Here is a 1069916-nt window from a genome sequence, read left to right as displayed (position 1 = left end):
AGTCAACTATGCTTTATTTACTCAATATCATGTTATATAATAATAACATAACTACATAAGTCAAGACAGGATTGTAGCGAAGAGCTTATAATAATTTTAAAAACAGATTAGTTTTAAATAATCCTAAGTAAAAAAGCAGGATTTGGTGTGATTATATGTACTTAAAAAATAAAATAAAATCCTAAACAAGTTGAAAATGGAGGAAAATTGTCTTAGCCATGATTATCTTGGGGTGATTTTTATTCCCTTAGCTTTGTTGTTTATATTTTGCTTCAGAATTAGCAATGAAGGAAATGATTTTTTTTATAATGGACTTTTGAAAAATCTGCATCCTGTACTAAAGAATTTTTCTGCCAATCCCCTTATGTTCTGCTGAGGGACACTGTTCAGAAGAATTCTCTGTGATGGGGAGAGAACGGGCCACCGTATCACTGAAGCATCAAGAACATGGAGGCTCAAGAAAGGTCCTTGTTTTTCTCCTCCTCAGTATAAGTGGCAACTCCTGAGGGCCTTCCCAGATCAGCCTGGGCAATGTTGATACATCCATGGTGCCTAGGCTCGTAGGGAACTAATGCAGCTCCACCCTGACCCAACCTGGCTCCTTCTCGAATCCCCTCTGAAAACCTCCCAGTAGGCTTCTGGACTTAAAAGACACCTAGCAGGAAAGAGTTCACATGTCTGAGCCAGCCATCCTGCCACCTCGCCTGCAACCAATTAAAGAGTTCTACCAAAATGTATTCTTCTTCTGGCCCTGGTCCTGGTTCACCCAAAATAAGGCTAATTCTTCTCATGACATCCTCTATTACTCCACGTGAATCCTCTCTAGATCTGGTTCATAAGCCCAGAAATTCTGTGTGTTTGGCTGCTGGCTATATTGGTAATGTGTCACAAGGAGTAAGTACTCAGTAAATGTAAAACGAATGAACACTTGAATGAGTAAATGAATGAATGAATGAATGAATATGGTCCATGAATCTTATCTTCTCCAGGCCAGGTATCCTCAGTTCCTTCTACAAGTCTCCTCTGATGTGGTTCCTGGACCCCCTGGGACGCTCACCACTTTCTTTTGGATATCATCTGACATGGCAATGCTCTTATTCCAGCGTGGAACTCTGCGATCTGTATCACAGCCCCAGGACTGTGTGAATGGTGCATAAGTCACAGGAACCATAACTTCCCTCATTTAGAATAATCTGTCTACGATGTAGCTCAAGATCTTAATAAATGTTGACAAAGCCACTTCTGCTAAAAAACAAAAAACAAAAACAAAAACTTAAAAAAATTGGAGTTTTTAGGGTTTAGGGCCATGATTATAAATCCCAGCAGCCCTGGGGTCCCTATTTTGATGATTCAAAACACCATGCAAGGTAGTGGAAAAGGCAGAGGCCAGGAGTTGAAAGACCTGGACTCTGATCATTGAAGTAGTTCTAGCTAATGCTGGGTACCAGGCTCACTCTGGGCCAGGCGTGGTGTAACAGGTCTCACACGTGGATTCCCAATTCTATCCCTGTTGAAAACATAGATGCTATTTTTTAAAAAGATTTTATTTATTTATTTGACAGAGAGAGATCACAAGTAGGCAGAGCAGCAGGCAGAAGCAGGCTCCCCACTGAGCAGAGAGCCCGATGTGGGGCTCTATCCCAGGACCCTGAGATCATGACCTGAGCCGAAGGCAGAGGCTTAACCTATGAGCCACCCAGGTGTCCCCATAGATGCTATTTTCATCCATGTTTTACAAAGGGGGATTGAGGCTTAGGGAAGCCAAGCTACTTGCCTAAGCCTGTCTCCATCCTTTAATTTCCAAGGAATCTTGAGCTGGCCACTCAGGCTCTGTGCTTCATTTTCTTTATCGGTCAAATGAAATTAAAACCTACCTTGGAGTGTTATTGGGAGGATTTATTGAAAGGATGCAGTGAAAGTAACTATTAAAACCCACAGATTTGCAATACATTATTATAAAGGCTCTGACTTTCCAGCACACAGTCTGGAGACCTAGACTCCAATTTCCTCTCCTTGTCTGTGCATTCTACATTGCTGTCAGTTGAGGTAACAAATGTTTTCTTCCTTTCTTGAATCCTGGCCTTTCTGTAGATTAAGAGTAATTACTCCCAAATGGATACATGAAAGTCCAATTTATGCCTAACATACATCAAGCCATCCATAAATATGCGTTTATATTTTATTTATTATTCTTCATGAAATCTATTTCAAGTGAAAACAAACAAATCCACTTTTCCCCTTTTAAATAATCTCAGCCCCAAAGGCGTCTTTTTGCATTACTCTTCCAGCAGAGGGCACTGTTTCTCTATAAAGCAGGTGATCTTTCAAACAGGATCAGCAGATTTTGGAGGGGGTACAGTTTCCCAGAAACCCCAGAAATTGATGCATAGCAAAGTACTAGGAAGGAAAAATAGGAAAGATGCCATTTGGGTTTACTTCCCAAAGAGAATTTTCAGCTAGTGCAGGAATGCCGGTGCTTGTGTTTCTTAATGGGTCGATTTTCATTTAGAAATCACAGAATGTGATTAGAGCCTTACAGACCATTTAGCTCACAGATCACAAAGAAATAGCCTGTGAGCTACATTCAGCCCACATTCATGTTTTCTTCCCTTGCATCATCATCAGCATCATCATATCATTAGATTAATATTAGCTTAAGCAGGGGATTGAACATAAAGATTTCTTAGTATTTCTTTGAAAGCGAATCAGAAGCTCTCATAACCCTGAGCCCACAGGCCACCATGATGGCAACTGGCTGGAATTCAATAAATTCCACTGTTTTGGACAGGGCAGGTTTTGCTCTCTCCCTATAGTCCCCATCCAGCCTGCCTCATGGGTTTACATCAAATATCTAGACCCAAAAATACTTGAGTTTACAACCTGCAGATTCTGGTCCAAGTTCTTCATGTTACAGATGAGGACTATGAAGCCCAGAAACAGGAAGACCCATGCTCAAGGTCACACCACAAGGAGGCACGAAGACCAGGCTAGATACCAGGCTTCCCAATGGGGTTTCTTCAAAATGAAGATTGGTCTTGGCATTTGCTTATGCCTTGGTAGGCAGGAAGCTTCAGCCCTTGACTCGTCTCGCAGGAGGCTGGTGCTCCCTAGCAGGTCGGAGGGACCACGACAAGGGTCCAGACGGTGTAAGATGCAAACTGGAGGAGGGCAGAAAGAGAGAGGGGAGGCTCGGTTTTGTTTCTCAGACTCCTGATTTCTTCTCTGGATGGGACAGGATTTGCAGAACGGAGTCAAAAAGCCTTAGTTCCTCAAAATGTCTGGGCTTTTGTTGCCTCGTCTATAAAATGGAAAGCACTATTACTTTGTGGAGGTTGCATGAAAATTATTCATTCTATGAGTAAAGTGTCTGTGATCCCTCCAACCCTTCAATTATTACCTGCCTACTAGATGGCAAATACTGAGGGCACAGCCATGCCTGGAACGCGGTGGGGTTGGGGGGGTGGTTAGCCCTCAGGAAATGGGAACAATTATTGAGGAGAAACAGGAGAGACAGGATCTCTGTTACTCAGTGCAGACTCTATGCCTTTAGCCTCAAGCCCTCCATGGCCCATCAGCTCTTTTCCTAAACCTGTGGTTCTCACCTTGGTTGCGTATTAAAATGTCCTGGGGTGCTTTTACAAACCTTGATAGCCAAGCTTCCTCCCAGACCAAGTGAGTCAGAATCCCTCCGGGTGGGATCCAGTCATCACAGCTGTTTAAAGTGACTCGTGTCACTGCAGTGTGCAGCACAGTTGAGGACCACTGTCTTAAATCCTCTCCCTACCCTGCCACAGCTCCGACCCTCTTCCTGACCTAAGAACCACCATAGGTATGCACATCCCTTCCCCCAGCCCTACCCTTGCCCCTGGACTCTGGGCAGATTCGTTAAACCCCTCTGAGCCTTCTTTTTCTTATCAGAATAACAGGGCTATTGAGGAGACAGTTGGTAGCCTACCAACATCCAGGATCTCCTTGTCCTCTCCAAGAAGAAGGCTGATTTTGGAAGCGGACAAGCTCTGGGGGTAGGTCTGGCTGGCCTCAGGGTTATTCAGTCATCCTTGTTTTGCAATGATGGGTTTAGAGATGAGACTGTGTACCTAAATCTGTTAGATGAGACATGAGAGGAGGTTTCTAGGGAAAGCTTTCATACTCTTGAAAAAGAACAACTAGGGTGCTGGGTGGTATCTTGATTTGACACTGGAAGCTGCTGCCACCATCTCGTGACCTGGTGGGAGGATTAAGGCAGCACTGGGGCACAACATTTAATGATGAATTTTAACAGGAGTTTTTAGAAGATTAAGTCAGAAAGATGATGAATGGAGAGCTAATATCTGCTGAGTCCCTCTCATGTTCCAGATTGCCTATTAGGTCCAGTATGAGCTCATGTTTAAGTCTGACAGCCATGGTCAGGTCTGCTGATGGAGTTAGATCTGTCGATTTTAATTTCAGCTCTATTTTTTAGGTAAATAATTTTTTTAAAAGATTTTATTTATTTATTTGATAGACAGAGATCACAAGTAGGCAGAGAGGCAGGCAGAGAGAGAGAGGGAAGCAGGCTTCCTGCTGAGCAGAGAGCCTGATGCTGGGCTCAATCCCAGGACCCTGAGATCATGACCTGAGCCACCCAGGTGCCCCAGGTAAATAATTTAAACTCACCAAACCTCAGTTTTCTTATCTGTGAAATGGAAATAATGGAATCTACACATCATGTGATTTTTGGCAGGATTACATCAATGAATTAAATACAGAAAAAAATGCATGTAAATAATCTAGCACACCATTAAGACTCCGCAAAACCATGCATTACATTTTTTTAAAAATAAACTCTTGAAACCATGTTATTACTGTTATTACGGTTCTCATCATCTGTTCTCACTCTTTACATAGGAATAAAATGAGAACCACAAAGCCCATTGACTTGCTTAAGATACCACAGTATGTAAGTGGCAAAGCTGAGGTTTAAACCCCAGAACTCTTACTCTGAATCTGTTGCTTGCACCTTTCCTCTGATCTCTGCTTGTCATGCTTGCTTGAGGAAATCCCAAAATTCTCCTGCAGCAGCTGAGAAGTGCCTGGGGGATCCTTCCATTAAGGTTTGGGAGCAAACCAGGTGAAAAGGAGAAGCTGAGCCCAAGGCATGCCCGTGACTAACTGTGAAAGGCAAGGAGCCCTTCAGTAGGACACTTACTAGGTTTGCAAATATCAAAGGATGGGAGGACCACAAACTATCAGGGTTCAAAGAATCCTTTAGAGATCAAATAACCCAACCTCATCCCATGTTGAAATTCTTAGTGGCTCACCCCTTGAAATGGGGGCTTCCTACTTTCCAGAGCAGGGCCGTTTTAATTCTTAAAGTATTCTACCATTTGTTGAGACAACTCTTTCTTCTCTTGAACTTCCATCGATTATTTTAAAACTCATTCTTTTGCTGCATGGCAGACCACCCTTTAGAAAGGTGGTGATGACAGCTCATTCACCTGAGTCTTCTCCTCACCTCCAAGCTCCCCTCCCTCAGCTTTCCCAACTGATCCTCTAACTGTTCCAGTTCTTTCCAGTCCCACTACCATCCTGACACCTCATTTTTTAAAAAAATTTTATTTAAGAGAGAGAGAGAACAGCACAAAGGGGATGGGAGAAGGAGAAGCAGACTCCCCACTGAACCAGGGAGCCCAATGCCGGGCCCAATCCAAGGACACTGGGATCATGACCTGAGCTGAAGGCAGACGCTTAACCGACTGAGCCACCCAGGGATCTGCTGGCCCCTCTTTTGACACAGGGAGACAGAAATGGAATCAACACCCACTGGATGATTATCTAACAGTTAGAGCTGTTCAGCAATGGATCAGTGGCTGATATGCAACATTATTGCTTTATGTAAATTAGACCTTAAGAATCACTGGGTAAGGGGGAAACAATTGCCTTATGGGGTGGGCATCTATTGTTTGTTTGTCCAACATCCCTACCACCTCTTATGGAGCTGGGATTAAAATTCACCTGGGTGAATGATCAAAGTCCTCCAGTACAGTCTGGCTACAACAGTTAGCAAGGTGCCCCGCTTCTCTCTAGCTGAAGCAGAAATACGGCCCTTGCTGGGTTGACCAGAACTCCCCTTCCTAATTGCGTGTGTGAGTGGCTAGAGCCACTGGTTGTCACAGGGGCTCTTGGACAAGCTGGTGCGTAGTTCCTGCAAAACCCCTGGAGTAGCTAGCTTCCTCTTCCTGTCTTACTAAGCCCATTTCCCCACTTTTCTTTTGAAAATTTGAATTCCTTTGTATTTTCCAGAAAACTTCTTCCTGGAATATATTAGCTAGATACAGTTTCTGTTGCTTACATGTAAAGACCCCCGGTTCACGTGGTAATAGAATAGCAGGACAAATAATACTATGGAATACTAATTTAAAAGTCTCCAAACATAGATAAAGAGAAAAATAAAGATAACATTTACTTTATATTATTATACTTTCTGTACATGCTGTATTTATTCTATATCGTATATGTGTATGACAAATATTTTTTATTTTAATTTTTTTTAAATTAAGTTTTTATGGTAGGATAACATGTGCCCACTGTGGAAAATTGGGGGGGGAAAAAAACCAGAAAATCGCACGTTACATATTACCTATATAAAATCATTGCTTGGCTGCCAAAAGTGTGAGTCTATGCCTGAGGGCAGAACTTAGGCCATTCCACACCAGCCTGATTTCTTGGTTACCTTTGGGTGTGTTTTTATTTCACTGGGAATGTGGGCCAGTGCTTATTTTCACAGCCAAATTAATTAATGAGAAAATCCTCAGACTTTCCATCGATCATTTCCAAACACCCACTTTTGATGAGTCAGTTGCCATTTGAACAATATAGGATAATTTTCAAATTAATTAAAGCGAGACAACAATACGGCCCATTTCTTACTCAAGTATCTCCAAGGGATTCTGACTTCATTAATCTTGGGACTAGCACTCTCAAACAGAGGAAGGACATTAATCATGTCTCTCTGGTGGGGGAGGGGCCGGACCCACAGAGTGAGCGGCTTGTCGGGTATAGGGAAATGCTAGGGTAATTGGGACTCTCTCCAGCTTGGAGTCTTTCTCATTTTTTTTTTTTTTCTCCACCAGACAATCAATCAGTGATATCTGTATATTTAGTGGATAGCTATTATGTGCTAATTGTTTTGCCAGTACATAGGAGAATGTGAAACACAGATGACGCTGGGATCTAGTTCCCACCCCTCTCAGCCCAAGGAGCAAGAAGAGACAGATGTGTAAGGTGCAGCGAGATAAGACCATGGTGTCCATTAAGTGTAAAGCAGCTGCTATTTTCTTTTCTGAATATGGTGTAAAATCAAGTTTCTTAGCATTTGTACCTTTCCTCTGCTTCTGTAAGTATTTTTAGGATATGCTAGGCACATTGCTGGGGTAGAACCACTAGCCAAGCTCTCTTCCACATGCTATCCCTTCTCTCAAGGGCTTGCCACCACCCCATGAAGGAGGCACTTCCATTTGCATCTTGCAGGTAAGGCCGTGGAAGGAAGGGGAGCCCTCTCCCTCTGTGCAAGCTCTCCCTATGTGATTCCATGTCCTAACCTCCAGCATGCTCGGGTGTTCCGGACCTCTTTCTCAGGCCAGCTCTGTCTCCCTCTCCTGAACTCGAGGGTCATACCCAAGTCCCAGCAGGCCTCTCCACCTAGAGGTCCTGCAGGCGGGGGGATCTCACTATGCCTCAGAGCAAAGCTGTCTCATTTCGTCCCCCAAACCTGTTCTGCCTCTTTCCTTTCTAAGTCCCAGCAAACCGGGTGTCCACTAATATCCTGGCAGGAGTTCTAAGAGTCAGCCTAGATGCCCCCTCTCCTGCATGCCCTTCTCTGGTTCAATCATCCATAATTGCTACTTCTTTCAACTATTTCAAAATCTTCGCTGTCTCCCTCTCTATGACTGTGGTTCAGGCATTCCCCCTTCATCTGCTACTTACTAGCCAGCCAGCCTGTCTCTTCTTCCCATCTCTCTTGGTGCCATCTCCTATGCTTCAGCCAACAGGATTTTCATAAATGCTTATGGTCATGCTATTCGCCTCCTTAAAAATCATTCAATGGCTCTCCAGTGCCTGGGCTACAGAAGCCAAACTTCTCTGCATATCATAAAGGTCTCTCAGAATCTGTTTTCGGTCCACTTCCCACCTTCTTGACTTGTCCCCTCCCTTCATCACCCAAAAAACTCCCATTCATCTGTCAAGATGTAGCTCAGATACTATCTTTACTACAGGAAGACTTCCCTGACCCATGAGATGGAAAAAAAAAATCTTGGGAAGGAGGAAAATGAGATTAGGTATTTATGTTTCTGACACCTTCCCTATAGGGTCATCCCAGCTGTGACTTCCAGATGTCCATCAGAATACCCTTCAAAGTGATCGTCCCCAGACAACTCTTCCCTTATGGTTCCTATAGCCAATATCCTCCCCTATTGTTTTGGACCTGGGTTGGTAACAGCCCTGCTACAGCTAGTCTTGGGTTCCTGCATAGTCCCTGTGAGTCCCCAACATCCTGCCACATCCCTGCACATGAAGGACCCATTAGTAGATAAAACTCTCCTTGAATTACCCGACTTTGGGCATCCCACCTGTTTCCCATGGCAGCCCTGGATCCACCAATATTCTGCAAATTTCAGAATCACGTTTCCCTCTGTTCTCATTTCCAACCATATTATCTTCACTTCTGACTGATCTCTTATTGGACTTGGTTTGTAACTCTTTGGCTTAATTCTGGGGGCAAAACAGCTTTTCTATCCTATTTGTCAAGAGAATGAAAAGACTATATAAGTTCCCAACTTTCATTTCCAATATATAGAACTTATCACAGGAATAACAACAAACCATGTTTCTCTCTCTCTCTCTCTCTGTTAGACTGTGAGCTCCTTTCCCAAGGCATAACTCTGTGTCAGAATATAGTAGACACTCAGTAAATAGTCAGTTAATGAATAAGCTGCTAGCAGGCACTTAATAAATATTTGTGAAATAGATGAATGGGATAAGAATTGGTGCCCTAAATTTGAGAGCCTTAGGGGCTGTTCTTGTTAATAAGTGAGACCCCTTTCCTCTTTTGTCCCCACGCCAGGATACTGGATTGTTATCTTGCCAGACCTGGGAATTTCCTGAAAGGAGTTAAAAACATCTCTTGTACCCAGAGCACCTCAGGACCACGTACTCAGAGAAGGCACGCCTGAACCGCTAGCCAAACCCTTGTCCCCATCTTCTCTCCCATCCCCCTCATGGCCCCCCTTCAGATCTGACAACTCTGCAGGAAACCAATTTGCTGTTAATCACCAGGGAGTTTTATTTACTTTGTTGAAAGAATTGAAAAGCAGTCGTTTTTATTAGTGCCACAGCTGGTTCTCCCATCATGGAAGAAATACAATTACCCGTCTTCGTATGGCTGAATGCAGACAGCTACAACCTCATTATTCATTCTGGTAGGAAGCAGGCCTTTATAATGAGCAGGGGGGAAAAATGCCCTGACCCCTCATTTATAAAGGGAACAAATCTTAGTTTCTGGAGTGACATCGCCACTGCCACCATAGAAAGAAAAGTTTATTTATTTATTTATTTATTGGTTACATAATAGGAATAGCTTTAGAGGCCTCGTTGAGGGGGAGGGGAAAGAGTGTAGGCTCTGGCTTCCGGCCAGCTGGGGTTCGAACCCTGGACCTGTGTCTTGTCAGCTCTGGAGAGAGGACCTGGTAATTCTCCTGAGCCTCTTTTTTCTTACCTGTGAATTAGAAATACAGGTCTCCCCTGCTTTTCCAAAGTGTGTGTTATGCCACATTTTCTTCATGAAGAACCTACACTGGTGCTTGTTTTTGCTCACCGGAAGAAACCTGAAGAGGCACTGAACATAGTCAGTCAATCAATCGATCAACCAATCTTAAAAAAAGAAAAAAAGGGGCACCTGGGTGGCTCAGTGGGTTAAAGCCTCTGCCTTTGGTTCAGGTCATGATCCCAGGGTCCTGGGATTGAGCCCCGCATTGGGCTCTCTGCTCTGCGGGAAGCCTGCTTCCTCCTCTCTCTCTCTGCCTACTTGTGATCTCGGTCTGTCAAATAAATAAATAAAATTAAAAAGAAAAAGAAAAAGAAAAAGAGGCAAAAAGCAAACAGAGCCTTCATCATGGGTCTTGCAGGAGCACCTCCTCTGGCTGGCCGTGGCCCACCAAGCGCCCTCCCTGAGAACTCCACTCAGGACCGCAGCAGCCAGCTGCCAGAGCGCGTTGACCGGTGCCCGGGAACACCATCAGCTGCAGAAACCTGCAGTACTAGAACAGCTGCCCAGGGTGGGTGGATCCGGCCCCGGCCTCCCTCTCCTGCTGCATCTCCCACCCCACAAAGCCCGCATCTCCGCTGCGGTCGCACTGACCTGTGACCAGTTCCCCAGACCGTGCCATCCTTCCCTGTGCTTCTCTGACTTGGCACGTATGTCCTCTCCGCCTCAGTCACATGCCTTCACTTCCCTTGTTCCTCTGGCAAACTTCTTTCCTTAAAAGTGATGGTTTCTCTGTGAATCCTGTGCCTCGGTTCCTCCCCTAGACAGACGCGGTGTCCTCCTCTGGAGGGTGTTGCCACACGCTGCGATGGACCCGTCTGCTCTCGGTGTTTGTTCCAAGTCCCCATCTGTAAGCTCCTTGAAGAGCAGGAACCATGGGCTTCCACTCCTGGGTGCCTGGAGCTGGCGCAGGGCCCGCCAGAAGTCAGGGTCCATGAATGACCGACTGAACACAGGAAGGCTTAAGTACAGCACTTTTCGCTTTGCCTGGATACGTCAGACACTGCTGATGGGTTAAATTTATACCATGTTGGACCTCCCCCACTTTCCCGCTTCCACCATAGAGACACCCCAGTCGTTAGGGAATGGGGGAGAGCCCTGTCACCCAGTTTTACCCAAAGAGAAATCGGAGGAGGTCTTCGGGGGGTACTTGTTCCTTGCTCTTCGACATCCTAACGAGATCTTGGGACGGAGTATTCAACTCTCAAAGCTCATTTGCCTTCAGGTAGCCTCATCATGTGACGTGTGAGCAAAAGACCGCCTTTGGAATCAGACAAACAAGTTCCATCTGCGGGGCTTTGTATCCCACAACCAGTTAGATACGAGGGCTCCAGACGCTGACCTGGGTGGCAGAGAGCCGGGGTTCAAGGGCTCTCACAGTGTTTGTCCTTGGGCAAGTTATCCAATCATCCTGTTTCTCAGTTTCTTCATCTGTGAAGTCAGGGTAGTAACAGCACCCGCCTCACAGGGGTCAGTAGGTTAATGAATATAAAGTGCTCAGAATAAAGACTGACACAGACTTCGGGCTGTATTCGTGTCAGCACTATTTCGACTACTAATACTGGTTGTGCAACCTTCGGCAATTTCATGTGCTTTCTTAGATTCGGTGGGGGGGATCTATAAAATGGGGGTGTTAGAAATGCCCACCTTGCAGGTTGTGGTGAGGATGGCAATTCACGTGTGTGGAGCGCCGGAGGCAGTCCTTGGCCTGAGGCCACCGCTGTGCTCCGAGGAGAGACAGTGCTGAACTCTGGGGGCTGGCAGATTGAAGCTCTTCCCTCTGCTCCTTGGTACCCTCCTCGCTTCCTACCACAACAGAAGAGCGGTCCCTCCTCATGAGTGAGGCCCATCTCTGCCCTCCCCCCCCTTCTCAGAGAGCCCCTGCTAGTGCTTTGCCACCCCCCAACCCAGACCCTTCAGCCATTTCCTTGTTTCCTTTCCTTTCTTCTGGCTTCTGCCCAAAAGCATGTAAATGGGCTTCAGTCTCTTCCTTAGAATAAACTTGACTCCACATACACACGCACGCACACACAATCAGCTTAAGCCCCAGCTGTCCCCTTAGTGCCTTTCCTTCTCTTTCCATCCCCCCCCACCCCCCGCCTCCCCGGCAAACTCCTTGCAGCATTTCTCTGTACGACCTGGCTCTGCTGCCTCGCCCCCCGAATCACTACTGCTGGTGGTGCAGCCTGGTAAGGAGGAGGGTGACTATTGGAGTCTGGAGGAAGCAAGGTCAGACATGAGGTCAGGAGTTGTTTTCATCCTGAAAAGGGGGCCTAGAGAGAGGGTAGAGAGGGACGGGGAGGTGATGGGAACTCTGGTGAACTGAGAATGCAATCGTCCTGGCCCCTGTCGGCCTTGCGGGCCTCGTGTGCATGCATGTGGGACGTGCACATGCCTGGGGGGCTCATGCATGTGGGGCGAACCCACAGTCCTCGAGGTTCCTGACGCTCGCGGTGCAGCTGCCTCCCACACTCTGAGCCCTCTACCTGGTGGAACCTGACTTCTAATCTAGCCTGGCCCACCCTCTGCCAGTTCCTCTGGGACCCTCTGCCTGATAGCCTTCCTCGCCCATGGCTTCCGTGAGGTTGAAGCTGTGCCAAGGAGAGAAGAAGGTCAAGAAAGTATGTGGATGCAAGTTTTAATATTTTCTCCTGTGCTTTTTTTTTCTCTTTCTCTTGTTTCCTGATTATTCATAATCATTAGAGACCGGGGCAGGTGCTTCTGATCGTATTCTAATGCTGCCCATCTCAGAAATCATGCAGGACTGTGAAATGCCCTACCCAACCCCCAAAGATTAGAGCTCGTGTTGGGGAAGCAAGCACTACAATGCTCTGCCACATCCCGGAGCTCAGTGGAATTTCTTCCCAAAGGTATGAGTTAAGGACCCTTGCCAACCCCATTTACCGATAAAGAGACCGAGGTTCCAAGAGGATCCAGGTCAACAGCAGCTACATGTGCTGGGTGTGGCCAGGCAAAGCACTTTTAGGATAGTATATTTAGGCCTCAGAGCCATTGGCTCATACATGCTAGGATGCCTCCCACAGATTAAAAGCACAGAATTTGCTAGCGATAAGGCAGGCTCTGGTACATACTGATAAGATGGGTGAATGTGGGCGACTATCTTAAACAATCTGGGCTTCAGTTCATCATCTATAAACTATCAGGGCTAGATCAAATGAGCCAGAAGTCCCATTCCAACCTGAACTCTCTTTGGCCTAATAATTGCTGGACATCTCCCTCAGTAGGCTCAACTTTTACTCAGCTCTCTATATTGGAACAACAGAAAACAAGTTATTTCAGTTTTAGGAGTGGAAATAAAGTGGGTGGAGAAAGGACTAGATGGACTGGCACTGCCATTCTGTTCTCTCCTTGCTAGATGGTTCTTGTGGGCTAACCCTTTCCAGATTATTCTCAGTTGTAAAGCCCGAGATTTGAGAATCAGAGAGCAGACCCAGACCCAGTCTCGGCAGCAGACTTTACCAGTTGTGTGACCCTGAGCAGTGCATCCACATTTCTGAGCCTCTGTTCCCTCATCTGTAAATGTGGGTGCTCCCCAGACTTTTGGGAAGACCAAGAAGGGAAGGGTGTGGGAAGTTGCTTGATGCATAGTAGATGCTCCATAAATGGTGGTCATTATCATCTCTTTTAATTTTTTTTTCTTTTGGTTTAATCCATTGCACAATAAAGTGACAAATGGAAGACCCTAGAAACATGTGTATGGGTTTCAGGCCTGGCATTAGAAAGTATTGCTAAGTATTTACCTTACCTCCCTGTGTTCTTGCGCTCCTGTTAAACTACATTGTTCTGTCAAGTTTTCTGGTGTCGCGAACAATTGCACAAATGAGCCCAGCGGAGGTGGGTGGAATCAGGGTGTGTTTTCAGCAACAAGTGAGGCGAGGTGCTGAGCGGGTGGTTTTGAGCAGGAGGCCCGGGGAGTGACAGCGGAGGGGGAGCAACGCCGAAATGGTAATATTAGAGTACACAGAATAATTCACAGCTGCCAGGTCACGCAACTTGAGAAGTGCTTCAGAACAGTCAACCCTTCCATGTTGTTGCTAAGAGACGGGGAGGTGGGGAGGTAATCATGCTTCTAACGAGAGAGAAGGGAAAAAATGAACAGAGACGAACTTCAGATTTTGGAAATGATTTTATGGACTCCTCTTCAGTGAATGCTGGTGACTTTGAAGATATTTCTCTTCTAAAAGAAGCATGGGTACCTGTGTTAGGGGCCGTAATCAAAGCAGCGAGACGGATACGAAGTGAAGGTCAAGCAAAGCTTTATTTCACACCAAGCCTCGAGAATCAAACCGACTGGTCGGGGTCACCTCTTAAGAGATGCTTGGCAACAAATAAAGCTTTGCTTGACCTTCATTTCATATCCGCCTCTCTCCTTTGATTACGGACCCTAACACCTGGGTTGTTCAGTGGGTTAAGCCTCTGCCTTCGGCTCAGGTCATGATCCCAGAGTCCTGGGATCGAGCCCCGCATCGGGCTCTCTGATCAGCGGGGAGACTGCTTCCTCCTCCCTCTCTCTCTCTGCCTGCTTCTCTGACTACTTGTGATCTCTGTCTCTGTCAAATAAATAAATAAATAAATCTTAAAAAAAAAATAAAAGAAGTATGGATTGAGCCCCTACAGTGTATCATACGTGGCTGCAGGCCCTGGAGATACCCCTGTCAACAATGTCCTAGATCTCATGGAGCTTCTTCCACTGGGTTCAGCCATCTTTGCACCTGAGGGGACACTGGAGGTCCTGAGAGGGGAGTGATCTGCCTGAGGTCCCAAGGCAACCAACTGGCAAAGCTGATCTTAGAATCTGGGCTTCCAAGATCCGACATCAGGATGTTTTCCATCGACTTCATATGACAAAAGAAAATCATCTGCAGTCGATTTTTTTTTTAATTTTTAATTTTTTATAAACATATATTTTTATCCCCAGGGGTACAGGTCTGTGAATCGCCAGATTTACACACTTCACAACACTCACCAAAGCACATACCCTCCCCAATGTCCATAGCCCCACCTCCCTTCTCCCAACCCCCCTCCCCCCAGCAACCCTCAGTTTGTTTTGTGAGATTAAGAGTCACTTATGGTTTGTCTCCCTCCCAATCCCATCTTGTTTCATTGATTCTTCTTTTACCCACTTAAGCCCCCATGTTGCATCACCACTTCCTCATATCAGGGAGATCATATGATAGTTGTCTTTCTCCGCTTGACTTATTTTGCTAAGCATGATACGCTCTAGTTCCATCCATGTTGTTGCAAATGGCAAGATTTCATTTCTTTTGATGGCTGCATAGTATTCCATTGTGTATATATACCACATCTTCTTGATCCATTCATCTGTTGATGGACATCTAGGTTCTTTCCATAGTTTGGCTATTGTGGACATTGCTGCTATAAATATTCGGGTGCACGTGCCCCTTCGGATCACTACGTTTGTATCTTTAGGGTAAATACCCAGTACTGCAATTGCTGGGTCATAGGGAAGTTCTATTTTCAACATTTTGAGGAACCTCCATGCTGTTTTCCAGAGTGGTTGCACCAGCTTACTGCAGCTGATTTTAATGTTAGTTGAGACTCAGTACTTTGACTAGGAAAACAGAGTCTTCATTGGAGAAATGAATGGAAATGAATTTAAAAAATGATCTCCTTCATTTCAAATGTCCCACTGAGAAATTTTATATTTATTCAGAGCCCCTGTCCTGTATTATTACCTGCAGCTGAATGAGACTATAGGACACAACTGCAGTGGGAGGATAAAAGGGGGAAGATTTGGGTATCTCATCACTGCTGAAAATTAGCAAGACACAGAAGCCCAGAGGACTGGGTCCAGAACCAGATTCCATCCCTTCCTACACATGCCTTTTGCTTCTCTGGGCCTTCTTTTTCCCACTTGTAGAATGATCTCAAAATCCCACTCCAGCTCTAAATTTTATAATAAACCACCCAACAGGGCCATGAAAGCCTGAAGAACCCCAAATGTAACTTCAGATAGCGGTGGTGGTTTGAGGATGGAGTCTTGAGCATGAACCACCCTTCGTCTGTGCTGCTGTAGTCCTAGTCCTGCAGGAGGCCACCGCCATGGTGCACGGACCACTGTGCCTAGTGAGACTGTCCCTGTCCCTGCCTTCCGAAATGCTTGCACTTTTAGGGGAAAGGACAGTGTCCTACACGCCTCTGCATCTCCCCCTCCCAGTGCCTACCAACTACCTGGCAAGGATGGGCATTTCAATGTGTTTGTAGAAGGACCTTTAATTGAGAAGAGGCAGCTGCAGAAAAGGAGAAGTGCTTCAAAAGGTTGCAGTGATAGAGACTCAGGCTGAGGGCAGAGCTAGTAAGTGACAGGGCTCCAGTTCAAACACAGGGCTGCCTGACTCCTAAGCCTGCGTTGTTACCCCCTACACCGTCCTTCCACACATTCGCTTAGTTACTCAAGATGGCAGTGTCAGCGTCACCTGAGAATGAGATGGGCCTAGACAAGACAGGGCGTGAAGCACACACATCCTAGCTAATCCTTACTCGTTCCTCGAAGCCTGGGTCAACTGTCACCTTCTCTATAATTTTCCCCAGTCCTTTGGATGGCATTAGCTGTGCTTGTCTCTATGGCTGCTGTGACTTTTTCTCCCTGGGAAACCCATTAATCTTACTGCAGGGTGACTCCCTTTGGAGGCCTTTCTTCTCCACCAGACCACAACTGCTTTGATGGCAGGGACTGTGTCTTATTTACCCCTCTGCCCCAAAGATCGTTACTGAGTAATCGATACATGTTTATAGAGTGATGGAATAAATAAATAAAGAATGAATGAAAGAGAAAACTCTATTTCTTAGAGTCAACATGGGGAACGCACCCAAGAACCTCCCCTGAACAACTTCTTAAGGCAATCACAGAATCAAACATTAAGGGGGTGGAGGTTATTGGGGACTTACTCAAGGTCACAGAGTTAGAAAGCAACACATCTAGGACTTCTGCCCTCTTTCTCTTTTTTTTCTTCCATTCAACACCTCATAAGGGTGTCTGGCTCCAAGCTATGACATTGCACACAGGTGGTTTTCAATAAACATCTATCAGAAGGAAATGAAATCTGTAGTAGCTGAGAGTGTGGATGTCTGACAGATGTGGGTTCGAATGCCACTGGACCACTGACTCCTGGTGTGGTTTGTGGCGACTCAACCTCTCTGAAGTTCAAGTTTGTGTGAAGTAGAACAGGCAAGAAGACCTCCAGCGTCCCCCCTGCCCCTGCCAGCAGGCTCTTTCTGTGGGGATCACTGGGAGGCATTATGATTAACCCAAATTAGAGGTAAGGATGGGAGTTTCTGAGACCCCAAGTCTCACTGTCCTGCTTGATTTGCTTTCAGAGCAGTGGGCTCCTTGCCTTCCTTTTCTCTTTCGAAGGGCCGTGTTTGGCTAGGTAACACATAGCCTTCTGCCCGAATGGCATGTGTCTGCCTTCCCGACCATGTCTACGGTCTGTGGTTTCCAGCCTGCAGAATAGATAAAAGCCCATTCATCCCACCAGTCAGTGTGTGCACGTTTGTATTTTTGCTCTTCGTGCTGCTGCCCTCTGAGGAAAGGCTGGGTCCTTGCTGTTTCCCAGTGCACGACTGCAGCCGGCCAGCACCACAGACCTTTCTCGGGGCTGGCAAGCATTTCAGCCAACGGAGACTGCACGGGGAAGCGGCTTCCGGTGTGAGCTTGCTGTGAGTCACAGACCTCAGGGACACGCCGGGTGGGGAGCTGGCAGAGGCTGTCAGCAGATGCCCCTCAGAAACTCCGGTTGTTTGGCGGCCTGGAGGGAAGCCGGCCGTTATGGGGCCCGAGAGGCAGCCCCTCTGTTTTCTGAAGAGGAAGCTGTAGAGCCGTGGGCTCCACCACGTGCACGGTGGCTGCGTCCAGACCTGAATGCCCCTCTTGTGACTCAGCGGAAGTGAGTTCGAACACTTCACACAGGAAGATGACTCGCTCCTCCAGCAAGATGCGGAAAGCCTTTCTGAGGAAATGATTTGAAGTGTTTAAATATTCTGTTTCTTAGTCTGCTTTTCCTCTCTTGAGTCTCTCAGTTCGAATGGGAGCCTTTATGGGCAAATTGATCCGTTTGTGGCATCCTTTGCACACCTTGGAGGAATTTTAATTTGCACTCACTCCCGTTACAATACTTTTTATGCAACCCTGGCTCCCTTTACACTCCTGCAGCATTGCTGTGGAGAAGGCCGGTTTGCCGGAGAGGTGGGAAATAACACAACGAGCCTGTTGCTTTTGCAATTGGAAATGAACAAGCACAGTAAAAAAAATAACAGCGCCCAGTGGTCATGGGTCAGGCTGGAGTACAAGGCATTGTGGGTCCCTAACATGCCTGCCTAAGCGGGTGGACAAAAGTGGGAGAAGGCAGGATGGGGCACTGATGTCTTTGCCCCTTCCAAGTCCACTTAGGAGCAGGGCAACTTCAAAGACCCAGTGAAGGAACCAAGAAGATAAGTTAGTCTGCTTCTCATTCTCCAAAGTAGGTGTGCCTGGAGTGGGGACTCCTGTTTGCCTTCTCCAGAACCAAGCTGCGATTTGGCATCTTTGGGGAAGATCTGTCCATGTCCTCCTGGCAAGAACAGACTCAAGAATCTGCCCCCAGGGAAAAGAGCTGAGAAAGGTCAGACATGGTTCCAAGCAATCAACCAAGGAGTTGGGACAACAGCAGGCTCTAGGCTCGGGGAAGGGACACTTAAAGGCTGGGCTTATGTGACTGGGGAACCCAGCCGGGTATCATGGGGAATGTATGACTTTGGACTTGGAGAGCTACAGATTTGAATCCCAGTTTTGCTATCTATTAGCTGTGTGATCTTGGGTGGGTCCTTCCCTTCTTGGGGGGAACTGCAAAATAATTCCTAGGGAAGCAGCGTAATAACCAAGATCAGTCAGACAGACCTGGGTTCGAGGCCCTAGCCGGTAACCATCAGTTACTTCATTTCTGTACTTAAACCTTCTGTAAACCTCAGTTTCCCCATCTGTAAATAAGATGTGAGAGGCTTATCTGTGAAGATTCACTGAAGCAATGCAGGTAAAATACTTAGCATTAGGCTTGGAACCCAGACAGCCCTCCATAAAAGTTGGCTATTAGCTGGTCCTGGGATGTCAGGTCGTGGTCTGGTTGGCAGTGAAGGTGCAGGAAATAGAGCTATGTGGCATGTGTTTGGGCAATGATGACCATTTAGGGGATACTCTAGGGTTTTCCATAATCTTCCTATCAGCTGGACCTTGGTGCTCTGCAGGAAGCCGTGACTGCTTGGTCCTGGCTAAGTTAGCAGATTCCTGGTCTGGCAACTTCTTCCAAACTCTGCTGTATGGGCTGAGGAGGCATCTGAGGTGACTTAGAGGGAAACTTTGCTGTACAGGCTTGCTTCAAGGAGCGAGATCTCTGAACCGGAGAAGGCAGGGCTGAGGCCAACATAGAGTATTTCCCCAAACACCTTCTCCTCGAGTTTGCTCTCTACAGCTTCCACCACCAATGTTCTCTCTGCATGAGGACTCAGAGGTCCTGGGAGGCTCCCTGCGTGGGAGTCCGTGCTGGTGCAGAGCTTCGGAGGGGAGATGAAGCCATACAGTATCCACATGGCCCCAGTGTCCTCCTCAACCCAGGAATCACAGGGGTCTACTCTGTAGGCTTGGTACTGGGGCGAGGAGAGGGGAAGCACAATGCCTGCCCCTGTTCCTGCCATTCCATGCCTGGTAATAATAGTTCCGAGGCTGTCATCAGACTTACTATTTATGGAGCAACTCACTAAGAGATGCTGAGTGCTTTACACAGGCAATCTTGTTTTTCCCACAGAAAAAAAACACTGTGAAGAAGACCTCTTGAAGCCATTTTACAGATGAGGAAAGGAAGGTTTAGTGAGGTACCTGAAGATACACTCAGTCAGAGAAGAGCTGGGATTTAGGCCCATTTAGCTATAGCTCTTCATTCTTAATGCCATGTCACTTACCTTCCTTGTTTTACCCTGCAGTTAGCTTAGACCCAGTTACGTGCCAAAAACCCAAACCAAAACAAACAAATGAAAAACCCCAAACTATGAATTGTGCACAGGGGATACGAGTATTAATTTTTGATCTCTTTCTCACTAAGCTACTGATGAGTCAGTGGTCAGATGTGACTCATGAAATTGTTCCTGTTCTAGTTTGATTTGAATTTCTACCTTGAGAGTTACATAAAACCTCTGATGACCTAGGAGGACCACGGCAAAAAGCAATGCCCCCTTTCTCGGTGTCACTGTAGCTGGGATTCATTCTCTCGCTCATCAACACCCCCCCCCCCCCACCTGCCGTTTCTGAATAGATGGTTATGTTTTCTACCAAATTACCTATTGAGTTATAAGAAAGCGTCATCTGTTAAGAAAACTAGTCCTGTTTATTGATCATATATATTAGAAATATTTCCCCCCACTTTGTCGATGGTCTACGGGCTATACCCGTAGCATTTGGAGGGGACCATACAATACTTTTGTATTATTTTTAGATGAGCCTCTCATGTAAAGAGAAAAAGTAAATTATTTATGTATCCAGATCCTATGTTTCACTTTATTTTCTCCCACTGATTTATCAGTCTAGTATTTCCCAACCCTAAATTGTTATATTTGCAGCTTTATAATATACTTTAATATCTGGTAATGCATGTCCACTTCCATCGCCCCTTTTGGAAAAGCTTTTTGGCTCCTCTTGCATATTTACTTTTTCTTTAAAAAATTGCACAAATGGTTCACTCTTTTTACAGAAAAATGAGAAGTATGGGTAAGTATAAAAGGAAAAGAAAAGAAAAAAATGAATAATAATAGTCCCCAAAGTTTACTGATATTAATTTCTTGGAACATCTCATTCCAGTCTTTTTCTCTGTGTTTTCACGCCCTCCCCACCACCCCTCCACACTCACATCTCTTCTAAAACAAATCAGATCATGCTATTCTAGTAAATACATTACTGAAATCGGTATACCCATTTGTTTAATTAATACGCCCATTGCTTAATATACTATGTTTTATTTAACCATTCCTCTATTGTGGACCATGCAAGTTATTTCTAATTTTTCACTCAAGCTATTTATGCTTGTTTTTGTCTTGGTGTGAATGGATCCTTTGCACATCCCCCTAGCAAGCTGATCAACATCTGGTCTAAGATATTCACTGTATTCTGGTGTTAAGTTTGGAATGTCCCTAACAGCTAATCAATATCTGCTCCAAGACTCCTTTCTCCTTGAAAGCACCATTCAGAATTGCTGAGTGTAAAGGAGACGCTCATGGTGGAGGAAGTTGGCATTGCGGTTAAGAACATGAGTTTTGGAATCAGACAGAACCATGTGAATTTGGAGAAGTTGCCTGAACTCTGAGTCTGTTTCCTCATCTGTAGACTGTGGACACCAATAGCTACTAGGAGGATTATAGAGGGGATTAAAGGTGATTGTACAATAAAGTCCTCAGTATTATGCCAGCACATAGTAAGATGTTCAGCAAACGATATCTACACCCATTGTGCCTCCGCCAGCTACTCAACCTTGGCTGCCCTCCCTCATTCTTATGAATTTTGCTGCTTGACAGTCTGGGGATGGAGCTGCTGAAGACTGAGTGACCTTCAGCAACCTTGCTACACAAAGTGTGGTCCAGAACCAGGAACATTTGTATTAGCTGAGAATCTCAGAATTCGCAGAATTTCAGGCCCTACTCAAGATCTATTCAACCACAATCTGCACTTTTAATAGACGACCAAGTGATTTGTATGCCCAATAAAGTTTGAGAAGGTATTGGTCTGACTTTTCAGGATGCTAGCGGTGGTTGTGTGTGAGGCGTGGGGGCACAGGAGCCTATGACATCTCTGCTTTGGGATTCTCTAGTCTGGAATTTGTATTCTCTTGGTCTCAAACCCATCACTCAATGGCAACGGGCTCTTCACAAAGTTCCAGTGACCTTTACCCCTGGGGGAATCTCTATCTTCAGACTGACACAGATATGGGTTTCAACCCCAACTTTTTTATCTGGAAGATTTGATAAATGGGAGACATTGAGACAAATTATTTCAACTCCCTGCTCAGTTTCCTCACCTGTGAAATGTAGACGAGGCACCTTTCCTGAGATGTAGAGATAAGCTGTGATAAAGTATTTAAAAAGCCTGTCACACCCCAGAAGATTCAAAAAGTATCTTGACTCCAAAGACCTCCGAAGCTGAGTGTATCTTAACTCCATAGTCCACTTGACCAGTGCCTTCCTCTCCTGGGTCTTAAGTTTCACCATCTGTAAAATGAATATTTAGGTCAAACAATTTCTGAGGTCTCCCTTTGCTCTAAAATGTGGCAACTCTTAGGCATGTTTCAGTATGCATATGTGAATCCTAATGGTAGCTCACGGTCAGAGAAGAGTTGAGACTCTTACCATCCTGACACATTATGTGAAATGTCTTCAATCAGAGACCTAATGAGAGGGTTAGATTTTTCTATGTTTTTAAAAAGATTTTATTATTTATTGGACAGAGGGAGAGAGAGGGAGAGAGCAAGCACAAGCAGGTGCTTGTGCAAGGGGTGGGGGCAGCAGGCAGAGGAGAAGCAGGCACCCTGCTGAGCAAGAAGCCTGATGTAGGGCTCTATCCCAGGACCCAGGGATCATGGCCTGAGCCGAGGGCAGACACTTACCTGACTGAGCCACACAGGTGCCACTAGATTTTCTGTTTTAATGCATGTATTTGACTGGTACAAATAAGAGACTCATTGAAAGTGCTGGCAGTAATTAAATAGCATGAGGCCATATACTTAAATGATCCTAAGATTGGTACTTCGATCTCCAAAGCTGGATTTTGAAACTCTGGCGTGCTTGGGGCACATTTGTGGTACTGGAAGTTCTCTGATTCGAATTAGAAAGCTGTTGAGATCATCCAGACTGAAAATGCTTGATGGGAGGAAGGAGAAAACAACCTGGCTTCCCACAATGGAGACATACTAAATGATAGATGATTGATTAATTTAAAGTGGCTGAAAGTATCCCAAGTAATCCTTTCCCCCAGGTTTTTTGAAGAGAATGTAGGATCAGGAAGGTCAGAAATATGCTCAAACTAATAGTTTGTACCTCTGAGAGAGAGCAAGCTAAACAAGCATGATTTATCACCCATTTGTGCCTTCATTCTCTTGCTGAACCTTATTTGAACACTATTACAGATAGCCATTGTGCTGGATGTTGGGGGATGGAAGATCAGAACAGGAATCAATTGGGTAATTCCAAGGTTCTCTATGAGATGAGACATACACCCAAATAATTCTAACGTAAGATAAAAACTATCAACAGAGAGGGAATGATGAAATGCTTTGCACGCGTATGGGACAGAGAGATTACTTCTGCATCTTTCTAGCATATGTGGCATCTAATCTGGGCCTTGAATGATTAGATTTTATTCACTGATTCACCAAATGTTTGCCCGGAATCAGTTAACCACAATGCCTCATAGAAGATGCATTCGGAGTTGGTTAGTTATGACAGAATGGTTTGCCAGTTGTTATCTTCTAAGATTTGCTCTTCTTCCTCTTCCTTTGACACTCCCCAGTTTGGGGACACTAAACTAGTAGATCACTGTGGGGGATGAGCCAAAGTGGTCATTGCTAAATATTGGTGTCTCCACGCCAGACAAACCTGCCTTCATTCAACATACATTTATCAGGGAGGTACTGTGTGCCTGACATTATATAGTGACAAGCCCAGGCACCGTGTGACATAGCTTAGAGGTCAGTTGGAGAGAGAGTGTCAGATGATTTCACAGATACGCGTGGAAATGTAACTGATGAGTGCTGCAAAGGGAAGAAGGCTCTTGTCTCTGAGGGACTTATCTTAAGGAGAGCTGGCCAGTCAGGGGGACCAGGGAAGACCTTCCGAGGTGTAATGCTTGACGCTTGACACACTCAAAGTGTGATTAGGAATTAATAGGCAAAGAAGGAGGACCAGTGTTCAAGGTAGAGAGAAGACTGTGCTCTTGGGGGACATTTCTGAGGCACGGGGGAGAGGACAGCTGAAAAGAAGACAATGTGAAGTGGTTCTGGAAGTGTAGGGAGGGGCCTGAGTCAAGAGTTTCATCCTTAATCTAAAAGTCATCAGAAGTCACTGAAAGTTCAAGCAAGACAGAGGTATGGCCATATTTATTTATATTTTGAAAAGATCCTCCAATTTGTTAGCTCTCAGTGCTAAACTCACTGAGTTCCTATACCTTCTGGCTGGGACAACAGGAATAAACACAAGGCAGGACAGAATAGATGGAAGGAAGCCGGTTAGAATGTTAGTGCTAGGGTTCAGAAGAAAGATGTTCTTTTGATCAGGGTGGTGGTAGCCATGGAGAGCACTGGGAACTCTGAGAGGTAAATAGGAACTAAATCAATAGTGTAGTGGGTAGAACATGAGAGATGAAGGTGAGAAAAGGGTCAAGATATAGTCCTGGTTTCTCTCTGCCATGTGTAATTGGATGAAAGGAGTACAATTTACTGAAATGAATCAACAGTTGGCCTCATCCCAGGGCTGCCACATACAGTTGTTTGAGTTGTGCACTGCATCGGGCATCTGGAGGAATGGGGAAGGCAGGAGCTGAAAGTCAGTCCATGCTCTGTTTGCCAAGCCATACATCCTGAGTCAGGGCTATCCCTACCCAAGTCTGAGAAGCACCTTCTTATAATTTGCAAAAAAGAACCATCCAGTTGGCCAGATAAAAAAACAATTAGGCCTTTTAACTCAGCACTGCAGGAATCCAGGCAAGCCTAGATGGGGTGCTACACGTTGAGGCCAACTGGAGGTGGTAAGGCCGGGAGCACAGTGCCCGGATGGTGGAGGCAGGGGCTGGAAAGGTTGATGAAAAAATGGGAGAGTGCAAAGAACACCAAGTTCGTTTATTTATCCTGCAGTGGCTGTCTCTGGCCTTTCCTGCACTCCTGACCCACAGGGAGGGATCCTGCCTGTGGCTCACCCTTCCTGTTATTTCTATGCTTTTGTTGGATGCCTTTGATGGGAGTAGATATGGAAACGCAGACTGTCAGAGAGCAGAAACTGTTGAAGAACACTTCTACTTTCTTGTTCCGTAGGTAAGAGCATGGAGACCCAGGCGAAGTGGAAGGATTTGTGTCATGTCCCTGTGCTGGGACTAGATCCTCAGTTTCCTGACTTCCCACATCTTGCTCATCTTCCCTCTGATAGGAAATAGATTGAGCTCTGGCAGGCAGCAAAGCACACTTGCAAGAGCATTGGTATCTGGTCGGGTCAACCTGGATTTGGGTCCCCACTTGTTATTTCTTTGCTGTGTGATCTTGGGCGAATTACTTAATCTCTCTGACTTGTTTTTTTCTACCTGTGAGACAGAGATAAAAGCATTCTCTTTGAAGGAGGATGGCGTGAGAATTAATGTGAAGGCTCTTCACAAGCCATGACCTAGACCCATTCTCCACTTCTATTAGCTTCTCCAGCCCCTGTTTCTTCACCTACTTTTTCTCTGTTCCTGACAGTTTGGCAGAGATCTACAGAATACGTATTTCTTTGGAAGGTTTTTGTCTAGCCCTGCGTAAATTCAGCGTGTCAAATAAACCCACACTTGAGAAATGACTCTACATGTCCCTCTAAACTTGATTGAGGGGTTCTGATCCCTAAGATGTCAATGGCAACTGAACTCTGGCCCCAAACCAGCCCTCCCCCCACCCCACTATGATGACTGTCTATGGGTTTCAGGAAGCGTCATGTGAAAATAACACCCTGAAACAAGAAGCAAAAGGAACTGGAAAGGCTTCTGCAGGAAGCAGAATATAAAGAAGACGGAGGGAGGGAGCGCAAAGAAAAATAAGCGATCACAAGGACGTTTTGTTTTTTCTTTCAAAATGATTTTCGATGGCACATAGTTACTATTATTTGTTCCCTGACTTTGAGAGGCTGACAAGTAGCCGTCTTAGTTTGAATATCTATTGTTACTCCTGAGGTTTCTATGCAGAATAGAAAGGATTGTTTTGAACAGTTTCTCATGGACAAGTGGAAGCTGTACTCTTGCTACGAATGATTCATCCAGGAGAAGCGATGTATAAACAAGGCTGCCTGCTTGGAAAGCGGATAGGAGGGTGAGGTATTTCAGAAGGGCTTTTCACTCCCGTGCCAGCTAATGAGAAAAGCGAGCTCGGAAAATAGCAGGGGTGCTATGGAATGCAGACGCCAGAAAGTTTTAAAATGCTGCATCTCACAGTTAATATAAAAGCAGGCGTTTCTCAGATCTCAGATGAAGACTAGTTGCTTTCTTGCAGTCACAGTGTGTCGGCAGCGCAGGGGCTCTGGGAGCTGATGCAGCGGAGCAGGCTATAAGGCAAGGCTAGCAGCCAGGGCTCAAAATTTTAGGAGGCACCTACACTGACAGTCCTACAGTCAGCACCTGCGTGACCCTGAGCGTGAGTGCCTCCTTAAATTTTGTACCCTGGGTGCTTCCCTTGCCTCACTTAGCCCAGGTTCTGGAACTGAGTTAGAATCAGGGCTCTGTCCCTTGTTGGTGGCATAACCTCAGAGAGGCAATTGGAATTAGGCTTGACTAATTTTCACAGGTAGGAGCTTATTTCTCTATTACAGAAAAATATAGAGCAATACAGAGCAGGGCTAAAATCATGTCTCTGTTCCATAAAGTCACCAGAATCTAGGTTTCTTCTAGCATGCTGTCCTGCCCTGTCGGTGTTTTAGTCCTCATGATCCAAAAGGACAGCCTCCAAGTTTCAAGATGGAGACAACCGTGTTCCAGGTGGCAAGAGGGAAGAAGGTGCACAAACGATGTGAACACATGACCTAATTTTAATAGAATCTCAATTACAAAAATATAGACCAGACTTAAAAAAAAAAAAAAAGTAATACAAAAATAAAATCTTTCATTTTTTTGGATTGTTAAACCACTTGTAATCGGCATTTCTTTTTTTTTTTTTTTAAGATTTTATTCATTTATTTGACAGACAGAGATCACAAGTAGACAGAGAGGCAGACAGAGAGAGAGCGGAAGCAGGCTCCCTGCTGAGCAGAGAGCCCGATGCGGGGCTCGATCCCAGGACCCTGAAATCATGACCTGAGCCAAAGACAGAGGCTCAACCCACTGAGCCACCCAGGCACCCTATAATTGGTATTTCTATCAACGTCACTCCAAATTCCCAACCTGAGCATCACCTTTATTGTAATTAGAGCATGGTCTTGCTCCCTGCAACTGAAAACGTTTCCAGGAGGACACATTCTTATGCATCTTCATGAAATATTCCTAACGCCATAGCCTTGGGAATAGGAACATTACCCAGACTGGGGAGGTAGACACCTGTGTATTTTCCTACCCAGCATTCATTCCCCATTCTGGTAGTCACACCCTAATTTTTCTTTGCAGAACTACCAGTTCCTATTACTGAGTACTTGCCATGGCCAGACATAGCTTTTAGTACTAGAAATAGAGTAGATTTGGTAGAAGCTATTAATTGGGCTTTGGGTGGGAAGGGGTAGAAATGTAACTCAAGCCAGAACAACAGCCTCCCCCTCTCTCAGGAATTTGCCTCTTGAGTAGAGAGAAAGTGCAGAAATACGATTAGAGGCCATTCTTTCCAACAGAGGCATGGATTTCCAACAAAGTCCATGAGCTGCCCCAGACTCTGTCCCATCTGATGTTTGACCCTTCAGCTATTCCTTTAAGTCTTGTTCACGGTGCCCCATACCCTTCCAGTAAATCTCTTTTATTCACGTTACTTGGAGTCTGTTTCTGCTGCTTGCAACACAAGAACCTTAATTGACACAAGAAGTTATTCATTGTTCTACCTGAAGATGTGGAATTGCATAGGCTGATGGGACTATTACTAATGCTAGCTCTTTCTTCTCCAGCATCTTCTGATGAAGCCACTAATGCCTCCAACCACAGACTTAGGCCTGCCCTACCTCTGAGCCAACATCAAAGTGAGATATGAAGGTGGGATGAAGATTTAAGTCATCCCTCTTATATCTGGGCTTTAGTGACTAGTAGGACTGTTAAGACCGAGACCAACAAGGGGGTAAATGATATGTAGCATACCAGAGAGGGAATCCCAGGGACCAGGCTGAAGAATTACCTAGAAGGCACCAATCCGAGGAAGGAAAAGACCAACATATTATTTAGATTTCACAGAACAAGGAGTGTTGCCTGTCTTCTTCCCCACTCTATCCCTAGTACTAAAAGCTATGTCTGGCCATGGCAAGTACTCAGTAAACATATACTGAAGAAAAGGATGCAAAAGCAGTAGTGTTAAGATTTGTGGTGGCAGAAACCAAGTGAAGGAGTGAGGCGACCTCACAGAGGTGGAAAGAGGTCAGTGAGGAAGGGAGTACATACGCGGAGCTGAGGGTCCGGAAAGATTGAATTCTAAAGGTACCAAGGCAGTCACTGTGATGCTTTCTGGTTTTCCACCGTGTTTTCTTGGGTTCTTTTCTCAGCTAATTACATCTCTTAACCAGAGTCAGCCTCAGAAAAACCAAGGGCTACCACATTGAGCTTCTTCCTTCCTGTACCCCCAGCTGCCTTATGATTGGGCCCAGCCCATCAGAATGACATTCTGTCTTGGTCCCTCCCCTTGAGTGTTAATGCTTTCCCTTTTCCTAATTCCTAACCCAGGGCCTGGGGCTCTCATACCCTGCCTTGCTCTCCCAACTCTTCCTCACTAAGACCAAAGATTTGCTCTACTTTCTTGACATGTCCCTAAGGTGTTGTCCCTAAGATCAGGCTTCCCAAATGATGATATGGTAAAACACATACACAAACAAGCAAACAAAAATGTAATGACAATATCTAACATTTATTGGACACAGATAATGGTAGGCTCCTAGGCAAAGCCTTTTTATTTTTGTAATGTGCTCACCATAACTCCATGAATTGAGCATTGTTACTTTGGCATGGACGGTTAGTAGCCTTCCCAACATTCACTGTCCCATTCACAAAGGTTAAAGACTACACATCACATGCTGCCTTGTAGCTAGGAATGGCCAACAAAATACACATGGAAGTTGCTAGGTGAGCGTCTGTGAGAGCTCCTTAAAGCAGGTAGGGTGCCTTTTAACACCCTGATCTTTTTCTCTTTCATCTTGGCTGAAAGGTGGCCATGGCACCTAGAGGGCCCCTTGTAACCTTTGAAGGGACTTTCAGACGAGGTAGAAGGGGCTTATGCTCCTGATGACTGTGGAGCTGCCCCACCTCTTTTATAATAGAGGAAATAAACTTCTAGCTTTTTAAAGCCACTGTTAATTGGCTGTTCTATTTCATGCAGCAGAGGCTAATCCTGATCGATTAAATTATTTTAATTAAATATTAAAATACAGTGGGACAGACAAATCTATAGTGCTCCCCAAATATCTCTATGCCCCTCCCCATTTCTCGGTGTCCCTTGCAGTTAGGCTGGGATTGTGTCTTGTTTTGCACAATGGGCTCTGAGCAGAAATCACCTACATCACTTCTGTACTGAGGCACCTCAGAGCTGGTGTGCCTTCCCCAGCTCTCTCTTCCCTGCTGCATTAACAACAAACGAGGCTGTACAATGAGAGAGCAGTGTCACAAGCTAGAAGGAAATGGATTCCCTGAGTCCCGGGGTAAAGAAGGGCTCCCACTAACCTGCCTTTGGGCGAGACAGTTGGGTGAGTGAGACATTGACTTCTGTTTTGCTAAGTCACAGAGAGTTCAGGGTTGATATATGGCTATAGCATGGGTTAACCTATTCTGACTAACAATACCTTCTTTTATAAACAAAGAGATTGAGTCTTTCAGCAATTAAGTAACTTGCTCCAGTCAAAGGGGCTACTTAGTAACTGAGTCTATCTGACCCCTGTAGCCAAGCTCTGTGGTCTCCAATTCCCTCCTTAGTATTGGTCTCACTGGCATCCCTGGTTCTGTTGGCCTCCCTTTATTTGTTTCCATCCGGGTCATTCTTCTTTCCTTCAGCATCTCTCTCTCTCTGGCCTGCATAGATGGGAATGCCACATGCCCAAATTTTCACCTATGACACCAAGATCATAGAATTAGATCTTATATTGCAATTCTGTCTTGGAATGTATTCAGAATCTTGGCTGGGTGAGTTGGCCAATACTGAAAATGGCTGCCTAGCATCTGGCTCCTATTTGGTCTTTGGCTAAAACAAAAAATTCAAAGTTGATTTTCATCACTGGGTATGTAGTATTTTCTGTTTCTTTCCTGAGCACAGAAAAAGAAAATAAGATGTGGCCATAATTCTGTATCTGAATCACTTAGCTTGGTAGGTTGGAACAACTTGTTCACAAGAAAAGCTCATATATTCAAACAGATGTTATACTTCAGGGGCCCTGATAGATTCTGGGAATTCAGGGAGAATTTTACCGCACATCCCTGATTTAAAGGAGCCCCCAGTCTCAGGAACTGAATAGGTAAATGAAATGCAAAATAGCATGGTAAGCCCAGAGAGAATCAAGCAAGGTGTATCAGAGGCGGTGGTGACACAGATGAAAAAGTTGTCTTTTCGAATTGTCCCCGTTCCCATAGGAAGGGGTTTTAGTGTCCCAGCTGGAAGAGTTTTTCAGAGGTTGGTGAATGTTCAGTGTTGTACTAAAGCATTTTCTAGAAATCAAATTTTGTCTCTCATTTACAACTATTACATCTACCCCAGGGATGAGTCAACCGTTGCTCAGAAAGAAAGGGAATCATTCAAGGTCACCCATATAGGATCGTAACCCAGTTCTGGCCAACTCTAGCTCTGCCTATATTCCCCAGCATACCCAGCCGGCCCCTCGGTGGAGGCAGCTGGGTTTATTTTGACAATGTAAGGCTCCCTCATCTTATCCAGTGAGCTTCCTGAGCCCAGCCCTCCACAGTTCCATCTCAGCGTGGGCTTCTGGAAAATAGGTTCTTCTTCTCAAGGCCTTCCTACCTGCTGAGCCTTATTCTTCACTCTGAAATTGGAGTGGCCCCGTAAACAGTATCCGGCTCTCACTTCCTGGCCTCCGGCTGGTAGAGCAAGAACATTTCCAGCGCATATGTTTCCCTATTCCGTGGGGAAAAAAAAAAAAATGTTTTTATACTTGGTCCCCTCTGACGGAGGGCGACGCCCATGCTCTCGTCCCAGCCCAAGTTATTGGCTGGGCTTTTCCGAATCCATCCTCCGAGAAGCCCGGAGCGCGGCGTCTGCCCTCTGGCGCCATCTACCGGCACTGCTCCAGCCTCTGACGGAGCCCCCAATTAACTGGGTGAATCTTGCCATATCATTAGCTGATTGTTTTTCGTTTTTCTGGTTTTTTGTCTTCCCGGAGGAGAGGGTGACCAAGGAATAAAGAAAGTAGATAGCAAATCTACCCTACTTTAAAGAGACCAGAGCCTCCTTCCTCTCACTTTTCCTACCGCACCAGTTGTGACATTCCTTCATCTCCAATTCTTTCTTCCTTTTAAAAATATTTATTTTGTTCTTATATAGAGATCCGGGCATGGGGCACAGAGCCACGCACCTGGGCAAACAGAGGGGCTGGCTGGTGTGCTGGCATAATGAAAACCATTAGTTTTGAGCTCATTACTGTGATTCCACAATGGGCACCAAATCCCACTTAAGACCCACTGAGGAAGTCTTCAAAGGGACACTGTTCCAGGTCTGTGCCTGGCGAGCGAGCTGCCTCTCTGAGTCTTTGCAAAGGAATAACCCACGGTTGGAGACCCAGGCCTGTCAGATCAAAACCAGGCCTGGCCTCCAGACCTTGAAACAAGTCGAAACAGTGAACCTTACTCATCCATTTTCAAAATGTGGCCTGTTCTCTACAAAATGGAGCGAAGCCTCTCCGACTGGCTCTGCCTGCCCTGTTTGATATACCAAGGAGAGTCGTGACTCTTTCCAGGTTTCTGCCAGTCTGTTTTAAATCCAAATGTCTTGGCCGAGAGTAGTTTTTGGTTATTTTTTTCATTTGGAAATGGAATTCAAAATAGCAGGGGCATAAAACCCAGATATGGACGGGAAAGAAAATTAAAAGATCGCTGGAGTTCCCTCATTCACCTTTCACGGTAAGGAAAAGGAATTAGCATTTCTTGTAATCCTACTGTCTGCTGAAGTAACCTTCAGGGAGAGTCCTACTGCTGAGCCATTGAAATTTTCAAGATTTCTAAAGATGTGGATTTCTTTGGAGGAAGCTTGATGGGATGGTCAAAAGCTTGACTTTGGAACCAAACCCAGCTCCTGACTCTTACGGTCATGCCGACACAGCCATTTTCTAGGAGCCGTCTGATTCCAGCTTCCTGCCCGGGGAGCAAGCCTGTGATAGCTCGCAGATAGGGCTGTTGTGAGGTTGAAACAAGGTAGCCCAGAAGGCAATCTCTCCCCCACTCCCCACCCAGCCCCCTTGATGGGCACATCTCAAGACCTTCACAAACAGCTAATGGCATGATCAGTCCTTTGCAGCCAGGAATCAGAGCTTCTGCCCCTAAGATGAGGTATGTGACTTTTAGAAAATGCCTCCGTTCTTTTTGCTGTCATCTAAGCTCTCAGGTTGTTTGAGACTTGAGGGTCAAGGAACCATATTCAGATTTGCTACATTAAACTGCACACCATCTGGATCCACCTGCCCCTTGGCCTCCGCCCCTTCCCATCCTCTCCCTTGATTCCTCTGGAGGGAACCTTACATTCTAACCATGCTGGTGTTCTGGCTCCTTCTTACATGTGCTTTTGCCCAAGACAGGAATGCTCTCCCTACCCACTCCCATATGCCTGACTAATTGATCAGGTCTCAGTTTAAAGGTCGTTTCCTTGGAGAGGCCTTCCCTAATGACCAGACTGAGTCAAGCTCCTCCCCACCCTTCCACTGAAGGCTATGGGAGTGCACCCTTCACCGTATCTGCAAGAATACTGCTTGTACGTCTTTGCAGCACTTTGCAAAGCACTGGGGTTGATATGTCATTGTGACCATCTTTTTGATAATCTGTTAAATGTCTCTTTTCCTTGCCTAACAGTAAATGGGCAGAGACTTCATCCATTTTTGTCCATGAATAGTTGATGCTTGACTGATGGGTCCCGAGTCCTGCTTACCTTAGTCCTTGATGTCCCCTTGCCCTGGAATGCCAGTACCCCATTTTTCTGTCAAGCTCCCACTCATCTCTTTGAAGATACAATTCCAAGTCAGCTTCTCGGTGAAGCCATTGCTCAATTCCCTTAGGTGGGGTATTGTTTCCAAGGTGCATTGTATTTACCTGTGTTACAGCAATTAATATATTTTTTTTTTTTAAGATTTATTTATTTTTTCGAAAGAGAGAGAGAGAGAGAATCCTGAAGCAGACACCTCACTGATTGCAAAGCCCAATGTGGGGCTTAATCCCAGGACCCTGAGATCATGACCTGAACTGAAATCAAGAGTCAGCTGCTTAACCAACTGAGCCACCCAGGCATCCCACCATCAGCTTTTGATAGTAGGGTTGATGTCTTATGTAGCTTCTCAGTTCTGGTGCTTAGTGGGTGCCTAGCACAGAGGAGGTATTTGATAACCATTGGGTGAGTAAACACGGTAACACTACCTTCTGAGACAGTGGTGATCATTCAGTCTCATGTTAGTCTCTTAAGGTGGGAAGATTTTGATTATTAACGCTAAGAACTGGTCAGCATATTACCTCCTAGAAACTGCACAGTAAACTCATCAACCTTTCTTGGTATGTTGTACTTGCAACACTGGATTTATCTTTCATTTCTTATGATAATAACCAGCTCTAGAAATTTTCAGAGATTTTTCTCCTTCCTAGAATTCAATCACGATCACCGTCTACTTCACTTTTTTCTGACTTTTGCTATGTCAGCAGTTGAACTGTGGAAATACTAGTGTAGCTACTGATACTGATACAGTTTAGGGAGCAAGACAGTAGAGAAAAATACAGACCAGAATAGATTAGTGGGATTCCTGACATTTCATAGCTTTGCCTGGAGTATATTTGACTCTATTTCAACTGGCTTGGATGAATAAATTTTTTACAATAAACTTCACAAAAGCAACTAATATTAGTAATTATTTTTTACAGAGTATTTTTACATGTTACACTGTTTAAGACAATCCTCTTGAACCTTTTCCATCCAGAGAAATATGTTTTGATGATGTATACTTGGAGCCCCCAACTTGTTATGAGAGATTGAAGAATGATTCATGAATCTTGACCCAGCTTTTGAAGGAAGCTAGCTGCCCCTCTACCCTGCCCTGTAAGATTTGGTGATAGTAACAACAATAATCACAAAATAGATGGAGCGGCATCTACTCCTTTGTAGGTTCTGACATTGCTTTGACCATCTCCTCTTTCCTCTCTCTCTTCTCCTGCCATGTGGTTTGATGGGGCTCACAAGCCCCAGTGTTGAAGGTTGACAATACCTAAGCCAGTCAGTATGCTACATGCCACCCCTCAATCAGGGTGATTGGCTCAGAGATGGATATGAGACCCAATCAAATCAAGAGATACCGTCCTGGGAGGGGGTGAGTAGCTACGGTTGCCCTCTTACTTATTCCTGTGGACATAGAGTGGGGTCTGCTGGATACCATCATATGGAGCCTGGGCATGAAGCTAACACTTCCATAGCAAGCTGAGTGATGGAGGGAAATCAAAGCCTGATGATTCTTTTTAAGCCCAACATATAGCCAGGTCTAGGCTACTTCTACTGATGCTTTTCAATGATTTATTCCAATAAAATTGCTTTTGACTTAAATTGATTTAAAATATAAGTTGATTTAAAATTTTCTGTCACTTGCAACCATAGAATTCTAATGGGTGCATTTCTGATTTGCCAGCCCTAAGCTTAGCCCTTGTACATATATCAGCTTATTTAATCCTTAATGTTCTAGTTAGCACTAGGGTTCATGAAGGACTCAGTCACCATACTGTTCCCGGGACATGGCTGGAGAATGGTTGTGTGTTCCTTCTCAAGGGCCTGCATACTGTCAGACACCATTCATTTTTCTCTCTTCCCTCTCCAGCACTCCTAACCTATTTGTTTTGCTCTCCTCCCCTTCTCCTTCATTCCCTTTCCAAAACTTGAGTTCAGGTCTCCAGGGAGATAAACATGAACCCCTCAACCCAGCAAGCTCTGGGAGTCCGGCCGTAGTCATCCCGCTGCCCAGGACACGGGACTGGCTGAGATGAGCCTGGCGTAGTCCTGCTGGGCTGCTTTGCTCTGGGAGTCACAGCCCATCTCTGGGTGCCAGAGATTGCTTCTTCCTTTCGTGGCCCCGAGCCATCCTCAGAGGTTTCTTGGACAGCACCCAGGGTGACCCGGGCTGATAGGCTTCCTGCCTAGGTAAGGCATGTCGCTGCCTGGGCATTCGTGTACAGCTGGCTCTGTTGGAAATCGGGCCTCTCTCTGACTTCACTTCCTGAATGTGCTGACAGGCCTCTGAGCCAAGTCAAACAGGTTCCCGATGCTGTGCCTGCAGAGCATTCCCCTGTGAGTGCAGCTGGGGAAACAAAACTTGTCTCCAGCCCGTGGAGAGGACCTGCCGGCCCTTATATGACCAAGAAGCAGGCCCGGTGAGACCTTGTTGAATATTACTGGGAAACGTTTGCATTTCAGGGAGGGTGGTTTGTGCATGTGTGTGTGCACACACACCAGCTTGGAGCATGGCGTGGGGGAGTCTTGATTGCTTCTTCTTAAATGAACAAGTCTACAGTGAAAAGTGGCTAATTCTTGCTTGTCTGCTCCATACAAGGGCTGTACATACACGATCCTCCTGACCGGCTTCTGAGGGAGCCCTGGCTGGCCTCATTTTTACAAAGGAAGGGATTGAGGCTTAGCGATATTAGGGTACTCGCCCCTTGCTCCCCCAAATACAACTGCAGAGCCCGGATTAACTTGTAGGCACTCAGTTCCAAAATCCATGTGCCTCCTCTAACTTGTAATACCTTGATTCTTCATGGAGTCGGAAGGACAGGGAGGAAGAGTGGAAAGGGGAGAGGCTCTGGGTAGAATGACAACGGGGTCTGTGGCAGGGAAATTGTAAAGCTCCGCTGAGATATGTGGCACCAGTACTCAGGAATAAGGATATATGTGTACAGTGCAAGCTCTCTGGCGTCAGAAAGACCTAGACTCAACTTGCGTTTCCACCAGTCACTTACCCCATGAACCTGAACAAGACCTGAACCTCCATTTTCTCATATGTGTATAAAACACAGCCCTGTCATTTACTTGTGAGACCCAGTACAGTGCCTGCTACATAGTAGAAGTTTGGGAAATGAGATCTATCATGAATATTATACACGTGTTTTTATTACACTTGTAGAAGATGCAGTTGGTTTCTCCTGGAGTTGGGAAAGGCTAGGTAATGTCACGGAAACAAGTAGCTCTCAAATCTCTGTGTCCTAAAACAACAAAGGTTTTGTTCTTGCTCGTGTTCAATGTCTATTGTAAATTTGCTGGGCCTGGAGAGAGACTCTGATCTACATCATTATTATTTAAAGACCCAGGTTAATGGACACCCCATTTCTATGCTTCCATATTTGCCAAAGCTGAAGCGTGTTGAATCTCTCTCGCTTGCTCTTGGGCTTCCACCTGATTGTGAGAGATGTCACCCCGGCTCACATTGCATTGGCTGACACAAGTCACGTGGTTTCTTACCCACCTTCAAGGAGGTAGGAGATGGGAAAGTACTACCCTACCTTGTACCCAAGAGGAGAGCTGGAAATGTTTGGCATAGAGCCTTAGTGACCCTCCACCAACCCAAAAGCCATCTTCTTTCTCACTTTTTTCTTGCTATCATTGCCCTGAGTTTTTACTTATTTTATTTTATTTTTTTAAAGATTTTATTTATTTATTTGACAGAGAGAGATCACAAGTAGGCAGAGAGGCAGGCAGAGAGAGAGGAGGAAGCAGGCTCCCTGCCGAGCAGAGAGCCCGATGTGGGACTCGATCCCAGGACCCCCAGATCACGACCTGAGCTGAAGGCAGCGGCTTAACCCACTGAGCCACCCAGGTGCCCCAGTTTTTACTTATTTTAAAAATAACTTTGTGTGTTCACTTTCCCATGTGGTTAGAAAAAGGGGATCCCAAAAGGCAAAGCACGACTGTCAGCCAATTATGAAGGCCTCATCCCCTGTTTGGGTATATGTATGTGACCAACTCCTAACCAAAGGGATTTGAGAGGAAGTCGACAGGGATGGAGGTGGGGAGCATCTAGGAAAGATTTCTTTTGCTAATAAAAAGAGAAAAATTAGAGTAAATGTCCTTGCATTGTGTTTACCTATGATGTCAGAAGTTGCCAAAGCTATCTTGAGACCACGCAAGGATGTTCCTTGACATACCAAGAAAGATAGAAAGCCATTACACCCATGATGATGTCCATGAACGAGCCCTGGACTTGGGTCATGCCTGGACCTCTTTAAATTGGGTCTTCTGTTACTGGTCCCTATAAGCATCCTAACTGTTAGTATGGTCAATTACATAACAGCCCAGGTTCTTGCCCACCTTTTTCCAGGATTTGTGATAAGGCCAGGGAAAATTCCTCCCATTGAACATGAACCTAGATGAATCACCACTCTGGAAGAGATTAGCCAGCAGCAGAAGCTGATGCACTGACAGTCCCGAGGAGATCTGGGAAATACGCAAATTCTGCGCAAATAGCCAGTGAGGAGCAGTAACCTGAGAAGGCAGTAACGTGGTGATCTGGGAATCCAGTGTTCTAAAGCAACAAGGAGGCAACCATCAGACACTATTTTTCAGTGGATGTACATGGGAGAAGTCTGTATGGCAAGAAAGTGCTGGGGATCTTGGCACTAAATGTTCTGGCCCCTCCAGAGAGGATGAGTTTGCAGCAGGACAAGGGGAGTTCATCACTCGCTGCTGGGCCACGGATGGCATATCCCAGGATACTATCTGATTACCTTTGCTCAGATGGTGTGCACATCAAAGAACTTTCTGATGACTAATTCAGTTCCTTGGGGTCCTTGATGTGGAAGCGGGGACGTGCCCTGGATAAGGAACCCAGGATCACCCGGGCATCTGGTTCCTAGAACAACATAGGAGGAGAATATGGTTCTTGAAGCCTAACAGTGGCCCCATCAGCCAGTGGATGAGGAGAGCCTGAACAAAACTCTTAAGACTCACTGGGAGCAACAGTTGCTGAGTCAGTGAGATCCAGCTAGTACCAATGACATAGCCAGGGTAGAGGTACCAGTGGAAGGAGACAGAAGAGAGAAAAGCCCTGTGGAAATGACAGAGGAGCGCACATCACATTGCTCATCACACTTCCTTTGCTCACTCCGCCAGCAAAGCAGGCTGTTTCTCAACCCCTGGGATGCCCAGAACTCTTCCCCACGCTTTCCCTCCTGGGGCACCTGCAGCTGCTGCCCTTCTCATCTGCTCTTCCCCTGAGGAACTCTAGTCATGGAGGAAGTCTCGGTTTAGGTGTTTTTTTGCAGAAAGGCCTTTCCCCCTGGCCCTGCTCAGAAGATTTTTCTCTTTACTTTCCTTCTTTACTGTCTTTGTCGAGGTATAGAATCATACATTAATCGCTGTGTTTTCTATTTACCGGCATCTCTTACCAGAATAAAAACTCCATGAGGGGAGGCATCCTGTGGATTTCACTCCCTGTTGCCTTCCAAGTGCCTGGAACAAAATAGAAATTCAGTGTTGCTTGATAAATCAAATGAGTGTCATACGGATGCTAGGTGTTATGATTCAATTCTCCCAACCTAAGTAAAAACATCGGTCTCTTGGCTTACATCAGAAGGTTTGCATAGTTTGGGTCAATCAGTCCCACTGAGCTTAGTCAGTTCTGGCAGATGGCGTAAAATTAGGTTTGGGTCCTGCAGTGGTGAGATCACAAGCCTTTTTTTCTTTTACATCTGTTTATTTGAGCATCCTGACACTGAGCAGGGAGAAGCGACCATTTTATAAGATGACTTCCCTCCGGATGTCAAGTTGACACAGGAAAACTGAAGTTCGGGACAAGCTGTCGAGGCAAAGTGCGAACTTGCAGATTTCCCTCCTTAGGCCCAGCTTGCCAGAAAGTTGTGTAGGAAGAAATGTGGGATAATGGGGGCCCAGCCTAAGCCATCTTCTTCCCACTTCTCCCCCAACTCCAGGACAGCTTTGGAGACCACAGGCATTCCAAATTAAACTGAATCCTGTCTTTGGTATCACCCTTCCTTCCTGGCATCTTCCCCACCAGTCCATTACCCGAACTGTTACCAGCATGAATCTCTCTCAAGTTGAGAGTCCGTTTCTCTGTGTCCTTCTACATTTCCCTATCACCTGCAAGATAACTACCAAACTCTTAGCATGGAACAGATCCTACTTCACAACCTCACCCCTAAACTCTCCTGCTTCCATTTCTCTTCTCATACTTTCATTCCCAGCTTCTCCAAGCAGCTCACAGCCCTCTGAATGCACCGTGCTCTCCTATTCCACTGTGCCCTCGCATGCAAGTTCCTCTTCCAACCTTTCCTTCCTGGTGAGTCCCACTGGCTCAGCTTACATGTCACCTCTCCCATGAAGTCTCTCCTGATAATGGTTCCTCCTCCCCAGATCTGGCATCTCTTTGTGCTTTATCTGTATGCTCTTCCCCACCAGACTGTGAGCTCCTTGAGAATAGGGATTGTGTCTCGCTCATCACTGAATCCCCATGCTTAGCATAGGTCCTCAATGAGACCCAGGCCCAGGGGCATGCCCTTCTCTGGGATGTCAGACGTCCAAAACCAAATAAATGGGGCCAGGTTCCAGAGTTAGGAAGAAACAATTTCACTTTCTGGGGCCATCCCATATTCTAACATTTTCCCATTTTCCATGACCTTCCACTTGACCCATATAGAAGACCCATGGAGGCAAGAGTAGGGCAGAGTCTTTTTTGGAATTGTCTTTTTTGGTTAGTTCCACCAATGCACATCTTCTCTAACAATCAAAGGACATGGGGAATAGATACTTCAGCATGATCCTTATCTCTATCCAGAAGATGCTAAGCACTAACTTCTAGACCCCTGAGATATATTAACTTTATAAAAAGAAAGTCCTCTCTGCGATTACCAATGAAGTAGGTTTTTTTTTTTTTAAGATTTTATATATTTATTTGACAGAGATCACATATAGGCAGAGAGGCAGGCAGAGGCGGGGGGGTGGGGGGAGCAGGCTCCCTGCCAAGCAGAGAGACCGATGCGGGGCTCGATCCCAGGATGCTGGGATCATGACCTGAGCCAAAGGCTTAAACCACAGAGCCACCCAGGTGCCCCGAAGTAGTTGTTTTTAATAAAGCCACATCTGGAACTATTTTTTATGCTTGCCTAATGGTCATACATTATCCTTGCCCATCCCCACCTCCAAGCCCAATCTTTCAGGCAGACCCATTTTATATAAGGAGGTGCCCACTTGCATTAGTGGAGGGGAGAAGGGACACTGTATGGCTGGAAGAACGTGCTGACAGCTTATTTTAAGAACACTCATTGAAAACTGGGCTTTAGAACACTCACTGAAAATTGACTAGGCTTGAATTTTCTTGGGGTCTTCAATCCATCTGGACTTGTATACCCGAAAATGAATGAAGTATACTTCACTAGAAGAAATTAAGACCCGAAGTTATTTTGGAGGAGGGTTTAAGTTCAATTGCTTCTTCAATCATCACACATTTTAATATCTCCTAGTGCCAGGCACTGTACTAGGAGTCTGGGGCCCACAGATGAGTAGGATAGGGTTCTAGCCAAGAGTCACAGAGGTTCACAATGATAATACTTTGATAAGTGCTACCATATTAGTTTTGATAAAATGTTATGCTCAATGGGAATGTTCATTCCTGAAGACAGAGTTAGTAAGGAAGGCTTCATTGTGAAGGCACTATGTATGCCAAGCCTTGAGGAATGGATGGGATTCATCCACGGGACCAGAAGGAAAGGCATTCCAGGTAAATGGATGAGCACAAATAGAAGCCTAGAAGGGGGGAAAGGCATGAGACTCAGATTCACACAAAAGCAAATTTCTCATAATGAGTGTGTGTAGCCATTAAGCTTGGGAATTATTAACCATTTTTGAGTCATGGAACTCTGTGAAAACCAAATAAAAGCTAATGATTTCTTTCCCCAGGGGACCGTGTATGTGCCCGTGTATGCATGCACGTACACATACATAGAATTTTGTAGACTTTTTCATTGAGTTCATGAACCCTCTGCCCCAATGGGCACAAAGGGTTACAAATCTGTTTGAAATACCCATACATAACACAAATTAGAAGAGAATTAATGGTTTTATGTGGCACTAGCTTCATCTTCTCCAAATACTAGTGCTACCCAAGTAACTTATTGAATGGCAAAATAAAAGTAACTTGTGTGTCTACAAAATTAGCTGATTTTCTGTGTCCCAAGGTCATTGGTTAATGTCCTCTACCACAATGACTTTTCTATCCCTCTTGTTAGAATGATTAGAATTTCAGGGATATACATTTAGAATGTTAGTTGAAATAAACAAAAAGCAAACAAGAGTGGCAATAGGCCTGAGACTCAGGCTCTTTTTTTTTTTTTTTTTTTTAAACACTTGGAGTCTAAAGCGGGGGAGTGGTGTGGCTTTTTCTGTGCTGCTCTGTTGTCTGGCTTAGTCTACCTTTGCAGGTAATTAATTCCCCAGCCTGCTTATTTTTTCTAGTTGGCTCTTGTTTAGCTTCCATAGAGCCCCACCCCAAAGTGCTTTATTGTCCCTCTGCTGACTATTCCTACATATGGTCAAAATCAACTCACCTTCCGGGTTGCTGACATCGGCAAATTCACTGTTTGGCAAACTCTGCTCTGCTCCCAGTAACCCTTTGTTAAAGAAGTGTTATTACAACGGAGTGGATCTGATAGCTAACAAGTCTGTCCAATCTCTTGCACTCTGAGATACACTCCGAAGGAGCAACTCTGTCTGTCTTTGGATTTACAGCCACAGGCAGGATATTAGCACTCTCAGACCTGTTGGGTACTAGAGCACTGCTAATGAGCAAACAGCCCTGCCTCAATTAGTGGTTTGTGAAATATTCCTGGATATCAAATTGCTTTTGCTGCTTGATAATCACACCGGCTCTTGGGATGAAAAGCAACCAAGCAAAAATTGTTCCCTTGTTGCATACTGCCTTGTTGATCTCCCAAGTTGTATCTGTAGACAGAATTTAAGTTTGCCATTTCCCCAGAGCTAAGGTTTGACTTACATAGGTAATCACTGTGTTGGTGTTCATGGTTTCTCTTACGAATCTTTTCGGGTATATAGATTACCATCTTTTAAGGCTATTTCTGTAATAAGGACTTAAATAAGGCTGAATATTTTAGAAACAAATTAAGAAATAAACTGTAGAAAAACCCCAAATGGTAAACTGCTATTGTAGTAAATTGTCTAAGTATAGGTGTTTGTTTCAGAGAGAGAGAAAAAGAGAGAGAGAGAGAGAGAGAGAGAGGCAGTGGAGGAGAACGAATATTTATGAAGCTGGGAGAATGTTTCATCCAGATTGCAAATCGTGTCAACTCTTCCTAAATTCTTAGCTTCTTAATTACCCAGTAACTTCAGATGGCAGTAACGTTAACCCCAGCAACTGAAAAGAAAAGCTTCAGTGTAGAGCTTGGGAAGAGAAAAGTAGTAAAGGGAAAGGAATTCAAGATCTGTTATTGGTATTTGAATACGTTTATTGTGACAAGAATGCTGTTATAAATATTCATAAGCAAAGACCATCTTTTTTATCGAGGGATTGTTAAAGATTCCAAATTGGAAGGATACATCTTCTGTGAAAATCTGCCACTGTTCCTGATTTGAGAGTAAGCAACTACTCTTAAGTTTCTGCTAACATCACAAATGGCCACAGCACATGCCACTTGGTATAATCCAGATTTTAAAATGGACTTCGCAGGGGACTGCCTGTCCCTCTTCACCACAACCTTCCTTCCCTCAGTCTCCAGAAGGACCACACTATCCTCTGTAAGCAACCCTATAGATTGCTGGGGGAGGGAAGAGGGTAAGTTGACAAGGGCATCAGCTACAGTTATCTCAAGTCCAGTAGAGAACAGTTTTCACTGCTTGATAGTAAGAAGCACTGAGAGTGAGGTTAGTTGACTCTCCACTCTTTCAACTTCACCTAGATAGGTAATCCATAGATGATGCAGAAAAGAGGTTGTGGGAGGGGTACTTTTCCAATATTTTATTGCATTTTCTTAAATATCCTTTCTGGAATTTTCAGGAACAAAACATAAAAAAATTATATACTTTATTACAAATGGTAAACTCAGAGTGCTCCAAATCTCTTATTTACAAACAACACTGGGCAGGATACCCAAACAAACAAACATGAAATAACTTACAAAGGCATGAAGCTGTTTATTGACAGTAATCAGCTTTCATCAAATTAAAAAATATATATATGTACATACACAGTTAAGGAAGGCAGGCCAGAAAGAGTTCATCTGCAGGCTCAGCCTCGCTCTCACAAACCTCCCTCCCGCCTCCCCTCCCCCAACCCCCTCCCCTTTGTGTTCTTAAGGAGTACTACAGAAGCAATCTACAGTCTCTATTGCAGTTTGGAACCCCTCCCCCTCCCCCCCTTTAATACTGAATGAGATCGAATGTTAGGTCCATGCAGTTCTTGGTCAATGTTAAAGAAAAGTCTAACGTTCTGTTCGTGCGGGGACAGCCCGTCCGCAAAGCGGGGCAGCCCGCAGGCAGCCGCTCCCTGGCCCCATGCCAAGGGAGGGCGCGCCAAGTCCTTCCCACTCGTGCACACTGGGGGCGCCGTCAGGACGCCGCCCAGTCCAACTTGGATACCCTTGGCTTTAGTCCTTGGACACTTCTTTTCTCTGTCTCTCTCGCTCTCTCAACTTGTCAAGTTCTCAAGTCTGTCTCTCTGTGTAATTTTTTTTTCTCTGTTGTCCCTCAGCCCCCGACAGTCTCTCTTCAAAACGTTTGCAACTGCTGCGTTAGCATGAGTTGGCACCCACTGTTAACGTGGTTCATGACTTTCTGTTTAAGCTGTGCCACCTGTTCCCTGAGCATGTTGGCCGTGGACGCCAGCTCCGAGTTCTGCGCTTTCAAGGTTTTCACTTTTTCCTCCAGCCGGGCGATCCTCTCCAGCTTCCTTTTCCGGCACTTGGAGGCAGCTATGCGGTTCCTCATGCGCTTCCTCTCTGCCTTGATCCTCTCCTGCGACTCCATGTCGATGGGGGACAGGGGCGGCGTTTCCCCGGGCATCTCGGGCACCGTCTGCGGCTCCTCCTTCAAGGCCTGCAGCCGCGGGTGCTGCACGGGGAGCTGCTGGGGCAGGTGGTGCGGCGGCTGCGGGGGCTGCTGCTGCTGCTGGGGCTGCGCGGGAAAGGCCAGGCCGGCAGCGCCGTAGGAGGGCGCCCCACCGCCGCCGCTCAGCGCGCCCGGGTTGAAGTTGCTGAGGTTGGCGTAGACCGGCGGCTCGCTGTGCAGGCTGGCACTGAAGCCGCCGCTGCCGCTGCCACCCGCCGCCGAAGCCACCGCCGGAGCCACCATGCCCGCCCCGCTGACCGGCTGCGCCGCCGACGTGACGCTGGGCAGCGTGTTCTGGCTGTGCAGTTCGGCCAGGGCGCGCACGAAACCCTCGGCGAAGCCCTCCTGCTCGTCTGTCACGTTCTTGGGGCACAAGAACTGCGTGGGGGTCGGCGTGGTGGTGATGTGCCCGTTGCTGGACTGGATTATCAGGCGCTCCAGCTCGGGCGAGGCCAGCTTGAGCAGCCCCACGTCGGGCGAGGTGAGGAGGTCCGAGTTCTTGGCCCGGAGGTGCGGCTTCAGGCTACCCACCGGGTCGGCCAGGTTCAGGGTCATACTCTGTTTCAGGATCTTGGGGTTACTGTAGCCGTAGGCGCCGCTCTCAGACTGGAGGAACGAGGCATTCAGGGCATCGTCGTAGAAAGTCGTTTCCATCTTTGCAGTCATAGAACAGTCCGTCACTTCACGTGGGGTTAGTTTGGGCTGCGCGCAGAAGTTTCGGGGCCGCAACAGCGCGCTGGCGAGCGGGGGACACCCGCGCCTCCCGGGGCCCTGGGCAAGGAAAGTTTCTCGAGAGGCGCGCGCACCCGCCGGCTGTCCTCCCCCCTGCGCCCTGCTCACCAGCTCGCTCCCCAGGCGCTCAGGGTTCAGGTGCCGCCCGCACTCTTCTTGTCAGCTCGCGCGCGCAGCCCGGCTTTGAAAAGTCGCGGTCACTCACGGAGCGCTCTCGGGCGCAGCGGTTCCTGGCAGCCGGCGGACGAATGCGCTTCCCGGCGACAGCGGCCTTCCCGGCGGCAGCAGTCAGCGCCGATCCCGCTGTGGCCGGCCGGCGGCGGGTCTCCGCCGCCCCGACGCCGACGACTGTCCCCTCCTCCGCTGCGAGGGGGAGGCGGCGCCTGGCAGCCGCGGCTCGCGCTCGCCCAAGTTCAGCAACCGGTGCGAGAGAAGCTGAGCGCACGTCCCTCCTCGGTCTCCTCTCTCCGCCGCCTTCTCGTCTTCACCGCCGCCGCCACAGCTTCACGCGCAGCAAAGCTTTGCAAAAGTTCGCTCCGGGACCCGGGCCACTTGTCCCCTGTCCTCCTGGCCAGGAAAGTTCTTGGCCGCTGCAGCCGCTCTCCGGACTTCCCCGGACGGACTGCCGCCTCGCTCCGCGCTGTCAGCAGCTCCCGGGCAGCGGGGCTCTCCTCCTGGGGGCGGCTGGAGAAGGGGCTCTCCGGACGCTCCCCAAAACACCAGCCCCGGAGCCACAGGCGCTAGCTCTGGGCAGTTGGTGAGAAAACAGAAAAGAAAATAGGATTTGCAGCTCGGACACCACTGCCGTCTTGCCTGCCCGTGTCTGCCTGCCTCCCTGAGTCCGCGCACCTCCACTCCCGCCTCGGTGGTTCTGCCACACTCCGTGCAACTCTGAGCCCTTATCCAGCCCGAGCTCAACACTTATCTGCTACCAGTCAACCCCTAAAAATAGCCCATGATGTCACCCCAAGGCCTTCCCATTGGCTCGCGTCGCTCTCAAGGGGGCGGGCCCGCCCGTCGCCATGGAGACCCCACCCTAGAAGATTCTTCTCTAGACCCGCGGAGGCTCACGGGATGAGGTAATGCCCCGCTGCCCTCCTACAGTTGGGCCCTTCTTTCTCCTCCTCTCCCCCTCCCCCTCCCGCGCGATTCGCGCGGGGCTCTTTCCCCTCCCCTCCCCGGCGCGTCTTTCCCGGCCCGCCCGGTGCATTGTGGGCTGACGTCTTGGGGTTTGACTGTCTAGTGACGGTGGCTACAGCGAGTCGGTTGGACGCGGGCTCTCGCAGCCTCTGACCGAGGCGGGCTCACGTTCAGGGCTTGGGCGGGAATGCAGGGGCTCAGGCACCCGGAAGGCTCGGAAACCGGGCCAGGTGTCTGGGGCTGAGAGCGCTGGGTGTGGGGTATTTCCCCACTTGGGGTGCTCGCTATTATCCACCGGCACTTCGCCGCCTTGCGGGGCAGGAGGCTGTTCGCTCGGGTGTGTGCCCCCCCGCACTTCCGGGGGGCGGGAGCACCGCCCTTAAGGTGGCTCTGTTAAGTCCCCTGTGGGGGCGAGTGAAAGTGGGCTTAAGTTTAGGGGCGGTCTCGGGAGAGCGGGCCCCCCACGTTGAGGACGCTGCAAAGTTTGTCTCCTGGTCAAGTTCACGAGCGATCGTCGGCGCTGCTGTTTGGCTGAGCCCAGAAGCCAAGTGATTTGCATTGCTCGAAACTCGGTGCTCAGCGAAGTCTGCGTTGCACCCCCATTGCACCCTCCAGACCATGGGAGAAAGGGTGCGCGCGCTCAGTTTTGCCTTGATGGGGAAGTTTTTCTATAAGGGGTAGAATGAGGGGGCAACTCAGCTTCCAGTTGTGAATGCGCGTTTAGGGAATCCGAAACTTGGGGAACCCCGGTGATCGTCTGCTACCCGCCCCCGCACAACATGCAACCATAGTTCACAAACACACGCGCGGGCGCGCGCGCGCGCGGGCGCGCACACACACCACAAACACACACACACACCACCTCCCGTCCTGATTTGTTTACAGGAAAACAAGTCCGAGAGCGTCAGATAACTCAAAAAAAAGTCACGCAGCGAGTCAGGGGTAGTGACCAGGATTTAAGATCTCTCCGCTCCGGGCCAGGTGGTGGGCCCATATCCTGGGTAGCCTCTAGGAAGCGCTAGACACATATAAGTGGTTCCTTTTCTGCGGTTATTTTTTTCCTCCTCCTACCCCGCAGCCCTTAGGGACAAAAGTGTATGGCGGAAGGAATATCCAAATCGGGGATCGTGGGTTCTCGCGTGCCCAGCGCTGCCACGGTGTGAAGTGACCGAATTGCCGAACTTCTCTTGAATTCGTTCAGGTCTGCAAGTGTGGCCGGTGAGACCCAACTCACTGGGCTGAGCTAGTGGAACATCGTCGCCTCCAGGGCCAGGAGGTGGTCGCCGAACAAACCCCTTTTCTACCCTCCTTCGGAGTTTCCCAGAACCTCGATGAAATGCGGAATATAAGTGTGACTTGGCAGAACCAGGTGTCCTTACCCCTGTGAGGAGCGGTGAGGAGAGGAAGGTGAGGGAGCAAAGGGTCAGAAGTCAGCACTTTCCCGGACCTCCTGTGGAGGACTGGGGTTTGAAGTCAGACTTGCTGCAATTTGTGTTCTCAGATTCTAATTTTGGCTTTTCAGCTTCTGAACTTAGGGGGAATTCAGCCTTGGGTTTATAGCCCAGAGCTTTACGGTATTTGTGGCTTTGAGAGTTCAGATTCAAGGGCCCAACAGCAGCTGGTGTCAGAAATCTTGACAGCTTTTCTTCACCCCACGCACTCACCTCTTCCCTCCTGCAGCAGAGGGAAACTGAGCCGCTCCTGTGAGCCAGGCACTGAGCTGCGGTCGGGGGATAGAGTGATGACAAGACCCAGTTATTTCCCTTGAGGAAGGAACATTCTCTATTCTGTTGCCCTGAATCATTTTCTTTTGTAATCACGGAGCTGACGTTCTTAATAATTTTTTATGTTAACGGTAATAAAAATAAATTTCATGTATTAAACACCTACCACCAGCCAGGCATTTACCTGAACTATTTAAATATGCTGTTTCTCCTCACAGCCATCTCTAGGTACGGGTATTTTTATTTGGATCTAACATATGAGGAACTAGGTTCAGAGAGGTTAAGGCTCTTGCTTAGGTCACACAGCTGGAAATTAACCTCAGGTCTTTGTTCCATTCCCTTGGATCTGTTCTGCTCTGGAAGACTTTCTTAAGTATTGGGTGTCTGTAGGGGAATGGCACTTGGACAGTGGGATAGAACTAATTACCATGTCTGATCCTCTGGAACTCCTTTCAGAGCTCCTGTATTTGGAAACTTTAAGACTTAGGACTTTGTGTGTGTAAGTATATATATACACACATCTTTTGCCCAAGGGTTCTGTGTGTTTCTCTCTGCCTTATGTGGTTTAGTAGGCTTATTTTCTTCTTATGTTGAGAAATAGAATATTTTATCCAAAAAATAGCAGATCTGTTCATGTTAACACCGCTGCTTGGAAACCTTCATGGCTTTCCCTTATGACCAGGAAAGAGTTCAGAGACCTTGGCTTGAGAGAGGGGGCTCCTTTGCTATGCTCACTCCTGCTCTCCTTCCTCCTCTCTCACTTCCAGGATCAGTCAGGACAGGCTGGGTTATGCTGCTCTAACGAACAAGCCAGACATCTCAGTGGCTTACCCCAGGGGAAGTTTATTTCTTGTTCATGCTACATGTCCCCGCTCAAGGTCTACAGGGGAGTTCTGCTCACCATGGACACTTGAGGACTTGGACTGAAGAAGGCTTCGTCTTGACACGTACTTCTCATTACTCTCTTGGCTGGAGGAGACAAGGCAGCAGACCATTCACTAGCTCTCGAAGCATCCACCTGAAAGTGACACACTGAGTTTTTGCTTGGGTATCACTGGTCAAAGCAAGTCATGTGGCTACCGCCTAATTTTAAATCTCTGCAATTCTGCCGAGTATCTTAAAGGGAGAGAGCCAGGACTATTTGGAGAACAACACTAATGACTCTAGCAGTCTCTTTTCTGCTCACCAAATGTTTGGCTTACTGTCTTCCCACAGACAGAATTTTCTCATTCTTTCCTCAGGGGGGACAATCCTAAAGATTTATCAAGTCACAGTGTGTCAAGCTCACTTTCCAGGTTCTGGGTGATTCGTAGTAGACTCTGTATCAGCTCCAGATGTGACCTTTTTTCTAAATGCAAGACGTCTCTCCTGTGTACCCTCAAGATGGACCAGTGGAACAGAGACAGGCTAACTGCCATGGGCACGCTGTTTGGAAAATGAAGGAATGGGAAACCACAGTAGACACCAGTCCACTAAGCAGACATGTTGAGGATACCACCCCCCCCCAATCCAACACCCTTATTAGACACTGATTCTATCCCCTTGGGGTAGCTGCCTTATCCACTGCTTTCTGTGACCTCTGGCTTTGCTCTCTGAGAAAGTCTTCCTTTTCTATATCTGAAGAGGGCATAGGGAAATATGTTTTAAAATATGCCTTTAAAAAAAATTGGGGGAGGTACAGAATGATATTAAGTCTTGAATAAGGTCTCCTTTAATCCAGGCTGATGTGCTTTTGGCAGTATAGCTCTCACAAAAATGTGGGCTTCTTATCTGTTCGATTCCAGGCGTTCCATGAGCTAATAACCACAGCTGATTCTTTTCCAGACCTACTTCCATGTTTTGCTGTATATCTTTGCTTTCTTGCTTTCTTGCCTGCTGGTATCTCTCTCTCATTCGTTGTCCCTCACTTGTCCTCTCTCTCCTGACTTGGTTTTGTGCACTTTGGGTTCTCTGGACTTTGGTGGGAGAATGATACTTTTCCTCCCTTTCCCAAAGCCATTTTGTTCAATTGTGAACATATGCTGGGTAATATCTTCATTCATCCAGAAGTTATAACAATAGGTTTGAGGCCATACCCTTGACTTGAGACATACTTCAAGGCTGATTTTAATTGGCTTTTTTTCTTTTTTTTGCTGAAAACATGCCATAATTTTATATTTTACTGGTTGAAACTGAGAAACAGTAACCTCTTTGAACCCTACAAATCTTTGAATTTATAGATTGTCCCTACTTGAACGTCTCTTTACAACCTGGGCAAATCTTCTCTGAGCTCATCTCTTTTTTGTAATAAGTTTCCAAATGTATCCAACAGCTACCAACACAAGCTATTAACATTCTGTTTTACAGTCTCTTGGTTTATTCATTAGGTTCATCATATGTCTTCTGCATTATCACAGGTAATATGCTCACCAAATAGATCACCATCCTTTTAGCTTCGAATAGGTGTTCTTAGTTATTGCCTTCTAAATGAATGTTTACTTTTATTTGTTGTTGTTATTACATGACTGTGTATTTCGGTTCTAATTTTTAGATCAGTCAGGATGGGCTAGGTTTGCCACCATGTTGAACAATTTTAAAATCTCAGTGGTTTGGAGCACCTGGGGGGCTCAGTCAATTAAGCCTCCAACTCTTGATTTCAGTTCAAGTCATGATCTCAGGGTTGGGAGATCAGGCCCCTGTGAGGTTGAGCCCTGTGTCAAGCCTGGTGTGAAGCCCCATGTGGAACCTCATGTTGAGCCTCATGTTGGGCTCCATGCTCAATGGGGAGTCTGGTTCTCTCCCTCTTTCTCTTTCTTCTTCTGCCCTTCCATCTGATGGTGTTCTCTCTCTCTCTCTCTCAAAAAATAAATAAATAAACAAAATCTTTAAAATCTCAGTGGCTTAACAAAAAAACTTTGTTTCTGGCTCATACTCCATGTTTAAGGTCAGAAGCCTTCTGCTCAATGTACTCATTTAGAGGCTGAATCTGAAGAAGGTTTCTTCTTGATAAATGCCTCCACAATCCTCCCAATCACCTCAACAGAGGAAAGAAAGCATGATGATTTCACATTGGCAATGAAGGTCCCTCCCAGAAATGATACACATTATTTGCATGTCCATATTATTGGCCAAAAACAAGTCACATGACCCTGTTTTACTTGAAGGGTGCAAGAAAATGCAATCCTACCATGTGTCTGGAAGTCAAGAGCTGGAAATGCACAACCACGTGTAGCCTAGGTTACGCTATAGTAGCAATCCAAAAATCTTACAGGATGACAACCAAATAATTATTTTTCATTCATACTGTGTGTGCGTTATGAGTTGGCTGTGTCTCTGTTTCACATAATATCACCATTTCTCTAGGAAACTTTCTGAAACATTGCTGATTGTCATGGCAAAGAGAAAAGAGCCCAGTACTTAAAGCTTCTGCTGAGAGCAGTTTGCATTGTCAAGCCTGACGTCAGTGGGGCTGGGCAGCAAGTATTTGCAAAGAGTAATTCAGTCTACCATACCCTGAACTACACGGGGTCTCAGCTACCCTAAACTTTTTCAATTCCTCTAATGTTTTTATGTCTTTCCATTTATTTTATCCTTAATCAAAATGCCACCTAACAAACTCCTACTTCCCCCTCAAGACCCTGCTCCAGTAATTGTTCCCTCTGAAGCTTTCTGTTACCCCCTCTCCCACCCTGCACTCAAATAGTTATTATTTTCTTTGGCTCTCACCCTACTGGGTACACCCCTGAAGCAGAGAATGTCTATCATGTAGATGTCTTCTTACATTCCTGACTCCAAATCCAGGAACTGTGTCTAATTCATTTAATAAAGTATTAAAATATTATTAATAAAGTATTAAATTAAATTATTGTTATTTTTTTCTAAATCATTTTTGTATCTCTGATGCTTAATGCAGTGCCTGGCATGTGGGAGGTTAGGAGGTGCTCAATAAATGCGTATTAGTGAATTTTTTAAAAAGTAGCCTTTTCTATAATGGAATTAAGGGTGTATTTTAATAGATAGTAATAATACTTTGTTTTAATACATAAAAATTGAGACATATCAAACTCCCCTGCTGAAACCTCCTTAAATGCATCCTACTGGATTTGGGATGACATCCAAATTCTTAACCTTGCCTTTTAAGATCTCACCTTATCTGGGCTATACCACCTTTCCAACTATTTTGTAGCCATACTGGGTGTGACTTTATCAATGAAGGTAGCCTGGGTTCTACTACAGTAAAAAAACAAACAAAAATCTTGGTGACTTAAGACAAATATATATATATATATATATATATATATATATATATATATTTCTTGCTCCTGCTCCATATCCATCAAGGGTTGGCAGGGCTTCTGATCACATTGCCTTTTCTGGGACCCAGCCTAATGTAGCACCTACTTTCAGGAACATTACAGATCTCGTGGTAGACAGAAAGAAGCTTTGAAGGGTCTTGGCCAGGCAGTTAAATTCCTTTGCCAGAGAATGTACCAGGTCGCTTCTCAAAATTCACTGGTTAAAACTAGTCTCATGCCCACTCCCTCATCCCCCTTAACCCTCCACCCCTAGCCACTGGGAGACCAGGAAGTACAGTCCAATTGGCCTGGAAGACAGAGAGCTATCCATACTTGGTAGCCAGCCCTAATGACAGCCGCACTGGACTTCTTCAGTTCCTCAAACAAGATAAACTATTTCTTGCCTAAGAACCTTTATATTAGCCCTCTCACTTCTTTCCTGTTGTTTGGTCAATTTCTCTTTCCTTTGGATGTTGGCTTTAATGACACTTGAAGAGGCTTGCTTTCATACTGCGCCCTTCCCCCGTCTAAATTACATTCCCCTCTTATACTTTCTCGTAAGTCTGTTTTTTCTTTATAGCGGTTGGTAACTCAGGAATGTAATAAATAACACTCTTTCCCTCTTGAGCTCAGAACCAGCTGGAAGTTAGATATAGGAGTCAGATGAATGGGGATCACAGTGTTATTCTGATAGAGGAGAGATCGCAGGGCTTGGCAGGCACAACGAGTTTCCCAGCGCTTTACTCGGAATTGAACTTATTTGCGGGTCCCTGGCGGAGGTGGGCACTTGCAAGCCACTTCCAGATAGACAGTGTGTGTACATTCTGTGGACAAATTCATTCTGAAAGACAGAGCAGTGGCTGGGGTGGGCATTCTGGGTCTTTCTTCTGACTTTAGCAATCAGATAACCCACACCTTTCTCATGGGAAGGAAATATGGGATGGAGAAAGTGGGTAAGAAATTACTCTAGCGAATATCCCCTCATGGAAAGCTGAAGCCAGGGAACCGGAGATTTCTTTGTAACAACAGAATTTACCTACATGGGTTATTCCATATTTCTTTATGTGTTATTTTAAGATCTGTTTTGCCTAAAAGAGGCAGGATAGGCATTCCTTGTCTTCACTGAACCCACAGCATTTAGTACAGTGCTTGGCACAGAGGGTGCTCATTAAGTCTTTGTCATATGTCAGAGCCCCTGTGGAAGTCCTTCTCTTGGATCAACTCTCCGCAAAATTCGTTCTTATGTGCTTGAGACTGATTTCCAATTTTGGAATGTTTCACTCTCTTCCTCACCCTCCACCTGCTTTTTTTTTTTTTTCTCCCCAGATTGTCAGCTTGGAAATATACATTCATGTCACAATTGGAGTAAGGAGGCAGAAATGAAGAAAATTGAAATACAAGTAAGTGAACTGAGTCATTGGAGAGCATGCACAGACTAGGTTTTGATCAAGGAGGAATGCGTAATGGCTGTGCACACCGTCGTCCTTCTGGTGACTTAATTTCAGCATTCAGAACTTCCACAAAACTTTTGGGATCATAAAGTGGAAGTCATCCCTTTCCCAGTGCAGGAATCCCTTTGGCAGCATCTTCACTTGCTTACGTACTTCTGGTGATACTCAGGGCTGGGCAGTGGTAATTTTGCTGAATGCTGGTCGTTGGACCTCATTGGGAGCACTGTGGGCATGAAACTGTGGAAGGCACTTTTGGCCAAACAGAGCTGAGAGACGGTCAGTCAAATGGTGAGAAGCCCCAAGCTATGTCCCATGGAAAAGAGTTGAAGGAATGGAGCTTTTTTTTTTTTTTTTTTACCCGGCGGGGAGAATAAGTGACTGTGAGAGCGTAATAGAGGTCTTCAAGTAGTTGTGCAAATGTCTCATGGGAAGGTTGACTTAGTCTGTAATGAAGGCAATGGTTAGAGATTAGAGAGGAAAACTCTCAATATTTAAAGGAGAAATTTCTGAAGTCATAGTTAATTATCAGTGGGATAGTTGCCTTAAAAGTGGAATTAAAGGGGTGTCTGGGTGGCTCAGTGGGTTAAAGCCTCTGCCTTTGGCTCAGGTCATGATCCCAGGGTCCTGGAATTGAGCCCCGCATCAGAGTCTCTGCTTAGCTGGGAGCCTGCTTCTTCCTCTCTCTCTGCCTCTCTCTCTGCCTACTTGTGATCTCTGTCAAATAAATAAAATCTTAAAAAAAAAAAAAAGTGGAATCGAGCGCTATCCATTCAATACAAATTTGTTGTCTACTCTGTGCCAGATGCTATGCTGGCTTAATTTATGATAATTCCTACAGAGCACATAGTAGCTTGTAGTAATCATCACTTTATTTTCAAGTTCATAAAAACTACCTCTAAGTATTCTCTTTAAGAATTTGGCCGGAAGTTGGTCACCAACGTTAGTGGCTTATCAGTTCTGGAATTGACCCCTTATTCGCAAAATCTGAAAGTCTAAGATGATGTTTTCTTAGGTCCGGTGGTAGTTAGATGGATAGTCTTCTGTCAAGACAACAAGAGTTTTCGGTATTCATAAACTAGAGTTATCTGCACTTGGGATCACTTAAAATACTCTCTGTAATCTGATGGGTGACAAACACTTGTGGCAGAAAAACTGCAAAGTATCCACCAAACTCCTTTTCCTCCTCTGTGCACAGCTGAACTACAGTTCCCGGCCTCCTGTAATTAGGAGCGGCCACATGGTTGAGTTTTAGCCAATGCAGAGGGGGTGAAGGGAATGTGTGCTAGGTACAGGCCTGGCTCCGAAAACCATCTCTCCCCATCTCCTGGTTAAGTGTAAGGGACTTACACTTAGAGAAGGACAGAGCCACAGATGGAAGGAGCCTGGGTCTCTGAATGACCACATGGGAGACTGGACACTGACCAGGAGTATTTGCATTCAGTTTGGCCTGAATGGGAAATCAACTGTATTGTGTCGAACCACCGAGATTCAAGAGTATATATGTTAAAGTTGTTAGCATCTTCTTCCAACTGGTGCTGCAGGATCTGCTCGGTGGGAGAATAAATGGGAAACTGAAGTTAGGGACTTTGTTCTGCCCTTTCCTGTTTGAAGAGAATTAGTGAGGGAGGCAGAAGTAAAGGACTTAGCACTTAAATTACATACTGATGCTTCCTGTTGGTAATATTTTCTTCCCATATAATTTATAAACTTCACGAGACATGTGACCGTGTCCTACATCTTCTTCTATATTTAATCTTTTGCAGGATATTTATTGAGAAGTGCCAGGTAGCTTGGGGATTTCAGAAGAAATATAGGTAGCACATTTTGTTAACTGTGTTGTTTATTTATTCAACAATTGTTGAGCATTTACCATGGGCCAGGCACTGGTAAACATTAGCGATCAAAAGTGGCAGTATGTGCTCCCAAGCTGGGGGATAACAAGGGAAATAGATAATATGGGGGCAAGACGAGTCAAGTATGATGATGCTATGAGAAAGGGCACAGGATGTTCTGGACTCACACAGAAGAGACATCTGACAAAGGTAGTGGCCAGAGACTTGTCTTCTAAGGAGGTGATGAATAAATTGAAATGTGAAGGCTGAGGAGGAGTAGCTAGGGGGAGAGGAGTCAGTGGGGAGAGAAAGAGCATTGTAGGATGAGGGAATGCATGAACAAAGGTCTGACTATGGGGCATGACTATGGGACACGTTTGGAGGGACCGAAGGGTAACCTGAAAAGGGAGAATGGAGAGGATAAGCATGAGAGGAGGGACTTGTAATAAATGCATGCACACATGTATTAAATGCATACAGAAGGCCTTGTACTCTAGGTGTATACATTTACCTAGGAGGACATATGGCTGATAACCCATCAAGATATCAACAGTTGTGAAGTTTGGGTAATTTCCATTTTCCTCCTTATGTTTCTCTTTTTGTTTTAAAACTTCCTACTATACACATGTATTATATGTGTAATTAAAAAAAAAGTAAATGTTCTTTCTCATCAGTTGTAACTGCTCCTGCTGTCCCTCACTGGATCCTCATGGTGGTTCTCTGAGCAGACAGAGGTCCAGAGCTGTTACCCAGGGAAGCTGGAATTAGCTTTCCTAAATTCCTGTTGACTCTACTTTCTCTCCTTTACACCTGCCTTCCCTGCAGTTTTCTAGGTAGTTATGATGGCTTTTCTTGGAAACAGTGACACGAGTGCCGTGTTGTGTGTCTGTGTGTTGGTAGCTGGCAACTTGGTGAAAATGGGTCAACATTCTCATGATCCTGACCTACCTAAGAACCTTCCCACGTACAGAGGATGTCCTCAACCTACTGGACAACATCATTAGACTTGTTTTTTTCTGTGATACCATCGGGTTCCTGGTCCAGTGATTTGGCAGTAAGGGAGAAAGCTACTGATAATTTTAAAAAATGAAGTTAGGGAGGAGATTGTTTTCCCATTATTCTGTCAACCCATGTCTTGATTGATGAGCATGTTGTTGCTTGGTCAGACCAGTGGATGATGAATATTTACAATGAACATCCAAACACTTGAAAGTCTTAAAACACTGTATTAACATTCTCTAAATTAGGTTGTGGTAACAAACCACCACCCAAATCTCAGTCTTCGAACAAATAAGTTTATTTCTTGTGCATGCTACATTTCAGTCATGATTCTTTTCTTTTCTTTTCTTTTTTTTATAATGTTATGTTAGTCACCATATAGTACATCATTAGTTTTTGGTGTAGCATTTCATGATTCATTGCTTGCATATAATACCCAGTGCTCCATGTAATACGTGCCCTCCTTAAAGTCCATCACTGGGCTCATCCATCCCCCCAACCCCCTCCCCTCTAAAACCCTCTGTTTGTTTCTCGGAGTCTGCAGTCTCTCATGGTTTGGGCTCTGATTCTGATTCCCCCCACACCTTCATTTTTCCCTTCCTTCTCCCTATGTCCTCCATGTTTTCTTTATGCTCCACAAGTGAGTGAAACCATATGATAATTGACTCTCACTTCTTGACTTCTTTCACTCAGCATAATGTCCTCCAGTCCCGTCCATGTTGATGCAAAAGCTGGGTACTCATGTTTCCCGATGGCTGCGTAATATTCCATTTTCATCATGATTGAGGCCTTAGCTCTTTCTCTGAAACTCAGGCTGAAGTGGTAGCCCCCTGTCTGAAATATTGTCGTGTGTCCTAGAGGGGAGAGAGAGGTAACATCACTAGATAGCTCTAAAGTTTTGCACACTTCCACTCATATCTGATTGGCTAGAGTGAGTCCCATGACTTGACAAGGAAGAGTGGCAAATATTTCCATGAACATCTCAACTCTCTGTCAGTTTCTTTATCTACAACAATGGAAATAGGTAAAATAGATTATGGTATATTTAAACCATGGAATATCATGCAGCTAATGAAAAAGTGAGAGAAATGCTTTTAAAAAGTTGAGTTGACCTGGGTCCCTGGGTGCCTTAGTTGCTCAGGTGTCTGCTTCAGGCTCCGGTCATGATCTCAGGGTTCTCCCTGCCGAGTAGAGAGTCTACTTCTCCTGTTCCCTCTGTGCTCTCTCTCTGTCTCACTCTTGCTCTCTCTTTTTTTCTCTAACAAATAAATAAGTAAAATCTTAAAAAAAAAGAAAAGAAAAGAAAAGAAAAAGGATGAGTTGACCTAAAGAAAAACCTATGATACTACATTACATGAAGAAAGCAAGCCAAGAGTAATGTGTAAAGCATTGTCACATTTGGCCATACATTAAAAAACAAAAACAAAAACAAAAACAAAAAACCCTACACCTGAGATATTTGTTTGCATGAGAATATAAGGAGAAGAGCTAACATTTAATGAGTGTCTACATCATAGGCTCATCACTTTGCTAAGTTTTTTACATGCATTTGCTCATTTAATCCTTGGAAAATCCAAAGAAAGGAATAGAAAGTTCCCTATGAAATGATGGCCATCAGCTACTTTCATTGGGGGTGGGATAAAGAGATTGCACTTATATTTAAAAGCGTATGATACATTTTTCCTGGTCACAATAGGTGGATTAATTGGCTTTTGTCATGAAACAAATGACCACAAAATCCGAGTGCTATCTAAGGTTAAGTATATTTTTTTCCTGCCTATGGGTCTGCAGGTTAGTTGAGGGGGCTTACACTTCCTAAGGTCCGGGTGGGTGGTCTCTTCTCCCTACTGCACAGGGCTCCCTGGCGGTTTTTGGAGTAGTGATGCCGGCTTCTCCTGGAACTGCTGATCCGAGTACCATACCACGTGTGTTTGTGTGCACCCCGAACAGTTATGGTGGGGGACCCAATGCAGGGCCGCTTGATGTGTCTCATTCTGGAATGCATCCTAGAGAGGCAGGTCCTACCAGGGATCTGTTCTTCTCATGGCAGAGGTTGGGGCAAATGGAAACATGGGAAGCTTTTTCAGACCGAGGCTTGAAACCAGTATACTCTCCTTTTGCCCACTTTCTGTTAGCTGAAGCAAGCCACATGGCTAAGTCCAATATTAGTGAACCTGGGAGGTCATGGAGGATATGGAAGGAGATAGGGAATGTGTGCTGTATAGTCATCTATGACAATCCACATTCATTGCTTTGTTAGTTACAAAAACAATAAAATGAGGAAAAGAGAATACTTAGCCAGGATGGTTTAAATTGTGTTCAATATATTACAAAGTTGCATTAAGCATTTCTTAAGAATACAAACTCCATATTTACAATTATAATGAGCTTAGTGATGGTCACATGGATGTTTAATTAACCAGGGTACTCATTGCCTAGAAGGGCAGGTAGGCGTTTATACCAGCTTGGCTTATACGGCCTGTGGTGTGATGTTCTAAGCATAATTCAGGGACTTTAATGGCCCTCTGTATGCATCTCTGCTAATTGTGTGGCCATCTGCAGTGCAAGGAGCTTAAATCATGAAATCATAGATTCTTAGAGCAGGAAGGGCTCTGGTGCCCATGGTAGGCAGGTGCCTTCTAACTTACATGGACAGCTGCTTTTGCCAATTATAGTTATTCTTGATTGGGTGTGTCTCACATTGCTGGAAAGTGGTTATGGAAATCAAAATTCCTTCATTTAGCCAGTGGGGACGGTGAACCTCCCAGCTGTCACTTACCTGAGTGACACATAAAATTAGTGGCTAAGATGGGATTGAAACCCAGGTGTCTAGAGGGGGCCAGGGCCTTTTACTTTTCTCTCTGTGTAACACAAACATCAAATGTGTGGATCATTTGGGAATATTCACTAGGCCCTGAAACTTCCATTACTCTCTTTAAAATATATATTGTCTTCTTTCTCTGTTGCTTCCTCTGTCTTGTGAGAACCCAAGCATTTCTTAGACCAACGACCTGAATCCTGCAAAGAAAACACCAGTTGGCACAGACACTGAAATAAAGAGTGCCACATTAAATTCCTGAAGACACTGGCCAGGGAATCATGCCTATTTTAATTTCCTTTCTAGTCAAGCTAATTTAGACAATATCTGCTGATCTAGCTCATGGGAATCAACCGCATAAAGAAAATATTTTATTAAGGGCTTTGTAAGGGCTAAGAGGTGTATTCCTCAATTTTCAGAGATTTACCCACCGCTTTTTCCATTTTGTTATGTCCACTTACAGATCTAAAATTAATTTTCTTGATATTTTTCTTTAAAGAGATTTACTTTCTTAAAACTTAAGGATATTTTTTGTAGGAGAAGATGTCTTACAATTTTAAGCGGATAACAAATATTATTTGCCAGAAACATTTAGACCGCTGTAAAAATAAATGCATGGTCAATAAAATAGATAGATTTGTCCTTGTGCCACTGAAAGTATTCTCCTACTCTACAGAAGGTCGGTGTTCTCCACTGATATAGTAGAAAAGCATGGGCCTTGGAATCAGGAAAACGTGGGTTCAAATCTCAATGCATTTCCTTTCCAGTATAATGATTTTGGGTAATTTCCTTAAATTAGTTTCTTGTCTATAAAATGAAATGACAACAGCTATCTCATAGTATGCGTGTGCATGCATGTGTGTGTGTGTGTGTGTTCACGTTAAAAAAGCATCAAATGTCATTCCTAACTCATAATAGGAGTTCAAAAAAGTTTAGCTACCTTCTTTCCCTCATCCCCCCTCCCCCAATGGCATTTATGGACCCTGTTGTTGGATAAAGGAATGATCTGTGGGCAGAATTAAGTGTTCCTTGAATAATTTGCTGATCAGTGCCTTACCATATATCTAGAAAATGTGCTAAATATTGTGGGTACGGTGAAAACTGGGTAAATGGACTTGAAGACTTGGATTCCAGTAGTATTTCATCACCTTTGGATAAGTCACTAAACGTCTCTGAGCCTCAGTTCCCTCGTCTGAAGGTGATAATTGCCATTTCCCCAAATTTCTTGGAACTTGGGTAAGGAATGGCATAGTAGCAGGTGGAAAAGCCATTGATGCACTGCTACAGGCATTTCTGCTATAATGTGACATGGAAGTCCCTGCAAAGCTTGGTGTTCTGCAGAGTTGCACATTAAAAAGTAACAGAAATGAGATTGAGGCAGACCACTGAAAACCTGTGCAATATCGTAACCGTAATGCTAAGATAAAACTCTAAGCATCCTAATAGAAATAATAGAACTAGAAAGACCCGTTAAATATATACACACACACATATACACACACACGCAAATATAGGACTTGACCTTAAAACTGGTGAAGCTTACTTGATGGAAGGCATAAGGGAGAAATGAGACTGCTGAGTTATGGGGTGGAGGGCAGGTGCTTGAAGACTGGTTGGGGGGGGGCACACCAAGCAATAAGCTCTTTTAAGAAAGGCAGTGTAGGCAGACAGCCCAGTGGGAGGATGGAGGGTAAACGGGCACTATGCCCAGTCCTCCAGTTATTTTTTTTTTTTTTTAAGATTTTATTTATTCACTTGACCGAGAGAGATCACAAGTAGGCAGAGAGGCAGGCAGAGAGAGAGAGAGAGGAGGAAGCAGGCTCCCTGCTGAGCAGAGAGCCCAATGCGGGACTCGATCCCAGGACCCCGAGATCATGACCTAAGCCGAAGGCAGCAGCTTAACCCACTGAGCCACCCAGGTGCCCCCAGTCCCCCAGTTCTGTACGCCTCTGAGGTGATTGCATTTCCCTGAGTAGGACAGTTTCTGTTCCGCTGCTGTTCCTCAGTGGAACAAAATGCTAACATCCTGAGAAAAATCAGTGTGAAAGAGCGAGGCTCTCATTCCTCTTGTGATCCATCTTAGCGTGTCTTCAAGTCACACGTGTCACAATATTGTGTAGTAGAGCAGGGCAGCCACATAGGCTGATGTGGAGAGTGAGGGGTTCAGTTCTCAACCACGAGCTTGCCCCTGTCCCGGGCTTCGTGAGCTGAGCAAGCAGAGACTCCCAGGGGCAGAAGACACTCAGTGCCTTCCCTCTGTTCCCCGTTTGGCTGGGCCACAACCCCTCCTCTCCTTGGTTCCAGGGTTCCTCTTCCTCACTAGTCTGTGTCTTCTAGGGAGAGAGGGCTCTGTCATAGTTACTGGTGTGCTCTGAGGGCCTCCACAGGGGCCCTGGAGGAGAACGCTTGCAGTACAGCTGAACCCCCTTTGCTAGCAGGGAAGGGCCCTGGGCTCTCCTGAGAGCATCGGAAGCAATGGACCACCTTGAGATGAGGATGCAGCACTCTGCCAGGACAGGGACACTGTCTCATTCAGCTCTATCTCCAGCATCTCTGTCGCTGCCAAGTGAGGCAGGGACTCCTCAGTGGGCCCCAGCCCTACTTTACCGACAGGAGAGCATGAAGGGGCAGGCGGCATGTCTTCCTCCTCAGTCCTCCTTCTTCCCTCCCCTCCTCACCCCGCCCTCCCTTAATTTCATTCTTCTGACAAATACTGATCGAGGACCTATCCCATATCACACATTATACACGGTCCTGGGAATGAAGTGACGGGCAAGAAAAGACATGGAATCTGCCCTCATGGTGCTTCTATGTCACCTAGAGGTCAAGCCCTTAACCCCTGGAGCCGGATTGTCTGACTCTGATATCCGGTTCTGTCCTTGACACACAATATGCATTTGGTCAAACTCCTGTCTCTGAATCTATCTCCTCATCTATAAAATAAGGATCACAAGGGAATCTGTTTCAGAGGGATGTTATGGATAGTAAATGATTCGATGACTACTGAACCCAGTAAGTGTCCTGTAAATGTCAACTGTAATCACTAGTATTATAGTGGCTATATAGAGTTAATAAATAAATTAATATGAAACCATAATAAGCGGCATGTGTTAGGAGTGAAAAAAAGCCAGGTGGGAATTGCCTGTGATCTGGAACTATGTTTTCCTTGTGGTGTACCTAGCAGGATATTGGACGTTACCTGATGGGGAGTCGGGAGACAGTTGAGCTACTGACCTAGAAGATTTCCAAACACTTCTGGCTTTAAGGAAGTAAAATGGAAGATCTTCTTCTTCTTTTTTTTTTTTTTTTAAACATTTTATTTATTCTTCAGAGAGAGAGGGAGAGCGAGCGAGCACAGGCCGACAGAACGGCAGGCAGAGGCAGAGGGAGAAGCAGGCTCCCAGCTGAGCAAGGAGCCCGATGTGGGACTCGATCCCAGGACGCTGGGATCATGACCTGAGCCGAAGGCAGCTGCTTAACCAACTGAGCCACCCAGGCGTCCCCAAAAATGGAAGATCTTCTTAAAGGGGATGATCCAAAAGGGCCTTTCTACAGAGGGGCTAAAATATAAAGTATATAAATGTCGACCCTGGGAGAGGAGAGTGGTTTGGGAAGGGCGTTCTGGGAAAAGGAAAAGGCAGGGAAGAGCCATCACCAGTGATCAGCAAACTGAGGACTTTTTCTATGGGTTCTGCACTAGGTCAATTCTGTTAAAAGATCTTCTTTCTCCATGGGTCAGTTAAAGAGTCTATTGTGGTGGGGGGGAATCTCTGTTGTGGCTTTTAAGCACTGGACATGGGACATTGGAGAGTGGGGAGATGGGGCAGAGAGAGAGGGAGGGAAAGAGAACCCCAGTCAGATTCCCTGCTGAGTGGGGACCCCCCGCCACTGAGTGGGGAACCCCCCCCCCCACCCAGCATGGGCGGGGCTCGATTCCAGGTCCCTGAGATCACGATCTGAGCCAAAAACCAAAGAGTCCGTTGCATAAATGACTAAGCCACCCAGGTGCCCCTGGTTTTATCCATATCTTGAAGATTCTGGAACTCCGTGTCTTTTCAGGCTCTTCCTATGGCTCCGTCTACACTGCCATGTCTGTTGGATAGTTGCTGTATTTCCCAGACTACCCTTGAGCAAAATAAAGAAAGGAAATACAATGATCATGCACTTCCACATTCCAAATTCACGCCCAGGGCTCACCTCAGCAGCACATATACTTAAATTGGAACACTACAGAGGAGATCACCTTGGCCCTTGAACAAGGATGATGTGCAAATTTGTGAAGCATTCCATATAATAAGCAAACAAACAAACAACTTCACTCCCAATCCCTAAGTTTCAAACAATATGTGTTACTAGCCACATACAGCTTGGGTAACCTGGGTCATGTCATCTCATTTGCCTGTTCATTCACGAATCCTCGTTCAGCAAATACCGATTGGGCAAGAAGTATGTGCTAGCATGACAGGTTAGATGGGTCACTTGGGGCCTTGGCTTCTCCACCAATTGCATGAAGGCCTGGGCCAGATCACTGACTCTCCACTGCAGTGTTGACTCCCAACCTCCATTTTATTAAACAAATTAGAGTTGATTCAAGGTTATCCCTTTAATAGCTTCAGCTTACACCCTGGGATACTGAAAAGCTGTCTCTAGTGGGAGAGAAAACAGTGGAGTGGCAGCTAGCAGCTGGAAATGTTTATTATTATTAGCCCATAAATTGTTTTCTCTGCCTAGGCTGTTAAGGCTATGTGAGTCTTACCTGTCCAAGACACCATGGGAAGGGTTGAGAACTGCTGGACTTGGTGTTCTCTGAGGCCCTTCCTGGTTTTGACATTCTCTGAGTCCTGTGATTATTTCTGTTTTTCCTTTGCTCTTTCATTTTTTAAAAAAAGATTTTATTTATTTATTCGACAGAAAGAGATAACAAGTAGGCAGAGAGACAGGCAGAAAGAGTTGGGGGTGGGGGAAGCGGGCTCCCTGTTGAGCAGAGAGCCCGATGCGGGGCTCGATCCCAGGACCCTGGGGTCATGACCTGAGCTGAAGGCAGAGGCTTTAACCCACTGAGCCACCCAGGCGCCCCAACTTTGCTCTTTCATTTAACACCAATTCACATGCATGTTTCCAAGAATCCATGTGGCTCTCAGGGATTATGCTTCAGTTTTGCTTGTAGTTTCCCTATAGATTCCTCCCTCTTGATTTACTCTGTTTACAGACCTTTTCAGAACCTTCATTTCAATGAATCCTGAGTGTGTGTGTGTCCCCACACTCAAAGTCTTTTTTTTTTTTTTTTAAAGATTTTATTTATTCATTTGACAGAGATAGATCACAAGTAGGCAGAGAGGCAGGCAGAGAGAGAGAGAGGGAAGCAGGCTCCCTGCCGAGCAGAGAGCCCGACGCGGGACTCGATCCCAGGACCCTGAGATCACGACCCGAGCTGAAGGCAGTGGCTCAACCCACCGAGCCACCCAGGCGCCCCTCAAAGTCTTTATCTCTGGTAGCAGTAGGCACTTAGTAACTGTTGGAAAAATTAGAGAATTCTTTTTCTTTTTTAAAAGATTTTATTTATTTATTTGACAGAGAGAGATCACAAGAAGGCAGAGAGGCAGACAAAGAGAAGGGGGGAAGCAGGCTCCCTGCTGAGCAGGAGCCTGGTTGCGGGACTCAATCCCAGGACCCTGAGATCATGACCTGAGCCAAAGGCAGAGCCACCCAGGCATCCCAAATTAGCGAAGTCTTAATGATTATCAAGAACCTTACCATATGCTTACTTATACATAACCACCTTTGGATTTTTTAACTTCTTTTTTAAGGGTATTAATTCTGAAGATGGAATGGCTAGATACAAAGATAGAAGCAGGTTTTGTGCTTTTATTACCAACTGCCAGATTGCCATGGTGCTTTTGTTTTACGTAAGTGGTGGTATTGCTGATAATGCTAGTGGTAATTATTTATAACATTATCTTAAATGTTCAAATCAAGGGGTACTTTCTCTCCCTTTTTATTCTAGGTATCAATATGCTTTGCATTCCAAACTCCAATAGTTTCCCTAAAGCCAGTCAGATCAGTGCTGCCTGCTCTGACTTTGGCCAGAGAAATATGGGGCTGCTCCAGCACTAGGTATGAGCAATGTTTATGGCCACCCTTTGCCACTTCAGTACCAGCCCAGTTTGGAGATTTCCATGGTGATGATGGTGATGGTAGAAGTAACTCTAAGAATCGTGTGAAAATATTATTAGCCGCATATTATAGATGAGGAGACGAAGACTCAGAGAGGGGACACAGCTTGCCTTCAGACACATGGTTAGGAACTAGCAAAGACAGGATTTACTTCTGGTTCCATCTGACTCCACGCCTGTCTCTTTCCTCTAAACCGTACTACACCACTCCCCAAGTGGACGCTCAAGGTCAGGAGCCCCATGGGACCAGCAGGTCTGTCAAGTTCTGCAGGACCGAGCTGTTTATCGTTGCAGAGGACACTCATCACTGTGCTAATTACATTAATTGCTGCCCACTCTGGGGCTAGGTGGGTGGCTTAACACTACCTAGCAACATGGTAATGATGCCTGGGCCTGCCTTTCTGTGTGAAAACATATGCCTGCCTCCCCCCATCCGCCTCATTTAAACTTCTTCCCATGGTGGCCAGAGATAGTAATTGTAGGTTCTATGGGTTGGAAGTTAGTGACTCTCCACCCTGTAGGGGAAAGGTCAAGACTCCGAACTTTGCCCTCTATCAACGTCAGCTGTGTGCTTGACACTTGATCTAAGGGATCTTTATAATTCTCGTGATGGCTCAGAAGTAGGTATTATATTATTGCTGCTTTGTTTATAGGGGAACCCACTCACCTCTTTGGGATCACATAGGCAGGAAGGGCTGGAAACCAGCTTAGACCTCAGGATCGTTGGAGGACAAAGTGAGTTTCCACTCATTTTCCCTAAACCACAGCACCCCTTGACAGGAGTCTTTTGCCTCCTGATGCTCCAAATTGAATTACCAGAGTAGTTGAGTCTGCATTTCCGGAGAAGAAGCAGGACACTGGGAATCGGTGTTTTCAGGAGTCCTCTACTGCCGAGGGATGAATATTTGACATTTCAACCTTTCTGCTACCACCCCTTCCCTGAGCTTCTCAAGGAAATGGTAACAGAGCGTTCCAGTTGACTTTTTAAGAAGTAATCTGAAGACTACATCCATGTACTTCCTGGGAATGGACAAGATGGCTTTGGCAGCTCATCATAATTGGGCAAATGACTTAACTTCCCCAGAGACCCAGATAACAGAGGTTAATTTAGGAAGTAATTGACTTTGGAATGTTGTGTATGCATGCACTGTATGGGTGTGTCCATATCCGTATATGTACGTATACATGTCAATAAATGTGTGTGCGCATGCGCCCATGTGCACACCTATGTGCGTTCTTCAAGAAGTCTTGCAGTACTGGTCTGCTTAGATAACTTGGTGCTTTTCTTGCCTACCGCCTATCTGTAAATGAAGTTTAAAAATATATTTTACTGAAGTTCAAAACAATGGTGTTGGGGCACCTGGGTGGCTCAGTGGATTAAGCTGCTGCCTTCGGTTCAGGTCATGATCTCAGTGTCCTGGGATCGAGCCCCGCATCGGGCTCTTTGCTCAGCGGGAGCCTGCTTCTCTCTCTCTCTGCCTGACTCTCCGCCGACTTGTGATCTCTCTCTCTGTCAAATAAATAAATAAAATCTTTGGGGAAAAAAAAAAAAAAACAATGGTGTTATGTAATAACACAGAGCTGTGGGTAAGATATGAGGAGGTAGACCAGTACTGAATCTTGGTTCTGCCACCTACCAGCTGTTGTGACTTGGGCAAGTCACTGAACCTCTCTGGGCATCCATTTTCTCATTCTTAAAAATAGAGACAGTAACAGTTCTGACCTCATGGGGCTGTTGTAAGTCAGGGACATTTTTAAGGTCACAGACTATGTTGATAATCTTCTCTGCACCCAGCCAGATTCAGGTTTGGAAAGAATAGGCTTTGGACTTAGACAATCTCTCGACTCTGATTCCAACACTCCCATATTGACTGTGTGACATTGGAGAAATTACTTAACTTCTCTGGGCTTCAGATTCCTCCCATGAATAGAGGCTCCAGCCTCAGACCATTACTGGAACTTTTCAAGCACATTCTACCTTTGGGTCTTTCATACTTGCAGTTCCCTCCGCCTCCAAGGATCCGCAGACTTCACTCTCCCCTCCTCAGGCCTCTGCCCACCTGTCACTTTATCAGGAAGGCACTCCTTAATGACCTTCATGACATGGCACCCCCAGTCTCTCCCAATCCCCCATTCGACTGTCCTTCTCACTTCTCAGTGAAATAGTATGTATTTATGTATTTACTTTTATTTTCTCTCTCCTCCTGCCCCCAGTAGAATGTTAAGCTTTATAGGAATAGATTTCGTTTTGATCCTCCCCTTTTTTCTTTCTTTCTTTTTTTTTTAATTGAATGATAGCTGACATACAATGTTATATTAGTGTCAGGCGCAGAACCTAGCAAATCCACAGGTACACATATCATGACATGTTCACCAGGATACGTGTCATTGCTGTCACCGTACAATGTTGCCGTACGATCTCTTTCTGCTGTGTCCCCAGAGCCCGACATATAGTCGGCACTCCATAAATAGTTCCTGTGTGCCTGGAAGTGTGTGGCCTCTCTCCAAAATGCCCGGGAAGAGCCCGCTTCAATGCTCCAAGTGACTCCAGGCCTGGATGGCTCACTGACCAGCATGTATGTTACCCAGACCAAGGCAACGAGCAGCGAGGAGGAGGGTCAGGGACCCACTCCCTTCACGCTTGCGCCCCGGGACCAGTGTTGTTGCGTGTGTGGCGGTGATGTGCCCCCGCTCATACTCGTCCTTCCTGCCGTGGTCTCAGGGCTGTCTGGAATTCCCATGGCAGCTTTACAGTATGATTAATTCCGCTCATACAGATGCATACCGATCATAGATAAGGATCACTCAAGGTTTACATCTGACACCACCACAACACATGGAAAGTTAGAAGCAGGATACCTAATTATTCCCAACCTGGGAAAGCAAAAACACAAAGTTGGCTAGCTGAACCCCTTTCCTCCACTGGCCTCTCCCTCCCCTTCCTTCTCCCTGTCCTGATTCTGTTCCTGTCACAAAGTGTGGTAGCTTAGTGAGGTGAGGGACAGCCCTGGGAGCCCAGGGCTCGAGACCCAACACCCGCAGTGGGAGCTCTGTGAGACCTCAAGTGGGTTGCCCCACCCCCCGAACCTCAGTTCCCTCTTCTTGAAGATGGGCCTGGAGAACATACTCAAGAATACGTCTTGGGGGGCGCCTGGGTGGCTTAGTTGGTTGGGCAAGTGCCTTCGGCTCAGGTCATGGTCCTGGAGTCCTGGGATTGAGTCCTGCATTGAGCTCCCTGCTCGGCAGAGGGTCTGCTTCTCCCTCTGACCTCTCCCCTCTTATGCTCTCTTTCATTCTCTCTCTCTCTCTCTCAAATAAATAAGTAATTAAAAAAAAAAAAAAAAAGAATACATCTTGAGCGGAAGACGACCGAATGTGACACGTAGAGCATAGAGTGGCTACCTCACAGGCAGCATGCTAGTGCCTTCCATGCTGACTGACTTACCTGACTGTGGGGTTGGGATAACCTTGCATTGGCTTCAGTCAACTTTTAGAATAGGCAACCCAGCTGCAAATCCAGACAAGGCCTTCGGGGCTCAGTACCTCATAAGGCTTTCACGGAGGCCCGACTGTTTGCATGGCGAGGTTTCTGAAGAGCCTGGAGAAGGGGGAACTGGGACATCACAGCCATGAGAGACACAGTCGCTGCTAATACGGGTTTCCTAGGGCCGCTGGAACAAATGCCACAAGCTTGGTGGCTTCAAACAATAGAAATTTATGTTCACACAGGTCTAGAGGCCCAGAACCCTATGCTCCCATGGAAGGCTCCAAGGGAGAAGCCATTCTTTGCCACGCCCAGCTTATGGTAGCATTGCTCTGACCCCTGCCTCTCCCTTCACATGGCTGACTTAGGGTCCACTCTAAACCCAAAATGATCTCATCCTGAGATCCGTAGTGATGTCTGCAAAGACCCTATTTCCAAATAGGGTCACATTTCCAAGTACAGAGGGTTAGATATATCTTTTTGGAGGACATAATTCAACCTAACCCACTACAGCATCCTCACTCCCCACCTACCCCTGCCCCAGAATGTCAGATTCGGCAAAGGGACGGAGTGTACAGCTGAAAAAGCAGGGTTTCCAGTCAAGAGGGAGCCAAGCACTACTGGAAGGTGGGCAGGGAGTTGATTCATTCGTCCTTTGATCCGGAAACACTTGCTGGGCCTCTCTGCTGAGCTTGCTGCCGGGAATTAGGGAGTACAGGCCCTGCCTTCAAGGAGTTCACAGACGGGTAGCGGCAGACAGAGAAACGGGCGGTTCCAGCTCAGAACGGCAGGGAGGTGCGGGGGGTGGGCCCTGGTGCTGGGAGGCTGAGCAGGTCTGGGTCCCAACTCTGGAGGAGGGGCGGTCAGAGAAGACTCCTGGAGGCAGGACCGCCTCACCCGAGGCTGGAGGGATGAGGCCATAGCAGCCCACCTGCTGAAGGAGGGAAGAGCGCTGGGAAGAGAGGAAGGAGAGCCTGGCCTCTGTGGGTTCTGCACAGAGTGGGGGTGGTGGGCTGGAGAGGCAGGCAAGGGGTCCAATTGTATAGGGGGCTTTTACAAATAAAAAGTAGAAAAAGCCTTTGGTGAAAAGTGATGTCCCAATGGATTTTAAGATCGTATTTGTCATGTCGTGTCTTTTTAAAAGAACCAGATCACATACACAGGGAAGTGCATGAATCCCGAGTGTAAGTTGGTGAAGCAGTGAGTAGCTTCACGTGCACCCCACCGAGGTTGCTTGGGTGTATGGATGGTCAGTGGTGGGGGCTGGATAGAGGAGAGTCTGAGATGGACCCAGGACTCAGAATTCCTTTTTGGTCCTATGGAAAAATGACCCCGATTACAGCAAGAGCCTGGGATCTAGAGAAGGCAGACTCAGGTGTGAGCCCCATAGCTGGTATTCCCTTGCTGTGTGATCTCAGGCAAATGACTTTGCTTCTTTTATTCTCAGTCTTACCATCCACAGAATGGGCCAAGAGGATCTGCCTCCCCGAGACGTTGTGAAGGTTGAAATGAGACAAAGCTGGGGAAAGCATTATGCAAAACAGTTGCCAATAGGATTCTCAAGTTCTACCGGGTCTCAGGTCTGGACTGCTTCACTTCATCTTCTTCCTTTTCTACCTGACAGTTTTTCCAGTAAAAAAAAAGGAGAGGAGGGAGAGATTTTCTGTTTTTGCAGTGCTTTTTTTTGTTTGTGTGTTTGGTTCCCATTCCCAGATAATCTGCCCGGGATCCGGATCCAGGTCCATACCCAGAGGGTCACTCTCATGCCCTTCCTTGTCCCTGCCCTCCCACTCACTGCCGGTCGTCCCACCCAACCAGGCCCCGGTGAGGCAGAGGAAGGAGGGAGAGAGCTGGGGAAGAGGTTTGAGGCTGAAGATGAATTTGATTCTTTCCCAGCTTTCTCGGAGGACCCGCCATCCCCAGGCTGCACTGGGCAATGGGGAGTGTCGGTGGTGCGGGGAGAGAGCCGTAGGCGGGAAACACGGCATTCCCACTCAGATGATGGGCTGGCTCATTTACTGAGGCAAAACAAAAAGAGCAGAGCAGAGCAGAGCAAAGCCAGCTAGGGTCTAAGTCTTCCCACTCAGAGGCAAAAGCCCCAAAGGAGTTGAGTAACAGAGGAGGCCACTTTATTGGGTAAAACACTATAAAGAAGGTGAGCTCAGCAGGGGACTCCCGTCCCCTGTCAGATTCTTGGCGGTTCTGCAATAACTCTCTTGAAGTGTTCTAGAGCATTCTTTGACAGACATTGTCTCCTAGGATCCTCACAACAAGACCCATCACTAAGTATCGTTAATACTTTTCAGACTGACCCTTCCAGTGACTTGCCCCGGATCACCCTGTCAAAAGGAAGGAAACAGCTCTGGGCCCACCCGGATCCAGCTGCGAAGTTCCGGCTCTCTCCACGCAGCCCTGCTGTCTGGCTGAAGGTCCGTGGACAGGAGCCACACGTATTATCGGGCTGCCTCACATTGCGTGCATTTTTCGTATGTGTACGCACATGTCAGCCAGCGCGTTGCTGTGCCTGCTGGGTGAGTCGTAATGATTGCATTTTGAGTAGCTAAGTGCGTTTTTGCTGGCAAGGCCCCATGCAAGGAGAACAGGAAGGGAAGCATACAAGCCCTCTGTGTGGGAAGCCAGTCACATGGGTGAGGGCTGGTCCTTGAACAAATGACTGGGAAATGGCTCTGTTTAGTCCTGGTGGAACTTTACTTCACTGGGGGCCCTTGGGTTTTTCCATGACTATTCTATTTCCAAAGCACAATTCATTCCCTATTCTTAAAAAAAAAAAGGAACTAATATTTGTTTAGCACCCACTCTGTGCCGGTCATGGTGCTGGGTGCCTTACAACAATGACCTTGCTTAATGCCCACAAACCCTGCGGAGGAGGCACCATGAGCATCTCTGCTCAGCCCCCGAGACAGATGTAGGAAGGTGGCACCATTTGTTCGAGATCTTTCTGCTGCTGTGGAGCAGAGCCGGGGCTCCTGCCCAGTGCTGGCCAAACGGCAGGCCATTCAAGTCATTGGTAAGATATTTTATTTTTCAATTCACGTTGTGAATTCCCTCTAATTCAGGACCCAGGATGCCGTGAAGGGACTCTGCCCCTGCTCTTTTAGAAAAAGAAATGCTTTATCTCTTCATTCCTGAGTAACTGCAGTGTTTTGTCCCAGAGATAAAAATCTTCGCTTCAGGTCTCTTGAGTGTGGTGTTAGGAGGGTAGTGCATGGCTGTTCTCACTTATTTGGCTTTTTTTTTCTCTTGGTGTTTTTCCCAAGGCATCAGGCCTCCTTTGGAGACTTTTCTCTGCTGTAACGATAGTTCTTTGCTGCTGGGGTGCCACCAGCCATGACAGTGAAGGCTGGACCAGGGGTGTGGATGAGCCTATCACCAGGAAGGCCTGCTGTGCCCAGAGTCCAGAAGGACCTCTGAGATTGGACATGGACTCTAATAGTCTCCCAAAGACTCCGAGTCCCCACTTACAGTGTCACCGTAGCAAGGAGAAGTCCTCAGCGCCATTTGAGACCATCTGGCCTCTGAGACAAGCATTTGGGCCACTAGCCCTTTGAAGAGGTGGCAGTTTTGCATACCTGAATGGTCTTAGTTTTTGCACTGGGCAGGCAGATTGACCAAACCTTCCGGAAGTGGAGGGAATAATAAAGATGAAGGTCTTTGCATCTTTAGGGCCTGTTCTTTCCAAATCTCTTTTAAGGCTCATGAAAGCAGAGAGCAATGGGCAGAGAGACTGGGGGAGAATGAGCTCTTGGCATGGCTGTGGTGGAGGAAGCCCCAGACTATGGCTGTGTGACCTTGGGTATTCTCCACTTCGCCTCTGAGCCCCAGTGTTTTCTTGTAGTGTTTGGCAGTGGTACTGCTCTTTCTTCCTTTCTCCTGTCCCCAGATGGTGGCTGTGACGATTAAATGGGACTATGTTTATGACATTTGAGCAGGGTCCCAACACAGAGAAGGGACTGGGCAAAAGTCAGGAAGCTCGGGTTGTACTTTAGATTCTTCCCAGAACTCTGAATCTCCTTTCTCTGGGTCTCCCCTTCTGTAAAATGAGGGGATTCAAGTAGGTAATTTTTTCCTTTAGGGTCTCTTTTGACTCAACATGCTGTAATCCTATCTCTAAGTGGAGCACTAGAAGAAAATTTTAAGAGATGAATGGATTTTTTGGTATTTAGCTACTTAGCTGTTCAACAAATACTTACTAAGGGCTTACTATGTGTCAGGTGATGGAGGTAGCACTTGCCTCATGGACCTTCTAGTCTAGAACAGATTTTCAGGGCAGCCCCTCCTCTCAGAGAGTTGAAAAAGTGCCAGGGCTCCACGGGGAGCGCTGTTCACTAAAAGAGACACATTAATGCAGACACTTTAAGGAAGCTCTTGGAGTGACCCTAGAGTTGGGGAACAGTTCCTAGGAGTCAGGAAAGTTTGTGGGAGCTCTGGCCAAGGGTGTGTATAATTGCAAAAGAGTTTGTTAATTGAGACATCTGAGAATGTGAGGATCTGCCCCTACCTGCCTGGTTCTCAAGGGGGTCATTTACTGGAACAAGGAACAATGACCGCTTCCCATGCCTTGTCTTTTCCCTAGAGGTAGAGCCAGGGAAGATGCTGGAACCCAAAGGGAGAAGAGAAGGGTGACCAGAGAAAAATGCCAGCCTTAATATGACACTTGGGCCAAGCCCAGAGGACCATGAAAAGTTACAGAGTCTCATCTGTATCCCATCAAGAGAGAAAAGGGCCCAGTTGGAGCACAAGGGCCACTTGAGAGTTGGTCTCAGGGTCATGGTCAGGAAGCTGCCTGGGGAGGTGAAAAGAACTTGGACTTTAGAGTTGGAGACTGACTTGGATTTGAAGGCATGGAACCTTGGGCAAAGGACTGAACCTCTCTGAAACAGCTTTTTAATCTGTTAAATACTTCACAGTGTTGACTTCTGGAAGATGTTATGAGGTATAATATGTCTTAGGCACCTGGGACTACCTATCGATTTGATGATTAGTGTTTATAATTATCACATCACATATTAACAGGACCTGGGTCCTGTTTCTGTGCAATATTGAAAACCAGTGGTAGAAGCAACTTTGATGAGAAATCTTAGAAGCAGTTTGTATTATCTTCTTCTTCTTTTTTTTTTTTTTTTAAGACTTATCTATTTATTTGGGGAGAGCTCACCAGAGGACACACAGGAGCGGTGGAGGGAGGAGGTGGAGGTGGGGGAGATGGAAAGGGAAAGAGAATCTCCATCAAACTCTATGCTGAGCCTAGAGCCCAACACGGGACTCGATCTCAAGACCCTGTGGTCATGACCTGAGCTGAAACTAAGAGATGCTTAATTGACTGAGCCACACTGGTGCCCCTGTATTATCATTAATATAAGTGAAATGGTGACTGAACACTGAGTGAATTGGCAGGGATTTATCTCTAGCTTAACTCACCCCTTAACCAGCTATCTGACCTTAGATAGGCATTTTTGCTCTCTTTGAGACTTGGCTTTCTCCTCTGTTAAATGGGAATAATTTTCATGCTCAACCTTTTCTCATCCATCCATTCAACATTTACTGAGTGTATTTAATGAGCCACACCATGTTCGGTGCTGAGGACGCCAGAACAAATCATCGTCTCTGTCCCTAAGTAGCTCCCCATCTAGTGGGATAGGCCATTAAGCAAGCACTTAAAATACAGTAGAGACAGGCCTAGCCCTGTCTGGATGGACAAGAAGGCTTCTTGGAGGAGGTGCCATCTAAAGCTGAGAGCTGAAGGATGAATCTTTTTTAATCAAGGAAAAAATAGGAAAGGAAAGCGAGGAGTTAGGAAGAACATTCCAGGAAGCGGGAATTGCATGTGCGGAGGTTAGAAGATAAATGGGCACAGCAGATGCGATAACGTGGCTGGCTGAGCACGCCTTTCTGCAGCGTGGACTTTGTGTAAAGGCAGTGGGTGACCCCTGAGATAATCTGAAGCAGGGGAGTTGGAGTAACATCACCGCATTTGCATTTTTAGAAGGAACACTCAGGGTTATAGGTACATATGTCAAGTTATATTATAGAGAGCAGTGGGGGCAAGTTGATTCTTACCTCCTCCTCTTCCTGATCCCCTTCCTCCCCCTCTCCCTCCCCACAGGAAGTGAAATAACCCGCAGGAGCATGCCCGGTATGGTGTCTGGCACATAGTAGGTGTCCAGTTAGCATTTATCATTCCCCTTTTTAAAGTAGTCCTTGAAAGAGAAATCCCCTGGCATGGAGTGCCTTTTGGGGTAAAAGTGCTGTGGGCGGGGCTCTTTGTATTTCTGGCTGCTGTTCCCAGATAGCTGACAGGATTTAGGTCAAAGGAAGTTCCCCAGACAGTTCCGTTTCAGCCAGTCATCTGGGGTTTCAGGGCAGGCAGGTGGAGGTCAAAATATCTCCCCGAATTCCATGAGGAGCCCATTCGTCCCCCAGGGTCCTGGTCTTGAAAACTTACCAGGCATGGGCAATCCTGCTGATTTGTTCAAGCTAGCTTCCTCATCTGGAAAATGGGTATGAACTTACCTGTGCTGTAGGGCGTCGTCAGGCGATCAGAAGAAACATGTGAACCACAACGAAGTAATACAATAGATTCCACTCACTGATGCCTACCTTAGGCCAGGCCTTGTTCTTATGAAGCTGGTATTATCACTAACCCTGTTTTACGGATGAAGAAATTGAAATTCAGAGAAATTATGCAAATCACCCAGGACAAAGTAAGTGGCTACAGCCAGAGCTCTAGAGTTTTAACCCCTACACCACGACAACCATGATGTGCTGTTCCTTGAAAACTACCAGCTGCTCCCTGAGCTCTTAGCATGATTCAGGTAATCCAGAAATGCATGCAGAAAGGTGGAAGAAGGAAGGAAAAGGGTAGTGTCTGCAATCTGAGAAAGTCTCTTCTAATGCCTCCCACCTCTCCCTCCCAGCCAGTTTAGGGTTTTCTCCCAGAAGCACTCTGAGAAATGGTTCCCTGCCCCAGATGAAAGTGACCTGTTCCTTGCCTGATGCCTCACTAGTCTGGGACAGGGTGAAGGCAGAAACCGGGTCTGGGTCATGGTGGTATCCCCAGGGCCTAGTACAGTGCCTAGTACTAGAAAAATATCTGTGAGTCAATTCCTTCTGTCACTTGACTGGCTTTTCTGCTCAAGCCTTCCTCTTGGCCAAGAGGTCTAAAGCACAGGAACTGAGGCTTCAGGGGAAGTTCTTGGAGATATTGGGCATTTGCTGATGGAGGGCCACGAAGAGGAGAGTGAGCCAGCCTTAGGCCAAGCCCCAAAACCAGCCTCCCACACTCCCCCTTGGCTGGATGGACTTAGAGGGCTAGGGCTGCCTTGGACATCCTGCCCACTTTCTCCATCGGATTTGACTCTGGAGGGCCATGCACAAGGCCAAGATGTCACACCAGGAACCCCAAGGGCTTGCTCAGTGGACCTGGGTGTGCAAGCCTCAGTACCTGCTGGGTGGCTTGAGCTGCACCCCGCCCCTCCGCCACCACCACCCCCCCCCCCCCCGGCCCCCCGTGGTTGGTCGACATATCGCATGAGAACCAGAACAATCCTCAGGCACATTGAGCAACCAGCTTCCATTCCTCGCCCCCGGCAGGAGAGCTGGGCCAGGGAAAGTGAAGAAAGCTGTTCTGAGCCTCCGCAGGGTGGGCGTGGGCGGGGCCCTGTCGGGAAAGGGGCGGCTGGACCAGTTTCAATTGCTCGCGGACCGGATGCAGCCTAGTAACTCGGGCGGTAACTCGGGCGGGGACCGGAGAAATGCGCGCCCTGGGCGCACCTGTGTGTCTTCCAGCCAGGACATTAGCTCTGGCAATGAAACGACTAGGGGCTCTGGGTCAGCGGTCACCGGGAGTGCAACTTCCGGCTGCTAAATCAGGCGATCGGGTGGGGCAGCGGCGAATCAGCTGACAGGTACAACTGGAGGAGGTTTGGACACCCAGTTTGCCTGGGAAAGAAAACCAGGGATGGGGCGGCTCCCCGAAGCAGCCGGGTGATCGCGCGGCTCTGCTGACGTCGCAGCCCCGCATTGTGTGCTTTACCCTGGGGCCTCCCCCGCAGCACGTTTGGGTGGGAAGAGCCTGGGACAGAGTTGTGCTTGAATCCCAGCTGTTCCCCCTACAGGCTTTTGTGTTCTTAGGCAAGTGACCGCTTTTCTGAGCCAGTTTCCCCAGATGAAAAATAGGAGGACCTTCCTCAAAGCGTGGTGTGAGAGGTCGACAAAATAACACAGGAACAGTGCCTAGCACGTCGTTGGTGCTCATAAAGCGGAGTGTGGGGGGGATGGTGGGGGCCTTCCTCCCCTCCTTGGCTTAGGGTCTAGATCCTACTGCCTGTTCAACCCGAAGTCGTGCCACACAGGAGACCCGAGAACAGTGCGGTCTGGGAGGCAGGAGGCCTGGCTGGCAGTAACTCGCGAATCATTCGAGCCTCAGTAGGCCAAACTATCAAATGGGACGGGGCCTGTGGGCTGATTCCGAAGGCCGCCTGTGGGTCGTGTTTCTGTGATCGCTTTCAACGCATTCTTTCATTCGCGTGTTGATTTATTCAGATTCCTATCAGGAGAAGGCCTCCCCCGCGCTGGTGCCAGCCCGCCAGCGTTTCGTCCATACATGGCCAGCCTCCACCGGCTGCTTTCCGTGTAAATAAAGCCACGGCCTTCCGCCTGCAGGTCGCCGCGGGTCCCGCGGGCAGAGTGGGCGGGCGGAGGAGGCGGCACCGGTGCCACCCGCAGCCCTGGAAGCCTGGGAGCCTGGGAGCCGGCGCGCCCAGCACTGGGGCTGGGCGGGTCGCTCGCGGGGCAGCCGGGAGGAGCCCACGAGGGCAGAAGTCCAGGCTTAGACCCTCAGAACCCGGACCCCTTAGCATCCCCATCCCTTGACCACCAGGCAAGCCCTTGACAAATAACCAAACCTGCCAGGAGTATTCTCCCCATTTTAAAGACGCGAGAATGAGGCTCAGGAGGTTTAGTTGGCTTGATGAGGGTCCACAAGCAAAAAAAAAAAAAAAAAAAATGGCAGAACAAGAAATTCTAACTGAACATATCTGGTTGCAAAACGCAGTCTTTCCCCACCCCACCTGTCATCAGTGAGCTCATAAAAGGTCTTAACGGTAAAGAAAAACAATAAAAAATAACCACAACGAATCAGATTAACAGCGGGAGTTGAAAGGGCCTTCCAGAGCTTCCTTGAAGATTTCAAACAGGGGGCCGGGAACCACAGGATAAACCAAAGATTATTTTTCCTGGGTGGCAATTTTACTCCTTTTCAAATTAAAAAGTATAGATTCGTAGTAAAACAAGTAATGGTGGAAAAGAATCTAAAACCCTAATATATCATTTTCGGTGAAAAGAGGGGACTTCAAAGAAATTCAGGCTGTTTCCAAACCCTTCACCTTTCGATCTTTGGGGCAGAAGCACTGTTGACACCATTTACACAGATGGGCAAACTGAGGCTGGAACCTAGCCGCAAGGGGAGCAGAAGCGGGGGCGGGGGGGGGGGCGGGGGGGGTAGGGGTGGGGGCGGGAGAACAGCGATTTCCGGACTCCCTGCCCTGGGGTGCTTTCTGCTGGAGGGGAGCCCTGTTTGCAAATAGGATTCATCAGGACAATTACTGCTGCGTTTTGTCACTCAGCCAGCCAAGTGAGGGCTATTCTGCGTAATCCGCAGGCTACCCGAGAGCTGCTGGGGCTAAAAGCGAAAGGGACACACCGGCGACCGGCTGGGAGGGCGGGTGGACAGCCCAGCCCCGCCGACGGAGGCGGGGCCACCGCCGGGTCCAGCAGTGGGAACGCACGGGATGCTTCGTCCCTTGGAGGGGAGAGGGGACATGCGCAGGACCCCAGCGCCAGGACAGTGCCCTGCGAAAGGCCGATTAGAACTATCCCCTGCTCAGGAGCCGCCGCCCCGACCCCTAGTCCCAGTAGGGACTAGGAAGACATGCCAGCGCTTGCCCCAGGCACCTGGGACCAGAGGCCCTCTCCTTGTGTTGGGACGGACAAGTGTGTCAGGCCTGGGCTGATATTTGCAAACGACCCGGCCTTGAGAAAATGACTTGAGCTCTCACTCTCAGTTTCTGTGTCCGTAAAATGGGGGTAAGCAACCCTTATGTCATGTAATTGCTATGAGAAGTAAATGCCTTCCTATCTGTGAAGGCCTAGAATATTAAAAAAAAAAAAAAATTAAATGGTATGTTTTCCCCCTTAATGTTAGGCGGGCCTGGGTAGGAATTTAAGTTGGGCCAATTAGGAACTAGCTGACCTGGCAGGTGTACTTTCTTCAGTTACCCCACCTGGAAAAGGGAGCTTTATTACACTTTACATCACAGGGTGGGGGTGAGGACAGATGAGCTCCCCAGTATCTGGCAAGTCCACAAGTGTTTATGCGTGCAACTTTTATTGTTTGCCAGCAATGTCTTAAGCACTTTGCACTTATTAGCTTATTTAATGCTACAATTACAGTATGAGGAAGGTATCACTGTTCTCCTATTTCACAAGTAGGAAACCAAGGCACAGAGAGGTTGAGTTACTTACTGAAGGTCACACAGCTACTGAGTAGGGTTTGCATCCACAAAATCTGGCTCCACCCTCCATGTTCCTGACTCCTACTGGATGTACCACACATTATGCTAGACCATGGAGGTACATCCAGGAAGAACAACAAGCAGTCACTTCCTTAACAAAGGTCAGGGAGTCCTTTCTGAGATTACTAGCCTTTGTTAGGTATGCTTAAGCCCCAAACGCATTTCATTATATTTTATGTATGTACACATGTATACATACATATGTATGTATGTATGTATCATGTGCTCCTGGTACACAGGAAGTACTCAACATTGTTTGTTTCCTTCTTCCTGTCTGTTTGGGGTTCTAGCTACAACTACTTCCATGAAATGTGGACATTAGGTATTTTAGGTGATAGTCCTTGGTGTCCGTAGGTGCTTCCCACACCTGAGTTCCTCTTTATCTGCATTTAGTGATCTTCCAATTAAATAGACTGAAACAGCCACCCTTAAGGTTCAGACCTTTTAACAATAATTGCTTCTGCCTCTGAGAATTACTGTCTGCACTGTGGGGTTCCCAGAACTGAGGGTGAATTTACTGTATTTATCACTTAATCATTTCCCAGCTAGCTTATGACTACAACACCTTTGGTCAGAGCTGCAGAATTCTCCCTCTCCTCCCCTCCCTCTGTGGGGTCCCTGTGCTAGCTCTTGCTGTAAATGGCTCAAGCCATTAAATAGAGAATGTAGATCTTCCTACGAGGAGGCGAGTATAAGCTGTCGTTACATTAATCGCTTAAATGTTATGATCACTTCAAGCTTGGCTTTTGCATTTGAAGCCTTGAGTTAAATATGGAAAGTGGGGAGAGGGGGACATGATGGTTAGAAATAAGAGCGTGCAGTGGGTAGGTTTCCAGAGTAATAAAAAACAGCTTTAAATTTTAGAAAGGTTTTAAGCCTGCTTTGATTCCAGGCAGCGTACTCTAAGTTCCCATCATTCATCGTGGAAGCATTCTAAAGGGTCAAAACCACCTTTAGACAATTCAGGGAACTCGATTGATGACATAGTATTCAATCTTGAGTTTCTCCTTGTAAATGAGATGGCCTTTGGGGAGCATTCAGAGCTTAGTAGGCACTCAAGGGGCCTCTGTTTAAATTGAAGACTGGGCTACTGTTAAAGACTTTACCCTCAGCTAATGTGGGCACCTACTATGTGCCAGTTGCTTGGAATTCAGTGGTTTCAGACAAACCTCCCAGTAAGCCTGTGGGGAAAAATATGCTGTGGAAGAAGTTGACACTTTACCAAATTGGTTCACTTGCCTATCTCACCAGAGAATAAGGGGGAAGAGTCTGGGTTGAAATTTGGGTCTGACTCCAAGTTCAGTGTCTGAGTCATGGCACCACTCTGCTTTTTCCCGTGTGCCTACTTGTCAGTCATCTTCAGACTGGAGGCTAGAGGCAGAGGGGTCTTTAAGATCAGCCCCGCCAGGGTTTCTCTGCCTCTTTTATAACCCAGATCACCCTCAATAAACAACATGCTCACATTCTTTTAATGAGAATTTCAGATTCAAAATAATTTAAGTATAATGATTCAAAACAAATCAAAGCAAAAGGACAAAGTTTTCAGCTTTTTGTTTTTAGGCAAAATTAGCTTCCTTAGAGCTTCTGGTTCTAGCTCCTCACCTCTGTCTCCAGTACAGAGCTGCTGATCTGACCCCCACCCCCAGCTCATTTACTTCTGGGAACTTGAGCCCAGAGAGGAGTGACTCGCTCATAACACAGCCAGCACTTGAACTCTGGTCTGTCTGACTCCAAGTGCTGTGTCTTTTGTCTAAACACCCTGCTTACCACCTCTCAGTTGGGTCTGTCATGGTCCACACTTCCAGTCAACTTTGTCCTCTATAGTTCCCAAATGTGTCATCCCTCCTGGATTTTGCTCAGACTGTTCCTCTGCCTGAAAGCCCTCACTCCCCATCCTCTCCCGTTTGGTGGGTGAGCTCCCATCATTAGGATTCAGCTGAAATACAGCTCCCTCAGGGAAGTCTTTTGGACCTCTCCTATAACCAGACAAATGTAATTGACTCCTTTTCCCTGCCTGCCTATGTAGAAGTATCTCCTGGTATTAGTTAACACTTAAGTGTTGTTCGCAAGCCTCTCTCGCTGGCTCTGTCACTCTCTCTTACCATTTTTGGCCTCCTTGGGCATCCACCACCACTACTATCAAAATTATGGTGGTTGGGGTTGAACCACATCTTTATATTCTTTCAGCAGAGTGCCTGGCATACAGCAAGCATTTAGTAAATGTATATGAACTAAATATATACACATATACACACAGGTCACTGTCAGGTTATTTTACTGTAATAGTCTTAAGACTTCACCCATGGTATAAGCTCTTATGGACAACTGTCCCCTGTTGAAGCAATAGGGAGCCACTGCAGGTTCTTGAGGTAGAGAATAGAGACTTCCTCATGGGATTGAAGGTGTAGATGTCCCAGATTCCAGACCTTTCCTTTTGTAATCTAACCCTGACAAGGTTTTATTTTATAAACAAGAGGCTGGGGAGAAAAAAGTTTGTTTGTTTTTCATTAATTCTTTGTTTATTCCAAAAATGTTGGTTCCTGTCCCCCAAGTGCTAGTTGGACATCATGGATATAGCAGTGAGCAAGGTAGACAAAAGATCTCCTCTCAGGACATTTACATTGTCCTGGGGGAGAAAGACAATAAATAAGTAATTAATAAATATATCAGTTCAACTGGTAATAAATATTATGAAGAAAGATCAAGACCATAACAGTTGGGTGGAGTGGGGGATGGGCAGATGATTTTTAGTATATGTGCTGCCGAAGCGAGCACAAGGGCAGATGATTTTTAGGTGGTGAGGTCAAGAAAGGCTCTTTGAAGAAGCAGCATTTCGTAGAAGCCAGAATGTCATGAGGGAGGGAGCCAGGTAGAGATTTGTGGGAAGTTCATTCCAGGCAGAGCTGGCAGCAAGTGAAAATGCCCTGAGGCAGAAACAACTGGGTACATCCCTGAGGCAGAAACAACTGGGTACATTGAGGAACCATGGCTGAAGTGACAGCAGGGACAGTGTCTGGGGGTAGGTCTTGGGTTGTTTTCAGTGACAGCTGCTGGGGTCAGGTGATAATTTGGTAGGTGAGATACGATGAGCCATGGCAGCTTGTTTTGAGTTCAGCTCTGCTGTGGGTGAGTGAACGAGTGAATGAATGGAACGTGGTTGATCCGCCAGGAAACTAGACTGCACACCTTGGTCATATTTTGATTGATAGCTTTTAGTTGGCAACAAATGGAGGTCTATGGAGCGAAATATAAGAACAATTTGATTTTTAAAATGAGTTTCAGTGATCAAAAAACAACGAAGAATGATTTTCAGTGTCAAATAGGTGACATTTTAGTGTTTATTCTTTATAAAGGAATCTGTCTAATCCATCCCACAGTTGTTTTAACTGAAATCTAAGTTACTTTCACTGGAAGTTTGAGGATGACGCTGAGACGCCACCAGCAGGGGGAGGGAGGTTCAGCTTACTCTCCTGGGGGCTGGGGGGTCTCTGGAGTGTGGGTTACATCCCAGAGTCATCCCCACCCAAGGCCAGGGAGCTGTGGCACCTGGTGGTTTCCCTAGGAGTAGCTGCTGGCACTGGTCAGTGGAGGCGCACAGAGGTGGGGGCACCCCTCCCCACCCTGGGAAACAATTCAAAAGAATCCCAAGGGAATGTGGTTGGAACAGTGACATTATCTGATACAATAAGGCAGAATAAAAGAGGGTGATCTGGAAGCTCCTTTGTCTCAGGGCTGCCTCACACGTGTAACATTCCGACTATAGGGATTATGGGATCCAGGATAGTTAAGGGAGAACCAGGGGCCCAAGCTGCCCAGGCAGTCTGCGGTCTTGGGCGTTGCTTTTACTCAGTCTGGAGGGGCAGATAAATACACACTTTACTCCAAAAGAGCAGGGAAACAACATCAAGGCAGATTCCATCTTCATTTTCAACCCTGTGGAGCACCAGGTGACCTTCAGCATGTTAATTAATTAACCTCTCTGAGCCTTGATTTTTCTCTTTTAGTACACTTACTCAGCTTAGACACTTACCACTACATTGCCTTGTCTTTGGGGGTCCCTGACTGCCTACGATGTCTCTGAAAGCACAAACATGCTAACTTTTGTTTTTCAGGAACCAAATGAATTCTGGCCCAAGATAGTGCATAACTGATATTCTTGCTTTGTAAATTATTCAGCCTTTACTTTCCTTGTTTTATTTCTTATAATTATAGGATCTTGGTCAAGAAACCTTGAAATGTGTTTGTAGAGGAGTAATTTTATACCTTTCTTTAGAACCCAAGGAGAACTTTTTAAAAGGGCAGTTCTGAGAGAATTGCTTTTTAAAAAATTTTTAAATTTTTTTTTTTTTTTTTAAGAGACAGAGCACAAGTTAGTGCATGGGGGAGTGGGGGGTGAATAGGAGGAGGAGGAAGCAGAGGGAGTGGGGAGGGGAGGGAGGAGCAGAGGGAAAAAAAGAGAGAGAATCTTTTAAGTATGCTCCAGGCCCAGCGTGGAGCCCTGTGTCGGGCTTTATCTCACAACCCTGAGATCATGACCTGAGCCGAAACCAAGAGTCAGATGCTCAACCAACGGAGCCACTCAGGCTCCCGAAGAATTGCCTTTTACTGTCAAAACTAGGAGGTAGCACCAGTGGGGGATCTAAGAGCTTCTAGAGGGAGGTGTAACCTGGATATCCAATATGCTAGTGGGGCTTCTTAGAGACAGGCTCACTCCCAAGCGACGGGAACCCTGCTTAAGTTTGGTGCACAAGGAGTAAATAAACGGTCTGTTCCACGTGGGCTGATAGGAAAGGTAGGCTTCTCTAAGGACCTGTGCTCTGGCTCCAGTTGCAGCTCTTAGGTATGTCCCTCAGCCTCTCTGAATTTTACTTCTTCTTCTGTTAACTGCAGAGCCTCAGACTTGCCTGACCTACCTCCTTGGGGTGTTTCAAGTATCACATGTAATGCAAAAGCACCTGTTTGTGAATAAATGCACGGAACAAGTGTGATGAAGTCCCTCTGCACTCTTTCGGCAACGAACTAATATGAGCCCCAGAAAATTCGGGGTGGCTCAGTCGGTTAGGCATTTGCCTTCCGCTCAGGTCATGATCCGAGGGTCCTGGGATATAGTCCCACATCGGTCTCCCCGCCTGGTGGGGAGTTTACTTCTCCCTCTGCCTCCCCCACTCATGCTCACTCTCATTCTGTCTCTTGCTCTCAAAAACAAATAAATAAAATCTTAAAAAAAAGAAAGAAAATCATATAGTTTTATTAAAGTCTCCATTTTTTTCAATTGTGAAATGGAGGTAATACCCAATTGCCAAATCCATGGGGATTCAATGAGACACTGTGTGGGAAAGCATCTTATAAACGGTAGAGTCCCCAGAGAAAGCTAACGAACTGTTATTTCCTCTTCCTTAATCCTTTCTGTCTTTACTACATTGCCTCCTCCCTGAGAAGACCTTGATTGTGGCTCCTCCTCACTCCTTTCCCATCAGGGTGCTGCTGTGCCCAGAGCACAGGCTTCTCAGTCAGAGAGCCTTCTGCTTCAGTCTGGGCCCTGCTGGCTACTAGCTGGTGTGTGACCCTGAGTTAGTCACTTAACCCCTCTGAGAATCCTCAAAGAACTCAGGACAATGAGACCCACCTCACAGGTATTTGCGCTAAGACTTCAGCGGGAGAACTAGGGTGTGCTTCCAGGAGAGCGTCTGGTAGAAGTCCAATCGGTGGCTAATTACTTCTCTGGCCAACCCTCTTCCTCCTCTTGGATCTTGAGATTTAAATCAACAAAGAGGTGGCTGCAGTGAGGGGTTGGTCTGGCTTATTCCTAAAGCTATTTGTCACATGCTAAGCTGAATCATGAGTTGCACAAGTTCCTTTCTCCGTTAAGCTATGAAGTCCCCAAGAAGAGGTTGTGTGGCCGGGAGTTCTAGCCCCCAGTGTGGGGTGCGTATGCTCTTCTAGGCACTGGCGAGAGAGCAGGGATGTCGGGCTGCACAGATCTGGTCCGGATTTCTCTCTCCTACTTCCCTGTGGTAGAACCCTGGACAAATCACTTAACCGCTTTGAGCCTCAGTTTCTTCCTCTACAAACAACCAAAGATGGGTGCATATATTTTGGGATTAGTGGGAAGATTGGGTAAAATAGGTGTAAAGTGATACCTGGCCCACAGCATAACGTATTGGGTAACTGGTGACTGACGAGAGGCTCTGCTCCACATCGCTTTCCATCACTGACAGCAGGCTCTCTCCCTGGACAGCAGGAACTGGAAAGTTTTCCCGTGAGTGATAGACCAAGGGGGGTGTGCACTTTGCTGCATACTTTTTGCCCCAGAGAGGAAGAACATTTTGTCTTTGACATTGTTCAGAATTGCCTGCACATGGTGACAATTAAAACAGTGGGCTTGTTGGGGCAGCTGGGTGGCTCAGTGCATTAAGCCTCTGCCTTCGGTTCAGGTTATGATCTCAGGGTTCTGGGATCGAGCCCCACATTGGGCTCTCTGCTCAGCAGGGAGCCTGCTTCTCTCTCTCTCTCTCTCTCTGCCTGCCTCTCTGCCTACTAGTGATCTCTCTGTTAAATAAAGAATTTTAAAAATCTTAAAAAAAAAAACAGTGGACTTCTTAAAAATAATTTTAAAATTATTTACTTGTTAAAGTTTGCTACAAATATTGTACCCCTTATCATCTGCACCCAGGGCGGACTGCTCCTACCTTTTGTGTCTGGTCCATCACTGGCTCACAAAATTAACAAAAGATGGGGTAGGAGTGGTTAGCGGGGAAGATGTGCTATACTTTCAGGGCAGTGGCATGACTGCCGGCAGAGGTGGCTCCATGGGTCTGTATCAGCACTGAAGTCAAGGCCATCCACTCACCCACCCACTGACCCTGGTGTAGGGACAAGAATCTGGGGGATGTTGCCAGGGAAGCCTGATGGAGGAGGAATCTTTAGGCTGGCCTCATCTAAAGGGAAGAGGAGGAAGGACTGTCAGTGTAAGTGACGGTGACTGCCAAAGCATAGACTTTTCACACTGCATGCAGTATTCTGGGAACTTCAAGTAGGAGGGTTTGGTTGGGGCAGAACCAACAGGACATATTACTTATATTTAAAAATCTCCCGGGGAATGACTTCGAAGTCCCATTTTCTTGTAGGCGCTGAAGAAGATTCCAGCCTCTTGCTCTATTGTTCTCTGAGTGCAACGCTTGGTGGAACCCTTTCTTGGCCTGCAGCCATTAGGATATTTCTCAGGGAAAGCCCTTGGACCAAGAAGTCTGTTTTTTCTTTTCTTTGGAAACTATGGTGCTCTTTGTGAAAACAAAGGAATTTGGATTCTGTTCAGGAAAAATGTAACCTACAAACAAATAGCCTTGGAAAATCTGGGCCTCACCCTCAGTGCCTGGGTCAGGCACAGGGAGAGCCCCACCCTCTGCTGCTTTCTAGCTGGAAACCACCTCCTTTTCCTCTTCTGTATGTTGTCTCTGGCTGCCCAAAGGGCAATGCCTCCTCTCCTTGCCTCTCCCTTCCCTCTGCTCCGGGCCCAGGTCTTTGCAAGTGCTCCTGCCCTGTCTGGAATGTTCCTCCTTCCCTGTCTGCAAGTCCTCAATTGTTCTTGAAGACTCCACTCCAACATCTCCCCCTCAGTTCCCAGTTCCCCAGATGGCTAGTTGCTCCTCTATTCTACTGTGTTGCTCTGGATAATATAAAATTTAAATATTCTGCCCCCCTGATTTTTCTTTTTTTTTCAGATAACAACCCCGTATCTTATTTTTAAAAATCATAGTAAAAATAATGGTTGCCGACTTAAACTCTTGTTACACACTGGGCAATATGGTACATAATGTTACTCACCCCAGATGCAATGTGCTTAGAACAGAAACAGAAACAGAGACATGAGTTCTCAATAAATGTGACTTATTATCAACTTTATTATTTATCTTCATTTTCTTGGCACTTGTGGCAAATATAATTTGTCATGCACATTATAATAATCAGGTTACTTTTCTGTGAGCTCTTTAGGGGTAGGGACTCCGTCTTCATGTGTATCTCCAAGCATGTGGGCACACAAAGGATGTGTGGTGAGTGAATATCTAGCCTTTGAAACTGACGAATGAGTGCAGAGATTTCTATCATGAGTACCCAAATCAGTTTAGAGTAACTGTAGCCTAAAAAAAAATTAGGATGGGGAGTCAGAAACTTTGGGATTAATTCTGTTCCAACTATCTACTAGATTTTTTTTGACCTTGGGTAAATTAGCAATGTCTTTTGAACCCTAAGCGCCTATTTTGCAAAATGGGGATAATAGTCCCTAAATTGCTTTCTTCACAGATCTGCCCTGAGCATCAAGAGAGCTCACACACAGGAGAGTTTTGTGAATTGTAAAGTATTTTACACATGTGACACATTATTGTTAGAATAATTTTGGACTCCATTGCCTTCACCGCCATACTTAGAAGAAAAACAAGACAATTAAAAAAAGACAAGGATAATAAGTAAACTCAAAAATCAACAAAATAGTAGAATTCATAAATATATTCATGAGATTTTTTGTTTGTTTGTTTTTTGTTTTGTTTTGTTTTTTGGTGGGGGAAAGTAAAATAGGCAGATCTATAGAGAAACCTACTTAAGAAAAAATAAAGGGGGAGGGGCGCCTGGGTGGCTCAGTGGGTTAAGCCGCTGCCTTCTGCTCAGGTCATGATCTCAGGGTCCTGGGATCGAGTCCCACATCAGGCTCTCTGCTCAGCAGGGAGCCTGCTTCCCTTCCTCTCTCTCTGCCTGCCTCTCTGCCTGCATCTCTGTCTACTGTGATCTCTCTCTGTCAAATAAATAAATAAAATCTTTAAAAAAAAAAAAAAGGGGTGGGGGGAATAACTGATACCTGAAAAGTTTCTATAGTTTGTAAGGCACTTTCCTATTCTTTATCAGTCTTGGTCCCTAAACCAATTTTGCATGCTGTATATTTGTGTCCCTGTTTTGCTAGTGATCAAACTGAGGATCAAAGAAGTGAGATTACTTTTTAGGGTCACACGATAAAACCATGATTTGAACCCTCTCCTAACTTTGTTAAATATTCTTCAATACTCTCATAGAATCCTCCCAGGTTGAATACAAGAAAGGAAGAGTGAAACATCTATTCTATCTGTATTCAGTGCCTGCAGCTGCTATAACAAATCGCCACAAACTGGGTGGTTTAGAACAGCAAAAATGTATTCTGTCGGTTCTGGAGGCTAGAGATATGAAATCAGGGTGTCAGCAGGATCATGCTCTTTCTGAAGGTTCCCAGGGGTTATCATCCGCGGTCTCTTCCTAGCTTCTGGTGGTGGCTGGCGGTCCTTGGCATTCCTGACTCGCCACTGCAGTCCTCCAGTCTCTTCACAGGGTGTTCTCCCTGAGCACCTTCACATCATCTCCCCTCGGCGTATATGCCTCTTCTGTTTCCTCTTCTTATAAGATGCAGTGTTTGTTTTCCAAATAGAGAATTTTCCTTTCAGTATGATCGCATCTTAACTGGTTTAATTTTATCTTCAATGGCCCTGTTTCCAAATAAAGTCACATTCTGAGGTTCTAGGTGGACATGAATTTTGGAACCCAAAACTGGGAATTATAACTGGGGATTATACAACCCAGTACAATGTCCTTGTTTCTTATGATTGTACTTTCAAGAATATCATGCTCTGGGCTCCTGGGTGGCTCAGTGGGTTAAAGCCTCTGCCTTCAGCTCAGGTCACGGTCCTGGGGTCCTGGGATCGAGCCCCGCATCGGGCTCTCTGCTCAGCAGGGAGCCTGCTTTCCCCTCTCTCTCTGCCTGCCTCTCTGCCTACTTATGAACTCTGTCTGTCAAATAAATAAATAAAATATTAAAAAAAAAAAGAATATCATGCTCCACCACGCATAACAGATCTGTATATGCATGCATCTGGTCAGCCAGTGAGAGTTTACTGAAAGCCTAAAATGTGCCAGGTACCTAAGAAGATGACCCATAATACACAAGCACAAAAGACCGCTTGAGATCTTGTACCATATTATTAAGAGTTTACTAAGGTAGGAACAGGTGGGAGTGATTATCCTACTCTGGTCAGACCCGTTAGAGCACTGTTTAGAATTAGGCACGTCATGAAGAAGGAAAAGTAGAACAAATTCAGATGACTCCGACCTGGATCCTAAAGTCTTAGCAGTCTGGCTATAGTTGGAGGAACTATAAGAATGTCTAAGGAGATCTCGGGTGTATTTGCCAGTGGAGGATGGGGAGTGGGGGTGGAAGGAAAAAGCATGAAATGCATTCATTGCTCCTACATGAAGGGCTACCAGCTATCGGAGTCTGGGATTATTTTATGTCTTGGACTAGAAGGACCACAACCAGTGGGTGGAAGGTACAGAGATTTCTATTGCAAGTCAGTTTACAGAAAACTAGGATCCTTTAAAGATGTATCTGGGACTGGATGATATTGATACCTATATAGGAGGGGCTGGATGGAGATGAGGAGTAGAGGGGCTGCTTAATGGATCCTATCACTTGCTGAACATTCCAAGCAAGCTAGTACATAGAGATCTATGTTTAAAATTCGTCCAGCGTTTGAAAAATGCCGTTGGTATTTGGATCCGGATGGCATTGAAAGTGTAGATTGCTCTGGGCAGCATAGACATTTTAACAATGTTTATTCTTCTGATCCAGGAGCATGGAAAATTTTTTTGTCTTTTTGTGTCTTCTTCAATTTCTTTCATAAGTGTTTTGTAGTTCCTAGAGTATAGATCCTTTACTCCTTTGGTTAGGTTTATTCCAAGGTATCTTATGGGTTTTGGTGCTATAGTAAATGGAATCGATCCTCTGATTTCTCTTTCTATAGTTACATTGTTAGTGCATAAGAAAGTAACTGATTACTGTGCATTATTTTGTATCCTGCCATATTACTGAATTGCTGTATGACTTCTGGTAATTTGGGGATGGAGTCTTTTGGGAACATCATGTTGCCTGATTTCAAGCTATATTACAAAGCTGTGATCACCAAGACAGTGTGGTATTGGCACAAAAACAGACACATAGATCAATGGAACAGAATAGAGAGCCCAGATATGGACTCTCAACCCTATGGTCAACTAATTTTCGACAAAGCAGGAAAAAATATGCGACGGAAACAAAGACAGTTTCTTCAATAAATGGTGCTGAGAAAATTGGACAGCTATACACAGAAGAATGAAACTCACCATTCTCTTACACCGTACACAAAGGTAAACTCTAAATGGATGAAAGACCTCAATGTGAGACAGGAATCCATCAAAATTTTAGAGGCGAATATAGGTAATAACCTATTTTCTTCCCCGATCCCACAGACCCTCCTCTGCCTTTCTTTGCTGCTTCCTTCCTTTTTCTCTGTTGGATGAGGGACTACCCTGCAGAAGGGAGACTACTAGAAGCTTTTCCAGGGCAAGACTCATTGACAAATAAATCAGCCAGGAGAACATTCTGTTTGGAATACAGTGAGGTACAGGCAGAGTAGAGAGGATAAGATTTGGCCCATGGACAATCTGTCTGGAGGGTTGGAATGGCATATGAGAGAAGAAAGAGCAGAAGGGGCATCATGGCCATGGAAGGTGGTGGGGGCCACATGGGGAAAGGTCCGGTTGCAGAATCAGAGTGCAACATGTACTGTCCTGCCTTGGGTCACGCATGTGTATCCTCCTGGCTTGTTGCTTACTGAGGATAAAGTATGAACATTACTCCTATAAGGGAACGAGAAACAGTTTGAGCATCCACTATGTGCCAGATACTGGTGGGTGTGTTTTATATGCATGGTCCATACATGTGCACTTTGAAAGAAGGAATTATTACCTCCATTTTACAAATGAAGAGCCAGAGACTGAAAGAGATTCATTGACTTGCATAAGGTATTAACTGGGAATTGGTAGAAGACAGACTGGGACTCGGGTCGCCGGCTTCACAGCAGTGTGTCCAACTTCCCATGTTCTTCTTACATCTCAGTGAATGAAAGCAGAGCTTTCCCAGCCTCCTCCCCCTCACCTCCTGCCTCTTCTAACACCATTTGGACGCTTCCTCACTAAATGTATCCACTATCTCCTTCCAGTGGGGTCTGTTCTCCTAAGAAGCAAGTCAGGATCTTGGTATCTCTTTTCAACCTGGACAGGCCCCCTAGGACCCTGTGATTGTCTTCAACTTTCATGACTTCGCAGGAATAATTTGAGCAAGTGTTTTTGTACCATGAAAATATGCTTCTTAAAGGGGGATATTTACCCATAGTAAGAATTTTCCCACTATTACCCATAGTGGGAATTTTTTGGATCCAAGCAGCCAAATTTTCTCTCTCTCTTAGCACTCATAGCCACAACTTATTAACAAAAAGGAGAGAAAAATAACAAAACCTAAAATGAATGAATTATACTTGCTTTGCTTATCCTACAAAGTTATACTGAGTGATTACCTTGAGTAAAGTAATCATAGATCAGAAAATGTGAGATGAAGGAATGATGTTATCTTTAAATTCTTTGTGGGACAATGCGGGCATAAATAAAATATGAAGTATTATTTTAATTTCTTGGTGGTTAGTCAGTTAAGGAAAAAGAAATCTTAAATCAATCTAGCTTAAGCCAAAAAGGGGACTTCATTTTCTCAGATAAGTCAAGTGCAAGTGTGGATCCAGCCTCAGGAATGGCTAGATCTGGATGTCCCATGCTGCCAGAACATCCCTCTGTCTTCTACCTCTCTGACCTATTGCCTACTTGTCTTATTCTCTCCTGCTGTTCATGAGGTTCCAGTATGATCACCAAAGCTTCAGGCTTGTCTTCCAACTTTTGTAAAGTCTTTTTAAACTTGTGAAATATGATATCTACAGAAAAATATGTAAGGATCTATGTATATGTTAGCCTTCCAGTTTTTTCAGCTTGTTATCAGAGATGGAAGACAGTTTTTTCCTAGAGTGTGAAATGTAAAAATCCCACAGAAGCCCCGTGATTGGCCTCATATAGGTCATGTATATGCCATGGACCTATCACTGGCCAAGTGTGAGCAGGTCTCGGGCTTACCCTGTGTGGCCTAGGAGTGGAGAAAGCACAGACATGGCCATGCCCTTTTTTGCTCAAATAATTAGAATTTAAATAATAAAAAGATATGGAAACGGGATACTTCTGCAGGCTTCTGGCTCCTCCAGGATGTTTCAGATCTGGGAGTGTAAGCCTGCCTGGAGGTGTAAGGTAGATATTTTGCACTGATGACACTCGGATATCTTACCACTCCTTGCTTAATATAAGTCGGTCAGCTGTCACTACAGAAAAGGCACCTACTTACGTTGTCAAACTTAGTGTAGAAAATGGAGTGAAATGATCTGGCTCACGGGTGAGCTCTGACCTGTGCTTGTATGCATGCAAATGTAGCAGGGAAGGCAGACATTAAGTATCTGTGCCACAAAAGAGAAATACGGAGCACCCAGCTGCACAGAAGAGAGACTGAAGGACACACTGATATCAGCTCAGTGAAGTGTTGTGGAGAGGAAGGCCTTCTGGGTAGAGGGATGAGCATGTGTCATAGTCCTGGGGTTGGACAGAGCACATGAAAGGAAGAAAGAGGGCCAGAGTACTATGGTGTAGAGAATGGCTCAAGGTGAGGGAGATAGGGGCCCGATTAGGGATCTCAAGAGATACTAAATACTAGGCCCATACTGAGTGCTTATGAGTACTCTCTCCATCTTTGGTCAGGGTTGGCTTCTGATTCTTACAGGATGCCCGTGGCCCAACAACCAAGCTCACCCATCCTGTCATGGCATCTTCTTTAAGAGCAAAACAAGCAAGGGAGGGAGCATCAGCAACTGGGAATTAGTTGCAGGGCCATTTCTTCCTTTCAAGAGAGCTAAGCTCTGCTGGTAATAATACTTACTGTTAATGCTAATCATCATATTTGACACCTCTGCTGCCACACAGCATGCTGACCGTCAAAGCTCACAGGAGCGATAATTACACTTCCCAGGTCCCCTGTGAAAGAGGTAAATCAGGGTCTGAGGACAGGATGAGGAGCCATAAGGTCCCCCAAATCAGATCCCTTCTCTACAGCCTGGAGCAGGGAAGGGAATAGACCCCAGAAAGCCCCTGTTGGCTCCCAACTGTAAAAAGGGAAGACAGAAGGGAGCAGGGAAGTAATCGTGGCCTCCCAGGTATGCTGAGATATTTAATTAGAAGGATGTGAGGTGTGCTTTCATGAGGGAAAGGGCTGCTGAGCACAGTTTTTCCAGGCTTCAAATTCCCCTTTAGACAGATAGAACATTGGGCTTCTGGCACCGAGCTGGTCTGAAGGAAGGGAATGGGGAGAGCCAACACTTGCCCTGAGATGGCAGTCATCTGGCCTGAAGAAGGCCAAATGAGGCCAAACCACTTGGCTGTTTCAAAGCAGGGAGGACCGAACCCTGATTTCATTCACATCCTTTCTCCTCCTGAGCTGAAATGCTCCAGGGGGCCAGGATCTTTCAGGTTCCTTGTGGTTCAGAAGTATCTCCCCAGGGTTTGGCTTGGGCTTAAACATGACTTTGAGTTTGGTCCTATGCCCATCCCCGCCCAACCCCTTCCAGCCCTCCCTCAAATGCATCTCTCCAGCTTTCACTGTGTCATGGGTCCTGCACGAGGCCGTAGGGGCTTGATGGTAGGGAAGCATACTCCTGGTCTCTCGGTTTGGGTGGGGAAATGGAAGCACAAATGGGCAATTTGAATTTAGGGTAAGGAGCTATGAGAGGGAAGTGCAGGGAATTTGGGATCCTGGAGGAAGGGCACGGAAAAGGAGTCTTTCCCAGCAGCCCTAGCCCATGGGTTGCCATGGTGCCTGCTCCTGGAAACCCACAGCTCTACCTGCTCCAATCCTGTGACACTTCTGACCAACTTCTGTTTTTGAACATTGCTTTTGGTGAAGTTTTATGTTCTGAATGATGGAATGAAGACCTAGAGCTATAATGGCTTGGGTTTGGATAGAACTTGGCAGTTCCCTGAGCACTTACACAGCCATCTCCTTGCTGCCTTCCTCCAGACAGTCCTGTTTCATGAGAGGGAAGCCGGGCTCAGAGATCAGTTGCCTCTGTCTTATACCCTCTCAGATGCCTGCTGGAAGCGAACAAGGGGAGTGAATTAACATCCAGGGTGTGCCTGCTAATTAGCTTCTAAATGCTTAGTGTGTGTGGTTCCATTTCACCTTTGCACCAGTTCAGCGAAGGTGTTGTCATAGGAACCACTTATAGAGGAGTAAACTACAGCCTCAGGAGCTCAGGTCACTGGCCAGTGTCCCACAGCTCATAGGGCATGGAGTTGGGATTTCTCCTGACATGGACTTCCCACCCAGCCTCTTCACTTGGCTACACCGTGCCCCTTGCTATTTATTTTGGTATTCATCTCTCACTGCCGGGCACATAGTAGGAGCTTTGTGAAGGTTTGGAGGTCTGATTCATTCATCTGTGTCCCTTTTCTGCCACGCCTTCTTGTTCTGAGCAAGGAGAGGCAAGGGGAGGGAATTTTGTCCTTGGCGCACCAGCCCCGTGGGCTCAAAAGCAAACCCTGACCGTGGGGCACCTGTTCCTTTTCACTGTCTGGAATGTGTCCTGTGAGGACAGGATGTGAAGATGTTTGAACACTGAATGCCCAAGGAGGATGGTTCCTTCCTGTTCCCCCCCATCCAGGCCTGAGTGTTGCTGGGGGCCGTTGCCCAACATGAGGGAGTCATTCCGTGAACCAGAATATCCTCTCCCTCTGCCAGCGCTAGTTATTCATGTCCAGGCCTTTCTCTTGGGACTCTTTCCCCAGACTCTGCAGATCGGCACTTTTGGATCCATTTCATGGCCTCCACGTCTCTTAGGAATTATGCCTTTCATTTTTTATTTTCCAGGGCATCTTTGGGTTATCTGCAGTCAGCACCTGTCTTTTGGGACAGGCGTCTGGGAGCGTAGAGTTGAACACAGCCACTAGGCATTCCTAGGCTGAGGTTTCTTGAACACTCCACCCAGGGTTAAAAGGTGGTTGGAAGCAAGACTGGGGCCTTGCAGGTTCATGGAGCAGGCCACAGAGTCCTTGGGGTGACTGGTGCTCAGGCTTGGTCTAAAAAGACGCACACCAATTTTCCATGCAGAGCACTAGAAGAAAGGGATTGGACAAGGGGGATTTTATCTATTCATGAGTCTCGGTGACCCTGAGGAACCACAGATACGTACATGGATTCTGTGGGATTGCCCCTAGATATGGGAACAGCTCACAGGCCCTGCTTTGTGTATGGCTTGGCTCCCCATTCATGGGCATCTATCCTCCTTGACTAGTGTCATAGTTCCTAGTTCCCTTGACATCTCTGAGCACTTGTCATGGATCTGTTCCATTTTGACACTGTCCTTCTGAAAGTGGCAGCTGGTGTGGGGCTGAAGAGTACAGTCTTCATGGTGACATGAGGCCTAAGCATGAACCATGGCATTGCCACTTATTAGCTGGGAGAGCCTGGGCAATTTTCACTGAGCCTTAGTGTCCCTCTATGTGAAACAAGAGGGTTGTAATGCCCTGTCAGTCTGCTGGGGGCTTTATGTGGGATCATGAAAGCAAAGAGCTGCCACAGAGCTGGACACAAGACAAGGGCTTGATAAACATCCAGCTCTGGCCATATTCAAAGTGTGCAGCCCAGAACTGAAGACGAGTGGACCTGGGGAAGCTGAGCCAGAGCTGGATTGTTGCCTCCTGCCTGACACTGGCCTATTCATTGCCATAAGGATCACGGTGGCCCTTTTGGCAGGCACAGCCCCTGCTGACTCACTCCAGGTCGTCTGGTCCCTGGAAGGCTTAGGCCTCATTTTCAAGGGCTGTGCTGCTAAGTCACGTCGCCCCAGCCATTTGCTGGAACCCTTGGTGTTCCAGGAGTCTTGTCCAGGGTCTGACATTTTGGCCTGTGAAACTCTAGTGTGGGTACATTTAGCCCATCTGTCAAGCCTGTCTGGAGCCTGGATCCTGTCTCCTAACATTTGCCTGCCTGTCTCCTTGTAGGATTTCCTCCCTGCCCAATTCCTCCAACAGACCATGACTAGAGGGGCTTCGGGAAAATGGTTTCCCTCCATTCCTCTCCTGGTCAAAATCCTTTAAGCTCCTTAGCCCGGCACACAAGACTCTTCGTGATCTCACACCAACTTACCTTGGGGACTATTTTATTCTACTTTTCTTTTCTGAATAGGGATGGCAATCATTTCTGTATCATGGGATTTTTGTGAGGATTAAACGAGTTCATGCTGGGAAAGCACTTAGAACAGAATTGGGAGGTGTGTGGGATCTCATTCTACCTGCAAACTAATAGATCAGCCTGGCACGATTCATTGCTGCTAAATCAGAGACAAGGGTTGTAGAACTCATAGCAATAGCAGTAGCCAGAGTATCAGTGTTTTCTTATGCCCATTCCCTAGCCCCTGTTCCTGTGGGGTGACATGAGGAAGGCCAGGGGATACCTGACATCTGTGGGTTGCCCTAAGGAGGGGAGTCCCGAGCTCAAGGAATCTGAATCTTTTATAATGGACAGCAAGGGAACCTGCTCTCTGTGTAGAGAGGAATAATGTAACTTCCAAGTCTGTTTCTATAAAAGTGTCCTGGAAAGATGGTCTGGAACAAAGGCAGTCAGTACCTCTGCTTGCAAAATGTGCAGAATACAGGAGACCCACGGAGCATCACCTGCTAACAAGGGCCCCATGTGTTGTAAGTTCTCGGTAAGTGTTAGCTGTGGTGGCGGTGAGGGTGGTGCTGGTGTGCCTGCTTTGCTTCGGTGTCGTGGCTCTTCTCATTGACCCTTCAATGCGACTTCTGTCCTTGGTGCTTTTACATACACAGTTCTTCACACCTCCCCAGCATCCACCCTGCCTCAACACTCTGCCTCCTGCTCTAGCTTCTCCTGGCCCTCTTTCCTCTCCCAATTCAAATGGAGCTCCCCCTCTCGACCCTGGTGGTGTCTTTGGTCTCCTTCTCTCAGCACTTAGCAAGACTGTTTCCTTCCAGGATTTTGGAAAGCTCTTCGCTTCACACAGAAATTCCTGCTTATCTCTCTTCAACTCTACTTCGTCCTTTGTTTAACAGCTTAGAGGACACTTCCTCCGGAAAGCTTTCCTGGTTGCACCTGGATCCAGCCTGGTTCAGGAGCTTCCATTTGCTCCTGTGGCATCAGTGGTGACCTCTGTATGGTATTTCTTGTACAGTTGCCCCTGGAGACTTAGAAATTCTGGAAGACCCTTGGGTGCCTAACATCTACCATAGTGCCTGGCACAGAGAAGCACTTAACATTTACAAGTAAATGAATGGTTGCATGAATGTATGAATACCTGTATCACCTACTTATGCAAGTTTAACAAATAAATCTAAACATGTCAGAAGCACCTGGAAAGTGTCCAGTGGTCACAGACACTCCAGTCTGCGTTTAATACCTGTGGGTTGACTGATGAGATAGGCAATAGTCACTATGCTCCCTTTCAGATGGGTGAACATCACCTTGCTGTAAAGGATATCCGTGAGGCCAAGGGGACCCTTATTTGAGAACATATACATTGTAAAAGATAGTATTCATCCTGACTTTATTTAAGGGAAAATTCTAGTAAGCCTCCTCCAAGCAATTTAAAAACCATAAACTTCATGTTCCTTTAACTTAGTAAATATCAAACTTGTTTCATCCTTAATAGTCCACAAAATCAACACTAGTTTAAACTAATGGTCTGTTTATAGCATTCGTGACAAGTTTCAATTTGCAAATGCGCTTTTACCTCGGCTTTTGAAGGTTGACATCGGAAAGAATGACAGAATAGTCACCGTGAAACCTGGGGCTGAACTTGAGGCCAGCTCCCCGTTTTTCCATAATGTGATAACATTATAGCAAAGAATGGAAAACTTAGAAACTCAGCCCAGGGGATGGGAGCCCTCAGGCTACTTTCAGAGGCAGGAATCACAGTGATTCAGACAGATCCCTCTGGGAGCACAAGCACTTGCATTCGAATCCTGATTCTCTTAATCACCAAACCTCGGTTTCTTCACTTGTCAAGGCAAGAAAATATAACACACAGGAGAAGATCAGCATGAGATCTAACAAGGTGATACCTGTTTGGGGAGAAAAAAAACATAGCACAGTATGTGGCACATAGTAAGCTTATTACAAGTGGTAGCTGTTGGCATTCTTACTAATTTTATAGTGAGAAAAACCTGGGTTTGTATCCAAGCTCAGGCACGAGCCACTGTGTGCTGGACATCTCAAGCCGAGGGACATGAGGAGTCACCCCACTTCCCTGAGTCTCGGTTCCTTCATCTGTAAAGTGGAGACAATAATAACACCAGGATCATCGAGTTGATGTGATAAAATTGGCAGATGACATGGAATGTGCTTAAGGAAGGTAGAGTGGGCACTCGTAACAGTGAGGTAGAAAGAGTATGATAATGATTATTCAAGGACTTTTTCTTTCTGTCATTTGAAAATCTGGGAATGCTGCTGTTGCTGCATGGTTTCGAGAACCGGAAATACTATTCACAAAGCACCTACGCAATGGCAGGCACAGAGTAAGTGGGAACTCCAGATTCGAGGCCATTGTTTCTAGACCTTCTACCTGCCTCTGCTTGGTTTCCAGCTCCGGATCGATGAATACAGCAATTCGGTTTTCGGGGGGGCCTCTCTGACAGCACAGGGTGGGGGCCACGGGCAAATGAGGGCTTCATCAACTGGAAACCGCAACCTGGAAGTGAACTTTCCTAATCAGTGCTGCAGGATTCCAACAGCTGGTTCTACTTTGGAATCAATTGGAACTCCCTGGGCCCCTTGCTCTTTCTCTGCAAGGAGCAAAATGCCATCCCAGAGCTAGGATTTAGAAATTTGCCACACCATATCAGAAACAGATCCCGCCTCTGGCAAGGTCAGGGTTGCTCAGGCCCAGGCCCCAGCCCTGGAGCCCCTGCAACCTGCCAGGTGGCCTCGGAGGCTGAGGCTCTGGCCCGGGGTTAAGGCCACCCGCCGCCGGGTGGGTACTGCCAGCAAGCACCATCCTGTCCCTTGCCCTTAGGAACAGCCACCCAAACCGCCCAGATTTCCATTTCAAAGAGTGAGTCAGGCTCGGATGTGGAGAGCACGTTCAATAACAATTTTTAGGATATGAGTGTTAGAGAGCAGCAGCAAGAATGCATCTGATTTGGAAAGGAACTGCTTCCTAAATGCCAGCCTTGTAATTCCTTCCAGCTGGCCCCATTCTGATCAGCGGCCTCTGAGGGTCTTTAGGAGCCCCAGCATGGCCAGTGCCCCGCCCCCTCCAGGGTCCTGCCCCGGGGTGCTGCAGATACCAGAGGATGTTGGCTGGGTGGCCGTTATCACCACTGCCTGAGGCTGGATGTGTCATTGGGTGAAGGAGCCACAGGCTGCGTGGGGTCCTCACTCTGAGTTTACTAGCTGCGTGACCTCAGGAAAATCCCTTGCCTTCTCTGAGCTTCCCTCTCCAAATCTGAAGAGTGAAGGCTAGGGGATCCGCTCTTGCTGCTCCCTTGCAGTGCTTTCATTTTCTGATCACAAGTGATCGCAGATGCTGTAATTGCTCAGTGAGTGAAAAATAGCAGCTGCCCTTAATTAAGCAGTCATGTTAAGTACTTGAATACATCAGCGAGTGAATCGAATGAATGAACGTAAAGGTCTACTATCTCTTGAGAAGAGAGTAAGAAGGGAGGTAAAGTGACGATTGGAGCACCACTAGCGTATTCCACACTATCCTGGATGCCTTTACTCTCTCTTGTCCTCTTTTCAAATTGGTTGATATTATTACCATAATGTATAGATTCTTAAAGGGGTAAAGTACCTTGCCACGTAAGCAGTATATGCAAGGATTTCAACCCAGATTTTCTACTTGGGTGGAGTATATGGATGAGTTTTCCTCGCAGATTTTGAGACCCCTTCCTAAGTGTTGCTGACAGGCAGAAAGGGCTCAGTCCCGAGGGGGTCCCAGGTCAAGTCTGGTTATGGCGATCAGGAGGGTCCTAGAGACCTGTTTGGAGAAAGGCAAGGCCCGGGCATGCAGTGGGTGGGGGAGGGGTGGGACAGGGGAGAGCCAGAGCTTGTGCATGCCCAGCCTCAGGACAACTGTGTTGACCTGGCACCTCTCACAGGCCACCGCAGGAACATGTCTGGTTGGGTGCGCTCTGATGCCTTTCTTTAGCAGAGGTTTTGGTGAGCTGGATGGTAGAAAGACCCCATGGTGCAACTTCTAGAGAAGTGGGAAGGAGTGGCAGGAAGGCTGGTAGAGCAGAGGAGGAGAATTTCCTTCCTCCTGGATGCAGAAGCCTGGGACCGGGAATCCTGGAGAGAGTAGTTTCTCCTCAGGCAGGGCTCCCCACCTGCTCTTATTTTATATACCCATGTTGGTGGATAAACTGGGTGCTGGCCTCCAAAGGCTGTGGAGGAGGAGGCCTGTGCCCATTTTATGAACTGGGAAATGGACACACCCCTGCCCTCACTTCCCGTGCCCCTCCCCCAGCCTTTCCTTCCCATGTGGCAAGACCTCCAGAAGTACCATGAGCTCTACAGAACATTCTGATGCTAGTCCCAGGGAATGAGTATATCCTGGTGAAAGCAGAACAGAGAACCAGGATTCCTTGCTTCCACTTAAGAGATTTGTCTAGTTCCAAGCCTCTGAAATTTGGTTAGTCATGCTTTCCTTTATTCAACAAATATTAGCCATGCTCCTGCATTGATCCTAGGCACTAGAAGATATAAATGGTGAACAAAATAGAGTCTTAGAGTCTCATTGGAGGGTAGAGTGGAGGTAGAGAGGACATTTGTTTCCCATGGATACCATAACAAAATGCCAGAAACTGAGTGTCTTCAAATAATAGAAATTTGTCCTTTCATAATTCTGGAGGCAGAAGCCTGAAATCAAGGTGTTGATGGAGCCAGTTCCTTCTGGAGGAAAGAGGGAGAGTCTGGCCCAGGCCTCTCTCCCAGCTTTTGTGGCTCTTGCAGTCTCTGGTGTTGCTTGGATTACATTTGCATCATCCAATCTCTTCCTATCTTCATATGATCTGCTCTGTGTGTCTTCTCTCCTCTTATTAGGACTCTTGCCACTGGATTTTAGGCCCAAAGGATAACCTCATTTCAAGATCCTTGTCTCTTTCTACAAAGATCTTTTTCCAAATAAGGTCACATTTATCAGGTGCCAGGTGGGGATATCTTTTGGGGACTCCCCTCTGCCATTTCAGGAGGCAAGAATAAAATTAAATAAACTAGCAATGACATAATCGCACATTGCGTTAAGTGGTGAGACAGGAAGAGAGACCTAGAAAGTTGTGGGATGGAGATAGTACACTGGTTGAATACTTTATGGCTCTGAACCTCTGAACCAAATGACAGAATTTGGTAAGATAATTATAATGGCTAACTCATGGAGTTGATGTAAGGATTCAATAGCTTGCGAGTTAAACATACAATTGTTGATTGGAAAAATGATGGAAATGTACTTGGCAAATTGTTATGTATAGAATTTCTTCTCCCACTGACCTCGAATTTTCTTCCTTCACCTCCTCATTCATTCAATCAATAGGTTGTAAGCCTTTATGTGTGCTTTATTCTTTCCAGGCTCTCCTCTGAAGGTATTGCAGGGACCAAAATCAACAAAGATTTGGGTCCCTCGTTGAGCTTACGTTTTCATCATTGTAATGGTTAATTTTGTCAACTTGACAGGGTCACAGGATGCCCAGATATACAGTCAGATATTAGTTGGGGTTTATCTGTGAGAGTGTTCCTGGATGAAATACTCCAAAATACTTTGCCTGCAAATGGGAGTGGGGGGGAAGGCCACAAGCGGTAGGTAACCTGTGTATCAAGGGACTGCATGTGAGCAAAGAATATGGAGAAAGCAAGCGTGAACACCCCTTCCAGTGCCTTTCCATTCTCATGCCACAAGGTTGCATGGTGAAGCAGATTGCTCTCCCTAATGTGGGTGGGCCTCATCCAATCAGGTGAAGGCCTGATTAGAACAAAAAGACTGCCTGTCCGCTGAGTAAAAGAAAATTCTACTTGGTAGACTTTGAACTGAGACATGGGAAGATTTCCTGTCTTATGACTCATACTGAAACATCAGCTTTTCCTGAGTCTCCAGCCTGCTAGCTTCCAGGCTCAAAGTCTCACCATTGGCCCTCCTGGGTCTCCAGCTTGCTGGCTATAGATCTTGGGGCTTGTCAGGCTTTATAGTCATGTGAACCAATTCCTTGTAATCTCTTTCTCTCTCTCTCTCTTTCTCTGATTCTGTTTCTCTAGAGAACCCTGACAAATACAGTCCTAATCATCACAACCTTTTTTGTATTTGTCTGGCACCCACTTTGTAATCTCTTTTTATCCACCAAGCAACACTGTGATGTAGGCAGAGCAAGCATCATGAAAATCTCCATTTTATGTGGGAGGAAACTGAGCCCTGGGGAGGATTCCCTTTAACAGCTAAGCCACAGAGCTTATCCCCACCCCCAGCCCCAACCAAAGACAGGGACACCTGATATCCCTGATGCCAGAGGACATGCAGGAAGCTGGACAGAAAGGTTGGACTCAAGTCAGGTTTTCTAAACCTCTTTCACAAGGGAGCAGTATTTTAATTATTATCATTTTTCTTCTTGCAACCAAGGTGGAAAAACAATTACTCTCCTCTTTGATTTTCAATATAACATTGGTCATCAATGAGAAACCTCTTAAGACTCCCTCAGGGAGAAATATGAGACTGCTAAAATGTGGGCTAGGAAGGTCTGGTGAAACCATATACATAAAAGATCTTTCAGAAAAGCTCCAACTGGACTTTAAAAAGAAGTCTGGATGAGTCATGGGAACTCAGGCTTAAAATGAGTTCGGAATTTGTCAATTTCAGTCCCTTCCTTACACAGCAAGAACCCTGAAACTGGGAAAGGTCAGCCGGCTTCCCAAATCCACAGATTGAAAGAAACATATTGCCATCGTTGCTTGGATCCTTTGACTTCCGGTCTGGGGTGCTGTTTATTACCCAGTGCTTATGCAGTGAATGCAAAGACTGTTCTCCCGTCCACCTAGCTCACAGGGTCATCTCATGCCAACCTTGTGGCATGAGAATGGAAAGGTACTGGAAGGGGTGTTCACGCTTGCTTTCTCCATATTCTTTGCTCACATGCAGTCCCTTGATACACAGGTTACCTACCGCTTGTGGCCTTCTCCCCCCACTCCCATTTGCAGGCAAAGTATTTTGGAGTCACACAGATCTGGGTTTCAATCACAGGTCTGTTGCTTGCCAGCAGTGGAAAGCTGATCAAATTACATAGCATCTCAGACCTCAGTTCTTTTTATCCGCTAAGTAGACCTAGTCACAGTATTTGCCACTGTAGTTTTTGTGTGAAGACTAGGTGAGATCATGCATGCAAAGCGCTTGGCACCATGCCTGACATAGTAAGTGCTCAGTAAATGTTACCAATTGCTGTTAAGGTGAGATCCAGTGTCATGGGAGGTCAGGAGAGCATGCTAGGTCTTGAAGGCTCTGTTCAAGGTTTCCTCCCCTGGCCACCCAAGCTAGCAGCAAGTGCATTCTCCTCTGAATACCAAAGTAATTCCGTTGGGCCTTCCCTGGCATATGCCACCTGTGTTGTCTTGCATTGTCCCTGTATCATCACAAGAATCTTTTTCTTCTTGAGCGCAGGGTGTTTTGTTTTGTTTTGACCTATCTGTAAAACAGGAGGTAGGGGAGGGGCATATACCTACCTCACAAGAGTTTTGAGAGATTTAAGTATGAACGTGTCTGACAAACTGAGCTAAATGAGAAACACTCTCATTCATGCATTCATTTGCAAGTTTATTGAGAAAATGCTCTTCGTGCCTGGCACTGTGCTGGGGGCTGAGAAAGCATTGGCAGGTAAGACCTTGTTTCTGTCTTCTGGGTCTTCACAGATAAGTAAAGAAGAAATTGCCATATATGAAATCCTGATTATTATTTTAATAATTCTTGTCATCAAATTTCCTGGGATGGATGAAAGCTTTTGCTGGCCTGGGACCTTCAGGAATATTACTGACAAAACCTATCTGGGGTCATGGCTCACATGAAGCTTCAGAAAATCATCATGTCATTTTTCTGTTTAAGATTCTATAGTGGCTTCTCCCATAAAATCCTAGCTTCTGAGCAGGGCATTTTTCCAAGTCTTTCTGCAGCTAACTGATGCCTTCTTGCTCGGCCCTCCATAAATCTCACTTCCTGCTCCAGCCATACAACACCCCACTCAGATCTCTCAGACCATCGTTCCTTTCCTCATGCTGTTCCCTCTGCTGAGGATGCAATTCCTCTTGTCTACTTCACAAACCCTTACCTGTCCTGTAAGACACCACCTCTTCTCAGGGGCTCCTTGGAGAGGGTCAGGACCCTGAGTGATCAGAGGCCTCCTACCACTAAAATGGTAAATGTTACCATCTGTATTTCTATCTGTACCCCCCCCCCCAGTGGAGCTGGGTTCCCCACACACAGCTGAAAACCTGAGGGCAGAGATAGAGCGTGTTGGTGAAGGGAGCAAACGAGTAAGTGTCAGTCATTCTGAGCCACCTTCTCAAGACCTGGGCTCAATATATTAGTCAAGTAGCCAGTCAAAGTGGTTGGGCAACTAAAAATTGCTTTTCTGCCACTTCCAAGATGGAAAGTTTGGCCTTCACCCAGGGTCTCTCAAGGTTATCTAATGCTGTTGCCACATAAATAGAGGTGTGGATTCCGAGGATGCCCAGGGAAGCCAGAGCCTGCCAGCAGGAGGAGATTTTAAGGCCCATTTTCTTCCAAAAGGGCCCAGAAGTGATTCTCACTGTAGCTGAAATCAGGAGAGGAGAGGAATGCCCCCATTTCACCAAATGTTCACAACCCTAAAGGAAGGGCTTTCATCCAGTGGTCCAAGAAGTTCCTCCTTTCACTTAATTTTCTCCAAGGATCCCCATGGTATAATCCAAAGGATTCATGCTGTGGGGGTCAGAAGGACGGGACTGGAATTCTGGTTCTACTTGCTAGTTGTGTGACTTGGGGAGCCCTCCTAGCTTTGGTTCCTCCTTGGCAGGTTACCCACCTCACACTGTGGTGGACCAGACCCAAAAGGATGGCATCTGTACCACGTAGTTCACTTTTCAATGTCTCATACATGTCCAAGAGGTGTGAGTTCTCTTCCTTTCCTATTACAGAAACTCACTCTGAACACACTCCCAGTTGTCACCGTTGACGAGCCACGCTCGAACGTGGGAAGATGTTGCCTGAAGTCTGGTAGTGAGAACAGGGACACTAGAGCTCACAGCATGGGGTCATTACTGTGGACCAAGCTGTTTCTACATGTTTGCCTTCTTTTCAATAGCCCTGTGGGGGATACAATCATCATCCAGTATTGTCATTCTCAATTCTCAGATGAAGAGACTGAGGGTCAGAGAGAAGCCACACAAGTGAAAAGCAGGGAGCCAGAATTCTGGCTCCAGAGCCCCATGGTACTGACTGAGCTAGTCTATCACTCACACCTTGGCCTATTGGAAGTCTTGGTGAACAGCAGTTAACTAGTGGGCCCAACCAAGCCACTACACTCTCAGCCGACAGCAAATGAACTTGGTCTTCTTGGAAGTTTGTGGAGGCCGCTTCTGACAAGTATGTTTTGGGATATTGAAAACACTTCTGGATACCACACTCTCATTGCCATTGAGGCCAGGGATCTGAGGTCAGAAACCCCAATATAACCTAAACTTATAAAAAGAACACAGAGAGATTTTTAAGAAGTGGCAGTTTAATCAATAAATAATTGCTACATTCAACTCCGTCCTTGAGTTTTAATAAGTAATATATTTTATCAAAAACAACATCTTAAAATTTACCAATAACTTTCCATGTAATGAATCATTTGATGCTAATAATAGTAATAATAGTAGTAGTAGTAGGAACCATGACTCACCAAGAGGTCCTTTATTAGTCCATTTAAAGATATTATTTACGCTTCACAACAATGAAAGATGCACAGTGTTTTCTCTGGCTTACAGATGAGGAAGCAGGTTCATGCATTACCTCATTTGATCTTTGTCTTAATCCTTCAAGATCGGTTCTTTTATGATCACAGATGAAGAGACTGAAGCCCAGGGGGCTATGAAACTTGCCTGAGCTCACACAGCAAATTAGAAGTGGAAGTAGGTCTCCAACCCATATTTTTCTGACTCAGAAGTCTGGATTTTGAATCTTTGGGCTGCAGTTCTCAAAATAACCCTTCACGTAGGCAGAGATCATCTTTGTTTTGTAGTGGGGAAATAGGTAATGGGACAGGAAATGGTTTACCTAATATTCTCCCAGCATCACTGTGCTCTCGGAGATACCAATTCTTCGCAGTTGTCCTTAAGGGCTGTGGAGCGTGGCTAGCAATCAGCCCGGTGCCAGAACCTAGGGAGCCATCAGTAAATGAGAGCTGTGGTCATTTCTAGAGTGGGAGCTCAGCAGCCCTCAGCCTTGGGCACCAACCTGCTACCTGTGTCCTGCACTGTCTGCATTCTATTTTGTGCCTGCTTGTGCTTAGATCACAGGACTTTTCTATCATTTCCATTCAATGCCCACCGATGACACATCACCCCGATAAAGGCCATCTGAATCTCCACAAGGAAAAGCTCCCTTTGTGGGAGGTCCTTCTGAATGGATGTGGCCTGTAGGAGACCCTTGGAGCGCAGACCGGGTCTGTGACTCATGCTGAGCTGTCCCTCATCCGGCTGAGGCTGGCGCAGGATCCGCCCACCTCTCTCGAACCCAGTGTTGTCTTCTTGGCACAGACCCCTGGTTGCAGGCTTTGGACTCTCGGCTGCAGAGTTACTCACTCGCTGATTCCTCCTTTGGCATCTGCCAGAATCCAGGAAGAGGCTTTGTAGCCTCTCTTTCTCACTCAGCTTTTTCCCTGCCTCCTTTATTGGTGGAATTGCTAGAGCCAAGGCTGAATTTCTCTCCCATTTCCCCCAAGGACCAGGATCTGGCAAGAATCATCTTTGCACTTGAGAGGCTGGGGAGAAGTCAAACACCAATTTTGGCTCTTTGCCTCTGGAGGCAGAGTTAGTCACTTGGTTACTCTGGCTGGAATTGATCAGAGATGTCACGGGGAGGAAATGTGCTTCTTATGAGTTAGCACAGCACAGTCTTCCAAAAAAGTGGGGGGGACTTTTTATTGTACAGAGAAAGTGGCAAACTGATTTCCTGTTCTGAGAGGTCTGCCATGGTGGTGGGGGGGGGCGGTCGTGCTGAGACAAGGATGTGGCACTGGGGAGAAGGAAAAAGAGGTGTTCTACACACAATGCTTCATTTTATCTCCACCACAACCTATTGTCACCATCCCCATTTTCAAGAGTAAAAATGTCAAATTTAGAGTGCTGTCGCAATCTGCCCTTGCCTGTCCAAGTTCACAGTTAATATCTGGCAGAGCAGACCCATGGACTTAAGTCTGTCCAATGCCAAAGCTATAGTAGGGAAGTGGTTCTTCTCTCTCCCCCACTTTTCCTCTTTTTCCCACTTGTCACCTCCCCCACCCTTCAAGGAGTCAGATATTTTCCAAAGAATTAAAGAACACAATACGCTACCTTACGTACAGTAGGTGCTCAATAAATACACATTAAGTCTCAATTGTGATGCCATGCCTTTTAAGAGTATTTGCATTTTTCAAAAAGGGCCCCTGGGAACGTTAATACCTAACAGCAACGACTAAATGGTGAGTTTCTGACACAGGGTATGTTCAGTGAGACATTTCTTTCCTTTCTCCCTCCCCACCTTGTTCCTCCCTTCTCCCTCTCCTTTCCTTCCTCTCATGTCATCTCTGCCTTTCAAAACAAACTCTGGCACTCACTTACGTGTCTTAGAGGTGTTTCCTGATTTAATCCTCATTACCACTGTATGTACGTGAAGTACTACTATTCCTAGCGGCATCCCATTGGGCTAGTACGTAAATGGGGCACAAAGAGAGCAAGTGCTTTAGTTGTCTGCTTAGGAACATGCAGCTTCCGGTCATCAGAGCAGGAGTTTGAAGGTGGGCGGTCAGGCTGTCGAACCTCTGCCGGTACACCAGTCTGCCTGTTGAGGCAGGACTAGCTTCTTGGAGGCACGGCTAGCCTTTATACCCACCTGGCATTGTACAGTTCCCCAGGTGTGTCCACACGTCCCACACCGTGTATCCTCCCCACCGTGTAAAGTAGGAGCCATCGTTCCTATTTATAACTTGAGCTCTGAGAGTGGAAAGGACTTGCTCAGGGTCACACAGCTGGTAAAGTGAAGAGCTTGAAAGCTGGACTGAACTGTGGTCCTTTTTTTTTTTTTTTTTTTTCCCTATGAGGGAGGCTGGTGCTGAGAAATTAGAGCTGAGTAGAGCAAAGACAAACCTTGAGCAGGAAAAAAAGATGCTCAGCGTGTTCATTTTTTTCTGGAGTGGGGAAGTGTGTGTGTGTGTGTGTGTGTGTGTGTATAATAGTCATAAAAGTATTCCTCAGACCTTGAGGTTTTAATAAAATGTGAAAAACATTTTACCAGCACCCTCCCTTTCCTCCTGGATTTTAGGCTCTGCATAATTTAAGGAAATGTAATCCATATGTTTGATTATTCATACTTCCATCATCAAAAAATATTGTTGATTCTTTGAGGAGCTTTTGATGTTCTGGAAGTCAATTTTTTTTTTTTTTTTTTTTTGGAAGGCAGTGGAGAAGAGAGAATTTTTTTTAAAAAACTCTCTTCCTTTTCCTACTATTTCATTTCCCTTGAAAAAACATTTGATGGCATTTGACTGGGAGATGAACAAGTGGTCACTAGAATATTTCACTTCTTCTTATAGATTTTTAATAGAGTGATGAGTCCAGGAATGTGGTTCTTGGTCTCAGGGCTCTGCTGTGTGGGGAAAGGAGTTGATCTTTATGGGATTCCTATCAGTGAGGCCACTTTACCTTCAAGGTATTAGCAGTGTTCACAAACCCCTGAAAGGAGATGCCATTGGCACTGTTTCCTGGAAGAGGGGAGTGAGGCTCTGAGGCCAGAGTGGTCGGGTTGGGATGCAAATTCAGCTCCAGCCGTCCCTAAAGCTGGGGTGCTCACACTTTTCAACTCCTTCAAGAGAATACAGGGGTTTTTGCCATCCAATCAACACGTTATCTGGTTTCATTAATGTCATCGTTTGCACATCCCTAACTAACCACCAAACAACTTCCCAAGAACCTGGGAGTGAGAGAGTTTAAATTCAGGGTCCCCGTTCACTATCCATTGTGTGCCAACCGCAGAACCAGGTGTAGGTAACAACAGAAATGAACCCGACAAGTCCTCTCTCCTCAGAGCCCTGAATCGACATGTGCCCTCCCACTATAGCCTAAATGCCCCCTCCTCGAAGAGGCCTTCCCTGGCTTCCCCTCTAAAGAGACCCTCAGTGACGTTCCATCACTTTGATCTATTGTCATTTGCCACGTGGTGCTTTTCATAGGATGATATTTTTCTTGTTTCTCTATTTTTCTCCTATTTTGTTATCTCTATCCACTCCTTTCCCCTTCCCACCAGGAGCAGAGCAATCCCAGGCATACAGAAAGCATATAAGAAATATTTGTTGAAGGAAAGCATGTCTTATTCATTCCCGTGTCCCCAGGCCCTGAAACAGACTAGATATTAAATAATAATATTTATTGAGCACTTATGTTCCAAATGTTATTTGAAGGATTTTACATGCACTACCTCCTTTAGCCTTATGAGGAACCTCTGAAATAGGTCCAGGTATTAGTTCCATTTTATAGGTGAGGAAATCAAGGCACAGAAAGGTCAAGATGCCACAGCCAGCAAGAAGTGAGGCTGACTTTCAAACCCAGACAGTCGTGGCCCCAGAGCCAGAATGCTTAACCGGTTTCTAATTTGTTTAAGGGATATGTGAGTGTTTGGGAGAGCCACTGCTAAGAGAATATGCATTCTGATGGCATGGCGATAATCAATGAGCTAAATGTAGCGAGAGGAATCAAAGCCTTAGAGCTGACCCAATCAAACTTTCTGGAGAAGTTGACAATTGAGTTTAGTCTTTGAATGGGGCAGGTGTGAACAGGTGCTTTTCAGAATCGAGAGTCCAGAGTTGGAAGCATGGCTAGCATAAAGGAAAGAATGGATGATGCAGACAAGGCGGGGTGGGCTGGGGGGTGAGGAGGAGAGGGAAACAAGGCTGGAAAGGGAGGGGGCTGGGAAGTGGGGGGCTTGAAATGTGGCGCCAGCAGATGTGGTCTCGATGGTGTGGGAACTGTTTGCCCTGATGGCCATGCTGCCATCAGAACGCCTTGTTTCAGAGCTTCATTTAGCCTGTGTTTGAGCTGCACTGACTTCACTGGACATTGCCCATCACATTGCATTCGTCTTCCTGGTATACCTGGCAGGTCCAGATTACTATTCCCATTTTGCAGATGGCACTGTGGATGTGCAGAGAGTTGAATTTTGCCAAGTTCATCAGCTATGAAACAGCAGGGTGAGGGCTCCAATTCCTGCCTGCCCAGGCGGTATCCAGTGCCAGGAAAACATTCCAATAACTGGACGGAGAAAGGAACGGTGCCAACGTACCCACCTCAACTTCCCAAGGGTAGGGAAGAGAACTCCCCAGTACCTTCCCCCTTCTCAACGCTGGCAGCATTAGTGAGCAAGAGCCTTGTGGGGGAGGGGAGGATGGCAAGAGAGACAGCAAATTGTTTCTGGATGGAATTTTCCAGACAGGGCCCCAGTCAGAGAACAAATGGGCCTTCTGAATTTTCACTGTAATTGTTATTGACCTTTAATGAGATGAGCAAAATTACTTTCCCGAACCCCTCCACCCCCACCCCTTTTTACAAAATTGTTTTCCCCGACTTTTCAGAAATGAAGTTGGGCCAGCCCGGGCCCTGACTGCCGACTGTGGGAAAACAATACATCTCCTTATGGCCCCAAACGGAGCGTTTGCAATTAATCCATTGATCTCAGTAGAAAACCCTATTGTATCAGGGCCCGCCAGGAGAAAGCTGCGTCCTGCCCTTCTCCCTCCCCACACAGAATGTTCATTGAAGTCAGCCCCCAAATTGATGGCAGGATGTGGCCCTAAAAGCCTCCAAATTAAAGGGGTCCAGAAAATAATGTTGGCTGGGCAGCGGAAGCTGGGGCGGAGGAGGTGAGGAGAAGGGGGGAAGGGGAGGGGTTTCCTCTGGAATTTGCATGTCCACAGCTTTGCAAGCTACAAAGCCTTTCTAGCTGTCCTTGACTCTCAGGTCTCCTCCTTCATCTGTTCTGCAGATTCGGACCCGTAGCTCTCTAGTTTGCTCGGGTTTGGCTCTTTGGCCGTGCTGCTGCTCCTGATGAGCAGACAGTAATGACCCTGACTAGGATCTATGGGGCATTGGACAAGAAGTCGCTCCACCCGCTCTGTTTCACCTCATTCACTTCTCAGACAGTCCTGGGAGAGGCTGATGGAGATTATGAAGACTATCTCTTGTTGAGTGGGTCCCACCTGCCAGGGGTTTCTGCATTCTTTTTGATTTAACCCTCAAGCCCTGGAGGCAAGCCCAGCGAGCCAGTGGACCAGTAACTGGGTATTGGTATACGCCCATAACGAATACCATGGGACACGGTAACCCAGTCCATCAGTCTTCAAGGGGCATTAAGCATTAAGCATCCCTGGAATTGCAAGATGAATGCTTTCCAGAGCTTCTCTGAGGTAGAATATGTGGATGAAAGAGTTGGAAAGCTGCCTGGCCTGAGTAGTGAGCCTCAAAGTACCTAACCATCTTCCATAGAGGGTGGGTGACATGATGGCAGAGCCTTATTTTGCTCAGTGGAGTATGGGGTGGGATGCTGTCCTGGGGACACGACGTCACGCATTCACGTGAGGCTGTGCTCTGCTTCCATACGCCGCGTGCGTGCGTACATGAGGAGCCTGTGCGGTACACGGCCGCGTAGACAACCATCCGCGGTAGACCTGCCATAGTCTCCCCGTTCAGCTCTTCCCTCTTCCGATTCGTTCTTTCTCTTCTAAGTAAATGTTAAACAAGTATTCAAAGAATGTAAGCCTTCCAAGTGTCAATCTGGTCCTGCTGGTGAGTGTTACTCTCATTTAACGGATGAAGAAATGGAGACACCACGAAATGGAATGACATGTTTGGAGACGCACAACTATTAAGTGGTTGATTCTGAACTATCAAGAATGTAAGCTCTAGGAAAACTGGAGCGTTTTTGTTTGTTTGTTTGCTTGCTTGTTTTTGTTATGGTCTCATTCAGAGGTATACCTCCAACAACTGTAGATCTATCTACCACCCGTGTCTGGTGTGGTGCCCTGCCTGCAGATGGTGCTCAATAAAACTTGCTACATAAATGCATAAGCTGCTTTTTGTCCTTTTGTAGGATATGTGGGGGCCCCGATTCCTTTCTGTCAGCCTGGTTGCCATAGTGCGTTTGTCTGGTCCTTCTGTCTTTTAATAATCCTTCTGCAAGGATCTTCCGATAAATCCCCTGTAAAGTCCAGTTATAGGATGAAAGTGGGTTTCTTCTGACAAGTAAAAAAGGTATGCTTCCTTTTGTCAGAAAACAAGAACTATAAAATTCCTCAAGTTTCCCATTGGCTTCCAAGGCTTTGAATTAAATTCGGTGCTCAATTTCATATTATTCTTGGGTTAAATTCGGAGTACCATGGTTTTTGTTTTTAATGCCTTCTGTGATTTCAGTACTTTTCTCTCTGTACGTGGTTCAATTTTACAGGTGTCTTCTTGGATGTAGAGGAAACATAGTCTTAATAATAATAGTGCTCATGATGTTACCAGGGCCGTCTCTTATCCAGAGTCCTATATGTCCAAGACTGCAGCTATGAAACCACACCGAAGCCCAGAATTTTGCTGTAAGCTTCATAGTCTAGCTGCACCAGTAGTTCTTCATTGGGGTGGAAGTGAAGAGCAGTGATTCTTCCCCTCAAAGAATATTTGACAATGTCTGGAGACATTTTTGGAAGCCACTGGCTTTTAGCAGGCAGAAGCTAGGGATGTTTTTTCACATCCTACAGTGCACAGAACAGTCCCCACAACAAAGAATTATCCAGACCCATAGGTCAATGGGGTCAAAAATTGAGAAATCTTGATCTGTCCTTGTCAACGGTCACAAAGCATCTCCCAGAAAGAACTTGCATTCACACCTTGTTCCCTCCCTTGACTGGATGCATTCAAGGAAAGCGTTCAGCCAGACTCCACATATACTCTCTCCTGAGCAGGCTGTCGGGCCCTCTCCACTTAGCATCCTTCTTCCTCACATAGGAGAGGAGTTGAGACGAAAGAGGACCCCATCTTATTCATCTTTTGATTTGGATTGTCACACGGGTCTTACCTTGGAGATGTTTCCATTTAAGCCACCAGGTGATTTCACATCTTTGGCATTGGGAGAGAGAGAATTTCAGAATGAAGTGATTTGCTTTTTATGGTTGCCTTTAATTATATAGTCCCATAGAGGAAAACATAGCTCCCCAGAGATCTGGGCTGATAACTTTTGGACAGAGCTGGGGTATTTTTGCTATGTTAGTGTCATTTTGATGAAGACATTCCCCACATCTGCTTCTGCTATCCTGTGTTCTCTTAGTTGGCTCTTAGTAATATCAGCTCTTGGGGCCAAGAGACATCATGATTGCCTGCTCTAAATTTCTGGACATCTGCCTCTATTTCCCTGCTTGACACCTCAGGTTCTTCCTAGGGCTAAGCTCAGACTTGAATTCAAACCTGATGGGTTGGAACCCCTGCTGAATCTACTTTTCCTTTGCAGGGTCAGGGGAAAGGGAGGGGCCAGGTTGTGTTTTTCCTCATCCTGTGCGGGTAGAAGCATGCGTGTGGTGATTTCCGTGGCCCCATGTAGTCACCACCCACCCAGTTTTGCACATTTCTGGTGGCTGTGTCCCAGTGAGGGCTAGAACAGCCTTGGTGCTGCCTTTGGGACAGGTGAGCTCAGCTGCACTCAGGCAGTTAGGCACCCGTTTTTCCAATAACATTTACCACTTTGGGCAAAATACTGTGTGTCAAGCACTGTGCCAGTTGGGTTCGTAAGATTAATAAGATCTCATCACTAGCTCACAAAGAAACCAAATGGAAACTTAGAGTGCTCTGTATGCAGATGTGATAATGGAAGCATGGAAGGTTTGTGGAACCCCCTGAAGGATACCTTTCTTTTTTTCTCATCCTGAAGGAAACCTAACTCAGCCTGAGAGAAGGTGGTCAGGGAAGACTTCCTGGAAGAGGGGATGCCTGAGCCAGGCTTTAAGGGGCTTCTGCTGGTTCAACCAGCTTCTCTAGCTAGTCTGGTCTCCCTGGCAACTGTCTCCCACCAGTTCTCCCCCTCCTCACTCCTCTCAGCTTCCACTCCCTAGAACATCTGTGTTGCTGTACTTGTGCCAGTGCTCTTTTCCTAAACTTAAAAAAAAAAAAAAAATGAAAACGAGAGTGGTGGACCCAGTGAACTGGGACAATTTCTGTAGTCTGAGATATATCTCAGCCTCTCAGTAACTGAAACTCAAAAGTTTCGCCGTGGGGTTACTTCTGGTCAACAGCCAGCTGTGTGTCAAGGAGCTCATGGTTTCCCGTTAAACATGGCCGTGGGGGTGTCAATGAGGTTGCTATCACCTGTCAACCAGCTCCAGACCTACCCCAAAAGAGACCAGCCTGGAGTCTCCAAAGCACAGAACAGAGATTTTTCCAATCCTCACAGGGGCTCTGAGGGGTGGATGTCATTGTCCCCATTGCATTGCTAAAGAAACTGAGAATCAGATGGGTTGAGTCACTTGCTCATAATGCAGCAGCCAGGATGCAAAAGCAGGGCTTTTTAGTCCAAATCCACTTTCTTCACAATGCCTCATTTTCTCAGCACAGCTGAGCCTCCTGGACCAGTGCAGAGCAAATCAGAGCCCCGTCCTATTTTCCCTCAGGCTCACTCTCACCGAGTTGCTTTGGAGATGAAACAGAACCAGAACAGGGCTTGTGTGTTTTGTTATGTCACACCTCTTTTTCCCAAGATTTCAAAGGCTTGGGTCCATTTATCTAGATACTCAAATTCTCACCAGGGGCGTTAGAGAGGGGCCGGAGAGTGAAATGCTGTTTTGGAAAGGATGAAACAATCCTTGCAGTGTTTAGATTCAATTCCGGAGACCTGGTTAGAAAAATATTTTTAAAAAACGGAAGGAAGAGTAACTATGCACTCACAAAATGTGGGCTGCTCGTCGTGGGGAACCTTTGCTCTTGGAGTCTGTTCCCAGGGGTGGATGTGTGCAGACCCAAACTGCCGTTAGGAGATGAAAGGGAATCTTTCAACATTTCCTCCCATTGTCTGAGCTTTCTCCCTGCTTTGTCACCATAACATTCTTTTTTGGAATTCCATTAATGTGGAGTTTTCCCCTCCCCCAGAAACAATTAAAAGAGAAGAGTTGGCAGAGCCAGCCAGGAAAGACCTGTGGCTCACTCCTAAGTGAGTAACTGTCACGTGTCTTGGAATGATTTGCAGCTTCCAGCCAAAGAAGTTTGAGCTTAAAGAGAAAAACACATAAACATTCTGTCTGGCTGGAGAGGTGGCTTGAACTCCGTAGTGAGGCTCTAGGAGGCTCTAGGAAGGCTGAGTGTGATTTGGGGACCAGGGGAACTGGGCTCAAATCCTGATTTCACTCTTTCCTAGTTGCATGGCTTTGAGCAAAGTCTCTAACTTCTCTGAACTTCACCAAGTTCACCAGTGAAAATAGGAATTCTGCCTATGTTATGTGTGCTCCTGTAAAAATTTAATGAGATAGGAGACATGAAAATACAGAGCACGTGGCAGTTTTCAAACATGTCCTTTTTCTTCTTTCTCCCTCTGGTCATATCCCTTCCACCTGCACAGTCTCCCACATGGAAGTTTTGAGTCGACCCAGGAAAGGAAACAGGAAGAGTCTAAACGAGAAGCTTCAAGCACTGACAACTTCATTTAACTCATGAGGAATTGTATGTACAGCTGTCTGTCTGTATGTCTGGGGCAGTAATTCGTAAGAGAAGAAAAGAGTACTCAGTTGAGGCTGTCTGTCCATGTGGGTTTTCAACAGTGAGTACTAATCACAATATATACAGACATTTTTTTTTTTTTTTCTGTATAACAGAAGCTAATCATGTATAGAGCACCTGTTCTATCCTGGGTGCTTTGTGAATATTATCTTGTTTAATCCTTACAATCACATTATGTAGTAGGAATTGTTATCCCAAGGTCCACACGAGGAATTGAGCCCAGAGAACTAGTCCGTTATGGACCCAGAAGAGAGCAACAGTCTAGAAATGGCCATTTTTCAGGATCCGTGGCCTTTGGTAGAGGAATATAGCTAACCCACAGCAACCGGACCCAGAGGGAGGCAGGGAGCCCAAGTGCCATCCTTACTCTCTCCTTACTTTGTGATTTCCTTCTGGTGACTTCTATTGGCCCGAACTGACTGAGAGCCAGAGGGCAAGGGAAGCTTTATAAGGTCTTTATAAAGTCAGCATTCTGGGTCAGAGAGTCAGATGGGGAAACAGAGACCGTGGGTCTGTATGGGCATATGGAGATTATCCAGGCGAGTATTCCATCCATATCGAGTTCCAGTTCCCATTCTGAAATTGCTTATGGTCAAAAAGGAACATGAGACTTTTACCCAATACCCACAGCCCAGGTTAGAGTGCAGTGAGCCTATTACAACCGGCTGTCCTGGATGTGATGCCACTCTGTATTTTTCTCAGTGTGCAGTATTCCCCAGGGTCTAACAAAGCCCAGACTCTAAGTAAGCATTAAGGATCCTCTGTAATAAGACTCAGATCACGTGGAATCCTGCTCTCACCTGATGTTGTGACCAAACCGGATGGCTCACCACTGACGGTCACTTCAGTCGTGACTCCATGCTTTGGTTGAAGGGCTTCCCACAGCCCAGCAGACCCTGCCCTCCTGCCCTTCTCCATCCAGCACTCAGTGCACATACCACTGCTCCCCAAGTCCTGCCTGGCTCCCTCTCACTCGGAATTTTAGCATGGCACCCCCCACCCCGCGTTTCGGCAGCATGGCACTCATTTGCCTTGTTCAATGTTTCATTGAACAAACGTTTCACCCGACAGACACTGAATGCCTGCGGAGATCCCAGCACTGTGAAAGAGGGGCTGCACAGAGATTAGGACTGGTTCTTGCCTTCAAGGAGCTCACAGTCTTCCTGAGATTGGAGCTCTTTTTTGCATGTGGCCCTCTCCCAGATGGCAGGTATGCTGAGGACAGGGAGTCTCATTAATTACCTTTATATGTTCCCTGCTTAGCAACTGTGCAGCATGAAAGTCTCAGAGAATGTGAAGCTACAGAAGAAACAAACATGGAGAGAAAGATGAAGGAAGGAAAGGAGGAATGAATTTATTTATCTCCGGGATTTGCTAAGTGCCTAAAATGTTCCAGGCCCTTATATGCAATGAATAACATAGGCTACACACATGCAGGAGTGTGTGTGTGTGCGTGCGCGCATGCGCATGTATGCATGAAGACTGAGGAAGTGGTAATGAATGTTTGCAGAGGCCAAAGGACCAATCAGAGGATAACTTCTTGCTCTACCTTTTGGATGGAAGCATTCAGAATCCAGGGGAGAGATGGAAGGATCTGTTTAGATGCCTACCTTAGCTGCTGGGTGATGGTTTAAGAGGACTCATCAAGTTCTGGAAGCAGGTGATTTTTGCAAATGAGGGCTTGTTGGCATATGGTATTTGGATGATACAACTTCTTTAATTGAAAGTGTTATCTTAACCAGAGAGTTTTGCAAAACCCCAAAACAAAGACATCTGTTGCTGTTTTTGTTCTTTTCCCCAGCAAACAATCTGGTGGTGAAAAATAGGACTGACTAAATGGAATGCCAGGGAAAATTGTGGATTTAAAAAACAAACCCCTACATCTTCAAGAGGAGGGTTATCAATCAAGGTGGAAGGCAAGCAGTCTCTGAACAGAGTTTTTTGTGAGATCTTAGGTCATTATAACTCTCCTTCTTTATATATCAATAATTAAATTTTTAAAAGATTTTATTTATTTATTTGAGAGTGTGACAGAGAGAGAGAGATCACTAGTAGGGGGCAGAGATAGAGAGAGAAGCAGACCCCCACTGAGCAGGGAGCCCAATGCAGGACTCGATTCCAGCACTCCAGGATTATGATCTAAGCTAAAGGCAGATGTTTAACCAACTGAGCCACCCAGATGCCCTATATCAATAATTATTAAGACAACCAATGAGATGAGCCTGTGGCAAATTTAGTGCATTTTTCAGTTGTCCATGGACCTTAACTGTTAGCTCTGTGCTGCTGGTGTCTTGGCTGAATCTCTAGGCCAGACCTTCTGGTGCACCGGTCTCCTGGACATCTCTTCCTGGTGTCCCACAGGCATTTCATACTCAACTGAGCTCATCAACCCACTGATACCTGGTTCTCCTCCTGTATTTTCCATTATGGGGAGTGCCCCACTACCCACTCAGCCTTGCAAGAATTCTCCTTCTGGGAGACCCTTCACAAGCTTCCCCCTTGGAAAGAATCCCACTTGGCTCCCTTTCTTCACCTCTGCACACCTTTCAGATTTCTGCAATGACTCTGCCTCTCTGCAGACCCCTGTCTAACCTCAGTTCCAGGTATCCTCCAGGGTCTTGGCTGGAAACATAACTCATCTCACATGGTTCAAATGAAGGACCATTAATAAAGGGACTATCAGAGAGGTGAGGGCTGGGTTACTGGAGGCATCTAGAGACTAGCAACTGCTGGAAGCTGTTACCACTTGTAGGACTGAAGGTGTGGGGGGAAGGAATGAAGATATTGAAACCCAGTGAGAACCAGAACCATGGATGAAGGGCTACCCAGTGGGAAATACCAGAGAGCCTATCCAGAGCAGAGAGGAAACAAGGAAGAAATCACACAATGCTCCTTCTACCCATCTCCCTTCTTCTTGCTGGTGCTTCTCATTGTTTGAACCCAGAAGTCTAGTTCAAGGGAGTGCAGAGGTGTGGTTAGCAGTGGTTGGCCTCCTGGGACACAGAACTAGTCAGAGAGGGGCTGAAAATGGATTTGGGAACATGGAAGAAGGGACAGAGAATGGTCAGCTTCCTCCCCCTTATCCATTCCATATTCTGATACTCATGTGCTAGTGCAAGTTCTAAAACCCTGACATGTCTCTTCTTTAACTGAACCACAATAGGAACTCCCCATTGCACTTAGGATAAAACCAAAGCTCCTTATGCTGGCATTGAATCTTCCTGTTGACCTTTCCAACCTCTCTTGTCCCATCTCTCACTACTCCTGGTTCTTATTCAACACTCTAGCTCTTTACATTATTTCCAGGCCTCTGAATATATCACGCTGTTTCAAATCTTTATGCCGTAGTAAGTGTTCCTTTATTCCTCTGGAATATCTTCTTCTCCCTGTCCAAACCCCTTTCCAACACCATCTTCCTGGTGAAATGCAAGTCCTTCTTCCAAACCTAGTTTAGATGTTACCTCCTCCAGGAAGACTTCTCTAATGGTCCCACTCCCCCATCTGAATTAATCACTCCTACCTCTGAGCAATCTCCCATTTTGTGAATTTTAATTTTTGCACTAGTGATATGCTTTGTGATTTTTTTTTTCTTGAGCAATGTCTGTATCCCCCATCCAGCCTGGTAGCTCCTTAAAGGCAAAGACTGTATATTATGCATCTTGGCATCCCAACTGATTGTCATAGTGCCTGGAACATTAAATCTGTTCAGTAAACATTTAAGGAAGGAAGTAAAGAAGAAACCAGGAGAGGGAGGGAGGAAGGAAGGAAGGAAATCATTCCAACTCTTCAGAGTATTTTCAAATGCCTTTTCACAAACAATCTGAGTGCTGGGGTAGGAATGGTCATCTAGTGTAAGGACACTGAGTCTTGGGAAGGATGGGAGGAGGCTGGACATTAAGAAGAGTTAGGGATTGTGAACCAGTACATTGGGATTGAGCCCCAGATCTCTAACTTAAGGGATCTGTGTTCTTTCCTGAACTGGGAACTTGTCTGAGCTATTGTTTCATCTCTAGTTTGGGGATAGCAACTATACATCCCTCTCAGAGTTGTAGGCAAGACAACATGTGAAGATGTTTCATATGCTATACAGAGCTAGGCAAATAGAAGAGCAATGTACATGCTATACAGGGCTAGACTAATCATAGACTATTAGGACCACTTTTTAGCACACACTGCTATTTTAGTAGTTCTGACAAATTGATTGACATCTTTCCAGCTGTCCTACCTTAAATGCCCAAACTCACAGAAGTTTGAGGAGGCTCTTTGCACCATGATAAAGTTGATTCCTGAATTTTCGGAGTTGTCAAGTCAAGTCCAGAGAATACTGGAGACGACCTAGACCCATCTTTGACCTGACACTAGGCTTTCCCTACAATGGACAGAAGCTTTATGTATCAGTGATGGTTCACTCTTGTCAAGTCACCCTTCCATCTTTGGAGGACTGCCTGCCAGAAATTTCTTACTTCAAACTTCTTCCTTTTTCCTTTGAACTCCTTCCTTTGAAATCTATTTCTTTCCAAATTCTTATACTGGTTGTGTTTCCAGGCTTTGGGGCCACCCAAAAGAGGCCTATGCTCCCTTCCATGTAATGGCTCTTCTGAAATGAAGTCAGCTCTGTTGTCCTCTGAATCATCTTTTCTTCAAGCCAAGATATCTCACATCCTTCAGATACTTTCTACCATGGAACCTCAAGGCCTTTCACTACACTGAGGGTGTAGTAATCAGGTGTCATTAGAACTTTTTCTCTGTCCGATACTCCCCATCTGAGCCTCTGACAAATAACTCAGTTGCCACTTTCTACGACACCATGACAAGCCATCATACATATGAAACAATAATCATATGTTATGGAAGGCCTCTTATATCTGGATAGGGAAACTGAGGCTCTGAAATGTGGGGGTCACTTGCTCTCGGTCAGGTAGATGGTAAACAAATAATTCAGGGATTATACTCAGAGTTATAACTTCCAGAGCCCCTGTGTTTCTACTCCCAGTGATACCTTCTCTTGCTCTATTCAAGCTATGGTCAAAAAGAACTGAGGTGTGCACTTGTCAGTCTCCTTCACTAAACAGTATTCTCCTCCATGAAAAGATAGAATTAGGCTTGTTCCTAATCATTGACAGTACCTTCAACATAGGAAACACTTGGAAAATGATACTCTCATCAACATTATTAAATGTTTCACAAAACTTGATGATTTTCTCAGTCATTCTGGGATTTCCAGATAATGAGGGTTTGGGGATCATATAAGCTAGTGACTCTCAAAGTATGGTCTGTGTACTAGTATCAGCCTGGTATCATTCTGCCAACTGTTATGGGCCCTGGCTGAGATAAGTTCAGAAATTAAGAGTGAATGCAGAGAGATTTTACAGCCATTTGGCATTGCCATGGCATTCAGTCATTAGATGCTGTGTTTTACAAAAAGTGGCCACAGATTGAGAATAAAAACCTGGTTTTCACCATAAACGCTCTGAGAAGCAGTGGTGCAGACCATTTGCCCAATGATTGGTTCTATTTCATTTGTATGAGAATTTGAACTTCACTTGGACAATACAATCAGTCCGGCTCAGTTTGGCAAAAGACCAGCCACACTTACCATGTGGCGTGTGTTACACCAGGAACCGTGGGGGAGACCCAGGGTAGACAAGGTGTTCTGCCCCATGGCACATGGAGAGATTGAAGTTGAATTCCTTTATTTGAATGTACATTTGGAAAGCCACACAGGTTCTAATATCTATTAGTGGGTAATCCAGAACAGGTTCTAGATATGTTCTGTGTGATTGCTGTCTATGAACACACGGAGAGGATCCTGCCCCACTGACCTGGCTGGGTGTGACTATGAGGTTCAGTAGGGATGCATTACATTTGCCCAATGCTTGGAAAGCACTTCTCTGGTGTGGACTATCACTAAGCTCCTAGCTGTTTCAACCCAGGAATCCTTTCTAACCCAGGACCACTTGCAAGGGAAATTGGTCCTACAAACAGCTCCCTGCAGTACAAGTTCCCATTGGTGGGACTAAAACAACCAGGTGAGAAGCTTTTCAGCCAGCGAAATTGTTTTGAGAACACAGTGGAGTCTGTGCCTCTCTTTGTGTCTGTTCAATTCAACCATGCGATGGGATACACTCAGTTTCATCCTTCAAAACCTGCTTGATGGCTGCTGTCTCTGTGAAGCTTCCCTTGTTCCCTTTAGGCAGAGTTCAGCATTCTGTTATATGTACTCACTCCCATTATTTTGCTCATCTCATGCTATGGTGGAACTTGTTTTCTTGGCTATCTTCCTCACTAAACCATGAGCTCCCAAGGTCAAGAGCTGTGAGGTCACCAGGGCCTAGTAGGGGGCCTTGTACAGAGCAGGTGTTGAGACCGATGGAAGGACAGATGAATAAATAACTGAATGACTTAACATCAAAAGGACCTGGATAGCAGTTTGTCAGCTGTGTGATGCGGGCACATTAGAACAGACTTGCGTTTGAATTCCCTTTCAAGCGAATGGACAAAACAATATTTTTCTATTATGATCATAAGAAGTAATGTGAGTGGAAATGCTGTGAAAACAATAAAGTCATGAAATGCAAAGTAATGTTTTAGATTTCAGCAATATTGAACGAGCATTATAAAACTGACATGCTTCCAGACAATTCAATGGGGAAGGAGGTAAGTCTCGAAATATCAGCCTGCGGGTGTGTCTATGTCCTACTTTTTAACTTTAATGAAAATGTAAGAATAAGGGGAATGGTTATCATTGCTGAACTTAAATGAAACATTTAATTTGTCTATCAGTCATACTTGAAGCCACTTGACAGTGCCCACACCAAGGTTTCTTCCAGGCCTGTTTCCCTGTGATAGGAAACTTGCACCCAGGGCAGATGTATCCCCTAAGGTCCCCAATCATGTTTTGTTTCATGCTCTGCTGCCTCCATCTTGAAAGTCCTAAAATTTGGAACAAGGAAGGCCACATTATCATTTTGCACTAGCTCCCACAAACTGAGTACCAAATCCTGCATGTACTTTCTAGGGATAGCTGCATCTCTCTTTGGAAGAGGCTTACGGCTATGATGCTTTTTTTATTGAGAAATCTCCCTTCCTTGGTGTCCATTTGATCAAATTCAGCTTTTGAGGCCTAAACTGGGAAAAGGAGTCCTCTTCAGCTAACAATCCTGGGATAATGACAGATAGTAACAAAGCTGGGAGCATCACATTGCCTGATTTTAAGCTCTATTACAAAGCTGTGATCACCAAGACAGCATGGTACTGGCACAAAAACAGACACATAGGCCAATGGAACAGAATAGAGCGCCCAGATATGGACTCTCAACTCTATGGTCAACTAATCTTGGACAAAGCAGGAAAAAATATGCGATGGAAAAAAAGACAGTCTCTTCAACAAATGGTGCTAGGAAAACTGGACAGCTATATACAGAAGAATGAAACTCAACCATTCTCTTACACCGTACACAAAGATAGATTCAAAATGGATGAAAGACAATGTGAGACAGGAATCCACCAAAATCCTAGAGAAAAACACAGACAGTAACCTTTTCAACATTGGCCACAGCAACTTCTCTCAAAACACATCTCCAAAGACGTGTTTTTGGAAACAAAACACAAGGGCAACAAAAGCAAAAATGAACTTCTGAGATTTCACTAAGATAAAAAGATTCTGCATAGCAGAGGAAAACAGTCAATGAAACAAAAAGACAACCCACGGAATGGGAGAAGATATTTGCAAATTACACTACAGATAAAGGGCTGGTATCCAAGATCTACAAAGAACTTCTCAAACTTGACACCCCAAAGAACAAATAATCAAGTCAAAAAGTGGCCTGAAGACTTGAACAGACACTTATCCAAAGAAGACATACAAATGGCTAACAGACAAATGAAAAAATGTTCATCACCATTAGCCATCAGGGAAATTCAAATCAAAACCACAGTGAGATACCACCTTACACCAGTTAGAATGGCAAAAATTGACAGGACAAGAAACAAGTGTTGGAGAAGTTGTGGAAAAGGGGAACCCTCTTTCACTGTTGGTAGGAATGCAAGTTTATATAGCCATTTTCGAAAAACAGTATGGAGGTTCCTCCAAGAGTTAAAAATAGAGTACCCTATGACCTAGCAGTTGCACGACTGGGTATTTTCCTCAAAGATACAGATGTAGTGAAAAGAAGGGCCATATATACCCTGATGTTCATAGCAGAAATGGCCACACTAGCTAAACTGTGGAAGGAGCCAAGATGCCCTTCAATGGATGAATGGATAAAGAAGATGTGGTCCATATATACAGTGAAATATTACTCAGCCATCAGAAAGGATGAATACCCAATATTTGCATCAACTGGAGGAGATTATGCTAAGTGAAATAAGTCGAACCGAGAAAGGCAGTTATCATATGGTTTCACTTATCTGTGGAACATAAGGAATAGCATAGGACATTAGGAGAAGGAAGGGGAAAATGAAGGAGGGGAAATCAGAGGGGGAGAGGAACCATGAGAGCCTAGGGACTCCTGGAATCAAAGAGAGGATTTGGGGGGGGTGGGTAATGTGTGAGCCCGCTGATGGGTATTAGGGAGGGCACATATTACATGGAGCACTGGGTATTATATGCAAACAATGAATTATGGAACAATATATCAAAAACTAATGATATACTGTATGGTGACTAACATAATAAAAAAAATAATAAAGACAGTTATCATTCTCCTCTCCTTCTGATCCTGGGCTCTCTTCTGTTTTCCCTTTCCATTGATTGTGATGTCATTATTATTATACATTTGATTCAAATATCAAATGGAGCCTAATTCTCATATTCATTGTGTTCCATTTGTCTGCCCATGTCTTTTTATACTGGTATTACACTATTTTATTAATTATAGTCTTGTGATATGCTTTCATATTTGTCAAGGGTACTTCTTCACTATAGTTATTGTCCAAATCATCTTTTTATTTCTCCACTCTTTACTAATCAAGGGGAATTTTAGAATCATTGCATTCCTGAGATAAACCCAACTTAGTCCTGGTGAGTTATTATTTTTAGTATACTACTGAATTCAACTTACTAACATTGTGTTTAGGATTTTTACAAAAATATATATGGGAGGTTGAGCTAAAGTTACCTATTTTGGGTATTATCTGCCAGATTTAAAATATTATTTATCTATCTAGCTTTACTAAGGTATAATTGACAAATAAAAATTATACATAATTAAGGTGTACAGTGTGAAGTTTTGATAAAATTATACAATGTGAATTGATTACCATAATCAAGCTAATTAACATATCCATCAGCTCCCTTTTGTGTGTATGTGGTAAATGCACTTAAGATCTATTATTTCTTTTTTTAATTGAGGTATAATTGACATATAACACTATATTAATTTCAAGGCTACAGTATAATAATTCTATATTTGTATATATTGCAAAATGATCACCAGAAAATGTCTAATTAACATCTGTCATTATACATAGTTATAAAATTTTTTCTTGTAATGAGGATTTTTTTTTTTTAAGATTTTATTTATTTATTCGACAGACAGAGATCACAAGTAGGCAGAGAGGCAGGCAGAGAGAGAGAGAGAGAGAGAGAGAGAGAGGGAAGCAGGCTTCCTGCGGAGCAGGGAGCACGATGCGGGGCTCGATCCCAGGACCCTGAGATCATGACCCGAGCCGAAGGCAGCAGCCCAAACCACTGAGCCACCCAGGCGCCCCGAGGATTTTTTTTTTTTTGATGAGAATTTTTAAGATCTGCTCTCCACAACTCTCAATATGCAGTACAGTATTATTGACTGTATCCACTGTGCTGTTCATACATCCCCAGGAGTTAATTTACTTTTGTAACTGGAAGTTTGTACCTTTTGAGCCTCCTTACTCACATGAAAGGATTTATGATAGTTTTATAAAATAAACTAGATAATTTTTCATATTTTTCTATGCTATAGACATTTCAGATAGCATAAAAATATCTTTCCTTAAATTATAAACGAATTCACCATATAAAGCCTAGGGCAGTCTGCAAGGTTGAGAGAGAGTGATCCTGAAGATAATTTTCTTGATTTGCTCCTGGATTATTGCCATATATATATATGTATTTTTTTTCCTGCTTCTTATTGAACCACTTATTATATTAATTTCTCTATTTAAAAATAGTAAATTAAGTAGAGCTTTGGTGAACATCTGAAACCTTCAACTTATATTTTTTGCTATTTTTCAAAAGAGCCATTTTTAAATTTTAATGCACTTGTCACCACTATGTCCTCATTGGGGAGTATGAATTTTAGCAACATAACATGGTTATTGTTACCTGTCCCCCTTTTGAAATTGCTTTGTCTACTATTTAACTGATTATGCTTTCTCTCTGTGTTTCTCTGCCTTGCAAAGTTGCATCCATATTCTTTTTAAACTTTCTGTAACAGTTTGTGTGCCAGTCTTTTATATAAAAAATATCATTGGTTTTATTTTAAAATTTAACTCAGGAGTGTGTGCTAGTCTTTTATACAGGTAAATCACTGGGTTTTGTTTTAAAATTTAACCCAAATGTGTCTATCCTATAAGCTCATTTCTGCTTCTCCACATATGTTTCACAGGTCCCTCAACAGTGTGGTTAATGGTGGGCTTACAAGAGCTTCGTGTCTTTTTAAACTTTAACTTTTGTGGGCTCTCACTTTATTGCCTTCAACTCCCCATCCTCTCTTCTCTCCATTTCCAAATTTCTGCCTGTTTCCCCAAGGAAACCAGCAAGTTGGAACAGTAGCAATTCAATGATCAGATTTATGTAACTAAGACACTTAAAAACAGTATATTGATGGGATATGAAAAGACTTACAACAAGAAGATATGTTTTGATTAAATTAGGAATAACACATTTTTATTGTTTTCATGAAAATAGTTGTTGTAAGAAGTCATTACATTTTGATTCATATGTTGAATGTATAACATCTAATAATATCAGAAATATATGGTGCTCTTATAAAAGGTAGAGGTACCAACAATCATCAAAAAAGTCATCGACATGAGTTGGTTAGAGCTGTGTATGCATCACACTATTGTGGAATGTTCCAGGTTTGTGAATCAGGAATTTCTTACAAGACCACCAGGCATCCTAATGCAGGGTGTGCCATTTCTCCATTTCTTCTGACCAGAGCGTCACACATCATATGCTGTAATAACAAGGAGGACACACACACACACACACACACACACACACACTTCTTATGTATATGTGTTAAATGGTATTTCAGAAAAAAAAAAATTCCCAAGAATGATTTTTATTTTTACTTTTAAAAAATTAATTAATTTCAGGACAACGGTTATCTCATGAATTGCTAGCATTTCACACACAGAATAGAATTTAGGAAAATTTGCCTGGGAGCAACTGGATTAAAATAGCTCTAAGAAAGATAAAAACTGAAGAAGATGCTAGTCATCCATTCATTCATTCCTTCTTACAACAAATATTCATGAAACACTTACTCTGTGTCAAGACATTGTACTCTAGGGCCGTGATGTTGAATAAGAAGTAATTCCAGGGGCACCTGGGTGGCTCAGATGGTTGGGTGTCTGCCTTCGGCTCAGGTCATGATCTCTGGGTCCTGGGATCGAGCCCCACATCGCTACACAGCTTCTGTCTGTCTCAGGGGGGCACCTGCTTCTCTTTCTCAAATGAATAAATAAATGAAGGAAAAAAAAAGAAGAAGTACTTCTAGCCCATGAGAAACTCTGCCTCTAGTGGGTGGTCCTAAGAAGGTGTTAAAGGTACCATGACTGAGAGACTCACAGGGGCTTAAGGGAGCATAGAGATGATGCCTCACCCAGCCAGGGTACAAGAGGATGGTCTGAGAAAGCCTGAATAAGTTAAGGAAACATTTGTCCTAGAAGAGGATACCAGACCCACCGCTTGCAGAGAAGTCCTCTAGCTGTGCATGGTCTGTGAAGGGATATGGGTTCATTGTTAGAGAGAGCTCCCTGCACTCTCTGGTGACCATCAGTGTCCCGGACTCATGAAGGAGTTTCAAGAACGTAGGGTGGGGTAGGTCTCGGAGGCCTTAATAAGGTATCCGTGATTTCTGTTCATTAAATTTCAAATACAGTTGAAGAAGGCTGTCCAGTGGGTGGTACAGTTCTATTCAATGGGGATATAGTTCCTTGGATGCTGGATGGTGCTGGAATCTCTGCTGCCCAAGACCCTCTGTGCCAAGGCTGGGTGTCTTTTCTAAGCCACACAAATGATGAGCTCATATTGGTATGAGTGTCTCTAGGTCAAACAAATGGCTTAATAATTATAGCTCCGTAATTCTGAGCCCTTTGAAAAAAATTCACTCTGTGGCCTTAGACAAGTCAGTTTATCTCTCTGGACCTCAGTTTCATCATCTGTATAGATTGAGACTTTCAAACAGAATCAGGGATGGCAAATATATGCAAATATATGCTGGTGTGTTGTTCGCATACCCAGGACGTGCATCCTCCATTCACCAGTGAATTAAAATACGGCCTCAGAATGCTTCTCAGCCCTGCTCCACACAGTCACTGCTGGGTCAAACCCTAGTGTTTTCCCTGCTTTCTGATGTTACTTCTGGGTCTAACATTTCGATTTTAAAAAAGGCAGAAAGATATTCAGTGCATGTAGTTTGTACTTGAACCAAGAAAGGTCACATTGTTATGGCACGTTGAAGCCTTAAAGGAAAGAATGATTAAAATTTCTGTACACTTGACAAGGAATGGTTGATATTTGTTTATTTGTTTGCTTGAAATCGTATCACACAATTTACATTATTCTATAAATAAAAGTGGGACATTTTAGACACCCCTAACCCCCAGTGTGTGCCTGGTGTTTCTTGAGTGGATAACGTCTTTGAAATTGAAATGTTTCAAAGCTGTAGGGTTGCTTGCTATCTAAAGGAGGTTTGTCATGATGCCAGCTGCAAATAGGGAGCTCTTCTGAATTTCACATGCATACTCTGTGATGTTTCAGTGGTGTTTCTGAGGTCTGTCTTTCTTATGTGGAACATATTGAATATTAGCTGCATTGAGTGAACTCCCCACTGTGAAAAGGAAATCTTTTCCTGTTTCTCTTTTGCTTTTATAGAATAATGTAAAAAAAAAAAAAAAAGTCTTGTAATCTAGAAATATCAACCTTTGGTCATGCTGTTGGGGGCATGGCAAACTGGCATTTGTATCCGAGTGTTCAAAGCTGCTCTTCTCCAAGGAGGCTGAGTTGCTTCCCATCCTCCACAGTTAAGTCAAGCCCAGAACATCCTCCCAGCCATGGCACCTCCACCAAGCCAGGAAGAGTGGATTGGGCCAGCCCCTCACAGGAAACACCTGGCCTGCCTGAGCCCTCCTGAAACCACACACTGAGCTTTGCTTCAAGAATTACTTCCAGGTTTTAGGAAGAATCCCAAAGGTGAGGGAAATCTGCAAAAAAAAAAAAAAAAATAGAATCTCTTTCCTTCACCCTTTGGCACGATTCTGTTCTTCTGATGTCAACATTCTTTACCTAGAGGCCTGGATTACTCCAGCTCTGCACAGCCAACATGGTCGTATCCACAGGGAACTTAGCATCCATTTGGGGGAAGTTCAGCCCTAGTAGAGGAGACTGTACTCATTCATTCATACACTCAGCATGTGTCCATGGAAGACCTGCTATATTCTAGTAGATGACTGAATTTTCTCTGCTACAAGAAAATAGACAAGTGGGTGCTGTGGTAGTGGAAGCTTAGGGTACAATGGGAACAGCCAGCCCTGGGCATCAGGGAAGATTTCCTGGGGAGATGCAGATCATCCTACTTTGATGGACAAATAGGGGTCAGCTGCTATGGGGGTAGAGAAAAGAAAATGTAGATACACAGATTAAAATGAGTAAGACGTGCCCCTAATCTTCACAACCTTATAGTCTTATGGTTGTAGGACTGGACTTCATCATTCAGATGGGTCGACAACGTTTATGGAGCTCCTGTTATGCCCAATCTTCAAGTGAAGCTATTAAATGGCAACACTAGATCACGTCTTGTAAGGTGCCCATCTAGAGATGACAGTAAGTACTTTATGGAGGGAAACAGACCATATGTATGTTCTGTTTGGCTGAACCTTTTTCACCCTGGAGATGCAGGCCACACAGCTGCTCAGAGGATCTAGCCAGGTGCTTATGGTCTACTGAGGGACCATCCCCTCTATCATGAATTCCATGATAGAATTCAAACCCAGCTCAGACCACCACCCTCAGGATGATGGTGGTAGAGGCAGCAGGGTGGCAGGCACTGACTGCCCACTCCTGCACTGAGTTTTCTCTCCCGCCTGTACCTATTTCCATTATTTGAGAAGTCCCAATGTATGGAAGGTATTTATTCCAATGTCTGCTCCTCCGTGCACAGTGAGCAATTTGTTCTACCTGGAACCTGGTGAGAGACCAGAGCAAGTTTATGGAATAAGAAAAAATGGAGGAAGTGCAAGGGGTTTTATGAACACATGCCAGTCCTGATTTTTGATACATTACAGACCTGAGATTTCTTCCTCGGTTAATGCAACAATAATAAGCAAATAAGCCTATAGTGCCCATTAAAAAAAAAAAAAATCAACAGCAACAAAGAAAAACAAAAGTAGTTCCTTCCTAATACCGAATTAGGTGAAGTTGAGCTCTTTGAATCCATTGAGTGCCTTCTTGGGGAACTGAGTCGCCTTGGTCCCCACACCCCTGAATCAAGCTCCTGGTGTCTGGAGAGCCACAAAGTTGGTGCTGAATGTCAACTGAGATAAGGGGACTCAATGAAAGAAGCTTCCCAAGTGCTTAACATACTGGATAGACAGACATTTACTGAGCACTCACTCTGAGGATGTGATGTTATATATATATATATATATATATATATATATATATAATGCAGCATGTGTTTCGGTCTGCAAAGTGCTCATGTTCTTTCAGGGGAGCTAACATTTATCGAGGGCCCACCCTATGTCCAGAAGCTCTGCAGGATGCATTTTTCTGTCTGTTTGCTCTCTTAGGGAGCCTAACGACTTATGTAAGAGAGGATGGTGATGAAAGGGGAGCCCCTGGAGTACATGTTAAGGGCAAGACCTCTGCTTTTGGCTGTCCTTTCCCTTCGTGTTGCTAAGGAAGCCCCGGGCGGCACCAACAGCAGGGGTTGGGAGTGACGGCAGTTCGAGCCTGAGAGAGGTGAAGAGCAACATCTCTTTGGGCTTTTGTTTTATTTTCTCTTTAAAGATTTATTTATTTATTTGTGTGTGTGTGAGTGAGAGAGAGAGAGTGTATGAGCGGGAGGGGCAGAGGGAGACGGAGAATCTCAAGCAGACTCCATGCTAAGCATGGGGCCTGGTGAAGGGACTGGATCTTGGGGCTCGATCCCAGGACCCTGACTTCATGAGCTTAGCTGAAATCAAGAGTCACTTACACGACTGCGTCACCTAGGCGCCTGGTTCTTTGGACTTTTAGAGACACCATTTCACTTAATGATCACAGACACCCATTTCAGAGATGAAACTGAGCCTCCGTGAGTTTGAGGACTCACTCAGAATCGAGCTGCTTCAAAAACAATATAATGCTGGGGCACCTGGGTGGCTCAGTGGGTTAAGCCTCTGCCCTTGGCTCAGGTCATGCTCTCAGGGTTCTGGGATCAAGACCTGCATCGGGCTCTCTGCTCAGCAGGATGCCTGCTTCCTCCTCTCTCGCTGCCTGCCTGTCTGCCTACTTGTGATCTCTCTCTCTCAAATAAATAAATAAAATCTTTAAAAAAAAAAAAATATATATATATATATATATATAATGCTTATCAGAGATGAGTCTTTTAGTGCTCTGGTTCCATCAAGGTAGAGATATGGCCTTGCACCCCTACCCCGGCGAAAGCCAGGCCCTTTGTCTTTACTGTCCCATCTGTTCAAGGGTACAGCAGTGACGACCCACTGACAGCTCAGCCCCTCCGGGTTTCTGCTTCACAGCTGGATGACTTTGAGAAAGGCGTTTGACCTTCTGGTTCTGAGTCCCTTCATTGCAAAATGGGAATGTTGGTACCTGACCCCAAACCTTGATTCTGTCACCTGCTAGCTTTATTTCCTTGGACTTCAGTTTCCACGTCTGTAAAATGGGATGAAATCACATTGGCTGAATGAAATTAGCCAAGGTATATGAACGTGTCCTGCCCAAATCCTAGCACATGGTTGACACACATTAACAGTGCATTTCTCCCCTGTTTGAGGCAACCAGGCTTTCAGAGAAGTCACCAGAACTTTCAGGAAATGTTTGGGCTGAGGGTATCCCTCTCAGTCTGTCATTCCTCTCATCACTACTCTCTGGATGGCTTTGTTTCTTATCTTCACTGTGGGCCTCAGCATTGATCCGGTAGGGCAGAAAGTGAAGCCATAAAGAGAAGTCTTCGAGCTCGCTGGGCCCCCGGGGAGGAAGGGGGTGGGCAGGTCCTCATTCTATTTGTACAGGTGCATTGTAATGCTGCCTGTGGTGTGAACATTTTCCACTTCATTACTCCTGGCCCTGGCCCAGGCCCCGGCTGCTCCCCTGGTCCCTGCCTTGGTTGAATTTCAGCGGTTCCTGGCCTTTGGAAGGCAGCAGTAACAGAAAGGAAAACAAACGAGGTCGCCATAAACATTTCTGCACATTGCCCAACCAGGGCAGATGGACACATCAGTAGAGCAGGAGGGGGGCAGGCTTGGCGGGGGCCACCGGTGCCCCCATGAAAACACCTCAGTCCCTGAGGGTTTTTGTCTGCTGAGCCCAATCTTTCTAACTAGAGTTGGTTTAATGTATGAGCATGGGTCATAATGGATACCCACAGGTTCCAGGACCCCATCGGCACAGCCTATAAAAGATGGCTGAACTGAATAAATAAATAAAAGTGAACATATATTGAGTACTTGCTATGTGCTACATGCTATTCTAAGCACTCGAGATGGATTTTAGAATGGGGTATATGCTTTGACTATTCTTATTTTGAAAGTGAGGAAACTGAGGCACACAGTGTGGTTTGTAAGCAGGGGAGACAGATTTTGTCCCCGACAGTCTGACTTTAGAAACTGCGTGTTCAAGTATCATGCTCTCAAGCCTCCTGACACAACATGTTCTACGTGCTTCTATTTTGATGATGAGAAACCTTGAGTTACATGTTACACAATTATAAAATAATATGACTTAGACTCATGGACCCCCAGGATTGGGTGGACCATAGGTGAAGAAGCCCAATGACCATTATATGCTGGGATTCCTCACAGACATCATCCAGACTGTGCTTCTGTGTTTACATACCTACACTGATGGGTAGCCCACCTCCTGGTAAAGGTACTCTATGTAATTGAAAGGAATGCTTGCATTCGGAAGATGTTTAAAATGATCCTCAAATGTATAATTTTATCAACTGGGGGGCCATGTCATCACAGTAGAAGATAGAACAGGATTGAAATTCATCCCATCCCTCTCATCTACTCAAGGGCACTGCCCCCAGAACCAGCCCTTCCTTTTATCTCCTGCCTCATCAACGTATCCCTGTCATGGGTCCCTCCCATCAGCCCACAAACATGCCATGAAGTCAAGCATCATTAAAAGGAAACACTCCATTTGACCCATCTCCCCCTCCCTTCTCTGTTCCTGTTTCCAGAAAAACTCTTCCCGAGAATTGAACCTACTTGTCATCCTCACTTTCTCTGCTCCTATTCTCTCTTGAACCCACTCAGCTGGGCTTTTGCCCAATTGCCCAATATCTGAAACAGATATTGTCAAGGTCATGGTTCACCATTTCTAGAGATGGAAAATTCTGCCAAATCCCAAGGTCAGTTCCTGATCTCTACCTTAAACTACCACTGATCTTTTCTTGAAACACTTCATTCTGTTGCCAGGACTAGAGTCTCTGGGGTTTTTCCTTCCTTAAGAGGTCCCTCCTGCATAGCTTTCTCTCGGGGTCCTTTTCCTCTTTACTAGCTTGATCTATTGGAATGCTCCAAGGATTGGTCCTCTCCTGTACCCCACTCACTCTCTTTGGGATTTCAGTCCAAGACAATGTCTCCCCCAAATAGCATGTGTTCTGCTGAATGGCAGTTGAATATCTCCAGAATGCCACGCTCCACCTTCTCTGCTTCTCCGACTGCATCTCAGAGGTGCCCTATCTAGAACAAAACTCATCCATCCCAATCTGCTCCTACCCCAGGATTTCCCCTTTCTGGAAATTGCAACGTCACACTGTCAATTACTCGTCCAAGAGCTGTGGAGTCATCATCGACTCTTCTTGGTCACACCCCACCTCCAACCATTAGCAAATCCTGTCACCTCTTCTTGAGAAACAGTTCTAGAATCTGTCACCTCTCCACCTCATGGTCACCACTCTCTGAGCCCCCGTCCTTTTTTGCCTGGTTTGTTTCAGTAGCCTCCTAACCAGTCCTCCTAACATCCTTGCTGCTCTTCAGAATGATGCTCATGTGGGCCAGAGGGATGCCAGGTCACATCATATCACTCCTTAGCCCAAAGCCCTTCAATGCCTCTAGTCTCTCTCAGGGTAAAATCCAAAGCTCATTCCATCCCCCACCAGGCTGGATGAACTGGACCCCTCACTCCTGATCTGGCTTCATCTCCTGCTGGTCTCCTCATCTTTCTCTTTGCTCTAGTTGCTCTGGTCTACTGGCTGTTCACAAGCATCCTGATGTGTTTCTGCCTCAGGGTCTCCAGGCTCCTCCTCCTCCTCCCTGGGGGCTCTACCACCATGGTACCCACATGGCTAGCAACTCCCTCCTCTCAGGTCTCCTTGGAAAGGACTGTCCAGATGGCTATAAGAAACAGTATTCCACATCACTATCTACTTCCCTCAGCTTACTTTTTCTCGTAGTGCTTATCATTACCTGAGATAGGATTTATTTATGTGATGGCTAGAAGCTTGCTTCCTTCCTCTAGAACTTAAGTTCCTTAACAGAAATTTGTTTTGTTCACTGCTTTAGCCTCCATGTCTAGAACAATGCTGGCACCTTGTAGCTGCTCAAAAATATTTTCTGAAAGAAGCAGCTGGAAAATGTGCGTTTGAATCCTGGCTTTGCCTCTAATTTCCCCATGTGACCTGAGCAGATCACTCTACCTTTGTTCCTCAGCACCTTCAGTCTGGCACAGAAACAATGCCTGGCCCTTCCAAATTCAGCAGATCAGAAAATCCAGTGATACAAGAGTCATGAAGGCATGTTGTAATGAAGCCAACATATGTAAAATCAATGAAAAGGTCAGTTCCTCCCCAGTTGTATCCCGATTGGTTAATCTGTTTTGGAGGTGAGACAAGCATTATCAAAGCACATGGGCCCCTGTTTATCTTTCGGGGTTTCCTTTTGGAGCAGCTCAGAATGCAGAAGGGAGAGAAATACACAGTTAGAGTGTGACTGCTCCACACTGGGGGCCAGGATGTGGTCCTGATCCAACCTATATCTTGTACAGCTCTGCCTGCTAGACTCTGTGAGTATCCTGAGGGCACCGCCTGTGTGTTTTTAGCTTTACAATTCCAGTGCCTAGTTCAGGATAGGCAGCAATAAGAATTTACCGAATTGAGAATTGACCTCAACTGTTTTATTTATTTATTTATTTATTTATTTATTTATTTGCTGGGGAAAGGGCTGAGTGACTCTAAGTGACTTACCCAAGGTCGTACAGGTAGTCAGAACCAGAGACAGTACTCCAGGCTGCAAAGGCTCTGCAGACAACGCCAGGTTGCTCAACTTGGTCTAAGTCTCTCCGAACCTGCTTTGGGCAATTGGTACAGCCTTTGCACACACATTGTCGTTAGGGCAAGCAATGGGCTGTGTGCAGCCAGCATAATGGCTTCTCTTTAATGCCCTTTGAAAGGAGACTGGAAAACTTCAGTAGAGAAGGGGGGAGAGGTCCAGGAGAAAGCCTTCTCCCAATCACGCGTGCCTTTGCAGCCCCTCCCAAGTTTCGATGTGCAGTTTCAAGGTTTCTCTATGGCCACTGAGGTTGCTATGGAGATACAGCAACAAATATTTGGAGGAGGCCGGTAACACCTCCCTGCCTCTGCCTCCACCCCCCACCCAAGCCTAGTAAAGAATGTTTGGGACAAGGCTCCTGCCCATCAGGCTGCTGTTAGCAGCTGAATGCAGCCTTTGTGACCAGCCTCCTGGCCTGCCACCAGGCTCCAAAGAGATGACTCGGCCCAGATCTTTCTAAATAGTGTTTGTGTTTTAGTTGTCCACAGGAGGGGGGAAAGAGCTCTACATAACTCTAAGAAAATCATCCAGCTTAGGGCTGATTGTCAAGACAAAAATGATGTCATTCAGGAGAGCCGGGCAAGGCTGCAGCAGGAACAATGCAAGTGACCCTCTTCCTGAACACCGGTAGTGGCTTAGTGCAGGGAGCTCTGCCCTCCTAGCGGCCGCAGCTGCATGGCTGGAGAAGCCTGTGCCATTCCTCCCGGCTCCCAGATGAGGAACTGAATGGCCCAGGGAAGGAACACCAGTTGCTTCATGTCATCGCGCTCACACGTGCTGCCGACAACGGTCGGCATAAAGTCCCAGCATTATGATTGTTAACTGGTCTTACTGTAAAGTTCCCTAGATTTTTGTCGCAGGATGACCGGTGACTTCGTGGAGCCTCTCACCTCGCTTGCACTATGCAGAATGAAGCCTGAGAGGAAAGGAAAGTGCAACAGAGAACTTCAGCCTTAGCTGGGAGTTAACCGTTTATTCCTGGGAACTCGATAGCCTCGCTTATCACTGTAGGCCCGGCGTTGTGTGATCTTACCAGAATGTGCAGGCCCATGGCTTCCCATCTGGCTTCAGTTTCTGTTTGCGGAGGCAGGAGGTAGTGGAGGAAACTTGACTTAGCAGGTGTTACTTTGAGGACTAGAAAGGTACCATTGTCTTCTCAGCAATAAACTGCCCGGTTTTCACCTGCTGACAAATCACAAATTCACTTACCATTAAAATTCTGGGTCATTACTTCATTAGTTTAATAGGTTTTCATTAAATGCCTACTGAGGGTCAAGCATTGGGCTGGGTATTGGGGAGAGAGAAACGAATAATATTTGTTTAACAAGTATTTATGGAGTGTCTGCTCTGTGCTAGGTACTATGCAAGGCCCTGGGGATACCACGCATTCCCTCTCCTCGAGGGAATTGCTTGCGGATGAGTCAAGCAAACACTTGTAGGGGAGGGTGACTGCTGCCCTTGTAGTAAAGGCATGAGGGGCACTTAAAATTAGTTTCAACCAGTCTTAGCCACCTCAGTAGCCACCAGCCCCCTGTGGCTATTGAACGTTTAAAATGTGCCTGCCGAACTGAGAGGTCTTGTAACTATAAAGCACACACTGGATTTCAAAGCCTTAGTATGACAAATAGAATGTAAAGTATCTCATTAGCAACGTAAACTGATTACATGTTGAGATGACAACAATTTGGATATATTGCGTTAAATACAATGCACTATAAAAATTAATTTCTCATGTTTCTTGCCATGTCATTTAAGTGGTCCACAACCCTATGAGGTAAGAGATTTTATTCTCAACTCCATTTAACTGATAGAGAATGGGCTTACAGTGGTAAAGTGACTCGGCCAAGATCATAGGGTTTAGAGTCATTGATTTGCCCAAGATCATACAACTGGACTTTGTCTCAGAGAAAGCCCACTGATCACTTGGTTTAGAAATTGGGTGTTTAAGTTGTATTCTCTCGGTGTATATTGCTCTCTACACAGGATCTGAAAGTATGTCAGAAGCAAGAGGAATTTCCGATCATTAATCAGTTTTAGAGAGCAGAACAGATACATTCTGAAAGCAAAACACTCCTACCTGTGTCAGAGAATGGCTGGTGGTACACACATCCCTGTTCTCTCTTTCCTCCTTCAGACTCCCAGGGTTTCAGTTAAGCATGTGGTTGCTGGAAATGAAGTCAGTATTGTCTGGCTTCCACTACAGCTAGGTGTTGCCATGTGACTGAGTTCTGGTCCATCGGATGTGAGCCGAAGAGGTGTGCAAGACTTCTGGGAAGTGTGCTTAATTGCAAGACACATGACCTGGGTCCAGCTGTGCCTCCATTTTGCTGGAGGGAGCAGTCATCTGGGTAAGAAAGTAGAAAACGTGCAAGGAGAATGGCTGAGCAACAAGATAGAAGGGGCCTGGGCCTCTGCCATCATGGAGTACAGTCACTTTCCTCTGGGTTTCTGTTATATGGGAGAGACTAAACCTCATGGTTATCATGAGTTTTCTGTCATACACAGCTGATTGTAATTCTAAGAACATGTATCCACACTTCCTCCAGGTATGCCAGAAATGACATTGTTAAAGTAGAATTGTCCCTGTAGTCCGAAAAGCCCAAGCCTGGATTCTTCTCGCAGTGTGATTTAAAAAAATTTTTTTGAATGAGTGAGTGAGTGAGTCCATACTTCAAATAAACTGATTTTTATTTTTGAAAAAGAAACCCATGCAAATGATTAAAGCTAATTCAAACACATAGCTTTTAATGATGAAAGACAGTTAACCTCTTGTACCTCTGTTTCTTCCTCTACATGGGACTAGTGATATGTCAAAGCTGTGCATGCATGTGTAAGGTAGCAATGAGCACAGGGCTGGCCCACAGCGAGTGCTCCATAAATCTGGCTTTCTATCCCATGGCCCAGTATGTGTCAGGTACCACACAGAGAGTGAAAGGCACACAAGCAATAGTCCCTTGTCTTCCGGAAGATCATAGTAGAACTCATAGGCCCTGTAGGAAAACATAACACCCAGCAAGATGAATGTCTCCAAAAAGTACAGAGGACATGCTGAGTGGGAGCCAAAGTTGTGGAGTGACTTCCAAGTCAGGCAGACTGATACTTGAAGCTCATGAGGTGTATAAGTATGGACAAGTTAGGTCTCCTTCCTGAATCTCAGTTTCCATGTTGATAAAAAGAGAATAATAACAGTCATTATCACATAAGGTTGTTGGAAGTATCAAATTAAAGGAAGCATGCTGAAGTACTAATCATGATGACTTAGACAAGAGAAATGATCAATGCTAGTATTACATCATTTTGGGCTGAGGAGATCAGGGAATGCTTCCAGATTTTAAGCTCAGATTTGAACAATCAGTAAAACAAGGGAAAGGCCTACAAGGTGAAAGACAGTATATCAGCAAGAGCAAAGAGAAGGAAGAGTGAATGGCAACTCCAAGCAATAGTGACAGTTTGACCATGCTAAAGGGAAGGATTTGAGCGAGTACAGAGAAGAGGACTGAACACAGGTGGAAGAGAGATCGAGAGGGCCTCAGATGCCGAGCTGGAGGTTTTGACTTTATTCTCTACAAACTAGGGAGCCATTAAGGATCATAAGCACAACAGAGTCATAATGTATGACTGTGGCAGGTTAATTAATTTCTTAGAAGGAGAGATAGTGGAGTGGATGCTGGGAACCCAGTCAAGACCAAAAGTGATGAGGGCACAAATTAGGGTGTTGGCACTAGGAATGGAGAAGAAGAAATGCCTGTGAGTTACAGCCCACTGAGCAGCATGACTGGCTAGGTGTTGTCTTCAGACACTCTTGTGAAAGAGGGAAATACAGGTGTGACATCCCTATACCCACCCCAAATTCACCCCCTCATTCCTGTAAGGGATTTCCCAGGTTTTGTGCTTAGCTGGCCTGAGGGATCCCTGGGTGTACCTGTCCAACAGGGCAGCTCTGCTTTCTCCTCAGGTCCCAGGTTCACCTCAGCCTGTGACTCAGTGTGAGAGGCTAATGGATTTTCTCTGACCCATGGAGAAGCGTGAGTCATGACTAGGACAGTAGTGTTACCCCATCCAAGACAGGGTGGTCCCTGTTGTGGAATCTAGGAGAAAGGTCATCAGAACAGGTCAGAAGACTTCTGTTCAGTCACTGATTGCTGGGAAACTCCTTGAACCCTGTGTATTGGTTTTCCTCCATCTATAAAATGAGTGTATTCTCTGGGGTCAACAGGGTTAAAATTAGATAATAATTTCTTCCATCAGTTTCACTCAACCAATGTTGACTAGGACCTGCTCTGTGCTAAGGTGCTGGAGAACAAGCAATAAATAAGACACAGGCCCTCCCTCAGATTTTAACAGGGAAACAGGGAAGTAGGGAGAAGCATTAGCATGCAATTCAACTTTCAAAATATACTTTCATGTTTACTAATTCATTTGAATCATCTCTTATAAAGTAGAAACCTATTACACCCATTCGACAGATACAGAAAATGAAGGCAAACCAGGCCAAGTGATTTGCCCTTCCTGGTGTTCCCACATGACTTTGAACATGATTCCATCACAGTTTTTAAGCATGCTGTGCTAAGGTTGAGGTCCCCCCTCACAAACTTTAAGCTCCCTAAAGGCAGGGCTAACTTCTCATTAGTCTGTTGACCACCAGCATCTAGCTCCAGATTGGCATATAGGCACAGAGGACTGATGAGCAGAGGGTGCCATGGGGAGAATACAGCTAAAAGTTCTAAAGTGTTGGCCAAGTGCAGACTTGGCTATTCACTTTACATTTGTTATTGGTTAATCTACTATAAAAACTCAGCACCTTGGGTATTAATATCTCTGTTTTATAGGAAGTGTGCCAGAGGCTGACTTACAGGATTTGCCCAAGGTCACATTGAGAGTAATTTGAAGAGCTTCACACTCAGATTTGGGCAGGGAGATGGTGCTTGGTGGTGGTGGTGGGTGAATTGGTTGGGCACCTAGAATTACAAACCCAGAACCAGAGGAGTTCCTGCAGAGCATTTAGCTGTTTCCCAGAAGCATATTTATGTACCAGGGCCCGATCCCGCTCTCCAGCTTCCAGAAGCATCTGTGTTCTTTCCAGAAAAGCAGCCACCTGCCCTGCCAACTCTTGGTGATTGCTCGAATAAATGCTCGAATGGGAGAACATAGGCACGAAGAACTCATCATCAATGCTGAGCTCCCACTGCATGCCCAGGCACTGAGCAAAGCCATTTACTTATGCTTCCTCTTCATTCTCATATCATGAGGAAGGAAATACTATGGCGGCCCCAGGTTTACAGAGAGAAATCGAGGCTTAAAGTTGGTGGGACTTGGGCTGAAGTCACAAAGTTAGTAAGTGAATCCAGGCCTGTTGGGTTCCAAAGCCCAAACTACCAGTCACTACTTTGAAGTGAATATATGTGCAAATGGACTGTGGTCCATCAAGCCCTTGGGCAAATCCCAGACTTCTGAAAGTGACAAGCCCACAGCAGTGTTTGTTCCTCAGGAAAGGGTGTTTTCCAGTCACTTACTGATCTGACATTTTATGAAATAGCCCTCTGTCTGCTGGCTCCCCTAGCATGGTCAGAGAGCAGGCTCCAGTCTTCCACTGGGATCCAGTTATCTTTGGGAGCTTGAGGGCCAAATTTGAGGCTATGGATTAGCCTCAGTCCTAAGGTCTCCTCTGCAGTAACTGCTGAAACATATTCCTCAAGCAGAATGTGACCCAGAGAGGTCTTAAGAAATCGGGCCAAGCAGAGGAAAGAAGAATGGATAGGAAATCAGGACATGACAGTGTCGTGACTCAGCAGTATGGAAGTGGCTGCCAAAAGAGAATGTAAAGTTCGGTTGTATCACAAGGAGCATAGTGTCAAATAAGTAAGGTTATCGATATTACACTTCCTCTGTGGTTAGACTGAAGCTGGAATGTGGGGTTAAGGTCTGGTTCCACATTTTCAGATGGTCATAGTCAAACTGGAACTTGTCCAAAGGCTCAGAACCAGAACACAGAAGGGAATGCGTTGTCATCCGTGTTTAGGCTTAAAGACCTGCATTTCCTCTTCCCAAAAAGAAGGGAAGTGGTGAGGAAGTGGGGAGAGTGGACTTTGGGGTTTCCTTAAGTAAGGCCCTAGATTTCTTCTGCCTGACCCACGCAGGGAAATGGGACTCAAGCGAGGCACTAACAGGAAGCTAGAGTTTGATTCAAACGGAATGATGCCTTTCTACCAATTAAAAAGACAGCCCAATAAGGAAATAATTTTGAAAGGAAAAAAATAAAAGCAAAAAACTCAAGGAACCTCTTCTCTCTCCTCTATGTGACCCTGCCCAAATCACTTCTTCTTCCTGAGCCTCAGTCTCCCTGTCTGGAAAGTGCAAGTGGCAGTCGCATGAGAACCCAAGGACGTGCAGACGACGTGAGCAAGGCAGATGAAGCTTGTGCACAGGGCCCTGACTCCGACCGCCGGGACTTAAACTGTAGCTCAGGGCAAACTTCTGCCCTATTTTAACTGCTCTGTGCCTTAGCTGTGTTGGGTGCAAAATGGGGGTAATACATGCAAAACAATCAAAGCGGAACCTGTGGATACAGTTAGTCATCATCATCGTTATCATCATCATTATTCTTCCTATATGAAAGAGAGCGTCATGGTATCTAGAACACAACAGATGTTCAAAGAATGGCTTCCCTTTCCTCCTCCTGCCCTTCCTCCAGGGAACTCCTCTAGAGTGTGTCTGTGATGCTAGGTTCTTCTACTTCCCTGACTTCTGGAGAATGTTTCCGAGTAATACAACATCCATTTACATCAGATTCAAAGACCTCCGTCCCTGTAGCTTTTTTAGTGAAAAAAGAAGCAGAGCAAGGAGAAAGCTAACCCCTTACTTTTAGAAGTTCCCCGTTGTTAAGAGAGTACAAAGTGTTTCTACCTCTGCTGCCTCATTCTCTCACCGGTATGTGACTTGGCAGGCAGGGAGCCCTTGTGGGGAAACCGAGGCTCAGAAAGTTTCAGCGGCTCCGGCAGGGCAACTAGCACCCGAGCAAGAGGGCCAGGACTTAAATCCAAGGCTTTCTGACTCTAAACACAGGCATTTACATCAGGCATTGCCCATCCCCTGCCCGCCGACTCCCACGTCCTCCCACTCTGGGATTGAGCTCCAGGAAGCACAAGAGGGACACTCAGACAGGCTCCCATCTTGAAGCCAAATCCTTGTATTGTTAGTGAGGACCAAGGAGGAAGAGAAATGAACCTGATGTCTGCCAGGAGCCTGAGCTTCTATAGCTGGTCACCTCGCTTGGGTAAGACCCAGAAGCAAGCAAAGAACACCAACTGACTGGTAATTCTGTGCTAACACAGTGGCCACTAGGGACATGTGGTTCTTAAAAACTTGGGTGAAATTATCTGTTTTATAGCCCCACCTGGGAGCTTGCCTTCATGGCACGGATGACAAGTCAGATCACCGGGAAATAGAACCCATCTCGTCTGTGCCGAAGCCAGCCGTTCACCGCCACACTAGCCTCTTGTCCTGCTCTCCAAGGAGCGTCTGTGCACCTTCTGAACCCAGACAGGTGATTGGGTCATGTCTGCCTGTGCACAAGGGCCTCCCTTCCTGCCTGCTCCACCTGGGCCCAGCTTTGGAAGCCACCTGTGTTGTTCTACTGATAACAGTGTTTGCCCTTCCAAAGCCAGCGCCATAAAAGGCAGCTTTCAAAGTCACTGCCGCAGAAATGTCAACATGAAGGGGAGGCCAATCATGCTTTCTGAGGTGGAATGTCACCTCTGGGCTGCCTCAAAGGCTTTGCCAGAAAGACCTTCAGAGTCCAGGAGCCTGGGGTCTAGACTTGTCTCTACCGCAAACAGGCTGTGCTACCTTGGGCATGTTTCCTGATTTCTTAGAGCCTTGTTTTTCATCGTTAGAGTAAGGAGAGGGCTGGACTTGAAGACCTTAAAGGCCTACTCTATCCCTAAAATGTTTAGCATCCTTTACTCTCCATCTTGGGGGGCAACGCCCAGACACTGCATGTGATGTCTGTGAAATAATCTATGTGGCAATCTTCAAAACAAAAACATCCCAAAAACCTGGATCTGGATTTAAAAAAAAAACAAAAACAAAACAAAAAAAAAAAAACTCCAACAATGTCGCCATTGAAACGGTACAGCTACTCATTAATATATTGTAAAAAAGTGATCTTGTGATTTTTTTCTGTGCATGAAAAAAACACTCCCCACCCCTGATACTGGGCCCAGAGCCCCAGAATATAAAACCACAGTCGGACCACTAGGAATCTACAAAGTTCAGGTGTTTGGACAAATTGCCCACACTTGAGAACACAGGGCAATTTTCTCAACTTTAAAAATTTTTTCTCCCTCCCCCCGTTCCTCTTTTCTGGGGTTTTCGCCCTTGCTTGTAACTTAAACCACAAATAAAGCTTTAAGCCTCTGGCTGTGAGGAGTGGTGTAGTGGTTGCCAAGAACAGCATGGCTCACGTGGGCCCTTTTTCTGCTGCTCTGGAGAACAGCTCTAAGAGAATACCAGAACACTCATTTTTCTTTCTTCTCTAATCACAGAAAATGCTGCCTTTTGTATGGGCTGGGGAAGGGGCAGATTGGTGCTGATTTTTGGTGGGTAGAGAGAGAGAGAATCTGTTTTAGGCAAATCAGAACCCAGCCATGGTAACCCCAAAGATTCACGTGTCTCTCTCAGAGGAGCCCCCTAATACTGACTTCCATTTAAGTCCTATGGTTTAGAACCTGGTCCATCTAGGCGTTCGCTACATGTCTGTGGTCAATTGAATGCACACCTACATTCTTTCTCACTGTCAACATTGGAATGAGTGTTCCCATCCTCATTTCAGAGCTGAGGACACCAAGACTCCAAGAGGCAAGCCAACTCATTCAGGGTCATTCACTCGGTTACCCGATAGGGCTGGTGTGTTAACCCAGGCTGGCACCAGATGGAACTCCTAAGCCCATGCTCCTTCTGTGGCTGCCTCCACGACATGGGCCAAAGAAACACTGTGTTCTCAGCTCACAAATGAAGCCAAGGCATGATGGACAAGGCGTGTGGAGCTAGACTTCTCTTCTCTAAGCACTGTCTCCCACGTCTTCCAAAATTATCCCCGTGGGGATGACGCTTACCACAGAAATGCCAACTCAACCCTCTTTCCAGCTGCCTGCTGGACATCACTGCCTAGATTTATGCTCAGTTCTATGAAATGTGCCTAGTCCACAGGTGGTGCTTACTGTTAGTTGAAGAAATAAATCAATGATGGCCCACAGGTACTATCCAAATCAAAGTCACTGTATGAACTGTTGAATCCCCAGTGCCTTGAGAGGGCTTGGAAAATAGTTGTCCAATAAAAGAATGAATGAATGAATGAATGAATTTACCCTTCCTCACCCCAATAGTTTACCTTCTGGATTGCCTACTTCTGGTAAAGGCACCACCATCCTTCTCCAACCATTCAAGCCAAAGCCCAGGGACCTCTCCCTGGACACCGCTTCTCCTTCATGGCTCCTCAAATGGGTTACCACATTCTTTGGATTCAGCCTCTGACCTATCTTTCATGCCTATTCCTTTTCTCTCCAAATTTGAACTCGTGAATTTCTTGCTTTTATTGTTCAAAACTGTATTGAACTGAATTGGACAAAAGAAACAAAATCCCAACTTAAACTTAGTTGAGCAAAAAGAGGAGATTTAAATGAAGACTATAGGGAGAATCACAGAACTGAAGGCAAAACCAAACTACCAAAACCCAGGGAGGGTGGGGTTGGCTGGAACAGGGGGCTCTGATTCTGACAGCTCTCTCTCTTTCTCTCCTCCACTTCCTTTCTCTGAGTGCCTTGATGTACTGGCTTCATTGTGTCTCATCGGCTCCCTCTATATCAGAGGGACATAGGTATCTGTGGGCTCCTATCTATACAGCTCTAGGATCAGAGAGGAAAAAGTCTCTTTTCCATATACTCCAATAGGATAATTCATAGAGGAGTCCAATTTGCCTAGCATGGCATATTTCCCATCCCCTTGGCCTACCCCGCCACAGAGCAGTAAATGGGACTGGAAGCACCAAGAGTGCCTCTATGGGAATTAGAAGAAGGCATCTCATCCTCTGGGTGCTTTATCTCCATAAGTACAGCACAGCATAGGCTGGATTCTAGCCTCCACTTACCCTGCCTTCCAGACAACCTTATGCAGGGCATAACCTGCACAGGTATACATACATAGTAGACATGGCTGGCAGTGGAGGTGGGGCCGACCACTCTCTTTAGCCAAGTTTGCATCAGAAGTCCACACCTGGCCAGTCACTACTGCTAGAAAATCAGTGTCATGCAAGGAATCTCACTTTCCATTTGGATCACATGGTCAAAGTGGAGGGAATGTTAGTGAAGGGACATCTTTTCCAACAAAGGAAGGTAGCACATTCATAAATTCCAGGGGAATGATATGATCTGGAATGTGTTCACAACTTCTAAGCCCAATCTTCCTATTGGTTGCCTTCACTGATACAGGGGACCATCTGCCCAGATGCACTGGCCAAAAAACTGAGGCGGGGGTGGGGGGGTTCTTTATTCTTCCCTCTCCCCTGCAAATAATCTGAATATGTTTCAAATATGCTCTAGTCATCTCTCCATTTCTTCTGCCATTTCCCAGGTTAAACAACTATTACTATTACATTAATTTACCCATTACAATACCTCCTAACAAAAATGTCCCCAAATTCACCCCATACCTGTATTCACAGCACTTTGTTAGGTGATCTTGCTGTTCTTGCCACAGGAAAGTGGTGCCATTGTTCCACCCTTTGAAATCTATGTTGGTCAATGAGACATTAAGAAACCTGACATAAGCAGAGGCTTGAAAAATACTTGTGCATTGGGGCTTGCTTTTTCTTCATGTTCTTGGTCACCTTGTAACCACTGCCTTATAAAGAAGACCAGGATAATGACAAACATGTGGTCCAGTCACCCCCATTGCTCCACCCAATCTCCAGTGACCACCAGATATGTGAGCAGCCCATGAGCTGACTGCAGAACTGCCCACTTGGCTCACGGACTTGAAAGCAATAATGAAATGGTGGTTAGTTTAGGCCACTACATTATGGGACAGTTGATTATATGCAAGAGCTAAATGATCCACCTTCAGGCCTTCTTCTTCTGGAGTGTATCTTTGTACTCATCCTGTTAGCTCCTTGAAATGCAGGTCAGATTATATTACTTCCTTCCTCATAAAACTTTCATAGCTCATCTACTAAACAGTGAACAATTTCATTTAATGTAGTGGCTCAAATGCCCCAGGATCCACAATTCTCCTTTGAATTCCTCTGCCTTCAACCTATATCCTCTGTCCTCTAGACTACTAAGGGATTCGATGTTTATCTAACACTAAGTCTACATCTGTGCCTGAGGAGATGACACGTAGGGTGCATGCGGTAGCCTTTTTATAGAGTTTCAGTCACCTTTTCACCTTTCCTACCTTCACAAAACCCAGCTGAAATGCCCTGGCTTCTGGAAACTTTCACTGTATCTCCTTTATTAATTGCATTGACTTCTTATCCATCCACTGTTCTAGATTGGTCACCTCTTGAAGGCAGAAACTTTTTAATTCTTCTTAATTTTAACTTAACTTTCCCCACAACACCTAGCATAGTGTCTAGAACATAAAAATGCTGATAAAAATGCAAGAAGCTTCTCCAAGTCTCCTATACCTGGAGGAAGTGGGCATGGCCTGTTGAGGTAAAAGAAGAAATGGTTGAGTGTAGACTCTGAGGCCAATCTGCATGAGTTTGAATCTTGAACTTGTCCCTTGCTATCAGTGTAACCTAACAAACTTATTTCACAGTGCCTCAGTTTTCTCATCTATAAACTGAGAACAACAATGGGACCTACATCATAAGGTGGTTATGAAGAATGAGTTAATAAATGTAGAGTCCTAGAAAGGTGCCTGGCATAGAGTGAACACTCATTAAAATTTAGCTGCTATAAAAATGATGATGATGTAGTAGGTGGTGATGTGGTGATGGATGTTGATGTTGGGATGATGATCTGTCTTCTGGAATTAGTTCCCTCTTGCATGGTCTTCTAGGCCAGTGAAGAGAAGCCATATGTGGGTTCCTGACTTGGGAGATCCAAGCTCAAGTCTTTGCTCTGCAAGCTGAGTGAGCTTTACCCAGCTGATTTCCCTTTACTGAGATTTGTTTCTTCACAAATGAGTGTGACCCCACTGAGTTGGGAGGAAGTCATGAAATGGGGAATGTTGGAAGAAGCATGGTTGGAACACAATGCTTCCTTCTGGAGGTCTTCTGTGGCCACCATCCCTGAATTGGGTTAGGCACCCTCTGTGCTTTCTCAAGCCATGCATTCATTCCCAGAGACTTCCTAGGTGAGCACCTACTATGTGCTGGGAGGAAAGTCATGAACATGACAAAATCCTTGCTTTCTTGGAACTTATGTTCTTGTGGGAAGACAGAGTAGAAGTAATTAAATAATAGCCTAACTTCAAGTTGGTAAGTATGGGAGGATTCAGGGGATACCTTCCTAGGCATAGCCCCTCCATTCTTGACATACTGTATTATCACTGCGCATTCATGTATGGGTCTTCACCTCTGCTGTGAGCTCTTACAATGTAGCTCCCATACCCAGTATAGTACATTATACTGTAGGGGCTCAAAGCTCATGATTGAACTCTTTCTGTAATTAAACTTAATGATCACTATAGCATTTGCACTTTTCTAATTATGATTTTTTCCTCTAATGAATAGTCACTAAAAACCTATTATGTATCAGGCTCTGGCCTCTCAAAGCCAAAGAGAGAAGCCTTTGACATAGTTCTGGAACATTCTAGCCTAGCTGGGTAAGCCCTGTGGCAGAGGTTTGCATAAGAGCAATGGGGAATCCATGAGGATCCACTTGTTGTAGCTCCTGACTCCTTCAGGGGTCCTTTGAGAAGTCAGACCTCACAGGGTGAACAGAGTAGCAGGATTTTTATAAATCCAAACTGTGGATCCAACAGCAATGGCTTAAAGGTAAGACATGTCCCTGATGAGGCTTGTCTTCTCCTCAGGCCTGTTTAGGGGTCATACCAGTTCTGCTGGGGCTCTGTCATTTCTTCACCGAAAACATGCATGGGGCCTTAGGACTCAGTTTCCTAACCTGGGGTTCCAAGTGCAATCCAAACAAACCATGCTTTGTCCCACAACTTTTGTATCCATTCAGCTCTGTGATCCATTCTGTACATGGTCACGGGCCTCAAAGTCTCCTACCTCCAGCTCCCTCATCCACAGAATGGAGACTGATTTAATTGACTGGCCTTCACCATGTGCTTGCTTCCATCACCCATTCAACAAATATTGACTTAATGTTCATTATCTGTTAGATGCTCTTTCAGATGCCAGAGATACAGAAATAAGTCTGAAATGAAGGTCCTTGCTTTCACACACCTCATATTCAGATAGGCAATAAATTTTAAAAAATCAACAAAAGATAGTATATCCGATGGTGGTTAAATGTGAAGAAGACAAAGCAGGGAAGAAGAACAGAGCATGCCTGGGGCAGTGGTTCTAGAATCGGAATTTTAAATATGGCACCATGGAGAGCCTCACTGAGACGATGGCGTGAGAGCGGAGATATAAAGGAGGTGGGCAGCAGGTCTTGGAGAGCTCCGGGACAATCTCCCAGAAGGAGGGAAGAACAGATGCTCAAATTTACCCTCTTCCTTTCCTTCTTTTCTTTTTGTCTTCATTTATTTCTTCATCCCAAATATTTTTAGGATTATGCTAGGTACCATGTGCTGGATCATACCTTGCAGATAGGACGAAGGTTGCATACTTCAGGGTCTCAAGACCTGTTCATAGAGACAGACAAGATAAACCGAGTTTTAGTGAAGGGTGTTAACAGGTTTCTGTCAGAGGAAGAATAACGGATTCATGACGAGAAGACTTTGGGCAGTCAGGTGAAGCCCATGGACCTCTTTTCAGAGTCACATTTTAAAATACATAAAGTAAAACATATAAAACAGCAAATGAAGCTAATTATTTTTAGAAAGAATTAACAACATATACAGAAACATCAAATTGGTAATATTTATGAGTTTTTATTTACATATGAAATGATCAGTTCTATAGGTATATTAATGATGGAAGTTTCAAAATATTGATGAGGATAGACAGTTTGTGACATCTGCAGTAACTCCAAAGGGCTATGAAAACTTGTGTGATTCTATTGCTGATAAATCACACGTGTAGTAGCTATCAGTGTGATTTGAGCCTACATCCATAACCAAAGGAATGGTCACCTTTTAGGCAGAGGTTAGTGAACATAAAAATGCATTTTCTCACCCTTGCAAGTTCTCAAAGCTCCCGAATTCCACCTGAGGTTAAGAACCTGGGTGCTAGAGGTATATGTATGGTGGGCTCCAGGGGTCAGAACCTTTCTAGAGGTGGTAACTTCATAGCTGCGGTCCAAGGGAGGAGGAGTCAGAGTTAGTGAGGGAAGTAGGGTGCAGGGGAATCCAGGTAAAGGGAAGAACACCAGGCAGTTTGAAACAGTCTGTCTCCTTGGGGGAGGTGAAGTTTCGTGTGGCAGGAACTCAGGAGTTGTGTAGGACTGGGTGAGAAATGAGCCAGGAGAGGCAGACGATGGGATCAGATCATGGAAGGTCCTAGGTTCTAAGCTACAGAATTGATCTGGAAGGTGGAGGGTGGGGGAGCCCTTGATGGATTTAAGCAAAAGAGGGACATGTCACAATCAGAGCTACGTATGTAGCAGCTGTGAGGCTGATGGATTGGAGGGGAGGGGCAGGGAACTGGAGGAAAGCAGAGGTAGGAAGCTGTTTTAATTAGTCTGGCCCAGTGGGACTCTTGTGTTCCAGGTAGTGTCCATAGGGCTAGAGAAGAGAGATTGGTACTTGGGACGTGTATAAGCCATGAGAACCTGCAGAACTTGTGATAGGACGGGGTGGAGCGGCAAGGGAGCGATCAAAGCAAGGTGTTAACACGTGAGCCTCGACAGGCAGAGGAAGAGATGCCACGGACTGCAAACCACCTGCTCACTGGTACCTCTGGGCCTTTGCAGAAGCTTCTTCCTCTTCTGGGGATCCCCTCTCCTCCCATGCCACCCCCTTTCCTGGCTCAGATCACCTCCCCAGGTGCACCTCTTCGTTTTACTAGAAGCCCTTTGTAGAGGTGGCAGGTTATCTGTGAGCTGCTGCCTGAAGGTCAGGAGCCTTGCCTCAACCTGTCTGGACACCCGACAAGGCCCCATCCGGGGCAGAGCCCCTTGGGCCCCTCTGGTCCTTGATGTCAGTCACAGAGCTTGCGCCCGTGGGACATCAGCCTGGTGACGAGACACGTCCCAGGGAGCCGCCCGTCCGTCCACAAGCCAACAGCAGTTGCGCTGGAAGTCAACCCGAAAGTGGAAAGGGAGAGATCTGGTGTCTGTTGGAACCCCCCCGCCCCCCCAGCCCCCATGCCAGTGTGCATAGCACTTTCCGGAGGAGGATTTCCCCTTGGGGAATGGGAATAGCGGCCCAGGCCAAGGGGAGATAGAGAACGGCCTGTGCTTTCCAAAGGACTTCCTTCCATGGTCTTATTTATTTAAGCTTCATAACAACCCTTGGTGGGTGTATGTGCGCGTGCGTACGTGCGTCTGTGTGTGTGTGCTGAGACAGGCGCACACACTCACACACACACTTTCTCTGATTTAAAGATGAGAAGAATCCAGCCACGGAAGCTAAGGGACTTGTCAAAGGCCACCCAGTGAGTAAGAAACAGGGTGGGTGGGGCAGAGAGTTGGGCATGAGCACCTCCCCACAGGTCTCTGAGGTCAGGGATTAGGGATTGAGGGGGGTTCAGTGGGGCAAGAAGCGTGGCCACAGTTTCCCAGGAAGTCTCCCTGCTGCTGTTCTTTCTGTCCCTTTTCCAGCCCGGCCTCCAAACCACGGCTGCAGTCAGGTCCGGATGCACAATGGTGGGGAACAATGGCTCCCAGCGGTGGCCACCGGCATGATTTGTCCCGTATCCATCTGCAACCTCCTCTCCTGCCATCCACTCTTGCCTAAACCAAGTCCTACACTCAGGCTTTTGTTCAGTGAAACATGCTCTTTCTTTTGTCTAGGGAGCGGGGCATGGGGAGAGAAGGAGGGACGCCTCTTTCCGTAATGACGTTCTCTTTCCATAATGACGTTCTCCAAGAGTGTCAGCTTCTCCTTAAGGTTAAGGTAATGCATTGTAGGACAGTAAAACCACACTGGAAAAAGTGTGAATGCAGGATCTTGAGACAGTAGAGAAGGTACATTTTAATATGCAACTTGCCCCAAACCAGGGGTGCTACCTGGCCCCCGGGGTTAGCACCGGCGCCTTGTTGGCACACCAGATGGCTCAGGGCATCTTTGTGGAAGGACTCGGAGAAGGAGAGGTATAAGGCTTCAGAGACAAGTCTGTCCCTCACCTCGTCACTGGTCCTTCCCCTTGGGAATACAGTAGGCTGTCACCTGGGTCAAAAGCACAACTGTGAGGGAGAGCAAGGAGGAGGAGGCTGGGTATGAGGAAGAGGAGGAGAGGAAGGGAAAGGTCTGGCGAGGGGAAGTGGGACACAGGAGGGGGAGCGGAGGAGGCAGGAGGAGGATTCATGGTAGGAACTTAATTGCCTCCAATCCCTGGATCTCTTGCACCTGCTGGAGAAGCCCAGCATGCCCTCAGGAGGAGAGCCTGGAGGCCTGGTAATCTCCACACCCACCTCTGGGGAAGCCTGGGCAGGGACTGGGCTTCCGGGTGGAGCTCCCCTCCCAGCTCTGCTACCTTAGGGGCAGACCCTGAGAAGAAACGCTTCCTGGGTCAGGCCCAGGGTCTGAAGAGCCACTGGGGTGAGGGGGACAGGTGGGCAGCCTGCCCTGAAAGCCCTAGGACGGTGACTCAGAGAATGAACTTCTGCTGGAAGACTCTTGAGCCGCAGCAGGTACAGGGGTGCCGGGTTGGGCGAGAGGACTGAAAACTTAAAAAAGGGCATGGTTGGACGAGCTGTTCTGTACAGACTTAGACGTGAGAGAACGCAGAGCTGCGGGAATAAAAGGAAGCCTCCCTCGGTGGAGAACCGCCTTGTTGCCAGACACTGAGTGAAGTGCTGGAGAGATGGATATTATTACGGAGGCTGCCGTGGCTTGCATGCCCACTGTGAGTGCGGGCTTTCCCACCATTCCCCTGTTTAACACCTGCCGCCACCTCCACAGGGCAGGCGCAAGGATGGGCGCCTAACAGCGGAGGAGGCTCAGCAGGCAGAGCCCCTCCTCGAGCCCTCCTTGCTCTCCAGCTGCACCGAGGGAGGCCAAGGAGGGTCAGCGACCTGTCACAGCAAAGAGCACCTGGCACACCGTAGTGCTGGCAGCAGGGCTGAACCCATTTATAGGATTTCCAGTCAGGCGCCAGCTGCCCAGGCCTTTTCTCAACCGGTGGCAGCTTCTTGTCTTTCTGCAGTGCCAGGTCACAGCTGGCCCTTCCAGAAGGCTGTCGGTGCCCAGGGCCGTGGCTTTGCTCAGTCATCTCCCGGGGCGGTCGTGACAGGGCACCCGTGTGCTGATGGAGCCCACACGCTGACAGAGATGTTGGGGAAGGAGCCTCCAGGAGGGAGGAAGGAAGGGCCCGGAGGAGCCCGTGGCGGGTGGGGCCTGGAGGGAGAGGGCAGGCTCAGGGGACTGGCTTCCTTGTAAACAGTGCAGCCTGAGCTAAAAATACCCCTGCCCTAGACAGGGCATGCTGAGCTCCTCAGGTCTCCTCCAGAGCCTTTCCAGGGGCCGCGGGCCCTTTCCTGAAAGGTCAAGGGGATGGGAAGAAAGTTGACTTGTGAAGAGTAGGATTTCCTTAGCAAGGGAAGTATAACAGTATTTCCTTCCCCGGCCAAACAGGAGGAGGACACTCGTGGGTTTTCGCAGCAGCAACAACAATAAAAGCAAAAAACTTTTGTTGTTGCTGTTGTTGTTGTTACCCTGGGCCCTTGTTCCCTCTGTCGCAGTCTGAGACCTGGGCCTCACTCAGGTCCATGGTCTGGGCCTGCATTCCCAGCCTGGGTTCGGGAACCGGGAGAAGGCCCCTGGGCTGGAATTTCCAGCTGTTCCCTTTATTGGGTGTGGGACCTATGACTCAGCCGCTTGATGCCTCAGTTTCTGCAATTATAAAAGGGGATCATGCTAGTGTTGAGTTCAGTCAGGTGTGAAGAGGATTAAATGAGATGCTATTTATAAGGCTCTTAGCACAGTGCCTGAGACATGAGAAATGTTCAAAAAATGCTTATTATGATGGTATCTGGGAGGATATGACTGTTTCCTGAACTCTACATTAAGACCTAGTTTCAAGGGAAATTTAGTACGTAGGCAAAGAGGGGTGTGGATAAGAAGAGGCAGAATGGGTCAGAATCATAGAAATCTGAACTTTGACAGACAGGGAAACTGAGGCCCAGGGAACAGAAAGGAGTAGCTCTGGGCCAGACACAGTATCAGCAGCTGCCTGTGGGTTCAATTTAACATAACCATGTAATGAGACCACTAAAACTCCTGGGTGACTCTAAGGCTGCCCTCCTAGGAGTTAGGAGAACAAGGCCTTTTATTTGTAGAGCAGTTTGAAGTTTGGAAAGCCTTCTGAAAGGGGGAGACAGAGCTGAGCAGACCACTGCCAGGGGATTGAGCTCCATGATGGGGATCTTGAAATGCATGTACAAATAAGTAGCCAAAACAGACCTCATCTTGGTGGGGAGGGGGGTGGTGAAGTTCTGTATCCTTAGGCCAAGCCCTTGAATCTGAGGCCCAAGCAGGAAGAGTTTTGCTTGGCCTAAAAGAAGAATCTTTTAACCCTGTGCCATCCAACACGCTAGACACTAGCTAGACATGGCCTTCGAACCCCTGAAATGGGGCTAGTCTGGATTTCAAAGACTTCTTTTAACAAAGAAAAACATATCCCATTAACCACTTTCTTACTGACACCATGTTGAAATACTATTTTTAGATCCACTGGGTTAATCAATTAGATGTTATTAAAGTGAATTTTGCCTGTTCTTTTTTCACTTTTTTTTTTTCCCTGTAGGTTCTGGGAAATCTTGAATTATGTACATAGCTTGCAATCTCCTTCTGTCCGGCAGTGCTGTTCGAACCACCGCATGGGTGCAAGAACAGAGCAAGCTGTCTTTGCAGATAGTAAGTCTCTCAAAGCTGCAGATGTTAATAAAAGGTGTTGTTCATGCACTCATTCGAGTAAGGTGGATAATCCCTGTAATCCCTTCCGGTTCTGACTCAGCTGTGATTCTCACACAAGGCTCTGAGGAGCACTTGTTCTGAGGAACCTGAAGAGATGTTTTATAGGAAAAAAGATTGGTGATCAATTTAATATGGGAAATTTTTGGTGGGGAAAAAAAAAAAACTAAGTTCCTTTGCCCTAAGATTTCTCAGAACCTTCTAGACACCAACCTCCACTGTAGGTCTTTATAACAGGGACACTTTCACAGAGCATGATCAGGAAATAATTTATTTAAGTTCATTCCTTGGGAATCGTCGTCCTCAAATTCTCAAAAGAACAGGGATTCCGTCGTCAGACATCACTGAGTTCAAATCCTGGCTCATGTCCTAGGTGGACTTGGACCCATGATTTCACCTTCATCAGCTGTAAAATGAGAGGAAGCACCAACCCCCCCCCACCCCCCCGCCGTATGGCTTTGAAGGTTACCCTGTAAAGCATCGAGAAAATTTAGTGCCTGACACAGAGAAGATATTCAGCAGAAGGTAGCTCTACTTGATGACAGCCCTGTGGCTTCCCTAAGCCAGGCTAGCTGAGTGGAGTCTCCATCCTGGCAGCCCTAGCAGCTGCCCGCGCCTCTCTTCCCTTAGCAGCAGCGAATAAGAAATTCAGTTCATGATGGCGGTGTTGCAGGGGGAGGGGTGACATAGGAAGTGCCTTCAAATCTGGTGTGATTTTATAGGTCAAGTCAGTTTCCAACCTGAGACAACCATTTCCTTCTCTCCCTCCCCACCTCACCCCTCTCTGTCAGTCCTGGCCAAAGGAAGCTGCGGCCAGGCCTGGCAGGCCGCCCCCTGCTCCCCTCCTCTGCTCAGTTCCCGTTCCTCCAGGCCTCGGAACCCCCAGCAGATGGGCTGTCCTTATCTTCAGGCTCCAGGCCAGAGGAGGGACCCTCCGGTCACGGTCTCGTGCAGCTCTCTGGGGGGAGGGCGACCTTGTCAATAAACACAGCCTTTGCAGAGGAAGCCAGGAGTTGGAGGAAAAAGAATCCTTGAGATTTTGGTGACTGGGCCAGGCTCAAAGTCCACCAGCCATAACCTTTACTGGCCATTTCTGTGAGGAATTGCCAGTCTGTGCAGCTTCTCCAGAAAGAAATCCACGCAGGCCTTTAAATAGCCCTGGGAGCTGGGGCGTTCCCAGTGTGCGGCTGGCTTGATTCAGGCCTAATCCTGGCCCAGGACTGACCTTTCACAGTTTACAGAGCACTTTATCTCTGGGCTCAGTGGAGTCTCACAGAGCTCTCCCCGGAGTGGAGAGGTTTAGCATCAGCCTGATTTACAAATAAGGAAACTGAGGCTCGGATTATAAGTGACTCGCTCCCGGCTACCCAGCTGGTCGAGTATGGGCACGACTCTAGGCATGAGATCTGTGCGTACTCTGATACCAAGTCCAGAGAGATCTGTCCATCACACCACAGTGTCTCCCACCATGGGTCTTCCTTTGTGCCCAGCATCGAGCTCTAGGCTCCGGCCTGTTTCTCCTCAGAGAAGCCCACATTTCAGAGAGGAGTGGAGATCACATAAATGCACATAAATGCATCTCAACATAATGATGCTCACGGAGTGAAACCACTCCCAAAAGTGTACATACTCTGTCCTTCCATATGTATAAAACTATGGGACATGCAAACCAATCTACAGAGACAGAAAGCAGCTGGGTGTTGGTTTGGAGAAGGAAGCTGTGAGGAAACCTTTGGGGTGACGGACATGTTCACTATCTTGGTGATGCTAATGGTTCTCAGGTCCCTACCTATGGAATGGTGCACCTCAAATATGTGCAGGTTATTGCAAGCCAATGGCACCACTTAAAGCTATTTAAAAAGAGGAAGATAAGAGGAAAAAAGAATGAAGGAGGGTGGCGGACATGTCATAAAGAACTGGAAGAAGTGTTAAAATGGAGACCCAAATTTCCTGAGGTGTATGGGGAAGAAGAGAGAGATTCTTTCTCTAATTGGAGAGATCAGGAGAGAGTTTTTGGAGCAGGTGCCTGACCTGGCTCAAGGTCTGGAGACGTAGGCTTAGGTTAAGAGAGATCAGGATAGAATATTCAGGTGGAGTGTGCTCAGGGAATAGGGAGTGGAGTCATCTCCTCTGTGACCCCGTCCCCACTTTCTTCCCAATCCTTAGAGGCTGGAGGTTAAAACAGCTGTAATTCTCTCTTTTCTGCAGAATCGGACCCACACCCTACTTGGCAGGCAGCTGGCTTTGCTAGTAAGATTCCTGCCCTCCCCCACCCCACCGTGTAGCTCATCCCACAAGTCTGCTGAGACCCCACATTTCACGTGGGACCCCTGTCCTCTCCTCTTTCCTCTCTAAACTCAATGGCCAAGTCCTGGCTGACTGGGCCACCGACAACCCCAGTTTCCGAGGGCCTGGCCGCCCTCACTCATGTCAGCCTCTTCTAAGTCCCACCAACCGAAGCAGCTTTGGGGCCATTGGTGTGGCCATGCGATGGGATTCTCTTCCACACCCTTTGGCTTAGTAGCAGGCATGTGACCACTGGAGAATTTTGAATAATGAGTTTATTCGAAAATGCTATGATAAAGCAGTAGGAAATTTGAGACTTGTTACAGTGTGGTACACTGCTTGCTCCCCAAACAGAATGCCAGCCATTGGTTTTACAGTTTGTCAAACACTAGCTTGGGTTTGGATGATCCCATTATTCCTGTCTTTACATAAGAGACCGTTCCCATGACATTTGAAACCCACATATGAAATTGTGGGCTAGCTCTTGCCTTTTAATTTCCTTGGCATGCTTGTTGATTTTAAATTGCTCCTTTCCCCCCAAGTTTCCTTATTAATTAAATAAATGGGACAGCCGCATTCCCTGCATCTCATTCAGTGCTTGAATGTGAGCTTAGTTCTGGAGTCGGCTTTCCAACCTCGGCTTAAGGGACATTAGTCACTCAGAGCAAAATGTGGCATTTGAACAGCTGTCTCAGGCTTTCAGAGTCCAGGGCCTACAGGGTTGGAGAAAGTGCGGGGGATGGAACCAGTATGTATGTACTGAAAACCTACTCCATGCCAGGCACCAGTGACTTTGTAAAGAGTGTCTCCTTTAATTCTCTGAATGGCCCGTAATGACGATGCGTTCTTTTTGGTTTGAGATCTGTCTTCTCCGGGTACAGCACAGTTAAAAACGTGTCAGACATCATGCAGCTTATGAGTCGTGGAGCTGGGACTTAAACAATCTGATTCTAGAGCTCATACTCAAATGTTGCCCTGTATGCACCTCGTTTAATCCCCCCAAACCCAAGACACAGGCACTGTTATTATCAGATCTGCTTTCCAGATGAGCAGCCAGAAGCTCAAGAAAGCACTTTTCCCAACAGAACCCAAGTGCAGATTAGAATTCTCTGATCCTGGGCATGTCCGTCCAGCCCTTGTCCATCCTTCGTTAGTTCAACAGATAGTGGCAAGTGTTTATTCTATCCCAGGGACCATCTTGTCCCTAGAGATGAAAAGATGTGGCCTCAGTCAGTTAAGTGTCTGCCTTCTGGTCAGGTCATGATCCCAGGGTCCTGGGATTGGCTCCCTGCTCAGTGGGGAGCCTGCTTCTCCCTCTCCTCTGCCCCTCCCTGCTTGTGTTCTCTCTCTCTCTCTCTCTCTCTCATTCTCGCTCTCTCTCAAATAAATAAATACAATCCTTAAGATACAAAATGGAGCCCCTGTTTTTCAAAACCCAGAATGCAGAGAGGAAGGGAAAAGACCTCAATGACAATGAGAAACACAGTTGCAGTGTGAGAGGGGCCCTGAGAGGTTGCTATAAAGAACTATAGGAACCCAAATGAAAAAGCATCACACTGCCTGCTGAAGGAAGAAAGGAAGGCTCTAGAGAGGAGGGCCGTGGCACCAACAACTATGTGCTCCCCAGACAGAAAAAGGGAGGGGGGTACTTGAGGCAGAGAGACAGACCATCAAAGGCAAAAGGGAGCATAGGATAATAGCCGCTCATTAATCGATGCCCACCTACCACGGCTTTCAGTACCTTCTCTGTAATCCCCAGGACAGCTCTGTGAGCAGGTGTTATTCACAGGCACACAGAGGTCTCCTCTCTGTGCCTGTGCTCTCACAGTACCTTGCCCACAATCGCACAGCACTAAGGAATCAAGCTGGGATTCAACCCTAGGCAGCCTGGCTTCAGAGCCCACGCTCTGCTCAGAGTTTGGGGCCACTGGCCAGTTCCTCATGTGTGTGCCAGGCCATGAGACTGGCCACATAAGCAGGAATTAAGTCCAAAGGGTCTTCCTTTCCTCAGAAGACCTTAGCCGTTCTGGAGTCAAGGACCCTGGACCTTTTGGGATTCATAAAAATAATCATGCCATCTCTTGTGCAGGCGCATATGTGTGCGCACAGCCGAGGACCGCCATCCACCTTTCTCTATAATGACATGTCAACATTATTTGCTATTGATGGAACCACATCTTTTTACTGTCGGAATATTGGTGTCTTCTACCCAGCGGGATTCTCCTGGCTTCAATGTCAGTATTTGAATCCATTTTCTGCATTCCCTTGCCAGATTGGGAAGCGCTGGGGCTGGGGGGCTGGGGGGGGCATTGGAGGGTGCAGGGGGATGGACAGAGGTCTTGTCCACCTTCTCCTTCGCCATCCCCCCAGGACACAGCACTGGGCCTGGGACATGGTAGTTACACACTAAATATTTGTTGAGTGAATGACTATTTGTGGAATGAACTCTGGGCCTTTGGTCCATAACTTATGTAGTGAGCAAATGAATTAATTATGACTTAACAAATCTGATTTACCCTCTTTAATTGATAGGATGGGAGGGAATAACATTAGGGTTTTTTTGTTTTGTTTTGTTTTTTAACATTAGGGTCTTTTGAAGGTGAGGAATGTAGACATGATTGGTCCAGATGAGTGGTTTATAAAATGAAACTGTACTTTTGGAAAATCTTGCCTTTGGGGGTTTTGATTCAGTGGGTCGGAGGTGGTGCTTGAGTTTCCCAGGTGATTCTGAAATGACCAGGTCAGTATGTGGGTATGCACACGTGAATCCCTTCCTGTGCTGTTTTTGTCTTTTTCCTCATCTCCCTCCACTTGCGCTGGACTTCCTTGCGCGATGGGAGCTTACTACCTCACAAAGCAGGCTGCCCGACCCACTGGCACAACAACGGCAGTAATAGTAACAGGGACAGCAACCGGGGGACATAAACCAAGCGTTTCTTGTGTGTTAGGTTACTGCACATGCGTTACTGAATCCAAAGGCCAGGCATTATTTACCCCCATTTCACAGCTAAAGAAACTGAAACTGAAGTTCTGTGGTTGACTCAGTGTCTCAGAGGTGGTGAGGGGCAGGCCCGGAATTCCAGCCACCCTGGCTTGTCTGCCCGTGTGCTTCTCTGGGGCCTTGGAGCGGGTCCCGACGGGTGGTGGAGGCGTGGGCGGGGGTTTTAGGGCCTCCTCAGGCCGAAGGCAGCCAGGCCTGCCACATCCGCAGGCGGCCCAGGCTCCAGACTCTGCTCCGCCCAGCCCTCTGATCCTTCCCCATAGAAGGTAAACCCAGGCAGGATCCCATGAGGGCTGGCTGGGCCTGGTGTCCCGCTGGTTTCAGTTTCTGAAGAGCCCAGCCTTGAGCAAACACAGGCGGGGAGGTTTCTGGAAGCCTTCCCAACAGATAGCAGATTAACTCCCTGCTGCCTGGGAGCCACCCACGGCGGGGGGGAAGGGCTGGCTTACCAGCCCGCAGCCTCCTTGGCAGTCCTGGCGTCTCCACTGGCGGGCAGGACACCCCTGGCTTCCCAGAACCACCTGAAGCCTGAGAAGGCACACAGTGACCTGCCAAGATGCCAGGACTTCTGGGCGGTTCAAGGTTCCAGCTCAAGCTAGGCTCTCTTCAGGACCTCTGGGTTTGGGGAGAAGGGGTTGAGGCACCCCCCCAACCCCACCCTCCAAATATGATGCATCTCCCTGCCTCAGCGGGCCCCTTCTCTCTCTCACTAGGGCATTCTTGTTCCAACACGTTAGCAAACCTCTTTGAATGTTTGTTTTCTTTCTGAGAAAGAGGCTGAGGGACATTGCCAAGACCAACATGAACTCAAAACACAGGGCATTCTCTGTTTGCCGGGTATTTTTCTGGACAGACAGACCTGGGTCTGAAAACCAGTCCTGCTACTTCCTAGCCGGTGACCTTTGTGTAAATTTCTTAACCTCGCTGAAAAAATGGGGATAATGATACTTATCTTTAAGATAGGTTCGGAGGAGTAGATTAGATAAATATAGATTATACATATTAAGTACTTAATGCCCTCCATCAATGGCAATTAACATTATCATTAATTATATTATTATTATGAATGACTAATAACCCACTCAGGATTATTACTAATGCCACTGTGAGCATAAGTGCAAAAAAATAAGCTCAATTAAAAATTTTACGGAGGCAAATAGTTTTATAATAGGTAAATAAAGAAAGAGGAACAACACTGGGTTGAGAAGTATATACACATGATCTCATTTAATATTCAAACAGCTTCACAAGGCAGGCATTATTATCCCCATTCTACAGAAGAGGAAGTTGAGGTTTCTGTAGGTTAAGTAACTTGTCCTTCTCACACACTGAGTTAATGTCTGGTGTCCTGGCCTCCTGCCTCCCTGGTGCCCCTGAAAACCTGCCGCTTCCCATCTGCCTATCTCAGCAAAGATGCTTCTATCTGTAGGGAATACTTCTATCTGTAGGGAATACCCCTACGCTCAGCAGCTTAGAGGAAAACAAGCCAGTTTTGGAAACTGGCTAAAGGCTGCCTCCTCCAGGAAGCTTTCCTAGTTTTCTCACTCCTCACCTTGCAGAGTTAACCGCCCCCCTCTCTCACTCTCCTGGGGCCTGAAGCATGTGACTACACACTCTTAGGGGTTTTGTCTCTCCTCTAGAAAGTAGGTTCCTCTGAAGGAGACACCATACACTTTTTTTTTTCACTTTAGGAAGGTTGGTATGTGTGTGTGGTTAAGGACCCAGGCTTTCAAGCCCAAGCTCACATCTAGGCTTTACTGCTGGCTGGAAGTGAGGCTTGAGTAAGTAACTTAACTTCTCTCTCACTTCCTTTATCCATAAAATGGAGATTAACAATAAGATCAGCCTTCTGAGGTTGCTGTAAGGATTGAATGAGTTAGTATATGTAAGGAAGATAGGATCATTGAAGGTCCTGAATGTTGCTTCTTAACAGAAAACAGAGACATTAAAAGAACACTACTGAACATGGGAGGAAGCACCAGGAGACCTAAGGTTTCATCAGGAATCTCTCTATAGCTTACTGGACTTAGTGGATTTGGGCCTGTGATTCCTCTCTCTGAATTTACTTTTTCTTGTGCAAAATGGGAAGTTTGGCTCCTGCAGCTAGATGGTCTTTATTGGGTAATATTCATTGGTATTGATGACCAATTCTTTGCCTATAGGACTTTTCCCATGTCATGTTCCCGGGGGAAGGTCTTATGCAGAAATAGATGACTGGTTCACCATTGGCAGCACAAAGCTCACCCACTGGCGGATGCCCGCGCTAACCATGATGATTGCCAGCTTTTCCTGATCACATACTAGTACCTGGCATTGGGCCACATGACTTCATGATCTCGTTTTTTTGTTTTGGTTTGGTTTTTTGTTTTTTTTTTCCTAAAAAACCCTCTAAAGAAGGAATTATTATAATCGTTATTTTACAGCTGAGATAACAGAGGCTCAGAGGTTGGAAATAGTTAGACGAGGAGGAGAATCCACATCTGTCAGACTCCAATTCCCTACAGCCTGAAAGAAACCGTTCTAGAGCATGGCTGTCCAAATACCTCTGGGGACAAGGAGACTTTTATCTTTCAAGTCGGTCCATTTATTAAGCATCCCAAGTAGCTGAAAAGTATACAGCTGCCATTTTCACGTGAGCTTCATGACTTTGGATTTGGTCTTCAGGCAGACATGATGGGGTGGAGAATGGAGGGAATTAAGAGTATAAATTCCCCCAAAGAAAATCACTGGGAGCAGTTTCCACGAGGGTGGTCAGAAGACAGAAGCCCCCCACTCTCGCCTCTCTGGGTCTGGCCCAGAGCCTCATCCATAGAGTCCCATTTGGGAGTAGATCTGGGAGATGCTAAAATACTCTAGTCCAGCCTACGTTGTGATTGGGCTGAACTCAAAGCATCAGAAATTTGTGCCCATAATCACTAGTCGATTGAGATACCTTCCTTTGGGGGTGGTGTTTGAGGTACAGGGAGTCAGGGAATACATTAACAAAAAGTTTAAAGCAAATCAGGACTGCAAACCTGAAGAGAGAAATTTGATCCAGGATGGGTGACTTTTCCTGGATTTGTTTGGTTTGCTCTCTTTCCAGAAACAAATAGCCTGCTAGAATAGCTCCAGAGACTTATCAGTTATAACAGGATGAAGTCTAAGCTCCTTGGGGCGGCATTCAAGGCCCTTCAGCTATCTAGTCTCAACCCACACTTAGTCTCTTCTCCCACCATATTCCCAGGCTCATTCCTAGCCAGAGAATTCTGCCCAGTTCTCTGGATACTCCATGCTTTGTTCCTGCCCCTGTGCCTTTGCATATGCTGTTCCTTTTGCCTCAGGGTACACCAGCAGCTATCACATCTAGTAGACACCGGTCATGTTTTAAAAAGATTTTGACTTTCCTCTTCCACTCCCAAGACTTTTCCCAATAGTCTCTGCACAGAGAAAATCTTCATTGACTCTTTGGAATTATAACTAAATGCACAGATAAACAAAACAAGGAACATCAAGTGGAAACATTGAGAGTTAGGGCTCTGAGTGGCTCCCCTAAGTGCTGTGGAAAACCCAAACTCCCAAGGCTGAGTATCAATGTGGTTTGGAAAGTCTTACATTGCTTGGGCACTAATTTAAGGATGATACAAGAATGCGCTTTTTCAGTTTGAACAATTTGTTTGCTGTGTTGATGTTATGCTAGATTCTCACAGCAGGACTGAAAGGCATTGTTAGGGGAAGCTCTGCAAGTTGTTCAGGAAGTTGGCCAGGGTGGGGAAGCCTTCCCTGGGGCATTCTGAACATGCCATTTTCATCACAGTTTCAATGTGTAAAGAATGAGATTCAGAGCCCCATTTTTCTTCTATTCTTTTTTTTTTAATTTAAATTCAATTTAATTAACATACAGTGTATTCTTAGTTTCTAAGGTAGAATTTAGTGATTCCTCAGTTGCCTATCACACCCATTTCAGAGCCCCATTTTTCACAATAAAATGTTAGTGTGAAGTTGACCATCTGATCTCATTTGCCCAGGAAATTCTGGTTTTCACCCAGTATCCTGACATAACTGTCAGCACTGCCCTTCCATCATCAAGTACCCCAGTGTAGACAAGAAATCCTATGTCATTCTACCTGCCGGCTAACCAAGCTGGAGCTTGCCTATGTGGTTGCTTCTCTAAGGCTTGGCCATCTGTTGGATCTTTCCTTCTTTCAGACTCAGCCTCTCTTCCCTCCTCTGTGACAGAATTAATAGCTCACACGTGCACACTCAGGCCTTTGTGTACTTACCTTCCTACACTTCTCCCTCTAGCCACTGGACCTGCTCACCCACGATCATGTGGCATTCTGGGTATCTCCCTGCACAAGTTCTAGACACGGTAAGTTCTTAACAAGAGGTTGTGGAGTGCATTATTTTGGAAAAAGAAATACCCCCTACAAGGTTTTTGTTTTGTTTTATTTTAGCTAATCATCAAAAGAATAAAAAAGCCTTTATAAGAACTCTTTAAATCTTTGGATGAGAGCACTGAACCGTAGATATGAATACAGAACTCTTCAAAAGGCAAGTCGAGAAGTGTTTGGAAGTGACAAAAAGTATCCAAACATGACTTTTTATTGCTATTGTTAAATATTAAAGCTGGAGGAAGCCTCTCTGATAGTCTTTTAAATTCAGAATTTGTATAGTGATCCCATTTGTGCTTAAAAGAATTGGAATTACTTTCACTCTTCTGCATCCTTCTGAAACAATTACATACTTTTTTTTTTGAGGAGTATGTTTTTTCCTTAGTAAGCATGTATTATTATGTTTTTTTATTTTTTATTTTTTATAAACATATATTTTTATCCTCAGGGGTACAGGTCTGTGAATCACCAGGTTTACACACTTCACAGCACTCACCAAAGCACATACCCTCCCCAATGTCCATAATCCCACCCCCCTCTCCCAAACCCCCTCCCCCCAGCAACCCTCAGTTTGTTTTGTGAGATTAAGAGTCACTTATGGTTTGTCTCCCTCCCAATTCCATCTTGTTTCATTGATTCTTCTTCTACCCACTTAAGCCCCCATGTTGCATCACCACTTCCTCATATCAGGGATATTATTATGTTTTTTAGAGCGGGGAGAGAGAGTGGGGTGGGGAGGGGCAGAGGGAGGGAGAGAAAGTGAATACCAAGCTGGCTCCTGGCCCAGCATGGAACCCAACCAGGGCCTGATCTCACCCTGAGATCACTACCTGAGCCAAAATTAAGAGTCCCATGCTTAACTGACGGAGCCACCCAGGCGAATTACTTTTTGATGTAATAAAGTTTATATTAGGAATGATACAAATATTGAAACAAACAAAAAATATCAGTTTCTCAAACCCTTCGAGAAATTATTTAGACAAACCCTTTTATTTTATATTCCAAAGTCAAGGGAAAGGGTGGGTTGGGTAAGAACTAAGAAACTAACAGAGGCCTAAAGAATTTACGGAATGCAGGGGAAGCCTCACAGTATATAAGTGGTAACGTCAGGATCTGGACCCAGTTCTCTGAACCCGTGTCTCTAGATCCTTGCACTGATTCTTTGGGACTGATGAAGGGCCTCTGAGTGGGGACACTCTTGTCTTGTCACACCTGCATTGGGAACGTAGGCTTCATGCTTGATGCTTCAATGAGATTCGCTTGGACAAAGTTAAACTCTGTACAGTCCCACCGCAAAGGAATCACAGAGAAAAACCGTGTGTGGTTAGGGTTGGGCTTTGGAGTCAGACAAGCTGGGCTTCAGATCCTGTGACCTCACTCGCACCTGACCTTGGTAAGGTTCTTTTACCTTCTCAAGGCTGGGTATCCCCATTTCTCAAATGGGGGTAGCGGCATGTTTCTTGCAGGAACTGATAAAATGAAATACATGAAAATAAATGAAATAGTGTTTGTAAAACACTTACCAGTTTCTGGAAGTAGTAAACATTCGATAAACTATAGGCATTCTTAGTATAATTATGATGACTACTCTATGACGCAACTTGTAGTGAGGGAGAGCATACCGATTCCAAGTAGGAACTTTTGCAGATGGTTCTTTCTGCTCTGCTGCTCAGCTGCGGGTCCCTCCAGTGGCTTCACTTAAGCTTGTGTCAAAGGGGTGGTGATTGAACTTGGAGTCATCCGTGGAGGAGCCTGTGTAGTCGCCCCCCACCCCCCGTTGCCAGGCATTTTCCTATGTTCCTAGATTCCTTGATGTTGCTTTCTTTTTTTTGGCTTGGGCTTTGCAAAACTTCCTGGTGGGTAGTTTTAGTCATCCTGCCTAGCAGTTTGCAAGAGTATGTTGTGAAGCTAGAGAGAATAAAAAATGTCCTGATGTGTCAGAGAAAGGGAAAAAGAAGGAAGATGGCTCCCATTTCATTCACGTACAATATTGGTTACTAGGTTTTAATTTTAAATCTTACAGCGACTTTTGTTTCTTTCTTCCATTTTTTATTTTAACCTCCACACAGACATCTACTTATCATTGAAAAGAAAAGTAACCGTGCTCCCCTGGCATTCACAAAAGGCGTCCATTCGTTCAAGCATTCGCCGACTCATTCGATCTGCATTATGGGGTCCCTGTGGCATTAGGTACTGTGCTCTGCATAGACATGCAGGTTATAGAAACTGTTCATGGAATATGAACTCAGTAGACCTGAGTTCAAACCTCAGCTTCTTTCTGTCCTATAGCTTTGGTCTTGCACGTGTTAGCCCTCTAACCCTCGGATTCAGCTCCTTCTTTCAAATTCCCTGTCTCAGCCGTGAAAACACCATCATCTTCCTGCCCTGTACAGAACCTTAGTAATTATTCATTTTCTTCACTTAACCCTCTCCCTAATGTCTGATCAGTTCCCCGCAGGGATGCATGATTTAACTCCTAAATATCTCTTTGTCATTAGTATCACCGTTAATCCATTCGGCAGATATTCACTGAGAGTCTGCTGTCCCAGGCTCTCTGCTGGACTGAGGGTACCTGTCCCCAGGGGGCTCTCAGACTGGCCAGGTGCACCCAGGAACATACACTTTCCCCTCCGGTGAATGGGTACAATGATTCTAAAACCCGACGCTTAACTGCGCATTTCCTCACTGCCAGACACTGTTCTATGTGGTTTACATGCATTAAATGATTTAAGCACAATAACCCTAAGAGCTAGGTACTCTTATTATCATCACTTTATAGATAAAGAAACTAAGGCAACAGAGTGAATAAGCAGCTTGTCCAAGGTCACACAGCTAGTTAGCAGTGGAGGTATGGTGCAGTGTCCTAAAAGCTGGCTTCGTAGCCAGTGCTATTAACCACCACCAAACTCTGCCTCTGCTCTAGGGGATGGGAGAAAATTTTCAGGGTGCCATAAGAAGAGCTTCTAGCCAGACTGAAGGTCTTTCCCTGAGCTGTTGTCTATGCTAACCCTTCCATGTGAGTAGGGGTGAGCCAGAGCAATTCACCCCATTCCCACTGCCACACCCCTGACCTCAGCCAGCCTCTTCACTGCTCCCTCCCCCGTTAGTCCATTCTTCCCACCTGTACCACAGTGAGTTTTCCAGCCAAAGCTGGTCCTATTACTACTCTTCTTACATTTTAGACTGTCTTTCCACCCTCTGTAGGAGATGTCTAAACTCCTCTGCAGGAACAGCGAGTAGCTTTCAGCTTTGCTCCCAGCCTTCCCTGGACTTGGCCACACGGAATCACTTGTGGTCCTCTCAAAGAAACATGCTCACTTGTGCCTCCTTTGGTGGCAAATCCCACTTCTGCAGCTCCTATGCATCCTTCCACACTCACCTCCTTTGAGGATGCCTTCTTAGATCCCTTTCCCCATTGATAGTGAAGTGCTTTTGGTGATAAGCCCATCACCCAAATACTCTTAATTTAACTTCTCCCACTGAACTGCAACAGTTGCATTTTGAATCTGTTTCTTTCATCATACAGTAAGCCCCTTGAAGAGTTTTCCCCAACTCCTAAAAGAGCTTGGCATCCAGTGAACTTTTAGAATGAATGAATGAATAAATAAATGAGTACTGAGAACAAAGACCATTTTTATGTCTCTTTATCTGTTGCCACTCAAATACAGTGCTAAAGACTAATCAGGTCCAGCTAAACTTTGATTCTCCCCTTACACATCTATGGGGCCTAGTCATACCCCCAGCAGAACTGTGAAAAGGTAAATGCTACCCATGAAGTCAAACGCATGTCATGAGAAAAGCACGGGACAAGTGTTGAGGAGATCTGGGATTGTTGTCTAGGCCCTATCACCAATTTAAATATGTGGCCTTGAGCACAATGTTAACCTCTCTCAGCCTCCATTTCCTTGGCAATAAAACTTCTATGGAAAGTCCAAGAGGGCTTGGATGCTGAAGAACTTGGTCAAGCGCTAGACAAGCCAGCAGTTGTCAATAGCATGATTCCTCCAACTACTCTCCCAACCTCCGTCTAAGCTGGATTTACTCAGTGCTACTACAGGCCATGGGGCAAGCCTTTCCCACCCTTTCTTCTCTTCTTGGTCTGAATCCAGGAAGATTTCCATCTGTACCTTGTCTGCAAGCCAGACTCTGAACCTAGAGTTTGGAAAAACAGGCAAATTATATTCGCCCAGGTGTATCCTGTCTATATACTGAGCTGTGAGGCCAAGTTTGTTCGCAGAATAAAGTGAGTGCACACATGTTCGTGTGAATGTGTGTGCACACACTTTCATTAGCAGGGCAGAGCTCAGGATCATAAAGGTAGCTGTAGAGCAGTGGGGAGAGAAAGAGAGCTCTGGACATGGCATCAGAATTTTGAGTCTTAATTCTGCCACAGTCACTTATGCACTGAGTGACTTTGGTTTATTCTTAACCTCTTATAGTCTCCCCCTCATCTCTAATGAGGACAATGTATTGACCACAGGTTCACTGTCAAGATTAAATGAAATACAGAATGTGAGATAGCTGGTGCAGTACCTGGTGTGTGGTTTGTACTCCATGGATGTTTTCTTATTGATTTTTCTTACCGAGGCTACTATTACTAACCAATATTTTATAGGTGTTTTATATGCCTTGGGTTTATGCAAAGCATCTCACATGTATTCTCTTGTTCTAGTCTCATCACAACCTCAAAAGATAGATATTAGTGTCCCATCTTAACTGGGGGATGGTGGTCTGACAGCTTAAGCAGCTATCTTAAGGTCACCATAGAGCTGGTGACTAGGGAGCCTGGGCACAGATACAAGTCTCTGTATCCTAATCTGATGCTTTGGGGACTTCTGATCCAAATATGTCCGTTCATGTTAACATTTCCTCCCTTATCCTACCAGGAAATTATACTGAAGATGTAAGAATGGGGGGAGGGGGCGAGGAGTTGAAGACTGAAGTAGTAGAAATATAAGCTTAATTGCATAAGTACTCATGCAAACATACACACCAAGAAAGATAATGTTGTGGACGGACACTGGTTTGTTAAGAAGAGGAGTCAGAGGAAGATAAGTACACTGTGTCGTGGCTTAGAGTAATGAACTAATTAATAGATACTCTCCAAAAAGAATAGAGAACAAAAATTATTATATAAAGACATAATTAAACTAGTAACCACTAGAATTGAAATACAAACCATCCTAAATAACAGAAAAGCTACACATAAAAACAATAAATCAAAATAGTTTATAGTAAATGGCATAAATAAATTAATAAAAATAAGCAAGTAAAAGCTCACTAGCCTTACTTCTGAATCCAACCACAGTGGGTAAGAAGGACTGGATTTCTTCTCCCAGCTGAAACAACGAAAAGACCAGACAAAATATATGAAATAATGGTTTTCAAAACACTAGACCTCAAGAAGTGAAGGGCAACGATCCTTGAAAGGCAGAAACAAATAAGGGGAGCCCTACAACTGCCCCAGATCACTGCCTTGAGGGAGTTTCCAGGCTGTGGCAGGAGGGAGGAACTCAGGCAGAGTCTAGAAGACTCCATGTTGAAGAGATGAAGCTGATTTAAGATCAACAAAGGCAGATCAAATGCATAGGACCAGCACTGGACAGGAAAGAGACACATGGAAACAGGACATTGATGATCTGCACAGGATTTTGGTCAGTGCACACATGTGAGGAAGCCATTGGAGACTGGGGAAAGAATCATCCAGAAGAGCTAGAGGGAACAATACCCAACACATGCATTTGTAAGTAATTCATGCATCAAAGAAGAAACCAAAGGGGAGTTATATAGTATTTTGAATTGAATGAAAATGAAAACGCTATATATTAAAACTTATAGAATGTTGCTAAAGAAGTACTTACAGGAAAATTTATGCTTACATTAGTAAAGAAGGATTTCAAATAAATTACTTCTGCTTCTATCTTAAGAAACTAGAAACAGGTTGCCTGGGTGGCTCAGTCAGTTGAGTGACTGCCTTTGGCTTAGGTCATGATCCTGGAGTCCCAGGACTGAGTCTGTACATTCGGTTCCCTGTTCAGTGGGGAGTCTGCTTCTCCCTTTGACCTTTACCCTCTCATGCTCTCTCTCTCTCTCACTCTTTCTCAATAAATATTATCTTAAAAAAAAAAAAAAGAAAGAAACTAGAAACAGAAGAGCAAATCAAACCCAAAATGAGAAGAAGAAAGGTATGATAAGGATCAGAGCAGTAATCAGTGGCATAGAAAATGGAAAAACAATGAACAAAATTAAAAAAAAATAAATAAAAGCTGGTTCTTTGAGAAAAAAAGAAATCAGTAAACCTTCAGTTGGACAGGGAAAAAGAGGAGAGAAATGTTCACTGTCAGAAACAAGAAAGGTGATCACTACAGTATTAAAAGGAATATTGAGGAATATCATTAAGTAACTCTATGCCCATAAGGTTGACAAGTAAGATGAAATAGATAAATTCCTTGAAAGATGCAAATTACTAAAGCTCACTTGAGAAGACACAGATAACATGAATTGCCCTATATCAAGGAAATTGAATTTGTAATTGAAAACCTATCCACAAATATAATTTTAGGCCCAATTTGTTTCACTGGATGCCTTCAACCAAACACATAGATGAAATAGCAATTCTACACAAACTATTCCAGAAAATTGAGGAGGAGTGAATACTTTCCAACTCATTTATGATGCCAGAATTAACCTGATACCAAAATAAACATAGATGGGAATAAAAACAAATAAACAAACAAAAACTACAGACCAATATTGCTCATGAACATAGGTGCAAAAATTCTAATTGGATCCATTCATATAGAAAATTAATGATACCTATGATGAAATGGAGTTTAATCCCAGAAATGAAAAGTTGATTTATCAAAGACATTTATCATGTTAACAAAATATGGAAAAAAACCCATATGTTCATCTCAATAGTTGAAATATCCATTCCTGATAAAAACTTCCAGCAAACTAGGAATAGCTGAAGGTTTTTCGTATTTATGAAAAACCTTTAGCTAGCATTATACTTGGTGGTGAAAAACATAAACACTTTCCCCCTAATATTGGGAACAATGGTATGGTCTCTCGTCATATTTTATCAACACTACAATGGAGTTTCTCCCAGTGCAGTAAGGCCAGAAAAAGAAATAAAGGGAACCCAGATTGGAGAGGAAGAAATAAAACTCTCTTTATTCTTTGATACTATAATTGTCTATATAGAAAATCTGATGGAATGCAAAAAAACAAAACAAAACAAAACAAAACCTACGAGAACTAATAAGTGATTTTTGCATGGCTGCAAGTTTCAAGATCAGCATTAAAAATCCATTGTTTTTCTATGTAGCTGCAATGCACAACTGGAAATTCCAGTTGTAAGAGAAAGCATTTACAATACCATCAAATGATGTGAAATACTCAGGGACAAATTTGGCAAAATATGTGCAAAGCCTATACACTGCAAACTACAAAACATAGCTGAGAGAAATTAAAGAAGACTTAAGTAAATAGCTATTTAAATTTAAATTAAGTAAAACTAATACAGTTCCTCAGTCTCAATAGCCACATGTCAAGAGTCCAAAAATTCCACATGGCTAGATGTAACCTTAAAAGGTAGTCTCACTAAAGAAGACTCACTATCACCACTACGCTATACTGAAGGTGTTAGTTAATGCAAAAAGATCAACTAATAATTTGAGGAATAAATAATAGAAGATAAAGGTATATTGGTTTGCAGACAATATGGTTGTATGCCTGGTAAAACCAAGAGAGCCAACTAAAAGCTACAATAAACAAATAGATTATTCAGAAGGGAAGTGATATACAAAATTAACAAATAGAAATCAATAGTTTTCATATATACAAGTTAACAATTATTTAGAATAGCAGGTATAACACACACAAAAAATTCCACTTAAAACACTGACTAAAATCTAAAATACCTAAGTGTTGACTTTATAAGAAATACACAACTGGATATGAAAAAAACTTTAAAACACTCCTGAACATCATGCAAGAAAACCTAAATGAGAATATATACCATATTTCTGAATAAAAACCTGCAATATAAATACATCAATTTTTCCAATGTTATTTTATAAATTTAAAACAAGCACATAAAAAAAATTTTTAAATAAAAAAAAATATATTTTTTAAATACTAGACAAGCTGATTCTAAAAGGGCGCCTGGGTGGCTCAGTGGGTTAAGCCTCTGCTTTTGGTTTGGGTCATGATCTCAGGGTCCTGGGATCGAGCCCCAGATGGGGCTCTCTGCTTGGCGGGAAGCCTGCCTCCCCCTCTCTGCCTGCCTCTCTGCCTACTTGTGATATCTCTGTCAGATAAATAAATAAAATCGTTAAAAAAATAAAAAATAAATAAAATTCTCATGATATAAGAAGCCATAATATCCAGGCAAACTAGGGAAAAGCAGACCAGTGTTAGAGGGTGGCTACCTTTAACAGCTAGTAACACAGATGATAAAACATCAGTGACTTAAACTATCTGGTATTAGTGCTTGAATTGCTCTGGTCCAATGGAACAGCATGAGTCCAATAGGCCCACATGATACAACAATTTCACTTATAATAAAAGTGACATCTTGTATCTGGAGGGAAAAGATAACTATTCAGTAAGTAGTGTTGGGAGAAAAATGAGTAGTGTTCCTGTTATTATGGCTGCATAATAAACCACCCTAAAACTTAGTGCCTTCAAACTATGACATTTATTAAAAACAGTAACAACAACAAGAACAAAACAAAAACCATGACATTTATAGTACTCACAGATTCTGAGTGTCAGGATTTCTGGAAAAGCTCAGATGGACAGGTCTTTTAGATGAGGTGTCTCATGACATTGTAATCTGATGTTAGCTGGGGATGCAGTTATCTGAAGGCTTGATTGGGGCTATTGAATCTACTTCCGAGGTGGCTCATTCACATGATTGGCAAAATGCCGTTGGTTGCTTGCTGAGGTCACTCCTCTCCATGTCAGGGTCCTTTCTTTTTCTTTTCTTTTTCTTTCTTTCTTTTTTTTTTTTTTTAAGATTTTATTTATTTATTTCTCAGAGTGAGCACAGACAGAGAGGCAGGCAGAGGCAGAGGGAGAAGCAGGCTCCCTGCTGAGCAAGAAGCCAGATGTGGGACTCCATCCCAGGACGCTGGGATCGTGACCTGAGCTGAAGGCAGCCGCTTAACCAACTGAGCCACCCAGGCGTCCCCATGTCAGGGTCCTTACAGCGTGGTGGCTTGTGACTTTAGGAGTGAGTAATCCTGAGCCTAGGGTGAAAGATACAGTACCTTCTATGACCCAACCTCAGAAGACACATGCTACCTCTGCCATCATCTTTTCTTCATCAGATACAAAGTTCCACCCAGTTCTATCTCTATGACACTGTCAGTGTCACATTGTAAGAGAATATGGGATGGAATATATATTTCACTGTGGCTGTCTTTGGAAAATACAAAGTGTCAGGGGGACACATTTGGATACACAACTTTCATCTATCAGTAGCTCATATTACAATTATGCCACAGGTATTCTTTTTGTTGTTGTTGTTGTTGTTTTAAGATTTTATTTATTTATTTGACAGACAGAGATCACAAGTAGGCAGAAAGGCAGGCAGAGAGAGGGGGGGAAGCAGGCTCCCTGCTGAGCAGAGAGCACGATGGAAGCGATGGATGCGGGGCTTGATCCCAGGACCTGGGATTATGACCTGAGCCGAAGGCAGAGGCTTTAACCCACTGAGCCACCCAGGCGCCCCAGCCACGGGTATTCTAATATAGAAAGTGAATCCATAAAGTACGGGAAGAAAACGTGGAAAAGAAAATTCCTTTGCAACGTGAGACGCTAAAGTTATTTTAAACTAATTAAAATGCATAAAATTAAAATTATAATTCTTCAGTTTCAATAGCCACATTTCAAGGATGCAATAGCCACAAGTGGCAGAGATGCAGATGGTGAGAACTAAGTGGGGGGGATGGGCAGGCAGGGGGAAGAGCCTGTGCAAAGCCACAAGGAACCAAAAGAAAGCTAATGTTGCTGAAGCTCCGGGAACAAGCAGAAGAGCACTGCAAAGTGGGGTGCAGAGGTTAGAGCATGCAGGACCAGAGGCCGGGGAGGCATAGGGAATTTGGAGTGACATGCTCAGACTTCCTAATTAGCAGGATTGCTACACTTGCAGGGCAGGGAAATGGAGGGCAGGGAGTGAAGGAGGCAGAAGACCAGGCAAAAACTATGGAAAAGGAAGTTTGTGGCTGGCCTGGAGCCATTAGCAGAAACCCTTCCCCAATGTGCACATGTCAAACCACACTTTATGGACTGGGTTCCGTTCCAGAGGGCACTTCCAGAAAGCCAACAACAAACTTGAGACTCTTGATGAACAAGATAGTGTAACAGTTCAAGACCAAGTGAAAGGATGACCCAAAACACATGTGCTATTTAGCTTAGAGCCTTAGAAACCAGAAATCAGTGCATCTACCCTCACTCCGTGGGAGGGAGCTGCCAGGTCACAGAGGCCACACTGTCCCTAGAGAAGCCCACATCTCCCAAGGCCAAAGAGCGGAGGCTGAAGTTTTCTGGGCTTTCCCGGGGAGTTAGCAAGACTTACTTATTTTGAAGAAGCACAGACTTCCACCACGGCCCCCTCCCCCATTCTTTTTATAAAGGCATCAATCGTTTGAGTCACTTGGGAATAAAACTGTTTTGGTCGAGAAAATTTCTGTGGGCGCCCGAGGAGGAGTTGGTGCGGCTGCTGTCAGGGAACGGGAGAACATATGGTGGTCTGTTGTGAATGCGATCTGTTTTTTGTGTTGTTGTTAAACTTCCCCTCGTTAGCATTGGGGCTGTTATGTAAGAGCTCGAGGGTCCATATGGTTTGTTGCGTAAGATGCCAAGGAGGAACATGGCTCTCTGTTGCTCGGCTCCTCGTCCAGTTGTAGGTTTAGGGAAACATGTGATCCGCAGCGTCACGTTTTCCTGATGGAGACAGTGGTTCTGGATTTGAATATCCGTTCTACCCCTGGTTAGCTGGGCGATCTTGGGCAAGTGACGTAGCCTCTCTGAGATCTGGAAGTCTCTGAGGCTTGACTCCCTTCCATGTAAAATGGAGAAAATAGTTACCAACTTCATGGAGTTGCTAAGCGGATACAGAACGGTTAATGTGAACTACAGTGTATTGTGTGTTCAAAGTTTTCAGGATTGCATGCTTTAGAAGTAATAGTTCTTCTTCTTCTTCTTCTTTTTAAAAGATTTTATTTATTTATTTGACGGAGAGAGAGATCACAAGTAGGCAGAGAGGCAGGCAGAGAGAGGGGGGAAGAAGGCTCCCCACTGAGCAGAGAGCCCAATGTAGGTCTTGATCCCAGGACCCCGAGATCATGACCTGAGCCGAAGGCAGAGGCTTAACCCACTGAGCCACCCAGGTGCCCTGAAATAATAGTTCTTTTAGGGGTGCCTGGGTGGCTCAGTTGGTTAGACATCTGACTCTTGATTTTTAGCTCATGTCATGATCTCAGAGTTGTGAGAGCGACCTCCATTTCAGGCTCCATGCTGAGTGTGGATCCTGCTTAAGATTCTCTTTCTCCCTCTCCGTCTCCCCTTCACCCATTGCTTGGTGATAGAAAGAAAGAAAAGGAGGGAGGGAGGAAGGAAGGAAGAGAGAGAGGGAGGAAGAAAAATATTATTTCTTTTAAACCTCATAGAAATCCCTGGAGGTGGCTATTATTATCTTGTAAATCTTATATATTATATATCTTACATATTTTTGAATTGTAATCAAACTATAGGAATTCATATTGAAAGGGGCTCAGTAGAAATCAAGTTCATGATCAGCTGGGGATATCTGTGTAAGGGTGAAGGGGGGCTTGTGGGGACTTGAGGGCTATTCTGGACTAAACTGATCTTCCCATGCTTCACAGCTGGGGAAACTGAGGCCCTGGCAAGGAAGAGTGATTTGTTTAAAATCAAATAATGAATATTGGAAGCAGCATCTGACTCCTGGTCAGTCTGATTCAGAGTCCTGGGCTCTTGCCCTGATTTTCTGACCTACAGATTCAAGACCAAGCTTCTGCAAAAGAACAAAAAAGGCAAAGAGAACTAACAATTATAGAGAGCACCTTCCCTGGGCTGGACGCTGTCTGCAAAACACTTTATAAACATTTCCTTTTGTCCTCATTTACAGCCCTATGATGTGGGCCACACTGGCCCCATTTTACAGAAGAGGAAATAAGAGTCTCAGAGCCATCATCCAATTACCGAAGATCCCAGACCTGGAGAGGAAGGCTGACCTTTAGCCTCATCCCCGCCCTTGCCTGGTGATGTGAACCCACCCCCCAGGGCTAGCTAGTCATCTGCTCAGATTCTAGAGTTCAGCATCCCTGCTCTTCCACCCATAGAGCAAGCTGAGAAGCTTGAGGCAAGGAGCCTCACCTCTCTGGGCCTTTGTTTTTTCATCCTTAAGCAAGAACAGTCAGCATGCATTCCTCCAAGAACACTGGGGATTAAATAAGTCCAAGTATGTAAAATGATGACTAGAGTCTGGCCCATAGTAAGTGCTCTTTATACGTTAGTTAAAAACCCACAAATCCAGCACACGCGGCCTTCTCCCAGGCCCCAGAGAAGGAGCAGAGATGGTATGGCCCACGCTGAGCCCTGGGAGGCGGCAGCCAGACCCGGCCTCTCTGAGTCTTCCGCCTTGGCGCCGTGTCTGGCACCCGGCCCAGGACTGAGGAGTCCCCATTCCTCCCTCCTGTCAACTCAGCAGAACAAGCTGTTTCAAGGGAAGGTGGTTCCCCTTGAGAAAATGTTCTCACACGCCCTAGAGGCTCTTGCCCTGCACGTCTCAGCGATCAGCCTGGACAGGGCCTGGGCCCCACCCTGCGCAACCATTCTTTGCAAAGTCTGTGTCCCGCCAAGCCGTAAAAGGTAGTGTGTGGTCAGAACAGCTGTTGTCTTGGGACACAGCCCCCTAGGGCTGTGGGATTGCTTTGAACTAGCTTTACTCCTGTGCCTCAGTTTCACCGCCCTTGAATATGGGCTGGTCATTCCTGGTGGACTATTGCAATGAGGGTTGTGAGAGGCCAGTGGAGACCCTGCCTCTCCTACCTCATCTCTCCTGTCTTCCTCAAGCATCTGCAGTCCAGTCTCTGGCCCCCACCTAACCCCCATCACAACGGCCCCGGTCAAGGTCACTATTGTAACTGTAAATAACCTCCCAGCAGTAGTGGGAACACTCCCTCCCCGCTTAACCCTTGCCACTGTGTTCTCTTGGTTTGCCTTCTCTCTCTCTCTCTCTCTCTCTCTCTCTTTCTCAGCCCCCCTCAATCCATACCCCCCACTTCTTATTCTCCTCTCAGGGGTCCTTTCTCTGCTGCAGTCCTTGAAAGGTGTGATTTCTCCAGGATTCGTTTCCTGACCTTCCTTCCCCTCGCTTGGCTCACTCTCAGAAGCACTGGCCCCTGGCTTCAGGTGCCACGCCCACACTCAGGACTCAGTCTATCCCGGAGTGCTCTCCTGCAGCCAGACCGTCTCTCCAGCTCCCTTTGGACCTCTCCTCCTGGCTGTCTGACAGCACCACCAAGCTCAACATGCCCCGACCTGCCCTTGACGCTCCTCGTCCTGCCCACCTCAGAGAACTGCATTCATTCAGTGATTGTGCAGTGGCATCTTCTGGCTGCCCGGTCCTGTCCTCCATGCGAAGCAGGGGACATAACAGAGGCCCTGCTCTCCTTGCATTTACAATTCATCTGCCAAGATGTCCAATGACCAGGGACTCATTGCAGCTCCCTTCCTCCTTACCCTACACTTGCAATTGGACCCTGAGTCTTCTCCATTCTACTGTCATCATATCCTTGCCTTGGTCTCCCTCTTTCCAGGCCATTCTTGCTGCCATGGTTCAGGCAACTGCTTCTGGTTGACTTGGTTTACCAACCTTCAGTCTTGCCCCTTCTGATCTACTCTAGACTGCAGCCAGAGCCATGGTTTTTACAAACACGAGTCTGGTTATGCTACTCCTCTGCTTAAAGACTCCTGTGGCTTCTTCTCATGCTCTTAAGGATGAGGTCTATTTAGCTACTGAGTGTCAGTCAGTCAGGGGTCTACCGGAGAAAGAGAACCAGTCTGAGGTTAGGAGTCTATCCCTATCATCCATCCATCTATCTATCTATCATCTATCTATCTAACTATCAAGAGATTTATTTCAAGGGCTTGGTTCCTATGACTGTGGGGTTTTGCCCACATTATGGAAACTCATGGCCAGAAGCAGACGCTGTAATTCCCAGGCAGACTTTCTTCCTCCTCAGGGAATCCTCAGTTTTGCTCTTAAGGGACATCAATGGATTAGATGTGACCTACCCAGATTAGTGAAGATAATCTTAAAGTCAACTGACCATGGTTGTTAACCATATCTACAAAACATCTTTAGGGTGTTTGATTAAATAACTGAGAACAATAGCCTAGCCAAGCTGACACAGAAAACTCACCATCACAACATGATACTTTTGGACCTGCTCCACGCTTGTCTCCTTCACCTCTTTTCTTCTTTCTCTCCCCACCCTACAATCGAGGCTCAGTCACCCCTTGCACTGTGCCAGCTGGCCCCCTGCCACCTGTCCTTGCACAGGCCTGGAATCTTCCCCACCCCTTTCCTCGATAACTCCTATCTGTCTTTGAAACTACTCAGGTGCTGCCTCCTCAGGCAGCCTCCTCTGCCTTCACCCCTGCCCAGCCCTGGCACTTCAAGGCAGAACGTACTGCCTTCGAGTTTGCAGACCACCACCATTGCCATGAGATGGAGACTTCTCATTGGATGTGTGATCTGCCCCACTAGCTTGTGGACAGCTCCAGGACAAGAACTCAGTGGTTGTCCCTTTTCTTCTCAATCCTCTTCAGCTCCCCAATTCCAATCAACAATTATTTATTTACTACTATGTAAGACCCCGTCCACGCCAGTTAGACTGTAAGCTCCAGGGAAGTGGGAAATCATGACTGTCTTGCTCTGTGTAGGAGCCCTAGGACCCACCTGTGCACCTGGCACATAGTAGATGCTTAGTGAATATTTTCTGAGTGGATAAACTGAAATTTATTTGAATGAATTGAAAGATAAATACTTAAGTTCTGGCCATTATTTGGGTGGGGGCTGTATATCATCCTATCATATAGAACCATTAATAAGGACAAGGGCTTGCCTTCATGGAGCTTACATTCCAAGGAGGCGAGAGAGACAGCAACTAAATAAACATAAGTAATCAGGATAGAGAAAATAAAAATACAAGATGACTGTGTAAATAAATGAGGGGCTACAAATGAATGAACAAATGGCTGGAAAAATACATCTATCTTGCTTCCTCAGGTGGAAGCAACACATGGGGTAGGGAGAGTAGTAGAATGAGCACTGGATTCAGAGCATGGATTAGAAAGGTCTGACTCTGTTCTTTGCTGCTGACCTGTGACTGGGTGAATAGGCTAGTCCATTAGCACCTAGGTTGCAGATGTGTGATAATGGGATGACTGCAACTGCTCTGTCTCTCTCACAGGTCTATCACACAGCAAGAGAAAACCAGCATAGAAGAACTTAGCCACTGTGAAACTCCGTACAGATGTTAAGGGTCATCATTGATACTCTAATTGTTGGAAACAGAGCAGGTTAGTTAATTGCATTGTTTAGTTGTTGAGAGGCAGAAAGGAATTTTGGCAGGAGACAGATCTGAGTTTCTGTTCCATTTTGGCCACTTAGTGGTGAGCTGAGTGACCCTGAACATGAATTGTTTCACCTCCCTGGGCCTCAGTTTCCTGATCTATAAAAATGGGGAGAAGATTTGTACCCACCTCATAAAGTTATTGCCAGCTTTAAATAAGAAAGTCCCTTCCAAGTGCTTGGCCTAGATTTGAGCCCCTATGAAGGGGCTCAGTTAATATTAGCTATTAATAGTCATTCTGTCAGTCATTGGTGGCTGTTCATAAATGGAGCCATTCATGGTTCAGTTTCTCAAGTCTCACATTTCTACCAGGAAACTTCCCGAGTCTTTATGCACCAACACCTGCGATTATGCAAAACTTCATTGAAAACCACCATCAGCGTTCATATCCAGAACATAAACATGAAGAATTTGCTGTTCGATACCCTCCCTCCCAGCTTTCCAAAAAATCATTTTCTGGAATATAGAGAGAGATGCACTCTTTATTTCTATAGAAAACAAGTGTTCTTGGTTTTATGATCATATAACCCTGGACCTGTTATGTTTTTTCATGTAATGCATTTACATTAGAAACTCCATAAAGGAGTACTTGTCAAGAGAAAACACAGCTGGTGCCCAATTACAGAGGTGACTGGGACTAATCGGCCAGCGGAGCTCTTAATTAAGCTGGACCCCAAACTGCAGGAGAGACAGCTGCTGGGGAACCATCGGGGCCCCACATACTTCCCCAAAGGCAGTGAATGAGAAGGGCAGAAGGTTTTCTTCAAGGGGCAGAGTTGGTGATTTCAGTGACCTCTGAATTTAAGATTTAAAGGCTGGCTTTGTAAAAGCTGATGCCTGATTTTGGCTCAGTCCTTTCCCTAAGAAGAAGCTCGACTCGACTCAGGTTTCAGCTCCTGTGTTATTTGTCATCACTAGACCCTGGAAATTTCCAGAAGGGGAAGGGAGATGGTCAACTTCAGGAAGTCCTTCAGTGATGAACTGTCTGCACTTCTCCCCTGCATGGCCATCTTCAGATAACTGCTTCTTCTTTACCAGCCTGCCATCGACAACACCTCGCTCTCGCCCACTCTGGCCCATCTCTGCTGCCTTCTCTGCTCCTCCTCCCACACTGCCCTCTAGACCCCATATTGCACCAGATACCCTTTACTGAAAGCCTGGATGCTTTGTGTACCTATCTCCAGACCTTAAGTGGAACCTATATCCCTTGCTCTCTCTGTGGAGATGGCCCGTTTTTCTATATCCCCCAACCTCAGGGTCAAGAAGCAAGATCAATTTCTTCTTTGTCCCCGAGTTCTACTTAAGCCATAATCCTCTGCCCTCTGTGACACACATGCACACACAACCTACCAGGCAATTGTTAGCCACGTTTGGGAGGAGACGTTGTACCTGCTATGCGCTGAGTAGTTGCTGTGTATGTGTATTTGTAAGGTAGGATGAAGTGTGGTCTAGGGGCCTGTGGCCTGAGGATCTCCTGGGGACTTCTCAGAAATGCAAATTCTCAGGCCACCCTAAGCCTCTAGGGGAGGGGGCCCAATAACTTGCTTTAAGAAGCCCCCCAAGGGGTTCTAATGCTCATCCATGTTGGAGAACCGCTGGTTAGCATGTAAGAGAATGGGCTCTAAAGCCAGTCTACCTGAATTCAAATCCCACTTCCAACACACACTGGCTATGTTACCTTGGCCAACTGCTGTGCTAGATGCTTCTTTTCCTCATCTGTATGGTGGGAATAAAAATGGTCCTACTCTGTAGGGTGTCCCAAGAGAAGCGAAGCAGCTGTAGATCTACAATGTTTAGAACAGTGTCTAGCATGTAATAAGCTCTCATGAATGGTGAACTATTTTAGGACTATTGGAAATTTTATCAGACCCCTGGTCCTAGGTTGTTTGCATCTGGTTGTGTTCATCTATGTCTTTTCGGTGGCTCTTCTCCATCGGGTGCTTCTCCAGCTTTCCAGTGCAGAGGAAGTTGGGTTTCCACACACACCTTTCTTAGAGGTCTTATACTTCATGTTTCCATGTTTGACTATTTGAAAATAGCTTCCAAACCTCATCTCCTGGTAAAGGGGACAGCCGAGGAATCCTCCCATAGATCCCCATTCTTCCCCAGGAATGGAAGCTGGCTCCATCTGCCAGAGCCTTTGACCTCAGTCCCAGGGACCCTCATCCTCACTCCACTCCAGCCATCCCCATTCAGAGTCACACCTGGCTCTTATCTGGATTGGCTGCTGCTCCACCCCTGAAATTTCAAATTGCAGGGTCCCATTCTCCAACACTTCCCTCCCTCTCATCACTCCAAAGCTCTCCTCTTCCTGGTTCTTGGGTCTCCTCCTGAATATCAGGCTCTGGACCTTCCTCCCTCCTTTTCTTCCTAGCCTTTCAGACTTTCCTGGCTTCTTATCCTTGCCATGACTCTTCTCCAGCCACCCTGGACAGATAGTATGAGCAAGAAATCAACTTTTCTGTTTGTCAACCACTCAAAATGGTTTTGGTTTTTGTTTTAGATTCCTGCAGCATGACATGTCTCATCCTTACTGAGGCAACTGCACTCCAGGTGGGTGTGAAGATGAAAGGAGTTCGTGTGAGCAGAGGGCACCAGGCCCAGTGCCTGCCCTGTGATTATTGCTCTGGGAATATTAGCTATTACTCTGACCACCAGAAACCATATGGCCCATGTCATTACTTTGTGATGACAAATCCCCCATTGAACTGCTATACACTAGTGATTCTAAACTTTATCCTTTATCTTCCCACCAAACCCCTGGCCTTTGTTGGGAAAATAGAAGCAATCAGGTAGAACTTTTCCAATCACTGTTCTCTAAATCTACAAGTTTCAACCTCCTCCTGTTTTAGAGGTAGTTGGTTTCTGGGGTTGTGCTCCTGACCACTGAAATTGGAGGACAGTAGGAGTGGTTTCTAAGACTGGGAAAGGCTGAGCATCCATCCAACCATCCAACTGCCCATCCATCCATCCATCCATCATAAATACCTAGCAGGAAGGGGCCTGGAGCCTGGAGAAATGTGATTTGAAGATGAAGAGAAGATTGAGGTCTCAAGGGATAACCAGGCTGGACCTCTTTTCTTTCTAAATCAGCACTCCCTATGCCATCTCCTGCCCGCCCACCCAGGTACATGGAGTGATCAAAGGTGGGCAGTGGGAGGACTGGACTGAAGGTCCCACTCTAGGCATCCTGTCACCACCTGGGTATGTGGACGAAAGGCAAAAAGGCCAGTGAGGAGGCCGTGAAGAAAGCCTGAGGAAGGTGGTGGAGTGGGGGATACCCCTTCGAGCTTCTGTTACTCTTCTGGGCTACGTGAGCAACTGACAGAACAAGAAAGGCCCGTGCACTTCCCCCATCTGCAGGCAGGCTTCTTTACAACCCCAGGCAGACAGACAAACAGATGGTGATGTTTTCCTTTCCAGACAGCATCCTCAGCAGCTGCCACTGACTCAGCCTCTCCACCTCTGTCTGGGTGCGGTAGGCAGGCAGCTTGATCCCCAGGGTTGACAGTGTACGTGGCACAAGGTGTCAATTCACAGACATCTGCAGACGTGGAGACCTTTGATTTTTGCCCAAGGCCCAGGACGTTTGCTTCAAGGCCAGGACTCTCCTTCACCTGTCACTCAGCCTCACCAGCCAGCTCTGGACCCCAACAACCATCAGCCCCCTTCGTGGACATGCAGATGGAGAGTCCTTGGAGGCACAGCAGGTCTCAGCTGAAAGGGTGCTAGAGATTGGCCAGCATTCCCCCTTGAGGAGAAAAAAAACCATGTGTCCCTTCTGGAGAAACCTGGTAGTCCCAGGTGCAGCCCCTGCTGAGCTAAGTAGGCAGAAAACCCCAGATGCCCCATACTTCTGGTCAAAGAAAATGTTTTAGTATGTAGTATTAATACATTTGCCTTTATACCCATGCCATTGCAAAGTGTAATTGTGCACACACACACACACACACACGTGTGTGTATGTATACATGTATATGTGTATTTATGTCGATATTTATATATGGGGACAGGGGCCCATGAAGCCACAGGTGCCTAAAAAGCCTACATAAGTCCCATTGCAGCCCTGCCCTGCACCTCTTGGGGGCTGTTCCCTCATCTGGAAAGCGCAGGTCACGGCAGCATCGACACCGTGGACCATGGCTGTGCCCCGGCTCTCCCTGAGCTAGCTCTCACCTCTGCCCTTCCAGGTTCACCGAGGTGGGAAGGCTCCCATGGAACGTAACATCCAGTCCCTTCACGTCGCATCAAGGCCTCTCTCTGCTGATCCCCCCGAGCTCCTACTGCTTTCCCCCGACAAAGCTCTCCGGCTAGATGCCCCGAGCCTGGCGCCAACTGTTTCTGGACCAAGCTGAGTGTCCAGGGCAGCATGCCTGTGTACACTCAGGGTGCCCTTTCCTTCGAAAGTACCCCCTCTTCTCTGCCTGGTGGTCTCCGACTCATAGCACCACTGCGTGATTTGTGGGGTCCCAGGCAAAATGAAAATGTGGGGCCTCTTGTTCAAAAATTTTAAGAACTTCAAGATGGCAATGCAGAGCATAAAACCAAGTTCTGAGCTCTTCTGAGCATGGGGCTAGGTGTGACTGCACTAGCTGCCTGCCCAGGGAGCTGGGTCTGCCTCCCTCTCTTCTGAGGTCAACTGGCGTATCACCTGCTCTTTGCAGCTGCCCTTGCTCCCCCAGACAAACAATAGGAAGTCAGTAAATGAAGCATTTCTTATATTCCAGGCACCATGCCAAGCACTTTACAGCTAAGGTCTTGTTGAACCCCCATCACTGCCCCATGAAGTAGGGAGAAATTTGGTCCCCATTTTGCAGATGGGGAAATAGAGTTTCAGTGAGCAGGTGGCTGAAGTGGCCTTTAAATCAAGGGCTGCCCAAGTCCAGAGCTCATGCTTTCACCGGCTGGACTGTACCAGCCCTTCTGACCCCATGGCCTCTCGAGCTTACCTCTGCCTTCTAATTTCTAAAAGCTCCAGGCCCAGGCCCTGCTCCCTCAGTCCCTGGGTACCCATCGTCCCAGCACCTCTGGCCCCCCAAACATCCCAAGAGGCCAATGCCCCTTCTTCCCAGTCCAGAGTAGCTTCCTGTTTCCTAGGAGACAGACACCTGGGAATTATCTGTCAGCTTTCTCACACTGCCTGTGACCCCAAGACTGGGCTGTGTGGTCTCTGTAGGGTTTTATGAGCCCCATGCCTCACCCCCAGTGCCCGTCTTAGTTCAAACGCTCCTTCTCCTTTGCCAGGCCTCAAAGTCCTCCTCACTTACCTGTCTTTTTCTCTAATCTGTCTGACCTGAGGCCATCTTGCCTTATATCTTATCTTATTTTATTTGTTTATTTATTCTTAGAGAGAGAGAGAATCTTAAGCAGCCTCCGCACTTAGTGCAAAACTGACACAAGACTTGATTTCAGGACCCTGAGATCATGACCTGAGCTAAAACCAGGAGTCAGATGCCTAGCCAACTGGGCCACACACGTGCCCTACCATCCTGACTCTTTAAAAATGCAAACCTGATCATGTCTTTCGTCTTATAGATCCTTCTGTGGCTCCCTGTGTTCCGCTGGTCCCATAGCCTGCTACGTGAGACCCTGCCTCTCCTTGACTAGACTCCTCCCACATGATCATGGCTGATTACTTATTTGACATTCTCGGAGCGAGTCATGCTTTCTCATGCTCCCGTGACTGTGCTCTGATGCTCTCCACCTGAAATGGTCTTCCCAGAACTCTTAGAAAAGTCCTTCCAACAAGCTGAGACTGATTCAGCCTCACCTCCTCCAGGCAGGCTTCCACACAGGTCCTTCCAAAGGCTGCATAAGGGCTTCTCCTCCTGCACCTGCCGTCCTTGCCCGCCCCATGACTCTCAGAGCCCTCCTTTGGCCCAGCACTAACTTTTGTCTATCTCAGGGTTAGACCCTTTGGAAAGGAGGGACCACATCTAATTCATTTTGTCTTGCTGACCTCTGGCACTTGACTTCCTTTGCGATCTAGAAAGGACTCCGCAGTATTTTCTGAATAAAATCTACAGACGAATGACAGGTGGGCCAAAATGTATCTGACCCTGTTCACCTGCATGGATGACACCAGGGACCCCATTAAAGCGCAAGTGGCCACAGCTCAGCTCTTCACCCAGCAGAAGACAGGTATGCAGGTTAGACTAGGAGCACTGACAACTCTGGAAGGAAGACGGACCAATGGATCGATTGTGCTTGTAGCTTCTGAGGGGAGACTTCCATTCTCATGGAGAGGAGACAGGTAAGTGTACTTAGAGAATGAAGCCAATTGGTTTAAAAACTGAGACCCTAAAAAAAAAAAAAAAAAACAAAAAACAACTGAGACCCTAATTTCAGCAAAAAGCAAAAAGTTGTATAAAGACTTAATGTGATATGGTTCAGCTGTCATTCACATGGTCACCTGACTATAAACACTACATTCTAACCAGATAATATGCTGGAACTAGACGGGGAAGCTGCGGGAGGAGGGTGGCTTTGTGGGGAAAGGTATTCAATGCTCTTCCTCCATTGTAGCAGGTCAGTAGGACCCATGTCAGACAGAAAACGAAGAAAGAGATGTTTAAACCCATGATTTAGAAATACAAAGTTAAGGGGTGCCCGGGTGGCTCAGTGGGTTAAGTCTCTGCCTTCAGCTCAGGTCATGATCTCAAGGTCCTGGGATCGAGTCCCACATCGGGCTCTCTGCTCAGCAGGGAACCTGCTTCCCCCTCTCTCTCTGCCTCTCTGCCTACTTGTGATCTCTCTCTTACTCTGCCAAATAAATAAATTTTTAAAAATTAAAAAAAAAAAAAAAGAAGAAATACAAAGTTAAATATTTGAAGCAGTCTTGGCCAGTGGCTGCCTTTGGGCGGTAAGATTGGAGTGTGGAGGGACTCCGGGTTAGGGAAAGAACTATCCAACCTTTTGCACTCAGCCCATGCTCTTGGTAAAACACTCATCATTTTGTTAAACATTGTGATTTGAAGGTAGCGATCTGTTGGGAAGCAGGCATCCCTATCCTATCAGTCTGACTAATCTGAAACAGCACCGTGGGCAGTTCACCCAAGCCCTCCAGCCCTGGAACCAGACTGGGCTGGGTCACCGCGCCTGCCCTTAGTGACCTGACCCCACCCTCCCATGCACCACACCTTGGGCTCTCCCGAGGCCGGTCTCCTCCCCTATCTGTAGGCACGACATCTTCCTGGTCTGGGCTTTTGCTCGGGCCCTGCCCTCAGTGTCTGCCAACAGCTCTCCTCCCTTCTGCTCCCTGGCGCCTCCCCCACCACGCTAAGACGACTCGAGACAAGTGCGTTGTTCCCTTCTCCCAGGCCTGCTCTGTAGACATTACGGAGCTTTGATAACGCTGCACCTGCCTTCCCCTGAGCCTTTACTAGATTCAGGTAGGAAGGCTTGAGGAACCAAGGTCCAGATCTACCGGTACTATTCCTAGTCTCACTGAGTCTGCTTCTTCATCTGGAAACTTGAGATCTTTGGGCCTACTACCCGCCAGGATGTTCGTGAGAGTCGTCTGATGGGCCAGTGTGGGAGAGCTCCTGCCGGCCACCTATTTCCAGTCCCCTCTTCTCCAGACACTTTCCCCTGGCAGCAGCCTCAGGAGCAGCAGGCTAACAGCAATCAGGTGTGGACAGTGGGACGGCCCTGCCCCGAGTCATGTATCATCTCATTTAATTCCCGCACCAGGGAGCATTATCCCCATTTCACAGATGAGGAGACGAAGGGCTCACGCAGGTGACCCGCTGATGAATATACGTATCGCCCCCCCACATCAGACCACAAGCAGCTCAGAGGCAGGGAGAACTGCCACCCACGTTCAAAGCCGTGTCGTTCACAACAGCCAAAATCTAGAAGCATTCCGTGTCCACCGATGGGTGGATGGATAAACCAGTGTCGTACGACGTACGATGGAATATTACCCAGCTTCAGAGAACGGAGAAGTTCTGACACCTGCTACGACACGGAGGAAGCTTCGGGAAACAATGCTAAGTGGAATGAGCCCGTCCCCCAAAGACAAACATCGTATGACTCTGCTGATAGGAAAATGAGTTTCACATTCGTAGACACAAAGTAGCGATGGTGGTTGCCAGGGGCCGGAGGGCTGGAAGAATGGGGACTTGGTGTTTAATGTATGGAGTTTCAGTTTGGAAGAGTGAAAAAGCTGTGGGCGTGGATGGTGGAGCTGGCTGTCCTACAGTGGCAACCTACTTGAACTGTGTACCTACGAATGTTAAGATGGTAAGCTGGGTGTTATAGGCTTCACCACAAGAAAATTAAAAAAAAAAAAAAGATAAAGTTAAGACAGAAGTTAGGATAGAGGTTACCAAGCGCTGGGACGAGAGGGGAAGGATGAATCCATTTTTAATAGCTACAGAGTTTGCTGTGGAGAGGAAAATGGGCATAGATAGCGGTCATGGTCACACCACACTGCGAATAGTTAAAATGATGCATAATATATTGTGAATATCTCCCCCCCAACACACACACACAGACGAGGCATTGAGCCCCTGTGCCACAATAACTTTTCTACCCCCAGAGTCTCCAGCAGGGCCTGGCACAGAGTGGGCGCTCAGAAGTGTTTGTCAATTCGTAAAAGCTTCTGTTGCGAGTGCCACGGATGTGTGGGACCCCCCAGGACACAGAGGGTCGGCGTTACCGACACTGCAATGACACACTGACAGAGCTGCTATTCATTCCTGGGCATTTTAGATACACATCCTAAGAACTAGCAATTACAAAGTACTTATTCTATGCTAGATACTGTTCCACAAGGTTCCCTGCCTTACAACAATACCTCTGAGCTTGTTAGGATTATAATCACTATTTTGTGCCTGAGAAAGCAGAGATACAGGGCAGTGAAATTGCTTGCCAGTGGTCACACAGTCAAACCCGAGTGGAAACACGGACCTGCCCCCAGGGAAGTCTGGTTTGCTGGAGGATCCTGGTCTGGGCTTCTGCAGGGTGCTGTGCTGTCCCTGACTTGTCTGCATTCTCCCCAGCGTTCCCCAGGAGGGCAGACAGCGCACCTTCCAGAGGAGGAGGGAAGTAAGGAGCGGGCTTTGGCCGGGAACCAGCCCAGGCCTGGTTCAAGACCTGGCCTGGGTTTTGTTGATTATGTGACCCTGGACCAGCGACCGCACCTCTAATCCTCTGGACTCTCACCTGTGCCATCGCCGTAGCAACAGTATCCATCTCACAAGGTTTTTGTGGGGATTAAATAAATTAGTAAGTACACACCTCTTAGTGAGGGTGGTGTTAAGGCGTGGGAAGCACCCACGAGGTGGGAAGCAGGATCGCACTCCCCGACTTCCTGGAATGATCTTGGGCAACTTTGCTTCCTCTCTGCGCCCTGCTGATCTCAGTTATGAAACCGAACTGCTAAAACCAACCCCACAGGTTTGTGGTGAGGATTAAGCCAACACCATGTTTTGTATTTATATCTATTTATAACTCTAGCTCATTCTGCAAAAGTATTCAAGGCAGCTAACGACAATACAGGATTATTTTTAACTTGAAAATGCAGAATTTGGGGCAAAGAGAAAGGGATGGCAAGGGGGGGAAAAGAGGACATGAGGTGATTTTTTTAAAGGGCCCAGCGGCCCTGGCACGGATGAGGCACTCGATGTGTATCTAGCATTATCTTCGGGTGGTAACGTCTGGTCTTGGTGAGTCTGGGGACTCGAGACGCAGGAAGTGACAGCCTTGACTTGGCATGAGAGGTGAGAGGGACTTCACTCGGCTCAGGGAAAGGAAAGTAGAGAGGGGCTTTGTGGGTTGGGCTCCTCCCTCTCCATTCAGAGAAGCTCAGACTTTGCTTTACACACTGGCCTTCTTCGTAAGATTTCACTTAAAGTGTTCTACGACTTATAGAGAGAGAAGACAAAGGGAAACTATTAAAAAAGGAAAGAAAGGGAAGAAAGGAAAGGAAGGAAGGAAGGGGAAGGGAGTGAGGAAGAAAAGGGAAGAAGGAACAAATGGAGAAAAGCACTGGTAAGTTTCTTTCGATTTAAAGAGACATACGGAGGCTCAGAGGAAGGCAGCGAATGCAATTGGCTTCTATCTTTTTGTAGGACTTTTCATACGGAGAAACCCACCCAACACAAAACAAATCCTTTATTAATGGATCTCCAGGCAGCAAACATTTCTGCGGCCCCTCCTATGCTCACACCATCATGCTAGGAACAGGGCTGTGAAAAGACACATTCGTGCCCCAGGAGTTCACAGTCTAGAAGCAGGGTCAGAGGTCCAGAGACCAGAATGAAAGGTGCCACCACAGGCTTAGCCTGTCCATGGGAGAGTCGGCCCCAGTGGAGGGCCCAGGACAACTTCACAGAGGAGCGTGTGCTGAGCTCAGTCTCCAGAAAGGAGTCGGGTTTTGTCAGGGAGCCTGTGTGAGGAGAAGTTCACCCTGTTTTCCTGATCTCAGCACGCCCTGCATTTTCTGTCACTACTTGTTATTACCTGTTTAACTGTCTTCGTTGCCAGGCTCTCGGTAATCTGTGGGCAGGAACCCTGTCCATTCCCCATGCTGCATCCAATACCCCCAGCACAGGAGAAGGAAAGAATGAGGGAAGGAGGAAGGAAGAATCCAGCGGTGGGAAGCAATAGGGTTCCAAGAATTTGGGGTTGTTCTGGATGGTTCTAGGCTTCCACAGATGACTTGAGTCCAATCAGACATTGACAGGATTTTATTTGGTGATGATGATGTCCTGATTTTGGATTCAGAGAATAGGGAACTCTTCATGGTAGAGTTATGGTAGCAGATCTAATGTTGGAGGAATCTGGAATCTCGGGTTTGAATGAACTTCAGGGCCCTTCGGTAACCCCAGGCTCCACTCATCCAACAGATCACGGACCATGTACAATGAACAGGAAAAGTGGTCCCTGTGCCCCAGAGACCTGTCCGTCCTGGCATCGTAGTTAGCGGCCTTCACTGTCCTGTGGGGCGAGCTATGGAATACATCTTCTGGCCTTACTAGACCACAGCTGTCCATAGTTTTGAGTGTTCACTTTGTAGGATGAGTTTAACTTACTATTAATTTCATGGACTCTAAAATGTGATAGATCACGGGGCACACTCCGATTTTAGAGATGCCTGAATCAGTATCTTAGAATGTAAGAGCACTGGTACAGGGATCCTTAATTTTTTATAATAAGTTACATGATACTGTATGTACTTTTGAGAACCCGAAGCTCAGAAGGCTACCCACTTTGTCCTCAAACCCCCGACTCACACTTAGCAGAGCCATGTGGTTTCAAGGGCTCCTTCTCTCCCCCACTCCCTCCCACCTTTCTGTTGCCACCCAGAGCATCAAGAGGTCCGTTCCATCATCTTTCAAGGCCTTTCTAAGATTTCGGTCAATTTTGCTACCGTCGGCAAAGCTCTGCCCCCTTCTCCTGGCCGCCGAGCCTGGAAATATTTGGCAGAGTTATCTTGCTGCCTCCTCCTTACATTCTCTGAGCGGGCAGACCAGTCTCCCCCCATCATCTCATAAATCGCCTAATGAGCCCAGAGCTCCTATGTGGCCCACGTCCTCTAGTCTGTCGCTTGAGTAGAGCGCTCCTATTTTCCTCATAGACTCGGGCACCCCTCCAAGAACTGGGGTGTGATGGGTGCCTCTTCCTTGCTCCTCCCCCTCTTCTTCTTCTTCTTCTCTCTCTCGCTCTCTTTTTTTTTTCCCCCTGTTGTTTTTGTATTAACAAAAGATGAGCCTGCTCACACCCCCGGCAAAATTCTCTGCCGTCACCCATGTACCTCTGATGCGCATGTGGCAAACCAGGGCAAGGCAGACTAGTCAGTGGGAGAAACCCTGGTTTCAGATGGCCCGGGGCCTGGTCTCCTGCTCGTGCTAGAACTTTAGAAGGAAGATGGGCCCATGCCGATCAGACCCAAACTAGCAAGATAATGGATACAAGGAACAGGTGGGGTCTGGCTTGTTCCTAAATATAGTCGTTGATTTCCACAGATCCGCCGGTAGGTAGATGGAAGAGCTGGTAGGGGTTTTGGAGTCCGCAAGGGTGGTCCCTCATGGAGCAGAGGAAGATGGGATGCCCAGAGTCATGAAGGGGCAGGACTGAGGTCACACCGCAGTCATGGCAAGAACTGTTACTTACACAGATTGAGTTTAAGACATATCCCATTGCTGGAGGCAAGTGCAGATGCCAGGAAGGGTGACTGGCCTGGGTGACTTATGGTGGGTGCAGATCGCCCTCCTGGACCCGAATCCACAGCCTCTGCTGGAGCTTCTCACCTTCCTTCCCCAGAAGCCGCCCCAGCTGTCTGCTTTGGGCTTCCGGTCAGAGGTTTGCATCAGGTTCTCCCTGTTCCTGCTCCCCTCTGACCTTGTGCTCTAGACATTTAGACTGCACTGGAGCCTCATGAAGGAGACCTTGCCTTATATCTGTGCCGGAGCCCTGGCTCCTGCCTTGTCCTTCGGCCAGTTTCCCAGAAGGCCAAGTGTGGTCCCTGCTTCCTTCATCCCTGCTGGCAGGCTGTTTTTCCTACAGCTGGAAATACCCCTGGCAGCTTGGCCCAACTCTCTGGAGTGGCATTGACCCCTCCAGGCCTGAATTCCACATCGACATGACAAGCAGGGTATCTGGGGGTCACTGGGTCTGCCCCAGCCCAGGGTCTGCCTCTCTCTGATGGTCAGACCCTGATCCTGGCAGACAAGGTGGTTTTTCAAGCTTGCCGTCTGTTTGACTTTAGCTTTTGGAAAACTGTCTTCCCTCTTTCATGCAACCAGTGCTTATGGGATGACTGACTCCCAAAGGCAGTGGTTCTCAGCCTTGAGTGTGGTTTAGAATCAGCCCAGGAGCTTGGTAAATGGGCCCATACCCTTAGCGATTCTGGTCCCATGGCTCTGGGGCTTGGCCCTTGGGAGCTGCATTTTTGATGAGACCGCTTGGTGATTCTGAGACAGATGCTAAGAGAAAACATGTTGGAGAAATCTTGTTCTTCTCAAAGAAGGGTGGAGGTTCATGAAGATAATAGGAATCCCACATATGCACGTTGGATGGCACAATGTACAAGGCAATGTTAGTTCAGCTTCACCACCCTTGGATTAAAACAAAACCCAAAGGAAACCAAATGTATCTCTGAACTAGTACAGAAAACAAAGACTCTGGAGTCAGAGAGTTATGGTCCCCTGGACAAGTCACCTAAACTTTCTAACACTGTGTTTGCTTGTCTGCTTACTGGGGATCTTAATCCTACCTTAGAGCATTGAGTGACATATTGTAAGTGACATGACCATTTTAACACCCGGAAAGTGTTTGGAGAACCAAGGAAGAAACAAAGGTAAGATTTGCCAAGAAGTGGGCACGGGACCTCCTATGCACTGTATCTTCGGCTTCTCAAGGCAGCCTGCAAAGGAGGGGTACTGATTCCTCCACTTGGGAGTCCCCAGAGTGGCTTGTCCATGGCTCGTCACTAAGCTAGCCACGAGGGTGGAATTCAGATTCAGGTCACTCTCACTTTAGAGACAGAACTGTGGCCTGCTACAGTGCTGTGCTGCTCAGAGACACAGCAGAGAGTCCTTTAAACAGCTCTTTTGGGATTCGCTCTCTAGCCCCTAACATCGCACTGTAGAGAGATCACAGGTCTGGGAATGAGGATGGTGGCTATTCTGGCTCCCGTGGTGATGCTTGTCTGACCCGGGGTCAGCTTCTCCACTCTCTGGACTGTGTTAGATCTGGACTATGCAGTAGGCTATTGGGGATACCCACTGTGTTACCCTAACAGAAGTATCTGATGAGTTGGGGGGCAGAGGAGCAATGTGACCCTCCCCATTCCCCACTGGGGGCCCTACCTCTTCTCCCCTTCCACTCTGGGGGTCAGCACATATTTCCCAGGAGGTGGGGATGCGTAGGAACCCCTGTGCCTCTCAGAAGAGGGTAACATCCGCTTCCAGAGTCGGTGGGCACTGCCAAGGACAGGGTGACCATTGATGGGTGATGGTCTCCCTTTGCAATGCCAGTGTCTGCCACGATGGGGGTGGGGGAGACACTGAAACACAACAATCGCCCAAAAACCACAACACAGGCTTGCCACGTAAATCATTTACCCCGGCTTCTATAGAGAGAAGATTTACTCTTCCTGCTGGGAACATCAGAAACTACCAGACCGCCAGGAACTCAACGAGGTCATTGAAGGGGAAACCTCCAGGCAGACCTCTTCCTGGCAGCACAGGGCAGAGGGTAAGAGCGTGGGCTCAGGAGTGAGATGCTCTTGGGTTCCAGTCCACACTCTGGCATCCGCTGGTTGGGTGAACTTGGGCAAGTCATTTGACTGTGGAGGATCATTTTTTAAATGTGGATCCTAATTTTTTAAATGTGGATAACAATAATACCTGCCTTGTATGTTTGGATGAGTGAACACATGAAGACTGAGGTTTGCCCCACAGCAAGTGTGCAGTGAACACCTGTTCTTGCCCAAGCCTCAGCTAACCACACCGAGGGGGTTAGGCTGTTTCCTCCTTCATCTGTTCCAGTTCTCCAAACTTTTATTAGCAGCTGTTAACTGCTGGGTTGAGTTTTAGGCATTGGGTATACAAAGATACAGAAAACATAATTCTTGCCTCAAGGTTTGTGGTCTAAAATTCCTAAAATCGTTGTTGACCCGACCACCCAGATATGAGTGCCAGTAGTGATGGTGCCAGTAGTAATAATAATAACAAACAGTATGCCGTTTTCTGAACAAGTCTCACTGCAGGCTCACTGTTGGACACTGTATATGCATTGTTTCTAATACTCAGTGCAATCCTTTGGGAAACTGAGGAGGAAGACTGAGGCAGGAAGAGCCGGGGGTGGGGGTGTTTACTAAGTAACTTGTCCAAGGTCCTGCAGCTCCAGATGGTAGAGCTGGGATTCCTGTCCAGGTGCTACAGCTTCTGAAGAAGACCTCTCCTCCCCCAGGCTGCCTCCAGTGCCCTCACTCCCCAGTCTTCCCCCATGGCTTTCCAGAAAGCTTTCCAGAAAGGCTGGCATTTTCACAGGACCTCGTTCAATCCATCCCACCACCACCTCGGGAGGTAGGAGCCTTTATGACTGGACCCATTTTCCAAGAGAGGGAACCAAGAGCCGGTGAAACAATTTTCCACTGTCTCTCAGCTAGTGAGTTACAAAGACACTGCATGTCTTAAGATCAAAGAAAAGGCAGCTCCTAGGCTGCTGCTTGGTGAGAAGCCTTTTGCAGAGGCGAAAAATATGTGCAAACAAAACCAACAGCTTTCTTTATGTTCCCCAAAGTTGCTAAAAATGCCTGCGGGTTTGCACACAAGCAGACGCTGTGTTCACAATGCGGTGTGGCTTCTGTCGTTGGCTCTGGCAAGAAGAGACCTGGCAGGTATTTCTCACGTCTTTGTTAAACACAGGCAGCAGACAAGGGAAGGAGTTCCAAGGTAGTCCCGGGGTGTGGATTTCTGCCAAGACTCCTTTCATTTGTTAAGTTGGGAGGGGGGAGACAGCTCACAGATAAGTCCATGATCCTGCGATCCTGTGGGGGAACTGTGGTATGGTGGAAAATGCATTCCTTGTAGTCAGACAGTCCTATGTCCTGATCCAGATTCTTTTGCCTGTGGGCTGCGTGACCTTGGCCATGTTGCTTAGCGTCTTTGAGCTAACCCCTACCCCCCCGCTCTGCCCATCTGTAAATCAGGTAGTCCCTTCTGCAGGAGTGCAAGCTCCATGAAGGCAGCGGTGTTTGTCTGTTCCACTTCTGTCTTCGGTGTCTAAGACAGTACCTGGCAGAGTGAGTTCTCCTACTTAGTTGAATGAATGAATGAATGAATGAATGAGTTGCTCTCTTGGACGATGGTTGTCAGATTGAAAGAAGATCCTGGATATGAAATTGCTTTATAAACTGCAAATTACTATACGAACGTGGGGACTCGTTACTATACAGAAGGTGGTCTGGGTTCTATCGAATACTTGTATTCAGTCAGTCAGCGATTGCACAGCGAGCTTCTCCTCGGGCCTGGCATTGGGGTTCACTAAGAAATGTGAGACTGGTTTCCTTCCTCTGAGTGCTCACAGTCCAGGAGGAAGATATACAATGAAATCAAGCACTAAAATGCAGTACAGGTGAGCATAGGGTGCTGTGGGAGCAGAGAGGAGACAGCGACCCATCCCACACTGGAAAGGGGTAGGTCAGGGAACTTTCTGGAAAAGGCGTTCTGGGACAGTCCCAATTTCAAATCCGCTGTCAGAGTTTTCCCAGCAAACTTAGGCCTTTGGGCCACTGGGTGTCTTTATGACACACTGTCACGTCTCATATTGTCGTTTTCATTATAGTCACTCCCTGACATACAATTTCTCTTGTTCCACTTGACTCATTATACTGTTGGGCAAAAACCCAACTCTGGTCAAAGGTGACTCTCACCTACTCACCTGTGCATTAACCAGTGCCTGAGAAAAACATCCAAACATTCTCATTACTGCCTGACAAGCTCTAGTTCTCCTCTCCAGGCACTCTCGTGCTCTCAGCTGTTTCAAACTTTCTCCTCTATCCTGTGAACTCTGCACCTCCTTCCCCATCATCACTTTCAGCTGAAGAGCTTGCTTCCCGCCTCCTTCTCCTTTTGAGAAGCCCACAGAAGAGGAGTTCCTGGTGCTCCCAGCCATGTCCATCATGGTGCAGCCCCGGGTGGGGTGGTCTCCACCCATGGGCAGAAGCCAAGAGAGACTTCTGGAGACATAGGACTCTCCTCACCCAGGGAACAGCCTCCACCCCGTCTGGAGGAGTGTGAGAGAGTCTTCCTGTTGACTCACTGGGCACCTGGCAGGGTAAGCTTGGGGGTGGAAAGGTTACTGAGAGGCGGAGAGAGCCTGGTGGGCTAGGGTGTCAGCATCGGCCTCATGGAGGTGGGTGAGGAACCTAGGTGGACACAGAAAGACAGCAGGGCCTGGGATTGTAAGCAGGCAGCCCCCAGGTGGGAGAAGAGCGGGCGCCATGTCTTCCAAAGTCGGAGCCCGCACACATGGCCTGACTTAGAAGGGAGTCACTGAGAAGCACATTGGGAAGGATGCCGGTTTCTGAAGAACGTGACCGATGCTGCCCAGCGTGACCTCTGCTATGTCAGAATTCTTCATATTTCCTTGTCCATTCTTCTGAGAAATCCTCATGAGAGGCCATAGCGAGGGTCTCCCATGGGCACCAGGGGCGTTGTATGCAAGCAGAAGGGGCAGCTCCTTCCCTCACAATGAGCAGAAGAAAACAAAGCCAGGAGAACATCCGTTCACTTATTAAACACTGACTGCCCACTGACTCTGTGTGCCTGGCAGTGAACAAAACTGTCTTAACCCCCCACTGGCATGGAGCGCACAGTCCAGTGGACCGCCCAGGAAGCAAATGAGGGGAGCACCCCATGCATCAGGAGGGCATAGAGCCAGAGAGAAAACTAGGGCAGAGCAGGGCGGAGAGTGTGGTGGGATAAGGGGTTCACACAGTGAAGTGGGAGCCAAGGAAGGCCTCACTGAGAAGGTGGCCTGGAGCAAGGGTGTGAAGGGGGAGCCGGTGAGCCCGTGCACAACCCCCAAGAGGGGAGCGTGCCAGGCCCAGATGGGTCTCCGAAGCAGCAAAGAGCAGAGCGGAGGGCATGGAATGGGAGAGCAGCAGGGAAACGGGGGGCTGCATGGCGCCCGGGAGAGACATAGGTCCTACACGACCTTAGGGGCTATTACGCTGACTCTGGCTTTTATTCTGTGAGTGATATGACATGACTTCCGTTTTAACAGGAGTTCTCAGGGGACTGTGTTGGAAACATCGAAGGAGGCTGAGGATGGCAGCAGAAGGATCATCAGTGATGATTCGGTGACAATCCAGGTGAGGTGGTAGCATCAGACTGGGTTGGCAGGGGTGCTAAGACATGGTCAGACTCTGACCACCGTCTGTGGGGGAGAACCAGCAATCTCTGCTGACAGACAGGAAAGCAGTGTGAATGGGAGAGAGGATTTCAGAATGACTGCGGGGATTTGGGACGTAAGCAAATGGAAAGATGGAACTGTCATTAACGGAGATGAAAAGATGGCAGGAGAAGCAATTTGGGGGCGTTTGCTTCAGTAGGAACTTCATGTTTGATGCGAGATGCCACATCCCTGTGGAGGTGTGGAGTGGGAGAGGCTGGGCTGGAGACAGACCCTGGGGAGCCCCCAGTGTACAGTGTACAGACAGCATTTGAGCCCAGGAGGCTGCAGGAGATCACAGAGGAGAAGAGGGCCAAGCACTGAGCCCCAGGCCTCCTGTGTAGTGTTTGGGGATGTAGGAAGGCAGAGAAGAACCAGCAAAGGAGACTGGGGAGAAGCCACCGAGTTGGTCTTAAAAGGCAAGCTTAGAGAGAGAGCCTCACAGAGAAGGAAGTGGTGTGTGTTGCACCACTTGCCTGGCTCATGAAGATCCAGACGGGGCTCAGCCTTCGGACCAATGGCGAGGGCTCACTGCTGACTTTGGCAAGAGCCCCTTTGGAGGAGGGCTGGGGTGCAAGCCTGACCAGAGGGACTCCCAGAGCAGGAGGGAGGCAAGGATCTGGAGGTAGGGCTTGTCTTCAGCTCTTTTGAGGAGCTTTGCTATGAAGAGGAGCAAAGATGCAAGGTGGAGGCTGGGGGAGGATGTGGGCTCAAGAGAAAGAGTGTGTGTGGGGGGGGTGGAGAAAGAGAGAGGGAGTTTGTTTTCATGCCCATGAGAATCATTAAGCCTAGAGGCAAAAAGTGGTGATGCAGACCAAAAGGGAACACATCGCTAGAGCAATGGCTTTGAGGAGATGAGAAGGGATGAGATTTGCTGCCCAGGGAGGAGCAGGTGTTTGCCATGTGCACAGACCTCATCCATCCTCACAAAGGAGAGGTCAAAGTAGAAAGGCAAAAGAGGCAGGGCAGTGTCTGCTTAGCACCTAACACAGAGGAATAGAGACCCACACTGGCATGGCACGCATGTGTCCTGGGCGCTGCTCTGAGCTGTTTACGTGTATTCACTTCAAACTCTCATTACACCCCCAGGAGGTAAATACTGTTGTTGTGCCCATTTTATCTGAAGAGTACGGAGGCAAAGCGATGTTAGGAACGCTGGTCTAAGTCGCGCAAGTAGTAAGTGGCATGGCTGACGACCGCCACTTGCTGTGGAGCAAGGGACGATGGGGGAGCGGGCAGGCGAAGAGAGGCTGTGTGGTTTTGGTGAGCCGGGAGCTGGCCCGTAGCCATTGGTTTCTCCCACAGAGGTGCCTGTTCCTTTATGAAGCACTGTTCAGTCATTATCTGGTGAGACAGGGTAGGCAGCAGGCGGGGGCTGTTCAAGTTCCCAGGTTCGCCTTGGTGTAGTCTGGAAGGACAGATTCCTCCCAGTGCCATACAGCTTCCACTGACTCCTGCAGGGAAGTATTGAGACGTTTACTTTTCTTTCTCTTAGAGACACCCTTGGGGTTCTGAGCACCTGTGGTGCCACCAACCTCAGGATTCCTGGTGAAGGGAAAGGAGAGAGAAAGAAAATGGAGGTGGCAATAGACCTGGTTCTGATGGCAACTGGCTGAGAGACTGTTGCCAGGTCGCCTTCATCCTCTGGGCCTCAGCTATAAAAGGCAGGAGAGGCTAGGATAATATCTTGCTTTATGGACTCATATGTTTCCTCAGCATATAAGTTGTGGGTGCTAGACAAGGACAGGGCACTAGGAATATGGCAGTGAGCAGAAAGGACCCATCCTGACTTTATGGAGATTGTCCCCTTCGGTGGGGGGAGGGGACTGACAATCATGCGATTATAAACCATAATACAAGCCTGGAAGGAACATTCTAGGGTGCTGCAAGAGTGCCTTTTCCTAAGCTCTTTTGTAATTTTGGGAAATCTGACTTAAAAAAGGCCTGACCCATAAAACGGAAACTGTCTTTGGTCATAGTTCTTTCATACATTTATTTATTCCTTCAACAAATTGTAGTGAGCATCTATGTTTTGTAGCAGTAGCTTTGTATTTTGCATTCCCAAGAAAGTAGAAACTAAGGTGAACAGAAAGATATAGCCCAAAATGGGACTGGAAACCAGTTATATATTCCACAACATTGAAGAGAAATTGGACACACGCTGCTGTGTGGCAGGTACTAGGGACACAAGTGTGGAAGGGCAGAAAAGCACTAGGAATATTCTGAGGTTCCACAGGAGTCACACATTGGGGGATGGGGAGTGAGGTGGACTAGGGTGAGACCCCTGGGGTTTTGAATTTGGCCTTCACTACACAGGAGCTTAAGACCTAGGGGAATTTTGGAAGATTCTGTAACCTTAGTTTTCTCATCTGTATGTGAAAATCACATTTCTGAATATTATTCTACACTGTGCTAAGATTGTGCATGCATTATTTTTTTGGCCCATGCAACAGCCCTGTGAGGTGGGCTCCTTCCTATCTTTATTTAACTGATGGGGAAACTGAAGCCCAGAAAGGAATAGTGTCCTAGACATCACAGTATTGGAAGAGGCTCTCTTTCTTCTCATAGAACTTAGGATAGGTGCCTGACAGAAAACTTGGGACCATCTAGTAGCATGGTCTCCAAACGTTTCTGATTGCTCCTCTCTCTGTAAGTAATATTAGACATGTCCTCACTCATCATATTTATTTAGAAACATAGCTGTGTTCTACCAGCAATATAAATAGCAAACACTGGTGAAGACCAAATTCTTGGATCTTGGATAAAATGAAATATACATAGATTAAAGATTAAAACACATATGAATCAAATTGCTACTTGCCCCTCATTGAGTTTTTGAGCCCTTGGAGACCACTCATTTGAACTGTGTTATATGGGGAGGGCAGTGGTGGCCAAGGCCATGAATCTTGTCCACGTTGCTCAGGTTGGAGCAGATCAGTGGGGAGATTTTTGCCGCCAGGCAACACTGGACAATGTTTGGAGACTTTGTTGGTTGTCACAACTGGTGTGTGTATAGGAGGAAGGAGGTGATTTCTGGCATCTGGTGGGTAGAGATCAGGGATGGTGTTAAATACCCTACAATGCCCAGAACAGTTGCTCAAATGTCAGCAGTGCTGAGGGTGGGAAATCTGGTGGAGCCCCTGAAACTTGGATTGAAATGAGGTGAGTGAGTTGTCTCTGCAGCCAGATGACCTGAGCGTGCACCTGGGCTCTCCCATCAGCTGGCAATTGTGGGCACATTACTTAACCTCTGACCTCTACTGTTTCAGCTGAAAAGGGGGTTGATCATACCACTGTGGAGAGACTGTGGCAGAAACAAGGTCTTACTCTTGTGAAAGGCCAAGGGCTAATTCTCCTCTTGTCCTCCCACGTCCTCCTCCTCAGCCATCTCAGCTTTGCTGTCAGACTGACTGATTGCCAAGGACATCAAGGAAGGGTAGGCTGAAAGCCGCCAAGAGGGTTGGGAGCCCCAGAAGCACTCCAGATGCACAATATCCTGTCTAGTAGGGTTGAAAACTTCCAGCATTGGCGTGGCGGTCACTTCAAAAGCTGCAGCAGCATCCAGGGTTGGGTGTGAGCTTGGTGTGCTCATGGAAGGGATAAATCCTGTCTGTCTACAGCAGGGGTCTGCAGCCTCCCTGCCTCTCTCAGCCCCACTACCTGTCTGCAAGTTGCTGTTCCACTGCTTGGGAACCTTTCCTTTCCTTCCTTCCAGACTGTGAACAAACTTCAGACACCATAATGCAGAAACCATAGTCCTGACCATCTGACCGATAGACATGTAACCAGATTGTTATAATCATATCCCAGTACAGACAGGCACCAGGAGGGAGCTCAGTGGTATCTGAGAACATAGGGAGGGTATGGGGAGAGGGATCTTGGAGGGGGTTCCTGGAGCTGCAGGACCCCCTCTCCCTACTCCATCTCTAACCAGGTGAGATGCCTCCACTGCCAGACTATCCATAGACTAGAGGTGTTCTGTGGTCAAGGACTTCTATTTTGTTCCTGGATGTAGCCTCAGAGTCTAGAATGGTGCCTGACACATCGTGGGCACTCAGTACATATTTGTGGAGTGAGTAGTGTTTTAAAAGATGACTATAAATTTACCAGGTGGGTCTGGGAGGGATAGGAAAGGCATTCTAAGCCCAGGGGATAGAATGAAAAAAGAGAGACTAATGATGAGAATTTTGAAGGACAGAGCAGGAAACACTGAAGGTCCTTAGTCAGTGGGGCCCATGAGATGACACCAAGGCTGTGTGGAGAGGCTCTGTATGTGCATAGCAAGGCGTTCAAAGTTATCTCCAGGTTAAGAATTTGGGGCAAAGTGGACAATGAGAAGTACAGTGTCTGGAGAGAGCACGACAGCATTCACTCAACATTTATTGAGGACAGAGAAAGTACTAGACACTGTGCTGGGCTCTCTTCTCAAATAGGTTATTGAGCTAGCCCAGAGGAGAGGCAGAGGGGCCAGAGATAGGGGCAGGAGACTAAGGACACAGACACACACATCACAGAGCACTTCCATGTGTCCTGACGGAGTGAGCCATGAGGGAGAAGGACGGGTCAAAGAGGACTCTGTGGTTTTAAATCACAGGAACTGCCTGAGTGCTGGAGTCCTGGGAAGCTAGAAAGGAAGAGCGTGAGTAGACCGGATGCTGGGTGACCTTGGGCCTGCACTTCTGCAAGCTTCAGTTTTTATTGCTATTATTAACATCATGGTGATTACATCCCAGGCAGGTACTGGCGGCTCTGCACACCCATTTCATTGATTCCCGGAACAGTTCTGCAAAGGAGAAGTTATTTTACCAATGGGGAAATTAAGGCACAGAAGTTTCAGTGATTTGCCTAAGGTCATAAAACTAGTAAGAGGCTGGGAAAAGTGGCAATAATACTGATCCCGGGACAACTGACCCCAAGCCCAACTTTCTCCTTCCACACAGCACACAGCTCAGGGGCTGGCCTCCCAACCACCTGCCTTAATCCCGACATGGCCAGACTGCCTTTTGGCAACCGTCCAGGGTCCTTGGGCCTGAGCAGGCACCATAGAGCAGAAGCCCATCACAAATGGAAACCCCCAATGTTGGTTGGACTAGTTTATTCCCCGTGGATTATTTCTTAGTTGAGCCTTAAAAGAAAGAAGGTAAAGTCAACCTTTGTGTTTTGGTTAGGAAGCTCCTTCTTGTAAGGGTGGAATCTTACCCTAAATGGGCTGTACCAACCTCTAAAACAAGGGTGATATTAGTACATCCCAGTATCATGAGGAAGATTAAGTAAGTATTGTGTGCAGAACACTGGTGTCATGCCTCGTACCCAGTAAGTGCTTAATAAATAAATGTACAAGGCAGGGGAGTGGGGTGGGGGATGGAGTATGTGGCTCCCTGGAGGTGATCGGCCTGCATATGGACCCCAGCTACATCTCAAATTCTGCCACCCAGATGATGAGCTAAGAGATTTGGGGCAGGTCCTAAGCTCTTAGTGCCTTGGATTCTGTATCTGTAAAAGGGGTATAATACCAGAATCTACTCAGGAGGACAGCTGTAGGGACTAAACACGTAGAGGCTAAAGACATGCAGAGCACTTAGAAGGCTCTCTCTTACCTCCTTCCCCACTACAGTGTTGGATCCGGATCAAGCAGAATCCCAAAAGAATCCTGCCTCATGTTCTTGGAAACCAGCACCTGCGTGGAGAGCGGTTGCCAAACAGAGGCTTGGATAAAGAGGAGGTGAATAGCTTGAGAGGGGGCTTGGATTCATTCTCTTTTCCAGCATTTCCCTGGGCATTGAATTTGTATCATGTCTGGCACTTAGTGCTCGGATGCTTCTGTTGAGTAAGAGATCACCATCCCCAAGGAACCCAAGGTGAAAAACGGGCGAGAGAGGAAGTGGAGAACAGTTGTGGAGGCCAGAGGTCATTCCACGGGGGCCTGGAGGAGGGCGTTTAATCCAGCCCGGAGGGGTGGGTGGGCTTGTGTTTCCCACCCGCCTCGCCTCCCCCACTCCCAAGCCTGGTCTATTAGGTAACAGGTGGGAGAGAGTCCTGAATTCTAGCTGGGAAAAGAGCATTTGCAAAGATAACTGAATGTTAGCACATTCCCTTGCCCAGTTATTTGCATTCAGTAAGAGGAAGCTGTGGGTTTTATTACCAAAATGACTGATGATGAAAATGATGAAGATAATGATGTCCTTGGAAGGCCTCAGCATGTGGAGGTGGGGGAGGGGAGAGCCATGGGAGAGGAAGCAGAGAATGGGGTGGGCAGAATCTGGGTCAAAAGGGCCCCAGTGAGCCAGACCCGGGAGCTTGGATTTCATCCTAGAGGCAGCAGGGAACCCAGGGAAGATTTCAAGCAGGAGAGGCAGATGATGGGATCTGTTTTAACAAGATGGTTCTGGAGGCTGGGTCAGGGTTGGGCTAGAGAAAGAAAAGCCTGGGGGACACATCAGGAAGCTAACTGGCAACACTGGAGCTGACCTTGGCAGAGGGGAGGCCCTGGTTTACCTGGGGCCTGACCTGAGCTATGCCACATCCAGGTCTCGGGGCTACGGAATGAGAAATGCACATGGTGGCATTGGCCAAAGTGTCTATGCGTCGGAAAGGGAATGGTGTCCACTGACTTCTCAGCTGTGTCCAGGGATGAAGGCCGGCAACCTCTCTCTTTCCCAAGAAAGTCTCTCTTTCCCAAGGCCCTGAGGAAGCCAGAGGGCCAGGATCCTCGGCCTGGGTGTGGTGGGCAGAAGACCCGCCCCTCCAAACACATCTACATTCAAATCCCTAGAACTTGTGAATACGTTAGTGGGCCTGATAAAAGGGACTTTGCGGATATGATTAAGATAAAGGTCTTGAGATGGGGAAATTATCTTAGAGTTTCCAGGGTCTCATAAAGTGGGGGTGGCACAAGGGTCAGAGTCAATAGGAGAAGATGTAAGAACAGAAGCAGAAATCAGACCATAGTACCTTGTTGGCCCTGATGACAGAGAAAGGAACCTTGAGCTGGGCTGGTAGGCACCTCTAGAGAGTAGAAAATGCAAAGAAAGGGACTCGCCCCTTGAGCCTCCAGAGGGCACCAGCCCTGTGACCATTTGGCTGCAGCCCAGTGAGACTGATGGGGATTTCTGACCTCCAGAACTCTAACAGGCGGAAGCTGTGTTCTTCGAAGCCACTGAGCTCTGGGTAATTTGTTACCACATTTGAGCTCATACAAGAATCCAGAAGAGGATGGTCTCCTTCTCCTCTTAGGTCCCTCCCAGGGCTAGGACTGGGTGGAGGGAGGTCACTGAGGAAAGCTCCAAACCAGGTTTGTTGACATAGTCTGGAGCAGGGGGTGAATCGGTGAGTGAAGGCCAGCGTGAATGCACAGCTGGACTGTAAGCAACAGCCGGTGTGGACAGAAGGCTTGCTCCGAGCCGGCCTCTGGGCCAAGAGCTCTTGTGTGTGATCTCATTTCATTCTCTCAATAATCAGGAGGCAGTTGAGGGACAGAGAGTTTCAGTAACTTGCCCAAGGTCACACAGCAGGCAGTAAGAGGCAGAGAGCTGAGACCTGCACCAGTGTGATTCCAGAGCCCATGCTCCTTACCTTGCCCTGGCTCCTCGGAGGGACAAGTGGGTGGAGGGTGTACATTGTCCGGGTGTCTCTTAAGTGGGAAACTGTGTTGCCAGCAACCCAAACGTCTGCTTCCCCAAGGTATGTCACATGTTCCCCTTTCAGGATGGTGAGAAAAGAAGGGGAATTTATCTGGCCTGTAGTTTTCTAAGCAGTGCCTGTGTGTGTGTGTGTGTGTGTGTGTGTGTGTGCGCGTGTGTGTGTGTGTGTGTGTAAAATCCCTTGGCTGGAGCTTTCCATACAAGGGAAATGACCCAAGATGAGACACCAAGAAACCAGGTGTGTTTTGGCAGGGCTTGACCCTCACTAGTTCTGTAGCCTTGATTTCTTCCTAAGTGATCAGAGTGGGAGAGGATGTTTTCTAGATGGGGGAGTTGAGTCCAAGAGTCATTGCTTGTCTTGTCCAGAATGGCTTCTGTTTGGGGTGGTTTTTTTCCACCCACAGGACGCCTCTTCATTGGAGACTTGAGAGCTGACCAAAGAGAGCCAGTGCTTTTGTGTGATCACATTCCGCGATGGTGTCTGGGGCACCTCTCCCGGTCTGCCTCATTCAGAGATTGTGGTAAGAACTCCCAGTTTAGCCACTTACCTGGCTGAGTGACCCCGGCAAGCTCCGCAACCTCTCCGTGTCTCAGTTTCCTCATGTGGAAAATGGGGATCACTTACACAAAGAGTGCTTACAACAAAGTTTGGCCAAAAAAAAAAAAAATTGGCACAGAGTGGGTAGGTATCTGGGCAGAATCTGAAGTCACCAGATTATGGAAAGGTTAGGTTGCTCCTCCAGAGACTAACAGAGAGACCAGATGGCAGCCTGAGAAGACTGGATCGGGACCCCCACGCTCATCCTGGTGACCTTGGCAAAGTCACACAGCTTTATCTTTAAAGAGGCCTGAAGGGTTGCTGGAGGGTCAGTGAGGAGGCAGTGCCGGGTCACCTGCCTGTCATTGGTTGTCAGCAGGATGCAGCTGTTATTATTGAAGGTGGTGGTGGCAGTGTTTGGTCTTGGTTCTGTCGCTGCCTCCCAGGGGCTTTCAGAGACAATACTGTGCTCTCGGAAGTGGTTTGGTACAATGGCGAGCCAGGGGGTGGTGCTCATCAATCTCGGTATAGTCTGGTTCTGGCATCACCTGACTAGCTGGGGACCCTGAGCAAGTCCACGACCCCGCCTGGGCCCCTCTGTTCCTGTGGGAACAAGGAGACTTCTGGCTCTGACTGCGCATCTAGGATGTCTGGCCCCTGGAAGCACCTGGTTCATTTTCCTGCTGAACCGCAGAGAGACAGTAATGATAATACCCAACAGTTCCAGAACAGGGAGCACTCAGTTGGCGCAGACTGGATGCTGGACCCTTTCTGGTTGTCTTCCCTCTCCTCAGTCCGTCTCCCCACATGCTACACAGGAATTCAGAATCCTAAAAAGAGTTTGGTCACATCTGGTTCCACCTGTCCCTCCAAGTGGCTGGGTGGAGGGACCGCAAGGCTGCCTGTGTGCGGGAGGGGCTAAAGGAATCTCTGCCTCCTGGGAGCAAAGGGCTGTATCCTCTTTTGGCTCCACGATGTCCTCCATAGTGACCATGGCCACCAGATGCAGGGTCAGAGAATATTCCACTTGGTGACCTCACCAGGCCCCTGTCCCAGGAATGACTAGCTGGTTTCACCATGGAGGAGGCAGGAGAGCATGGTTGTTTCTTGCTTTGCTCAGTGCAACACACACACACTCTGGCCTGCTGACTCCATTGACTGCACCACATCCCTCCCCTCTCCTTCCTGGCTGGTCCCACTTTCTGCCTCTCCCCCAACCCCAGTCCGCTGGTCCCACACAGCCCCTGTGCTTCGGTCCCCTCAACCCTTCGTACGTGTCTCTCACCCCTGCCTCACCTCTCTAAGTCCCTTCTTCAAGGTCCTGTTCAAAATTTCCCTCTTTCCTCCTCTCTTCCACAAACACTTTCTGGACAGCTTCTGTCTACCGATCTACGTCCAGGGCAAACCTTTCCCAACCACTCCCCTTAGACTGCCAGAAAGGACAGCATGGCTATGAAGGGTTGACACTTACTGATGCTTACCACGTGCCATTTGCCACTGCAAAGCATTTTACATGCATTACTTCATTTATTTCTCTTAGGGGCAAGTACTGTGATTACCCCATTTTGCAGATGGGGAAACTAAGGCTTAGAAACATTAGGCAACTCACCCAAGCTCACAGAGCCAGGAAATGGCTGTGGAGTCATACTCAAACTCCAGTCTTTCTGAGCCTATAGCTTGTGTTCTTTGCCACCCAGTTTGGCCTCCTGTCTTCCAGCCCAGACGCCCCTCACGGGCCAGCCCTGTCCCTTTCAGGTCTCCTCTCTCATGGCCCTTCCTGTCATTCACTGCAAGTGACTCACCATGCATGCTCCTTCCTCTGAGCCTTTGCATATGCTACTCCTTCTACCTGGAACACCTTTCCCTTTTCTTTTGTGCCACCAAGAGCCTGCCCATGCGTGGATCTCAGCTCAGCAGCCCTTGCTCTGCGAGTTCCTCCTTGAGGCCCTGCCTGCTCTAGCCTCAGACTGGTGGAGAGATTCCCCCTCCTCTTTGCTCCTGCAGCACTGGCTGTGCTTCTCCTTATGTGGGCTGCAATGTGTTCTACGCTCTGGATGGTTGAGTCTGTGCCAGCATCTAACCACCTTTGCCACACATTTACCAGGTACCCATTACATGCCAGGCACTGGGCTGGGCACTTGGAAATGGGGGTAAGCCAGACAACTGTGTCCCTGCCTTGGCAGGGCTTGCAGCCTAGTAGGGTCAACACCCAGAGCCATTATGGAGGGCTGAGTTCCACTTGGGGGCGGAACAAGGGGCAAGCAATAGTAAATGGAGATAGGTTTAATCAAGCCATGAAGGAGGAAGACAATTTTCCAGGTAAAGAGAACAGCCTGTGCAAAGGGCCAGGGGCAAGAGAAAGCAGAATGCTTAGGGTGTCAGAGATTGTCATAATTGGAAAATACAGGATCTAGGGCCAATATTCTAGGATCACTCTGGAGAGGCAAACTCCAACCCTTTGACCACAGAGGTTTGCATGAATCCTGCCTGCCTCTCCCACTCATCTGTGGGTTCCAGCTTGCTTTGAGGACAGTCTGGCATGGTAGTTAACAGCCTGGCTTGCAGCCAGCGAACTTGGGCTTGACCCTAACCTCAGCAACCTGCTTACCTCTTCTAGGTCTTCCTCTCATTCTTTGAGTGGGAATAATAATAGCCACCTCCTTCCAGGGTTTGGAAGAGGACTGGATCACTTAATAGAGCCAGACTGGTCTCTGGCACATAAGTAGAGCTTAATTGTGTGATTGTAGCAGTGATAACAATTGATAACACGTTATATAGCACGCAGTCCTTATCACTTACTCTTATCATTATTCTATGATTGGATCTGCGTCATCTTTGCCTCTCTTATGGGTGGCACCTCAGGCTCCTGTTGCCTGCCAAGGTCTTGTCTTGGGGAGGAGCAGGGAGGATGGGTGAGGTCCAGGATTATAGGACAACCCCTTCTGCCACTGTGTGCAGGGGCCAAGGTATGAGATGTCTGGCCATGTGGACTCATCTGGCAAGTATTCTGGACACAGAATCTGGATGCTGTGTGGACACTCCAGCCTAGCTGGGAGTGCTGCCTGTCAGCCAGACTCCCTCTTCCCCATACGTAGCATTATTTCTTTCTTGGGGAAGAGCTGACCCTCTTGGGGTTGACTGTTCTCATTCTCCCTGTAGGATGCTGGGATGCCTGCTGTGTTGGTAATTCTTTCTTTGTGGTCATTCTCATCCAATTAATTTTCTGCCCTCTCTGCCAGCTTATGCCCCTGGAGGGCTAACTCCTAAGAACTATATCACCCAGGTTCCCTTAGGTTCTAAATTCTAGCTGGATTTAGAGGGCCCAAGGGTAGAGCACGGTGTGGGAGCAGACAGAGGGGAGGGGGTCCACTCCTCTCCCCCCACTCCTTTCTTCCACAGTTCTGGCATTGGCTCTGGCTGGTGTGGCCACTAGAGTACATTCCTTCTTTCCCTCAACCCCCCGAGGGGTCTGGGCTGCCTGCTGCCCTAGCCTGGGCTGTCTCCACCGATCTTGCTGGTTTCTTCGCCCTGCCCTCACCTCCAAACGGTGTTGCCCTTAGATTATTTGCAGCTCAGCCCTTCTGGGTGCACTTGGCTTGTGTTATGATTCTAATCAATACTGTTATGGAGGCTCTCCAGAGTTCTTCAAAGAGACTCTGCCCTAGCCAAGAGCAGGGCACCAATCTGCTCCTCTCCTCACCTTCTCATAACCTTGGTTATCTTTCAGAGGGCAGGTGGAGGTCCCGTCTGGGCATCTGTTCTGAAGGGACTGGAGCTTTCTAGCTTCCAGAGGCCCTGCTGGTCTGCCTGGGGGGCTGTAGAGGAAGACAGGTTCCCATCGTGAGGAGCCTCAAGGGCTGGGGGAAGATTTGGTGTTTTACTGTAAGAACAGTAAGTCCCAATAGATTTTGTGGGAGGGAGGGGCATAATCTGATTCGTAATTGTGGAGGATTTTTCTTCTGAGAGGTTCTGGAGGGTTGAGTGTAGACCCAGGGAAGATACTTGGGAACCTCCTATGTGACCTTAGAGCACTGCCGCCATCAGAGACCTTGGCCTCCTCCAACATGAAGCCTCAGGGGATCACCCTTTCCTATTGTGTGCATAAAACTATCAGAGTCGGCCTCCCGTGACCTCTTCTTTTTGGGGTGAGTTCCTCTGCCTCAGGGTGTGTTTATTCCCCCTGAGTCCTCAGCCCAGCAGGGGCCTGGCTGTCCCTGAACTCCTTGTTGCTCTCTAGTTCAAATGCAAATGCCTTTGAAGGCACATCCTCTGATAACATTATCAACTGCTAGCAGAGGTCTAAGATCAGATCAGCCTGCAGCATCTTGTGGAGCAAGGAGAAAAAGCAAATGTCACCAAACATCTGCTCCATGCCCAGTGACTTTCCAAGCTGTGCCAGCCCTGGGAGTCAGCGGGACTGTCCCCATTTTACACTGTGGAACAGGAGGCTCAGAGAAGTCTTCTCACTTGGATTAGTCACCCAGCTGTGAGTGACAGCAGGATGCAAACAGCCCTTCTCTCTGTGTACTTAAAAGAGGTGAATGGAGAAACGTGCTATCAGATAAACTGGTCCAATCCTGCTAAGAAAGTGAACCAGGAAAGGTATGTGTGTGTGTGTTTGTGCGTGCGTGTGTGCGTGCATGTGTGTGTGTGTGTTTTTAAAAATTTTTTTTAAAGATTTTATTTATTTATAGAGAGAGAGATAGTGACAGAGATAGGGAGAGAGAGCTCAAGCCTGGAGAGAGGGAGAAGCAGGCTTCTGCCGAGCAGGGAGCCCAATGCGGGGCTCCATCCCAGGACCCCGGGATCATGACCTGAGCCAAAGGCAGATGCTTAACTGATGGAGCAACCCAAGTACCTCTATTTTAATAATTTTTTAAAAATTATTTATTTGTCACAGAGAGAAAGAAAGGGGTACATGAGTGAGCAAGCGCAGGGGTAGGGGGCAGAGGCAGTGGAAGAAACAGGCTCCCTGCTGATCAGGGAGCCCAGTGTGGAGCTCAATCCCGTATCTGGGATTGGGACCCTGACCTGAGCCGAAGGCAGATGCTTAATTGAATAAGCCACCCAGGCACCCCCAGGAAAGGTATATTTGAAGAATAAGGAAAACCATAAAAATTCAGCAATCATGATATCGAGCTTTACACACTTTGTAGACAGCAGCGATCACCCACTGGCACAGCAGGCGAGGGTCCTCACCGAGTCTCAGTTTCTTCTTATTAGCGGCAGGACTTTGCACGACCCCTCCCCCAGCTGTTACCAGGTTCAGCATCCTTCCTCCCAGGAGCCTCCTGGACCTTCCATGTCCTGGACAGGTGCTCCTTCCATGTGTTGATGTAGTTCGTTGTAACTGCCTGCACACACACACACACACACACACACACAAATATGTGTCTGTGTATATATAGAAAGCCCCGGGAATTCTGGAGGCACCTCAGGGAAGGCCTGGGAGCTTGCTTCCCAGGAGAAGGTTACCATGTGGGAATGGCCCTGAGGAGGAAGGGCCCATGGGTAAAAGCTCCAGAGAGACCATTTTCAGACTCTCTTCAGAGTCAGCCTAAGGAAGAACTTTCTAGTGGTGAGAATCTCTCCAGGGGGCAGCAGGCTGCCTGGAGAACCTGCAGGCCGGGGATGGGAGGCAGCTGCAGGAAGACCTCACCTTGGGTGGAGTGGAGAGTGGGGGGGATGGATGCATCCTGATGGGCTCTTTCACTTCGGGGATGGGAAGCCCTGCTATCATGAACTACTACTGTGGAGTAGTTCCCTACAAAGTGCTTGGCCCATCCCCTACATGCACTCATTTAGGCTTTGTATCAGCTCTGCAAGGTAGGTGTCAACCAGTTGAAGGCTGAGGAACCATGGGTCAAAGAAGTTATAAGTAACTTGCCTGGAAGGAAGCAGCCAAGCCAGGATTTGAACATAAGCTGTGTCTGACCCCAGAGCTCTATCTAATAAGATACCTGTCCCTACTTCCCCCAGGATTTAGGCTCTTCAAGCCCTGCCCATGTCACTTTATTTCATTTTTGCATGCCTCAGTTTCCCAGTGTCCTTCCCTTTTTGATTGTTGAAAGTTGGCCAGGAGGCCAGGCTGTCAAATTATAGTCTGGTCTGGAAGAGTGGAGGCTTGGCCTGGGTCACGGCCACTTTCCAGACCAGACTCTTCTGTCCCTTCGGGCCCTCTGTTTGTCTCCTTCTAGAAGGAAGCCATTGTTGACCAGCTTCTTACCTCTGGATGTATTTATGGATCCACATGGCCTGGGAGGGGGGAGCAGGTGACATGAAGCAAGACAGCCACAGCTGAGAGGTATCAGAAAGGCCTGTGGCTTTAGTTTCAGGTCTGAGGAAAGGAAAGGAAAAACAAAACAAAAACATAAACCCAAACCCAGTAGGCTGCTTGCCAGCCATCCGAAACATGGTTCAGGCCAAAGCTGATGTCGGCCAAGAGGGAAATTACAGGCCTGAAATGAGAGACAAGTCTGCAGAAACCTCCTAGGGTTGTGTTTGGCGTATGTTTGTTTGCCCGCATGTGTGTTTGTGTGGATCTGTTTTTTGAAACGTGTGTCTCTTTTTTACTTATGTATTTAGCCCTGAAATGCTTTTAAAAAGCAAAAAACAAAGAAACAGTGTAGGAACCGTACTTTAAACTCCTTTCCTGCTGGATGATATTTGGGGTAATTCCATTTAATTTAGCTAACGCCAGCTGGTATTTACTGACACATGCCAGGCACTGCGCAAGTCACTGGGGATCTAAGGATTCAGAGGGGCTGCCCTGTCCTGAAGGAGCTCAGTGTCTGTCCTAAGAAAAGAGACGTAGGTGCAAAGGAGGATCCCAGGGTCCCCCCAGGGGCAGGATCATTTCCGCTGGGTGTAGCTGGGACCTAAAGGAGGGGAGGTCTCAATTCTTGGCAGAGAGGGGGCCAACAAAGGTCCTCCCAGGCAGACAGGAGAGGGCCTTTGAATGTAAAGGGAAGAGAGCTCATGGGGTCGGGGGGTGGGGGGGGGGGTTGGAGGAAATCTCATCTGAAGTCAGAGACCTGTGACTTGCCCCAGGTCACCCAGCTGGGAAGCAGCAGCCTGAGGATTTGAACGCAGATCCCTCTGGTTGCTTCCCACCTCAGCCAAAACTCCTGAACACAAAAGCCCTATGATTTGGAAGGAAGACGTATCTAGTGTCTTTCAGCCCTTCCCATCCCTAAGGACCAGCTGAGTTGAGTCTTACATCCCCAGTAAGGCTACTTGAATACCTTAATTGATTTTATACCTTAGAGTAAGTTAATAGTATGATTCAACTGAGTTCTTAGAAAATAGATGCCTTGATATTGCTAGATACCATTTGATAACACTATGCATTTCTCTTCAACAAGACAAACAGACATACTCACTAATTTGTTTGTTATAAAATAATGATCTGCGATCAACAAAGGAGACAAGAGCAACGAAACTATCTTTGAAGGCAGAAATGACTTTAATTCCTTTTTATTTCCCATGAAGAACTCAAGAAATACTTGCAGAGCTGGGCTGGCTTGGCTGTACTTCTTTGTGGAGTGTGTTAGTCAGATCTTGCCACAGTACTGCTTGGTAACAAACCATCCAATGCTCAGTCACAACCACAAGGATTTTTTTTTCTCACTTACGAGTTTGAGGATTGACTGGCTTGGGTTTGGTGCAGCTTCGGGTCAGGTTTGTATCTGCTCTGTCCCATTCTGACAGCTAGGCTAGAGAGTAGCCTGTGGTTGCTCTTCTCATGGTAATTGAGCAAGTGAGCAGAGGAGAACATGAAACAGATAATACCTCTTGAGGTGTCCAGCCAGAACTGCCATGCTGTCCTTTTCAGGCCTATTCCTTTGCCCATGTGAAGTCAGATGACCAAGCCCAGTATCACTGGGCAAGGCAATGTATCTGCCCACCCTAGTGGGAGACCCTACAAAGTCAATGGCAAAGGGTATAATTTGAACATAAGGAGAGCCTGAGGATTTGGAGAAAGGTGCTGGGCTTCATAGGTGGACTTAATTCTTTTCTTTTTTAAGATTTTATTTATTTATTTTTGTGTGTGAGAGAGAGCCCAAGCAGGAGGAAGGGGGCAGAGGGAGTAGCAGACTCCCCACGGAGCAGGGAGCCTGATGCAGAACTTGATCCCTGGACCCTGGGAGGATGACCTGAGTTAAAGGCAGATGTGTAACTGAATGAGCCACCCAGGTGCCCCAGAAGTAGACTTAATTTCAAATTTAAATTACCATTTATCTGCTTTGGAGACTAGGGAAATCACTTAACCCCTCTGACTTTCTTTCCTTCTCATACTGAGTGCTTATAATATGCCAAGCACCAAGCTTAGCATTTTAGGAACACTGATGTACCTAAGGTAGGTAAGGTAAGTTTCCGATGAACTTCACCCAAGGAACAGCCAGCTGATGTGACTGACAACCAACAGCCAAGTTTCAAAGTTCATTGTTGGTTAAAAAAAGTAAGGGTTATTATTAGCAGCGATGGGGAGGGCAACCACACTTCCCAGTCACATGTCTTCAAGAGAAAGGAACTGGAAGCCAAGCCTGGATGGTGTTGGTGGTGCAACAGGTTTCATGTGGAGACAAATTTCGTAATTGCCATGGCTGTCAGGTGATGCCGAGACCTCTGCTCCCCAGATTATCTTTCCATTCGGCGGCCAGGTGCTCTGACATCACTGGGGAAGGACCGCTGGCAGCTTTGTGCAAGATTTGATTCATGCATCAGGGAAGATACTAGCAAGAGTAAATCTTGGATCAGACAGACATGATTTGAATCAAGACTGAGGCTCTGACTGGCGGGGTGGCCTTGCCCCCAGTAATGCTGTTCCCTCTGCCTCAGTACTCCACCTGCTCAGGGCCAGCTTTCGGGCTCCATGTCCTTTCATCGCAGAGGCCTTCCCTGATGCTCTCTAGCCCTCTGCCCCCTCAACACGCTGGACATGCCCAAACCCTGTACCTGGGTTTCCTAATTGTTTGCTTGATTCATCTCTGCCACTAGAATAACTACTCTGGGAATGCAGGCCCTGGCTCTTGTTTCCCATTAAAATCCTACTTTCCACCATTGTGCCTACATTCCATCATTGTAGCAGGCCTTCTGTGAACATTCCTTTATCTAATGAATTCAACGATAAACCACTAAAAGCAGGCAGTTGCTTCATAATCATCATGTAGTGGGCTCATTATTATCTGTGCTGCGGAAGCCATGTGACTCTAAGTCTTGCAACTCAAAGTATGGGCCCCCGCTTGGACCAGCCTGCTCTGAAAACTTGTAAGAAAAGCAGCATCTCAGCACCAGCCCCCTCTCCTGACCTACTGAATCAGAAGCTGCATTGTAACTAGATCTCAGATGATTCATAAACATACCAAATTTTGAGAAACACCACTGTCTATACCTTTGTGACTTAGAAATAAAATCTGACTGCACAGTCTTGCCTTGATATACTTGAAGACCACCACAGCCTCCAAGGCCAGTTGCACTGATAGGAGCCGCTGATAGTTTGAAGTGCACAGAACTTTGTTATGCTGAATGTTTTACAGATGGGGAGGCTGAGGCCCAGAGAAGCTAAGTGATGCCCCACTGCCCCACAGCTAGTGAGCAGCAGAGCCTGATGCTTTGTCTTCCAGTCCAGGTTCAAGTTTAGAGCAGAGGAACTCTGGATGAGTTGCCAGCTGCCTTGACTGCGGGGTCACATCTCATACTGCCCTAATAAGTGGCAGAAGTGGGGTCCAAACCCAGTTTGGCTCATTCCCAAGTTCTGAGATGCCTGCTTCCCCTAGACCAGCTCCAATGCCCTCTTCCTAGAAATGGAGGAGGCAACTTGCCCCAGGTCACACAGAGAATTAGAGGTGGTGCTACACATACAGTGTCTCTCCGGAGACCACGCCACCCATCTTCTCTCACCATCGCCATGGGAAGGGGCTTCCAGAGAAGGGTCCCAGGGTTGACAGCTGATCCCCAGGAGACCCGGGCTTCCTGTGAAGCTGAGTGAGCCACTTTGTGGGAGGCTTCTGGCCCCACTTACAAGCACCATTTCTGTGTTTAGTCTGGTCTGCCTCCAGGGGCGAGATGATGAAACAGAGAATCGCCTTGGACAGCGGCTGTCACTTGCATGCCAGTCTGTGCCTCTGTTTTCCTTTTGCATCAGCGGGAGGAGGGGGGTTCTTCATAACTGGGCTGAAACTCACGAGATAGACATTGGAAGGAGAGATTATCTACAACTCAAGCTGCAGAAAAGGAAGGGTCAAGAGGACAGGATGGCTTCTGCAGAAAGCCAGGTGAAGTCCCTGCATTCTTAAATGACAGGATTTAGGAATGACAGTCTTAGGAAGATTCTTAGAAAGCCTTAAGCAATTTCAGTGAATAGCTAGGTTGGGCCTGGGTTCCAGTCTTGTTCTTGGCCTCTTTCCACTGCACAATAATTCACCTGCCATGTAGCAGTAATGACACTCGGGATTGTTGTGATCTTAAGATTGAAATAGTGTGTGTCCTACGCCTCCAGAGAAGACAATCAGTAAATGAAGAACAGGCTGTATATGTGTGTGCAGGTATATGTCCCCTTACCTCCTCATTATCTTTTCTTTTTTTCTTTTTTTAGAGGGGTATATGGGAAGGGGCAGAAAGAGAGGGAGGGAGAGAATCCTGAGTAGGCTCCCCATTCAGTACAGAACTGGATTGGGGCCAAATCTTACAACCCTGAGATCATGACCTGAGCAGAAATCAAGAGTCAGAGCTTTATCAACTGAACCACCCAGGTGCCCCCCCCCTTTTTTTTGACCTCATTTTGCAGACTGGGGACTAGAGCCAGAGACAGAAGTCGTGATGTACACAGACATATGGAAGTTAACGACAGAGCCCAGAGATGAACACTTGTCTCCAGCATCCCAGGCCAGTGTTCTTTATCTTACGTTATAATAATGAGGATGAAATTTGTTAACCAGATTCCTAACTTTTGTACCCTGGAAACATAAAAAACGGTTTTCAGAGAGCATATGGAGAATCCACCAAATAAAATTGTTCTTCAAGCATCCCATCATCTAAAAAGACAATTTCTGTATGATCAGGGCAGTGGACACGTGGTCAGACTTAATCATTTTCACTCAGGGGACAGCTAGACTCAGCGATGTCTTTGCGCCCACGTCCACTCCTGAGACAAGAGTCTCGGCAGGGTATGAGCCAAGAGAAAGTCACGGGCGGAATACCAGCACAGTGGTATGGGCCCTGGGAGACAGCTGGGGCCAGCTTTATCTATGAGATACGGACTGTGAATGTGCCTCATAAACCACAATAACTTCAATAATTGTGTCCTTGCTATAAAGGAATATTCCAGAAATGACTTTATCCCTCACTGGTCTCTGAGACCACATTAGAGGCGGAATCTTCTACAAACACATTGATAATTTATATCATGTCATGATATAATAATCTAATTTGTTTAGCATGTCACTAAATCTATAGTTTGAGGAAATCAACACTCATAATTAAGATTCAGAGGTAGGCCCATAAAATCCTTCATTGCTTTCTGAACCGTCAAGGCAAGGCCCAAGCATGGCTCCTGTCAGCTCACTGACTTTTAGGTGTTTGTTCAGAGGACACCTTCTCAGTGTGGCCTTCCCTGGCCACTGTAACTAAGATTGCAAACCTACCACCAACATACGCTATCCCCATTCCCTTTCGTCTTCACACTTGATATCAGATAACATCATACTTTGTTACTGGCTATGTCCCCCCATTATTTATTCAGCAATACTCATCTGCTCTAAAAGCTTTGGAAATAGCAGCCAATTCAGTCTTCATGAAACCTATAAAGGGAGATATTACTATTTGCCCCTCAGTACAGATGAGGAGATGGAGGTGCAGAGAGGTGAGGTAATGTGTCCACAGTCACACAGGTTGCCAGTGGCAGTATGAAGACATGATCTCAGGAGTCTGGACCTCACTGAGTCCTGAGTCCTCAGTCACACCTACCGCACTGTTGAACCCATAGGGTCTGAATATGCAAAGGCAGGGATTTGCCTATCTGCTTCCCAGTGCCTAGAATAATGCCTGGTGCACCATGGCGCCTAATAATTGCTTGTTGGATGAATGACTAAAGGGGACTCATACTACTCCATTGCTCTGAAAGCCCTTCATTCACAGACACTATGTGTAGACAGCCATGCTCCATGCACCAAACATGTAGATTCTCAGAATGCAGTGGGGCAGGTGGAAAGAGCACAGGCTTTTGTGTCAGGTAAGAAGCGGATCACAATCCTAACTCAGTCAGTCATAGGTATAATATTAACTGAGCTCTGTGACCTTAACAAGTTCACCTAACCTCTCTGAGCCTTGGTTGCCTCCCTTTAAGAAGGAGAAAATAGTGAGTTCCTCACAGAGTTCCACATTGTAATGGAAGTTCAGTGAGGATAAGGGGCCAGGCTCTGAGCAGGTAGTCAGGAAACATTAGTTCCCTCCTGCACTGGAAGGGATGGGGAAAAGCGAAGTGAAACTCCATCTTCCTTCTGCTGAGCAAGCTCTTACTTTTTGCGGAATAAGTATCTTAGGGTCAGGGGATGGGGAATGCAAAGAGGACCAAGGGATTGAAAAGTTTCAGTTTTCCCTTCTATAGCAGTTAAGACTGGAACAACTTCAGTCGGGTCAATAGCATATTTCATTTGATTCTCAGATAAAGCTGTATTGACGTCACTTTTTTTTTTCTTCTGTTACCTTATTAAATTTGGTCGTCTCTAACATAAAACACTGGCTCCTCAGAAGTGGTTTCCATCATATTATTGAGCAGTCAGGAGGATTTCAATCTATCTCCCACCAGAGAACAAAATCTGCTTTAAATTAGAACAAAGTTGCACATCTCAACAAGTTAGAACAAGTTTCCCATTCCTCCTAATTTGTAGGCTGAGCTTTTAAAACTCTAAATATTTGTCTTACTTTTAAGACTGTTTTGTTCAAGTCTTAGTTAGAGATTCTACTGTGAAACCATCTGAGAGTCCTGGGCTCACGCTATGTTGGGTTGTCTTGCGTGGAGGTTGGTTTTGCTATCTGAATTTGGCAAGTGCCTTGACCTCTCATTGCACTGAAAACTCCCAGAAACTGCTTTCAGACAGAGGTATCTCCTTCTGTGTGGGGAGGTTCAAGGTCCAAAAACCTCTGGCACGTCCTCTCTTCTCTTTCCTGGACTCTTCTGCTGCTTAAGACATGAGCATTGCAGTGGCAGCCATGTTGAATTCCTTCTAAATCTCTGCACATGCTGTTTCCTGTTCTTGGAACCCCCTTCCCTCACCTGCTCTGAACTCCGAGATCTCCTACTGAATCCTCAACACTCAGTGTGGTTCTCCCTCTGGGAAATGGCCTCCAATGGGCCTGTGGTAGCCAGCTCTGTGATTTGGATTTTTGTTGTTGTTGTGTGTTTGTCTGTTTGTTTTCCCTAGCAATTAGCCCCTTTCTTTTCATCTTTAAATGTTCTTGGTTCCCACTGGGATTTCCCTCAGAGTAAGAGCAATGTTATTCATTTAAATATCTTCAGGTCCTAGCATGGGGCCTGGTCTCTAGCAAGTGCTCAGTGAACAATAGCTTTAAAGAAGAGCATGGGAGTTTAAGCCTTATGCTGACATCAACAGGGAGCCGGGTCCTTAACACAAAGAGCAAGCAGTAGGATGAGGAGTGTATGGACTGATCCTTAGGACACCCCTCAGACCAGTCTGGTTCAGCCCCTATTATTCTGTACATGAGTGGAAGCTTAGGGACATCGCTGACACTGCATGCATTGTTGGCAAAGCCATGGGCTCCAGGCTCTCAGTCAAGTGCCCAGTATATGATATCAGGATGTCCCCTGTCCTCATGAGAATGAACTATGACAAAGACACAGCTGGTGCAGGGGAGAAAGGCATGAAGGAAGTAGGTACTAGGAGTGAACAAGTATCACTCGATGTGGCCTGTCATCTTGACAGCAGGCTGCTTGTGGACTGAATGATGCTGAAAGGTAGGAAGTCCCAGGAGGTCAATGGGGAAGAGCTTGGGGATGGAGACTTGGGTTCTCAGTCCAGACCTATTGTCCTGAGTCAGCACAAGAACCAGGAAAAAGTGTCACAGAGCCACCCCTATATCAAAGGCTTCTTCTGGCTTTCACAGCTGGTCATCTGGCTAAATGTTAAGGCAAAAGGACATTGCAAAAACTCTTTAGTTGGAGGAAGTGGTTTGAGTTTCCTGCTTGAAGGAGGATGCTTCATTTAAATAGAATTCAGTAGAACTAAGAGGAAGGAGGAAGTATCCTAAGCCTTCTGCCTGGAGCTCAAGTCTGTTTCTTATAGAGAAGAAGGATTCAGAAGTGCCTCCCAGGGAACCAGAGGGAGGGCCCCACCAAAGAACCTCAGCCTTGGTAGGAATGGATGTAACAGAACACGTTTCCACTTCTACCTGTTCTGTGCTAGGTGCTTACCTCGGCTAGCCCTTCTGATATCCTCCCCAGACTCTGGTGGAAATTGAGGTCTTCAGAGGGGCCATGATTTGCCATGGAAGACAACAAGACATCCATGTGCTTGGATATTCTCCCCCAGACTGCTGGATCTGGGTGTGCTCCCAAAGCTGACGTGTGTTTCCCGAACCCTTGGGGCTTCAGTCTAAGAAAGGTCCTCTGGTCTGTGAGCTGGCAGTTCCCAGGCCTGTGCCCAGGACCTCCCCAAGGGCCAGGGGTCGAGCAGATGCTCAGAAATAATGGCTCCCCTACACCAGGATCTTTCATTGTATTTGCTCATTTCCTTCTCATGCCACACCAGTGATGAGGTCAGTTTTACCATCCCCATGTTTGAGATGGGGAGACTGAGACTCGTGAAGGGAAAAATTTTCTCAGGATATATTGCTTGATCACCTTTTAAAAATAAAGGTATCACCAGAGTATGGTATAGGTAAGATGTTTCAGGATACTTCAGTGCAAGAAATATCATATTTATTTATATTTCTAAACCACATAAATCTGGCTTGCCATCCCCCTGCATTTGGCAGAAGATTCCATCTCAGCTATATGGGGTAGAGGTTGCCCCAAACCCTGGAGGCTTATAAGGGATGGAGTCTAGAGAAGAGTCTTCCTCTGGTCTTCAGCTCTAGAAAGTTCTAACCGCACAGATGATGGCAATGAAGTTCAAGCTTCAGAGCCCCTCGCTTGCTCAGCACCTTCTGAGAGGGATCCTGGAATATGCCCATAGCTCAATTATAAAATTTGCAGCAGAAGGACTTTTTTAAGCTCAGTGGATGAACATGCTGCTTCTTCCATTCCCCACCCCCTGTCCTCCATCTTGTTTCCCCTGTTGGGTAAGTTGGAGTGGTTATGGATACTTTACATTCATCGTTATTTTTCTTAAGGAAAGCTCCCCCCCTCCACCCTGCCCTAGCCCAATTGCATATGCTTCAAGCCCCACAAAACCTAGGTCTGTTCCTCCTGTGTTCTCTGCATGTCTCTTCCTGTTAAGTCTTATGGCTTTTACTTTGACTCAGAGGTTCTGCCCACACTGGGGGAGGGATACTACCTGGGTATGGGACACGGGTCCTCCTCTTTGGAGACAGTGGCTGCACAATTTATTTTGCCATCTCAGAGAAAACCTGCTGGACTCGGGCCATTCCCCCTTTTCAACTTGAGTACCAGTGTTGGCCCACTCTTCCTGCTACAGAGTGATTGATCCCTATTTAACTGGGGACGTAGGGGAGAAGATGTGTAAGGGCTGCTCGGACTGTCTGAAAATCACCAGCAGACTCTCCTCCTCTTGTGAGAAAGGGCATCCCACAATCTGTGACCAAGCAGGTAAAAAACTAGATGTTTTTTTCCCATCCCACCAGGATACATGGGTGAAAGGGGAGAGGGCTTCCTGGAAGAAGTGGCATTTGAGCTAAGCTATAAAAAACAGAAATATTTCTGCTGGGTGATGGGATGGGAAAGCTGTGATTGAAAGGGGTCTAAGTATGGATGCTTTGGCAGATGTGGTATCACAGGTCAAAGAACAGAGGAAAAGCCAGCAGGGAAAGAGCAGGCATGGTACATGTTGTTTTTATTCTCTTAGACGAAGTTCAAAGCAAAGGTCTCTGATACCTTCTGAGAAGAAAACATCCAGGTTGTTTTCCTGCCCAGAGCAGAGTAAACAGGATGACAGGAACCTGTCTGTGGTGGCCTCCCCAGACATACAGACTGCTGCCCAACTGGCCTTGGGACACAGGGCGACGTGGAAATGGCTGGAAATGGGAGCCGCCCTGGCCTCTGGACTTGGGTCCCTGAGGAAACGCCTCTGTCAGGAAAACCTGTCCTAAGCACTTGAAATCTATATCTCAGGTCAGAAAATATGCATAGCCTTTCACCCAGCAATTCTCCTTCTAGGAATACAGTGAGAAAAAATAGTTACTGTTAGGTATGATGATATGTGTACAAGGATGTTCAGTGTTTCTGTTTATAATAGAGTGAAATCAGAAGCACCTTAAATATCTAGCAATGGGGACAGGTTAGGAAACTTACGGTGCATCTGTATTATGGAAGGTTATTAGCCATTAATAACCATGGCCTATGTATTGACATGGAATATTTGGGATGTTTGGCCAAATGGTAAAGCAGTACATACTGTCTGCTCTCAATTATGTAATATATGTTGTGCTGACACTGGCCGAACACTTACTGTGTGTGCCAGGCATGGCTCCAAGCATGTAAAATATATTAATGCATTTACTCACTGAACCGCTTATGAAGAAGATATTTTTATTATCTGTATGTTACACAAGGCGACCGAGACACAGTGTTTTAAGTAATTTGCCCAAGGTCACCAGTAGTAAGTGGCAGAACCTGAAGGTAAACAAGGCAGTCTTCAGAGCCAGTACATAAACCACTAAATTGGCCGTGCTCTCTCTTTCTGTGTCTGTGAGCGTAGTTTTCTTTCTCTTTCTTAGAGGACTTCCATGCAAATGGTAGCCATGCTCTAGGTAATCTCTGAGAACAGGATACAGCAGTGATTTCCTGATGCAAGTGAATGTTGCAGCTAGGGCATGCAGATGTTTGGGGACATCTACACTCTGAGCATAGAGAACCAGGCCATACGCACATCTGGATCCGGCACAGGCCAGACCTAGTAAGTCCCCAAGTTGCTGACTCAGCAAAATAGGGTTCCGTGTCTGTTCTTTGCAGGCTCTGTTCTAGGTTCTGAGAATTCAGCAGCAAGCAAGACAAGGCAAATGAGAAACTTCCATCCTAGCCAGGGAGGCGGAGAGGGGTCCAGCAAATAGTCAAAGAAAGTATCATTTGAGAACTTCAGTGAGAATGGTGTGACACAGCGGGGACGTGGAGTTAAGGGATTAACTGGTCAGGGAAGGGGACCTTTCAGAGATGGCATTTTGGTTAAAACCTGAATGGCCAGAAGGAGTAAGGTATCTCTATCTATCTATCTATCTATCTATCCTTAGAGATAAAGCAAGCCCTGTGAAATGTTAACATTTGGGAAATCTAGGTGCAGGGTGCGTTAAAATATTTTGCATAAGTATTGCAACATTTCTGTAACTCAAAATTCTTTTAAAATAAAAGGTTGAAAATACATTAAAATAATTATATTAAAAATAACAATGTCCGCTCTACGTAGAAGGAAGCAGTCGAAGAGCTTGCTGAGGAATAACACCAGCAGGGGAGGACACCAGGGGTGTAGGAAGATGCTGATGCCTTTGAAGTGGGTCGAGGCTGAGGTTTGGGGAGCGGAAATCAGCCTTCTTTTTTGGCACTGAGATGCCTGATAGTCATGGTCAATAAACTACCACACCTTCATCTTCTCCTTGGCTCCTCCCCCATCTGCCTGTGAGTTAGTTAGGCTTGGGATATTTCTTTTCCACCAGTGAAGACACTGAGGCCAAGAGTGGGGAAATGATTTTGCAAGGTCTCCTGGTAAGTGAATAGCAGAGTTAGGGCCAGAGTCAGATCTTCTGAATCCACTAAACACCATGCTCCTAGGTTTGAGTCATGAAAGACACCGCACATGTATTTTCTGCAGCATCTAAGATTGTATAGGCATTGAACAGGCTGGCAAAAACAAAAAACAAACAAAAACAAAAACAAAAAACAAAAAAAAACATCCACAGAGAATTCATCTGAGCTCAATCTTAATAGCAATACTCTTTTTCAGAAACTGCTAAAGATCCCCAGTGGCCCAGAAACCACTTTAATCCCCAAGAGTACAATATTACGGGCTGCAATGTGACTTGTCTTATTAAGCTATTATTCCACTTTTGTTATTCTAAAGTAAAATCATTTGTTTCTACACAAAGCTAGTTATGAGAATTCGCATCCAAAGAAGCTTGTGCGAGAGAAAGGGCTTTGTGGTCTTCAATGTGCTGCTGGACAAAGCTTCAGCCTGAGTCTTGGGGCCCCTTTCATTGTCTTCAAGCACACTGTGTTCTGAGTGTCTTTGGTGTTCACACCTTGTGACTGACTCCATTTATGCTAACTTGGAGACCAGTTTTAAATTAGAAGACATAAAAAACAACAGAATGCAAGAGCTTAAGGAAAGAAAGGTGATTTTATCACCAAAGTAGCACCTACCAAGGCCCTGTGGCCTCCTTTAATTCTTCCAACAACCTCCTGAGGCAGCTGATGGCCTGGTTTTACAGAGGAGGAAACTAAACCTTACGTCATCATGGCTTTGAACCCATACTGTCTTATACCAAAATCCACATGCTTTCCACTCTGCACCATGTGGTGGGATGGACCCTCTCTGCTCCCAAAGACAAAAGCTAAGCCCATCACAGGGTGTAAGAATGAGCTGCCTTGGAATCCAGGCTGTTTGCAGATCCTCACCACCCTAAATCAACTATCTGAGTTATTTCACTGGGATGGTATGCATGCTTGATTTATGTTGGCACAGAACAAGCTATAAATTGTGCCCATGGACCCATTGAAGCCTTTTCTCACATTGGAGATGTTTATAAAAACAGGAAACATGGCCTCTGCATGAATATACTGGTCTTCTCTATGTCAACATCATCATAAATAGACGTATCCAGGATCTCTGCCTGGGCCATTTTCCACAGATACTCAGCAAGCCCATGAGGTGGGTCATTATTAACCAAGGAGGAGGAAAGAGGCCCTCCCTTGTGTCTAGAACTTATCCTGACAAGAGGCCCATTAAAAAATGCCCCACCTCCTGCCTCACCCTTTTTCTGTTGCTAGCAGCTAGCTCTGGTCCTTTTTGACACTCCTCTCCTTTTTTCAGAACTTTGATCTGCAGACTCCTCCTGACCTAGGAACTTAGAGCTATCGAGCTGTTCTCTGCTCCTGGAAAAGTGTGTCCACCCTGTGGACTAAGTAGCCTTTTACTCTCATTGCCTTTCCAGTGTGCAGAGCTATTCTGCCCTCTATCACACAGGATGTTCATAAGGATCATGGGACTGCTTTTAGTATTCCCATTTTGCAGATGAGGAGAATGAGGCACAGGGAAGGAAGGATCTGTTATTTGGCCTTGAATTCATCACAGTTTAGCATTAAACTTTGCCCTTTTGAGGAACTTTATAGTGGTTGTAGGTTTTTTCCACCGTGGTCCTCATTATCTGTATCCCTGAGAGGCCTGCCAGGAAATAGCCAGCACACGCATAAAGGGTTCAAATTGAATAGCATTTATAAAGACGTTCTTGTGGAGGTGTAGGCAGGTTTAGGGACTAGCCCCCAGGAAGTCACAGGAGTGGGGAGACTTTGAAATCATCTGTTATAGGCTGAATTGTGTCCCCCTCCCCAAATTTATGTGTTGAAGTCCTAACCCCCAGGACTCCAGAATGTGACTATATTTGGAGATGGGAGTCTTTGAAGAGATACTTAAGTTAAAATGAGGTCATTTTGGTGGGCACTAATCCAGTATGACTGGTGTTCTTACAAGAAGAGAAAATTTGGACACAGGCTACGCAGAAGGAAGGCCACGTGAAGACACGAAGGGAAGTCAATTACAAGCCAAGGAAAGAGACATCAGAAGAAACCAACTTGGTCAAAATCTTGATCTTGGACTTCTAGCCTCTGGGACTGGGGGGAAGAAGTTTCTATTGTTTAACCCATCTAGTCTGTTCCCTAGCAAACTAATACAGTGCCTTCTAAGCTTGAAAGAGGGAGAGGGGAAAAAATAGCTCAGCTCTCTCTCCTCCCAGCCTCTGATGTGCTGCTAGGGTTTCCCATGGGCCAAACCCTGCTGAAAAACTGATAATATAATAGTATATGATCCCACCAAGGTCTGATACCTTCATTTATTCAATGAAAATTCGCCAAATACCTCCAATGGATCAGGAGCTGGTCTGAGTACTATGGATCCAAAGATAAATGAGATACAGTGCCCTACCCGCTATGGGCTCTCAGGGCAGCATGGACGGCAGAGCCTACTCTGAGTTCTACTCTATAATACCCCACCTTACAATGCTGTCTATAATAGACACTTGCTGTTTGAGCACGATGCTATGGCAGCCCAGAGGAGGGGTCACTCACTCAGCCAGGGAGGTGGGAACAGCACCACAGAGGATGGACATTCTGGCAGGCTCTTGAAGGACATGTAAGGTTTAACAGAGAGACAGAGGAATGGGTCATGGTGGGCTGAAGGACATGCAAAGACCCAGAGAGGCAAAAAAAAAAAAAAAAAAAAAAAAGGAGGAACATAGTTAGAATCTCATCTTAACTGTGATGGCTCACAATACTAAGGTCTGTAATTCGAATACTTGTGGCCACATGGCACAGGGTTCTAGAGTCTTGGGCTTAAGCTCCAGTGTCAGCATCTGCTCCCGGTGTGACCTTAGACAAGTCACTCGACACTTCCAAGTATCTGTTTTCTGTGTGATCAGTCAATCTACCAACCCTATTGGATGCCTTGTCTGTTCCAAGCCCCAGAACTATATGGGTGTATGGTGCTGGCCTTGGGAGCCTCTGCTACAGCAAGGGGCAGAGCCTATTCTGAGCCCCCTTGTGCATATGGGAAGGCTCCCAGTGCTGTGCCCAAAGTGCTCTGGAAATACACAGGTTAACACACTGCCCTGTACTCTTCCCAGGGACATGGCAGGAGTCTGGAGAAATAACAGCCTGTGCTTATAAGCTACTAGTAGGACTGGGTGGCAGTTTATGGCTGCTGACATGTTATGTAGGGTTCTTAGTATTCTCATTGCTCTCCCTAATCACCTCTACCTTTACATCTTATCTCACACCAGGTCCACCTCCATGCCTCTGACTATTTAAATCCTACCCATCCTTCAAGGTAAGGTCCAGATCCGCCTTGTCCAGGAATTCTGCCCAGAATCCTCAGGCCACAAAGGCCTGTGACCCTCCTCTCAACCCTGTCATATCTATGGGCTCATTAGGCATTGATCCATTAGTAAAAGACAGTTCTGTGTTCTTCTAGAATTGGTGCCTCATCCAGGGTTGTCTGGATCAGAGAATGCCAGGGTCAGATGGGACCTCAAAAGGCCACCATCAGGCCTCCAGTCTCACCCCTCCCAGCTGTCCTCGTGGTAGCCAGAGTGACCACCCACGACCCAGGCTGGAGCATACTCCTCTCCTGCTTAAAACCAGGTGAGCCTATAATTTATCGCCCGAACAGGGATACTTTAGAGGGAAAAAGTGAACACTGTTATTATAATGCTAAGACAATAGGCCTAAGCAGGGTGATTCCAAGCCAACGAGGACAGAAGGTCCCCATGTAACCTGTCCACCTCTCTGCTTCTGCAGCCAGCTTGCAGTGTTCCGGCATCTACTGAATAACTTGTAGTTCACCAAAGGTCCCTTGCTGTTCTGGCCCCTTGGCTTGCACGTGCTGTTCCCTCTGCCTGAAATGCCATCCTCCTCACCCTGTCCATTGCATCTTCAAGTTTCTGGCCAAGGGGCGCCATCTCTGTGAAGCCTCCCTATGTTCGGGATGGAGGGAATTCCATCCAGCATCTCTTGTTCTTTCTCCTAGCACATAGCTGTGGTCACCTATGAGCCCACTGACCTCTCTTCCTAGATTCTGAGCTCTCAGAAGTTATGTCTCAGGGACCTTTGTCTCCCCAGCCACTGTCCACCATTTGTATGAGGCTCAATAAGTGTTCAGCGTGTATTACGATTATTTTACAGATAAGATAGTGATCTTTGCATTTGTTGCTCTGTATTGCCACTTCATTCTTATCCTATTTCACTTTTTTAAAAAATATATTTTATTTATTTATTTGACAGACAGAGATCACAAGTAAGCAGAGAGGCAGGCAGAGAGAGAGGGGGAAGCAGGCTCCCCGCTGAGCAGAGAGCCCAATGTGGGGCTCGATCCCAGGACCCTGGGATCATGACCTGAGCTGAAGGCAGAAGCTTTAACCCACTGAGCCACCCAGGTGCCACTCCTATTTCACTTCTGATGTGTAGGTTAGACATCCTGATGAAGGGAGACTTCTCAAACATATCCCATCATGCAGGCTGAGGTTCTTCTCAGGGAATCTTCTGTTGCTTCAGATTTTCCAGTAGCTTCAGAACAAGAGGCACAGACTTCTGGGCCTCCTAGAGGGGTGAATCCTCATCCCATAGGGCTACTTACATTGTATAACAATAGGCAAAAGTCTTTCAGAGATATGTGAAGAAGACAAGTGAAGGAAACATGAGGTATTCTAGCCCATGTTTGCTAAAAAAAAAGGAGTATGAGAAAGGGAAGAATGACAGAAGAAAGAGAAAACTAGACTAGTTTTCTTATTTGGCTTTTAAACTAAACTGAAATGAGACTTTATCAAAAAGAGTTGACAGAGTAATAGAATCATAAGAGAGGGAAAAGGAACCAGCTTTTATTGAGCATTTATGGTGCATTTACTGAATGAGACATTTGTTTATACTATTTCACTTTAATGTAAGTGGGAAGCATCCCACCAGGGCAGAAACTATCATCCAAATTTTATACTTGAGAAACATAAGGCTCAGAGAAGTTAGAACATTTCCTCAGGTCACACAGGTTTAAACTGGGGGTTGAAGGGAGCCTCCTATCAAACCAGACTTAAACTCAGGTCATGTGACTCTATCTCCCCTGCTTTCCCCTGCATCAGTGAGAAGCCTGGTTTCCCCACAGGACTTTTCAGAAGAGTCACACCCATTTGGAAACATCTATTCTGAATAATTTTGTTTTTAAAAATCAGACTCCTTATTTCATAATCATAGTTTACAGATATCATACAAGACCATGCTTATTCATCCCAGAATCCCAAGAAATTATCACCATGCCTGTCTCCACAGGAGTTACTACTCAGTACATAGTCATTGAGTGTCTTAGATCAGGCTCCTTGCCTCTCTGTGACCAATCACCCCAGCGCGCCCTCTTTTCTGAGGCTTTTGATCTTTTCCTCTCTTCTCTGTCCTGGTGTTTCCATTTCCCTTAGGGTGGGCACTTCACGTGATCTTCAGCCAGATCCCCACAGCCAATCTACTGGTATATTGGGACTGTCTCTCAGGGTCTTTGTTGTGCGTAAATCCTGTGTCTGTGGGGGAGAGTGTTTGCATATCGATAAATGCTCTCTTTTCCCTGGGTCTTTTGTCCCTGGATCTAGTCCTATTCATGGGTGCCTAGCACCTGCCAATGCAGGTGGGCCGGACCCTGTGGCTCCTTTAGGATATAGCCCTTCCTGAAGGCCCACCATTTCTATGGTGGGATTATGGGGGTGGCTTGGTCCTGGTGTTTGGTCTGGTCACCCTGAGGGGAAGTCCTGAAGCAGACATCTGCTTCTTTGTTTGGTCCAGTCCTCTATTGTCATCTTCAAGTAGGGGAAGGTGTTAGTCCATAATTCGTTATATTGAACCACTTCTGCAGCCCAGAAGATCTAGCACAGCTGGAGGGGCAGGTCCCCAGGTTCTCAAGTGCATCAACCCAGATGTGCTCACCCCATATCTGAGGGTCTCACTCCTTCCTAATCAGGGCCCTGACCTTAGTCACAGCAGGGTAGAAAATGATACTTTCACTAGATCTCTACTACCCTTTTAATTAAGTCCAGGTGTGGTCCTCAGATTTTCTGCTTTCCAGCTGTAGGAGAGGAGAATCTCTTGATATGCTGCCAAGGAGGCCATCTTCTCTGACTTTCATAGTTTGTCTTAAATTAGTGATTAATCACTTCCAGCCTCTCACTGACTTTCTCCAATACATCAATCACACTCAGTTGAGCCATCACTTCCATAGTTTTAATGATAGCTACTTTCCCGCAAAGCTCTCAAACATCTTCCAAAGCACCAGCCTGTGCTTTCCTCTTACTGTGATCCCACCCTGACTCACTAAGAGCAGAAGTCTTCCCAAGTTCAGGGCTTCAGCATGCCAGGTGCTCTCAGCACTCTCCCCGTTCCCATGATGGGATCCAAAATCCCATAGAGAGCCATGCTACTACCAACAGTCTCAGGTTGGATGCTCTGGAAAAGAGACTCCGAGGCAGGGATTTTTATGCAAACAGTTTAGAAGTGAGTGCTTTGGGGAGCATCACCCATGATGGATTAAGCAAAGTAGGATTGGGTGGGATAGAACTAGTTAGAAGGGACAAGGGGGGGTTTGGGCTGGGACTCCAGGTGGGATGGCCTTCTAAGTTGTCACAAATTGAGGGAAGGTGACCAGGATCTTGAACCATCCACGTCAATCCTTTATTGAATTTGGGCTGCCAGAAAGCAGGCTTGGCTTTTCAAGAGGAGGCACCCTTCAAGTAGGCAACTCGGAGAGGAAGTCAGCTGTGAACTGTCAGTAGTCAATACTCCTGGCACCCGAGGAAATAGCCTTAAGGAGGCATCTGGACAGGACGCCCCAGCATGCACTACACTGAATGAATGAATGAATGAATTCTCTGTTTCTCTTTCTAATTACCTTGAAAATCCTTGAAAAAGAGGCTCTTCTGTTCTGTGGCCTTTGCAAGACCTGGTGGTGCTGGCTGCCCGCTGTTATGCTGTGTATCTGGTACCTTAGTGCCAGAAAGAACGTTCCTTGAAAATGCCTGTCTAATACAATCTACTTATTTTCTAAGTAAGAAAACTGAGGTCCAAAATGTTTAAACAGCTTGCCTACGGGTCCACAGGAAATTTGCAATTGAGCTGAGGCATCATAAGTATTATTTCAGCTTTAGAAACAGAGGCTTACCCACACCAGAATTTCTTTGGTCATATGAAAGAAGTCTGATGGTGCAGAGCTGGTTACAGGCTCCATAGTTATCAGGGGCTCCCATGTGAGCATATGGCTTCCATCCTCAAGGTCACCTCAAGAACCAACATGGCTTCTGGAGTTCTATGTAGTACACCTGGTTCTAGCTTAATAGCGGGAGAAATCAGGGAAACAAAGGGTGTATGCGCTTTCCCTTACCAGGAGCCTCCTCTGAAACCCCACTTGCCCCTTCTAACTATATGTCATTGGCTAGAACCTTCTTCAGCCATAAGCGAGCCTAGAAAATACATTTTTTTTAAATTTATTTATTTGACAGACAGAGATCACAAGTAGGCAGAGAGGCAGGCAGAGAGAGAGGAGGAAGCAGGCTCTCCGCTGAGCAGAGAACCCGATGTGGGGCTTGATCCCAGGACCCTGGGATCATGACCTGAGCCGAAGGCAGAGGCTTTAACCCACTGAGCCACCCAGGTGCCCCAATACATTTATTTTTAACAGCAGTCTGCTCAGTCGAGAGTAGGGGTTCCACATGCAACCATAAAGGGGAAGATGGATATTTGGTGGGTAACTTATAATCTTTACCTCATTGGTTCTGGGACTATAAAAAAATTATACCTAGATCAGTCCCTAACTAGATGTAGAACTAGTTTAGGGTTATTTAACATCTGAAAATAATGCTGTACTATATGTTGGCTAATTGAATTTAAATTTAGAAAAAAAAAGAAAAAGAAAGATGCTTTCTGCACACACACACACACACACACACACACACAAACATGTTACTTAACATCTAGACCTTTAGTTTCTCTGTGTGTAAAATAGACAACCAACCCCCAATTTCACAGATATGCTGTAAACTAACATGTGGAAAGTGCCTAGCACAATGTCAAGTATGTAAATTGGCAGAACGTCCATCCTTCTTTCTCCCAAATGACCAAATAACTTGGTTATCATGTAATGGGATTATACCCCATTACCTTATTCAAAACCATCTCAAAGAATAGCTCTCATCTTGCTCTTGGAGCATAATTTGGTTGAGACATGTGTCCAGCATCCCACCAATTTGTTGGCTATAATGGAGAAGAAAAGAAACGTCTGTCATGATGCTTTCAACAGGCTTCTCCATGAATTCAGCTGGTGGCAGACAGACATGAAACCAAAACAACTCCCAGAGCATTTCTGGAATAAAAACCTTTCTTCTCCATTTCCTCTTACTCAGGAGACCAGATCCAGGCTCTAATTATTGCCACACACACTCCCTGGGCAGCTCCCCCCGATGCAACATAGCTACCGCCTGCTGTACACAGGCCTCTCTGCCCCTTTGGGCGGCTCACCATCTCACACAGATTCTGTTCATTGAGTCAGACCCTGTGGGAAGAGCAGGGATATGAGGCTCATAAGGTAAGATCCTTGGTTTTGAAGAACTACAGTCCAAGGAGACTGAAACATAAATAAACCATTTCTCTCATATTAAGTGCTCAGTAGAAGGAGCTGGGGATGCAGAGGAACACTTAACCCAGCTTGGGGTGGGAGTTCACTGAGGACTTCTCAGAGGTGGTGATGTTTGAGCTTCATCTTAAAGGATGAGTAGATGTCTCTTTAGGTCAAGAAGAGGGGAGGGTCCCCAGGAAAGAGAACAGCAAGAACAAAGGCTCGGTGAAATAACAGAACTTGGAGGGAACTGGAAACTGCAAATGGTTTGGTGACAGCTGGGTTGTAAAGGAGACTGAAGCCTCATTTATTGGAAGGGCCACAGGGTCTGACATTCAACATTTCAATGGTCCGCCTCACCTCCCGTCTGTCAAGGACTACACTAGTCTGGCAAGCAGTGAAATCCCACCCTCAGTACCAGCATTCGAGCAGCGGTGGGCAGTGTGGATAGAGAAGACCGAATTGGGTGTAATTATCCTGTAATTGATCATTACTAGAGTCACTTCCACTTCTAGGGTCCTGTGATGAAGGATGCTCCCAGAGCATGTTTCTTATAGATGTGTTTGCTGGGAAACATCTGGCCTTAAGTTTCTTTGTGTTTTCTTGGCAGTCCCTGACTCTCTTTAAATAGAAAACACACGATAAAAACAATGAGCCATTTGGAACACCTTCACTGTCCGAAACAGCCACTTTCACACACCATCTCCTTCAAGTCCCACAAGTTACTGTGAATAAAAATGATTAGCCTATTTTTTTATAACAGATGTAGAAACAGACCCAGAGAGGTTAAATTTATTAAGTTCATGCTTAAGTTTACACAGTTAGTAAGTGATGGAAAGGGAAGTTGACTCTAAGACCACCCGACTCTGAAGTCTATGCAAACTCATCTACCTTCCTTAATGTCTTGAGTTCGTTGGATAGGACTTTGTTTTACTCTCTTCTTTTTCTTCTTCTCCATTTAAAATCCCTGCTCTTTGGGGAACCTTCCCTCCAATCTGACTTTGAAGTTGGGATAGAGGCCCGTTACAGTAGTCCCCTCATCCATGCTTTGTCTTTCCATGGATTCAGTTACCCACCATCAACCATGGTCAGGAAGCAGGTAACTCTCCTTCCAGATGTACCATCAGTAGGTCAGTAATGGCCTAATGTTAAGTCCTGGTGCCTACATCATTCGTGTCACTTTATCTCATCACACAGACATTTTATCATCTCACGCCATCACAAGAAGTAGATGAGTACAATGAGTAGATGAGTAGATGAGTAATTTTGGGAGAGAGAGAAACCACAGTCACATAATTTTTATTACAGTATATTGTTATAATTGTTCTATTTTATTATTGCTATTGTTAATCTCTTACTGAGCCTAATTTATAAATTAAATTTTATCCTATGTATGTATGGGAAAAAACATAGTAAATACAAGGTTTGGTACCACCTGCGGTTTCAGACACCCACTGGGAACTTGGAACATATCCCCCTGCAGATAAGGAGAGACTTCCGGATTCTAAAAGAGACATCTGAATATGCTGAGGTCAGTTTCTCCCATGGAGATTGGGTCTTTGTTTAATGGTTCATTCTTCTATAAGTACTTGCCACAGGTGGTTTGTAGTATCCCAGCATCACAGAAGGTTAGATCTAGAAGGGACACCAGTCTACTGGAAACCAACCCCCAGTGTTTTTACGAGGGAGGTCATCGTGAATCAGAGTGGGGCAGTAGGTTGTTCATGGTCACTCAGAGAGGGAAAAGAATTGAATGTAATTTCATGAGAATGTTATCTTTGGAGTCCCTATTTCTCTTTCCCTTATGGTTTTTTTGGCTTCAGGAAGAGATGCAGCAAGCCAGGCATGAGCCTAGACATGCAGACCTGTAGCAGGAGTTGCTAGTTGAAAGACTGGTGTAGAAACTTTCAGGAGTGTAGAAGAGAATTGTTGGGTTTCTGCTGACTTGGTATCATGAGACTAGACTATTCTCAGTGGGAACGCCCTAGATTAAAGGAATGGTTAGGATTTTAAGGGTGCTGCAGAGAATTCTGTGTCTCTAGGAAGGAAGAGAGCTTCCAGACCATTGAGTGCAATCTTCTAATTTGACAAATAAGGAAATAGAGGCTCAGAGAGGAAAAGTGATTTGTCCAAGGTCAAGAAACAAGTGAAGGGCAGAGCCAGGTTTTGCACCTGGTCCTCATGAACCAGGATAACTGTGGGTCACAAATCAGAGCACCAGACACGTGAAGGTTCAGCCTCTGACTCTGCCACTTGCAATGGTAGAAAGCATAGCTGTGTGTCTTTAGCAAATTACTTAACATCTCTGAACATTGACCTCCTTGTCTATAAAATGAGGTCACTGGTCTATACTCAGCGTTGTCGTGAAAATTAAATGTGACTGTAACATAGAAGAAGAGTCTCGCACACAGTTGCTAATTCGCAGGCCAGCTTCCCACCCCCCACCCCCGCCTGTGAAGCCTTGGTAATATTATGTTGAGGCCGGGCAGAGAGAGAGAGTTGTCACAGTTGTGTTAAATATAAAGGTGTCAAAGGAAGTCAGTATGTGAAGATGCTTGGTGTGCTGGGGGCGAACAGAACAATGTGGTATGTCTGAAGCCCAGAGGCTAACAGAATTATACCTACCCCAGGAGGAGCCAGCAAGGGCCGGGCCTGGGGGTGTTTTATTGTTACTTGTCCTGCAAAGTAGCTTACACTTCCTCTTGTCAGTGAAGGGAAATCACTAAAGGTTTTTAACCCAGGAGAATACTACCACATATTGCTTATGTGGGTAACATGTAAGTGCTCACAAAAGAATAGAAAACATTAAAACCAGAACAGTGGCCCCATCTGGGGAGTAAGAGAAGAGATTGGAGACAGGCTCACAAAGGGCCACATCTTTACTTCCTGCTTTAAAAAACAAAACAAAACCTGAATCAGACATGGTCGAATGGTAAGATGTGAAGAGCAGAACGGAAGAAGCAGGACTGTTCATTATATTATAATTATATAATAATATATATCATTACATTATCCTTTATACTTTCCTGAGTGGTGAATATCTTATCATTTCTCCAAATGTAATGAAGGGGTACTCAGGATCTTATGGAAGTACAAAAGCCTTGGCAAGAGGGGAAGAAGGTTCTGTCTTGGAGGGTTTCCTGCAGATGATGCTAAAAATTCTTAAACACTTGCCACAGGCCAGGCAATGTTATAAAGTAGTGACTTCTAGAAGTAGTGACTGAATTATTTTACACAGCCACCTCTTCAAGGTACATACAACCAACCTCATTCATAAAGGAAGAAATTGAAACCCAGAGAGGTTAAATAACTCGCTCTAGGTCAGGAAGCTAGTAAAGGGAGAACTGGGGTGGAAACCAGGCCGTCTGGACCCAAATCCTGAGCTGGCCACTGTGAGAACAGCCCCATGCCCTTCTGAGCGGTGTGATGAACTGATGCAATCCCAATTTCAAGTCATTTCTCTGTGTGGGTGTGGGAGACTGTTTATACTTGGGTGAGGCTGGGGGCAGAGAGACATAGCAGGGTATTACTGTCTAAGACTCTTTTCTTACTGAAAATTTATATATATGTAAAGACTTTATTTATTTATTTTAGATGGGGAAGAGAGAGAGAGAGCAAGCGGGGGAAAAGTGGAGGGAGAGAAAACTTCCAGCAGACCCATGCTGGGTGTAAAGCCGGATGTGGGGCTTGATCCCAGGACCCTGGGATCATGACCTGAGCTGAAGGCAGAGACGCTTTATCTACTAAGCCACCCTGGTGCCCCTTACCTTATATATTTTTAATACAAACCTTGGTTTTATAAATTCTTTAATAAATACCTGCTTTTGCCATTCGTGGCTCATCTTTTCCCTTTATTTATGGTGGCTTTTGTTATATGGAAGTTTTTAATTTCCTCTCAGAAACAGAACCTTGATTAGTGGTAAGAGCAAGGGAGGAGAAGAATTTAAGAGACATCATGAAGGTGGCAGAAGTGGCAGGATTTGGAGAAGTTTTCTACCTCCTCGTCACTTGCAGAGCAGGCTGGCTAACCTGCGGGGACACTTAATTTTCTTGTTCTCTGCCTGTCCAAATTGCCCCCAAGGCCGACTCACACTCAGCTTGACATCTCCCACAGCACCTGGCTGAGGGCCTTCTGGGCTGGGGCACCTGCCATCTAGAAGACAAGGACAGTCACGGTTTGGGAAACGATCCTCACTACCAGGGTTGGACAGTGGAGTGAGGTTTTCATAAAGCTAAGTTTATTCAGTGGAATAAACTTCCTTGTATGTGTGTGCTTTCCAAAGGGTATGTGGTTAAATTTTCTTCCTGTGCAAGAATAGTGACATTATGGCAAATTAATTGCTTTCCAGTGTTCTTTGTTTTGCCAAATAAAAAGTTGGCAACACTCTATTGGTGCCTCAAAGTTATTTTTATATATATTTTTTTGCTTAGCTAAATTTTTAAAGTATCTGAGAACAATTGTCATAGAGAAGAGCGCGTAGGCTTTTGAGTCTCAAAAACATGTGTTTTTAGTTCTGTCACATCTAATAGCTCTGGAAGTCACCAAACTTTGATGAACTAGATTTCTTCATTAATGTGGGATAATTAAACTCACCTTAGGGGGATCGTGAGGATTCAATAAGATAATATCTGTAGGGATTTAGTTCCACGTATGACTCATTTCAGGTTTAATGTTGCTGCCCTCTCTCTTCCTGGATGTCAAGGAATGGACTTTATTTGTATTTCCTGACAATTACCTAGTTTAGACCTAGATCAGAGTAGGTCCTCAAAAGTTATCTGTTAAAAGCCACAGTAAGATACCACATCACATGGGTACTATTAAAACAAAACTCCAAACCCAAAACAGAAAATAACAAGTGCTGGCAAAGATGTAGGGAGATTGACACCTTTGTGCACTATCACTGGGAATGCAAAATGGCATAGTCATTATGGAAAATGATATACTGGCTCCTCAAAAAATTAAACATGAAATTATCACACAGTTCATCCACTCCACTCCTGGGTATATACGCAGCAGAAATGAAAGCAGAGACGCCAGCAGACATTTGTAACCCCCTCTTCTATCAGCAATATTCGTAATAGCCTAAGGTAGAAGCAAGCCCAGTGCCCATTAACAGATGAATGGATGAACAAGATAGAGCATATACATGCATGGACTCTTATCCAGCCTTAAAAAGGAAGGAAATTCTGACACAGGCTACAACATGGATAAACCTAGAGGACATGATACCAAGCAAAATAAGACAGCCACAGAAGGGTAAATATTGTATAATTCCATGTAGAGCAATCAGATTCGCAGAGGTAGAGAGTAGAATGGCGGTTGCGGGGCCTGGGGGGAGTGGGACTGAGGAGTCCACGGTTCATGGGTGTAGAGTTTCAGTTTTGCGAGGTGAGAACAGTTCTGGGGATAGATAGCAGAGATGACTGTGCAACAGGGTTAATGTACTTAATGCCACTGAACGGCGTGCTTTGAAATGGTGAAGACGAAAAGTCGCGCGTGTCTTTCCTACCATAATTAAAACTAAAAATTTTAAAATTGTTAAATGCAAGAGCCAGTAAATGAACACAGAGAGGAACTGAGCTGGAAGGATGTCTGAAGCAAGCGTCTTTTCAGCGAGAAAAGAGCAAGTGGGTTCAGTTTGTGGAGCCGCGGCTAAGGGGCTGGCAGCAGGAGGCTGCGAGAGGGGCAGAGTGGGAGGGGGGGCCGGGGTGGGAGTGGGGAGCACGTGGGTTAAGGGGCAGCCAGGAAGCAGATCACATGGGCTTGGTAGGACCTCACATTTTATTTGCCCCGAATATGATGGGAAGCACTGGCAGGGAGCACAGATGTGTGAACGGAAGGAAGGGGGAGGTCATGGAAGCCCCAAAGAGGGTCAGGGCTGTTGTGCGTCTTTTGCAGATGCAGAGTTTCAACATCCCTCCTCCCCAAGCCTGCACCTGCTCCTGGCACCCAGCGACCTGGGGAAGATGGAGGCGGACCCCCGGGGGCTCATGGGAGTCTCTGATCCCATGCCTCCACCTTGAACGTCCTGATGGTGAAATTTGCCTGGACGGGGGGATGTGAGTGTCTTCCCCAGAGACAACTGGGGCTCTGACAGGACAGCAGATCGTTGCTCCGGGTTTTTAATGTGGGAGGAGGAAGCGGGAAGGGTGGAGGAGCTAGTTCTTTTATCACACAATTAGAAGAGAAAGGGACTGGCTGCTCAGGGCAGGGACCCACCCAAACTAGGCCTACAGGGGAGTTGCCCTGCTGGGTGGCCCAGTTCTGCTCTGGAGGGGCTTGAATTTTCTGGATCTGACTTCATTAGCTCTTCATAGTCTTGAGAAAAGGCCTATGGTCTGCCTCACACGGAAGTCCAAACCAGATGGCAGAAACTCACTTAGAGGCCTCGTATCATTCACGTATTCCCTCGTTCATACCTGCACGCGCCGGTCATTTATAGAGCGCCTACTGTGTGGACCAGGCCTTGGGAATACACGTGTAGACCCTATAGTTGAATTGCTGAAGGAATCCATGTGGGAACCAGACCAATAAACCTTGAATTATACTATAGCGTGTTAAGTACTACGATATAGTAATAATAAAAAATAAAAATAAATTGATTAATACTAAGTGCTTACTCTATGCCAGGCAGGCAGTCTTCGAGTTGCACACAGGGACTCGTGTAATCTTAGGAAAACCCTGCGAGGTACTAACATCGTCCCATTTTACAGACGGTGATATTGAGGCACAGAGAAGTTTAGGGGCAAGGGCGGGCACAGTGCAGCAAGAACATGTTGCAGCCAGAAATAGCACGCAGGGCAGGCTGGGTCCAGAGCCTCTGTGTTAACAATACGCTGCTCCTGTAGAACTTCGTGGGAAGTGGGTCAGGCACATTGCCTGAAGGAGGTGGTGCCTGCCTGAGTGGGGGAGCTCGACAAGAAGTCAGTAAAGCTGAGAAGACCGGGGGATTGGTGAGGACTTTCATCCATCAATAGTTTCGAATGGAACTGCAAGTGCAAAGCCAAGAAGCATGGCGGGACCCGGGCTTTTCAGAAAGTTCAAATAGGGGGAAGATGGGGGATAAGCCGATAGAGGGGGCCTGGTACAGGATCCCAGGGGCGGAGGGAGGGGCTCAGTTCTTTAGACAGTGGGGAACCATGTAGAGTTTTGAGGCCTGAAGTGATGGGATGGCAGTCACCACTTGAGGGTTTTTGCAAGAGTTTTGTTTATGGTTTAGGTTGAGTAATACTAGCCAATATGTAAATCACAAGGAATTCCGCTCTCTGACCAGACTGTGATTCACCATCTGCACCCTCGTTCCACTGATATTTATTCTCTGGTCTGCACTTTGCCCTGGGAGGCTGCCCCTTGTGATTGCATCAGGGGACAGGCTGCTTTGCCTCTGTCTTCCAGGTGAGCTCAGCCAGTGACAGGCATCGCAAGAGATCAGAGGGTCAGGGGAGAAGAGACTGGGATATTTCCTCCTAGCTCCCTCCCTGCTTCTGTGCTCTGGTCTGTCAAAGACCATGTACCTCTAAATCTACAGCTCCTGCCAGTGGCCCCTCTCCTCCAGCTCTACCTTTAATGGGGCTCCAGCAACACCTGGCCTTCCTCTTTTGCCTTCAGGTACAGGGTTGTGATAGCTCCCAACAGCAGCAGGTCTCTGGGTGCCTCGGTATCCCTTTTGGGTCCCTTAGTTCCACTCCATCCCTATAAATTACCCCTTTGTGACATCCTCCCCACAAGACCAGTAGAATGACCCTTCTTTTTCTTAGGGACAATTAGTCATCCTGAGAATGTGATAGCAGCGAGCATTTATTAAACACCAACTGTATGCTTAAGACTCTACATGCAGCAGTCTATTGCACTCCATTTTCACCACGGCCCATATGTTCTGGATCCATTTTTAATGTGAGGAAGCCAAGGTAGGCTCACTCACATTAAGTCCCTTGCCCAGAATCACCCTGCAGTCAAGGACAAAGTCAGAACTCAATCCCAGGTCTCTGGACTCCAGAATTAATCCCCTTCTATTGCTCCATGTCACTGAGTAAATTCTTACAAATGCTTAATTTGCCCAACTCTGGAAAGTCAGTAAAGGCCACAATAGAAAAATCTCTAGGGGAACTGGGGATGGGGTTTTCTGTGGAGGGATGTGTGTCTGATGAGGAGCGGGGTGGCTCTTTAAGTAAAAGTTCCAGAATGTTGCCATTCCTGTGTTGACAGAAACACAATGGTGGATCATTACCCAGAATATCTCTCACTTCATGATGTGTGGTTCCTCTGTGGAGGGGAACGTAGCCCTTAATTAGTTCAAAAGGAGAGGAAACTCATCCCTCCAAGACCCACAGCAGAAAGCATAAGGGTTTATTTATAGAGAAGAATTTTATTATTTTTTAAAATCACTTGTGGGCTCCTGCACCAAAGCTGAGGAAAAGGCACATATTCATGGCCAGTGGTCAAGGGAAACCACCCTGTTTTCTTGGCAGTGCTGTGGCTGAAACAGCTCTTCCCAAAAGCAATACGTGGGGGAAGGAAAGGCAAAACCGACGGGAGGTTTTTAAATGCTGTGGTTTGCTTTTTAATATTGTGTGTGTACGTGTGTGTGTGTGTGTGTGTGTGTGTGTGTATGGAAAAGGCAGTGGGGGATTCTACACTGGCCAAAAATGTTGTGCCCCTTGGACTGAGAATTCCTGGAGCTGCCCTCCCATGACTCATGCCTTCTCCTACCTCCTACCACCTCAGGCCTCCTGTCCAGGCCCATCTGTGAAGGATCGTAACAATAACCCAGCGATAATCATGTTCCACTTTAAAGTTCAGTAGCTCTTTCTGTTTCACAAACCTCTTTCATATTGGAACAAAAATGGCTGCCTTTATCCTAAATGCCTGGCTCCTAGCCCTTGTGATTTTATTTCATCCTAACAACACTTCAGAAACATAGTTCTTATCCACCTTCAACTCATGAAGAGTCTGAGGCTCAGAAAATGGAATACCATGCCCCAAATCACATGGCTAGGAAGGAACCAGGCTGAGATCTAGAGCCAGGCTCATGCGGAGCTGGTGGTATGGCCTTCAGGATGGTTCTGGACATTCCTGTCAATGTCTCATTTTCCAGATGAGGAAGCCAAAGTAGAGAGAAGTGGAGGAGATGTGACAGATCGCTGGGTGGTTGGAGATGAACCCGGACTGCAGCTAACCTCAGGATGCCTCCTAGGCGGTATCCATCCACAGGCCCATGGCTGCATCTCATGGACGGTACTAGCTGGTCAGAGGGACAGCCAATCACAAAGCTTCTGTTTTAGACCCAAACAAGTGCCCTCATTGGCTCAGATATATCCATAACTCTTCCTTGTGATACCGTCAGTCCTTTTGGAGGGTCTCAGACCTACCCTACGGGGTAGGTGGTGGTTGAATGTGACTTAAGAACCCATCCTCAAGGACAGATCTGAATTTAACCCACCTTCAACCCCAAGCAGACTCAGAGCTGGAGAAACGGCTCTTGCCTGGAACTCTTCATAAAGTCTTGCCCTGTGTGCTAGGAGCCCTGAACTCTGCTTCACTGTTACTCACTAGCTGTGTGTCCTCAGGCAAGTTATTGAACCTCTCTGAGTCTCACTTTCCTCAGAACACTAATTGAGGTTTCCACAGTCAATGGTTCATTCCTTCTAAAAATCTGATCTGCTGGGTGGAGACCCAGGAGAGCCTTTCATGCCAACAGAGACACAGGACAGGACTGGTACTAAAGAGCAAAATGGATGTTACACTTCCAAGCCCTCCCACCAAGACAGTTTCTTCTAAATTTTGACAATTCTAAACCATTACAAAGAATAGTGCATATGTTTAGAGTTAGACAATTTTTCTCTTCTTTCATAGAATCTCAGGGTGGATGGGTGCATGCCAGCCAATTTATCTGGCAAGCCCTTAGGATATAAAGTTTATGGTCCAGGAGAGGGAAGCCATGGACTGAGATCTTACAAAGCACTTCAACCAAAGCACCAGTGTTCTTTCCAAAAGGTGCTGCTGCCATTTTAGGAGTTCTCTCATCTGCAGATAGGAAGAGTAAGCATCAACTCATACTATTTCTCTGAGAATAATAAAAGTTAAGGCATATGAAAATGTCTTGTACTCTAAGGCAGCATGTTTCTGAGAAGTTCTCATTCATCTCAGATAGAGTCATACCAATGGTGCTGCAGAAGCACACTGTGATGGTCCTGTGGGGAAGTCTTGCTTGAAAATATAATTGTGCCTTGTTTTCATTCAGTATACTGACATTACTTAGGAATTATAATTCATGGGGTGCCTGGGTGGCTCAGTGGGTTAAACCTCTGCCTTCGGCTCAGGTTGTGATCCCAGGGTCCTGGGATCAAGCCCCGCATCGGGGTCTCTGCTCCACAGGGAGCCTGCTTCCCCACCTCTCTCTGCCTGCCTCTCTGCCTACTTGTGAACTCTGTCAAATAAATAGATAAAGTCTTAAAAAAAATTATAATTCACATCGATGGCAGAAGATATCTGATTTTGTTTTTCCAACTGGATGTCTGAATGTTGAAAGATACTGTTTTACCAGAACTCTCAAACTCATGTGCCTCTAGACGTCTGGAGATTAATGCCTCAAAGTGATAAGATTTTGTCCTTTCTAACACCAGCCGATTTTGCCTGGCATGAATGAAAATACACCCCCTTCACCAGGCTAATGGATTTTTTTTTTTTCATTTAGCTACAGGGATCTGCTTCAGATTTTCTTTAAACCTTGATTGAGCCCTCCTAAAAGTACATCTGCGAGCCTGAGACAGGCTGTGGACCACTAGTGTACCAACCCTGTTGGCCTAGGTGTTCATGTATCTGTGTGTTCACGTGGTGGTCTCTGTTCCTCTGCTTTTTGCAAGATTGGATCTCGGCTCTGCCATCTATCAGCTGAGAAAAGGACCTAATCTCTCTGGTCAAGTTTCGGTTTCTTCATTTGTAAGCATATCATACCTACCACCCTAGGTGAGCCAAGGAATCATGAGATAGCCGGTACAAGAGGCTTAGCTTACAGAAGATGCTCAAATAAGATAGCTCCCTTCTTTTTTCAAAAATCTGAGCTATTGTATAAAACTCATTGCAGGCTGTGGCCCTTCCAGAAGGGCTTTCATGACCTCTTCTGCTCACAGAACTCTTTTCCCTTAATTGCTATTGCCCTTCAGGACTTGGCATTTAGTGGACAGTCTTTGGTATTACCAGATCATTTTTTATACGTATGCAACTCCCTCAATTAGGTCATCAGCTCCCCAAAGGTACTTTTCTCCTTTTCATGAACTTAATTCCCTATACTTGACTCTCAACCCGGAATTGCCTTGTGTCAAGATTTCTCAGAAGAACTGCATAAGGAAAGGAGCGTCGGGGACTGGATACTCTAACAGGGCAACTGGCACACAAAATGGAACAACTGGAAAGAAACAGGTGAGTAGAGTATTCATGGTCACCAAGGAGATAAGGCAACAGAAGTGGATGACCAAACTCAAACCTATTTGCGATACTGGAAAAATAACGCAATGTACAATTTTCAAGGTGGAAGGCAATCATGGGGAGCTGAGAAATGTCTCCTGAAGACATCAGGTCCTCATCCCCACTATTACCTCACATGGGGAAAGGAGGTAATTAAGTGAAGAATCTTGAGTTGGGGAGGATATCCTGGATTATCCAGATGGATCCTAAATGCACTCACAGACATCTTGGTAAGAAGGAAGCTTTGATATCAGGTGAAAGGAAGGAAACGAAGGTAATGTGTGGTTGGGAACAGAGAAGGGGGATTTGACTACAACGAAGAGAGAAGAGCACATGTGTAGCAAGAAGAGGGAAGCAGAATCAGAGGCTACGCTGCTAGCTGCCAAGATGGAGGAAGGGGCCACAAGCCAAGGGATACAGGAATGTAATTGTAGACACAGAGAGGGAAAGGAAATGGATTCTCTCCTAGAGCCTCTGTGGGAATGTGGCCCTGCCAACACCTGAATTTCAGCTTAGAGATACTGATTTCCAACTTCTGGCCCAGAGAACTATAAGAGAATGTGGTGTTTTAAGCCACCAGGTTTATATTAATTGTTAGAGCAGCAGTAGGAAATGAATGTAACAAAGTGAGGGAAAGAAGTAGCAGAAATGAAATAAGGATGAGTAGTGGAGCCAGTGTGGGTACTTGGAAGAGACCCCAGTGCTCATCCTGATGACTCCATCATCTGGCTGCTTCAGCTCGGGCAAATCCCTTCCCCTTTGAACCAGGATTTCCTCATCTGGAAAATGGGATAATAACCTACCTGTCATTTGGAGATGCTCCTAAGGGGCAGCTGCTATTATCTTAGTGTTAAAGAATGACAGAGTCTCATGGCAAGGTGCTTGGGGTGGGGTGCCAGCTCTGCTTCGGCAGAAGACAAGCACTGGACTGATGTTACCTACAGAAGTCCATGTGAACCACAACCCCCCCCCCCTTACTCATATCACAGGGGGAGAAAAGGGTCAGAAGGGATAATTTAATTAGTTTGGTGTTTTGTTCTCATGCTTTCATTTTGGCCTTTGGTCTTTCTTTGGCCATACCAAATGTTTAGCTTGAGAAGAAGAGGGAACTAGGGTGTTTTGATTTATTTTCCCCTTTCTTTTTGAAAGTCGAACAACCCTGTGACTTCATTTCAGAAATCTTAGCCTTTGGGCTCTGGCCATACCAAAACCAGTTAAGATGGCACCGAACATAGTCCAAAATTATACATTAGTTAGTCATTTTAAGTTAAAAAAAAATTCTCCTGATAGGTGATATTCTGCTGAGACCACCAAGACCCTGAGCTTCTACATCAGAACCAGTGTTGGATCACTGCTAGAGCCTAGTTGACACCCTGAGATTATGCTGCCACTTACTGGCTTGGTGACCTTAGGGAAGCTCCTGGCCTTCTCACTGACTCGGATACAAAATGGGGATACCACCCCCCTCAGAGGGTACTTTTGTGGGGTGGTTGAAATAACATATGTAAAGTGCTTAGCCTGGGCATAGTAAATGCTCAATGATTGGCAATTTCTTAGCAATATTATTATTTGTTACTACTGCTACCCGGCTCTTAATGAAGCTAATTAACTTTAGCAAAATTAGATCTCTTGTATTTTTCAGTTTGTTATCGCTCCTACCTGCAGAACCAGTGTTGTGGGAATAGTAGAGCTTAGTGGTTAAGAGAAATGAAGTTAGAGGCAGACAGAAGTTTGCATCCTGTTTGCACTGCTGGCTGTGTGACATTGGACCAGTCACGCGAACTTTCTGAACTTCAGTGTTGTCATCTGCAAGGTGATATTTAAGATAATGGTATTTATCTCCTTGGTGTGTTAGCAGGATTATGTAAGACAATGTATTCACAGGGTTTAGCAGAGCTAGTGAGCCTAGAGTAGGCACTCAATCCCTATTGAGTGAATTCAATTCCCCTTTCATTTCCATCTAAAAAGAGAGAGAAAAACATCTGAAGGTCTAGGCAATGAATGTCATTGGGCTCTTAGCCAAAGGTGAAAACTGTCACTTCACACCTGGTATTTGTGTCCCTTGTAAAAAGGCCTCGGGTTCTCCCTTACTCTCCTTACCCTCGGTGTCATTTCTAGGAGATTGACTTAACAGGAAACAGGACGCTTCCCTTCCAGAAACCTGAGGCTTAGCCTGGAGAAAAATCCCTCAGCCTGCGAGGCTGTTCAGTTGTGACCTTTCACAGGCAAATTTACCTCAGGCCTGGGCGGGAAGAGGCCCCAGAGCGCCCCTTCCCGAGTGAGCCCGCCAGGGTGGGAATTTCCTCCCGCCTCCCTGGGCCGGCCCTGGCTGCGCCTGACTGAGCCGCTGGTGGTTTCTGTCACTGCTGAAAGGGCTGTGGAAAGTTTAGCTTGAGAGGAAGAGGGAACTAGGGTGGGTTTTTTTTTTCCCCTTTCTTTTTGAAAGTAAATCCTGCGACTTTGGTTCAGAAACCTTAACCCAAACCAAATGCTTTGCTGCTGGGGTAGGGGCATGCTGACATCGTGAAGACAGTGACACTGGGCAGGAGCCAGATCGCCTCAGAAATCACACAGTACAGGTTCACACGCCACCAGGGACTGCTGGAATGTTGCTTTGTTTTGGACTCTGGATTTATAGTCGGGCCCCTCCTTCCCCCCCACCACCCCCACCCCAACTTGATTTATTATTCTGCAGACCCGTGGCTCCCCTCCAACTTTATTTCTTTCTTCAGAAGTAAACAAGGATTTTACAACTCCATAACCTCCCCAAAGTTTGTTTGTTCTTCCCTCTGTACAGTGTGGGCCATGTTTGTTCCCTGGGAAAGTCTCTTCTCTAATTATTTTCACATTTCAACAGCTTTTGTTTCTTCTTCTTTCCCTGAGGTTTGTAAAAATGCTGATGGCGGATTTGCTGCAGGCTAAATTGTACCGTAAACATATTCTCCTCGGCACCGGCACCGGGGAGCCTCGGTGACTGGGGGCCCTGTGGCCTTTTGTTACTGTGTAGAAGGAAATTAGAAACTCCTGAAGCGCTCCTTCCCATGGCGGAAGGAAAAATATGTAAATTGGTAAAAGGAGGAAATTCGACCGATCTTGTACAAGGAGCCTTGACAACACGGTGTGCCAAGTCTCCGCTGAGAAAAAGGCTGCCTTGATGACCGACTTTTCATTTTAAGTTGGGAACTTTCTGCCTCCAAACCCAGATGGAAATTTGGTGCACTTTATGGAAATAGGATTTAGAAAATCAAATGCTAGTATGTCTTAGCAAAATCTTGGATCACGAGACAGGTGATGGCTTGCTTTAACCAAGAACTGTGACCCCAACCTTGATGTTTGTGTGTTCAGTTTGAAGACTAAAGAAACTAACAGTGGCAATCCTTGGTTCCCGGTGAACTTGGGGCTCAAAAGGATAGTGCTTTGTTTGTTTCTCTCCTTCCTTATATGGCCCTATGTGTCTTGCTGGTTTCTGTACCGCCTTCCCATACATCCAACCCCAGAGAGCCTTATGGACTCTAAGCGGTTCCAGAATCTCAGATTCACCCATCCTGTCAGCGGTTGTGTGAAATTGCAGGCCTGACCCTGAGCAACTCTCCTAGTGGACCCCTCAAACCCAACTGTCTAAAATGGAATGGCAATCTTACCCTCAGTTTGCACTCTCCTCAAATTCCCCACCTCTGTGTAGGGCATCATCATCTACTGAGGCCACCGGCAGGAAGCCTGGAGTCATCCCACCTTCCCCGTCTCTCTTACCTGATCAGGCCTTGAATTTTGTCCACTCTAGCTGCCCCCCTGGCTCTTGAATAGGATCACTTCTCTCCTTCCCTAAAGATATTTGCCTCATTCAGGCTTTTATTGCTTCTCACCTAGACCACTGTTGTAGTCTCCTTAGTGGTCTCTATTCTGGTCTGAATGCGTGTGTCCCTCAAAAATCATATGTTGAAGTCTTAATGTCCAACGTGATGGGATTAGGAGGTGGGGCCTTTAGGAGGTGGTTGGGTCATGAAGATGGAACTATCACAAATGGGACTTGCGCCCTTACAAAAGAGGCCCCAGAGAGCTCCCTAGCCCCCTCCTACCACGTGAATAGCAGTGAGAAAACCAGTCTACCACCCAAAAGAGGGCCTTCACCAGAACCCAACCATGCTGGCACCTTAATCATGGACTTCCAACCTTTAAAATTGTGAGAGATAAATTTCTGTTATTTATAAGCAATCCATTCTACCAGTATTTTGTTACAGCAGTTCAACTGGACTAAGGCAGTATCTACGCAAATCTGATTCCCTCACCCCCATTAAAGGGAGCACCCGCCAAGCTGTAAGAGCACTCTGACCTCAGGATGGACATCACCTTGACCCTTTCACTCTATTGCCCAATCAGGCTGTTCTAGGGCCCCCAGCCCTTAATGCCTTTGGGAGCTAGCTCCAGCCTCCTCCCCAGGCTTGTCCTGCTGCTCAAGATCCACATCCACCCACCCACCCACCACGCTGGTTAGTCCCCAGATACACCCCACGGTCTTCCATGCTTCCTGCTCCTCCTTAACTTGGAGTGCTCTTGTCATCATAGGCTGCAAACTGTGTCCTCTTCAGAGTCCTCCTTTCAGAATAAAGGGAAAACCAGCTCGGATCTCACCTAACTTCAGGGATCCCACATTGTCTGGAACCACCTGCAGCCATTCACCTCAACCATCTTGGATTCTTCAGCACCAGATTCCAAGCCTGGCCTTGCTGTCTCCCTTACAACATGGAGAATTGAACTGGGCACCACACCAGCTCAGGGTCCTGCCTTCCTCAACTTACCTGGTTTCTGTCACTCATGAGGAAGTCCCAGCGTGCCTCAAGGATGATCTCACTGCAGCTTCTTGGCCCATGTTTATCCAGGAACAGGGCAGCAGAGAGGCTGTGAGGCTGAGGCAAGTGACCCCTCTGCTAAGACTTGAATGAGACAGGGAAGTTTCCAGGATCTGAGAGGTCAAACCCACACAGCTTTATTCATTCATTTAAGTCACTTTAAAGACAACCTAGTACATGCCAGAGAGTGGAGCTCGATGTTCAGGTTACAAAGATGAATTCAGTGGTGTCCTTGTCTCAGAAGAGTTCTTGCTTCAGTCTGGGCAGTTCCCTTGTTCCCTCTGGGGCCTTCCCAGCACCAGTTCCAGCCTGAGAACCAGGAAATCAGGGTGTATGTACAGGATGGATAGACCTGGGCTTGGGATAGGAAAGAGAGAGCTAAAAGGTCAATCCTGGGAGGACCTGAGTCTTGCCATTCTCTGAGGCCCTTACTATCTCTGGCTCTCAGTTCCCTTTTCTATGAAGTAGGGATCCCCATCCTTGCTTGTTTACAATATACAGGTTGTGAGCACCTGCTATGTGGAGCCCTAGGTCTAGGTTTGGGATGCAAATACACATCCCAAACACACCTAGTACAGTGTCTATCATCCTAAAGGTGGCCAATAAATATTGGTTGGATAAGTAAAATAAAGGAAAGGTTTCTGCTCTCAGCCTTATCAAGAAAGGCCAAAGAGTACCTGCTGTACTTTACCTGTGTCACAACCGGGCACATACAACCACAGCTGACAGAACCAGCATGAGCTGAGGTGGCCTGTGGGACAGATGGCTTGCTTTCCCTCTTCTCTGGACAGAGCGTGGTTTCTCTTCAGGGATGCTTGGGAGGGCTCATGGAGGAGGGGAGCTCAGAGCAGCCCTTGGGTAGAGTCAGACCATAGACTCTTGACCCCTCCCTCCAGGCTCCTTTGGGTATATTGGAGCTTCTGTGGAGGGCCTCTTTCCATCTTGGCTTCCTTCTTCCTGAGCACTGCAGGAAGGCACACAAGGATAGTACATCCGGGAGGCAAGAACCTTGCTTATTATTCTCTGCAGATGCAAAGGAAGACTCTGGAATAGGAGACAATTTGCTCTCTTTCTTTGTTTCTAGACTTTTCACCACATCATTGTCCCTCTGGGTCCTCTTGTGCTTCTGACTGTCTTTTTCTTGCTCTCATGATCTCTTCTCTCCACCCACCCCTACTCTGATCAGAAGTGTTCATCTCACATTTCCTCTTTCTCTTCTCTCTCTCTCTCTTTTTTTTTTTTTTCCAAAATGAAACAACTTTGGGACTGATTGAAGTTGCTTTTACCTGGAAGTTCTATGATCATACAGCCCTTGAGGGCAGGGATCCACATCTGTTCACTGTAATGCATGTACTTCTCGCATAGCAACTACATTCAGTAGTAATGCCCAAATATTGTTAATCAAACAAATGGAGAAGAAACATTTTCTTTGGAAGACTGGGACAGGGCCAGGAAACCCTGAGAATTAAAGTTATGGTTTTTGTCTGGCTTCATCTATGCTTTAAGGGGAAGGTCAGAAAAACCTAGCTTAAGATTTTTAGACTGTCTTGCCCAGCTTCCCATGAGAAGTGAAAAATATGACAGATTCCAAGCAGAAGGATCTCCTGGGAATAAAGAGGCTGGGTCTAGAGGCACATCTCTAGGTTTTATCTCTCAGAAACATGAGGACTTGGGGAACAGAAAGCCCCAAGGAAGCCTGGTGCTATAGGAGCATGGAGTGTAGGGGTCCCTGTCCTCAAGGAGTTGACAGTCACCTCACAAGGATCTTAACTGCAGTAGGGGTCCCCATCCCTGTCCCATCCAGGATGGCTGTCGGAACCTACACAGGTCACCTGCAGCCTTGGCCGCATCTTTGTAAAGTGAAGGATGTGAGTTAGGTGATCCCTAAGGGCTCTGTGGTTCTTAGGTTCATGAAATGAAGTAGGGGATAGGCTAGCAATTTGAGCAAGATTCCATGTCAGAAGCTATTACTCTCACAGTAAAGATGGGAAACGTTGATTTGACTTATCTGCTCATTGTTGGAAGTACTGAATGTGCCTCTCATCTGTATGCTGACTCATGCAGGTCCTTCTAGAAGGCCTTTCTGGCCCAGGCAGAATGCTACCTTCTCTATGAATAGAACATCCAGGTCTCTGAGGCTTAAGTGTCCATATGGAGGATAAAGCAAATATTTCACAACTTGAATTGTCAAGAAAATAATACCTGGTTATCAAGAACATCTATATTTCCCCTTGGGCCATCCCCCCACCTCCAACACATACATGCATACATATGAGATCAGGCAGTGTATGCCCCTGTTTGTGTTTGTGTGTGTACAGAGCCACCCATGTGAACACTCGGTCTACACACGGGTCAAACAGACACATGCCTTAGACATGTATAGAGATTCTGTCTGTTCCACACATATAAAAACCTCCCTGCATATTCAGATATTTTATTTTTGCCCTTGGACTAGCATACACAGTATGGTTGGCAGAATGGTGACCCCCTAAAGATCCCTAGAACCTATGAGTATGCACTGTTACATGGCAAAGGGAATTAAGGTTGCAAATAGAAAAAAAAATTGCCAATTAGCCAACTTTAAGATAGGAATGGTAGTGTAGACTATACAGATGGTCTCAAAAAAGCACAAGGTTCCTTAAAGAGATGAAGGAGTCAGTGTCAGAATAATGCAATGTGAGAAAGACCCCACCAGCTGTTGATAGCTTTGAAGATGAAGGAAGGGGCTGTCGGTCAAGGAATGTGGGCAACTCTCTAATTGGAAAAGGCCAACAGCAGATTCCTCTTTAGAACCTCCAGAAAGGAATGCAGACTTCCCACACCTTAATTTTTGGCGGTGAAACCTGTGTCAACCTTCTGACCTCTAGAATCTGTAAAGTAATTAATTGGGTTGCAATAAGCCACTGAGTTTGGGGTAATCTGTCATAGTAGCAATAGGAAATGAGACAGACATAGGCCCACAGCCATGGAACCTATGGTCTCGTAGAGGAGACAGGTGCAGAACCAGAAGACAGAGTATTCTGCCAGAACACATAGTGAAAAGGCTGTAATAGGAGCAGACCAGGCGGTGAGAAAATACACAGGAGAAACTCCAACCCACATTTGGGCATGAAGGGAAGGTTTCCTCATGTTAACTCTATGAGGGCAGGGGCCAATGGGGGCCAAAATCAGCAACACCTACCACTGTGCCTGCATGTACTGAGCCCCAAAAATTTAAGTTAGAGGGGGAGGGAGGAAGCAAGAGAGGGAAGAAAGATGAGAAAAAGTTCAGATTTAGGACCTGATAGATAAATAAGATAGATAGAATAGACAGCAAGGGAACGTGTTCCAGGCAGAAGGGACAGCATGGGTAAGATCTGAGGGCTATTTAGAGAACTAAATAAAGTTTAGTTTGGCTGGGACACAGTGCCCCATGGGGAATGGGGAAAGATGAGTCGGGCAAGGTACAGATCATAAGGGGCCTTATCAGCTATAATTAGACATTTGGCCTGTGTCCTATATGCAATTGGCTAGTTCATTCTCTCTCTCTCTCTCTCTCTCTTTTTCTCTGCCTCTCTCTCTCTCTCTCTTTTTCTTTTTCTTTTCTTTCTTTTTTTTCTTTTTTTTTTCTTGGTCTCTCCTTGTCCCTTTTCTTTTGGTTTATACTTTAAAATCTTTTTTTTTTTAAGATTTTATTTATTTATTTGACAGAGAGAGGAGATCACAAATAGGCAGAGAGACAGACAGAGAGAGAGATGAGGAGAAGCAGGCTCCCTGCTGAGCAGAGAGCCCTATGCGGGACTCAATCCCAGGCCCCTGGGATCATGACCTGAGCCGAAGGTAGAGGCTTAACCCACTGAGCCACCCAGGCGCCCCTATACTTTAAAATCTTTTAAATGGAGTGTATTTGTTCAATCTTAGTTATGTCTTATCTGACATAACTTTATTTGGGTTATGGAACTATCTCATCTTTGTCTCCTTAGGTTGTATTTCAGTCACTCCCTCCATTTTAGCAATGCTTTGTGACCTAACTCATCAGTTTTCCCTTGGGTAAGATGGGGTGGTCCAGTAGACAAAAGGCACTGGAAATGTAATCATAGCCACCTGGGTTCAAGTCCGCACTCTTCCATTTACCAGCTAGTATTTGATCTCTGTCCCAATCTGTAAAATGGGACCGGAATAGTGCTTTCTTCATGGACTTGCTCTGATTATCAAATGAGCTAATCCATGGATGTGCTTTTGAAGGGCTAGTTATACCGCAAATAGTCAATGACAAATCGTTACTGTTTTTTAGCTCTTCTCAACCAAACATAACCCTTGTCCTGGTGAGTGTCCATATCCCTTCACATCATTGCTACCCTTCTGCACTCTGCACCCCAAGGACCATGTTGATAAGTTCCCTTTCCCTCTAGCTTCCAAATGAGTCCAGCCTATGGGAGGCACCAGCAGGTGCAAAGAGTGGAAGGAGTGTGAGATTGGGGTATTTTGTTCTCCCTAGCTGCCTCCTTTCAGGGCTTTTGGGCCTTGGCTGGTTTCCTCTACTGAGAACAGCCTCTTCTCGGGGAGGCTCTCTCTCTACTACTACCATCCTTTGATTCCAGGAACTGCTCTCTATTCTTGTCCCTTCATGACCTAGTGAAAGTAGTGGCTCCCTACTATTGCAAGCCCCAAGATTTCCTTTGTGCTATCTGATCTGCTTTCCTTTGCGCCAAAGTAAGAACCCTTTCATTAAATGTCCCCCAAATAACCCAATTTGAGCGTACCTTCTGTTCCTGCAGGAACCCTGACTGACAACTTTTTCTTGTGTATTGGGGCTGGTAGCTTCACAGGCTGAGAAGACTTCATCCTGGTAAGAGCCCTTGTCTCTCCGGTCAGCTATGGAACATGTACCAAGGTGACCACATTGTCACAAGACCCCTTCTCTTTCATTCTGTAAGAAGCTTTGAAAGTATGAAGAAAATTTATAAGTTGAATATACATTATGACCATACTCCGTACTAGAAAATGAAACCAAAACCAAGTGCTCCAGGCAGCAAACTGCAGCCAAAAGGCCATGAGTCAGAGTGACCAGTTTGAGGACATGAGGGAAAGTAGACCAGCAGGTCTGGGGACCACTGTGGTAGCCCTGCTTTCCTGACTCAGCTTCCTACTTTCCCTCCTGCCACGTGCCAGGGCTGTGTGGACCCTTCATCCATATGCTTTTCTAGCCTCTGTAGGCAAGTGGGCTATCTCGTGCCACCACATCACTGAAATGGAAGCTCCAAGTGGCCTGTCTCCCACTACGGCCCATGTTACTCTGAAAAACTAGAAGCTCATTTGCCTTTTTAATCACTGACTTTCAGGACTGCAGGACACAGACCTTCTCCTTCCCCACTCCCATCCCCTCCCCATACCTGGGTTCCTTCTTTTCTTCCTTCCCTTGTCCCTACCTCCCTCCCTTCTTTCCTTCCTTCCTTCTTCCCTTCCTCTTTCTTTCTTTCTCTCTCTCTCTCTCTTTCTCTCTCTCTCTCTCTTTCCTTAAGATTTTATTTATTTATTTGACAGAAAGTGAGCACAAACAGGGGGTGTGGCAGACAGAGGGAGAAGCAGGCTCTCCACTGAACAGAGAGCCTAATGCAGGGCTCAATCCCAGGACCCTGAGGTCATTACTTGAGCAGAAGGTAGATGCTTAACCGACTGAGCCACCCAGGTGCCCCGTGGATTCCTTTTCTGTTCCAATCATGTCTTCATTTTCCAGACTGTGAGCTTGTTGTGGTCAGGGACTCTTCATATCCTTGGTACCCAGCTCAGATCCTATTTTTTAGAAAGTCCTGAATCCAGTATGTTACTTAGAAACATAGGTTTTGGAAGCAGAGAGAGAAATCTTGGTTCCTGTGGTCTTTTATCAATCACTTCTTGTCTGATTCTTGTCTTGATACCACTGACTTTAATATTTGGTCTTTGTCTTCCTGAGTTTTATTTTCCTCATGTGGAAAATGGAGATAAAATGACCCTCCTCATAGAGTGTCTATAGGGATTGACATGGCATATACAAAGCTCATAGCATATTAGCATACACAGAAACAGTTATTGTTATTACCCTGGTAAATAAAACTCTTTGAACTTAGAGATCTACAGGCCAGGTTGCCTATAATTTAAAAATAGACAAGGAAACAAGAGAACCTTCAGATGATCTAAACAAAGTAGAAGACACATAATGTTTCCATCAGTGCATCTATCTGTTCTCACAGAGCAGCTGTTATCCTATAATGTGAGAGGTCTGGGTTTGGAGGAGGGCTTTGGGTCTCAGATCTGCCAATCCCAAGTTACCCACAGAAGGCATGTCACCCCACATCCATGAGCCTGTTCCTCATCTCTCAGATTGGTTTAGTAACAACCTCCACTCAAGGTTATTTTCTCCATGGACGACAATTGAGCATGTATTATGAGTTAAACACTATTCTAGCTAAAAATATAACCATAAACAAGGCAGGCTAACTCCTGCCCTCAAGGGGGTTACATTTCAGTTGGGGAAGGTGCAGGAGGAGACATATAATACATTAACAAGCTAATAATTTCAGGCACAAAATACTATGGAGAGAATAAAGAAGATCCGGGGGGAGGGGTCAGGTCAGGTCCCCTGGCAGAGCTGATCAGGGTGAGACTCTCAGAGGAGGTGATTTTGAACTTGAATGAAAGGAAAGAGCCAACCATGGAAGGATCTGGGGATAAAGTCTTCCCGGCAGATTAACAGCCAGTGCAAAAGTCAGAGGTTAAACAAGCTTGTATATTTAAGGCATTATAAACAGGCCAGTGTGGATGGAGCATAGTACAGGAGAGGGAGAGACAGGGTCACATGGTGACAAGGATTAAGTGAGGTGGTGTGACTTCACTGTCCAGAACAACATCTGACCCAGCAGGTATGTTTGATGGGTGCTACCTTTTTCCTGACATCACCTTTACCTTGAGGATCCACGGTGTGCTGTGGGTCCTCAAGGTAAATCAGTAAATCATCTCTCTCTTTCTAAGGAGCTCAGGGTTTAATAGAAGAGAAAAGATATCCACTTTAAAAATAAAATAAATCCAAACCAGGCAAATGATGGGAAGTAGAAAGTGATAACATGGAATCAGTGATATAGAATAGCTATACATGTTGCTGTGGACCAGTCATGCTATTTATACTGGAATGATCAGCAGTCATTTCCATAGAACATGAATGGACACAGCATGTCCACAGCAGACCTGAACTGATTTGAGCATGTTTTATTTCCCTAATTTTCCCATGGGAAAGCAGAAGTACAGAAAATGGCTTCCACCTGCCCTTTCTCTGTGACCATTTGAGGTCAAGTATTATGTCTTAGATTCAATAAGCAGTGAAAACATACACCTAAAAAGGTTCGTGTAAGCTCTGATGGGGAAAGAAGATGGAGGGGCCAGCCAGGGGTGATGTTAAAATAATGTCTTAAGTTTGTTTCTTGATTTCTACTAAATATTTTAAAACATTGTCGATCATATGTCAATCAAAATATGAAAAAAAAATCAGGAAGATTCACAAAATAAAGTTCTTACAGTTGTCCAAATCGGGGTGGCATGGGAACACAAGTCCGTAGACCTTAGGGAACCTCATGATTTGTACTGGTGAACTATTCACTGGATGTCGTGCAGCTTCATGGTCAAAACCAATCACAGAACTCAACACAGGTGATCTTCTTGTGTGACTGTGTTTAGCAAAGGAAGCCCTGAAAAAAGCCAGTAGCTAGCAGTGGATAGAGTCAGAATCATCTAAACCTGAACATTCCCAAAGCAGGCATTGCCTGCGGTTCATTAGAATTGGAGAAAAGATTTTAATAATATACTGTAGAGCATATAGTTTTGAGCAATATAACTTGCCAATGAGTCTTCTAGGTTAGATTAGTTATAAATGATGTCACTAAAATTACCATAAACACTTGAGCTATTGAACGGTTATAGACTAAGTAACATTACATTTTTCTAGATGATTGTCAGTCCAAAATAGAGTTCTAGAAGTGTTGATAATTAAGCTGCCCTAGCTCAATAATTAGATAGGTCATTTGCCCATTGAAATAATAACTTCAAGCTGAGAGTTCCGCCCAGTTGCTATGGGCACATTTGTGGATTATCATCTGACCACGATAGCTAGGATCCAGGGCTGGTCTGTGTAGCCCTGGGGTCCGCATGAAGAGGGCTTTAAAAAATATTGTGGGGTGCCTGGGTGGCTCAGTTGGTTAAGTGTCTGCCTTCAGTTCAGGTCATGATCTCAGGGACCTGGGATGGAGCCCTGCCTTAGGCTCCCTGCTCAGCAGGGAGTCTGCTTCTTCCTCTGCCCCTCCCCCTTCTCACTCTCAAATAAATAAAATCTTTAAAAAATATATTGGGTGCAGCACCTGGGTGGCTCAGTCAGTTAAGTCTCTGATTCTTGATTTTAGCTCAGGTCCTGGTCTCAGAGTCTTGAGATCAAGCCCTATGTCTGGCTCCATGCTGGGCTCTCTCTCCCTCTCCCTCTACCCCTCTTCCCACCCTCCCTCACCCCCCCCCCCTTATCCATGCGGGCACATGTTCTCTCTCTCTTAAAAAAAAAAAAATGGGTAATGGTGATGCCAAGGGAAATTTGCAGCTCTTTTTAAAAAATGACAGAATCAAAATGGTAGAATCTTGTGTTCTGTTTAGAGAATGTAATGATTTGGAAGAAATAAAAATCAGGGAGTGAGTCTATTTTGTTTTCCTCTACTTCAGTCAAACTGATTTGCATTTGAGGCACAGGGAGGCTAGGTGTGTGGCTCTGGCATAGGTCTTGAGTCAGCCCTGTGTCCTGCAGGTTGACAAAAGCCGTCTGTCCCACCATGCCCCCAAATCACTGCACAGCCAGTGGTTTAGTGTTTGGCACTTGGGCCAGCATTTCAATCTGTTCTAGACCATATTTCCTGCATTTCCCTAAAGGGTCCCCAAACCCAAATGTCCTGTTTTCCCTTAGGGTAGCCAGACACAGAGCATCCCCATGTCGTAAGCCCAGGGAGTGCGGAGTGGAAAAATATGACTCCATCCTCTCCCTCATATGTTCTGTTAGGTTCAAAAAAAGCAGGTGCAAATCACAACTGAATTTGAAACCCCAAAAGAAACCAAAGCAAATCAACTTAACAACAACAAAAAAAGCTTATTATAGCAAAACCTCCAAGCAATTATCAACTCCCTGGCTGATTTCAAAGCCCCCTTAGGACCTCATGTGGATTGAATCCCCATGATCTAGCCTCATGTGAGGACTGAGTGGGCTGTTCCTGAGCCAAATGTCTGAGGCTGTGGGTAAATATATTGATATCCTAGCAACTTGCAAAAGCCACAGTACCTTAGACAAGGGCTTGTTTTCACATTCTGTTGACAGGGGAGTAGGTTTCAGATGGGGACCTGGATATTTTGAGCCAATCAAAGAGGTTTTGATAAACACGAAGTCATTTCCTTTTGGTCATCCTTGGCTGCCCTTGCGAGCTGGAGCACCTTCCCACTTAGCCACCCAATGTCTTCCCGAAAACTAAAGTTTGTCCTTTTTTTAAAAATGTGGAAACCAATATTATTAATTCACCAGGTTCTTGCTAGTTTGGGGTGCCTCATTCCAAGCCCCGTGGAGGGTTATTACGAGGGAGATGTTTAAGATATGCTTTCCACCCTCCAGAAGGACACTGACTAGTGAGGAAGGCTCAGTGTACCATCCACGCTAGACTTCTCACCTTGATGTCCTTGTACTTGCCCTATGCTCCGCCTGGACTGAATGCCCTTGCTCCCCGTTCTCCTCTATGGGAGTTACCTTCCACCCCACCCCCACCCCTCTGCGGAGCTCTGCGCTTTGGTCCCACATCTGTTTCACATTTCTCACCTGGCATGGGTTTATCTGAGATCCTGTTTATCACTTCTGCCAGACATATTCCTTTAACCTGGAACATTTCCTGGCACACGGTAGGCCTGCGATCCTTATGGGTGGAACGAATGAGAGAAAGAATTCACAGAAAAGCACAGTAGTGCACTGAAACCTGTTTCAGCTTCAATCTGGCAGAGTGCTTATGGCTTGGGTGACCTTGGCTGAGTTACCTAGCCTTCTAAGACTCACTTTGTCTATCTGTAAACTGGGAATAAGACCTACTGCACAAGGCTGTTGTGGGGATAAGCAAATTCTTAGTAAGTACTTAGCAAAATGAGTGATCATGAAGAGTTAACCAGGAGAATTACCACTAATGCATCTACTGATGGCTCCTTGTGTGCCAGGCACTGGGCTAAGCACTGAGGACATAAAATAAATAGGGAAATGTACCTGCCTTCCATAAACTCCCAGCCTGGTTTGGGAGACAGATATGTTAACAGAAATTAAGTGGGATTAGGAACACAGAGGTGCAGCCTAACCCAGACTGGGATGGAGGGGCAACAGCAATAAGAATTGCAGGAGAATGAACCTAGGGACGGTGAGATCCAAATGGTTAAACAAACTCAGAATCTTTCTTTTTTTTTTTTTAAAGATTTTATTTATTTATTTGACAGAGAGAGAGATCACAAATAGGCAGAGAGACGGACAGAGAGAGAGATGAGGAGAAGCAGGCTCCCTGCTGAGCAGAGAGCCCTATGCGGGACTGGATCCCAGGCCCCTGGGATCATAACCTGAGCCGAAGGTAGAGGCTTAACCCACTGAGCTACCCAGGTGCCCCAAACTCAGAATCTTTAAGTCCTCTCCAAACCCTGCCCTAAATATTTCTAACACACTTCAATGTTTCCTTTCGCTTCTAAGTCACCTTCCTTTAACTATATTGTCGATTATTATTCTTTGAATTCCATGTGTATGATGCTTTACACTTTGCAAAGGGCTTTTGCATACCATGTGATAGTTTCATTAGCCCTCCTAACTTCCCTGGGAGGCAGATAAAGCAGGTAATAAGCCATCCAGTCCATGAGTGAGGAAATTGAGGCTCAGACAAACCATACAGATTCCAAGTGATCAGCCAGATGTGACCCTCGGGCCCGAATAAGTTCTGATGCCTTTCAGCTCCCACAGACTGTAAACCCAGTGAGCAAACCAGGAGCCCTCCAGTCTGCATGTGTACCCCACCACTTCCCCCACCTGAAATGCCCTCCCCATCCTCTCTGTTCATCTGAATCTTTCTCTGCTTTGAAGTCCCTGCTCTAAGCCCAACTCCTCTAGGAAGTCTTTTCCTGTCCACACAGCCTGCTAGGGTCTTGTCTCGAACTCCAAGAAAACTCACTTTCTAGGCTATAATGGGATACCAATATACCCTGGAGTCCAGTTTATGGTTCACTTTCTGGTGCTTAAGTCTGCCTCCCCCAACCCGGCTGAGCCCCAGGAGGTTGATACTGTACCTTGTTGGTCTCTGTATTTAGTATATAGTAAGTGCTCGGTAAATGCCTGTTGATTAAGGGAATAGCATCAAAGTTGTTGTTAGCCAAGTCTCCTTTTAGGCTGATGGGGACGTGAGGGAAAGCAGATGAGATTTTATTGGCAACTGGGCCCTCATGTAGAGATGGAAGTGAGCTGGAGGACGAGGACGCTCCTGGTCTGATCCAGGGGTAGCAACTGTAGAGATGATAACCACACAGAGTGGGAAGTTGCCAATACAGTAGGGGACAAGGGGCAATGGGAGACCCCAGCTGGCAGGGGGAGGAGAGTGGAGGGAAGGGATGGGATGCAAGCGACCATAAAGGAGAGGGGGAATGGCGAGGTCTGAAGAAGGTCTTAGAGCATGAGCAGGTACTGACCAGGATGACACCAGGTATGGTATGATGGCTCCAAGCTCTAGAGAAGAAAGCAAAACCAAACCAAAATCAACCCGGAGTCCTGAAAGGATCTAAGGTAGATATAAAAATGTTATGGGGTCTCATGTAAATGCCACCCTAAAGTCTAAATAGATTTGCCTCCTGAGTGGGTGGTCGGATGGATAGATGGAAGGATGATACGAACATCCACTCAGAGAATAAAAAGAATAAAAAGGAAACGCAGGTCCAAGATGAGCTCTTCCCTCTGAGTACTGGAATTGGTGGTGTTAATAACTACGTGTTAACAAGAGCCACAGAAGTTCATTACCAAATAAGTCCTCTCCAAACCCTGCCCTAAATATCAAGAAATAATGGTAAGCAGTTTTAAAAATGGCTGTGAATTTCTCTACCCAGACACCACCACTGTTAATGTTGGTGTAGGTTTTTCCAGTCTTCCTTTTGTCTTTCTGTCTCACCCGTCTGCTGGGCACCCAGCCATATCCCTACCTTCCTGTATATCTATGACCCTTCCACCCAGCCGTGCATCCATCTACCCATCTATACCCTTCTAAAACAAAAATAAGCTCATAAGGTACTTTACATTTTGTAACCTAATTTTTCAAACCAACTTGCTATAAGAATTCAGTTATGTCTACTATTCTAATCAGATGTCAATAGTACTAAGAAAGCACTAAAGTTGGTATTATATTACCCTGGTCTTTTTTTTTTTTTTTCCCCTCTATCAAAGATACTTCAATGAACAGTGCTGGTGTCCTTGTGGTCCAGAGTTACAGCAGAGGCTACCTTTCTCTAAAGCTCGTGAAGCTCTAGGTTGATCACGCAGAACTTGAACTTGATATGGGGTCCTATTTAATCCTCTGACATAAATCAGCTGCCGCTCAAAGTGACATCCTTTCATGTCCAGTGGATCCCTCCCCACAGCAGCCAGGCAAGGTGGAGGGGTCTCTGCCCCAGTGCAGAAACTCTGGGGCAGCCACCGACAACCTCCGGGTGTCTCTGACTGACGGTTTCTACGCCCCGGCTCTCCTGGCATCTTCATGACACCGGTGATTCAGAGCTGTCAGCTAACGCAGCTGCAAGGAAAGATGATGACGGATTTATGGTGTGCAGCAATGACTTTGTGACCCACAGGTGGAAAAGCAGATGCTTTCGAAATAAGACTAGTCAGTGTGGCAAGAAGGAGGAGAGAGGGACCAAGCTTATTAATAAAATAGAACCCCTCCTGACACTTCTTTAGGTTTTTAAATATTCAATGCCCCTCCCTCATAATGTACAGAAAAAAAAAATACTAACCTTTCTAGTTCAGTAAGAGACAACTGATGTGGTAGAAAGAGGACTGGCTCAAAGGCTGGCGGCTAGTGGGCATTCTAGTGGGCAGTTCTTCTACCCACTAGCTGTGTGACCTGGGTGAATCACTCTCTTCTGGGTTGATTTTTCTCCATCTCTAAGATGATCATACACAGATGATGTGTAAATATTTGAAACAATGAGAGCCAGTGAAAAGTCATGTAAGATCCAAAAATCATTTACTGAGAGGGTTTTCACACACCGGGGTTACACAGTGGAGCAAGAGAGACCAGCCCCTGATTCTGGAACTTGCACTCTAGGGGCATGCATGTAGGGGTTAGAATAGAAAACAGTCAAATAGCCTGTCAAACAGCAATAAATGTTCTGTTAAAATCAAAGCAGCAGGGAAGACAGAGACCAGTTCAGGACCTGGGTTAGGTTGGGTAATCAGGAGATGGTGACCTGGCAGCTAAGGTTGGAATAAGAACATAGTCAAAGCCACGGGTCCAGCTGGAGAGAAACAGTCTTGCTGAGGAAACCACCATGACCAGGCCTTGCAAGCAAAGATGAGCTTGTGTTCAGTTAACTAAATCCATATTTACTGACTGTCCTTCTGCTAGATTCTGGGGGTGTGAGGATGAACAGGAAAAGTACAGCCTCCATCCTCACTGGCCTTAGAGTGGAAGAGATGGGTTAGTAAACAGGCAATCGTGACAATGCCATGAACACGGTGATGATGAGCAGGAAGTAAGGACGTTTCCAGGGAAATGTGACAGCAGCTGCTAACAGAGCCTGAGAAGGCTGGGATGCCTTTCCTGAGGAGGTGAGATTGAAACTGAGTTCAGATCAAGCAAAATTAAAACAAAATGAAACAGGCCAACATGGAACCCGAATTCTCACCTAGGATGGTCTCTCTGCCCATGCCCGCTCTTTGACTGACCCATGCCTGAGATTCTGTCGGACTCTAAGTGAACACTGGGAACATTCTTGACTCATCTGGAGAGAGGAAGGCCAGGACATTGCAGGAAAAATACATGAGATTCATTCAATCATTCAAGCAAACATTCATTCCATCACATTGTCACTTACTCTAGTGCTTCTCAAACTTTGGCTCACATCAGAATCCTCTCATGGGCTGGTTAAAACACTGAGTGTGGGGTGGGGGTGGGGGGTCCTACCCCCTGAGTTTCTGCTTCAGGGTGCTTAGGGGGTGTCTGAGAATTTGCAGTTCTCACAAGTGCCCAGGTGATGGAGATGCTGCTGGCCTGGGGAACACACTTTGAGAACCACTGCCTTACAGGGAGTGGTTGACTCTCTTGGGCCTTGACTCTCCAGGGAGGACTTTTAGGGCTATAGCAGTGTTTTCGAATTCTCCTCAAAGATGGTAGAGGACAAAAGAAGGAGCAGAGCTGGGGGCAGGGGCTCTTAGTGCAGAGCATCTGGGATGTTTCTTCCAGAAGGATCCTCTCCAGCCTAGTTTCCCCTTCAGACTTTTTTTGCCAGTAGATCCAAGAATAACACCTACTCTTGCCTTGGCATTTGTGTTCTAATGTGTAAACAAACTTAGAATTTTTTTCTTATATTTTGAAAGAAAGGTAGCAGGGCTTTGCCAAATTAATGGCACAAGCTCCAAACATATATTTTTGACCTGTCCTCTTGGGTAGCGTATCTTCAGTTCTTTTTTTCTGTCCTGTGGTTCCAAAAGTTCATACTAATATCCCACTGGGTCAGCGTCCCAAGACACTGCTTTCATGTCCAGACAAACCCACTGGGCAGCATGTGAAGTACATGATAGTGGATGGAGACTCAGTTTTGCAGCCATGCAACTTCTGGGTCTGAATTCCCGGGCCAACATGTAGCATCAACCCTCCATGGGGGTTGCCTAACCTCTTTGAGCCTTAGTAGAACAGTGGAGGAGAGTCAGTAATAGCTCCACAGTATTACTGGGAGATGATAAATGTTAAATGTCTGGGGCATAAGAGGTGCCCAGTAGGTTAGGGACTCTTGGGGCAATCTGTCATTTAAAGTGGTGCTGGGAGTCACCTAGGTGGCTCAGTTGGTTAAGCGTCTGCCTCAGGCTAAGGGCATGATCCTAGAGCCCTGGGGTTGAGTCCCACATCAGGCTTCCTACTCAGCAGGGATCCTGCTTCTCTCTGCCTTCCACTCTCCCTGCTTGTGCTCCCTCTTTCTCTGTCAAATAAATAATAAGATCTTTTAAAAATATATAAATAAATAAAGTGGTGCTGGACATAGATTTGCTGGCTCCGGGTCCATCACTCTGTCCCACATTTCTCTAGGCTTCAAGGGCACACAATAAAGGATGGTGAGGCCATCACTTTTTGCCTACCATGCCCTCTTCCATGACATAATTCCAGGCCCTGGCCTCCAAAGAACTCCTCTGCCTCCAGAACACCCCTATGAACTCTCTTCCTCATTATCACCAAGGGAATTATTGTAAAGCAGAAGATTGATCATGGCTGCCAAAAACCCATCAGAGACACTCCATCATCCAGAGCAGGGCCCACACCCTGAGAGTCTGCAAAGGGCAAAAACAAACAGAAATTAGTTGCAGGACCATGGGTAGGCAATGGGGAGCAGTGGGGACTGTGGTGAACCAAAGCATGGCTATTTAAAGACATTCAGTCTTAGAATTCTGTAAAATTCCCTTTGAGCCAAATAAACCTTGTCCTGGTACTGAGTGTAGCTTTGGACTACCAGTATATGAGAGCTGGTTTGGAGTATGAAGTCCAAGCTCCTTGGCCTGGCTTGTAAGGATTAGGCTCCTTCTTGCTATGCCCTGACTTCACATTCATACAACTGTCAAACTGCTTACAGTTCCTCTGCACATGCATGCTGGTCCTCAGCTCTGTACCAGGATCAAGCCTGGAACTCCTTTTCCTTTTCCCTACTCCTCATTTGGCAAAATCCTGCTCATACCTTTAAAATGAGTTTTTAGGTAATACCTCCTCCAGGAAGCCCTCTTTGCACTCATTCCTGGTTCTGTCAAAGGGATTATGTGCCATTTCCTGGTGCGCCAACAATATGTGCTGCTTTTCTCCATCACTATATTCATCAAGTGGTTAATAAAAAGTTTTATCTCTTGTATTTACCTCCCTTACCAAGTGTGAGCACCTAGACGCGGTGTTAATTATCTTGTATGTAGCAAAAAGGAGCTGTTTTAGCATTGTCAAAAGGATGAATGGGAAGGCAGGTGGACCCCAGAGTGGTGGTAGAGAGTCAAACAATAGCACAAGGAGTGTACCCATCAATGACAGGCAGAAATCGGGAGAAGTACAGGACTGTTCATCCCTATCTCTCTCCTCAAGCACAAATATCATGGGAATGAGGACAATGAAAGCAACTCAACAACTGGATAACTGAGAAGCAAGAATGTCCTTGGCTTGTTCTCTCAGCTACTAAAGACCATCTTTCCTTATTGCTGATTCAAATTCTGAAAGGGAAACTCTGATTGTTGGATTAAATCATTAAATCACCACCATAGGCTCTGATGAGACAGCTGCCCATACCAGATGATCCCCATCAGCCCTCCAGATTGTATATTGGCTGCCTCTGGCAGGGGCTCATTTCTGGTCCAGTCAAGGCAGGATCATCAGGTGGAAAGCATGGCACCTTCTGTGGATAGAATCTCCTTGGAAGGACTTTGAGGGTGGCAGGTATTCTCTGGTCTGCACGGAGCAGGGTTCAGGGCCAAAACCAAGGCGAGGCAAGCAAAGTGCCTAGGGTGCAAAATTTAAGGAGGATTACTGTCAGCGCCAGGCCAGTGCCCTCCCCTATTCCCAGTCTTCATAGGCTGATGCTTTGCATGACTTCAAGGATGTCACTGTCTCTTTGACCTTCAGTCTCTCCATCCATAAAACTAAGTTAGGTTCTCTCTGGGTCTTGAAACTCCTTGACACTGCGCAAGCGTCTGGGATAACTCCTCCTCTTCCATCTTGCCCCCGGACTCTCCCCTTCTGTCCAAGAGGGGGCCGGATCTTCTCTTGATTGGCTTCTCTAGCAAAGCTTCACTTGACTTCCGAGGGCCTGGCTCACAAACCACTTAGCAAAGGCAGTCATGAAAGAACAACATAGCATCTGTTCTGGGCCTCCACAGAGGACGTGCCTCACATTCCTCCCCTCAAGGCAAAATTGATCGGCCTTGACCTGGGGCCGCACCAGGGAGAAGTAACCCTTGGGGGTGGGTGGGGTGCCATTCGGAACCCAGATGAGGTCAGTGACCACATGGTCCCTGGTAGCCCTGAGGTATGAAAGGTATTTGCCTCCTCTATTAATCATTCATAAGAGCGAATATCTTGGGTTGGCAGTTTTCATCTTAGCGGACAAAGGGGTCAAAGGCTTGACTCATTCTCAGTGAGAAATCTGTGTAGGTTGGTTCCTCTGAGACAGAGCTAGAGGACCACAGAGGTAGGAAGGGAGAGATGATAGAAGGGAAGCAGTGAAGTGGCAAGGGAGTGTTACTCATCTAGTCCAATCTCAGATCTGATACTTGCACCCAAGCTAAGAGTGTTGCATCAGTCATCCTCTGCCAGAGGCTGCTCGTTTCACTGTTGGATGGCACAGATTATTAGAAATATCTTTTATAATGATAAGCCAAAGCACATCTCTTTGACACATTCATCTATGAGTCAGCGTGGAAGAAGAACAAGTAAATTTCTCATCCAAACAGTTGCCCTTAAAACACTTGCAGACATTATCACACCCTATTTGAACATCCTGTTACCAGTACAAAGGAAGAAAGTCCCCATTCCCTTCAGCTCATCCTTCTATGGTAAGCTTTCTAGGCACCTAGAAAGGCATCTCCCCTGACTTATTGGCCACCCTCTCTTCAGGAATCGCAGTGCATTGGTGACCTTCACACAGTGTGGGGCCAGAACAATGCATGGTTATACAAGTGTAGAGAGCAGATCCGTCATCTCAACTCACAGATTCTATTGGGTGGTGACTGAGACAGGACAAAGCCTGGTTCTATAGACTTCAGGGTACTATGGTAGAAGGAGAAATGCTAACAAACCAGTGAGATAGGGGACCAGCCTTTGCAAAACACAATATTTTGCATGGAATTTACCACGTGTGTACTGTCCCTCAGGGCTCCTGTGGACCAAGCGTCTACACAAAGCCAGCACACCCACAATTGGAGAAATGCTGACCAACTAGATGTGCTTTCAATTCATCAAAGCCAATGACAGTAACATGGCTAATGCTAAAACGTAGTTAATGTAGGCTCGGGAAAAGGCCTGGGCGAGGACTCTAGTCTCTGATTAACACCCATGTTGCCTAAAATGTCTTCCTTTTCTTGATCACCACTTCTCAGTTTTCCTTTATACTGCATTTCCAGCAAACTCACACCTACATGTGAACTCAGTTTCCTTGGCTTCCTTCATCCTAATATTCTGGAATAATTATTCCTTTTTTTCATATGATAACCACACTTTTAATTCTATTTTTAATGACCTTGTGGTTTTTCTCTTTAAGGTTTATATTAGTCCCATGAGTCTTGCACAGTATTGTTGTAGAAATGAGAAAGAATGCTATTCTTGACTTGCCCCAGTGGTTTCAGTGGCAAGCTATATAACAGGACGTCTCCCAAACTTTCACCCCTGGAGCTTTCATCTCAAATTGTGCTGTACACTTCGCAGTGGAACCTCTCCTTTGGGAGTCCCATGGGTACTTAAAATTCATCATCTCTCTTTCCCATCCAAACCTCAAATAATCTATTGTGACTAATTGTCCTGTGGTCACTGCCAGTCAAGGCGCTGTACTCCCGAGAGAGAAATTTCACATTTCTTGAGCATCCACTGTGAAGCTTAACAACAGTACAGCACAAATATTATCCGTATTTTATAGATACAGTCTGAGGCGTGCTCTCAGGTCCCACATATGATCCTTTAACAAAGGCAGTGGGATCTGTTTTCAAAGCACACCTAGGATTCTAGTGAAGTCTCAACCTTGGCTCTGGCCACCATCATCTCCTGCTGTGGTTATTGCAATCACTTCCAAATGGGCCTCTATGCTTCCACACATGCTTCTCTAATACCCAATTTTGTAAGGTTCCCAGAGAGAAGTCTTCATGTGATTCAGATCAACTCCTCATTACATTTCCCTCTCCCTTGAACAATATTCTTCTAATTGTCCTCAGGGCCCTTCATGCTATGCTGACACTTCCTATTAGAACCTCATTGCTAACTGCTCTTTCTTGCACCATCTTCTGCTCTACTACATGGGCCTCCTGAGCTCTGCTACAAATGCTCTGAGACACTTGTCTGAGGGTCCTTGCACTTGTTCTTGCCTCTACGTGGGATATACTTCTCCCAAGTAACCATGTGTTTCACTCTTTCCCGTCAGGATCCTGCCCAGATCAGATCTTATCAGGGAAGTCTCCCCTGGCCACGCTGTACATAAACTTCACAGCCCCTCTCTTTCCTCACGTATGCACTTTCATTTTCTTCCTAACACATATACAGACAACATGTATATTTTTTTTAATTTGTTGTCCAGCTCCTCTTACTGGAATACAAGCCTTATAAACTTATATTCTAATGACAAAATCTGCTTTCTCTTACATTTAGTAGGTGCTCATTAAATATTCAGTGAATGAATGACTTAGAGGCAACTGGCAAAGTAGAAAGTATCCAAGATCGTATAAAAATCAGAGATCATCACCAATAAGAATTAAGTGGAAGGAGGAGGGGAATTTTTTTTTAAAGATTTTATTTATTTATTTGACAGAGAGACAGATCACAAGTAGGCAGAGAGGCAGGCAGAGAGAGAGAGAAGCAGGCTCCCTGCTGAGCAGAGAGCTCGATGTAGGACTCAATCCCAGGACCCTGGGATCATGACCTGAGCCAAAGACAGAGGCTGTAACCCACTGAGCCACCCAGGTGCCCACGAGGAGGGAAATTTGACCTAGAAGTGTAAGATTAAAAAAAGAGTCATGAGGACTAACTTCAACTACTTGAAAGTCTGGCAGGCAAACTTACTCAGAATTTTCCATAAGGTAAAAACTAGGACTAAAGTTAGCTTGCCACGTGGGCACGGGGGTATGGTAGGCATTCGAGACAAAAAGAGTTATCTGAGCACTGTGTTGATGCTAAGACATGGAAGGGCATGGCTCATTTGTTGAATATTAATTAGCATGTGTAGCTGAAGGTTGGGGGTGATAGATGAGGCCAGAAATATATACTGGATGGGCTAGGTGTGCCATGGTGTAGAGTTTTGACTTTTATTGCATTCATTCATTAATTTATGTAAGCATTATACACTGCACAGTTAATGAACACATTATATCTCAGGCTCTCTGTTGGGTCCTGGGAATGCAAAGCCTGGAATATGAAATCTGTCCTTAGAGGCTGGTAATGACTTATTTATAAAGTTCATTTATTCATTTATCAAGTTCTTAATGGCCTCTGCACATAAGGGATGCTAAAAAAATAATAATGCCTGAGTGCAGGTTAATTTTTCCAGTTAACTTTCATGACAATCCTATGAAGCAAATGGAATTGTGCTCATTTTACAGGTGAGGAAACTTAGTTTTATAGAACTAAATTTTCTGTCCCATCTCTACAAAGCTGGTTAAATTTAGTACAGTTCTGACATTGTTCATTCTTTTTCTTTTTTGCATTATGCCCTTCTGTCTCCTCAAAGGAGCTCAGACTGATAAATGCCTTCATAGAGCAAAAAAGTAGAAAGGAGGAATGGATCTACTCTGCCTATCCAGAAGAGTTTTGAGAGGAGCTTTAAAAAATGAGTGAATCTCTTTGATGTCCTTAGTCAAGTAGTTACCAAGTTTAAGTTACCACAACTTAGAATGTGCCCAGAACTTCCTTGCTATCAACCCTGGAAAGTAAGGAGCACCATGGTTAAGTGTGCCAGCGTTGGGTTGGGTAGTCTGGAGTCTGAACACCAGTTTTCCCTTGATTAGCTGTATGAATCTGGGCATATCATTTGATCTTGTTAGCTCTCAGTTTCCTTAGTCTTAAAATAAAGATTAAAAATTGTGCCTCTCATGGGGCACCTTGCTGGCTCAGTCAGGAGAGCATGTGACTCTTGTTCTTGGGGTTATGAGTTCAAGCCCCACATTGGGAGTAGAGCTTACTTAAAAAAAAAAAAAAAAAAAAAAGTACCTCCTAGAATATTACTACAGATCCTGTGGATATTACAGTGAAGTAAGGAATACAACAAACTACTCTATATCCACAATTTTGATAAACTAGATAAAATGAACCAATTCCATGAAAGACACAATTTGCCAAAACTCATGCAAGAAGAAATAGACAATTTGAATAATGCTATGTCTATTAAATAAGTTGATTCAATAATTAATAATTTCCCAAAGCTGAAAACACCAGGCCAGATGGGTTCAATGGTGAATTCTACCAAACATTTTAAATTATACCAATTCTGTATAATCACTTTCAGAAGATAGAAGCTGAATGAATACTTCCTCACTCATTCTATGAGGCCAGCATTACTCTAATGCCAAAAATAGAAAAAGGAATAAAACAAGGAAAAAAACCCACTACAGATCCAATATCTCTCTTGCACATAGAGGCAAAACTCCTCAACAAAATATTAGCAAATCGAATCCAACAATATATAAAAAGAATTATATGCCAGTGCCAGGTGGGATTTATCCCAGATATACAAGGCTGGTTGAACATTAGAAAAATCAATCAATGTAATTTATCACATCAAGAGGGTAAAAAAGAAAAATCACATGATTACATGATCATATCGATAGATGCAGAAAAAAATCATTTGATAAAATCTAACACCCCTTCATGATAAAAACTGTCAGCAAACTAGGAATAGAGGAGAACTTCCCTAACTTGATACAGAATATCTACAAAAAAAAAAAAAAAAAAAAAAAAAAACCCAAAACACAAAAAGCAAAAAAAAAACAAAAACAAAAAACCCTACAGCTAGGATCTTACTTAATGGTGAGAAACTGGAAACTTTCCAACTTTATCAGGTATAAGACAAGGATGTCCCCTCTCACCATTCCTTTTTAACATCTTACTGGAAGAAGCAATAAGACAAGGAAAGGAAATAACAGGTAAACAGACTAACAAGGAAGAAACAAAACCAATCACTCACAGATAACATGATTATCTAAGTAGAAAATCTGAAACAAAAAAACCTCTGGGAACTAATAAATAATTATTACAAAGTTGCAAAATATGAGGTCAGTATACAGAAGTCAATTGTCTTCCTACACACCAGCAGTGAACAGATGGAATTTGAAATGAAAAATATAATAACATTTACATTAGGACCTGACAAAATGAAATACTTAGGTATAAATCTAACAAAATCTATAAAAGATCTGTTTGACAAAAACTATAAAATTCTGATGAGAGATATTAAAGAAAAAACTAAATAAACAGAAAGATCCTGTCCATGTTCGTAGATAGGAAGACTCAATATTGTCAAGATACCTGTTCTTTGAAACTTGACTTATACATTCAGTGCAATCCCATCAAAATCCCAGCAAGTTATTTTTGTGATACTAACAAACTGATTCTAAAGTTTATATGCAGAGGCAACAGACCCAGAATAGCCAATACTGGAGGAGAAGAAAAAACTTGGAAGACTGATACTACCTGAATTCAAGACTTAACTATAAAGCCACAGTAAACAAGACAGTGTGGTATTGGTAAAAAAGTAGACCAATAAATAAATGAACAGAATAGAAAGCCCAGAAATTGACCCACATAAATATAGACAATTGCCCTTTGATAAAGGAGCAATACAATGCAGCAGATTCAGTTTTTTAAACAAATGGTGTTGGAACAACTGAACATAAACATGCAAAACAACAACAACAAAAATTGAACCTTGACACAGACCTTACATCATTCACAAAATTTAACTACAATGGATTATAGACCTAAATGTAAGATACCAACTATAAATCTCCTGGAAGGATCCATGAAAGGAATAATTGATAAACTGAACTTTATTAAAATTGAAAACTTCTGCTCTGTAAAAGACAATATCAAGAAAACTGGAAAACAAGCCACAAAATCAGAGAAAATATCTCCAAAAGATGTATCTGATAAAGGACTATTGTCCAAAATATCCAAAGAACTCTTAAAACTCAATAATAAGAAATAAACAACCTGATTTAAAAAATAGCCAAGACTTTAACAGACACCTCAGCAAGGAAGATCTACAGATGGCAAATGAAAAGATGCCCCACATGGTAAGTCACCAAGGAACCACAAGTGGAAACAACAATGAAATACCACAGTACACTTATCAGAGTTCTCCAAATTCTGATCACTGACCACACCAGTCCTAGTGAGGACATAGAGCAATAGGAACTTGTATTCATTGCTGATGGGAGTGCAAAATAGCACAGGCACTTTGGAAGACAGTTTGGAGGTTTCTTATGAAACCAAACATACTCTTATTATAAGATCGAGCAAATGCACTCTTTAGTTTTTAGACAAAGGATTGAAAACTTATGTCTAAACAAAAACCTCCCCATGAATGCTTATAGCAGCTTTATTTATAATCACTAAAACTTAGAAGCAAGGAAGACGTCCTTGGGTAGGTGAATGGGAAAACAAACTGTGGAACACCCAGGCAATAGACTGTTATTCAACACTAAAAAGAAATGAGCTATCAAGTCGTGAAAAGACATGGAGGGACCCTAAATGCATATTTCAGAGCAAAAGAAGCCAATCTGAAAACATCACGTACTGTATTGATTTCAACTATATGACAGCTGGGAAAGACAAAACTAAAGAGACGGTAAACAGATCTGTGGTTGCCAGGGGTTGGGATGGTGGGGTAGGGTGAACAGGTAGAACACAGAGAATTTTTAAGGCAATGAAGGTACTCTGTATAACATAAAAATGATGGATATATGCTATCACACATTTCTTCAAACCTATAGAACATACAACACCAAGGGTTAACTGTGGACTTAGGGAAATTAGGATGTGTCACTGTAGGTTCATTAATGGCAACAAACATACTACTCTGGTGGGGGATATTGGTAAAGGGGGAGGCAATGCACGTGGAGGTTCAGGGAATAATATGCAACATCTCCATAACTTCCCCACAATTCTACCTCAAACCTTAAGCTGCTCTAAGAAAATGAAAATTGTACCCCTCATAGGAGATTATTGTGAAATTAAATGAGATACATCATATAGAATATTTGGCAGAATTCCTGACACAAAATAAATAATCAGTGACTCTCAGTCATGGGATCATGAAGAAAACGGTGATGAGAATATTCTGGCTCTAGCTGACAAAACGAAGAACACATCTGACTAATAAGGACCACTGCGTGGCTTCCACTAAAAACCTACTCAGAAGACAGGTTGGGATCCCACCCTTCATAGTCCTGCGCTGAGAAGGGCTGCACCTTAGGACGGGTGAGGAGGAAGGTACAGTCGCTATCCATCCCACAAAGCTATAAAACCCAAGAAAGAGTTTGTTTTTGTCCTATTCTAAATCCTTTTTTGTTTTGTTTGTTTGTTTGTTTGTTTGTTTGAGAGAGAGAAAGACAGAGAGAGATAGTGAGAGAGAGCACTGGCAGAGAGGAGAGGGAGAAGCAGACTCCCCACCAAGCAGGGAGCCCAATGTGGGGCTTGATCCCAGGGCTCCAGGACCATGACCCGAGCCAAAGGCAGCTGCTTAACCAACTGAGCCACCCAGGTGCCCCCTCTAAATCCTTTTAAAATGAATTCTCCTCTTTAAGGAAATGCTATGACCTTTGCTTGGGGACTAATCGGGATGCCTACAAATGTATACATTTAAGAATACTAATAGAATATACTTTAAAAAGTTTTTCTTTGCTGTGGGATGCTGATCAATATTTTGCACATGTCTCAACTATACTCTGGGTGGCCGTTCTAATATTTTTGCTGAGGCAGTCAGGATACACCCACCCAAACACATTTCATCCAAACATGATTTGATCTGGGACATCTCCGTAATCAGGGAAGACAAGCAGATTGAAAGTGTGTGAGAGGCCAGTTTCCTAGTGAGCTGAAACATGTTCTGTTGATGGAAACTTTCCACACAAGGCATGGGCGGGCCATAGTGACAGGAGAAGGTGGGGAAAGCAGGGGGTCAGGTTGTGATGAAGAAGGAGGTGGGAGTTTGGGCAAGCAATGGGGTCTCCTTGGGATACCGGTCATAAGAAAGCAAGTTTCAGCCCAGATGTCTCTGATGTGGAATAACCCCACATATTTGTATTTCAAAACCAATTTCCTGGGTGGGGGGATTTTTGAGAATTCACAGCATGCTGTTAAGGTCAGACAATCCTTGGGAATTGGTTTTCTTCTCCCCAGATTCCATCACATTAAGTATGAGGAAAGCCCAAGTAAATGACCCATTTTGATTCCGGATATGAAATGACAAGGGGGTGGGGGGAGGAGTACAAGTCATCTTTATTGAAAATTAACAACGTGCTTTCCTTAATTTTTCTCTAATTATCACAGAAGAGGCTACTAGGGGTCAGAGAGAAGCAGTAATTCGTATGTGAAGTCGCAAATGTGCCAGAGGGCCCTGGGACTGTATCGGAGAAGGGAGGGGAAGATCACTGTTTAAGTCACCTTCCAAGTTGTGGACAGGGGTGAGAAACTGAGCCAGGGACACGGGCGGGGGTGGGGGGGGACGATAATCATGGCCTATTCCAGGTCATTCCAAGGAGTTCTGCTCCGGTTGAAAGGGCTGTTCCAGGTCCCCGCAGGGATGACTTTGGAGGCCCCCAAAGACTTCCCAACCACAATGAGTGAGGACAGGTCATCTCTTTCCCTTGAAAGTGATTCAGCCAAGGCCATCATGCCAAACCTTCTGGGCCAGTGAACAGAACAGTAATGCTCCTTCAGCCTTCTAAAGGGAACTTGCTGTCACTTATCCTTATTTCATATAAAATACAAGAGCCCAGATTTGAATTTCAAATAAACAATGAAAATGTTTTTGGTATAAGTGTGTTATAAATGTTACATGAGATATCCTAAAAAATGATTTATTATTTATCTGAAGTTCACGTTTAACCGAGTGGCCTATATTTTTATTCACAATGTCTGGCAACTCCTTCCACACGTCCCTAAACTTCTTACAAGCATGTTCCCTTCCAGATGCTGAGAGGTAGTATGACAGATCACAACTTGAAAAATGGGAATAATGATAGAATATGCCACAGGGGGGTCGTGAGCCCCCATCACGGAGAGCTCACTGAAAGCTCAGTAGGCTTTCCTTCCCTGTATCTTTAATTCCTCACTACTCAGCTCCTGGGGATCAGGAGCACGGCCCCTGAGGCAGCGGCTTGATTTGAACTCTGGATCCACAAATAGTTGGCCGTCTGACTTTATCTTAAGTAATGTAATCTCTCTGCATGATTCCAGTCTTTTCATCTGTGTAATGGGGACAATGAGAGCCATCACCTTACAAAGTTTTCTGGAAGCTTTAAAGTACTTAGATCAGTGTTTGGCCCCGAGCAAGGAAAGAAAGGTTTCTGTTTTCATTATCCCTGTTGTTATTATTCCCTGTTAACCTCATGTAAAAGGCATTGGGCAGGTGAGAATCATGGTGTCACATCAAAGCTGGGAGGAATTCGGAGTCTCAGAAGGCTTTGCAGAACCATTGTAGTGCAGACAAGAAAAAGGCTTCAGGAAATATATTTAGTGTAATTCTCCTGTTTTAAAGATGAAGAGAAAACTTAAGGCAGAGAGGCTACAGGGCTGGCTCCAAGCTTCACAGGTTGTTAAAAGTAAGGTCTTGGGGATCAAAAGAACCGAAAGGAATTGAGCTAATGGGTGGAGATTATTCTTTTGCTAGAATCACAGAATTACAGGGTTTTAGAGTCACCAGGAATAGCCATGGCAAAACCTGCACCATGGCCAGCCTAAGGCAAAAATACTGACATAGAGTCCAGCGTTCTTGGGGTCCTATTCTCAGTCTGATCGTGTGCTTGCTACGTGTCTTTTGGCAAGTTCTCACCTTTTCTGGCCTTCAGCGTCCCTCTGTAAAAAAAGATAATCATCTAGCTCTGTCTGCTTCCTAGGGCTATTGCAAAACCTCTGGAAGGAATGACACCCCGGCTGCTTCCCAAAAATTTACTACCCTGCTTTACCCTTGTGGCTTCTCCTAGCTCATCGGAGTGCTGCCTTCCTTCACGTCCTTGGCCTCCAGCCCTGGAAGGCATAGGATATCTGGGCCTCAACTGACTGCCGACCGGCAGATTCCAGTAGGTGGGGTGAGGGTGGAAATGGCTTCTTCCTGCTTAGCTGGCTTACGTTACCCATCAGCCCAGATGCAGGCCATTCAAAGACAGCCTCTGAGCTCAGCTCTCAAGCAATGCTTTTTGAACTGAACAGAGTAACCTTGCTAAAAAGCAAGTCTGGTCTTGGCAGTTACCAACCAAATGATGCCATATAGGTGTTAAAGTGGTCCCCACTCTCACCGCCATCTGTGACCTCTTACCCAGACTGTTGACCCCTAGCTTTTCTGTGCCTGGTTGCCTCCACCGAAATGCATTCTTTGCACAGCCACCAAGAGATCCTTTTAAAATAAAATCTAATTAGGACATCTGCCACTTAAAACCCATCATCTACTACAGAGATTTTTTTTTTTTTTTTTTTTTTTTTTGCTTTGTTTCTGAAGTTCATGGATGGGCTTTAGGGAATTTGAACACGCTGAAAGGTACACTCTGGTTCTATCTGTGTGCAGATTAACTTTGATCAGCTTCTCAGAGCAGTCTGGGACTTCTTTACCCCACCCCCCAAAAAGCTTACAAACTTCTGCTGCACAGGATAAAATTTAAACTCCTTACTTTGTAGGACATGCAAAGCATCCTATGATACAGTTTGAACCTGCACCAGCTTTATTCTGGAGACTCTTGGTCCCAGGGGTTCAAACACATCTTGCAATTTCTCACCTGCTTGTCCTTGCTCAAGCCGGGCCTTCTACCTCAAATACTTCTTCCCGTCCTTCCTGCTGAACTCCCTCCCCTGGTTAGCTCCTTTGTAAATATTATAACTCAGGGCAAAGGTTCCCTCTTCCAGAAAGCTTCCTCTGGCCTTTTCGCTCCCCTCCACCCCGAGGAGATGCACCAACCTGGGTTGTCACAATGGAGATGTGCCCACCTGTCTAGAAGTGCACTCTTCACCTTGTGCTCCGACGACGTGAGAGCTCTTTAAGGGTAAGACTACGTCTTGCTCATTCTTTCCTTCCTCTCCTACCCTAAAGCCAGTGGTCCTTGGGGACCAGTGGCATCTGCAGCATGGACATCAACATTTGGGATCTTGCTAGTAATGCAGATTCAGGCCCCATCCCCGGCCTGCTGGAGGTGGTACTGATTTTTTTCTCCAGCCTCACCTCCCGTCTTTCCTCCACTAATTCTCTACCTGGAGCCACACTGGCCTGCTTTAACCTATCAGACCAGCAATCCCTTCCTGCCTCAGGCTCTGTGCCTGGATGCAGGAGAGGGCTGTGAGTGAGTCACCTTCTCTGTCCTTGAGGAGGGACAGTCAAGTAGAAGAGCCAGAGAGGGGCACAAGAAACATGCAAATGACAGGAAGCAAAGTAATAGCGTTGTGCACGTGGTTCAGAAGCAGCAAAGATGAATTTCATGTGGGGACATCTGTTCTGAGGTGACTTCCAAATGTTTCTACAGCTCAAATGCATAGATTTTCCCTTTGGAGCATTCTACCGCTAGTGATTATGTGTAAAACAGAGGCAATGGCCACCATGTAAGGGCACAGGGCAAGCGCCCACGGTGTAGGTAAGCACACCCGAGCACAGGGCAGGCCTGCTGCCAGAGCTCAGCAGGAATTTGTTTTCCCTTATTCCCAGGACAGATTCAAGTTTAGATCTCAGGGGGACCTAACCTTGAGTGGGAAACTGAGTCTGTCCTGAAGAAATGAGGGCTCAGGGAGCAGGCTTGAGGTGAGGCTAAAGAGAGAGGAAATTTCCCCTCCACAGTGAGAAATGTCCCTCTTGTGGGTGTGGTGGCCAATGTGAAAGTGGAACCTCCCTCCTGGCCCCTGCACTTACCAGAAGGAGCAGCGGGGCTTGCAAAGCCTTACAGAAAGAGCCCCAGCTGAACAGGAACTGGGGCCGCGGGTTCTGGGAAGCGGGCCGCTTCAGTGGCAGAGTCCAGCAGGCCCAGTGTTTACACACTCCTGTAGCACCTGGATCCAGACTGTGTTCCCCACGGAGCGAACTGCAGGGAGCTATTGGCAGGAGTCCTCCGTGGATGGAAAGTTGGAGAGAACGCCAGGATCGCTTCTCCAGGGCCTAGGGCTCCCAACTCTCTAGGTGCACAGCCTCGCTATGGCTGCTGGGAGAAGGTGGGAGACACAGCAGGCCCCGGGGGTTAGACATGCATTCATTCATTCATTCATTTGCTCCCCATTTCCTCATCTATGAAATGGGGAAAGGATTCCTTCCCTGTCTATTTGGAATGTATATCGTGGGGAAGGGTTGCTTTGGTCCATTCATTTAATGTATACTAATGAAACCTCTGCTATAATAATAATAATGGACACTCACTGAGTGCCTAGTAAGTGCCAGCCACTAGACTTACTGCTTAATCTTTACAACCACTCTGGGAGGTAGCATCTGTTATTTCCATCTTCAGAGGGGGAAACTGAGGCTCAGAGGGGTAAATGTGCCTAGATCACACAGTTAGTCAGTGCTGCAGCTGGGATTTGAGCACAAACAGACTGCTATCTGGTCCTGAGCTCGTAGCCACAAATGGAGCCTAAGTCTTATCTCCTGCACGTTGGGTGGGGGATCTTCCAGGTCAGGAATTATTATCTATTAATCTCTGAATCTGTAGTGGCTAATCCATGGCCAGTGTGTAGTAGCTGCTCAGTACATAGGAGTAGGCAACTTAGTTCTAAGAACAAATCTAAGACAACAAAGTGAAATGAACTAGTCTGGTGGGGCAGACAGGGAAGCAAACAGATAACATGTGATATAATAGGTAGGTGCCTACAAAGGACCCTCTGGGTTTTGTGCTGGGTTGGTATATACCAATCAGAGTCTCAACAGCCCACTGATAGCTCTTGTGATAAATTTAGAGGAGGGCTTATTTGCAAAGGGGGAGATGTGGAATAATTATAGGAGACAGTGTAAGAACTTAAAAGATGAACTATTCCTACAAGGGTAGGGAGAATCCTACCTACCCTTAGGAGTGGGTAGCTGACAGCTTAGGAGAAGCAGTGAGGGACATAGATCTGTGACCTTACAAGGAGAGAATCAAAGGAACACTTTCCCCTCTCTACCTCTGGTCCCTTTCTGAGACCCCCAATTAGCCAGGAACCTACTTGTGGCATCCATACAGATCAGCCTCCTGGGAATACAGCAGATGAAGAATGATGAAACATGAATCTAGAGAAACAAACAAAAGGTATTCTGCACAGACAGGAAGAATATGCAGGTGTTTTCTGGAAAGCAGAGCTGGGAAGGGCACCCCATCGAGGGAAAGGATGTGCAGTCATATTGCATATTGTGCAGAGTGGTTGGAATATTCTAAGTACCTTGGTGTGGCAAAGACTCTAGAAATGAGAGATGAGTAGTAGGAAATGAGGTTAGAAAAAGAGGCAGGGCCTAAGTTGTAGAGGGCTGAGTCAGGGACTCTATTCTGCAGGCACTGAGGAACCACTGAAGGCAGTAACCAGTGGGTTTGTGTTCTGGAGCACTTCCGTTGACTGCAGAGCGGTGAATGACTCAAACAAACAAGAAGAGGTCTACAGGCAAAAGAACCCATTATTGAACTTACTGCACCAGTTCTGTAGAGAGGAAACTGAGGGTCTGATCAGACAGGAGCACATCCTTCCTTGATTAAGATGAAGACAGACCAGAACCTTAGACATCATGGGGCCTGGACTTACCTCCGCATGGCACCCTTGTCTGCCCTCAAGGGCATACATGGGACAGAGGTGGCCCAGTGATGAAGACCAGAGTGAGGTCATGGTATCTTGGGGACAGTTCTGGATTTGGTTTCCTTTTGGGTGGAGAGAGACTGAGGAGAAGACTTTGGGAGAGATTGCAGATCTGTAGGGGGCTTGCATGGCAGCCTTGACCATGCAAGAGAGAAAGGGAAAAAGAGACGAGGTCCAGAGATTAAAAGGAACTGTCTTTGTTCTTAGAATGTGTGGCAGGCCATGTCCAGGGGAAGAAATGGATCTTGAAGGGAGGATAGTGTGTGCCTCAGACACTAGGCAACAAATGGGAGGGAAACTGGTAGATCTCTGTGATGATGATGACGACAATGATGGTGATGACGATGATGATGGTGATGATGGTGATGATGGTGATGATGGTGATGATGGTGATGACGGTGATGACAGTGATGATGGTGATGATGGTGATGACGGTGATGATGGTGATGATGGTGATGATGGTGATGGTTTGCCAGCATTGAATACTATGGGAAATAGGGAGAGGCAGAGGTTGATTGGGAGAGTTCTGGAGGATCAGAAGCAAACATTGCTGATGAAATAAACAACCTGAAATGCCAGGAGTCTGGGAGAACAAGTAAGAACCTCACCTGAGATTAGAAGAAGATGCCCATGTTTAGGGCACATCACGAAAGGGCTGATGTCTGGGAAGGGGCCATTTCTTAGCTTCCGGGGACAATTTTGGTGGGTGATGATTTTCTTCACCACTGAAGTCTAATTGTATCTGCATTTCATGCAATAAAGTAAGTGACAGATGGGAGAAAACACTCCCTTATGTTAGTACAGCACCAGAATGACATCTGCCATTAGCACAGGTTAAAGCCAAAAGGAGAGACACTCATGTCTAAATTCTCCTTTTAAATAGCAAAACTGAGGTCCTGTGAAGGAGAAATAACTTCCCCAGTTACATACAGACACAACCACCTCCTTTCTTTCCTTTGATCTTTGTAATGGTTTTTTAGGCCAACATGGAGAGGTATAACATGGCCATCAGCAAACTTTTTCTATGAAGGGCTAGATAAGAAATATTTTATGCTTTGAGGGTCTATATATGATCTCTGCCACATGACTTCTTCTTTTTAAAAAAATGTTTAGGGGCACCTGGGTAGTTCAGTTTGTTGAGTATCAGACTCTTGATTTCAGCTCAAGTCATGATCTCAGGATTGTGAGATTGAGCCCCACGTCAGGCTCTGCACTCAGCAGAGATTCTCTCACTCAGGAGATTCTCTCCTTCTGCCTCTTCCCCTGCTCACCCATTCTTTCTTTCTCCCTCTCTCTTTCTCTAAGCTAAATAAATAAATATGTATTTTTTTTTAAAATGGGGCTCCTGGGTGGCTCAGTTGGTTAAGACTTTGGCTCTTGCTTTCCGTTCAGGTCATGATCTCAGGGTCATGGGACTGAACCCCGCATTGGGCTCACGTGCTGGGTATGGAGTCTGCTTGAGATTCTCTCTCTCCCTCTCCCTCCAACCCCTAAATAAATAAATAAATAAATAATAAAATGTTTAAACAGCCCTTTATAAAGGTAACAACTCATTATTAGGTTGCCAGCTATATAAAACCAGGCCACACAAAAATAGACCTTTCTAGTTTTTTTTTTCCTTTTCTTTGCTTTCTAGTATATTTTAAAAAGCATAGCCATTGGATTTGACCTGGATTTGAATTTTGGTCCTGCCACAAACAGACTGTGTGACTTTTGGCAAATTACTTAAACTTCTTTCCCTTCTTTGTCAAATGACCACAACTGGCCTCACCAGGCTGTTGAGAGGATAGAAAGAGATACTGCCTGGGTTTGACTCCTAGCTCTATTATCCACTTGCAGTGTGACTTTTGCTGACAAAACTCTCTGTGCCTCAGTTTCCTTATCTAAGAAATGAAGACAATAGTATTTCCCCCTTTATATGACTTTTGTATGGATGAAACAATATAAATATAAAACTCAGTGGATAGTGCTAACAGGTATACATTTTATGTATTATGATTAATATTATATAAACACTTAAGGTACCTGGTACAAGATAGATGCTTGGCAAATGCTAACTATAGCAGCCATTCCCCAGTGAGAAAGTTGACTTAAAGAAATTAAGGTAGATTGGGCCATACTGGAAGAGTCTGGTCTTGCTGGAGTTCAGTGGCAGTTGACTCTTGATTTCTGTCCTATAGGATGAAGCAAGCATGACTGGCTGCACGAAAGTGAGCTCTGTCTCTCCAGCCCATATGTGGGGCTTCCTCCACCATCAGATGAGTCTGTGTATAACCTAAATCCATTTTGATCTCAGCAGAACTTTGTATCCATGCATGCACTTGGCAGTTCTGGACTGTAGACTTGGTGCTCTTGCTTGTGATCTGAGCTGTGTTATCAATACTTGTACATGTAAACTTGGGAGATCAAAGCTATCCAGGTCAGAAAGACTAATATTTAAATTCCTGACTTGCAAGCACAGCTTTGAAATTCCATGGCTCAGAATCAAGTTCACGTACAAAATCAAGTCAAACGTTGGTTTGACAGAGTCGTAGGGCTCTGGATTGTGGGTGAGGCTTGCATTTAGGGGAAACTGTGGGCCTGCCCAGAATGGAATTCTTTAAGATTCTGGCTGAGAACAGTTTTTAGGTTCAAAGCTCCGTGTGCTCTTGGTTGGAGCAAACACATTTTCTTGGTCCAGCTTTGACATTACAAAGGAGATGTTTGTAATCTCTAGAAAGAATACATTCTGCTGCTTTGAAAAGGTAAGACCCAGGGATACCATCACTTACCTTGCAAGGTATTATAACGACAAAAGACAATGGACATAAACTTCCTGAAACATAACAGGCTCTCCACATGTGGTAACTATGTTTTTATAATTATCCATATTCCCATTGTTCCATCTCCTACACCACTGAAAATATATAAAGCGAAGACTATATCCTTTGGAGATATCAAATCATTTTTTGTCTGCCCACCTTGCTCAGTTCAATAAACTCTGGAGAATGACTTTTACATGCAAGGCAGAGTGTAAGGCTTATTTTAAGCGAAAAGGTGAACAAGATGGATCATTAAGGAAATTTGTATGGCCATGGATACCAGATACACTCACTACTAGTTATAATATAATGCAAATGGCTTAGAAGCAGAGTAGACCCAGGACTATAGCATCATAGGTAACAGAGTTATTCTTCTTAGTACCAGTGGATTAGCTTTCATGGAGAAGTCATACTCCCAGCCTCTTCCCTAATGTAGGGTAACAAATGGCCTTAGATCCCAGAAACCTAGGTTCAAATCCACATTTTGAACTGTATCATCTGGAGCCTATAACTTAGCTTCACTGAACCTCAGCTTTCTCGTCTGTAGAATGGGTCCAATTATTGTGTCCACCTCTTGGAAGTACTGGGAGAAATAATGAGATAATCCATGTAAGCAATTAGCATTGTTCATTGCAAAGCTACCACATAGTGAACTATTTTAGGTATCATCATTTTATTTTTTTTTTATTTTTTTTTTTAAAGATTATTTATTTTATTTATTTGACAGAGAGAGATCACAAGTAGATAGAGAGGCAGGCAGGGAGAGAGAGAGAGGGAAGCAGGCTCCCTGCTGAGCAGAGAGCCCGATGTGGGACTCGATCCCAGGACCCTGAGATCATGACCTGAGCCAAAGGCAGCGGCTTAACCCACTGAGCCACCCAGGCGCCCAGGTATCATCATTTTAAAAAGAAATTAACTTTTCACCTTAAAAACATGGTGTTCTTTCTTATTTTGTTGGCCTATAATCAAATAATCATCTTACATTCATGTAATGTTTTTAATTCTTCTATAATAAGTTGAAACATAAAATTGCCAATATTTGACCTATGAAAATGGCAACCTCATAATAGCATTGTAAGCACCCTTTCTTGCAATGTGTCATTTGAGCTCCACAATAGCTCTGTAAGTGCGTTGGTACCTATGGGATTTACTTCCACAGTTCTTTTTGAAAAGCTTCTCCCTGAATTCACATGGATGGTGAGACATCAGCATGTTCAGTGGCTACTATTATTTGCTAAGGGGTAGGTAAGCACATGGCCTAGGTGGGCCAAAGAATCCCTTCTGTGAGACTTTGTGGGTTGGGTGGGTGGTATATAGATCCTAGGGAACTTTGCTAGCTTTTCAATAACTGAAGTACTTTGGTATTAAATTCTGGAGCAGTTGGTGACTGTGTTTTCTACCATTCACTTATCCAGTTGGTATTTATTGAGCACCTACTATGCTCTAGGTACTGTCTTGGAGGTTAGGGATATAGAAATTAACAAATGGACAAGATCCTTTCCCTCGATGAATGTTATTGTACTGGAAAAGACTGGAAACTAGCAGGCAAATAAGTCAGTGTGATCAATGCTGTACTGGGGCTATGTAGAAGGAGCTAGACTACACTGAGAGAGGAGGGTGTAGCCAGCACAATGATAGAAGCAGAGAAGCAGCTGGAGGGAGTACTAGTGGGATTCAAACATCCAGTTCCAGCAACATCTGAAGCCCCGTTCTCTTGCTATCCTCTCAGCACCTTGCTTATTCAGATCTCCTTGGATCTCATGAATTGCCAAAACCTATCTCTCATTTTTATCCTTGAGTTGGGTTGGGATTCTGTCATTTGCAATCACAAGGGTCCATTCTAGTCGAACAAATCTAATAGGAGTATTTGCCCTTCTGCCTGTATAAATAAAGCAAATAAGGACATGGGTGGGAAAGTGGGTCTGAAACCTGAGCCACACAAACCCTTCTGGGATATGTAGCTTAAGCATAAATCAGAAATAACTAAGGTGGCCTAGGATATTGCATGAAATTAAGAAAATAATTCATCAACTTTAGTTGGGTCATTGCTGTCAACACCAACTTTGACAGCTTTATGCAACAATATGGAAAGATTGATAGGATCAGAATATCTGGAAGCTGGAAAGGACTTTATGGATCATGAAATCAGACTTCAGTTTACAAATGTGGAGACAGAGGTCCAGAGCAGATACATGACATATTCAAAGTCACATAGCTTGAGAGCAACCAGGATAGAGTTGAACAAAAGACTCCTGACTCTCAGCCCACAGTTAGGCTATAATGGACTAATTCATTCACTTATTCAAGAAACATTTTGAATGTCTGTTATGTGTCAAGCCCTATTCTAGGTTGTGGGGTCACAGTGGCCCCTGCCCTTATGGAGTTTCATTCTAATAAGGGGAAGACAGAGAATAAACACTAGACAGTGTGGTGGTGCATGCTAGGAAGAACCTAAAACAATATACAAGAGAGTATAACTGTGGTAGGGATGAGTCATGTTATTCTAAATTGAGTTGTCAGGGAAAGCTTCTCTGAAGAGGTGTCACTTAAGTCAGGATCTGAATAGCCAGAGGAATTGACCATGTGAAGATTTGAGGGAGGAGCATTCGAAGGAGGGGAGACAATTTGTACAAAAGCCCTGAAGTTGGAATGAACTGACCTGTTCAAAGAACAGAAAGAAGAATAATGTGGCTGAAACATACTGAAAATAGTGGGGAATTGAGGGGGTTGATGTGAACTAAAGTTGGAGAAGTCAGCAGGATCTAGATTGTGGACTTGGGGGCTAAGGTAAAGAACTGTTTTTTTTTGTTGTTGTTATTATTGTTGTTGTTGTTGTTTTTGTTTTTTGTTTTTTGTTTTAATTCTAAGTGTAACAGGAAGCCATTTCAGCAGTTTTAAATAAAGAACTAACATGATTTGATTTCTGCTTTTTTTAATTTAATTTTTTCAGTGTTCCAAGATTCATTGTTTATGCACCACACCCAGTGCTCCATGAAATACATGCCCTCCTTAGTACCCACCACCAGGCTCACCCAACCCCCCCATCACTCTCCTCTCCCAAACCCTCAGTTTGTTTCTGAGTCCACAGTCTCTCATAGTTCGTCTCCCACTCTGATTTCCCCAACTCACTTCTCCTCTCCTCCCAATGTCCTCCATGTTATTCCTTATGCTCCACAAGTAAGTGAAACCATATGATACTTGACTCTCTCTTCTTGACTTATTTCACACAGTATAATCTCCTCCAGTCCCACCCACATTGATACAAAAGTTAGGTATTCATCCTTTCTTTCTCTTTCTATGATAGAGGCGTAATATGCCATTGTACAAATGAACCACATCTTCTTTATCCATTTATCTATTGAAGGGCATCTTGGTTCTTTCCACAGTTTGGCAACTATGGCCATTGCTGCTATGAATATTGGAGTACAGATTGCCCTTCTTTTCACTATATTTGTATCTTTGTGTTAATACCCAATAGTGCAATTATGGGGTCATAGGGTAGCTCCATTTTTAATTTCTTATGAAATCTCCACACTGTTTTCCAAAGTGGCTGTACTAACTTGCATTCCCACCAATAGCATAAGAATGTTCCCCTTTCTCCACATCCTCTCCAACACTTGTTGTTTACTGTTTTATTAATTTTGGCCATTCTAACTGGTGTAAGGTAGTATCTCAATGTGGTTTTGATTTTACTCTCTCTGATGGCTAATGGTGATGAACAATTTTTTCATGTGTCTGTTAGCCATTTATGTATCTTCTTTGAAGAAGTGTCTGTTCATGTCTTATGCCCACTTTTTGACCTGATTATGTTTTTTGAGTGTTGAGTTTGAGGAGTTCTTTATACATCTTGGATATTAGCCCTTTGTCTGTAGTGTCATCTGCAAATATCTTCTCCCATTCTGTGGGTTACCTCTTTGTTTTGTTGACTGGTATTTTTGCTGTGAAGAAGCTTTTGATCTTGGTGAAATCCCGAAAGTTCATTTTCACTTTTGTTTCCTTTGCCTTTGGAGACATATCTTGAAAGAAGTTGCTGTGGCCAATGTCAAAGAGGTTACTGCCTATGTTCTCCTCTAGGATTTTGATAGATTCCTTCCTCATGTCTATACTGCCTAGAGCAATCTATACTTTCAAGGCCATCCTGATCAAAATTCCACTGGCATTTTTCAAAGTTCTGGAACAAACAAGCCTAAAATTTGTATAGAACCAGAAAAGACCCCGAATTGTTAAGAAAATGTTGAAAAAGAAAAACAAAACTGGGGGCATTATGTTGCCTGATTTCAAGCTTTACTACAAAGCTGTGATCACCAAGACAGCATGGTACTGGCATAAAAACATGATCTAATTTTTGTTTTAAAAACCTGATTCTAGGGGCAGTGGGTGGCTCAGTCAGTTAAGCATCCAACTCCTAATTTTGGCTCAAGTCATGATCTCAGGGTTGCAAGACTGAGATGCACTGTGGAGTCTGCTTAGATTCATTCTCTCTCTCTCTGTTTCTCTGACCTTCTGCTCCCCCACCTGTACTCTCTCTCTGGTCCTCTCTCCCTCCCTCCAAACAAACAAACCTGATTCTGAGCACTTGTTGGAGAATAGAGAGTGAAAATAAAAAGAGCCAGATGTGCAGGCAAGAATGCTGGTGTCTGGAATAGGGTAGAACAATGGAGGGGGAAAGTAGAAGATGCATCTTAAGTGTGTTATGGAATAGACTTTATAGGACTCGCCTATGGCTTAGGGATGGTGGATGGTCGACCCAGTCTCAATCAATGGCTAATTCCCAGGTTCTTGCCTCAAGAAACTTAAGAAATAGATGGTGTTTCCATTCACTTTTGGTAACTGGGAAAGACAAAGAATCGAGGAGAAAAAAATAAATCCAGGGTTTTTTTTGTGTATCAGTCTGCATTCTTGTATAAGAGGTTCATACCCTAAGGTCAGCAAGTGACAAAGTTACCTAAAGAAAGAATCAATAAAAACCTGAGGACAGAGACCACTGGCTACAGTTCAGTTGCTACCCAGTTGGTCATCTGGTCTCTTATCTCTCATTAATTAATCAATGTGGAGCAGCTTGACAAGTAATCACCATTATGGCAAACCACAGGGAGGTATGCAGAGCTATCAAGAGGTCCATCCTGGCATCAAATTTACCAGGTGAAATCCCACCAGGATATGCAGAGTTGGACTGGGAAGGTCATTCCAGGCCAAGGAACGCCATGTAATTCAACAGTTCAGAGATGATAGGATCGTGGTGAGCTAGAACAGAGACACAAGGGTATTCGTGATAGACAACAGGACAGCATTTTATTTTATAGGTGAGACGTCAAAATAAGAAAACACCCCCACTTGAGCTGAACATGCTGGGAGGAAAAACAGACTTCATTTACTCATTCATTCATTCAACAAATCCTTATTGAGTACAATTTTCAAGTAAAACTGTTCTAGGTTCAAAGACATAATAACAAATGGAAAAAACACCCTGACCTCAAGGAATTTACATTCTGACAAGAAAAGACAAACTATAAATAAGTAATATAACCATGTGTCAGGGACAAATGAGTGCTATGGAGAAAAATAAGCAGTTTGTATGTTTTGTGCAGTTGAAACATTTTGTTCTCTGTCCAGTGGGGCCAGATAATGGAGGAAGTGAGTGGGGAAACCCATCTTTGCTCTGCTCATTGATCTATGCCCTGGTGCTGGTTGCTTCTGCACCAAGGAAGCCTTCTTCTTCTTTCTTGACATAAATTACTGGGGCTGAATATACAAGAGGAGAGGCAAGAATGAGGTCACAGAGGTCAAAGAGCTTGGTCTTGTAGAGCCTTATAAGCCATTGTCAGAACCTTGGGTTTTACTCTGAGTGTGATGAATTTGCCAAAACAATAGGGATTGGGGAAGCAAGAAAGGTGCCTTGTGTTTTTTCCCCATCCCTACTTCATTCTCTAATCCCTGACCCTGCCCTGCTTTGACCAGTATGTTCTCTGTAGGGTGAGGAATTTGGAAACATTCATTCTTTCTCTATAAAATGACATCTACCAAACCTCTGATTCTCTATGGGTCCTTTATAGAAATCCCACCAGAACTTTTGGAGTATGATGAGGAGAGCAATAAACCTAAATTTGAACCTAAATCGTTCAAATCTAAGAACATCCAGTTTAACCCACTCTATCCCCAAGGTGGTTTTCATGGGAAGTCTCCCCAGTAAAGGAGAGAGATGCCAAGGAACCTGGTCTTGGGTCTGAGCCTGTTTCCTTGTGTCCCCTTGGGAAAGGGAACCCCTCTCTGTGGGTCAGGGGAGAACAGTGCTGGGTTGAGGGCTCATACTTCATTCTCTCTAAACTTCTGGCCTTTTGTTCTACTATTGCTTGACCCTCATCAGTCTTTTTCCTTTTCAAAGTTTCCCCACCTTCAGGCTTTGAAATGTGTACACTGTTGACAAAAAGAAGTAAGAGGTTCAGGGCAGAGAGGAGGATCAGGGCTGGGCAAGTGGAAGGCATCCCGGCTGGCGTGGTCCAACCAAGGAGGCCTGCACAGCCAGAGCCTGGGGGTCCATCCTGGTGACTGCTGGGGAAAGTCCTGGCTCTCTTTGCAGAGGGGGCTCTGACAGGCTAAATCCAAACCAGATGTGCACCAGAGAGAGCAGGGCCTATTACAAAGTGTTGTGAAACGGCCCAGGGGAGGTAAATAAGCAAAAACAGGCCAGTTGCCTAGCAGCGTGTACAACAAAACAAGGAGCAGCCCAATTGGCATTGGCCAGGGCAAAACTGCTCGCTGCAGTAGGGAAAGAAAGGACAGGGAGGGTTCGAGCCTGATGAAGACCCAAGGGGCCCACTTCCAGCAGCCCTGCCCTACTCCCTGCTCTCTGGGGTGGCAAGGCCTACCACTGGCCCTGCCCAGCCTGGCTCCACAGCCTCAGGGATTTTATGCCCAGCCAGCCTCATGGGGTCTGGTTGGGGATTCTCCCCAGTGCTGGGAAATTGGGGGTATGGGAGGGACAACACCCCTCCTGAGAATGGCACTCGGACAGCATCCACCAGGAGAGGAAGAGAGGGGACACAGCTACAGAGACCTGTCAAAAGTCTACTACATGTTCAATATATGTGCTTTACCCGCAGCCTTCATCATACCTTCCTACACCATGGATTTTTTTTTTCAAGATTTTATTTATTTATTTGTCACAGAGAAAGCAAGAGTGAGAGAGTGAGTGAGCACAAGCAGGGGGAGCAACAGGCAGAGGGAGAAGCAGGCTCCCTGCTAAGGAGGGAGTCCAATGCGGGCCTTGATCCCAGGACCCTGGGATCATGACCTGAGCTGAAGGCAGATGCTTTACTGACTGAGCCACCCAGGTCTCCCTCACCATGGATTTCCTTTTTTTTTTTTTTTTTTTAATTAAAAAATAAAGATTTTATTTATTCATTTGACAGAGATCACAAGTAGGCAGAGAGGCAGGCAGAGAGAGAGGGGGAAGCAGGCTCACTACTGAGCAGAGAGCAGGACCTGGGGCTTGATCCCAGGACCCTGAGATCATGACCTGAGCCGAAAGCAGAGGTTCAACCCACTGAGCCACCCAGGTGCCCCTCACCATGGATTTCTCGAGCACCTGTGATGTCCCAGGTACTGTGACTGACCAGAGGCATAATCAGAAAGGAAAAGGAGAAACACTCTTTGGTCTCCACTCACAGAGGGGAGAGACATTAAATAAGGAATTATATAATCAGATGCATGATTATAAATCATGCTAAGAGCTACAAAGGAAGAGAACTAGCGACATGAAACAATGAAAGGGGGAGGGTTGGGTCTAAACAAAACATGCATGGAAGGCCTCTCTTAGGAACGTAAGCTGAGATTTCAAGCGTGAGTAGGCATTTGCCAGGCAAGAAGAGGGGGCAGGGGATACCCTGCCACTAGAAGGGCAGGCAGGAAGCCCTTGGGTCAGGAAAGAGCCCCTGCTTAGGAGCAAATGACAAAAGAGAGCAGGATTGTAGAAGAGGCTGAGCAGCGGAGGAGGGATGGACAGGCTGTATCACAGAGGCCCTCCGTGATGAGGATGTGGGGTTTTATCCCAAGTGCAGTGAGGAATCCTCCAGGTTTGTTCGTTGATGATAATATTGGGGGGAGTGGCAGGAATCCTGAGATGATCAGATTCACGTTTTTAAAAGATTATTCCTCAATATAACTTGGCAATTTTGAAAGGGAACAGGAGAGAGGACAAGAAGCACCGTCAGCAGGCTCTTAACAATAATCTCCGCAAGATTGTCAGTGGCTCGGACTGGGGGCGGGATAAGAGGAGGTAAACAGAGGAACTCAAGGTACATTTTCTATTGACTCCAACATTATAGCCAGGTATTATCAGCCCATTGAAAAAGTTTGAACAACTTTTCTAGGTCACACAACTTCCTTGGAGGGGCAGTTCATAGAGGACAGAAGGAGCATCAGAACCCAGACCTTTCTGACCCTTACGCTTGTGCTCTGTACATAGTAATACAATGCCTAAGATTGGTTTTTGCCAATGATCTGCTAAGCGTACGGAACTGGCCAGAGTTGAAGACGGCTGGGTCTGAGAAAGTGCGGCGGAGGAGTCATACCAGGAAGGAAGGGTAGTGTGTGTGATTGTGTGTGTGTGTGTGTGTGTGTGTGTGTGTGTGTGTATGAGCATGAGAGAGAGGAGTGAGCAGGAGGCCAGCGTGTTTTCACAGCTTCTCTGTGTGTTCCTCACCTCTTTGCAAGGCACTCCTGGCTGTACTATCATAACTAGCCTTTGCCAGGCCAGTGCTTGCTTAGCCCCCAGCAAAGATGACACAACTCCCTCTTGGGGGAGGGCTGAGGTGACTCCCACAGCCCAGGAACAAGTCAAGAGCTTGGAAACAGCAGCTTGGTGGTTACCCCGAAGGTCCAGGCTTGGATCCCAGTACTACTTGTGATCTTGGGCTAGCTTATGAACTTCGTTTTCAGTTTGCTATTCTGCAAATGGGCATCGTAATACCTGCCTCATAGGGTTGTTTAAGGAGATATTGGGGCTTAACCTAGTGCCTGACACAGAAGTAGCCCTCAATAAAGAGTATCCATTTTTATCGTGGCAGTTGAAGACCCTTATCAAAATGAAGCGAGGGGATCTGTACGCCACATCTGCAATGGACTTCTCCCACTTCTACCGTGTTCTACTATTTGGAAGAGCATTGGCCTTAGAGCTGGGAGACCAGACTCTTCTGGCTCTGCTGCTCACTTGCTGTAGGGTTTTAGGTGAGGTCTCTCCCTCTCTGAGCTTCAGGTACTCTCACCTATAAAATGGAGTCACACCAGATAGAATTCTAATCCAGGGCATGGAAAGAAGTGTCAGCTATTTACTTGGGGCTACTCTGGCAACAGGAGGGAATAGAAGAACAGGACACAGAGGAATATAGAAACATCAGTGTTTTCCATTAAATGTGGATTTTTCCCCCCAAAATACTTTTTAACACCCCCCCCCAAATATTCTGCAGTTTGGGCAAATCTGTCCTACACAATAGCATTGCCTATAGTCCCACAGATGGGTTCTGTGGTCTCTTGTTGTACTTCCTGTTTCTTCTACTCAGAGACAGTTCCACATCCGTATGGTTGTAGAATCTTTGCACAGCTTGCAAGATCATCCCTCTGAGGTTTCTCATGGTTGTAGGAAGAAATAACAAATGAGCAACAGTGATGTGCTAGGATGCAGTCCATGGTGCTGGGTTGGAGTTGGTGTTATCAGTAGAAATCCCATTCCAATCAATGAGATGCACGTGAGTAGAGACGTGGGTCTGTATAGGCTAATGGACATGCATCCTTTTCCTGGCTGTGTCTACTGAGAGGGCCCAAAAGCAGTGACACTCTGATAGCAATAAGTACAACTTATATGCCCAGGTTTCTAAAAACCATTCTCCAATAAAAGAGATCTTGAAGAAATACAAAATGAACCTGTAATATCTTAGAGTGGCATGAATGAATGAATGAATGAATGAAGCAAGTGTTCAAAACGACAACAGAAAAGATGGGAACATATTAAAAGGACACAGAAGCCAACCTGAGAAGACCTCCCAATGGCCAAGGCTATTACAATTTAAGCAACAAAATATTAACTGTAACAATTGTAATAATCAACAATAATCACCTTAGGTAAAATCTGCTGATGAATGCTTAAGTTAACGGATGAAACCTTCAGGAGGAACAAAATACTTGTGTAGTCTTAAATTATACCACCTCTCAAGTATGTATTAATTACTGTGGTGGTTTTAGCATATCTCCTAAATTCCTTCATGTTCCTTTTTCCAGAGGTTGAACTTATTTCCTGCCCTTGAGTATGAGTTAGACAATGACTGCCTCACTCTTAATAAATAAAGCCTAGGAAAGGGAAAAGAATAGCTTTACAGTAGCGAAACCTGGCAGACAATACCTAAGCCAAGTCCTCAAGGTTAACAATACCAGTGATAAGTTATGTTGATATGGTTCATTCACTGATGTGAAGCAATGAGAGGGCAATATCTCCGTGTATTCTTCCCCAAAAGCCAAAACAGCAGTCCAACCGTAAGAGAGACATCAGACAAACAAAAATTGAAGGACATTCCACAAAATACCTGAGCAGTATCAAGGTCAAGGTCACGAAACACAAATAAATATAGAGAAATTGTCATAGATCAGAGGAGCTTCAGGAGCCATAAGTGACTGCATTGTGGTAATGTAAATTAGATTCTGCAGTAGAAACAAGGACACAGGTGGAAAGATGGGAAATCCAAATCATGTCTGTGGGCTAGTTAATAGTAATGTACCATGTTAACTTCTTAGGATTGAGATACCTACCACAGTTACATAAGATGTTAACAGCAGGGGAAGCTTGGTGAAGGGTGTATGGGAATCTCTATACCACCTTTGCAACTTCTCCATAAATCTAAAATTGTCCCCCCAACTTCTGCCCAGCCCCCCAAAAACTTTAGGAGTATAAACTCTTCCAGGAAAAAGGCCATAATATATACATTTTCTCTATCTTCTTAGAATTCCCAGTAGGGCCAAATATTCTTGTAGGGAAAAGTTCTTCAGAAGCACAGAATGTATCCCAATCATGTATCTACCCTCAGACTGACTAGTGGTGGCACCTGAGCATGGTGAGCATAGGTGAGCATGGCTCTGGGAAGCAGGAGAATGGGGTTCCAGTTCAGGCTTCACCGTGAATGACTATGTGCACTGTAGGAAGCTCACTTAATCTCTGAGTCATATATTTCTTCATCTGGAAAATGGGGACAAAATACTCCTCACTTTGTAGGGTTATCAGGATTAAATGAGACAATGAACTGTGGGAAAAGGCTTTATAAATTTCAAAGCCCTGTATAAATATTCATTGTTATGTTGACAGACAGATATTGATCAATCACGAGTTCTACCTGAATGGATCGGTGTTTCCCCAGCTCTCCGCCCATGACACACCTGTGCACAGAGTCAAGGGTGTAGCCTTCCCTCCCAGGATCACCTAAGTTAACCACCTGCTCAAACACACCCTGGATATGCATATTCTTTTTTCCTAACACAGACATCATCAGCTTTATCCTCTGCCTGCTTCTATTCATGTCCTGGCAAAGAGAAATGAGGAAGTCCTGGTTGTCCCATATCATCTAAGTCTTCTTTCCATAATGCCACAAGACTATATCATATTATAATATGGTGAGATATTATAATAATAATGTCTACATTTCATGGTAGGGTTCTAAGGAATATGTGTGGATTAGCTCCATGTTTCTAAGATTTCAGTACTTTTTGATCCACCTTATTAATTTTGCCAAGTATGAGTGTCATCATATTATATCTCCAATTTGTTTTAATATGATTCAGTGTAGATTCAGTGAGTTGTAAGTCTATGTTAGTGTACTTTGTTCTACACCCAGGGATGTCCAGTTGTCCTACATAGGAAAGCACACTCCACGGGAATTTAAACAGCATTCCATCAGTGGCATTTAGTCAAGAGGCCAGACTCCAGAGACAACATTTCAGTTACTTTTATCTCCAACAGTTTTGTTAATTACCAAATAGATTTTAGAGACTGTTGTAATTGATAAAAACTAATGTTTTAAAAAATATGTAGGTTGGCTAAAATATTGTGGAGACAGGACTCACCTTTGCATGAATAATACACAAGAATCTAGTGGGCTTTTCACCATTCACTCTTTGGAACATTGGATGAGGCTTGATTCTAAAACTCCTTGAGTCCAGATATGATTTAGAGCACTCTAGTTGTCTACAGCTATAGTGGACATGGAAAATCAGCTACTCAGACCATTGACTGCATGGAGCATAGAGGCCCTCACTTCTGTAGCACCTGAGTCATGCTCTCAAGGGCACTCCTGGCCAAAAAACTGAACACACCAGGAATAGGACAGGCTGGTTGCTAGGAGATGGGGATTCCTCTGATGAGCACTATGGGTTCACAACTGTCAATAATTTTGCCAAGCCTCCCGTGGGACTTCACTGTAGTCTAAGACACTTCCACATGACTTTCCTTCCTTAATGCCCTCTTTCTCAGGGCAGACCAGTAATGGAGTTTAACAGTCCCCCAGGCTTCCCTGGCTTCCTTTCTCCCATTTTCTCTTACAGTCTTTTTCATAATAATTTTCTCACCATTTACGCACACCTGTGTCTGCTTCTCAGAGGACCCAGAATAACATAAATGGTGCTGAGAGTGATTTAAAAAACAATCAGTAAGATAGGGATTTGAGACTGGCTCATCCACCACACAGTAGATGAAGGGGGCATAGTCACAATAGCAACGTGAGACAGATAATCCCCAGAACATGGTGGTGGCTCAATTAAAAAGATTTCATCAGTGTAAGAGGGTTCCCTTTTCTCCATATCCTCTCCAACATTTGTTGTTTCCTGTCTTGTTAATTTTGGCCATTCTAACTGGTGTAAGGTGATATCTCAATGTGGTTTTGATTTGAGTCTCCCTGATGGCTAATGATGATGAACATTTTTTCATGTGTCTGTTAGCCATTTGTATGCCTTCATTGGAGAAGTGTCTGTTCATGTCCTATACCCATTTTCTGACATGATTATCTGTTTTTTGGGTGTTAAGTTTGAGGAGTTCTTTATAGATCTTGGGTATAAGCCCTTTGTCTGTAGTGTCATTAGCAAATAGCTTCTCCCATTCCATGGGTTGCCTCTTTGTTTTGTTGACTTGTTTTGTTTTGTTTTGTTTTTTGCTGTGCAGAAGCTTTTGATCTTGATTAAGTCCCAAAAATTCATTTTTGCTTTTGTTTCCCCTGCCTTTGGAGATGTGTCTTGAAAGAAGTTGCCGTGGCCAATGTCAAAGAGGTTACTACCTATGTTCTCCTCTAGGATTTTGATGGATTCCTATCTCACATTAGGTCTTTCATCCATTTTGAGTTTATCTTTGTGTATTTTATAAGAGAATATTCCAGTTTCATTCTTCTTTACATGGCTATCCAACTTTTCCAGCACCATTTATTGAAGAGACTGTCTTTTTTCCACTGTATATATTTTCCTGTGTTGTTGAAGATTATTTGACGATAGAGTTGAGGGTTTATATCTGGCCTCTCTACTCTGTTCCATTGGTCTATGTGTTTGTTTTTGTGTCAGTACCATGCTGTCTCAGTGATCACAGCTTTGTAATAAAGCTTGAAATCAGGCAAAATGATCCTCCCCAGCTTTGGCTTTCTTTTTCAGCATTTCCTTAGTGATTCGGGGACTTTTCTGGTTCCATACAAATTTTAGGATTGTTTGATCCAGTACTTTGAAAAATGCCAGTGATGTTTGGAACCCTCCTACACTAATGGTGGGAATCCAAGTTGGTGCAGCCACTTTGGAAAACAGTGTGGAGATTCCTCAAAAATTAAAAATAGAGCTACCCTATGACCTGCAATTGCACTACTGAGTATTTACCCAAAGATACAGATGTAGTGCAAATAAGGGCCATATGTACCCTAATGTTCATAGCAGCAATGTCCACAATTGCCAAATTGTGGAAAGAGCTACGATGCCCTTCAACAGGTGAATGAATAAAGAAGATGTGGTCCGAATATACAATGGAATATTATGCCTCCATCAGAAAGGATGGATACTCAACTTTTGTATCAACATGGGTGGGACTGAGGAGATTATGCTGAAAGAAATAAGTGAAGCAGAGAAATCAATTATTATATGGTTTCATCTACTTGTAGACCATAAGAAATAACATGGAGGACATTAGGAGAAGGAAAGGAAAAGTAAATTGAAGGAAATTGGAGGGGGAGATGAACCATGAGAGACTGTGACTTTGAGAAACAAACTGAGGGTTTTAGAGGGGAGGTGAGCCTGGTGGTGGATATTAAGGAGGGCATGTATTGCATGGAGCACTGGGTGTGGCACATAAACACTGAGTCTTAGAACACTGAAAAAATTAAAAAATAAAATAAAGATTTTATCAGTGGTGACCTTGGAAAATATCCTGGTAGAAGGGGATACTGTAGCAAATTCAATGATATAAACATTTAAAATATATATGGGAGAACAATGCCTAAAAAGAGGGAGTTGGCTGGTTACTATTAAATTGTATTAACACTCTGCAGAAGAATAGTGAGACAGTGAAGGCATTTAACTATCAGTTAATGGTTAAGTGTAAGCGTCATCAGGCCTGTGTGGCAGCTTCCATAGAGGCCCTCCCATCACCTGTGGCTGAAAGGCAACGACTGAAGAATATGCTGAAGCCCTGAGAATTAAGAAGCTCCAGTCAAGGGGGGGGTCTGTTATTGTGAAGGACAGGGTCCTGGTATGAAAATGTGGGACTGTGAACTGTGGGTGTCCCTGAGGGTACAGACTCTGCTGAATCCCAAGCTCATATACAGAGGTAAACCCACCCAGAGACTTGCTGATCTTAGTATGGGAGGAAAATGACTACACACTTGAAGACTCACAAGAATTAGCTGTTATATATCAACAGGAGCCGGGGATTACCCCAAGACTGGGTTTTGAAGATAGTGAATCAAGGAAACCATACTGACTGACAGCAAGAATTCATTGACTTGGGACACAGGATTTAACATTCCATAAGGGACCCCTAGGATGGGACAAACTCACTACTGAAAAAAACAATGGCCAACGCTCAGGGGAGTGCCTGAATTGCCCTGGTAAATGGACTGGAAGGTGGGGGGCTGCTGGCTGTCATTCACTGGCATTAATATAAGAAGACTGAGCAGAAGACACACCATTCTCCAAGGCCACCAAGGATGCATTGGTGAGAGAAACACAGCATCACTAAGAAGTTCAGTGGTGGTCTCTTCAGTAGGCCAGAGGTCATCATAGAGAAGGGCTCTTTAATAACCGTGAGGGATGATGGTTCTCCCCACCACTCATCCACCCAATTGGAGGTCAGGTGGTAGTACTAACAACCCAAAGCCAGGAAACCACAATTACTGGATAACCAGCAAGGTCAGAGAGGTGAACAAGGGAGTCTGACCCACAGGGAGGAGGATATGATTAATTGCTCATGATGTTCCTAGCAGCAAAAATAGATTATTGGTCAACAAAGGTGATGCTTAATATCTATTACCAAGAAAAACAAAAATGGAGGCAGGAGTCTGAGGGCAGTTACCTTAATAAAAGTCATGGTTCCTTCTCAGTTTCCACACCTGAGCCAGTTTTCAGTTTTAGAACCCACTATTTGAAGAGATGGCTGGGTTCTTAGGAGGAAAAATCCTGCAACACTATGACAGGTATATATTGTGATGCTTTATCTAGTGCCTTCCTAAATAGACTTGTGACCACCGACTTGGATGACTGTCCTCTGAGAAAAGGGGGAATATCCAGACATTTGGAGCACTATCAGACACAGGGAGATCTAAAGTCTTATCACGGTGTCTTATTAGAGTGGGAGCCTATAGGCAAGTTCAATTTCTTGGACTGGCCTTGTGACCAGGGCTGCCATACAAAGCCCCATACTTGGAAGGGCCTGCACAAGGGGTTTAATGTTCTGTGATTGCTCTCTTGAAACTTTTAATATATTTTCCTCTTTGATATTGTTTTATAAGTAAAGCCCCGTTGGACAATGGACCTCAGCATGATCCCATTCTCACTGCTTCCAAAAGATGGGTTCTCTGTCACCTGTTTCCCTGCTTGTTGGTCCTCCAGGACCTACCAAGTTATCCTTCAGTCACTGCTGTTTTCAGGCCTGGGAGGGACCTGGGTGTGGGCAGAGGGTGGGCCAGGCTCAAACATCCCACAGCATCTTGGGGCAGGTCATAGAAGCTTCTGTCCCTGCCTTTGACTAACAGTGCTACAGTATACCTGGTGGGTGAAAGGCCAGAGGCTATGTCTTGATGAAGGCAAGACTCTTGTTCACCTTGATCCTGGTACCAACTATGTTCTGAGGCAGAGGTTTAAAGATCTTTGGAGGCTACCTATCTACCATGAGCTGGGATAGTGGGCCTTGGGAAGTTAAGATGCCTAGCTTAATGCCCTTATACCCTGCCTGTGGTCAGGACTGTTCAGTAGCCAGTGAGAGGGAAACTTGCAGCCACAGAACTAGAGTGAGAGAATGTGTACCCTCCTTTGGAAGGCTGAGTTTGTACTCACCCTACAAGTATCTCCACACTCAGGAGTGTTCCATCAGTTGGCTGTATCTAGGGGATCATTTTATCTCTTTCCAACATTCCTGAATCTGTCTTAACTTTGCATCTTTTGGCCATCTTGAGGCACCCTTAGGGACAAGCCATGAAATACAAATGTGTAATTGTGGTGATTGTGCATACAAGTTGGATATTCTGATTTTTGCATTTAAAGCTGGCATGATGAATAGTAAAATTCATGCTAATAATTTACAATTATCATTTTTATTTACATTAAATAGCAAATAAAAATACTATAACAAATTAAGAGAGAGCCCACAGAAGAAAGAAAAATCTTTATATGTACTTTTAATGGCACTTTTTTCCTACTCTTTGAATAAGAGGCCCTGCATTTCCATTTTACTCTGGGCTCTGCAAGTTGTTTAGTTAGTCCTGCCACAGGAGACAGGCAATAAATAAAATTCTGGCTAAAGTCTGGCTCAGAGTAAGCCCACTGGGCTCCTGGACCCACCCAATAGTGATTTTCTCAGTTCATAAGTATATAATTGGAATATATATTTGGCAATTGGAGTAATTCCACATTAGATCCTCAGATTGTGAGGTAAGGGTCATCATGGCAGGGAGGCAAAGAGAAAAACTCTGAAACTACCCTCCAGCCCAGCTGGAAAGTAAATAAAAAATAATCACATGCTGGGGGAGTGGGGGATTAGTCTCCCCATTAAACACTTAAAAATTGCAGGAGCAGTGGTCCCATGTAATTTACCAGCGTAGTCCCTACAGAAAGCTGATAGATCCTTCAGATTGAAGACTATTGCACACTTAACAAAGTCAAAGGAGCCCTTCCTCCTGTGGCCGGGCCTGAGATGGTATCCCTTCAAGAACTGATTAGTAAGACTTTAGGGATATGGTAGCTACCCCTGGTTTGGGGAAAGCATTCTTTTTCATTTCAATTTAAAAACAGGATCAGAAATAATTTGCATTCACATTGGATGGATAATACTCATTTTTTTTAAGACTATGTCACCTTTGCTGGCCTCTGTTGTAATACAACCTGTGAGAATTGGAGACCGGGACACAGGTACATTCTATCAATCACATCATGTTGATTGGATAAAATGGACAAACAGTGGCTGGTGTGCAGGAGGTCCTATTTAGACACTTGCACTCCAGAGGAAGGGAGATCTGCCATACAGAGAAGTTCAGGGACCTGTTACTTCAGTGAAGTTTTCAGGCATCCAGTGGCTCAGGACATGTGGGGATAGTCTTAACAAAGTAAAAGACAAATTGTTGCATTTTGCATCTACCACAAATACTTAGTAGTGGTGATGATCTCCAGTTGACCCTGTACCTAGTCATCATTCCCTCAAGATTTCATGTGTAGGGCTGAAGCATCTGAACGGGCCAGGGTAGGTCAGTTTATCATGGTCTAGTGCACAGCTTCCCAACCAGGAAGGTACCATCTTGGAGACAGTGGGCAGGACCTAAGAGTTTCATTCATAAGCAGTGTCATCTGGGCTCTACCCTTCATGCTATTTAACCAAGGATTCTGTCCTTATATGCACCATGGTGTGGAAAATATGCTGGTAACCCCCGTTCTAGCTGTTTTGGATGACAGAAGGAAATGTCTTTCTTCCTGGGGACAAAGTCATGCTCCTATTCCAGTTTAAGAAGAATTTCTGATACTTGCTAACTCAAAAAATGTCCACTCCACTAAGGCAGTTATTAACTCAACGTTATCTGAACACCTACTATGTGCTCACTGTTCTGTCTCTAAGTAAACCAAATGCCTCGGGTTAATATGTACCAGGAGTGGTTAAACCATTTCCTGGATAATTTGGACTGTGGTAGGCATGCTGTTTCTTGTTTTTGTCATTTCTGGTAATTTCACTTTGTGGCTCCCATTTTTTTAAAATATTATTTATTTATTTGAAAGAGAGAAAGATAATGAGAGCAAGCACAAGCAGGTAGAAGAGCAGAGGGAGAGGGAGAAGCAGACTCCCTGCTGAGCAGAGAGCCCAACGTGGGGCTCGATCCCAGGACTCTGGGATCATGACCTGAGCCGACGGCAGATGCTTAACCGACTGAGCCACCCAGGCGTCCACCCCCCCCGACTTTTTTTTAAACCAAATTTAGATTGATGACCTAGTTGTTCAATTCTCTGCTGCAGACGTGTGATACCGGAAGGAACAGAATCTCTGCATTGTGATTCTTTCACTGGAATATGCCATAAGATTCATAGTGAAGTTTTTCCTACCCTGTTTCCTCCAACATCCTATCATCTGACAGATAGGTGCTCTAAGGGCAGTGCTTGAGCACACCACACCCTGAATCTCCTGAGAAAGTCTGTCTGCCTTGAGCCCCATTTAAAACTGACAGCCTTCTATGTCATGCAGTATATGAGCTGGAGCAGTATCTGTGTGTGTGAAATGTTTTGCTTCGAGAACCTAAGGAAGCCTACGGATGCAGTGATTTGGAAAGTCTCCAGGGAAATAGTGAGTTTCCAGCTGGGACTGTCAGCATGGCTGTGAATGTCCACTGATGACCGAGTCAGTAGCAATATCCTAATTAGACCATTTTTTAAATCAGCATTGGGTTCTCTTCTTATTTCCAAGTCTCATCCTTTTTGCCTTCCCATCAATTCTCTGAGCTAGGCACAGCGTCACTAGCCTTTGCATGAATTTGAAAGGCATACTTCTCTCAGTAGAGTATTAGAAAGAAGAAAACCTTCTGCTAAGCTGAACACACCCTTCCCTCTCCCTCATCCAGTTTCCTTTCCGCAGGACACAACCAGTAAACTCTACTTGGTAGCATTAACTGTGCAAATACCATTCCAGTCTATTTCTTTTCTACTGAATTCAACGAGAGTTGGTCTCATTAATAGCAGGCATTTCTTCCTTTTCCTCCTGGGCACATAGCTGACTACATTTCCCAGCATTCCTTGCAGTTCCATGGTTCCATACGACTAACTTCTAGTTTAACAGAGTATGGGAAAAAATGAGGTGCTTCCAGGGCTAGACATAAAAACTTCTCACATCATCAGCTGTTCTCTTTCCCAGCTGATCACTGCAGTCACCTAGAAGAGGGCAGACCCTGAAGACAGGAGGAGCCTGAGCTCTAGTTCTTGAATGAGTATGTAGAGTGAGTCCCTCCCTGCTCCACATGCCCAGAAATGAGCTTTTATAATGTTAAAGCACTGATCGTCCCTGCCTGTCTGTTAAGCAAGTTAATTTACTCTGTAAATTACTCTGTAATTTACTCTGTAAATTTACTCTTTGAGTACTCTGTACTCAAAGTACACCATTTGCACATAAGAATCCTACTTAGTCCTGGGTTACTAAACTTTATCCAGGTTTTATCAACTCAACTCATAAGTGTCTTAATAAAAATGAGATCTAGAATTTGAAACCTATTTTCTATTCCTCTAATCCCTAGTCTAGGGTATCCCTGCCGGAAATTAGAGCTAGAAAGTTTTTTTTTAGAAAATGTAGTTCAGTTCTTTTTGTCCCGGTTCCCTCTCCGTCAGCACAGGAAAGGAAACTAAGATTTAGAAGAAACGAAGTAATAGGAACTAAATGAATATTCAATTGAATGCAATGTAACTGCTGATTCTTAGTCCAGTTTTCCATATTCACTGATTCAGGAAATAAAGTTGGAAAAATGTTTCCTTTTGTCCTTCTATAGCTTCTCAATCAAAGGAACGTTATTAGTCATCGATTGCAGTATAACAAGTTATCTCAAAACTTAGTAGCACCAAACTACACATTTATGATTGCAATTCTATGTTCAGAAATCTGGGTGTGGGTTAGCTAGATTCCTCTGGCTAAAGGTCTCTCATGTTCCAAAGGAAGAGGTTAGAATATTAAAATGTAGAAACTTGGGGGCCCCAGGACGGAACCCCAGGTGGAGTTGCTCAGCTGGTGCTGAGGTCTCTGAGCTTGGAGGAGGAGCTCTGTAGGGCTGCAACCCAGGCCTCTGACATCAGCAGCTAGTGCTGATGTCTCTGAGGGGAGGTAATGAGGTTCTCCAAGTACTAGAAACTGCCAGCTGGATCCAACTGGAGGGAACTGCTGCTGCCTAGGTGAAGAAACAAGGCAAGGGTGACATGGACAGGAACAGGAAGCAAACAGGATGGAGGAAGTCTCTTGCTCTACCAGTCTTACAGTCTCTCTAGCATCCCCTATCTGCAGAGTCTAAAAGGAACCTGCTGGCAAAGGAGGCATTTGGTTTGTAGAGTCCCAGCCCAAGGTCTCAAAGCAGGGTACTGAAGTTGGGGGAGGGGAGTGTGTGGGAGTAGAATCCAAGAGACAAAATCTTTATAGCTTGTACATGGAGCCATGCTCAACACTGGTGGCAGTCACTTGGTATCTTTAATTTCCTTAAATGCTCCTATAAGAAGTGCTGACATTAGATCTCTCGCTACAGTTTTTTTTTTTCAAGCCTGTTATCTCATTTAATCTTAAGAAAATGATAGGAATCGTTATTTGCCTGTTCAAGATAATGGCACCCAGAAAAGTCAAGCACTTTCCAAATGACATACAATATGTAAATGGTAGACCTGGGTCTCTCAACCTCAAGTCCAGTGTCTTTCACTATATCACACTGTCCTCTCAAAATTTGTATACAAAATAAATGAATCAATGACCCTATCATTATTATTAAATCCTTAATTAATCAGAAATTAACTAATGCAAGCATATTTAGTAATTATCACTTTAATTCTCCTTGAGTGACTTAAGTTTCCTCCACTCATTCAACAAATATTTAGCGAGTACACTTTATGCTGCGGAAGGAGAGAAAACTGTAAATAGGGTATCTATCCTCAAATACCTCTGGTCTAATGTCAGAAACAAAATATTTCATTATACTATGTAAGAAGTATTATTATAGAAGTGGTATAAGATGCCAGTAGCTCTTTCCCCTACTCTACTTGGGGAAGGAAAAGAGGGAAGGGAGTTCAGTGAGGACTGTGAGGAGGAGATGAGAGGACCAGGGATATGTTCCAGGAAGGAGGAACAGCCTATAAAAGGTAGTGGGGGAAATGCTCCTGAAAGTGCATTAAGACTCCCTCCTGAAGAATGTGGAGAGGAGAAGAGACTGTATAAGAAAGAGAGAGATACCAAGCCAAGAACACCCATCTTGTATAGGTTGAATGGAGTCCTGAGGGCAGTCAGCAAATCTTGTCTCTTGAGTTGCTCTTGAAAGGGTAGTAAAGCCAGAGTTTGCATCTGGCCTTCTCATTTGTGTGCTTAAGGGGGCAGAAGATAAACACTTTCTCTCTTCTGGGTCTCCTGGATCAAGAGGAACCTGCTCCAATTACCAGGACCTATTGGCCCTAAGGGCATTGCTGAAGAAATTCTTACCTTTTTGGGCTCCAGTAGATCACTCTTGGATGTCACAGGGCATTTTCTAGGGAAAACATAGGCCAAACTTTCCCCCTAATATCTGGGTAGAGCCCCCACAGAGAAATTAAGGAGGAGAAAGCCCCTATTTGGAAAGCCCCAGGTGATCAAATTTCTGACCCTCTGTGTTTTCCTTCTCCCTCCCTTAGCTCTGTGACGATCCCTTTCCAAAGTCATCATAAACTCTAAATCCCCATCGGCAAATACAACAGAAAGAATTCCACTCCTCCACTTTGTAAGCACAAACTCACTACCTTGCCGCCCACTGCACTGAGGTGTTGCAATGACTTGAAGCTGGAGAAGAAACTCCTTTCACAAAAGGTCCTGGAAGCTCAGGGAGCAGGAGCAGCTGAGTGTCTCTTTTGGTGGGTGGTCATGTTGCTTAAATACACCACTAACAGGGCGCCTGGGTGGCTCAGTGGGTTAAGCCGCTGCCTTCGGCTCAGGTCATGATCTCAGGGTCCTGGGATCGAGTCTCGCATCTGGCTCTCTGCTCAGCAGGGAGCCTGCCTCTCTGCCTACTTGTGATCTCTCTCTGTCAAATAAATAAAATCTTAAAAAAAAAAAAAAACACTAGCAGTGGTTCTCTCACGGGAGCAGAATTACTAGGGCACTTCCCACATTCTGTGTTTTTACATTTCTGTATTGTTCTAAATTTTTAGCCACCTGTATTCTGTGTGCAGTTTAACAAACATGTATAAAGACATACTTAAAACCATTGGAGACATTATTCCTGTCACTAAAAACTGTGAGGTATACAGGTTGCAGGAGGGAACTTTAGAAACTCCACCTATGGTCCTTGACCCAGCATAATGAGCTTCACCTGAGAACTTGTTAGAAATGCAGACTCTCAGAGCAGCCCTGACTGGCATAAATAAAAATCTGCATTTTTTTAAATTTATTTTTTAAATTATTTTATAAACATATATTTTTATCCCCAGGGGTACAGGTCTGTGAATCGTCAGGTTTACACACTTCACAGCACTCACCATCTTCATTTTAAGAGATTCCCAGGTGATTTGTATACATATTAACATTTGAAAAGCCCTGCTCTAGTCCAGCTAACTTCTGGATTTTTACTGCTAAAGAAACAGAGGGGTAGGGCGCAACATTTGTCAAAAGTTCACACAGCTTATCAGCATCAGAACTAGGACTTCGACTCCTGTCTTTAGACTCCCAGACCAGGACTCTTTTCCTGCCTTCTGCTTGCCTTTCTCTCTATGGTCTTCCTAGAACCTCTACTTGTTTTTCTAGATTTTACATGTGATGCATTCTAGGTCTCAGGGCAACATGGAAAGTGAAAATTAGGCTCTCAATACAGCTCATAGTGCTAGCTCATAGTGCTAAGTAAGAGTACTGCAGGCTGAGGATGGGGTCCACTAGCCTTGGATTGAGCCCCACATCACATTCTAATAGTGTGTGAGAAGAGACCCAAGGTGATTTGAGGAACAAGGGCAGGTGGGAAAACCAATAGGGCTGGTGATATTAGGGTATCTCTGGAAATTCAGGGACAGGGGCAATGTTCAGGAATTCCTTTAGTTATTGGCTCCCATTTGTAAGGGCGTTGAAATGAGTCAAATGCTGGCTACGGTGTTATGAAGAAGGGAATCACCTGTGATCACTCATACAAGTGTTAGTCAGCCCAGCTATGTAGAGTTCGAACCCAGCTCTCTCTGTTTACTTCTTCAGATCAGATCATCTCAACCTGTTCTTACATCTGGGGGAAGAAAGGCTGAGTCCTCAGTGTTGACTGCAACTATTGATCTAAAGACATCCTCAGACTGGGGTATATCTGACTAAAGAAAAATCTGAGTCCAGTTCTAACCAACAGAGGGGCCAGATATTTGGAGTCAAGGAATCTTTGCCTGAGACTTTGGGGGATACCTGGGGAAGCAAAAATTACAGGCTGGGCCAAAAATCCACAAGAAACTCATGTCCTATGCATCAGAAGTACTATCTGGAAATTAGCTGCGGTGTGGGGAATAAGCACCAGGGAGAACCCGGGAGGCAAGAAGAATGATATGGTTGGTAGCTAAGAGCTAAGCTATGAAGAGAGTGCCCATGCTGATTCTACCAGTTTCTAGTAGGGCAAGTGTCTTCTTTTCTCAAAGGCATCATACATCAAATTAATGGATATTACTTCAAGTTAGTATCGTATTTTTTTTGTTGTTGTTCAAAATAAAGCACTAATTTTAAAAGGAGTTGAATTTAAAGCTACCCCCTTCTATGGTCTGAATGTGTCCCCTGAAAATGTGATTTTAAAATTCTAATGCCCAGTGTGATGGTACTAAGAGGTAGGCATGCTGGGAGACGCTTAGGTCATGAAGGTGGAATCCTTGTGGCTGAGATTAGTGCTGTTGTTGCAGGAGACTCCACAGAACTCCCCACCCCCTTCTGTCATATGAGGACACAAAAAGAAGTTTGCCACCCAGAAGAGGGAAGAAGACCCTCATCCAACATGCTTTGATCTCAGACTTCCAGCCTCCAGAACTGTGAGAATAAGTGTTGTTTATAAACTACCTAATCTATGGTATTTTAGAAGGCTAAGCAGACCAAGACATTTCCTCTTTTCTGTGTGAGAGATTTTTGGTGGGGGTTGGGAGGGAGGAGGGAACAAAAAATGCCTTATATTCAAGCCTGCAGGAGATCTTACTCAAGGTTTTAGCTAATGTGTGGCAGAGGGGGATTCAACGTGGTCTCAGCCCAGAGCCCAAGTTCTCAGTTATAAAGTTGTAAAACATGTTTCCTTCAGGACTATCTTTAGGTATCACCTGCCAAAGTCCTTCCTCAGCAGTGCTCCTCTTTCCCCCATATGCACAGGAGACCCGCTTAAGCAGCCTTGCTCTGCCTTCCCTTGGGACCCTAGACTTCCCTCCTAGAACTTAGCATGCTGAGTTGTAAACTGTACTGGAGAACTCTTTGAGGGTGAAGACTGTGCCTTACTCAGCTGTGACCACAGTATTCAATGCAGCACCTGACATGTAATAAATGCTCAGTAGAAAGTACCTATTGAATGACTAGATACTCTCACGATGGGATAAATCTATTTGCCAGATAGAGTGAATTAGCATTCAAAATCCATTTCCTTCTGGTGTATATGCCTATGATGTGGGGACTAGGAGAGTAAAAGGAACATGTCCTAGACTCCCATGTGGATCCCACTCAGAAGTGGGATTTAAGCTTGACCAATCAGATGCAAGGATGTGAGTTTTGGAAGACGGAAGTGCAGGGACAAGCTTCTGTAGCCTCTGCTGCTTCTGTGGCCAGTTTAGTTGTGAGGGTATTTGGTTTTTCTGCAGCCCCATTGGTGGAGAGCCCAATGCTGGCCACTTCTTTTATGAGGATCAAGAGGCATGGCACTGGGCATTCATTCTGTAGACACAGACTATAGCTGGCACCACATGTCCCTCCATGGTCATAGCAGTTTGGAACCAAAGCTTCTATTTCATAGACGGTCCGAGAAGAAATAGAAGATCTCTGGATTGCCCAGGACTTCAGGGTCATTTCTTTTTTTCTTTTTTAATTTTTTTAAATAAACATATAATGTATTATTAGCCCCAGGGGTACAGGTCTGTGAATCGCCAGGTTTACACACTTCACAGCACTCACCATAGCACATACCCTCCCAATGCCCATATCCTCACCACCCTCTCCCAACCCCCCTCCCCCCAACAACCCTCAGTTGGTTTTGTGAGATTAAGAGTCTCTTACGGTTTGTCTCCCCACTGATCCCATCTTGTTTCATTTATTCTTTTCTTACCCCCCAGACCCCCAACATTGCTTCTCGACTTCCTCATATCAGGGAGATCATATGATAGTTGTCTTTCTCCATTGACTTATTTCACTAAGCATAATTACCCTCTAGTTCCATCCATATCATTACAAATGTCAAGATTTCATTTCTTTTGATGGCAGCGTAGTATTCCATTGCATATACATACCACATCTTCTTTATCCATCCATCTGTTGATGGACATCTAGGTTCTTTCCATAGTTTGGCTATTGTGGACATTGCTGCTATAAACATCCAGGTGCTCGTGCCCCTTCGGATCACTTTGTTTGTATTTTTAGGGAAAATACCCAGTAGTGCAATTGCTGAGTCATAGGGTAGCTCTATTTTCAACTTTTTGAGGAACCTCCATGTTGTTTTCCAGAATGGTTGCACCAGCTTGCATTCCCACCAACAGTGTAGGAGGGTTCCCCTTTCTCCGCATCCTCGCCAGCATCTGTCATTTCCTGACTTGTTAATTTTAGCCATTCTGACTGGTGTGAGGTGGTATCTCATTGTGGTTTTGATTTGTATTTCTTCAGGTTCATTTCTAAAAACTCTGTCTACATTGTTTCTTCCATCCTCTCAATAACTCCACTAGCCATTTAATACTAAATGTTTCTAGTTAGGATATTGTTTCAGTTGCTTTACCAGGACAAATATAGTCACTTAAGGTAAAACGTTTGTTTCTCTCTCGTGTAAAACTATGAGCTGGTTGGCAGTCCAGGGGAGAATGGTGACTGTCTTTCCTGGTCATTCAAGGACTCAGTCTTTTTTTTTTTTTTTTTTTTTTTTAGTGTTCAGTCTACTGCTAGACTGCCCTCATCCCTTGGTTGAAGTTGCTCACTACTTCCATGCCCACATTCTAGTATGTGGGAGATGGGTAAGAAAAAAATGGAAGGGAAAAAGTTTCCTTTTAAGGAAATGACTTAAAACTTCATGTATTACTTCCAAATACATGTCATTGACCATAACTTAACCACAGGACCACACCTCACTGCAAGGGGAATAGAAAATATAGTTGTTATGTAGGCAGCCAAATAAATGCCCAGCTAAAACTTGGAAGGGGGTGGAGTTCTAGCATTAAAGGAAAGGAAAAATGATAGTGAATTATAGTCTATTCTTTAATCAAACAAGCAAACAAACAAGTGAAAAAAACTTAACCTGTCTGTCCTTCTTAAACTTGCTAGAAGAACTACATGCTCTACAACTGAAAGCTAACTGTCATAGCTACTTACACTGACATTAAGTGGGGGGCTTCTACTCTGTGCTGGGAAAACAGCAACAGCTATTAAGCCTGGTTTGTCCCAAGGTCTCATAAGCAAAACAAAACACACAAACAAACAAAATTGCAGAGGACAGAGATGTAGTTTTTGAGAAATATCCAATGCAGTTGAAAAATCCAAATTAACATGTAAGAATTGTCCTGCAAAAGAACTGAGTGTTGTACTTGGGAGTGAAGTGAATAAAGAGGGCAGGTTAGGCTGCATTGTGGTAGTGTTGATAGACTATAAAGATTTCGTATCAGGGTGAGCTTTATAATAAATTCTGTTCTGGAAGAGATTGACAGCGGATATGGGTGGTGCCTCATTACGGGTAAAATTTATGAAAGGCAAGTGCTAATATTTGTTGTATGGTTATATTTATAAGCAGAAAACTTGACATCTGTCTTAGGGTTTTTCCATTAGCGTCAGTGTTTACAATAGCACTTTATATGAATACCTCAATATACATTCGTTAAGGAAGGCATTATTATTATCATTTAGAGTTGAAGGAACTGAAATACAGTGAAAACTTTCTCAAAGGCATGTGTGTAGTGTAAGTGGTAGGACCAGGTTTCAAACCCAAGTAATCAATAGCCTGTGCTCTGCAGCACTTCTCTAAATGGTTGGCAGGCCTAGGTATGGATAGAGCTTCCCTATTTTGTCCTTCAAGATGACCACCAGTAGCTGCAGATCAAAAACTTGAAAATGCAACCCAAAGATCCAAGCAGCTAGAAATGAGCTGTACATGACTAATGACTATGAATGAAAAAGCAGCAAGATTTCATAAGGGCTTATACTTGGCCCACTATTGTCCTAGGCATACATGATGTTGTCTTTGCCCTCAGGGAAACTTAAATGTGTCTAAGTATAATACGAGGTACATAGCCATCAATGTAGAGCTGGTTTATAAATGGATAAAAGAACTAAATAGACACTGCTTAAAAAAAGAAATTCAAATGGCCAATTGGCATATGAAAGCTGTTCAACCCCATGAATCATCAGGGAAATACAAATTAAAACTTCAATGAGGTATCACTTCACATTTACTAGGATGGCTATTATCAAAAAGACAAGAGATAATAAGTATTGGAAAGGATGGGAAAGGGGAACCCTTGTGCACTGTGGGTAAAAATTTAAGTTGGTACAGCCATTATATAAAATATTACTGGAGATTCCTCAAAAAATTAAAAGAGGTTAAAAATTTTAAAATATCCAGCAATCTTACTTCTGGGTATACATCCAAAGGAATGGAAAATGAGCTAACAAAGAGATATCTGTATATCCATGTTCACTGAAGCATTATTGATACTTGTCAAGATATAGAAACAACCTAAATGCTCTTCAGTGGATGAATGGATCAAGAAAATGTGGTGTAAATGTATATACAGTGGAATATTATTCAGCCTTAAAAAAGGAAAATTCTACTGTTTGCGACAACATGGATAAGAGCTGAAGGACATTATGCTACAAGAAATATGCAAGACATGGGGAGAAAAATACTGCATGATCTTATATGCAGAGTCTAAAATGGTCAAATTTATAGAAAGAGAGAGTAGGATGGTGGTTGCCAGGAGCTAAGGGGAAGAGCAAATGAAGTGATGTTGGTCAAAGGGTACAAAGTATCAGTTATCCAAGATAATTAAGTTCTGGAAATACCATATGCACCATGGAGGTGATAGTTAACAATACTGTAGCATATACTTAAAATTTGTGAAGAGCTTAAACATAAATTCAGTCTCTCTCTCTCTCTCTCTCTCTCTCTCACACACACACACACACACACACAAAAATGATAACTATGTAGAGGTGATAAATATGATAATGAACTGTACTGTGATCATTTCACAATGTATACATATAGCAAAACATCCAGTTACACACCTTTAATATATACAACTTTTACATGCCAATTATATCTGAATAAAGTTGTCTTTAAAAAGCGTAAGTTTCACAATCAGGAAAATAGCAGAGCTGCTTGCTAGTAGTGTGACCATGGGTATGACCCTTCGCCTCTGTAAATCTTTGTTTCTACATCTGTAAATAAGTATAGTAAACCTCTACTTACAGTGATCATTGTGGGAGACTGGTACCTAGAAGGTGTTATTATCACAATATCTTACATAGACAGTGTTTGATTTTAGATAATTTGTTTGGCAGGTATTTTAAGACTTTGCTCTGTAAATGTTAGTTTCCTTCCTATTCCCTCTTGCCAGGCTGCAGATGCTTCTGATTCATGATTCTCGACTTATCTCTTGCTTGTTCCTTAGAGTCACATTAAAAAATATATATATATACAACATATATATTTTTATATAAATTTTTATATAAACATATATAATTTATTTTATGTAAATCTATTTTTTATATAATATATTTTATATGAAATTTATTTATTTATATAAAACTTATTTTATATAAATATATTTATATAGAATTATATAAAATTTATATAAATACATATTTTATATAAATATATACATTTATATAAAATTATATAAATATATATAAATTTATACACATATTTTATATAAATAAATAAATGTATGTGCGCATACTATATATATATATATATATATATAAATAAATATTCACTTTCCCATGCTTCCAGTTTCTTCCTCCAAAACTACAGCCTTCACAGGGTCAGGAAGAATGCACTCAACACAGTACTTGGCATTCAAGAATCATTTCTAACTGTCTATAATCTCCTGCTTACTAACTGCTTACTCCTGGGTTTGCCTGGCTCCTTACAACCTTCAGATATCTTTGCTCCCTTTGCAATACCTCATGACTGGGCCAAATCATCGGTATACAAAGGCAGAACAGGAAAATGGAAAGAGCACACTTTCCACCCCAGCCCATGACCTCCTTCTATTTTCAAGGCCAGTGACACTTTGACAACCAGCTTCCCTTTAACCTTGGCCAGCTGGAGCCCTATCAGCCACCCAGGGCTGGCAGCTAATGACCATGAGCAGTTGATTAAGGGTAATTAGCAAGCCCAGTCAGTGTCATTAGCATTTCTAAGTTCCCATTTGTAAATCATAACCAACTTGAAGGAGGTGCAGAAACAGCTGGCCTGGGGAGTCAGTCTAGAAATTCCCTATAGCTCCCACCGAAGTACCTATTGGGAATCCTTGGGAACCCCAGTAGGCGACATAGTTCCTGTCTCCCTAACTGCCTGACCCTTATCCGTCTACACACACACACACACACACACACACACACACACACTTTCCGTAGGGGAAAACAGTCACCAAGCACCAAGCCCTCTGGACCTCTCCAATAGCAAGTCCAACAGAAGTGCAACAGAAGTGCAAGTCCTGGTAGAAAGGACTTGGTCATATTAAAATGAACAAAAATTTTGGAATTACACTAGGTTGAAAACCTAGCTCCTATATTTATTAGCTTGGTGACCCTAGGTAAGTGATTTAACCTCTGTATCAGTTTGATGATTGGAAAAATATTCTCAACTATATGGAAGATTTTTTATTAATTTTCTAGCAAATCAAAAGTGTATTCGAAAATAAAAGGATCAGTGTTTGCCAGGGATTTGGGGGGCGGCAGGGAGAGATGAACAGGCAAAGCAAAGGGGATTTTAGGGCAGTTAAACTATTCTGTATGATGTGTAATGGCAAAAAAAAAAAAAATGACATTATGCTATGTCAAGACCCACAGAGAGTGAACCCTTGCATGAACTATGGGCTTGAGTTTATAATAATGTACTCTCAGTTCCTCAGTTTTAACAAATGGACCATACCAATGTAAAATGCGAGTGTTAAAAAGTAAACTGAGGCACATGAAAATGTTTACATTTTCTTGAGCAAACATCAGTTCCAATAGGACAGCACCAAACCAGAAATGGTTAGCTCCAACAACAAGAGCTAGGGGCAGAAACAAAGCAAGGGAGTTAATTTCATTGGTGACAGTTATAGAGGTTGCTCTGTTTGGAAAAGGTTATGTGGCTCTTTGTGACTGGTTGTCTTTAGGTTCTGATTTCTTAGCCTGAGACACCTGCAGGCTTAGGTTTTGGCTTGCTTTTGTAGGCTGCTAAAGCATTAGAACCACCTCAGTCTAATGACCTCTTGGCTTAATCAGTTTAACAGTAATAACAGAGGAAACTGTAGAGGGAAGAGGAGATATATAGGAACTCTACTTCTTATTATTTTTTCTGAAAAACCTAAAACTGTTCTGAAAACATAAAATTCATACATTTTTTAAAGACTTTTTGACTAGTTATTCCTTACCCAGAGTTGTCTAACCCAGTACTTTTTTGTTGTTGTTATTTAACATAAGTGTACATATGAATCACCTACAGGTGACTGTAGGTCCAGAGGGGGCCTGAGAATCTGCATTTTTAACAAGACATGCTGCTGGTCCATGACCATACTTGGAGTTGCAAAGCTCAAGATGGGAAGCAATATTGTCTAAGTAAAGGGATTAGGAAATAGTAGGTGCTCAATCAAGTGGGACAATGGTTAATATGGTTCCTTTCTCTGTCACACTTGAGATCTGGATGAGAACACAACAGCTTCTTCCACTATTAGCTAAATGAATACCTATAACTTCAGGGACTTAGCATTTAAATCACTGGATCCATTTAGGAGTGGATTGCCAAATAAAATATAGAACATCCAGTTAAACTTAAATTTCAGGCAAGCAACAAATAATTTTTGTGTAACTATATTCCATGTAAGTATGTTCCCCAGGAAACAACTTATTAAATTGGAGAAGTGCCTCTCCTCCATTACTTTGTTGTCCACACTTTCCTCCTGAGCAAGTGGCCAGCAAGGGCTGCATGAATAGAAATACTGTGTGTGTACGGACACACCTGATACTCATCTCTGATGATCACTGCTAGCACAGCACACCGATTTACAGTTTACCAAACACTCTCACATCCTTTAGCTCAAGGTTTCTCACCCTGCCGTGTGCATACGAATCACCAGGGGTCTTGTCAAATATGCAGGTTCTGATTCAGTGGATCTGAAATTCAGCCTTTCTTTCTTTCGTTTTTTTTTAATATTTTATTTATTTATTTGAGAGGTAGAGAGAGACAATGAAAGAGAGAGAGCATGAGATGAGAGAGGTCAGTGGGAAAGGCAGACTTCCTGCTGAGCAGGGAGCCGATGCGGGACTCAATCCTCGGACTCCAGGATCATGACCAGAGCCGAAGGCAGTCGCTTAACAAACTGAGCCACCCAGGCGCCCCTGAAACTCAGCCTTTCTAACAAGCTCCAGGTGATGCCAAGTCTGCTGGTCCATGGACCACACTCTGAGTAGCAAGGCTGTAGGCTACCTATTCTGGGAATTTGGTGATATGGGAATGAGGGAAGAGAATAACCCCAGGGGACAGTAGGTTGTATCATCCCCATTTTATGGCTGAGGAAATAAAAGGTTAGATGAAGCAGACTTTCTCAGGGCTGGGAGAAGATGGGGAGACAGAAAGAAACTCACCAGGGTGTTAAGCCTTCCTCTACCATGCTCTTCTTTGTTGCCTTTGCAGGACGAAGAAGTCCTGGGTCTATACCCATTTTCAGTCTTTCACAGGGTATATGATCTTGGAAAAAAATCACTGGCCTCCCCGATTCTCTGTCTCAACCCTAAGAAAAGAGGGTGCCATGACAGACAAAGGACAGGATCTCTGAAAGGGTCTTACACTCTGTAATAGGATATAAGGGCTAGTTATATTTTTATTAAGTTCTGAAAATAGTCCTTTCAAAGGTTGTCCTAAGTGCTTTACATATATTAATTATTCAATCCTCACAATAGCTCTAGTAGGTAGTAATATAATTTTTCAACTCTTTTACAGTAAAGGAAACTGAGGCACAATGAAATCAATTTAAGTATGCCAGCCAAGGTCTCAAAGCTGGTAGAAGAAAGATTTGGACTCTGGCAGTCAGGGTCCATGTTCTTAATCTCTAAGTATATTTCTTTTCTGTAGGTATTATTCTTCTCGCTTCCCTTGTTGCTTTTACAGATAAGGAAATTGAGGTTCATAGATGTTAAGTGATTTCCCCAGGGTCACATAGCAAGACTGTAAAAACATGACCCACACAGTATCTTCTTATTCATCCCGAAACAATTGCCTGGCTCCAAGTGGACCCCACCTTTGCCTTATGGGAATCCATAAAAGCTTCTCAAAGGAAGAGAGATGGTCCCAGGGAAGGGAGGGGAAGAAAAGGAGGTTTTCAACTCTCTTCCAGCAAGACCAGGCAGGTGAGACCCCATCAGCAGCCTAGCTTACTCCTTCCAACCTCTAGGCCATCCTCCTCCAGTGCAGACCCTAGAATTCACAAATACTAGACAGACACACATTATGAGAGATGACTTCTTAATCTGGAAGTGAACAACATCTGTCTGTGTAGCAAATTCAGCCCAGAATCAGCTCAGAGCAACTACTCAAAAACAGTGTAGCGGGAAGGGCAGCATGGGTCTTAGAATTTGGAAACCAATTTCTAGCTCTATCATTTTCTGAGTGACAATATGCAAATTTCTTCAGATGGAGTGTCTCAGTGTGCTCCTTTGCAAGACAATGGCAAAGACAAGTATTGCTGAGATCAAATATAATCTTGGATGTGGAAACACATTGCCAACTCAAGGCGCTATACCCTTATTAATTATGGCTGTTATGATTGAGTTCAACCTCTCCTGTCTCAGTAGAGAAAGACCAAGACATCACCAGTCCCCATGACAAATGGCCACACCACTCTTTCCCCTAATACACTAGAGAACTTGCTGCTCACTCTCTCTATGGGGTGCCCTTCCCTGCTTCCTCACTGGGGGAAATTCTCCTCATCCCCCAAGTCTCCGCTCAAATGTTGCTTCCTTTGTGAAGCCTCCTCTTCTTAATCAAAATTCACCACTCCCTCTTCTGGACTTACACAGTACATTCTTTAATTATATCCTGAGTGAGTGATATATTTGGGATGGATATCTCAGTTTAAGTGCTATTTTTTTCTACAAATTTGGAGACCTTGGAAATCTGATTTAGTGTCTGAGCTTCAGTCTTATTTTCTATCAAACGGAAATAAAAACAAACTGTTGAAAAACACTGGCAAGCTGAGGGTTACACACGTGCGTGTTTACCTGCCATGTGACTCTGGACCCAGCAGGGACTTGGTGCAATTTCCTCAGACCTCATGGAGAATTGTGCCCAGGATTTGTGACCCACACCATTGAAACGACAAGGTATAGGAGTGTATAACCCAATAATCCAGTTCATGAACCAACCAGAGACTTGCACTCAGCGTCCTGCCTCGTGGGTGAATTTACTTCTTTTTGCCATATCACACAGCCCTTTCCATTTTTGCTCTGGGAGACCAGCTAAACTCACGTTTTGAGTACATAACTTTCCTCTACCTGGCAAGCAGTAAACTCAGCTTTGTTTTTTGTTTGTTTTTGGTTTTTGTATTTTCAGTTCTGGTGGGGTTCTTATTTATATTTGAGAATATTTATCTCATGGGGTATGGTAAAGCTTAAATGAGTTTGGACAGTATTCCGTAGGTATATGGTAACCTAACAGTAAATGGTGACCATCAGAGTTTGTAGTATAGCCATTGTATTAATACAGTTGCACACTTCTGTTTCCCCTAGAGTTTTGGAATGTTTTGAGAATAAGGCCATGTCTATTCAACCTCAACAGCCCTGGCACCTGGTTCCTGGCATTAGAATGAAAAAGAACATGAAGATTATTTTTAAATGGTGAAGCACCAAACAAATGTCGCTTACGATTATTTAATAGATATTGGTAGAATTGAATTGATATACATCCTTCCCTGGTCAGGAGGATACAGGGCAAAGGAAGCTCGTTGATGCCTATTCATGGAAGCTGGTCTGAAACTCAAAGAGAACCAAGTCCTGCAGAGAAAAGAATTTAATCAACTGATTGCTCCCTGTGGGGGATGGAGCCATATGAGGGGAGATGAGGGGCAAGAAGCTGTCTGCTGGAATTTGGAGCTGCCTTGGTTTGGGTTGGGACTCACAGCTGCAGTGGTAGAGCAGGAATGTGCAGATGAATCTTGGTATACCTTCCAGGTGAAATGGGCCCCCACACTGTGCAACCTCTAGAACAACTCCAGTAGAGAACAGTGGCTGTGTTTGCTCATGTATAAACACGCTGCCAACCTTGGATTTCTCTCCCCTTCCTATGGCTGGAGAAAGAACTTATCAGAAGCCTGATGGCGCCTCAGCAGATCTCAACAAGTTGGTCAGGCTACTAAAGTAGTGGTGGGATCTTGGCAGTGTAGTTCATCTTTGCGCTTCAGGGCAAAGAAGATAACAATGCCTGCCCTAGTCACCTGGAAGATCATTGAGATGATTTTTGAAAACCATAATGTATTCAAGATCAATTTACTGGCATCTCTCATCTGTGGTAGATACAGGATACACAAGGCTGAAGCAGACACAGATTATTCTACCTTCAAGGAACTCACGATTTGATGAGGGTAGAAAGAAAGAGAAAGAATTACCTTACTGTGTGATAGAAAACAGAATTATCAGATGTGGAGTAATAGTCATTAACAATAATTGCATGCCAGTCATATTTCAAGCCTGTTACATTAATATCATTGTATAATAATGATATAATATTATTTTAATATTATTATTTTCATGAAACTCTAAGAGGTAGTTATTATCCATTTATACAGATAAGGAATCAAAGGTTTAGATTAACAGCTGATCATGGGGCACAAAGCTGCTGTGAGGCAGAGTGAGAGGTCAGGTGCAGGTGGGCTGACCAGAGTTCTAGAACTTAGCTACTGCCCCTCAGTTAGGGAGGCATCCCTGTTACAGAAGAGGCTCCTAGGAACCACGCCTCTCTTCTTATTCATCATACAATCTATTAATGTTTATTGATTCTGTTCTGTGTCAGGTAGTGTTAAGCTTTGGAAAATTGACAGCAAAAAGGGCAAAAACATGGTCCTTTTCCTGTGTCATAAATATTCTAGAGATAACAAGTTAAAAACACATAGCCACCTTGAATGCATTCCCTGTGGCAGACACTGTGCTAAGCATGTTACAAATATTACTTAATCTTGAAGATATTCCTACCAGGTCCTGTGTAATTAGGCTCACTTAATAGAAGAGGAAACAGAGGCTTAGAGAAATGAGGCAATGTGTCCAAGGTCCCATAGCTATCAAATGACTAAGCAAAGACCCGATCTTCAGCATTTGACAGAAGAGCCAGATTCTAACCCTAGGGTCTATCTGAAAGTTGACAATCTTGCTAGGTACTGTGATGATGAAGCATGAGGTGTGCGTGGAGCCCTCATTAAGATGGGAAGATTGGAGATAGCATCTCCAAGAGATGGTGTGACATTTAATCCAAAGCTAGAATCATAAGTGCTAGTGTTTGGGCACTGTGCTAGGTATTAATTGAGTTCCCCCATCGTTTCTAAGGGCCCACAGTCTCAGGGAAAATAGACAATGCGGTATGGTAAGTGCCAGGACTGAACTCCTCTCCACATTCCAGATACACTGGGGAGGATCTAGGGGAGAGTGCTTAATTAGCCAGTAGGGATGGGTGGGGGACAGATGAGAATTTTAAAAGTCTTCACTGAAATGGCATTGGAGTTTCAAGGAGTGAGATTCTAGATGGAGAAGCCTGGGGAGAATCTTCCAGACAGAGGGCACCGTGTAAGCAAAGGCAGGGAAAGCACTATAGCAGAGTTATCTGAGAATACTTGAATTCACAAAGAGCCTCAACTGCTATACTGAGGAGTTTGACCCTGACCCTGACCTGGCAAGAGCCCAGACCGTAGACCCTGGAGGCCCAGAGCAAGGACCTACTGTGTCCCAGTTGTACTGTGGGGGAAGAAATGGTCAACAAGGTAAGATAGCAGGAACAAGCTGAATGAAGGAAGATGGGCTATCACTCAGCATGGCAACGTCAGTGCAGTCTTGCTCATCAGGGAACCCTACCAAGGCTTTGAGAAAGGTAACCAGTGATTTCTGAATGAAGCTCTGAACCTGCTTCTGAAAGGTGAGCATGGTAGGACATCACACTTCACAAAGGAGTGACTGAACTCCTGAACAGACTAGCTGCTCTGCCTGGTCAGCTGGATGCTTGTAGAATATTCTAAGGAAGGGTTCTGGCCCCCAGTCATGCTAAAAGCACATTGGAATCAGACCGACCTGTGTGAGAGATCTAACTCTCCCTCCTATTACTGATATTCTCCACGACCCTAGGCTCCCTTCTTCACTTCTCTGCACTTTGTTTTCCACACTGTAAACTGGGGATATCCACTGAAGTTACTCCACTGGGTTGGTGGGGAGACAATGAAGTAACTCGTTTACTATTGTGAAATGAGAGAAGTCTGAAAGGCACTTAGCACAGTATAGATGCTCAATAAACGGAGACTATGGTGAGAAAAAAAGGAGAAATTTCTGTAGTAGTGGGGCAGTGAGAAGAAGGAAAGGACCAACCGGATGAAACCATTTAAACCCACACCATCAGTAAGAGCCATCTGCTTACTCCAGTCCACAAGTTTTAGAGTAGGGAAACTCACTTCCCTAAACAGGAGATGCAATTAGGTTTCTCTGTCTGCATTCTCTTTCCTTCCCATTCTCATTCTCCTTCCCCGAAAGGAACTGCTTTAGGGGAAGAAACCTCAACTTTGCTGATAGCTACTGTGTGCAGGGCTTTTTCTCAAGATCTTTTTTTTTTCTTCTTTATATCCACTCAACACCTCTCATGGAATATAAATTCTATTAGCTCTATTTTACCGAGAAGGAACCAAGACTCAAAGAGGTTGAAAGCTGCACCCAATATCTCACGTTTATTAGTGATGGATCTTGGACTCCAACCCATGTCTGTTGAGCCAACGTCAAGGCTCTGATGGGCTCTTCCAGTGCCCTTGAGGCTCTCCCCGAGCCCAGCCAGTACTCACCCATCTTAGTTTCTGCGATGACACCACTCTGACCCAGATGGTCTTGAAAGCACTCCATCGATAAGCACCATAAGCACCGAATCCTTTCCCCACAGCTAGGTAGTTAAGTTTTATTAGCCCCACTTCACCCCTGAGAGGAGGCAATTGAGTTAATTATTTGAGTGAGAGCCCCTTGGTGGTAGCAGCTGAGGTAATGATCACAGCTAGCTACTGCCGGCCCCAAGCAGAGCTTTTGTGTTCACTCTCTTCCCTCAGAGAAACTCCAGCACTCAATTGCTCATTAACAAGATTTGGATAATTTTCTCAACAGCCCTCCAGTGGAGCAGCTGAAGAAGAAAACCTTAAAAGCCCTTCAGTTCTGACGCACCCTCCTCCCCTTCACCTTACTCTTTCTTTCCCCACTCCTGGAGAAAGATGGACCTGCTTTGGAATTCTGTCTGGGAGTGTGACTTGCTGGGTGATTCTAGTTTACTACATCCTTTCTTTCCTTCTTTCTTTCTCTCTCTTTTTTTTTAAAGATTTATTTATTTATTTATTTGACAGACAGAGATCACAAGTAGGCCGAGAGGCAGGCAGGCAGAGAGAGAGAGAGAGCACGGAGGAAGCAGGCTCCCCGCTGAGCAGAGAGCCGATAGGATATGGGGGCTCCATCCCAGGACCCTGGGATCATGACCCGAGCTGAAGGCAGAGGCTTTAACACACTGAGCCACGCAGGCGCCCCAACTACATCCTTTCTTTAGGCTTCATTATAAAATAAGAATATAATACCACATAATTCATGAGTTGTTTCCAGGGTTCAACAGATAAAGTTTATAGTGATGCCCTGGACTGTACCTGGGGTTTAGGTGGTGCCTGAAGACAGAGGGAGGGAAGAAAGAAGGAAGTACATAGGTTTATTGAGTGTATTTTAGGTGGCAGGAAATACATGCACAATACTTATTTGATCTTCACCAAAATCCAAGGAGATAAGTAGCATCACCCTCATTTTACAGATGAGGAAACTGAGTCAGAGAGCTTTACTCAGAATTGTACTGCTGGTTAAAGTAATGATTCCAACCTACTCCAGAGGACTTCAAAGCCTGATCTCTTCCTCTTTTCCTTTCTTTTTCTCTCTCATTCATTCTTTTATTTATTTGTTTGTTTGTTTATTTATTCGAGAGAGAGCAGGTCCCTGTGAGAGGGGTGGGCTGGGGGGTGGCAGAGGCAGAGGGAGAGGGAGAATCCCAACACAGGGCTTGATCTCACGACCCTGAGTTCATGACCTGAGCCAAAATCGAGAGTCAGATGCTGCATGGATTGAGCCACTGAAATTTGTCCCTTCTTTCACTCCTTCTTATTTGCTCTTCTCTCTTCCACTCCTGTTCTGTCCCAGATCATGCTACTTCTCTAAATAGGAAAAAGGAAAGGGGGAAGATTGAACAAAGATATGGCAGCCAGAGCAGTAGATGAAAGGTCTAAGCCCTGGCATCTCATGTGGACTGAGCCTCAGAGAGCAAAAAAATCAGAGAGCAAGTGGGGAGGGTTAGGAAGGCAGAGTCTTTCCTCCATCAGTTTACATACTGAGGGTCAAGGTCAGACCCAAGGCAAAATCCAACCTCTAAAATGTCTCCAGTAAATGAGAAGAAAATGCTTGAGGTTTGTTTTGTGTTTTTGTTTTTGTTTTTGTTTTCATTCCCCATTTTATGGGTGAGGCTCAAACCTAACCCAGAGACTCAGTGCAAATCTCCCGGCCTGCCACTGTATCATTGACACTTCCAATCCTCTGGCCCCCATTTCCTCATCTGTAAGATGGACACCATAGAAACACCCGAGCTCCCAGAATTCGGTGAGGATTAAACTGGATGGGGCAGGTGCCATGATCCTCATTGTGCCTAGGACCTAGCAAGCCCCCAGCCAGGGCACTGCTGCTCTCAACCCAGTTATCAAGCTCTGTCCCTGGTTGCCTCAAAACTCTTTGCTCTGACATTCAGGTCTTTTGTAAATGTGAACTTTTCCCTTTCTGTAGACTTCCCATGGTGATCTGGCCCCTTTGACTATAGAGGTGTCAAGGAATCTTTGTGAATCAGCCATCAAGTGTAGGCTGCTTGACATGACGGTGGGGTTAACTTACAAGTGACTCATTTTTGGAGGCGCGATTTTGTACCTTCCCACTGGTGGCACCATGGCTGGGTGTAATTATTGCTGATGAGTTTACTGAGGGGTTCATTAAAGTGTCGGTATTAATATCCATATGAATACTTTCAACAAAACCTTTTGTTCTTGGAGGAGGGGGTGTGGGAGGTAGTTACAGGAACTGTCTTGCTCTTCCAAATTTAATTGTCTAAATACACTGCTGTCTCAGCAGCTCGGGACTTTTTTTTCACTCTCTCTCTCCCTTTTTCTTCACAGGGCTCTGCCAAAAGCCTACTTTGGCAACAGGAATGATTAGTTTGTATTTCAATAAACTTGCTTCTTCAGAGTCATTTTATCCCAGCAGGCGCAAGGGGAGTTGAAATGCATTCTCTTTAACCAGTTTGAGCTAGTATTATTAGAGATTAGTCTGGGGCAAGCATTGTGGGAGTTTGGGATGAAGGGGAGCTTAATAGCTCATAAGCAAGTCATTTTCTTTTAGCTGATACTTTGGGCGACAAGTGAATGTCAGGGTCACAGTGTCTCTAAAGATAGACCTACCCACCCCTCTTTTCAGAGTTTGCTGAATTAATAATCACTTACATTGCTTTGAGGGTTCAGCACTGTGCAAAGCTTTGCTAAGTTCGTCCTCACAATGATACACAGAGGGAAGAACTGTTAACAGCAGTCTCATTTTGCAGATGGGGAAATTGAGTCCCAGAGAAATTAATTTGCCCTAGCGTACACAGAAATCAAGCAGCGGCATCAGTATTAGAAACCAGGCTTATCTGATTTCCAAAGTCTAACCTCCTAAACACTACAGTGTGTAGTAATTTTGAGGTTCCTAGCACCCACCTTTCTTAGGCTTGCCCAAGTTAATAGAATTTTAAAACGGGAAGGGACCTAGAGGTGGTGGTTGGCGTGAGAATGAGGGAGTTCTCATGATACAGGTCATTCAGTATTAAAACTGGGACAGTCCCAGTCTACCTGGAATGAGTTGGTTACCCTACAGGCTGTAAGGTTGGCAAAACCAACAGAGATAAAAAGTGCAAGAGCTTCCAGACTAATATGAGTTAATCTCATTAATTCTTCCTCAATAAATCTGAGGATGATGAAACTGAGGGAGAGGGGTGTGACTTAGCCAAGGATCCATGGCTACTGAGTAGACAGAGTGGGAACTGGAAAATAGATCTTGGGACTCTCATATGCCATTTCTCTTTTCCAATAAGTGAAACTGCAGGATTCAAGTCAAGGAGCATTAACTGAACAGCTGGGCTGTTCAGTTAATGCCCAGGAGAAACAGGAAGAATCTAAGCCCCATTATTCAACAGAACTTTTCATGATGGTGAAAATGTTCTAAATTTATGCTGTCCAAAATGGTAGCCATTAGCCATAGGTGTCTAGTATGACTGAGAAACGGAATTTTAAATTTTGTTTATTTTTAAGTCATTTTAATAGAGCCGCACATGGTGCGTGGTTACCATATTGGAAAGCACAGGTCTAATGGATATGATTAATATTTCAGAGGTGTTTTCTTTCTCTTAGAGCACAGATTCCATAGTATGCTCATTCTTTTCTTTTTCTTTTTTTTTTTTAGGTAGTCTCCACACCCAGTGTGGAGCCCAGTGTAGGCCTTGAACTCAGTCCCCTGAGACTGAGACCTGAGCTGAGATCGAGAGTCAGACACTTGGGTGGCTCAGTCATTTAAGCTTCTGACTTCAGTTCAGATTGTGATCTCAGGGTCCTGGAGTCCCGGTCTGGCTCCCTGCTGAGCAGGGAGTCTCCTTCTCCCTCTCTCTCTCTGCTCCTTCCCCTGGCATGCTCTCTCTCTCTAACTCAAATAAATAAAAAAAATATTTAAAAAAAAATACACTTAGCCAACCGAACCACCCAGGGGCCCCTATAGTGTGCTCACTCTTGAAGAAATTATTTTTTTAAAGGGAAGGAAGATGGGACTAGAAAGGAAGTACCATTTATGGATAGCTTATTGGATACCAGGACTGAAGTAAACATTGGTTCTTTTTTTCTAGAGGACTATGGCTGAAGTCTCTGCATTTCTAACAAACATCCAACAGGCCAAACGATGCAGAGGCTGCTGGTTCAGGGACCACACTTTGGGTAGCAAAGCCCAGTCACTCTTAAAAACCAAAACTTCCTCCTTTCCTGCCAATGTCAAGGAACACTTACTAGATACCTATGGAGAGAAGGAGAAATTACAAGTGGTAAAATAATTAAAGTTCTGAAAGAAAAAAGGCGTTCTCTTGTTGGCTTGAAAGAGGCCACTTTTATTGTTGGAGATTTGAGAGGTTTCTCCTCAGGTTCATCCAACATCCAAGATCCAGTTATGTCTCTGTTACATCAGATGGTACACAACCAACCAGGAAAGGATTTTGTGTCAAAGAGCATGTATTTTGGAAGGAGAGTGATTTGCAGCAGAATCCCAGTTGGGCTCCTTACCAGCCATGTGCCCTTGAGTGAATTGCTGTCATCTATCCCTCTGAGCCGCCATCTTTGCCCTGGTGAAAATGAGTAGTTCACAGGGTTGGAATAAGAACTAAGAAATTGTGTGTGAAGTGTCTGACAGAATTCATACTCAACAAATGAGTGTTTTCCCCCTCCCTCTCTTCTTCTTTCTGACCCTGCCTTTTTTCTCACCTCTTCTGAGAAGTTTCATCCAAAGCCCATCCTGAGTGGCAGAGAGATGACAGTGCCCAGGGTCAATCTAGAATTGAGTCCATCTAGAATTGTTCCGGTCTGCTACTTTTAACTCTTGACCTACAGCCAGACTGAGAGCCACACAGAGAAGGCCAGGAACCTTGTCATAGCCCCTTCTTTCCCAGGCCCCACCACAGAGGGTTTCTTCAGGCTCTCTAACCCATCTTAAATATGCATTCTGATGCTCTTGCTTGCAAACACAGAAAAGAGAGCGAGCAAGAGTGCAAGCCCAATCACTAAAACATGTCTGTGCTAAAATCTGAATACTTTTAATTTTAAAAAAATAGATGATTTCTTTGACAGGAAGCAGAGTTCACATCAAGGGCCTATGTTCTAATCGACTATGTTGATTTTTTTTGTTTGTTTGTTTTGCTCCTTGGAAGAGTCTTAGAGATAAGACTAGAATGTTAATCTAAAATGAATGGCACTTTCTTTAGCAACCATCCCTCTTGAGGAAGGCAACTGTAAACCCACTTTCAGCTGTTCACCTTCCCCATGTGCTTCTCCGGGGCTAGGGGGTCTCTTCACAAGGGGCTTTCAGACCCCCAGCCAGCTGACTCTCACTGTGTAAGTAATTCTAACATTTCTGCTTGTCTATTACCATTTGAGTCACCTAAATCACCACTGAACTGTAAGCTTCTGGGTTAGCGATGTACAACTCATCCCTAGCAATGTTTGGTATATGTTCAGGGTTCAATAAACATTTGCTAAAATGTATTGATTTTGGTAATACTTACTATGGTAGATTGCAGTATTGATTACAATTCTTCAACCCAAACCACCTACCACCATTCATCTCTGCCATGGCTAAGCCTCTGCCATGCCCCTACCCAACACCACCCCCTCCCCCATATACACACAGAGTTTCTGATGTTGTAAGTCTGGGGTGAGCCCAGAAAAATCTACAAAAAGAGCTTAAAAAAAAAAAAGAGCTTCATAGCATACATTCCTCTTTTTAACACCAAAGGAAAAAAGGAAAGAAGGCCTCATTCTGAACTGACCCTTTTTATTCTCCTCTTCTAAATGTGCGAAGACTAGATTAAGATAAAAATTGGAGAGAGGCCACCCAGAAATACAGCTCAGCCTTTAATGGCTGCTTAGGTTACATCTGATTCAAGGTTGCCCTGCAGCTGAAAACTGTTTCTCCCCAGTTGGGCTAGGATCCTCCTAGGCTAGGCTGGTCTAGGCCTCACAGTTCTGGGTCTTTTTGGGGGCCTGGAGATTCTGAGCCCCTGTCATTCCCTCCCTCCCTCCTCGCCTTCCTTCTTTCCTGGCAGAGGCTGTATCCTGTTGCTCTGAGCAAGGCCCAAGAGAAAGGCCAGCAGCAAGTTATTGTGCTGGGAATGAAGACAAACGAGTCCCTTTTCTGTGGGGCTCCTGGCATCCTGTTGGAGGAAGGAAAGGACAATGCTTTGAGGGAGCAAGCTCTGCTGACCCCTCCTGAAGGGCCCTCCCCTCCCCTTTCCGGTGTAGCGTTTGTCAGCCCCAAAGCCTCCACTTCCTGAGTAATCATTAGATGCACGCGTGAGGTATGCGGTTTCCCCATGCCCAGGGCAGATTCCTGGCCCAGCCTCAGGAAGTACAGCTCAAAGAGCCCTGGGCTGGGCCCTGAAACAGAGGAGAGTCTTGGCGGCTTCTCTCTCCTCGCCACGGTGACCACTGCCAGATCACTTCACATCCCTGGGCCTCCGTTTGGCATTTTTATAAATGCCTCCTCCTATGTGCCTGAAAGTGCCATCAGCATCAGTGTCTCCCAGACCTCACTGTGCCCCCAGATCACCTGGGTGGGGGTGGGGGGGATTCAGAGCCCTCCACGCTAAATATGCTAAGCCTGAGGGCTAGGCACACAGAGCTGACATTTCATCCCTGGAAATGGTCTGAGATGATTCCAGGTGTCGTGGAATAGAGAACTATTTCTCCCTGTCCTCTTACCTAGCACTTTTCAATCATCCTTTTAAAATTTGTGGATGAGGGCACCTGGGTGGCTCCAGTGGGTTAGGCCACTGCCTTCGGCTCAGGTCATGATCCCAGGGTCCTGGGATCGAGCCCCGCGTCGGGCTCTCTGCTCAGTGGGGAGCCTGCTTCCCCCTCTCTCTCTCTGCCTGCCTCTCTGCCTACTTGTGATCTCTGTCTGTCAAGTAAATAAAAGATTAAAAATAAAATAAAATAAAATTTGTGGATGAGACATTGATACATACAGGGATATAAGAAACAGTAGGGAGCAGTGGTTAGGAGCAGATCTACAGGCACATCCACCACTGGACATGTGATCTTGGGCAGAACTTACAGCCGTTAGTTGCTTCCCTTAATTCATCTATAAAATAGGATTAACAATACCAACATCAACCCCACAATTATAAGCTCCTAGGATTGTTCTGAGAGCAATTGAGTTGAACCTTTGGAGCCCTTAAAATAGTGTTTGGCAAATTTTAAACATTATGTAAGCTCTGGAACCAGGATGACCCTTTAAAGTTGTCCGAAGTTAGGCCAAGATGGCCAAGACTTCATAGCCCCGTGTGCATCAGTCGCTGGCTGTGGGTTGCCCTGGAAGGGGTGTGACCTTGGGTGAGGTGACTCTGCTGTGGCAGCGTCAGGGAAGGCACCTGCCTGGGAACAGCACTCCCAGGGGCTGGAGTGGTAACAAGCTCTTCATCGAAATGGGATCTGGATGGTGCAAACTGGTCCACCCCGAATAAGTAAAAGCTAATCTGATGCAGATTAAAAGAGGACAGATGGGTGCCTATAGGATGAGTCATTAGTAATGCATTTTAACCCCCAGATAGTTCCATGACATTTTCCATTTTTCAAAGCATTCTCCCATACAAATCTGATTCATGACTTTATTCTAGGTTCTTTAGACAGGTTGGGAAGCCATACATTGTGAAAGGAAAAGCACTGGATTTGGAGCAGGAGGACACTGTGAATCACAGCTCCACCACTGCTTAGCTGAAAGCCCTTGAGCACATTTCTCATGTTGTCTGAGTCTACTCTGCAAAAGGAAATGATCACACGTAATTTCCAGATTTGCCATAAGGACTTAATTAATGATAGATGCCAAATAGAGTGGCACACAGTCAGAACTCAGAAAATACTAACAATGACAAAAACAACTACAAAGAAAGGAAAAACAATAAACATGGTCTTCCCCATTTTACAAGCAAACATAATAAGACTCCTCAAGGTAAGCTTTCATTCCTGAGACCTCCCAGTAGACTATGGGTAGACCCAAGACTGTCACTGTCCTGCTGAGTTCAGTCCTAGGCGTCCCCATCGCGGTAGAACCCATAGGAGTTGAACAACATTTGAGGGGTCAATTCAGGTATTCTGTTTGTGACTGACATTAGAAAGAATCTTAGAGATCACATGTTGTAACTTTTATAAATCCAGGGCTCCATGTGGCATAGAACTACATCAAGTAGGCTATGAATAAGCATAGCCCAGCAGTAATTATGAACAAATTCCCATTTTTTTTCCTATGTCCTTGGGAACTTTAAGGAAGAACAATTCTCAGCAACAGTTATCAAGAAACCATTCCTCCCTTACTAACTCATTGAATTACACTGTTGTTCCCGAACTGTACACTCAGCAAATATAGTCACCATTTTTCAAACTTCAGCCTTTAAGATTCTATTTCCTTTCTTATCGCTCCTCATCAACTCTTTATTACATAGATCAACTTTGTTTCTCTTTCTGTTTTTCTAGGTCTGTTTCTCCCCGCCCATTTTCCAGATTTAGCGTCATGTATCTCAAGGACCCCTATTAACAAAGGAAAGACTCTCGTAGACAAACTGGGTCTGTGAAGGAGGTAAAGTAGGAGGATAGGGTAGAGACAATACCCAAAATTATTAACAACTGATACATATTCATGAATCAGAACAGATGGGCCAAAGAATTAGATTAAGGTTACTAGGGGTACCCTAATGTGTACTGACTTAAATATTTGGTTACTGGCTTAAGGAGAGGTCAGAGAAATCTTGGAAGAGGGTCTGGAATGGCTGAAGTAAGCAGAGAGAACCTTTGAAGGTCTCAAAGCAGCAGCAGTTTATCAGTTGATGTGAAAATATCTCAGTTTTTCTACTTTAACAGCTAGTACAGTCTTAAAAATAAGTGACAAACTGTGTATCTTTCAAGCCTGAGCTCTTATTACCCCCACATGTATCTCAAAAGGCATGCAAGGCACTTGGCCATGGAAAATGGCAGCAAGTGTCTCCTGTCTCTCTCTCCCCAGCATTGTAGTAGACTGCAGAGAACCTAAAACTTGGAATCAGAAGGGGCTCCTGAGTGGTGCAGTCAGTTAAGCATCTGACTCTTGGTTTCGATTCAAGTCTGATCTCAAGGTTGCACTCAGCAGGGAATCTACTTTGGTTTCTCTCTCCCTCCCCCTCTGGACGCCCCCCACCACCAAATCTCTCAAATAAATAAATAAATATTTAAAAAAAAAAAAAAAAACTTGGAATCAGAAGACCAAGAATTATCTCTGCCCTTCATTAGCTTTGAGAATTTGAGTTAGACCCCTTACCCTCCATGAACTTCAGTTTCTTCCTTTCTTTAATGGAAATAATAATATCGATCTCTTGGAATGTAGTGAAGATTAAACATCACTATATAGTTGAAAGCAATTGGCTGCATATCTGGAATATAGCAGGGGCTCTAAAAATGGGTTTGTTTTTTTTTTTCCCTAGTTTCCATCACTTGCAGTCTTTTCTCCCTAGTTTCCTTTTCCTTATGCTTAATTCCTTGGGTCCATGCCCCCAAACTGGGGACCTCTCAGGTCAAAAAGAATTAGAAAATCCTTTGAAAACATGGTAGATTACCAAGACCTGCAAATTCCTGCATGGAGCAGGTCATTCTAATAAAGAAAGTCAAGTCCCATGTCAATCCTCTTCTGTTCAAGAACAGCAGCCATCTCTTCTCTAGCTGTAGTGGAAAGCAGGATTTCTCAGCTTTGGGTCAAGATTAACTGCTTCAGGAAGGTGAGTAGGATAGCCAGAAACCACTTAGGACCCATTCTATATGTTCCATGCCTGCACATGCACCACACATTCACACATCCTTGTTGCTCTGTAAGAGATGCAGGGATCTTTTTTTTTGGGTGGGGGGCAGGCAGAGGGCAAGAGAGAATCTAAGCAGGCTCAAGACTCAGCACAGAGCCAGACGTGGGTCTTGATCTCATGAGTCAGATGCTCAATCAACTGAACCACATAAGCACCCCCAGTCCAATCTTTGAAACCAGAATTAATAACATTTGGAATTTTTGCCTAATTGCTGATTTTTCTTGGTGGTCATCAATACTTTACATCAAGCTGTTTTGTTTCTCCTTTTCCCCAAAATGATTGCTACTGTATCAAGAGCAGATATCACTTTGTCTTGTTATTAACACATCTTTCCACATATTTCCACACATGTGTGGAAATGAGCATGTTTCCACACCAATACAACTTTTTCTATTGGTTTATTTAATTGATAATATTCAAGTGAATCCTAGTTTTAAAAAATGCTATTATACATAAAACTATGGGGAAAGTTTTGATCATTTGAGCAAATCTTGGAGAAGGCCACTCTAAAGTGTATCTTGTTTTTAAAAAGTTATAAATTTGTGACACCCAAATGTGCAGAATTAACAGTAGGTGTCCTAGTAGAGGTCAGAAAGAAACCTGCTTTACTAAGAACAAAGAAAAATGGCTGGTGATTAATAATTGACAATTACTGTTTACTGAGTACTTATTACACACCAAGCGGCCTATATTAGTAGTGAGGAGAGTGGAAATGGAATGAGATCAAGAAAATTTTGCCAGAACACCTTTCAGAGAGGACTCCATGTTTGGAAGGAGCCTTGGTAGGCTGCTTAGCGGGTGGAGGGTAAGGCCAAGACCCCTGAAGAGTTCATCTACATTTAAGGAGGATCAACTGAATGGCGGTAGCCCTTTGGGTTTATTGAGTAAGGTGTGGAAGTTTAGATGCAAAGTTTGGTCAAGAACTAAGAAGACAGAGAGGCTCCTGGGAGGATTTAAAGTGGGAGACCAGAGCTTCAGGTGGTAAGCCCACAAGTGAGTTTAGGGGCAACACAGAAAACGGAAGCAGAAGAAAGATGTCAAAGGAGGATCTCAGGTACTGGCTGGGATGTGTAAGGTAAACCCCTTCTTCCATCTCCCTGATAAAATCTCTCTGAAAATCCACGTTTGGTGTGAATGATTATCTTCTAGAGAGTAAAGAGGTACTGACACCGCGTTAAGGTTGGTCTGAGGCAAGGGTGGGGCTGCAGATGTGGACTGCTTACATTTGAGAAATAATAATAAAATGATAAGCATCTCCCTTCCCGAGCACTCCTTAGTTAGGCTCATTATAGATCTTATCTTAGTTAATCCTCATCACTACTTCTTAGCTAAGTAGATATAACTAAGGAAACTATAGTTCAGAGAAGTTAGGCAATTTGCCCAAGAGTATTTAGCAGTTGGTGGAAAAGTTGGGCTGAGAACAGGTAGTGTCTGACTCTAAGGTGGTCTGCCTCAGGATGGCATTTGATCAGGCAGTAGATTTACCAAGATATATCTTCTATATGGGAAAGTCAGTGTGTTTGACCACTTCTATCCCTGGCTCCCTGGTCTCTAGTGTCCCAGAAGAGTCTAGTGATTTCTAGGTACCTTCTTCATAGGGTTCTTGGAAGGATTAAATATGTTAATACATGTTTTTAAAGATGTTTAAAGCAAGGGCACCTGGGTGGCTCAGTTGGCTAAGCCGACTCTTGATTTTGTCTCAGGTCATGATCTCTGGGTCCTGGGATCAAGCCCAGTGTCAGGTTCATGACCAACGGGGAGTCTGCGAGAGGATTCTCTTACTCTCCCTCTGCTTTCCCCCACTGCTCACTCTCTCTCTCTCACATATACACACTCTCTCTCTCTCAAATAAATAAATAAGTCTTTAAAAAATTGCTTAAAGCATGATGGGCAATGGAAGAGCCCAACAAATGTATATATTATTAGTAAGATCATTACAGGCATTTTTTATTTAATTCTCACAAACTTATAAGGTGGGAACTATTATCCCAATTTTACAGATAATAAAACTGAGGCTCACAGAGGTTGACCAGTTTGTCCAGGTTCACACTGAGAATAAGTCATAGAGTATGAATTCAAACCCCAAACTGAAGGGCTGCACATTTATTGTCACCACATCTACTGTCTGTCTGCAGCTCCTTCTCTCTGACTTTACCTCCCCAAATTTCTGGATTGAGGAAACAACAGTCCTTAGACTGGCTCTGTCTCTGAAGCCCACTTAAGACTTAAGCCTTCATGCTGAATCAATGCACACACTGTGGACTTCCTAGACTCTGCTTCACGCCGTATTCGAAGGGGCCAGAGACCGAAGCTGGCAAGCCTCATTCCTATAACATCCCATCTTCTGGCATGGATGTGAGCATGCAATGTTTAGTCTATTGTTTTGTTTGCAGCAAGTCTGGATTTCAAGCCCTTTTACTAGAGGATTATGACTTAGGAATCCAGAACGAATGGCTTTTCCAAAGCACTCCTGATCACGTCTCCTGCTTTTGTCTATGTGAAGAGGTTTTATCACATTACCTATTCCAGCTGATGTGACCAAAACAGTCAAATGTCATGGTGGTTGGGATTAAGTGGCAGGCAACCAGAGGCGCTGTTGTGCATAGGCATGTGAGGCACATTCTCACCCCTCCAAAAATGTGTTTTGAAGCTGGGACTGTTGGCAATGACTGCACTGAATAATCACGGCTATTCATTATAGTTACAGTTATTGTAAATATTGACAAGAACATTTGGAGGTATGTTTTAGTGGAGTCTATAGTCTAGCCATTGACTCCAGGAAGGTGAATCCCAACACTCCATCACTAGATGTGTGACCTGAGGAGAAATAACTTTATTTGTGGAGGCCTCAGTATCATCATCTATAAAAAGAAATAATGATAGTATTATAATGTTTTATAAGGCTGTTGTGAGGCTTCATGAGCGAGTACTATAAAATGCTCACACATATGGTAATAACTCCTTACCAGTTGGCTTTTATTCTTTGGAGCCAATGTCCCTCAATTCTTCTGGGGATTAAAGAATTTGGTTAAAAGCAATTAGTATAATGCTTGGCAAGAATAAGTGCTCGATAAGTATTTATCATCAATAGCTTTGCTATTGTTGATGTTACCGTTAATAAACCTAGAATGTTTTATCGTTCATTCATTCAGTCAGTCAGTCACTCACAAACCTGAAGTCAGACCTTGTTCTCAAAACCAGAATGAGTCAAACACCATTCCTGCTATCTGGAGGGTCACAAGATCATGACAGAAGCAGACCAATCATGAGAGATGGGCTTTGAGAGCCTTAATAGAATGAGAGGATGTACTGGGGTCGGTGATTTGGGGAGACTGATGGGAGCAGTAACTTCTGGGTCAGGAAGGCTGGCAGCCTTGAGACGTGAAGCAGCAAGTATGGATGCTGGGAAACTGCAGAGGGTTTAGAAGGGCTTGTGCATGGGGACAAAAACTTGGAAAAGAGCTGAGTGAAAGAAGAGCTGGATGGAGCACAAGGGTACAGGGCCCTCTCTGCATGGGAAGGACTTGGGTTCCAACCATTGTGTCTGGAGAGACATTGACTAGATTGAAGCACGAATGTGAGGTGATGGCCTCTATGTTTTAGGGCCCTGGAAGCTGCATGGAGGAGAAGCTGGAGGTATCCATGTGGGGAGACTAATCCAGAGATGATGATCCATGGTGGGGATTATGAGGACTGGGATGAGGGTGGTGAGAGCAAGCATGGAGAGAAGGTAACTGCTTGGATGGAGAGGGTGAGACTCAGGAAGTGGAGTGGATCTCCACATGCCTCAACATTGCAGGGAACACAGGACGGCAACAGAGCACATCTCAGGAGATAGTGATGAGTTCAGATTAAGGCATGTTGGAATGGCAATACCTGGGGGACAAGAGATGTCACTTTGATCAGTTTGGGCTGCTATAACAAATACTACAGACTGAGCGGCTTAAAAACAAACATTTATTTCTCAAAGTTCTAGAAGCTGAGAAGTCCACGATCAAGACACCAGCAGATTCTGTGTCTGCTGAGAGCCCACTTTCTGGCTCCTAGATGGTCATATTTTTACTTTGTCCTCACAAGGCAGAAAGAGCCAGAGATGTCTTTGGGTCTCTTTTATCAGGGCACTAATCCAGTTCACGAGGGTTCCACCCTCATGACCTAATCATGTCCTAAAGGTTCTACCTCCCTAATTTCACAACCTTGTACAGGAGGGTTTCAACATATGAATTTGGGGTCAGGGAGGATACAAACATTCATAACAGATGCCCAATAACATCCTGGAGCTGATCTGTATCCTTAGACATAAGGATTTGAGAGTCATCAGCATGTAGGTAGTTAGAACTTGATGGTAGCGGAGATTTTGCAAGAGAGGTACTGGGAGCAAAGAGGCCTGAGGATACCGTTGAGCTGGTGAGCTCTCCCTGTTGCTGGGAAGTGATAGAGACTGATCAGGAAGGATCGGAGGGTGAAGGGTAGAGGGAAAAGATGGTAAGGAGTCCAGCTATGGCCACAGACTTGGGCACCGTGCACGTGTGGATCTGAGCCCAGGTTCTGTCGTTGATGAGCTCTGTGAGCTTGGACAACATAACCCCTTAGCCTCTGCTTCCTCTTCAGCAAAATGGGGAGACAAATAGCATCTAACTCAGAGGACTGTAGTGAAGATCAAGTGAACACAGAAGGAAGAACCCTGAACTTATTTAGAACTTAGCAAATGTTGAAGCATCAGGAGAATGTGTTACAAAAACCCAAAGGAGATGGAATTTCATGAAAAAGGAACTGTCAATCCTGTAGACGTCACAGGGAAACCAAGAGAGACGAGGCCTTAAAAGTGACCAGTGGGTCAGGCAGGTAGGCCAGCCAGCAGTATTGGAGAGCAGACTTACAGCAGGCTGTAGGCACAGGTTCCTGATACATTTCCAAGGGTAAGAAGGGACTTTCAGTGAGACCCAGTCTCTCACTGTAGCTTTATTAACAGGCAAGAAGTAAGCAGAATAGAAACCCTACCTTGGTGGGAATCACTCCATCCCTGGAAGACTGCAAACCGCCCACCAGCTTCTGGACTATGTGCCTTCCCTGAACCCCATTGCTCATCTCCAGGTCATAACAACCATCATATTACTGACCGTTTATCCAGTGCCTCTGTCCCCTGCCTGAGCATAAGCTCCACTGGAGCCCAGCCCACTCTAAGACCAGCAGTCAGGCACCAGTGTACATGTTGGAACACAGACGTGTACCCAACAGACAAGTCTCAGTCTTGTAGAGCTCACCTATCAGTGTGGGAGCGTCCAGGCAGTGACAGAGGCTGCAAAGGAAGCCTGGGTCAGTCTAGAGCAGGCACGGGTGGCAGGAAAAAGTAGACCGAGTGGTCAGGAAGGGTCTCAGTGAGGAGGTGGCAGTACAGCTGAGAGGTACACAGGTGACAGCAAGAATAAATGACAAGACAGAGGTAGCCATGCAAAGCTCAGGAGGAAAAGCATTTCAGACCCTGAGACCAATAAGCACAGATGTCCTGAGGGGACAACAGAGAGCCTGTGTAAGGAGGTTGAGGAAGGTCTGTGGAATTAGGGAGTCGGTGCGGGGGGTGGGCAGGGGTGTGAAGGGAATGGCCTGAGACGGAAGATTGGAGAGAGCAGCAGGGCCTCCTTACTGATGAGATGCACCCCGACTTCCCCACTCCCATTCCCTCTTGTAATGCTTCTCTGCCCGCCTTGGCAGCATCTAAAGGTCACTGTCACACACACCAAACCCACTCAAGGGACGTACCCTCAAGTGTCCCTCGCAGGAGAAAGCATCCACGGCTCACAGCTGACAGGGCAGGATTCACCCCACTGCGACCCCCAGCTTCTCCAGCATGCGGGGCTCAGGGCACGCGACAAGAGGCAGGCATCCCTTTCAAGGTCTCATACTTCACTCTAAGGATGAGAAAAGGGAACAAGAAGGCCACACATAGCTTATTATTTGGAAAACTTCAAAGGTACAGAAAAGTTGAAGAATAATATAATGAATATACGCCCTTCAAGCAGCCCCACGAGTGTTTCCTGTCACCCTGTTCTTCCTCTCCCTCTCCTGCTCGCCTCCTCCTCCTCCTCTCTCTCTCTCACCTGCATGTTTACCCATTTTAATTTTTTTTGCTAAAGCATTTGAATATTGCTTGTAAGCATCATGAGAGTTTGCCCCAAAATACTTCATATGGATCTCCTAAGAACAAGGAAACAGGAATATTCTCCTATCCGACCAGAGTCCTCACACATGGGAAACTTACACTGATAGAATACTATCATATGATATATAGTCACTATAAATATTATAATATATAATCTAACCTAATATAACCTAACCTAATATAACCCAATATACCATACTATACTATACTATACTATAACAGTCATATACAGGATCCAATCCAGGATCATACATTTTAATTATCACATTTTTAAAAATTTTTTTATTTTCAGGGCACCTGGGTGGCTCAGTGGATTAAAGCCTGTGCCTTCCGCTCAGGTCATGATCTCAGGATCCTGGGATCAAGCCCCACATCGGGCTCTCTGCTCAGCAGGGAGCCTGCCTCCTTTCCTCTCTCTCGGCCTGCCTCTCTCTTGTGATCTCTGTCAGATGAGTAAATAAAATCTTTAAAAAAAAAAAAAGATAGGCTGTGCCACTTTAAATTTTTTTTTTTAAAGATTTTGCTTATTTATTTGACAGCCAGAGATACAAGTAGGCAGAGAAGCAGTCAGAGAGAGAGAGGGAAGCAGGCTCCCTGCTGAACAGAGAGCCCAATGTGGGACTCGATCCCAGGACCCGGAGATCATGACCTAAGACAAAGGCAGAGGCTTAACCCACTGAGCCACCCAGGTGCCCCTTGTTACATTTTTTTAGTGTGTCTTTTCTTCTAGATAATTTGTTTTTGGTTTTTGGTTTTTGGTTTTATAGTCTTTGTCACCAATGAAATATTTAAAGGTTGTACAGAATATTCCTCACATTAGATTTTTCTGACTATTTCTACTTAATGAGATCCAGGTTAGTCAGTTTCATTCTGAATACTCCATAGGTGATGTTGAATGCCCCTCAGGGCTTCATGTCAGGGGCCACAACATGCGCTGCCCTTGGTGATGCTATCTTTGATCATCTAGCTCGGGTGTTCTCCAGATTCCTCCATTGTGAAACCTGTGTAGTTGATAAGCAACCATTGATGCTTCTGGCTTGAACCCAGTTTTATGGTGACTTTTTCTATTTAGCTTTTCTACTATACTCCTTAACTGATATTCTTCAGTAAAGAAGAGCTTTCCTTGCCACCCACCTCTAGGACATATCTACTTCTTTTACTCTTGGGTTACACTGTCCAAGAAAATTCCATTCAAATTCCAAGTCCAGCTGGTCCGGCTCAGGGAAAGATGATGCAGCTTAATTCACAGTTCCACTAAGGCTATGGGATGGGGATCAGGTCATTCCTAAGAAAACTTGAAATGTAATCACAAACGTAGCAAAAGTAGAAGCCAGGAAGAAAAAAGCAATGGCTACCAATTAGAGTAAAGAGCTCCTATTGTGGGACACCTGGATGGCTCAGTCAGTTAAGCATCTGACTTTGCCTCAGGTCCGGATCTTGGAGTCCTGAGATTGAGCTCCGCATAAGGTTCCTGCTCAGTGGAGAGTCTGCATTTCCCCTCTCCCTCTGCCCCTCCCCCTGCTCATGCTTATTCGTGCTTTCTCTCTCTCTTTAAATAAATAAATAAATAAATAAATAATTTAAAAACCCAGCGTTCATATTGGATTTTCCATCATGCCTTTCCATCACTACATGAGCTATCTTAGTCCCTAGACTAGCAGTGATTTAAAAACAGCAGAAAAAAATCCTACATCAGAACATCGGCAAGCTACCTAGGAAAGGTGAAGCCTGTAGTGGCCCAGACTCCTTCTCTCTGTGCTTCATTGAACATGGCCTTCATTCCCAAGGCTGCCTTTTGGTGCCTCGTACTTCCTCCAGCTCAAGTTTCTACCACTAAATTCCTACCAAGGGCAGGTAAAAAGTGGAAGTCATATTTCTGGCCTTTAAGGATGTTTCCTGGAGGTTGGATTTAACATTTCTCCTGGCATCCCACTAGGCAGAGTTTAGTCATTTGACCACACCTAGCTACAATGAAAACCGAGGAAAAATAGTCTGCCTTTCACACAGTCATTGGTTCAGCTAAGAACTGGGGCTTCTATCACCATAGAGGAAGGGGAAAACCAAACTGAGAAATGAGTAGTCTCTTCCACAGAGCTCACATGTGCATGCCCATTTTTGAGGTAAGATACAACAAAGCTCAGTGAAATTTAACAGCCAGGTAAAGGTCACACAGGCAGTAAGTTATTGTATCTGTTTGATTTCAAACAGTGCTATGGTATTAGCTAGAGTGATTCTAAATTTGTTTCATTTGAGCCACATTCCCATTCTATGTATTGGTATAGTTTTGTTTACTTTCCTTCTTTGTGGGTTGAGCTGCTACCTCCTGATGTAGTGACTCCAGTGTTATCAGGTCTTTCCTAGAAATGTGCTGTTCATTTCTGGCCAATGTTCCCTGGACGACCCACATGGGTAGCTGAAACCCTGATAACATATGTGGCAGTGACAAGAGATGTAGATGGCAAGTAGAATGACTGTGGGTGCATGTTGGAAAGTATCCCAGTCTGGGAGCCTGGATACCTGTTTCCAGTCCCGGCTCAGTCACTTATTAATTGTGTGAACCTGGTCAGATCATGACCCACTGTCCCTCTTCCCTCCTCCACGCACTCCTTTTAGCTCTGATACTCCCTTGTTTTAGATAATCCCTGCTTGCACAATGATCCAAACTGGGATGTGGATTATGGAAGTATTTAAAGACTCCACGTCCCTATGCTATGCAATTTTAGAATCTATTGATTGGTAGGGCCTGGCTTGCTAATTGGGCTTACAGTTTTATAAAATCTCGTAGGATTAATGGGAAATGTTCATGAACCAGAAGCTCTATGAGAGCAGGAATCATGTTTGATGTTCTTACCACTATATCTCCAGCAACTTTTGCTGTCCCTTGTACATGGTGAGCTCCACAATATTGATTGACTTATTGACTGAGATAGATGATGCCCTTACTAGAGATATGTGACAGATTATGTCCCTCAGGCCCCTCCTCAAGAACAACCATAAGCTTCAGTGAAGGAGTAAGGAACTGGGATCAACACAGCACTTACTTTACAATTCACCTCATTTACTTTTCACACTCTTCAAGAAAGATCATATAATCCCACTTTTCTCTGGATGAGAAACAGGAGATTCAGAAGAAGGAAGTAACTGGTTTAAGATTACTGAATTTCTTGAACAAGAAATGTTCAGAAATTATGTGAAGAAAACTCTAAGACACACTTGAAAGACATACAAGTAGACTTGAACAAATGGAAAAACAGCTCTTGTTCTTGGTTTAGATATCTTATCATCACCAGAGAATCAGTCCACTCTTGGTTAATCTATTAACCTATGGTAATTCCAATAAAAAATACCAACAAATTGTTTTGGGGGGCAGCTAAATAAGCAGATACTAAAATTCTTCTGGAACAAGAAGCATGCAAAAATAGCTAGGAAAGGGGTACCTGAGTGGCCCAGTGGGTTAAGCCTCTGCCTTCGGCTTGGGTGATGATCTCAGAGTCCCAGGATTGAGCCCCGCATTGGGCTATCTGCTCAGCAGAGAGCCTGCCTGCTTCCGCTCATCTCCACCTGCCTCTTTGCCTACTTATGATCTCTTTCTATGACAAGTAAATAAATAAAATCTTTTAAAAAAATAGCTAGGAAAACAGTGAAAGGTAAGAGCTAAGAGTCCTACCAAATATAAAACATCTGCCAAGCCACTGAAACTAAAATAGTCTAGTACTATGATATGAATAGACAAACCAATAGAATAGATTAGGAAGTCTAGAAATAGGCCAAATCATCTATGGAGTTCAGAATTAACTTGAATTCTGAGGACAAAAATGGACTTTTTAATAGATGATGTTGGAACAACTAGTAAGACATATGGAAAAAAATAAAATTAGATCTATTCCTCACATTATATACAACAGCAAATTCCAAATGTATCAAAGATCTAAATGCAAAATAATGAAACTATACAAGAACAAGGAGAAAATATGGATAAATTCCCTATAGGTTAGGTATACAGGAAGATTTTCTATGACTTAAAATCAAGAAGAATAAACTGTTAAGTTTGACTACTTGAATTTTTTAAGTATCTTTTTTTCAGCTTTACTGAGGTACATTTGACATAGAAAACAATGTGCCACCCAGTTACCCTCTTCCCATGCCCCACAGCAACCCTCAGTGTGTTTCCTATGATTAAGAGTCTCCTATGGGGGGTGCCTGGGTGGCTCAGTGGGTTAAAGCCTCTGCCTTTGGCTAGGGTTGTGGTCCAAGTGTCCTGGGATTGAGCCCCACGTTGGGCTTTCTGCTCGGCAGGGAGCCTGCTTCCCTCCCCCCCGCCCTGCCCCTCCTGCCTTTCTGCCTGCTTGTGATCTCTCTCTCTCTCTCTAGGTCAAATAAATAAATAAAATCTTAAAAAAAAAATTCTCCTATGGTTTGTCTCCTAAGGTCACGGAGATTGCTGCCTGTGTTCTTCTCTGGGATTTTGATGGATTCCTATCTCACATTTAGGTCTTTCATCAATTTTGAGTCTATTTTTGTATGTGGCATAAGAAAATGGTCCAGCTTCATTCTTCTGCATATGGCTGTCCAATTTTCCTGACACCATCTGTTGAAGAGACTATCTTTTTTCCATTGGACATTCTTTCCTGCTTTGTCAGAGATTAGTTGACCATAGAGTTGAGGGTCCATTTCTGAGTTCTCTATTCTGTTCCATTGATCTATGTGTCTATTTTTGTGCCAGTACCATGCTGTCTTGATGATTATAACTTTGTAATACAGATTGAAGTCTAGAATTGTGTTGCTTCCAGCTTTAGTTTTTGTTTTCAACATTCCTTTGGCTATTCAGGGTCTTTTCTGATTCTATACAAATTTTAGGATTATTTGTTCCAGCTCTGAAAAAAGCTGTTGTTATCTTGATGGGAATTGCTTTGAACGTGTAGATTGCTCTCAGTAGCACAGACATTTTAACAATATCTGTTCTTCCAGTCCATGAGCATGGAATGCTTTTCCATTTCTTTGTGTCTTCCTCAATTTTTTCTGTGAGTGTTCCATAGTTTTCTGAGCACAGATCCCTTACCTCTTTGGTTAGGTTTCTTCCTAGATATCTAATGGTTTTGGCACAGTTGTAGATGGGATCGCCTCCTTAATCTCCTTTGTTCTGTCTTATTGTTACCCTATAGAAATGCAACTGACTTCTGTGCATTGATTTTATATCCTGCCACTTTGCTGAATTCTTGTATGAGTTCAAGCATTTTTGGGGTAGAGTCTTTTTGGTGTTCCACACAGGCTATCATGCCATCTGCAAAGAGTGAGAGTTTCACTTCTTTGCTGATTTGGATACCTTTTATTTATTTTTGTTTTCTGATTGCTGAGGCTAGGACTTCTAATACTATGTTGAACAACAATGGTGATGTGATAGTGGACATCCCTGCTGCATTCCTGGACATAAGGGAAAAGCTGTCAGGTTTTTCCCATCAAGAATGATATTCACTGTGGGCTTTTTTATATGACTTTTATGATATTGAGATATATTCCCTCCATCCCTATGCTGTGAAGAGTTTTTATCAAGAAACGATGCTGTAAACTTCTTTCAAGATATGTCTCCAAAGGCAAAGAAAACAAAAGTGAAAATGAACTTTTGGGACTTCATCAAAATCAAAAGCTTCTGCATAGCAAAGGAAACAGTCAACTAAACAAAGAGGCAACCCACAGAATGGGAGAAGATATTCACAAATGACAGTACAGACAAAAGGTTGATATCCAGGATCTACAAAGAATTTCTTAAACTCAACACACACAGAAAAGATAATCATGTCAAAAAATGGGCAGAAGACATGAGCAGACATTTCTCCAATGAAAACATACAAATGGCTATCAGACACATGAAAAAAATGTTCGTCATCACTAGCCATCAGGGAAATTCAAATTAAAACCACATTGAGATACCACCTTACACCAGTTAGAATGGCCAAAATTAGCAAGACAGGAAACAACATGTGTTGGAGAGGATGTGGAGAAAGGGGAATCCTCTTACACTGTTGGTGGGAATGCAAGTTAGTGCAACCACTTTGGAAAACAGTGTGGAGATTCCTTAAGAAATTAAAAATAGAGCTTCCCTAGGACCCTGCAATTGCACTACTGGGTATTTACCCCAAAGATACTGATGTAGTGAAAAGAAGGGCCATCTGTACCCCAATGTTTATAGCAGCAATGGCCATGGTTGCCAAACTGTGGAAAGAACCAAGATGCCCTTCAACGGATGAATGGATAAGGAAGATGTGGTCCATATACACAATGGAGTATTATGCCTTCATCAGAAAGGATGAATAGCCAACTTTTGTTATCAACATGGATGGGACTGGAAGAGATTATGCTGAGTGAAATAAGTCAAGCAGAGAGAGTCAATTATCATATGGTTTCACTTACTTGTGGAACATAGGGAATAACATGGAGGACATAGGGAGATGGAGAGGAGGAAGGGAGTTGAAGGAAATTGGAAGGGGAGATGAACCATGAGAGACTATGGATTCTGAAAAACAACCTGAGGGTTTTGAAGGGGCTGGGGTTGGGAGGTTTGGGGAGCAGGTTGGTGGGTATTACAGAGGGCATGTATTGCATGGAGCACTGGGTGTGGTGCATAAACAATGAATTCTGTTACACTGAAAAGAAATAAATAAAATTAATTAATTAATTAATTAATTAAAAAGAAAGGATGTTGTATTTTGTCAAATGCTTTCTCTGCATCTATTGAGAGGATCATACATTTTATTAATGTAGTATATCATATTGATTGATTTGTGGATATTGAACCACCCTTGCATCCCAGGAATAAATTCCAGTTGGTCATGGTGAATAATCCTTTTAATGTACCACTGGACCTTATTGGCTAGTATCTTGATGAGAAGTTTTGCATCCTTGTTCATCAGGGATATTGGTCTGTAATTTTCCTTTTCGGTGGAGTCTTTGTCTGGTTTTTGGATCAAGATAATGCTGCCTAGTAAGAGTTTAGAAGTTTTCCTTCCATTTTTATTTTTTGAAACAGCTTCAGAAGAATAGGTATTAATTCTTCTTTAACTGTTTGGTAGAATTCCCTTGGGAAGTCATCCGGCCCTGGACTCTTGTTTGTTGGGAGATTTTTGATTATTGGTTCAATTTCCTTGCTTGTTTTGGGTATGTTCAGGTTGCCAATTTCTTCCTGTTTCAGTTATGGTAGTTTATATATCTCTAGGAATGCATCCAATTTCTTCTAGATTGCCTAATTTGTTGGCATATAGTTGTTCATAATATGTTCTTATAATTGTATTTCTTTGGTGTTGGTTGTGATCACTCTTCTTTGATTCATGATTTTATTTATTTGGGTCCTTTCTCTTTGCTTTCTGATAAGTCTGGCTAGGGGTTTACAAATCTTAGTAATTATTTCAAGGAACCAGCTCCTAGTTTTGTTGATCTGTTCTACTCTTGTTTTGGTTTCTATTTCATTGACTTCTGCTCTAATCTTTATTAATTCTCTTCTTCTGCTGGGTTTAGGCTTTATTTGCTATTCTTTCTCCAGCTCCCTTAGGTGTAAGGTTAGGTTGTGTATCGGAGACCTTTCTTGTTTCTTGAGGAACCTTATGACCATCTTTACTGCATTCCAAAGGTTTTGAACAGTATTGTTTTCATTTTCCTTTGTTTCAATAAATTTTTTTTAAATCATTCTTTAATTTCCTGGTTGACCCATTCATTCATAGTAGGATGATCTTTAGCCTCCATGCATTTAAGTTCTTTCCCCCAAATTTCCTCCTGGGGTTGAATTCAAATTTCAAAGCATTGTGGTCTGAAAATATGCAGGGAATTTTCCCAATCTATTGGTACCAGTTGAGAACTGTTTGTGACCCAGTATATGGAAATGGATCATGCCTTAGTTGAGCCCTGAGGTACTGACAACGGTTAACAGCCTGGTCACAGATTTGTGAGAGACCCTGAGCTAAAGGCACCAGCCAAACCACAGCTCAAACTCTGACTCACCAATAACTGTGAGATAATAATTTTTTATTGTTTTAAGTCTCTAAATTTTGGGATAAATTGTTATTGACAATAGATAACATACATAATAATATAAATGCACATTTATAACACTACACAAAACATTACACAAAGACATCATTTCTCACACATCAGATGGACAAAAATTCAAAAGCTCAGGAAATAATCATAAGCATACATTGCAGGTAAAGTGCAGAATGATATACTCCTTAGAGAAATTTGTGATCTCTAACAAAATAATGATATTTTTCTGTAATCCAGAATCCCAATTCCAGAATTTTACCCTAAAGACAGGCCTCCAATAATACAAAATACATATGCATGAGGTTATTTACTGATGAATTATTTGTAGTTGCAAAGACTACCTAAATGCCCCAACACAGAAGACTGGGCACACCCATGATAGAGTACTATTGTTTTTTTTTTTTGTTTTTTTTTTTTTTAAGATTTTATTTATTTATTTGACAGAGAAAGATCACAAGTAGGCAGAGAAGCAGGCAGAGAGAGAGAGGGGGAAGCAGACTCCCCACCCAGCGGAGAGCCCGATGCGGGACTCGATTCCAGGACACCGAGATCATGACCCGAGCCGAAGACAGCGGCTTAACCCACTGAGCCACCCAGGTGCCCCCTAGAGTACTATTGTTTCAATAACCAACCAACTCAAAACCTAGCAGCTTAAAAATACAATTTATTATTTCTGATAATGTGAGTAAGACTGGGCTCAGTTGGGTGGTTTTTCCTGTCCCTGTGCTATAATCTGAGTCCACTCAACTGACCATATTCAGCTGGGAGCTCAGCTAGTGCTGAAACAGCAAGATAGTCTCCTGTTCTCCAGACCCACTCGCCACCTTAATGAATTACCATCCCTCGGCTGCCCATCCTAAGCTTCTTTACTTCTAAGTGTGAGAAAACAGAAGCCCATAGTTCTTTGAAAGTCTGTATTTAGAGGTTCTAGGATATCAATTATGTAACATGGTATTGCTCAAAACAATTCACAAAGCCATCCCAAATTCAAGCGGAAAGGAAATAGACTCTAGCTTTTGCAGGAGGAGCAGCAAATAATTTGTGGCCATGATAATCTACCACAAATACTCACTTGTAAAAAAAAGTTAGGCATATCTCCATGAATGCCCATGCAGTGACTTCTAGGAAAAAAAGAGAAGTGCAAAAATGAATAGATAGGGCGATGACCCTTGGTGCAAAAAAGGAGAAATAAGAAAACATACATGTATCTGCCTGCTTATTTTTGAAAAAAAAAAAAATAAAGAATGATAAACCAGAAAGCAATAAAACTAGTTATGCACAAGAGGTTGAGGAAATAATGCAGGAAGGATGAGGGAGGAAGATCACTTCTCTGAGTACAAATTTTGTGTAGTTTTGACTTTAGAAACATGTTCATATTCTATACAGTGAAAAAATTAATAAACAGGAAAATATAAAATATAAATATAAAATTTATAAATATAAATATATAATATAAATATAACATTTATATTATCAATATAATTATATTAATATATTATATAATATTTAAATATTATATATGACATATTATAATATTATAATTATATGAATTTATATTAACATAATTATATTATTAAAATATAAACATATGATAAATATAAATAATATATAAAATATAAATATAAAATTTATTTCTCTTTGTATAAAATACAAAAATTTTGTATAAAATACAAAGAGAAATAAATACACCCAGTAATTACATACTGGAGGGGAAGAAAAAGCCATTATTGGTATAATTGAAGAAATTGGAATACAGACTGTATATATAAATATTCTACTAATGTTCAAGTTTCTGAAATCATACCTGAGATTATATTAGAAAATGTCCTTGTTCTTAGTTAATCCACCCTAAAGTACTAAGAGATGTGATATATGTGATATGATATATAATCTACTCCACAATGGTTCTAAAACATAACTTATACATTTTTATATAACATTACAGAGTATCCCAAATATCTGAGTGCAGTTTTAAACTTGAATAACTCTAGAAAGTATAAATGCTACAAACTCACAAACAACTCCATTTTAAAGTTGACTTATATTTCTTTTATATGTATTTAATTTTGTTACTTTTGAATAACTTTTTATTTTAATTTTTTGTTTCAGAACATTTTTGCTTCAGAATGTAATTTTTTTTGTTTTTGATTAACATTTGTTATGTTCAATCAGAGGCACTGAAACAAAAAATTAGAAGGGAAAGGATGAAATAGCAAATGTAGAAGAATATTAAAAATTGGTAAATACAGGAAAAGGATATACAGGAGTTTCCTGTGCTTTTTTGCCACTTTTCTGTAAGTTTAAAATTACTTCAAATAAAATTTTTTTGAAGGGGGTGCCTGGGTGGCTTAGTGGGTTAAAGCCTCTGCCTTTGGCTCAGGTCGTGATCCCAGGGTCCTGGGATCGAGCCCCACATCAGGCTCTCTGCGCGGCAGGGAGCCTGCATCCTCTTCTCTCTCTCCTTGCCTCTCTGCCTACTTGTGATTTCTGTCTGTCAAATAAATAAATAAAATCTTTAAAAAAAAATTTTTTTGAAGATTATATAGTTAGTGAATGAATAAAGTATCCTTGTTTCATTCCTAGGACTGTCTAATATCAAAACTCAAGTTCATTCTTCTGCATGGCACCACCTACCATTTTGAGTGAATGGATGGATTCACACTGACCACTCTTAATCACTGGGACCAAGCAGGACCAGAGTGCCTCTGGCCAGGACTGGGCAGTCAGCCTGTGGCCTTGAGCAGAGAAAGGGAAAAGGCTCCCAGGGCCCTTGGCTTTCAGAGACTTACTCTCTAATCCACTGAGTTAACCAGCTCCAGACCTTTCTCTGTAGAGAACCATGTAATAGGCATGTAAAAGCGATGAAGGGGATTGCTTTGGAAACTTGTGTAAACAACTCTTTGGGCAGAATAAAGATTGCCAACACCTGCTTTTTGTTTTCTGGTACTTATTAGAGCTACCCTGTGAGGCACCTCTAAGCTTTCTGGATCTTATTCATTTATCTGAGTTCATTCTTGGTTCAGGGTCAACATTCTGGGGGCAAAAAGTTGGCAAGGATCAGAGGAGGGTCAGTGACTCTGGGCTTTCAGTAAATGGTCTAGTTAGAAAATAATAATCTTGAATCCAAATCTGACTGTTCACCATGCTTTTCCTACTTCCCTCTCCTCACAGCCATTTATTAATCCATCCATCCATCCATTCATCCATTCACTCACCTACCCATTTACCCATTCACTTACCCAATCATAATAATTAGACCCAAACCATGATTGGCACTGTTGTGCTAGATGCTGGGAATATAGTGATGAATAATTCTGGTCCATGCCCTCAGGAAGGGATGGACAGTTTAGTGCAGCATGATCAATGCTGCAATAGTCCTAGATACAAGGAGCACTTAGCTTGACCTATGAACTCAGTCCAGGGATGTGTTTGGAGCTTGGTCTGAAAAATAGTAGGAATAGTGGTTTAGACAGAGGAATAGCATAAGCAAAGGCAGGGTAACCTTAGCTAAATTCTTGTTACTTCAGAATTTGGTCCATGGATCAGCAGACTCTGCATCACCTGGACCTTATTAGAGATACAGACTTGGGGCACCTGGGTGTCACAGTCAGTTAAGCATCTGACTCTTGATTTTAGCTCAGGTCATGATCTCAGGGTCATGAGATAGAGCCCCAAGTTGGCTCTGAACTCAGTGTGGAGTCTGCTTGGGATTCTCTCTCCCTCTGCTCCTCCCCCTCTCATGTATTCAATCAATCAATTGATCGATTGATCAATCAATAATAAAGATCTTAAGAAAAGAAATGCAGACTCTTGGGCCCCACCAAACCCTACTGGATCAGATTCCACATATGAACAAGATCCTCAGGGAATTCCTATGCGCATTAATATCTGTGAAGCAGTAGTCTCAACACCATTTTGGGAGGAAATTACCAGTGATTGCCAGGTGTCCCCTTCCTAGTTTCAATCTCCCTTCTCTCAGCCATGGCTGTCTCCCACCGCTGATTTGAAGGTTCAGCTCTGGGCCCTCCTTGACCTCCCTAGTTTGCTTCAGATAGTAAAATCCCCAGCCATTTTATGCTTTCTGGGAAATGAGAAGCTCTTTCCCCTAGAAGAGTTGCTATGTCTAGCTTTCTTCTAGCTATAACACTGTCTGTACTTGTTAATGCAACAATTCCCCTCTGAGGACATTAGTCCAGGGGAAAAAAAGCCCAAAGAAAAAAGTCATTTATACTCAGATGTTAGATGTTTACAACTGTGTCTTCTTCAATCCTAAACAGTTACAGGAGAAACAACCCACGTGCCCAGCAACAGCGCAGACGTAGGGCGGGGAGCTGGTTGTTCCCTAAGCACGCTTGGGGATAGCCAGGCTGCCTCTGGGGATGCATCACGGTGCTATGGAAAGTGTTCTGGCTGAGAAGTCAGGAAACCTGGGTCTACTTTCAGTTTTGCCCCTCTTGACTGAATTCTCTTGGGTAAGCCCCATTCAGCCGGAGGGCTTCAGGCTCTTCTTTGATCTCTAATCTTTGACATTCAATCTGTGCTCCTTGGTGCCCCAAACCCTCCCAGCATAAGCCCTCCCAACTAGGCAAGGCTCAGAATGCAAAGACCCTGGGAGGGGCAAAATGGAGACAGAGATTCCAGCAAAGCCAACAATAACCACAGAGAGAGAGAAAAAAAGAACTTGTACTGAACTCATAGTCTCTGCAGACTCTGAGACACTAGTAAACGTTAATGTTTACTCAGGCTTGCAGTTTGCCAGACCCTGTGTTAAGTGCTTTATATGAATTAACTCACTTAATCCTCAGATCAACACTATACAATAGGAATGGTTAATCCCCCATTTACCAGATAAGGTTTAGAAACGTGCCCACAATCACTCTGCTAGAGATGACAGGACCAGGGGTTGAACTCTAGTGATCTGACCCCAGAATTCACACACTTTCACCCTTAACCCAGGGGTGATTCCTGGCCCTGCAGCATCAGCATCACCTGGCAACTTGTTAGGAAGAAAATAAGTACCATCCAGACCCACTGAATCAGCAACCTGGGGGCAGGACTCAGCCATCTCAGTTTTCACAAGATTCCCCCGACCCAGGTGATTCAGATGCATGATGAAGCTCTTGAATCATTGCTTTGGTCCCATGCTGCCTTTAGTATTTATAACAGTCCTTAGCCGTAGGTACAATGGGCCCCATTCTGCTGCTGGAACAACTGAGGCTCAGGAGGACCACATGCTCCTGTTCAAACAGCTAGACAATAGCAGAGCCAGGATTTGAACCAAAGTCCACTGATGCCTGAACCCCAGCCCTTTCCAGGACACTGTGGTGACATTCAGCACCTCTGCAAAAGTCAGTGTTTCTAGAAACAGAGGCGTGGGCGGAAAGGGAGAGTAAGGCTCTGGCCCTGGTGTGGGTGGGGTGCGGGAGCAGGGTGGGGAAAGAGGATGCTCGTGTGAAAATTAGCCAACCCTTCTCTCTTTGGCCGTTGTGCCCCTAAGACCGTGGTGGCCACTTGGTTCTGCCTGGTTAGCCAACCCTGTGTGTGCGAGGTTGCTAATTTTCCTGGGCCCCAACAGCACAGGAGCTATTTTTAGTTCAGCCCTGATGGGACATGTTTGCTAGGTGTTGCCAAATCACAAGAACAATCACACCCTGGTAACAGGCGGACTCTGCCTGGCTCACAGACCAAGCCGGGCTGCCTGGGCATGCACCCAGCCTCCGCCCAGATGATGGTCCCACCTGGACTAGCCCTAGGTGGGGAGAGAGACTCCAGGGGGAACACAAGCCATGGTAATGCTTTCTCTGGTCACAGGATGTTGCCGCTGAACAGGCTGTCAAAATTCAGAGGCGTGGAGGGGCCCTTTGACTTATCCCCGGTCACCCAGCTAGCTAGTGTCAAGGTAGAAATCAGGACCCAGGCTTCCGGACTCCTTTTCTCTCTACAAGGCAGACAGACTTCGAGTACTTCACCATGTTTGTGTACTTGTGTTCTGATTGTTTCTGCTAACAATACCAACAAATTAGCCCAAGGAGTGCCCATGCCCGCCATAACAGATGGAGCTTCCCAGGAGGCAGTTTCCAAACAGAAAGAGCAAACCATAGACCCCAGGAGGCGATTTTCTATGGACAGCAGCAGCAACACAGTGAAATGTGTAAAGAGAGCAAAAAAAAAAATTGTCACAATCCTGGGTGGTACTTTCATGCTAATTTACCCCTAAAGTGATCAAGGTTTCTTCTCCTCTGTTATCTAATACCTCAAGAGGGAAGAGGAGCCAGAGATGTTTTATTATTATTAATTATGAAGATGCTAGTAATGACTATAGACTGCTGTATTTGGTGTTGAACTCTGTGCTTTGCATTCATTAGCTCATTTAGTCCTCACAGTAATAACCTCATGAGCTAGCTAACATCAGCCTCCTTTTACACATGGAGAAATAAAGGCTCAGAAAAGGTAAGTCATTTGCTCAAGATCAAGTAAGCTGGTAGGAGAGTCAGCCCTGATGACTCCAAAGCACGTCAGCTTAGCCATATGGCACACCCCCTCTAGAAAGGGGGGGACTGGTTGGGAAAGCAGAGGACAAACAGATGGACAGACAGACGTGAGAGTTGCCTTCACATAGAAAATGAGTTCTTTTTTAAAGTGAGGAATAAGCAAGACCTGTTCCCTAGCCTAACCAGGGTTGTTGGGTAGAAGATGCTGGGAGGCAGTTATTATTCAGGGTAAGAAGTCCACATTGTGACTTATGTAGGAAGCTGCTTCAGATGGGACCCCCAACTCTGGACATGTGTAAGCCGAAGCTGCAGATGATTTCTCTAGACAGACTGAACTGGAATGGACTGATGGATGGCACCTACTGTCCCTTCCAGTTCCGAGATTTTATGGTATGTGCGTGTAAGCATCTGCGGCCTATATACCCGTCTTGGTATTTCTCCACAGCCCACTCTGCCAGGGAAGAGGTGAGACAATGTTTTCTGGGGGATGGCTTCACCTGAGATGCCATCGACTCCCTATGCAGGGTGCCCCAGGACAAGCCCACAGGGTGTATCTCTCTCTCTCTGCCACACAACTCTAGCAAATAGGAGCCCAGAATGGAGTTCTCCTTTTCCGGTCTCTCTGACCCTGCAGTATAGTAATGGGATAAGGTCTGCTAATTCAAAGTATGCAGAACTAGAGCATGCAAATTCCAGAGAGTGTCCTCTTCTGCTATTCTCCTGCCTGAAAGACAGAGCTAATGGGAAAAGCTTGAACGCCATCTTGACTTGAGGTGGGAGCCATGGGCTGGGCATGGCAGTGCAGGAGGAGAGCACGAGAGTGGGAACTCTGCATGAGGACTGTACTGCCTATCTACAGGGGAGAGAAAGAACCTTCACTGTTATTTTGGAGTTTTTGTTACTCTGGAAGAATCCAGTCCTGATTCTTACAGAGTTGGAAAAAAAAGTCAAAATTCAAAAACATCCCAGCGAGGAAATGGCTGTGAAAATAAATCTGAAAGGACTATTGAGAGGTAGGTAATTATAGAAGAGGAATAAAGGAGAAAAGAGGGAAGAAGAGAGAAGGAGAAGGTGGAGAGGCAAGAGGAAGGTGGAGGAGAACAGCAAATAAGTGATGATGTTACGGACAAGAATGTGTCTCATTGACAGCCAGGCTGAGGTCCTTCTGATGTCCAAGGTAGAGGGAACTCTGTGTCCCCATGGCCTCTGTTCTGGTTCACATGCTCATCACATCTCACAGGAAGGGAAGGGTTGAGCCAACTTTCTCCCTGGCATCTGTCTAAAGTCCCTCCTTCCCTGTCCTCCATCCATCCTACACACTGTTGTCCAAGACATCAATATCACTCCCTTGCTCAAAATATTCCAAGGCTTCCTTTTTTAATTAGATAAAGGCTCCTTAGCTTGACATTTACCTACACTACTATTCCTGCCTTTATACCCATGTCACACCTCACCCTCTCACACAGCTTCCATTTCAGAAGAGTTGGTCCCTGTTCCCCAAGTGTACTGTGCCTTTGCCCATTCTCTCTCTCTCAAATGAATAAAAAAAAAAAGAAGAAGAAGAAGAAGATCTCAAGAGAGTAAGCTGTCTCCCAGTACTCTGTGCTGGTCAGCTCAGGGAGCTCAGTTCTCAGAGTCCCATTCTATGAGAGAGATTTGAAGAAATGAAGGGTTTCAGAAGAATGAGCCATCCTGTGGGAAAAAATAAAAAAGAAATCACCCCTCTGGAAAAATTCACTGAGCTAAGTATCAAGTCTGAGGAAAGGAGGTTCAGAGAGCATGGGTTCTGGTATCCCACACTGGGCTGTCATGAAGACGCAATTGAGTGACGTGGGCAGGATGCAAGAGGTAACAGGGAGTGGTGAGAATATACTCAGGCAGCTGAGTGTAGTCACTATTTCATTTAGGGATATGGGCCCAGACCCTCCAGCTTTTTCAGAGAAAATACAAATCTAGGTTTTCTTGTTAAGTCTAATTTTTAGTTTTGGTAACTTTTTCAAAAATTCTCACAGCTCTGCACCAACCAACACTAGGCAGCCAAACACAACATATCTGTAGAAAATGACAAGTCCCTGGTATGCCTGGGTGCCTCAGTTCATTAAGCATCTGACTCTTGATTTTGGCTCAGGTTGTGATTTTAGGGTTATGAGATCAAGCCCCACATCAGGCTCTACACTGAGCATGGCACCTGCTTAAGATTCTCTCTCTCCTTCTCCCACTGTTCCTCCTTGCTTGTGCTCTCTCTCTCTTTTTAAGATTTTATTAATTTATTTAAGGGAGAGAGAGACAGAGCACAAGCAGCAAGAGAGGCAGAGGGAGAATCAGACTCCCCAGTGAGGTGGGAGCCCAATGCTGGGCTTGATCCCAGGACTTGGACATCATGACCTGAGCTGAAGGTAGATGCTTAACTATCTGAGACACCCAGGAACCCTCTCTCTCTCTCAAAAAGAGAGAGAGAGAGAGGTCTCTAACCTGACAGTTTGCACTCTTTGGATGAGATGATCTCCTCTAGGGTTTCCCTAGGGTGGCTTTGAGATTATATTCTATACTTATAGAATCATCCATAAAGTTGAGGTGGTTTGACTCAAATGGTCGACATCCTGTGTCCCAGAAAACGTACTGTTAGTGCCCACCATTACTGCTCCCACCCACCAAAACATAAAGTTTGAGAGCACATGGGGGCTGAAATCGGACAGATCTAGATTCAAATCCCAGTTCTGCCATGTCATAGTTCTGTGACCTTAGCGAGTAACTTAACTTCTGACCTCAGATTTTTCAGCTTGAAACAGCAGCTGAATTGAGTTTACAAAGGTCTTGTTTGTTAATGACCTTAGTTTCCCTAAACAACCCTTTGAGGGAGGCAACATTACCATTACCTCCCTTTCATAGATGAGAAGCCTGAGGCAGAAAAAAAAAAAAAAATGTAGGTTTCACAGCTAGCAAATAGGAAGCTGAGATGTAAACTCAACATTCTCTCTTTATGTTCTTGGTTTTCAGCCTTTTTACTGTACTGGCTGGAATCTGAGGAATGGGGATGGTAGTAGGACTGACCCCCAGGATTTTCATGATCAGCCCAACACCTGCATATACTAACAGTGCAATAAAAGGTGCTTATGATTGTGATTATTACCCATTCCGTGTTCATCCTCACAGACTCTGCCTCCTATTCTCTTTGTCCCTGTCTCTCTTTTTCTCTCCTCTTTATTCTGATTATTATGTTAGGATTATTTTGACACCCAGCTCCAAACACTTTTTTTTTTTTTTAAGATTTTATTTATTTACTTGACAGAGACAGAGAGAGATCACAGCAGTTAGGAGCAGCAGAGAGAGAGGGAGAAGCAGCCCCCCGAGGATCAGGGAGCCTGACGCCAGGCCCGATCCCAGGACTCCGGGACCATGACCTAAGCTGAAGGCAGAGGCCCAACGAACTGAGCCACCCAAGCACCCCTAAACCCCTTTTTATGTATTTCCAAACCATAGCTTATCCTTACTCATCTTTCTGTTCCCTGCAACCTTCCCTAGTCTCTCCCCAACCTATATTGTTTAATCCTCAGGAATATTTATCAGGGAAATCTATCATTAGGTAATGTTTTAATAACAAGTTCCCCATCAGACAGTGGATATTACATAGTCCCTATAACCAGCCATGCTCTATGGTAAATATTACCCTAAAAAGGAAATTCATGACTCAGGACTAACTGAACAGCCAATCGGGAAGCCAGGGAGTTCGCACTTATGAAAATTATTATTGTCTGATTGATTTTTAACCCACCCACTGCCTGAGGGTCCTTTGAGTCATGCTGTATATATGTAGCATGCAACTGGCAGGGGCTGATTGGCTGGGAATGAAGTCAGGGTTGCTTAATATGCTATATTTATAATATCTACTTACAAGGGAAAAATCGCCTCTGTTTGATGCAATTGCCTATACTCAGGAATTTGCTGGCACCATGCATGCACACACACACACACACACACACACACACACACTGACAGTGAGTTCTGCACCTCACCTGCCCCAGCAGGCCAAGCTCCCCAATTCCTTTCGTTCATCTCAGGAGGGAGCTATAGGGAACGTGCTCAGGCTTGGCAATCCCTCACGCCTAGTCTGAAGCCCGGCACTTGCTATGAGACTTCAGACAGGGCACAAACTCTGAGCCTCAGTTTCCTACCTCTCGGAGAGATCCTGAGGATTAAATCAAATAAAGTGTCCGGCGCGTAGTCAAGGTCTCAAAACAGGGTGCTGCTGTGGAGGGCATGAGAAAACATGAAACTTGGGGAAATTCAAATCTGGGACAATAGTGGCTATGTTTTTGAGGTTGCAACTGGGGAGGTTCCAAGGCTCCATGCACATTTTAAAATCACTGGTTGTCTGTTTGCTTTCATATGTATAGGTCTGGAAATAACGTCTCTTCTGCACAATGAGCCTGGCATTCAGGTTACTGTCCTTGAGCACTTACTGCACACTGGGGGCTAGAGCCAATAGATGCAGGGCCATGTAAAGATGACGGTCCTATTATCCTTGCCACCACAGAGCTCACATGTCACCAGGATTCTCAAAGTTATGTGCCATCTCCAGGCCACCTGTCTCAGAGTCACCAGGATTCCCAGACCTCCACCCCAGACTTCCTGAACAGCACTCTCTGAAGGAGGCAACTTGGGTCCGGCATTTTCACAGGTGCTTCTGATGAAGGTTGCTTATACCTTGCACCAGTTAGTGTCCAAGATTTACTGCGCATTGACTATTCGTTCCTTCATTCCACAAGTATTCGTAGGGGGTAATTCTGTGGCAGGCACACACTAAGATACCATGTGCGTTGTTTCATTGAATTCTCGCAGCGGATCTATGCAACAGGTGTGGATCACTTCATCTTTCTAGTCAGACAGCTAAAGTACACACGGAGCATGACTGGATATGTTAAGTAGCATAGCAAAGTTTATCCAATGTGCTCTGGAAATCCCAAAAAGGGAGAAGCCACGTCTAATGAAGAGATGTAGTTCTAGGAAGGCTCTACAAAGGGCCAGATCGAATGTCGTTCAGTGCAGTTTCGTATCTCTTTGGGGATGGGGATGTCACGAAGTCACAAAGGAGCCAACTGCTCATAGGCCCCCTAGCACAAAGGTGTGGGGACATACATGAGCTGCTCCACAGAGAGGCTCACAGGTCAATAAGCACTTTTTGCGTTACTCCAAAACAGTGGCTGAGCTTGACAGAGACACCTACATGCACCAAGAGGGAGGTAGGGAATTTTTCCACTTGATTATGAGGGCATGGGAGGTGTTTTTAAAACGAATTGTTATTCTTCAACTATTTTGAGCCTGTGACATCCATTTTTCTCTAAATAAAATGAAGTCAGTGTGGTATTTATTGTTGCAGAGCTATGAACAGGATGCCTGTCAAATAGGCCTGAAAAGGAAGAAGAAGAAGAATATTCGATGTTGGCAAGGTTGTGGTGAAATGGACATTCTCAGAAACTGCCGCACACGGAGGGGCTGTAACTTCCTACACCCTTTCTGAGAGCTATTGGCAATATGTGTGAAGAGCTTGAAAGAGTATTCATACCCTTGAGCTTCATAATTCCTACTCTGGGAAACTCTCCTAATGAAATTATAGACACTTGGATACAGATTTGTAAATCAGGATGTTGTCCCTCATGGTGTGATTTTTTTTTTTTTTTTTTAAGAGCATTGAATCAAAAACAGTTTAGGGCTACCTGGGTGGTTCAGTCGGTTAAGCCTCCAACTCTTGCTTTTGGCTCAGATCATGCTCTCAGGGTCCTAGGATTGAGCCCTGCCCCGGGCTCCATGCTCAGGAGGGAGTTTGCTTGGGATTCTCTCTCTCCCTCCCTCTCTGCACCGCCGCTCCCCCACCCCCCAAAACACTGTCTCTCTCTCTCTCTCAAATAAATAAATCTTTTTTTAAAAAAGTTTAAACATTCCACAATAGAGATCAGTTAGGTAAATTGTCACAAATTCACATAATAGATGTGAAATAAAATGGGAGCTCCATCAGGTAGGAATCTCCATCTCTTTTTTGTTCACTGTGGTAACCTCAGGGCCTATCATGGTGCCCAGCATGTAGTAGACACTCAGCAAATATTTGTTGAATGAGTGTAACTTCATAGTTAGGCATGAGTGCTCTGAAGTTGTACCTCCCAACCCTCACCCTAAAGCTGTGAGAACTTTGCCTCACTACCCTTGTTTGCAAAATGAGGGTGAACATAGAACATTTTTCATAAGATTATGTGGAGGATTGAAGGCCGTAACAGACACATAAGGTGACATTAACAGAGAAGCACTAAATAAATGTTAGCTTGCTGTTATGATCTGTGGAGTTATAAGGGAACATCCTTATGGTTAGTAAAAACTAGCACCTTAAATATATTCAGTGAGATCGAAAACTTGCAATAGGAAAGGACAGATATAGCATTTATATTTAAAAAATGAGAAGTTTGCAAATGCAGTGATCTCTGGACCATGAGAAACACCATAATTTTCATGAGCAAAAGAACAACGTGCCCCTGAGAGACCTGTGGCTGCAGACAAGTTTAATGCATCTGTACATCATCAGTCCCTACATTCAGAACCCTGGAAGGACTCAAAGCAATTCGGCATGGTCTGGGAGTGGGAGAATCATGCTTTAATCAATGGTCAGAATGACAGAGGGACTTTGAGAACTTTATTTACATCAAACCACATGTTTAGTGTTGATTCTTGAGCATCGTGTGCTTGCTGATAGGAAGCCCCCCAAACAAAATTCAGTTCTTGGCATTCTTCTAGAATTTGTAGAGAACATCTGTGAACTTCAGGGAAAGTTCTGTCGTTTGCTATTTCAAGGTTTTCCCTTAAGCACTTCTTTGGCTCTAGACAAACCCATGCTCAGACCATTTTTCAAATCCTGATCTAACAACTTCAATCAGATCCTGCTAGTCTAAAGATCCTAAAAGCCGGGGCATCTGGGTGGCTCGGTGGGTTGAGGCCTCTGCCTTCAGCTCAGGTCATGATCTCAGGGTCCTGGGATCAAGCCCCGCATCAGGCTCTCTGCTCAGCAGGGAGCCTGCTTTCTCCTCTCTCTCTCTGCCTGCTTCTCTGCCTACTTTTGATCTCCGTCTGTCAAATAAATAAATAAAAATCTTTGAAAAGAAAAGAAAAAAAAAGATCCTAAAAAGCTAACTTGTATTTTCAGAGCTTGCCATAAAACATCCTGGGGGCTCAAGCAACCCACAAAAATCTGGGGGTAAGAACAGTGATAACTGGGGTGACATTGTGCTTTCAGAAATGACAGACAAACTTCATGCTATGGACTTTTGAGATGTTTCCCAGGCTACCAGCATTAAATATAATTTGGAGCTCAAAGGAAGGCCTAGAACACAACAACATTTTTTTGATTCCACCCCTACTGCATTACTGGTAGGCTGGTGGTCCAAAGGAGGGCCATGGAGAGGGAGAATAGGAAGAAACCAATCCTGTACATAAAATTAAACATCAACTACTGAAATCAAGGGTAAGAGTACCGTGACTGAAAGGGCAATTTATAGAGTATATCGGGAGGGTTTATTAATCACAAAATAATGAATTTTTTTTTCTATTTTAAACTGCCTAAAAAAAAAAAAAAAATCAAGGCAGGGAAATTTGTTGAGGTGGGATTGTAGTTGAAATGCAAATTCATGGGCTCCAGGCCAAGGCATTCTTGTTCAGTGGCTCTGGTGTGAACACAGTCCTTTGCATTTTTTATAATCATCCCAGGTGAAAATACTAATCCAGAAACACTCTTTTTTTTTTTTTTTTTTAAGAAATCCTCTTTTGCTTGAGAAATTACTTTAATTGGCTTTTGGGGCTCTGCACATATAGATTCCAGGGCTCAACTCGATGAGCAAGGTCAAAAAAAGGATGAGATTTACATGTTTCTATTTCATAACTTAATGGGACTTGAGGGTTTTCCCATTGTCAGTCCTTGTCAGAGTCTTAGTGTTTGAATTATAGAGAGATAGGAACGTGGCCGGCCGCATGGAAGCAGACTATAGCCAAGAGTGACGAGACAGTGAGTCACTGCCTTCAAGGAGTGGATGATGTATACCACCGACATGCTGTTTGACATTTAGCTTTAATTGTTTGCACTCTTGGAACGTGACTTCCCTACTTCATCACTAAACCTTTAGTAAAATACTCTATACAAGCTCTTTGCTGATGGTGCACTGAGAGATGAAGGAGAGAGAAACATGGTGGGATTTTCCTGTGGTACATACCAGAGAGAACTGGAAAAGCCCATGAGGAGCAAAAATGAGAGAGCAAGAAGGGAGTGGGAATTTCAGTGGAGGAGGAATTCACAGAACAAAGAAGCAGGGGTTCATAGGGCCATCTCCAGAAATTTGAATTATCCTCTCTTTGGAACCCTTGGGAAGATTGCTGGAAGTTCAGGGTTTATGGAATATTACTAACATACAATAAAATACTTTCACTGTACACATGCATCACTTATTTTTATAAATTTGTTATAATGTGCCCTGGTGGAGTTTTCTTTGTTATCCTCATTGGGGTTCATTGAGCTTATATTTTTCAAGTCTGGAAATGTTTAGCCATTATATTTTCAAGTATGTTTCTATTTCTCCTTGCCCCAGCCTCTCCTTCTGGAATTCTATGTCAGACCATTTCAAATTGTCCCACAGTCCATTGTTTTTCAATCACTGTCTTCTATATGATTCACTTTGGAGAACTTCTATTGCTATGACTTCAAGATCACTAATATTTCCTTCTGCAATATGTATTAAACACTTCATCTTTCCAGAGGAGTTTTTAATAGCATATATTATATTTTTTTAATATCTAGAAGTTTCATTTTGCCTTTATTTAAATATCTTTCCATTTCTCTCCTCACTACATTCATGTTTACCTTTGAATATAACTTAATATAGTTATAACTATAGTTATATGTTATATGTTGTATAACTGTAGTTATATAACTTAATAGCTGCTTAAAGTCCTTATTTGCTATTCTAACATCTCTATTATTTCTGGGACTGATTTTCCCCCCAAGGATTGGTCCCACTTATTTGCCTACTTCTTGGCATGCCTAGCATTTTTTTTTTTTTTTTTATACTGAGGATTGTGTTTTACGTTGAGTGTCTGGATTTTGTTGTTATCCTGTAAAGAGTGCTGAGCTTTGTTCCGACAGGCAGATAAATTACTTGCTGATTAGCTTAATTTTTTCCAGACTTCTTTTAAAGACTTTGTAGGGTAAGTATAGAGAAGATTTTACTCCAGGGATAGTTAAACCCACTACTAACATATGACACTTCTGTGGCTATTGAATGTCCCAGGGGATCTGCTAGGACCTTCCACTCATGGAGGATGGAGTCTCCTAATTCTGTAATCTCTGTGTATTTCTCAGTCTACAGTCCCCCAGTCATCCATTGCCTGGTCTCTTGGAGTTTTGCCCTAAGCATACATGACCTAATATTCAGCAAAAACTCTGAAGTATTTTCTTATGTTGCTCTTCTCTGAAGCTCTGCTCCACAATTTTGAGTAACCTCAACCTCCCAGATCTCTGATTTCTGTCTCTTCAATGTAGTGAGATTGTTGTACTCTGCTTAGGATTCACTTCCTGCAATAAGATTCAGAATGTGATTCTATGCAAAGGCCAAGTGTTTATCTCATTACTTCCCTTTTCTTGAGAACCACAATAACATACCATCTGTTGTCCAATGGCAAACAGTTTTACATATTTTTTTTCCCAGTTTCCTTATTGTTTATGATGGGAGAATATGTCTGAACCCTGTCACTCCATCATGGCTTGAAATGGAAGTTCAGCTATTGTGATTTATTTGTACATGAGAGAAAAGAATAAACCTCAAGACTAGAAGCAGGAATATTCATACCACAACAAAACAAAACAACATGTATTAAGAGTAATATCTAAAATGTGAAAGGGATCCTAGTCTGCATTGATTGAAGTGTGGTATCTAAGACAAGGAAGGTGGTAGTGCCCTTAATCCCACTCTGCATACTATTGATCCTGTTCGTTCTTTTATTTTATAAACATCTTTGTCTTCTCTGTGCTAGACACTGAGGTACCATGTTAAATGAGATATAACTCTTGCCTTTAAGAATCTCAGAGATCAGAGAGAGAGAGGTAACTCACATGGAAATAACAATATACTATGATAAGTGATACAGTAGAGATAAGCTTATGAGAACACAGAGAAGTACCTATTTCAACCTGAGTGAAGGTGGGGGTGTCAAGATGGACTGTCTGTAGGAGATAATAGCTTATGAGTAGAGTCCTGATGGATGAGTAAGAATGCATCAGAGGAAGGAAGTGGGAGGGTTTGGGAGTAAAGCATACACATGCAAAAGCCTATTTAATTTCTTTGGGAAATTTTAAGTATTTCAGAGTGGCTGAAGTGTCAAGTGGGAAGAAGAGGAGTGGGGTAAGATGAGGCTAAAAAGAGATATGGAGCTGAGTAATACAAGGCCTTGTTAAACATTTTAATTTTATTCTAGGAGAACTAGGGAACTACTGAATTGTTTATCCAGGTGACTAACATAATCTGTTTGTATTTTAGAAAGATGTCATGGGGCAGTTTGGGAAATGGGGTTGAATGGGTGAAATAATGATCTACTAGGAAGATCATAAACTAATGCAAGCCAAAGGTAATTTATGCCTGAACTTTTATTGGAAATGGGAACTGAGATGAGTACATGAACAAGAGATATTTAGAAGGCATTATCAACTAAGTCTGAAGACCAGTTGGATATGGGGATAAAGAAGAAGAAGGAGCCATAGATAGCACCTGGGGGTTGACTTGGTGACTCAAGTTTTCTCTTAAGGGGTAGCAGATTTTTTTGGTTTCTGTCTAGGTTTCTAGGTTGACTATTATCTTGCCATATATGTGATTCCAGCCTTCTGGTTGCCTGGACCTATGTACTTCCTCTAGGTGTTTGAGATTACTTTCTGTCTGCTAAGCTTGCCTTCTGTCTCTTGTCTCTTTCAGCAGCCAGAATCTGCATGAGCCAATACTCCTGACTGCTCTCCTAATTGTGCCTGGATTACCAAGTCAGGTATATTCTTGGATCTGTCTCACTCCTATGTGTTCCTTGGACCTTGTGCCTCCAACTTGACAGTTCTGCCACATTTCTTTCTATAACTCATGGGAAACTGTGATACAGAGCCAACAAAATAATACATAGAGATCAGTACTGGAAAAGACTTAGGACATCCTATGGCCCAACACACCAATATTGCAGTTGAAAAACTGAAAACATAGTTTCATAATTTCATCTATACATTCACTAAACATGTGTTGATTTTACTACCTTTCCTTGAAAGTTATTAATAATTATAACTATCCCATATATATAGATATAGATATATAGATATCTGTAGTTTTTACAGCTTTATTTAACTTTGTATAAGATAAAAAGGATGGCGATCACCTTGCTTTATGGATATTAGGAGTAGGGGATAGAAGGTTCAACTCATAAAAATTGTATATAAGAACTGATCAAGAAAGACTGATGGGACCATGGTAAAGATTGCCAGTTGTCCCATAGTATGGGTTCTCCTCTCCTCTTTTGGTAATACAGTCAATTTTTAGGTAACTGGCCTATAATAAAAACCTTGTAGTTATGTAGGTATGTCAAAGTCCCAAAAGAAAAGAGATGACACACTCAATGGGGTAAGCCAAGGAGGATTTATTTATAAAGGGGCTATTTATTAAGATAGGCTGTGGAGCAATTTTAAGTTATTGTGCAGTAATCCAGAGTTCATAGCATCTAGGCTATTGCCTCCCTTAGGACGTAATGGAATGAAGGAAGGAAATAGCTACCAAAACCTAGAAAAAGAGAGGGTCAAGTAGATTCAATCATTTTGTAAGGGGCAGTCACCCTCATCTGAAGGACAGGGCCAGCCCAATGCAAACTGGAAGGAAGGGACCAAGAGAAATAAATACTCTGACCTCACTCTTCTCTTTTTCTAACTTCCTGCCAGAGCCTCTGTTGTTTGAGCTAGAACCATAAAAGCCAGAGTTTATACTCTCCCATTGATATGGTCTATACAGGCCAGCCTCTTCAGGCAGAGAGCAAATGAAGAGGAGTTGGCAGTGGGTCTGGACAGGCAAATGGAAGAGAGCTGGCATATGAGAGTGATGTAACTACATTTTGGTCAATGGAATCAGAGCAGAGATAGTGTGTTGAGCTTTGGGGAATACTTTAAAAGGGAGAGACATGTCTTCCTCCTTCCTATAGGCTGGATTGGTAACATAATGATTAGAATTTGAGCAGCCATCTTGATCCTTGAGACAGAAGGAACATCCTGAGATTAATAATAGAGGGAATCTGGATTCCTGTAGATCAAGCAGCTAGTTCTGGTTGCCCACATTCACTTGAGAGAGAAATAATCTTGTGTCCTTTTAAAGCCACTATTATGGGTTTTCTGTCATTTGCAGCTGATGCAAATCTTAACAAATTCAGAGACCAAACAGGAAATTCTTTTGGCATTCAGACTATATTGGTTATTTTTTTTTTTTTAATTTTTAAACCCGTAAGCATCTGAAATGCACTTTGTCTAGCTAAAGCAAAGGGGAAATTTATTGGAAGGATGCTGGGGGTGTCTCAGAGAATCAAAGGAAATGCTGAACTACCAAGATAGGAGAACCCAAGGCAGTTCTGGTATCTCAGAATTCTGTACGGCCTTTCACCCTGGAGGACTGCCACACATGTGACTCACCCCCAACAACTCCAATCTCTTCAGCAATCCATTCCAAATTTCATATTTCTTTTGGAGAGAATCTGATTGGGCCACCTTGCATCAGGCTCCCAGGTCTCTGTTGAAAGCGGGCAGGAAGAGTTACAATACACTCAGGCCTCAATTATCTCCAAGCTTCTTAGATTGGAGAAGATTCTTAGAACTATGGGTGCCTTATGCGTCAAACCCAGGAGGTGTCATTGAAAGTGACAGAGGGACTGTTAACAAAATTTATACCAATCCTTAAAGCATTTATATGAGTATAGTACATCTCCATAATAAAGTTACAAGCTCGTGAGGGTGGGTTTCATACTTACTCTGGAAACAATACAGACAATAAGAATGCCTGGTCCACAATAGATACTAAATCAAGTCTCATTTCCTTTCATTCCTCACCTCAATACCTGATGTTATGAGCTTCATTACAGAGCCAGGGATAGGCAACAACTCAAAACCACAATTTTGTGTAAATTCAAAAATTTTTGTAACTAAGTTCACGGAAATTCTCAATATTTACCATGTGCCAGGAACTATGTTGCATGTAAGTGACAGAAAAATACTAGTAAATGCTCTTAAGTGTTCATAGTCTGGCAAGGAAGAGAAGCAAGTGGACAAATCATGGTAATAATGAGCAGCAAGTTACGTGCGATGGCAGAAGTAGCATCAGATGCCTTAAGAGAGAACAGAGGGCAACTGAGAGAGCTGGCAGAGGTGATGTTTGAGGTGTCTGTGTGAGGGTGAGTAGGAATCCTACAGACATAAAATGGAGGAAGAAAAATCTAAGCAACAAGCAGAGCATGTGCAAAGCTTCTGAAGCATGGAAATGCGCAGCTGTGTTCAGGAAAAAGCCAAGACCTCCACATGACTCGACTTCCAGACACTGACTAGAGACGTATTTCCTTCTTCAGTAGTAATTTATCAAGTGCTGGGCTGTGCAAGGTTACCAGGGAGTCAAAGATAAATGAGATTCAAGCTTCACCTTTAGTGGGAGAGGTAGACACAGTGACTATGATCACTTGAGTGTTATAGCAGAAGGAAAGCAAAACCTTATGGTCCTATTGTGACAAGGGAAGGGACATTATCAAGGGACTCTGAAAGAGAAACCCAGAGCTGCATGCAGAAGTTAGGGCCTTTAATGCCATGCTAAAGCTGCTTGAGTTTCTTTACCTTATAGATCAGGAGACCCTCTAAACTGCTCCATACGTATCTGTTAAAGTAAAAAGATTCCAGTATGCTGAGGTTGCTTTATAACTTCCTGACTCAAGAAAAATAAATCCCACTTGTTTTACACTTTTGTGTCAGGAACTGTGCTAGGGATATTATATCTCTTATCTCATTTGAACTGAGACTGGTCTTCAGGTGGAGAGGGCTAACTTTGGCGATAAGCAAGGAAGAGAAGAGAGAAATGAACACCTGAATGTGAAGTGGGGTTGGTTGGGCAGGTTAATGCTCTTTTATGGGTAGGAGACAGGGGCTTGAATTCTTCCTCCACCTCAAAAAAAGGTCCGTGCTCTAATCAAAATGCCTATGATTCCTTGGGTATGTATGATAAGTCAAAGCCTAGATGAGTCCAAAAGGAATATGGACAGCTTCAAGCTGCTTAAACTATCAAGGGTCTATGTCTATGTCTCAAGCAATGACAGGTCCAAGAAAAAGAAGTCCAATATTACCATCACGGATACGAGTTCCTCCATCGTTCCAAGATGACTGTTGAATCTGCATTTCTTCTATTCCTTGGAATGAATTTCCATTCCAAGAAGAGAGAAGCAGAGAAGAAAGGCTTTTCCTAAAAAGGTTTAACTTTCTAATTTAGGATGAGATACACTTTCTAGAGACTTCTGCTATATTTCATTGACCAGAACTCTGTCACATGGCCAATCTCAAGTGCAAGGGAAGCTGGGAAATGGAACATTTTAACAGAATGTATTTGTTTTCCCCCTGAATTCCAAATTAGGGTTGAGTGACTAAGAAAGGGGCAAATAGGTAACAAGTAGACAGCATATATAGTCTCACTCCATTTTTCTAACAGTTCTATAAGGTAGATAATGTTATCCATAGTCTACCTATGGGAAAATAGAGTCAGAGAGGAAAGTAAGTTGGCCAAAATCACCCCAAATAATGAGTTATGGAATAAAATTTTTAAATCAAGTTTGTATCATTCCAAAAGTAGATTTTTTGTTTTTCTGATGCCATCCAGTCTCCCTTAGCTATGTGACCTTGAGCAAGTCATTAAATCTCCCTGAGTCTCAATTCTGAGGTATATGAAATGTGGGTAATCACCCCTGGCTCAAAGTTTCTTCAAGTTAGATTGTGAGAGCAAAAGGGTTGGAAAGGATGGTATCAATGGGACCCTGATTATTATCTATACCCCTTTTGCCAAAGTGTCTCTTCTGCAGTTAACAAGCAGGATCTTTGAGGAGCCCAGCCCCAACATCAGGGTTTGAGGTTAGCACCAGTAAAATCTCTTGACTGGCATTTCCTATTTGGGCCCCACCACAGTTTCCCAGGAATTTCCACTGGCTGGGTTTCCTTTGTCCACTCCAAGAGCTGCCTATGCAGATGAGTTATGAGCCACATTCCACAGCAGGTCAGATGAAAACAACGAGCAAACCTTTCATCCTGGCTTCCTCGGCTTCTTCCCCGGTGGCTGCTCCCCAGCTAGAGTTCAATGTGGGCTATTCCTCAGACTGTGCTTCTTCTGGTGCCCCATCCCAAGAAGGAAAAACTGTCTGAGCACCGAGGGAGTCATTCCAGCTATGGACTCACAATACTCCACCTGTTCCATGCCTCTAGGTTTGGGCCCTTGTGCACCTCTGCTGGGGAAGCTTTGCCTTCATTGAGACCTCCTCAGAGACCTCCTATTTCCAGGTCAAGGCTCAGGCTGAATCTTAGACCCTCCTCTGTAACATCTCCCCCTGTGCTTCTAGGCCTATGTCATTTGTTTCGCATTTTTGTCTCTAGTAACACGAGGCTTTGTCCATACTTTTATTATACTGTAACACACAGTATGCCCACACTGAACTAAAGCTCATCAGGAGTCTGACTTTGCCATCACTGGATCCCAGAACTTTTAAAAAAGAACAGATAGAGTAATATCGATAACAAAAAAATGCATGTTCATTATACCGAAAGAGTAAAGGAAGGAAGAAAGGGGGTAAGCCACAGATATAAATGGGAAAAAAAAGTCCCATCCAACCCTTCCTTTCCCGATCCTATCCCTTATAATCACCTAGTTACGTGTCTGGTACGGTACAGACATGGACCAATCCGAACAAAGAGCTGGAGCAGACTACTAAAGGCCTCCTGTGGAGACAAGGGTTCATGTTTTGGTTGCTAGAATCTGGCCATCTTTCTGTTTCAACACATATGGACCCACTGAATTTGTTGTCATCACTCCCTAACCATTGTATGAATATAATTTTGAAACCACATCCCTACTTTAGAAACATCTAATTATTTTACTATTAAAAATGGGGCTAGAATGAACACACTTGAAAATATATTTGCAAACACATGTGCACGTATTTCTGTGATCGAGTCCTACAAATGGAATTTTGGTGAGGACTCCAAGGTTTTACTCCCACCACTAACTAGGTATAATCACACCCATTTCCTCAGGGCCTCACCAACCTTTATATTGTTGATCTTTGTAACTTTTGCAAACTTTGAATAATAGGCAGTTGAGCACCTTTCTATATGTTTATAGGTTTTTCTTTTGTGCCATGACTATCAGAATCTTGCCTGCAATGAGTTCCCCTCAGTCCTAAAATCCATCTCTACAAATACCCCCAGGAAGTTTCAATTCAAGACTGTGATACTGACAAGAATTTGTTGAGAACGACTGCTTTCTTTTGGAGTTTACTTGGCATCGCTGTGTTTGACAACCATACACACCATGCACTGAAGTTTTGAGGGTAACTTCCAGCAACATCAAGCATCTATTAAGGGTCTTTCATTTGTATGACTAATGGGAGAGTTTTGTGTGGGTTTTGGGGCTTTTTGGTTTTTTGTTTTTTGTTTTTTGTTTTTTTTTTTTTTTGGTTTTGTTTTTGGTTGTCTCATCTGTACTGCTCTTGTCTTTGCTTTGTCCCAGTCTGTCTGAGTCCCTTCAGTGTGAGATGATGTCTAGCTCTGCAACATTCTGACCTAGGAAGTCACCTTCTCAATTCAGAGCCCTTGGTATTAAATACTGGGAGCCTATTATCTTTGCATGATGAGTCAATTTCCTTTCATTTCAAATTCAGTAACACCTACTCTGTGCTAATCTTTGGGAATACAAAATTGGATAACACTCAGTCACTATTTCAGGGGAACCTGAAGTCCAGTAGAAATGAAAGTCACATAAGGAGAATTATCAGTGTCATACAGTCACAGGCATTTCATTCCCATTGTCAGAAGAGAAGGTGGGATGCGAGTTAGACCTTGATGAGTCTGTCACATCAACAAAGAGTGAAGCCCAGGATGTCCTGGGAGATAGGGCAGTTCTCCTGCTTACCACTGATGAGAGCTTGGGTAGCTGATGTAAACTCTGCTACGTAAGTTTCTGTAAAATGTAGAACACAGCAACACTTCGCTTATAGGGTTGGTCTGAGAACTGAATGAGTAAATTCAAGTAAATCGGAGCCTGTCGTATAGTAAATGATCAATAAGTGTTAATTTTTAGTGTTGTCATTATCACTTTTTTCTTAATTACTATTAATAATATTGTAATGACAGAGCAAAAGGGATGTAAACCAATCTGGGAGCTACTGGAGAAGGTGATGGCAGAACTGAGTTTTGAAAAGCAGAGAAAGTGGGTAGAGCTTTGATCTGGAGATGAAACACCCCATTCTCATCATGAGATGAGCCGTGACAATGGGATGGGCATTTAACCTCCATGACCTCATTTACAACCGAAGATGCTCGGGCACAGAGACCTTACACAACTTGCACAAGCTTGTGACACACTGTATTTGTAGTTCCTCTAGTTCATAGATAAGAAAAACAAAGCTCAGGGTGGTGGTAGATCCAAGATTTAAATCCACGTCTCTCAAACTCTTAAGCCCATCTTCTTCCCACTGCGCAGTGTTGCCATCCAAGGGAATAAATGAGTCTTGTTTCTTTGGGACTTTGGGACAAGACTTTGGCCATCTTTACACTTTAGTTTTCTTATTTCTAACTCAGGCATCTCTATACATCTCCCCTCGGCACCCTGGCTCTTCCAGCCTCCACAAGAGGCTATAACAGTGAGTAAGCTTCCTAGGAATTATGCCTTGATTCCCTTGAAGAAATGCAGCAAGGAAATGTGAAGTATGGTGATGGTGGCCTTTTCAAGGGTGGGTGATGAATGGAGACTTCCTGACATTTCAAGCGACAACATCTGAAAGGAAGTGGAATTTTCCTGAAGCAGAGGCAGGAGTTCTCTGTCACAAGCTATTGATTTGGGGTGCATGTCTTGCATTTAATCCAGTGATTAATTTGGAAGGAGGTAGCATGCATGCTGGGCTTTCATTTAGTGAGTTTAAAAGCATACGGCTTCTGATTTATTTTGTCTTCATTTGTGCAAAGCTGTTTTATTGCTAAGGGTTGAATGACAGGCTTCCCGGCAGGCTGTAAAGACAGGTAAAATTTAAATAAGGAACATAAAATCTTTCAAGGCACTCTGTTTATCTTTTGTAATTTATTAATCACACCTACTGAAATCTAGTTGACCCTCTGGGAATGGTTCAGGAAAGGAAAACTATTTAGTGTGCTCAACTTGCCAATCCCCTCACTTTTCTGTTTTTTTCTTTTTCTCTTTCTTTTCATTCATTCTTTCTTTCTTTCTTTCTCTTTTTTTTTCTTTTGAATATTTATTTATTTATTTCAGAGAGAGAGAGAGCATGAGCAGGAAGGGGAGAGGGAGAGATAACCTCAAGCTGACTCTGCATCAAGTGCAGAGCCCAGCGGGGGGCTCCATCTCATGACTCAAGATCATGACCCAAGTTCAAGACCAGAGCTAAAATCAAGAGTTGGGTGCTCAACCGACTGTGCCACCCAGGCATCCATTTTCTTTTTCTTTTATAAGTGAGAAAACTAAGGACCCCAAGTAAGAAGCAATTTCCCCAAGTCATGCTTTGAGTTAGAAATGAAATTAATTCTTGGCTCTGGCCTACAACTCAGGACCACCAAAACATGAAGAGTATGTAGAGCTTCAAAAATATTCCCGAAATGTTCAAGTATTTTCATAATAAATTGATGAATTAACATAAGTATTCCATTCCCTGCATCTCTTCAATACCACCAACCCCAACCCTGCTATTGCCTTAAAGACAAACTTTAGGGCAAGGCTTACAAAGTCCTTTAAGAGTTAGCCTCTGCTTACCCAGCAAACTCCATCTCTTGTTGCCCTGACCCACCCCTACCCTTGAACTCATTCATATGGAACATCTTTTTTTCTTTTTCAAAGATTTTATTTTTGTATTTGATAGAGATCACAAATAGGCAGAGAGGCAGGCAGAAAGAGAAAGGGGAGAGCAGCCTCCATGCTGAACAGAGAGCCCGATGCGGGGCTCGATCCCAGGACCCTGGGATCATGACCTGAGTTGAAGGCAGAGGCTTTAACCCACTGAGCCATCCAGGCGCCCCCATATGGAACCTCTTTATCTTTTCCCAAATATGCTATACATTTTCTTACTGCTGGGTTAAAACATATGCTATTCATCTGCCTGGAATGATTCTTTCTTTCTTTCTGGATGGATGGATGGATGGATGGACGACAGATGGACGAACTGACAACCTAGATCCTGGGTTTATAGTTCATTTCATTAGAAGCCATTGCCTGTGGAGTTAGTGCTCATTCCATCATTCCAACTACCTTGACCCACAATGGTTTTAATTTCTCCAGTATGACTTTATCATTTGGCTGAGATTCTCCAATTGTAACAATGGCCCTGAAATACCTCCACTTATTTCAGGAAATTGCCAGACTTCTCTTGGCACAAGCCTCTCTCCTTAAAAACCCAAGAAACTCTCCTTATTTTATGTGTTAATAGGCATCAAATCTCCCTCATCTATATGCATATGAATTCCAAGAAATCAAATAAAAATTTAATTGTGAGATCCAAAATTAAAAAAAATTATATAAATAAGCCTTATTACATTGAAGGTATGGCATAAGCTCTAAATCAGGCATTTTGAGAATGGTTTTGGGCCATGCAGGAGGTAATATAAAGACTTTATTTATTTATTTGACAGACAGAGATCACAAGTAGGCAGAGAGACAGGCAGAGAGAAAGGAGGAAGCAGGCTCCCTGCTGAGCAGAGAGCCTGATGCGGGGGTTCTATCCCAGGAAGTTGGGATCACAGCCTGAGGCCAAAGGCAGAGGCTTTAACCCACTGAGCCACCCAGGCGCCCCACAGGAGGTAATATAAATGTAATGGGCTACTCAGGAGCAACTAGAGATCACAGGGTCAGAGGCAGGTGTGATCATGGAAAATGTGCCTTAGACTGTTATTGGCATCATGGAAAAGACAGAGACCCTAGAATTCATGGGAACTCCAGAAAGAAATTCTCAGTATAATTTCTAATTCCTATCCAAGCAATTTGCCATATTGAGCCTTTGAGGAGCACAAAGATCTTCCTCGTACTTGGCTGGACTGGACTCTGAATGTTGTGGTCATATCAGAGCCACAGTGACAGGAGAACTTGGGGAAGAACCTGGGCCCCCAGTGGGTGACAGCTGGCTCTTTTCCTAGGAGCCCTGTGGAGTAAAGGGCCACACATCAGTGTTCAGCCACAAGCTTCATCCTTGGGGTCTTACACCGTATAGACGATGTCTCCCATAGGAGTTTGGCTTAAAGCAGGGACTTCAAAGGAGAGAAGATGGAGGAGGCATTTCAGGTGGGGAAACAGTGGGGCAAAGGTACAGAAGTGGTGGGCTCCTATTCCACTTGTAGGGTTCACAGTCTATGGGAGTGGAAAGGCATTCATCTAAGGGGTCACATCAGTCAGAAGCTAGGTGGTTTTCCTGAGCTTCCATTTCCTCATTCATGGACTGGATTTCTGTTCCCTCATGGGAAGACAACAGGGTTCCAGTCAAAAAGAGAACTTTGTAACAGGAAGGAATGATTGCTAGAAGAGGTGTGTAAGCAGATGTAGCTGCTTGATATCGACAGGCTTGCTGGTAGGATGACCCGTGAAGATCTCTCCCATGACCAGGATTCCGGGATCCCACGAGCCATAGATGCAGGCCCTGGTTCTGATGTCATTACTCACACACTGGCCTCATTCAAACACTCGGTCTTATGGTCAGCGGCCTGCTCTGCTCCGGACACGGTGGTCCATGCGGTCAGAACTGAGAGGCTATTAGACTGAATGACACCCAAATCACTATAGTTTCAACAGCCTCTGAACTCTTTCCCTAGGAACTGAGAGGGTGCCCCCCTTCCCTGCCCACACACACTTAAAACTACATCACTAGAAAGACAGGACAGGTGAAACCATGTATGACGATTTGGGACGTCGCCAAGTGGGTGGGAGGCGAGGCCTGGGGAAAGAGCAGGGACCTCACTGCCGAGGCAAACACACAGGTGGCCTCATTGTACATTTTGGTCTATAGTAAACCAAGTCCCCTAAACTCTACATGAGATACTAAGTTTCAAAAAGAGCTGACACACCTTTCACCTTCCACGCCTTTGAACCGCAATCATTTCCTCTTCCCAGAATCCCTTTGCAACCCCTTCCAGGTGCCTAATGCACAGTGAAGCACCCCGAGAGGGAGCAGTTGAAAGCAGGAGAACGTTTCTTCTCCTCACAAAGCTGAAGTGTAGGCTGGCTCAGAGGGAACAACTCCTCCCTGTTCTACTCATTGTCAGCTGCGGAGGCTCAAAGGCTGGGGCCTAGAGTTCTCCAAAGGTGGGCTCCTTTGGCCTCTCCCTCTATAGCTTTTCTCTGCGGCTTCTCCACGTGGTGTCCACAGCATGGCGGCTTTTGGAAAGCCAGACTTCTCACAGGTCAGCTCAGGGCTTCTGAGGCCTGCGTCCCAAGAGAGAAAGAGCCCAGAAGAAGCCGTATGGCCTGGTGGTCTCCTAGCCTCAGAAGTCCCAGGCGTCACTTCTGCCACACCCTCTGGGTGGAAGTGGTCACAGGCCCCCACCATGAGTCAAGAGCAGGGAACACAGAGCCCCACTCCTGTGAGGCATTTCATTCCCATGGTCAGAAGAGAAGGTGGGATAGGAGTGAGACCTTGATGAGTCTGTCTTTGGAAACTACTTCCTGCACCCACTCTTTCTATATGAAGAACTCATGTTCAAGAACCAGCTCAAATATCACCTCCATTATGAAGCCTCCCCAGCTCTCCCGGAGCTAGCTACCTCCTCCATGGGGCCTAACAGAGCCCTTAGCACCTGAAATGATATTTCTCTGTCTCTCTTGGATACTATGGACTGTGAGCTCTTCAAGGTCTGGGGCTATAACATGTATTTCTATATCCCTAGCTTTCCACACTGGGGAGCCTCTTAGGAAACAAAGGTTACTACAAGCTAGACGGGGGTGTCTCATACACTCTGAACTACCTGCATCAGAACAAAAACACACCCTCCTAGGTGTGCATCAAACCTCCTGTATTGACTCTTCGGGCTGAGCTTGGGCAGCTGTGTTTTAATTGACTCCCCAAATGATTCCAGTGGATAGTAACCTTTTCAAGATTCCACATCCCCGGTGCCTAGTACAGCACCTGGCACGTAGTTGCTACTCAAAAAAAAAATACCTGTTGAATGAATAAATGAGTGAGTGAATGAATAAACATTTTTAGAACTGGGCTAGGCACCCAAGAGTCCATTTGCTCTGTTGGCTAATGGGACATCCAGTTCTGGCTCCAGAGTCAGATAGGCAGACATCCCTCCAGATTAGGCCCAGGTGGGACTCAATGCCCCACTTCCCTTTAAATGGGCCGGCCCTTGGAGAAAGTGGCTAGGAGAGAAGAAGGGAGGGAATCTTGGCAGTCATAAAGTCAGTGCATTATCTCACCCTCTACCAGAAGGCTCGTTACCGTCCCCACCTCCTCCTCGTCTCCCCACCCCCAAGCATCCTGTCACATCCCAGATCAGAACCATTCTGGAAGCAGTATTTGCTAGTTTGACATTTCAAAATAGCATCAAGGAGGCTAAAGATAGCTAGGTTACAAGGGAGGTTAACCAGCTTGCCAACTGACGCTGAGCGAATTCGGTCTTCTCCATGTTGGTCCAAAGAGTCCTGTGATGTCTTTTCTCTATCCAGAGGGTTAGAAGTATTGGAGGAACAGGGAGAGGATGTTGAGCCAAGAGCAAAGGGCATAGCCTCAGTCTGAATTCAGTGAGTCGTAGGGAAGTGTGTGTGCTTCGGGGGTCTCAGAGCTCTGTTCTTCCTAGCTCTCTAAGGCAAAAACTTGCCTCCATAAAACCCTGCTTTCTGGGCTCCTGTGGTCCCCATGCCCACCTGTGCATCTGGTTCCCCTCAGACAAACTCACCCAGGAATCATTCAAGTTGAGGAAATAGTTTGTCAGTCTGAAATAGTGAAATTTTTCAAATGTCACCAGCCCTTCAGTTCCTTTTGCTTCTTCCCACCTCAGCCTACTTTCACTCCATGTTCCAAAGTCGGGACTGCATGATTGCAGATGTGGGCAGCAGGGGCCGGAACCTGGCGACTGGGGGAGGGGAGTGGAGGGGGGAAGCGAGCATCTCCTGAGAGCCCAGGGTATTCACTGATAACCCTCACGGCACAGCCCATTTACTGCCGGCCAAGCACTCTGCTCAACTGCTTACACACTCGGCCTCATGAAGTCTCACAACAGTGCATTAGGTAATGTTACCTCCACCTGGTAGAGGAGCAGCTGAGGGTCAGAGAGGCTAAGCAGTTTGTGGTGGGTGCCACAGCTAGCGAGCTGCTGCGGAGCTGGGATCCTAACTCAGGAGTGTCTGACCTACAGCAGGCTTTCCTCCCGACCATATTTTATCACTATCACCTCCCTCTACAGAAGTAGACAAGGTACATCCTTGCCTGCTTGCCCTGACTTGAACCCATGCCATGCATCACACCGGCCTCAGCGAGGGGACCTGGGGCTGATTGAGCTGGGCCAGTAACCACGTGGAGCCGGAGGGGGTGGGCACTTGCGCTCAGTGACTCAGCAGCCCAGCCCGCCTGTCTGACCTTTTCCCATGTCACACATAGCTAATGAAAGGGTTATCCCTGCTTGCATCCTGCAGCCCCAGCGGTAAGTGGCAACCTGAGTCACAAGGGACAGATTGAATGTCAGAGTTGAAGTGAGTCTCTCTGCCTCATCCTCCCTGAATGTGACCGCAGCTGCCCATTCAGCGGCAACATTCAGAACATGCTGGCAGGGAGGCAGTCAGGGATCCTGAGGGGATGGGATGGTGGTCATCTGGCTAAAAACGGGTGGTGGGGGAGGCCGCCCAATTATGTCTGGCTGTGGGGGCCAAGCTCTGTAATAGGATTCAGGTGCCATCAAAGGCCCCTGGCCTGTTTTGAGCAAATTCAGTTAAGAGCGGTGGGGGGTGGGGGTGGGGGGTGGGGGGGTAGGGGGTGGGCAGTGCGCTAATGGCTTCCACATTGGGGGGCCTTCTGCAACTGAGCCTTTCAGGCTCTGAAGAAGGCAACTCTGGCCTCAGAATAGTCCTGCTCAGTGGAATGAAAACGGATCAATGAAGGGCCCCTTACGTGAGTGAGGGTCTTACTGGGCTGGACGCTGAAAGATGACAATAGGCCGGCAAAAGGGCGCATCCTGCCTGGAGCTTACAGCTGGTGAGAAAGACAGAAAGTGTACCAGAAAATTACAACACAGGGCGAATGAGCGCCATCGGGGCCCCAAGGAGGCCACCTGCCTGAGATGCAGGGTTTCCAGGAAAGGACTGGTTCCCTGCCTTAGTGCCAGAGACCTGCAGGCTGTGGAGAAGAGCAGCGGGGAAGCTGAGGGTGCCAGGAGCAGGGAGACAAGCGCAGGGGAGGCACCCGTGCTGGGGGAACGGTGAGGGGGCCAGAGAGTAGGGAGCAAAGACACGAGGGATCAAAGGATAAGTTAGGAGACTTGAGCAGTTGGAAAAACGTCAGATCTCAAAATCCATCAAGGAGAGCAGTTGAAGAATTATAAAAAAGCCAGAGATGGAATTCAGTCCATCTTGAAGCACCGGTCTGGCTTCTGAGTCCAGCTGGGACAGGACAAGATGCACGCGGGGACACTTTTTAGGAAGTTGTAGCAGTGATTCAGGGCAATGACTGTGCTCTTGACTCGGCTGAGGGCCAAGGGCATGGAGAGGAAGGGAGGGTAAAGCTAGTTATAAGGCCAAGTCAAGGAATGATACAGTCTTTGCCTTCAAGGAGAAAACAATTTTAGTTGAAAAATTATTTTCTCCCTTAATCCACCCCAGGCTTATGTGACTGGAAGGGAGGTGAGTGGTCACCTGGTTCACTGTACCCTTGCAAGAGGTCCAGTGGGTTTTGGCCTGAGTTTGAATTCCTTAGTGCAATGGGGGGAGCGTGGGGGAACATAAGGCTGCAGGGGAAGAAATCTGGGTGGGCGGTCAGCCTGAACTCCAGCTTGCTTAGAGTTTGAGAAACCCCCAGGCCTGGGAGTGTGTGTCCTGCCGGCAGGGCCCATGGTGGCAGGCAACAAGGCAGTTCAAGGCTACCCCTTTCCTGCCGGCTCTACTAAGACAGGTTGCCGACCTCACCAGGTGGAGCCCCCCAGGAGAGGGGACCCTGCAGGCTGGCAGGGGGCTGGGAGCCCCTCTCCGCCAACAGACCCACCCACAAGGGTTGGCTGAGTGACTGCCCCATGCCCAGCCTTGTTCCTGGAAATTGCCCTGATAACACTCTGGGAGAGAGCCAACACTTGCTGACCTTTTACATGGGCAGAATCCACAGGAAAAGGTCGTTCTTTTTGGAGGCTGTTGAAAATTTAATGACCGCAATTCCTTAGGCTTGTAGAAGTCCTTTAACATTCTCTAAGCCCAGACAACAACATCTTCACTTACATGAGCAAGCCATGTTTTACAGCTCTAAAGTGCTTACTCAGTGATATGCTTGATCCACTGGCGAGCCTGGGAGGGAGGCAGAGATCCCCAGATTCCAGAGTCTCAGTGACCTGGGTTCAAATCCTCACCTTGTGACTGTGTGGCTGTGGTCCTTGCTGTTCCTCTTTGAGCGTCCTCTTCTGTAAAATAGGGATAATATACTTATTTCGAAAGCTTGGTGCTGCCTCGCCCAGTGCTCAGTGAAGGCTAGTGTCCTCCCTCTTCTTTCTCTCCCACTCCTATGTTCTCAGCAAGGAGGTAGCTAATGTTGAAGAACTAGAGGAATGGGAACCTGGTATACAGCATCTTAGCCAGCTCCAGCTACTGTAACAAAGTATCCTAGACTACATGGTTTTAAAGAAGAGACATGTTTTTCCTTCATGGTTCTGGAGGGAAGAAGTCTCAGATCAGGGTGCCTGCATGGTCAGGTCTGCTGAGGACCCTCTTCAAGGCTCACCAAAGGCCACCTTTTTGCTGGGTCCTTGCAAGCCAGAGGGAGGAAGCTCTGATGTATCTTCTTTTTAAAAGATCACTAATCCCATCATGGGGGCTCCAACCTCATGACCTCATCTTGACTTAATTAGCCCCCAAAGCCCTGCCTCCTGATGCTGTTAAATTGAGGGTTAAGGCTTCAACAGATAAATCTTGGGGGGACACAAACATCTGTCCAGGCAGGTGAGTGCTTCGGGTAGATGGCTGGTTAAGATGGTGAGGGGGTTTCCATGCTAGAGAAGGGCACAGTCAAGCAGCAAGAAAGGGACAAGTGCATCCATGGTTGTGGGGGACCCAAATGCTAGAGGACCTTAAAACCCCTGGGTGAAGTCCTCTGAATTAATTCAGTAGAAAACAGGAGATCTGGAGGAATCAGAAGCAGAGGAGGAGTGAGCAGGTTGGGTCTGAAGCAGAGCTATGGGGGGATGGGGAATGGGATAGGAAGAACTGAAGCCTGGCAAGAGGTGGGGGAGCCTCTGACCAAGAAAGCAGCACTGGCACCAAATGGAAAGCAGAAGCTGCAAAACCCATTTTCCGAGGAAAACTGGAGAGTGGGCAAACCCAGTGGGGAGGGGAGAGAGCTGCATAGAGACAAAACAATTCAGGGCATGTGGGATTCTCTGAGTCATTCATTCTGCTATTGTTTGTTAAAGCTGTCCCATATATGTCTGGGCACTGAGGAGAAGACCCAGTCCTTGCTGTCAAATAAGAAAGACAGAAATATTAGTAAGAGTTGAAAGTTACAGAGCACCTACTCTGCACCAGCCATGACTGTGTTTAATGTGGCTTTCCCCAATAAGGACCAGAGAGGGAGGTGCATTATCATCACTACTTAACCAGTGAGGAAACCAAAGCACAGAGAGGGTAATGGCCAAAGCCATGCCGCTCCTCTCTTCATCTCGCTCTTCTTTATGGTAGCCTTGCCTTCAGCCTGGCCTTGCAGGATAGTGAGAACCAGCTGGGAGTCACCCCACTGGGGTCTGATTTTCGGCCATACCACTCCCCGCTGCAGGTACTTGGAAACTGGCATGGCCTCTCGGGCTCAGTTTTCATCTATTTAAAATGGTTACATAGTATCATTCAACTTGAAGGGGGATTGTAAGGCTTAGATTACATTTATGTAATTGTTTTAATTTCTTCAAAGCACTATGGAGAACACTGATGTTTAGATGATCATTTCTAATGGACAGTGTTCAGCTCCTCCTGAACAAATCTGCACGGCTAGCTACTTAATAATCGTGGACTAAAGGCATACATCTTCTTGAATAAATGAGCATCTAGCACGGAGGTGAAAGTAGGTGAGTTTCACTCAGCTAGCTAACACCCATAGGACACGGCTGTCTGCATTAGGTTAATAAACCAATTTTGGTGGAGGTGTTAACAGGTGTTAATTGTTTGAAGAGAGGACAGGAGGAGAAACAGAACAAGGGGGTGCACTCAGCTCCCTGCCAGAGGCAGCCTCCGGACAGCCCGGAGTCCAGGAAGCACATCCAGGTACGCGGTGGGCGCTTAGTAACTTGGTTAAAAACACTGAACGGGAATGAAAAAGCCAAGTCAGGCGGAGAGAACAAATCCGATAGGGGAGAGACAGAAAGAGGGCTCCACGCCTGAGGTGCAGGGCAGAAGGGGTGGGACCTTGCCGGCTGGGGCAGGGAGACCAGGTGCCGCACCCCAGGACGGGTGGGGAGGGCAGAGCGCAGAGCACAGCGGCTTCCGCCCTGAGGCCCTGAGCCGCCAACCCAAGGCAGCCGGCAGTGGGACGTGGCCGCGGAAGGTCATGGCCTCCTCGCTGCGGGGACTTTCCTCGGGTGTGGCTGGGAGGACCTGGGAGCGCTGGCGTTTAAGCTTCCTAGGTCGCACGGGGGCTGGGACCACCAGGCAGGTCTCTGATGTAGGCAAGCCACCCACTGCTAGCCCGCCCACGGAAACTGGTCCTCTCACCCGACCTTTTAAGCCTCAAGGCTCTAACAAAGTCCCCTATTTTCCCCAGCTCAGGGATTCTCACACTTGAGTGCATCAGAATCACGCGGAACCTTTATTAATTTTCTTAATTTAATAAATTAAGTCAATGATTTCATCATTAACAACCGTTGCTACCCTCCCTCCACTGTTTCTGATTCAGTGCAGTTAGGGTCTGGCCTGAGACTGTGTATTTCTAATAAGCTCCCAGGTGATGCAGATGCTTCTGGTCCCGGGACCATCCCTTCAGAATCACTGCCCTGTCTCCCTTTCACTTAATCCACGAAGTATCTTGTTCAGCCTCCCAGGGAGCCTGGAATCCTTGACAGCTGGAGAAACAGGGGGAGGAGGGTCCTGCATATGAGCAAAGTGGAAAGGGCACCTGGGAGTCCCAACTTCCAGAGGATGGGGACAGGGTGGGGAGGGATGCTTTCTGCAGCATCAGCTGCTGCCTATAGTCTCTTGGGAGGCCCCTGTGAGGGATGCAGAACAGGGCAGAACCCCCAGAAGTGAACGCTGAATGGGAAGCACGGTTAACCAAGTGTGGCTGCAGGGAAGGGGAAAAAAGGCAAAGACCGCATGGAGGGTGCCTGTGCATCAGCCCATGGTGCCCTAATCAGTGCCACTGACACTTTCATTTATTTAAAAAAGTATTAATTGAGCAGCTACTGTATCTTGGGCACTGGGCACTGTCTCAGTCTGGGATAATGTGGGAAATAAAATGAAGTCACTACCTTTCGGGCAAATACTTTCTAGTAGGGATATTAACAATAAACATAGCAAAAGGCTAAATTATTGAGGATGTTAAAAGGTAAAGATGCTGTGGGAAAAAACAAGAGGAGGGTAAGGGAGTGCTGATGGGTTTTCATTTGAGAAAAGATGGTCATGGTAGGCCTTACTGGGAAGGTGGTATTTAAACCAGGAGTTAAGGTAGTTGGCTACATACTAGCTGGGGGAAGAATGTTTCAGCCAGGTCAGGCAGCCAGTGCAAAGGTCCTGAGGCAGGAACCTGCCTGGTATGTTTGAGGCCCAGCAAAGATACCAGCATCACTGGAGGAGTAGAGGTAGGGTGGAAGGAGGAGCTGAGTAGATGAGGTCTGAGGGGAAACGGGGCTGGCAGGAAGATGTTTTAGGGTTGGAAGGATCATTGTTAGGGGTTTGACTTTTATCCTATGATATTTCTGCGTTTTTCTTGACTTTTTGCCCTGTTTGTTCTCACCTCTTCCATCTATAACATGAGGCTCAAGAATAACATTAACCATTCCCTGGCTCATAACTGAAGCTGGATTGAGGAAGAGGTGGCTTTCAGTACGTCAGTCAACCCCCGTATCTCAGATGTGGGCTCACAAGGGTTGCAGTTAGTCACCGAGTCAGACCTTCAGATGGAAGGTTGGCAGGTCACGTTTGCTTTCAGCATCCTCTCCTCCTTCCCCATCCTTCCCCACACCTCTTCCAGGCTCTAGTTCCCCTGATGTGCTTGCTCTCGAGCCTTCCCAGCCTTCTAGAGCAGCACTGGCCAACATATAATAGGAGTCACATAGGTCATTTAAAATTTTCTGAATGACCACATTTTAAAAAATTTTTCTAAATAGCAAAAAAAGAAAAAAAAAGTTTAAAAAGGCAAAATTAATGTTAATAATATATATTTGATTTAACCCAATATATCTAAGACATTATCATGTAATCAGTACACAAAACTAATGGCATACTTTACATTCTTTTTTTCTGTTCTAAGTCTTTAAATCCCAGTATTTGTTTTACACTTATAGCACACCTCAATTCAGACTAGCTGCATTTCAAGTAGCCCCTAGCAATGTGAGGCTAGTGGCTACGGGGACAACACAGTCCCAATTGTACCCCTATTCCTGTCTACCCCACTCCTCCTGTTCCCGGCTGAGCTGACACTTCCTTCAGGAAGCCTTCATTGATTTCTCTTCTTCCCCTCATTGCCCTGTGAGAATGAAGTGCATTTGTTCACGTAGCGCACTTAGTTCCTGGCACGCAGAAAATTCAATAGAAGGGTTAGCTATCATTTTTATAGCACTTACGGCAGCTGTCATAAACTGCTTGGTTGTGTAACTCCTACTTCAATTTTCCCTATCCCTGCCACACTACAAGCTTCATGAGAAGAAGGAACTATGCCTACCTTTCTCCTTGCTCTAGTCTCAGGATCTTGTGTCTGACACAAAGGGGATGAATATTCAATATAAACTGATTGAATGAAGGAATGCATGATAAGAAAGTATGCTTGGGGCCATGATGAAGCATTTTCATTCTAACATCACCATCGATAAAATCATAATCCCGGATGATATCAGGTTTTATTTTTAGAGGTTCAGACAGTAGATCCTAAAGAGCGATAAAAGCTGGTCTCAAAACAGGGTGTTGTGGTAGAAAGGCACAGACTTTGAATTTAGACAGACCTGAGTCTCAAGTACTGTTAAATCACTTTCTATTTGCATGACCTTGGAGAGTTTCAGCAGTTCCAGCCCTCAGTTTCCCCATCCATAAAATGGGGATATGAGCATCTCTTTATGTTAGGTACTTCCTACTCCATAAGTTTACTAGTGTCAAGAACACAGACCCTAGTCTCAGTTCAGACCCACTCGAGCTGTTTATCTAACCCCTCTGTGCCTCAACACCTAACCGGGAATGTATGCATGTGACTGTATATTCTTTTCATATTTAATGAGGTAGGATATCATACATATAAAGGTTTGATACCCAGTCGATGTCTGTATTAGTGTCTTTACTTTTCTTTAATTTTCATCCAGAAAATTTTCATGCATGGGATCTTTATTTTCTCCTCATCTCCAAGGCGGGAGAAAACTTCAAGCTGTTTACTTTGGGGAAATTGAGCCATCCTTCGTGGTAGATACAATGTGCAGCTGGTTCAAGTTAAGAAAAGGCCCTTGGGCAAAACTGGAAAATTTGCCACTTTGGTGTTCCTGCCCTTTTGCCTCTTTCTTCATTCTTGCCTGATTCTTCCAGAAAGTCCTTCTCTTGTATCACGTTGGTTCCTGGCATTTTCTTCTCTCTGTCTTCTAAAGACGGAAGTAATTCTCACCACACTCTGAATTTTTCCTCATGTTGAAAAGAAATCCTAAGTACCTAGATAGGGGTGTCTGTTGCTTCTTGGCATTCTCGAAGCTCTTTAGTCACGTAAGCTACAGTGCTTTTTCCATTCCTTCCTGAATGACCGCTCATGTATTTTCCCCCACCAGCTCCCTGAAGGGTACCCTTAACAGTCAGTCAGGCGCATAGTAGGTGCTGGATAAAATGTGTGAAAGGCATACGTGAATGCATATGGGTAACTTTCTGATTATGTCCCTTCCAGAATGCCCAGAAGACTGACAGAAGTGTGCAGTGCCAGCTGTAAAGGGAGGAGGCTGGCTGCTTATTTAGAAATGAAACCAAACCCGCTGAGCAGCTCACCCTCCCTGTCTGCTTCCCTTTGGTGTCCTCTGGGGACGAAGGGGAGGGGGTTCGGAGCTCAGAGACCAGGAGGGCTGACAAGGTGCCCTCTTCAGCACTGAGTCAGCAACACCCAGCCCTGTGGACACAGGAAGATCCCGCTCTCAGGGGCTGAGTCACATGCGTAACTGGAATAGTTGTTTAGATCCGAATGAATTCCCAGAACCTCTCCAAGCCAACCAGCATGCACATGCTCTCTCCCTACCCTTAGAGCTTTCCAGCTTTGTGACTTAGCAGAAAGGAGGAGCTGGGCCTTTCTGGAAGGGAGGGGATGCAGGGGAGGAGGGTTCAGGGATCCTTCGGGGGGGGGGGGCAGGGTGGAGGTTAGGGGGCCCATTATCAAGCGCTGCAGGTGATTTCTGTGACTTTTTAAGTCTCCAAGAAGATGTAGAAAGACTGGCCAGCATGAATCCTGCAGAGATGGCACAGCTGTCCTGTCAACTGGGCAAGGTGTGGACCAGAGGCCTCGGCACCTCCCTGTGAGCAGTGAAGGTGTCAGTGGGTACTAAATGCCCTGGGTGCCAAGCAGGTTATCCTCTGCTGAAATGCCATTAGAGGTCTGTGTACCTTGGATGGAAACAAGATCCCTGAACTGCAGCCCTAGAAGCAGCAGCGTGGGGTGCGGGGGTGGGGGCTGGCAACTGAGGCACCTCGGGCCTGGTACCCAGTCTACGGGTTCGATCTTCTCAGCTGCTGGTGCGGAGCACAGCAGCTCCCAGAAATGCATGTTCTGAGCATTGCAGAAGCCCTCAGGGAGTGCCTTGTGCAAAATATTGGCACGCTTCAGAGCTTATGTTGCAGTATTTCTATCCTGAGCATGTCTGAAAAAGATCTCAGACTTCTAAGATTTTGCTCTGCCCTCCTTGATACCACACCCACTGTGAAAGGCCCACAGAGGCTGGGGTGCGGCCTCTGTTGCCGTATCACTCAGGCTCATGCTTGCTCTGGGGCAGGGGTTCCCAAACTTAAGCATCCATCAGAAGCAGCTGGAAGATGGATTGACACGAATTCCTGGGCCCTGCCCTCGGAGCTTCTGGTCCGGTAGGTCTTGGGTGGGGCCTGGAAATAGGCATTCCTAACAATTTCCCAGGAGAGGCTGATGCTTTGGTTCAGGGATGACCCTTTGGGAACCCTGCTCTCAGGTGAATGTTTTCTTGAGTGTATTTTAAATGTATCTTTGAATGTATTTTTAGGTCAAAGATCCATTTGAGAATCCTTGACAACCCATTTGATAGGCCTTGCCACCGCTTCCCAGAAAAAGCAATTACACAAATGCTGGAAAAAAAAAATGTAAAAACTTGATTATAATTTCAGGATTCGTCAGACTTGCACAAGTTTGTCCATGAACATCTAGGTTAAAAAGAACTCCTAATTCAGAGTCAAAATGGGAATTTGTAAGTGAAATGCAGAATCATTAAGTACAGGAAAGTGAATTTTATCAGTAAATTCAGGAAAGCGAAGTTTTATCAGTTTCATAGCAAACTGGTTGAATATTTGTTTTCTAAAACTAGACTACCTGGTTCAAACCCTGGCTCTGCTGTTTGCTTCAGTCTCTTCACTGTAGATGTGGGTTGATACTGGAGCCCAATTCACAGAGTTTTGTAAGGATTGGGTGAATTCATAAATGCAGAGTGTGTAGAGTAGAACCTGGCACGTAGTATACCTACACTAATTGTTCCTAATTACTTTAGCTGAGTTGAGGCCTATTGATTCAGCTTCCTGATATATTGCAAGCTCTCTCTTCCCATTCCAACATCCATGGTCCTAGGTTAGGTCCTGGCCATGTCTAGTCTGCCATTTTGCAATATCCTTCCAACGGCTCTCTTTATCCTGATTCTTACCCCTTCCATTGTATCTTCCACACAGCATCCAGAGGGAGCTTTCTAAAACCCATCTCATCCTGTCATTCCTCTGTGTAAAACCTTCCAAAGGCCCCTATCACTTCCAGGAGAAAGTCTGAGCTCTTGAGCACAGCACGTGGGGTCTGCCTTGATTCGGGCCTAGCCAGCTGTGGGCTTCATTGTTCAGTGCTTTCCTCTTTCTCCCTTCTGCTTCAGACAAAGGAAGCATAGCCTGATCCCAAGTATGCTACACTTTTCATACTCTCTGCCATAGGTCATAATGCTTACTCTGCCTCAAATGCCCTCAGCCCTCTTTGAGGCAGACTACTCAGGGATATTCTTCAAGACCCAGCTAGAGGAGCCTTTTTCCTGCCCCTTTCCCCCAATCCCAGGTAGAACTGTTCTCTCCCTTCTTTATGACCCGTGTCATTCCTTGAAGAGCACGCTTCCTCTATAGTTCAATGCACACACCTGTTCACGAGTCTATGGAAGACACTGCAAGTTATGCTCCTAATATCTGTGCTCATCTTCTGTAGTATAAGTCCATTTTCCAGACTTCTCTGTAGAGAGATAGGGTTCTAAATGCCAATTAAATTCCACAAACAGATGCACACATGTAAGATTTGGAAAAGTAGAAAAGAAACAAAGAAAATCTTGCTGTTTTAGATATTTTCTGCTGGCGAGCAGAGTTGTGCAGATAGGACACTTTTCTGCATTGTATTCCAGAAACTAGTCAACAGTGTCATGATTACCCAGAGTCAGTCTGAACAGCAGCACAACTTCCCAGTGCTGCCTTTCTGAATCCCTAGATTAAAAGTAAGTGATCTATTACAGATTCTAGAATCTAGAACTCATTATTCAATTTGGATCCTGCTGATTTCTACCTTCCTGATGGGGCAGCAGTAACAGGTCCCTCTGGAAGTCATTGCTGGAGCCTACAACCTACTCCTTCAGAAACTTGCTATGATTTTATTAGCATCTAATCCATATTAAAATCGTTTCTGCTTGAAATATCTAGAATGGCTCCCATTTCTTGAATTGAGCACTGAATGATAGTGTCTATCTCCCTCACCCTGCTGAGAGTTGCTATTAGTAGGCTAAGACCATGTCCTATTCATCCTTGCTAAGAGAGTCTTCTGGAAAATGAACCCCTTAAAAAAGTAGGTGGAGCCCCTAACCTGAGGTGGAGAGAGGCTTGATTGCCGGGGGTGCTGAGGCAGGTCATTTATTTGTGTTCACCAAGTGAGCTTTGAGGGAAAAGTGCTCTCAGACTAGCCAACCAACAAACATGTCGCCACCACTCCAGTAACAAAGAATGGGCAGTGCCAGCTTTGAAACAGGAGACTCAGGCCCTACTTCTCACTGTGGGATGGTACTCTTCTCTACAGAGACCCCTGGGCCCTGAGGAGAACCACAGAGAGGCCACGAGAGATTGAAGGGGAAGAGACTGGGTAGTTCCAAACAGTTGGCTTGTCAGAATGCTTCAGGAAAAATGTAAAGAATGGAGAAAACAAGTACTGGTTGGCACTCCCTCAGGGTCTCAGGCAAGTGTGGCTGGAGACTAGAGGGGTTGGCTGTGTGAGGTACAGACATGTGGAATGAGGGGCCTCATCAGTGCAAAAATCTAAAAAGCAGACAGTGGGAAACCTGTGAGCTTCGGAAATCAGACCAACTCATGATCAAACCCATGTCTGTTGCTAATTTCTGGGGCCTGAGACAAATTCTTTAAACTCCATGAGCCTCTGTCCCCTTGCTCATAAATTGGAGATTAAAACCTATCTCAAAGCATCAGCCGCCCTGCACAGGGAGGAACTGCCACGTGGTCAGCTCTCCACAAGCTCCTTCAGAGCCTCTGTTTCCTGCCACCCCTTAAACCTGGCCTTGTTTTCTTTCTATTGTTAACACTTTGCTCTTCAAAATCATTAATTTAGTGTTTTGTTTTCTAATTATGGGGCCCAAAGGTAAGGCACTGAGGTTTGTGAGAAGGGTGATTTCTCAATCCATTCATTTTGTTTGAAGAGGCAGAGGGCAGGAAATCAGATTCCCGGAAGTTTTTTGATTGCAGAGAGGATGGGAGGTAGGAGGGAGCCTTTCCAGGAAGACTGCTCCTGCCAGCTGGGGAGAGAGTGCAGAACTTGGCCTTGCCTTCCCTGTGTAATCATGTTGTCCATGCTCATCAGTGGGGCTATTAGCATTTGAGTCTAAGCCAGTCTTCCTGTGGTATCCCGGAGGACTCTGGATTTAATGCAATGTCTCCTTCCACATGCCCTTTGTAATCTACCTCAGGTTTATTGCTATGCATTTCTTCACCAAAAGGACCAGCAGTTTTCCACTTAGTGAGAGAGATGGCTATCTCAGATATGTCACCAGTCTTTCATCAAGATACACCACCTTTCCTTGGGGTAGAGAATACCATAAGTTCTTTAGGAAAGGCCTAGGCCCTGAAACACTGGGAAGGCTGTGGATCCTTTTGATGAGTCTTTGACATTCCATGTGCCCCTCAGCATCTCCTACCAAGCCAGCAGTTAGGTTCCTCGAGGGCAGGTAAGACTAAGGGAAGAGACCTCACAAGAATTCATCTATTCCCTGGGACAATGGTAGTGATGAGCCTCCTTACGTAGACAGCAACCACAGGGGAATCTAGACAGAAGCCTGTTTGGGAGTAGCAGTCAGAATTCAGGAGGAAATTGCCATGAGTGGGTACCTATTAGATGTCCAACAGGGGATTTTGTAGCTCCTGCAGACTGGACATGAAGCAGTTAAACTGGCCTATTCTGAGCTCTTCTGTAGCCAGCGGGAATATTTGATGTTCCTACACAGGAAGCATGTCCTAGAGTGAATAATTCCCACACAGCAGGGGAGCCTTTTTGCAGGTTGAGCCCCACCTGGAAGATGCTCTTTTCTTGTCACAGAGCCAGGGGCAATAGCTGTGGGCCTCTCTCCTGCCCTGCGCCCCACCCCCCCACCCCGCAGGAGCACAGCACAAGCAGCTCAACTCTGGTGGAGACTGATGCTCAGAGTGCAGGGTAGAGATCCACAGGGCTCCTTCTGTGCTTTGTGGACAATGGAGGAAAACAAATCCCCTCATTAGATGTTGATGACTGTGTCTATAAGCCCCTGCACAGAGAGACTGGGAATTCTCTGCCATTGCTTTACAAAATAACCCACATGGAAGGGACCATGGTTTTGTCTACCTGAGCAGGATGTAGACAGGGAGGGACCCAGAAAGGCCTGAGGACGGTGTAAAAACAGGATGACCAAGAAGAGGAGCCTGGGTTCCCTGCTCCCTGGTGAGTGACTAGTACCACAGTGGGTATTGGGGTATAACATCAGATGTGTGTGAATGATCTACCTCTTTTGCAAACTGTGTATATTATGCACACAGAAGGGAAGGAGAAAGAAAGAAAAAAGGGAAATAAGACACCACTCCGATATCCTTCTACAGGGATATCTGGCCTTGAGGGTATTCTAATAATTCTTACAATCAAAATTCTCATAAGTAGTCTCCTTTTTAGTACATGGCCATAACAAGGGTTCTTCCCATTGTTTCATGCCACTCATTTAAGAAGAGTGTTTTTTTCATTGTCTGTAGAAACAGTAGGAGATAGATAGGGTCACCAGGTTCATTTTACAGACAAATGAACTGGCGTGCAGGGGCATGAGTTGCACTGCCCAAGGCAACTTGACTTACCAAAGAGCGAGCTAAAATGCAAGTACAGATAGACCTGATTATTTCTAAACCTGTGCCCTATCTACTAAACCATGTTCATCTCCTTCATCTGTGTTCTAATCTGTCGAATGTCTTCTTAGAGAAAAAAGAAGCTGACTCCAGAGGGAAGAAATAGGACCAAACAAAACAAAACAAAGTTTAAATAAATATAAAGAATTCAATAAAAAATTAAAGGAATAAATGTTTGTCAATAGAGGCATTTTGACAGAGAGGAGATATAGATGGCAAATAAGCACATGAAAAGATTTTCAACATCATTAATTAAAACCACCATGAAAAACTTCTGCATGACAACTAGAATGGCTACAGTTAAAAAGATCGATCATATCAAAAGTTGATGAGGATATAGAGCAACTGGAACTCTCAAATATTGCTGGGGAGAATGTAAAATAATACTACTGCTTTGAAAAACTTCTGGACAGTAATTAAAAAGTTGAACTTCCACCTACATTCCATCCAGCCTTTGCTCCCCAAGATATTTATTGAAATCAAAGTGTATGTTCACACAAAGACTTGACCATGACTATTCACAGTAGCTGTACTAACCCTGTTTTGTGTACTATGACACATAGTATCCATTCAATGAAATAATAGTTAGAAACTAAAAAGGACAAATGATTGACATACTCTAAATCATGAATCTCACAATTTTGCTGAATGAAAGAAGGCAGGCAGAAAAAATACATACTGTAAATGCTGACTGCAGGCCAGTCCAAAAAATGCAAACCATTCCATAATGACAGAAAGCATAAGAGTGGTTGCCTGAGGGTGGGGAAGAGAGGGAGAAGAGACCGATTACAAAGAGATAGGAGGAAAACGGAAGGAGGAAGTGATGACTCTGTTCCTTATTTGAATTGTAGTGATGTTCTCATGAGTGTAAACATATCTCAAAACTTGTTGATTTGTACTGGTTATTTTATGTCAACCGAACCTCAAAAAAATCAGTGCCAAGAAGATGCAGAGGTAGGAGGTGGGGGGAGGAGGAGGAAGCAAAATCCAGGAAGGTAAGTAACCTAAAAACAAATGTAATGGTGAGGAACCCAAGCCATATATCCAAATCTCAGCTCAACTTTAAACAAGGCACTTAACTACCCCTGTTAAATGCAGATAATAATCGTACCTACTTCATAGGTTAGTTGGGACACTTAAATGAGTCATGCACATAAACCCTGAGACCACTGCCTGGCATTTAGTGAGGATTTAATAAGCATTAGCTATTATTATTGCAGAAATCATCTCATTTCATCCAAAGGCAACCTTTCCAGCTGATAAATTCAGAGGTGAAATGCCAGGCCAGTGATTTCCAAGCTCAGCTTTTCTGGTGAATGCCAATTCCTCCCCTTGAACATAGCTCCCTATGGTTCCTTGAGATTTTGCAAACTAAAAGTTAAATAATGTACTTAATTGTCTCATATACTCATTACTCAAAGGTCAGGCAAATAAAGGATAGCAAGACTCACCTAGTGTGGGTGGGAGAAGCAATAAGACACTCAATGGGCTGGAGCACCATTTGAATTCAGTTGGGCCACTCACTCTCACGGATTATCTATTTGTTCCTTGAACCAGCCATTCTAGATTCACTGGGTTCTACCAACTAGGCCAGTGTTAATCCACATTGAAATTGAAAGTAGAATTGAGGGGTTCCAGGATAGGGGCTGTACCACCTTGGTAGTTCATTTCTGTTTGAGTCGTGAACATGAACTCAGAGTTGCTTTCAGGGTTGAACACCGGCCTCTGTGTATTAGGCTTGAGCATTTCTTACGGGACAACTTTTAAGTCCTTTCTTAGCCCAGCCTATTAATTACACAAGGTTAGAGCAGGGAGGATGCAGGAGAGACTCAGTTGCTGGTAATGAACACCAGAGATCTTTCTAAAATTGTACTTTGAATTTGGACCTCTCTTTGGTAGCATGGATTTCCCCCAATTTGGGGGACTTTGCCCATAGGTCTAAATCTTTACTTATTGGCCTCTGCCTTTGAGTTTGAAGAATAATCTTCTGGAGCTGTGAGGCAAACCTCCTTTTTCCTAACACTATGGTTCCTCTCTCAACATCACTGCTCCCCCAGATGTGCATTTCCTACTTTCCCAGACAGAGAGGCATAGGTGAGCTTCTTAGAAGCATCTTGAACCATCAGGCCTCCTGGGTTCTTCTAAATCCTCCCAATACCCAGTAGGCTGATCGGTGCACAATTTAAGGCTATATTCTTAAGGCACCTGATTATCTGATTCCACAGGTTCAAATTGCTAACTACAGATAGAAAGAAATTAATTCTCCAAACAAAGCTATAAACCTGCCCGGTTCTTCTCTATGTGCTATCAGATGGGCCCAAATCACTAACGTACTAGAAGAAGGTAGCCACATGTAGCAATACTTGGACATTTTTCTACCAGTCCTCCTAAAGTTCCTAATTGGTGAGCAATGGTCTGAGTTCTCTCAGACAACTGATAATTTTTTAACCAACTGTTTTCCTACCACCAAGTGAGGATTGCTGATATCCCAGCCCTTTATGGCAGAGTCCCTACAACTCCATGCTCTTTCCCAACTCAGCTTCACATTCAGGGATGTGCTCGTTGCAACTTCTCCCTTTCTGTGCCCATTCCTGTAGCTGTTGGCACTCTTTTGGTTAGCAGTGACAAAGATCCATCTCAGACAAGCTTAGGCAAAGAGATGCTACTTGGAAGGATATGGGAGATCCCACATGATTGTAGGGGGAAAGTGTAAGACTTCTGAGTTGCAGTGACCTGACCGGCTCTGTCCACTGCTCAAGGCCCCATACCTGTTGGATGTTGAATGAGTAAGAGATCAAACAGCACCAAGGACAGAGTTGCCACCTGGCCATGACAGTAGCTGAAACCAGACCTTGACAGGGGAGCTTGGGGCTAGCTCCCCAGTCCATTTATTTAGAACATCCCTGCCCCATCATCTCCATGGACTGTCCGCAGGAAGCCAGGTTCTTACTCAGCCCTCCTTCCTTGGGGGAAGGGTTGAGTGTTCCAGCAGTGGGTGCTGAGTGTGGTCAGTCACAACTGCCCTCTGACAACTGCTAAATGGGGCCCTGGGATTCAGTCCCTCTTCCAGTGGTTGAACTGGCTTTGCATCAATGCAGGTGCTGGTGGAGGACAGTGAGAGAGACAGTGGAGAGAGGGAAAGGGGAGACAGAAAGAAGGAGGAGGAGGAGGAGGAGAAGGTGGGAAGAGAGAGGAGGGGAGGGGGAGAGGAAAACAGATATTATGAAAGAGAAACAGAGAGCCAAATGCTTTTGAGGTCCTTGTCCCAGACCACTGCCAGGCTCAGTGGAATGCCTATACTTCGGTTCCATGAGATACTCCTTATTCCTGTAACAGTTTGCCTTCATTCATATAAGCTCGTTCAATTTCCTTTCTGACACTTATGTTTTTAGGTTTGGGGTTTTTTTTTTTTAAGATTTTATTTATTTATTTGCCACAAAGAGAGCAAGAGGAAGAGAGAGAGCACGAGTACACAGGCAGGGGGGGATCCTGATGAGGGACTTTATCCCAAGACCGCGGGATCATGACCTGAGGCGAAGGCAGACACTTAACTGACTGAGCCACCCAGGTGTCCCCTTTCCTGACACTTTCAACCAACAGGTCTCTCCCACCGATAAAAAAACGAACACTGCGAGTCCCAGAAGTAGACAGATGAGCCTGTCTGTGAGCAGATAGACAGTAAGCCCCACGGATTTTATTACTCCTTCACTCCTGAAAAGTACAGCAAATCTGACAAAAATACTTTTCACTGCAGATAACAGAATAAAACTAATAAAACTAATAAAAGACAGGCAGCTCCCAGGTCTGTTGCAATCCCTGAGAGTGTCACCAAGCATTCAGCCATCCCCAGCTTCCTGGTTTTCTATCTTGGTGCTTTTGATCATAAAAGGCCACTATAGCTCTTGGCATCCTGACCATTCAGTGGCAAACCGCAAGGGATATGCTTGTCCCCCATTGTATGACAGGCCTGGTTACTTCCTGTCCCACCACTGGCCTCCTTCAAGGCCCATTCAGTAAGCAACTGTGATTTTAGGAGAGAAGCCCAGGATGGAGATGAAAATCTGGGATGAATCTGAGTCCTCGTTTCTCCTTATACCTCATTTTACCTCGGAAGAGTCACTGAGGCTTTCTGCTTCTCAATTTCCAACAAAGAGGAAAATAGTTATCCTTAGTGGTTACAAAAAGCAAATGAGATAACATATATAAACGCATCTCGTTTAATACCTTAGAACTTACAAGTTTCTCAAAGAATCTCCCTTTCTTCCTTCCTGCATATCCTACTTCCCCTAGGGGAGAAAGTACAAGAAAGTCAGCTCAGAAAAAACCATGGACATTGCAATCACAGATGTTATTTTAAGTCCTGACTCTGCCATTATTAATTATCTGACTTCGGCAAATTAATTCTCCTTACTCACTGGCGAATATTTATTGGGCACTTATTACATGCCAGTCACTATCCTGCCTGCTGGGGATACTTGAATGAATAAGAAAGACATAGTTCCTGCTCTTTAAAGCTTATATTCTAATTTGCTCATATGTTAGGTAGAAGTAATAATACTTTACCTTCTATTATTGCTGTAAGGGAAACAATTCATGAAGAATATCCAGTGAACAGTAGATGCTCAATAAGTGCTGATTCTCTTCCCTCCTTCCCTTTCTTAGGCATGATAGGACGCGGAAAAGGTATTGGGTTGGATTTCAGAACCTTGGCATTCTCTCCAAGCCCTGCTGTTCACTAGCTGTGTGATCTCAGGTGAATGCCTTAAGCTCTCTGGGTCTCAATTCTGTCCTCCATAAAATAAGAGCACTGTATGAAACAATTCGTAAGGTAATTTTCAGTTTGCATGATATTCTCTATTTCTTTTTTTTTCATTTCATTTTATTTCTTTTCAGTGTTCCAGAATTCATTGTTTATGCACCACACCCAGCATTCCATGCAATACGTGCCCTCCTTAACACCCACAACCAGGCCCTCCCGACCCCCACCCCCCTCCCCTCCAAAACCCTCAGTTTGTTTCTCAGAGTCCACAGATATTCTGTATTTCATAAAAGCAATCGCTCATCATCATGTATCATGGCAGAGTGAGTATATCAGGATGTGTAATAATTTAAAAACAAATTTATAACTGACATTCATCAAGGACTTACCAGGTCCAAGCCCTATGGTACAACTCTGTGCATTTTGCTTTAACGCCACAATGACTTTAAGAGACAGGTATCGTTATCTTCATCTTTTATGAGTAATCTGAGCCTCAGAGGAGTAACTTGACCAGGGTTACCCATCTTGCCAGAGGCAAAAGTGGTATTGGTATCCACAGCTGTCTGAGTCTAGACACAGCTGCCATGAGGCTGTGAGGAGCTTGTTGTAAGACTGTTGAAACGTTGTTAGTGATTCCATAAATGAACCAGCCTGTCATGTCAGGAAGGAGTGCCTCCTGCATGGTTGGTCCAGGGCAAGGCACAGCCCATAAGTCTGGCCCCCTTCTGCATCCCAGTTCCTATTCCTGCCTCTTGCAGAGCTGCCTCTCCCTGATCCATTTCTGGGGATGGGTCCATGTGATGGATGGGAAACCAAACATTATTGTTCAGGAATGATGTTTTTCAAATTGGACATCTGCTGCTTGTTTATATGGGAGTTTGGCAAGGGTTTCAGTTCGTCATGGTGGTCAGACCTAGAGAAAATAATTAGGTGGTCATGGCAACCAACATCCCCAGGCACACCACAGTGATGCTAAGGAGGGAGCTCTGAATGGTGTCCAGACGTCCACTCTGCCATGAGCGCTCTGGCCTTGGTTCCTAAGCAGGGCCTCTGCAACTTCAGTTCTAAAATTCTCTCAATAAGAGAGTGAAGTATTTAATTCCATACTGAAAAATCTAGGTCCTGAGATCCAACGAGTACTTGGAGAAGTGGCACGGAGACCAAAATTTATATGAATCTGAGGAAGACCAAGGAGGGGTGCAGATATTCACAAGTAAAATGTCCACTAAGTCCCGGGGATGATGACGTGCTTTATACCATTCCATCTGTTAAATCCTCACAATGCCCTTTAGTGGCTAGAGCAAGAACCTAGGCTTAGGGACGTGGACTGCCTTGCCTACGATCCCATAGCTATTTAGTAAATGAACGAGAACTTGAACTTGGCCTGGCTGGCCCTAAAGCTTTGTTACAGCACCCATACTCAGCTGTCATCAGAACCCTTCCTAAGGTTGTTCTCTGCTAAAGGTGGTGTTAGGGCAGCGTGAGAGGTAAGATGAACCAGTCCTGACGGTCGTGTCCTCTCCCCTCCATTGCCTAACTTGGTGGGATTCAGCCCTTTGATGTATACATGACCAACCCTAGCCTGGGCTGTACAGTTTTCCTCACCCCAGGTATTTTAGATCCATCTTCTCTCTACTGTGCTTCTGCGGAGCCTGAGGTAGTACATTGCAGGTGAGTCTGAGTTCAACTCTGTATCTGTTTGCCTTATTGAAAAAAAAAAAAATGACAGAATGTGTAAGATGCGCTCTAATTCCTGGATCATGTATCTTTCCTCTGACTCAGAAGTTGGATTGCTTCTTGCATTGTAGATCTTTGAAAATTTCTGCTCCCCAGGGGCAGGTTCAGAAAAATCTCAGTTTTCAGAGTGCCTGGGTGGCTCGGTCAGTTAAGCATCTGACTCCTGATTTGGCACAGGTCATGATCTCAGGGTTACAAGAGTGAGCCCCTGTCAGGCTCTAGGCTCAGCAAGGAGTCTGCTTGAAAATTCTGTCCTTCTCCCTCTGCCTCTCCCCACCTTGTACCCACTCTCTCTCTCTCAAATAAATAAATGAAATATTTAAAAAAGAAAAAAATCCCATTCTTCAGTGATTTTTCTCCCCTTCCACTATTCCTGTAATTCTTATAGAGTCTCATGAGATTATTATATACCTTTGTTTGGTGAGGCAAGTTATCTAGCACTCAATGCCCAATATGCTTTAGGAATAGGAAATTCCAATATTCCCTAATACAAGAATCAGATGACCTGCCTTTCAGTCCCCTTTCTGCCACTAATCAGCCCTGTGACCTTGGGAAGTCACTAGAATTTTGACATGAGTGAAAAAAGAGGTCAAACTACTGCTGGAATTTTACTTGAAGTCTTTCAATGTTAAGATTTGGTAATTCAAGCTTTCCTTCTCATAAACAAAATCTCAGTTTCCAATGGAAAGTTAAAATTGTTCAACCTGCTCCTCACTTCACAATAAACAGTGTCACCTCTCAAGCTGATACAAATTCATAGACTTCTACCTTGGGCTTTTGGGTTTTCCACCTCACATTTCCTGGGTTCTCAGGAGATCATCTCTGGGTTTTCTGAGAGTTGTCTTTCTTTCTCTTCTGATGGGCAAATGCTGGGTAAAGGACAAGTAGAGATGATGGTGCCAATGAAAAAAGTAAACAAGTTAAATGATACGTGTAAGAGAGTGAAAGCAAGCTTTGGCTGGGTCAGGCTGCCCTCATTATTACTACATTCCACCGTGCTTCGGCTACACTCAATGAGGGCAGAATAGGAAGAACACAGCCTGCAGATCTGGCTCTATCAATGTCAGTAGCTGCTTGATCTTGGGCAAGTCATGTAACCCCGCCAAGCATCAGTGTCTTTTTCCATTAAATGCAGATAATGATACCTTGTTGTGAGGATCAGTGATAAGATAGACAAAACATGGGGCATTGCAATTTAGAGGTGCATATTGATATATTTATAGATGCATTGACCTGATATCTGGCATCTTCTTCAAAGTAATTGGGGCGATGGTCAACTGATTTTTGACAAGGGAGCCAAGACAATTCAAGAGTCTTTTGATTATTCTCTTCAACAAATAGTGTGGAGGCAACTGGATATCCACATGAAAAGAATGAAGTAGGACCCCTATCACACCATCTATAAAAAAGTAACTCAAAATGGATCAAACTCCTAAATATAAGGGCTAAAACTATAAAACTCTTAGAAGAACACATAGGTGTAAACCTTTGTGATATTGAATGAGGCAACTGTTACTTAACTATAAAACCACAAATATAGCAACAAGAGAAAACAATTGGTTAACTTGGACTTTTTTAGAGTTAAGAACATTTGTGCTTCAAAGGATACGATCCAGAAAGAGAAAAAATGACCTGCAGAGTGGAAGAAAATACTGAGAAATTATATATCTGATAAGGGACTTCTATATTGACTATATAAAGAACTTTTGTATCTCAATAATAAAAAGATAAACAACCTAATTTAAAAAGGGTAAATGATCTGAATAGGTATTTTTCTAAAAAAAGAGAAACAAATGACTGATAAGCACATGAAGAAAAAGCTCAACATCCCTTAGCCATTAGGGAAATGTGAATTAAAACAACAAGGATACAGAATTATTGTTAGGGCAGTATAAATACTCTGTATGATACTCTAATGATGAATATATGTCATTAGACATTTGTCCAAATGCATAGAATGTACAATATAAGAATAAACTAATGCAAACTTTGGGGGATTGTTACATGTCAATACAGATTCATCAGCTGTAACAAATGCACTGCTCTGGAGGAGAATGTTAATAATTGAGATGCATTGCATGTGTGAGGACAGAAGGTATATGGGGAATTATACCTTCCTCTTAATTTTGAGAAACTAAAACCACACTAAAAAATGAAAGCCTTAAGAAAATTTTAAAAAATTAAAAATTGAAAATTGAAAAATAAATAAAACTAATTAAAAGAGTTGGGGAAGGGGCACCTAGGTGGCTCCGTCGGTTAAGCATCTGCCTTCAGATCAGGTTATGATCCTGGGGTCTTGGGATCCAGCCCCACATTGGGCTCCCTGTTCAGCGAGGAGCTTGCTTCTCCCTCTCCCTCTCCCCACTCATGCTTTCTCTGTCTCTCTCAAATAAATAAATACAATCTTTTAAAAAAGTGTTGGGGAAGATGTGGAGAAATTGGCATCCTTATACACTGCTGGTGGGAATGTAAAATTATGCAACTGCTATGAAAACCAGTCTGGCAATTTTTCAAAAAGTTGACTATAGGGTTATTGTGCAACCCAGAAATGCCTCTCCTAGGTATATACCAAAGAGAAATGAAAGCATACATCCACTGGTACAAGAATGCTCTTGTACACCAATGTTCTTAGTAGCATTGTTTAAAATAGTTAAAAAGATGGAACTCAAACATCCATCAACTGATGAATAGAAAATGTACTAGATGTATACAGTGGAGTATAATTGGGCAATGAAATGAAGTATTGATATATGCTACAAGATGCATGAACCCCAAAAGCATTATGCTAAGTAAAAGAAGCTAGTCACAGAAAATTACATATTGTATAATTCCATGTATATAAAATATCTGTAACAGGCAAATTCCTAACAGGCAAAGCAGATGAGTGGTTGCCCTGGGGGAGGGGGTAGGGGGATGCAGGGTCAGAGGGTGATAGATGAGGTTTCTTTTTGGGGTGACAAAATGTCCTAAAATCAATTGTGATGATGGTGGCACAATTCTATGAATATACTAAAAACCATTGTGTTGCATGCTTTAAATAGGTGAATTGTACAGTATGTGAGTTATGTCTCAGTAACATTGTTATTTGAAACAATGATAACATGGGCTGGAGGGTTTGGGAAAGAGTGAGAGAGAAAACAGTGGAAACAAGATCAGGATTTGATTGTGGTGAAGCTGGTTGACAGGTGCACAGGAGTTCATTACACGAATTTTCCTACTTTTGTAGGGACAAATTTTCTATAATAAAATTCATTTTATTTTGAAATTTTCTATAATAAAAATAAATTTAAATAAATGAAACAGTAAGACATATCTGACTGGCAATAAATGGCACTATTATTATTCACAGAACCAAGTGGTGAATTTGAGAATTTAAGCATATTCCCCTAAATAACCCACTGTCCCTCTGACAGTGTTTCTTTAACTTGTCTAAATTCCTTTTGCAGGAATTTAGGCAAGTTGTGCAACCCAGAGAATGTCTTTTGCAGGAGTCAGAACTTTTCTCCCCATCATGGCTCCATGGGCGCAGACACACAGCTGGGCACAGACATGAAACTGGCCTCTAACCCCTGACTCATTCCCTTCGTCCCCTCGTGGCCAATCAGTCACCCACTCTGGCCAATTTTCCTTCTGAATGATGGAATCTTATCTTTACCCACCTTTCATAGCCATCACCACCTACCTAAACTAGGGCCTTGAAAGATTCTACCCAAGCTACAGCAACAGCTGGTCCTCCCACAGGAGGACCTCCTTGCCACTCCGGAGTCTTACACCCTTCTGTCCTACACAGCAGATTCTTTGTGTGTATATCCTTACATGTTTGTCTCCCCTGCTAAAAAATTTACAGGTTGTCTATTTCTTATGGCATGAACTCTTCATTTTTCTATCTGGATTCCTATCATCCAACGTTACCCTGTGAATCCAAACTTCTTTCTCACCATTTCGTAATTTGTACTCAGTGCCCTGCTGTAACTTCCATCCTCTGTGTTCATATAGGCATACATGTGCTTCAAGGGATGTGAAGCTTTTTTTTTTTAAGATTTATTTATTTATTTTAGAGAGAGAAAGCATGAGTGGGAGGGGGCAGAGGGACAGGGAGAGAGAATCTCAAGTGGGCACCATGCTGAGCCCAGAGCCTGATGCAGGGCTTGAACTCAAGACCCTGAGTTCATGACCTGAGCCGAAACCAAGTTGGAGGCTTAACCAACTGCACCACCCATGTGCCCAAGTAAGATGAATCTTAATTAGTTTTATACAATTATGTTATTCCCTTTTTCTTCCCAGGGATTGATTTAAGAATGAGCATGTGATGAAATGCTGAGCAGTAATGCATGAGAGGAGGTCTACTGGGGAAAGTACTTCTTGGGAAAAAAAAAATACTGCTCACAAAAAGACATGGAAGAACAGACAGGTCCTTTCCTCCTGCCTCCACTCCAGACATCTGGGCACTGAGGGACAAAATGTAATGCCCAGAATTGCTGCAGCCCTCTTATCACCATGAAGAGAAATCTATGAGAATGAGAGCAATGCCTCTGAGCTGGACCCAAACAGGCACTGAAGTGCTCAATTAAATCAATCCCAGAACTGAGCTACTTCTGCACATCTATTATATGACATCTAGATGTCTATATTGTACAAGGAAATTTTACTTGAAGTCCTAAAACTTTGTGGGCCATCTCATTCTAGAGCCCCTCTGACTTGGTTAGGAGTCAGACTCTGATTTCTAAGTTTCTCTCTGCCACTTATTAGGTCTGTGAATTTGGCAAGTTACACACCTTTTGTAGTCCAGTGCTTTTCAAATTTTAGTCTGCAGCAGAATCAGCAGGGGAGTTTGTTAAAACATAAATCATTGAACACCACCCCCCAAAGATTCTTATTCACTGGTTTTGTGGCAGAGCTGGAGAATTTCCATTGTTAACCAAGTTTCCCAAATAAAACTGTTGCTTGGAGGACGGCGTGTTGAATACCAGTGGCCCAGGGTGTAAGTGCCTCCATCCATGAAGTGGACATGAGAGCATTCTTCAGTAGGTTTTATGAGAATTAAACATGATAATACAGATACAGTTGTTGGCACAGTGCCTGGCCACAATTACGGCTCGGAGATGGTAGCTCTTCGTATTAACTAGTGAAAATGTTACTCCTGCAGTTGCTCTTAGTTTGTACAAATCCCAGATACAGATTCATTCCTCTGGAGTCCTGGGGCCTTGTGTAGCCAGCTTTCCCAGACAAAAGAGCCAAAAGAAACCTGTTGACTGGAGATATTAACTAGGTGACTGTGGGGGGGATGACATGAGTGATTTGCTGGGATTATGGAAAATCATCCGATATACTGCTGGGTAGAGAAGCAGACGGGAGGAAACATGGCCTTCACTTATCAGCCCTCCATTAAGATGGTTTGTAGTGTGTCTCAGCATTATCCAAATGATTAAAGAGGTGAGACCTTGTAGGGCGGAGTTGGGAATGAGACTGGCCGGTGGGCTTTAAAGGACGAAAGGCAATAAAAGATTAGTTATTAAATAAATGAAGTTCAGGAAATGATCCAATGTCTTGGGGGTATTCAATCACAGGAGACAAGAAGCTTCTAACCTTGCAGAGTCTAAAAAAAAAAAAAAATTCACAGAGACACACACCACCTCCAGCATGCCATTCTCCTGCTGTCACTCGGGATAAGGAGAAATTAAGAACACCAAGCTGGATTCTTTTAAAATTGCCATGAATTCTTTTCCTAGAATTCCCCATAGATCTTACTTTTTTTTCCCCCCTTCCCAGCAGTAAAGAAATTTGTCTTTGGCTGTTGTTGCTGATATCTACTGTGAACATAGCCATTTATTTAGTCCTTAATATGTACCAGACGCCATGCTATGCATTTATCTCCACCGTTTCTTTTAATCTCTTTAACAAATCTATGGTGTAGAATCTGTTTTTAAGTCTTTTACAGGTGAGTAAACAGGTTCAAAAACAGTGAAGTGGTATATGGGTCATCTGGTTAGGAAAACTAATTTTTAACCTGGACCCAAATAGCATTTTAACTTTTCAAGTAATATGTACCTCTCTTTCACACTTCATTCTTCCCAGGAGGTCAGGTAGGTATTAATATTCCTGTTTTAGAAAGAGGGACCTGGAAATTTGGAGCACTACCATGACATGTCCAAATGTCACCAAGGGTAGGAAGTTGTGAAACCAGAGCTGGAGTTAGAATACTCTGTATGCTATGTCACACCGTCTTTGGAAATCACTCAGAATTGTTTTTTTAAAGGTAATTTACATGATATACGTATTTCTAATTCCTTTCTCATTGATCAATGAGATAAAAGAGATTCCAAAATCTTTTCTCATGCCACTTTTTTTTTTTTTAAACAGAGTTCACCTTCATTTTACTTTTCCTTCCCTCTCTTATTTCTATTTCCATCTCCTCCTATTTCCAGAGTTAGGAATCACCTCCCCACACAGCTCTTCTTCAGACTCAGCTGTGAATTTCTATGGTTCTAGAGAGCCTGAAGGGCTAAGTCATAGGGCTTTCTTCTTCTTTGTCCCCGCCTCCTTTTAATTAGTCCTCACCTCCTGTAACTTTCAAAAGGTCAGATATTATCTTCCTGTTAACGATGAGCACATTGGGTCAACAGAAAGGTTGAAAAACATCCAATTTTATGACTTTAGTCAGTGTTCTTTCTGGTTTTAAAGTCTGTGTTCTTTATAAGGTTTTACGTTGTGTTGGCCAGAGGTCTAACCTTAAGAGTCATGATCTATTCAGGATCCACTAAAGACCTAGTTGATCTTGGGTGCCTGGATGTCTCAGTGGGTTAAGCCTCTGCCTTTGACTCAGGTCATGATCTCAGGGTCTTAGAATTGAGTCCCACATCAGGCTCTCTGCTCAGCAGAGAGCCTGCTTCCCCCTTTCTCTTTGCCTACTTGTGATTTCCCTCTCTGTGTGTCAAATAAATAAATAAAATAAAATCTTAAAAAATAAAAAAAGACCTAGTTGATCTTAAGCAAATTTCTTCTTTTCTCTAGTCTCAGTTTCCTCTTTTGTATAACAAAATTTCTTTAAAGTTTGGCAATTACATTGTGAAGATACCAATAAAAGTAAATTATATATACATACACACACACACACATACTTCTAAAATTTTATAGTTTTAGCTGTTACCTTCAGATCTTAGATCCATTTTGAGTTAATTTTTGTGTATGTATATACCTGTAGATCTTAGATCCATTTTGAGTTAATTTTTGTGTATGGTGTAAAGATCCAGCTTTTGGGGGGGGTTGGATATCCAATTTTCTAAACATTATTTGTTGAAAAATGTCCTTTCCCCCATTGAATGGTCTTGGCACTGTCGTTGAAAATCATTTTCCATATATGTGAGGATTTATTATCATATCAATGCCCCATTGATCATGCCAGTACCTTGCTGTTTTGATTACCATAGCTTTGTAATAACCTTTAAAATCAGAAAGCGTGAAATCTCTAATTTTGTTCTTTTTTTCCCCCCAAGATTGTTTTGACTATTGCAGGTCCCTTGAGACTTTATACGGATTTTAGAAAGGGTGTGTCCATTTCTAACATTGGGATTTTAACAGGAATTGCATTAAATCTATAGATGGCTTTGGGTAGTACTGACATCTTAACAATACTAAGTTTTCCCTTCCATTAACACAAGATGTCTTTCCATTACTTGTGTCTTCTTTAATTCTTTCACGAGTATTTTGCAGTTTTCAGTGTGCAATTCTTTAGCAGGCGTGATTAAATTTACTCCTAAGTATTTCATCCATTTTGATGGTGTTACCTTAATTTTCTGTTCAGATTGTTCATTGTTAATGTATAGAAATGCAACTGATTTTTTGCATGTCGATTTTGTATTCTGCAACTTAGCTGAGTCATTTACTAGCTATAATAGGGGATTATTGTAGAATCTTTAGGATTTTCTCCCTATAAAATTATGTCATCTGGGAACAGAGACAATTTTACATCTGCCTTTCCAATTTGGATGCCTTTTTTTTCTTTTTCTTGCCCAATTACTCTGGTTAGGACTTTCACTATTATGCTGAATAGAAAGCAGGCTAAAGCAGGCATGTTTGTCCTGATCACAGAGGGAAAGCTTTCATTTCAGTTTTGCACCACTGAATACCATGTTGGTTGTAGGTTTTTCATATATGGTCCTTATTATGTTAAAGCAGCTTCCTTACAAGAGTAGACTTTTGAGTGAAGATTTATAATTTTTAAAGATACTTCAGCTGTTAAGTAGAGAATGGGGAAGGGGGAAGATGAGAATAAGGAGACCCTCTTAGAAGCTGTTCTAGTAGTTTAAGGGAAAGATGATATAGTCCTGAATTAGAGAATTATCAGAAAGCATGGGAGGAAGAACAATTAAAAGAAACTTTTGGGAAGTGATATTAGTAAATCTTACGTTATTGATTTAATATATTAGGAAGGGAAGGGTCAAGGATGTTTTCCATTTTTCTGATTTGGGAAGTAGGACAAAGAAAACCCTGAAGAAGGATAGTTTTGTGAGAAAAGATGATGAATTAGTTGAAGATCAGGTGTGTAGGGACAGGCAGTTAGAAGATTCAAAAGCATGAAGAAAAAGGTATGAAACTGGAGGTGAAAGTTTTAAAATATTTCTACCCAGGTGATGGTCAAAACCATATGTGTGGATGAGTTGAGCAGAGGTTACCAAAAGTGCTTAAAGGGGCCAGGCAGGTAACAACCACTGAATGAGACTTGATGTAGTACTCTAGGGAAAACCTAGGTCCTGGGGCAACTGACCATACTTGCTCTGCTTTAAGATTTTCCAATGTAACCAACCAAGCAAAGACTGCTGATTTGTATGCAGACCCTGTCATGTCCCATTGTTCTCGCTCATAAACCTAAAGGAATAGGTCCATAATTTTTTTATTTTTTAAGATTTTATTTATTTATTTATTTGACACAGAGAGAGAGATCACAAGTAGGCAGAGAGGCAGGCAGAGAGAGAGAGGGGGAAACAGGCTTCTTGCTGAGCAGAGAGCCTGATGGGGGGCTTGATCCCAGGACCCTGAGATCATGACCTGAGCTGAAGGCAGAGGCTTAACCCACTGAGCCACCCAGGTGACCTGTAATCTGTCCATAATCTTCATGGACTTTCAGGGAACATGACTGACCAGCAGGGAAGCAATTAGAGTTAAGAGACACCCCTTGCCTTCCTCCTAACACACTTGACATCATTCCACAGAGGCAGATGTGGCTCCAGCTGCAGTTGGCTCTGTTCTTTGCTCTGTTTCTTACCAGCATTACTCAGAGCAGTGGCTGCTGAGAGCTCAAATTTGGGAGCCTGGGGGTCCTTAATAGGAGACAGCCAAGACATCGTAAGACCAAGGCCAGCAGACCTGGCTCATTTTCCAGGGCCTGGAAGCATAGTCTTTCAGAATATCATAGCGATGACCTACTGAAGGCTTGGCTTCGTATACATGGAATATTTGGAAAGAAGAGGCTATTTTTGTTGTTGTTTTTATACATAAATAACAAAATATGACTTTTCAGCCCTGCAGAGAGGTCTCTGCAGCCAGAATAGGAAGACTCCTCCTCCCACCCCCCACTGGGGTGAGTTTCTGAAGCCAGTTCTTACACGAGCCTGAAACTCCAAGGGGACTTGGGCTGAGCAGCTAGAGGTCAGCATCTTTGTTCCTGTTTTTTTTCTATGAATGGCAGGCCAACTAGGGCAGGAAATTGAGATAACTGGCCTCAGTTGTTGAGGCTGTTTGTCTGAAATGCTGAACTGAAGAAACTTAGCAAGTCTGTGATTTTGTCTCTTTGATGGCTCTGTGAACCAGGATGGAGATTTTAGGAAGCTCTTTCCAGTGGCAGAAATGATCAGCTCCATTTAACAACCAGGAAGCAAACACATTCATCCTTCAAAACTTGGCTCAGATGTTACTTCCTGCATCCAGACCTTTGCCTATCTCATTCCTTTGGGTCCCCATAACATTTACTTCTGTTGTGAGCCTAACTAGACCACACTTTGAACTTTTCAAAAGCAGGAAAATTATATTTCACTTCATATATCAGCTCCAGGGCCAAGTGAGGTGCCTCAGGCACACACAGCACTTGAATAGATTAATGAATGACTTTATTATCCCATTAATCCACTGTTCCTTCCTCACACCGCCTACTTCCCATGGCTTCGTATAACCTTCTTTCTTTTAGCAATTGTATTCCTTTTCTAGGACTGTTATAAAAAGTACCACACACTAGGTAGCTTAAACAATAGGAATGTCTGGGGACTAGAAGTATATGATCAAGGTGTCCCAGGACTGGTTCTTTCTGAGGGCAGAAATGGAGACTGTTCCATGCCTCCCTCTTAGCTTCTAGTGGTTTGTTGGCAACCGTATTCCTTGTCTTGTAGACACACTGCTCTGCCTTCATGTTCACATGGCATACTCCCTGTGTACAAATTTCCCCTTTTAATAAGGACACCAGTCATACTGGATTTGGGGCCCACTCTACTCCAATATGGCCTTCTTTTAATTTTATCTCAACCAAATTTCTTTCCAAATAAGACCATGTTCTTAGGTATTGGAAGTTAGGATCTCAAATGATGAATTTGGAGAAAACACAACTCAACTCTAACAGACATGTTTTATAACTAATGATTTTCGTAGCACCCTCCGTACTCATGGCCTTCTTCGTATCAAGGATTGTACTCTGTTCTTCTCAAAAGGCTGAGGTGTCTTAGAAGGAGCTCTGCTCTAGAAGAATAAGTCATTCCTACTCTCTGACCTCAGTTTTCTCTAATGTAAACTGCAAAATTAGAGGAAACATCCTCCAGGTCACTCCCCACTCTGAGATTCTTGGATTTTTTTCTGGGAATCAATAGCCCTGGGCCTGCTGACTTTCCCCATCGTTTTTCTTCTGTCTTTAACTAGCAGCACACTTCACCATCAGTACATTTATTACCCTTGTTACTGATCAATGGCATTTCTCATTCCTATTCAGTAATTTGAATAATCTTATATAGTTTGTCAGTCTTTCTGTTATTGTTGCTGGGCATGAAGGTACAATCATAACTGAATTAATAATAACCTTGAGGAAGGTGTTATTCAAGAAGTCTGAAAGGAGTTCCCACTCAGGTGTACAGTGAATTTCTAGCCTTCCCTGGCTTCCTGTCACATTACAGAATAGCTAGGTCTGGTATCTGTCTCTATCTCTGTGTGGCCTGAGCTCATTTTGCTCAGCTCTATCAGCCATCTCTTTCCTTCATGCCTGTTTCTCTAGCCACATCATCTGTCTCTGTGTGCATGATCATTACTAATATGTATTCCTGCTTTCATGCCTTTGTTTTTGATATTCTTACTCCTGGCATATGACATTTTTCTATTATCTCCTACCCATGTATCAAGATCCAGCTGAAATGCTAATTCTTCCATAAAGCCTTCTCTTACCTCCCCAGGCCAAAGAACTCACTCTCTTCTCTAGAGCTGCCATTGCACTGCAGGCAGACCTTTTTTTTTTTTTTTTTTTTTTTTGCATTTAATCTCTTTCTACTTTGTACCATTGTTATCTGCAGAGCACTCAGCTTTGCCACTTTTCACCTCCAACTCTGAGTAAAGAAATGAACTCTTAGGTCTCTTTATTCATTTTCCAAGTGGGAACCATGATGCCCAGTATCTGAAGTAGTTATGAGAATTATTAAAACAATAAATGTGAAGTACAGGAACACAGTAGGTGCATAATAAATATTAGTTCTCTCTCCTCCATTCCCTATGTCAGGTTTTGTATTTGATCATTTCTGCATCCCCTGTCTCCCTCTAGAATAGACCTGGCATTTGCCAGATGCTTAATAAGGGTGGATGACAAATTGAATAAACTGTAGAGAAAATCTGAGAATATTCAATTTGGGCTATTACTTTCAGGCAAACAATACCAGAGTTTAGTCTTCATGGTCCAAAAACATGATCTAATTAGTAAACAAAGGAATATTTTTCTCTAGCCCCCTGCATATAATCTTCCAAACCCCTGCCCCAAGCACATGTTCCTTTATTCCTACTCAGATACTCAAAATGTTACAACGAACTGCCTCATGGTTACTATATCCAGGCCTGCCTTTCTCCCTAGACTTACTTATTCTGTGTATTTTCTCTTTCTTTCCTTGTCCATCAAAATTTACCTGCTCCCTGTGCTAATCACTTGGGGATCCAGTTATCATAGAAAAGTCTTTATCTGGCGGCAAGAAGGGCTTAATGGTGTGGTGTGGTGTGGTGGCAAGCCTCTAACATGGTCCCTAATTATCCTCACTTTCTGACACTCATACCCTTATGCAAAGCCTTCTCCTATTGAACAAGAATGACTTGGATGATCCATAAAATATTGAGAAAGTGACAGTGTAACATCCAAGGTGAGGTCATAAAACACACTGCTGCTTCTACCTTGGGCTCTTGGATTGCTCACACTGGAGGGGGCCAGCTACCCTGTTGTCAGGACGCTAGGGCAGCCTTGTGGATAGACTCATATGGGGAAACACTGGGGCTTTCTACCAACAGCCAACTCCAATTTGCCAGTTCTAGGAGACAACCATCTGAGAGGGGATCCTCTAGCCCCAGTAAACCCTTAGACTCTAGCTCAGACCAACATCTGATTCAATCACATTGGAGACTTTAAGTTTGAACCACCAGCCAAGGTATGCCCCAATTCCTCACCTACAAAAACCGTGAGAGATAGTTAATAGGTACTTCTGTTTTAGGCCTCTGTGTTTGGAGAGGATGTGTTGCATAACAATAGATACCTAATACCTTGGGTTATCCAGAAGCTATTGATTCTTTCTTCCCAAAGAATGAGAGTATATCCCTGGATTCCAGGATATACAGGCCCAATAAGGGAGATTAAAAGCCTCAAAGTCTCTCAGGGTTCCACAAATTAAATCAATCAGTTGAGTGTCCGACTCTTGGTTTTGGCTCCCGTCATGATCTCAGGGTCATGAAATCGAACCCCATGTCAAGTTCCGTGCTCAGCTCAAATTCTGCTTGAGACTCTCTCTCCCTCTCCGTTTACCCCCAACACGTGTGCTCTCTCTCATAAATAAATAAATCTTAGTTAAAAAATAAGAAATACTTCCACTATCTTCTTCATGACAGATCTAGAAAAAGTGAACATGTACAAATCTAAACACCGAGAAATTCCAGTCACCCTTATGTACTCAACAGAAATGCATTCACCAAAGACACATGCAAGAATGTTTGTAGCAGCATTATTGAAAATAGCCAAAACCCAGAAACCACCCAAATGTCCATTGAGAGTAGCATAGATCAATAGACTGTAGTATATTCACCAAAACGCAGTATGGCAGAGAGTGATTTGACCAAAGCCACAACTACATGCAACAATATGGAGGAATGTCTCAATCTTTCCATAGAGTAAAACAAAGCCAGATGTAAGACTATCTGTATGTGATCCTACTTCTATAAAGTATAAAAAGATAAAATTAATCTATAATGTAAGATAGTAGTTATTCTCAGACAGGGTAATGAAGGAGCATCTGGGGTGCTGGTAATGTTCTGGTTCTCCATCTGAGTGCCGATGACATGAGCACGATTCCTTTTGGAAAAATGAGTGAGCTATATGCTTATGATTCATGCACTTTTCTTTTTTCTTTTTTAAGATTTTACTTATTTATTTGAGAGAGCCTCTCTTACTCAGAAAATCTAGCATATGTACCCACCCTAATTTTGCTTACCAAACCACCCAGAGTTTTCTTGTATTCCTTCTGTACAAGTTACTTGGCTTCTAATTTTTGATATTAGATCTTATCTTAATGACTTCAGGTCTCTCAAACACACAGACAACATTCAAAACCTATTAGTGCTTCCTTAGGTCAAATCAAAAGGTGCAAGCATACTGAAAAGTCATCCAAATGCAAAATACAGGACTCCTCACAAATTACTGGCATCACGGTTAAAAAATTTATTTATTTATTTATTTATTTATCTCATTTATTTACATGAGATGGGGGGAGGATCAGAGGGAGAAGCAGTCTCTCCGCTGAGCAGGGAGCCGGATACAGGACTTGATTCCAGGACTCTAGGATCATAACCTGAGCTGCAGACAGTTGCTTAACCAACGGAGCCACTCAGGCGCCCTCATGCACTTTTCTGTATCTATGTTACACTTCCATAAACAATTAATTTTGAAAAATTATCTTAACAACTTCTCTTTTTTGAAGTAAGTAAGGCTGAGAGCAGTACAAGCTTAGGAAGGATTATTCTTCATATTAAGGCAGAGGATGGAAAATTCCTGTCCTGCCATTAACTAGTGCTGGCGCTCATTTGCCTCATAAAAAATAACAGTTAATATTGATTATGTACCAACTAAACCTGCAACATGAGTGTGACAAATAAGTATGGCATTTTATTTAAGTTCAAAATAATTTTTTGAGACAGATCGTGTAATATTCATTTTATCAATGTGGACCAGAAGTCAAGAAAATAGAGTATCTCACGCAGAGTTTCAATGTGTATCGATGACGTAGGCTGCATTTAAACCTAGACCTCTGGCTTCTAAGTATTTACTTTTTTCAACAATGCTGTGATCCCACTGAAAAGAGGCAGGTAACTAGGTAACACTTATGTTCCTCTAGTACAAAACTAAGATCTGTGCAAGTGTAAATCTATATTGCATTTGTATATAGGTTTGTATAAACACACACAATGTCTATATGTGTTTGGGTGTATGTGAGTGTTCATGTAGTGGGTTGTGTGGCTAAGATTCTGTCTCCTTAGTGCCAAGATCTAGGAGGAAACCAAAAATATGAAGATTCACTGGGATGGTTCCAAATATTTGATTTTTGGCTTTGGGTGATTCAAGCATCTGAATAAGTTCGCTCTTATTTTCGTCCAGAGATTTACTCAGTACAGATAGAGCCTCTCTTACTCAGAGACCCAAGGGGTGAATTGACCAGTACTCATCTCCCTGATGCTTTCCTTTGGATTGTTAGGGAAGAGAGAAACCTGTTTCACATAGCCCATTGTGGGGGCTCCCCACACCCTCCCTCATGCAGATAGTTTTACAGGAAGTGGTAATTCATGGAGACACATGAGCAAACACCTTGATCAATGGCTATTAGCTTGGCCCTTGGAAAGCAGACAGCTGGGTCCCCGTGCGAGAGACTACTCTATGGGATGCAGCCTCAGAGGGACTAATAGTGTCCCCTTTGTAGCTTATAACACAGTAACATGGACACTTTTTATTGGATCCTCACCACAAATATATAAGGTAGGTGTTGATTTTATTCCCATTTCGAGAATCCAGGTCTTCAATAAGTGTCTTGCTCATGTTAATAAGTGACACAGAGCCAAATGCTTTTCATCATTCCTGGTCTTGCTGGACAAGGAACTACATGGAAACGAGGCCGAGGAAGGGATTCCTTAGAGAGGTCTTTTCACCATTCTTCTAGAACAACAAAATTAGGAGTTCAAGTGTAGTCCTCATCTATAAGAAGGTATAATAATACAGGGATTTCAGCAAACTTACTTTAAATCAACTTAACTTTCTGAGCATTTTTGCCAACTTTGGTTCAAATTGGAATTATAGGACTGCCTTATGCCTATCACCTAGACTATGCCCATCCAAGTAACATTTTAATAAAATTAGTGGCCTACAGCGCATTTATGTTCTTGTTGGAACCTTACAGCAAACCAAGAAATAGTTTTGTTTTTTCCATTTTGTACAGATGGAGAAACTGAGGCTCAGAAAGGTTAAGGAACTTGCCCGTAGTGTCCTAATAAATAACTGAGACCCTCTACATCAAAAATGCATTCTGTGTCTGGTACTTTTGACGTATGCAATGAAGAATTATTTACTATTTTCAGTGGTAGGTTGGCACTTAAATTGAAGCCTCCTGGCTGTAAATCTACTATTCTCCTTGGCCTCTGTCCTGTAGCTTTCCCTCTTAGATCTCCTTGTCCCTGAGGCTTCCTTGGCAATCTAACCAGTAATTATGATGGCATCACTGACATGGTGCTTTCTACATGCTTCCATTTATTAATTTGTGTCCATGCCCTCCAGCCAAAGACCACCAGGAACACATCTATAATGGAACACTGGGTTGCTTGACTCATTGCAAGGAGGGAGACCACACATCCAAAGGAACCATGGAGTGTTGCCGTAGAGGATGTTAAAAGGGACCTATAGGATGAAAGTCAGTGCCAGGTGATTTTGGGGAGGGTTTGAAGGAGGCAGGGCTTACTCTGTATAATTTTGATTGGATATCTCAATGAATCTTAACCAGAAAGAGGGAATAATAGAAAGCTAAAGAAGTAATTAGTAAAGTGGTAACATCACTCATACTAGCTGGGAGGGGGGACTTTTAGTATTTTTGTGGTTCGCACAGTGATTGTTTTTGTATGTGCTTGGAAAAAAAGGCTACCTTTGGGTGAGGGGGTGTCTTACTTATGAGATTATTTATGTTTAGCAAGAGAAACACCACAGCCTACCTGCAAATGCTAGGCCAGCAACTAACACCACCAAAGCCCTGCTTTCATTCTGAGGTCAGTTCACAGATGTAGGGGTCTGCTTTTCTCCTTCTTTATCTAATCTTCACATCGAATCTGTGATTGAAAAAAAAAAAAAAATCTGTGCTTGAGCTCTATTAGGATCCTAGATGAGGAACTTGAGACACAGAGGGTTTAACTGGCCAATGAGAGCCCAGGCAGTATGGCCTCAAGAATTCCCTCCTGACTGCTAGGATACTCCACCTCTCCAGCTATTTCCCTGGGGCCTCATCCTATCTGTAAACCCTTGACATTTGATCCCAGTGGGACACTCCCACCTACTTTTAACTACGTGCTGTGGATTCTCTAGCTTGCCTGGACACTCAGGTGGCTGGATTCTACAGATTCATAGTGATGCGGACTTACCCTCTGGAAAGCAGCTGGAATTCCTCACCTGATAACCTCCCAGGACCATTCATTCACTGCCATCCCAAACGCTCTGGAAACCTGCTCTGCCTGTTTAATTGGACTCCCCACTCTTGCCCTCGCATTCCTTTGGGTGTCCTCCCCACCCTGGTGAATGAGGCTTATTTCTGGAGGGGCTAGACAAAAGGCCTGCTTAACCCCTTGCACCTATTGTGACATCCTAAAAGAATCTGTTTAAGGCCCCCAGGGTGTTAGTTGCTGCCTGCAAGCTTGCAGGCAGAGAGGTATAGAGGAAGGAGCTAGCTGAGACCCCAGTTAATGGTTATATGACTACCAGGCAAGTTACTTAATCTTTTGGAGTTTCATCAGCTATACTATTAAGAGCACCAGTGACCAACTCAAAGTATTGGGAAGATCAGATGAGACTTTTTTTTTTTTTTTTTTTTTGTGGAAACTGAGGAAGTGATTAAGTTTCCCATCTGGGGTGATACAGAGCAGACAAGAGAGAACAAACAAGGAAGGATGAGAGAAGCTATAAACTGTCCCGAGCAGGCCAAACTCTCTAGAACTATTTATCTTCCTATTGTATACACAGCTCCTGCCAATGTGAGGTTCACTGGAGAATTTCCATCTCTGATGGGCTTACGAATGCAAAATGTTGATTGTAATGGAAAAAGTATTAGAGTTAGCATCAGGGTATCTGAGTTCTAGATCTGGTGCCACCATTTTCTGGCCTTGGGCAAATCACTTGACCTCCATCTTTTTCTCCTCTCTCTCCTCAGTGGCAGAAGGGAAGTTCTATAAACCAAAGGTTGAGCACTTTAATTTAGTCCTTACCACAACCCTCTCCAGTACGTAATATCATTATGCCCATTTTACAGAAGAGGAAACCCAGGATAAGAGTGGTCAAGGGGTTTGTCCAAAAATACACAACCATGAGAGGCGAGGTGGTGAAGCCAGGCAGCCAGACTCTAGAACCTGTGCTCTCAACCTCTACTGTGAGCAATGCTTCCACTTGCCCCCCTGCTTTCTTTCAGACAGCTCTGAGGATCAGATGGGCCCATGGGTGTGCCGGGATATGCTTTAACTGTGGGATGCACTGCAGAGACATGATAGTTTCTCACTTCCTGTAGTTTTGAAGGGCAGCATTAGCACAGAAGTCCTGAACTTGGATGTTTTCAGAAAGGCAGATTTCAGCTCAAAGTGAAGACAGTTCTTCCACAGTGAGTGCTCCTGAGTGAGATGCGCTGTGTCTGAGGCAGGAAGCAAACCCCAGCAAAAGAAACACCTGCCCAGACAAGAAAGCAGTGGAGGGTTTCTTTCATCACCTGTATTAACTGAAGGTCCTGGTACAGGGCTCTGCTAGGGTAGAAGTGGGGTACCTCTCTTCCTCTTTTCTTTTCATGTTAGATGCTCCCTAGCCACTGTTTCCCCTTCAGATTCTGTGAATTCTTATGTTTCTGTGAGGTTGCTGGAGCCCCACTTGACCTGAAGGTCCTTTGCCAACTTCATCACAGCCTCTGGGGCAGGGGTGGATATGCGGGAAAACATTTTTCCTGAACTCTGGCTCAGAGTCCTTCAACATCTGTGGAAAACAAGGGAGTTTACCACACAACCCTCTCACAATCAAGTACTCAATTAATGCTTGGCTCCCCAGAATGACCTTTCTCAAGAAAAATACCACTTAAAACTTTTTTTTTTTTCTGCCTCTCTCCATCTTTCTGAGAGAGGAGTTCTGAGGCCAACCACTGAGAAAGAGCCTTTGGTTCCCCCCCTGAAAACTGTTGTTCTAATACCCTGGCCAAAGCATGCAGAATGGACCACTGAGCGTCCCCTGGCATGACCTCCACACTCCCTGGGTGGGGATAGAACAAGGACTGAGATGAAAGCTAGCAAGAGAGCAATAGCTCCTTTATGGATTTCTCTGTCACAGCTTCACCCTAAGAGGACAGGAGAGCCATGTTTTCCCAGGAACACCAGGAGATGGTATATGCATGAAAAGAAAGACAGGCAAATAGAGATGGAGAGAGAGACAGACAGGCACTATGACACTATTAGGAATTTTATACCCCTTTGAGATCTGAAACCCTCTGATTCAAAGTGTGGTCCACAGACCACCAGTATCACCAACAGCTATGAGCTTGAGCTTGTCTGAAATGCAGAATCCCAGGCCATACTGCAGACTGAATCAAATACTTTACCTCATCAAGTCCCTGAAGCAATTCTCAGGCAAATTAAAGCTTAAGAAGCACTGATCTAGGTAAGATTGCTTCACAACTCCTAGGTATGTTCCATGGAAGTCAAAATCTCTTCCCAAATTGTCCATTAATTACCAGCGAGCTCACTCTCTCAGGGGCACCCCTGGAACATCTGCTTCCCCCACATAGGACGGTGTATGGCTGACTTTGCCCTCCTGTGCTCCTGTTTCAGTCTGCTTCACATCAGACCAGATGGAAGACTTAATTCCTTCTTCAGTTTATACCAAAAAGCAACTCACACAGAGCATTTGTGTATATGTGTGTAGGAAATGTTCCCAAATTCGCTACATAGTGGGAATGGGACAACACAACCACTGAAACCACTTTCTACTGAGTGATAGACCACAGAGCAGTGGGAGTTCTTCCCTGGCCCCTCTCCCCAGGTGTTTTCCAGTTCACCCGTGACTCTGGGTCACTGGTGCCTTTCCTCTCTTCTATCCCCATTTCTACCAGGAGCAAAACTCCCCTCACTTTTTCATACAGAGCAGGAATGACATCCCTTCTGTTGTTTTCACACTATGTTCTCAGGATCTTCCTTCTGTCCTCTATGTCGAAAAAAGACAATTCCTCACACCCATGTTCATAGCAGCACCATTTACAATGCCAAAGAGGCAGAAGCAGTCCAAGTAGTCATGGACAGATGAATGGATAAATAACATGTGGTACATACAATACAATGGGATGTTGTCCAGCCCATCAAAAGGAAAGACCTTCTGATATATGCTACTGCATAGATGAACCTTGAGGATACTGTGCTAATGAAATAAGCCCGTCAACAAAAGATAAATATGGTATGATCCCATTGATATGAATTATCCCAAGTAGTCTAATTCAAGGAGACAGAGATTAGAACAGTGGTTGTCAGGGGCTGGGGGAAGGGGGGAAGGGGGAGGAGTTGTTTAATGAGGGCTACGTTTCAGTTGCAAGATAAAACAGTTCTGGAGCTGGGTTGACCACAATTAGAGCAGTGCCCAAATCCTCCCCGACCTGAATCCCAGGAGGTGCTGGTCTCCTAAAGGAATGTAGCTGAAGCCTTATAGGACAAGTGTTCACCTCATAGGAAAGGAAGATCTGGAGGGGAGTCTTGCCTCAGTCATTCCAGTATATAAAATGGCAGGAAACTCACTTCATGTTCTGGGTTCCCTCTGGAGTGTTTTTCACTTCCTCATGACCTTCCTACAGGAATCTACAGGAGTGAGTGGCTAGCAGCAACTGGCCCCACTCTGTACACTGTAACCCCACCCCTGAGCTGCATTTGACCAGACTGGGGAAAGGCCCCTGAGTCAAAGCTGTTTCAGTCAGGGTCCCATCTGGAGTAAAGGGGAATCTGAACAGAGAGAAGGATAAGGTCAATCTCTTCTATGGTTGGCATGATAACTTGTGGGCTTGGACGCTATGGGAGGCTGCCACACACAAACCATTTGCACTGAGCAGCTGAGAAAGCCAGACTCAGAGAGGAAAGACAGAGGCAGCCCAACAGCCAAGTGGAGAAAAGGGGAGAGAAGGAGAAGCACCATTTCTCAGGTTCAGGGTAGCCCTCTTCTCCCCAGTTTCTATCATTCTTGGAGATTTTCCCCAAGGCTTGCTCATGAGCTTGGTTCCCTAAATCACCCTGTATCTGAAAATGAAATTTCTTTCTTTAGCTGAAGCCAGATCCATTTGGTTTCTGTTGCTTGCAACCAAAGCAATGTTGAAAAATTCCCATTCACCATTTTGAACCTGAGTTTAACTTTGGCTGAAAAATCAAGATAGTGATGTTAAGTCACTGAATTATTGCAAGAACAAAATGATTATTTTTTAAAATGCCATAAAAATGGAAAGGACTATTATATCAGACGGGAGATAACACGGATGGAGCAAAATGGCTTAGACAGAAGTTTTGTTCTGACTTTTTGAAATATTGGTTTAAAAATAAGAAAAATAATGATAGGAGCTATTTGGGAATATATCCTAAAATATCCAACCGTTTTCTAAGTATTTTATACATACTAATTCCTTTAATATTCATATCAACCTGGTTTTGCATGAGTTCTATTCTATTACCCCATTTTGCAGATGAGGAAACTTAGATACAAGAGAAGTTGAATAACTGGTCAAGATCACATAATACTTGATGGCAAAGTAATACTTCTGGCTTTTATACCTGTTTCTTCATCTGTAAAATGGCACAAATAAGGGATACCCCAGAGTTGTGCTTAGAGAATTAACTAAAAATATCCTCACAATGTATATGACACACAGTAGTTGATTTGGTGAATCTCTTTCATTAGAAAACTCATCATAAATCTATTTCCTTACTGAAATGCAAATGAAGAAAATAAAACATGCAACTATGAAGAGGTAACTTTTAAATAAATAAATAAATAAAAGGCAATTCTGTTTACATAGCAAGAAATGGTCTCATAAAACTCATAAGCCCAAGTGGGGAGTAGGCTTGAAAAGATGTAGACTGGATGAATGGAACAGGGCATAAGGCAGCCTCAGACAAACATTTTTCAAGCCCTCTCTTTCTAAGGGGAATCAAGATACCCACATTCTACAGCCTTTTTTTAATCTCAACTTTGAGAATGGCATGTCTCAATTGGATATGAAGTGGGGGAAGGCAAGGAAACTGAGAATGGCCACACAGTACTATTTCCTGGGGGTTCTTTGGGTATCATCTCTCATTACAGATGAAAAAATGGGAGCTCCAGGAGATAAAGAACACACCTCTAGTCCAAAAACCAGGAAGCTGAAGAGTCAGATTTCAAATCCAAGTCTCTCCGACCCCAAAGTTCTTGCTTTCCTCCTCCTCCTCTGAGGTATCTCACTGAACCAGGTGTCTATTGCTGCTTACCAAATCACCCAAAGTCAATCATTTGAAGCAACAATAAGCATTTATTGTCTTATAGTTTCTGTGAGTCAAGAATTCAAGAACAGCTTAGCTGGATGATTCTGGCCCAGGGTTTGTTGAGAGCTACAGTCAAGATACCAGCTGAGGCTAGAGTTATCCACAGGTTCAACCGGGGCTGGAAGAGCCACTTCCAATTGCCAAGTAGGCAATCTGGTGCTGGTTGTAGAAAGCAAGGCCTTGTTTCTTCTCCTTGTGGGCCTCTCCATTAGCTGGTTGAGTATTCTCACAGCATCACGCCTGACTTCCTCCAAAACAAGCCACCTAAGGGAAGGAGTGCCAGGGAAGATATCCTAGCCTCTAAGGTCCCATAGAATCACTTCTACCACATTTTTTCAATTAGACTGAGACAGACCTACATTCAAGGGAGGGAAATTAGGCTCTGACGTTTGAAGGGAGGAGAATTATGGACATGTTTTAAGACCACCACACTTAACACCTTGAGAACAAATTTGCGGCTCTGGTGTGAGTTGCCTAGCCTCTGTTTAAAAGGAGTCAGAGGTTTCCAATATGTCTCAGGATAAAGATAAAAATCCTCAACGTGGCAGCAAGGTCATGCATGCCCTATATGCTACATGCCCCCAGACTCAAACCAGGTCTTTCCCTTTGATGTTATACACCTGGGCTTCCATTCCCACTAAAATGCTATGTTTCCTCCTGCCTGAAGGCCTCTGCAGAAATATTCCTTCAGCCCTCCATGCCCTCCCTTATCTTCTGTTGCCTTGCCAATATTCACTCATCCTTCAGAGCGTGGTCAAAGATCACTTCTTCACCAAACCTGCCCCCACATCTTTGACCAGAGCAGGTCCAGTCAGAAGCTTTGATAAATCCTTGAATTTTTTAATAGTATCTTTGTATTTGTTATTATGTGTTAATGTGATCATTTGACCCATGTCTGCCTTTCCCACTGATGTTCAATCTACATTGAGACTGTGTCTGATTTTTTATTCACAAATATAACCCCAGAGCTTTGCACTACCAAGGACATAATATATACTCAATTGCAAATGTGTTGATGGAATGAATGAAAGAATGCCCAGTGATCTTCTTATAGCTGGAGATGTACAAGCAGAAGTGGAACCACCTTTTTGTAAGCATGCTTTAAGGGAGGTTCTAGCATCAGACTGGGGTTGACTGCATGACTTTTAAGGTTCTCTTCCTTTAGGAGACTCTTTGAGATTTTGTGCATTTATGATTCCACTCATGGGCAAGCAAACTCTGCCTCCATGAGTAACTTACCTGTGACCCAAGTCTTGGGTCTTCTAGTTCCCAAGACACACCTTCTCAAGGGGCAGCCTATCTGAGGCTCAGCTGGTGCCTGACACACATCAAGCACAAGGAAGGCCTATACTGGAAATCTCAGGGAGTACCTTCCTAGGGCTTGAAGGAGGTTCTGGTGATTGGGCTCTCCGTAGCTCCTTTAAGAAGTTTTACAAGGTTAAGGTTTGCTCTAAAAATAAGCCCACAAGGCTTTTTAAAAAGCTTCTAAAACCATATGTCCACAACAGCCATTTTTTTTTTTGAAGGGCCAGTGAGCCTTTAAAAGCTTCAAAAACCACCACTTGGCCTGCCTCCCACAGTGGAGAAAGTTCAATAGGCACTGTGTTGAAAACCAGACCTGCTTTTAAGTCTTCCAGAATCTGCCCCTGAAACATTCAGCACCTATCAAAGGGGTTCAAGATGGAGATCAGTATGTGCAAGGCTTGTTACCCTAGAGGCCAGCTTCTTCCACAGTAAACAACTGCCTCCAATAACCACAAAATGGCAATTAGCTGCCTATGGAGGGATTGTTTCAAGTCTTTCTTTCCTGTTTCCTCTCTGCTCCCATAGGTCTCTTCATACCATTGCCTGTTATGGATTGTTCTATTAAATGCACACACACATACCATGGTGTGCCCAAGAAAAAAGTCCACCTAGGTAGAGTGCCTACCAGGTGACGGGCAGCAAATGAGGAAGAGCATTTATTTGTTACATTTTTCTCTGCCTTTCTTTCTTCTTTTCCTCTCTCTCCCTCTCTGTCTCTTGCTTTCTCTTTTGTTTCTTTCCCTGTCATTTTTCCAATAAATATATACATGCCTATTATGTACCACATATTGATATCTATATTTCAGATGGAAAGGTGAGGGTTACAGAGTCATGGGGAGCAGTAGAATGGGTCTCTCAATGAATCAGAAGTGCATTCTCCCTAAAGACATGTTACCATCTATGGGGAACAGGAGAGGAACACAGGGTATGAGGCACCACACTCCTGGCCCCTTGAATCCTTCTAGCTTCAGGAAGGAATCCCTACTGACCCCTTTACATCACAAGGAAACTGAGAGCCCCAAGAGGCTGAGACAATTGCTCATGATCCCATGGACCTATCAGCCTCCATGAACATGTGTCTTGCTTCTTCCCTAACAGAAAGAACATAACCACCCATAAATAGCTACAGTGCAGTAAGACAGGGCTCAGGGAGAGTGCAGAGGAAAGAAAGACACCTTCCCGCTAGAGGATCGGAGAGGATCTGGCTCCTTGGAGCTACGGGAAAGTGGATTCTCTCTTCTCCAGACCAAGTTCACTTCAGTCTCCTTCCTGTATAAGTGAAATGTGTCTCGTTTCTTCATAAACATGAAAGCATGTATACATATGTTCACCCAGCTTATGCTCAGACATCATCAGGGATAGGGAGCTCACTACTTTTTAAGGCAAGACAGTTCTGGCCAATTCAGACTATTGCTGAAAGCCATTCTTTCTGTTGAGCCACGCTCATGGTTCCATATTCAGTGGTGTGGAACCACATCAAACTGGTCGACCCCATGACTGTAATGGCCCTTCACAGCCATGAAGAAACTTTGCACGTGTTCTCCAGATGCTTCCCTTCACTAAGCTAGACATCCCTGGTTCTTCATATTGGTATAAAGAAGCAGTGTGGTGAGTTAGGAAGTGCATGGGTTCTAGCAGTAGACTACTAGGGTTTGAATCCCAGCCTCACCACTCACTGATTGTAAATCTTTGGGCAATTCTTCTCACAGAGCTTTGGTTTCTTTATCAGCAAAACAATAATATCTACCATAGAGGATTACTGAAGAGATACATTGCAATAATCCATGTGAAACTATTATCAGAATGCCTAGAACATAGAAAGCATGTAGAAAATGCTACCTAGTGCTGAGGGGCCCTTTCAAAATCTTGAGTAATGAGGTATTTCTTTCCTGTTTGGGGACAGAAAGGAATGAGCAGAGAGCTAATTTTGAAGGGTTGTGGCATTGAGGCACTCAGAGGCCTGAGACAGTTGCTGATAAACTGAAATGTCTCAGGTGCATTCTGAATGATGACCTGGAGCAGAGATTCTCAAACTTTGGCATGTGCTAGAATCTTCTGGAGGGCTTGTTAAAACAGAGTTCTGGGCCCACCCTCCAAAGTTTCTGATTCAGTGGATCTATCATTTGCATTTCTAAGAAGTCCCCAGGAGAGGCTAATGCTACCATTCTTTGAGAACGCCTGCCCTAGAGCTTAACCAGTGATCGGTTACCAAGTTAACCATGATTTTCGGGGACACTATGCACACACATGCTTGTCTTCTCTCAGTCAGTCCTCCCAAACAGTCCTCCAAGGCAACTAGTTAACCACCTCCTCTTCCAAAATAAGGAAACTAACACTGTGGGTTTGTAACTTGCCTTTTATCACACTGTCAGTGGCAGAGGTGGGTTTGAAATCCAAGTCTCATTGCCCCAAAGTCTGTGCTCTTAATCTCCATTTAGCAAACGAGTAGACTGAGGCACAGAGAAGCAAAGTCTCACTTAGGTCACACGTGTAATAGGGAGTGAAATTAGTTTTCAAATCCAGATCCGTCTGACCCCACAGTCCATGGCCTTAACTCAAACTTCTGTGAGAAGCAGGGTATGCTGAAGGCTGTAGGCATTTCATTGTGGAGCCTGAGACCTCTTTCCTGTGCAGGAATTTTATTCTGTGCTTTCCTTTTTGCATGGCTTCTCTAGATAATTGCCTCCTTTCTCCAGGCTCTTGATGGGCTAGATATGGTCTTCCTGGGGATTGAATGACCACAGAAGGAAAATAACTTAGAACAGGCTGTTCTTCATTCTTCCTCACTGGTGTTTTTCCTTCAGAGCCTGGAAAGAAATGTGGCCTCTGCACACTTTAAATTGGGCCATCAATTATTTGGGTCCTGAATATGCAGAGCTCATTAGGGCTGTGTTGGCCACAGCAGAGCACCTGGGCTGACAGAAGTAAACTTACCTCCACTGTTTCAGGCAGCACTGCCCCCCCAGAGTGCAGCCTGGCGGGGCCTTGCCAGGCATTAATGTGACCAATTATTTCTGTCCTCAGTTACTAGGTCGTAAATCCTGCCTGGCACCGAGTCCCTGGTTTCCGGTAGAAGAAGGTTTGGCTTTAGGAACGACTCTACCTTCTGGATGGAGAGTGGTGCGATGTTGTGGTTAGGACTCGTGGCCTTGAAACCCGTGTTGGAGGGACCTCATTATGGCCTATCAATAACCAGCTGTGTGTGACTGTCACGTGCCTGTTCTACTCAGCTGTAAAAGCCACCCAGTGCCTCCCAAGATTGTTCAAGGGAAGCCGTGTTTAAGAAAAGAAGTCAGGCGTTTCTAAGAGACCTCTGAGGACATCTAGGTTTATCTAAAGTCCCTGGCAGGGTTGCCTAAACCAAAGGTGTGGAGTGAATCCCAGGCTTCTTCCTGCTCTGGGACCTTGGCACTTAATCTTACCTCTCCAGAAAGGTCTTCCTTCAACCCTTTGCATACATGGCTGGTTCTCACTCTTCAGTTATCTCCCCAATGGTCACCTCTTCCAAGAAGCCTTCCCCAGCAGCTGTCTAGAGACCCCCTCTTTGCTCTCTGCACCCCAGTTACTGTCTGAAACATCAGTCTCGTCAGTAGGAAACACAATCTATACTTACCTTTCCCTTTCTGGTTGCAAGATCATTATCTAATGATTTCGCGAGCTGCCAGGTCAAATCACCTTTTGCCATGTGCTGAATGAGAACCTGCGTGCCCCCTCCCTGAACTCCACTCCCCTAAGGTTGCAAAGCTCATTCTTTAAGAACTGTATCTTGTGACTGCTCATCTGGGCAAGTCAGGATTTTCCAAAATGAACAACCAAAAACAAAATGCAGAAGTCACTCGGGGCTGAGTGTGATACCTGATATAAGATGTTTGTATTCGCAAACCCAGCTTTGCTGCTTTTATTCAAGGTCATTCCATGGTATAAATTCGATCTATTGTTTTCCAAAAGGCAGGGAAGACAAAATGGCAAAAGACAATCCCTGCTTTGAAGGAACTCAAAGGGACAGATACACAATGTTGCAGACAATCGCAGGGCCATTTGCCATAGAGGTAGTGAAAGAGCACAGAGGCTTGCCAGGTGCAGAAGGGCAGAAAAGCAGCATGAGGGAAGTCAGGACTGAGAAATAGGACAGCATGTTCAGGGACTTAAAAGTAGCCCAGGTCAGCCTGAACAGGAGTGGAAGAGAGTGAGAGGACCCACAAAGAGCCCCAGTGCTTCCCCATCCCCATGCTGATTTGGGGATTCTGGCTACGTGCTCCTATTGTCTGTCTTCTTGTCTGTAGTGCAGATCCCCAGCTTCCATGTCCCCAGTACCAAGCACGGTGCCTTCCCAGAATCAACATTCTTATCAACAACCCAGTTATCATTTGTTGAATGATTTAAATAAAGGGTCAAGTTCTCAGGGTTCCCCAGCTTCCCCAGCTATCACCTTCTCCCCATTATGAAGAAAATTCACTTGAGATTCTTCCTTTTCCCCTCTCCTTCCCTTTACAGAAGAAGATCAGAATTTTTTAAATACATTCTTATTTCAAAATGATTAAAAAAGTAGATGGGGGCTCAGTGAGGAGCTCTCTGGCCTGGGAAACGTGGGTACTGCCACCAAGCATTCAGGGAACACAAGTTAGAGGACGAGCCCTATCTCTTTTTCCAGCTGCTTGCTGTGGATAAATGACTTACAGTCTCTGAACTTCATTTTACTCACCTGTGTAATAAGGATTCTCCCTTGAAGAGTGGGTAAACTCTGAGAGGACTCCAAGAGACAGGTGTTGTAAAAATGCGCTCCATGCAGACTTATCATAAGGAACTTGACATGCACAACCCCCTTCAACTTCCAGGCTTCCTCTCTCCTCTCACTGCCAGCTTCCACCCAGATATGCCCATGGAAGAAACGCACTGGCTCCAAAGACAATAACAAAATGGGATTCAGTGGGATGAAGCAAGGAGAGAAGAAGCCTTTCCAACTACAAGTGAGAAATCCCGGACTGCTTTTTCTTCCTCTTTACATTCCAGCTTCTATCAGCGTCACCTATTGGAAAGAACAAGGTTCTGGAATCCTGGGAAATGAGCTCTGCTGAGAAGTCACTGTGTGACTTTGGGCAGATCACTGTACTCTCTGAACTCTGCTCTGCTCTCACTAAGGGGCTGGACCAGGAAGTCCCTAAAGAAGTGTGTTATGGGGATGCCTGGGTGGCTCAGTTGGTTAAGCAGCTGCCTTCAGCTCAGGTCATGATCCCAGCGTCCTGGGATCGAGTCCCACATCGGGCTCCTTGCTCAGCAGGGAGCCTGCTTCTCCCTCTGCCTCTGCCTGCCATTCTGTCTGCCTGTGCTCGCTCTCTCCCCCTCTCTCTCTCTGATAAATAAATAAAATCTTAAAAAAAAAAAAAAAAAGAAGTGTGTTATGTAAGAGAGCACACTCTAGACAGGCAGACATGGCTTTGGATCTCAGTTCCTGTGGCCTGCTAGCTGTATGAACCAGATGCCTCAGTTTCCCCATCTATAAAGCAAGGTTATGAGATACAACCTAGCTAATGTGGTTATCCTGAGGCTTAAATGAAATGAATTACATAAGAGATTTAACAGTGTGCCTGGTTTATAGTATTTAAGAGAAGGACATTGTTATCTTATTAAAATTATCATCATCATTAGTATTGTTACTCTCAAACTCTTGGGATCTTAACTTGAAGGCAATCTCAGCGGGGGATGTGTTTTGAATGGTCACCTTCTCCCAGGGGACCCACAGCATTACCCAGAAGAAAGGGTGTCCATCCCATCTGGCACACAACCTGAGCCTCAGAAGGGGAACCATGCCCTCCTGCGTCCTTCCCCTGGAGTCTCGTGTTTTTCTCTGTGCCCTGCCCTGTCTGGCCCAGTTCTGAGAGCTGGAGCATCTGCACTTTGGGCCCACACTGGTCAGGCAGCCAGGAGGGAGAGGAAACCAGAATAAACATGTTTTGCAAGAGCAGGGCTAGTTTAAGTGAAAGCAATTCTAAATAAGGACAATACAAAGCCTTGGCTGCCTGTTGGCAGCTTCCTCAGCACAGGGGTTTGCCATGGAAAACCAAAGGTCAGACTGATAAGCTGGTGGTGTCTGCAGGCAGGCTGGCAGGAAGCTTATGACAGGACCCCATCACCCAGTATTTGAACCCATCATAGACAAGGAGATGCGGCCACAAGGGCAGGGAATTCAAAGGCCCAACATGAACTCCAAACTCAGCTCTTCTGTTATGTCTTTTGAGCTTGCAAAACCTCAGATTCCTTATCTGTATTTAAAACAAGAAAGAAAGAAAGAAAGAAAGAAAGAAAGAAAGAAAGAAAGAAAGAAAGAAAGAAAGAAGAAAAAGAAAAGAAAAAAAAAGAATGAAGTCTGCTCTGGGTTCCATGAAAAACTTTAAAAGACTATTAAGTCAAGGTGGTTATAAATTATAAAATGATTTGCAAAACTTGGAGTTAGAATCATGTTTTAATCTCACCTCCACTGTGGGCTAGCCATTTGATCCTGGGCAAGTCAACTTATGTTTCTGAAACTCACTTTCATATTTTGTGTGTTTCATACCTGTCCGGGGTCCTAATGATCCCAAGAGCCATCAGAGCAGCAAAGTATCCTATCTTGGTGTGTTAGTTTCCCGTGGCTGCTGTAACAAATTAGCACAAGCTGGATAGCTTAAAACAACAGAAATTTATTTTCTAACAGTTCTGGAGAACAGAAGTATGAAATCGGTTTCACTGGTGGTTCTAGAGGAAAATGGGTTCCTTACCTCTTCCAGCATCTGAGGGGCCTCCAGCTTTCCTTGGTACATCACCGCAGTCTCTACCTCCATGGTCACATTGCATCCTCCTCTTCTAGTGGGGTTCCAGGTCTTCCTCTATAAGGACCTGTATGATTACATTGAAGGTGCACTGGGAAATCTAAGATAATATCCTAATCTTAAAATGCTTACCTTAATCACATCTATAATGTTTTTGCTATATAAGGTAACATGTACAGGTTCCAGGTGTTAGGACCCGGTATCTCTGAATTTCATTATTCAGCTACACTTCGGGATGTTTAAGTAGTAGTGTCCCTCTTACACTGACTCACTTCTCCCTGGTTATTAAGGAGATATAGAATCCCAGAAGGACCCCACCACTGGAAAAATCTTGTGATTGAAACTGAGAATTAAGGACTATGGAAGTGTGCCAGAAATAATAATGTTGAAATTGTTCATCTTACCTTGTATAGAACCCCATGTTAGTTAGCTCTTTATCCCAACCAAGTGACACAGCAGAGACCCTAATACAAGCTTGATTAAGGAAAGATCATAAGGAAATAGTTGCACAAATTTGAATTACATTTTGGGAATAGCAGAGTGGTTCTGTGGATACAATAAAATCAGATAACCTTACTGAAACCATGTCCCCTCCCTTATTAGCTATGAGACTTTGGGCAAGTTACTTAGCCTGAGACATTTCAGTGTTCTTGCATATAAAATAAAAACTATCATAAAACCTACCACATAGGGTTTTGCAAAGAATAAATGAGAAGATCCATGTGAAGAAAAGTCATTGTGCCTGTCATGTGATAAGTACTTGTGTAAGATATTAGATGTCATTAACTTTAGAAAGTTTTCACATTTAATGCAACCTTTGTATTTATCAAGAACTGACTGATTAGGGGAGACATCTCTAACTAAGAGATGGTTAGTTTAAAGAGAAATAAGGGAATTAACAACACATCTTCAGACTTATATTAAAGAATTCCAATTAATTGTTTTCCTTCCTATCTCCAATCCAGATTCCCAAAGGGACCAGAATTGGTCTTTGCCTCTAGGTTTTATTCCTTGATAAAAAACACTTTGATCAGTTGAATTATTTCTTTCTTTAGGCATTCCTTCAATAAATACTTTCTGAGCACCTTTGACCTAGAACCTTTCTGAACTCCTTTCCCCTGGGGATGGGGAGTCGGGCAAGGACTGAACCAGCCATTGAGAGTTCCATGGGCCCAGGGCTTTCAATGACATGGTTCTAAGCCATAGCTTAGGACAAGGTTGCCAACTAAAAGGATAATATTTTCATCCAGGAGAACTAGAAGAGATACTGAAACATAGGTACCAAGGCCCAAGGAACCAGAGGGCTTTAGGAAGGTGAAGGAGTTGGGTAAAAAGAAATACCTAGAATATATGTTGTTGCTACAGTTGGCTCTTACATGCTTGTTCTGTGCAGAAGAGCAGGCTGCATTTATCGGACTTCCTTTGAAAGATTTCATGTTCTACCAGGAGAACAGGTATGCACACAACAAATTTAAGATAGACTGTGAAAGATGAAGTTTTATAGGTGTTCCCAGGCAGGGAGATGAGGGCAGTAAGTCCAACTCGAGGGCAAGGCAAGGGGATGAATTTGGAACAACATTCCAAAGAAAGTGATATGACATTTCAATGGGTTGCATACTGTTTCCTGTAACCTCCAGCCCTTTCAAAACATACTTTGAAGACTCAAATACAAAAGCCCTCAAGAGATTATCTGGTTTAGACCTCTCCTTTCAGGCACTGTTTATCCCCATTTTATAGATAAAGCTGCTAAGGCCTAAAGAAACACAGGAAATGGTGGTAGGGAGAAAATCACATAGATCTTTCTGCTTCTTAACTGTCTCTACTTCAAGACAGGATGGATAAGGAGGAAGTCGATTTTTTTTTTCATGGTAATTGCTAGACCCTTTGTATCAGCTGAAAGTATGATCATTTGAAAGTGACAAAAGTCCAAATAATAATGGGTTAAATAGACAGAAGTGTATTCCCATCTCTTGTAAAAGAAATCTAGAGAGACCTGTACCCAAATGTTTGTGGCAACACTCTTCACAGTTGTCAAAAAGTAAAACCAACCCAAATGTCCTTCAGTAGATGAACACATAGATAAAATATGGTTTATACATACAATGAACTATTATAATAATAAAAAGGAAGAGAATATTGATACATTATGCAGTGTGGATGAATCCCCAAAATGTTATACTAAGTGAAAGAAACCAGATGCAAATTGTCACATATATTATGATTCCATTTAAATGAAGTGTCCGTAATAGACAAATCCATACAGAATGAAAGCAGACTAAAGACTGGTGGTTTCTAAAGACTTAAGGAAAGGTTAATGGAGCTGCCTAGTGGGAGTTTATTTTTCAGATGATTAATATATCTTGGAACTAAATAGAGGTGATTGTTTCACAACCTAGTGACTATACTGAATGTCACTAAATTGGACACTTTGGTAAGTGGCTAATTTTATGTTACATGAATTTTATATCAGTTTAAAAAATAAAAGAAATACAGAGTTGGGAAATTCAGCATTGATAGACAGCTTTATGACAAGTTCAGGGATCCAGGCTCCTTCTTTTTATAGTTCTACCATCCATAATTTTTCCTTCTGCCTCCTGGCTTAAAATGACTGCTCAAGCTCCAGTGATCACAACTGCATTCCATCTGTCTGGAAGGAGAAAATAACAAAGACGTAGAATGAGAAAAGGCTCCTATAAATTGAGATTTGAAAAATGTACAATAATTATCCAAGGGAAGAGGAAGAAGGAAGAGTTTTCCAGAAGAAAGACTGAAAGAGGGCAGGTCTAAGGAAACTTGGACAAGGGAGTGCTTGGAGAAGTCCAGTGACTCTGACCCCAGGGGAATGAGGAGGAAAGTACTGGAGAAGGCGCATCAGCCCTCTCTGGCTCTGGAACTCTGGGATCTCCCCTATCCCCATCCCTTACCGTACCATACTCCTGAGCTGTAAGGCAATTGATTTAATAAAAATAATCAAATGAAAGAAGAATCTCCAGATGGCCTTGGGTACACATAAAAGCACACATTTTATCTTCCCTTCAAGGACTTCTTGAAATTATTTACCTCTCAAAGACAGCAGCCAAGGACCCCATGACTCAAGGGTCCTCTCCTGCCTCCTAACAGTGTGTTTTACTGCTGCCCTTCCAGAGGTCTTCTCCATTGTCTCCTTCCTCCCATGACCTCATTCTTAGTGCCAATGAAAGCCAAGCTAAATCGTGCAGACTTACAGCTGGGGCCAGCTGCTGAGATGTGAGCTGGTTATCTATCTCCCCAGTCCACAGGGGACATTAAGTAGAACAGGGAGGAGTAGCTGTTGCCTTGGGTCACCAGGGTCCCAAGATCTCTCTCTTTTGGCTTTGATAGGAGATGAGATTTTACATGCCAAAGAGCATAGCTGGGACCAGTCCACCCTGGCAAAACCTCTCACACGTAAAGAGAGAAAGAGAAAAACTGCTGGGCTCAGCTGGGGCTCCAGATGCTTTGGCATACCCTGAAGATACCATGGTCTGTTGTGAAGATGCAGAATGGCAGAGCTGAAGGACATGAGTTCCGGAGAGATGAGACCATTTTCTCAAGGGCAGACATTGAACTTCACTATAACCTGGTTGGCTCAAGGATTGCGGAGCAACTCGTTAACTGGCTTGTGGCACTAATGCAAGAAAACTCCCTCCAAATTGGATTTTGACCAGAAGAGCTGAGGACAGAGGGGACACAAGAATGCAAAGAATTAGTAGAGAATGAGGACTATAATACTGCTGTGTCTATGAGCACTTTCCAGTGGGGTCTCATCTGGGAGTAACTACTGCCAAGTGATTCCTAACCACGTGCTTGATTCTGAGTGCATGACATGTTCAAACTGATTTTGTCACTGCCCCAGTGCTGTAAGACAATACGGTTGTCTCATTTCATAAGTGAGAAACTGAGGCTCTAAGAAGTAACACAATTTTCCCAAAGTCACCTGCCATTAAGAGATAGAGCCAATATGGAAACACAGTGATGGATGCCTCAAGGTTCACGTCCTTAGTCAATCTCCTTTACTGTCTGTTTCTTTTTCAACCTGACTAACACTTCCTAGTTCGGGCAGATGCAGAATCATTTGTCTTAACATAGGAAAAGATTTGAAGAAATCAACAGATTCCAATTGTTTTAAAAAGAGAAACAAGGTAGCTGAAGTTATGAGATGTGCTGCTGAAGGTTGGCAGTAGACAGAGCATGGAGAAGCAGGGCTTTGCACCTGCTGCCGTCTTACAGTGGTTTACAGATCTGATATAGACTTCGTAGTTTTTATTCACCTCTGCAAAGTCTTTCTCAGCCCAGGGGCCTGGCCTCTGTTGACCCCATCAAACCTCTGGCTCCCAGCTGAGTTCAGCAAGTGGGAGGCACTTGCAGAAGATCCAGGGGTGAGAAAGAGAGAGAGAAAGGTCAAGGTATTTATTCCCTACTCCCTCCCTCGGGGTCATTGGTTGGTGTGCGGTGGCTGTCTTCGTCTACCAAAGGCCTCAACTTCTATCAGGTAGCTCTCTGTTTAAACCACAGAGCTCTGGCTCTCTCTCAGGGCACTGTTACCAGCGGCTGGTACTTCATCATCCCTTGTTTGGGTCCCTTAGCTTCACGCATAGCTTTGTTAATAATTCCTGCATTAAACTCTTCTCAAGGAGCCCCATTCGGCTGAGCTGTTTCCTTTGGGACCCAGAATAATTCAGTGCTAGAGTTTTAAATCTGGAAGGTGTGTCAAAAGTCTTCTATTCTTATGGTTCTCAAATCTTTATTCTTACCTGCAGAGATATAGTAAGAATGATTCTAAAACCGATAAAGTTCTAGAAGGCCACGGAACCCTGACTGCTCAGCCGCCCACCAAAAAGCACTCCGCTTCTCTGCCTCCCCACACCTGCTCCTTGAAATCCGAGGGCTGTGGGGAGCACACTCCATAACCAGGTGACCTCATCCAAACCCCTCACTCACACCAAGAGAGGCAGTTGGCAAGGTTTCCAAAGTGTCCTTTGTTGGCCTGAGTGGGTCTGATTTATGCCCTGGGCCTTCATCAACAGTTTGCCTCAATATCTTCCAAAGTGTAAAGTCCCGTAAATCTTCCCTGGGAGCGACAACTCGGCTGCCAGCCCGCGTTATACAAACACACAGAAATGTCATTAAGGCAACAAACAGCCCCACTGGCCTCCGTAGCGGCCTTTTCTGCCAGGCTCAAGTTACCTAAAATCAATATTTGAACAAGGACAAAACCACATGTTTTCAAAACCAAATTAGAGGGGTCTAATACCAGGCCTGGAGATGTGGTTACATCACACGCCTTCCAGCTGGTCCCCTGGGGCTCTGCCTTTGGACTTGACCAGGCTGCACAGGCATCCATCCACCCCCTCACAGTCGCTGGACTTACTTGTCCTGAAAGTCTGACTTCACTTGACAGGTGATGCCGAGGCCCAGAATAATCCAGACATAGGAACTTTGCAGAGCCAGGGACGGGATAGGAGTTTACAAAACGAAGGAAGCTGAGTACGATCTTCATTGTATCTCTCAAACATTGATTCAGGATCTGTACCAGGTTCTATGCTGAGCTCTGAGAGGCCAAGAGTGAGTCAAATCATGGGTCTCTCTCTGCTCTCAGGGTGCTCATACCGCAGCATGAGGGGAAGAGGGGACAATAAGTCATTTTCATGCCAAAAACCAAGTACTAGTGATGCAGGTGAGTTAAGGGAGCTTTGGAGACACGTGACAGGTAACCCAGGGGCTCCTTGGGAGAAGGCTTCCAACAGCAGTTACCCTTAACCTACTGTTCTGGTTTTTTGAGCGCCAGGCTCAGGAAGGAAAGTGGGCAGCTGAGAGGAGAGAAAGTCCCTGGCTTCTGCCAGAAGGGAAAGTTCTCTCCTCTCCCTGGATCAGTGCTTCTCGGAGTTGAGGAGCTGGTGTGAGACATGCCCACCTCAGCATGTCTGAGGGGACCAGCCTATCCACAGACAGCTTGCCACTACTACTGCCGATCCATCCTCTACTGGGGCAGAGGATAGGGGTGGGCAGGGCTTCTGGAGCCAGGCCAGCCTGTTGACAACTGCTGCAGTGTGGGGAAGCCTCACACAGAGGCCAGCACGAAGGCCTGTCGCCTGCACATCTGAAGCCCTAGAGCCAGCACCCTTCTTTCTATCTGCCTCCTGCGCCCTGTGTCTCTAGTAAAGAGAAGATTCTTCGTAACTGGTTCCTTCCCAAACAAATAACACGTGAGAAGGTTTGTGGTGTGTTATTCGAGGAAACTGTAGGATACAAAATTGTGGGTTTGTTTTTTCTTTTTTCAGATTATGTTCAGAAAATAGATAAAAACATGTCAATATCTAAACAAAGATCTTATTTATTTACACAGGGTAATGCAAGGTTTTCTTTTCTTAAAAAGATACTTTCCAGTTTTGTTTCTTTTTTTTAATGAGTATGTGCTATTTTTCATCTGGGGAGGGAGTAGGTAAATGTAATAAAATGGTCTTCTACATTTGATAAAAATGTGAGTGAAAGTTGTAAATCCTGACAGACATGGTGGTGGAGGGAGGGAATCAAGCAGTTAGAGGTGGCTGTGAGCGTAGGCACAGCGCATGCTCATTCTCTTCTAACTAGTTAAGTAACTTTGTGTCCGGGCTGCAGTGCCGGAGTAACAGTAGTTACTACCTCCTTAGGATAGTATTCCAGGCCGTCCATATTTCACAGGAGCCAGTAATCTGGGCTCATCACTTAGGTGGTGTGACACATCTTTCCTTGGCGGCAAGCCAGCGCTAGCGTGTCTCTCTGCCTACGGACACACTCCACCGGAAGCGCCTTCCTCAGTCCTCACCAACGTTACCTAGACCGTGTGCAGATGGGCATAGCAGACACCCTTCCTTTTCCTCTCCCCGCTCTGTCCATCAGCCACCAAGACCTGCGATTTCCGTTTAACTTCATCTCCGATCAGCCCTTTCTCAGCATCAGGCTGGACCTCCCAGACGGTAGCACTCTGTGAGAGGCAGCTTCTGAAGTGGTTTTCAATGATCCTTGTACCAGGTGGCTCTGGCTGCCATAACAAAGCTCCACATCAGTGGAGTGGTTTCAGCAACAGAAAGTTAGTGTCCAACAGTTCTGGAAACAGGAAGTCTGAGATCAAGTTGTTGGCAAAGTTGGTTCCTTCTGAGGGCAGTGAAGGATAATCTGTCTGCTCCAGGCCTCTCCCCTGGTAGGTGGCTGTCTTAGTGTTCACACGGTGTTCTCCCTGTGTGCATACTAGTCTCCAAATTTCCCTGTCCTACAAGGGCACCAGTCATCCTGGACTAGGGCTCACCTTAGCGACCTCATTTTAATTTGAATTCCTCTGTAAAGCCCCTATCTCCAAAGTCATATTTTGTCACATTTTGAAGTATGAAGTGTTAAGACTTCAACATATAAATTTTGGGATGACACAATTCAACCCATAACACCCCACTGGTATTTATGCCCTGATGCAATCTCCTCCCCTTGAGTGTTGGCCGGACTTACTGACTTGTTTCTAAAGAACAGAAGACAGGAAAAAGACAGGGCAATACTTCCAACATAAAGTTAGAAAGGAGTGTGACTTTGGGGGGCTCCCAGGTGGCTCACTAGGTTAAGTATCTGACTTTTAATTTCAGCTTAGGGCATGATCTCAGGGTTGTGAGAGGAAGCCCCACATCAGGCTCCACACTGAATGTGGAGTCTACTTAAGATTTTCTCTCTCTCCCTCTGCCCCTCCCCTCACTCTCATGAACTCTCTCCCTCTTAAAAGAAAAAAAAAAGAATATACACACAACAACAACAACAACAACAACAACAAAAAACACAAAGGAGTATGACTTTTGTCATTCTCTCTCTGGTCCTTCTCACTTGTTTAGGTAAAGGAAAATCACCATGTTGTCAACTGCTCAACAGAGAGGTCATTGGTAACAAACTGAAGGCAGCCTCCAGCCAACAGTTAGCAAGGAGCTGAACTCTGCCAAGAACTGTGGGAGTTAGATTGGATACCACTCCTCTCTGAGTTGAGCCCCAAGCTGACTGACTCCAGCCAACACGTGACTGCAGGTATGTGAGAGATCCTGGAATGGAGGACTAGCTAAGCCATCCTTGGATAAGTCATGGCTAGAGAAGTACTGTTGTTTCAAACCACTAATTGGGGGGGTGGTAATTTGTTATGCAGTAATAGCCAATTGATACATTTCCCTCCCCTCAGACTGGGCCTCTCTCTGTCTCCCTCCACCCTGTACCCTTTATGACTTCCCTAAATGCAAATATGACTTTGAAATTTCCCCAATTAAAAATCTGCTATGGTTCTCCATTGCTTTTAGAATAACATTCAAATTCTTTAGCATTTATAAAGACTCTGTCTTTACATGCAGGCTCTGAAAGTCTACATTAGAATATTGTTTGCTCTGAAGAAGTCAGAGTCAGGTTCCAATTCTGGCTCTGTGACTTATTATTGGTGTGACCTCTGTGCTCAGTCCCCTAATCTACAAAATTAGGACACAACTTTCTTATTGAACAAGGGCTTACTGAGAGCTCACTCCATGCAGGATCTGTACTAGGTACAAAGGACACAATAAGGGGCGCCTGGGTGGCTCAGTGGGTTAAGCCGCTGCCTTCGGCTCGGGTCATGATCTCAGGGTCCTGGGATCGAGTCCCACATCGGGCTCTCTGCTCAGCAGGGGGCCTGCTTCCCTTCCTCTCTCTCTGTGATCTCTTCCCTTCCTCTCTCCTACTGTGATCTCTCTCTGTCAAATAAATAAATAAAATCTTTAAAAAAAAAAAAAAAGGACACAATAAGAAATAAGAAATGGCTCCTGCCTCCAAGGAATAGAGACAATCGATTTTTTAACAACTGTAAGTGTGATAAGTACCATGATGAAAGAAGCACAAGGGACTAAAATTTAATATGCACTGAACACTGTGCACATGGCACTTTGGATGTACTTATCATGTAATTGCCATAGCAGTCCAATGATATACAGACTACGACCTCTACCTTACAGATGAGCAAAGTGAGGCTCAGAGAAGTCAACTAACTTGCCTAACATCATCACATACCTAGGTAAGTAGAAAGACTAGATTCAAACAGTGGTTTCTATCCCTCTAAAGCTCTCAGTTTCCTGCTATTCTCTGTTCTTTGGAGATGGATTTCCCGGGGCGGGGAGATCTCAAGAGTCATACACTGAGATGGATTTGGGAGGACAAGGTGTTTATTGGTTGTGGACATTTGTGCAAGGCAGGAGCAGGACTGGGCAGAGGGAGAAGGTGAACCTCAATACAGAACAACCTGGCAAAGTGCTCTAGAGCTAACTGTCCAACAGCAAGGTCTTCCATGAGGCTACAGTGAAGATCCTTTATGTCACTGTCTTGCTCAGTACTAATGAATAGAAGGCTATGATTCCAGACAAAGTGGTTTTCTATAGCTTGGGCTGACCCTGGAAGAGCTGACAGCTGGAGATGACCTGCTGACCATACTCCTTTCTTGCAGGGGATCTGGGCTGTGGGTTCCTGCATCTGTCACAATGAGTGGGCACATAACTCTTATAGAAGAGCATGGGAAGGACATCAAAAGGGAGGTGACACCAAATCCTAAAGGATTTTGCCTAAAGGGAGGGCAAGGGGCATTTAGAGCTGAGAGTTAAAATCAGGAAAGAAAAAAAAGGGTTAGGAATTCCAACGGTGGGAGAAAGATAGGAAGCAAACTCAAGGAATGGCTGCACTGGCATCTCATCTCCATGGACTTTCTGTAACCATCATAGTTCCTGGCAAGATAAAGGCTTGTCTTTCCCATCATAACCCCTCCTCACTGAGGGGGTCTCCATCAGGATCTCCTAAGTGCTCCCTAGAAATTTTCTGTAATACACAACTCAGGCTAAAAACTGGACCTAAAAATGCAGTAAGTTGGGCAGACAGAAGAGCAAATCTGTTCTGTAACTTTCTTGGCAAAGAGGGTGTGCTAGGAACATGGGACCCTGAGTTAGGAGACATTAAGAAGTCTGTGATCAGCATCAAGTAGGACTCTGCAAATAATTGAATCTCCATCAATATTCAAGCTCAGGGCACTGGTATGTGAGAGAGTGAGGAAAAATGGGGAGCAAGGGGGAGCATGACCAGCCTTGCTGTGTCAGGGGCCGTGGCGAAACTAGGGGCATTTCATTTATTCATGCATCTGCACGTCCTGCCCCCCATTTGTGCATCCATCCAACCATCCATCCATTCCCTTGTACATTAAATATTCACATGAAAGAAAGTGTTTGACTTCCCTCTCACTTCCTTCTTTTTCCTGTCACAAACCCTTTGCAGAGAAGAGATCATTAGTAAGACAGAGTAAAGACATAAAGTTTGTGTCAGCACAAAAATGCATCAAAGGGTTATTAAGAAAGCTGGTCGGTGTCAGGAAGAGAAGTGCTGATTTAGCTTGTTGATGTTACACTCTGAAGACTTGAAAGGCCTTAGAGCTTGACAGACTTAATGCCGCCCCTTTGGGTTGAAGCTAAGATTCCAGGCAGGGGATGGGGGAAGTACAGGTGGGAAATGGGTATGGGGAAAAAAAAAAAAAAAACAAGGGGAAGGCAAGGGAGGAATAAAGGCCCTAAATGCCAAATGTCTGTGTGAACTAGACTCTGGCGTGGGAGATGGTGACTTGGGAAAATAAATATTCCCATCATTTTTATGTACACCCAGCCATGGAAGGGATTTTCACTGTGATGATGAGAAATATCCACCAGCTCGTCCAGACGTGTTGTTCAAACTATAACCAAGCTTGCCTAGGCACTGGAGACACCAGCATGGATTGAGACCCAGTATCTGCAATGGATCACTCATATCCTGAGAGAGGTGACAGATAAACCCAGAAGCATAATGAAGGACAGCTTGGTACCTCTCCCAGGTGTGGACTTTCAGGAAGACTTCCCAGAGGAGGTGTGATAGCTAAGAAGCTGAGTTTTGAAAGACGTGCTGGAGTCATCCAGGCAAAGAAGTAACAACCATTCTAGACAGTAGGATCAGCTTGAGAAAAGAGTTAGGAGCAAGAAATATTGATGGTAGTTGGTATGTTAGAGAAAAGGTATCAGTGGGAAGGAGACAAATGCAAGGCCTAGAGCTAGGTCATGAACGACCATGTATGCCAGGATGAGAGTTTAAGCTTCATACTCAATGCTCCTGGGAGCCATTTGAAGAACATCCCACAAAACTATGATCTTAAGTCACTGAGATGGAACTGCTGGAATTTCTTGGATGCTTCCAACAGCTTACCTCTGGGTCCTAGCCTCTGATGTCCAGCCTGAAATCCATGCAGGCTTTGGCTTTATTCTCTGCCTTGGAAGCAGAGACTGACACCCCTAGCCCAGATCATGGGCTCACTTCCATAGTATTGGGCCATTGGGTGGAGCCTCTCTGGGTGGGGCCTTCTAGAAATGAGCTACAGGCCCATGATGTCAGAGGGGTGAGACATGGGGAATGGAAGGGGTGTAACAGCTGCTATCACTGTCCCCCCCTTCCCTCCTGAGAAATTACAGATCACCCCCTGGGACCACTGATCAAGAAGTCCTTGCACTTTTGGAGAAATCCAACCTTTCACATTTAAAACCCAATTACTCCTAGAGACATAGATGTTCAAGCTTTATAGTAAGGTTGATCTGGATTTGAGTCCTGGCCTTGTTTGTTTGTTTAGGATTTTATTTATTAATTTGACACAGAGAGCACAAGCAGGGGGAGCTGCAGAGGACAGAGGAAAGCAGACTCCCCACTGAGCAAGGAGTTTGATACGGGACTCGATCCCAAGATCCTAGGAACGGGACTTGATCATGATCCTAGGAACATGACCTGAGTCAAGGGCAAATGCTCAACCAACTGAGTCACCCAGGTGTCCCAGAGTCCTGGCCTTGTTACAAGCTATGAGACCTTACACAAGTTAGTTACTTTCTCTGAGCCTCAGTTCTTTATCTATAAGAGGGAGATAATGTTTCACAGAGTTATTAGGACCATCAAAGAACAAAATATTTATAAATTGTTGGCAGGATATATTTAGTTCTTCTTGTGGTGTTTTACTTATTGTTCATTCTGGGCCCACTCAGTTCAGGTTTCTGCCCTAGTAAGAGAATTAGGAAAGTATTGTGTGAAAATATGAGTTCCACTGACCAAACTAAAACATTTAGCTCATTTGAATTTATGTTAGTAAAACACACCAAGTCAGACACCCTGGATTTATGAAGTTAGAATGTAAAGAACCCAGAACTCGACATAGTAAGACCTCAGCTCCTAACTCTGTCCATGCTCTTGGTCAAGTCCCCTCTCTGAAAAATAAGGTCCTTTCCAATCTTGATGGTCTCCAGAACAAGCTAATAAATTATTAGATTCCAGTAAGTCACACTTTGAGGGTAATAAGAGTTGAAGCACCAAAGGGTATCTTTCTTTTTTCTTTTCTTTCTTCCTTTCTTTTTTTTTAAAATGTAAGTTCTGTGAGTTTCCATGCAGACCTGCTGCTAAGGAAGAAGACATTCTTCCTCAGGAAAAGAGTTAAAAAGTTCACACTCCAAGAATGATTCATAAAATATTCCAAGAATGTCCGAGAGAAATATGGCATACCCCAGGGACCCCACCCACCCACCCCACTGAGGTGAGAGAGGAGAGCAGCTGGAGTTGCCACAGGCTAAGCCCCGTGAAGTTTCCAGTGGAATCCAAGCATATTAATATGGTGTAGTGCCAAGATGGGACTTCTCTTCCTTTGTTTCTCTCCTGTCTTCTGTATACAGGAGTCCTTTCCAGGGCACACCCATTGACAGTCTCCAACTTCTGCCTACTAGATAAGGGGACTCCCTTTAGAATCAAACATCTGGATTCCAGACCCAGCTCTGCTAATTAATATGTGATTTTTGGCAAGTGACCTCCTCTCTCTGAACTTCAATGTCTTCATCTGCCAAGCAGGAATACAAACATCTATTCTCCAACATTTTTTAAAGTACTCAATGAAATAATGTAATAATGCCTTCATCCCGCATCCTTGGAGGGGCTCCATCAACGGCAGCTAATGTTTTGGAAGAGGCAACTGGGTGGAGTGGCTGTGTGCCGCATGCACAGTTTAGGCCCTCTCTGAATCATCCTGCATCCCGACGGAAATATACAAATTATGAGACTAGCTTTGGTTTCCAACCACAGAGCAGAGGTCTCTAAAGTGCAGGGAGGGGAAACAGAGACTTTTTGCAGCAATATAAAGGGCAAAAGAGAGCTTCCAAGAGGCCAAGTGGCCAGGGGAGCAGGTCTAGCTACTGAGCCTGAATGGATGTGCACCTGAGCCATACAGGGAAGGTGAGGTCTAAGGGGTGTGGTAAGCTCTGTGGGGTTCAGCCAGTAATCACTCAATAACTCTCTACTGAGGACCCACTGCATGGCGGCCACTGGTTCTGGAAACTAGGGTTATAGTGGAGAACAAGTCATTGTCCTTGACTTCCTGGAGCTGACATTCTATTGGAGGAACAAAAATAAATACCCACTATCTTTCAGGTGGCCACTTAATATAGTACTTCCCTCACTCAGACAAGTCAACCCTCAATTTCTGGAGGGAGACAGAAGGCCAGGTAGGGCATAGAATCAGCAGCCTCTGTCCCTGAGTGGGCAGCAGGAGCAATTCACAGTTACTCAAGTTGGAAGCACAACTTCTGATGGCAGGCAGCCCAAGGAGGAAACCTCACTCCACCAGTTACAAACTGTAGGCCTTGGGCATATTACTTAACCTCCTGGAACTTTAGTCCCCAGCTCTACAAAAGAGATTAAAACACATAAAATGCCACTCTGGGGGCGCTATGAGGATTAAATGAGATGATAGATACAAGCACTAGCAAAGCACCTAGCTCAGAGTAAATGCTTAGTGAAGGTGAGTTGTTAATTAGATTGCTACTATCCTATGAATACGCAGGGCCAGAATGTGCAGGCTCATATAGATGGGATCCCAAGAAAAAGACTGACTGGGTAGATGACAAGGACTCCATGACCAGGGCAGAAGCATAGTCCTAGATCCAGAGATGAGTGGGCAAAGACAAAGAGACCTTAGGGTGGGTGTGAAGGTGGAAAAAACAGGATCTAGTGGTCAATGCCAAGTATGGAACCTGGGCCCATTTGGCCGCAGAGCAAACATAAAGAACTCACAGACAACCTGGGGTACAAAGAGAGAACAGAGATTCAAGCCAAGGAGTAGCTAGTAATAGCTCATCTTGACTGAACCCTTCTGTGTGCAAGCCTTCTGGAAGTGTTCGATATGCATGATGCCATTTAATAGTTCAGCATCTCTCTGGTGGGCATGACTGTACTTCATTTTACAAGTGAGGAAACTAACAGTCAAAGAGATTGTGACTTCCCTGAAGTCAACCAGCCAGGAAATGGTCTTGAACTTGGATCCGAACCCAGATGTATCTAATAACAAAGCTGATATTCTCAGACATAGGCCATTCCGTTTGTCCCCATAACCTCCTTGAGTCAGGTTAGTTACCTTCATCTAAGTGACAAACATTTATTAGTTACCTTCATCTAAGTGACAAACATTTATGAAGCTTCACCTGTGGAAGCCTTTGGCCGCAGGGTGACCAGCGTTGGAGTCCTCAGTCACTCTTATTAATATAGAAAGGAGGATAGCACAAAAGAGCCATGCCTCAGGAGTCAGACAGATCTGGGTGACAAGTGAGATGAGATGACACTGGGCAGCTTTGACAGCCCAATTCTTCAAAACCTACATTCAAGGACATACAGCTAACACGTTTCAGCACGTTGAATTGTACTGAAAATGGTATTGCAGAATGGATCTGGGTCTCTGAGTCAGAAATGTTGGTCACAAGTCTTGGTACAAGTCATTTGGTCTGCCAGATCCTCAGTTTCCTTCATTGTAAAACCAGTACTTAAGATCTGAAGCCTGAAAATACCTTTCTGAGATGACTGAAGGACCTTTGGTCTTGAATTCAAATCCTTGAGCTCAAATATCACACTTGCTGCAAACCTACCCTGTAACTTCTGGTGATTCAGCCTCCTAACCACACCTTACCTTAACCCTTGGTTTCTTTGTTAAATAGAAAAAATTGATTCATTCAATATTCAACGTGTCCCTCAAGTGGTGGCTGTTTTCTCTCCCACATCCTTGAACCACTGGTACTAGGACTTGAGATTAATTGGATATTCTCCTTCTTGCATCCAGTCAATTGCCCCCTCCCCCTCCAACAGTTCCCCAGCATGGAAGCTCATCAAACACCTGACAGCTGGGAAAGTGAGTGCCCAAGTCCTAAACAGGATACTGGAGGGCATAGTACTACAGTAGTACTTGCTTTATATAACAAATTCAATTCAACTGCACAGCTTCTTTCAGATCCTGCCTTTTTTCTTCCAAGGGGAAACTTACAAGAAGAAGATTAGAGGACGAACTAGTCACTGCCACTTTGTCTCCTAGAAAGAACATATTTGCATCATTTCTCTCTCCTACCCCATTTTATATCCTCCTCACCTTCTAGCACCTCTACTGATTTATGTGGGAGAACAGGGGTAATCCAGATTCTCATCCATGAGAAATCTGAGTCTCTGGTCATCATGTCCTTCTTGTTCATTTACTCTCAAAATTGGGCATTGGGGTACCAAAAGATAACCCCAGTGAATCCCTTGAGTATCAGACCTATCCCTCCCTGCCCCTATTGTATAATAGCAATCCCACCTCCTGCTGGTGTTCAGAATCAATGAACCCTGACAAAATGGTGACTTCTTTCCTTGCATGCTGGTCTTTTGACATAAAAAGCCCAGGGTGACCATAGTCACTCGACTAGTGATAGCTTAAAGTTTAATGGGATTCTTGGAGTCTAACCTGATGGAAGTTTTCTTCTTTTGAGAGCCAGGACCTCAAAATTCACAAAGTCGAGAGTAGTGGGGATAAAAAGCACAAATTCTCCAAGTGGACCATTTAAAAGTCCTGGTAAACAAAACACTCCTACTTCTACTTCTTGAATCCTAGGCCCATGAACTCTACCTATTGGGGACATCACCATATAATAGTCACTGATTTAGCCTGCCTAGTGCATTCTGGAAGATGGTAACCATCTTTGCAAAGTATCATTTCAAGGCTGGTATTCTAGATGATTCTTCAAAAGGCCGTTCTATCACTCTATCAAGGAGCAGCTTCAGGCCGTACAATACATGATAGGACGAATGGCCCTGCCTTACCTCCTTTGCTATAAAGTAGGTTTGTTTGTGTAATGGGATATTAAGCAGACTGTCTTATTGATGGATCAAACACTCTATAAATCTTTGGATGGCTGTTTTGGCCAACAACCTGCAAACAGAAAAGGCAAACCTATATCAGATTATGTGCCACCAAGTAACCCCTATTATTTGAAGGTTCTATCATCTCCAATACTACCAGGGAGCCCAATTCTGTGATACCACCTTCTATTGTTAGCTCACACCCCTATAGGACAGGTAGCTAGGTTTCTCAACAATGTTTGTCCTCCTCTGTCCAGATAGTTCCTATTGTTGGGAAACAGGGTATCACCTCACAAAAAATAATTGGTAGGTTTTCTGGCCTTTCTTGTATGTTCATTCTAATGTACTCACTTCTTTTCAATCCCCTCTTCCACCATCTGCCATGGCCATTCAGTCAATTCTACTTTACTCCATGTTGGCTAATTCTTTTATCAAAGTGTCTTGGATCTACTATATTATCTTCTGAGGAACTTTCCAGATGTTAAATCCTGTATCACAAGATAGTATTCTTATACCAATACACTGTCATTTATCTCACCTTATGTCCTGCTTTCCTTGATCCACACTTTGGATTCATGTCCTAATGTACCCTTCCAGTCTTGCTGCTTTGTACCATCTAGGTTGTCTAGGTCCTTCAGCTTTATTAAGGTATAGCTGCTCTCCTCCCTTAGTGGGCCCAGCACTTCCTCTGCTTGGTTATGATAAGTCTTGACAAAATTACTGGTCTGGTGGTCATGAGGATAAGTGGAGTTGAATACTTGGCAGGGGCATTTTGTCTTGCACGGCATAGGCTCCTCCAACATCATCAAAGGCAGCACTATATTTTAGCAAGGAGGAGTGCACCAATTCTACAGGCCAAGAGGGTTCAGAGATATGTGGAGTCTTAAGGTTTTCACATGCAATCAGTGTAGCTCTTCTCACCCCAAGTCTCAGGATCCTGTTCTTCCCCAATCAAGTCCTTGGCCTTGGTTGAGTTGGCTCACTGTGGTTGAGGATCCAGTCTTCTCCAGATCTCTGGTACTTTTATAACTAGGTTTTGGGCCTCAGCCTCACTTTTTTTTCCTGTCCTCTGGCTATCGTAAATGAACTTCTCCCTGTGTGTTGCCAAGAAACTCTAACTTTTATATTTTACTATGAATTGATGATTATACACTCCAGTCCTTCATATATTTTCTCATATGTTTTTCTAATGCATTAACTGTACTCAACCATCCAATTCCATTATCTTTCTAATTATTCTTTTCCCTAAACCTCTTAAATGGCTGAGATATTGCAATGCCTAGTGCATTCCTCTCTCTCGGTCTCCCATTCTCCCTAACGGAAGCACCACTAACAGAAGTGTTAACAGTTGTATGGCTGGAGCATTCCCGGGGCTATCCAGGCTTCACATACCACAAATGATAGGTTCTTATTGCCAACCAGGATGCTTATTCCAGGTCATCCCTCCCAGAAACAAGGCATCAAATTTTCACACTTCTGCCTCAACCTGTCACTGGATATGGACAGCTCCTAGAGAGAGGAGCAAAATCTGGTCAAGTTAGCTCCTCCAGTTAAGGGCAGTTTCAGGGGAGGGGAGCAGAAGCTGGGAGAATGAGTACCTTGATCCTGATCTGGGTCACACAACTCAACATTCTCTACAATATCGTGAAATAGAGGAATGCTCTTACCACCACCATCCACACTGCAAGTGTCAGCTCAAGTGTCATCTTACCAGTGAAGCCTCTCCTTGGCTCTCTTTATTCCTCTTACCCAGTTTCATTTTTTTCCCAGCACTTATCTGCACCTGAAATTCTTATATATTATCCATCTCCTACTATCAGATTGTATACTCCAGACCTAGGATACTCCATTCCTCAGAAGAGGTCTTGGTACAAAGTAGGTCCCAAACAAATATAAATAAAATACCAATATTGATACGTACCTATTACATGTACCTCACTGAAATCACTTTAAGGATGAAAATAAATCTTCTATGAGAAGGAATCAAGCTCAACAGCAGACATGCAATACAAATAAATAACATAAAAATATAAACGTACATAAAGGAAAGTTTGTAAATGTATGTCTGTAAGTGGTGTTGGGATAAGGAAAAGGACTTTTCTTCTTTGCAGAAAGACACTCCCAGTTGAGCAAAGCAGCCAAGGACAGAGCCTGAACTCCATACTCAGGGCTTAAAGGCAGCCTTTTGACTTCTGTAAGGTAGGGAGATTTAGGACTCACTTTTATTTCTTCTAGCACCAGCATTTAATTGCAGACTTAACAGAGGCTCAGGCCTATAAAAGATTCACCTTGTTTCTCTGAATGTATACATTATTTACTATACAGTCTATAAAATATTTACCCATTTCTCAGCCGACTGCACCCTGCTCAGTCTTAACTACCTCATGGCTGTTCGAAGCTGATCAAATAGGCGGCTGGCCCCTCTCCAGAAATGGACCGAGCAAGCAGCTGGAAGGGGACCATATTTTATGCATTTGTCAGAGCACATAGCAATCAAGGGTGTTGAAAGCCTTTCTGAAAGTACTAAGGAGGGGTGTGGGGCCTTAATCCTTTCCCACCTCCACCCGCCCACTCTAAAACACCACGGCCTTTGCCAGGCCCGGTACATTCATCCATTCGGGATACATTTACAGAGCGCCAGTTGTATCCTATACGTCTTGAAGAGATGGATGGGAATAATGCACATTCCTATGCCCTTGTTGGAGAAAACAAACCCAATGACGAAGAGTCATAAGGAGAAGATCTCCCCAGTATTGAGCTATCTCTCCATGCAACTGGAATGTAAAAAACAGGGCCCTGGAAGCCAGTTTGGGCTTGAAATTCCATCTTAGTCCATTACTTACAAGTATACAACCCTGGACAATTTCCCTAGACATTTGTTGGCCTTTGTTTCCCTGGGGCATTACAGTAGTCCCAATTTCACGGGCCCATGGTGCCCAGCTCTTAGAAAGCACTCAGTAAAGGTGGAGAAGAGGAAGAACATTCTCAGGACAGTTCTATGTGGTAAATATGTTATGACCTTCTTTTTACAGATGAGACACTGAAACTTAGAAAGTTAAGTACTATGCCAAAATCCACTTATAAATGGAAATCCAAGATTCAAGCTCATGTCCACCCAATTTTAAAGACTCTACTTATAATCACTTTTTACACACACACACACATCACACACATACATCCCCCTACACTCGTATACATGAAAGTGTGGTATGATCATCATGTATAGGACAGTTTCAGTGATACTCCCTACCAACCCTCAGTGAGATTAGATATCCCTGTTATTTGCCCTTAAAGCATCTCTTTCATAGTAGCAGTTGTGCTTGTAAAAATGTATCAATCTGATCATTGTTTGCAGCAGTCTGAGTCCTTCCTTAAGCAATATGCAGACAGGGGCTGTGTTCATCATGTGTTCTCAGTGTCTGGGTGAATGAATGTTTCACATGCACTGTCATTTCTTCTTTGCAACAATGCAAGAAATGAAGTAATATTTTTTCTTTCCATCCTATTGTCAGTGGAACTGAAGGTCAAAGAAATGAAATAACTCATTCAAGAACACATAGCTACAAAATGGGAGAACTAAGATTTTACCTAGCTCAGTCTAATTCTGAAGCCCATGCCCCTTCTGTTGAGCTATGCTCCCTCCTTGAGAAGGGAAGAAGCCAGAGCACAAGGATATAGGAACAAACTTCTACATTTGAAGGACCACTATGGCAGGCATTATGTGGAGACTTTTTGTCAACAGGCTCTTTTTTCCTCTTCATGACAAATTTGGGTTCAAAACAACATTTTTGGGATGCCTGGGTGGCTCAGTCGTTAAGTATCTGCCTTCAGCTCAGGTCATGATCCCAGGGTCCTGGGATCGAGTCCTGCATCGGGCTCCCTGCTCAGCAGGAAGCCTGCTTCTCCCTCTCCCCCTCCCCCTGCTTGTGTTTCCTCTCTTGCTGTGTCTCTCTGTGTCAAATAAATAAATAAAATCTTAAAAAAAATTTTTTTCATCAAAATAATTTTTTTTTTTTATTCAAATTCAGTTGCAAGCTTTGCCTGGAATAAGTTGACAAAGAGGAAAGGAGGCTAGCACTGAGCAAGAAGTGAATAGGGAAACAGACAAGGCTACAAAGCCCTTTAATGCAGCTCTCTCCTCCAATACTTCATGTCCAAAGAATAAGGCCAGCTCAGGTGGGGCTCAAGCAAATGCCAGTGTGGGGAGCTCCATCCAGGGTGAGGAAGAGAAGTCAAGTGTTTGACTCCACTGCTTTGACTCTGCGTTATGCCATACCACCTCCTTGCAATACTAATGGTCCTTCTCATTTTCTTTAAAAAAGAAAACACAACTCTTTTAATCTAAATTATGTTAACATAAATGGGTCAAAAATTTGTTTTCTGGAGCAACTTTTATTGAGTCAGTTTATATTTTTGATTGAATTTTTATATAGCATGTTTCACTATTTATGATTTTCCCATTTAAATTTTGTTAGAATCAAATATTTCTTTCTTTTTTTTTTTAAAGATTTTATTTATTTGACAGACAGAGATCACAAGTAGGCAGAGACGCAGGCAGAGAGAGAGAGAGAGAGAGAGGGAAGCAGGCTCCCTGCTGAGCAGAGAGCCCGACGCAGGGCTCGATCCCAGGACCCTGAGATCATGACCTGAGCGGAAGGCAGCAGCTTAACCCACTGAGCCACCCAGGCGCCCCTCAAATATTTCTTTGTAAATTCTAAAATGGATATTTTGGTTTTTTTAAATACAGATTTTATTTATTTATTTGACAGAGAGAGATCACAAGTAGGCAGGCAGGCTGCCCACTGAGCAGAGGCCAATGCAGCCCTCAATTCTAGGACCCTGAGATCATGACCTGAGCTGACAACAGAGGCTCACCCCACTGAGCCACCCAGATGCCCCCCAAAACTGATATTTTACTGATCAGTCAGTTTTTCTTGTCAAACTGAGCTGATTATAGCTTTCTGCCACTGCCAGTTTTCTTTTGTAAACATTGCTTCCATAAAATTCAGTTTTAAAATCTGTTCTTGTTTAAGAAGAATTGACATTTCTGTTAATTTGTAGCCAATATCACATTATACTATGTGTGGCTTTATCCATCATCAACTTTGTTTTGTGCCAAATATTTCTACCAATAGTGTTCATTAAGAATCAGATTCAGGATATTTTGCAAGGGATGTTCTAACTTCTATCTTCTCTGCCTCTCCAGAAATGCAGATAGGGCTGTCCCTTTTTCGAGGTAAAAATGTTGAGACCAGAAGACAAAGGAAGTAGCCTAGGGTTTCAAATTATATAAAGGACAAGACCTTTCCAAATCCCTTGCCCACCGTTGCCTTTGTTCCATGAAATAACCCATAGAATAATGTCATTTTTACAAAGTAACTAGAGGCAGGGAGTTCTCTGATCCAAGAAGAGTGAAACTATACAGAATGTAAAGTGATTTGTTCATGGTTGATAGCATTCAGGGAATTTCGTCTCCCCACCATCCATCCCCCCATCTGCATTCTAAGTAAAATAATCCTTCAAAGATGCCTGAGTGCCTGAGTGATATATCCTTCAAAGAAGATCCCACGGTCCTTGTTCTTGGTATTTCAGAGTGTGAAGGGAAGGGGCCTGCCTTGGTCATTTCCAACGTTCTATCAGTGTTTTCTCTTACCCCTAGTTTCTCATCATGGGACTCTCTCCCATCTATTCAATAGCTTTCTAAATTGGGGTCCCTAGGTAAGAATTTAAATGTTTCTAGTGTGATTTCTATTTGCTTAAATCCAAATCAATAAAATCATACTGAATTTCATTTCATGAACCTGGCATGACACTAAGTGTTCTGTGATAGAAGAGTAATTCTATAAGACATCTTAGATGACCACCTGCTCTGGTTTGTCCAGGACTGGAGGGTTTCCTATGATGTAGGTCTTTCTGTTTAAAATCACACACAGGGTTAGGAAAATCTGAATGGTTGCTTACTCTACTCATTCACCTCTGTATTCCTCAGACCCAGGCCAGCCCTTGGAATGTGATGAGCCTCGGCTATGCCCCTGGATTTCTCAACGCCTCGACTTCCTTCCTTATAGAATGGAAACAAAGGAGGCTAATGTTTGTCCTATTGTTCACAGGGTTATTATTCTGTATAGTAATGTTGAGAGGGGATTGTTATTGTTAATTTTGGATTACGTCTAACCAAGTCAAAGGAAATTTTAAAAATCTCTGAAAAATGTGATCTAGAGTATTATCTTCTTAATCCTGGAACCATGTCGTACTGTAGTGAAACACATCACAGTGCGTGGCAGAAAGACCATGCTGAAAACCCTGGCTAGATAAATAAAACAATGAAAAAGTGAATAATTAGAGGAATAACTATGTAAATGAGTATAGAGTGATTAAATTAACCAATTTTTTCTTTATAGAGCTAGGATTTTCTTTAGTCCAACCCCAGCACTTTTCAGACCCCACATTCAAACAACAAATTCTTGGCAGGGTCAAGTTTAAAAGTGGGTCATTTCATACTAAAATGTGGTAAAAATCCTGACTAATTTTACCCATGTTCTCCAAAGACCTTTTCCTAGCACACAAAACTTGGGTTTGGCTTATAGTTTATAGCTCTTCTTCCAACAAAGTTGAAAGCTTCTCTGAAAGCAGAGCAGTTTGGTTAGAGTGTCAGCACAGGACTGGTCTCTGCTCCCACTCAGTTATTGGTGAGCTTCCGAGACAGTCCTGAGAAGCTGGAGGGGGCTGTCCAGCAGCCTAAATCACTAAAAGTCATTACCATCAGCACCAAGAAATTATAAATTTCTTGGAGCGCCTGGGTGGCTCAGTGGGTTAAGCCTCTGCCTTCAACTCAGGCCATGATCTCAGGGTCCTGGGATCAAGTCCTGCATCGGGCTCTCTGCTCAGCGGGGAGCCTGCTTCCCCCCATCTCGCTGCCTACGTGATCTCTGTCTGTCAAATAAATAAAGAATAATCTTTATTTTTAAAAAATTATAAAAAAAAGGAATTATAAGTTTCTTGTTCTAGAAGCCGGAGCAAATCAGGCTGGATCTCTCAACCTTCTTTCATCCCTATTTCTATTCTCCCTTCCCAGATCCTAGCTCCTTCTCAGCCCCAATCAAACTTCTCCTCTGATGTCTTTGGCTCCTCTCAGAGTTGAGATTCCATTAGGACAAAGACTTGTTTTATTCGTCTCTTGGTTCTAGCATTTCGTAAAGTGCCTTGCATAGAGTAGGAGCTCAACTGATACAATAAAGAATGAATGATTTTTTTCTTAAAGTTCCAGAAGTACCCAAAATTATAAAATCTGTGCCTACTTAAAAGTATGGTTTCAGCAGGTGTTGTATAACTGTGTGAAATAATGAATGAATGATTGATATGAGTAACTTCCACGAATGGACTATCAATTGTGTGCAAGACACTGGCTAACAACATTTTATGTTACCTTATTTCAACAACCCTGCTTTATCTTTTTCCCCTCAATGCTTAGCACTATTTAACACACCATATATTTTCCTTATTTACCTTGTCTACTATTCTTTTCCACCACAAGAATTTAGCCTCCACAAGGGCTGAAATCTTTGTCTTGTTCACTGCTGCTTCCTTTGCCTAGAAAACAACATAGTATCAAATATAGGTTCAGTAAGCATTCACGGCATGAATATTGAATACATATTATTATCTCTACTTTGCAAAGAAAAAGCTAAATTTAGAGATACAAAAAAAAAAAAAAGAAAAAAATCCCTGCTCTCATGGCAGGCATTCCAAGTTCAGCAGGCTTTTGCTGAAAACTGGTAACTACATTGTAAGGCCTTACCATTCTAGGAAGGAGGACACTGAGATTCACACAGATGGAGTAACCACGTTGAGTCAGAGAGCAATTCATCTAATAAAGGACTGGGTCACTATTCAAACCCTAGGTCATGTGGTCTCAAAATTGTAGCTCTTCCCATAAACGCAACCCACCTTTCCATCGGAAAATGCCCATCCCTGAATCCGAATATTCATGGGGAAGGTGTCATTGTACACCTAGAAAAAAAGAGACAACCCATTACAACTCAAATCAACTTAGAAATACCCCATTGAACAAAAAGCATCCGTTTAATATGAACAATGCAATAAATGCCAAAAGCAGGAGATTAGAAAAATGTTATTAGGAGAAGAAAGACATGCCAATGACTTGAGCCCTTAATGAGATGCCCATCATAGCTAGGAGTAAGCAATTTCCCAGAGGACTGTTTGATGTGAAAGGAATAATAAGGAGCTCTTCAGTGCCACCCAGACACACCCTCTCACATACACACCTGCTCAGGGCTCAGCAAAAGACAGTGCGTAAATGTCTGGAATATTACATAAAAGCTGTCTGCCTAACCAGTCAAAGCTATTAAAATCCATCTTGCTGAAATGAACCCTGAGAGCAGGTCAAACAAATCTAATTTTTATTGTTCCTTAAGGAGATGGCTGTGTCGGAGACAGAGGAGAGAGGCAGGAGGCCAGTTAGAAAGAAAGAAAAAAAAATCCTAAGAGGCCTTAAAAAATTAAATGTTCAAAAGAGCCGTGGCAGGCAAGATAAATGATATATTACAGTGCTGGTTTAAACCTAATTGATGACTAATGTTGTAATGCATCTGAACCTACACTGATCTATTATCCGTCTGGTCCAGGCTGAAGGGACACTGCAAGGAGAAAAATTGCTAACTGTTTTAACCTGATGGAACTTTAAAAAAATAACCAGCCCAGTTACTTTAAAAGATAAATGGCTGGGTGGTGACCTCCTAATGTATATCTGGGTCTTGCAATGCAAAATCAGATGTTAATTAAATAGAATCCAGTGCAGGAACGATGCAGAAAGAGCACGGTTAGGAGCTCAAGAGGCCAGAGAGAATTGTGTTGTTGGGTTTCCTACAAAATGTTTCAAAAAAACTACCAATGGAAAGGCAGTAATGGCAGACCACATAGGAGTCACTGAAAGATCAAATGTACACACAAACACCATCTGGATAGCACCTACATGTAGGTTATATGGAGTAGCAGTGGGCACAGCTAAGTCACAGTCATTGGGAAGACAGGTTCACCACCAGAGCTGTTTAAATTCATTGGGCGGTGGATCAGAGAGCCTTTATTTTCTTCATCTGCATCAACAGAATCCCAATACAACCCTTAGAAGGAAAAACAATGTAATATGTAAGAATATGTCAAAAGGATTCAAGAGTCAACTTGAAAGCACTGTCCTCTTGATAGCCAGTCTAGGATAATGTTAGCTGTAATATGTTGCAACCAAAGACTAAAATAAGAATCAATGAGTCCATATTGAAACAAATGAATGTATATATGAATGACTAAATGAATGAATGAAGAGAAATCCTTTATTAGCATGGAATTCCAAATTATGAATGTATGAGAAATGAGAAAAATAGAAAATCATCATTTGGCAACCAGAAAAAATAATAATTGTTTCAGGCCAGAATCCTCAACAGATGATAAAATTAGTGAGGGGAAAAAAGAAGGTGAGAAACAAAATTTTTGCATACTTCCACAGTATCTCGTTTTTGAGGACAGTTTGACTAAGAGGTCGTAGTAAACATCACCAAGACAGAGAAGAATGGTCATTACGGGCCTCCTGATGAAATGTATTGAGAAGGACACAACATCACTTCTGTGGTAATCTTAATAAAAATGCATAACCAAAATGTAATCATGAAAAAATATTAGACAAATTATGGAATAATTCTACTAAATAACTTGTCAGTTCTCCTCAAATATCAAGGTTATGTATCAAGTATCAAGTCAAGGAATGACTCAGAACCTGTTCCAGATTCAAGGAAACTGAGGAGATAATGGCAATAAAACACGACCTGTGATGCGCTCATTGGGATGCTGGACCAGAGAAAGGACATCTGTGGGTCAGCTGGGGAAATTTGCATTGGGGCAAATTTGCATTAGAGAAATTTACACTATCTACTAATATTATATCAATGTTCCTTTTATAAGTTTGATTTACAGTATGATGGTTATGTGAAAAAAAATGTTAACATTTGAGGAATTTGGATAAAAAGCAGAAAGGCATTCTTTGTTCTATTTCTGAAACTTTTCTGCAATTCTGAAGTTATTTCAAAATGAAGTTAAAAAAATAAAACATTTAATACACAGAATGCCATTGCTGTACTTTCTCTGTACATACACTTAGCTTCATTTTTTCAAGCACAGTTCTCCACAGAGTTAGGAAGAGGTAGGTCCTTACTTAGCTGGGAAAGGAAGAAGCCAGCAGAAAAAGGTGATCATTTTGACAAAGTTCATGAGAAGAGGTCACATACCATCACAGGCATGGGCAACCACAGAACAGTTGGGCCTGAATTACTCGTGCCTGTGATAGTGTCTGACCCTTTAGATACAAAGGCTACCCCACTGAGTACAGCTGTTTTCTGAAGGTGCTGCAGGAGAGGGAACCATTATGAACAATTGTAATAATAATTATACCATTTATTTTCTACTTTCTGAGTTAGCCTTTGTGCTAATGTTCTTAATATATTATCTAATTTAATGCATATAAAAGCCTGTTGGGGGGGTATTGTCAACATCTTAAGAAATAGAGAGAAAACATACTTGTTTTGCTATAAGGGAGATTCAGCGATTGACAATGAATGGAAGTATTAACTGCAGAGTCTATATTTATTACTCTTAACCCCAGTATACTACACAGTCTCAAAAAGTACATCTACTAGTGACCTTTTAAAACTCCAATGAGATTGGATCCATAGCTTAGGGTGAAAGCTGAAATGTGAAAAGGAAAATAAATAAATAAGTAATTTCTTAGCCAAGTGTACAAGTATATAGGCAAAACTTTGCAGGGTCGTTTAATTTACTTAGGAGACCAGTGATTTCTGTGACTCGGGTAGAAGTTCATTTATTTCAAACTAATCATGAATGGGCTGACGCTACTAATAGTCATCTGTTCTTTCGAATCAACAAGGATTTAGTGAACATCTTGTACACAAAAAAAAAAAAAAGTGCTGGGTGTCAGAGGGATAGAAGGATAAAATCACTCATTTGGACCTATTGAGCCAAGCCATGTTAAGATCCATCACAGAGGGGCGTCTGGGTGTCTCAGTGGGTTAAAGCCTCTGTCTTCGGCTCAGGTCATGATCCCAGAGTCCTGGGATCGAGCCCCACATCGGGCTCTCTGCTCAGCAGGGAGCCTGCATCCCCCACCCTCTGCCTGACTCTCTGCCTACTTGTGATCTCTGCCTGTCAAAAAAATAAATAAAATCTTAAAAAAAAAAAAATAAAGATCCATCACAGAAAATTTCCTTCTTTTCTTTCTCCTTCTCCCCCTCCCCATCCGTCCTCTCTACCCTCCTCTCTCCTCTCTCCCTCCCTTTCTCTCCCCGCCCTCCTCCCTCTCCTCTCCCTCTCTTTTTCCTTATTCCTTTTCTCTCAAACAATGGAGACACAGAAAAGTGAGAAAGTCATTTTAACTGGAAGATATAGGAAAACGTTTGGAGTGAGGAGCCCTGAGTCAGTCCTTGAACAAAGGGGAGGACTTTGATATCCAGAGATGAGAAAAAAAGCTTTTCATCAAGGGACCCAGTGAAATAAAACTATACTAGTGGGGAAGTCCAAGGAAATAAAAATTCCTGTGACTGGTCAGGGCATGGGTCCAGGAGTTGATGAGTGTAAGAGGCAAAGAATAAGGAGCAAGGGGAAGGGGTAGTAGGGCAACCATGGTAGGTTGAGGCTGATCCTGGAGAGACCATTAGTTCCCTCAGCAGGAATGAGCATTTGGCCTCCTGGATGAAAGAATCTCACCTGTGAGAGAGAAACTGTTGAGTAGGAAAACTCCTTGTCATCATCCTAGTCCTGAATCCAACTCCTGAAGGTCAGGCTCAGGAATCTGCATTTAAACTCTCCGGGAGAGTCTTACAAACATGAAAATGACTTCAGGAGACCTCCGCTGGTGTGCAGTTTGTTATGGCTGCATTCCTTTTAAAGAACAAATTATATGTGCTATCCTTTAAAATCCCCCTAATCCAAACCTTTTACAATATAAACAGCTGTCTCTCTGCTTTATAAGAATCAGTAGGGATTGCTCATATGGGGTCATTTTCCATGATATATTTTGATGGAAGCAGATGATATGAGTGGCCAAAGGTAGCAAAATAAGAACAAACACTCTTGGAAAGAATTACTAGCTTCCCTATTAGTGTGGGAGCTGACAAACTAGCTGCCCTGCACAGAGGCACTGGCCACCCTCCAGGCTGGCCATGACCACTCAAGCTCCCAGACCACTGGCTGGAAAGGTCAAAGTCATATTTTATGAAGCTCAGCTAGTTCAATGAAAACATCTTGTTGAAAAACCTCAAGTACTCTGTAAATAGATTTCTAGGGTTTTCTTGAAAGGTTTATGAGAACACCATGGCTTAGCACTGAGTTTTGTGAGTAAAAGGACCAGAATGCACCCTTTGAAGGGATGTGTGTCTCCTTGTAAATCTGTGCTTAGCTGCCCAGATAAGAACACAAGCTTTAGGGTCAGGGAGACCTGGATCCAAATCACAGGCCGCATGCAAAGGCAAGTTATTTAGTGCCTCCCAACCTTGGTTTTCTTGTGGCCGTAATGCCTACTTCCCAAGGTTTTTTTTTTTTTTTTGAGGACAGTTTCCACCCCACTCCCACCCCAGATATGTGTAGGACTCTGGGTCTTCATTCAGTTGTCCTTCTCAGTAAAGCCTTCTTAAACCTCCATATTTAATACCACAGTCATCCCTCCTTCCCCCCAACACTTCAGATCCTCTTCCCAGGCTTTGTTTTTTCTCCTCAGTACTTATCGCTATCTAACACACTTAGTATTTTGCCATTTTTATCTTCTTTATCTCCTGTCTCCACCACTAACATCTTAGCAACCCCAGGGCAGAGATTTTTGCCTGTTTTGATCACTGTTATATCCCTTGTGTTTAAGAAAGTGCTTGGAACATAGTAAGTGTCTGAATATTTGTTGAATGAATGAATGAATGATTATGTGGTTAGTCAACAGGAAGATTCCTGGCCCAGAACTTCTGGTCAGTATGCCTTAATGAGTTCATCCTTCCACTGTTTTTGAGTGCCAATAACCAAGAACTAAGAGATAAGCTACAAAAAGAAAAATATTAAAAACCCAATTGTGTTGTGTAACATGCTAATATTAGGGAGAACATTGGATGGAAGGTATATGGCAACTGTCTGTTCTATCTCTGAAACTCTTCTATGAGTCCATAGTTATTTTAAAATAAAAGTTGTAAGAAAGATAAGCATCTCTGTGGCCACACCCAGAATAGAACCAAAACGTAGCATTAATCAGGGTCTAAAGGTGTGGCCAACTAGGCTCATCTCCTGGCCAGCCAAGATTTCAGGCAGCTGAATTTCTGGAACAAGGAGAACCAAGTGTGGCAGAGAATCAGAGTGAATCCCATGAACTAAAACTGAGAGTCTGGGCAGGACTCTCCAATCCATAAAGGGAGGCTTAAAGTCTTACCATCTGTTGCCCAGAGCTGTGGTTTGTATAAAGCTCCAGGAGGGAGCAGAACAGCTGTGCAACTAGGATTTGGGCCAGGCTATCTGCTGTTGATTCTCTTCTAGACAAGAGTGGAAAGGCAGTACTTGAAAAGATAATGGATGAGAATTTTTCAGCATGGAAGACACACCAGACCATTGGACTGAGACTGAAAGCACCATGAGGGCCAAAAGATAAATAAAATAGAACAAACTGTATTTAAATAAAAAGTGCAGAACATCGTGGATACCAAGCAAATCTTCAAATGTACTACAGATAAAGGGCAGATTACCTACCATTGAATAACTGTGAGGTGGACAGCAGGTAACTCATAGTGGCAATCTTAGCCAGAGCTCCATAGGTGTCTACAAGGTGCTGATGGGGAAAAGACTTAGACCTTGACTCCTACATCTTATATTGCTATCATTCAGAAATATATTTGCTTACTAGGGATGCCATAATAAAATACTGCAGACTGGGTAGCTGAAACAATAGATATTTGTTTTGTACTTGTTTTGTGTGTCCAAATTTCTTCTTATAGAGACACCAGTCAGATTGGATGAGAGGCCACCCTAATGGCCTCATCTTAACTTATCACCCCTTTAAAGGTCATACCTTCAAATACAGTCAAATTCTGATGTAGGCAGTGGCAGTTAGGGATTCAACAGATGAATTCTGGGGTGGAGTGGAGACATAATTCAGTCCATAACAAACAGTAAGAGAGATAAAGACATATTCAGAGTTACAAAAGATAGAGCATTTATTACCTATAGATACTTGCTTAAAGAACTGTCAAATGCTATTTATGATAAGAAGAAAAGAAAATATTTGAAAAGATAGAAATATATCCAAAAAGTAGCAATCAAGTTAATTGTAAATGAATTAAACTCATCTATTAAAAGCTAGAGATTATCACATTGGATTTTTAAGACATCCTGCCACATGCTTCATGAAAAAAACATATCCAAAACACAATAGCCTGAAGATTGAAACTAAGTGGATGAAATAAGATATAACAGTCACATATAAATCCAATAAAGCTGGTATAGCAATATTAGTATTAAGTCAAAAGCAGCTTAAGGAAAAAAGCATTAGTGGAATAAAAAATATTAGATAATTAAAAGAACCTCTGCCAAGAAGATATGGGAGTCATAAACTCATGTTTACCTGAAATTGACTGAAAACATAGAGAACATGGGCAAATCAGAGTACTTGTAATCAGGACTGCAAATTTAAAATCATCTGTCTCAAGGATGGTTTAGAGGTCTTGAGTCTACATACATTTACACACATGTAAGTATCTGACACAGAGAATATATACACCCCTGGAAAGTTCTCTCTGTCTTGTTAATCTGGCATATGCCTTTTGAACTTCAAGGCTGAATTCTGAATCTCTTAGGCCCAAATTAGTCATTTCAACTCTGGGTTCTCTTAATCTCTTCCATCTACTTTGTAGAGTACTTATCTGAGTCATTACAGAGAAGTACTTATTTGTTTCCACTAGACACTGAGCCCCTTCTTCAGCACCTGTGTGCTAACCATCTCATTGCAACTCCCATGCCTGGCACAAAGTACATGGTTGGTAATAGCTTGTTAAATGAATGGATCCATAGTCCCTGCCTTTAAGAAGCTCACAAAGTAGAATAGTAAGCAACTAACATGCACAGGAAAAGTCTAGGTGCTACTCTTCTAAGTGGCTTACAGGGAGTATCCCATTTTTCATCACAGCATCCTTACAAAATATAGTGTTAAGAACATCTCCCATTACACATGAGAAAATTGAGACCAGTGAGCTTTTGTAACTCATCCAAAGACACATGGTTAATAAGTGGCAGAACAAAGATTACACTCTAAGTCCTTTGATCTCAGGGCCTGAGTCCTTCACCGTTATTCTGTGAGCCCTTCATCATCATATGAGTAGTAATTCACATTTTGTATATGAAGACATGATCACTAATAGAAAGCAGGGGTTTTTTTTGCCAAGCAACCTTTGAAGTAAATAAACAATAAATCTAATGCTGTTTTGCTAAAATGATGATGCACACAAATTCATATTTTGGCCAACTGCAAGATGACTCCCACAATTTTCCCTTTCCCTGTTTTCTGGAAAGCACATCTCTCTCCCCCTTCTCTGGGATATGGTAGGTGGGAGATGAGAGAAGAACACAAATGGCCACTTTCCTCCTGGTTCAGCTCCTTTCTGAGTCTCTAGGTCATTCTAGAACCCTACTGGCCAACCTATAATTCTATAGTCTCGGCAGGAATTCCAGAGTGGTGCCCCATGATTCTCAGATCTGTCTGGCTTGCTGCTTCTCAGTGTCCTTAATAGGGACAGAAGAGATGAATGGGCTCATATAGATTATTGGTGGCTGCATTTTCCTCTCTTTTATTACTCAGAAAGCTCAGTTGTAGGTCAATAGATGAATTGTGAGAAAAATATGGAACGGAAGATAGTAAAAAGCCCATCTTCTTCTCAATCCTCATTATGATGAAAATATTATGAAATACTGTATGTTTTTTGGTGCATGGATCGTATCGGTCATACACTAACATATATACATATAGAAATATGCAGACAGACAATTGATATCTTAGCGTATACCCACTGAAATAACAGTCAAGAAGAATATACTGCTTTATTTAAGCAGATATGTATCAACTTCTCCAAGTTCCGGGAGCCCTCATGCTCCATCCTGGTAACACTGAGAAATTATTATACAGCTTACATTGTTCATTGTGCTTGCTTTATGGTACATTTGACCACAGTTTATGAGACAATTTACCACTGAATAATTTCTATCCATGTAGAAGCTGGAGATAGTTTAATTCATGTCTAACTTCAAAGCTAAAGTAGTTGAGGGCTGCAGTTGAGCAATCAAGCAGATGGTAGGGTGAGCACTGTAAAGCTTTTGACTACCATATTCAGAGTGTGAATTCCTGGACAGTAATTTAAGGTCAATGATCCCTTTTAAGAAATCATCTCAAAAAGCTCCTTTGAGTTTCATGGTGGATCTCTTAAGGCCCAAAATTGACAAAAGAGATGATAATGAAAATAACAATATTTTGTTTTTTGTAGAAAGAGTTAAAGTTTTAAAATGTATTACCAACTTAATCCTGACACAGATTTTAAGACTTTATTCTCCCGCACACTATGAGAAAAATAAAGTTTCCAGAAAAGAAACGATTCCTCTGTGCAAAATCACATAGATCATAGGAAGTAGTAGAGATAAAACTTGAATTTAGGTTTTCTTACCCATTCCAACTCCCTTCCCACTATTCCAAAGCCTGTCCACCTCAGGCTTCACTTTGTGATTAGTTTTTAACTGCCTTCAGAGGTGGGTCCCTTAGCCAAAGAGCTAGAATCTTCTGCTATGTTTCACAAGGGAAAGACCATCAGAAGAGCTGAGAGGGATCTTGGAGACCATTTAGGTCCGTGTTCTTGCTTTAAGATGAGAAACCAAGGCCCAGAGAGACGGAGGTCACTTGAGGTAAAATTGGCTTCAAAATCCACCTCTGGATTTTCAATTTTTCTGCTCGTCCCTGACACTTTACTAGAAATGTTTCACCTCCAAACTTGAAATTGTATTTATTTACTCACTACATTTGCTTGTCACTAGCTGTGGGACAATTCATGGTTTACTCACTGAGAACACAAAGGTTTATACCGCAGGAACTCCTACTCCTTCCGGGAAGATAGATGCACACACAGTTATAGTCAGGACGTTGGAGGTTTACACAGATGAAATGGATTTACAAAGAGTGCACAGTTAGCTAAGCCTGTGGAACAAGGGAGCATTTCACCAAGACGTAAGAGTTGAATTTTCAAGTAAGAGGAGAGGCTTGCTTTCCAGATCATGGGGAGAGGGGCTTTGTGTGAAGAGAGAAGTATTTGCGTGCAAGAATTGGGGCAGAGAGAAACATGCACGTCCTTCAGGGTGAGTCTCTCACAGAGGACAGAGAGGAGAGTGAGATGAACAGAGAGTGGAAAATTAGGTGATAGATGAAAGCTGTGTCATATCAAGGAATAGGGACTCTCTTCACAAGGAGCAGGGACCCTCTTCACAGAGTTCATTCACAGATGGACTTTGTCCTGTGAGTATGATTATCCCCAACGGTAGAGATGGGGCAACTGTGAGGCTCACAGGATAACTGCTCATGTCAGCCAGCGTGCGTGTGTGTGCGTGTGTGTGTATGTGTGTGTATGTGTGAGAGAGAGAGAGAGAATGAGCAGGAGCCTAGACCAAGACTATGGTGTTCTGAATCCAAACCCTAAGTTCGTTAGACATCACTGTACTGTCTCTGAGAGCAATGCCTTGTGAAAGGGAGAAGCCAAGTCCTGATCATTGGTCATTTCAGAGACGTGTAACATGGAGGGTGCAGAGGCCCCATGTGCTTCTGTCTCTGAGCTAACACTAACCTGGCCTCTGCCTACCTCCCAGAGCTTTTTTTCTGTTGTTCTACAGAGGTTAGTTTTTCTTTCCCAACTTCTGAAAAACAAAACAACCACACTTTTCTCTGCCTATGCCCCTTAAGGGATTTATGTTGACAGGAAGGGAAGTAAATTGCAGTGAGGAGAAGGGGCTGCTCTCTCCAGCTCTGCCCTCAAAAGAAGAGCTCAACCAGTAACAGGAAAACCCTCCAGATTCATATTCTCTCTCTCCCTCTCTCTCTCTCTCTCTCCCCGTTTCTCGCTCTGGATCTCTCATTATCTTGTCTCTGGACTCCTTCCTGAGAGCCAACACTTCAAGCCTGCCCTTTCTCCATGATTTTAGGATGCAAACAAATTTTGTCTATCATTTCTGCTAAAAATACATTAATTCTCTATTCTATTTCCTCTGTGATATACTTTCTGCTCACTGTGATTATAGAAATTAGAGACAAAGAATCCCAGATCAGAAAAGCTTTAAATAATATAACACTGTATGTTGACTATACTGGGATTAAAACAAAAGCTTAATAAATAAATTTCCTGGGGCAGGGGCGGGGGGAAGAGCGTTTATAACAACTCAGTCCAGGGGCTCCTGGGTGTCTCAGTCTGTTAAGCGTCTGACTCTTAATTTCGTCTCAGGTCATGATCTCAGGATCATGAGATTGACCTTCATGTTGAACCCCACGTCGGGCTCTGCACTGGGCAGGGAGTCTGCTTAAGATTCTCTCCCTCTCCCTCTGCACCCCTGTGTGTGCTCTCTTCTAATAAAAATAAGTAAATCAGTAAATAAGTAAATAAATAAAATAAAATAGCCTCTCAGTCCAGCTGTAACATCTTTTGTAGCTCCGTTATCTAAACCTTCTAGGACAAACATTGTGGCCAATTCACTGATAACTTTGTGCCTGGTGCACAGTAGACACTAATTTTTAGTTAATTTCCCAAATGCTTGATCTCCACGTTAGCATCTCGGGTAAAAACTGGGGAAAAAAATTAGAACAGCCCTCCACGTACAGTTGAACAAATGTCGAAAAATGTAGAAAATACAATTACACCAATAATAATTACCAAGTCAGTCACGGTCTAGTGAGAAAAACAGAACCCAGACCAAGTAATTTAAGGGAGGAAACTGAATATGAGAAACTCATTTCGCGTGTCTTGGGAGAGCTAAAGGTGCAAACAGGGGATGGAGAAGTAACCCAGAGATTAGCAGAAACCCACTGTCACCCTGAAGGATGGCAGGACAAAGGAAAGAAGTAGTGCTAACAGACCTAAGACACAGAGCTGCCTAGAAGGAAGGGTTGACAAGGGAAGGGGGAACCACCGAGAACCCATAGGAACCCTGTGTAGGCTTTCTGAACAAGCAGCGAGGAGTAGAGAAATCCCTTGTCTTCTCTCTACCTCCCACCCCTAACCTCTGTCTGTCGCCTTGCACTGGCCAGTCCAAACAGAGTGACCAAGAGCCAAAATGTGTGAGAAATGGAAAATGTAGTTTGCAGGTTTACCTTGTTACAATACAAAAAAGATCATAGGAAGTGGTGAATGGGTTTGAGATCAAACAAACAAACAAAAAAATGACAGAAACCTAACAATAATTTCACTTTAAAGAGAGAGCCACGGTTGACATTCCAGCATACTTCCTTTTTCTCGTCTTCTTATATTTTTATTTGCATAATTGAGATCATACGGGTTTTGCAAGTCGATGTCCTTCTGTTTGCACTCCATATTATTTCTTATGTATTTTGCCCCATCATTCAAAATTTTATAAACTTGATTTTTATGGATGCATAATACTGCATTTTTATGGCTTTAATATGATTTATGCCATTTCTTTATTGTTTTGGTATTGAAAATTAAAAATGTATCCATTGAAGCAATGTTTAAAAGAAGAACAAGGGGGCGCCTGGGTGGCTCAGTGGGTTAAGCCGCTGCCTTCGGCTCAGGTCATGATCTCAGGGTCCTGGGATCGAGTCCCACATCGGGCTCTCTGCTCAGCAGGGAGCCTGCTTTCCTCTCTCTCTCTCTCTCTGCCTGCCTCTCTGTCTACTTGTGATTTCTCTCTGTCAAATAAATAAATAAAATCTTTTAAAAAAATAAAAAATAAATAAAAGAAGAACAAAGCTGATGGATTTCAGCAAATTTCAATACTCATTACAGAGTTATGATAATTAAGGCAGCACAATATTGGTGCTGAAAATTAAGTTATAAAAATAGACCAAGTGAAACAGAATATAGAGTCCAGAAATAGATCCCCATATATAGGGTCTTTTGATTTGTAACCCTGAAATTCAGTAGGAAAAAGATAATTTTTTCCATAAATGGTGCAGGGAAAATTAAATATCCATGTGGAAAAAATGAACCTTGTTCTATACCTCACAGCATGCACAAAAACTAATTCAAAGTGCTTTAAAAACCTAATGTGAGGACTAAAACAAACAAGCTTCTAGCAAAATTTATTGAAGAATATCTTCCTGACTTTGATATATGAAAGAACACAACAAGAACTTAGCTTAGAAAAAAAAAATAATAAAATGGATTATATTAATGTTAAGAATTTCTGTTCATTAAAAAGTAATCAGGCAAGCTTCAGACTAGAAGGCATTTTGTGTAATACATACATCCGACAGATAATTCAGACCTGTAATATGTAAAGAATTGCTTCTAAAAATCAATAAGAAAAATACAAACAACCTGATTTTTTCAAAAGCAAAAATACTTAAATGAGTACTACACAAAAGAGGCTGTTCAAATGGCTAAACTCATGAAAAAATGTGTGATTTCATTAGCTATAGGAGAAATTCAAGATAAGCCACAATATCACTATAGACTCACCAGAACAGTTAAAATTAATCAGACTGGCTATATCAAGTGCTATCAAGGATGTAGGGCAACTAGAACTTTCATACATTAGTGATGACATTGTAAACTAATTAAAGCACTTTGGAAAACTGTTTTTCAGCATAAATTAAGACAGTGAAGCAGGAATTTACTGGCATTTACTTAAGAGAAATGAAGGTACGTATCCATTAAAGACACGTAAAAAAACATTTATAACAACTATTCATAACAGTCCCAAACTGGAAATGACACAATTGTCCACCAAGAGGAGAACGGATTGATAAATTGTGAAGAATGTCTTTGGTAGAACAGCACACAGTAATAAGAACGAACAAACTATTGAGTACACATACAAAAAAAATGGATGAACTTTATGAACATTAAGCATAATGAAAAGCAGTCACCAGATACACTTACTGTATGGTTCTATTTATATGATATTCTTGAAGAGGCAAAATGATGTTGATGGAAATTGGATTAGTGATTACCTCTGCATATGGGATATTGACAAGGAAGAGGCAAGCAGGAAATGGCTGGGGAATTGAAAATGTCTGTAGTTTGATCTGGGTGGTGGTTACATGGGTCTACATACATATGAAAAAATTCGTTGAACTAAACACTTAAGATGTGTGCGTCTTTACTGTGAATATTTTGTGCCTTTGAAAAGTATCAAAATATTCCCTAGGATAAGTAATATGACAGTGCATATCTTTGTGCAGAGATCTTAACCCACATAAACTGTCTACGTAGATTGGAGAGGCCATGTGGTACTGTGTTAAGCACACTGATTCTGAAGTCAGACTGCCTCCGTTTAAACTCCAACTCTGTATTTCTAGAGCTGGCATGCCAGGTGTGAGCATGGCATGTCAATTCTATTTTCTTACTTTTATGCTCATCAATAATGGAAATAATAGTATCTACTTCAGGGGGTTTAATGAGTTGTAACTGTCCTATTACACTTAAAATATTGCCTGTATCTGGTAAATATTTGCTGCTGTGTTAGGGTTGTCCAGAGAAACAAAACCATAGAAGCTGGATTGATTGATGGATGGATTGATTGATTTTAAGGAATTGGCTCATGCAGTTGTGGTGGCTGACAAGCCCTAAGACCTGCAGTGTACAAGTTTGAGCCCCAGAAGAGCCAATGGGATAGTTTCTGCCCAAACACTAGGAGGCTCAAGACCCAGGAAAAACAGATGTTTCAGTTCAAGTCCAAAGGCAGGGGGAAAAAATGATACCCCAACTCAAAGGCAGTTAGGCAGGAGCTTTCTGTAATTTAGGGGAGGGTCAGGCTTTTGTAGTATTCACCCCTTCAACTGATTGGATGTGGCCCACCAACACGAGGGAGGAAAATCCACTTTCCTCTGCCTGTTAATTTAAATGTTAATCTCATCCAAAAACATCCTCACAGAAAAAACCCAGAGTAGTATTTGATCAAATATCTGAGCACCTGATGGCCCAGTCAGGTTGACACATAAAATTAACTACCACAGTTGCATTAGCTATTATTATTGGTGAAATTCCTGGGGGCGCCTGGGTGGCTCAGTAGGTTAAAGCCTCTGCCTTCGGCTCAGGTCATGGTCCCAGGGTTCTGGGATCAAGCCCTGCGTTGGGCTCTCTGCTCGGCAGGGAGCCTGCTTCCTCCTCTCTCTCTCTCTCTCTCTCTCTCTCTGCCTGTTTCTCTGCCTGTTTGTGATCTCTATCTGTTGAATAAATAAATAAAATCTTTTTAAAAAATTATTAGTGAAATTCCTGGATTAAAGATATTGACATTTTGAAAATTCTTACATACAGGTCACAAAGTTTCTTTCAAATGATTTGTACCAGTCTACATTTGGAATCACAGGTCTGAGAGAGGACCCAGCAGGTGATAATGAAGTAGGCCGTGTTCGCATATTACAGAATATTAATGGGAATGAACAAATCATTTGGTTTGGCAACAAGCACCAAGACTTGCAGCTTTAAGGGAAGCACAGAATGACCCTGACTTAATGGCCCTATCATGACTTAAAACTCAACTGCTTTGTAAGCTCCTCATTTTAAAGATTCTCTCTTGAAATTACTGTCATCACTCCTTCAGTGCTTGTCCTTTCTGAGCCCTTCTCCTTGTGCTTCCCCCATTTTGCTCCAACTTCAGCTACAGCTGGCTGTCCAATTCCTGCTCTTGCCCTGGCACAACTGCTGCCAAGGAACTTTCTTAGATGGTGGGAAAGGGGATTCCAGACAGAGGAATGAGCACAAGCAAAGACACAGATAACTTACGCCCACCCCTGGGCTCAGCCATTCCAATTCCAAGTATTTACCTAAGAGAAATGAAGGCATATGAGCATAGTGGTGGTAAGAGGGTTGGTGACCCAGAAATTCAGGGTGCATGAGATAGAACACCATCTCTCACCTGTCCTACCAATTCATGACTGGCCAAATTCCTGGGTCCTGCTCTGCTTTCTTTTGTTTCCCAACCTTTGAACGTGCTCTTCATTTGACCGGTACCACCATCCTCAATGGTTATTAGTTGATTGGCTTCTACTGTCCGTAGGACTCATCTTGAGTGCTACCATGTCCATATGCCCTTAAATCAGGATGACTGAGAGAAAAACACATCCTGAGTATGACTCTTCAAATCTGCAAATCCAAATCAAAGATTTTGCATGTTGCTACAAAAGTTGGGTATTCGTCCTTTCTGGAAGAGATTATGCTGAGTGAAATAAGTCAAGCAGAGAGAGTCAATTATCATATGGTTTCACTTATTTGTGGAGCATAACAAAAAGCATGGAGGACATGGGGAGTTAGAGAGAAGGGGGTTGGGGTAAATTGGAAGGGGAGGTGAATCATGAGAGACTATGGACTCTGAAAAGCAATCTGAGGGGTTTGAAGTGGCAGGGGGGTGGGAGGTCGGGGTACCAGGTGGTGGGTATTATAGAGGGCACGGATTGCATGGAGCACTGGGTGTGGTGAAAAAATAATGATACTGTTATGCTGAAAATAAATAAATGAAAAAAAAATTAAAAATAGACCTTACGACCTAAAAAAAAAAAGGTGGGTCAGGCCAAGCGGAGACATCCGATCAGTGGGGGGCAAGCATACTGTCTCCCTGGTTATCAAGGAGTATGGGCCCTGCCCTTTTGGAGCCCTTTTGGCGCCAATCCCAATCAAGGTGTAATAGGCTGGTTCAAATGTCTACTAGGGTAAATTGTAATTCAATTGGTCACCTAGCATCACTGTGGAGTTTCCTGTGTGTGTTACAATCTCATTGGCCACCTGTGCGTGGCCAGGCCGACCGCATGGCCTTTGCCCTTAAAAGCTAGCCTGTGAAACCGAGAAGGGTCGCCCTCTCTTGTAAGAGGTGCGGCCCCAACGTTCAGTTAGATTCTAGATTCTTGGCGCGAAATAAAGCTTTGCTTGACCTTCGCTTTCAAAAAAAAAGATTTTGCATGATTCCTCATTGTCTTTAGTCTTCAAAATCTGGCCCCAAACAATCTGCCACACCATCTTCACCTCTCAGCACTTACTCTTCATGCTCCAAGTACACTGGATGTCCTTCAGACCCTTGAACTTGACACCCACTGTTACCTCTGGGCCTTTGCACATGTGTTCATTCCACCAGAAACACTCCTCTCTGCCACTCACTCCTGTAGGTGAGTGAGTAGGGTTTCTGTCCCTCACCAAGTCTCTGAAATGTCACCTTCCCAGGGGATCATTCTATGGGCCCTAGACTGGATTAGCTCCCTCCCTGCCCAGTATACTCCCAAGGCCTCCTGACCTCTCCCTAATGCAATACTCATTATGCTTTATGGGTTATTTATTTTATTCATCTATCTCTCACTAGACTAGAAGCCCCATATATAGGTAAAAATGGTTTTCATTTTGTTGATCCTGCACTTCCAAAGCCAAGTACCCTGTCTCCAGCAGCTTTTACTTACACTATATACATGATAGGTAATTGGTAAATGTCTGCTAAGTAAGTAAGTGGTGTGGGTGTGAGCGCCCATGCATGTGAGTGTACACTTGCACACCTAGGCTGCTTGAGAGATTTGTGAATGGCAGATGTGCTGGCTAGCCCACATTTATCCTCTCCCTCAGACCCAGTTTTCTGCCCTTCTCTGCCCTGCTCTATGTAAGTAGTCCTTTCATCACTTCTTTTAAAGCATCTGCATGAGTCCTGGTCCCTGCAGGGACCCTGGCAATGCACTTGACCAATACAGATCCTTTCCCTTCCCTCTCCCAGGTGCCAGCTCTAGTTTGTAGGGGGTTCCCTTGGTTGTCTAGCATTTACCACTGAGCTTACAGATCTCTCTTCTCTACTGGATGGGTAGTGCTTTGAGGGCAGAGAAAACCTCTTATTTATCTCAGCATTCCCATGGTCTAAGACAGCGCCTGATCTACACTAAGTACTTATTAATTAATTGTTGGTCGGTTCTGTTCATCTATAAAATGAAGGAATGGGCTGAAGTATTTCCAAAATTTTTTTAAAGTCTTCTGAAGCAAGTGAGGTAAAGAAAATGTTTTCAGATTTCCCCTCCTTCAGAAGTTGCCCAGGATGATGCAAAGAGCCTTGCCTTTTCTGGGAGATGTAAAGCCGTCTCCAGAGGGGAAGACGCCTTAAGAAGCCCATACTGAGCAATTTATGTTGGAGAAAAGATTTACCACAAAATATCACAGTTCAGATCAGATTTAATAGACCAATAAATGGCTGCTTAACAAGGACATTTGGTTACTGTTACATTAAGTTTCCTAAGGGACTTTGTTCTGTTCTACTAAAAGGCTATAAAGGGCTATAAAGCACAGGCCTTCCAAATTTGATTTTTTTTTTTTAATCAGTCCATTTTGGAAATTGTTCTTCTTAAGTGACAGTACGAAAACAAGTCTCGAACGTTTTCTTTTCCAGGCACTTCCTTCATGAATTTTGGAGAAAGTTTGGCCTGACTTACAAGGAAACCCCTTAATTGTCCCTTAAAAGTAGAATGGCGTCATTGTGGATAAGACATGGGGTTCAAATAGCTCCCTGGGGGCTGGACTCTTGGAAACTCAGCAGGATTTTAATTGTAAGCAGACAATTTGTTTTGGATTGTATGCAGAGCATGAAAATATAACTGCTATAGGATCTAACAACATATAAGAGGATTAAAGTCTAGTATTTCTCTGTGGCTTTATTTCTTGATTCTGGACATCTTTGCAATGGTAATAAACTCACCATCTAAGGTTATCTGGGGTCCTTTTGAAAATCTGAAATGTATTAGTTATTAGCTCCTAGCACCTTGGGAAGCAAGCTCAGCCTCGTTCACTCCTGTATCACCAGGACCTGACATCATTGCCTACATCACCATGCTTGATACACGTACAGCATTTCATTGATTCTCGGCCACAGGTCTTTTTGGTAGTTTAACAACTCTGAAATCAGAATATCTCATGGAAGCGATTGCATGGCATAGATTAATCAGCTTTTCTTTTCTCAGTGGTACATAAAATCGTGATTTCTGCCATGATTGATGGTGTCTTAGATCCAGTCACATGTGGAATGCCGAGCACCTGTGCTGAGCCGGATTCTGTGTCAAGTCCTCCAATAGATCACTCAGGATTCCAAGTGATAATAACTCTTTAAGGTAGGTATTAGCATCTCCACTTGACAGATAAGGCTCAAAGTAGTACAGTCAATTGCCTGGACTCACAATTTCTGCTTGAGAAAAATAGAGTTGGCCTCAAACCCAAATCTCATTCCAAAACCCATAATCTTCCCATTGTACTGTGCTGTCCCAGTGGAGACTTCAGATAAACATATTTTAGAAATGAGAAATTAAACTCTGTGATGCTTCATTGCAGTTTTAACTTTCTCCATCCTGGTTGTCCTTGATCCAAGCAATGAATACCACCCCAAAAATCTCTCAAGAGGGATCTACACAGAAGAGTTTGTTTGTATTCTTAGTGACAGAGTGGCAAACACCCATTCAAATTAAGCCACATAGAAGTGACTGGAAGCATCCACGGAGAGGTCACAGCTCCAAGACTAAGTGAGGGTTGGGTGTAGTTGGGGTTCAGGAACAATTGGCCTCGGAGACTCCAGTGCTGATGGGACACTGTCTTGTCCCTGCTTCTCTCTGAGCACAGTTTCATTTTTCTCCTTCCAGAAAACTGGAGACCCAGTTCTCTACAAAGCAAAACCATGGCCCTTCTCAGCTCCAGAGTGCAGCATCTTAGAATGTTGGTATATAAGACAGGTTGATGAAACCTTTTCTAACCCAGACCTTAAAATCCCGGAGAAAGGACTGATTGGTTCAGGTACCCATCCTGCTCTCTTCTGGGCTGGGGCATCAGGTGGAGTCACACAGAATGAAGCTGGCAAGTCCCACAGTGACTAGGACCTGAGGGACCCAGGGGGCAAGTCCCAGAAAACAGCAGTGGTAGGCAAAACATCCCTAAATGTCTGTTCTACAAAGTTATTGGAGATGTGCAGAAATCATACTTATAGGATACCAGAAAAGAAGGGCAAAAGTATTTGCAGCTGGAGAGATTGGTGGGAAATGGAACCAAGAATGATCTTGAAGGATGGCTATGAGAAGTGTTGGGGGGGGGCTTTTTCTGAGTGGGGAAGCAGCATGACAAATATCTGGTCTCTCTGGGAGCAGCCTATATAATAACATGAATGCATAACTGTAAATTAAAATTAGCGACATGGGAGAAAATACATATGAAGATATGAAGGGGACTTGATCTTGAGGAATGAGGGACAGTTTCCTTGAAAATGTGATATTCGAGCTGTGAGCAGAAGGATGAGGAGGAGGACAAAGTGGAGATCAGCGATGCGGAAGGGAACAACTCCAGGCAGAAGCAAAACATATGCCCAAGATCCTGCAGTGGGAGGACGCTGGCAAGTTTGTGGAACTAGATGGACCAGCTGCTCCTGATCTTTTTCTGGGTCTCAGCTGAGACCTACGAGAGCCCTTGATGCTACCCTGATCAGATCACTTAGATGCTTAAAACTCTTCAGGTACTCCCTAGCACCTGGAATAGCACTTCGCAGCCGCATCAGGGCACAAATGGCTTATGGGATGATTGAGATCCTGATCCCTCCTCTTCTGGACCAAGCATCCTCCTCTGTTTACTGCAGTGTGCCGTACAAAACCAAAATACGATCATTTCACGTGTGCTACAATGAGACAAAAGCTGGAAAGTACTGAAGAGAATAACATGAAAATATCTAGCTTACAACTCAGGTCTCTTCCCTAATTTTCCTGCTGGACACATCTATCACCATCTCCCAATTCACCCCCCCAGATATAAGAGACGCATATGAGGTTCAACGGTGAGCTAGGACAATGGAATTCACTTGCAGCCTCCTTACTTGCTTTCAGACTAGAATTTTTAGGGCCCTCTGTGAGTAGCCTCTTCTTTATGCACCCACTTTCTCTTCTTTATGCACATGAGCCCTAACACAATTCTTTAACACTGTCTCCCAGCACTCCTTCCACATTGCCCCATCCAGCAAAATTGTCCCACACTTTTGTGCCCTTGTACTGTCCCCCTCTTCCTGGATTGTCCTAATCTGAATCCCTGGGAGTCCTAGTGCTGAGCTATATGAATAAGCATTGTGGAAAAGTAATTAAATGTGATTGCATTTGTAAACAAAGGAGATCAGGAAGCCCCAGGTTCAAGAGTTAAATGGTGCCTTGACCACAGGATTTCCCAGAGCCCTGGGCATGGTGAGTTGCCCTGTGAATTTCTAGGAAAGGTAGGTGTCTGGTGTCCTGGGTTTCCCAAAACTGCTTACACAATAGAGCCATACTTGGTGGTACATCTGTGGGATAAGGAAATGTTCCCAAGGTCATGTGGATGGGAGTATAGGAAATGTGGGGTTTGTGTTTAGAATGGAGAGAAGTCAAGGATGTGGAGGAGGAGGTATGAGAGGGAAGCCGAGGAGAAACATAAGAAAGAGGAGGACAGACATCCACAAGAAGGAAGGGTCCCCTCCCAAATCCGCAGGTTGACCAGATTGCCCCCATCTACAAGTAATTATTTTTCCCCTTGGCAAAGTCCCCAGAGTTGGGCTGTGTGTTCAGGGTAAAAAGAAGCAAACAAATCCACCTCCTGCCGCTAATCCTGGACCCGGTTAATAATGGTCCCTAGAGGGTGAGGACTACCTCCCTTCTCCCGTCAAGGTTCCAGCTGCAGGAAGAAGATCGTCACCACTTGCGGTGGGGTTGTGATGATGCCTTTGGCAGCAGCCTTTCCTTCCTTATCTCAAACAATAGCTCTTCTTGCACTGTTCTCAGTGAGCAATGAGATTCGAAAGGCAGGGGGCTGTTGGCATCGTCACTTGATTATTCTACCAGGACTGTTTTGACCACTAAGTCCAAGTTAGTGCTTTAACCATCAGAAGCAACAACATACTGAGACGAATAAGAATGTTATTGATCAGTTACCATAGGTTAAGCTCCTTTCCTCTATCAGGAACATTGCGAGACAATGGGCATAATGAGTATTCCAAGAATGGTAGCAAGATTGTTAAGATTATGCCTTTTTTTTTTTTTCCTTTTAACTGCATGACCTGCGTCATCAACTTGGGCTACAATAAGGTTACATTTTCATGTTCAGTGGTTCTAGCTTCTGACACTGCTGCATGAGGTCGTCATCATGGTCTGGTCCTGGCTGGTTACCCTCACCCTCACTTCCGGACTCAGTGACATTCTAGCTGTTTTAGACACTTTTGAAGCTGCAGAGCTTTAAGGAAGGTCCATACTCTCTTCCACTGTTATTCTCAGCCAAGGTTGCTGCACCTTTGTGCTCCTAACTGTGCTCAAAGTGTTCCCACCAGTGGAATCACAGGCCACGCACTTGATGGAACTGACCCTTGCTCTTCGCTGCCTAAATACTGATATTAAATCTGGAGAATCAGTTCAGAGATTTCCTCATGGGGAATCCCTTTTCAGTAACCCTTGGTGTCCTTTGGCCAGTACACTTCAGTTGGGGCCATCTCTGATCACTGGGAAGAGGTAACAAAGTCGAACTTTTTTTTTAAAAGATAAATTTATTTATTTATTTTTAAAAATAAATATATAATGTATTTTTATCCCCAGGGGTACAGGTCTGTGAATTGCCAGGTTTACACACTTCACAGCACTCACCATAGCACATACCCTCCCCAATGTCCATACCCCCAACCCCCTCTCCCAACCTCCCTCCCCCCAGCAACCCTCAGTTTGTTTTGTGAGATTAAGAGTCACTTATGGTTTGTCTCCCTCCCTACCCCATCTTGTTTCATTTATTCTTCTCCTATCTCCTTAACACCACCCCCCCCCCCCGCCCTGTTGCAGCTCTACTTCCTTGTATCAGGGGGATTATATGATAGTTGTCTTTCTCCGATTGCAAAGTTGAACTTTTTAAAGGGAGTCCAGATCCCAAGCCTTTGGGGTCTCTGCTAATTTTCCTACCTCAGGGAGGGCAACCTCCCAAAGGCAAAAATAAAGTGCTTTGCTCTAGAATTCCCTCTGGCAGTGGGTATCCATTTACCTCTGTCTGCATAAGGGCCATCAAGCAAAGAGGAACTTCCAGATCGAAGAAAGTAACTCCACCAGTTTCCAGGTTTTGTGCAATTTTTAAATGGCAGCTTCTTAAAAAAATATTTTCAGACTCACCTACTCAGGGGGTCCACTATTTAGAGGACTGTCCTTTCTCTGTCTGGCTCTTCCTCTTTCTCCCATGCTCTGAATGTGAGCTCATAACCCTTGGCTTCTCTCCTTCTCTTGGCATCTTACCTCCAGCATCCAGGATGTTGGTGACTCTGGTCCTTTACTAGAGCTCCGTTGGAGACCTATCTAGCGTCTGGCACTTAATTGGAGCCCAATATATTTTCTATTGAATACACTCCCATCTCTAAATGCCAAAGGATGTCTTCATTTGTATACTCTCTTTCATCAGAAATTAAACCTGCCCGAAACTGAGCAAAACTTCCCATAGAAGTGGAAGTTTCTCTTAATCAGTGGGGCCACCAACTTCATCACACTTCGAGTCTTGGGGAGGGAGCTATCTTGGTCAATCCTTCCCCTCCACTGGTTGCTCTCCTCAGATCCATTTTCCCATCTGTAAAGTGGAGATAATAGCAGTACCATTTCAGAGGTCTCTTGTGAGGGTTAAATGAGTACAAATAGAAGAAGTGTCAGCATGGTGCCTAGCGTATAGAAGGCAATAAATACTAACTATTATTATTTTTCTATTCAGAAACCAAAATGCATACATAAGGTATGACTGGGAACTCATCATCGTCACTCTAAAGGTGCCCACACAGACTGTGGCTGGCCTGTCGAGAAGATGACGGCATTCATGTGCTAAGGGAGTAATTATAAAAGGTCTCTTATTCGCACAATGAGGCTTTCTGGGGAGAGCAGGGTGGCTTCCAAGCCCATCCAAAAATGGCATGAGAGAGCAGGGACAGGAGAGCTGGCTGGGGTTTTTATGGTGGTCAGATGGGGCTGGGGGGAGAGTTTCCACACTTGGTTTAAACTTCCCACGGTGCCAAAGGAGGGAGTACTGGGCTTTCTTATCAGCTTCCCCGGTTGTGGGGAAGAAGGAGCAGAGGCAGGGTGAGGCTTAAAAGCTGTCAGCAGCCAAATACTTTTAAAAATAATAATGAAAATGGGGTCAGACTCTTTATTACAGAGCTAATAGGGCAAGCCTTAGCTAATCAGCTACTAAATCTTTTCAATTTTTAATTTGATTTACCTCTAATATGTGCCTCTTCCCTCCCCCTCCCACGATACTGAACGAACCAAGGCTCCAATCACTTCTTAACCTCCAGTGGTACAAACTCTACTGTTTGACTCCCTTACCCCGAGCTCCTACCTCCTCTTGCCCTCTCGATCTGTCCCCAACTATCTTTTTGATACTGTAATAACTCAGATGTGTGTATTCCTCCCCACTGTAGGGTTCAAAGTGGTTCTCTCATGTGACTTTTTTAAACATAGTCCAAAAATTCTTTGATACTCTTCCCCAAAAGAGGTGGGGTATGTGTTCTTTCTCCATGGCTCTATTTGAACCAGTCAGGTGTCACAGAAGTGCTACTGTGCACTTCCCAGGCTAGGTCAGTAACAGCTATGCAGCTCTACCTGATTTTCTTGGGATGCTTGTCCTGAGATAAGCCAGCCACTGTGTAAGAAGGCTGACTCCCTGAGACTAACACGCTCTAGAAGCTATTTATAGGGGCTCCTGTTGATAGGCCGACTGAGCTGCTAGGAAGCAACCAGCATCAACTGCACCCATGAGAATGAGCCATCTTGGACATCCAGCCCAGTGGAGGCTGTGGATGCCCACAACTGCGGCAGATAGCTGATTGTGACCATACGAGAGACCCCAGATAAAAACTTCCCAGCAAACCCTTCCCAAAGTCCCAACCCACATGGTGAGTAAATGAAATGGATGCTATTTTACATCACTAATTTTAGGATGATTTGTTATGCGGTAGCAATGACTGAAACTCTCATTTTGGCATTAAACATTAGGCTTGTCTAAGTACAATTTCTTAAAAATATAAGCAATTATAAAGTGAACACATATATAAGATTAATCGAAATCCTTAATGAGAAAACCAACAGATTAGTAAAAATCATTAAAAAAAAAACCATGTCAGGTGGAAAGTATTTATGTGTGCCGAAGAAACAAATGTCCAAATAAGACAAAACTGGTTAATGTCCGGCAGGGCACTAAAACCGTAAACTTTGGGGTTATTTTTCTTCCAAACAAATATAATTTTCATCTGGCTTGAAAAACGAGTCTATATGTTGGTGTTTCTTCACCAACATATAGACATCATAGTACATGATGTACTAAACAGTAGAAAATTAAATAATCCTAGGGTAAGCCTGTTGGACAATGTCCTGGTATGATATTGAAAGAACACACAGCTAATGTTAGGTCTAAGTTGTCAGTAACTTTTCTTAATGCAACCTACGCTAGAGCTCACACTTTTGAGGTGGAAATAACAACCCACCAATGCAGGAGTACTGAGCCTTCAGTATCTGTGACAGACCATGGAGAGAGACAGAAAGGGAGGGTTCTGTCCTGGCAGCTTCAAACCACATCATGTTGTCACCTGCCTCTTTCTGTATTGTGGCTGTCATTTAGCAAAATCTGTGGTTTGCAGACAGTATGCGGTTAGAGAGCTGACTGGGTATTTTTCCTCTGGAAAGAAAGGGACTCTTAGTAGTGAAGATTATATTGGGGAATGTCCTGAATATCAGGTTTTCAGATTCTCCTCAAATCTCTATCACTGTGTGATAAATTTCATTTAAGGAGGGGATGTGCATATAGAGAAACAGAACATGCTCTGCACCCGAGTCCGTTTTTCCAAGCCACCTCTTACCAGCTGAATCACTATCTCCCTGACACCTGGCTTCCTGATCTGCAAGATGGGGCTAATAATACTTATTTTTCTTACTCAGAGAGAGAGCTTTGGAAATGGTACAGCTCTGTTCCCAAGTAAAGGGTTATTATTGTTATTATTACCTATTTGAGGACACACATGGTGGAAAGGAGGAAACCCATTCCAGTAGATCGCTGGGTCAAAGCAGCCCCACCCAATTGGCTGGTCCCAAAGTTTTCAGTGTAGCTGACTATTAGCCATGGAATTGCTCGGGTGAGCAGGTTGTTTTGACATCCCCTGGCAGGGGCAGCTCAGGAAATCCCCTCTTCACCCCAGCAGTGACTCATAAAATAGACTCAGAAAATCCAAAAGTGATCTGGGGGAGAGTGTCTTGAGCCTTGAACACATGGGATGGAGAGGAAAAACTGGGCCTCCAAGGAAGGGAGGAAGTGATACTGCAGGCTTTGAATTCACAGAGAATCGGGTTAAAGTTAAACTCTGGCCCTGCTCCTGAATGGCCATGTGATGGCCAGGAAGTTTCTTACCCTCTCTGAGTCTCCATGTTCTCACCTATATAGTAAAGCTAATAATACCCAGTTCACAGAGTTGGAGGGAGATTTGAAATTGAAGATGGGTAAAAATTAGAGAGTTCTTTGTTGAGTAGGTAACCGGGGAAAAACCCAGGTCCCACCCCCCACCAACCCCGGCCCCTCAACAGCAGAATAGATAAGTCCATGGTGGTGTATGAGCACAAAATACTGCACAGGGAAAGGAATTAACCAAAATTATATGCACCTGAGTGGCTGAGTCTTCATAATATAATAAATATAAATGTGTGCATATGCAAAGTGTCCATTTTTTTCATACCGTCCATCAAATGAAGGGAACTCACTCTGCAAGTTGGAGAGCTTGGAAAGTGGTTAATTGGGATGAGGCTAGAGGAGGAAGGAAAGAGGAACACACAGGTAAGCACCAATACCCTAGTTCTCAGGTTCCGTGGAAGGTGCAACAATAGATTATTTTACTGTTAATGATGATGAGGAGGATTACTCATTATTAAAATGATAAGAGTATATTATAAACTAAGAATTAAAATGAATTCAATGTTGTGCAATAATAACACAGAACAGACTCTCAGTAACTATACCTTCCCATCTCAGGTTGCTTCTCTGAAGTTCTTCTATTTCTGGAAATGTTAAAAAAAAAAAAAAAGAAAGAAAAGAAAAGAAAAATTAAGGAAGAAAAGAGCAAAGCATTTTCTTTGATGTAATTTGTTTTCTTCGCATTGTATACACAGTCCCTTATCCCACATGTCTTTAATTAAAGCTGAAAATTATTGGTATAGCTCTGTTTAATAGTTTCCATCTTTGGACTCTGTGTTACTGAAATAATCCTTTGCTTCTCCTCTCTGTCCTGAGTCCTTTTAAACTTCCATTTCCCCCTCACGTTTCTAATATAATAAGGGGGAAATGCAGTAAGATAGTAAGTAATTGAGAAGAGAGTGGTGTCATACAAATAAGAGAACATCAAGACCTTGAACCTGCACAGAAGGTTTTCACAGTCTCACACCAGACTCAGACTCAGGTGTCTTGAACCTCTCCATTGCAGTCAAACTGAAAGTCATGGTGTCTGCCCACAGACAACACATTGTAATTGCTCTACCTCTGTGCCGGACCCTTCTGGAATACATTTATCCCCCCCTTCTTTTTTCCTCTCAGAAAATTCCTATGCTTCTTTCAGAACCACACTGAAATGTGACTTCCTCTGTGAAGATTTTCTGAACACCCCCAGGAGGACTTGTTGCTACCTCTTCTATGCTTTCATATTCCTTGAAAAATACCACTATTTTAGCTCTTCATACACAGTTACTGTAACTATGAAGTCACAAATTCCCCCTCCAACACTCCTGAGGAGAAACTATACCTACTCCATCTCAGAAGTGTCTGGAACGTCACAGAGAGGCCAATAAAAGCTTGCATGCATGAGTCGGGGAGAGATTGTTACATTAAATGTTTCATACCTCCCTTGTCACTGGCTGTTCTGACTGTGATGGGGTGCTGCTGCCTGCGAGTGTTAATGACATCCAGTGTCCAGGCTTGGAGGTTTCTCAGAGAAGGGGGTTTTGTGTGGAGCCTTGGAGGATCAGAAATATGGGAAAGAGGATATCTTCTTTGTGATAGCATCAGTCCCTAGTTGTTATCTTTTTGATCTGCACCCAGAGGAGCCATCCCCCTCCTAGTGACAGAGCTCCTTTGGGTTCCAGTAAGGCAGAAGATGATTCTCTTGTGAGAGAGTCTCACAGGAAACACACAAGCACTTGTAGATACAGCTTTGGGTGGCCTGGGAACAATTTCCAGAGGAGGAAAGTTATAGGAGGTTTTTATGTTGCTCCCATTTGGTGACACATATTTCCTCTTCTGAAAGTGTGTATCCATGGAAGGGAAGCCGACAAGACTGCTTAATAGGTGAGGTCAGTCAGAAATCGAACACCCGTGGAACCTCTGCTAGTTGGTTATGTTCTAACGCTCAGGGTCAAGGGTTCACATGAGCAAGTACTACGGGCTATCAAGAAAGAACAGTGGGGTGTAGTGACCAACGAACTGGATTGGAAATTAGGCCTGGGCTCAAACCCATGTGTCATATACCAACTTAAATATCCCCGGACAAGTTAAAACTTCCTAGATGATTTACTTTATCATTGTACAAATGGGCAAAAAATAACATTTACTTCATAGGACTATTGTAAGATTAAATGAGATGTAAAAACCATGAGCATCTCAGAGGTACTCAGTAGATGGTGACAATGATTATTATTCAAATGCTCAGTCTGTTTTCTATAAGAAAGAAAAAGATGAGAAGCAGGCAATGTTCCCTATCTCTAAGGAGGGTTAAATGAGGAAGCATTTAGTAAAAATAGCTAGAATAGTGTTTAGCATGTGGCTCCATATTTGTTGAATACCTGAATCAAGAAAAGAGGATACGTTAAAAGTGAGGTTGTCCATCTGGAATTCTTAATATTTTTTTCTAGAAGTGTAATCAGAGATTCTTTTTTAATAATCTTAAACAACATCACCTAGCAATTCGGGGTCTCTTCTGGTTCATACAAATTTTAGGATTATTTGCTCCAGCTCTTTGAAAAATACCGGTGGAATTTTGATCGGAATGGCATTAAAAGTATAGATTGCTCTAGGCAGCATAGACATTTGAACAATGTTTATTCTTCTGATCCAAGAGCATGGAATGGTCTTCCATCTTTTTGTGCCTTCTTCGATTTCTTTCATGAGTGTTCTGTAGTTCCTCGAGTACAGATCCTTTACCTCTTTGGTTAGGTTTATTCCCAGGTATCTTATGGTTCTTGGTGTTATAGTAAATGGAATCGATTCTCTAATTTCCCTTTCTGTATTTTCATTGTTAGTGTATAAGAAAGCAACTGATTTCTGTACATTGACTTTGTATCCTGCCACATTACTGAACTACTGTATGAGTTCTAGTAGTTTGGGGGTGGAGTCTTTTAGGTTTTCCATATAAAGTATCATGTCATCTGGGAAGAGAGAGAGTTTGACCTCTTCATTGCCTATTTGGATACCTCTTATTTCTCTTTGTTGTCTGACTGCTGTTGCTAGGACTTCTAATACTATGTTGAACAAGAGTGGTATACAACTTTGAATCACTTGACCTGGGAGAGAAAAAAAAAAAAATATATATATATATATATGTGTGTGTGTGTGTGTGTGTGTGTGTGTGTGTGTATGTATAATCTAAAATTCTAATAAAGTTGTAGCGACCTTCTGGATTGTATTTTTAAAAATGGAGTGTTTGGATCTCCTGGCTTAAAATCCCTGATCTAAATAAATATAAAATAAGGGTTAGAGGAGATGGGAACTGTACTGGCAGATTATTTTTTCCTCGGTTTTAAATAAGTAAGGCTATCATTCATTTTAAAAACTCTTGCTAAGTGAGGCAGGCAGAGTGTTAAGTATAAATTAATAAACTCTTTTGGTGGAAGAAACAGGAAACAATGGCAAATATTTAATCCTTCCTCTTCAAAGTTGGAGTGGTTTAGTCTCTGCCCTTTTTGAACATGCTATAGATTTTAATCCCCTTTTGGCCTTTTCTCTTGATTACAGCTAATGGAATTGTCCCCCCACTTATGTCCTCATTTTCCATTCCTCAACCTGTCTGGACTTTTGCCTCCAAAGGTTAACATCACTATGAAGTAATGTAATTCATCATTACTATTTAGACAGATTTATTCAGAGTTCTCTCCCCACAGATGTCTGTAAGTGCTGTGAATCTGACATCCAGCATTGCCCAGTAGGGTTGGATATTATAGAGACAGTATCTAAGCCCCAAACTGAAACAAAACAAAACAAAACAAAAAACAAAGAACCCTCAAAACCCCCACAACTACAGATTTAATCAGAATTAAATGATGATGTCTTTCAAACAACTGTCCCAATTAGGGTAGAAAATTCTCCTGAAAGCAGGAGAGTTGCAGGTTGGTCTGGCTAAACATGGAGATGAACTCTGGTGAACTTAGTCTCCATTCTTGACCTAACATTGATGGGAGCATTGAAGTTAGCTTTACCCAAGTGTTCTGGGTTGAATAAAATATACAAGGTCATGGATTCACAAACATTAAGGTTTAGAGAGATGTCTCAAGAACAACAGTATTTCTCTCTGACCTTCCACGTGAGCAATTTTCCCACAGAAGTGGAGGTAGCTACCACCATCAATCAGTTGGAAATACCTTAGGAGAAGAAACCTCTTTGCTATTTCTGGTATTCTAGGAAATGCATTTGGGGAATACCCTGGTCACATCTCCACACTTGAGTCCCTCTTTTGAAGGGGACCTGGGAGCCTGTTCCATCCTGGGGATGCAGAGCTTTCCTCTATCTGAGAGTCAATACCTGTCTATTCCATTGGAACTGATGCTCCTCCTTGGGGAAAAAAACCACATCTAATCCCTCTTCCACTTGACAGACGTTCAGCAAACTGTTTAATTAATTGCTTCATTTACTATTTATTTAGCATTAACTAGGGCCTAGGAACTATGCCAGACACTTGGGGTAAGCAGGGGAGAGCTCACTTCTCACAGAGCTTCTGTCTTGGAAGGAAAGAGAGTTGATGGCAACTGTGATTCTTCTGGTCTACAGGCTAACCACTTACAATCTCATAAACCCTTGTGCGCAGTTCCTTCACCATCCTGCTTACGTTCTTCCACATTTTTTCTAATTAGCCTAGAACCCTCTCAAAGGGTGGGGTCTTAATTGAAAAACCAGAGGCAGGCAGAGGACAATAAGACTTGTCACACTTCTGTCCTAGATTAATGACTTTTACCTAGGCATCTCTGAGGTCCTCATCATTTTCTGGTTTCCATTTGAGTCTCTCAGCTCCTCTATGGGGTAGAGGCTGAGGGCAATGCCTAGCCAATCTGAACGATCTGGAATGGGTGTCAGAATCATTCTGATCTGGGGCACTCCCAGTGTAGAGTTACTTATAAATTGAGACTGTGAACTTCTGGATCAAAAAGTGCTCTTTAAGTCTCAGCTTCACCACTTACTAGCTTAAGCAAGCTGGACCAACCTTATGGGCATATGACCTGGGCAGTTATGGGGTTGAGGGTAGGGGGAAAACCATGCCCAGAAGGATTCTGAACTTTATTTAATGTTTTGCTGTTGCTATTTTGAAATTCTCTTTTTTAAAAGATTTTATTTATTTATTTGAGAGTGAGCGAGGGCATGCCAGAGAGAGCATGAGCTCAGTAGAGGGGCAGAGGGAGAGGGAGAAGTAGGCTCCCTGCTGACCAGGGAGCCCAACAAGGGGCTTGATCTGAGGACCCCAGAATCATGACCTGAGAGCCAAAGGAAGACACTTAGCCAGCTGAGCAACCCAGGTGCTCTGCCATTTTGAAATTTATAACAATTTCTCAGATGGGGCCCTGCATTTTTACTTTACCCTAGGCACTGAAAATTGTGTAGCTGGTCCTATAAACAAGTTATTTTAACCTCTCTGAGCTTTCTTGTCCTCCTCTAGGACTCATCTAGAGTTGAGATTAAGACCTGGTTCTGCCTGACTCCAAAGCTTGTCTCTGTGCTGCTGTGTGCTGCTGACCTCCCTTGAGGATAAGTGAGAGCCTGTTCTAAGCCTGAGAACCTTCTGCGGTGCTGCCCCAAGTCACAGGGGCTCCACGCATTGCTGTTTATTTACAGATTCTAGAAAGCTTATCTAAGCTGAGAAAAGTTCAGTTTGTGATTTTCCACTAATTTCAGAAAGGAAGTGATGCAAACTATGTGCCCTTGGACAAGGTATCTCAGTCTCTTCAACATTAAAGGCTATGATAATGGTATCTCCTATAAGGTTATTGTGTGATAGGTGAGGGGATGTTTGCAAAGCCTTGCGGACAGCTCCTAGTATAGAAAGCCCTCCGACATGATACTTTATCTAGAGCCTTAAAAGAGTATAGAGAAGCAGGAAGTGAGGGCTGGGGCAGGCATTAGGTTTCACTATCATAATTTATCACACTTAAGACTACCAACTAAACTATTAATTTGCATATCTCTTAGAAAGTAAAAGCATCACCAGTTAAGCTGTAAGATGCTTTCTAATAACTTCAAGTTTAGTTTAGTTTATTAATATGGAAAAATCTTTTAGACATGAGTAGACATGATTTAGATATATTTTGAATGAGAGTCTTTTAGACTTATTTAGACATGCATTTTTAAAATCACGTATCACCCTTGGGTATATGTAAAAAGGAAAATAAAAGCAAAATACGTTGGTGAAAATATTACAGAGAATTCTTCACACACAGAATGGTTCACCTCTTCCACAGTACTCTTTTGGCTGAGCTGTTGATGCGTTTCACACACAATATTGTCAGCTGAGTCCTTGAGAGGGTCTCGGAATGCAGCACTTCCTCAACGAATGCTGTTGTTTTGGGAAGATTCTGTCAGCCCGCTGGTACCAGTTTGCAAATTCTGATGTTGGTGCCATTTTCTTATTCCACTAGAAGGTATGAGTAGAAGTTTTCCAGAAAACAACTGCAATTCACATTTTTTTCTCCGAAGGTCCACAGGTGGTTTGTTGACTAAAACGTCAAAGGCTGCAGTTGTCAGTCATTTTACCCCAAAATAATAACCAAGGGCCTCCAGGCAGGAAATGTGACTATGGCATCGCTGAAACCTGGCCATCTGATGTCATTGGTTATAAGGCATGCCTTGATTTCTGGGATGTTAAATGATAAATAAGAGTGTTGCACCTTGGAATACATGAAATGCAGCCGTAGGAAAAGTCTGGGAATTAGAGTTTCTCAGACCTTTGTTTCATTCCTCCTTTGCCACAACTAGCTTGCTGCTGCAGAAAACCTTCTAGCATTGGGAGAGACCTTAGGAACAATCTTATTGAATCCTCTTACTTCACAGGTAAGGAAAATGAAGTGCAGAGAAGGGTTGTGACTTAGACTATCCAAGGACACTTGGAGTAGGAGGTGCTGACTGTACTTCCTCTACCTTGCACGCTCAGCTGCCCTGGTTCCTGAGGGGGAAGGGGAGTTTCAGAACTATAAGCATCATTGACAATTGGGTGCTTCCCTGTCATAGAAGCTCCTCAGTGCTCTCTAATGGCTCACTGGCTATTCTGGGCATTTCCAACCACATTAGTCCTTCTTGGCCAGTAACTCCCAAATTCAATGTCCTCTCTACTTGAATGCCTTTTCCAAGAGCCACTTTCATCCCTTGATCCCACCGCTAACTCCACAGCCAGGTAATTGCCCTAGGTTTAGTGGTTTTGGTTTGTATGTTTCTCATGGAAGTCATCATATTGTTAAATATGTATTGATTTGCTTTTTAAAAACTTGTTTTTATGGAAAATTTCAAATAAACACAGAATAAACTAAACAGTTTAGCAAAACTTTATGTACCCATCATCCAGCTTCCACAGTTATAAACATTGTGTTATTCCTGATTTTCTACTCCTTCCATCACTCTTTACCCTATTTTTTTTTAGTTATTTAATTTATAACTAGCTATTTAATTTAATGTGAAGTTTACATGTAATGAAATGCACAATTACAAATGGGTATGTTTGTGTAACCCACACATCTATCAAGATTTTGAACATTTCCATTGTTTTAGAGTGATGTCTCGGGTCCTTTCATGTCAGTCTTCCTCCTAACTTCCATCTCTGCACCCTCCAGACAAACCCATGCCATTTATTTTCCTTTGTAAATTACTTCACATCTTGTTAGCTTAGAACATCATGAAAGTGCAGTCATGCAGTGGATACTCTTTTATGGCCAGCTCCTTTCACTTGACATACTTTCTATGAGATTCATTCATGTCATTACATGTATCAGTACTTCATTCTTTTTTTATGACTAAGTATGGGTCCACCACACTTTGTTTTTCCATTCTCGTGTTAGTGGACATTTGGGTTGTTTCCAGTTTGGAGCTATTAACAATATAGCTTCTAAGAACTTTCACACATAAACGTTTTTTGTAAATGTGTATTTCCATTTATCTTGGGTTAATACCTAGGCATAAATTGCTGGGAAATAGTGTAAATATATGATTTTACAAAATGATTAAGCTATTTTATGCTCCCACCAAGAATATAGGAGAGGTCAGCTATTCCATATTATCTCCAATATTTGTTGGCAATTTCTTCCACTTTAGCCCTTCTGGATGTTAGGTAGTGTTATCTCACTGTGGTTTGAATTTGCATTTCTCTGGTAACTAATAATGTTGGACAACTTTTCATGGATTTATTGGCCACTTATGTGCCTTCTCTTATGAAGTGCCCAGGTTTTTTGCCTGTTTTTAAAAATTGGAATGGTTGGGGTATTTGTCTGTTGAAAAATAAAAATGTTTTATGAATATTTCTTCCCACTCTATGCTTGCCTATTCATTTTCTCAGTGTTGTGTATTGAAGTTTACTTTTTCAGATTTTTATTTTGTGGTTATTGCTTTCCACATCCTATAGTATTTGCTTACATGCCATTTCTATTACCAGGCTGTGAATTCCTAGAGGAAAAGAATATGAACATTTTTTATCTTGTGCCCCCAGCCTCCAGCACAGATCTTGACCCATGAATATAGAAGTAGTGAGGAGGAAATAAATATTCCTTTTTCTGTCTATTATCTCTCTGGGGAATCATCCTCAACCCTCATTATTCAGTTTTTCTGGTTTACATGAAGATGATCTTTTTCTAATCCATCCCTAGGGATGGATACATGATCAAAACTGGGCCAATTAAAGCTTTGTCCAGGAGTCTTGCAAGAAATAGGAACATGGAGAGACACTCACCCAGCTCCCATCAAGATTCATAAGGACATTGTAATGCTAAAACAATTGCTGGCCATCTTTGTTACCACAGGAATTGATGTTACTTGAGTATGAAGTCAACATAGGAATTGAGACATAAAAAATGGAGAATAAAGATCCTTGAAGACATAATCCATATCCCTGGATCCAGCCTTTCCTGAAGTTTACCTACCTTTTGAACTACCAAAATATATGAGACAGTAAATTGCCTTTTGGTTTGTTTGTATATTTGTTATTTGTTTAATCAAGTCTGAGTTATTTCTTATTTCTTATGACCAAAACGTTCCTGTCTAGTATACTCCTGAATAATGTTACACCCTTACAGTCAAGTCCCTATAATGTTTTACACAGCTCCAGAAGTCCTTTGAGAGGGGAAGAATGCAATACTTGTACAATACTTACAACACTTGTACAATACAATACTTACAATACTTGTAAGTTCTGAAAGTGTATAAACCATAAAGCAGGAATCCTCCTTCTTTTTTTTTTTAAGATTTTATTTTTAATTATTTGAAAGATAGACAGAGAGAGAGAGATGAACAACGGGGGGGGGGGGTAGAGGGAGAAGCAGACTCCCTGCTGAGCAAGGAACCTGACATGGGGCTCCATCCCAAGACCTGAGATCATGACTTGAGCCTGAAGGCAGCCACTCAAACAACTGAGCAACCCAGGCCCTGCTGGGGTCCTGATTCTATATGTTATGAAACAGTATTGAAAATTACAAATTTTTCATCATGATATAAGCAGAAAACAAAATTAATTGCTAGACTCCTGTCATGAGAAGACCTGCTATTATCATAGCTGAGTGTACCTTTCTTCCCACTATCATTTAATTTCTACATATTGTCATCAGTAATATTTGATAAGTGGACTTAAAAAAATGAATCCTCTAAAAGAGCAAGTTAATTCCCTTTCTTTCAGTAGTGGAACATTTGTCCAATGTATTTCATAAAGAATTTGTCATGTCAAATTGATAAAACAGAGTTGTTCCTGGTACAGTCGTATGTATGTGTGTGTCTGTATATAACTATACTTCTGTGTGTATGTATCTGTGTGGTTTGTGTGTCTATATTCAAGTGTATTTATTTATAGGTGAGTGTACAAAGTGAGTCTGAGACTATATGTGTATGTGTCTTTGTGTCTGAGGGTACATGTGTTTGTGTGGTTTGTGTATGTGTCTATATTTCCATGTGACTATATTTGTGTCTGTGGGTATTTGTGCCCCCTATTGTGGTCTGATTTGCATTTGTGTGTGTCTATTTATGCATGTGTGGTATGTGATGTGAATTTGTGTGTGCATGTGTGCTTGTGTCTGTGTGCTCTGTGTATAGTGTGGATAGATGTCTACAGGTGTGTTTGTACAATTATGTGCACATGATTGTGCTTCTGTGTGTGGGTCTGTGGGTCTGTGTTGTGTGGCTGTATGTGTACATGTGTTTGCATGCATGCATGGTGGGGGCTGGGAGGAGAACAAAGCTACCAACATTCTGTTTTATACATTGTGCAGATTGGGAAATGTTGACCTCTCTGGTGGGGCAGAGTAGCTTTGCAGGCACAGAGTTTGGCTAGCAGAGTGGAGACTGGATATCAGCCCCCACTAACCCTGTGTCTTGGGGAAAAGAACAATTTGGCAGGAAAGGGGGACACTTTGGAAGGCACAAAAGTTCATTCAGTCTCTCCTTTGCTCTGTAGGAACTCTGAGAACTACCCAAACCAATGCTCTCTAATGCTTTCCAAATGACATGACCGTAGAGAAGTTCATGGCACACTTCCTCCAACCAAAGTCTGCATCCTGTGCAGGCTCCAGGGGCTTCCCTCCTTGACTCGGTTCCTGAGACTACACGCGAGCTCATTCAACAGGCTGCCTCCCACCTCTCTTTTGACCTTGTCATCATCTCCTGGCCCTGGACACTCTGCTTCCACCTGTTGCCTTGTTGCTGAAAAACACTGGTGGGGGTTTAGGGTTGCATGCTGTTGCCATGGCTCATCACATAGTTTGCACTTTTATTAAAATGACTCATGGCCAGGAGGCTGTGGGACTGTGATCGGGTGGTGATAGGGGAGAAAGATACCGATGGTGTGGAATTGGTTTTGATGGTGAGTGAGGCCTTGGAACTGGGAAGTGGGTGAGCAGCTCAAACCCAGAGGGGGAAATTGGGGCTGTGGGTTGAAATCAGTGAGATTACTAGGACTTGCTTCATCAGAAACCTTTAAATCAAGCATGAGCTTCTCTGCCCACTTTAGCTCCTCAGCAGAAACTCCCTCTTTGGCAGCTTGACATGTGGTCTTGTGATTGATGACCTTGGGCAAGTTGCTCCACCACTGTGAGCCCTCCCTTCTTCAACAGCAGTCCCTACCCCGTCACGTAGGAGTTCGGGAGGAATCACTGAGACTGCACGAGGAGGTACAGAACATAGTACTCAGCGGAAAGTTAATGCAATCTTTCCTCTCCCCTAGTACTCCATACCCCCTCTTCTTCTCACTGGCCTTGGGGTGCCCATAGCACTTCGTCTGTGCTTTTATGATAGCAGCAGCTCTAGCAAGTGCTCAGTATTCAGTAGATGTTTGCTGAGTGAAGAGATGAAGGCAGGCAGCCAGAGGACAGGTAGTAAGTAGTCAGTAAATAATAAAGTTAGGTTGGAACGTTCTCCTGTCTTTGGAAATGAGCTACGGGCATCCCTCAGAGATGAGGGCTGGACAAAATCATGATTTTGTGGATAAAGTATGGCTCTAGGTGGTAGTCAGAGTGGAGAGCTCAGTGGGCCATTCTAGCAAGTGGTTTCCCCTTATTGACCATCTCTTTTGGTTCCAGTGAACTATTATAGTTATTTGCCTCCTGAGATGATGCACAGATTTGAGAAAAAGAGAGTGTATATGCAGTGGCACTTGTTCCTGCCAGAAGATCAAGTTTAAGGAAGGTTTAAAGGAGTCTAAGTTGATAAAGAAAGAAAGGAAGAAGGACAGGAGAAAACAAATTTCATAGCAGTGAGGGACCCAGCTGGCCGATAAAGCTATCACTGCCATAATCATACACTAATCACAAAACTGCTCTTATGAAACACTGTGCTAGTTGCTGAGGCTATAAAGTAGAAGGCATGGTTCTTACCTTCCAGAAGTTTCTAATCTATGGAATGGAAATTGATGGAAGACTGAGAACTGCAGTTCACTTAGTACCTGTTTAGCACTGGGACAAAAGTTTTAGGGTATACCTCAAGAAGTTCAATATTAATATTCTCTAAGAAAAATAAAATACAGAGAGGCTAAGAAACTTCTTGTAGGTCACCCCGCAAACACGCACAATGGGGAGAAGAGCCCAGGTCTGTCTGACTTTAGTGGCCTATGCTGTTCCTGGGATTGTGAGCAAGGACATCAGGGCAAGTCTATAAAAAAGAGAATTCCCTTTACAAGGTGTCCTATATTCAGCACCATGTGAGCAGTAGATAAGGATGCTTGTAGGAGTCCAAAAGAGATGTATGGAAGCCTCAAATAGAAGTGGCAAATCGGCAGAGGAATAGGTCTTTCACTAGATGCTGAAGGCAGAATATGAACCCAATAAGAGAAGAAGGGAGGGGGTGGTTTTCAAGGAGGAAAGAGGCATAGCATGTCCAAAGGTGGGAGGTAGGAAATTTTTCACCTTCTGGATTTGTGGAGTATTGGAGAGGGCACGGCCTGCTCCAAACTTAGTAAGAGCCTTAGACCAGCCACCTGATTTCCTTGACCCTCAGTTTCCCTATCCTGTACAATGGTTGTGAGAATAGCCACATCATAGTATTGTTGAAGACCTGAGATTATGTATATTATATATACATAATTTATGTATAATATATATTGTATAATATATGTTATATAGATATTATGTATATAAAGCCCCTGTTTCCTCAAAAATCATCAATCTAAGTTAGACCTTAATATAAATTAGTTCCTTCTCTCACAGTATCCTATTTCCCTTTCTACTTGCAATCAAGTCAATTACATATCTGCACGCTTATTTATTGAATGTCTGTTTCATGACAGTAAGTTCTGTGAGGATAGGGACAACATCTGTTCTTCTCTGTTCTTCTCAACACCATCTCTTTAGTGCCTACAACAGTAGGCACTCAGTAAATCTTTGTTAATGAATGGATACAGGAATGTATGAATGAATAAATGAATTCATAAGTAAATGAATAACTAATCTATTTCTGTGCTGTGACTCTAAGAATCTCAGGGAAAATCCATTTTTTCTCTGGTGAGGGGGTGGGTTGCTAATGGAAGGAAAAGCCTTCAAAGAATGACACTGGAGAGTCACAAGGGCTTCACGGGTGATCAGAGGGAGCCCCAGGTCTCCTGTGTGTGTGTCCTGGTGCTCTACATAAGTGTTCCTGAGAAGGAAGGAAATTACACAAACTTCTAGTTCAGCTGGCTCCAGGGTTTCACAACTCATTTCCTTCTGTCTTGGTTAAATCCGTGGTGCTGCTTTTTCCATTGTGACTTGTGAATTGCCTAGTGCACAATGACTCTGCATGATCCTCACACTGCCCGGCAATAACTCGGAGGGGTGTCTAGACTTTCCAATAATCAAGTCTTCTGACCTAATGCAACGCAATAACCCCTAATGTAGAGCTGGAGAGGAGGAAAGGGGATATAAATAGATGCACTAATAATTACTAGGCATTTGATACATTCTATGAATTCCATGATAAGAATAAGGACCGGGAACTGAAGAATACAGAAGAGGATGTATGGTTATGCCTGAGACGAGGAAATATACACACAGTTGGCTAATATTTACAGCTTTCGAAATATGATCATGTGTATCATCTCGTCTTAGCCTCACTGCAGCCATTGAAAAGGGGGATGGCTGGATAGCATTTGTATTGTTACTTCTTCCTCATACCCAGGGAAACTGAGGCAACTAGTGGTGGTGCAGGATATAGATCTGGTTTCACTGGCAGATATAAACTCACTGCCTAGTCTCACAACTCTCAATTTAGGGATCTTCTGTCATGTACCACCCTTTACATTGGTCAACAGTGTGGGGGTGTGTCTGTGATGTCACAATCCCCCACCTTCTGGAATGTAATTCTAATGCATTTTTGTGATGAAACATCAATATCAAAAAATCAGGGGCCACATTACCCCATGCCTGCTTTAGTAAATAGTTTTTCACAGTCACACATTTACTATTATCTATGGCTGTTTTTGCATGACAAAGGTAGAGTTGAGTCGTTGGAACAGAAAAGGTATGATTCATAACGTGTAAAATATTGAATATTTGGTCCCATACAGAAAAAGTTTACTACCTCCTAGAATAAATGAATGGAATGGAAGTAGATAGAAAAAAATGGACTCATTCATTCATAATAGGCAGTGGGTCATAACTGAAGCTGAGAGTGAGAATCGGTCTCAGAATCGCACCTCTGACACTTGGCTGGATGACCTTGAACAAGGTATTTATACTCTCTGTGCCTCTATCACCTTACAGACTTGCTGTAGGATTTGCACTAGGTAAGGTATATGTATCAGTCACGATTATGTTTGGCCCCATGTGACAGAAGACACAGGATGAAGGGGTCCTGCATAAGACAGCAGTGTCTTTCTTTCATGTGGAAATGAGCAGTGGGTGTTGGTCTGGTGGGGCGGTGTCAGCAACCCCAGCCTTCCCACCCGTTGCTTTGCTGAGCGTGGCTTTTATTCCCAAGTTTCTCTCATGGGCCAAAATAGCTACTGGAGCTCTAGCCACAGTGCTATTATTGCTATTACTACTAAAGATAGTTTGATGACAACAGGAAACAAACCAAAAATCGAATACAAAAAGCCCAGAAACAGAGACATACATAGTCTAGACAGCAAATCCACATTAATTCAAGTCTAGCCAAAATAAGACCTCCTGCCATAGCTCATGAGGCAACAAGTGTGTTTTGCGTGTTCTATTCCTGGGATGTGCTGGGGAAGATCTATAAACCACATGTTCTGTGTATTCAGCATCTAACACTTTAAAAAGTATTTCCATAACTATTACTTTATTTGCTCTTCATAGTTCTCTCAATAGGTTAAGATAAACAGGTCTTAATATTATTATTCCTATTGTATACTATAATTCTACCAGGTGGTAAGTAATCAGATCCCAGATCCCTCCTATCATCCCAGAGAGTCCATAGTTGGATCTTTGGATATTTGTTGGAAATGAAAGGGGAGCAGTACTGGTGTAGAAGAAAGAAAACGACCCCAAAACGGGACCCCGAGCAGATATAGCTAATCATAGGACCTCACGCTCACTGAGTTAGTATCCTTACCTATATGATGAAGATAAGAGCATCTATTGATTTTAGGGGTTGTTATGAGAACAGCAGACAAGGACTCTAATGCGCATGGTAAATAGGCTAGTTCAGTGAAATCACTGCTATTACCTGGGCTTACCTCTTATATCTGCTGTATCCTTGAAAACTCCCTTCCCTTTACCGGGCCTCAGTTTACTTTTCTAAAAAAGCAAAGGGTTTGGCTCCAGGGACTTGCTAAACTATCTTCCAAATCTCCGGTCCCATGAGCCTGGGAACCTGCCTTTTCAAGGGAAACAGCTTAGATTGGAGCCCAGGTTGGAATTCTTCCTGGTTCCCTGGTAACTCGCTGTGTGTTTCAGAACAAGCAAAAAACGTTTCCGACTCTTTGCATCTGTAGATAAGGACAGATACTACCTAATTTATAGGAAAGGCAAGCATCGTGAGGATTAAATGAGGTGGATGTGCCCAGGGCCCACAGATTGTAACATGGACAAAGGCAGGACCTATCTGCTTTGTAGATTTGAAGACTGTGATCGCACTTCAGAGGGCTGGCCACAGGATTAGATGGGTAAACTCATTTAAAGTATCAGAAACAAGACCTCGCATAAAATAAGCATTCAGAAAATATTATTTTTATTAATTATATCCGCCTAAAACAGTCCTGGAGTTCAGCAAATGGTCGGGAAGAGGTCATAGGATACACACTCGACACGCACACACACACATACACACACACGCGCAACAGAGGCTGCAGAGTTTGCGCGGGTCAGCTCGGTGCCTTTAAAAGTACTAGATGTGGGAGGAGCCACGGCAGGCTGAAGTCCACGCCCCCAGCCGGCGGAGCCAGGCCGGGGGCGGGCACGCAGGCCAATCGCCGGAACCGTTCAAAGGACCAATCAGGGCGCGTTTTACAAGGGTCGCGCCCGGCGGAGGCGGGGCCGGGGGCGGGGCACAGCCTCAGTCGCCCTCGGGGACCGCCCAACCCCGCGCGGTGCAGCTCGGTGCGGCCACCTGCAGAGCCCCGCTAGCTAAAATGTAATTTCAGATTGGACAAGTAAGTGACCCTCCTCCCAGTCCCACGTGTGCAGTAGGGGCTTTTGCAGGCGCGCAGGCTCGTAGCGCCCAAGTTCTCCAGCCCGAGAGCGCACCGGGCCCCAGCTTCCCTCCCCTTTCCCGCAGTCGCCGCCTCTTCCTGCTCGCCCTCCGCCTCCAGCCGCTAAAGTCTCGTGCCAGCCCAGCCTCGGCCCCCCGAGACGAAGTAGAGTTCCCTGTGTCCTTTCCTGGGTGAGGCTTCCGGCCACTCACGGCAAGGGTCGGCCTCTATTGCATCCCTCAGGGCTGCGTTTGAGATGTCGGGAACCCGGGGTTCACTGCCATTCCTGTCCAGTTAACTGTGTTCGCTCCCCCTTTTCCTCACTCTTTCCTATCCCCCGGGCCCTTATTTTAGGATATTTTTTCCCAGGCAGTTTGGAACTTTTAATAAAAATCTGGCTACCTAAAGGATTGTAAAGGCCAGTGCTGCTTGTAACTTCAAAAGCTTTCAGCAGCTTGTGGTAATGTTTGAGGTGCATTTTAGTTTAGATGGTGTAACGCTGTTTGGTTACAGCTATCCTGGGTAGGAAAGGCCTAAGCTTATCTTTCCCTTTTAATTCATTTCCCTTCTTTGAAGGATTGACGAGATGCAAAAATGGTGAATTTCCCTAATCCTTGGCTCTTCTCCATGAGAGCACTTCTCAAATCTTAACTAATTTTGTCCCTAAATGAAAGGGTCAGTCATTACCAAAATATGGAAGGGCATTAGGTTAATTTTTTTAAAATAGGAGATCTGGAGGGTGGAAGTGCTTACACTTTTGAATTGCAAATTAGTAAGAAAGAAGGCACGTCTTCTCTACGTTTGTGACTCTTACACAGATGGTACAGTTATGCTTTGTTTTGCTTGCGTTTTTTTTTAAACGCTTTTTTTAAATGATCCACCAAACGCATATCCTGATTTTTTTTTTTTTTTTTTTTTTAACTTTTTATGTTGCCAGCTGGGTCTTGCAGCCTTCTGGTTGCCTCCTGGTCTTCTGGGAGTCTCCTGTTAATGAGGCTCTCTGCCTGGCTCTTGGCCTGATGATCACTGGCCTGGCTCTTGGTGGGATCAGCTGAGGAGGACCTGCTTGTGGGAGGCCCAGAGGACTGTTGATTAAGGATGATGGGGGAACAGACCAGAGAGGGTGAGAAGGGCCTGGAGATTGATTTTGAGGGGAAGGGAGCTTGGGAGCCTCCCTTGCTGGATTTGGAAATCAAAACATGTATATTAGGAGAAGGGAATAACCCTGAGGGTGGAGATCTGTGTCTTTCTGGATGAAATTAAGAAGTTTACTGGGAGGAGACTGGGCCTTCTTCCAGGCTGTGTTAATTTTTGCTGTGGGCCTTGTCTTTTCCTGGAATCTGGTTCCGTTTCCGTAACCTTTCACTTAGTTCAAATCACAGTCAATTACCAGCTGGTTTTGAAAACAGTTTGAGGTAATGAATCTTGCCCAGCCAGAGTGGGGACCCCTGGCCTCCTGCCAGGGGATTTGAAATAATCATTTTACCAGCATGTACTACAATCATTTAACCTCCCTTGCCCATCTCTTTATTAGAAGAAATACAGGATCAATCCAGGTGGTGATGTAAGGGGTCATCCAAACCTGTTCATTCATTCATTTGTTCACTGTGTATTCTGAGCCTGGTACTGTGGCAGGTTCTGGGAAAGGAAAGATGAGCAAGACTTGGTCTCCACTTTTATTCTTTCACTCAGTCTGCTTCTGTCTAATCTGATGAGGGAGATTATACCATACCAAGATGAGTGCCATTGCAAGATATGCGGGAAATTCTCAGGAACTGGGAGAAGTGCAAATGGCCCGGTGTGGAGTTTTGTGGAAAACTTCCCTGGAGGAGATAATGCTGTGAGCAGAATTTGGAAGCCTCAGTTTGAGTGAGCTGGGAAATGACAAAAGGGAAGGGGGTTATTTGACTTGGGAACAGTGTGTGCAAAACTCTACAACCTGGCCTGTTGTTGACTTGTGTGGCTGAATAGGTTAGGATGAGATGGGAAATCACCAGAAAGAAAGCTGGGGAAAGTGAAAAGGCCAGATCAGGGAGGGTCAGGTGAGGCATAGTAAGGGAGTTTGAGCATCAGGAGCTGTCTGAAGTGACATGGATTTGTGTTTTAGAAAGTTAATTCTGGCTGCAGGGTGGAAAGAGAATTGGAGAGGTGCAGACTGGGAAGAGACTTTTATAGTACAGATGAGAGATGGGTTAGGGTAATAGTTCTGGGACTGGACAGAGAGAGAGAGATGAGAATACCGTTGACCCTAGAACATGGGCTTGAATACAGGTCAACTTCTACGTGGATTTTTTACGTAGATATATTTACTCTTCCTTAGGATTTTTGTAACTTTTTTTCCTCAAACTAACTTTATGATAAGAATACAGTATATTATACGTATAACATACAAACTATGTGTTAATTGACCTCATGTTTTGGATAAGGTTTCTCATCAAAAGTAGGCTATTAGAAAGTTAAGTTTTGGGGGAGTCAAAAGTTATATACAGATTTTTGACATTGCAGGAGGTCATTGCCTCTAGCCCCTGCATGGTTCAAAGGTTGGCTGTGGAATGATTAGGAATTAACTACTGATTGAAGGTACTGTGTGGAGAAAGAATGTAGCAGTTAGCCTACCATCCAGGAAAAGGCATTCCCAGCTGGGGCTTTTTTCAACAGCTTTACTGAGGTGTGCTTGACATACAGTAAACTGTATATATTTAAAGTGTCTAACACGAGATGTTTTGACATATGTAGGTATCTGTGAAACTATCATCACAATTAAGATAAAGAACACTTTTAATACCCATACAGATTTCTCATGCTCCTTTATAATCCCTCCCTCCCTGGTTATTTCACACCCGATACCCCTCAGGAACAGTGATCTGCTTTTTGCCACTAGAAATTATTTAATATTATTTTAGGCGTCATATCTGTGGTGTCATACAATATAGATCTCTTTTTGCGTTGGTGGCTTTTCATCTTAGGATCCCATGGTGAGTGTGCACACAGAGTTCATTTCATTTATTTTGAAATTTTATTTATTTATTTATTTAAGATTTTATTTGACAGGCAGAGATCACAAGCAGGCAGAGAGGCCAGCGGAGAGAGAGGAGGAAGCAGGCTCCCCGCCAAGCAGAGAGCCCGATGCGGAGCTCCATCCCAGGACCCTGGGATCATGACCTGAGCCGAAGGCAGAGGCTTTAACCCACTAAGCCACGCAGGGGCCCCATTCCTTTTATACATTGTATGGCTATATTGTAGTTTATTTATCTGTTGATGGGTTTTTGGATTATTTGCTGCTTTTTGGCTACTGTCAGTAAAGCTGCCATGACAATTCATATACATATATATCTTTCTGTGGGTGGGTGCTTTCATTTCTCTTGGTTAAATACCTAGAAGTGGAATGGCTAGTTCATATGGTAGGTATATGTTTAACTTTTTAAAAAACTGTATTTCTCTCTCTTTTTTTTTTAAGATTTTATTTATTTATCTGACAGAGATCACAAGTAGGCAGAGAGGCAGGCATTGAGAGAGGGGGAAGCAGGCTCCCCACTGAGCAGGGAGCTTGATGCAGGGCTCAGTTTTAGGACCCCGAGATCATGACCCAAGCTGAAGGCAGAGGCTTAACCCACTGAGCTACCCAGGCATCCCTAAGAAACTGTATTTCTAAAGTGCTGTGCCATTTTTTTTTTTTTTTTAAAGATTTCATCTACCCATTTGACAGAGATCACAAGTAGGCAGAAGCAGGCAGAGAGGAAGGGAAGCAGGCCCCCTGCTGAGCAGAGAGCCTGATGCAGGACTTGATCCCAGGACCCCGAGATCATGACCTGAACTGAAGGCAGCGGCTTAACCCACTGAGCCACCCTGGCGCCCTTGTGCTGTGCCATTTTAATTCCCCTCACTGGAGTATGAAACTTGTGATGACTCCAGTACCAGGTGTGGTCTCTTTTTTTAAATTTTAGCCATTCTAATAATGTGGAGTCCTTTTTTCACGGGTTTTAATGTACATTCTCCTAATGACTGATATTTTCAAGCTTCCTGTCATGTGCTTACTTGCCCATATATATATCACATGATTTCCTGGGTGAGGTATTTGTGAAATCTTTTGTCTATTTGTTAAAAAAAAAAAAAAAAAGCTCTTTGTTTTTCTGAGTTTTGAGAGCTTTTGTATGTATTCATTACAAGTTCTTTACTTCACCTGTAATTTGCAGATATTTTCTCCGATGTTATGACTTGGCTTTTCATTTTCTTAACAGTATCTTTTCATAAGCAGGGTCCTCCATTTTGGTGAAGCTTAATTTGTCAGTTTGTAATTTTGATGATGTCTGTTTTATCAATTTATTCTTTCATGGATCACGGTTTTGGTAATTGTGTCTAAGAAGTCATGACTAGCCTGAGCGCTCAAATATTTTCTTCTGTTTTTTTAAGAAGCTTCATTGTTTTTGTTTTACATTAAATCCACAATCCATTTTGAGTTATTTTAAGTTAATCTGTAACACTAGATATGGAACAGAGTTGATTTTTTCCCATGTGTCATTATTCCAGCACCATTTGCTGAAAAGCCTATCCTTTCTTTGTTGAATTGCCTTTGTGCCTTCGGCTAAAATCAATCGACTACGGATACATATGGGCCTATTTCTGAATGTTTTATTTGGTTGTTGTAATCTTTTCATCTGTTTTAATCCCAGTATCATAATCTTGATGACTATAGCTTTGTAAAAAGTAGTGAAGTCAGGTAGAATAGATCCTTCATCTTCAAATGTTGTTTGGTGATTCTAAGTCCATTACATTTCCATATTAATTTCACAAGTCATTTTGTCAATTTCAGAAAAATGGACCGTTTAGATTTTAATTGGAATTTCAGTGAATCTCTACCTTAATTTGGGGGCAAATTGACATCATAAAGATTGAGTGTTCTGATGCATGGACAGTATATCTATTTAGTTACTTAGGTCTTAATTTTTCTCAGCAATGTCTTGCAGCTTTCATTAGCTAGGTCTTGCACATCTTTGTCAGGTTATCTGTAGGTATTTCATATTTCCTGATGCCATTGTAAATGTAATTATCTTTTAAAATTTGACTTCCAGTTTGTGGCTATTTGGGTATTGATCACATATCCTACAGTCTTGCTCAACTACTTGTCAGCTGTAAGAACTTTTTACAGATGCCATCAGATTTCCTATGTAGGTGATCATGTTATTGTAAATAAATAACAGTTTATGTCTTCCTTTCAGTGTGGATGCCTCCTGTTTCATTTTCTTGATATAGTGCACTGGCTAGAACCACTACTCTTGCAAGGAAGCGATGAGGGCAGACACCTTGTCTTGTTTTTGATCTTAGGGAGAAACATTTTTTTCATCATTAACTATGGTGTATGATATTAGTTGAACATATTTTGCGGATGTCTTTTAGGAAGGTTTAGGAAGTTCCTGTCTATTCCTTCTTTGCTGAGACATTGTATTTTTTTTTTTTTTTTTAGTGAAGAATAAATGTTGTATATTGTTGGTTGCTTTTTTTTTTTTTTGAAGATTTTATTTATTTATTTGACACAGAAAGAGGTCACAAGTAGGCAGAGAGGCAGGCAGAGAGAGAGGGGGAAGCAGGCACCCTGCTGAGCAGGGAACCCAAAGCAGGGCTCAATCCTAGGACCCTGGGATCATGATCCAACTGGAAGGCAGAGGCTTAACCCACTGAGCCACCCAGGCGCCCCAGTTGTTTTTTTTTGTTGTTGTTGTTGTTGTTTTGTTTTGTTTTTGTTAAGATCTTTTTAACCTCAATATGATGAGTTACGTTCATTGATTATTTGTTTATTTATTTACTTATTTATTTATTTTTAAACGTAAAACGTCTTCCTGAGATAAATCCCACTTGGTCAGTACCTTTTATCCTTTTTATGTTTAGTTGGCTTCTGTTTGCTAAAATTTTAAGAATTTCTGCATCTGTGTTAATGGTGAATATTGACATAGTTTTCTTACCTTGTCTTTTAAGTTTTGTTATCAAGATAATTCTGGCCTCATAAAATAAGTTGGTAAATGTTTCCTCCAACTCAATTTTTTGGACGAGTTTATATAGAATTGGTGTATTTCTTGCTTAAATGTTTGATGGAATTCACCTATGAAGCCATCTAGGCGAGGAGTTAGTTTGTTTATTTTTTTGTGGAGAAGAGGGAGTATTCAATTGATTTAATAATATAAGACTATTGAGATCATCTTTTTCTCCTTGAGTGAGGTTTGATAGTTTCTGTATTTTAAGGAATTTGTACATATCTAAATTGCTCATGATAATCCTTCATTAGCATTTTAATATCTATAGAATCTGTTGTGATTTCATCTCCCTTATTCCTAATGTTGTTATCTTCTCTCTTTATTTTCCTGATCATTTTGTCCAGAAATTTATTAGTTTTATTGTTCTCAAAAAATAGCTTTTGGTTTTATTTATCATCTATATTCTTTTTTTTTTTTTTAACTTACTGATTTCTCTTCTTAAATTTATTATTTCCTTTCTTCTGCCAACTTTGAGATCCTTTAACTCTGCTCTGATTTCTTAAGGTGGATAATTAAGATTATTTATTTGAGATGACTTTTCTAATAGGCATTTGATGCTATAAATTTATTGGTTCAGGTGCATCTTATGACTTTTGCTACATATTTATTTTCATTCAGTTAAAGTACTTTCTGTTTTTTAAATGTCTTCTTTGATCCATGTGTTAGATAGAAGTGTGTTACTCAGTTTCCAAACATTTGAGGACTTTATACTCATCTTTTTATTATGATTTGTAATTCTGTTGTGGTCACAGAAGGTACTTTGGTATGATTTGAATCCTTTTATCTTCTTGAGACTTGTTTTACGGCCCAGAATGTGGTGTGTCTTGGTAAATGTTTGATGTATACTTGAAAAGAATGTGTGTTCTGCTCTTGTTGGGTAGAGTGCGTTTTACATATCAATTATGACAGCCATATTGACCATGGTATATTACATCGTAACTTGCTGATTTTGTGTTACGTACTGTATCAGTTATTGAGATAATAGTATTAGCATCTCTGAGGATAGTTGTGGATATATGCATTTCTCTTTGCAGTTCTATCAGATTTTGCTTTATGTATTCTATGCAGTGTTATTAGGTGTGTTAATATTTAGGATTGTTGGGTTATCTTGGTGAATCATCCCCCTTTTTATTTCTTAATTTCTGATAATATTCTTTGCTCTGAAATCTACTTAGTTATTATATATATATATATAATTATATATATATAATATTTTTGCTCTGAAATCTACTTAGTATGATAATGATTAAGCTTTCTTTTGAATGCTATTTAATGGCATTATCTTTCTTCTTTTTACTTTTAACTTGTGTGTTTCTTATGTGTAAAATGGGTTTCTTGTAGGCAGCATATAGTTATACTGGGTAACTAAGTAGGGCTTGATAATCTCTGTGTTTTAATTGGAGGCATTTAGACTATATTTGATATAATTATTCATATGGTTTGTTTTAAATACACCATCTAGCTTTTTTTTTTTCTTTTCTATTTGTTCCATCTGTTCTTTGTTCTTTTTATTCCCTTTTTCTGCCTTCTTTTGGATTAGTTTTTTTATAATTTCATTTTTTTCCTCCTATATTGCCTTATTAGACATAACTTCTTCTTTTGGTATTATTTTAATGGTTGCTTTAGGGTTTATAGTATACATCTTTAATTTATTAGAGTCAACTTTCAAGTGAGATTATTCTACTTAACATATAATATAAGAACCCTATAACAGTATGTTTATAATTCTTGCCTCCTAGCCTTTGTGCTACTGTGTTTTATGTAGTACATTTTACTTACACATAAGTTTAAGCCCCACTATATGTGGTTATTATTTTAGTTTTAAGCAGTCAGTTATCTTTTTAAGACATTCAAGTAATTTTTAGAAAGTATATGTGCCCACATATTTACCCTTGTGGCCTTCATTCCATTTTATAGATCCAGATTTTCATGTGCTGACATTTTCCTCTCTGCTTCTTGTGAGGATTTCTGCTGGCGATGCATTTTTTCATCTTTTCTATGTCTGAATTAGTCTTTATTAAAGCTTGAGTTTTGAAAGTTTTTTCCCGCAAGGTAGAGAATTTTAGATATGAAGTTTTTTCTTTCAGTATTTCAAAGATCTTACTCTACTGTCTCATAGTTTAAATTATTATTTCTGATGAGAAATCTGTTGCCCTTCTCATATGTTTCTTTCTTTTGTGCATATTGTTGCCACCCCTTCCCCTAAGCTACTTTTAAGATTTTTCTTTATCATTGGTTTTGAACAGTTCGGATATGATTTTCTTGGGTTAGTTTTGTTCATATTTCTTGTGCTTAGGGTTCATTGATATTCTTGAATCTATGGGTTTATAGTTTTCATCAAATTTGGAAGATTTGTGGCCAATATATTTTCAAATATTGCTCCTGAAATCTTTGTTCTTTCCTTCTGGGATTCCCATTTCACATATAGTATGCCATTTGAAGTTTTTCCACAGCTTACTGATGGCTGTTTATTTTTGAAAAATCTTTTTTCTCTTTTTGTCAGTGGATAGTGTCTGTTACTGTATTTTGAAGGTCACTAATCCTTTCTTCTGTATTGTCCCATTCTATACAGTTTTCTATCACAGACATCTTAGTTGTCATTTTTAGCATTTCAGCCTGAGTCTTTTATATCTTCCATGTCTGAACTTTCAAGTTCAATCTCTTCTCTAGCTTTCTGAACATATGAAATACAGGTATCATAGTTGTTTTAATATCTGTGTCTACTAATTCTATCAAATATGTCAATTCTAGGTCAGTGCCCATTGCTTTTTCTCATTTTGGTTAGTCTTTTCCTTCATCTTCGTGTGTCTGGTTAATTTTGATTGAATAGCAGACATTATGTACTTTACCTTGTTTGGTGCTAGATATTTTTGTAACTTTATAAATACCCTCGAACTTTATTCTGGGGCATGTGTGAGGTATTAGGAAATCATTGGATTCTTTTGAGTCTTGCTTTAAGCTTTGTTAGGTGGGACCAGGGCTAATCCTTCCTCACTGCTGAGGTCAAACTCTTCTATGTACTATACTCAGTGACAAGGTTTTCCACTGTGGCTGGTGTGAATAGGTACTATTCATGGTGCTATGTGAAGTTGTTCACTCTGGGAGCCTCTGGCTCAGATGGTTTCTTCACATGCATACAGTGGTTGGTACTCTACTGAATACTTGAGGAGCACCCTTTGCAGTTCTCTGGATTTCTCCCTCTGTGCAACTCTCTCCTTTCTTGTACTCTGCCCCAAGAAATCTAACCTGTTTTCTGCAAACTCCTGGCTCTGTCTCCTCCATTCAGGGAGACTGTAGGGCTTGGCTGATTTCCGCCTCTGTGCCATAGTCCCACGCATTAAGCTTGAGCCAATTCAGGACACTTCATTTTCCCCCATGCTGTACTTCATTGCCTAATGTCCAGTGTCCTGAGAACCTTTGTTTCCTATATTTTGTTTCCTTTTGTGTGTGTGTGTTGGTGTGGGGGAGTGGCTTACACGACTGAAATGTATTTTCTCACAGTTCTGGAAGCTTGTTTCCTTTTTTTTTTTTAAGTTGTTTTTAGTGGGAGGGTAAATACAGTTCCTGTAACTCCATCTTGGCTAGCAGTAGAGGTCTTCAACTTCAACTTCAATTTCTGAAGAAAATTTAAAGAAGGGACTATTTGAGGGTGTGAGGAAGGGATTTTGAAGTATCCAGGCATCAGCAATAATAGGACCACTTATTTCTTAAGGCCCAAAAGGGCACAATCCAGGAAGTAGATCAAAAGGAAACAAGACACCCTCCAATTAGGATAATTTTCAGTAATCAAACTATTTGAGGAGAATGTGGGCCTCCTGAATCATCCCTAGGGCTAATAACAATAGGATTGTTCTATCCTTCTATTTAAAGGGGCAAGGTGTTGGGGTGCCTGGGTGGCTCAGTGGGTTAAGCCTCTGCTTTTGGCTCAGGTCATGATCTCAGGGTCCTGGGATCAAGCCTCAAATTGGGCTCTCTGCTCAGCGGGGAGCCTGCTTCCCCCTCTCTCTCTGTGCCTGCCTCTCTGTCTACTTGTGATCTCTCTCTGTCCAATAAATAAATAAATAAAATCTTTAAAAAAAATAAAATAAGGGGGCAAGGTGAGGAATGGTTACCAGAATCCCAGAGGAGTAACTATGTGTGGAGAGCTGCCTTTAGAGGATTCAGCACCTTTGTTCAAGAGATAAGGTAGTTCAGTTCATCTCCCAGCAAAGGGAGTCCTGACCTTACTCTCCTTCCTCCTTGAAGCTGGTGCTCTCATTGGCCAACCCCAACTAGAGGACAGAGGATTGGAGTGCCAGGAAATCCCAATTATAGTCCCTGGGACACAGGGTAGGCAGGAAAGGGTTTGAGTAGGTAGTGTAGGGAGGAAGAGAAGCTGAGAATAACTGCAAGGGAGTCATGATAACCTCCAGATGCCCAGCTAAGTAGCCCGGTGGTTGGTGGTGCCGCTCACTGAGAGAGAGGAGAGAAGGGAATAGTATATCTCGGAGAAGTAGGTTTGGCATGCGAGGGAGAAATGATGAAATTTCCTTCCCGAATGAGACATACTTCTCTCAGGAGACTTCTATAACAACCCTCCTCCCCCACTCCACCCTATCATCTTAAATTATTGACGAGGTCTGTATCAATATGGAGGAAGCACGAGTTCAAACAGTGGGTACATATACAGTGATGTATGTGTGAGGTAGGTTTAGGGAGACTAGAGAAATGAGGTAGAAATCATTCAGGCTCAATGTGTTACCAGCGCCTTGGCCATCCAGATTTGGGTCTCTGGTTACAGACCAGGCTGTTGGCTGAGTAGCTTGCATTCTGCTCAGCTGGCCACGGGATGGAGAGTTTAAAAAAGGACTTCGTTACTGGTGGGTTGTGAGGGATGAAGGCTGAGAGGAAGATGCTCTATAAAATTAAGTGTGATTTCAGCGGACCAATCTTGGTGTGGTTCACCAAATTCTGGGATTATAGAATTTCTCACCAACTTTGATGTTTGAATGAGGCTACTCTTAGAATGTATAGAAGAATTGTGTGGCGTGGAGGAAGGGGCATAGGATTGAAGTCCTTCTCTGGTTTTTATTGGCTCTGTGACGGCGGCTAAGTAACCTAAGTGCACAGAACCTTAGTTATCCTATTTCTAAGCATGGACCCCTCTAGGGTTTTGGGAGGAATAGCAAGCCCATGTCCTAAGTCACTGGTACCGTGCCTGGCACAGAGTAAGTGCTCCTAAGAAGTTTACTGATCCAAGATGAGGCTTGACTCAAAACACATACAGGAAACATCTGGACTCGTGTGAAGATACATACTGATAAAGCATCGGTCGCACTAATTTTAGGGACTTAGTAGGAGAAGACTCGGGTACTAGATGAGGGCTCCCTCAGAACCCTCCATCATAGTTTGTGAAGATATTTGAGCTCCCTTTCCTTTTTCCCCCGAACAGATTATTCTGATATTAGTGTCAGAGATTGGATATTGGGCTGAATGGGCCCCTGATTTGTCCTGGTGTTTGTCGCATCCCAGGGGGTTCTCCAGACAGATGGAGACCTATGTGCTTACTGTGTGCTCTCAGTCCACTTACCTTGGCTCTGCACAATGTCATATGGGAACACGAGAGTCTGAAGATCCTTCTTGTGAAATGTATCAAGTGTGCCTCATCCCTTTTATTTTAGAAAAAGCCAGGGCATCGGGGAGCCGTTATAGGAACCAGAAATCTATAGCATGGAGGAAGATGACCAACAGGAGGTTACAAGAATCATCTCAAAGCATTTGAAGGGCTAGCTTACCTAAAAGGGATTAGGTAGTTTGGATGATCCTGTGGTTACAAGAATGAGGTGTGGAGGGTGGGAACCATGCACAACGAGTTCCACTCCATATTAGGAAGATCTTCCTTATTATTACCGTAATAGGTGCTTCTTGTGAAAATGGGGGCAGTGGAGAGAGGCATTTAGAGATAGCCCTCCAAGTTTCCATGACCTTTCTTTTCCCTGGGTGTCCCTGTGGGAAGCTGGAGTTTGTGTGTTCTTTCTGAATCTCGTCTGTTAGGTCTTTATAGGATGCTTTGGCTGTCCTGCTGCAGCGTGGGTCAGGATCGCTGGAGGGCCTCTGTGGCACTGGCCTTGGAGCTGCACTCCCAGAGTTTTGGCATCCCTAGATCTGGGCTGGAGCCTGAGAATTTGCATTTCTAGTGCCTTCCCTGGTGATGCTGACGTTGTTCTGTTGGAGATCACAGTTTGAGAACCACTTACAGTCTTCTTAAAAAAAAAAGTACAAATGGGGTCATACTGGCATCTTGAAGAACTTGCTCTTTTATTTAATAACATATCATTAGCGTTTTTCTTCAGCTCCTCCTCACTGGTTTTAATAGCTGCTTGTGTGTAGGTTTTAGCAAGTCCCCTATTCATAAACAGTTAATTTGTTTCCAGAGTTTTTATGACTGTGCTCTTGCCTTGATAAAAACATGTTATAATGTATATTTTGATATCTACCTTTTGGCAATCCATAAATTCTTAGAAGTTAAATTGTTGGGTAAAAGGGTTGATTTTTAAAAGTGGACAGATAGTGCCAGATTGTTTAGAAAGGCTGAACCCATTACTCTATCACTAAAAGTATGTGAAACTGCCTATTTCCCCACACTCTTGCCCAAACTGGGTAGTATCAATATTTTCCATTTTTGCCAACTTGTTACATGTAAAATTATATTGTTTTATATTGCATTTCTTCATTATTTGTGGGGCTAAAGGTTCATACGTATTCATTATATTTCTGATTCTATGAGGTGCTCATTTGTATTCTTTACATTATAGGAAAAAGGAGCAGTCTGAACAAAGGTGCCTAACCTGTATTTGAGAGACTGCTAACAGGTCCTTGGGTTGAAGTATAGGGGGTTGAGATTGGAGGGGGAAGTGGTAGGGAGGTAGGAGGATGAGGTTAGGGAGGCAGGCAGGAGCCAGAGCTTTGAGGTCCTTGGGGTTATTTTGGGAAGAAGCAGCACTGTTGTAGTCAGCAATTTGAGCTTGTCCTGTAGCTCTTGGTAATTTCAACAGGTCCTGTTTGTGAAAGGCGCTGTCCAGTCCCCCAAGTGTAAAGTTTAATCTTCAAATAACTCGTTCTTTATGCCTTTCACCTTGGACCTTAAATCCACCTGGTCATGTTTCATAAATAGGTAAACACAAGAAGAGGCCAAAGACCTCAGCCAGCTTCTGGCTGACCCTGGTCTCTGAGGAAGGAGTTTTGGAAGATTGTGCAGGGAAGGGATTTTGTTGTTCTAGCTAATACTGCCCTCAGCCTTTCCTGAGTTTGCTGATATCTGACAGCAGTCACTGAGGTTGGTGGGTTCTTCTGTTGTTTTAATTTGAGTGATTTTTCTCGGAAAAGCCGTGGATTCCAGCCAATATGCTAATGATAACGGCCTTGCTTTGAAAGGCTGCTTAGTTCTGTAGAAAATCATTTCATAGTTAATTATGTCAGCAAATCAACAGCAGCCTCTTGGAGAAGAAAGTGACAGAGGGAGAGAAACTACACGTATATTTAAATTATGCAGAACTCAGAGGTCAGGAATTCATGTTCCAAAAAGAAGAGTCCACGTAATAATAAATCACTAAGTGTGTGTACAGTTTTCCCTGTTATGGGCTTAGCTTGGTAATTGGCATATTGGGGTTAAAATATTATAACTTAGCATTTAGAATCAGGATGCCAGTCTTCACTGTCTTTCTTTTTTTGCCATTTTTCTGCTTCCAGGACCCTGGGAGTGTGAGACCATCAGATTTATACTCTGGCTTTTAGTGAACTCATTGTAAAATGGATTTGTAGAAGATAGACGGACTCCGATGAGACCCCTGGTCTGAGGACCCTCTCTATCTTCCTTCTCCCCTCTATATACGTGCCTGGCCAAGGAGGGAGGTTGTCCTGGGGGAGGAGCGGGGTGCCACACACAGAAGAGAGGCTTGCTGATAGTGCTTCTGGAACTCTCCAGAGACTGAGTCCTTAGAGGCTATTTATTTTACAAGGTATTTGACCATTTTATACATTAAGAATCTTCCCCTCTCCCACAACCCAGTACTTCCCCTGTTATTATATTAAGATATACTGTGCCTATCAGCAGGTACAAGGAAGTAGCAGGTAGAACATTCTCGGTTAATACCTAATGTTTCTTACAGTGGCATGAATAGTGATATAAGTCATCTTTATGAATCAGGGAGAGGCCATTTCTAATGATTGTGTGTCCAAGAAGTTTTCATAGGATAAACACAGTTGGAAGGGCCTTCTGAGTTAGCCCAGGATAAAGGCAACTTGGTTCACGTGGAAAACCAAGTCATTTCAGGGACAGCAGTAGCAAGAGCACTGCTCCAGCTTAGACAAACCTGGATTTGAATACAGCCTCCTTCCTCTCTTGGCTTTGTGACCCTCAACTGGAGATTGATACTTGCAGAATTTCAGCATTCCCATCTGTAACTGGGAGAAACAGCGCATGCGTCACTGGGTGTTATAAATGTGGCATCCCTTCTCCCTTTTTCTGCAGAGAGAGTAGCTTGGTAAGGCATTATAAATTATAAGGAGCTTGGGAGGCATTATTACAAATAAGGGATTGCTTTATCAGATCACAAGGATTGAAAAGAAGAGGGAGCCGGCAGTGTCGTACAGAAGAGGATGTGGGAAATGCAAAGTTTCATCTGCTCTTAAGGCACTCTTTGTTGTTGGAGTTTGGGGATGTCTTCTCATGAGTCAGATTTTCCATCCATGATTTCTTTAGGACCTATGCTGTGCATTTGTCCCCAACATGGTTGGATTTGGCATTCGTGTCAGCTCTTGTGTCTTGCCTGTGTGGCTGGCGGAGAGTGGTGGTTTCGGCCCACATGCAGAACTGGCTCTGTTTTCATTCTGTGGCTGCCACATGGTGAGGCAGGCAGGGTGGTTGGATGAGTTCTGACTTCCCCGCCTTTTGGAACCCAACTTTGAATTAAAAGAATAGCCAGCCTTTCTGCTGTTAATACTGTATACCTCCTTGAATCACCTGGTGCTTGTCTTTGAAAAGGGACGTATAGTGAAGATCTTCAGCATCCTGAAAAATCCCATGTCTGATCTAGTGGTTGGAACAGTGGAGAAGACAGTCAATTGGTACTTCCTTTTCTAGCCATCATCTCTGCATTTTGTGGGGAAAGGTGGTCCTGGAATAGGATGCTTGGCCCTGGGAGTGTGGCTAGGATTCTGGTGGTAGCATGAAGCCACTTTACTGTCCTACGTAACTCACTAGGTGCATTCGGTTTAGCTTGAAGTACAAAAACTAGGAATAATTTGTCATCGCCATTTGATTTTCAAAAATCAGATTCTTATGTTAAGTTGTTGACTCTAAAATCAGAGATGCTGTATTTTTTGCTTCCTAGTCCTACTGTCCCAGGACAGAGAAAGCACTTAACATTTGCTGTATTTACTGGAATTGGAGATGTTAGATATTGTAAGAACACCCAGGTCTAGACTTTGTATACTGCAGACGTCCAGAGGTGATTTATTGTTGTAAGGGACATAATAATGGCCCTAGTAATTCCTGCCGTTGACAGGGCATGTGCCGCACATCAGGTTAGTCATGCTAATAACTTCAGTTATATAATCTCAATTAATCAAAAACCACTATGACATTGGAACTGTAGGAGACAGCATTTCATGTTAAGAGAATAAGTAACCGTGAGTGACCTGTACTGTTTTCTCCCCTGTGTATTCTTGGTAAAACCAATGGACAACCAGTTATTATTGCCAGATTAACTCTTTTCTTCCGATCCCAAGCTTTCTTACCATCTTACATACCATGTGTGCGATTTATTTAAAGTGCTACTTAGGTTTTTTAATTTAATTTTATTTTTTCAGTGTTCTAAATTCATTGTTTATGCACTACACCCAGTGCTCCTTGTAATACGTGCCCTCCATAATACCCACCACCAAGCTCACCCAACCCCCATCTCCCTCCCCTCCAAAACCTTCAGTTTGTTTCTCAGAGTCCACAGTGTCTCATGGTTTGTCTCCCCCTCCGATTTCCCTCAATTCACTTTTCCCTTCCTTCTTTTAACGTCCTCCGTGTTATTCCTTATGCTCCACAAGTAAGTGAAACCATATGATAATTGACTTTTTCTGTTTGACTTATTTCACTCAGCATAATCTCTTCCATTCCCGTCCATGTTGATACAAAAGTTGGGTATTCATCCTTTCTCTCCTTTCTGATGGAGGCATAATACTCCATTGTATATATGGACCATATCTTCTTTATCCATTCGTCTGTTGAAGGGCATCTTGGCTCTTTCCACAGTTTTGCTATGAACATTGGGGTACAGATGGGCCTTATTTTCACTACATCTCTATCTTTGTAAATACCCAATAGTGCAATTGCAGGGTCATAGGGTAGCTCTATTTTTTTTTTTTTAAGGTCTTATTTATTTATTTGACAGGCAGAGATCACAAGTAAGCAGAAAAGCCGAAGAGAGAGGAGGAAGCAAGCTCTCTGCTGAGCAGACAGCCTGATGCAGGGCTTGATCCCAGGACCCTGGGACCATGACCTGAGCCGAAGGCAGAGGCTTTAACCTACTGAGCCACCCAGGCACCCCAGGGTAGCTCTATTTTTAATTTTTTGAAGAATCTCCACACTGTTTTCCAAAGTGCCTGCACCAACTTGCATTCCCACCAACAGTGTAAGAGGGTTCCCCTTTCTCCATATCCTCTCCAACACTTGTTGTTTCCTGTTTAAAAAAAATAATAAAGTGCTGTTTAGTTCTTTCTGTTAGAAGACTGAAGTGGACAGGCGTACTCATTGCTTATATTTTTCTTTCCAAACTTACCATTGTCTGCTTGCAGTATGACTAACTAAATAGTGTGGTACTCTGGTACCTGAGCTCCCAGCAAAGTCCAAAGATCAAAGTTGAAGAGGCTACTGCGTTCCCTTTCAGATCCCTGGGACACTGTTTCTGCTCACACTGTCAACTAATTGGTCCTGGAGGAGTGACTTTTTAAGAAATAAGACTGAAGGTAAGCTCACCCACTCTGGAGGATTGTAGTCTTAGGAAACAATATTATTACTATTAAGTTATGGAGGGGAAAAGGAGGAAGGAAAGATCAAAGAACAACCCCCAGGTGGTGGGTTTTTGGGTTTTCAGCACAGTATTTGTAGCATTGACCCCCTTCTTAGAATTGCTGAAGTAGTTTTGCAGAGAACGGCCCCCCAAGCCCATGTCCCTCTTCCTTGGTCATGCTGCATTTGAGCAACTTGCACGTTTGTTGAAGAATCAGCCGTGAAGTCTGTGGTTTCCTGCAGCATATTACTAATAATATTTATACAAGCTATTATTTGATGAACCGTGTAAATATTTATCATAGGAACAGTATTTTGATCATGAGTAGGGACTAAAAATGAGTCCTGTCTGATGTGGGAAACAAAGGCAGAAGAAAAATGTTACATTTCCTCACTATCTACAGCCCATTGGCAAGTCCTTGAAACAGGCAGAGTGACATTCCTTTAGGAAGCAGCTGCCTCTATGCTAATACTTTGCTAAGGGCATAGCCCAACCCTCAGGATTCTGTGAGTCTACTTTAACATATAAAAATGCCTTTGGAAACTTCCTTTATCTCTCCCCCGCAGATACAGGTCAGCAATCATCCTCTAAGCTTGTGACCCCCTCCCCATATGCATCTGAAGGGTCTCATGACTGAGGGTTTACTAACAATAATAAATGACCTGTCCCAACAATAGCTAGCCCAGATCGGGATCCTGGAAACCTTGTTTCCAAAACACCTGGGAGGCTTGTGCTATCCTTAACCTCTCCCAGCTTGAAAGTATATAATGGGCCACTCCTCTTGACCCCAGGGCAGGGTCCTGTCCCACCAGGCTTTGATTTGAAACCACCTTTTGCACCAAAGATGTCTCAAGAATTCTTTCTTGGCTGTTGGCTTCCAACCCTAATGTCTTTCCTACCTCACCTTCCGCTCTGGGTACTTGGATGGGAGGCTGCAGGCTGAGAAGTTAGGTGTCCCAGGACTTGTGTCCAGCACAGCTTGAATTTTTTCTCTGTTATATTCTTTCTTGTAGTCCCCACAGCCCACGTCCTCATTTCTGTCTGCCGGTCACCATCCCCGTAGTCCTAACAGTAATTTCTCTTTTTAGAGTTTTCATCTTCACCCAGAAAGAATGAGATAGAACCAGAGTTCTGACCCTCACTGTTCACAAATTGGGCTTTACAGCCTTTCCAACTTAGCTTCAAATCCCAGCTCCTCAGGTTTTGTACTGTGTGACCTTAAACAGCTTTATTGCTGAGAACCTCAGTCTCTTTAACTGGAAATTGGGCTCATACTGCCTACCTCACAGGGAGTGATGGAATCGCAAAATCATGTGGGTGATTTGCAGAGTAGAGCTTTATAATTGCTAGTTGTTGCTACATTTGTAGGAACAAATTGCTATTTGTTGATAATTGTTATTGAAGAAGTTAACAGTTCTGTTTTCAGTTTTATGTGGGTGTTGTGGAGGGAGCCCTACGCTTGCGGTAGAGGCCGGGGTTCAAATCTTGGGGCTGCTGTTAGCAGTTTGTGGGGCTTGGGCGAATTTCCCCATCCCCCTGAATTACAAAGTGGTGATAGGTTTACCAACTTGGTTGAGTTTCATTTGGAAGAGATTAAGGCATATGTGCAAATGCCAGACACACAGACGGATCCTACGTTATTATTTTTTTTTTCTTAGCAAATTAGAAAATGGAATGTTTTCCATTTTGCAGTTGTTTTATTGAGAAGGGGAACTGGATATAGTTTGGAGTCCAGGACACCGCCGAGTACTTGTGACTGAGGAACAAAGGGCACAGAAGGCAAGGCAAGGGATCTGAGGTGCAGAAAATTCTCTGGCAGGGTTTTTAAAACTCTCAGGGTCAAGTTTCAGGGAAGCCGCCCAAGGGCTTGAACTTGCTTGCTTCCCTGCTTTCAGGGTCCAGGTGTGGAAACAATCACAAAGAGATCACTTAAAACTATAGTAATGGGAAACATGGTGAACCTGAAATATTTAATTAGGATCTATTTCTTAGAAAAACATGAACTTGGAGGTGTGCGGGAACAGTGCTGGGAGGTTTGGTGCCCTGGTCCCTGTGGATTTGACTGCCTCTGACCGATGCCTTGGTAATGTGGTCTAGAAATGGGGGACGGGGGGTTGTCAGCGAGAGGCAGCTTGGCATTGGGGAAGGGTCAGGCTCTAGAGGTAGGAGGCTTGAGTTCAGAGGTAGGCAGTCTTAGATAGAGGAGGGACAGTCCTTGGCAAATATGCGTTTAATAAATGGAGGAGAATCAGGTGGTATAGCACCCTAGGAATGGTTGGTGACTTTGGAACCAGAGGAAGTGGGATGGCTGTCAACTCTATTCCTTACTAGTTATATGACATACAGGAGCAAGCTGCTTTACCTGCCTGGGACTCAATTTTCCTTATCCGTAAAATGGGATGGTATTTTCCGAATTGTCTTTAGGAGTTGAGGTCAGGATTAAAAGTGGTATGGCAATATAAGCAAGCTATGGAACAGAGCATTGGAGATACAGTAAACATAGTACCTTTTATTATTCCCTGAGGATAGGTTTTAAAGGTATCCACGGAGTCACAAAGACTTATCAAGTTCCTGCTGTGTGCCAGGCACCACATTGGCACAGGGGCCAGCTGTGATCCCCAGCAACAATGGAGTTAATTGTTTACCAGTAAAGCTCCAGCCTTCATAAAAGGCAGGGGCTCTCCTAAAAGGTGGGCTGTTTCCTGTTTAGTGAAGACATGGGTCCAAAACTCAGAACTGGGATAAGCCCTGGGTGAGCTGCAGAGTAGAAATCTGCCTTTGGATTTTGCTGGAAATAAATCGATGTCTGGGTGGTGGGTAATAAGATGTTGTGCTCCCAACTGAGGAAGATAGAGATAGAAGCAAGGAGCTCAGACTCGAGGAGCGGGGCCCGTCTCTTGGGGGAATCTGTCTTGTTACTGGGGCTGGCAGGAGTGGGGAGCAGCCTGGGCGATGGCTGGGCAGCCTGTATGCATTCTTCATTTCCTATTTGTTTCCTTGTTTCTCTTAGAATAGTCTTGGAGGGCTCCAGCCAAGGGCAGAGGGTTGTTGGTACGCTAGGATCAGTGTTAGGAACGGCATCCCTGGGCCTTCACACCTGAGACAGTGAGATGTGAAAAGAGGGAATTCCAAGTGAAGAAGAGGTGAGTGTGGCAGCTGGCTTGGTCAGTCTTCCTCATATTTGCAGGTAAAGAATGTTGAGGAAGCTCTGAGCCAGTGCACCATTCTATTTTGTCCTTTAAGGGATCCTTAGCTCTTAGCAGGGGTGCCTCGTCCCTGGCATCCTCTGCATTTCTTTGAAGATCCATCATGGAGTTGCAGGATGCATTATTATTTCATTTACCACTAAGAAAGAAAGACAATGTTACCAATTAATTGTAAGATGCCATTGATTGTGGGAGTCACTGATTTCAGAGAAGCAAAATGTGAAAAAAAAAAGAGTATCCTAGAATTAATAAAATGTGGTTGTAGGCATTCAGTAAAGTTGTTAATTGAATGAACGAAGCATATAGAGATTAGAATCAAAGCCAAACACTAGTGCCCATAAGTACACAGTTAAGAATTCAAATGATTAAAGCAGGAACCTTTTCATCCTTGTTTTCTATTGATTTCACCGAGCTAGTTGTTCATTCAGTACACATTTATTGAGAATTGATTCTATCCCAGACACTGCTAGGAGCTAGGGATACAGAAATCACTAAATTCCTTTGTTTTTCAGGTTCAGGCCAGTAAGGGAGTCAGACTTGGAACCAAAAATAAATCACATTTCAGAATGGTTAGGATTTAAAAGAAAGTAGGAATGCGGTACTCTCCTGGCACCAAGGGTTGGAGAAAGACAAGGAAGTCTTTCCTGAAGGGGAGATTGGTCGAGTTGGAACTGAAAATGTAAGTCCGTGATCACCAGGCACACAAGAGAAGAAGGGGTTAGGAAGGGAAGGGCAAGTCCAAAGCAGTGGGCCAGACGCACCTGGGAACCTGCGAGGAACCCTAGGAGGTTTGGAGGAGCTCCAGGACATCTGATGTTTCTTGTGAGAATGGGCAGGATTGTGTTCAAGGACTGCCGCAGAGGGAAGCTCCTGGTGGGCCTGGGATGCCATGCCCCAGGCATCAGGCTGTTCTGCAGCCGTCCTGAGTCCTGAGCAAGGACCCTGCAGAGGGGCCAGAGGGATCGCTCTGGGGAGGCGGGGAGGAAGGGAGGCACGGAGGGCAGGGCCAGGCCCAGCCTGTTTCACAGGGAGCAGCTCAACTTTCTCTTTGAGTCATGGCTTGAAGAAAATGAAGGAATGCGTAGCTTGATAACGGGCCGTGGGTCCCATGTAGCTCCTGAAACCTTGTAAGGGAGGGAGGCAGGATGATGGGAAAGCGCAGAGGCTGGAGCTCAGGAGCTGTTCCCGAAGCCCAGCTGAAGGTAGCACTTAGGCTCACCATGGCCTCCCGGTTTCCCTCTCCACCTGCCCCGGAGCCTGCAAGCTGGAGGGGGCAGATACCTTTGGGGAATCATTGTGATTAAGTCAGAAGCAATCACTTTTAATGAAGCTGATTCTGACTGGGATAAATATCCAGGAAGCAGTAACTGAACATCTGCGGGCTGGCCTCGTTTTAGAAACCCCAAGTGTGACTTTGCGAGGGAAACATTACCTTTTTGAAATGGAAGGGCTCAGACAGCTTTCTGGGTGGAAATGAGACTCCGGGTGCTGCGGCTGCCCCGGGCTCACCTGGGGAGTTGTAGCCTGTTCACCCGAGTGCTTGTCTTGGGGGTTTGTTCTTACTCAGTGGAAGGCTGATCTGGGAAATGAAAGCCCCTGTGAGATTTCTGTGTCACGTGGGCTAATCTGACCAGAGGGACTTGGAGCAGCAATGAAGGCTAAGGAATTCCTGAGTGTTCTCTGGTCCGATTTCCTTGTAACTCACAAGGGGTCTGTAAAGAAAACAGATTGTCTAACAAATTCCTGATCCTGTCTCCCGTGAGGCTCCTTCCCCATTCCCAGTCACTTCAACACTGGGCTGCAGTGTATTTGCCTCTTCTCCACAACGACCTTGCAAGCTGTTAAGAGCGAGTGGGAAAGGCCTGGGACTTGGCAGTGCGCAGAGGGGAGACCGCGGGTCCTGGCTGCTTGTTAGTGATGCCGCCACCTCTCTTCGCTTCCCTGAGACCTGTTTCCCCATCAGTACAGTGTGCATCATGTACATTTACTCTTCTCACATGTGTGGACCTTGCTGTAAGAGAGTAGCATGTGCCTCTTGGAGTTTCCCCCGATAACCTGTGAATTAGAGATTTAAGTGTACTCCTTCCAGGGTCCTAGTGAGGGATAGAGGGGGTGCATGGACTTTTCACCGTGTTGGGCATGTAACAGGTACTTAGTAGACCATTTTTGGAGTGAGCTTTTGACAGGGTAGATGAGGTTCCTTTGTAGTCCTGTGGCCACTGTCCTCCTCCTGAGTCAAATTCAGTGAGAATAAATGCATGTCTGTTACCTCCGGATTGGCCGGATTCCACGGCCCCATGTTTTCCTGTATAGCCCTTTTCACCCAGTATCATGACTTCACTTAATTATGCAACTCACAACTGCTGAACATCTGACTTCCTTCCAAGCATGGAAACTCCATGTCTGAGGCCTTGCCTGTCTTGTTTACCCACCACCTACCTGTTGGCATAGTGTGAGCAGTTGGGTAGAATAAGTAAATGACCACCAGTGGTCAGCTGCGCCCCTTTCATTTCCACTTGAAGGTGTTTTGTGCCTGATTGTGCAGACCCACTGGGTCTTCATGTGGTTTTTGTCCTTGGTCACTGCAGGTGGAGGGACCATAATGCTTGGCGGAGATCAGGAACCAGGGAACTACTACGTGGGTGTGGACGTTGGAACAGGAAGTGTGCGTGCGGCTCTGGTAGACCAGAGGGGCATCCTTTTGGCTTTTGCAGACCAGCCGATCAACCACTGGGAGCCTCAGCTCAACCACCATGAGCAGTCCTCCGAGGACATCTGGGCTGCATGCTGTGTTGTCACAAAGGTATGGCCACAGCTGTGCTGTTCTATCCTTGCTTATGCTCCCCTGCTCCCACCTGCTGAGCATGTCTGCTGTGCACACCTGGTACCAGGGACAGTGTTGGGATGCTTTAGATGCAGGCCTTGACTTTCGGGTACTCACAGTCCAGTGGCAGAGAACAGCAGATGGTTAAACTGTGACTTAGTACTTGCAGGGTCCTCAGTGGCTATGGCTGGAGCTGAGGAAAGGGTAATCCAGAGGAGCTCAGGGAGACAGGACCCAGGGTGTGGAACATGCAGATTCTGTTCACATGTAACCAAATGTGGAAGAGGTCACTGATAATCATAGCTAACACCCATGCCTTCATGCATGTCCACTGCTATAATAAACTCTGTTAGCATGCGTGGTGTATGTGAATCCTTGCAACGACTGTAGGAAGGTAGCCCTATTACAACCCCTTTTGTATCGAGGAGGAAGCAGGTGCAGAAAGGTTAGGTCAGTTACCCAAGTTCATGCAGTTAGAAGGTAGGCGGGAGTGACTCCAACGCTGCACTGTGAGTTGCTGGACTGTCCTACCTTCCAGGTGGACAGGTCGGAGGAGCCTCATTTCATTCAGAGGCAACAGCATGTGCAAAGGCCCGAGTAGCAGGTACACGTGGTGTGTTTTGAGAAAGCAAGGACATCGAGTTGTGCCAGACACCCGCTGATGTGGAATGGCCTTGGATTGTAGTCTGCCCGCTGGCTTGGGAAAGGAAGTGACGCTCGCTTGTCACACTTGACTGGTTTTAGAACCTGGTGAACAGGAAGGACAGAGATACTTTTGTCTTTTGTTTCTTTCAGAGGGAAAAATAAAGTCCTGGTTTTTCTTTTCTCCCTGTTCCTAGTTTTGTTCCTTAAATATTCATGAAGAGCTTGGTAATTTGCAGATGGACAATTCACCATTCTGTCTGTATTGATCAGTCTGTTTAAACTTTAATGAGCTCTGGGCTGCTGTTAGTGCCCCCAGAGAAGAAGGCAGAGAGGGGAGGTGGGGGTGGGCAGAGCCGGAGCCTTCTATAGGAATAAAAGTGGGGGCACATGCCTTCTGCCTGTTTAATCTTCCACCTCCCTCCTTGCTCTCCACCCCTGCCTTAGTGAGAATCTTCTACTCTTTGCCCTTGGGTCTCCTTTGTTCTTCTAACGTATAGCTTTTCTTGCCATTAAGGAAATTGTCAAGAAGAAAATATAATCCCCTGATGAAAAGCTACTTTAAAAAAGGTCTGCTCTAAGTACAGCTTGGTTTAATGGTAGATTTTTAATCACCTCCCGGCGGCGGCCAGCTTGTCATCCGTGTGAACCCCGTGAGCCCCAGGAGTGCCATGGGCTTTTGTCCTAAGTGAGGCTATTTTATCGAGGCTCCTAGGGTAAAGCTGCTGGGTCTTAGGCTGTCCCCTCACATGGAGTATGGCTGCGTGGCCATGTGCCAGAAGGCATAGCATGGGCGTGACCCAACTACTTGCAGCTCATTGCTGGTGTGAGACTTAGAGAAGGAAGCATTTTTATACCAAGGAGGTAGCTCACCGTAGGGGATAGATTCCCCAGTCCCACTGTTTGGATTGACAGCCCGTTGCCAACATTGATGAGCTCATCATCCTGGACAAATTACTTCAGGTTTCTTGCACGAGTTTCCTTATCTGTAAAAGGGGAATGATCATTGTAGCTTATCTCCAAAGGGTGATTGTGAGGACTAAGTGAGTAAACTCCTAGTACCCTAAAAGTGCCTGGAAATGAAGAAGCATTGCCTCTTCCTGTGGCGATGAGGAAGGTTAACAGTCACAGAAATGGGTAGCTTGCGGAGGAGAATGAACTTCGAAGATAAAACCCTGAAATGTCAGAGTCAATTAGGGAGGTGCCTTTTGGAACCCTTTGCTCCCTCCCTGTCTGGTTAGGGTTCTCTGTGTGGGAGGCTTTGGCAAGTGCTGGCATAGGGCAGAGGGCAACGCAGTATACATCTTGTTCTGTGTCTTCTTTTTCAAAGACTTAAGGAAGAGCTTGAGAGTGGCGGTAGTACTTTCCTTTCCCTGAGTGGTTCCCACCGCTGGAGATGGTTTTCCTCGTAGTCCAGTTAATCAGAACATCAGCAACAAAAGTAATAAGATGGTGGCGATGGTGACATTCTTGGGCATTCACGTTCCAGATACCGTGCTGAATACTTGCTACCGTGGCTTCCTTTTGTCCACGTGACAGCCTCTTGAGAGAGTTTGTATTATTCTGCCTGTTCTGTAACTGGAAGCAATGAGCTTTGAAGGGTTAAGTAACCGACCCGAGGTCACATGATTAATATGAGCAAGGGGTGGGCTGCTGCTGCCCCCCTCATGCTCTACCCTTTGCCCCTCTCTCCAGTCCCATTTCACTCCCCATGCCCCCTGCTTGGAAGTCTTATTAAGCTCCCTGAAGTTTTCAGAATTTGCCGCTGTGTAGGGGACCCTGAGCTCACCCTCATTGTCGTACTAACCATACTGCGTTGCAGGTGCCTTTCCGACTGCTCCTGTGGAAACTGTGTGCCCCATGAGCAGGGCTCAGGCCTTATCTATCTGTAGTTCCAGAGTTCCTTGTCTCTGGTATGCCTGCTTCATGTTTGTTGAGTACATGAATGGATGAGATGTCTGTTATTTTCATTATCTGGAATATTCTCTTACCTTCTTCACTCAGCTGCCCACCTCGTACACAGGTACTGGTAATCTTCAGCATTACTTGCTCCTGGGAGCCTTCTTTGATGACCTCTGACCCCTGCCTCTCTTGCCAACCTGAGAGGAAGGAGAGGGTGAGAAAGCCCTCTCTGCTGCCCCAGAGCCCACTGTCTTCACCCTGTCCTCACCATAGAGCATTTGATCTGGTCCTTATTGGATTGCACTGTAATCGGTGACTTGTTTGGTTTCCTCAAAACCATGAGCTGAACTCTTGAAGAGAATCACTCCTTTGTTCCCAGCAGCTAACACATTCCCTGACACAGTGTTGCTGCTCAATCAGTGGTCACTGCATTAATGTTACTTGGAGCTAAAAACAAACAAGCAAAATGGTGGTATCCCTCATCTTGCTTAAGTGTCGTAGTAACTGTATGAGATAGACTGCCGCTCTTTCTGTTTGACACATAGAATATTGAGGCTCTGAAACTAACAGGTGTTAGAGACAGGACAAGACTCCCAGCAAGATGGCTCCAAATCCTATATTCTGTTTGACTACTTCCACTGCCCCCCAAATTGGAGGGTCTTTATTGGGTTGATAGTCACATGTTTAAAAAGTGCAGTGGGAACACATAAGTCTTAGCGATATATACTGTCCCTAATTTCAAGGACCTCTATCTCTTTTTGGACCCACAATCTTAATCATCCCAAGAAGATGAAAATGTTCAAGTTGGTGTCTAGTCAGTACCAGCTTCGATTAGCAAATAGGAAAAAGATAAGCAGGAGATGTCTTTCAGCCAAGAGGCATTTGTCAAGTATCCTCTAGTTCTCACTTTATTCTCTGAGCACTACTATGTGCTGTGGTTTTTGTTAAGTCCTGGAGTGTGTACAGAAGAGGTATATAACAAATTCTGTGCCCCTAAGGATGAAATAGTCCAGTTGAATGGAAAAACCCAGCACCTATGAGGCCAGTGAAGTACTGTTTTGTTCTAAGTTGTAACTCAGCACCTATGAGGCCAGTGAAGTACTGTTTTGTTCTAAGTTGTACTAGCTATGTGAGTAATGGTTGGAGGGAGGAGGAGCAGAGAGGGAGTAACCCATGTGGGATTGAGCAATAATGTTAACCCCTCACAGTCACAGAACCTGTGTAGTTTACAAAGCGTGTTCATAGCCATTTGATTGTCATGCAAGGTAGGTGGGGCAGGGTGGTAGTTCCCATTTTATAGCTGAAGAGAGAAATGGAGACCCAGAGAGTTAGGGGCCTTTCCCTAAGCCACTTAGGAAGTCAGTGATAAGCCTCAACTCAGGCCACATCTTTGCCTTCTTTCCATGTCCAGTGCCACATACCTTTGTCACTTGTCTGGATTTATGCAAGAACCTAACTGATGTCACGTATGCACTTTGACTTTGCAATCTCTTCTCCTTCTTGGAGCCGGAATGATTTTTTTTTTTTTTTTCCCCATTGTAACCTGATCATGTCACTCTTTTGCTCACCATCCTTCCATAGCATCACACTGCTATTTGGATACAAGACAGAATCCTTAACTTGAGGTTTTCACGCCCTGTCTGGCTTGGATTCCCCCTACTTTCCTGGCTCATCTCAGGATGCTTCTCTCCACTGCCTGTGTTGCCGCCACACTGTCCTTCTGTCCTGTCCCCAAACATGCAGGCAATGCTCACTCTAGCCTCAGGACCTTTGTCACATTCTTTCTCCTTTCTACAGACTCTTCCCACCTTCTGTCAATGTATCTAACTCCTCCTCATCCATGGATTCACACCATCTAATACAGTAGTCACTAGGCACATGTGGCTATTTAAATATAAGTTAACTGAAACAAAAAAACAGTTTAAAGTCTGGTTCCTCAGATGCACTGGCCACACATTTCAGATTTTTTTTTTAAGATTTTATTTATTATTTGACAGACAGAGATCACAAGTAGGCAGAGAGGCAGGCAGAGAGAGAGGAGGAAGCAGGGTCCCTGCCAAGCAGAGAGCCCGATTTGGGGCTCAATCCCAGGACCCTGGGATCATGACCTGAGCCGAAGGCAGAGGCTTTAACCCACTGAGTCACCCAGGCACCCCTTCATTAAAGATGTTTGGGAGCCAGGCCCGGCTGGTGGCTACAGGTAAAAAACAGAAAATTTCCATCACTGTAGGAAGTTCCACTGGATGGCGCTGCACTGAATCTTAGCTCAGAAGTCCAGTTATTCAAGGAAGAAGCCTTTTCTTGCCCAATATCACCTCCAAACTAAGTTCTATTTTACTTACTGAATGTTGTCACAGTATCTTATACTTTTCCTTTATAGAATGTCACATGATTTGTGAAGCATCCATTTTTTGATAAATAACAAAATAATAGTCATTTTATAATCAAATAATAAATCTGATTTTTTTTTTTTAGTTGATCTCTATCTTATCTCCTAGATTTGATGTTTTGTGGGGTCAGAACTACAGTTTGCTCACCCAGGTCCTAACACCTAGTAGACTCAAGTATCAAAAGAACGAATGAGTAAAAAAATCGGGACCTCTCTACTCCCAGTCAATGGTGAAGGCTTGAGAAAGGGTATATGGCCAACATGGACTCTGGAGAACTCTAAGAGATGACATTCAGAGCTGGAGGAATGGCATGGACAGAAGTGCTGACAAGGGGTTGTAAAGGAGCCAGCCCAGGTTGGGGCAGATGGGTTCTAGTTGGAGGAGGAGGGGAGACTGCATTGCATAAGGGGGCAAACCTGGGATAGCCAGTTTTGAGACCAGTAGGGTATCTTCTAGAATCATCCTGAGTTTCACATTGACCAGCAGCTGGTTCAGGATGACTTACAAGGAACAGAAACTAAATTCAAGGATGCCAGTTAGGAGGCATTTTTCTTCTAATGAAGTTCTGGAGGCTGAGATTCCTTTGAACTATCAGCTCTGGGAGGCTAGAACTACATCTGTCTTGTTCAGCATAGGTACTCCATGATGGCACATACAGGTGCTTAATAATTTCTTTTTTCTTTTTATAGATTTATTTACTTATTTGAGAGAGAGAGAGAGTGTGTGTACAGCGGGGGGCGGGGCAGAGGGAGAGGGAGAGAATCTTAAGCAGACTCTCTGCTTAGCAGGGAGCCTGGTGTGGGGCTTGATCTCATGACCCTGACATCATGATGTGAGCCAAACTCAAGAGTTGGACACAACCTACTGAGCCACCCAGGCAGTTCAGTAACTTTTCTTTAATGATGAATGGCTGGATGAGAATGTTGGCAGAGAAATAAATAAAGATGGCAAGACTGACTTTGGAAGGAAGATCTAATAGGACTTGGTGAAAGTGGAGAGGAAGGAGATGAAGGTAGTTTCAGAATTTCCCTTCTTAGAAGAATGTTGGTGCCCCTGATGTAAATGGAAGTGTTGGGTGTCCATTTCCCTGTTTGTCTTTAAGGGACAGCACCACACCTAAGCTAAGATGCTGTGTAGGCCATGGTCCAAGATTGTATTTATGCGTTGGATTAGTCACTAGAGTTAATTTTGCTAAATAGAGTGTCTCTGGGGGCCTTGCAGATTACATACTCCCCATACAAGCTATATTAGCCCATTTGCTCTTCCCACATCAGGGTCTTTGCACTGGCTGTTCTCCTGCCTGCAACAATTTCCCATCAGATTTCCATAAGGTCAGCACCTCAGGTCCTTCATGTGTTAACTCCAATCTCACTTCTCAGCAACTACCTCCCTCTTTTCTGGCACTCCTCATCCCCTTATCATTTTCTAGTACACTCTGTGTTTTATTTATATTAGGTGTTGTCTATTCCTAATAAAATGTAGTCTCCAAAGGAGCAAGGATTTTTTTTTTTTTTTAATATTCTCTTCTTTGTTTCCTAAATACCCAGAAGAGTGCTCAGCTTGACCCTAGAAGAGGTTTGATTATATTTGCTGACTGATTGAACGTGTGAGTAATTGAATCGTGCAGGCAACAGGGAGTGATGAGCCTGAGGGAACCAGGGATTTCATAACCCCACACACCCTCAAGGCTGACAGAGGCATTCAGATCAAGATCGAAAAGAATACAGTACCAGCCACAAAACTCAGTTGCAAGTTGGACTCGGTGAGGCACTAGGCTTTGACCCTTGGCTCCAAATAGAGTTAAAGAAAAAGCCAGGTATGCCTCTGACCCTCCAGTTCTCAGTTTGGAGGGTTTCAAAGGAATACTGTCTCCCCACCCAATATGGCAGAGCCCGCTGATTTAAAACACATGTAGGATTGAACTGGTTCCCACTATTAGAACAAAGCTATGCACAATCCCTTTCCCAAATATTTGTTTGCTGCCCCATAGCTACGAGTTGACAGATGTTAGACATGGACCAGGTTACCAAATGAAGTTGCAGAAATCTTCTCTGGAAATTCTTTAGAAGAGCAATGTGCTTTCTCTCTAGCTGTGGAAAATCCCTCGATGCCAAGACATTGGGGTGGTTTTACTAGACTGCTTTCTTCTTCCATTAATAAGAGCATTAAAGGAATCCTCAGGTCAGCAGGTCAAGTGCCAGGTACCTTCTGGGTAGTGTGACCTTGACAGCCGTCTTTCTGGGATGGTTTCGGTGGGGGTGGGGTTGGGGAGTAGGTTGGTCCTACTCCTTGGTCAGCATGATCATAACACATTTTTAGGTAAGGCTGGGGATGTGGCCATCTAACCAAATCAGATTTAAATGCATGTCACAGCTAGTCTTGTAGTTCTTTGTGATGAATTTCTATTATAGAGATGGAGAGGTTGGGCCTTTGTGAATGAAAGGCCACGAATAGAATATAGAACTCTAGATCTTCAGAAGGGTTCATAAAATAGATTGAAGAGAGTATTTTCTTTGCACCCACTGGGAGGTTAGTCGCACCATAATCCTTGAGAAGGTTTGAGTTTATTCAGTCTTCTTGATCACTGTTCCCTTTGCCTGTCACCTGTACATGTGCTTACGCAACACGGAGTGTGCTGTGCTTTTTGCATATGAAAGATTTCATGAAGGTATACATGTAGATCAGTAGATGTCATAAAGGTATTTAGGGCATTTACCTCACGCTGTGGGGCAAAGATATTGCCAACAGTCACAGACAGTTCACTAGCAGATGCTCCTCCTGGAATCCTAAATTACAAGTCTGGGATTCTAAAACAAGGAAAAAGAAGAATTGTGTAGTTTAAATGGATGTGGACACTTTTGAGCTGACTTTTGTGGGATTAAGAGGTTATTACCATTTTTGGTTTCTCAGAGAGAGAGAGAGAGAGAGCGGGTGTGCGGTTTTGCATGCCCAAGCAGGGGTGAGGGGCAGAGTGGGAGAGAGAAGCTTAAGCAGGCTCTACTTTCAGCATGGAGCCCCATGTGGGGCTCCATTTCACTATTGTGAAACAAAAATTAAAAAATAGAAATAATCTTTTGTTTTACTACTTTAAAAATTATATGACAGCATAAAAAGTCTCCAGTTTCTTCCAACTGCAGTTTCTGCTCTCAGAGGCAATCACTGCTGTTAATGATTTGTTGTATACAAATTTGTCTGTAGCTTACGATTTTTCAACTTTATGATGGTACAAAAGTGATAGGCATTCCATGGAAACCGTACTTGGAATTTGGGGTTTCGACTTTTTTTCCTGGGCTAGTGAAATGCGATATGATGCTCTCTCCCAATGCTGGGCAGTGGTAAGGAGCCGCAGGTCCCAGTGAGCCCTGTAATCATGAGCGTAAAGAACCAACATACTTACACCATTCTGAACCCATGTAAATGTTCAGTTTTTCACGTCTAATGCAGTATCCAACACACTACATGAGATATTCAACACTTTACTGTAAAATAGGCTCTGTGATAGATGATTGTGCCCAACTGAAGCTAATGGAGGTGTTTTGAGCACATTTAAGGCAGGCTAGGCAAAGCTATGATGTTTGACTTAAAGCTATTTTCAGCTTATGATGGGTTTATCCGATGTAACCACATCCAAAGTGGAGGAAGATCTGTATTTTTTTTAACTTTACTAACATGTCATGGATGTCTTTTCGTTTCATCTTTAGCTGAACCTCTTAAAAATACATAACAGTTGGAGGTATAATTTACATACCATAATATCCATCCATTTAAGTATATAATTCAGTGATATTATTGAGTTTACACATTCATACAATGATTACCATAATCACATTTTAGAATGCTTCTGCTACTTTAAAAAAATTCCTTTGTGGCTGTTTCTGGTCATTCCCCAGCCCCAGTCATAATAACTGTTTATCTGCTTTTTGTCTTTATAGTTAATCTTTTTCAGAAATTTCATATAAAGGGAATCCTATAACATGCATTCTTTTGTGTCTGACTTCTTTCATTTAGCATAATGTTTTTAAGGTTCATTCATGTTGTTGCACTTAATAGTTGGTGCCTTTTTCTTGCTGAGTACTATTCCATTGTATGGGTGTACCACACTGATTAGCCCTTTGATTAAACTATGACGGGCATTTGATTTGTATTCAGTTTGGGGGTATTATAAATAATGTGCTATATCTGTTTACATACAAGTGTTTATGTTGGCATATGTTTTTATTTTTCTTGGGTAAATGCTCAAGTAAAATTGCTGGGTTGTATGATAAGTTATATTTAAATAGTGCCAAACTGTTTTCCCAAAGTGGCTGTATTTTCCATTCCCGTCAGCAGTGTATGAGGCTTCCCCTTTCTTCTGAATTTTCTAACACTTAGTACTGTCAGTATTTTCCAAATGTGATTTAGTTTGCAATTTCTTAATAACTAGTGATGTAGAGTATATTTCTATGTACTTATTGGACATTTGTATGTTTTCTTGGGTGATATGTATATTTAAATCTTTGGTCCATTTTGTAATTGGGTTATTTTTCTCTTATTATTTCAGTTCTAAGAGTTCTTTATGGATTCTATATGTAGATCTATTATCAGATGTATGAATTGCAAATATTTTCTCCAATCTGTAGCTTATCTATTTTCTTATGGTTGCATTTGAAGACCAAAATTTAAAAATTTTGATAAAGTCAAATATATCCATTTTTTTTTCTTTTATGACTCTTATTTTTAAAGAAATCTTTATCTAACTTATGTCAGAAAATTTTCACCTCCAAGTCTTTTAGTTTTATTTTTTACATTTGGAGATATGATACATTTTGAATTAATTTTTGTGTGCGTGTGAGATAAAAGTCTAGAAGTATAAGTTGGTTTTTTTTCTTGCATGTGGACATTTAGTTGTTCCAGTGCTGCTATTGAAGAGACTGTCCTTTTGCCAGTCTCCCCACCAAGCAGGGAGCTTGATCCTGGGACTCCAGGATCATGATCTGAGGCCAAGGCAGTCAGTCACTGAACCAACTGAGCCACTCAGGTGCCCAAATAAAATATTTTAAATAAATAAATAAATAAATAAATAATAAATAAAAATAGTCGATTATTAAATTGAATTGTCTTGGTACCTTTATAAAAAAATTCATCAACCATAAATGTTTGGGCTTATTTCTCATATTTCTCTTCTGTTCCATTTACTCTGTAAATTTATCCTATGCCAGTGCCACACTGATTTAGTAGTAATAGTTTTATATAAAGTTGAAATCAGGTAGCTTAAGTTCTCCAACTTTGTTCTTTCTTTTCAAAAATGCTTAGGCTCATCTTCATCCTTTACATTTCTGTATAAATGTTAAGAGCAGCTTGTCAATTTGTAACAATATTAAAAAAAAAAACCCCAAATATCCAAAAGCCTGCTGTAATTTTTGTAGGGATTATGGAGAACCTGTAGATTAATTTGAGGACATTGCCATTTTCACAAGGTTGAATTTTCCATTTCATGAATATAGCATATTTTTCTAATTTGTAGCTTCTTCTGTAGCAATGTTTTATACTTATCAGAGCACTGGTTATGAACTTCTTTTGATAAATTCATCCTCAGGGTTTTTTTTTTAATGCTATTCTGAATGGAGTTATTTCCTTAATTGAGTTTTGACATGTTAGTTGCTTGTATACAGAAATACAATTAATTTTAATATGCAGATCTTGTATCCTGTGATCCTACTAAACTTACTGATTACTTCTAGTAGCTTTTTTTTTGGCAGATGCCTTAGGATTTTCTGCATATGAGATCATATTTTCTGCAAAAAAAGATGTTTGAACTTCTTTCTGTCCAATCTCTGTGCTTTAAATTTCTTTTCTGGCTTTATTGCATTGGCTGGAAACATTAACTACAGGTTGAATGGAAGTAAAAGAGACATTTTTGTTTATAATATAGGAGGGAATCATTCATTTTATCATGAAGTTTAATGTTAGCTGTAGGTTTTTGTAGTTGGCTTTATTAGATTGTAGAAGTTCTCTTGTCTCTGAGTTTATTGATTTGTTTTGTTTTTCTCTTTCTGCATCTGTTGAGATGACCATTTGGTATTTGTGCTTTATTCTATTAATATGTATAATACAGTGATTGATTTATGGATGTAAAATCAACCATGCATTCCTGGGATAACCCCACATGGTCATATTATGTAATACATGTTTTGTAGTTGATATTTTGTTAAGGATTTTTACACCTGTTTTTGTGTCAGATATTGGCCCATAGTGTTATTTTCTTTTGATGTCTTTGTTTGGCTTTGGTATGTGAGTAATGCTTGCCATGTAGGATTTGTTGTAAAATGTTCTCTCCTTCATTGTATCCTAAACAAGTTTGTGAAGGAATGGAATTATTTTTTCCTTGAGTGCTTAACAGAATCCCCCCGTGGAGCCATCTGGTGCTAGAGTTTTTTGTTTTGTTTTATTTTGTTTTTGTGTGAATGTTTTAAATACAATTTTGCTTTTTCAAGAATGAATCCTTAAAAATTAAATGCTTTGATTTTTTTAAGAATAAATAAATAAATGTGGTTTTATTCATGTTCCCTAGCCCCCAGATGTTTGTTTTTGATGATTTTGTCCAGCTTGATATTTTTATTTTGCTAAAAGAATTTGCACCCCTTCAGAGTACCACACTCAGGAGTTACTTCTCGACCTCTTTTTAATGGCTGCACAATATTCCATTTTGCAGATGTACCATACTCTAATTAAAATAGTTTTTCCAAATTTTAAATATATTCTTAAGTAGTGCTATAGTTAAATTTAATCTACATAGTAACTTATGCTAATAAATCACTAAGGTATGTTCCTAGAAGTGAGTTGGCTGGGCAAAAGTTATGCATGTTTTTATTTTTACTAAATACTCTGAAGTTATTCTCCAAAATCTGTGCCAAGTTATTTCACTGTTAGAATAATGTAAGAGAAGTTCCCCTTCTGTCTGCCACAACTGCATACTGTTAATTTTATACATATTAGCCAATGTGGAAGGCAGAGATTGGTGTGTTGTATTTGCATTAATTTACTTAACTGGAGTTGGGAATCTTTTTATATGCTCTTTGACTATTTTTTTTTTATTTTATGAAGTGACTTGCCATGTCCTTTGCTTGATTTCCAATTAAATTGGTTGTCTTTGTCTTATTAATTTATAGGATCTTCTGTTATTTTATATTCAACTTTTATCTATTTTCTGTTGTAAATATTATTCAATTTAGCCATTCACCTTTTTTTTCTAGTCATAACTGTTTTAAGTCTTGTAAAAGCCTGTTTGTAATTTATGTTTTTGTTTGTTTGTTTTTAAAACAGCAAGTTGTACAAGGGATTGATGTAAACCAAATCCGAGGGCTTGGGTTTGATGCCACATGTTCTCTGGTGGTTTTGGATAAGCAGTTTCGTCCTTTGCCAGTAAACCATGAAGGTAGGACCATTCCACTCTCTTTCCCTGGTGGTGGGAAATTGGCTGGGCCCCAGGTGGAGCACAAGGTCAGGTGTCTCTTATTGCCAAGGATGAGATACAGTGATGGAGCACGGAGGCCAGAATCATGTCCTGGAGGTTATATGCTTGGAGAACAGTTGGTGGGAATGGTGACATGGGGCTGGATTAGGGAGAGACTTGGCTCTCTAATGTGTAAAAGCCATAGTGGAGAATGAAGGAAGGACATGGGATCATTAGCTCAGAGTAAGCAGCCTTGAAATGGGCAAGTGGTCTGCGTGTTTCCTGGGAAGGTAGTGTCAGTGCCTAAGTTGCTTTGTGTATGATGGCATCATACAGCATTTGAACAGGTGAGCCAAGTCCATTTAAAGGAAATAGAATAAGGCAGACAGGACCATGCATCACACAGAAGCTGGAAACAGATTGTCCTCTCTCTTTCAGTAACCAAACCAAAGGACATTCCCATTTAATGATATTGTCCTTATAGAGACTTGTGAGTACAGTAATGAGCTGTTTCAAATGTATGTGCCACTTGGGTTTGCCATCAGAAATTTCTCATGGGTCAAGATCTTTCCCTCTTGGGAAATTTTAGCAAATAGCACTAGCATTGAGGTTGCAAACCCAAAATCCCATAAAGGTCATGTAGGTAACAAAAATGAGTAAAGTACACCAGGTTTGGACAAACAAACAAACAAAAACAATAGCACATGTGTGGAGATAAATTTCAACCAGTTTTTAACCTTTTCGTGAACAGAAGACATCTGGGAGTGGTGGAGACCACGGCACACTGGAAATTGCATGTTCCATCTGAGTGTGGCTCTAGGCATCCCCAGCAAAGTGTTGCCGAGGTGGCCATTGCAAATGTGTTTTAGGCCAAGCCTGTTTTTGAGAGTCCAGCTGTGGATACCATGGTACTCTGGGACACCTTGGAACTGGAGTCAGGAAGGTCCCAGATCTCAGCTCTATTGATGCTGTATATAACACCTTGAGCGAGTCACTTTCCCTCTGCATTTTCTGAAAGAATTGGAATAATGAACTATAGCTTTGCTCTGAGGATGGAGAACCTGACATTTGAATGCTCAGAAGCGTTTCTTCCATCCGATCCTGAATTCCTAAAAAAAAATGTGTCCCACTGACTTTTATTGACCTAATTCATAGAATAGTGATTTATGTAAATTACATGTGCTGGTAAAAGTACACAGGTGGATGAATGGTTAGAACATAGTGGTCATGGTGCCCATCTTTCTACACACACACTTTTCCTCCTTTTGGCCACATTTATTAGTACCTCCTGTGTGCCATACCCTGTCTCATTAAGTGTTGGGGTGTCAAAGACAGACAAGAATGTTTCCTGTTCTTAGTGGCTGATTGCTGGCTCCCCTGGCATTGTTCTGGCCTAGGAGGGCAGAACAGCTCTAGTCTGGGCCACTTCGGAAAGCACAGACCAAAGAAATGGGCCTGGACTAGTAGACCTCAGCTCGTAGCAGCAACATGCACTCTCCAGTTATGAGATTACGGCCAGCCACGGAGCTGGCCCCTTGGGAGGCTGTCAGCATTTCCTCGATTGAGTTCCTTTTGGTAGCGACCAGGCGATGGTCTCTTAGGGATGCTGCTGGTTGAATTCTCATTTGGGGTGATACTTTCGATGTTACCAGCCCTGTGTTCCAAGGATGCTAATCTCTGATCTGCTAAAATGCATGGTTTTTATTTCTGGCTTTATATTAAAATTAACCCTTGATCTTTTAAAATCCCCAAATCATGAGGCTTACCCCCAAGATTTGTATTCACTTGGCTTGTGGAGAGAGCTCAGTATCATCAGCATTGTCAGAGTTTCTTCCATCGTTCTGGTATGTGGAGAATCACTGGCTGCTGCTAAATGGGTAGCTAAGATACCAGGAGCAAGAACACTTCAAGTGGAAGAGAGGTCTTTCTTGTTAAGCCTGCTTACATATGCACCCTCTCTGGGTGCCATCTTTTTCTCGGTGTAGGTGGAATTGCCTCCTGTTAACAGGCTTTCTATTAACAGGGTAGTTAGGTTGCAACCCTAATTATAAGTGTTGAAATAATTTTATTCCACCCAAAAGGTTAAAGTGTACCCATTCATCAAATGCGTCCAGTGTCAGATGCCCCTTACCAGCTTCTTGCCTTTCAACAGGTTCTATTAGAACCTGTTAGATTTTATCTGAAATGGATTATCTTGTGCTAGAAAATGAAATTTGAATTTTAAAGGTGACTCAAAGGCTGTTTCAAGGCTTCTTATACCTGTGTGGTAGTGAACACCTCTTGGTTAACTGGAGTAATTGTGAGGAGTAGGCAGTGGGGTCAGGAAATTAACCATTACCATTAAAAGAAAACCCCCAACACAAGCAAAAATGTAAAGATGGTAACAAAAACAAAAAATAAAAGACAAAAACAAAAAAAGGAAAAAGAAAAGGGAAAAAACCCCAAGTAAATTAAGTACAGTTGTTTAAGAACAGTAATCATTACTACATGATAAAATATTCTCATTTTAGCTTTTTCGTGTTTGATCTTCCTTCCTTTGAAGATCAGAGAGCCCCCAGGTTGGACTGTGGTGTCAGGACTGCCTGCTCCCTGCTCCGCAACCCCCTAACTCCCAGCACAGCTCTGTTCGGGTCATCCCAGCCGCAGGAGTCTTGGGAGCAAGAAGCAGCAAGGGTGGTAATTCAGGGCCGGGAAGGGAATTACCACTTAGGTTACTCTGCAGTGGAAACCTAATACTGAGATGTTTTTGCTAATTCATAGTGCTTTCCCACAAGCATGCTTGGCACACCTCCTGTGAGATATGCAGAATGTTAACAGAGTGACTACATGGATGAAAAGTCTTGCCCATGGGTCCACGGATTGTATAACCCAAATTCCGCTCTAGCCCTTGCTTCTAATTCTCTGAAAACATGACACTTTCTAAGGCCGGTGCTTTGTTTCACATGCTTACTGTCTTGTGTCAGAGCCTGCTTCCTTGTCCTCTCTTCACCACTGGCTAACCAGTGGCCCGTTGTTTTCAGAACCAAATGGAAAGCTTCCGTGCCTTTTGAAAGCTCTCTGTGCAGCCTGGGGCTCAGCTGTGCACAGCCTCCTCTGTGCTCCGTGTCCCACTTCTGTTCTGACTGTTGACATGCCTGACAGACTGGCTTTTCCCAGGCAGCCACAAGCTCTGTGCAGGGAGGACTGTGACATATTCTTGGCGGCATCCCAGCACCCAGCACTGTGCCTGGCACATGACAAGTGCTCAGTGAGTACTTAAACAAGCTTTCAGTGGAATCCTTTCTTTGTGATTTTCTGTAAGAGCTGAAAAATGATTAACTTCCTGTTTTTGTCCACAGTGTGAATCATGAATCAATAATCTTCCAATATATGTAATAAGCTACTTGATTCTCACAACTGCATTGTGTGGTTTTGTGTTTGTTCTGGGAGCCTCTTCCTGTCGAGGCAGTAGGAGCTGCCAGCTGAAAGGCATTCCAGTTGAAAGTTCAGCAACAGGTGACAGAAGTCTTGAAGCAGCTGCAGTTGCATTTATGATATTTAAGAAGCAATATTGACATTGGCCCCCCATTTTTTTTTAAAGAGTTATTTATTTGAGAGAGAGAGAGAGCGTGTGAGAGCATGCAGAGGGGAGAGGGAGAGGGAGAGAGAATCTTCAGCAGACCCTTTGCTGAATGTGGAGCTTGCAGTCGGACTTGATCCCATAACCCTGCGATCATGACCTGAACTGAAACCAAGAGTCAGACGCTTAACCAACTGCGCCACCCAGGCGCCCCGACATTGTCCCCCTTAACACACACACGCAAATGCATGTGTGTGTGTGTGTGCCCACATACCCACAGTCTGATTCCGTGATGTTTCTGGAATGAGACCTGGACATCATTTTGTTTTTAAAACTATCCTGGGTGCTTCTAATGTGCAAGAAGAGTTGAGAACCAAAACTTAAAGCAGTGATACTATACAGTGTAATCACTCAGCTATTTAAAAACAAAGCTGGGTGGCTCAGTCGGTTAAGCGTCTGCCTTCGGCTCAGGTCACGATCCCAGGTTCCTGGGATGAGTCCCACACCAGGCTCCTTGCTCAGCATAGAGCCTGCTTCTTCCTCTTCCACGGCACCCCCCCCCCCAACTTGTGCTCTCTCTCTCTTGCTCACTCTCAAATAAACAAAATCTTAAAAAAGATTTTAAACAAACAAACAAAAAAACAGATCTTAGATGTGTTTCTGGAAGGTTTCAGGTACTTCCTCTTATTTTCAAAGTATTACTGTAGTGAGGAGCTTCTGTGGGTCTGAACAGTCCATCCCCCCCACCCGCAGGCAAAGCAGAGACTGAGTCCTTGTCTTATCATGGTGCTGATCACCTGACTTCCATATTTTCTTAGGTTGGCTTTTTTTTCTTTCAGTTTTAAAGATTCTTTTTTTTCAGAGACATGGCAAAGTAAGGAAAATAAAATCGTCAGCCCCCTATGTACCCACTACAGAGGATAACCGGTGAAAATTTGCCTTCTTTGCACAGACATTTTTTAAAGGAGAATTACTTGAAGCTTCAGCTCCTGCCCTCCCCCTCTGCCTAGCTGGTGACCATGCGGCTGTAGTGGGTGTTCGCAAACACATCGTTTCTGTGCTTTCCCAACACATGTGTATACCCGCAACAACAAACAGTATATATGGTGTTTAAAAATATCCCAGTTGGTATCATTATTCATGTTGATCTGTGTAGCTTGAGTTTAAGTTTGTTGTACCAATTTATTTATCTGTTCTCTGCACAGATCTGTTTCAAAGCATGCTGTATGCTTTTCCAAGCTGTGAGATAGGAGGCATATCTTAAATCTCAGAGTCCGTTCATCGTGGAAAATGACCTAGATCAGAGAGTTGTTTTGAGGATTAAATGAGATGATCATATAAAACATTTGGGGGACACACACACACACACACACACACAGCTTTATAAATATTTGTTATTAGCAAAGACATAGAATTGCTGCGGCTGTTCTCCAATTGCAAAATAATGTGTGAAATGCCTGGTTCGATTACTGTTGGGGCCCTTTTATCTTTCCCCTTTATTATCTCCCAGTTTAGTCATTGCTGCTCTCTGCATTTTGCCATCTGAGGAAGCAGAGAACTGTAAAAAGAATATCGGCTTGCCCGTTAGTATGTGAGGAATTAATCGCGGCCATGGAAGGGAGAAGGGGACAGTTCGTTCCCATATGGGCTGCAGGATTGTAGCAGAAGGGTGTGAGGTGCCTGCCTATGCTGCTTTTCCACCTGGTTTTAAATTCTGTTTCTTCTTTCTTCATCTTCTTTAGAACCTACTGTGTGATAGGTACTTGCCTTTATGTGCATTGTCTTGTTTGGTGAACCAAACCCTTATATGCTCTTAGGTGTTATCCCTGTCTTATAGGTAAGGACACTTAGGCTAAGAAAAACTTAAAGACTCTTTCACTCTATCTCCACCTGTAACTGAAATAGTGCACGTTCCCCATGAGGTCTGCCTGATCCCCAAACTGAAAAAAATTCCATTGCTTCCTACTCCACCAAACCGAGAGAGGAGATTAAAACACCTAAGTTAACTAATCTCAATCAAAATGACTAGAAGTAGTGGAACTATAAGCAGATAAAAGCCACTGTATGGAGGTAGGCGGTGTGTTATATTGGATATATTATTCTGTTGATGTGTCTGTCCAAGCACAATGTATTGGGAGCTCCTGGGTGGCTCAGTGGGTTAAGCCTCTGCCTTTGGCTTGGTTCATGATCCCAGGGTCCTGGAATCGAGCCCTGTATTGGGAGCCAATGTATTGGGAGCTCCTGGGTGGCTCAGTGGGTTAAGCCTCTGCCTTTGGCTTGGTTCATGATCCCAGGGTCCTGGAATCGAGCCCTGCATCGGGCTCTCTGTTTAGCGGCAGCCTGCTTCCTCCTCTCTCTCTCTACTTGCCTCTCTGCCTACTTGTGATCTCTGTCAAATAAATAAATAAAATCTTAAAAAAAAAGCCAACATATTGTTTTAGGCTTACTTCATAGGCTCTTTTCCTGAATATAGACCCAGAAAAGGTTTTCTGGAACAGAAGGGCTAGGAAAGGAGGGGAAGAAGTTGGGAGAGAATGAATGAGAATCTAATTAATTGGTAGATCTCAATGGGTTTTAGTGTCGACATTTAACCAGGTGACACTTCGAAGGACAGACACATGGCTGGAAGGGAAATCCTGGGTCTGGGTGGAGTGTACTGGCTTGTGTTAGTGGTGGCCCTCTCCCTTGCTGTGGTTGACGTGTGGAATTATGGTAGCTGTGCAGGTTGGTGCCCTTGGGATTCAGGAAGTGAATTAGAAGGCTAAGATTATGCATGTGTCCCCCTCCTCTCATTTCTGCTAGGGGATGCCCACCGAAACATCATCATGTGGCTGGACCACCGGGCGGTCAGTCAGGTCCGCAGGATCAACGAGACCAAGCACAGCGTCCTGCAGTGTGTTGGCGGCGTCATGTCCGTGGAGATGCAGGCCCCGAAGCTTCTGTGGCTCAAAGAGGTGAGCGCCGAGGGTGGAGCGAGCGTGCTCATTGCAGCTGGGGATGCCATTTATTGCGAACCCCTCTGTACCAGGCGCCGTGCTAAAGTCTGTTACGCTTGATTTTTCCCAGCACCTCTCTGAGGAAGGTTGATCCCAATTTATTGATTAGGTTGCAGTTAAATCATTCCTGTTTTTAGGTGCTAACCGTAGGTAGGCACGGTGATAAGTGTTTGACACAGATTATGTCTTTGAATCCTAGCAGCCGCCTTACGAAATTAAGGGTTGGTTGTTCTCTTCCTTTGAGGGTGTGAGGGTTGTCTGTAGACAAGAAAACTAAAGCTCTTAGAGATGAACCAACTCACCCAAAATGACATAGTAAGTACGTGGCAGAGCGAGGGTTGGAATCTGAGACTGGCCGACTCCAAAATCTATTCTCTTACTATCTAGGACTCTCCTGGAGTTACGAGAGGCTGATGACCATTCCAGAGAGAAGGTGGCAGAGCTGGGCTTTAAGTTCACATCTTCTGACCAGAACATTCTTTCTCTGTGTACTTGTATCCCCCAAGGATTAATCTGACCTTGGTGGCATGTTGGGGTTTCTCATGTCACGTGAACTTGAGTTTCCATGTCCTTGAAAGATAACGGTGTTCGGTTCTGTTATGAAGTGTGGATAATGGCACTGTCAACTCCATGGTGCCTGGTAGGGATGGATGTGCGAGAAAGTTCATGTCCTCTGGGAACCTCAGGGACTTGAAAATCCCTCAGTGGTCTGGTGAGGTGAGGATCCATCTAATGAGTAAGATCAGGAATGGTTCATTTACTGGCTCTGGGGTTTCAGGTGGGCTGAGTCTTCGATTACTCAAAATGTGTTTGGGGGTGGGTGAGCGTAAGGGTGTTGAGAACATGTCCCTGGATTGCCACCGGGAGCAGGAGAGATGGAAGCAGAGAGGGCATCAGTAATCAAGGGAGGTATGGGTTCTTATTTAGCATATTGAGCTGTTGTGTAAGCTTTAATTTGCCAAAAAGATTCTATATTTATTAAGAGTTTGAAAACAGAGCATTTTAGGAGTCAGGGGTTTCGACTCTACTGGCACCACCTTGTGTGACTTTGAGCAAAGGAGTTCTCATCCCAGGCCTCATTTTTTCCATCTATGAAGTGAGAGAGCTGGTCTGGACCAGTTTGAAAACCTGATATCAGTATATTCTGAAATACCAATCAGAATACAGAACTACTCCACACTGGCCCCACCCTCTGCTTTGCATTCTGTAGGCATTAATTGATGTAGCCTTAGCAAGCTCAGCTTAGCCTTAGCAAGCTCTGACATGGGAAAGCATGGGAAACTGAGGCTGCCAGAGAGAACAGTATGATTTTCCTAAACAGAGGATAGAGCCAGAATTTAAACCCATGTCTGCTGGCCTCCAAACCCCAGCTCACCCCATCATAACATTCTGCTCTGAAATCCCTCTTTAAAAGCCTATGTTGCTTAGGATAGGACCAGGAACAGGGGCAGTGGTGTTTTTAAACCAGCCTAAACATGGTGCAAGGAAATAGATGGTTGGATACATCACCCCCTTCTTGGCCTCAAGTAAGAAAGAGCTATACTGAATTAAGGGCTGAGGGTCAGGCAGGTGGCCACTGGTACATACATCATCAGGGCCTTACTGGGCGCCTGCTTCATGGCCCGCTTTGGACTGTATATCCCAGGAGGTCTGATGACACATCTGGTGCAAGCCTCTCTGGAGGCTCAGTACTGTGTGCTTGAGATCAAACTGCCCTAATGAAAGCACACAGAAAACAATTAGGTTCTAGAGTGCATGGTGGTCGTGACTGTGGCCTCCTGAGACTGACCATCCATCCATCTAACTAATCAGTTCCGTTTCAGAGCTTTCTGAGAAAGGCCTGAAACATTATCTCATCGTGTATTTAACTACCTGATGGTTGAGCCTCTAATCTGTTTTTCAAATTTCTTAAATTTATTTTTTATTTATTTATTTATTTTTGGTAAGCTGGTACAGGAATCCATGCTGAGAATTTCTTTGATTTTTATCATGATTGCAAATTCAAAATAAAAGATATTGCTAATACCAGTTTTAGCATTTTCTCCTTAAAACCCAGATGGCTTATGACCCTTTTCTAACTTTAAGGTGTAAATGAATCACCTGGGGAATCTTGTTAAATTGTAGATTTCTGATTTAGTAGTCCTGGAATAGGGACTGAGAATTGGCATTTCTGACAAGGTCTGAGGTGATGCTGATGTGGCTGGCCCACAGACTTATAGAACCACTTCTAGTTCTAGAAGCTCTGCCCTTTATATCTTTTTTTTTTTTAATTTATTTTTTAAATTTCTTTTCAGTGTTCCAGAATTCATTGTTTATGTACCACACCCAGTGTTCCATGCAGTATGTGCCCTCCATAATACCCACCACCAGGCTTACCCAACCTCCCACCCTCTGCCCCTCCAAAAACCTTAGATTGTTTTTCAGAGTCCAGAGTCTCTCATGGTTCGTTTCCCCCTCCAATTTCCCCCAACTCTCTTCTCCTCTCCATCTTCCCATGTCCTCCGTGTTATTTCTTACGCTCCACAATTAAGGGAAACCATATGATAATTGACTCTCTCTGCTTGACTTATTTCACTCAGCATAATCTCTTCCAGTCCCGTCCATGTTGAGACAAAAGTTGGGTATTCATCGTTTCTGATGGAGGCATAATACTCCATAGTGTATATGGACCACATCTTCCTTATCCATTCGTCCGTTGAAGGGCATCTTGGTTCTTTCCACAGTTTGGCAACTGTGGCCGTTGCTGCTCTGAACATTGGGGTACAGATGGCCCTTCTTTTCACTACATCTGTATGTCTGGGGTAAATATCCAGTAGTGCAACTGCAGGGTCCTAGGGAAGCTCTATTTTTAATTTCTTAAGGAATCTCTACACTGTTTTCCAAAGTGGCTGCACCAACTTGCATTCCCACCAACAGTGTAAGAGGGTTCCCCTTTCTTCACATCCTCTCCAACACATGTTGTTTACCGTCTTGCTAATTTTGGCTATTCTGACTGGTGTAAGGTGGTATCTCAATGTGGTTTTAATTTGAATCTCCCTGATGGCTAGTGATGATGAACATTGTTTCATGTGTTAAATCTATGGTCAAATAATCTTTGACAAAGCAGAAGAAAATATACAGTGGAAAAAAGTCTCTTCAACAAATGGTGCTGGGAAAATTGGACAGCTATGTGTAGAAGAATGAAACTCAACCATTCTCTTACACCGTACACAAATATAAACTCGAAATGGATAAAAGACCTCAAAATGAGGCAGGAATCCATTAGAATCATAGAGGAGAACATAGGCAATAACCTCTTTGACATTAGCCACAGCAACTTCTTTCAAGATATGTCTCCAAAGGCAAAGGAAAGAAAAGCGAAAATGAATTTTTGGGACTTCATCAAGATCAAAAGCTTCTGCACAGCAAAGGAAACAGTCAACAAAACAAAGAGCCAACCCACGGAATGGGGAGAAGATATTCACAAATAACACTACAGATAAAGGGCTGATATCCAGGATCTATAAAGAACTTCTCAAACTCAGCATACACAAAACAGATAATCATGTCAAAAAATGGGCAGAAGTCATGAACAGACACTTCTCCAATGAAGACATAAAAATGGCTAACAGACACATGAAAAAATGTTCTGCCCTTTATATTTTGAAGAGCATACATTGGTGGAGAATCAGGATACAGTACCTTCTTTTGAATGGGGCAATGGGAGACTGGGAGCCAGAAAGGTAGCTTTCAAAGAGTTTAACAGCACATCAAAGTCAGAAGTGTGACTCTGCTAAGCTCATGGGCTGTCATTTGTTTACTCCCCTATTAACTCTTTAATTCACCAAATATTAACAGAGGCTCTGCTAGGACCCAGCAGTGTCACAGGTACTGGGGTCACAAGCACAAAGAGGACTTAGGCTTACCCTTAAGGGGCCCAGTGTCCTCTGGGGCAGTGGTGGGGAAGCAAAGGTGGGGGTGGGTGGGTGTTGGGTGGAGGAAAGAGACATGGAACCAGAACTGTTAGAAGATGTTCTAAGCACCTTGATAAAGGAATATGCAAAGTGCTTCCAGAGAGCATAATTTGCTTCCAGAGAACATAATTTGCTTCTGAGAGGTGTGCTTGAAGATGAGTCTCAAGTTAGGAGTGGAGGTTTTGCCTATTAGAGAAGACAGGGAGGAAATGCTAGAGAAGGACTATGGCTCATTTTTGGTAAGGTACATAGGTCCTGGGCTGAGAGCCCTGAATGCTTCTCTGAAGGTAGTAGGAGCTGAGGCCAGGTAAGTAGTTTGCCTTATTTGGTGATAGAAGATTTTTAAGTAAGGGGAAGGAAATGTCTTCAGTACCTTTGACAGGGATGAAGAGACTGGATTAGGGGTGAGGAAATGTGTGTGTGTGTGAGTTAAGAACTGGTTTTCATAGTTTCCTGATTATAGCGCTTTGTTGGCTTGGCTTTGCTCATAGGATAAATTCCTAAATTTGTAACACAGCGCAGAAGATGGTATGTGATGTCATTTTCACTTTCCCTTTCTGCTTACTGTGTGCCCCTCACCTTGCTCAGTCTCTCCACCGGGACTCAGTCAGGGTGTCTCAGACATGCTCTGCTCTGCCACCTCTGTCTTGACTAGGGGCTGGCAAACTCCGGCACAGGGGCCGCATCTGGCCTGCTGCTTGTTTTGGATGCTTTGGGAGCAAAGAATGGGTTTCACTTCCAATGGTGGAAAAAGGATTCAAAAAGAGAATAATAGTTTGTGACTTGTGAAAATTATGTGAAATTCAGAGTTGCAGGGACACAAAGTTTTCCTGAAACACAGCCACACTCATTCCTTTATGTGTTGTCTGTGGTTGCTTTTGCATCACAATGACAGAGCTCAGTAGTTGCGATATAGACTGTGTGCCTATAAGGCTGCAAATACTGACTCTGGACGGTTACAGAAAAGTTTGCTGATCCCTTGGTCTTGGTGATGTGATGCTGTGCCTTCTGACCCTGAATATTCTTCCCTCTACTCAGTGCCGATCCTAACTAATTATTCAAGTTTCAGCTTTATTGTTATGTCTTCAGAAAAGCCTTGCCTGACCCTCCAATAAATTAGAGTTCTCTTTCTATTGCATTCTTATTACTTCACTGTATCTTTCATAAGTTGTAGTGATGTATCCTTTTGTAACGATGATTCGCATGGTGCATGGATCTTCCAACAGTTGTAATCCATGGGGGGCATGGAGAGCCTATCTGTTTTATTCATGGCTATCTCCCAACTCTAATAAAATGCCTGGTATATAGTAGGTAGTCTTTGAATAATTTGTAGTAGTTTTGAATAATTTGAGGGACTCAGTAAGGGGGCTTTTTGTATTCCCCCAGGTGAGAAGGCATGAGGCTTGAAGTAGGTACTGTGGGGTGGAGAAGAGATAGGTTCTAGAATTTTTAGGGAATACTATCAGCAGGACGTGGAGGTTGATTGGCTATTAGGAGCAAGCAAGATGGCAGAGTTAGAGCTGACCACTCACGTTAGTACTGCTGTCATTCGTGGACTCCTTGTCCTGGAATCTGATGACATGGAGAGTCAGGCAGAATCAGGAGTTCAGCCGTCCCAGAAGACCCAGGTGATAGACTAGGACCACCGCAGCTCTTGGGCAAAGTCACGCGGGTCCTGGTTTTGCAATGTGGAATTTTAATCATGTCCTTTACATTTAAAGTTTGTGTGTTTCAGGTTGATGTATGTCTCCTTAATAAGAATTGTCAGATAAAAGGAAAAATGCCATTTGAATTTTTCATAACCCCCAGCAGTCTGGCTTTTCCATTTGGTATCAATGATTCTGACTCTCATCTTAATGAAGGCCAAATGTAAATTAAGTTCTGTCAGGCTGGAACAGCTGGAGTCTCCTATCTTTATAAACATGAAACATTGCAGGGTAACAAGGTGCAGACTGGGGAAGGTCAAGAGAGTTAAGGGCTGATGCAGATCCTGACAGCTCAGTGTTAATGGAAGATAATTAACTGGTGTGTAGGGGCTGTGTGGAGATCTTCCAATCCGACTTTTAACTCATTTCCTCTTTTTGCCATTGTCAGCAGAGCAGAAAGCTAATCATTTCATAGTTTGAGATTTTCATTGTTCATTTCTAACTAGAACCAATGGGCTGGAATGTCAGAGGATTTTGTTGATGGGTTTAGATGCTGTCGGCCCCTCCCATTTCTCCCCAGTTCATGCCTCTCTGCTCTGTTGCCCTGATAGTGTACTGGGGAAATGAAATGATTCTCTGGTTCTAATGTGCCTTTTCCTGTATATATAGATTTTTTGAAGGGAGTCGGGATGCATAGAGAGGTAGTTTGATAACTTCCTGTTAGCTGTGGAAGGTGTGAGTAGAGTGCTCTTTGTGAGGAACTATGGAAAAAAACAAAACAACTCCATTAGAGGTCAGGAAAGCCTGGTTCTAGTCCTGTGAAGTAAGAGGCTTGTCCCAGCTCATTTTTATTCCTTGTTTGGCCTCATTCTTTCCTTCTTCTTGACTATATAATAATACCTATTATTTTATCTTTGATTTCTTTTTGTTTCAAACTTTGTGGAAGATAATGTTAATTTCCTTTCTTTGAAATATACCATTTCATTTTTAATGGCAGTTATGGTGGGGACTGTGGTCTTTCTCTTTAGTGATTCTGGCTTTAAACTGCATGTATAGGGCTATTACTGTCCACCCACATTCATCTGACCTTTGCAGCAGAGCTGATACAAGATATTGGGGAAATTTGGGGGATAAATCACAGTTCTGTAACAGAAGTGAAGTGCAGGATTTGAAGCCAGATTCACTTGCATTCACTCTCTGCCATTTACCTATCCTGGGGCCTCAGACAAACTAAGTCAACCTCTCTGCATCTCAGCGTTTAGCTGTAAAATGAGAAGAGCAGTGTCAGCTTTGAGGAAATGTTATAATTGAGTCAGATATTTGTAAAGCCCTTTATGCAAAAGTAGATACTCAGATAGCAGTTACATCTTCACTTCCGTTGTGTTTAAAAAATGTTTGTGGGCGCCTGGGTGGCTCAGTGGGTTGAGCCTCTGCCTTCAGCACGGGTCATGATCTTGGAGCCCTGGGATTGAGCCCTGCATCGGGCTCTCTGCTCGGCGGGGAGCCTGCTCCCCCCCACCCCGCCCTGCCTCTGCCTGCCTCTCTGCCTGCTTGTGACCGCTCTCTCTCTGTCGAATAAATAAATAAAATCTTAAAAAAAAAATGTGTTCTACTGATGGGCATGTCAGTAATTCCTGTCACGAACTGAGAGAATTTTAAACATTAGAATATCTTATTTCACGCAGTTGGCTGTAACGAGTGGTATTTTTCCTGTTTGACTAATAACTAAGGATAGTTTCTAAAAACCATCACGAGGTTGTCAGAGGCAATCATAGAAAATATCCAGTACAATAGTACAAAACGTATTTTCAGAGTCATTCCTGTATGTGAATCATCCACATCCTATGTGTAATTCCTATATCACAAGGCAGCCGGCTTTGAACTTGGAAGCAGATTCACCTAATACCTTCTGCTGTTGCCCCTGAAATTCACCATTGCCTCCAGCCTCAGCATTATTTTATTTCACAAAGATTATTGTATTGAATCTTCACACCTGTCTTATGGGATCGACGTGATCTCTTTTTGTGGTAAGAAAACTGAAACTCAGAAACATTAAATGACATACAGCCTCGTACTGGGTGAGCCAGCCTACACGGGGAGCCCCACCGTAGCTCCACACCCATCCCCGTCCTGTGAGGGCCTCTAATCCACTGCAGGGACCCAGAAGTGGTCTTTGCCTTCAGGAGATTATAGTCTGAGGGGAGAAGAAAGATACAGCTCACCTGAGCAATCGGATCAGAATGAGGGAACAGATATAGACAGTGGCTAAAGCATGTATCATGCTAATTATCTAGTACTTTACCGAGCATTTTATCTGTTAAACTCCTCTAATCCTTACTTCTACCCTATGAAGTAAGTATTAGATGGTAAAACAGGCTCAGAGATGTTGAGAGGCTTGCCCAAGGTGACTCAGCTAATAAGTGACAAGGCTGGGATTGGAACCTTGGCATTTCAGATCTAAAATCTGGGCTTGTCACCATTTTTCCCTCCCGCCATCTTCAAGTGCTTGCCTTGCAGGGTTTGGATAAATTAGTTCGGGGAAGAAATTTGTAAGTGATAACTTTAGGAGGATCTGAGGCCAGGAACAATGGGTGGTGGGTTCATTTTTTTCCCCCCTTTAACTAATGTTGTTTATTGTCTCCTATGCGATAGGCACTGTCTTGGGCATTAGAGATTCCAAAGTAAGCAAGACAGATGAGGGTCCTGGGTACTTCTGAGAACTAAGATTCTAGTACAGAGAGGCAGAAAATAGACAAAGACACACACACACACACACACACACACACACACACACACACACAGTGATTCTATTTTCTGGAAAATGCTTTGAAGGAAAAATACAGATGAACAGATTTGGCATGGCTGATGTGTTCTTTCTTGGGAGGTTTTATTTTGACCTGAATAATGATGATTTCAGGAAGAAAGGGCAGCACATTCATGAGGGGAGGAAAGTACCTGTGAGATCAGCAGAGGAGGTCAGCAGGGCTGAGGCTGTGAGCAAGGCAGAGTAGTGGGAAGTGGGTTGGAACAGTGGGTAGGGACCATCTCCTGCATGGCCTTGAGGCCATGGGCAGGAATTTGGATTTTATTCTAATAGAAGGGAAAGGGTCAGTGGATTTTAATGATAAGTGTGACGTGATCTCTGGTTTATGACTTAGAAATCACTCTGGATAGTACTAGTTAGGTAATAAACATTTGGATGATGACAACAAAGTTTACATTATAATGTTAAAAGGAAAAATTATAAAAGTGAACATGCAGTTTTATGGATACTTTTGTTTTAAGAAATTATCAGTATAGAGGGATGTCTGGGTGGCTCAGTCTGTAAAGTGTCTGCCTTCAGCTCAGATCATGATCCAGGGGTCCTGGGAGGGAACCTGGAGTTGGACTCCCTGCTTAGGGGAAAGTCTGGTTCTTCCTCTGCTTCTGCCCCTCCCTCCTACTCGTGCATGCGTGCTCTCTCTCTCAAATAAATAAAATCTTTAAAAAGTTATCAGTATAGAAAAAAACCGACTATGTGTACAAAAAACGTTACTAATGGGGTGCAGTATCTATGGTTGGAAGAGTTTGCTTCTCTTATAACATAGTGCTCATGCTTTTATTACTTCTTGGTAATTTTTCATGAAAAAAAAAAAAAAAGATCTTGTAGTCCTAGCTAACTTTTCGGGTTTATATTAGTTCATTATTTAGCATAGGATTTTTTTTTTTTTTCCTACTTGGGCTTGTTTTCCTTAAAAGCACCAACACAGTATTATTATCCCATTATACAGATGAGGGAAACAAGATCCAGAGGGCTTAAATAACTTCTGCAAAGCTACACAGCTAATGTGGGTGGCGCAAGGATTCTCACCAAATCCTGCCGGCCTCCACCGGCCCTACTGGCTGCACTCAAATAGTGCTCATTTCTTGCAACACATGAGGGCTGCCGCCTGGCAGTCCGCAGGCTAAATCTGGACCCCAGATGGGTTTTGTTTGACCTATCCTGTGCTTGGAAAAACACACACACACACACACACACACACACACACACACCCCAACAACTTTTTTTTTTTTTTTAATTAGTTTTCAACAATTAAAAACTAAGAAACTTCACGTAAAAATCCAGATTTTCTGCTTCTTTAGAAGAAATAACAAAAGGATTTGGCAGTCGGGGGCCCACATTCCCATGTGGAAGGAATTGGCTGGTGCTGAGCAGGGGCTGCCCCCTTTAGGAGGGGCGAGTGTCCCCCCACCCAGCTTACTCTGCTCATTTCCTTTCCCAGCACTACCCTCTAGGCGTTTGGATTGGAGACCCAGGCTTTGGGAATTTGTTCAAGGAATCCATCATTACTTTTCCTATAACAAAATGCTTAGAGAAGTGGAAAGCTTTTCCAGACGGGGAGCTTCTCGGTCAGTGACTTTAGCGATGCCGTACTCACATTCTCCCACACCTCTGAGTCTTCGCTTAGGTTTTTCCTTTGTGGCAAACTTAAGATTTTGTCCTTCACTTGGGAAAACTTGTATTAATTCTTCAAGACTCCAGGAAGCCTTCCTTGACTTTCTCCATCGGGGGTTGATGAGGCTCTTGCCCTCTGTCCATCATGGCATTCCCCCCCTTACCTCTACCTTGGAATTTATTGCACTACGTGTGCCTCATTTATCTCTGTGTCCCTCATGTCTAGGGCACTGCTTCGCATCTAACACTAACCACTCAGTGGATATTTTAACCGATGGATGGATGAACAGATGGCTGAATTTTCCAAATCACTATTTATGCCATTTTTGATTGTTGTATACAACTGACCAATAGTTCCGTTCTAAAGTACATATCTCCTGCACACTATGTATAAGTTCCTTTTCTCTTCCCCATTGTGGAAAGAAGTTTGGAGTATTCCCACTCCTTTCTACCCAGAGCCACCCCTTGGCTGCAGTCCTGTTACCTTGAGTCCTGGCTTGTTTTGTGTGGGCAGTGAAGGCCCCAGATGGAGGCAGTAACTCCTGGCCTCTCTTCCGTGGCTCTATGTCTTGAGGAGCTCAACCCTTGAAGCTGCTCCCTCTACCCTGTGAGAGAGACTCTGAGGTGAACATATGGAATCCAACAGCCTCTCTTTGGAATGTTAATACCAGGGGCCCTGTTACCTTTGGACCAGATTCCTCCCAGCCTTTGAGCAGTGTGGACCGTGTTGTCAGCTTTTGCCAGGGCATCTTTTGTGAATTTTCTCTCTTGCAGGGGGGAGGGGGAAGGGTCTGCCCAAGAACTGGGCTCGTAACTAAATATACGGAGTGTTGAGGCTGGTGCCTTCATTTACCTGGACAGCGAGTCCTTTCCTCATCATCCTTGCATTTGCATATTTGATTTCTGCCAAGTATGTATGGTATTCTTTTAGTTTTATAGTCCCAACAAAGTAATTTTAAAAAGGAGACCCCTCCCCCTGTCATTAAAGGACTTGGTCAGATAACTAGTAACATCTAATAAATGGTAGCTATTATTGTACTATATTTTGTATTTTACTTTATGGCTTATGGCAGACTTTGATGTATATTTTCTTTATTTGATCTATGACGTAGTCTTGTGGGATAAATATTACTATTTGCCACATTTTACAGGTGAATACACAAGGCTCAAAGAAATGAAGTGACTGTCTACAGGGATTAGAATTGGGTCTTCAGTGAAGGTTCTCATGAACCTTCTCATGAACCTAAATCAGGTCTTGTTCTCCGCCCCCCCCCCCCCCCGCCCGCGTTAAACCAAGTTCCTTCTCCTTTGGGTCGATGGGTTTTTAGCTCAGTAAGAGCAGGGACTAAATCTCTCTATCCATACTTGGCAGTTGTCTCTCCAGAGCCAAACACAGTGATTGGCATTAAAATTATCCTCAGTAAATACCTGTTAAATGAATTCACATTGCCTAGTCAGAGCCACATGTATGGCTGTACCAGGAAGTCCCATGTGCCCAGCACTTCTGCTGCCTGCCTTCCTGACCACTGTGCAGGGATGTCAGCTACATCCAGACATTTTTTAGTGTAACCGGAGAGGCAAGAGCAAGGTTGCTAAGTTCAGCTGCTTTTATGCCTTATAGATGATGCCATAGGAAAATGAACAACATTCTTTTCATATAGTAGCTAAAATGCACCTATGGGAGGGAATATTAGCTTTAGAAAAGACAAGAAGACAGACAGTGCATTTAATGTGTATCCTGATAGAGGAACTCAGATCAGTCAGCCCTGTGGAGGTGAACGGTCACTTTGGAAATCTGGAAATTCAAGGTAGATAGATGTTGATCAAGGCAAGAGAGGAGGCAGGCCAGAAGTCAGGAAAAGATGCTAGATGGATGGGAGTCTTCTGGAAAGATAAGTCAGTCTCATTTCTCTGAATATATGGCTTGGTTTTATTCTTTTTTTGTTGTTGTTGTTTTTGTTCAAAATGAGAAAGCTGTTCTGCTCTTCTAGGGACATACTCTCAACAGTGAAACAGACTTTCCGCTGCTAACTTGTGCTTGGTGATGGGAAACAAAGTAGAAGCCAAGAGTGACCTTTATCTCAAGTTGTTTCCAAGTCTAAGACCACTAAGAGGCTATAAAAGTGATTTCCCCCCAGCATTTTATGATCTAATCTTTAAACATACAGTAAGTTTGAGAGAATGTTATTGTACATACTCAGAACTATCACCTGGATTCTGCCAGTAACATTTTACTTGCTTTATCATGTGTATGTCCATCTCTCTACCCTTCAATCCATCCATTGTCAGTCCTCAAGTTTTTTCAGTAAACTGAGACATTGTGAAACTTCTAAAAGCAGTTTGAAATGTTAAAGCCCTTTTACCTTATTGAGAAGCTTAGTAAATTCTATTTAAGATAGTGACCCTGTTTGATTGCTGTCTGCAAACATCATTAACACTTGTACTAGAACTTGTAAGATATCTACTATGTGCTTTTAAGTTTGCTGGCTGACCTCATGCTTACAAAATTCCTGTGAGGTACATGTTCTCACTTACTTTGCAGGTAGAGAAGGTGAGGATAGAGGAAGTGAAATAGATTACCATTTACTGACTGTTGCATTGGGCAGGGCTGGAATCTAAACCTAGGTTTTAAAAAAGAAGTTGCAGAGGTTAGTTGGTCCAACTCCAGCCTTTATCAGGCACGGTCCCCGGTCTTCTCTGCAGATGAAACACCTGGGTAGAGAGAGCTAGTTCCCATAGTTCAGGCTGAAAATCCCAGATAACAAATTTACCTGACTGAAATTTTGAAGTTAGATATGAATTCTAGAATAAAAAGTTATCTTAGTCATCCCAAGTTAGACTCCCAGTTAAAGGACCATGCCTGAGACCCTCCATGACACAAATTCCAACCCATTCCTCCTTATCCATTTGTCCATTCTCCAGCACGTTAGTTACCTCTTGAAGAGCTGGCTTCTTCCTCCCCTTGGCATTCACCTCAAAGTGTTTATAGTTCAAAAAAAAAAATTAGTAAATTATTTAACTAGCTCCTTACCTCTTCTGAACCCAGGGGTCCTCGAGGTACCTTTGCAGCTAAGACCTCACTCAAGGGTTATCTTTGTGCACCGAGCTGTGGCCACTCTCCTGGCCGAATGATAAAGTCATTCAGGGATCGCCTTCAAACCCCATGTCTCCCGAATCCTTCCTGTATGGAGAGGCTACAGATTTGGTAAAACTTGGGAGGGACCTCAGTAATAAAAAGTCTGATCTCAACTCTCCAGCCTCATCAATACCCATCCCACACCCTCTTCAAAAGCTGCCTTAGTTTGCCTTCCAAGCTTCGTAATCTCAACAGTCAGTGTCTTTTGGCTCAAAAAATGCAAGACTAGGGAGTGTTCAGAGGGAATGAGCGAGCTGCCTGAGTCAGTGGCTCTGCCCTTCCTGGCCTCTGCCTCTCATTCGGGCTTTGCCAGAGGGTCTGAACTGTGGCACAGGCATTTTCTCCCAGTTGCAGGCGTGTAAAGCCTATTGGAGCTTGCCCAAGTAAAGCCAAGTAAAGCAAAGCGAGCAATTAGGAAAGATGATCTTTTTACCAATTAATTATTCATATATTTTTAGTAATAAGGATTTTAGCTTCCCCAATATATTTATTATTTTCGCTTCATCAATTAGTGAAAATGAAGGGTCATGGACTCGCACCCATCCGTGGTCTGGTATTTGCAACCAGGGGGTCTCTGTGAGCCCTGAGATTCTCCCGCAAGCCTGGCACTCTGTGGATCTAAGATACATGAGAAGAGTATTGGGACCCGACTGAACCCTAGTGCAGTTGTCTTGGTGTGAAGCCATGTGGTCTGGCTTTGGCTGGGGGTCAGAGACCAGCCCATGGACCTGAGAAAGACAGTGAATCACTGTGCAAGTGTTTTTGGAGAACCTCCCTTGTCCTGGGGAGCGGCAACTGGACAGTAGTGCAGTGGCCTTGGAATTCAAGTGGCTGGGGTTTCACCCAGGCTTTTCATTTACTCGCTTCATGATCTTGGGCAATTCTCTTCACTCCAGGCCTTAGGTTTCTGTCTATAAAATGGTGTTAGTGGCAATATTGTTTCTCTGTGTCTTGGCCGGTGGTGGTGGTGGGGTGTTTGGTAAGTTGTAGAATGCTGATATAATGACATATTTTCAAATGATGAATATGATGGAAGTAGTTGATTTGGGGAAAGAAAATTAGGTCTATTTTTCATATTCTTATCTCTAGATGCAGCTGAGAAAGCTGAGAGGGAAGGGAAAAATTCACATTATTGTGAGGGCAGGCAATTAACAAAGAAAGTGTGCTTAATCTTTAGGGACAACTTGGGGTGCGGGTATTACTGTCCTGTTTGAACAGGTGGCAACAGGCTGAGAGCATTCACCTCCTGCAGCTCATGAGTGGTCAGGCTGGGATCCAGCTCGAAGTTCCTCAAGCACGTGCTCATAACAGCTCACAGACCAAGGATCAGGGAGAGCGGAAGAGCTTGCGAGAGGGTCAGTCCATCCTCAGATGCCCCAGGGCAGTCTCACTTCCCCTATTACTGGTAACTTATGGGGTGTTGTCTTCAGCAACAAACATGCCCAGGATGACGGCTATGAGAATGAGGACACCTTTCAGAAGTGCTCTATGAACAGTGCGTGCTCCTCAGTTCCCACCAGAATCAGTCAGGGACATTCATTCATTCGGCAGATGTTTATTGAAAATGTACTGTATTCCAGGAACTCGGCAAAGTGCTGGGACTATAGCAGTGAACATAAGAGGCCCTGTCCCCCAGGTCCTTCTGTTCTAGAAAAGGGACAGAAATGAAGAAAGGAAGTCACAGTGCACTGCAAGTTGGATGGAATTCAGGTCACTGTGGAAGTACACCCCAGTGAGGGGAGGAGTCAGGAGGAAGTGGTCTGTAGGCAGGGGCTGATGGTGGAGGGGAGCTAAGTAAGCCCTCAGGTGGGGTGGGTTGCAAAAGGCAGGCTGGGTACGTGGATTCGACACTGGTCAAGTTCTACTGATCTGCGGAGATGAGACCTCTGCGGGGCTGCAAGTCCTGTGCGTGGGAAGGCAGTGAAGCGAGTCATTCAGAAAGCACCTTTCGAGTTCCATCTGTGTGTTTAATGCTATTCCTGATGGGAGTTTCCTGTTTACACATGGATAGAGCCACCGTACCTCAGTCACAGGCAGAGAGAGGCTAGGAACTATCTGTCTCCTCTTTTCTGATACTCCCATCTCAAGAGCCTGAAGCTGAAACGCAGGGCTCACGTGGCTGCCGTGTCCTCCCTGAACAGAGGAGAAGTGTCCTCATTTCAGTGCTATCAGGACCAGACTAGACAGTACCCCAGAGAATGAGTGGTGATTGAACCCCTCTTGTCCAGGAGGGTGGAACTAAACTCCAGGCAGGGGCTCTTGCCACCTCTCCCTTGGTGGACATGTGACTCAGAGGCGGTGACATCAGCCATGACTTCATTCACCCAGAGGATAGAGACTGACAGCAGACTCTGGCTCCTGCCCTGCATTCTCCATGGTGTGTCTCGTCGGGGACACTGCCATGGTCCTGCTGTTGTTTTCCACACGTCTTCATTTTTCTGTTTCTTTTCTGTCTTATTTTATTCATTTCTCTTGTTTAACCTGTTTGTTTAGTTTACTTTGCCCTATCTCCCCTTTCTTTTTGTCCATCTTTTGCTTTGTCTTTTTCTTCCTCCCTTCCTTTTCTTGTGCTTTCTCCTCCTTCTGTGTCAGAAATGCATATGCCTTCTGTCCTGCCTCCTTTGTCTTCCGTCCCCCAGACTGCCCACATGGCGTTCTGTCCAAACTTCCTAAAACCGCCTTCACAAACCACTGCCCACCAGGACTGATGGTGTCTCCCTTTCCCTTCTGACCTCAGTGTCTAATACAAATTCAGATTTCCGCTTACTGTACTTCAGTATCCTTCTCTCAGGCTGAACTTCTCAGGATTCCTTTTCCATGGCTGGGGATACAACTGATGCTTCTTCCTGAGCTTCTCTCAGGCAGTTTCTCAGCACCAGCTGGACCACCCTCCACCCCATCTCTCCTGGTCTGTGCCTTCCCTCCACGCTGAGGTCAGACACTACCTCCCACATAACACCTTTCCTTGGCTGCTTGCCCACAGCCATCTCTTTCTTTCATGACCATGCAGTATCCTTAGTTTATAACAGGTATGATTAAACTTGGATTATTATTATTATTTTTAAAGATTTTATTGATTTACTTGAGAGAGAGCATGAACAGGGGGAGGGTCAGGGAGAGAGGGAGAGGCAGACTCCCTGCTGAGCAGGAAACCTGACTCAGGGCACGATCCCAGAAGATCCCAGGACCTAGAGATCATGACTCAAGTCGAAGGCACATGCTTAACTGACTGGGCCACCCAAGCACCCCTAAACTTGGACCATTCTGTACTCTTTATACATGGCTGCCAAGTGTTTCATACGCAGACTCTGTTCCACTTACCCAATAAACAACATGAGACTTGGGGCCAGTATACACCTGCCTTTTCATGCATGGTTTTAGCACAAACTTGACCACAAACCAGGGCTTGTAGACATATTGTAGCATAGTCAATAAATATTTCATTTGAGAAATAAGTATTTCATGCTAATTATAGTGGAACAGATGAGAAAATTATGGTCCTTCCCTTAAAGGAGGAAATAGTCTAGTTGGAGACAGATAGGCCCCCATATAATCTGAGAAGAGTAAGGATTGCGGAGGAAACTAACCCTTATTGGGGATGTACCAAGATGGGCACATTAATGTCTATAAACACATCAAGTTGGATCCTACTAACAGAACGGTGAACTGGGCATTGCCGTGTACATACATGAGACCCGCAGAGAGTAGGCGATTCACTGGCCAGAAGAGACACAACTAAAAAGGAGAAGAACCAAGGTTTGAAGCTGAATGGGTCAGTCTCTAAGGCTCCTGCTCCTTCCTGAAGATGGAACCAAGTCATGCCTCTGACATTCTAATAATAAGAACAGTCATTTGAGAAGTGCTTACTCTGTGCCCCGTGCTCTAAACGTTTCACATACATTTGCTCATTTGTTCTCTCAACAACTCAATGGTGTAAGTAGCAGTATTGTTCTCTGTAGTTATTATAGGACAAGGAGATTGAAGTGAAGAGTGGTGAAGTAGCTTTCCCAAAGTGCCACGGCTATGAAGTGTTAAGAGCCAGGATACACACCCTTGCCTTCTGGCTCTGGAGAAGAGGCAGCAGAATGTTCAAGGCACCTCTGTGGAGAGCAGCATATTGTATTTTCAGAACTGCCACTGCCTCAATCCATTTGGAGAATCAGGGACTGGGGTGGTGGGGAGCTGACAGGTGAAGGTGTTGAGAGATGAGGCACGAGAGGAAGCTGGAGCTGGGTCACAGAAATCATAGTTTTCAGTACCCTCTACAAAGACCTTCACAAAAGACACTAGAAGTGTTCTATGAAAGGGATGTTTCCTGTGATGCTGAGCTAGTCCGCATCCATTATAAGAGGTTATGAAGTTACGATCTCTTTCTACTAGTTGAGTTGTGAAGGGATTTCTCCGTTGTGGACCTTGTCTGTGCCTTGCAGGAAATGACAGTGGAACTTTGAACAGTGGGATATGCCTGCCCAAATAAGGCCCAGAGAAACACCAAATGGAATAGTAGAGTGTATCTGTCCTTTACTGGAAGGGGATAAGTAAATTTCACGTTGAAGGAAATTTGGGGAAGAAAGAAGAGGGTGCATCCATGTCAGGGCCAGCCTGGACCTGACGCCAGGTTGTCCTCAGGTGTCCCGGAACACTGCCCATTTGATGGAATGCTGTTCCCGCCTCAGCCCCCTCTGCAGTGGTACTTGGCAGCCATTCAGCACGGGGTTGCACTGACCCAGGAATCCAAGCCAGGAAGTGAATGAATCCATTTTCCAATTAAAATGAAACTTCTCCAAAGACCTACTCACCCCCAAGAAGAGAAATTTATCTTCCTGGCAGTCTGGCTTGGCTAGAATGTCTCTGCTCCTAAGACAGACGGTGAAAAGCCATTAACTTGAATGAGGAAAGAGAGTCTGGGACCGTTCTTATTCACAGTCTCATTCATTTATTCATTCATTCCTTATTCCCATTTCCACAAACTCCTTTTTAGCTTGTACATCTCTGCTCACTAATTTATTCGTCCATTCAGCTAACATTATTCGTCATCTATAAAGCAGATACAATCCTAGGTCCTAGGAATAGAGAGACTGGAAAAAAAAAAACCAACAGTCTCTCCCCGACTCACTGCCCCCCCCCCTTAGGGCTTTCAGTCTAATGAAGAAGACAGACCCATGAATGGGTATGACGGGAGGTGCCATATGGGGATATTCACAGAGTATTATGGGGGTGTAGCATGGGAGCACCTTACTCAGCTTAGGGGAATCAGGGAAGAATGTGTAGAGTGGGTAATACCTGAGTTGAGTACAGAATGATGAGTACATGTTGGCCAGGTTGAAGAGGGAAGAGTAGGATACACTAGGAATAAAGATGTTATGGTAAGAAAAAGCACGGTGTATGTGGGTGATTCTAGTATAGTATTTCAGAGTGATCGGAGATGAAGCTGGTAAGACATGGATTGTATATGCCATGTTAGTGAATTTTATTTTTAACTACAAAGGTAGAAAACTTTGAAGGGTACAAAGTATACTAGATTGAAAACTCTCTGTAGGTGGGAGCTGTGTGTTGTTTGTTCATTTCCCTATCACTGAGCACAGTACCTGACATGTAGACAATACCATGTAAATACTTAATGAAGGAATGAGTGAATGATTTTTTTTTTATAGATTTTTATTTATTTATTTATTTGACAGACAGAGATCACAAGTAGGCAGAGAGGCAGGCAGAGAGAGAGAGAGAGAGGGAAGCAGGCTCCCTGCGGAGCAGAGAGCCCGATGCAGGGCTCGATCCCAGGACCCTGAGATCATGACCTGAGCCGAAGGCAGCGGCTTAACCCACTGAGCCACCCAGGCGCCCCAGAGTGAATGATTTTTATAGTCAAATGTACATGTTACATAGGCGGTTGTGTTCTAATTGGCTTTGTAGGTGGTGGGAATCAGAGGGGGTGAGATGTAAAGTTAGCTGCTGTTATCAGTTGGGGTGGTAACAAACCACCTCAAAACTTAATGGAGTGAAAAACCAACTATTTATTTACTTTGTAATTATGCAGCTTGCTGATTTGGGATGAGCTAAGATAGACTATCTTTCTGATCTCCACTCAGTCAAGAGTAGAGTAGGTTTCCCGGGTAAGGTTTTGGTGTTGGCTTTGCTTAGCAATCTTGCATGTCTGGAGCCTTGACTGGGTGTTTCATTTCTGTTCCACGGGTTCTCTTGTCATCCAGTAGGCCAGCCTGAGCTGCCTCACTAGGCAGCACTCCACCCCAAGAAGATAAGAGCCTCTGTTCAGAAGTAGCAAAGTGGCACCTCTGCTCCCTTCCACTGGTCAAAGTAAATTGTAAGGCAGACCAAGTAAAGTGGTAGAGAAACAGATTGACCTTTTGATGGAGAGCTACAGGGTTATATATTGCAGAAGGCATTAATACAGGGAAAGGAAGAGTTGTGGCCACTTGTAGAGTATGCTATAGGTATGGTAGCTGTAATCTAGGCAGTGGAATGGGATGGCCTGAAAATAGGATCATTATCTAAGATACAGTGGGATGGGTAATTTTATGTGTCAACTTGACTGGGCCTCAGAGTGCCCAGACATTTGTTCAAACATCATTTTGAGTGTATCTGAGAGAGTGTTTCTGGATATGATTAACATTTGACCTGGTAGACCAAGTAAAACAGATTGCCCTCCCCAAGGTGGCCTCATCCAGTCAGTTGAAGACCTGAGTAGAACAAAAAGGCTGAGCAAGGGGGAACTTCTCATACCTAACTTCCTTGAGCTGGACATTGGTCTTTTCCTGTCTTTGGACTTGGACTGGTTTTCTTTGGGTCTTGAGCTGTTGGCCTTCAGACTAGAAATTACACCATCAGTTCTCTTGGGTTTCAGGCCTTCGGACTCAGATTTGAACTTCTGGGTCTTCAGCTTGTCTGTTGCAGATTTTGGGACTTCTCAGCCTCCCTAATTGTGTGAGCCAGTCCTTATAATAATTTTCTTCATATATATATATAAAATTTCATATATGTGAAGGATGCACACACACACACACACACACACACACACACACACACACTTATTTGTTTGTTTATTTATTTATTCTCCTTTTGGTTCTGTTTCTTTGGAGAGCCCTGACTAATATTAATAGAGGATGAAGTGGTAGGGACCTCTTCATCAATTAATTTGGAGCTTAAATTAGATGGATGATTGTATGTACAAAATGAAAGAAAAGGAGAAGTAGAAGTAGATGGCCCTTTGGGTAACTGCATCAACTGATATAGAAATCAAGACAGAGGAAAACATTTTGGGAAAGACTACAGAGTCTGCCTTGCACATGTTGAGTGAGGGGTGCGGTGGAACATCCGGGAGGCACATTGCAGAGGAGAGTGTGGAGTTTGAGATTTGGCAGGTCATCTGGCTTGTAGTTGGTTGGAACGATGGTAGTAATGGAGAGTTCCCAGGCAGCACGTGAATGGTGAGGGAGGAACTTTGGGGTATATCCATAAAGGGCAGCTAAGGAAAAAGTTGCTTAAGAAGTAGAAAAGCAATGAGAAGGGCTTCAAGGGATCCAGGAGAATGAATTATTAGGGAAAACCTCTCACTGGTCCAGATCTTCTGCTTTCTTTCATGTCTGTTTCAAGACTTTCTAACCCCTTCCAAGGCCTTCTCTTCATATTAGGACCCTGTCCATCCCTCCCTCCCACTGACAGTACCACACACAAAGAATTGTGTTGTCTAGATCACCATCACCTCCCCCCTTTCCTCCTGGTCCTTCTGCATCTTACTATGCTTTTGGGAGGTGGGCACCTGAACTAGTCCTGGGCTCATCATTAGCGAGCTACATTTCAGTCTGCCTTGTACTGATCTGTGTGTAGCTTTAGGACAGTGTCCTCCCTTTCTGGGTTTTAGTTTCTCAACCTACAAGGTAAGGTTGATCATTTCTTGCCTTCCCTGCCCTACAGAATTATACAGGGCAGATGAGATCATGCATGTCAAAGTGCTTTGAAACACATGGAGCTCTATAGCAGTAATGAGGGTAAAACTTGTTGACTGATCAGGCACTCTACATTATTTCATTTATTTCTCACAACATCCTTTGAGATAGATGCTAGTAATATGGCACTTGAGGAAACTGGGGCTTAGAGAATTAATTTGCCTAAAGCTACACAGCTGTGAAGTGGTGAGGCTGGTAATCAAACTCAGGTCTGCCTGACTCCAGTGTTCTTAGAGCCCACATTCCACAGCCTTGTTTTCCTAATGCATGTGGTGGTATCATATTCCTGGCAAAGTCAGTTTTGCTAAATATGATTGGTTTTTGTGAAAATGGTTAACTTTTTTTTTTATGGTTGGGAAATGAAGTCTATTGTGGGTTATAAGTTTGCCTTTCTGTACAACCATAGGGCTCTAGGGAGAGGGTGGGGAAGGATGGGTACAAATCGAGTTCCTAAAGATTAATTTAAATTATGCAATGGAATTATTTCATTTCCCAAATAAGTTCTATGATGGTACAGTTAAATAAATCCTTCTCTAATGGGGGCAATCCTGTCAATTCAGATTTTTGTTTCTTGGGTTTCATTCTCAGTAGCGGCATAGATGCTTGTTCAACTTGACCTCTAGTCTTCTGCTCACATCTCTTCCCCATGGAACCTTTTCTGGCTAATCCAACCCTGAAGCCCTTTCCCTCCTATGAACCTTGTCTGTGATTACTCATTAGAGGCAAATATATGACCTACACAAAATATTACGATAAAGTTATGAGGCTGACTCACCAAACCTTGGTATCAGGCTCATTACATTATTGCCATACGTCATCTTATTAATTACCTTTTCCTTTTGTGCACATCTTTCTCCAGCCCTGCTGTCATTTTCTTTTGAAAAGGCCTGACTTTAAATTTCTTTATAACTCCCGAAACTTTTTCCCTTTTTATTTTTTTATTTTTTTATTTTTGAGCTGGTTTTTGCCCTCTGGGAGTCTGTCATTTTCAGGTGGATTTAGGCACATGTATATATAATTGGGATACAGCGAGGGCCTGGAGGGATGCACTGAGCCATGACATTTGAATTGGAGTTGAATCAAAGGTAGAAGTTTGGTTATGGGAGAAGGTGGGGAAGGCAATCCAAGTAGAGGCACGAGCCTCCACACAAGGTGTGGAAATGTGGAAGGAGCTTAATGCATTTGGGCACATGGAGGAAATGAGGTGAGTGCCGGCTGAAGCGTGCTAGGAGATGAGCCCGGAAGGATTCATCATTATAATGGCCGTGCTCGAGCCAGGGTGTTGAGTGTCCTGAGAGCCATGCCAAGGAGTTCAGCGATTCTAGGCCATGAGGAACTGTTGGATCATTTTAAACAAAGGAACGCAATGGTAAGTTTTCAGTTTTTAGAAAGACGCCTCTAGTAGCACAAACCTCTCCGTGTATCTGCCTGTCTGACCTGAAATATGTCTGGTGTTTGGTCTTTTCTTTGTGGATGGGAGTCTGAAACACACAGTTGTTTCATTCATTTTGGGAGGTTTCTGGCTGCAGATTATGACCCGCTCTATGTTTTCAGCATCATTTTTCTTTTCAGAATGACGTTGAAGATTACGTTTCCTACTGAAACATCTTTCTTCTCTGGCCTATCAGTCTGTGCCCTAATTTGGACTCTTGGACGTAGAGTGAGGATAAGGTTTTGCTTTTTCACTGGAAGTTAAATGCTGGAAAACGACACTGTGAGGACTTGGGCTGCTTAGGCAGGATCACTCAGTGGGTGGGGAATCAGGGAGCTCTGTTTCCTCACTTTTCTTCACTGCATGCAGCAGATACCCAGACAGAGTCTCTATGCAATTCATAATAAAATCCTTGGATGATCCCGTTTTAGCTGCTCCTCCCCACCTTCTCATGCTGCTCCCAGACCCTGGTGTCTTCTGACATACCCTGCAGGACTTGTTTCCTGTTCCCCATTAGTTCCTTCAGCCTCGAGAAGCTGGAAGATACCTCCCTGCCTCCCCCGACACACAAGGAAAGGGCAAGGGAGAAAGTTACATCGCTCTGCCCCGAGGCGGGCAGGGCGGCTGCTGCCTGGCTCCAACTCTTGGATATATTGCTCTGTCCCCACCCTCTGCTGAGACCTGCAGCTGTGTGCACTTGGAGTTGTAGCCACCTCCCAAGAAATGCTGTGGTTTTATGAAGTAATAGATGATTAAAAAAAAAAAAAAGTAAGAAGTTGTTCTCTTTAGCTGCTTTCAAGCCTGGGGGATTGCTTAGCTCAAAGGATTGTTATTGGAATGCAGAAGCCTTTCATGCCAAGTCATACATCCCAAATCACCACCGATTTCTTTTTTTCTTGAAAAGACTAGTTTTTGTTAGTTGCTTGGTAACCGGAAGATAGGCTTAACTCCTTCTGCACGGAGAGTGTCTAGTGTGCACTGGCTTCAGCTGTCACATGATGGGATACAGCTAAGCCTGACTAGTGTTGAGGGCCTGCTCTGGGCTTCTCCTCCCCCATTCACCCTCCGTGCATGGAAGGTATTTTTCAGTTGGTAGAAGTTAAATGAGCTGATCAGGATTGGAAGAAATCTCTGAAAGTTTTTAGTGTACAGAAATGTGTTTTATTTGTTTGTTTTCTTCAGTAAAGAATGGCAGTGGCTTCTATCATGTTGTTCCCCAGAGGCCAAACCCCACATTTCTGATGGGTCCGGGAGCCTCAGGATGGTGACTGTGGCACAGTGGGAGAAACGAACATTCACTTTAGAGCTAGAAGTCCTATGTGACTTTAGCCTAAGCCCTGTCTGAAACTGGACTACTGTATATTCACCTACACACCTCTGAACCGCCCTGAGAATCACATGAGATGAGGTGTGTGGGGGCTCTCTTGTGAGCTGCGGAGGAATATAGGAAAGATAGTGACAGGCCCGATGGTTCAAAAAATAGAATTAATTCAATAAGATTGAGCCCCTCAGCTGGGACTGTGTACTGGCTGGGGAGTGGAAGGGAAGGAGAGATTTTCCCCACAGAATTGCATTAAAAATCCATGCATGGGGCTACATGCTCTTGGCCCACCCGGCATCTGATGACAATGCACTTGTGCATCATGTAGCCCAACATGAGAACAGCATGGGATCCTTACATACAGTCTGTCAGCATCTCAGAGTGAGAGATCAGGCATCAGGAGACATTCCTTCTCATCCCTGCAAACTCTGCCCCCTTCTCTTTGCTGGCTAATCTCCAGACTGCTTTTAGAGAAAGCAGGGACCAGACTGCTCTCTCTTCCTCCAAGACCACGTGTGTTCTTAAGGATACCTCATGCTTCTAATTAGATGCTTCTGGTTTCTCATCCGATAGACAGACATTGGACTTGGGTCTGTGGCTTTGGTAGGTGAAGCTGGCCTGGTCTCAAGAAGAAATGACATTCCCTGGCTTCCTCAAGCTTCCTATTGCAGTGTGTCTCTTCTTGTCAAGAAGCTTGAAGTTTTCTTGGAGACATTTGCTCAGGTCCCATTGTCCATGGTGGCTGTCTGCTTGGCTCCAGGCTGTCCAGACTGAAAGCTCTCATTATGCGAAATCCTTAATGGCCGTATACAAGATCTAACAGAAGCAGTTGTTTTCAGAGTTTAGGAATCTTGTTCAGCTTTGGCTTGAAGCGCTGGTTGTTGCTGCTGTGGTTTAGCCATTCATTTCTAGTGACCAGCCCTGGATTCCTGGAGCCCGTGGAAGGAGGCTACCTTTTGTCCTTCTCCCTAGAAACTGATCACTGAGACCACAGAGCACAGGGAAAGAGATGTCGGGGACTGCCCTGAAGAAGGCAGACTGCTAGGTTGACTCACACAGTCTCAAAGGCTACCATTTTCCTGATTGTGACCCTGTTAGGGCCTGAGGATACCTCTAGTTTATAGATGGGATAGGCACATTTAGTCAGCTCTAAGTTTTGCCTTGTTTGTCATGAACACGTATGGGTATTCAAAGAGAAGCCTAGCTCTTTCTAGATGTAAGCTCTCACCTCAGTGCTTAGGAATTTAAAACAAATAACAGTAATGGAAAATGGGCTTCACACTGTCATTTACTGCTGAACCCTTTTGATATTACTATTGTTTGAATGGGACCCTGGACCTGGGATTATATTTTTGCTGTCATGCACATTAATAGCTTATATAGTAGTGATAGGGAAGGGGGGGAAGTAGGAAGGACTCAGAGAATTTGAGGGCAAATGTAGATAAAGGCCAGTCATATGTCTATAAAGTAGATGTAATAATACTCAGAACTTTCCCTCATGCTGAGGAGATAACACAGGTGAAATCCATTTCTAGACTCTGAAGTGCGCCTCAAGTGTAAGGTTGGAAGGTGAAAGTGAGAGGTTGTCTAGTTGTTCAGCAAATATTTATTGAGTGTCTGCTGTGTGTCACCCTCTCACAGATTCTAGAATATCTCTCTTGTGGATCTTCTTCACTGTGGCCCTAAGGTTCCCCAAGATACTCTTGTGCTTATGATACATTCCTTTTATTGTAGCCTCTTGGGAAGGGAATAATTGAAACCAGGACTTGGAGAGTTGCCTGGTTGGTAGGAAACCTTTCTTGCTACTGCTTCTGTCTGCTTTACTCTTCTCTTTGTGAAGTTCTACTTCTCTAGGTACTTGGCAGAGAATGTCCACTTTACAGTTTCCAGGTTTATCTCCCCTTATTCATAGGCAGAAGTTAAATGACTCCATTTGGATCCTGAGTAGAAGGAACCTGACTGGCTCAGTTAGGTCACATGTCCATCCCTGGTCCAGTTAAATGTGTAAGGGGGACTGGAGTCTGGTAGCTTCTGCCTCATGGCTAACCGTCCAGTCCTGTGGAGGGGAGGAGAGGAGAGAGTTGTGGGGTATATCATAGTCCATAAGCCTGACAAGGTCCTCGACATTGTAGAGCTTATGTTCTCGCAGTAAAGAAAGATGGTACAGAAATAATTGCGGGGTGATGTGGGTTATATGCGACTCAGACCTACCCCGAGTGGGAGATCCTGGAAGGCTTCTTTAAGGAAGGGTAGATAGGGTTAACCAACAGGGGCAGGTCATATGGACCCCGGGAGGCAACAGGGTGGTGGGTGAGGAATCAGTGTCCTAGGCAGAGGTGGCAGAGGGAAGAAAAAGCCCAATCGCAAGAAAAAATCTGACCACACTGGCAATGTGGAAGACACTGGAAGAAACAAACATTTAGGTATTTTATAAGAATAATTTGGGTATGTGCCATTCTTTTTGGCTCAGACTGGACGTTCTTTGAAGGCAGGGACCAACTGTTCTCCTGCCTTTGGAACCCGTTGATGTGGGGAGAATTCTGCATGGCGGAACACATTCCATCTCATGGGGTAGTTTCTTAGTGCAGTTTTCTTCCCAGCTGATGACCGTTCAGCTTTGAAATCTTGCTGTGTGTCTTGAAGTGTATTCTGTGACCCCTCCTTGGGAAGATGGATTGCACACCCTCACAGAGTGTGCTCCTTCCCCCTCCAGCCCGGCCAAGGGGATAAAAGGGAAATGATGGTCATTTTTAGAAGGATCAATAATTGCCAGTTTTTCTTTCCTGTATAGGTACTATACATACCATCCCTGCCCTGCCCCGGCCCCCAGCCCCTGAACAGATGTTTTATGGGACATTGTTGGCTGTGCTTTTGTTTTGAAAAATTTGAAACATTATTGAAAGAGGGGAGGGATAGGGGAAAAAGGCCTATAATTGATTCTAATATATATTTAATTTGGCAGAACTTGAGAGAGACGTGCTGGGATAAGGCGGGACATTTCTTTGATCTCCCAGACTTCTTATCGTGGAAGGCAACAGGTGTCACAGCACGGTATGTTAATTACAAGTTGGATTTTATTTGCGTTCATCCATTCTCGGGTGTCTGTATATATATTGCTTTCTTAACTCGCTTTGACTGGACGTACTGTTTGTACATCTGCATGCGATTTTGCATACTTGAAACATCTTGAATCCATCTTTCACCTCCACTGCACATGCCCAAACACCATTGTTCCTACGAGGCCTGGAATGTTGGTGTCCAAGGTGAAGACCATTCATTAAAATTGGACACATTTGAAGGAGACGTGAACAGTCCATCATGAAATGTGACCATTTTCCCAAAGGCACTTTTTACATGATGAATAAAAGAGTTTTGGGGGGCCCTAAAATGAAGGGAAGAGATCTGTTTTCCGAGGAAGCTGATTTTAACTGGATGAGTGTGTTGCTTTTTATGTTAATGTACCTGAATCATTGCAGAGTGTAGAGGTCTATATGTTGAAGTCACAATATTTTTCCGTAAATTGTGAATATTATAAATGCGTATGTGCTACATGGCAGAGACAATTTAAAATATACTTGGTGTCAAGTAGCAGCTGCTATAATTAACAGAGTGGCTGTGTGTGTGTAGAGACAGGTTGAACATGAAATCTCAAAGTCTGCAAGTCTGTTGTCATCCTGACCACAGGTTTCAGGGGATACCCATGAGAGACAGCAGGACAGGGAGGGGTTTTCTCATCTTGAAAATTATTTAGATAATCTGTATTGAACAGATCTGTGAAGAAGAGGATCATTTCTCAGAGGACAGGTAAGCCTGTATAAATACATATTTGGACCTTTTCTTGATAAGAGTTGATAAGAGTTCAGCCTGAGAGGCTTCCAGAAAGGAGATAGTAGAGGACGTGTTTCACAAGCACGCCATTCTTCATGTGATTATCCTCCCCTGCCGCCTGGGAAATGATCATTAGCCGCTCGTCTCAGGGTAGTGGGGACCCATGCATAAACATGACCTCTGCACACCCCAGCTACTTAGCCCGCCAGTGGGAGCAGGCTCTGGTGGGGGTGTGTGTGTCTGAGCTTTACCACAGATGGTACAGTTAGTCAGTGTTGTACTGCTGTCACCAATGGGGATGTCAGGGTGTGGGTGAAGATCTCATCTAGGGCATTCTTCTTGTGGTGTGACATTGTCTAACGTTATTTCTAGAGGGACTTTTTTTTCTACCTTCGTGCAATAGTGGAAGAAATATTTCCATCATTTTAGCCAAATGGACCTATTAATCAAAGCATTGCTAATAGTGTGGGTGTTGGCAGTACCCCATTGGCCCACAAAATTTGAGGGCAAAATAGAACTGCAGGGGCATCTGGGTGGCTCAGTCAGTTAAGTGTCTGTCTTCAACTCAGGTCATGATCCCAAGATCTTGGGATTGAGCCTTGTGTTGGGCTCCCTGCTCATTGGGGGTCTGCTTCTCCCTCTTTCCCTCTTCCTCTGTGCTCTCTCTCAAGTAAATAAATAAAATCTTAAAAAAAAAAAAAAAAAAAAAAGAACTGCAGATGGAGTAGGACGACCCTCCTTTCCTTCCCTTTTTTCTTGAGTGTTACTCAACCCAGGGAGTTGATTTCTTCTTGCTGGTGCTGTATAGTACTCTACTCGCATTTTCTGGTGTCAGATACCGTATTATGATAGCAAGGAGTGGGCTTTCGAAGCTAGCTCTGGCTCAGACTTCAGTGTGGTGGCATGCATGCGGACTGTGGAGTCATAGTGTGATTTGTAGTTCTCCATTCTGCCGGATGTGAGTTGTGTGACCCTGGGCATGTCTTCTCCTTCTTTGAACCTATCTTTAAAATGGGGATCATGATATCTACCTTGAAAGCTTGTTGGAAGAGTCCTGTTAAGGCAGTTTTTCCAAACTAGCCTGAAGATAGGAATTGGTTGACTCGTTTATTCAAAGCACAGATCCCCAGGGCCTCCAATTTTGAGCCTACTGATCAGAATCTCCTTGGGGTACCCGGGAATGTATAGGTTAAACAAGTACTCCAGGAGGCTATATATGATCAGGTAGTTTTAGACAACATTGCTTAACAGAATATACAGGGAAGTGATGTACGACTCTAAGGTACTTCTCACCTGTGAGAGGTTGGAAGTATTTAAAAACTTCTAGTGAACTCGGTAAATTTAAAAACGAGCTTCTTTCTGGCCCATCAGAATGTGCTTGGGGGCTCCCATCCCCACCCACAACAATCCGAAACCCTCAGGAAGCAGAAGGTTTACTTTTCAGAAATGATTTATTGGCTGTCCAGTCTTCCTTGCCATTTTTTTTTCTTACTGGCTATGACACTCATGACTCGTTCTGTTTTCATTAGTACGAATCTGCAATCCCACCTTCATCTGCCCATTGCCCCGGAGTCATGAGCACCTTCAGAGGCCTTTTCTCCAGTGTCTCTCTCCTCGAGCAGAGACTGGTGGCCTTGGGGACCAGGTGCAGAGTTTCTCTTGCGACGTGGCTGCCCTCCCTCTGGAACCCCTGGCTCTTACCCCCTGTCTTTCTCTCCTATTGATTCCCTACTCTCTCCATACCTTATCCCTTCTCTGTTTCAACCTGCACAGTGAGGATGAAACAAGTAAGCCCTCTGTGCTTTCTCATATATAGACTTAGGACAATGACAACACCCAGTCTGGGGTGTTACTGTGTGAGCTGATAAGGTAACAGAGGAACTTCCAACACACTGCTGAGCAATTTTTTGAAGGAATTAGCTATTTTATTTAGTTCCCCTTCTCTATGGGTTTTGGCAGGGAATCTTTGCATTACGTTTCTTGCATAGTGGAAAGAGGGAAATCCTGGTAGTCAGACTCACCTGGGCTCAGTATTCTCCGACATGTACTGTCTATAAGAACCTGGAGTGAACTAGTTCACCGCTGAGCCTCAGGTCCTCATCTGGATGTGTTCTCTTAGGATCACCGAGGGAGTTAGAGGTGCTGTGCACCCAGTGCTGCAACAGTGCATGGTTCTTTTAATGAAAAATCCCCATTGTCTGTCTCCTTTTCTAGAATAAGTGTGAGTTTGAATGTGCTAATACCAAAAAACTTGGGGCAGTGAGACATAAACTTGGCATCGTCTGGGCTAAGGAGAGGTTCAGATTTGGTGTTTATTTGGCTCTTACTGAGATTGTTGTGTTTGGGAGGCTTTGGGGAAATGAGTGCCAGTAAAACTAGAGGGTGTTTTTTTTTCTTTCTTTCTTTTTTCGCTTTTTATTATTCTAGTGGAGTCAAGGCTAAAGAGTGATCAGATTTCACCTTGTCTTAAAGCTTTCAGACTTGTTTTTGGCAATGACATTGTGTAAGAAGTCTTCCTCCTCCTCCTCCTCTTCCCGTTTGGCTTTACCCTCCCCATATTGTCCACCCACCTTTAGTTATTGTTCTCATTCCCCTAAATTTGGTAGCTTCCCTTGTGTGTCTGGGTCACCGAGCAAGTCCCCACCTGGCCTATGATTAATTTGTAATTCAGCTCCATTCTTTACATTTTAAGAATGAAAATAATGATTGCTATTTTTGTTACTAATAATAATGTGATCGTTATCATTTTCAGGCTCCTTCTCTCTATCTGTGCTAGGCATATTAGCAGATGTGAACCCCATTAGCCCTCATGACCATTGGTTAAAGCAGGTGGTGTTGCCACCATTTTGCAGTTCAGAAGCTGACGCTGGATGCTTTAATAATTTGCCCCGTTCTAACCCTTGAGTGGGTCACTACCCAGAATTTTAGTGACGTGACAAATGGGAAGTCAGCAATTTCAACAATGCAGTTTTATATCATCAGATAAAAACATAGTCTCATATATATATAAATCCTCCCTCTAAAGAGATTTAAGAAGACTGATAATAGGATAAGATTAAAAGTGATAAAATATGTATGAAAAATCACAAAGGAGTGAAAATACTACTAGAGCAACTGAGGTGAAGGTATGAACTTTGTAAAAGCTCTAAGATTCTTCATAATTACTAATAGATTTGTATCCAGGCTTCCTAGTGGCCAAAGCAAAGATTAGAGCATTATCAAGATTAACTGAGTAAACAGATAAGAACCTTACTGCCTCTCAGAAGTAGAACTCAGTTTCTAACACTGGAGGCTAAGAGAAATTTCTCCTGGTTGGCAGTAGTCTTTAAATTATTTAAAAATGTGACCTATTAAATTTAATTATAATCCCCAGTATACTTTTTATTTTAAAACAGTTTTAGATTTGTAGAAAAGTTGTGAAGACAGTATAGGAGAATTTCTAAATATTTGACACCCAGTTTCCCATATTATTAGTATCTTACATTAGTATGGTACCTCTGTCACAATTGATGGACCAATATTGAGACATTATCATTAATTAAATTCCATACTTTATTTACATTTTACCTAATGGCCAGGATCCTATCCAGGATACCATAAATGTACATGGTTTAGTGATATCTCCTTAGGCTTTTCTTGGCTGTGACAGTTCTTGATGACCTTGACAGTTTCAAAGAGGACTAGTCATGTGTATTGTAGTATGTCCCTCTAATGGAATTTGTCTGATGTTTTCCTCATGATGAGGCTTGGGTAGTATGTTTTTGGTAGACCACAGTACTGTTCTCATCATATCATATCAAGGGTACATGCTATCAGTATGACATCATGTTGATGTTGACTTTGATCACCTGGCTAAGGTATTGTTTGTTAGATTTTTCCATCTGTAAGTTACTCCTCTCCTCCTTCTAGATGGTGCTTTTTGGAAGGAAGTCAGCATGAACAACCCTCATTTCCAGGAGCGGGGAGTTATGCTTCACTTCCTTGAGGGTGGAATATCTACATATAGTATTTTGAATTATTCTATATGGGAGATTTGTCTGTTTCCAATTCACTTATTTTTATTTCTTTGGACTTAAAGAAGTTGATGGCCAGGCTCTTTAAGCATAAAGGACACATTGGTAAGTTTTCTTTAGAACGTACATGTTAGACACTTGAAGTAATGAGCACTTGGTGTTATATGCAAGTGTTGAATCACTAAATTCTACCTCTGAAACTAATAATACATTGTATGTTAATTAAAATGAATTTAAATAAAAAAGAAGTTACATGTTAAAATTTCTGAGACTTTTCTATGGCACATGAGAAAAGAGGGCTGATTTAATATCACAGGTTGATTTCCCCCTTAGATTTCTTTATATGTTTATTTATTTCCCTTCCCTTTCCTCTCCATTACGGTGTATAGTTGTTTAAATTGTCAGTTTTCTGTCTTCTACTTTAAAGAGATGAATTTTATGGCTTTAAGAAACTAATCCCTTTTAAAATAGCAAGTATTTTCCTGATTTGCATTCTTTTCTTATGTTTTGAGTTTATAGTAGATATTTTTGTACTGTTATTTTTTTTATGGTTATTTGCCAGTCTGTCAGGAGAAGATTCGGTCAGGTTATTGATCCAGACCTGTAATTATTTTCCAGACATAATCTCCAGGATCTCAAAAATAGTGTCATATTTAGACTTTTATTCTACTGTGTTTTTGTTCTTTAAAAATTATAAATCTACTTTGTGTAATTTGTTTTTTACTTCATGTAGTATTCTATTTTCCATATCATTAAATATTATCTGAAAACATGTTTTTGATACCAGTATAATACTTAAAATAATTTTGATATCTGTATAATATTCTACGCTATGTTAGCATAATGTCTTTGTCAATTTCGCCAAGTTTTTAGGATTAAAATGGTAGCTTATTTTATTTTATTTATTTTTTAAGATTTTATTTGAGAGAGAAAGCATGCACAAGTGAGAGAGCGTGAGGGAGAGAGAGAGAGAGCGCGTGCATGAGCAGTGGCCGGGGCAGAGGGAGAGAGAGCCAAGCAGACTCCCCGCTGAGCAAGGAGCCCAACACAGGACTTGATCCCAGAGCCATAGGATCATGACTCCAGCCAAAGGCAGACGTTTATCTGACTCAGCCACTCAGGCATCCCCAAAATGGTATATTATTTTAATTTCCATTTTTAACTATTAAATGCAGTTTATTTTTCAAATGTTTAGCAATCACTGGTTTTATTAGTTTATGTCATTGTCAGTTATTGTGTCCATTAGTATTATAAATGTCCATTACTAATATTTATATTGGGTTTTGGTGTTTTCTTAAATATTGGTGAGAACTCTGTATTATCTATCAGATGCACTGAATTTTTGTTTTGGTATTTTCCCCAGGTGTTATTTTCAAGAAAAATTAAAACCTACAGAAAAGTGTAGAGAGAATGGCTTATTGAACGCCGTATCTTTACCTACCTTCCTCCACATTTTGTTCCATTTGTGTCTCAAGTGCTGTCTTACAAATGGTTTTGCTAAACCATCTGTAAATGAGCTGAATCACCTACGTCCTCCTAAATTCTGCAGTGTGAACACCTAAGAGAACTAACCTTCTCCTGTGTAACCAGTGTCATCACTGCACTAAGAACAATTAACACTGATGTTCTTTATTTGAATTCCTAACAGATATTCCTGTTGTTAAGGGTTCGAAGTGTCACTCACTCTTGATTGCCACTTGGCTTCTGACTGATAGAGACGACATAAAAAAGCATATTAGCTAAATGAAGGATGGAAACTACCTTGTTATTTCAGAAAATGACAGTCTAGCCTCTAATGTGTAGAGCTTCTGGTATATTGGATGGTTAATGCAGCTCAGAAGTGAGCTGAACTGAACTGAACTGAATGTATATGGGGGAAGGAAGACCAGTTATGTCAACCAGCTCTCTAGTTAAGGAACTGAGTCAGCAGCATGACCGTAGACCCTGCTCAGGTGTGCTTACCTGAAGCCAAAGCATGCTGGTTGTAATTGGACACAGAAAGGAAAGAGTGCACTTTTCTTCCTTTTTTTTTTGAAGATCTTTGTTTCTTTCTTTGACACAGTGAGCACAAGCAGCAAGGAGGGGCAGAGCAAGAAGGCAAAGCAGACTCCTCTGCTGAGTAGGGAGCCAGACGTGGGTTCATGACCTGAGTTGAAGGCAGATATTTAACTGACTGAGCCACCAGGCTCCCTGGAAGGATTGTGTTTGATGTTGTTCAAGGCATGGCTTGTCACCTGTCTTTCACAGAGTAACCCTTAAAATGTAGCTTAATATATCCCATTCTCTCAGCCATCAGATGAGCCCTTACCCTCTTGGGGAAAATTAAGGGCATGGGGTGGGAAGTCCTCTGTGCTTCCTCTGGTGCTACTCTGTGTGAAGAGAGCAGGCTGGGTGGCAGTCTCATCCTGAGGGCTGAGACAGCGGCATGGCAGAAGAAAGGAGACACTTCCACTCCAGTATCTGCCTTTGGTGACATGCCTGAGATCCATGCCCCTTACTTAGTACTTTACTTCTTGATTACCTTTTATAGTGGTATATAAGATAAGATAAGACTGATTAAAAAAAAAAGTTTTGTTGAGGTATAATTCACAGCCTATGTAAGTCACCCATTTAAAATCTATAATTCAGGGCGCCTGGGTGGCTTAGTGGGTTAAGCCGCTGCCTTCGGCTCAGGTCATGATCTCAGGGTCCTGGGATCGAGTCCCTCATCGGGCTCTCTGCTCGGCGGGGAGCCTGCTTCCTCCTCTCTCTGCCTGCCTCTCTGCCTACTTGTGATCTCTCTCTGTCAAATAAATGAATAAAATCTTAAAAAAATATATATTAAAAAAAATAAAAATAAAATCTATAGTTCATTGCTTTTGATAGATTACATTATTAAGTTTTATAAATTATAAAAATAAGTATAGCATAAAAGTCACCATTTCAACCATAATTGAAGTATATAGTTCAGTGGCGATAATTACATTCGTGGTGTTGGACAACCATTACCACTGTTTGTTTTCAAAATTTACTCTTCTCCCCAAACAAAAACCTGTAGCCTTTAAGCAGTAGCTCCCCATTCCTCTCTTCCCCCAGCCCTGGTAACCTCTAATCTGCTTTCTGTCTCCATGAATTTGCTTACTCTAGATACTTCATAGAAGTAGGATCATACAATATTTGGTTTCTTTTGTCTGGCTTATTTCCTTTTGGTGGCTGAAGGATACTCCATTGTATTCATATACTACATTTTGCTTTTCCATCATTTGTTGATGAACCCATGATGGATGATTGGGTTCTTTCTTCCTTTTGGCTATTGTGAATAATGTAGTAAGGATTGACTCTAAGTATCCATTTGAGTCAGCTTTCATTTCTAGTGGGTATATACCTAGGAGTAAAATGGTTGGGTCATATGGTTAATCTGCATTTAGCGTTTTGAGGAATTACCAGCTTTTTGGGTAGTGGCTACACCATTTTACATTTCCACCAGCAGTGTTTGGGGATGCCAGTTTTTCTGTCTCTTCACTAATACTTTATCTCCTTTTGTATTTCTTTCTTTCTTTTTTTTTTTTTTTATCATGGGCATCCTTGTAACTGTAAATTCTCATTATGACTTAAGGCTTGATTTTTTTAATGTTAGAAATCTGAATGAAAGTAAAATTGATGGAATTTAAATCATCCTAGAGATAACATTTTTTTGGCTAGACCTTAGTTGAAACTGAATAAGGATACTCGAGGAGTGCTATAAAATTAAATAGTTCTGGTGGGGGGGGATCACAGTTGTTCTTGACATGATGAATGCTGAGGCTCTTTGACTTGCATTATTTTATGACTGTACTGAAGATGATTTCCAGAACAACGGTATAAAACAGTGCTTCTGGGTTCTAGGAAGAATGATTCAGCCATCTTCTCACATCATCTTATTTTTTAGTGTATCTCATAGTGATGAGAAATGGCCTGTAAATATTAGCTTTCCTTTGCCTTTATTCTTGGGAAGCAGGAGTGCTTTCACTCTCTAAAGAAGAAATATGATTTTTACGTCTTCACTGAGAAATAACAGACGTAATAGAAAATTAAAAAAAAAAACCAGTTGCTTAAACACTTAAGTGTTCATTCTCTTCTGTAAATAAATGAGACATATGGAGTATTGAGCTCCTGTGTCAGCCCCATGAAGTCATCAAGGACCGTTGCTCTTTTGATATTTTTGCTTCACCATCCTTAGCCCTGACTTCCATTCTCAAGGTCACCCCATGGTCCAGGTTGGGTGCTGGAGTCTCTGTTGTCCAGTCTCCATTCTTTGTAGCAGGGAGAAGGAAGGCAGGGTTGCATAGAAAGGATGTCCCACAGACCTGAGTCAGCCTTCTTTAAACAACATTCATAGAAGATCTACATAATACTTGTTCTGTTTGTCTGTCCTTGGCCAGCTCTTAGGTTTATGGTTATGCCAAGTTTGATTGGAGCCCAGATGAAGTAGACTTTTAGCTAGAGGCATTGATACCTGAATGAAATTGGATTTCATTTACTACTAAAGCAAAAAAGGAGAATTAGCATGGGGTAGGTAAAAAGATAATTGCAGAATTGTCATTTCTTAGGAAATTATGTTGACCTGTATCGCAGATACCAATGTGCAGTTCATCAGTGATAGCAATCAGCAGGAGGTTGAGGATGGTGGAAATCATGGGGGAAGTGGTATATGCTTTGAAGTAACAGTAGCTCACAATTTGTCATTCATTTGCTCATTCATTCATTCATTCTTCACTTATTCCTTGCATATATATTAATAGAGTACCCAAGAAGTACCCTCCCTCTAATCTAGCAGCAGGTAGGTACACATTTGTTTAAACTATTCCAATGTATGTGAAGACTGGAGCCCAAAACTTCGCTCTGCCATTTATCAGCTGGGTGGGTTTGGGCAAGTGGTCTTTGGGCAAGTCATTTAATCCCTCCCAGTCCCCGGGTAGATGTCAAGAGACCACAGAAAGGTCAATATCCAGAGGCTGAAAGTCCAGATAGGCAGAAGAGGATGGAATGTTCCAGGTCTATCAGTGGAAAGGAGAGGGCTTCTCATCCATCCCTAACAGAAACACCAGAGTCTGGGCACAAATCCTCCAGGACTGGGACTTCTCCTGCCCTACACTGATGCTTGACTGTGGGATCATTGACTGTCCCTCTACCTGCTGCGGAAGGATGAGTTTCTTCCTTCACTTTTCATCAGTGAAATAAATCTGGACAAAAAGGGTTAAGAATCCCCACCTTTGTCCTTTGGAACAGAGGAGATAAAAATGTATGACCTCAGGTGTTTGTGTTGTGCACCCTTTGTTAAGAACCACTAGTCTGAATTTGTTCAGAGTCTGTGCACTTTTTTTTCAGCTCTCTGCTGCATACATCTAGACATGAATTTTCTGTGCCTGAAAGATGATAGCCGATGTGACTGTGATTTTCCAACCGAGCAGCACTATAGCGTTTCCTTTACCTAATACTTTGCTCGTTAAGACCTTGCCTCACTTTTAGAATATAACACCATGTGCTCTTTCAGTATGGTAAAGTAGAAACACCTCTGAATATGGTTCCACATTTACAAATAGTATGATGGTGAATTCTCTGCTGGAAATGGTTTAAAACCGAAAGCGTTAAACAGACATCTCATTTTCCAGGTGACGTGACTGAACCCAGAGATGGAGTAGTGGCTAGATTTTAAAGGGCCATCCCCATATCATGAATCGCTGCAGGGTCGCTTCTGTGCCCTGAGAAGGCATCCCTCAGACGGATAGGGCGTCACGGTCCTTGTGGCGTCTGACATTTTTTTCTGGTCCAGGGTGACTGCCTCTCTTGGACAATTCTCTTGTGATCTTTGCTATTGGGCCTTTGGAATATGTTGTACCTCTGTGATTCTGGGGGTCCAGTTTCAGGCGCTGATGAAAGGTATAACATTCAGTCCTAGGGGCCCATGCTACTGGAAAGGCTTGCTGGTGCCCAGGACCTATATCACGAGATGCACAAGGTGGCATGGTTCGAAACTGGGAAGACTGGTGTCTGGCACAGCCAGTTCACCTTGGGCCCCATGGTCCTCGGTTTCTTTGTCTGTCCAACTCGGTGGTTGGAGTAGGTGATCCATTCAGCCCTCCCAGGACTGAAGTTCTCAGTCTGTGAGATGTATTGGTATGGACCAAAGTCTGTCTTTGGATTCTTTCTTGAAAGTCATTCCTTTGTAAAAAGTTATTGTTAAACTCTGCAGTTCAACCCTTGGGCTGGGATTTGGTGTCAGAATGCTGTATCCTATTCTTCTTTTTTTCGTCTTCACTTCTATTTAGTTTCTCTTTTATATATACCTTATTTTTTTTCTTGTTTTCTTCATTTTCCTTTCTTCCTCTCTCTAAATTATTGTCAAGGGCCTTTGAAGAGAATTCTTAAAGGTTATTAAGAAATTGCAGTCAGGGAGTCCTTTGTTCCCAAGCCACTTAGAAGATTGCTTTGCCTTTTGTTAAATACAAAAAACTGTCAACCTGTGTCATTAAAATGTGCCAAAAACCGCATTCACCAATAAAAAGTATCAGCTCCCATTATTGCCCTGATATTATTCTTTTCAAAAGCTGAGCGCTCTCCCCAGGCTTTCTAAACAATCTTCGGCTCATTCATCTTCCTGGTTTCGTTACATTTTGAACTTCTCCGGGTCTATATAGGGTGGCAGCCTGTCTTTTAAAAATTAATGGGTTCCAAATGCCATTCAAACCTATTTCCGCCTCAACCTCCCGCTCCTCTCTCCAGCCCTGCCTGTTAGGACTCTTATATTCTGTATAAATATTGAGCTGGAGATAGTTTCTAAAGAGGTGTTTGGACTTTTAATTAACACTGACAGCCTGTCTGCTTGGGATTTTGCTCTGCTGTCTCCATGGAAAAGTCAGGCAGGTCAGTATGGAGAGGGGAGGGAGGCTCCACAGTGGATATGTTCCTGGCGGCTGGCCCCAGAGACACCGAACTCTGAGCCAACCATGAAGTCATTTTGAATTTAAGGAGTCTTGCTAATCCAAGGCAATGTGTCTTAATTTGACAAAGTAAAGGCTGCCCGATAAGCAACCCTGACTACAAGTTCTGTGAAACTGGGGGTGTCTGTAAGTTTAGATTGTGCTAGAGAAATGTGGTGATGTGGAAGAATGGGCTCATTTTCTTCTGTTTACTCCTTCTCCTACCCCATCCCCCTTTCCTCTCCGCTCCTCTCTCTCTCCCTCTCTCACTCACTCACTTTGGCCCAATTCAGCCCTGCAGTCTGGCCTCTGCAGTGGCTTGATGTGAAATTTGAGAAACATATGTAGTTTTCTATTTCAGGAAAATGATCTCAGGGATTGAATGTGTTTTTTTGTTGGCTGTTAAGCTCTGATCTTGCCCAGTGTGGTTTTTTGATGATGGGAAAGAGGCTTCGAAGTGCTTTTTATCAGAATTTCGTATAATAAACCTTAAGGCTTGGTTTCTTTAGTTCCGCCCCCTCCCCCCTCCCCAGCCTGCGACTCAATGTCATCTCTTCTGGCAGAAGTGGAAAGAAGTGCACATTGTTCGTATTACAATCAATTCATTGCTGCTGGCACACATACACAAAAATGGCCACTGTGTCTGTCGTTCACAAAAGCTATTTTAAATGTAGTTCGGTGGAGGACCAGGGGTCTGCATACTGTTGCTCATAAAGGAGCAGAGATTCATGGGAGAGAAGTCTGCTTTTGTTTGGCCTTGGAAGGGCCACTATTCTTCTTTGTTCTAGAGGTGAGTGCCAACAATGGGCCTCGTTCCCTGCAAACCAAACTCCATCAACCCAGCCATGCAGAGGATGTACAGGCCAGCGTTGCTGGGGCCTGTTGGGAGAAGGGCCCAGTGGAGTCGGGCGAGTGGGCCAGAGTGAGGCTGGCGAGGGCCCTGGCTAAGAGGTGGGAGGTGAACTCAGTATTTTCCATTAGGTCCGACCTGCCCGGTGTCTGATGCATGGCTCCTGCCCTTGCAAGCATCTCCCTCAAAGTGGAGACAGGCTCCATGACCGTCCGTGGTTATCCACCAACCATGAGCTTCCTGAAGACAGTAGTGTGTGTGTTTTCATCTTTATATCTGCAGAGGGCTTGCTGAATCAACAAGACAATGATACGCTTTGCTGGAGATCTCCACCGGATTTGCTGGGGATGCGGAGAGGAGAGGAGATCAACCCTCTCACCCTCAGACTTGGCGTGGGGAAAGGAGGGTGGAGCAGAAGAAAGCACAGGAAAGGCATCTCCAGAGGGAAGAGAGCGGGCATTCCTGGCAGTGTTATGCTATTTGATCCTTACCATATATCATTTTTATGGATGAGGAAAATCACACTCAGAGAGGTCAAGCCATGCATTCAGGATCACACAGCTACTAAGGAGCAGAGAAAATCTGAAGCTAGATTTCCATGGTTCCCAAGCCATGCCCCTTGGTGTGGCCCATCTTACTAGCAGGGGTGCAGGATGCTAAACCCTAGTTCTTCTCACACAGAACTTGGCTCCGCCTTCTTTTTTGTCTTGGGGTGAACTTACCGCCTATTTTGGTTCCCCAAATCTGGCATTTGTTACAGTAGGTTGGAAAAGCTTAAGAAACTTTTGGTTAGTGCCAGAGATGGGTGTCCTTTTAAAAAAGTGAATGCAGTGAACCTTAAGCTTGACCCTCACTTGCATGGGCCCTTCTGAGTGCTGGGAGTTGTTGGGAGTTGTTGGGAGTTGTAAAATATTTCATTTCAGGTGGGGCGAGGTTGCTGTAGGAAGTAGTTCTACCTACTACTTACCTTTCTGATCTCAGAAAAAAAAATGGGACTTTAATTCCCAAAGCTCTAGTTATTTGTTTTAATTTTTTCATATTGTAAATAATTTGTCATTACATCTGATTTTTTATATATACATATATATATATAATTTTATTTATTTATTTATTTATATTTTTTTATTTTTGGGTAACTTTGTATTCCTTTTCTCAAAGAGTTCCCCTAACAGCTCCCAAACCTGGATTTGCCCTGGGTAATGCTGTGAGAGGAAGGAAGGTGAACTGAAGAGTGGAAGGTTGAGTTCAGATTCTGAGGTAACGTGAGAGCCCAGGAATGGGTGCTGTGACCTTGAGCAAGTTACTTACCTTGTCTGCACTGTATGTTCCTCTTCTGTACCTCACAGGGTTGTTCTGGGGACAGAAAGAACCGGTGTGTATAGAGCTTGTAGTCCGGCCTGATAAGGACTCAGTTGATGTTAGCTGCCCTGCTGCTGCTCATCTGCTTGACTCAGTCGACAGAGCCTCACACTAGTGTCTGCCATTAGAACATTGACCTTCTGGAGGGTAGAGTGCAAGGACGGCTTTAGACTTTCATTAAAAAACCTACAGATTATATCACTTTAGGCATTTATTTCTTTGCCACCTTTGACCATCCTCCAAATGGCTTCAAATAAATTTATTACATGGAAAACTGGTGATATTTTCCCAGAATTGAGATGTGAGCTGCCTTCGTGTTCTGGCGCTCTTCATCACACACTAGCATCCCTGCCCCATCTGACGTTCTCCTGGGTCTCTGCGCCTCTTCGTGTCCTCTTGCCTTTGCCCATACTGTTCCTTCTCTCTAGAATGTCCCTCATGCACTCTTTTCTACTTGGTGAGCTGTTGCTGTTGTTCATTCCTTAGGGTCCATGTTCCATGTCATGTTTTTTGTGAAGGCCGTCAGACTCCCCGGGACTCCTCTTTTATACACTTGACCAGTATAGAGGTCACTGGCACTGACCCCATGTGATTGAAAATCCTCATCTAACTTTTGACTCCTCAACAACTACCAATAGGCAACTGTTGATCAGAACTTTCCTATAACATAAACAGTTGACTAACATGTATTTTATGTGTTACATGTATTATATACTGCATTCTACAAAAAAGTAAGCTAGAGAAAAGAAGGTGTTATTAAGGAAGTCACAAGGAAGATAAAATATGTTTACAGTACTGTGCTGTATTTATTGAAAAAAATCCATGGGTATGTAGACCCATGGAATTCAAACCTGTGTTCATCCAGGGTCAAGGGCAGTGTAGCTGTTTCTTGGCAGGCTTTGGGGGGAAGAAATGACAGTTTATTCACCTTTGCAGCCCCTGATGCAGAGTACATGAAGCCTTAGGGGCTGAGAAATTTGGGGGCATTGATTGGGAAGACTTTCTTTAATCATGCTCTTATGTCTTAGAAGTCATAATACTTTGTTCCAGAAAAGCTGGAAGGTGTTATTGCACAGATTCATGTTTTTCCATTGGTTTAGGCTCCAGTTGAAGAAGTGTTCCTGACATCTGATTGATCTTCAATTTGAAATGTCTCTGTAGCCTTTTCTCTTTGCTTCCCTGCTTTTAACCTCTGATTTAAGCAGGTAACACTTGATAAACAACTATTTAAGTTGCCTTCCTCACTTTGTGAGTACAGGACCTTGCATGTGTTTGGCCCACAGCTCCATCCTTAAATCCTAACGCTGGAATTAGCATAGAGGAATAGTTCTAGAGGTAAAAAAAAAGTGTATTAATAATAGTATTAGTAGTTTAAACTCATTACAGTGTACTTACCATGTGCTGGCTCCTTGTGAGCCCTTCAGATATGCTCACCCTTTCCTTCCCCCCAGTAATCCTGTGTTGTATGTACTGTAATTATTATGCATATTTGGTAGGAAAGGAAGCTGAGGTTCAAAAGGACCAAGGAACCTGTCCAAGGTCCCACAGTTAATGAGTGATAGAGCTGGGATTTGAACCCCGGCAGTTATTCCTGGAGTCCAGGCTTTTTACTGCTGTGGTAAATTGCCCCGATTAGTACTGATTAGCTCAGCAGTGTGTTTTTTTTAACTGATTATTAAGAGCATCTAATGAGACCTGTTTTTCTAAAGAGTTCATTTGTTAGGTGATTATTCTTTTAAATCAGTAGTTCTTCAAAGTGTGGGCCACAGACCAGCATGAACGTCACCTGGATACAGAATAGAAATGTACATTTCCAGCCCCACCCCCTACCTACTAGAGTAGAAACTTAAACGGGAGACCCAGTAACCTGTGCTTTAACAGATCCTCCAGGAGTTTCTGATGGATGCTAAAGTTTGAGAACCACTTCCTACGACTAAATTATTTTCTCCAGAATTTTACCCTTTTTTTTTTTTTTACTTTTTTTTCTCCTTTTCTTTCTCCGTTTTGTTTCAGATTAGAAAATTAAAAAAAAAAACACATTTTTTTTTCCAGGTTTATTGAGGTATAATTGTTTTTAAAAAGTGTTTAAGGTATACATTGTATTGATTTGCTACACTTGTGTATTACAAAATGATTACATCTTAGCATTAGCAAACACCTCCATCACATCCCATAATTATCCTTTCTTTTCTTGTTGAGAATATTTGCCATTTACTCTCTTAGCAGCTTTCAAGTATGTAATATGGCATTGTTAACTCTAATCACTGTACTGTATGTTAGGTCCCCACAGCTTACAGCTAGATGTTTGGACACTTTGACCTAACATTTCCCCAACCTCACAGCTTCTGGCAACTGCCATTTTACTCTGTTTCCAGGAGTTTCACTTTTCAGCATTCACCTTATACGTGATATCATACACTATTTGTCTTTCTCTGTCGGACTTATTTTACTCACCATGATGTCCTTATGGTCCATCTCTGTTGTTGCAAATGGCAAGATTTCCTCCTTTCTCGTGGCTGAATAATATTCCATTTTCTGCATGTACCATGTCATCTATATCTGTCCATCCACCCACCGATGGATACTTAGAATTTTTTTTTTCCCCATATCTTGGCTGTTATGAATGTGCTTCAATGAAGATGAGAGTGCAGCTCTCTCTTAGAAGTCCTGCTTTCATTTCCTTCAGATCTATACCCAGAAGTGGGAATGTTAGTTCATATGGTAGTTTTAACTTTTTCTCCGTGCTGTTTTCCGCAGTGGCCGCACCATTTTGTGTTCCCACCAACAGTGCATGAGGGGTTCTGCTTGCCAGTACTTATCTCTTTTGGATGATACAGCTTTTCTTAAAATGAGTCATATTTTTGAATATCTCACCTCTGTGTACCCCTGATCTATGTGACATTTATATGGGGGAACCAAGCTCTAACCTTCCTGCATGCTCTTGCTAAGATTCTTGAGAGATTTTGAAGTTCTGGGTGGGTCTGTAGCTTGATGGTGTTTTGTTTGTTTGTTTTTGTGGTGATAGATTTCAGGATCTGAGAACTTTATGAATACAATACCCCCTTCCTCCAGCCGGCTCTATCAGATTACTCTAATTGGAGGATGAGGAAGGAGCCCAGAGATACAGGCATTACAGAGAAGGGGAAGGTAATGGAATCAGGAATGGAGGAACTTGAGTTTCATGTCATTACACTTCCCAGAAATATCCTCAGCTGCTGTGGACCCTTGGTTTACACAGGGTAGGAAAAATAACACTGGGCTCTGAATTGGACTTGGAATCCTGGTTCAGGGATGCCTGGAGGGCTAAGTAGCTGCCTTTGCCTCAGGTCATGATTTCAGGTTCCGTGATTGAGCCCCACCTCAGGCTCCCTGCCCCATGGAGAGTCTGTTTCTCTCTCTCCCTCTGCGACTCCCTGCTGCTTGTGCTCTCTATCTCTGTCTCTTTCTCTCTCAAATAAATAAAACAAATCTTAAAAAACAAAACAAAAACAAAAACACCAAACCTTAAAATATTCTTTAAAAATACTTCAGGGTGCCTAGGTGGCTCAGTTGGTTAAGTGTCTGCCTTCGGCCCAGGTCACAATCCCAGGGATCGAGTCCCACATTGGGTTCCTTCCCCCTTGTTTGTGCTCTTTCTGTGTCCCTGTCTCTCTCTGTCTCAAATAAATAAATAAAATCTCTTAAAAAAAAAATAGAATCCAGGTTCAGCTTCTTTACATGTGATTTTAGAAAAGTGGCCTTTCTGAGCAGCAATTTCTTCATCTGTGACATGGGGATAAAATACCTACTTGATGATGATGAGGAAGATGATGGTGATGGGAGAAGTTATAGAGGCACATGGTGAGCATTTAAGTCCTGCCTATGGTAACTGTGTTGAGAGGAAGCAGAAAGAGCTAGAATTTAATCACTGACCTCTTTATCGGATGGTGTTCTGAGAAATGGAGTGTAGGTTTTACAGAGCAGCAAGGACTCCGAAGTATTCCAAATGGCTGATATTCCAAGGAGTGGAGTTCTGGGAGGTCCACTACCAGAGAAAGCCAGGCACCAGGTTGAACGCTTTATGTCTTAAATCTTTTTGTTTTCAGAAAGGTATCTAAAAGTGATTTAACAATGTCAGGATTTAGACTAAGTTTTTCTTTGTGTCTAAGAGGCCAGTGCTGCAAGTCAAGGCCTAAGGACTGTAAAAATATTGATGCAACTGTCAGAGGTACATGGTATTTGACCTTCTATTAATAAAGACAAATTATTGCATTTCTGTGATACTTGAGTCTCCAAGAACTTCCCTGAATTCCACTGGTATTCCATTCCACAACTACCGGGGCTGTGGGGACGAGGGACGCAGGATTGTGTTTCTGATTAATGAGGTGGAGTGTCAGTCTGATTGACTAAACCGAAAGTCAGAGAAGGTTCAGATAACAATATAGCCAAGTTTCCTGAATGATAACAGACACAGAGACAAGTTGAGTATTTGGTGGGTAGAATAGCAAGTTTGGCCAGAGGTTATCCACAGAATAAGGAGGAATATGGAGGAAAAAGAAGTAGGGCAGCACAGATACCTAAAGAACAAGGCAGATACTGAGCAGATTAAAGCAGGGAGTAGAAGGACTTTGTTGGGGGGTGCTCTTCACGGACACCTGCAGGATATAGGCAGTGGACTGTCCACATGGATGTCCACGGACACCATCCCACTACGTGGGCTGCTCCTTTTCACCCAGACTTGAATGGCAGGTCATGCTAGCATAGAAAGATGGGGAAGTATACTTGCATTACTTAAAAGAAGTCTCAGCTTACAGAGGGCAGTTTTTAAATTTTTTTTATTGTCGCATTTGCTGCAGTCAGCGAGCACTGGGGAATCAGCTCGTGAGAGCCTCAGCCTTTCAAAGGAGCTCATTCTTGTTTGACAACAGTCACACCAACACCCGTTCCTGCCACCTCTCTGACCTTCGGAACCCTGCCCACTTGGGTCTGACCTGTCAACATCTGTACAAATCCATCTGCATCAAGGACTCCTTATTTTCGAGAGGCTGGGGGCCCTTCTAATTTTACTCCTCCAGGAGTTGTTTTGGGAGAAACCAGCTGCTGCTTCTGGTCTCAATGAGATGCGAGTATTGAAGGATTGAGTCTGTGGGGCCTCGACTTACATTATGATCATGTCCCCTTTTATTACAAGTTGCACGTGGTGTTTTTAGCCACTGGTGTCAGCATTTTTTAACCTCCAGCTGTAGTCAATTTTATCTAATTCTTGTTGATCATGATTATTGAACTGTAAAAGTATAAAAAGAAAAAAAGTCTTTCCAAAAGCCATTTGTCAGGGGCAAACAGAGTACACTGACCTTTCTACATGGGTCTGTTTGGGGGCTTTGGGCCATAAAGGTCAGTTCACATGTGGCTGCTGGGACTACTCCGTGTGTGTTTTAAGCAGTCCAGATGTTTTGAAATTTTAAAAAATGAGGAAAGAAAAGCTAGAGAGAAGTCTGATTTGATTTGACCAGGACCCGATGGGCCAATTAGGACCATAAAATTCCTGGTGGAACTTGTTCATGTCTTTGCAAAATATCAATGAATAGCATTACTTCATGTTTCCAGAGTTCCCATCTTTTTAAAGAACTCAAGGCAGTGTCCCTTTGTTTATGCCTTCTGTTTCCAAAATAAATCTGAAGTGTTGAATGGGGTTTCAGAATGCAGGCATGTCATCACGAAGGAAATGTGAGTGTGGTCATAGTATGGGAAGTACCTGAAATTGGGGGTGAGGACAGCTGGTCAAGCTTCTGGTAGCTACGAGGCATTTTGGTTTCTGTTTCTTCATTTGTATTGTGGAGATAATGATCATCCCTGTATCATAGGGTTCTTGTGACCATGGACAGTGTTAATACGTGTAAAGCATTTACATAGTAATTCTGGCATATGATCAATTCTCCATAAATGCTCTTGGTTATCAAATATGAATTTGTATGTCCGTGTTGTCACTTACAAGTTGTATAGTATTGGGCAATAACAGTAACAATCAAAATGGTTGCCATTTATTGACTATTAATCTACAATGCTAGGCCTTATGATGGGACTTCATATACATTTCTTCTCTCTTAATTCTTTTTATAAGTCTCTGCAGTAGGTAAGATTATATCCATTTTTGTAGATGGGCAAGGTAAGGCTTAGAGATGTTTAAGACCTTGCCCAGTGTAACAGAGCTAGATCAGTGGCAAAGCTGACTCTAAAGTTCTTGCTCTGAGTTAGCTATAGGTTTCCCGGGCCATGGTTTTATCATTTTTAATAGGAATAACAATAATTATTTGTAGGGGTTATGTATTTTACATGAAGTGTTTGGCAGTTATTGGGCACTGTTGACATGAGGCACGGGGATACTATTATCCTCTCTGATTAGAGGTTTCCATATGACAGAATTTTGTTTTTTCTCTTTTCTGTTCCTCGTACCATGGAGGTATCTGTAGGGATTGGAAGAAAGTTCTCAAGGAGGGGTTCTTGCATTTCTGAGAATTTTAGGATCATACGCCTGATCTGATGCTGTGTATACCGGGCCATCTATGTGGATTGTACTTTCTGTCCCATCTAGAAGTGGATGGATATGAAATCTGGGGGCCATATAAGGAAAAGCACAAATGTTCATGCACTGGGATAGGTCAGTGTCTTGGGCTCACCATTTTGCTTTTCTGTTTATTCTGAAAGGTTTTGAGGAAAATGGCTCAGTGAAAGCCATGCATCTGGGAATCAAGTGAGTCTGGATGGCAGGGTGGGGTCAGCATTATACGTACTTTTCAGGCATTCAGAAGCAACAACAGTCCATGTAATTTTCTGTGATGTTTTAGCTTCTGTGTCTTACCTTAGTAAGTGAGAACACATTACAGAATTGGACTGAGGACCACCTCTCCATTTCTTTCCTCTCCTGCTGTAGTCAGAACTTCTGTTTGAAGAATCAGCACCCACTTGCTTAGTTTATCCCCTGAGCTCTTTCACTTCTCCACCCCAGTGGTACAGCTTCAACCTTACCACCCACCATAGAGACACCCTTAATCTCTTTACTGTGGTTTAGGTCATTAACACAAATCCCAGACATTTCTTCTCACCTGCGGATCAGCCAACATCCTCCAGAAAAACAAAGTTTTAAGGAATTATCCTCTTAGGGCATATTGTAAAGTTTATCATTTTAAAGATTGGTTGGCAGGAACAAAATTTTTCCTCTCTGAAGTAGGAACTTCATTTTTCTCTAACACTTTAATTTTATGTATTCTTTATAGTTCTTAAAATTTTGTGTCAGATGAGTTATCATTATTGTTCTTATACAAAATTTTGAAGTTTTGCTTCCTGATCCGTAGGTGAGAAATTTGCAGATTGTAAAATTGACATTCTGCTTTTAATTTACCTTTGTAAGATATGAAGAATTCCTAAATGGAACTTTTTCTTTTTGGGGGGATGGGACCTTTGACATAAATGTAATCTGGGGGCCATGTGACACATATTGTATGTTTCTTTATTCTTGTTTTACATTATAAGTGTTGGAAACAAGCAGTGCTGTAAAGATGAGAATAAAATCTCACTTTTAATAGTACTTTGCTTTATATTATTTAACTTTTTAATGTGGATTCATAGTCTCATAAAAGATACAGTGTTCTTTGTCAATTCAACTAGGTAATGCCCTGTCTCTCTTTTTTTTTTTTTTTAAGATTTTATTTATTTATTTGACTGAGAGAGATCACAAGTAGGCAGAGAGGCAGGCAGAGAGAGAAAGGGGGAAGCAGGCTCTCCACGGAGCAGAGAGTCCGATGCGGGGCTTGATCCCAGGACCCTGGGATCATGACCTGATCCAAAGGCAGAGGCTTTAACCCACTGAGCCACCCAGGCGCCCCATGCCCTGTCTCTTGATGTTGTCAATCTTTTATCTATTATCAGTCTATTATTATTACATTATTTAACATTTTTGTTAATAATGATTAACAAAAATCAATCAATAATTGATTTCATAGATGATATTAGCAGTTTTCAAAATCATCATTAACAGCATTTTGCATTCACAATAATATGAATAAAATGAATAATGAAATACTTACATTCATCTAACTGGTACATCTTCACCATACAAAGCCCATAAAGAATTTTGTTTCATCCCCTGCCCCCCAAGCTGAATCTGGACCACTTAAAAATATTTAGAAGGGAACATTATGATTTTAACGATAAGTCCCAAACTGCTTTGTATTAATGACTATTGTTAAACTATCTTGATGGCAGAGATCCTTGTGATGATCACCACCACTGGTCACACACAGGCTAAATAATTCCAGAATGGGTGTTGAAATAAGAATGCCAGAGACTGAGGCCAACAATAAAGCTGATAGTAGTAATGGGTAAATGCTGTTGCCATGCTGAACTGGAGTATATTCTTGATTGATCCCCGTTTTAGACATGTAGAAAATGTTGAAGGGTCTGAGATGTTAAGTAACCTGCCCAAGGTCATGTGGCTAGTTAAGTACTTGCCAGGATTTAAATGATAAAACTCATGCTTTTAACCACTACAGTCCTGCAAGCCACTCGATATGTATCTGTCTATTAAGGAAATCGATTCCCTCAAGGAATTGATTCTAGTGATGAAGATAGATAATCATCATTAACTGTAAGTCAATGTGAAAAATGTTGTGACTGCAGAATGAACAGCGCAGTAAGAAGTCTATGAGTGGTAGTAAATTGTGGCGGGATTAGGGACAGAATGAGGGAAGGAATGAGAGAGAGTAGCATCTCAGAGAGGAGGCACTGATTCTGGGTCCCAACCCTTTCCTTAGAGCTACCACACAACCTATATTCACCCCTGCCATAGAACATACTATTTAGTGTTTTGACTTATTTACTGATCTTTACTTCCCTGTAGACTGTAAGCTCTGTAAGGACAGGGGCTAAAGCTGTATTTTTATCACTTAGTGTAGGAATGGGTTTCGTAAATACGAAATGACGTCTGCAGGAGTGAATACCGTGGACAGGTGAAGACAGGACATTACAAACGCATGAACATGAATGAAGGTATGACAATTCATTGCAAGTTCAGGGAACAGTGGGTAGTGTGGAGTGGATGGAACATGAAAATGGAGACTGGAGTCTTGAGAAGAGTTGGGTCTGCCATGTGTATAGATACGTCATAATAAAGATATTAGTAGATTTCTGGGTGCATGCTGTTACCTAATACACTTTCATCTCTTCCAAGAACAAGAGCTGGGATATATTATGAGAGTTAAAAAGAACTGTGTTCATATCCCACCTCTGCTACTCTGTCAGCTGTGTGACACTGGCGTGAGACCTGGCTTTGTCGTTACAGGGTAGTTAGTTGAAAAGATTTGTCAAACAGATTAGTTAACAATAGGCTTTTGTAAGAAGGTTTTGAGGCATTTGAGATGCGTCTATATAAAAGACCTAGTACTGTGCCTGCTACTTACTCACTGAGTGGGAGACAAGGCCCAGGGCTTCCAGGCATGAGGGACTCTGAGCGTTGGTAAGGTAGCAGGTCTGTGGTTCAGAGTGGCTGGCCTCTCTGGAACAGTACCAAGCCGGTCGAGGGAGGTCGAATCTCTTGGGAGATGGATTATTTGGCAAAAGAGGCAAGGCTCACCCAGGCTCGTAGGGTCAAGGAAAAGGCTCCATCTCATTGGGGCCCCAGAGTACAAATCAAGTAATGGGTGAGATGGTCAGCTGTTCACACCTCACCCGATGAAGAGGGATTCTGGGACCCCTGGGCACAGCAGCTCTGTGCTTCTGAGGTCTTGGACCGAATATTGGGGTGCAGGAAGCACCCAGTAGTGTAATTGCAGGGTTATAGGGAAGCTCTATATTTAATTTCTTTCTTTTTTTTTTTTAATTTTTAATTTTTAATTTTTTTTTTATAAACATGTATTTTTATCCCCAGGGGTACAGGTCTGTGAATTGCCAGGTTTACATATTTCACAGCACTCACCAATCTATATTTAATTTCTTAAGGAATCTCCACACTGTTCTCCAAAGTGACTACACCAACTTGCATTCCCACCAGCAGTGCAAGAGGGTTCCCCTTTCTCCACATCACACATGTTGTTTACTGTCTTGTTAATTTTGCCATTCTAACTGGCGCAAGGTGGTATCTCAATGTGGTTTTGATTTGGATCTCCCTGATGACTAATGATGATGAGCATTTTTTCATATGTCTGTTAGCCATTTATATGTCTTCTTTGGAGAAGTATCTGGTCAGGTCTTCTGCCCATTTTTTGATGTGATCATCTGTTTTGTGTGTGTTGAGTTTGAGGAGTTCTTTATAGATCTTGGATATCAGCCCTTTGTCCGTAGTGTCATTTGTGAATATCTTCTCCCATTCCGTGGGTTGCCTCTGTTTTGTTGACTGTTTCCTTTACTGTGCAGAAGCTTTTGATCTTGATGAAGTCCCAAAAGTTAATTTTCGCTTTCGTTTCCTTTGCCTTTGGAGACATGTCTTGAAAGAAGTTGCTTTGGCCGATGTTGAAGAGGTTACTGCCTATGTTCTCCTCTAGGATTTTGATAGATTCCTGCCTCACGTTGAGGTCTTTTATCCATTTCGAGTTTATCTTTGTGTGTAGTGTAAGAGAATGGTCCAGTTTCATTCTTCTATACATAGCTGTCCAATTTTCCCAGCACCATTTATTGAAGAGACTGTCTTTTTTCCACTGTATATTTTTTCCTGCTTTGTCAAAGATTATTTGACCATAGAGTTGAGGGTCCATATCTGGGCTCTCTACTCTGTTTCACTGCTCTGTGTCTGTTTTTGTGCCAGTACCATGCTGTGTTGGTGATCACAGCTTTGTAGTAAAGCTTGAAATCAGGCAACGTGATGCCCCCAGTTTTGTTTTTCTTTTTCAACATTTCCTTAGCAATTCAGGGTCTCTTCTGGTTCCATACAAATTTTAGGATTGTTTATTCCAGCTCTTTGAAAAATGCTGGTGAAATTTTGATCGAGATGGCATTAAAAGTATAGATTGCTCTAGGCAATATAGACCTTTTTCTAAAATTAATTTTTAGTTTTTTTATAAACATATAATGTATTATTAGCCCCAGGGGTACAGGTCTGTGAGTCGCCAGGTTTACACACTTCACAGCACTCACTATAGCACATACCCTCTCCAATGTCCATAACCCCACCACCCTCTCCCGACCCCCCTCCCTCCAGCAACCCTCAGTTTGTTTTGTGAGATTAAGAGTCACTTATGGTTTGTCTCCCTCCCAATCCCATCCTGTTTCATTTGTTCTTTTCCATGTTGCATCTCCACTTCCTCATATCAGGGAGATCATATGATAGTTGTCTTTCTCCGATTGACTTATTTAGCTAAGCATAATACCCTCTAGTTCCATCCACATCGTGGCAAATGGCAAGATTTCATTTCTTTTGATGGCTGCATAGTATTCCATTGTATATATATACCACATCTTCTTGATCCATTCATCTGTTGATGGACATCTAGGTTCTTTCCATAGTTTGGCTATTGTGGACATTGCTGCTGTAAACATTCAGGTGCGTGTGCCCCTTCGGATCACTACGTTTTATCTTTAGGGTAATACCCAGTAGTGCAATTGCTGGGTCATAGGGTAGCTCTATTTTCAACTTTTTGAGGAACCTCCATGCTGTTTTCCAGAGTGGTTGCACCAGCTTGCATTCCCACCAACAGTGTAGGAGGGTTCCCCTTTCTGCACATCCTTGCCAGCATCTGTCATTTCCTGACTATGTTAATTTTAGCCATTCTGACTGGTGTGAGGTGGTATCTCATTGTGGTTTTGGTTTGTATTTCCCTGATGCCGAGTGATGTGGAGCATTTTTTCATGTGTCTGTTGGCCATCTGGATGTCTTCTTTGCAGAAATGTCTGTTCATGTCCTCTGCCCATTTCTTGATTGGATTATTTGTTCTTTGGGTGTTGAGTTTGCTAAGCTCTTTATAGATTTTGGATACTAGCCCTTTATCTGATATGTCATTTGCAAATATCTTCTCCCATTCTAGGCAGTATAGACCTTTTAACAATGTTTATTCTTCTGATCCATGAGCATGGAATGCTCTTTCATCTTTTTGAGTCTTCTTCAATTTCTTTCATGAGTGTTCTGTAGTTCTCAAGTACATATCCTTTACCTCTTTGGTTAGGTTTATTCCTAGGTATCTTATGGTTCTTGGTACTATAGTAAATGGAATCAATTCTCTAATTTCCCTTTCTATATTTTCATTGTTAGTGTGTAAGAAAGCAACCAATTTCTGTACATTGATTTTGTATAGTGCCACATTACTGAATTGCTGTATGAGTTCTAGTAGTTTGGGGGTGGAGTCTTTGGGGTTTTCCATATAAAGTATCATGTCATCTGTGAAGAGAGAGAGTTTAACTTCTTCATTGCCAGTTTCATTCTTCTTTTTTTTCTTTTTGTTGCTGTTGCTAGGACTTCTAGTTTTTTCTTTTTGTTGCTGTTGCTAGGACTTCTAGTACTGTGCTGAACAAGAGTGGCAATGTACAGATTTAGAGAGCCCTCCATTTCTTTATTCTTCATACATTCATCAAAGTCCTGCTGAGTGCCCTTTCTTTATAGAATATGGGGGCTGAGTGCAGGGGTTCCCCAGATAGTCACTTGGCAGTGCTCTTAGCACCTAACAGAAATCTGGTAGGTTCTAGATTCTGCACTAGGAAAAGGGAGAGTGGTCAGCTCCATCCAGGAATTCTGGCAAGGTCTTACAAGGCATGAAATGAAAGATGAGTGGAATCCACGAGGTGGAGGTGAGGGCCACCTGGCAAATTGGCAGCATGTACAAAAGTGTAGCCATGAAAACTGTGGTCCTTCTGCAAAATCATGAGCATGCCTAGGATTTGGAGAGAAGAATAGAAAGTCCTCCCAGACTTTACTCAGGTTTGGGGCTCTAGGAGTGGTTCTGGCATGGGCAGTGGAATCAGACTGCATGGCACTAAACCCTGACTCCAATGATGCATGGCTCTGTGGTCTGGGACCAGTGTCCCAACTTTTCTGTGTCCCTGTTTCTTTATTCGAGATCACAGCATGGTTGTGAGAATTGAAATGATACCATAAGGCACTTCAAACATGTCTGCAATATTCGTTATTACGAATGATGCTATAGTATAATTATGTGGCTAGCAGTTATTCTTAAATTTCAGCCTACTGTCAGAGTGGAATGACCTGGTGAGGATGATGCCTGGAAAGGTGACTGGCAGCCGTGTGGGGTGGAGTGTCACTTGGAACAGAGGACTGAGGCTAGAGGTCAGGAAGTACCGTGGTATTTCCGGGGAGCGTTGGAGGGTCCTGCTCACGTAGCTAGAGCGAAGGTAGATCTGGAAGATGCTAGGAAGGCAGACCCTTTGGGTTTTGGTGGAAGATAAGGTGAGGATGGGGAGAAGCCTCTTCTCTCAGATTCAGGAGTCATGCTGGGTGGATGCTGAGGTCCCTATGACATGGAGGTACCACCAGGGCGTTTGTGAGACCTCCGCTGAACATGCTCCCGCTGAGCTCCCGTCTACGCTGTGCACGCTGGGCAGTGTTCTCTTTGTGATGGCTTCATGGGTTCAGCTGACTCCCATGTAACACATGATGATGAACATATTTACATAATGTGTGGCTGGTGAAATCATGGAAGATTGGAATTTCCCATTTTAATTCCATTTTAAAGATGCTTGTTAAGCAAAAGGATATAATTCATTTTTCAAACTGCTGAAATGTTATTTTGGCCTCTTGAATCAAAGGCATTCCGCAAGTGTTTTCTTTATTACATGCCTTAAACTTTAATTAGAATTTAATTATAAGATCCTGAAGGCATGAGTAAGAGGAGCAGATGGGACAGTAAAAGCAGCTTAGTGAGGGAGGATTAAAGATTAAAAGTCGCTCGTTAATGGCATAAGGAATGAACACAGAGCTAAATTACCATGCCTTTGTGCTATTCTGATGCTTTTTCAGTTCTGAAACTTAGTTTTATTCCTGGTTTGAAACTGAAGAATCTCATAGATTGGGTTTTCAGTTTTGTTTTGTCCGCCCCCCCCCATCACCAGAGTAGGTTTGTGCATCTAGAATAAACTCAGAGGACACTATTTATTTGAATTTTCATTCTAAGCTCAGAAGGATCCTTTACTCTTGGTAAATGTTTTTGAATACAAACAGAGCAGAACCAGGGGCATATTCTTCTCTCCTTCTCTTGCCTCAAAGTATGCATAAAAAAAAAAAAGACGGATAAATGTTTCAGGTGTTGTTTATACAGCCGTGCTTCTAGAACTTGGCCGGACTCATGTCATTTTTATAATGTGCACCCTGCGGCATGCTTCAGTGTCAGTGGGTCTGGGATGGTGGGAGGAATACTGCACGAAATGCTTAACTTCATAACTGAGATCTCGAACAAATCTCTTCCCCTCTGATCCTCTTTCCCACCTGTATACATTGTTAAAGAATTCTTACTTCTGTGTTGTTAAGGATTTAATCTGAATGCAGTAATTCTGCAAGGATTATTGAGGGTCTATTCTCAAGAAGCTCAAACACCAAAGGGGAAAATAGGCCAATAAATAAATCAGAGTAACGTATTGTACTGTAGCAGAAGATACATCTCAAGTGCCAGAGAGGTCGAAATTATTAACACAACTAGAGGCAGTAGATAATATGTATATATGAATTTTGTAAATATAAGGTACTCTATAGATAGATGCTATTTACATATATAAGATCATATAACTAGGGATCCAGACCCTTCGATTATTCGCAAAACAGGTAGAACATGATTTGAGACAAAAGGATATTTTATTCCTTCCAGCATTTAGTACAGTGCTTTGTACATAGTAGGGGCTCAAGTCATAGTTGCTGAATTGAGACGAAAGAGGCTCACATCAGCTCATTAGTAAATGTGAAATGAGCATTAGGGAGATTTGGTTAGAGCAGAAGGGGCACGTGTGAGTTTCTGACTCTAGGCTGTCTTATTTTCTGGGATTGTTTGCTGTCTCCTCAGGAAGTTAGCTCCAGTGCCCCTCCTGTCTTTAGCCTGGCCCACAGTCAGCCTTTGTGTTTTGCACACCTTGGGTCATTGGCCCGGAGAGTGGGGACACCTTGGGACTTCCTGGGGGCATATTTAGGGCAATCCGCTGTTAAGCTAAGTGATTCCACTACATAATGCCTTTGCCCCTTGTTTTACTTTCCTTTTTGAACCATACATTAAGAATCCTCTCTCTTAATTGCAGACTTAACACCAACTAGACAACATTTGAGAATACGAGGAAGGACGGATAAATAATGAAACAAGTAGCATTCTATCTCATAACATCCAGGGCCTTTTTAATTTTTTTTTTTTTTTTTAAATCTTTTTTTTTTTTTTTTAAAGATTTTATTTATTTATTTGACACAGAGAGATCACAAGTAGGCAGAGAGGCAGGCAGGCAGAGAGAGAGAGAGAGGAGGAAGCAGGCTCACCGCCGAGCAGAGAGCCCGATGCGGGACTCGATCCCAGGACCCTGAGATCATGACCTGAGCCGAAGGCAGCAGCTTAACCCACTGAGCCACCCAGGCGCCCTTAATTTTTTAAAAATATCTTGATGTGGGGTGCCTGGGTGGCTCAGTGGGTTAAAGCCTCTCCTTTGACTCAGGTCATGATCCCAGGTCCCGGGATCGAGGCCCGCATCGGGTTCTCTGCTCAGCAGGGAGCCTGCTTCCTCCTCCTCTCTCTCTCTCTGCCTACTCGTGATCTGTCAAATAAATAAATAAAATCTTAAAAAAAAAACTCTTGATGTACAATTGATTCTGATTATTTGTGGACCCCATATTTGCAAACTCTTCTACTTGTAAAATTTTATTTGTAACTCCCAAATCAATACTAAGTGGGGTTTTTGCAGTCATTCTTAGACATGTGCAGAGCGATGAAGAATTTTCCAGTCTCCTGATGCACATGTTCCCAGCTGAGGTTGAGCAAGATGCCCTCCACCTTCTTAATTCTGCTCTCATACTATAAACGCCGTCCTTTTTAATTTTTTTTAAAGATCTGTTTATTTGTTTGAGAGAGAGTGAGAGCGAGCATGAGCAGGGGGCCGAAGGGGACGCAGGCTCCCTGCAGGGCAGGGAGCCGTATGTGGGGCTCTATCCCAGGACCCTGGGATCATAACCTGAGCTGAAGGCAGATGCTTAACTGACTGAGCCACCCAGGCACCCAAACATTGTCCTTTTTATGGTCTTATAGTGCCACATTTTTCTCATTTTGGTGCCTTTTGTGGGTGATTTCAGTTTTTAAAATAGCCTTCAAGTACTGTGCCGAAGTGCTGTGTTTCTAAGTGCAAGAGAGCTGCATTGTGTCTCATGGAGAAAATACTCATGAAGGTAAGCTTGATACACACATGAGTTAAGAGCCATGCGGTCAGTGTTAGCGAGTTAACGGTATATAATTAATGGCATGTTTCTAAACAGAAGCACGCATGAAACAAGGTTGTGTGTTGATCCGTTGATGAAAATGTGACCAGTGGCTCACAGGAACCTAACCCTGTGTTTCCTTTGGGAACAGCAGTTCGGTATTCACTAATGCAGCATTTGCAGAGAGTTTATAGAACATGACTCTGGCAAATAATGAGAACTGGACTATCTTTCTACTCTCTCTTCCGCTTGCTCTTTTTTTTTTTTTTTTTTTTAAGATTTTTATTTATTTATTTGACAGAGAGAGATGCAGTGAGAGAGGGAACACAAACAGAGGGAGTGAAGCAGGCTTCCTGCCAGGCAGGGAGCCCGATACAGGGCCCCATCCTAGGACTCTGAGATCATGACCTGAGCCGAAAGCAGACGCTTAATGACTGAGCCTCCCAGGCGCCCCCGACTTGTTCTTTCTTGATCTTTCTATCTGACAATACCTCAATCTCTACCGTATATAGTATGTATACATTTGCTTAAATTACATACGCATACATTTAGCAATGATGACACACTGTTTTAACTTAGCACTTGTGTTGACCTTTGGCCTGTTTGTGCTCAGATCCATCTGCCGTCCTTGTATAGCTCCATTGTGCATTGCTAGGGGTCGACCCCTGCCATCTGATATTTTGACACTTATGGGAGTTGGGAGGGCAGGAGGAAGAGGGAGGTCCTTCCCCCTCTCTGCCTTGGGTAACATTGTTGGCAGTGGCCACATCCCCTTAGTGGCTTTCCCACCCTCCAGACAGGCCCCTGTGCCTCCAGATGCTAACAGATGACTCTGGCTCTCGGAGCCCAGCAACTGTACCTCCTTCCCTTGTTCTCTCAACTTCCTCTTGTTGCTAATCTGAGTTTCTTCCCTGTCCCCATGTGTAAACATTAGATTCAAAACCCAAGGCAGGACAAAAAATGAGAGAACGGTAGCAAGAGTTGCACAGTGTTCGAGAGGGACTGAGCGGGGGTGGAGGGAGTGGTCCGCCATGGGCCATACGTGTCAAGTGCATGATGCTGGAGCTTTGCATGCACAGGTTAAGCAGCTAAGATGCCATGGATGGTTGGAACACAGCCCAGGACCTCTCATCTGGAGCTTATTTGTCTGGAATATGATTCCCTTAAACTTGACTAGCTCATCCACTGAGGGAGAAAAAAAAAAAAAAATCTATTCTGATAATTATTCTGACAGGGCTCTAACAGGGCCTCTTCTCCAAGAGTAAAAAATACATATTTCTGGCTTCTTTTTATTCCCCTTTTCACCTTAGGACCCTTTCTCCCAAGAGTGTGTGTTCCCTTGTGAGTCTTTTACTCCATTCTGAGCCTCTTGTGTTGACATAGTCCTTATTAAAAATGCATTTTCTCTGAGTCTGCTGTGCACCCACTGAAGTGTGGGTGAACAGAAAGGCCTTCAGAGCTGAAAGGCATTTTTGAAGAACCACTACACCAGGCGGCATTAAATATTGATCACCTGCCACATGTAAATTGTTCATCTTCTGGCTTTAACTCTTGAACCAGAATGTTTCTCCTCCTGTTTCTGCTAAAGTGGAGATCACAGAGAAGCTGCTTTTGACCCTGCCGCCAGTTGTTTGTGTGTACCGGGAATAAGGAACATTTCTCTGTCCTTAGGGAAACACTAGGAAAGATGGCTTCTGTCAGCCTTTCACTGGGGGAGGGGCCCTGATCAGCAATGATGGGGGCAAAACATCCAGATTCTGGGGCAAGCAGAATAGGCTCTGCCACTTGCATGCTGTGTGGGCTTGGGGAACTGATATTTACTGTTCAAGTTTGTTGTGTTCTTGCAAAGAGGCAGCAAAGAGGCAGCACACGCCCAGCACTGAACACAATTCCCCGGCCCCAGGGTGGGGTGGGGGGGCTGCCATCCTATGAAGCTCTCACCTCACTCTCCTTATTTTGTAGGTTTATGTGGGGCTTTCCCAATACATTTCAATACATTTCTCAGCAAAACCACCCAGTATAATCTCATTAAACAAAACCATTTTTGGAATGTTTTTGTAAAAATAAAATAAAATTTAAAAATCTTGACCTTGCTTAAAAAAAATAATAATAAAATAAAACAACTCTACAGCATCTCCATGGTTTGTTTCAGCCCTTTTTATTCATACCTGAAAACATCAGAAGTTTGGATAATTTTTGGCATACGCACATGCACATTCACATATGTGTGTTCGTGTGTTTTTTCTCTCTGTATATATGTGTATGTATGTAGATGCAGGCACACATATATAACTCTTCAAGAAGGGTTCTTCTAGTTTTTTGTTTTCTTAAAGTCTGTACTTCACATCATTTCTTCTCCCCAGAACCGTTTATCCTCACTCCAGACATGACCGTTGGAAAGGTAGCAGGAAAAACAAACGGCTGGTGTGTTTTGGGGCAGTCTGCATTCCTTTTAACTCTCTGAGACTGGGTTTATGCTTGGGCTTTCAACCTATTTGTCCTGGGGCCCAACCACTTTGATTTGCTTGAAAATAATCCTGTTGTTCAAGCTCCCGAGAGCTTGCTTGGGTTCAGGAACAGGAGATCTATGGAGTGTTTGTATTTGTAACTTTCATCATGGCAGCCTTGACTGGCCTTTTGTCTTTTTATTTAACTTTTATCCTCGTAACCTTAAACCTAATTTAGTTTTCAGATCTCCATCCTCTCCCATCCCACAATTCCTAATCCCTCTTTTGTCCTCAGATTTTCCTCCAAAGTCAAGAGAGTGACATTTAAATCCATCCTTTAGGAAGTGTCTAAAACACAACGCACACATAGCATTACTGTCTTCTGGATTTCGTAGGAAGATAAACAAAGGTTTCAGAATGTCGACTCGGAAACGCGCTGACAGAGGTTGTGGTGCAGCTTGGGAGTGGGAGTGTGGATTTTGGAAAACATCAGGACACTTCCCCTCGGCCTTCATACAGACTTTTCCTTCCTTCGGGAGGGGCGCGGGAGCCAAGGCTGTGTGGATGGCTTAGACAGGAAAGGATTGAAGGGATAACTGCTTCCAGACCCTGATCCTTGAACACTCTGCCATCACTCAGGCTCGTGAGGAAGGGAGCAGGAGACCTGAGAGGGTGAGGGAGTTCACAGTCCCCCTCAGCTCCGGCTTGCCTGTACTCATCTCCAGGTGTGTCCCCAGCAGGAGGGAGGATACCACATCCCTCAGTTAACCCCGCCACAACTCTCTGGAGAAGCAGGGAGGAGTTCTCTTTTATAGGTGAGGAAACCAAACCTCTGGGTGGTTAAGGAAAGGGAAGGAAGAACTAGGATTACAACAAGTCTGGGTTACTCAGGTAGCAGATTTTCTTTCTCACCAAGGTTTTTCCTCCCTGGTTTATAGGGCCCTTTGGAGATTTCCTTCCTGGAATATTGCAGCCAGAGGGAGGCCTTGAGATCTCTGGAGTCAGTTATGCATCAGACACTATTTTACGCAATAGCTGTTGATGCAGTGTACATTCTAGTAACCTGGCGAAGGGGTGGTATCACCCCCACTGAGAGAGAAAACCCCTGAGCATTAGAGGGCCGGGTCATGTGCTCAAGATCACACAGGACACAAAGGGTGACTGGGATCCAGAACTTTTGCCTGTCTGCTACACTCGATCTTCAAATTAAGAGGAGGGCTGTTGGCGTAAGGCCACTCACACCAGACTCGGTCACTGCAAGGTGGTCGGGGCAGAGGACTTGTGTTTCATGCTCTCTTGTGATCTCCCTTCATTTCTAGAATTGTGGAGGTTTAAGGCAAAGATGGGCTTGCTTTCTGAGTCTCCATCTCCTCGGAAACCAAGATAAGAGCTGTGATTGCCTTGGTATTGCTACCAAATGGGAGTATCTGTGCCCGCCAAAGTACTTGGTCTTGATGCACATCTTTCATGTCAACCTTGTGACAACCCCGACATTTTCTCTATTTGCACATGTGGGAACAGGGAAGTTGAGTCACTTGCCTGCCCTTTGTCACACCCCAAGTCAGTGGAGGTGTGAAGATCAGAGCCTAAGACTTCTGTCACCAAAACTCTAGTCTTTCCTCTCAGCCTATGGGACATCTGCCCCTGGGAGTGTATATGGGAATTTCCAGTGGCATGTAAGACAATTTATAGTACTATAGGGACACGGGTTAAAGAACATAGACACACATGCTTGAGAAGTGGCTCTTCCCTTTTTAGTTGTCTTACTGTCTTATTACGCGAGTCTTAGTTAGATTCCAGGATGCCTTTAACAACTATCTAATATTTGCACTTTTTTTTGTTCTTTTAAGCAAGAAAGAACAGTACTCTGCTCTGAGGCTGAGCCAACAGACTCTAAAACATAAAAGCACCCATTATATTTTCATTGTATGTTTACATTTTCTTCATTTAAAAAATACGACCTGTTCATATACACAGAATATAAAGTATATGCAAAATATACGGAATAATCTGATGGACATCTGTGTACCTATCACCTCCTGAAAAAGTGGACTAATTACCACCTCCTGAAAAAGTGGACTAAGGTACTCTAGGGCCCCTCCATGTATCTCTCCCCATCATATCATCTTCTTGTCTGTCTCCCCAGTGTTTTATGTAATCACTCCGCAGCGGTCCGAGTCAGGTGATAAAGGTTCATGCTGCATTGTTACCTAGTTTTGTCGTTGAATTACTAAGGTCTCTTTCTGGGTAGGAATCTAACCTAGGACCACACAGTGCCTTTAGTTCTCCTATCTGCTTTGTTTCCTGTGACTTGGAATAGTCCTCAGTCACTACCCATCTCCCGTGACCATGATGCTTTTGAAGTATCACAGAGTTATTTTGTGTCATCTCTCAGTTTGCTTGGTGCTTCCTCAAGATGAAATTCAGATTATGCATTTTTGGCAGGAAAACCCCAGAAACGATGTTGTACTCTCCATAGTGCACAGTATCAGGAGGCACGTGATGTGAATTTGTACTGTCGCTGGTGAAGTTAACAGGGGATGGTACTTGCTTAAGTTGGTTTCTTTCAGTCTGCACTGTAAAGGCACCATTTTCCCTTTTGTAATTAATAACTGCCTTGTGGGGAAATACCTTGCGATTTTGTAAATATCATACTCCCTATCATACTGTTTCCTACTAATTTTAACATCCATTGTTAATTCTTGCTTGTAGCAATTATTCCTGTGGTTTTGCCAGATGGCATTTTTCTGTTCATAATTTCTTCTATGTTTGTTAGGATCTTTACTGTCAGTGGCTTTCTCTTTGTTTACCATTTATTTATTCTTTCAATTATTTATATCAGTATGCACTTACGAATTATTTTCTTCTATTGCCTTCAGTCCATTACTATCATCATCTTGCTCAAAGAGTCACAGATTTCGCCATTGGGAACCCCTTCAAGTTGGCTTCTGTGTCCTTTTGATTTGTCCTTATTTTCTTTTGGAGCACGTCTTTCCTTTTGTCATGACACCATTGGGTGTCACTTAGGCATCTCCTTTCTCCAGGTCTGGAATCAGCTCATACTCTAAGGAACCCTGAGAGAAGCCTTCTCTTGCTGTTCTGCTTCCTCTCCTTCCTGTCAGTACCTCCATCCGCTATAATATGATGTTCACCCTTTCTAGTGCACTGATACTGCTGCTATTAAGGTCACTGCTAATGTGTCTCAGACACCTCTGTGTCCTGCGTCAGATCCTCTCAGTGGGGCAGTAAAGAAAAGTCACATCATTTCTTGATCCAGCTGCCTGTGTGGCAACCAGTGCTGCCCAGGGTGTTCTGCAGGTGTAAACAGGGCCTCACCTCGTGCCACTCATGGCACCCCCCTGCCTCACATGCCGTCTGATGCTTCCCGGTTGATGCCACCTCTGCGTCTCACTCTTTGCCCACATGTGCACAACCTGGACCTGTGGGGAATTAATGCTCCTTTCTCTCCCATTGTGGATGGTTCTAAGATGGCTGTTCTGTATGGCTTGGGGGACTGGAGTGTGGAGGGTGTGGGTGGTCCTGTGGATGGAGAATGAGTCACTCTTGTGGAACCAGTTTGATAACACAACTTTATCTTGCCTCTCCCGCTCCTTATTTGTCTCACTCCCGGTGTCCATCACTTTCCTCCTGCTCCGGGAGATTTCGCTTCCTAATGCAGTGCTGCTACATAAACCCTAATGCAGTGCTGCTACATAAACCCTACATAAACCCTGCTACATAAACCTACATAAACTCAGGGTCTGCTTTCCAGAGGATCCAAGCGAAGATATACTGTATTGAATACCCATTCTCTGCAATCCCTTACCTTCCACAGTATCGCATGTCCATTCGTTCATTCACTACAAACTTAACTTATTGACACCATCTCTGTGTGAGGCATTGTGTAATGATAGACAAAGTCCTTGACCACATAGAACTTACTATAGTGCGGGAAATTAACTGAATACACAATTAAACAAATACACATGTAGCTGATTGATAAGTGCTCTGAAGAAAATGCAGCAGGGAGAGCGGTTGAAAGTGGGCCAAATCAGGAATGGTGTTGAGAAGGTTAATAACTACTCTGTGAGAAGGTGACCTTTGAATGGAGAAGGGGCCAGTGAGAAGAAAGGAGCTGAGGGAAGAGTGATCCATTCAGGAGGAGGAGCAAGTACAAGTACACGGGCCTTCAAGCAGGTGTACATGCTTGACCTATTGGGAGAACAGCAAAGAGCTCAGTGTGACTGAACACAGAGGGGCCAGTTGTTGGAGATGCAGCCAACAGAGGTAGAAAGAGACCCCTTCTTGGAAGACCATAGGGGTGGGTTTCCATTTTTTCTGTTTGTCCTGGGAGGTCATTGGATAGTTTTGGCAAAGGACTGATGTGCTCTGATTTACCTGTTAATGAGCTTTTTTTTATCTGCTGTATGGAGAATGGGTTTTTGGGCCATAGGAGTGGAAACAGAGGGGCACCTGGGTGGCTCAGCTGGTTGTGTCTGCCTTGGACTCAAGTCATGACCTCAGGGTCCTGGGATCAAGCCCTACTTTGGGCTCCCTGCTCAGCGGGGAGTCTACTTCTTCCTCTGTTCCTCCCCCCTCAAGCTTTCCCTCTCTTTCTCTCTCTCTCTCTCAAATAACTAAATAAAATCTTAAAAAAAAAAAGGTGGTAAAAAAGAAGAGACAATTGCCATAACTCAGGTGAAAAGTGATGGTATTTTGGACATGTGCCGAGATGTGGGGTATATGTCAAAGTTGGTGCAGAAAAGCTTTGCTGATGTGGGGGAAGGGAGATGTCAGCAAAGCAGTCAGGGATGAATGTGTGACCACTCTATACCCTTGACTCAGTGGTACCACACATGCTCTCACTTTTTTTTTTTTTTAAAGATTTTATTTATTTATTTGACAGAGAGAGAGAGATCACAAGTAGGCAGAGAGGCAGGCAGAGAGAGAGGGGGAAGCAGGCTCCCTGCTGAGCAGAGAGCCCGATGTGGGGCTCGATCCCAGGACCCTAAGATCATGACCTGAGCCGAAGGCAGAGGCTTAACCCACTGAGCCACCCAGGTGCCCCTGCTCTCACTTTTCTGACGCTCTTCCTCGGTTTCATTCAGAGACTCCTCTCTTGGAGTCTTTCTGTGTCAGTCTTCAGAGCCTTCTGATCTTAGCTCTCTGCTCTTCTCATTCATCAGCGATTCTACAACACAAGTCACAGACTCACATTCATGTGGGATTGGGATCCCAGAAGGCAGCACAGGGGAGGCAGGGGCAGAGAATACCGGTGTGCACTGGCTCTGTGCAAGCAGGGGCAGGAAACCCAGGCAGGATGTGCAGTCTGAGCCCGGTCTGGGGGGCTTCCTGAAACGAGCTCTCGCTGCCCATGTTATCCAGAGCGGGAATGCTGGCACCCAGGATTGCAGAATCTCCTGAGTTTTCAAGACAAGCGAGAAGAAATCCAGATTTTAAAAATTCCCCATGTTAACATTTTGGTATGTTGGCTGAACCTTTTTTTAGAACTCTGGGTGGTGGTGGGGGCCAACGAAACTAGTCTGTGTTCCAGATGTGGTCCTTGGACCACTGGGTTGCAGCTTCTGCAGACATACTCTTTCTGGGGTTACTCAGTGGCTTGGTTTATTGATTTAATTTATGGGCCAGCGACTTCTGAGTCTGTGTTCCCAGCTCTGTTCTTGGAAGTGTCATAGCTGCTAGACCGAGCTCCAGAGCTCTCCACGGTCGTGTCCCACCAGCATGTTCCGGATTCAGACTTCCCACTCCCTTGCCGCTCTCCTGCCTGTTGCGTCTTAGTGATGGGTCATCTCTTCTCGGCGGCTCAGGCTGACACCTGCCTTCATTCCTGCTGCCTGCTCTGCTGAGAAACTGCCTATTAAGAGATCCATGGATGTCTTGTTTGTGTCCCTTTCTAAATATTTTTTAATGTGCTACCTCCTGTCCCTTTCTGCTACCAACTTAATTTGGTCATTCATCTGGCTTTGGAACCAATATGGCTAAGTTCACATCCTTATACCCATTTCGTAGGCAATGAAAGTGAGATCTGGAGAAAACTTGTAATTTGACCAAACCACACAGTAGCAAATATCAGAGCGGCCATCTGAACACAGGCATTATTATTGGAGAATGCGTACTCTTCATCAGTACCAAATAATAAATTGATCTTTATTCTAGGGATTTAAATGACAAGTATATAGTTTTGTTAATCATTCCACAATTTGTATACATATCAAATCATCACCTTGTATACTTGAAATGTATTCGTCAGCTGTTCCTTAGTAAAGTCGGAAAAAAATAATTTAGTGGCAAAAGCATAAAAAAATAAAAACTAAATGATTTCCACATAAAGAGAAGTGGAGGTCATCAACTAGAATCAAACCTTTAAAGAAGCTAAGAAAAGAATATGTTTTTAATTACAGTATCCTCTAGCTATGAAACAATGCTTGCTAAATCCTCAGAGAGTATTTGAAAACACATCTTTCTTTTATAGATTTTTTTAGTTCCTCCTGTTTTAGACAAATTTGTTGTATCCATGAGATCAGCTGAATCACAGAGACACTGAGTATAAATTGTGATAGTTTGGTATTCACATTGAAATCATTTTAATACCATTTACAGATATGTCGATGGAAGGGAGTCCAGGTGTGTGACAGAAAAAAGTAGTGACCTGTCCTGACGGGGGGCCGGTTGCCTGCGGGCTCTGAGCCCCACCTTCGGATGGGCACTCTGTAGTCATCCGGTTTCTCTCATTGCCTGCACCCAGCTGTTCCAGCAGACAGGCCTGGTCTGGCCCAGCTCCAAGAGAGAGATTCTGCCTGCCACCCCTCTTCATGGCATTTTCCAGATTTTTTCTTTCTTTTCTGGCAATAGAAAACCGCTGGCAACTATATTTTGATCGTGTGGCAATACCCACTTAGTGGTTGGTTTTCTGCCTACTTCTTCAGAGGATAGCTTTTATTTTGGAAGGACAATTTTCATCATCCCCAGGAGAACGAGTTTCTTCCTTGGTGCATTGATGCTCTGGGTTCAAACACAATCAAAAGGCTTTGCAAGAAACCTGCAGGGATTTTTTTCCACCAAAAATGAATCTATAATGGTTACTAGTTTAACTTTTGGATTCGGACATTCCTGGGTTGAAGCCCCAGCTCATTTCTCAGAGCCTAGTTTTAATCTGTAAAATGGGAATGATAGTACTTACTGCATAGGATCGTTATGTGGATTAAGTGAAATGTTGTGAAAGTGTTAGTTGAGTACTTGGTGCGTAGCAAGCACTCAGTAAATTTTAGCTATTACTGTTGTTATTATGGTAATTATTATTGTATTGGCTCATTTAACAGTTTTGGATATAGAGTTTGCTGCTATGATGTATTCTCCCAGTAGGGCTCACACATTGAAGGCATTCCTTAACTACTGTCCAGCTGTTCTTGTTCCACATGTCTTCCAGTCCAGATTTGAATTAAGTAATCAAACAAAGAGAATGGGTATCTTCTACAGGAACTGCCAGGAACTACACTTTTAACCCTCTACACTGAAGAATGGGGTCCTATGAAGTTTCACCTCTTTTTAAGCTGAAATCGCATTATTGTGGTTCCTCAAATGTGCCCTCTCTCCACCTACCTGCACACTTTCTCAGATTGTTCCTGTGGTGTGGAATGCTCTCTTTCTCTTAGCAAGCTGGTGGATTCCTACCTTTAGCTCAGATCTCATCAGAAGCCAGTTTGACTCCCCCAGGGAGATTTAAGTGTTTTTGTTTTTGTTTTTTTCTATTGTCCGTGTGCTGTGCTCTGATATTATTTATGATATTCTCATGAGTGTGTGGATCATAATCGCTTGCTTATGTCTCTCCCCTGTGGAGTAGGAACATTTTGAGGGTAGGGACTGTGTCTGTTTACTTTTGTATTCTTAATAAAGTGCTCATGGGGACTTAATTCTGTGTATGGGTGAGTTGGATAGAAGAATGGATGGGTAGATGGGAGAAAGAAATGACACATGGATTAAAATAATAAAAGAACCAATGAATGACACAGGGACCTTGAGATCTTGTCACATGTGTAGGGAAGACAGAAATGCAAACCCTGTCAGGGTACAGTGAGAAATACTTAGAGATAATGTTTATGTAGAGCATAAACAGCTGATGACAGGTAGCACATTGTTTCAGCTCTTCCATGTTTATTTACTTATTTATTTATTTTTAAATCATTCAGGTAGCAAATGTAAACACCCAGACCTCTGGCTTCCCAGATTCAGTCACACTGGGCCCCTTGTCCCGTATGAAATGATGTAGTAAGGAGAAGCCGAGAGGCACGTGTGGGCGTGTGCTCTGCGGCTCCCCATCCTGACCCTTGAGTGCACTTGAGTTTGAGACCCCCACTGTAGAGGGTGATTTGGAATTTCTCTAAGTGGGGAAGTGAGGGAAGGGGTAGTCTGGTGTGGAAGGGGGTCACAGCGAGTGGAAAGGCCTGGAGTCATGAGAATTACATGGAGGATTGGAGTGGTTCCTATCCAGATGAAGCACCCAGAGCTCGTAGGCAGTTACACAGGGTTGGCTGTGGTCAGAGAAGCCTGCAGGGCCAAGTGGTGGGGCTGTTTTGTATCTCTTGCTAATTTTGGGTTTCAGCCTCTAGTCAGTGGGGAGTCGAGTGGTGGTTTAAGTCGCTGGTTTAAGCTAAGGAATAACATGGTTGGACTTGCATTCTGTCCGTGGTAAGGTAGATAAGTTCCAGAGGGCATAGGAGTAGATGCCGGTAGATCTACTAGGAGACTATGCTCTAGGCCAGTGGTTCTCAACCTGGGTCGGTTTTGCTTTTCAGGGGACACTTGGCAAAGAGAAATTTTTGATTGTGAGGAGCGGGTGTGCTGTTGGCATCTTGTAGGAAGAGTCTAGAGAGGCTTCTAAACATCCGGTAAGGTGTGGGAGAGCCCCACGCCCAAAATATCAAGAGTGATGAGGTTGGGAAGCCTTGCTCCAGTCCAACTGAGATGTGAAGAGGACATGAGCTCAGAAGTGACTATGGGTGATCATAAGAAGGGTAGAGCCCATGTGGATTTAGGAGGTGGAATTAGCAGGCGTACTGATGAATTACCTGATGGTTAGACATTAGAGGAGAGACAAGGAAAAGGATGCGCAAAATAGAGAGACAAGACAGAGCAAGATTTATTTAGCAAGTAAAGAAGAAAATTGGCTTTTAAAAGATAACTGAATGTGCTATTATCACCTCCCTTGTTAATTTCTACCGATGGAACAGTGCATTTTATTTACTTATTTTAGAGATAGAGCAAGTGAGCAAGTTGCGGGGAGGGAGAGGGACAAGCAGACTCCATGCTGAGTGAGGAGTCTGACACAGGGCTTGATCCTGTGACCCTGAGATCATGATCTGAGCCGAAATCAAGAGTCAGGTGCTTGACTGACTGAGCCACCCAGGCGCCCCCGTTATTTGTAATTTTATTAGGATGTAGTACACAGCCTATTTGGGGCAAAAATATAGGAAGGTTTTCATTTATGCTTTGGTGGTTTCACTTGCAAAGGCTTTTTTACTTTCAGTTTTTGAAATAAAGGTATGAGGCCACAGTCAGTTTAATGGCTCTCCCAGGCCATTTCCTTGATGTTTTTCTCCCTCCAGAAACTCCTTGATCCTTTAGCATACATCTCTTATAAAAATCTACCAGAAGATGAGACATGAGACATATCTCTATCAAAATGTGTTTGAATTTTTCTTCTAACATGAGTATTTTGACACTTGTTCTTACTGGGTAAGGAAAGTATAAATTGGGGTTAAAGCTCTTCCTTGTGCTACAATTAATTTGTCCTTTTCCATTGGTGCAGGAAATTCAGCTTTTCAAGGCCACATGAGAGGACAAGGGTGGGAGGGGGAAGGAAGGGTGATTAATAGCCCCTGGCAAACAGCTCAGGCTTTAAGTCCCAGATCTTCCCCTCAAATACTGCTTATCCAGATTCTTGTTCCCAGGTAACATCGTGTGTCCATTCAGGGTCTCCAGATCAGGCAGTATTCTGAAAAAGGGGATGGCAAGTACAATTTGTCTCCATCTCCCTGTAATGATGGCTGTTCTTTGTCTTGCCTTTCTGGAAGCTGCCATTATGGAAAGAGAGGGCTCCCAGGGTGTTCCTCCAGTACCCATTGGAACACCTGTGTCCCTTCTGTTTTTTAGTGTATCAGCCAGGGTCCCTGCAAGAAACAGGTGGCACAGTCATAGGGGATAATTTGAGAAGAGTGGTTAAGTGTACTGAAACCACAGTGGATAATGCAGGATCTTTGGGCCACCAAAAGTGGAGCTGGTACCAGCTCTGGGCCCCAGAGACAAGGGGCGGGCAGGTCACGAGGTCCCAAAGAGACTGTTGTATAGAGAGTCTCACAGGTGTGACCTTTGGTGCAGAGAACCACAGCCAGGCTGCTTTTTCTTTCCTCCTGCTGATATCCCTCTGTCTTCTCTGACTAGAACCTGCTTGAGACCACAGGGTGGAGAGTCTCTGGGTATGCTTCATTCTGGTCAGCATCTTTGGGCAGAAAGCAGGGTGGAGAAGGTTCAAGAGAGGCACGTGGAAGATGTCTGGGACATTTGGACATTCTTCTTGATTGGTTGGCTCTTGTGGTCAGATATTTGTGGAGGAGTCAGGTGGTGGTGGGGGCTGTGCTTTGGAGTCAGAGAGTCTGGAGCAGAATCACATCTGCTTCCCTTGCTCGCTGAGTGATTCTCAGGTCTTTTCAGTTCACCAAGGCCTTATTTCCTCATTGGATCATGGGAGAAGGGTACTGCCTACATCAGAGCGCCTTGGGGAGGCTCAAAACAGAAACTATTCCAGTGCTTTTGACAGACTTGGAGAAGGTTGCTAGAGGATTTAGTAAAATATGAGCAGGACACCTCAGCAAAATTGTTTCTCCCCCCCCCCTTTTTTTTTCCAAGAGATTTTATTTATTTGATGGAGAGAGTGAGAGCACAAGCAGGGGGAGTAGCAGGCAAAGGGAGAGGGAGAAGCAGGCTTCCTGCTGATCAGGGAGCCCCAAGGTGGGGCTTGATCCCAGGACCCTGAGATCTGATCTGAGCCGAAGGCAGATGCTTAACTGACTGAGCCACCAGGCATTCCACAAAATTGTTTCCCTATATAAAACAAATAGACTGTGTTGTGAGATAAAGTTTGATTTTTTTCCCCTTCATTATATTTTTCTATATTTCAGATCTTTTACCATCAGAATAACAAAGATATCCATAGATGTGATGGATTGTAGCCTTCTAAAGTCAAGACCTACCTAACAATGTAAACCAGTAGATAGGTATTAAACTGTCATGGGGGCAGTGATATGGAAAAGAATGTCTGAACAGACTTTGCAGGGAGGCTGATGGTAAAAAAAGAAAAAAAAAAGTTAAGAATCGCTAAGTTACAATGACAGTGATAATATCTAACTCTTACAGTACTAACTGACCATGTGCCAGGAGCTGTTTCAGATGTTTTACATATATTATTAACTCATGGGACAATATACCCATTTAACGGTATCTTAAATAAATAGGCTTGAGTTCCTGTTCACTTACCTCTAAACAAATCCAAAGGTGATTTGATCATATCAAGGCCAGCATATCTTTATTTCTTCAGATTTTTCCTTCTTGCTAATTACCTCATGGTAGCAGGAGACATTATATCCACCTTTAATGCTGAAAGATGAGTGAGAACTGGAGAAAACAGAATTAATCTATCTTTCTTTCTTTCTTTTTTTCTTTCTCCTTGTTTTAATGAGAAGAGGACATTTCCTCGCCTTACTAAATTTCTGCTTGGGTTCTTATTGGCTGGAATTAGGTTGTGTGGCTACTTTTTAGCTACAAGGGAGGCTGGGAAAGTACAGAATAATATGGTCATGGTTGGCTTAGAGCTACACAATGTAATATGATAGCCACACCGGACTACTTTAAAGCTTTTTTTTTAAATGAGATATAATTCACATACTGTAAAATTTACCACTTTAATTGTACCTTTTAGTGGTTTTTAATATATTTACAGGATTGTACAGCCATCATCACTGTCTAATTCCCGAACATTTTCATCACCCCCAAAAGAAACGCAGTACCTATTAGTAGTTACTCCCCCTTCCTAACCCTACCTTCGTCCTCTGGCAACATTAACCTACTTCCTGTCTCCATGGATTTGTCTGTTCTGGACATTTCATATAAATGAAATCATACAATATGTAGCACTTTGGTGTCTGGCTTCTTTCACCTAACATAATTTTTTCACTGCTCATCTTTGTTAAAGAACATATCAGTATAAGTATTTTTAAAAATCTGTTCCTTTTTATAACTTAATGATAGTTGACTGCATGGATGTGGCACATTTTATTTTATCTCTCATTTGTTGATGGACATTTAGGTCAAAGGACACTTTTTTCATTACTGTAAATAATACTGCTATGAACATTCATGTACAAGTTTTTGTGTGAATGTATTTTCATTTTTCTTTCAATTCTTTTGGGCAAATTCCTGGGAATGGAATTACTGGATTGTATGGTAACTCCATTTTTAATCCTTTGAGAAAATGCCAGACTGTCTTCCCAAAGTGGCTGTAGCATTTGATACATCCTGATGGGATTGATTAAGGATTTCAATTTCTCCACACTCTTAGTAACACTTGTAATTTTTTGTTTTTTGATTCTAGCGATGCCAGTGGATGTGAAGTGGTGCCTCACTATGGTTTTTGTTTGCATTTACAAAATCGTTATTGACACTGAGCATCTTTTCATGTGCTAACTAGCTGTTCATGTATCTTTCTGGAGAAATGTCTCTAAGATCCTTTGCCCATTTTGTAATTGGGTTGTCTTTTTCTTGTTGAGTCATGCTGGCTATTTACATAGATTGTTTGAATTTAAATAAAGTTAGAAGTCGTGTTCCTCAGTCATGCGAGCCCATTTCAAGAACTCAGTTGCCATGTGTGGATAGGGGCTACATTACTGGGCAGTTGCGTACATAAGGCATATCTGTCGTTGCGGAGAGTTCTGCTGGACGGCACTGGCTTGATCACTTGGAACTGGCCACTCTAAATAAAATTAGGGTTTTGGTAAGCTGAGGAAGGAGGAGAATGGATATGGAACACAATTCCATAAAAGTTAGCCGTCTTGGTCCATACAGAGATAGATGTGCTTAGTCTCTCCTAAAGATGCATCAACGTTTCCCAAGGGAAGATCTCAGACAGGAGGTAGGTGAGAACACACAGCTCTAGACCAGGGATTGGCACACCTTTTTTGGGTAAAGAACCACATAGTAAATATGCTCAGCTTTGCCAGATCTGTGGGATCTGTCCCAGCTCTTCAGTTTGATCACTGTAGTGAGGACGCAGTCAGAGACAATACCTACACGAAGGGGCATGACCGTGTTCCAGTTAAACTGATTTACAAAAATAGGTAGTGGGCAGGGTTGGGACCCCAGGTCTTATTTTGTGAGGAACTCTATATAGAAAGGTATGAAAGCTTATAGGGGCCAGTGTGCTGTAATCAAGAGTATGGTGACATATTTGGTATGTCTGGAAAAGTAGGCTTTCAGGATGATGGTGTGGGGAAGGTAAGAAAGAAGACAGAACCAAGTTTTAAAGGTCCTCAGTACATATCTGGTTTGTTTTATTGTGGTATTTTTGTCTGTTTTTAGAAGTCTTGCAGGTGACAAGAAGCCATCAAAGGGTTTGGAGTCAGATATTATACAATTACATTCACGTTTTAGACCACCTTCTGGCAGCATTGTGAAGAGTGAAAGGTAAAGGATGGCAGTTAAGAAGCTGTTGAAGGGCGAGCAATCCTGCCAGGAAGTATATACCTGTCCCTAATTCTGCCAGATAATCCAGAGCTTACAATATACCAGTAATTCTGACACATGTCAAGGCTGTGTGTCTTTAAAATAAAGATCTGGTAATTATTGTGCGAATTGAGTAAATCAGCTCACGGGTTGGCTGTGGGCTGGGCAGGAAGTCATGTTGATTTAAATGAGGCATGAAGAATGGGACTAGATACATTCTTTTCCTGTTCCAGGACAGGCATCTGTGGGCCAGGGAGTTGGTGTGGAGTGTTGGTTATCCTGAGAACATCAGTGACTCTTGGGAGCTAGGAGAATGGTCTTGGGTCGAGGCGAGACCCACTGTGACCTTGGAAGAGTTGACTTCTAGATGGTGACATGAGCTCGTTCTCTACCACCCAGTTCTGACAGGCCATTGGAGGGGAAAAGAAACCTTGATGAACCCCTAATTTGTGAAGTTAGGACCCAAGTTAAGAACAAGGTGGAGGTCTGCATGAAAGTGTTTGCCATCAGTAAAGAGGAATTGTCTACGTGGGCTTAGAGAATTGCAGATGCACGTTGTATCCGCGGATCTTTCCTTCGATGTGGTAACCGTAGCCTGTGAGTACACAGCATATTTTCAAAGCTGGTCTGGCAGGCTGAATAATAAGAACACTACAATAAAAGTTACTAAACCGTTAATAGTTGGTTTTTCTACTTAAAATTTTAGTGCAGAATGCTCTGGTATAGTAAGTAGTGATTTCTGACAGTCCCATCTGAGACCATCCTTTTTTAAAGAAAGCATTTTGGCTTGTTTGCTAGTTAAATCCTCACTGATTCCTAAAATTACAAAATATAAATTGCAAGAAACAGCTTTGGGCCTTTTACGGAGCACAGTTGCACCTCACCCCAGGCAGGAAAATGAACGAATATCTTATATATATAATCAGAAAATATCTCCGGAATCTCATTTTGAATGGCCAGGCCTACGTCCAGTGGAATTATGAGTACTTCCAAGGGTAGGACAGACAGAGGTGATAACATCAAAAGAAACTGACCCTCGGACAGGCCTGCTTCCTGAAGTCATTTCCCCAGGGCGGGTGGTGGGCGGCGCTGTACTCTACAGGCTGCTGTGGAAACAGGGCTCCCCGGCTTCTCCAGGAACGCTCCTGGGTGGAGGCCATGATGTGCCTTGAATGTCAGTCTTTCACATCGTGTGGTGCAGGTGTTCCATGAGGGCTGAGGAAACCTCATCCGTTTTCTGAATCCAGCACCCTGGAACAGAAGGGACAGACTGAATGCAGGGCACTTAGGATTCAGCGAACTCGGCAGAGTACTTTTTTAAGCTTGTAGGGTTTAGGACTTGCCCATATGAATTTGGCCAAGTGCTTGCACATTGGTGTCTATTAAGAGCCATGTACTCCGTACATTTCTGATTTGTCTGCCCTTGAATAATGAAAATATTGTACCTTTGAGATCTCTGAAGTCCAGAAAGTTCTTTTGAATTTTTGAATTTTTTTTGTGTGTGTGTGTGTGTGTGTGCTTTAATGAAACTAATAGATGTGGGTGATCCCAGTGACCGCAGAGAGGCCCCCATTGGCCCCAACTTGCGGCCACCAAGAAGCATTGCGTATATGTATTTCCTGGGTTATTTGTTCCAGTGGGCTTTCTAGGACGAGTTTCTGATTTGCTTTGTACATACCTGATCAGAAAAGCAGGTTTTAAAAAACTGTCCAGCAGTCATTTTTTTTTTTTCTTTTAATGAAGCTTCCCAAGTCTTTTCTTTGAACAGAGAAACCTTTTTCTGACAAAGAATTAAAAAGCCTCCAGCATGAAAAGCTAGTTAGGGGATCTCGTTTATTAACAATAGCAACAGCAAATTGTGAGGGGGTAAAAAGAGAGATGGAGGACAGCTATAATGAACTTTCAGCTCTGGAGGCACCTGCATTGCTTACGGTCAAAGCCTTTATTTGAGCCCTCCTGCAAAAAAAAAAAAAAAAACAAAAACAAAACAGCTGTTAAAAGTAGAAAAGTAAAACATGAGGTGAAATATGAACGCAGCATGGATATTTAGTGATGGGAAAGTGTTATTTTTAATTACGATAATCATATCACAGTTCCTGTTCCGGTACTCTCCATTTGTATGGGTGCAGGCTGAGCTATTTGCAGAAAAATAATACAGAGCCTGGAACTGGTTTAAGAAGAATCGAAGTGGGGTATAGATGCAACATGCTGGCTAGGCGTAGGAATGATCTGGCGCTGGGCGATAACCACATGACGGTTCACTTCACTGTTCTTTCTAATTTTGAATATTCTTGAAATTTAACATACTTCAGATGTTTTAAAGAAATTAGCAGTTTGGAATCTCTGCAAGTCTTGGGTTCCTACGGGTACTTCTTGGGTTGCCTCAGCTTCTATTCCAAAGCTGCTTCTCCCCAACGCAGGGGGTGGTCGCCCTCCCTATTCTCTGTGCTTCTGTTTTTCTGTCTCCTTCCTTCCTTCCCCACTGCCTATCTGTCTGTCTTTCTGTCTCTCTGTCTTCTTCTTTCTTTTTCCTTTCGTGTCATTTGGGCTGACAAGAAGAAAGGACACATGTTTTGTATCAAGTTGCAAATAGACTTGGGGCCTGTTTTCATGGCAACATGAAGGCTGGGCAGTGCTGAAGTCTCAAGAGTGTTGCAGACTGGGAGGGCCTGCCCGGCCCCTAAGTCGTCGACCTGGGCTGAGGGCAAACTTGCCTAGATCACCCCACAGTTGGTCACAGCAGCGTGTTTTTTTCAACATTTTGCCATGATTAGAATGTGAAGGATTTGGGTTGAAGTTAACTTCTTTTTATCAGTAGTCTGGATTTGCAGAACGGGATGTTAGGATCTTGCTCTTACTTTGTTACTATCTTTGATTTGGAATGAGTTCTTGGCTTTCAGATTTTGCTGTGAGATTGGTCTGACCTAACCACAGCCTGAGTAGGCAAACGGTTAGGTCACTGGATCCCAAACTAGCCTCAGAAAGTAAGTCAGGATGGCAAAAATCACTTGGAGATATTTTCAATTTTTCATTAAAAAAAAGTACTACACCAAAAAATCCATGGGTAACCCTGGGAATTCTGTTCAGTAAGTCTGAGTGACAACAGAAACGAAAAATCTATAATTTTATCAGCTTCCCCCACGAGCCTCATGATCATTAGGTTGGAGATCTATTAGATTCAGTGGTTTTTGATAGAATGGAGGGATTCTCGTTGCTCAAGGAATAGATCAAGATATTATCCCCTGTAATTCTGCCTTACTACAACTGATGTAGCCCATTTCTGGTTGGTATTATTATTTTTAATTGTTTTTATCTAAGATGACTTGTTCCTGAACAAGTCCTTGTATCTGGTAGTTATCATATAAACACTAGGCAAGTAAATGGCAAATCCAAAAAGGAGCAGCAACGGGCAACTAATGTTTATCAAGTACCTGTTATTATAGAACACTTGACTCATCATCTTATCTTCTCCTTTAATGCTTGCCACAGCATGAAAAGTAATTATTATTACCCAGTTTTGTATTTGGTGTAATTAAAGCTTAGAGAAGCTCAGGATTTTATCCCAAGTCACACAGTAAACCTGTGGTAAAGGAGTCTTTGACCTCGGATGTGTCTTTCTCTTGTGCCATGCAGCCTTTCTAAGCACTGCAGCCTGTTTGTTTGTCTGTCCTTCCTTGGCCCCAGAGGATTGTGTAACAGGAGGGGAAATCTGTGTAGAGATCAGGAAACCCAGCCAGTGGTGCAGGCCACCAAAGTTTCCCTGGGCCAGGCTATACCGGCACATTTGTTTTTCCTGTCCAGTACGGGGTAAAGGTCCCCCTGAGGGCCTTTGTCACTGCCCATCACTGGGTCATCCCTGGGAACTATTTGGCAAAGGAAAGTGGTAGCTGAGGGACAGAAGCCTTTTCTAGATATTTGCCCATATCTGAATTTCTTCCTTGGCGCCTTATAACAGGCCTGAGTGTTGAGAGTTTTGTGCTGCTGTGGACACCATCCAGCTTGTTGGCATTCTTTGATGGTGTGAAGACCAAAATGTCAGATGGGAAGGGAAAGTCCCCCAGTGGATTCCAGGTCCTCATGCTCACTCCCCTGACGTACTGTTGCAGCCCATGTTCTGGTCTTCCTTCCTGCAGCCTTCCCTGCCTTCCAAGTCACTGTCCTCCAAGGAAACCTTTTAGAAATGCAGGTCTGATTATGTGTCTTCCTTGTGAAGTCCCTTTAGTGACTCTTGGTTCTTGAGGAAAAATTCTGAGCCTCTGAACATAGCAGGGAAGACTTTTCCTGGTGTGGCCCTGTCTCTCCAGCTGCCTTTCCCACTCCTTCCCACTTCATGAACAGCCAGAGATTGGCCCTGGACAACTGTGCCACCCATTTGAGAAAGAGAATGGAAAAGAATCCCAAGAAAATACACAATTTAGTTCTAACTTGCATAGTGCTGGCAGTGTTTGATTTTTCCGTGTCTGCTGTCTTTGCTCCTGAACTGTAAGCTCCCTGAGGACAGGAGCTTTGTCTTGTCTCCTGTTGTATTATCTCCGTGGTACAATGCCCAGTCCAGAGTGGGTGTTCACTAACATGAGGGCTCAGTGAATAAATGAACGGTAGGCACTATTCAGTGCTTTTCAAGGCTACAGGAAGGCATGGTTAGTGTGGGCTGGAGTGGACAAGGAGGCCTTCATAGTAAGCTGGTTGTAAAGGTTAGGCTTTTGAGAATCGGCAGAACTGGTTGTGAGCTTTAATCTTTTTTTTTTTTTTTTTTTTTTTAAAGATTTTATTTATTTATTTGACAGAAAAAGACATAGGGATAGAGGATACACAAGCAGGGGGAGTGGGAGAGGAAGTGGGAGAAGCAGACTTCCCACCCAACAGAGAGCCCAATGTGGGGCTCGATCCCTGGACCCTGGGATCCTGACCTGAGCCGAAGGCAGACACCCAATGACTGAGCCACCCAGGCACCCCGTGAGTTTTAGTCTTAAGAATCAGAGCTTTAGAAAGGCTCTTGCTATACTGGAAGGAATAAGAGTTTTAGAACCAAAGAGACCCGGGTTCAAATTTGGACTCTCTCACTTACTGGCTATGTGACTTCAAGATCTTTGTGTTTAAATTTCTTCACCCCTAAAATGAAATTGGTATTCCTTTCCTTAGAGTATTCTCGTGAGGACAAAAATATCATATATAAAGCCTGTGGCACAATGTTCAGCATATACAGGCGTACCTCGGGGATATGGTGGGTTGGGTTCTAGACCACTGCTGTAAAGCCAATATCGTACTAAAGTGAGTGAAATGAATTTTTTGGCTTCTCAGTACATACAAAAGTTGCGTTTACACCACACTGTAGTCTATTAAATGTTCAGTAGCTTATGTCTAAAACTATAGTGTAATACCTTAATTAAAAATATACTTTATTGCTAAAAAATGCTAAGCATCATCTGAGCTTTCAGCATGTCATTATTGCTGATCACAGATCACTCTAACAAATATAATGAAAAAATTTGAAATATTGCGAGAATTACCAAAATGTGACAAATAGGCATAAAGTCAGCAAATGCTACTGGAAAAATGGCACCAACAGATGCATTCAAGAGGGTTGCCACAGACCTTAGTTTCTTAAAAAACATGTATTTGAGAAGCACGATAAAATGAGGGGTGCCCGTAGGAGGCTCTAGTAAGTAAAAGCTAATATAGCTACGGTACAACTAACATGCCTGAGAAACAAAGGTTATTTAGATGAGTTTGTTAAATTTGATTAAAATGGCATACTTCTGCTGGCCCAGAGCAGTTACAATAGATTTCACGGTTTTCATTAACCATTTTGAGGTACTTCATAGAGTTCTCTCACATTTCTATACTTTTTTTTTTCTTTAAGCCTTTGAAAATTGGGGATGGGTATGCACCCCCGTTCTACTCACCTGATATGTAGATCCCCTGTCCCTTAGACTGGGGCCTGTTGGAAGGCGACGGGCACCTAATGTGTAAAAGAGATAATGGCAATGAGCTTTCTGTTGACTTTTCTAGGGACACACCTGGCTTTCCTTCTGCATGTGCGCGCATGCGTGGTTCCCTGCAGATCTTCACATTTGAGTTTTCACTGTGCTCCTGATTCTGCCCTCTGCCTCATTCTTCTACTTCGTCTCCCATTGTCCCTCTCTCTCTCTCTCTGTCTCTCTCTCTCTCACACACTCACACACACACACACACCATTTTCCAGCCATATCTGAGTCTTTAAAATCCCTGAACATGCAGCCCTTCAGCCTCCAGTTCTTTGACTCTCTGCCTCCCTTGGACGGAAATTCTTTTCCTCTGCCTCTTTCCATTTTTCAGAGAATCAGCAGACTCCTGGTCCTTGGAGTTGTTCTGGGGCAAAAGGACGGAATTGGGTTTTCCGTGTTTATTTTGCATAATACCAAGGAATAATACTGTAAGAGTGTTTGCAATTCTTTTTTTTTTTTTTTTTTAAACCAGAGAAATTTATTACCTGTCAAATACAAAAATGTAGGCATAGTTTAGTAAGCTTTCCTTTGAGTGCTTCTGGTGGTACTTTTCCTAGCTTCTGTTCCCTCCATCTGGGCTCCCTGTGGAGCTACTGTCTCTAACATGGAGGGTGTTTAACCCTGTGGAGCTCCCAGTATGGCCTCCTGGGGCACACTTCCTCCACCCAGTTCCAGCCAGTTTTATTCCTCTCCTTGCCAGTCCTGGAGGGATGGCCCTGCTGGAGACTTAATTCCTCTCCTTCCCCAGCAAGAGATGGGCCAGGTGGAGGAGTTGCCCCGGCTGGGTAGCAAAGAGGGGCCCAGGGAAGGGGAGGCTTGTCAGTAGGGTATCCAGGATGGGTGAGGAGGCCGAGGAGGAAAGGAAGGAGGAACGGGTTGGGAAGAATCAAGAAGGATGTGAGAAATTGCTGACTGATGTCTGAAATAACAGTATTACAGCAACAAAAATAGCGCTAATTCAGGACTAAAAAAATAGCACAATATGCTTTAATACCAGAATGTGGTGGTGTATCCCTAATTCTCACCCAGCATGTGGCTTCACAAGTCGCCTCTTCAGGGAGGCCTTCTCTGGCCCCTGTTGTGAGTGGCCTCCTCAACTGTCCAAGTTTATGTCCCCATAGCACTTAGGTTTCTCTGGAAGTATATTGTTTACTTTTTTTTTGACTCCCAGAAATGTAATCTGAGCTCCGTCTAGGCAGGGGCCTGACCTCTTCTCCCCAGTGCCTAGAACTGCGTCTAGAAAATAGTTGGTCCCACTCAGTATTTGTCAGAGGAACGCGTGGGGATCATCATGGCAATCCAAGTTGCTGTGAAGGAGACTAACCTTGAGAAAAGGGGTACAGTGGCCTGCAGTTCTAGGAACCCAGTCAGGTAGTGCTGATACAGGCTTGGGTATTACTATCACGATTATTATTTTGTTTCAAAGCCCTTTTAGGATGCCAGGCATGTGGTGGAATGGAGGGAAGTAAAAATCTTGGAACAGATGGTACCACCTGCAAAAGAGAATAGATCTATTTTTTTTTTTTTAAACCCAACCCTCCTCTCCCTATCACAGATATGAATAAACAACAACAACAAAAAATGTTTTTCATTCTGCCTTTGGAGGTAGGGCACATTTAGTATTCTGAGTCAGGCAAGTAGAGCCTCTAGCCACAGGACAGCTGGGAACTCAGGTCCACAGAGGGCACCCAGGACAGAGGTGAGGAGAAGGCGCCTCCTTGTCTGCTGACAGCAGCTGGGGCTCTCTCTGCTTCCCTCTCCACAGAAATCCAGTTGGAACCAGCACATGCTGGGCTTCTGCCTATGGGACGGAAACAGATGGCCTCAGGCTGCTGCTGGTCTGGTGGCCTGGACCACATTGCTACTGCTTTACTCATGGGCCAGTGAGACAGGGGTCGGCGGGGGTGAGGGGCAGTCGGGGGACATTCCCATCCTCAGTTGAAGTGACTCACTTTGCTTGTAGCAAGAGTTTCAGTTCAGGTTGGCTGCTCTGCGAGAGTTTCTAAGGTTCATGCTCCTGAGAATCAAACATGGCCAGGAATGTTTGTTGATCTCCACATCCTCAGTCAAAGCATTTGGAAGAGATAATTAGTTGGTCCCACCCCTTCTTCCCCTGCCACACGAGGGGGCTTGCTGGAATTAGATTATAAGTCTTTTGCTACATGTAGCAGCCCCTCTGGGCAGCCCTGAGGACAATGCCCAGGAGGGTGTCAGAATACCTTCCACCATCTACCCAGAGAGACAGAGAGAGGAGTGACCGCATATGAAGAGTTAGGTGATGTGCATTCTGGGCCAGGATTGTCACTAGATGGGAGACCCGTGGCAGGTCCCTTAAAACTTCAGTGGGCTTCTGCTTTCTCTTCTCTTGCGTTAGATGGTAGGACTGGTTGGAAACTGCAGATGGACGAGCTCTCATGCCGGTTCTTAGCGACTGGAAGTTGCTGTCTGCAGGAGTGTGAGGGAAGCCAGTCTCAGCTGAGTGGGAAAGGACAATGCGCTGTTGTGTGCCAGGCAGCAGTGAGGACAGGCAGCAGTGGCTGCCTGACTGATGCTGTTACCTGACTGATGGTCATTTCTGCCTCTGTTACTTGAGGGTTCCATGTGTCCTCCAGGTGATTCCACTGGGAACATGGAACATTTTCTAGTCTTAATAATGGCACAGGACTTGATGAAGGATGCCAAGGCATAGACCTATAAGCTGACTTTTATTGAGAGTCTAACCCTCGTCCTTCATGGAGAAGCTAAGGCTCATGATGATTAAGTGACTTGCCGGGAGTCATCCAGCGAATCTGAGACAGAGCTGGAATCCAGGCTCAGCTCTGTCTGCCTCCAGAACCAACTGCTCTACCACCCTCTTGTTCGACTTCCAGTTGGAGAATCCCTCCACACAGATTATAATGACCTGTCAAAGTGTGCGGACATCATGGCCTGTCAGTATGCAGAGATCAGAAACGTGCTTGAAAGACTTGTTATAACTGATGGCTGCACAGCTCTTTTGAGCCCACAAAGTGCTTTCAAAATACTGTGCGCATATGCTGATTGCTGGAGACGTATGGGGCACGGCACAGAATGCTTGACCTGGATTCTCTTCATTTAAACTTGTACAGCTGTTGCTCCATTTTTCAGGTGAGATAACTGAGTCTCAGAAGGGAAGGCAGCTGGCCCCCAAGGTCACATGGCTGGGATCCAAGCCAAGGCCCGCCCACTCTGGAGTCTTTGGTGACATTTTCTGGTAGTGGAGTGTCCCCAGTGGACAGCTCAGCAGAAGTAGGGGCTTTTTCAGTATAAAAGGGGAGGGGCCGAGATACCTCTCACGAGTATGCCTGTTCTGTTCTCTGGAACTCAGTGAAAATCTTGACCCTTACTCACAGCTGCAGGAGAGAGAATGACCCTGGCCCTCCTGTGCACCTTTCTCTGGGCGGGGGCGGGAAAACTGCTCCGGTCTAGGAGTGACCCTGCCCAGGGACTCAGGGTCAGTCCCTGAGCAACTGACCTTATGTGGCAGACGACTCCCTTCACTTTCATGGAAATGGAGAATGCCGCACCCTGCAATGGATGGCCTCGCTGAGGGCAGAGGGTTGAAGAGAGGTGACGTGGCACATGGGTGGCCTGGAATAGACCTTGAGAAAAGTGAGTCCTCTGGTGGCTCTGATCCAGTTAATTTCAGTTAACTGGTTTTTTGTTTTTTTTTTTTAAACTACCTTAGAAACTTAGAGTCAAACGATAATAACTGTACATACCTAAATATACATGTAGGGGTTTAAACAAGGGGCACAAATAGGGGTCTTCAGAGGAGGAGTGAATATCACTTTCCGCTTCAGCAGTTTCTCCTCTTGACTTTTCCCCTTGGGTGAGTTTCCGTCTTCCCCGTCAACTCAGTCCACTTGGTGCTATTGTTTCCCTTTCGTGAAGACAATTACTTCTGGAGGTTTGATCAGAACAGATTGAAAACACTGTCCTCCAGTCGCAAACATCAGGGAATCTGAGCGTTGCCTTTTCTAGGCTGAAGTAATTTGCCCTTGCCTCTGTGCCGCCCTTCCTCCCCGCCACAGTCCGTCTCTTCCTCTTCCAGGTCTCCCTTCCCAGCCTGTGTCCAGCAGACATCCACACATACCCGTGCACAGCCTTGTGAATACGTATGTGTGCGTGCACACGTTTGCGACCGCATGCTAGTCGGTGAGAAAAGGCCAGCATCATCTAGGCTGGGCCACAGGCCTGTCTGGTTTAAATCTACACGGCCTGGGAGATCTGGGGTAGTAAGTGAGTGACAACAGGGGCACATTTCGTTCCACCCTCTGAACTCGGCCCATAGCTCTTCCTTTGATTCTTTTACCCAACACCCTTGCCTGAGTTGTGTCCAATAAAGTTTATAGCTGCATGATCCTGTTTCAGAGCCAAAGGGAGATTTTTTTTCTCTTCACTTGACTAAACGGTGCCTAAGTCAAAACCCCACTTCCTGCCCCGCTCCTCGCTCCTTAAGAAGTAATAAGTAATAACCCCAGGCCAGAAGCTGCTGGGTCCGGTGTGTTCAGTCTTGCACACGAAGAGCTAATTTTCTGGTCCCGTTTTAGAAAAGCCAAGAAAATTAGCTTGCAGAGAATTAGCCATAATTGGGGAGAAAATAATTACTCGGCTTTTTCTGCCCTGTGATAACCGGAACCCCAGGCAGATCTTTCATTGCAGTGTCCACGCCCACTTCTATTTAAAACAATATATTGCTCCAGGGGCCTTGAAAGCCCAATCGCAACGTTCCCAGGGCAGTGAGATCCCAGGGCAGTGAGACATTTTATACCCTATTTACAAAGGAGAATGGCTTTTGCAGGTGTCAGATACCGTCACGGGCCCTGCGTGCAAACTGAAGTTTGGGCCAGATCACAGTTCCTTCAGGAACAGGCAGGGGTCTGAGAAGAGAATGGTCTCTGAGAAGGTCCTGTGTCTTCTAGACCTTTCTCTGTTTTGAAATATGCCCAGTTGCCTCTATTCTCCATGTGTGAACTTAAAAAAAAAGAAAAAAAGAAAAAGAAAAGGCTTTTTAAAGTATCCTGCCTCATAATCAACATGCAGGGGAGGCAGTGGACTTTTTATTTGTTATTGGAAGTGACCGGAAGACAGTCTGTCAGAGAGCTTAGTCCCATCAGAGTGCAACGAAATGCCACACCTTCCCAGGATTTAAACACTCCCTCTCCACTGATGGCTCCACCATGTCACCGTACTGTGCTCCAGATTGAGGAGCAAGCTTAGCATCAGGCATCCCTGCCTGCTTCCTCGTAGGCATCTCCACTCCAGGTGACAGTCGCTGAAATAAATTTGCCTTTCTTCCTGCGTTTGCTGTCATGGTGAAGGAACTGTCATCAGTTACCCAGACCAAAAGCTTTGATGCACCATACCTTCTGTATCTCTTACTGTTACCTAGAGGATGGGCAAAGAGTATGATATAGCCTCTTCAGTCTCTCTGGGATCTGTGAGCCGCCTAACTGGTGCCAGCCACCCTCCCTGCCTTTCCCCCAGCTTCTGCCCCACCTCATCTTACCACTCCTTATTCCCCTACCCCCATCCAACAGATACCCCAGTCCACCTCTAACCTTTCTTCTTAAATGCAGTTATCATATTCCTTACCTGTTTGAAACCCTCCTGTGGTGCCCCATGCCTGCAGGATTTAAGTCTTCACTCCCTGGTGTGGCATGTGAGGCCCACGGGATTCCAGCTACTCCCTGATGCTGCTGTCTCCTGCCCCATCAACTCTCCTCTGCTAGGGGAGATCCAAAGAGCAATCCCTTTAATTCTCTCTCAGCTTGATTCTCTTTCACCTCCTTTTACTTTTTTGCATGTACTATCTTCTCTGCTAGTGATGGCCTTTCCTGACCAGCCCACTCCTGTACTTCGGTATTATTAGGTGATAGTGTTACTGGTGGTTTAAGTAAGATAGATTCCTTCTTTCTCACGTGGCAGGCCAGAGAGCATATTTTCCGCAGGGTCCTCCAGGAAGGCAGGTGGTTTTTGCATCAAGCCATCCTTAATGTGATGCCCTTGTGTCCACGATCCGTGGTGGCTTCCAGCCACAGCCTCTTTCCACGGGTGACAAACAAATACACCTACTCCCATTACGGGCCCATTTGAGATGCTATACCATCTGACCTTCCCAGGTCTTCATGCCCCCTGGCTGTCTGGTACTTCCCCCCACCCCCAACCCTGGCAGCAGCAGTTGGAACGATAGTGGTGATGGTGGTAACAGTAGATCTCTAGTTGTAGTTGTAAGAGTACAAGGAAGAGTAGGGGGAGGAGCAGAAATAGTATCGTGAGTTTCCATTCACAGTGTCAGAAGGAACTGAAAAGTTAAATGACCTGGCCAAGGTCACACAGTGAGTAAATAAAGGGCAAAGCCCGCGTTAGAATGCAGACCTGTCTTAACTTCTAAGCCCAGTATTAGGCTGTGGTTGATATTAGTCCTGTCCCACTGAGGGGCTCCCACTAGACTGAACTCCTTGAGAAAAAGGACTTACCCATTTCGCCTTTGTATTTGCAGAGCTTAGCACCAGGCTGAGCATGTAGTCATGACTCAGGAAATATTTGAGACATCTAAATCAGGGTTTCTTAACCCTGGCGCTCTTGACATCTTGGACTAGATTGTTCTTTGTTCTGGGGCTGTTCGCTTGTGCACTGTGCGGTGTTTAGCACCTTCCTTGGCATCATCTACACGCTGGATGCCAGTAGCACAGCCCTCCGCCCCCCACCTCCCCAAGGAAGACCAGAAATATCTCCGGACATTGACAGCTGTTTCCCTCGAGGCAGAATCCCTCTGGTTAAAAATCACTGATTGAAATTAAATGTCGGCCAAGAAGCTGCAAGTAGCACTGACATCCAGAAAGGCATCTTCAGGATCGGAGAGGCTGTCGGGTCTCCCCAGGATGCTGATGTCTTTTCCAGGCTTCTGTGTGTCTGGAGCAGAGAGTAGGCAGTGCACTCACAGGCCGCCGTGGGGGCAGCTGGGAGGCAGTCCCGGAGTGCACCAAGCCTTCTTGGGGAATACCACCAGGGGTCCTTCTGGAAGCAGATCTCCCTGGGCCACATAGACCTGCTGTCTGGCGTGCCACCACCTGGCAGAGCCCCATCGCCTTAACCAAAAATACGCTTTTGTAAATCTGGCAAAACAGGGGCCGTGTTCTGTTCTCTTTTCTATTTCCAGATGTGTCACTGACACAGGGAGGCCAGCGGGAGCTCTCTTGGGAGCCCAAGTCTCTTATTCTTCGCCAGCCCTGTTGTCATGCTTTTCCCACTGTCTAAGCCAGCCTAGGTCCTGTTACCCACGTGGTGGGCAGTGCCTGGGTGGCATTTTCACCTTTCTTCTTCTCACGCCCGTAGCATGTGGCAAGGAGAAAACTTGGTAGGTTATCTCACTAATAGGGTTAACCCTTCCCCACTTGCAATGCCTTTATGGATGACCAGAGTCGGGAATTCAAGGCGCACCATTCATTAGCTCTGTCTGGACAGTAAACTTAGATGCTTGGACTCTTCATTCGTTTGCAAAATTGAGTAACCTCTTTGTTCAAGCAACCCCCACAGAGTTATAAGAGCAGAATAAGATGATCTGTGTAGAAGTCTTGGACTCCCTAGTGTGGTAGACTATGAGTGTGCCTGTGGCGTCCTGGGAGTCTACGGCTTCCTCATTCAAGGGCCCTGGGTTGTAAGTTCAGTTAAGCCTGACTCTGTGCTTTCTTTCTCTCCCAATTCCCAGGTCCTAGAAGGTATTCAGAGAATAGGTGGTAAATGACCTGCATGAAGAAAAGTGAGAAAGTTCGACCTTGTGGGGTCCATTGCTCTATGGGGGCAGGAGGAGGAGGGAGGGTTGTTGTGTGGTTTACGTGTCACTTGTATTTGCGACAGACATCCCCAACAGTCATGCTTTTAGGAATTCAGTGTTTACTCGGGGTCACCAACTTCAGTGCCTGTAGGGGCAGTACATAGGTAGGAAAGGGTGAGACCAGACAGCATGGGCAGGCACCCCCACGTATTCGACCTGAAGACATTCATAGTCACATGTTTTGAAGTCCCCGCGTCAGCCGACAGAATGTGTCTTTGGGCCAGTTTAGGTCTCCAGTCAATGATTTGCACCTCCTAATTTACGCAGTACCGAGGATAAACGCTGGACAGGTGCTGGCAGGTAAAGACGAGGGACCTGGACTCCAGCAGCTGAGAGGGCAGGAAACGAATCATGAGACCAGCCAGGAAACGTTCAGAGCTCAGCCAAGCACTCTTCCACATCCTTTACAAATAGCGACCTGTATTTAGCCCTCACCGTGGCCCAGTGTGAGGTAGGGGATGTTAGTTCATGGAGGAGGACAGTTAAGTTGCTTGCCCAGGGTCATGAGGCCAGTAGCTGGCTAATAGTAAAGTGTAAAGTGCTGTTTGCCGTGATGAGAGAGAGCACAGAAGCCCCCTTTTAGATCTCACCCGTTCCACTCTTGCCCGTTTCCTGTCCCTCCTCCACACAGCAGCTTGAGTGTTCTTAACCTGTCACTGAGGTCACGTCACTCAGCAGCTCACCAGCTGGCGCTGTAACGTCCCCACTCCACTGAGGCCCTGTGCCCTCTGGCTGCCGCCTCCTCACCAGCCTGGCCCTCCTCTTCCTGCTCTGTATTCAGCTGCACTAGCTCAGGTGGACAGTCCCCCCACCCAACCCCGCCCCCCCTTCCCTGTCCCAGGCTGTCCCAGCCACCCTCCCCTCTGCCCATGCCTCTCCTTATGATGAAGGACGCTTCTCATTCCTCTCGTCTCAGCCCCAGCGTCCCCTCCTCAGAGGCCTTCTCTGCCCGTGCTGCCCGGAGGTTACTCTCGTCCTCTCACGCTGCTTAATAGCTCCCTCCCGTGTGTAGGCTGGCGTGTGCGGACTCAGCTTATTCCCTACCGCATCCCATTGTGTGACACAGGGGCTCGCACCAGGAAGTCGCACAATGAAGAAGTATCTGTGGACTGAATGAAACAACGTGTGGTTAGAGACTAACCTGGGCAGGGTTAGAGATTGGGATTTAACCAACGTCACAGAGTAACAAGTGGCCTCGTCAGGATTTGAGCTGATCAGCACAGTCCTTTGGTTGAGACCCATCATTGCTTTCCCACTGCTCTTAGCACCTGACAGGGCTCTTGTCCTTGATGTCTGGCCCCCCAGCAGCCCCTCTGGCCTCCACTCCCACACTTGTCTACACACCCTCCCTGCGGTGTCACCACATGACAGCCCCATCCCTCAGTCAGGCCACGTCATGTTCAGTGGATGCCCTTTGTCAGTTTTCTTCCCACAGCCCTTGCAACCCTTAAAGTTTCAGCGTGAACACCCCTTCGCCGGGAGTTGTCCCCCCAAGCTCCTGGGCAAGATTGCCCCCCCCAAGTGATTCATTTATCACAAATGCCACCATCTACTTCTGGCTCTTCTGCCCGTTCCTCCAGCTTGGCAGCCTGTTTGTCCCGCTCATCTCTGTCGACCCAGGAGCTCCCCCTGGGCCTGGTAGGTGCCATGTGCTAAATAAACATTTGTCGAGGGAATGAGTGAATTAATGGATAAATAAAGCGTGAGCGAGTGATTGAAAAGCTTCTCACTCTGCTTCTGTCCCATCTCCCCTCTCTGGGGATCCTCATCCAGGGTAAGATTTCCCGGCCCAGGCGGGTGCGCTTGCTCCTTGTGGATGTCTCCCTCTGTGTGCTAACAGAGAAACTGGACCACAGGGGCAAGAGAGCCTTGCATTTGTCTTGTCACAACACAGGAAAGGGAAGAACTTGGTCTTTTACTGTTAAAACTCAGGCTAAAATTAGCTCACTGGGGGCGATCTTTGTTTACCACGGCCTGAGGCCGCTGTGCTTGGAGGAAGGTCAAGAGAAACTGGACAGGAGGTGGGTGTTTACAAGTTCTGTCCAAACTGTCCCATAATACCACACCGCAGGCCCTCATTTCCCTGACCCCTCACTTCGTTAGAGCTGAGGGACTTATGACGTTCCACTCGAGGAAATGAAGACATTACTTTGTGTCTTTGAGGAAGGATCCAGAACCCAGGGTGTCTTCCCTCATGCCCAGTGTCTCACCAGGTTGTATGGTGCCCCCTCCTTAAGAGCTTCTCTTCCTCATGGCCCTTGGGCAGTGGGGTGGGGGCCATGGGGGTCAGAGTTCTCTTCTCTCCTAAGGAGTTCAGTGGCCTAATTTGGATTACATGTGAAGCTCTCTGCCATGACCACCAGATTGGATGTTCCTCTGGATTGGTGGTTGGTAGCCAGATCCATACAGAGATTCAGCCAGAAGGAAAAGGGTTAGGAGAGAGATAAACCCACCTTTGGGGTAAAAACTTTGAGGTAAAATTCATACCACCCATCCCATGGTGGAGCTCTCTCTATGGGCCAGGCACTCGCTGAGCGCACAGCTACACCCTTTAAGACTAGGCATTCTGAGTCATGGTAAGATCCAGAGATCACTTCCTAGCTCATCTTCATGTCTCCTGTACCTTATTAAAGCTTAGGGGAGGCACACAAACCCTTTTGAGATTTTTTAGTTTTGTTTTTGTTTTTAAGCTAATAAAAATGCTTGAGACCTAGAACTTCATTGGTTTCTAATCCCGGCACAACTACTTATGTGTGCACATCTTACTGTGTACACAGGTATAGGGACTTACAAAGTCATGCAACCAGTATCTCTGCTAGGGAGCGTCTGGAAAAGGAATCCCAGTTCGTGCTACTAGTGAGAAGTTTTGGCAACATACCTGTGCATTAGTTACTTAATTTATTTTCGTCTTACCAGGACTGTGGTGAGGCAAAAATCAGAGGAGAGAAAAGTGTCCAAGAAGGTGCTGGGCTCAGAGCTGATGTGACACCACCTGTTCCCTCTATCGGTGTGGCCGCACCCTGGTTGGACGCTGCCTTTTCCCTCCCCTTCCCCACCATCATTACTGGAACTGACTGATCCTTCAGGTGTCCACTTAGAGTCCTTCGCTGACGCTCAGCGTCCATTCGGCCCCTCTGATGTGATTTCATGGTACCTGCACTTCTCCCACTGAAGACGATTATAAATATTTATGTTAAATGCTGGTCGCTCTTCCTTCATTCCGAGCTCAGGAGGGTGGCTAGCACCCTATCTAAATTCCTTCCGTGACTGGCCTTCAGACTGAGCAGACGTTCAGACTGACTTCCACTAAGGTCAGCATGAGGCACATCCCATGCCATTAAGTCCTTCATTAGTTGTTTTTACTTTTTACTGGCAAAAATTTTTAAGGCAGACAACTAAACAAAAGCACTTTCAGGTAACTGTTACACGTAGTGGCTGAGAATATATTTGCGCCGCATCTTCCTTCCTAAGTGTTGGGTGTGGGGACTGCTTTGTGAGGGAAGTGGTTGAGATACCTGAATGCTGATGTTGTAAGAGTGTCAGGACGTGGCTCGCTCCGCAGAGTCTGTCCATGTACACCTGTGCCTGTGTCAGTGATTGCACTGGTGGGCCGGGGTGATGGTAGAGGTTTAACTTACAACATTCTAGTTGGTAGGTTGACAGAAATCCCACTCAAGATGTGACTATTTCAGACCCTTTCTCACTGTAGAGGATTGAGGGGAACCGAATGGCTCTTTGGAGGGAATCTGAGCCAATTGATAGGCTGTCAAGAGATTTTTGTAAATGATGTTAACACCTGCCCTTTCCACGTGGTCTCTGCACTGGGCAGGGAGAGATCTTGGTGTTTCAGAAGAGACCAGTTAATGTGGAGGTTTTTCTGTTCAATTTGATGCACAGATTTCAGTAGTACGTGTGTGTGTGTGTGTGAGTTTAAATGTGGTGAGTTAAGGTAAAGAAATACGAGTGCTGCTAATAATAGATATTGTTTATTGAGGGCCTATATGGGGGGGTTGCTGTGCTAGGGTTTTGTTTTTTAAGATTTATTTTCTTATTTGACACAGAGAGGAGAGAGAGAACACAATCAGGGGGAGCTGCAGGCTGAGGGGAAGAGAGAAACAGGTTCTCCGCTGAGCAGGGAGCCTGACTTGAGGCTTGATCCCCGGACCCTGGGATCATGACCTGAGGTGAAGCAGACACTTAACCCAGTGACCTACCCAGGCGTCCCCATGCAGGGTTGTTTTGTTTTTACAGTATATCTCTTCCTCACATCAAGGTTTTAGGCTCTTGTCCTTACCTACACCATAGATGGGAGAAAATCCAGAAATTTGGAGATTTACCCAAACCTAATCACATGGCCAGGAGCAAAGCTGGGGTTTAAATCTATGCCCACCAATTTCCAAAGCCTTCGCTTTTTCCATGATACGACACAGCAGCCTAAATCATTCTGTTTACTTGAGAGATAAGTACGAGTCAGGAACTTACGCCTTTCTTTCACCGGACAACCCAGAGTGGTCTACAAAATCTGTTGACATTGGTTTAGGGGTTTAGGCACATCATAGGTTTATAAACAATGGCTGGTGTCAGTGTTTCTCTGCTTCTGGTTTGGAAAGATTTTTGGAATCAGATATATATTGTGATAACATTTTCTGTCCTTACTCAAAGTGCCAAGTCCATCCCGTTGACTGTTCTACTAGGCAATCATATCCATATGGGTCCCTTATGGATCCATTACAGTGGATGGGAAGCCAAAGGTTTTACATGTGTTTGGCAGCTCTCAGTTAATTGCCTAAATTTGACTTTCCAGTATGAGGATTTCTGTTAAAAAATAATACTCTAATATATTTGGCCTGATTTAGTCCAGCTGAAGGGGGAAAAATTAGGAAATGAATTTATTTTGCTTCAGGGATAATAGATAAATCTTGCCTCACAATTGGAGGTTTACATTGTGGGTCACTTACATGACTCAAGCCAACTTTCAAGTTTTTTAATTTTTAATCTCTCAACACTTACCTTTGTTCACATTAAACAGGGACATTGCCTCTTCCCAGGCATGATTCAAGTGTTCATGTGTCTATGTCTTTGTCTACAAGGTTTATAACATTTACCATTTTATGAAATTTTTTTTAAAGATTTTACTTGTTTATTTGTCAGAAAGAGAGAGAGTGCACACAGGCAGACAGAGTGGCAGGCGGAGTCAGAGGGAGAAACAGGCTCCTTGCTGAGCAAGGAGCCCGATGTGGGACTCGATCCCAGGACGCTGGGATCATGGCCTGAGTCGAAGGCAGATGCTTAACCAACTGAGCCACCCAGGCGTCCCTGTTTTACAAATTTTTAATATCCACCTCATAAGCTACTTTTTCCTCAAATTTTGTCCAGTGCTTGACAGCCGTACTACGTATTGTCTTTCTGTTCTTTGTACCCCATTGCTACTTCCATCACAGTAATTGATGGGCTTATTTTCTCTCCAGTGGATGGGGGACTAGGACTCATGTTTTATCTCCATGCTCCTGACACTTTGCACGGAATTTGCTTTTCATAGCCACTCAATATATTTTATTAAATTGAAATTTAAAAGGAAACTTGTGTGCTTTTATTTAAATAAGCCCATAAATTTGGCACGACTGTCTTCATGAATTCAAAATTCTCAGAAATGCTATTCTTCAGTATTGTTCTTTTGTGGCAATCGAAGAGGTTGGCTTTACAGTAAATGAAGTGAATCACAGAATCAATCTTCAAACCAGAATTCTAACACTAATCATGATAAAAACACCAGAAGTCAGTGTAGTCCCTTCTCTTCAATCCAGACATTTCCATGGTCACCTGAGGCTGATGGGGTCTCTTCTTTCTCAAAGATCCCTTCAAAGAAGGCCATTATCTTCTCATACCAACCCCTCCTGTCTTCTGACCCTGTAAGTTAGACAGCTTTCCCTCTGTTAATCTGAATCCTCCCTTTCTGAAATTTATGCTCATTGCTTTCATAGAAATGAAAAACAGCTGCTTTCAACTGAAAATATTTCCCTTCCTAAAGATGGTTATTCCATCATTCCATATCCTTCTCTTCCCCTGGTGTAATTCTGCCTAGCATCTGACATTCTTCTTTTTCTCTCCATTTCCAAACTATTGGAATGCTACTTCTTAAATTTATTGGTCTTTTGCTTAAAACACCACACACACAAACACACACACACACACAAGCTCAGGCTAGGTATGATTAGTGAGTGATCGTTGATTTCAGGTGTACTTGGAAATATGTCTCATACCATTAAAATCAGTTGAACCAGCCAGATTGGTGGGTGACTAAAATGCTATGACCCAGGTGATATATGGGGGTGTCTTTTTAAGTCTGCCATCAGCCATTCCCATCTCAGTTTCTCCAGTTGCTTAATTTATAAGACATGATTTATTTGTCATAAACTGCCGTGCAGGGTTCAAAAGAAACAGAAATGATGCACAAGGGAAATAGAGTAAATTTAGGCCATTTTTTTTTTTCAGATCTGGTTTATAAATAAGTCTTTCTCAATTAGAAAAACACATGATAATTCTCCAAGAGATAAAAAAAGATCATGGTACACTCCGAGTGCACTCTTACCTTTTTGTATGGTTTCCCAATTAAGAAACCCCACATGCTCCTTCATGCTGGTTCTTAAGAAGGATAGCAAACAAGCAACTTCCTTTCCTTGTTTAGTTTAGCAAGGATATTGGTTGACACTTGAGCAGAGGCCCTTGGTTCCTTTAGTTTGCTGGTTGTTTTGTTTGTTTATAGCATGAGTTCATTTAAAGTTTCAGCACTACGGGCTGGGCTCCAGTTCAACGCTCAAAGCAGGCTTCCTGGGCAAGAACCAAATGGCTGTATTTGTATGCAGTAGTAGGTTAAAGAGGACCTTAGTGACAGGTGGTCCAGTCAGCAAACACTTAGTAAACATCTTGTATGTGTCAACCTACCTCGGAAGCCAAGGATGCCGGAAGTACAGTCCTTCCGGTTTGCTGTCCAGGGTGGGAGAGAGGATTGTTGAGGTAGTGATGGAAATGCAGTAGGCACCACACAGCAGGGAATGCTGGAAGCATAGTTGTCCACACCGTTGGACGAATTCCCAAAGGATAGTTCTCCTGAAGATGATGAAGATTTACTGGGGCTCAGTAAGGTGAAGGTGTTTCCGGCATGAGCGAGCACCGAAGTGAGAGCAGGCATTCGCTATCCTGGAAGTCGCAGGTGTGTTCTCACAGGTGTGTTCTCACCAGAAAAGAGGCAAACCAGGGATGCCCTCATGCTCCTCACCCTGGAATCCCTAGGACACACATCTGAGGCAGGTTTTCGTTTTGCTCTGGTATTTCAGTGAGGTTTCTAGAACCTCCGCAGATAGTTTCTCTAGCCTACTGTGCTCCCCTAGACCATTGTATATACCATATGAAGACCCTTCTCAAATTACGTTTTGCATGTCCCTCTGCATGTCTCTCTTTACCTTCTGTCTTCGGCACTACTCAAGGGAAGAGATCTAGTCCTCACCTCTGTTACTCTGTGTCACCGTGCTCAGTGCTGGCAAAAATATGTTTGGGGAATAATGAACCACTCCATGAATAGGTAGAGTGTTCTGAGTGGCTTTAGTCCTAACTTTGAGGAAGGGGCCCAGTTTGGGCCCAGTATTGGCATTTAAGTTCAAGATATGAATCAAGAATTGGGTTTTCTTAAATATTTTACTTTTATTTATTTTTATTTATTTATTTGAGAGAGAATGAGAGAGAGAGAGAGCATGAGAGGGTAAAGGTCAGAGGAAGAAGCAGGTTCCCCACTGAGCAGGGAGCCCAATGTGGGACTTGATCCTGGGACTCCAGGATCATGACCTGAGTCGAAGTCAGTGGTTTAAGCAACTGAGCCACCCAGGCGCCTCAAGAATTGGGTATTCAACTCAGTTTTATGTTGAGTTGAGCAGGGCTGAGCTGGATGGTTTATGTCATCAGGCTCATTTAGGTCAGATAATACTCATCAAGTTAGAGCTGAAAACCCATCTTATTTGTAGTGTCCTTAGCATGGCATCAAAGTGAGTTTTCATTTGATTATTTCTCTTTCATTGAAATTTTCTTCCTCAGAGGAAGCTATGAGATGTTGAGGAAACTGCTCACATGGATGAAAATGAGAAGAAAATCTTACCACCTTTTGTCGGGCATGTGCTGTGGACCAGGGACTGTGCTACCTGCTTTATGTGGATTAACTCAACTTTATTGAATTTATGAGGCAAACTCCTGTTTATCTGGTTCCATTTATCTGGTACTGTTGCTCTCCTTAATAGATGAAGGAAATGAAATACAGGGAGGCTCTCTCACTCACTAGTGAAAGATGGCATCACCATGTCGATCCAGAACCTGTGGTTTGTACTGCTTGGTAATGTCTTCCTCATATCAGCAGCGAAGGAAGAGTCCTTAGGAGTCTGCTAGTCCATCTCCTCTCCGGAGGCAGGATCATGCTTGAACTGAGTTTCTTGATATATGCACTGTTCCTGAAAGGTCTCTGCACCCTCTGTCCACCTGACGAGGGCCTCCTATTTCAGGACTCACAGCTCAAGCTACTCCCCTGTGAGAAGTTCCCTTAATATATTCCCCAAGTAGAGTTGCCCTCCTTCTCGGGTGTTCCTCTTATCTGTGAAATCCCCTTCTTGTGTTAGGGGTATGTTCCTGGAGGCGGTGTGTGTAGTAGTTAAGGATAAGAGCTCTGAAGCTAACTGTTGGGTTCGTGTGCCAGCTCTGCCCATGTCAACTGGTGATCTCAGGTGCTCTTCTGGCCCTGAGAGACTGTGAATCCCTTGGCCTCAAGGGATGATATTTACTCAGAGTGGCTTAGATGCCTAAGTTACAAAATCACCGCGTTCTTGATGTGAATAGCAAGCTGGACTGCATTTTCCTGAAGACCAGACATATTGTTTCTACTAGTTTCTGGTTCTTGCTCCTTGAAGGACATTTGAGAAGTGAGGTTAGTTGGTTGGTTGGTTGTTGTTTTTAATACACTTCAGTTTTCTAGAGCGTTTTAGGTTCACAGCACAATTGATTGGAAGGTACAGAGACGTCCAATACAGCCCCCCGCCCCACACATGCACAGTCTGCCCCTTATCCATGTTTTCCTGGAGTGGTGCATTCATTACAAGTGGTGGAACTATGTTGACACATCATCATCGTGTGTTCATCTAAAGTCCATGGCTTACATTACATTTTTTTTTTAAACCATACTTTTTTTTTTTTTTTAAGATTTTATTTATCTATCTGACAGAAATCACAAGTAGACAGAGAGGCAGGCAGAGAGGGTGGGGGAAGCAGGCTCCCTGCTGAGCAGAGAGCCCTATGCGGGGCTCAATGCCAGGACTCTGAGATCATGACCTGAGCCGAAGGCAAAGGCTTTAACCCACTGAGCCATCCAGTGGCCCCTTACATTACATTTTTAAAAAAAGATTATTTATTTATTTATGAATAATATATTTATATATTAAATATAACATATTTAATATATTTACTATATTAGGAATATATTTAATATATTAGGAATATGTCAGGAATAAATAAATAAGAGACAGAGATTTTATTTATTATTGAGAGAGAGAATGAGGTGTAGGGAGGGGCAGAGGAATCCAGAGAGAAGCAGTCTCCCTACTGGGCAGGAAGCCCAATGTGGGGCTTAATCCCAGAACCCAGAGATCATGACGTGAGCCGAAGTCAGACGCTTAACCGACAGAGCCACCCAGGTGCACCCCCATGGCTTATGTTACTGTTCACCCTTGGTGTTGGCTACTCGATGAGTTTGAACCAACATATGACATGTATCCACCATTATAATATCCTACAGTTTCATTGCTAAAAATCCTCTGTGCTCTGCCTATTCATCCCTCTAGAATCTAGTTTTGAGGCTGTTTTTCTCTTTGTTTCTTTTTCTTTTCCATTTCATTTTTCAGTTCCTTTCCTTTCCTTCCTTTTCTTAGAGACATGGTATCTTGAAAGTTTTGAAAACTTCCCATCTAGTCCATGTCCCCATGGGCACTTCCCTGGCTTCTGCTCCTTCTGCTCCATGAAAACTAACCATCGGTCTGATTGCAGCTTCTTTCTTTTGCCACCTAAATGCCTTCAGTCTTCTCACTGTGAACCCTGAGTTCTAGAAGCCACTGTGTCTTTTCATGCTAATTTTGCCTGTTTCTACTCCTCCTCAATGTGAGTTGACTTCACAGCTTTAACTCTCAACAGCAATGTCCATTTTTGCCTCTTGAGGGAGCATCTCACTCTTGTCCTTGTGTCCTGGATGATGGTATGCATCTCTTGAACATCTTACTGGAACATCTTCACAGGCAACCGCAAACAGCTACTTCTTTGCTTCTTAGATCTCTGTGTTTTTTCGTCTGCTTTAATTTTTATATTTCCCCCATATTAAGAAAAGGAGATAACAGACAAAATAAACAGTGAAATCAAATATCTCAAATGTATTACACTTTTTCCCATGCTCTGATTTGTAAATATCTATTCATGAATGGACCTGTAAAAGCACATGTTGAATCAATGTAGACTTTTAATTGAGCAGACCAGGGTGTTTAAACTTCTGCCTTGCTCTTTCCTAATGTATGACCTCAGATGAGTTACCCAACTCATGTGAGCCTCATGTCCTTCTCTGTTGAATGGGGATACTGACGACATCCTTACCATTTTGTTATGGGATCAATTGCAATAGCCTACATCAAAGTATGGGCACAGGGATGCCTGAGAGGCTCAGTCAGTTGAGCGTCTGCCTCTGGCTCAGGTTGTGACTCTGGGGCCCTGGGATCGAGTTCTGCATCGGGCTCCTTGCTCAGTGGGGAGCCTGCTTCTTCCTCTGCCTACCACTCCCAGCTTGTGCTGTCTCTCTCTCTGACAAACAAAATAAATAAAATCTTTTAAAAAAAGAAAAAAAAAAGTACTGGGTACAGTGCTTGGTCTGTGGCAGGGACTTAGGACCTGTCCCTAGGTTCCTTCCCTTCCCCTTTTCCTCCCCCACCTCCCATTTTGCCTCTAATAATTATTATTCTTATTTTTTAGGAGATAAATCTAGGTCCACGAATCCAGGGGCTTCCCCAAGAGCTTAGAATGTTTCAGCAGTGACTCTAGGATCTTTTGTTTTCTGACTCTTACATCTCTTTTTCCTTGGGAGGATGGGGAAACTCCCTGAACTGGATTATTTATTCATTTCTTTCTTGCCGCCCATCTTGTCACAGCCATGTTCAAGCCATGTTATCAGCAGGTCTCCCTGAAAAGGCAGTTTCATATTGCCCTGCGTTGCATCATTGCCTGCGTTATTTCGGTCTGTCACGGACCTGTCGGCACATCTTGATGAGGTGCAGAGCCTGTAGGACCAAGCCTGGAGTCGGACACCTCTTTCTCAGAAGTGGCTTCTGATTGGTGCAGGGTGCTTCTTCAGAAAGAAGGCCATCTTGGTGTCTTTGCTGATACGATTGGCAATCCAGCCGCAGTCATATCTCCCCGCTGAGCTCTGCCTTCAGAGATGGGGATCCGGTCTGTTGTATGGCCTGGAAGAACAGAGCCATTGCAGGCCTGAGAGGTACCAAAGGCTGCAGCCAGGAATAGCTGGGTAATTTATCCCCACTCTTGGGCTCTGAGTATTCTGTTATTCACTGGCTTGTTCGATTGAGACTCTCCAGGTCCTGCCTTCCCCAAGCAGAGAACAAAAGGCTTCCCTTGAAAGTGGGGGCCTGGCAATCTCAGTACAGTGAACTGCATATAAATAATACAGCAGTGCCGACTTCATTTTTATCAAATCTTGTTGAGAAAGGCATGGCAATGATCTGAACTCTGGAACTCAGCGGGCGTGTGCTTTTGATGTGTGCCTTTCTCTGGGTAAAAGCAGGGAAGTCAGAAATTTGTGCTCCTACTAAGGCTTCTTCATGGTCTCAGGACTGTGGCTAGAATCCTGGTGGCACTTTCCCTTTGTTTCTCTCAGAGTTGAGGGGCTCCTCCCTGCCTGGAAAAGCCTTGATATAAACACAGTGGGTCCGCAGGCAATATTTTCTGAGCTGTTGTGTTTTATTAGGAGGAGGAGGATGGCGATGATGATCATTCTATCAGTTACTACTAGTCATCATCAAAAATGGGTTTTACTGCTGTTTTACTCCTCCTAAGACTAGAGTGGCTTATCTCTCAGCTTGCCCTCCCTGCTGGCCTTCTGTCTTTCCTTTTGTCTGCTGTGATTCCCCAAAAACGAATCTTGGGGCTATAAACCTGGCAGCCAGAGCTCTGGGTTTTGAGTTGGGGGAAAGAGCTTGAGGGCTGACTTGCAAAGAGGCATTTCCTTACTTTATCTCCTGTTCTTGTCAAAGTGCTCCTACTTGTAGTGGCAGGTCCTTATACCCTACTCAGTCTCAGACGGATCTTTGTTGTCTCTCAGGGTGCAGGGGATGGAGTACCCTGCTTGCACCTCATGAGGGCACACGGGGGTCTACTCCCTGCTTACGCAGCTTTCAGCCATCTTGCCGTTTTTAGCCCCACCTGTATTCCCACTTTCTGAAGTACCTGGTACCTTTGCAGGGAAATTGTTGTGCTTCTGGACTTTTCTCTCTGCTACTTAGGTTTTATCTTTCCAAGTCTGCCAAGGGCCTTACAACTCTTCCATCTGTGTTTTCTGCCTTTCACATCTCTGTTGCTGTCATCTCTCCTGTTAGCTTTGTCATTGTGGGTTTTTGCCTTCTTAAAATATCCTTATACTGCCATTTTACTGGAACCTTTAAAGGGAGCAGAGGTCAACATGTGTCATTAATCTGTCATCTTTAGCTGGAGGGCCCTTTTTGATTTTTGCTTTTTTTTTTTTTTTTTCAAGAAAGAAAGGAGGATGTGTTAGAGATTCCGCGTGTTTTTGTGGCTGGGGAAGTAGGTGATGGGAGGTATGGAAGGCAGATGAATCACATTTTCGAAAAGTGGTCCTTGTTCTATCAAAGTGGGTGGTTTGTGCAAAGAATCCAGTGGTCTGTTGCTGCTCTTGGTCTCTCCAGGGGTCAAGAATCTAGCCTTTTCTCTTCTAGAGCCTATGCGAGAGGGATAGCTGGAGATCCAGGCCTTATTAGGAGCCTGAAAGTTTCCTCCTGTAACTGACGTTCTGGGGTTCTCATTCATTTACTTAATAAACATGGATTGAACTCTCAAAACTTGCCAGCGAGGCACTGTGCCTGGTGCTGGGAGTGGCGTGATGAATAAAGCAGATAGGGTCCCTGCTGTGGGAGGTCATGGCCAGACCAGAGGTGCTGAAATTCCCAGAAGGCTCGATGGAGCGTCAGGAAATGAAACAAAGTAACATTTTTTTATCAGAAGGAGGTAGGTGCTTTAGTCCCTCCTGACCTTACCCACTCAAACAGGCTCTTATCTAAAATACAATAAAAAGACAGCAAGCCCACAGTTCTGGACCCCTTCAGCCCGCCACACCTTTTAATCAACATGGACTGCTGAGACTGGGAAGTTTTAGGCAGACCTGTGTTAAAAAAAAAAACCAAGGGGGACCTTAGGTGGTCACATCCAGTTACACCGTTGTGAACCTTTGATGTCATGTACAGTTTCACATTGCTTGTTAATGCAAGCTTGTTAGAGCTCAAACAAAACAGGAAGAAATCAAACTTAGTTGAGTTTAAGTTGCCATTCTGACAAACTACAATTTCTTCTTGACCCCACAAGTCATCCTGGTGAATTGACCCTTTTGTTATTATGTAATGCACCTCTTTTTTTCCCTGGTAATAATTCTTGTTCTGAACTTTATTTTCTAATATTCATACAGCCACTTGTACTTACTATCAGTATGTGCCTGGCATATATTTTTCTCTCCTTCCACTCTTGAACCTGTCTTGCATTTTTTTTTATTTTTTTTTATACTGTGTTATGTTAGTCACCATACAGTACATCATTAGTTTTTGATGTATTATTTCACGATTCATTGTTTGCATATAACACCCCTTGCACCATGCAGTCCGTGCCCTCCTTAATACCCATCACCAGGCTCACCCATTGCTCAAACCCACGCCCTTCTAAAACCCTCTGTTTCCCAGAGTCCATAGTCTCTCATAGTTCATCTCCCACTCCGATTTCTCTTCCTTCTCCTAATGTCCTCCATGCTATTCCTTATGTTCCACAAATAAGTAATACCATATGTTAATTGACTTTCTCTGTTTGATTTATTTCACTCAGCATAATCTCCAGTCCCATACATGTTGATGCAAAAGTTAGGTATTCATCCTTTCTGATGGCTAAGTAATATTCTATTGTGTATACAGACCACATCTTCTTTATCCATTTATCTGTTTAAGGGCATCTCGGCTTCTTCCACAGTTTGGCTATTGTGGACATTGCTGTTATGAACATTGGGGTACATATAGCCCTTCTTTTCACTACATCTATATCCTTGGGGTAAATACCCAGTAGTGCAATTTCCAAGTTACAGGATAGCTCTATTTTTAATTTCTTAAGGAATCTCCACACTGTTTTCCAAAGTGGCTACACCAATTTGCATTCCCACCAACAGTGCAAAAAGGTTCCCCTTTCTCCACAACTTCTCCAGCATTTGTTGTTTCTTGCCTTGTTGATTTTTGCCATTCTGACTGGTGTAAGGTGATATCTCACTGTGGTTTTGATTTGAATTTCCCTGATGGCTAACAATGATGAACATTTTTTCATGTGTTTGTTAGCCATTTGTATGTCTTCTTTGGAGAAGTGTCTATTCATGTCTTTTGCCCACTTTTTGACTTGATTATCTGTCCTTGGGTGTTGAGTTTGAGAAGTTCTTTATAGATCTTAGATATCAGGCCTTTGTCTGTAGTGTTTAAATAACTTTCTTACAGAGAGAATGGAGTTCGAGTTCATTTTTTAATTTTTTAGTCCAGCCTGACAATTTTTGCCTTTTCATTGAAATTTTTAGGCTAGTTTTTTTTTTTTTTAAGATTTTATTTATTTATTTGACAGACAGGGATCACAAGTAGGCAGAGAGGCAGGCAGAGAGAGAGGAAGGGAAGCAGGCTTTCCGCTGAGCAGAGAGCCCGATGCGGGGCTCAATCCCAGGACCCTGGAATCATGACCTGAGCCGAAGGCAGAGGCTTTAACCCACTGAGCCACCCAGGTGCCCCTTTAGTCTAGGTTTTAATCTACCATCTTGCCATTTGCCTTTTATTCTATGTAATTTTTTCCTTTTCTTGCCTTCTTCCAGATAACTGAAATGTTTTTAGTATTCTATTTTATCTCCCAAATTAGCTTATTGATTTTATATCCTTTTTTTAAACTGGCTCCTCTAGGATTTATAATACTCATTTTTTTAAGTTATCGTAGTTTGCCTTAAAATAATTTTACACCCCATCACATATAAGATCATTCATCTCTCTCTCATTTTTGCTTTTATAGTCGTGTTTTGTTTGTATATATAAGCCTCACAGTACATTGGGGGTTTTTTCTAAATTATTTTTTAAAGATGAAGACTCATAGTTAATTCTCTTTTAAAGAAACTTAAAATGAAAACCTGCTTTTGCATCTACTCACATATTTACTGATTCTGATACTTTTTCCTTATTTTGTATCGATTCATATTTCTACTAGTATCCTCTTCCTCTTCCCTAAAGAAATGCCTTTTAACATGTCCTGCAATGCAAGTTTCTTGGAAATGAATTCTCTCAGTTTTTTTTTTTTGAAAGACTACTTCATATTAATTACTTGAAGAGCTTTTATTCTGAATATAGAGTTTTAGTTTGATGTTTCCTTTTTAAAAGTTTTCAGTAGTTTTAAGACATTATTCCACTTTTTTCTGGGTTGCATTATTTCTGGTAAAAAGTCTGTTGACATTGTTGGACTGTTCTTCTATCATGTGTCTTTCTTCTGACTGCTTTTAAGATCCTCAACTTTTTTTTTTTTTTTAATAATTTCATCATGTAATGTATCTTGATATGGTTTTCTTTGTGTTTATCTTGCATTGGTTTCAGTGAGCATAGCTCTGTGGGTTGATAGCTTTTATCAAATTAAAAAAAAATCGGACATTGTTTCTTCAAATATTTTTTATTGGATGCTGACATTGTTAATTTTATGTTATTCAGTGTCTGGGTTTTGTTTTTTTTCTAATGAATGTTGGAGCTACTTTTTCTAGTAGGCTCTTAATGTATTATCTTTTGGATAATGTTTGGCTTTGTTTTATCTTTTGGAATCTTCCTTCAAAACTTTGTTTATTGTAACCTTTACACAGGAAAGTTCAGTTACACTTCTAAGGCATTCTTTGGGGTTTCCACTGAATGTCCCAAGTGATCAACGAAGATGTTCCATTCTAATTTTAGTCACTCAGATGATTCCCATTCTCAGGTCTTTGTGAGCCCTGAGAATGTCTCAGCTCACAGCCTTTCAGTCATTTCTCACCAGACCTCTTAGAGTGTCTGTTATCTGCATCTTCATAGTTGAAGATTTTGTGGGACTCCTGTGCAGCTTTCCAAGGCCCTCTTTCTGCAGACCTTCCTCCTCCTTGCATGTCTGTGCCATCACGGCTTCCACGCACCTGGATTCCCTGAATTCTCATCTCAGTCTTCTCAGTTTTGTGACCTGACTTGTTGTCCTTGGCATCCTTCTTTCTGCTTTGTGGTCAGGTATGGGCTTCCTGGCAGAAAGCCAGAGTGATTTTCAGGCTCACCTCATTTGTTTCCTTCTCTCAGGGACCACAGTTCTGTGTTGCCTGTTGTTCAGGGTCTGAGAGCAGTTGTGTCATAATTTTTTTTTCCCTACTTTTCCAGTTTCTCAAGGTGTGGTTGGGGAGGTAAAATACAATTCCTGTTAGTCCATCATACTTAGAAGCAGAAGCTTCTATTGTTGCTACTTCATTAAGAGTTTCTATTTTGAGGGCACCTAGGTGGCTCAGTTGGTTGAGCAACTGCCTTCGGCTCAGGTCATGACCTCAGAGTCCCGGGATCACATCCTGCATTGAGCTCCCAGCTCCACGGGGAGTCTGCTTCTCCCTCTGACTTTTTCCCCTCTCATGCTCTCTCTCTCTCTCAAGTGATAAAGAAAATCTTTTTTTAAAAAAGGAGTTTCTATCTTGATGTGGCCGTTAATTTCATCAAATGCTTTTTTTCCTTCAAATGCTTTTTTTTCCTTCAGTATGAATTGATCATTTTTCCCTCCTTTAATAAAATACTAGGGCAGAATACATGCATAGATCTTCAGTTATTAAAATGTTTTGGAATGTTGTTCATGATGTACTTTTTTCTTATTTTTATGTAAAATTCGCTCATATCTTGCTTAGAATTTTTATGCCCTCATTCGTAATGTGAGAGTGGCCTCTGTTTTTTGTTTCTTATGCTCTCTTTGTTTGGTTTTATAATATAGTTATCCTACCTTCATAAATATCTTAGGGAGCATTTCTTCTTCTAGTCTTTGAAATAACGTGGAGTGCTTTGTTCCTTGAACATTTGTTAATAGTTTCTGGTACAACCATGCAGGCTTAAAATTTTATTTGAAGGATAATTTTTAACTAGTGGCTTATTTTTTTTAATGGTAATAAGTTTATTACGGTTTTGTTGTGTTTTCTTGAGTCAGTTTTGGTAAGTTCTGTCTTTCTAGTAAATTATCTGTCCCATCTAAATTTTGAAATGTGCTAACATAATGTTATTTACTTAATCTCTTTTTTCTGTTAATATCTGCTTTTTCTGTAGTTATATCCCCCATTTTCATTCATGATATTTGTTATTTTTTCCCTTCTCTCCTTTTTCCTTCCTTAATTTACCAGAGGTTTTTTTGTTTGTTTGTTTGATTTTCGTATTGTCTTTTCTTAGAATCATGTTTTGGCTCTTTGATTACTGGAATTTTATCTTGTTATATCTTTCATATGTTTTTATCTTTACTACGCCATTTGATCTTTTTTTCAATTTAATCTATTTTTGTTTTTCATAATTTCTTAAGTTGTCTGCTTAGGTTATTAATTTTCAGACTTGTTTCATTTCTAATAAAAACTTTTAAACTCAAAATTTCTTTGTAAAATACCATTTTGCCTATCTAGTCTCTGCTTGTATTATAAAATGTTCTCCCTTTCTCTTGCCCTATGTGAACATTCAGAGTTTAGCTTACTGATTGTATTTGAGTCCTTTAATTCCTCAATAGTAATATTATTATTCTTTTGGTTTACCTATTTCCTTAAATTCTGAAAGTGCAGTAAAATCTTTAAATAAATTCTCTTTTCAAGTGGCTTTTTCTTTTTTAATCTGGGAGCTCTTGTTTTATATATTTCGCATTGTGTTTTTCATTCATGAGATTTAATGTGCAATAATATTCTCAGATGGAGTATTTTGTCATTATAGAATGCCCTTCTTAGACTTGGCTAATATTTTTGATCTTGTATTCTACTTTGATATTTAAATTGTCATATTAAAAATTTGTGTTTGGGGACGCCTGGGTGGCTCAGTTGGTTAAGCAGCTGCGTTCGGCTCAGGTCGTGATCCCAGCGTCCTGGAATCGAGTCCCTCATCAGGCTCCTTGCTCGGCGGGGAGCATGCTTCTTCCTCTGCCTCTGCCTGCCACTCTGTCTGCCTGTGCTCGCTCGCTCTCTCTCCCTCTCTCTCTCTGACAAATAAATAAATAATATCTTTTAAAAAAAATGTGTTTGTTATTTCTTTGTTGGCCTTTTAAAAAAGGTTTATTTATTTATTTATTTATTTTAGAGAGAGAGCCAGGGGGAAGGTAGAGGAAGGGCAGAGGGAAAGGGAGAGAGAATCCCAAGCAGATTCCATGCTGACTGCAGAGCCTGATGGGGGGCTCAATTTCATGACCCTGAGATGAGAACCTGAGCCTAAACCAAGAGTCAGATACTTAACCAACTGCACCACCCAGGCACACCTTGTTGTTGACCTTTTTATAAAAAATCTTTTTATCACATTAAGAAAATCTGTATTGTAAACAAGATGCAACTCAGTTTTACCCCAATGTGATTACTGTTCTCTTTTAACCACATGTGGAATTCAGCCTGTTCACATTTGTTGTGATAACTGAAATAAGTGACTATTCTTTTTATGGTATTTTTATTTTCTATTTGTATTCCAGTACCCTCTTTCCATTTCCCTTTTGATTGGTTTAGTTTGGTTTCATTGACATCTTTCTCTTTATTCTTTTTTTATTCCTTGCTATTTTGAGAGTTCTACTAAGCTCTTTGTTTCTTTTAGAAATTACCTTCTCATTCCGTACTAAACTTAGCGTTCTGTCCAGACTTACATATGCATGTGTCTGCGTACTTCTTCTGTGTACCCCTTCTTTAGTTTCTGGGTCTGAGGTTCTGCTCACAGTATTTTCACTTCCGGGCTGTTACTAGATTTTTCCTTCTATAGCAGGAAGGTGTTCCAGGAAAAGTTAGCATTCCAAATTCCTGCTTACATTATTTATCATGATCTATGTAGATTTAAATATGTGTCTGTATGTGCACATATGTGTGTGCACACATATGGAGAGTGAACGTCAGTGCTCACCACCGCTGGCTCCTCTGGTCTTTGATTTCCTTATGTGAATCACTTGTTTTTTGTTTAAGTTCATTCTCAAGTGTTGTCCTCAGAGCACGTATATGGGAAGTTTGCTTTTTGAATCCTCACATGTTGAAAATGTTTTTCTTTTGGCCTGACAGCTGAATAATATTTTGTCTGGGCATAGGATTCTTGGATCATTTTTCTTAATAGTCTGTACGTTGTCCTGCTGTCCTTCACATTCCAGAGGTGTAGATGAGAATTCCTTAGCTAGTCTGAATCTCTTGCCTTTGCAGTAACTTATTCTTTCTGTCTGGAAGCTTGTATAATTTTATGTTTACGCTTGAAATTCAAGTATTTCCTGGATTCATTTCCTGGACTTAATGAGAGTTTTAATCTGCAAGCTTAAATCTTGCTTCAGCTCAGTATATTTAAAAAACAAAAAACAAAAAAACAAAACCCAAAATTGGTACTGTATTCATTTAATTATAGCATCTCTTTTCATCTTTTTTTGGGTGTGTATATCTTTTTTAATTTTTCCTTTTCTCTTAAAAAAAAACAAGTCCCTTTTGGAATTCCAGTTATTCTCATGTTACGCTACTGGATCTGCTCTCCACGCCTCTTTGTTCTCTCATCATTTCTCTCTTCCTGTCTTTGCTCTGGGTAGTATGATATGTTGTTCATTTGGTCTTCCAGATCATTCATTTGAATTTCAACAGTGCCACTGATCTTCTTTTTAGTCCTTCTGCAGAAACTTTTAAATAGAAAACTGAAAATCAGTGGTTCTCATTCAGAAAGTCTTTCTTGCTTCCTTCTGAGCTCCCTCTGTGTCCCTTTGTGATGCTCAGTCCCTGTGGCTTCACCATTGTCTCTTCAGAGTGACCTGCCTCCTATACATGTTTCCTGGAAACCACTCTCATGTGAACTAGTCCCTGAACTTAGATATCGTTTTTGTTCTCCCTGCTCACCGATCGCTTCCTCTTTCAGCTTACACCTGGATGTTACAGTCTGTTCGGCATTAACAAACCTGAGAGCAGTGAAGGCCCAGGAATGTCTGCCCTGGCACTCTGGCTCCAGAGAACAAAGAGCCAGTGGCCTCTTCTCCCTGGGGACTGCACTCCTCCCTGGCTGCCCATCTGTGACACAGCTCAGCCTGCTAGTGTCGCCGCAGCCCCCTACCTGCATTTGTAATCCTACAAAGTACATCCTCCACCCCTAGTGGGCTGGTAGGTCAGCTTGCCTGATGGTGACAAGTTATTCTGGGAGTTGCAAGCTGCTCACACAACACCTCAGGGAATGAAAGGACCCTGGCCTTTTTTTGGGTAATTATTTTATTTTTTTAATTATGTTCAGTTAGCCACTGTATAGTACATAATTAGTTCTTGATGTAGTGTTCAGTGATTCATTAGTTAAATATAACACCCAGTGCTCATCACAGCTCATGCCCTCCTCAATACTCATCACCCTCTTACCTCTTCCCCCCCACCCGCCTCCCACTTCGAAACCCCCAGATTGTTTCTCAGGGCCCATTGTTTCTCATGGTTCGTCTCCCTCTCTGATTTCACCCCCTTTGGATTTCCCTCCCTTCCCCATGGGCCTCCGTGCTATTGCTTATGTTCCACATATGAGCGAAACTGTGTGATAATTGTTCTTCTCTACTTGACTTACTTCACTTAACATAATCCCCTCTAGTCCCATCCATGTCAGTGCAAATGGTGGGTATTCATTGTTCCTGATGGCTGAGTAATATTCCATTGTATATATGAACCACATCTTCTTTATCCAGTCATCTATTGAAGAGCATCTCAGCTCCTTCCATAGTTTGGCTATTGTGGACATTGCTGCTGTGAACACTGGGGTGCATGTACCCCTTCTTTACACTGCATCTTTATCTTTGGAGTAAATACCCTATAGTGCATTTTCTGGCTCATAGGGTAGCTCTGTTCTGAACATCTTGACGAACCTCCATACTTTTTCAGAGTGGCTGCACCAACTTGCATTCCCGCCAATGGTGCAAGAGGTTTCCCCTTTCTCCACAACCTCTCCAACATTTGTTGTTTCTTGCCTTGTCGATTTTTGCCATTCTAACTGGTATAAGGTTTTGTGGTTTTGATTTGTTTTTCCCTGATGGCTAGTGATGTTGAACACTTTTTCATGTGTCTGTTAGACATTTGTATGTCTTTTGTCTGTTCATGTCTTCTGCCCATTTATTGACTGGGTTATTAGTTTTTTGAGTATTGAGTACAAGAAGTTCTTTATAGATCTTGGATATCAGCCCTTTTTCTGTAGTGTCATTTGCAGATATCTTCTCCCATTCCGTGGGTTGCCTCTTAGTTTTGTTGATTGTTTCCTTTGCTGTGCAGAAGCTTTTTATCTTGATGAAGTTCCCAAAGTTCATTTTTTTTTAAAGATTTTATTTATTTTATTTGACAGTCAGAGATTACAAGTAGACACAGAGGCAGGCAGAGAGAGAATGGAGGAAGCAGGCTCCCTGCTGAGCAGAGAGCCTGATGTGGGGCTCGATCCCAGGACCCTGGGATCATGACCTGAGCTAAAGGCAGAGGCTTTAACCCACTGAGCCACCCAGGTGCCCCACCAAAGTTCATTTTTGCTTTTATTTCATTTGCCTTTGGAGAACTCCTTGAAAGAAGCTTCTATGGCCGATGTTGAAGTCAGTGGAAACTCAGCCTAGGCTGGAGAAGTATTTGAGTTACTAGGGGGAATAAGCTGGGAAAATTTTCCAAACAAAAAGGAGTAGGGCAAAGGCACAGAAATGTGCAAGAATTTTTTTGTTCAAGAAAGCTGCAAATGATTTTTTTTTAATTGCTGGAATGTAGAATACTAAGGGTAAATGTATGAGAAATAAAGTTGGAGAGGAAAGTACCTTCCAGCATTCCAGTCTTCCTCCTGTTAAATGTTGCTTTAGGCTGTAAAAGTACACCAGCTACTTTCTCAATTTCTTTTTACCTTTTTTATTATAGAGAATTTTAAACATGCACAAAACAGAGTAGATCACGAACACATTTACCCATCACTCAGCCCCACAACCACCAACGCATGCCCAGGCAGAAAGGGAGACTTTGTATCTGAATAGGGGTGTGTAATTACTTACTTTGATTTATTCTACTTCTTTAACACTAATGCAGATATCCGGGTAGGTAGTTGGTGAAATATAGAGGAAGCCTGACTTATGTTATTGGTTCTACTTTTCTCCCATTTACTTAGGTCTCTCTGCTCCCTGGTGTGCAAATGGACATACTCTGCCGAGAAAGGCTGGGATGACAGTTTCTGGAAGATGATTGGATTGGAAGATTTTGTTGCAGATAATTACAACAAAATAGGTAAAAAGCAAACAAAATGAAAACATCTGGAGAGTAATTGTGTGTGTGTGTGTGTGTGTGTGTGTGTGTGTGTGAGGATATTGTCTTTTTGTTTGTTTGTTTGTTTGTTTGTTTGTTTTTTATAAATAGAAATTCAGGGGGCGCCTGGGTGGCTCCATCAGTTAAGTGTATGACTGGCTCAGGTCATGTTCTCAGCATCCTGAGATTGAGCCCTGTGTCAGGTTCCCTGCTCAGTGTGGAGTCTGCTTGTCATTTTCCTTCTGCCTCTGCTTCTCCCCCCACTTGTGTGCTCGCTCTCTTTCTCTCTCTCTCTCTCAAATAAGTAAACAAAATCTTTAAAAAAATAAAAAAGAGGAGCACCTGGGTGGCTCAGTTGGTTAGGTGTTCGCCTTTGGGTCGGGTCTTGATTTCAAGGTCCTGGGGTCAACCTTCACATCCATCTGGTCTCCCTACTCAGCAGGAAGTCTCCTTCTCCCTCTGCCCTTCTTTCTGCTCATGTGCTCTCTCTCTCTCAAGTAAATTTTAAAAAGAAAAGAAAAGAAAAGGAATGCAGAGACTCAGCCCTGTTTTTCTAAGAGAAATGAGTCTATTGTGATGGGTAGACCATAGACCATATCCAGTTGGGCCTTGTGTTGGGGCTCATAGGAACTGCGTGGAGGTCTTCATTGAAATATAGAATTGTAGACATTGGACTAGATTGAGGAAGACAGTCACATGGAGTAGCTGGGAATAGCATAATCAAGAGGGTGTATATAGATTGTTCCCAATCAGCTGGGAAGATGCTTTGTGCATTAGATTCAAAGAACCAGACAAGGCCATGAACAGAAAGAAAAACAATTGAAAAGATAAAAGTGAGAATAAACTACAGCATGAGGTGTACAGCATGATTTCTGACTCAGGCCTTAGAGTCCCAGACGTCATTTTATGTGGCCAGCTAATAAAGATGTGGTTGACGAGGAGGGATTTCCTTGGTGAAAGCGTTGCGATGCTGGGTACATACATATAACAGGAGCTGGCATTTGACAGTTAAAGGTTGGCATGTTCATTTCACAGGAAGTTGTTGATTTCCTGTAGTTACTTCTTGCAGTTGCAGTCAGCTGTCATCAGGCAGGCAGTTATCCCTAATTAAATAGAAATCCTTCCATACCGTTTCGTGTTTAAGCTAAGGTCTTGTAACAGTAAAATGAAAAGGACAGTGGGTTATACAAAATGGAAGGTAATTCCCTTTTTTGGCGTAATAGCATAGAGGGAAGTGACTATCAGGTCAGCTCTGTCATTGTCACAACATGGCCTCCAACTTTGGGTCCAAGTCAGTCACTCCAGTTTCCATCAGTTCCCAGTCAGTGAGTGGGAGGAATGAAAAGGACGAGAGGAATCCATCTCCATTCTTCTGGAGAATGAGCCACATCATTTCTGATCACATCCCATTAACCAGCACTACGGCCCCATGAGGCTGCAAGGGTGGCTGAGGACTGTGGCATGGGCTGGGCAGCCATGTGTCCATGAACGTGGCCAGCTAAAACTTGAGAGTTGTGCTGTTAAATATTGGGGAAAAACTGCTGTGTGCTACAGTTTCTGACTGCCCTTGATAAGCAAGTCACATGGTAGGTCATTTCAGTTTAACTTTGTTCTGGGGAAATCCTCATGACCCATCTATTGAAGGGCAAGAGTTTAAGGATAGAAACATGAAAGATTCAAGCAGCACCTATCCTGCTATGTTGTAGATAGCTTAACTTGGTTGTCTGTGGTCTCTTCAACTGCTAATTGCTAAGTCTGGGTAAAAGAACAGAGTAGTATGCAGCAAGAGTCATTCTGGGATTTCTGTGGCTCTACTGAAGTCACGTCTATATCTGAGCTGGTAGAGAAGGGGAGGAGGTTGGAACCAGAGAAGAGAAGAAGAAAACAAAGCAGCAGCCATTCATCATCATTTATATTCTGAGTCCTTTGGTAGTTGATTTATGTACGTCATCTCATGTGGCCCTCACAAACCTTTTGGTGTAATAGCTATTCCCATTTTGTGAATGGGAAAACTGGGATTCAGTTCCTTGTCCACCATTAAGTTGTTGAGTTAGTATTAGAACTGGGGTCTCTAACTCCACACTTTGATACCAAAGCACACTGACTATTGGGATATATGAGACTAAGGGAGCTGGTGTGTCTGTATGGTTGGCCTCCAGTGGGATTACACAGTAGTCCAGGATTTAGCCCCCAAAGTCAGTATCAGCTAGACTGGAACAAGTACACATACCTGAACAGAAGAAAGGTATGATGGGATCTCAGTTGATAAGTGGAGTATAACTTCACAAGGTGTATAAAGGTGTTAATACCATAAGTCATATGCTGGTTGGCTTTGAAATTTTGGGTGTTCCACCCATTTGCAAGCAGCAGCTTGGACATCAACTGAGAAATAGGGTGAGACTTTTATTCTGGGGGATGAGTGAGGTGACTAGAGGCTGGAGTGTTGGGACTCCTGCCAACAGGGCTGGGTTTTTAGACAGTGCTTCCGGTTCACCAGAGAGAATGGGCAGCCACACAGGAAGCCAATGCTAAACCAGAAGCTTCCGGAGGGCAGGGATCACTGCACCTTACCCCAAGTGTCTTGGCACAGGTGACGTTGAGTATCTGCTGACGGAATGTGTGAGACACAAACACAGTTGCTGGTGTGGAGACGGGAGGCAAGAGTGAAGACAAAAGTGTGGCAAAGAGATGTCCTGGGTGTCTCAATCTGTGAAGCTGCTGTAGCAAAACACCACAGACTAAGTGATTTAGAGCAATGAAGTTTATTTCTCAAGTTCTGGAGGCTGGGAAGTGCCAACAAGGTAAGTTTAGTTCTGAGGCCTCTTTTCCTGGCTTGTTGGCAGCTGCCTCTCACCGTGTGCTCATGTGATCTCTTTTTTGTACATGTGAAGAGACTGTACTCAAGAGAGTGCCTCACTAGTGCCTCTTCTCTGAGGGCACACCACCCTTTTCCTAAAGATTTATTTATTTGAGAGAGAGAGAGAGAGACCGAGAGTATAAGTGGAGGAGGGGTGGAGGAGAGGGAGAGGGAGACTCACAGGCAGATTCCCTGCTGAGCACGGAGCACAACACAGGGCTCAATCTCACATGAGATCATGACCTAAGCTGAAATCAGGAATCAGACACTCAACTGACAGAGCTGCCCAGGCACCCCAGTGCCCTACCCTTTTGACCTCATTTAATTTTAATTACTTCTTTACACATCCTCTCTCCAAGTGTAGTCACATTGGGGATTAGGGTCTTGACATATGAATTTTGGAGACAGTTCAGCCCATAGCACCAGGGTATGAGTGCACTGGTCATTAGAGCTAGAGCAGGGACATCAAGTCCTGAGTTCCTAGGCTGCTGTTCTAGAAGCACCCCAGGAGCTTGCTGCCTTGATGGAGAACCACCAGGACTGAGAACCAAGAGAAGGTCTCTTGTCTTATAATTGAGGGGTACAGGCAAGATGGGTCTAAAACACTGAACCGGGGGCTAGAGTGGTTCTAGTTCTGGCACTAATGGTGTGAACTTAGACAAGTCTCATACCATAAATTCTTACCCATGAAGGCATAATTAATAGTAGCAGTTAAAACTAATAGTTTACTGCTTCTCAGACATGATACTATTGCATTTTAACCATTATCTTTGTCGATTTTTAAAAACTATGTAATGGAGTTGTTTTTATTTATCCTCTTCTACAGCTAAAGAAACCAACGGTCAGAAAAGGGAAAAGTGTTTAAATGATGGTTGCACAGTTTGCAAGAGGTAGAGGCAGAATCCAGAGCCATGTTGCTATATTGACTTCCAATTAATATCCATTATGTACCTATGAATGGAAGGCGACAAATAAGCACTAACCCTGCTTCTTCCCTCCTATATTTCAAGCACATTTCTCTGTGCTGTTGCAGACCTTATTGCATGTAATTCTCACGGTCTGTGACAAAAATAATGTTACTTTGTTTGCAGATGAAAATTTGATAAATAATCTCATCTAACCCCATGCAGAAGTAATAAAATAAATGGTAAACACTCCCAATGGGAGGCCCTAGAAGGAGCTAATATCTTACTGGAACACAGACTTAAACTTCAGTTACATGTGCCCCCCCATCCCCTAAATTTGGTTGTTCCTTCTGAGTGTTCTCATGATGTAGTAACTGTATCTTAGTGTAGTACACTTTGATTACCTGTATGTGTCTTGATTCTATACTAGACTGTGAGCTCCTTGACTTCAGGACTTTCACTAATTTACCTTTGTGTCTTCAGTCCCGGCGTAGGGGATGGTACACTTCAGTAGCTCAAATACTATGTGGTTAGTAAGTAAATAAATTGACCTGAGATGGCTGGTCCTGGTAGGTTGGCACTTTTTGCTTTTAAAAGCTATAATGGTATTTACTGATTTTAATAATATCTTTGGTGACTTGGGTCCAACTTCAACTCTGATTTTTTTTTTTTAATGTTAACATTTGCTGCTCCCCCCAGCCCTAACACAAAACCCATGTTTAATTAGTATATTAGGTTTGCTAATAGAGCAATACCTACAGGAAATATTCGTTAAAAATCCATAGTGTTAATCTAGCAGAAGATTTCCAGAGTAACTTTATTAGATTTAGCCTGTTACGTTAATGGATTTTTAATGGATGTCCTAAGGAGACATATCATTAACCAGAATATTGCTGTACATGAATTAAAACTTACCCATTCATCAAAATTATTTGTGTGATATTTCCTTTGATTTTCATTTCTGGTGACTTGAATTTGTAGTTTCAGTCTGATTCAAAAGTGGAAGATAGTAAAGAGGTTGTTAACTCTCAGTTGTGACTTTCAGAGATTGCTCTGGGAGATACCTCCAGAGATTCTTCAGTAATTCTTGTAACTATGAGAAATGCGTCTCGGAAGCTTCCCTGTGAAGTGTTAAACATTTCTAGTGGACTCATTGCCCGTCAAGATGCGGGCAATAAAGTGCAAAACCTTTTAGCAGATTTGAGCAGAGCTTCGTGGATTTGAGCATTAATACAATTACCATAATTCGCTCCATGTGGAGCTTTTAGCCAAGTCTTTACCAGCCTTCCTGGGCTCGTGCAGTAAATAAATGCTTTCCCCGAAAACTGAACACCTCAGCAACTGATGGTCTTACGGAGGGATATTTATGAAATAAATTATTGATGGAGTGTAAGTTAAGGATGAAATGCAATATTTATATGGTACATTTGAAGGACAGGGGAAGAAATTTACAGTGTTTTAAGTAACTTACATGCAAATTTTCAAAGCTAAAATGTTACCACCTAATGCCTTCTTTCAAGGAGGTATTTGGATGGTTTGATTAGGGAACATTTATACAAAGTAAGGTGAAAAATAGTTTTGTGAATCAAAAGAATATAGTAGACATTTCTTCACAATTGAAACTATACTGACGAACTATTGAATGTTCAGAGTTGATGGGAAACACTCCAACCCAGTGTCTTGCAGGGAATCATCTACCCATAGTCCAATAAAACGATCTGTGCCAATAAATGTTGACCTTCAGTTCCACGTGAATCATCTGCTGGTCACCCATCTAATCCTACATAGCTCTCAAAAGCAACAGGAAGGAAGAGATCCGTGGGGAGAAAGGACCCTTAGGAAGACAAGCGGCATCCCACCTGCTCTCATCCATTATCCAGGCTCTCTTTCAGCACATCCCAGTTGCTTTTTTACTTCCTGGGCAGAGTACTTCCCTGTGTTATTGGGGCAGGCCACTTCATAGAAACTCCTGTGCACAAGGCAGAATTACAGAGTGCTTATTTGCATTACAGAAAGAGCTTTGTTATGTATAAGGATGTAATGTGCTAGCCTCCAGATCCTGCATTATGTGGGGTCAGGAAAATCAGGCAAAAAACAGACTTACAAGCTCAGGTAGAAGGACTTCCTAACTTAAGTGAGAGGCAAAGTTGAAGATAGGCATCCCTGAAAGAAGACCATTCCCTCGGGGCAGGAAGGCTACCTTTTTAAACTTATTTTCTCTTCCTCTGGGAGACTCTTTTAGGCATAGGCCACTGGCTACTATCTGGCATGTAGTAGAGACTGACGAAATAGTTGGTGAATGAGTGAATATATGTTTGAATGACAGATTTGATAAACAATTCCTTTTTTGGCCTCAGTTGTCCAAGGTACTTACGTATTCTCTATAAATTGTTTTTGAATTATGTGACATTACTAGGTGACAGGCAGTGATTTCATTTCATAATTTCAGTGTTCACATGACTTTTGTCATGAATATATTTGCCACTTGAGAAAGGACTCTGTGGAGGACACACAACCCTGAGTGATAGTTGTGGTCCAGCCTCATTCCTGTAGCATTTCTCTGAGACTTTTCCATGACAGGAAATAATTTCAAACTCCTTGATGGAAAACAAACAAAAAATGAGCAAACTTACTTTAAGAAGATTAGGACTATTGCTTTTCCATAGAGTCAGGTAACCCTGCAGTTAACTAATGCTGCATTTGAGATATTTTTATCATGTAGGCTTCACCCTGGAGACAAAGACTCATGACTCCTCACAAGTATGGGTTGAAGGTATTGTTGCCCCAGTATTCACCACTGGTCTGCTCTGAAGTCTAAACAATGAAGAGGGGAAATTGGAGGGGGAGATGAACCATGAGAGACTGTGGACTCCGAGAAACAAACTGAGGGTTTTAGAGGGGAAGGGGGTGGGAGGGATGGGTGAGCCCAGTGATGGGTGTTAAGGAGGGCATGGATTGCGTGAAGCACTGGGTGTTACACTCAAATAATGAATCATGGAACACTACATCAAAAACTAATGATGTATATAGTATGGTGACTGACGTACATAATAAAAAAATAAATGAACAAAAGAGAAATAAAGTCTGAACAATAGAGAACAGTTCTCAGAGCCAGCTGAAGCAAAGTGCAGTACTGAATTAAAGAACACAGTAGAGAAATCCTACCTCTTTTCGGAACATGGCTAGACCTTGGGACCCACATGACACCTACCTAATCCATTCATCCGTAGGCCAAGGAGCTCCCACAAAGAGATGAGACCTGGCTGGGCTTGCTTGGGACCTTGATCTGCTTACTTCACAAACTGAAAGAGCCTGCTGGCCTGGATCTAGGTAGTTCAAGAAGAGAGACCCATGCCAAGCCTGCACTGACTCCATGTCAGAGCAGTGGCACCCTTTCCTTGTTAAAATGGCCCAGGGAGGTTGGTTTTCTTCAAGCCTCATGGATCAGCTAAGTGATCTTCTTCCCATGGATGGAATATGTAAGAGTATGCAAGTAAGAGGTGAAAGTGCTCATTATGAATGTTGCTCCACTGTGAGGGAGAGAAAAGGAAATTGGCATGTGGAAATGGGCCTAAGGGGTTTCTACCAGTGATAGACATCATGGCCAGCGTTGGGAGCCTGAATCCAGGGATATCCTATCATCCGTAGTTGTGGGTATTATAAAAAATCCTTTCATGGCTATTAATACCCAATGATCTGAATTTTCCCGGTAGAACTAGATATGTTTGCGAGGATTTATCCATTCATTCCTTAGAATATGAGACTTTCCGTTTAGAATTTTGCTCAACTGCTGGCTCTACCTTGATATCATGAGAGGCTGGTGCCTTTTTTTAGTAATATATTTTGGGGGGTCTGGAGAAATCTTTGGACACAGGTAATCCCAGCATTTTCTAGGATTTATGGGGCCTCTCACATCACTAGATCCCATGTTCTGGGGGTGGCCATCCCTTTGGGTGCCCTGGACTAGGCTTTGTCTTTGCCCTTCACCCTGGGTGTTTGGTCTGACCCCACTTTTTCTTATTACCCTTCTCATTCCTATCCAGGTGATAGAATAAGGTCTTTTCAGTGTCTGAGGCAAGTTCATATCCTCTGAATTTTGTACTGTCTTATTTTATCTTTTAAAATAAGACTTCTGCCTAATGGAGAATGACCTAGAGGTCTTCATGTTAGTGATCCATCCAATCATTTATCCATCCAAACAGCCACACTACTGAGTGCCTCTTATGTGCCAGGCACTAAACTAAATTTGGGAGATATAAAACTATACTCATCATGGTCCATGCCCTTGGACATCTCATATCTAGGGAACAGGCAAATTAATATTCTCAGTGTTTTTCTTGCTTTTCAGTAAGTCTAGCCATGTTCAAAATACTGTGGGCAAGCAGAGTAGAAAGTCACGACTGGAGGTGGTATGAAGGAAGTCTTCTTATGAGATGGCATTTGAGATGTCCAAAAATTATGAGTAGTAGTTCACGTGGGACATGATTTTTAAGGCAGGAGAAACTGCCCAGGCAAAGGCATGGAGGCACAGAAGACTAAGTGTGCATGAATTTCTGGATGTGGCTGGAGCATAGTGGACCTAGGGTGGGAAAGGAGAGGGGACTAGATTTAATTTCTTTTTATTTTTTTAAGATTTATTTATTTATTTGTGAGAGGAGGGACAGAGGGACAGAGAATCCCAAGCAGACTCTGCATACTACATATGCCCCTATGTGGGGCTCTATCTCATGACTTTGAGATCATGACCTGAGCTGAACTCAAGAGTCGAATGCTCAACCCACTGAGACACCCAGGTGCCCCAAGGAACTGGGTTTCATTTCTAATGGAGCTTCTGTCCTTCCTTAAAGAAGGGGCCACTGGTTGGAGACACAAAATTTTCTCCATTCCTCCCAAGAGGTAGTTCTAATTATTACTCTTGCCCATGCTCTAAATAAAATTGTGGGTAGTTTTAGAAGTTTTGTAGCTCCTGTGAAGATGATTGTGTGTGTGTGTGTGCGCGCGCATGTGCCCACCAGGTCTGTTTCTTTCCTCTAATCACATCCAGTACCTGTTAACTGCCTCCTTACCATAGAGCTTTGCTGGGTGGGGAGGGGGTCGAAAGGAGATACCACATAGCACAGGACATGTGGTTTACAAAGCCTAGAGACCTGTTAGTTGTTATCATTTTTAAATGTATCTTGGCACCAAAAATACAAGCATCTTTACTCTCTCAGCATTCTGTTCCCTGCCTTTTGGGCCTGAAAAAAGTCTTTGTGCCCTCCCCAACCACCACTGCCACTCTTAGATTCCCAGAAGTACTGTTTCAGTTGCTAACCCTTCCAGGAATAGCCATGCAGAGCCAGGAGGGCAAGGGAGCAGTGATGACCACATCGTGCTGTAAGGTAATGGCTTTCAGAAGGCTTGCTGTGTATAAGGTTTCATGGAACTGCTCTTCCTTTCAGTATGGCATCTGGAAGATAATTGGAAGCCCCCCAAAAGTGAGATCAGCTTCCAACTTCTCTTACTGCTGGGCAGTCAGAGAATAGCAGAGCTGAAAGGGATCATAGAGATTTTGCTCTCACGTCTTCATTTTGTAGATGAAAACCCAAGATTCAGGGAGGTAGGTTGAATTTCCTTGATCTTAGAGCCCTTTAGTGATAGAGCTGGGACCAGAGACCGGGTCTCCCGGTGCCCCAGTCCTGTAGCTGATCCAGTACTCTGTGTCACCTATCCTTGTCTTACCTTTTCCAACAAATTTTGGTCATTTAACCAATCTGGTTACTGTCATTTGGAAGGGACTAAGCACCAGAATAATGTCCCTGAGGGATGGGCTTACATATGTGAATTCACCCAATCCAGAGTCAACTTTTCAGCCTTGCGAATGCAGAAATTGGACTGCGCCCAAGCAACCAGGGATAGTTGGATCTAGGAATATAGCAGTCAAGCTCCTAAGCTACTGATGTAGATAAATTAAAATAATAAAATACTATATTAGCTGTTGCCTATTTTAATGGCTGAGAATCGGTTACCAGTGTCGGGCCTGAGTTGAGATGACTCTGTCATCTGCAAGCCATGCATGCTCTGCCGTGTGTATTGTTGGCTGAGGTACTTGATTTTCTTGAGCTTTAATTAGTGTATTAGGAGGATTAAAGTAAATAATGCAGGTAAAGATCCTAGCACATACTAAGTCCTCAAAAAACATCACTTCTTACTATCTTAATAACTGTTCGTTCTTCTGAACTCAGATTCCTCCCTAGGTAATAGGTCATGTCTGCCAAAGTTAGTACCCCATGAATAATGCCATAAAATTACTGCCAGCTTCTTCTGACTTTGGGGAATTTTGTTTTGTTTTGTTTTTTGTTTTTTTCCTGAGCTGTACCCTTGGGTTCACACAGCTTTTGTTCCAAGCAGCATATAATAAAATAATCAGACTTCTGCTTCAAAATATAATCACATTCCAGTCTTTACCTCCTTGAGAGCTTACGTTGACCAGAATTATAGGTTTTCCTAAGTTCTTCGGCACCATAACTGGCAATCTTTAGCTTTTTTCTCATGAACAAAAGGGCACATATCCATAGGTAAATAAAAAATACAGGATACATAGGTGATAATGAGCTAAGAAACTCAGTGATTAATATTCCTACAATGCTTTATGACTTTAAAAGAATATTTCTTTTCATTCACTCTCACACTGATTTCCTGTCCAGTTTGAAAAATAGTCTTTATTCCAGATTTGCATTTGGGGAAACCAGAAGTTAGAAGCTTTTGAGATAGAAAGACCTATAATCGAATCCCAGAATCAGCACTTATTGACTGTATGACCTTGTGGATGTCACTAAGTCTTTTTGAGACTTGATCTCATCTATTAAACAGGTGGGAATACCTACCTTGCATAGTCTTCATGATGGAGTGGTGATGTATGTAAAGTGTCTGACTTCTGGTAAGACCCCAGTAGATAGTAGCTAAATTAATTGATATGAGAAAATTTAATACTATATAAAAATTGTAGCAATAAAGGGAGCTAATATTGGGCTCCCCTAATGTCAAATTCTATGAGCAACCTAAAAAGACTTTTGATACTGGTATCCATAGGAGGATAAACTAAGAAGGTTTGGTTAATAGTTTGCAAAGATTAGATCATATTAAGGATTTTGTTTAAAAAAAGAGAGAGAAAACACTCATTTTTTTGTTGTTGTTGTTGTTCTCACTCATTAACTTAATGCTAGGCATCATGCTACTTTTAGTAGAATAATGATGAATCAACACCAACAGTGTTCCTGCCTTCTCCAAGTTTTCAGTGTAGTAAAGAGTGCATTCAGTCAGAAGATCGGCACTAAAATAAATGGCACAAAGAATAGGTCATGGGGAATTTCAGAGTGTGTAGTAATGGGATATGGCCTTGTAAGGGAAACAGAAAATTTTTGAGGAATGGATGTTTAGAGGAGGTTGATACACGTTCACTCAGAGAAGAAGGATGGGAACAGTGTTTCGGTTAGAGGGAACAGCATTTGCAGTGACTGTGGCAGGAGGAAGCATGGTGAAGGAAGACCACTGTGTCTAGAGCTGAGAAACTTGAAACAGGTTGTAAGATGATGCTGAAATCATGATCTCATAGAACTGGCTTCATTCAGATTGAATGTGGTTGAGAGGAAATGGAAAATCTAGGGAAGTATTTTGACATCTCAGTCAGTGTTGTATATTCATGCTCAGCTGGGTATTCACAACTAAGAAAATAAGTTGCAGATGTGATCTCGGAGCCCTGGAGAGCAAGGTTGAATCGCTGCTTAGATAAGTTACTGCTTCCAGTTTTCCAAAAGTTTGGTCCTTAAAAATGACCTGTGTGCTTCACGTTAATGACACAAGGTATCTTGGTTGTGATTTTTATGCATATAATTATAAAAGAGAATGTCGTGAGGAAGTCACACAGGTTCACTATGAATGAGTTCTGCTAACCTAACCTCAGATGTTGTCTTTTCTTGAAATTGCTTTCGCAGGAATACTCTCCTTGAGATTGCTGGGCATAGTTGAAACTCCAGTAGCATCTCGTGCTTACATCTTGTCCATCTGCTCTTACATCCTTAACCAGACTGCTTGTGCTATCTCCTCTGCCCAGCATCACCTCTGAATAAATGCTGGCTGGCTGGCTGGCTGCTGGAGATGGAGATCCAACACAGAACTCTTGATTTGCCCACACAGCCCAACCACCCAGCATGTTCCTCTTCTTGTCTCCTCTCCCATAAAAGGTACAATAGCTCTCCCACTTAGTCAGGACCCAGACCCAGAAGTTATTCTTGATACTTTTCTTTCATCTTACATTCTGTTCGCCAGCAAGTCCTGGATGCTTGGCTCCAAAATGAATCCTGAATTAGGCCATTTCTACCCATTCCCACTGTGAGTTTCTTAGTTCAAAGTCCTCTCATCTCTTGCAGAATTTGTGTACCAGCCTCTTAATTGGTTTCCTTGATTATGTTCTTCCTTCTGATAATCCTTTCGCTGCCACAGTTAGATTATTCTTTTAATAGTGTAAGTCAGATGATGCTACTCTCATGGCCACATTCTTCCAGTGGCTTTCTATTACAATTCAAAAAAGTAAATAAATAAAAATTCCTTGATATGCTCTTCAAAGTCCTGTGTGATAGCTCTCTCCTTATACTCCCTTTCTTTTATTTCTTGCCATGCGTCCACATACTTACTGTCTAACCACAGTGATGTTCTGTTTCCCCAAATTCCTGGTGCGTGTAGCCTTTGCATTAACATGGCCCTCTGTTGGCCTTGGCTTTTCTCAAAATAGTGGCAGGGTTATCTCTTTCTCTTTGTTTGTATCTCAGGTTAAATGCATTAGAGAAGAGCCTCCTCACCCTGTGAGCTACCACTCCCATCCCTGCCCCGGCAGTATTGTTGTTCTCTTGTATTTCTTCTCAGTACTTGTCACTACCTTATTCTTGTATGTATTTATGTGTTGATTGACAGACTAGCTGTCCACTAAATATTACTGAATAAATAAATGAGTTTGAATTGGAGAACTACTGATAAAATGGCATAGATGAAACGTATCTTGTGTGTTACACATTTTTGAGGAATTTCCAGCAGTTTTCTCCTAGTTAAAAAAGAGGACCTTGGAATGAGTGATACATTCAGAATGGATTCCCAAAGGGCTGAGAAACTACCTCAAAGACTATGGGTAAAGGACTTCATCTCAAGTCTCTGTGAGCCCCTAGTGGCAAGACACATGACATTCGTTGCCTTTTAACTTGCCCTTGATAATGTTTTCATTTAGCAACTTGAGTGAACACATAGAGGACTTGCTGAATAAATATGTAAATGATACAAAGTAGGGAACCATAATTAATACATTAAATACCATAATTCAAAAAAGTTTTAAAGATTTTATTTGAGAGAGAGACACACACACAACAAGCGCATGCTGGGGTGGGGGGAGAAGCAGACCCCCCGCTGAACAGGGGCATCTGACATGGGACTCCATCCCAGGACCCCAAGATCATGACCTGACCCCAAAATAGGCACTTAAGCGACTGAGCCACCCAGTTGCCCCTCAAAAAAATAAAAAAATTGTTTTTAAAGAACAACAGATTAGAAGGGTAAGTTAAATTAATGTGAATTTTTATCAGGGTATGTCTTTTCATTAAAAAATTCATGGAAGGAATGGGTAGAAGATCTGACTATATGTTATAAAGTAAATTAAAAGTAAAATAAAAGGACAATACATCTTTTCTAAAGAAGATACACAGATGGCCAACAGGTATATGAAAAGATGGTCAGCATCACTAACCCTCAGGGAAATGAAATCAAATCCACTATGAAAAATAAAAAGCCACTATGAGATACCACCTTACATCTGTTAGATTGCCTGTTATCCAAAAGACAGGAAATAACAAGTGCTGGTGAGGATGTAGAGAAAGAGGACCCCTCGTGCGCTGTTGCTGAGAGTGCAAGCTGGCACAGCTACTGTGGAAAACGGGGGAGGTCTCAACAAGCTAAAAGTAGAATTACCAACTGGTCCAGCAGTTCTGCTTCTGGGTGTTTATCTAAAGAAAACAAAACCACTAATTCAAAAAGACACATGCCCTCCCATGTTCACTGTGGCATTATTTACAATAACCAAGACATAGAAGCAAACATAATGTCCATCAGTGGATGAATGGATCAAGAAGGGGTGTGTGTGTGTGTGTGTGTGTGTGTGTGTGTGTGTGTGTGTGCAGTGGGATATTATTCAGGTACAAAGGGAATGAAGTCTTGCCATGCGAGACAGCATGGGTGGATCTTGAGGCCATTACACACAGTGAAATAAGTCAGAGAAAGACTAGTACCATATGATCTCAGTTACATGTGGAATCTTAAAAAGAAAAAAAAAAGCAGCTCATAGATACAAGAGAACAGATGGTGGTTACCAGAGGCTGGGTTGGTGGACCAGTGACATGGGTGAAAGAGGTCATAAGGTACAAACTTCCAGTTAGTACAGGTGAGTCTTAGGGATGTATGTGCAGCATGGTAACTGTAGTTAGTAGTACTGTATTGCATATTTGAAAGCTGCTATGAGAGTAGACCTTTAAAGTCTTTATCACAAAAAAATTTGTAGTAAGGTGACAGATGTTTACTAGACTTAATGTGATCATTTCACAATATATACAGATATCAAAGCATTATGTTATACCCTTGAAACTAATATAATATTCTATGTCAGTTATACCTCAATTAAAAACAAAATGAAACAAAAATTTATACGTAATCTCAGTAGTAGCCTTGATTTCTTAGAGAATGCCTGATTGTCAAGGAGCAATGAACCAATAAGTATTAGCTGAGTACTTATTGTGTACCAGTCACTTCTCTATGCTTTGTAACTATTAACTTATTAATCCTCTTAGCCAGTCTAGGTAGATACTATTATACTTTACTGATGAGGAAACTGAGGCACAGAGAGGTTAAGTAAATTGCTCAGGTCACACAGTAAGTAACGGAGCCAGAGATACATCTTCTCTAGAGCCTCCATCTCTGACCACAAGGCTGCAGAGCCTCCTGAGGCTAGGCTGTGTTAATAGAGCTGCAACGTTCAGGTCGAGGTCAACAAGAGCCTCAGTTCTGGTCAGATTATATCTGAAATTCTGTGTCCCATTCCAGGTCTCACATCTATAAGGGCCAATGGACAGAAAAAAATTTAAAAAAAAAATAGCGTATCCACAGGAGAATGACCCAGGTAAAGAAGATAATTTAGATCTAGTGAATGTGGAAAACAAAACCGCTGACCAGTCTGAGGTTGTCTAACCTGATGAAATCTGCCCAAAGTCAAACACATGAATCAGTCATGGAGTTAGATCCTAACTCAGATCCGTGAGACACCAAAGCCCCTCCTCTTTGCTGACTCAAGAAGATAACAAAAGATGCAAGCCCATCTCAGAGGTTCCTTCTTCCTTCGCTCTGAACTGGTACAGAGAAAAGAGGCCTGAGGATAGGGCTTTCGGAAGATGAGAGCTCTCTTGGCTTCTCTGAAATGCCAGGCAGAGAGTGAGTAGAGAGATTGACACTTGCAAAGCCATGTGCTTCACTCACATTAAAATTCCCAAGTCAGCGGACGCCTGGGTGGCTCAGTCGTTAAGCGTCTGCATTTGGCTCAGGTCATGATCCCGGGGTTCTGGGATTGGTCCCCACATCGGGCTCCCTGCTCGGGGGGATCCTGCTTCTCCCTCTCCCTCTGCCTGCCTCTCTGCCTACTTGTACTCATTCTCTCTGTGTCAAATAAGCACAATCTTAAAAAAAAAAAAAAATTTCCAAGTCAGTTTTGGATTTTTCCCCTTTTCTGAAAGTTACTAACTTGAGACTTGCATCCAGACCCCAGTTGGAAATCTGACCTCTTGCCATCATTGCCGTCCTTGAGAGGTCATTTAGTTCAGTGTTCTTGGAAGGCAGCCATTTCCAGTGGCTGCCCTGGTCTGCTGTGTGTGGCCTGTCCTAGTTGCTGCCTCTTCTACTAAGCTTCTCTTGGGCATGTAGCCGGTAGGTAGTGACCTTGGTTTTCAGGGTAGCCCTTATACCTGACTTCCTAGCTCGTCTGTGATGCCCTTCACCCCAGTCCTGTGGATTTTGATTGTGAGGTACCCATGACCTCTTCCGTTTCCCAGCATGCGCTAACCTTTCTGAGAATCCACATCAGAAGGCTGCTGTGGTCAGGTTGGCAGGTCACTGGTTGACTAATGGCCCCTCCAAGGTTTGCTGGCAGATACTGCGTTGTTGTGAACCCTATTGATCTCAGAAGTTGGCCTGCTGCATGTATAGCCTCTGTGGGCATGAGGAGGTGGTGAGTCACGGCCCCAACGCCCGTACCACCCGTCTGTTCTCATGGCAAGGAGAACAAAGATGATCTCTTTGTGGTATCGTAAAACCTAGAAAGACATTAAAAATTCCGTTAAATTTTCATATCCTTTTAGCTGTTGAAATGTACAATCTATTAGGAGGGGAAAATAGCCTCTTGCAATTTTTTTTCCTCATTGCTCTTACTTCAGAGGCTACTTAAGGGACCAGGTAATGATCTTACGATGTTTATTAATACTTCATGTTCTGCTTCCCTCCCCCCATTCTTTTCTACTAAGGACCATGCATCTATCTTTAAATTGAAAGTACAGAAGCTGCCAGGGGATCTTTGAGATACAGAGTTTCTGCAGTGTCATGTGTTGTCCTATTATGAACCTTGTATGTAGAGATCTTGGTGCTGCTGGGTGGGGATATTTATTTTTGAAATGCACTTTGGGGTGGTGGCAAGAAAATGGGTTTTGGAGCCATATAGATATGAGTTTGAATCCTGGTGCTGCCATTTATCAGCTGTGTGACTAGTATCAAGCAAGTTATTTAACCCTGAGGGTCTAAGTTCACTTACCTGCCACATTGAGTAATATCTGAGTAGTATCCGGTAGTTAGGATGACTTCACACAGATACATCATAAGGTAGGTCTCATGGGAAAAATCTGGTCCAGTCTGAGTACCTAAATTATTTTTGGTTTATCCTAGTTTTTCTGAATAGTTTCTTTATTTTCTCTGTCTCTCATGGGCATTATATTAAGTAACTGACAAGATATCCTCATCCCTTTGGCTGCTTGAAGATTTAAGGCAAATTTGAGACTCCTCTGTAGTGGGTTTTTAAGCCGTTGGTGTATATGTTTAACCCTGCCTCAATTAATTTTGTTCCCATCTGTGGTTTTATTTAGCCTTTAATCCCACTGACCTTATTTCATCTTTATGTACTAGTTACAAGCTCCCTCAAATATTTACTAAGACAAGATAGCACATAGAGGAAAGTCTGGAATGTAGCAGGTGCTCCATAGATATTGATAAATGTACGAATGAGTAAGTGTTAGAGAATACATTCAGGGACAGATGGTTCAGAGGAGAGTGAAAACAAGTAAAAGAAGGTGAAGGCCATGAGTTCATGCTTCCAAGATATCCAAACAAAGACCTGGAGAAAGCAGTAAGAAGTTGGAGCCATGAGGCTGGAAATAGAGGTTTGGAACTCATTGGTGTTGATGGTATTAGAGCTGTGGGTACATGTAGAAGGAGTCTAGCAGACAGGATCCGGGAAAAGGGAATCTCAGCACTTAAAAGCCAGGTGCCTGCTGGGATGCCAAGGAGTAATGGGAGATAAGAAAATGAGGACTGAAAACTGTCCATTTGATAAAGTGACTTAGAGACCTCAGGGAAAGCCACCCACTTTATTATAATATTGTGACAGTGGGGTAGAAGATAAGGGTTGGGAGCAAATGATAATTTAATAAAAACTACAGCAAACATTTACCAGGCATTTATTAGATGCCAGACCTGGTGCCAGGTGCTTAATATGGATTAACATGTAGCAACAACAATGTTATGAGGGAATGTTGTCTCTTTCCCCTCTTTTGCAGAAGAGGAGAATTGAGGCGTAATGAAGTTAATCACCCAGAGTCACACAGCTGGCTAGTGTGGATTCAAGCCAAGACAGTTGGGTGCCAGACTGAGAGTACTAGCTGAGAAAACAGCCAAGTTTAGACATCTCTGTAAGAAATTTGGTTGGGAGGGAAAGAAAGGGAAATGGAGGCAGTGGCTAGAGGAGAAAGAATGCCTGAAAGTGGTTGGAGTTTCCTGTTCTTGGTCAGTTGGTTGAAGATGAGAGAGATTTGCTCGGGCAGCTCTAATAGCTGGTGGAAATGTTCGGGTAGTAGAGCAATAGATTGACAAAATACTAGAGAGACGATAGAGTATGCTGAGTTTCCAGAGGAAATAAGAGGAATGGCTTCTAGAAAGAAGTGGGGATGTAGTCATCCTGTTGCACTATGGAAAAGGCTATGAGGGCAGACCTGGAAGGGGAGGTTATGCTTGAAGTGGAAGTGGAAGGAGCTCTCTATGGGTGGCCTCTGTTTTCTCTGTGAAGCAGGTGAGATGATCATCTGAGAGTGTGGTGAAGAAGTTGGGGAGTCAGAAGTCTGAGAAGCGTGGAAAGGGTTTGAGAGAGAGAATGGGGGGTGGGGAGCAAGAGGACTAGAGAAACCTTGGAGGGTTGTTGAGTGATACTGAGAGCCTTGCTGGGGAGCGGTCATGAGTTTATCATTAATCTGCCCTGTTGTGTGATTGTCCCCTGCTATGCACAGCCTGCGGGTTGCAAAGCACGGACAGGGGCTGTTCAGTTGCTGTGTTATTCATTGTAGTGAATAGTAATACCACCCGTCCAGCTTCTGCCCTGACCACCGGAATCGGAATGGCCACATGTTGGCCATTTTGTGCTTCCCATGTCGTCCACACAGTCTCTGCATATTAAATGCTCTATGTTTGGGTTCCTGGAACCTTCCACCTTGACGGTGCCACAGGCTTTTAAACGTCTCACTGAATAGAAACTTGCGTTCTTCCCATTTTGCACATGGCCACCAACATGTGCTTTTCATAATAAAAATCTAATCCCGTGACTCCCTAGTATCAACCTTCCCAATTTCTCCCAGTGCTCTTGGGGCACAAAACAGAAAGCCCCCCACCCCTGCACCATGGCCTCCCCTTCTGGCACCATTCTCCCCTCTGATCTCTGTCCCCCAGTTCACTGCCTTTCTTTTAATTCTCTGCACCTAACCCCCTCACCACATGGAAGGCTTTTCTGGTCTTATTGTCTTGCCTCCGTGTTGTAGGGGGGAAAAGGACAAGAACAAAGGGCAGAAGTGTGTGTGGGTGGGGGGCTCAATGAGGCTGCTTCCATTTCGGGATGTCCCCTCAGACCCGTCATCCGGTCACTTCTGTGTGTATCTCATTGTGAAGCCAGAGGTATATTACATGAATACCACCGTCCGTGAGGGAAGCTGGGAAAGAGAAGTTTTTCCCTGGTTGCACTGCAGCCCCCAGCAACACTGGAGTTGCATTATTAAGAAAGAAGGGGAGGGTGTGTGCTAAGTAAGCAACTTAGTCTTTCTGCTCTAGGTGAGGAGGTAGTTTTCAGGTGCAGAGCTGAGGAAAGGCTACTGCTGTTGGAAGTCAGAGCCTAAGTAAAGATTCAGAGCTGAGTGATGGTCTATGCAGGCAAGGAGTTGCTGGAACATTGAGTTTGGCGCAGGAAAAAGATGTAAAGTTGGAGAAGCCCGCAGGGACCAAATTAAAATGGCCTTTCTGTGCCATGAGGAGTTGCTTAAACTTGATCTGTGTATCCATGTTCTGTAAATGGGATTTCATGGCCCAGGTGATGTCAAGCAAGATGGTCCAATGAGAATGGAAAGAAATTTAGAGTTTTTATTTAGCTCTACTTTTTATTTCATTCTTTTTAATTTTTATGTACATTTCACAATATGCACCTATACCTTATAAATCCACTAGCCCATGCACATAATTGATAAGTAATAATATACATTGGGAATCCATCCTGAAGACTTTTGATTGTGATGCACACTGAAAATGTTTAGAAACCATTGCATGAGGCATCAGGGACCTGTTGAATTCTGAACGGTGAAATGAGGTGGTCCATTGTGCCGTTCTTTTTCCTTTAGAATATAAAGTTGTTTAATTTTAAAAAAAAAATTTCAGCTATAAGTAGAAGAATGAAACTTGACCATTCTCTTACACCGTACACAAAGATAAACTCAAAATGGATAAAAGACCTCAACGTGAGGCAGGAATCCATCAGAATCCTAGAGGAGAACATAGGCAGTAATCTCTCGATATCAGCCACAGCAACTTCTTTCAAGATATGTCTCCAAAGGCAAAGGAAACAAAAGCGAAAGTAAACTTTTGGGACTTTATCAAAATCAAAAGCTTCTGCACAGCAAAGGAAACAGTCAAAAAAACAAAGAGGCAACCCATGGAATGGGAGAAGATATTTGCAAATGACAGTACAGACAAAAGGTTGATATCCAGGATCTATAATGAACTCCTCAAACTCAACACACACGAAACGGGCAAACATATCAAAAAATGGGCAGAAGATATGAACAGACACTTCTCCAATCAAGACATACAAATGGCTATCAGACACATGAAAAAATGTTCATCATCACTAGCCCTCAGGGAGATTCAGATTAAAACCACAGTGAGATATCACCTTACACCAGTTAGAATGGCCAAAATTAACAAAACAGGAAACAACATGTGTTGGAGAAGACGTGGAGAAAGGGGAACCCTCTTCCACTGTTGGTGGGAATGCAAGTTGGTGCAGCCTCTTTGGAGAACAGTGTGGAGATTCCTCAAGAAATTAAAAATAGAACTTCCCTATGACCCTGCAATTGCACTCCTGGGTATTTACCCCAAAGATACAGATGTCGTGAAAAGAAGGGCCATCTGTACCCCAATGTTTATTGCAGCAATGGCCACGGTTGCCAAACTGTGGGAAGAACCAAGATGCCCTTCAACAGACGAATGGATAAGGAAGACGTGGTCCATATACACTATGGAGTATTATGCCTCCATCAGAAAGGATGAATACCCAACTTTTGTATCAACATGGACGGGACTGGAAGAGATTATGCTGAGTGAAATAAGTCAAGCAGAGAGAGTCAATTATCATATGGTTTCACTTATTTGTAGAGCATAACAAATATCATGGAGGACAAGTGGTGTTAGAGAGGAGAAAAGAGTTGGGGTAAATTGGAAGGGGAGGTGAATCATGAGAGACTATGGACTCTGAAAAACAATCTAAGGGGTTTGAAGTGGCGGGGGGATGGGAGGTTGGGGTACCAGCTGGTGGTTATTATAGAGGGCACGGATTGCATGGAGCACTGGGTGTGGTGAAAAAATAATGAATATTGTTTTTCTGAAAATAAATAAATTAATTAAAAAAATAAAATAAAAAATAAACTTATATCAAGGAAAAAAAAATAATTTCAGAGTGTTAGTATTTGGAAAGGAACATAGCACACATGTACTTTGTTTTACAAGGAAGGTAACTGAAGGTCAGGGAGGTGAAATAATTAAGGATGATCTCTGAATCAGTCTGCCAGACCTGGGGCTCAAACCCACATCCCATCTCCTCACCATCCATCCTTTGTGTGTTTTCTCGACAGGATTCTTTTCTTTTCCTGATGCTCATCCTCTTTCTCTGCAATTACTTTCGTGCCTCATCAGAACCATGGACACATGAGCACCAAGAAGGGAGTAAGGGTGTACATTTTTAATAAACATAAATGCCAACCAAATAGAGTGGCGTGGAAATGAATTACCCACTTCGCTCAGGGTTCTACGAACCGTTTTGCTATCCACCTGAAGTTTTGGGGCATGGATAACCACAGATTCTATTTCCATGAGGCTCAAATCATCCACAGTTCAGCTCATTGGCAAGCCTTTTGACATTGTCCTTGCCATGCTAACAGTCGAAAGTAAGAGACTAACAGTCGAAAGTGAGAGACTGAATAGAACAGGTTTCTGACTTGGGAAGAGGGAGACCATCCACGGGGTGCATCACTCACTTAATGCAGTTCCGTGCATCAAAAGAAAGAGGTATTCCCATGGGACCATGTCTGTGCTTGGATATATTTCATAGAGAGTGTCTTGTAAAAATGGATAGGGAAAAACGTCTGATTTATAAAATCCTATTTCCTGATGCCGGGAATGCTCGTTCAGCTCTCTGTTAACTACTTCCCGGCCAAGGTAACTGATTTATTTCCACCATGCCACCCCAGCCCAGTGCTGCAAGTATGGGAAAAGCAGAGACTCTCTGATAGCCAGGTGGCAAGCAAGAGCCAGACTCTCCTGGGTATGCTAAACTCTGCAGGAGAGTCAGTTTATAGGGGTACAGACCAAGGGTTAGATGTCTCCAGATGAATGTGTTTGTCAAGTTGATGATCATGTTTACCAAGATCCTTTTATCACCAGCTGAGTCCTCTTTTAATGGCTTAGGTCACCCTGGAATTATTTCAAAAACAGCCTAATGTTAGAGCCTCTTGTGGGCTTGCCAGACACAAATCTAAAGTGAAGTCTTTTGTCTTCTTGGTGGCAGACTCCAGCCTCAAGCCCACTTGTATGAATCCTGAACATATGTTTTCATATTTGAGCAAGTTCTTGCCCCTCCAAAAATGACTATATATATATATATATATATACATATATATACACACACACACACACACACACACACAATTTTTAGATATAAGAATCTTAAATGGTAAGAAAAAAAGAATCCTGACTAATTTCCCAAAAAGGAAATTATATAAAGGGGAAATTATATATATAGTTTATATATAACTTTTCTTGCCTCATTGTATATGAAATTATATATATATTATAATACAATTAATAATAGTATTGGCATATATAATATTATATATGGTATGTCATATATAATATATATAATTTAATATATAATATATATTGCATATAATATATATTATTTTATATAATATAGAATTATATAATTTCCCCTTTATATTATAATATAGAATATGTATATATAATATATATATGCATAGTACATGTATACACATATATACAAACATAGTTATAGGACCTTATAACAGAGTTTTAATTTATTTGACAATCCTGCATAGTCTAGGAGATTTGGTTTGAATATTGAAATATGGGCATTTCTAGAATATTCTAATGGCTTATGGGTCCAAAAAGAAAGAATCTAGTATATACCATATAATTGTATGGTTGTTTTTGAATAAACATATATATGACTAGAGTTCCTGATTTTTATAACTTAGACTGTTGCCATAATAAAATCTCAAATTCCAGGGTGCAAACAAGAAAGGATTTTATTTCTCCTGGTCCAAGGCTGGTGGGCACCTGAATGGATTCATAGATAGAGGCTTTTTCACTGGTGTTCTGCCTTCCATAGGGTTTGGTCCACATGACTGAGGGGAAAACCGTTCCAGTCCTCAGGAAGGAAATAAGAAGGGAAACATGTTTCTTTCGTCTAAGGTCAGGAACAAGTGATTGTACATATCACACTTGCTCTCATCCTGTTGACCGGAACCTAGTCACAAGGTCAGAACTAGCTGTGGGAGAGCCTGGGAAATGCATTCTCTAGTTGGAGGCCATGTACACAGCTGAAATATCTCATACCAGAGGAGGAAGAGAGAATCAGGACCCAACTCTCAGTCTCCACCATAGTGATTTAGTTGAATGTGAGTTTTCCAACATCTTTTTTCTGTCTTTTCTAGTAATGGATTTTAAATCCTATGACACTAGCAGTCTCCCCTAGAGCATCATGGAATAGGGTGGCATGAGAACTAAGCTTTGTTGAGTATCTACTATGGTCTATGTCCTTTATATATAGTGTAATTTATTAACTATTACCACCGTGAGTAACTAGTAGTTGTCCCATTTTACGGTGAGGAAACTGAAGCTCAGAGAGGCAAAATAATGGCACAAAGCCAAGAAGTGGTAAATTTGTCACCTTTTCTTTGTCCAGTTATTATAGAAGTTGATTATGGAAAAACTGATTTTCCCTTCTAGGCTTCCATTACTCTGTTGTGAACTGAGGGCCCTGAACTGTATCAGTTCCTCTCAGACTGGACCATGTGTTAGAACACCTGGAGAGCTTCTTGAGATGCTGATCTGTGGGTCCCACTGAGAGTTTCAATAGAGAAGATGCGGAGTGGGACTAGAGCCCTGGCATTTGCAACAAGTTCCCAGGTGATGGTTCCAGCCATACTTTGAGACCATTGGAGTAGATGGTGTCTCAGATTTCTTCCAGCTGTTACATACTGGAAGGTCAGCAGCCTGGCTAGCTTCTTTAGTCCTGTATTGGTTGGTGATCAGAAACACTACGCTGCTTTGGCCAAGTTTAGTGGTTCTCCAGGAAAACTGTTAGCTTGAATGGAGGAAAATGCTGTGGAAAATCATTTCTTCATATATTCATTTACTCATTTGTTTAACAGATATTTATGGAGCATTCCATGTGCCAGGCATCGTTTTAGATGCGAGAGAGACAGCGTGATTAAGAAGACCTAGGCCCCTGCATGTGATATGTATAGAGACTGTGGAGAAAACAGACTATTAATTTTTTTATTATTACTGAAAAACAGACTATGAAGAAACAGAGTATTTTTTGTTATTATTGAAAAGGAAATGCATGGGCCTATAAAGAATAAAATATCCCCCTCTGGAATTAGTAGTTATAACTATACTTCACCTAAAGAGGCTTATTTGCTGCTGTAGCCTTAAGTGGTAAATTGCCCATTTTTCTGTATCCAGTGTGACTTTTGTTCTTTGCTTTTTGAGATATTTCTGTTGTGCCAGCTCAGTGAGTGGCATTTTCATCTAATTTTTGCCAACCCAAACTTTGCCTTCCTGTCCTAGATGAAACCTTGGCTTTGTTCAAAATTTGCATTTTCATTTTTAGCAGATAGTGACAGTTTAAATCAACAGCAAGAGCAGAAACCCTGTCTAAAGCCATTTCCTTACTCTGATTCTTCACCTCAATGAAATTAGAAGGTTCTAGGGAGATGAACTCAGATATTCCTCCCCACCGCCACCTGCACCTCCAGCTGTTTCCCTTTTTTTTTTTAAGGAATAGAAGATGAAGGATAGAGGGCTCTCGAAGGGAGGATATCTAATCTGAAAAGAGAAAGAAGGAAGTCATGTACTGATCACGGTGATCATTTGTTGAGTGTATATTATGTGCCAGGGACCCCTGCCAAGCCATTATATGTTTGCTGAGCTTCCCAGCAAACCCAGGAGGTGCAGGTATTATTATGATTATTATTTTCCTTCACAGATAAGGAAATCGAGGCTCACAGAGGTTAGATTAACTGGCCCCAAATCTCCTACTTATCCGATGGAGGAGCAGGGATTCAAAGCCAGGGCTGTGTGACTTCAGAAGCGCATGCTTTTTACCAGTCAATTAAACCTCCAGTCATTTCCATGCATTTTTCATAGGGATGCTGCTGAATCATTTGGCTTACTGGTTTTCTGAGTCATCTCAGCGAACGGGGCCAGACCCGATATATCTTCTGCACTCGGTCTTGTATCCTCTCTATTCTGGCCCTTTTCTCCTGCACTCCAGAGGAGTGCAGTCCTCCTGCTCTGGCATCTTTCTTCCTATTGCCCTTAAAGGAATAGCTTCTTATGGCCTGTTTCTGTGATCCCAGAGATGTCTGGTGAGCTTGCCAGGGAATAGAAGTGCATTTGTTCAGGACTGTAATGTTTACTTGAAAGGGATGTTCAATCATAGATTTGACTTTTTTATGAGCTTCATTCTATATCCGTGTGATTGGAAAAATACATCAGTAAGTAAGGCTTCCATGAAGAGTCACTATCTTGCCCATTATTGTAAAAGATGAGCCAATAAAAGCACTCAAATTATTGGTAATCCATAATTAATATGAAGTAAATAATAAGCATTTTAACATAAAAGTCATCGTGATAGTGATGAGAGCATGAGGGTTTTTTTGGAAAGTCAAAATTTATAAAAGGTAGGTTATCTATCACTGAGGAATACGTAATCACATAATTTGGGGTTTCAGTTTTTCTCTTTTTATTGGTGAAAACATTCTGCTATTCAGAAGAAAGAGTTTGTGGTTTTATTTTTTAAGCTCATTAGGATGGTTCAGAAAGTCTTGGCCAGCAAACACCTTTTTAGAAAATCAATTTTTCAATAATTTAGAGTGAATCAGACCCATATAGTTACATTTCCCTCAAGGAGGATGTGCTTTCAAAATAATTAAAGTAGAGATAGCATTATAGATCTTGAGAAAGTGTGCTCAGAAAATGTCTTCTGATTTGTTATGAACCCCAAAACGTTGGTAAAATGGAACGGGACTGGAATGAACTTAACAATTTCATCACTAGCTAGTGCTATATGACCAGCAGTACAGAAAGTGCTAAAGGCCCACTTAATCTTCATACTGTTATCCTTTTTATTTATTTTTTATTTTTTTAAAGATTTTATTTGTTTGACAGAGAGATAGAGAGAGCGCACAAGTAGGCAGAGCAGCAGGGAGAGGGAGAAGCAGGCTCTCCACTAAGCAGGGAGCCCGATGCTGGTTTCGATCCCAGGACCCTGGGACCATGAACTGAGCCAAAGGCAGCCGCTTAACCAACTGAGCCACCCAGGCATCCCTGTTATCCTTTTTATTAACAAGACTCAGACTTTTAACTATACATAGGGCTTTTAATAGGTTTTTTTTTTTTAAGATTTTATTTATTTATTTGACAGACAGAGATCACAAGTAGGCAGAGAGGCAGGCAGAGAGAGAGGAGGAAGCAGGCTCCCCGCTGAGCAGAGAGCTGGATGCAGGGCTCCATCCCAGGACCCTGGGATCATGACCTGAGCCGAAGGCAGAGGCTTTAACCCACTAAGCCACCCAGGTGCCCCTACACAGGGCTTTTAAAGACTGCATTCCCCAGCCTCCTTTGCAGCTACACGGGTTCTTCTGAGTTTTGGCCAATGAGATATAAGTGGAAATGATCCATGGCATTCCTAAGAGGTCCCTTTAAGGAGTGGGTAGGGAGAGTGCAGATGTGTTTTCTCTTCCTGCAAGCCTGAATCAGGGAGGGTGGCTGGAGTCTTGCAGCCATTTTAGGTAAGGAAGACAAAGGCCATTCTCTAGGCAGGCTGAACAGTGAGCTTGATCAGGCTACCATACCAGCCTTGGATTTGCCATCTCTGGACTTTATAAGAGAGAGAAATTTGTTTTTTTCTTATGTTACTATTTTGTGGATTTATAGCTGCACTAATCATAACTAATAAAAACAGTGACTCATCAGGTTTGGGGAAAAGAGCAAGTGCATTAATGTAATCAGTTTAGCTACCATTATTGAGTATCTTCTATATGCCAGGAACTGTTGTGAGAGCTTTATTTCTAATAACTCTCATAACTGACTCAACGGTTTTCTAAGAGACTATTATCCCCATTTTACAGATGTCGAAGCAGAGGCATAGAGAGGTTAAATAATTTGCCTAAGGGCATACACCCAAGCCAAGCTGAAGCCAGTTAGTCAGCTCTGGAACTTTCTCTGAAATCAGTGTGGGAGAATGACTTGACAATATTTAAAAAACAAGCAGGGCACCTGGGTGGCTCAGTCCGTTAAGGATCTGCCTTCCTGGGATGGAGCCCTGCATCAGGCTCCATGTTCAGTGGGGAGTCTACTTCTCCCTCTCTCTTCTCTCTCAAGTAAATAAAAATCTTAAAAAAAAAAAAAAAAAAAAAAAGCTGTACTCAGACTCCAGCTTTTCTGCATATAAGAGAATTATCCCCTAGATTTGACTTTGTCAGTGATTATGAGTTAAATGATCGGATCATTTAACTCCCCATGCCTCAAACTCTTCACCAATAAGACAGTCCCTCAGCAGGCCTGTGGGCCATGCACACTGAGCTTGACACTGTGCCATGTACACAGATGTGTTAGTGGGAGCTCTGCTTGGAAGAAGCCCACAGGTGGGTCAAGGAGAGAAGGCCTGAAGCACTCTAGAAAAAGCAAGGAATGAGGGAAATACATTTGCTTCCTGAATCCTGTGTACAGTTGAGTTGAGTATCATGTTTGTGCAAACCACAGGTCTTTTGCACTTCCTTTTATAATGCTCATTAAATTGGAAATTTTCATGGATTGTTTGTAATTATGGGCTTAATGTTCCTGCTAGTTTATACATCCCATGAGGGCAGGGGCTATGTCCCCCTCATTAGTTGCTATGGCTCCAGCATCAACACAGTACCTGGCCCAGTTTGGGAGTAGGTCCATTCCAGACATTGTTATGGCTTCCTACTCTCCTGCCTTCAAGAAGATTCACTGAACCTCTTTCTCGGTCCCTCAGTGCTGACATCTGTAGCAGCAGGGGCACTCAGTTAAGCCGAGGGTAGAGAGAAACCTGCCTGGGCTTGTGCGCTCTAATGCTATAGAAACCCTCGAAACATAATTATCCAGAGATGCCTGATACCTCTAAGGGCCTACAGAACTTTGGGCCACCTCGGCTCATCATCACCTCCAATGGTCTTCTCTCCTTTCCCCATTGCCAGTCCCATTGCTCCAAGGCTCCTCCCTGGCTTGACTTCCGACTGAGAACACACAAGGGAACATCATGGAAACATGATCTTGAACATATGTCAGTAGGCCACTATAGATGTGTATTATGATGGAAATAAGATGCTGGCTGAAATGTAGGGAAGACTTTTGGGTTGAAGCCTCATCATGGAGATGGTTTCAGCAATGTGACCATGGGGGCAGCAATGTTCTTGGCAAACAACAAAACAACAGCATGTGCAAAGTCCCAGGGGGAAAGAGAAGGTAGGAATGTTTGAGGAAGTAAAAAAGTCCAGTTTAGTAGAATGCAGTCCAAAAGGGGAATGGCAAGAGATGGGGTAAGAGATTTTGAAAATGTAGAGCCCCGTGACCCTTGGAGTAAGGCATCCGAAGGGGTAATAAGAGAAAGCCACTGTAGAGTTTTGAAGAGGGAAATGTGATGTTAGCTTGGTAACATGCAGTTGGCTTTCAGCAAGTGTCTACTGATAGCAGGTGCTTATGGAGATACCAGAAGCGCTCTGTTGAACAGATACTGTGGCCCCCAAGGAAGTTACAGTCTGGGAAGCACGAAAGCAGACGGTGTCAGTAAAAGATAGCAGGATAGCCTATCATGTGCACCCTGGAACTACAGATGGTTTTCAGGGAAAAAAAAAATTTCCTGTGATCAAATCATATTGGGGCTTCATATTTCATATCTCCTTAGAGATTCTCAGCGCACACCAGCATATTAAAGTGTCTGAGAATCGTTGCGGTATAGAAACCTGTCTCAGTGCAGCTTGGCATTTCCCGAACTTAACTTGCACTGAGATCAGCTTTCAAATAACAGCAGCTTTTTTAACTCGTTTATATGATTTGTGTGCTAGATGTGGCAGCTGTCCTGAGAAGGGATCTAGCTCAGTTCAGATGTGGAAGGGGCAGGGACTCAGGGTGGCCTTCCTGGAGAAGGTGACCGCTGAGTTGCTTTCTGAGGAGTGAATAGAGGTTAGGCATGTGAAGAGGCAGGGAAGGTATTCCATCGAGAAAGCTCAGCCAGAGCAGACGGGGAACCCCCCCCCCAAAAAAAAGCACATGATCATCCTGTGAAGATAGATTTGCAGATTTCAAGAGGCAGAGGAAAAGTTTGTTACTTTCATGCCTTGGGGGAGTAGTTGTTTTAAAATGGAGGCAGAGTAGAATGCAATCTACCTCATCTGGATTTGAGTCCGAATGCTGATTTCAGCCATCCTCTGTTGCCACAGTCTGCCTTTCTGCGAGTCGCCAGTACCCTTTCTGCACCTTTCTCCTCCTGTGGCTTGCACATGCTGTGCAGCTCAGTCTTGGGAAAGCCAGACAGCAATCCCCTTGCTGTGCACCTTTGTCCCGTGTGTCAGATGGCTCAGCCCTCCCAGAAGTGTGGGTTTCCTGTTCATTCCTCCAGCTCTGTCGGCACTGCTGTTTCTGTCTTCACAGTGTGATCTGAATGCTCTCACACTGCACCGCATTTTCCCTTCCACATCCTTCCAGGTTCATTTCTGCATCTGATTTGTGCAAGGCAGCGGCAGCATAATTAGAGGATGTCGCGTTTCCCTGCGAGAGAGAGTTGCATGCCTGGCAGGACCCAAGCGAACTAGAAAGGTTCGCAGATGCCAAAGGTCTCTCTCCTGTGCAGCCAGTCCATTCTGTTTGTTATAATGTAGGTTATAATGGAGGTTTTGTTTTGTTTTATTTTGTTTTTTACATGGGTTATTTTTGCTTCTTTCTTCCAGGTGATTAATAAAAATCGCCCCCATTTGATTTACCGTCTATTGCATACCAGACACGATAATAAGGATTTTATGTTACCGTTTTCATTTTCACACTCTGCAGTATGTGTTTATGAACTCTGTTTTACAAAGGAGGAGAACATGCCCGGGGTCATTCAGCTGGTTAGAAAAGAAGCCATCACTTTCACCTCAGGGGCAGTTGTAAAGTTGGTACATTTAGCACAGAACGCCCTTAAATGGGCTAATTATAATCATTTGGTAGGAGTCTGTGCTTCCATTTCCTTGGGCATCAGGATCACCAGGGAGTTTTTAAAAATAAAGATTCTAGAGTTTCCCTTCATAACCATTGACCAGAAGTCGGGGATGGGGTCCCAGTGATAGTACCGGGGTTCTCATCAAAACTGCCTCCGTGGGTCTAGCCTGCCCTGTGCTTTCCCGACAAGCTCCCAGAAGCTGTACACACTGCCTGTTGGGGAACCCACTTTGATAAGCTGGCCTAATGCAGCAGGTGAGAACCAAGGGAACTGGACAGGGGATAAGAACTGGAGAGTTAGCAGCAAGAGTGTTCATGCCTTTTTTTCATTCTTCCTTTTCTTTTTTAAGCCCTTGAGGTTTTATTTGGTTTTGACCAAAGGTTTAAGTTAAGAAATAGGAAGGGCGATGCCCTAGAGTAGGATTTGGAGTCAGGCAGCTGGGATCAGTTCTCAACCTCAGTGCTTAGCAAGTCTCCGCGCTTCAGTTCCCTCTGCTGAGACATGGAGATGACAATAGCTGCCCGCCCAGGAACTCAGTCAGTAATGGTTCTGTCTTCATCTATTCCCTTCCTACTCACTTTGGGATAAGAATTGTGAAAACCCAGAGGCTTCATTTTGCAGGATGTTATCTGCACTGTGGGAGCTAGCTGGGTTCTGCATTCATTTTGTGAATTATTTAGGCCTGATGGAGCTGGTTTCTCCTGGCTTTTTTGCATGCGCCCGCGTTGTTCCCAAGAGGAACCGCAAGGGGCAGGGAAGACAGCGGGATCCTGGAGCATCTGCTGGATAGTCAGCTGGTCGGTGGCCTGGGTCACTGATTCTAGGCCCCAGGGGAAAGCAGTACCAGTCTTGCGTTGCAGAGGGAGGCTGGAGGTTACCAAGCAGAACCTTAGCGAGGGAATTTGCAAGTGCCGCGTTTAGGAGAGGGAGGAAGGAATGGGTAGAACTAAGAATAAGAACTCTTACAGCCTGGGCCTTGGGAGGCCAGTGTTTTTCCTCATTTGGCTGACAGAGAAGAAATGGGCTCTCTAACCAGAGCAGCTATTATCTTATGTCCATTCCCGATGTTTCCTGGAAGGTGGGATTCAGACAAGTTATAGGTCTGTCTTGTGTTCAGGATGGGGATGGCCACCCTTCCCTCACAGGATTAATGAGATTCAGTGAGATAAGAGCTGTAAAGGAGGGTGTCATACCTTGCGTGGATCATAGTTGGCACTTAGTACAAAATGGTCCCCTTCCCTAGTTTCATGATGTCCTCTATATAAGGTCCTCTGTGGGGGGGGGGTGTGGGGAGAGGAAAGTAAAATATGGAAAATCAGTTAACGGGCATACGGTGTGCTGGGCTCTCATGTCCATCATGTCATTCATTTTCTAGCATTCCTTTCATGTACTATTCTTCCCATCTTAGACAAGGAGAAATAGAGCAGTTACATAACCCAAAGGTTTAGGGCTGGTAAATGTTGGTGTGGATTTGAACCTGAGCGTGCCTGAATCCAACATTTGGGCTAGGTCTAGTCTATCACACTGAGCAAGGAAACTGGGAGAGCATCCATCAAAGGAAGGATTCAGGTTGTTTCGGATGTGATTTTTCAGGCTAGAGGAAACCATTCATACTTTGCCTTGTTTTCCTAGTTCCTCGAGGATTGCTGGAGGAGATCAGGCACCTGTTTATATATGGCTTCTCCTCTTACTCAGTCTATTGATTTAATTATTAATCTCATCTAAAACACCCTTACAGAAGGGTAACAGAAGTGCCATTCCTAAGCTCCTCAAAAAGGCCATGATGCCTTGTGGCAAGCATGCATGTTCAATGATGTTCTTTACAGTATTGTTTATAATAAGAATAATTAAATGACAGTGTTGGATTTTCCCTAAGTCCTGTGCTCCTAGAAAACCATGAAAATTAATAAATCCCACCATGCTGTGTGTTCCAGGAGATGGCCTACAGCAAAGAATTACTCTTAACCATTTGACTTTGATAAAATTTCTTGATGCCTCCCTTGTTTTACTTAGGTCAAGACCAGACACAGACCCTCTAAACTCCCATTCTCTGTCTTATGAATGATTAGCTGACCTGCTTGGCCTCACTGATCAGTTGGAACAAAATGCTTGTTAACCAAACATTGGTTACAATTCTGTTCTTCCGCCAGGGCCCTGAACTTTGCCCCATCCTCACCCTGGGCCAGGATATAGTCCTCCTTAAGAGTCCTGCTCCAGTCAGGGCTCTCCAGAGAAACAGCAAGTGTGTGTGTGTGTGTGTGTGTGTGTACGCTTGTGCTTTCATGCACATATTGTGTGCACTTGTCCAGTACAGTGAATTGGCTCATAAGATTGTGGAGGCTGGCAAGCTTCAAGATCTCTAGGGTGAGCTGGCAAGTTAGAGACCCAGGAAGAGCTGATGTTTCAGTTCAAATCACAAAGCAGGATAAAGCCCATGTACCAAACTGAAGATTATCAGGGATGGGGTGCTTGAGTGGTACAGTTGGTTAAGCATCCAACTCTTGGTTTTAGCTCAGGTTGTGATCTCAGTTGTAAGAGCAGGCCTGGTGTCAGGCTGCCTGTCAGTCTGCTTGGGATTCTCTCTCCCTCTTCCTCTGCCCTCCTGCCATGCATACTTCCTCTCTCTGTGTCTCTGTGTCAAATAAATAAATAAATCTTGAAAGAGGAGGAGGAAGGGGAAGAAGAAGAAGGTGAATGCAACTGCTGAAAGGATTTTCTCTTACCGAGGAGACCCAGACTGTGGAGGGGTGTCAGCCTTTTTGTTTTACTCGGGCCTTCAGCTGATTAGATGAGGCTCACCCACATTACAGAGTGCAATCTGCTTTACTCAGTGTTTTACTCAGTCTATTGATTTAATTATTAATCTCATCTAAAACACCCTTACAGAAACATCCAGAATAATGTTTGACCAAAATATCTGGGGTAAAATTGTAACTTACAGATCCAAACTTCCAGTCAAGGTGATATATAAAATTAACTCTCACAGGTCCCTCCGTCATAATATACTGACCTCAGAATAAAACACTCTCTGGTCTACTTTCCAGCACACCACTCTTTTACCCCATTTCCCTACATTTTTTCTCACCTTGTTTATTCCACTATGTAAAAGAAAGACCCGTTTTGTCTAACTTTTGAGACACTTGCAGATCTTTGGTCACAACATTCTCTGTATCACAATAATTCCTCTCCCTAATTGCAAAGCCCCTCACCTCCTTATAGTAATCCTTATTAAGCCACCTGTTACTAAGTATGTATGTGTTTTTAATTTGACAGAAATATACTAAGTGTCTAGTACTAAGGGATTGGTTAAATAATATGGTACCTTCAAATTACAGAATATGATGTATTTCCAAGAAGGATATACTATACTTATTGGTGAGTAAAGGTGTCTGTGACATACTATTGACTTCAAAAGGCAGAATATAAAATTGCACACTTATATTATACCTTTTATTTACAATTAAATATGTGTGTATCTTTATATTTTGGCATGGTGGTCTCAAATAGTTTCTAACATTTCAGTGGTAGTTATCTCTGGGAGGAGGGAAATTAAGGGGAGGGTCTTTTCTCCTTTTTTTTTTTTGTACTGTTTGATCTCTAATGAAGCTGTATTGTCTTTGTAAACTGAAGGAAAACCACATTGAGTAATAGTTTTGTGATCTTGATTTTTGTTTTTGAAAAAATCAGTTATGATCATACAGACAAGGGCCCAGGGGACTGGCCTCTTGGATGCCCTTTCCATGGATGTCCACCCTTATCACCTTCCAGAGGTCTTACAATCCCTAAGTGTTGCCCTGGAGACAGCGCCAGAGGGCGAAGTCCTGCGGTTTATCGGTCTCTCCTCTCAGCCCCATCCACTGAAGGCTGTTGGAGCTTGGATCGCCCTCCCTCTGCCCTCAGTGCTCCCTCTAGAAGCGGCCCCTGGGGCCACTGTGAAAGGATTTGATGGCTGGGGACACTTCTGGGCTTTGGGCCAGTCTGCCTTTTCCATTTTGCCTAAGGTCCTTCATTCTCATGGGTCTTGTGTCCAAAGAATGAGAAACTCAAAAACTGGAGAAATCAGATTCTATTTCATTGACAAAGCTTGAAGCTTGCATCGTAGCTCTGGAGCGCTGTCCCCATGAGCTGCATGAGCCTCCCCCAGTGCACAACATACACACCGGATGACATAGTTGGAGATTTAAATGACATTAAGTGAGAGCATCATTTTTGGAATATTCCCCTGCTGAATTCGCATGGCAGTGTGGGTGAGGGCTTCAGGGATTGTACTCTAACATTTTGGCTAAATGCCAAACTGGCAAATTCCACTCCTTTCTTTGGATGCTGCAGTGCCAAGGTCCTCCTTCACCTAGGGTGAGGTCATGGTCTCTCTGATTAAATAGTGGACACTTTCCACTTCTTCAGCTCCTGTGTTACAGAAAAGCCTGAGAGAAGGGGCTTAGTATTACAGCTCCAAACTCCCATTCCTCTCCTCTTTCATGTGTCCAGATTGGCAGTCTCTACCGTAGATTAAATTCTAGATTCAAACCTCTGTTGCTCAGCCCCTTATATCTCAGTGTTCCTCAAACGTCAGTGCTAGGGCACATTGCTCTTGGGCATTTCCTTCTTTCCTTGAACTAAATCAGATTTGTAGGCTAGGATTCTGTGAGAGATTCCTTTTGGGGGGGAAAAAAACAAAACAAAACTCTGGTGATTGGAAGAAAGTTTAAAAAACCATAATAGCATTTCATTTCTTCATATATTTGAGATGTTTCTGGGCGTTGGTGATAAAAGAATCTAACATCTCAAGATAAACACAATAGCAACAACAAACTTAGCCCTTTGTCTTTCTGTGCTGTGTTTATTGTAGCCTGGCTACTGAACCACAAGGGCTCTTAAGCCAGAAGTGAGGTCCACATGGCAGCCTCTCCTCTCTTTGTTGAGTTCTCTATGCAGTGCTGTCTCCTTTTTGTAAGTTCATATCTATGTATTTATTTCCTCTTGAAGGATCTTATGCACAAAGACCTTGGTCTTTTGAATATTGTCTCTGCACTGTTGAGTTTTACCTACCAAACCAGACTGAAGGGATACATTGTCGTCTGCTTTCCATATTCTGTCTAGTAAATGGTTGGTTGTCAGGACAACGGCATAGAAGGTGGAGGGTCATTGATAACCACATGAATTCTTTAAACAAATACCATGAGAGCAAATCCCAGTCTGTCTTTGAAAACAGTACAAGAAGAGGAAAGGTTTCAGACAGGTCCTTCCTTTTTATTAATTTGATACTTCCTTTAAAAATTATCCACAGTTGAAGCTGCTTATACTTTTATTAAAAATCCTAAATAAAAGTGTTGCCTTTGTTGGACAGTATGTTGCCATTCAGCATAGGGAAGCGTGACTCTTCTAGCACACCCTTTGGAGCACCTGCCTGTGTCTTGACAGTTCCCAGAGGACAGCATGGTGGCTCTCTGTTTGTCTCTGAGTGACAGGCACGTACAATGAGTGCCTGATGCGTATCACAAGAATGAAAGAATGGTCTTAAATCTTCATGGTGTCCCTTAGAGATGGGTTTAATGATTTATAACTGCAAAACAAACTGAACTCAGAGAGGTTAAATAACTATTTCCAAGGCCCTTAAAAGATTGGGGGTAGGGCGGTGTGCATAGAATTAGAACCCAATTCATCCAGACTCCTAAGACCACACTCTTTTCATTACAGCACACTGCCTTGCTGTAAAAAACACAAAGAGGAACAAACATTTTAAAAGACAGAATGTTTCTAAGATGAAATATATGCTTTTAAAGCAAGAGTGGAAAACCTTTTTCAAAGGTAGAATCATGGGAAAAAATAATATGTAATTTAGTATTCATTGAGAATGAGCAATTAATTCTGCCCTCCAGGGGTGAATTTCTGTCTAGCTTATTTGCACATGAAAGTACAAGATTGGCTTCATTTATATGAAAGTAAGACATCTGGTTGGGAAGTGAAAAATTTGGTCAATTACCTGAATCATGTTTGGTCTACATGATAAAAAAGCCCCAGATGTCTTCAGATCACCAGATGTTTGGTGTTGTGTGGTGAACACCGGACCCACTGACTTTTTCCACATGAGAGCGTGCAGTTCAGTATCCTGTAGATTCAGCCCCTTGTTAGGAGGTTGTTAGTATTCTGTAAACTAGCAGTTTGCAAACAGTAGTCTAGACTAGAGACCCAATGCTCGCCCCTGAAAAAGGGATGTGAGATAGGATGAGAAAATTAGGTCATAAAAGGAAATTGTACTTAATTTTTTAAAACGTTCTTTATTTTGAGATCATCTCCTTCCTATCTTTTTAGTGATAAAATGTTCTATTAAATGGTCCTGATTCTAATGTTTGGGGTTTTTATTTGGGGGGGGGGGTTAAGATTATTTGAGAGAGAGAGAGAGAGCACAAGCAAAGGGGACGGGGAGGAGGAAAGGGAGAATCTCAAGCAGACTCGCCACTGAGCACAGAGCCCTAAGCCGAGCTCTTTCCCACCACCCTGAAATCGTGACCTGAGCCGAAATAGAGAGTCAGACATTTAACTTACTGAGCCCCCCAGGAGCCCCTCTAATGTTTGTGTTTAATGGCTCTTTGGAGCTAAAGAAAAAATGAAGGTGCCTGTGTGAGTCCCAGTTTTCTTTATGTGACTTCTTTAGTAGATTCCAGGAAAAACAAAACAAAGCAAAACCAAAAACAAACAAACAAAAACAACCAAAACTGGGAAGACTACTGCTTTAAACCCGGTAATATCTTAAGCATAATGATACTTAAAATGTTTTTGGGGTGCCTGGGTGGCTCAGTGGGTTAAGCCTCTGCCTTCGGCTCAGGTCATGATCTCAGGGTCCTGGGATCAAGTCCCGCATCAGGCTCTCTGCTTGGCAGGAAGCCTGCTTTCTCCTCTCTCTCTCTCTCTGCCTGCCTCTCTGCCTGCTTGTGATCTCTCTCTGTCAAATAAATAAATAAAATCGTTTAAAAAAAAAAAAAAGAGAGAGAGAGAGTTAAAATATTTTTGTTTCCCAAATTTGCCTTTCCCTCAAAGTGGGGAAACTGTCTGTGGTTGAACTGTTGGCATGGGTCATCTTAACAGTCAGGACTTTTGCTGACAAAATAATAATTTTTCCTTGTGGAGCAAGCATTTAGTCCTTAAAATAACTTCAAAGAGAACACCTTCTGCACTTTTAAAACATTTCACTCTGGAGATGTGCCATGGAGATATGACTACAGGGGGACACTTTTTGTGTTGGAAGACTGAATTCCATTACTGTGAATATTTTAACAGCTTTCACAGTCTCTGTGGTTTGCTCTCATGACCCCCAAAGCATATGTATCTCCACGTGCTGTAACATCAAGGATTCTCCTCAAGCATTATAAACTCAGCCCGAATGAACTGAGTGACCACTCTATGCCAGGTGATACCACATAGACCAGGAACACAGAACTTTTGTGGTAACCATCAGAGTGTCTCCTATTAATTGAGCATTTGCCATATGACAGCACCCAAAGTGCTTTATCAGTACGACCTTGCTTGATTCTCACAGGATATAATAGTGTTATTGTAGCCATCTTACAGGCGAAGAAACAGGAGCAAAGAAATGAAATCACTCACCCACCATCACAAAGCTTCCCTCTCCGGAGGGGAATTGCTAAACTGCATAACTCCTGCAAATACACCTGTGAAAAGAGCGTGGTTATCATCTAAGGTGGTTATCATCTAACACCAAAGAAGGAGGCGCAAGGAAAAAAGTCATTATGTAGAACAGAATGATGTAATTCCAAGAAACATGCTGTGGGGTTATAGAGGAAAAAAGTGATTAATTATGATCTACCCAGGAAAGGCTTTTGGAGGTGGCCTTAGGCTAGGTGAGAGCAAACTAGGGCATTGGCAATTATCTAGAGAATTAGGTCACTGTGGGTGTCAAAGTGGATGATTTCAAGCTGAAAAGCCTGCACTGTAAGCTCTGAATAGTTGAGAATCGGCAGCCTACACCGCTGGAATCCGCTGGATTTCTGCCAACCCTCTTGTTTGCCCTGTGACTTTGAGTCCTGGCTCGGGTGAGCTCCTTGCCCCAGCTGGGGCTGGGTACAGGCTAGTATTGCCACAGCAGGAGGTGTGGACTGCCACAGCAGTCTTCAGTGGAGACTCTGGCCCCCCACCCCCAAGAAGGGTGGCCACAGAGAAGCCACTTCCCTCTCTGACTTTGGTTTTCTCTACAGCAGAAGGAAGATGCTGAGGTCAGTGGTCGCGACAGGCCATTCAAAGTCCAGGGTTTTGGGAACCTGCATAAGGGAGTAAAGGAAGGAGCTAGGAGATTTGAGGATGCTGGGATTTCATGGCTCCTGGGGGTTTGTCCCTGGACATGACCCACCAGGAGAGCCTCTGCAAATGAAACTGCCTTCCTTTTCTGCTCATGACTCAACAAACACTTGGGATTATTCTTCCTGGCTCCACTATCAGCCCCTTCTAATCTGCATGATCTAGTAGGGAGATCCTCCACTCCGGAATCTGAGAATCCTGGATCGGAAGCCTGACTGTGCCCCGCACCAGATAGGTGACTGGACAAATTACATAACCGCTTCTGTGCTTTTGTTTCTACAGCTGCAAGGCAGCGATTCTAATACAGCTTCAGAGGTCTGTTGCTAGCATGAAAGGTGAGAGCAGCTGAAAAATGCCAGAAACATGACCAGAAAGCCTGTAGGTTTTGGTCAACAGGCATTATTATTGTTGTGATATTTCTCTTCCTAAAATACAAGTTGTGTGTACCTTTCCTTGCCTCACCGACCTGTATAATAATTAGCAGTGGCCTGTCAGAACAAGTCCAGACACCTGGCCTGGTGTCCATCCTGCCTTCCTCAGACCCACCTGGCAATGAGACCTGCGGCTTTTCACCTGTAGGATCACCACCATCCACTCCCTGAATCAGACTTGACCAGGCAAGGAGAATTTGAGAGCCACTGTTCCGCTCGATGGTGATGTCCACAATGTCTCGGCACCATCGCATCTGGGTGCTTGGTGAGAGATGTGAGCCTGCTGGTCCCCATTTTCTAGGCATACCCATGGGTCTTGATACCTTACATTGTCTCTGAGTTGGAGAGGTGAGCATGTGTAACTGGTGGGATTATATTAGGAAACATTCCCTTTCTCTTTACTCCCCTAGCTGATGTGCAGGATCGTGTGGTGTGTGTGTGTGTGTGTGTTTAACATTTTTATCTAAGTTGATTGATCTGTGTCTGTGGCCTTCTCTTTTTAAAAGAAAGCTATCAATTCAGTTGAATGGATATTACTGAGAACTGTTCTAGACACTGCTGTGTCCTAGAGGGGAGGGGACCTGAGTGCAGTGAGAAATAAAACCATCTTTGAGTAATTCTGCGTTTAGCAGGAGAGAGGAAGAGAGAAGCATGGGGAAAAAAACAAAACATAGGGTAAGGATCATTCAGAATTTGGTTTAAACTGTGTGATATGTTTATTAAATACAACCTATAGGTCAAAATATAAGACAAGAGATACAAAGATTTGTGACACTATTCCACACTATGGAAGAGCTTAGAAGATAAAATTATTTACAAGATGTAATTCAGAAGAGCTGTTGGATGAGAATCCTATGTCTACCAAAAGTAAGCCCTTTGAGGGTGGGGAACTTCTCAAATAGAGAAGTTCCTTAATGCCTTTCTGTATCACATCAATGCCTGGCACATAGTAGGCACTCAGTAAACACTTCTGCAATAAATAGTGAATGATGAAACTATCATCAGAAATTTTTACATTTAGTTAATAATTGAAAGTAGTCTAGTTTCTAGTTAAAATGGGGTCGTTTTTAGAAGGCAAATGAAAGGCAATGAACATATTAACCTTTCAGGAATTGTCTTTCAACAGGTGGTGGAGCATATCAGATTTGAGTTGTTTGTGACTTTCCCTGATTGAGTGAATAGTTGTGGATGTGTGTGACTCCTATTCCGGAGCAAGAATTACTAGAATGTCCTTCAGTCTTTTATCAGTTGTGGTTCCAGAAGGCTCCCTGATCTAACCTACCCAAATGGAGATCTCTACAGAGGAATTTAGGTACTGAGTATGGGTCAAGCCCCGAATCGTGTCCCTTCTTTTAAAGTATCAGTATCCAGTCTATTGCCTACCATACACACATGATGCTATTTTGTCTTGTTTGGTGAGCGTTCGTATCTCCCCAAAGGCTGGAGCTCAGCCAGAGTCAGACTGGGTCGTAACCACCTGTGACATCACTGCAGCCCAGAGGATGGCTGCATGAAATGGCAACCTTACATACACCGCCATGTATTAACATAACTTAAGATAACTCCAGCCTAGTGTTGGACAGTGTAAGAGTACAATCCTGTGTCTGTTCCCTCACTCATGTTTTTTTTTTTTTAATTAACATATAATGGATTATTTGTTTCACAGATACAGGTCTGTGAATCATCAGGCTTACACAATTCACAGGGCTCACCATAGCACACACCCTCCCCAATGTCCATCACCCAGCCACCCCATCCCTCTCTCCCACCCCCAGCACCTCTCAGTGTGTTTCCTGAGATTAAGAGTCTCTTATGGTTTGTCTCCCTCTCTGGTTTTGTCTTGTTTCGTTTTTCCCCCTCTCTCCGCCATGATCCTCTGCCTTGTTTCTCAAATTCCACATATCAGTGAGATCATATGATAATTGTCTTTCTCTGATTGGCTTATGTCGCTTAGCAAAAAACCGTCTAGTTCCATCCACGTCATTGCAAATGGCAAGATTTCACCTTTTTTTTTTAATTTCACCTTTTTTTTAATGGCTGCATAGTAGTCCTATGTGTGTGTGTGTGTGTGACATCTTCTTTATCCATTCATCTGTCAACTGACATCTAGGCTCTTCCCATAGTTTGGCTATTGTGGACGTTGCTGCTATAAACAGTGGGATCAGGTGTTGCTTTAGATTACTACATTTGTATCTTTTGTTCCCCTCCTAAACCAGACTGAAAGCGGCTTCAGTCCCAGAACACTCGGAGAGCCTCACCTGCTGGCAGGGCCAGGTGACAGCACCGTCCCAGCCAGTCTGGTTGGCCTGTTGACCTTGGCAAAGCTGAGCAGGGACCACCGCCCTGGTGCTAAGTGCAGAGGAACCAGGGTTGCATGCCGCCTGTGCCCAAACCTCTCTCTGACATTTCCAAGGCCATGAGCCAACGTTTACCCTGGGTTTCATCTCCTGTGTGTAGGGATACAAAAGAACACTGAACCTTCCAGTTAATACGATGCCCCTCCCCCATCTCCCTCTTCCTGGAGAGGATAACAGTTCTGTTGACCATTATAATGCATTTTCTGTCTCCCAGCAATCCACACAGTCATTAATTTCTCCTGCTGACGTCAGGAAGGAGGATTATGTGTGTGTCTGAAACTGTTCCCAAAGTGCTCATTAGTCATAGATAATTGAAAAACTGGTAGGGAAAAATTTGGTGTAATAGTAGCCCCCGCCTGTGGAGAGGGACTTCAACCACCAGATAATTGTAGGCCCCAGCTCTTGACCGCTCCCACTGCATCTGCCCGTCTGAATAGGAATTCAGTGGACATGAGCCCACAAACCCTCAGAGTGATTACTTTTTTATACCCCAACGTGAGTGTGTGTTGATAGGGACAGAAGCCAGCCAAATCGGGAAAAGACGTGACTTGGCCTTGGACCTCTCCTGCCTTCAGGCTGATGAGCAGGGTTTGGAAAATGTGCCCAGGGTACTCCTTAAATTCATTTTGCTTTTATTTTAACTTAAGCTAGTTAAAAGTTTTGATCACAAAGGAAATACAAGGTCATGGTAGAAAGGAAGCACCAATCTTAGGGAAAGTGCCCTACCCTGGGTCCCAGTCCCTGCTGTAATAATATTCTGCATACTTTTCTAGGACCTGGAAGTATACATGCATGCGTTTTGGTCTACTTTAACAAAATTCACAAATGGGATCACACTCTGAATACTCTTCTGTGTCTTGAAGGCTTCACCAAATTTATCTTGAACTTTCTTCCAAGTTCATACCTTAATTCTTCCTCATTCATTTTAATGGCTGTGTTGGGATTTTTCTGGATACATGTGCCCTGATTTATTTACCCTGATTTGTGGGGGAAACACCTTTAAAAAATGTACACAAGGAATGTGTGTTCAAGGTAGAAGAGTTTTAGAAATTACAAGGTTGGTAAAAAGAAAAAAAAAGTAGTTATAATTTCTTCATCCAGAAACAATTTTCTTTTCTTTTTCCCTCAGTAATGAATTTTTACAAATAGCCCATCTACCCCCTTTGTTGTTGTTCTTAAGATGAAGTCATACTCTGCGTCATGTTTTACAGCCTGCATTTCAGTTGGTTTGATAGTTTCACAGATACAAACTGTTTCCTGTTCTAGCCTTTCTCCACTGCAGGTTTATCTTCTTAAAAAACAAATCTTGGTGCTCAAAGCTGTTGGCCGTCAGGGCCTTACTGCCTTAGTTGGGTCTCCTTCCCCTTCTGGAGACCCATACTTCTCCGCTCCTCCCTGGTTGCCCCTTTTGCCAACATACTGAACGCCTCAAACCCTCTGTCCCCCTCAGGGCTCCCTGCAGCGAACTGCTTTTTGCTCTAATGGCATCCATTTCCCCTGAGCTTTCTAGCTGTGAAACCAGCTATCCGCCACCTGTCTTACCAGATGAGGCTCATATGTCACCTGCATCTGGATTTCCTGCCTTCCCTTGGGCCAACTCACTGTCCCTCCTCTGTGCTCTGTGAATACCATGTATATTCCACCTGCCGAGCCCTTGATGAGAGGCTGAGAGCCTTGGTTTACCCAGAGCCCTGTGTGAACCTCTTTCACTTCGCCCTCGCATGTCAGTGTTCCCACAGGTGGGCAGAAATACACAGTGGCCACCCCTGATGCATGGATGAACGGGCGAACAAAGGCTAGGAGACAGCCGGTGCTGAGGCTGTGAGCTCTTGATTACGTCTGGGAAGTGGATGCTGTGATTAACTTAATTTCATGGTCAAGGAAGAGCCAAAAGGGGGATTATTTCCAGGAAAGTTGTCAAGGCGTACTAAAGCTTGCTTCTGACAGCCGTTCTAGTCCCTCAGATGCACCCCTGGATGATAAACTTAAAGCATGATCTGATGGGGTGATTTCTCAGAGAGTCCTTCGTTTTCTACCATCTTCTCTTAATGCCAAGCTGTTTCTTTCTGGTCTCAAAATCAACAAAGCTTCTTCCTGCTTTTAGTAGAGGTAGACTGTTCCTGAAGGCTGTGGTTCCAGTTCAAAGGAGGATGTAAATCTTTGTGCATGTTTATTTTCATTCTGGGACCACTGGTCTGAGGAGAAGGCCTGGCTGACTACCCTAAATTGGCTTCTCTGGCAGCAGATGCTGAGACAGATTTGGAGGTACAAGGTGGTTATTAGGGGCTGCCCCCTGTGATTGGAAGGGAGAGAGAGGGGCATTGCGCGGAGGGAGGATTAGAGCTATAATACAGTCCCACGCCCCTTGGCCAGGCCAGCAGAGTGCTCTGGAGTGAGTGGTGCTCATCAGAGGCCTTCTGCTCCCAGTTTGCTACGTCATCAGGTGTGGCTGCCCTGGGAAAGGGGTCACCTTGGAACAGCGGCTCAGAGGAGCTGGCAGCTAGCAGCCGTCTGCTGATTTTTCTCCCATTCCTGGGCCACAAGTCTGGCATCTCTGTAGCTCCCCTACTCCACATATGCAGGTGACTGCCATGGCCTGTCACAGCCTCTTCACAAAATCTCTCCTGTTGCCTATTTCTGCATCTCTCTCGCCCATTCCTTGATGGAGGTCCTCATCTTTTCTCTTACCGAAATGGCTCCACCAGTGTTCTCCCTGACCTTGTCTGTCTCCTGCTGCGCGTCGTCCCAGAGATATCTGGGAAAGTGCACAAATCCCACCTCTTACGCCCCGTCCTGAATGCTTCTCCAGAGGCTCATGGTGGTCTTCATCATGGAGGTCAGACCCCTCCGTCTGTAGGCAGTGCGAGCCCCGTCCCCACTTCATCTCCAGCCTCATCTGCCCTTCCACGCCCAGCTCCTCTTCCTCCGCACTCCGTGCGTTTGGCCGTGTCCTGTGTTTTCTTGACTTCTGCTCCAGATGCCGCCTGTGCTGAGGAATCTACCTGTGGTCCTCCGGAAGCCTTTCTAAACTACTGCCCGGAAGTCTTCCCAGCATACGCCATCTTGCTAATCCTCCTCTCCAGAATCTTTTTTTAATGAAAATTATACCCTTTATGTTTGTGAACTCGGGGATGAAGGTGTAACCTTTTTACCTTCCTATGAAAATTAACTCTTTAAAAAAAGTCTGAAGGTAGTGAGCATGATTTCCAAACAGTGCTACTTTTTAAACATAATATTCGTTCCAAAAGTGCTTCTTTTGGGGCACCTGGGTGGTTCAGTCTGTTGAGCATCCAGCCTCTGGATTTTGGCTGGGGTCCTGATCTCAGGGTCTTGTGATCGAGCCCCACCCATGGGGAGTCTGCTTGAAATTCTCTCTCTCTCCCTCTGCCCCTCCCCCCACCCGCATGTTCGAGCACTCTAAATAAGTAAATAAGATTCTTAAAAAAGTAAAAGAACTTCACTTGTTTTCTTCATTCACCTAAATTTTTAAAAAAATACATATACTGATGTGTAACTTAATGAATGAGAGTGCAGGTTTGTGTCCATCAAAATGGAATCCGTGGGCTGTATTCTAACACTTACACCATTCGGCTGTGGGGAAATTACTTTCCCTGTATAAACTGACTTTCCGGGGAGCCTGGGTGGCTTGGTGGGTTAAAGCCTCTGCCTTTGGCTCGGGTCATGATCCCGGGGTCCTGGGATCAAGTCCCGCATTGGGCTCTCTGCTCAGCAGGGAGCCTGCTTCCTCCTCTCTCTCTGCCTGCCTCTCTGCCTACTTGTGATCTTTCTCTGTCAGATAAATAAATAAAATCTTCAAAAAAAAATTTTTTAAAAAATTAAGGGCGCCTAGGTGGCTCGGTGGGTTAAAGCCTCTGCCTTCGGCTCAGGTTGTGATCCCAGAGTCCTGGGATTGAGCCCCACATCGGGCTCTCTGCTCAGCAGGGAGCCTGCTTCCCTTCCTCTCTCTCTCCCTGCCTCTCTGCCTACTTGTGATCTCTGTCTGTCAAATAAATAAATAAATAAATAAATCTATCTTTTAAAAAAAAAATTTTGAACTGACTTTCTCCGTGCATCTGTGCGGTGTAGACAGTGACAATATCCTCCGCCCCATCACTGGAGCATCCTGACTTTATCTCCTAGATATGAGCCACATACCTAATTTAAAACTTTTCAGTAGCCACATTAAAGTAAAAAGCAATAGGTAAAATTAATGTAAGTGTATCTTATGTAACCGAAAACACCCAAAACATCATTTCAGTGTATATATTTGATGTAAAAGCTATTAATGAGACATTTTACATTCATTTTTCCTCTACTTCTCCGTACAAAGTCTTTGACACCTAATGTGTATTTGCCACTTGGTACATCCCAATTCTGACACCAAATTTTCATTGTAAATAAATACTTAGGTTTCTTCAGTTAACATTGAAAATGTAGATTTGCACACCAGTGTGGTTTCAAACATAATTCAAAGTTTTTCAGTAACTGAATTATCAGTTTTTGTTTTCGTTTCTTTTCTTTTTTTTAAAGATTTTATTTATTCATTTGAAAGAGAGACACAGCGAGAGAGGAAGCGCAAGCAGGGGAAGTGGGAGAGGGTGAAGCAGGCTCCCCGCCAAGCAGAGAGCCCAATGCAGGGCTCGATCCCAGGACCCCGGGATCATGACTTTAGCTGAAGGCAGATGCTTAACGACTGAGACACCCAGGCGCTCCTGAGTATCAGCTTTTAAATTGAAATGAATTAAAATGACATTAATGGAAAATTTAGGTCCTTGGCGTTATTCCAGCCACATTTCCAGTGCTCTGTCTGCACGTGCTGAGTGGCTACCATATTGGGCACTGAAGCCACAGAACGCATCGTAGGGGTTTCAGTCTTCTGCTTGCTTTTCTTAGCTAGACTTTTTTCAGATTCAATTATAGAAGAAGCTCATTAACTAAAATGGATAAAAATGGTGTTGTGGAGGGGTTTTTTGTTTCTAATTAGAGGAGGTTGGTCAGCCCCTCAACCTTCTGCTTCCCTCAGCCCCCACCCTCTCCTCCACCTCCAGGAGTCCTGAAACACCTCAGCCTACCCCTGGAGCTCCGTGGAACAATTAACAAGTGATAGGCATCTTTGCGCTGAGCAGACTGCTGTCTAACTGTTCAAAGTCTTAGAATCTTGGCGCTCAGAGGGCTCTGAGCATATATGTGGGTCCATACATGGGAGGGGGTGGACCCACATATGCAATGCAGAAATACTTAGTTTACGTTTCTTGGCAGGGGGAAGGGAAGGATTCAGCCTCTTCTAAACACCTGAGAACAGATAGGTTTCTTCATTCTCTTCTGACTTACATGGCTCTCGGGGTCCAGATCTCATCTCCCTAACTAGGTGTGGGGCAAGGACTGCCTTTTACAGCACCATAGTGCCCACACAAAGCAAGACAATCAATAAATTCTTAACTGAAAGCCTGACTGACTGCAGGAGTTCAAGGTCACTTGAAATATCAGGGTCGCGGCGTTGCACAACCCCAAAGAACACCATTCAGATTGTATTCTGTGGTTGTGCAAGTAGCAGCCTTGTCAAGTTTGCAGGGTTTAGACTGGGCTCTCTTTTTCACCAGAGAAAAACTTTCAAGACATTTTTTTTTTTATTGGAACAGAATAATTCCCCCCCTTATCCTCTGACAGGAAGCAACTATACAAGTAAATGTTCTTAACTTCCTTAGGAAACTGTGTTCATCAGGGACCGGGTATGCACGAGTGCATGTGTGTAGGCTATGCTTGTAGAGCTGCTGCTGTGTTAGGAAGCCTGTTGGAACAGTTTAACCATTTTAACCTAGTCTTTAAGAGGCCACTGTGTTTATATCTTTTGGAATTTCCCGTGAATGGAATCTTTCTCCAGTTTGAAAGGTGCCTCGGAGCTCTTGATTTTATAAAGTACCACAGAGCATAACCCATAGGAACCAAGGACATATACCTAAGTCACCAAATGAGCAAAAAGGACTGTTTGTGGGTGCATGGTTTTTATCTTCATGATGTTGAGGAAAGGCAGAAGAGAGGGGAGGGAGTAGAGAGGTTCCCTGAAGAAAGCCTTACGTTTGCTTTTGTGTTTTTCAAACTGACAGATGTTTGTTTTTCCTCCTGTCTACGCAGGAAACCAAGTGCTGCCTCCTGGAGCTTCTCTTGGAAATGGGCTCACACCAGAGGCAGCGAAGGACCTTGGCCTTCCTGCAGGAATCGCGGTGGCAGCTTCGCTGATTGACGCCCACGCAGGAGGCCTAGGTAACTGCTCACTCCGCGTGTGTGAGCAACACTGGGTTCGAGTGGAATATTCCTCCAAACCGAACACACTGTTTTCCTATTTCTAAAGCAGGGATCAAGGGCAAGTGGTTCAAGATACAGGAACAGAAAGCCCTTTTACAGTTAGGCATTTGGATAGAATTACAGAATTTTATCAAATGGAGAATTTACTTATAATTTTACTGATTTCTCCATACAGAATAACAGGGAAAAAAAGGATCTGAATTAATATCTGGATGGTTCTTTGGTTAACTGAAAATTTGAAAAAGAAATACTAATTTCTAGCTAGCATGTATGGTGGTGGTAGACTTATGTATGTTTTTTCTAAAGGTATTCCAAAACCCAGACATGTCTCATTGATTTGTTTTCATAATTTTGGCTTCCATCCTATATCCAGTTCCTTGAGTGTAGCCTTCGTTTCATCCCCTAAGTAACTCTCACATCTGGCATTCAAATGTCGTCATTACTTCAAAGACCCAATAAATGCTCACTGAGTCCTAGACATGGTGCTCGGGAGCAGTGAATTTGAAACCAAACCAAACCCAGGGGTCTCTTCCCCACATCTTAATAGGAAAGTGGACAGTGAGCTAAGGGTTACAGTCAAGTGTGATGACTCTGTCTTCTCTATCCTTACTGCTGTTTTTCTTTTCTTTTTTCCTCCCTCCCTTCCTCCCTTCCTTCCTCTCTCCTTCCCTCCTTCCCTTTCTTCCTTCGTTCTTTTTGTGGGAGGGGGGCATGCAGATTCTCAATATCTCTACGCGACCAGAGCCATATTTTTTTTTCCCCCTAGCCTTTCTTTGTAACAGTGTTGTTGGTTTTTCAAATTATGGTTAAGGCTTCATGCGATCAGTGTGGTTGGTCACGAGCATTGCATTTTCAGAATAGATCCCACTGCAGTAGAAAACATCAGAGTACGTGTCACACGGTAAGAGGAACACTGTTTTTATGGAACTTATGTTTATGCTTTGTGTGTAGTGCATGTGCATACTGGCCGGTAATGAAAGGGAATTTCTTACTATGGATCATAGTCAAAGAAACGTGGAAATGTACCCTATCCCATACTTTGTATCACAGGCTGGAGGTGACTTTCAAAGACTTACACAGGAAGACCTGTGCTTCCAGAACTCAGTTTGTGTAAACACGTGTGTTTCTCTCTTCCCAGACTGACTGGTTGGTCCTCTACTGCTCCCGCTGGCTACCTTGTACTCTAACTTGAAGATTCGTTTGTAGCAGAGGTTTTCTTTTCTGCATAGCCTTCCATAAAACACTCAGATTTACTGTAAAAATCTCTAAGTTATACTTGTTTCAACACTTTTATCTACCCCTAGTGGAGAAATGATCACATCGGATTGTAATCACTGATTTATCTGCTTGCCTTTTTTTTTTTTTTTTTCCTGCTTGTCTTTTTTAATAGACCCTGAGCGACTTGAGGGCATTGTATTATTATTCTTGTCTCACCTGTGCTGAGCCCTGGATCAGGGTCCTGTGGGTGCTTGATAAATTCAGTAAATGAATACAGTCACATCAAGGCAAGAATAAGGTGAAATGACCTTAACCTGGAGAGTGGAAGTTCATGTTTCCTTAAGCAACAGGATAATAAGCACTGTCTGGTTCTTCTACACAGTCCACAGACATCCAGGGCAGGCCAGTGCTCATCAGTCTACAGACATGGCTGTCTTGTTCATCTTTGCATGTTCAGGATCTAACACAATGCCTGAGAAGTTGTCAACAGCCAGTAACGCATGTGAGTCGGTTGAATGGTAGATAATACTGAGTTAGAGACAAGGGTGATTCTCTCCCTTTTTAGTGTGAGCAGTGTGTGCTTTTGATTAGCATGGCATGATTGTGGTTTCAGAGAGCAGGCACAGAGAGAACTTGTGGTCTGGAGAGATAGGGAGTTTTCCTGTCTCCTCGTAATCCTGACATCCTGTACCACATTTGAGGCCAGGGAATCTTTTTCCATCATGCTTTTTCAGTGTTCTTGCCGCCACCCAGGTGCCGAGTGCTGGGCTTGGACCACTGTGTTCTGAAAGATGGGCTGCACCTACGGGGCTCCTGGTTCCTTGTCAGTTTCCCAGACCTCCGGAAGGGACGAACCAGAGCACGCCTTTTCAGTTCTGGCCAGCACTTGCTGTGCCCTACAGGGCACTTGCTGTGTGTAGATACTCAGAAAGTGTGGGTTGAATTGTACTGGGGGAATCCAGGCTATTACAGGACACCCCGCCCCCACCGCCTTTTTCTTAAATCAGAGACATTTGGTGATGGGAATTTTACTCCTTGAGGCTTTGGCTGAGGCTTTTTGTTCCTTTTAATTAAGCTCATCAGTTAGTGAGTTTCCCTTGTGTTTTCCACAGGTAAGTTCTTTATGTGGAAAGGTAGAATAAGGACCTTGGATTCTTAAAGGGCTAAGCATAGGCGCTAGTAGTTTCCGGGAAGGCACAGGGAGGGGTTTCTCTGGCAACTGTGAGTCAGTCAAGATCATATTTTTAACCAAGTTTTGTCCTTCTGTGTACTTTCTGATACTTCCTCCTCTCCCCTTTTGGCCAATTCAGGATGAGGGTGTCTGGGAAAGAGAGGAGGCCTGAAACAGAGCCTTCCTTTTGCTTCTCACCCTGCATGTGCCCTCCGAATCCCTAAGGGTCTTGGAAAGATCATCCACCATCCAGCCGCATAGTCACTAAAGAAACATACCGAGTGCTTGCAAACTTGCCAGTTACTGGTCCGGGCTCTGGGGGTTATGGCGGTCAACAGAGTGACCAAACTCCATGCCTTCTGAAGAGAAAATTCTGTTGGTTCTTTCCTGGCTTGCGTGTTTATTGCTTTGTAATACTGGTTGGAGACAGCTGCTGTTGCGATGTTATGGTAAGGGCTCTGAATGTGAAATTTGAAGATCTGGATGTACATTCTTACTTTCTCTACCCATGTTCCTTGGGTCAAATATCTTATCTTTTCACTCCTGTGTTTCCTCTTCTGCAAGAAGAGAGAGCAATACCCCCCACCACATAGATAAACACACACACACACACACACACACACACACACACAGGGTTGTTTAGAGAGCCAGTGATGTGAGTAGGTAAAGCAGCTGGCATATAGTAGGCACGTTGTTATGAGGCATCTCTCTTTGGTTTTCTCACTCTGGAATCATAATACCTGATGCAAAGTAAGAGCTTTCACATTAGAAGTTCTCCAGGTTACTACCGTAGTGAGAAGTGTACTAGGAGAACTGTCTTCTCTTTGGGTGGACAGTTGGAGAAGAACCTCAGGCTTCTGGACTCTGTGTGCCTTCCCCAAATGTACCCTAACTGTCCTTGTCTGGCACTTGGTAACAGAATGCAGGATTCACTGCTTTAGATAGTGTTTTGGTGGAGGCCAGAAGCAATCTCAAGAAATGGGTAGATGAACGCCATGCTAAGAAATTGCTGAATGTCAGGTTCAGAATCCAGCTCTGGAGGTCAGAACTGGAGGCTGTGCAAGCCTCCCGCCAACAGGTCCTGACAGTCACGGTCCCTTTGGGTGCTGACCCGGCATGACCTACCTTGGACCCTGCATTCTGACTGGTAGGAGGGGTCGGCACTCTGCTTTGGAGAATTCTCCTTGGGCTAAGGGAGTCTAAGGGAGCCAGGGACAGGAGGATAAAGATCAAAGAGGTAAGTAAAATTCAAGCCATGCTTTTTCCAATTCTAGAAAAAGAAGAGGAAGGACTTTGTGGGAATAAAAATCAAAGATTAAAGAACATGTTGTTCTCAAGGTGCTGGTTAGTAAGTTCTCCAGCAGACAGCCAGGAGATAGGAGTAGCTTTGTTTGCTCTTTGTGGGGGCGGTTCTGGCCAGGGCTCCTGCTGCTGATATTTTTCTAGCTTATAAAAATAGTATTAACTTTGTTCCAGGTCTGTTCTTGGCTCCAGCACCCCAGCTGTCCTGAAAGGCAATAACAATCCGATTTCTGCCTCAGGCTCTCATTCTAAATTTATCAGACAACCTCTTGATTATCCCTCAAATCTTGACTCCAGTGCCACCTCCTCTGGGAGCCTTCCCTGACTCCCTCGAGCTGACTTGAGCACTCCTTTCCCTGTTCCCATGTATTTTGAACTTGCTTCCCTTTTACCGTGCATGTCACCCAGTCTTGTATGTGCATCTTGGTCTCATTTACTAGTTGAAAGCTCTTTGAGAGAGAGTACTGTGTCATTTCATCCTTCTATCACGGCAGCCTGCACAGGGCTTTGCCCATAGAGGACCCTTAACACATGAATGTTTAGTGACTCAATGAATGGAAGGAGTGAGCGCATCCCCTCCACAAGGGATGGATGCTACAACACAGAGAGAGAGTAACTTTTCATTACAGAGGCAATTATCCCTACACAGTAGGTGTACGCTCAGTACAGTACAACTGTAGCTCAGTTCTCCATGCAGCAAAAGTTGGGTTTGGGCAGTCCCTGATCCGTTCCTGGATGTCTGGAAATTGGTGTCCTTGGGGTCCCATCATATTAGCAGGTGTTGGCTAAGAGCAGACTTTGTGCCTAGGTTTAGCATTGCTCTTTGCTTCCAGATACTGGATTCTTTGTCAGGTGTTGAATTGGCATAAATTGTTCATCTGAGTTTCAGAGTCAAACCAGAATGAGGATATTTGAATTCCTCCCTCGCTCTTTCCCTCCCTTCTTTTTTTCCATTCTTATTTTTTTCCCTCAATAGCAGAAGAATTGGTTTAACCAGTTTGATAAAAAGAGCTTCTGGTCCATGCCCTCCTAGCAAAACCTAGTTTGTTCCAGTGAGCAGTAAAACTTGTCAGCTGCCCCTCTGGCCACAATCAGTCATCTAGGAGCAGTGCTGATTCTCAGCACAACTTTATACATTCTATTATTTTGCTCCCATTTACCAAATGAAACAATGAGGCTCACAAAGACGACCTGACTTGCCCAAAGCCACGCAGTTAATAAGTGGTAAGTCATTTAAAGCATGCCTTCTGATTCAAGAGCTCACATTCTAATTCCTGTGACATGTGGAATGGCATATGTATTAAGATGGGATCCAGTCTACTCTTGAATTTGACCCTTAATACCATTTTCTCAAGTAACAAATAGTACCAAAAGGATTTCAGTAAATATCTATTGATAACCAATTACTAGTTGATGGGAGTATTAGGTGAATCTGAGAGAAAATTAGACTTCTGGGCATTTATGGTCTAATAGAAAAAGTAAACATTCAATAAACAATAACAGTTATATGTACCAAGTGTGGCGAGCTTCAGAAAAATATAGAATATGCCCCAAATTGAGACTTGAAGAATTATAAAAGGATCCCTAGAGGACATGGTGTCTGGCAATGTAAGCGCAGCATTTCACAGCCCTGTTAGGGCATCTTGGTAAAACAGAACTTATTTAGTCATTGTAACTGTTTAGCTTCAGTTAGGCTCTCTTCTTAAAAATCACTCCAGCAAGGATGACATCAGCATGATTAATAAAAACAAGTAGCAGAACCACTACTCTTATTGGCACTGCTGCCATTAGGACCGTTCTTCCTTGCCCTCTGTGCCAAGTGCTCGGCCTGACCCTTTACCTGCTCTATCTCTTGTCCCTCACAAGTATCCTACTCCAGAGAGGTTATGTCCCGTCTTGTACATGAAGACATTGAAGGCCAGAGGCAGAACACTTCCGTAACCACATAACTCAGGTCATGGCAAGGTCTGGGCAAGGTCTGCGTTTGACTCCAGAGCTCACCTTCTGTTTCTCTAGACCGGTGGTTCTCAACCTGGCGTGATTTTTAACCCTACCTCCGCTGCAGGGGCCACGGGGCCACATCTGGAGAGTTTTTGGTTGTCAGACTGGCGTGTGGCGGCTGGAGGACCGGAACGGTACTGAACACCCTACAGCACTCAGGACAGGCCCACGGCAACGAGTGACACCGCCTCCGACATCAGTAAGGGCTGAGGACGCGAGGCCCGCTGTAGACCCAGCGCCCTCACTGATAGCATTTCTCTGCACCAGCTTATTTCTATGGAAGCCAAAAAGCAGCCCAAAGTAAGGGTTTGGCTAATAGATTAGTACATTGTCAACATGTACTTTATGCATTTAACTCTTAGGTGAAAATAACTGGGAGGTAAGAAGACGAAAGTGGGAGCAAAGAGCAGAGGGACAAAAGGATTCGTCCCCCGTGTGTCTCACTGAGAGGCAGGCCTCACCAGACCTCCCGTCCTCCTCTGTCTGCACACCACGTACCTTCCACCCCTTCGCCTTTTTCCCTCTTGCTGTCTGCTCTGTTTGCAGAGGCCTCTCCTCATCACCTGCACTGGCTTACTCAGGTGTCAGCACTCAGTCTAAATGTTACTTCCTCCAAAGTTGACCTCGCTCCTAGAAAAGAACGAGTCCCTCCCCACCCGTAACACGTTGCCTCTACTTCAGTGTTCCCCCCCGAAATCTTGCTCACCTTTTTATGCCCGTCCAACCTACAACCCACAGAGTCTGTCCTCAGTCAACACTGAATCGATGAACATAATAGCCATGAGATGATTTTGAAAGATCAAAGATTGCTAAATTGGACCGGGGAGAGCCTTTATTTTATTTTATTTTGTTTTATTTTATTTTGGGGGAGGAGAGTTTGAAAAACCCAGATTCCTAGGCCCTGCCCACCCACCCCACTGCCCACAGATTTCAAGCCTAAACATCAGGTGGGACCTGGAAAACTGGTTAGGGGACAGAAGGTGGCCCTGGGTGCTGCCAAGTGGACAGATCAGAAAAAACCAGAGGTGTGCGGAGGAGCCGGGCAGGAGGAAACATATCCAATGGGGAAGGGAAGGTGGGTCCAGAGAGGCAGGCGGTCTGTAAGAAATGGAGGGGAATGAAGAGCAGACACGGCCATGTTGGGGAGTCTGGAAGGAGAACAGCGGTGTCAATGCCTGAGCAGAGAGAGCAAGGGCAGCTCCTGGAGTCTCCGGATGTGAATCCTAGCTGGGTGGGGGCAGAACGTGGTAATGTGGGTTCCAGCTTTATTGTTTTAAGTTGAGGTTTGTGTTAATGAGAGCCACCACTGCCTGGGACCTTAGAAGCTGCAGGCACCCTGGTGAGGGACTAGGGGAGCTGAAGGGAGGGAGAGCTTGGGGTTCCTGTCCCCAGGCCCCCAGGCTCTCTTGGAGTGCTGGGTTTCTCTGGACTGGGAAGTGCTGGCCTCAACGGGGAGACAAGTCTTTTCATCTGTGGTCAGAAAGTGGAGAGGATGTGGGGCCTTGGGGCCACGGCCAGCCCTTCCTGTCCCACCCCCTCGTGCCCTGCTAAGAAACGGTACCATCGTCAGTGTGATGACACCTGCTCTGCTCGGTAATGAATGATCACAGGCTTCGAACTGAAAGATTACTCAGACATCTTCTATCTCAGATTCTTCACTTTGCAAATGAGAAAGCTGAGGCCCAGAAGACCCGTGAGTCATCCCGGGTTAGCCTGGCCAGTCACTGTCAGACTTGAAGCTAGAAACAGGCCTCCTTATTCGTCTGCCAGCGCCTCTTCCCCTGTTAGGCTGCGCTGTCTCCAAATTAGGGAAGGGGAATGATTCCACGTGTGGGGGGCTCTTACTAGACCAGGAGAAGAAGAGTGTTTTCACACAGTATGTGTGTGTATCTGTGTGCATACAACCGTAGACCATTGTATATGCATCGCACGTGTTTGCATGTGCTTATATACATGTGTGTCTGTCCGTGTGTGTATGTGTACTGTGGTACATGTGTAGATACTGTTCCATTTTTCACATTCTGTCCCACTTAATGCCACAGTCAGTCTTGTGGGCGGGGGAGCTTTTAAATAAGTAAACCCGTTCTCAGCCACACATGAACAAGCTGCTTTGTTTGGCTGTCACAACCTGCACTAAGTCTCCGTCAAAACCTGGTAATAATAAAAGCACCTGGTATTCAGGTTCCTTGTGAAGATCTCAAAGTAGTATTTTTATTTCACCCACCACTTAATGAACAGCTACTTAATGAACCACCACTTAATGAACGTGCCGAGTGTGGCACTGGCCACTTTAACAGCGCCATCGGCTCCCAGCCTCCCTGGGAGCTACTCCTGTTTGTTGATTTTAGCATAAGGAGATCAGAATGCCATAACTTGCTCAAGGGGACATTTTAATAAATGATAGAGTTGGGTTCTAGGTCCAAGGCCTTCTGACTCAGAGCTTTCTCCTGCCTGCCCTGGCTTCCTTATGGTAGCCTGCACCTATACCGATATAGATATCTGTAACAGAAGATAGGGCTTCTGTTTAACCTTCTGCCGGGCAGGTGTATCTCTAGACCCATTTTGTAGGTGAGAGAGTTGAGGCCCAGAATGGGAAAGTGACTTAATAATGAATACTTAAAGCAGCACAGGTTTCCAGGACTCTGTTGGTCATGGGGAATGAGACCAGGCTTTTACTAGACCAGCCTGGTCATTTTTTTACTGCATCCTGGTGAGATCAGTAATATTCAAGAGGGTATTAATTTTGTTAACTTTGTTGATTAATGTCGAAATTAATCTCCTCTGTGGGGTAACTTGTCATTTGGAAACCACCACCTGGTATTTTTGCCTCCTTTTTTTTTTTTTAATATATTACTTATTTATTTGAGAGAGAGAATGAGAGAGGGAGGACATGAGGGGGGGATGGTCAGAGGGAGAAGCGGACTCCTTGCTGAGCAGGGGGCCCGATGCAGGACTCGATCCCAGGACTCCAGGACCATGACCTGAGTCAAAGGCAGTTGCTTAACCAATGGAGCCAACCAGGCACCCCTATTTTTGCCTCCTTTACTCATTTTGCAAATGGTGACCCTGGAAGTGAAGGGATTTGCTTAAGGTTACAGGACCAGAAAGGGTTGGATCTGAGGCCCAGACCCTGATCTGTGGGTTTCTTCCTGTGACTTCGCATTGGCTTTGGTGTAGCCTTTGCATCAAACAAGGGAGCAAGTGCTGCCTAGTAAATGGAGCAGAGTGTCTTGACCCAGCAGGAGGGCCCGCTCCCAGAGCCCCCAGTTGTAAGCAAATCTCTACTGACTCATTAGCTCCAGCAATATTAATACTAATATTCAGTATTAATAGATGACTAAAAAGATGAGTTGCTGTTTTCTTTTGCTGAGCTTCGGAACAAAAACAGCACACACACGAGCACAGCCCCAGGTTCTGACCCTGCCAGCCACCTGTTAGGAGGCCTTCCCATTCCAAGTTCCAAGGTAGAAGACTGCTAGCCAAGTGTTTGCTTGGGGGCCCAGTGTCTAATACCGCACTTGCGTCACTGGTGACAAGAGTAGGCTTACCCCAAAGGCCCACTGTTTTTCATGGCACAGGAACTGACCACGTGGCACTTCGGTCCATATAACATTTCGGAGCACCAGTGTTTACTTTGGGGCTTGCACACCAGCAGCTGTTGGTGGGAAAATGCACCTCTCCAGCTAGCACCCTCAGTGGCAGCCTCCCGTCTGAGCTGCTGCTTCCTTCCTCAGCATTGGCCTACGGGCATGGTTGCTTTCTTCGGTCCACTTTCCTCTTGACCAGTCACTTGGAGAAGTCAGTATAAAGAGCAAAGAGAAAGAATTTTCCATTTCCCCACCCTGGGGGATCTTGAGGATTGCCTCATGGCACCCTGTGGCCAGTGTAGATGTCTGGACAAACTAGGAAGGAAACGTCCTTGAAATATAGAAAAATTGCAGTAGCTTCCAGTTACGTTATTCAACAGCATGCTTTGCGTGACTCTAGTCTGTATCACACTCTGGACTGTGACTCTGATGTAAGAATTTGTCTTCTGAAGGGATGCCTGGGTGGCGCCATTGGTTAAGCGTTCGACTCTTGGTTTTGGCTGAGGTCAAGGTCTCGGTCGTGAGATCGAGCCCCGCGTTGGGCTCCATGTTCAGTGTGGAGTCTGCATGAGACTCTCTGTCCTTCTCCCTCTGCCTGTACCACTCATGCTCACTCTTTCTGTCTAAAATAAATAGATATAGCTTTAAAAAAAATAAAAAATAAAAAAAGAATTTGGCTTCAGAAGACAATGCAAATGAAAAATCTAGAGGAAACCCAGCATAGTAGTTAAGAACACATGACTGTTGCAAATTCTGGTGCCACTTGCTTTCTGTGTGACCCTGGGAAGCCACCTGACATGCTGTGCCTCACTTTCCCCATCTATGGAATGCAAATAATAATAGTACCTACGTCATAGAGTTGTTTCAGGAGTCAATGAACTCATATCAGCCAAGAACTTAGAGCAGTGTGTGGCAGTACTGTGTATATTTAGCTATGATTGATAAGATCTCAACAGATCTGCAGGATGAATGATAGCAGTGGGCAAGAGAGATTTAAAGATTGATTCCTTTATTTAACATATACATGATGTCTTCCTATTATGTGTCGTGTACCATTTATAGGTGTGTTGGATACAGTAGTGAACAAAGACAAGTTCATCTTCTCCTAGAGCTTTTATCTGCTGGGGGAGTTTCTAAAGCCCCAAATAAACATATGCATGTGTATTTTTACCACCCCCCCCCACCTGCCTCTCTGCCTACTTGTGATCTCTGTCAAATAAATAAATAAAATCTTAAAAAAAAAGAAGAAAAGATTTATGTAAGTGATGGAAAGTACCAGGTGTTGCTACCAGTACAGAGAGTTCTGAAGTTTAGTCCAGAGTGCTAACATGGGGGAAACAGACCTCAATATAGTGAGGGGACATGTCATGGCGTAAGAAAGAAGGTGGAGACAAATTCAGTGGGCAAATCTGTGTTAGGCCCGTGCTTGGCCTAAGGTAATGCCCTAGGCATGGGGAATGGCAGCTGATGACTTAGCCCTTTCTCTGGAGGGCTCCAGCAGCTGGTGGGGAGACAGAAGCCGTGAAGCAGACCCTGCGGACACCAGAGTTCCCAGCTTTCCACTTACTAGCAAGTTATGGAATGGCGATGTGTCTCAGCTTTTTCTTCTCTAAATGGGGATCATGATGGTACCTCCTTGGGTGGTTGTATAGACACACTCTCCTGACATGTGGTGGGTGCCCATCCAGTCTTAGCCCTTCCCAGTGAGAAGCTCAGTTATAAATGTCCTGGAATTCCAGGCCAAGGAGCCGGGATGCTGAAACGAAGTTGGATCAACCCTATCCGTTCAAAAAGCTTCCTCGGCGCTGACTGTCATCTGAAAACCATGTCAGGTGTCCTGCAGCCGGTGTTTGCCTTCGGGGGTATAGCTGTGGTTTTTAATACCAATGGATGGTACTCCAAAAGGAAGGTATGTCCAGTAAGAAAGATACCATCTCATTTTAAGCTTAGAGCAAAAGCTCCCTTCATTAGAGTTAAGCAGGTATGTATTTTGCCAGGGTCTGGGGATTCAGAAATAAATCAGTCCCTGCCAGGACTTTGTACTCCACCTTGCAACTTCCCTTAACCAACCTGCAGCATCGTAGCTGGAAGGGAAACTTGATTCCCCATCTCTGACTTACCCATCTCCAGCTGATTATTCCCTCATCCTCCGGGTCTAAGGCCTGGCAGGGCTCCTTTTTACTGTCTCCTACCTCCTCTGATCTCTGCCAGTGTCTTTTGCGCAAGGAATTTTATCTCTAGTCCTTTCTCTTCACATGGCTCTCTCTTCTCTGGCTTCAGATCCAGACAGAGAATGTGCAGAGTTTGTGTGTGCTCACTAAAGTCTGAACTGGGGGAAATTCTCCCAGAGCCCTAAGGAGTTCTGTGCCCATACTTCGAAATGTTCCATCCTCATTCTGTTGGTGGCAAGACAGACTTCGCATACCACTTCTCTGTTCCCATTTTAGCAAATACCGTTTATAGGAGATGGAGAATGGAAAATGGAGAAATGTCATGAAAGAATGGGTTCTTCAGATTATTTCCAATGATTCATAATAAATTGAATTCATGATGCAGTTAATCCACAAAAAAGTATTTTAATTTAATTTAAATTTAAATTTAATTTAAACTTAGAATGATTTGTAGGTGTTTTTAAAAACTATCTGACTTCTGTCCTTGTTTACTTTTCAAGCATGAGTAAGCAGAGTTGCCCCAAGAACTAGTTAGAATGCAGATTTCCCCACAACCAGCGCCGGGTGTCCCTGGGAGCGTATCCTCCCATAAGCCTGATGTGCTTTACCACTGGTATCTTAAAAGATAGCATGAGGGGGTAGCCTAAAGTCTAGTTGGTTACCGTCAAAAGTTGTCTGTGTATAGTCCAAGAGGAGCAAAATTAAACCCAGGCTAATGGAAAGTGTATATCTTATAAATTTTTTTTTTTTCAAAAGCAGAACAATGAAGAGCTCTTGGGTCTGGGACACTTCTCCCAAGCCACACACTACCCAAGTGTTCACCAAGGCAGTACATGGTATGGATGCGAGAAAAGCTTGCAGCTGTGTACATTCTTACCCCAGCTGTATAAAGACAAAGATGAGACTTAACCTAGGCTCAGGCAGTGAGTCTGGCAGAATTTTGAGAACCTTGGTCTGTCCAACTTCAGGTCTTATCATCGTAAAGCTTTCCCCAAGCTTGTGTTAACTGAGTTAGCCATAGATAATATTTTAAAAATTTTTCAAAACACAGGAAACATGGAAAATTTTTGCATCTAATGCACAGGTCTAGGGAAAGCCTCAGCTCTTAGATTTGGTGTAAGTAGGACGGATGGGGTCATGGAGTTGTAGTGCTGCAAGCCCCTGGGCGGAATTTAGTTTCAGGAGTTAAAAGTGTACCAACCTGTCGCTCCCCCACTGTAAAGCCCACAGGGGGCCTCCCCCACAAGAACTGGTCATAGGAGCAGAAACTGCATGCCTTCTAGATTCAGGCCTCTCACAGCTGAAAGTTGTAAAGAAATACCCACACAACTCAACTCTGTGAAATATATTAAATATGCCCGAATAATGTGGCTCTTGTTCATGAGTTATCTGCGTGACTGTGGTGTGACATGATTGCCCAGTCTGATGCATGTGGCCTGTCTGTTCTTCCCCCTGTGCCTGTCCACCAGTACAGGTAACACATGAACAGTAACACTGAAATGATTGAAGACATGGTTGCATTACTCTCTGCTTCACTTAGACTGTGAGCTTCTTATGGGCAAAGCAGTCTGTTCGTCTTTGTAACTTCAGACCCCGGCCTTTCACTCATTAAATGAATGATTATATACAGTAGTTAATGGGTTTGTTTATCAACAACATGCTGAGCACGATACTAGTAACTGTGGTGAAGATAGTGATTTAACGATAGAATGTGGACCAGGTTATACAGGGATTTGAAAAAGGAGGAAATCCCTCAGTTGAAACAGTAAGGCAGGGGAAGGACAAAGATGCTAGTATTCATTGAATGACCTCCGTGTGCCAGAACCGGGTGCTGGATCATCTCCATGTGTAATCTTGATGTCAACTCCTGCAGCTTGCTCCGGGTCACACAGCTCATAATGATAACCCCCGAGTATCAGGTACCGTGCTCCTCCAGGGAAGTGGGAGGTGTCAGCCTTAAAAATAACACAGCCAGTTATCTAACTAGCAGAATGAGTTTATTCGGGAATGTCAGAGGAGTTGCAGTATGGGACAAGCTAACTATGGCGAACCCTTGACATGTCTCGAGAGCAAAGGAGAGAAGCTCATGTTTGTAGCAGGAAGGAAGCAATTGGGGAGGGTTGTTTTTGAACAAAAGTTCACTGGAGAAGAATAAGAGTTCGAGGCGCGGTGGTTTCTCAGTGACTGTAAGTGGTGGCTAGTGTGTTGTTTCTGGGGCAGGGAGGGATCTCTTCCTTTTTCTTACGAGCAGGAGATGAAATTCCTGTGTGAAAAATGGCTTCCCTTCCAAGATAATTCTTCTCCTCCATCTTTCTGCTGGTGTTGCCAGCTGCAGTGAGCAGCACATGTGTGAGAGCTACCCTCCGCAGGGCTGCCCAACTCCATTTGTAATGGCATTTCCTTTACTTTCACAGAGGAGTAGCTTTGAACTGAGCATAAGACCATAGGTATTTATCTCCACTGGAAGCAATGAAATATAGAGTCTAATGAATGAACAGTGTAACATAAATGTGGGGATAAGGGGTTGGGAAATGATTAAGCTTTGCAGTTTGGTTGAAATTTCTGGTGTCCCTAAGGGATTCCTGGAATACGAGGCTATCAACATCAAGGAGTAGGCACGATGGCCGTCCTTGAGCGCCATGTTGAAAAGTTTGTGCTCCTCCCTCTTCCTCCAGGCGTTGGTGAGCCATTGAAGGGAGTTTTACCCAAGTCATTTCCAGCAGTGCTTTATGTAGTTCAATACACAGTAGTTGGGGAGGACGAAAGAGCGGTAGAGAAGGGGTAACCTGGAATAGGGGTGTGGCAGGGACCTTGAAGGGAGGACAGGGAATTTGAAAAGACAGGGAATTTGACAACTTTTTTTTCTGAATACGTTGATTAGGCAAGAGTTACTTAAACTTTTGGATTCTCTTTGTATGACTTCTCGCGATTATTAAATTAAATGCATGGAAGTGACTTCTTTATTTGAAATACATTTTCTCTTGTGTTTGCAAGAAGGTAATAACTTATTAATTTCAAGTCAGTAATTCATCTGATTTCTAAACTGAGCATTCATTAAAGTCCCTTATTTTTGGTGGAGGTATGCAGTGAACTCATCCATTTAAAGCAGAGCTGTGGATCCTAACGTTAAATAAGCAAAACACAAGACCTCCCAAAGTTTAGAAAACACTTGTCTCAGAGTCCACGTTCTATAGGAAAGTCCAGGGACTGTTCTGAGCTGTCACCCAGCACCGCTGACTTAAAATTTTGGTAAAATACAGTAGATTGGCAGTAAGAAATAATAACTGGCGGTGAAAATATAGTCTCTTTTTTTCTACCTTCAGCCAGCAGGTAACACACCCTCACTAACTGGCAGGCACTGGTCTAGGAAGTAGAGATAGACGTATGAACAAATCTAAGTCCCTGCCCTCAAGGTGCTCACATTCTAGTTGTAGAAACAGACAAGTAAACGGTCACAATGTGGTGTGGGAACTGTTTGATAGAAACATGCATGGAATATTCCAGGAGTCTAAACTCATTTTACCCGAGTAGATCGGAAAGATGTCTCTTTCAGGAATGATATTGATTTGATTTGAAAGACAAATAGGAGAGAGAAGAAAGGAATTTATTAGATGGGTAAAGTAGGTGTGGGGCAGGCAGGGATGATGGGGAGAGGGGAGAAGGAGGCAGATGGAGATAGCGTGTGCTAAAATCCAGAAGCATGAGGATATCTGTTTGGGCTGCACAGTACTGAGGGCTGTTATCCAGAGTGTGCACGTGGAAACAGACAGGTGGGAGGTATGTGTGGGGACCAGGGTTCCAAGAGCCTTGAATGCCATCTTAAAGAGTTGGATTTTTATCCTTAAGGTAATAGCTTTTAAGTAGACTCTAGAGACCACAGATCTAATGGCTCAGGATAGGAGAGCATTAAGGTAAGAGGTGTTGAATGTTGGGCCCAAGGCAGAACCACTAGGAAGGGAAAAGAGGGAAAGATTAAAAAATTAAAAAGAGACTGAACAGTGAGAAAAAGACGGTGGCTGTGTCAGATGCCAATACAGGAAAACTTGAATTCCAAATGGATTATAGGCCTCGTATGAAATGTAAAATAAGAAGTTTCTAAAAGGCAGTATTTGGGAGAAGTCCTTTATGACTTTAGGATGAGGAGGTATTTCTTTAATAGGACATCAGTATAAGCACAACCATAAAGAAAAGGGTTGATACATTGGACTACATTAAAACCAGGAAGTTCTTTCATCAAAAGATGCCGTGAAAGGCGGAAAATGGGATCCACAAAATGAAAAATGCTATTTGCAATACATATAACAAAGGACCTATATCCATAATATGTATAGGAGGAATTTCTACTAAAAAAATAATAGTAAATTAAAAATGATAATAATAAAATTTAAAAAATGCAAACAAAAAAAAAAAACCATGTCGTGCCATGCTGACAGGAGGACGGCAGAACTTCTTTGGATGGCTGTGCAGTGAAGAGGATAGGCAGATGAACAACAAAATGGGAAACGTTTCTTCACCTCATTAGTCATGAAGAAAGTCTAAATTAAAGCCATGATATGAGAGCACCTCACACCCACCATGTTGGCTAGAATTAAGAAGATCAATGATACCAAGGGTTTTCGGGGCTATGAAGCACGGGAGGGTCTGAAACACTGGGTCGGGGCAGGAGTTGGCGCACCGACCTGGACAGAGGTCAGCAGTATCTCCGTATTCTCTGAGTTAGCGGTCCTACTTCGGCATCTCCCTAACAGCAGTGTGCACACAAATATACAGAACACCTTTATTTGTGATAGCCAAAGCCGGGAAACACCCCCCAGAGTCCATCAATAGTAGATGAATAAATGATTGATGTATTCATGTGGTGGCATCTCACTCTGTGATAAAACTATACAGAAAATTCTCCAAACAGCAGCCTGGCTGAATCTCACAAATGTGGATGACAAAAAGTGGCACAAAGAAAATATCTGAATAGTTTAAAAATGAAAAATCAGGCAAATCCTATGGTCTAGACATCCAGGTAGAAGTTTTCTTTCGTGGGTGTGGTGTCTGGAAAAGGGTATGAAGTGATATAATTTCATCATTTGTGTAGATGTGTTTACTTTGTGAGAATTCACCAAAGTGTGCATTTAAAATCTGTGACCTTTTGCTGCATGCTATACTTCATTGGTAAAGTTTATTAAAAATACCAATGGGAATAGAAGTTATTAAGCATTAGCATCAGGTAGCCCTGTGCCAGGCGCTGGGAGTGCAATCAGGAGAATGACCTAGTCTGGCCATCAGCAGTGGAAGGGGGAGATGAGTGGTGTAATATGTGACGGGCCATCAGAAGTAATTGGGTAGGTGTGAACTCAGAACACTATCAGCACGCTACAGGACAACTTAAAACTCAGCACTTGCTGGCCTGTATTAGTTGCTTAATGAAAGTAGTTCCTCCTTCCTCCCTGGTATACTGAGAAGTCATCCAGAAAGGGGGAGATGATGTTCAAAGTCCTTTTTTTCAGTGTACAGTACATGTTAGGGGTAAAGGTGGTAACATATTTTTTCTTCTTTTTTGATGTCTAAACAGGAAGCCTCCCTTACCAGTGTGTTAAGTAGAATTCCAACCTCCTTGGCTGAAATGAGGTCATCAGTTACTGCTCTCTCCACAGCATATTAACACAGGGACCTTCCATTGTATGTGTAAGCGAGGACTCCAAGCCCTTTCTGTCTCTATCTGGGACCATGTGTGCTATGAACAGTTTGTGTCCCCCTGCCCACATTCATATGTTGAAATTCGAAGCACAAATATGATGGGATTAGAAGGGCACTTGGGTGGCTCAATTGGTAAAGCCACTGCCTTCAGCTCAGGTCATGATCCCAGAGTCCTGGGATCGAGTCTCATATCGAGCTTTCCCTGCTCTGCAGGAAGTCAGCTTCTCACTCTCCCTCTGCCTCTCCCCCTGCTTGTGCTTGCTCTTTGTCAAATAAATAAATAAAGTCGTTAAAAAAAAGAAAGAAAGAAAGTAAGTAAGTGTGGGGCCTCTGAGAGAAAATTTGCTCCTGAGGGTGGAGCCCTTGTGAACAGGGTTAGTGCCTTTCTAAGAAGAGATGGGAAAGCTTGGTACTTCTCTCTCTGCTGTGAGGACACAGCCAAACCACAGCCATCTGTAGATAAAGAAGAAGGCTGACAGCAGAACCTGCCCCTGCCGGCACCTTGGTCTCAGCCAGATGTCCAGGCACCAGAACTGTGAGGGAGAAATGTGTCTTGTTTCAGCCAGCAGATTACGCCATTCTGTGTCAACAGCCCGGATGGACTCGGGCCGCACAGCCCCACGGGAAGGTGACAGAGGGTAAAATGAGGGAATGCCTGCTGGCCTGCCAGCACTGAGGCTGTAGGGTGACAGGCAGAAGGCTGGCTATGGGGAGGACATGTGTGATGAGAAGAACAGGCTCACTTTGGGGACAGTGCCCAGGGGGCCACCACGAGGTTGGAAGCCCCTGGCCAGTGGCATCTGCTTCACATCCTCCCATGGGTTGCTGCTTCTGGACCACATGGAAAGGGGCTGTTGAGTCCCTGCTGTGGCGTGCTCAGGAGGGAACAGCCCCGAGCTGGCCGCAGTCTGGACTTGCCTGCAGGTGCTTTGAGGTGGCAGACCGGGAGTTACTTTTTAAATCGCTGGAAAATTCTTCCCTTTGAAATCCAGAGTTTCGGAGGAGACAGAGAGTGAACAGTGATGTGGGTAGAGAGCGTCTATCCAATAGAAAGTGTGGCTGTGTGCACCAGAGCCACCTGTAGCATTCCAGCGGCCGAGTGCTTGGGGGAAAGCATGACTCCTCATGCCAGACTGAGTTACGTTCCACGTCATCACCCGCTGCTCCGTGTGGATCGAGTGTCAGTTACTGAACCTGGAAGGTCTCAGTTTTCGTCTCCAAGGTGGGCATCATAGTAGTAGTCGTGAGGATGAAATCAGTTAATTTCCATGAAGCACTTAGCACCGTGCCTGGCACGGGTAGGTACTACACACGAGTGATGTAAAGTGATGTGAAGTGCTAAGGCTTTTGAGATCGGCCGGGACCGGACCTGGAGCACAGGTGGGTCAAGTCATCAGGGCGAAGGAGGAAGAGGGCCGACGAGGAGAATGCTTGTGACCCCCACCCCCACCGGAGAGGCCTCCGCTCTGCCTGCCAGAGGCTTGTTGGTGCTTCTGTTGCAGACATTGTCAGTTTGCTGTGTTCTGGCGGCTGTGGCTCCTGTGAGTTTGTAAGCTCATCGAGGACAGTGACTGGGCTTCTGCGAATGCTGTTTCCCACACAATGCCAAGTGCGGCCCTGGACGTAGGCTGGTGCTGGATAAATGCTGCTCACGTTGACTCCTTCTGAGCGCAGTAGGTTGGGGACATTACTCAGGGCCTCACACATACGAGCACTGTGCTTTCAAACCAAGGTGATATTTTTACTTTTACTTTAAAGCCATCACTAACCTTTTACAGATGAGGTATCGGAGAAGCAAGTTGCTCAGCTCATTTGCCTGAGATGATACAGGGAGTCACTGGGGTGCCTGGAAGTGTTTCCCTTTCTGGCTGTTGCCCGTTACCCCCATGGAGCCTGGAATGGGCTCAGAGGAAGGACAGCCATGCTTAGCCAGGGCTCTGCTCCCAAGAAGCAGGCTTCAGGAGCAGGTGCATAGGTAGGCTATGAGTCTTGATCTCCGCCAAAGCCGAGTCTTGATCTCCGCCAAAGCAGAGATGCTGTTTCAACTGCAGTTTTTGAAAAATGCCTGTGTATTCCTCGGGGGATTTCCTGTAATTCATTTTTGCTCTCATCTTCCAACACTATTTATTTATCTAAGCTTTTGTTCTCTTTGAAACTATTTCAGCCACATGTCATTCATTGTGTTAAAACCTGGGCCCTTCATCCTGCTCAGATTTTGTTTTTTGTTTTTCTTTTTTCTTTTTTTTTTTTTTCCCCCTCTTTCCAGCTGCTCTGCGTATCACTTTTAATTCTCTGCTGCTCTGGCCTGACTCCTATCCGGTGCCGAGGGTCACCTTACACTCCCACCCACGCTCTCCAGGGAGTGGGGGTGGGGGTGTTGAATCAGGATCCAGCTTCAGGATCTACTTTTCTTTCTTGTCTCCTTGTTGTCTGAAGCTTGGGGTAAGGGTAGATTAATCAGTCTACGTGTGGTGGAGCCCCGTGACCCTCCCTGGGGGAGCTCCTCGCCCCACAGAAACTTGGCTCGGTTTTGGCTGGCAGACTGAATTCCAGGCTTTGAAGAATCTGTCAATGTTCAACTAACCCCACAAAACCTCTGGAAGTTTTTGATGGAACCGAAAATCATACCAAGGGTGGAGGTGCTGAGTTTGGCGTCAGAGGCTGGGGAGAGATGAGTTCTTTTTCTCTTGAGATTTCAGGCCTTGCCCCATAATCTGAATGTCCTACAAGCTGTCCGAGCGGTCCTGTGTCTCTCCTGGTGTCTTCCTGCAGCATCTCCCTGGTCTGCTCTCTATTTGAGGGCATTATCAGGGCTGCTGGTTCCTCTCTCCACCTTGAAGGAGCCATCCAAGAATTTTATAAATGAGATCATTGTCTAGGGGCAAGAAGCTTGCTGAGGGAAACATACTGTTGCTTTCTCCAGGGAGCAGTGGGACACTAACATTTATTTGGCAGTTCCTCTATGCCAGGCACAAGGCCACTTGCCCTATACATAGGGTGACCAACCATTCCAGTTTGCTTGGGACTGTGGAGAGGTGTCCTGGGACACTGGACATACAGTGCTAAAGCCAGGAAGAATGACTCTGTAAAGGAAGCGTCATTCTTCCCACCTTACAGCTGAGAAAACCAAGCCTCAAAGTTAGCTGAGATAAGTTAGCTTGTCTAAGGTTGCTGAGCACACTGTTCAACTGGGAATCGAGTGTAGATCTGTCTGATTCGGACCCAGAGCTTTATACCAGCCAAGGCCTTCAGAATACAAGACTCTCATCTCCTCAGATTGTGTGGCCCAGTGGCCATGCGTCCTCTATTTCTTTCTCTTGTGTTTTTGTCTGGTCTCGAGGTCTATTGGAGACGCCTCTCCTTCCCTCTCTCCTCCCCCTGCTGACTGACGTAACTCCTGCCTCACCTCCTCCAGGGGGTCCTCCCTGACTAACCAAGCTAGGTCGGGGGCCAGGGCTCCATACTGCCATTAGACTTGCTCAGGTCTGAGTCATGACTTATTCCATGCTGTCTTCTATGTGTCTGCCTATATATCTCTCCACCCCTACTGGGCTGGGACCTCGTAGAATAAAAGGAAACATCTTCCATCTGTAGATCTCTAACCCCTAATACAGTGCGTGGCATATAATTGGGATTCAGGATATAGCTGCTGAATTAGTTTGTAAGATATCAGAAGGAAGCTGTGTGATTTAGAATCAGTTTCAGATCTGTTTAAGGATTTATTTCATAAGATACATTTCTTATACTTGGACCAGTCCTCTTTCTTTTGCTTTCTTTATTTTAAAAGTAATTTTTGTGTGTTAACTTGGCTATTTGCATTGGATTTCAGCCTGACCCTTTACCATGTCTAATGCTGCAAGTGAAAAATTGTCTTTGATGAGGTCATAGATGAGAATGTCCAAGTAGTCTGGAGGCCGTACTGAGGTTGGGGAGAAAGGAATTTCTGAAACCAAGTTTTTGCTTTGTCTTTGCTGTGGATTTTGCTAGCATTCTCCCAAGGCTCAGATTTCCAAGCTATTACGTATTAGTCTACCTTCGAGATTTGATCTTTCTGGCCAGAAGGGAGGGACATAGGAGTAAGACCCAGTTCTCTGAAGGTTGGTTCTTTGTTCTCTGGTCCTCCCAGGGCTCTTGTATTGGTTTCTGATTGGTGCCAATCATGGAAGAGTGTAGCTTTTAGAAAGAAGTGAGAAATGCCATCGCCAAGTAGAATTGTGGTATGAGGAGTGCTACATGTTATTGCAGCTTTTAGAGATAGAAACAGCTTTTGGTTTATTCTCAACAATGTTTAAAATGTTAGCCCGGATTGTTGCTGCTATCTGGTACCTCATCTTCCTTATTCCCTGGAGCCCCCCATTATTCTGTCACCGGTTGTGTACGCAAGGGTAGGAAAACAAAAATGTTCCAGTCAATCCAAGTAAACCCAAATAACTCAGGCAAGGCACACATCATGCCAACGAGAGCATCTGCTCTCTTGCCAAGCCGTGCTGTTAACACCCCCGACCAAGAGTTGCCAGTCGTCACAACAATGGCAAAAATATACTGAGTAAACTGTGTCCCATGCCCTGTTTTCCACACTTCATCTGCCCAATAGCCTTCTGAGTTCTACATGGTCATCATTCCAATTTTTTCCACAAGGAAACTGAGGCACAGGAAGGTGAAGTAATCTTTAAATCAGGTAGTCCAGTTCTAGAGCCCTTGTTCTTAACCATTACACCCTAACGAGTTCAAGTAGCCGGTGAAAGTCTGTCTACCTCTCATTCAGATGGAGACCCCTCACTGTTCTCTTTCTGGCTCTGTGGAGGGTGCAGTGTGGGGACAGGAGACAGTGACCGTGCCAAGGTGTGTAAAATTTCTTTGTAGGATTTTCATGTATGGGTTTATATTGTTGTTGTTTTTAAAGATAAGTCTACTTCAGGATTTAGACTGGGTGAATTCTAAACCGAATTTAAAAGCCAAAGTGATATTTCATCAAACGCTAGGCTCACAGAAATCTTTTCAGCTGTTTCATTCTCCATCTTGTGTTGGGCTTGAGATGACCCCCGTGGGCTTGCTGTAGTGGCATTACAACAATAAATCCTGAAAGGGATCCGAGTCCAGCTATGCTGAGTGTAAATCCTTCGCATTCTTGCACACAGCTGAAAAGAAAGGAACTAATTTCTGTGGGCTCTTTAGGATTTAGGGTTCAGTGGAACCACTTGTGATACCCTCTTCCCCCACTCTTCCTCTGAGGGATCTTGAACAAGTTACTTGACAACTTTGGTCTCATTTTCCGTGTTAGTAAAACTGAAGTAATAACTACCTCTCGGGATTGTGAGAAGAGTTAATACCGTAGTTTTGGCAAGTGTTAGGCACAAAGCCATCTTGCAGTAAGCATAAGGATCTTAGGAACTTTCCTCTTTGCCAGTGATTTTAACTCTTCTAAACAAGGTGTGTTGTGAGGCTCTAGTAATAATTTTACTATTACCCAGGTGTGGTCACTCAAACTGCTTCAGCACTTTTCCCCGTTAGTCATATTAAGACATAGAGCATTTTTCCATGATTACATCTGCCACTTTTTTCTAGAAAATGCCTTGGGCTTTACTAGTATTCTGCCTTCTACCACATCCATCCATTCATACATTAAACAACAATAGTGGGATACCTGGGTGGTTCAGTTGGTTAAGTGTCTGCCCTTCAATTCAGGTCATGATCCCAGATTCCTGGATTCGAGTCCCGCATCTGGCTCTGTGCTCAGCAAGGAGTCTGCTTCTCCTTCTCCCTCTGCTTCCCCCCCTCCACTTGTGCTCTCTGTCTCTCTCTCTCTCTCCTTCTCTCTGACAAATAAATAATAAAGTACTGGGAAAAAAAAAAAAAGGCTTAAAATAACAACAGCAGCAAAACTTAGTGAGCCACTGCCCTGGCCTCAGTCTACTCATAGTGTAGTAGAGGGAGACAGCTGTGCACACAAAGAAATCACAGATACACGGATAAATCCGGACAGTGTCAGGGAGTGGGGTGTAAGAGAGGCTCTGTCGGCTCTCCCTGGCCGACGTACCTGGGGGGATGAGGGAAAATGTGGTCAGGGAAGACTTCTTTTGAAAGAGTTGAGTCTTCAAAATGTAGTCTGTTTTTGTCAGGGTGATTGTCAGGGGGTAGAGTGTATTGTAGAATGAATATTCTCAGCAGAAGGAACAGCACGAGCAAATGACCAGTGGTATGGATGAGCAGGACACAGGACTAAGTAGAAAGACTGTACAGTTGTGCCAAGCACTTCCATAGGTCCTGGATTTAAGGGTTTTCATTTATTAAGTACTGGTATGTTCCATATGCATCTCACTTAATTCCCACAGCAATGTTAGGTAAGTGTTGGTATTCCAGAATCTTCAGATTGAGGTCCTGAGGTTCTTTGAGATCAAGGCATTTGCCCAAGGGCATATAAGTGACAGTCAAGTCTCGCAGTCTGAGGACAACAATAACTTCAGTAACAAAGACAGTCAGATGTTCATATATGCTGGGCGCGCTCTGCCCTGCGCTGGATGCGTCCGTGGGTCACACGTGGCTGTTTCAGCAAAGCTGAACGAGAGAGAAGCATCAGTCCCTCAGTTGCACTGAGGGTGTTTTGGGTGCTCAGTTGCCGTGTGGGCCTGGTGACTACTGTATCGGACTGTGCAGATCTAGAACATTTCCATCATTTCAGAGCATTGTCCCTCTGTTGGACAGCACTTTACATATATTCACACATCTAATCCCTGTAGCAGTCCTAGAGGAAGATACCATTATTCAAATTGTACAGATGTGGAAATGGAAACAAAGACGAAGAAATGTGATTAAGGGCACACAACGAATGAGCCCATGTCTTTAAGCACAGCACTGTAATGTTGACCTCGTATGTTCTATTCCGGATAGCCTGAAAGAGTGTTAGAAGAATAGAGTGCCATGTTTTCTTGTGCAGAGACTAGTGTTTTGTCCTCTGCAGAGTGAAACGTTTTCAAGACGTTTCTAACCCTTCCAGGAGCTGACTGTTGCTGGTGCAGGCCTTATAAACGTGAGGCTGATGGTTTCCAGAAAGCCTCCTCCCCGGTGAGGCTGATAGGGTCATAGTAGAACAACTCATTTGATAGAATTCTCTTATCAATAGATTGATAGAATTATCAATCTATTCTTCCCTCCAAATGGCCAAATCCATGATCAAAAGATGATAGAGTCTTATGTAGTGTTCAAAAACCCTTGTTTTTCTCTTCAGAAAATGTGTCTGAGACTGTTATTTCAAGGGAATTTTTTTCAAGATGCCAACACATCTGTAGCAGACCTTTTTATTTTCCAACATAGGGGAAAACCAGAATGAAAACCAACCCTCCGCCCCCCAAAAAAACACAAAATCTACAGACTTAGAAAATCCTAGTTTGAGTCCTTACCTCTGCCTCTAAGTAGCTTAATAAATTTGACTGACTTACTTCATGTCTCTGAAATTTTCTTTGACTATGACCTAGAGAGAAAATAACATATCATGGGATTTTCTAAAAGCTAAATGAAGGGCACAGTGTTTGAGGATGCTTTGCAAGCTATAAGGTACTTTACAAAGTACGAGATAATTATAACACAAAGGCTAGAACTTGAGATGATTTTCTTCCATATAAAATCCTTTAAAGTTTTCAAAGCAGTGTGGCTTTCTTAATCATAATATTTGCAAAGTTTCCATTTTCTTTTACATAAATGTAGTAGATGTTCAGAAAATGGATGGAAGGATGGATGGATGGTTGGTAGATAGGGGAGAGGGAGGGAGACAGCTTATAATGGAAAATGGGAGAGCTATACGTGAAGTTTTAATTCTTTTCTTTTTAATTTCATTATAAAACTGTTCCTTGGTACAAACTGTGTTCTGTGTATGTGGAGGGGTAGGGATCGTTAAATAAGAAGGCTTGCATTGATTCAGTGACCCTTAAGCTTGTTTTCCTGCTGGGTTTTGTTTTTTTTTTTCTCATTCAACAAAAATTTATTGAGCAACTACCATCAGCCGAGCATTGTGCAAGTTTCAGGAAAAATAAGATTGAATGTCTCACTTCTTTGGCCTCCCTATTTCTTCAGCTGCTAATTTTGCCCTTTAAATAACTTTCTGCAGAATGCTGAATAAACTGACACTTTACAGTCCCATGAAGGGCCCCAGCAGCGTTGAGGGCTGCGCTTGTCAAAATCTCGTCTTGTGAATTGTTTCCTGATGTACACGTGCAGCCTGAGTTCTCTCTGGATTGTGCAGTGTATTTATTCAGAAACGAGAAAGCTCCTCCTGCGCCTGGTTGCTTTCCCTGCTTTGGGCCTCTTTTCTCAGGGAAGGCCCCTCCAAGCTCTGTGTGTCTGAAGGAAAAACGAGATGAGATCCATCAGCTCTCCGCTTCCTGTGGCCTCAGAGCAGGCGTCGGCTCTGCCCTGCTGGGGACTGGGTTGGACATGAAGCAGGGTTAGAGGGCTTCTCCTGAGGGAATTGGGCGTGACCTGCCTCTTGCCCATGTGAGGTGAGCCTGGCCTGAGGTGATCAACATCTCAGAGCTTGAGAGTGTAAGATTTGGGGAAGCATTTTTCCGCCTTCCTGTTTTTAGAAAAGGAGACACTTTACTTGGTTTTTTGAAGAAGCACCGTGTGTTGTATGTCGAAAAGAGCAGAGAAAGGATCCCCATTTGCGACTTCACATATACATTGTGGATGTGGAGGAATGACTCAGACCTTGTTGTAGTGTGGCACAATTGGGACTAAACTCAGCTTTTCTAACTCTCAACCCATGGCTCTTACCAGTGTTCTGTGGTGTGCCGATATTTACAAATGTGTTTCCCTCACATGAGGCAATATAACATCAAAAAGTGAAGGAGTGTAGAAGGAACATGGGCTTTGGAATCAGACAGGACAACGTCCAGTCCCGACACTCCTATCTGCATCATGTTCTTGGGCTTGTCACTTGAATATTCTGAACCTTTCCTTCTGCATCTGTTGAGGGAGGGAAAGAATGTAGGCATTGTGGAAATTAAATGAGATAATATTTAAAGAGCTCAGCACAGCACTCAGCCTATCTTAGATGTCTGATATATTTGCTAGGAGGGAAGAAAGAATACAGTTGTCTCTTAGGAAATCATTGAGTGGTTGTTGGTGCTGATGATGGTGCTAGTGGTGAGGGTCGTTGTGATAGTAGCAATGGAGACATAGCTACCATTACTCAAACTTTTATTTTTGAAATCTCCTTAGTATCCCAGTGACCATATGATACTGCTGTTGTCTTCATTTTATAGCTGATCTTCCTGTCTCCAAATTCTACTCTTCTCCAATTACAATGCCCTAGTTTTCAGATTCCAAGCCTAGATGTACCAACAATGAAACTACTGGAGAAGAAACAAGGAAATAGTACTATAGACTTATTTTTTTCTCACTTTCCCATTTGAAACCCTGTGAGATATGCTTTGCCTGTGCTTTATATATGTAGAGTCAGTAAGTATAGGCCATCATCAGGAATTCCCAGAACTTATTTATAACACTGTGGACCACCAGTGGCTGACCCCTCTTCTGTCAGGGATCTCAGGATCAGTATCTTTAAGACCCTAGTATTTTGAGATCTACAGATAATATCAGCCACCCGGTTATTGGGTTTTTATCTTGGAAAACAACCTAGGAACGAACCTACCTGGATATGAATGCTAATCCTGCTTCTTGTGAGCTATGTAAACGTGGTTAAGTTACCCCTCATTTGTAAGCTTCAGTTTCCTCTTCTCTGAAATGAGGATGATAACAGTACCAGTCACATTCAGTGGTTTTAAGAATAAAATGAGGTAGGTATGGAGAGAGTGCGTTAATACTAGCTCAGTTAATACTAGCTCAGATCTAGGGTTTCTTTCTGTGCAAAACCCTTTGCGCCCTGGATGAGGAGCTGTATCACTCTGGGTCCACCTAGAAAAATATAAACTAAGTATTTAAAAAACAGGAAATTTAGTACAGAAAATTGATGACCCAAATAATGAAGTCGCCAGGGCGGGCTACATCCTTGTGAAGCTAGCCAGCGATCAGCAAAATGGAAGCTGCTACTACCCCAGGCCAGAGTGACAAAAGAAGGAGGACATTACCAGAGTCCAAAGGTGTCAGCAGATATCAGAGCCATGTGGCCCTGTCAGCAGAACTGAAGTCATACAGGAGAAGGAGACACACTCTGGCTCTCTACTTCCTACAGCCTTCAGATCTCCCGGCCGATGTTGAACTGCAGTCTGCAGGATCCCACAGTGCTGAGCAGAGCACGGGACCTGATGAAAGCCCGTAGGCCCAGGACTTTTACGGGCTCAGTCTCAGACCTCAGTCACCCGGTTGCTGGGACCTCATTGCGGTGATAATCACCACAGGAAGTTTAAAAGAGTCTTACCTCCCCCTGCTGCTGGGCCTCTGAACAATGGCCCAGGTTTTTAAGTGGCTGTGCTTAGGAAGGTAGAATTTGGAAAAAGCCTTGGAAAAACCTAGAAAGTTGTTGGAATGTGAGAGCCTCTCATTGGCCCTTGAGATCCTGCTTTCTGGAAAGGCCTGCTTGCTGAGCAGCCAATACTGTCAATATCTGGGGATTTAAGGCCTGAGGAGGCACCCCCACCCTGCCTTTCCCCTAGCCAATTCCTGCAGAACAGTGTAGACACACCTTCTGGGGAAACCTCCCTGACCCCTGCTGGTTGAGCTAGGCTGCTCCTATGGTCTCCACGTTTCCATCCTATCCTGACTCCCCATACTGAACCCCCATACCTTTAGGGTTCTCTTTCCTCTCACCAGACTGGGAATACTCCTAGGACAGGGAGTTGTCTTCCTTATCCTTACATTCCCACGCATTGGTACTTTTGTCTCCTGCTCTGCACCAGCATCTATGTAGGGGCTGGGCTTCTCAGCATGTGGATAAGAAAGTGCCAGCTTCCAGAAGCTTTTATTATAGAAGAGGCAGGCAATGTAGGCTTTTAAAACCACCAGTGTTTAATACCTATTCTTCTGAAGCTGTTTCAAAAAACAGAAAGGGAAGGAAAACTTCTAAACTTGTTCCATGAGGCCATTATTACCTTGACCAAAACGAGACAAAGATCCCACTATGAAGGAGAATTATAGATCAATATCCCTGATGAGCACAGATGCCAAAATTCTCACCAAGACACTAGCCAGTAGGCTCCAACAGTGCATTAAAAGGATTATTCACCATGACCAAGTGGAATTTTTTCCTGGGCTTCCAGGGTGGTTACAAATCAGTTAATCAATGTGATGCACCACATTAATAAAAAATTTTTAAAAAGACAAGAACCATATGATCTTCTCAATTGTTGTAGAAAAAGCTTTTGACAAAATACAACATCCTTTCTTGATTGAAACTCTCCACAGTGTAGGCATAGAGGGCACATAACCTCAGTGTCATAAAAGCCATCTATGAAAAGCCCACAGCAAATATCATTCTCAATGGGGAAAAACTGAGAGCTTTCCCCTGAGGTCAGGAACATGACAGGGATGCCCACTCTCACTACTGTTATTCAGCATAGTACTGGAACTCCTAGCTTCAGCAATCAGACAACAAAAAGAAAGGCATCCAAATTGGCAAAGAAGTCAAACTCTTATTCTTCACAGATAATGTGATACTCAGTATGGAATACCCTAAAATACTTCACTCCCAAACTCCAGAACTCATATAAGAATTTAGTAATGTGACAGGATATAAAATCAATGCACAGAAATCAGTTGGAATTCTATACAGTAACAATGAGACAGAAGAAATAAATTAAGGAATCAATTCCATTTACAGTTGCATCAAAAACCACTAAGATAACTAGGAATAAATCTAACCAAAGTGCCAAAAGATCTGAACTCTAAAAACTACAGAACACTTAAGAAATTAAGGAAGACGCAAAGAAATGGAAAAACATTCCATGCTCATGGTTTGGAAGAATAAATATTATTAAAATGTCTATGCTACCCAGAGCAATGTGCACATTCAGTGCAGTCCCTATCAAAATACCATCGACACTTTTCAGAGAACTGGAACAAATAATCCTAAAATTCTTATGGAATCAGAAAAGACCCTGAATAGCCAGAGGAATGTTAAAAAAAGAAAACCAAACCTGGTAGCATCACAATCCAAGACTTCAAGCCATATTACAAAGCTGTAATTATCAAGACAGTATGGTATTGTCATAAAAACAGACACGTAGATCGCATAGATCACACATAGAATACAGAACCCGGAAATGGACTCTTAACTGTATGGTCAATGAATCTTCAACAAAGCAGGAAAGAATATCCAATGGAAAAAGTCTAGTCTCATCAATAAATGGTGCACCCAAAAAAATTGGAGAGCCACATGTTGCTGAATGAAACTTGACCATTTCCTTATATCATATACGAAGATAAACTCAAAATGGTTGAAAGACCTAAATGTGAGACAGGAATCCATCAAAATCCTTGAGAACACAGGCAGCAACCTCTCCAGCCTCAGCTACAGCAACTTCTTGGTAGACACATCTCCAAAGGCAAGGGAAACAAAAGCAAAAAGTGAACTTTTAGGACTTCATCAAAATAAAAAGTTTCTGCACAGCAAAGGAAACAAAGAAACAGAAAGGCAACCTATGGAATGGGAGAAGATATTTGCAAATGACATATCAGATAAATGGGTAGTGTTCATGATTTACAAAGAACCTAACAAACTCAACACCCAAAAAACAAGTAATCCAGTCAAGAAATGGGCAGAAGACATGAACAGGTATTTCTCCATAGAAGACTATGAGAGAACTCTTCACTATAGGAAACAAACTGAGAGTCGCTGGAGAGTAGCTGGGAAGGGGATGGGTAATGGGGTGGCAGGCATTAAGGAGGACATGTGATACGATGAGCACTGGGTGTTATACACAACTGATGAATTATTGGACACTACATCTGAGACTAATGATGTGCTATATATTGGCCATATATATATATATAGATATATATATATACATATATAACAAATATATATACACTACTTGAGTTTAAATTTAAAAAACAAAACAAAACACTGCCTTGTGTGCTAGGGAAGTTCAAGGGTGTGTTTGAATACTGAACAGGGAGACTCCCATCTTTCCTGGAGGACCAGGGAAGCCGCCTGAGGAAGTAACATTTGAGTAAGGAATAAATAGGAATAGACTGGCAAAGAGGTTGGGGAATGGCATTTCAGATGGAAGGAAGAACAAGTACAAAGGCCTTGAAGTGGAAAAGACAGTGGAGAGTGGGGTCAAGGCTGGTGCTGGGTGGAGCTGGGGAGGTCACCCAGAGCCCAGTCTCTGCCCTGCCCCAGCACACTGCACCCCTGCCTGTGTTGTAGTGAGGAATGTTGGCATGTCTGCAGCTCCCACTTCCTGACACGTGCTGTATAGTTTCTCCACCTATGGGTGTGGCATTGACAAGACAGACTTGACAGGGTTAATATAAAAGGAGGTCCTCCACATAAATGTTCAGCATAGTGCCTGGTATTTCCTGACGGCTTTGATTATTCTAATGACAGTGACTAGGATTCCTACAACAGTTAGATGCTGTACATGGACCAGACAAAGCACGGACATCACATGTTTCCTAGGTTCCCCACGCTGGCCTACACAGGAACGCTCTCTCTGTGTTTGGCTATATAAAGGAGTGTTGTTGTATGCTTGTTCTTAGTGTTCTTTTCTCATGATTTATTTTATTATTTTTTTAAAGAGGGGTTTGTTTTGTTTTGCTTTCTCACAGGAGTGATTGGAGCAGATGTGAGAGGGTATGGCCTTGCCTGTGAGGGACAGCCAGTGACGTCACGGCTGGCTGTCATCTGTGGAACATCTTCTTGTCACATGGGGGTGAGTCTGCTGGGTAGAGGGCGGGGCGACCACCGGCAGGTGGGTGGGGAGCGGGATGTGGGGGGAGGGGGGCAGCCTAAGAGGAGACGTGACTTGCTGGCCCCTTTGCCTGTCAGTTCCTTCCCCTCCTGCTGCCCACCTGCTCTATGTAGCCAGAAGCCCAGCCCGTCTCCCAAAAGCTGTGCTTAAATTTGCTGTATCTTTGTTCAGGGGCCAGATTCTTAAAAAGTGTAGAGGTCTGAGTCTGTCTTTGACATCTCCCTGGTCAGAAAGCTCAGGCGTGAGGGCTGAAATTGGATCCAAGGGTGGCAACGCCTTGCTCCCAGGCTGATCTGTCCCTAATGGGTTGCTGAGTCTTCTCTGCAAAGGGGTGTCTGTTTTCCTTGGCCGCTGAGTTCTCTCCAAATCAATATAAATCCATCTCCCTGGAAGCGCCCTGATGATCTATAGAATTGGGCTGCATATCATGACTTCAAAAGAACACTGATAAGCAATTTTCACTTTGTTAATTTTCCTCCATGAATTAGTGGAAAGGCGTTCTCCAAGACTGCAGTTAAAATTTAGTGCCTGCCCTAAAATTTATATCTCCTTTAAATGCATGAGTCTGAAAGCATTCCATTTCGATAAGTACCCATTTCTACCATATTTTTATTTAAAAGTCATTACTCTGTTAAACTTAGATGGACGACTCCTTGGAATTTTCCCAGATGGGTAAAACAGAGGGAGAGAGGGGGAGGAGGAGGAGGCAGGCGGGGGAAGGAAGAGGGGGAAGGTGGGCGAGGATGAGCGTGGACCCAGTACAGGGCAGAATCTCTGTGACCATGGAGGGAATCAGGTGCCATGTCAAACTATGGTGAATAGCAGTAGGGACCAGTGAGCCTTTTTTACCATTAAATATTCTGGTTGAGTACGTATTTACTCCTCTCCCTTCTTGTGTCTGGAGCTGTGCTAAACCTTGGGGACATAAGGGTGACAGAAGTCCTCCTATCGATGAGGCATCATCCTAGCTGGCATTACCAGTACAAGGCCCCAGAATATCCGTGCACATGGAACCCGGGATCCTGAGCACCTACCATGCGCCACACAATGTCCACTGCTTCCCATTTCATGGTAGATCCAGCCGCATTGGTTTCCAATTGTACTTCCTCTGCGTACTAAGAATGGGGCCCCCAGCAAGGCACTTAGCCCTTTGGGGTTCAGATTCCTTCTCTACAAAATGTGGAGAGTCCAAGTACACAGCTCCTGGTGTTCTGAGTGTGAAGGTAGCTCTTGAAGAGTTGGGCTGGTGCTGTCAGGCAGAAAGGACGCAGGGACTGACTCTGCCTGGGAAGGGTCCAGGGTTAGGGACACCTTCCTGAGGGGACATTTATGTTGGATTCTAAGGTCATAGATTCCCTTGATCCTGCCCCTTCCCCCCACCAAAAGAAAGCCCAAAAAACAAAACAAAACAAAAAATGTTTTCCTTTTGTTTGTTTCTATGGACAAGGTCTTAAGTGAAACTTTTTTAATTGAGTTTTTAAAATCCCCTCAGCCGCCCTGTTGTAGGGCCCAGCTGTCCCTGAAGGGAGAGGTCTGCAGAGGCCTCAGGCCGCCTCGCCCAGGAGGTACCCTGAGGCCGGGCAGCCTGCCCTCACCTCTGTGGACATGAGTCTGCACCGCCTAGCTTTTCTTCACTGAACCCCGACTGAAACCTATTTAAAATCACTCCCATTTTCACAGGGACGCATCTAACCTGGTTCCTCCTGTGAAATCTGAATTTCAGACATTTTAACTACACTCAGTTCAGACTTCTGAACAGACGCAAATCCAAACGAAAGTGAGGGACTCTGTCATGTCCCCACTCCTCGTTCTCCTTGTCTCTTAATGGGATTGCTACTCCCTTTTCCTACAGGATCCATTTTGCCAATTAGGCAGCTAAGGCATAGAAAAATTCAGAAATGTTCCCTGGGTCACAAGCTGTTAAGCTGGAGCAGAGCACTCAGACCCAGCACTCAGATCCCACTCAGTGCCTCTCACAGTGCTGTGCCCCATGGTCCCTCCCTCAAAGACATGGAGCTGGCCTGGGCTTCAGAGCTCTCCAGATGCTGGGTGAACCCCTGCTCATGCACTTTTTGAGCTTGTGACCGGAGAGGTGAGCTACTTCTCCAAATCTCACATCCTTCCTCCATCCCATCGGGGCTGGTGTTGCTGGTTAGTGTGAACTGTGCACGTATGTATCTAGTCTAGAGCAGACACTCAGAAATGGTGGAGATTCTTAGTAAGTTCTCCTAGTGATATATAAGGGTCACATGAAGCAACTGTTGGTGCTTTAACGAGTTTGATGGGCAGCTGCAGTTGGTTGCAATGAATTAGGGCCATAAAATGCCGGTTTATTATGGTCGTGTTGTGCTGGAAATAAAGTCCCCACCCCCATCCAGCTTTGTACTTGGGAGTGGGAAGGGACCTTCTGGGCCAACGGGATTAATCATCAGCTTTAATGTTATGTGGCGAGGGCGAGACTGTGGTCATGCCAGCATCAGAAAATGCCTTTGATCTTGCTCAGGTGCCGGGCGCCCAGTGAGCCAGCAACAATAACACCTTTGTGAGGTCTAGGAGAGGTGCAGGTCTAAGGAAACACTCCCAGGGAAACTCAAGGACCCCCTTTGTTGTGGTTCTGGCAAAAAAAACCCACCAACTGTCAGGAAAAATTCACCAAACAGAACACAGGGACCAGAGGGGACTCTGGGCTTTTCAAAAAGTGGTGTTCAACCTGGTCTAAAGGATTCTGTTTCTTCCTGTCTGTTCACTGATGTTTCTGATTCGGTATCTTGATTGAGTCAAAATTCCCAAGAATATTTTGTGCCTGATCCAGATTGCCTCTTTCTACATATGAATGAATGAATGTCCAAGTAAGCAAATACTAATAAATACTTAGAAGTTCCTTACCTCCTGGTCCCTATTACTTCCAGGAATCTGGAAAAAAAGCTTGAGGTTGAACGTAAGACTTAGACTAATCAGGCCTTTGATATTTTGTAAGATACAGGTGTGGGCTGTACATTTATCTTCCTTTAGGTGATTTAATTAGCAAGAGAAAAAGAATGCTTGTTCTTTTTTTAACTCCATGAAAGCAGAGCTGCTTGCTCAGAGTTAATTACTAGCAAGTCCCCCAAACCCAACATAACACACAGCAGGGGTTAGCCCGAGGTTAAAAAGTCCTGGGGTCAGATGGAGCTGATCCTTGCCATAGCTCCAACACCCCTTCCCTGGGGTCGTCAAGTCAGGTTGTAACTTGGCAATTTGTGTTGTGGTTAGCATGTCAGATGAGGAGAGGACCCTGGGAAGTGAAAGAAGTATTGAAGAGATAAGATGTGAACAGAACACTGGCTGTTGAGGGCTGGGAATTATGTCTGCATCGTAAATCACTCAGAATTGCGGTTTTTGCAAGGACTCAGATGAATGTGGGGATGGTGGTCCTCTGTCGATCTCAAGGACGTAGGCTCCTATGCGAGCCCCACCACTTACTTCCTTTAGGTCAGATACTCCTTCTTCCACTCCCTCAGTGTTCTCATCTGTTCAGTGTGGGCGGTAATATTTACCCTTAAAGATGTTTCGAGGATTAAGTGGGGTGATCTTTACAAACAGTTCATCACTATGCCCAGCATAAAAGACCAAATACAGTGCTGTTATTAAAAAATGATTTGTGAAGGCCAGAATGATCCATTTGGTAATAGATTTGAATTAGAGGCATCAGAGTGAAGTCATGTTCAGCTTCATCTAGTTTATACATAGATTCATATATCAGTATATACAAATATCTGTAGATACATATATCTACATATATATATAAAGTATGCAAGTATCTGTAGATATCTATAGATGCGTGTATATATATCTACACATGTCTGTGTGTTAGTAAACATACTTCTATTTCCTAGCTCTGACAGTTGAGAGGAGCTCGAAACTAGGATACCCCAGCAGCTAGTTGTTCCAAGCACGCCGATACCCAGATCTTGATTTCTAATGCATTTCTCCAATAAAAAGAGCTTGGACTCCTTGGAGAAGTGGTTGATTCTAGGACTGGAACAGGAAATGGATGAGCTAAGCCTGGGGCATCTAGTACTACCAAAAAAGTGAGGAAATGCTCTGGGTTGATGGGGCTCAACGAGATGAGGTCACTCCTTCAGGTGCATCGAGCCGGCAGTGTGGTGGGAGCTGGAACACGCACATTCATCTCTTATCCTGCAGGGTCCTCTCCACATTAAGTACCCTTCTATGGGCTTCCCTACACATGGCAGCTGAATTCCAGGGAATGTTCCAAGAGGACAAGCCCCACTGTACAGGCCCTGAATAAGCCTCTACCTACATCATTCTTGCTAATGTCACATTAGCCAAGCCTGAGTCAATATGGAACTCTATGAGGATGGGAATGCCAGCAGGTTCGGTGGACTGGGGGCCCACCAGTGTCACAATTGACTCCAGTCTAGCTTCCAAATCCTAATAATTTGTATCCACTTGTGAAATAGAGTCACCCCTCAAAACAATCCTATATAATTGATTATAATTATATATAACTGATTATAATTCTAAGTTCGTTATAGATCACATGTAATCCTACCATGTATTCTATACTTTGTGCATATGTGTGTACGTGTGTAAGCATACGTGCATATGTAGGTACACACACATATCAATTCTTATCTTACCATTTCTTCTATTATTAACAGTAAAAATAAGGATTATTTGTACTGTTTTAATCTGTACCATATGCCAGCCATTGTCCTAAAAGACAAATGTTTTTTACCTGGTTTACTGCCATAATAACCCGTATTGAGTTGTTATTTGCTGGAGCCAACTGAAGGTGGTCCCAGTGACCAAGACTGGAACAATGTGGGCAGCAAAATAAAGTGGTATTGGATAATAACCTAAAGTATGACACAAATGTCATGAGTCCATAGTGATACATATAAATGACTAAATGAATAAGAAAGATGTCTCCTGCAGAAGAATTCCAAATAATTTCTGTAGATACTTCCCCATCAATAAGGTGGAATATAATTTCCCACTCCTTAAGGGTGAGCGGTACTTAGTGACTTTCTTTCAAAGTGGACAGTATAAAAAGGAGGGGGGCATATAATTTTACAGTGGAGAGGTCTGACAAATGCTACCTCTGCCAGATGGTGAAGGTCAACATCAATGGTGATAAGCCATGTTGATAATATGTACTATTGATATGATTTAATGAGAATGGCACTTTATCATCCTCCTCAAAACCCATAACCACAGTGTGATCCTAAGAAAAAAATCAGCAAATCCAAGTTGAGGGAATTTCTATGAAACACCTGACCCCTACTCCTCTAAACTGGGGAGGTCATCAAAAAAATAAGGGAAGTCCCAAGAACCATCACCTCCAAGAGGAGCCTAAACAGTTGTAACAGTTAAATGCAATATGCGGTCCTGGGTCAGGTCCTAGAACAGAAAAAGGACATGGGTGAAAACTCAGCAAATTTAAATAAAGTAAGGCATTTAGTAATAATATATCAATATTATCTGTAATTGTGATATTTATACCTTCTGTGGGGTATTAATGGTAGAGGAATCTGGGTGTGGGGTATATGGGGACTCTGTATATTTTTATAAGTCTTCTGTAACCTAAAACTGTTCTAAAATGAAAAGTTTATTTTTAAATCATTCATTAAATAATTTGCTCATGACGGAAGCATTTTCTTGTACTTGCCTGGCTAAGTGGTAAGGGTACTAAGATCATTATGATGGATATGGCATGCCTGCCTTCATTGAGAAAGAAACAAGAAGGAGACAACTTCAGCCTAGATGGAGATCGCTATGGTCCATGCATGACTGTAGTGTGGTAGGAATAGGGAGAAGGGCCTGCCCAAAGTCTTGAGTAGAAAAGTTTTCCTATAGGATATAATGTTCCCCTGATCCCACTGGGACACTTCCTGCCAGCCCAGTTTCAGGTCACATGCCCTGTCCTCACTCTGCACTTTTTTTTTTCTTTTCTGTGTCTACAACATCATGGAGGTGACTTCTGTGGTCTGGATGGGATATGGTTATGTAAAAGCCCATCAGGAGGGCACCATGGGTGGGCAGAACAGCCACAGGCCTTGAACAGAGACGTTCTGTTCGCAGGTGTCACTGCTAAGAAGCGAGTAGGCACAAGGACCAGTTTCTCTATCTTAGTCTCTTTAGCAGGTGGCGTTGGCAGAGGTCATTGAGAAAGGTGGACAGGGAAGGGGGTTCACCTGGTACAAATAGGACCCCTGTTAGGGTTCTGTGCATGAAGTGCCCCGCTCCCTCTTCATTCACCAGCATTCCATGTGGAGGCTGTCCCAGGACCTCATAACCACATCTATTGAAAATAGATTACATGCTAGGTATCAGTTTGTCAAGGGAAGGGTTGATGTGGTTCAGTGACCAGTACTGAGCTCAGGAAGCTCAGGGCAGTGCTTCTCCTGGCATGTGAGGCTAGGGAAGTTCTACACTGTGCTGGACAGAGGTCATTGAACATCTCTGGCCCAGCCTCAGTCATTATGAGGAGAAAGACAATGGCGTTAGCTGCTATCATCTATCAGGTACCTATAGTGTACCCAGACTGTGCTGGATCCTTTATGTAAGGTAATCAACAGTTCTGTGAGATAGCCACCATTACTGTCTTCATTTCCTAAGTGAGAAGACTGAGGCAAACAATAGTTCGGTGGATCATACCATGTTCAAGCCATCTAGGGGACTGACCTCAGAGTCCTCGCTCTTCCTTTTAGTTAAGTAGCTTCTCCCAAAGGTGCAGAGGAGAGGGAGAACAAGCTCAATGAAAATATGGGCAAATATTGGTACAGAGCTCTCACCAAAGAAAAGATTTGGATGACAAGCACCTGAGAAGATGGTAACCATCATCACTTGTCACGAGGAAAAGGCAACCCCACACCACAGTGGCGTATACGCTTACCAGAATGGCCAACCTCGGGGTGAGGATTTGGGGACTGTAACTTACACGCTGCTTTTGGGGATGTGAAATGGCACAACCACCTTGGAAAAGAGTTGAGCAGTTTCTGCCGGAATTAACGTACACCCACCATGTGATCCAGCCATCCCACTCACGAAAGCTTATGTCCGTTCCTAGACTTGTACAGAGATGCTCACGGCTGCTTTATTTGTGATAGCCAACCTCACCCCCCACCCCCCGGAAACAGCCCAAATGCCTTTTGACGGTAACTAGAGGAATACGCTGTTGGGATGTCCATTATAAAGCTTTACTACTAGGCAATAAAAGGGAATGAGCTGTTCATATAAGATACGGCATGCATTGATCTCAACATAAGTATGCTGATAAAAACCAAACTCCCCAGAAGTACAGACTTTGTGATGCCATTTATTTAAAATTCTAAGTAATGCAGACTAACGTATAATGACAGAAAGCAGATCATTGGTTCTCTTCGGTGGGAGAGCAGGCACAGTGGCAGCCAGGAGAATAGGCAGAACACAAATGGCACAAGAAAACTTTGGGGGTTGGTGGAGATGTTTACCTTGATTATGGTAATGTCTTCACTGGTGTATGCGATGTCAAAACTTATCACATCAGACACTTTCAATATATGCAGCTTGGCGCATGCTAATTACACCTCGACAAAGCTTGTTGGAAAAAAAAAAAAAAACAGAAAAGAAGACCAAAAAAAAAAATACAAAGTAAAAATTGTAGTTATCTGCAGTCACTTCTATAGTGCTTACTGTATTTCAGGCCCTATTCTAAACACATCTATTAAAATTATTTCATCATTGGGACTCCCAGGTGGCTCAGTTGGTTAAGCATTGACTTCACCTCAGGTCATGATCCCAGGGTCCTGGGATCGAGTTCTGCATTGTGCTCCTTGCTCAGTGGGGAGCCTGCTTCTCCTTCTGCCTATATCTCTCCTTGCTTCTGCTCCCTCTCTGACAAAGAAATAAATTAAATCGCTAAAGAAAAATTACTTCATTATCATTTAAAAAACCATACAATAAATGTTAGTTTTCACTTGTTTCCTTCCAGCCCAGCTTTATTCTCCAACTACTCTGACATGGTTTATGATTCTTTTCTTTTGGCCGCTAGCACAGAGCAATAGTTACTGTTATTTGCGTTTTACTGGTACCAACTTGTATCTCGGTGAAGCAGACTTGCTTAGTGGGCCCGTGTCTCCTATGCCCCTATTGGCCCATCCTGTCCTTTCGGGAGCTTGGGCTTATCCGATGCCTGGTGACTGCATGGCTGGATTGCTTCCCACTCACATGGCCCACCACCCCAGAAGTGTGCAAGTGCTTGCATTTTCCAGAGGCTCTTTTCACTCCTTCCTGACCCAGTGGCATCGCCTTTCATCGTCCGTCTCTGCTGAGGGGGCCTGACTGAGTGGAAGAAGCCCCCGCCCCCCACCGCCGCCCCGTGTGAGCTGCTGGCATTCTGTTGCCCACTCCACCTTACCCGGGACATCTGGGTGTTCATTTGGCCTCTCTGGGAAGTCAGATTTTCGTTGAGTGATGTTATTTAGTGAGGCCTGGGAGACACAGGCCAGCCGTACTTGCTTTCTCTCCTTTTACCCACCATGACAGCCTTCCAGAGCTTTCCATTTCTGTGCTCTGCTCACCCTCCTTCATACCCTGTACCCTTGGGAGTAGAACTGACACTCCCCACCAGCTCACCAGGACGCATTTTGGCTCGGAGTCCTTCTATAGCCTGCTGTCTGTTCTCTTGGGAAAAGAGAGTTGAGGAGCCCTAGGCTCTGGACTCTGACCAGATCTGTGCCCCCATCAGACTGTGCCATATTGTTAGAGCCTTGCTCTTTGGGAGATGGCTGTGGTGTAGCTCTGCAGCTTCCTTACAGCAGGGAAGAAGATGATGCCCCAAAGCAGAGTTGTGGCCTGGGCCTGGGCCACTCTCGCACACAGGCCAGAGTTAGAGGAGCAAAGGATGCTCCCCATCATTACTTAGAAGGGAATGTAAATTGCCACCACCTTGAGATCCACTGCACGCTTTTAGATGGGCCACAGTTGTGCAAGGATGTGGGGACTGAATTCCTACATGCTCCTGGTGGGGACATGAACCGGCACAACCACTTTGGAAAAGAGTTTAGCGTTTTCTTACAAAGTCACACTTCTGTGTGACCCAGCCATTCCACTCCTATAAAAGCTGGGCAGGGCTGTCTGGTTGCATGTTTCTGGAAGACAGGAACAACACAAGGTGAGGTGACCCAAGACCTCTCAGAAGTTCAGAGACAAAAGCTTCTGGTGGTTTTTGTCAACTGGCCTGGGCCTGGCTGTCCACAGAGACAGAAGAATGATGAAAGAAGCAAGGAAACAATAAAATTAGCGGCAGTAAGAGTCACAGCTAATGTGTACTACATGCTTATGATGGGGTGAGAAATATAAATTTCTGGTCAAACCTCCCTAATAACCTTATGCAGTTATCCAAATTACCCCCCCCCCATTTTACAAGTGGACACTGAGGCTCAGAAAGACCAAGTACTTGCCCAAGGAGACAGAGCTAGCAAGTCCTAGAGGTCAGTTTCCAACTCCCCGATTGCAGAACTGATATTCTCAACTCATAGCAGAATGATGAGACCCAGGCGGCAGGGCGAGCTAGCCGAGAGCACGTGTGTTTTGTGGGAATGGGGGTGGAGTGGTTACAAGGTACATCTTTTCCAATGCCTGATGAGAAGTGCAAAGTTAGGCTTGGATCAAAACTAGCCACAGTGCTCTTGTTTTCCCCACTTCCTGGGCTTTCAAGTCACTGCCTCTCAAGAGGCCACCCGTCTAATGATAACAATAAAAATAAACAGCATCACTTGTCACCGTTGTCCCTGGGGAGGAGAGTATTTATGAGTCTTCCCTGTTTCCCTGCTGCTCTGTGGTCAAGTACTTGAAAAGGCAATTTGAAGACAGGCAGCCAACCTCCCAACTCATGAAGATGTTTTTATATTGGTTTGGAAGAGCATGAAATGAAAACCACATTGATTTTTTTGTTCCTCCTTTTCCCATTTACCACTCATCTGCTGTGGGGGTAACTCTGGTAGTGTGGCCGCTGAGAGCGATCTAGCAGTTATAGGAGTATCTGTGCTTCTCCAGAGACTCAGGGCGGGTGAAAAAGATGCCGAAGACAGCCTTCCTAGAGCCCTCTCCAAGGACCGGGTATGTGCCATGGTCCTTGACACGTTCCCATTCACTTAGATCTGTGTGCATTTAGTTCAGAAGTTTTAGTAGTTTGGCCTTGTAGATGTCCTCTTCTTTTTTTCACTCCCTTTTCCCATTCTCCTTGTGTGCTCCAAGGGCCTCTTTTTTTCACATGTTAATTAAATTTTCATAAATTCTGTCCTCCAGAGCTATTATAAGTGAGAGACAGTTTCTCTTCTTCTGCTTAAACAGTGTTAGAGTGTGAGGAGCAGGAACAAACATCTAAGAAACCAAAGATCCCAGAATAAGGACCCATGAGAAGTTTATTGAACAGTGAAGGCTGTAAGATTGAGCCTGAAAGTCTCTTCCTAATGAATAGTCAGTGGCTCCCTACTGCCAAAAGAAAAATTTATTCAAAAGCAAACTAAATGGGCATTTGACCATGCTGTTAAAAATTTAGGATACATTCAATTAGAAAAAAATAGGAGTCTTAAATCCAGTGGAGGTGAAAGTGACTGCATTCTGTCATATGTATTTTTAAAAAAATTGTTCTAAGGAAAGATCATTCACATGTTCTAAAATTCACCCCTACCATGTATCTTTAAAGCCTCTATAGAACTGAGATTAGTGGTATTTGAGAAGGAGAAAATTTTAGTGTGCATCCTTTTGGTTACACGATGAAGATACCGGCATGTAGCCTTTATTACTTAGGGAGGGGACAGAAAGAGGTCTCAAAATAGTAGGTTTCCATTTCCTTGCACTTAGCACAGTCTTTGACATGTGCTTGGGACCAGTACCTGTTGGATTGATAGATGAACAGAAGGACAGACAGAAACATACTAGGTAGCCAAATATAGTATACCACATACACATCCAAGTTTATTGAAGACCAGATCATGCCATACCAGTTTGATTTACTTTTTTTTTTTTAATGTATTTAAGGTTATGTGAACTACCTAGTCTTCTGTAAGGCTTTGGTTCTTTCTTTGATCAACAGACTCTTCCCAGTTGACACAGAGCATTGGTCAATCCAGTAACCGAACTCCACCTACTTGAGAACTGAGTTTTTCAGTGAGTTTTGGCTTGAAACTGGCCAAAAGCAAAAACACAAAACTGATAGAAAAGTATCCACTATATCCAATTGCCAAATTTATGTGTGGGCTTCTCAGCCATTGGGTGTGGCCTTGTGTGGAGCCAGGAAAGCACTGGGTCTTGATTCTGTAGGTCAACAGGACATTTAGGTGGAAGGTGCTGCTTGGCTTAGAGCAGTTGTGGATCCTCCCTGACTTGGGCATCTGTCCTCTTGCCTGCATGTTAAAATTTACTGAAACTTCCTTATGTTTCCATGTAACTCCTTAATGAGAGATTTACTATGGTCTTGGAATACAGGGCTAGGGTTCTCTGGAATTAGGGAAATGGCCTGTGAAAAAGAGACAAATTGGCCAGTTTTATTAATATGTATATTTGTTTTTCTGTGGTTGTGCCAGACACTAGTTTATATGGCCCTGACCACCATGACAGACCCACAGTGAAGAGGGTCTTGTTTCCTGTATTAAGTCTGGTAGCTTCACAGTCTTGAGTAAAATCTCTCAGTGTGTCTCCTGAGTCCCAGAATCCTAGCAGGGCATGAGAGAGCTCACGTGATCTGGGCCCTACCCACCTCTAGCTTTATCCCTCCCTGTCTCTCACTTCTCTATAGTCTGGCAGGCACGTTCACACACCCTTATCTGAATTCCACGGGGCCCAAGATGTTTGAAAATAGAGACTTTTAAAGTTAATACTGTGTGTCTGCAGTGTATTACATGACACTGCCAAACAGGTCTGGGTCTGTACCCCAATGAAACACATTAGTATTTCTACAGTAAAACCTGAGAGGATTCGAACTTTTGGGACTTCATCAAGATCAAAAGCTTCTGCACAGCAAAGGAAACAGTCAAGAAAACAAAGAGGCAACCCATGGAATGGGAGAAGATATTTGCAAATGACAGTACAGACAAAGGGCTGATATCCAGGATCTATAAAGAACTCCTCAAACTCAACACACACAAAACAGATAATCATATCAAAAAATGGGCAGAAGATATGAACAGACCCTTCTCCAATGAAGACATACAAATGGCTATCAGACACATGAAAAAATGTTCATCATCACTAGCCATCAGGGAGATTCAAATTAAAACCACATTGAGATACCACCTTACACCAGTTAGAATGGCCAAAATTAACAAGACAGGAAACAACATGTGTTGGAGAGGATGTGGAGAAAGGGGAACCCTCTTACACTGTTGGTGGGAATGCAAGTTGGTGCAGCCACTTTGGAGAACAGTGTGGAGATTCCTTAAGAAATTAAAAATAGAGCTTCCCTAGGATCCTGCCATTGCACTCCTGGGTATTTACCCCAATGATACAGATGTTGTGAAAAGAAGGGCCATCTGTACCCCAAAGTTTATAGCAGCAATGGCCATGGTCCCCAGACTGTGGAAAGAATCAAGATGCCCTTCAACGGACGAATGGATAAGGAAGATGTATGTGGCCCATATACACCATGGAGTATTATGCCTCCATCAGAAAGGATGAATACCCAACTTTTGTAACAACATGGATGGGACTGGAAGAGATTATGCTGAGTGAAATAAGTCAGGCAGAGAGAGTCAATTATCATATGGTTTCACTTATTTGTGGAGCATAACAAATAGCATGGAGGACATGGGGAGATGGAGAGGAGAAGGGAGCTGAGGGAAATTGGAAGGGGAGGTGAACCATGAGAGACTATGGACCCTGAAAAACAACCTGAGGGTTTTGAAGGGGCAGGGGGTGGGAGGTTGGGGGAACCAGGTGGTGGATATTGGGGAGGGCACGTATTGCATGGAGCACTGGGTGTGGTGCAAAAACAATGAATACTATTACGCTGAAAAGAAATAAAAAACAAAAACAAAAAAAACTTGAGAGGATTCACACCAATTAAAGAGATTCTAAATATCTCTTGATCAGTTTACATTGGATTTGACCATCAAATGAATCAGGGAAAAACTTGCCATGTGGAATGCTTTAGAAGTGGTACAGACTTGTGTTTACTCTTCTGGAGAAGAGTCCGTGTGCTCTCCTTTGACCAGCCTCTGAGCCTGTGTTTTCTCTGCCCAGAGCGGCTGCATCTTCTTTCTTCGTGGTGAGTACCATTATCCCCAGAATCCTCACCATTGTTATAATTCACATTTACTGAGCATTTTCTGTGTTACTTGATACTCACAGTAAGTTCTGGGGTGGTTCTCATTGAGTTATGATCTCCGGTGTTCAGAAGCGTAAACTGAGGTGTAGAAAGGTCACAGAGCAAGGAGTGGAGCTGAGGTTGTACTGAAGCACAGGGACCTCAAGCCTGTGTCCTCAGACACTGTGCCATCCCTGGTGTGCGTCTTTGCCAAAGTCGCAGCTCAGGAGTTTCTCTGAGGCTCTCTTTCCTTCCTCCGCCAACTTTAGTCTGCCATGCCCCTGCAGACCCTCCTGGCTCTTCTGCACTGCTGCAGCCCAGCACTTGCCATTCTGTGTGTCTTCCCCATAAGCCTGAGCTCCTTGAGCAGTTGGGGAAAAGCCTACTTCATGCTCTGTCTCTAGAGAACACCCTAGGTGTTCGACACATAGTTTATAATCAGGCTAACCCCCAGAGATATGCTAACAGCAAGTAATTTGTATCCCCCTTGAAATAGATATGAAACACCAAACCCCAAGTGTAAGGGTGTAAAGTCTTGGATCTGAAAAATAGAAATATTCAGAAAGGAAAAGTCTACTCAGGTTCCTGCCTGGTGTGCAAAGAAGAATTTGTTGGGGACAGCATTTCAAAAATGAGCAAGAAATAGGTTTATACTTAATAACAGCTAGAATTTATTCCCCGTGGGCCATATGCTGGATTCTGTGCCGGTCTAATCCTCACTGTTGTGATATGTAAGGTTAATTTAAGAAAGAGAAAGATGTAGTAGCCATGTTTTAGATCCTAATAAAAGGTAATACTAATATAGGGTTAAACAGAAAGTAAATGTCATTAGAAGGTAGTAACCTAAAATGGCCCCCGAGAGTATATTACTCCATCTAAGAGATGACAGAAATGAGGTTGAAGAGATTGGAGAGCAAGATCATATTAGGGGAAGTGAGATCTGAATAGGCTCCTGACTTTTGTATCTATTCCTTAAAAACGTTAACATGCTATTAAGAATGTATCCTGCTATTCTGTTCCATTGATCTATGTGTCTGTTTTTGTGCCAGTACCATGCTGTCTTGATGACGACAGCTTTGTAATAGAGCTTGAAGTCCGGAATTGTGATGCCACCAACGTTGGCTTTCTTTTTCAATATCCCTTTGGCTATTCGAGGTCTTTTCTGGTTCCATATAAATTTTAGCATTATTTGTTCCATTTCTTTGAAAAAGATGGATGGTACTTTGATAGGAATTGCATTAAATGTGTAGATTGCTTTAGGTAGCATAGACATTTTCACAATATTTATTCTTCTAATCCAGGAGCATGGAACATTTTTCCATTTCTTTGTGTCTTCCTCAATTTCTTTCATGAGTACTTTATAGTTTTCTGAGTATAGATTCTGTGTCTCTTTGGTTAGGTTTATTCCTAGGTATCTTATGGTTTTGGGTGCAATTGTAAATGGGATTGACTCCTTAATTTCTCTTTCTTCTGTCTTGCTGTTGGTGTAGAGAAATGCAACTGATTTCTGTGCATTGATTTTATATCCTGACACTTTACTGAATTCCTGTATAAGTTCTAGCAGTTTTGGAGTGGAGTCTTTTGGGTTTTCCACATATAGTATCATATCATCTGTGAAGAGTGATAATTTGACTTCTTCTTTGCCGATTTGGATGCCTTTAATTTCCTTTTGTTGTCTGATTGCTGAGGCTAGGACCTCTAGTACTATGTTGAATAGCAGTGGTGATAATGGACATCCCTGCCGTGTTCCTGACCTTAGCGGAAAAGCTTTCAGTTTTTCTCCATTGAGAATGATATTTGCGGTGGGTTTTTCATAGATGGCTTTGATGATATTGAGGTATGTGCCCTCTATCCCTACACTTTGATTAGACCCTCAACTCTATGGTCAACTAATCTTTGACAAAGCAGGAAAGAATGTCCAATGGAAAAAAGACAGCCTCTTCAATAAATGGTGCTGGGAAAATTGGACAGCCACATGCAGAAAAATGAAATTGGACCATTTCCTTACACCACACACAAAAATAGACTCAAAATGGATGAAGGACCTCAATGTGCGAAAGGAATCCATCAAAATCCTTGAGGAGAACACAGGCAGCAACCTCTTTGACCTCTGCCGCAGCAACATCTTCCTAGGAACAACGCAAAAGGCAAGGGAAGCAAGGGCAAAAATGAACTATTGGGATTTCATCAAGATCAAAAGCTTTTGCACAGCAAAGGAAACAGTTAACAAAATCAAGACAACTGACAGAATGGGAGAAGATATTTGCAAACCACATATCAGATAAAGGACTAGTGTCCAGAATCTATAAAGAACTTAGCAAACTCAACACCCAAAGAACAAATAATCCAATCAAGAAATGGGCAGAGGACATGAACAGACATTTCTGCAAAGAAGACATCCAGATGGCCAACAGACACATGAAAAAGTGCTCCATATCACTCGGCATCAGGGAAATACAAATCAAAACCACAATGAGATATCACCTCACACCAGTCAGAATGGCAAAAATCAACAAGTCAGGAAATGACAGATGCTGGCGAGGATGCGGAGAAAGGGGAACCCTCCTACACTGTTGGTGGGAATGCAAGCTGGTGCAGCCACTCTGGAAAACAGCATGGAGGTTCCTCAAAATGTTGAAAATAGAACTGCCCTATGACCCAGCAATTGCACTATTGGGTATTTACCCTAAGGATACAAACGCAGTGATCCAAAGGGGCACATGCACCCGAATGTTTATAGCAGCAATGTCCACAATAGCCAAACTATGGAAAGAACCTAGATGTCCATCAACAGATGAATGGATCAAGAAGATGTGGTATATATACACAATGGAATACTATGCAGCCATCAAAAGAAATGAAATCTTGCCATTTGCGACAACATGGATGGAACTAGAGCGTATCATGCTTAGCGAAATAAGTCAAGCAGAGAAAGACAACTATCATATGATCTCCCTGATATGAGGAAGTGGTGATGCAACATGGGGGCTTAAGTGGGTAGGAGAAGAATAAATGAAACAAGATGGGATTGGGAGGGAGACAAACCATAAGTGACTCTTAATCTCACAAAACAAACTGAGGGTTGCTGGGGGGAGGGGGATTGGAAGAAGGGGGTGGGATTATGGACATTGGGGAGGGTATGTGCTTTGGTGAGTGCTGTGAAGTGTGTAAACCTGGTGATTCACAGACCTGTACCCCTGGGGATAAAAATGTATGTTTATAAAAAAATAAAAATTAATTTAAAATTGGTAAAAAAAAAAAAAAAAAAAGAATGTATCCTGCTAGCCTACCAGGGGCTGGGCCTGGCTTTGAGCTCTGCTTTCAGAAAAATCTGAGAGAACCTAAACCTGGAAAGAAGCATATAATACACAGTTATAATGTTTAGGAGAAACTGCCTCCCCCCTTTTTTGTTTTTCATTTTTTTATTCAAAAATGATTTCAGGGGCACCTGTGTGGCTCAGTAGGTTAAGTGTCTGCCTTTGGCTCGGGTCATGATCTCAGGGTCCTAGGATTGAATCCTGGGACTCCCTGCTGAGCAGATGGGGAGTCTGCTTTTCCCTCTGCCCCTTCTCCTGCTCCAGCTCTGGCTCCTGAGGTCTCTCTCTCAAATAAATAAAATATTTAGAAAGTGATCTCAGACTTACAGAAAAGTTGCAAAAATACGGGCGCCTGGGTGGCTCAGTGGGTTAAAGCTTCTGCCTTCGGCTCAGGTCATAATCCCAGGGTCCTGGGATCGAGCCCCGCATCAGGCTCTCTGCTTAGGGGGGAGCCTGCTTTCCCCTCTCTCTCTGCCTCCCTCTCTGCCTACTCATGATCTCTGTCTATCAAATAAATAAATAAAATCTTTAAAAAAGTTGCAAAAATAGAACAAAGAATTCTGTATACCTTTTACCTTGATTCTTTTAATATTTGCATAAGCATTGTACTCATACTTTTTATGTGTGTATAAATATTTTTTTCCTCAATCATTTGAGAGTAGACTATAGATATAATGCTCATTTCCTCCTGAATACTTCAGTATCTATTTTATAAAAACAAGAATATTCTCTTATATAGCCTAATACAATTATCTTGCCAGGAAATAAACACAGATAGGATTCTATTATTTAATCTATGGACCTTATTCAAATTACATCACCTGTCCACAAAATGTCCTTTATAGTAAAAGGAAAGAAAAGATTTCTCAGAGCTTGGGATAGTTAGAAGGTGGGGTAGTTCTGACTGCTTGAGAGAAGCAGTTGGCTTTATTTTCTTATTTATTGACATTTTTGTAATGATAAAAAGATTTAAGTTTTTCTTGGTGCTTTGAAATTTGTTAAATGCCTAGTGGAATTTGATACTCAAAATAACTACGTGAGGTCTTCAGAGCAGGCGCTGTTTTCTTTTTTAAACTGAGGCTCAAAGAAACAGTGATTTGTTCCATGTCCCACAGCTAGCAAGTGATAGGGCAGAGACTCAGATACTCTCTGAGGAAGCCCTGAGCCTTCTCCTCTGCGTGCTTAGTGGATTCATCTTTATTTACTTAAATTGAAGAATCAGGCAGCTGGGGGAGACCTGGTTTATTACTGGAAAGACTCCTGGTTCTGTCAGTAGTCTCCATTGTGACTGGAAATTCTTTGATCTGTAAGCCATTAGCTCTCAGTTCACTTGCATACAAGGGACCTGAGGAACTCCCTAAAAAGGCACTCACCCAGGTCCCACTCCCACAGAGTCTGATGGAGTAAGTCTCCCTGGGAGGAGTATCTGCAAATCTATACTTGGAACATGTACCCCAGTGCTTGTAAGGGAGGACTTGTGGAAAAACCGCAATCCGCTTCTCCCGAGCAGCATTCCAGTATCTTCCTGTGAGCGTTTCCACTGGGTTTCACACAGCATCTTGTACATAGGAGGACTCTAAATTTACACTTGATGAAGGTAAGCGTGAAGTCGGTGAATGTGAAATGACTGCAAAATGAAGGAAATCAAGTTAGGATAGTCAGTCCCCGTCCATTTGGGACATACTAGGAGGTTCCTTGAATCCCCTTCCTTTCAAATAAGGTCTCTCTCAGTGAGTTGAAGGGCGGATGGCATGGGAAGTCAGGACCTAGATAGAGTAGCTGGTAGAATCTGCCAACAGTTAGAGACTGTGGAATTCTTATTTTCTCCTGAAAAGCAGAATGAAGTGAAACAGACACCCCATTTGCAGGTCTGCAAAGGCAAACACAGAGACCAAAGCACAGACACACCAGAAGCATCAGGAAACCACAAAGGCCTAAGATCATTCCGTGTAAATAGGAAGTCAGAGTTTACTTTTGAGCCCACAGCGCCAAGCTGAACCCAAGTGTCTAACCCAGTTCTCTGCCCAGCCCTTCCTGGATCCCTAGCACAGAGGAAAGATGATGCACCTGGGTGAAAGCATTTAAAAATGTTTGTTCTGATCAGGGATTGGAGTAAGCTTCTTTTGTCTGTGCTGGTGAATAATTTGGGACACAGGTGCAGCGTGGACTTGAAAGCATTAATTGGTCTCCCTGGTTTTCCCTGCCGTGATATCTGAGACACCCCCCCTCCCCCGTCTTCTCTACAAAATAATCTGAGTCCACATACATTCATAAGGCTTTTCCCACTGACAGGCAGCTTGCATATACCCCATCTGTGGATCTCTGGGTCCAGGTGCACGGCTGGAGTGCTCTCCGTGTTTGTTGGATTGGCATCTGTACTCTCATTTGATTGCTACCATTACATTGGAAAGTAGTAAGTAGGATACAAATGATCATCACCTTTTGAGATAAGGAAAATATAACATATAACATGGTAGGGAAGACATGAGTTTTGATGTCAGACCTATGTTCACTTCAAAGATACGAGACTTTTTTTATCCAGAGTGCCTCCTTTTATTCAGACAGTTGTTTCTGAGCAATCTACTCTGTGCTAGGTGCTGGAGTGAAAAATAGCACAAGTAGCCTTAGACCTTACCGGCTACTGGAAAGGAAAGATATTAAGCAGTCACAAAAATATATGATTACAGACCGTGATAAATGGTTTACAGTCATATCCGGCGGTGGGAGTATGAATTGCTGCAATCACTTTGGAAAACAGCAAAGTGATGCCTTTTGAATATGCATGTACCCTGCAGTCCACCAGTTCGTTCCTTGGTAAAAATCTGGAGAAGATATTGCACCCGCGTACCTATGTGTACCCAGGGACAGTTAAATTCATTGCGTTATTTCCCATACTAGCCCCAAATGTGAATCATCCCAGACTTCTACCAGTCATAGAATGGTTCATTAGATTACAATATTCCTACAGTGGTATGCCTATTTAAAATGAAGGAAGTAAAGCTATATGAGCAACATAGAACAATTAATTTTAAGTGAAAGAAACAGGACATGGAAGAAATACAGAACTATTCATGTAAAATTCAAAAAGAGGCAAGAGGAGCAGTACCTTTTCAGAATGCATATATAGGTGCCAAACCTAGGGAGACAGGTCAGGAAATGATTGCCACAAGTATCGGGACACTAGTTCATTACATGGCTGGGGGGTGCTGGTTATTGAGGTGGGAAGAAGCCTTCCCGTGGGAATCTGAGGAGCTGGCATTTACTGGTGAAATATACATGAGTACTTATTTTTTTCCTTTAAAAAAAAAAATATTTATTTGAGAGAGAGACAAAGTGACAGCACGAGTGAGACCAGCGAGCACTACCAGGGAGGAGAGGAAGAAGCAGGCTTCCCTCCGAACAGGGAGCCCAACACGGGCCTCCATCCCAGGACCCTGAGATCCTCATGCCCTGAGCTGAAGACAGATGCTTAACTCACTGAGCCACCCAAGTGCCCAGCATGAGTACTTACTATCGGTCTTTAAAACGTACACCTATGTTTTATACATGCTTCAGTGTATATGATATATAGGTGCTGTAAAGCAAAGGAACAACCACAGGAGCATAAAGCCAAGTGACCAATAGAGTTTGCGTGGTTGGCTTCTGTAAGGCAGTAATGTTTGGGCTGAGATACTTTGATTAAGTAATTAAGCGGAATGTGATAGGGAAGGAAGGAGGTATCTGCATGGCAGTGGCTGAGAAGAAAGTGGTCCAGAAATTGCCACAGGATAATGGGAGGGAAGTTGGCAGGTTCAAGGTGACATAGGAGAGTGGAGTGGTACCTGTTCAGGCCAAAGAAGCAAAGAGGGGCAGGACAGGTTGGATCTATAAGCCTTATAAAGGATTTTGGTCTTTTATCCTGCAAGAAATTGAAAGGTCTTACGATAGTAGGTAACATATTTGAATTTACAAAGGATCCAAATAATTGCAATTTTGCAGAACAGGTTGGAGAGAGATCAGCGTGGATGCTAGGGGACCATGTAGAAGGGATGGGGGCTCTGGGTGAGACGTGATCATGGCAGCTTGCTTTGGATTATAGTGGAGGAGATGGGGAGAAGAGGATATATTTGAAGAATGTTTACAAGATGCAATCAGTGACATTTTTGGAAGTGTAACACCAGCTTTGCAGAGTAGATGCTATATAGCCTTCCTAGGTGAGTCACCCAGTCTTCCGGGATCAGCTAGTGCTTAGTGAACAGAGGTCTGGCTAGACAGCAGCAGGATCTTAGGCATTCCTTGGACAGATTCAACTGACAGGAGTTTTTTCTGTTAACAGTGTCAGCTCTTTTTTTATATAAAAATTCAGTGTTTTGCCCTTGCCTCTTAGCAAAGGTCTCCCCAAGAAGTAGCCCTATGAACACATGATTACTTCTGACAAAAATGCCTAACCCAAATCTAATCATGAGGAAATGTCAGAAACCCAATTGGAGAGGTCTTTACAGAATAATTTTTGTAAATTATTCTACTCTTCAAAAATATCCAGGCCAAAAAAAAGTTAAAACAGGAGGGTTCCAGATTAAAGCAGACCAAAGGGATAAGACAACTAAAGGCTGTGTATGCTTTTGCAGTTTTCTTTTCAGGTAAAGGACATTTTGTGAACAATTGATCTAACTTGAATAAGGTCTGTAGATTAAATAATTTGGTATTGGTGTTTATTTCCTGATAGGGTAGTTGTGTTATGGCTGGATAAGAGACTTTAGGAGTAAATGGGCCTAGTAGCCTACTCAAATGATTCAAAAATAATAATAATTTATACACACATATAAAATATAAGTACAATGCTTATGCAAAGTATTGGCAGAACCTAGGTGAAGGGTGTATGGGATTCTCCTGTTTTTGTAACATTTCTGTAACTCTGAAATCATTCTTGAATAAAAAATTAAAAAAAAAATAAAACAACTAAAAACGTACTAGCCATATAAAGGCCATGCCTGTATTTGCTATGCCCATGCTGACGGGCTAATATGTCACACATTTTACCCCCTCTAAAGTCCTGCTGGAGAGTTTATTTTAGAATCTATATGACTGGAAAAGTGATCTTTAATCTGAACTTCACAATATTTTCTGTTTTCTAGTAACAAAAGCTGTACAACCGATCATCTTTTCTTGTAACCCTGGAAGCCAGGAAGCTCAGAGTTAAAATTGAACCCTCAAGCTAAAGTACGGAACCTTCTGTGTGCCATATTTCCACTCTGATGTTCATCAGTCTTCTATTCTGTAGTACTATAAAATCTGTGTTATGTGTGCGTGCACACGTGCACACCTATTAATTGGGGAAGTATCTAAAATGTATTCAACCTTTTGTATTAGTTTCTTATGGCTGCTGTAACAAAGGACTACAAACTTGGTGGCTTAAAACAATGCACATTTATTTTCTTCAGGTTCTGGAGAGCAGAAGTCCAAAATCAGTTTCATTAAGCTGAGATCAGCTGTCGGCAGGGCCTACTCTGTCTGAAGGTTCCAGGGTAGAGTCTGTTGCGTCTTTGAGATCCTGGTGGCTGTGGTTTATCTTGGCTTGTGCCATATCACTCATCGTGGCCCTCATGGCCATACTGCCTTCTCAACATCTGTGGCCAGTGTCCCTTATGACGGCACTGAGAACCCACCTGAATGATCAAGGATTATCTCCCCATCTCAGGATCCTTACTGTAACCACACCCACAAGATTCTTTTTTTGCCTTGTAACATTGACAGGTTGGAGGGGTTTGGACAGGGTATGTTTTAGGACATCATTATTCAGCATCCCACATACACCCTTTGTAAAAGAAGTGACATATAAATACCTTCTTAATAGTAAATAAAAATTAGATATATTAGTTTATTTCTACACTCTAATTTATCTATAGCAAAGGAACACAGATAAAGGAATCAGATTCCTATATTGTGACTTCCAAGCGCTTTTATGAATTGCATCTAGTTATCTGTTCTATTTCCTATTTGGTTGTTGCTGGAGTAGAAAAAATATATTTGATCTTAAGACATTGATCTTATGTCCACTAACCTTGCTAAATACTCTTTAGAGTTTTAAAATGCACACGTGCATAGTATCTTTGCCAGTGATTTTTAAACTAAAGAGCTCAGCGGTCTGATGTGGTCTGACTGGTCAGAGAAGGCCTCTGTTAGCCATTGAGGTTGAACTGTAATATTCTGGTTAGAAAAAAGAGTGCTCCAAGCAGAGGGGACGGTTTGAGCTATGTCTGTAAGATCATACCACCTGCAAAATGTTGTCTCTTTGCTCCTCAGTACCTTTTGTTGTGTGAATTTGTGTCCAGTTGTGTTTGTCAGGACCTCCAGTATTTTGTCGACCAGTTAGGATACTAAAAAGTAATCTCTTCTTGTTCCTTATTTTAGAGGGAATATATCTAAAATTTCTCCAGTGAGCATGATATTTGCTGAAGGTTTCTGATACATATGCCCTTTATGACATTGAGGAAATGATCTTCTACAGCCTTCGGGATGGATGATCAGTAGCTTGAACTTGAAAAGCCACTAAGGATTATTTTATTTGGCAGTCTAATTCCATAGTCACAGAGCTCTGTCACTGTGAGCTTCATGAGGGCAATGACCATTAACTTGTTAGGGTATCCACAGTGTCTGGCACAGTGCCTGGGACTTCATTAGGCATTCTGTATTGAATGAATGAACGAATGAATGAATGGAAGATACTTAATACGTATTTGTTGGATGAAGGAATTAAAGTTAGCAAATTATTATTTAAAGTGAGCCAGATATCTCACTCCTTTCCATACCCCTCGTAAAATAAATTGAGTTCATGGTGCTGCCATTCTTGCTTCCTCTCAGCCCCTGGCACGGTCAGCTAGTCATTTGACATATGAAGGAATAAATAAGTGAGTCCGTCCCAGAAAATTCTGCCCGTGGCCATTAGACTTTGCCCCTAAAGATTCACATTTATTTGAACTGAAGCCAGGTGGTTAAAGATGATTTAATCAGGACAAAAATAAAATGCGCTCTTTAATAGAATAATTGCTTATTTCATTTTCTCTTTAAAGTTAGCCATTCATCTCCTGCCACTGTCTTTCAATTTATATATGTTGTCCACAGGGTAATGAAAGTGATTATTCTGAATGAAGTCAAAAGTATTCATAAAAGACTGTCCTATTGTGTGACGAGAGAGTTTAGAATTCCAGTATTAACCTGGAGAGGGGTTGGGTACAGTGGCAGGCTTAGAGTTTACATCAAAAAGACAGGGTTGAACAACTGAGTAAGGACATACACAGATTTACAGGGGAACAACTGAGGGAGGTTGGTTGTCCTCAGAGAGGTAGGAAGTGAGGTAAGAATGTCTAGTAGTTTAAATACCTGATGATGGTAGTTCAAATCCTGTGGGTACTATCCGTTTCAAAGGGGGAATTTCATTTAGTAAGTTAGTTCATGTAACACCCAATATTAGAATGTCCAGTGGCTCAAAATGGATTACCTTTTCCTATCTTGGGACTCTGGTCAGAAAGCCTTTGACAATACCATTTTCCCTAGAAAGTAAAGGTCGGTTTGTTTAGGCATCTCCAGCTCTGTCTACCTCCTCTCCCTGCACACACATTGCTCCAGCTACATGTAATGGGTTCTTACGGTAGGGGGTCTTCTCTGGAGTTGTTGGAAGAAACCCCGGAGACCAGATCACTTACGCAGGATTTGCTAAAAGTTTGCACAACCCACCCTGGGGTACTAAGTAGAGATGGAAGAAGTCAAAGGTGAGGACTCAGGAAAGAGGCTGAAGTTGACTGTTGTATCTGGAATAGTAAGCAGAGAGTGAGGGCTGCTTTGGGGACAGGCTGTATGACCACTAAAAACAAGGCAAAGGTGTGTGGGGGTCGAGCACAAAGGAGCCACCTGTGTGGATCTTGAGTGGGACCCCATCCAAAAGGTTCAACTGAAGGAGCAGTGTGATCCCGATAGACGGGTAAACCATCTGAAGACCAGGGCTGAAGGGGACTTGGGAGTTGAGCAGCAGACAGAGTGCAAGCTAGCTTCAAGCATACTACTGTGGGAAGGTGGAGGGAGTCCTCGTGGGGACATTGTAGTGAGTCACCAAGACCACAGGACAAGAGAACCTGTATTGGATAGGCACCCCACCCTGAGGACATATGGAAGCCCAATCACGAAGTTAAGTAAAGTCGTTAAGTAAAACCTTCCCTGGGCACCCCACCCCTATGTGGAGTACAGAGTCCATGGAGGAGAAGGTGAAGCAAGAAAACAGAGAGGCAGGATAGCTCCCCACCCCCTTCTCCAGGTATGCTTCTAAGCCTGAAATAAACTCTCGCTCTAGTAGGGGGAATTTTTAATTCAGTGAGATGGGGAGCTTTAGTTATCACAGTGGAGTGCTTGAAGGTAAACTTTTTTAGTAATAAAAAGGAGACTTTTTTGTTATTTAAGAGGAACATTATGGATCCACCTAAAATTCCATCTCAGGACAAGGAAAAACAGTTCAAGGAACAACCTTAACAGGGAGTAGTGCAGTGACTAAAGCTGTTTTCCCTCTGTACACCTACCTGAAAATGTCCAATAAAGTAGGACATACACAAGGCTCTCTGTCCCTTCTCCGCCTCGTGCATTGACAAATCTCTTTTTCTACTTGAGCACTTAAGATTAAGCATGCTGTAATAGCTGCCTTTGAAAGAACCAGAGGGAGGGACAGAGGGGAAAAAAAAAAAAAAAACCTCTCTTGACCCCATATCCCACTCCTAACTCCCCATTAAACTGCTCATCTTTACTTTTCCTCCCTCTATCACTCTTCTCCTTATTCGTACTACCACTCCAGCTATAGAACTAATATAAGATAGCAAGCACATCCCTGGCACAGGGCCTTTGCACTTGCTCTTACCGTTCTGCTCATATCATGCCTAAGTGCATGCTTTGTTCCCTCCCTCCCGTATAGTCTCTGCTTAATGCAACCTGATAATTAAGGTCCACCCAGATCACCCTTTATTAAAACAACAACACTTGCCCTCCCCATACCACTTAGCCTCTCTCTCCTGCTTTATTTCTCTCAATAGCATTATCAGAGCTGACATACTATATATTTGAATATTCATGTGTTTCATCACCCCACTCTCCATCAAATCCTATGTTCCATGAAAGTAGGAGTTTGTTTTTTCATAGTTGTGTCCTTGCCCCTTGAACAGTGCATTGAATATAGTAGACACATTCAAGAGATACTTCTTGAATGAAGGAATGCTTTCTATTTGCTTTAGCCTTTCCACATGCCATTCCTTCAGGCAAGAAAGCTTCCTTTTACCCCTTTTCCTTACAACGGAGCCCCAGCTGAGCCTGCTAAGATTCTGGGCATCCTTTGAGGCTGCGTTTCCATGCCCCCTCCTCTGTGCCACTGCCCTAGGCAGATTTAATCTCTATCCCCAGGACTTACTCCTAGCTCTCAGTTCTATTTCACTTTAATCAAGTTCATGCTCTTAACCGCTACATGGTACTGCCTGTCAGACCTACATGTTCTTGATTTTTAGGTTTACAAATGACTAACTCAGCAACTGCAGGTCCTTCCCATGGTATAGAACTGGAACGTGGCTATCTTTGAACTCTGTGCAAAAGTGTGCATCCTAAATCTAGGATCTTCAGTTCCGCAGGCCTGCCACATGTATTTTCCATCCTCCTTCTCTTTCTCCTGTTGATTTTCACCTCCTCTGCCTCGTTTTTCATCATCACCATCATCGTCATAATCTTGCAAATGTTCAAGGGCACATGACACATCCATCATTTTCTTCAGCTTCTTTTGTTTAATGTTAATGAAAAAGCCCACCTCTTCCACTGAGCATCCTTCCCCATGACTGTGGGGCATGAGAATTCTTCCTCTCACTTGGCGTATTTAAATGCTGAAATGCCCCTGATCAGTTATAATCAAATACTGAGTGGTGGCGGTCAATAATGGCTTAGGTGAACGGGGGCAATGACTTGGAACTGTGGGTCGCATGAGGTCATTTTAGATCTTCCCGGAAAGGGTTAGGGGGATGAGGTCGATCAGTCACCTCAGCTCTGTGCCTGCCTAGTAAGATCCCATTAGGTTTTTGGCCAAGAACCTGGTAATATTTCATGACAGAACTTGGAAAAGTTAAAAATTTACAGATGAGTTAATGCTTTTTTTTTTCCTTTCCTCCTTTTAACATATTCCAATAAGGAAATAAAAATAATAAAAATAATAAAATAATTTTATTCTCTGAGACCATTTGCATGAGGAGGAATTTCCTTAGAATCCCCAGGCGAAAAATGCTTCATTGGACAAAATTGGGCCGAGAGATGAAATGACCTCACAGCTCGTGCTGAGTGACATGTGTTAAATAGTAGCTGGGCACCTTATTTATGGACTGCTGGTCACCAGCGTAAACACTGCCTCTTCTCCAAAGCTTGGCCTGGCTTCCTCCCGTGACGCAAAACAGTCTCACCTTCCTTTGCGTTACTGTAGCACTTTATTTATATGTCTGTTACACTCATTTTGTTTTATACAAAGGTACTAAATGTGGGTCCCTGCCACTAGACCTTGAGTTCCCCAGGGCCGCCTCTGTGGCTCATGCACCCCTGCATACTCAAGGTCTTCCATGTAACAGACTGTACAAGTACAAGTACAAGAATATACTGAACTACAGCCTGTCTAGTCCAGGCAGTAGAGTCAGTGGACATTTGTTGAGTAACTGCTTATATGCCCTATATTTTAACATATTTGGTCTTCTCTATTCCTTATAGTTTCCCAACCAAGCATAGCTACCGCTCTGTTGTAGATGAACGGGTGAGGGATTTATTCCATCACATAATGAGTGGCAGACCTAGCTTTCATTTCAAGTCACTTGAAGCCATATTCTGTGTTCTGTCTCTTTCATTAGAGCTTAACACATTTTTCATGCACCCCTCTATAATGTTTAGCTACCAGCTCTGTGACGACATGAAAAATATTCCTGTAACTCTATTCGTCCATTTGATGAACAGAAGGAACATGTAAACATCATCTAACTCAGTACTCTCACTTAGGACACAGTGGAGTCTCAGAGAGAAAAAAGATCTCAGCCAGAATTGCTCCTACTAGTTCGAAACATGTTATCCTCCTTTCTGTTGCCCTAATCCTTAGCAGTCAACTCCCCAGGGAATTACTCCTCACGTTCTCTGTCCTCCGGCCCCGGCCCCGTTCCGCTATACTCTCTGCTGCCTCTCCCTTTGCTTCCTTTCCCTCCGCCTGCAGTTCCCTCCCCTCCACTCCTTCTCCTGTCTCACTTCCACGTAGCCTTCAGATCTGAGCTTGGGCATCATCTCGTCCGGGAAGATCTCAGGTTAAATGAGGTGGAGTCTCTGCGTTCCCTTGGCACGTAGCTCTGGCACAAAGCACACTCCCAGCTGTTCGTTACCTGGGTTTCTGTCTTCCTTGTTCACGTGGCTGTGAATTCCTTGTGGGCAGGTGTTGTGGCTCTTTCATTTCTATAGCACTTGTATCTAGTACAGTCCCTGGATCAAAGGTGGCTTTCAGTAAATTTTGAATGAAACAACCACTTGGCAGGATACCGCTGTGAAGGGTGACAAGCTTTGGAGATGCAGTGGTGGTGAAGGCTCACCTTCTTGATATCTTGAAGCTGTTCTTGAAGACTCTTTCAATCTCGAAGGTGTTCTTAAAGACTCTTCCAGTATTGAGGGGCCAAAGGAACCCCACCATTTCTTAATGCCGCAACTATATACTGGTATTTGTAATGTTTGAGTGCTTTTGTTGAGTTGCACCAAGAACTTCTGTAGAAGGGTCTGGCATGGCATATGCAGGAGAGCCTCTCACCTAATACTGATGATCTCATAGTATCTGTTCTTTACTGTCACTAAGGGGAAAATAGTGCATCTGTGTTCTTTTCGTAGTGTGGCATAACTGACTACAGTATGTATCCCTGTGCAACATCTGTCTTCTTACCAAAATCAAAGCTTTAAATTAAGTGAATGAGTTTCTCCTCCAGTGCATCATCCCACAGGAGACCAGAAGGATGGTGTTTTTTGGGGAATATAAGGGTGTTTTTGACTTATCTGAAATCATGTACATCCACTCTCAATATTAAACCAGCAGAGAACTTACTGGCCTTAGAAATAAAAGGAACAGTCTTAATTTTGACATTGACACTTTCTGTCTAGGTGAACTTGAGTGAATCATTTGATTTTTCAGAGCCTCCATCTCTTTATCTCAACAGTGATGGCTTTGGGGCACTTGGGTGCCTCAGTTGGTTAAGTGTTCAGCTCTTGATTTTGGCTCAGGTCACGATCTCAGGATTGTGAGATCAAGTCCCATGTCCAGTTCCTTGCTCAGCAGGGAATCTGCTTGAGATTCTCTCCCTCTGCCCTTCTTCCCTCCCCCCTCCCAAATAAATAGAGCTTTTTAAAAAATTAAAATAAAAAGCACTGGACTTTCCTACTTTCTAGATGTATCAAGCATTGGTTGAACTAGTGATTGTAACAGTTGTCTGGAAATCCTCCGTAGCAAGGAGACATCTTAGGTGCATTAAAGCAGAGTAGGAGGTGGGGATATTTAGTGGGGAAAATACTGGATATGGGGTATTGCCTGTATGGAAGAGTACCTTTACCTTTGGCCACATGCAAGAGCCCCTCTTTAGGGTGTTGGGTCCTAGGCTGGTACCGTCATCTAAGTCCAACTCTGGGTGATGATCCTCATCAAGAATTTCAGAGTAGGGAGAGCTAATAGAGTGCATTTAAGCCAAAGTCATCAGGCACAGTTAGGATTTAGAAGACTAAATTCAAAAATGCTAATCCTCTGGACCAGACATGTTGTGGAAGAGGGATGAAGTGAGAATCTTGGGCCAGATGTTAACCAAATCAGGGCAGAAGCACGTCTGAAGTGGCTGACTGTTGCCCCCTGCCCCTTTGCAATGTCCAGGGATCACCATTTATGTATTGGCACATCAGGTGGTTTAAAAGTCCAAGGTCAAGGTAGCAGTTTGGGGCCCTTTAAAGTATGGAGAGTTGAAGGCTGTGGAGAGGGTGAATTGGGAAAGAAGAGATGGATGGAATGAGGTGAGGCACTGAAGGACTTTTAGAGAAACAGATTTTGAGGCAAAGCCTCTTTTCCCCTGCTTGGAACTGTCGACTTAGCAAAACAGAAGAAACCACACAGACGTCCACACCACGAAGCTGATCTGGAGCTCGGAGGCTCCGGAGGGCCAGGGAAGGCCCAGCTCTGTGTGAAACACTTACGTAGCCTGTGACCACAAACTTTTGGGCAACATAACGGGTGATTATCATTCATTACGTGTTCAGTTGTGAATCAGAGCAAAGTAAAATGAACCACTGTGCAAATCCAGCCTCTGGTAATCCTGAATACGTGCTTGATGGCGGTGGGTGTGTAGACTTTGAGCTACAAAGTAACCAAAACACTAATTGGGATTATTTCCCCATTGCCTTCAAGAGAACAGTTCCAGCTACTCAGCCTGTCATGGAAGAACCTTCATGATCTGTCCTGTGCCCGTCCTCCCGCTCATAGGCTTGATTTTTTTTTTTTAATCTCTTGCTCCATGGAAGCCTTATCTTGAGCAAGTTATATTAGCCTCAGTTCCTGTGTCTGTGAAATGGGGATACCAATACCTGTCTTCACAGGCCTGTACTAACTATTAAATGAGTGCACGGAAAGCCACTAACAGAGGTTTGCTCACAGTATATGGAAACTTGACATTTGTGAGATTTTTGTAATTATTACTATAAATGCTACGCATTCCAGTGAAACCATAGCGCTCTCTTCAAGCCATTTTTGTACTACAAACTTGGCCCTTTTTTGAGGTGCTTATCAGAGTACCTTGTCATTTGTAGAGTAACTGTCACACACCCTAACTACATTGAAAACTCGGACAAGGACAGTATCTTTTCATCTCTGTTTCCCCAGAACCTGACCCCCGTAGTAGGTGCTCAGTTAAATGTTTGCTGAAGAAATGCATGAAGTGTGTCTATTCTGGAGAGTCTTGATTCTCAGCAGATGCTTCATGAGTACCACCCCCCCCCCCTTTACCCATATTAGGCACCTACTGTATGTGGGGAAACCACATGAGGAGCTTGGCCTGCATGGTCTCAGCTAATAGCCCCGCCTGCCCCCAGAAGGCAACTATTATGTAAACTCTTGACAGATGAGTACAGAGCTTCAATGAACAGAAATGCCTCAAGGGTAAACATTAGATGACTTTTTTCACCATGAACCCACTAGGAACCCAAACTGAGATCCAAACAATCCTCTTGGTCTGGCATGAAAAATGAGACCCAGATCTCTATCTCTGGCTATTTCCACCCTTTACGGGCACTGCAGTTGTTTGCACCTTACCCAGATTAACCAGACCAGTCTATACTCTGAACTCAGAAAAATAGAGATTAAACATTTCCTGGCTTTAAATAAGGAGAGTACAGAGAGTTAAATAATCATCTCTTACTTATTGACTATTTACTGTGGACAGGTGGCATGTCCGGGCTTTCTCTGCATTGGCTCTGTTCTTTCCGAACATCTTGGAAGGTGAATGTTCTCGTGTGCCTTTTACACTGGAGGAAACTGGCATCTGTCAGGGTCTCAGAGTTGGATTCGTGGAGCTGTGATTCCTGACCAGGCTGAACTACAACTCTCTCTCTCCACGGCACTAGTCAGTCTGGAGGAAATAATGTCACTGGCCCCCAGGCCTCCCTGACTGCCCCCAGCCCCCACACCTTCTCTGTATCCCCCAGAGGCAGGTGTGCAAGGATGTTTCCTCCCCGCAGCTCAGAGCTCAGTCACCACCCTAAGAGCATGAGCCAATGAAGTGGAAAATAGCTCTTACTCCTCACTCTGGCATCTGTCCCTCAGGTGAGAGCCAGATTCTCAAATTGCGAGGCCAGTGGCAAATCGGTCTACACCACGCACACCGGGTATCAGCACACAGAGAGTTCTGCCGGAATTCGCACATCCTGGAAGCCAGGCTGGCATTGGTGGCCGGTTTCATTTAATCTTGCCTCTGATGGCCGCGTGGTGAGTGGAGAGAGAGAGGAAGGCAGGACAGTAGGAAGCACACAGATCTCCAGAAGCCAGGTTTGTTTTGCTTGTTCAGAGTACCTTTAGGCACTGCCCTGTGCCTTCTCTGTCAACCCACAGCAACAGCTCAAATGTCCGGGAAGGGGAAGGGCTGGTTCCACTGGCCGCTTCCTTTCATCTGACGTCTGTGGTTCTTCAAGTAGCTGGGTATAATAAGAGCATGGCCTTCGGAATCAGACTGACTCAGTCGCTTCTGCCACTTGGCACTTATATGATCATAAACGTGTCTTTGAACTTTGGTGAGTCACCATTTCTTCATCTGTAAACCGAAGGAAATGGCTGGATTGTCGTGAAGATTATGCATGAGGATGTGTATAAAACAGCACTTAGTAGGTGCTTGGCCTGTGTTAGCTGCCTTCCCTCCCTTCCACACGCCACTCCCATCCATTCACCTGTAATGCCTTAAAAAAAAAAAAGCCATTATAATTGTCATTTGTTATTTTGTGAGCTCCATGTGTTACTGATTAATAACACAGAAACTGTTTAAAGCACGCTCACAGAACCATAACCCTGCCCTACATCATGTCATAGCATTTCACAGATAGCTGTTTTTACCCCCTTTTTTCTTCCCTGTGACCCCCTTTTCTTCCCCCTTCTCTCTAAGGAAGTCCAGATGGGCCCGATAGATTCTTACACACTGGGTCGCCTCTGCCAAGGGTTAAAATCAGGTCTGTTTCACAGGCAGATGATCTATTCATAACAAAAGCTGCCTCCTGGCCCTGGGCCACAGCCAAACACTGTTCCTCTCAGTCCCTCCTTTCATTTGTTTCTGATTGTGCCGCAGTGTTTACATATCTTACTTATTAGCATGGTCTTTTATAGACTGTAAGCTGAGGGCAACCCCCCAGGATCTGCTTTCCCTCTCAGTGCCCTTTCTTCCTTTAGTCTCCTTACCTCTGGGACCGTTTCTTTTTCACAGGGACTCGTTCAAATAAGGAAGCAATTTTTTAAATCTTTCCTATTTTTTTTTTCTTTAACATGAGAGTCACTTAGCGTTTTCAAGGAACTGCTGTTGAATATGGAGAAGAGGGAAAAGATACCTTTTTCCTCTGGAATGTGTGATTTTTTTTTTCCTTCTCTCTCTCTCTCTTTCTCCTTCTTGACGTAGGAAAATCCCATCATGTCCATTGACTTTTCAGGGGACATCTTCTCCTCAGGGTACAAGGGGCACTGGGCTGGCCCCAGACTAGATGTTGAAGATGGTGCTACCTTCTCTGTCCTTGCCTTGCCTGTTTATAGCCTTTTTTCTCTTAAAAAAAAAAAAAGTCTCAGGAAGCCTGTGGACTCGAGCCAGATATGTGTCTAAGAGCTGATTCTGCCCTCTTGGTGAGCCTGGGAACTCTCCTAATGTCTCTGAAACTCAGTTCTCATCGAAACTGGGGGACATGGGCTTGCTCAGCATCTCAGGTGGGGGAAATGGAGGTAACAGTGCCCCGTGTGGGGACTATAGAAGTTCATCTGGGATGGATTCTGAGGCCTGGCCCAGCGACAGCAGGAAGGGGGCCCGGCTCGCTGTCTGACATGGACGTTCTGGCCCATGTGCCCCTTATGTGCTGTCCCTGGTGACTTCTTAGGTAACCAAAGTACATGGACTTCCCACCCTCTCTCTCCATCTTTCTCCTGACCTCCTCTCATCTAACCATCATGATTTCTTAATGCTCTTGCAACGTGCTTTGTCATAGAGAAGATGGGAGGGATGAAGTCCTTCACCCTAATTACTACTCGATAAACACTGGTCAGTTTCTGGTACTTTCGCAGTCCTTCACTCTGGAATGACACAGGTGTGTATGCAGAGTTTTTAGTTCTCTTTGCCTGGCCCCTTTAGCCTTCTTGTCATGTTTTAGGCCACAAGTGCAGAGAGAGTTCTGAAGATCGGGATCCTTCAGGTCCAGACTTGTATGGACATGTCCCAGATTCCCCCAGCTAAACCTGAGAAGAGAGGAGGAGGTTGTTTTGGGAAGGCAGTGATTGATGAGTACGCCCAGCAGTTCTGACTTTTTTCAAATGAGGCCCCAATATAATTTAGCCAAGGTTCTCTTTTCCTTTATTCCATACTCTGTTAACAGGGTGTGTCTCAGTTGTATTTGTTCCCACTCATAGGTCTTCCAAATAGAAATTAATTCATTTGAATGATCCTGTTGATTCCTATCTCGTTCTTCTCCAGAGCCAATACAAACCCTATACCCTGCTTCGGAATTCTAGTCAAGATGGTGTCAGATCTTACTTTTGAAAATTAAATGCCTCTCTTTAATCTGGTCCATAAATAAGAAGTGCAGCTTGGCCAGTATAAGGGTGATGATATTAGGATAGGCTCCATTTCTCTGGGTCACTGAATGTACCAGGCACTGTACCAAGGCCTATAATAGACTATGCCACATTTAATCTTTACAAGTCTATAAAAGAGGTCCTATCTGCCCCATTTTTCAGATGAACACCCTGAGGACTGATGACATACAGCAACTTAGGACTAAACATGGAGAGTCAGACCAGTCTCTCAATCTGTGGTCAGATTTATGAGACAATATCTGAGACTAGACAGTGGTATCAAAGCAAAAAGTCATAACAAGGGAAGCTCAGAAGCCAATCAGGAGCCAAGCAGGAGGAGAAAGTGTCTGCAATTCAGCGGTCAGAAATCAGGGCTATCTGGGAGAGGTGCTGTGGGTTGGGTGCCATGTGCTTGTTACAGGGAAAAGGCTGTGTCATCCTTGCCTGCACCTGCTTATCAGCCTTGTCTCTAAGGCCGCCGGAGGCATCTTTTTAACTGAAGTCTATCAGGGAGAGCTGCTTTCCCTAACAGCTGGCTCAGAATCAAAGGAGGACATTGGCTGTGTCATATTTGAGAAGCACTCGATTAGTCCTCTGCTCATTCCTGGGGTTGTGGCAGAAATAGAAGATACGGTTCTGACACCAAGAGTCCAGGTCACTATGTGACATTGAAACAGAACTAAGAGTCCATCTGGTGACCGGCACACAGAAAGGGTGCCCTCTCTCCTCTCACTCGCTGCCTCCCCTTCCCCCACCCACGCCACCAGCCCCTCCTCCCTGACTCATGGGATTCACCAGGAATTGTTTACCCACCACAGATTGTTTAGGCTGTGAAAAAGATGCAAGCTATGATTTTTACATCTTTGGGGTCCCACAGCTCTTGGAGTTTTCAAGCTGGTCTGAGCTCCCTGGAGCCAGTCAGGCATATGTATAGAGGAGGCCAAGGGTGGCTTCTTATCTGCAAGGGAGACAAAATTGTGGGAGATCTTAGGCAGTCCTCAAAGTTTTCATGGCTCCTCCGTCTCTTGCAAAGCAACTTTGGGTGTGCGTTAAGTGTATGCGAATGAGAAGCATATGGATTAAGTTTCTATTGTGATCACATACAGATTTCAAAGTGATGAAGAATAAGGAATTCGGGGTTTAGCAAGTCCAAAATAGTTGGCAAATAACTCAGGACATTGCAAGCAGCATTGGGCTGCCTCCCTCCATCCCAAATTTGGGGACTGTTTGGTTGGGTGACAAACCCGTTCAGTGCCCTCCCTGCCTGCCAGCTTGAACTGCTCGGCCCCAGGAGATACCTGTGGACAGGTTTCATGTGTTCCTGTTTTGCTTAAACTCAAATAAGGGGATTGGATTTCTAGAAAGGGCATACTCTCTACTAGAGGACTCTTAACCTTTCAGAAACCTCCAAACAGAGAACAAGAAAATTTGGCAAGCCTGAGTTTTATGAACTATGTGCTACTTATAGGTGATTGAACATGTGTCCTGTGCTATTGTTGCTCCGAATATCGGTGACATTGTTGATAACTTCAGCCGTGTGCTGCAGTGGGTGATTTAGTTTATAAAACATTTTATAGGGTGCCTGGGTGGCGTAGTGGGTTAAGCCGCTGCCTTCGGCTCAGGTCATGATCTCGGGGTCCTGGGATCGAGTCCCGCATCAGGCTCTCTGCTCAGCAGGGAGCCTGCTTCCCTCTCTATCTGCCTGCCTCTCTGTCTACTGTGATCTCTCTCTGTCAAATAAATAAATAAAATCTTTTAAAAAAAACATTTTATATGCATCTTATATACTAAATACATATTATATGCAATTTATAGATACAGGTATGTATATGAACACATATAACATATGTTGTGACAGCTGACAGTATAGAAGTACAGAGGGTAAAGGAAGATGTAAGAAGAAAGAACTCAGCCAGTCAGGGTTTAGAGAAGCTTCCCAGAGCAGATAGTATTGAGCTAAATCCTATAAAAGGACTTGGAAGAGTTAGTCAGGGGAAGGTCAGAAGGAATGCCTTTTAGACAGAAAGAGGAGCATTTATCAAGACATAGAGATGAGAAAGAAAATGGCACAGCTGGGGGAATTTCTAGGCTATGATGGGCTGGTTGGAATAAAAATGACGGTACTGTGAAGAAATGGTACCATGTGTGATAAGTTAAGACATATAGATAAAACCCAGGTCAGAAAGGTCTCATATGCCATGGGGAAGTCCTAAAGCATGTAAGGGAGTGATACAATTATAATTAGGTTTGTGTGTTAGAAGGATCATTGTATTGGAGGTAAGGAAGTTGAATTCTCTGAGCAGGGTTTTTGGGGGTGCAGGAGAAGGGCAGGATTTGAGACAGAGAAACCAGCTTAATTACTACTGCACTAATCCAAGCAAGAGATGATAAAGAACTAGAGCAATGTAGCAATGGGGAGAAACAAGCTTTGTTTAAAAAATAGAGTTGACAGTATATAAGGCCTAATGTGGGGCAGAGGAGAAAGATGACTCCGCGTAAGGTTAAGAATGGTATCTTAGGGTCGCCTGGGTGGCTCCACGGGTTAAAGCCTCTGCCGCCAGCTCAGGTTGCAATCCCAGAGTGGTGTGATCAAGCCCCACATCAGGCTCTCTGCTCAGCAGGGAGCCTGCTTCCCCCACCCCACTCTCTGCCTGCCTCTCTGCCTACTTGTGATCTCTGTCTGTCAAAAAAATAAATTAAAAATTTAAAAACAAAGAAAAAAGAATGGTATCCTAGTGGTTGGGTAGATGGGAAGACAGGGACCCCAGCACAAGAGCATCCCTGGGAGGAAGGATAGAGGGTTCTGTTTTGGACACATTGATTAGACATCCAGGTCAAGTGTCCAATATGGAACTCAACAGCAAAGACTGAGTTTGGGAGAACAGTCTGGGATTCAACAGCATAAAAATTGTCATTGCATCCATGGGAGTAGATGGTCTGACCCCATGGGATGTGGTGAATGACAAGCATGGATGAGTGAGTCCAGGAGGGAAGAGGAAGGAGAACCTCCCAAAGGGACAGAACTAAGAAGGGGTAGAGCCTGGACCTGAACCCAGGACTTGGGACTCCAGATCCTTCCACTGTCCCAAAAGGAAATAGAGTTAAACCATCTGTTATTTCACATTTCTTGAGAGCATATTATGTCCTAAGATTTTTATACACATTATACCACTTAGGACTCACATAGAACTCTGTGGGAGGTGAGATTATCCCATTTATAGATGAGGAAACCGAGTCTCAGACAAATTCAAAGGCACGTGGCTAATAAACAGCCTAGCCAGAATTGAAACTCAGGTTTTTCTAACTCCAAGGTCTGTGCTCGCATTACTAAGTCACATTCACTGTCTTTGAGCTAAGAGGTATCTCCTCACTATTTCGTAGGAGAGGCAAACAACTCATTACAATTTCATCTGAGAAGTACAGAACTCGAGGTCAAGGCTAAGAGCTCCATTCAAAAACCACATTCTCTGTGCTCTTTTTTGTACTGTGTAGTGAGTTGGGAGTTGGCTGGAATGTGTATAAATGGTTTTTTTCTAGTAAGACGATAGCACAGTCCATTTGGAGGGAGAGATGAGCCACCACGGAAATACTCAGCCCCACACATGCCTGCGGCTACCCTCTGAAATTCCCAACCTGGCTGGAGGCACTCAAAACAAAACCTCCTATTCCCTCCCAGGACCACTGGCGCCTGGAGCCTGCCTGCTGCCCCTGCCAGAGGTTTAGACCAACCTCAGGGTGATGGGGTGGGGGCAAGGCAGAACAGAAATTGCTAGAGTGGCTCCCTGCTCAGAGCCCAGTCATCTCTCCCAGCAAGAGGTGTGAGCAGGCACTGCAGGGCAACTCAGCTGACAAGAGCATAGCCTTTGGTGAAATGTAGCCAGTGGCATCCATGCATAGAGCCAGCCTGGGCACAGGCATGAAGAGGCCGGGACAAACGGAGAGAGGCTTCTAATCCCTGCTCGACCGTCTCTCATCCTTGTGATCCTGGGTAGTTGGCCTACCCTCCTCATGCCTTTGTCTTCAGCTATCACATGGGCTGTGCTTGTTGGACTCCACGTACTATCTAGGGTAATTGCATGTTTCAATACAAATATAAACTTAAAAATCACTTCATACCTGAGTTCCCCCCAGCCCACTGCGTACCTTAACTTCTACTAGCTTGCAAACCTTGGGATGATACATGCCTCTGATGCCCATCTTTCTGTATCTCTTCATATTTGAAGCCATAGTTTGAACTTCGTGTGTATCCAAGAAATATTTGCTGAGTATTTGCTCAGTGAGTGTCAAATATTATGGGTAGTAGCCGTTAAATATATTAGATACATGGTGTCAGTCATCAAGAAAGGCCCCTGGTAGTCCTGGACATGGTCACGAGGGTAGCCGGGCAAAGTTGATACTTAGAGAAGCCCCAAGAGACCACTGGGTGGGATCCCCTGAGCCACCTGGCAGAGTGTGTGTTGAAATAGCCTGCCAGAGAATTCTGATTGGCCAGCTGGAGAGGAATGACTCAGCTTCATGGAATCTTAGATAATCTCAAAGACAAAGGAGATACTAAACATTCTCATCCAATCTGTTTATTTTATAGATGAGGAAAGTAGAATCTGCAGAGGGAAATAAGTTCATAGCCTGGATCTTGTTTGGATCTGAAGTTACTCCAGTTTTCGATACTAGCCATCTGACCTCCTCCATTAGATTTCCTCGTTTGAGGGGTCAGTATAATGATAGGACTTCCCTCACTGGGTTGTCATGAGTATTAAATGCTAGAATGTCTGTAAAGAGCCTAAGAGAGTATTTGGCATGTTGTAAGCCTGCAGTAATTGTTAGCAACTACTCTTTTATTATTTCTTATTGTTACCCTTATTTCTGTACTATTATTTCTTACTGTCATTGCCTGACTTAGAGGGTGGCTTCACTGAGACTATTTACCTTTTCAAAAACCGTGTTTTTTTTTTTTTTTTAATGAATTTTTGACCAACAGTAGGGTGTATTGGTACAAAAATATACCTATCCTTCAACCTTATGACCTTTACATTAAAGTAGAATTAGGAGCTGTATGTTCTCATGAAAACCAAAATGAGTGTGAGCCCAAAATGAGTGTTTCCACCCAGGCTGCCTTCCTTCTTGACTTGAGGAAACACTTACTTCTCCTTCAGGGCCTGGCTCACACAGCTCACACGTGACCACCTCCGGAAAGTGCCCGCAGCTTGGGTTTCTACCACGCTTGCCCTCCCCAACCTGACCGTAGTACTTTACACACTTTTTTTGTAATTTATACATTTCCGTCGCTTGTCAGACCCCTAGTTAGACGAGGAGCTCTTTGTGGAAACGGGTCATGCCTTCCTTATTAGTGATTATCATTGTTATTATTATTTTACTTCATCATTTTTATAGGCTTGATCCTAATCTCAGTGCCTGGCATATAGTGAGCAACCAAATGTTTTGTTTTATTGCAGTTTTCTATAATTTTATTTATATCACACATAATTAAAGAATATAGCAAAAGTCTACATGGTGCTTCAAACCCTACCAAATTGAATACTCATGTGCCACCACCCATGAGAAAGAGTATTATGGAAGAGAATATTTCTAGTACCTTTTAGGTATGAAGGTTTAACCATACAATTCAACAAATGTTAACTAGTTTCTTGTATTTTGCTTAATGTTCTAGCTCTTAGAGGTAGTTTTGAATTTGAATCTTGATTTGGACGTATTCCATCATGTGGAGCATAATATCCTGCCACGTTTATATCCTCTGAAAACATGATAAGCTTTTCTTCTGAATCATGTCTACTTCATTGTTAAGAATATTCACTAAATCAGACCACGGGCCAATCTAGAGACCTTCTTACCAGGCCATAATTACTTTTGACTGTGGTCATTCAACTCTGTCCCCTGACTGTTCCATCATAAGCTTTATTTCAAGGAGAACCAATGTGTATTTGGTATTAAACATATAATTAGCTATTTGTAGTTGATGGCTTATTCTGTCTTCACCAAAGTCCTCCAACGTTTGTATCAGTCCTCCCTTTTTTGAACTGAGGGAACTGAAGCCCAGAAAGATGAGGTTGTGTGAGATCACCTGGCTAGAATACAGCAGGCTGGAATAGAATCAAGATAGGTCTTAGACTCAACCCACACTCGCTCCTCTGCCCTTCATAAGCCTGTTGGGGAAAATTTTTCAAAAGCTTTTTAGAAATGCAGATTCCCTGATTTGTCGTCAAGGCCAGAAGGTTTGTTCCATTTGAATGAGTCTGTGTTGGCTATGTGATGGCCCTTGCTTTCTGCCCTTGGGAGCCTAAGAAGGATTCAAAGAAGCAATGGTAGCCTAAAAATAAGACCATACTTTGGCAGAGACAAATTTAGAACCTGCAGAGTGTGGTGCCTGGCTGCTTTGCATTTTTATAACCCTGGACATGGAGTTAAACTCTCTCTGCTTTAGTTTACACATCTATTCAATAGAAATTGTGATGAAATCTTCCCTCGGGGATTTTATGAGGGTTACGTGGTTTAATTCCTATAATATGCTTGGAAGAAGGCCTTTAGTAAGTACCCAGTCAATCTTGACTCTTGTTGTTGCCAATAGCACTGCTATGACTAGGAAATCAATGTCCTCTATAGACAGTTGTTATCAGTGGAGTAAAATGAACTCCCTTCTTTGGGTAACAGAACAGCCTCCAGGCCAAGATAGCCATCGGCATGAGAAAGAGCTTTCACAAAAATATCTTTAAATGTTTAGGTTTATTGCAAAGAATTAAAGCACACAGCAATATACAAATGTGCTCCTCCCACCCCTCTGTCAAAACAAACTATTACTTGTTTTCTCCAAGAACACAGGGTTTAGAGGCGATTGGAAACGCTCTGGGAAACATTTTTGTGTGTTGGTTTCCTTGCTTTACTTAGATGTCTGATGAGAAGCATGTGCCATTGCAAAGGAGTGAGCACAAACGGGAGTCAGCTCAAAACCTCTCCCTGGGACAGAGCCAGGCAGAGCCTTCACCTGACATTTCTGAGCAGCATACCCTCATCTTCCAGTGAAGCTCTGCCCTGGCTGACTCAGCAACAAGCTTAAAGAAGTTGTGAGATGGGGTGGAGGTAGGGGGTGATGCGTGACCTTCCAAAGCAATTTATGTGTATGAGTTAAAATTAAAACATATCATACGATTTGAGGGCAATAGCTGCCTGGGTTCAGATCCTGCCTTGGGTGGTTACTGTGTGACTGTGGAGGTCTTATACAACAAACTCTTTGAGACTAATCTATCAAATGGGGCCGAGAGTTCTGGAAGGGAAGGGGTGCAGGGCATTGACAGGAGATGATTTGACTTTGGTGGTTATCCATCTTCCTGTTCAAACACTGGGTCCTAAGTGGTTGTGAATATGAGCTATCATATCCACCCCAGAGCCACTCTGGGATGAGTAGTGTCTAGGCCCGGCATGTGATCAATTTTTATGAGCAAAGACAAAGTGACAAAAACAAAGACCATTTAGTGTGTGCTCCTTCTGGCTAGAATAGTCTCTGTATCATATACACATACACAAACACATGCTTATACACAATCATATGTATATTCACACACACACCCTCACACCTACTGAGTAACTTCTGTCTGTGGTTTACATCTTAATTCAGATATTGCCTCCTGAAAAAGGCCTTCCGAGACCCCTAGACTAAATTAGGTACCTCACTTATTTGCCCTTATAATACCTTTTGATTTTCATTCATTTATTTATCACAGTTTATAATTACACATCTGTGTAAGGATCTGATTAATAGCTATCTGGGGTATCCAAAGATTTGTCCTGTTTGCCCAGGACTGCAGGGTTTTCTAGGACATAAGACCTTGAGTGTTAAACCTAGGAGATTCCCGGCCAAACCTGAAGGATGGGCCACTCTCATCTGATCCCATTTCAAGACAGAATGGTTCATGAGGACAGGGACTATGCTGCTTTGTTTCATATTCATTGCCAGTGCCTGGCACCAGCTTGTACCACAGAGGGAATTCAGGAAATACCTATTCAACCAACCACAAAATGAATGAATATGGCATTGCAAGCCAAACTGTCTTTTCTTGTAAAAGTCTTTCTTTTTCCCCTGACATTCTTTCTATTTTAGGGGCTAAATGTCCCTTTTCATAAATTCTATTATTTCACAAGATTTAAAGTTGACAGTGTTATGTAGTTCCCTTGCCTTCCCTCACTTTCTTCATATCTGAGGGTTGGAAATCCTACTGATTTGAAGACTCACAAGTTTAGTAAAAAGGGAACTGGATTAGTGCGGGTGAAGACATTTAAAGAAAGCTTGTTCCAGTGTCAAAATGCTGGACTACAAATTTCATGAGGACAGAAATCATGAATATTCAGTTCAATTCAATATCCCCAGGATGTGACAAAGTACCAGATATATAATAAGGACTGAATAAATATTTGTGGGATAAATGAATGGATTTTCTACCTGTCCAGAAGACATGTGGGAGTAGACCTAGTATGCTTCACTCCCTTCTCTTCCCCACCCTTGAACTGCATGCCTCCACAACCAGAAATATATGTCCCTGCTAGATGGGCAGGATGAGAGGCATGTACCATTTCAGATGAGGTAACACGTGATCCATCCTTGTTTGACCTGGTTCGTGTCTTGGTGTATTCTCCTAACACCTGAAAGAACTTCTGTGGAATAGAGTGTCTTGAATCCTAAGAGAACCTCTCCCTCACTTACATGGCTTTGTTCAAGCCATTCCCTTGACCTAGCATGCATGCCTGGTCTATGTCCTGTTCTCTAAGACCATCCATGCCTTGCATGCTCTGTCCCTCCATAACATTCTGTGTTTTCTCTTTATCATCCTGTAGACCACACTGTATCCTATTTGTCTGCTTACTTGTAGAGCTCCCCTCTCAATAGGTAGCTTCTTGAAGACAGGAACTCTGATTCATCTCTGTATCTCCAGCACCCAATTAAGGGAGATAGCATGCTGTTAGTTGTGACTAGTGAGTATTTGTGAAGGAAGGGAATGTATCAGTTATCTCTCACCATGGAAATCCTAGATGACAAACACACAGTCTTTGGTGATGTAAAACAAGTCATGTATTTTTGTTCACAGGTCTACCAGTTGACTGGGTGATTCTGGTGATCTGGGCTTGTTAGTGCTGGTTGACTAGGATGATTTGCTGATCTTGTTTGGGCTGCTTCTTATATGGGAGACATCACTTGCTTGTCCTTCTGTCCAGCAAGCTACTCTGGGCTCTTCTGGCAAAGGTAGAGAACCAAGAGGAAGAATAGAAGCATACAGTCCTCTTGAGGCCTAAGCCTGAAAAACTGGTGCAGTGTCTCTTCCATCTCATTCTGTTGGCCAAAACAAGGCACAAGGTTGACCCAGATTCGAGGGATGGGGACTCCGCCATCAATGAGAGGAGCTGCCAAGTCACTTTGGAAAGGGGTTGGATACATGGAGGGTAGAGATTGGGGACCATTTTTGCAATGAGTCTGCCACAGAGAGGGAGCCAACAAGGAAGTGTCTCATCAGTTTCTTTCCAAAATGATCTCTTTTGCTACCCTGACATCTAAATAAATTTATCAGGAAGGCTTCCAGAGATGAAACCAAGCCCTTCCTTCGGAAGGAATGACTTTATTATCAAAGAAGGTATTTTTTTTTTTAGGATTTTATCCATCTATTTGACAGACAGAGATCACAGGTAGGCAGAGAGACAGGCAGAGAGAGAGGAGGAAGCAATCTCCCTGCTGAGCAGAGAGCCTGATGTGGGGCTTGATCCCAAGACTCTGGGATCATGACCTCAGCTGAAGGCAGAGGCTTTAACCCACTGAGCCACCCAGGCGCCCCTCAAAGAAGGTATTTAATGGGAAGTTGAATTTCACAGTCATAGAAACATCAGATAGAAGGAGGTTAAGGCTTCTTTCTCGCCCTGAGGATCAGTTATTTTCATCTACTTTGCCTCTTTCTTTTCAGATCAGCAAAGATCCAATTTTTGTACCGGGTGTCTGGGGCCCTTATTTCTCAGCCATGGTCCCTGGGTTCTGGCTGAATGAAGGTGGTCAGAGCGTTACTGGAAAACTGGTAAGTTGACACTTTCTCAGTATGGTCTAAATGTTTTTATAGTCTTGATCAGCCCATTCTGTCACGTTAACCATATACCCAGTATCTGGAAGATTTGCAGGCTCCTAAATCAGAACACTTAGCTTTGTCTTAGCATACCGCTTAACATATGGTGCATAGGCAGCATGCATTTGCCAAAGGAATAAATGTTGGTCCAGGCAATGATGACTAACCCATCTTGTCACCTATCTTTCAGACAAAAATCCTTTTTTTTTTTTTTTTCATGGCAGTGAAAGTGGTATTTTACTTTGTAAAAAGGACCAACTAACTTACCAGCTGAAACCCGTTAGTGGTTCTCCATAGCCTTGGGGATATCATTCACATAGTTTTCTGGGCATGTCATATTCTCATGGTTCATTCCCCCCAGTCGCACGCATGTACTTGTCACTGAGTCTAGATTACCCTACCTGCAGCTTCCCCATGACTAATGTTATTCTACTCTTCTGTGCCTTTGGATGTTTTTCTTTCCCTGCTCAGAAAGCTCTTTACCACTTGGATAATTTTACTTGTCCTTTAAGACACAACTCTATTTTTTTTTTGATTTTATTTATTTATTTGACAGAGAGAGAGAGATCACATGTAGGCAGAGAGGCAGGCAGAGAGAGAGGAGGAAGCAGACTCCTTGCTGAGCAGAGAGCCCAACGTGGGACTTGATCCCAGGACCCTGGGATCATGACCTGAGCCAAATGCAGCGGCTTAATCCACTGAGCCACCCAGGCACCCCAAGACACAACTCTATTTAGAATATTCTGTTATTCTTATTGGTTTACTAATCTGTCATTTCCAGAAAACTAGGAGCTCCTTAAAGGCAAAGGCCATATTTGACATTTCTTTGCATCTAGCTCAGTGGCTGGTTTATAGAAGGTAGTTGATAAAAATTTGGTGAATTTGTGGGGTTGTCTCATAGGGAAGATGGAAGACCCATAAAAACAAGATGAGTACTGTACCAGAGGGACAAAGCACAGAGTTGGCATAAAGCTAAAAAAAACTTTTTGCAGGGGATAAGGCATTTATGCTGAGTCTTGAAAGGTAAATAGAGACCAACCAGGCAAAGAAGGGTAGATATACTCCTCTAGGCAGGAGAACTGGTGTAGGAACAAAGATATGGGAGTGACAAATAATAAGGCATATTTGAGGTTATGGCACATAGGCTGTGACATAAACTGTTATTAGAAGAATGACTGACAATGAAAGTTAGAGAGCTGGATAGGGAACACATCATAAGTCCTTGAAGAACATGCTAAGAAACTGATCTCTCTCTGGCAGACCAAGGGGGAGCAGTGCAAGGTTGGAAGAGTACATGCTCATGTTCAGGTCTCAGGTGGACAGACCGGCTAGCAGCCTTGAGTAGAAGGCCTGAGGGTACATGGCTGAAGGTGGGGAGACCGGTTTTAGTCGGTTAGTCCACAAACAGAAAGCTATGCGGGTTTGAATGAGGACCAGGGCAGTGCTTAATAAGAACTGAGGTCAGGAGATCAGCAAGCCTTGGAAGGATTCCATTGGAACGCAAGGGAAAAGGAGACCAAGGTTCAGTTAGCCAATCTCACATCGTCTGTTTATGGTCTCATTCCCATACCAACTCTTCCAAATGTTCAACTGAATGATAGTTGATCAGATCCAAAGCTCACTCTGGATGCAAATGCCCATTTTTTCCATTTCTTAGTATATGGCTATTTTATACTTAGCTGCCTCAAATTCTCTTTCAAAGTCAGTGGAAACATAGGTATCTGGCTGGCATTGAAGCCCATGTTCTGTGCCCGGCCACAGAGATGCATTCAATGAGCGAGACCTCCGCGGGCTCTGGTTTTGAGGAGCTCTTTATGTAGTAGGGAATCTCGGTGCCTATAAAAGAAAGAACATCTGATTGGTCTGTAAGAACACTATGCTAGAGACACTGAGAAGACAACACAGCCTTATGAAGGTGCCAGGGGACTCGGATTTTGCATCGTCCTATTGAAGTAAGTGTCATGTGTTTACACAGTGTTTAACTTAAATATCCATTCCCTTTCTACGACATAATAAAAGCCCATTGCTGAAATATAGCCTGTTTCAACCTTGCCTCATGGTATAATCACCCTTTGCAGACCCAGAACTCATAGAGGGCACAATCCAGAGGCATTTTTTTTTTTTAAAAAACAAGTACAATGATCCAGTAAACCAATTCTTTGTGCAGAGTGCATTGTTCATGAAGCTGTCCATCAACAGGTTTTCAGAGACTTAGTATGCAAATTGAACATCTGTGTCAGTCTGGAAATACTTTCCCCAGTATTTGGCTCAAAGTTTGCTCTGTTGCTATGGATATAAGCCATCTTTGCCCAAACATTATGACATATCTTTGTGGATAAGAATTGGTTATGCCTGTTTCAGAATTTAAATAAAAAATGTGACCTCCTTTTGGCCATTAATAAAGTCTTCATAATAGTCTACTGTGACTTTTGAAGTCATGGGAATTGTGGCCTTTCCTCTAGTTAGTGATTTTGCACCATCACCAACCAAGCTGCCCTTGGAGCTCCACTTTGGGCAATTCTGCTTATATTTCATGGGCCGTACAAGCTGGTGTGATTGACCTGTGCAGTTTAGAGAGCAAAAGCTAGCCTGATGGGGCAAAATCTGAATCAAGAACAGAAGAGACTGCCCAGTAAAGCAGCAGTCCAGTCCAGGGGAGGCAAGCAAAGAGACAGAAACAGCCTACAAAATAAAGAAATGAAATAAATACAATAATGATGATAATAATAAAAATCCTACCTTATTGAGAATGTTCTGAGAAAAGGATTTATATACATAATCTTATTAATCCTTATTAATCTTACATAATTATATACATAATCTTATTAATACATAATAATCCCAATGCCTCATATTTATTTTGAAGGCTTCTTTCCTAGTCTCGATGCCAAGTGCTTGGCATATACTATCTCATTTAATTCTCTCAGAATCCCTGTGAAATAGGTACAGTGATTATCCAAATACACAGATGAAGAATGCAGACTCAGGGGAGCAAGCACAACCCAGAGAGGTCCCTGGTGCATTGTCAGTGTCCTTTTTATGTGACTCCTTTGCCATTTGCCCTTCCTTTCCATTTACTTATTCTTGTTTGTTCTGTTGTGAAATTCTAATCTCTGGTTTTACAACATTGTTTTCACGGAGAACACGGTGAGAGGAAGTTGCATGTTTTGTGTTCATTGTTTCAAACACACATGCCTGAAATGCTGGGTCTGAAACTGTCCCATTATTACATTGTCCACAGTATATTCTAAACACAGTCACAGATGTACCATCTGCAGCAGAAGAGGAGAGAAAGTAGAGGAAGAGGGAAGGGAAGGAGGAGAAAGAAGAGAATAAACAAGAAAAAATTACCTAAACTCTAGATTTGGGAGGGAGGGGGAATAGCTATTTTGTCTCATTTTTACAATTTAAAAAAAAAAAAAATCTTTCATCCCAAAGCAAATTCTTCATTCCAAGTATGTGAATAGCTTGGTACTTAAAAAAAAAAAAAAAAAAAAGAAGAAGAAGAAAAAGAAAAAAAATCTCCATCTGGTTAACTTCAGGATGAAGGAAAAAAAATAGAATAGGATCTTTTCTGGCTCTGGACCTCTTGCAGTTTCAATTGACTGAGATTTGGATTCATTTTTCACTCATTTCAAGCTTGTGCCACTGACACTCATTTCCTCTTAGAAGGGCACATGCCTCCAGCCCATGGATGATTGATTTTAGTTGCCTCAGTCGGGCACCCAGCAGGGATTGCCTCGTGCTTGTCAATACGCTCTCCAGAATAGCTGTGCAGAAAACATCACTTTTTTGCCCAGACCTTTTCCATAGAACACCAGCCCATGCAGTCACTGCGTCCAGATGCCGATGCTGGTTTCCAGCTGGCCTTTGGCCATCCCTCTCTCCAGGCACTCTCTGAAGTTGGAGTCCTTTTCATTGGGGGAGGTGTGCAGTAAGGAGGCTAAGTCAAATTCCTAAGCTGCCTCTTCTTCCAAAGTGGTGGTGGCTTTGGCTTTCTGGAATAATGGAGCTTGGGTGGGGGTTACCCTTGAATTATTTTTGTTTTTTAAGATTTTATTTATTTATTTGACAGAGAGCCCACACAGGGGGTAGTGGCAGAGGGAGAAGGAGAAGCAGGCTTCCCGCTGAGCAGGGAGCCCGATGTAGGGCTTGATCCCAGGACTGGTGACCTGAGCTGAGGGCAGATACTTAACCAACTGAGCCACCCAGGTATCCCACCTTTGAATTGTTTGAACCCAGAATTTAAATTTATGAACTTGAGCCCCAGGGTCACCGTGTAGCAAAATGCAGTGTGTTCAGAATTTTAGCTTTTGTGCATTAAGACGCCTCTCTCCTGCTTTATCCCCAGTGCCACTCAGCCTGGGACTAGCCTCAGGAAGTCCACCCGTCCCCCACAAGTGGGTGTATGAAGAGCTTGGATTAGACACATACTGTGCATGGATGGAGATAGTGAATTCAATTCTTTATTTGTTCATTCCTTCCATCATGTGACAGGGATGACTCTGGGCCACGCGAGAATAGTCACATGATTCTTGTCCTCCAGTAACTTATCATCTAATGGGAAGGTTGAATACAGGCCTGATGATTACAAGTTAGCGTAGCACATGAAGTAGATTGCACAACCCCCGCAGCCTCCTGAGAGGATCTTTATGGGACAAATACTTTCAGGCCCTTCATTAAGATTTAGCGTTCTGAGGCACCTGGATGGCTCAGTGGGTTAAAGCCTCTGCCTTCAGCTCAGGTCATGATCTCAGGGACTGGGATCGAACCCCGCGTTGGGCTCTCTGCTCCTCTCTCTCTGCCTGCCTCTCTGCCTACTTGTAATCTCTGTCTGTCAAATAAATAAATAAAATCTTTAAAAAAAAAAAAAAAAAGATTTAGCGTTCTGATATGCACAGCATGTCTGTGTGGTCAGTGTTGTTGATTTAGTTTTACTAGTGCATAAATACGTTCAGAACAATGAGGTAACTTGATCAAGATCTTAATTGTTGTAAGTGGGAAAGCCTTGATTCAAATCCAAGTCAGCTACTGCAAGACCCATATCTCTCTATAACTGGACCTGACTTTTGCGGAGCCACATTTTTGAGTTTTTCTTATACTTGTCTTATACAGTCCCTGGAGAAGCAATTATTGTGAGTTAGTGTGACTTTTCAGGTACATCGAAGCAGATTCAGTTGGTAGGCTTCATAAGGCCACGAGAGAAAGGAAATGTATGTGTGTAGTATTGACAGAAGGTATGTATAGACTTAGGTGTGTCCCCAGCATTGTTTGTTGGCTAATTTGAATGACTTGGTGGATACGAAGACCAACTCTGCATTAAAAATGTTTCTGCTTTCCCTCCCACCCGGGCTTGCACTGTTTTTTGTTTGTTTGTTTGTTTTTTGTATACCCACCCGGGTCAAAGAATAAAACAGTTCCTGCACAGCTCCCTGATTACCTTCTTTCTTCCAATTCTTCTCTCTCTAAGTCCTGTGTCTTAGTTTGGCCACTTGAACAAACTACCATAGACAGGGGGGATGGGGGGGGCGCATATGTGCAACAGAACTTTATTCCTCACAGCTCCTGAGGCTGGAAGTCGAAGATCAAGGTAGCAGCAAGGTTGGTTCCTGGTGAGGATCCTATTCCGGTTTGCAGAGGGCTGACTTTTCCTTGTGTCTTCACATGGTGGAAGGGGAGAACTCTGGTTCGTTCCGACCCTTGCAAGAGTGTTAATCCTGTTCATGAGGCCTCCACCCTCAGACTTACTCACCTCCCAAGGGTCCTACTTCTGAGCACATTCACCCCGGTGGTTAGGATTTCAACATACGAAATTTGAAGGAACACAAACTTTCCACAGCATCCTTTTTAAGATTGTGGTGAAAGCACATAGACCTGACCCTGTCACTCTTGATACCTCCCAAGTTATCTGTAGAATAAAAATCTAAACTCTTTGGAGGGATGCTTATTTACACGATGTTCATGGTAGTGTTCTGAGTGAGAAATAGGCAGAGAATAAAACAGTTCCTCTTGCCCTTCACTCCAAAAATCGCCCTCTTGTCAAGCTCACATTCTAACAGGAGAAGACAGATCCTACAAAATAAATAAAATGAGAAAGCAATAAAGTTTATTTTATGGTGTAAGTCGTTAAAAATAAAAGAGGAAGTAAGTTTATGGGTTCAGGTGAACAGTTTGCAATTTTAAATAAGGTGGTTACTTACGGTAGGCCTTTTTGATGTGACGTGCAAACATAAAAAGGAAGGGAAGGAAGTTAGCCATTTGGAAACCTAGGGGAAGGACATACCAGGCCAAGGGAAAAACCAGTGCAAAGGTCCTGAGGGAGGATGGCCTGCCTGTAGTATATTATAGAAATAGCAAACAAGGCCACAAAGATGGAGCCAAATAAACCAAAATGAGAGTTGTGAATCAGTTCACGAGGTAATATGGGGCTATATTTTTGGCCACTGTTAGAATTTTGGCTTTTACTTCTGAGTGAAATGGAAAGCCACTGGAGAAGAATGAGCACAGGCCAAGTAGGACTTGGTTTTTATTTTTATTTTTTTTTAAAGATTTTATTTATTTATCTGACAGACAGAAATCACAAGCAGGCAGAGGCAGGCAGAGAGAGGAGGAAGCAGACTCCCCGCTGAGCAGAGAGCCCAACGTGGGGCTCGATTCCAGGACTCTGGGACCACGACCCGAGCCGAAGGCAGAGGCTTTAACCCACTGAGCCACCCAGGTGCCCCAGGACTTGGTTTTTAAAGGCTCATTCAGACTGCTGCCTGCTCCCTGGGGAATAAATGGTGGGGTGGGGGTGAGGGAGATGGCAGCAGGGGCGCCAGAGAGAGGCTACTGTATCAGTAAACCACTTGAAACTTGAGGGTGGTGGCAGTGGTCACCAAGTGGTCATGTTTGGGGATATATTTTGCAGGTGGAGATGATGAGGTTTCTTGATGGATTGGATGTGAAGTGAAGAGAGATCAAGGTTTTGGAGGATAGCATTGCTGTCGATGGAGAGAGGATGGGTTCGATGTCAGGGAGGCAGAGGGAGGAAGGATTCTGGAATTACGGTTTTCTGACTCTAGTAACTGATACAGTCTCTATTTGATCCTCAAGTATTTGTCTTCATTTGAGTAAAGACCACCATCATTTATATTTTTATTAAAGCCAGAAAATTAGGATTAATTCTTTACTCCTCCTTTCCCTTCTCTGCCCTCATCCAGTCAGAAATTCGTATGGATTCTGATGCCGAAATGTATCTCGCCACTCCATCTGTTTTGGTTGTTTTGTAACTTGACTCCCAACACCATCAGTCAAAGCACCATCACCTCTGTCCCAGTCTATGTAAAGTACATCTTTTATACACAGGATGTAGCTGGGTCTCGCTTTTCTGCAATCTTGTAATTTTTGATGTTTACTGAGAGTGTTGAAAACTCTCCATGATTTAATGTGAAGATGAATATTGTCGGATTTAGGTCTTCCATTTTGCTGTTTGTTTTCTGTGGTGGTTCTGTTTTTTTTGTTTCTCTCTCTCTCCTTTCCTTCCATCTTTTGGATTATTCAGGTATCTTTCAGTTTTCAGAATTCCATTTGGATTCTCCTGTTTGCTTTCCAGGCATGATTTTTTGAATTCCTTTTTTAAATGATTTCTTTAGTAATGACATACAGTAAATGTCCTAAGCTTTTCAGCCTTAGACTGTATATTGTAAAATATACATATTTTGTATGTATATTTATTTATGTAAAATATACATTTTATATGTGTATTTATTGTAAAATATACATATTTTTCATGTAAAATGTAAAAAGTATTCAACTCTAGAGTTCCCTTTGCCACCCCCCCAACTCTTTATGCTGTAGTCATAGTATGTGGGATGCCTACATATGCTCTACGTCCAACAATGTAGTAACTGCTTTGTTGTTCGCTTTCAATAATGGAGTCATCTGTCCAGTGTGCCATAATAGAATACCATCCACCGGGTCGCTTAAACAGTAAACACTCATTTCCTTAGAGTTTGGAGAATAGAAGTCCATGATCAAAGTGCTAGAAAGTACAGTTTCTCATGTGAGCTCTGTTCCTGGCTTGAAGTCAGCAGCCTTCCCACTGTGTCCTCACATGGCCTTTACCGGGTACATGCATGTAGAGAGCGAGCTTTGGTGATCCTGGCTCTTCTTATGAGGACGGCATTTCTATTGGATTAGGGCCCCACCCTTATGACCTCATAGAGCCTTATTTACTTCCATCAAGTCCCCATTTCCAAATACAGTCACATGGAAGGTTGGGGCTTCACATCTGAATTTTGGGAGGATATCTGTAACGGTCATATGTATTTCAAAGAGATCTGAGAAACAAACATTATCTTTTCTATTTACCTACATATTTACCATTTCCATGGTTTTAAATTTCTTTCTGAGAATTTAAATTTCTGTCTCGTATTCCCTTTGGCCTGATGAACTTCCTTCAGCATTTATTCTTTCTTACAGATATTGACAAAAAGAAAAAAGAAAAAAAATTCTCTTAGTTTTTTTTTAAATGAATTTATTTTACCTTATATCTCAAAAGATATTTTTGCTCAATATAGAATTCTTGGTTGGCAGGTTCTTTCTTTGTTTGTTTTCCTTCAACACTTAAAGATGCTACTGTTTTATATTCTGGAATCCTTGTTTCGTATGAGAAGTCAACCATCATTTGTATGGCTTTTTCCTGTGTCTAGAGTCTATAATTTTTCTTCTACTACTTTCTTGATTTTCTCTTAATCTTTTATTTTTATTGTGGTATGCCCACATGTGGTGGTCTTTGGATTTATCCTTCTTTTCCCAGGTTTGCTAAACTTCTTGAATTTATAAATTTTTGTCTTTCACCAAGTTGGGGAAATTGTCAATATTTATTCTTAAAAACAAATAAATATTGCATCCATATGCCATAGAAGCAATATAAACAACAACACAAGATTAATATACCCATGAGACAAAAGAAAATACTTAGAACTATGGTTCCCAGTGACCGACTCAGGAAGAGGTTCTTTCCATAGACCCAGCATTTGAAGTGATTATAAACTTAGCACAGGTGGTGGCCATGGCAAGAATACATTCCCTAATGCAGTAGTAAGAAACATTAGTATTGCGAAGTTGGAGCAATATGACAAATGTTTACAGGCAGTAGACACGGCACATCTTCATGTATCAAGTACAGTAGTGTTGGTCCTCAAGAGCCAGTACCACCCCTGGCTGAGGTATTTTCCCTGGAGGATGAAACTGTATATTTTCCCCTGAATATCATCAGAGGGTATGTCTGTATTATATATGGGCATCTCAGTTCGTACCCATACTAACAGCCCTACCTCAGTACCAAGGCCACATATTGCTCTTATTCTTCCTCCTCTGACTCCTGTTGCATATATATGAGACCCTTGGCTATTGTCCCACAAGCCTGTGAAGGAATGGTTTTATTTTTTTTTCATTCTCTGTCTCTCTACCTCTCTGACATCTCTCTCTGTCTCCTTCTATCCCCCTCTGCCTGTCACTCCTTTCCTCCCCTCCTTGCTCTGTCCCTCCCCCCTCTTTCCTCTCACAATTAGATACTGTCTCTGTTGGTCTGTTTTCAAGTTCATTGACTCTTTCCTCTATGATCTTCAATTAGCTGTGAGGCCTATTCATTAAATATTGCAGATATTGCCTTTTTCAATAGTAGAATTTCCATTCTTAATAGTTTTTGTTTCTTATCTATTTACTGATTATGAGAATATTATCATTTATATCCCAAAAAGCATTACTAAACCATCGATTTCATGTTTTAAATTTATTTGTTATTTATTTATATGTTTATTTCTTTATTAAGGTGTGCAATGGTATTTAAGCAGTATTTATTGACATACAACAATGTCCAAACATACCAGTGCTCAGATCAAGCAACAACTTTATAGTGTTCTTCTAACCTCGCCTCCTTTTTTGGATGTATGATGAATTTTTTTTCATGTTGACTTTGTTCTCTTTATTTTTTTTATTTTCAGTATAGTTAGCATACAGTGTTATATTAGTTTCAGGTGTACAATACAGTGATTCAACAATTCTATATATCACTCAGTGCTCATCATGATAAGTGTACTCTGAATTCCCTTCACCTGTTTTCACCCATCCCCTCACTCCCCACCCATCTTCCCTCTGGTAACCATCAGTTTGATCTCTTTAGTTAAGAATCTGTTTTTTTGTTTGTCTTTTTTTCCCCTTTGTTCTGTTTCTTAAATTCCACATATGAGTAAAAACATAGGGTGTCTTTCTCTGACTCACATTTCACTTAGCAATATATGTATATGTTCTTTATTTTATTTTAATTCCAGTGTAGTTAACGTAGTGTTCTCTTAGTTTTAGGTATACAATGTAGTGATTCAGCAATTCCATATATTAGTGCTCATGAAGCTAGATGTACTCTCAATCCCCTTCACCTATTTGTATAAGTTCTTTATATGTTTTGGATACTAATCCCTTATCAGAGACATCTTTTGCAAATATCTTCTCCTGTTCAGTAGGTCCTCTTTCGGTTTTGTTGACTGTTTTTTCTGTTGTGCAGAAACTCTTTGTTTTGATGGAGTCCCAAGAGTTTATTTTTGCTTTTGTTTGCCTTGCCACAGGAGACAAATGTAGGATAAACTGTTGAATTCTTGCCTTCTATTTCTAGCATCTGTGTCATCTCAGGATCATAAGCTATTAAATGGCTTTTCTCTTAAGTATAGATGACATTTTCCTTCCCTCTTATATGGCTAGCAATTTGAGATCATATCTTGAACATTATGATTGATATATTGGAGATACACTGGGTTATTCTTATTCCGCTGAAGAGTATTTTTTTAACAGTTGGTTTATTTGGTCAAACTCAAACTCTCAAGTTTTGTCTTTCCTGTGATGAGCACTTACTGAAATCTCTGTTGAGTTCTTTCAGCTTCAGCTGGGCTACTTATAATGCAATTCAGAGATCATCCAGAAGTTGGAGTAGTATTTGTATGAAGTCTTGAGGTGCCTTTCTATGGCTGTGCTTACTATGACTAGAGCAGAGTAAATGTTCAGTAAACATTTTGCAGAATCTATGAAGAGCCTAATCAGTCGAGACCATATTTGAATATTGGCATGCTCATTTTCCACTGACAAGCAGAGCTCTGTGAGAGCAATGACTTCTGTTTATCTTCGTATCTAGCCTAGCACAGGGTAGCCACATATCATATTAGTTTCCCGAATAAGTGAGTTAATTAACAAAGTATAAAAATGCACAAAGCTATTAACTTTGATGTTGAATGATTTGAATGAAACTGACTAAATTAGCTCTGGATTAAGTCAGAATTTGTCCACTTGTAAGTAAAGTTGTTCTATCACAAGTTAATAGTAAAGTTGTGGGAGGAAAAAAAAAAAACGGTTTACATTTTCTTTCAGGAATGTTTGTTGTTCTTAGGAACCATTCAGTATTGAAACCCACAGTTCCACAGTTCTTTCAGCAAAGTAAAAGACATTGTCTAGGCTGGGCTTTCTTCTTTCATTAGATTTTTATGAGAATTTCAAGGCTGGGAAAAAATCAGACAAAATGTTTTCGCTTTGAGATAAGAAGACAAAGTTAAGTAAAGCGTTGGAAAAACTGAGATGAAAAAAGTGACATTTCAGGTAAATGCAAATGGAAAAATGGGAGCTGTGGCAAGCAATGAACATGTATCTGAGCCTAATGATTTCATTATCTGCAAAGCAAGGTAAAGCCTCAAGACGAATACATAAAATGGATTTTAATAGAGAAAAGCCCATCATGCCATCAGATGGCTTTGTCTCAGCAAAATGATCATAGAACCTAGAATTCTGGGATTCTAAACTTGGCTTTGTCATGTGTTTTTCTTGCCTAGGAACTCTGTGCCCACAGTTTTGAGATCTCAGGCAATTGCAGTCCTCTAATTTTACAAACATTTGGCTCTTTGTCATGTTAATTTATTAAATGTTGTAGAGGGAGAAAATTAGAAATGGTCTTGTTTAAGGTCATTCCCTGAGCCAGAACTGACTCAGGTCTCAGGACTCCCTTGTCTGTGTTCTGTCATTTCAAGAATAGGAAACTCAGATGCCTAAAGGAGTCACACAGATAGCATAAACAGATTAGGCAAACAGGTTTTTTTGTTTTGTTTCGTTTCTTACTTTGACATAGAAGTTTTTCTTTTAACTCATGGCACTCTAGGGAATGATTTTATGTTCCTTCCTTTCACAGAGAGATGGGCACAGAAAAATAGAGCTCCCCTACAAGTAAAGCCTTTGTGCAGTCGTGATGAGAAATTGGTGAAATCTGATGTCTGTTATTGGGGGTGGAGGGATGGGGAGTGGTGGTGTCTTCTAGATACTGAAGGGCACAGTTCTGTCTGACAGGATCAGTCATCACTGGATTCCAGCCGACTCTTGCCCTGGGGACTATGGGTGGCCCCGTATCTTGCATCTGCCTGTTCTTCAGGAGAAACCAAAATCTGGGTTTGAAGTGGAATCTCCCAATTTAAAAATATTGGCTGATTTTTTTAAACATTATATAACCCAAATAAAATACATCTGTGAGCCAGATGTCCCCTCGTACTACCCATTTATGATCTGTGTGTTATACCGTATTGCGTTTCTGTTTCTCCTGTGTTCCAAATGCTGATGCATGCCACCTTATGAGGAAGGACCTAAAAATCCAACCCTAGGTGTATAAGACGGCTTTTCCCTCTTGATCTAGAAAGCCATCCTGAAGAAGATCTGACTCCACTCAGCTCAAGCTTCCTACCTATGCATATCGTTTGCGGACTTTTCTGCTTGCTCTCAGAGCTGAAATCTGAGCAGATGGGGGAAATAAAAAAGTAGTCATAAAGTTAGGCAAGCTCTGTCTGTATATTTCTGAGGCAGCCACTTGGCAAATACAGTCATTGTGGTTAAACTGGTTATTTCACTGGGAAACAAATAACCACTAATAGGACACTATGTTCTATACTGTGCTAAATGTGCTGGAGAATAGAACATAAACAGAGAGATCAGTCCTAGGATCAGGCACTCCAGGCTTTTGAAATGAGTGCTCGTTTATTTGAAAAACTGGCTTGGTCTTCACTAACCAGAGTGGACCTTTCCTACCAGATGCTGTTAGGGGGAAAAAAGAAATGCAACTGACCATTGGGGATTCTGCTGTCCGAGCCATTTTTGCCCTTTTGATGACACATCCTTCTTAATAATATATGTTGGGAACTGAGAGCCACCTCCATAGCAGGCACTCTTGCAAGGCGAATTTCATTATCACCACTTCACAGTTGTAGGAGATGAGGCTCTGAGAGTTCAAGTAACCTTTCCTCGGTACCACAAAATATGAACATAGACCATGAATTCAAACCTGCATCTGTCTGTTTCCAAAGCCTGTGTTCTTTTCACTAAGCCACTGTTGTAAAATTCAGATTGTATTATTATTCCCATATGATGAGGCCAACAAGATCAGGGGATGATTGCCACTGAAAGGATAGTTCATGGCTCACAGTTCTCAAGAGGAGGGGGCACACCATACCGTCATATCGGGCCACAGAATTTTCCCTCTCCCTGTGGTACCAGGCCCTGGGGTGCTTAGATCAGGGAAGCAGTAGCCCATAGAGGAGGTAGGGGTAGGTAGGCTCTGGAGTAGTTAGCTCAACCCAGACCTGACCTCAATGGCTCAGAAAAAGTTCTTTTCACCTTTACACAACCCTAGCTGTCTGGAAACATACTAGAGAGACTATCTCCTTGAGGCCCAAATAACCAATTGGTTCATAGTCTGAATGAAAAAGAATTGGCCCAATGGTTGAGTCCTAGAGACTCATGTGAACACCAGGAAGACAGCCAGATTAGGTTCAGGAGCACAAACACAGTGTTTGTTGGGTGTGTTTCAGCAAGCAGGGGAGCATCACGGGGAGACATTTCTCCTTCTGATACAATTATTTTGTTCAGAGCTACCAAGTAGATTAAGGAATAAAATCCTAGATAAGGGATTTCAAATGAGAAGACAGTTATCCACAGAGCTTAGACATTTCTGTCCTGGGAGAGCGATACCCCCATTTCTCATGTAATAACTTTTTTTTTTTTTCATGTGACAACTTGACAATTAGGAGAGGTCCTCTTGACAGCTCTAGGGCAACTTTTTGGTGTTGGTTTTTGAACTGGTAATCCCTCCTCCTCGTCTCCTTCACTCAGCTTCTCCTTTAGTAAGCCTGGGTGAGTAATTCAAGGTCTGACTTTCTCCTGGGGTGACAGCCTGGATCAGGAGGCGGAAATGGTGTGATCCAGACCTGGGGGGCTTTAACACCCAGGCCCTTCACCACGTACCTGGAGTTACTCCTCCCTCCTGTCCACACGCCTCTGCTTTTCAGGTTACTTTGGACGTTCTGCTACCAGGTTAGCCTTGAGAGTTTCATTTCCTGCTGCTGTTTCTTGTGGATCGAGCAGCCAGCACTAGGTGAAGAAGCAAAGCTGAATTTCTGAAAAAGCTGAGACACTCTAGTGGAGTTAGCACTTTAACATTCTTAGATCCTCTGTGGACAGAGTTGAAAGAAACTGACATTTTAATGTATCTTTTTCTGGTTTAAACATAAATCAGAGAAACTGTAAAACCGACCTATCTCTCTTCTTTTTCAGATAGACCACATGGTGCAGGGCCATGCTGCCTTCCCTGAACTACAAGCCAAGGCCACAGCCAGGTACCTGCTGCCCCGTCCCCTTACAGCCCCTACCCCTCCACCCCATTCCTGCATGAGGGCGTTCCCCTTAGGCAGCTGGGTGATTTTCCGTTCCTTTGGGCGTTGAGCATGCCCGGCACTGTTGGGTTAGACAGTCATCCAGATGATCCAGGACATATGTGTATTAGTTTTCAAAGTTATCTAAGGAGAATTCAGAGGAACTAGAGGTCCCAAAGGATATGCCGGGAACCAAGGATGAGAGACTCCGATGTAGTGGAAGCAACGTGGGTTTTGGAGTCAACACTTCCTGGGCTTAAATCCGGGTTTCCTCCTTACTGGGGATGTGACCTTGGGCAGCTTATCCAGCCTCTTTACGCCCGTCTCTTCGTCTATACAACAGAGGATAGTAAGTGATGTGAAGTGATTTCTAGGACATATTAAGTGAACAACACAAAGGAGTGTTTACAGTGTGCTCCCTTTCATGGAAAAGGGAGGAGATGATAAGAAACTATATGTGCATTTACTCATTTGTGCAAAAGAGATACTGGAAGGTTAAACCAGAAACTGATGAGACTAGTGCCCTAGTGGTGGGAACTAGGAATGGGATGGAAAAATGGGGGAGTGAGAAGTGGGTAAGAAGTGGAGATGGTACTTTTCCGAGTAGATCTTTATATAAAACTGTAATTCTTAGAACCATGGTGATGCTTTACGTGCCCCTTGAAAATAGAAAGTAGATAGGTAAGTAGGTTAGATAGTAATAGGTAGTTAATAGGTAGGTAGGTAGGTAGATAGATGGATGGATACCAAGATGTATTTGTATAGTGGGAGTGGGCAAAATGAAATACAATTGGCAAAATCTAAACCTATTGTATTAATAATGAATAACATAACAGCAGTAAGAAGGATTTGAGAAAGAAAAGAACTAATCCAAGTAACTTTGGGAAAGAATATTTTGACAGTATGATGTATGACTGAAGATAAAATAACTGTTTATCAGTGTTATACTCTGGGGTGCCTCCATGGCTCAGTCGTTAAGCATCTGCCATCCGCTCAGGTCATGATCTCAGGGTCTGGGATTGAGTTTGGGATCAAGCCCCACGTCGGGCTCCCTGCTCTGTGGGGAGCCTGCTTCTCCCTCTCTCTCTGCCCCTGCCTTGGCTCCTGGTCTCTCTCTGTCTCTCTCACCCCTCTCCCTTTCTCTCTCTTCATCTTTCTCTCTCAAATAAATAAATAAATACAGTCCTTAAAACAATTTTAAGTATATTCCTAAATTTGTTTTTCATGAGTTTCTGGGTTAGCTCTTCTGAAAATGCTTTATGGTGTGTGCTACAACTAAGCAAATAAATATAACAATGACAGTTATGATAGCAGGCACCACTGCTATTTCTGCCACTATTACTCATGGTTTTATAGAAGAGGAAAACTTACTTGGTGGTGGTGGTTCTAGGGCTGAAACCTTCTTGTGCAAAGTGTGGTAAAGTAGTAAGAACCCTGGATTAAGAATCAGAAGTCTCGGATTCTTGTGCCAGTTCTGCCATTAATGTCTCTGTGACTCAGTTCCCTCGCCCATAAAACCACAATAATACCACCCGGCTTAACTCATTTTACAGGTGTTCTGTGGAGGAAAATAGATTGCGGAAGTCGCAGTCTCTGAAGATCTTAAAACCCAACACAAACCTAAGGGGTAGTTAGATTTTGCATTGAAATACTCAAACTTTAGGGGCGCCTGGGTGGCTCAGTGGTTTAAGCCTCTGTCTTCAGCTCAGGTCATGATCTCAGGGTCCTGGGATCGAGCCCCACATCGGGCTCTCTGCTCAGCAGGGAGCCTGCTTCTCCCTCTCTCTCTGCCTGCCTCTCTGCCTACTTGTGATCTCTCTCTATCAAATAAATAAATGAAAATCTATAAAAATAAATAAATAAATAAATAAATAAATACTCAAACTTTCCAGAACTTTCTTCTGTAGATGAGCTTCATGTGAGTAGTTTTTATGGAGAAGAAGAAAGAGAGCTTTATGGATTACCAGTGCAGCCTCAGAGAAACAGCAGCACGGGGGGTCCAGAAGCAGCAATTATAGGATTCAGATGTGGAGTCAGAACTGGTTTTAAATCCCAACTCTTTCCACATACTAGTCGACTTCATACCGCCTTCAAACTACCTCCCTGTACTTTTCCCCTTTAGAGCTAAGTTTCTCCAGTGCATTGCCTAGACTCGTGGTCACTACTTCCTCATTTTGCACCCATCCCTTGACCACTTCAATTTGAATTCTGTCCCCACTGGCCCCTGAAACAGTTAATGATAAGGTCCTCAGCAGCCTCTGTTGATGAGTCTGTAGGGTGCTTTCCAGTCCCCATCCTTGGGTCGCAGCAGGATGTGGCACCAATGATCCCACCTTCCTCTCCTCTATAACACTCTCTTCCTTTGGCTTTCTTTCTGGAATGTTGCCTCCTCCCAGTTTTCCTCCCATATCTCTGGCTTGTCCTTCTAAGTCTCCTTTTCAAGCTCAAGTTTGATCTTTTTCTTTCTTCCCTTTCCCTTCTTTCTTTCTTTTCTTCCTTCCTTCCCTCCCTCCTAGCTTCCTTCCACATGGGCATGGGCGTGGATCCCAGTGTGGGGCTCGAACTCACAACCCTGAGATCAAGACCTCAGCTGAGATCAAGAGGCAGACATATAACCAACTGAGCCACCCAGGTGCCCCTCAAGATCTTTTTCTACCCCTGCATCAAAGTTCATTACAGCTAGGGTCTTGGCCCTCTTCCCTTCTTTCTTTGTCATCTCTTTCAAGGTGGTCCCATCTAATTCTTGCCTTCATTTCTTTCTTTTTCTCAAATTTCACACCCAGCTTGTATATTTAGTAGGTATTCAATAAATGCTGATTCTTTTTCCTTTCACTTTCTTTCTATTGTCTTGTAAAAGAAAGTGCATCTCTGTCTTATCAGATATATGAATACACTATTCCAAGACTATAGGACCCATTATACATTGGGTCTTAGGAAGAAATAGGCATAACTATTATTAAAGTGAATTTGGCTGTTCGGAAAGGACAGCGAATTCCTTGGAATCAGGAACTGCATGCCTGTTTTGGTGTGGCTTGAGGCTCTCTGAAAACAGAATGCAAGTCACCCCTGCCTCAGAGCTTAACATCGGCAAATCCTATTTAAAACTGTAGGAACAAGTGTTGATAAAAAGATTTATCACAGTATTTTATACTCTTGATTTGCCATTATATTTTCAGATCCATCCCTGAAGAATAATGTTTTGTGAGCTTATAAATTAAGTCAGCAGTAACTACATGTACTCATGCATGTCACTGGCAAGCAGAATCTTTCTCTATGTGAGGCTAAATTTCCAGAGATTTCACGCCTTAGCGATCGCCTGACATTGATCATAACTTTGGCCCTTTTCCTCTAAACGTCCCATTATTGTCTTAATTCTTTTATTAGGAACCATATTGGGAACCTTATGGGGAACTTTAGTTCTCTTATTGCGAACCTTAATTCCCAGCGTCTCAGAATGAGGTTCTAGTGATAGCAGGGTTTGGTGGGAAGGTGTTGCCATAAACCACAAGTGTTCAAGGTTGGTAGCAGAACAAAGGTGATGACTCTTATGAGCATTTAGGATCATAAAATAAAAGAAAAAAGGTCCCTACTTTCATGTAAATTTCACACACACACACATATGTACGTACGAGTGTGTGTGTGGTGTGTGTGTGTGTGTGTGTTGTGTGTGTGTGTGTAGATAGAGGAAGAGCACATTTGCCGACCAGGAATTGGTAAGCTTTCTGAAGAAAAACAGAAATGAGTAAAGAGATGGATGAGGGGTGTTGGGGTGTTGGAAATTCTTTCAGGTAAAGAAGCCATCCTTGATAAGGTGACAGGTAAGAGGGCCTCTGAATAAAGAATGGGAGCAAACCATGCGTCTGTGGGTTATGTGGCAAATCAGGGGTATAAAATACAAAGTCTGTTTATCAGTACCTGTTTCTCTACTTGCAGATATGACTTGCTGATGCCAAGCTCTGAGACAGGGGTATTCTATGTTCAGAGAGCCCCAAGTCACCCCAAAAGACGTAAGGAACGGCAAGGCCCCAGGCCTTGAGGCAGTAGCCAGCTTGGCAGGCTGTAGGATACTATAAAGGCCCTTGTGGCCAGACCAGAGTGGAAGGGAGCTGGAAACAGGTGAGGGCTTGGACATTAGCGAAGGCCAAACTATGGAGGCCATTGTAGATAACAGTAAAGACACTAGAATCTATTCCAGGTTTTAGTCTCCAAGCAGGGAAAAGATACCCTCAGATTTAACTTAAAAGGATTACTTTGGCTGCTCTGTGGAGAGGGGGACAGAGTAGAAGACAGGCCCCCTGACCTCCACGAGCTCACAGTGTCCTGGAAGGAGAAGGACTGTAATCAGAGAAGCCCGCCTGTTCTGAGTCACTTTCGTAAGCATTTCCTGTTGTGATTGCTGCTGCTTTCAGGTCCTAATTTAGGATTATCAGAATGAAATTTTCCTAATTCACATTTTTTCTTCCAACCTTTGTTTTCTCCCACTTCCGCTGGACTTTTCTGTCATTTCTGTAAGGACAATCAATGTCTTTTTTTTTTTTTTTTTTAAGCTTTTATCTATCTATTTATTTATTTATTTATTGAGCAGAGAGCCCAATGCGGGACTCGATCCCAGGACCCTGAGATCATGACCTGAGCCGAAGGCAGCGGTTTAACCCACTGAGCCACCCAGTCGCCCCTTATCTATTTATTTTTGAAAGAAAGAGGAAGAGAGAGAGAGCACAAGCAGGCAGAGCAGCTGGCAGAGGGAGAAGGAGAAGCAGACTCCCCGCTGAGCTGGGAGCCTAATGCGGGGCTTAATCCCAGGAGCGTGAGATCTAAGCCGAAGGCAGATGCTTAACCAACTGAGCCACCCAGGCACCCCACAATCATTGATCTGATTTATTCCTCAGGGCTCTTTTTCCCTTTGCCTCTGTGATTCCCATAATCCCACTAAGGATCAATTTCTTCAAATGCACTGACCCCCCATATGTCAAATCTCGGTTACATTTAAAACTCCCCATTATCGCTTCTTGGCCTTTGGGCTAAGATCAAGTGTAAAACTCCCCATTAAAGGCTGTGCAAGGAAAGCAACAGAAAAGGTAAGTACATTTATTGAGAACGTGCAATGTTCCTAGCCCTGTACTTGCTGCTAGTTTTCTGTTTGTTATCTCATTTAATTCTAGATAAGGAAATGAGGATTATAGGGAACTCTTAGATTCCACTTCCAAAGATGATTCTCACTTGCCAGTGTGCTCTGGTATTCTCATATTGCTTCCTTGGCCTTGATGGCTTCTTCAGTCTCAGTCTGTCCATCTGACAACTGGGGCCATCAGTCTATCAGCAAGTGTTTACTTAGGCTCCCCTGAGCTACGACAGTCGTAGAACAAGGGTGACGATATTCACAGCTTTCATTCCCTAGGGTGTGCCAGGATAACCACTAAATTCTTGATGGCTCTTGGATGGGAAATGTTTCTTAAACAGTAATAAGATAGAAATTCTCATGTCTTTCTTTGGCTTCTATTGGTCATGCAAGGATAAGAAAGTGCTCTAGAAAACTGAGGACTGTGTTGACTTAGGAGATAAATTCTACATTTCATCAGTGGACATCCAAGAGGAAGCATTGGGTGGGTTGTTGGCTATCTGACCTGGAACTCGTAAGAGAAATAGGCAGGAGTTAGGAGTGTACAGTTGAAGGTCCTTAGTCCTAGATGGTACCTGAAGCCATGAGAGGAGGATGGATCACATAGGGTACAGAAAGAGGGACAGGACGGACAAGGGCAGATCTCTGGGAAGCTGAAAATATTTAAGGGACAAGTAATGGAAGAGAGCCAGCTGGAGAGGAAGCAGGAAAACCAAATGAGTATAGTGTCTGGAATCAAGGCAAGGAGAACAAACGACTAAGAAGTGGTCAAGTGGTGCAGAACGAGAGAAAACTCAAGTGAAATAAAGGCAAACATGGTCCAGTGGAGTTGGCAGCAAAGGGCGTTATCCCTCACTGTGGGACCAGTTTCAGTAGACTCCATGTTATGGCAGGCCAAGAAGTGAGGAACTGGAGACTGGCAGACTTTCTCAATTCCTGAAGGGGCGCAGATGTCTTTTGGTTGGACCATATATTCTGATTTTTCATTTCAAAATATGGTCACTGCATTTCTGGGCAGTCCAAGAATCCTAAGAATTAAATAACTTATAGGGAGGCAGGGGAGAGTAGAGATTGTAGGGGTGCTGTCCTCATTTAGGATTGTAAGCAATGAAGTCTGACAAAAATTGTCCCTGACTCTTGGGTTTAGGTTGTTGTTGGTTTTTTTTAAAGATTTTATTTATTTATTTGACAGACATCACAAGTAGGCAGAGAGGCAGGCAGAGAGAGAGGGGGAAGCAGGCTCCCTGCTGAGCAGAGAGCCCGATGCAAGGCTTGATCCCAGGACCCTGGGATCATGACCTGAGCCGAAGGCAGAGGCTTTAACCCACTGAGCCACCCAGGCACCCTGACTTGGATTTTTTAAAGCTAGAAATGAAACTCCTATGACAAGAACAGAGGGAGAATTCTTTATTGATTACCAATTATTTTATAGTGCGCAGGCTCAATATTTAATCTTCATAGCAGCCTATAAGGTGATAGAATTAGCCCCAGGTACAGAAAAGTAAACTAGGCTTGGGGGGTTTAATGGTACCTGACCACCCAGTCACGACACGGTGAAGTCGCTGTGTGGTTGTTGAAACTGTATTTTCTTCATCATGTACAGGGGGGATGAGGGCAGCAGGAATTCCTCTCTCCAAGAGTAAGTATGTGAGCCTGGAGTTTGTGAGAGGGAGGGAGAACCACCCACTTGAAACAGCTAACATGTGATTCCCGAGCTGGAAGAGGGCAGACCGCCTTTTGAGAAGGAATTGGTAAAAAAATCCCAAATGAAGCAAAGTCAGAACCAAAAAAGGCATCATGTAAGGTTAAAATTATGTGAATAATGATGTGCATTTGTTATTCTAATGTTTTCCAAGTGCATTTCATTTTGAGTGATATACTCAGATAGCACACATGGTAAGGTATAATTGAAAAAACATGCAGGAGAATGGCTGCATTCAAAGAATAAACATACAGCTGTGAGGAGGTTAGGAGTCAAAGGGGTAAGCCTATGCCCCGTCCCCCAGGGATCTCATTAGTGCATGAGTGACCATATATGTAAGAGGCTAGACGGATCTCACTGTTTGCAAAGACCCGCGGTAAATGAGACAATGACGAATCAATAGTAATTAGGCCTATAGGTTCTTATTGACCCAGATGTCTGAAACCGAATGCCCTGCCCTGAGATTCCTTGAGAGGCAAATGAAAAGATTTATAGACGTGTGCTTTAAAAAAACAAAGTCCCTTCATTTTAAGTCCCGTGACGGCATTCTGAAGTGGGGTGTTGGTAGAACTGAGAAAGACTCGACTTCCGGCTTGAAAGGGCGTTCTCGTGGCTTTAGTTGTCGCTGTGGTTCCTATTGGACTGTGAGCAGAGAGCGTGGGAAATCGAAAAGCGGAATGTGATCGTATTCTCCCCAAGTGCAAGGCTTCGGCTTGGCCTTCCACAGAGGCCTCTGGGACCCTTTCCTAACACTGCCCTAGAGTCATGCTAAAACAGGGTTCAAATGTGGGCCTTGACCAGTTATTTCTGACCTTAGTTGCAGAAAGCACATGGCATGAGAGTCACACAGAGGAGTGTTTGCTTAAATTCAACCTCTCTCTTGGGTTTTCGAGGTCTTCACTTTGAGCATCCTTCTGGGAAGGGGTGGTATCAGGGCTGGGGTTGAAGACTGTGTGCTGTCAGGCAGGGAGTGGCAGCTGCAATGCTGTGTCGCGCAGCCCTTTTCCAACAACATCGTTGTCCTAGTAGCATCCAAAGCGGAAGACTTTTAGATGGGAATGAGGTGTCACAACGAGAAGCAAAGAAATTACCTCCACCCAGCATACCTGTGCACACACACACACACACACGCAGGCATGCCTGCACATGCACAGGAACACGTGCACACCAGGCTTGCATGCGCACGCACAGGCACACAGCACACATAGGCAAAGGCACATACAGGCTTGCATATACATGCGCAGGCACACATTCACATCCAGGCTCGCAGGCACATGCACAGGCACACACACACACACAGGCATGCATGCTCATCCAGGCTCGCATGCACAGGTGCACACACACACCCAGGCCCATATCTACACACAGAGGCACATGTACATAGGTTCACATGCACATGCACAGGCACACAGCACACACAGGCAAAGGCATATACAGGCTCGCATGCACACACACACAGGCACATGTGCACAGTCTCACAGGCACATGAACAGGCACACACACACACAGACATGCATGCACACCCAGACTCACATGCACAGGCGCACACACACACACCCAGGCTCATATCCACACGCAGAGGCACATATACACAGGCTCACGTGCACATGCACAGGCATGCGTGCACAGGCACATACACACACACACACACACAGGCTCACATGCACAGGCACGCACACACACACACTTGTACTCACTCCTGCACTTTCATAGACCAATTTTGTTTTGCTATCTTTTCTGTATTGAGGTAACACACGAAATTTTTATTTAACAGAAGAATTGAAAACCACTCTTCTGCTTGTTTGTTTCTTCCTTTAAGCTTAATTTGGAAAACTTTTGGGAACTTCATGGGCTCCATGGGAGCAGTCACAGTGTCACAAAACTGGAATTAGAAATCTCTAAGCACTCCTAAAGCATTTTTTAAATTTTTATTTATTTATTTATTTATTTATTTATTTATTTACGTTTTTAAAATGCAAATAGTATCATGTTGGGTATCTCAGATACTAACCTCCCTTGAACATTAGTTTCCTATACTTTTTTCCTGCCATTATTCAAGCCATGCTTTTAACCTTTAAAGCTATCTTTCCAAGGTCACCAGTGAGAAGTGGCATGGATGCCACCCTTTGATAAACCCACTTCCCTCTAGAATCATTGGTTCACGACTTGAAGAAGGAAGCCCATTTAAAGAGGGGAAGGGTAACCCACTTCAGTCTTGATGCCATGCAGTAAGATCTAGCTCCGTGAGATAAGTATTAGGATGCCCATTTTATATATGGGATAACTGAAGTTCAGAGAGGGTGAGTCACTGGTCCCTGTCACCCAGCTAGGATGGGTGAAACCCAGATCTGAGCCCAGGACTACCTTGGCTCTAGTCCACTCATCTATGTCTCCCTCTCATGCAAACATGTGAAGGCTGAAAGGTGGTGGGACTCCCTCATTCTTCACCCAAAGAACCTGAGCCTTAGAAAGGAGAAGGAACATATGCCATGCCATGTGGTGCATTGGGGTTGGAAATCAAGTCTCCTAATTCCTGATCTAACTGCATTCCTCTGTCCTGTCACTTCCTTTAGCCAACTCCCATCCCGAGTCTCGAAACTTACCTTTATATTTTGTCACCTTGTCATTATTGTTACAATTAGGAATACTGATTTTTTAAAAAATCCTTTACATATGTACATTATTGTACAGTTTACAAAATATGCTATCTTCACATACATAGTCTCCTTTGATCCTCACAATAACCCTATGAGGTAAGTTGGACAGGGATTATAATATCTGTTTTTACAGATGTTAAGAAAGTGGTTCAGAACGTTTGAATAACTTTCTCATGGTTACATACCTACTAGGGGTAAAGCCACTCCTGGACCTTGTGCACTGATTCCAAGCCTTTCCACTTTGTACTGGGACACACAACCTGTTCTCGGTGATGGCCCAGTACGATCAGACAGAGCAGTATGCTGGTTCCTGTGGGTTTGGGTAGTTTCTCTGCTAAGGGTTTGGGGACCCTGCTTTGTTTCTGGATCTGATATGGAAGTACAAATCGTTTCTTTCTGCAGAACAGTTTGCTTCCTGACCCTGCCCCCCCCCTTCTAAAAACAAAATCAACTTCTCTTCCAGATGCCAGAGTGTATATGCATATTTGAACAGTCACCTGGATCTGATTAAGAAGGCTCAGCCTGTGGGTTTTCTCACTGTTGATTTACATGTTTGGCCAGATTTCCATGGCAACCGGTCTCCCTTAGCAGATCTGACACTGAAGGGCATGGTAAGTAAGTAACAGCCAGTCCTTGCACAAAGGTGAAGGCAGGCCAAAGGGTTACAAAGTTTGGAAGAAGCAAAGCGAGAAGAAAGGAAAAGAGGAAAAATTACCAGGACAGGCCAAGGGCGCACGGGCTTTTTGCAGCTGCACCGCTGGTGCGAAGGCTCTTACCACCCCCCAGCATGAGCTGCTGAAAGTTCTCATTGTTTCTGAGCCAACCTTGAAAGTGTTAAAAGCACTATTTCTTATATTTAGCTACTGCGCGTCTTTGTCCTGTGGAGCGGCTGGAAGTCGCGAGCCCCTGCCCGTGTGATTTTTATTTACCTCACTTTGCAGAGTCATGTTTTCTGTCTCCCTCCCCAGGCCACCGGGTAAATAAGTGGTAAATATTACCACCCATGGTCTTGATTGCCACAACCACATGTCTGCTCAGGGTCTGAGTCAGAGCTGTTCAGAGTGCATGTTAATAGTATTAGGAGTTCAGTTCAACTTTGCTAGAAGTAAAATAAAATTAATGACTTATGTCAGGAGGTAAATGGAGCTGCGGGTGACCTTCGGGATCACTGGTGGTGCAGAAGATTCTGGGCCCCCCAGAAGGGCCAGGGTGAACTTGGGGCAGCGTTCATAGCCCCCTACACCAAGACAGGACACCCTGGTGGCCAGGCGAGAGTAGGTCGCTGAGAATCGTATAATCATGGAGAATATATTTGAGGCTGGAGGAAGCATGTTCAAGCTGGAGAAATAGAACCAAGCTTCAGAGGCCAGGAGGGGCTGCAAATAAGAATATAAGCCAGGAATTCAGAATCCAGGAAGATTTCAAAAAGTTGAGAAGCAGAGTATGCAGTGAACGGAGGCGGGGAGCTCAGAGTGGAGGCTGTGAGCATCGCAGGGTTTACGTGGCGTGACTGTGGCGCAGGCCGCTGGCTTAGAGAGCTCCAAGGCTCAGAATTCTATGGTTTTTGTGATTCATTTTATTGAGATTGTTTTCATTGTTTTTGGGATGCCAACAAGAAGACTGATCTTTATTTTCATTACCTAGTTGACATAATCAACTTCTGCTAATAAAAAGGAATCACGGGAAAAGAGAAGAAAATTGGACATAGCGTAAGTTATGTCTGTCTGGAGTCCGTGAAGCGTGCCCACACAACAGATAATGAGCTTGGCCTGCTTCCTTGGCCTGTGGAAGCAGAAGAGGAATGTTGGGAGAGACCATGTGGCCACAGGCTGCGGCCAGAGCGCTGTACTTGCAGATAAACTGACTCTCTGGGTACAACCAGGGATTGGGGAAGAGCACATTTTGTATGGATACAAAAGTTAAAGCTGGTGTCTGAATTGAAGACAAGTATCTGAAACTAAGTATAATGGGCCTTTAAAATGTGAGAGATGTTAAAAAAACATGGCCAGTTCATAAAATGACCCCATAATGAAGCAGGACTATGTAGTGAAATGATTGTGGGTCTGGAGTCCATGGACTTGGATCTGAGTCCTTCCCTGGGGGCCCTCTCTTGCCAACTTCTGTCATACCCAGCGTGACTGGACCCATGGCTCCCAGTGGCTTTTCTCTGTTTCTTAAAACCAAGCCTGATTTCCAAAGATGTAAGAGTTACCCTCATAAGGATATTCTTAGAAAGGTAACTAGATCCAGAATGTAATCCCCAAGGAGTCGGTGTAGGGCTTTGAAGAATGTTTGGCTCATTATAATGAACACAGCTAAGGACGTACCCACCAAAGAAGACCCCTTGCATATGGGGACATCTCCCCAGTTGTATCAGTCTGTTTACTTTTTTAAAAAAGTTTTATTGTGTTATATATATATATTTTTTAATGATTATTTATTTATTTATTTATTTGGAGAGCGAGCACAACAAGCAGGGGGAGGGGCAGACAGACTGACAGGCAGAGGGAGAAGCAGGCTCCCCACCAAGCAAGGAGTCTGATGCAGGACTTGATCCCAGGACCCTGGAATCAAAGGCAAAGGCAGACGCCTAACCAACTGAGCCACCCAGGCGCCCCCGAAAATGTGTTATTGTTTAGTAAGCAAACCTCATCTATCACATGGTATTTCTGAGCATTGACTTCCCTCTGTAACTGTTCTTGTGTTGGATTTACATCGGAATCGCTGCCACTCCGTCGGCTTACATCACCACGCTGGAAGGAGAAGGTGACCTCGATGAGACGGAAGGAAGGAAATTCTGGGCTAAAAATTTCTCCCAATATTTCTCTCCCTCAGTTAGTTTCAGATAACATCAAACTAATCACCTTGCAGTCTCTCTTGTCATGTTCTCCTCTGCCAGAACCTACAATGACTACTGTCTCCAGCACCCTTCAGTAAATACTTATTTGGTACCTAGATGTGCCAACTGCAGGAAGGTGCAACAATTAGGATGTTCCTGGAGCACGATTCAGGGGAGGAGAGGGAAGTGCTTGATCAAGGGTATAATAGCAGGTAGAATTGTCAGGATACTCCCAGGAGGGAAAGAGACATACATGACTTCTTTTGGCTCCTGAAACATTTCTCTGGGCATATACTAAGTAATTAATATGTACTTAATCGATGGTCAACATGGAGATGAGAAAGAAATCACGTATGGCTTTAAAAACATAGGTACAAACAATTTACTAATATGAAATAGATCAGTTGCTCCTCCTACTATCCATATAAGTATTTAATGCCAGCATTAATGCCGCCTTCCTCTACTCCATTTGAAAATATATGTGAAGATGCAAAAAAAAAAAAGCATAAACTCATGCTGACTTTGAAAATTCACATGTCATTCAACGAGCAACACTAGAATTGACAGCCTCAGAGAGAATCTGGGAAGAATTTCCCGAATCTAAAAGACTAACTGGGACTTGTTGGATAAATCTATGACATAAGGACAAAGTAAACCTCTGGCCTTACCGGGGTTCGGACCTCTCTACCTTCTGTTCCTCAGCTGAATGTCGCGAGGGCCCTTTAAGCCTCAGAACAGGGCAGTCCTCCCTCCCCTGCCAATGGTTTTAGGGTGTTTTGGTTTTTTGGAAGCAGCCAGTGAGCTTAACTTTCCAGAACTCTCCCACAATCCAGACCTTATTGTCCCTTTTAGCTCAATCCATCAGAAAACTGCCAACCCAGGAAACCAACTGGGCACAAAGTCTGATTTGGGATGGCGGGTAATGCCCTGCATTCTAAGGATCCTGAGTAACACTATGTTACTGGGACATAGGTAGGAATTTGGAAGAGGGGTATAGGTTTGCATGTCTGCTCTCTGTTCTAGGGTTGAAAAACGGGGATACGGTGAGGCCACCCAAGCCACCTAAAATAAAAACTGCTGGACTCTGGGGACTGGCAGCCAGGTGTAGATCTGAAGAGGTAAATCCATGTTGCAGTGAGTAGGGCTGAGAGTAAATCATACATACACTCTGCTGGGAAACACTGAATATATATAGCTCTCAAGTTAAAATGAATCAAAAAATAGGAAAGGGAGTCCATTAGGAAAATGTGTTGCATACAAAGCAAAAGAAATAGCGTTGGAACACTTTCGGGAAGGCCTCAAAGAATTAGATACTGCTGAAACCAAAAGAAAATATTAAAACCTCTTTGGCACTTTCAGTAGGATTTTTTTTAAAGGCACGTTTCTGAAATAGGGCAGAAACTTAGTGGAGGGAAATGATCTCAGATGGAAAGGCAGTGGAATGAGAAGAAAAAGGAAATGATGAAGACAAAATACAGCAGCAGGATTAAAGCATGCATTGAAGGCAATACAAAATAATTTTTACAGAAGAAACTAATATCAGAGCTGCCATATGACATAGCCTGTACTTTCCATTTATTAGAAAAACATTTTGAGGGTAGAGGCTACCAATGGCTTGTTTACTTTTAGAATTTCATTGGTGTTTAGGTCAACAACGGGTATGGAATGATTCCCCTATAGCCAAGCAGTTATGTCAGTCTTTACTTGTCAAGAGAGAAGTGAGCGGTGACCTGCCTAAGGTCAGTCTCCGTGACAAGAAATGGGGAGCTTAAATAAAAACGTGCATCCTGGCTTCCAGCACGCGGGTCCCCACAGGACTGCCTTAACTCCCACCTCTGGACTCACTCGAGGCGCTGAGGACTGTGAGCTGGGAGTCCTACCAGCCATCCTGTACGTGGTTTCATCCTGAACCACACTCTGCAGCCTAGTCCTCGCTTCCCTGCTATGAAAACCAGTCTTCTCACTCCTTCCATGTCTGTCCCTACCCTGGGCGTTGGATTTAAGCTCTGACCGCTCTCTCCTCAGTCATGGTTTTTGTTTCCTTCGCACCCTCGCTGACTTGGATTCCAGGAGCAATCAGCCCTCCTGGTTTGACCTGCTTTAGTTGCTTCCCCTCAGAAGTAGGAGCGAGGCGTGACCCAGGACACTCTCCATTATGCAGGAGAGCATCCTTTTCTTCTCTCCGGGTAACAGCTGCCTCCCTGCCCTGTGCCTCACTGCTTCATTGCTTTGGGGATGCAGTATTGGCCCGTGGTGCTGGGCGAGAAAGGCATGGAGGTTAGTGCGTGGGCCACATACTCGTGGGCCTGGACCAAGTAGCTGCCCACGCAAGTATTCTCCTTTCTGCTTGGTAAATTAGGTAAGGGCCATGCCTGTGATGTGTAAAGGCAGCAGAAGCTCGGGTCATAGCCATCAGTATCGAAACATCTAACGCTGGTGACTCTAGGTTCTTTAAAAGCAAAAGAAAAATGCATACTTTTAAGGAAACATGGCATGGTCACGCATAAGGAAAGAGGAAGTTAAATATTCACCAACCATCAGGAACGGTTGCTTGTTTCAGGTGTGTGTGTGTGTGTGTGTGTGTGTGTGTATGTGTGTGTGATTGGTTTTCTTTGGAACGACTGGATGGACAGTTCTTTACCACTGTGAAACAGCAAAGAGAGCCCAGGGTTTGAAGTCAGATCTGTATTTTCTCTCTGGCCTGCAAAGGGGTGACCTCTGAGGTTAGCAATGTGTGGTCAGTCTGCTCATTAGTAAGCAGGAGTAGCACGAAGCTTCCTTGCAGGGTCGTTGTCAAGGATCAGATGGGGAGACTATCCCATCATGGACAGACAGCAACAGCACATACTTTGAAGTCTGTAGCTTCTGCTTAGTGGCCCTTATCTGCCTGTGAGAAGACGACTAGCAGGATTCTAAGTGTGGCCCTTGAGTGCAGCCAGCCCCGAGCCATCCACACCATAGCCCGGGGACCAGCTGGACTCGCCAGCCGTGGAGGCCGTCCACTGTGGACAGCCAGCAGGTGTGGCTCAGCAGTCACCTGGTCCATACAGACCAAGTTTCACACAGGTACAGAGATCAGTCTTTTTCCGTATGTAAGTCCTTGGCCCTCAAGTCCCTCAACACAGTGGGAAGCCCACATTTGATGTACAAAACAGGGAGTACTGTAGGAATTTTGAAAGGGTCCTTGCCTCCTTGTATATGTGACCAATTTCCGTTCTCCAATTAATACTACTACTTTGTCTCAGAGTGTGTGTGTGTGTGTGTGTGTGTGTGTTACTCTTTTCCTGAAATATCCAAGAAGTGAATTAATCAAATTTAATCGCAGGTGCAAGTCACCTCAGGCGTATCAGGCCATGAAAACACCCTATTCACCAGGGGTTGAAACGTGTTTTCTCTGCTTCATTTTGCAAGTACAGCACTACCCAGAACAGAAAGTTATTTTCTGGTGCTTTGAAGAGCTGTGATTTCTAACATAAGGCCATATGCTGCTCAAACTGCTGGAGAGGTTGAGTGCTGCTCCAAGGGCTCTTCAAAGCAAGCACAGAGCAAGTGTGCATGTGAAAAAGTAGGAGGGAGTCAGGAAAGAAGCATGTCAAGATCTCAGCCCGTTCCCAGAGGACTGAACCCCAGCTAGAGATGAGCATTACTAAAGAGAGTCAGATGTGGATGGAGTCAACAACTCGGATGGGTATTTGCAAGAGCTCGGTAGAAGCCAGAGGTGGTAACCCAGTGGTTTCCTCTGATGGGAAGATAGATGACACAGATGGAAGCTCATGAGCTAATTCAAGCAGCTCTGGACTGGTACATTTATCAAGCTTATGAAGACATGGACTCTTTGACGTGAGTCTGTTGATGATTTTGTTACAATGTAATGCTGTTTCATCTCACCATTTTTTTTTTACATATTGTTTTTGCTTATGACAAATTGAGTCCTATAACAAGGCTTGATATCCTAAGTGTCTTTCAGCTGGGTTTCCCTTAATATGTTTTCTTACTGAACAACTTATTTAGCAGCTGGTATTTGGTTTCATAGTAGGGGTCATTTTTTTCTAGAACCACATTATGTCAGGTCCCATGACAGATGCTTTACATACATCATCACCAACTCCAATAGGAACCCTACCTGAGGGGCACCTGGGTAGCTCAGCCGTGAAGCGTTTGCCTTCAGTTCAGGTCATGATCCCAGGGTCCTGGGATAGAGCCCCGCATCGGGCTTCCTGCTCAGCGATAAGTCTGCTTCTCCCTCACCCACTCCCCCTGCTTGTATTCCCTCTCTCACTGTGTCTCTTTCTGTCAAATAAATAAAATCTTCCAAAAAAAAAAAAGGAACCCTACTTGACAGTGTTGTTGCCCCATTCAAAGGGGTGAAGAGATTAAGGCCCAGAGAGTCAGAGTTATTTGCCTAGAGGAGAGGAAAACAGAAGTATTACAATCTAGTCAGTTCACACTGAGGTCACTGACATCCTTTTGGGGGGAAAAAAAAAAAAAACCCTAGGTTTTTGCGTTTTCAGGCTCCTACTCTGCTTTCAGTGTATCTGCCATATTTCCCCCTCATTTTCGGGACTTTTTAAAAATTATGTCAGATTCAGACATTGTTTTCTTAGTGCTTTCTATCTTCTGTAACTATACCGAACAACAAGTAAAACCCAGGGGAGGCAGGCAGGGGGAATATGGATTATAGGCAGGAGTCCTTCCCCAGGTAGTATGGCATGGTACAAGACTGAGGGGTGAATCAGGAGAAATCTGCTGGGAGGACCCAACAGATAAATAAAGGGATAGCTCTAAGGCCAAGGGACCAAAGATGGGATCCAAGTTTGTGTAAATCAAGACAGGTTGGATGACACACACTAAGGGCCAGGACAGTTGACCGGAATAGCTTTGGCAACCAGAGCACTGAATATTCAAGTGACTTAGATTTAGAGTCTCAGAAGGGGAACCAAGATGTGAAATGTCTGTTTCATCTGGGGAACAGCAAATGACCAGCGTATCACAGACGGTTTGCCAATAGAATAAGGTTGCAAGAGAGAATGTCACTCTAGTCATTGTGAGTTTATTGATTGTCTGTTGCTGCTTTAATAATAATCACAAACTTAAAGGCTTAAAGTTATGATCTCACAGTTCTGTAGGTCAAAAGCCTGGGCTGCCTCAGCTGGTTTCTCTGCTCCAGTTCTCATAAGAATAGAACCAAGGGCTCTTATCTGGAGACTCTGGGAATAATCTACCAGATTCATCCAAATTGTTGGCCAAATTGAGCTCCGCACAGTTGTAGGATGGAGGTTCCTGTTCCCTGGCTGACTGTCAGCCAGGGGTCCTCAGCTTCTGGAGGCCACTTGCATGCATTTCATGACTCATTACCCCCTTCTTCCATTTTCAAAGCCTCCAGTAGCCAATCATGTCCTTCTCAGGCTTTGAATCTCTCTGGTTTCCATTTCTGCCTCATTTCTCCTGCCTTTTACTGGATTACTTGATTGACTCTTCTGCTTTCCTCTTCTGCTTTTAAGGGCTCATATGATTACTTTGGGTTTCTTCTGAATAATCCAGGATCATCTCTGTATTTTAAGGTCACCTGTCTAGGAACTAGTTCCATCTGCAGAGTCCCTTTACAGCAGTGTCTGTATTGGTGTTTGATTGCGTAACTGGGGGACAGGAATCTTGGGGAGCATCTTTAGAGTTCCACCACCACACTGTGTTAACACATTTATCGCATTTCCCAAATCTGGGTGAGTTTTAGGCAATGCCAAGTGTTAGCCTCGATTCCTGGTACTTAACTGAAACCTCAGGGAGATTTGTTCCCTTTTTCTTCCAAGCTGCTGATTATTTCAGACCTGTTCTTCAATCACTGTTCTCTCTCCAGAGGTTTTCTATAATTTTTTCTCCCGTCCTTCTCATATCCTTGCTATCTGTCCATCAGCTTTGCCTATATTATTGACTAAGCGAACAGAGCTTTGTGCTCTTCGTGTTCTGAAAATCTTTCTACAATTCCCTTGAGCCTTGGATACTACCCCATCAAGCTCTGATGGCCCTAGAAAAATCTCCGGAGTGGGGATCCTGTTCTCTTGTCTTTTGTAATCTTTAGAGACCCCTTGAAATTTTTTTTAAGCTTTTTTTTCTTACTAAAAAATGTAACTAATTCCTTTAACAACTAAGAAGGAAAAGAAGAGCTAACTAAATTACTACTACATTTTTTTAAGTAATTTCAACTATTTTAGGACCTATCAACCCATAATTCACAATGCCAAGGTTAAGGACAATTATTTCCACAATTTATTGCACATTAGGACCTTGCTGAAATGCAAATTGCTGGGCCCACACCAAAGAGTCAATAAATCTAGAGTTGGAGCTCAGGAAGTCTGCGTTCAGCGAGGATCCTGGGGAAGGGTTAGAGACGTGCATTGCTCTCACAGCTACTAAGTGGCAGCAAGATGTAAGGTGAAGTCCAGGGTGAAATTCATCTGTGCTTCCTATTTACAGAGTGAATGAAAGTGTGTAGGGAGATAAAGCTTCTCTAAGGAGTCCTTGGAGGTGAGTCCCTCATTATCCTATCCTTGGGCACTCATCAGGGGTATACACACTCTTGACGTTCTTATCTTCACCATTATGATCCTGATGCTGACAGTCAACATGCCTTTTGCCCTGTCTTTCCAGGCTGTATGTACACTAGTCTTCAGTGCCCCTCATAACACCCTGTGGGTACCCATACCGTGTTGAAGGAGATGCTTTATTGCCACATTCCAATTAATGAATGGGATCGAACCCTACATGCATTTAAGAGAGAGAGAGAATGAACATTTATGGAGAGAAAGGGAAAGAAAATCAACATTAATTGCCACCTATGCTCACGGGGTTGGCGCTATAAGGGTTTAGCTCTGATAGATGCAGTCTAGCTTCCTGAAAAAGTAAGACACTTTGCAAATGTTATTTAATCTTCACACAAATGCCTTGAGGCATCATTATCCCTATTTCATAAATGAGAAAAAAAAAATTGAGGCTCAGAAAGGTCACAAAACTCACACCGTTGTGCAGCCAGTTGGGAGAATGTCAAGATCTGAACCCTGGTGTCTTCCTTCATAGGTTGTCATCTTTCCATTCCCCCACATTTCCCTTCCAAGCTCAAAAATCCCAAGATTTATGTAAGTATTTTATAACCATTATATAGGATGTTGAAGGCATTAGTTGTAGTTTGCATTTCTGTGGCCACCATATACATCCCACATCTCTAAATATTACTTGTAAGTGTTTTCTCTTGCAATTCTCCTCATTACGTAGTAGCAAAATAAATAAAATGTGCTTACCAGCGCAACTCTCCCATGGGGCTTCCCCCACACATTTCATTGTCTTGCCCAAACATTCATAATGGGGACATGCACATATTCTATAAACGCACTGCTTCCACTTACTCTTTCTTCCCACTTCCTCTTATGGATGGAACCATCCAGCCCTCTCTGCTCATCTGTCACACCGTGGCTTTGTCACTGGTTACAAAGCCGCATGTCCCCCAGCACATTCCTGGCATTCGCGGGGTGCTGCCACTTCCCTGCCAAGATGACTCCCCAAGGGGACTCTGCAGCCTCCTGAATGGTCCACATGTTAGGCATTCCTTAGATAGTTCTGTTTTGGGCCAACAGTCATTTGACTTTTGCCAACACAGGACTGAGGTCCCTCTTACTGGAGAGAAAAATCAAATGGAATTGATTACCTGCCCATCCAGAGTCTCCATCTGCGTATCAGATGAGATGTGAAGCAAGAGGGCCCCAACCCATAGTAACTTCACACTTCCGCGGAGTCACATTTCAACTCTGTGGCTCTGATGTTCGAGGTGTTGGAGGGGGCGATGGGAGAGCTGTGCTTGCTTATTCCCTTTTGTTGCTGAGCACCTTCTTCCCTAGAATAACGTTGTCCTTTATGAAGGATAGCCATGTTCTATTTATCAGAAAAAGAAAAAGGATGTCACCCATCCTGTGTCCCTTTTGCCGGAGCTACTAGCAAGCTCCGGAGTTAAATTTAGTGCTCATTTGCATGAGCTCATTCTCGGTTTCTGGAGAAAAGTAACTGTCTTCTCTTTTCTCCTCTATGATTTCTGAACTCTGGAGTTATTAGACATTTAGAGAAGGGGCCATGATTCATTGATTGATTGACTGATTTTTTTTTTTCTTTTTTTGCTTGAATACCAATACTTTGGGGGACGTTCTCATGAATATTTACTGGGGATAAAGAAAATGAAATCTGGTGATATTGTACCCCTTCTGTCTTAGTAAAGGGTTCTTACTGATCAAGGAGGATATCAGAAGCAGTTACAGTGTCAGTGTTATACACGGCACTGGGGTTCCTAATCAACTAATCTCATGTACAAAGTCAAATTTCTTCCCCATTCAGTGACAGTTTATCCAAATATTGTCTTTAGAACCCACCTGCAGGAGATGTGAGTCTGCTAAGCAGATACATACCCAGTCACACAAAGGATCGTGGCTTGATTTCCATTGTAGTCATGACCCCAGAAAGGTGCCAGAGATAGCCTGCCTCCCTGACTGCCCCCTGGAAGAGAGGTCTAGGCCTGGGCCCACTTAACTTTTCTAACAGACAAGTGGCAGAGATGCTGTTGAGGCCAGGCCAGTACAGAAGAGGGAGAACACTCGGGATGAGTACGGTTTATCCAGGGACATCGCATGCCAAGGAGCTGGTTGATCACACAGGGTACTTGCATGAAGGGACATATGACAGGGCTAAGATCTTGTCCACTGTGCTCCTTTTCACAGTTCACTCTCCCAGATGGGATGCCTTCTGCATTAGTCCACCTGGAGGGAGTACTTTTATCTAATTCATACAAGGGTTCCATCTGAGCTACAGGGACAGTCCTCTTGCCCCAACCTCGTATAAGCCACTGTGACGAGGAAAGCTAAGTGTAGCGAGGAGGGTCGATGGGAAGCCTGGAATGGAGCAACTAGGAGTGATGTTCCAGTGTTCTTTCTTGGGGCACAGAGCAAATGACCCTCCCCTCTGCAAATACATGAAGAGCCAAGGTGGTAAACACGATCGCCCTATAATCATTGCATTAGACAAAAAAGGCTAGAATGTCAGGAAAGACAGTGGTATACAAAAGGAAAAAGGAGCATTGTCACTAATTCACACATTGAACAGATAGGAACCTAGTGCCTACTGGGTGCCGGACTCGGTGCTAGGCATGGAGGTTGCTGCGCGAGTATCCCAGGTAGTCTGTTGGAAGAGCTAGGGTCGGTTTCCATCCTCTGTGTTCCCTGGGCCACATTATTTCCTTACACACGTGACGAAGTGAACTTCTGCAGTGTCAGTAGTGCTCACGTTCTCCCTTCCTTCCAGCGTTTCTACTGTACGTTGAGATCTCCGGGGAACTTCACAAGGGATGTTCCTCCTCAGGATTGTTGGCTTGCGAGGATGCATACCCAGAATTCCCTTCTGGCCTCTCACTCAAACCTTCCGTGTTCCCTTGTGTTAAAATCAAAGACACAGTTCTCATCTGCTTACCCAGTTATTTGCTGAGAGATATTATCAGCAGGTGGCTCTGCAGAATTCAGGAGTTCCTGCATCAGTGGACTTCCATGAGGGATCAGAGTAGCCGAAGCCCAGGATTCTAAGTGAGGAAGGGTTTGCACGGATGCTGGAGAAGTAAGCAGCGGCGAGCCCGGAAGGATGCATCTAAAACAGCACAGGCATTTCTGTCTCTAGAGGAGGGTAGCAGGGAAGTGTTAACAGGGAGGAACATGATCAGATTCTCCTGGGAGAACAATTACTACCCCATGGTGAAGAGCAATATTAGGGAAGGGCCCTTCAGCACACATAAAGGACAGAATGGTGGCCTGGATTGAGGAAGTGAGTGACAGCATGGAAAGAAGGGATGGATTCACTAAAGATTCGGGGGAGCAAGTGGGCAAAACGTGGACACTGTGTAAATGCGGGAAGAAGGGAAAAGTCAGGGAGGAGTGCTGACAGGTCTTGGTCTGGGCCATGGCATGGTGTCTGTGCCCTGAGTAGGTCAACACTGGCCCCCCTTTGTCATGGCTCAGGGCGCAATCTGGAAAGGGTAATTAAAGGGGACTGGAGAGATGAAGGAAAGGGACCTGGGTAGACCACTCAGCTACCCCACTTTGAATGCAGGCTGCCTGTCGCTGCCTTGTTGCACTTAGGATCGTGCCCACCGTAGGCCATGAGTAAACATATGTTATGTTAATTAATTTTGTAATGTGAAAATACAAAGTAAACTCTGGTATTGATGCCCATGAAATTCAGAGCAGGCTTCAAGAACCCCACAGTTCTTCACCATCTAAGGATGTCCCAAGAGAAGGCATTCGTGAATGGGTGATGGGAAGGAGGGACTTGTCTTGAACAGGTCTTGAAGGCATCCAAATTCAGCATCCTGTTCAGTTCTGGAATCTCTCAGAAATTGACATACTCTGTAGAAGCATGTGGTTCCGATTGACTTTAATGGGATTCCCTTGCAAACCACAGATTGTAAATTATTCCCTAGTAGGTATAACATTTATAGAAGACATATTATTTTACCCTGAATACCCCCTGGATGCTGTTACACTGAATTTCTGACAACGGCAGAACTCGAAATAAGATCATCTTTTGCTAGAAGCCACTGCTCCATGTTGATCTCTGTAAGCCGAAGAAAATGGGTGTTTGTCATAAAAGAACATTTTCTTTAAAGGGGAAGAAAGACCTTTAATTCCATGCTAAGGAATATCAAACACGATCTCCGTAGAGTGTTTGTTTTGTTTTGTTTCGTTAATACAAGGCAGGGCACTTTCTCTTGGAGAAGAAATGATAGTTTTTCCCAGATTGGAGATTAAACAATTTGGTAGTCATTTCACGTTCAGCTCACAAAAAGGGGATTTGCATATGAACTTGTTTGGGCAAGAAAACACATCTGAACGTGTTTCATGGGAACTATCTCTATCCATGGCAGTTCCTTGTGGCCATCTCTTTCTTTTCTTTTCTTCCTCCCTACAGGTCACCGGGTTGAAACTGTCTCAGGACCTCGATGATCTTGCCATTCTCTACCTGGCCACAGTTCAAGCCATTGCTGTAAGACACTTTAATGCCATTTTTAAAGAGACTTAGGGCTATCAATAAACCTTAGGCCACATGCTCCTCCAGGATACGTCATGTGCTTGTGGGACAGAGATTGTTAATTAAAAGGGAGCTTGCCAAAGAGAGATGCGTGTCTTTTCGGAAGGAAATCTTGACGAAGGTCTTCACCTGCTTTACTAGTCACCTCACATAGATGAAAGCTGAAAGGAGTTCGGGTCTTTGAACATCATTCTTGGCATTTATTTAATTTGTCTTCCAAGTTCAATTAAGGAGAAGCAGATGCCATTTATGCTTGCATTAAGAAAAGCCGATGTTAAGAATGTGCAGACTTCTAAAACACACGATATCGCTCACTTTGCAAAAGGATTCATTACAGGGTTCCTTTAAATAGTAAGCATCCTTAGTGTTTGTTTTTAGATAATTAGCTGCTTCAATGAGAGGTTTGGATGGTTAGGGAGAGAAGGAGGGAAGAATTTAACGTATTAGGAACTCCTACGCTGAAGATCAATCCAAAATGAAAACAAAATCCTGGAAGCGTAAACATCTCAGTCTAAAGGGTCTTATTCTCCCACAGTGATCCAAAAATGGGGTACATGCACAGACGACTGTATGTGTGCGTCTGTTAGGAAGTACATTTTGTAGGAGTGGGTCGTGGCTTTCGAGGTTTCAGAGCTGGGAGGAATCCCAAAATTACAATTAATTAAGTGAGGCTTAGCCACTGGTAAGAGAGCATGGACCAACAGAAAAGAAAAATAAGTTCACTCAATTCTGATTCCAAATTTATTTTTCAGAGACACACAAAGTTTTTTTTTTTTTTTTGTTAACGTTACATGGACAGACTCTATGCCATTTAATTATTTCGTTTCTCTACATGCCACTTCCTTCAAAGCCTCATTCCTTCAAATACCAGAACTACATACATTTTTTCCATACATCCGTACCACTAACAGAAGTGCGTGTCTTACATTCACGTTTGTCCAGGTGCCGTGTAGGTGGGATAAGAGAGCAGAGCCTCCCGACCATGAAGGGAACATATGGTCTTTCGTGGAACAGGCCAACTTGATTAGAGGAAACAGTCCTTGTAGATCATATGCCAGTTTGACTGTATCTTCCTGAAGCAACTGTCATGGATTTAATAGCATGGCCAGTTCAGTGAAATCAGTCAGTTGGCACTATTTATGGGAACTTGGTCAAAAACACAATTCTGGCATCTATCAAAGTGGAGGGAGTGAAGGGTAAAATGAATATGGAAGAAATTAATGTGCATCAGTAGTAAAGATAATGGTTCAGTGATCCTGTTTTACGGTAATAATGATGATAATGATAAATAATATAGTCCTGGGGTATTAAGTGACAGGCACTGTGCTAAATATTTACAAATATTGCATGATGTAACCTAGTGAGATAGATGTGAGTATTCCTGTTCGACACAGTAGAAAACTAAGCCTCAGCAAGGTTCATTAACCTGCCCAAATTCATACAGCTAGTAAGGGGCAGAGCTAGGATGGGAAGCCGCGGCTTTCTGAAATAAAGGTATATGAAGTTTTGAGGAACTTTCATTTTCTGGTTATCAGTGCTAGTGTCTTAGAAAAGTCTTAGAGTGGAATGAAGTGACTGTGCAGAAATGGGACATGAGAGCTGTGAGCTGTTCATCCTCTGAGTACACGCTAAGGCCGACCAAGGGGCACCGTCACATGATGGTAAGGACTGTCACCTTTCACTGACACCCACTTGCTGCGCCAGGCACCAGAGTATCTACCCAGAGTGGCTTAGGGCAGTCACCCTGTGAGGAGGTGGGATTGTCCTTGTTTTCCAGGCAGAGGGAAAACCACCTTGCAGGGTCAGATAGCCGGCACGTGGTGGAGTCAGAACCCAAGCCCGTCGGAGAACTGCCTGCCTCACTCCCATTCTTCGGCTCTTTTCCACTCCGCCAACCTGCCTTTTCCTTTAAAATGTTTATAAAAGCGGCACGGATGGAATCCGCTTTCAGGCATTTCCAAGACCAGTTTTTATTTCACACATCTTAGCAAACGTTGTTGTTTTGGCCGGGATCGCCTCACAAGAGGCCCCCTTCCTGGTGAGAATGCTGCAGCCGTCCAAGAATATATAAATGGGGCTAAACGGGACACGAGCTAGATGGAGCCGGCTCCAGTTTCCCAAACACCACACACTCGAAAAAGCAATCTTGTATTTAATGGCTCATATGTGTATTAAGAGCTATCATATTTATTCTGTCCGTCATTTAATGACCTTTATAATACCATGAAGGGGAGGAAATTTGAGGCGGATCATTTGATAAGGTTTTTCCTCGGGGTCTGTTGAATTGTGAGTTCAGTCCATTTTGCAAAGGTACCAGGCTCTGCTGATCTTTCAGGCAAAAATGTGCATTTTAATGAAGGAGTCTGAGCACCGATATTTTCCCATGATGTTCAACTTGAAAAAAAAAATTTTTTTGTTTGTTTGTTTCACTGGCTCCGAAGATTACCCTAGCCTCTGCTTGCTGTGAATACGTTAAAGTTAAACAAATTGCTCTCTGTCGTGATATCCGTGGTTGGTATTTTGTAGGAAGAGAATGAAAGAGACATTGTAATGAAGTTAACTTAGGCCTGTGCGAAACTCTCCGTGAAGTAAAATTCTCTCTTGATCACACTTAATTGAAAGACTTGTCAGACAACCGGTTTATCCATAGCCTGTTCATCTATAGTTTTCCTTTCAGAATAGACCCTTAAAAAGTACTATTTGCATTTGAAGTCTCTCGATTTGCATTTAGTTCTGTACATTCCCAGTGGAATAGCCTAATTTTAATTTAAATTTCTCTGTGAAAACATTTTTTCCAGAAAGGTGAGCACAAAATCATTTTAGCACAAAGCCCTGTGGCGGGGCATTTAAGGAGGGTGGAGCGTTTCACCCAGTGGAGCCTGGGACACCCGAAGGGAAGGCCCTGTTGCTAGCTGCCGGCCCCAGTGGGAAATTCCAGCCAACAATGCCCCGGGGGGGGGGGAGGCGCAGGCTGTCTCAGCCCCTCCCAAGGGAGTGCCTCTTGTTCTGATACTTTTTTTGCCTTTTCCCAAGGGAATGTGCTTTGTGTTACCCTCTGCTCTGGCCTGCTAATCACGTGAGCCGCAGGTCTGTGGTTTTAGAAGTATGGGAAATACCAGTTTTGCCTGGTATTTCCACGGGTTTGGAGGGGAGGCTTGGTACAGCCATCCTCTCCCAAGGCCGACCATACTGCCTCAGGCAAATCCCGTAACCCCTACATGGGGAAAACAAGGTGCAATTTTTTAGTTTATCCCAAGACGAGCGAGGATAGCAAAGTGCATAGCAGAGTGCCTAAACTACAGCTAATAACCAGAATGGCACTCACCCCCAGGCCCCTTCCATGTACTCAGCACTCCTGGGTGTGCTGTGCATACACTGTCCACAACAACAGCCCTGCAAGGCAGGCATTGATATTTCATCAAATCTAAGACCGCATTAAAATTGTTTCTGCGTGCTAACATTTCTGACAATTCATGGAGTTTTCCAATGCATGAATATGATCTTACTATTACTTAAAAAAAAAATGAGGCTTGAGTCTTAGAAAGGTTGGATACAGGTTGGATTCAAGAAAGAGGTGAAATGTCCTAATGCCATCCTAGCGTTCTTGAGTTCAGAAGTCATGCTCTTGGCTGCCCCTCCAGCAGACTAGGCTGTCCTGCCGTCCACAGACACTGACTGATCCATGGTGGACGCCAGGGCGTCTGTAGGCCTCCCGAAATCATTTATTATGCCATTTTGTCAGTGACTTTCTTCTGGAAAGGTCGGTAGGTTTTATCATATTCTCAAGAGGGTTCATGACCCCCCAAAAGCTTAAGAAAGAACATCTGTGGGTAATCAGCCACATGCAATAAGCAGGATCTGGCCTTATACGGTACAACATGTTTTAATTTTTTTTTAACACACTACATCTGTGGATTATTTTTGGAGGCCCAAGTTTTACCTAATCCATATTCTTACCAGATTCGCTAATAGCCGAAGGCCTCTGGGCTGGAACTGCTGTGCTTTTGCTCCCGAAGTGCCCCCGTCTCTCCTAATTTACTACGCAGCGTTCAGGATTTCATGACCAGAACACCTTCTAGCCACTCCGTCTCCCAGAGGCGCCCCCAGGCGCAGGTGAGACAGCTCTCCAAGCAGCCAGGTCAAAAGAGGCTTCACTTGCCCTACATCTCACCCCAAGGGGACAGTGGTCGGGGGACATCCTGACTACTTCCCAAACGCTCTTCCTTCACTTTGGTTGAGCCTCTGATACAGCCCGCCCTCATGCTGAACTACCTCCTTCTCTGCATGCTTGGGTACCACCTTCCCAGCAACACTGTCATTAAGTCTGTGACACTGGCTCGCATCTTCTCTCCAGCCCCAACCCTCCTTCTTCTTGGCAGCTGCCCCATCTGTGGCCTCCCAGATCCTTGACCTTCAACTCCCTCTGCTTTGTCAACTCACCCCCTTGTCCACACCTGGCACTGTGTTATCCCTCAGAATTAATCACTCTCTAAACATCTCAAGAGCTCTCTCTCCACCAGAAACAAACCAGTTCTCTCTCACTTCCATCCAGAGCCCCTTCCTCAACCATTGCCATGTGGCAGCCTCCTGAAGTCATGTCACAGTTCATCTTTTGGTTTTAATCCTTGACGCAAGTAAATTTGATTCATGAGCTTCTCGTTTTTGAACTTGCAGATAAACTAAGATTTTTAGCTGTTTGTGTAGCCCAGTTAAAACTAAAGAATTGCACATTAACATTCACCCAGGCGACCCTACAGTGGTGTCCCTTTCCCAGGCATCCACGATTTTGACTGGGTTGAGTAGACTGAGCAAGGATGAGCATAGCAGATTTTAGGGAGATATTGGCACACGAGGTCAGAAACGAAAATACAAGCAAGGCAGAGTGTGTGATTTCCACAACATCCCAGCCCGCAAAGGACTGACGGATGGGCTCTGGCTCCTGAAACAACTCTGGAGAACCGCTACCTGGTTTCAGGTGATAACAAAGGTCAGAGTAGCCCTTTGTCAGTCTGACGTCTTACTCTCACTTCATGCGATTAGAGCTCTCTTGCCCTGTTCCTGCTGCTGGTGTAATTGAGCACCCTTTTCCAAAGAACAAACCTCTTTAGCTCCTATCACTGGAAGGAGGACTGACTCAGAGACCCCTGGCCACTTCCTCCAGCCCCCATCCCTGCTAGAGGATCCAGGCCACAGTGGACACTCCGTAATTATTTGCCTCGGGGAAGCCCGTTCATATTAACTGTGTGAACATTGTCGGTTGGTTTTGTCAATGTTGTGTAACTACTGGCGGAAGCACATGGTAGAGTAATTAAGAAGGTTTGGAGTCAGACGGGCCCAGGTTGGAATTCCCACCCTGCGACTTCATTAACTGTGTGATCAGAAGCAACCTAACTCTCGGAGCCTCAGCGCTCTGAGACTGTGTGCAAAGCTCTCAGTGTGGTGTCTGGGGCTGGGTAAACGCTTAGTGAAGGTTCCAGAGCTTTTCCTTGCGCTGCTATACTGATGTTTTCTTCTGCTTTTCCCTTTCAGTTTGGCACCCGCCTCATCATAGAGGCCATGGAGGCGGGGGGACACTCTATCAGCACGCTTTTCCTGTGCGGAGGCCTGAGCAAGAATCCCCTTTTTGTACAGATGCATGCAGACATCACTGGTGAGTCTGGGGAGGAAGAGAATAGGTCGTTTGGGGCCTGGCAGCAGATGTCCCTGGCTGAGGACCGCACGGGGTTGGAAATAGCAGAGGTTAGGGGTGATGTGCCAGATTATTTTGCTGTTGTTGTTGTTGTTGTTGTTTAAGGTTTTATTTATTTATTTGACAGAGAGAGAGAGATCACAAGTAGGCAGAGAGGCAAGCAGAGAGAGAGAGGGAAGCAGGCTCCCCACTGAGCAGAGAGCCTGATGCGGGGCTCGATCCCAGGACCCCAGGATCACGACCCGAGCCGAAGGCAGAGGCCCTAACCCACCGAGCCACCCAGGTGCCCCATAGATTATTTTGAATCTTTAGGTAAAAATGTATTTTCTTTCTTATTGATAACCGTGAAGTGTTTATAGTCATGATAGAGAAAGTGACTTCTCTGTGAATCCAATGATTGAATAATCCCAAGAAACAAGATGAGAGATGTCAGCAAGAGCTAGGTTGTAATTTAAGCACTTCTGAAACTGTCTGAACACCTCTTCTGATGCACGATTGTGGAGAATATTGAAGAGACAGAGACGAGTAATACAGGATTCCTGTCCCCAAAGATCTCGAAGTCTGTTGACAAGGACAGACAGATGTGCAAACGTAGTGTGGCAGGAGCTCAGAGTAAGAAATACATGGAGTTTTATGGGGACCTGGTGGGGTACTGCACCCTGGTTTGGACCTGCGATGAGGCAGGGCAAGTGGTCAGGAGGAAGGGACAAGGAAGCTGTCTTGAAGAAAGAAGACAGAGCCAACTGCTATGGGAACAGGGGTCTGGCTGCAGATGGGAATTTGAGCCCTGAGACCCCAAGATCTTACGATTCTTTCATAGCGTGTGACACAGAGAAAATCTAGGGTCATGGGCTGATTCCTCTGTGATATGAGCACAGCAGAGCAGGATTGCTTGTGCAGATCCCTGGACCTTAAGAAACGGACCCCATTGGCCAGAGGCTTGCTAGTATTACAGAGCCGAGCCTGGACTTCCATCCCTCGGGAACTCGTGGCCTCAGGTCTCTTGCTCCTTTCTCCCATGGTGTCTCCTAGAGACTGGCATCCTCCCCACCCCAGCCCGGGACCCACACATCATGGCCAAGCACCAGAGCAGGACAAGGGAAAGGAAGCAGAATGGGAATGAACCCTGCCCACAGCCCCAGCTCAAGCGTGACATGAGCCCACCCTTCAATGGCATCTCTTCGTCATGGTCTCTTGCTCTTCCCCATCCCGTGGGCTCCTTCCCTGACAATTGGGTGGGTCAAGGTCCCTGCCCTGGATGCTGCCTCATCATGTCACCAGTGCCCCCTCCAGACCATGCAGATCCCTGCAAAGGAGAGCTTTACCAAATGCCAAGGACATAGTTAACCCTTGTCCTTTGTGAGACAAATTAATTGCTAATTAATATACTTATTAATGCTAATTAATATACTTATCCCCATTTTAGATAGAGGTAAGAAGACTGAGGCACAAGCCAGAGGACTTTTCCAAAAAAGTTTACCTAGTCCCAGGGTAAATATATCAGAATGTTAGTATGGAAATTACTACCATTAACCAAACTCCCACCGTGTGATGCTGGAGTCATTATATATTAAACCTCATGAACTGCTGAGAGGTAGAAATTGGTGCTATCTTAGAGACAAATAAACTGAGGCTCAGGGAGGTCAGTGAAATTGCTTGTCCGAAGTCAGACATCAGTGAGAGTGGAGCGGTGGCACTAGGACCGTGACCCGGGAGTGTCTAGGCCCAGCGCCCCCTACACTGCACTGCCCATCCAGGTTTCTTAGCTTTTCTGAGCAGTTTGTAATCAAGTGATGATTATTGTTTCTTTACCAAAGAGTCTACAGCCTATGGATGTGGGCCATTCTGAGGCAAAAAGTAGAAAGACCTAAAAAAGGAGCCCAATTACCTTGTAATTTTCCCCAAGAGAAAACCAATAACCACATTTTATCTAAAAGTCAGCTGGTGGGTCAGATAAGATCCCCCTTTAAAATGTGATCTGTGAGTGATTCCCAATTTGCTGACCTCTCAAAACCACGAAGACTTCCTATCTGGGTGCAGGAGAAGATCCCCCTGGGCTAACACATCACCTGCGGGAAATGGGGCAGAGGGCCCGAGAGAGCAGAGCAGTGTGAGTGCCCCTGGGTCCTGACCCTGCACTGTAGCTCCCCCCTTAATGAAAGTGGGTCCTCTTCCAGGCCTCACATCCCTGAGCTGACTCAGAAGCAGGGGGTGCAGCAGCTTTACAGAAAGTTCTGCTTTGGAAACTGGTCTTCAGGCTGTTAAATGAAAAGGCTGTTCATCGTTATTTGGATTCCGATTGAAACTGGACCCTTTGTCTCTGGCTGCGGACCAGTTCCAGTTCCAGACAAAGGGACCTTTTCTTTGGCTAGAATTCCTCTGCTTTGGAAAGCTGTGACTGACAAGTGATGGCAAAGTGCATCTGCCTTTAGATGCTTTGGGTTCTGCTCAACTCATTAATGCATCAGATAAAATAGTTCACATTCCAGGCAGAGCTGCCTTCTTCCTCGCCTTCACCCAGCGCTCGGAGAAAAGAACACATTTGCATCTGTTCCTGTAAAAGGCACGTACACAGCGGCGGGTGGGTAGGTAGCGTCTTTGATGCCTTTCAACATTGTAATTGCTCTAGTTTTCTTTGGACCTACGTGAGTCTTAGGGATACCTGTCACAAACACGACGGGACTTAGAAGATTCTCTGGAGACCGTGTGCAGTCATGGAAACAGCAAGGGATCCCCTCTGTGACTTTGGGCAAATTGCTTTACCTCTCCGAGCCTCGCTGTCCTCTTCTGAAATAAAGAATATTCTCTCCCTCGCATACGTCCCGCTGAGAAGTACCCGCTGGCGGGTATGTGAGCACCAAGCTCTGGGGGGGCTCAAAGTCAGTTTCAATACATGTCCATTCGCTTCTTCCCTTAAAGCAGCCCCGTGCAAAAAAAAAAAAAAAAAAAAAAAAGTGTGTTTGAGGGGAAAAAAAAAGGCAGTTTAATATTTTGTAAGCAAATCTTTGCCATTTGGGGAGCAGGCTCCTCTGTGCAAGCAGAGAGATTGGGGCTTTGCCAACTTGGGAAAATGTCTTCTACGTGAGGAGGAAGAATCTCCCTGGACCTCTGGCAGTTAGTTTCACTGTGGTTTCAAGAAATACTTGGTGTGTACTAAGTAATTGTAGGTTTCCCCCATTGACTTGGGACTAAATGTTCCTCCATCTGAATTTTGTTTTTTCAGCTCTGGCAGTTACAGCGAGGGTTTCCCCCATTCTGTCTTGTTCAGTATTTTCATCATTTGTCCTTCTATTTATTCAAGTCAGAGGCCATCTCTGAGCACACCAGTGTACCAAGCACTGGGCTTGGCAGGGGGGTGCAAAGGAGAACAATAACGTCCTGCCAAAAGGGTCATGGCAAAGAGAGAAAGTGCTCTGGGTATTCTGCCCAATGTCCAGAGACTAGATTGGGGACCAGAGGATGCTGGTGTCAGTATAAGTCAAGCCCAGGCACGGCCTGGCAGGGAACAGTTGACACACTCGAGGTTTAGAGGAAAGTCAAACAAAGAGTCTACTTGCAGAGGTGTGGGCTGGTTGTAGGGAAACCCCCATGACCAGGCAGCCCCCTGGGGCCACCCACAGTCTTACCACCCCGAAGCTTGCAGAGTCTAGGCAGGGACCTAACCAACCTGAGACTTGAGGGGCTATGTAAAGAGGCTGCTGGACTACAGCTTGGTCAAGGACATGACCATGAGGACAAGCGAGCCATTGTCCCTGGACCCACAGAGGCTGGATGTGGGCAGGGACTGATCTGAAGGAGAAGCGGAAGCAGTGAATTGGATTCCCTCCACACCTCAGCCCCCAGGGGGGCCGGGGTGAAAAGAGCCTTTAGAGATCAGGTCAATACTAAGAATCCTAGCAGCTAATGCTAATGTATTGCTTTCTCCAACCCAAGCACTATTGTAAGTGCCTTCCCTACAATATCCTTGGAGAAGCCCTAGAGGGTGGTGAATTTTTAACCCCATTTTGTAGATGGGGAAACTGAGAGACAAAGAGGTCCAGTAACTGGCCCCGGCTCACACAGCTAGATCAGCAAGGAAGCCAGAATTCAAACTCTCCCCGTCTGGCTCTGGATGACTTAGGATGCAGCCGGAGAGCTGATGGGGGATTCATCAGGTTCACTCTGGTTTCCTGTTCCCAAGGGGAGGGAACACTGCAGGTCACTCCTTCCTGCTCAGAGCTTGTTAGGGTTTTGACAGGGTCAGGACGGGCTCTGAGGTGAATAGCGTTTGGAGGTGTTTGCTGTCTTCTAATAGAGGCTGGGTCCACAGGGATGGCCGCAGTCACTCTCCCGTCTACGTGATCCCTGGATTCTGCAAAGACATGCAGTGCTCTCCTGATTTGGCCAACACAGCCCTTCTGGGCGGCCCGGTGTCTGCCCTTCCCCTCTAGATAGTGGGTGGGCACCTGCGCTGTCCCTTCCCACTGTTCCCGTTTCCAGCCCAGCTGAAGTGCACATAGAAGGCCTTCACTCGCCATCAGTCTTCATTGGGATGGTAGCCGCCACCGTTCTCAAGGTCTTGACAGAGGCTAGAGATGTGCTGAGTCCCATGGGTGCATCTCTCCTGAATCCTCACCACACACGGGTGTAACAAGACTTACTCTTATCACCATTTTATACACTGGGAAACTGAAGCTAAACCTTTAAGTAACTTCTGAAAGACCCAGGGCCAGTGGACTGGCTCTGAACTTTTCCCAGAGACCCCGCCCCTGATACTTTCCAGCAGAATCTCAGGTGGGCCCTGCAGTCTGGGGATCTGGTATTCCGGAGCCCCCTGGCTGTAGCGGGGTTGGGGGGGGGCGGGGGTTGGGGGGTGGTAATTCTGTTCCCGCCCTTTGTCCAGGTGGCCTGGGCAGCTGACCCAGCCTGGGAATAGCAGGAGTCAGGAGGTAGTGGGAGCCCCCCACCCCCCAGGGTGAATGTGTCAGGAAGTTCTTCCCAGAAAAGACAGGAAGACAAGTCTTTGGAAAAGTCAGTCTTCTGTCTAGAGTAGAAGATTTTCAGGTCTGGCTACAGAGCTTACCTCTGTGGAGTCTGCTGCCACCTCCTGATTAGCAAATGCATTTATACTTACATTTTGTACATTTTTTATTTATATTATACATATATACGCACATGGAAAATCCTGAGACTTCTAAATTCTTTCTGTTCACCTTAAACCCACTGTGAACCCTCCACTTCCAGGAGCTGGCATGTGGAGGACTTTCTTGCTGCCTGGTGGACCACTGTCCATCCTTCAGATGCCTCCATAATGCCCATCGCCTTTCTGGTGAACCTCCATTCCCTCTCCAGGACATGGGTTCTTTCACCATTTAAGCCCTTTACCATGTGCTAGATCGTGGTTAACTAGTCTCAGTTCAGCTGTGGCCGAGACCCTGTGCTTGGCCTCACGGAGCTTCTGTTCTAGCAGGGGAGACAGATGGTAAACAAGATAAGTAATCATGCAGTGTTGGAAGATGCTGAGAAAATGGGGGTGGGGGGGGCGGGGAGTCATGGGTCAGGATAGCCGCAGTGAGAAATGGGTGTTTATACAAATACACGAAGGACACAGAGGGAGTTGCTGTGTGGGCATCTGGGAGGAAGTGACGCAGACAGAAGGAACAGCATGGGCAAATGCCCTGAAGCTGATTCAAGAAAACAAGGAGGCCAGGCCAGCATGGCCAGGAGAGGAGGGGACAGTCAGGGTGGGCATCAGGTCCGAGGCTTATAGGCAGAGAAATAAGAAGCTGCCAGAAGGATTAGTTACACTCCCTTACTCTTCCCCATTCTTAGTGCATCTCAGCTGGAGAACCAACCTCCAGCATGGTCGTTATCTCTTTCTTATCCACCACCTTTTTGAGCCCCGGATAGCTGGACCCGGTCAGATCCATCTCTGTATTTGCCGGGCTCCATGAGGCACTCAAGAAGTGTTTGTTGAAGGGAACTTGAACCAAATGGCAGGTAGCAGCTAGCAGGAGCCTGGGAGACCTGGGCAAAGAGGTCTCATGAGTTGATATATGGGGTGGCGGGTCCCTTGGGGCTCCTGGCTGCCTTACCAGCAGACGCAGGCTGTGAAATCCTTTAGAATCAGGTCAGCCCAGGGACCTGAGCACTTGGGGAGGAGGCAGAGGGTGCCCACCGTGGCCTTCACGCCACATCATGTCAGGTGTTTCTGTTACTGGCTCCCTAACCGAGGTGTGCCTTGTCCTGTGCAGGCATGCCTGTGGTCCTGTCGCAAGAGGTGGAGTCTGTTCTTGTGGGCGCTGCTATTCTGGGTGCCTGTGCCTCGGGAGATTTCGCTTCTGTACAGGTATGTAAGGACCAAGGTGTGGGACATGGCTCCTCCCCTGTCTGAGGCTATCCTTCCTCTCGACAGCAGCTCACATCTTGCAAAACACACATAGGATATAATTAAGAAATGATAGGTTCCAGCCAGAGAAAGCACAAACACTTCTAGCCTCAGACATATTTATTGCGGTTTTCATTTGACTTGGCCTCTGTTAGTGTTGGTCATTCTGTTTTTCTGTTAGTTTTCTGTTTTCTCCTTTAAAATAGCTCTTAAATTATTTCTTTTAATTTCCTGTTGACCTTTTTCTAAAATTTCTTGTAGCAAATGACACAGGTAAGTTTCAAAATGTCAGTGTTTCATGTAAATTTCAGGTTTCTGTTTGCTTATTTCATCTCTGCCCACCACTTTCCAAATAATTTCGAGGGCTCTATCAATAAGGGATACAAATGAGAATGTGAGTTAAAAAAAAAAAAAAAGAAGAAGAAGGAGAAGAATTAAAGAGGAAAATAAGGAACAAAGATATAGGAAGAAGGAAATAACTCAGTGGCCGTGATGGAGCACAGAATTTGATTCTGAGCTTCCTGGCAGCCAAGACAAAAAACGAACCCATGATAAATTGCGTAATTCTTGTTTTCAAAAAAGAGGAAATGTTAGTTTCTTGTGGGAGACAAGGCTTTTCCTGCCACCAAATTGCAAAAGAGACATCTCATACGTAGGTTTTATGGAGAGACTCTGAGTGATAAAATAATAATATTAACAATGGGTTCATGAAAAGGTGGAGAAGCAGCAGAGGAGGACTCCGGCTGCCTGGGCTCAGATCCTGTCTTGACTGCCTCCTTAGCTCTGTGACCTGACCATTTTGTTCTTCACTCCATTTCTTTATCTGTAATAATCATCAGGAGTACATTATGAGTTCTTTCTCTAGATCAGGAATGTACAGATAGTCCCATTATTCCCGTTTTATAGTTGAAGAAGTTAAGGCATGAAGAAGTGAAATAAGTTGGCCTTGGTTGGAAGAGCTAGTAAATGCCAGAACCAAGGAGTCTGGCTACCCAGCCTCAACAGAGAGTTCAAGAAATATTTGTTCAGAGAGCTTAAATGACTTATCCATGGTCTCCAGGTCAGGATGAGAAGCCGGGTTTTCCACCGGAAACCTAGTCACTAGAGTGCTATTTGTGTACTAGTAACTGTGCTGGGAGCTCTTCCTGTGATCTTCCTGGCATCTGTAATCTACACGGGCAACAGAGTTTAGACAATAGAGATCCAAAAAGGTAACAGAACCAAAGGGGACACTGTTAGAAACACAGGTGCACAAGTCTAATTCGCTATCTGTGCACTTTGTACACATTTTGAGACGTGTGATGTCCTGCACAGTAGCCAAACCTGGGGAACGATGTCTGTGAAATACCTTTCCCAAGTCATGAATGCTAAGTGGCTTTTAACTGAAGTTTATAATCAGCTGGTGCAGTTCAGTTCTCAACGATTTCTGGATTTTCTGGTATTCTCTCAAAAACACTGCATGGAGTTCTTTATTGTTGAACTGTCAATGATTTGTCAGTTAGTATTTTGATGGGTCCGCTTATGGAGATGTTCTCACAACGAGATGCCCTTCCGGGGACAAGTAGTAGCTAAACCAAAACCATAGAGATGCTCTGAGGGGCCCTGCGTAGTCTGGCATCATATTGTTCCCTGAACACGTCCCCCCATGTGTCTGCGTTAAATCCCTAATTCCCAGTGTTATGGTATTTGGAAATTGAGTCTTTGGGGTAGTGATTGGGGTCTCGTGAAACTGTGAGGGTGGGGTCCGCATGACGGGCTTAGTGCCCTTCCTAGGAAGAGACACCAGAGAACTGGGGCTTTCTCTGCCATGTGAGGCCCTCTGCAAACCAGGAAGACAGCCCTCCCCAGAACCTGACCCTGCTGGCCCCTTCATCTTGGGTGTCCAGCCACCAGAACCGTGAGAAAATAAGTTTCTGTTGTTTACATGCCCAGTCTATGGCACTCCATTACAGTGGCATGGGCGGACTAAGGCATCTCATTGATCTTGACGGTCTCTCTGCCTGAAGAGAAGATGTTTTCATTCTTGTGTTCTGTATAGAGGAAACCAAAGCTCCGAGGGGTTTTCGGTAATTTTCCCAAGACTGCAGTACAGGGCAGACGCAAAATTGAAACTGAGGTCCTCTGGATCTATATCCCTTCCCGATTTTTCATTCTTTTTATACTATGTTCACTTTTTTTTTTTTCCTCTCTCTTTTTGTGTTAAAAATTGTTTTTGGCTTCCTAAATGTTTAAAGCTGTGTTTTCTGAAAAAAATGCCGTCAGTCACAAATCAGGAGTCAGTCTGCAGCTTGAACAAAGAGTAGTGTGGGAGGGGGCCTGCTTCATGAGATAGATAATGCAATACCGTGACTTTAGGGACCTCAGTGATATCTTGGTCAAGTCTGGAGTTTCTAGCTCCAAGACGATTCCGCTCACATCTTTCCCTAAGTGGAAACTGAACTTAATTCCACACTGACATCATCGTCAGTACATGAGATTTTCTGTGAATCTTCTGGAACAGAATCTTAGATAGGGTGCATCGAATATTGGGGTTGGTGATTCGAGTAGCAGCTGCAAGTCTTACAGCATTTTAAAGACAAGCTCCTCTCTCCTGTTAAAACCAAAGAAGTATGAGCCCCATGTGACTAGAATTTCTAGGAGACGCTATAATCTAGTAAAGAGAGTCCCCAGCTGAGAGAGCACTGAAAGCTCATCTGTCCTTGTATCCCCAAAAGAACCGTGTCGTCTTGACCCTTGTGCTTGCTTGCTGTTGTCTTCAGGCAGTGTCACCTGGCCTATCCAGGTACTTGCTTAATTTGCTTATTTCCTTTTTAAAATTGCCACTCGTGTGGGACTATTGAGATAAAGAGCCTTGAAAACTCTAATGACCTGAATGAGCCCCAGGTATAATTATCAACATCGCTATAGCGATGATGTTCAGAACCACTTTGGAAATGTAAATGCACGTAGGCCTGTCTTCATTCACCCCTCTTCAAAGAAGAGGCACCAACCCCATGTGCCCCAGGTCTGGGGATGAGCTGAAGGCTCTGGCAAATCGATGGATTTGCTTTCTCCCTGTGATTCATATTTTTCAACTAGAACTTCAGTACAGTTCGTCCTTTGAACTTGAGAGATCCTGCTTGGTCTTCAAGGTGCCTGCTACCCCTTCCTGTAAGAAAGCTGAGCAATTCCTGCGAGCAACTCAATGTTGCTTTCTCTTCTCATAGACCACACATTCAGTGGTTGGAGGGAGGATTTCACTTCACACTACCATAGTGCACAGACTTTGGTAGACCCTGCCAGACTCATCTCCTCCAGAAGAATGAAAGACTAGGAAGAGTTTAGAAGACCCAGACTACAGACCTAGGAAAGAGATCTTAGGGAAGACAGGGTTTCCCGATTTTCTGGGCCAATGAGTAAGAGGTAGAGCCCTCTGCCTTCCTATAGTGATAGCAATAGGTCAGAAAGATTTAGAATTGCAGTTTTATTATTTATAATAGCTGAAAACCTGTCTGTCTATTGCAGTCCTGGGGAAATTTTATCAGATGAAGAGGGATCGTGGGTAGAATGTCTTGGTGGAATATTAAGGGGAGAGATTAGTCAGCATGGGGGCCATGACTATTTCACATTTTAAAGCCTGCCAACAGTGCCTGGCCTCCACTTCTTATTCTTTTATTCATTCATGTGGCCATCCTCATAGTCTCTCTCTCCCACTACCTCCTGCTTCCTTCCTGCCCTCCCATCCCTTAGACATCAAAAGCTTCCTGCTAGTCCCCCTTTCAAATGAGGATCCCACAGAGGGTACTGATGTAGCCATCCATCTGCATTAAAGACTAGAATGACTAATAATTCTTAAAGAGTTGTCTCTCTCTAGAAATGGTGTTCTCCATTTAGTAGTTTTCAAAACTCTATTCCAATAGATAGTGTGGCAGGTACCATGGCATGGTTATGTTCACAGATAGCTCAGATCTGTAGCTTAATCAGTAGAATGGAATCAAACCACAGAGATGCCACCTCATGGTAAAAGATCAACTATTGAGTAAGTGGGAGGAGACTCAAGGGGCATCTTCCTTCCTCCTTTTATTCACTGGAATATGGAATCCATGCAGTCTTGACCTCTGTGACCTCTCTATCTGACCTCTCCTGATCTCCCAGAAGTCACCCCTTATCACTCCCTTGGCTGTCCATGCACTATGAAATGATTCTCTAATTCTGAATGTCCTAGAAAGCAAATAATAGTGATTAGAAAGTTGGGAGCATCCCATAACCCTTCTTTAGGCTCCCAGAAAACCCTCCTTTTTGCTCCTTGGAAAAGGAACAAACTGGGGGGGAAAAAAAAGTTCATGAAATACCAATGTGCTCACATTCTCTAGGCACAGAGAGTAGTGAAGTTTGAAGAAATGCAAAGGACACGTGAAACGAGAAACCAGTTTCAAGATGCTATGAAAGAAAACTCAGTCGAATGGCAAAGAGGCAGAAATACAAAATGACGTTCCACTTTCTGCTTCCTTCAAGCTCCTGCAGATGTCATCAGCTTTCTGTAATTTCTTATCTTAAAAGACAGAGCTTTCTTGTTGTTGTTCCCAATCTATTTATTCAAAAAAAGCTTTAATTCTAACAGTGCTATTTATGTGGACATTCGCTCCTTACTCCCCCGCCCCCAAAAAAAGCAGCGGAGGAAGCCTCTGAAACAGAAATCAGCAAAAGGGGACTGTAACAAGAGATAAAGAATTCCCGATCAATGTAAGGCACGTACCACTATAAAGAAAATAAGCCCTTGGAATCAACCAGTTAATCAAAACCTTTCTTCCCCCCATGGCGTGAGGGTTGCCACCTCTGTAAACCATTGACTCCGTGTGTTCCCACCATCAGCTTTCCTTGTCACGTTCCAGACAGACTCCTGTGTCTTGCAGACCAACTCGTGTAAGTGGCCTGTTGAGAGCCGTGATTACTCACCCTTGCTGTGATGTGCGCCCACAAGGGAAACCATCCACACTGACCACAGTGGTCTGGCCTGGAGGTCAGGCCTTACAGACATCCGCATGGCTTCTCTGAAGCCTCTCCTTCTATTCTTTTTTTTTTAAAAGTTTACTTCCTTCAGAGCCAGTTCTCTTCCTCACCTGTTCTGTGCTACAAAGCCTGTGATCTCATTTTGACCCAGTACGTCTCCATTCTGTCTTACTCTGTGGGAGCCCTCTCTCTGTGAGTCTGAGATCTGTCTGGCTTTCTGTCACAAGCTACTTGCCTGATTTACGTTCTGCAAAGTGAAGCTGATGATAGTGATTTTCGTTGCTGGAGGTTTGAAGAGACTGACAGATCACGGGATGTTCGGAAATTGGAAACCGTCCCATTTCTTGGCACATTCTCTCTTGATTTGCTTCGCGCCCCCCCCCCTTTCCTGGGCTACAAATTATTAGTTGTGTTCATTGGGAAAAAGTAAGAAAATTCAGCAAAGCTGAAAAAAATACAAAAACATTGATCTTACTAGCCTAAAATTGCCAGTATGGAAGACTCTGGTTTTTATACTTCTAGTATTTTTATACATAATTTTAAACCGCTTTACACTTTTTTAAATTTCAAAAATGTGTTCATACAATGTATCATCTTCTGTAGTTTTTCTCCCACCCAAAAATATGTAGTAAACATTTTTATTTGTCATTTTTATGGGTCGCATAATTTTATATCCCATGGGCTATATCCGCTTATTTCAGCAATCCCCTCATTTTAAATATTTGCCTTGTGTCTGTTATTTTAAAGAATGCAGCAGCTGACATCTCTGTAGCTGAATTTTTGCAGATACCCTAAATTATTTCCATAAAATAAATTAGGGAGATATAATTGTTTGGCTGAAAAGTTTCCCAACTTTTAGAATTCGGATCCATATTAATGGCTTATCCTCCCACCGACGGTGGATGAAAATCCAGGGCTCCCATTTCTCTCATACGAGGAGTCTACTGCTGTGAATTTTAGTTCCATCTAGCTTTCATCCTCAGGCCCTTTATAATCCTATTCATTTCACATATGGTCCTGATATTATCAACTTTCTTTAGTAGCCTTTTGCCCTTTGCTGCTTAAGCGTGTGTTTCTGGAGATACGAGATTCTGGTTTCTAATTAAGTAGATTCAGATTTCTGATTGAATTTTCTGAGTGTCCTGTCCCACATGTCAATGCCTCATAGAAAGTCAACAGAAAATCCTGGAATGAGAATTAGTAGTTTAAAGAAGGATTAAATTAAGAATGTGATGCTGGCCCTAACATTCGTTAGACTTATTGCCACACCTGGTTAACAGTACATTCTTCTCTTTTCAAGTATCGCTCACTCTCAAAAAATAAAAAAGGCGATGTATTCAGATTCTGATTAATTGTAAATCTCCTGTTCCAATCTATTTTGCAGAATGGAATCATGAGTATGAAAGTCAAAACTTTAGCTCAAAATTCTAATTATTTCAGTAGAGAGTATATAACATTTGACTCTGCTGCTCCTTCCAGGGTGATGTAGGAGCAGAGCCTGCCACTTTCCATCCCTGACCATTCATAGACTCTTTGTGGATCGAGTGGAGGTATGACAGTCCCCGGTGTGCAGACGAGACTCTGAAACATCAAGATGTACTTGATACAAAGTCCATGTTCTTTTTATTCCATCAAACCATATCCCAGTAAATACACACACTTGCCTGGGAAAGGCATGGATTTCAGCATGGCAGTGCAGCTGCCCTTCACAGGGTGGTGTGGTTTACAGAAATTCTCAACAGCACACATTTGTCCTCACTGTTTGGCTATCAAGTTTAGAAATAAAAAATAGGAAGTATGCCCTCTTTGGTTTGGAAATTTTCTAATTCCTTTGCCTGGGAAAGACTTCACACCCTGTCCACCTGTATTGTTTTATTTTTATTTTATTTTATTTTATTTATTTCCTTTTAATCATAATCCACCTATATTTACTTTTTAAGGAGGTAGATACAGAAAAGCACTTGAACTAATTCAGAGCTTTAATTAAGAGACACTTTTTATGCTATTGTTATTAATACAAAGATTTAAGCTAACAAACATTTTTTTTCCCCAAGTATGTCCCTCCCATTTTTTTTAGTTAGCAACTTAAGAATGGGACTTTTTATAACAGCAAACAAGGGCCAAACTTCAACTGAGGCCTTTAGAAACTTAGAAGGGTTACAGAACTGTAAAAATAGAGTTTACCAAACTATTTAACTTTGTTTTGTTCAAGATACCATTTGTTTCATACTGGTGCAAATCTAAAAAGCTGTATAAGATCTTTCTGTGGAAACAAAGGCTTGCAAGTAATTGATTTCCTATTGTAATGGTCATCCATAATAAAATCCCCTTTTGGAATAAACTGGAAGTGAGTAAGTTGGATATAATTTTTTTTTTCCCTTCTCACTACTCATAACTCATGAAGAGCAGACCCCTGATGTATGAGCTTAGTGTTCAGAACAATAGATTGGGTTGTGGACCTAAATAGGAGACCAGGAAAAACAAGACCTTTAGGTAAGTCAGGAATTTTTCTTAATTGGGAAAAGGCCCCAAAAGATGATACACACAGATACTCACATACATACACACGTACATACGTACCTACATAACACGTTCCATTGGACAAAGTTGGATTCCGGGTCATGGGATGTACAGAGGGTGTACTGAGGTCAATGAAAGAGTTTTGCTTGCAACATGGAGGCAAGTGATCAAGAAATATTCAAAAAGAAAGAAAAAATTTTTTGCATTTGTTTATCTGAGGTATTTGGAACTCTGCGAGGCGTAGGAAAGAACCTTGTGTTCAGAAAGTGGAATGGCATGTCTTTCATAATATGCATAGCCAAGAAATTCGAACATTTAGAAATTGGATACGACATTAAAAGTCGTATAGGAGGACATTTCCTATCCTGTTAGAATAATTGTACAAGGGAGGCGGCAGAGGTGAAATGACCTACCAAACAGAGCCAGTGGCTGAAAGGGATGGAGCTGGAATCCAAGGCTTGGCTTAGGACTTCAAAGCGAAGGGTTATTCAACTTTGTCATGAATGAAAATGGATTCTTCTGGGGCTGAGTGTGATTGCTGTTGTTTAAAGAACCTACTGCTGGTTTAAAAAACTAGTTGTTTACAGGGCGCCTGGGTGGCTCAGTTGGCTAAACGTCCCGGGACACCAGGATTGAGCCCCGCATTGGGCTCCTTGCTCACTGGGGAGTCTGCTTCTCCCTCTGACCCTCCCGCCTCAGGCTCAATCTCTCTAATCCAAATAAATAAAATCTTTTAAAAATAAATAAATAAATAAATAGTTGTTTAAAAAATAGACCACTAGAATTTAAATATACCTTAAAATGTCACTGTGTTAGTCTACACCTGCACAGAAGGCACTTTCATATTAGGATAATCGGAGAGAATTTAGTAGAGGGACTCTGTACAAGACTGTAGACCAGGGCATGGAGAAGTCACGGGGGAGGATGTGGTACCCTGGGGTTTGTAACAGTTGGAGCGTAAGAGGTGAAGAGTACAGTTTCTAGAACCCCAGAATAGAGGCCTGTGTGGAGACTACTAAGTCAACCTGTTTGCTGGTGACTCAGGAAGGAAAACTGAGTAACTGACCTCATTTTCCTCCCACTCTCTGATTTACAGCTGGCTTCCTCATTGGCTGGACTTAGCGGGAACTCATTGATACATTTGGTACAAGGGAGACTGGCAAGGCCCAGAGAAGGGTGGGCAAGGGGTCTTCAGGAGCACATACAAAGGACCAATTCAGGCATCTAAGCTGGGCTGTTAGGTTTACTATGGACCAGAGGCTCATCTGTGAATGGTTTGTCACTGATTGGTGATGAGGTGAGGGACTTGCATCAGAACATTCACACTGCAGTGTTCTCGGTGAAAGAGTCTGGGTATCCGTTCACATTCTGGGGCAGGCTCCTTACGGCATTATGGCGAGGCTATCCGAATGAGACTTATGGAGAAGCCACAGCAGACAAGAACAGACATCCTAGGGTCCTCAAAAGGTGCTCCTTTATTCCTGCTTCCATTTTCCTGCCGTACCTCCACTAAAAAAATGACTAATACTGTCCTGCAGGTTCTCTGAGCAGGGCACTGTGCTAAGGTGTTATAACGATGGTACTTAATTCTCAAAAGTTAGATTTTTCACCTCACCTTTACAGTAAGGAAACTGAGTCTCAGGAAGGTTTTTTTTTTTTTCTAGTTTTTTAAAAGACTTCATTTATTTGAGAGAGAGAGAGAGCATGAGAGGAGGGAGGGTCAGAAGGAGAAGCAGACTCCTTGATGAGCAAGGAGCCCAATGCAGGCCTCCATCCCAGTGTCCCAGGTTCACGACCTGAGCCAAAGGCAGATGCTTAACCGACTGAGCCACCCAGGTGCCCGCCCAGTCTCAGGAAGTTTAAGTCATGTGTCCGTGTTCTGACAGTAAGCGGCAGAGCTGACAGTCAAGTCCAGATCTGATGCCAATCTCGGACTTGCCCTGGGGTGTTCTTAAAATTACCTGACATTCACATCCAGGAAATAATGCAGGATCATAGGGGATTGGCTTGTTTGGACGCCCATGGCTGTGTTCTGTGTTGTCAGTAACTACCAACTCATGGTTTTTGGGAAAGATGTACCCCATGCTCCAAGAATCAGATAGCACCATTTATAGGTCCCATGTTTCTACATTTCACAAGGCCTTTCCTGACCCAGCCAGCCAGATCAGAAGGTGAAACTGATTTGTTTCTAAGTGGCCTGTTGTCTGTTTCCATCTCTTTGTAAACCTGGGAGGTCGGGAAGATGGTGGGGAGAAAGAATTCATGAGAGAGATGCATTTCCTTAGAAATGTTATTAATTGGCTGGGCCAAACAAGAGAAGGAAATAAAATAGCTCTCCTTACTAAGTAAAGGCATCTTCTTCCCTTATCTCATTAAAAATTAAAAGCACTCTTGGTTTAAGTAGGGCAAATTAGTAATTAAGTGCTATATAATCAACTTGTGTAAACATAATATTGAAGGGGAGGCCAAATTAATCACTCCACTGGCTTGTTTTTGTCCCCATTAATGTACCTTTTACTTCGGTCCTTCCTGTGGTGTCAGGATGCATTTTCTGCTCTCCATTGCTGCAGGGGTTCGGGTGGGCTCTGCTAGCCAGATGCCAGCAGACTCAGTGGGGAAAGGCGTGCATGTAGGCCTTGATTCAAGTAGGTGAGAAGGATCCCTGTTTAATTCTTTTTTTTTTTTTTAAGATTTTATTTATTTATTTGAGAGAGAGAGAGAGAGCATGACCCTAGGGAGGGGGTATAGGGAGAGAGAGACCCAGACTCCCCCCCCCTGAGCAGGGAGTCTGCTCGATCCAGGAACACTGGGATCATGACCTGAGCCAAAGGCAGATGCCCAGCTCACTGAGCCACCCAGGTGCCCCATCCCTTTATAATTCTTTAAGCTAGGGTTCAGCAGCAGGAGTCATTTATGCGACAAGGACAGTCCTAGGTAGTTCCAACTTAGTGTGGGGGAAATAGACACAGACAGATACCATTATGAAAAACTCTATACTAAGTGAATGGCAAAGACTTTAGGGCCTTGCCTGGGCTTAAATCATGGCTCTGTATGTACCTCGGGTGAGTTACTTATCTGTGTCTCAGATCCCTCATCTATAAAAGATAACCATAGTATCTGCATCATAGAGATATCATCTCACAATTCATGTTGTAAGAAGTGAACACGTTAGGACATGTAATGTGAAGTGTCTAGTTAATGTTGGATATCATTTGTTTAGACTACAGTTGCTATACAGTGGGGTGATGGACCAATAAACAAGTGTCTTCTGGGGAAGTCCTTAAAAGTCCATTTGAACTGGGCCATGGAGGATTAGCTAGTGAAGGAGCTGGAACTTAGGGGAGGGGCCAGATGGCCCCAGGTCTGCTCTTAAGCTTTGCAGTGGAGGGGCTTCTAGAAAGCAGAGAAAGGAACCCGTGCCTCACTCCTACACAAATCTCTCTCCATTTCAGCTCAACCTAATAAATATTAGTAATTGTTGGAGCTTCAGTTGTGTGGTGTTCTGTTAGCTGCCTGTCAGGGATGGGGGTGCAGTGGAAGAGGGTTAAGTGAGCTGAATCTGTTTTGGACTTATGAGAGGAAATAATGGGACGGAAGAGAAAAGGTAGCCCTCTAAGTGACTTTGCTACACTCTGGGGTGTGGCATTTTCTCGGCCAGCTAGCTCTGTGAACAAACCCAGGTGGGCAAACTACTTAATTTCTCTGAGCCTCACTTTCGTATGAATGGACCCACTGAGTCGCTGCAAACTTGCCTGGTGCACAAGAAAACACTAACGTCATTTCCTGTATTAATTTCATCCTCGTCACAAACCTGTGAAGTAGGCGGTGCTGTTGTCCCATTTTATAAAGCAGGAAATTGAGGCATCAAGACACCAGTACACTGGCCTAAGGTCACAACGTGGGCTAGCGTGGAATGAGGGTTTCAACTCAGGCAGTCTTATGGCAGGCCCACCCCACTGGCGCCCTGCGGCCCTTGGGAGAGCACCTAGAGCTAGATTTATGTCACACGTGCTAGAGACAGAACAGACATCATGTGACTATGTCCAGGCCCGTCACTCACGAGTAAGGAAGAAATTCTCTCTTGTTTGTGCTTGAGGGAAAGGTATGGCTGAGCCCACCATGGTATAGTAACCTTTAGTCTTAGTAACCCTTGAGCAGGTGGGGCTAAATGACCAGAGGAATGACCGGCCATTGGCTGCCGTGAAAATGCAGCTGCTTGTACTGATCTTGGTCATTTTGCTCAGGGAAGAAAACAATTTCTTTATTTATCATTTATACTCTACTTCCTTAAAGGATTTGAGGAAGCTTATAATATTTGAATAAGCAGAATAAAACTAAGCAAAATAAAACTCAAAAATCAGAAACTATGTAGAAAGAAGAGAATACACCAACCCTTAGACCAGGGGATCCTCAAATTCATAGGTGTTCAGGTGCCAGGTAATCCATATAAACATGGGAAGATACCAGCAAAGAAAAAAATGATTTGATTCTTCGCCAAGCTGTAGAGTGTATACTCTGCCTGAGGACGTTGAAATTCAGATTATTTTAACCCTGGATTGGGGAGTGCCAAACCAAACAGATTTATGGGGCAGATTGGCCTCTAGGTCTCTGACCCATAAATAAGGAAATTACTCTGAGCCTCTAGGCAGCCAAGACGAAACTGGGAAATGTGTCAAGTCATATGGTCTCTACGGACTCAAGAAAGTATACCAGCTCACCAAAAGAGACTACATTTTCCCTGGTACCAAATTCTAAAATTGCTATTCCTTTAAAATTCAACCTAAAAATTCCTTCCATGGAACTTTCACAAAAGCAGCAGAATTCATCATATACTACTTTGTGAAGAGCCTGGAGCATGATATTGAAACTTGACTTCAAGTAAAGGATCACAGGGGTTTATAACTTTCTGAAGGTGTTACTTGACCTAGGGGTACAGCTGAGAACATGCAGCAGGGCTGTTGGATGGCATGGCCCTTCACCTCTCCTCCCTCAATATTCCTGCCTTCAGCCAGCTTTACAAGCGAAGCTGTGTCGGTGACCCAAGAGTGTCTTATGGGACCTCAGTACCAAAGCTTTTCAGCAGCCTGGCATCGGGGAAGTGCTAAAATGAAGCACCCATCAATCGAGAAGGGCAACAGATGTTGAGGCATATCAAGTATCAGTAAACAGCAAGCCTACAGAGGCCACTGAACTTGGCATCCTCTTAGCAAAAATACCCTGTTGCCTTCAAGCGGGAACACCATGGACTTACATAAACTGCATTAGGTGATGCATTTTTTAAAAATCTCTACTTTTTTTAAGGGCACATTTAATGCTCACAGTGTTCTAGGCTTTCATCCCTGGAAGTGTAGGTCTTCAAAATATCCTCCCAGTAATTATGAGAAGTTTCCGCTTTTCCAGTACCCTCCCTTTTTCTGTTAGCACTATGATTCATATTATAAGTCATAGCTAGAACCACAGCCAAGAGCACAGTTAATGGCACAGGATCCCCTACATCTGTATTCTAACCCTGTGTTCAGAAGCCATAGCCATGTCTTTGGTCAACCCCTTCTCTACTCTGAGCTGGTTTCCTCATTTGTGAAAATAAGACTATTAAGAGTGCGTCTTCCTAAGTTTGTTGTGAAGATTCAAGGAGATGATACGTATAAAGTATTTAGCACAGTTACCGGTATGAATAAACTTTCAGTGCGAATTGGACAAAATTATAGTGATATCTATATCAATACTATTAATAGCCAACTGTCTAAATCACGCTGTGCCATTGCTTTGGATGTATTATTCAAAGATGGCTGGGCTGGTCATTTGCCTATTTGGTCTCAGATAGCTTTATTCTCCCCTCCCCCACTCCCGGCCACACTCTGCTCTCTATTACATTTCCCAGGCTCCCTTGCAGCTGGTCCCTGAGTAGGTTTGGCCAGTGGGGGACACCGGTGGAAGGCTGACGGGCAGGAAGAGGGGCATCGTTAGGTCATCTCTCCCTTTACTAGAAAAGCAGCTGCCACAGCTCCCGTGTGATTCCAGCTCCCAGCCTCTTCCTTTCATCCTCCACTTCTGGCCATTCAGGCTTGCTTTAGTTTCAGCCCCAGCCTGGCATCCCCAGCTCTAAGCTCGAGCCACACCACAGCCTCCCGTCATCCCCCGGACCCCCTGAGTCGCTGTGTTCGGTATGTGATTACTCATACTCCCCCAAATAAGGATGTGGAAGCTCAGAGAGGGCGAGTGATTTGCCCAAAGTCACATATTAAGGAATTGAACTTAAGTTTATATGTCTCAGAGCCTGTGTTTATTGGAGAATTGCATCCGTTCCCCAGAGTTTTCCAAGCTTTCTTCCTGGTTCAAAGCAGATAGTAAGGAGGCCTCATGTGTGACTCATCTTGCTGTGGTCTTCTTGTAAAAATTTCCTTATGGGACGACATTTAATTGTTCTTACCTAATTCTGACAATATTTGGAAAGTGTATTGTATCCATTTTCACAAATGAGTAAACAGACTCACAAAACTGAAAGAACTCACCAAGTCCTACTGGGTGTTAACATTCAAGCTGGAAATTGAATGCAGGTTTTTCTGTCCCCAAGCACACACTCTTTCTATGGGTGATATCAGAGTGCTGGATTATGTGGTATAGGGCCAAGCATGTTTTTTACAAATAAAATTTAAAAAAATTTTTTTAAAAAAGGAAAAGCCACCTGTCAAGTGGCTGATAGGCTAGATGAGTAAAAATGAAGCAACCCAAAGCCAGAGCATGTCAGTACATCATCTGCTCTCTGATAGCTAACAGCCAGAGCAGGGAAGAAAGAAAAGCATGGTTTGGGATAAGAAGTGGGGCTTGAAATGGAGATGTTAACCTACAAGCAGAGAAGCAGTAGGAAGAGGACTTTTCTGGAGGTGCTGGTGAGAGCAAAGGAATAAACACGGATGGGAGGACAGTCAGCTGAACCCCTGGGAAGAGCCCCAGGTCGGTGTAGCCAGAGAGAAGGCTGTGTGTAATAACTGAGTTGTTTGGAGGTGGGGATGGTTAACTATAAACAGATCAACTAGGAATTTGATCAGGAGTCTTGGGAGAATCCTTTGCCCAACATCCCTTGATTCTTTTGTTAAAAACAAAAAACGTTGTAGGCTAATAGTCTCACTTTTAAAAAATCAACAACATTAGTGCTTAGGTGATAATAGTGCTTGGGTGATAACACTGCTTCCTGCTTAATAAAATAGCCTATACATTAATTTAGGCTGGGAGTAATAACAAAGCCTTATTACTTATCTCCAGTTTTGAGGAGTCCCTGAAATAGAAGGGAACGCTCTTCAGATGCCCCCAGATACTGTCTCATTTCACTAGAGCACATCTGTCTGTGTTTAGGGGGTTTGGGACATACCATGTTTGAGGATTTCAGGATGGAGAAGGCACCTTTTGAGACAATGCCGCTGGGCTGTGGGAAGCAAGCAACCCACCATGCGCCAGCTCAGAATCACCCCCTCTCCCTTCCCTACCACCCTCCCTGTCAGCGGACACCTCTGCTGGGAGGAGCCCGTGTGTTGGATGGAGCCGGTCAGAGTGAAATTCCTACCAAGCTGGCCGTGTCAGTTTCACCTGTCAGCATCTCTGATGAGGAGAGATCCTGGCAGTCCAGACAATTTGATAATTGGATTATAGCGGTTGTCTTCATCTCAGTAAGCTGACTAACCACTACAGACGCCGGAGGAGAAATTCATAGACAACCCCGAAGTGGAGGTTCAAGCAAGTGCTTCGGCTTACGAGGAAACAGCAGGCAGTAGTGGGTCCAGTGTACTGTAGTTTGCCGGGACCCCTCTGTTCAGGGGGCTTCTGAAAATGATTCATGTAGTATGCACCGGCCCCTGTCCCTGTACTTTTTGTATATTAACACACCAGAGTGCCAGGAAGTCCTGATAGGAGTTGTGCTTTGCGTTCTAGGAGGGCTGAATTACAAAGAGGTTAAGTACTTTCCCAAGGTCACAAGACTGGTGAGCTATGAACCTGGATGTTCTGACCCTAGAGTCTGCTCATTGGGATAATACTGAAGCCCATCTCTGTGAAGTCGCTTGGGAAACTCTTCTTAGTAAGGTTCACCTCTACCCTTCTCTACCCCACTGTGCTTATCTCTGGTGCTTAGATGTTTCAGTGTCCCATTTACCCCATTTGAGTGGGAGTTCTGAATAAGGGGCCAAGTCTTCCTCGTTCTTAGCCAGTAGTAGGTGCTGGATGTATGTATGTTATACTGAATTGGGGGTGAAATTTTATAGAGACTTGGCTGCTTACACAGAAAGCCAGCCGCTTAAAGCTGTGGTGCCTCTGTGGATAGACTTGGATTTAAAGTCTTTAACAGATAAAATCCGATCCAAGACCACCTAGATTACAGCTGAAACAGCTTTCCCTCTTCACACCAGCACTCGCTCCAGACTGCTCCTTCTGATTCTCAGTTACCCTCACATTTCAAAAATAAGCTTCCCTATCCTTAGTGGTTCAGTTCAGAACAGCCTAATGTGTGAGCTGGGGCAACAGGTCTACCTCTTCGGGCCTCTGATTCCTCATATTTACACTGAAAGAATCAGGTCTAATTTTCAAAAAATGTAAAGCAGTTGGACATGTGGGAGGCTGGTACCTGAAAAGACAGAGGGGAGCCACGGCTCCTGCTTACCCCGTCACTCCCTGTCTCCCCCCCACCCCCGTAAGCATGGCAGCCTTGGAGGGGCTCTGTAGAGCATTAGCAGCAATGGACTCGATTTTTTCAAAGGCATCAACCCAGAATTAATGCTATTACTTAATAATACAATAATAAAATAAAAATGTAAGACCCAAGCCTTCCAGAGAAAGGTGCGTGCGAGGGCTGTCACGACGGGCCCTCTGTGCCTACGTGACGGTTGGACGCAGTGTGCTGCTAGCAAGGGGGTGTCAGCTTGGCTTGACCGTGTACAGTGGGTTGGGGAAGTGAAAGCCTCTGGGCCTCATCTTCCTTGGCTGGAAACAGACTGCGTGTCATGGCACTGGTGAATTAGAAATTCTATCCAGCGACTCTTACTAGAGATTGATTTTCCGTCTGGGGATCTGACCTCTTGCTTCACCGGCAGAGGGGATCAGACTGTTCTGGGAGGAGCCGGGGAGCCAGCCCTCTGAAAGGCCTTCCCTTTCTTTTTCTTTCTTTCTTTATAAACTCTGTGTTTCAAAGAGAATTTCTAATTCCTTTGGGGGGCTTAACACCACCAATTTGAATCCCTCTTGGCACCTAGAGCTTTGAGATATCCACACCACACACCACATTGATGCTTTGTGCTAGAAGATTACTGCAGATTTAAATCCATTTATGCCACTGGATTTATCAGAACCCCTTCTGGAGTTGGGATGAATGACTCGTTTCCTTTATTTTTGTCAATTTTCATAGATCCCTTATGTGAATGCCTCAAGGGTAGGAATGGTGCTTTAATTATTTCCATATCTCCAGTGCCTAACACAGAAACAGACTTGGAATAGCAGCTTGGTAAATATTTCTTCCTTCATTCCACAAATATCCCCTTAGGTACGATGATGAACAAAATAACCTTCGCACCAATTCTTATCACATTTAGAGTTGAGTGCTAAGAGGCAGCTAAATAAATAAATACAAGTAAATATACACTGAGCCTTGGGTTAGGAGCTGTAAAGAAAAAGACAGTTTCAGAGGAAGAAGAAATTAGAATGATTGATGAATAAGTGAAGGCTAAATGACCTCAGGCCCCAACCCTAAATGCCTGTTTTGTCTCATCTTTTTGTAAATAATAATTATTGCTGTTATGTTAATGATCACGTCTGCTATCCTGTCTTGAGTATCCACTACCTTCCAGACCCTGTGCCAGCATCTTCATATTTGTTACATCAAATTCTCAAAATAAACTCGCCAGTTAGGCCTCCTTATCAGTTATTCCAGATGAAAAAGTAAAGCCCAGGGAAGATAATTAACTTGTTCAGAGAGCTAATAAGTATGAGAAATGAAATGTGAATCAAAGTTGGTCTGACAAAGCCTCTGCACTGAGCGAAAAGGAAAAAAAAATTCCAGAGATTATCTCTAGGGAACCAACAGGGGTCCATGCTTGAGAACACGGCATCATGCTTTGTGGCCAAAGGTCAGTTATGTTTGATAAGTAAAAGGAGAAAGAAAGTGAACAATCTTTGTTGGAGAGTGAGAGGGAAAAGGAGAAAGATAGTATTCTTGAATTGGCCATCTTATCAGCCTAGCAATAATAAACCATCACCATGGCAACGGGAACTCTAATTAATGACAGATGTGGAGTTACTTTAAAAACCACACCAACTGAATGCCGAGCTGGTGCTGTAAACCTCTCTCCTCGGCCACAGCTGGGCTAATCTTGCTGGAGAGACCCGCCTTTCACGGGTGGAGCAGACTCTGAACTTGGCATGGGAAGACTTGCATCTGAGCCCCAAATCTACCCTTTCTGAGCAGTTTTGCCTTGAACAATAAGTTCGTCAAAAGTGGGAGGTAGTGATCATTAATATTGTCATCATTATTACGACCAGTAGTAACTTTCTGAGATTCAGTTGTAAGATCTATAAAATGATCATATTTGTCTAAAGTGTTGTCAGGAGATTTAAAAACAATGAAGGGTATGGAAGTACTTAGGAAACATAAAATAACTCACAAAGATCAAGTATTATTAACACCAGGAAGCAGCCTGATGTGGTAGAGAGGGCTTGCACCGGAATCAGATAGACGTGGCTGTTCACAGACTGCTTCACCTTGAAACAGTCACTGAAATGCACAAGCTCAGATTCTTAATCAGTGAGATTTCTTAGCACAGATCTGTATATTGATCTACCAATCCTACAAAATGCAAGTCTTCCTTAACTTCTCCACACTTCAGTTTCCATCTCTGGAAAACAGACATGGCACTAGCCCTTCCCTTAAGAGCTTGTTGTGAGGATTAAATACGTTAATACAGGAAGTACCTGTAACTAGAGCAAAGCCAGGCACAGGCCGTGAACCATACAACTGAAGTGAGGTCATGGTGATCATGGTGGTGGTGGTCATGGTGATGGCAGTCATAGCGGTGGTCATGGTGGTGGTGGTCATGGTGATGGCAGTGATGATGATGGAAGAGTAGGGGAAGAAATGCAGTTGCAGTGATGTATGTGCATGGACGTGTGAAAGCTCTGACTTGAGACAGAGATGAGAGCATTCTGGTCATTGTCAAAATACTTTTGGTCAGTTCCTGGACTGCTCAGCTCATTCGTATGTCTGGTTTTCTCAAAGATTCTATTGTCTGCATTGCCTTTTGGTCCAACCCAATATGTTACGTCTCTCCTGATTCCAGCTGCTTGGTTTAAGTGGGGGAAGGAGAACCAGTACAAAGAACTGATAGAAACCATCAGAAAAATTTGCTCAGAGCTCGTGTTCTCTATAGGCCAGAGTTTTCCTAAGAGTGGTCTTTGGTGTATTACAAAATGAAAGGAATTCATTTGGAAAATACTATGTTCAAGATAACTAGGTATCCTTATAGCAAGTCTTATAAGACTTTACCATGTAAATGTACATAGTGAATTTCCTGGGACAGAGAGGCATATAGAGCATAGTCTTTCCCAATTTACTTGACCAAAGAATTAGCTTTGGAGCATCTTACTTTGCTAAAGTTTCTAGGACCAAACATTGGAAATGCTGCCATAAACCCATGGTCCAAAGCATCAAGCAATACCACAAAGCAATTGGAAAAATTCTGCCAATGTTCCCATCAGTTAATGTGTGCATTTAACAAATGAAAAGTGCACCTGTGTTGAGTTCGGCAGCAAGTACGTGTAAGATGGCCGAAAAGCAGCAAAATAAGTAAGACCCCTGTGGTCCTCACTCTCTGGGAGCTCTTTGGGGCCTCCTGGGGTAAGGGAGAAGTTGCCTGGCAATTTGAATACAGTGTGGCAAGTGAACAGACAGATGCAGGGCACAGAGCACTGTGGTACCAGGAGCAGTGGCTTCTTACCCAGCTTGGTGGGCCAAGGAAAGTTTCCCTTCCCAGAGGAAGTAGCTGCTAAGCTGAGATCCACAGAAACAACTAGAGCCGCAGAACACATTTTCAATGCACTTTCCCGTACATCACTGTTTTGTGTTCCGAGAGCAACCCTCCTTGCAATGGGATGAGAAAGGCAAAAAAAAAAAAAAAAAAAAGCAAAGTTGTGGCTCCTACCCCAGGCCAGGCACTGTATGAGGTACTTTCTGCACTGAACCACATTTGATCTTCACCACAGTGAGCTGTGGCCTCAGTTTACACCCGAAAAGCTGAGACTCAGGCTTCACAAAGGTGCACATGGGGTGAGTGCACAGCCAGGACTTGAACTCAGACTCCACTGACGCCAGAGCAGTCTCCCATTGTATCTGGGGCCCATGGTGCTGAGCCTATCTGTGGCAGGCCCATGGCAGTTTTCACCAGATGGAGAAATGTAGACCAGGAAGCAGAACATCATAAATATTTTTCTTGAATGATTTACATTATACCGAGAAGGACTCTTCCCATTCATTTGGTATAGAAAGTCCTATCTCTCTCTTTTTTTTTAATTACCTTGTAGGAGAATACTTTTTGAGTTCTTACTTGGCAAAATAAAAATGTGCTTACTGTATGTCAGTCTCCAAAGTAATTTTGGAAATGTTAGTGTCCCTGAAATTGGAAAATCTTGGGAGTACTCTCTAGTCTGTTTTATAGAACCCACTCATTCTAAACACAAGAAGACTGTGAACCAGCACATTGCTTTGGGTGTGTTGGTTCAAACTTGGGTGAGTTCTAAAGCCTATGTCTCAAGTGTCCAGCAGCCATAACTGGCAATTAAGTACGAGAGTGTGGCATCTTCCAGACGTACACATACACCACCAACGGCACCCAAGATCACTTGAGTTGGCAAGCAGACACTCTTTTTCTAATCGTTGGGTATATATTTTAATGTGTATTAGGAAGAAGTATCACCAGCATCATACTTGGGTTCTCATGGGTATTAGTGCTTAGATGCAGACACGGCCATTTAAAGCAAAGAGAAAAAGGGGTTTATTTGGAATTTAGAAAAGATATTATACATAATAAATACTCCAGGAAGAACTTGGGAATGGAAATGATTGTGAGTGCCAAGATTGTAAATTAATAATGTGTATGGAAACGCCTCATGCCGAGAATCCCCCAGTAAATGCTTTGTTCCCTTCTGAGTCACACGGTTAGCAAATGACAGAGTCCCAGCTGAACCTCACAGGCTCAGACTCCCAGTCCAGTGCTCCTTCCGGGACATTTTTAACTCTTCTGTTTCCTGTCAGCCTACCTCCTCCTGCACCCTTCCTCCCTGCTTTAGTCCTCCCTGCAATGAATAGGTCATTCAGAAGCAACTAGTGGCTTGCAAAAATGTTCTGATAAATGTCAATGACAAATGAAGTATACTGAAGAGGTAGACAGTGTTCGCATTTGGAAAAGCAGGAATCCGAATCTGTGAATTGGAAGGGCCTTCAGGGATCACCTCACTCACTCCCTCTTTTTATGGATGAGGAGGTTGGAACTCAAGAGCCGGGAAGTGCTTTGTTGAGCCTTAGCTCGTCAAACCAAGATGAGAATTCATATAAAGCATGCAGATATAAAGTTTTACATGTTTAAAAAAACAAAAAAGACTTGTTTCCTCCAGACTTCCTGCTTTTCAGAAGAGTAGCCAGGATGTACCATAAAAGGAGTTTTACTTCCACAAATCCAATAATTCAGAAGGTCATGTTTCATACCATGCCAGGCAAGAGACCATTGTTAGTGACCACTGGAGAAGATGTTCTAATTGTATTTTGGTTTTTTGTTTGTTTGTTTTTTAATTGCGGCAAAATACACAAAAACCTTGTCAGTTTAAGCGTACAGCTCAGTAGTCTTAAATATTACTCACATCATTGTGCAACCAACTTCCAGAACTCTTTTCGTCTTGCAACACTGAAACTCTGTACCCACTAAACAATCATCCCCCCACCCCAGCCCCTAGCAACCACCATTCTACTTTCTGTTTCTATGATTGTGACTTGACTCTGTTGACGCCTGGAACCTCACGTCAATAAAATCATATAGCCTTTGCCTTTTTGTGATGGGCTCATTTCACTTAGCATTGTGGTCTCAAGTTTCATCCATTTGGTAGGGCTTGTCCAAATTCTGTTCTTCCCCGGTTGTATTCCTTTTTTTTTTTTTTTTCCTGGTCGTATTCTTAATGCAGCACAGCCTGTTCCCTGTGGTTCCTGATTGTACCCATCATAGCTGTGAAGACCAGCATGCTCAACATTTCCATGCATTATATCCAGCAAGGGGCATAGACAGCTCATTGTGGATGATGGCAGCAGGGGAAGGAATCTCTGAAAGGCCTCGGCCCCTCTTCCTCCATTGTTTTGCAAGGAGGTGATGGGGAGATCAGTGGGATTGCAGAGGTAGGGGCACCTGGGTGGCTCAGTGGGTTAAGCCTCTGCCTTCGTCTCAGGTCATGATCTCAGGGTCCTGGGATTGAGCCCCATGTTGGGCTCTCTGCTCAGCAGGGAGCCTGCTTCCCCCTCTCTCTCTGCCTGCCTCTCTGCCTACTTGTGATCTCTCTCTCTCTCTCTCCGTCAAATAAATAAATAAAATATTTTTTTTTAAAAGTGGATTTCCAAGTAAAATGGCCTTGGAGTCCAGTGCTACCCTCTGTGTCTTACTAAATGCATGATCTGGGGTAATGTGTTGAACCTCTCAGGCCTCCATCCTGCCATCTGTAAATGGACAGAATGATACCTGTATCAAAAAAGCGTGCTCTTTTTTCTTTCTGAGGCTTAAGATCTTTTCTGGACTTTTCTGGACTTAAACATAGTCTCTCAAATTAAAAAATAATAATAATGTGACCCGTTTCACTGGGTTGTTCAGGGATATAATGTGAAGTCATCTGACATTTTGGCCACTCTGATATGTCTTGTTCCACCCCGAGGATTTTAAGGAACCTCTTGACTTTAGAAAAGAGAGAATACTCATTATTGTGCAGCTTTTCCATGTCAAATATATTATTTTTCCTTCAGACACACTGGTTAGAACTGTATCATCGTACATGGCTCTTTGCATTATTCCCATTTGTCTCCCGGATTGTTCTTAATCACCCCGGAGGTTAAGAACCCTCCCACCCCCAGACTCTTAATGCCTTGAGCAGTGCCAAATGGAATTCACCAAAAAATGACAGATGCCCCCACACCATTAAAAAATAAAAGTGTTTCTTTAATGAATTGGGAATCAGGCAGCATCTGCCTGCATTTATTTGGCTACTAACACATTCCCCAAATCTTAAGATACTCTGTTCCCACTCCAATACCCCCATGGCCTCCTGGTGAAAGTTACCATTCATGCGACCTCTCAACTCAGGCAAAGAAGGAAGCCTGGCTCTAGAAACTGATTTCGGCTCCTCTCTGAAGTTGGGCATCTCTCTTTGCAGACCAGTTAGGAATTTTCTTTTTTTTTTTTTCTGCTTCTGACCCTCCCCTTCTTTCTTTTGATAAACAGGACAGCTGTTCCCAAAGGGATGAATCCATTACCTTTCAACAGTTGAGTTCATTTTCCATTGCATGTTTCTGTTTAAAGAGAAAGCCTTTTAAAAGGCTTGAGCATACATTGAGTGTTTGTACTTAATTTTTAATATGTGTGTGCACACCGCCAAGAGAACAGAGAAGCCTTAAATAACAATGAAACTGAATTGTACGTGTTGCGTGTTTTATGTGGCACGGATTCCCAAATAGACTCTTAGCAGCCAGGTATTATTTAATACATCCCATTAATCAAGCTGCCAAATCTAAATGAAAACCATGTTTAAATATATTTAATAAGATTACAGCTTTTGGTAGACTATCAAACCAACATAACTGTATTTTTACTCTGGCCAACCCTCATTTGTGTCTTATATTTTTACTCTGAGCTAGTTCTTTTGTTCTATCAAACCAATCTTGATTATAAAACAATTTCGACTACAGACTGTTAGCCTTGTGTGGGGTTGCACTGAGCCCATCAGTGTAAATGTTTTAGAGTGAGAAAATAACCCTGAGATTTTTTTTTCCTGACTGAAAAATGAGATGTCTCTTTGTGGGATGAGCAGTTGAATTAAAAAGGAAATTAATAATTATCTTAGAGATACTAAATCGTAGCTTCTGTAATAAATGTAGTCTGCCTTTGAGCTGTTATTGCTTTTAGTGTTTTGTACTAAATGTACTCTTGATTTTTTTTTTCTTTTGACGCTTCAGATTTCTGTTTTGTACTAGCGACACCTAGGGGCTGTAGGGAATATGACATGTACTGCTAGCAGGTTCTCAGTAACCTTTAAAAAAGGAATCCCCCTGTTCTTTCCAGATGCAATGACAAAAATGCTTGTGGATCTTGGGGTTAAAAGAGAGAGAAGGCAAGGTCAGCCTGGTGAGGTAGGTTGTGAGTTCCATCCACCAGGCTTTCACTCTGGCGACAAACCAGAAGGGGCTGGAGCTAGGAAGAACTTTTTATAAAGCATGAGCCAAACTTAAGAGTAATATATTCTTCTCTGGCTGATTTTTTTAAGTTCTTAACAAATATAATTGGATTTATTTAAGTGTTTAACTCTTGTTCTTGTTTTCAGCAGTTTCTTTGCTGTTTCTGTCCTTGCTAACAGGGATTTCCCACAGTGATTTCACTGAAATGGTTACTGGCTGTGGCAGTTCGATTCATTGTCTTGTGCCAATTTCTTGCTTCTCGTCTATCTAAATGCCCTTCTCTTATCTTTCTTCACTGTTCTCTGTGTTAGTCCTTAGAAAGTTCTGTTTCGGCCTGTCAGCCTATGTATCCTCTCCACGGATGATTCATTCTCTCTTCTTGCAGCTTCTCAGAGTTCCTACCTGGTTCTTCATGTCTCCGTGTCTGAGAACTTCTGCATATTCGATGAATACCATCAGAAATGTGTTTATTAAAGAACAATAAGATCCTTTGGTGATGAATAGGGATGAATGATTCTTATGAAACTGTTTTTGTCCTGTATTCAATTCAAAACAGGGGACATATGTTTAATTTTGTCTACTGTAGAAATTCTATGCTTCGTTTTAAAAAGAAAAAGTAAATACAGTGCACAGCAGTGCACAACAACTAAATTTTTTTTTTTAATTTTATTTATTCATTTGCGATGGAGAGAGAGAGCACGAGTGTGGGGAGGGGCGGAGTGAGAGGGAGAAGCAGACTCCCTGCTGAGCTGGGAGCCCAGTTCGGGGCTTGATCCCAGAACCTAGAGATCATGACCCAAGCTGAAGGCAGATGCTCAACCATCTGAGCCACCTAAGCACACCCCCCCCCCAAAATTCTTACCAGTGCCTGTATGTCATGTCTTTTTGTAGATGGTGATGATGATGATAAGCAACATTTATTGATGATTTCTCTTTGCGAAGTACTGTTCAAATCACTTTACCTGAATTCACTCTTTTAGTCACCACAAAAATATCATAGGCCAGGTAATCCCCATTTTACATATGTTCACAGAAAGCTTATGTATTCCCAAAAAGGAAATTAAACCCTGGCCTGCATGAGCCTGCCATGTTAGTGTGCAATAAAAGAGTTAATATTATTAATTCTTTCTTGAACTTTCAGAGTCAGTTTGGTTCATTTTCTTTGTCCCATTAACTGCCTTTCCCTTTGGGAGCTTGTGCATCTCTTTCACCCTTTGATACCTGTCTTCCTGCTCAGTACCTCCAGCTGTGTCTTTTGAAAAAGAAATGTCAAAAAAGAAAAGAGTGAAAGTGAAAGCAATGTCTGTCCTCATAGATTCTAGTAGCGAGGAATCCAGTGACAAGTAATTGTAGCAACAAGTAATCACAACAAATAGTATGGTTTCAGCTAGCAAAAAATTCTGTGAAATAAAGTAAAGCAACACAAGGGAACAAAGAGAGACTGAGCAGAAGGAGCATGAAGGACCAGCTGTGTGAGCAGTGGTAAAGGCCTCCCTGAGGAAGAGATGTATGAAATGGGGCTTGAGTGGCAGCACAGTAAGTACAAAGGCCCTGAGATAGGAATGAATTGAACATGTCCAAGGAAAAGCAGAAAGACGTGGGAGGCTGGAGTGTGTCGAGTAAGGAGAATTCTGTGAAGTGAATCTCTCCTCTGTCTTTCCTTCTCAGCTGTCTGGCATTTTCTCTTCCCTTCCCTTCCCTTCTCTTCTCTCTCTTCTTTTCTTTTCTTTTTTTTCCCTGTCTCAGACCCTGATTTCACGGAATCCAAAGAAGTGGTCTGGAATGGAAAAATCCTGAGATACCATCCATGACAGTCAGGGGATAAGAAGTTCACAAGCAAGAGAACTGGAGTGAAAAAAGTTACACTCTGTGTGTCTTCCACATAGACTCCTATGCCACACGTTTGTACTCTATAAAGTCAGATTAAGGTAAATATATGGCCTAAGTGAACTCCAACCTTATTGGTGGTCAGTCATTCATGAGTCATTTCTGCCACAGCACAGGGCAGACCCTGGATAGAATACTTCTCAGATGTGTCGTGATGCTCCTTTGTGTGTCTGCCTCCCACGAGACTGGGAGCTTCCTGAGGGCAGAGTCTATTCATAATCATTCTCCTGTGTGTTTTCTTGAGTTTGTTCATTTACTCAGCAAATGGTTCTTGAGGGTCTGTCTCTTTGTTTACAGACAGAAATCACAACAGGAGAGACTCAGTCCTTGTGTTCAAGTTTGTTACAGTAGTGCAGAGGAGAAATACAGTGAAATAGACAACTGTGATAGAAGGGGCTGTGTGCTAGGACGGATGAGGCAGCTTCCCCAGCCTTGAGGAGTCAGGAAAAACATTCGGAAGGAATGATAGTTGAGACAAAGTTTGGGAATATTAATTGAACAAAGTGCGTACATTGTGTGTGTGTGTGTGAGAGAGAGAGAGAGTCTGAGATGGAGGGGTATGAAGAATTGTGGATCTTGGGAACAAAGGATTTATGAATCCAGAAATAAACTCATCTGTATATTGTGAAGAAAATGTGAATTTGAGTGTATGAATGAATAAATTAATGCTTAGCGTTTTTGTTTATACACACGTTGTAGGGGCAGCTCAGGGGATGGAAGCATAAAGCCAAAAGGTATTTTGTTAATTCACCTTGATAAATCGCTGTTCCAGATTTTTCCCATCATTTCCTGTAAGCAGACTCTTATTCAAGAGGTTGCTTGCCTAGTAGGTTATTCAGTGATTTATTGGGGTAGCAGGCTAAGCAGTCATCTTACTCTGGGGATGGCTTTATCAATGGGATTGGGACATACCTAAAATCCAATGGCCAACATTCCTGTCTTTCCTAAACACTGCTTGAATGAAAACTATGGAATGAATGAATGACTAAAATAAGAAGTCTTCACCTAAGGGCTGTGCATAGAAGGAAAAATGGCTACTAGTGTGTTTTATTTTTTTTAATTTTTAAAAAATATTTCATTTATTTATTTGGGAGAGAGACAGTGAGAGAGAGGGAACACAAGCCGGGTGAGTAGGAGAGGGAAAAGTAGGCTTCCCGACGAGTAGGGAGCCCGATTCAGGGCTCGATCCAGTGAAAGGCAGACACTTAACAACTGAGCCACCCAGGCACCCCAGTACAGGTGTGTTTTAGATGCCAGAAGCAGATTGCTGGTTTGGGGAGTAGGGATCTGAATTCCAGTCTTTGCTCCACCGTTAACTTGTGGTGTGGCACTGAGTAGATAATGTTTCTCTAACCCGTACGGTGGAATGCCACGCAATGTCCAAGGTCCCTTCCAGCCCTGGAATTCTGTGTTTGTTTTAGTTCTTTCGGCCAAGGAGGGAGAGATGGCGAACATATATGGGCACCTGCTGAGGAACTCCCTCATCATTCTTGGGCAGCAGCCCTATCCTGAGGTACTCGTTCCTTCAGAAACATGGGCATCTCCAGGCCCGGAGCACCCTGAGAAGCTGTTCTAATCTGCCACACACATGTTAGTTCTGGCTGCCCATGACCTGTGCTCTCGCAGGGCCATGAATGACCACACTTCTGATGTCCTTCTCCTTCCCCTTGTGTCTGTTCTTCTGAAGTGATCCAAGAGGTAGGCTCTTCCTGATGTAGCCTTCCCTTGGATTCCACATGGGGAGCCTCTGCTCTGTCCGTGTTCCCTCTTCTCTTCCTGCTCTGGCTGGAGCCAGACAGCAAGCCTTCAGATCCCAGCCCCTCTACTGACCACCTCCGTGGCCTCAGTCAGCTCTCCTAATCTCTCTCTGCCTTTTCTGTCAATCGGGAAATGTGGGTAACATTTGTTTCTACCTGATAGGGTTAATTGTAACACTAGTGAGATAATTTTTATAAAGCAGTGAAAAAAGTACAAAGTACATTGTTACCTTCATCGCTTAAATATTTCTGCCCCATTCTTGGGCAAATTGTGGGGATACTGAGGCAAATAGAACACCATCTCTGCCCTGAGGAATCCAGTACAGTGCCATTAACTGAGTGCCTCCTGGGAGGAGCAGACACCTTGCCTGGACTACCTCATTGAATTCCCACCACCACCCAATGCGATGCTTATTCTTCCCAATTCACACCCCAGGAGACCGCAGCCCAGAGAAGTCACGTGTCTTCCCCAGCATCCTGCCACTGGTAAATGGTAGTGCTGGAAACAGAGCTCAGTTCCCTTGAACCCCAAATCCAGGGCTCTTTCCACCGGCTCACCCAGCTACCCTGAGGCCGCCCTTACGTGGTTTATTTTGAGAAGAAAAAGCAGCAGCAAAGCACACTGGGAGTGAACTTGATGGGGAATAAAGCTCTCTGCTCAGGGCTCCACGTTTTGCTTTCAGAAGCAGTGGGAAGGCAAGGCTCCTGAGCCCAGTTCCCAGCAGCCCTTGCTTCAGCCCATCTGAAAAAGATCCGTCTTTAAAAGCAAGGAGCCAGAAAAAATAATTCATACTAAAAACAAACTCTGTCATGAGTCATTTGACTTTGCTTTCCCCCGAACACATAGTTTATGTCTTGGGCGAGCTAGGGCTAAGGGAACATCTGCTATGTTTTAGGCCAGCAGAGCCATTATTTAAGGAACTCCACATCCAATCTGTGCCCCTCGGACCCCGTGGTTTAAATCAAGGCTGGTGCTGACGGGGTCTGACAAGTTGTTATTTTTGTTGTGGCCGCATCAGGGTGTGATTGTGTACAAGTATTATCAGGATGACAAGAATCACTTTGGCCCATGATTCAGAAGTTCTTGCGCCGTGCACTAGTCTGTGCGGTAGTTCGAGTGGCACTGTGTACGAGAGAATGGGGATGTGTGCACACACATGTCCCGACCTCTAAGCACCTGTGGCTCCTAGAGAGAGAAGGAGGGAAAGGCAGCCTCCAAGTGAGCTGCTTTCCATTTCCCTCAGCAGAGGCGACACCTCAGCCCTGAGTCAGAGGATTTCTCAGTCCTGGCTCAACAGAACCCATAGAACAAGGCAAGTGCTTCCCTCTCAGTGGCCAACTTGCTCTTTTTAGGTATGGGGAAAATGATAGTAGACCTCCAACAGTACAGAACTGTAGAGTAAAAGCCATAAGGCACAAACGTCTCTTGCTCCTAGGGGTAATCACTATTGTACATTGTATATGTTTTCTTAACCTTTTTAATGCTTTCACAGACCTAGAGAGGGGCCTATGTACAATAGTATGGTACAGATTGTTCTACAACTTTGTTTTCATTTACAAGATATCCTGGAATGTGTTATTGCACATAGAGCTGCCCCAGGTCTATCACTGATAGTAATTTCAGAGTCTAAGTATACTAAAAATTTATTTAACCGTCATCCTGTTGATAGACACTTAGGTGGCTCCTAGTATGTCGCTTTTGTAAACGGTGATACAAGGCTCCTCCTTGGTATGGCTCTTTATATACAAGTATGAAAATCTCTCTTGGAGAGATAGAAAAAAAAATTACTACTGGAAGGATTGTGCATGTTTAAAATGTTGTTAACTGTGGCCAAAATATCCTCCAAAGAGGCTGTCCCGATTTATATTCCTGCCAGCAGTGGCCCTGTACCTTTGCCAACACTGGGTATTGTCAGTCGTTTAACACTTTTGCCAATTTCTTGGGCAGAAAATGACTGTTCATAGTTGTTTGCCTTTGCTCTGTTAGTAGTGAGAATGAACATTTTCTTTGTATCCTTGGTCCCTTGATTTCTGTTAATGGCCTATGAATATCCTTTCTTCATTTTCCTATGGGATTATTTGTCTTTTTCTCACTGATTTGGAGTTCTTTATATGTTCTATATATCCGTCTGTTTTCTGTCATCTATATTGAAGACTTTCTTATAATATGTCCCACACCATCTACCTCTGCTTACCTCTGCTTATGATGTCTTGTACAGAAGTTTTAAATTTTCATATACTCACATCTGCTCTTCCCTGTCCTTATGACTTTGGGATTTCTTGGAAATGTTCCCTATAAAGTACTTTTTCTTCTCAAGCTATTTTTCAGAATGTTAACATTTTAGACCAGAACACACCAGGTTAGCAGAATGGTCTCTGGGTTTATGCAGACATTTTTGGTCATTTCACCATTAATTATGGGAAAATTCTGAAACCATATGGATCAGTCATAGACGAATGAAAGGCAGCAGAGATCCAGCTGAGAACATGTAGCCTAAAGGCATATATATGGGCCTTGGACCATATCTAGGATCCTTTACTTGCTACTCGAGTTGGGGACATGATTCTGCTGCTCTGTCCCTTGGTTTATTTCTCTGTAAAATGGGGTGAATCACCATTTCAAAGGTTATTATGAGGTTTAACAACTCCCACGTTTCAGCATGTGGTCATTGCTCAATACATGTTTGTTTCTGTCTTTCCTGACAAAAGGCCTTTTTTCCCCCCTCCTGGATATTTCAATACAACTGGTCATTTAAAACACTTGACTTCCATCTCTTCTGAGGATTTTGTAGCTGAATAGTGGAATCAGCTTGCTCAAGAGCCTAACTAAGGCAATTTCCTCATGATGCATCTCAGTGGGCCTAAGGGAAACAAAACACCTACACCATTGCTCAATGTTGGAAAATTCTCTAGGGTGGCCGACCCCTTTTGGAGGAGAGAGCCAGGCAGGGCTCTGGGGGACTGCTTCAATCCATGTGGGTGGAGAGTTCCTTTTTCCAGAGCTTTTGTAGTTCCTGGGCTCCCTTAGCCTTTAGCCCACGCAGAGGTAATTCCCTCCGCCTCTGAAACCCTCCCCACTTCCCCTCACCTTGCTGGCATCGTTCATTTCTTATATCAATGTAGTGCTCTAGAGGCTGGGAGCTCAGGCGCTCGAGCTGGACTTAGTGCTGCCTTCAAAATCCAGCTCTGCCACTCTTGTTTTTTAAATTACTTTTATTAACGTATAATGTATTATTTGCCCCAGGGGTAGTGGTCTGTGAATCATCAGGCTTATACATTTCACAGCACTCACCGTAGCACATACCCTCCCCCGTGTCCATAACCCAACCACCCTCTCCCCAGCTCTGCTAATCTTACTTGTGAGTCCTGGGTGGGAGTTTCTTAATTTCTCTCTGCCTCCGTCTTCCTGTCTATTAAGATGGGAATTCTAGTGTCACCTGCCTCACAGAGCTCTTACAAGAGTTAATGCTTATAAAGCAGGTGGCCCATTGTATAGTGTTCAAGGAACTATAAGGAGAATATATATAATACCTGAATCCCATCTGCCCCTTTCATAGCCAATTAACTCTGCATGACATACTTATTCTAACTCGGCTTTCTCATTTGTAAAATGGATGTGCAAACATCTCCTTCATAGGATTGCTGGGAAAGTCACATGGGATAACATCTGTACTGATTATAGGTGTTCAATCAGTGGGGGCTACGGTGATGATGATTCTAGAGAAGGACAGGAGTGAACATGCAGGGAGGCTGGCGATTACAAAAGAAGGTTCTAGAGTCCAGACACTGGGTTAGAATTCAGTCTCCACCACTCTTGGTCCTGGGACCTTGGACTTAACCTCTCCAACATGCAATTTCCTGATCTGTAAAACTGGATGGGTAATGGTGCCTACCTCTAGGCTTTTTATAAGGGGGATATGGTAATAAATTGGCCCAAAGAAAATGCTTAATAAAATGAGCTATTATTGATACTCATATCTCCTGTTCATCCATGGGAGGATCCCTGCCTGCGGACAGATCCCTCGGCAAAAGGAATGGCTGTACAGCCACATTCCCACCTCAGTCCATTCTGCATCTGGAATACAAGAGAGAAAAGAGACTTGCAGTCAGGAAGGGAAACTGAGGCAGAAGCTTGGTTTCTGTGGAGCAAGCCAAAATGATTAGGGCAGAGAGAAAAACACAATTAAGCATATCAATCAGCATCTATCTGCAGTGACGCATCTCATTTTGGTTCTGAAAACAGTCCTCTTAGGTAGAAACTATTATTTCCCATTTTTACGTATGAAAGTAAGGGTCAGAGAGGTTCACTGACTTGCTCAGGGTCATACAACTAAAAAATGGAGAAACTGGAATTTCAGCCCAGGTCTGTCGAGCCCCCAATCTCTCATGATTTGCCGTTAATATATGTCCTGCTTCTGTTGTGAATGACTCAGAGGCCAAGTGAGAGGGAGTGCAGGAGGGAGGGATGACCCCGTTTTTCTGTGAGACTAGAGGAGGCAGAGGCACGGGTAGAAGGAGCCTGGAGCTGACAGGCTGTGTGTAAAGATTGGGAAATTTTGCCCTGAAAGACAGAAGAGTGTTTTCAGCTGAGGCTGTTTTCCAACTGTACCCTGTGTACTAGACCAAAGGTAAACCAAAACGCAGCCATAAATAGTATTCCCAGAATTCCCATCACAACAGCCCACTGTGCTCTTTCCATTTGGCGGTGACTGTTCAAACACCCCATGTGAAAATGGCTGGGTCACGAAGTCAGTCACAGCCCATTGGAGTATACGCATGTGCCTTGGTGTGAATAAAGATGCGGGAGTCCTCGGACAGATGCCACTGCGGAGCCCCAGCCCACGGCCTTGCTCCAGGCATCCGCAGCACCCCTGGACGAGAGCCACTGCTTTGACGGGGCCCACCCTAGTTCAGCAGGCATGGCTCAGCATGTTACAGAATATGTGCCTACAACTGTCCTTTCTCTGTCAAAGCTGAAATAAGTTTGAACAAGTCGTTTAGTTTGATGCATTTCAAAGACATCTAGTTCTAATGCGTTTAAAAGGGACATTGGTTCCCGAGTGGAAGGTGATGTTCCAAGGTTGTAGAGACACAGCCTGAGACTGGAATCTGGATCTCCATCCCAAACACATCTGATGCTGCCCTCCGGAACCTTTCCAGTGCAATCACAGAAGGTCTGCTGGCCTCTCCAGAAGGCAGGGCAAGAACGTGGGAGTGATGAGAAGGAGGTAGTGTTTATACTTCATGCTTTCTACTCTACCCTCAATTTCAGTACTTCCTCTCACCTGCCAAAATAACTAGGGCTGTGTGCTCAAATCTCGCTCCTCAAGAAGCATTTTCTCAGATGTCCAGAGTTCTTGCCACTCACCTATCCAGAACTTTTTCCTTCTTTTTCTAATTTTTATTTTTTATTTATTTATTTTTTAATTTTTAAAAATTACGTTAATCACCATATGGTACATCATTATTTTTGATGTTGTGTTCCATGACTCATTGTTTACGTGTAATACCCAGTGCTCCATGCAATCCGTGCCCTCCTTAATACCCATCACCGGGCTCACCCATTCCCCTACCCCCTCCCCTCTAAAACCCTCAGTTTAGTTCTTGAAGTCCACAGTCTCTCATGGTTTGTTTTTCCCTCCAGTATCTCCCCCCTTCATTTTTCCCCTTCCTTCTCCTAATGTCCTCCATGCTATTCCTTGTGTTCCACAAACAAGTGAAACCATATGATAATTGACTTTCTCTGTTTGACTTATTTCACTCAGCATAATCTCCAGTCCCATACATGTTGATGCAGAAGTTGGGTATTCATCCTTTCTGATAGTTGAGTAATATTCCATTGTTATATGGACCATATCTTCTTTATCCATTCATCTGTTGAAGGGCATCTCAGCTCCTTCCACAGTTTGGCTATTGTGGACGTTGCTGCTATGAACACTGGGGTGCATGTTTCCCTTCTTTTCACTACGTCTGTATCTTTGGGGTAAATACCCAGTAGTGCAATTGCAGGGTCATAGGAAAGCTCTATTTTTAATTTCTTAAGGAAACTCCACACTGTTTTCCAAAGTGGCTGCACCAACTTGCATTCCCACCAACAGTGGAAGAGGGTTCCCGTTTCTCCACACCCTCTCCAACACATGTTGTTTCCTGTCTTGCTAATTTTGGCCATTCTAACTGGTGTAAGGTGATATCTCAATGTGGTTTTAATTTGAATCTCCCTGATGGCTAGTGATGATGAACATTTTTTCATGTGTCTGATAGCCATTTGTATGTCTTCATTGGAGAAGTGTCTGTTCATGTCTTCTGCCCATTTTGACTCAAGTAAAAATGGGCTTTTTGAGTCAAAGAATGGGCTTTTTCCTTCTTAAGGCAGTGCTGCCCCCATGAACAGTGGGGGGTCCCCTCAGCCAGGAGGATGCCTGGGGCATTGTTCCTCATCTCTCAATGGATCGCCTGTCACTTACTTGGCTATATAGCCACAGTTAATCTGTAAGTTAGCATAGTGAGATAGGTAGATGTTAGTATTTCCCTTTACAAATTGAAGAATTTGAAGTTGAGAAAAAGGCAAACCACTTGCTCTAAGCTACAGAGCTGGAAAGTGAGAGTGTCAGGACCCGAACCTGGATTTGTCTGAATATCTAAAGTATAAACTCTTTCATGTTCACCCAGCTGGAGAAAGTGAGATTAATGAGTGTGCGCGCGCACACACACACACACACACACACAGACATAGGACAAGAGTGCTTTCTAAACCGTGAGGGGCCGCCCACCAGGGAAGGATGGTAAATATGACAGTTTGCCACCCAGTTCAGCCGAGTGTAAAATGGCTCCCGACAGGCCAGTGCTGAGCCCCTGGGGAAACTGGCCCTCCACAAGAAAGTCTGGGACTCACAGCTGCTGCTCAAAGAGTCTCCTCACAAGTGAGAGGAAGTGGGGAGCTATTTAGGGACAAGGGTCTGTGAGTAGTCCGGTAGTTCTGAGATGCCGTTGAGGGCTACGGCAGGCAGTACCGACTGCATAGCTTGTGGGATCCAGTGCCAAATGAAAGTGGGAGGCCCTGATCACAGACAGGGGAGTCTCCCCTTCCCACTGGCCTGATGCCTCGGCTCCTGGCTGACAGGTGACCCCCAGGGGGTTCCAGCTTCCCAGTCACCCACCCCATTCGCGGTGGCAGTGGAAGTGGCAGGGAGAGCCGCTGCCTTGCCCCACCCCGAGACGCCACAGGCTCGATGCTGGATCTCCCCACATCAGTGCTTGCCCCTCCACGTCCCCCACCTTCTGTAGCCCTGTCACCGCCCCTGAGGTGCAGGGTCAGCAGTGGGATATGCATTAGGGCAGAGCGCAGGGAGCAGGCGGCCAAGAATCAGCTCTAGGAAAGGAAAGGCGGCAGCAGGCCCCCCAGCCCACACTCCGTTGTCCCATCAGCCTTCACTTGCAAAGCACAGATTCAGAAATAAAATTATGAAGGATTTCATGACAATGACTACAGATCACTAAGCCCCAGGCTTGGGCTCTTTCTGACGCGGGGGGCCGTGGGCGACAGCAGAGAAGACACACCCATGAAGCAGGCCCTCCCTGCAGGCCCCTAACGAAGTTTCCCTAGCCAATGGGAATTGAAAAAATAAGAGCAGTGTATTGAGTTTTTAACAAAGCTAAATGTAAATCGATCTATTCTGAGGTCATGGTGATTTTTTTGTTTGTTTCATGTTAAGATCTCCTGTTTGTTACGACATAATGGTCAGAGTACATGTTGAGGAGTTGGGTTTGTCTGAATTCTGGGGCCGTCTGTCAGAAGAAGCAACACAAAATGGGAGCATTGAAATCAAAATTAAGAGTTGGAAACTTCCCCATAGCCTGTGACTCTAGAGAGAACGGGACCTGTGATAGTTACTTCTCCAAATCACCCACCACTGACAGTTTATACATCCCACACAGACCCAGCCTATGTCTGTGTCCTGGTGTAGTTAATAATAATCAATTAGGAAACGTTAGGACTCAAAGGTGAATTTTATTGGGATAATAATAAACTACAGCCACCCTAACTAAAGGTCCCTTCATCTCTCCTGAGACAGCAAGCCCCACAGAGGCCACTGTTTCCCTGAGCAGAAAGCCCATGGCAGCCAGTGGAATGGTTGCATCCGTCAGCCTGGAGCCTGGAGCCTGGAAGATCCACTTAGATTCTGGTCTTCAAAGACTTAGTGGTGGATGGATCTGGGTGACTCCCAGCCCAGTGGTTTCTACCATTGCATTGTCTCGTAGGAACATCAAGTTGAAGGCAAAGCCACTTTCCATCCTTTGATGAGGGAAAGTGTATCAACACAGTGGTCCACTGAACTGTGGATGTAGACAACATACAGTGCCTTTGGGGGACTGCAGCCTAAACGGTTTTACTCCAGAAGATGTGGAATTAAACATATAAAAGACAGCCGATTGCTATTAAATCCGCATGCACAAAACCCATCATTACGGTGTCTTCTCAGCTCAGAACCAGAGAGACTTTCCCTAGAATAGACTGGATAGTAGACTTGGCTATAGGGTGGAAGTGGGGAGAGAGGAGGAGGAGGAAGAGAGAAAAATGGTGATAAAATTGAAAGGTGGCTAGTTTTGAAATGCACCAAGTCTGTGCCATTTAATGGAGATTCTTTTTCTTGTTATTCCGTGTATATGACATACGGAAAGAAATCGCCATCACTGGCTTCATAGTCTCAGGCTTAAGAAGCCAGTTACTGACCTGAGGAGAGAGTTACATAAATCACAGTTTCAAGGCTTTCAGACAAAAGAACAACTTGGGGCAAGCTAGAGGGTTTGCGGGCATTTGGGTGACATTTCTGCATGCCCTTTGTTTCCCTCTTTCAAGAAAAGCCCTTTCTTTCCTTGCCTTCTCACATAACAGCTTGGGATTCTTGACCCCCAACCCCCCACCCCAGAAATGCATTTGAACTTGCTGGGTTTGTTAAGAGTCAGGGCATGAAGCATTTTTCCATGGTAGAAGAGTTCTGGCATTCCAAAGCAGAACGAATGTGGGATTTGGGAAAGCTGCCCTATTTGTGCACTTAATTAGGGCTCCCCAAAGGCAGCTGATCCACCGGTGTCATAGGAAACCGACGCCGAGGCCGGGGAGAGCTGAGAACTGTGTAAGCACCCAAGAGGGTCGTGAACACGGATTCCGCACCTGTTCTCCACTGACTGGAATCAGGATGGAAAGGAAGTGAAGTTGGGGACTTTCCGACAATGCCCATCTGGATCTCGGACCCGATTTCATCATCTGCGGTGTGCCCCGTGTTTGAGTCAAGTCCCCGAACACATGCACATACAGGACTAGAGCCAGTTTCCCTTTGGGTCTGTGAAATAAGGTCTCGATTCTGATAAGATCCTGGAAGCTAATAAAAGTCACAGTGGACAGCTATAGACATCAGAGTCTCATAAGTCTGTGCCCTGAGTCTGACCCTGCCACTCTTAGAAGATGCCAGGTCTTGGAGAAGTTACTCAGTCATTTCTGAACGTCGGTTTTCTTCCCTGTAAAAGGGCACTCCAACACCTATTGCACGGGTTCATTATAATTACCTTTGTGGAGTGGTTACCGTGCAGGGCACTGTTCTAAGCACAAGCTTCGTTAGCTCTTCAGTCGTCTGGACCCTGTGGAGTAGATGCTATATTAGAGGTTGGCAAACCACTCCCTGTGGGCCAATTCTTGCGCGCTGCCCGTTTTTGCCAACAGTGTTTTATTGGACGACAGTCACGCCCATTGCCTACATAGAGTTTGTGGCTGCTTTCATGCTACAACTGGGGGGCTGAGTCGTAACAGAAGCTGTGTATCCCAGAAACCCTGAAATATTTACTATCTGGCCCTTTGCAGAAAGAAAAAAATTGCCAACTCCTGCTTTAAATTATCCCAATTTAAAGATGAAGAAAATACGCCGTAGGCATTTTGAATAACAGCTCACACAGCTGATAGCAGATGGAACTGGGATTGGAACCCAGTAACCTGGTTCCAGGATGGGTGCTCTTTACCAGTGTCTTGTACGTCATGTAGACGAAGCACCTAGCACAGTGCCTGATACACGGAAGACACTGACTTCATCAGTTTCACTAGCAGTTCTTCGCATCCTCCCATAGAATTCCTTTCCATCTGCCTTCGTCTCCTACTACTTCCAACTGCCTTTTCCTTCTCTACTGCCAGATTGTCTTTTCAGCTCAGCCGGCTTATACCCATTATCTCAATCCATCAAACAACTCTATGAATTGGTATTACTGTCTTGATTTAAAAGAAGAAACCAGGGACGCCTGGGTGGCTCAGTCGGTTGGGCCTCTGCCTTAGGCTCAGGTCATGATTCCAGGGTCCTGGGATCGGGTCCCACATCGGACTCCTTGTCCATCGGGGAGCCTGCTTCTCTCTCTGCCTCTGCCTGCCACTCTGCCTGCTTGTGCTCTCTCTCTGGCAAATAAATAAATAAAATCTTTAAATAAATAAATAAATAGAAGAAACCACTCCCGACCTCTGAACTCCAGGAATTTTTTTTTATTATTATTATTTTTAAGTAGCCTCCAGCCCAGGGTGGGATTCGAACTTACGACAGTGGGATCAAGATCTAAGCTGAGATCGAGAGTTTGGATGCTAAACGGATAGAGCCAGCCAGGCGCCCCTGAGCTCCCAGGAATTTTTACACTCCATTTGGGAACCCTCACAATAAAAGTCAGTAAGAGCTTTTAGAACATTTGTTTTATGCTGCAACTGACATTAAAGAAAACAATCTCAGCTGTTACTGGAAAAAGAATTACAGTCTAAGTGGGTGAAAAAAATCAAAATACTAGAACAACGGCAAGCATTCAAAAGTTCTTTAGTCCAGACTGTAGGTGGCTATGAATCTAGAGAGGTGGGACAGGAGGATGGACCAGGGGCGTGGGGTGCGTGGACAGTTTCCAGGAGATGGCCCAGCATCAGGGGGTGGGGGGTCTTGAACACCGGGCAGGTTTAGAAAGAAGAAGCTCCTATTAGGGCATCATGGGAAGGAGCCACAGAGAGAAGACGCAGAAATAGAAATATCCCAGAGGAACAAACCCAGCAAATCCCTGAGAACTGTTGGAAGTCAGAAGGCTTGCCGTAGCCTGGTGTCTCCCATAGCCTGTCTAGAACCTTTCACTGTATCCCTTGACCCCAGACCCTCCCCCCTCGCCTCCTGGCCACTCCCCATGTCCTTAGTTTTAGCTTCCTGCAACAGTAGGGCGTCACCCAGGACCACTCCTCCAGCTCCTTTTATTGGAATAATTTGCTTTGCCCTTGGGGCACTTTGACTTCTTTTACTCAAGATGACCCTGCCCCCAGCAGCCAGGATCCCCCCTCCCCCGCCAGCACTGGCATGCCTGGCCTCCCCACCAGGTTGATGCTGGCTCCTCAGAACAGAACTGAATGACTTGTTCAGACATCTTCTCAAGGCCAGTGCCTGGCAGCCCGACCAGTCCTATTTGTTCCTGGTAGCCACCGGTCCAGCTGGATGAGGCTATTCTGGGGAGCAACAGGAAGCCTCGTTCACTCTAGTTGAGTCTGTCTTAAGAAAGAAGCCAAAAGTGGCTTTTATGTTTTAAATATGCTCTAAAATGACTGTACGGGGTGTCCAACAGTTAAGAGCATGATCTCTGAAATCATAAGGATGTGGGCTCAATCCGGTTCTGCTCCTTGCCAGCCGCGCCAGCCTAGAAAATTGCTCATTTCAGCTCTCCACGTATGAAATGGAGCTGAGAGAAGGCCTGCCTTCTTAGGCAGGTGCAAGGACTCAGTGAAGTGATGTGTGTGAGCACAGATCACAGCCCCTGACCCACCGGAAGTGCCCAATCAATGGTTGTGACTATCGGCATCATAGTGTCACTACAGAAAAGATCATTCCTGGCTTGATGACGTTACAGAAGGTATCACTGGTGAGACAGTTCGTTCTGACAGTTACGTATTCAGCATTTATCAGGAGACACATCCATGTCAGATACAAATACAGGCTGTAGAAATAGGTTTATAAAAGAAAGCAACACACAGGGGCACCTGGGTGACATGGTCAGTTAAATGTCTGACCTCGTGTTGTCAGCTCAGGGCATGATCAAGGCTGAGATCGAACCCCATAGGGGCTCTGTGCTCAGCAGGGAGTCTGCTTAAGATTGTCTTCCTCTGGGGCGCCTGGGTGGCTCAGTGGGTTAAGCCTCTGCCTTTGGCTCAGGTCATGATCCCAGGGTCCTGGGATTGAGTCCCACATCGGGCTCTCTGCTCAGCGGGGAGCCTGCTTCCCCCTCTCTCTCTGCCTGCCTCTCTGCCTACTTGTGATCTCTCTGTCAAATAAATAAATAAAATCTTTAAAAAAATAAAAATAAATAAATTAAAAACAAGATTGTCTTCCTCTCCCTTGTCCCCCCATCCTGTCTCTCTCTCTAAAATAAATAAATAAATCTTTAAAAAGAAAGAAAATAAAAAACATACATCAGTCACTTATTATAAGCTAGACACTGGGGTGCCTGGGTGGCTCAGTCATTATGCGTCTCCCTACAGCAAGGGTCATGATCCCAATGTCCTGGGATCAAGCCCCACCTCGGGCTCCCTGCTTGCACAGGAAGACTGCTTCTCCCCTTTCCCTGCCTCTCTCTCTCACTCTATCAAATAAATAAACAAAATCTTCAAAAAAAAAAAAAAAGCTAGAAAAAAACCCCTGTTCTAGGGGTTTAGGGACATTATTTCATTTAGAACATTATTTCATTTAATATTGATAAGGGCTTCACAGGCAGATACCATAATTGTCATTCTACAGATGGAAACATTGAGGTTCAGAAGGATTCGCTCCCCAAAGACATGTCCAATGATTGCGTGTCGCACCTTGATCTTAAATAGATCAAGATATTCTGAGATCGAGTCCCCATTACTAAGAGCCACATTTTACGCCCATGCTCATGCAGTAGAATGTCTTTATGTACATTTCTGTTACAGAGAAAGTTCACAGAAAGGTGTTTTTAATTTCATCTTTATTGGTGAGAGTTCTGGTGCCCACCTTGGCATGCAGGTGATGAGCCTGGTGGGCTTGCCTCTGACGAGTGGGGTTTTTGTCCTCATCCAGGACACTGTCTCTTCATAACACGGGACTAGGAGTAGAGATGGAGAAGGTGACTGGTAAGGGTCTTATATTGGACTCACCCAAGACATACTTTGCAAGTTATTTTGTTTTTTAAGCAAGTCCCAGTCATAAGCTTACTCTTTGGATTGGTGCCTTTTGCCTGTAGCCATTCAAAGCCAAGTATGTCAAGGAAAAAAAGGCCCTTCAGTTAGTTGAGGTTTTATTCTGTTTCTACTTTGGTGGTTTGAAACTAATTACAGACTCTGGGTTGTGCCTACAAGTACAAAATGAAATGAGAGTTTGAGCCAATTACTTTAATAACGAAGAGAGGAAAATCCACTTTTCTTTCCATTATCTAAAGATTTCAGGCATATGTAAGTTTCTTTTCAATTGAATTATGTGAAAAGTTGGCCTCAAGCCTTCATTTCACTTTGCCTGCCTAGAAACCATCGGAGATTTTTGTTTGAGAGAGGAGATGGCATGCCTTAGCTTCTACGGGACTAGAGGGCTTTGTCAGAATAATTGCAGGCTAAGAAATTTTGGCATTGTTATGATAGAATATTTCTGTGTGCTCTTGTGGGGGGTTGTGGGAAGGTGTATTATGATGACCCTTCATTTAAAAAAAAAAAGAAAGGCTGGAGTACCTAGAATAAATTTCAGGAGAAAGAGTTTTCATTCATCTCATTTACTGATTCACTGGCTTCCTGCTTCCTGTGGCCTATGGGGCCTCCCTGGCCTGGCGCCCACCCCCTTTCTGACTCCATCACCAGCTGTTCTGCTCCTGGCCCAGGCCACTCCACCTACTTTGGCTTCTTTCTTTTCTTTGTGCGAGCTGAGCACACCCCCAGCCTCAGGGCTTTCACACTTCTGGTCCCCTCTGCGTGGAATCCTCTTTCCCTAGATGTTCACGCAGCCCCTTCCCTCACTCCCTTTCCATCTCTCCTCCGATAACGCTTTAGCGGATATCATTTCCAATACCAGTTTCTCAGAGAGATGCTGTTACTGGCCCCCCATGCAGACTGCCTGTCCCCCTCATTCTCCATCGTCCTCACCCAACTTGTCTTTTCCTTCTAGGTCATAGAACCGCCTGACATAATATATGTGTACTGGAATATATGTACATGCATATATATTATTTTAACAAGCTTTATTTTTTAGAACAGTTTGTTTGTTTGTTTGTTTGTTTACTTATAGAAAAACTGTGGGACTCTAGTGTTTATAAACACCATCCCAGTTTCCCTTAAGATTGACGTCTTTCCCTTACTGTTACCGTCTTAGGGGTGTTATGAGTGAGCCAGTGGTGGTACATTATTAGCTAATGTTCCTGATGTATTCAGATTTTCTGTTTTTACCTAATGGCCTTTTTCTGTTCCAGGATCTCATCCAGAATATCACATTACATTCAGTCATCATGTCTCCTTTGGCTTCTCTGGTTTTTGATGACCTTGACTGTTTTGAGCAGTACTGGTTAGATATTGTGTAGAATGTTCCTCGGTTGGAATTTACTTGATATTTTTCTTGTGATTCGACCAGAGTTAAAGTTTTAACGGGAGAAGACCACAGAGACAAAGTGCCACTCTCATCACATTGTATCGAGATACATACTATCAACATGACTTATCACTGTTAGCATTGACTTTGATCATCTAGCTGAGATCATGTGTGCCATCTTTTTCCACTGTAAAATTCCTTTGTTTTCCCTCTTTCCCTGTACACTTTGGAAGAAGTCACTGTGTGCAGCCCACACATAAGAAAATCATGCTGCACTTCCTCAAAGCTGAGATATCTGTATAACTTTGGGATTCTTCTGCATGGGACATTTCTCTCTCATTTATTCATTCATTCATTTGTTTGTTCATTCAATTTCTTTAGGACAGTGTGAACTCATAGATATTTATGTGCAATTTGGGGCTATAACCCAGTACTACTTTATTCTGTTCCTCAGTTTTTTTGGTTTTGGCCAATGGAGCTCCTCAGTTGGATCTTTTATCTCTCTGAATGACCCCTAACTGTATGTGATCTTTTTCATTAATTCCTTCCTTTCTTACACTACAGGATCCTCCAAGCTCATTTTGATATTTCCTGCCCCAGTACTAGAATCAGTCACTTCTCCAAGGAGCCCTGATTCTTTTTATTGGAGTATGATCTCAGAAACCAAGATCTGGCCACTAAATGTGCTCATTGCTACTGAGCTATTGTTGCTTCTGGACCCTCCCTGCCAATACCTGTGTGTGTACTAACCAGTGTGTATAACCGTATCTATAAATATGTGTATGTGCAATTAGCTCTGTCTGTATGAAACTAACCATTTTTTTACTTTATCTCCAACCATAGTCTCTTACCACACTGATCATCCTAGCCTCCCTCTCTTGTTTATCTGTAAGTTCCCACTCAAATACTGAGAGACCTGGCTCCTACCATCCACCCTACATTTCCTTAATTGCAATTGTCCAGTTGTAGAAATACCAGAATTTTTAACCCTCACCCCTGTGCACTATGACTTTATCAGCTGGAGTACAGTGCTGTTATACAGTCTCTTTTGCCTTTAATTTTACAAACTCTTCTCATTTCCAAAGTTCCTAAGGTCAGCGCCTTTATCTTCCACAACCTTCAGCGAGATTGTTTCATATACTCGTAATACAGTTGGCTTGCTTGACACATACAGCACATTGCATTATAGGTTACATATTGCATGGTTCCACTTATGTGGCATTCTGGAAAAGGCAAAACCATTGGGTCAGTAAAAAGATCAGAGGTTGGCAACTTGGGGAGAGTGGGAGGAGGATTAAATAGGTAAGGCACAGGGATTGTTTTGTGGGGTGGGGGGGTGAAACTACCACGATACTGTCATTGTGAATATGTGACCTTGCACATTTGCTAAAACCATTGGAGATTCCTGGGTAGCTCAGTTGGCTTAGTGTCTGCCTTTGGTTCAGGTCATGACTCCTGGAGTTAAGCTCTGAATTAGGCTCCTTGCTCAGTGGGGAGCCTGCTTCTCCTTCTGCTGCTGCTGGTCCCCCTGCTTGTGCATGCGCTCTCTCTTTCTGACAAATAAATAAATAAAATCTTAAAAAAAAAAGTTGAACATTATAGTGCAAAGAATGAACTTTAAGGTGTGCATTTTATCAAATGCTTTTTCTACATCTATTAATATGATTATATGATTTGTATTCTTTAATCTGTAGATATGGTGAACTAAATTATTGATTTTTGAATGTTGAACCATCCTTGTATACTTGGAATAAATCCCATTTAGCTGTGATGTGTTCTTCTTTTTATTTGCAGTTGGATTTGATTTGCTGTTAATGACTTTTACATCTATATTCATGAGAGACATTGGTTCTTGGTTTTCCTTTCTCGTAATGTTTTTATCTGGTTTGGGTACTAGACTAATGCTGACTTCAAAATGAGTTCGGATGTCTCTCTCTGCTTCCGTTTTCCTGGAGGAGGTAGTAAAGAACTGGTATAATTTTTTTTCCTTAAATGTTTGATAAAATTCACTATGAAACTTTCTAGACTTGGTTCTTTGTTTTTGGAAAGTAATTAATTATTAATTCCATTTCTTTAATAGATATAGCTGTCTTCAGATTATTTATTTCTCCTTGTGGAACTTTGATAGTTTACATCTTTTAAAGAAATAAGCCACTGCATCTAAATTATAAAATTCATGGACACAGAGTTGCTCATAGGATTCTTACATTATCTGATTAATGTCTGTAAGATCAGTAGTAATGACCTGTCTTTAATTTCTGCTATTAGTAATTTGTGCCTTCTCTCTTTTTATCTTGGTTAGCCTGGCTAAAAGTTAATCAGTTTTACTGGTCTTTTTGTTTCTTTCACAGCTTTTGGTTTCTTTCACTTTCTCTAATATTTTCCAGTATTCAATTTAATTGAGTTCTGCTTTTTTATTTCTTTTATCTTTTTATTACTTCTTTTCTTCTTTGTTCTTTTTCTTGGCTGCTGCTTCTTACTTTAGGCTTAAACTGCCTACTCCGTCCTTGCCCTTCCCCAGGAGCTCCTCCTTAGATAGAGGCTGTGTCTTGTAGTTCTTTTTGTTCTAAGATATTATACTGGAGGCCTGTTGGTGTAGTTTTAAGGTATAAAGAAGGGAAAGAACTCTGTGATGTTTTGATTAAATCTTAGCTTTTACTGAACCTTTGTCCCTGGACTGTGACCTTCACGAATGTTTCTTGTCTTTTTTCCTCCTTCTTAGGTGAGACAGGAAAGCTGGAGTCCACTGGACTCTGGCATACTTCACAGCGTTTAGTCTTTTTCTCCCCCTGCTGGAGTCAAGGGGGCAACATTCTTGCCTCTTCACAGTGAGATCCTGTAGGTTCTTGGCAGTAAACACAGATGCTAGCATGGGCTTCTTACGAAGACTGCGACCCCTAAGTTTCTCAGTCTCACACTCATCCTTAGTGCTTCAAAATGACCACTGAATGGCCCATACCAGTTTGTTGTTCCAGTAGAAGATCTCGGCTATCACTGTCTGGATTCTCGTCTCTCTAGATTTCAGGGTGGTGGCTTGTCCTGAAATCTCATTTCTCCATTCAGTCCAAGAAAGATCAGTGATTTTCAGTGTTTTAGCTTTTTTCTTGTTGGAAGGAAGGGAGTAAGGACTTCTGATGTTTTTACATGTTGGAGCTTATCACCAGGAATCCTTCCATACAGTTGACCCTTGCACAGCACTGGTTTTAACTGCGTGGGTCCACTTCTGTGTGGATTATTTGAATGAATACAGTACAGTAATGTAAATGCATTTTCTCTTTATGATTTTCTCAACATCTTCTATTATTTTAAGAACACAGTATATAATGCATATACAAAATATGTATAAATTGACTGTGTGTTATCAGTAAGGCTTCCAGTCAATAGTAGGCTATTAGTAGTTAAGTTTTGGGGGAGTCAGAGGTTGTATGAGGATTTTCAGGTGTGTAGAGGGTTGGTGCCTCAGACCCCTGTAGTGTTCAAGGGATAGCTGTCTGTCTCCTTAATGTATTTCCTTTTTTTAAAAAAAGATTTTTAATTTATATATTCGAGAGAGAGCATAAGAAGGGGAAGGTCAGAGGCAGAAGCAGACTCCCTGCTGAGCAGGGAGCCTAGTGTGGAACTCCATCCCGGGACTCCAGGATCATGACCTAAACTGAAGGCAGACACTTAACCAACTGAGCCACCGAAGCGCTCTCCTTAACATATTTCCTGACTTTCCATACCAGGATTAAAGTTATAGAAAAACAGAGACTGTGTGTCTTTTATTCACTGCTCTACCTTCAGTACCTAGACTAAGTACCTGCTCAGAGTAGGTAAGTAAAATTAAGTAATTCAATGAGTCAGATAATATTCACTGAGCACGTCAGTGTGCCAAGCACTGTACTCAGTAAGGAGATACAACAATGAACAAGAAAACACCGCATGTCTACGTTGTTCCGGTGGTGGTAGGGGGCATGGTGGGCAGACACTGAAAATGGAAAAAAACACAGATTGTCGATTAGGGGATAGGGAGGTATTGAAGCACAGAAGCCATGTACTTCTGGTAACTGGGTGATGGGTATTAAGGAGAGCATGTGATGTGATGAGTACTGGGTATTATCCTGAACTGATGCATCATTGAACATTATATCAAAAACTAATGATGTGCTATACCTGGCTAATTGAATTTGAATTTAAAAAAAAAAAAAGCCATGTGCTGGAACTGGCCTGGGCAAGAGGGAGGTAAAACATTTCCAGAAGAGGAGAGCATCACCTTAGTCGAGTTGTAGAGAATGAGTAGGGGCTAGACCATGTGAGCAAGGGCCGCCCTGGCCAGGGCAGGGGGGAAAGGGAGGAAGAGCAGGGACCTGATAAAGTCCATGGCAGACAACCTGTGAAGTGATTTTCTCACCCCGCCTCAGATAATCATTAGTACTCCGCACAAGGTAGGGAGTAGTAACTCCCATCACCCATCCATCCGAAAGTCTGAGTGACTTGACAGAATGTCACCCATGCTGCGTGATGCAGCGAGTCTGTGTTGGGCCAGTGTTCATTTTCCTTCTGCGACAACGATGACTAAGGCACGACTCAGAGTCTGGCCGAGGAGCCAAACTCAGAAACAGATCTTTATGATATCAGTGCTTCCTTAGAATGTGCTTTATTGTCGTTTTTCTTTTAAGACTTAAGCCCTAAAAGTAGTAACCTGAAAATCAGGGCCGTTCTGCGAGGGCCCACAAACCGCTGGGGGGAGTTTTGTCAAAGAAGGCGGGAAAGAAAAATAAATGCGGGCTTCTGCTCTTCAAACCTCAGCCCAGTGAGCCGGGCTTCCCGGAATCCTTCATGCCGCTTCAAAGGCCTATTGTGGAAAGTCTCCAAGTGTGTGTGGAAACCCTCACTGGGGAGCTTCCCAGTGAAGAGGCCTTTTAAGCTTGAACTGAGATGAAGGAAGCTGACGTGATGAGTCCTGCCAGGTGGCCCGTTTTCTGAAGGAGCCCAGATTCCATCACAACCTTAGGAAGGTGATCTGGGGGTAGGGGGTGGGATTAGCCAGTTCAGATTCTTTTGCCAAATGGTATCTTTTTTGATTGCAGAAAGCGGTGGAGATTTTTTTTTAATCTTTTTTCATTTTTCGCCATAGTGAAAGGTGGGGGGCATTCACCAAATGATTGATATACCTGTAAATCGCTGATGACATCTCGTGAGGGCTAGAAGGGGATTCGGGAGTGGAGAACATCAAGGCTCCCACATGATCCATGCCAGTTTCTACAGTAATGCCACTGTGTGTTCTGAGAGCCGGCATCCTCTGGGTTTTTGTCCTCATGCTTTGCCCTGCATCTCTGTGAAAGCTGTCCCCCCGCCCTCCACTTCCCTCGTTCTGTCCTCAGTTTGAGACCCCATCTTCCTCTCGCCAGGCACTTTGAAGTCAGAGAGACCCAGGTTTAGCTGCGTCATCTTGGACAAAACACCTTCAGCCCCACGGAGCCTCAGTTCCCTCCTCTGTAGAACGAGGGGGGTCCTAGTCCCTGCAGCATCCTCAGGCTGGGAAGGGGAGGCGCGCTGCTGCGTTGAGGCTCACCCGGGGTTCGCACAGTGCCTGGCACAGGGTCCGGATCCAGTCTGTTCGCACTGCCTTCCTCTCTGATCCAGCCCCATGTTCCGGGAAGGCAGGGGCTGTCCCGTTTGGCTTTGAGTGTTCCTTCTGCAGCTCTTCAGATCCTCTCCCCACCGTGTCCATATGCGCTTAGCTAAGTATTTTGAGATCACAGTGTATTTGAGGGAAAGTCCTTTTGGCTACAGCTAAAATTAGGTCTCTCTTTTGCTCCTCTGTTTACCACCCCCCCTTCCTATTTTAACTAATTAGAAGCATTGACGCTTAGAAACACTTGCGAGAAGTTGGGAGAACAGCTGGGTTCTAGATACCAGCAGCTGCTCCCTCCCGGCAGGCACACAGGCGAGGGAGACAAGGATCCTGAGTCCGGGAGGCGGGAAGGGTGCCCTGGGGAAGGTGACAGAATGCCAGAGTCTGCAGCTTAGCAAACAGAACAGGAGCGGGGTCTTACCAGGGGTCCTCTGCCTGCTGCTGAGGGGGGCAGGAGCAGAGAGCCTGGGGAGGAGGAAGGGTGGGGATAGGGCGAAGAGAGAGAAGGGAAGGAAAGCACTGAGAAGCTCAGCTCAGCTCATTGCTTAGTTACATAACCAGGTACTTGACCCAAACCCCTGTTACTCCCACCTGGACTCCTGCCCTTTCCCCCAGCTGGGCACCTGCTCCAGGCTCCCCACTACTGCCAGAGAAGGCCCAGGAGAAGGGGAGTCTCACCCCCTCCCAAGACCTGTGCAGTAGGTTTCCACCATTGAATTTAGGCAAAATTCTACAACAGATGGTCCCTGAGTGGCTAGCTGCGCCGTCTCCCTCCACCCCTGCAATTGCTACAGCTCAGCCTCGCTGTCTTATCCTTCATTCCTTAGTTCACCAGGTCTTCCTCTCCTGGAGCCAGATTACCTGAGTTTTATCCAGGTTTCTCTACCCTCTCACTATGTGATGGGCAGGCCCCTTCATCTCTCTGGGCCTTATTTTTCTTATCTGAAAAGTGGGGACCATAATGGTAAGTTGCCTCGCAGGGTTGTTGTGAGGGTTAAATGAATAAGTAGTTTAGATGTTTAGAGATGTGACTGGCACATAGTAACTGTTCAATAAGTCTTATCTATTGCTTGTGTCATCATTGTTATTGTTATTATTATTTCTTTTATTCCCTTGGCTGTAATGCAGCAGCACCCCCCCACACACATATAAATTTTTCTTGACCTAGGTTTTCCTCTTCCTTCAGCTGTGAGCTTACATGGCACTTCTGGAGAGAAGGATCCCCTGACCGCCCCCTCTCCCTGCATCTAAGCCAGTGTTGCTGTCACAACATGGTGTAGCCCCTTGTCCTTCGGCCTCATAGCACTTACTGTAATGCGTGATTACAGATATTTGGCGGAATATTTGTTGACTGTCTGTCTCCTCTACAAGGCTCCAAGCTTCCCAAGGGCGGGGCCCATGCTGATTTTGTTCACCAGTGACTGCCAGAGCCTAAAATAGTAATTGGCACATGGTAGATGTTCAATAAACACATATGAAGGGAGGGGAAGATGGAAAGGAGAGAGGGGGATGGAAGGGGGACAGGGGAAAGGATAGGATCATCATTGGGCAAAAGGGAAAAATACTTCTAAAGCTCACTCCGCCTGGGATCTAGTGGTCTCCCACTCCTTAAGATCGGAAGGGCTGGAGAGAACCTCCTGGCCCTCCAGTTCCTGCTAGCCACACTTCTCTTTCCCCCCACCATGTCCCACTCCCTTGGGACCCTGCTCTTGGCTTCCCCATCTTAGAGCTAGTCGATACAATAAACGTGCCTTGTAGTACGTGGACTATTCCACGAATCCTTTCTTGCCAGACATAACACATGTGTAAGCCTTCATCTTCTCCAGTTACTGCCTTCATTAAAGTGACTTGTAGGTTGAAAACTCCAGGTAGTGAGTCAGAGAAATAGGCAAGCTTTTCGGTGTCACCGTTCACCGGGGTCTTTCCTCTTTAGGACCCTTCCCTCAACCCCAGGGAACTTTTCAAATATATCATGGCGGAATTTGGGGCTCAGGAAACTTTCTACGTGACCTCGTCTTTGCCGCTTTTCTGCCAGACTCCATGTTAAACTCTAGACCATTCCGTGATGCCAGAGCACCTCTGCCTGTGGTGTGCGACCTTACCAAGCGATTCACGCAGCCCCCACTCCTGGGTGCTGGCCTTGAGCAGGACTGACCTTGCCATGACCCACCTCACAGAGAAGACCTGGGAACTCCTCTCTCACAGTGGACCACCCAGAAAGGTTGCCTGGAACATACATCATTTTATTTTTAGGGGCAAAATACAGAAATGTATTTTAAAGGATTAAAAAAAGGAGAGGACGTGATATAGCATGACATCTAGAATGTTGTACAAAGGATTACAGTCTTGTTTAACAAATGGGCTTGAAGAAACCTGCTGAAGGCATGCTGATTCCATAGTGCTTTAGCAAAATATATCTTAGTTTTACCGAACTTATAAACGAACATGTTCCCCTTTCAAAATAAAAACATCCCAGGTCAAAGAGCTGTTTGTAGAGTTCCATTTATCTAGCAACTTAGAAACGTGCCAAAAACCAAGTAGATTCTCTAAGGAACACGCTGGGATCTTCTGTATCCAGATCTTAAGGATTTGGGCATCCTAAAAATAATCCTAAATATGTGCCTTAGTATGAGTGGTTTCTGGCCCTAGACAGGTCTGGAAAGTACCAGCTCTCAACTATCAGTGCCAAGAGGGGAGTCTTTCCTTCCTGGGAATGGTGGCTCCCTAAGGAATGTTGGGGTGCCATGAAGCTCAAAGCTACCTGGGGACCCATGCTTTTCACACCTGACAGAGAACTTCCAGGGTGGCTCTGGAGAGAAGAGCAGCTCATTCTGACTGCTTCTGCCAATATTACCTGTTCCACCTTCCCCTCTGAAAAGCAAGGCTTTTCTTCCCTCAAGGAAGACTTCATGGAGGAAGCGGCATTTTAGATTGATCATTCCTTTACCCATCTATTCATTCAGCAAGTATCTTTTTTGCATAAACCCCAGCCAGGTGCTTCAGCATGAACTGTAGACACAGCCCCTACCCTCACAGAGTTGATGGTCCTGTGGCAGAGATACACAAGAAAGAAACACAGGCGCATATAGCCAGTATACTTGTTAGGGCTTAAAGGAGTAGCACAGAGTACAATGAGAGTGTTCAGATGGGATTAGAAATCTGCAAAATGTGACATAAAATTTCTACCTTCTAGAATGGTTGAACCAGTGGCTTAGGAGGGGTGGGGATTCATCGAGTAAGAGATGTTTGCTCCAGAGGGGAGATTCTACTACTCATGTATTGTTAATGTAATGGTAAAAAGAAAAAAAAGAAAAAAGAAGTGGATCTTTTAACCTGTTTTATTATTATATTTTAATTCTTTAGAGACAGTGTACACCTGTCCCCCACTCCTTGTCCACCAACTTGCCCTTTGGTAGCCCCTGAGTTAAGCAAATGGATTCTCCTGCGTGGGTTTGAATCCTGAACATAGTGCTATTTATTATCTGGGTGACCTTGGGCAAGTTAGTCATCCTCTGTTCACCTCTCTTTTCTTCTCCTATAAAACAGAATCAGTAATGGTGATACTAGTCTCTCAGGGTTGCTGCAAATATTGATGAGACATGTACACTTTTGACATGATGCCAAGCCCACAGGGTACCCGAGGATGTTAGCCACTGTTACTAGTGAGTGCTTCATGCGTCGCGATGATTATTTCTGTCTCTACCTTTTCCACAAAGGTGGAGGTGAAGTGTGGTCCCCAAGTAGGAACCTGATGCTGATGCGTGTGGGGGAAGGAGAGGAAGTTTCCTTCCAGTTTCTGATTTAAAAGGAGCTCCTGATTGCATTCTAGCCTTAAAAAACTGCTGACTCCCTCCCCCAACTGTGAATTGCCTGCCCAAATCTCACACACATTCACTCCTGGCTGGAGTCTCCCCACCACTGCCCCCCACCCCCACCCAGATCGAGGCTTATTCCAGGCAGCCATAGTTTTACTCCAAGATGTCTGTGCATAAGGGCCCTACCTTTGCCGATGGCCTCATGTCTTCTGTCTTGACAGGCAATTCCTTGTCCTTCCGTCTCCCGCTCACCACCCTGAGGAAACTGGAAGATGACTCAGTGGAAGGGTCTGAGCCTCAGGCCCTGTGTTGGCTGTCCAGAGGTTGCACTTAGGACTCCCAGATTGTCCAGAGCTTCTGCTACTTTAAAAAGAAAAAAAAAAAAAAAGTGCCTTCACATCTCAGGTGTTAAGTGCCAGATCTTGTAGCACTTACAAGGACAAATTCATTTCTTAACTGAATAATAGAGCTTAAAAGGCACATGACTGGCTGATGTAAGCTTTGGCCAGGTCTGTGAGGAATTTTGCAACATTACTTCTCTTGATGTTCTTTTCTTGTAGCTGTTGTTCTCTGAACAGGAGGCCAGGCTGAGGCTCTGCTTCTCCCTTACCCAGTGACCTTGAAGGAGCCAGGTTAAATCTATAGAAGCAAACACCTCTTGGTGCCTACCAGTCCTCACTCTGCCTCTACGTATGAGGTGGGGAGAAATGGGAGCAAAAGCCTAAGCCTGAAAATCTAAGAGTTCTTGTCTACTTCTGACAACTCTTTTTCCCCTAACACCTCTTTGGATCCATCACCCAAGCCTCCCGGACTCCTCTCTTACCTATGTGCATCTCCCTCATTTACCAGCGCTGCCCAGTGCCCCCTCCCCCCAACCTCTGCACCTGACTCCTGGCAGACTGAATGTAGCAGGGCAGCCCGCTGGTGGCACCTCTGGCCTCCCAGGGCCTCCCGGGAGACTGCAAGTTCCCCTGGTCCCAGCCTGCCTCTGGTTTCTCTCTCACCCACACTTGCCCTCGCTCTCTGCTCCAACCACACTGGTCTTCTCATTCCTCACATGTGTCTTTCCTTGCTTCCATGTAGTTCTGTCCTCTGCTGGATGCATGCTAAAGCCTGCACGTCCCTTTAATGTCAGCTAAGCCAGAACACACAGGATGCAGGTGTTACACATACGTATATATCATACATAACGTGAGGCAGTGGAGGACAAGGAATGCCAAGACCGCCCCCAACCCTTGCTTCTCCATACGCTGAAACAGTCCCTGGAGCAGGAGAGAACCCTCATCTCTGACAGAAAAGAGAGCACTGTGACAGAAAAAGGATTTAGAGACAGCACCCTTCCCACACTGCTCTTCTTCATGCTTCTGAGCAGAGAGGACCACAGGAAGAGGCTGTGGACAAGATAGTTTCTCGTTCTCTTCATGCCTCTGACCTGATTATTTCTCAGTTACCTCAGATTAACTTGGTGTTTTCAAATAAACTAGCAAAGCTTTCCTGCCTAAACTATCAAACACAACCTCACCCGTCAGGCCAGATCCAAAAACATTCATTCAAATAATTTTTGTTCTCTTGGGTTTCACTCTCCTGGGTACAGAGACTAGTCAGGAAGGACTAAGGGCAGAAAGAGAGGGAGGGGAACAGAAAGAGGGAGAGTGAAAAAGAGAGAGAAAACGTCTCAGAGCAATGTGAGGACATTCACAAAAAGAGGTCCAGTCCCCCTTGCCACCGGCCTGTGCATATCCCTGGTTCCCTGGAGAATCTCTCTTCCACTGACCAGCCCTCTCGAGTAAGGCTTAGGCCACCTTCTTTCCTTAGCCATCATCTGGTCTCTAGTGACTCCGACCCAGTCCCCTATTTTTCCCCAGCTCTCTTCAGCTCATGAGAAAGATCTGCTGCTTACGAGTCAGAAGTCCCAAGTTCTAGGTCAAGGTTTGGCATCTGCTGTTTTGTGATCTTCCCTGGGCGTTGTCCATTTCCTGCTCTGAGGCATTGCCAACACTGTGGTATTTCACCACTGAATCCACTGTGCACAGAGGTAACCAACATTTGTGAGCACTTGCTTTATGCAAAACACCATTAGGATTAATGATCACTTCTCCATTCACCAGCCCTGCAAGGCAGGGAGTAGTCCCACTTTAGAGAGGGAAGTTACCACTTAGGAAAATGAAAGAAACCTATTCAGGGCCACAAGTTGGGAAGAGAAGAGGTAGGTTTCCAATCCAGGTCTGTGTCTTTCCAGAGCTCGTGAGCCATCACCCTAAGTTGAGGCCCAAGTGTATTGTAGAAAAAGAAATCAAGATGTCTTCTTCCAAAACAAGAAATAGAGCTTGTCCTTTTCCATTCCTGCATTACGCAGAAGGTGGAATGCCTTTCTTGGCTTTTTTCCCTCCGCGCACACCTCTGCCTAGGAGCTGGGGAGAAGGAAAGCACACATTCGAGGTGTAGCTCTAGAAGAGCCGGAAGCCCAGAACCAGAGGAAGAGGAGGAAAGGGGAGAGGGAAAGCTGTGTCCTCATGGGACCTGCAGAGGTGGGAGCACACCCAGCCCAAGCCCTTTGACACGCAGTGAGCAGACCGAGGGCCAGAGTCACAGAGCTTGTCTGAGTCCACCCCATTCACAGATGGAGAGAAGGGTCTCGAACCCTGGTCTCCCAGCTCCACAGAATCACCCAAGCCTAATGAGCCTCCTCCTCAGTTCAAAAACAAGAATCTCCCGAACATTAATTTTGTACCTGTCTGAAAGCCTCACCGAGCTATGCTAAAGGTAACAGACGCTGCAAAAATGTTCTCACGGCAGCTCCCAGCTGAACACACAGAGACGCAGGTCCCCAGGAACAGCGCAAGGATTGTCTGAAGGGATCTTTGCTGGTGAGATTACAAAAATCATAATATACGAATAAATGAACATATGGAAGAAATCAGCAAAGCCCTCTCCTTCTTCCCATATGTAAACTCGGCCTTTGCCTAAAGTCATTAAGCAAACACAGATGCGGCCAACCCAGGCACCAGATGGCAAACGAGAGTTGGAATAAGTGGGAAAGAAAGCTTTCAGTGTTTATTCAAAGAAGGGGGAAAAGCCACAATCCAAAATGCCGCAGTTTCCACAAAATGGTCACCTGGGGTCACCGAGGCCCAAAGGTGACCAAAACAAAACACAACACACACACACACTCACACACACACACACACACACACACACACACTCACACCCAGGAGTGATCATGGCTAGCTAGGAAGCTGTAGGACAATCACGGCTAACTTCAGTGAATGGAATACAGTGTCAGAAAAATATGACAATGCTGGGAAGTGAAAGAAAGGAAGAAGGAGCAGAGGAGAACAGGGAGATGGAAGGAATCGGCCTTGGCGGAGCACTGATGAGTACCAGGAGTTTTGCATCCTTGGGCCCACCGAACCCTCACAGCTCCCTGTCAGGTATCAGTCACGTTTAATGAATGAGGAAGTTTCATAAATGGGCGAAGAGGGAGGAGGCCCTCGGAATTCCAGCCTAGCTGTTTCCAGGTCTTCCTGGGCACTGCTTCTGGCTCCACAGCTGAGGTTTTTAATCTCTTATCCTGCTCTCAGACCATGTAATATTGGACACAGAAAACATGGTCCTTGAAAGATTCCGTTCAACCCATCACCACTGAGCACTCCCCGTGTGCCAGCCGCAGGGAACGTGCATGGCTTCTGTCTGTGTGGCACACACGGGGGAGGTCATATGGCACTTTGTCCCCGTCTGCCCACATCGTGGGGCATGAAGAAGCCCTCATAAGTGCTCTGTCAGGCATGCTGGAAGGGGCGGCCAGAGCAGACATGGAGCGAGGAACTGAGCATGCCTGAGAACTTGACTCCCCTTTTATTTGAGAAAAGACCAGAGCAGGCACCTGAGTGGCTCAGTTAGTTGAGCCTCTACGTTTGGCTCAGGTCCTGATCCCAGGGTCCTGGGATCCAGTCCTGCTTTGGGCTCCCTGCTCAGCGGGGAGCCTGCTTCTCCCTCTCCCTGAACTGATCCCCTTGCTTGTGCTCTTTCTCTCTCTGTGTGTCTCAAATAAATTAAAATCTTGGGGGGAGGGGGGAAGGTAAAGACACCCTTTACCTTCCTCATCTTAGCCTACTTTAACTCTTAGCTTGTACATTTGGGATGAGCTTCTGTAATGAAAATACCCAAGGGCATCCTTACTTTTAAGTGTAGATTAGTTTAAATATTGGAGGTAGAGAATTCTAATAGTGCTTTAGTTTCAACTAAAAGCTAAAAGGAACATGAAAATATGCCCTGCCTCCCCCCAGAAATAGTTTGCTTAAATGATTTGTGTATATAAGTGAGCAGTTTATTTGCTTGTGGATGCAACAGTAGGTTAAAATGCTTTCAAGCTGGGCAGACATGTCTCCTGACTCCACCACTAAAGCTTTGTCTGGAGAAGCCACATTACTGCTTTGCTCAGTTTCCTGGCCTGTCAGAGTTAACATGCATTTTGAAGGAATGCTTTTCTTTTCCTCCTGTCCCTCTTCTCTCTTTCCACATGGCCAGTATCTACATGACCATTTTATTTGTTTACCCATCATTTTTGTCTTACCAAACCCCAACCCAGGATGAAGCCAGCCTTTTGCCTGCCTTAATTGAGCACTGTGAGGAAGTACTATACAACCATAAGGCAGGCTTGTGTCACTGTCCTCAGCCGGCCTCCCTTCCCCGGGTGTGGAGTTGGGTGTGGCCCCTGGGAGGCACCAGCGGGAGCCTAGAGGAGAGATGGAAGCTATGGCTTCCCTCCTTACTCCATTCCCACAGGTTAGCCGATCCATCCACCATGGACCACGGTTCCTGCAGGTGGCCCTCTCGCTCTAGCTTTCTCTCTGGGTGTTGGGAGTCTCGCCCCCTCTCCTTGCTCCTTTAGGGTAGGAGGCAGTCATGGCTCCCCACTGTTGCTAGTCACGGGTTGCTGGTTTCTTTTCCCAAATCTTCTTTTAAACAAACCCATGATTAAGCCTTGCCTCAGTTGCCCAGTTTGAGTGTCCCTCTGTTGCCTGACAGGAAGCTAACATATCAGCTCAATTGCCTATTTTCTGTAATAACCCCATCAAACTTCCCTCAATTCTCAGCCTCATCTTCCCTCTCATGTTCAGACACAGGACCTACTTATTCTCAGCTACCATCCACCTTGAAGAGAAAATAGAAGCCATTAGAAAGATAACTGCCATCCAGCTGTATGTCCAGTCATATGTACCATTGCTGGTTCACACCTGGCATGAGAGCTGACTGCATATGTCTCCTCCCAGCTCTGTGTTCACTGACATCACATCAGTAGCTTGAAGATGGCCACAGTGGAAGGATTTACACTAGAGAAATTGACAGATGCTACAAAGTAGGCTTTTTTTTTTTCGCAGAGCCAGTTGTTAACCTTTATCAGCACATCACTGCCTATATCCAGATGCAGACTTTTTCTCCTTCACAGTTATTGTGTTGAAAGAGATTATAATGGAACAGCCTGTTATTGGAGACTCCTCCATCCCCCACTGCCTCTGGCAGCCCACTCAATCCATTATCCATTCTTACTCCTATCTATTTGCTAGCTCCTTCTCAGCGGCATGGAAATGTGCTCTAGACTTGTTTTGTCCAATATAGCAGCCACTAGTTGAATGTGATGACTGAGCACTCAAAATGTGGCTAGTGCAACTTGAAATGTGCAAAATATATGCCAGATTTCAAAGAGTCACTGTGAATAAAAGAACATCAAATGTCTACTAATTGTATTGATTACTTGTGAAATGATAATATTTGGGGTATAATAAATTAAATAAAAGCTAATAAAATACTCATTTCACTTTTTTAAGTGACTCCTAGAAACTTTAAAATTAACATAACTCACATTATTTCTGTTGGACAGTGCTACCACACATACTCTCATCTTAAACATAAAATCCTTTCTCCTACCTGTCAGCCCCCTCCAATTCTTATCTTCTCACAATCAAAATGTTTTAAAAGATGGCTATCCTCACTGTCCTGATTTCCTCACTACCACTCTCTGTGGTAACCTTAAGCAAGGATTTGCAGGATTTTACTTCCACAGTTGTACTAGCCTAGGTCACTGATGCTAACCTAGACCATTGCTCAGCACAAAGGACTTTTCAGTCCTAACCCGGCTTTACCTTTGGCAGCATTTTGCAACATGGAACAGTCCCCACTATCACACGTTCTTCCACTGACAACGTACATACATGATTTTCCTCCCACTGCTCTGAACACTGCTTTTCAGATTCATTTGCCAGCTCCCCTCTGTCCTCCACTCAGCACTATATGTTGATCTTCTAGAGGGTTCTGTCCATCTTATCTACTTCTGAGGACTAATTTGCTGTCTACAACCCATAGCTCAGCAGCTATCCATATAACCTGTTAGAGGGCTCACAGGTACCTGGATTCAGACGTGTTCAATCTGAATTCATCAACTCGACCTTCGCTTGCAGGACTGGCACCATCTCATTCATGGCACAGTCTGTAAATGGGGCCACGTCTACTCACTCTCCTCTGCCAGAACCTCAAGGACATTATGAACCCATCCTCTCCTTCCTTTCTACTTCAGTCTCTCACAGTCACTTTGTAACTACACCTCATGTCTCTTGAATCCTTGCATTTGGCTTTAATTCCACACTCACCACCCTCTTCTGGGTCACCGTCATCTCTCACCTGGACTGCTCCAAGGGCCCTTGAATGGTGTGCTTGCCTTCATTTTCACCATTCTCGAATCCATTGTCTGTGCATTGGCCAAAGTGACCTTCTACAATTTGAATAGGATTGCTCTTGCTTAAAACCCTCCAGTGGCTTCCATTTCACTTTGGCATAATGATTTATAAGACCATCAAATTCTGACTGTTTTCACTCTTTCTGTTCATTGTATCTACTCTTGGACTTCTTTCAGCCCTTTAAATGTGCTATAATATTTCAACTTCAAATATGCATTCTGTACAGTGTAGATGTCTCTTCATCAGCCATCTTTTTGGGGCCAACTCCCTTTGTACCTGTAGGTCATTCCCTCAAAGTAGTTTTATCTCCCTCTGATCTTTTCCTATAGCATCAGTTTTCCTCTTGTAGACTCTAAGCTCCAGGAGGTCTAGAGATCAGAGCTGTCAGGCTCACTGATGTATCCACAGTGCCTAGCACAATGCCTGGGGCACACAGCAAACATTCAGTAACCATTTGTTAAACCATGAAAGTAACATCTGGCTCAAACTTGCCATTTTGGAGAAGAATGAAACTGGGATCCAACAAAAGGAAACAACTTGTTCAGAGTTATAGAGCCTAGACTAAGGTTATTGCAAGACCATAGCCTCCTTATTTCCAGATCAGTTCTCTTTCCAGTACATCATGTGCCTGTCTATAATTTAGTCACTAGAGAGAAGTGGACTGAATGCCCTACATCTGTGAAAGCCACAGCAAGCTCATAGTCATAACTACAGGTGACATAGTTGTTGTTTTCTTTGTTTGTTATAGGTAAAAGGCCTAGAAGTCCAATCCAAAAATAGATGCCATATTTCTAAACCCAGAAGCTCCTAAACTTTTAATCTCCACAGCCTCCATTGTGCTCATTGTTCATCTTCTTTCCCCTCATGAACCAGAGGAATCAGCTGGTATTCATTGTTGGATAGTTTCTTCGTTCCACGCTCTTTATCACTCCCCAGCCCAGGCAGCATGTCACATGGAGCAGAAGATTAGGAAGTACTGTACTGTCTTTAAATAGTAGCACTCAAGAAAACATTACAGGGTCCTGTGTAGTGCTGGGGTGGAGATGGGTATAATAATTATAACAATACAAATAATCCCAATTTTTAAGCTAGTAATTTGTGCCAAGTACTAATTTAAATGCTTTGCATGCATTTACTTTTTATCTTAATAACTCTGTGAGTAGTTCCATTATTTCTGTTTTGAAGATGAGTAAACCGAGGCACAAAGTGGTTAGTAAATTGGCCAGGCCATTCAATTAGAAGAGCCAGGGTTCCCATCTAATTGGTCCAGAGCCTAGAACTGTAACTGTGACATCTGACAATGAAGACTGTTGAAATGAGAGTTAGGAAACACCAAAAAGCTCAACTGAGGGAGATCCCAAAGTTGCTTTATACAGATTCCCCACTCCTGATTACTCATTATTTCATTAGTCCATCTGCTCATTCATTTTTTTCATTCTCTCAACACACATTTATTGAAGAGTCACATTATATCAATTACTGGGAATACTGATAAAAATTGCTGGCCTCTATCTTCTTAGATCTCATAGTCTAGTTGGGAGACATATAAGTAAATAGACATTTATCCTACTGTGTGTTCAGTGCTCAGATAGAGGGAAACCGGGACTCTGGAAACAAAGAAAGCTTATAAACCAAATTGAAAGGACACCATGATAGTTTATTCAGGACTTGCATTCCACTCCTTTCCCTCTCTCTGTCTGACTTCGGCTTTCCCCTGGCTTCTCAGTTTCCCTCCAGCCCTTGTCTTGCTTTAGTCCTTTGGTACCTTCCTTGGCCTTCCCAACTCCTGGCTTTTGATGCAAGCTCCCTCCTTGTCTTCTCCCTCCTGAAGTTGGTTTGAAATGAATTCTGGCTTTGCCAGAAGGACTCTTATACTGAAGACAGTCAGAGGCCAGCCCCCAAAGCTAAACCAGGGCGTCCAGGACCAACTTTTAATGACTTTGGCCCCAAAGAGTTGGATATCCAATACAGGGAGCTTTAAAGAATATAGTGGGATGGATGGGTGTATAGACACTTTATATCTTCAATAATTTGATTTCTTACCACCTAACCTAAAGAGAGAAATTGATCCTAGTAGTTACCCAACATTCCTTGCAGCTCAGTCATTGTGCACTATCTTAATACTGTCACGTTTTTGTTTTTTGCTGCTAGTTATGGATCCTGATCTGTTGGCCAGAGAATCTTCTCTGTATGGAGTTAACTTGAGACAGGCGGTATAAATTTCTAAGGTGTTCAAATGCTGAGAACTTTCAGGATGTTGTACTTTCTCGAGTAGCAATCTCCCACTGGCCTGCTCTGCCCTAAATAAGGTTTCTGTCTTATAGTTATAAATGAGGCATATCCTGGCCATATAATTTCTGTGAATTAGAGGTACCAGTTGAATTTTGCAACTAAGAAAGTATTTGTGATGATTCTTATTTGTCAATGTGTTTGATATAATAAATGGTGGATTCTACCCTAGCTAACCAGGGAAATTAGAGCCAGAAGGGATCTGCAGAATGAAAGAAAAGGAAGGGATTGAGAATCTGGATATTACCATGAGGTGAAGAAGGACTTTTGGTAGGAATGATGGGACAAATGAGATCATTGGACTGATGGGTAGTTGAAGCCAGAAAGTGGCTATTAGAGCATTGGAATATACATAAATGTACTCGTAAGTGGATGATAAGTTTCAGAGTATGGCTGTGGAGATAAATGCTGGAGTAAAGTGGAGATGAATGGTCATAGAGTTGGAAGCATTTTGAAACCATAAGACTCAAGCATTGGTTGGGTCTTGTAATTGGATGCTCAAATCTTCCAAGATAATGACTAGATGGGAAGACCAGATGATGTAGGTTTCAGCTTCTTCTAACATAGGAATCCAAGCAAGAGGCCCGAGGGTGATAGCCGTGAGCTGCACAGGAGGCGGGTATGATTGTATGCCTATCATCATGTGATACAAACCTCCAAGGGGCAAAGCTTTTTGCTTGCTGATGGAGGAATAATTGTCTGGAAATGATTCTGCAGAGCCATGAGAATATTGACACCCAACACCTTCCCTAGCCCACCCATGTCACCAGCCTAAAACATATACCCAAGTATATGCTTGTCAACTCTTGCCTTTTAATAGTTTCTGGGAAAATAGGGTTTGTTTCGGTTGATGGGTAGATAATAGTAGTAATAATAACTTTAGATTTATGCATTTAATTTGTACAAAACAAACTTGTAAGTATCAAAACTCCCATTTTCAAATTGAAGAATTTGAGACTCAGAGTGCTCAATGGTAGAGCTAGGATTGGAGTTACGATCTCAGTTATCACTGAAGCCCTTGTTCTACAGTGAAGGCGTAAGGGTACAAGTTCCAAAGCTGTGTGTTTCCCCCATATTTCAAGTGGGGATATAAAGTAAGTAAAGTGTTTAATACCGTTCTGGGCCGCAGGAAGTAACAATACATGTTAGCTCCTACTACTAATCGTTGTTGTTGTTGTCGATGGTTATTATTATGGCTGTTTCCGTTCCAGCCCACTGCCGAAATCTCAGCCAGAAATATCAGCAGGACCCTTTTCCCCAGTCGATAATAGATTACTAGATGGGTCATGGCTTGCAATTTTGAGTCTGTAATCTGTCTGGTGCTTATATTAAGAAGCTTGATATTCTGGCTTTTAGAAAACCCATAGAAGGCGAGTGAAACTCAGGTAAATAAGGATGGGCAGTTGCTCAGCCATTCATATTCAGACCCAAAGGCTTTGCAGCCAAGCCATGTGTTAGGACCCCAGTACTTACCCTGGCCTCCAGATACTACAGCAATGGTGGGTAGCCTTCCCTATGGTAGAAACCCTCCCAGGGTCATGTGACTGAAATTGGAATGAGACTGCTCCTTGCTGGAGAAACACAGTGGTCATGTTGCCTCTCAGAGTGGACCTAGTAAAACCCTACTAAAATATACCACCGGGAGTTAACCATTTCACTTGTCAACTGAGAGTGAATCAAAAGAAGACACATTAGGAGAAGGAAAGAAAAAAGTGAGTTAGGGGAAATCGGAGGGGGAGATGATGCATAAGACACTGTGGACTCTGAGAAACAAACTGAGGGTTTTGGATGGGAGGGACGTGGGGGTTGGGTGAGCCTGGTGGTGGGTGTTAAGGAGGGCACGTATTGCATGGAGCACTGTGTGTGGTGCATAAACAATGAATCTTGGAACACTGAAAAAAATTAAGATAATTTTTTAAAAAGCTACTTGCATTGTACCAACAAATTGCAGACCTGGGAAGACTTTAGAAATTGTTTAATCCAACCCCCTCATTTTACTGATAAGGAAAGGGAGTCCCAGGGAAGAGAAGGGGCTCACTCAGGGTCATACAGCTGGCAGTCATTTTGTTTCAAAAATTAATATGAACAGTCTTTCTATACATCAATAAACCCACCTTCCTGCCTTTGTAAACACAGTATAATGGCTGATGACTGTAATTGAATTTGTCTTTGTGGAGAAAGCAAGCTTTTAGGGTTTTGCGGGGCCCTACTGTCATCAGCAGAAGATAAGTTATCAGGAACTAACCTGAAGATCTGCCTATGGACTGACTGTGAGCTCTTTAAGGAATAGGCCTGGTATTATTCATGAGTTAAGGCAAGTTGTAAATCCTACCTAAGTTACTTATTAGCGTAGGCAAGTCACTTAACCTCTTTGAGCCTCTGTTGTAAACTTAAATCCCAAGACCTTTGTCACAGAATGTTTTGAGCATCACGTGAGGCGAGACATACACAGTGCCTTTGCTAAAATAAGAATTCAGTGAGTATGTATGCTCAGCTAACATTTAACTAATATTAACCCTGCTAAAAGCTAGGGATACATCAAAGAATAAGAAAGCCAAGGACCCTGCTTTGGTGGAGCTTAGTTTCAGAAAGGAGGAGCAGAGGTGAGGGCCACAAAGGGAGAGGTAGACAGTCAATGAGGGTGCAGATAAATTAACAATATAATTTCAGGTGATGCTAAGTGCTATGAAGGGTTTTAAAGACATGAAAATGAGACGATCTGATAGAAGATGTTTGGGAGAAGTTTCAGACAAATGGCAAAGTCTGGCCGCTTTAAGATTACATTTGAAGAGGACCTAAATCATGAAAGAGGCAGGCTGTCGAACATCCAGGAGATAGGGCATTCCTGGGAGAGCAAGAGCAGGCAGGGGCAAGCTTGACCTGTTCAGTCAATAGCAAGATACTGGTTGTTTCCAGTATGAGCAGGACAGTGAGCGAGGGCATGAGAATAAGGTTGTAGATGATAGCAAAGCACCATCTCGAGGGTCTATGCCATTTTGTAAAATCTGAACGTCATTCAAAAAGCAGTAGGGGTCCATTGCGCGTTTAATAGTGAGAGTAACTGTAATAGAACAAAAACTAAAGATTTTATCCTTGTCCGTGGTTCCTGGCACACAGCTCCTGAGACCCTTTGAATCTCTGGCGTAAAAAGTGTCTTTTGTATACTGATGAGATGACTGGTGGCTGGGAATCACGGACAGCTTCCGCAAGGGTTGATTCAATCAGTGGCCAGTGATTTTTATCAATCAAGCCTACGTAATGAAACCTCCATAAAAACCCCAGAACAACAGAGTTTGGAGAGCTTTGGTTAGTGCCCCCCAGAAAGCATGGAAGTTCCACATCCCACTACCCCCCAAACATTCCCTATGAATCTCTTCTATTTCGTTGTTCCAGAATCACATTTTTTATAATAAACCCATAAGAGTAGGTGAACTGGTTTCCTGTGATCTGTTCTAGCAAATTATCCAATCCTACATAGGACAGCTGGTCACGGGAACCCCCAGTTCATAGTCAGTCAGAAGTACGGAGGGACTTGTGACTGGCATCTAGGGTAGGAGGTAGTCATGTGGGACCGAACTCTTAAGTCTATAGTCTAATGCCAACTCTGGGTGGTGTCAGAATTGGATTGAATTGTAGGACACCCCGTTGGTGTCTCAAGAGGTGAGAAATTGATTGGCGTGAGGAAAAAACCCACAAATTTGGTGTCAGATGTACTGTGTGTAAAAACAGCGCAGAGAGACAGAATCTAACTTAGGTCATTCACGGATCCATTCAACATTTTATTGATCCCCTCTTCGGGTCAGGCACAGTTCTTAGTGCAGTGAATGAATCCAGTAACAACCCCTGGCCACATGCTAGTAGGCTAATAAATACGTAAAAATGCATGGAGCATTTACTATGTACTGGTACTAAGTGCTTTACCTGAAAAACTCGTGTGACTCTCACAGCAGCCCAGGGAGAGGCGTACTATTAACTGTCCCCATTTTTAGAAGGGGAAACAGAGGCTAATACAAAAGCTAAATCATTTGTCCGCGATTGTACAGCCAGTACATGGTCAAGCCCAACTTCAGTTGGGCTGTAGTCAGTCTTTTGTCTTTTTTTTTTTCTTTTTTTTTAAAGATTTTATTTATTTGACAGAGAGAGAAATCACAAGTAGGCGGAGAGTCAGGCAGAGAGAGAGAGAGAAGCAGGCTCCCGCTGAGCAAAGAGCCAGATGCGGGGCTCGATCCCAGGACACTGAGATCATGACCTGAGCTGAAGGCAGCGGCTTAATCCACTGAGCCACCCAGGCGCCCCTCAGTCTTTTGTCTTAATCACGGCACTACATTTGCTTTTTCTGCAAATCAGTCTGACTGGGCTTGGGGGTCTTAGGGGACCAAAGTGGAAATCAGGAGACAAGTTAGCCCAGGTTAATCAGAGAGTGGGATATGGGAATTTTCAGCGGCAATGCAAAGAGGTGTTATTCTTCCCACATTATAAATGGGAAAACTGAAGCTTAGTTCACGCATCTGGTAAGTTAGCAGAGCCCAGATACAATGCCAAAGCTATCTCAAAAACCCAGTATCTTTTCTGCTAGCATCTCCATCTCCTGAAGCATTGTAGGGCCTCGGCATACCCGTCCCCCTTTATGATCAGGAGGCTAATATGAGGTATATTTGCAGTCAAGATTGGAAAGCTGGGCATTTAGATTTTGTTTTGTTTGGAAGGTATTATATAATTAAAAATTACAAAAAATACGAATATTCCAACACATTCATTTATATACATATAGAGTGGTTTTTCTTTCTTTTTTTTCTAATTTTTGCATTAAGATAGATTATACATAAAGTGAAATACACAGATCTTAAGCACACACTGTGATGAATTTTGGTAAATGATTATACCTGTGTAATTTCCACCCTAAACAAGACCTATGTGTGCACACATGTGATAGGTAGGTGGGTATACAGATATATGGATAGAACTTAAAAATTACAAACAAAGGGCAAGTCTCCACATCATGATTAATGATGAAGACTTCTCCCACTCTTTCCTTCCTCTCTTCCCTTCTTCTAAATTAACATTGTTGTCATCAATGCCTGGAGGTTCACAGAATACCAGGTGCAGGTCAAAAGATGACTGTATCCAAAAGCAAAGCAAAACAAAATAAATACGAGAACAACTAGCCATTTCTTCATGTTTGTTGGAGGAACAAAATCACATTGCTCTACTTTCTGTTTTTCTATGGAGGGGTCATGTGCCTCAGCCCACACTTTACCATGTGAACTTGTTTTCCAGTAAAATGACTCAGAGTTCGTGAAGAAGGCAGATTCATGTATTCAGAACTATGTGTCAGCATCTCTGGAAAAAGGTGCTGTGGACTGTGTACTGGCTTATTGTGCACACACATACAAACACACACACACACACACACACTTTTCACCCGGGAAATTTGCACAAGTAATAAGCAGCAGAAGTAGGATTTGAACTCAAGCTTAGGGGACTCACTCAAGGGTCAAGCTTTCTGTATTACAGGGAGGACAGGAGCATCGAGTCTGTGTGTGGGACTAAGCAATGGTCTGGACTCAGAATTGGACTGGAATTCTGGTTCACTGCATATTGGCTTTATGGCTGTGGACAAATGGCTTTATGGCTTTTTGTACTGTGTTCCCTTCCTTGATTCATAAAGTGGGGATAGATGATGATATCGACGTCATAAAGTCATGTTGGGGCTTTAAAAGGTCACATACATAAAGCCATTAGCACCATGCACAGCATAAGAGTAGAAAGTACTTGGGAAATGTTGGTTTGAATCAGTAACATAGCAATGGCCATTGGAGTTGGCTAAGTCAATGGACAGCACGCTTTTTCAATCAGTCAAAAAACGTTCAAGCTTGGATCTTCAATAAATGGAAACTTGTTGATGGAAAGGCATAGTTGTGTTGTACTGTAATGGTAGATTCCATGCACTGTAAGGCAGATGAAGTACAGCTGCAATAAAATATTTCCAATTCTTGCCTATTACTTTACTTTCATACTAACACTATGCAGTACATCAAGGTCTATTATATATCTATGGCCAGATGAGTTTCTAATGATTTTTTTAGTTTTTTGATGACTTCCGAATGATTGTGCATGTGCCTGTGTACTTATATCTCAGCTGGTATTCTAGATCATTTTGATTTCTTCCCAGTTCTTGTCTTATCTGACCAGGTCTTCATTGCTGTTGTATTGTAATATGAAAAGCTAGTACCAAGTAAAAGTGTCACTGTTTTTTAATTTACTTGGATCTGAATGATCACTGTTACCTTTAATCCACTGACTAAATCTTTTTCATCTGCTTGTCCATTTTGTGAAGGTTAATGTAAATGAAACTATGTAATACCTGTAAATCTAGTAGCCTGGAACGTGTAAGTGACAACATGGACATGTCTCTGGATGCTGGGAACACGGGCAGTCGCCGTGCTCTCTTGCCCTGCGTGGTGTAGAGATCCCGTGCTTCTTTTAAGAAGCCTCATGTTTCTTGCGTGCCTCATGTCTACCCAGTGTGTGGACCAACTGACCAGTCTGGTGATGATCTGCGTACTCAATGCTGGTAAAGCTTAACTAATTTCTTGAGACTAGAAATCATATGATACTCTTAGTATTTTCTCCTGGAATCCTAATGGGTCCTCCTGTGCACTCCCTGGAGTGCATACGCTGTTTCAGAAACACTGGCTTACATGATCTTACATTGCCTCCGTGATGAAAGTCCTCACCCTTTCATTCAGCGACTCGGCAAACATTAGCCAGGCACCTGTGAGTACGAGGACCAAGCTAGGCTTGACACCTGCAGTAACACAGTTCTTGCCTTTGGGGAACGCACGGTATAGCTCCCACCAGGCTAGGTCCCAATCATTCTTCCCCGTAGACTGTGACTGTGGACACTGCCAAGCTTGCTGTGGCCTTTGGTGCTTAGGTCTAGGCTACCTGATGGCCTTCCCAAATTCTTGAGGCGGTTGTTTCGCTTCCCCTGGCTAGTGCAGAAGGTACCAGATGCCCCATTCCTCACATTACCAATATTAGTGTGTCTGCCACTCAGGGGATCCCCATCCTCTCTGTGGGTGTTGAAGAGCCCCTTTCTTCCCTTAACCTAATTTCCCTGGGTAACTCACCCAGTGTAGGCTTCAAGCCCTTTGCTAGCTCCCAGGCCAGGCTGTAACACATGAGAACTGGGTGTCTCCCAGGCCCACGCAGGCCTGGGGATTGCTGGTGCTGTGGCCTGCAGAGTGGTAGCGCGGCCTTGACACAGCAGGGCAGGGTCAAACCCCATGAATGCGATCTTTCATGACCATGGTACAGGGCCCCTATTTTTTCCTACAGAAACCCTTCACTTGCTTTCAGAAGTGACGATCAAATGTGAACTTTCATGGTTTATTTATAGCGCTGCCTTATAGAGAGAAAGAAAAGAAGTGATTAAAATGCGATTTTACAAAATATTTTGTTTGTAAAAAGCTTTCATTGTGTGGGCAAAAAGGAAAGAGAAAAGTCACTGTATTCATTGTGCTGTCTAGACTCTCACACAAAGAGGGTAGCGTGCTGCAAATTAAGATTGTCCAGCCCCTGCCTGCTGACAAAAAGTATGAATTTTGAGGCCAACTTCAAACAAACCCTTCTGAACAGAAATATATTGTGGGGGGGGTGACTATATTTAGCACGTGTCAGCATTCCCATAATAAATTCATATTGTTATGCTGTGGTAATTTCCAGATTTATTGCAGCCGGCGGGTTCCTGAGGTTTTGGCTTTATGTTAGTGATCTGGAGAAATTTAAAAAGCCAGCAATGCTGTGTCTGATGACAGCAGTGACTCCCTGGGCACCCTCTATATTGGGTCCAGGACCAGTGATGAGCTCTACCTCCCAGGATACGAAAGGAACACGAGTCGTTTTGAGTGACTATAGAAGCATTATATATATATATATATATATATATATATATATATATATATATATATATATATATATATATATATATATTTTAGAATGCAGTATTTTTTATTATCCTTAAATTATCAGATCCACATTTGCCACTGCAGAATATTTAGAAAAGACAAAAAAGAGAAAAAAAAGTTACCACCCATGCTCTTGAACCTGTTAACGTTCCAATGTATTTTCATCCAGTATTTATTGTGCACATATAACTTGTGTTTAGGACAAACACGGTTCTTGAGATAGAAGTGAGAAACGACTGTGTTTATGACTCCCACCGTCCCCTCACTGTTGTGCAGTAGAACAAGTTTTTCTCTGCCCTGGTTAAAAATGCTTGTAGTTGCATTGCTTTCTTAGATCAAGTACAAAGTCATTCTTAGGTAGCACAAGTTTTAGGGCCTTTTTAAGTTGTAAGACATGGCCCAAATTCAGAAATGTGATGATCAAGGAATATATAATAATCATCACATGAGTTTTCTTCTAAAGATGAGGCTTCTCCCCACTCCCCAGCTGGGGTCTGCTGCACATGAGAGGACAAAGCTGGGATCAGTCTTCTCCTCCCCACGCAGAGCCTCTCTAGCAGACTCACTTTTTTCTTATTCCTTGAGGTAGTTGGAGGGCGTATGGGAAGAGAGGTCAGAGGTCTAAAAAGTTCTTATCTGATTAGTTCTTTCTGCCTACTATGTGTTTGTAACTAGGCTCCATCAAAGATTTTTCTGGAAATCCTCTACTTTTGGAAATCTCCCACATACAGTATCTTGTCTTTGTTAATGCTACTCTAGTAGACTATTTATTCTTCTCTTCCTTCCTAAGACACTGAGTAGGTCAACTCAAGCTTCTTCATGCAGACTCCCTCTGCCTCATGCGGTAGCTATATTAGACAGTGTCTGAGACAGTCCATGACAGTTCTCCCACATGTGGGGCACCTAGGGTCCATGGGGACCAGCCATGCCTTTTGGAGTCTGATAGACTTTGGCACTGCTGGCTGATTCCAGTGCTGGCTCCGTCACTTCCACACTGAAGCTGCCGCCAGCCCTTCTCCTCCACACGGGAATCCCACTCAGTCCACAGTGTCCCACAACCTCAGGGATACAGCAGATTCGTTCCCTGTTGTCCTCAGTGAAGCTCTGCTCTCTTGACTTGTGAAGGGGGAGGCTCCTCTCAGCCCTCCCCTGGAAGTAAGCTTGACGCACAATAAGCCAACAATTAGCTCAAAAAAAAAAAAAAAAGAAAAAGAAAGGAAGATAAAAAAAATCTCTTTTTCTGTCCTTCCATGTGGATAAAAGGTTTAAGAGTTGATTAATGGGTCCTCAACCACCCTTTTTACAAATTCTTCAGGGTGGTCTGTTTTCCAGCTCGCTTTGGTATCTTATATCTGTCAACTTTAGATCTCAGCCAAAACTTCCATTTTAGCATTCTGTCACGTGTATGACCCTGAAGTTCATTCATCCCGTAGTCTTTCCCTGAGTGCACACGATATACCAGATGCTGAGTTTGGCAGTGGAAATAATTATAACAGTTCCCGTCTTAAGGAGCTCGCAGTCTAGCTGGGGAGGCTGGTGTGCTAACAAAAAATTGTGGTGCCATGTCATAAACGCTAGGATAGATGGCATAGCACGAGTTGCTGTGGGAGCAAATAATTCAGTCTTGGTGGGAGGCAGGCAGCAGGGATGAGTCAGAAAAAGCCTCCTCAGTGGAGTCAATACCTGAGCTAAGTTTAATGTTTAAATCTGTGCTTTTTTTTTTTAAGCGAACAAAAGAACCTCTTTTCAAACCTTTGAAATCTCTAGTGCCTTTATTTGTTTCTCAGTAATTTATTTTAAAAACAGGAAAGGTAATGTGAAGAAAGGAAGAAAGCCTTACCATCTTCCATGTGTCCACACATCTGTTTCAGCGGGAAGGGAAGGGGCGTGTGTGGAGCACCTTCTATGAGACAAGTTTCCTGGGTCCCACCCTGGAAGGCAGTCCTGGAATGTCGTCTCAAGGCTGAGGCGTAAGCTCAACCCAGAGGAGTATTTCCCAAGGCCATTTTCAGGATTCCAAGGAGTGAGAAGAGGCAGAACCATTCTGGAAACCCTGCAGAGTGCTACTCAGAAAGAAAAAGCAAGGACAGGGCAAGAGAACGAGGGGCAGAGTTAGCACTGGGCATTGCTGAGCCCATCTCCACAAGATGGAGTGAGGCTTACTTTAAGGGAATCAAAACTTAAGTCTGTGAAGGAAAATACAGGGTGAGCAGAGCTCTTCAAATATCCTTGTGAGTTGGAACGGCAGCAACCTCAAGATGTGTTTGGCTGTTTATCCCTCCACAAAATGGCCCCAGATTGTCCTTTTCCAGCTCTTTTAACCTTGGCTTCCTTTCCAGTAGTTTTTCAAAATTTAGAAAATCTCCTCCTTTCTTAAAACTGCTGTTTCTTTCTGTTGTCACTGTGCTTGCTAACGTCAGCATCTTTGATTTCCTAGTCAGCACTTTTAAATCCGTTGAGGGCTGGGAAACCAGAGAACTCATTCAGAATGTTCATGCCATCCTTGGGGAAAAGTTGGTAGAGCATCCTCGCCAGAGCGGCAGTATGGATAAGTGATTAGCCCGTGAGACGATACCAAGTTTCCTAACCCTTGAATAACTACTGAAAAGAAATTTATCTATTTCTAACAAAGCAAAGTTTATCACCCTCTATTCTGATCACAGTAAATGTCTCTTCCACTCTGTGGTGAGCCCTATGGTGAAGGGACCCGTGCCGTCTTCATCTCTGTTTTCTGTTCAGTGCTGCTCTTGACACATACAAGGGGCTTGGTTTATTTTATGGAGATTCTAGATGTTGGGTAAGCAATAAGTAGACAGAGTGCCTGGCCCCAAGTAGCTTCCATTCTGGGGAGGGCAGGGAGTGAGAGAGAAGGAACACGTAAACCAGTAAATTCTGGGCATACCAGAAGGGAATCAGTTGTAAATAATAAACAGAATGTGTACATTTATGTAAATATAAATAAATTTATATAAATAATGCATAAATTACTCCTTCCCTAGCTACTATGTAAGTTTTCCCAGGACAAAGAATATGTCTTCTGCAAATCTAACCTAATGTCTGGTACATAGTGAGTAATTAATAAATATAATGAGAGGTCATACCTATGTGAACCCTGGATAACTATACCCTTAACAATTAGGGCTCCATAACGATTCCTAAGGTGGGCCTACTGTGGCTCCCCACTGCCTGCCTTCTCCCTAGGCAAGTCTGTCGGACTCCAAAGTTTGAGGCCACTCCATTCCCCCTAACTTTTCCATTGCTTTACTGGCTTGGGGAGACTGCCCAAGGAAACCTAACCCTCTCCTTCTGATAATGGAGCCTTCTGATAATGATAACTGTGGCTGATCTCAGTGCCACACACACCAGCCACATCCACCCAGATGCTGCCATTCGCTGTCTGCTCCATTGCCCCATTGTAAAGATGAGTAAATCAGACTCAGCCCAGAAGCCTCACATCTGTGCTCATAGTTTGAGGAAAAAGAACTTAAATGTTGAGCAGAAGAGATCTTACGGATGTTATCCTAGAGAGCAGGTGCAAAGTGGGTTCCATTTTTCATTCAGTTGTAGTTACCTTGAGTTTAAGTAAACAATGCACTTAGTGGCTGATTATGTTGCCTTCTGAAGCCCTCATGCCCAGGTAACAAGAAGACTAAGTAAGTTCCTCTCCCCACTCCCTGCAGGTGGTCACAAAAGTGCCTTGCCGTTGAGGTTGGTTAGGCCCCGGAGCCCTCAAGACTGAATCATTTATTTTTTTTTTTTTTTTTTTTTTTAAAGATTTTATTTATTTATTTGACAGAGAGAGAAATCACAAGTAGGCGGAGAGTCAGGCAGAGAGAGAGAGAGAAGCAGGCTCCCGCTGAGCAAAGAGCCCGATGCGGGGCTCGATCCCAGGACACCGAGATCATGACCTGAGCCGAAGGCAGCGGCTTAATCCACTGAGCCACCCAGGCGCCCCAAGACTGAATCATTTATTAAGCCCAGGCTGTGTGTGGTCATAGGTGTAACTTTTAATGTTCATTGGGTTTTATTCTTACTATCAAAGAGAGTAAGTTGAAAAAAAATGGACTCACTAAATATCTTAAGGGAGAGGGAATTCTAACTAGAATGTTCTTGCTTTGATCTTAACTTTCCAATTCAGCTCTTTGTGTTCTGTTTTCCATTCGACAGGAGGCAATGGCAAGAATGAGCAAAGTTGGGAAGGTCGTGTTTCCCAGACTTGAGGATAAAAGGTAAGCTTATATTTTTTATATGCACCGTGCTGAGGAATGAGGACAAAGACATGTAACTGGAGAGCTAGAATAAACCTTGGGGGCCAGGAATCCAGTTCTTTCATTTAATAGCTGATACAACCAAGTCCCAGAGAGGTGACGTCACTTTGTTACCTAATGTCACAGAGCTAGGTAGGGCCAGACCTGGGGGTCAAATACAGACTTCTGAACTCCCAGGCCAGGGTTCTTTCCCCTAGAGGTCATTAGCAGTACATCTGAGCTTCTGTTCTGAAATGGGGATCTCTTATAGGTTCCACCAAAGGACACAGGAACATCTGTCTGTTCTTCTGCCCTTTGCATCACTTGGCACTGAGGACTTAACATGACCTTGATCAGTATTTCCTTTTTTTTTTTTTTTTTTTGAGAGTTTATTTATTTATTTATTTGACAGACAGAGATCACAAGTAGGCAGCGAGGCAGGCAGAGAGAGAGGAGGAAGCAGGCTCCCTGCTGAGCAGAGAGCCTGATGCGGGGCTTGATCCCAGGACCCTGAGATCATGACCTGAGTCGAAGGCAGAGGTCCCACTGAGCCACCCAGGCGCCCCTTGATCAGTATTTCAACCCTAATCCACAAAATACTAATTTTTTGAGCTCCTGCTATATTCACAGCATTATGCTAATTTGCCTATAAGCAGGGCTTACAGGAGACTGAGACATAATCTTATGTGTGCACATAGATCATTTCAGAAGGAAAGGATAAGTTCTACAATAGAAGTATTACCAGGTAACAGAGTAGCCCAAGGAAGAAAGCAGTGTGACCATGTGAGAGAAAACTTTTGGGAGGAGATGAAGTCTCACTGACTTTAATGCTTAAAAGAGATGGGGAGGACGTCCTCACTGGAAGGAATAACATATGCTAAGCTATAAAGGTGAGAACAGCATGCCATGTTCAGATAACTATAAACAGTTCAGAATTCTGAAATACAAAGTATGAGATGGGGGTAGGCAGGAGGTAAAACACGGGGGAGGGGATATGGGAAGGGGTCATCTCATAAGGAACTCTGAGGCCTTGCTGAAGACCTCAGACCTCACCTTGTGGGCAGATTGGGGATACTGAGCTTTACGTAGTGATAGACCTGTTCAGATGCGGATTTTAGAACGATACCTCTGAGAGGATGGATTAGAAGGCCCACAGGGGAAAGGAGAGGCCACACGGAAGGCTTTTGCAATAATCTAGTGACAGATGAAAAAGACCTGTGTTAAGCCATCAGTAGTGAGTTTTAAAAATGGAAAGGTGGGGTGCCTGTCTGGCTCAGTCTAAAAAACATGTGACTTCATCTCAGGGTCATGAGTTTGAGCCCCACACTGGGCATAGAGATCACTTAAAAAATAAAATCCTTTAAAAAAAAATTTTTTTAAATAAAAATGGAGAACAGTTGTGCAAGAGACTTTACAGTTGTATTTGAAGTTAAGCATAAAAACAAATTCCACCTTCTGTAACAGCAAAGGTATTGATCCCACCAAAGCATGATTGGTATTTAACAGAGTTGGAAATGTCCATGAAAAAGCAATCCAATTTCTTTTCCTTTCTGAAAGAAGGTCTCCAAGTGGAGTTGGATTGTTAACCCTTTGAATGTAAAACCCTCTATATATAGGGGTTAGAGAGGCAGGCCATTACCTGGGGGAAACTCAAGTCAGGAACATGGAGAGGTCTGAGCTCCCAATGGCCTTGGGAACATAGCCTAGCAGCTTCCTTCTTTTGTAGAAACAGATTATTCTTCTCCATCTCTTTGCTGACCCTCCCAAGACATTTGAGGGATGTCTATTTATAAGTTCCTTCAGTAAATCCACATGTTCTCTTGAAAAGAATCTTTAGCTTCTCAGTCCCTTGGGAGCCCTCTTCTGTGGAGGCAGCACACGTGGTACTCTGGCACCATCTACAGGCGGCCCCAAGGTTTGCAAGTTGAATGATGGCATTTCCTTCAGAATGACTCTCTTCAGCATCTCGTTACCTCAAATCACATTACTCTCTGTATGAGACACTGGCTTAGGTCTGTGCCACACAGAATCCACTGACTGAGTGTGAGGAGAATTTGGAAGCAAGGGGATGCAGTGGATGTTAAAATTCAGGATCGCAGAGAGCATAATCTGGTGACCATGGTTCAATGTACTTTTTAGGAAGATCCCAAATCTCAGCCTATGTCTGGCCGAATTTATCTGTGCACTCACAGTAGTCACTTGAAAGTGCCCTGGGGAAAAAAATGTGCTTTAAAAAGCACTATCAACAGATAGTGTCATCTACAGAATTAGAGAAAATATTTGTTTATCATATATCTGACAGACTTAATACATAGGATATACAGAGTATTCTTAAGACTCAATAACCAGAAACAACCCAAAATCCATCTCATATAATATAAGAAGTACTTAATGTTAAACCATCATAGAGTGTCATTAGAAGGATAAAATTTCTGTCCCTCAAATCATTCTAGGATTAATAAATTTCAAGGCTCATAGAGCAGCTTTTAGTAGAAATTATTTACCACAAGATTGATGATATTGTTGGAATATTAATTTTTTTTTTTTAAAAAGTAGTGACGGTAACTAGTACTGATAACACTCACTAAGATCCAGGCACTGTTTGAAGTACTTTTCTTGCATTACCTCATTTAATTCACATAACCGCTCTGCTGAGATAGCTCCTATAACTACTCTCATCCACATGTATATAAGGAAATTTGGATACCGATGGTTTAAGTAGTGTACCCAGTGTCACACAGCTAGTATTGGCCAAGCTGAGATTCAACCCAGGCTTCAGAGTTCACCTCTTGACTCTGTATTTGGCCCCATTACAGCTCGTAAGAATGGTTTGGGTAGATCTCATATTAATCTACTTAGCTTTGCATGTTATAAGAAGTCCCCGTGTATACCCAGGGTTGCTTTTGCAGTCTCTTTCTTCTGATTCACAAGCTTACATCAAAACTCCTTCCTGAGGACTTCTTTCCAGACCATTCCAGAATCTTCTGAGACATGCTCAACTGGCATCATCAATCCTCACCCTACGTCAGCTCCCCCAGCCTAAGAGGAGTAAGGACAAAGGTGCAAGTGTTCACTTATAACTTATTCTAGCTGCTATTATCCCTTTCAGAATCAGGCTGCTCTGCCCTCTGTCTCAGGGCCAATACCTCATTCAAACAGGTTCAGGGATGACAGGTCTACCGGGACCCAGACAAAGAGTAGAGGGAGGGCAGGGTCCACTCTGGGGTGCCTGGACCACAAGGCACATCTAGAGGGAAAACATCAGGGACATTTTCACGGGGTTTTACTCCCAGATAAAGGTGTCTGCAAAGGAAACATTGGTGTGGATTACAAAGGAAACAGGTGTAGAATCCACAAAGGGTGATGAAAATGTTCATTCTTATCCCTGGTCAGCCTGTGGTTTCTAAACCAGTCATCAAACCTGGGCTACTCATATATGAAATACTTATTGAAGCTGGCAGTGAGAAAGGGCCTGTGTTGAGCCTGGGCCCTTTTAGTATGTCACGGCGGAAGCTATGAAGTCAGACAGACCTCAGTTTGCATTCCAGCCTGGCCAGTGTTGAGCTAGACTTTCAGTATGCCTGTCTGAGCAAATGTCTTTATTTCTACAATGAGGATAATAACAGCCCGTGTAGGTTGCAGATAACAGCTGTGAGTCATGAGGATCCATGGCTCGGGATGCTCTCAGCATTCAGAAAACGGGAGAAGTCTGCACAACCAAAGAACTACATCCCTGTTCTTCTGAATATAAGGGGAAGCTGCATTACGGTTTGGTCTGAGACCGTTCAGCATACTCATTTTTCTCCCACAGATACTATGACAAGAAATACCAAGTCTTCCTGAAGTTGGTTGAGCACCAGAAGGAATACGTAGCGATCATGAAAGGAGACTGAAGAGACCTTGCAGGTGTCGGTGCCAGAAGGTCCTTCGGGGACCTCTGTCTTCTCATCTTACATTCGAGATCCTTTAGGTATCGCTTTATCATTTCTGTATCGTCTTTTAATAAAGACAACCGAGACGTGTACAACCAGAACTAGAGTCTTCCATTTCAAAGTACCACCATTATATAGCTGGCAGTTTCTGCAGAAACCACCAGAAAGACACAAGTTTCACACAGGGTCCCAGGGGCTCCTGTGCCGCTAGACCTTGGGGCTCAGTCAGTCCAGGTGAAGCTCGTACTTGGTGGCTGAGTGTCAGCCATTGAATGAAAGACTTGCATGGCTGTAGGTAGGCCATCTAATGCTTATTTTGTAAGTGTCCAAAAGCTTATTCTCAACCTCTTATTTTGGAAATAATTTCAGACTTACAAGAAGGTGGCAAGAGTAGGGATGATACCAGAAACAACCATGCAACTACCTTTTACATTTCACCCCATTTACTTTATTGTGTGTACATTCTCTCTGCACATGTGTATGCATGTGCACACATGTATGCACACATGTCTGTATATATGAATTTTGGAGTCGTTTGAGAGTGAATTTCCACAGACTTAACTTCTATAGAGCACTTTGATTCAATTTTCTGTTTGTATTCCAGTTTCGTCAGTAACTCCAAGTCCTTTAGGGCAGTTTTCCCTTCCTGTACAGGGTCCAGACTAGAATCAGACAGTGCATTTAATGACAGACTCCTCATCTTGCAATCCTCATATTAAAAAAAAGGTACAGGTAGGAGTCGTGAACGGATCCAGGAGGGAATTTTGACAAGTCACAGAGTGTGTGCATGGTCTTAAAATGTCTCCTCACAGATAGTTTATTAGTTACAAGAGGAGAAATGACCTTGATTATATTGGGACAAAATGGGACGGGATCTTGATTGGGTCATCAAAATTAATTTCAGATGGGTAGATATCACGTGCCCCCAGATGTGAGAGCCTGAGGTCATAGCAACAGTCTGGCTAGGAATGCATAGTCTGAATCTAATTAAAAAAAAAAAAAAAAACAGACAAACTCACAATGGGCAGCATTCTATTTTTTAATGGACTATATTCTTCAAAAATGTCTGTGTCATAAAGACAAAGAAAGGCTGTGGAAAGTTTCCAGATTAAAGGAAACTAAAGAAGCATAATGGCTAAAAGCTTTTGATGTAGACAAGTATTTGGAAAACAAAACAAAACAAAACAAAAAAGAGTTCCTTTGTTGACACCATAATACATGCATAAACTCACACAGACACATAACGTATATATACACACACTCACATGCCATCTCAGACCCATGAGTAACTACTAATGTTGAGTCTAGAGCCTTCAGAAGTCAGATGAGTTTGGATAGAGGACGTATAGGCTTCAGCAAGTAGAGGGAAGAATCACTATGAGTCAGTCAGCAAACATCTCGAAGTACTTACTCTGCTCCAGGTCTTGTGGAAAGCATTGGAGCACACGGATTATCTAAAAGCAGGGCCCAGAGGTCCCCCTTTAATGAGAGAGAGAGACATAAGTGAATCCATCAGAGTACATTGTAAGAGACGCTCCCATAAAAGAGGGTCCCTGCTGCCTTGAAGAAGATCCAACACCCAGAAAAGCAGGAGGCAGCAGAGGGTTGACAGGTAGAGGGAAAGGTAGCATGGTGTAAGGGCTGTGGGCCCTGGCTTGGGGCTCAGAGCTGCCTTTCCCTCTCACTAGCTGTGTGACTTGAGAAAGACCCTTACCCTTCCTAAGACTCAGTTCCCTCATTTTTAAAATGAAGATATTAACAGTACCTACTCTGCAGGATGACAGTGAGGCTTCAATGAGATGATATGCATAAAGCACTCAGCTCAGCTGCCTAGGCCACATCTGTCTTTTGCAGGGCCGGGTACCTAGAAGATGCTCAAAATAAGAACAGTAAAAGTTACTGAGTAGGACAACCCCACCCAGTTGCAAAGGCCGGCTCTACGATGGCATTCCATGGTGTCCAAAGGATATTGACATCTTAGATACGGTCCAGGTTGAAGGTGGGAGTGGATGTCCAGTCTAGCAGCAGGAGAGAGCCCAGCTCACTCAGCTAGACACCAGCCAGTGCTTAGGGAGCAGAGGGGGTGATGGAGGAGGACTGGGGAGTCAGACTCAGCACCTCGGAGGAAAAGTCCGGAACAGCAGGACCCAGGCAGGTGGTCAGGGCCACAGCCAGACGAGCTCCAACCGCTAACGCTGATCAGCACTGACTCGGACACGGGGACAGGCCTGGGCCTGCTCTGGCAAAGCAGGAGTGAATGCAGTAGCTGCCCACGGCAGGAACACGGAGGGCAGGAATGAAGAATGACTAGCTGTTTTCCTCTGTGTTCTCTCCAGTCCTTGCTCCAGGGCTGCGAGGCAGGCAGCACGAACCTCGCGCCCCAGCTGAGAAAGTGAGGCTTGGCACGGAGAAGAGGCTTGTCCAGAGTCCGCCCTTTCAGAATCGCCCTGGGGCAGAGCATTGGGGGTCACCCCCTTGTGACAGTTGGGAAGCAGTTCTGCCCCCAGCACTCACTCTTTAGTCCCAGGGCGCATGCTGTGGGGGACCCATGCTCCGAGGCCAGTTGCTTGTCCCGCTCAAACCTGATCTTGGGTTCCCAACACTTTATAGAAAAAGGAAAACATACCCAGATGAGGCAAAGATTATGGGAACACTAGGAAGCCTCTGGCATCTCAGCAGTGATGAGGAGCCTGATAGAAGGGCTGAAAGGTCTTGGGCGAGATTCTTAACCTCCAGGCCTCCGTTTCCTTGTCCATGGATGAGATAATCCTACTACCTACCTTCTTGGGCTAGTGGTAAGGAATCTGAGAAACCTACGTGTAAGGTCCCTAGCATGGTGCCCTGTAGATAATAGCAGTCCCCAGATAACCACTTCTACAGGGTTCTCTTTGGGCCATCTGGCCGGAGGGTTAATTCCTAAGAAAATGATTCAGTTCCCTACTATAAAGCCAGCGGGTTAGAAAAACGTTAAGTGTCTATGTGGATTTCTAGAAACACGTGTAGCTTGAGAACAAAAATTTTAATGACTCCAACACTCACCTTCCTGCCCTGGGAAAGGGGGCTTTATTTAATGCACACATGTGAAGGGTAAGTATGTTTTGCTTTTGTGAATAAGAATTACAATGTGGCCAGAGTGGTTTGTGGGATTTTTGTTTTGTTTTGCTGCCTACTGAAAGCTTTTCTTTCAAGTTGAAGCCAGCCTGGCTTAACGAATCCTTTTGCCAAGGAACACATTGTATAGGTTTTTAGTTTTGACCAAAAATCCTTGCCATATGTGAAGAACATAAATGTGGTTTTCAGAAGAGCCCAGAGAACAAAAGCAGGGAGAGGGAGGCAGGGAATGAAAGACCAGGACGGCCGAACAGTCTGACATGTTGTAGAGATGCCGTAACCCTCAGACCCGACGCCGCAGGTTGCTGGGGTCCAAACGAGGCATCCAGATGGGATGCCCTCTCCTGGGGAGACCCAGACTGCTTGCCGGACTTGATATTCGGAGTATCCTGCATGTGGTGCCAGTTGTGCCGGGGAGTAGAGAGATAGATGGATGGAAGTTCCAAAGGGAGCGGGCAAAACACAGTAGGACACATCCCGGAAACTCCCACCTGGAAAGAAGGACCAAATCAGCAGTTGTCGGGAGGAAGCTAAAAAAAAAATTTTTTTAAGATTTTATTTATTTATTTGACAGAGAGAGAGATCACAAGTAGGCAGAAAGGCAGGCAGAGAGAGAGGCAGAAGCAAGCTCCCTGCTGAGCAGAGAGCCCAATGCAGGCTCAATCCCAGGACCTTGGGATCATGACCCTAGCTGAAGGCAGAGGCTTTAACCCACTGAGCCACCCAGGCGCCCCGGGAGGAAGCTAAAATGTTAACATGATCCGCTGTTTCTCCCAAGCCTGAGATTAATCAGGTTCTTTGGGGTTGTTTCTTTGTTCCCCCTGTCACTGGCCTGTGAACTCTTGCATGGCGCACTGACTCTCATAGGATCTGTGTCCTCTGCACCTGAACAGTGCCAGCATGCTGGGTGCTCGATGGATGAACAAATACACAAACACAAGATACTTTTCTGCACAAAGTAGACTAGGAGAACTAGAAATAACTCACAAGTACCTCACTTTGGGGCCACTCTGTGATACATGTTCATATGCCTTCATTTAGGCGAAGCCAAACACTTGAAAGCTGGCCATGGTCCGTCCTTGAAGGATTAAGAAAATCATGCCTTATACCTAACAAGTTGCTTTTAGGATTTTATTGCACACACATACGGATAACCACACACCTTCATTGTGGATTGTAGTTCAAGCTCCGAAACCTTTTGCAGATTTTCAGTGTTGTTCCAGACCATTTCCCGTACGGTCCCTTAGGGGAAGGCAATTGCGTTCTAGTTTAGAAATAGCCATTGTTCAGCAGGGCCACAGTATGCATGCTTTCAAAATTCAAGGGCATAGTTACAGATAATTACCATCAAAGGATTTTAAATGAAGGACATTGTCACTAAACAAGAAACTAACAACTGAGTGGGGCTGTGTAATGTAATTATACTTAAGATGGGCCTTCTGATGAATCACAGAGGAATCTTTGTGCTGCCTTGTGTCTCCATAAATGCACTTAACTTCTGTTGACAGTAATAGGAGGGAGTCAAATATAAAAAGCTCCCCCCCCCCACTTTTCCAGTTTCTAGAGGGAGAACTTAAAAAGAAAAAGTGCATTTTTTAAAGGATGTTTTATCCAGTACTTCTGAATATTCGACAATTGTATGAAGTCATGAAACAAAAGTAACTTAAAAACAAATGCTACCACTAATCAATGCAGGTGTTATGTATCATTAACATACCCAAAATCTTACGGTCAATGTCCATTCTGCACAGATCACTTAAAGATTACATATTTAAATAAGTGTTTCTAAGGACCTCATTTTTATTTACTTATGTCCTGCCTGAAGCCTTCAGTAGAAGTGTTTTATTAAAAATTGGGGGCCGGGGTTGTGGGCGGGGAGGATCCCGGCTGCCTGCCGGACAACGTTAACACATTTGAGGGGGAAGGTGTGTGTCTGATATTTAGACAAAGCCAATGAGGATGTCTCTCCTGACTATTTCTTTACTGTTTTCATGTTGATTGCCGATACCTTACCTCAGCAACTCCTTGTAATGAACTGGTGAGGGAGGCCTGGCAAGGAGTGGGATCGCATCTTCCAGCGACAAAACCCACAGCTCCGAGGGTTTAAGCAACTGGCCCGGGATTGTGTGACTGCAACACAGAGGCAGCAGGACTCCACCGCTTCTTCCTAAATAAATTCAATTAGCTTATTTGCGCAACAGAGGATGATTCATTAGTTCGCTAATTGCTCTCTCCTCCACGGTTCCCTTCTGTAGCAGATGTATAAATATCTAGGAGGCCCCTTCTGATGCTCATTGGTTGATCAAAGTCCTGTGTTATTTCTCTTGGCAAGCAGAGTGGTAAAGTGAGAAAGCCTCTAGCCATGGAGTCACTGAGTCCTTCACCTCACAGCTCCCCTGCTTACTAATGGACGTGGTATGTGACCTCCCGCGAGCCGGTTGACCTCTGCGTCTCTGTTTCTTATCCTATAATGTAGGAGGAAAGAAAATCTGCCTCGTGGCTGATGTGAGGAATAAATGGGATGATGTTTTCAAGTGCCCGGCACCATGCCTCACATAAAAAAGAAGTACCACAAATGCCAGTTTTTCTCCTGAACCGGTCCGTTTCTACGTTAGCAGATTTCTAGAAGCATTGCTTCAGGTCAAGGTGGACAACATCATCTCCTGTTTCTAGGAGTAAATCTTCTGTGTTCCATCATCAACAACCCAGCCATCTATTGAGCTTTTGCAATGTCAGGAGATCTGGAACAGTCCCTGTTGATGCACGAAGGGGCCAGCATTAGGCTTGAGGGAGAGGGGACAGACATATCCAGGAACAGATTTCACAGAAATGTCGAGCGAGGTGCCAATGAGCATCAGAGTTGATAGGCACTTCAAGAGGCCCAAGGATGCCAGTAACATGGGTGTGTCTGGAGAGGCTCATCCAGAAATGAGCCAAGTGGAAACATGTCCAGCCCTGCCTTTCTGAGATCTGTTAAGCTCTAGGTACTGAACATCTTCTCTCTTTAGATTCAGCTCTGCTCCATCCCTGAGGTAACCAAGACAGAGCAGGCCATATGTATCCGGTTCAGACCAGCCCCATCTTCCTGCCAGTGGGTCTGGAATTTATCTTTTTACCATTAGCCCCTGGGCACCTTGATCCCCACCAAATCATAGACTTCTCCCCTAAAATATAAATACATGTTTGTCAAACCCAGCATGACCCCTTAACGCTGTGCCATGATCCTTTGCTAATCGCAAAGCGAGAGAAATGTTGAGTCCTCCCACGTGGCACACTGCTTTATTCCTAAGCCCTACGTCAAAGTCCACACCTCATGTTACATTTCATTACACCTGCAGTTCTCCTGAGCTCAGGCTTTGTTTACTTACTCTCTTATTTCTGGCCTCACTACTTCTTTCAAATTTGACTTTTGAAACTCTCTGTGGCTTTCCTTCAACCACAGGTTGGTTAAATTCTCTTTCCTGCTCCTCTGACTTAAAATCATCTCTCCTGTCCTACCTGGCCCCAGAACGTCCCGTCTCAAGTTAAGCCACGTGAAAGGGTTATCGCCCTGGACTCAGCTAATAGAAACCAAGGCTAAGTGCCTCACTGGGCCTCCAGTCTTCCTCCTAGGGCTAGAATCCTGCCTTGAATTTGAGGCCGCTTGGCTAGAATCCTGATACATTATCTAACATTTAGCAAATGCCAAATCCAGTGCCCTATAATGCTCTAGCCACCAACCTGGGCCTTAGACAAACCTCCCAGAAAGAATCCAAGGTACTCAGGCATACTTTCTGACTAGAAGCTTCTATCGCTGTGGCAACCATTCTGATGTGAGTGATAGCAGTGGGTGGGTGTTCTCTGTTTCCTGTTCTGGCCCCCTTGTGGTTAAGTGGGATCTTGCAACCAGTTCTGATTAATGAGCCGTGGGGAGATGGTGGGTGTTATTTCTGGACCAAGTCCTTGATTGTCAGTGTGTGAATCCCCAGAGCTTTTCTGTTTCTGTTACAGAACAACTAGCAATGTTCCAGATGGGGATTCTCCCTCAGCCTGGGTTCCAGAGTGAAGATGACTCAGAGCACCCCACAATGAACACGTAGCTTAAAGTGAGACATCAACTTTTGTTGTGGAAAACAGAATTTTAAGGTTGTTCCATACCTCTGCATCATCGATCTTCACTGTTAATATCCTATACTATTTGAGCTACATTGACCCCTATGAGGCCAGCTTCGCCATGATCAGAACAACAGGCTCAGTCTCGTATCGGGAAAGACTTGTAGCTAAATTCATCCCTGTGGTCTGAGCCCTGAACAACCCTTCATGGGTCATTTCCCCATAACCATGCACCGAATGCTCAATCTCACAGGAAATCAGCAGCATTTCTATGCCAGGATTTCCTAATAGTGACTTGCACGATATTTATTTCCTTTATAAGAAATATAGAGGCAAGCTGTCATTAAGTTGACTTGTGGATTCAACCATCCCACCAGAGACAAGCTCTTTTATCCTTCTGTTCCCCCAGCCTTTGACCTCAGGTTTGTCACTCCTGATTGCACTATGCCACAGCCTTTAGAGGCATCCTGTTTTTCAGGTAACAGCATCCAAAGCATAATAAGTTTTCTCTATGCCACCACTTTTTTTTTTTTTTTTTTTTTCCCAATCAAGGAACAGCCCCTTAGTGACTTCTTTGGTCTCCCTGGCCAGATTGCGTATCCCCAGCCCACCGCTAGGGACTGGCAAAGCTGTACTGGGACTGGGCATGCTGCTATTCCAATGAAGCCTGGGAGCACAGGGAAGCCAACATATTTTACAAGAATAATGATAGGTTTTCCTTGGAAAAGAAAGAGCCATGGTCAACTAAGTTTGGAAAACAGTGAGTTAAATAGGCTTTGTTCTTAAAGAATATCTTAGAATAGTCTTGATATGCTATGTACATTGTGACTCTCCAAGAGAGAGGTGAGCTGTGAAGCATATCCCAGACTTACTCCATCAAAGGTTTGTACAGAGCATCTCATTGTACTCATGTAGAACCGCCCCAGTAATTTGGACCCTAATTAACCAAGAGGTCGTAATGTTTTGACCGGAGTTGTATGAATGTTTTCTTTCATGTGAACTGTGAATAGGTTTACTCAGCAAATTAATGGCTATTAAATGAAATTTGGTTGTCTTACCTAATTATAGAAACAAAATGCTATTCACTCCTTTACTATATCAATTTACTATATTCACTGCTTTATCAAATAATGTCTTACAAATGAATGTTACTAATTATCAATGTCTAAGCTAGCCATTAAAAATAGGTTCAAAGACGACCTCAATTTGGAAATGCATTGTAAGAAGTCTTTCAATTAAATTATCCTTTCAGTTAAATTAATCATAGCTCTAGAATAACCATAAATCGAACCACTGGGATAGCAAGTGTCAAATACTAATAATACAATCCTGCATTTCTGTGTGATCTTTTTAAACTTAGTATTTCCATCTATTCTAACTTTTAAGTCTTCCTCTCATCTGTTATATATTCCAGGTATATCTCTTATCTGTTATATTATATATATATATGTATGTGTGTATATGTATGTAGAATATATATAGAATATATGTAGAATATATATATATATACACACACACATACATATATATATATATTCTACATATATTCTATATATATTCCGTTATATATTCTAGCCACACACAGCAGGCTGAAGACATCTCCCTCATCTCTCTTAATGTCCCTTTCCTGCCCACTCTAACCCTAAACCTGCACACAGACCTCACAGACCACCTTAACATAACATTAAGCCTTTGGCTAAAAAGAGTAGAAGGTTCTTCACATGAGACTAAACAAATACGAAAGGCTAATAGACTGCTGGTTCTTTTGTGACCCATGGATTTTTTAATACTAACTCCATGAGTTGCATTAAAGACATGCTGGTTGAAGTCCAATATTGTATAGAAATTTTAATATCGTTCTTTTGACAATATGCTTCTAAGATTTTTAGTTTGTTACACTTCCATGATTTTAGAAGACATTTTGGTATACACAAGATAAAAACTTGTTACAATTAAGAAAGATTTGAAGAAACCATGAAGAGTTATGTTAATAGCAAACACATGTTTATTTTTTGTGCAAATGTGCATTTTCCTTTTTGACATCTACATAGTAATTTTTAAAGTATGATTTCAGAAACATATGGCTTAGCTGTTCTACACAGGTGCTCTATAGTGCTGTGGGACATATTGTGCTTATAGATATTCAAGCATATGCTTCAATCCTACTCCTCTTACAACAAACACTTCTTAGACTTCCTGCTATTTATGTCAGGAACATGCATTTGGCCTTGATATCACCTGCTCTTTTTAATACAGGGGCTTACCAGGAAACTTCTGGGAGCTTATAAAATCTACAGGAAGTAAATACAATGTTGACTTTGTTATAAAGGTGATTGACTTGGTAAGGAAGTAGTTTAAAAAATCCTTTATGACTGTAAATGTAGCATGAGAGAACAATGTGTGCCCTTTTTAAGCCTTTCCTTATTATTTTACTCTCGCCATAACCCTTTGACATTTGTATAAAAACTTGGTGTTTTAAACTTCACTGTTTCTCGGACTCTATTTTAATCACAGCCTTCATTTTCAAGAATATTACCATCCATGTACCAAGAAGTATAGCTAATAGCAATAGTGGTTAACGTTGGATAAGCGCTATTAAAGACTATTAGGTCATATTAAAATAATGCTAGAGCCAACATGAAGGCCTAAGATAGGAAAAATTTTGCACCAAAAAAGTAATGACTACAATGTATTAATACTCACATATCAAATATATAAACATCCATGAGTGGCCCCTGAATATAGACATGACTTAATTTATACTTACCCACTAGATAACTCCGCAGCATACTGTACATATATTTATACAAATATATTTGGCCAAATCCTTCCACCTTGGGCCTGAGTCTAGGGTGATACCCAACTATAATTAGTGTTTTTAGGGAAATGGAGGTTCATGTTTCTTAACAGAGAAAAATAGGTTGTTTTCTCAAATTTGGAGAGCACCAAGGATCATAAGAACGTTATCTGTATTAGGGTTCTTCAGAGAAGCAGAGCCAATAGTACATATAAATGTAGATAAAGACACACACACACACACACACACACACATAGATGTATATGTGTATTTAAAGCAATGTATTGTAAGGAATTGGCTGAGAAGTTCCACAATCTGTTTTCTGCAAGCTGGAAACTCAGGAAATCTGGTGGCATACTCTAGCCTGAGGACCAGGAGAGCTGATGGTGTTAAGTCCCAGTAGAAGGGCAAGAAAAAACAATGTCCCAGCTCACTCAGTCCAGCAGAGATCAGATTCTCCCTCTGCCCTTTTGTTCTGCTCAGGCTCTCAAGAGATTGGATAATACCCACCCACTTTTAGGAGGGCAATCTGCTTTCCTCAGTCTGCAGGTCTAATCTCATCCAAAACACCCTCATAGACACACCAGGAAATAATGTTTAATCAAATATCTGGGCATCCCATGGTCCTATTAAACTGACAAATAATATCAACCATCACATCATCCAAATTCAGATCCATGGTTCCTCTGATCTACTGACCTTCACTCCCAGCTGCACATTAGAATTACCTGCTGAGCTTGGACCTTATGTCAATAGACTTTGAACTGAATTTCTCTGGGATGTTGCCTATTTTTATGTTTGAAAATGTCAGAGTAGGGGCGCCTGGGTGGCTCAGTGGGTTGAAGCCTCTGCCTTCAGCTCAGGCCATGACCCCAGGGTCCTGGGATCAAGCCCCACATCGGGCTCTCTGATGGCGGGGAGCCTGCCTCCCTTCCTCTCTCTCTGCCTGCCTCTCTGCCTGCTTGTGATCTCTGTCAAATGAATAAATAAAATCTTTCATGATAAAAAAAAGAAAAGAAAATGCCAAAGTAATTCTAAAGTGCACCTGGCATTAAGAACCATTTCAGTTGGGGCACTTGGGTGGCTCAGTGGGCTGGGCCTCTGCCTTCAGCTCGGGTCATGATCTCAGGGTCCTGGGGTCGAGTCCCGCATTGGACTCTCTGCTCAGCGGGGAGCCTGCTTCCTCCTCTCTCTCTCTCTGCCTGCCTCTCTGCCTACTTGTGATCTCTATCAAATAAATAAATAAATAGAAAGAACCATTTCAATATAACTATGGCTCCAACCTCGTGCTGTCTCTGGGAGGGGGCTCTATGGAACAGGAATGAGAAAGAATATCCTCCAGGAAATATACTTTAAAACACCATCACCAACAATAACAAGCCACTAAATGCCAGACATACCAGATCAGACAATGTTAGTTATTTAATCCTCTAAAAAAGAAAGAAAGAAAGAAAAGAAAACTGTAAGGGACATACTATTATCTGTATTTTTACAGATAAATAAACTGACAAACAAAGAAGTTAAATAAATGATCGATGGTCACAAAGCCAGTAGATAGTGAAGCCAAGACTTAGACCAGGTCTGCATGAATGCAAAACCCATTCTTCACAATATCCCATTTCAGATACATTTTGTTTCTCACTCTTAGCTAATAATGGTCTGCTGTCTAGGCTGAGCAAATCACAGCTGAGTATCAGCTTGTAGTGATCAAGATTCTCATTATTCTTCATCAAATAGCCATCTCTGAGGAAGTGAATAATGCCGGATCGAATTTTACACGTGATAGAAAGAAGGCATATATGATTTGTGACTTGAGAGTACAGCATAAGGCTACTGGTTATTCTGAGTTATTGAATAATAGTGTTTTAAATACATGGTACCCACTGGTATTAAAGTATATATTTTAAGTGCAGTGGTCAATATTTGATAGATATTACTACTTTGGCTATTTTTTTAAAAGATTTTTCATTTTTCCAAGAGAGAAAAAAAGTGGGAAAGAGCACGAGCAGGGGGAGGGGCAGAGGGAGAAGCAGATTTCCTGCTGAGCAGGGACTCCAATACTGGACTCTGTGCCAGGATTCTGGGATTGTGACCTGAACCAAAGGCTAAGGCTTAACCGACTGAGCCACCCAGGCACCCAAACTACTACTTTCAGTAGACAATCTAGAATTTCTAAACAGAAATTTCTTAGGGAACACAATATGGTAGAAAGGAAAACCTAACAGCTTGTCCTAAAACTGTTTTTGCAGATCCCTTTCCATAGAATGAGAAAATGTCAAGTGTCCAGATCAAAGAACTAAGGAGGAAAGCTGGTGGAAGTTGTTGAGAAGCTAAAGCCTCCTGACCCTAAAAGAACACAAAACACAAACAAAAAACCCAAAAACCTACTATTGCTGCTGTCCCTCAGATGAATGTGAATGTTTATATAACCATCAGTATGGGGTTAAAAGGGATGAATTAGGTACACTGTAAGCTATAGTGTGTCTTTATAATTAAATATTTTTTACTTTTACTATCCTTTAAAAGAAATCTCTTGGATTTCCATGCATCTTTACCTCTTCCACCTTAGAGTCTAGGCTCTAACCATAGCAAATAGCTCCTGAGCCAATTTTTTGTTTCTATCCCTCTTTCCTTTACTGAAGCCTGACTATGGCTGTCAGTCTTATCATCAGCTCTTGTCCTGTCTTTCATTTGGTTTCCTATTTTCAGGGGTAAAATAAAGTAAACGGGAGACTATGGTGAGGTCTTCAGTGGAGTTGTAGCAGTAGAATCCTTCATCAAAGTGGTGGATATATGAGAAGCTGGAAGACAAATGCCAGGATGATGTCCTGGAGGAGATACCAAGGTCAAGGGTAGGATAGCTGGCCAAGCCAAATTCTTATTCCCAAGGGGAATAAGACGGAAGAGATGGAGGCCAAGTGAGGGGGACAAAGAGGGAGGACTCAAGCAAAGCGTGGTCTAAATGAATACCAGAGACAAAATGCTGTTGATAGAAGCATCTTTTTGTAGGAAGTCCCAGCTAGAATTTACAGGGGCTAGAATGGTATAGATACCCTGCTCTGGCTCCAGTACTCTGGCATACTTCAGAGCAGGCTGGGCTCTTCAGATGACATAACCCCGATCGACCTGCCACTGGATCTGTTGTTGTGTCTAGGATTCTGAAAGTTCCTCCTACCATCAGATTTGTTAGTTCTGTGTGGGACGGCCCAGAAGGCAGTGGTGTATGAGGAAACGTAAACAGGTTTTCACTGGCACCTGCTTCTAAACTTGACAATGCCCCAAAGCCCAGGCAAGTTCACAGCACAATGGCTGTGTAATAGATGCTTAGGAATACTACCAGCGTCTGCCTGTGGTAGTACTGGAAAGCCCTCCTCAGAGTTCCGGTCAGTCTGGAAAACAGGGAGCCCCATCATGCCTTTTGTTTCTGTAGTCTAACCAGGAAGTAGAAGCTACCTGACACAGGCGATAGACAAGCTAAGAGTTAAAGAGAAGACAGTGAGGCAGCCCAGAGGATAACTACGGAAGGAAGCCACCAAGACCCTGGACTGGAAGGACAGAGGAAAAGGTGGTGTTACTGGCCCCTGGCCAGAAGCTGAGACCATGGCAGGTCTGTTGACAGAAGAGGTGTAGCTGCTGCTGGAATTACTGTCCAAGACAGAGAAAGGAGATAAAACTTGGGCTTCTCACTTTCTCCTACCGTCCAGTCTCCCACTCGTGGCTCCTATTGGCCACATTCATGTGAAACCAGCTGACATAGGAGGCTGAGAAATACAGTGTGCAAGAATCGGACCCCTGCAAACACAAGGCAAACCGGGGAAGCATGGAGAACCCACCTGAGGGCATTGTGCCCCAGAGAGGCTAATTGCTCTTTTTGGTCGACTTTCACTACCAATCAAAACACAGGCCCTCAGATGAACTTCCATATCAGTATTGCTCCTGGCTTAGCCATCCCCCAGTTTATCCTCTTACTTCTGCCATCCTGATGCCAACCCATTACTGTGTACCTCATGAAGCCCCCAATCTATTCGTCCCACTCTGTCCTCTGAACCTCTTCTCCAGATTCTTTCTGCTGCTGATGGAATTGTGACTTGCTTTTAGCCGAAACAAAAAAGAAAAAAGCCTTGTGCCATTCATTCTCTCACTCAGTGTTGATAGATTAAATGGGAATTGGTTCAATGATAACTTGCACTGTTATACATGTTTTACGCATATTGAGGCCTCCAGTTCTCACAACCACCTTATATTCCTTTTTCAGATGAGTAAGCTGAAGTATTTCAATGGAATGCTTACAGGACTTGCTGATTGCATGGTCCACAAGTGGCTGAGCCAGGAATCAAACACACAGCCTACTCTAGAACCCAAAGGGATATCCAGCATGTACCCCTGTGCATGGGCATACAGCAGTGATCACTAGAGGATGACTCCTGCTAGTGGAGTTACAGTTTCGTTGGAGAAGATTTTTTTTTTTTTTAAGATTTCATTTATTTATTTGACAGAGATCACAAGTAGGCAGAGAGGCAGGCAGAGAGAGAAGAGAAAGCAGGCTCCCCGCCGAGCAGAGAGCCGGATGCGGGGTCCAATCCCAGGACCTCCGGATCAGGACCCGAGCCGAAGACAGAGGCTTTAATCCACTGAGCCACCCAGGCGCCCCAGGAGAAGATATTTTTAACTCTATTTAAATTCAATTAGCCAACATATAGTACATCCTTAGTTTTCGATTTTTAACTTTTCATTTTGCCATCAGTTTAGAGAAGAGTTTAAACAACACAGAAAGTTCCCCTTGTATCTCATGTTGACATCTTACACAACCATAACATATTTATCATTACTAACATTCCACAATGGTGCAATACTATTAACTATGTTGCAATAGACAATATCATGATCACATCTCCTGAGTCTTCTGCAGCCTATGACAGTTTCTCAGACTTCCTTTGTTTTATATGACCTTGATACCTTTGAAAATTATTGGTCAGATATTTTGTAGGAAGTCCCTTAGTGTGGGTTTGTCTGATACTTTTTCATAAGAGATGGTAGTTATGGATTTTTTTGAATGGATAATATAAGAGTGAAGAGCCTTTTTCATAACCCCATGTCCAGGATGCATGCCAAAAACATGATTTATCACTGGTGATGTTAACCTTAAGCATTTAGTTGAGGTATTGTAAGTCAAACTGTAAAGGCTTTTTAAAAAATGTTTTATTATTTTATTTTATATTATTTTGTTTTATTATTTTATGTTTATATTCTATTAGTTTTTTAATTTTTTAATTTTTTTTTAATGTTTTTATATTCTATTAGTTAGAAGTGAGTGACTAAGCCTGGCCCACATTCAAGGGAGAGGAATGCAGTTCTACCTCCTGGAGGGAGGGAGCGACTGCATTTATTATCTGTAATTCATCTGTAAGAAACATCAGTCCCTCCTCCTCAATCATTTATATCAGTGTGGATTCATGGATGTTTATTTTATTCTTTAGGTTATAATCCAGTGCTATCATTATTTATTTTCTGGAACCAACTCTTCCAGCTTTGGTCTGTGTGAGCTCTTGCAGGTTGACTACTGTCTTTTTCACGTATCACTATTTTTAAAGCACTTCCTTGCTTCCTGTCACTCCAAGATGTTCCAGACTCACCTTGAATTTACTCTGCCCTAGTACTAGAGTCAACTATTTCTCCAAGGAGGCCTGGATCCTTTTATTGAAGAAAGGTATTAGAAACCCAAGTTCTCAGGCTAGATGTACTTCTAGAATCTCTGGAGAAAGAGCTAGAAAATATATGTGTTGATGTATACTAACCCATAGATAAACTTCAAGTAGATAAGGGTACAAATAGGTTGTTATTAATGGCAGAAATGAAGAAAAATGCCAGATACCACGTACAAGAATTAAAGGTATGATTAAGATAAAGGGAGTGAGGTGGAAATCAGTGTGGTCTTCTCTGCAGAAGGGATACTTAAACCAAAATCTATTAAATGAATAGAAATTTATTCAGGTGGAAGGGCATGGAGAAGGCACTTCAGATAGAAGGAGCAGTACCTGCAGAAGCATTGGGTAGGAAGAGCTCAATGCCTTTGAAGAACTGGTAGAGGTCCATCATGATATGAGCAGAGTAATCCTGGGAAGATGTGACTGCAAATGCTAGATCATGCAGGACCTTGAAGACTGTGGTAAGAATTTGAAATTTTTTCATAAGGGTAATGGGTTGCCATCAAAGGGTTTTAGATAGGAAAGGAGATGCATCCTGCTTAACTGAGAAATGTAGAGCTATGTGAAGTAGAAACCTCACCAGCTTCCTCATCTCCCCACCCACCTCCCATAAGCTTTTCTCTGCTGGCAATCATCCCCAGGAAGTTTTGCACCAGGCCACACCATAGTCTACCTTTCTAGGTTTTGGATTTCATCAGGCCTTATCTATAACATACACTTATATGAGGGACAATGGTTCTCTATCTTACTCAGTTGCTAAAAACTCATGACTGTTTTTTTTTTTTAAATAAGATTTTATTTCTTTGGGAGAGAGAGAGCACAAGCAGGGGAAGTGGCAGAGGGAGAGGGAGAAGCAGACTCCCCACTGAGTAGGCAGCCTGATGTGGGACTCAATCCCAGGACCCCAAAATCATGACTGAGCTGAAGGCTTAACCAACTGAGCCACCCAGGTGCTTCATGACTATGTTTTCTACATAGTTACATTTTCCTAACCTATGAATTCATGATAAAATATATCCCCTCTCCTTCTTCCTCACTGATTAGTTACCTTAAGTGAATGCTGGGATTGTTGTTATTTTTTATTATTATAAATAACTGTACTTTCATTGTAAGCAAATTGAGGCTGTCTTTTGAAATTAGGACAATTAACACTTTGTAAAAATTAACAACGATATAAAGAGGCCCATCCTATTACTTGGAGCAAGAATTTTCTCTTTAGCACCACCACCCGCCTTATCCTGAGGATTCCAGTTACATGGAACTCCTGAGGTGGTTCTGTTTTTCTGAACAGCTCTAATTACTGCAAAGTTATTAGATGTTTATTGATTGTTGTGCCAAATGAATAAACAATGGTCTGTTGTTGTTAAATAATGAGGCACTAGTTGTTTAAGGAGTTTATAGTGTCTTACGTAAAATATAAAGGTTTACTAAGTGTAAGACACATTAAGAAAATAATTTGCTTGTTAAAAGGCAAAATTTAAAATTGCACGTGTCAAATATAACTATAAAAATGAAGATAGAAGATTCAACATCACTCTAGAGTAGTGCTGTTAGAATGCAATAGAGACAAATAATTATCCCCAGGGGAACACTATTACAGCCATTGCTTAATTATGGTTTATTTTTCTTTCCCTTTTGTGATAATTATTCACTCCTTCGGACTAAGAGATGCTGACAGTTCACTAACAGCATGGCTGTTTTTGTTCCACACACCCTGCGGTTTCCTCTAATTTTAGTCCTAAGACAATGTATTAAATTGCTTTCAGGTCCTAAATTTGTTTTAATGGTGCCTGTGTCTGTTTAGATTAATGAGTATCTAATTTTAAAAAATACACCAATTCTATTTTGATATTTAAAAAATCCATTGAGTGCCATTTAACATGTTAAGGAATTCTCAGTCCTTCCCCCATGCATAAATTTAAGTTTGAAAGTCAAGCCAGGAGAGTGCTGGGGCTTGGAGTCTCAAGACTTGACTTTGAATGGCAACTCCACACATACTAATTGCTATTGAACTTGGACAATCAATCTCTGGAGGTAGTTTTTTTTTTTTTAAGATAGAGTTGGTTAAAAAAAAAAAAAAAGTCAGTATTCATTCCTGTACCTTCTTCACTGGGTTGTTATGTGGTGCAAATGGAATAATGGCTGGAAAACCGTTTGCTTTGTACACTGTAAAGTTCTTGTCAAGTATCAATCATAGTATATGTGTATGCATTGATCTCAAAAACATTGAACACAAGCTATGTGCCAGACCCAATGCTCATGCCAAAAATGTGCAGATGTTTGAAAAGAAGGCTGTGGTTATAATGATGATGACAATGACAACAACCAAAGTTGCATAGAGTTAAAAATATATGTAATAGTTCTTATATCTATGTAACAACTTCAGAATATTATTTTTTATTTTATTTAAATTCAATTAAATAACATATAGGGCACTATTAGTTTCAGAGGTAGAGTTCAGGGATTCATCAGTCGTATATAACACCCAGTGCTCATTGCATCACATGCCCCTACTTAACGCCCATTACCCAGTTACCGCATCTCCCTAAATCCCTTCCCTCCAGGAGCCCTCAGTTTGTTTTCTAGAGTTAAGAGTCTCTTATGGTTTGTCTCCCTCTCTGATTTCTTCTTTTTTTATTTTTCCCTCCCTTCCCCTATGATCCTCTGTATTGTTTCTTAAATTCCATATATGAGTGAATTATCTTTCTCTGATTGACTTATTTCACTTAGCATTATACCCTCTAGTTCTATCCACAACATTGCAAATGGAAGATTTCAAAAAATTTTTTGATGGCTGAGTACTATTCCAGTGTAAATATATGTTACATCTTCTTTATCCATTCATTGGTTGATGGTTGTCTGCACTCTTTCCATACTCTTTGGCTTTTTTCAACCTTGCTGCTATAAACATTGGGGTGCAAGTGCCCCTTTGGATCACTACATTTGTATCTTCTAGATAAATACTTAGTAGTGCAATTTCTGGGTCACCAAGTAGCTCTATGTTGAACTTTTTGAGGAGACTCCATACTGTTTTCCGGAGTGGCTACATCAGCTTGCGTTTCCACCAGCAGTGTAAGAGGGTTCCCCTTTTTCCACATTCTCACCAACACCATTTGTTGAAAAAACTCTTTTTTCCATTGAATATTCTTTCCTGCTTGGTCGGAGATTAGTTGACCATAGAGTTGAGGGTCCGTTTCTGGGTCCTCTGTTCTGTTCCATTGATTTTTGTGTATGTTTTTAGGTCAGTACCATACTGTCTAAATGATTATAGCTTTGTAACACAGCTTGAAGTCTGGAATTGTGATGCCTCCAGCTTTTTTTCCCTCCCAATATTCCTTTGTTTATTCGGGGTCTTTCTGGTTCCACACGAATTTTAGGTTTGTTTGTTCCAGTTCTGTGCAAAATTTATAGATTTCTTTGGGTAACATGGGCATTTTAACAATATTTGTTCTTCTAATCCATGAGCATGAATGTTTTTCCATTTCTTTGTGTCTTCCCCAGTTTTCTTCATGAGTGTTCTCTAGTTTTCAGAGTACAGATCCTTTACCACTTTGGTTAGGTTTATTCCTAGGTATCTTACAGTTTTTGGTGTAATTTTAAATGGGATCTATTCCTTAATTTCTCAGGAATCAAGAAAGGTCAAAAAACAGAGAGCTTTTCACCCTTTGAGGATGATGTTTACTGTGGATTTTTCATAAATGGCTTTTCTGATATTAAGATATGGTCCCTCTATCCCTACATGGCAAAGAGTTTTTATCAAGAAGGGATGCTATATTTTGTCAAATATTTTTTCTGCATCTATTGGGAGGATTATATGGTTCTTGTCCTTTCTTCTATTAGTGTGTTGTATATCATATTGATTTGGTGATGTTGAACCACCCTTGCAGCTCAAGAATAAATCCCACTTGGTTGTGGTGAATAAATCTTTTAATGTACTCTTGGATCCTATTACCTACTAGTATCTTGGTGAAAATTTTTGCATCCATGTTTATCAGGGATATTGGTCTATAATTCTCCCTTTTAGTGTGGTCTTTGGTTTGGGGATCAAGGTAGTGCTGGCTTTATAGAATGAGTTTGGGAGTTTTAGTCATTTAAAGAAATAATTTTATTCTAAATTTTTCATGGATATTACATACTGAATGTCACCATGTAGCTGAAACTCTGGACTTGTAAACAGGTTATAATTTATGATGCTATTATTTCTAGTAAAAAAATGAGAAACTGGTTAATTTTACATTTAACTGGTGAATTCTGTTAGGTGTTATGTTGAGTTCCAGTGATTTCTCTGATCAGCTTTTCCATTTCAGACTGACAATGGGCCCAGGCAGAGTTTCAGTACAAATTGTCGTGGGGAAAGACTTTTGAGACCTTCTGAAGAATCATCTATTTTTCAGAATTTTGAGAGTCAGAAGCAAGAGCAAAAGAAATGTGAGCTGTTGCATCAGGACAGTAGGAACTGTAATTATTATAGGGGCTTCAAGAGACATCAAGATTATATGCTGAGTGTACACAGTCAACAAACACTGATGGCGTATTTGCTATGCACAAAGCACTGGGCTGCTGACAGGGAATATACTAGTGAACAGAGCCTGATACATCTTCATGGAGCTTAGAAAAGTTACAAAGACTTAAGGAAAGTTAGGAAGGCTCTTGTAGACAAAATGGCACTTGGGATGGCCTGAGGGTAGGAAGAAGTATATTGCCTGTAAGTTACTTCTGGGACATAGATGACATATTCTGGGTGTTCTGTATATCTGTGTATCCCTCATAATCTCTGGTGTTGTGTTGTACACACAGAGACACACAATGGATATTTTGGAATCAATAATAAATGAAAACTACCAATGACTATGACACCATTGGATCTGTGGGCCCTCCCAGATTTTGTCTAGTTCTGAAGGCTAGAACATGAATATCTTCCACAGTAAAGTGTGCATCATGATACCTACTACATAGAACAATATAGAAATATATTGAGATAATATATGAAAAATCTTTAATATGCAAAAACGTCATCAACATGCTCATTGTTCATCTTAGAAACAAAGAGTGGAATGGAAAAGGCATGGAAAAGGACATCAAGGAAGATTATCATTAGTAGAGGTCAAAATCCTGAACATTTTGTTAATTTAGTCTCAAAACACATAAAATATTAGTCTGTAATTCTCTGTATCTAAAGCAGAAATAGCCACATCCGTGTTAACATTGAAGTCTCATCAACCTGACTTGGGGGAGAAAGAGAAAATGCTCAGGCTACCAGCTGGAGTAAAGGAATAGTCATTTCTCATGGTCGAAGCTTGCAAGTCACTGTACCTGAGTTTCACACAACAGTGGGAGTTGAACAATTCAGTTAAGAACATAACTCATGATGCCAAATCAGTGAATTTGGATAGATTTCCCTGCAGAATCAAACTCTTGTTTTGATTATATGTTTATATACACAGAGAGAGTATGCATGTGTTAAAAAGAAATTTGTTAAAGTTTTGTTTTGAGGTTATGAGATATTACATATGAAAACACATTATAATCTACAAATACTTATAGAACTCTAAGAAAGTATTACTATAAGTAATATTTTACTGTTATATTGCTTCATGCCATTATAATCTTATGGGCAAGAGTTTTTAATAATAGCCCCTTGGGAGCTTTCACTAAATGGTCTTGAGTGGAATCCAAGTCTTGAATTGCTAAAATGAATTCTACTCTCTCCTGAATGGTATAGTGCTGCTTCAGGATGTTAGTTAATGGAATTGTGACCCTTCAACTTTAGTGGAGCTAACTCTATTAATAAGGCCAAATAAGCCCTTATCGAGGATGAGAAAAACAAATAGCAGAGCACTTTTTCAAAAAATAACCATTGAGACATGCTTGGAATAATGCCACAAATTTGAGTCTGGAGAAGAAAAATCAATTACTTGAAGAAGCAGTGCATTCATGTATTGTTCATCCTGCCTTTTACTAAAGTATTTGAAGTATGAAACAGACTAGACTGATGCTCATCACATACAATGAGCCTAAGTGAAAAGCTCTCAGGGTGCCTGCCATTAAACATGGAAGCCACTCTCTCCATTGGGCATTTCCATATTAAATATCTTGTGGTATTATCAGTTAATTTACCGGTCATGTTACATTGTAAGTAGATTTTAGTTCCCCTGCCAATTCTAATTGATTGGCAATGGCTGTTGGGGGCACTTTGTAGAATACAACTGTGGTGGTAAAATCAAACTCTAAAGCAAAGATCATGGGTGTGTATATTTGAGGGAGGAGGGGAGGGGCTGGCAGTCCCTATGCAGTGAGTCATGACTGGATTGAGAAAAGGACTGATTAAGCACAGGCCCACGGTTACACACTCATTTATTCATTTTCCTATCCTTTACTTCTTAAAAAAAAATGGAAGAAAATATTTAATGTGAAAATATGAAATTAAAAAAAAGGAAAATTAGATCAAATAATGGGATAAGGCCACTGGAAAATGCAATCCATAAAATCCTACACCCTTAGCAAAGGGGGACTTAAAACTTGACTCTGAACTTCCTCGTAGCTAAATTAAAAATGGGAGACAAATCATTTACAAGATCCACATTGTCAAAGATGTAAGGAAAGCCCTATAAGGAAAGCATAAAAGAAATGTGTTGGTAAAAAAGAACAGAAGTGGAACTGGAAAGCATGAATTTAAATCCTATCTATATTTAGTAGCCATGCGACTTTCAGCAAATTACTTAAACTTGACCTCAATGTCTTCATTTGTAAAATTTGGATAATACTACTTTGAAACATGTTGTTTCAAAGTTAAATTCTAAAGTGAATGCACTTTATTCTTCTTCTGATCACCTAATTCCATTCCCCTCTCTTCTCTGCCCTGCTCCATGCCATGGGAAGCTGACCCTGCAAACTACGTCCCCCAGGACCCCTTTGCCCTGTGGCTTCCAGTTTGGCTCAGCCAATAAGAAGTAACCTCTCCCTACTGCATCAATGCTGAGAGTAATGGTAACCCCTCCCTCTGTAACTACAGCTACTGATGGCAGAAGCCTTCCATAGTGCCACCTCTCACCAAGCTCCCAAAATACTCTGCCTAAGAGTGGTAACAGCTTCTAGATGCCTGGTGCCTCTGATCACTTTTCTGTTTCCTCAACTGCATTCGTACTCTTGTATTGAGTCCCTTCATTAAGTTCTCATCAGAGTCCATTGTGAGCATCCATTCTGTTCGTGGCCAGGGCCCTGACTGATACAATGAATATTTATAGCAAGATGGAAGAGGGAGGGAATAGAGTCCTAGTTTTGAGTCCCTAATCCAGGCCAAGCACAGACACTGTTTATGATAGATATTCAATAAATGCTGATAAATCTGAACAAAGGGGAATGAGAGAGGATAAAAGAAATCATGGTATCTCAAGAACTTGAGATACAGGACTCAGATCCTTTCCACCTGATGGCCCCCTTCTCCCAACATAGAATGTGAACAGAAGAAAGGAAATCAGAGTTGATATACTCTGGACAACAACAGCATGCTAGAATTTTGAAGATGGAAAATGTCCTCAGTTTTAATACAGTTTAAAGACAAATGAGGTGACAAAGAGCAAGTCATAGTTCTTTGTGCCATTTTATATACTTGAGTGTATGGTAGAGGTGAGTGGGCAAAATATGACTAATGGAATGACTAGTATTCTCATGTACCTAACCCACTTTTTAGAATGATTTACAATGTTCAAATAATGTACCATCAGAAAATATTTTGCCTCCTTTTCATGTACAAAAAAAGGGGGTCAACTTTCAGAATGACTTAATACAATAGCAGAAGTAACTAGTGCCCCCAAAGTGTATTGTTCCCAGGATCTAGCAGGCACAACAAAACATTTATGGGGATCTAGCAAATTCTGCTGCTATTCCCAGAAATCACCAAAGTCAGCTCATTCCAAGTGTTTCTCTTAATAAACCATCCTGTGACTGTAGTCAGGAGAGGTCCTCTTCCTCAGAGCCTCTCTGTTGATACATATTTTTTTCATGTTTTGATGGATTTTTTTTTACAAGAGAGCAAAGATGTCTTAGATCCTTTGTTTATAAATTATCTTCATAACCAGACAGACAGATCTTGTATAAAATAACCATAGTGTAGGGGAGGATTCAGGAAGAAAAAGACTCATAAAGTAAAACACTTTGCTTTTCTTTTTGCCGTTTTCATCCTGTTTTGATTTTCAACATGTGTAAATCATCCTGTTGCTATAAAACTTATTAAATGAAGTAAAAGAGCAAAACCCAAAAATGTAATAAGGAAGCAAAGTTTTAATCCTTTACAATTTTTTGGCATGATCAGCTTGATTCTATTTGATATACACTTAAGGGTTTTGTATTTCAGAGGGAAATTTTCTTAAAACTCTTCATGTGTCCCAGATGTGACCTAGTTTCATTCTGGGAAGTAGATGCTGAGTGTTGCACAGGCAAGTCAAACAGACATGGCTATTTTAGGAGCCATTAATGCAGTATACTTATAGGAACCAAATATGAAATCCCAGCTGGCCAATGAAAACCTTTGTTGAGCATGTACTATGTGCTGAGCACAGAAATGTAAAAACAAAGGACAAGTCCTGATTTTAAGGAGCTCACAGACTAGTAAGAGAGACAAGAAGCACGTCACATCATGAAAGAAAGGAAATTCAAAAGTTAAGACCAAAGCATGATGTGTTCAGGAGGTGAAGGTAGAGAAGCATTACGGACAATGTAGTCACTTTTTTCTGTTTTAGAAGAGTTAAGAGGGATGCTTCCTAGAGAAGGTGGAATTAGAGCAAATTCTGAAGTTTTAATTCCAGTTTGCAAATTCTCTTCAATGAAGTCATGACCTATTTATGGACAAATGTCCACTTGGATCAGTGAGATACAGTTGGGAAATGACTAGCACTAGGCTGGGCATAAAATAAGAATTATGAAATGTATCCTCTTTCCTTCTGTATTTTTTTTTAATTTTTTATTTTTTATAAACATATGTTTTTATCCCCAGGGGTACAGGTCTGTGAATCACCAGGTTTACACACTTCACAGCACTCACCAAAGCACATACCCTCCCCAATGTCCATAATCCCACCCCCCTTCTCCCAACCCCCTCCCCCCAGCAACCCTCAGTTTGTTTTGTGAGATTAAGAGTCACTTATGGTTTCTTCTGTATTTTTTAATTGAAGTAAAATTCACATCACAGAAATTCACCCTTTTAATCATTTTAAAGTGTACAGTTCAGTGGTGCTTAGTACATTCGCAATGTTTTGCAGTTATTACAACTTGAAAATTCCAGAATACCTTCCTCATTCCACAAAGAACTCTCTGCCCTTTGGACAGTCACTGGCCATTCCCCCATCCCTGCAGCACCTTGCAACTTCTCATCTGCTTTCTGTGTCTGTGCCATTTCCTGTAAATACAGTCCTATAGTATGCAGCCTTTTGTGTCTGTCTGCTTTCACAGAGCTTAATGTTTTCAAGGTTCATCTGTGTTGTAGCATGAGTCAGTACTTCCATTCCTCTTTATGGCTTTTTCATAGCCCATTGGATGTGAATACCACATTTTATTTATGTGGACACTGGGTTGTTTGCACATTTTGGCTATTGTGAATAGTGCTGCTATAAGCATTTGCATAAAAGTTTTTACTTAAAAATATGTATATATGATATATTCAGGTCATATGTGGCTAGAGATAGTTTGGCCACTTCCTTTCTAATCTGGATGTGTTTTATTTTTATTTTTAATTTAATTTAATTTTTTATTTTGTTTTTCTGGTCTTGTTGCTCTGACTAGAACTCCCAGTACAATGTTGAACAGAAGTGGCAGAAGTAGACATCCTTGTCTTGTTTCTGATCTTAGGGTAGGCTTTCATTCTTTCACACTGAGTGGGATTTTCATAGATGGCCTTTATCATGTGGAGGAAGTTGCCCTGTTTTCCTACTATTCTGAGTATTTTTGTCATGAGAGATGGTTGAATTTTATCCAGTAACTTTTTGGCATCAATTGTGATGATGGTGTGGGTTTTTTTCTTCCTTCTATTAATATGGTATAATATATTGATTGTTTTTCATATGCTGGACCACCCTTGCATTCCTGGGATAAATCCTACTTGGTCATGGGATCTAATAATTTTAATATGCTGTTGGCTTGGTTTGGTAGCATTTTGTTGGGATTTTGCACCTAAATTCACAAGGGATATTTTTCCTATCATTTTCTTTTCTTGTTATATCTTTGTCTTGTTTTGATATCAGGGTAATGCTGGCTTCATAGAATAATGTGTTCCCTCCTCTTCTGTTTTTTTGGAAGAGTGTGAGGAGGATTGGTGTTATTTCTTAAAACATTTGGTAGACTCTCCCAGTGAAGCCATCCAGTTCTGAGCTTTCCTTTGTTGGAGGCTTTTGATTTTTGATTCAATCTCCTTACTTGTTTTAGATTTTCTATTTCATTTTGAATCAATTTTGATAGCTGGTCTGTGTGTGTGTGTGTAGTGTGTTTTGAGAAATTTGTTTATTTCATCTAGGTTATCTAATTTATTGATATACAAATGTGAGTCGACTGGTGAGCTGACCAAAAAGAGATAGTATATGTATACAACAGGGTATTACTCAAGAACGAAATCTTACCATTTCCAACAACCTGGATGGTGCAAGAAAGTATTATGCTAAGTGAAATAAGTCAGAGAAAAACAAATATCATATGATTTCACTCATCTGTGGAATTTAAGGAAAACACATAAGCAAAAGGAGAAAAGAGAGAGACCAAGAGACAAACCAAGAAACAGCATTTTAACTATAGAGAGCAAACTGATAATTCCCAGAGGGGAGGTTAATGGGGAGATAGGTCAAGTAGGTGATGGGAATTAAGGAGTACACTTGTTGTGATGACACTGGGTATTGTATGGACATGTCGAATCACCATATTGCACACCTGAAACTAATATTATGTTGTATGTTAACTATACTGGAATATAAATAAAAGCTTAAGAAAAAAAAAAAAAGAACACACATCTGGGCTTTTTGCTGGCAATGGGCCAAGTATGAAAGAGCATGGTATAACAGTATGTGGCTTGAAATGGACCATGGCTACATGAAATCAGTACATGTGAGCTGTGTACTGCTGTGCAACTTTTAGAAACTGTGTGTGTTTAACAAAATAATGTAAAATATCACATTAAAAATATTCATAGTATTCTCTTATAATCATTTCACTTCTGTAAAGTCAACAGTAATGTCCCGTTCCATTTTTTATTTTAGTTTGAATCTTTTTTTTCCTTGATTAGTAGAGCTAAAGCTTTGGTAATTTTGCTACTTTTTCAAATAACCAACTTTTTATTTCACTTATTTTTCTATTTCATTTATCTCTATTCAAATCTTTATTACTTTCTTCTGCTTGCTTCAGGTTTAGTTGGCTCTTTCTTTGCTAGTTGCTTAGGAAGTTGAGATTATTGACATAAGATTTTTCTTCTTAAAATGTGGACATGTAGAACCATAAACTTCCCTCAGAGCAAGCACTCTCTAACTGTATCATATGTTTCTTTATTCATTCATCTCACAGTATTTTCTAATTTTATGTCACTTCTCTTTGACCCATGGGTTGTGTAAGAATGTGTGGTCTAATTTCTTCATATTTGTGAATTTGCCAGTTCTCCTTCTATTCTTTCTTCCTCCCTCTCTCCATCCTTCCTTTCTAAAAGGATTTGTGTGTTTGTGTGTGTGTGTGTATGTTGTAAGAATATTAAACATGAAATCTACTATCTTAAAAAATTTTAGTGTACAATACAGTATTGTTAACTATAGGCACAACGTTGTAAAACAGATCTCTAGAACTTATTTATCTTACATAACTGAAACTTTGTACACACTGAACAGCAACTCCCCATTTTCCCCTTCTCTAGCCCTTGGCAACCACCATTCTACTCTCTGTTTTTAAGCGTCTATTTTAGATACCTCACATAAGTGGAATCAGGCAGTATTTGTCCTTTGACTGGCTTATTTTACTTAGCATAATGTCCTCTAGGTTTATCCATGTCATCTCATACAGCAGATTTCCTTCTTTTTAAAGCAGAATAATATTCCATTGTATGTATACTCCACATTCATCAGTTGATAGATGTTTAAGTTATTTCTATATGTTGGCTATTGAAATAATGCTGCAATGAACATGGGAGTACATATATCTCACTGAAATCCTAATTTTAATTTTTTTAGATATATACTTGCTAAACCAGATGGTAATTCTAATCTCAATTTTTTTAGGAAATCCTATCATGTTTTCCACAAAGGTTGTATCATTCTGTATTTTACATGTACCAACAATGTACAAGAGCTCCAATTTCTCCATATCCTTATGAACACTTGTTATATATATATATATATATATATATATATATATATATATATATATACACACTTATATATATATATGTATGTATATATATAATATACATTATATATATAAATATATTAGACATCCTAACAGATGTGATATCACATTGTGGTTTTGATATGCATTTCTCTGATGATTAGTGATGTTGAGCATTTTTTCATATATGTGTTAGCAACTGTCTGCCTTCTGCCTTCTCTGGAGAAATGTCAACTCAAGTTCTTTGCCTATTTTTTAATCAAGTTACTTGTTTTCACTATTGAGTTGTAAGAATTTCTTAAATATATTGGATATTAATCCCTTATCCAATATCTGGTTTTAAGATATTTTTTCCCACTCTTATTTGCCTTTTCATTCTATTGGCCACCTACTTTTCTGTGCAGGAGATTTTTTGTTTAATTACTTTTGTACCTTTGCTTGTGTTGCTTGTGTTTTTTGGGGTCATATGCAAGAAATAATTGCCAAACACAATGTCATGAGCTTTTCCTCCATTTTTCTTCTAGGAGTTTTATAGTTACTTCTGATTTTATTCCTTTGTGGTCAGAAGAAATGCACTGTTTGGCTTCAGTCACTTGAAATGTATGGAGATTTATTTTTGGCCTAATGTGTGGTCTTTTCTGCAGAACATTCCATGTGCACTTGCGAAGAATGTATTTTCTGCTGTTGGGTAGTGTGTTCTCTATATGTCGCTTGGATCTAGTTGGTTTATAGTGTTGTTCAAGATGTCTAGTTCCTTTTTGATTGTTTGTCTCATTGTTCTATCCATTATTGAAAGTGGGGTATTTAAGTGTCCTATTATTATTAAACTATTTTATCTGTAATTGTCAGTTTTTGCTTCATATATTTTGGGGCTTGGTTTATAGTTGGTATATTTTTTGACGGGCTGATATTTTACTCATTATGTCATGTCCTTCTTTGTCCATTGTAACAATTTCTTTCTTAAACTCTATTTTATCTGTATTAATATAGCCAATCCAGCTATCTTTTTGTTAGTATTTAGATGGAATTTACTTCATTTCCTTTAATTGTCAACTTAGCTTTCTTTGGATCTAAAGTTGGCCTCCTGTAGAAAACATGTGGCTGAGTCATGTTTTTTACTCCATTCTCCCATTATTTGCCTTTTGTTTGGAATCTTTGTTTTTTAAGACTTTTATTTATGAGAAAGAGAGAGAGAGAGGATGAGTGGTAGAGGGATAGAGGGATATGGAGAAGAAGCAGACTCCCCACTGAGTTGGGATTCCCAATTTGGGGCTCAATCCCAGGACCCTGAGATCATGACCTGAGCTAAAGTCAGATGCTAACCGACTGAGCCACCCAGTGCTCCTTGTTTGTAGTTTTTATTCCATTTACACTTTTTGCAATCAATGATAAAGAAGGACTTCTATTTGGCTATGTATTTTCTATATGTCATATATTTTTTTCTCATTTCCTCCTTAACTGCCTTCTTTTGTGTTAAATATATATATTTTCTAGTATACCATGTTGATTCCTTTCTCATTTTTTTCCCTACACATTTTTAAGTTATTTTCGTAGTGGTTTGCCATCTAATTAGGGGGGTTACAATTAACAATTTAATTTATAGCAATATACTTTGAGTGAGTGTCAAGTTAGTTTCAATTTTATATATGTTTTCTTGTATATAACTCTGTCATTCCCTTTATATTATTGCCACAGATTACATTTTTATACATTGTGTACTCATCAACATAGATTTGTAATTATCTTATGCAATTTTTTTAAGAATCACATAGGAAAAATGAGGAGTTACACATTAAAATACTGACATACATTTACCTATGTAGTTACCTTTACTGCTCCTTCTGTGTCTTCTTTTTTCCTTCCCTTCCCCTCCTTCACTTTTCACTCATCCTTTTGTTCCTTTATTCTTTCCTTGTTCTTTCCTTTCTTTCAGACATTAGTAGGAAAAAAGAGAAAGTTGTAATTTACTATTATTTTAAATTGGGAAGCTGATAATGTCCTCAGTGATTAATCCTTTCTCTCCTCTTTGACACATGATTTGTTACAGCTACGTCTCTATATTATTCATTTGCCTTTTTGATGTGCAAGTCCAGCATCCTTAATTACATGGTAAGCATAGTAAAGGTAGAGACTCTGCCTTATATTTCCCCACATTTCCAGAGTCAAAGGAAATACTCTATTTATAGAATGCACTTAAAATGTGATGGTGATGTTGCCCTAGATATACTACCTTCTTTCTTCAGGCAGGCAAGCTATTATTATCCACATTTATAGTGAGAAACTGAGTACCAAGAGGGTTCAGGAACCCCACCAAGGTAATAAGAAGAAGGGGAGAAAAACATGTTCCTCTGGGCTTTCTACACAACGTTGTTTTCCAGGCATTTTGTCTCAGTTATCTCTTACAAGACTGCAGCAAGCTTTCCCACCACTAGCACTAACTTCTGGCAACAGGCAATATTTGTAATGAATAATCCAACCGAGACAGCATTCAATTTGAGACGCTTATCTGTTCATTTTGAATCAACACTGAAAGCAAATGAAATAGAATTATTTCCCACAGGCTTCCTGAGCAGTACAGAGAAACACTTGAAGCTTTGCTTTTTTTTTTTTTTTTTTTTTTTGTCAATTGAAGGACAAAGTTTGTGAGGGTGGCTGTGCATGCAAATCACAATGAATAACTACAAGTGAAATAGGAAGACAGCATGTTCACAGCTTGTGTTTCTCAAATACAGAAGTGGGTGAACTTTGTCTTCTCAACCCACAGACCTCCTCGCTCAGCTTGCAGAATGGCATGGTGTAGTAGTAGAAGGCATAGGTGAGGCTTCTACAATTAAATTAAAAGGGAGGTGAATCATGAGAGACTATGGACTCTGAAAAACAATCTGAGGGGTTTGAAGTGGCGGGGGGCGGTGGGAGGTTGGGGTACCAGGTGGTGGGTACTATAGAGGGCACAGATTGCATGGAGCACTGGGTGTGGTGAAAAAATAATGAATACTGTTTTTCTGAAAATAAATAAATTGAAAAAATTTAAAAAAAGGGGGGAGGTTAATTCTGGGCTATCTGCCATATGCTTTGCAACTTTGAACAAGTTACTTCTTCATTTGCAGAAATAAGAATATATGTGAGGATTAATTTATGTCCTGTATGTGAGGGGCCTGGAAGAGGAAAAATTCACACCAGCCTTCTTTCCTCATCATGGGTCCCTCTCACTTCTCCATTGTCCCTCCATTTTCACATAGCTCAGTGTTGTCATTCCCTTGGCTTCTTATCCCTTATAAAATACATGACATGATATATACTTTCACCCTAAAATATAATAAATGACTATTAAGTTCAATATTGAACTTTTATAAGAACATATTCATTTCAACAGGGAGCCTAAAATCTAATGTCCAATGAATGAAATAACATTAAAATGGAACCTGGTTTGGTAAGGGAACCTGGTTTGGTTCCAATAAGTGAAATTCAGCCTTACTAAACATCATTCCTCACAAAATGGAGCCAATGGATGATTCCAGGTTAGGGACATGAAAACACCAAGTAAACCTCAAACATCTTGTCCCAGAAGTATAGAAGCATTTAAAAAACAGGAGAGGTGTGCAGAAAGGACACAGAGACCAACTTGAAGGGTTTCCACTGGCTGAGCTTAGGACAATTTGATGATTAAAATGAATAGTGACTAGAATGTATTATATTAAATTGAATAAAAGTACATTTATGAATCCATATTTATACTTTAAAATATTAAAGGTAGAAATGGACAGAAGAAGAAAAACTCTTTAAAAAACAGAATAGTGGGGTACCTGGGGGCTTGGATGGTTAAGGTTTTGCCTTCAGCTAGGTCATGATCTCCAGGTTCTGGGATAGAGCCCCACATCCAGGTCCCACCTCAGCAGGGTCTGCCTCTCTCTCTTCCTCTGCCTCTCCCCCTGCTTGTGCTCTCTCTGTCTCTCTTTCTCTCTCAATGAATAAAATCTTTTAAAAAATAAAAACAAAAAAGTAAAAAGAGTAGTGCCAACTAATGGATATAAAAGGGATAACAGAAATAGAAAATCATATTCCACCATAGGAATAATTAATTCAGACAGTAACATGAATGCTAAAAACCCTCTTTGATAAAGTTTTGAGGAACCATATATCCGCAGAGTCTCAAGATTATTTAGTAATTACAGTGGGGAAAAATATCTTTAAAATGGAGAAATCTGGTGGACACCATCCTATCTAAATGATAAAAATTAACCTTTTCCGTAACTGGACAATCCAGTACGATGCTCCTACCAATGTGATGCACTGAGCTCACAGCATAATCTCTGCTAAACATGATCATGCAATAAGTCTGATCATGAAGAAACAATCTGACAAATCTTGCTGGACTGAACTATTTAAAAATGTTGCATTCATGAAATACCACAATACATAAACACGCACACACCCAGATGGAGAACTGACCTACATTAGAGGAGACAAAAGAGACATGGCCATAAACACAAGGCATGATTCTTGATTCCTTGATTTGGGTTCCAGAGGGGAAAAAAAAGAATAAAAAAACTGGGGACAGTTAGGTAAATTTAAAGAAGGATTGCATCAAATAATAACGTTAAATTTAATTTTCCCAAGTTTGACCATTACATATGGTTATCTTAAGAGAGTGTCCTTATTCTTTTTTTTTTTAAGATTTTATTTATTTATTTGAGGGAGAATGAAAGAGAGAGAGCATGAGAGAGGAGAAGGTCAGAGGGAGAAGTGGACTCCCCAAGGAGCTGGGAGCCCGATGCGTGACTTGATCCTGGAAGTCCGGGATCATGACCTGAGCCGAAGGCAGTTGCTCAACCAACTGAGCCACCCAGGCGCCTGAGAGTGTCCTTATTCTTAGAAGATAGATGCTGAAGTATTTAAGGGCAAAGGATAATTATTTTTGTTACTCTTAAAATATATATACGCAGAGAGAAAAAAAATGTGGCTAACTATAACCAAAAAAGAACTTTGTACATTAAATAAAATACACCGCAAAGAATAGGCCAGTTATTTATTAATAGGCCAGTTATTCTTCAGAAAAATCATGTGGAGTTTATAAGTAGAATTATGTTTGAAGTAAAAGTTCAAGTTTACACTTGTTGTGAGCATAGCATAATGTAGAGAGTTGTTGAATCACTATTTTGTACACCTGAAAGTAATGTAACATTTTGTGTAAACTGTACTTCAATGAAAAACAGGTGTCAAAATCTCAAATATTTTTAAGGTCTCTGAAACATCTATTGTTGTCATTGGCCTTTAGTCAGCAGATTTCTAACAGGTAACAGTTAATTTCAGTCAACGAGATGTGATGGCTTCACTTGTTTCACAGTGTTGCACAAAAAGAATCTTGACTGCCTGAAAAAATATTTCAGTAACAGGGAAAATATAGACACAATAAATACTGAAGAATTGTACATGCTGTATTTTATTTTGCAATGATTATCTTTAAAAATTGGTTTTACCTCTACAAGGTAATTTTTGGAGGTGATGGGTATGTGTAGAACCTTGATTGTGATCATGGCTTCATAGGTATGTGGACATGTCCAAACTCACCAATATGTTTCTGTTAAATGTGTGAAAAATTTTGTGTATCAATTATACTTCAATAAGATTTAAAAAAGCCATTCTGATCTCCCCTTGGACAATTCTCTTTACATCTGAAAAGAGATTTTCTGAAGTATTCAAGTTATTTGTAGTATATGCTTGGGTATACCTCTTATGCATCAGTTTCCTCATCTAGAAAATAAAAAATATTACTACTTTGTCAGATTGTTAAGGACAAATGAAGTAGCACAGATGAAGCACTTAGAATAGTGAACAGCACCTAATAACTGCTCAACCCATTTTAGGTGGTGGTGGTGTTTATAGCCTCAGGATTGGATATCTTCTTAGTTATGAGTTGTGTTCATATAAAACATTATTAAAGTGTGAAGTTTCCTACTTTATTATTTTTTTAAATATGTTACGTTAGTCACCATACAGTACATCATTAGTATGTGGTGTAGTGTTCCATGATTCATTGTTTATGTGTAACACCCAGTACTCCATGCGATAGGTATCCTCCTTAATAACCACCACTAGGTTAATCCACCCACCCCCTTCTAAAACCCTCAGTTGGTTTTCTGGAGTCCATAGTCTCTCATGGTTCATTTCCCCCTCTGATTCCCCTCTCCTTCATTTTCCCCTTCCTTCTCCTAATGTTCTCCATGCTATTCCTTATGTTCCACACAAATAAGTGAAACCGTATGAAAATTGACATTCTCTGCTTGACTTATTTCCCTTAGCATGATCTCCTCCAGTTCTGTCCATGTTGATGCAAAAGTTGGGTATTCATCCTTTCTGATGGCTGAGTAATATTTCATTACATATATGGACCACATCGTCTTTATCCATTCATCTGTTGAAGGACATTTCAGCTCCTTCCACAGTTTGCCTATTGTGGACATTGCTGCTATGGATGTTGGGGTTCAGGTGGCCTGTCTTTTCACTACATCTATATCTTTGGGATAAATACCCAGTAGTGCAATTGCTGGGTCATAGGGTAGCTCTATTTTTAACTTCTTGAGGAAACTCCATACTGTTTTCCAAAGTGGCTGTACCACCTTGCATTCTGACCAACAGTGTAAGAGGGTTCCCCTTTCTTCACAACCTCTCCAACATTTGTTTCTTGCCCTGTCAAATTTTGCCATTCTAACTGGTGTAAGGTGTTATCTCAGTGTGGTTGGTTTTAATTTCCCTGATGGCTAATGATGATGAACATTTTTTCATGTGTCTGTTAGCCATTTGTATGTCTTTGGAGAAATGTCTGTTCATGTCTTCTGACCATTTTTTGACATGATTATTTGTTTTTTGGGTGTTGAGTTTGAGAAGTTCTTTATAGATCTTGACTATCAGCCCTTTATCTGTAGTGTCATTTGTGAATATCTTCTCCCATTCCGTGGGTTGCCTGTTTTGTTGATGTTTCCTTTGCTGTGCAGAAGCTTTTTATCTTGATCAAGTCCTAAAAGTTCATTTTTGCTTTTGTTTCCCTTGGCTTTGGAGATGTGTCTTAAAAGAAGTTGCTGTGGCCAATGTCAATGAGGTTACTGCCTATGTTCTCCTCTAGGACTTTGATGGATTCATGTCTTCCATTGAGGTCTTTCATCATTTAGAGTTTGTTTTTGTTTATGGTATAAATCTCCTACTTTAATAAAATGTGCAGCTTCTCTCTTTTCTATATAAGGCTAAGCCAGATCAGTTTTGTTGTTGTTTTTACTTTATGTTTTTGTTTTGATTTTGCAATCTCTGGAAAATATTTCCAAATTGCATTACATAGTATTTGTTTATTTAGTTAAGTAATTTCAAAAATTCCAGTAGCTGGATTTCTAGGTACTTCCTACAATGGCTCATATTAACAAACCCTTCACACATCTTTCCTGGCATTTTATTCTTTGTTCTTAAGGCCCACTTATTGCTTATGGTTAGGTAGCCCCTCTCCTCTGTCCTTGAATGCCCTGATAAATTTCTTCTAGCATTTTCGTATTTTAAGATGTATTACATTCTATATAAGTTATGTGATATAACACGTGGAGAATGAGCAAGATACATTTCCTCTGGCAAACATCACTTTAATGTATTTTCAACTCGTACATGTGTGGAGGTTTCAGAATACTGTCTTTAACCACAGTGGTATCCAATATAGTTTTCTCAGGCTCTCATAAGATATAAGCAGTATTTCTCGCACAGTGATCCATGTCGTCTTTAGAAATCATGCTGTTCTTATTTCCGTGAATCTTGTCTCAAGGACATGATTCTATCCACTTTCCATTTATATAAATTAAATCATTCATTTAAAAATATTAATTTTCAATACCCTTGGAGACAATAGAAGGTACCTTAGATAGTTATACTGTAAAGTTAGATTTTACTTGTTTTTTAGAGATAGATATCCGTGGATTAAATGATTAGCCACTATGTGTCAGCGTTTGGCCTTTATTTTTAAAATCTGCTTACATGGATTAGAAGGATTTTTGTACATAAAAAATAGGTCATCAATGGAATGATAAGCATAGATCATCTCTTTAACAGAGTGTAAAATGAAGACATGTCTTGTGATTCACTTAAACTGAAATATAAAGTATAGGATTTATAGGTTTCAGTGATACTTTAGATTGATTACACTATCAGTACATTTTACTATATGTCTTTTTATTGCCTTTTTAAGTTTTTGAAAAAAATAGTACATACAACTTTTTATTTTTTTATCATCTGAGTTACTTTAGGACAAAATAAAATAATTATGTCCAATTTTACTTCATGGAGGACTTTGGGATGAATTTAAGTATGCCTAATAAATAAAATGGTAATATTAATTTTAATTCAATAAATAGCTGACTAAACATCCCTTTCATCCCTTTAAATACAATTTATAGGGGCACCTTTAAGCATCTGGCTCATCATGATTTTGGCTTGAGTCGTGATCTCATGGGTTGGGGAAACCAGCCCAGTGCTGGGCTCTCCACTCAGTGGAGAGTCTGCTTGAGATTGTCTCTCTCCCTCTTCCTTTGCTCCTCCCCTGTCAAATAAGCAAATAAGTCTTTAAAAAAATATGATTTATAATATTACCCTGTACTGTGATTTATCTTTTTTAACTTCTGTTTCCCAAGTACTCTAAGGAGGCCTCTGTTTAGGGATTTGACACCAAGTCCCCACATGAAATTATATCTGTGACCACAATCCCCTTCCATTTTGGAACTTTTTCAATGTAAGAAACAATGCCAACATTCTTCCTCTGAGACCGTTTTAACTTTACAGTTATACTATTGCTGCAGTTAGAGATAATTTTCCATTGCTGACACTTAGAATGCTATACCATTCTAACTTTTTTTGTTTTTTTTAGATTTTATTTATTTGACACAGAGAGAGATCACAGGTAGGCAGAGAGGCAGGAAGAGAAAGAGGGGAAAGCAGACTCCCTGCTGAACAGAAAGCCCAATGCGGGGCTTGATCCCAGGACCCTGAGATCATGACCTGAGCTGAAGGCAGAGGCTTAACCCACTGAGTCCCCCAGGTGCCCCTATAATGCTTTACCATTCTAAATGATAGCATACCACGTCCACCCAGAAGATAATGTGATGTGATGCCCAGGCCTGCGACATTTGGGGATGCTATTGTGAATGGCCTTGACTGGTACATCACCTTTCCAGGAGAGCTCACATCCAGAGATTGATCAACATGGAGGCCTGTAGACTAAGTCACTTTCATCCAAACTTAGACAACCTGGAAGGGCCACTCTAGCTTCAGAGCTCCCCAGGAGCTGGTTGAAACTTTCATTAGGACTGCCCCACAGCCTGCTTTCTCCCTCTGTGCACTTCTGCTTCCCTTTCTTCTCCTCCACAGCTAATTCCCAAGACTGCTTCTTAATAAACCTCCTGCCTGCTAATCTCCATCTCAGAACCCACTGCCTGCAGTTTTTCTGCTTATAGCATACGTTTAAACTCCCTTGTACTATATAGATGTACATGCCCCAGTAACAGAGAGGGCTTCACCCTTAATTTGAACTTCTCCATCGAAATCTTCTCTTTGGGAAGCCAACCAGGTTAGTGATAACATCGCTCACAAGCACTGAACTGAAAAACTGCATGAAAAGGCAGTTTTACTAAATGATATGAAAGTCTCTTGAACTTAAAGCTTGAACTATAAAAGCACCAGAAGCAAAATTCTTGGTGCCACCTACAATCTCCTTGTATCATTAGTTTCATAACAGGACTCAGTTCCTGGCCACTGTGAGGAATAGGTAAGTTGTTTCCTTTTATACAGGGGAAAGTAGCCCCCGTTCTTGATTCCCTTCCTCCAGTCTCTACCCGAATAGGCACCCCAGCTGGAAGTATGTGTGGAGATAGATGAAGTCTGTCCCAACCCCATCACCTAAACGTTCAGATCCACTGAGCGGCCAAGTCAACGTTGTACAAGATTTTCTCTTTATTAGAAAAGCCAAAGCTTGTGCCTGGCTGGTGTCTGGGGTTGGTCTTTACTCCCTACACCCAGAACAGTAGTTAGTAGAGCTAGGCACTAACCCCCACTGGGATCACAGGCCTAATTAGTAGAAGCAATTTTAAAATGTCAATTTTCGTCATCATTTCTCTTCCCAAGAACTCTGACAAGGGCTTGTGAATCTTTTCCAGAACCTAGACACTATCATTCCAAACTCTCACTCAGGTTCTGAAAATTATCGATCTAGAAGTATCTGCTGTTACATGTAACTGCCTCTGGACCTTGATGCTGACTGGACATAACCCAAGTCCGCCGTAGTTCTTTGGAACTACATGGACTGCAGACCAGTCCTGGGGGTATCCTACAGAAAACCAAGTTAACCCCTATGATGGATCTTGCATCATTCTGGCTGCTTCTATCTCTCTGTTGCTGAGATCCAGCCTATGTTGTAATTGTTTTTCCTCCTTCTTTCTTCCCTCCCTTTCTTTACCCTTTTTTCTTTCCTTCTGTCCCTAAAACATCTGTAGGACTTTTGTTTGAGGGACTACCCAAGGTACAGCTGCATCTAAATAATGCTGTAAGGATCTTGTGTGTTGGGGGCCCAATAGTTTGCTTCAGGAATCAGTGCTTTGTTAATGAGGTCCACTTGGAATGTTTGCAGCTGGTTACTCTGCTGGGGTGGGTGCTGTGTCTGAATATCTAGATTGGTGGCTGTCCAGGCCAGAGTTTTCCTCTAACTGAGGTCCACTCTCAGCTATTCAGGGCATCTAGATATCAGTAGGGAAAACCTTCGACGTCTCCATCTCTTCTCACCATCACTTGTAGGTGCAAAGTACAGGTTTCCTCTTTACAAGTAGAGCCTATGACAGTTCTATTGGAGATACCTAATCAGGGATTCTCTTTTAGCATTTCTCCATCCACTTCTAGCCCAATTTAGAGTTTAAAATCTCATCCTGACCCGATATTTCTCTAAGAAAATGTATTTTTGAATTTTAATTAAATTTTGCTTATCTTTTATTTGTTTTATTTTAAGTAGAGGTGATATTTGTTCACTTTGATGAAACTGGAAAAGAAAAATAGTCACCATGAATAACCACAGCTAATATTCTAATATATTTACTTTGTTTTAAAAAATGAGTTGAAACATAAGCATGCACACACACATCCCAAGACCTATACACAGTGTCCATAACAGCTAAAATGTACTGAGCAATTATGTTAAGCATTTTATATGCATTTGATCTTCACAACAACCATGTGAAATTATGAGAGAATTGTTTTTATTTTTGCCTGCAGGCATCCATCTTCCTCACCCTCCATCAACCACCACCTTGGTACTAGTCCTGCAGAAGTATCTGCGGAGCTGCTCTGTGTATGGCAAAGGGCTGAACACATATCCTATGACAATCCAATTGGGCACCTTCTCTGGAACTTGAATCTTGAATAGACGACTGAGAAAAACTTAGCAACCATTTGATCATGTTCATCTAGGTGGTGTTCTCCTGAGAAGACTTCCATAGATTTGTTACCTGCCTCTGATGAGCAGCTTTGGGACCTGCTCTATCCCATGCTGGCTTCTTCAGATACTCCTCTGAATCTGTAAGATTTCTCATATCCTTGCAACAACATTGTTCTTTATAAAGTTGCCCAAGTTTGACTTCTCCCACTTCCCACCAAAAAATCCGTAACCAATGTAGAAATAGACAGAAATATATACAAGTATTATTCTATTTTGCAGAGACAAACTGAAGCTTACTGAAATGAACTGACTTGCTCAAAATCACGCAGGCAATAAGAAATCATCAGGTCTCCGTAACTCTAAAGTTTGTGCTTAATTCTAACCAACTCTCTTTTCAATCTCTTTCTGTACATATACACAGATTGTGTGTGTGTGTGTGTGTGTGTGTATACTCTTCTATGTATTCTTCCAAATTAACTTCTAACCATATTAAAAATTTAATCATTTTCATCCTACAGGTTTTTGTCTGATAATAACATCACCAAAGAAACATTTAAAATTACTGTAAAGTACAAAGAAGGTAAAACTTATGAATTATTTCAATACCCTGATATCATCAAAATTACTATTAACAGTTTGGTTTGTTTAGTCTCTCTACTTTTTCTCTCTCAGTGTGTATATGTACACTCACATGGATACAAAAATAGGGATCCATACAAATACAGTATATATATAACAGAGGGAGAGAGCCATACTGTATATACAGATTTATTTCATCAATTTTTTCTTTTAGTATTATTCTTTAAGCCTTTTTCCTGAGCAATTAAACTTCTTTCAAAATATTTTAATAGCTACAATATATTTTATTGTATGGATATACCATAATGTGTTTAATCACTCTTCTTTCAGACATTTAATGGCTGTTTCTTTTTTTACTTTGATAACTAGCACTGCAATCAACAATTTTGTTTGCATCTGATTATTTTCTTAGAATAGATTCTGGAAGTAGAAACTATTGGTTTAAACACTTTGAGGATTTTAAATATTCTTGATATATATTGTCAAAAATTTTTCAAAAGATTATTCCAATTTAAAACCCCACAACTAGTGTTTAAAAATCAGTTTCATTCAATGCTCCAAATATAGATGCCAACTTTTGGAAATGAATGTCAACAGTTGGAAAATGATAGACTATTTTGTATCAGGCACTTTTAAAATATATATATTTCTCTGATTATAAAATAATACAAACTAATTGCAGGATGAAAAATACAGATTACAGAAAATAATCCCTTTATCCATAAATAAAAATGACAGTCATTTAATGAACATTCCTTTGTCTTCTTGTAATGCACATATTAAATAAAATTTTGAGATCATATGGCTCATACTTTTAATACATGATTTTTCAATTTAATGTTATATATCATGATGAACTTATATTAAATATTCTCCAAAGCATTATTTTTATTAGTTGCCAAATATTCTATCTTATAAATTGGCTATAATGTAGTTAACCTTTCTGGCTTATTGTATGTACATTGATCAGAATATATAGAATTGCAATAGATAACATTGTTCATAACCTCTGACTACATTTCTGATTATTTCAATAGAATTTATGATCAGAAGTGGAATTACAGAATCATGGGTTTAAATAGCATGGATATTTGAAAGTTTCTTGATAAATATTGTAGAAAATTAGAAAAATTATTCTAAAAATGTTTGTTCCAGCTTTATATGAAAGAAAGTGTGCTTCACTCTTCTGAACATTTATTTTTTTCATTGTTTTATTTCAATGATTCATGTTTTGCATTTTTCTAACCTTTTCATATTTGCTTGAATTATTTGTATTTCTTCATCTTTGAATTCACTGATCATGTCCTTCACATATTTTTCTATTAGATCCAGTATCATGAAGACAACTGAACATCCTTCCCTGAGGATCTATTCTCTGCTTCTACAGAGCTTAGAAGGATAACTCATTTGCCCCCCAGTTACTCTTCTTAAATATTCCTAGTAATTCACTTGTGACTCTTCCTGATAAGCATGTATGATTGTAGTAACTCATATTTCCAAAGACTATTCAATTCATAAAACTCTTACACATCCAGTATCAGTTTTGTCCCTGTGAGGGAGACTGGGAAGGTTAGTGTCATTAGCATCACTGTAGAAATGTAGACCTTGGGTTCCACAGCACAAAGCAGTGGGGAGTAAAGTCAAGACTAAGACCAGGTCTTCAATTCCTAGATCTTTTCCTCTTCATTAAATTACTTTACTGATGTTGCTAGTGTCCAGAAATATAAAATGACTCCACATGGGGTAAGAAAGTTCTGGAATAATGTTAAGAGACTTGATAGCAAATGCAAGGACTCTATTTTTAGAATGAGACTGATTTACATTTGATGGCTTTTAATTGCAGTCATCCATCAGTTTTAAACTTTAAATGTCTAAATATAAAGACGCGGCAATATAACTGAGCCAGCTGCATTTTTACACAGCGCATGAATTGATGAGTTTATGAATGAGTGAAGTGATGGAAATCAACAGCAAGATTAAGAATATCCCAACCCATTTCAACTGCCTAAGCCATACATCAGTACCTTGGAGAGCTTCCAACTTTGTCACCCCCCCCCCCTTCTCAAAAAAAGACAAAATCGGGAGCATTTTACATTGTTAAATTCCATGTTTTTTGAAAACTAGAAGATTATTTCATTTTCCATTTTCCTACCTGAAAATGGTCCTCCCTTTTACCCCATTTAAAATAAAATTGCCCGTGGCCCGTGGCTCGTGATCTCGTGAGAGCTTATTTAAAACAGCTTTATGGTAGTTTTCCCTCCTTAGCAAACACATGTCTTTCCCATGTCTGCAAATTAAAATGTCCTTTGCCAACGAACGCCCAGGAGATAATCAGCTCTCCCTATCGCGAGTGGTTTTTATTCTTGGGTGGGATCTATTTCTGAAGACATCATGGCAGCAGAGCGTGGGTCTCCTCAGGTGTAGCCAGGAGCTGCCCTACCTCGAGAAAGGAGGCGCGAAGATGCCTGAGCCCGCCCTACTTACGCTTGGAGCCCCGCTGCCTCTTCGCCCTTGGGGCTGCGCGAGCTTCAGACTCTACAACGCTCGCCGCGCACGCGCGCTCCGCGCCCCCGCCCTCACCGCACCTGCCAGGTCACAATCCCCTTCCCACCCTCTCGCACTCCCTCCCGGAGGCTGTCTTGTCTCACACTGATTGGTCAAAGCCAAGAGGGTGCGTCCAATCAGCAATCCCTCCTGCGCAACCTATCCCCGCTCTTCCCGCCCCCTCCCGCCCCGCACGCCCCTCTCGGGCACCTACTTTCTTTGTGACTGGTGCGCGCTCTGGTCACTCAGTGCGGCGGGGAGAGGTGTGCGGGAGTGGGCGGGAAGTGGGGGGAGGAGAGGGAGGGGAGGGAGGAGAGGGGAGGGAGTGGAGGGAGTGGAGGGGCGGAAGGGGGCGGGGCTCAGGTGCAGAGCGGAGCAGTCTGCCCAGACCGGGGAGGGGGCGAGCCGCGGAGCGGGGCGGAGCGGGGACGGGGGCGGTGGCGGTGGTGAGGAGGGGGTTACGCCGGCGACGTCGGCAGCGCGAGGCTCCGCGCGTGAGCCGCGCGGGCGCTGGGCCTGGCTATCGAGCTCTCCCGGCCGGCGCGCAGGTCGTCGACGCCGGCTCCTGGCGGAGCGCGGGGAGGAGGGAGGTGTCGGTGTCAGCGGCGTCGCAGACGGCGGCCCCGACCATGGAAGAGACGCAGCCGCTTTCGCAGTCCGAGCTGCCGCTGTGCGACAGCCTTATCATCTGGGTGAGTAGGAGAGGTCGAGGGGGCCGAGGGGCCCAGGCGAGTTCTCCGCAGGTGAGCCTGGGGAGTGAATCGCACCACCTGCGCCGCAGACTCGGCTCATTGCCCTCCGCGCCTCCCGTCGCCCTTGACCGTGAGAGTGCCACCTGCGGGTCTCGAGGCAGGTGTGCGTGTATGTTCGAGTGTGTGTATGTTTGTGGGAGACGAGGGAGGGGTAAAGGGAGCTCTGGAGGTAGGGACGCAGAACGCTCCTCTTACTCCCCTGATCGTGCTTCTGACAGCTGTGGCTGGAGCCTAGTGTCCATCCCCTTTACTCCTTGCCGCCCTGTTTTCTCCCTCTGGGCCACCGACTCTCTTGCCTTCTGTCTGCTGAAGAGCCTTCCTATACGGATCTTTGTGCCACTCGGGAGCGAAGGCCCCCTCCGAAACTTCCCTCCCACCGGAACCACTTTGCTCTGCTTGGACGCAGGTGGCCAAGAGGTGGTTTTGGTTCCTGAATCATGAGAGCTCCTCCAGGATCCCAGGACATCTGATTTTGTAGAAGGCATTTAGAAGGGATATTTGCACATATTTCCTGTGTGCAGAAAAAGATATGTTGGGGTGGGGGGCTTATATTTCCCTTTTCTTGCTGCCTCCCCCCTTGAGTGGACAGCATTTTCTTTAAAGAAAGAGACTTGGCATTTTCGTTTGCACTTTGTGCGTGTTTGGGGTTGGGGTGTGTGTGTGTGTGCGTGTTTTAAGTAGACTCTGCGCCCAGGAAGGCTTGAACTTACAAACCTGAGATGAAGTCCTTGACACTTAACCCACTGAGCCACCCAGGCGCCTCTGTGCATGTTTAGTATTTCTAATTAATTTGTTTTCGGTTTGGACAGGCAGACTCTGTCTCCAGTGTTCCCCTCAGTAAAATGATGTCTCACCTTTTGGAGGTGCTCAGCCAGTAGTTTATTTATAAACCTTATCGGGCAGGGTTGATACTTAATGGTGTGTCCACAAGGTGCTTTTGATGGTGCCCATCCCCAAACTTGTTGTTTACTTGTGTACACAATGGGATGTATACAGACTGGATCAGGAGGTAGTAATTTGTTGATGAGATTCCCTAGCAATCTCCTAATTTGAGTAATTCACAAGAAGAGAGAAATCAGAGAAGATTTCTGGCCCTGTATGAAGTCTACTGGAAATAAGCGTAATTTAAAACAGTATAGAGGTAAATAGCTTTTGTTATAAGTGGAATACAAGTATATAGAGTTTCTGGGTTAAAAGCAGTTAGCTAACTGTTCATCTGTACTTTCATTTAAAATAAGTATTGGGATTTAGATGCTGTATTTTAAAACTGTCATGAAATGAGGTAACATTGCTTTTAATGAGGTGTTTTTGGCTAATTAAAGGGTGTATCCTAATCTGTTACTTTATTGCTTCAAACATCTGAGTTAAATAGTAAATTTAGTCTTTATGATGTCATTGACTTATATGAGGTGGTGGAGAAGTATAGGATTTTCTTGAATTGTATTGCAGTATTTTAAAATGTTATGTGACTGTTTCTATTCTTTGAACTAATATTTACTGAGTTCCTACTTTGGTCAGGGCACTAAGGAAGACAGATACTGAGAATAATCAAAGAAATTTCTATTTTTTTGCTGGAGTGGTAGAGCTGTGTACTTTTACAATGAGAGGCAGTATTCCTTCAAAACTACAAAACTGGTATAGATGACAGAGTGTAACAGGTTATTTGCTTCTCTAGTTCTCAGGCTGCTGAAACACTGCAGAGAAGGTGGAATTATTGTGCAGCATTGTTGCCTTTACGAATACTGTTATAGTGAAGTCTTCCTGTTGGCATAACCATGCCCAGCCATATAAAGACTAAGAACAACCACACGGCTCCCCCTGCTTCTCTTTGCAAACTTTCGTCAGTACCCTGTTTGAGCCCCCAACTTTTCTCCTCTCAGGAAAATGACCTCCTCCTTATCTTTGGCTCTTGCTCTAGATCCTGTCCCTTATACCTGTTCTAAAATGTTGCTTTATCATTTATTCTCTTTCTGTATTTACAGTTTCTTCCTCTCCTTTGGTTCCTTCCTCTCTACATGTAAGCTTACTCAAATCTTCCTTACCTTAAAGAGAAAGAACAAAGAGCCGTCACTTCCTTTTAAAACCACACTGTATTTCTCCTTTCCTGTGCAGTCAAATTATTTGAGTTTTTAATACTCATCCTTTATACTTCTTGAACTGTTATTCACTCCTCAACCCACTGCACTTGAGTTCCTTTTTTCTAAGGCCTTCACCTGCTGGATTTGACAAACTATGATATATTATCCTTATCTTAGTTGATGCTTCCATTGTGAAATGATATTCTGCCTTAGTTTCTTCTGTCTGCTGGCTTCTCTTTACCTGTCCAGATGATTCCCAGTGAACTTTGGTATCTTATTTTGTCTTTGCCAGTCATTGCATTGTTGATGTCACTTCACTTCCCCAAGTTTTCCAAACTTTCCTGATGCCACACTCGCCATGCCTACTATGCTGCACTTTCTATTTCTTGAGGAAGTTAAGCAGTTTTTAATACATCAGGTCTTTCTTAACTTTTCTTTCCTCTGCCTAGAATATTCTCTTTCTAGTTCTTCTAGTGGCTGACTTCTTTTCATCATTTGGTTCTTGGATCTGTTGTCATCTTTCCTAATCAGTTAACAGTGATTGACCTGCCTCCCCCCCCCCGCCCCCACTCCTATCCCTTTGTAACCTGTTACCCACTTTCTTTGTGTCTATAATACTTAACAGTTTCTGAAGTCCTCCTATTTGCTCCTTGGGGTCAGAGCCCTTGTATGACTGGTTTTCTGCTCTGTCCCCACGAACGAGAACTGGCTGGAATCTCCAATACAACATTGAATCAAAGTGGTGATAGTCAATATCCTGGTCTTGGTCCTGACCTCAGAGACTAGTATTTCACCATTAAGTAGGTTCTCGTCGATACCTGAGGTGAACTTCTAACTGTATTATAGAGGATTGATGGATTTCAGCAGTAGAAATTTCAGTAGAAATCAGGGGAAATGAATTTCTAAACATAGGGAAGAACCCCTGGCAGTAATGTAAATGGTCTCCTTTGGCAGTAGATCAAAAGAGTTAGTGGAAGACACACATCTTGTCATGATACCTCTCATCTCTTAATGTGTTCCCTACCATACTGAGTGATGTTACATGTTGAGGGGAACTAGTAGGAGATAAAAGATTAAAAAGTTATGATGGGGCTAAATCATGGAGATGAGAAGATAGTTGGTAGTGGACTGTGTTCTTTCAGCACCAGACGGTGTTCTGGGACAGAACAATCAACATTAACAATTTGAGAACTCATAAAGAAAAGCTGGTTAGGAAAGAGGTGCCTCTTTTGGCAATTAAGTTATATTTCATAATTTGGAACTCATCTTAAAATAATTTTCTTAAAAATGTTATACTGCTACTTAGCAAAAAACTTAGGGCTGAAGGATAAATTTGGGCACCGTTTACAAGGTAGAGGGAGTATATGAGAGTTTTAAGTATTTATATGAAGAAAAATTTAATTCTGCCTCTCAGCTCGGTGACTTTTGGAAATTTAAAATTTTTGGACTTTGATTTCACCAATAAAATTAGAGTTGAACCGTATTTGTTTTAATGGTTTTCTCAGTTCTTGTTTTCTTTGACTTTGACAGGCAGGTGAAGGAAAAACTCGTGCCAAATATATGCCCAGATTAACAAAAAATATTGAAGGCTGAATCATTTTTATGAAAACCATGAAACTCAAAACAGTAATCTTTTTTCTTAAATGAGCATGTAGAGGAAGAGAATATGAGAATAGAGCTTACCCAAAGTTCAGTTTTCATTGGCTGTCAGTTGTGAAAATCCCCCCTTTCCCCTTGATCTTGGTGACATTTACATTGAAGCAATTCAGGGACAACATTTCCACAGTTCTGATTATTTGCTTTATTTATAGATAAAGAAGAAACTAGGATGGTTATTTGCCAGAACACTGTGGTTACTGAGGAAGCTCTGTCTGTCCCTTTTGGGCCACTCACTAAAAAGACTTTGGCTTCTTCACTTCTACAAAGAATATTGTGAAAGGAGATGTTTTTCCTTTGCCCTCTGTTTTGGCCTCCTTACCCATACCAAACTTTTTAATTTATTCACTCTTCTTAGTTATAAAGCCTTTATATTTGGCCAAATAATTCATAATCTATGTTATCTAGTTTACTTTGCAACTAGTTAAAGAACTTTCAAGAGACACTTTGATTTCTGTGTTTGTAGGAAGGAAAAATTAATCTTAATTGGCATGGTGGGCGATAAGACAACTACTTAGTATATGTACATTTTTACATATTTCTTTACTACTTAATATTCTTTGCTTCTAAAATCATCCTTTTTAGATAACTTATATGCATTTTGTAAAAAGTCCGTGAAGGAAACGGTCAGTTGGAAGGGTTGAAAAGTAGGAGCCACAGTTTACCTGAAAATATGTGATTGTCTTCTTTTTAAAGATCCCCTGGGGTTTTTCTTCCCTGTACATCCATTTCATTACAAAATCCTGGTTATTTTATATTTTAAATTCCATCAATTCATTCTGTCCTTTTAGTTAGCATTACCTTAATTATCTCTTAAGCCGTCCATTTTATCAACAAAACCATTGCAGGAATCTTCTATCAGACTCAGGTGTAAAATTACTCCCTTCCTTTCTCTGTGTCACTATTGCTGCTATTCAAAATATGCTAAAGGTGTCACTTTCTTCCTTACTACTCTTCAGTGATTCATCATCACCCAGAGTGACGGTTCTAAAAACCGGTGTGCACAAGAATCACTTAGGGATTTTCTGACTTAATATGTCTAGGGATTCTCATACGTATTGTTCTTCAACTCCAAACTTTGAGAAACCCTGAATCATAGTTAATTGCTAACAGCTGTTGAGCTTGCACTGTGTGCCAGGTGCTGATCTAAGTTTGCTTTGTTTGCTAACTCGTTTAATTCTCACCACCATCTTTTGAGGTAGAAACTATTCTCTTTCCTATTATAAGGATGATACCATCAAGGGTAAGTCCAGGTTTGTCATAGCCCTCCAGAGTCCTGACCCATATCTGTTTTCTTACCCCTCCTTGGTTGTCACCCCTTCTCTTTCCTCTTTGCACTGGAAATCCAGTAATACCAAACTGTATGTTGCCTAAAAATACCATTTCTTTTCATGTATTTGCACTCTTACAATGTTTCTATTTCCTGAAGCTTCCTTGTCTTGGCCCTTTCTTTACTCAAGACCTTCTGTTCAGGCATCATCCCTAAGAAGTCTTTCCTAAATACAGCCCTAATTAAATTAGTTAACCCCCATCTATTTCAGAACAATTTGTGCATACTGTGTCATGAGACTGGGAATGGCGTTTTCTAATTTATGTCTTTTTCTCCTCTCAACTCCTGACTGAAACTGCTTGAGGGTAGAAAACTGGTGATTTTCCTTTGTAACCCCATCATATATTACAGTGCCCACGAGAGTAGGAGCTCAGTAAACTATCTTTGTGTGTATACTTTGAAAGTGACTGTGTCTAGATTTGTCTGTGTCATCCTTTCATGTTGTATTGGCATAATGGAGATAAATTTATAGAATCTCAAACAATCACTAAATGTGAATCATGGGGAGAGAATTGTATCAGATTAAGACAGTTAAGTGGTGAACTAAAGAACAATGATTGAATAGTAAAGGAGATGAATATGTGTAGGAAAAGAGAGTCATAACGTATTTAATTTAAGATCATAATGGGTTCAGGTGAGATTTCTAGGAAGTATATGAACCATTGTAGCTCTGTTGTAATTTGCTTTTCAGAAATTCTTCTGTCTTGTATTTGCTTATTAGAAAAATTCTTCTGTCTTGTATTTGCTTATTGCTTTCTCTCTCTCTCACTCTCTAAAGATTTATTTATTTGAGAGGGGAAAGGCAGAAGGAGAGGGAGAGAGAGCCATAAGCAGATACTGCACTGAGTGTGGAGCCTGATACAGGGCTTGATCTCACAACCCAGACAGAGATCACGACCTGAGCCAAAACCAAGAGTCACACACCTAACCGACTGTGCCACGTAGGCACCCCCACTTCTCTTTTTAGCATGAACATGAATGTTTAACATAGAGATTTGAAAAGAGTAGTATCTAAAACCGAAGTGGATAGAAACAACTTGATGTGATGGGTGGGCTCTGGACCGTTCATGCATTGAGACTAATTGTTGGATGGCAGGCTAAGGCCCTGCCTTATTTCAGAGCTTAGTGGTCAGTTACGTAGTTTTAGACTTGACATTTCTAGCCTTTGTTGTCCTACCACATGATGTGAGTGAAGTTTTAATTTGAAATAATAGGTTTTCCTAAAGCTCCTTTTGATGTTATTCTCCTAAAAATGAACACAGTGCTGTCTGTCTTAAGAGCATTACATGCAGCTTTCAGAAATTCTGGAATACTTCATACACTGCATCAATGAATTTAAATATTTTAGGTATGATTATTCATGATTTTATGAATTGTTAAGTGTTTATTTTTATAAAAATATTACATAGCCATAGAAACTTATTAATATAGTTTCATTTGTTAGGCACAATCAGAATTTAAACAAAACAGGACAATTTTTAACTCGGTCATGTTCATTTATGTATATATATGTTTGGGAGGGTTGGTAACACTACCCTGTAAGTATAAAGAGGCAGTGAAGTAATTTGCTCTATGTCATTTTAGCTGCAGACATTCAATACTGCTGCACCTTGTCAAGATGTCAAACAGCTGACTAATGGAGTTGCCATGGCACAAGTTCTTCATCAAATGTAAGTGGTGGTCTAGACTGATTCTGAAAGAATTGTAAACCCAATACCAAGGAAGAAAGCTTAGACTCACATTCTAAAAGTCACTGAAACTGTATCCTACAAAGTCCTGAGAGCCATATGGTACCAACGCACTATTGCATCTGGGGAACAAAAAAGTTTACAACCTGATTATTTCTTGCTTATTCACAGAGGTCCATCTTAACTAAATGAGCAAACAAGATTCTTATCTATTTAAGAGGTTTTAATTTTAAACTTGTTCTGTTCACAGACACGTTATAGTGTGTATATATATATAGAGTGTATGTAGTTTAAATGAATGGTATAATTGCTTTTAATTTTTTCCAGTTGTATTACTGTTATTGGAAGCTGTCAGTGTGTGAAGATTATTATTTTAGAGATAACTGAAATATAAATACTGGATTTGGAAAATATTAAATTTTAAAATCTATACTTGAATTAAAAGTAGAACTTCTATAACTCTACTAATAATAAAATGAGGTATAAAAGAAATTTGAAGTCACAAATATTGAGGAATCTTAACTAATAATTCTGTTTATGTTAGACCCATTAGGTTTAATTAATAGTATCAAAAGCTCTTAAGTCCATTATTTCCCAGTTTTTGCCAAACGTTGTGCAAGGATTACGATTATAACATCTGCAATATGAGCTCTACACCTTGTAGGAACAAATGGAGCCAATTTATTAATTGATAGCCATATTGATTTTGTACTTGCTTATTCTTATAATAATCCTTCAATGAGACAAGAATCGTACCTCTGTCACTTGTTTCATAGCCAGAGATTGTTTATTTAATTGTTGCCATCATTTTGTCAAGGTTTGTTGTGATTGACGTTGAAAACCCTGTAGGTGGATTTGCCAAAATTCCTTCTCACCCTCAGAAAAACAACTTAAAATGTCAAAATTCTAGTTACTTGGCATCTTCAACATGATGTAATTTAAATAGATTTTTTTGGTTAACTCAAGATTAACACTTTAAGAGACAAACTTAACATGTTAACATTTTTTTGGTAGTCATTCTAAAATATGCCTTCTTCCTCTGTTTTCTTAAAAATGGTTCTTAAACATTTTTTAATTTATACCCTGATTAGTTTCAAAGTGATTTCATTGGTCAGAAGGAAGCCTTCTGGATATTGACTTGGGAAAAGTCCTCATTGTTTTTTGTCGTTAGAATGTACACCTTGCCTTTTCTCATTGCCATAAGTTGTGGGTTTTGGTGTAGATGCAGCTACATTGTGGTTGGTATAGACTGTAAGGCTGGTATGCATTCTTTGATTCAACAGTGTCATCCAAAGCTCTTATTTATATGTGTTGTGGTGGCTCTGATAGCTTTTCTACTGTAACATAATGGAAGAGACCTGTTTTTGCCAAGATGTGATACAGTGGCTCTTTGACTCCCTATACTGTACCTGATGAGTAGGGCCAATTCAAATTTAAAGTCTACCCTTTATCACCAACTCATTTTCCATAATCTGGTGGATTCTACAGTCACTGCTGATCCTCTGTCTCTCGGATTTTCCTCTTATTTGTTTTCTTTTTTGTCTCTTACTGTCTACTAATACTTCTCTCCAAAAATAATATAATAGTCAACCCATTATAAAGCTCTCTTTTTTCATAAAACAGAAGACTGGCCTAAAATTGATCGAAACCTCTTTTTTTGCTTTGTTTGGCTGTTTTTGCATGTACTTAGCTGTCTAAGCTTCCTTGTCATTTAAGGAATATTTAAAATTTATTTTTCTTTTTCAGTTCCTTTCTTGTTTTGTTCCTTTCCAGAAGTCTGGATTTGGATAGTGAAACTTGGAAGCATACATTTTTTCCTAGTTGGATCAGTCTCTCATATTCCTGCTAAAAGGGCACATTTTACCATATTTCTTTGAACACTTCAAGCACTTTGTATATGTTACAGTTTATTTACTGCATTGATTGCTACTGTGACTCGTATCAAATCACATCAAAGTTGTTACTGAAGATGAGAAGGGAAATTTTGCTTTCTAAGGAAGTAGCAGGATTAAATGAATAATTCTTTTATTATTCACCTGAGGCAGGTATGCTAAAGAATAAGGTCATAAAATCAATGCCCGGGACGCCCAGGTGGCACATTTGGTTACATGTCTGACTCTTGATTTCGGCTCAGGTCCTGATCTCAGGGCCATGAGATCCAGCACCACATTAGCGTCCGCACTCAGCATGGAGTCTGTTTAAGATTCTCTCTCCCTCTCCTTCTGACCCCCTCCCCCCTTGCTGGCTCACTCCCCCACAAAAAGAAATCTTTAAAAAAAGAAATTCAGTGCCCAAACTGTGTAACTTAGACATGGGAACCATGGGCTTATCGTTAGGGTTCTACAAGTCCCTAATTATTATCTCTGGTCTGAATACATAATCTGTGTATATTTCTTTTTAAAATATATGTAGATCTTTAAAAAGCACATGAGGAAAAACTGTAACTACAACTGCATTCATTTCCTAGGGTTTGCATTAACAAAGTGCCACAGAGTAGGTGGCTTAAAACAACAAAAATTTCTTCTCTCATAATTCTGGAGGCTAGAAGTCCTAAATCAAGATATTGGCTGGGCCATCTTCTCTCCAAAGCCTGTAGGGGAGGATCATTCCTTCTTCCAGCTTCTGGGTGCCCCCACCCGAGCAAAGCTGTAATCTCTGTCTCTTCTCCATGTGTCTGTCTTCCCTCTCTGTCTGTATGTCCTCTCCTCTTCTTAGAAGGACACCAGTCATATTGGATTAGGGCCTACCCCTAATTTAGTTTGACCTCATCTTAATTTGATTATGTCTGCAGTGACCCTATTTCCAAATAAGGTCACATTCACAGGTGTCAGGGGTTAGGAGATGAGCATATCTTTTTGGAGACACAATTCAACCCACTAGAACTATAAATATTATAGCATGTGACTTCCCCTAAAAGGCTTACTTTGGCCACTTTAAACTATAGATAGCTTCTCTGCTTGTTTCTTTTGCCTTTGACTAGACATTTTTGCTAGAGGAAAAAGAGTGAGACAAGAATATAGAAACCCAGAGCCCTCAAGTACCATGTACTTGTTTGTTCATTCATTTATTCAGCACATATTTGAGCATTTGAAATGATAAATCCTGATAGCCAACATCTGAGTATTTATTAAACTATAAAACATTGTTATATACCCTATACATATGTTATTTCATTTAGTTCTTACTGTTCTGTGAGGTACTCAGATATTCTTCAGTCTATACATGAAGTGGAGGTTAAAGTCAAAGAATAAGGTAATTATCTGAAACCCTGGATTTGCATAGCTTTGGCCTGACTTTAACACCAGTGCTTGGATTCAGCTGTAATCATTGAAATCTGGTATCTTGAACCTCTCCTGATAGATTTTTACTTTGAGGTCTTAATACATAAAAGGCCAGTTGCACATGCATCTGTACAAATCACAGTCTGATGTGTTAACAAGTAAACCTTTTGATTATTCAAGAAGGAAAGTGTCAGGGTGTCTGTTGAAGCAAAACAACTATGTTATGTATAGTAACCCACAGGTGTTAATTATTGTCTGTATTTAGTTGGTTAAACTGTTGAGGACAAATACCATCATGGAGTTAAAAAATAATTTTTATATTGATTCTTAGTTTTTTTTATAAAACAGTTTATCCATATTTTGCTTTCTCAGTCTTATGTCCCCTTATTGGGTGTCCCTTGAGTTTCACTGAAGTTCTGGGAAATATGAGAAAAGGAGCTAAATGTTAGGGCCAAGAGTCTAGTTAAGATATGTAGATGTGTCAGTACAAAAAAGCAAAAGAAGGGTATGTCCAGAGAGTTATGAGGTTGCATATGAAGTTTAATCTTGCTCACTTGCTTACTCAGATCACACATCCAAATATTTGTTTAGAGTATGTATGATCTATTAGCACAGTTCACTCTAGCCAAATGTTATTCTTTAAAACCTAAGCAATCAGTATAGCAATTCTTTGTCTTGCCATTCCATATTAATATGACTTAACTTTACAAGTTTAAAACCAAATTTGTCCTTGTAGATTTCTCATTACACTTATTCTACTCAATTACAATCAAATAGATTTATTTTGGACTTTGCCATGTACTAGTATCACTTTAGGAAAATCACTTATCTTTTCTCATCTTGTTCCCTGAAGAGTAAGTTTGAGGATAATCATAATCAATCCTTTGCCACTTACTATGACATTGAAATGTTGCACTATGGAAAAGCAGCAAGCACAGTGCTTGATACAGAGTAGGCACATTAAAAATGTTAGTTTTCTTCTTTTTTTCCCCTTTTAGGATTGGGACTTTTACATCTGCCTGCCATCAGAGTATCTAATATGACATACTTAGTAAATGTTTATTAAATTGAAAATGTTAATGAATTAAGTAATTTATTATGAGAAATCACAAAAGAAATCCTTAGGAATCACTAAAAATTCAGTGGATTCATTTAAATAATATTTACTATTCTTATTAAGGGGAGGCTTTAGGATATAAAATATTGTTATAACATAATATTTATTTAATTTAGTAGTTTCTATGTAACAAAAACATTTTAATGTTTTCCTTTTGTATTTTTGTTTCAGTGATGTAGCTTGGTTCAATGAATCTTGGTTAAGCCGAATTAAAGAGGATATTGGTGACAACTGGAGAATAAAGGTATGCAGAATAAGTAGTAGAAGCATTTAATCCAAACAGTGATTTTAAAATTAACACTAAGATCAATTAAATCTTTTTTAATAAATTAACCTAAGGGTGCATTTTATTGTGTACAGTTTGAGTTTGACACATGTATATTCCTATGTAACTAGCATTGTAATTAGATGTGGAACATTTCCATTAACCCAAAACATGCACTTATATGCATCTTCCCAGTTAATCCCCACTCCTCGCTTGGCCCATGAATCTGCTTTCTGTCACTGTAGATTTCTAGAGTTCCATATAAATGGAATCAGATGGTATATATTCTTACTATTCTTTGTGTCTGGCATTTTTCAGTCACTGATGTTTTTGAGACTCATCCATGTTGCCTGTGTTAGGAATTCTTTCCTTTTTCTTTTTTCCCCTGAGTAGTGTTTCAATACATCGATACACCACAGTCACCTACCCATTCACCTACTGATGGATCTTGGAATCGTTTCTGTGATAGTTGTTCTTAACTATTTTGATAATAATATGTTAATGACTCTGATCTTTAGTGATGTATCCTCTTTCTCTACTGATGTTGGCTATTTATGTCTTGCCTTTTTTTTTTCTTGATAAGTTTGACTTGACATTTTTCAAATTTGTTTGGTTTCTTCTTAAGAACTAGCTTTTGTTTTCTATTCCATAGATTTCCTCTCTGTATTATTTCCTTTCCTCTACTTACATATTCTCTTTCTTTTTCTTGTGTCTTAAAGTGGGAAATGAAATCCCAAGTTTTAGTCTTTTATTTTCCTAATATTAAACATTGCCTTACACATCCCACACATTTTGACATACTGTGTTTCTGTTTTCCTTAAGTTCAAAATTATTCATTTCCCATGGGGTTTCTTTCAACCCACAGGTAGATTAGAAGTAGGTATTTCAAATTATAAATATTTGAGGATTTTTAAGGTACTTTTCTTATATTTATTTATTTCTAATTTAGTTCAGTTTTTGTTTGATAACATAACTCTATATTGAGAAATTCTTTTACATTTATTGAGACTTATTTTATACCTAACATATGGTCTGTCTGGGTACTGTTTTTTGTGTACCTGAAAACATGTATTCTGCAGATGGATTATGTTAAATGTATTGATAGTACTATTGCCTCTTTTATATCTTTATTGATTTTTCTGGCTGATTATTCTATCAGTTATGGAAGAGGAGTCCTTAAATTTCTAACAATGATTATGGATTTGTTGATTTCTCCTTTCAGTTCTGCTAACTTTTAAATCATATAATTCAAATCTCTGTTCTTAAGTTTATATACATTAATTTTTGAATGTCTTCTTGATGAATGAATCTGTCATTATGAATGGCCTTTTTTTAATCTCTGGCCATCTTTGTTCTGAAGTCTTAATTTGTCATATATTAAATTAATAATTAAAATTAAATTTTATTATTTTTTGCTTTAGTGTATCTTTTTTTTAATTCTTTTAATCTGTCTTTATATTAGGTCTTTTGTGTAGATGCCTAACAGTTGAGTCTTCCTTTGTTTATCTAGAGACCATCTCTATTTTTTTCTTTAAGAAAAAAAGAGAATCTTCCATTTCTCTTCTTATATTCCCGTTTTCATTTAAATCCATGAACATTTTGAAGCTAGCAGTTTTAACATTATTGTCTTCTTATTCTTTCATTTCTCATTACTTGGCACATTTCTATTGACTGAGTTTTCTCCTTATGATCCACATTTTCCTGTTTCTTCACATGTGTAGTAGTTTTTATTGGGTGCTAGACAGTATGAATTTCATTGTTGAGCACTGAATTTTGTGTTTTCCTTAAAGAATGTTGGACTTTGTTCTTGCAGGCAGTTAAGATAGTTGGTGAATTGGTTTGATCCTTCCAAAGCTTTGAAGGTTAGGAGACAGATCTAGATTTATTTTTCCTCTAGGGCTAGATTAGACCAATTAACAAGGTGTGACCTTTCTGGGTCTTTAGTGAGTGCTTGTCGATGCAGATAGTCTCTTCATTCTGACTGGTGGGAATTTCAATGTTTTGTGGCCCTGTGTAATCTCTGGGAATTGTTTCACTTAAATTTCCTTGAATTGTTTTTTCTTGGGAGTTATTCTTGACTGGTAAAAAAAAAAATGAAAAAAAAGTGAAATTATTTTTGTTTAATCTCAGTGAGTTTCACCCATGCACATGTGAATTGGTATTCAGCTGAAAGTGACAAACCACTGTGCAGATTTCTGAAGCATTTTCTCTCCATAGTGCTTACCTCTTTATTTGTCTGCCCCGCAAATTCTAACTCTCTTGGCCTTCCTGAACTTCTGATGTCTATCTCCTCAACTCAGTGAAAACATCAGGCTTTGTTTAGTTTCTACCAGTTTATTTCATGGAATGAAAATTGCCTCCTGAGAGAAATCTTGGGCTAGAGTTGGGCTTATCTTTTTTGTTTTTCTTCTCTCAGAAATTAGAGTTCCACACTGTCTAGTGGATAAAGCTTAGAAGACATTATTCCTTGCATTTTGTCCTGTTATCTGTTGTTTGTGTCAAGAAAATAAGTAGAAACCCTGTTACTCACTTGTGACTTGGAGATGGACATGCTCATAGCTAATAAAGTTGGTACTCCACTGCACCTCACTTTAAGTAGAACTACTCTGGTTAACCTGCAGAAGCATGAAGACACTTTTAATCAAACTTTGATCAAAGATTTCATGTTTAAAAATATCATATGCTTGTATTTATAAAACTCTAATACATGTTTTTTTATTGTCATTTTTATGAGGCCAGAGTTTCTATATGTCTTTCACCTTGGCATAAATTTTCTTTCATTACTAATTTGAAATAATTTATTGAATTCTTACTCTTTTTTTCCCCACTAGGCTAGTAATTTAAAGAAGGTACTTCAAGGAATTATGAGTTATTACAGTGAGGTATGAAAAAATCTGACTTTGTTTAAATACAGAATTCTATATGATATTTATATCGACACCAGAAAAAATAACCTGGGTTTTTGTTTATAACATCTTACTAAAACGTAATTCATAATTAGAATATTGTTTTTTTGCTATTCTCAGAACACTCAAATTTTGTGAACATGAACAGGCTTAAACACAATTTATTGATTTGTAAAATAATGTTGCTTCTATATTAATACTTTTGACATTTGTTATTTTCTCCAAGAGAATTACCTTCATTTCTAAATGATTTGATTTTATGCAATGCTATAAAGTAGACTTTATAATTAAATTGAAGTTTTTCCTATGGAAAGTATTATTTTGACATTTCTTCTCAATGCAAACAGCAGCAAAAGTATACTGTGAAATTATGCTTCTGTACAAGTAAATTAGGAAAAAGGCAAAATGAAAGTTGTATTAGTGTCACTTCAGATAGTACTATTCAAGTAGGTTTTTTTTCTTATTCAGTATCATAACAAGTTCCCCAGTATGATTATTTGATATAAGAAAGCTTATTGCTTATGTTTGAAAACTTTTGGTTTGCTTTTGCCATCAAAAGACCTGGTTTCTATTTTTTAAAGTTGTCACATATTTATACTTGTAATTTTTTCCAGCAATTTTAAGACTTAAATTTTTCAACCTATTAATGCCTCAAACTCATTTTAGAGCTATTTTAATGCGAAGAAAACTTTTTAATGAGCTAAAAAAAAAAAAAAAGGAAAGATAAAGCTAGGAAAGATTAATCCAGTTAGATTTGCTGTTTTTGCTGTTCATTTGCAAGTGTGATGGTTTATATTGTGTTTTTCTATTAATCAGTCATGCACCAAAATATGCTTATCTTTCAGCTTAACATAAATCTGTTTATTTTTGGAAAGGCCTAAGTTTTGTCATAAAAGATCAGTCTAGGGCTTTCTTAATCCCTCTGATGGTGGGATCAAAGGATATTGGATGTAAAATCATTTTAGTTGCTGTTGGTTGGTTACTCAAAATTCTGGGATGCTGCTTGAGCTTTGCCAACTGGTTTTAGTCAATAATTATGGATTTATCAATTTGTTAATTTATCTGAGCCATTTCACAATCCTATTTTTAATTTGTTTTCCTTGTAATAGTTAAAGGTAATAAATTCTTTGTAATCTACAGAAATGAGTGATCTAATTTATTGTCTCAATACTGCAGTTTTTGGGGCAGCAGATTTCTGAAGAACTTATCCCTGATTTAAACCAAATAACTGAATGTTCGGATTCTGTGGAGCTTGGGAGATTGCTCCAGCTTATTTTAGGTTGTGCAGTCAATTGTGAAAAGAAGCAAGGTAAGTGAATTTCAATTAATTCAAAGTTTATTTGGGGAAGTTTGCTTTCTAGAAACAACCTACATTGTTATAGAAAGTAGTACAACAATTTACTATTGTATCTTGTCACAGAGTACCTGGAAATGTAACCAGGAGATCTTAAGCCTAGCCCAGTTCTATCATTAAAAAGCTACAAATCTTGAGTATTCTATTAGTACCTAGATTCTGAGATTTATAATCAGTGACCGAATTAAATGTGTTTTAGTTTAATTAATTTAATTTGTATATTCAGTGCTTAGGACTTAGTGGACATTCAGTAAAAGTTTTACTTATTTATCTGATACATTTTTCTGTTTCACATGTTAAGAAGCTTAGGTTGATTCAGATTTTTGTAAATAAATATGCAGATACTAAATTATAATCCAGGCTTCTTCAAGTGATACTCTGCTCTTTTCAGAAGAATGCCTGTCTAGTGTATCCTCCAGTTAAGCGGTCTGATGACATAAATGGAATCGGTATATTATACTGGTAGATACAAACGGTGTGATCAATATCCTAATGAGTACAAAAGATCATTTTTGGTTGGATGTAGTGAAGTGATGAACTGAACAGACCAAGATTTACTTCTCTCAGGGCTTACATCAGGCCGGGTGGTGAGATTTTTGATGCTGATGTTTTTTATGTGATTCGTCCAAACCTGGTCTTAATACATCACCTTTATAAGAATATGTTGGGTACTTAAGTTTGTATAGTACTTTAAACCAGGACCTTAGAAGACAAATTCAGTCTTATCTAACTAATGAAATAAGAATATGAGACCGGTTAAATTCAGTAAGAACAAATTTAGGACAGAGAAAAAGAAAATGTATGAAATTAATTTCTTATTGATAAAAAAGAACAAGGACTGAGTATCAGAAAACTTTGGTATTAGTCCATCTCTATCATCAGCTAGCTATTTTTTTTCCTAGGGCAGGTGTTTTTCGTTAGGCGTTTATTTTTCACTTAGATATAGTGTCAAAGATCTATATATTGGGTTTTTCCCCACAAAATAAGAAGAATTTGCTCATGGTAAACATCCATAAATGTTTAATTACATATTGACAAATAGCAATTAATTTATAAATCTAGAATTTTTCTGTTCTTATCCTTCTTATTTTTTATTTAATTTATGCTTCATTTCTATTTCAGTTACTGGTTATTTATAACATTTTTGCTTAATTTTATTTTAATTTTATTTTTTATTTTTATTGACGTATAATTGACATTCGTTAGTTTCAGGTACATAGTAAATTGATTTTGACAATTTTGTACATTACTCAGAGCTCACCAAGATAAGTTTAGTTACCATCTATCACCATACAATGTTATTGAAATATTATTTAATATATTCCCTACACTCTACTTTTTATCACTGTGACTCATTTATTTCATGAGTGGGAATTTGTACCTTTTAATCCCTTCTATCTGTTTAACCCATCCTCTCACTCACCCCTTCTCTGACAACCACCAGCTAGCTCTGTGTTTAGGAGTTCGTTTGTTTTGTTCTGTTCTGTTCTATTTTGTTTTATTTTAGATTTCACATGTAAGTGAAATCATTTGGTATTTGTCTTTATTTGACTTACCTCACTTACCATTAAACATTTTGGATCCATCCATGTGATTGAAAATGCCAGATCTCATTCTTCTTTTATGACTGAGTAATACTCCACTGTGTGTGTGTGTGTGTGTGTGTACTACATCTTCTCTATTCATTCATCTATTGACAGACATTTGGGTTGCTTTCATATCTTGGCTATTATAAATAATGCTGCAGTAAACATAGGGGTGCATATATCTTTTTGATTTAGTGTTTTGGTTTTCTTTGGGTAAATGCCCAACAGTGGAATTACTGGATCATACGGGATTTCTCTTTGTTTTTGAGAAACCTCCATACTGTCATCCACAGTGATTGCACCAATTTATATTCCTATCAGTAGTACACGAGTGCTCCTTTTTCTCCACATCCTCACCAACACTTGTTTCTTGTGTTTTTTATTTTAGCCATTCTGACTGTTGTGAGGTAGTATGTCATTGTGGTTTTGATTTACATTTCTGTGATGACTAGTGTTAATCATCTTTTCATGTATCTGATGGCCATTTGTATTTATTTTCTGGAAGAGTGTTCAGGCCCTCTGCTCATTCTTTAATGAGAATGTTTGTACTTTTGGTGTTGAGTTGTAGTGGTTTTTTGCATATTTTGTATATTAACCCCTTATTGGATACATCATTTAAAAATATCTTCTCCTGTTTAGTAGGTTGCCTTTTCGTTTGTTGATGGTTTCCTTTGCTATGGAAATGCTTTTGTTTTTGTACAGTCCCAGTAGTTTGTTTTTGCTTATCTTTCCGTTGGTTGAGGAGACATATCCATAAATATGTTGCTAAGTCCAAGAGATTACAGCCTATGTGTTCTGTTAGGAATTTTATGGTTTTAGGTCTTCAATCCATTTTGAGTTTATTTTTGTGTATGGTGTAAGAAAGGGGTCCACTTTAATTATTTCACATGTAGCTGTCTAGTTTTCCCAGCATCACTTATTGAAGAAACTCTCTTTACTCCATTGTATATTCTTGCCTTCTTTGTCATAGATTAATTGGCCATATAGGTGTGGATTTATTTCTAGGCTCTGTATCCTTTTCCATTGATCTATGTGTCTATTGTTAAGCCAGTACCAGACTATTTTGATTACAACATCTTTGTAGTATGTCTTGAAATCTGGGATTCTGATACCTCCAGCCTTGTTTTTTCTCAAGATTTCTTCGGATATTCAAGGTTTCTAGTGACTCCATAGAGTTTTAGGGTTATTTGTTTTACTTCTGTGAAAAATGCTGTTGGTATTTTGATAGGGATTGCAATGAATCTGTAGATGGCTTTGGGTATTATGGACATTTTAACAGTATTCTTTAGGTCTGTGAGTATGATATATCTTTCTATTGGTTTGTGTCATCTTCAATTTCTTTCATCAATTTTTTAAAGATTTCAGAATATAAGTCTTTCACTTCCTTGGTTAAATTTTTTCCTAGGTATTTTATTTTGGTGTAGTTGTAAGTGGGATTTTCTTAATATCTGTTCCTGCTACTTCATTATTAGTATATAGAAACAAAACAGATTTCTATATATTAATTTTGTATCCTGCAACCTTACTGAATTTATTTATTCTGATAGTTTTTTGGTAGAATCATTAGTGTTTTCTATATATATAGTAGCATGTCATCTGCAAATAGTAACAGTTTAACTTCTTCTTTACCACTTTAGGTGCCTTTTATTTCCTTTCTTGTCTGCTTGTTGCAGTGAGGACTTCCAGTACTATGTCAAATAAAAGTAGTGAGAATGGAAATCCTAATCTTGATATTGATCGTGAGGAAAAACTTTCATTGTTTTACCATTAAGCATGATGTTACCTGTGGGATTTTTAGATATGTCCTTTATTATGTTGTGATACGTTCTCTCTAAACCTACTTTGTTGAGGGTTTTTATCATGAGTGAATATTATACTTTGTCAAATGATTTTCTACATCTTTTGAGATGATCACATGGTTTTTATCCTTCCTCTTGGTGATGTGATGTATCACATTGATTTGTGAATACTGAACCACCTTTGGGTGCCTGGAATAAAGCTCATTTAATCATGGTGAATGTTCCTTTTTATATGTTACTGAATGTGGTTTGCTAATTTTTTTTTTTTTTTTGCGTATTCCTTTTTTTTTTTAACTTCTTTTCAGCATAACAGTATTCATTGTTGTTTCCTTGTTTTTGCACCACACCCAGTGCTCCATGCAATCCGTGCCCTCCTTAATACCCACCACCTGGTACCCCGACCTCCCACCCCCCCCTTCAAAACCCTCAGGTTGTTTTTCAGAGTCCATAGTCTCCCATTGTTCACCTCCCCTTCCAATTTCCCTCAACTCCCTTCTCCTCTCTATCTCCCCTTGTCCTCCATGCTATTTGTTATGCTCCCCAAATAAGTGAAACCATATGATAATTGACTCTCTCTGCTTGACTTATTTCACTCAGCATAATCTCTTCCATTTCTGTCCATGTTGCTACAAAAGTTGGGTATTCATCCTTTCTAATGGAGGCATAATACTCCATAGTGTATATGGACCACATCTTTCTTATCCATTTGTCCGTTGAAGGGCATCTTGGTTCTTTCCACGGTTTGGTGATCGTGGCCATTGCTGTGGTTTGCTAATATTTTGTTGAGAATTTTTGCATCTATGATCATCGGAGATATTGACCTCTGATTTTCTTTTTTTGTAGTGTCTCTGTCTGGTTTTGATATCAAGGTCATGCTGGCCTCATAGAATGAATTTGGAAGTTTTCCTCCTATTTTTTTGGAATAGTTTGATAAGAATAGGTATTAACTACTCTTTAAATGTTTGGTAGAATTTACCTGTGAAGCCAGCTGCTTTTGGATGTTTGTTTACTGGGAGTTTTTTTTTTTTTTTTAAATTACTGATTCAGTTTCAGTACTTAGAATAGGTCTGTTTAAATTTTTTTATTTCTTCCTGATTACATTTTGAAAAATTGTATGTTTCTAGGAATTTATCCATTCATTTCTTACAAGTTGTCTAATATATTAGCATATAGTTTTTCAAAATAGTCTCTTGTAATTCTTTGTATTTCTGTGGTTGTCAGTTACTGTTTCTCCTCCTTCGTTTCTGATTTTTTTAAATTTTTAAAAGATTTTTATTTATTTATTAGAAAGAGAGAGAGAGAGAATGAGAGAGGAGAAGGTCAGAGGGAGAAGCAGACTCCCCATGGAGCTGGGAGCCCGATGTGGGACTCGATCCTGTGACTCTGGGATCATGACCTGAGCTGAAGGCAGTTGCTTAACCAACTGAGCCACCCAGGCGGCCCATTTCTGATTTTATTTATTTGAGTTGACTCTGTTTTTCTTGATGAAACTGGTTAAAGGCTTCTCAGTTTTATGTTTTTAAATCATCTTATGGTTTCATTGATTATTTCTATGGTTTTTTAGTGTCATTTTTTTTTTCACTCTAATCTTTATTATTTCCTTTCTTCAACTATCTTTGGCTTTTGTTTACTCTTCCTTTCCTAGTTTCTTTAGGTATATGGTTACGTTGCTTGAGACTTGTTTCTTGAGATGTGCCTGGTTCACTATAAACTTCCGTCTTACAACTGCTTTCACTGTATTCCAAAGATTTTGGACTGTAGTGTTTTGGTTACCATTGTGTGTCCATGTATTTTTTTTTTTATTTCCTCTGATTTCTTTGTTAACCCATTGATAGTTGAATAGCCTATTGTTTAGCCTCCTTGTATGTGTGTTCTTTTCTTTTCTTTTCTTTTCTTTTTTTTTAACACACCTTTATACATTGTAGGGAAAATTGAGTTCAAAATGATTCCAAGGTATAGCAGCAATCTCAGTTTTGAAAGAGTGAATTTGTTTGGCTAGTAGTACCTGGTTTATCTTGGTGGGGTAAAAAATAATTTTTTTGAAGGTTTTAGCAGGCTTGAAACACTCCATTTTCCAGAAAATCCAGTTAAAGGAAACAATTGCATCTCTGTCCTTTCTCTACTTAATTCTTCCCCTTTTCCAACCACTCCCTACTTAGTGATCAGGTGCATACCAGAATCTATCAGAATCTTTGTCCGGTTCTTGGCTTTACAAATAAAAGAAAGACAAGAACTTTCAGAAGTTTTCCAGAAGAATTATTAAAACAATAAAAGCATTTGAAAATAGTAAGCTTTTTTTTTTTTAAATTGGGAATTTTTTGGAAATTGTTTTAGCTGGAGAACATAATTGTAGTGGATTATGCAAATATATGAAATATGCAAAAATATGAAACTTTTTTTCATATTTTTGAATATGGTTCAAATAAGAAATGGTTTCTCATTTCTTATTGGGACAGAATCAACTTACTGCCTGTGTGTGGTAAGGCATAGATGAGGCTTGATGAATATCGAGCATGCGTTTAAGGAGGTTATATAAGTCCCTTCTTTAAAAGCCTTCCTGAAATGAACTAAGTAGGTGATAAAATGTAACTTTCTAGGCCGAAGATTTAGGAATTCACTTAATATGTATGGATTCATCCTGTAATATTGAATATCTAAGAACAGGGAAGAAATTGTCATAATTGTTTTAAGATTATAATTTCTTCTCTTTCTCTTCCTTATAAGAAAATTAGAGGTTTCTTCTTTATGAAAAATAAAATGTTAAAAATATGAATATTTTTAGTTCTGATTATCTAATTTTAATGGACCTATTTCTTGTGGAAAAATACTTGCATAAAGAAGTGTGTATAATAAATGAACTTTTATGCTGTTAATTGAATGAATAAAGTTCCATGGGTAAAGAGTAGATTTTTATCAGATTTGTTTGTTTGTTTTCGAATCACAGAACATATTCAAAATATAATGACACTGGAAGAATCTGTTCAACATGTGGTCATGACTGCTATTCAAGAGGTAAGTTTTTATTTTGTTTACATATATATGAAAATCCTTAACCAAATGACACAAAATTTTTCACATAAAATCTTATGGATGTATGTTTTTCTTTATTTGTACAAACTTGCCCTTTGCAGCAGGTTTACTTATCTTAAGCTAGTGTGTCTTCCCTTCTTTTCTTTACCCAGAATATCTTAAAAAGACTTCAAGCCCAATTTTAGTTCTTCTGTATTTTAAAAGATTATAATGTCAGGTTCCCTTAGATAACTTCACCTAAGCAGGATAAACAACCTCTAACCAGAACAGAATTTTTATTTCTTCTTTTTTCCCTGCCAATGAGAACAGTTTTTCTCAAAATGGTAAAGCATGTGTGTAAATATATCTTGTGTTCATTTTCAGAACATTAGTACTGTGAGCAAATAATGGTGGGTGATATGTCTGGAAGCCAGGTAGCCTGTGTTCAAGGCAGTCCAGTTGTATAAAGTCATCCAGAAGGATTCAGAATTCACATGGTACATGTTAATTCTTAACAGAGTGAGTGACGTGGAATGCAGAAGAAACCTAGGGATTAGGGAGGGCAAGCATAGTTTGGCAGGGGCATGGTTTGGAGGGAGATCTCTCACAGGAAGTTAGTTTGTGTGCTCTGAGTTTGCATTGTTGGCTTGAATTTAAAGCATCACAGCCATAAATTTGCCTTTCAGGTGCAAAAATGTTATTTTTTATAGGCTCCATTTTTCTCATATAATTGTAATTCCTACTTTATTTTTTTTAAAGATTTTATTTATTTATTTGACAGACAGAGATCACAAGTAGGCAGAGAGGCAGGCAGAGAGGGTGGGGAAAGCAGGCTCCCTGCTGAGCAGAGAGACTGATGTGGGGCTCCAGCCCAGCACCCTGGGACCATGACCTGAGCCAAAAGCAGAGGCTTTAACCCACTGAGCCACCCAGATGCCCTGTAATTCCTACTTTAAAAATGACTTCTCAGATTAGGAATTTTATCATATCACTCATTTAAAGGCAGTATTTTAAAAGTGTTATTTTATGGAAGAATCTTTATTATTATTATTTATCAATTTTATTTAGTAGTTCATCTTTTAGAACTTAGATTGTAATTTTTCAGTATATAGGTATTTTAAATATATTTCTGTATTTCAAGTACACTTTACTTCTGATGTTCTCACTGATGTAATGGTTGAACATTGTGTTATTTAGCTTAAGCCTCTAATAAAATTCTTATTTGAATAATATTCTAAGGTTCATCAAAGTATGACAAAGGAAAACTAACTGTAAAACATCTTACTCTCCTTTCAAGTAAGCCTATTTTTACTTCATAACATCTCTTTATTGTACTTAAGTTTACTATTTTAATTTCCTAGTTGATGAGTAAAGAAATATTGAGCTCTCCTACAAATGATGCTGTTGGAGAATTAGAGCAACAGGTGAGTATCTCAGTAACTGGGGAAAATGTTGAAAACAGTCATACAGTTGCTTGGCCAATTAGTATCATAAGGCTTTCATTGGAGAACATTTACAAGAATATTTTTCTCCATGAAATTTAGGTTGTTTATTCTGTAATATCTCAGCTGAATATTATTATGCATTCCTTCATGACTGCAAGTAGTGTTGGTCTCCAGAATTTTTTATGCTCATGTTCAAAGAATTGAGTGACATTGAACTTTTCTTCTGAAACTTGTAATACATATGTGGCTCATTCTAGATGGTTACACTGTTAATAGTAGACAATGGAAAAATTCTGCTGATTTCTAATTTATCTAATAAGTTAATATATTTTTGCCTTGTTGAAGAAACAGCTCTCTTTTCCCTGGTTCTATGGCGTGCCTGTTTCACCTGGGCAGAAGGCACTCTACTCTGAAATGTAACCCAACCTGGGTTGTAGGGGAAAGGGTATAATGACAGGCAAATGCATCTAGTGCTATTTCTGTTATATTTTTGAACATCTGTTTTTCATGAGTATCACTTCTCTCTCATGAAATACTTCAAAACTTTTTCTATGAAATTTTTACTTGAATTTAAACATACTGTGTTTTTCTAAATTTTTTTGTGATGAAATTAAACAATATCCTCTAATATGCTGTGGTTTAAAGATTTCATAAGGAGTGTTCTGTGAAAGGGGAGGAGATTAGCACTTCCTTTGACAAGGGTTGGAAGAGGCCCTTGGGCCTGATAGCACCCAACATAGTTCAGGCTTTGCCACCTATCTCATGGCATCTGAGCATCCTTTCATTGTTGTTATTGAGTCATTATATTGTATACTTGAAACTAATATGATACTGTATGTTAATGATATTTCAGTTTTTAAAAAAGGCACATTGAACCAAAAAATTTTTTTTCATTAAGATTTACATAAAATTTTATTTCTGTGGGACTGTGGCCTTAAACATTAATGAGACTGTGCGAATATTATTGACAGAAAAACCAACATTGAGACTTACTTGTTAATAGGTGAATTTTTAAAAAGTTTTTATGTAAAGTCCAGTTAGTTAACATACTGTGTAATATTGGTCTCAGGTGTACAGTATAGTGATTCAGCAGTTCGATACACTACCCATTGCTCATCATGACAAGTGCCCTCCTTACTCCCCATGGCCTGTTTCACCCATCCCACAACCCTTTTCCCTTCTGGTAACCATCAGCTTGTTCTCTATAGTTAACTTATAAAATTCAAAGAACAAATAATCCAATTAAAAAATGAGCATAAGACATGAATAGATATTTTTCCAAAGAAGACATGCAGATGCCCAGCAGACACATGAGAAGATGTTCAACATCACTGATCATCAGGGAGATGCAAATCAAACTATAATGAATACCTTCTTTACTGCTACATCCATACAGTTGAGCACTGTTGAGAAAAGTACAGCCATTTGTTTGAATATAAATGCATGATTTCCATCCACAGTTAGCCCTTCATCATTGTTCTGTACTAATCAACACCTTCTCCCGTTACCCAAACAGCTATTTCACACAGCTGTCTATTTGCATAAGGCAACTACCTTAAAATCTTCCTGCCGACCCTGAGTAGTCAGTTATTTATTGAGTGTCCCTATGTGCCAGAGACACTGTGCTCAGTCCTTTTCCCATATTGTGTAATTGGCTTGGTAACCCTAGAAAGTTTCAAATGGAGACTTGCTAATACATTTTCATAACCATGTTTAATATAGTGTATATAACCATGTTTAATATAGTCTATTTTCCAATTTGTGTCAAAACACGTCTTATTAAGAATCAGGACATTTTGCGTTTCAGCTTAAAAGGGCATTGGAAGAACTTCAAGAAGCACTAGCAGAAAAAGAAGAACTGAGGCAAAGATGCCAAGAACTAGATATGCAGGTGCGGAAAAGAACCAGTCTGAGAAAAAGGTCCTCTTTACAAAGGTTTTATTGTAAATAATTCACTGGTAATGTGTTTTGGAGGTTGGGTTTCATTTCATGGAGGGCAAATTTAAAGTATTTGTTACAGGTTTGAATATTCAAGTATGAATTTCATAATTATTTTTCTCTAAGAGTTGAAAGTTGCTAACTTTACTCCTTTGAGAGAATCGTTTTAATTGTAGATTTCAGGTATTTAGATGAGCCTTTAGATTCTTTCGTAAAAAAAAAAAAATTAACATACCAACTGCAGAGAGTGTGAATATATAAGGGAGGTCATTTATGGAAGTATTTAAAAGTGCTTGGACCCTCCCCCCCCATAAATGCGAGTACCAGGTAAGTTTTGCTAACATGCATGTATCTGAACATGTGTATATAATTCTTGAGTTCATATGCACATATGTGTTGGCAAAATAAACTTACTATGAGAGACAGTAATTAGTAGTGGGGTAGATTGTCAAACCAGCCCACTTAGACCAGGCTATGCTACTAGCTGATTGTGTCCTCTCGGGAAAATTACTTAATTTCTTTATAGTTTAGTTTTCTCTTTTGAGAAATAATATGATGATAGTATATATCTCCAGAGTGATTATGAGGATTAAATGAGTTAATATATGTCAAGCACTTAGAGCAGGACCTGACACATGTAAGTACTATGTGTGTTTGCATGTATTGTTATTGTTAAATGAAAATGCATATGCAAAAGTTATACAGTAAGTCTTGAAAAATTATGCAAAAGGATAGATGTACCATCATAATATGCTGTATGTAAATTGCATGTTTTTGTTCAAATAATGAGTTACATAAATAATTTACTCTCTGCAAAGTATGAAGACAAGGAACAAGGGTTGTAGTAGTATTATCCTTGTTTGATGAGATAAATATCTGTAATGATAGGGCTGAGTAATATTTCTAATCCTTAAGGGCTTGCAAATAAGGAGAAGAGAAGAGGTGCGGGTCTAAGTGACTCAGCTATTTAAGGCAGTGACAGCACTGGAATCCTGGTCTTTTCAACCTTAACTTAAAAAAAAACCCAGTCCTGTGTTTGAACAAAGCTAATGTTGAAGATTTTATTTATTTATTTTTGAGAGAGAAAGCATGAGTAGGGGAAGGGGCAGAGGGAGGAGGAGAGAATCTCAGACTCCTCACAGAGCAACAGGGGGCTCGATCTCACCACCTTTATTCCTAGCCCATGTGGGAGTGGGGGGTCCACAGAAATCTTGATACTTCTCACTGCAGTCTACCCAGTCAGGAGGGAAGCCACCCTTTGCTTCTTCCAGTTTTCTTTCACTGGACTGAGGAGGAGTGACTAAGAGCTTAGGGGACCGGACTCCCTTTTTAAAAAAAAAAAAAATTTTTTTTTTAAGATTTTATTTATTGACACAGAAAAGAGATCACAAGCAGGGAGAGTGGCAGGCAAGGGAGAGGGAGAAGCATGCTCTCTGCTGAGCAGGGACCCTGATGTGGGGCTCGATCCCAGGACCCCAGGATCATGACCTGAACCTAAGACAGATGCTTAACTGACTGAGCCACCCAGACTGACTCCTGATAAAAACAAAGGCTTTAGAGCTACATACTGCATTGGGGGAATGGTCTGAGGCCTAAAGAAATGCCTTCTTGGGAATGAGATACACTTTTCACACCCTGGTAGAAGGTATTTAAACCTCAGACATGAGATCATAGCCCAGGCATCACAAAAAAGCACTGCCTATCGCCCCAGCTCACTCACCTCCTTCCCTAACCATTCACAAGGCTGTAGAATGGTGTGGAGGGAAAACAGTCCCAACGATAACTTAGAAGGGAAGATATACTGGAACTTTGGTACAGTAGAAAGGGTGTCCAGGAAGTCTTCAACTACACTGAAAATATAGGGTGTCTTAACTGCCAGTGAAGCATGATTTAGATGAAAAGAATAAAAGTATGGCATTGGTGCAAACATTTCAGGTTAAAGAGCATGTAAAAGACTTTAGCCAAGCTTAGAAAATAAACTTTGCTTCATGTTGTGTAACAATTTCATAGGAACACATCAGTAAAATAGACTAGGTGGTAGAACAACAAAGTGAGGTTTAAAAAGAAGTTGTAGATCTGTAGAAACAAATCAGTGAATAATGTTGAACACCAGGCTTTATCCTAGGTAAGATATTGAACTTCAAGAATAAAGGGAAAAAAGTACCCAGTCACTCAGGTTAATAAGGCACACTGTCCGCAAAGAAAAAATCAGGCTCCCCTACGATTTGAATCCCAGAATATGGAAGCATGGTATCTGCAGAGTGCCTAGGCAGGGAAGCAGCCGTGCACTCGGACAGAGTTCAGATGCAGACTCACGAGCCCTTTTTGAAGAAACTACTTGTTGACGCAGTTCAGTAGCACATGTTTTAACCGAAATAAAGAATGCAAAAGTGGAGATTTTCTGTGGTGAAAGATCTGGTGAAGATTGAATCCTTTTAAAGACAGAACTGTGTTGGTTCTGTGCAAATTACAGTTTTAAGTACTGGGACAAGTGAAATTCTGATCCAAGAAATGAGGAGGCAGGCCCCATAAAGGCAGGCTCTCTTTAAAAAAAGAGAGCAAAATCTCCATGTGACATTTTGATGTGAAGTTTTGAGAAACTCTGATTTGGCCATCTGGTTCTGTTCTAGTCAGGATTATTATGGGGCCTTCAGGCAAGTTCTGATGTGTTTGCCGGTGGCTTTTATTCTGCCTTTCCCAGCCTTTTTTCCTACCACCTGGCAGAGATAGGAAGCAATCCTTCACTTATTGCGGGAGCAGTGGCCGGTCATTCCTGCTCATGATGAGTTAGAGAAAACATATTCCTGCCCACCATGGTACAAGATAAGTTCTTTCCAAGGCAGTGGTTTGACTCTAATGTGATAAAGGGGAGCTGTAGCTATAGAATTTTGTATTTCATTCTTCTTAACTATGTAGATGGAATGTAAGAATTAAGTTAAATCTGGGTGATATAAGAAAATGAGACTTTTTTTTTAAACCTTTTGAATGTTTCTGTCTCTTGAATAACTCAGAAAGAGAGAGAGGGTGAGAGATGGCAAAAAAGGAGAGAAACAAAGAAATGGAAAAAAAAAAAACAGGGAGGGATAAAGATGGGTACACTATGAACCTAAAGAAAGTATAACCATGGGAGCTTCTTAAAGGAGATGTCTAGAACCCCCCACTGTACATTCTAAGGCATAGACAGGACGGTGTGGCACAAGGGATTTGCATGTTTACTACCCCTTCCTTCAGTCTGTGGTTAAAGATAGCTCTGAACATGCATTGTAAAACATGGATAGGAACCAGGTTAATTATGCACCAGGTGTTGAAAACTAAATTTGCCCTTGTTTCTCTGCCTTCTTTAGAGGGTTCTGACCCATTTTGGAAGACGGACGGTATTGTTTTTTTTTAGTTGATCTTTTTGTGACAGTGTCTTCCCTCCAGCTAGAATGAGCTACTCTTCTCTTTGTGTCCCACCCCCACGTTATGGTATGCTCCCATCAAAGCACCTTGAATATTTTCTGTTGCATAATTATTTACATTTCTACCATAAAGATATGGAGGGTTCAAACTCTTCATTCTTTTGTGTATCTCAGTCATTTAGGATTGTACATGTTAAGTAATAGTCACTAAACTGCTTGCATGGCAAGGATGGATGAATGCCTTAAATTTAGGAAGAGAAGCTTCTTTCTCCTGCAGTCTGTCTGGAAACAATTTTCCAAGCCTTTGTGTTGCTCATTTGGAGGACAGTGTCTGTAATCTGCCTATACTGTATTTAAAGACAGGATACTCATTTTTCTCAAGCTCACATGGAACTTTCTCCAGAAGACCACATACTGGGTCACAAATCAGGGCTCAACTAATACCAAAAGACTGAGATTATTCCCTGCATATACTCAAACCACAATGCTTTGAAACTGGAACTCAACGACAAGAAAAAATTTGGAAGGAATTCAAACACTTGGAAGCTAAAGACGACCTCCTCCTCCTCCTCCTCCTCCTTCTTCTTCTTCTTTTTTAAGATTTTATTATTTGACAGAGAGAGAGAGAGATCACAAGTAGGCAGAGAGGCAGGCAGAGAGGGGGAAGCAGACTCCCCACTGAGCAGAGAGCCCGATGTGGGGCTCGATCCCAGGACCCTGAGATCCTGACCTGAGCCAAAGGCAGAGACTTAACCCACTGAGCCATCCAGGCACCTCAAGACCACTCTGCTTAAGAATATTTGCATCAACCAGGAAATCAAAGAAGAACTTAAACAATTCATGGAAACCAACGAGAATGAAGTCACATTAGTCCAAAACCTATGGGATACGGCAAAGGCAGTCCTAAGGGGGAAATACATAGCCATCCAAGCCTCCCTCAAAAACATAACAAAATCCAGAGTGCACAAGCTCTCTTTACACCTTAAAGAACTGGAAAACCAACAACAGATTAAGCCAACCCCACTCACAAGAAGGGAAATAATCAAGATTAGAGCAGAGATCATGGAGATAGAAACTAGCGATACAGTAGAACACATCAACGAAACTAGAAGCTGATTCTTTGACAATTAGCTCAATAAACCACTGAATCCAAAAGAAAAACTAATCCAAAAAGAAAAGAGAGAAGACCCAAGTTAATAAAATTGTGAATGAAAGGGGAGAGATCACGACCAAGCCAAGGAAGTAGAGACAGTCATCAGAAATTATTATCAACAGTTATATGCCAATAAGTTAAGCAACCTAGAAAAAAATGGATGCATAAACTTATATACTTCCCAGACTGAATCAGGAAGAAATTAACAACCTGAATCTAGTAACGAAATTAAAGCAGTGATCTGAAACCTTCCAAAAAACAAGAGCCCAGGACCTGACAGATTCCCTGGGGAATTCTAACAAATATTCAAAGAAGAAATAATACCTATTCTCCTGAAGCTGTTTCAAAAAAATAGAAACAGAATAAAAGCTTCCAGACACTTTCTAAGAAGCCAGCTTCTCCTGATCCCAAACCAGGCAAAGACCCCACCAAAAAGGAGAATTTCAGACTAATATCCCTGATGAATGTGGATGCCAAGATTCTCAACAAGATCCTAGCTAATAGGATCTAACAGTACATTGAAAAGATTATCCAGCATGACCAGGTGGGATTTATCCCTGGGATGCAAGAGTGGTTCAACATTTGCAAATCAATCAATGTGATAGAACAAATCAGTAAGAGAAGAGAGAAGAGCCACATGGTCCTCTCAATAGATGCAGAAAAAGCACTGACCAGCTATAGCATCCATTCCTGACTCAAACGCTTCGAAGTATAGGGATAGAGGGAACATTCCTCAACTTCATAAAATCTATCTATGAAAAAACCCACAGCGAATATCCTCCTCAATAGGGAAAAGCTGGCAGCCTTCCGTTTGAGATCAGGAATACAACAAGGATGCCCACTCTCACCACTCTTGTTCAACATAGTACTAGAAGTCCTAGCAACAGTAATCAGACAACAAAAAGAGAGAAAAGATATTCAAATTGGCAAAGAAGAATTCAAACTCTCTCTTTGCAGATGACATGATACTTTATATGGAAAACCCAAAACCCCCCACTCCCAATCTACTAGAACTCATACAGCAATTCAGTAATGTGGCAGGATACAAAATCGATGTACAGAAACCAGTTGTTTTCTCATACACTAGCAATGAAAATATAGATTAGGGAAATTAGAGAATTGATTCCATTTACTATAGCACCAAGAACTATAAGATACCTGGGAATCAAGCTAACCGAAGAGGTAAAGGATCTGTACTCAAGGAACTACAGAACACTCATGAAAGAAATTGAAAAAGACACAAAGAGATGGAAGAGCATTCCATGCTCATGGATCAGAACAATAAACATTGTTAAAATAAAATGTCTATACTGCCTAGAGCAATCTATACTTTCAGGGCCATCCCGATCAAAATTGCACCGGCATTTTTCAAAGTGCTGGAACAAACAATCCTAAAATTTGTACGGAACCAGAAGAGACCCCAGATAGCTAAGGAAATGTTGAAAAAGAAAAACAAAACTGGGGGCATCACGTTGCCTGATTTCAAGCTTTACTACAAAGCTGTGATCATCAAGACAGCATGGTACTGACATAAAAACACACATTGAACAGTGGAACAGAGTAGAGAGCCCAGATATGGACTCTCAATTCTATCATCAAATAATCTTTGATAAAGCAGGAAAAAATATACAGTGGAAAAAAGTCTCTTCAATAAATGGTGCTGGGAAAATTGGACAGCTATGTGTAGAAGAATGAAACTGAACCATTCTCGTAAACCATACACGAAGATAAACTCTAAATGGATGAAAGGCCTCAATGTGAGACAGGAATCCATCAAAGTTCTAGAGGAGAACATAGGCGGTAATCTCTTTGATATCGGCCACAGCAACTTCTTTCAAGACATGTCTCCAAAGACAAAGGAAACAAAAACAAAAATGAACTTTTAGGACTTCATCAAGATCAAAAGCTTCTGCACAGCAAAGGAAACAGCCAACAAAACAGAGAGGCAACCCATGAAATGGAAGAAGATATTTGCAAATGACACTACAAAGGGCTGATATCCAAGATCTATAAAAAGCTCTTCAAACTCAACACACACAAAACAGATAATCACATCAAAAAATGGGCAGAAGACATGAACAGACACTCTCCGAAGGAGACATCCAAATGGCTAACAGACACATGAAAAAATGTCCATCATCATTAGCTATCAGGGAAATTCAAATCAAAACCACAGTGAGATACCACTTTACACTAATTAGAATGGCCAAAATTAACAAGACAGTAAACAACATGTGTTGGAGGGGATGTGGAGAAAGGGGAACCCTCTTACACTGTTGGTGGGAATGCAAGTTGGTGCAGCTACTTTTGGAAAACATTTTGGAGATTCCTCAAGAAATTAAAAATAGAACTTCCCTATTCAGGATTGCATGGAACACTGGGTGTGGTGCAAAAATAATGAATACTGTTATGCTGAAAATAAATTAAAAAAAAAAAGGGGAAAAAAAAGGAAATTAAAAATTGAGCTATCCTATGACCCTGGAATTGCACTGCTGGATATTTACCCCAAAGATACAGATGTAGTAAACGGAAGGGCCATCTGTACCCTAATGTTCATAGCAGCAATGGCCACAGTTGCCAAACTGTGGAAAGAGCCAAAATGCCCTTCAGTGGACAAATGGATAAAGAAGATGTGGTCTGTATATACAATGAAGTATTATGCCTCCATCAGAAAGAGTGAATACCCAACTTTTGTATCAACATGGATGGGACTGGAAGAGATTATACTGAGTGAAATAAGTCAGGCAGAGAGAGTCAATTATCATATGGTTTCACTTACTTGTGGAGCTAAGGACCAACACGGAAGACACTGGGAGATGGAGAGGGGAAGTGAGTTGGGGGAAATCGGACAGGGAGACAAACCATGAGGGACTGTGGACTCTGAGATACAAACTGACGGTTTTGGAGGGGAGGGTGGGGATTAGGTGAGCCTGGTGCTGGGTATTATGGTGGGCATGTATTGCATGGAGCACTGGGTGTGGTGCATAAACAATGAATTTTGAAACACTGAAAAAAGCATAAAATTAAATCATTTATTTATTTATTTATTTTTGATTTTCAGCATAACAGTATTCATTTTTTTTCACCACACCCAGTGCTCCATGCAATCCGTGCCCTCTATAATACCTACCACCTGGTACCCCAACCTCCCACCCCCCCACCACTTCAGACTCCTCAGATTGTTTTTCAGAGAACTTCCCTATGACCCTGCAATTGCACTCCTGGGTATTTACCCAAAAGATACAGATATTGTAAAAAGAAGGGCCATCTGTACCCCATTGTTTATAGCAGCAATGGCCACGGTCACCAAACTGTGGAAAGAACCAAGATGCCCTTCAATGGACAAATGGATAAGGAAGATGTGGTCCATATACACTATGGAGTATTATGCCTCCATCAGAAAGGACGAATATCCAACTTTTGTAGCAACATGGACAGGACTGGAAGAGATTATGCTGAGTGAAATAAGTCAAGCAGAGAGAGTCAATTATCATATGGTTTCACTTATTTGTGGAGCATAACAAATAGCATGGAGGACATGGGGAGTTAGAGAGGAGAAGGGAGTTGGGGGAAATTGGAAGGGGAGGTGAACCATGAGAGACTATGGACTCTGAAAATTATTTTTTTTTTTAAAAAGGCATCATTTGACTTTAATTTTCTATTACCAGTTGTCTGTGTCAGTATATAGTCTCATTCACATAACTGGGTTGATTTAATTACACCTATTGAAAAGAGAATAACCACAAGACTATATAGTAATATGTTGAAAGTCCTAAGAGGTCAAAGTTTCATTTTTTTCAAACAGATCGTAATTAAATCATATATAAATTGGTCTTCTAAAGGGTTACAGTCTACCAATAAATTTTTAAAGACATTTTTAAATGGAAAAGAAAAAGGAGTTGCATAAAAATGTAAGTAAAATAACAGCGTATCAGATACTGATATTGATGTGGTTCTAAAATTACATATTTTTATCCATTTTAAAATGTAAGCGAATAGTCTTAATGTGCAAATGGATTTAATTCAGCTTTTTGTTATTGATTCATTAATGAAATAATGTGCTTGTCCCTGAAGGCATGGTATGTAACTGATAATTTTCTACTATGAACCTAAACTAACTTTGTGCATAAACATGTGTATTTTGGTTTAGAAGGTATCAACATCCTAATAACAAACTTATAACTAAAATGGGAACAAATTAATTTTTTGAAGTTTATAGGTACATAATTTTAGAGACTTAGAATGATATTCTTCCCAAAACTAGGCAAGCACATAATTTTGAAAATATTCTCCTTATATGAATTAACTCTGTTTTCTCTGTATTAGTTAATAATTAATAAATTAATAAATATATTAATAAAGTAATAAAAATCAATTATTTTGATTCTTTTTTGTTTGACTCAAACCTCTTATACCCAGAATTCCAGATTTGGAAGGATCCTTAAAAATTATCTAGTCTGATTGACCAAACTAATTTAATGGTTTAGTCACAATTATAATGTGAACTCTGGACTCCAGGGTTTTTTGGTATTGATTCTTCTGTTTATTTATTTTTTAGGTGACTGCACTTCAAGATGAAAAGAATTCATTAGTTTCTGAAAATGAGATGATGAATGAAAAACTTGACCAGTTGGATGGCTCTTTTGATGATCCAAATACAATGGTTGCAAAAAAGTATTTTCATGCACAGTTACAGCTAGAACAATTACAGGAAGAAAACTTCAGGTAGCATTTTTAATAAAAATCCTTCCACAGAGTTCTGTTAAACTAGAGGTGTAAAATCCTATCAACAACTACTTATTAAGCATTTTACAGTATGCTGTAGCATCCTGGAGCTTTATAGCATGCTTAGGACACTAATCCAGCTCTGAAAATACCTAATGGTACAGGTGGTTCCTGCCTTCACAGGGCTTGCAAGCTAGGTAGGCAAGTGGGATATGTCTATAAAATCAAAAAAACAATTCAAAATAACTTTATGTAATAAGGGCCAAATGAAGGCCATGTGCAAATGCAATAGGAGTGAAAGGGAGTGACTGCTGAGGCCTGGAGAGAATGGGGTATTTCTTCTGGATGAAAGGAAACCTGATAATAAATGGAAAAAACGGAAATCTAAAAAATAAAATAAAAATAAAATCTAGAAAGCTAAAAAAATGCTTTCTCTTTGAACTTTTATGTTTCTTCTTTGGAAAAAAAAAAAAAAAGGTGTTACACATCTTGCCTTTAATAAACATTGTCTCTTGTGTGCTTGCTGCTGAGCCTGGAGCTATAAGGCCTTGAGAGTAGGCACTCTAATTGCACTCTATGACTTTTTTTTCCTTCTTTTATTGTAATATCAAACTTAAACACAAAAACAGTTGCAACAATAGTGCAAAGAACTCCTTTATTCCTTTTATTCAGATTCCACAAGTGTTTTGCATTTTTTCCCCATTCGCTATCACTCTGCATATTCTTAGGAATTTGCGTATTTTTTTCTGAACCACTTGAGAGTAAGTTGGAGCCATGCACCTTTATCCCTATATGCTTTAGCATGTATTTCCTAAAACAAAAAGAACTCCTTCTAAACCATAGTATAGTGATTAAAATTAGGGAATCTGTCATTGATACAATATTATTATTTAATCCACAGATCATATTCAAATTCCATTAGTTGTCTCATTGTCTTTTATGACTTTTTTTTTTCCTGGTTCAGAATCCAGTCCAGGATCATGCACTGCATTTATTAATGGATTCTTAATGATCTATAAATCCGTAGTATCATCATTAACTTAATTGTGAAATTGTTCCAGATTTGACCACTGGGAGCCCTTTGAGTTGGCCCCTGTGGCCTTTCACCGGTTACTGTCCTAAGAGCACTTTCTTACTTTCGGGTGCAACAAAATATTCTAGACTCGTCTCTTCCTTTCCCTACCCTGCAGTCAGCCGTTTCTTTAAGGATCTCTAATTCCTTTTATGGACGGTGTTATTTAGAAACAAAGATCCAGTGCTCCACATGAGTTTTTCTGTCATTGCTTGTAGGCCCCTTTAGTGTACAGAGCTAAGAAGTATGCTTACCTATGTTCACATTTACACCTGCTTGTGTTCATATGCTTATATGGACACATGTCTGCATTGGTTTTTATGTCTCTCACTGTGAACAGTGAACAGTGATCTCATTTTGATATCCTTCATTTCAGTTCTGTGTTTTCATGGTTCATTCTGATCTTCTCCATTTCCATACTGGAAACTCCTTCTCCAGTGATGGGAAACCTGGCTCCTATTTTCCTCAATATATGTACTCATATACTCAATCCCAAAGCACATAGAAAGTAATTTAAGAGTAGCTAACCTTACCTTTGTCTTAAGCAAACTATTAATAAGACTTCAGTATGTTTACAGTTCTTTTGCAAGGTAAGATTTATGTATTAGAGATGAAAGTTCCTTTATGCTTTTTCTCAGTCGACACCCACCTCCCAGAGGCTAAGTACTCTTGTGATTATTTTTTTACCATAGATGAGTTTTCTCTGGTCTAGAATGTTAACATTAACTGAATCATGCAGTATGAACTCCTTGGTGACTGGCTTCCGTTGCTCAGCATGTTTGTGAGCCTTCATCTATGTTTTGAATGTATCTGTAATTCATTATTTTTTATGCCTGAGTTGTATTCAAATATTTGGAATTATTCCACATTATACACACTTTTTTTTAAATTTATTTTTTTAAAAGATTTTATTTATTTATCTGACAGAGAGATTACAAGTAGGCAGAGAGGCAGGCGGGTGGGGTGGGGGAAGCAGGCTCCCTGCTGAGCAGAGAGCCCCATGCGGGGCTCTATCCCAGGGCCCTGATACCATGACCTGAGCCAAAGGCAGAGGCTTAACCCACTGAGCCACCCAGGCGCCCCATACACACTTTTAGTTACCCATTTTCCTTTAGATGATGGGCATTTGGGTTTCCAGGTTTTAAGTAAAACTAGACTGAACATGGTAATATAAGAATTTTGTAGACATATTTTTTTAAATTTCTCATTAGTAAATATATAGTGGTATTGCAGAGTTATATAGTAGTTCTGTGTTTAATTTAAAAGACACTACCTAACCATTTTCCACAGTGGTCATAACATTTTATCCTTCCATGAGCAGAGTCTGCTCTTGTTCTGCCTGCATAGCATAGTTCTTATCTTTTTAACTAAATAGTTCAGTAAGAGTGTAGTAGTATCTCCTTAGGGCTTTAATTGGCATTTTCCTGATAACCAGTGATGTGATAAGCCCCTGTTCCTGTGCTTACTAGAAATATATCTAGAAATATATATCTTACTAGAAATATATCTTACTAGAAATGTATCTTATGGGGCGCCTGATGACTCAGTGGGTTAAAGCCTCTCCCTTCAGCTCGGGTCATGATCCCAGGGTCTTGGGATCAAGCCCCATTGGGCTCTCTGCTCAGCGGGGAGCCTGCTTCCTCCTCTCTCTCTCCTGCCTCTTTGCCTACTTGTGATCTCTGTCTGTCAAATAAATAAATAAAATCTTTAAATATATATATATCTCTTACTTGGTGAGTTGTCTCTTCATACTGTTGACCTGTTTTTAAATTGGGTTATTTGTCAATATCAATTAGTTGTAGGAATTTTTAAAAATCTGGATGCAAGTCCTTTGTCAAATATGTGTGTAGTAATATTTTTTTTTCCACTCATTCTGTGGCTTGCCTTTGCATTTTTTAAATGGTGACTTTCAATGAGTAGAAGTTCTTAGATGAAGTCTATTTTATCGATATTTTTAATATTAGTGTTTTTGTGTACTGCCCAAGAAATCTTTGTCTACTTCCGTGCCATGAAGATACTCTCTACTGTTCTTTTCTAGAACCTTCACAGTGTTGTCTTTTACATGTGAGTCTTTGGTGTTTTCTTTTACATGTAAGTCTATGGTCCATCTCGAATTGATTTTTTTTTTATAAAAATAGTGTACAGTCAAACTTTATTTTTATTTTCCATATGGGTATTTAGTTGTTACAGTATCATCATTCAAAAGAATTTTAGTTTTACTCCACATTGCTTTGTACCTTTGTGAAAAATGATATAACCATAAAATTTGGGTCATTTTTTGGACTTTTTAATTCTTTTCCCTTTATCTGTTTGTCTTTATACCTATGTGGTATGGTCTTGATTACTTTAGCTCTAGAATAAGCTTAAAATCAGGTAGTATAAGTATTCCAACTTTGTTCTTTCTTTTCAAAATTTGTTTTGGCTATTCTAAGTCTTTTGCATTTTCATTTAAAATTGAGAGCTAGTCAGTTTCTATTTAAAAAACCTTTTGTGATTATGATTTAGGTTGTATAAAATTGATAACTATATTGAGAATTTCTATGAATATGGTATCTTCATTTATTTAAATCTTTAATTTGTCTCGGCAGTGTTGTGTTGTTTCCAGTGGAGAAGTCTTGTATGTGTTTTATTAAATTTATTCCCTAGTAGATGCTATTACATATACAATTTAAGTTATTCTGAAAAGTGGCTGCAAGTATGTACAAGTGATTTTTTTATATATTGAAATTGATCTTTCATTTTGAAACTTTTATGTCTTATAAAGTTTCTTAGTTCACTTATTGATTCTAGTAATTTGTTTGTATAGAAAATCTAAGGCATCCTCAGTCGTCTCATCTATTAACAGAGCTTTACATCTTCCTTTTATTATTTCTGCCCTCTATTTGTTTTTCCTTAATTTAGCAAGAACAGACATCTTACTTTGTTCCAGGTCTTAGGGGGAAAACACTCAGTTAAGTACCATCAAGTATAATACTCACTGTAGAGTTTTCTAATGTGCTTTTTATCATTTTGGAGGAGTTCCCCTTTATATATGGCTGCTGAGAGTTTTTATCATTAATTGGTATGATTTTTGACATGATTTTTCTACATCTTGAAATGACAGTGTAGTTTTTCTTTTCATTCTTTTATTATGATCGTTTAATTTTTTGGATGTTGAACAATCTTATATTTCATGGTTAGATCAGTTTGGTCATACTTATTTTGCATATATATGACTGGATTTGGTTTGCTGATATGTTGAAAATATTTTTGATTATCTTCATATAGATATTGGTCTATAACTTTTTTTCTCTTGTAATATCTTTTTCAGGTTTTATTGTCAGAGTTCTTCTAGTCTCATAGAATAATTGGGAAGTGTTCTCTCCTCCTCTATTTTCTGAAAGAGTTTATGTAAGAATAATAATATTTCTTCCTTAAATGTTTGGTAGAATTTATCAATAAAGCAGTCGACCTATAGTTTTGTGAAAGGGCTTTTAATGACAAATACAGTTTTGTTAGTAGTCATAGGGCTTCTCAGGTTTTCTGTTCCATTTATGTCAGTTTGATAAGTTGTGCTTTTCAAGGTATATGTTTATTTCATTTAAGTTGTTGAATTTATTGGCATATAGTTGTTCATAATATTCTCTTATCGTCCTTTTAATGACTGTGGGAGCTATACTGATATTCACTTTGTCATTCCTGATATCAGTAATTTGTGTTTTTTCTCATTTTTCTTGGTCATTCTTACTAGGGTTTCATCAATTTTATTAATATTTTCAAATACTTTATTAGCTTTCCATATTACTAGTTTTAGATCTCTGTTCTTTCTATTTACTTACTTTGGATTTAATTTGCTGTTCTTTTCCTGGACTCTTAAGGTTGAAACTTGGATGATTGATTTCAAGCCTTTCTTCATTTCTAATAAGCCTTTAAAACTGTAAATTTTCCTCTAAGCACTGGTTTAGCTGGGTCCCCAAAGTTTGACTGCCTGTCTCTGTTGTTATTCATTCTCAAATATTTTCTAATTTCCTTTGTGATAACTTCCTTGACTTGTGTGTTATTTAGAAGTGTGTTGTTTTATTTCCAACTATTGAAGGCTTTTCTAGACTTCTTATTGTCGTCTAATTTCAAATTTAAGTCTCTTATGTTTAGAGAACATATTTCACAAGATTTGGTCTTTAGATACTTATTAATATTATTTTATTGCTCGGCATGTTGTGATGACTGTTCCATCTGAACTTGCAGGGGATGTGTATTCTGTCGTTTTTGATTGACATGTTCTATATGTGTCAAATCAACTTGGTTAATAGTGTTGTTCAGAGCTCTTCTGTATTTTTACTGATATTTTTGTTTCTGTCATTTATTGGAGACTGGTATTAAAGAATGATTGTGGGTTTGTGGATTTCCACCTTTGATTCTGTCAGTTTTTGCTTCATGTATTTTAAAGCTATGTTTAGGCATATACACATTTATGATATGGCTTTCTAATGATTTGACCCTTTTATGATATGGCTTTCTAATGATTTGACCCTTTTATAGAGAAATATCTCTATCTTTAATAATACTCTAAAAATTAATTAAATACTTTAATAGTACTCTAAAAATTTATTTTGTTTGATGCCAACATAACCACCCCAGTTTCTTTTGCTTACTGTTTGCATGGTGTTTTTTTTAAATCTTTTTAGTCTATCTGTGCCTTTATATTTAAACCATCTCTTGTTATTAGCATATATTTGTTATCTAGTCTGATGCTTTCTGCCTTTTTAATTGGTGTGCAGTCTGTTTCCCTTTTATGTAATTTTTGTTACAGTTATATTTAGGTCTGTCAGTTTGCTGTTTTTCATTTGTCATATCCTTTTGTTTTTCTTTTCTGCATTTAATTGGGTAAATTAAATACTTGTTTAAATATTTGCCTTTATTCACTATATTGTCTTTTTACTTTTTGTTGTTGCTATAGAGTTTAAGTATATCCTTAATTTATTATAGTCTACTTAGAGTTACTATTTTACCACTTCTCATGTGATATATATTTTTGAGTAATTTTAATAAATATCTATATATTTTCTCTTTATCTTATGAGATATTAAAACTCTTACTAGAGTTAGAGATAATGAAGCACAGTGTTTCAGAAGTGAAAATAAAAATTCAGAACAATAAGTTTATTCTCAGCCAGATTCAAATCCAGGAGCTGAAAGTGTCTTAATCCTTAGCCTTTCTGTGTTGAGTGTGGAATTTAAAAAAAAAAAATTTTTTTTAAGTATGCCTTGCTAACATGTCTCAGTAAGAAAACAAGTGATGAAAATCACATTATAAGTACTTGTTTTCTTTACTCAAGGCTTGAAGCTGCAAAGGATGATTACCGTGTTCATTGTGAAGAACTTGAAAAGCAACTAATTGAATTTCAGCATAGGAATGATGAACTGACTAGTCTTGCTGAAGAAACAAGAGCCCTGAAGGATGAAATAGATGTTCTTAGGTATGGCGTGTCTAAATATAATGATGTCACTTCTAAGTTATTCGTTAGTCATTTTGGTATTCCACAGTCTAATCAGGGATTCTTAGGGTGATTCCTGTGTATCAAGTACTGGTCAGTTTTTATCCAGGCTCTTAGTCTTTACTTATTTTATGCTTGTTGATGATAATTGCAGTTTAAGGATAATATTCAATTCTCTTAGCACAATTTTTTTTTTTTTTTTAAGAGAGGGAGGATGAGGGGATGGCAGGAGTAGAGGGAAAGGGAGAGAGAGAATCCCAAGTAGGCTCCGCTCTTAGCGCAGACCCAGACATGGGGTCCAATCTCACAATCCTGAGATCATGACCCGAGCCAAACTCGAGAGTCGAACACACCCAACCAACTGAGCCACCCATGGTAGCACAAGTTCATGTTAAAATTCATAAACCCCAAATGATACCTTTTTCTTAAAACTGTGTAAGCTGGGAATCACCTTTAGATACATTTAGCTTGACCTCCTTGTACTCATTAGTGTATCTTGTGAACTTTTTACATAAGGGAAAGCATTCTCAATCCATGTTTTGGCATTTGATATAAAATAGGTATAGGTAAGTATCTTAATATTTATTTCAGGGTTATCCCAAGGTTCTCTTATTCTCTTTGACAATGTATAAAATTTTTATTTGGTTTTTGCCTATGGAATGTTAATCAAGTAAATAGACTATCTATATACTTGTTATATTTTCTGTTAAATTTTCTTAATGGGCCATTTTGTTGCACAGTTTTTCTGTCCATTTGAAATAAAAATATTTATACCCATTTGTTTGAACCTGCATGTGATGGAAAGTGGTTTGGTTTATGTATTTACTTTTGCTCTAGCCTAGTTGGTCAGGTAGATACAATTCTAAAGCAAAGTGCTTTGTCAGACAAATTGTAAGTTGAGTCAACATCCTAAATATATCAAATACTTACTAAATGCTAGACACAAAGCAAAATTGGCCTATAAGCTACAGAGGAGCCTAGAATTGTTCAGTTGAATTTGTAAAACCATTCTTTTTTACACATTGTGCTGTATGAAACAGTTCGATAATTTAGTATGCCAAATTCAAAACATTTTTGTTTTGATACCTTTGCAACAAGAAGGTTCAATGATGGATTTTAGTCTTTTTCCAAAGCTCCCATAAAGTTTATTTCTTTTGTCTTTCATTGTCTTTCTTCATTCCTTTTTTCCCTTGTTTCAGCCAATTGACTATCTGGTTGACTAATTTTACAGATAGAATAAAATTTCTTTATGCATTTACTGGTTCTTACCCAGTAATGTGCAGTCTTTATTATTGTAGGGCCACCTCTGATAAAGCAAATAAACTAGAGTCAACAGTCGAGATATATCGTCAGAAACTACAAGATCTGAACGACCTTCGCAAGCAGGTGAAAACTTTACAAGAAACAAACATGATGTATATGCATAATACAGTCAGCTTAGAAGAAGAATTGAAGAAGGCAAATGCAGCACGTACACAGTTAGAAACATACAAGAGGCAGGTAAGAAAATATCTTAATTTTTTTTTAAAGATTTTATTTATTTGACAGAGACACAGCGAGAGAGGGACCACAAGCAGGGGGAGTGGGAGAGGGAGAAGCAGGCTTCCCACTGAACCCAATGCGGGGCTTGAACCCAGGACTCTGGAATCATGACCTGAGCCGAAGGCAGACACCCAACGACTGAGCCGCCCAGGTGCCCCAGAAAATATCTTAATTTTTTTAAGAAAATCAAAAGAGTTCAACTTTCTTTTGATTCCTTTTGATACTTTCAGAATGATAGAGATTTGAAGAAACATTGCCTATAGTTGGCTATGAACTTATGATAGATTTCTTCTACCTGTAATTTTAATTCCAGGGTTGATAATTGAATTTAAGTTATCTAGGTCTTTCCCTTTTTACTGTCTTCTGAGCTTATATATATTTTTGGGCATTTTATTGCTTATTAACATTTCTGGTAACCAGTAGTAATTGCCTGGAGAATGGAGCTATAACTGCTGATACCCTGTTTTTCTACTTATCTGGCAACCTGGAGAAACATTGGAATAGGAGACTGATTTTTTTTTTTTTTCATACTAAATTATTATTTGGGTATTTTAAAATTTAGGCTCTTATTTACATGCTATTTCTACAACTATTTAGGATTACTTATATTCTCATTATAGATTTTATTTCCAATCAGTTTCTTATTTATTAAACTCTAAAAACTATTAATATTATATATTTTTGTTATCTACTTTTGTTTCTGACAAAAGGTTCAAGATCTTCACAATAAACTTTCCTCTGAATCCAAAAGGGCAGATACACTAGCATTTGAAATGAAGCGGCTTGAAGAAAAACATGAAGCTTTACTTAAGGAAAAAGAGGTACACATGAATATAGTTGATGAGTAATATGTCTGTCTTCTCTTTTAGTGTTTAATATTATCCTTGCTGTTCTAAGAATGGAAGTCATGTAAATCAAAACTTCCGTCTTACTCCCAATCCAAGTGTTGCTGTGGAAGAAAGTAGTAGAAATTTACTGTGCAGTGTTGTTATTCCTTCATGAGGGAAGATGAAGTCACAGAGGCAAGGCCATATGTCTCATTGCATGTTTTCCCATTCTAGACCATCGGCTTCTCGAGAGCAAGGGCCACAGATTTTATTTTTTAGTGGCTTTATTGAGATATAATTTATATACCATAAATTTCACCCACTTGAAGTGCACGATTCAGTGGTATTCCCTGAATACCACTTAGTGTATTCCCTGTTGTGCAGCCCTCACCACAGGCCCATTTTAGAGCACTGTCATCACCTCGTTAGTGTGTGTACTGGCAGCGCCCTACATTCTGGCTCCCCTCCCCTCAGCCTTTGAAAGCATTAATCTACTTTCTGTCTCTGCAGATTTGGCCAGTCTGTCCAGAATATGTCATCCTACACGGTGTCAGTTTTGTGACTAGATACCTTCACGTAGCTTTAATGCTTTCAAAGTTCATCCATGTTATAGCATGAATCAGTACTTTGTTTTGATGCTGAATGATACTCCATTCTATAGACATACCACATTTTATTTATCCACTCATCATTTTATGGACATTTGGGCTATTAAATAATGTGGCTATGAACATTTATTTACAAATGTTTATGTAGACATGTATTTTCATTTGAGTACATACCTAGGCATGGTACTGCTGGTCATATGGTAACTATGTTTAACCTTTCAAGGAGCTACCATGCTGTTTTCTAAAGTAGATAAACCATTTTTAATTCTCAGCAATTTCTAAAGGTTTTTAATTTCTGCATATCCTTGACAACACTTATCAGACTTTTAATTTTAGCTATCCTAGTGAGTATGAAGTGGTCTGCTATTGTGGTTTTGACTTGTATTTCCCTAATGACTAATGATGTCGAGCATCTTTTCATGTACTTATTGGCCATTTGTATGTCTTCCCTGGAGATATGTCTCTTCAAAACCCTTACTCATGTTTTATCTAGGTTATTTGCTTTTTTATTGAATTGTAAGAGCTCCTTATAGATTCTGGATATAAGTTCCTTCTCAAATATATGATTTGAAAATATGTTCTTTTATTCTGTGGGTTCTCATTTTTTTGGTGGTGCTATTTACAATGGAATGATTTCTCATTTGATGAAATCAGTTACCTATTTTTTTCTTTCCTTGTTTATGCTTTTTTGGCTGTATTTCTGTGAAGTCACTGAGTAATATGAGGTTATAAAGATTTGTGCTTATGTTTTCTTTTAATTTTACAGTTTCTGTGAACAGTTTTGAATTAATTTTTGTAAATGATGTAAGATAGGGGTCCAACTTCATTCTTTTGTGTGTGGCTATTCAGTTGTCCCAGAACTGTTTGTTGACAAGATTATTCTTTCCCTATTATTGTCTTAATACCTTTGTTGAAAATCAATTGGCCATGATACTGTAATGATGGATATATTATACATTTCTCAGAACCCATAAAAGTAAAATAGAGGGAACCCTGATGTCCTTTAGTTAATAATAGTGTATCAGTACCTGCTCCTCAGTTCTTTTTGTTGGTTTGATTTATTGTGTTTTGTTAGTCAGCATACAGTACATCACCGGTTTTTGATGGAGTGTTCCATGATGCATTGTTTGCGTATAACACCCAGTGCTCCATCCAATCCGTGCCCTCCTTAATACCCATCATGAAGATCACAGTTCTTCAAGTAACCACTAACTTTACCTCACTCATTACTCAAGACACTTCTGCAAGGGTTATGTATCTACATTTCCATTTTGGTAATGTGGATACTAAAGCCGAAAAGTCAAATAACTCACCGTAGGTGATACAATAACTAGTAAATAATGAAACTGGAGTTCAAGCCGTGATCTATTTGCCTCTAAAATCCATGCTGTTGCACATTTGTAATTATGTCAGTTTGGTTCAAATAAATTATCTAATGGGGAAATCACAAGATTTATGTTGTATAAAGATTATGGGATTTATGTAAGAGAAAATTACCTCTTAGCATGAAAACTAAAACGTCACTTTTAAGTAACTAAGCAAAAATTATGAAACTAAGATAAATTATTATAAGCATAAAGTACATTTCTGGTGGGCAGAATTATAAATAATTCTTTTTAATAATTCTTTTTCTCATATAAATAATTTTTTCTCATAAATAATTCTTTTTTAGAGACTAATAGAGCAGCGTGATACTCTGAAAGAAACGAATGAAGAACTTCGATGTTCACAAGTACAACAAGATCATCTAAACCAAACAGGTGAATTTTGCTGGATTTAGAAAAGTTTTTTTTAACAGTAGAAATACTGAAATGTTAATCATTTGTTGTTGTTGTTTAGATGCATCTGCTACAAAAAGTTATGAGAATCTTGCTGCTGAGATTATGCCAGTGGAATATAGGTAAATTTGTTTTTATTAATTAATAATCTATACTTAATATTAGAAATATTTCTTCTTTAAAAAAATTATTAGCCTTCAGGATTTTCCATTTTATTAGTCATGGAGTTCAAAATTACTTTGTCTCATCTACTTGAACTTCTTAGATTGTTACTGCTACTACAGTAGTTTTAGAATTTATTAGAAGTAAAATTTCACAAACTACATGAATAAAATATTCTAGTTTTTATAATATGACTTTTATTGTGTTGAACTTCTTTTCCTACCTCTAACCTCAATGGAAAACCATTTTTACACCTGGCATCAAATCCACGTGGGTGAAACAAATAGGTGAAGAGTTGTCAATATGGCAAAAGGATTACGCTGAAGTTAAATAAAATACAAATTTTAGAATCTCTTAACCAACTTTTATCCCGGTATTTTACTGCTATGTTTGCTTCTAGGTATTTGACTTATCTGGTATTTTTTATGGTTTTCCTTTCCTTTTTGTGGTAACAGTTTTATTTACTACTTCAGACTCTACTCTTTCCTTAAGCAGATTATTGAGATTCAGTTCACCCCTTTAAAACCATATGGCTCAGTGGTGTTTAGCATAGTCATGGAGTTGTGCAGCCATCTAATTAGAGAACATTCCATTCCCCCCAAAAGATACCCTGTGCCTCTGAGTAGTCATTCCTCAGTCCTGCCTTCCCTCAGGCTCCAGCACAAGGCAGCAGAAAATCAACTCTCTTATGGAATTTAACATATATGAGTCCTACAATAAGTGGCCTTTTGTGCCTGCTTTTACTCAGGATACAGTTTGCAAATATGTTAATTTTCATTCTGTTAGATTTTTTGTTGTTAAGACAGAGCTCTTTACATGCTGGACTGGAGAGCAACTTTTTAAAAGTCGTTAATACCCAGTGATATTAATATCACTTTAAAAATAGCTGTGTGAAAAAAAAAAAAGCCATAATATGAACCTGTATCTTAAAGTCATGATGTTGCCATTCAGAAGAACACAAATTGAGATTAATTGAAATTACTTGCTTTTAAGAAATTACATTTAAGGAGGCAGCAGGTAGGAGAACATTACTTTTCTACTTAATATAATTTTTCTTGTTTGCATTTTAGAAAATGTGTATTTGTAAACTTTTAATAAAAATTGTTTTCTGAAAGCAAAAAACCTAGGTGCAGTAATATAATTGTCATAAGAATATATTTTAAAAATATTAAACAGGGGTGCCTGGTAGCTCAAGCCTCTGCCTTCCGCTCAGGTCATGATCCCAGTGTCCTGGGATCGAGCCCTGCATTGGGCTCTCTGCTCAGCAGGGATCCTGCTTCCCCCCCACTCTCTCTCTGCCTACCTCTCTGCCTATTTGTGATCGCTATCTGGTAAATAAATAGAATCTTTAAAAAAAAATATTAAGCAAACTGATTTTTTAAATCCATTGCTTATAATGTATATGTTTTCTGAAGATATGCTATAGTGAATAGCAGCTAAGTTACCAGTAAAATAACTCCTATTTCTTTTGGGATTTGCGTAATATTTAATGATATATAATATAATATATAATATAATACTTTTGCTTTGAAAAATTTATTACTTGTTTTTTTGAGACAGTCTTACAGTGTATGTAGTTTTCTTTTAAAAAATTTCAGGAGCATTGGTAGCATTTTTAAATGACAGCTGCTGCATGAACAGGAATTCTCTTAAAGTTAAGAATGTAAAAAAATGTAAAATGTACATTTAAAAAATTTAAAAACAAACTTTGCTCTTCAACATCAGGGAAGTGTTTATTCGACTGCAACATGAAAATAAGATGCTCCGCTTACAACAGGAAGGTAGCGAGAACGAGCGTATTGAGGAACTTCAGGAACAGCTGGAACAGAAGCACCGCAAGATGAACGAACTGGAAACCGAGCAAAGGTGAAATGCCTTGTAATTTCATTAGCTAGCCATGAAATCTGGTGGGAGATGTCACTGTAGTTAAAATAAGTAGGATTTAGGTGGAGGAGGGGCAAGATGGAAGAGAAGTAGGTGACCCTGTTTCAACTGGTCCCCTAAAGTGAGCTAAATATCTACTAGAACACTCTGAACACCCATGAAATCAGCCTGAGATGTAGGATTGTATACTTCTGGATCTCTACAGGGGCAGAAGACACCAGTGGAGAGGTAAAGCAGAGTAGGAATGCTTGGACTGATACCGGAGGATAAGCAGAAGCGGGGGGGAGCCACCAGAAGCAACCCACTGGAAAGTAATACCCCAATACGAGAGTGCCCTGTGGTGGTGGTGGGGCAGCATTAATTTGCAGTCTGGTTGAAGGCACTCAGAAAGAGCAAAAGAGCCTAAGGGGTGACTGGTGGAATTGGGTGGTCATGGGCATGGACCTATGCCCACAAACCCAAGACGGCCACCGCCGCCGACCATGCCAGAGAGAGTGTGGCGGAGCCTCCTTGGTCCCCGAGCTCATGGCTTTTGGTTGCTTGCACCACCGCTGGGCTGGGTGCACTCCCACCTGCATGTGAGAGAGTCTGGTGTGGGCACCCACCAACACTTGCTAGGTCCACACCCTTCTCCGCTCTGCACACCCTGCACAACTGCTGGCTGTGAGTACACCCCCCACCCCCACCCCCTGTGCCTGAGAGAGCTTGGTGTGGGTGCCAGCCAGCACTCTTTAGGACCCTGGCCGCCTGTTCCTGGCCAAGGGTCTGAACACTCCCAACCTGCCCATGAGAGAACCCAACAGCCTCCTGTGACCTGTGCAACCATGAGGTCTGGCCCCCAGACAGCGTTCCCGGCAAAGGCAGTCACCAGAAGTGGGCTGCCTGGACCAATGTTGCTCATGGTTTTAGTGGCACAGGGGTGCAGAGACAAGCGGGTGCTTCAGGCGACCCCTGAGATGGTGGCTGGTGGTGTGCATCACCTGTGGGAGGTCACACAGCTCACTGGAGTTTGCAGAAGGGGAGTCTCTGTGTTCTGGATCACCCAGAGGGGAGCAGACTGAGGCTTCTCTCTGAGACAGAGGTCTGGGTGCAGTTTGCTTTCCACTAAACCTCGAAAAAGCAAAAAGACCCGGAAGAACAAAAACCTCCAAAGAACAAAAGTCTGAAAAACCAGTTTCCACAGAACCCAGCCCCTTGATAGGGGCGGGATGACTCAACCCTGGCAAGACTGACTGAAAAACAATGCGGCAGGTCCCTCCCCGAGAAGGCAAGCCAAAAGAACGAGAAGACAACTACCAAAGGGTCCCCATAAAACTGTAAAGCCCCGACATCAGTGGAAAACAATATATTAAGCTCCTGGTATTGCCCTAATACCTGTATATTTCATAGATACAACTTTTTATTTTATTTGTTCTCATGATTCTTGTTCTTTTTAATTTTTTTAACCTACTTACCATTACAACTAGAGGTTTAATACAACATATTCCATAATAACCTTTTAACTTGAACTTTTCCCATACATATACCTGTTTTTATTTTTCTTTTCTATTTTTTTAATGTACATACAGCTATAAGCTTCATGGTAATCCTCTTTCCCTAATCAATACTACCCCTATATATAAACCAGTATTATTCTCCCTTTATTTTTGAGAAGGTGAGTCCTTTAACAAAGATACCAAGGTACACCCAGGAAGAATCAAAATAACCTTCCCCACCCACATCGAGGATTTATAACCACCCTCACATCTTCTTCTTCTGTCAGTGTTTCTGTGTATTCATTTTTGTTCTGGTGTTATATAAATCTCATCCTTGGGGTTCATTTTGGTTGGGTTCTCTTTTTTCTCCTTGTCATTAACTTTTGTCAGTCTTTTTGTTTGTTTCTGTTTGTATACCTTATAAATCTTACTTTGGGGGCTCTTTTTTCTCTCTGTCTCTCTTTCTCTTTTTATCTTTTTTCTTTCTTTTTGGTGGTGACTTCCAGTTGCTCCAAAACTTTCCAGGATGCACCTTTCCTGGATCGTGGTTGATATATTCAGCTATACATCCCCTCAACCACATCTCACCAAAATGACTAGGAGGAGGAACACCCAACAGAAGAAAAATTCAGAGACTGTGCCCTCCTGATCAGAACTATTGGATATGGACATAAATAATATGTCAGAAAGGGAATTCAGGGTAACAATTATCTAGGCAATGGCTAGGTTAGAGAAAACCATTGATGACAATGTAGAATCTCTAAAGGCAGAAGTGACAGCTGACCTGGAAGAAGTTAAAAATGCTATCAATGAGATCCAATCTAATCTAAATACTCAACTGCTAGGGTTACCAAGGAGAAGATAGAATTAGTGATCTAGGGGACAAAATGATAGAGAAAAAGGATCAGGAGGAGGCATGGAACAAACAGCTTAGAAGCCATGAAAACAGATTTAGGGAAATGAATGATGCCATGAAACGTTCCAACGTCAGAATTATTGGGATCCCTGTGGGGGTAGAAAAAGACAGAAGACTAGAAGATATAGTTGAACAAATTCTGGATGAAAATTTTCCCAATCTGGGGAATGGAACAAGCATTCATGTCCTAGATGCAGAAGGAACACCCACCAAGATCAATGAAGCTAGAAAGACCTCAAGGCACTTAAGTGTGAAACTCATGAATCATAATTTCAGACAAGAGCTCCTGAGGGCAGCTAGGGGGAAGAGATTCTTAATGTACAGAGGAAGGTCCATCAGAATAATGTCAGACCTGTCCACAGAAACCTGGCAAGCCAGAAAGGGCTGGCAAGATATATTCACGGCACTAAATGAAAGAACATGCAACCAAGAATACTTTATCCAGCAAGGCTGACATTCAAAATAGGCTGGCAGCCTTCCGTTTGAGATCAGGAACATGACAAGGATGCCCACTCTCACCACTCTTATTCAACATAGTACTAGAAGTCCTAGCAACAGCAATCAGACAACAAAAAGAGAGAAAAGATATTCAAATTGGCAAAGAAGAATTCAAACTCTCTCTTTGCAGATGAAATGATACTTTATATGGAAAACCCAAAACCCCCCACTCCCAATCTACTAGAACTCATACAGCAATTCAGTAATGTGGCAGGATACAAAATCGATGTACAGAAATCAGTTGTTTTCTCATACACTAACAATGAAAATATAGATAGGGAAATTAGAGAATCGATTCCATTTACTATAGCACCAAGAACTATAAGATACCTGGGAATCAAGCTAACCGAAGAGGTAAAGGATCTGTACTCAAGGAACTACAGAACACTCATGAAAGAAATTGAAAAAGACACAAGGAGGTGGAAGAGCATTCCATGCTCATGGATCAGAAGAATAAACATTGTTAAAATGTCTATACTGCCTAGAGCAATCTATACTTTCAGGGCCATCCCGATCAAAATTGCACCAGCATTTTTCAAAGTGCTGGAACAAACAATCCTAAAATTTGCATGGAACCAGAAGAGACCCCAGATAAAACTAAAGAAATGTTGAGGGGCACCTGGGTGGCTCAGTGGGTTAAGCCGCTGCCTTCGGCTCAGGTCATGATCTCGGGGTCCCAGGATCGAGTCCCGCATTGGGCTCTCTACTCAGCAGGGAGCCTGCTTCCTCCTCTCTCTCTCTCTGCCTGCCTCTATGCCTACTTGTGATCTCTCTCTGTCAAATAAAAACAAAAAAAAACAAAAAAAAAAAAACTAAAGAAATGTTGAAAAGAAAAACAAAACTGGGGGCATCACATTGTCTGATTTCAAGCTTTACTACAAAGCTCTGATCATCAAGACAGCATGGTACTGGCATAAAAACAGACACTTTGAACAGTGGAACAGAGTAGAGAGCCCAGATATGGACTTTCAGCTCTATGGTCAAATAATCTTTGATAAAGCAGGAAAAAATATACAGTGGAAAAAAGACAGTCTCTTCAACAAATGGTGCTGGGAGAGCTGTGTGTAGAAGAATGAAAGCGGACCATTCTCTTATGCCATACACAAAGATAAACTCGAAATGGATCAAAGACCTCAACTTGAGGCAGGAATCTGTCAAAATCCTAGAGAAGAACATAGGCAGTAACCTCTTCGACATCGGCCATAGCAACTTCTTTCAAGACATGTCTCCAAAGACAAAGGAAACAAAAGGGAAAATTAAATTTTAGGACTTCATCAAGATCAAAAGCTTCTGCACAGCAAAGGGAAAAAGTCAACAAAACAAAGAGGCAACCCACGGAATGGGAGAAGATATTCACAAATGACACTTCAGGCAAAGAGCTGATATCCAAGATCTGTAAAGAAGTCCTCAAACTCCACACATGCAAAACAGAAATGACATAAAAAAAATGGGCAGAAGACATGAACAGACACTTCTCCAAAGAAAACATCCAAATGGCTAACAGATGCACAAATTACTAACAGACACATCAAAAAATGTTCATCATCATTAGTCATCAGGGAGATTCAAATCAAAACCACATTGAGATACCACCTTACGCCACTTAGAATGGCAAAATTAACAAGATAGTAAACAAGTGTTCGAGCGGATGTGGAAAAAGGGGAACCTTTTACACTGTTGGTGAGAATGCAAATTGGTATAGCCAGTTTGGAAAATAGTGTGGCTATTTCCTTAAGAAATTAAATATAGAGCTACCTATGACCGTGCAATTGTACTACTGGGTATTTACTCCAAAGATACTGATGTAGTGAACAGAAAGGCCATCTGTACCCTAGTGTTCATAGCAGCAATGGCCACAATAGCCAAACTGTGGAAGGACCCAAGACGTCCTTCAGCAGACAAATGGATAAAGAAGATGTGGACCATATATGCAGTGGAGTATTATGCCTCCATCAGAAAGGATGAATACCCAACTTTTGTATCAACATGGACGGGACTGGAAGAGATTATGCTGAGTGAAATAAGTCAAGCAGAGTGAGTCAAGTATCATACAGTTTCACTTACTTGTGGAGCATAAGGAATAACACAGAGGACATGAGGAGATGGAGAGAAGTGAGTTGGGGGAAATCAGAGAGGGAAACAAACCAAGAGAGACCACATGGACTCTGAGAAACAAACTAAGGGTTTCGGAGGCAAGAGGAATGGGGGGTTGAGAGGGCCTGGTTGTGGGTGTTAAGGAGGGCACGTATTGCATGGAACAGTGGGTGTGGTGCATAAACAATGAATCTTGGAACAGTGAAAAAATTAAATTAAAAAAATAGGATTTAATATTTAAATTATTTTCAGCCTTTCATGTTCATTATTTCAGCATACTTTATTAACCAGTTTGCTTATTCTTGAATTTCATTTATATGTCTTCAGATCCACAGAAAATTTAACAGGTGAATACATGACAGGTTGGCTTTGGGCTGCAGTGTGTACATGGATAGAACATAGACTGTGGAGTCAAATTTAAGCCCCTCCTCTCTTTAAATTTATTAGCTGTTCTGTGCTGGGCAAGTTAAACTCACACTTAGTATCTTCAGCTGTAAAAGTAAATGGTGTACTCATCTGATACCAATGAGGTGCTCAAGAAATAGAATGTTAAAAATATATAACATTGTTACAGTGTTCACTATATGACAGGCACTTTTCTAAGCACATTTTTGGTATTCACTCAGAAATCCTCTTAAGAACTCTATGAAGTGAGAATTATAATTATCTCTCTTTCATGGATAAGGAAGCTGAGGTCCAAGGAGGCTAAGTAACTCATCCACAGTTATAAGCTAGTGAGTTCTCAATCCCACATTTGAACTTTCTGTCAGTCTGATTCCTAAATCCAGACTCTTCAACCAATATGCTAACTTGCCTCTTATAAATAGCATATTTTGCTATAAAAGTATTTGATTCTATTTGACCAAACTTTATTAGATCTTAGAGCCCACCAAGAATTTTAGATACACTTGAACCTTGTCTCAAACTTGTATGTATAAGTACTACATCAACATTGTAGCTTTCTGAGGGGACCATCAGATATTACTATCCCATTCAGTTCAATATCAGCACTGGAGATGGGACGTGTCAGCTTTCAGAGAATTACTATAGGAAGATAGACATGTGAATGACGCTTGTATTATGTGATACCTGTAATTGTGAAACAGTGGAGCGTTATAATAGACAGGTGTGTTAGGTCGTATATACATGAAAAGAGACAGATGTTTTATCTTGCTGGTAACCTCAGTTCAGGTTACTCTTTTTTTTTTTTTTTTTTTTTTTAAGATTTTATTTATTTATTTGACAGACAGAGATCCCAAGTAGGCAGAGAGGCAGGCAGAGAGAGAGGAGGAAGCAGGCTCCCTGCTGAGCAGAGTGCCCGATGTGGGGCTCGATCCCGATCCCAGGACCCCGGGATCAGGACCTGAGGCAAAAGCAGAGGCTTTAACCCACTGAGCCACCCAGGCGCCCCATTTCAGGTTACTCTTAAAGGGTTTTTAAAGAATGGGATTCTGCCAAGTTAGAAATCTGCCCTGGAGTGTCAGTCTCTTTAATTTAAATAAAGAGTTATAAAGAATTGGTTGGGAAATGGTGAAATGGTAGCCTGTGAAATCTTGTTGCGGCCGGTGCGACAACACGAGCAGGGTCGAGAAGGTAAGAGAATGGAGAAAGAATAAGACTTGTAAAGAAATGGGGACAGGAGGGACACAGTGGATGATGTCCAAGCAGTGCCAATTTTATTCAAGGCTGTGAGGCATTATATAGCTAACAGAAACAATTATAAGGAAGTATCTATTTTCAGTTGATTGCTCATACACACGTAACATTCACATGAAACCCCTCAAGCTTTTACGAAGCCCATTTCCCAAGCGCTGGTAGCCGACTTCTGACGCCAGTAACTTTTTGTCTACTTAGCTAATCTTTAACTAGCAATTCATGAGTTTACAATGGTACAATTTTATTATCCGTGCAAGTACAGGGTAATCTTGTAACACTTAAATGTACAACCCAGTTTTGCCTCTTAATACATGCAGGCAGTCACGTCAGCCAGTCTTAGGGTCCATAGCTCAGGCTTTTTCTCAAGCGCAACTCAACTGATAATCAGGAGGCATGAGTCAGCTCAGGCTTTTTCTCAAGCGCAACTCAACTGATATTCAGGAGGCATGAGTCAGGGCCTGGTTTGATCCCTCGCCTCTAGCTGGGTCCGTGGCTGCCTACATCTCCCCCTTTCTTTGTTTTTAGATCTAGGAAATACATTTGAGCCTTCAAACGAAACCTATGCTGTCTTGCATGGATTTGTACAATGCACCAAATCAAAATGAAAGTAAAACAATAAAAAGTCCAATGAATAGCCAGAATGAATATTTCAGCAAATTCCTGGGATTAAACCCATGCAGGCTACTAAAAATATGTGATACTACTTCAGCAGGATTAACTAAGTCCAAATGAGGCTGACTGATGCTTGAAATATCCTTCTGCATGTCTGCTAAATCCAGGCTAACATTGGTATGATTCCATATCCTCTGAAGATGTCTTTTTACTCAGTCCCATGTAATATTATTTGTCTTTAACGGAGTTACACAGATATCTTGAAATCCTCCATAACAGACCAAGGACATTTGAGTTTTGGGATAGACAAATTGGCTTCCTCAATATTCTGTCGCTTCTTCTAATCCATAAGAATTTTCTTATCAATATGTTCTTGTGTAGCTAAGGCATATGAGGCATTTTTTTGCAAAATTGTTTACATGTTCGGCAGTATGAACACTTTGGGACAGCGCTACTGAGGCTACTGTAGCCGTAGCTATAAGGGCTACTAAGGCAGCTATTCCAGCTATCAATAAGCCTAAAAAGCGCTTGATCCATTTAAGTTGTAGCTGCATTTCGAGAGCAAATTGATAACCATAATTAGCATACCATGGTCCTTCTACTTCTACAGGCAGTGGCATATATGGGGGTTGCATAGTTACAAACACTACTACTGTGGGACTAGTACTCGGTAAAGGCAATGTTACAGGCAAACAGTTAGTCAATACACAATTGTTACATCGGATGTTATGCAACAAGTGTTCGCCTGAAAAGGAGGTTGAATTTATGGTTCCGGAACCTACTACTAACAAGAAAGGCCTTGGGACGCACGCCCGTAAGGTTAAATTGATGTTCATAGTGGGGATGTAGCCATTCCTAGTTACTTGCACCACAAGAGGTCCCATAGTAGCAACTAACTTCCACAGTTCTGAATGGAACATTCCTCCGGCCATAGAGAAGATTCTTCCTGGGATAGTTACATTATGCATTGGCAGATTAGGTGGAAAGGCGATACCTCGCAGTTCTTCTCTAGTCTTCCTTGACCAATCAATAATAGAAAAATAAGGAACGCTGTGAGGAGAAAAGATCGTAGGCCTTTTTTGGAGACAAGTCGTCCATATAGGGCCTTGGTAGGGATAATTCAACCGCTGAGGGCAATAGGGGTAACCAGGAGGGCGCATACCTTTCTGAGGGACATTAGGAGTCTTATTTCTCATGACTCCATAAACAATCCATTTTTCCACCCCTATCACAGGATTAGACCGATTAATCCCACTTACTGTATCTCTTACAAGATAAGTAACTATATGGGACCTAGACTGCACTATCACATGTCCCTTGATGAGGTCATAGCCAGAAGAGGGCAGCTGGAAGCATATGGGTACTTGAGCCGCTAAGTGTGTCCAATTAATAAAATGCTCTGCAGATTCTATACCATCAGCACTACATCCCCCAAAATAACTAGTGCCATTTGTACGCACCCGAGAAGTGGGATCATCCCAATGACAGGCCTTATAGTGGGTAGATTAGGCAAATATCCCTAATAAACTGTGGCCTCGCTTACTAGCTACGAGGGAGGCCAACCATAGCTAATAATGTTAATAATAGAGTGATCAGTGCTTCATTGGATTGGGTTTGTTTTGCTATTTCCAGGGCCTGGTTCAGGAGATCCCTTAACAGGCCCTAGTTGTAGTGGGGGAGATGTCTTCTCCTTCTCTGTCTGCCTTGGCCGTTCAGTGTGAGGTGAGCCATCCTCTGGTGGGGAGGCGAGGATTTGGCACCACCTTTCTGGAAGCCAGCGTGGGTTATCTTCATCCTGAGGAAAAATACAAACAAAAACGCGTCCTCTGCAGAGGACAGGACCAGGACCCTTCCAACTGCCCGTCAGGGGGTCTTTCCACCTAGTATAAGGGAGAGGAGAGAAATCTAGTTGCCAAAAGCGTTCAGCTGTTGTGCAGCCTATATCGTCAACATTCAAAAAATTTAAAACATAGAGTTAAAGTTAAATGCATATAAGGAGAATATTTCACTGTTCCCTATAGTATCTCCCCCTCTTTTAATTTTTTGAGGTAAGATTTGAGGATTCCATTAACACTTTTAACAATAGCTTGTCCTTGGGAATTATGAGGGATCCCCATTGAATGTGTAATTTGAAAAACTTGGCAGAATTTTTGAAAGGCCTTAGAAGTGTATGCAGAGTATTGTCCGTTTTAATGGCTTTAGGAGTTTCCATTTGGGAGAAGGTGGAAAAGAGGTGATTTATACATTTACGAAAGCTTCTCCTGAGTGTGCAGTAGTGTGCACAAACCCTGAAAAGGTGTCAATAGAGACATGTATAAATTTAAAAGGGCCAAAAGCAGGAAAAAGTGTTACATCCATTTGCCATAAGTGATTAGGCACCAGTCCTCTAGTTTTTACCGAATATGTGGGTAATGGATAATGAATTGGACAGGCAGGACAGCTTTTGACTATTTGATGAGTCTTTTCTCTGGTTATTTGAAACTGTCAGCGTAGGGCTGACACATTCTGATGAAATTTAGTGTGACTTTGTATAGTCATTTGTTTATTAGTGACATCAATTACATATGCATGAGTAATCGTATCCACGTTATCATTGCCTTTAGATAAAGGACCTGGTAATTTAGTATGGGCCCGTATATGGGAAATAAAGATCGGAGTTTGTCTTGATCTCAGAAGTTGCTGAATGTTAGAAAACAAATGATATAATTCCTCATCATGGGTAAGCATATAAGCCTGTGGCAGAGAGGGTACTGCTTGTGCCACATAATGGCTGTCTGTGTATAGATTGCACGGTTCAGAATACGTCTGCAGGGCTAACTGAACAGTTTTTAACTTAGTTCTTTGTACTGACTTAGTAGGGTAGTATCCTTGGTAAAAAGCCTCTGTATAAGGAGATTCCTTATAGATTCCTATATGTCCAGTTCTAACAAACTTGGCCTAATTATTTACATAAGTTTAGTAAGAACAGTGAGTGTGATCATATAGATCTTTTAGAATCTGTTTTGCTAGAACTTTTTATAAGGAATCTGTAGGTTGAACCTTTAGTAGCCTCTCCGGGCCAGAAGTTAAGGCATGTATTTGCCATCAGGCACGTCTGTAATACCTTTTGATTTGGGTGAATTTATCTTTTTGAGGTTCCCAAATTATCCTGTCAGGAAGTGATATTCTTTACTCACCTGGTGAGGCTGCTGGGAACTCTGTAAGCAAGGTATCAGGCCAACAGTTTCAAAGGGCTTTACAGCTCCAGGTTTTACAAAGTCACCTTAGTTTTTTTTTTTTTTTTTTAGGTTATCTGGTCATATCTGAGTCTTTCTCAAATATGGCATTTCAGTCAAAGCCTTGGTAAAATAGCCCATGTTTCTAATGGTGTCCTGTTACAAGGAGAACAGATTTTTATTGAATTTATGCAAATGACTGGTTGCCATGGAAGAAAGAATACTTATTGAGACCTTTTGGTTTCAGAGGGTTCAGATAGAAAAGTTGAATGCTCTGATTTGTTTGCAAATAAATATTTTTACATTTTTGTAAGTCACAGATATCTTAAGAAAAAAAATATATATCCCTAGTCTGGAAGAGTAAACATTAGAGAACCAGCAATGTTTGAAATAAAACAAAACATTAAGAGACACAACACTATAATCTTTTAGTTTATTTAGTTCCATGTTACTAAATCTGGTGAATGCAGTTTTAGTTAGTTCTGGAAATTCTTACCCATTTCAGTTTTAGGATTTTCAAGTGTATCAAATATTTGTATTTGTCCTGAAAGTCTCCCATATGAATTTCCTCTAAGACAGAATTTATAAGAGAATCAAAACAATTACAAATGACAAAAACTCAGAATAGATATGGTTAAATTACCAGGTGATGACCTTATCAAAACATTAAAACTTTAGGAAATGTTTAGAACTCTTAGAGTAGTTACAGCACTTACCCAAATGCAACCCAAGGTTTATTATTGGTTTAGCAGTATTTACTGAGTAATTTAGTATACCAAGGAAAAGCCTTATGAGTCAAAGAGATCTCATTTATAATTTAAATCTTGTCGACAATTGCTAAAACCTTAGAAAGTTTTAAAACACATGCCTAAATATAATTAGGGATGTTAAACACCTGATAAAACATAGAAACTGGGTTTTCTGGGCAAAGAGAAAACCATAACAGATCAATTAACCTTAGAAAACTTTGTCCTGGGACGCCTTGGTGGCTCAGTTGGTTAAGCGGCTGCCTTCGGCTCAGTTCATGATCCCAGCAGCCTGGGATCGAGTCCCACATTGGGCTCTCTGCTCAGCAGGGAGCCTGCTTCTCCCTCTGCCTCTGCCTACCAGTCTGCCGGCCTGTGCTTGTGCTCTCTCTCTCTCCCTTTCTCTAACAAATAAATAAAATTAAAAAAAAAAAAAGAAAAAGAAAACTTTGTCCTTTTAAACAGAGAGAAAACCAGCTTTTCTATACCAGTGTCTTTTCTTTTTTATTATTATTAAACATACAGTCTTAAGATAGTGGGTTTACTGGGTTTCCCTCCCATCGTGAATGGTGTCGCAGACAAAAGGAGGGGGATCTTCTAGATGCTGTCCTGTTCGCATCCCTCGTGAGTGTCTTAGCTAAGGTCTGTCGATATAAGCCCCGGACCAGGCTACTCCGTAGAGTAGATGACCGTTATGTCATATGACGCCCCACGAGACTCAGGATGCAGCCCACTCAGACTCTGTAGCTGAGGCAGTGGAGCCGTATAGACAGATTTACATAGTCAGGCACTTTTTGTAGATTTAGACAGGTTGGATACCCCCATTCTGGGTAATGGGAGGTGATCAGTCTCCCCTTTCATTCCTTAGGAATAAGAGTGAGTTTCTATGGTTACAGCAATGGGGGATGGTAATGGGGTGTTTTCCAGTCCCTCAAGATTGGGCTACTTTCCTAATCTCTCAAGGCCAAATGGTCCTTTCACTTGGAAGTATAATCTATGTGGAGGTATGTTAGGAGAGTGTTAAATCACCTTGGGGGCTGTTTTTCTTTCTTTTTTATTTAAGCAGGATCAGGCATCTGGTCTTTTTCTCCTTTTCTGAAGGTTTCCCTTCATAAAACTTCTACAACTTTTTTTTTTTTTTTTTTTTTTTTTGCATTCAGCTTTTGTCCCAAGCCATTTTTTTTTTTTTAAACAACCATCTTATTTAGGACAAAATTATTTTTTATCTTTAATAAAATATATTTCTATTTTTTAAATATTTCTTATATATTATTTAGTTTTCCATAGAGTTGCTTTCTTTATTTTTATCAGTCTTACAGTTAGCAGAATTTTGTACTCTTAATCACTTAAGAAACACCTTTATCTCTAGTGAAGACTAAGTATTAACCAATTGTGAACTGTTACAATAGAATTTTTTAGATGGCAAATTTATGAATCAGTTAAGTGTAAAACATGTTTACCAACATATTTAAATTTTTTTTTTTCTGTAAGAAATCAAAAGTACAAACCTATGTTTAGTAATTTTATCCTATTTGGTTAAGACCTAGATGTCCATAATTTAATTCCATTTGTCATCCAACCAAAACTTTAAACTTTTAGGTTACTAAAGATTTTGAAAGCTATCTCAGCAATTACCCATTAAAACTTTGAGACAGACAATTAACCATCAGTTTAGTCATTTCTTTGCTAACAGATTTTAACAAATAACACAAGCTTATTTGACCTTCAGTAAACTTTGATAGAATAAAAGCTTCACATTTACTGCTGTAATTTCAAAGACATGTCTATCTTAATTAAACCAACAAACTTAACTTAGTTTCAATACTGACTTAGGTTCCACCTGGGCCCACTCCACTTGGAATGGGGGAGGGGCTAAGCAGTCCAAGTCGGGCCAGAGAACACTGGGAAACTTCCCCGAAACAAAGAGAGTTTCGGCAGCTGCTTGGGAATATTCCTTACAGTCTCTGTCTCGAGTTAGACTAACCCCAGTTGGCTTCAGTTATAGCCATTAACACGGGAAGTGAGTGAGGGAGAAGCCCCCCATGTCTATTAGGAGGAACAGAGAGAGATAAAGTCAGAGTCCCCTTTGCTATGCATCCAAACTTACAGTTCCTTCCTTTGGGAACCATGGGCACAATTCTGAAACTGTAGGAAAATTGCTGCAAGGCCTTTTTAGAGACCTTGGACCCTTTCTGCTTCATAAGGGCCTGTAAAGCGGTCATAAAGAAGACCATTTCCATAGACTGCAACTGCCCCATATTATTGTACTCCTGTTGTGACCCTTAGAGTCCGGGCTCCTCTTACCTGAATACCAGCAACCACTTACCTAAAAACTTGAGCTCTTCTTGTATGTGCTCAGGTCCCTATTCAGGCGCCACTTGTCACAGCCGATGTGACGACATGAGCAGGGTCGAGAGGGTAAGAGAATGGAGAAAGAATAAGACTTGTAAAGAAATGGGGACAGGAGGGACACAGTGGATGATGTCCAAGCAGTGCCAATTTTATTCAAGGCTGTGAGGCATTATATAGCTAACAGAAACAATTATTAGGAAGTATCTATTTTCGGTTGATTGCTCATACACACGTAACATTTACATGAAACCCCTCAAGCTTTTATGAAGCTCATTTCCCAAGCGCTGGTAGCCGATCTTCTGATGCCAGTAACTTTTTGTCTACTTAGCTAATCTTTAACTAGCAATTCATGAGTTTACAATGGTACAATTTTATTATCCGTGCAAGTACAGGGTAATCTTGTAACACTTAAATGTACAACCCAGTTTTGCCTCTTAATACATGCAGGCAGTCACGTCAGCCAGTCTTAGGGTCCATAGCTCAGGCTCTTTCTCAAGCGCAACTCAACTGATAATCAGGAGGCATGAGTCAGCTCAGGCTTTTTCTCAAGCGCAACTCAACTGATATTCAGGAGACACGAAGTCAGGGCCTGGTTTGATCCCTCGCCTCTAGCTGGTTCCGTGGCTGCCTACAAAATCTGAAACAAGAAGAAGAAACCTAGTTCCCATTCATTAAAGATATAAGTATAGGAAAACTGAGCTCGTTTTCTGATTTTTTTTGTACCAGTGAAGACAGTGCAGAATTGATGTGCTTTTGCAGCTGGCACGTAAGTATCTGACATCTTTAAATGCGGGCATATGTACTTCCATGATAAAATATCTTCTTTTTAAAAAATATTTTCTTGTTGGTAGTCTACTATACTTACACTCTTTATTATACCTAGCCACTGACAATTGTTGGGCATTCGTTATTGCTATGAAATACAAACTTCATGAGTTAAATTGCACAGGTGTACCTTTATAGATCCATAACTATGTTGATTTTCAATACAAGTAAATATGTATGATTCATCCTACAACAGGCTGAGCAGAGAGCGTATCCGAGAATTGCAGCAGCAGATTGAGGACCTCCAGAAATCTTTACAGGAGCAAGGCTCCAAGGCTGAAGGAGAAAGTGTAAGTGACTTAAGTATTGTCATAATTTGCTGTGTGTGGACTCTCTGCCATGGGTCCTGATGCCCAAATTAGTCCTGTATTTGAAAGTCCTACCCTTATCTTTGGGGGTGCCCTTGAATACCGTATATATCTGCATAAAGATGCAGTGATTTTGCCAACTTGGAACCTATACGTTAATCGTATGTCTTGGAAGGTGATTTCTATCTGTCCTACTTCAACAGCTACACCTAAATTCAGGAATTCCTGATTGAGAGCATGCTGCAAGTGAGGTCTTCACAGCTCTTTTCTCAGGCTTGAGAAAAGGCCTAGTTAAGTGTAGTCAGCTGTCAGAATTGAGGAAAACTTAACAGGAAGGAGAGAGTAAGACAATGATTTCTACTAAAGAGCATCAGAGAAGTGGATCACACCAACCTCCAGAGGACAGAAACCTTAATGCAGTTTTGAAGACTTCAGTAACTCCTTATTTCTTCCCTCCCTGCATGCGGGCTTAGGGCCTCACCATTTCTAGTGGGCTTAGATGGCAAACATTCTAGGAGGCAGATGAGAGGACTCAGCAGAGATCGAACAGCCCAAATCTGAGTATAGCTAGCAGTGTGTCTGTAGTTGGATCTCTGTGTGCAGTGGGGAAAAGAAGCAAGAGTGGAGGGAGGAAGGCATTTAACAGCAAAAAGATAGGGCTCAGTGTCCGTAGACAGAACGTGAGGTGGTTGTGCCGGTGTTGACGGGGGAGATGGTTATGAAGAGTAGGTGAAGAGATGAGGGAGAAGACTGAAGGGGTTGTGTTTCCTCTCTGTCTTTTATATGCTTTATATGATTTTCTCTTTTTTCCCCGGGGGCTTGGAAAATAGAAATCGTCTCATGCATGGCGGCATCTCGTATGTGCATATATACGGTATTGTAACCTCTCTAATACAAATATTTTTCTAAGCCACATTAGGGAATACTTTTAAAGTGGGATCTATTTGGGGGGAGTACATTTTTGGATTGCAGAATTTTAAAAATTTAAAGATTTTATGTTTCTCTTTTTAAAAGGTATTAGTGTCTGAGTTATATTTCAGATCATATATTTTAAAACTTTCATTTATCTAGTCAGTAGAGGATCTTGAACAAGTATTGCAATTTAAAGTCCTCCTTTTTAAAGAGGAAGTTTTATGTTTTAAATTTTATTTTTTAACAAAATTTACTTCATTTTGATGTTAATATTAAAGTGCTTATATTTGTAGTGCTAAAGCTTTATTTTAAAGATAATTATTTAAGTCTATTCTTCATTAAAGGCTTAAAATCTTAAAATTTATATTTTAAATAATGATTTTTAAGTGTTTGATACTCCTCAGTATATCACATTCAGCTTGCATTTGCTATTTTTCTTTCAAGTTTAAATTTTATTTTCATGGTATTGAAATATGAAGAAGTAGGAAGTATTTTTCTTTTTACTATTGTACCCATCCTTCGTTCATTTCCTAACTTCCTTTCCTTTCCCTTTGAAGTCAATAATACCTAAAATTTTATGTTTTTACAAGTATGTTATTAGAAATACAATTTTTTTAAACATTTATAATTTTAAGTAATATACTTCAAAAGGAAGTAAAGAGATTTTGATGTCTGGAAAATTTATCTTTGTCACAATAGATATCTTACAGCAACTTTTTTTAATTTTTATAGTCCAGCAAACTAAAGCAGAAGTTGGAAGCTCATATGTAAGTAAAACTGATATTTCATTTCAAATACGAAAGGGGAAGGGTTTTAAAAACTTCTAATGTTAGTGTCCTTTTCTGATTTCATTTATAAGAAAAATCCCCTGATGGCAATGAACGGTTCATCACTGCCACCAAGAAGCGAAAAGAACAATGTTCTAAAATGTTCAGCCTGCCAGTGATCCCAGTGATCCCAGTGATCCCAGATCCTACATTTTTCAATCATTAATGTCATTTGAAGAGTTTACAAAGCAGACAACTGTCACAACTTGACTATGTGATGTGGGATGTTTAACCAATAAAATATTTCCTTTGACTTTCTTAGGAAACAAGGATGGCAAGGGGAAAAAATTAACATTTTTAGCACCTATCATGTGCCAGGCAGCTTACTTTCTCACAGCAACCCCTATAATATTTGGCAGGTATTACTCCCATTTCCCAGGTGAGGAGATTCAGGATCAGAAAGTGATATGCCCACAGTCCACAGATATTATGTGGCAGAAATCAGTTTTCATTCTTAGGTCTGTTTGCTTCCAAAACTCCATGCTCTTTCCACTACTTAGGGAAAAACTAACTGAGGTCCAGGAAGAATTACAGAAGAAACAGGAACTCATTGAAGATCTTCAGCCAGATGTAAACCAGAACGGTAGGTATTTATAAAAACCTGGATCAGACTGCGTCTAAGGACTTGCCCTCTTCAGTTGAAGGATGCAAGAACTGTGTACCGGTTTCTGGACACTCCATAAATACATACATTGCAAAGAAGAACCATGATAATTTTCTAGTGATTTAAGTAATCAATAAATGATCCAATCTTAAAGCAAAAAAAAAAAGATCTAATAAAATGAACTGATTGATATATAGGAGTATCAAACATTGTAAAATATAGTAGAATTAATACTATGGAAATATAAATAAAATAATATATAATCAAATTAAAATAACCTTTAAACATTGTGTAGAAGGAATGCTTTATTTTCTAATGATGTTTGTGATTACATTGTAAAGTGTGTTTGCTCATCGAAACACTGGAGACAAAGTAGAAAAATAGCTAGATAAAGCAGATTATAGATATTTTTTTAAGAAAGAATAATATGAACTGATCAAGAATGTATTGTTTGTAGTTCAAAAGTTTTAGATAAGAATTCATTACAAAGAAGAAATAAACATTTCTCTTTTAAGTTCTCTTATCAGTCTTTAGGAAAAATATGATTGAATTTTTGTGTGAAAAGGGAATATTTTAAATCGGTCATGTTTCATTCCCTTTTCAATAACAGCACAAAAGATCAGTGAACTTGAAGTTGCTCTTCAGAAGAAAGATGAAGATATGAAAGCGATGGAGGAGAGATATAAAATGTACTTGGAGAAAGCTAGAAATGTGAGTGACTAATCTTTTGGAGCCCAAGTCTTCTGACTCAGTTTCTTATTAGGCCAGTCCCATCTGTGGGACTGTTCCTCCTGTCTCTGGGTCCCATCACTTTGCTCCCTCCCACCTGCCTTGCGGGTCAGTTCTCGTGCTCTCTCACTCTCACTCATGAGCATCAGGTAAAACAAACATGGGGCTTTATTGGGACAGTTTCAGCGGGGACTGGAGTGACCTCATTAGGGGAGATGACTGTTAGGAAGTATGGAGGCGTTAGCTCTTAAAGTGAAAGTTTGCCTTTTGTGAAAATTTAGCTCTTCAGACTTGTTTAAAGTTTTAGTCTTCAGTCTAGATGAGACAGTTAAGCACTATTCAGTCGATGTTTACCAGACTTAATATTTTTTGCCTTATTTGAAACTTAAATATCTGTAAGTATTGTTCTCATAAAATCTTCTATTCCATGAATACTGGATATTTTCCTAATTAATTGTAAGTATTCTCTCTTAGAGAATGCTAATATATTTTTTCTAGTTATTGAATAAAAGGATTATATGATGAAGCTTTAAAATGCTGCTAGTATTTTTGTTCTTTTTATGTTTAAGCTTTATAAGTTATGTATCGTACCTGCATCAATAGCTAAACCTCATGACCTCAGAAGGTAGAAGTTACTTCTTGATCACAGGAAGCCCATCGTTCAGTGGGGGAGGGGCTCTGCTCCGTGCAATCTGCCAGAGCCCCCAGCTGACAGAGGCTTTGCCTCCTTGAACATGGCGTTCCCAAGCTCACTGGAGATAGTCCAGCTGGTAGATGAGGGAGGCCAGCCTTGACTGCACTGGAGGAGACTCGTGACGGGGCAGGCCTGGGAGCCGTGAACCACTTTCACCCTCATTTCATGGGCAGAATGCAGGCACCCAGCTCCACCCACCCACCTAGAGACCCCTGCTAAACGTATGCAGTCAGGCGCTGCCACCATCCTGTTTCTCTCAACTGCAAAAGTGTGAATGCTCTTAGTCACAAGCAGTGTCTTTGTAGTGTGTCTTTGTAGTTAAATTATGATTTAAACTCTGTTTTTATAATGTGACCTCTATGAGGGCACATACCAAGTCCCCTACATCCCCACTGTCCCCATCAGTGCCTCCCATATTTGGCACTCAGCAAATTGCTTTGAACGACCTGCAGGAATGTTTAACATACTACCTTTTAGTCTTTTTCCTTTACCTCTATAAATATAGGTGAAATCTTCCTAAGTCTTTAGATCATTTTAAATCTTTGTTAATAGATTTGTAATTACATCATACTGATGCTCTTATTATTGGAAATTTGTTTGTTCCTGATGTACACCTGATATTTCTGAGTTAATTTTTTGTTATACTGTTGGCTACATAGTTTGGTTGAGTCTCTGAACAACATTCTGACTGAATGTCTTTTACCTAGCTTTTAGTAATTTCCATAAATGTGATTGAGCCACCCTCTGGTTTGCAGATTAAAATCACCAATTTCCATTATATTGATCCTTATGTATTGAATTACATTTAACTAGGTAATGATAGTAGAAAAGATTGTTCTATGAAATTTGTTGATACTTTGTACAATCAGTAAGTTCCCATATAATTATCAAATTCATCTTAATTAAAAAAAATACTCATCATTATAAATATGGAAAGTGTTATTTCAAGACCTTAGTGCTCAAAGGTTAATAACACTAAATTACTGTCTGAGTACCAAGCCTTGGAGAAAGGAAATTTTATTTGGGGAGAGGGATCTTTCCATTTTTGTACTGAAGTTTGATAACCATTGGACCTTTATGGAATGCTAGTTATGTTTTTCAAATTTAATTGCCAAGTAATCCATAGTTAGTACCTGGATAATTTTACTTTCTGGATATTTTACCACTTTATTTACAGAGATACTATAGATGATGATACTATATTTCCATAATTTATAAGATAAAGTAAATGTAAAGTATAATTTTTTTTCTTTAAACAGGTAATAAAAACTTTAGATCCCAAATTAAATCCAGCATCAGCTGAAATAATGCTACTTAGAAAGCAGTTGGCAGAGAAAGAGAGAAGAATTGAGATTCTAGAGGTAAAATTTTCATATTCACACATTTCTTTTGAATTATCCTGTGTAACCCTGGTGATTAATTGCTGTCACATATCTGCCGTAAATGATCAAGTCTCGCAAGAGGTTGGTTGAGGTCAGAAGTTAGAGATGTCATGTTTTAGCACTCTGTGTTTATTACAGTCTCTCTAGCCCATGAGATTGGTCTCTGCAAGTGTATGTACTCTGCTGCTTTGTATCTCTCTTCCCCACAACAGCCAATCGTGTGGATATCCCTTAGTGTCTAGTAGAGTTCTGCTATATTAGCTCCTTTTAAAATTATACAGATTAGAGTTCATTCAGAAAATATGAAAGAAATAAGGGAGGAAGGGAGAAGAAAAGGACCAAGCTCACCTTTTAAAAAAGGTACTGTACTCAGTTAACCAGATTTTCTTTCTCTTTTCTTCTCCCTGTTCCTTGAACACTTGAAACTAAGTAAACTCTTCAGCTGCAATTCCTAGGGGAAGAAAGTGCTCACAGAATCCAGTAAGCCCTTGCACTAAAGTGGCAGTATTGGTTATTAATCATGCACAGCTGTGGTAGTGATGACATCTTTTCATTAATTAGCTGCTGAGTCTTTTAAGTTTTAAAAGTTATTTTTGTGCTAATGATATCGTTTTTACAGCTAGGTTACGTATTTCAGTCTGGAATTGTATGTTCGTAGATTTTATGATTAGGCATGTTGTAGTTTCCTTTGCAAAATGTTTTCTATCATATATATTATAGCATGATGCTCACGGTACAGAAAGCATACAAGAAAGGGGAGAGGCACATGAGCAACTTGCTGTAGGAACATTGATGGTTTAGTTTATAGCTTTTTATATGAGTCAGTTGTATCAAGTGCTCAGTGAAATTACAATATTTGCTATATTCGAGGAATTAAGACATGGATGTCGACGGTAGTATGCAAACATGGCCACAGGCAGTCTAGTATTCAGATCACCAAGAATGAAGAGATAAAAATTTGTGTTAAGCTTTATAGGGATTTTAAAGGATTTTCTGGGATATGTTCTACTATATCCTCTCTCTCCTTCATTTTCACTCCTCCATAGGTGCAGCTCTGTTTTGTCATTTAAGCCAGTTGCTACTTTCTTTTCTAGAGGTAGGGACAGTAGCATGAAAATCTCAGTTTCTTCTTGTTGAACATCTGTTCTCCCAGCAAAATTTCTGAAATAAGTATCTACTAGTCATGGTCTTACTCTTTTCTTAAGGGCATTGTGTGTGCATTCTCCATGATTGTGTTCAGATTTTGACTGCTTTATGCCGCACAGTGCATTTTTTAAATTCTAAATGAGCACAGTGAAAAATGATTCCATTTTTGGTAGTTTCAGTTTATTTCTGGGATCTTGATAGTCCTTGTTTCTTTTTCTAGAGTGAATGTAAAGTAGCAAAATTCCGTGATTATGAAGAAAAACTCATTGTTTCTGCCTGGTACAATAAGGTGAGTTGACATGCAGCCAGTGATTGGATGTTGTGTTTATCAAACATTTTGACCATGAACCATAGGAGGAATACATTTTATACCAAAGATCAGTACCTGTATATGTTTACATATATAACTGAACAGAATTTACCCTGACTGTGTACCTGATACTCTGGTATCTCCTGGCACATTCTCTCTCTCTCTATCTCTCTCTCTCTTTTTTTTTTTTTTTTAACATTAGTCATACTTAAAATTGTATATTTTAGTTTGATGTTTTTGGTTGATTTTGACCTTCTCAGAATCACTAAATTGATTTTGTGACTCATCAACTTTTAGTTGATACTCATGAAGCACATATACAACAGTTCATAAATATTTCAAAAATGGTCTTTTTTTTTTGCCTTTTTAATAATTTTTTATTTTTTATAAACATATATTTTTATCCCCAGGGGTACAGGTCTGTGAATCACCAGGTTTACACACTTCACAGCACTCACCAAAGCACATACCCTCCCCAATGTCCATAATCCCACCCCCTTCTCCCAAACCCCCTCGCCCCAGCAACCCTCAGTTTGTTTTGTGAGATTAAGAGTCACTTATGGTTTGTCTCCCTCCCAATCCCATCTTGTTTCATTTATTCTTCTCCTACCCACTTAAGCCCTCATGTTGCATCACCACTTCCTCATATCAGGGTGATCATATGATAGTTGTCTTTCTCTGCTTGACTTATTTCACTAAGCATGATATGCTCTAGTTCCATCCATGTTGTCGCAAATGGCAAGATTTCATTTCTTTTGATGGCTGCATAGTATTCCATTGTGTATATATACCACATCTTCTTGATCCAAAAAATGGTCTTATTTGAGTGAAAATATTTAATTTGTGCCTCATATGGGTTTTTGTAGAAGTAGGAATATCTGTGCAAGGCAAAATTAAGTGCATCTAGTACTCAACATTTATTTTAACGTCCTGAAAACCTCTGTATCTTTCACTTTTTTTTTTTAAAGATTTTATTTATTTATTTGACAGGTTGAGATCACAAGTAGGAAAAGAGGTAGGCAGAGAGAGAGGAAGGGAAGCAGGCTCCCTGCTGAGCAGAGAGCCCAATGTGGGGCTCGATCCCAGGACCTGAGATCATGACCTGAGCCAAAGGCAGAGGCTTTAACCCACTGAGCCACCCAGGTGCCCCTCACTATTTGTTTTGTTTTTGTTTTTGTTTTTGTTTTTTTTAATCAGGAATGCTCTTCAGTAATAGTCTGTTAAAACAAGGAGAGAGTAGTATAACATTATTTGAAGTGTATTTTATTTTATCATCCTTATTCTCAGCAAGATGTTTTCATCATATTTCATGATGTATATGGTTCCTTTGGGTTATTTCAATCTACAGAGAGAGTGGACACAGCCATTATCTACATTAGCTGCTGCTTGTTTAGTATGAGAGAATATCAGTTTATGGACTCTGTCCGTGTGTGAACATGGTGCTTCACCACACGGAACTGGGTGCCCTGCTTCAAACATGCCTGCTCTTCTGTGCCGCTGTACTTCTTGTCTGCTCTTTCCTTCCCTTCTCTGCTTGGTAAAATCCGGCTTAATTTAGCAAGCCTGTGGAGGAAATTATAGGTGAGGTGTTCCTGGAACCTTCTGTCATGAGTCAGTCAGCCTAGTTAGGACTGGTGTATTATTGTCTTTGTTCCTCTGTAGTCTTTTGATACATAAATTATTAAATACATTTGAGCCAAATACACATTATTCATTCATTTTCTACCCATGTCTTTTGAACATTTACTATTTTCTATGTATTACACTAGTTACTCATGATTCTAAGCTTAGTAAAATTGTGTTGTGTGTCTAGTAAGAGAAGGGAATGATTCCTCTTCCTATGGAACTCACCGTCCGCAATCACCCTCCTTTGTCATGCATCAGTATGTAGATAGGCGATAGTGAATGTCGGCGTCAGAAGACATGTTAGAGCACAAGTTGTTGTACTCATGTGCAGAACTTCTCATTTAGTAGGTCTGGCCAGAGTCTACAGGGGAGAACTTGCATTTTTAACAAATTCCCATTGGTGCAAATGATATTCTGGGGACCATATTTGAGATCCGTTGATCTGAGTTTTTCTCTTGTGCTGTGTATGCTCACAGTGGGTATAGTGAAGGCCCGAACATAAAGACTTACCTTTTTTTATTGCTATAATTAAAGTTAACCTTATTATTTTAAGCTGCTCTTTTTATTGACTTCAAATTCAGTAGGTTAAAATAGAGAAACTGGATTTTATGCCTTCGTTTCCTCTTCCTTGCTAGCATGATGATGTACAGGTCAATGAGCTTCTGAACTCTTTACTTTTTCTATAAAATGAGGAGGACAGCAGCTTTATCGAATTTGGGGGATTAAATGACTTAATTTTTGTGAAAAGCATTTTACAAACTCTAAATAGTCTTGTTATTTGTTTGCTTATGTTTGTTCAGAGTCTAGCATTCCAGAAACTGGGGATGGAATCTAGACTCGTGAGCAGCAGTGGTGCCTGCAAGGACCCTGGGGCGTGTGCTCCCGCACGGTCGTTCCTGGCACAGCAGCGGCACATCACCAACACCAGAAGAAACCTCTCTGTCAAAGTTCCTGCTGCCACACCCGATTAAACTACAACAGAAAACATAAACAGAAGTGCCCTTAAAATAGTTTGTATCCTTCAGTTAACTTCCAGGTTGAAAAAGAAATTTATGGTGGTGGATATCAGCTATTTAAAAATCAGTATGCATAAAATGAATTTCGCCAGCTGACTTTGGAAACAAAATACAGAATTAGCTGTTTCTCTAAGGGAGCGCACTTGAGTAATTGGAAGAGGTAATTAGGCACACATCTCAAACAGTTGTCTTCTGAGAGTGTTGTAAGTTCGTATTGACTTGGTATATTTTAGTTTAATGTCTTCAGTTTTACCAGTAGCTTGGTTAATTTACAATGTGTAATCAGTAGTAAGTAATTTAAAAACATATCTATATTCGTTTTATTGTTTTGGTTATAAAAATAGTCTTGAGGTAGGTACATGGAGAACTATACAAGTTATATTTTTTGACTATATATATGTTTTATATATATGATGTCTCCTGTGACATATATATATATATATATATATATATATATATATAAAATATATATATATATAAAAGGTTTTACCTCTATCCTCAAATCTGTCATCAGGTGGGTCTATTTTATCATGTAATAGAAGATTGGACTATTGCAGTGACTTCTGCCATAGTAAAAGGGACTAGTTGGAGATTCTGCAGATCCAGGAGACGTCACAGTTCTTCTGTGTCCCTGCTGTAAACGAGGGCTTCTGTACAGCATGGTTGACATGCTCATGGTGTGGAATGAACGGAGTTTTACAAAAGGTGATTTTTCTGGTGGGAAGCAAGGCAAAAAGTATAATTTGTGTGAAACATTATACCTGTTTTTAGTATGATTATAATTATTGCTTTTAAGCATAAGATAATCAGGGCTTTTGTTGAAAAACATACTATAATAGTTTTTTCCATGCACTGCAAGGAGGTAGTACAGTGAGGAAACAGTCTGGAATCCGTCTTACTTCTGTTTACGAATTTAAGGAACCTGTCTGGGACTCAGTTCTTGGTATTCAGTGAGCTTCTGTCCAAAGCTCATCTTTTCACAGGTGTTGTTTTCTAATTTGGGGGGCCATTTTTAAGAGTCACACTTCAGAACTTTAGTTGAGTTAAATCTGTGCTGTCCAGTATCGTAGCCACAGGCCACATGTGGCAATTTCAATAAAACTAATTAAAATGAAAAATTCAGTTCCTGAATTTCAACCACATTTCCAGATGCTCAGCAGCCACTTATGGCTGGTGGCTACTATATTGGAAAGTGCAGATATAAAAATGTCCATCGTTGCAAAAAGTTCTGTTGGACGGTGCTCTACTAAACCTTTTTATAGTAACTTTGAAATACTCTTTGATATTTGACGACAAAAGAAGAAAAACTTCAGAGCTATTTCAGATATGAAACGGAACTGAATTGTGACATAACAAGCAGTTTGCATTCCTTAGAGTTGAATAGTTTATGTTGTGACGTTCATTGTTAACCTTTCCAGCCATTTGACAACTGCATACCTATCCGTGGATGTCTGAGCCATGTGATCGGGCCCAAGTACTGGCCTCTGCTCTAGGTGTAGAGCAGCAACCATAAAAATATATATATAAGCAAAATGGATATTTTTGTGTTTCAATACAGTTTTATTTACAAAAACTGGACATAGGACAGATTTGGCCTGCAGTAGACCCTGTTCTGGATTTTATTGTCAGCCTTTCTTTGCGTATATGAGTATTGTTCCATTTACAGTATTACTCATTTAAATACTTGGTTTCTAGATTTTCTACTGGTCCATTTTTTTCTAATCACTGATGATACATGAATTACCTACTGCAGTTAGGTCTCTTAAGACTAGGAAGCAGCTCCCGGGATGTGTTGTCTCATCAGGGTTACTTCTGTTGACTACCTCTTAGATTTTGATGTTTTTTTATTGGTGCAATTTTTTTGTTGGTTTGCATTTTTGTATATTCTTAGAGTCTGCTTGCCTGCAACTTTTAGTGAAACGAAATAGCCCTTTGAAAATATTTTAGCATGCTATTAAAATTTTCCAGATATTATGGCATTTTGGTATATTTGGTCAATGTAAAACATCTGCTCCTTTGGTGTTTACTACTTGGTTTGTAGTAGTTACTTTACTACTTGAGATTTTACAAGCTCTTCAAGCTCCCTTTTATTGGAATTTATTGTAAAACATCAATTTCAATAAATTAGTATTTTCACAGTCAATTACTCTTAGATTTTCAATTATTATATTTGGAATTTCTAAATAATTCATGCAATTTCTGAATTAGGACAGAAGGCTAGATTCTTTTTTTTTAATAGAGAAAAAATTTTATGATTTACCACTTTTCTAGTTGATAAGTAGAATTTAAGAGGCTCAATATAGAGGTATTTATACAAGAGTAATGTAAAGTTCTGTATTATTGTGATTAACCATATGGAAATTCAGGAACTGATCAGAAGTGAGATTCTTTTCCACATCTGGTTAATGTAGTGAGATTGACACCCTGTGGGTGGTGCAGCATTATAAATACTCATCACGAACCATGATTTATACATGACTGTTTTGTGAGGCTTGAGTGCATATGCCAGGGAGGAGAAATCCAGCATTTCTCTGTCTGATAAGGAATTGAATGTCTCAGTGATAAAAGATTAAACCACAGACCAATTTGGAAATGATCCGTAATTTTGAGCATTGCTCTGAGATTAATATTCCTCTTTTTAAAATAAAAAGTGTGTATATGTATGACAGTGATCAGTTAATATATTGAGAAATATTTGAAGTTCATTCTATTTTTTCAATGAGTAAGGCTATTGAACTGATGATTTAATATAGATTAAGAATTAATGTCTTATCTAGAAACACTAAACTGAGTATCCTTCATTAAAATGTCATCACCTTTGGTAACTGGATTGCTAATTTGAGCATTAGATAATGCTTCTACATCTACACCTCTTTCTGTATTTTGGCACATTTGGCTCTGTGGGGTGGCTTTTAGGTTACAGTACTGTGTTAGGTTCTCCGTATGCATATTTAATGCGAAACATTCCTATGTAAAAATGTGTGTGTATGGTTATATGCATACATTCCTATTGTGAACCTGTACATCGCAAAGTAGTTTGGAAATTTGTAAAGCACAACCATTAAAGAAAATAGCGTGCAGTTATGAAACTTGATGTAGCTTCAATGTTATGTTTAGTTTATAAAAGGTTCTTTCTATTTTCTATGGCAAAGACTTTGACACTTGAAAAATAGAAGCAATACTTGATTTATTTTTGTAAGTATTTAGGGTATTATTTTAAATGATTGTCCAATAACAGTATAATAGTTGTGAAAGGTTTTAAATAAATTTCCTGATTTCTGTGTCTGACAGTTACAGTGGATTTTTTAGCGGGTACAAGTGCACTGTTTATTTGCTGCTTTAAATAAAGGACTTCAAATATTTAGTTTGTTAAAGAAAAATAATTGCATCAACTTAATTCTTCAACTTTGTTTTTCATTTGAATTTTTTGGTGAATAAGAAGATGTGTAAAAGTGATTTGCTGATGTTTCCTTTTATGTCTCCAGTTTCATCACTGTAATCTAGACATTTTGCATTACCATGAAATCCAGAATATTTTTGGGTTTTCTTTGGCAGAGATTACTACTTATCTCTTCACATCCATTCTCCCCTTCTTCCTTCAGTAAGAGAATGCCATGTTTTTAGTTTGTCACCTTTGCCATCCAGTGATGGGGAGTGGAGGCAGGGAGAATAACTATTTCCCAGACACCATTGTAACTAGGTGGGGCCATTTAACTAAGTTCTGGCCAAAAGGGTATGAATAGTAGTGAGGGGGAGCCCTCAGGGACAATAGAACAAGGAAGAAGACACTTGGATCTCTGATACTGCTGTCCAGTCATACCAGCTGTCATTTCCAGCCCAAATTTCTCATAAGCAGTTTTTTTAAAAGCTACTTTATTTTTTTCCCCAGCATCCTACTCCCCGCCCCCCCCCCAATCTCTACATGTTTGTTAAAATGAGTTGTGAAATTTTTAGGAAAATTCAGGTGTTCCATGTTCTTGGAACAGGTCTTGGAAAGGTTTAACGCTGTTGCTGTTAAGAAATGCTCATAAATAGTTCTTTTATCACATGAATGAACTTCATGCGCCAAATATGCAAAAATGGTGAAAAAAGTGAAAACTCATCTCGATTTAGATTGATCCCCATATTCCCAAAACTATGTGATTCTATAAATCTAACTTTCTGAACTTAGCAATAAATCCTGGGCCAACATCATCACATAATTTTGTGATTAGTTCACTAAGAACAACCGAAGGTTCTTGACCTGCACAGACCAATATGGTGGCTGCAAGCCACAACAGGTATTAAAACATAAATTTTGATTAAGTTTTATTCCCTCACAGCCACACATGCCTCGTGGCTCCAGTGTCAGACAGTTCAAGTAAGGAAATTTCAGTCGTCACAGAAAATGGAATTGGACAGGTCTGTTCTGGATGCCTAGGTTGAATGTATACATTCTGCATCTCTGAAGTTTCAGGTGGTTTTGCAATCACAGAAATATAGTGAAGTAAAGCTTTCAGATGTCTTGCTGTACACAATGGCATGCTCAGGGATACAGCTGCAGTCGGATTCCGAAGCTGTCTATGGTTTGGATGACGAAGCACTCTACTCCCTGGTCGCCTGGGCTGCAGCCACCTTGCTATCAGTAAGTGGTAAAAGCGGCAATTTAGATGTCTTGCCTCTTGCTTCAGCTCAAATATTTCCCTCTTCTGTAAATCCTTCCAAGGTTTCTCAAACAAGATAAGCGCTGTTTTTCTGAAATTTTCCAACCCTGTCTTCGTGACCTTAGTGTGATCTACTTTGTTTTTCCCTCAACTGTCTGCCCCACTGCACTAAGTTTCTTGAGATCATTGGCCATACCTGGTTATCTGTTTCCCCTGCAGCACAGTGTCTTCTACACAGTCAGTACATATGTACCAGCCAAACTAGGCTTGCTGATGAGGTACAGAATTTCTTTAGAAATCCAGTCTCAAGACGCTCTGAAGAGATAAGGGAAGTGCACTGAAGGAGCATCCGAATAGACAAGAAATTAAGAAACCCTCCGTCCATGGACTCAACGAATACGGGGTCTCACATGGATCCATGGCTCTGAGAGAAATCTGGAAAAACAGTTGAGGGAGACTTGTGCATACTAGGTGACTAAGGATGTGCTCCCATTGAAACAGGTAGGAAAAGCTGAAACAGACTCTCAGCATAAACCCCGCCCCCGGCAATGTGCTGTGCTGTTGGAGGGAGACCCCCAACAACCAGCTGCTCCCTGGGGAAAGGTTTGTACCATACATCTGCCGTGTCAACCTTTATGGCTGCTACCTGAAGAATGAGGTTCTAACTAAGCCATCTCTGGGAGCTGATGGGGCTTGGTATTTGCTAGTCTCCTAGGACCTCAAAGAGCCAGGACGTGGTTTTATTTATTTATTTTTAATTTTGTATTTATTTAAATTTAATTAACCAACATATATTACATCACTAGCTTTCGATGTAATGTTCAGTGACTCATTAGTTGCTTATAACACCCAGTGTTCATCACATCATGTGTCATGCTCAATGCGCATCACCCAGTTACCCCAGCCCCCGACACACCTCCCGTTTCACAACTCTGTTTGTTTCCTGGAGTCCAGAGTGTCTCATGGTTGGTCTCCCTCTCTGATTTCTTCCCATTCAGTTTTCCCTCCCTTTCCCTGTGATCCTCTGTGCTATTTCTTACGTTCCACGTATGAGTGATGAAACCATATAATTGTCTTTCTCTGATTGACTTATTTCACTTAGCACAATACCCTCCAGTTACAAGGATGTGGTTTTAAATGGGTGCACTGACACTTTCTGGGGCTCTTCCCCTGGCTCAGTGCTAAGGAGCAGGCAGTAAATCTCAGAGTTTCTCCCTGAAGGGTTGACTGCACATCTAGCACTCTAACTTTACCGGCTACCTGAGGATTTACCTACTAACTAGCTTGCATGTAGAAGCTGATGGGATAGGCAATTACCATTCTCTGGGAGCTTGAGCAAGCTTGTGAGCACTAACTGTAGCTTCTCCTACTGGCTCACTCCAGTGGGAAAAACCTAGCTTTCAGCTTCTCTCTGGAAGGAGTTGAAATATCCATCTGCTACCCTGACTTTTCCAGCTGCTGCCTGATGGTCTAACTTCTTTCTTGTCTCTAGGAGTTGACAAGGCACAGCCTTCACTAGTCCCTTTGGGTCTACAGAGAAAGCAGCAGTTTTGAGTGACCCTGCAGGCTCTTGTTATGACTCCTCATCTCGGCTCACTCTGCAATATTATCCAGCATCTGGATAGAGAGACTATACTACTGCCTGACTTTTCCGATTGCTGCCTGATAGTTTGTCTTCTAACTTTACCTATTTCTGGGAGTTGACTTGCACAGGTAATGACTAATCTTTTGGAATTTTTTTTAAATTTTTTTTTATAAACATATATTTTTTATCCCCAGGGGTACAGGTCTGTGAATCGCCAGGTTTACACACTTCACAGCACTCACCAAAGCACATACCCTCCCCAATGTCCATAACCCCACCCCCCTTCTCCCAACCTCCCTCCCCGCAGCAACCCTCAGTTTGTTTTGTGAGATTAAGAGTCACTTATGGTTTGTCTCCCTCCCAATCCCATCTTGTTTCATTTATTCTTCTCCTACCCACTTAAGCCCCCATGTTGCATCACCACTTCCTCATATCAGGGAGATCATATGACAGTTGTCTTTCTCCGCTTGACTTATTTCGCTAAGCATGATATGCTCTAGTTCCATCCACGTTGTCGCAAATGGCAAGATTTCATTTCTTTTGATGGCTGCATAGTATTGCATTGTGTATATATACCACATCTTCTTGATCCATTCATCTGTTGATGGACATCTAGGTTCTTTCCATAGTTTGGCTATTGTGGACATTGCTACATTGCTGCTATACACGTGCCCCTTCGGATCACTACGTTTGTATCTTTAGGGTAAATACCAAGTAGTGCAATTGCTGGGTCATAGGGCAGTTCTATTTCCAACATTTTGAGGAACCTCCATGCTGTTTCCCAGAGTGGTTGCACCAGCTTGCATTCCCACCAACAGTGTAGGAGGGTTCCCCTTTCTCCACATCCTCGCCAGCATCTGTCATTTCCTGACTTGTTGATTTTAGCCATTCTGACTGGTGTGAGGTGATATCTCATTCTGGTTTTGATTTGTATTTGCCTGATGCCGAGTGATATGGAGCACTTTTTCATGTGTCTGTTGGCCATCTGGATGTCTTCTTTGCAGAAATGTCTATTCATGTCCTCTGCCCATTTCTTGATTGGATTATTTGTTCTTTGGGTGTTGAGTTTGCTAAGTTCTTTATAGATTCTGGACACTAGTCCTTTATCTGATATGTCATTTGCAAATATCTTCTCCCATTCTGTCAGTTGTCTTTTGATTTTGTTAACTGTTTCCTTTGCTGTGCAAAAGCTTTTGATCTTGATGAAATCCCAATAGTTCATTTTTGCCCTTGCTTCCCTTGCCTTTGGCGGTGTTCCTAGGAAGATGTTGCTGCGGCTGAGGTTGTTGCCTGTGTTCTCCTCAAGGATTTTGATGGATTCCTTTCGCACATTGAGGTCCTTCATCCATTTTGAGTCTATTTTTGTGTGTGGTGTAAGGAAATGGTCCAATTTCATTTTTCTGCATGTGGCTGTCCAATTTTCCCAACACCATTTATTGAAGAGGCTGTCTTTTTTCCATTGGACATTCTTTACTGCTTTGTCGAAGATTAGTTGACCATAGAGTTGAGGGTCTATTTCTGGGCTCTCTATTCTGTTCCATTGATCTATGTGTCTGTTTTTGTGCCAGTACCATGCTGTCTTGATGATGACAGCTTTGTGATAGAGCTTGAAGTCCGGAATTGTGATGCCACCAACTTTGGCTTTCTTTTTCAATATCTCTTTGGCTATTCGTGGTCTTTTCTGGTTCCATATAAATTTTAGAATTATTTGTTCCATTTCTTTGAAAAAGATGGATGGTACTTTGATAGGAATTGCATTGAATGTGTAGATTGCTTTAGGTAGCATAGACATTTTCACAATATTTATTCTACCAATCCAGGACCATGGAACATTTTTCCATTTCTTTGTGTCTTCCTCAATTTCTTTCATGAGTACTTTATAGTTTTCTGAGTATAGATTCTTAGCCTCTTTGGTTAGGTTTATTCCTAGGTATCTTATGGTTTGGGGTGCAATTGTAAATGGGATTGACTCCTTAATTTCTCTTTCTTCTGTCTTATTGTTGGTGTAGAGAAATGCAACTGATTTCTGTGCATTGATTTTATATCCTGACACTTTACTGAATTCCTGTATAAGTTCTAGCAGTTGTGGAGTGGAGTCTTTTGGGTTTTCCACATATAGTATCATATCATCTGCAAAGAGTGATAATTTGACTTTTTCTTTGCCCATTTGGATGCCTTTAATTTCCTTTTGTTGTCTGATTGCTGAGGCTAGGACTTCTATTACTATGTTGAATAGCAGTGGTGATAATGGACATCCCTGCCGTGTTCCTGACCTTAGCGGAAAAGCTTTCAGTTTTTCTCCATTGAGAATGATATTTGCGGTGGGTTTTTCATAGATGGCTTTGATGATATTGAGGTATGTGCCCTCTATCCCTACACTTTGAAGAGTTTTGATCAGGAAGGGATGCTGTACTTTGTCAAATGCTTTTTCAGCATCTATTGAGAGTATCATATGGTTCTTGTTCTTTCTTTTATTGATGTGTTGTATCACATTGACTGATTTGCGGATGTTGAACCAAACTTGCAGCCCTGGAATAAATCCCACTTGGTCGTGGTGAATAATCCTTTTAATGTACTGTTGAATCCTATTGGCTAGTATTTTGGTGAGAATTTTTGCATCTGTGTTCATCAAGGATATTGGTCTATAGCTCTCTTTTTTGATGGGATCCTTGTCTGGTTTTGGGATCAAGGTGATGCTGGCCTCATAAAACGAGTTTGGAAATTTTCCTTCCATTTCTATTTTTTGGAACAGTTTCAGGAGAATAAGAATTAGTTCTTCTTTAAATGTTTGGTAGAATTCCCCCGGGAAGCCGTCTGGCCCTGGGCTTTTGTTTGGAGATTTTTAATGACTGTTTCAATATCCTTACTGGTTATGGGTGTGTTCAGGCTTTCTATTTCTTCCTGATTCAGTTGTGGTAGTTTATATGTTTCTAGGAATGCATCCATTTCTTCCAGATTGTCAAATTTGTTGGCGTAGAGTTGCTCATAGTATGTTCTTATAATAGTTTGTATTTCTTTGGTGCTAGTTGTGATCTCTCCTCTTTCATTCATGATTTTATTTATTTGGGTCCTTTCTGTTTTCTTTTTGATAAGTCTGGCTAGGGGGTTATCAATTTTATTAATTCTTTCAATGAACCAGCTCCTAGTTTCATTGATTTGTTCTATTGTTTTTTTGGTTTCTATTTCATTGATTTCTGCTCTGTTCTTTATGATTTCTCTTCTCCTGCTGGGCTTAAGGTTTCTTTCTTGTTCTTTCTCCAGCTCCTTTAGGTGTAGGGTTAGGTTGTGTACCTGAGACCTTTCTTATTTCTTGAGAAAGGCTTGTACCACTATCTATTTTCCTCTCAGGACTGCCTTTGTTGTGTCCCACAGATTTTGAACTGTTGTATTTTCATTATCATTTGTTTCCATGATTTTTTTCAATTCTTCTTTAATTTCCTGGTTGACCCATTCATTCTTTCGAAGGATGCTGTTTAGTCTCCATGTATTTGGGTTCTTTCCAAACTTCCTCTTGTGGTTGAGTTCTAGCTTCAGAGCATTATGGTCTGAAAATATGCAGGGAATGATGCCAATCTTTTGATACCGGTTGAGTCCTGATTTAGGACCGAGGATGTGATCTATTCTGGAGAATAGATTTAGGACCGAGGATGTGATCTATTCTGGAGAATGTTCCATGTGCACTAGAGAAAATGTGTATTCTGTTGCTTTGGGATGAAATGTTCTGAATATATCTGTGATGTCCATCTGGTCCAGTGTGTCGTTTAAGGCCTTTATTTCCTTGCTGATCTTTTGCTTGGATGATCTGTCCATTTCTGTGAGGGGAGTGTTAAAGTCCCCTACTATTATTGTATTACTGTTGATGTGTTTCTTTGATTTTGTTATTAATTCGTTTATATAGTTGGCTGCTCCCACGTTGGGGGCATAGATATTTTAAATTGTTAGATCTTCTTGTTGGAGAGACCCTTTGAGTATGATATAGTGTCCTTCCTCATCTCTTATTATAGTCTTTGGCTTAAAATCTAATTGATCTGATATAAGGATTGCCACTCCTGCTTTCTTCTGATGTCCATTAGCATGGTAAATTCTTTTCCACCCCCTCACTTTAAATCTGGAGGTGTCTTCAGGCTTAAAATGAGTTTCTTGGAGGCAACATATAGATGGCTTTTGTTTTTTTATCCATTCTGATACCCTGTGTCTTTTGATTGGGGTGTTTAGCCCATTAACATTCAGGGTAACTATTGAGAGATATGAATTTAGTGCCATTGTATTGCCTGTAAGGAGACTGTTACTGTATATTGTCTCTGTTTCTTTCTGATCTACCACTTGTAGGCTCTCTCTTTGCTTAGAGGACCCCTTTCAATATTTCCTGTAGAGTTGGTTTGGTGTTTGCAAATTCTTTCAGTTTTTCTTTGTCCTAGAAGCTTTTAATCTCTCCTTCTATTTTCAATGATAGCCTGGCTGGATATAGTATTCTTGGCTGCATGTTTTTTTCGTTTAGTGCTCTGAAAATATCATGCCAGCTCTTTCTGGCCTGCCAGGTCTCTGTGGATAAGTCAGCTGCCAATCTAATATTTTTACCATTGTATGTTACAGACTTCTTTTCCCAGGCTACTTTCAGGATTTTCTCTTTGTCACTAAGACTTGTGAATTTTACTATTAGGTGACGGGGTGTGGGCCTATTCTTATTGATTTTGAGGGGCGTTCTCTGAACCTCCTGAATTTTGATGCTTGTTCCCTTTGCCATATTGGGGAAATTCTCCCCAATAATTCTCTCCAGTATACCTTCTGCTCCCCTCTCTCTTTCTTCTTCTTCTGGAATCCCAATTATTCTAATGTTGTTTCGTCTTATGGTGTCACTTATCTCTCGAATTCTCCCCTCGTGGTCCAGTAGCTATTTGTCCCTCTTTTGCTCAGCTTCTTTATTCTCTGTCATTTGTTCTTCTATATCGCTAATTCTTTCTTCTGCCTCATTTATCCTAGCAGTGAGAGCCTCCATTTTTGATTGCACCTCCTTAATAGCTTTTTTGATTTCAACTTGGTTAGATTTTGGTTCTTTTATTTCTCCAGAAAGGGCTTTTATATCTCCCGAGAGGATTTCGCTAATATCTTCCATGCCTTTTTCAAGCCCGGCTAGAACCTTGAGAATTGTCATTCTGAACTCTAGATCTGACATATTACCAAATGTCTGTATTGATTAGGTCCCTAGCCTTCGGTACTGCTCTTGTCCTTTTTTTTTGGTGAATTTTTCCGCTTTGTCATTTTGTCCAGTTAAGAGTATATGAAGGAGCAAGTAAAATACTAAAAGGGTGGCAACAACCCCAGGAAAATATGCTTTAACCAAATTAGAAGAGATCCCAAATTGTGAGGGGGGAGAAAGGGGATAAAAAGAGGTTCAAAAAGAAAGAAAGAAAAGAAAAGAAAAGAATTAAAAAAAGAAAACAAAGAAAAGTATAAAAAAGAAAAAATATATATATTAGATAAACTAGTTTAAAAACATCAAAAATAAAAGGGTAAAAGTTAAAAAAAAGTTTTAGCAGAAGAAGAGAAAAAAAATGAAAAAGAAAAAAATTAAATTAACTGCAAGACTAAAAAATCACTGGGAGAAAGCCATGAGTTCCGTGCTTTGCTTTCTCCTCCTCTGGAATTCTACTGCTCTCCTTGGTATTGAAATCGCACTCCTTGGTAGGTGAACTTGGTCTTGGCTGGATTTCTTGTTGATCTTCTGGGGGAGGGGCCTGGTGTAGTGATTCTCAAGTGTCTTTGCCCCAGGCGGAATTGCACCGCCCTTACCAGGGGCGGGGCGGAGTAATCCGCTCGGGTTTGCTTTCAGGAGCTTTTGTTCCCTGAGCGCTGTCCGTAGAGTTCCAGAGGACAGGAATATAAATCGCGGCCTCCTGGTCTCCGGCCCGGAGGAGCCGAGAGCACAGGGCCCCACTCCTCCGTGCGCCCTCAGAGAACAGCACCCAGTAACTCCCGTCTGCCTGACTTCCGGCCACGCTCCGAGCTCACCAAGCCTGACCAGTTCAAGGTAACCCCAAGCTGTGAGCTTACTGTCGGCTCTGTCTCTGTAGCCGGCTTTCCTGTTCCAGTATCCACAAGCTCTGCGACACTCAGACACCCCCGATCCTTCTGACCCCGCAGGACCTGAGGCCACGCTGACCCCGCGTGGGCTTCGTCCCGGTTTAGCCTCTGGAGCGATGTCCCTCAGCGGAACAGACTTTTAAAAGTCCCGATTTTGTTCTCCGTTGTTCAGCTGCTTGCCAGGAGCCGGCCCCTCCCCCTGGGGTCTGTCTTCCCGTAGCTTTGGATTCACTTCTCCGCCAGTCCTACCTTTCAGAAAGTGGTTGTTTTTGTTTCTAGAATTGCTGTTCTTCTTCTCTTTGATCTGCCGATGGATTTGCAGGTGTTTGCAATCTTTAGATAAGCTATCTAGCTGATCTCCTGCTAGCTGAAGTAGTCTCAGCCTGCTACTTCTCCGCCATCTTGACTCCTCTCCAATCTTTTGGAATTTTTGAACAAGTGTATGCACACTTCACACAGCTCCTATACCCAGCATGATATAGGAATAAAACTAAGTCCCTAGCTTCTCCCTAGAAGCAGTTCAACTTCACACTTTGGCTCTCTCCCCCCCAGGCTTTTCAGCTGCTAACAATGGACTGGCTTCTAACCCAGTTATCTATGAGAGTGAGCATGACCCAGCACTTGCTAGGACCCTGGGGGCAACAGAGAACAAAAGAGCCATTTGAAAGAGTGTATGGTCTCCATGAGAGAGAGGGATTTGCCACAACTCCTCTCCAAACTCAGTGTAGAGCAGATGAGTGATGAACTCCTGCTCCCAGCTTCTCCCTGAGAAGAGAAGGAATTGGACCTTGCACCTAGTGCTCCAAACTTTTCCAGCTGCTATTCGGGGAATTGGCTTTTATCTTATCTGTCTTGAGCACTGACAGGATTTGGCATACTCTATTCTCTTGGGGGCCACTAAAAACAAAGGTGACAGCTTGGACAAGCACAAAGGCTTGAGAGGCATTCAGAGTCTCTGTCCAGGCTGATTAGTGAAGCTTATCTCCTATTTGAGGCCATTCTGTGAAGACTGGGAGAGGTGGGTGTTTTATCTGATGTACACTCTCAAGGAAAATGAAGAAAGAGGAAAATCTGTTCTAGATAAAAGAACTAGGTATATCTCCAGAAACTGACCCTAATGAAATGGAGATTTCTGATTTATCTAACAGAACTAAAAAAAATTATGATAAAGGTGTTCACTGAAGTGTAGAGAATAATGCATGAGCTAAGTGAGAATGTCAACAAAGAGAAAATATTAAGAAGTACCAAACAGAAATCACAGAGTTGAAGAACACAGTAACTACAATGAAAAATTCAAAAGTAAGCTTTAGTGACAGACTAGATTAAGCAGAAGAAAGGATTAACAAATGAAAAGGTCATTGGAAATCATTTGGTAAAAAGGGCAAAAAGAAAAAAGAATGAAAAAGTGAAGAGAGCTTATGAGACTTAGAGGATACTCATTATGGAAGTCCCACAAGGAAGAAAGAGAGATGGGCAGAAGGCTTATTCAAAGAAGTAACACCTGAAAATTTTCCAAACCTGGAAGAATAAAATAGAAATCCAGATCCACGAGGCCCAAAGGATACCAAGTAAAATGAAAGAGACTCACATCAAGACACATTATAATCAAATTGTCAAAAGTTAAAGACAGAATTTTGACACAAGAGAAAAATGACATGTTACACACAAGGAAACTCCCTTAAGATTATGGGCAGATTTTTCAGCAGAAATCCTGCAGTCCAGAAGGAAGTGGGATGATAAATTCAGAAAACTGAAAGAAAAAAAAAAATCCCACCACCCATGAATACTTACCCTGACAAACCAGTCCTTCAAAAATAAAGGGGTGGTAAAGATTGTTAGATAAACAAAAACTGAAAGAATTCATCACCACTAGACTTGCCTGAAAAGAAGTACGAAAGGGGGTTCTTAAAGTTGAAATGAAATAATGCTAAAACGCAGCACAAGAGCGTAAGGAAGCATGAAAGTCATTGGCCAAGGTAAATGTAATGTGATACTACTTCACAGTGGTGGGTAAGCGGCAGAATATTAATAACTATAAATGATGTTAAGGGACACACAATATAAATAGATGTCAATTGTGACATCACTAATGTATAATGTTAGGGGAAAAGAGAGGTAAAAGTGTACAGAATTGTTTATAAGTTTAATTACCCACTTGAAATTGACTGTTAAGATAGTTTATGTAAGTCTCTTGGGGCTCCTGGATGGCTCAGTGGGTTAAGCCTCTGCCTTCAGCTCAGGACCTGATCCCAGGATCCTGGGATTGAGCCCTGCATCGGACTCTCTGCTCAGCAGGGAGCCTGCTTCCTCCTCTCTCTCTCTCTGCCTGCCTCTCTGCCTACTTGTGATCTCTGTCAAATAAATAAATAAAATCTTAAGAAAAAAGATAGTTTATGTTAAGTCCTATAGAAAAAATACAGAAGTTACATAAAATAAAATGAGGAAAAAATCAAAGCCTATCAATTAAAAAAAAATACACAAAGGAAGACAGCAGGAGAGAAGAATTTCAAAAAGAACGATAAAATCATTTAACAAAAGGGTAATAATAAATTCTTCTGTATCAATAGTTGTTTTAAATGAAAATTGATTAAACTTATCAAAATCACTAATGTATAATGTACATTAGTACAAAAGGTACAAAAGGTACAGAGCAGCTGAATGGGTTAAAAAAAACCCAGGACTATGTGCTATCCATAAGAAAGAATAAAGCAGGCTAGAAAGTAAAGTGCTAATAGAAATGGAAGACAGTCCTTTCCTATGGCAACCAGAAGAAATCAGGAGTATTTTTCAACCTTGAAAAAAGAAGGAAACACTGCCGTTGGCAACAAGGGTGAACCTGGAGGACATTGTGCTAAGTGAAATTAGACAGTGGAAGACAAATGCTGCATGATGTCCCTTAAGTGTGAAATCTGAAACTGAACTCATAAAAACGGAGTAAAACTGTGGTTTCCCAGAGACTGGAGGGCAGGAGAAATGGGGCGGTGTTCGTTAAAGGTGCAAAGTTTCAGTCATGAGTGGGATGAGTAAGTTCTGGAGATCTAATATACGTCGTGATGATGACAGTTAACAATGCTGCATTTCATACTTGAAATTTCTGAAAGGATAGCTCCTAACCCACTGCCCACTGTCCCCCCTCCCAACAAAATTAACTCTAGAGATGATGGATAAGTTATGCAGCTTGATTGTAGTGATTTTTTTCACAATGCGTACTTACATATAAAAATAAGTTCTACATTATAAGTATATGCAAAAATGTCTCCTATTAAAGGCTTTTCAATTGAAATAGTATTAATTAGAATTTACTAATATTTTAAGTTGTTAAGAATAACATCCTAAGTTTTTTGTTTCATAAATCCAGTGCCTGGGTGTCTTCAGAGAACTTCTGTTGACACTTTGTGTCCTGTGTGCCGAACATAGTTTGCTATTTCTTTATGTGGTGTATAATTGGTTTGTTAAAAATTTGACCTATTAAATGATATAATGTGGAAATTCTGGAAATCAAGAACCACCCTGAGGTGGTAGTTATTACTGCTGTAGGTCTGTTATTATTACTGTTGTAGTTTGTGTTGCTTCTTGTTTGGTGACTTTCTGGGACGGATTCTGTAAAATTTCTGTTTTTCATCACGTGTAGCGACTGGATGTTCTGCTGTTAGTACCGTGTTCAGCTCAGGTTCGGACAGAGGGTTCATTAAATGCCCTGAAACCAGTAAGTCTCTCGAGGCTCTGCCTATGAGGCAGGTTACGTCTTGGACACGCTAGCAGGTAGTTCACAATTCTTAGATTTAATTTGCTGCTCATGCAGAGACTCAAGGTCAGCCAGAATGAGATATTAAGGCCTTCTCAGATCCTTCCTGGCCGTGCACAGAGTCCTTCCATGTGCTTGGCCTTTTAGATTCCCAGAGATGTGTCAGAGCCGTTGGAAGCTCCCATGGACTTCTCCTTCCCCAGTTTCTCTTGTAATCCTCTTGTTAGCACCAACTGGTATCCCCACCCTGGTTACCATAGTGTTGCACAATTGTTACCTATTTTTTTTTTTCAACAAATACGGACTTTTTTCACACAGACTCCACTTTGAGTCAGGTCAAATAAAGACAAGCCCTGAGAATGGGGTTTTTCGGTGAACTGCCAGACAGGTCAAAGGGTGACAGCTGTCTGGGCACGGGCTTTGGGGGTGCTCCAAACCCATCCTGCCCCCTCCAGTGGTTCCTTGGCGCTTGGTTTTCTCAGCTCTGTGGTTGTGAGGCTGCTGCTTTTTAAGGAGACTGCAGAGCTGGGGAGAAGAGAATGGGACTAGGGTAAGTTAAATGCCACAGAGCTTGCTGTTCTTACTGAGATCCAGCTCTTTTATTTTTTTTTCCACCTTAAACAAATGCTCAGATTATGGCAAGACATTGATTACTTTTCAGAGTTCTGGGAATATGGATTTTGACAACTTTTGTTAGTTTTCTAGATGCTTTTGTGGAAGAGTGGCTTTTTGGAGGTCCTCACTTTGCCATTTCAGAATTTTCTCTGCACAGGTGAGATTTCTAGAACAAGAAGGGACCTTAGTGTATAGTCTTTGAATGTGCGGTTAGGGCACAGAGAGCCCAGAGACTTGCTACGTAGCCACAGGAAATGTCTGACACTGGACCGTTGGTGCTCCTGCTCTGCCTCAGCCCCTCAGCTGCTCTCCCCCATCCTATAAGTCCAACAAACATTTACTGAGCATCGACTCTGCCCCAAAACTGTTAGGGATGGAGCCTAGGTGAGCAAGGCACAGCTGCCTCCAAAAACCTCAGTGTAACTGGGAGATTATCTGGATAAAGGAAATGAAAACTTTTGAATAAACTCCTCGGAGAATGGAGGAGAGAGCAACCAACTGGCTGAGAGTCAAGAAAAATGTCACTGAAGAGTTGACATTCAGACTGGTTCTGTCCTGTGTCATGAGATACTTCTTACAGAAAAAAGAAGCATCTTTAAAAACATGACAATGACAAAGGACCTAGTCCGTCTAGGAGATTGAGAGGAGCTCACTTGTTGGGCAAAAACATTAAAAGATGTGACTGATGAAGCAAGCAGGTTTCAGATCACAAAAGTTATACGCCCGGCCAAGGAGCAGGTCCACACATAAGGGCGCTGCACAGTCCACACACAGAGGGCGCCGTTCCCCTAGACTGCCCGTGAAGGCCCCCAGGGGTTGCAAAGTTTGGGCAGCCCATCAGAGGATTTATAATGATCTTATAGTTAATAGGGAGAGTCTATTGCTCTGTGATCCAGCGAGGAAAAGATCAAATTGTCTAGAAGAAAAACTGTATAAATCACAAGTTTTTTCCTGAAAGGACTGTAACAGCATTACAACTACAATTTAATCTATTACATGCCAAGTGTATGTAGTGTGTGTGTGTGTGTGTGTGTATGTATATATGTATATACAGTACTATATATATAGTATATATATTATATGTATATACACGCATATATATAGAGAGACCCACATGCATATTTGGTATTCACAGTAACTACAAACACAAATATATATGGTCCTCTCAATTAAAGTGCTGATGTATCAGACAGTTGAGGATAACTTATGCTGCATAACCCAAAATCCCAAAATCTTAGTGGCTCACAACAAAATAGGTTTGTCTTATTGCATGTCCATCATGAATCAGTTGGGACTCTGCATTATGTCTTTGTCACCTGGATGTAAGCTGACAGAACTTTATCTGGGACATTGCTGATCTCGTGGCAGAGAAGAAAGAAACATGTTGAGCTTGTGGAACTTCTGCTATTTTATTGAGCAAGTGACATGGCTATTCTTGGATGTATCAAGACGGTTATCCATAACTGTTCCATGGAGCCGAGTACCACAAGGAGAGACAACCCAGAGAGGGATAATGGTTCTTTTGATCAGTTTCATAATTTACCAAAGTAGTTATTATTTAATTCTATTTTTCAGATTAGGATACGAGTTGAAGAAAGTAAAGTAGCCTATTTAATTCACAGGCAGAAGTTAATAAATGGTAAAACCTTGAACTGAATTTAGGCATGGCCCTCAGTCCACCCCCTTGAATCTTTAATGTTGTTTTAGGTACCTCAGAGCCCTGTGATCTCTTTGGACCTTTGATGTATTTGGACTAAGAGAGACCTCTGTTCTGACCCTGACTGTTGCAACAGGCATCATCAATGATTCCATGCCAGCCCCTGAAAGTGGCCCTTTGCATTCGACCCTTTATTCTTGCTTAATTTCTTATCTGCTTTAAAAGCAGAGGGAAAAGTTCTTAACTTTTCAGAGCAGAACACACAGCTGATGGTGAATGCACAAAAACACAGTGTGACCCAAATAGTACAAAATACCCATCCAGGGACATCAGCCTATTCTTAAGAAATAAGCATGGGGAAAAGGAATAGGTGGCCCCATTTCAGAAAGCCACCTGGGAAATGGAACAGACACAGTGAGGTAAGAACAAGCCTGCACTCCTCCTACCTCGTTCCTGAAGGACTGTAACAGAAGTTGGCATGAGGACTGAGAAACAGGTCATTGGAATCAGGTGAAAATGACAGAGGGGTAGTGGCAGAGATCTGATTTAGAGTGATAGGTCTAATCTAGCACCCGCCCATAATGATTCTACCTTATTTTATTAATTCACTATTTTTTGAGTCCTATCATGTTCCAGGCACTGTTCTTGAAAAAGATAGATACTGTTCCTGCCCTCAAGGAATATATTAGTTAGCTACTGCTGTGTAACAGTGCATCTGAAAACACAGTGGCTTAAAGCAATAACCATTTAACTCCTAAAGCTCTGGGTGGCAGTTTAGGCTGGGTTCGGCCGGGTGATTCTTGTCTCAGCTGGGATCACTCATGCATCTGCATTCAGCTGCTGGATATGCTTGGGTCCAGCTCATCTCAGATGGTCTCAGCAGAGCTCTGGGGGTCAGCCAGCTGTTAGCTAGAGATGCAACAGCAATGACTAGAGTGTGTTTCTCATCCTCCATCGGGTTACACAGGCTTGTTTACATGGTGGTAGCAGAGTTCCAGAGGAGCAGGCAGAAGCACACAAGGTCTCCAACTTGGGGAAAAAGACCTCCCATATGGTTTAGTCCAGTTTGGCAGGTGTTTTTGTGTTTGTTTGTATTGGGGTTTGACGTCAAATTCCATGGACCATCAGTGTTACTGATGGTCCATTACTTGACCTTCAATTTTCTTCCCCTTGTCTCCCCTCAGCAACTACATGCAGAAGGACTGAGCAAGATTCTGGCATTTCTGGTTCCCTACTATAAAATACTGTACCAGGGCTCTGTTGAGTTTAGGCTGGTAATATTTAACCATTCAAAAGCTGACCATCTGTTTGCCAGAAAAGTTCACACCCACCCCATAGTTAAATCCTTGAGGAAAGATGCCTGATAGAGGAATTGAGGCAAACAGATACTCTTAAGGATGGAAGGTAAATTCCACATTTTTTCCCAAACATGCTCCCCTCATTTAATTGGTAGTGGTCACATTCTACTCGGTCCTGATTCCACAGCCAGTGTAGTATTCCCTTAAGTAAACTACAGAAACTGCTTCCTTGTAGAAACCTGCATATAAATAGGGAGTACTAGCTGCCTAGCTGACTTCCCAGAGGGCCATTCTAGGGTGGGAGCAAGGTAAAGCTTGGATAGTGCCACCAAGTGTGACAGCGTTTGAGGGCAGCCTCCAAATTCTAACTCTTATCAAACATTTGGCACCACTGTGACCTGAGCCACCTCCACAGGCTAGAAGCAAATCCATGTCTAAAGAAGCAAGCAGGAAAAAGGCAGATTTCAGCTCTAACTTTTCGATAAGCTGTATAGTTACCAAACCACTCAAAGTCCATTCCTTTAGAGGAAGAATCATTATCTGATTTTCATCTCCAGATGAAAAGGTAAATCATTCACAACATAACAGATCTGCTCAAGGTTCCATCAGAGAAAACAGCAAGGCTGGGATTTGGATTGTGCTTCCTCTTGAGTTCAATTCCTATGGCTGTCCCTTAGAGTCACGTTCCATTTCATCACCTCCCTTCTGAGTAGGTGCCAGTGCCTTCAAGGGCGCACCACTTTTGGCCTTCCTTTCTCCTCTCCCTGCCCGGCGACTTCAGACATCAGGACCGAGGGACTGCACAGAGTCGGTGGCTGACTGGGGAGATGGTGATGCCCGTTCTGTACTTTAAGCTCAGCTTCTCATCGTTGGGGGCCCTGAAGGTAAATTTTTGCACAAGGGACGTGAAGAAAATAAACAGCTCAGACTTGGCCAGCTGTTCTCCAAGGCATACCCGCTTTCCTGAAAGGCAAAAGCATAAGACAAATCATCTTTCCATCTGGTGTGGGTGCCCACCCGGAACTGATATCTCCTACTTCTTGCAAAACCTAAGCAGAAGAAGGGGCTGATAGGTCCCAGAGCTTTATGTACAGAGGCTCATTTAATTTGACAACCATCCAGGCCAAAGTGTAAGTCTGGACTCAAAAACTCCCAATGCTTTCAGGGGTCAGGCAGCTGCCCCACAGGGTGAAGGCACAGGGTGTAGGACAAAAGAGGAGGGAGGCCTGGGTTGACCTCAAAAGTGGAACTGTTAGCTGAAAGGCTTTTCAAAAATCAGTCAGCAAACAACATTAGCAGACAGCAAAACAAGAAACTCTGTGTTGATTAATTTTTTCATTCCTTAAGACTGTAGAAAAGTATAAGCCAATAAATTTCAGAGCAGAGTTTCTAAAATGCAAGATGTCTTTCCTTTACGTCATGTTTTCCTCCCTCATGACTGCGGGTCTCATGGCCATGGATGGCCCTCTACATTGGAGTTTTCTCAGGCTCTTTCCTTGAATAGTCCTTAAACATAGCAGTCCTTCTCCAGTGGGGATTTTGCTTCTAACGAGGGGGGCGTGTCCCTTGCCGAATCCCTTGGCCCACAGTTGGCACCATTTCACTCCTTGTTATGTGAGGGAGGAACTGGAGGCAGAGGGAGATCCAGTTCAACTCCTTGCGCCTTCTAGCCATGTGATTTGGGCATCAGGGGGAGCGTGTGTGTGTGTGTGTGTGTGTGTTTACAATGGGAACCTTATTTTAGGGGCACCTGGGTGGTTCAGTCAGCTAAGTGTCTGACTCCTGATTTCAGCTCAGATCATAATCTCAGGGTCATGAGATCAAACCCAGTGTTGGGCTTAACATTCTCTCTCTCTCCCTCTGTCCTCTACTCCTTAAACAAAACAAAATAGAACAAAAAAACAAAACAAAACAAATAAACCCACACACTAAAAATGGGAACCTTATTTTATATGTTGGGTGGGCTACACACTGAATCCAAATAGATCAAAGAATTTAATAACTTACATTGAAAAACTAGCTTAACACATCACCTAGATAATAATAAACATTCTAGCTATAAAATAGCTTAGCATTAACTTCCTCTGGTTAATTCTCAAAAAATGGAAGAATACAATTTAAAAGACTACCTTTATTTTTTATATATTTTTTTATGTTAGTCACCATACAGTACATCATTAGTTTTTGATGGAGTGTTCCATGATTCATTGTTTACAAATAACACCCAGTGGTCCATGGTATATGTACCCTCCTTAATGCCTATCACAAGACTACCTTTCAATAAAAACATTTTGGATGGTGGGATTACTAAAATAGCTTTCTGCATATTACAGTTCTTTACTGTGATACTTTCCATAGCATGCCTTTTATTCTGAAACACTTTTGAAGTACAGAAAACTTGCAAGAATAATACAAAGAACTTGTTTCTTCTGAGTTATTTATTTGAAAGTGCCTTGTCTATATTACCTATGAAATCTTTAGTATGGATTTCCTAAACGCGAGGACATTCTCCGACATAGCTACAGTATAACCACCAATTCAGTCAAACATTGACACATTGCTACCATTTTGCCCCCGAGATCCCCAATCAGATTTTGCTATTTGTCCCAATAATGCCTTTTATTGGAAAAGGGCCAGTTGAGTATCAACTGGTGCATTTGGCTGTCATGCAAGTGACGACTCAGCTGCCATGTCTGACATTTTTTTTCTTACTGAGCTTTTCACTTTAATTCCGTGCAGTATTATATTAGTTTCAGATGTACGGCATAGTGATTCAACAGTTCTACACATTGCTCAGTGCTCATCATGGCAAGTCGCTCCTTAATCCCCACCACCTATTTCAGGCAACCACCCACCTCCCTCCCCTCTGGTAACCATGAATTCTCTATAGTTGAGTCTGTTTCTTGGTTTGTGTCTCTCGCCTCTTTTTTTCCATTTCCTCATTTGTTTCTTAAATCCCACATATGAATGAAATCATATGGTATATGTCTTTCTCTGACTAACTTATTTCGCTTAGCATAATACTCTCTAATGCCATCCATATTGTTGCAAATGGTAAGAGTCCATTCTTTTTTATGGCTGAATGCTATTCGTGTGTGTGTGTGTCTGTGTGTGTGTGTGTGTGTGTGTGTGTATCCACACCAGGTCTATATGACTGGCTATTTTGAAGACAACAAACAGATTACTTGATAAATGCCTCTCATGTTTCCTCATGATTAGATTCAGGTCGTGAGGTCATGCATTTCTGATAGGAGTAACACCAAAGTGAGGCTGTGTTCTCATTTCCTTCTATTGGGTGGTACACAGTTTTGATTTGTCCCGTTATTGGTGGTGTTAACTTTGGTCACTCAATTAAGGTGGTGTCTACCAAATTTTCCCCTGTAAAATGATTATTTTTCTCTTTGTAGCTAGTAAATACTTTAAGACTATGTTAATGAGCCATTCCTCACTGACCTTTCATCCACTAGTTTCCATTGCTATCTCTTGGCTAAATTATTTATTACTCTGATGGTTGCCAAGTCATGAGCTTTAAAATTCCATCATTCCTTCCACATCTATTAGCTAGAATTCTACTAAAGGAAATTCTTTCACTCATACCCACTTTTCTACCCATTTATTTATATCAGTATGAGTTCAGAGATTCCTATTTTTATTCAAAGGGTTATAATTTGTTATCACTATTTGTTTTGATGCTCAAGGTGTTCCAGATTTGGCTATTAGCTGCCCATTCAAGCTGGTATTTCCTTAACTTTTGGGCACAACAGTGTGTTTCAGGCTCATCTTACCTTTTCCCAACCCTAGAATCAGCCATCTTTCTAGAAGTCCAAATTCCTTTTAGTGGATAATGATATCTAGAAACCAAGATCTGGGCATTTGGCATGCTTGCTGATATCAGGGTTGTGCTGCTGTCAGTGCACATCAGAGGCTAGAGCTGGGGAATCTGTATGTATGTACTGTGAGTATATATTTAAATATATGTATATGTATCCATGTTTACATCTATATTTCTATATCTGCCTACCTACCTATCAGAAATCTGAGTTCATATCGATAACCTCTGGTTCCAACTCAACACCAGAGTTCATTCTATCTTCTCTTTTTCCCTATTTGTAACTTCCTCCCATTATTATCAGTAGGTTTACTTTTTGGATCTGTATCCCTTGTATACGACCCATCACCACCACAGCCACCCTGCGCAGACCCCACCTCATCTCACTTGTGCTCTGACCCCCACTCTAGGCTTCTACTGTCCTCTTCGTTGCAACAACCTCCTGCAGTTTCACTTCTGCCATCTCTTTTGTGTGTGTGTTTATGATAACTTACTTTCTCCCTAAGTAATACATATTCATCACAGACTTCTTTTTTAAATGCATGAAAAAGAAAGGTATAAAGAAGATGATAAAAGATGTAAAAGATGGTTATAATCCCATAATCCTTACAAGAGCCCTTGTTAACATTCTGACATATTTCCTCACGGTCCTTATGGGGATCCCCCTGGAAACTATAACTGGTATAATTCTCTGTGCTGCATGTGCTACTTTGTATTTTCCCATGTAATCAAATACTCTTGAAAACTCATTAATGTATGCATGCCTTCATTTTGTCCTTTGCCTAGAAGGGGCTGTTGAGGAAATAAAATTAGGTAACACCTGCAGAAGTGTTTAGTAAATGTAAACGTGCAGCACAATTATGCCGCTACTACATTATTTGGGGCCTGTGTTTCCTACCAGCATGTGTCTCATTCATCTCTGGTCCCTCTGTCTTTCTCTCTACCCATCACACGTAGCATGATGAGCAAATTTGTTAAAATGGTACCTAGTCAGCTGTCCTGTGAATACTAAGATTCTCCTAGAAGAATCCACTGATGATGACAAAACCAGACCCAGATAGTCAGAAACCAGTAGTAACCAGCTGTGGGTAGTGAGCAAAGTTCTTCCTAACCTCATCCTCTGTGACCAAACGATCTTATTTGAAAAATAAGGAACCAAACTCTTGCCTTTCCTGAAGCTGCCTGCTGCCATGTCAGATCAACCTGGAAGGACTTCAGTGAGGAAAAGAAAATAGGAATTTGCCAAAATAGCTTCACAATATTCCCTGGTTATGTACAAGTAGTAATTTCACACATGATCTTCTTTCCCAAGAAAAAAGAAGGGGCCATCCATATCTCTCTTAGGGACGCTGTCTCCAGAAAGTGCTAGACCAAGAAGCAGGAAAAGCAACTGTGTGCCAAAGATGGGAGTGAGGTGGGAAAGAAAAAAAACAGTGTGCTGACATTTTCTTAACTCGTTGGATTTTTTAGATTTCTGTTTCTTCTGTTCAGCTAACTCGCATTCTGTCATCCCTCCTGTGGGAATCCCCAAATTGTTTGCCTTCTTTGAATTTCATTCTCCTCCATCACAGGGATAAAACTGACTGCAAACCGGCCTAATTTCCCTCTTCTCCATGTACTCACATGATCTGTAATGTGACTTCATACCCTTTCCCACCAAAAATTATAGTATTTTCCACTCCCTTAGGTGGAACCGAGTTTATGATTTGCACTGGCCAACAGAATGCTGTGGAAGCAACAGAATGTCAGTCCCCAGCCTGAGCCTTAAGAGACATTTTATGCTTCCATTCTCTCTCTCGGGATCTTAACACCAACATGTAAACAAACCAGGCTAGCTGCTACAGAATGAGAGGTAATGTGGAAAGCTTTGTTGTTCCAGCTGCGGTCATCCTAGATCAGCTGTTCAGCTAGCTGACCTCCCAAACACACAAACAAACTCAGCCAAGACCCAGCAGAGCTACCTAGCTGAACTATAGACTTGTAAGCAATAATACAGTTTTAATAACTTATTGTCTTAAGCCACTGAGTTTGTGGACTGTTATGCATGCGTATGCTAACTGATAGCTGTGGGATGAATTCTCAATCAAAGTGGAAGGGCCTTTAAGTGGGAAGATGAGTTAGATTCCAGTTGTGGTAAAGAGAGCAGTAGACCAGAAGTATAAAACCTTGAGTCTTGGGCCCCTCTTCTGCCAATTTCTGGGGCACAGGATCTTGGATAAGAAACCTCTCCCTTATTCTTCATTTCCTCATATTAAGAATGGAAATACAGCTCACTTTCCTGTCTAATTATTAATAACTGGGTTGCTGCAAAGATTAAGTGAGATCATGTGCTTGCAAATGAAGTCTGTAATTAAGAGGGTATGATAAAATTCTCAATAGCAGAGCACCAGTGAGGCAAGAATAATTATAATCCTTGAAATTTACAGCTGGGACTTGGTACTGAAATACAAACTTTGAAGCTACTGTAGACAGAAGACTGGAAGATATTCTTACATCTCATAGCAGCTTTCCTATTAGGGAGGACTTGTCCAATGTGGGCAAAGATGACATAGAATAAGGTGAAGTAAGACAAAGATCTAATCAGAATCTGTCGAGGTATACTCAGGGTGGTATGCCCCTTGGGCTTCAGGTCATACCACTTGGGTTCAAATTCCAGTTCCTCCCCTTGGCAGCCTTAGTGTCATCACCAAAATGACAGTGGACCACAAATTCAATTTCTATTTATTTTTAAGTTAATGATAAGCAGACTATCGTGTATTCCATTAGTGAGGGCTCTGTGTAATGTGTAGCAAGGAGAAGAGGAGGGGGAGGGCTAAGAGAGGGACTCTAGATGCAGACACTCCTATTTGTTTATAACTCACCTACTGAGAAAGGCAGAAAGGTTTCCCTTTTCTTAAACTGTCCATTCTCCAGAAAATGCTCCGGATTGAACGTGTCGGGGGTGGCCCATTCTGCGGGGTCCCTGTGCAGTGCAGTCAGATTGGTCAGGATCATGGTCCCCTGGAGAAGGCAGCAAAGACTCAGGCAAGGCTTGACCCACACAACACACCTACTCAGAAGAATAGCAGTCCCCTGACTCCCACACCAGGGGCTGATCACACCCCACCCCACAGACTCCCTCCCCCTCCCCAACTCACTGTCTTTCGAGCCCAGTCCCTCTCCCACCCACCCTGGCCCCTGCTCTTTGTGATGGGACAGCTTCAAGTGATGGGCTTGCAGGGCATTTGACCAGGGAAGTGTAGATTCTATTGTCTGCAGAAGGGATCTTCCTACAGGGACTGCTCCACACTGGAAACGCAGAGTGAGCTTTGAACAGGATTTAGTGATGCCACACCCATCCACACACCCACATCTTGAATACCTTTCAGTAGCTTCCCACCACCCTTAGCTGAGAGACCCATCTGCTGACCCCCCCCCCCCGCCCCCCGGTTTGGACCGCTCTCCTTCTACCTGCGCTCACACTACAGAGGCCTCCTTTCAGTTTCTCAAAAATGCTATGTTCCTACTCACTTCCAGGGCCTTTTATAAGCTCTTCACCTTGCCTGGAATGCCTTTTTTCTCTATCACTGAGGTAACTCTCAATCATCCTTTAATCCTCAACTCAAACACTTCCCTTTGGAAGCCCTTTACTCCTAGTTCCAGCTGGCCTGTATCTTTATGGAATCCAGTGAGTTCTCCCAGCTGAGCATTTATCATGGTTTGTAAGTATATACTTGCATGATTACTTTATTCAGAGTTGTTTTCCTAGATGGGGCATTTTAGATGCTTAATGGACATTTATTAAATTACTAAAGAAATAATGGCTATTTTGAGCATTTTCTAAACACTACATGAATGATCTCATTTTATCTCCACCTCTGGAGTAGTTTTAAAGTTGTACGGATAAGTCAGTCAAAGCTCTGAGACATGAAGTGACATGCCCAGAGTCATACAGTGGAAGGAGGTAGAGCCATGATTTGTTCAAGGTCTAGTTTATGTCAAAGCCATGGCTCCATGCCTCTATAAGATACAGTCAGTGAGATTTCTCAGTTCCCATGGTCTTTATTAAAGCTGATATTAAAAATCAGTGGTAGAACGACTCTGTTGAGCTAAACGAATTGCTAGAAAAATGCAAACAGCACCTGTGAAATAACTTAGACCTCAGCCTTCACCCACAAGATGGCAATCAGTAAGAAAACAGTGAATGGAAACAGCTGTAGGAATAGCTATAGGAATGGGTAAGCGCCTCCGGTTCTGTCCCCAGGTAAGGCACACACAAAGGGACCTAGACAAATTGGAATGGATCCACAGAAGCCGACCAAGACCTTGAGAAAGAAAAGGAACTATATGTGCAGTGTGCAGAGAGGACACCAGAGGGCCGAGCTGTCGCGGAGATCTTAAGACTGGTGGGCAGCTTGAGAACAAAGTTTCCTTTGTGAGGAAATTGAGTCAGTAATCAAAAATCTCCCCACAAACAAGAGTCAAGGACTGGATGGTTTCCCAGGGGAATTCTACCAAACATTTAAAGAAGAATTAATACCTATTCTTCTGAAACTGTCTCAAAAGAAAAGAAATAGGAGGAAAACTTCCAAACTCATTCTGTGAGGCCAGCATTACTTTGATCCCCAAACCAGACAAAGATAATAATAAAAAAGAACTATAGACCAATATCACCGATGAACATGGATGCAAAAATTCTCACTAAGTTGCTAGTAATAGGATCCAACAGTACATTAGAAGGATTATTCACCACGACCAATTGGGATTTATTCCTGGGTTGCAAGGTTGGTTCAACATCGGCAAATCAATCAGTGTGATACAGTACATTAATAAGAGAAAGAACGAGAACCATATGATCCTCTCAATAGATGCAGGGAAAAAAAATTTGACAAAGTACAGCATGCTTTCTTGATAAAAACTCTCGGCCATGTAGGGATAGAGGGAACATAATATCATAAAAGCCACATACGAAAAACCCACAGCAAATATCAACCTCAAGAGGGAGAAACTGAGAGCTTTTCCTCCAAGAACAGGAACATGCCAGGGATGTCCACTCTTACTACTATTGTTTAAAATGTACTAGAAGTCCCACCATCGGCACCAGACAACAAAAAGAAAGAAAATGCATCCAAATCAGCAAAGAAGTCAAACTTTCATTCTTCGCCTATGACTTGATGACTCTATGTAGAAAACCCAAACAACTCCACCCCAAAATTGCTAGAACTGATCATCGGGATTCAGCAAAGTCACAGGATATAAAATCAAAGCATAGAAGTCAGTTGCACTTCTATACACTAACAGTGATACAGAAGAAAGAGAAATTAAGGATCCCATTTGCAATTGCACCAAAAACCATAACTTCCCTAGGAACAAGTCTAACCAAAGTGGTAAAAAATCTGTACTCTGAAAACTATAGAACACTTATGAAAGAAACCATGGAGGACAAAAAGAAATGGAAAAACATTCATGCTCATGGATTAGAACAAATATTGTTAAAATGTCTATGCTACCCAAAGCAATCTACAGATTCAGTGCAATACCTATCAAAATGCCATCAACGTTTTTCACTGAGCTGGAACAAACAATCCTAAAATTTGCATGGAACCAGAAAAGACCCCAAATAGCCAGAGGAATATTGAAAAAGAAAACCAAAGCTTAGGGCATCACAATGCCAGCCTTGAAGGTCTATTACAAAGCTGTCATCATCAAGACAGCATGGTACTGGCACGAAAACAGACGCATAGATCACTGGAACAGAATAAAGAACCCAGAAATGGTCCTTCAATGACTCTGTGGTCAACTAATCTTCAACAAAGCAGGAAAGAATATCCAATGGAAAAAGTACAGTCTCTTCAACAAATGTGCTGGGAAAATTAGACAGCCACATGTAGAGGAATGAAACTGGACCATTTTCTTACATCATACAGAAAGATAAACTCAAAATGGATGAAAGACCTCAATGTGAGACAGGAACCCATCAAAATCCCAGAGGAGAACATAGGCAGTTACCTCTCTGATCTTGGCGGCAGCAGCTTCTTGCTAGACACGTCTCCAAAGGCAAGAGAAACAAAAGCAAAAATGCTTTATGGGGACTTTACCAAGATCAAAAGCTTTGCCCAGCAAAGAAAACAGTCAACAAAACTGAAAGGCAACCTGCAGAATGGGAGAAGATATTTGCAAATGTCTTATCAGATAAAGGGCTAGTATCTAAAATCTACAAAGAATTTATCAAACTCAACAGCCAAAGAACAAATAATCCAATCAAGAGATGCACAGAATACCTGAACAGACCTTTCTCCAAAGAAGACATACAAATGGCCAATAGACACATGAAAAAATGTTCAACATCACTGGGCATCAGGGAAATACAGATCAAAACCACAATGAGATACAACCTCACACCAGTCAGAGTGGCTAAAATGAATAACTCAGGAAACCAGATGTTGGTGAGGATACAGAGAAAGGGGAACCCTCCTACACTGTTGGTGGGAATGCAAGCTGGTGCAGCCACTCTGGAAAACAGTATGAAAATTCCTCAAAAAGCTGAAAATAGAGCTACCCTACAGCCCAGCAATTGTACTACCTGGTGTTTATCCAAAGGATACAAACCTAGTGATTTGAAAGGGCACATGCACCCCAATGTTTATAGCAACAATGTTCACAATAGCCAAAATATGGAAAGAGCCCAGTTGTCAATAGATGAGTGGATAAAGGTGTGGTATATATAAACAGTGGAATATTAGCTATCAAAAAGAATGGCATTTTGCCATTTGCAGCAACATGGATGGAACTAGATGGTGTAAATGGTCTCAAATGTCCTTTCATTCTTCAATATTCTATAACCCCATGATTATGAGGCAGAATTTTCCAAGTCTGGCAGGTCCCTAGTGCTGTGAGAAACTCCACCCTGGCAAAGCAAAGGGTCACACGACAAGTCTGACGGAGAATTGCTGCTTGCTGATCCGCACAAAGATCCATAATGCACATCACATGGTTAAAAAACAAAAAAACTGAGACATCCCACAGCAAAGAAAAGCCAGTCTTTGCCTAATCATACTTGACCATGGAATCCCCCTTCCCCTCCATAATACCTGTTAATGTCTAGTTGAATTTATGTTCCAAAGACCACAAATAGGGAAAAAAAGCCAGTATTATCTCAGGTGTAACACAGCACTCTTCGCATGTAAGCGATTCCCTAGGACAAGGGTATGGGTCACAGTTTCTACCATTTAAAAAGATGGACTTGAGGATCTGAGGCCGGGAGTCCCTGGTTACCTTGGGCAGGTAGTATCCAGCAAGTGTGGTATCACCTGTCACTTCCCTGGGCACGTTCAGGGGGATGATATTTGCCATTCTCTGCACCTCATGGATGACAGCGTTGGTGTAGGGCATGGCCTCTCGAGTGGCTAAGCTCGGCAGCTGTGACTGACCAATCACCCTGTCGATCTCAGCTTGGACTTTTTCTGGAAAAGAAAGTTTTTTATTCTATTATTCCACAACCTTCCTTAAGCCTGATTAAGCTGAAGAATGGAATGATCAGGATTAAAATGACTAAAAAAAAAAAAAAAAAGAAAGAAAGAAAAATAGGCTAAAACTATAGCAGGCATTATAGATTCTGGTTTTTCAGGAGATATTTCAGAGTGAAAAGTGGGCCTGGATTTAATATATCTGGTTGCAAAGTCTTGCTCTGCAGCATTACTGCTGCAAGTTACTTAAACTCTTTGAGCCTCTGTTTTCTCTTCTTAGTGAGGATGCTCTATATTCCTCTTAAGGAGATCTTGAGATTTACATGAACTAGTTTAGGTGGGCACCCAGCAAGTCAAAGAAAATGCTAACTGTGCCCCAATATACCTTTTTTCCCTCTTTTTTTTCTTTTTCTACAATAGTAGAGATTTTAGCAGGACTCCTGGTTGCCCAGCTATAGACTACATTTCCCAGATTCCCTTGTGACTAAGTGTGACCACATGACTATGTTCTGGTCAACAGACTCTATGTAAAAGGGATGTTTAATACTTAAAACATATCCTTAAAGGAAGGGTATGCATTTCCTTCTTCCCTTCTTCCCTACCTCTTCGAGGAAAGGCAGCCCTTGAGGTGAGCCATCTTTGAGAGTGCAAACAAGGGCATCATTCTAGATACAACAGAGCAACATGTTGGGAGGACCTTAGAGCCCAGAGGGCTCTGCAGATTCCAGCTCAGGCTTTTTTACTTTAGAGAGAAATAGATAAAGTGAATTTATTTCTCACTGGCCGTTTAAAACATTTTTAAACTTGTGGTAAAAGGTATGTGACATAAAATTTACCATATTAACCATATTTGAGCATACAGCTTAAAGATTTTATATATATATATATATATATACTCATATATGTGTGTATATATATATACACACACAATGTTGGTTGCACAATGTGATTTTATATATATATATAATGTATATTTTATATATATACTATATATAAATATATAAAAATATATAAAATATATAAATAAAATATATAAAACACATATATAATATACATTATATATATAAAATATTTTATATATATATATATGTATTTATATATATATATAATCACATTGTGCAACCAATCTCCAGAATTTTTATCTGGAAAAACTGAAACTGTACATCCATTAAACAATAACTTCTCATTTTCTCCCTTCCTGAAGCCCTTGGAAACCACCATTCTACTTTCTGTTTCTATGTATTTGGCTACTCTAGAAACCTCATGTAAATGGAACTATCAGTATATGTCTTTTTGTGACTGTATTCTTTAACTTAGCATAATGTCCTGAAGGTTCATCCCTGTTAGAGCATGTGTCAGAATTTCCTTCCTGTTTAAGACTGAATAGTTTTGTTTATCCAGTCTTCCATTGATGAACACTTGGGTTGCTTCTGTCTTTGTGTGGTGAATAAAGTTGCTATGAAGATGGGTATAAACAGCCATCATTTTAAGCTATTGTTATTTTAGAGACCTTATTACAGAAGCCAAATCTATAACCTAATGAGGTAGCTTTTCAACTTTTTAGAAAATATAATTCATAGTTCTAAAAGCATTTACATCATGACTAAAGGCACATAAACACAAATATACACACATGTAAAACATACTTCTATGTATAATTATGGAAAGAAATAGTTTCATGAACAAATTTATCCTTACTACATGGGAAGTACTCTGATCTTTTCTATTCTATTTTTATTTTAGGAAAAAATGTTGGTCTTGGTCTACTAAATTGATTTTATGTCCCATTAACAAACTGTTACCCACAGTTTGAAAAACTGTATCCTAATATCCAGTCTCTCCTATGCTCAAACTGTTCTGGGTCCTAGAGGGAAAAAAAAAAAAAGAAGAAGAAAATTGCAACCATCACTGCTTTGAATGGACAATAGTCTTTGGGGAAGATACATGAATAATGTGCAATCAGCACAGCAGTGGAGGCATATTATGGCATCTCTAGAGGAAGAAAATAATCCTAATAATCCTAAAGTCATCTTTAAAGGAAGTAGTTTCCTACAAGCATGAGGGAACATCTTAGAGGAGGTTGTATTTGAGCAGATTTCTTCAAGCGCCATCTGGTGATTTGCCATATAGAGAAACTGGGGAACTGCATAAGTGGTAAAGGGAAGAGCAGTCCTGATGGCAGAGGCATAAATAAGGACAGTGCAAAACAAAACAAAACAAAAACTAAAAAACAACCATGTAATTTAGTGAGACCACCATGCAGGGTGGGTAGAGCTGAGGCTGGACAGACAGAAGGAGGCACATCAGAGGGCGTGATATGCCAGACTAAGGAGTTTGAACATTATCCACAGGGAAACAGAATACATTACTTACAAGGACGGAAGGCTGTAACCAGATTTCATGTAAGAATGTCAGTCTTTTCCTGGAGCTCACCACAATGTCAATTCACTCCATTGACTCCCCTCTAGACTCTGGGTTTCCTGAGGGCAGGGACTTTGTTATATTGCTATGATGTGAACCCATCCGAATCCAACAGAAAACCTGAAGACGGTACCTGTTTTCAAGTACCACCTCATGATTGTCCTGGCTTTTCATTCTACCATGTTATCTTCTAGCCCCAGCTAGGGGGCAGTATGCTCCAGGAGGTACCATTCTGTCCGGGCCCAGGGACACTCCCTGACATGCTCACCTTGGATTTCTGGGTTGAGGGCCAAGTAAAGCAGACCCCAGCGCAGTGTGGTTGAAGTTGTCTCGGTTCCAGCGAAGAAGAGGTCCAGGGTGCTATAGATGAGATTTTCTTCATGGAAACTTGATGTAGCATTGTCCCTGTTCTAGAAAGCACAATGTTTTGGGGTTTACTCAGTTGGTTCTTGGTTGCTACAATACACAGTGCTTCACCCTAGGGTGAGAACATGAAAGAAAAGATCCCTCTTGGCCAGCTCAAGAGGTAGAGGCTTATTATGCATTATCACTAGCATCCTCCTGCCCCAAGTGCTGGAAGCTTTTGTTGGCTTTGGTGGATGAAAATCAAGATAACTTTTTCATTTATGCCTATAATTTGGGAGAATCTATTAGTACAGTGGAAAGAGAAACAGATTAATAGAAAGACCTGGATTCCAATATTAGCTATATCGTTGTGAACTATCTGCATGACCCTGGGGCAAGTCACTTAATCTCTCTGTACCTCAGTTTTCTGTTTCAAAAAAGAGCAATGAAATACACATGCCCTTTAAGATGGCATTATGAATTACATGAGATATAAAGAGCACGTAACAATACTCAACACATGCTTGTACTGATACCAGGAAGAATAAACTGAACTCCTCTTATGTAAAACAATTCTCATATTTCCCTGTTAATCTCTTCCTTTCTAGGTGAAACCAAGAAAGGTTGATTCCATCAACCTCACAGCCCTCCATCATCTTTGTCACCTTCCCCTGGAAGCTTCAATTTGTCAACAGACCTGTCAATGTGTGGCCCCATACCTGCACAACATATAGAAAGTAAAGTCTCCTCCTCTGTGGAGAGATCAGTGCTTCTACTAATGTTATCCAATATGGTGAAATAAAAGAGGAGGTGGATAGAAATCCACCAATCTATCAATGCCAAGGAGGCTCAACTAAGCTAATGAGTGAAAGATTATGACACTGATGCCTGGATGTTCATTGACCACAGGGTTTACTGTGCTGAAGGCAGTCCCCCCAATGTGGCTTTTCCCTGAGTCTTTCCTATAATATTGGAAAGTGGGTGGCAGGAAGATCAGGGAGGAAGGCAAAAGTCCCACCCGGGCCCTGAGCTTGAACTCTGGCATCCAGCTTAGCTCTTCTTGTGTTCTGCGCTGGGGGCTAAGGGAAGGGGCAGTCAACTGGGCACAGGTCCAGCTAAAAATGAAAGAGTCCTTTGAAGATTATTTGTTAGTTTTCCTTTTATATATAGCTCCTTCAGATATGGGCAAAGCATGGAGAACAGAAGATGAACAGGTAGTATTTGGGCATCCTCAAGGCCTCAACCCAAATATTGTTCAACCCCTATCTTTATTTCTACTTACCTTGTCAATCCTGAGTAAATGCTGCTCTTATACTCTATGAAAGGCTGCCTCTATATTGACTGCCCCGTGGTAAGTTAAGTAATGACCCACAGAGGTATCCATATCCTAATCTCTGAAACCTGTGGATGTTACCTTATATGGCAAAAGGGACTTTGTGGTTACGATTAAGATTCTTTTTTTTTTTTTTTTAAGATTTTATTTATTCATTTGACAGAGAAAGATCACAAGTAGGCAGAGAGGGAGAAGCAGACTTCCTGCTGAGAGGAGAGTCTGATGCAGGGCTCAATCCCACGACCCTGAGATCATGATCTGGGCTGAAGACAAAGACTCAACCCACTGAGCCACCCAGGTGCCCCATAAGTTAAGATTTTTGTTGCAGGACAATTATTATGGATAATTCAAAGTAATTACAAGAGTCTTTATAAGAAAGAGGCAAGGGGGTCATAAAGATAAGCTGTAAGAATGATAGCAGAGAAGAGGCTACATACTGGCTTTGAAGATAGACAAAGTGGCTGTAAATCAAGGCAGCCTCTAGAAGGAAAAGTCAAGCAAACAGATTCTTTCTTAGAGCCTCCGGAAGGAACCAGCCCTGCCAACACCTTGATTCTAGCCCAGTGAAACTGCTTTCAGATTTTTGACCTCCAGAACTGAAAGAGAATAGATCTGTGTTGTTCGGAAACCCCAGGTTTGTGGTAATTTGTTATAGCAGCAATGGGAGACTAGTATACCCCCATTTGCTCTTTAAGAACAAAGAAACAAGTTTGGTTCCCTCACCTTTTCTATTTCCTTGAGGTAAGCATCAATAAAATCTCTTGGCTCAGCAGGATTCCAGTCTCTCCTGTGGGTTTCAGTCATATGAGCAATGAACAATTTCAGTTTCTCCCAGTTGCTAAAGAGTGTTTGATGAGGTCCAGGAAGAAAATTCATAATCCATGGAAAAAGATTGTAGAGCTAATTGAGAAAAACAAAACACTCATAGAGACAATCTGATGCCCATTTTTTAAGACAATATAATTGATCATCTCTGTCTTTCATTTATTTGCTCTTAAAATTTGGGTCACCTTAACTCTTCTCTCTCATTCTCTTCTCACCTGCTGGCAAAGCATTTCAGCACTCCATCTGAAGTGTATCCACATCCCGCTGCCCCAGCCATATTGTCCCCTAGTACAAATCACCAGCATTTCTTACGTGGGTGCTGTGACAGCCTCCATCAGCTTCACTGATTCCATTCTTAACCCACTCCCCACAGAGCTCCCAGAGGCATCATTTAATAGTTCAATCAGATCATTTTCCTTCTTGGCTCTCAATCCTCAAGTGACTTTCCATGACTCTACATCATTCTCCTGACATAAGCTCTGCATGTACCAGCCAACCCCTCCTTGCCCACACACACACACAAAACCGTCTCCCCCTTTGCTATCACTCCCTGCCATCTTACTCTCTCTTACTCACTCCAGCGTAGCACCACTGGCCTCTATGATGACATCAAAGATGTTCTTGTTTGGGCCTTTGCATTTGCTATTCCTTCCAGCTAGAACGCTCTTCCTCTGAAATCTATAGAACTCTAGCCCCTCATTTCATTAAAGTGCTGCTCCAAATATCAACACCCTGGAGGGGTCTTAAAACATAATGATCCTATAAGCACCCCTGCTACCCTCTCTCCATTCCCTTATCTTGTTTTATTCTCCTTCATAAGGAGAATTATCACTAATATGTGTGTGTGTGTGTGTAAGATACATATATGTGTTTCATGTGTATGTATTTGCCTGCCCTGCTATGACATAAGCTCCATTTAGGTAAGACATTTTACTGAAAGAAAGCACTTTTAAAAATATTTTCTCTAATAATATCTGGTAGAAAGGAGCATGACAGAATGGAAAGTCACCTAGACTTAAAATGAGACAGATATAGGTCCATTAGCTCTGCTGCTTTTTAACTATAATATTTTGGTGGTGGTGGTGATGATGATGATACAATTTTTTGCTCCTTAGTTTAAATAGCTGCCAGTGGGGCCCTGGGATTATTCTGGTGGCTGGATGACACGAGATCCATATAGCACCTAGCACAAAACCAGTGGACCACTATCTGGATTTACTTACACATTCCCATGTCTGCTTGTATACACCATGATGTGTCATTTCATTTTTAAAGGGTTTTTTCTTTTTTTTTTTTAAATTAACAGATAAAGTTTATATTTGTCCATCAAGATGCCTGGCCTATTTTGAGACTCCAAGAAATACTTAATAACCTTACCCTACTGCCCCTTCTTACACTCTCAGGAATTACTTTTCCTTGGGGAACATCAGCTGGGTACCCACTGAACTCTTACGACTTTCTGTCTTAATAGGACTGGAGAACATGGAATTATTGAACTGGGACTGCTGTGATTAGAAATGAGAACAAGGAATTCAAAATAGCTTTGACAATAATAATAGCTCACATTCATTGCATACTTCAAATGTGTCAGGAATCACACTGCTAACTGCTAACTGCTAAAAGCTAACTGCTTTATTGGTTTTGAAGCGATGAGCATAAAGCTCCAGGCAAAGATGTTTTTCAGGAATAAATAAAAATAAATCCACTTTTAGGTACTAGAGAGGTGGCCTTAACAGGGCCACTTTTCCCATAGAAGTCTCTTCCAAATCCAGGAAAGTGGTTGAGAGACCAAGAAACTGAGCAGTTTCTGACAGACTCACAGACCCAGAGGGACAAAATGGAGAGCAGGGTCCACCAAGGAAAGGGTGATGTTTGAACCCCAAAGGTCTATATGGAATGAGAAGATTGATAATGTCAAGTGTGGACGGGCAGGTAAGTAGTGTAACTGCTTTTGAAACCTTTAGACATCTTTTACGTCCAGGTATAAATTCAAGAGAAATGAGTGGGCATGTCCACATGAACAAGGGTACAAGAATGTTCACGGCAGCTATTCATAACATCCCCAAACTGGAAACAACCCAAATGTTCATCAATAGAGAATAAAGCAACAAACAGTGGCATATTCATACCATGAAATACTATTCAGAATTTTAAAAAGAAAAGAGCAACTGACACAGATAATCTGCAAACAACCTGCCGAGGGAGAAGCAAAGCACAGAAGAGTACTTCTGGGGCCAGCAGAGTGGCTGAGTTAGGGAGGGACATGGAGGGGCGGGACCCAAAGGCAGTGGCAATATCCTGCTTTTAGATAAAATGACATGGATGTATAGGTATATAACATGGACATTTTATTCTTTGCATGCATGTTAGAAATGTTCTTTGTATATAGTCAATATCCAATAATATTATCAAAGAACACTAAAGTCAACAGATTGATTTCAAATAAGTTTGAGTTGAAGTCAATTATAAAAGGTGATAACTTTAGCTTAAACAAAAAGATGATATTTAGTTGGAACCCATCTGTGTCTGACATCAGCTCCAGTATTCTTGTCCAAGATGCAGAAAGAGAACCCCTTACCTGGCATCTCATTGATGCCTCCAGACACGTGACCTCATCCAGCAATCTCAGCAATTCCTGAAACTGTTCATCCTCATACTCAAAGCGCTTCCCAAAGGTGATGGAGCAAATAATATTGGAAACTGCATTGTTCATCTTGAAGTGAGGGTTGAAAGGCTGTCCTGGAGGTGGAAGAAGAGATGAATCCTTTGATTCGCTTATTTCTGTTTTCTACTGAGAGTCTGCTCTTCATGACATTTAACATACTGAGTATAGATTTGCCTGTGAGGCTCTGACCACAGCCCCCTACACAGGGTCTGACATACAGCGAGAACTCGGTCAATACCTGGGAAGTCATACTAACGACCAGCGTTTAAAATCAGTAATGTGTTTAATACCAGTCTTCTTGTGCGTAACCCTAGAGCTCCGTGAAGGCAAGTTCATGACTGGTTGGTCACTGTAATATTCTCAGTGCCTAGCATGGTGCTGTGCACAAGGTAGGTACTTAGGCACTTAGTAAGTATCTGTTCAGTGAGTGAATGAATGAGTCACAATCTCCTGCATCTGTCCTAGGAAACAACTCACCATTCTCTTCTTCTATTGCCTGGATGAGGTAATGGGCTTCCTCCTGAATGCGTTCCTCTAAGCTTTTTCTTCCTAGACCAAAGTTTCTTAGTGTCGCCAGGGTAAACCTTCTTTGCTCCTTCCATGTTTGGCCATTGGACATGATCAATCCTGGAAAAAAAAAAAAGCCAACATTATGTTATTCTTATTCTGTTATGTAAATATATGGCAAATGGTATGGGACTATGTATTGGTGGGAAGACGAAGGGCATTAAGCCACTTGAAAACTATTCAGGGAAATAATCCCAAACTAGTGGATATAGTGGCTAGCCTCATTGCTAGTGCAGAGACCTGAGTGTTTTTACTGCATTATGTATGTTAGCACTTAACAGAAACTTTATGAGATGGGTATAACCCTTACTTTGCAGGGTCAGAATAACCAGCTGAAGAGGCATTTCAGGTCTGCTGGATTCCAAAGTCCATGCTTTGATTACTGGTCACATAAATATACTGAAATATTTGTTTTATGCTACATACTAAGAATGCACTCATGGATAAGATAAAATACACACTCATAAGGAGGCAAGGCTTTCCAAGAACATCTTATCTAAACTGGATCTTGAAAGATAAGGAATGACTCAAGAAAGCAAGGAAGAGTGACTATTCCATGCAGAAAGAATAGCACACGGAAAGGTAAAGGAAAAAAATCTTGTTATATGCAAAAATTCATTTGTTTTACGACACAGATAAGGCCACCCTCCTTTCTTTTCTTCACCTCCAGAGAGTACTCCAACTCCTCTGAGTGCCTGACTTTGGCCTCCACAATCTGCATGAGATAGCCATCTTTGTCAAATCCAGGGGAACTTTTCAACCTTACTTTTCTTGACCTTTCAGCAGTATGAGGGACTTTTCCCCTGAAGCCTTCCCTTCCAGGTGCTCAGGGCAACACACCCTACAGATTTTCCTCCTTTCCATATCTATTGCTAGCTCATCCTCTTCTATCAAATTTTGAAATGATGGAGTTCTTCAAGATAAGCTATAAAGCCTCTTCTCTTCTTCCCCAAAACCCCATGCCTGGGAAATCTCATCAACTCCTAAATTTTTAAATAGCATCTATTGATAGTGAATATTTATTTCTGTCCCTGAGCTCCAAACATACACCACTGTTTGACTGGCTTAGACTACATAAATGCCTTTCAAACTCAGCATATCCATGATTAGATTCATGATGTTCTCCATGCAACTCCACACCCAAGCTAAACATCTGTCCTACTCCAAATATTCCTCCTCTCTATTAGCTCTCTACATCACCTCATTCAGCTTTCCATCTCCATTTAGGTCATCATATCTTATTGGATTTACCCCCCTGGATACCTCAAATTCGTGAATCTTCACTGCTACTAACCTGGTCTAATCTACTCTATTGTCATTTATTGCCATCTCCCTAGTCTACACTGCGACCTTTTCTAACCTAAAATGCTACCATAGTCTCTTGCTCCCTGTATGCCATTTTCTATGGGGCAAACTACATAAGATTTTAAAATGTACAACATAAATATGGTGATTCCTTCATCTACTTAAAACCAAGAATTTCCATTTTTATTAGCAAAAAACCCAACACACTTAACAAGAACTTGTGTGAACAATTCCTGGCCAACCTCAAGAGGTTCCTCTTCCTTCCATTATCTCCATTTAATCCCTGCACTTGCCACACTGGCTACCTTTTACTTCCTCAAGTTCACTGATCTTCTTCCCACCTCAAGAACTTTTTCTATTCTAGTCTATATGCCTGATTGCCTCTTCATTTTGTTAACTTGATTGTCATTTATCTACATTAGCTTTCCTTGCATCCAAGGACTAGGTTAGATGCCACTAATAAATGCATCCTGTACATATCTTAATAAGACTGATGCTTTAAGTTATGAGAGCTAATTGATGCAGTCTTTCTGAATAGAATGTAAGTTATCTAAGGACACATATTTTATCTGCACTACTCACTGTTGTGTTGGTAGTGCCTGTAGGTAGTGCCTGGTAGTGTTGGAAGATTAACTATATCAAAAAGGAATTGGGAAGCAACTGAAAGAAATGGTGCTTTGGTAGAGTAATAGATTTGAGTTATCCATTTAGATTTTTAAATGTTTTGCATTTATTATTTTTTAAAATGAATTTTCTAAGAAATAATTACTGAAAGTAACTTAAGAAATAACACAAAAATTTGAATATATATAGCCAATAAAGAAACTGAAAAAACATTTAATTTATTTTCTATTGTTGGGGGGTTTACAGAGATTTTATTCATTCATTCATTCATTTATTATGTTCAGTTAGCCAACATACAGTAGTGTTTATATCTATTAATGACAATTTTAAGTATTCTTGCCAAAGTGTTCTAACACAAAATGGAAGGCTTAAGATGCTGTAAGAGCCCTAACAAGAAAGCACTGAACTAGAGGCAAGAAGAGGGACTTACATAAGCAGCAGAAGGAAGCATCGATTTGCCTAGGGGAAGAGACTGGAGCAGGAAGCAGAAAGAGATAACAAAAATGCATTGCCTCTTTCTCTGCCATCACTGAGTAATGCAATTACCTGTTCATCAGAGTTTCCAGAGTGAGTTCATGCAGGAGACCCAGCTTCTTCTAAATCCCTGACAGAACCTGCCAGGTTCTCTAAGAGATGCCTTCAGTAGAGAATTGTGGGCATCCAGCATCCAGCGTTCTTTAATTTCTGAAATTTTATAATGGGCCTGCTCCATGAGAGTGTTGGAGAATTATAGCCACAGAGGCATCTTTAACAGATCATAGACTATTGAACACAGCCATCTTACATTGGTTAAGAAACTTACCATTGCTCTTAAAGATACGTCTTCGGACAGGAGTCACAGGGCGGTTCACAAAGATTTGGTTCTGGTCGACAAGGACTTCTTTGATCAAGGGTAATCCAGTTACAACAACTACAGGTAAGTCACCAAGCTGCATGCTAAAAATGTTTCCATATTTCTTCACAAACTGAAAAATAGTCACAGCTGAATATGTACATGTCTGTGTGTCCGGGAATGGAGGGGGTTTGTGTAGCTGGGGAAGATCTTGTACTGAGGAGAGTCTGTGTGTACCTTGGCATGATGGGAACATTTCTTCTCTGTTTCCCTTTCTCCTCCTCTCTACTAGAGTTGGATTGAATTCACTATAGGATGTGGATGTTCTTTATAAATATTTATTCATATATTCAACCTACACAACTTGAGTGAGCAACCACCACTCTCCTAAGAACAAGGCATGAAGATGTAACTATAATAAAATAAACAAGGTCTCCAACCCAGGAGCATCTTAGCTTAGAGTCTAGTGAGGGGAGATAATTCAGAACACGTGACAGGCCAAAGAAGGCTGATATGGTTAATGTAAGTCTGGAGTTGCAATCATGGACTTTTTAGTAAATTGTAAGTGTTGAAGTAGAAGACAATATCCCTTTCCTCAACTTGAAAATTCAAGTCTTAGCTGGGACCAACTATGCAGAAAAGCACTCTAGTTCCTGACTAATGTGGGCACCTTAGCTTTATGGTTCATTAGCTGTGGGCTCTTGGGAAAGTTGTTTCACTTTTCTTTTTTTCTTTTGAGCTTCAGCTACAGAAAGGAAAAAACAAAACAAAACAAACTCCCTCAAAGAGTTTGGTGAGGAAGAATGAAAGCAACTGTGTGAAAGGCACTTGGTTTTCTGGTACCTGGCGCACAGCTGCCTGAGTCTCTGAGGAATGACCGGGCTCATGGCAACAGAAAGGACGGGAGCACATGGGTGATGTGCTGGAGGAAGGCACATAGACACAGCGTGCCATGTGAGGCCCTTTTCACTGTTTGTTTTATTTAATCTTACAACCACCCTCTGGCATTAATGATCTTCCTTGTCTTTCAGAAAAGGAAAAAGAGTCCTAGCCCAAGTAATGTCACCAAGGTAACAAAGCTGTTGGGTGGTGGAGGGAATTTGTCAGGCATTATGTAAGATTTGCTTCTCAAGCCTGAGAAGGCACCAGACCCTTAGAGTTTAGTGGGAGGGAGAGAGTGGGAGGAAGAGAACGGAAGAGTGTGTGGTGTGTCACAAGTATGCACAAATACGCAGGTATGTGCAAGTGAGCTGGATGAGAGTGAATGGCTACTAATCAAGGTATTTCCTGACTTGTTCCTTCAAGAGATGACTCTCAGTAGACCCTACCCTTGCCTCTCGTTCTCACGTGCACTGTGCCCATAATCTTGCTGATCACTTTACAGGAGGTAAATGTGTAACACACTGGTCACTGAGAACATTGTAGTGTAGAGCATGCTGCCCAATGTACAACAATCACCAAGTCACTACACAAACAAGAGGGCAACAGAACAAAAGAGGTTAAAAATACGATTCAGGAGGCTAAAATAGGCTTAATATCAGAAAGGAAGAAAGAAAAGAGAAAAGAATTCACACAGGAACTATAAAAGGTGAACGAAAGTAATAGGACACAGGAAATTTAAGACAAACGGTCAAAATTCCAAATGTGGGATTAAGTACTTACATAATAAGGTGGAACAAAATAAATTTTTAGAATGAAGAAAAATTAGAAGGGAGGGTTAGTGAGATAACAGCTTGAACCCTGATACCCACGAGGCAGACAACTGGGAAGATTCCACTTCTTCTAAATTCTTAAACTCAAAAACCCACAGAACAAAGACACAAAGGAAAAGAAAAAGAGTAAAAGTGTAGCAATTCTCATTTCCCAGGCAGGAGAAGGTCGACTCCTTCCAGATATGACCTGCCCTGAGCAGTGTGTGTGTGTGTGTGTGCACGCACACGTGTGTGCACACGCACATGTGTGCACAAATGCACATACCATTCTAATAGACAAAACAATGCATGCTGTTTCTATATGTTACTAAGGTTTAACGCCTTTTCCCCAATATATGCATTATTTTTTTAAAAAGATTGTTTATCTCTTCTAACCATTTTTTAATTGGGAAGTTCAACTTTTTTACTCACTGGTAGAAGCTCTAGTAAAAAGTTAGAAATAGGAATATTTTTATTTTATTACACAGGAGTCTGGAGAGATACATACCAAATCTTATAGAGTGGCTGCTCAGCTTGTTTGGGTATGTGTGGGGGGCTGGGTTGGCATAAGGAGCGGTAAGATTCTCTCCCTCTCACTAAATTGTATTCTTAAATATTTTCTTAATGTGTTTGTATTCCTTTTGTTTATTTTTATTTTTTAAAGATTTTATTTATTTATTTGTCAGAGATAGAGAGAGAGAGAGTGTGAGCATAAGCTGGGGGGAGTGGCAGGGAGAGGGAGAAACAGGCTCCCGCTGAGCAAGGAGTTCCATGCATTAGTCTATCCCAGGACTCTGGGATAATGACCTGAGCAGAAGGCGGACGCTTAACCCACTGAACCACCTAGCCATCCCTGTATTTCTTTTATAGTTCAGTATTTCTATCTGATAAAGAAAAAGAATGAAAGAGAGAAAGAAGAAAAGAAAAACAGACCTAAGGAAATAAGGAATAAACTTCATTAACGATGGGTTCCTACTCTATTCTGAGTCACAGAATCCTTTGAAAATCTAGTGTTGATATCCAGGATCTATAAAGAACTCCTCAAACTCAACACACACAAAACAGACAATCATATAAAAAAATGGGCAGAAGATATGAACAGACACTTCTCCAATGAAGACATACAAATGGCTATCAGACACATGAAAAAATGTTCATCATCACTAGCCATCAGGGAGATTCAAATTAAAACCACATTGAGATATCACCTTACACCAGTTAGAATGGCCAAAATTAGCAAGACAGGAAACAACATGTGTTGGAGAGGATGTGGAGAAAGGGGAACCCTCTTACACTGTTGGTGGGAATGCAAGTTGGTGCAGCCACTTTGGAGAACAGTGTGGAGATTCCTCAAGAAATTAAAAATAGAGTTTCCCTACGAACCTGCAATTGCACTATTGGGTATTTACCCCAAAGATACAGATGTTGTGAAAAGAAGGGCCATCTGTACCCCAATGTTTATAGCTGCAATGGCCACGGTTGTCAAACTGTGGAAAGGGCCAAGATGCCCTTCAACAGATGAATGGATAAAAAAGATGTGGTCCATATACACTATGGAGTATTATGCCTCCATCAGAAAGGATGAATCCCCAACTTTTGTGGCAACATGGACGGGACTGGAAGAGATTATGCTAAATGAAATAAGTCAAGCAGAGAGTCAATTATATGGTTTCACTTATTTGTGGAGCATAACAAATAGCATGGAGGACAAGGGGAGATGGAGAGGAGAAAGGAGTCGAGGGAAATTGGAAGCGGAGGTGAACCATGAGAGACTATGGACTCTGAAAAACAATCTGAGGGTTTTGAAGGGGAGGGGGGTGGGGGGTTGGGGGAACCAGGTGGTGGCTATTAGAGAGGGAACGGATTGCATGGAACACTGGGTGTGGTACAAAAACAATGAATACTGTTACACTGAAAAGAAATAAATTTTTTTTTTAAAAAATCTAGTATATGTCATGGATCTGCTCTTATATTAAAGAAGCTCCACAGTCTAAAGGAGCACACAGGAATATAATTAGTTCTTTTTACTATTCTGTACAATAAGTCATTCAATGGGGCCAAGTTAGGAAACACATAGGGGGACCAGGTGCCAGGACAGGTTCCTGGGAAAAGAAAGGATATAGAAGACAAGGCTCTTCATTTGAGTAAGGAGATAGGGGACAAAGCTGGCAAGGCGATCTGAGCTAGATGGAGGAGGCCCTTCGTGCCAGCTGAAATAGTTTAAGTCCTGTTTGTAACTGAAACTTTTGGAGATGTTTGAATAGGAGACACAATAGAATTGAGTATTTAAGAGCTTGGATTGTGAAGTCCTACAAATGTTTGAATCCAATTGTGAGTTTCTGTGTGATTTAGGGGCAAGTTATCTGACTTCTCTGTGTCTCAGTTTCCAAATCCATAAAATGGAGGTTATAGCAGGATTAGCCATAATACTAATATCAATAATCAACTTCTGTATTGTTACTGATATATTTGGGAGCATATTTTAGCAAAGGGACTCTGGTAAGGTACTGACAAAGCAATGAAGGGGAAGAGGCCAGAGAGTGGGATAATGGAGCCCATCCAGTGAGGAGGCCAGAGAAGGTATGCCTGCTATGCAACACAGTGGCTTTCCTTTAATTTCTTGCTATCAATTTTTTTAAAAAAGGGAAGAGTGGTATAGCTACAGAAATAAGCATCAACTGCTTGGCACTCTGACAACAAACTGATGTTCATGGGGTTATGTGATTTTTTTTTTAACCATCCTAGAAAGCATTTTCAGTTTTCAGAAAAGGAGGCACAGAGATTTAGCACTGTGGGAATAAAGTTTGGGCTCTTTCTAACTCTTTCTTTAGTTTTCATCTTTAAATGGAAGGATGAAGATATTCTCCCTTCTTCTGAGTGATGGCACTCCCTAAGAATTAAGGAGCCACATGACTTCCCAATCAAGAATCACATTACCCAGCTTCTCCAGGTGTGGACAATGGTATAGGAGTTGTGGTGATGGAGAGCACATGTTCCCCTTCTGCCCTTCTGGGTCTCAGCCTTAAATGAAAGCTGCTTGCTCACCACCTTCCTTACTTCCCTTTCTACAGAGCAGAACTCAGACAAAAAGGGGTTTCAGGACCAGAACTGCAACGTAGAAGGAACTGGAGTTTTTGGATGACCTTGAGATATAAAGCAGCCTCTCGCTCCTTGACTTCCTGCCTACATCTGAACTCATTTGTGGAATAAGAGTAAGTCTCTTTTTTACATTTTTTATATATCTTTTTTTACATTACTGTATTTTTAGGCCTCTGTTATAAACAGCTTAATGTGTATCTTAACTAATTCATTTATCCACCTTATCTACCATTCTCCCACCTTAGTCCAGTTTTCTCTTATTTTGATAAATGCTCATCTAATAGGTCATATAGCTATGATAGAGAAAGTTTAGAAAATAGGGGAAATAACACACAAAAAGTTCCCATCATGCCATTTAAACAGGCTAGTTTCCTCACTGTACTGTTGCTATGTTTTAGCTCATGCCACTTCCTTGGGTTTAAAAAAAAAAATCTCCTGTCCCCTTAACTCCACATGGCCACTTGCCTGACATGCATTTAAAAGCTCAGCCCAATTTATCCCAACATTCTACAAGAGGTTGTCTCCAGGGCTTCCCACTCTCTGTGATCTCATCTCCCGATACCTCACTTGGTTACCATGAGTCTACACCACACATTTCATCATACACTGTTTTGTGTTGTGGCTGTCCTATGGTAAGTACTTCATAAATGTGGGTTGAATCAATGAATCCATTATCCTCTACCACGAAAAGTCAAGTGGTGTAAGTAGAGGATAGGTGTAAGAGTCAAGAAGCCTTGAATTCCAGAGATTTCTCATTTTGCCATTATCTATGCTGAGTAACTCAAGCAAAAAACTTTATTATTTTCAGCCAGTTTCCTCAATGGCAAAGTGGACCCACCACAAGAGAATACCTGACTTGTGTGCTTTTTTTTTTTTTGTGAAGATTAATGAAAATGAACATCTAAATCCTGCTACAAGACCCAGCAAATCATTGGGACTTAATGTTTCCAAATTGTTGGAATGTAAAATTCATTGTAACTGAATGAACCATTTGACTCCATTTGTTTTACAACCAAAAATATAAAAAATGCGGACCTATATGGAGTAAAATGTAACAGTCTGACTTGATGAGAAAACACCAGACCATGGATTAGATCCTAGCCTCAGTTTCACTACTAGCCAGTTTTGACAGGTAAATCATTTACCCTTTCTGATCAGCTCTATCTTAATGGTAAAAAAAGGGCACAGATCAAATTTCCCTTCCAGACAAGATTGAGTAAAAGAATTTCCATTTTACTCCTACTAATCATTACTCTAATTAGCACAGCAAAAATAACTCCAAGAAAGTACTGTTTTCTCTAGCCAAAGTGACAGAAAAAGCTTGTCCAGAGAAGACAGAAACTTTTTAACCTTTCTCCATCCCTATTCTGGAGACAACAGCATGAAAAAAGGTGTGATTCTCCCCCACCCTAATGGGTGCTGCATGAGTAGAAAACATGGATGGGAACTTGTCCTTACCCAACCGATCTTTGTAGTAACAAGGTGATGCCCCTTGCCTGCCCAGTCTGTGAGCTGAACTGTAAATTTCACCCCCAAACTAGAGGGGTTAAGAGGAAGAATTCTTATTTCTACACTTTATCTACAGAAATAAGGAGATGTTCCTTCCCCATGGAGCATATATGGATAGATCTCTGACTTCCATCCTCCCGACAGTAAGGAAGAGGCTACCCTACCCAGAACTGGGGGAGGGTGTGGTCTTTTGTCCCCATTCTCATTCTCCCTAGCCTGTACTGATGAGAATGTGGAGATGGAGTCCTCTGTGCGTGGATAACACATAAGAGGGGAAGATTAGAAGCGCTGAAGAGGGTTTATAACTTAAATTGGCATTTGAGCCACAATCCACAAAAGTGAGCTTCTGACCATAAACAGGTTGACTCTCTACCACAATGGAAGAATTTACATGTCCCAAGTCATATAAAACACAACATGTCCAGGACATATTCCAGAATTACTCACCTTACCAAGAGCCAAGAAAATCTGTTTGAATGAGTTGATACTAATACTGAGATGACAGTGATGTTGGAATTATAGAAATAAGATTTTAAATCAGCTATAATGTTTCAATAAACAATTACAAATATTCTTAAAAATTTTAAAAATAATTGGGGGGGCACTTCACTGGCTCAGTCTCTTAAGCATCTGACTCTTGATTTCTGCTCAGTTCATGATCTCAGAGTCATGAGATTGAGCCCTCCATCAGGTTCCATGCTCAGCACAGAGTCTGCTTGGGATTCTCCCTCTTTCTCTCTTTCTCTCTCTCCCCTCCTCTTCTCTTCCTCTGCTCCTCCCTACCCTCATAATAAAAAATATGTTTTAATTAAAAAATCTTTGAAAAATAAAAAATTAGGAAATCTTACCAAAGAAATAAAAGATATATATAAGAACCAAAGGGAAAAATTAACACTTAAAAATACAATAACCCAAACAAAAACCTCAATAAAGCAACTCAGCAGCAGAACAGAAATGAGAAAGGAACCAGTGAAACTGAAGACAGATCAACAGACTGTATCCAACCCGAACAACACAGAGGAAATAGATTAAAAAGAACAAATCGGACCCTCCGGGACCTATGTTAGAATAAGAAAAGATGTAGCATTTGCACCATCACCATCCAAGAGTCCCAGAAAGAGAGGAAAAAGGATATGGAATTAAAAAAATTTTTGAAGAAATAATGACTGAAAACTTCTTGAATTTGCTAAGAGATCAAACTACAGATCTAATAACCCAATAAACTCAAAGAAATCAACACCAGGACATTCCATAATCTAATCTCTGAAAACTAATAGCAAAAAAACTGGGGCATCTGGTTGGCTCAGTCAGTTGAGTGTCCGACTCTTTCTCTCTTTCTCTCTCTCCCCTCCTGATGTTTCAGCCCACATCATGATATCTTGGTCATGGTATCAAGCCCCAGGTTGGACTCTGCACTCAGCACAGATCTGCTTCAGATTCTCACTCTCTCTCACACAAAAGATATAACCTAATAAAATCTTAAAAAAATAAAAGCAAAAAAATCTTCTTGACATCAGGCAGAGAAAAACAACTTATTACTTTTGGGGAGGAGCAATTCAAATCACAGCAATTTTCTCATTTGAAATCACAGAGGCCTGAAAGAAGTGGTACGACATTTTAAAAACGTTGAATGAAAGAAATTGTCAATCTAGAATTCTACGTTAAATGAAAATATACTTCAGAAATGAAGGCGAAATAAAGGCATTTTTAGGTAAAGGAAAGTTAAGAGAAGTTTTTGCCAGCAGACCAGCTCTAGAAGAAGGGCTAAAGAAAGTTCCTCATGTAAAAAGGAAATGATACTGGTAGAAAATTAGGAACTTTGGGAACGAAGGAAGAGCAACATAAAGGGTAAATTGGTAAATATAATAGACTATTCTCCTCTTGAATTAAAAAAAAGTGTGTTTAACAGTTAAAAGCAAGTTTATAATATTGTCTGATGTGGTTCTCAATATATATAGAAATAATATTCAAGATAATTATCAAGCAGGGAGAACGAAAGTCCCTACTGGTTGTAAGGCATCGATATTATACTTGATGTGGTAAAATGGTAATATTGGTAGATTGTATTAAGCTACATGTGCCTCTTATAATCCTTAGGCAGACACTTAAACACAATCCAGAGATATACTAAAAAGCAGTATAAATAAATTAAATGGAATTCTTAAAAAAAAGTTGAAGTGACCCACAGGAAGACAGAAAAGGAGTAATATGGGAATAAGAAACGGGAAAAATAGAAAATAAATAACAAAATGGCAGGCTTAAGTATTAACTTATCAACAATTACATTAACTATTATGATCTAAATCCACCAATTAAAAGACAGAGATTGGGACACCTGGGTGGCTCAGTCAGATATACATCTGCCTTTAGTTCAGGTCATGATCCCAGGGTACTGAGATGGAGTCTCATATGGGGACTTGCTCAGCAGGGAGTGTGCCTCTCCTTCTGCTTACTGCTCCTTCTGCTTGTTCTCTATCTCTCATATAAGTAAATAAAATCTTAAAAAAATAAAAGAGATTGGCAGAATTTTAAAAAATGGTCCCCCTATATACTATCTCATTTCAAATAGAATGATACAAATAGGTTAAAAGTGAAAGAATATAGTACACACCACGCAGATAATCATCAAAGGGCTGGTGTGTCTGTATCATATCAGCAAAAGCCTAGGCAATGAAAATCACCAGGGATAAGGAGATATATTATACATTATACATATGTTATTATACATAATAACAAAAGAGTCAATTCACCAAGATGATATATTAATTTTAACATGCATCTTCCAAGTAACAGAGATGAAAAATACAAAAAGGAAAAACTACCAGAACTGAATTGAGAAATAAACAGACCTGTAATTATAGTTGGAGATTTCAACATGCCTCTCCTTGTGATTGACAGAATCAATAGGTAAGAGGTCAGGGTATAGAAGGGCATAGAAAACCAAACAACAGGATCATCTGATGAGATCGAATTGATACATACAGAATATTCAGCCCAACAGTAGCAGAATACATACATTTTTTTCAAGCATGCATGGGACTGTATGCTGGGTCATAAAGCAAACCTTAACAAATTTAAAAGACCTGAAATTATAAAGCATATGTCCTTTTACCATAGTGACATCAAACTGGAAATCATTAATAGAAAGCAGGAAAATTTCCAAATACTTGGAAATTAAACAACATATTTCTTTCTCTTTCCTAAAGAGATTTTAAGTAATCTCTTCATCCAAACTCAGGCTCCATCTCACAACCCTGAGATCAAGAGTCACATACTCGGCTGACTGAGCTGAGCCAGCCAGGCACCCTTAAGCAACATCTACATTTCTTTCTTTTCTTTCTTTCAAGATTTTATTTATTTATTTTAGAGAGAGAGTGAGAGAGAGCATGAGAGAGAGAAGGTCAGAGGGAGAAGCAGATTCCCCATGGAGCTGGGAGCCCAGTGTGGGACTCGATCCTGGGACTCCGGAATCATGACTTGAGTGGAAGGCAGTTGCTTAACCAACTGAGCCACCCAGTCGCCCAACACATTTCTTAAACAAGGGTATAGGTTTAGGAGCCTAGCTTTAAAATTCTGTTACTAATCCTGTCACTTAGTGTTTCCTGTCACTTAGTGTTCCCAATTGGGTGTTTCTCCAAGAAATTGATAAAACCTTCTCCACCTGTATTTGAGTATAGAAGCATGTGTTTAAAGTGCCCGGGTACGTCTAGGAAAGGGGGAACAAATATTTGTTGTGCACCTACTAAAAACCATGTTTGATCACTGATAGTTTTATTTAACCTTCACAGTCACCTACCTACCACAGTGTTGTCACTCAGCTAGGTAGTGACAGATAACAGAAGTACCTAGCTGAGTGACAGGAAACCAGCTGAGGATTTTTGAGAGAGGGCTGGATGCTGGAGGGAATTTTAAGGAAATCAGAGAGGACAGTTAGGAAACCCTGGTGGGACATGATTATAAAAAGATTGAAAGAGGCTGAGTTAAGAAGAGTTCCAGGGAGTCTGGGTGGCTCAGTGGGTTAAGCCTCTGCCTTCGTCTCAGGTCATGATCCCAGGGTCCCGGGATCAAGCCCCACATGGAACTCTCTGCCCAGCAGAGAGGAGTTCCTCCTCTCTCTGCCTGCTTCTCTGCCTACTTGTGATCTCTCTCTCTGTCAAATAAATAAATAAAATCTTAAAAAAGAAGAAGAAAGAAGAAGAAGAAGGAGAAGAAGAAGAAGAAGTTCCAAGTGGATCCCTAACTCTGGAAGGCAGTAGGAAGCGCTAAGAATATTTAAGCAGAGGGACACTTTAAAACAAATTACTTTAGTGAGCGCCAGATATCAGGGAGAGGAGACGGAAAGGGAGGGGCTAAGTTACTGACAAGTGGTGAGGATTTAGGGAGTCCTGTATCATTTTACACTCAGGAAACACAGCGAAGAAGGTAAGTACCGCTTCCCCAAACCCCCACCCCCACGACAAAAATATTAAAGAGGACAAAGTGATCCTATTATAAACCGGATGTGGCAATAACACTTAACAAGATACACAACTAAATGGGCTAGAGACTGTAACATGTCTGGCACCCTTAAATAGTAATCAGTGAATAATATTTCACTTCTAGAAAGGACAGGTGTAATCATACCAGTAGACAGCGAGGAAATCGAGGCTCAAAGCAGGATTTACCAAGGAACCTGCATTCGCTGCACAGCCACCCAGCCTCCCGCCCTCGATCCCCGGGATAGCCCCTGTCCTGCAAGTCTGGGTCCCGGCACAGCCCTGCACCTTCGCCCGCTCCTACCCGCTCAATCGTCAGGTGAGACTGCTCAAAGTCCAGATGGAAGAAGTTGCCCACGAAGGGCAGGGGTAGGGGACCTGGCGGGTAGTTCTTTGGGCGCCGTCTTTTGAGGAAATCAGCAAAGAACAGAAAGGCGACGGCACCCAGCAGGAGGGTGCGGAGGTGGAGCACCGCCCAGACAGTGGCCACCAGGGAGCCCACCGCCCCGAGCATAGCTCTCTCTTCCTCTTGCTCTGCGGAGCTCTGAGCAGGCGACGTCCCTGCCGGTCCCGGCAGCTGAGCTTGCAGGACCGCCTGCTGGCCCCGCCCAACTCGCCCCGCCCAACTCGCCTCTCCCCACCGGCCCCCACTCTGCCCCGCCCCTGGCGCCCTCCCCGCTGCGCCCCGGGTGGGAACTCCGTCCCAGCTGTTCGCCCCACCCGCCGCGTGCAGCGCCCAGAGAGCTTCCCTCTCCCCTCCTTCCTTCCCTGGACCCCAGACCCCACGTCAGCCAGGCTGCCCTCCAGAAGAGGTCTTGGAAAAGGCCAGGCTCGGAGCGTTGCTCTTTTCCGTTGACGAAGCTCGTCTCTGAGACCACGGAGCGTTTCCACATCTCTGAGAGCACCGCAGGCCTTTGAACTCTGTGTTTTTCAATCACCCTCCCTCATCCCACAGTTGGAATCTTGCCAGGTAAACAGTGATGCTATCAGCAGCACCTGGCATTTCTTGGGCGCCTTAACTAAATGCCAGGCGGCACACTCGCCTCTGTGCATGAATCACTTAATTTTGACAAAAGCAGACAGAAAATGCTCTTCTTAGCTCCATCTTACAGTTGAGGAAACTGAGACCTAAATGTTAAGTGGCAAATAGGTGGTGAATCAATAAATCCACGGGTCTGCCGCACATCTGAGCAAGATACTGTATTTGTAACTTTTTGAAGACTGAAAAGCGTTACATCAAGGATTGCTTGGGTGGCTCTGTCGGTTAAACCACGCGCTCTTGATTTGCCCACAGTTTCTGGTCTCAGGGCTGGGTGTAGAGCCTGCCTAAGATTCTCTCCCTCCCTCTTCCTCTGCCCCCTGCCCTCAAACAAACAAACAAACAAACATATAAATAAATAAATGTATATACACACTTAAGTATATAAATAAATGTATATACACATATGTATATAAATAAATGTATACATGTATAAATATAGTAATAAATTAAATTTTAATTTTAAAAAGCATTACATCAAAGCCCCTAGCCCTGAGCCTAGTCTTTAACAGTTGCTTAATTCACACTGTAAGAAGGTGTCTTCCTTCTTCTCCTTTTTGGTTTGCCATGTGAGATTCCTCCTCTGAAGCCCCAAAACAGTGTTAGAGCCCCAGGTTCCAACCTTCCTTGCCATCCTGTGTCTCCCCATCTGTGAGGGACTCAAATCATGAAGCACAGTTTTGAAGTGGAATAGCACACACGCATAGTCTTAACATACAGATAAACAGTCGCATAAAATAAAATAGAACGGAACAGAACAGAATTGAAGTCTCTTTTCTATCTTTCCAAAATCAGGACCTCTTTTCACAGACTATATAAATGAAGTGTTGGACTTTACCTGAAAGCCACAAAAATTGATGTTTAGTTGGATTTATAATAAGCTGATTTAAACTTCCATGAGAAGAAAAGTTAAGACTGCTTATTCAAAAACAACGATGAAACCTCACCTTCTAATTTGCTTCTCATCACTTTCCAAAGCAAAGTCTAAAGTCTATGATTAACCTTGCTTTCCTATAATGAATACTTTCAGGGCATTGTGTAGCATGTGGAAAGTATAAAGAAAAAGCAAGACATTTTTTAACTTTAAGAACTTATTACTATTAATATAACCTTCTGTAGCTGAGTATTGTTCCCTTCTTGTTCCATTAAGTCAAAATACAAACCGGTACAGGTATTTGGTTCCTAATGTCTTAAAATGTAACATAACTTGCTAAAGTATTTTGCATAAGTTGTGTATACCTCAGGTTCAAGTTAATGGCTTTGGGTTTGTTCTAAAGAAAGTGAATCGGGGCATCTGGGTGTCTCAGTGGGTTAAAGCCTCCCAGGGTCCAGGGATCAAGCCCCACGTTGGTCTCTCTGCTCAGTGGGGAGCCTGCTTCCTCCTCTCTCTCTGCCTGCCTCTCTGCCTACTTGTGATCTATCAAACAAATAAATTTAAAAAAAAAGAAAAATAAATAAAGAATAGTGAATAGCACAAACATTATTAATATCCTTAGTTATAGCCACACGAGATAATTATTGGCATTGGCGTTCAGTGCCACTTTGTGATTTTCTCCTGTGTTCTGTCTTGTACTAACAAATCTTCCAAATCATTGATTTGCTCTTAAAAAAAAGAAAAGGAAAGAAAGCAAGAAAAAGGAAAAAGCTTGACATGTGGCTTTTGTTGTTGTTGTTGGTCAAATCATTTTTTTACTTGGTCAAATCATACACATAGAAACATGTAAAGCAATTAAGTATAAGTAATATAAAATACATAACGATGTTTCAAATTCTTAGTTTTACTAATGGGCACAGTTGCACAATGAGAAATTTTCAAATTATTCTCTTCATTGGTCCTTATGTCAATAAATTCCTGAATAAAGTGGTAAGCCACTAATAAGTTAATCGGTAATTATGATAACAGCTCTCAAGTGATTTTTTTTCAGCATTAGTTGAAAGCTGTTGTGAATCCTGTCTACCCAAAGAAGGAACATTCTATAAATATTAATAAGTTATTCAGCTAGAGTATTTTTAGATATTAAATTACATGTCAAGCATTTAAAGTGAATTTGAGATTATGCATAAGGCCTATTTTCTAAACAATAATGATAATTTCTTAATTTGCAAATTCTCTATTTTAGGAATTAGAATAGTTTGAGACTTTTAAAATTTCTATTACTTGTCTTGTATCTTCTTCCATGACATAAGTACATGGACAATTAGAAGATACAAATATTTTTCAAATGATTTTAAGGATTTAGTTTAAAAATTGATTGATGTGATACATTGTTTTTACTAAGATATAATTTGACCCATCATATCTTTTTTATTTGCTTAGGATGCTTTTTTCCCATTATCTGAAATTTGAAGGCATTTCTGTCATATTGCAAACAAACTTAAATGGACAAAAAATAGTCATGTGTCCTGTGTTAGTATATCCATAGCGCCCTGGAAATCTGAAGTCTAATCTAAACTGGCATGTTTTAAAATATTCAAGAAGAAAAAAATAACTACCTTAATACCAGCCTTTTAGATTTCATGAAGATTTTGGTGAGGAATAATAGTACATAATGTAAATATTGACAAGACTCTAAAAGTTCCTTTAATAAAATATAAAATACTCAATATTTACAGAGTCAGGCAGAGGAGATCAGTATTTAACATTGGGTAGTTTGTATCTTGTGTTTATATTATAGTATTCAAATTACAAGTATAACAGTTTAATATTTGCTGATATGTTTATATAGAAGTAAATCTTAAATATAATTATAAAGCTTTTCTAGTGAAGAAGTAATGATTATTTTCAAACAAAAATTGAAGGGATTTGCTGCCAATAGAACGCCTTACCAGAAATGTTAAAGTAAGTTCTTCAGAAAAAAGGGAAAACATAGAGGTCAGAAACTCAGGTCTGCATAAAGAAAAGAAGAGCATTAGGGAAGAAATAAATGAAAGTAAAACTTTTGAAAGCAAAAACTTTTGTTTTTCTTATTCTTAATTAATCTAATAACATCAAAATAAAATAACATATTCAGTGATTATAGCTTATAAATAAGAGATATAAATGAAGAAATGTTTTAAGAGAAGGAAGTAGGAAAACTATTAAAGAATACTTGCATTACCAATAAAGCAGGACAGTGTTATTTAAAAGTGGGTTTGGGAAGCTCTATTTTGAATTTCTCAAGGAATCTCCATGCTGTTCTCCAAAGTGGCTGCACCAACTTGCATTTCCACCAACAGTGTAAGAGGGTTCCCCTTTCTCCACATCCTCTCCAACACATGTTGTTTCCTGTCTTGCTAATTTTGGCCATTCTAACTGGTGTAAGGTGATATCTCAATGTGGTTTTAATTTGAATCTCCCTGATGGCTAGTGATGATGAACATTTTTTCATGTGTCTGATAGCCATTTGTATGTCTTTATTGGAGAAGTGTCTGTTCATATCTGCTGCCCATGTTTTGATATGATTATCTGTTTTGTGTGTGTTGAGTTTGAGAAGTTTATAGATCCTGGATATCAACCTTTTTTTCTGTACTGTCATTTGCAAATATCTTCTCCCATTCCTTTTGGGTTGCCTCTTTGTTAAGTTGACTGTTTCCTTTGCTATGCAGAAGGTTTTGATCTTGATGAAGTCCCAAAAGTTAATCTTTGCTTTTGTTTCCTTTGCCTTTGGAGACATATCTTGAAAGAAGTTGCTGTGAAAAGAAGGGCCATCTGTACCCCAATGTTTATAGTAGCAATGGCCACGGTCGCCAAACTGTGGAAAGAACCAAGATGCGCTTCAACAGACAAATGGATAAAAAAGATGTGGTCCATATACACTATGGAGTATTTTGCCTCCATCAGAAAGGATGAATACCCAACTTTTGTATCAACATGGACGGGACTGGAAGAGATTATGCTGAGTGAAATAAGTCAAGCAGAGAGACTCAATTATCATATGGTTTCACTTATTTATGGAGCATAACAAATAACATGGAGGTCATAGGGAGATGGAGAGGCAAAGGGAGTTGAGGGAAATTGGAGGGAGAGGTGAACCGTGAGAGACTATGGACTCTGAAAAACAACCTGAGAGTTTTGAAGGGGTGGGGGGTGGGAAGTTGGGGGAGCCAGGTGGTGGGTATTAAGGAGGGCACATATTGCATGGAGCACTGGGAGTGGTGCAAAAACAATGAATTCTGTTATGCTGAAAAGAAAAAAAAAGTGGATTTGGATCTGTTGGACATGTATATATTGTAAACTCTATGGCAACGAATTAAAAAAAAAAGAACTATAATTGATATGCTAAAACAAAAGGGTAAATGGAGTTATTTAAAGTGCTTGATTAAAACCAGAAAAGGCAGAAGGAGAGTTGAAGATAAAGAAACAAAAACCAAGAGCAATGAGTAGAAAACAGTAATGAATATGGTAGATATTAATCCTACTATATCAATAATCACTTTAAATGTCAATGGTCTAACTATACTAACCAAGAGTGTCAGAGTGTTAAAAAAAAGACCTCTTTTAGATTTTTTAAAAAATATTTTATTTATGTGAGAGACAGAGATCAAAGGCAAAGAGTAGGCAGAGAGAGAAGAAGAGAAGAAGGCTCCCTGCTGAGCAGAGAGCCAATGCGGGGATTGATCCCAGGAACCTGGGATGATGACCCGAGCCAAAGGCAGAGGCTTTAACCCACTGAGCCACCTGGGCATCCAAGTTTTTCTTGTCAGTGTATAGAAATGCAACTGAATTTTTATGTTGATTTTGTATCCTGCAACTTTGCTGAATTCATTTGTTAGTTCTAACAGTTTTATTTTTTTGTTTTGTTTTGTTTATTTTTTTGGTGTGGAATCTTCAGGGTTTTCTATATATAAGATTATGCAATTATGAACAGAAATAACATTAGTTTTTCTCAAAAAAGAATAAAACACACATGAATAAATCAAGGAGGCAAAGACTTATGCACTGATGACTATAAAACACTGTTAAAGGAAATTAAAGAAGACACAAATAAATGAAAGACATCCCATGTTCATGGATGGTAAGACTAAATATTGTTAAAATGTTCATATTACCTAAAGTGATTCAGTGCAATTCCTATCAAAATCACAATAATATTTTTTATAGAAATAGAAAATATACTACAGTTCATATGGAACCACAAAGGACCCCATGTAGCCAAAACAATCTTTTTTTTTTTTTTTAAAGATTTTATTTATTTATTTGTCAGAGAGACAGCGAGCGAGAGCGAGCACAGGCAGACAGAGAGGCAGGCAGAGTCAGAGGGAGAAGCAGGCTCCCTGCGGAGCAAGGAGCCCGATGTGGGACTCGATCCCAGGACGCTGGGATCATGACCTGAGCCGAAGGCAGCTGCCCAACCAACTGAGCCACCCAGGCGTCCCTAGCCAAAACAATCTTGACACAGAAGAGAAAAGCTGGTGGCTTCACATTTCTTGATTTCAAAACATATTTAGTAATCAAAATAGTATGTGGCATAAAAACATGCATATTGCCCAATGGAATATCATGGCCCAGAAACAACTCCACATGCATATCTTCAAATGATCTTCGACAAGGGTGCCAAATGATCTACACATGGGGAAAGGGCGGTGTCTTCAATTCTTCAATAAGTGGCATTAGGAAAACGATCTAACTGCAAAAGAATGAAATTGGAGTCTTATCTTACATCATATACAAAAATCAACCCAATGTGGACTAAAGAATTATACATAAGCCCTGAAACTATAAAGCCTCTATAAGAAAACAGAGGGGTATCTTCATACTTACATGAAAGTACACTTTTGAGAGTTAGAAAAAAATGCATTCACTATTCCTTTCACATAATTAGTGTTCAGATAATTATAGTTAAGAGCTTCGGTGGAATGCATCCACTGATCAGTGCAGGTAAAATTCCATACTTTTACTGAAAACCTGGTAGGTATTAAATATTTGGGAACTTATGGCTGAATCGGACTTAATTTTCATAACCCTCTCTATAAAGAGAAATTATGGGGCACCTGGGTGGCTCAGTCATTAAGTGTCTGCCTTCGGCCAAGGTCATGCTCCCAGGGTCCTGAGATTGCTCTCCCCCTCCATCAGGTTCCCTTCTCAGCAGGATGCCTGCTTCTCCTCCCTCCTTCTCCTTCTCCTGCTCTCTGCTCTCATTAAAAAGACTTTAAAATCTTTTAAAAAAATAAAATGAAATTATCATTCCTTTTTTTACTGATGGCCCAGTAAGTTCAGAGCAGTGAAGTGTTTTGATGGAGCTTACAAAGGCAGAATAAGTGACACAGTCAAAATAAGAACTCTAGTCTATATTCAAAGACCTGTACTCATTATTTTCTAATATAACCGATGAGAAAATTGATTACAGTAACTGTGGAACAGGCACTAATGAGTTGTTTGTCACTGGAATCATTCAAAGAGAAATTAGAACAGGATTGCTGGAGAGAAATATACATATCAGGTGGAATGCTGGATTAAAAAGGACTTTCAGACTCTCCAACTCAGAGATTCTATGATTTTATGGGTTCTCCAGGGAAAACACAGAGTGTGGAATATAGTTACATGCCATTTAAAAAATTGCTCTTATTTTTTGTTCTTTGCAGGTGATGGGTAGGTTCCATTTCATAAAAGATAAAACCATCCGTATTACAGGATACTCTAATTTACACACAACTTTCTAATGATTGAGATTCAGTTTTTTAATTCCACAAAAACTGACCATTTTTCTACAGCAAGGCACATTTACAATACTTCTCTCATTTATGTGAATGTGTGGTAAGTAGACCCTTTTGGCCTGGGCTTGTAGTGTAAAAAACGTTACAGTTTTTTGAAGTCTATCACACACACAGAAGAGTGCACAAATCCTAAGTGCACAGCTCAATGAGTCGGCATAAAGCTAACACATCCAGTATAATTAACACATAAAACAGGAAACAAAATATTACACAGCAATCTGTCCTCTGACAATTTCCAGACATTATCTCTTACCCAGGGGTAAATTTTACCCTGGCTTATAAAACTCCGGATTGTCTCATGCTTTTTGAACCAAGCTGCACTCTTCCTGGCCTTACTCAGGAACCAGAATTCCAAGAATGATTTAGCTAGCTGTTTTTGGACTGAGTTTTGTTCTTATGTTTGATCATCTTACTAACTATATCATCTTCAGAGTCTGCCTGCTTGTCAGTTTTCACATAATGCCCTCAGACTCTGGTAGTTCAGCTTGGCTCCTTCACTGCTCCCTGGCAGGGTATGAGCTAAGTTCTGAGAATATTAAATACTGTCACCAAAAAAAAAAAAAAAAAAAAAAAAGACAAAAAACGAAAACCCAAAAAAAACCCCATGGTGACTCTAATCTTGTGGCTAGATTAAAGGAACATACCACACCCTTGGCATTTAAGTCTTCTAATCCTGAAATAAGAATTTTAATCCTCTGGTTGCCTATATGCAAAGCACCTTACTAGGACATTTTACATGATTATTTCATTGAATCCTTCTAGCAGACTTGAGATGTAGGTGGTATTGTCCTGACTTTTCAGATTAGGAAACTGAAGTTTATAGATGTGAAATTGCTTGTTCAAGTTAAAAATGCCAGTGAGTAGCAAAGCAAAAAATCAAATCCAGCTCTGTTTGAGAGAAGAATGAGTGTTGTTTTCCTGAACTGTATGTCAGGAGGGAGTTCCTCTTCCCTGGATCACCTGTAAACACTCATTCTCAGCTTCTAAAGCCTCCAGACTTCT

The 1069916-nt window shown here is 43.1% G+C and overlaps 6 protein-coding genes, 2 long non-coding RNA genes and 2 other non-coding genes across 28 annotated transcripts; 6 read left to right on the top strand and 4 right to left on the bottom strand.

Annotated features, from left to right (window-relative positions):
• Positions 1-42380: 42380 nt before the first annotated feature.
• Positions 42381-45645, bottom strand: JUN (Jun proto-oncogene, AP-1 transcription factor subunit). The gene has a single exon (XM_032301952.1). It carries the CDS (start codon positions 44659-44661, stop codon positions 43657-43659), a length of 1005 nt encoding a protein of 334 aa, XP_032157843.1. The 5' UTR covers positions 44662-45645; the 3' UTR covers positions 42381-43656.
• Positions 45646-52743: 7098 nt separating this feature from the next.
• LOC116567093 lies at positions 52744-73799 on the top strand. Its single transcript, XM_032301954.1, has 4 exons — positions 52744-52818; positions 53192-53265; positions 70929-71153; positions 71901-73799. The coding sequence occupies exons 1-4, from the start codon at positions 52788-52790 to the stop codon at positions 72189-72191; spliced, it is 621 nt and encodes a 206-aa protein (XP_032157845.1). The 5' UTR covers positions 52744-52787; the 3' UTR covers positions 72192-73799.
• LOC116568356 lies at positions 63155-63261 on the top strand. Its single transcript, XR_004276574.1, has one exon. It is a non-coding gene; the product is annotated as a U6 spliceosomal RNA (small nuclear RNA).
• A 78641-nt stretch (positions 73800-152440) lies between the features above and the next one.
• On the top strand, positions 152441-247493 carry LOC116567092. Its single transcript, XM_032301953.1, has 10 exons — positions 152441-152810; positions 164660-164726; positions 166818-166938; positions 180261-180369; positions 182926-186675; positions 198165-198252; positions 203947-204054; positions 227879-228048; positions 231127-231198; positions 247389-247493. The coding sequence occupies exons 5-10, from the start codon at positions 186470-186472 to the stop codon at positions 247477-247479; spliced, it is 735 nt and encodes a 244-aa protein (XP_032157844.1). The 5' UTR covers positions 152441-152810; positions 164660-164726; positions 166818-166938; positions 180261-180369; positions 182926-186469; the 3' UTR covers positions 247480-247493.
• A 2082-nt stretch (positions 247494-249575) lies between these two features.
• On the bottom strand, positions 249576-278698 carry LOC116567095. Of its 2 annotated transcripts, none has more exons than XR_004276099.1 (3): positions 278423-278696; positions 250044-250316; positions 249576-249661 (listed from the first exon to the last, which is right to left on the bottom strand). It is a non-coding gene; the product is annotated as an uncharacterized LOC116567095 (long non-coding RNA). The 2 variants fall into 2 exon arrangements; XR_004276098.1 differs by having other exon boundaries at positions 249623-249709; positions 278423-278698.
• Positions 278699-369729: 91031 nt separating this feature from the next.
• Positions 369730-412330, bottom strand: LOC116567096. Of its 2 annotated transcripts, XR_004276100.1 has the most exons (7): positions 412193-412330; positions 411770-411883; positions 396080-396180; positions 393379-393622; positions 393040-393101; positions 377309-377450; positions 369730-369872 (listed from the first exon to the last, which is right to left on the bottom strand). It is a non-coding gene; the product is annotated as an uncharacterized LOC116567096 (long non-coding RNA). The 2 variants fall into 2 exon arrangements; XR_004276101.1 differs by lacking the exon at positions 396080-396180.
• Positions 379187-899235, top strand: FGGY (FGGY carbohydrate kinase domain containing). Of its 15 annotated transcripts, none has more exons than XM_032301944.1 (18): positions 379187-379296; positions 433320-433506; positions 514329-514543; positions 526801-526912; positions 533292-533443; positions 560335-560423; positions 643480-643595; positions 690989-691117; positions 722020-722123; positions 766074-766181; positions 780840-780901; positions 790879-791026; positions 804241-804315; positions 809890-810010; positions 816283-816377; positions 889191-889252; positions 892202-892330; positions 893082-893167. In XM_032301944.1, the coding sequence occupies exons 3-17, from the start codon at positions 514343-514345 to the stop codon at positions 892311-892313; spliced, it is 1686 nt and encodes a 561-aa protein (XP_032157835.1). In that variant the 5' UTR covers positions 379187-379296; positions 433320-433506; positions 514329-514342; the 3' UTR covers positions 892314-892330; positions 893082-893167. The 15 variants fall into 15 exon arrangements, 13 of the variants coding, with proteins under 13 accessions (XP_032157835.1, XP_032157836.1, XP_032157832.1 ...); XM_032301941.1 differs by lacking the exons at positions 379187-379296; positions 433320-433506 and adding exons at positions 491320-491427; positions 508412-508490; XM_032301942.1 differs by lacking the exons at positions 379187-379296; positions 433320-433506 and adding exons at positions 491513-491657; positions 508412-508490.
• A 36713-nt stretch (positions 899236-935948) lies between these two features.
• HOOK1 (hook microtubule tethering protein 1) lies at positions 935949-1011881 on the top strand. 3 transcript variants are annotated; one of them, XM_032301936.1, is made up of 23 exons: positions 935949-936084; positions 936370-936513; positions 943222-943307; positions 947895-947967; positions 950820-950870; positions 952071-952203; positions 958578-958645; positions 960004-960066; positions 961895-961978; positions 971138-971304; positions 977691-977831; positions 979148-979349; positions 980102-980212; positions 982499-982586; positions 982666-982726; positions 984492-984632; positions 999236-999329; positions 1000992-1001026; positions 1001587-1001669; positions 1002301-1002401; positions 1004373-1004474; positions 1005862-1005930; positions 1008378-1011881. In XM_032301936.1, the coding sequence occupies exons 2-23, from the start codon at positions 936451-936453 to the stop codon at positions 1008546-1008548; spliced, it is 2187 nt and encodes a 728-aa protein (XP_032157827.1). In that variant the 5' UTR covers positions 935949-936084; positions 936370-936450; the 3' UTR covers positions 1008549-1011881. The 3 variants fall into 3 exon arrangements, with proteins under 3 accessions (XP_032157827.1, XP_032157828.1, XP_032157826.1); XM_032301937.1 differs by lacking the exon at positions 936370-936513; XM_032301935.1 differs by lacking the exon at positions 935949-936084 and having other exon boundaries at positions 936200-936513.
• On the top strand, positions 960745-960872 carry LOC116568410. Its single transcript, XR_004276616.1, has one exon. It is a non-coding gene; the product is annotated as a U6atac minor spliceosomal RNA (small nuclear RNA).
• A 14774-nt stretch (positions 1011882-1026655) lies between the features above and the next one.
• On the bottom strand, positions 1026656-1061795 carry LOC116567312 (cytochrome P450 2J2). Its single transcript, XM_032302295.1, has 9 exons — positions 1061487-1061795; positions 1050379-1050541; positions 1047558-1047707; positions 1046994-1047154; positions 1044314-1044490; positions 1042181-1042322; positions 1039301-1039488; positions 1034908-1035046; positions 1026656-1029180 (listed from the first exon to the last, which is right to left on the bottom strand). Exons 1-9 carry the CDS (start codon positions 1061694-1061696, stop codon positions 1029002-1029004), a joined length of 1509 nt encoding a protein of 502 aa, XP_032158186.1. The 5' UTR covers positions 1061697-1061795; the 3' UTR covers positions 1026656-1029001.
• Positions 1061796-1069916: the final 8121 nt, after the last annotated feature.

Source organism: Mustela erminea, chromosome 10 (assembly GCF_009829155.1).
Source record: "Mustela erminea isolate mMusErm1 chromosome 10, mMusErm1.Pri, whole genome shotgun sequence".
Classification (NCBI taxonomy): Eukaryota; Metazoa; Chordata; class Mammalia; order Carnivora; family Mustelidae; genus Mustela; species Mustela erminea.
The sequence above is the reverse complement of the archived record's forward strand: the minus strand, read 5'-3'. Positions and strand labels throughout refer to the sequence as shown.

Bases quoted from the DNA above. Each gene is read 5' to 3' on its own strand.
- JUN (XM_032301952.1), bottom strand. From the start codon at position 44,661: ATGACTGCAAAGATGGAAACGACTTTCTACGACGATGCCCTGAATGCC.
- LOC116567093 (XM_032301954.1), top strand. From the start codon at position 52,788: ATGGGAAGGAAATATGGGATGGAGAAAGTGG. The intron at 53,266-70,928 runs GTAAGTGAACTG...AATACTTTTCAG, and splicing joins TGAAGAAAATTGAAATACAA to ACTGACCCTTCCAGTGACTT. The intron at 71,154-71,900 runs GTGAGTCGTAAT...GTTTTTCCCAAG, and splicing joins CGCGTTGCTGTGCCTGCTGG to GCATCAGGCCTCCTTTGGAG.
- LOC116567092 (XM_032301953.1), top strand. From the start codon at position 186,470: ATGTATCTGACCCTGTTCACCTGCATGGATGACACCAGGGACCCCATT. The intron at 204,055-227,878 runs GTGAATAGCTTG...GTGTTCTTCTAG, and splicing joins GAGGCTTGGATAAAGAGGAG to AATTGGTGCCTCATCCAGGG. The intron at 231,199-247,388 runs GTCAGTAGTCAA...TCTTTCCCTGAG, and splicing joins GAGGAAGTCAGCTGTGAACT to GTTTGTAAAAATGCTGATGG.
- FGGY (XM_032301939.1), top strand. From the start codon at position 492,565: ATGATGGGGGAACAGACCAGAGAGG. The intron at 791,027-804,240 runs GTAAGTAAGTAA...TCCTCCCTACAG, and splicing joins ATCTGACACTGAAGGGCATG to GTCACCGGGTTGAAACTGTC. The intron at 804,316-809,889 runs GTAAGACACTTT...TTTCCCTTTCAG, and splicing joins CCACAGTTCAAGCCATTGCT to TTTGGCACCCGCCTCATCAT.
- HOOK1 (XM_032301936.1), top strand. From the start codon at position 936,451: ATGGAAGAGACGCAGCCGCTTTCGCAGTCCGAGCTGCCGCTGTGCGAC. The intron at 971,305-977,690 runs GTAGCATTTTTA...TCTTTACTCAAG, and splicing joins TTACAGGAAGAAAACTTCAG to GCTTGAAGCTGCAAAGGATG. The intron at 1,005,931-1,008,377 runs GTGAGTTGACAT...ATGTTTGTTCAG, and splicing joins TTTCTGCCTGGTACAATAAG to AGTCTAGCATTCCAGAAACT.
- LOC116567312 (XM_032302295.1), bottom strand. From the start codon at position 1,061,696: ATGCTCGGGGCGGTGGGCTCCCTGGTGGCCACTGTCTGGGCGGTGCTC. The intron at 1,050,542-1,061,486 runs GTAGGAGCGGGC...ACTATTTTTCAG, and splicing joins CTCACCTGACGATTGAGCGG to TTTGTGAAGAAATATGGAAA. The intron at 1,047,155-1,047,557 runs GTGAGTTGTTTC...TTCCACCTCCAG, and splicing joins GGCAATAGAAGAAGAGAATG to GACAGCCTTTCAACCCTCAC.